Raw genomic sequence first — 1,153,433 nt, 5'->3', positions numbered from 1 at the left:
TGTATAAATTAAATACTATAGTATATACACTATTTTTCTGGTCTTTCACTCAGCACGATTGTTTTGAAATTTATCCATGTTGTTCCATGTATCAATTGTTATTCCTGCTTATTGATGAGTAGTATTTTACTGTAAATTTATCTACTAACTCTTCTTTCTCTGACTTGGGTTCATTTCTTTTTTATTTAAAAATTTGTATTGTGGTAAAAAACACATAATATAAAATTTACCATCTTAAACATTTTTAAGTGTATAGCTCAGTATTGTTAAGTATATTTACATTGTTGTGAAATAGATCTCCAGAACTTCATCTTGCAAATGTGAAATTCTAAACCCATTAAAAAACAATCTCTCTTTTGTTCCCAGATCCTGGTGACCATCATTTTACCTTCTGTTTTTATAATCTGACTATTCTAGTGCCTCATATAAGTAGAATCATACAATATTTGCCCTTTTATGACTGGTTTATTTCACTTAGCACAGTGTCCTCAAGGTTCATCCATGTTGCAGCATGTGACAGGATTTCCTTCCTTTTTAAGACTGAATAATATTCTAATGTATGTGTGTGCCACATTCTGTTTATCCATTCATTTATCAATGGCTATTTAGGTTTCTTCATCTCTTGGCTATTGTGAATAATGTAGCTATAAACATGGCTGTGCAAATATCTCTTCAAGACTCTACTGTCATTTCCTTTGAATATATTCCCAGAAGTGGAATTGATGGATCATATGGTAATTATATTTTTAATTTTTTGAGGAACCTCTATACTGTTTTCCATAGTAGTTGCACCATGTTACAATCACACAAACAAGGCACAAGTGTTCCAGTTTCTCCATATCCTCACCAACACTTGTTAGTTTCTATTTTTTTTTGATAGTAGTCATATTGAGTGTGAGACAATATCTCACTATGGCTTATTTCTCTGATGATTAGTGATGTTGAGCATCTTTTCATATGCTCATTGGCTACTTACAAGTATCATCTTCCGAGAAATCTCTCTCCAAGTTCTTTGCCCAGAATGGGTAATTTCTTTTTAAGAATTTCAAACTTACAGAAAATTTGCCAGAATGAACAAAAAACACCCATATAACCTTTACCCAGATTGACCTACTATCCACATTTTGCTTGATTTGTTTTGTAATTTGTGTGCTCTCTTTACATATGTATTTTCCTTAACTCTTTGAGAGTAAGTTTCATGTACCCTTAAGTTTCACTCTCAAACACTCCAGCAATATCTTGTGAGTATAAGATCATTCTCCTATACAACTATTATACAGCCATCATCTTGGATTAATTATTTTTTATGATTCCATTTGACCTTCTTCATTGGATTTTTAGCTATAAATCTTTGGTTTATTATTTTAGTGGTTGCTTTAGGATATAGTGTACTTCTTTATCATAATCTACCTTCAAGTGATATTATACCATCTCAAGTACTGCATAAGAACCTTAACAATGACATACTTCCATGTTTCACTTTTGGCCTTTGAGCTACTGCTGTCACATTACCTTTACATATTTTATGTGTAATGGCATTATTATTTTTCACAATTTTCTTTAGAAAAGATTAACAATAAAGGAGAAATTCTTCCATATTTATTCATGTAATTACCACTGGTGCTCTTCACTCCCAGGTGTAGATCCATCTGGTATCACTTTCCATCTGAAAGACTTTAACAGTTCTTGTTGTGAAGTTCTGCTGGTAATGAATGCTTTCAGCTTCCATCTGAAGATGTCTATTTGTTTTTATTTTCTGCTGAGACCAACTCAGTCGGGGAGACCCTAACCCAGCAGTGCTAGAGGAATTAAAGACACACACACAGAAATATAGAGGTGTGGAGTGGAAAATCAGGGGTCTCACAGCCTTCAGAGTTGAGAGCCTCGAACAGAGATTTACCCACATATTTACTGACAGCAAGCCAGTGATAAGCATTGTTTCTATAGATTATAGATTAACTAAAAGTATTCCTTATAGGAAACAAAGGGATGGGCCAAAATAAAGGGATGGGTTTGGCTAGTTATCTGCAGCAGGAGCATGTCCTTAAGGCACAGATTGCTCATGCCATTGTTTGTGGTTTAAGAACACCTTTAAGCGATTTTCTGCCCTAGGTGGGCCAGGTGTTCCTTGCCCTCATTCTGGTAAACCCACAACCTTCCAGCATGGGCGTCATGGCCATCATGAACATGTCACAGTGTTGCAGAGATTTTGTTTATGGCCAGTTTTGGGAACAGTTTATGGCCAGATTTTGGAGGACAATTCCCAACAATTTTCAAAGGGCATTTTTACTAGGTATAGAATTCAAGGTTGACAGCTTTTTTTTCAGTACTTTAAAGATGTTCCACTGTCTTATCATTTGCATTGTTACTGATGATAAATCAGCTGTTATTCTTCTTTGTTCCTCTGTATTTAAGCCTCTTTTCTCTGGCTGCTCTTATGATTTTTCTCTTTATTGATGATTTTTGACAATGTAATTCTGATGTGCCTTTGTGTAATTTTTTTTCAAATTTATACTCTCGTAGTTCTGGAGGCTAGAACTACCAACATCAAGGGTGCTGGTGGGGCTAGGCTCCCGCTGAAACCTCTAGGGTATGATCCTTCCTTGCCTTGTCCAGCTTCTGGTGGCACTTGGTATTCCTTGACTTTGACAGCATAACTCCAACCTCTGCCACACTGCCATCTTCCCGTCTGTATCTGTGTTTTCACATGGTATTCTCCTCTCTTTGTGTTTCCCTTCTCTCTCATAAGGACACCAGTCATATTGTATTAAGGATTCACTTTACTCCAGGTTGGCCTCATCTTAATTTACGTTAGTTATATCGGCAAAGACCCTATTTCTAAATAAGGTCACATTCACAAGGGCCACAGGTTAGGGCTTCAACATATCCTTTTGTGAGGCACATTTCAACCCATAATATCTAAGAATACATTACCATATATCACAAAAGGGAGTTTTGTGGATGTGATTAGGTTAAGGATCTTGAGATGGGAAGAGTATCCAGCCTTATCTAGTGAAACCAGTGTAATCACAAGGGTCCTTCTAAGAGGGAGGCAAGAGGTCAGAGTCTGAAAAGGAGATGTGACAGTAGAAAAAGAAATTAGAGCAATGCAGACACAAGCCAAGGATGGCACGCAGCCTTGAAAGGCTAGGATAGGCAAAGGACAGATTCTCCTCTAGAGCCTATAAAAGGAATGTAGCTATGCTGAACTTACATGCTGACTAGCTTGTAAGAACCATATCAGCCTTCTGAACTTCAGAACTATATGATAATGAATTTGTGTTGTTTTAAGTCACTACATTTTTGGTATAGCAACAACAGGAAACTAATACATGTGGGTTTATAGTCTGTATCAAATATGGAAAATTTTCAGCCATTATTTCTTCAAATACTTTCTGTTCTTCTCTCTTTTCTCTTCTAATAATACTCCAATTTCATACATATGAGCCTCCAAGTTGTCCCATAGCTCACTGATCCTCTGCTTATTTTTTAAAATTCTTTTTTCTCTGTGTGTTTCACTTTTGGTAGTTTCTATTGCTATGTCTTCAAATTCACTAATCTTTTCTTCTGCAATGTCTAATTGCCATTAATCTCATGTAACATATTTTTCACCTTTGACATTATAGCTTTCACCTCTAGCAGTTTGATGTGAACTTTTTTTTTCTCTTTTTAATATCTTCCATGTCTCTACTTTATTTTTTAAACATGTGGAATATAGTTATAATGAATGTCCTTGTTTACCAATTCTAACATCTGTATAAATTATAGGTTGACTTTAATTTTTTTCCTCATTGTGGGTTATATTTTCCTGATTTTTGCAAGCCTGGTAATTTTTTATTGGATTGTAGTCATTATAAACTGCACCATGTTTGTTACTGGACATTTCTGTATTCCTATAAATATTTTAAGCTTTATTCTGAGATACAGTTAAACTACAAAGAAACAGTTTGGTCCTTTTTGTTCTTGCTTTCAAGTCTTGTTAGGCAGGACTAGAGCAGTGTTTAGCCTAGGGCTATTTCCCTCCACTGAGACAAGACTTTTCTAAGTAATCTACCCAATGCTGCATGAATTGTAAGGTTTTCCAGTCTGACTGGTGGGAAGAGGCATTATTCCAGGCCCAGTGTGAGTACCAGCTGTCATTCTTTCTAACTCTTTTGGGTGGTTATTTCCCTAGCCTCTGTTCATTTCCTCATATGCATGGGCTAATGTCCACTGTCTTGAAAACTGTTACAGTCATGAGTGCTTAATGATAATGGAAATACCTTCTGAGAAATGAGCCATCAGGTGACTTCATCATTGTGTAAACATCATAGTGTACTTACACAAACCTAGACAATATAGCCTACTACATACCTAGTCTATGTGGTATAACCTATTGCTCCTAGGCTACAAACCTGTACAGTATGTCACCGTACTAAAGACTTCAGGCAATTGTAACACAATGGTAAGTATTTATGTATCTAAACATATCTAACATAGAAAAGGTACTATAAAAACACTTTATAAAGATAAAAAAGGGCAAACCTGTTAGGACACTTACCATGAATGGAAATTGCATGACAAGAAGTTTCTCTGGTTTAGTCAGTGAGTGGTGAGTAAACGTGAAGGCCTCAGACACTACTGTACACTACCATCGACTTTAGAAACACTGTGCACCAAGGCTACACTAAGTTTATTTTTTAAATAGTTTTCATTTTTAATAATAAATTAACCTTGGCTTGTTGTAACTTTATTTCATAAACTTTTAAATTTTTTTAACTTCTTTTGTATTAACATGTAGCTTAAAACACAAACATTGTGCCAGGCATGGTGGCTCATGCCTGTAATCCCAGCACTTTGGGAGGTTGAGGTGGGTGGATCAGCTGAGTTCAGGAGTTTAAGACCAGCCTGACCAACATGGAGAAATCCTGTCTCCACTAAAAATACAAAATTAGCCAGGCATGGTGGCACATGCCTGCAATCCCAGCTACTCCGGAGGCTGAGGCAGGAGAATCACTTAAACCTGCGAGGCAGAGGTTGCAGGGAGCCGAGATTGTGCCATTGCACTCCAGCCTGGGTGATGAGTGAAATTCCATCTCAAAAAAAAAAAAAAGACCACAAATGTTGTATAGCTATACCAAAATATTTTCTTTCTTTATATTCTTATTTTATAAGCTTTATTTACTTTAAAATTTTGGTATTGTGTTTACTTTTTAAATTTTTTATTAAAAACTAAGACACAAACACACATTAGCCTAGGCCTACACAGGGTCAGGATTATCAATATAACAGTCTTCAAACTCCACATCTTGTCCCACTAGAAAGTCTTCAAGGACAATTAACATGCATGGAACTGTCATCTCCTATGATAACAATGCCTTCTTCTGGAACACCTTCTAAAGGACCGGCTGTTTTACAGTTAATGAGTATAATACAATAAACCAGTAACATAGTTTATTATCAAGTATTATGTATTCTACATAACTTTATGTGCTAGACTTTTATGCAACTGGTAGTGCAGTAAGTTTGTTTACATCAGCATCAACACAAACCTGTGAGTAATACATTGTACTATGACATTATGAATGATGTCACCAGGTCATCGGAATTTTTCAGCTCTATTATATTCTATGAGACCACCGTCATATATGTGGTCCATCATTGACTGAAATGTCATTATGTGGCTCACGACTGTATTTTATATATTATGTGTTTGTTTTAGGTAGAAGGATAAATCTAGTCTCTTTTTATACTATCTTGACAGAAGTAAAGCTAAACTTTTTTAGCATGAGAAGCTTTTTTTTCAAATAACTCCACTATTTGACACAGATAAAAAGCAAAGCTTCTGTGATTGAGAGTAAGGGAAGGGATTGCTAGCTTGAGGAGACCTGCCTATGTAGCTGTTTCTTTGACGCACTCAGTAATTCCTAAGGGTTCTCCCCTGATCCTTGGAGATTCACAGGGCCCAATTTGAAAACCACTATATCTAGTCAAATCCCTCCTTTTTGATATTTGATAAAACTGAGAACCAGAGTGGTTATATAACTTGCCCAAGGTCACACGGTTAAAACCTAGATTGTAAGATGAAAGGGAGTAATGACTGCACACAAGTAAAGACCTCAAGAATGGCAGCAATTATTACTAGGTCTGTCCTTGTATTTTAAATTTCTAAAAGTCTGTGATAGTAACAGGAGAAGAGAGAAAAACTGTGTTTTTATAGAAAGGATCTGGCAATAAAGGACTCAGTTACACCTTCCCTTATAAGCCAGGGTCATTTCCTGAGGCCCCATCTCCTGAGGAAGGTCCTCATGTTCCCAACTCAGCTCCCAGGCAAAACTTATATAAGTGCCTCAGGGCTGAAGACTAGAACCCAGGTTCCTGAATTACAGGCAAGTGTCTAATCCACTGCACCCCATCACCTCCCTTCATTGGTAAAATTCAAAAATCCAGTGAAACATCATTCTTTGCTAACCACCAAATATTGTAAAAAAATTCACCTGGAACTGTGTATTTGCAATTTTGGCAAAATTTCCTGGGAGCACAGAAAGAGGGTCTCAATCTCTCACTAAAACAGCACAGATTCCACATTGCCTGGAACTTCGTGTAGTGGAGTGTGGTGTGGTGGTGTTTAGGAAGCAAGCTAGAAAGAAGAGATTGATCAAATAGGAGTCTAGGCTCCCACTGAAAACCACAAAACAGGAAGGACATGGGTGCCAAGAGTGTCTAACTCAGATGCTGACACACTGGATGAGTCTGGATTTGCCACTCAAAGAATCTCAAACTCCTTGAATTAAGTAGTATTCATAGAACTTGTTCCTGCTTGCTTTCTAGAGAATCTGCGAGCTATAACCATATTTAAAAACAATTTGTAAATTACTAAGAGCTCCTTGGAGATAGGATGATATATAAATATATGTATTACTGTTATGTTAACCACACTTAAGTATGGCTAACCATACTTAAGAATGCTAACCATACTTAAATATTTACAATATTACTTTAAGAGAGATTATCTGCAAAATTCTTAGTGTCTTCTCCAATTAACTTTCCAAACTATAGAGAAGTTAATTACCCTGTGGTCTTGATATATTTCAATCTACTAGAGTTCAAAACTTGTTATACATTTAGAACTATTTTCATATCAGTGAGAACTGAAAGAATTTCAACATAACATCGCTATTCTTACACCATCACATCACAGCATGTCCTCAGAGGCAACACCAATAAGGAGAATTAAGTATCTTTCCTGAGGATTCAGTCTTATCATTTTGCCTAATTCTAGAAGAAAAAATTACCAATTAGTTTGATTCATATTTTTGATCCAATTGGTATATATATACACACACATATATGTGTATATACACACACACACACACACACACACACACACATATTTGCAAGTTCAGCCCTCAAAAGATGGTTCATTTTGCCTAAAGCTACCCTTTCAGATTAGGACAGCAAGATGTCATCAGATGAGTGGTAGCTTCGTGATTTGAACTGCAAGGCTGCTGTGCATGGCTGCAGAGGTAGAAATGAGTCCTTGAAAATTGCGCTGTGTACACCCTGCTGCACAATACATGGTTGCCTTTATTCTACTTTAATACTAGAAGAAAACAATGAATCAGGAAAGGGAATATGGAAATTGAGCACATATGGGAATATAAAGAAACCAGACAACAGAATGCCTCCAAAATATATGTCTATACAGAAACAAATCTGTTATATATTCTAAATTTGTGTATCTACATACCAAATAGATTACATTTACCTATATAAACATATTACATTTACCCATATTAATAATAAATATTTAACACAAACACATTATATGGGTAAATTTATTGAACCCCTAGTACTAGTCATATAATAGACAATCCATAAATATTTCAAATACATGAATGAAAATATACGTACTCTCATAGCTGCATGCTGTGGCAATTAAATTAAGATGAACTGCTGCTAATTTTCATCAGGTTGAACATGGACTTTTGTTAATTTTCATCCAGTCAGAAATGCCCGGCAGGTTCAGAAGACTCCAGAAGAACCCATAACCTAGAGTCACAAGCATAGGTGTGACCTAAGTGTTTTCTAACCAGGACAAATCAACTGAATTCCCTATGACATGTACCTGAAACTATTTAATTCTAAAAAGTCTGTTCCTGAAACTCAAAGACAATTGTTTTGCTTTGTCCCCATTATTACAGGTAAGATCACGTTCTAAGAATGGTCATTACGGAATGGAGGAATGAATTATTTGTCTAAGAATCAGAAGGAAGAACTGCTTTTCCCACCCAGCTTTGGAACTAACAAGCTGATGACAGTCCAGTCCCTTCTCTGCAGACCTTAACTGCTTAATCTGTAAACTACATAGTTGGATTTCACAATCCACAAGGTTCCTTCAAGCTATGCAGAAATTTATTTATTGTATAATAAATAATATTTATTATTTATTTAGATTTGACCCTGACTGTCAAATCAGTAAGGTTAATAAAATTAAAAATTGTGACCAAAAGAAAATATGTTAAAAAGAAGTGCTAACATACTTGCCAATTAAATTTTATATTTAGTTCTGAGCAATCAGGGAAAAGTGAGAAATGTAAGTTTCACTACTTTCATTTTTGGAAAGGGAGAAGCTTTCCTTTTTCTTGACGAATGACCTTCTGTGGTACTAATCCGTGCCCTAATTGAGAAGATAAAATGTGACCCCAGCTTCACAGGATCATTCCCAGGCAAGAAACACCCCTCATACTTCTAGGTAAAGACTAAACATTCAGATGGCGCCATTTTTCGTAGGTAGTGTAATGTCATCATGAGGTCACCGGGTACCACACAACTGAGGAAATCAGAACCCAGAGACATTAAGTAATATTTCAGAGGCCACCCAGGTAGCCATGAACTGCAGAGAGATTAAATACTCAAGAGTTCCTGACCTGGAGGTCAGCGCGTGGTTTTAGGTAACACGCCCCGGGACAGACGCGGCCCTCTGTGCATGTGCGCAGAGCTGAGTGTCCTTGGAATGTGACACGAGCTGCACAAAGCGCAAAAGAAGCTGAAAGGCAGCGATGCCCTGGGGTCTTCTGGGGCATGTGGGTGTTCCTTTCACTCCGCCCCATTCCTTTCACCACAGCTCAGTTTGAACTTGATGAATTAAGTGTGAAGTTTCCTTCCACTTCAGTGTGGAGCGCTCTTCCAGGCTGGGCGCCCGCGGTCCGGAAACATCAGCGCGTCTACAAGATGGCGCTGGGTGTGTGGAAGAGTCGCACTGGAGACGTTGAGCTAAGAAACCACAGCAGGTTAAGGACTGGGAAAACATCTGGCTCCAATGGAGACAGCGATGGCCTCCCACGAGCCCAGACACAACACAGGGCTGTCAGTTCCCCCTCTGAAGGCATTCTATCGCCCCCAGGAGGAGCCTCCAGGGACTGAGGTCACCAAAACACATATTAAGAATACATTTTGACAGCAATTTGTAGGAACAGGTCCCTCATTTCCTGGTCTGAGGAGAGTCTTGAGGCTCTTTGCTGCAAGAATGAATTCGGGGGCCCTTCCTCTGATGTCCTGAGGGGGAGTGTGGGGGGAGTCTGAGAAAGGTGATGGAACACATGTTCCAGAGAAAATCTGGGAATAGTACACCACCCAGAAGAGCGATTTTTGTTTTAAAAACACAAAATAACTTGCCAGTCAGTGCTCCCTACTCCCACCCAAGTCTTTTCCCTATTCACCAGCATGAACAAGACTTCCAATAAGCATCCAAAAATCATCACTTTACTTTTGCAATATCTGCACAGGGTTTTAGAAATGAAAGAATCCTGAGCTGGGCATGGTGGCTCACGTCTGTAATCCCAACTACTCCAAAGCTGAGGCAGGAGTATCGCCTGAACCCGACAGTTCAAGACTAGCCTGGGCAACATAGCAAGACCCTCCCCCGTTTCAAAAAAGCAAAGAAATCTTAAGAACCATTTATGCACTTTGGGAGCCCAAGGCTGGCAGATCACTTGAGGTCAGGAATTCCAGACCAGCCTGGCCAATTTGGTGAAACAGGGTCTCTACTAAAAATATAAAAATTAGCCAGGTATGGTGGTGTGTGCCCGTTATCCCAGCTACTTGGGAGGCTGAGGCAGGAGAATCGCTTGAACCCGGGAGGTGGAGGTTGCAGTGAGCAGAGACTGTGCCACTGCACTCCAGCCTGGGTGACAGAGGGCGACTCCATTTCAAAATAGCAAAGAACCATTTATGGCCAGTAGAGTAGCCAAATGATTATGCCACAGCTAGTTAGTGGAAACTCTGGGAATAGGCCTTAGCTAACCCAGCTCCTAACGAGGGCTCTTTCCTTTTATTCATCTTTTTTCAACAAACATTTATTGCATGCCTACAAAGGCAAGAGAAAACATGGCCAACCATGCAAGGCTTTGAAAACTTTTGGCTCAGAAGTGACACATATCCTTTCTGCTCACATTTTATTAGACAACCAAGCAAGTCATTGTCCATGCCCAATTTCAACAGGCAGGGATAGATTATCTTCCCATGGAAGAGGCAAAGTATTTGTGAACAGTAAGACAGTCCTCCACAAAAGCCCAGGGTCTAGGACAAGGGTTGGTTTCCCTATATTAGCTAAGAAGTTAGGAGCTCAGCAGACGAATCAGCCAATAAAAGGAGACAACCACAGTTCCTCATTCCTCAACCAAAACTAGAGACATCCAAGAGACATGGACACTGATGAGGAGCATAGGCTAGAAGCACTATTTGGAAGTTCTTTGGGGGAGAAAATAGTTTTTTCCATCCCTGGGAAGTCAAGGACATATATTCATGAGCTCCTTTTAACAAATGACCTAAAATTTTCCATATATACACAAATATTTGACCAGATGGGTCTCAGGTCCTGAAGATGAAACACATCACCAAGATGGCGTCTGTTCTTGGCTCCTTCCAGCATTCCAGACCCTGAAACCAGATGATCTTTTTAAAACAAAAATCTGGTTGTGTTTTCCACTCTTCTTCTACCTTCCCATGTACAACTTTCCATTGCTTAAAACATATCAATGGCTTTCTGTTGTTTTCACTCTGAAGCTTAAAATCCTAACTAATGGCTCCAGGCTCTCTCTGTTCCATGTACACAGACCTGCTTTTAGTTATTTAGGATCTCTATGCTTCTTCCTATCCACAGAGCCATTCCACATGCTATTCCTGCTATCTAGAATGCTTTTCCTTAACCCCTTCATCCAGGTAATTCCTTCTGTCTTTAGATCTTGGCTTATTGCTATTGCCTTAAGAAAGTTTTCCCTGACCTCACCAAGGCAATCTCTCTCGATTACTCATACATCAAGTATTTATTGAATACCTACTAAGTTCCAGGCATTGACCTAGTTGGTAGGAACATAAAGGCAATGAGACAATTGACATGCCAGGGAGGGACAAAAAATAAACAATAAAAATACCTTTGTCAGGTATGACAGGTGCTATGAACAAGAAATGAACAAAGTAAAGGGTGAAAGGGCCAAGCACTATTTTAGATAAAGTGGTCAAAGTTAGTGGTTTCTGAAGCTCCTCTGAAGTGGGTACCATGTAACTACACCCTAAATACAGAGAAAAACCAAGCTCTGCTACCTGTAAGAAAAATTTTCCTGATAGAGGGAATGACAATTCCCAATGCCCTGAAGACAGGGTGTTGGAAGAATAGCCAATGTATTATGACTTATTTCAGTACTTTGTAGTTTATCATAGCATTATCACTATATGATTTAAAAATTCATTTCTGTTACTTGATTAATGTTCATTGCTCCTCTAGACTATTACTTCAAAAGGCATAAAGGCAGGAGCTGTATCCACTTTTTGCTCATCATTGGACATTGAATCTCCTATGTTGTGCCTGGCACCTAGCACACAGTAGGTCCTTAATAAACATTTGTAGAATGGTGAAGAAATGATGGCTAAATCAATGAATGATAAAGCAGATCCCCAAATGACTACAATCTTAGGTGTTTTCTCTGCCCCACTCATATACATTCAGAACTCTCCTCTAAATGCCAAGAGCTGTTTTCCTGAAAATCTTGACCTGAATACTTTTCTTCTGATGAAGATAGCATGCCTGGTCAATGAATTCCAGAGGGTCAGTGCCCCCAAGAAATAGCGTGCTACCAGTGGCAGACAGGGAGTCAGAGGATAAATATGCCCCAGCATCCTTGTCCCTTAAATGGGATAACTCTAAGGCAGTGGTTTCTCAGTCCTTCACAAATGATTCCCCCAGGGGACATTTGACAATGTTCAGAGACCTTTTAGGTTGTCACAACAGGTGGGAGGAGGGGTGGGGAGGAGATGCGACTTGCATCTAATGGGTACAGTTCCAGATGCTACTAACCATCTGACAGCACAGAGGACAATCCCCTAAACCAATTATCCAGCCCCAGATATCAACAGTGCCAAGATTGTGAAACCCTGCTCTAAGGTATCTGTTCTACATGGTCTCCTTAAATTCCCTAGCAGAACCGAGGTCCAGTTGCCCATGGTGGTGACTGGTTTGATAACACATCATTTATTGGTTTCCTCCCTCCTCTTCCCTGTCTCACTTCCCAGGTGGTGTTTCCTAGGATCACCTACCAAATAAACGACTTTCCCTCAATTCCTCATTTCAGATTCTGCTTCGAGGGAAATCTAAACCACAAAATATCCCTCAAATCTTATATTTCTCAGCGACTAGTCTCTCCAACTCTTGGCCTGGCTGTGTAATAAACTACGGGACTGGCCTAGGAGACCCCAAGGAGTAAGCAGTTAACACTGGCATCTGAAACTGGCTCGTGAGCTACAGCTCTTAAGGAAAGGCTGTACCACCTGAAAAAGTGTCTGGTTTGGGGAAAAGAAGCTTACTTCCCACTGGTACCCTTGGAGAGTCATTCAATTTGGAATAGAGACAGGAGAAAGAATGGCAAGGTTGGAAATGGAAAACCTGTTCAAATCCCACCTCTGTTGCTAACTGGATCCTTTTTCCTGGTCAAGTCTCTAACTTGTTGTATACTCCATTTTCCCATATTTCAAATGAGTTTGTTGGGTTGGAAGATCGCTGAGGACTCTTGGAGGCCTACCATTCTAGAATTATAAGAAGAAAACACTCACCTTCCATGTCCCCTCCACCATAACCCAAGCATTGTCTTCTTTGTTCAAAGGCCTCTTCTCCTGGGGCCACCTGGGACTCCTCCACCCCCGAACTGACACACCTCCCACCATAGCACTTCATGGCAGGTCTCTCTTCTCTGTCTGCCTCTGTTAACACTTACATGATCCACATGCTTGCAGCTCGGTTCAACTCTTAAAAATCATCTCGTCTCTGGGCTTTCATTTCCTAGAGACAAAGGTATGAAGAAGTTGGCTCTCTTTCTCAAGATTGCAAAGTTGCAAAACCCAGCTCCAAGTCCATGACCTTCCCACCCACCACACTTGAACAGGTGGACAAATACACCTCAGCATGCACTGGCTATATACTGGGTATGGATTTCAAGTGCAAAGGAAAAAGAAAAAATTTAACTCTTTCTCCTATTTAACAAAAATAATTAAGAAATGGAATGTTCTGATTGAAAATTACCAAGCATATGATGTATAGATGATCAATTTTTGAAGAAGTGGAAACAATTAGAAATTAGAAAACAGAAGCCCACATCCTTTGAAACCCATCCTGCAGGTAAGTGAATACTTTCTTCATGGTGCCTAAGGCATTTTAGAATGGCAAAGATAACAAGAATACCTGGCATTGGTTTATCTCCATGTCATTTGCTGTTCCGGTTTATTTTCAAAGGTTTGTGTAGCAATCAAAAGAACTAGGCAATAATTTAAGTGAGGCTGAAAGCATCAGCCAAGGGTGTGGAATTTGGGAAAATAGATTATTGCTGTGCCTCTTCCTGATAAGAAAATAAGGATGATTGTTTGCCTTTTATTTGTTTTTGACAAAACAGAGTTTTTTAATAAGTGAACATACATCAAAGGTAAATATGGTTTTATAAAGAAGTTCTGAATATTTTATTATTAAAGTAACAAACTCATTTAACTAATTTAAAAATTCTAAAGTTATAAACAGTAAGTAAAACAAATAGCATGAAAATAAAATTATAATTGCCTTTAATTTCACACTTAGAGACCACCATTATTTGTTTCATGTATTGCTATCTAATATTTTCAGACTTTTTTTTTTTTGAGGCAGAGTCTCGCTCTGTCACCAGGGTGGAGTGCAGTGGCATCATCTCGGCTCACTGCAACCTCCACCTCCCAGGTTCAAGTGATTCTCCTGTCTCAGCCTCCTGAGTAGTTGGGACTACAGGCACACACCATCACACCCGGCTAATTCCTGTACTTTCAGTAGAGATGAGGTTTCACCATGTTGGCCAGGATGGTCTCCATCTCTTGACCTTGTGCTCTGCCCACCTCGGCCTCCCAAAGTGCTGGGATTACAGGCATGAGCCACCATGCCCGATCCAGACATTTTTAACAAAAATAAAATTCATATTGCCTAATATGTGTACAATTCTCATATCTTTCCATTTCACTTTTCACTGTGTCATGAACATTTAAGCATGGGTTCTGATTTTTTAACAATTGTGTAATATTCCATTTATCTATCAGTCAGTGAAAAACAGATTTAACCAAGCCCTCATTGCTGGGTACTTAGGTTGAATCCAATTTCTGTCTCCCACCAAAATCTCTGAATCTCCGCTAGACTCCAAAAAACAAAATCACTGGGTCGAAGGATATAAACATTATTTAAGGTTTAGAGAAGGTTTTAAAGCAATGAAGGCAAGGAAATATTTAGTACTTGTTTCATTTATTCCTAACTTGCCTAACGAAGATTAATGACCCTGGCCTTATCCACAGATTTGACTATAATTTTTCATTTTCACCTTGAGACCTGATTTTGGAATTATCTCTTTAGACACTGGCTCTTTAGGCAGAGTCTAGCATCAAAGTTTTTAGAGGATGATGTTTTCTGGGGTACTGGAAATATTCTACTTCTTTATCTGGATGGGGGTTACATAGATATATTCAGTTTGTGAAGATTCATTGAACTGTACACTTATGATTTATGCACTTTTCTGTATGTTTGCTTCACTTAATAAAAATTATGCTTACAAAAATAGTGCTTCATTAAATCATGAAATGTAAATTTCCTCAAGTAAGCCCTAAACAGCCATGAAGTCCTTGTGGTTTTGGAGATCAAATAATATGAGTATTTGAAACCACTAGATGTTTTACAAATAATTGTTATCATCATCATCTGAATGAAGTCATTCTTGCTAAATATATGATAAGGTAACACTCTCAGAAGGCATTTTTATTTTACAATCCAATTAATTCTGAAATTGGTGAGTTGACAGGTATGGAGAGGGAGTCTTTGGATAGGCAGTTTTTTCCCATGCATACTTCCTCTGATTCCCTCACCCAGGGAGTAAGGTACATGTAGCATGGGTAGTCAGGCCACTCAGACTCTAATTTTAGAATCTAGGATTCCCAATTAAAGATTACCCAGGACACACCATTCAGCAAGTTCATCAATATCCAGGCTCAGGTTCTCATCTAAGAAATGTGGCTTGGTTCTCTCTGGATAAGGCCAACACGTACAGCTGGGAGGGCTGTTCGCTGCACGAGGACACCTGGCTAAGGTATTTTAGGGGGATGATGTCCAGGGCTCGCCAAGTCATACATCCTGGCTGGGGATTAATCCACTCAGAAGAAGGGGGGCCTTTTAAAAATATAGACAAAGATGCCAAATGGAGCTCCCATGCTCCATCTCTCCCACTTTTAGGCCAAGCTCCATGGATTAACTAGGCTGATCCACCATGACAGTGGGCATTATTTAGGCAAGAAGTCATCATCAGGCAGGGTATGCTCCCACAACTGCACAACATGGGTTTGCCTTTAGTTCTAAAACAGACCCTGTCAGCCCTCTGCTCTGGATGAAATCCCCAGAAACTCCTGGGCTCCTGACACCTGTGATGGCTCATTCATTTGTGAAAGTGGCTGAGCTATGGTGCCCAATTATTTGGTCAACCACTAATCTAAATGTTGCTGTGAAGGTATTTGGTAGACATAATTAACATTTACAATCAATAGACTTTAAGTGAAGTAGATTACCCTTCATTATGATTGGACCTTATCTAATAAGTTGAAGGATTTAAGAGCAAAGACTCAAGTTCCTCAAAGAAGAAATTCTGACTCAAAACTTCAACATGGAAACCCTGCCTGAGATTCCAGCCTGCTGGCCTGCCCTACAGGTTTCAAAGTTGCTGGCCACCATGATATCATGAGCCAATTCCTTAATAAATCTCTTCTGTCTCTTTCTCTCTCTCCTTTTTTTTTTTTTTTTTTCCTAGATGGAGGAGTCTCGCTCTTGTTGCCCAGGCTAGAGTGCAGTGGCACGATCTCGGTTCACTGCAACGTCTACCTCCCAGGTTCAAGTGATTCTCCTGCCTCCTGAGTAGCTGGGATTACAGACACCCACCACCATGCCCAATTTTTGTACTTTTAGTAGAGACAGGTTTTCACCATGTTGGCCAGGCTGGTCTCGAATTCCTGACCTCAGGTGATCCATCTGCCTCAGCCTCCCAAAGTGATGGGATTACAGGTGTGAGCCACCATGGCCAGCCTCTCTCCTCTCTGTCTCTGTGTGTGTGTGTGTGTGTGTGTGTGTGTGTAGGTGTACATGGAGAGATACATATATATCCCACTATGTATACATATTATACCCTATCGATGTATATATACATAGATATCTTCTGGACTCTGTTCTCATCTGAGAACTGCAGCCCCTGCAGTGGAACAGAAGTTGATGAGAAGCTTCTGGATTCTCATGAGGCCTTGCACTGGAAGAAGCATCCAGGAACACAGTGGTTCAAGCCAATCCTAAAAAGCAAAAACCTACAAATGCAGAAATCCCATTTAGCCCTCATTTTAGAAGTCTTTGTAAAGCTTCTACTTACAAATACATGCTCATAGCAGACAATTTTAAGAAAATAATTAAACAGGATAAGATTTCAGGTGTCAGGATCTTAAAGTGACTTCAAGTTTTCATCATTTAGAATGGGCTTTTCCATGCATGATTTCACTTGGTCTGGCCGTACCTCTCATGGAATCCAATTCCATTAAATTCTGGACACGTGAAATAAATGGCATGAAACATGGGAAGAGCCAGGTTGTGTTCTACCACTGAAGCCCATATGACTGCAGAGGAATTTTTCTAGGTCCCTTGGGCATTCTGTTTTTTAAATAAACTATGTCATTCAACTGATATTAAAAGCAAAGTGAATGTCTAAAAGTAGTTCAAACAAGGACATCTCCCCTGGATTTTCATGAGCAGACCCCAAGTCTGAAATGACATATAATGTCTACTAAAAAAAAAAAAAAATCTACTTAGAAATTGCAATCAATCATTTTCTTTCCTCCCCTCCTTATTTTCCTTTATCTCTTTGGTAGATTAATCTGAAGAACTTGGCCCAATCACCTCTTTTCCTGTGTGCACACACCCTTTAGACACCTACAAGCAGATCACTATCACCCTGGGAATGATCATGGACTGAACACCATTTTCCCCTTCACCAGCTTTGCACTTTCTCATTTGGAAGCCTCTGGCTGTCAGTCAGTCTACATCTTGCTCATGTTTTTTTGTTTGTTTGTTTTGTTTTGTTTTGTTTTTTGGCACTATTTCCTTTCAGGTCTGCCTTTCTTCTGTCAGAATTCCTCTGACTAGGACATAGTTGCCTTCTAGCTTTTTCCACCTTCAGCAGGTAGTGTTCACTGGAAGGAAAAATTCTTAAGAAGTGTTGGTAGAGTAGCCCCAGTCATCTGCTATGTGTGCCAATGATGATGAAAATAAGGGGGAGAGGGGTAAGAGAAAGAAGAGGTGGAGAAAGTTGAGATGAAGCAAAGATACTTGCAAATTTCTTGCAGATAGGATCTGAGTCTTGCTCATCTTCAAATCCTTACCACTTAACATCTATGTGCCTAGCACATAGCAAGTGCTTACTCAATGGCTGGAGAATCAAATAATAGAAAAAAAGAATGAATAGACATGGAAAAGAACAAAGTCTGTAGGGAGGAAGACAGGGAGGGAAAGAAAAGAAGGAAGGAAGGAAGGAAGGAAGGAAGGAAGGAAGGAAGGAAGGAAGGAAGGAAGGAAGGAAGGAAGGAAGGAAGGAAGGAAGGAAGGAAAGGAGGGAGGGAGGGAGGGAGGCAGGGAGGGAGGTGGGCAGGGAGGGAGGGAGAGAGGGAAAGAAATAAAGAAGGAAGAAAATAGGTGACGATTCCTGGCAGTATAAGAAAACTAAATAAGGCTGGGCACGGTGGCCATGCCGGTAATCCCAACACTTTGGGAGGCCAATGTGGGTGGATCCCTTGAGCCCAGGGGTTCAAGACCAGCCTAGGTATTATGGTGAAACTCTGTCTCTACAAAAAATACAAAAATTAGCTGGGCGTGGTGGCACACGTCTGTAGTCCCAGCTACTAAGAAGGCTGAGGTGGGAGGATAGCTTGAGCCTGGAAAGCAAAGGTTGCAGTGAGCCGAGATTGCCCCACTGTACTCCAGCCTGGGCAACAGAGCCAGACCCTGATTTAGAAAATAATAATAAAATAAAAATAAAATAAAGAAAACTAAATAAGGTACTGTTTCTTGAATGATTGGTGGTTTGAATCTCAATTTTGGAACTCACTAGCTGGGTCACCTTGGGCAAGTTTGTTAAGCTTTCTAAGCCCCAGTTTCCTGATTAGTATAATGAGGACTATTATAGCACCTACCTCATTGGGTTGTCATGAGGATTAAAGGTGGTAATACGTGTATATAACGCTCCATAAATGTGAATTATTTTATTTTCTTTATCATCATCATATCATCATGGCAGAGTGAGGACACCATCTCACAATGTTACTACTCCCTATTGATCTTTAAACTGGGTCTCTTGTTCTAGAAATATCTTGATTTAGTAACCAGTGAAATATTAAGAAGCCTATTTTGAGGATGTTTGTTGGCTGTTACTCAGGAGGCGATTTAACATGTTAATTTTGTGTTCTGACAGTGCTTAAGGACATGGTGGAGTACATTAAGAACTGTTAAATTTTTATATTTTCATCAATGAATTTAACATTTCTTCTGAACGTTCAAAGTATCAACTAAGAATATGAAGGAAATACATCTTTCATCATTGTATTAATCACACTATAGTGAATTTTCACTCCCCGGGTTAACAGAGGAATGTTCCCTTACATCCCGCAATATTTCCAACAGCCCAAACCCACACAAGTTTGGCAGGGGCCCAGGGCTCACGGGTGCTCACTCACCTGACAAGCAATCACACTTCATTTGCAACAAGGAGGAATTCCCTTTCTGATGACAGATGCACTTTAGGGACACACCTGCTGGGTTGGGCACTGTCTCATGACCACTCAGGGGAACTGACCCAACAAGCTTTCCAAACAGGCAGGTAAACATCAGTCCCAGCCTATCCATCCACAGCCTCAAGAAAATGAATGCAGAGATCTCAGGGAGTTTTCCAGGGATGACAGGTGATAGGAAAGATTAGAAGGTGTAAGGGTCTATGTCTTAATCCCATGTTCATTCACTGTTTTCCCTCCCATTCACCCAACAGTAAATTAAATACTTGCTTAAAAAAAAATATGGGCTGAATCACCATCTAGTCATCCATTTGTTTTACAAAATCAGTACCCTCAGGCTATAATTTTTCATAGGTCTCTGCCCCTCTTCTTGCTTCTCCTATCCCATGGACCTAATCTAATCATATAACCTTTCACCCAGACCAGATTCAGCCATATGATTATTTTCTTTAAAGTAAAAGAAATGACCACCTGTGTCATGGTACACAAGGTTTACAGATCGCAGAAAACACACTGCTATTAATGTCTGATTTAAAAAAAAAAAAACCTTCTTCCTAAATCCTGGTTCTCCTTATCCAAGAGTCTCTTTCCTTAAAACTCCAGGAAAGAAGCTGTGAACGACAGCAGCTCATCTCAGTTGCACATAATAATTAAAATGACAGCATTTATATTTGACAAGTTAAACTCCTAAGCAAGGAACTCTAGTTTCATTTACGAGAGGCTTCTTTTTTTTTTTTTTTTTTTTTTTAAGCTACCCAATAAAGAGCACCATAACAAGAGAGAATTGCCCTTGGACATAGACGGACAAGAAAAGAACTTAAAGAGAAAGTCAGGTCCTCCAGAGGATATGCTGCTCACTTGAGGCCAAGACTTGGTCAGTTAACCAGGAACTCACCAGCTGGGAGTTCCCCTGAAATGTCCATCTTTCATCCAAGCTGGACAAGCTTGGATTCAGACTCACAGCACTACAGGCCAAGTCCCCAGACCTGTGAGTGCTGGGTGAACCTGAGCAGCTCATTCAAACTTGCTGTGGCCTTGTTCTCTCTATGAAATGGACAGACTGCCCACCTCATGGCACTGTTATGGGAACCAAATGATTTCATGTGTGAGAATATCTAGTAAACTGGCAAACAAGATAATTTTCAAGTAGAGCAATCAGAGAAGGCATCATGGCCAGGAGAGGAGTCAAACCAAAGGGGCAGGGTCTCACTAGGTAAAGAGCAAGAGAACAATATGGCAGGTAGTGACCATCACAAGAGCAAAGCCAATCAGGTGCGGGTGGTGAATGAGACTGATGGGGGACGACAGAAGGGCAGCGTGCTAGAGTCGTGAGAAATCGGCCTTTGGTCCTTCAGTTTGGATATCCACAAGGATCTTGGGATTAACATTTTACAAAGTAGTATTTTCCATAATAGTTTGATAAAATCTTAAACTATACAAAATGCCAATTTTCCATAAGACATTCACGTTCTTGCTCACTTTTATTGACAACAATTCTCCCAATAACTATGCACCCTCTAGGCAGTCCCTCATATCACTAAACCAGAGGTCCTCAGTGTGTGGTCCCTAGACCTTTAACATCAGTATCACCTGGTGTGACAGGCACAATAATGACCCTTGCCAAAAGATGTCCTCATCGTAATCCCTGGAATTTGTGAATATATTGTTACATGACAAGGAGGAATTAAGTTTGCAGATGACATTAAGGCTATTAGTAATTTTGCTTTAAAATAAAGATAGTATTCTGTATTATCCAGGTGAGCCCAGTGTAAAGATAAGGATTGTTAAATGAGGAAGAGGGAGGCAGACAGTCTGAACCAGAGAGACGGCATCTGAAAAAGACTCAGTCAGCCTTTGCTGGCTTTGAAGATGAAAAGGGGCCATGAGCCAAAGAATTCAGGCAGTGTCTAGAAGCCAGCAAATGTAAGGAAATGGATTCTCCCCTAGAGCCTCCAGAAAGGAATTCTGTCCAGCCAACACCTTGATTTTAGCCCGGTGAGACCCATTTTGGACTTTTGCCCTCCTCCGGACCTGTAGAATAATAAATTTGTGTTGTTTTAAACCACAGAGTTTGTGGTAATTTGTTTTAGCAGTAATTGAAAACTAATATACCTGGAAATCTGCTAAAAAGGTAAATTATCTGGCTGCACCCCAGACCCACTGAATCAGAAAATCTGAGGGTGGAGCCCAGCAGTCTGTCTTGAAACAAGCCCTCAGGGCGATTCTTATGCCTGCAAAAGTTTGAGAACCACTCACTAGACTAAGCAATCACAGTTATTCCCCTGAAGCAAACACATTCAGACACAGATGGCCAAGAAAACTCAACACTGACAGTTAATGACTTGATTAACCATGATAAAATCTACCAGGCCCATGTCCTGCCTTGACAAGCACACAGTAGGAAACCAACCAAGTCACTGGTGATTCAGACTCCTCTGGGCTTAGGGTCCTCACTGAGAACATCAGTGGTGAGTATGCCCTAGTCCCAAAACCTATTCTGGAAGCTCCTTTTTGAACTCCTATCTGATTCCAGCTAGACTTTTGGCAATGGGAGTCGTTTGCCTCTTTCTCACTAAACTTGAGTAGCAGGAGAAATGTGAGTAGGTGAGAGTCCAAGTAAATCAGAGATTTCTGATGGCCCATTCCAGAAAGGAGAGGCAGAATTGACTTTATAGACTCAGACATGGAGGGTAAGAGTTCTCATAGATCATAAACTGGTTCCCCTATCTCGCATGTGGGTCCTGCTCGCCCCCACCACTGCAGCATTGCCACCAAGTGGTGAGTCAGCCTCAGCTTGAGTCTCTCCAAGAATGAGGACCTCACTACCTCCAGTGGTAAACTGTTCCCTTTTGAGAGGGCTCCAATTATTAGACCTGAGGTCCCTTCATTGGGCATCTGGTTTTCTTTGGTGCTCATGCTTAATTTCCTTCTGGTCTCTGCTGACTTCTCTGAAGTCTCAGGTGCACACTCACATGCAAGACTGAAATACGACAAGGTTGCAGCCTCTACTACCACTACATGCACTCACTTGTTTTCTCAGCACTATTAGCCTCCACTGACCTCAAAGGGAAGCATGTGTATAAGCTGGGCAGGAGGTAGGCATGGGCCCTGTTAAAGGCAAAGTGCTTTAAAAGCCTTTGATGAAAGGCATTAAGGCTTGAAAGGGTTGTTTCTGAAATACTACACCTCCCTTTTAAGAACTCTTAAGATCTGGAGGGTGATACTCTCTCACCCCAGAAGAATTCAAGCATGAACGTTCTTAGAGCATCCAATTAGGAATCCAATTCCATCTCCCCAGATGCTCATTTCCACCAAAACTACCTAGTTGAATCTGCATTTTTGTTTTTTCCAAGGAAGAGACCAAGCTATGCTAAACAATTTCTCAGAGTTAAATAACCATTGGTGGTATTGACAAGTAAGATATAAAGCCCAATAGCTCCACTTAGCCATAAATAGAAAGAAAACTTACACATAGCCATAAATAGAAAGAAAACTCCAAGGCACTCTTTTAGTACATAATAATTTAGTAATCCAATTATTTTGTGCATCTACTATGTGCCAGGCACTAAGCTAAATACCAGAGAGCATGATGAAGAACTAGAAAGACATAGTAGCTACCCTCCTGGGGCCTAGAGATTTCTTTTAAACATCAACTTGGCTGTATTTATAGGCTCTTGTGGCTTCAAACATTTGTAAAATAATTTACGGAAATTTGTTTGTTGGATTGGAATGCACCTGGATCCCTAATTCAGATGGCTAAGTGATGTATGTGTTTTTAGAGAATGAAGCTGGAAATCCAAGACAAAATATTCCCTGGATTTTCAGACATTGCATATTAAACATATAAAATAATCTTATTCATTGATATATTGGGTTTTTTATGGAAACAACTGAACTGGTGTGCAAGAAGGGATTTTTTAATCGAATGCATGGGGGGGTTATTCTTTCTTACTCTATGTCTTGATGTTTATTTCATCCAGAGTTCAAACTTGGTGGCCAGTGTCACTTGGCTAGCAGCAGTGATTTGTGAGCCCACAGTATTCCCTGTAACCTCCACCAACCATGAGAAACTGGCTCCCTCATTCCACTTATTAGCAAAAAAGGATGAACTACCCACTGCTGTCATCATCACCACAAGAATAGTTTAGATTTTACCGAAAATTCAAGACCTTTATATATCTTCAACAAGAAAATGAAGAAAAGTTATGACTTGCATCATGTTACACCCTGAAGTGGAATCTAGGCTAAGAGAAATAATGGCTGAATCCCTCAATAAAACTGTCATGTAATGAAGACACTCAATAGCCCTGTGGGGAAGCCCACATGGAGAGAGGCCCGCATGGAGAGGAAGGAACTTGCCAGCCCTTGCCAGCCCCACCTTGCCAGCCATGTGAGTAAGCCACTTTGGCAGTGGATCCTACAGCTTCAGTCAAGCCTTCAGATGAGACCTCAGATATTGTGGAGCAAAGACAAGCAACCCAAATGTCCCTTCTCTGAATTCCTGACCCACAGACACTATAAGATAATAAGTGATCATTGTCATTTTAAGCTGCTAAGGCTTAATTTGTTAACATCATAATTACCACATACATATTACCACATACATCTATGTGAAAATAACTCTTTTTTAAGAAAAAATGATGAGATTCAGGATAGTGGTTACCTCCACTGAGGAAGCAAAAGCATAAGATGACACAAATAATTATTAAGTAATTGGTAAAGATCTATTCTTGGTTGAATGGTATGTTCACAAAGAAAGAAAGAAAAGAAAGAAAGAAAGAAAGAAAGAAAGAAAGAAAGAAAGAAAGAAAGAAAGAAAGAAAGAAAGAAAGAAAGAAAGAAAGAGAAAGAAAGAAAGAAAGAAAGAAAGAAAGAAAGAAAGAAAGAAAGAAAGAAAGAAAGAAAGAAAGAAAGACCAACCGACCTTGCCTGTTCCACTGATGATAGTGTGTCTAGAGCCAAGGGTTGCATTTAATGTAATTGGATTGTGTTAATCCAATTCTAAGCACACGACATCAAATAAATAGGGAGTTAGTTATTACCCGGTAAAATTTGAACATGTTCCCACGCTTTACCCAGCATATCTACTCCTGAGTGCAAACCTTAGAGAAGTTCTTGCACCAGAAGACAGGTACACTATTAACAGAAGTATTTTGTTGGAGTAAAAAAAAGTATTTTGTTGGAGTATTTTGTTGGATAAAAAAGACAGGTACACTATTAACAGAAGTATTTTGTTGGAGTAACAGAAGTATTTTGTTGGAGTATGTTGTTGGTTATTTAACTCTGAGAAATTGTTTAGCATAGCTTGGTCCGTTCCTTGAAAAAAACAAAAATGCAGATTCAACTAGGTAATTTTAGTGGAAATGAGCATCTGGGGAGATGGAATTGGATTCCTAATTGGATGCTCTAATGGTATATTTGGATATACCAAATATCCAGCAATTATAAAATGAATAAATGCATTGTGGTTATTCAAACAGTAGAACATTATACAGCAATACATGCTAATGATCAACATTGTGGATAAATCTCCACTGAACATCACAGACAACTATCTAGAGGTATGCAGCCCAACAGAACTTTCTACAATGATATAAATGTTCTAGAATATGAAGTTGACCAAAAGAAGCAAGATAAGTGATTCCACTTCTGTGAAGTTAAATACAGACAAAACTAAACAACAGATTGATTAGAGATGCAGATATGGCGTTAAAACTATTGTGAAAAGCAAATATATATACATGCAAAATTCATCATAGTGGCTAGAGGAGGCAAGAGGATTTAATAGGACCAGGGCACACACAGGGATATTCAATATTATTGGAAATATTGTCATTCTTCAGCAGGGTGGGGGTAGATACATGGATGTTCATACTTTTATTCTTAAACTGTACACCAATGTTGTCCACACTCTTTAATATGTACAAAAAGTATAAAACATTATGAGTACCAACCAACAAAAATGAAACATCACCATTATATGAAAGCATTTCTTGTCCTCTCAATGTCCCCAGAATCAGGTCTACAAGAAAACTCCCCATCCTAGGTTTCATCTTTCCCTCCTCTGTATGCAAAAACACATACTGACTAAATATTCTGTAGCTTTACAATAGCAACACCATACTAAACCTTCACACCAGCAGTTCTCCAGCTCAGACTTCTGGACTGTTTGTCAGTTCACTATTTAATACCACATGGTGCCGTGAACACAGTGTTGAATTGAACAGCAGCATCCATGATTCTGGGGGCTGCTGAATCACTCCCTAGGCAAATCATTTCATCCTCTTTTCTCAACTACTTCAGAAGAACCACTGGGGTTAACCACAGGTGCCCCATTTTCTAATGACTTTATGTTGGACTTTCTCATTTGGTTTCTTTTTGAAGCAAAGCTTCCACTGCTTTAAAAAGAAAAAAAAAAAAGAAAACACTTCAAAAACCTCTGGGCCAGATGATGACTAAGAATTTTCTTTCTGTAACATTTTAGAATTCTGTGTTTTGTGAAAGCTATGTTGCTGGGCCTGGAATATTATTAGATGGGTCAATTAAAAAGGACTTAAAACTAGATCACAAACTTGGCATCTTATAGGAAAAGTCTAAAAGTGTATTACCAAGAATAACAGATTATTCTAGAAGTCCTCTAGCAAAACAATTCAGATTTTCCTTCTTTGCTCGTACTTCAGAACCCACCTAGGAATCTGATGAGATTTCCGGCTAACACATTTAATCACTATTAAAGAGAAATCACGGAAGAGGGGCTGCGGTCAGGGGCATTTTCTGCAAGGGGCAGAATCAGAAGGTAACTTTCACAAGAGCTCCTGGTGGCCCACAGCGCCCTCCTCTGACTCTGCTAGTCCTCCTGTGTGTCTAAAACTCAGGGGAGGGTTGCCCAGTCTCTCGGCCATGCTGTCCCCAGGGTCTTTCTCCTCTGCCCTCCACTCATTCTACTTGGGTTTCTCTTGCACTCTGCTTGGTCAATTATATGTCAAGTGTTCTAGATCAAACATCATCATGAAATCCCTATCTCCTGAGCATGAAGAATTCCAGGCACCAGGCAGAGTTGCCTGCATGGCCACAACCTTCTGTCTATCTGTATATAAAGTCACCCTTGCCTGTGGTCACTGAGCCTGTTACACTCAGGACTGCCTGACAGGACAGCTTGAGAGATCCATCCTGTGGTCAAGATCTCAACATTACTGTCTTAAAGAATTAGTCGTTGAATCTTCATCACACTTTGGGGCGAAAGAAGCCCCACTTTGGGCTTTGCTCCCTGCCTCAACTCATTCTAATTTTCAAATAAAACATGCCAATTGCTGCTCTGAAGAATAATAGAAGAAAATAGTAATTTTAAAAATATATGTAGGCTTGATCAAACTGATCATACTAATGAGAAACTTAAGATTCAAAATCACAAAGAGTTCTGCAAGGTGCAATTCTGATGTGCACTCATGATGAGTGCACTACTGAAATTAAAGCTGTCATTCTTTTGTATCTTTTCCCTCCTGTACTTCATCTAGGGGATCTGAACTCCCAAGAGAATCACACAGCCACATGTCAATTTCCAGCTATTCATACTGAGTTTGAAATGAGAATATTTTTAAAGTATTGTCAGTAAAGGTAAGTAATATTCTCCTTGGGGGATAAAATCACCATAGGAGGATGTAAATTGTTTTGCATCAGCCAGCCCAGAAATAAGCAGTTTCTTCAAATTACACAAATAATTTCACTCCATTTGTTCCTATTGCAAAAAGCTTCATTTTTTTTTTTTTTTTAATGGGATGGCTACTAAACATACTGGCTTGTCCCACCCATTGTCTGGAAAATAATTCCCCCGAAATTTTAAAGACAAAATTGAGTGTAAGAGGCTCAAAGCAATCCTCTCTCTCTCACGGAAGTTATACTCAGGCCCTAAACTCCAGGATGCATGAACTCAGTGGCCAAAGAATTCAAGCTAATCCATCCCATTCTTGGCAGTTGGGTCTGGTGATCCAGATGCACATGCTGAGATTTGAAGGAAACGGGCACCATCCCATTAGAAAGCTGGGTCTATACAGAGTGGAAGACTTCCATTTATCATGTTACCTTTTTTAAAAAAGAAAAAAAAGCAACAAGCAGTATTTGATGTTTCTAATTATATGGAGAACTTCAGTCCGTTCTCCTTCACCCAGCATTCCACACTGTTAAAGCAGACCTTAGCCATCCAGCCTGATCTCCCACTGCCCCCGAGGCATTTTGCCAGGACTAAGATGTTTTTAACCTCTAACTCCAAGTGCATTTTGTGCATAACGCTGACCCTGAGAACCCTCAGAAATCCTCAAATTTAAGATTACCCAAGATGACTTTATCCATATAAACCCAAAGGGCAGAGAAGAAGCAGAACTGTCCCTCCCATCTACCAATATCTTCAGAATCCAAGGTAGACCATACTTGATTTGCAGATGTTCAATGAGTGGCCCAGTCTCATACACCTCCTTGATGGCTTTCAAATTTGTTGCTTCATATGCCAAACAATGAATAATCTATATCCACTTAATGAGTAGACAATCAATAAGTGGTGCCTATGATTATTACCTAATTTTTTTCTTTGCTATTTTAATCAGAAGCAGGGCTGATTAAAAATGATTTTGGACTCGGATGAGAGCCTCAAGATTCAAGTTCTCCAATACCCAGCATGGATATATGCCAAAGACATATCCAAAGGTATGAAATATAGATGGATATCAATATATTTATCAATAGATATCAATAGAAAGTTGCTATCTCTGTTCTTAGAAAATTATTAATTTTTATATTAAAATATTTTTCCCTTAATAAAACGTTAGTCGTAGGGGATAGTAGCCATTGACTTATTTGACAAAATAAGAAGTCTGGAAGTCCTATATCAGTCTTCAAAATTATTTGAAAATGCACTCACCTATGAAATTCAAAGTCTAGGAACCACTGACTGGAGATGGGAGACCTCACCAACTTCAGCACCACATGACGTCCTCTCTTGCCCTTTCTATTCATTCATTCATACCTTCATACCTTTCTTTTTTTAAACCATCATTTATGGAAGCACTGATTCAGTGCCTGGCACTATGCCAGAGACTGGAATTACAGGCGTGGAATATAGTTTTGGTCTTCAGGGAGCCCACAGTCTGGGAAGCGGTAGACAGGCCAATAGTTATTCTACAAAAAGTCACTGTTTTTATGTTCTAACCATGATAGATTCTAGAAAAGGAATGTCTGCTCCTCCAGAACTCAACCTCTCATCCTTTTAAAGGGCTCCTTCTATATACAAGGCATTTCTCACATTTTTTATATTCTAGAAGCCTTAAAAAAATAGAATTGGCCTTGACCTCTCTCCACCTCTGAGAGGTTCTCTTTGGATGCTCAATAAACAAGTGTTCCAGGCTCATTTTGACCTTTCAGTTGTTTCCTTCAGACCCAGTTAACATTCAATAAACCAAAACATGTCTTCCTTGGTGTTCCACGATTCACCCTGGCATATGTTAATTTTAATTGTGGTACATTGTTCCTAAAATATTTCTCTTATTATAAAACACATCATCTTTCCCAAAGGGGAAGGAAACAATTACAGGGTTATTTAAACAAGAAATACATGGCAGGTCATAATCACAAATTAAAGTCATAAAAAGAATCATAAAATTTAATGAAGACAAAAGGTAAAAACGATAAAAGCACTTCTTGTCCACACAGGAGGTAAGAAGTTCTTCCACTTCAATTTCCAACTCACACCCCGCACCCTGTGGCTCGTGAAATTTGTTTGTGACACTTCACTTTGACACTTTATAGCCCATGAGGAGTTAGTGCAGTGATATATTGGTAAGCTCGCTCTCTGAATTAAAAAGAAAGCTCTGATTTGTGGTATTTACCAATTTCTAAGGGGACAAATATTCTCACAATGAATAATTTCAAATGACCAACAGTTTAATGACCAACTCACAAAATTTCTGAATATTTAACTACCAGTTCTCATAAGCCCATGGGAGGTAGCTCCTGCACACCAGTGGATGACTGGAATTTGCGAGGCGACAGCTCCCATCCTAGATCTCCATTAGGAAGTAAGTAAGGACCAAGGGTTTTTAATGGGGCTAGGTAACTCCTTGAATTAGATGAAGGAAGCTAGCACATTAGCAGTGGTGTATTTATACATTACTGTGATGAATCCAGTCAAAGGCTTTGGGGCTAGAGTCAAGAAAAGATTGACGGTTCAAGGAGGAGATGGGGGAGGAGAGGATTGTCCAGACATTGGTGGGTATAGAGGGGCTGATTACAGCAAGCTGAAGGAGCAAAAGGGCATGTCGGGGGGCCTTAGGGAAGAGGGAAGGGGAGGGCCTGAGGGGAGAGCTGAGAGAAAGATGGCACCCAGAGAGGAGGCAGGTACAAAATTGACCCAATTCCCAACAGTACCTTCAACTGCTACATGTTTGCAGAACAGAGTCCCCTGAAAATTTCCACTTGATTTCCAAGGAAAATTGCCATAAATATTTTGTTTTCTGTCCTGTGGTTTGTCCCCCCAGGAATGTGATCACGAGAATGTGAACTCAAGTTGATAGCTCCTTGATACACATATGGAACAGCTTTGGGATGGGAAAAGACTTTTTTAAACTGAAAAACAAATCCCTGAAGAGCAACTTGGCTTTTGGTTAATAGATCTGATGATTTAAGGGGAATGAGAAGTGTGGCAAAAGGAGGTTTTTGGAAAACTAAGTGGCTCTTTCTTTAGAGCAGGGCTTTATCATTCTGTAGCCAGAGCACACACCTCCCATCCCTCTTATTTCCCTAGGCTCCAGGAGCTGGGCTCTGCTTCCCCAAAGGCCCTCTTCAGAAAAGCTAGACTCCTGATTTCTTCCCAAGTGACTGTGTCCAAAATATGCACACATATCTCTTAGTTTTTTTAAAGAGGTTTACTGAATAAGAACAGGAGCATTGCTAAAAACAGGCATTGAGAAGGTTGCAGAAAATATTTTTTAATTACAGAAATATGATATATATTGTTATATATTTATAATTATAGAAATATATATTATATATTAATTTCTGTATTTAAAAATATATAAACAGAAAGAGAGATTTTTTTTTTAATTATCCCTAGGAACCCTCATGTTCGCTCTTACGGCCTTCAACTGATTAGATGAGGTCCACCCACATTATCAAGAGTAATCTTCTTTACTTAAAGTGAAGTGATTGTATACATTAAGTACATCTACAAAAATACCTTCACAGCAACATCTGGACTGGTGTTTGACCTAACAACTGGAACTGGGCACCATAGCCAGAATGAGACATAAAATTAGCCACTCCAGGTAGAACCCTAGCTCACCCTCTCTGACCCAAGGCTGAAATTTCTTCTCCAACACTTCTGTAATCTTCCCTTGGGTCCTACCCCAGAGTCTGCAGTTAGTCATGTGGTCATTACCACTTTGGTCCACATCAAGTCTGTTCTCTGTGGCTTCTGGGAACCCACTATTATCCTTGGGTTACCTTCTTTCTGGTGGGTTCTATTGTGAACAATGGCTCTAGCCTCTTTTGAGGCTCAGTCTCTTCCATCTTTTGTCTTGAATTAATATTTGGGTCCACAGGACCAAATGCCATTACCAGAGTGCCCATCTATATCAAGTCAGCTCTCTGTAAGAACCCACAAGTATATGCTGCCTCCTTCAAAGGAAAGGTGTCTGTTACAGGTCAGTTATGGACTCTGGTCTGTGTCGTCCTTGCTCTGGGACCCAAAGATGTCTGCCACCTCTGGGGCCTTACCAAACACAGTGGCAGAGGGAACATGGGAAGCCCTGTACCAGCTCTTAAAGCTTCCACTTAAGAGTCATGCACTTCCACTCATACTGCACTGGCCAGAACATGCCACAGGGCCATACAAACCACAAGGCAGCCAGGAGCCACCACCCCACCATGTGCCTGGAAGTAGATCTGGAATATTTGGTGACCAGCACTGACTGTCACCACACGTTCTCTCAGCTTACCTGCACAGCTGAGGGGCATGCCTCAAGCCCAGTGAGCTGTCAGTCCTTCTTGAATCAGACCCCCAGCCCCCTTCTCCCACCTCCCAGGTCCTTGTGGGTCTCCATCAGGCACACTCACAACCTTCCTTCTCTGTTCGTTTCTGTTCCTTTGCCTTTCCCACCCTGCCCACCCTCAGAAATGACCTTCCAGAATCAATGCTGGAATTTTATCATGGAAACATGCATTGCACAAACAGTATTAATTTTTTTCTAGATTTTATTTTCTTTAAGTAATAACATTAATCTTTTAATTTAAAATTTGATTTATTAAATAGACTAGATTTGCCTCAGTCCACTAAAGAGAAAAAGGATGATTTCCACACAGGTTTTCCTGATCCATTACCCTGACTCCATGCTGCAAACCCATGCAAGACCAGGACCTATCTGCCCTCATACTTACCATGCTCCTGTATTTCTAAAAATATTAATAACAAGAGAGAATTCTTACGAGATAACATGTAAGCAAGACAATTTCTGTAATACAGAATAATCCCAATTTTTTGAAAAATACATATTCATATGTGCAACTTTTAATAAGTCTAAAAAGCACTTCAAAATATTAGAAGATTGTTTCTGGAATGTGGAAGGAGAATTGACTGATATTTTCTTTTTTTTTTCAAAATAGAACTGTATGTATATTCTTCTAATTAGGAAAACTTTTTTTTTTTTTTTGAGATTTTTTTGAGATAGAGTCTCGCTCTGTCGCCCAGGCTGGAGTGCAGTGGTGCAATCTCAGCTAATTGCAACCTCTGCCTTCTGGGTTCAAGCAGTTCTTCTGCCTCAGCCTCCTGAGTAGCTGGGATTACAGGCACATGCCACCATGCCTGGCTAAGGAAAACTAATTTTTTTAAAGGTTCTAAAGTCATGGATGGAGACTTTTCACCCTCTCATTACCTTTTAGTCACTTTTATAGACAAGAATATTTCCTTACGTGTAATTACACTCTTTTATGTGGTCACATAAATCTGTTTCACCCGCTTAGGGTAATTGAAGGGAGAAAAATGTCGGGGTTAGGGATGGGCTAAGAGATGTAAAGTGTTCACTTAGATTACGGGAACAAGCCTAGAAAATTAGCCAGGCTCATTGCCTCCATTCCCGTCTCCTCCTTTGGTTGCACAGAATCCACCCAGAGGAAGTTTTCTGCTCTTCTCCTCCCTGGGGGACCATCATCGTGCCTCTCCAAGCTTCAGTGGCACTGAGAGGTAGGGGCAGGCTAGAATGGAATAGACACAGCACAAACAATAAGCCCAGCTGAGAGAAGAAGCCTCCTCAGCGCCCAGGCGCTGTCACAGGTCAGCCACCCAAGGTCCCACCAGGGCTCCTGCATGTTCACAACTCTTGATTTATCCTGTCATGTGCGAGGCCTCAGGCTCAGTGGGGAGTGAGACTGTGCAGGGAGAGAATCCATCAGAGGTTTACCAAGGTCAGAAGGTACAGTGGACATTAATACAGCTACTATATGCTCTAGGATTTTTTTTTCTAAATTTAGCTAAGAATATAAGCCCTCGGGTTCTTCTCACTTTCTATGGCCCCAGAGAAGGAGCACGAGGAAAAACAACCAATACAAAAAAGTGGAGGACACAGCAGCTTATAATGAATAATAAAAGCTAACACTTACTGAACACTTAGTCTGTGTCAAACCCGTTCTACTTGCTATCCCAATACATCCCTCGGCAACCCCATGCAGCAAGGGTTATTATAACATGCATTTCTCAGATGAGGAAATGAACATGCTGCAAGCTCAAGTACAATAGGAAAGTGTAGTGGTTGTGGTTAAGCCATGGACACAGAGGCCAGACTGCAGGAAGGAATCTGAATACTGGTTCTGCCATTTATTAGGGTCTGGCTTTTGCATGTTATGTAATCTCCTCTGCCTCAGTTTCTTTTTCAGTAAATGGAGGCAATACTCCACCTTCCTTAGAGTTGATTTTTAGGACTAGACAAGTTATTCTATGTAAAGGGCTTTGCAAATCTGTCAAGTGTTAGTTCTTATTAAGTCATTTGCCTGAGGTCACAGTCAGGAAGTGGCGATGGTAAGATTAGAAGGCCCATGATCTAGCTCCAGAGTCCCCACACACTTCAAATCTACTTTCCTCTGGACATTGTGGCTGGTCTTGCTCCCAAAGAGCAGTCTCCCTTGGCTGGCCCTTGTTACATGACCTAAAGGCATCCTACTTGGAATGGAAGGGTGCCACTGGGCAGTCATTGAAGCAACATTATATTTTCAGCAATTCTGCTTTCAACACGCAATCTAAAATAGATAGGTAGCAAAGTTTTAAGTCTCTGGTGTATCACCCATGCACAGGAAGATGAGGGAACTGTCCATGTGGGGAAGGAAAGAAACACAGAATCAAACTGTGCTCACTCCCTCTCAAGCCAACCACACTCCTTGCCAGGGGCTGACTCCCCACTCCTGGGACCACTCTCCACTGGGTTTGGCTTGAGTGTCCAGCTACAGACACATGTCAATGGGTACAGCCTGGCCACCCCCATAACCTTGACATTGGCCTGTCAAGCAGCCTCAAGCAGCTACAAACATGTTAAATTCACAGACACCCAAGGTTTCAGGCCTCGCCTTGGATTGTGATGTATGTCCAAATTGGAAGCTTAGCTTAAGATAAAAAAGTCAACCCTTCCTGCTGACACCCAGCTGAATAAAGGAAGTGCAGGGCCTGTGAGCACTAGCCCAGACATGAACTTCCTTTTCTTTGCTCAGCCTGGTCCTAAACTCAGAGACCTAATTACTGCCATTCACATTCCAAGGGCCTTAACGTCAATGCTGCCTCAAGCAGCAGATGGAGCCAAACTATCTTCTCTGTGTGGTTTAATAAACCCCAAGGTGCAGTGGCGGAACTGGAGATTAAGCCCCTGATCCCTCAGCTGCCAGCTGGCTGACTTGGGCAAGGAAGTTCAGTTTCTTCCTCTGTAAAATGGGGATAAAACCCACTTCATAGTATTGCTGGGAAGAGTAAACCAGGACTTGGTACAGGTGAAAAGCCTCTCAGAATTTTCTAGTCCAGTCTCTATAGAAATAAGTTTTTGTATTAATCATGTTTCTTATTATCTATATTTTATGATGCTTTGATATCTTGGGGACCTTGCTGGCTGGGGGGAGACTGCCCCTCCCAGGATTAGCTAATTCCTACAGATACCAAACAACTTGTCTTTGAGCACACGTTTCTTGTGCAAACCAAGAAATCCAAAGTCCATATTCCCATCCATCTACTTTATCCAACTCTCACACACAAAGCCAATCTTTCACTGCCCTAAATCACCCCAGGGCCAGGTACCAGATAACTAGAAACCACCAAAACTATAGCTCAGAACCAGCCAATCCTAAATACTCTGCCTTGCCTGCCTTTCCTGCAGAAACCATGATAAAGGCTGTGCTCATGCTTTCTGCCTCCTGACCGACCCTGGTGCTTCCCCAGGTGGCTCTGTATGACAGAGTGTGTCTCCTCCTCCTGGAAACTGGAAATAATAAACTCTTCTTTCGACAGCATTGACCCGTCTGTGCTGTCACTCAGTCACCTCTATAAATTAAACCCCTGTACAATTGAAACACCCTTGCTATCTTAACTCTACTAAAACACAGGAAACAACTTCGGAAAATTTGCTGTTCAAACCAGGATCTAAATGATCTAAAAATGAGCAAAGGATTATTGTATTACATATTCTGGTTCCTTAATACCCTCAGAATCAAAGCTGCTGTTGGTCACTAACAGCTGTTTCACCAAAGAAGTGGCACAAATTGGGTCAGATAACAGAGCTGGAAATGTGTGAAGCTCCACACTAGATGCCTGCCCAAAGTATATAAGCCCCACTCTGTCTTCAAAAAACATATAAACTGATTGTGCAAATGACATTCAACTTCCCCAAATATGTATATGTATTATATTAAATATAATAATACATGAAAAATACCAAATGCATGTTATACACTATCAAAGTTCAGAGTAGAAAGAATGCACAAATAATGCAAATAAAATTCAATGAAGTGGCAAGAATAACAGTTAAAAGGAAATGAGAATTTTCTAGGGCCAAGCCCAACTCTGAGGGTCACATCAACCAGGAAGCCATCCCTTGAGATGCTCTCTCAAAACTTACTCCCTCCACACATGGGAAAACCCTCCATGGGGCACTTAGTGGCATGCAGCCACTTATCTCTCAGGCTGCTATTCCCTCCTTCTTGGAAGCTCTCTCTAGCCTGAGTACCAGCCCCTTAGTGGAGGTTTTTCCTTCAATGGGTCATGGTACTCAAAGCTATAGTTCCATGAGGCTTAGAGTATGTCTTCATTCCACTGTCAGTCTACTTCAACCCATCATCTAACAGCTGCCTAAGGACCCAGCTGACACACTCTTGAGGAAATATGTTCTGAGAATGCCATACCAGGCTAGAGGCTGGACTGTGTGACCATGCCTTGTCATTGATTGTTAGTACATGTTCAGAAATGTCACCAAGGAAATGGCTCCAGAAGTCAGCCACACCAACGAGAACAGGGCCGAACAGGCAATGCTCTGAAATTGACTTCTATACTGGGCCACAGACGGGATTCTCACTGAACACACAGGATGTGACTGGCTTTTCCTTAAGAACTGAAAAGTTATCGAAAGGATTCTCCATTTCCCATTAGATCCTAAAAATGTTTCCAATTTTTTTATTCACTTACTTGACACTCGGATTTGTTTGATGCTTGTTTAGTTGTCCAGTACAAGGTTTAGGACAGGTATGTCTGCATGGATGGGACCTCCTCGCAGACAGCACATACTTCATCTGTTACTCCCAGGGCAGCGTGTAGCGGAATGAGTGTGAGCGGAAGAATCAGAACTACTTGGTTGGTGGCTGATTCTGTTTCTCACCAGTGGTGCGACATTGAGAAAGTCACCTCAACCCCTCTGAGCTTCTTTCTCTATCAGTAAAATGGGAATCATGCCTACCCATAGGGTTGTTGAGGATTAAATAACATGAGTAAAATCCTTAGTACAGTGCCAGGCACATCGCAGGTGTCCAAAAATATTTTTTCTAGCATTGTACTAACAAATATTTTAAGTGCCTAATCTAAAAAGAAGTGTAATAATATTGCCTTGACCTCAAAGAAATGGTAAACTGCTATTATTAAGAGATAGGGTAATGACTATGTGGAAGTATGTTTGTCAGGATAGATTAGGTTATACTGCAGTAATAAACAATCTCAACATCTCAATAGCTTAAAACAATAAAGATTTGTTTCTTGCTCATATTATATGTCTATCATGCACAGGTCGGGGATTCTGCTCAACTTCATCCACATTTGGAGACACAGGCTAACAGAGACTCTATTACATAGAATGTAACTGATTATCTTGGAAGATGGCAGAAGAAATGGAGAATTGCACTCCCACTTATAAGTATGCTTCAGCACAACAACTCCACTTATATTTTGCTGGCCAGATAAAGCCACATGGCTATACATAATTTCAAAGAGACAAAAAAGTATAATCTTCCTGCATACCCAAAAGTAGAGTGAAACCAGAGATTGATGAAAGTACTTATGATAAAAGTACTTAAGGAGGTACAAAATGTGTAATAAGATCATAAAGAAAGGAAAGCCTAAGGTTGCCTCAAGCGTCCAGAAGAACCTCTTTCAGGAAAGTAACTTGTGATAAAATTTTAAAAATGAATAGTAACTTGTCAGGCAAAGGAACAGGAAGGTGTCCCAGGCAGAGGGACTCTAGCATATGCAAAGGCTTGCAGTCCTGATAAATTATAGCACTCTCTGTGAACAAGTTATTCAGTGCTAATCAGTGTTAATAGGAAAAGAAAATATATCAGGTGAGTTGGGAAGAGGTAGAAAATGAAGTTGGACCAGTGCTAGATCATGTCATGATAGAGTTCAGCTTTTATTAAGCAGGTGATGAGAGAGGGGAGTAAAAACACTGAAAGGTCACAAGTAAGAAAGCGACAGGGTCAGATTTATTTGGTCATCTATTTAGTGGACAAATATTTATTGAGGGCCCACTGATATGGTTTGGCTGTGTCACCACTCAAATCTCATCTTGAATTGTAATAATCCCCACGTGTCAAGGGTGGGGCCAGGTGGAGATAATTGAATCATGAGGGCAGTTTCCCCCATACTTTTCTCATATGTGAGTAAGTCTCACAAGATTTGATGGTTTTATAAATGGGAGTTGCCCTGCACAGGCTCTCTTGCCTGCCTCCACGTAAGACGTGACTTTGCTCCTCATTCACCTTCCGCCACGATTTTGAGGCCTCCCCAGCCATATGGAACTGTGAATCAATTAAACCTCTTTCCTTTATATATTACCCAGTCTTGGGTATGTCTTTATTAGCACTGTGAGAACAGAGTAATACACCTACTAAGAGCAAAGTACTGTTTTAGGAGTTGGAGATATATTGGTGAATAAAGACAAAGTTCCTGCCCTCATGGAGTTCAAATACTAATGTCAGGAAAGGCACTGTGGAAAAGTATGGAGAATGGGTTAGAAGAGATTGGTTGAGAGGAGAAGCAAAGAAATTAGGAAAGAAATTATTGCAATTGTATAGATGAGTAATAATACAGAACTAAACCACTCAGTGAGAGTGAAGAGGAAGGGACAGATAAAAGAGGCATTTGAAAGCATCAACAGAACTTGGAGAGAATTCAATGTGAGAGTAAAGAAACAAGAGAAGTTAAAAATGACTCCTTGTTTTTTCTGCCACTTACTGAGACTGATAACTCAGAAGGAAGAAGGGGGTAAGTAGAGATGACGCATTTTGTCATTGATGTAATTACTTGGAGGTAGTGTTTTTCCCACAGGAATTTTGATGTATCTGGAATTTAAGAGCTGGTTATGCCCGGAAAAAATTAACTTGGGAATAAACAGAGGGAGCAGAAACCATGGGAGAGATTCTAGGTTAATGGCAAGTATATGTCTCCTTTCCCTCCCAAGACCACACCAGCATGATATTAAGGTATTTAATAAGATGTGAACACACAATAACAAAAAGTAGATAGCAGTGAACAACACATTCAGAAGAAAGTGGCTGAGGGAAAACTGATTTTTAAATGAAAAGGCTCAATATAAAGTGCTTGCAGAGGAGCTGACCTGGCCCCCCAAAGAAACACTTAAGAAACTAAAATGCTCTTGGAAATTAAAAATGATAACTAATAAAACAATCAGTAGGAAAGAAGTACAGTGATGTTGAAGAAATCTTCTAGAAAGTGTAGCACAAGTCAGATGGAAAACAAGAACGGAAAGGTTAAAGACTTGGACAATCAATCCTGGAGATCCAACTGCAGGCTAACAGGAATTCTAGAAACAAAACAGGGTAAGAGGATGAAGGAACTTATCAAGAAATAATACCCCCCCCAAAATGTTCCAGAATTGCAGAACCAGTTTTCAGATTGAAAAAACCCTCCAAGTATGTACCCAGTGACCAAATTCTGACCTATATCAAAGCATGTAAGAGTGAAATTTCAAAACACCTAGATTAGGTTAAACACATAACCACAATCTCTTGGGGGGGGACAATGCAATTCATATACAAAGGAATGAAAATAATAATGATATCAGAAGGTGGATTATAGACCTAAATATAAAAGTAATAAAATAAGGATTCCAGAGGAAAACATAAAATATCTTTGTGACTTTGACATAACCAAAGATTTCTTAAACAGAGCACCAAATGCACTCAGTATCATAAAAATGAATAAACTGGACTTAGGTAAAATTAAATTCACCACTAACAAAGTGAATAAGCAAATCATAGCCTATGAGAGGATAGTCTCCACACATATATCAAAATGACTTGCATCCAGAATATATATGAAAAGTTCTTTCAAATTAATAAGAAAAACAAGTCAATATTTTTAGTGGGCAAAACACTTGAATAGGCACTTCACAAAAGAGGATAACTTCCCAGTAAACATATGAAAAGTGTTTAACATAATTACGCATTAGGAAAATGCAAATGACAACTTAAGTGAGACATCCCTACTCACCCACAAGAATGGCTAAAATTAAACAGGCTGGTGATACCACATGTTGGGAGGAAATGGAGCAACCAGAACTCTAATACATTGTGAAAAGTGGCTCATCTACTTTGAGAAACTGCCCAACTCTCTGATAGTATCTCTGACTCTAGCATATAGCAATTCCACTCCCAGGTACTTACTTGAGAGAAATGAGTGTGTCTTCCAAAAAACATGTACAAGGGTGTTCATAGCTGCTGTATTCATAGTAGCCAAAACCTGGAAACAACCCAAATGTCCATCAAGAGAAGAACAGATAAACTCTAGAATGGTACATGGTAAAAGAACAAATGAACAGCTAATACACACAATGATATGAATGAATCTCATAGGTACTTTATGGAGCAGAAGAAGCCAGGCACAAAAGAGTATGGCTCCATAGTTGAAGTTCAAGAACAGGTAAAGCTAATCTGTGGTGATAGAAGTCAGATAAGTGGTTATCTCTAGGATGGGGGTGGGGTGATATTGACAGGAAACAGGCACAAAGGAACCTTCTGGGTTGCTGATCTGAATGGGGTTACATGGGCAAATACATCTGTAAAAGTCCATCAAGTTATAATTTAATATTAATTGGTTTACAGTTTGACCTTTTTAAAAAGATTATGCCTTTTTTAAAAAAGAAAAATAAGAAAAAAACAAAGAGTTGCATTAGACTTGTTAAGTGCCACACTGGAACTTAAAACACCATGAAGGAATGCCTTGAAAATTCCAAGAAAAAAAATGGCTTTGATTCTCGAATATCAGACCCATCCAAACTTCCAATCAATTATGAAGGCAAATAAAAGACATTTTCATATGAACAGGACTCAAATAATTTTAACTCCCGTGCACCTTTTCTTTGGAAGCTTTCAGACGGTATTCTTTACCAAACTTGGGAATACCCTTGCCAATGGATTCTGAGAACAAGGGATCTGGCCAGAGTAAGAGAAGGGAGGGCTATGGTGAAAGGGACTGAGGAAAAGGGGAAGAACTGAAATATAAGCAGATATGAGCAACCATTTAGAAAAAACTACTGATAGGTTTGTGACAGATATTATGCAGCATTCAGAAAAAAAAAGAGGAATAATGAATAACTACCTTGAAGAATCCATGAGAATTAGAAGTGACTATTGATTGACTCCAGGAGACATAAAAAAGATACTGGAAAGTAAATATTATCATAGTCCTCTACTTGAATTTAAAGTGAATAGTATGAATATAGTTGTGATATTATAAATGCTGATATTTGGTTTAACAAAAATATAAGCATCTTGGGGTATCAGGGAGGGAAGTGCTGGGAGATCCAAGACAGTGAAATCCTCCTCTACATTAGAAGAATTTTGTTAATTTCAGAAGTTGTCTGAAATTGATAAATAAAAAATTCACAGTAGAAAATATTATATAAATAAAGAGACAAACTATCAAAAGAAACAACCAAAATAATTAAAAATCATTATCTCCACTGAGTGAGAATAGACACAGGATAGGAGTAGTTGGTGTAGGAGACTGGTTTTCACATTTTAAGTCTTTCAGGACTATATTTAATAGAGTTTTTTAAGAAACAGGAAAAAACATAGACAAGATTATACAGGGAGGGGAAGAATGAGAAGAGAAGAGAAGGATACTAAGAATTCTGAGGAACATCAACATTTAAAAGGGAAATGAAGAGAAGCCTGCAAAGAAGACCGCAAAGGTAACACCAAAGTAGTAGCAGGAGAAGCAGAGAAGAGCAATGCATGGAAACCAGGGAGGGGGTGTTTACTGAGTTCTTGTTTGCAGTGGACTCAAATGTGCGTGGAGACTTTAATTATAATTGAATTATAACACAAGCTTATATCCATCTATCCTTTACACAGGTAAGCCGAGACCTAAAGGTGGTTCTGGAATGATTCGATATTGGGCAGCTGGTAAGTACACACCTGGCCCTTGGAACATGGCTTGAGCCAACAAGGTCTCAGAAATTACTCACTGCATCACCCATTCACTGACCACCTGCACTATATCTGCCTTGCCACTCCTACCCTGTAGGCAGTGACCTTGGGCTCCTGTTTCAAGGGTACAGTTCTGGGACTCTACTTCCTGGCTTTCTGTGGCTTCCATTCAGATGTCCTAATGCTTACTTAATCCTGAGCCTCTGGCCTTTCTTTGCCTCTTGGACTGGATCTGACATTCTCTAGGTGGTTGTCCACGTGCCCTCCACCTGGTCCTAGGGTTGCTAACGTGTACTGCTCCCACCTCCTGTCATAAGTGACAGGAATAGTTCACGAAGCATATGTGGCTTCACCTTTCCTGAGAGAATACCAGTCCAACACTTGTAGGGCTTGTCAATTAGCAGTCTCTAATTAAACTGCTTTACAGCTAGATAACATGGCCATGGGTATGTTTATAAATAGGTTAATTGTCTAATTAGAAGTTAAAAACCCTTAGTTCTTTAGAATAGGAAGGAAGGTAATGAGATAGTTCATGACAGTACTTCCAGGCTGTTACTGAATGAACCAGAAAGTTCTGGAAGTACAGAAAGAGTGTCACTCAAGGAAAATGCCATCATATAAATGAAGATGAAGAACATGACCATATGGATGATCCAACCCAATAGATGATTTGAACAGACATGTAATTATCTTGGAGAAGCAGATAGTACTGGGAGAGTCATTGATGATCAAGGGAATCTGTTTAAATGTAGGTATGGTGGGATAGTACAATCATAATGGTATTTGTTGAGTGTTTGCTATGTGTTGGGTTGTAAATCCTTTACCTTTATTGGCTTACTTAATCCCAAAAAAACCCTGCGAGATCAGCAGTATTATTACTGTTCTTATTTTACAGAGGAGGAAACTGGAGCAAGGAGAGGATTTTGCTCCAAAGTCTAATGGCTAACAGAGCTGAGGTTTGAATCCAGGCAGTAGTCACCAGAGCTGCACTCACAAGCTCAAACTGTAGTGTGAGGAAGGTGGATCACATGCTTTGGAAGTATTTTAGGCTGGGAATTCTTCCAGTTTCTGTAAGAAAGATATGATAAAACCCATAACAGAGGATATGGGAGTTGACCAAGGAAGTGAAGCCATACACATGTTCCCAGCTTCTACAGAGGACCAAATCCCGATAGGAAATTCTTTACGTGTGTGGGTGCGCACGTGCGCGCGTGTGTGTATGTTTGTATGTGTGTGTAATTTTAAGTTCTGGGATACATGTGCAGTATATGCAATTTTGTTACATAGGTAAACATGTGCCATGGTGGTTTGCTGCACCTCTGATAGGAAATTATGTAGCCACACACACAGGTATAGACATGGCTACTGAGTAAGACTTATGAAAATCTAACTCTTAGTACAACTGTAAGCACCGAATGAATTTAGCAAAACTTTTCCACATCTCTGCAGACAGAGCCCTGGGTTTTTAGTACAGACAACCTGAAAGGTTACTTATCCCAATGTCAGGTGTAGCCTTGAGAAGTCCAATGATCCAACGTTCAGGAAGAAAATGTGTGAAATGTATCTCAACACATTGAGCCTGCCATTTAGGAGGCTTTGCATCCATTTTTAAGGAAAATTATTCATAACTACTCAAACCCAAGCATGCAAGTCTGTAGCTAAAAAATTCCAAGGGCAAAGGGCTCTCCAGGTGAAGCCAAATGTAACCTTTAGATAATTCTGAGTAACAATATCACAGAAAAAGAACTTCAAGTTTTGTTGCTATTGTTTAGTGTCAGCATGAAAGTTTTCACCCTGAATTGCTCTTAAATCCTGATTCATTTGAAAATCAATCCAAATGTCTTCCCACCAGCTCTTCTTCCTTCTGGTAAATTTTATTAAGCAATAAATTCACATCAAACATTATTTATTGGAAAACATCAGATGAAACCATTCAAATTTTACTATACAGTAGATACACCAAAGAAGTCAGCATTCCCCCCTCAAATTTTTTCATGAGGAGGGCCACTGAGATCTTTTCTCCTGAAGACATGACTCCTAGGAAGGGGTCTTGGCACCAACATGGAGGAGGATGCTTGCAGAGCTGGGACTTGGGCATTTTAAAAGCCACGTGGCTCTAGGCGTGCTCCAAGTGTTCCTAGCTCAAGTCTTATAGTTAAGTCCAGATTTCTCAGCTGAAGTCACTGAGCTGCAACCTTCCTTGCCAAAGGCCCAAAGCAGTAAGCAGAAGGTGCTTCCTGGCCCTGACTCAACTGGTGCAGAAGGACACTCTATTGATGGTGATGCAGAAGTAGCTCTGAGCCTTCTCTGAGTGCTCTGGAAAGCATTATCCTACCCAAAGGGGAGGAAAGTCTCTTTGAAAGCGTTTCTCCTAGCCTCTCAGAGATGAAGACAAAAATCATAATGGGAAGGACAATATCCCAAACATCACGGATATTATCTGGGTGTTCTGCTTGCAAAAACCTTTTTTCTTATAAAAGGAAAATGTGATCCCATCACTAACTGTCCCTAAAGCAAGTCATCTGCCCTTTCATGGTCTCAAGGGGCTCATCTGTAAAATGAAGAGATGAACTAAATGATGGTTGAGGTTCCATACTGTCTAGTAATAACATACTGGAGGTTCCATACTGTTCCATACTGTCAAATGTTGAGGTTCCACACTGTCAAAAGTGGTCACATACTGTCAATTTCATATGGCATGATGCACACACATGCACACTCACTGTGCGTACACCCTCACAAACATTTATTCATTCAATAACTATTGCTACTATACACCAAGCATTCTTCTAGGCACTGAAGATATAGCAGCAAACAAAGCAAAGCCCTGCTCACTTGGAGCTTATGTTCTAGGAGTGGTAAAAGCAAAAAAAAAAAAAAAAGCAAATTCACTAGTATGGCCAAGGGGGTGAAAGGGGAAAGGGAGAGAGTGAGAGAGAGAGACACCAAGTGGGGACAGTAGAAGGAGATAGAATCAGAAGGATCACCAGGGTCTGGCAAAGCCTTGCTTTTACTCTGAGATGGGAAGGCATTGGAGGGTTCTGAGCAACGTAATAGGATACACATGCTTAGAAAATGATCCTCACTGCTCTCTGTGGCAGACAGACTTGTAGGGACAAGAGTAGAAACAGGGAGACCAGTCAGGAGGCCATTGCAATCACCCAGATGAGGGATGACGGTGGCTTGGACCTAGTGGCAACGGTGGAACTGAAAGTCCTGGCTGTTCTGTATTCTGAAGGCAAAGTCAATAGGATTTGCTACTGGACAGCATGTGGAGCACGAGTGAAAGATGACACCAAGATTTTTCACTGGAATAAGTGGAAGGATGAAGTTCTCATTTACTGATCTGGTAAAGACTATGGAAGGAACATATTTGGAGCTGGGGGGAGATAGGAATCTGGATGTTTGATTTTAAGCATGAAATATTTGAACTGGCTTTTAGATACTTTATGAAAGTGTGATGTTAATACCACAGGCATCCAGAATCTTCTTTGGAGAAAAATTTTAAATATAATCCGTCGTAAAAACACTCATATCTTTTATTTGGGAACTCCCCAGAGAATACCTGTGACATGTGGTATGGTGGTAAACATTTAACAACATGTTCTTCAAGGAGGAAAAAAAATCCTGAATTAGTAGCATTTGCTGATTTCCATGCTGTCAATACTCCCACCATGGCTAACTTCAGGCTACCAGTGTGAAGTCACTGAGGGGAAGAGGTGCTGTCCCAAACCAGCTTGAGCAGCAGTTCCAGTATGTCCCACAGCGACCTCTCCCCAAGCCCCCCACTTTCCCCTCAACAGAGAAAGAGGGGGAATCAGGAACAATCCTAGAAGGGGGGGCAGTGTGTGTGACGACCTTAGTTGTTATCCTTTAGACACCTTTGCAGGATTTTGAAAAAACAGGTTGTATGAGAAAGCCTGAGCTGTTTCTATTATAAACAGCTGCTTATTGTAACAACTAGATCCAGGATCTGACATTAATTATTGCTAATATAAAACAAATTTACTCTCAAATTTCAGTGGGGGTAGAGCAGGACACAGGAGGATGGGATCTCTAGCGCTCCTGATGGTCCTCCAAGTCACTTTTGAAAAAAAGGAAAACCTCTGTATTTCTGTTGGGTTTCTGAGCCCCATGTTCCTTTCTAAATTAGTCGGGGAAGATTTGAATCACTTGCAAATCTGGAGTAAGAAAAACAATGCTTGCTTTAGGCTTTAACATGCCCCTAGAGAGAACTGTCTTCTCAGGTCAAGGAATGACATTAGGTTTGCCTTAGCAAAATCTGTTGTCCAGTCAGCAAATTAAGAATTCTTAGGAAAGTCTCTATTTCCTCCTCCACACTGGAAGAAGGGTTCTTAATCCTTTCTGCATTTTAGAATTAGATCACAAACTTGTTTAAGATATTCATACTGGGGCCCCACACCCAGAGACTCAAGTTCTGGAGTGATACCTGGGCATGGGTATGTTTGAAACACTTGCTGATTCTAATGCGTAGCCAGGGTTGAGAACCACTGCACCAGAAATTCAAATAATGTGGTTAGAATCAACCCAATCAATTTGGTGGTTGTTAAAGGAATACTCACATACACAGAAAGTGGCTCAGTGAAGAAGAAATAGCACAGGGCTAAAAATGAACAAGTCCAGGGTTCTAGTCCTACTTCTGCCATTTGGCATACATCGTCAGAAAAGCCATTGAACAATCTGGACATCAGAGGGTTAGAACAGATGGCCTCTGGGCTCATTCATCCCCCTGACATTCTGTGTCTACTAAAATAGGGGAGCTATGTCATAGGATTTTCATTTTGGCACCCAGTAAGGAAACCACCTGTAGGGCCTGAGGGTGTGTTTTCATAAGAATGGCAGCATGGCTGTTGTTGCTTGCAACTAACCAAAGAGCTGGTAAATATCTTGATAAGGAATGCCTCAGCAAAACAAGCCTGGGCCAAATGATTTGCCCAAAATAAAGCCTGTGTCTGGGATGGTCAGGTTGATACGCAATCCTAGCCTTTTCCAGCTCTCCCACCTGACTTCAGCTTCCTGATTCTCTCACCTCACAATAATGCAGCAGAACTAATGTTCTTTAAAACCCTGAGATTTCTCATGGTTCCTGACCAAACAATAAAGCAATCAAAGGTCAATTAAGAAATGTATTCTAAAATCAGCTGGGAGTGGTGGCTCACTCCTGTAATCCCAGCACTTTGGGAGGCTGAGGCAGGTGAATCACTTGAGGTCAAGGGTTCCAGGCCAGCCTGGCCAACATGATGAAACCCCGTCTCTACTAAAAATACAAAAATTAGCTGGACGTGGTGGTGCATGCTTGTAATCCCAGCTACTCAGGAGGCTGAGGCACAAGAATCACTTGAACCCGGGAGGCAGAGGTTGCAGTGAGCTAAGATCACACCACTGTACTCCAGCTTGGGCAACAGAGTGAGACTCTGTCTCAAAAAATAAATAAATAAAAAGTATTTTAAAATCAAATAATGCTTAACCGCCTGATCTTTTGAGTTATTAACAGTAGGGGTACCTACCAAGAAGACTGACAATTAGTGGTCAGTGGCATCAAAACTCTCATTATATTGTAAGTCTATATTTTCTTCCTGTCCAGGCCCCCAATTCCAAACAACCCCATCCTCTCCCTCTGACCCCCACCTCACTCTCTACTCACACACAGACACTGGATCAGGGATCCAAAGGAACAGAGATAACACAATGGAAAACAATACATCGTGGATGAAGAATGGATGGCGTGGGCTGGCGGTCCAAGGGAAAAAAAAGCCCAGAGAATGTCTGTCCTTCCAAAGAGAACACATTTACAGAAAAATCTTCCCAAAGAGCAAAGCCCAGACAAGCGTTCATCCTGATGGACCTCAAGGGGCAAGGCCACTAAAGGAGTCAGAACTGGCTGCAGAGGCAATCGCGGTCTCCGTGGATTGCACAAGAGACACTTCCAGCCCATCTCCCATCTCCAAGTGTGCCTCTGGGGGAAACTGGAGAGGAAGAAATGTGGAACTGCCAGTGACAGCAGAGGCTTTTGATTAAGGAAAACAAATGAAGTGGAAGCTTTGTCTTTCACATTCCCCAAAACAGTTTTCCAAAAGAATAATGTATATTTAAAAAAAAAAAAAAAAAGGAGTAGAAATGTTCAGTGCTTCAGCCTGGAAGGCCAGATGGGGAAGGCAAATAAATCGTGCTTTCAACAAGGGCAGTGCTGTCAAGCTAGACAGGGAATGGGATTCGCTATTGTCCTTATCTCTTCTCATTCAATGACATAAGTTACAAACTGTATGGAAATAGATGGTAGAATGAATCAATTACCTCCACTTGTTAACCCTTTTCCAAATACATACCATAGCTGGTTTAGCAAATTTGGTCTCTTGCCTATGCTGGTGCCATCTGATAAGCGCCTTCTTGTTCCTCAGGGTCCAGTTCAAATGCCCCCTCCTCTGTGAGGCCTCCCTGGACTCCCCCAGGTAGTGCCTACAGCCCCTTCTCCTTTGTTCCCATGGCCTTCATCCATACTCTCCATATTGTCATCTAGTTATGTCATCTTGTCATCTAGTTATATCATCTAGTTATCTTGTCATCTAGTTATGTCATCTTGTCATCTAGTTATGTATCTGTCTCAAGTAAACTGGAACTCCTGGAAGGTAAAAGCCAGATCTTGCTGATTTTCTCATCTATAGTACCTAAAAAAATGCCTACAAGGAAACAGGTGGATGGACAGATGCACAGATGCCAGAGGGAGCCAGAGGGGCCACTGTTCTGAAAAGGAATCTTTGTCAACAAGAGAGCTGCCCACCCATGAGACAGACTCCTATAGGCAGAGTCATCCCTTCTGGAAGCTTGGAAGGGCTGTCAGCAAGATCTCTGCCAGTCTCCTCTGTGTCTCTATTTATACCTCGGGGCCAGGAGACAGGATGAGGCTGTCTGAACTCAAGGATAATGATCAGCAAATAATAGCCCCTCCATTTATTCTTGGCAAAGATCCCCAGAGGTTAGGTTTCCTCTAGAAAGTAGCCACTGACAGAGGGAAATTCTACTTTTTAAATTCTGTTATTTTCAAAGAAATTGACAGAAGCTTTAAATATCTTCTTGGTAGTCTTTAAGTCTCCAAAACTCACCCATAAGCAAAAAGACTACAGGCACTGCAAAAGCTGCTGACTCAAAAAATCTCAGGAGGTTAATGGAAAGGAAACACCAAAACAAAAAGAAAAACTAAAGGGGTACAAGAGCATGGATTTTTTTTTTAATCAGGAGAGAGGATGTAAAATCATCAGCCTATTCAAGTATTTTATTTTTTGCAGGGATTTTGCTTTGTGTTTTAATTTCTAATTTTTGTGGGTATATAGGTGTATATATATTTATGGCGTACATGAGATGTTTTGATACAGGATTATAATGTCTAATAATCACATTATGAAAGATGAGGTATCCATTCCCTTAAGCATTTATCCTTGTGTTACAAACAATCCAATTATACTTTGTTATTTTTAAATGTGCAATTAAATTTTTGACTAGTCACCCTGTTGTGCTATCTAATACTAGGCCTTATTCAATTATTTTGTACCCATTAACCATCCTGCCCACCCCCACCAACTACCCTGCCCAGTCCCTGGTAACCATCCTTCTACTCTCTATCTCCATGGGTTCAATTATTTTGATTTTTAGATGCCACAAATAAGTGAGAACACGCGACATTTGTCTTTCTGTGCCTGACTTGTTCACTTAATATAATGATCTCCATTTCCATCCATGTTGTTGCAAATGACTGAATAGCCTTCTTTTTTATGGCTGAATAGTACTCCATTATGCATAAGCATATTTTCTTTATCCATTCACCTGTGGATGGACAGTTAGGTGGCTTCCAAATCTTGGCTATTATGAACAATGCTGCAACAAACATGGGAGTGCAAATCTCTCTTCAATATATTGATTTCCTTTCTTTGGGGTATGTAGACAGCAGTAGGTTTGCTGGATCATATGGTAGCTCTATTTTTGGTTTTTTGAGGAATCTCCAAACTGTTCTCCATAGTGGTTGTACTAATTTACATTCCCACCAACAGTGTATGCGGTTTCCCCTCTCTCCACATCCTCACCAGCATTTATTATTGCCTGTCTTTTGGATAAAAGCCGTTTTAAGTGGGGTGAGATGATGTCTCATTGCAGTTTTGATCTGGAGCCGGTTCTGACTCCTTTAGTGGCCTTGACCCTTGAGGTCCATCAGGATGAACCCTTGTCTGGGCTTTGCTCTTTGGTAAGATTTTTCTGTAAATGTGTTCTCTTTGGAAGGACAGACATTTTCTCGGGTTTTTTTTCCCTTGGACCGCCAGCCCACGCCATCTCATTTCTCTGATGATCAGTGATGTTCAGCACCTTTTCATATATCTGTTTGCTATTTGCATGTCTTTTGAGAAATGTCTATTCAAATCTTTTGCCAATTTTTTAATCAGATTATTAGATTTTTTTCTATAGAGTTGTTTGAGCTCCTTATATATCCTGGTTATTAATCCTTGTCAGACAGGTAGTTTGCAAACATTTTCTCCCATTCTGTGGGCTGTCTCTTCACTTTGTTGATTGTTTTCTTTGCAGTGCAGGGTTTTTTATTTTTTAACATGATATGATCCCTTTTGTTCATTTTTGCTTTGGTTCCCTGTGTTTTGGGGATATTACTCAAGAAATCTTTGCCCAGACCAATGTCCTGGTGAGTTTCCCCAATATTTCTTATAGTAGTTTCATAGTTTGAGGTCTTAGATTTAATTATTTAATCCATTTTATTTGATTTTTTTGTATATGGTGAGAGATAGGGGTCTAGTTTCATTCTTCTGCATATGGATATTACATTTTCCCAGCGCTATTTATTGAAGAAACTGTCTTTTCCCCAGTGTATGTTCTTCGCACCTTTGTGAAAAATGAGTTCACTGTAGGTGGGTGGATTTGTTTCAATGTTCTCTATTCTGTTTCTTCGGTCTATGTGTCTCTTTTAATGCCTGTACCATGCTGTTTTGGTTACTGTAGCTCTGTTCAAGTATTTTAATTCTGTGATGGGGCAAGTAAAAAAAAGTCTAGTAAATACTTGGGCTTATATTTAATGGATCTAAATATATACACATACACATACACACATACACACACACACACACACACACAGAGTATAAAGCAGCTATTAACCTAAATTGCTAAAACCTCAATATGCTCCCTTTTGGGAAAAGAAGCAAAAGCTCCAATAATTAAGAGCACATGTCAGACAGACCTGAATTGATTTGCACTCCACAGCCTGCTAACTGTGAGACCCTGAGCAAGTTACTCAACCTCTCTGAGCTTCAGTTTCTTTAGCGATAAAAGGGGTTGTTGTGAGGCTTACTGAGGTGCTGCATGTAAAAGATCTCAGCACAGTGCCAGGCACGGAGAAGACATTTAGTGGTGTCAGTGTTAGTAGTAGGAGTCTTCGAATTCATTATCATCATCCTCACCATAATAGGAAAGCAAATGGATAGCAGGAATTTACGAAGAAAGGAAAAAGTCCCAGTTGCATGAAGAATCTCCTTTCTTCTATAGCTTCATCTTCTGTTTATCAGATGTATTGGTCTTTCTTTCTATAGGATCCTCAATAATAAAGATCCAAGTGTGGTCACGGAATTTACCAGAAAGGGTAACACATTTGATCAAGCTTTTCAACCAAATGGTTGAGACAGGAAGGGTTTCTCTTTCAAGCATCAGTTACCGGTAAAAACCCCAAACTCTAGTAGGAGCTGAGTTCTACAAGGTTAAATTGTTCATTGGCTTCAGGAGGCCTGAGAGACTGCTTAATCACAAGTTCCTTTCCAGAAGTCACATCAGAGAGTTCCCACTTGTTATGTCTCCTACCGTCTGGAGGGATAGAATACACACCCCAAAAGGAGACCTTTTTTGGCATTAAAAATGAAGTGCCAACCTCAATCACGAGCCCCAGTTCATGGACTTAATAGAATCCCTTACAGTACTCTGCCACCAGAGAAAACATCCTCCTCAATTTTGTTATAGGTTTTCAAGGGCTAAAAATCACACATTTAAACAGAGTGTATAGTGTGTGTGTGTGTGTGTGCGTGTATGCAGACACACACACAGCAAAAGTGGGTATGAGGATTATAAGCCATGACCCACAACTGACTCTGCCTGTTAGGTCAAGGATACTCCCAACTTGCCCAAGTCAGTTCATCTATGCCAGGGAAAAAAAACAACAAGAAGAATGAAACCCAGCCAACCTACAAGTATTAGTACCAATCATCAAGAAGATGCAAATAAACCAAATGACACATTCTACAACCTTTGTTTTTATCTGACTTTAAAATGAATAATATAGGTTGACATGGGGTCAGTTGTTTTTGTTCTTTCCTTTCACAGTTAATCAATTTTTAGCACTTTGTGGGGAGGGGGGTAAATGACAATTACAATATAATTGCATTTCATAAGCACAGATCAACTGATGATTGCTGAATTATACTTGGTAAGAAAAAGGAGCCATTCTCAGGTGAAAAACATGTTGGATAAAAAGAGGGGATAATGGTAGATAATTGGGAGTTGGCTTCTGTCTCCATATTACACGTGTGAATGTATATATACATATAAACATGTTTATGTAGCAAAGGAACTCCAATATTATGTATGTCGAGGTATAACATTCATGTGTTAATATAAGAGTGGTCTATAATGTCTATGTACAAGGAGGTTGTGTTAGTCTGTTTGTGTTGCTACATAAATATCTGAAGCTGGGTAATTTGTAAACGAAGGTGGTTTATTTGGCTCACAGTTCTGCAGGCTGTACAAGCATGGCACTCCTATCTGCTTGGCTTCTGGCAAGGCCTCAGGAAGCTCACAACCATAGAAGCAGCAGAAAGGGAAGCCAGCATATCACATGGCGAGAGAGGGAGCAAGAGAGAAAGTGAGGAGGTGCCAGGCTCTTCTAAACAACCAGATCTCATGTGAACTCACAGAGAGCTCACTCATGACCTTGAGGATAGCACCAAGCCATTCATAAGGGATCCTCTCACAACACCCAGACACCTCCCACCAGGCACCATATTGGAAGTCACATTTCAACATACGATTTGAAGGGAACAAAACATCCAAACCATATCAGATGTATCCGTGTGGCCCTGTGCATGTCTGTGGGCACGGAGCAGTTCGTGTGTGTGAACGGTACACGCATGTACTCTTGGGAAGCTTCATCCTCACAAAAGAATTTGTCTCATGAGCCCTATGTGCTGCTGACATACAGCCTTGTTTTAAGAAACATGTTTTCCATTTATATGGTTTATTATCCCCTTGTTTCCTTTCTCAAGTAAAGAAATGCTAAACCTTCAGCTCCTTCCCCACTCCCCACCAGATCACCTGCCATTGCTGGGAAAGGGCAGTTCTTCTGACTCTTGCAGAACCATGACTCAAACCATCCTCCTCTGGAGACATCCAAAGGCAGCCCTGTCCCAGGCCTGCATGACTGTCTCTATGGATCCAAATCCTTTCTCCTGAGGGCCCTTCTCTGCCCTAGTAGAGGGGAGATTTTGGTGGGAAGTCTCATGCAGGCAGCCTCCATGGGACGTGTGACATCTGCATCCAATAATGCCTTGTAATAAAGTACCTCCTGCAGCCAGGGATCAAGTCACAGCCCCTGTATTCGTGGTGGAAGTCATCTGTCTCCCTACATTACTGAGTCTCTTAAGAGGATATGGATTTAAGGTCTGACTTTTCTATAAACATGGCCCCGCTGCCCTTGAGAAAATGTGGGGAATTCTGCATCTGGTGACGGATTTGTGTCCTCTATATGCCCACTCTCCTGAAGCCAGGGGTGCAGTCCGCGTTGTCCTGATTCTCCATCTCTCCTTAGCCTGCAGAAGCTCTCCTGAGCACAGGGCAGAATGTTCTCTCCACCCTCTGCTTCCTTGGTTTCTTGAGAGACAAGGGGAAGAATGACTTTCCCACTGACAGTGTCACTACCTCTTTCCCAGCCACACTGAGTAAACATCAGCAGGGTACACTCTAGTCATGCCCTAGGTGGTTGTTCTTAAACGTCTCCACTGTTCCAGCTGCACTCCTGAATTTCTCCTAGGGCCCTCCCTCACACACTCAATCTCCCACCTTCAGCCCAGAGGCACTCCCCATGCTCAGTGGAGACCCATCATCATGAATTCTCCTGAAATCTTCTCTACTCTCACCACACACATGCCAGTCTTTTGAGTCCTATGTCCCTAGAGGTGATGGGCAATGATATGTGGCTCAGTTAACGTAATTATCACCTGATGCATTTGCTTGCTAAAAGGTTATCTTTTATCAAGAATAAAACCCAGCCGGGCGTGGTGGCTCAAGCCTGTAATCCCAGCACTTTGGGAGGCCGAGACGGGCAGATCACGAGGTCGGGAGATCGAGACTATCCCGGCTAACACAGTGAAACCCCATCTCTACTAAAAAAAATACAAAAAACTAGCCGGGTGAGGTGGCGGGAGCCTGTAGTCCCAGCTACTTGGGAGGCTGAGGCAGGAGAATGGTGTAAACCCGGGAGGCGGAGCTTGCAGTGAGCTGAGATCCGGCCACTGCACTCCAGCCTGGGCGACAGAGCGAGACTCCATCTCAACAAAAAAAAAAAAACAAACAAAAAAAAGAATAAAACCCATACAAGGTAAAATTAGAGGTGAGGTTCTAAGAATTCAGTGTAGGCCAAAAAGGAGCCATTATAGGGTACAGTAATATTTCGGTTGTCTTATGCTATCCTGTGCAAAGGGTCACCAACTCCCTCCCCAACAAAGCAGGGGGGGATAGATGACCACAGGGACATGCTTCTCCAAAAAGGTTGAGTGTTCCTGATCCTCACCCCAACCCCTGACCCCGCTCAAAACCACACATGGAGCCTCTCTCACTCCCACATGGAGGGTGGCCTTCCTCACCCTGTGGTCAGGGAGTCCAGCAGACAAACAGCACTCCAGGGGCCAGCAAGCCTCATGTGCTTCCCCCAGGGCGCCACCAAGGAGTCAGGGTACAGGAACTTGGAGGCCAAGCAATCAAAAACACTTTTGGCAGCAATACAAGGGCCATCAGGAAGCTAATTTAGATCCCGCCTGGCTGAATAGGGTCTGGAAGGAACAGAGAATAAGAAAATTATGCAGTGAATTGTCAGAAGGCAGCAAAGACCTGAGGCCTTGGTCTTAATCATATTCCATGTAAAGAAGTTCTGGCATGGTGCATGCATGAGACCTGCCAAATCTTGAGTAATGGGAACAACAAGGGAGGAAAGAAAAGGAGGGCTGAGATCAACTGATGGGGAGAGGGAAGTCAGTGTCTAGGTGGTGCCAAACATCTGGGTAAACTGCAAAATGTTTAAGCCAATAACCAGCCATTTTGTCTGTAGAATAGAAAATGTCTAGGTCACATCATTGTGATTTTGTTTTATTTTGTTCTTCAGTGTTTGTGCAGATGTTTGAACTTTCCTTGAGGGCATAACCAGGTTTGTTTATTTTCAGGTGTCTCCAGCTTCCAGCACTTAATACATCTCGGGTCCCTAGTATGTACTCTACATATGTTTAAGGAAGGAAGAGAGGGAGGGGAAAGCCACGTACAGATTATGGCAAACTCTTATATGATGACCAAAAAATGTGTTATCTAAACGGGGACGACCTTGAGAGTCAAAGGGAGTGCTAATATTGGCCCAGGAAAATCAGGTCAAATGGTCACCCTTCTTAATGACCAATTATGTATGAAGGAAAGGAGGCATTAGAAAGGAAATTTCCTTGTTATTTTCTAAACACTGTAAGTTAGATAAGCTTAGAGTGCAGATGGAACGGCAAGAAGGTCAATGCGGCTAGAGCAGAGAGAAGAAGGTAGAGAGTGAGAAAATGAAGTAGAAGGGTCAACAGGAACTTGGACTTCATTCTAGGTGTGATGTGGAACCATTAGGGTGTCGGGGGTTAACTGGGTGAGTGACAAATTTGATTTACATTTTAAAAGATCTGTCTGGGCCGCACGTGGTGGCTCATGCCTGTAATCCCAGCACTTTGGAAGGCTCAGGCATGTGGATCACCTGAGGTCAGGAGTTCAAGATCAGCCTGACCAACATGGTGAAACCCCGTCTCCACTAAAAATACAAAAAAATTAGCTGGGCATGGTGGTGCACACCTGTAATCCCAGCTACTCAGGAGGCTGAGGCAGGAGAATTGCTTGAATCCGGGAGGCGGAGGTTGCAGTGAGCCGAGATCATCCCATTGCACTCCAGCCTGGGCAACAAGAATGAGACTCTGTCTCAAAAACAAATAAATATGTCTGGCTACAGTGTGGAGAATGAGTTGGAGGGACAAGGGTAGCATCAAACCATGTGGTTGTCCAAGTGAGAGAGGATGGTGACTTGGGCTGGTGGGTAGCAGGGAGAGTGTTGCAGAGGAGGTGGAACGAAGGGGATGGTTTCGCAATAATTGGTCTAGGTTGAGTTGCAGGTCTTTGCTCATGCAATGGACATAGGTGGTAAGGTAAAGAGAGGCATCGAGGATGAGTCCTAGGTTTAGAGCCTGAGCCACCAGCTGGGTAGAAGGTGGTATCTCTTACCTACCTGGGAAAACCATGGGAGGTTGATAAGCCGGGGAGGCCTTTACTGACCTTCTTCTAAAAAAGAATTGTAGAGTTGTAACACTATCTACCAGAGCTCTGCAGTATCATGCCTTGTGTCATGGGTTAAGCCATGTCCAAAGGAAAGTCCCTGAAAGTCAGGACAGAGACCAGAGTCACAGCTTGACTCTCATAGTCCAGATGTACTGCTTGCTGATGGCTCCACTGTTGTTTCTCCAAACCTTGGATCCTAAACCCTGTGTCATGTCTAAAGACTAGGACTCCTCTTTTGCTCCACCTTCCTATATTCCGGACTTTTGGCTGCCAGTCTCTGGCCATACTCTGCCTCTGTCCCTTGCCTGACACAGACCTTCATCTACTGCAGGCCTATGGAATCAAAGAAATCCAACCTTCACAAGCCTACCAGCTCCTTCCTGTTTACATTTTTCTCCACCTTCCCAAATGTGCAGCTTGTAACCTACCTTAGGCCCTCTCTTGACCTTTCTTAGGCTAGTTTGAATCTAGAGTTTCTTCTCATGGAACTCCTGTACCAAGGTTCTGTTGGAAGTTTGGTAAGCAGTCACACTGGTGACTGTTTTCTCTGCCAAACACATTCTCTTGGTTCCTCTGCTGCTCCTAAAGCTATTATTATCCACCCATAAGGTCTATGCCAGCCACTCCATTTACAATTTCAACCTCCATCTAGCCATCCAATCCCCTGAACCTTGCCCTTTTGTTTTCTAAATGACATTCTAACTACTATATCATATATTCATCTAGTATACTATTTCTTTATTTCTGCCTCCTCCAATAGAATTTAACTTCCAAGAAAGCAGGAATTTTTGCCTGTCTTGTTTTTTTGATCACTCCTCAAGGCCCGGAACAGTGTCTGACACATAATATTATTGAATGGATCAATTAATAGGAAATTCATTGGTAGTTAAGAATCTAGTCTGTGGTCTTAGTACTAGGTTTGAATTTCAGCTTCACCTTTTACTAGCTATGTGACTTAGAGCAAGTTTATTAACTTTTTATACCTCATTTCTATCTGTAAAAACAGAAAAAAATGGCAACTACTTCACAGGATTGTGGATGAGAAAATGCATGGAATGTGCTTAGCATAGTAGCTAGAATACAGAAAGTATTGTGTGGATGGCATCTATTACCTTCAACCTTGGTGGATGAATTAGACTTTGAAATAATCAAAACGCCACCTGGACCAAAAACTGGTAAATAAAGTGGTTGTAATATGAATGATTCTCTTTTGTGGTTCATAGACCAGCTTTACAAAAACAATTCTGGAAAGAAAAAAAAAAATAGCTACATTTATGTTTTAATCAATTCCAACATGGCCACCTGGACGGGCAACACCCACTTGGCAGCATAAATTGACATATTTGTTAAACCAATAGAGTCCCAGTAGTAGAGATAAAAAGCCCTTGGAAGTCCTCTGCTGGACCTCCTGTTTTACCAACTCACTTTGTTGCTTTTCTGCCAAGAAGAACCAAGTATTCTCTGAGTATCTGGGTCAAGAGCCTCTGGAGAGAGTGTCGAAGAGGCTTTACAGAGAGGATGTCTCAGAAAGTGATACCCTGAACCAGACCATGCAGTAACCTGAGTGTCATGAAGGTCTAGAAACCCAACCTGGGGAGCAGCAATCAGACACGGGACAGCTCATTTGCAGAACAGACTTTCTGGGGCCCGGAGGAGGAGGAAGGGCAGATTCACCCTGGATGGGCTGACCACCAGCCACCACATTAGACCTCTGCGGCCTTAATTCCTCTCCCCTCTCCTTTGACACTTCAGGGAAGAGAGGGTGAGGATAAAGCAAGGCCCAGAGTGACACATTCTACCCTACCACCCTGAAAAGATACAAAGTGCAGGATTCTTCCATTCTAGTTGTGCCCACTGTCCTTCTCCAGGGCCAAGAATATTCTTCAAACTGTATTAGAGGATCAAAAAGGGACTTGGAGACTGTCCTTCCTCATTTTAGAGGGAGGGAGATGAAGCCCAGAAAGAAGGGTGTAGGGTGGCCCACCCATATCCCCTCAACTCACCCAGAAGCCTCCTGCAGACAGTTCTCATACCCACCAACGACCTCCTGCACCCTCTGCCTGAGGGTGTCCTCTGGCCCCGCAAGCATGTTCAGCCTACGGGCAGAACAGGCCAGATGTGCCTGAGAGTTAATACCCCAGAAGTGACCCTCAATCTACCAGGGAGATAATTTCAGATCCATTCCACAGAGTTTCTTAGAGGGTCCCAGCAGGACTGAGTCACAGTTTTCTGCACAAGCAAATCTGCACAGTTACATCCCCTTCATCAGCCTTCCTCCCTTCCCTTGCCCACCTCCCCACTCCTTCACCAGTCTATCATTTGGCTATTGCCGCAACATGCTATATAACCAGGGGTATGCTGGAGCCAGCAGAGACCACACCCAAGAGTCAATTGTTTAAAAAGCCAATTTTATGAGCCTGTTAAGCACAGCTCCTATTAAAAATTAAATTCTATAAACTTACAAATTATATTTAAAACAAAGATACTCACTTATCACATCCTAATTATATTTTTCTGTTGTTTATGCTTTTTATGTTATTTACGTGTCTTGTGTTACGTAGGTCAAGCATCCCTAATCTGAAAATCCAAAATCCAAAATGTGCCAAGGTTCAAAACTTTTTGGAACTGGGAAGAGATGCTCCTCAGTACACAATGCTTCCATCATATACAATTCCACATTCTGTGACATCACATTGGTAGCCAGAAGTCAGCTATAGTGGGAATATTATCACCATTTACACCATAGAAATCAGCGTCAGGGCTTGAGATACTGCCGTGTTAGAAAGTGATGGACACAATATTAGTAACATAGACTAAACTTTGTGTCATGTTTATAACCCTTACATTATAAATACCACAATGTAATAGGAAAATATTTTCTCAGTTTGTAAAAACTGTTATCTGATTCTGCAAAGAAGTCACTCACGTGATTGACAAATACATCTTAGTTGTTTCATTTTCATCATACTTGTTAACAAAAATAGCAATGAACATTCATGTCAGCCAGGAGGTTCTGCTGATTTGGGCCAGGCTTGGCTGATCTGTGCTGGACTGGTCATGCATCTGTACTCAGCTGGTGGGTCTGTGCCAGCAGGGTCCCCTGGGAGTAAGAGCGTCTAGAATGGGCTCGCCACGGTTGACTGGTTCCCCTCTAGGTGGCCTCTCACATCCACTTGTCTCCCATCTCCCTCCATCAGGCCAGCCTGGGCATATTGTCAGGGAACTCTCTAAGTACCAAGAGAGGAATCAAAAATATACAAGTGCCAGCAACTACTCCCTCCATTTGGTGCAACAAGGAAATTGTAAAAACAATAAGATATTATCTGTCACTTGTTGAGGACTTACTACATACCAAGCACAGTGCTAAGCAGTTTAAATATTTAACAGGAGATTAATTCGGGAGTTTTCTGACCTAGTTCAGGCACCAAATTTTAAAATAATAGGGAGAAATACCTTCCTATTCCAAAGAGAACTGCTAAACCAGAGGCTGTAATCATGTTTGTTTCCTTGAACCCCTTTGGCAATTTAGTGAAGACTGGGGACCTCTTCTCAGGATAATTATTTTTAATGCACACAACAAAACACATAGGATTATAAAGGACATTAAATATGTTGAAGATCATTATTAAAATAATTTAATGTTGCAATATCATAATATGCAGACTTATTAGCACAATAAAAAGATCTAAGGAAGAATCTCACAACTACCATAACGTTAAAGTTGTGATGCGCATAAATAATAGTTTCTGCAACAAGTGATATGAAAATGTGTGTGACTTCTGTTGTTGACAAAGTCACAGGCACTGCTAATACTGTGGTTTATTCCCTACATTCATAATTAAAGGAAATGGTAAGATTCAGGGGAAGTTAGAAAAAGTAAACATGTAATTTATTTCCCATCCAAGCTCGCAGATCTCCTGAATTTTATGCAATCTCTGGGGTCTGTAAACACCAGACAGATTAAGTACCCTTATGCTAGAATATTGAGGTGAGGCTTGCTAACAGGTGACTCAAAACTGGTTTAAGAGATCCTTAGTATTTTCCTTCTCTTCCTAAACAATTCAGCCCTAACATCATTAGCTGGGGTAGAGCATGTTTAGTTCTGCAGTGGGGATGGAGGAATCCACAGGGGCTCAGAGTGGGGCATCAGATTTCATGCAGAGTGAGGAAGGTGGCCCTGTAGAAGAGCCGGTGGCACCAGATATATACAAGGGCACTGATGAAATCAATATATTAGGAATAATGGAAGCCAGGTTTCTCACTGTTGGAAAAGAGAATTACAAATACAGAAAGGGGGTGATACATCATAATTTGTGATCCTAATGTCTTTTTTTTTTTTTTTTTTTAGATGGAGTTTCGTTCTTACTGCCTAGGCTGGAGTGCAATGGCGCGATCTCAGCTCACCACAACCTCTGCCTCTCGGGTTCAAGCAATTCTCCTGCCTCAACTTCCCAGGTAGCTGGGATTACAGGCATGCACCACCATGCCTGACTAATTTTGTGTTTTTAGTAGAGGCAGGATTTCTCCATGTTGGTCATGCTGGTCTCAAAATCCTGACCTCAGGTGATCCACCTGCCTCAGACTCCCAAAGTGCTGGGATTACAGACGTAAGCCATACTGTACCTGGTCCCTAATGTCTTAAAATGGAGTCACTCATGTCAAGTAACATTGAGCCAACAGTAAAGCTACCCCCTTCAAAGTGATAAATATATACGTAATAGACTGAAGTGATAACACCTGCTGCTGCACAATACCACCCAAGACCTGCAGCGAACAAATAGGAAGTGAAAGGTGGCTGAGATCATGAGAACAGACCCATCTGGAAGGATCATAAAAGCAGCCAGGGGCGGAGGTGGCAGGCACCTGTAGTCCCAGCTACTTGGGAGGCTGAGGCAGGAGAATGGCGTAAACCCGGGAGGCGGAGCTTGCAGTGAGCTGAGATCCGGCCACTGCACTCCAGCCTGGGCGACAGAGCGAGACTCTGTCTCAAAAAAAAAAAAAAAAGCAGCCAGGACCCGGCTTTCTTCAAGACATCCTTGCAGGCTCTTCCTGTGAGAACACTGAGGCCTTCTCCTGACTGGAAGCTGCCAACAGAGGCTCTGCGATAGGGATGATAGTGTAGAGAGAGAGAAAAACAACAAAGCCACACCCATGTCCCCCTCCAATCCCCACCCATCTCACCTCACTCTCCCCCTATACCATGACTAGCATCCAAAAGGACCTCCAGACCCACTTGACTTGTCTGTTAGTGTGGTGGTCTCCCAAGCCATCGCTTTTCTTCATTATCCCCCTTTTACTACTGCCTGTGTGAGTATTAACTACATGATTGATGGGCCTCACAATGTACCATGAATTTGAGCATATATAATTGGCTACTGCGTCACTGTGAAACTTCACTGACTTCTATGAGAGTTAACACACCTAAGCAGCGCCAAACTAATTAATATAACAGGGAAAAAGCTCAATGAGCCCTGGGGTTGGATTAGAACTGGAGACTTGTGTGAACTCAAAGTTTTCAATAGAGAAGTTAACGCATGTGTATATACATATGTATATACACACACACACACATATACATCCCCTAGCTCTGACCATTGAATGAGCCCAAGAACAGCAACAGCTCACTAGCAACAAGCACACCTAGCACTCAAATATTGGCTCCTAAATACTACTTTCTACTAAAACAGACCAGGGCTCCTTGGAGAAATGGCTGATTCAAGGGCTGGAGTACAGAAAGTACAGATGAGCTTAGAGCCTCTTATTGTGCCAGAAAGGCAGGAAATGCTCATAAAATGATAGGGTTCATATTCACACAAAAGGAATACAGAAGCCAGCTTGAATGGGATCCCACTGGCCAAACCAGTGACAAACTGGAGCATCAAAATAATAAGAATTTAAATTCATTCAGTATAATAGGAAAACATGAGTCTGAACAGATATAAATAAATAGGTAAGTTGAATGTTTGATACAGAATGAGATGTTTATAGAGTTTCAAAATACCTCCCCATGAAATACATATCAATTACACAGGGAAAGAGTAGCTTTACAGTGGGAAAACCTAGAAGATACCAGCTTAATCAAGTAATCAAAGCTAACACCACCAGCAGTGGCATAAAGAGACATTTGCACCACTTGATAGGATGCAATGAAAAGAACATTACCTAACCTCTGTGATAATCACTGCCAAAAACGCATAATCTGAACATAACTGTGAGGAAACATCAGACAAATCTAAACTGAGGGATGTGCTACAAAATAATCAGCCTGTAAACTTCAAAGAGTCAAGGTGATAAAAATCAAAGAATGTTTCAGACTGAAGGATACCTACGAGACATGACATCTAAATACAGTAGGTGATTCTGCAATATATCCTTTGTGCTCCAAGGATGTTATTAGGACAATTTTGCAAAACTTGAATGGGGTAGTAAGGATGAGATGATAGCAAGGTGTCAATGTTAATTTCCTGATTTTGATGATTATATTGTGGTTACACAGGAAATATCCTATACTCCCTACAGTGTTCTAGGGTGATAGAATACAGGTTAGAAATTTACTCTCAGAAGGTACAGGGGGAAACAGTTCTTTGTACTGTTTTTCCTTTTTTTTTTTTTTTTTAAGTTTGGGATTGTTTCAAAGGCTGTTTCTGTGACCTATGGTCTATCACTTACTTTTAGCCAATAAATAAGGGGAAAAAATTTGAGGGAAAATTGGAGAATAAAGATTTCTCCAAAGAGAATTGTGAGCTGGTATTTAGAGAATCCTGCTCATTTCAGTTGAGAGCAGGGACGCATGTCCCCACCTGCACACAAGCCTAGAGAATGGGTGTATCTGCCTGAAAGAGAGAGTGACATTTTGCCCCCAAGCTCGATGCCCGTGAAGGAACAGAAACTCATACAACCACTTAGCACTGCAACCAGAGCAGGGCATATAAAGCTTTGAGCACAGCCTGCCTTCCAGAGTGGGGTGAACAGAGATACAAAATACCTCCCAGAACAGTGGGCACCGTGAAAGGCAGCTATACTTGGGTCACCTTGAAAGGATTCAATCCCAAAGAATTTTCTGGTGGGCAAAGTAACCCCAGCAGCAAGAAGCATGGGCTGCAGGATGGGGGGATGAGAAGCAGGGAGAGGAGAATTGTAAGTGGTCAGCAGGAGACTATACCCCACCCCCCAAGTCAGGGAACAGGGCAGTGGGCAGTGCCTGACATTCCTTTCAGGAAAGATGATATTCTAAGAACCTATGAAAGCGCCCCAAGAGAAAGAAAGCCCGCATTTGGCTATCTGAAACCCAGGGGGTACCAGCACCAGAGAACAAATGCTGTACCATCAGACCAAAACCACAGAGAACCCGCAGCAGCAGCACAGTCATGGGCAGAAGAGGAACAAAGGAGCAAGGAAGAGAAAGCGTAGAACAAAGCATGCCCTACCCTCGCCCATAGCAAGTCCCAAGCCTGGAAGTTTTGAGTTGGAAGAAAACTCCAAATTTTAATTCATATCAGTTTTTTTTAAAACCTTAAAGCATAACTAAAATGGCTGAAAGTCACCAGACACCTGTGGACTATGCCAGGAATAGGAAAAGAGCCTGTTTAAAAAGTCATGCTGAAGAAGAAGAATGTGACTTGCTGCTTTTCCCCACCCCCTCCGGCTCATTTGATGCCCTGGTTGCACATGCATTGTCCTGTTTATTCCTCACAACACCCTAGAAATTTGGCCCCCACCATGAGTCTCTTTCATTCAGACTCATGGTGCAAGGCTATCAGCTCCCAGTCACTGCACCCAGGGTGCTGGCCTTCCAGAACAAGGCATTGCTCCTCCCCCAGCTTCACTTGGGTGGTAAACAAGTGGAGGCCCAGAGGAAAGCCACTAGGTGGGCAGCAGAAACCAATAGAGGGTAATGCAAAGCACAGTTGCAGGGAATTTGTTTTGCTTGTCGTGGCTTCACAGGAAAACCACAGCTACAGGGAGGATTAGCAATCAGAGGAGGGTGGTTCTTCCGTGCAGAGGCATTGGCAGAGAACACACTGGGAAAGCGAAAAGCCCAACAAAGAAAATGCTCACACCAGGATGTTCAAAAACTAAGATTCTGTTCGTGCATCCATTGCGGTGGTCCTTAACCTTGGCTGCACGCACCTAGGACTTTTTAAAAATCCTCATGTGTGGGCCCCAACCTCAGTGATTGCAGGCACAGGGATTTTTTTTTTTCCAAGTTCCCTAGATGACTCAAATGTAGCCCAGGTAGAGAACCATAGCTTCATTCAAGGAACTTTGCTGCCTATCAGTTTGGGGACAAAATTTAAAAAAACAATAAAAGAAAAATATTCTATATCAATTACAAATATCAACTCCAGAATAGGTTTGACTGAGCATGAGCTTCAACCCTGAAAAGTAACTAGTATGAAATTTAAACACACTAATGAATATTTAAGCATAGTCTCATTTGCTAGATATAAGTATAGCTATACAGATATAGACACAGAGATAATAATGTAGCCATATACCTTGTGCTAGTGGTAAGATATGCAATTAAAAGTGTTTTTCCTGCAGTAGAGATGATCACCAGTCCATCTTATCCACACTTACTTGCCTGGTCCTCCTTGCAAAGAAACACACACTCGGGATTTAAGAAGTCACAGAAAAGAGCAAATCCATTCGACTCACCAGAAGATTGAAATGGCAGGGGCGGGGCTGGGGGTGTGGATGGGGTTGTTTCATGTAAACCCTTCTTGAGTCAAATGAATCCCCACCCTAACAGCATTTCCATCCACTCATTAACAACACTGTTTCAATAAATATAGAAAGCAAGCAAGCAGACAAGGATTCTTTCATTTACAAGACTTTCACATTATGTAACTCCGATGGCACTTTCAACTTCCATCCCTGTTTTCAGATTATTTTTAATATTTTCCCGTCACTCACATGAAAAGAAACAGATCTGATCCCTCTGCTTGGAAGTCAGGGTCCTTCACAATCTGTTTCCGTCCTAACTTTTACCCTTATTTCCCTCTCTCCATGCTTCTCTAGAACAAATTATCTTTCACTAAGCTAGGAAGTCCACTCACTATCCCAAAACTTTCTAAAGCCACCTTTTTCTCTTCCATATCTTTTTTCTTCATTAAAAAGTATTCATTCAGGCCAGGTGCGGTGGCTCACGCCTGTAATTCCAGCACTTTGGGAGGCCGAGGTGGGTGGATCACGGGGTCAAAAGATTGAAACCATCCTGGCCAACATGGTGAAACCCCCTCTACTAAAAATACAAAAATTAGCTGGGCGTGGTGGCACGTGCCTGTAGTCCCAGCTACTTGGGAGGCTGAGGCAGGAGAATCGGTTGAACCCAGGAGGTAGAGGTTGCAGTGAGCCAAGATCATGCCACTGCACTCCAGCCTGGCAACAGAGTAACACTCCATCTCAAAAAAAAAAAGTATCCATTCAAAAAGTATTTATTGGCTATTTTTCCTAGTTAGGACAATAATTAGTATTTAGTCCTCATTAAAACAATAATATATTTAAATAAACACATATAATTGTCTTTTCCACAAATAAAAAGAAAATGCCACCCATATCATCAAGTACCGTGATAGACCGATGACACCAATGGCTCCGATCTTTTATCCCTCTCTGGATCCTCAGGCTTTATAATGTGACTTGGCAGCTTCACCTATCAAAACGTAGGGTATCTATCCCCACTCTTTGACTCTCAGTTTGCAACTTGCTTTGGCCAGTGGGCAAGTTCGACAGAAGCCAAAGTGTAAAAGGAAGCACTCAAGTGTTTCTACTTTTGCTCGTCTGTGATTGCTACGTGAACGTGCCCAAGCTAGCCTACCGGAGGACAAGCAACACATGGCCCAGTGACTCTGCCCTACTCATCAGCCAGTCAACTGCCAGACTCATTTGAAGCCAGAAGAACCTCCAGCTGAGTCTATCCTAAGTCAGCCAATCCTGGCTACTATCAGGCATACTAATGGGCCCAATCAAGACCAGAAGATCTTCCTAGACAGGCCAACGTAAAGTGCCCTCCTGAGACCATAGCCTTAGTAAATACTCATTGCTTTCAGTCACTGCATTTCTGGGTGGTTTGTTACACAGTATTATTGTGGTAATAGATAAATGATACAAGTGTTAAAATAACTGTATAGCAATAATTTAGATGAGGTAAAAACAACTGGACAAAGACTAGATTACAAGGTCTAGTAGTAGGACAGAAACTATGTTGGGTGATTCACGACTGTGTCCCGTTTGCACAGCACAGGGACAGTCACAGGTGCTCAATAACATACGCTGCCGGATGAAGGAAACATCTGGTCATGACAGATCCTGGGCTGCAACAGTCCTCAGAATGGATCATTAAATCATTAACTTCCAAACTTTTACAAATATAACTGACCGACTGCTATCATTTACTTACCTTTTTTCTTTTCCAAGTCAAAATCCTTAGCCAGTACACATAAACCACACAAGGAAAAAAATGTTTCTGTAAATGGCTTCCCCAAACACTCAGATGGCTCCTTGCCCCCTCACAGAAAGCCATTTCTCTGCAGCTGCCAGGTTACTTCTGCAAGAGCTCAAGCCTAGCCAGTTACAGTAGCTGGTGTAAAAGCTAATCTTAGAAAACACACATCATTTCTCCAACCCGGTAATTAAGACCAGAAATCTGTAACCGAGACATTCATAAAACTGGGGTTTCCAAGTGCCAGCTTTCCCTTAGAGTTCTCCAGAATGGGTCAGACTGGGAGAAGCCTGCCCAAAACAATTTGATGGGCAGGAGAATGGGTTCTGGATGGGCAAAGGCCAGTGGGAACAGGCCCAATCCAGTACCTTTCAAAGTCTCCTCTCCTTCTAGCTTCATGCCTCAGTACTTCTCTGTCCACCTTTGACCACTATTCAAGTGCCAGAGCTAACCAACCATTAACAAATCTACAATAAAAGAATAAACTTCTGTGGGCAAGATTAGTAATGTGTTGGTATTTTGGAGCTCTGCCTTTATTAATGTCTCCACTGGCCAGTTGTAAACAAGAAGGCTTTTAACTTCTCAGAAGGACATTGCTATTTCCCCCATTTTATCTTTCACAGAAGGGACCAGTTTCAACCAACTTTTTCCAGTCCTGACACTTGGATTCAAGTCAGAGACAGTTATTAAACCCTAGCCACTGCTTATTACTGAGTCCTGATTTATTCAAGTGCTTATTTACACATAGGACCGGGAACGTACAGCCTCTCCTTTTCAAAATGCAAACTTTACTTCCGACTCCAGGCCTTGCAATTTATCTGGACGAAGTGCTGATATTGGCAGGGTACCCTTGAATACACTTTAGGAGTCTGTTTCTTTGATATAGCCAAGAGGGTAAAACTGCCATATCCACAGATGTCTTCAATTGCTGGGATATTCTCTTCCCACCGTGGAGACTTTTTCAATCTCTTTAATACTAGGGAGGAGCCAGGTTGCTATTTTGGGTTTAACTATGAAATATTTATTGGGCTCTAATTTACCAAGAGTTATTTGAAACTCCAGAGCCTTAGGAATTCGATTTTATTTTTTTACAATAAAAATGAGCCTAGAAACTGATCAAGTAACAGTAGGAGAAAGAGGAAAGGCCAATCTGATTTGAAAAGGATTGGCAGACCAAGAGACTTGGATTATAAACACCTAGAGGACAGGAAGGACAGCCTTTGAGTGTTGCAAATGCTTCTGTGGGTACAGAATGAGAATGCTACACAATACCTTACAGATCATATATTGCAAACTTTGCACTTTATATGAGGAAGCTGAGGTCCAGAGAGTGTAAGTGACCTACCTGAGATCACACAGCTAGTCAATAGCAGAATCAGAATTGATTTCTGTTTTCACTCTTTTGAAAGTTACAGGAAATGACCATGAACACCATCTGTAATGACAGGGCAGTATAAAGAACTTGGTGCTATAGCTACACATACATCAGAGGGAAGGGTCTCTGATCTTCCTGCCTCCACTCCGGGCCCAAGCTCAGCACACTCATGTCAGTAACATTTCCCATTGTACATAAGCTCTCAAAAGTGGAGAATCTATTGTTTAGAGAAAGCTTTCTAAAACTCAGAACTATTGACATTTTGGTGCAGGAAGTTCTTTGTTGGGGGATTCTTTTTTCACAGAATTCTTGGTTCCTACACACTAGGTGCCAGTAGCATCTAGTTGGTTCTCCAGACATTGCCAAATGTCCCCTGGGTTGCAAAATTACCCTAGTTTAGAACATTGATTGAAAGCAAAGTTCATCTGATACCAACTCAAGACTCTACATAAGCACCATTGAGCTGCATGATTATTTGTCATAACGGTGAGAAAGGTGGAAGACCTAGAGATTTAAAGAGAAATAATGGATATCTGTTTAATTCATTGTTGTATTCTCTAGCACCTAGCACATTCATTAGTACAAAAAAAGTTGCCCTCTATCTTCTTAGAAATTAACATAACTAAAACATCATTTATTACTAATAAGTGTTAATTTATTAATTCATAAAAGTTTGAATGCTTTGGGTTTGCAATCAAATAACTTTCTTTCATGTTTATTCTAGTATACAATAGGTATTCTTTCCCTAATGATCATTGTAGTCCTTCTTTTAAAAATTCACAGCCTGAAGAGTACACAAAGGACACAAATGTAGAATAAAAAGAACTCCCCCAAATAAAAAAGTTAATTTAAAAAAACAAACCTCATTCACATTTGATGCTTTACCAAATTTAAATTCATCCTGATGAATGCACAAACATCCCAAGGTGGATTCGCCTGGATTAGCACAATCAGATTGCTTTCCTAGCACCCAGCAGTGGCTAGTGGAGAAGAAAGTGCTTCGGTGAGGTAGGCAAGAGCAATAGGCCCTCAGTGCTCAGCAATCCCAGTTTCATTTCATGGCAAACTCTCATTCTGAAGCAATTCCAAAGGTCTAGGGAATGTAGCAATTTGTAATTTTGTTAAGGTACTAGGTTCCATTGTTCTCTACTTGCCGAAGATGTGTACAAAGTAGCTCTGACAAATTATTTGTTGTTGTTGTTGTTGTCTTTGAGACAGCCTTGCCCAGGCTAGAGTGCAGTGGTGCAATTTCAGCTCACTGCAACCTCTGCCTCCCGGGTTCAAGTGATTCTCGTGCCTCAAGCCTCCCAAGTAGCTGGGATTACAGGCATGCAACATAATGCCTAGCTGATTTTTGTATTTTTCGTAGAGACAGGGTTTCACCATGTTTGCCAGGCTGGTCTCAAACTCCTGGCCTCAAGTGATCTGCCCATCTTGGCCTCCCAAAGTGCTGGGATTACAGGCATGAACCACCATGACTGGCCTGACAAACGATCTTTTAAAATTTGTTTCTGTGTAAAACATAGCCATCAAATGAGGGATAAAACTTCAGGGGAAGTTGGAAAGGTAGTGAACTGTAGTTAATGAGCAAAATGAAGGTAAACACAGAAGCATTCAACTCAGTGGAAATGTGAATTAGGAGGAAACAAGAACTCATGCATACATTCTCTTATTCTTTATTCTCAAGTCTTGGAGGGGTCAGAAAGATCTGAAAAGTATAGTCTTCTGGGATGTCAAAATTCTATTGTAAACTCTTGTTTATTCAGAAACATATCCAGGAAGGCGTCTGCTGAGTGAGGGTCTAGAGCAAGGGAATTTTGAGCAGCCTGAGGCTACAGGCTTGGGGAGGAAAGTGGGAAGAAGTGGAAGCCAGGGAAGGTTCAGGGCTGCCTTTCCAGGTGGCTTTCATTTAATTTCACAGCGGGCTCCTGCCACACTGAGCTCACTCTGGGGTGGTAGGTATAAAAGAGCAGCCTAGGGTCAGAGCTGGACCTCAGGACCTCTGCCTCCTCTCAGACCTGTCGGAGTACATTGGCTATAGAAGGATGGTAAAATGTCAGGAAAACAGATCAGGCCCGGGGAGGCCCAGGGAGTGCCCTTCCGGGGGACTGCAGGAGGCTGAAAGATACCTGTTCTCCTGCAGAGTCACTGGCTGGGGGAATGGGTGTGTTTTCCGAGACTCACCAAGCTGCTCTCATTGTCTTCCCTGCTAGAGCCACCATCAATGCCCAAAGAACCCAGACCCAGTAATGCTTTCGGCTATGCAGTTTCCTGTCACATGGCCCTTCCCTAAAACCTGGCTGAAAAGACCAGCTGTATATCTTATTTCAAAGGGTGCCTGGGGGGTGGATCACCTGCTTGGCTACATTCCCAGCAGCCCCAAATCTCTGACTAACCATGACTCTGACTATCCAGCAGAAAGGTACTCACACTTGGTTCTACAACCATCCACTAAGCTGGAGAGAATCCTACAACCATCCTTCTTCAGAAAGAGTCTTTGTCCCATTATGTGCCAGGTGCTTTACACAGCTTTATTTAGACTTTGTAACAACCTTCCTCATAATAACATAGCAAAGTGCGTATTTACAAACGAGGAAACTAGGGTTTGGAGAAGTTAAGTAATTTGCCCAATGTTGCACAATCTGTAAGTGATCTGGCTGGAAGAGAATCCTGTGTTGTCTCTATGACAGCAAGGGATATCCAAAACCCAAGAAAGATACAATATTTAGGCCAAGTCCAAACAAGAGGCTCCTCTTCTGCCTGAGTTGTTACTTAGTCGCACCTGGCAAGCTTTGCCAAGGCTGTATCTCTTCATCCGCCCGCCATATTGACACTTGGGATTCTGTGGCATCCTGAGAGCATCCCTGCAAGTGCCTATGAGCACTCCTGCCCCTGAATCTGAACTTCCTGCTACATCCAGCCTAGGACCTTCTGAGATTCAGTGCAGCCAATCTCTCAAAGAAGTCAGTCCCCACATCCCAACCCAGGACCTCAGGTACAGAGACAGCAGGACACTTCTTGGAGTTGGAGACAAATGGCTAGTCTTGGTCTGACCACAGGTCCAGAGCTTCATTTACTAGTTTCCTGGGGCAATTACAACAAATTCACTAATTTAGTGACTTAAACCAACACAAATGTATTATCTCTCAATTCTGTAGGTTAGAAGTCTGACAAGGTTCCTGTTGGGCTAGAATCAAGGGGTCAGCAGAGGGGCGTTCCTTGCTGGAGGCTCTAGTAGAGAATCCATTTCCTTGACTTTCCAGCTCCTAGAGGCCACCTGCATTCCTTCCTCTTGGCCCCCTCCCTCTATCTCCAGAGGCAGTTACAGCAGGTTGAACCTTGCAGGCATCACTCTTTGTCCATAGTCCCATCTTCCTCCCACTGTCTTCTGCCTCCTTTTCCACTTTTCAGAACTCTTGTGATTCACGGGGTCCTCTCAGATAATCCAGCATGAACAACCCATCTCAAGGTCCTTAACTTAATCCATCTGCAAAACTCCTTTTGCCATGACAAGTAACGTAATCAGAGGTTCTAAGAATTAAGATGTGAACAACTTTGGAGGGGGTTCGGGGGCACACCCCATAAGGCCAAAAACTTTCCTCAGATCATTCTTGCACACAGAAGCACAGGCATTTTCCAGCTCTAGCCTGGAGCTGTCTTGGACTGTGAGCAAGCTGAGGGCAGGACCGCCCCTGTCTTCTTAACAAATGTCTGACACATGGCAGGCAGTCAGTGGGAAGTGACAAATGAATATGTGGCCAAGAAATGGGCCTCTCCCAACTGCCTTGAACTCAGTGACCTGAGATTACTCACATCTGCCTTCTGCCTGACGGTTTACTCTCAAATATAACCCTCCTGGTCACGAGTGTCCACTCTTTATACCCACCCTCAGCATAGAGCGTGAGCTGCCTTTACTCACCACATTGTTCCTTGGCCTTCAGCAGGTGGTGATGAGTTTGCAAGTATGGAGCTATTGCCATGGAAGACTCTGGAAAAGCCCAAGGGATGTGACTGTGCTGACCAACCCCCTCATGCCAGGAGTTGAAACCTACAGAAGTATCAGGTTGGTGCAAAAGTAATTGAGGTTTTTTTGTTTATTTTGAGACGGAGTCTCGCTCTGTCGCCCAGGCTGGAGTTCAGTGGCACAATCTTGACTCACTACAAGCTCTGCCTCCCAGGTTCACGCCATTCTCCTGCCTCAGCCTCCCAAGTAGTTGAGACTACAGGCACCCACCACTACGCCCGGCTAATTTTTTTGTATTTTTAGTACAGACAGGGTTTCACCGTGTTAGCCAGGATGGTCTCGATCTCCTGACCTTGTGATCCGCCACCTCAGCCTCCCAAAGTGCTGGGATTATAGGTGTAAGCCACCGCACCCGGCCGAGGTTTTTGCAATTGAAAGTAGATTTCCTTTGCAGAAACTGCAATTACTACTGCACCAACCTAATATCTCCCTACTCTGTGAAGCATTTGGGTGACTCTACATGTGGACGTTCTTAGAGTAAAATTCAAACTGTTCAAAATACAAAATAACTCTGGCTGACGGCTTTGTAAAGGGAGGTATATGATGCCCCTCAACATCTGGCTCCTGCCCACCTCTCTAGCATCCTCTGCAGCACATGCCCCTGCCTTCTGGTTTTAAGGCACAATGACATCACACCCTCACCTTCAACATTTGGTACAACCCTCTGGGGAGTTTACCCCAATTTTGAGATGAGCAAACTTAGAGTAGATAAAGAACTTGCTCAGCATCACAGAGCTCACACACGGGAGAGCCAAGTTTTAATCCAGCCTCTTAAAAATGAAATACTTTCTGCCTCACTACACAGCCTCCCAAAGAGTGCAATGACACAGTCCCAGGACCTTACCAGGTGACCAGAAGTGTCTACTAAACACAGGGCTGCCTGGGCCCAGCTAATGGGACGTTAATTCTGGCAGCCCTTTCCCTCCTATTTCCCGTTCTTTCTATGAACTTTGGGATCAAAAACTTTGTGATGAAAGTTATCATTTCTAAGACAGATTTTCCCTCTAGGTTTGCACGTACAGTAAAAGGGATTTAGGTTAGACAGTTGGAGAACTTGCCCACACATTAAGGATTGGCTTAAATAATTGGATTAAATTTCCCAAACATAAGAAGAATGAGACACTGGAGCAGGGTTATTGAATTGTCTTTCCTAAGAATATTTCACAATGCAGGCAGCAGACCCAGTAATTAACTAATGTTATTCACAGACTTCTCTAGAAATTAAAAAAAAAAGAAAAAAGAAAAAAAGAAGAGGAAGAAGAAAAAAGGCCGGGTCTTACTCTGTCGCCCAGGCTGGAGTGCGATGGTCACTGCAGCCTTGACCTCCTGGACTCAAGCAATCGTCTCCCCTCAGCCTGTCCAGTAGCTGGGAGTACAGGTGTGCACCACCATGCCTGGCATTTTTTATTTATTTTTATTTTTTGTAGAGACAGGGTCTTGCCATGTTGCCCACGACGGTCTCAAGCTCCTGGGCTCAGGCAATCCTCCCACCCTAACCTCCCAAAGTGCTGGGATTACAGGCATGACACACCACGCCCAGCCAGCCTGTGTCTTTTGCAATGACAGCACCATCATAGCACTTTGCAGACCCGAAAGCCCCGGGTGCCTGGAATGGAGGAGAGCAGAGGGAGTTCACACTGCCACCTTTCAGAGGGAACCAAATCCCAGAGTTCACTCTGGATTTGGCTCTCAAACTTTTATGGGCATCAGAGTCATCAGGAAGGCTGATGAAAACACAGATTGCGGGCCCCACCCCGAGTTTCTGATTCAGTAGGTCTGGGGTAGGATCTGAGAATTTGCATTTCTAACAAGTTTCCATGTGATGCTGATGCTGCTGGTCTAAACTTTAGTGGCCTCAGTCCCATCTAAACACTAGGATTTAGAAGGGATCTGGGTTTCCTCCCTTCCCATAGCCTGTGAAGTGCCCCCAGGGTTGCAGGACAGCCATGTGTTTTTAGAACATCGTCTCAAGATCTTGCTGGGGCTGTGATCTTTCACAAAAGAGGAGTTAGCCCTCTCTCCCCACCACAGCTCAGATTAAGTCTTTTCTTTTCTCTGAAAAGACACTAATCCTGAGCATTCGCCAAGGATGGGAGCCGTCTGCTGACTGAGCTGCCACCAGCTTGGCACCAATATTTGCTTAACCTCTGCTCAGCCGTCTTCTGAGCATTTTCTTGTCCCGCCCTTGGTGGGGCTCATGTTTTTCAAGTTCAGTCCTGAGAAGCCTCTTACTTACCAGTGTGAGGAATCCGGGTTTTCTTCCTGCACGTGCTCCTTCTGGATCCCCTACTTGGGCTGTTTGCCATCTCACAGCCTGGCCAGACTAGGGGATGGGGACGGCCCAAACCATCTGCCCCAGCAGGGAGGGGTAGTTTATCACTGACCGTTGGCACATGGTGATAATAAAAAGCATTTTGTTTTAATTTATTTTATTAGTATTTTTAAATGTAGCCTGCACCTGGGTCAGACAGCTCCTCCCCAACCCCACCTTGGTTCTCCAAGGCCACACAAGGTTACTATTCTAGAGGCCTTTAAGTTAAGTACCATTCCCAAAAGGGGCATAGCCACAGGGTCTCCTGGGAGCAGGATTCAGAGTCTAGAGAATACCCCCCAGTTGTCCTAAAAGACTTCAGGCTGCAGAAGGCTTCCTCCCACCACCTGCCCACTGCCTCCCAGTCTCCAAGCCCCAGCATCACTCTCCTGTGTGCTCACTGTTCCCTTCTCTACCCATTAATCAAAACCTGCCCAGCCTCCTCCCTCAACAGATCAATGATCCGTCAAAATCATTCTCCTTAAGGTCTTCGTGGAAGAGCAAGACTTCTCCCAGACCTTGCTGCACCTAAAAAATCAGGGCCCCTAGATTGTCTGTTTGCAAAAGATCATATTGCTAATGGTGGCAATGCAGCCATTTCAGGCCCCAAAAGTGGTCAATTTGGAACAGGTAGCTTCTGACCCCTCGGATCCCCCTCTGTAGGTGAACCCTGAATATTCTATGACACCAGCCTTCTTTTAATAACCAAACAAAATGGCCCAAGCCCCTGTATTAGGTCATTCTTGCATTGCTATAAATACCTGAGAGTCAGTAATTTATAAAGAAAAGTTTCAGGCTCACAGTGCTGCAAGCTGTACAGGAAGCATAGTGCTGGCATCTGCTTAGCTTCTAGGGAGGCCTCAGGGAGCTTTTACTTATGGCAGAAGGCAAAGTGGGAGCTTGCACATCACATGGTGAAACCAAGAGCAAGACAGAGACGGGTGGGGGCAGGTGCCACACACTATTAAATGGCCAGATCTTCTGTGAACTCAGAGCCAGAGCTCACTTATCACCAAGGGGATCGCCCAAGCCATTCATGAGGGATCCACCCCCATGATCCCAACACCTTCCACCAGGCCCCACCTCCAACATTAGGGATTACATTCAACAAAGGTGGGGACATCCAAACCATATCAGCCCCTATCCCATGGGAGTACAGTGTCCTCCTGGAGACTCCTGAGGGAAGGCAAGAGTGGGGAGACATATGGTCTCCTGGGACAGGAAATCTCTTAAAATTGAGTATTAGTTATCAGTGTTCTTCAAGTTGCTATTGTGGCCTCATCTCTTCCAACCTCTTTAGCTGGCTCTTTCCTTTCTCATCTTCTTCCAGTTCTCCAGCCTCTGAATCTCTGTTTCTCCCTTCTATCCCCAAATTGCTGAGGGAAAATGGAAATCTTCCGTACTTTATTATACAATGACGTTTAAGTCTGAACTCTCCCCTTTCCAGAGGCTTCAGGGCCTCTTTTACTCATCTGCTTCATAGGTTTTCCTTAACAAAGAACTAACATCCTTGGCATGAATTTCATGCTTCCAGTGCACAGTGGAACTGCAACAGTCATTTTTCGTTTGAAATAGCAATTTTTCCTTCCTTGCTACCTAGGCAATTTCCTCTTTTGCCTATAAGCCTTACTTTGATTCCTAAACCATAAGAAACTTCTCTTAGGGCCAGTTCATTTTTTTCAATTATTTATGCATATGCATATATATATGTACATATATATAATTTTCTTCCATAATGTAAAACCATTTCAAACATTACTGAAAAACAAAAAACATGATTCCATCACTCTAACAACCATTTGTATTTTCAAATGCTCCATTCTAGTCTCTGTCCACCCACATATATATTTTAAGGCATCTATGTTTTCCTCTTCTGCTTTTTGATTTTACATGACACAACAAACAACTTCCCATGTCTTCATTGCTATTGCTTTAATAGCTGTATAACACTCCATTGAATTATTGCCCCATAGTTTAGCTACCCATTCTCCATCACAAAAGCAGGGATCTTTGTCTCTCTTGTTCAGTGATGTACCCCAAACAGTGGGATACAGTGCCTGGCACACAATAGGACTTCAAAAAATATTTGTTAAATTGGCTGAATGAATGAGACACATAGATTGTTTCTAATTTCTCACTGCTATAGACAGGATGCAATACACATTTTTATAGATATAACTTTTTTGGCTTTTTTCCCTGATATAAATTCCCAGGACTAGATTAATAAAAACAGCAGCAGCAGCAATGATGATGATAGCTAACATATATGAGCAGATACGACATTCCAGGCTATGTGCTGAGCACTCTACAACCATTATATCTTTGACTCTTCATAGTATCCCTATGAGAAAAGTACTAATTATCCCCATTTTACAGATGAAGAAACAAAGAACTGGTTATTTGCCCAAGGTTACACAGTTTGTACAGGGCAGAGATGGCCTTTGAATTAAGGTTTATACCAGTCCAGATTCTAAGTTCTTTATGATTATTATTATTATTTTTTTTTTTTGAGATGGAATCTCACTGTGTCGCCCAGGATGGAATGCAATGGCACGATCTCTGCTCGCTGCCACCTCTGCCTCCCAGGTTCAAGTGATTCTCCCACCTCAGCCCCCCGAGTAGGTGGGATTACAGGTGCATGCCACCACACCCAGCTAACTTTTTGTATTTTTAGTAGAAATGGGGTTTCACCGTGTTAGCCAGGATGATCTCTATCTCCTGACCTTGTGATCTGCCCGCCTCAGCCTCCCAAAGTGCTGGGATTACAGGCATGAGCCACTGTGCCTGGCCTCTGGCTCTAAAATATTAATGGTTCCTGTTGTCCTCAAAGGAGCTCAATCTAGTACAAGCAAGTGAATCACTTGATACCCAAATTCTGATGGCCATCAGTGTAGGGACACAACCTGAGCACAGGCTGATGGCAGAGATAGCCTCAAACTCAGCTCCTGCCATACACAAAGCTCAGCCTGCCTCGTGTTGGCCTCCCAAGCCCCAGAAAGACACTCTTCTGATAAATAAAACCAGGCTTCCATGATCTGACCTAAAGTGCTCATCCTTGAAGAGAATACCTTTACACATGATATAGTAACCTTTAATTATTCATTGGAATAGAGGGCATCTAAATATCTCTTATTCTTGGCCTTTGATCAATGGTTTTATATTTATATTTGAGATGATCTCAAAACTTATAAGCATAAAATAAAACCATGTTGCAAAGTGCTGGAGCAAAAAAGGTCTTGAAAATAACCAAAGACCTTCCTCAGCCTTCCTTCCTTCCTCCCTTTCTTCATCCTACAATGAATATATCCAGACTTTGGGGTTGGGTACCAGTTGCATAAGACCCCAGGGTATCTGTGCATGCACATCAGCAGTAAAGTACTCCAGGAATTCCTAAAAATTACCTCCCTAGCATCTCATTTATGACCAAGGACACAAATAATGAGAATGGAAAACATCCTTGGCCAGGGAAGTCAGCTGTTTCTGTTCCCTGATTTTGAATCTGTGAGCAAAGCTTTGCTGTCTTGTCTGGAATCAGAAAGGTCAGTTTAAGGTTAAGCCTAAGTGAACGGTCCATCATGAAGTAAACACAGCACAACCCAGGGCTATGTGCAATGTTATTCTTTCACCTTCTTCCTGGAATTTCAGAGGTTGTACAAATGGAACACAAAAGTGAACAAAATAATGTAACAGTGCAAAACAATGTCAGTGGAGAAATGTTTACTTGAGGATTCAAAAAAGAAACAAAACATACTTTAACTATGAATGTGCCTATCTCTCCACCCAGCTCCCTAAATCCCTCTTTCCTCAAAAGAAAAAATTATCTTTTCTTTCTTTCTACAAGACTATATTGTTTCCAAAACCCTTTCTTTCTCCCTCTCTCTCCTAAATACACAAAGAGAAAAAACAGGACAATAGAAGTGGATGGGAAAGCTGAAAACTCAGCAAACTCAGTGCTTTTCAAACTTTTTTAAACCAAAAAATCTGATTATGGACAAAACCTCTTTGTAAGCTGTATTAGACAGCTATAGCTGTGTAACAAAACACAACAGCTCATGGCAGCATGTGTTCTTGTACTAACAGATCAACAGGTTGACTATAAGTGAATCTAGGCTGGACTCGGCTCTGTTTCAGGCTACAGGTTGCATTTAGGTCTGTTCTACACCCCTCCCCTTCTCCTTGGACCAGTGGCTCTCTATAGCATATTCTCACAGTAAACAGAAGAGTACGAGAGGTAGGCCAAACAATGCAAGTACATTTAAAGCCTCTATTCACATCACATCCTCCCACATTTCATTGGCCAAAGTTAGTCACATAGCCAAGCCCAAAGTCGGTAGAACAGGGGAGTTATGGTTTGCTCCAAGAGGAAGAAGGAAGGGAGTAATTTTTATTGCTGACCAATAATCCAATCTATCATAGAAACCAAATATATAACACAGAATAAGTGGCTTTTTGCTAGTTGAATGAGGGATGAGGCCCTCTAGACACATGCTCTTCCCCATCCCCAAATTCCCAATGAGTCCTCTGGCAACCTGGCAATCCCACAGGGCATCAAAGAACACAGAATGAAATGGAAGGCAACCTTCCCATTTTACAGATAAGAAAACTGAGGTGCAAATCATCCTAATAACTCATCCACCATCTGAAAAGCATCAGGTGTGAGGCCACAAGTAAGGAGATCCTTTCTATGCTTTTCCGAATGTAATGACAACTGGTCATTTTCCAGTCTCTAGTCATAGTTACAGGGATTATAATGGATAAAGAGTTTACAGTTTGTGTAAATTGCTTGCAGCTGGAGAAAATGTTCACAAACCAGGTAGCATAGTAAATAAAGAAAAGGAGGAAGTGAAGAATATCATTCTGACTACTGACTGAATCTCAAACTACTCATTTCACAGTAAATAAGTGAGAACTAACTACTTCAGTCCCTGCCACCCAACTGTGATTCCATGTAAGTTACAGCAGTGACTGACAAAATAGAAGAGAACACAGTTGAGTTAAATTCTAAATGCATATCTGATGAGGAAAATTGTCAAATGAAAGAGTAAGAATAGCATCAATCACAATTCTATTTGTGGATAAATGAAGGCTTCAGAAGCCAGAGAACCAGGAAAAGGGCAGAAACTGTCGCAAGGTGGCACTTTGTCAGCACTAGAGGCACTAGGGGAGCCCCCTGGTCTAAGGAGGTCAGTCACCAGGGAGACCTGAGAAGTCCAGCTGGATAATGTAGCAGGCAGATATTAGAAACAGAGAGTAGGGTCAACACTACGAAAGACAGCCACTTGAAGAGACACCAAAGTGTGACTAGGGGCATACCAGGGTCCCAAAGATGGCCAGATGTTTCAGCCTTACTCAGCCCATGATTCCAAAGTCAAGGATTGGTAGAAGAGAGGGTCTCTTTCAGTGGTTAGAGGTTAGAGGGGAAGACCAATGTACTCCAGCATCCAGGGATGAGATGAAATGGCGAGGCTATTCCCTGACTTGAGAGTGCCAAGGCCTTCCTTGTCCAGTTCCCTGGCGTGGCCCTCAGCTCAGATCTTGTCCCCCTTGCCTCTCCAGGCTTGAAATGTCAGAGTGAGTAGACAGCACAGGCCACTACAGGTGCTGAAGCTTTTAACCCGTCCAATCCACACGGGGACCCCTCAGCAGTGACTTGTGCTGTGCCACCAGAACTAAGCAGGAACCACATTTCCCAGAGTTCCTTCCTCTACGGTTCCAGATTAAAGCTGGCAACAAGAGAAATCTGTGAGAGGATTGGAAGGCAGAAGGGAAGCAGTAGCCATTCCACTCAGGAGGTTTAATTAGGGACCCAGCGCAGCGGCAGCTCACACGCATCTCAGACCTGCTGCCTCACCTTGACGGAGCAGGGCTCCAGGATCTCTGACTCCCTGGGTCTCCTCCAGCCCAGAGCCCTGAGCCAGGTGCATGTCCAGCCCTGTGATGAGAGGCATCGGCTTTTCCTGCAGGTCACTGTGTTACCACTGCAGGAGTCAGAGACATGGTACAGTTCATTCTTGCTCTCCTGCTTCCATCCAGCTTTCTGTCCCATCTGCAAGCCCTGCTGACCTGAAGAAATGTCAAACTCAACTCCAGATACAGAGGCAACAGCCTTGCCTAGACATTTTTACTACTTTTCATAATGGGTAAGTCTAATCCCTATGATTAATCCCCTATTCCATGTCATACAGAGTAGCTCTGATTTCCTGATCAAATGCTAATTGATATAACAAGTTACATGGCCTTAGCAAATGCAAAGACCTTCTATCTCTGCTTCCCGTGTGGTTCCTCTGATCAGAACACTGATGCTTCCTCCAGCCTTCTGCTTTCTTGATGGAACTTTTACCGCTAAACCACTGCCACCATCACCACCACTGCCACCAAATCATTATCATAATTACTACAACCACCCGACTGTCATGTTCACCCCCATCAAACCACCATCATTACCATCATTACCATCATCACTACCATTATTGCTATCACCACTATCATCACCACCACCACCACAGTCACCATTACAACTACCACCACCATCATCACCACCACCCCTATCACTATAGCCATCACCTGCCACCAAAATCAGCACTACCACCACATCAATACCCTCACCTCACCTCAACACCGCCATTACCATTATCATCATTCTCATTATCACCATCACTCCTGGTCATTCTCACCAGGCCACCGCTACCACACCATCACCCCTCCTTTATCTCTGTTCATCTTCACAGCAGTCTCACCCAGGTCAGATTATTCCTAGCTGACAAATGAGGAGAGGTTAAGTAACTTGTCAGCAATCAAGGATAGAGTTAAACCCAGGTCCAACCTCAAATTCCCTATTCTTTCACTACACTACACAGCCTCCAAAACTATGTTTGACAGAGCAAAGGGCAGTCAATGGTTAGTGGAAAAAAGGACTGAAAGCAGCAGAACTGTGCTGATCAAGAAAGGAGGGGCAGAAGAATAGTAGCTAGAAGGCATAAGGCAGGCAAAGAAGGTATGGATTCAGACAAGATCCCCCAGAGCAGAGGGGCAGAAGGCGGTTCCACATGGGTGGCAGTTCTGACCCAAAGCCTGTGTCTAGGATTCAGAGAGGAAGTGGCCTTGCTCCTGCAGACCTCAAGGCAAGCCCCACAGGAAAGCTCACCCACGCATGAAGGGCAGAAATCAGAGTCCGAGGGGCCAGTGAGTTAAAAGGGGTGAGTCAGAAACGACCAAGGGAGGCACCTGCAATGCCACTGAATGTCTTAGCCAGGGTGGTTTTCAGTCCTGGCTGCACAATAGAAGCAGCTGGAGAGTTAAATAATGTACTAATACCCAAGCCCCACACACAACACTTCTATGATTTTTGTAATGCTTCTCAATTCATTCGAATGTGCAGGAAGGGTTGAGAAGCAATGCTTTAACCCAACGAAACTCTGGAATCATGCTTTCCTTCCACCTGAGCCCTCAGAATTCCCTCACACTCCAGTACAAGCTAGCTGGCCTCTTAAACCAAGTGTCTCTGGGTGCTAGATGGTGGTAAAATAGAAGGGAGAAACGGATCCTTCCTAGGATAGGGAAAAGATCAGTCTAATTTTAGACCAAGGAATCTACCTTTTATTTTTGGGTCACAAAATTAGATAATTAATCTATAAGTTGAAACAATAAGAAAAAGAAGGTAAGCTGAAGGAGACTCTCACAGTTTGGGTAAGGGGCTATTCCTCTCCCCAGCCTGGAGGTGAACTTGCCTTATTTTCTACTATATTCATATACTTAATAGAACAAGAGAAATTATAAACAACAAGAGCCACTGTTAGCATTTGCTGAATACTTACTGTGTGCTGGGCACTGGGTTAAACTGTATAATTCTCAAGGTAACCCTATGTGGTGGATGTTAACATATTCCTCATTATACAGCTGAAGAAACAAAAGCGCGGGGAGGCTGAAGAACTTGCCCAAGCTCACACCAGCAGCAGAGCTGGAATATGCACAGATATATGCCTCTAGGGTCCACACTCCCAACTCCACACCACACAGCATCCCAATTGCCATGGGTTCTGGGATAAGTATTACTGTCCCTATTTTACAGGTGGGGAGACTGAGGCTGCTGCATCTCACTAGCACAGCCTGGATTTGGAACCTCCACAAGTAGAATATACCAGCAGAGGCTGAGCAGCAGTTTGGCCCACAGGCAGAGAGGTTGCTAAATGCCCAGTTCTTCCCCTCCACCACCCCACCCTTTATGCTCAGAGGCTACACAGAAATCACATGGCATGACCTTTCAAAATAACTGCATTTTAAAAAATCGACTCAAGACCCAACCCAGTATTGGTATATGAGCCGAGTCTGAAAATGACACGTAAATAGATGGAAAGGGCGAATCCAACCGCGCTGTAGGTTGGGCAAAACATCTCAAATTATTTGTTTCAAATATTTTGCAATTGGCAAGACCCAAACCACATTTTTCCAAGCATTCCCTTCTCCACCCCACCCCCACACTACCCAGTTTTACATTGTAAGCCCATGTGTATTTCCCAAAAAATGTAATCCATATGTCTCTGAGCCGTTTACACTTAACTCATCAAAATATTGTTTGCTAAGAGTTGTTTGCTGCCCATGAAGCCTTCTGAGACTGTCTGTGAGGCCTTCAAAAGCCCCTTTCTGCCTCTTTTCTTAGAAACAGGAAGCTGCATTTAGCCAAGGGCAAATGAAATTGAACATGTTGGCACTGGGAGGGAAGAGGTTCCAGGGCCAAAAAGTTTGTTCTTGTTCTCAACATGGCAGAATATCAAGGAAGGTCCCTCTGAGGTGGTATTTCAAGGCCCAGAAAACCTGCTCTCAGTGGAATACCAAGCTCGAGATTGAGTCCAGTTTTGTTTTCACCCCTCTTCACCATCCCTCTGTCTGCCATGGTCCCTATGATGGTTCAAGAAAGTCATAGAAAGCAAGCAACAAATCTGTGACCTGCTGGTGAGACCGATGATATCAACTGCTGTGGTGGAAGTATTACCGACTTTTCACCTCAGCAGCTAAGGTCTTGCAAGTTCTGCTTTTCTATCTGCCTTTTAAAAAAGCATGCATGTATATAGGCAACAAACCAAACACTTTTCAAAACAAACCATTCCATCTGATATGGTTTAACTCACCCATGTTTTTTGGCTTTAGCAAAAGGTTTTATTTTATTTTATTTTTTTTTAATTGCTTAAGTTCAGCTAACTTATGTCTCTTGGGAAAACTGATCTATGTAAATGTGATTTAACTAAAGGGGTTTGAGCCACTCACATGTGTTTTACATTTTCTAATCATCCTGAGCTCTGTACATGGTGAGCAGACTGAAAAATGATGGTGGTCTCATTTCAACATCAATTTTTATCCATTCTATCTCCCAAGAATGCCAAATGATGGCTGGAGAGAATCTCACTTCCTGTTTCCAGATGATCAGAAGCTGGTGTTTATGAAAAGTTGGAAGTGTGTGAAGTTGATTGCATGGCTAGAAGATCCAAAGGAAGATGGCAATTCTTTAAGATATCTACATTCATTAAATTGGCTAAAACTTTAGAAGATATTCCTTTTAAATATTATATTTCCCTGATTAAAGTAAGTTCAGCAAACATTTAAGATGCCTACTGTATTAGGCATTGTTGCATAACAAATTACCACAACCTTACCGGCTTAAAGTAATATACGTTTGTTATCTCAGTTTCCACAAGTCAGGAGTCCAGGAGTCCAGGCATGGCTGAAGCAGGTCCTCTACTCAGCTGTTCATATGTTACAGTTAAAGTGTTCATCTGGAGGCTTGACTATGGAAAAAATCCACTTCCAAGCTCATTTGGATTGTTGGTAGAATTCACTTCCTTGTGGCTATGTGGCTGAGCCACCTGTTTTCTCGCTACCCGGTGGCTGGGAACTGCTGTCAACTTCTAAAGGCCACCCTCAGGTCTTTGCCACATGGGCCCCTCCATAGGCCCCCTTAAAACACAGCTGCTTACTGCTTCAAAGCCAGCAGTGGACTGTCTTCCTTCAGGAAGGGCACAGTCCTCTTTTAAGGGCTTTTCCCTGATTAAGGTAGGGCCACCCAGTATAATCTCCTTTGTGAGTAACTCAAGATCAACTGATCTGGGACCTTAATTATAGCTGCAGAAGTCCTTCACCTTAACCATATAATGTAATCTAATCAGAGAGTGACAGCCATCATATTCACAGGTCCCATTCATATTTAAGAAGAAGAGATTTTCTAGGATATGGATGCCAGAGGGGTTGGGAGTGATCTTAGAATTCTGCATACCATACCTTCTATGTGCTAGGACATGGCAATACATTAGTTATGAATCCTACCTACGAGAAACTACCAGGCTTTAAGCCAGGAGTGGTAATATGTGCCTGTAGTTCCAGCTACTCCAGAGACTGAGGCAGGAGGAGCGCTTGAGCCTGAGAAATTGAGGCTGCAGTGAGCTATGATCATACCATTGCACTTCAGCCTGGGTGACAGAGTGACACCAAAAAAAAAGAAAAAGAGAGAGAGAAGGAAGGAAGGAAGGAAGGGAGAGGGAGAGGGAGAAGGAGAGGGAGAGGGAGAGAGAGAGAGAGAAGGAAAGAAAGAAAGAGAGAAAGAGGAAGAGAGAGAAAGGAAGGAAGGAAGGAAGGAAGGAAGGAAGGAAGGAAGGAAGGAAGGAAGGAAGGAAGGAAGGAAGGAAGGAAACAAAAAAAAAGAAAGCTCACTCACAGCCTAACAAGGGCAATGGATATGTGATAATAACTATTCCATGAGATATGTTCTACAACAGAAGTACATTTAATGTTCAGAAATAGCACAAAAGTAGTAACATAAACACTGATCTTTGTAACATAAATAGGAGTTTACCAGGGAGGCAAGCATGAGGAAGATGGAGGATGGGTTAAGTAGGATTGGCTCAAAACAGGTATAGTGTGATTAACAAATTACTAGTAATTTGATTTTGCTAAGATTTCAGCAAATGTGCTGAGCATTTTTATCTGCTGTATCTTGACTTGTCTTCTTCTTTAAAACAAAGAAAGAAAAGAAATCTAGTTGTCCTAAGGACCGGTCGACGGACCTCATGTATGTGTGTGAAAATGTTGTCCATGACTCATCCACTTACAATATGATGACAACGCTAAGGGGAAAGACGCATAGTCAGTCAATGCTTCAGGCCTATGAGAAAATGTGCTCCCAGTTTCCTTCTGAATGTGTGGACCTTTTACAATAAGAAGCTTTCCTTGAAATAATGTTTCATTCCAGAATGGTAGAAATGAGTCCATACCTACAGACATAACAACAGCAAAAGCTATGGCAATTGCAGAATTCCTGAGCATGAAGAACAGCAACCAAAGTTGGATGAAGCCAGGGAAATCACAGCGCCTGGGGTGACACATGCTGAGAGCTGCACCCCACAGGGTGGTGCTTTCGTAAGTTGCAACAAGATTCACTTTTGAAGCTTGAGGTCTTCTGACTCTTCTACCACAATATGTAAATACAAGCCAGAAAGCAAAAAGCCTCTAAAAATTACAGTAGCCTTCATGTCAACTCCAAAATACCTCTTGAGCCATAAGGAAGATGACAACATTGCAAATGAAAATGCAAGCATCTTGCACGCGGTTCAGCTCTGAGTGTTCCACTCCCACTGCCAACAGTCTGATGTGGGATTGTTTCTGGTTACTCAGACCTGCTCGAGTTAGTTTACCTCCCTGTGGCCTTCCTGACAAGCCATATGGATAGGAACTACAAAGTACTGGGAGACCCGGATACCAGTCTCAGTTCAATTCGTTCTTTCATTTATCCAGAATTGTTGGAGGACAAGTGAGTTCTCCACTTATTGGATAAATAAGTTTTCCAAACAACTGAAAATTTTGGCTAGCCACAAGATTTTTGCACTTTTATTGTTTAAATAGGAGAAATTCTCCTAAGATATGGAATATATTAAGAGCATCGTCCCTGGACCCTGAATGCCTGGGTCTGAATCTCAGCTCCAATGCATGCTTGCGGTGTGATGTTGGGCAAGGGACGGAACTTCTCTCCGCTTCCAGGGATAATGATAGTCCCTGCTTCAGAAAGTAGAAAGAGTAAATAAATTAACCACACAAAACAGAACAGTATCTAGCACATAAAAATTGTTTCAGTAAGTATTATTGTTATTACTGTAAACAGAATGACTAACAGAAAATATGAGGCTTTTCTTCTCAGAATCATCACTATAACCACTAAGCAAAATATTGTATATGTATATATGCATATTATTTACATATATAATATATATTTATAAGTATACAAACATTTTATGTATTTATGTATACACATACTTTATACAACCACACACTCACTAAATCTATATATATACATATATATTTATGCATCTATACATGCATATATATGTATACACACACACACACTCTCTCTAGATGTAAATATATAAAATCATGCCCTCATAACCCACTGGAATACATTAGGGAACTACATTTACCTTAAATGACCTCAGAAGTTTTAGCTTCTAGTTTTTCACGCTTTGTGTTTGCCTGTTTTAAACATTCTGGTCTCTTTCATTGGTGGAACTGCTAGCAGCCATGTCTGGCTATGTCTGACTTCTTCCTCCCCTGAGTTGTTCTTCTATTCTTCCATGACTGAGAAACCAGATTGCAAAGCTTGTTAGAATTGTGGCTAACATAAGAGCACAGAGTTCTGAATGAGAATCTCAGAGGCTCCTCTATGAATAAAACGGATGGGCTTTAATATTTGTACACCGGATCACCTGCTATGGCTGATCTGATCACCGTGTTTAGCTTGCTTTCTGATTCTTGAACCTGTTCTTAATCTGTGCTTTTCAGCTGTGCTCACAGGACCATCAGGCTGTGTGAGCAGATTTCAGGGGCTACCATGGTGTAGAAAGGGGTGGCCAAGGTGGAGTTTAATCTAGGAAGGCTCCAAGCCCTCCATTTTTGCTTCAACCAGAGAAGCTCTGAGATGTTTTATATACTGGGCTTCTGCATAGGATGCCATTGCAAAAAGGCTTCCGCTGCTACATTAATAAATAAAGTTGGCAACTACCGTTCTACAGAGTTATGTTTGCTAGATAAATGGCATCTGGACATACACTCTTTTATGTATGTTTGAAATATTTCAAATAAAAAATGAGAGTCACAAGCCAAACCAACACTAGGGATTAAACATAACAAAAATTCATATGTAATAAATGAGACTGGGCATCTACAGAAAACATTTCCAAATAAACCACCGTAACTATGATTTGTAAATTTTGTAATGATGTTAGGTTAACCCCACATCCCACCACAGAGCCACCACGTTAAAAGTCAATAAATGTAAAATAAGTGTAATTTTAAGAAGTCTAAAATGTTAATGATGGCTACAAATAGACGGGGCTTGAGTTACATGATTGGGAAAAGGGGAATTTTAAGAATGGTTTGTCAGGGTTTTTCCAGAACTCATGAAAAGAGATTCTAATAGTTGATACTAGGTTTCTATTCAGTAACATCCATACACTGGAAATGGACATATTAGCATGATGGAAACAATCTTCCAGTAACATTAAGCTCCCTCTTGTTCTAACTAACTCCATCTTACTAACTGTATCAGTTAGAATTGTTTTGTCTGCAAGAAACAAACAAAAACTCCCACAAAAACAGCAGTGGTTTAAACAAGACCAAAATTTATTTATTTAGTTAGTTATTTGTTTGTTTGTTTTTTGAGATGGAGTCTTGCTCTGTATCCCAGGCTGGAGTGCAGTGGCATGATCTCGGATCACTGCAACCTCCGCCTCCCAGATTCAAGCAATTCTCCTACCTCAGCCTCCCGAGTAGCTGGGATTACAGGTGTGTGGCACCACACTCAGCTAATTTTTGTATTTCTAGTAGAGACGGGGTTTCGCCATACTGGCCATGCTGGTCTTGAACTTCTGACCTCAAGTGATCCACCTGCCTCGACCTCCCAAAGTGCTGGGAATACAGGCATCCCAGCCAAGATCAAAATTTATATTTATCAGTTGAGAAGCCTGGAGGGAGGTAGTCCAGGTCTGCCATGGCACTCGATGGTGTCAGGGGCCCAGACCTGCTCTACTTTATTGCTCTGTTATGAGCATCTGCCATTCTCAAGGTCTCTTCTGGTCCAAAATGGCTGCCAGAGTTCCAGACATTGCAGCCACTTTCCAGACAACAGGGAACAGGAAGAAGAAGAGGAAATCCCTCTTCCTTCAAGGAGACTTTTAAGAAGTTTTACAGACCCCTTCTGCTTACCTCATATTGACAACAACTTAGTCACATGGCCACACAGAACTGCACAGAAGGCTGGGAACTGTAGTCTGTATTCCAGACAGTTCTGTGCCCAGCCAAAACTCAGGTACTCCAGTACTAACAAAGAAGGAAAAATAGATATTGAATGACAACAAAAGTCTCTACCATGCCAAATTATCTCCTTGACATCTCTTGGTATTGCTCCTGTGGTGTGTGCAACAGTGCAAGGGTGCAGTGTTAAGCTCTGAAGGCCCCAGATGGCAGCTCGGGGGAAAATACTATACAGCAAATTATTTTCCCTATTTCCACTTCCTGAGTGAACCCACTCACCAAGAATAGAGTGGTATCCCATTGTCTGCTTTTCTCCCAATTATATTCTTAAAAATTAATTTTCAAATCCATGTAAAGCCACAAACACTTGTTAGGTGCCTTTTATGATTTATACAATGGAATACTATTCAGCAATGAAATGTAGCAAATTATTAATATACAGAACTTCAATGAATCTTGAGAAAATTATGCTGAGTAAAAACAGCCAGAAAGAAAAACAGAGTACATGTTGTATGATTCCATTTATATAAAATTCCAGAAAAACACAAACTCATCTGTAGTGACAGGAAGCAGAATAGTGGTTGTTTGAGAACAATGGGAGGAAGGGGGGCGACTTGCAAAGGGACATGAGAAACTTTAGGGCTGATGAATGTGTTCATTATCTTGATTGCAGTGACGGTTTCATGGGTATAGACATATATCAAAACTCATCAAGCGGAAAACTTTAAACACATACAGTTGATCCTACATCATATATGCCTTGATAAAGCTGTAAAATACTTTTTTAAGAAAAACTTATTACGTGCCTGGTGCTATACTAGGCATGGGAGGCACAAGATAAAGGTATAAGGTCCTGTCCTCAAAGGTCTCACAGCCCAGTAAGTCATCCTGATTAATGAATTAGGCTTGTGAGTATAGATAGGGTAAATAGATCCTGAGTCCCAACACACTAAGAAGGCACTCAGCCTACAGACTGAGGGTCAGACTTTGTCCCATAAGTACTCCCAGCCCCCAAACCCAGCCTGAAACAGGCTTCAGTATTTGACAATGAGGAGCACCATGTATACATGCACCTACTTCTACTAAAGCTCTGGATACACATGGTGAACAATATGCTAATATCTTAAACATCCCATGGTAAATTGTATATTTTCCACTCTTAGAAATGGGATCCAATGACATGTTCTCTTCACTTTCCACATCTGTGTTGCAGAACCAGGAAGGACCCATGACAAAGAAGTAGTTGGCACAAATGAATCTTCTGATGGAACAGTCTGCTGAGGCAGCTACTTGGAATCTGCTGTTTCCGGTGACCAATACCACTCATGTTTGACATCTCTTGGTATTGCTCCTGTGGTGTGTGCAACAGTGCAAGGGTGCAGTGTTAAGCTCTGAAGGCCCCAGATGGCAGCTCGGGGGAAAATACTATACAGCAAATTGTTTTCTCTATTTCCTCCTCAATCTTGCCCCCCTAGTTCCTAGAGCTTATGAAGGTCCACAGAATGTATCCTTAGAACTGAAAGCTGTTGCTCCTACCTTTTCCACCTTGAGAAAAAAAAAATCATTAGTTGCAGTGCAAATAGTTTCATCACAAAAACGTAATAAAACTGATCAACTGAAAATCCTTGCGGAAGAAGAGATTTTTTTCTCATCTCCCTTAAGCCCTTCCCATGTTGGTCTGTGGAGCCTGAACATCACTGAGTAGGGAATGTCATACAGGATTGCATTAAGTGCTCCCCACAACCCAAAATACCTCCCCTTTAGCCTAATATAACATCTGACACCCTTGCATGAATCCTTTTAGTCTAAGACGCTGAGGCTGAATTGTCCTCTGAGAAAAGAAAGCAAAAACCCAACTGGCCTACATCACTAAGGAGACCTTGAAAGATTGATGTAAGATAGCCCCTGATGGAAGAGAATGGGCAGGGCCCACAGGGATGACCTGCAGAATCACTGTGGACCTGCTGGGGGGGTGACAAAGGACAATGGGAGAAGGAGGAGGTAGTGAAAATAAACTTTGGTTGTGCCAAATTTTCTGAAGAGCCAGCACTTCTTACTGTGAAAAACTGATCTGGAGCGAAGTGATGAATTATCCCATCCAAAATTACCAATTCTTTTCAAGCACTCCTTTCACTTTTATTCAATCCCCTAATAAAAGCAGACTTGCTGTCCTCATTAAGCCCAACGTATTGGCATCTGAAGTGTACTGATGTACTCATATGTTATTTCCCTAATTACACTGGAACTTGCAATGCCCAAGAACTCTGTTGATGAAAATAATCCTTCTGTAATATTTCCTTTTTGATTGGGCACCTCTGGGCATTAAAAACACATTTTCAATGAAAACTAGGAAGGGCTTTCTTAGTTCTTATCACATTAATCTTGTCATCTAAACTTTTCTACTGGAAAGCTAGCTTCTTCCATAAATCCTTTTCTCAAATTATTTTGGAAGTAACCTGAGATACTACATCAATGAGAAGGCCCAGAGCAGATGTGGGAGGAAAGAAAGAGGAATTAATGACAAGCTTCAGCATTTATTCTTTGACGACTAGCAGCTTAAACCCCCTAAATAGAACATGTGAATAATCAACTCACTCCTGAAGCTGAAGGGAATAGTTTTATCTGAAACAGAAGTCCCTCATTATAATACAGTTTTCATGATCAGATATTTCCAAAGGGGCAGAGAGGGAGGGGACAGGGAAACGTCAAAATATATCCATCCAAACCCAACATTGAAAAGCCCACAAAACACATTTGGCTACAAGTTGGAGTCAGTTCTAAATCCCAGTATGTCACACAGGCGTCTCACAGCATTCACCACAACACCCCTGTGACTGTCCCAAGCACATCCACATCTTGCCCTTGGACAAGTCACACCTTGTCTCTGAGTCTTGTTTCTCACCCATACAAAGGAAAGGTTTGCCTAAGGGACCTCTGCAGTCTGTCAAAATCCATCCTATAATGGATGTAGGATATATCCTACAGTGGAATTACACTGATGCTCTCCTGGTGGCCCTGCTATGTCTTAATTTTTTGGTGCCTTAAGTCCTTACAGCATGACACTTCTCAAGACTACCCAAGGAAGCACACCTTCAGTGTTTTGCAATACCACATGTTATGGTTTGGCTGTATCCCCACCCAAATCTCATCTTCCATTGTAGCTCCCACAATTCCCATGTGTCATGGGAGGGACCCAGTGGGAGGTGACTGAATCATGGGGGCAGGACTTTCCCGTGTTGTTCTCATGATAGTGAATAAGTCTCATGAGAGCTGATGATTTTATAAAGGGGAGTTCTCCTGCACAAGCTCTCTTGCCTGCTGCCATGTAAGATGTCCCTTTGCTCTTCCTTCATCTTCTGCCACAATTGTGAGGCCTCCCCAGCCATGTGGAACTGTGAGTCCATTAAATCTCTTTTCTTTATAAATTATCCAGTCTCGGGTATGTCTTTATTAGCAGCATGAGAACAGACCAATGCACCACATCCAAAATGCCAAGAGAGAACCTGTTTGGGTGCATATTCAGAGTGGTTCATGGAAAAGCTACCAATGGAGGCCTACTGCCTGCTGAATGGACCTTCTAAGCACTACCAATGCAGAATAGCCCAGAACTAAGGGAGATTTTGCCCCTCAGGAGACATCTAGCAAAATCTGGAGACAATTTTGGTTGTTACAACTTGGTGGGAAGGGGTTGCTCCTGGCATCTAGTGAGTAGAAACCACAGGTGCTGCTAAACATCCTACAATACACAGGACAGCCACCAATAACCAACAACCATTCTGCCCAAAACGTCAATAGTGCCGAAGTTGAGAAACCAGGCCTAAGTCCACAGACCCAGCAGTGTGGGGCAGCCAGCTCTTACCAGTGCATGAGAGTTAAATGTGTTCATCTCCTTCCAGTTCCACGTTCATGAGGTCACTCTGGCAAAAAGAAATCTGCCATGGTGGGAGGATTTGCACCACAGAAATCAGCAAATCAGCTCTACAAATCAAAGCAATTTTATGTCTGCGAGCAAGTTATTAAACATTTAACAACACATCGCTAATCCAAACTTCTGAAGTAACTCGGAAGCCCAAAGTTCTTTCAGCAAGAAGGCTATCATGTAGTGAGATGACTTTACCTATGGACAAGAAGTGGGACTTCCTAACATTACCACAACAACCATGACAAAAAGGAAGGACACAGAATGAGGGACATCGTGGGCAGGTATTGGAAGAGTCTCCTGTTCTTTGGTTCCATTTTCTTACTTATATATATGCACTGCCTTCTTCCAAAGAGCACTTGAGGGGACAATTAGGAAATACACAACAGGCTTGTTTACTAAACTGCTCAGAGGAAAAGCATAATGAAAAAATAATAACTCAATACATTTAATTTTGAAAAATTGACATACAAAAATAAAGATCAACACACAACAGGTGCCAAGCCCGAGGAGCAGGCAAGCTGATCCTTCCGCCCCTAGCCCAGCTGCCTGAAAGACACATTTCCTAGTGGGTCCTGGATGCTGGTAAAGCTGGACTCTACCAGACCCCCCACGAGGAACCGCAGGGCCCCCTCTTGCCTTCCAGGGCTCCGCACGGAGGATGGAATGCCCTACAGAAACTCAAGCCACATTGTAGGGAAACCCTTTTCCAGCTTGCTCTTTATTGCTGTCTTGATATTTGCCTCTGGTTGCTATGGCAAAATCTGGCATTGGAATTTTTCTGGGAACAAATAGGAAATAGTTGTGGGGGAAGTTCAAGATCCTACATACATTTAGGTTTGGTTATAAACACTCATAGTAAAATAAAGTGTTGACTCATTAAACCCAAAATAAACCAAAAAAGAATTTTTTAAAATCCTCTTTCAAAAACTCTTACTTTGTTGCAAAGGTGACCAGCTAGAAAGTTCTTTGCTCTTATGGACAAGATCGTCAGCAAAATGAACTAACAGGGTAGAGGACCGATCAGTTGGGAAACCGGTCACCCCATGCCAAGTCACACTCTGCCTTTAGCATGTTTCATTTCTGGAGCTGGAAGTGCTCACCCTACGCAGAAGAAATTTTCCATTTGCAGGAGTGGATTATTTTGTCCAGTCTCACTGAGGAATATGCCAGGACTGCAGCCATTTGAACTCTGGCACCAAGGGTCTGGAAAAGCTTAGGAGGACATGCAGGCCTGTGGCACACCTTGAACCCAGATGGACCAGGTGTCTCTTTGTTAGTGTCTAGTGATATAGTTTGGATGTGTGTCCCCACCCAGATCTCATGTTGAATTGTAATCCCTAATGCTGGAGGAGGGGCCTGGTGGGAGGTGTTTGGATCATGGGGGCAGATCCCTCATGGCTTGGTGCCATCTTCACAATAGTGAGTGAGATGTTATGAGACCTGCTCATTTAAAAGTCTGTAACACCTACCCCCATCCCCAATCTCCCTTGCTTGCTCCTGCTTTCAACTTGTGGCATGCCTGTTCTCCATTCCCCTTCCGCCATGATTAAAAGCTCCCTGAGGTTTCACCAGAAGCTGAGCAGATGCCAGCACTGTGCTTCCTGTATAGCCTGCAGAACTATGAGCCAATTTAACCTCTTTTCTTTATAAATTACCCAGTCTCAGGTATTTCTTTATAGCAACGTAAGAATAGTCTAATACATCTATCTTTCCCTAAGGCCACTATATCTGAAGAGTTCCTGCATCTCCACTTTTCACCTAAGCCCCAACTGTTCTCTCAGTTCACATCCACAGCTCACATCGCCTGACTTGTCTCCTAGGGCCAGCCACATATGTGGGAAGAAACATTGCCATCCATACACAGTGAATTGAAGAGGGCGAAAGTCCTCTCCACCCTGTATGGGCTAGCTGGTGTGATGTCCCTAGCATTCAAGGCTATCATCAAAATACAAAGTCTCTTAAGAGATGTATGGAGAGGTATCACATCATAGACTTTACCGAAGATTTCAAAGGGGAGATTCTTCAAGTGCCATCTGTCTCCAACCTATCTTTTTTCCATCCCATCTCCTAATGTTCCCCAAAAACCTAGCTCGGCTCCAGTCAAGTTCATACCTTACTATCTCTTGCATCTACCATAGATGCATCAGAAATAATGATAAAAATATGTTACTACATACAGCAATCTTTACTTACCAGAGTATCTCTAAAAGACAACATATTTGTTTGGAGTAAATACTTAGGTAAGCCATTTGGGAAGGAGAAGAGAGATCTCAAAGTTGTGTTCAAATAGCAAACAGTGGTCACTGAAGTATTATTTATAAAATAAGGGAGGAAAGAAAAAGCAACAGGTAAAAGGAGGCAGGGCCTGTGTGGGAGGGGACTAAAGAGATAACACGTGTAAGAACAACTATTTTTCTAGAAGTCACCACCACCTGACAGTGTTCCAATTTCTTTATACGAATCAACTCATTCAACTCTTACTACAGTCCGATGAAGTAGTTAGTAATATTATCCCCATTGCACAGGTGGGGAAACAAAGCCCCGAACCCTTCAGTAACTTGCCCAAGGTTACCTGGCTTGTGAATGGTGGAGATAGCAAGTGATGGTCGGACTCCAGACTGTACTTTCCTCAGTGGGGAAGCCTCTGCTTGCAGTTGAGGAAGGACTGCAAAGCAGTAGACTTAAAAGATCTTAACAAATATAAGAAGTCACCAACATAAGACACACCATTGTCTTATGTATTGTTACCAAAGGAAACGTGCTGCCAATTAGACTATGACACACCAACACAGCAAGACAGAGTCTGGTTTCCAAGATATCAAATACTCAACTAGGAAAAACGTACATATTGGAAATGATGAACACAGTATCAAAACGGAATATGAATCTGTTTGTTGTGGGGGTTACAGTGAAACCTCCATCATCTTCCCTTTGAAACTCCACAGTAAACTCCACATTTCTCACAAATGCTTTCGTGAGCATTGATTCTTGAGAGGAGGTGGTGGCAAGGAAGAACTCCTAGAAGTGCCATTTGTGTGTGTGCACGGGTGCCCACATGTGTGCAGAGGCAGAGCAAAGACAATTTTAGCAAATGCAAAATGTACTTACCCTATATTTAGTTACGCAAAGAAAATGTACCTTCATTATTTTCTATAATTGATCAAATCTTTCTCCAGAGTCCTTCACTTTACTAAGTAAAGAAGGAAAATTACATGTCATCTAGTCCAATAATTTTAAATGCCTTCTGGATATTTTGGTATTGCAGCACCTCGTCGCCTACCACGCTCCACTTTCCCATTTTTCTTCAAGATGACCCCTGGGGGAAGGGTCTGCTTCATGTTGGTAGGAAAGGGGAGGAAGGTCCTTGGCCCACATGATTCATATGTGCAGGTTCCTGGCCTGTCCTCCAGTTCATCTAGTTCCCACCCTAGAAGGTCTCAATACTGAAGTCTGTGGCTGATCAATGCCTGCTGTGTGCTCACCAGGGCCATGCTGACTCAGCTCCACTTAGGTCCTCACAGGAGCTGCATATCCTTCTGAGGTCTGGCTATGTCTCCCATTCCATCTCCCCCTGGGCAGTCCCCCCACTGGCAACCCCCTGATAAGCTCATCAGCTGGGACTACTTACTCATGGCACTCATGGCATGCTTGTTCAATGAGCTTCGGTGTGACTTCCAGTTCCTTCCAATCGCAGCTCCTTGCCAGCTGTCATGAGGCTGTCATATTAAAGAAGCTAATTGCCATCCTAGATATACCAGTGATCTCCTGAGGGGCTCACCTATTGGTAGCTACCTGTGCCCAGGAGACAACAGTCGCCTGAAGGGGAAACATAAACATTATACAATGTTGCAATTAGTGTTAATGGAATAAATAAAGATCAAGATCACCTACTGAGCACATTAGCATGCAGATAGCATGTTCTAGTCCTAGTGGATACTCAGTATATTTCCAGCTTAGTCCGTGATTTCAGACTGGAGTTCCATGAAGACAGAGACAATGCTTATCTTGTTCATCATTGTATTTACAGGCATAATGGGCACTGAATATTTGTCAGATGCATGTTAAAGTTTAAAAAGGGAAGAATAGCAAGTCATTTACATTAAAGGATAATGTTGTCTAGGCCAGTGGAGATTACTTAAGTGGAGATAACTTTATCCCCCAGAAGACATTTGGCAACCTCTGGAGACATTTTTGGTTGTCACAACCGGGGAGGGGAAGCTACTAGCATCCAGAGATGCTGCTCAACATTCCACTATGCATGTGACACCCCCCAAAAAGCAAAGAAATTTGGCCTAAAATGTCAATAGTGCTAGAACTGAGAAACTCTGATCTAAGGATTTGAGAGCTACAGATCACGGTGTGCTGGTAAATGTTAACAACAGGCTCTCTGGGTAAGGGAGGGACTCCTGATTCATAATGTTTACCAATTTACATGAAATAAATACTACAACCATGGTTGATTTCAAGCTCCAACAAGACATCATGAAACACACAGTTGGGAAAAGGGCATAGCAGAGCACACTGTTATATAATATTTCCACCCTGCAGTTAAAATAGACAGAAATAACCCCAACAGCATAGACAATAGTAACATATAGTAAAACAATTTGAAAGTAATGAATTTCGAGTATCATTATTACTTTGTTTTTAATGAAATTTATTTAAATGTAAGTTTAGGCCATTTCACTTTTATAATGGCTGTATTTAATAAGTGGCTCACAACATTCCTGAAATTTTAACATCGGCCCTTGTGAGTCCGTATGAGCAACATACCTAAGGGATAATGCAAATGGGAAGAGATAAGTTGAAGGGTTGAAGGGAGGCAAGAGGACAAGCTGCAAACATCAAACAGTGCCCTTGGCCCGTGTAGCAAGAGGAGGCTGAAGAGCAGGGGAGACATCCTGAAGCATGGAGCACCTTGTGAGATATGAGCATGGGAGCCGTTCAGAGGAGAAAAGGTGTTGGGATGTGTTACCTAATGGGTGACCCCAGTTGCTCTACTTTGAAACATTAAAAATCCAGCTTCCAGCTGGTTGTGGTGGCTCACACCTGTAATCCCAGCACTTTGAGAGGCTGATGCAGAAAATCACTTGAGGTCAGCAGTTCGATATCAGCCTGGGCAATGTAGCAAGACCCCACCCATCTCTACAAAATAAAAATTAAACAAATTAGTCAGTCACAGTGGTGTGTATCTATAGTTCCAGCGACTCAGGAGGCTGAGGCTGGAGGATCATTTGAGCCCAGGAGTTTGAGGCTTGCAGTGAGCTATGATTGTGCCACTGTACTCCAGCCTGGGTGACAGAGGGAGATCCTGTCTCAAAAAAAAAAAAAAAACTTACAAAATCCTCTCTCATATATCTATCTATAGATAGATTAGATAGGTAGATAGATAGATAATATAGATGGATAGATAATAGATAGATAGATAGATAGATAGATAGATGGACAGATAGATATGGATATAGGTGATATAGATACAGATGTAGATACAGATATATTAATAGATATACCCTAGTGGTTCTGAGTAACACCATATTAAAAGTAAAAGCAAATGAAAACAGCATTCCTCAGTGCCTCCCCTAACACAAAGTGAGAAGTGAATAGAATTTAAAGGAAGGGAAATGTATATACACTTTCCTATTTTCTTAAGAATAAAACATCGAGGACTGTCTCCCATAGTGTTCTATCACATTGTGCAGGCTTAATAAATAAAGAATTTAAACTACCTACCTTCCCCAAGGGAGACAGGCAAATGCACACTGGCATGAGAACGTACTGCTCACGTTGGAGGGCTTCTGTCTGCTCCCCCAGGAGAATCTGGCCCAGTAAAGGAAGCACTGCTTTCGTGTGTGCTTTAGACGTCTATCCAGAGCTGCCGTCCTCATGGCTGGAGAAGTGAACAGCAAGCAGAGCTGATCCTGCTAAACTGCAGCCACTTCCTGAGGTTTGGGATGAACACATCAAGGTCTCAAGACAGAGGGCCGGGACAGCATAGCTTCTCCCTCTGTAGACTAGGGCTGCTGAATGCAAGGAAGTCCATGTAGCCCCAGAGAGCCCAGCAGGTCTCCCCACAGTCCCACTCCTCCACTTCCGGTGACACCTACCATCTGCCCACCTCAATGGACCTGCTCTCTGTTCAACAAGTAGAGTGTTTGAATTCACATTTTCCTTTATAAAAATCCTCAGAAGGCCACATCTCAAAAAAATATCCACATATGAAAGTGGGATTTGGCAGAGAAAATAGAATGGGGAGGGTTATTCTTAGGCCCAGGAAAGGGGGGGCCCTAGTATTCCTCTGGTTGTGCCCTTCATATGGGGTGAAGAGTTCAGGGGCACAGAGATGTACCCACCTGGAGCCTGCAGCCTGCATCTCCTCTTTTGGACTATGTCTTGGGTACCAGAGACCCTGAATCCCCTGTCCAAGTGATCTTAATTCCACTTCCAGAGCTTTCTCCAGGCCTGTTTCTCTCCAAGGCAGGTCACACCACCAGTGCACACACCCCTAAGCTAAGGGGTGCTGTTTGTGGGGATACAGCTTGGATGTGTAGGCTAGGATGTCCACACACATATGTGTACCGCTCCCTTATATGGGACTGCCAGGGTGGGAAGAAATGAGGGACAGGCCACAGGCCATGGGCTAGGTGTTCACACCCTCTGAGCCACCACATTCCTGCATGGTGCTCCAAGACCCCACAGATTCTCAGTGCACAGCAGCCCTTGTGCACAAGTGTCTTTATCAAGGCAGGAGGATGGAGCATCTTTTATTTAACACTTTGCCAGCTTGATTTATCACTTTTAAATATTGAGGTATGGTATATGAGCCTCCGTTTTTACACTTGCAGGGCTCCACAAAAGTTAGGGAAGGACCTGGGGAAGGAAAAACGTTTAAGGGAGGGATGGGGGATTATCAGGATCGAAAAGGACCAAAATTGTTTCTTTGCTATGTGGTGCTTAAAACAGTGCCCAGAACATAGTAAGTATTCAAATCTTTGTTGAAACAGAAAAGTTGGAGGGGGGAGGGAGAGAGAAAAAGAGAATTCAAATCCTGTCTTTACCATTCCACTTGTGCATCCTTGGGCAAGTATTTCAACATCCCTGATCCTCAATGTCCTCATCTGGAAAAAGGAGAAGCCACGCTTATCACACAGAAGAACAAATTAGTGTTAACTGCTTACACTGTTCTCAATACCATCACCATTTTCATTAAATGCTCCCCCCTCAATCCCATTTAATTTATAAGATGTAATTTGAGTATCGATTTATTTCAAATAACCTCAGGGAGGCTATTTCTCCTGACATGCCCAATGCAGAGAGAGAAATATTTCATGATCAGCCCCACCAACATCCTCAAATGCCCCCCTACCACCATAGCAGGTACTGCTGGTGTCCGCCCATACCCCTAGGCACTCATCACTTCAGCACTCAGTAGTCTGACTTCCAGTTGCCAAACCAGCATTTCTTTGCATAAAGGCATCCCCAGACCTCCAGAGCCCACTTAGCCACTTGCATGGCAGGACTGCCTTCAACCAGTGATGGGCAGGAGTTGGTAGGAATACCCTGGCTCTCTTACTCCTAGAGTAAGATAACTCTGCCGTGCATGTTCTACACTGAATCCCAGCAGGATCATGTTCTAGTTACCCTTAGTGATAACTTGCTTGTAATAGACACTTTGGTTGCTACACAACGAGTATGCCTGAGTATGGCCATGCCGGTTACTACGGCCAGTATTCCTTCTAATTGCTCAGTGCTCATGCCTTATCACTTGTTAAATATTTTCCAAATCACCCCTTCACATTTAACCAACAAGTTGCTCCCCCAAGTGATTCTTAAGAAACGTGAATATTGTATAAAAGTAGATCCAATAGCAATTTCACCTAATAAACTACTATTTATTAGTCTCCCCCTTGTTTCTGTGATGTATGGCATTAAAAGGCAATAGTTAAACGAAGAAGAAATGGACAATAAAAGATCATTCAGTGCTTCCAGCAAACACCACAGATTTTTTGTTGCTGTTGGAAACCTTCCCACGTGTGTGAGTGAAATGCCATGACTACACACAGTGTATCAAATAGGCATCTGCTCTCAAGTGCTTTTGTACTTGGCAGTGACCTCAGGGCTTGACAAATATGTTGTCTCCGTGTTTTTATTTATTATCTCATAATCCTTTGGATGGTGACAAATTCTAAGATTATAACAAATATATTACGATACCAATATGAATGTAATGTAACAAAAAGATGACCTAGATCTATGGTAGGTGAATGCCAACCCAAACAGTGGCTAAACTGAGCAGCTGTTCGCAATTAGGTCCAATTAACAAGTTTTAAACACGGCATCACCGGGAACCTCTTTGAAGTGTGTTGCTCCATGAAGGTTTTGCTTGAAAGGGGTTTCCCAATGGGAACCAGTCAAAACCCTCAGCTGAACAGCTTCACTTCCTCTTTAGACTTCAGTGCCATGTAGAGTTCACACTTTTAATTCATCTTCCCCAGTTTTGTGTATAAATATTTCAGACATGTAAAGAAATGTCTGGAAAGGCATCTTTGCTGAAAAGGACATTGTGAAACCAGGAAGGAGGAAAGCAGGGGGCAGGGCTCCTGGGCTCTACTTGGCAATCTGTTGAAACGACGATCCTTACAGAAAAGGAAATTGCAAAACAACATCTAGGTATTCAATAGGCATATGAGAGCATCATCTACTCTGAAATAGAAGCTCCATGAGGGCAAGAACTTGGTCTGGCTCATCATCGTACCCCTAGTACCTACTAACTAGACTGGCACACAGCAGACCTACTATAGATGTTAGATGAATGAATGAATGGCTTTTTACTGAATGAATAAACAAATGCTTGAATGAACTAATAAAATAAATAAAGTATATACATACGCTTGGAAAACACAAGCTATTTTATAAAATCTAACTCACATGAGTACGTGTGACACAAAAGCACACAGAGGCACACATACAACACACACAAGCACACACAGAAAAAGCCAGAAATTTGTCTTGATTCTCCTAATAATTTTGCTGGTCCTGCCTATTTGGTGATCATTTGGGACTTACATTTCAGCTTCATTTTTTGTATCTGACAAAAAGAAGGGAAATGCAAGGTTGGACAGAATGCACCTAGAGTGGTGTCTGGCACATGGTAAGCACATAATAAATATTTGAGGACTAATGCATGAAAAAACTACATGGTTCTCCACCATCCCTGGCCAGAAGAGGCTCTGACATCTCTGCGTTTCACTCCTTGTGCATTTCCTAAGTCTTGTTCACTGGCTTTCCTGCAAGTCCCTCTCATTCGAGGACAACATGCCCAGCTCCAAAGGAGAGTTTTGGAAGAAGAGAGAGGGAGCCACCTTCCTTCCCTCCAGGCCTTGGGGAGACAGTGGAGTCAGTGGCTTTGTTGTAGGTGAAGTGAGATGCTTATTTAGGAGATGCTCCGCAGCCAGTGAGAGATCTGCCAGGAGGCAGGGCTTCAAAACCTGGGTTGCCTGGTACAATGCTGATTCCTGGGTTCCAGCCCTAAAAGGCTCACACTCAGTGGGTCTCGGGTATAACCCAAGAATCTGCACAATAACAACGACCCTGGTGATTCTGATGCAGACGATAAACTACTAGAGCCACTGGGCTAGAAGGAAAGCCTTCCAGAGGGAGAAAGATGTTCACCCCAGAGTGCCTACATCTGGTGGGTTGGTGCCATCCTGAGGCATCCTTCAGGGAAGTCCTCAAGCATTCTCTAAACATGACTTTAACTGACATTAAAAGAGAAAGAACACACATTCTTTCTTTTCTGTGATGGTAGGGGACACACACAATTCAGCAACCAAAAGGTTTCAGTTCCCCAAAAGCCTAAAAGCACACTAATAAAGAAAAGGCTCTGGAGTGCAACTGGGGAAGACAAGCACGCTTCCCAAGCAAAAGACCCACTTTTCCCTTAAGGGAAAATCCCAGGTTTGAAAGTATCACAGAAACAAAAAGAAAGATAACTAGAAAACAGGAGGTGGAAATGTTGATCCTAATGAAAAGCAAGGAAGCGGGGCAGAGACACCGACATCTGAATTGCCCGTGTGACAAAGTCTCAGGACAGAGGGAGGGCTGACACAGAGCTAGACTCCATTAAAGTGTTAGAATGACAAGTTCCTGCAACATGATAATTTAGAGACTTGTAATATATCTGTCCACACAATAGCTAATCTCAGAGTCAATGGTGTACTCCTTGAAGACAATCTGGAAACCTGGAAAATCCAAGACAAATGGTCTGTTAGCGTAAAGGATCTCAATGGTTTAAAGCCTCCATATATCATGGCTGCATGAAAGGATTCCTCTATAAACAGCGGAGCAAGACCACACTGCCTTATATCAAGACATTTTCAGCTTGTTTAAAAGGGGGCATTATTTTCCACTGGCAAATAGTTTCTTCACAATCTCTCTCTCTCTCTCTCTCTCTCTCTCTCTCTCTCTCACACACACACACACACACACACACACACACACACACACACCCTGCCTATCTGTGCACATGGAGGAAAACTGTTTTGACAGGTTTTTAAGTTATAAAGGCCTAAGCCTTTTTGTACTACTTTGGGAAGCTTAAAGCTACAGACTAGACCAGCTACAGCCCAGCCTGGTGAGACATCAGTCCCTGTGAGCTGGCCAGCATCACCTACTCCCTGCCCCCTGCCTTCCTGTCCTGCAACCAACAGTCTAATTGCTTTTGTACCTTTCTGAATAAACAAAAGTAGTTATTTTTTGTTTAATGTCATATATAGTTTATAAAATTAAGTGGTAAGTGTAGATAATAAGCATTTTATGTCAGCTATGTAATATATGAGCTTCAAGTCTATTTCTGTTGACTCTCAACCATCAGGCTCATGGCAAAGTCTTTATGACTATAGGATAGATAGGGGTGTATTAGCCACATATGTTGGAAGGAAGGGAAACAGGAGAAGGAATAACAGTCAGAACCGGCTGGCTTGTGCTGAGGTAATAACCATTCCCAAAATCTCAATGGCAAAAAAAAAAAAAAAAAGGCATCTTTCTCACTCTACTACATATCCATCTCAGGTCAGTGGGGGGTGAGATGGAGGGTGGGACCACTCCTTACTCCTCACTCCAAAACCCAGGCTGAGAAAGTGGCCACCAATTCCTACATTGCCAGGCATATGGCGGAGGGAAAGAAAGCTCTGCACAGCCTTGAACTGGCAATTAAATGCTTGATCTAATGGTGACACACAGCATCTCCACTCATATTTTATTGCCCTGAACTGGTCACATGGCCCAGTCACCAGTCACCCAATGACAAGGGGGCCAGGAAGTGAAATCCTACTCTGTGCCTGAAAGTCAAAGATCCAGAAAGATTTAGAGAACAGCACTAATGACCACTAAGAAGGGAGGATGGGAGAAGACCTACCAACTGACTATTGCTGACAAAGACACACTGAAAAATCCTACTACTGTCACTGACTGTACCCAGATCCTGACTCAACAGCATCTACCACTGCCTGTAAAACCTGCAAAGTAGAGGGCATGTCCCAAAAGATAATCCAGCTTTCATCCCAACATCTAAAGAAATAATCATGCACTTCTATTAAGATTGAATTTTGGCAACAGACAGGTGATAGGTGTTGCTTTGTAATTTTAAAAAATAAAGATTTTTTTGTTAACTATACAATATTTTCAAAATGTTTTCATTTCCCATGAAATAGGCATTCTCATATATTAATTTTAAGAACAAAGTTGGTTGGGCTTTTCTGAAATGTTATTGGCTAGGTGGCAAAGAACATTTAAAACATTCGTCACCCTTTGACTCGGAAATTCTACATCTAGAAATTAATCCTAAGAAAATAAGCAGAAATGCAAATAAAGGTTTATGTAAAAGCATATCGTCTTCCTTTTTTTTTTAAAGACAGGGTCTTGCTCTGTAGGCCAAGCTGCAGTGCTGTAGCCTGATGACAACTTGGCAGCCTCAACCTCCTAGGCTCAAGCGTAGCCCACTTCAGCCTCTCAAGTAGCTGGGACTACAGGTGCCTGCCACCACACATGGCTAATTTTTGTATTTTTTTGTAGAGATGGAGTTTTGCCATGTTGACCCAGGATACTCCCAAACTCCTGGGCTCCAATAATCCTCCTGCCTCAGACTTCCAAAGTACAGCAATTACAGGAGTGAGCCACCATCCCCAGCCTAAAATGTTTTTATGTTTTATAGATGTTTTCTGTAGCATTATTATTAATACTCCAAACAGGAAGTAACATAAATGTCTAATAAAAGGGAATGGGTCAAATAAATATGGCTACCTTCATACAACAGAATATTGCATATTGGTTTGGTGAAATGGCTCAGCAGGCTGATGTGATAATACAATGAAGTACTCTATTGCCATTAGGAATCACAATTATTAGGGTTATCTAGAAATATGGAAAGAACTACATGAAGTAATAATAACAAGACAAAGTAGAACTCAATAATATACATATTAAAATTCTATATGATATAAATCAGTTCTACATTAAATTCAGAAAAGATTAGGGCATATATCGATGTTCCAGAAATTTGTGTTTTTCTGATGATCTCGTATGTGTTCAGATGTTTTGTTAAACTCTTGTTCAGCTGATGAAAGAAGAACAAGGATGAAGAAATGAAAAGGGAGGGGAGGAGAAAAAGAAGAGAGAAAAACGGAAGAAGGGGAAAGTAGAAATAGAAAGTAGAAAGGGGACCAGAAAGACAGAAAGATTTAGAAAGTTTATTGTAGCAACTACCATAGCATCTCCATGCTGTCCATCCCAGGCAAAGTCCTGAGTAGGCTTTTCCTCCATGAGCTACAAAACAACAATGTGATTTTAGTTTACCAAAATGTAAGAATTTTTGCTGTTCATTAAATACATGGGAAGTATAGGAAAGATCTTCAATACCTCTACATCACATTCACAGATACATTTGCCACTTAGGAGAATTGAGCTTTGGCCTCTAAGCAGTGGCCTCTAAACCACCTGGGAGGTTCAATAAATACCCAGTGAACTGGCTGGGTGTTTCTGGGCTATGTGGTACCTGGTCTGACTAATTCCAATTGGTAGCGTAGACCAGGAAGGCTGAGTGACAAGACTGGGTCTGGGCTTAGTCAAACTTTGTGCAGCCCTCCTTGAGGGTGAAACAGAGGACCTAGAAGCTAGTATTAGAAATCTTCAAATAAACAAGAAACTTTTTCAACTCAGTAGGCTACCAACAATGAGATACCATCAAACACCCACCACAGTGGATAAAATTAAAAAGACTGACAATATTAAGCACTGCTGAGGATGTAAGCAACTGGGCCCCTCATACATTGCTGGTGAGAGTACAGAATGGTACAACCACTTTGGAAAACCGTTTGGCCCCTTTTAATGTAATTCCACTCCTAGGTTAATACTTGAAGAAAATGAATGCATATGTCCACAAAAAAAAGACTTGTTCAAGAATGTTCATGGTGACATCAGTCATAATAGTTCAGATTTGTTCCATGTCTCTTTTCTCTAAGATGAGTGACTTCCCAGGACATGGTTGAGTCCAGGAGCACCAAAGGGCAGAAGAAACTTGCCATGCCTATTGAAGTCTCACTCAGAACTGACACACAGTCACTTCCATCCTTCCTATTGATCAAAGCAAGACACATGGCAAAGCACTTACTGAGCATTTACTGCAAGCGTGGCTCTTCTCATGCATTTTAATCTTCATAACAATACAGTGAGAGGGGTACAATTATTATCCTCTTTTATAGATGATAAAACTGTAAATAATTTTTCCAGTCACAAGACTAGTAAATGGCAGGGATTTGAGTGCAGAGAATTACACTCCAAAGCCCCTTATACTGAACGTAGAGTTAGAAGATCCTAGATACAGAGTTTACTTATACAGCCATCACAAAAGTCTATGGAGTGAATTGGGACATAAATTTTTCAGTGGCTTGAACAAGTCACTTAACCTATTTGGCTTTCAATTTCTTATTGTGTAAAATCAGAGTTATACTAGATTGACCTCTAAGCTCAATTCCACTTATAGATTTAATGCCAAGATTCTGTGAACTCATTGGAACATTTACCATTAACCTGATAACAAATGTAAATGGATAATTTGCTAATCACTACAAGTGAGCCCCAACTACCCCGATTTCAATATAAGCAACCATATTCAGGGAAGTCACAATGAGATGATTAAGTCTATACAGAATAGATACTAATTTGAATCTCATTTAAAAAAATGAATTTTGCTTTTTGGTTAATCCTAAAAGCACTAGAAAAAAAGTAATTCATTGTCAAATTAAACAAATTCCTTTGTTAATGCAAGATTTTTGTTCATTTTTTTAATAACAAATTGCAGTTCCCATGGAAGCATGGTTATGCTGCTAGCACCTGAGTCTTATCCTCTACACTCTGTACCTTTCTCATGGGGAAAAAGTAGAGTGAGGTCGATGCCCAGGAGAACTGCAAATCCCTTTCCCATAAGAACAAGAGCAACTGCTGAAATTGTCTCACATCTACTGTTACTTAAAATAACCTCTGAACATTTTCTAAGAATTTTTTTACCAGTGTACTTCTCTAGTCTTTCCAAATGGACTTACAGACTTAGAAAACACAGATGATTTCTATTTGTTTGCATCTTTATGATCACTTGGTACTGTACTGTTTTGTAAAACTGGATGGATTGATGGGTGGATGGATGGATGGATGGATGGATGGATGGATGGATGGATGGACGCACAGATGCACAGATGCATGGATGGACAGAGGGATGGACGAGTGGGCTACCACACACACTGTACCTCTCTTAGGAATGCTCTTTCCAATTCACTTAGACTGTTTCACCTAATTAACTCCTATTCATATGTTGGCTCTCAGCTCAAGCATTGCTTCCTCCGAGAAGCTTTCTCTGATCTCCAGTCAAGATCAGATTCCTTCATTATGTCCTTACCTAGTGTAGTGTTCCTTTCTTCAGATCACTAAGCTACATGGGGTTATGTATTCATCAGTATGATTACACACAAGTTTAATGTTCATCTCTTCTAGGCCATAAATTCCATGAGAGTGGGATCACATATGGGCTTTAAAAATGAATGAACAAATAAATGAATAGGTGAATGAATGAACTGTGAGCTATGAGCCTGGAACTTGGATATAAAGATAATTCTACCATAATCATAAAGTTGTAGTATTTAAGAAAAGCAGGAAACTTCAAGGTCAAATGGCACTTACATAATAAAAGAATCTTAGAGCTTTGAGGGACCTTTGGTTCAATATCCTACACAATGTGGGAATATGCGCACTGAATATTTGACCTGTATGAACAAAGTGTATAATTTGTGTATGACTTGATTTTTGGAATAGGCATTTAATTCCTTGGGAAATGTCATTTGCTATGGTACCCTAAAACTCAGATGTTTCATTAAGTTCATATTAGTGTAAATTTTATTCTAAAGGATTATTTTATTCATGATTTTTCAATTAATCAATTTATAGGTCTACCTAACTCAATACAATGCAATAGGTGTGGGCGTGTGTGTGTATACACACACAGTATATAAACTAAATTATATGGAAATCATATATTCATCAATGAAATCATTTAAAGTGTACCAATTATGTCACTATTTAAACAAATGTTAAGATAAATTATTTCATAAAATGAATAATAGTTTAAACTTCAGACTATTTGACCTCTAATCTGTGTTTTGCAAGTCTAGATTTTTAATCCGAACTTTCTGAAAATGAGACCCACCTATATAGGCACCTACAGTTCTGGATTTTACAATGACGAGATTCCCCAGAAAAATGACTGTGGAGCATGTTATCATCATGTGTAATAGTTGAGGATTAAACTGGTTCTCTCTAGTATGTTCCAGAAGCCACATCCAGATGACCTTCAGATTCCTCCCTTCTTCTGCTTCCTTCTGAGCTGGGTACTGGTTGATTGTCAATTCCATCCTGATGCAGCCTCAACTCGCAGCCTGACCCTGCCAGCCGACTACCATGGTCTTTGCCTATTATGTGCCCATGTGGACACCTTGTATGGCACCTGGAGTATTCACAGAAAATTAGCTCATCAACTCTTCACCCAACACGATGCCAGACATACAATTTGTAATGGGAGAAAAAATAATAATGTGATCACACTATTAGCTTCTCCTCCCTCTTCCTCGCTAGCAGAACCCCGACTGTCTAGGCAGCATTGTACCCCAGTCCCAGAAGCTGATTCACGGTTAGTCTACAAGCCAGGCACATCAATCCTCCTTCCTTTCGCCAGTGATTGGTCTAGGACAGGTACATGAACCAGTTTTGACCAATGAGATGTGAAGGGAAGGCTACTAGGGGGATGCTAGGAAAGACTTTCCTATCTGATTAAAGAGAGGCCTAGGCTGGGTGCGGTGGCTCACGCCTGTAATCCCAGCGCTCTGGGAGGCCAAGGCAAGTGGATCACGAGGTCAGGAGATCAAGACCATCCTGGCTAACACGGTGAAACCCTGTCTCCACTAAAAATACAAAAAAATTAGCCGGGCATGGTGGCAGGCGCCAGTAGTCCCAGCTACTCCGGAAGCTGAGGCAGGAGAATGGCGCGAACCCAGGAGGCAGAGCTTGCAACGAGCTGAGAACACGCCACTGCACTCCAGCCTGGGTGACACAGCGAGACTCGGTCTCAAAAAAAAAAAAAAAGAGAGAGAGAGAGGGCTGGAAGATCTCTTTTCACTCCATTCCCTGCTTCCTTCTTGTTTGGGACATCGTACTGTAAGCACATGACTCTTGAGAGTTATGACATCCATCTTGCACTATGAAAAGAGGCATCACCAACACAGGGACATCAGCAGAATGTAAAGAGCAAGTGTCAGGTCTTTAATGACATCATCAAGCCACTACACTAACCCTGGGAACTGGTACATCCAGGTAAGTGAACTACAAATGTCTTTATGGCTTAAGCCGTTGTTAATCGAGCTCTGGGCTACTTATACCAAACACATTCCTAACACAAATAATAATACAACCAATATCTTATGTCAGCACGGCACTTCACATTCTTCGAAATACTTTTAAATCCATTACTTTATGTAATCCTGCAACAATCCTGGAAAGGGATGGTGCAACTATTATTATCCGCCATTTTTACAAATACAGAAACAGATTTAGAAAGAATCAATCTCATGTAAAAAAAAGTCAAAAGAACCAGACCTAGCACTGATTCAAGACTCTTTGCTTTAGTCCAGGAGTTGGCAAACTATGGTCCAAATGTGCAGCGATGAACTAAGAACATGTTTTGCATTTTTTAAATAGCTAAAAATAAATTAAAAGAGCACTATTTCATGACACATAAAAATGTCAAATTCAAATTTTAGTGTCCATAAGTAAAGATGTACTGGAATACAGCTATGCTCATTTGTTAACATGTTGTCTATGACTGCTGAAATTACAGCACTATTTGACCTCTAATCTGTGTTTTGCAAGTCTAAATTTTTAATCCGACCTTTCTGAAAATGAGACCCATCTATACAGGTGCTGCAATTACAGCACTAAAGCAGTCAGTAGCTGTTCATACTACCATATGGCCCACAAAGCCTAAAATAGCTACTATTTGCCCCTTTGCAGAAAAAGTTTGCCAACCTCTGCCTTAGTCCTATCACCCCCACTCATAAAAACTTATGCTCCAATAAAAAACTACGCAGAGTGGTTAGAACACCGTATTTTACACCCTAGCTTGGTGATCTGAGGTTTAGTTGCTATTTGTCATTTTTTTCCATTGTCTGACTATAACCTACTGACAGCTTCATAATCTCCAGACTACCCAGATAGGAGCAGCGAAATGGCTTGACTAACTGCTAATTAATCAGTCTGGCTTGAATTCTCCCTTCAGTAAACACTAGAACACATCTGTTTGAAACAATGTTTTGATGAAACAGTCCCTCAATCAAAAAGAAAAAAACTCACATCCCATGCATGCTCTGCTGCAGTTTTTCTTCTCTGAGATTTGCCATCATCTGAATGTAAATGAATCATGCTAAATCTGGTATCAAACCCACAAAAGACATCTAGGGAGATTATGAGCAACCATGTTACACAAACTAAGATTATGCAAACCATGTAGCAGATATAAAACAAGTCATTCCATATCTTAATCATTTTCTTGCTTTGATCTTTGTAACATAATATTTAATGAACACTACATTTCACTAGATGAGAAATATATATGTGAATATTTAATAGAGTACCTAGTACATATTTTGCACTTGTTAAAAATTAGTTGAACCTGAAATTCAATGAACCACGAGGAAGAATATTTTTAAACCACTTAATTGTCGAAAACAATAAAGTATGCATCTTTAGCACATAAATTCTAGGAGTCGGCAGTCTATGAAGATTTATCTCAAAATAAATTTTTTCTTGTTCTTGAGGCTTCGGTTTAAACCACTTCATAGAACCCCCAAAACATGCCTTAAAAGATACAATGCCAGCTTTATTCCGGAGCAGGCCAACATGGTTTCACCGGTTTATAAATCTCTGCATTGTTGTAAAACAGAAACAACATGCCAGTCTGCAAAGATTCTTTCACAAGTCTTAAATTTAAGTTATACTCACCCCACTATAGTCATCAAACAGAGGGCCTGAGTTCTCCATGATAGAGTTTTTTTCTAGGGGTTCAGAACTCCTGATCCCTGTCACCTGGAGAGCCCAATGTTTCAAGTTTATCTGCTGCCTCTGCTGCCTGGCTCTGTGGTCATTACCAGGCTCCCAGGGCTGGCCTAACAGCTCACGATAGAAGTACACAGGCAAAGAAACAAACAGCCGCGTGAATTCTAGCAGCATTCAAACCTTAAACAACCTGAGAAAAGTTGCTGAATCAAAAATGGAATCTAAAAAACTCAAACTCATATAAGTTGAATTTCTAGAATGGTGGTTACCAGGGGCCAGGGTGGGAGGGGTGGCAGGGGGAGGGAGGAAAAAGGTGGGAAAAGGGAGACGTTGGTCAAAGCACTCAAAGTTTTGGTTGGACCTAAGGAATAGGTTCTGGTGATCTATTACACAGCATGGTGACTACCATTAATAATAATGAGGTATTGTAGATTTCAAAATAGCTAAAAGAACTATTTTAAATGCTCCCATCACAAAGAAATGGTAAGTATCTGAGGTGATGGGCATGTTATTTAGCTTAATTTGATCAGTCTACAATGTATACATGTATCAAAACATCATGTTGTACCCCACAGATACATACAATTATCATTTGTCGATTAAAAGTAAAAAAAAAAAAAAATTTTTTTTAAGGAACAAACTCGGAGAAACAGCTCTCAAAACATTCTAGCAAAGAACATAAGGGCTACATCCAATTGGCCCAGCCTCCAAAAGAAAAGGAATTGTAAAATGTGCAAACTTATAAAAAAGTAATGGCTGAAAATGTTATTTCTTTCCTAGACAAAAGCTTTATTTCAATGATTACACATTCTCTGGGAGAATTGATAAGACACTGGTAATTGTGTTACCAGAGAAGTGAATGGCTTAAAGATGGCATGAGAGAAAGAATCACTTATCAACGAAAATACCTTTGCACCTTTTGAAAGGTATAATGTGCATATATAATCTCGTCAAGTAATTGCATTAAGTTTTTAAGATTACATATTACACACCCAACACATATCATGAGTAGACCAAAGTTACTAAAAGCACACAATGCAAGGTGTGACTTCCAATGAGAGTCTTCATTCTTTCATTCATTTAACAAGTAGTTATGTGCTAGATACTAAGGAGATGAACATTTAAAATGTGGTTCCTGCCCTTACAGAACATTTGGTCTAATGTAGCCATGGCTATGCATACAAGCAATTTCATACAATAAGTATGAACTGCAGTAGAACAGAGAAAGGATTCCCAATAAACATTGAGACATTTATTTCTTCAAACATACGTTACAGCCTCCTGGTAGTCACCTGGAGACACCAATCACTTAGTCCAGAAATGTTGTGATTGTTTAGCATTGAGAGTTCCTCTTCTGGAATCAGTTTAAAAGCTATATGAGTGATCTACTGCCATAACGATGCTGCATAACAACCACAAAATCCCACGGGTATACAATAAGCCTTCCTTGCTTATTCCAGACTGGTTGGAGAAGTAGTGCTTCTCCAACCAGTTGATCTTTACAGGCTCATTTACACGTCTGGGGATGAAGAGTGGAGGGGAAATCAGTTGGCTCTCAGTTCATCTAAACTGACCTTGCCTGTGACAAACGGAGCAACACTGCTCTGTTCCACACGACTCTCATCCTCCAGCAAGCTAGCCCAGGCATGTTCTCCTGGCAATGGCATAGCTTTGAAAGAGGAAGTGGAAACATGTTTACCTTGTGAGTCTTGGCTCAAAACTGGCACACTCTCACTACCATTGCATTCTACTGCCTAAGACAAGTCACAATGCCACTTCAGATTCAGACAAGGGGGAAATAGACACCATCACTTTAGCAAGAGGAACTGCAGAGTCACATAGCAAAGAGCATAGATACAGAGAAGGGTGAAGAACTGAGGCCATGATTGCAATTTACCACTGAGCCATGAACAGTCTCTAAATTATCTTCTCTTGGTTTTAACCCTCCTCTTTCACTAGAATTGATTTCAGATGTTTTGATCTTTGCTCAAAATTCAACCCACCCTCAAAACCCAGAGAACTGCCATCCCTGAATATAGAGATGCTGTCTCATGACTTGTTTTTGTCCCTCAGCAACTGCCAACACAGGGCCTTATGAAGGGAGATGCCTAAATGATATTTGTTGGATGGATGAACAATTGTGTTTGCAGGTTATAAAAGTGTTTCGAGTGATAGGTGCATATTAGGATATACAGATAGTCTTCTCAGATGACCACTTTGAAACAGATGCCACATTCTAATATGTTGGTGTCCCTGAGTTTGTATAAAAAATTGACCCATTAGATTTAGGTCACATTCCTACTATTCAAGATTGTAAAGCAGATGCTTATTACATTTATCTTAACTTTAGCTTTTGTTTTTTACTCAGATTTCTAAAATGTACCTCCCAATCTTTCACCCATTATTTTTCAAATAGTGAAGTCATTCTACAAATAGGTATTCCCTACTCTCATGCTGGGTATATTATCTGCTGACTTACCACTGGCTAGAGAGTGCCTCTGGAAAGGATAACAATGGCCTACCTTACAGGCCTCTTCTGGGAAGTTACATGATAAACTGCTCGAAGAAATGTCTGCAAATTTGCCTTGTGTAATATTAATTCTTTACATTTCTAGAGCTGCCTTTCTCTCAAAGAATTCCAAGTGCTTCACATATGGTCCCCCAGATCCTCTTAGAGTGTAAATTATGCCCCAGGAGTAAGTTAATTGCTTGCAGGGAGGCATTTAACTCTTTCAGGTCACTAGGGTTCCACTTACAGCATTGCAGGAGGGCAGTAATTTACCAAATAATACCCCAGTGACCGGAAAGTATTTGTGCAATATAAATTATTCCCAGGGAGTAACTTATGAACTCAGAAAACCTGGTTTATTATCTCATCTATTCACATAGATTCCCAGGGAGGGAGAGAAGGAGCAAGAAAAGAAAAATGGGTAGAAAAATAGGTGAGGCTACAAGTTTCCCAAGCTCCCACAGCTTGTCAGGGGCAGAGCTCCAACTTGAGTTGCCTGATCACTGGCATGCCTTCCTCTCAACTCGAGGCTGTGGGACTTGGGGGTGTCAACCTGAAGTTTCTGCTAATCAGGGCCAGGACTAGGATGAGGTGAGAGAGGTGCCTCAGTGGCTTCACCTGAGTCCTGGCCCTGCTGCTACATCAGTGAGATATGTATTAGCTTGAAACACTCAAGGGACCATAAAATCCACACTCGCATGCACTGCTTGCTTCTATTAAATCCATAAAAAATTGTTGAGGATTCATGAATTGATTGATTAGTGTTTCCACATGGAGGAAAAATGGAGAAGGCAATGGAGGAGGCGGTGTAAGAGTAAAGAGGAATGGGTGTCATGTTGCTCTGTTGCCATTCTTGGAAAGAGTCAAACAATTCATGTATTTTAGGTAAGAGCAGAAGAGACTAGACTGAAGTTTATTACGTAATTAATATATGGCATGGAGGTCTCTTGGAAAATTTTGGCTTAAAGATCCAAATACTGGCCAGAGGCAGCAGCTCATGTCTGTTATCCCAGCACTTTGGGAGACCAGGTGGAAAGACAGCTTGAGCCCAGGAGTTCCAGACCAGCCTAGGCAATATAGGGAGACTACATCTCTATTTTCTTTTTGCTCTTTTTTTTCTTTTTTTTTTTTTTTTTTTTTTTTGAGATGGAGTCTCACTCTGTCGCCCAGGCTGGAGTGCAGTGGCACGATCCCAGCTCACTGCAACCTCCACCTTCCTAGTTCAAGCAATTCCCCTGTCTCAGCCTCCCGAGTAGCTGGGATTAGAGCTGCACGCCATCACGTGTGGCTAATTGTTTTGTATTTTCAGTAGAGACGGGATTTCACCATGTCGGGCAGGCTGGTCTCAAACTCCTGACCTCAGGCAATCCACCCGCCTCGGCCTCCCAAGGTGCTGGGATTACAGGTATAAGCCACCACGTCCAGCCTATTTTCTTTACAAAAATAAATAAATAAATAAACAAAGGTCCAAATACTGAGTCCTTGTCAGAATCAACTGACCACTATGAATTCCCATTCTTTAGGAAGGTTCCAAAAGTGTACAACAGGAACTAGGTGGTCCACAAAAGAATTAGGATACTGGTATCTCGACTCCCCACTCAAATCTCTCTCTTCCGCCCAACCCCCACCTATCTCTGTGCCTTTGTGATGGCTGTCTAAAAGTCAATTACAAAAATATCATGGCCTCTTAAGGGGGAAAAAAATGTATTTAGTGCTCTGCTCTCTGCCTGGGAGTTTTGCTGTTCCAAAACGCAGCAATCAACTTCTTTTCAAAGTTCTGCTACCCATTCAACCTGACATTAACCTCTGCCCCCAATAGAGATCCCAGTTGATTTACCTGAATTTTGATTTACTTCTTGCCTCAATAAAATACACTAAATCACAATTTGAAAAGTGACAGAACACTCCCTATGTGCCCCCTTCCATACACATACACACACACACACACATAAAACCAGTGAAATAACTGTATAGCACACTTACTTGGATGGTAAGACTGTCAAAGAGTGGCATTGGGTAGCCACTTAACCACTCTCTGCCTCCATTTTCTCACCTTGTAAGATGAGGAGCTTGGACTAGAAGTCTCAGGTCCCTTCCAATTCTGGAGCTGATAAGTCTCATCAAAGTGATAACTTTAACCTATACTGGAGTCGGCAAATCATAGCCCTTGGGTCATATCTCGTCCACTGCCTGCTTTTGTATAGTCCATGAGCTAAGAATGGTTTTTACATTTAAAAATCAAAAAAGTATTACATGACATGGAAAAAAATTATATTATCATTTACATATCATTTGTGGGTGCTCTTGCAACACAAGGCTAGAGTTGAGAAGTTGCAACATAAACAGTATGCCTGCAAAGCCTAAAATATTTAGGGTCTTTACAGAAAACGTTTGCTAACCCCAGACCTAAGCCATCAGACCATTTGCATAGTAAGAAAGTCTGCTGCAACACTCTCACCTGACTGAAGTTTTATCTCTGGAAAAGAGGAATCTCACAAAGTAATTTCAAGAGCCAAAAACAAAATTAGTGGACAATTAGAAAATTTGACCCTTATGAAAGAAACTGCTGGAAATCACCGATAAATCTCCAACGTCAGGATTGATTTCTTACGAGAAATGATTTACTCCAAAGAATTTGTCACTTCCCACTACTTGCAAAAAGGCCATTACAGTGAATTTTTCCCCTTTCCTTTTTTTTTTCTTTTCACTTTTTTAAAGTGGTCTGAAGGCAAATCTATCTTTCCTTCATGAGTAATAGGATCATTCGTGAAAATGGCTGTTAAAAGCAAGCAAGCATGGAACAAATCGCGGTCCAATAAAGCAGTGACTTTGAAAAGGAAATTGCCCTGCTTAAGTGATGGATTCTGTTTCAGTCCTCACGACCCAAGTTATGAGGCAGTCCAGGGACCCGGGTCCTGGCCCTTATAGTCAAAGCAGCTGCAAAGCTCCACTGGGAACTGGCCAAGGACTCTGTGAATGGCCAAAAGCGAACCCACCCACCCCACCACTTCTACAGACTGCAAGCCTACAGGGCTACAGAGGCTTAGCAAGAATGTGGCAGCACCTAGCATCTAGTCTCCTCCAGCGACCCTTTCAGCCAGCCTGGAGTGTCCCCTCACCCCTGCCTTCTCTCTGCTTACTTACTCCAATCAAGGCCTACTTTGAGTTCCATAACCTTATAATACCCTGTATTATTTTTCATCATTTTATGGTTATGTTTTCTCTTCCCAAGGACTGTAAGATCCTTGAGCACAAATTGCACCGATCATTTAGACAACTTTCAGTTAGAGACAAGAAATCCTGGCGAAGAGGACGATAGCAATGAAACAGGAGATTGTGTTCGAACCTTTTTTCTCAAAGAGGAGATGGGAGGCTTGAACAATGTTTGCTCTCTCTGATTCTCAGGCAGGTTTCCTAGATAAAAAGCTGAGATCTGGGGACAATGTGAGAATCCTTAGCAGTATGCTGTTGTTGCTTTGTCAGAAGATGTTCTGCCTATTGAGAGCAGAGTTGGTGCTGCAAATTCTTCCCTTCTGGACTTCGCTGAGGAACAGCTTCAAATCAAACTGTTCCATTTCCTTCAGAATAGAGAAGATGGAGCCTCAAAGCTGTAGGGCTCCCTACTTTCAGCTTATGGGGGCGTGAGACTGCGACATCAGGCCATACCCTTGTTCCCAAGACACCAAATGTTTGCTTCCCATCTTAACTCTATTCAAGGCAGTCACTTCAGAAGGAACGTTTGCTGAATTCATCTGTATGCTGTAGCCATGTAAATAAATGTTCTTTCAAAATTAGAAATATTTGCTTTAATTCTAAATTAAATTTAACATTTTCCTTTATATTACTGTTTTAAGATACTTTGTATTTTGAAAGGAATTTAATGTTTTAGAAGAGTCTTAGTCCTAGAACCTATCAAAGCAGGGCTTCTTCATTTTGCTTTCAAAAAGAATCATAAGATGATTGTAACCACTGGGAAAACATAAAGCCAATTCATTAACCTGGAGGTATCTAAAAAATCAACCACTGAGCTCCACCCCTCAAGAGATTCTGATTTAATTGCCCTGAATGGGGCCTAGGTATGGGACTTTTTTTTTTTTTTTTTTTTTTTTTTTTTTGAGACAGAGTCTCACTCTGTCATCCAGGCTGGAGTACAGCGGTGCAATCACTACTCACTGTAATCTCCACCTCCCAAGTTCAAGCAATTCTCATGCCTCAGCCTCCCAAGTAGCTGAGATTACAGGTGCCCACCACCACAACCAGCTCATTTTTCTATTTGTAGTAGAGACTGGGTTTCGCCATGTTGGCCAGACTGACCTCAAACTCCTGACCCCAAGTGATCCACCCGCCTCAGCCTCCCAAAGTGCTGGGATTACAGGTGTGAGCCACCACGCCTAGCCTACAGGTCTGGGTATTTTTTGAAATCTCCCCAGTGTTTCTCTGGCCATGTGAAAATCAGACTCCAGGACATGAGTCTCATACATACTTCTGTTGGAGTATTTATCACTTTATACCATCAATACTCATGTGCATATCTCCCTCTCTGTAGTGATAGTTTCTGAAGGGCTGGGAGAGGACTGTCAAAACCCAAAGTGCCTACCATTAACCCAGATCCTTCTGAAGGACCATCTGCTGTGGAGGGAAGGTGGGGAGGAACTCTAGGAAGTATCTCAAGCAAAGGTGGCCAGGCTCTGTACTCCATGATGCCAACAACCTGGACACGGATGATTGGCCCAGGATAGGCACCTGCCCCCAGGTCTGCGGCTATACAGGGTGTTTTGCAACCTGTAAGGAGCCTGATACAAAGGCTCAGTCCAACTCTCACCCCTGGTGAATCCCCAGCGGGGCCAACTAGATCCTTTCACTAAAGGAGTTTAAATGTGAGATCAACTGAGAGCTGAGCAGTTGGTAGCAGGAGCAGAAGCCAAAGGACACCCAGGGAAAAACAGCGAGAGAGGAGCTGAATCACCTTGGCGGCTAAGCCTGTTAGTAGGAATCGGCAGATGCCTGCTGCTGAGGGGGCAGCGAGATAACCCAGCCACAGAGCTGTATCCTGAATGACCTTCCAGTTCCTGAACTTCAATCCAGTTTTCGTGAGGCCTGGCTGGGTGGCCTTTCCGGAAGGCTTTTCGGAGACACGTGGCTGAATGGTGGAGATTCCGGTCAGCCTTCCTTCCACAGTAAACTCCCATTACTTAGGGTAAACTCAGTGGTATCTGTTCCTTGCAAACCCCCCCACCCTGCCCCCCAAAAAAGTCCAATCAGCACAATGCCCAGGGTCTAGCACTTTGCCTGGCACACAGCAAGTGCTAAATATTTGCAGGTGCTTGGACGGCCTGATCATCCCCAGCAAAAAGCCTTCTGAAAATAAAGAAATCATTCCGAGTAAGAACATTGATGAGGTTCGTCTTCAAATTCCGAAAACAACGCTAAAAGGCAATAAAAAATTAAGCTTATTCTGCCCTCCAATTTCTGAATCTATCTACATTTCTACCATAAATCTATCAAAGAGCAAAATGTCATTTTCTGCAGAACTGCAAAGAGCATCCTAATTTCAGCTAAGGTATGTTTGGATGACTTGATTTTCACTTCGCTTAATCTTAAATCACAGCAACATTAGTAAGAACAATTTTCCTCCCACACTCGCTTCACTGACAAACCTGCAAAGTAGCTGATCTTTGACTTTTAAGAAGTTTAATAATACATGATCTTCCCCCCCACACTGCCACACGCATTTCCCCTGCCTATTGTCTGTATCAGCTACTTGAAGAACACATACTCCCAACAACCGGATGAGTCATAAAACAAGAGGTACATGGAAGTAAACTGAGCCTGTTTACACTTTCCCTGGCCCCAGCTAATAAAATAAAAGAGGTCCCACTGAATTCAGGTCCACTGGCTTCCGGAAAGCAGGTTTCTGCTTAGCAAAGACATGCCCTATTTAGTACATTATTTTAGAGGTAGAGCCAATTCCATGCCCCATGTGAATAAAATGTATTTACGGTTATAACCATGCACAGGGTGTGTAAGGACTTGCCCTCCTCCTGTCCTCTACAAAAGAAGGCTCAGGCAGCTTCTGGTGGTGAGCTAACCAACAAAAGCAATGCCTAGAAGGTCTCACCTCTCCCATCCACAGAGCTCTGGAATAGGGGCCGGACCTCTGGTCGCTGGAAACTCAGCACCCAAGGGGGTGCTTGCTGAAGTTTCCCATCTGCATTTTTGAAAATCTGGATAAAGGCAGGTTTAGCTCAACCTCCCCGGACCCGTTCCCGATAAAGTGATCTTATGCCTCTGGAATTGGGATTTTGAATGTATGTGCCTACCCCATGTCTGGTGTTAGATTACAACAGCATGAAAATGGAGCCTAGGACTGAGGAACCGGCCAGCCTCAGAAGCCTTCTTCATTGCCTGCCATGTAATACATGATATGCAAAGCCTCTGACTTCAGCCAGCAGATATTTGGAGACCGTGTTGGCCTTAGCATGGGGACTAAACTAATGTGTGTTTAGGTCAGAAAGCGAATCAGAAAAGCCACTGGAGGGCACGTCACGGAGTGAGAGCTCTATAAATTCATCCCCACTCGCAGCGTCTCCTGGCAAACACTCGGCTTCCCTCACCCGGCCGCTCCGCATCTCTCCTTCTCGGTGCTAGAACTCCAGCTGCCCGGCAGCTCCTTTTCTCGCCGCTGCCTCCTGCCCTGCGGAGAAGCGAGAGGACTAGACAACCGAGCGGGAAGGCCGGCCTTCGACAGGCGCGAGGAAAGCCCGGCGCGGCGCTGCACCGGCAAAGCGCCTCCCTCCCAGTGCGGCGCGCGGGGGCGAAGCCCGGCGCGGGCGCAGCGGTCAAGTTCGGATTGCCCCCTTCGGCTGGCCCGCGCAGAGCGGCACACATTCCTGCCGATTTTTGATCCACCCGGAGGAGAAGGCGCAAGCCCCGCGGCGTCTCCACGCTCTCAGCGCTCTCCCTGCAGCCCAGGGAGGGGCGCCTCGCGTAGCCCACTCGCACCCCGGACCCCCGCCTCGGGAACTCCAGCGCCTCCTTGCTGCTCGCCTCTCCTCCCCCACAGGCCGGCCCAGCCAACGCCTCCCGACCCCTCCCTCCCGGGGGCCCTGCGCCTCCCCTCCCCCACCCCGGCTCCCGGCCCCCCAGCCCCGGCTCTAGAAGACCAGCCTGCGCTCCTGGCGCCCTCATGTCTTCACGGGACTCCCCGCGCCGGTTGACGTGGTGTCTCATTCGGATCTCCAGGCAAGACCTCAGCTCCCGCGGCAGCATCAGACAAGCCCGTCTTGTGCTCCCAGGCAGTGCGCCCAGAGGAGGCGCAGAGCGCCGCAGCTGCAGCTGAGCAGCCCGCAGCGCCCCGGGCCCGCGCAGCCCCAGCCAAGAGCGCGGCGCGCGCAGCCCTGTCACCTCCCCCCCACCCAAAGCAGCGGCGGCTGCTCGGACCTCGGCTTCTGGGGGTGCGGGGGGCAGGCGAGAGAGTTGTCGGCAGCCCTCGCGCTGTTCGCGGCGGCCGCGGCTGGAGTCTTGGCTGCCGCCTCCAGGGCGCTCTTGCTGCCCCGCGCGACCCCAGGATTGCGAACTCTTGCCCCTGACCTGTTGGGCGGGGCTCCGCGCTCCAGCCATCAGCCCGGATGGGTCTCCTGGCTGGGACTTGGGGCACCTGGAGTTAATGTCCAACCTGGGGTCTGCGGAGACCCGATCCGAGGTAAGTGAGGGAGCGGGCCGGGGAGGAGGGAGCGGGTGGTGCCTGCGTAGCGGGCGGGTGCGGCTGGCTGAAGGGTGCCCTAGTCAGAGGGGTGCGTCTGAGAGTAGAAAGTGGAAAGACTAGAGGGAGGCTAAGCTATGCGAGGAGAGAGAAAAGTAGAACCGGAGAGAGGCCGGCCTTTCGGAGGAGCATGTTGCCCTTTCCACGTGGGCAAAGATCTCTGGAGCCCCAGATGCCCCTGGACCCCGAATGCCCAAGAGAGGCAGTTTCCTTCCCGGACTCGGCGAGGCGCTCTTCCGTCAGGTCACAGAACGATTCAGGGCTTGGGTCATCTTCGAACCCACCGCCGTCGAAAGTATCCTCTCTGGACGTGCAGAGATACTATCATTGCCAAGGGTACAACTTACTATTGAGCTTGTTTTGATCTGTTCCAAGGCAAAGCGCAGGCCCGGGGAGGGGCTGCTGCAAAGGTGTTGAGAACCTAAAAATGGAGGGCTCACCTCCTCCGGGTGAGGTCTGGCAAAGCTACATTCCTCACCCGGCTGCCTGCACGTTCCTAACGCCCTCCACCCCAACTACCCATCCCCGTCGAGGTTAGGAGAGGGGCTTTCTTGGCAGTACTGGAGTCAAATCTCAGTCTCGAACATATTCTTGAGGCTCCACTAGGCCACTGAGGTTATTATTTTAATGACTCCTTTTTCTCCTGTACTCTGTGTCGCCTTCCAATAACACCCCACCACCACTGCCACTACTTTACACCATCTCGAGGCTAATTCCGCGCTGGTGGTTTGTTTCCTGCCCCAACCAAGAAAAACCAACCCTCTTCGGGCTGGAAATGGACTTTCGCGGGTTCCCGCCAGCCTCCTGGCTCCCAGCTAGTTTCGGCTTTGGTAGAATCAGCCGCCAGGACTGATGTGCGCGCCTCCGGAGGCTTACCCATCCGTGAGCTCGCAACACTTTTGCTCATAGGCGGGGACAAAGGCAACTCTTCCGGCCCCTGCTGCGATGTTAGAACTAGCTCGACTCTTGCTCAGTATTTGGAATATATGCTTAGGTATTTCAAGGAAGAGATGTTTCTTCCAACCTCTCTCACGCACCCGGTCCCGCAAAGCCGTCAAAGTCGGCCTCGACCAAACTCTTACTGTTTCGCTGCGCCTTCGCTTTGGCAGGGAAGGTGGCGCCTTTTCAACAAGCAACAAGTGTCCGATCTCTGGGAAGTCCGCCGTGTCCCTAGCCCTCTCCTGCTAGCAATTCGGGTGCTCTCGGACCTGGAACTGGCATTTTAAACAGTCAGACCCCCTTCCCAGTTGGCCTGCGAGAAGTGTCCCAAATTCTTTTTCCCTCCCTCATCTTGGGCCCCGCAGTTATGGGGGATTAAGGGGAGACTAAGTCCTCTGTCAGTCAAGGACGCGAAGCATAGTTAAGAAAAGCAATAGATCTTCCAGCAATTTCTGTCTCTATCTCCCCACGCCAAAAAAAAAAAAAAAAAAAAAAAAAAACTCGAGTTTATAGCAAACCCGTCTCCCCGCCCCACCGCCTCCTCTTTCTCTCTCTGAGACCTGGATCTTGAAGGCAAAGCCCAAACAAACCTCCCAGCCTGCCAGGCACAAGAAGGTGCGGGGGCACTGACGGCGGGAGCGCTGCCTCCTGCGAAGCTGTCACGGTGACGCGGGGAAGGGGTGGGGGATGGTCTAAAAGCAGGTTGCCAAGAAACCCGCTCAGGTGAAGTGGGGAGAGGAAAACCAGCGAGAATCGAGGGGTGGGAGCCTGAAAAGCAGAGATGCCGGTAAGGACCTTCACAGGTCCCCGGGCTAATAGGATTTCGGGAGGCTTGTAGAGGGAGTGATGGTTCTCCGGTTTTATAACTAAAATGATAACAGCCTCCGGGCCGCGTGGGCGTGACACCGCTCAGACGGTTTCTGGTGCCCCCTGCTGCGGGGAACTCAGAAATGCCTCGCAGCGAGCGGCTGCTTCTGGGAGCACTTCTGTGGCTTTCCTGGGCGTCCTTGCCTCCCCAGGCCCGGGGACCCACCAGGTGCCGGCGCCCGCAGCCTGCTGCTTTTGCCCTGCCGGAGCGTGGTGGTCCCGGACCCAGAAGGGGACCAGCCTGCCAGGCACGAGAAACGGTGCGGGGTTACCTGGCAGAGCAGAGCCCCCATCACTTCAGGAGCAGAGCTTGGTTCTGGCACGTGGCGGCGCGTGAAGCAGTTCGCACCGCGGGCAAAGGCCCATGGTTGAGGAGAAACACGTCGGGCAGATGTAGATGTGTTCTGGGAAAGCGATAGAGAGACAAACTGAGAAGCCGAGGGGTGGAGTCCACACAGACTCTGAGAAACACGTCCTAGTAGACGCTGTGTGCCGAGTCCCCAGAACCTCCCCCGTTTTCCCCCGCCCAGCAAATACCGGGAACTAAAGAGCCGCTCGGACTGGAGCCGGTCCCGGCGGCGCTCAGAGGGAAGAATGCGCCCTCCCTGTCCGGGGGGAAGAGGGGGAGCTCGATCGGGGAGCTGGCGGCGCTTGGCCGAGGGCGGGAACCGCAGCCGGGAGCCTCCTCTGGCTAGGCGGGGAGTTTTCCACTGTGTAGTCTTTTGCCAACTTCGCCACACTTCTAATTGAGGATCTCCACGTCCAATTTAAAAAGCCCTCCGTCGGCCAAGCAGGAAAAAAGGGAAAACCCTCTTAAGACGGAAGGGAAATCTGGTGCCTCTGTGGCTTCCTGCTGGCGGGCACCGCGATTTGGAATGGCGCATTAACCCCGCGCCTCCATGCTCCTGCGGTCTGACCGCCAGCCGTTTCGCACGCACCCGGGAGCTGGCACCGGCGAGGGGATGGGGGCGGAGGGACGGCTCGCGTTCCTCAGGTCCTAGCTGCCAAAGTACCTTTCTGGGCTCATTTTGCACGGCCTGGTGCAGTTTTCCTGTGTTTGCGCGTCGCGACCCGGAACCTAGTTTTTCCGGAGTTTGCAAACCAGCCCACGAGGCAAGAGGCGCTGGGTGCTGCAGGTCACTAGGAGTTTCTAGTCCCTACACCCTCTCGAGCCCAACAGCTGTATAGCGAACAAACAGACGCTCAGGGGATGAAAAATGCATTCGTCTCTGCAGAGGTGGGAGGTGGCGGCCGAATTAAAGGCTTCCCCGGGTTGCCTACACCGGGACAGGGGCTGGGGTTCCGGGTAGAGATGAGGACTGGAACCCTGGAATGGAGACGGGGGTGCCTGTGAACTAATGGCTAGGAAAGGCACAGAGGTTTTTGCATTTACCTAGTTTCTACATTTCCCTCCCGCATGGGAAAAAAATAAAAATCGAGTTTTTCCTAAGAATCCGTTTTATGGAGCGGGTCGAGGGGAGAGGATAATCGACTGCATGAATTTCGCAGATTCCACTTGAGGAGTTTCTCTCTAGGTCACTAGTCCCCTGGAGACTGGAACCCTGGGATTAGGAAAGCACTGGATAACACTGTGCCCCAAGATGCCTCGGTTCTTTCCCGTCTCATTGGTTGGAACTCTCCCCCGAATTTACAGCCCCCTTTTCTCACCCACCCTCAGCTGCGTGGCCCTCCTTTGTAGAGGTGTGAGGATTGAGAAGCCAAACAGAGCCCACCTCGGACTGAAAAGAGCTGAACCCCCTACTCTGCGCCATACCACTGTCTAGGCCTTCCAATGCCAGAGCACCTCCAAAGCGTCGGAGACTGGGTACAGTCGTCCAGGCGTGATGGGGGCGCGGGGAACCAGCGACCCCTCTGGGAGGGGAAGGGATTACGGGCAGAATCTCATCTCTCAAAGGTGCAAAAATCCAATCAAGAAAGGGTTTTCGGGTATACTACGGAGGATTAAAACTTTCAAGACTGCAATGCAGTCTTTGCCTAACAGCAATGGTAACGCATTTATTGAGCTCTTACTACATGTTCCGCTAGCGCTTTTCATGCGTGATTTAATGTTCATAACCTTAAGAGGTGGGACGAATATTTTTAAATCGAATCAGTGCTTCGGGAAGTTAAGTAACTTAACCCAGATATCCCATACTGGCCAAAAGTCTCCAAGTCCCCGCTAACTTCTTGCTCTGGCAACAGAATACCTATTTAGATGGGGAAAATGAGGCGTGGGTGGCAGGCCGGGTGAGTGGTACCCCCGAGCCTATCCTCGAGTAGCCAGAAGCCCGGTCGGGACCCGAGGCAGGGGAGTGCGCTTGATTTTATTCCCAAAGAGAAAGACCGGTCACTGCTTGGGCAGAGGACTGGTTCCGGGGCCTATAGGAGCTACCGGGACAAGAAGGGGAGGTCTCTGGTTGGAGTGGAGGACGCAGGGTGGGAACTACCTGATTGCCCCCCAGGAATGGGGGATTTTGCGCACCAGTAGAGGGCACCGGACAGGAATCGTGGTGGGGGTTAACTGGAGGGACAGCAGCCCTGCTTGAAACTCTGGGTGACCCCTAAGACCGGGTGGTGAAGAAGGGCAACTGCAACCTGAACCAGGAGTGCGAGCTGCTCCTGGGGCGCACTGAGGAGGGAGAAGCGAACTGGGGACTTGCAAGGAGGGCAGGAGTGCCCGGGAAGCCGCTGGCCTGCAGCCGTGCCGGAGGAGGGCGGTGATGAGGTTGGAGAGGGGCGCAGGGACCCGCGGGGAGCCCAGGCTTAACGTGCTATTCTGCGGTTCTCTCCCCCACCTCCCGCCTGCCCGCGCAGGTGCCGCCGCCGGACGGGACTTTAAGATGAAGTTATGGGATGTCGTGGCTGTCTGCCTGGTGCTGCTCCACACCGCGTCCGCCTTCCCGCTGCCCGCCGGTAAGAGGCCTCCCGAGGCGCCCGCCGAAGACCGCTCCCTCGGCCGCCGCCGCGCGCCCTTCGCGCTGAGCAGTGACTGTAAGAACCGTTCCCTCCCCGCGGGGGGGCCGCCGGCGGACCCCCTCGCACCCCCACCCGCTGGCACGTACCCCAAGCCAGCCCGATGACTGTGTGGCCTACCGACCCGTGGGCAAGGGGTGCGGGTGCTGAAGCCCCCAGGGGTGCCTGGCTGCCCACTGTTTCCCACACGCCTTGCCTGAAAGTGACACGCGCTGGTTTGCCCAGCACAGAGGGGATGGAATTTTTATGCTGCTCCTTTAACATTCTGATGAACAAATATGCTCCCCACCAGCACCACCACCTCAGAAACGACACACACAGCTGTCCCCTTTTCTGTTTCCTCATCTATACACACTCCCAGTTTTTCTTTTATTCTAAAGCCCTTTATCTGTGTGACTGTGCCTGGCTGTGCTTAATTCTGAAAACTATTGCACTTTCATCCTAAACCGCGCCTGCAAGGCGAGAGGCCGACTTTTCACAAAAGCAAGCCAGAGGCAGAGAAAACACAGAAGGGCCTCCGTTTCCAGAACAAGCGTCTGGGTAATGTCAAATCTGTTCAGAAGAGTTCCTCTGTTCTGTAAAGTTCCGGTTCTAGAAAGACTTAACCATAAATAGTGCTGGCTGGGACTAGGGACAAAGACTGTAGCTCCCTCCACGTGTGACAATGCTAACTCTTGAGAAAAAAAAACCCAGGTTATTCTTATTAGAAAATAAGTCTGTGATTTACCTCTCAAAAGTTAACATGTTTTAGAAGCAAGTCAATTAGAGCATATCGGCTGTGATGTGATCTCCTTTTCCCTCCCTCCTCAGAAGCTTGTTGCATGAAGTGAGAGATGCTACATTACACGTGATAGAGGCTATTGCAGAGGCATAATGTCAACAAAGGTAGCAATAGAAAATTTCACACAACCCCAAAATAAAGCAGGAATGAGCTGTATGTAACTAGGATACCACCCTGGCTACTCTTCCCTCCCTAACCCCACCCCCAGAATTATCCCTCTAGTTACTTTGCGCTTGAAACTTACTATGGTCATAACCACAGTAGTAGTCCCGCAATAGTCAGCTGTGCGTTGAGTCCGCCAAAGCCAGTGGCCTTGGCTAGGAAACAACCCAGTAAATGCAATATGTTTATTTTATGCTTAATTATAGCAACAAAAGCACCTCTTCCACAAGTCCAAAGAAAGACAGAAAGTGGATTTTTTTAAAAGGCAAATTAAGACTTCAAAAGTAAGTTAGGGAGCATGGTTAATCCTTTGAAACTAAAGTACCTGTTCCAAGAGTGTCTATCAATTAGCTGTATAAACCTACTTTAGAGGCTTTTATTTCCATCACAAATTTAGTGTATATAAATGTTCCTCCAACAGAAACTTAAAAATGCCCCTTAGTGCCAGGTCTTCCAAAACTGGCTATTCATTCACTGAAACAGTCTAGACGAGAGGGACAGGGACATAATGGCAGATAATAGTTCTCTAACCCAGACATTGCCAAGAGAAAAACGACTGTGCCTGATTACAAAGCTGATTAATTCATGGAGGTTTAATTGCCTTATTAGTGCGCTGTTTAACTAGGTTCATTTAATTCTGGCTCGGGCTCCTGGCTCTGCTTTCAACTAACTCTGTGACTTTCGGGCAAGTTACTTTAGAGCTCAATGAATAGTCTGTAACTATACCATAAAGAGAGGCCTTTCTACTCCACAATGCCAGTGGCTATAAGATCTGCCCCTTGGCCTTTATGCTTGTCCTAAAGTCCTTTGGGAAGTCTCCTAAGAAGAGATTGGAGTCACCTAGGGAACTTTAAAGAATACTGATGCTAGGTCTCACCCCAGAAGATTCTGATTTACTTGGTTTGGGGTGCGGCCCAGGCACCTGAGTTTTTAGGTGTTCCCCAGATGAGTCTAACATGCAAGCAGACTTGAGCCACTACAGCTTGATAATACCCAAGAAAATCTTTGGCTCATATAAGGTACAAATAGTCACAAAGCAAGTGAGTTAGCACAGATTGCGGGGGCGAGGGCATGTTGTGGGGAAGAAGGATTGCTTCCCTTTTCCAAAATTGATACTATGCCATCAGTGAACAAGATTCTCACTACTCTATTTATATTTGAACAGCAGAACACACCCCATTGTGTTTTGTCTATGACAAGACCTAGTCGATCCTAGAGGAACCCTGAAAAAGAAACATTCCCAAAGAGAAACTGAGCTGCATTCTAAGCCAAATTGACTTCTTTCCAGGTATGTTTGATTCAGTAGCAAGCTGTCAGTGCAGGGAAGGCAAAATAATGACAGTATGCAGACTTTGAACACTGAACCAGTGTCAACACGCCCCTGTCACAGTGCTGACATTTATATCCTGCACTGTACATGGTGCAACTGGTTAAGGCTTATGTAGAAAAACATTAAGTCACCACATTTAATTTAAAAATAGAAAGTATCATAAATTCTGATTCCTCTAGTTCCATCCAAATACTTGTAACTTAATGATTGAGCAAAAGAGCTTTCATGCCACATTAACAGTCATCCTGTGCTTTTCACAGGAGGACCAGGATATATAGTTTGCACACTCACCTTTGAGATTGCATGTGTTCTGCTGGTTCCAATGTAAATAAAACATCCAGAATTCTATTCCTAGTATGACCTCAGTGTGAGATAACTGAATAGAATTCATAAGTGGCCAATGGGCTTGCCTAGAGGCTGGTTGTAAAGTAAATGGCCCAGGACTGCTTCCTGTAGCAACTTCTAGCCTGTCTAAACTCAAGGACTTGTGATTTGACTTTTGGGCTACCCAAGACTTTTCTCTTTGGCTGTCTTCGTTCGTTTATTTTGCTTTTTGCCAGTATTTTGCTTTTTGCCAGTTTCCAAAGGGCAATTAGAGCAGGCATGAGGAATCTGCAAGTTGAAACTTGCAAATGTCATAGCATTTTTAAGCTGAAAGGAAACCCCTCTAGTCCTGAAACCTAAAGAGGCAAAGCAACTCGTATATAATGTGCCACAGTTCCATGATCACAGGAGGCAGGTCTGAAGCTGGGAACAGTGTTTCCCCCAAACTACTGAAATGTACTTTATATGGGAAGGGGAGGATACTTTGTATAGGAGGAAGGTCTTGAACTAATGACTTAGACCATGGTGCACAAGGTTGTTTGAATTTATTGAAGGTTAGTTCATCATAGTCATATTCCCTATCTTAACTCTAAATGTATTTAATAAGTAAAAGCATAAAATGCATGTGGTTTTAAAAATTTGCATCTAAATGCACATATACATTCACCAAATAGTTACATGTGTGCCTGTCTATGCCAGGCACTGTCCTAAGTGCTAGGGATACCTTGATACACCTAATAAACAAAAGTCACTGCCCTCATGGAACATACCTTCTAGTAAATGTCCATGTGTGGTGGTTTGAAAAAATTAACGTGAAAGAACCTCAGTCCAGTAAGGTGTGCTGAATTTTTTGTGCGACTGGAGACCAACTAAAATGACATTGAGCATTGTTAAGTTGTAATCACAAGTAATTCCCAGTTTAGTATAATATAATGGGATTATATTCTACCAGTTTGAGAGCAGTTCACAAAATTTCCTATGGGAATAATTTTTTAAATTAAGCTATCAAGTTTTCAGGCTAGCCCACAAAAACCTATGTAAACCACAATATAACTGAACTGTCATTCACAATATTACTGACAGTCTCTGCCCTGGGGGCCATATCCTATAATCTGCAAAAGGAGGGCACAGAACAAATCAGGGAGGTTTCAGCAAGCAAGAGCTCAAGGTAACACATTCAGACCAGACTAGGATTTGGACCCCAGCCTTGCCACTTAACTGAGATATTGAGCTGTTACTTAACGTCCCTTAAGCTTCGGTTTTTTTCCCCTGTAAAACAGGCATAATAGTAAACCAGTCTCATGGGCTGATGTGAGGGTATTGCTTTGTAAAGCCTCTGCTCCATAAATAGGGATCATAGTTGTCATTTGCCACCCTCCTACTTACAATGGCCCCTCCTTGGGCACCCAGTGAATTCCCTTCTTCCGCTGCGACATCTGCCAGGATGCTGCTCTAAATAGTGGGATTTCAGCAGCACAACAGAGTACGGGGAGTGAAAGAAATGCAGGCCTTGTGGGCAGGCTATTTTGGGCCCTATTATTGGTTGGCCAGCACGTAGGCAGGCCAGGCTTGCCTGGGATTCTGCCCCTGGGTCAGCTGCCCCTGACTCTTCCCAGGTTTCACAGCTCCATCGCTTCCCCAGTTTCCAAGCCCACATATTTCCAGTGGAATTTTTCTCACCAAACTCCCATGGTTGTGTTAGGGAGACCTCTTCCCTCATGGGAAGGAGGGAGGCAAGGCAGGGTAGGATCTTTCTATGTAAGTGATAAGCGGGTTGTGAGTTGGAGGCTACCTGTATAGAGATGGAGCGTATCTTTGTAAATGATCCCAGCTGGATATTTAACTTAAGATGTTTCATACCCTAGCAAAAAAACTTAGTAAACTGTGAGACCACCTCTACAGATCTAAGCAAGCTTCTAGTGCAACAAACTGGGTAAATGTTAAGCTTTCAAACCTAATGTTATGAAATATAGAATTTAGAATAAACAAGCACCATGTATCTATTGTGTCTTATTGCTTAGGTACTGTATGACTGGACAATACTTTAACAAAGTAACTACCTAAGCTGGAAAGGCGCTCTGCCACTTGGGAAGGGTCTCTTGGAATCAAAAAATTGCACATCAGACTCTTGTAGGAGGCACTGATTCTTTACTTGAGATCTGAGACCAACATTCTCATTCTGGTCCCAGTCTGGAAACCTATTTCAAACTGTTGCTGTTTAGAGACATCTATTTAAGGCTTAAATTGATTTCGCCAGTCTTAGGATCTTAGGCTGACCCAGGGCGTAAGCAATGTACTCAACAGGTTCTTCTTCAACAGATATAAAAATTAAAGCTCCCTGATATTTTCCCCTGCTAACATCTCTTTGTTCTTTGTTTATTTAGCACTCGTGACCCATAGCACCTTTGTTTGATTAAAATACTTGTTTTTTAGTTAATCACTTGAGCTCAGTCAGGAAACAAATACTAAATATCTTTCATGTGCTGGGTGCCATGCAGTCTCAAAAAGGCTAAATTTGTAAATAAAGTTGCTGGTGATCTAGTTGTAAACTATTGCTAGGTGGATGGGCAGATGGCTGGATGGGTGAATAGAATGTCAGTCAGATAGATATGTCTATTGTGTAGGGTTTAGGTGAGCTGTACGCATGCGTGGTAAAAATTCCTAGCAGTGAGCTCACTGGGATTTGGGGATCATAGCAGGGATGACTTCAGGGAAGAGGGAGGATTTGACCTGGTACTTGAAAGATGGGTGTTGGGAAAGGAAGGGAAAAGGAAAGGGGGACCTTCCATACTAGAGAGTAGCATGGGAAAATTTGTGACCATGATGTGGGGTAGGGACAGTGGAACAAGGAGGAGGACAGACCAGTCTCCAAGTTCTAGAAAGAGGTACTAAGAAGTGGTGGGAAATTGAAGATGTCTTGATAGGTGATCGCAGATCATGTGACGCTATAAAATTCAGGAAAAGGTATTTGCTCTGTTTTTGATAGCAGTGAGGCACCCATGGGGCAGGCAGGTGACTGCAGAGGGGGGTATTGCTTCAAAGCTGTCTTGCAGCAGAAGTTACCTAAATACCCAGACTGCTTTTGAGTGGGGCCTATGCCATAAGCATGTCTTTCATTTTGAGGTATTGTGCTCTTATTTTTTAAAATGTTCTAGACATAGGCACAATTGAATCAAACTACTAGCCCCAAGTAAGTGAATAGCTGCAAATAAACACTTAATATAAAAATTAATGACCTAGCACCTTTCAACTATCCACATGATGAACATGAACACAGTTCTTGTCCTGAAATCAAGTAAGTCTGAGCTCTACAGTACAAGAGGAGATATTATTATCCCCATTGTACAGGTGAAGAAAGGAGACCTAGAGCGTTGTTCTAGGTTACAAACCTAGTAAGTGGTGAAACCAGAATTTAAACCTCAGCGTTTTGGTCCAAAAGCCAGTATTTCTTGACTTTACACAGACTGTGTGTGCATATTAGTGGATTAAGAAAATACAGACATTTGGCTTGCTTAAAAATGCACTCACTAACCCTGAAACACAGATTTTCAGGAAAATTAAGCAAGCAAAGAGAAAGGAAAAGCAGAGACTATCAAATTTCCTTTAGGCCCTTTTAAAATTTCCATTTGGGCTGTGGTAGGCTTAAGCCTATATTACTAATGACTACTTCAAAGTCCAGATCAGGATGTTTTAAGAAGAGAAACATGAATTTAACTAAGTATTCCTATAATACTGATGCCTTTTGCAATGAGAGAAGGCTCCCTAACTCTTTGCAACAAATGCTTGGTAGGCAGACAGCATTCGGGAAGCCTTGTGGGAGACTCTAGTTCTTAGATCACTCCCATTCTGCCCAGCGAGGGGATGGCATCCACATGGGAACCTAGCGTGACCGCACAAGTGCCAGAGCGACGGGCCTCAGTGGGAACAGGAGTATGCGTAAGTAGACTTAGGTCCCCACTGGGAAACAACTGGTTAGCTCAGTAGAGGCAAAACCCACTTTTGCATAACTTTAATAACATAATTGAAGCAGAAAAGCATGGTTTTAAAACAATATGTTTTTGCCTGAAATTTTTTTGCCTGCAAACCTGCAAATAAGAATGTTGAAAAACGATTACCTACTTTGAAGCTTTCTAAAATTTTTCATCATAGATTTAAATAGTTACACTAGATGTCATTTCTAGCCCTTTCAGGAACTGAATATATGCTTTAAATATTCTTTTGGCAAAACTTTGCACCTGTATATGTAGCTTATTCAGTTCATGGAAAACGATCAAACTAATCAGCCCAAATCAATTGGCTTTTTGGTCAGGAAAGGTCTGACTTCATTTTCAATTCAAATGTACATGTTAACATACACCCCATGACAACTGTCACACTTCTGGATCCCAATTGTAAGGTAAAGAGATGGATAGGTGAACAGTCAGACAAGCAGAGAAAGCACTGAGGCTTCCCAAGGGGCCTGACCAGGAGGAAATATGGAGCAGCTTGCTTCAGGATTTCTTGGTTTATTCACAAAGTTATCTCCCTTTGGAAGTGGTTGTAGTACAATGAACACCCATACATCCTTCAATAAGATTAACCTCTTTTTTAGCATTTTGCCTCGTTTTTTTCTGAACCATTTGAGAATTTGTTGCAAACATCAGAATGTTAAATATTTCAGTATGTACCTTCTAAGAACAAGGACAATATCTTAGATAGCCACAATTCAGTTATCAGTCTCAGGAAATTTAATATGGATATAATACTGTTATCCAATAGATAGTCCGTGTTCATATGTCCCCACTTGTAGCAATTATGTCCTTTATGTTTTGTTTTAAAAAAAAAAAAAAAAAAAACCCAGGACCATAAATTGCATTTGACTGTCTGGTATCTTTATACTTCTTTAATCTAAAATGATTCACGAGTCTTTTTTTCTACATGACATTGACATTTATGAAAACTCTGGGCTCTTTTGCCAGCTGTTTCCCAGACTGCCCTTCAGTTTGGATCTGTCTGATTATTTCCGCATGATTAGGTAAACATCCTTGGAATATCATATTCATGGCGCTGCGTCCTCACATCAGGAGGCACCCAATATCAGTTTGTCCCAAGGAGCCATTCATGCATGAATGCCTTTGTATGGCACCTGAAGGTGTTTATCCCCGGGACAGGCCCCACAATAGAATGGCGAGATGGGTGAGAAGCACACCATCTCTCAGTAAGGACAAAGGGGGATTGGAAAAGGGGACATGGGCAAGGAGAACCACAGCAGGAACATCCGCAGGCAGACCAGACGTTTTAGGACACAGCGCGTGTGGAAATTGAGGAAATGGACACGGATTCCCTTTCAACCACCCATAGGCACTGCAGACAGTCTTCATGTGCCCCCAGAGGGCCAAGTGCCTCAGTTTGAAGACACTGCTCTAAGCCATAGTGGACACAAAGATATCCCTCGTGGGCTCCGGGGTCCGCTGACATTTGCGTGTTTAGTTGTCAGGCATTTTGAGGAGCACAGAAGAGCTTGCACAGCCTCCCAAGACAGGCCTGTGGCTTCTGCCCACAACCCACCATGCCAGGGGCTTCAGGCCCTGCACAGAGGTCTCCCCTCTGTAGAATATGCTAGACTAAGTAGGGACCAGTGTCTGGATCCTCTGTTGGGCAATCTTGCTTTGTCTAGAGACCGCAGAGTTGGCTTTGCGCTGCTGCCTTCTGTGCAAATATTGCTGAAGGAAGGTCCCAGATGCAGCAACCATATTGGCCTACATGAGGCACCATTTGTGAAATACTTTCTGTGGACCAGGAACTGAGCTGAAATCTTTTCTTATGTTATCATATTAATTTTGACCTGAAGGTAAAGTTGTGACTAGCCCCATTTGAAAGACGGGGAAATTGAGACTTACAGGGTTAGCAACTTAGCCAGGGTCTGGACACAGGGCAGCCTGAGTCCAGCACTCACACTTGTCACCACTGCACAAGATCACTTCCTGACACCCAGATGTCACTCTTCTGACTGCATCAAAAAGTCATCAAGGAAAAAAAATCAGGGAATGGGTTTGGCAATAAAGTTGTTTTAGAATGATAACCATATCTCATTACCTGAAGAGTCTTTGAGATTCCCGTAAATTCACTTGCTGGGGGTAGAAATTCCCTCCTTGTATCTGACCACAGGAATCTACCAAACAAATTCAAATGATAAAGAAGATTTCTTTCATCTTCTCTTAGTCCCTCCTTCTTGTTCAAATCACTGAGACCCTTACAGGCCTTTTACCCACTGCTCAGTGGGTCCCCTGGGAAGAGCTGAGGGACGCTGAGGGCAGAATCCTGCAGGGTCCTGCAGCCTGTCAGGCTGGGGGCAGGGCTTCGCTGAAAGAAGAAAGGAGAGACTCCACCACCCCCACAACCCCCTGCCTCTGAGAACACCACAGGCATGATTTGCCCTAGTGGCTTTTTGTGCACTTAATTTTACTGGGTAACTTTCTCACCCTTCCCCATTAAGTTTTTTATAAGGGCAGTAGCAGAGCTCCTGGTGTGTGCTCATTAGCTTGGGGTGTTTATTACTGACTCTGAAGTGCTTTTAGCTCACACCAGGTGTTCACGGATTAGCTAACAAATGAACACCCTGTTGGGTGTTTTCCTGACTTAAAAGCTGAAGAACGGACACTTTCTACCCAGGGCCACCATGCGTATTACTGTAAAATTATTAGCATAACTATAATAAAAGCATGGACCACATACATAGAAACCAGAGCAAGGTGATCAGAACCTGAGTAACAAAGGAATTTACTGTCTGTCTCTCCCTGAGTGGGGTTTTCTGGCTGTTTATATTCATGGAGTAATTTTCAGTCCATTTGTTACAAATTTTCTTAGTTGAGTTGTAGGATAACAGTTTAGGATATAGTACAAGTAGTATGTGCAGTGTCATTCAAAGCGGGTGGAGATGGTAAATAAGACGACATTTTGATGGGCAAAGTGGCTTTTCAAAGTACAGCTCCTTTTTCTGTATTCTAAGGTGTTTTGCATTCTGGTTGGTCTTTTTCTTCTGCCTTGAGAGAATCCAGAAATGCTTTCTTAAAACAACAAAACACTGGTGTTTTTACAACGCAAATACTTTTCAAATAAACTGATGTCATGCCTTTCCGTCAACAAACCACTGGTCCTGAAGAGAATGCACTGGTAGCTCTGGAAATGGTCACAATGACTTAGTAACTTGCCTCAGCTGGTAATTGTTTTCAGGAAAATAGATGCTGTGGACACTCCTGAAAGTTAACCCAACAGCAGCCTATGATCAGGACGGTCTATCAAACACTAGATGAATTCCGTGTCCAAAATAGGAAAGCACGGAAGGTCATTACATAATGTAAGATGCATCAGCATTCAGTGCTTACTGATCTATGGGCCTTTTTAAAAAAGTAGTTCAAATAAGTGGCAAAGACATCACTTTGAAATAGGAGCAGATGACAAAACTTTACAGAAGTTTTTCAGAGAACTGGAACATTCTCATGAACTCACAGTTAGAGTCCATTCTCATGGGCTGCACATTTTAGAGGTTCCTGAAGGTCAAATAAGAACAAGAGTTGACAGCCCATAGGTCAGCTTCAAGGACAAGCTGACTGGCTCTCCTGATCTATTTTGTGCCACTTGCAGTGGGCAATTCTAGCCTTGGAGTCATAAGCCGGGCATGACCTAAGCATACTTGAAGCGGCAAAAACAGAAATGAATAAAACTGGGGTTCGAAGAAAATGGTTATTTGAGTGTTTGACTTTTGGGTGATGGGGACTGAAGGAGTTGTAGCGTGTGGCTGTAGTGTGTCCTCTCAGGGGTCAGGGGGCCCATCTGTATTTTTACAGATGGAAACTGACGTTTAAGAATGCCTCGCAGTAGAATCTGGATGCTTTCAGATGCAGATACAGGGTCCTTTCTACACATCTTCTACCTCTCTTAAATAGGGCACAGGAAGATGACTTGATGATTTAAGAGAAGATTGATGACGATCATTTCAAATGTAGCCGAGACATTGAGCCAAGAGGTAGAAGAAGTCGAGCACTGCAGAGTTCTGAAATACCACCTGTGGGGGTTCCTGGGGCCCCGAGGGTACTGGCTGAGCTGAACGCTGCTGGAGTGTCAGCCAGAGGTGGTCTTCTCCCTGGCAGAGGTGACTGAAAAACCCGTGTCTGGCCGCGTGTTCCAGCCAAGACTTAGACTCTCCACACTTTAGCACTGTGGAGCTGGAAAGGGCCCCAGAGAGCATTGAGTTGACCTCAGAAGGGTTAAGCGACTCTTCCAAGGTCACGCGGCTGGTCAGGGACTGACCCGGGACTGGAATCCGGGCCTCTGTTCTCTCCAGCTCTGCAGCAAGAGCCTGGTCATTTGGTGCCAGCGTGAGTTGGAGGAGCTTCCGGAGATGGGGCCTCTCTGTCTGGATCTGCTGCCTTGCTGGCTGCGGCTTTTCCGGTTTTAACTGGGAAATCGCCAGAGCTGCCTTAGCGTGATATGCAAGAACCAGGACATGGGAGAGATGCCCCTGAGTGGCATGGCTTTTCCTTTTTTGGAGACAATTTACTGTATTCTGTGGCCCATGGCAGCCTAACGTTAGGATCTACTTAGCGTTCATACTGAATTTTTCAACAGAAAGTGTGTTTCTCACCTCCTGTGCTGACTTTGGTAAATGTGTACAGGTGAAACCAGCGTGTCTTGCTCTTGTCTCAGAGGAAATTCCCATCTGCCACAAGACTTGAAGTGCTCAGTGATAGTAGAGTTTTTACTTTAAAATGAAAAGATAATAAGTTTGAACTTTGAAACTGAATCACCAAGTCCACATTTGTTAGTCCTGTGGCCTTCACCAAATATTTGTCTTCTCTGAGCCTCAGCTTCCCGAGCTGTAAAGTGGAGATAGTATTCAATTTAGCCTTGAAGGGAGGTTGTCAGGTTTAAAGTTAATGTTGTGTGAAAGTAGGCAGTATTCCACCTTTATATTGGTAATGTTTTTTAAGTGCTTCAAGGAAGCCCTTATCTAAGTTATAGCCTGATGAAATTTTGTAATGCAAGAAGTTTTAAGGTTAAACTCAGCCATGTAATTCTTGTAATGATATTCCAATATTAGTGAAAGAAAATCATGTTTGTATCATATAGAAAGAGAAAAATAACTTATTCCAAAACAATGACATTTGTTGGGACTCTTCTTGAGAAGTTATATCAATTTTCAGTTGATCTTTTCTTTTCATATATGTATGTGTGTGTCTCTGTGTGTAGATATATATGTGTGCATGCATGTGTATGCGTATGTGTTTATAGACAGAGAGAGATCTCTATATTTTTCAGACGCTTGGCCTGTAGAGCAATTTGCATCTTACCTGCAATATAGGTAGGCAAAGAATACCAGATTCAACGTCTCCCACCATTAGGGGGTTTTCCATTTTCCTCCTGTCTGAAGACAGCCTTTCATAGGAAGCTCTACATGTCAGGATGGCTGGCACTGCACCTCGACAGCCACAGGTGCAGCATCCTATGGCATCATCCTCAGCTTCCTGCCCCATCCCAAAACTGGGCCCTACCATCTGGCACTGGTTCCTGATGTATCTCTCACTTGTGTGGCCTTGGCTCAGGCAGCAGCTCACCCCTATGAGCCTCTTTAGCCCTCACCCTTCCAGGCACAGAAGCTGGACACTTTATAGTGAAGTGGCAAAGCTGTTCTCCCCACAGCAAGAAACCCCTGAGCCTTCTCTCTGGGGCCCCTGCATCAGCCAAGCCCGGCTCCTGCAGATCTCAAGCCTGGCCTTGGAAGACCTCTCCTCCTGGACAGGACCACTGTGGGTACTGAGGTCAAGCCCCCTCTCTCCTGGGTCCCTCTGAGCCTCAAAGACCTTCCCTCCACCCTCTGGATAAGGAGTTGTGTTCTCACCACTTTGTCCCTCATAGACAACTTTGTGCCACCTCCCTCTCCGGCCCACAGGTTGGGGACTTAGGATGACTTAGAATGAAAGTCAGCTTAGACTCCCTGCCTGGCCAAGCTGAGGAGGGGACAACCAGCTACAAGTATTAAAATGACCCTTTGATTAAAATATGGTTAACCTGTACTGGTTTTAGACAAATATGGCATTTTAGGAAAAGACTTTGTCCACTATTGCCAGCTTAACCAATGTAATGTTTTAGATTATGTAATTTTGAGTTCAGCTATTACAGGGAGGACTTGGAACCCTCAGCCTTGTTCCTATTAAAACTCAGTTGACTTTACAAAATAGTCACTATCTCAGTCCTTTGTTCCTGAGGTGGCATTACTATTTTTTCCCCCACAATCGAGGGCAGCAAAGTCCTTGCCATGAACTGTTTGTTCCCAGAGTGGTGCCCCAGTACAAGGTTTCATTTGTTTAAGTAACACTATTTATGCAAAGAACACATCAAAATTAAAATATTTTCAATAGAATAATACCAAAATATTTGGTTGCACTCTGAAGGATAGCTTAAATGCATTTGAGCATTTTGGATTTCCAAAAACTTTGTCTTTTAGATGGACATGTTTTCCAAGATATATCCTCCAAGCAGGTCTGGGAAATGAGCAAAGATATGACCTATTGTTTTTTTAATGATGCTCCTCTTTTGTGGTTTGCAAGTATCTCACAATTAAAGTTAATAAATGAGGGTCATTTGCGTATCTGACATTCTGCCAAGGCTTTTATAGGATGAAGACAGAGATGCACCAGTAAGTCTTAATTTAGGGAATGAATCCAAACTCAGACTCCTCTTCTTTTCCCTCAGCTCAGTGAATTCTTGGAAAATAGAGGCAGCTGTGGGCATCTCAGCTTATCACCAGGAGTTTCTTGTCTGGGCTGGGTGAGAGGCCTCTGCAGAAGAGTTGAGGACAGGCTCAGTGAGGCTGCCCAGCACCCTCTGCAGAGAAGTATGGCTCCTAATGTCCCCAAGTGCCTTGCATCAATAAATTGAGGCTGGCTCTAAGAATGAACTCATTTAGTCGGAACAGGCAGGCCTATTTGCCCTGTGGTTTGAAAAATACAATGTTGCCCTTTCCTGGCTTCCAGAATTCATATCCATGTAAATTTTTCAGCATAAATATTTGTTGTTTGTTCTATTTTTCATGAATATGAAGGAAAACCAAACTTCAGCTTAATAAGAGTTGCCTATGGCCTGAACTTGGGGCTTAAATAATATTTCCACATTAGCAACAAAGTGTGAAGGAGACTTTCCATCAAAGGAAGGAGTTTTCATTAGCCACACGCCAGGAAGCCTTTTGTTTAAAAAAATAAATTATAGACTTTATTTTTTAGAGCAGTTTTAGGTTCACAGCAAAATTGAAAGGAAGGCGGAGAGTTCCCATATACTCCCTACCCCTACACATGCATAGCCTCCTCCATTGTCAACATCTCCCACCAGAATGGTACATTTATTATAACTGATGAACCTACATTGACACATCAATATCTCTCAAAGTCCATAGTTGACATTGTGGTTCACTCTTGGTGCTGTACATACCACGGGTTTGGACAAATTTGCTATGACGTGTATTCACTCTTTACCTGAAATTCAAATCAGGCTTTCTGTATTTTACCTGGCAAACAAAGGCTGTGACAAAGCCATGCAGTCAAAATATCTTAAAAAAGGAGGAAAAATGTTTTTCAAGATCTTCCAAGCATTGAGGGCTAAGAAAAAACACTATAAGCGGTGCTTCAAATCCTTATTACTATAACTCTAGTAATACAAATTATGTAACATATAGATTAATGAGTCTCTAAACCAGCATAATTTTAACTTCTGTGACTCTAATGTTTTCCCATTAGCTTATATTAAAATTTTAGTAATGTTTTACCCTCATTTCTGATTAATCTTCAGTTAATTGTTAATTGAACTTAACTTTCTATATGCCCAGGTTCCTAAATTAATGTTAATGACCTATTTAGAATTCTTGAAAAGAGCCTATAATGTGAGTCCTTTTGTAAAACAGAGTCTCTTTTTTTTAAATTTGAAGACTCTTCTGTATTTTGATTAGTCACTCCTAATATATCTGTTTTATAAGTTCCAATTTATATAGAAGCATGTTTTTTTTTAAACTGGGCACATCTGTATTTATTTCCTCTTTACTAGCTTATTGTTGAAAGAAATCACCAATAGCTAAAACAGCTCATTTTTTTTTTTTTTTTTAAAGTCAATTGTTTCTGTCAAAGTGATTTAAAGTTGTTGTTTTGTTTTGTTTTCTTTTGAAAGAACACTTCCTAAAGGAAGTTCAGTGAGAAAGCAGTACAAAGGAAAGGACAAATTAAGAGCACTCTCGGCCGGGCACAGTGGCTCACACCTGTAATCCCAGCACTTTGGGAGGCTGAGGCGGATGAATCACCTGAGGTCAGGAGTTCAAGACCAGCCTGGCCAACATGGTGAAATCCCATTTCTACTAAACATACAAAAATTAGCCAGGTGTGGTGGTGGGCACCTGTAATTGCAGCTACGTGGGAGGCCAAGGCAGGAGAATCGCTTGAACCTAGGAATTGGAGGTTGCAGTGAGCCGAGACCATGCCATTGCACTCCAGCCTGGGCAACAAGAGCAAAACTCTGTCTCGAAAGAAAGAAAGAGAGAAAGAGAGAGAGAAAAGAAAGAGGGAAAGAGAGAGAGAAAAGAAAGAGGGAAAGAGGGAAAGAGAGAAAGAGAGAAAGAAAAGAGCGCTCTCCCGGGCCCCCTTAAAAAAGCATTACTCAGGGAGCAGAGAGCTTTGGGAGACCCAGGGGAGGTGGGCGCTGAGAATTAATGCTGCTGCGAAGCTGCAGAAAGCTGCGGAGGAAAGGCAGTTTGGAGCTCTCTGGTGGGCAATGACTGTGCCACTCATGGCAGAGTGGCTTTCCTGAGTAATGTGGGCTTATTTTGGAGCATTTCATTTCATAATGATGCAGTTTTCAGCTGAAGTCCCAGTGTCCCCTTGAAAAATTAAGAACTCTCTTTCCCCCTAGTAAAATGACCCGACTCATTCAGCCAGCAGTTACCATAGGCCTCCACAGCCTACTCAAGCACTGGAGATCCATCAGTGAATAAGCAGGACAGAGTTCCTGCCTCTTGGAGTTGACATTCTTTTAGAGAAGACAGACTATAAATAACAACCCTAAGAAATCAGTTAGATGGTGTGTTAGAATGTATCTAGAATTATGGTGGAGGGGGAGGCACAGGGCAGGGGTATCTGGATTAGGGGTTGGGGAGGAATCTTGTTTTAAACAGGGAGGTCAGGTGGGACTCATGGACAGTGACATTTGAGCAAAGACTTGAAGGAGATGTGGGAGTGGCCACAGGGTGGGAGACATGTAATCTGATATTCTTTGCCTACGTATATTGCAGGTAAAATACAAATTGCTCTATAGGCCAAGGGACCAGGTGGAGAGGGGACAGCCAGCACAAAGGCCCTGAGTTCCTGACTGTTTGAGCTGTAGTTCTCAAGGGATGGTGTTGCCCCTAGGGGACATTTGCAATATCCAGTCATGACCTTGATCTGTCATGACTAGGATGGGGGATGCTACAGGCCTTGTTTTAGTCCATTTTCTTACTGCTATGAAGAAATACCTGAGACTGGGTAATTTATAAAGGAAAGAGATTTAATGGACTTACAGTTCCACAAGGCTAGGGAGGCCTCACAGTCACGGCAGAAGGCAAAGGAGGAGCAAAGTCACATTTTGACATGGCGGCAGGCAAGAAAGCATGGGCAGGCAGGGGAACTGCACTTCATAAGACCATCAAATCTCATGAGACTTATTGACTAGTACCAGAATAGCACAGGAAAAACCTGCCCCCACGATTCAATTACCTCCCACCAGGCCCCCTCCCATGACATGTGGGGATTATGGGAGCTAAAATTCAAGATGAGATTTGGCTGGGGACACAACCAAACCATATCAGGCCTCTGCTGGGTGGAGGCCAGGGATGCTGCCAAACATCGTACAGTGCACAGGACAGTCTCCCACAATGAAGATGACCCAGCCCAAAAGGCCAGTGGTGCTGACACTAAGCCCCGTGTTTGGGGAATGGTAAGGAAGCCAGGGTAGCTAGATGGGAGGGAGGAAGAGGAGAAACAGGAAAGGAGGTCAGAGTTACGTAGTAAAGGCTGGAGGAGAGGGGCAGCCAGGTCAGGTAGGGCCTTTAGAGCCAGTGTGGATTTGGGCTTTTTCTCCAAGAGTAATGGAGAGCCACTGGAAGGTTTTGAGCAGAGGGGGTTATGTTCTGCGTTTACAGTATCTCTCTGGGGGCTGGGTAGACAATAGATCGCAGGTGGGTAAGGGTAGAATGAGGGAGCCCAGTTCAGGGGCCACTGCAGTTATCCAGGCAAGAGGTGACAGGACTTCAGCCAGTGTGGAAACAGCTCTGTGACTTCTGTGCACCCGATCCAGCCAATGCCAAATTTCAGAGAGCAACCGGGCATTCTATGGCTTCCAGTCACCAGTCTCTTCATTGTCATATATCGTATGTTTTACATATTACACACACACACACACACACACTACACACATACGTGGTTAAGTTGCCTTTGCTAGATTTTGTTCTATAGGAAGGGATACCTGATATTTTAACAATTAAATAGGTTAGGTTTATGACAAAACAATTTGACATGGGTTAGACATAATGTAATCTTTCTATGCTTTAACACAATCTTGGCAAAAATCATTTACTCTTGCTGACAGCTCTTCTGTGGTATATTTCTTTAAGCCACTTATAATCCTAAACATAATAAATGACCTGAAAAATGAGGTGAGGGAGACGTAAAAGGCCTAATACCTAAGAAATAGGTGTTTGAATTGTATTTCCCCTGTTTAGAAATTTATTACATTGTTCCATTAGTTACTTTTCTCTTCTTACTTGATCCGCCAAAGCAAACGCTGAAATCCGGCAGAAAGCACCGAGAAACTGCTGATTCATACTTTCACCAAAGGTCTCAGACATCTTAGTGTCCCCGCATCCTTCCTCCATGTGATCTCCCTAATGAGCCTCTTGTCCTGCTTGCAGCCAGACCGTGGGAGCCATGTGACAACCTGCAGCTGAGGCCGGACCTCACCCTTGGGGGCAGGGCTGCTTCTATCCACAAACAGCATCTCATTTCATTTATTGCTTTGATACATAAATGCCATTTTACTCTATCACTGGACTTTTTTGTTAAAGTCATGCTGTTCAAAGGAAGCAGTAAATTAGTCTCTTTGTTAGTAAAATGTAAATTGTTTTCCTGTTCCTTAATGATTTTTAAGGAAGTTTTAAACTGTAGTTGCATTCCTGAGCTCTTCATTTGTTCTGTCAGAATGGTTCTTGTCCCACTCAGCCATACAGAATCAAAGCAAGTTTCAGGGAAGAGCACTCAGTACTCCAGATAAAGGTAGCCATATTGGAAGAACTCACTTTTTTCACCCTGTAAGATGCTGTCTCTCAAAGTTTGGTGCGTGGATCTTTGACATTAGAATTCCTTGGGGCTTGTTAGAAGTGCAGATTCCTTGGCCCCTCCCCAGACCAACTGACTCATTGTCTTCAAGGGTAAGGCCAAGAATCTGCATTCTAGTCAATATCCAGGGTATTTTCCTGCACACTCACATTTGAGAACCACTACTCTAGGTTGTGTGACTAGGCAGGAAAAATGCCCCAGAGGATTGGCCAGCTCACAGCGAGCTCTGTATGGACTTGTTAAAAATGGTGGATGTTATTCAAATGAAAACTACGCTTCTAAGGATTTTTCTTCGAGGAAGTGTGTCACCACCATGGTAGTCTCCTCTTCCAACTAAATCATCTTTCTTCTGTGCATTTTTGCCTCTGTTCTTGGGGATTACAATGGTCCCGTAGCTTAATCAACTGATAGTTTTGCTGTGGGTCCAATTTTTGCTGACTTTAGGGGGGCACTTTGATCTTGAAGATGGCTTGAAACGATCATTTTGTCTCATGTGCCATTTTCTCTTTTCTTGTTGAACAGCAAATATGCCAGAGGATTATCCTGATCAGTTTGATGATGTCATGGATTTTATTCAAGCCACCATTAAAAGACTGAAAAGGTCACCAGATAAACAAATGGCAGTGCTTCCTAGAAGAGAGCGGAATCGGCAGGCTGCAGCTGCCAACCCAGAGAATTCCAAAGGAAAAGGTCGGAGAGGCCAGAGGGGCAAAAACCGGGGTTGTGTCTTAACTGCAATACATTTAAATGTCACTGACTTGGGTTTGGGCTACGAAACCAAGGAGGAACTGATTTTTAGGTACTGCAGCGGCTCTTGCGATGCAGCTGAGACAACATATGACAAAATATTAAAAAACTTATCCAGAAATAGAAGGCTGGTGAGTGACAAAGTAGGGCAGGCATGTTGCAGACCCACCGCCTTTGATGATGACCTGTCGTTTTTAGATGATAACCTGGTTTACCATATTCTAAGAAAGCATTCCGCTAAAAGGTGTGGATGTATCTGACTCCGGCTCCAGAGACTGCTGTGTATTGCATTCCTGCTACAATGCAAAGAAAGGGACCAAGGTTCCCAGGAAATGTTTGCCCAGAATGGAAGATGAGGACCAAGGAAGCGGAGGAGGAGGAGGAAGAAGAAGAAGAGGAGGAGGAAGGCAGCCATCATGGGAGCCTGGTAGAGGGAGATCGAGCTACAGACAACTGGACAGGAGAGAGAGAAAACAGCCCTCTGGATTCTCCAGGATGGCAGCCGATGTCACTAGAAGCTCAGGGCTGATGTTCCTGGTTGGCTGTTGCCACCGTTTCAGCTGATACGGTCCACTGTCACTGATCACCGGCGCGGCTGCGGATGCACTTGAACCAAACCAGTGTATCTCCTGTGATTTGTTTTCATGTGTCTGAAGACACCAGGGAAACAGGGATCCTGGTGTTGTTCCTTGTCATTACGTTTTACTGCTGAAAGTAAGAGGTTTATTTTTCTGTCACTCAGTGGAGACATACCCTGGAAAGGAGAGGGAAAAAAAAAAAAAGCAAAGATACAAGAGATAATCACCTTTGCATTTGAAAGTCGAGGCCCGAGGTTTACTACAACCAGCATTTTTGCCAACAGTTGGTGATGGATTTCCATCATCGTGTGTGGGGTGGGAAGAAGTTGGCTAGGAACCAAAAAGGCTGTGCTCATGATTAAACACAAACCTGAAGGTATTTCCTTTATGTCCTTGGAAACAGGAAACGAGTTATGGTTTTCGCCAGCATTCTTGTAGGAGAGAATTGGGGAAGGCCCCCAACTGCCCCCGGGCAGGGAGAGCACCTCGGGCCTGTTGGTTTACAGAGAGACAGATGTTACATACCCAGCTCCATTGATGCGTGGTCACCAGTGACTAGAGAAGCTACTCGATGCAATGCATCTGTTTCAGATACAGAAATATAGAGAAGATATTTATTGAGATTTAAGTTATTGTTATTTATTACCTTTCACTAATGAGTTTCTCTTTTTTCCCTTATTTATTAAAGTTTCTTTTCAAAGGTGCCAAAGTATATGTGCTCGCAAAATGTAAAGAAAGGTGACAAAAGGAAATTCGAATTGGGAACAAGGGTCCATGCTTTTCAAAGTATTAAAAAGTTTTTTGCTAGGCAAAAATCACTTACTTTACCTGTTTAAGAAAATGTCTCATTAATTTTCCCCAGATTTCAGCATTTTCCCCAATTTTTATTTGTGGAGCGTCTCAGGCAAGCCCCCTTTCCTGGAGCAGCGTGCAGAGACCACCGGCGCTTGATTTTATTTCTTCCTTGCTCCATCGCTGAACAGAAATGTTGTGGGCTCCACTTCCTGTTGTATTTAAGCTCTTAGTCCCCTCCATGTATACCTAGCTATACTATGCATAACCATATATAGAAAAGGTTCAGTTCCTTTTAACAGGTAGTCCTGGATTTAATGTTGACCTAAAAGTAATGTCAACAATGCTGTCAGGTAGCTACCATTTTACAGACTCCCTCCATCCCTGCTCACCCACAGCCCTCCCGAGAATATGCCGGCTGCCCAGTGCAGCATGGGAGACACAGGGGCCTTCCAGAGGTAGGGTCTACCAGGTCCTGTACAACTCCTGGGCTGTCACCGGGGGGTCAACAGCTGCTGCTGCTATATACCCAAACACCTGACAGTTCCCTGGGGAGCAGATGGCTGAGAAGGGTGCTGAGGAAGCCACATCTGGGCCAGCCACAGCCACACACAGAGCCTCATACTTAAGAGTGTGCTGCCTTTAAATGAAGGCGATCAGGGCCAGTGCAGCGGCTCACACCCATAATCCCAACACTTTGGAAAGCCAAGGTGGGAGGATGTCTTGAACCCAGGAGTTTGAGACCAGCTTGGGCAACATAGGGAGACCCTGTCTCTATGGAAACTTTAAAAATTAGCCAGGCGTGATGGTGCACGCCTGTGGTCCCAGCTACTCGGGGCTGAGGAAGGAGGATCACTTGAGTCCAGTAGGTCGAGGCTGCAGTGAGTTGTGATCATGCCACTGCACTCCAGCCTAAGTGACAGTGCAGTACCCGGTCTCAAAAAAAAAAAAAAAAAAAAAAAACAGAAAGAGGTTGGAATGGGAGGAAGCATCGGGTGGGAACAGCCACCCCCTCCATGCCCTAGATTGTGAATTTGTCAGGCAGCCAACACACGTATGACACACTAGGCCTTATATTAGAGCTTGTTGCACATTTCATAAAAGGGATTTTCATCAAGGAGATAATCTGTTACTACCTTAATGGCTATTAGTCATAAAACTATGACAGATTTAGCAATTAAATGAAATACTGGCCTCCATCAAATAATCATGTCAGTTTTACAAAGTAACAAGAAGCAGCAGTTACCAGATATCCCATCTCCTTCCCTGAAAATACCCAAATTCTTCACAGTTCTGCCCTTCTCTGTCTTTTCTGCTCCCCTTGCCTGCCTGGGAAATGGAGGAAAGGCCTTCTCTCTCACCTTCTCTTGGGATCTTGCTGAGAATTCAGACTGCTCAAAACAGTGACAAACTCCAGCCATCCAGTCATTCATGGAGTGCAATTTGGATGTGGCCCCAGGGGCATCTGTCCCATTCAGAGAACCCTGGCAGGTGCGATGGCCACTGTTCCCAGGCTTCAACCTCAGTGACTGCCCCACACCCACACCAGCTCCCCATGGAGAGTCCCTGCCCAAAAAAAGCTGTAGTATCCAATGGGTGTTGACAGCTTGTTCCTGGCATCACCTACACACCACAAGCAGGTTTTAATGGAAGCAAATTGCTCTACCAAATCCACAAAAGGGTAAAGTTTGTGATTTTTCTTTATCATTGCGATCGCCATCTGATACAGTAAGGAGCGCACTTGTTTGAAAGTTCTGACTTCTCTGATCTGTCTCGGTCGTTTGTGTTATACAACCAAAGTTCTCTACAGACTTTATTTTTGTACAATATCATTTTGTAACTTTTTACAAATAAAAACTCATTTCTATCGCTCTCTGTACTTCTGTACTTCCTTGCATGCCCTGGGCGAGGCAGCCATCCACAAGCCTTTATTAGGAATCACTGCCTTCTTACCACACAGCCCACTGGATGGTCAGTGGCCTTGCCCATCAACTCCCAGCAACCAATCACCACTCAGGAGGGAAAAAATTGCAAAGTTGTTCTTCATTCAGCAAACCCTTATGGTGTGCCTACACTGTGCCAGGCACTGTTCCTGGCACCAGGGCTCTAATGGTGACCAAAGCAAAAACCTCTGCCCTCCTGGAGTTATTTTATTTGGGGAGAGACAGACAACATTCAAAAAAGTAAACTATGTACCGAGCCATGTGTTGAGAAATGCTAAAAGAATACAAACAGGATCCTATAATATAGACACTAACAGGGGAGCTTGCTTTAATTAGAAATGACGTTAAGACTGAAGTTAAGAAACTGTGCCAAGAGATCAGGAGCGTCCCAGGCAGAGGATGCAGCTTGTATGAAACTGAGTCACGTCAGGCGACTTTGCACGGTGCTCTATGGCTCTTCTGCATAGCCCCAGCCCAGGCTGCCCCATGGACGGCATTTGTGCCCCACTAGCCTTTGCCTGAAATGCCCCCTCTTCCCAACGCACGCCATCCCTGCGTGGAGACTTAGTGGACTCACGGGTACAACTTGTGGGTTCAGGCATTCACAGTCCTTCTGCCAGGACTGGCTGGAAGAGGCTCCAGGGCGGTGCTGAGGCCAGCTGCATTTTCTCCAAGCCAAAATTCCAGTCCAAAGTCAGTGACTTGGAGTGGGAACACACGGTGGTAAAACTCCTGCTTACCTCCTCTCCCTTTTTAGAGCTATTTTCCCAAAGTGTGTCCGGGATTACTTACACAGTGAGATGCTCCTCAAATTTAAAAAAAAAAAAAAGGGAGGAGGACATGATGGTTCTCTGATCAAATAACTTCGGAAAATATTGAGTTAAATAGCATCAACCCATGCTTTAAAGTTTAATATATAATTGTAGAGCTTATCAGAGTCTTTATTGGGCCAATGATTGTTTCACAGTCCGGGGGGGGGTATCGTGTGCAGAATTCCCCATGTAGACATGACCATGGGTTCGTTGGTTTGTCTTCTTTCTCATCACACCTGGTGACCACCATGGAAACTATTTTGGGCCATTTTGCCTGTTTCTGTGAGCTTCATGGTGAGTCAGGAGCTGGACTAGAGATTAATAAGAGGCAGAAACTACTGGGCAGCTCCCTACTAGGAGGGCACCCCTCCCCAAACACACACACACACACACACACACACACACACACACACACACACGGTATTTGGACCCTGGTTTCTTGCTCAGCATGAATAACAAAACAATTAACCAGTGGTCAACTTTAGCAACTTCCTTCAACCAAGAAAAGGAGAATGTGCTGAGAGCTGGGAAGTCCCCAGCAGCCTGGGGGCGCCTGCACCGTGCTCTCCCTGTCCTTCTTGGGCTGGTGCTTTGCTGGTCTGCAAACTTGAGTGCGTGCCACCTCTCACTGCAATCCCCAGAGAGAAGGCCACACTTGCTGGCCTCCAGCTCTGAAATCCGCGATGCAGAGAAGGGTGGAAGACCACTGGGTGAGGAGCCTGGATACTGGTCCCGACGGCCTTATGTGGCTTGTGCCCACGAGATCATCTCAGGCCAGCTTTCTGCTGTGTTAAGGAGGTGCTCTGGGGGACCATGAGTGTGGAGTGAAGTAGGTTAAAGTAACTTTTAAAATATCAATCCACTCCCGGGATAGAGGTAGGAAATCAGAATTTCCTGAACCTAAGTCTCAAAAACAAAGATCTTCCCTTCGAACACAAGATCCTACTTGGGCCACGGCCGATGTACTATCAGACACCCGAATCCTTGGGAGGTGGAAGCCTGTCGCCTCCACTCATAGTCCACCCAAGGAGGGGGCACGGGTTTCAGCCGAGAGTCTCTGGCTTTTTTCCGTCAGGTAATGAAATGTCTGAGCCCCAAGGGACTTCTTGGGATACACATTTGTTAACAGAAGCGTTGCTAGAATCCCAGGCAATAGTTAACTCATCTTTAGTCTCAGCCTCACAACATCCTAAATGAAATTAAAACCAAATGCTGCCAAGTCATCCCTGAAAATAGTTGGGGAAACGAAGGGCAAGCACACATTTACTCATGTAAGACAAGGAATACACTGCCACGTCCCTGGCCACGGCAGCTGAGTGGGATGAAGATAGGACTGCAGATGCGGGGAGGAGTCCGTGATACCCCAAAAGCGAGACGTGCAGGGAGAGGTGTGGAGAGAGCGCTAGAATGCCTCAGAGAGAGCCGCAGGTGGGATGAAGAGCCGGAAGGAAAATGAATCAGAAACAGCTACAGATTAGTGTTGCCTAAGAAAATACAGGACACCTAGTTAAATCTGAATTTCAGATAAGCAGGCACAATTTCTTAGTACAAGCATGTTTCATGTAACATGTGGGACATGCGACATGTGGGACATGCGACATGTTGGACATGCGACATGTGGAACATACTCATGCTTGTTGTAACAAATAATACATATTTGTAATTTGTCTGAAGTTCAAATGTAAGTGGGCATGCTGTATTTTAATTTGCTAAATTTGGCGAAAGTTACGTTGGAGCTGGACCTTGCATATGTGTAGGAATCTGTCACGTCAGTCAGGTCAACACAGGCTGGGATGGACGATAGACAGACACTCCAAGCAGGAGGAACAGTGCGACCCAAAGCGTCAAAAGGGCAGGGCGGTGGGCTCAGAGTGGAATAAGCTATTAGACACGGCAAACGCAGTGCCTAGGGACCCAAACACGTTTTAAACATTTTTTAAATCAAAAGAAAAATAAATATAACAATCATGCATATACAATAATTAACCCAGTTTAGATTGCACTTGCCTATAGCAATGCAATTGTATATTTTAATGGAGAAGGGGCCCACAGAGACAATAATGCCTGGAGCCCATGAAGAGTCGTCATGCAGCCCTGGGTGCACTGCTAACAGCAAATTTTCTGTGTCCTCTGCTTCCAGTTTCCTTCTAGTTTTCTCTTTTTCATGAACTATTAAAGCCAACCTTGTCCTTAAAAAAAAATCCCAGCACTTTGGGAGGCTGAGGCAGATGGATCTCCTGAGGTCAGGAGTTCAAGACCAGCCTGGTCAACATGGTGAAACGTGGTCTCTACTAAAAATACAAAAATCAGCCAGGCATAGTGGCGCACGCCTGTAGTCCCAGCCACTCGTGGGGCTGAGGCACAAGAATCACTCGAACCCAGGAGGCGGAGGTTGCAATGAGCCTAGATTGTGCCACCGCCCTCCAGCCCCGGGAAAAACAACCCTTCTTTCCATTCTTCAAGTTAGATTGTTTTCTCAAGATATTTGCATTTACTGCCTACTTAGCGAAGCATAAACTTAAGGCCATGCCATTGATAGTCCAAGGCTCATTCATGATTTCTGAGAAGCGACAATAAGAATCAGTGGCCCAAGGGCATGACAACAGAGGGAAGAGCAGGTCAGGTGGAAGGTGGACGGGATGGGCAGACCGTGGGAGGGGTGGAGAGAAGACTTCTGCCTCCAGGAAACCAGAGAACCATAGAGCTGAGCAATGGCGAAGAAGGATGAAGTTTCAGAACATGTGGAATCGATTGTTTTAACTTGGGAAACTCTTCAAAGTGATACATGTAGGGGATTTTAACCCACTCCCTGCTCGCCTGCTCTGGGCCTGGGTCTCATTCATTCAATTAATTATTGAGCAGCTATCTCCTGCCAGGGGAGGATGTAAGATACAGAGACAACGCTGCAAGGGGCTTCCAGATTAGAGGGACAGAAATGGAGCATGAGAACGTGGGGGAGGGGCAGCAATGGAGGGTGTCATGGAGCTCCCTGGAGGGACAGAGAATCCCGCTGAGCCTGGGGAGCAGGGGAGGAGAGTGGGGTGGTCTGGGCGGGGTGATGCTATCAGTGACCACCTCCTGGAAGTGGCTGCCAATTAAAGTATGAGTAGGAATTTCCCAGAGAGGGCGTGAGGTGGGGGAGGGCATTCCAGGCTGAAGGGACACCGAGAGCTCAGCCGTGACACCCAGACACAGCCTGGGGTGCTGTTGGCTTGAGAAGCTGGAGGTGGGGAGAGGACAGAGCTCTGGATCGCAGGGTGGCTACGCTTAGAGAGGAGAGAGGCCTCTCGTGGGGAAAGGCAGCTGTGAGGTGGAGGAGCAGGGAGCTCTGCTCTGCCAGGCTCCAGGCTCCTTGGGAAAATGATCACTTTGGATCTTCACACCCACCCCTCCCTTTCAGACCCACTGCCTCTGCAGCCCCTCTGGAGCCCACACTTTTTTTTTTTTTTTTTTTTTTTTTTTTTTTGAGACAGAGTCTCGCTCTGTCGTCCAGGCTGGAGTGCAGTGGCCGGATCTCAGCTCACTGCAAGCTCTGCCTCCCGGGTTTACGCCATTCTCCTGCCTCAGCCTCCCGAGTAGCTGGGACTACAGGCGCCCGCCACTTCGCCCGGCTAGTTTTTTGTATTTTTTTAGTAAAGACGGGGTTTCACCGTGTTAGCCGGGCTGGTCTCGATCTCCTGGCCTCGTGATCCGCCCGTCTCGGCCTCCCAAAGCGCTGTGATTACAGGCTTGAGCCACCGCGCCCGGCCGAGCCCACACTTTCAAGGCCCTGTCTGCACTGATCTCATTCTCCCACAGACTCGCCTCCTGGGAACATTTGCTTCCCACAGGAGACTCAGTAGGACTGCAAGGCTTCCAGACTAGCATTTCCCAAGCTGCCCAGTGGAACCCTCGGAAGCATCCATGGAGACTGGGATTCCTTGATCTTAAACATGGGAGAAATGTTACATACTTCAGTCCCCTCTCACGCAGCAGCAGCAACATCACACATTCCATACGAAGCAAGGATCCGCGAAGGCCTGTGGAGGGAAGCCCCGTTTAATCTTGTCTAACACAACATTTCCCAATCTTAGTTGACCAAGGAGCACCTGTTGGCATCTAACAGAAGTGTTCTGCTAGACAAAATCTGGAAAATGCTATTCTAGAGCCAATGGAATGAATCTCTAATGGAAGAATTACACATATCAGAATTGTTTCTGGCCAGGCGGATCTTCCCAGCCCACCATTTGTGGAAAGGCACACTTGGCAAGAACAACTCAACAAATGGCCACTAAGTTCTCTTTCACACATCATTTCTTTCACACATCATTTCTTTCACACATCACACATCAGACTTGGCCAGTGAGCGTTAAACAGCCATGTCCACATTTCTTTTCTTTTTTTTTTTCTTAACATTTTTTAATTCTTCATTTTTGTGGATATACAGTAAGTGTATATATGTATAAGGTACGTGAGAGTCTTTGATACAGACACACAATGTGTAATAATCACATCATAGCTTATCCATCCCCTCAAGCATTTATCCTTTGTGTTACAAACATTCCAATTATACTCTTTCAGTTTTATTTTTAAATGTACAATTAAATTATTATTGACTATAATCACCCTATTGTGCTATCAAATACTAGGTCTTATTCATTCTTTCTAACTATTTTTCATGCCCATTAACCATCTCCACATCTCTCCCACCATGTTCTCATCTCCCCCTGAGCTTGAGCTGAGATGACCAACCCTCCTCCCTCAGCCTCACTCTCCACCATCCTCTACCCTCACTCCACCTGGCTGACCCTGCCATGGTGCAGTTGTGGTCACCATCAGTGCAGTTCACAATTAAAGATCTTGTCCACTTCTGGGCACATAGTAAGATTGTACGTTTCAGTTCCCTTGTGATTGACTGAGGTCGGTGACTGGCCAAAGAGCATGAGCAGAAGTGACCAGTGAAATGGACATTATGAGACCCTCCAGGGCCTCTTTTCCTCTGAGACAGCAGCTGGCAACATTCAAGATGGCGGCAGTTCTGTCTACTTCAAGTGCTGATGACAAACAGAGCCCCTCTGCCAACCCACAACAGGTGCAGCACAACGTGGTAACTGAGGAATTAACCTTTGTTATTTTGAGCCACTGAGATTTGGAGATTGTTTGTCACTGCAGCCTGTATTAGCCTATTCTGACAGGCACAAGCTTCTATTGTGAAGAGGTGCATTATGGGCCATGAAGAGGAGAGCAGTCCCGTAGAGATGTGGAAAAAAACAGAGAGAGGCCCAAAGCAATGGGGGAGCAGGAAGAAATAAAGCTGAAAAGGCAGCCAAGATCACGTAGAGTCTTTTGGGCCGTGGTAGCAATTTAGGATTTCATTCTGAATCAGACAGGGAGCCGTCAGAAGGTTTCAAGAAAAAGGGAGACAGGATCTGAGTGTGTTTTTAAAGGATTATTCTAGCTGCTTTATTGAGGACAGACTGTACAGGAGCAAAAGCAGAAGCATGGAGACCAGCTAGGAGGCCCAAGTGAGAATCCACGTGGATGATAACGGTAACTTGGACTGGGGTGTAGCGATGGCAGTGCTGACATGATGTGGTCAAAGATCAGGCATGAGGAGGACAGGAGAGAAGAAGAGAGAAGGCATCATCAGAACAGCACCGAGGCTGACGCCAGTGCAGTGACATCTCTACAAGGTGAAGTAGGGAGGGTTGGTGTCTCATCCTGGACGTTTTCTGCTGGGAAGGTAAGAAAACAGACGCTCTCTCCTGACATCCTAAGTCAGGGTAAGGCAGGAGCCAGTGCAGGGCAAGGATCTGAGGGAGCCTGCCAGCCCGAGGTCTGGAATGCCATTTAAAGTGCATGCCCGGTGCGTTGGCTCACATTCCAGGATGAATCTGCCACCACTCCCTCTGACAATGTTTAGCATGAAATAAAAAGTATGGCTTTCAAATGATACCACGAGGAAGATGCTTGAGCAAATATGGCCAAAGTTTCTCTGCAGAATGTTCTTGGAGGCTGGGATTCCATCCACCTCCAGCCTTCTTTTTCCATCCAGTCCTTCCCAGTCCTGCAGTAAGGTTTGATCAGACCACGGCATTGGCCTCCTCACAGAGTTACCTGATCTTGCTGCCAATGAAATCACTCAGACTGCCAATCAGAACCTCCACAATCCACTCCAAACAACTTTTCTCTAGTTCTTGTTTGGTTTTTGTCCCTGAAATCTTCCTTTTACACCTAAACTCAACTCTTCAGTCACTATGAATGTCCTACAGAATTTCAAAATACATGTTGAGCTTCTAATTTCTCACTGTTGTACCCTTGCCCCAGCCATTTCCTCTGCTGGAAATACTGTCGCTCATCTCTTCAGTGCTCCAAATACTCCTGTGGTGGTATTTATCACTCACTTAACTGTGATTCTATAGCCAAAGTGCTTTATGTGTGGGTCAGACTGATGACACGAGAACTTTTTCTTGTAGATTTTTTTAGATGTATAAATAAGTTATGCACTGATCTTATGATCTCTGCTAAGTTGAGGGCTCCTTGAGTGCAGGAGCCATGTCTGGCTCACCTCTAAATCCTGAAGAGCCCTGGGCACCTGCCTCACAGGTAGCAGATGCTCAAAAAGCATATGTATTTGTCAGGACTTTGGCTTACAGCAACAGTCTCCAGACTTTTTGGCACCAGGGACTGGTTTCATGGAAGACGATTTTTCCATGGACCAGTACTGGTCTGTGGCCTAACGGTTGGGGACCCCTGGCTTACAAGTAACAGTAACTCAACTCAAAGTGCCTGAGACAATGAAAGGAAATTGACTGGTTTGTGTAATGGAAAAGTCCTGGGGTGGACCTGGCTTCAGAAAAAGCTAGATGCCGATGATCAGTTGATGTTATGAAGAATAGTCACCTCTTCTTCACTGCCACTTTCCTGTTTGCCTCTGTTGTTGGCTTCATTCTCAGACTGTCTTTCCCCACATGGTAACAAAGAGGTGCAGTGGAAGCTACAGGCTTAGAACCCACTTTCTGGAAGAACTGAGTTTCTTATTTGACAATTCCAGCAAAAATCTTTTGGGAACTCTGATTGGTCAACTAAAGCCAAATGCCAATTTCTTGACCAATCACTATGAGGTAAGGGATAGATAGTTCTGTCCTAGGCACATGCCCACCTCTGGTGCCAACAGGTAGAATGACCTCACCCAAACTGCATGGACTAAGAACATGAAAGGTGAGATACTGAAAAGGAAATGTGAGTGCTGTGACCTAAAGAACGGATGAGGGATGCCAGGCAAGCAAGAACAACAGATGTCCCTAACAGAGTCCTTTTTCTGTGACGGCACACTACAGAAAAACAAATTGGCACCTCTTGTTACAGGTCGACCTTTACAACCATCTGCTCAAAGAAATTAATGTTCCCATTTTGGCCAACTTGTTTGGCCATAACAGCAAGTTCACATAACAATTCAAACAGAGCAGTAGGGAGTAGGTAGCATGGTTAGGCATAATTGGAAGAAATATGAATACTGGCACCTCAGTTTTATTTTACAAAGGAAAGCAGCATTGGATGAATGGGTGGATGGATGTCTGGATGGGTGATTGGAGAGATGGATGAATGAAGCAGTGTTCTATTTATTTAATTGTGCCATTATATTTAGATTAAAATCCTGTTACAGTGGACTGCATTATAAAAACAGTTCAAAAGAAGGCTCAATTAATAGGAAATCCTACTGCAGCAGCTTAATGAGGGTTTACTTTTTCATATAATTAAACATTTACTAACATACACGTGGTATATGTCACAGAAATAATTTTTGCAGGTAGATCTGCCACTGCATGTTAAAATTAGTGGGCAAATGTTTGAGGAGAAGAGGATATTTTCATAATCTCAAAATAGCTCCCCTAAGATACTTATTAATCACAAAGGGAAAAATCACAACTTTACTGTGGAGAAACCCAACAGGCACCACCTTAACCAAGTGATCGTTGCTAAGATCACCAGTAATAAGATATGTTGATATCATGTTCCCTGATATAATGATGCACTGAGAAGGGCACAACATCACTCCTGTGTTATTTTTACCCAAAATGCAAAACCTCAAACTAGCCTTGAGAAAATATCAGACAAACTCAAATTAAGAGACATTCTGCAAAATAACTGACCAGTACTGAAGTATATGAGAGACAAGACAAGACAAAAGAAATGTTCCTAGATTGGGGGAAACTACAGAAACATGACAATTAAATCAATGTGGAATCTTGGATTGGATCCCAGAGGAGGAAAATAACATGTCTTAATCCTTGGGCTACTCTAGCAAAATACAGTAGGTGACTTATAAACAACAAAAATGTATTTCTCACAGTTCTGGAGGCTGGGAAGTCTAAGATCATGGCATTGGAAGATTCAGTGTCCGGTGAGGACCCACTTTTTGGTTCACAGAATAGAATGGTGCCTTTTCACTGTGTCCTCCCTTAGTGGAAGGGGCAAGGCAGCTCCCTTGGGCCTCTTTTATAAGGGCACTAATCCCATTCATGAGGACTCTACCCTCATGATCTAACCACCTCCCAAAGGGCTCCCTCCTAATACCATCAATTTGGGGGCTAGGATTTTAACATATGAATTTGGGAGGACACAAACATTCAGACCATAGCAACCATTAGTGGGAAAATGGTGAAATCTCTCTCTCTCTTTTTTTTTAAATTTGAGATGGAGTCTTGCTGTGTAGCCCAGGCTGGAGTGCAGTGGCACAATCTCTGCTCACTGCAACCTCCGCCTCCCAAATTCAAGTGATTCTCCTGGCTCAGCCTCCTGAGTAGCTGGAATTACAGGTGCCCACCACCCTGCCCAGCTAATTTTTTGTATTTTTACTAGAGACAGGGTTTCACCATTTTGGCCAGGCTGGTCTCAAACTCCTGTCCTCAAGTGATCCACCTACCTCAGCTCCCAAAGTGCTAGGATTATAGGTGGGAGTCACTGTGCCTGGCCAAAAATGGTAAAATTGTAATTAAGTCTGAAGTTTAGTTAATAGCATTGATCCAAAGTTAATTTCCTGGTTGTATTCATTGTACCATCATTATGAAAGATATTAACGGAGGAAACTGTGTGAAAGGTATATGGAAACTCTTCTCTTACTGATTTTACAACTTTTCTGTCAGTCTAAAATTATTTCAAAATTAAAACTTAAAAAATAAAACCATTGTGTAGGTCCTTAGATAGTTATGAACCATTGTATTGCCACCACAAATCAAAGGTTCCTAGGATTTAGTGCCTAGATAGGTGTAGACAAATATTTTTGGAATTTAGAGGAAGGAGGGAGCTGTGCGTCCTTGGTACTTTTGATGTCTCTGGGAAGAACTTTGGGCCAAATGATGTGGCTACAGCTAGAACTTCAGCTAGTCCCCTACTCCATAGGGGATCCCAACTGAGCAAAGATACAGAAATGTGAATGACTGATCATGGCATGTTCTAAAAGCTGTCCAAACTTCTTTCCCAGTCAGTAAGAAGGACTCTGGACTCTGACCTGGTCTAGAATTCTGGAATTTCAGGCTTCTTGTGGAAGTAGAAAAGGCAAGAGACTGGTTGTGGGACCTGAAATATGGGGAAATAAAGACAGCATCTTGGAAGAAATAGGTTATGGAAGAATAAGTACTGGGTAAATATTTGTCTTCAGAAAGACACGAAAATATGAATGAAGTCTGAAACTAAAAGCCAGAGCACACATTAGGAGAGAGCTTTTAAGGGCACCAAGCTGATGTAGACCTTAATACCCTGGAGTGAATATTAATTTGGAGGTGTAATGAGTAATATAGGATCAGCTAAGAAGTTGTGCTTTTCTCAGTTGATAATGCCAAGCAGACCTCCTTCAACTTCAGTGTGCATACAAAGCGCCCAGGGATCTTGTTAAAATGCAGATTCTGTTTCAGCAAGTCTAGGATGGAGCCTCGGATTCTGCATTTCTAACAAGTTCCCAGATGATGCTTGTGCTGCTGTCCTTAAACCATTATTTGGGTAGTAAGGATGCAGTCCATTGGAGATGTTTGAACAGAGGGAAGACAGTGAAAGCAACAGAAGAACCCTCATCCAGGAATATGTTTAATAAGGTGGCACTGGTTCCAAATACCTTCCTGGCCTGAGCATGAGGCTAAATATTCAAGCACAGAGTTAACACTGAAGGCTGAATACTTTGTATGCAAAGCCCTATCAGTCAAGTAAAACTGGTTAGAAGAGCAGACAGTGGCTGCCCTCTGGGAACAGATAATCCAGAGGTGACACTGCCTTGTGTCTGTAACACCAAGTAAGGGTTCCCTGATCACAATCTCACTGCCAAAAATGCCTTTGACCTGGCCCATTTACACTGCAAGTTCATTCAAGCTGAGCTCTTCCCAGTTCTTTTTACCTGTTATCACATAGCAGGTCTCCTTTATTTCTAACTCAAACATCCCTGTTATTCAAAAAAAGATCTTCCAAGCTTCACACCAAGATACATTAAAATGCCAAAAAAATACTCATAACAAAATGTGTGCAAAATGCAGGAACTGCAAGGAAAGAAAAAAAGAGAAGACCGTTTGACCTCTCCTAATGACTAAGTCCCTCCTCCTCTAGAGGATGGATGTTAGTTCTTTCTCTCTCCACCAGACAAATCAGGAATGCCATTTCTAGAAATCCACTGGGAAGATATTTTCATTTTCTGTGGTATCTGGAAGGCAGGCCTTTTCCCTACATGATCAGATTCTATTCTCCCAAATGAGCAGAGTGGATTCTTTCTGCTGTACCATGTGATGACCAAGGCACAGCCTTTGCCCTCAAGATGCTCCCAGTCTACTGGGAAAGAATGCATGGCTGATTATTCAAATACAAGATAAAACTGAAGCAGATACCAAAGACCGAAGGAACCCCAAGGAGATAATGTCCTGTGGACTCCATCAACACTTCCAGTTAGAATCTTTGGGGAGTAGGAGTTGGAGTAGAAGTTGGAGAGATTCACCCTGAGTAAGGGAGTCTGGTGGCCCCCTCCTCAGTCCAGCCTCTGGTATAACACAGCCTTAGTGTCTGCCATCTCCCTATGGGTTGGCAACACCATGGCTGGTGGAGCTCCCCCACTTTTAGGTGGAAACTCTATGCTGGACCCCACAGACAATTCATTTCAGTGTCATAGGGCACACTGTCTTGTGATTCCCCATGGTTAGTGCCTTTTTCTTACAACTGACTGTTTATAAATCATGGCCATAAAATCCTCCAAACCCATGGTTTGTCTCCTGCGGCCCTTTGCTCTGAGTCTTACTGTTCACTGCCTACCCTGGCTTCAGGGCCATCCCTTGATCATGGATCACACACCATGGCAGCCACAGAACCTTGTCCACTCCTCCTCCCTCCTCTCCACTCTACCCCTTTCTGAGCAAGGAAGACAAGAGTCCCCCCATTTCCACCCCACCTGCCATCTCTATCTTCCTGGTATTTGCTTCACCCTCTGCTCATACTGTGTATTGCTTGGGGACACTTTTCTCCTTTCCTATCCAAATCCTAGTATTTCAGGCCTGTGTTCACTGACATAGCTTTGGAGATAAACTGTTAGAAGATTGTTTTCTACAAGCCCAAACTCATCCCTAGGTTTCTGATAGAGGTGCCAGCATCAAGACACAGACAATAACTTACTTTTGGGAAAATGTAATAATAAAGAAATTCAAACAAATTCTAAAGAGACAAAATTTGAGCTTTGTTACATTTCTCTCAAATTCTCATCTCCTTTTGTTGGTTTTTTTTTTAATTGTGGTGAAATTCACGTAACATACAATTAACCATTTTAAAGTGTGTGATTTAATGGCATCTAGTGCAATCACAATGTTGTGCAACCACCACTTCTCTCTAGTTTTAGAACTCTCATCATTGTAGAAAAACACGCCTAATCCAGTAATTATTCCCTAGTCCCTCTGCCCTCAATCTTCTGGTAAAAACAAATCTGTGGCTGGGCACAGTGGCTCATGCCTGTAATACCAACACTTTAGGAGGCTGAGGTGGGTGGATCATGAGGTCAGGAGTTTGAGACTAACCGGACCAACATGATGAAACCCCATGTCTACTAAAAATACAAAAATTAGCTGGGCATGGTGCTGCGTGCCTCTAATCCCAGCTACTTGGTAGGCTGAGGCAGGAGAATCACTTGAACCCAGGAGGTGGAGGTTGCAGTGAGCCGAGATGGCACCACTGCACTCCAGCCTGGGCAATAGAGTGAGACTCTGTCTCAAAAGAAAAAAAAAATCTGCTTTCTGTCTCTACAGATTTGCCTATTCTGCTGCTCACTGATGCATTCTCCATGGTGGATGTGACTCATTCAAGCTGCCCTGGGGACATGAAGGTGAAAATGGACAGCAGACAGTCCAGTCCCACGTCCAGGAGAGAAGGGAGGGTGACAGAGAATTCAGGGTCACCAGCACCCAAGTGATCACAGACACAAGAGTGAAAGAGATTCCAGAGATATCAGGAGAAGGAGAACAGGGGCCTGGAGACACAACCTGGGAAAGTGGAATCTTGACCAGCACTGTGCCTTTCACAATCCACTAAGACACTTACTGCTTGGTTCCCTTTTCTCAACACCTGACCTCACCAAAGCTAGTCAGAATTTAATTTGCCAGGTCAGAGGCCATCTTCCTCCCTCTCCACCCCCACACATGGTAACATCATCATTTGCTTTCTTTTCCTTTATACACAGAATACATTTTAAGGAATATGTAAATGCCTCCATTTCTTTGCCATCCTGAATATCTGGTTATTACCTTGAATTCATTATTTTCAATCTTTGGGGAATCTATGACCTCACAGAGAAAACTTTGTCTTCTCCTTAGAAAGAAGAAGGTTCTCCTGCAAATGGGGTTGGCTGGCAATGAGAGGAGAGAGAGTTCTCACAGGTGCAGGTCCGGACAGTGGCCTCCTGTATTAGTCTGTGCTCACACTGCTATAAAGACATACCTGGGAGGCCAAGGTGGATGGATGACCTGAGATCAGGAATTTGAGACCAGCCTGGCCAACATGGTGAAACCCCATCTCTACTAAAAATACAAAAATTAGCCAGGCATAGTAGCAGATGTCTGCAATCCCTGCTACCTCAGAGGCTGAGGTGGGAGAATCTCTTGAACCCAGGAGGTGGAGGTTGCAGTGAGCCATGAGCCATGATCATGCTACTGAACTCCAGCCTGGGCAACAGAGTGAGACCCTGTCAAAAAAAAGACATATCAAGACTGGGTAATTTTTCTAGAGAGGCCTCAGGAAACTTACAATCATGGCAGAAGGGAGAAAGAGAAGTAAGCACATCTTCACAAGGCAGCAGGAGAGAGAGAGAGAGCAAAAGGGGAGATCCTACACACTTTCAAACAACCAGATCTCATGAGAACTCACTATTAAGAGAAGAGCAAGTCAGAAATCTGCCCCAATGATCCAATCATCTCCCACCAGGTCCCTCTCCCAACATTGGGGATTACAATTCAACATGAGATTTAGGTGGGGACAGAGAGTCAAACCATATCACTTACCAAGGAACCAGAGCCTTGGCTTGGGGACTTCCTGCCTTTGGGCCCCAAGGGCATGGTCTACTCTGATGATCTCCACTAACCCTTCCCCCCACCCACTATTAGACATTAGAGATTCTTCTGAGCTGGCTCAATGTACAGAGGAAAAGAGCTTGCTATGCTAATGTGAGATTCCAGACCTTGTCATGGTGATTTGATTTCTCGCTGAAAATGAACTAATCTAACTCTTGCTTTCATCTCAGTCTTGGGAAGTTGAGGAGGATGGGTCTGCCCCGGACCTGCCCTTGATCTGTAGGCAAAACACAATGACAGAGCCTGCAGGTTGAGGCACAGTAGGTGGACCTGGTAAATCCCCCAGGGCATGACTTTCATCTGCCTGAGAAGTTGGTAGGCTCCGGCTTTCCTTTGTTTCCTCAGGAATGACTTAGGCTCTTCTTTTCTTCCAACTGGTTCATTCTACTTTGATCACCTGCCACCTCCTTCTGCAATCCCTCCTCCTTTCTTCAGAGTCTGCCATGAAATTGTAACTTAAATGTCAGTAACAAAAAAATTATTCTAAATTAATATTTTCTAGTTTAACATTTAGGGATGGCGTTTTCAGACTTTGACTTCTAGATTGTGGAAAGGGTGCTCATAAAATGATAGTATTCACAGCCCATTTGTGTGAGTTCCTTAAAGGACCATTTCTGAATAAATGTTGCAGAGTCACAGCTTGGAAAAACAAAAGCTTCTAAATGGCTTTGGGAATGAAACCGTTTTCAGATTGGCAATAAAATTAATTTATAAACATTGTCTCACTTTTTTCACCTTTCCCATTCAAATACAGAACTTGATATGTAATATGTGTAGAAATGTGCTGATGCTGCTGGGGGTTGGGGAGCTGTTGGGAGGTTGCCTGGCCCCTGCTCCCAGCCAGTCAATGAGTAAGTGTGCACACATGCACAAGCATGTATATACACACACACGAATGCACACGTACCCGAAAGAATGCAATGGGCAGAACAGATGGGGTTGTAGATTTGAAATTAGGAGACAGCCAATAAGACCTGCAGCTAAAAGAAAATCCACATCAGTTGCAAGCCTGCTTCCCTTTAAGTGTACCCCTGGGGTTCACTTTGCCTTTCTGACAAATCCCTGTACTTTTTCTACCCAATGGATGACCTTTCCTGACATCTTGCCAATGGGGTTGCTCCATGCTACTGTTGTCAACATAATGTTTATGGTGCCTTCTGTTTTATCTGTATCTCATAAGCACTACCCCATTTAATCCTAAACAAACCTAGGGGAAGGCAATTAGTCCCCACATTTTACAAAGGGAAACCCAAGGCTCAGCAAGGCGACAGAGTGAGACCCTGTCTCACTCTGGATAAATTATCCGGTCTCAGGTATGTCTTTTTCTTTTCTTTTCTTTCTTTCTTTTCTTTTCTTTTTTTTTTTTAAGACAGGGTCTCACTCTGTCTCCCATTTCTATGACCTGTCTGGGGTCACCCACCTGTAAGTGACAGAGCCAGAATTTCAACTCCAGGAAGTCTGACTCCAAAGTGCTTATACTTTCTTCCCATCACGTCCCTGTGACTTGAGGCAGTTTCATTTAACAGACGGCAGGACAGGTTACAGAAGTCACAGCCACAAATAAGCAGAGAAGCGAATGAAGCAGAACATAATTTTGCTCATAGCTATGGCTCCCTGACCAAGTATTTCTTACCTGAAGTGGAGTTGCCCAAGTTTTTATTTGTAAGAGGTGCAGAGCAGTATAGTGGGGAAAACAACCACTATATAACCAGCAACCAGAAATGCGGGGACTCAGTCAGGCTTTGGCACTTCTCAGTTGGGTTGACTTCATTTGTTACCCATGTTCTCTGTTGTTTCTCATCTGTAAGATGAGGATAAACAATACCTTCTTCTCAAGGCTGCCATGGAGGTCGCTGAAGCAATAGAAATGAAAATTACAAAATTTGGCCGGGTGCGGTGGCTCTTGCCTGTTATCCCAGCACTTTGGGAGGCCAAGGCGGGCAGATCACTTGAGGTCAGGAGTTCAAGACCAGCCTGGCCAACATGGTGAAATCCCATCTCTACTAAAAATACAAAAATTAGCCGGGTGTGATGGTGGGCATCTGTAATCCCAGTTACTCAGGAGGCTGAGGCAGAAGAATCATTTGAACCAGGGAGGCAGAGGTTGCAGTGAGCTGAGATCGAGTAACTGCACTCCAGCCTGGGCAACAGAGTGAGACTCTGTCTCAGAAAAAGAAAATTACAAAATTGTCCAGAAATCATGTCATGAGTAAGTATATATTTTTCTATGTATCCCTGCTAAAATAATATTTTATTCATTGAAGTTATTTCTTACCTCTGCTTTTTGACATAATGTTTGATTTCTCTTGGCCCCAGCTTCCCCATCTGTAAAATGTGGCCACTGGGCTCGTGGACTCCTATGCTTCTTTCCAGCTCTGCCATTCAGTAGATCAACGACCCTTCCTGACTCCTACTGTGCTTTCCAGCCAGGCCTTCGTGGCTAAGAAAGCCCAGGGATGGAACTCCCTCACACAGAGCCATGTCTCTTCTCGACCAGGAGAAAGCTGAAGATCAAAGAGCAAAGTTGTCCCTCAAGGATGTTCAAATGCAAAAAACGACAGAATTAAGTTCACAGAGGATTGATAACTTTATTCCTTCTACAATGTGTATTGACAAAGCCACATGGTGTGCTGGGAATAAGACCAGATTCAAGAAATAGTTCAGAGGAGGAGACAGATTTTAAAGAAATATTTACCAAGGTAATTATTTCACTGGAGATGTGATATGTTCTAGGAAGGAGTAAGACTGTTTACTGGGAGTTTACACAATGGCAGAGGGATGGTCCGTATGGGAATTTCCCAAGGAAAGGACACTTCAAGCTTGTTCTTGAAGGTTGATCTAGATTTGCAGGGCATGCAAGGGGGCTGAGGAGAGGATGAAGAAAGCTCTAGGTGGAAGGAACATCCAGTGCAAAAGTCTTTTAAAAGGAGAGTTTTTTTATGTATGTCAGTTGCTAAAAAATAAGCTGCTTTGCCTGGAACACTGGTAGTGAGGGGAATAGTAGCATGACATGAGGTTCTACATATAAATGGGGACAAATCATACAGGGGCATACAGGTCAAGATTAGGAATTTGACTCATAAGAGCACAGCATCAGGTAGCAGTGCAGCTGCAAACTTCCAGAGATGCCACTGGAGGGGTCTAAGTTAGAGAACATGTCCCATGTGATCGCCTAGAAAGACCATCATGGAAGCAGCCAGTCTGTTAGAGGCTGCAGGAGCGGGTGCAGTGAGCCCTAAGGCTGGGAACAGAGAAGTGGCCATGCAGACAAAGAAAAGTGGGGAGAGTTGAGAGATGCTTAAAATGGGGCATGCTAGGGATGCGGCACTGATTGGGTGTAGTGGGGAAGAAGAGGGAGGTAATTCACACATTATACATCATAACCACAGCATTGATTGGGTGTGGAGGGGAAGAAGAAGGAGGTAATTCACACTTTATACATCATAACTGTGGCATTGATTGGGTGTGGAGCGGAAGAAGAGAGAGGTAATTCACACATCATATATTATAACCAACCGGGGTTGCTGGTGCCATGAACCCCAATTTCCAGATGAACATCATCTCTGAAAGGCTGAGTGACTTGTCCAGGTTGAACAGCTAAAAAGAGGGATTCCCAGAACTCCTAACACTTAGGCCATAATTACTCCAGGTATGTCCTAAGTGATTCATCTTAAGTGCTATCATTACTTCATAGAAAACTCAATGAAGGGCCATGCATGGTGGCTCATGCCTGTAATCCCAGCACTTTGGGAGGCCGAGGCAGGTGGATCACGAGGTCAGGAGATCGAGACCATCCTGACTAACACAGTGAAACCCCTCTCTATTAAAAATACAAAAAAATTAGCTGGGCATGACAGCGTGCACCTGTAGTCCTAGCTGCTGGGGAGGCTGAGGCAGGAGAATGGCATGAACCTGGGAGGCAGAGCTTGCAGTGAGCTGAGATCGCACCACTGCACTCCAGCCTGGGTGACAGAGCAAGACTCCATCTCAAAAAAAAAAAAAAAGAAAACTCAATGAAGGTCTGATTTCACATGTATTGAATTCAACCACACCACATCCACAGCCATATGATGAGAGGGGACCAGAGTGAGTGACATCATGATCCAAACAGAGTCACTATTCAAACGTGCACTATGGACTCCTTACACAATCACCTAATTATAGTTCTGAGGAAGCGCCATACAATAATACACTGTACAGAAGCCAATGAATAATTGTCAGTGGGCCAGACAGTCCTTTTAATCGGAGTTGATATTTGGAAAATAATGTGTAGCAAGCTCCATGAGGTTTTTGTGGTGGGGCTTTTGGCCGAACAAGTCATACGTTATTCATGTCCAGCTTGTTCTTTGGACAGGCTCTTCCAAACTCCAGAACCAGCACAATTAAAAGTATGCTTTAGCACTTTCTCTCCCCATGTCCTGAAGAAAGGGAACAAGAAGGTCACAAAGTTCACATAAATATGTGCGTATCTGATAGGAAACAAGACATTCATGAACCAGTGCTCCTCTGACTGCACTAAGCCAGCATGATTTGCCAAGATGAACATAGATTTCTTTCCAAATATTCTGGTTCCAATGACTTTAGTTGAGTAATTTCCCCAAAGTCCCATCATTATACGAGTCAAAGTTTGGAAACTAAGTCTCCCCAAGCTCTGGGCCAGGTTCTTCCACAGCTCCATGCTGCCTGACAGCCAGTCTGAGCCTCACGTTCCTCATCTGCATGATGAGGACAGCCTGCCTCACAGGGTTGCTCTGGTGGTCACCACAGTGTCTCAAGACAGTTCTTACATGCAGTTTGGCTCATGGTGAGATCTCAATGCATGGCCAATGCAATGGCATTTGTGAAAACTTCAAACTGGAATTAAAATGAATATAAGATGTTATAAATAGTATATTCTGATTTATTCAGAATGGCTGAGACACATTTGAGGGTCACACGTACATTTGAACTATCATTTAACATAAAGCAACAGCCAATTTCCAAAGCTCTTAAACAATTCAATGACTGAAATTTTACTAGTTGTACTTGCTTCACTCTGCTCTCCCTGTATGACTCATTTTTTGTTCATGATTCCCCAAGTACTTCAAGATCTTGCTATACTTTGGGTCCTTGAAAGTGGTGTCATTGTGGAAAATGGCAGCGATCATGCCAAGGCTGTATTGATGAAAAAATGTCAAACTCTGTAAAATATTTTAAAAGGTTTATTCTGAGCCAAATATGAGTGAACAATGGCTCATGGCATAGCCCCAGGAGATCCTGAGAATATGTGCCCAAGCTGGTTGGGCTATAGTTTGGTTTTATGGGTTTTAGGAAGACAGAAGACATCAATCAATACACATGAGGTATACATTGGTTTGGTAAGGAAAAGCAGGACAACTGGAAGAGGACGCTTAGAGTTGTCTGATTCGCAATTGGTTGAAAGAGTTATTATCTAAAGACCTGGAATCAATAGAAAGGAGTGTCTGGGTTAAGATAAGGGGTTGTGCAAACTAAGGCTCTTATTATGCAGATGAAGTCTCCTGGGTGGTCACCCTTGGAGAATATAGATGGCAAATGTTTCCTACTTAGACCTTTAAAAGGTGCTAGATTCTCAGTTAATCTTTTCTGGATTCAAAGGGCCTGGAAAAGTAAAGACCTCGTTATGTTAACAGAGATTCTTTACAGATGCAAATTTTTCCCACAACAGCTTTCCCCCACAAAATTGCAGGGACATTTCAAAATATGGCAAAGAAACATATTTTGGGGTAAAATATTTTTATTTCCTTCTTTATCTGTCATGTGATATTATACTAGAGTCAGAGAGTCAGGATGGAATTTGATATCTTATTGCTACAAAGACTGTCTCGTCCATCTTGAGATCCCTGTTTTAGTGTCAGTGTTGGTCAGTTGTGCCTGAACTCCTTAAGGGAGAGGGTGTAAAGAGGCATGTCTGACCATTCCTTTCCTGTTATGACCTTAAGGGAGGAGACCACCCCTCATATTGTCTTATGCCCAATTTCTGCCTGCAAAGAAGGAAGTGAAAACTAAAAGGCAGAAATGAAATCCACAGGCAGACAGCTCAGCACCAGGGGCCTGGTTAAAGATTGACCCCTGACCTATTCAGTTATGTTATCTATAGATTCCAGACACTGTATGGAAGAACATTGTGAAAATCCCTGTCCTGTTCTGTGCCATTCTGATTATTTTCAATAGTTCCTAGTGGGGTAGGCTTACTTTATGCCTGACCCATGCTTCTTCGAGACAAAACACCACGCTCACACCACACACACACCACAAAACAAAGAACGGGTAAAAAGGGCACACACACACTTTTACAGTTTACATCAAACCAGAATCAAAACCAAAATCAGCGTATCCAGAAATCCAAGCCAGGTCAAAACCAAAACCAAAGTATCAAGCAATCCAAGTCAAGTCAAAAACAAAAACCAAAGTGCCAGTACAGGCACACTGTGGGTGATCAGGCCACACTTCCACTCAAATGGAGTGGGCAAGTTCCAAAGATTAGTCTTACCAAGTTTCAGATGTCTGGACTCCAAGTGCCAGTTCCTTCCCAGTGTTCAGCTACTGCATTGATCCTCCATGGGAGTCTGCCACGAGCTGCTTTGGTGAGGTGTTTCACTGGGGCAATTGTCTCGAAGAAGCATGGGTCAGGCACAAAGTAAGCCTATCCCACTAGGAACTATTGAAAATTTTCAAGAAAGGATTTAGGGGAGATTACGGTATTACTATGACACCAGGAAAACTTAGCACTTCATGTGAAATAGACTGGTCAGCATTAGAGGTAGGTTGGCCATCAGAAGGAAACCTGGACAGGTCCCTTGTTTCAAAGGTATAGCACAAGGTAACCTGTAAGCCAGGGCACCCAGACCAGTTCCCGTAAATAGACATTTGGTTACAGCTGGTTTTAGACACCTCCCACAGCGGTTGAGAGAACAGCAGCATAAGCGGCTGGCAGAGGTAAGGAAAGACCAGCAGAGAGAAAGAGAGGAAAGAGACAGACAGAAAAAGAGGCAGAGAGAGAGAGGAAAAGATACAGAGGAAGAGACAGAGAGACAAAGAGGGAGTCAAGGAGAGAGAGAGAAAGACAGAGGCAGAGAGAGTGAAAGAGACAGAGAGGCAAAGAGGGAGTCAAGGAGAGAGAGAGAAAGAGAGAGGCAGAGAGAGAGAAAGAGACAGAAGCAAAAGGAAAGTCAAAGAGAAAAAGAGAAAAACAAAGAGAGAAAGAAACAGATATACAATTAGTTAAGAAAAAAAAAGTGTACCCTATTCCTTTAAAAGCCATTGTAAATTTAAAACCTATAATTGATAATTAAAGGTATTTTCCATAACCCTGTAACACTTTAATACCACTTTGTTGTCAGTGTAAATAAGGGCATATCCCAAAAGCACTGAGACCTTCCTATCAAAAATCCTTAACCTGGTAACCCACAGATGGCCCAGATGCATTCAATCTGTAGTGGCAACTGCTTTACTAACAGAAGAAAGTAAAAAAAATAACTTTTAGAGGAAACCTCATTGTGAGCACACCTCACCAGTTCAAAAGTATCCTTGAAAAAAAAAAAAAAAAAAAGGATGATTTAACATTAACCACTGAAAATTCCCTTAATCCAGCAGGTTTTCTAACAGGGAATTTAAATCTTAATTACCATACAAAGGTCCAACCAGACCTAGGAGGAACTCCCCTCAGGACAGGAAGATCTATGGTTCCTTCCAGGTAATTGAAGGGAAAAAAAAAGCCATCTATACCAAATTCTAAGTCAATTGGACTAAACAAGGTCTTATTAATAGCAAAGGATAATTGAAATCCCAAACTTACAAGGTTTTCAACAAAAGTAAAGTTTGCTAAAAGTTAACAGTGTAACATGTATTATTGTAACTTCTAATCTTGTGGCCTTAGACAGTCTAGTCCACAGACATAAAAGAAGTTTGCTTTGGAAAAGAATGGTTATCATTGGAGAAAAAAGTGGGGGGGAGGTGAGACAGAATTTATGTAAAAAGAATGTTATATGGTAAATTCTCGTCCTGAAATAAATTAACTGGTTGTTTAAAGAAATAAATGTTTGTAATAACTCCGAAAGTTGAGGCAGGTTGAAGAATTGTCTGCAAAAGTCATGAAAGAGAAAAAAAAAGTTAAAAAAAAAAAGAATTTATGCAAGAAATATTGTATAATTTAAAAGTAACTAGGCCTCCGGAATATAAAACTATTAAAAAAAAAACAGTTTATGTGCAAGGTGTATAAAGAAAATAAAATATACCTTTGGTAAAAGAATTATAAGGAGACATAAGAATGTAAATTTTTACCTACATTAAAAGGTTAAATATATATGTATAGTTGAAGGTTTAAGCAAGCTTTAAAACATTAATTGTAAAGAAAATTCTGTGTGTAAACATATTAGCTAAAGTTAAAGGGGTATCATCCAGTTTTTCTGTGAACTGGACATTAAAGTAAAAACACAACAGGTGTTTCTCAAAGCACTAACCTACTCTTTAACAAAAATTATAAAAGGTTAAAAAGAGTCTATAAAAATCTTACCTTATGGTTTGACATTAAAAATTGGATAAATACATCTACAAGGTTTTCTTAAAATTAAGTTTAACATTAATAATACACTAATATAAAGGTGAAATTTAGCTTATCTGGTATAAAAAATCATACAAGAAGCATTATTAAATACAAAATGGCATTTGGCTTTCTTTGATCTAAAAACTAATAAAAATAGGTGCTAAAGGAAATTTCTCAGTAAGAAGGCACCAAAGACTATAAAGTCTGCTGTTGATGTTCCCACATTTAAAACAAAAATTCAATTTCTTAGAAATTATATACTTGGTTTATCTTCCACTTTCCTTTCCCTCAGAACTAAAAGTCTTTTAGCACAGGTTCCACCCCTAGAATTTCCAGTAAACCAGCACCAGCCTGAAGATCACCTTCTTATCAAAGGGTGGAAAGAAGAAAAACTCGAGCCAGCCTAGGAAGGACCCTGCCTTGTGCTGCTACCCCAAGAGACTGCTGTTCGTACAGCAGAAAAAGGATGGACTCATCACACCCAAGTCAAAGCGCCACCCTCTCCAGAGTTGTGGGCCACAGTCCCACGGGAAAACCCTACCAAACTAAAGCTAAGAAAAATTTAACTATTTCCTCTATTCTATTACTCTTCCTTCTTTCCTCACTCTATTGCTGACCATCTGGTTATTAACATAACCAAGTCAATTTTGCCTCAAACTATAGCATTTAATGCTTGCCTTGTTATACCCTGTGAGGACATGCCAAGTCAAAGACAGATCTCAACTTCAGAAAAGTATCTCTGTCCCTCCTGACTCTCCTCATACTGGGCATTAGCAAATTAGTGCCATTTAATGCAGGGAGATTTTGATAAAGACTCCAGTGCCAACCAGGAGTCTTGCCCCTCAATGTAGAGTTTTTATGTCGTAGTTGGTCCAACGGTCTGTGGACCACTAAAGACCAAGGATGAACTGCCCCAACCGTTTTTTGTAATTTCCTAAAATCATACATTCATTTTACTAGAGGATCATAGAAGTTAAAGACTTAAAACAAACTTTGGCAATTAAGACAGGATACCAAGATCCATTCCAATGGATCAAATATTCCATCCATTGGAGTGTATCAAATATTCCATCCAAACATTAAACAAAAGTAATTGGTATGCTTGTGCACATGGCAGGCCAGAGGCCCAGATTGTCCCCTTTCCACTAAGGTGGTCCCCCAGTTGACCAGGCCTGGGCTGCATGGTAGCTCTTTTCCAGGATTCTACAGCCTGGAGTAATAAGTCCTGCCAAGCTCTCTCTGCTATATCCCAAAGTCTGGCACCCTGCTAGTCAGCCCCTGAGGGCCATCCAGCTTCCATCTCCCCAACACTAAGTTCACTTCGTGTCTCTCACGACAGGGAGGAAACAGCATTCCTTGGAGACCTGAAGGGATGCAGTGAGCCTAAGAATTTTCAAGAGCTTATCAATCAGTTAGTCTATGTTCATCCCTGAGCGGGTGTGTGGTAGTATTGTGGTGGACCTTTACTGGGCACTCTGCCAAACAACTGGAGTGGCACTTGTACTTTAGTCCAATTGGCTATCCCTTTCACCCTGGCATTTCATCAACCAGAGGGAGGAAAACTAAAGACATCATAAAGCGAGAGATGCCCCTTCTGGGTCTTTTGACTCTCACGTCCATTTAGACGCAATTGGAGTCCCACAGTGAATACCAGATCAATTAAAACTTGAAATCAAATAGCTGCAGGATTTGAGTCAATATTTTGGTGGGTGACAGTTAATACAAATGTAAATTGAATAAACTACATCTATTACAACCGACAGCAACGAGCTTTTCATCAGTTGAAAGAAAAACTCCTGTCGGCCCCAGCCCTGGGGCTACCTGACCTGACAAAACCCTTTACACTCTATGTGTCAGAAAGAAAAAAAAATGGCAATTGGAGTTTTAACCCAGACTGTGAGGCCCTGGCCAAGGCCAGTGGCCTATCTCTCAAAACAACTGGACAGGGTTTCCAAAGGCTGGCCCCCATGTCTAAGGGCCCTGGCAGCAACAGCCCTGTTAGCACAAGAAGCAGATAAACTAATCCTTGGGCAAAACCTGAATATAAAGGCCCCCCATGCCATGGTAACTTTGATGAATACCAAACGACATCATTGGCTAACAAATGCTAGATTAACCAAGCACCAAAGCATGCTATGTGAAAACCCCCACATAACCACTGACGTTTGCAACATCCTAAACCCCACCACCTTGCTCCCGGTATCAGAGAGCCCAGTTGAACATAACTGTGTAGAGATATTGGACTCAGTTTATTCTAGCTGGCCCAACCTCTGAGACCATCCTTAAACATCAGTAGGCTATGAGTGGTATGTGGACAGGAGTAGCTTCACCAACCCCTGCAAAGTGACTCTGAAAAAGACAACAAGCCCTGCTCCAGTCACACCCGGAAGCTGATTGGTCCATGCATGGCCGAAGCATGAGAAAACTCATTGCGGGACTCATTTTCCTTAAAATTTGGACTTGTACGGTAAGGACTTTAACTGACCTTCCTCAGACTGAGGGCTCTTCCCAGTGTATACATCAAGGCACTGAGGTAGGACAAAAAGTTGCTACAGTCCTATTATTTTATGGTTATTATAAGTGTACCAGGACTCTAAAAAGAACTTGTTTGTATAATGTTATTCTATACAAGGTGTGTAGCCCAGGAAATGACCAACCTGATGTGTATTATGACCCATCTGAGCCTCCCATGATCACAGTTTTTGAAATAAGATTAAGGACTGAGGACTGGTGGGGGCTCATAAACGATACGAGTAAAGTGTTAGCCAAAATGAAAGAAAAAGGGGTGCCCAAACAAGTCACCTTGAAGTTTGATGCTTGTGCTGTCATTAATAGTAATAAGTTAGGAATAGGATGTGGTTCTTTTAATTAGGAAAGAGGCCTTATGGCAGAAAGTAAGTACATTTGTCATGAATTAGGACTGTGTGGAAATGAATGTGGATCCTGGTCTTGTGTCATTTAGGCTACTTGGATAAAAAATGAAAAGGATCCTGTCCACCTTCAGAAAGGGAAAAGTGGCCCTTCCTATACCAGTGGTCAGTGTAACCCTTTAGAACTAGTAGTAACCAATCCCCTGGATCCTCGCTGGAAAAAAAGGGGAGCTTGTAACCCGAGGAATTGATAGGTCTGGACTGGATCCTCGAGTAAATATCGTGGTTTGAGGAGGAGTTTATAAACACTCTCCTGAGTCAGTATTTCAAACCTTCTATGATGAACTGAATGTGCCAGTACCAGAAATTCCAGGAAAAACAAGAAATTTGTTTTTGCAATTAGCCGAGCACATAGCCCAGTCTCTCAGTGTCACTTCATATTATGTTTGGGGAGGAACTGTAATGGGAGATCAATGGCCATGGGAAGCCCGAGAATTAGTACCTACAGACCCAGTTCCTGATAAATTCTCGACTCAAAGGAATCATCCTGATAACTTCAAGGTTCTAAAAGCCTCAATCATTAGACAATACTGTATAGCAAGAGTGGGGAAGGACTTCACCCTTCCTGTGGGAAGACTCAGCTGCCTTGAGCAAAAACTGTATAGTAGTACCACAAAAACAGCCACCTAGTGGAGTTCAAACCATATTAAGAAAAATCCCTTGTAAGTTGGATTCCTAGGTATTTTATTCTCTTTGAAGCAATTGTGAATGGAAGTTCATTCATGATTTGGCTCTCTGTTTGTCTGTTACTGGTGTATAAGAATGCTTGTGATTTTTGCACATTAATTTTGTATCCTGAGACTTTGCTGAAGTTGCTTATCAGCTTAAGGAGATTTTGGGCTGAGACAATGGGGTTTTCTAAATATACAATCATGTCATCTGCAAAGAGGGACAATTTGACTTCTTCTTTTCCTAACTGAATACCCTTGATTTCTTTCTCTTGCCTGATTGCCCTAGCCAGAACTTCCAACACTATGTTGAATAGGAGTGGTGAGAGAGGGCATCCCTGTCTTGTGCCAGTTTTCAAAGGGAATTTTTCCAGTTTTTGCCCATTCAGTATATTGGCTGTGGGTTTGTCATAAATAGCTCTTATGATTTTGAGGTACGTTCCATCAATACTGAATTTATTGAGCGTTTTTAGCATGAAGGGCTGTTGAATTTTGTCAAAAGCCTTTTCTGCATCTCTTGAGATAATCATGTGGTTCTTGTCTTTGGTTCTGTTTATATGCTGGATTATGTTTATTGATTTGCGAATGTTGAACCAGCCTTGCGTCCCAGGGATGAAGCCCACTTGATCATGGTGGATAAGCTTTTTGATGTGCTGCTGAATCTGGTTTGCCAGTATTTTATTGAGGATTTTTGCATCGATGTTCATCAGGGATATTGGTCTAAAATTCTCTTTTTTTGTTGTGTCTCTGCCAGGCTTTGGTATCAGGATGATGTTGGCCTCATAAAATGAGTTAGGGAGGATTCCCTCTTTTTCTATTGATTGGAATAGGGATGTAAAGGACCTCTTCAAGGAGAACTACAAACCACTGCTCAGTGAAATAAAAGAGGACACAAACAAATGGAAGAACATACCATGCTCATGGATAGGAAGAATCAATATCGTGAAAATGGCCATACTGCCCAAGGTTATTTATAGATTCAATGCCATCCCCATCAAGCTACCAACGACTTTCTTCACAGAATTGGAAAAAACTGCTTTAAAGTTCATATAGAACCAAAAAAGAGCCTGCATCTCCAAGACAATCCTAAGTCAAAAGAACAAAGCTGGAGGCATCACGCTACCTGACTTCAAACTATACTACAAGGCTACAGTAACCAAAACAGCATGGTACTGGTACCAAAACAGAGATATAGACCAATGGAACAGAACAGAGTCCTCAGAAATAATACCACACATCTACAGCCATCTGATCTTTGACAAACCTGAGAGAAACAAGAAATGGGGAAAGGATTCCCTATTTAATAAATGGTGCTGGCAAAATTGGCTAGCCATAAGTAGAAAGCTGAAACTGGATCCTTTCCTTACTCCTTATATGAAAATTAATTCAAGATGGATTAGAGACTTAAATGTTAGACCTAATACCATAAAAACTCTAGAGGAAAACCTAGGTAGTACCATTCAGGACATAGGCATGGGCAAAGACTTCATGTCTAAAACACCAAAAGCAATGGCAGCAAAAGCCAAAATTGACAAATGGGATCTAATTAAACTAAAAAGCTTCTGCACAGCAAAAGAAACTACCATCAGAGTGAACAGGCAACCTACAGAATGGGAGAAAATTTTTGCAATCTACTCATCTGACAAAGGGCTAATATCCAGAACCCACAAGGAACTCAAACAAATTTACAAGAAAAAAACAAACAACCCCATCAAAAAGTGGGCAAAGGATATGAACAGACATTTCTCAAAAGAAGACATTCATACAGCCAACAGACACATGAAAAAATGCTCATCATCACTGGCCATCAGAGAAATGCAAATCAAAACCACAATGAGATACCATCTCACACCAGTTAGAATGGCGATCATTGAAAAGTCAGGAAACAACAGGTGCTGGAGAGGATGTGGAGAAATAGGAACACTTTTACACTGTTGGTGGGATTGTAAACTAGTTCAACCATTATGGAAAACAGTATGGCGATTCCTCAAGGACCTAGAACTAGAAGTACCATATGACCCAGCCATCCCATTACTGGCTATATAACCCAAAGGATTATAAATCATGCTGCTATAAAGACATATGCACACGTATGTTTATTGCGGCACTATTCACAATAGCAAAGACTTGGAATCAACCCAAATGTCCATCAGTAACAGACTGGATTAAGAAAATGTGGCACATATACACCATGGAATACTATGCAGCCATAAAAAAGGATGAGTTTGTGTCCTTTGTAGGGACATGGATGCAGCTGGAAACCATCATTCTTAGCAAACTATCACAAGAACAGAAAACCAAACACCGCATGTTCTCACTCATAGGTGGGAACTGAACAATGAGATCACTTGGACTCGGGAAGGGGGACATCACACACCGGGGCCTATCATGGGGAGGGGGGAGGGAGGAAGGATTGCATTGGGAGTTATACCTGATGTAAATGACGAGTTGATGGGTGCTGACGAGTTGATGGGTGCAGCACAGCAACATGGCACAAGTATACATATGTAACAAACCTGCACGTTATGCACATGTACCCTAGAATTTAAAATATAATAATAAATAAATAAATAAAAAATAAATAAATAAATAAAAAAGATTTAAATTAAAAAAAAAAAAAAAGAAATATCTATTTAGTAAATTCCCAAAGTTGCAAACCCTGTGGACCCCCCTGGAGTCCCACTGGGACTGGACAGCCCCCACTGGATTATACTGGATATGCGGGTGAGATCTTATGCCAAATTACCCGACCTGTGGGCAAGTAGTTGTGTTATTGACACTATTAAACCATCTTTCTTCCTACTGCCCATAAAGACAGGTGGACTCCGGGGCTTCCCTGTCTATGCTTCCCATGAAAAGAGAAGCATAGCTATAGGAAATTGGAAAGATGATGAATGGCCCCCTGAGAGAATTATACAATATTACAGGCCTGGTACTTGGGCACAAGATGGCTCGTGGGGATACCACACCCCCATTTACATGCTTAACCAAATCATATGGTTACAAGCTGTCTTAGAAATCATCACTAACAAAACCGGCAGAGCCTTGACTATTCTGGCCTGGCAAGAAACTCAGATGAGAAATGCTATCTATCAAAATAGATTGGCTCTCGACTACTTGCTAGCAGCTGAAGGAAGGGTCTGTAGAAAATTTAACCTTACTAATTGTTGTCTACACATAGATGATCAAGGGCAAGTAGTTGAAGACATAGTTAGAAATATGACAAAACTGGCACAAGAATTTGTCATGTGCCAAATGTGCAAGGGTAGCATGGATTTGATCCTAGGGCCATGTTTAGAAAATGGTTCCCAGCACTAGGAGGATTTAAAACTCTTATAATAGGAGTTATAATAGTAATAGGAACTTGCTTACTGCTCCCTTGTTTGCTACCTGTACTTCCTCAAACAATAAAAAGCTTCATCGCTACCTTAGTTCACCAAAATGCTTTAGCACAAGTGTACTATATGAATCACTATCCATCTGTCTTCCAAGAAGACATGGGTAGTGAGAATGAAAGTCAGAACTCCCACTATTGAGTGAGATTCTCAAAGTGGGGGAATAAGGGAGGAGACCACCCCTCATATTGTCTTATGCCCAATTTCTGCCTTCAAAGAAAGAAGTAAAAACTAAAAGGCAGAAATGAAATCCATAGGCAGACAGCCCAGTGCCGCACCCTGGGCCTGGTTGAAGATGGACTCCTGACCTAACCGGTTATGTTATCTATAGATTCCAGACATTGCATGGAAAAGCACTGTGAAAATTCCTGGCCTGTTCTGTTCCATTCTGATTACCGGTGCATGCAGCCCCCAGTAGTGTACCCGCTGCTTGCTCAATCTATCATGACCCTCTCAATGTGGACTCCCTTAGAGTTGTAAACCCTTAAAAGGGACAGGAATTGCTCACTCAGGGAACTTGGTTGTTGGAGATGTGAGTCTTACCGAAGCTCCCAGCCGAATAAAGCCCTTCCTTCTTTAACTCGGCGTCTGAGGGGTTTCGTCTGCAGCTTGTCCTGCTACAACCTGAACTGGTTTTTTCAGCTTTCTTTGGAATCCCCTTGGCCAGGAGGGGGACTTAGAATCTTATTTTTGGCTTACAGCAATTTCAGACCTCTCCTGGGTTTTGCTACATTTATTTGTGCCAGACACTGCAAGGCTCTTGCGTCAGTTCAAACCCCGAGATGGTGCCAACAAACAACATGAGGCAGTGCGGAGCAACACACGCTATGTTAATGAGCTCCTGGGTGCAGGCAGGCTGAGGCCTAAAATGGCGTCAGCACCAAATGAGGACGGGGCAGGGGTTTTATAGTCTCCTGTAAACAGGAAGTGTCTCAGTCTGATGTAACTGCTATTCGGTACCCGGACGGCCTCCCTCTCGATCTTCAGTGGGTATGCGTCTTCCGGCCAGCTCTCTTCCTGCTTCTGCTATCTTGCTGACACATGCTGCTGGCACAAGTGGCCTTGTGCCTTGGGACTGGGCCCGAGGAGGGAGAAGTTATTCATTCCCTTAAGCTTTCAGCCCCGGGGAGAATCTTTCAGACACTGCACTGGATGCTCTACAAAAAAATGGAGGGTGTGGTCATTCCCATTGCAGGGTTCACATTTCAGTGGGAGAGAGAGGCCTGTAAGCCCTGGTTAGGAGTTGAGGTATTAAGAGCTGTACAAGCAGAAAATTGAAGGAAAAGACAGAGGGAGTTCCTACCTTGACTTCAGAAGAAAAGCCTGCCTTTCCCTCAACTCCATCATCTGAGGAAGACCCATAGGTTAATGCTCCAGCCAGTGTGGCCAGAAGTGGGTTTGTCCAGGTAAGCATGAAGAGAGTGAGCTGCAGAGCAGTGGAAAGAGCTCTGACTCAGCCCCGCAAGCACTGGGTCATATTCCGTTCTGTGTCAGATGGACACAGGGCAGAGGCAGGGCCAGCCTCCTGGAGCTGACACACACCCGCCCAGCCCCTCTCCTTGCCTCAACCCACTCTCCTCGCCTCACCCCACTCTCCTCACTGGGTCACTTTCTTTCACCCTATCCTTAGCTCCTGCCACCCAGAAACTTTTCTCCAGATGGGAGGACTGGCAATCATCTCCTCTCCCTTGTGTAATCAAATATCTCACCCTGAAGATATTCTCAGACTCCCTGGCCTCCACTCAGCCCTCCCGGTTCACAGCGTGTGGTGCAGCCAGCCAGCCAGCCCACAGCCCCACTGGTTTCTAATTAAAACCCAACAAGTGTTTCTCTAGACACAGAACGAGTTCTTGGAGGAGAAACAATGGGTTCCTCTAAGGTTGGCCTTCAGGTCTCACATAGATAAGCTGTTCGTGAAGGAATCACAAACAGGCTGGTTTCCAAAAGTACAAATATATTTTATTATAACTATTAATTATTACTATTATCCATTTTAGCTGTCCTGCTACCTGAGGCTGACCACAAAGAACTTAAATATGTCTCTGGAATGGCATTCCATAGACAAAAAAAGAAATCCCATTATTTTAATGTGTGGGAGCTGCAAAAAATAAAAAACTAATATCCTGTCTCCCTTAGGTTGTAAAAATTTACATAATCCCCTCCACATTGATGCATTCAGCAGCATGCTATGGAAATGTAAACATTTCTGAAAATAAAACAGCTTTTATAATTAAAAGTTTGTAAAAACAAAACAAAACAAAAACCCCAACCCCAAAACCATCTGTGAGTGAACACATCCCCTGCCTTGGGGTCTATCCTGTATTTTCCTTCTCCTGAAGGCAGGAATCATCCAGTCCAGAGGTCACACGCAGACTTCATCCCCTAAAGGTGGGGATGATTTCAAAATATTGAACAATCCCTTTGGCCCAGGACAAGGTCTAATCAGAAAATGGATGTTGGACCTAGCACTAGAGCAGGGAGCCAGAGGCCCTGCAGTGCCAAATGAAACCTTTTTATAGACAGATTGTAAGGAAGTGCATCGGGGAGATGCTATTGGGGAATGGCCTGGAGCATAGGAGACACTAAGGGAGCTCAGGGAAACTAGTCACCAATCAGAACAGACATAATTCACCCCAGTACACACCCACTAAATATTGGCCCTGCTCAAAGGGACCAGACAAGAACCAAGGTGAGAGATACAAGCTGGCTGAAGAATTAGTGGTCTACTAAGAGAGCAGCTATGATTTGGTTTTAATCAATTGCTGCTAGACCTTCTGATTTTTCATGAGAAGTTAAAAATCTGTATTTCATTTGGCAAATAATGCACATTAAAAAAAAAATGCCATATGAACCAAAGGTTTGCCCATGGCCATGTTACAAACTGGTGAATAGTGCAAGATCAGTGATCAAGGGGTTCAGGGCCATCTGCATCCATGGCCACCACAAAAATATAAACCCATCAAGGTGTTCCAACAGCCCAAATTTCTTTTCTTTTTCTTTTTTTTTTTTTTTTTTGAGATGGAGTCTTGCTCTGTCACCCAGGCTGAAGTGCAGTGCTATGATCTTGGCTCACTGCAACCTCCACCTCTCAGGTTCAAATGATTCTCCTGCCTCAGCCTCCCAAGTAACTGGGACTACAGGCACATGCCACCATGCCCACCTAATTTTTCACATTTTTAGTGGAGACGGGGTTTCACTGTGTTAGCCAGGATGGTCTCGATCTCCTGACCTCGTGATCCACCTGCCTCAGCCTCCCAAAGTGCTGGGATTACAGGCGTGAGTCACCGCGCCTGGCCCCAAAAGCCCAAATTTCTTTCCACCCTCATAGCTCCTGCCATGGTTCAACTCCCTCATGTTTCACCTGATTTGCTACAGTAGACTCTAAACAAGTGCTCCCACAGCATCATGGATATACTGTTCTTTTAAACATACCCCTCCTATTGTAATGACTTGTCTACCTCACTCAGAGGCCTGTCTTGTTTATTGCTGTATCTGCAGGGCCTAGCATAGAGCTTGGCACCCAGTAGGCACAAAAAGAGAAAGAAGAGAGGAAGAAAAGTTTTATTCAGTTACTTTCAGTCCCTTTACTATCCTGTCAAACAGTGGCACCTAATGGTGGTATGTGGCACTGCAACCCAGCTTTATTTGACTTGGAACATGCTCACTTAACCAAAGGGGAAATAAATAAAAATGTAATATCTACAGATTTTGTATCATAGGAGAAAGCCCCACATCATAAGATGTAGCAAAGGCATCTGTAATGGTCATGGCCACCATATTAACTCTTTCTTTTCAACTCAAACTACTGAAGGGTTTTTTAAAAATTATAAAAACATAGCTCTAATTCTTAATAATTTTTTAGAAAATAGAATTTAAACTTTAGAAAGCAGATCTGTAGGCAAGATCTCCTATAACATTTTACTTCTGAAAAATCTGTGTGTTTTTTAGGTCTCAGGAGTAGCTCTTAAAAAGATATGGCCCTTGGCTGAGCACAGTGGCTCACGCCTGTAATCCCAGCACTTTGGGAGGCTGAGGCAGGTGGATCACCTGAGGTTGGGAGTTCGAGACCAGCCTGACCAACATTGAGAAACCCCATCTGTGCGAAAAATACAAAATTAGCCAGGCGTGATGGCGCATTCCTGTAATCCCAGCTACACGGAAGTCTGAGGCAGGAGAATTGCTTAACCCAGGAGGCAGAGGTTGCAGTGAGCTGAGATCATGCCATTGCACTCCAGCCTGGGCAACAAGAGCAAAATGCTGTCTCAAAAAATATATATATATGGCCTTTATTTCACAATAATATGAGAGGTGTATCTACTACTGCCAAACTGTATATGCTTTAAAATATTAAGATGGCAAATTTTATGTTATGTGTTTTTTAACATAATAGAAAATTGTTATATTATATTAAAATTATACATTCTGTAAAATTAATTTATATATAAATAAAATTAATATATAATTATATACATTAAAATATATTATTTAAACCAGAGAAATGGTCCTCAGCCACCCTTTGTCTTCAGAGCTCCTTGTAGCCTGTAATGAAGAAAGCTGGCACCAAAACAAGATAAAGTAGAACAAAGAAAAATTGAAATAAGACCCACATCCTTGGTCCTGGCATTCCATGGTCTAGTCTTCAGAACAGCTTTGGGGATAATTTGTTACTCTCTAGTTTTATGATCCCATTCTGCACGCATGTTCATTTATTCAGTAGGTATTGACTGAATGCCTACTCCTGAGGCTCTGAAGATATCATTAAAATATAATATCTGTCCTTGACTTACTCTAAATCCAGATTCTAGTAAATGTACTTCCAATATACTTAGAGTTTGAAGCAGAGTAGGTGCCTGCTAAGGCCCAGGCTCTCTATAATTCATCAGTCCTTAGCAACATTCCTATGCCTGGTCATGAGATCATCAACAGGCCATATGGGAACCCCAAGACTGCTTGTAGCTAGACATGCCCACCCTTTCTTATTCACTTCCAGGCATGAAAGCAGTGTCACCATATTAGCTTTTTCCTTGCCATGCCTTGCTGTGACTGCAAGAGGTTCTGGGCTTCCTTCGGGTAACAAAACAAAAGCTGAAAGCAAAATGAATGGTGGAGGCAGTGGGCATCCGTATATGCCAAGTGGGTAGCAAATAAACATAACCCACTCCCAAGACTTTTTTTACAAAAATGAGGCCTCTAGTTTCCGTGCCCCTGGAAATGTCTCATTCCCAGATGAATGGATCCTAGAGAAGGCATTCATTCATATATCCCTAGCATTCCCAGTGGCTTGGTAGGAGTCAGATTGAAGGATACTAGACCCAGAAAGTGCAGAGTAAGATTCTTCATGTTATAAATGAGGAAACTGAGACTCCAAGAGATTAGTACAATCTCACAAGCTCACAGCAAATTATTGGCCGAGCCTGGACCAGAACTCAGGTCTCCTGACTCCTAACATAATCTATGCCACACATAAGGTACCCTCATTAAGAGAATGAAGGCAGACTATTCAGCTATAGCTGGTCCAGTTTCAGGAAGGAGACTCTGGTCACATAAAAGTCTTAAAAGTTTTTCTTGGTCATTTTAATGTCTTTTTGGTAAATCTCCAGATTAAGGTAATAGTACAACCCCTATCCACTAATCAGCATCAGCAGCCACATGGTACTCTATGGATTTTATACAGAAAGGCAGGACAGTCTGCTAGGAAGACTGCCAACCTGGTGATTGGATGGTGTTCCAGTCCCGGTTCTAGTGCTGTAAGAGCTTGGACAGACAAGAGAGCAAAAACAGGAAAATGTCAGGACCAAGTTCAAGAGACCCGTCATAACTAAAGACCACAACCAAACTCCTTGATGAGGCCTACAAGCACCCTTCTCCAATGGCCAGGTTAAAGACCAGGACCCCAAACTTAAGTTCAGCTATGCAGTCAATGGGATAATGTTGTTACTGTTGGCTCCAGAACATATCTCTGTGCCTCAGTTTCTTCATAAGTGAAATGATTTACTGTGAAATTATATGGAGATGATTGTGAAAATCAAAAGATAAAGTGAAAGCTATTGTTAAATTATATCTAAGTTTAAGGTAGCACACTTTTTAAAATCAACATTACCGCTATTATCATACTGTATATTTTCCCTTAAAACTGAAAGTATGGGGGTGTTTCATCTTATAGGCAGAAAACCAGAGGATCAAGAGGTTGCAGTGGGGCCAAGAGTGTTTCAGTCTTCCTAGATTAGCCAAGATCTGGAAGGCACCTGAGGCACCAAGGACCCCAGATGCACTGAAGTTCAGAATCAGAAGAAACATGAATACTCTATATTGTCTTGAGCAGTATTTCACAGAGCAGTGTCCATGACCTCCTGTTTCAGAGTCACCCGGGACAATTGTTGCAAATGCAGATCCCTGGACCCTGTTCCAGGAACTCTCTGAAAGACTAGGGATGGGGCCCCAGATTCCATATTTCTAATCATTCCCCCCAGATGACTGATGCAGGCTAACATTTTAGAATTACTTTGCCTCATATTTAATCACCCTTTTATGTAGAGACTCTACACTGGAAGACTGAACCCATAGCGTGTCTTTTACTCAGAGAGCTTCCCTCCAGGCAACATTCTTTCAGCAACTTGTAAGACACCACAAGCCATCAGAATGGGCTGAATGGAGAAGGGTATCACTGATGGCATTTTGGATTTCGGAAAGGGGAAGAGTCCAACTCCCATTTCCCAAAGAAAGACTGCTTCAACAAATGGCTGAGCGAGAGGTTAGTAATGTAGCCATGACCACAACTATGTTCCACCCAGACAGATGCTGCCCCTGTGCATGACTTACACCCCAGTCATGGCTTTGCCTTTTGCAGGGTCTCTGGCCTGCATTCTTCTAAGACCAGATCACTTTCTCTGAGCCTGTATTTGAGGGTTAACAAGATATTTATGAACAATGCCCATGAAACACCGCCTTGGGAGCACAGAAACTCTTGGCTTCAGGGTCAGCTTAGCTGTACCTGCTAGGTCAAGTCCCAGTGCCTCGGTTTCTTTAGAAGCGAAACAGAAACTCTCTGACTGTCCTGTCTGAGAGGAGTGGCCAGGATAAAGAGGCAGGATTTGCAGAAAGCTAAGTGGTGCAGAGGAGAAATCTCAGCCCACATCAGATGCCCTTGTGCGAATTATGCAATCTGGGAATTAGGTGAAAATCAACATGCATTCTGCCTGCACACCCAGAGAATAGAACCAATGGGGAGCCAGCTGCCCCTTCTAATCCTACACAGGAACTTCCAGCATTTCAGCACTTGGACTTACACACTCTACTCCCTCAGCACAGCCCATGTCCCTGCACAGTCAGTGCCTTTAGTCTGGGGTGGCCACTGCCAACACTATACAGCAGGAGAGCATGGGGGAAGGAGGTGGCTTCAGTAATCACTGTGGGGACACACCAGATTTTGTATGCTGCCACCTAGGTGTTGGGGGCAAGCCCCTTCTCTTGCCTTCTGCACTTCCCTCTCAGGTAGTCCTGGGAGGTTTCTTCATTTGATATTTACTCTTTACAAAGCAGTCTTGAAATTGTTAGTGGTTTAAAAAGAGAACCAGGAGAGTGCATTCAAGAGTGATCTCTCTCTACTCAAAATCCTTAAAAATCTGAACTCTTTAGTGAGGCCTCTAAATATTTGCATTCTACAATGTCTATTTTTAAAAGAACAATCAGAATCTTAAATAGATGTCTCAGCTTAATGGAAAGACTCCAATATGACTAACAATGGCCGGGAAAATTATCAAGATAAAATGAAGAGACTGATCTCAGTTTCTCTGGACTGTCTTTGAAAAACCTATGGGTAGACAATCTAGGTCTACATTCAAGAGTCATTCAGAGATCAGCAGAAGGCAAACCAAACTGAGAAGACTTGGGGCTTAGTCTGGAACTGCTGGCCAATTCATTGTAGTGAGGTCAAATTTATGTTACAGTGGAGTGATTTACGTATATTTTATTGGCCCTTTGCATAACCATAATAACTGTCACTTGCTGAGCATTTACTGCATCTGGGCCATTGGTTAAGGTTTTTTTTTTTTTAGATTAATTATCTCATTTAATCTGGACAACAGCACCCAAGAGTTAAATATTCATATCTCAGCTTTATAGATGGGGACTGCATTGGTCAGCTCAGGGTGCCATAACAAAATACCACAGAGTGGAGGGCTTAAACAACACAAATTTATTTCCTCACAGTTCTGGAGACTAGAAATCCAAGAACAAGGGGTCAGTGGGTCTGATTTCTCCTGAGGCCTCTTTCCTTGGCTTGCGGATGGCCACGTTGCTACCATGTCTTTATATGGTTTTTCCTCAATGTGCATACCCACACCTGGTGTCTTTTCTTGTGTCCAAATTTCCTCTTCTTATAAAGACACTGGCTGGATTAGATGAGGGCCCACTAACAGTCTCATTTTAACAAAATCACCTCTTTAAAGGCTCCATCTCCAAATACAGTCACATTCTGAGGTATTGGGGTTAGGGCTTCAACATGTAAAATTGAAGGGGACACAACTCAGCCCTTTACAGAAACATTGAGGCTCAGAGCAGTGGAACAGCTTACCCAAGGTCACACAATACAGGGCAGAGCTGGGATCCTAGCCTAGGTCTGTCTCATTCCCAATCAGTGATCATAGGACACTGACCCCAAGTACAGTAGAGTTAACGGAGCTTTGGGCCAGTGTCAGTGACCTTGGTTATGGTCCCAGCTCTACTATTAACTAACAGTGCATCCTGGCAGAAGTGGCTGACCCTCAGGGCCCCCATTTTCTCATCTGTAAAACACAGGACTCAGACTAGATGATCTTCTGCATGCTCTCCAGGTCTAACAGTCTCTAATTATAGCTTTGTTCTTTCACATAATTCCACTGCTTTCTCTATATTTCATGATACATGCTTGGTCATAGCTATGACTTACAGGATGCTTAGTTCTTGACTTCCTTGGCATCCCATTTGCAACATTGTTCCTATAGGTAAAACAGAATCTGCTTGACAAGTGCCTTATTTGACACAGCACACATTATGACATAGTTTCCAAGGCATATTCCAAAGGTGAGAGACTACTTGTCAGACATCTCCAGAGATAAAAGGAATAACTTTTGCTTTTTGTGCTGTTGTCTTCTCATTATTTACAGCTCTGTGATGCTCAGTAAAGGAGAAGAACTGAAGGCTGACTGCATATAAATTAAAGGAATAACGTTGATTGTTGTTGACCATTTACGATGAAAAACATCTTGGAAGATGCAAGGAAATTCAGTCACAGCTAGGTGGGACCCCACATCTGGCCCTGAAGCAGATTCACAAGTCTCACCTCCAGCCCACACTGGCAGGCGAAAGAGAAAGTCAACATGTGTGATCCTTGTGAGGTTCAGCCAGCCTGGAGCTGGATAAGAGAGAGGACATGGCCCCTGGGGTAGAGCAGCAGGAGAAACGCTCAGGGCATAGGCTACAGGGCACAGGCTTCCAAAAGGAGCTGTAACTGTCGGTGGACACTCAGCAGGTAGGGTTGCAAATTTTTAAAGTGAATAAATAGATCTGCAACACGTTCTTCAGGACTCTGGTGTTTCAGCTCAAGCACACATTATGCTACAATGTATCATTTCTAAGAAATATCCTGAACAGGCCAGGCACAGTGGCTCACATCTGTAATCCCAGCACTTTGGAAGGCCGAGGCAGGTGGATCACCTGAGGTCAGGAGTTCGAAGCCAGCCTGGCCAATATGGTGAAACTTGTCTCTACTAAAAATACAAAAATCAGCAGGGTGTGGTGACACGCACCTGTAATCCCAGCTACTCAGGAGGCTGAGGCAGGAGAATCGCTTGAACCTGGGGAGGCAGAGGTTGCAGTGAGGTGAGATTGCAACACTGTACTCCAACCTGGGTGACAAAGTGAGACTCCATCTCAAAAAAAAAAAAAAAGAAATATCCTGAACCAGAATCTCTGAAATGCCTGCCTACTACTGCATTTGCAGGGTCCTCTGAAAAGACATGCAGTCATAAGAACATTTGTTTTATTGCTCACAGGTGCTTTTACACTGTGATCCTCAGAGCAACCCCCAGAGTCACTGGCCTCCAAAGAGATTATGTAACTTGCTGAACCTGGAATGTGAACCCAGGTCTCCTGACTCCAGAGTTTTTCTCTATACTATGTATCTCTGAATAACAAGACTAGTTTCCCCAAAGGAAAAAAAGCTTTCTAATTTTTCAAACAAAAGCAGGGGAAGAAAACAGTCTCTGTACTTGGGAGGCAAGATTACTGCTGGTCATTTGTCATGGTTGACTTGCTATTTTTCATAAACAAGAGGCAATCGAGTCAAAGGGAAAGACCATTTGGTACCCAACCAAGTGAACACAATACTTTGTAATACTGGGGAGAAACAAGGACAAAAAAAAAAAAAAAAAGATATCAAAATAGCCTATGAGAAATACAGAAGACAACTTTCCCATTGTTCTAAATTTGGAAAGATTTCAGATGCTGTCACCGTCAGCACCATAAGGACCATTGTATTGAACATGGCCAACAGTGAGGCCGACAGCAGCTAGAGCAGGGTCCCAGTTGGCTCCATGAGAAGCTGAATCAACCAGGACCAGAGCCACCCGCTCAAGACAACCTTAGCCAAGTCTTGGATAACCTACCTCCACATTGGATGGCAACCCCTCAAATGCAGAGAATCAAATTCTCCCTATTGGAGCATCTTCTCTGCTTCCACAGTGATTCTCAATAATGGTGCCAATGCAGACTTGAGCTTGTTTTCTAAGAATATGCCCTTCGCATACATTCATTGAAGTAGTAATCATAAATAATCTCAGGGGGCAACAACTATGTTAACATATAGTCATTTCATGGTTTGCAAAGCCCTTTCACATACACGCTCTCTTATTTGAAACATAAAACACCCTTCTGGACATAGGCTGCTTAGTATGTTAATACTGTCCTCATTACACAGATGAAGAAACTGAGGTTCACAGTTCATGTGACTTTACTCACAAAATTACTAAATATCAATGCAGAAACATGAACCCCAAACTTCTGACTTCATATTTCATGCTACTTCCAAGATATCAGCCATGCACTGAGTAAGACTCCTTGGTTAATGTAGCACGTTACTCCATCGTCTGTTTCTCTTTTGCCTGATGAACTTGACAGATCTGAGGAGCAGCACCAGATATCTGGTCACATCAGTTCTGTCAGGCAGATATGAGAGAGGCCAGTTGTTGTCAGCCACCCACGCTTCAAAGTTACTTTATAAAACAAACAAACAAACAAACAAACAAAACTGTCATCGGTAATTCAGCCATAGACATCGCAGAGTTTAGAAAAAAAAAAAAAAAAGTGGTGAGGAAGACTTACAGGCTTGTAGCCTCATGGAGACTTTGAATTAGAAAGCTACAATACTGGACGTCTGTCTGTCCTGAGGATGTGGGGTGGGCAGATTAGACTAAGTTTGGAAGCCACAGCAGCCTGGGTAACCACTGCCAGGCAAGCTGACCGAGGGGAAACGGGCAGCAACTTTACTGACTCAACAGAACCAAGGGAAAGAATATTACAATTGTTTCCTGTAGCTTTAATCTCTGGTTGACCCAAGTAGTTCATGACAGTCTTCCCATCCTACAGAATAAAATCTGTCCTCTCACCCCTAATCCATCAAGAAAAACAAAGTGAACACATGGCCTTAAGACAAGTTCTTAATCGGTTCATCCTCAGAAGATGGAACAGAAAGACACTCTGGACACTCAAAATGTAAGATGAATTAGCTGCATTAGAAATTGTATTCATTTTCTATTGCTGTGTAGCAAATTACTCCGAACGTAGTGGCTTACAACAGCAATCATAACTCAAGTCCATACCGAGGGAGAGAGGGGAGAATTGTAGACTTTGATGTTGAAACTTGAGGATCTTCTTGTGATTTTCTGTTTTTCTCAGACCTTCATGAACTGTGGGGATATGCAACCTTAAAGAGCTCCATCTGGATTCAAGTGTTCCTCGCATCGTGTTGTTAGATGTGTTAGTTTCCTAGGGCTTCCTTAACAAATTACGAGCAACTGGGTGGCTTAAAACAATAGCAGTTCATTCTCTCAGAGTTCTGGAGGCTAGAAGTCTGAAATCAAGGTGCTAGCAGAGCTAGGCAGGCTCTCTCCAAAAACTCTAGGAAAGAAGAATCCTTCCTTGATTCTCCCTAGCTTCCAGTGGTTGTAGGCAATTCTTGGAGCCCTTGACTTGCAGCAGTATCACTCGTTTCTGCCTTTATCTTTACACGGTCTTTTCCCCTTTGTGTGTGTTTCCTTCTGAGTCTCAGTGTCTTCACCTGTCCTTCTTATAAGGACCCCAGCCATTGGATTTAGGACCCACCTTAATCTAGTGTAACCTCATCTTAATTTAACTAATTGTATCTGCAAAGACCTTGCTTCCAAATAAGGTCACATTCTGAGGCTCTGGGTGGTGTCAAATCAAGTTTAGTCTAAAGCTGCCTCCCTAACATAAAGTTCAGCCTAAAGGTTTCTCTGTGCATTGTGAACTATAATTTAATATATATTTATATATATTCATATATATATATTTAAATATAAATATAACGGAGTCTGCACCACCACAGACTCCGTTAAAAAATTAGCCTGGCTAATTTTTGTATTTTTGGTAGAGATGGGGTTTCGCCATGTTGGTCAGGCTGGTCTTGAACTCCTGGCCTCAGGTGAGGCGCCCACCTCTGCCTCCCAAAGTGCTGGGATTACAGGCATGAGCCACCGCGCCCGGCCTTGAAACTCTTTTGTAAAATAAATTTATAAACAAAAATCTCCATTTTTAAGGATGTCTGCCTATTTACATTACAAACTCTTACATTCTTTTATATTTACATAAGAAATGGAGAAATCCCATCTCTATTAAAAAATACAAAATTAGCTGGGCGTGGTGGCACATGGCTGTAATCCTAGCTACTCAGGAGGCTGAGGCAGGAGAATTGCTTGAACCTGGGAGGCAGAGATTGCAGTGAGCCAAGATGGCTCCATTGCACTCCAGCCTGGGCCACAAGATCGAAACTTGGTCTCAAAAAAAAAAAAAAAAAAAAAAAAAAAAAAAAATTCATACCTTTGTTTAAGGTGCTTTCCTGCTTTTCACATCTTAAGTGAACTTTTACTTGAGCAGGTGTTTTCTCCCCTTGGTTTAAGGATAAAATATTTATGCCTAAAATCTTGGGTCTGTGCTTATGAATTGCAATTTTTTTGTTCCACCTAAGAGTTTTACCTATAGAAATGCAAATTTATTGCCTAGTTAACAATTCCTTAGGGCAATGAAACTGGTAATTGGAAGACTGATAGATCATACAAGGAAAATAAAAACTATTTAAAAGCCAGCAAATGAAAATCCTTTACAAGAGCCATAAGATCTGCTTCTGTGTGTTTGTATGTCTGTATGTGTTATGTATATGTGATATTTGGTGAATGAAACTAGTTTTTAAATTGTTGGCAAAATAGAAATGGTTTCAAAATTATCAGTTAAATATAATTTGATACTTCCTTGATTTGACTGTGAGCTTATGTCTTTGGTTTAGAGTCTCTGAATTCATGGGTCTGGACAGGTGGCCATAATGAGGTCTGGAGACTTGTTCTTAGAGCCTAGACTGGCAGCCACATGCCAGAATCAAGCCCAATATGGCCCCTTCTTCCTCTGCTTTTCCTGTTTTGCTTCCTGGCTATTTTGGGAGGGATTGGGTCCTCCAGGTAAAGTCTTCACAGCTCTGCCTTCTGTCCTGATGGACTCAGACAGGCCCTGATCTGCAGAGACCTCCTGGGTGCCATGTGGCCACTTGGGACCTAGAATGGCTGAGTGAAGCTACCCGTGTCAAAATTCTTTTCAGTAATTTAAAATCTTAGAGTCATGTTATGTTACATTAAGTTATATATAATCAAATAATGTCTGAATCACCTGTAAGTTAAGATACTGAAATATTATTATACATGAGTTATATACCTTGATAGGTTATTTTTATATGGTATAGAAAAGTTAAATATAGATATATTAATAAACAACAAATCGAAGATTTTTTTTTTTTTGAGATAGTTTTGCTCTTGTTGCCCAGGCTGGAGTGCAATGGCGCTATCTCGGCTCACTGCAACCTCTGCCTCCTGGGTTCAAGCGATTCTCCTGCCTCAGCCTTCCGAGTAGCTGGGTTTACAGGGATGGACCACCACAACTGACTAATTTTGTATTTTTAGTAGAGACAGGGTTTCTCCATGTTGGTCAGGCTGGTCTTGAACTCCTGACCTCAGGTGATCTGCCCACCTCAGCCTCCCAAAGTGCTGGGATTACAGGCATAAGCCACTGCGCCAGGCCTCGAAGAACTATTTTTCTACAAAATTTAAAAATTTTTAAATCACAAATACTGATACAAAACAGCTCAAAATTACTTTCTAGGGTTTTCACTAGAAATTACAGCTACTAAGAGTTAAAAACTACTAGATATGAGAGAAACAATTCTGTATACAGAATATGTAAGCAAAAGCAAAATACGCATTTCGTGAGGAAAGTTCTAAAGGCATAAAAATGTATGTTAAAAAATTTGCCTGGTTTAAAATTACTTAAAGTTTTCAAATTGAAGCAGTAAAAAAAGATAAAACGAGATAATATAGAAAGTTGGGGAAAATGTAAAATGGAAAGGTTTATGGAAATCTTGTGGTTAAAAGACGACAGATTTGATAAATTTATTTATGAGGTTTTATTAAAATTAGTTTTAGTATTAATACACTAATACATAAGTAAAAGTTGGTATTCTCTTTTAAACAAAAATTTTGTGTAGTATTAATAAGACACAGCAATATATTTTCATTCACCTTTTGAGTAAACTGCAAAAAGGAAAAAAAAGGAGAGAGTAAAGAAGAAGAAATGGATTCTGCCTCATGCTGTTTTAAGTCTTTTGTTTGTTTAGAAAACTGAGTCTCCTTTATTAAAGAGTACAGGTTTTTGTTTTTAAAAATCTTTTAATTATGACTTTGGTTAAACCAATGATATTGTTCGACAATGATCTGTGATCCTATTTTGGTCAAGTATTTTAAACTTTTGACATATTTGTCAAGCTTCCCAAAACCAAACTTTGGGCCTCAAAATTAAGTATTTATTTGACTTCTAACTTTGGGATGCTGCAGAAGGCCCCTGAGGCATCCAAAAGAGAGGTAAACAGGATTATCTGTCATGTTAAGTTACATGGGAAGCATTGTCAAATAAGAAATAATGATTAACCTTCTTCAGGTTATATTTTAATGAATGTCATATGTTCCAAAATTGTATGGGATTTCTAAAATTCTAATATGTCTGAGTATATGCTATCGATCATAACATGGTTAAGTTATTGTAGGCCACAAAAATAATCAAATTTCTTTGTCAATTTTGTTTTTAACTGACTGAAGTCATTTCCACAGTTAATTGCTTAATTTTGATGCAGTTTCTAAAAACTTCACAAGCATGCAAAATCCTAGATTATGATATCTTTAAGGAGGTTCACGAAAGGATAGAAAGGACCCTGAAAAGCACTCTTGAAAACAAGCTTTGATAACTTTAGAATGATATCTTTTGGACTGGGTAAGAATTCCTAGAACTTCAATGAAAAGATGTTTAATGAAAAGCAGTTTATAAAACTGCTAACCCAAGCAGAACAAAAATTAATTGAATACCAAGGAGATAATTTTGCCAGATTTTCATGCTAAATCAGCCAATCCTGAAAATGTTTAGATATAAGTTTTGAATGAACTCCATGGTCTAAGTCAAGTTACTCATCATAACCCATCGGTTATCAGTGCTATGCACCTAAATTGGAGAAAGAACTGGTATTCAGGAAGACATAGGTCCAATGTTAAGCATGGACTCATGGAGAACCAGAATGACTGCCGTGTCCTTCCTGATTCCTTAAAGATTTTGTCATTAAAAATTCTGCATTCCATGACTCATCATGGAAAAGGTAAAGTAATCCAAATTAAATATATATATCCGTGTGATTATTTCTAAATTGTCAAAATAGTTTATGACCAGTGTTTGGTTTGCCAAACCCACATTCCTGGGAAGACAATCAAAACTTCAGGTATACTTTGCTACCTTATTGTCAAACCTATATTCCTGGGAAGACATTCAAACCTTTAGGTACATTCTGTTCCCTGATGGGCCATTTAAACATTTATAGAGGGATTTCATTCAACTGTCATTTTCAATGCATGTTTTCTGGTTTTATGAAAGCTTTCCCATGCAAGAGGGCTGATGTTATACACTAGCTCATTATGCAACAGTGTACTTTCACCAGGTAAAGAAAGCTTTTCATGCTTCGCTGACTGAAGACAATCAACACCTTCACAATCTAGAATCCAAAGACTGGATCTTCTGAGAACATCAGAGAAAGACTGCCCTTGCCATCCACATAGTAGCAAAACTTCAGGACCTTGAACCTTAGGTTCACAATCTCACAAGTCAGAGGGGTCCCTCTACACTCTTGGAACTACACCCACTGGAATCCTTAAAGTAATGCTAACCAGGGAAGTTTCTCCCCAGAAGAAGATGGCAACCTTTATGTAGACAGCTTTTCCCCAAGATCACAGATCAAGATTTCTCTACTATCGTAAGACTCCTATCTTTACGTTTTCCCCTCTTGCTGTACCCAATATCCTCAAATTGAGTCTAATTTATGGATTCTCTCCACAGAAAAATGTACGAATATAAGCAAAGCATTCTGCATAAAATTTGAGGGAGTTCACAGACACCCTGCCTAGCTTAAGAATCCCCATGCTAGAGATCGCTCAGATCTTTGGTAACTCAGGGTCATATGACCTTCCCAGTATCAAGTCCAACGGGACAGGAGGCAAGTACCTGAGGATGTCATAGTGGCTTAGAACTTGCTATGCCCTGCCAGGAATAGCACAGATAATCCTGCTTCCTCCTTGAGCCATCACAGTTAGCTGTGAATAAATCCCCACAGAGAAGAGGTAATGCAGCCTGGATGCAGACCAACCTTCAGTACTAATGATCCTCCTTTCCATCTGCGAGGCAGCACTTCTCACACCTCATTCTTTTCCCATTCCTTCTTCATCCTTGCCTGTTTCATTCCCTCCCTCTGCCAAAGACTGAATAAGCCTCTTTTTAAACCCTTTCTCGGGGCTAGGGTCTAGGTATACAAATGTGAATAGAACATGGCTCCTCTAATTTATTAAACAAACTTACTGAATATTTACTGAACCCAATGCTCTTCAGTTTTTACAATCTACATCGTAGTGAGGAAACATGCATGTACATGCATGGGCACACACTACTGGCCCACAAGTCATTTGTGCATATACAATCATAATGCAACATAAAAGGAGGCTATAATTGAGAGATACGTAAGTAACTATCGAATCACAAACTGTCTGCTTGGGAAGGTGAAATTTATTCCTATTTCCAAAATCAAATAGGAATTTTCCAAGCAGACAAGGGTGGAAGAAGGGACAACATGTGCAAAGCCATTCACGTGCCAAAGAACATAGTAGCTTCTGGGTTCAGTGTGGCTGGGCCTCAGAAGCATGTGCCAGATCAGCAGGAGTTAAGAGCATGAAAGACAGGGAAAGGCCGAATCCTGGATGTCCTCAACTGCCACATAAATGAATGAGAACTATTGACATAGAGCCTCTGGAAGGCTCTAGGCAAAAGAATGAAATGACAGATTTTGACTTTAGAAGACCAACTCTGATGACAGAATGAAAGATGGGTTAGATGAAGACCTAATGAAAAACAGGAAGATCAGTTGGGTAGGAGGCTCCTGAGTGGTGCTGGTGAAGGCTAAAAGAGGGTCTAAATTCTAAAGGGGTGGTAGGGAAAGAGAGGAAGGGCAAATATGAGAGATTCAGAAGACAGTATGTGAAGAAATTGGTAAATAATTAAATGGGCAGGAGTAGGGAGTGAGGGAAGAGTTATTAGGATGACTGCCAGTTCCTTCTTTGAGCAACTAGAAACGAAGGTGACCAAATACAAGGTTGTATGGGGGAAGATAATGAGGCCTGAGGGACATGGGGAGTGTGAGGGCCTATAAGATAAACAGCTGTTGATGCCCATTCTGGTGACAGGATTGCAGGTCAAATGAACATACCCTATTTGTCCAGTCCTGGTTCTAAGCTCCTCCCTTACCGAATTTGAAATTGAAATCCGTATGTGCATGCTGCCAATCTTCCGTGAAAAAAATAATTATTTATAAAACTCTAGAGTGAGACAGATCCCCTCAAACATGAAAAGGCCCACTTGTGTTGTGGGTAACGATGAGAAAATAATCTTCGTGCGAAATTTGCCTTTCTCTCCCCTTACATCATAGCTGACTCCGCCAAGACCACTATGATCAAGTTTTTATTCCTCCCCCAACCCTCCACTGCAACTTTTGGCTGTACAAGACGAATACTTCCATATGGTGCAATGTTTATGTTAAGATGGGGGAAAATGTGAGATGCTTTCAGTAAATTTTATCCAAGAAGTAATAAATTTATACTTTCTAAGCAGCTGGAACAAAATATTGGTCTGTAATTGATTTTGAATGAAGTGTTTTTCAAAAGGAATAGAAAACTTGGGACCATTTGTTAATCACTGATGTTTAGAGATCTTGGGTGCTGTCATGTGGCCCTCCCTGGCTGTGACCTCAGACATATGATTTGACATGTTCAATCTCTTTTGCCTCATCTGGAAAATGGGTTTAGCAATTTTACCTACTCATAGGGTTTTTGTGAGGATTAAATCAGCTAACACAAGTAAAGGGCTTGGGATAGTACTCATTATATAGCAGACACTCAGTAGATGTTAGTTCTTTTCTTTTTACCTATTACCTATAAGCTGAGTCACAAGAGAAGGGGAACAGGATGAGGATGGGGGTAGGAAGGAAGGACCCAGAAAGTGTATGAGAATGAAGTTTTTAAGGATTTATCTATAAAACAACGCCCACTGCCACCTCAGAATCTGCAGAGACAAGGGAGCTGTGTGAGTACAAGTGGTTTTAAAGTATTTTTTGGGAAGCACGTGTGGGTACATGAAGCCTGTAAAACCAGGAGTTTTCTGATATACTTTTGGGATCATCATGCATTTTTATAATTATTGAATTCACTAGAACAGATGAGAGCAGGAGGGGAGAAGGCAAGTCCTAAAAAACCTGTCTAGAGGTGACTAACATGCAAAAACTACCCAATGTCTGTGTGAAACCAATGCACAGAATTTTATTCTATTGATGCATTATTATTTTGGACAAACTGCCAACTTTTGTTGTAGCTTTTTAGTCACAAAAGCACAATGATTTTTTAGAATTTTTAATGTCTTCTATTTATATAGTCTTTAAATTTACAAAGCATTTCTATACCTTTCTAATTTAGTACTGATAAAAATCAAGCAAAGTAAATATTAGCCCTATTTTAAAACAACAAATATTTTATGTACATTTATTGTGTACCAGGTACTGTACTAAATGCTCTGTGAGGCATGTCCCATTTAGTTCTTCTGACAAACCTGCAAAGTAGGTACTATTTCATCATCTGAGGCTAGAAAAGTAAATAACTCTCTTAAGATGACCCAGCAGTAAAGAGCAAAGCCAGGACTTGAATCCACATGAGTCTGACTTCAAAGCCCACTCCTAACTCCTGACCACTGTATTCTGCTGTTGAAGGATAATGAGATACATATTCTTTCCTAGTACGGCAATGCATTTGGTTTGAACTCAGCCTAATTATTTACAGTCATGTAAACAACTGTTGTGAAATTATACAGAAACATTAAACTTTTTGATCTCTATTTCTATATTATGATCCTAGAATTGCTAAAGACAGATGCACATCTCAATGTACATTTTCCTCTCTATGGTTATGAGAATCTGGACAAGACCAATAATTGTTGAATAAAGTTTCCAAATACCTAAAGTACTTGGTAATAGACTAAGAATCTGTTTCTTGTTTATCTGTCATCAGTTTAATAGTTGCAGGTAAGAAAATTTAAGCACAATTTTAGTGAAGCCTAGCTACCAAACTTTTGACCAGTTCAATAATGCAAAGGACAAAACCTATTCATAAAAATGAATTTTTAATTTCAAGAGCATAAAAAAAAAAAACCCTCAAACCTGTCCCACACCCCTCCCACTCATGCAAACAGCTTTCAAATGAGATTCTTCAAATTTTACGTTTTTTCCATTCTGGTTCATTCTTTGCTTCCTCATCATCAGATTCAACTTGGGCAAACATGGTTTTGGGCTGAGTCCTAAAAGAAAAGTTAGAGAGGGAAAAATTTAGTCAGAAAGTATTTGTTACATTAGATTTTGCTTCCTTCGTCGAGTGGGAGCAAAAGTGGGGAATAAATTACAACTCAATTATTAAATATAAATCATTAAACTTCTGCCAAAGAAAAAGATAATGGAAATTTAATTATGTTCAGGAAAAGAGCCAAAGATTCTTTTAAAGGTTTACCCACTGTGGCAGACTGTACACACTATCCTTTCCTTAAATAAAATGAAAATGGGCCGGGCGCGATGGCTCACGCCTGTAATCCCAGCACTTTGGGAGGCCAAGGCAGGTGGAACACGAGGTCAGGAGATTGAGACCATCCTGGCTAACACGGTGAAGTTCCGTCTCTACTAAAAATACAAAAAATTAGCCAGGTGTGGTAGTGGGCGCCTGTAGTCCCAGCTACTCAGGAGGCTGAGGCAGGAGAATGGTGTGAACCCAAGAGGTGAGCTTCCAGTGAGCCAAGATTCCGCCACTGCACTCCAGCCTGGGCAATAGAACGAGACTCCATCTCAAATAAATAAATAAATAAATAAATAAATAAATAAATAAATAAATAAATAAAAATGCATCAAATTCAGTGGAACGTCACACATCCTAACCACCCTCCACCTGACCCAGGGTAACTGGGACTGTATGGAAGAACAAACTATAGTCACCAAGCAAGAATCCACACGATCTTTAGTAAGACCATTTATTAAACTCTCTGGGTTGTCCCTAGACTTCAATAGTCCAAATATGTGTTTATAGTACACATAAATGGGAAAACCTGAGTTAGTTTTCTTATCTAATGAATTTCAGCCTGCAAAAATAAAAACCAAAGCAAACAAATGAATATCCCCTGCATTCCCACACTCAGCCCAGTGTATGGAAATACCAAGCATTTTAGCACACATCACTGGTACATGGCTGTAATACTGCCACATAGTACATCAAGCAATCTGCACAGACTTTCTGTGCTTTGTAAACATACCTGGTTCAATGACATCCCTTTTCACACTACTCACATAAGAAATACCTCCAAGAAAATGTCAAGCGGTTATAATGTCTGCCCCTTTCGGTCACGCTACTCTGATTCTATTCTTAAAAACAACTCTATCACATTATGAAGAAACATTAAAACACATCTGCAGGTTATATATTTCAGCTTGTATTTTCATTTAAAATTCAATTGTTATATCCACATAATTCCAGAATGGTAAAAATAATGACAACTGTAATTCCTTTGATTGGCAAGAAAACCGGGATAAACCTTGTATTACCTCTTGCTGTTTTTTTATTATCCTGGGGAAGAAGCATAAACCATCCACAACTCATGCTGATGTTGTCTGACATAAGTCATATACTAGAACTGCTCTTGCATAAGTTGGTCATTATTCCTGTCTCTCCAGTTACCTCACACAACTACCTAGAGCCCAAGCTGTCCCCATACACAACCCAGTTGGTTAAACTTCTTGTTGTCACTTTAAGACACTGTTACGATATCTATACACAGGTCACAGCTCTTACATTTCAAAAAGCAGCTACAGGTTTTGATAGGCCATGAGTTGCTGAATTCCTAACTGGCTTTCTAACATGCTACAACAAGGCAATTGGTGCTTGTTACATATTTCATGTTCTGGTAAAGATGCTGACCAGTTAGGTATGGACAAATCTGTTCAAGAACAAATTTGTCCAGGTTAAAAAATCCTTTGAATTAGATAATTTAACTTCTCAGGGGGAAAAAAGGAACATGGTCTTCCAAGGATATCTGGCAGTGCTTCGTAAGACACCAGCTCGTCAATGATAGTTGTAATGAGATTTAACTACTAAGAAATTGCAATGCTGGTTTCTTGGATTTAAAAAAGGAAATTAAATGGCAAATTACAGGAAGAAATGTAAAGTCTGAAAAGGCAATTTCATTTAAGGGGTTATTCTCTGTATTAGACTGTTTGCACGCTGCTAACAAAGACATATCCAAGACTGGGTAATTTATAAAAGAAAGAGGTTTAATGGACTCACAGTTCCACCTGCCTGGGGAGGCCTCACAATCATGGTGTAAGGCAAATGAGGAGTAAAGTTATGTCTTACACGGCAGCAGACAAGAGAGTGTGTGCAGGGGAACTGCCCTTTGTAAAACCATCAGATCTTGTGAGATTCACTATCACAACAGCATGGGAAAGACCAGCTCCCATGATTCAATTACCTCCCACTAGGTCCTTCCCACAATGTGGGAATTATGGGAGCTACAATTCAAGATGAGATTTGGGTGGCGACACAGCCAAACTATATCACTCTTTTTTTAGAGACAGGGTCTTTCTCTGTCACCTAGGCTGGAGTGCAGTGGCATAATCATAGCTCACTGTAACTGAATTCCTGGGCTCAAGTGATCCTCCTGCCTCAGCCTCCCCAGTAGCCAGGACTGCAGGTGTGCACCACCATGTCTGATTACTTTTTTTTATTGTTTTGTAGAGACATGGTCTTGCTCATGTTGCCCAGGCTGGTCTCAAGCAATCTGCCCACCCTGGCCTCCCAAAGTGCTGTGATTACAGGCATGAGTCACCACGCCCAGCCAAGATAATAGTCTTTTTAATACTCCACCTATTTCCAAAAGTATCTGTAGCAGGTTGATGGCTAACATTAAAGGACACAGAATCAACGAAACTACATAACAACAGCTAGAAAGAGGCATGAGAGGATGTTTTGGTGGGATGGAAATGTTCTATAATCTTGACTGAAATGGTGATTACACAGGTGTATGCATTTGTCAAAACTTGAAATGGGTACATTTTGTATTTTATTGTATGTAAATTGTACCTCAATAAAGTTGATTTGTAAAGAAACTAAAAACAAATTGGTAGAAAATAAAGAACCAAGGAATGAAAGGGTAATTGAGCATTAAACTTAGCACTGAATTTCCTAGCAGCCATGAAAAAAGAATAAAAAAGGACAGATATTTGTTTTTCAAAGGAGATATTGCATTTTTTTTTCACCTAGCATTGAACTCAATTAATTCATTGAGTGAACGTTTGCATCAGGGCCACTTCAACTGTCATTTCCAATCACTAGATCACAACAGTTTCCTTGGTCCCCACTAGGAATTAAAATGTAGGGAGTATTAAGCTGTTTGGAAGGTAAGACAGCTAAACATCATACTCCTTCTTGCAAAACTCCATGACATTTAATTTCTACTTTTGAACTAATCATAATGCTGCCAGCAAAATGGCCACATTATGTGTATGCATAATATTTTTTTTCTTCTAGAAAAAACAAACAAACAAACAAACAAAACGGGATATATGTGCAGAATGTGCAGGTTTGTTACATCAGTATACATGTGCTATGGTGGTTTACTGTATGACCTGTCCTCTAAGTTCCTTTCCCTTACTCCACAACCTCCAAAAGGCCCTGGTGTGTGGTGTCCCCCTCTCTGCGTTCATGTGTTCTCAATGTTCAACTCCCACTTATGAGTGAAAACATGAGGCGTTTGGTTTTCTGTTCCTGTGTTAGTTTGCTGAGGATGATGGCTTCCAGCTTCATCTATGTCCCTGCAAAGAACAGATCTCATTCCTTTTTATGACTGCAGAGTATTCCATATGGAATACTATACTTCTTTGTCCAGTCTATCACTGATGGGCATTTGGGTTAGTTCCATGTCTTTATTACTATAAACAGTACTGCAATAAACATACGTGTACATGTCTCTTTAGAGTAGGATGATTTATATTCCTTACCTAGTAATGGGATTGCTGGGTCAAATGGTATTTCTGGTTCCAGATCCTTAAGGAATTGCCATACTGTCTACCTCAATGGTTGAACTAATTTACATTCCCACCAACAGTGTAAAATGTTCTTATTTCTCCACAGCCTTGCCAGCATCTATTGTTTCCTGACTTTTTAATCGCCATTCTCACTGGCATGAGGTGGTATCTCATTGCGGTTTTGATATGCATTTCTCTGGTGATTAGCGATGTTCAACTTTTTTTCGTGTTTGTTGGCCACATCAATGTCTTCTTTTTAGAAGTGTCTGTTCAGATCCTTTGCCCACTTTTTATGGGTTTTTTTCTTGTAAATATGTTTAAGTTCCTTGTAAATTCTGGATATTAGACCTTTGTCAGATGGGTAGATTGCAAAAATTTTCTCCCATTCTGTAGGTTGCCTGTTAACTCTGATTATAGTTTCTTTTGCTGTGCAGAAGCTCTTTAAGTTTAATTAGATCCCATTTGTCAATTTTGGCTTTTGCTGCAATAGCTTTTGGCATTTTTGTCATGAAGTCTTTGCCCATGCCTATATCCTAGGAATGGTATTGCCTGGGTTTTCTTCTAGCGTTTTTATGGTTTGAAATTTTACATTTAAGTCGAATCTGTCTTGAGTTAATTCCTGTATAAGGTATAAGGAAGGGGTCCAGTTTCAGCTTTCTGCATATGGCCAGCCAGTTTTCCCAACACCATTTACTGAATAGGAGATCGTTTCCCCATTGCTTGTTTTTTCAGGTTTGTCGAAGATCAGATGGTTGTAGATGTGTATGTTTCTGAGGCCTCTGTTCTGCTCCATTGGTCTATATGTCTGTTTTGGTACCAGTACCATGCTGTTTTGGTTACTGTAACCTTGTAGTACATTTAAAGTCAGGTAGCATGATGCCTCTAGCTTTGTTCTTTTTGCTTAGGATTGTCTTGGCTATATGGGTTCTTCTTTGATTCCATATGAAATTTAAAATAGTTTTTTCTAATTCTGTGAAGAATGTCAATGGTAGCTGGATTGGAATAGCATTGACTCTATAAATTAATTTGGGCAGTATGGCCATTTTCACAATATTGATTCTTCCTATCCATGAGGAATGATTTGTTTGTGTCCTCTCTTATTTCCTTGAGCAGTGGTTTCTAGTTCTCCTTGAAGAGGTTCTTCACATCCCTTGCTAGCTGTATTCCTAGGTATTTTATTCTCTTTGTAGCGAATGTGAATGGGAGTTTATTCACAATTTGGCTCTCTGCTTGTCTATTGTTGGTGTAAAGGATTGCTTGTGATTTTTGCACAATGATTTTGTATCCTGAGACTTTGCTGAAGTTGCTTATCAGTTCAAGAAGTTTTTGGGTTGAAATGATGAGGTTTTCTAAACATAAAATCGTGTTATCTGCAAATAGAGACAACTTATTTCCTCTCTTCCTGTCTAAATACTTTTCTCTTGCCTGATTGCCCTGGCCAGAACTTCCAGTACTATGTTGAATAGGAGTGGTGAGAGAGGGCATCCTTGTCTTGTATCAGTTTTCAAAGGTAATGCTTTCAGCTTTTGCCCATTCAATGTAATATTGGCTGTGGGTTTGTCATAAATAGCTCTTATTATTTTGAGATACGTTCCATCAACATCTAGTTTATTGACAGTTTTTAAAATGAAGGGGTGTTGAATTTTATCTAAGGCCTTTTCTGCACCCATTGAGATAAGCAAAGTGTTCTTATTTCTCCACAGCCTCCTGGCATTTATTTTTCCTGATTTTTTAATAATCGTCATTCTGACTGGCATGAGATGGTATCTCATGGTTTTATTTGCATTTCTCTGATGATTAGTGATGTTGATCAATTATGTTTTTCACATGTTTGTTGGCAGTGTAAATGTCTTCTTTTGAGAAGTGTCTGTTGATATCTTTTGCCCACTTTTTGATGGGGTTGTTTTTTTTCTTGTAAGTATGTTTTTGGTTTTTGTCTTTGGATCTGTTTATGTGATGGATAATGTTTACTAATTTATGTATGTTGAACCAGCTTTGCATCCCAGGGATGAAGCTGACTTGATGATGGTGGATACGTTTTTTTGATGTGCTGCTGGGTTCGGTTTGGCAGTATTTTATTGAGGATTTTTGCATCAATGTTCATCAGGGACATTGGCCTGAAGTTTTCTTTTGTGTGTGTGTGTCTCTTCTTGGTTTTGGTATCAGGATGATGCTGGCTTCACAAAATGAGTTAGGGAGGAGTCCCTCCTTTTCAATTGTTTGGAATAGTTTCAGAAGGAATGGTACCAGTTTCTCTTTGTACTTCTGGCAGAATTTGGCTGTGAATCATCTGGTTGTGGGCTTTTTCTAGTTGACAGGCTATTAATTACTGCCTCAATTTCAGAACTTGTTACTGGTCTATTCAGGGATTCGACTTTTTCCTGGGTTAGTCTTGGGAGGGTGTATATGTCCAAGAATTCGTCTATTTCTTCTAGATTTTCTAGTTTATTTGCTTAGAGTTGTTCAAATACAGATTATCTGATGATAGTCTGTATTTCTGTGGGGTCAGTGGTGATATCCCTTTTATTATTTTTTATTGTGTCTATTTGATTCTTCTCTCTCCTTAATAGTCTAGCTAGCAGTCTATTTTGTTAATGTTTTCAAAAAATCAGCTCTGGGATTTGTTGACTTTTTGGAGGGTTTTTCATGTCTCTATCTCCTTCAATTCTTCTCTTAGTTATTTCTTGTTTTCTGCTAGCTTTTGGATTAGTTTGCTCTTGCCGCTCTAGCTCTTTTAATTGTGATGTTAGGGTGTCGATTTGAGATCTTTCTAGCTTTCTAATGTGGGCATTTAGTGCTATAAATGTCCCTCTTAATACTGCTTTAGCTGTGTTCTAGAGATTCTGGAAAATTGTCTCTTTGTTCTTATTGGTTTCAAAGAACTTCTTTATTTCTGCCTCAATTTCATGCTCTACCCAGGAGTCATTAAGGAGCAGGCTGTTCAATTTCCATGAAATTTGTGGTTTTGAGTGAGTTTCTTAATTGTGAGCTCTAATTTGACTGCACTGAGGTCTGAGAGGCTGTTATTATTTCAGTTCTTTCGCATTTGCTGAGGAGTGCTTTACTTCCAATTATGTGGTCAATTTTAGAATAAGTGCCATGTGGAACTGGGAAGAATGTATATTCTGCTGATTTGGGGTAGAGAGTTCTGTAGACGTCTACTAGGTCCATTTGATCGAGAGCTGAGTTCAAGTCCTGAATTTCCTTGTTAATTTTCTGCCTCATTGATCTCTCTAATACTGACAGTGGGGTGTTAAAGTCTCCCACTATTAATGTGTGGGAGTCTAAGTCTCTTCATAGGCCCCTAAGAACTTGTTTTATGAATCTGGGTGCTCCTATATTGGGTACATATATATTCAGAATAGTTAGCTCTTCTTGTTGAATTGTTCCCTTTACCATTATGCAATGCCCTTCTTTGTCTTTTTTGATCTTTGTTGGTTTCAAGTCTGTTTTGTCAGAGACTAGGACTGCAACCCCTGCTTTTTTTGTTTTCCATTTACTTGGTAGATTTTCCTCCATCCCTTTATTTTGAGCCTGTGTGTGTCTCTGCACATGAGATGGGTCTCCTGAATACAGCACACCAATGGGTCTTGACTCCTTATCCAATTTGCCAGTCTGTGTCTATCTTTTAATTGGGACATTTAGCCCATTTACATTTAAGGTTAGTAATTTTATTATGTGTGAATTCAATCCTGTCATCATGGTGCTATTTGGTTACTTTGCACACTAGATGCAGTTTCTTTGTAGTGTCAGTGGTTTTTATATTTTGGTGTGTTTTTGCAGTGGCTGGTATTCATTTTTCCTTTCCATATTTAGTGCTTCTTTCAAGAGCTCTTGCAGTGCAGGCTTCATGGTAACAAAATCCCTCAGCATTTGCTTGTCTGGAAAGAATTTTATTTCTCCTTCACTTATGAAGCTTAGTTTGGCTGGATATGAAATTCTGGGTTGAAAATTCTTCCCTTCAAGAATGTTGGATATTGGCCTGCAATCTCTTCTGGCTTGTAGAGCTTCTGCTGAGAGGTCTGCTGTTGGTCTGATGGGCTTCCCTTTGTAGGTGACTTGGCCTTTCTCTCTGGCTGCCCTTAACAGTTTGACCTTGGAAAATCTAATGATTAAGTGTCTTAGGGTTGATCTTCCCATGGAATATCTTAGTGGTGTTCTCTGTATTTCCTGAATTTGCACGTTGGCCTGTCTTGCTAGGTTGGGGAAGTTCTCCTGGATAATATCCTGAAGTGTGTTTTCCAGCTTGTTTCCATTCTCCCCATCTCCCTCTGGTACTCCAATCAATTGTAGGTTCTTTTTTTTTTTTTTTTTATGAAGTCCCATATTTCTTGGAGGCTTTGTTCATTCCTTTTCATTCTTCTTTCTCTATTCTTGTCTGCATGTCTTATTTCGGTAAGGTGGTCTTCAAACCCTGATATCCTTTCTTCCGTTTGGTCGATTTGGCTGTTGATACTTGTGTATGCTTCACAAAGTTCCTGTGCTGTGTTTTTCAGCTCCATCAGGTCGTTTATGTTCCTCTCTAAACTGGTTATTCTAGTTAGCAATTCCTCCTCCGACCTTTTATCAAGCTTCTTAGCTTCTTTGCATTAGGTAAGGGCATGCTCCTTTAGTTCATCATAGTTTTTTATTACCCATTTTCTGAAGCCTACCTCTGTCAGTTTGTCCATCTGATCCTCCATCCAGTTCTGTGCCCTTGATGGAGAGATGACACAATAATTTGGAGGAGAAGAGGCACTCTGGCCTTTTGGGTTTTCAGCATTTTTTTGTTGATTCTTTCTCATTTTCATGAGTTTGTCTAGTTTCGGTCTTTGAGGCTACTGATCCTTGGATGGGGTTTTTGTGGGGCCTTTTTATTGTTGTTGATGCTGTTGTTGTCACCTTCTACTTGTTTTTCTTTCAATAATCAGGGCCCTCTTCTCTAGGGCTGCTGCAGTTTGCTGGGGGTTCACTTCAGGCCCCATTCATCTGATTCGCTCCCGTGCCTGGAGATGTCACTCAAGGGGGCTGGAGGGCAGCCAAGGTGGGTGCCTGCTCCTTCTTCTAGGACCTCTAACCTCGAGGGGCACCAACCTGATGCCAGTAGGTTTTGCTCTTGTATAGTGTGTCTAACGATCTCTGTTGGAGGGTCTCACCCAGTTGGGTGGCATGGGGAGCAGGACCCATTTAACGAAGCACTTTGTCCCTTGGTGGAGCGGGTGTGTTTCGCTGGAGGGAAACCCACTCGTCTGGGCTACCCGGATTCCTCAGAACTACCAGGGGAAGCGGCTAAGTTTGCTGGTCTGCAGAGACTAAGGCCACCCCTCCCACTAGGGGCTCAGGCCCAGGGAGATCCCAATTCTGTCCCTGAGACTCTGGCTGGAGTTACTGGAGATCCTGCAGGGAAGCCATGCCCACTGAGGAAGAATGGGTCAGGGTTAGACCTGAAGAGGCACTCTGGCCACAGACTGCCACAGCTGGTGTGTTGGGCTGTGGGGACAAGTCTTGGGACCAAGCCGTCCAGCCTTCCTGACTCCAGCAGGGGAAAAGTGCAGCCTGGAGTTATAGAAATGGGTGCTGCCCTTCCCCCACCCAGAGAGCTTAGAGTGTTAGGCAGTTGCTAGTCCCAGTGCTAGCTGCTGCCCCTCCCCGAAGGAGCCAATAGAGAGCAGGCAGCCACAGAAAGTGCTGGTAACCCCTTCCCCTGGGAGTTCGGTAGGCTTAAGCAGATTCCAGCTGAGAGGCTGTAAGAATCTGCACATCTGCACATTCTGGGGTTGGGATGCTAGGCCCCGGTGGCCTGGGTCTGCAAGTAGGATCTTCTGATCTGTGGGTTGCACAGTTCCATGGGAAAAGCAGTTTCCCCAGCTGGATAGCGTGCTCACTCACCGCCTCCCTTAGCTGAGGGGAGAGAGTTCCCCTTCCCTGTGTGGCTCTCAGGTGGGTCATTGCACCACATTGCCCTTCCTTCTGTGGGACACACCAGCCTTCTAGTCAATTTTGATGAGAGAACCTAGATACCTTGGTTGCTGGTGAAGGATTCACATGCTTGTTACGGTTTTTTTTCCGATGGGAACCTCTGAACACCACTGCTTCTAGTTGGCCATCTTGGCCCTGCCCGTAATATTTCATGTGATATTTCAAGTCATGACATCTAACTTGAAAGCTGTAATGGTCCCTTTTCCCCAGATTGCCAAAACCAAGGCAATAAACTCTACATTTTCCTGGCAATTTTCCCAATGCTTGTTTACCACCTGTTTCTTCATTCTGTTGGTCAGGTAGGGGAATAATTGAGTGTAAGAACTCGGCTCCCATCAACACCTGGTGTTGGCAAGTGTATAAACTGGACCACATCAAAATTAAAAACTTCTGTGCTTCAAAGGACACAACTGACAGAGTGGAAAGGCAGAATGGGAGAAAATATTTGCAAATCATATAACCTGACAAAGGATTAATATCCAGAATATATAAAGAACTCCAACAACAACAACAACAAATTTTTTAAATGGGCAAAGAACTTGAATAGGCATTTCTCCAAAGATATACAAATAGCCAAAAAGTGCATGAAAAGATGCTCAATATCATTAATGATTAGGGAACTGCAGACCTCAACCACAATGAGATACCACCTCACCACAAGAATGGCTACTGTTGAGAAAAAAAACAAAACAGATAATAACAAGTATTGGCCAGGATGCAGAGAAACTGGAACCCTTGCATGCTATAGATAGTAATGTAAAATGGCACAGACACTACGGAAAACAGTGTGGTGGTTCCTCAAAAAATTAAAAATAGAATTGCCATGTGATCCAGCAATTCCATTTCTGGGTATATACCCTCCAAAACTGAAAACATAATCTTACAGAGATATTTGCACAGTTATGCTCATAGCAGCATTATTCACAACAGCCAAAGAGTAGAAGCAACTCAACTATACACTGATAAGATATGGTATATACATAAATGGAATATCATTCATCCTGAAAAAGGAAGGAAATTCTGGTAACATGCTGTAATACAGATGAGCCCTGAAGACAGTACACTAAGTGAAATTGGCCAGTCACAAAAAGACAAAAACTGTTTGATTCCACTTACATGAGGTATAGAGTAGTCAAATCCAGAGTTAAAAAGTAGAATGGTGGTTACCAGAAACTGGGTGGAGGGTGAAATGGAGAGTTGTTTAATGCAGGGGTCCCCAACCCCGAGACTACCGTTGGTCCATGTCCTGTTAGGAACCAGGCTGCCCAGCATGAGTTGAGCAGTGGGCAAGTGAGCTAATATTACCACCTGAGCGCCACCTTCTGTAAGATCAGTGACGGCATTAGATTCTCACAGGAGCATGAACCCTATTGTGAACTGCACATGTGAGGGATCTAGGTGGCGTGCTCCTTATAAGAAGCTAATGCCTGATGATCTGAGGTGGGACAGTTTCATCCCAAAACCATATCCTACCACTTCTCATTCCATGGAAAAATTGTCTTCCACGAAACTAGTCCCTGGTGCCAAAAAGGTTGGAGACAGCTGGTTTCATGGATATAGAGTTTTAGTTTGGCAAGATGAAGAGTTCTGGAGAGTTTGCACAACACTATGAATGTACTTAACACTAATGAACTATATACTTAGACATGGTTAAGATGGTAAGTTTTATCTCATGTTTATTCTACCAAAATTAGACTTTTTTAATTAAAAAAAAAAAAAAAAAGAAGAACTAGGCTCATGGGCTTGGGAGTAAGGAAGAACAAACCCCCTTCCTGGGACAAAAAGGAGGTGCCTTGGAGAGGGCGTCAGCCTCCAATCTAGAGCAGTGCCTAGGGTACTGCTTCTCAAACCGTCTGTGGTGGAGGGCCAGTCTTTGTTTTCTAATTTCCAGGACCCTGCAGACAAATATTATATTTCTAGAAACATAAAATTTACAGACTACAAAATACAAATCTAGGTTTTTAATAGATTCAACAGATATATCAAATTGCTATAAAATGTCCAAAGTGTTACTCTGAATTCTACATTTACTTCATCAGCACTGGTTGGTGGACCATAGTGAGCAGTACCTTTTGAGAGCTCCATCCCTCCCCTAGCTTGGCAAAGAAGGGAGGAAAACAGAGCTTTAAAACAAGGCTCTGGAGTAAGAATCTGTGTTTTTAACAAACTTTTACATATGAGGAGCTTCCTCCAACTGGGGAAAATATTTCTCATGTCTGGAAAAGTTGGTCCTGTATGATGCTACTGAATAGTAGGAATAAAATTTGGGGTTGCACTCTCAGGCCCAACCTTAAAGGAGTGGTCTTTGATTTTGGGGAGTTAGGCATGGGGAAGTGAAGCAAAGTATGGCCCGCAGAAGAAATTTTCTCTCATTCCAATCCATTCTGCCATCAAAACCAACATTCTTACAGCATAGTTCAGAACCTTTAATGAGAGCTGTGTGTTGTTTGCTGAATAAAGACTAGGTTCTTCAAGAAAAGATTATTCAACTTTAACACACTGAACATCTCTACCAAGCCTAAGGAAGACCAGTGTTTTGTAGGAGCACAGTGAAAGAATCATAGCTTTAAACATTCTAGCTATTCTTTTTAGCAATTTTTATCTTTGAATTTATTTCCAGCAGTTATTCTTTTGAAAAAGTTTAGAAATCCACATATGAGAAATACTTTAAAAATTCAATTCAGAACTATCTAGGACATTTTACATGGATTTCTTTAGTCACCACTTTATCAAAACAATGAGGAACAGATGATTAGGCAACTTCTAGCAATGTTAGGACGACAACCAGGAGATTTCTTCCCTGGGGGATGGCCTAATTTGCCCTTGGCACAGAAAACTACTATAAAAATAAATCAACATCATCAAGCAAAAGTAAAATGACAGATACAAAGAGATAAAATGTTAATGGATTTGAAAACACTTAAAAGCTGATCCACAAATTCCTGCTTTTAAAGCTAACAGGAGAAGAAAAGGCTGGAGGGGCGGAGCAAGATGGCCGAATAGCAACAGCTCCAGTCTCCAACTCCCAGCGCGAGCGACACAGAAGACCGGTGATTTCTGCATTTTCAACTGAGGTACTGGGTTAATCTCACTAGGGAGTGCCGGACAATCGGTGCTGGTCAGCTGCTGCAGCCTGACCAGCGAGAGCTGAAGCAGGGCAAGGCATCGCCTCACCGGGGAAGCGCAAGGGGGAAGGGAATCCCTTTTCCTAGCCAGGGGAACTGAGACACACAACACCTGGAAAATCGGGTAACTCCCACCCCAATACTGCGCTTTAAGCAAACAGGCACACCAGGAGATTATATCCCACACCTGGCCGGGAGGGTCCCACACCCACGGAGCCTCCCTCATTGCTAGCACAGCAGACTGCGATCTCCCGGCAAGGCAGTAGCGAGGCCGGGGGAGGGGCGCCCGCCATTGCTCAGGCTTAAGTAGGTAAACAAAGCTGCTTGGAAGCTCGAACTCGGTGGAGCTCACAGCAGCTCAAGGAAGCCTGCCTGTCTCTGTAGACTCCACCTCTGGGGACAGGGCAATAACAAACACAGCCGAAACCTCTGCAGACGCAAACGACTGTCTGACAACGTTGAAGAGAGCAGTGGATCTCCCAACACGGAGGTTGAGATCTGAGAAGGGACACACTGCCTGCTCAAGTGGGTCCCTGACCCCGGAGTAGCCTAACTGGGAGACATCCCCCACTAGGGGCAGTCTGACACCCCACACCTCACAGGGTGGAGTACACCCCTGAGAGGAAGCCTCCAAAGCAAGAATCAGACAGGTACACTCCCTGTTCAGCAATATTCTATCTTCTGCAGCCTCTGCTGCTGACACCCAGGCAAACACGGTCTGGAGTGGACCTCAAGCAATCTCCAACAGACCTACAGCTGAGGGTCCTGACTGTTAGAAGGAAAACTATCAAACAGGAAGGACACCTACACCAAAACCCCATCAGTACGTCACCAACATCATCAAAGACCAGAGGCAGATAAAACCACAAAGATGGGGAAAAAGCAGGGCAGAAAAGCTGGAAATTCAAAAAATAAGAGCGCATCTCCCCCGGCAAAGGAGCGCAGCTCATCGCCAGCAACGGATCAAAGCTGGACGGAGAATGACTTTGACGAGATGAGAGAAGAAGGCTTCAGTCCATCAAACTTCTCAGAGCTAAAGGAGGAATTACGTACCCAGCGCAAAGAAACTAAAAATCTTGAAAAAAAAGTGGAAGAATTGATGGCTAGAGTAATTAATGCAGAGAAGGTCATAAACGAAATGAAAGAGATGAAAACCATGACACGAGAAATACGTGACAAATGTACAAGCTTCAGTAACCGACTCGATCAACTGGAAGAAAGAGTATCAGCGATTGAGGATCAAATGAATGAAATGAAGCGAGAAGAGAAACCAAAAGAAAAAAGAAGAAAAAGAAATGAACAAAGCCTGCAAGAAGTATGGGATTATGTAAAAAGACCAAATCTACGTCTGATTGGGGTGCCTGAAAGTGAGGGGGAAAATGGAACCAAGTTGGAAAACACTCTTCAGGATATCATCCAGGAGAACTTCCCCAACCTAGTAGGGCAGGCCAACATTCAAATCCAGGAAATACAGAGAACGCCACAAAGATACTCCTCGAAAGAGCAACTCCCAGACACATAATTGCCAGATTCACCAAAGTTGAAATGAAGGAAAAAATCTTAAGGGCAGCCTGAGAGAAAGGTCGGGTTACCCACAAAGGGAAGCCCATCAGACTAACAGCAGATCTCTCGGCAGAAACTCTCCAAGCCAGAAGAGAGTGGGGGCCAATATTCAACATTCTTAAAGAAAAGAATTTTCAACCCAGAATTTCATATCCAGCCAAACTAAGTTTCATAAGTGAAGGAGAAATAAAATCCTTTACAGATAAGCAAATGCTTAGAGATTTTGTCACCACTAAGCCTGCCTTACAAGAGACCCTGAAGGAAGCACTAAACATGGAAAGGAACAACCGGTACCAGCCATTGCAAAAACATGCCAAAATGTAAAGACCATCGAGGCTAGGAAGAAACTGCATCAACTAACGAGCAAAATAACCACTTAATATCATAATGGCAGGATCAAGTTCACACATAATAATCTTAACCTTAAATGTAAATGGACTAAATGCTCCAATTAAAAGACACAGACTGGAAAACTGGATAAAGAGTCAAGACCCATCAGTCTGCTGTATTCAGGAGACCCATCTCACACGCAGAGACATTCATAGGCTCAAAATAAAGGGATGGAGGAAGATTTACCAAGCAAATGGAGAACAAAAAAAAGCAGGGGTTGCAATACTAGTCTCTGATAAAACAGACTTTAAACTATCAAAGATCAGAAGCAACAAAGAAGGCCATTACATAATGGTAAAAGGATCAATTCAACAGGAAGAGCTAACTATCCTAAATATATATGCACCCAATACAGGAGCACCCAGATTCATCAAGCAAGTCCTTAGAGACTTACAAAGAGACTTAGACTCCCATACAATAATAATGGGAGACTTCAACACTCCACTGTCAACATTAGACAGATCAATGAGACAGAAAGTTAACAAGGATATCCAGGAATTGAACTCATCTCTGCAGCAAGCAGACCTAATAGACATCTAGAGAACTCTCCACCCCAAATCAACAGAATATACATTCTTCTCAGCACCACATCGCACTTATTCCAAAATTGACCACATAATTGGAAGTAAAGCACTCCTCAGCAAATGTACAAGAACAGAAATTATAACAAACTGTCTCTCAGACCACAGTGCAATCAAACTAGAACTCAGGACTAAGAAACTCAATCAAAACCGCTCAACTACATGGAAACTGAACAACCTGCTCCTGAATGACTACTGGGTACATAACGAAATGAAGGCAGAAATAAAGATGTTATTTGAAACCGATGAGAACAAAGATACAACATACCAGAATCTCTGGGACACATTTAAAGCAGTGTGTAGAGGGAAATTTATAGCACTAAATGCCCACAAGAGAAAGCAGGAAAGATCTAAAATTGACACCCTAACATCACAATTAAAAGAACTAGAGAAGCAAGAGCAAACGCATTCAAAAGCTAGCAGAAGGCAAGAAATAACTAAGATCAGAGCAGAACTGAAGGAGACAGAGACACAAAAAAACCCTCCAAAAAATCAATGAATCCAGGAGTTGGTTTTTTGAAAAGATCAACAAAATTGACAGACCGCTAGCAAGACTAATAAAGAAGAAAAGAGAGAAGAATCAAATAGACACAATCAAAAATGATAAAGGGGATATCACCACCGACCCCACAGAAATACAAACTACCATCAGAGAATACTATAAACACCTCTACGCAAATAAACTAGAAAATCTAGAAGAAATGAATAATTTCCTGGACACTTACACTCTTCCAAGACTAAACCAGGAAGAAGTTGAATCCCTGAATAGACCAATAGCAGGCTCTGAAATTGAGGCAATAATTAATAGCCTACCAACCAAAAAAAGTCCAGGACCAGATGGATTCACAGCTGAATTCTACCAGAGGTACAAGGAGGAGCTGGCACCATTCCTTCTGAAACTATTCCAATCAATAGAAAAAGAGGGAATCCTCCCTAACTCATTTTATGAAGCCAACATCATCCTGATACCAAAGCCTGGCAGAGACACAACAAAAAAACAGAATTTTAGACCAATATCCCTGATGAACATCGATGCAAAAATCCTCAATAAAATACTGGCAAACCGGATTCAGCAGCACATCAAAAAGCTTATCCACCATGATCAAGTGGGCTTCATCCCTGGGATGCAAGGCTGGTTCAACATTCGCAAATCAATAAACATAATCCAGCATATAAACAGACCCAAAGTCAAGAACCACATGATTATCTCAATAGATGCAGAAAAGGCTTTTGACAAAATTCAACAGCCCTTCATGCTAAAAACGCTCAATAAATTCGGTATTGATGGAAAGTACCTCAAAATAATAAGAGTTATTTATGACAAACCCACAGCCAATATCATACTGAATGGGCAAAAACTGGAAAAATTCCCTTTGAAAACTGGCACAAGACAGGGATGCCCTCTCTCACCACTCCTATTCAACATAGTGTTGGAAGTTCTGGCTAGGGCAATCAGGCAAGAGAAAGAAATCAAGGGTATTCAGTTAGGAAAAGAAGAAGTCAAATTGTCCCTGTTTGCAGATGACATGATTGTATATTTAGAAAATCCCATCGTCTCAGCCCAAAATCTCCTTAAGCTGATAAGCAACTTCAGCAAAGTCTCAGGATACAAAATTAATGTGCAAAAATCACAAGCATTCTTAAACACCAGTAACAGACAAACAGAGAGCCAAATCATGAATGAACTTCCATTCAGAATTGCTTCAAAGAGAATGAAATACCTAGGAATGTAACTTACAAGAGATGTAAAGGACCTCTTCAAGGAGAACTACAAACCACTGCTCAGTGAAATAAAAGAGGACACAAACAAATGGAAGAACATACCATGCTCATGGATAGGAAGAATCAATATCGTGAAAATGGCCATACTGCCCAAGGTTATTTATAGATTCAATGCCATCCCCATCAAGCTACCAACGACTTTCTTCACAGAATTGGAAAAAACTGCTTTAAAGTTCATATGGAACCAAAAAAGAGCCCGCATCTCCAAGACAATCCTAAGTCAAAAGAACAAAGCTGGAGGCATCACGCTACCTGACTTCAAACTATACTACAAGGCTACAGTAACCAAAACAGCATGGTACTGGTACCAAAACAGAGATACAGACCAATGGAACAGAACAGAGTCCTCAGAAATAATACCACACATCTACAGCCATCTGATTTTTGACAAACCTGAGAGAAACAAGAAATGGGGAAAGGATTCCCTATTTAATAAATGGTGCTGGCAAAATTGGCTAGCCATAAGTAGAAAGCTGAAACTGGATCCTTTCCTTACTCCTTATACGAAAATTAATTCAAGATGGATTAGAGACTTAAATGTTAGACCTAATACCATAAAAACCCTAGAGGAAAACCTAGGTAGTACCATTCAGGACATAGGCATGGGCAAAGACTTCATGTCTAAAACACCAAAAGCAATGGCAGCAAAAGCCAAAATTGACAAATGGGATCTCATTAAACTAAAGAGCTTCTGCACAGCAAAAGAAACTACCATCAGAGTGAACAGGCAACCTACAGAATGGGAGAAAATTTTTGCAATTTGCTCATCTGACAAAGGGCTAATATCCAGAACCTACAAAGAACTCAAACAAATTCACAAGAAAAAAACAAACAACCCCATCAAAAAGTGGGCAAAGGATATGAACAGACATTTCTCAAAAGAAGACATTCATACAGCCAACAGACACATGAAAAAATGCTCATCATCACTGGCCATCAGAGAAATGCAAATCAAAACCACAATGAGATACCATCTCACACCAGTTAGAATGGCGATCATTAAAAAGTCAGGAAACAACAGGTGCTGGAGAGGATGTGGAGAAATAGGAACACTTTTACACTGTTGGTGGGATTGTAAACTAGTTCAACCATTATGGAAAACAGTATGGCGATTCCTCAAGGATCTAGAACTAGATGTACCATATGACCCAGCCATTCCATTACTGGGTATATACCCAAAGGATTATAAATCATGCTGCTGTAAAGACACATGCACACGTATGTTTATTGCGGCACTATTCACAATAGCAAAGACTTGCAATCAACCCAAATGTCCATCAGTGACAGACTGGATTAAGAAAATGTGGTACATATACACCATGGAATACTATGCAGCCATCAAAAAGGATGAGTTTGTGTCCTTTGTAGGGACATGGATGCAGCTGGAAACCATCATTCTTAGCAAACTATCACAAGAACAGAAAACCAAACACCGCATGTTCTCACTCATAGGTGGGAACTGAACAATGAGATCACTTGGACTCGGGAAGGGGAACATCACACACTGGGGCCTATCATGGGGAGGGGGGAGGGGGGAGGGATTGCATTGGGAATTATAACTGATGTAAATGACGAGTTGATGGGTGCTGACGAGTTGATGGGTGCAGCACAGCAACATGGCACAAGTATACATATGTAACAAACCTGCACGTTATGCACATGTACCCTAGAACTTAAAGTATAATAATAATAAATAAATAAATAAATAAAATAAAAAATAAAAACCTTAAAAAAAATAAAGCTAACAGGAAACAAATAAAAACAATAACAACCAACGAACCCTCTATTTTATATTGTCACTGGCCACAAAAATAGATTCCTTTCTGGGATGCTTGAAGAAATGCAATTTGTACATTGAAGTTAAGAAATATTCTGTTGGAATGAGAACACATGGACACAGGGACGGGAACATCACACACCGCGGACAGCTGGGGTATGGGGGGCTGGGGGAGGGATAGCATTAGGAGAAATACCTACTGTAGATGATGGGTTGATGGGTACAGCAAACCACCACGGCACGTGTATACCTATGTAACAAACCTGCACATTCTGCACATGTATCCAAGAACTTAAAGTGTATGTGTATATATATATATATATATATAAAAAGAAATATTCTGTTGGGTGCTTCCACAAGGAAAGGTGGAACACAACAAATCAAATAGACACTAAAGACATGACAGCAACATAAGAAATACACAAACAAATTGCAAGAAATATATTCCACCACTTCCACAAAGCAATTCTGTCACCTACCCATTCTTTGTCTTCTAACAATTCCTTCAGAATTTTATACGTCATTTCTCAAGAGACAAGAAATTATCAACTCAAGCTTACTGCCTCATGGCAGATTATCTCCCTTGCCCAAAACAAAAGCCTATAAAGGGACTGACTCGAAGGAAAAGTATGTAAGGGGAACATTCCATTCAGCCAAATATATAATCACTGTGGGTGTGCAACAGGTTAATGGGGATCTAGCAAGCCTCACTGGAGAACCAGTGAAGTATCTACCTTAACGAAGTCAGCTTTACCCAGACTATTGCATATACTGGTTTATGGCCCACACTTACCCATGTTTCTGATGATAAATTTAAAAACCTAAACTTACAGAGGGCTGATGCGAACCTTGCATTTTCCAGTTTGAGTAACTCATTTGGGGAAGAGTAAGCATTTTCCATTTGATTATAAATGTCAACTTGTTTACTAGAGTTACCAAGAAAAGGAGAGCAGATTAGACATCAGCATGGTCATTGCTGCCAATCATTAAATAAGCAATCAAGGGAAGGCTAAAAGGTTTTTTGTTTTATTTTACTTTAGCTTCAGTAACTCTGCATTTGCTAATAGTTAATATGATTTCATAAAGCAAACAGAAAAGCTTAAGCAATGTCTTTCTCAAATCCATAAATTCTGGATAGCTGATACTTTGTACTGATTAATTTTCCCCTTGATACTTTTTGAAAAACTGATTGTCAAGATTATTTTTACAAAGTGAGTCTTTTCCAGCAACTGCATGCTGCAGAAAAATAACAGAAACTCAACAGAAGCGGAGTCCCACCTTCAGTGCTTCCATCCAGAGGAATTTTGTGTAGAGCAGCCAGTAATGAATAGAATCCCTGTGCAATCTTCCAAAAGGGCATTTTTGGGGTACATTGTTTGTATGAGAGATTCAAAGTATTAGCAGGACTGTCCTTTCTCTTCTGACTAAGCTTTGACCTATGTCTTCTACACGGCCCTGCTCTAGCACTCAGGCCAGAATGAAGTCGTCAAAATGTTTTCAGCTGCAGTGGAAAGTCCACAGGTCAAATCTTTTTAATTATGGATGTTCCTCTGATATGATTCATTCAAAAAGCATAAAGTGAGCTCCAGGGTAATACAGCAATATGAGGCGAAATCACTTGCATTACTTAGTCATCAGTACATGAGTATAAACCACAAGCTTTTTTGGCTCAGGGCCCATTGTTTATTATGAAGGAAAACCTCAAAGCCAAAGTCAATTATAGCCATGACTTTCAATCTGACACACTTGTTAACCCTGTTAGAATGAATACGGCCCAGATGAACTCTGACCCAATCATCACAATTGCAGAATTATTAAGATTAAATAAAAGCCTTGACCAAAAAATTCCACTTGAAATGGTTCCTTTTTTTTGGTGAAGAGCTAATCGAAGTTGTTTTTGTTGTTGTTGTTGTTTTTTAAATATTAGGCACACATAAGAGGCAACAAGATGTTTCTAGATAAAGAATTTGCTATTTTCTTCATGAAATGAACATATAATATTTTAGAAAATAAACACATCTTAGGCTCATAAATAGGGTATACTGACTCATTATGCTATGTGTGAGAGTTCAAAGACTGTGTGAAGACGGAAAAAAGAACGTACATGAGACCTATGGAAACTGTGAAAATAGGAAAAAAAGAGAGAGGAAAAGAGAAACAGAATTCTACAAAATTGCCATTAGCTACCTTATCACCAAATGGATAAACAAGTTACAAAGATAAAATCTTTGAAGAACACGCAGGCTTAAGACAGCCCAGGTATCACCAAAGCACTCTTTAAGTTCCCATTTATAAGATATATAACTGTGTGCCACAATTTCTATTAAAAAACATGCACGAAAGCTGTGCATTGGTGTAGCCCTGCCCAACTTCACGGATCAGGAAAACAGCCTCAGTGAAGGTAACTCACCAGGGGTGGCGGAGCTGGAGCTAAATCTCAGGACTTCTGATTCTTAGTCCAGTGTTGCCTCTGTTACACCATATCACACCATAATCTTTTAGCTTCACTATTACTCAAGTTTTCTAGTAACTACTACCAGTTGCTTTATGATGAAAAGCAGTACACTGCACTTAGTTACAGTTATAGGCTTGATTCTGAAGCCAGAATGCTTGCATTCAAATCCCAATTTTGCCACCTGCTACCTCTGTGGCTTTGGTCAAATTATAAGTCTCAGTCTCCTTATCTGTAAAATGGGGACAATAATAACACTTGCCTCATAGGGCTGCTGTGAGGATTAAATTAATAATACATACAAAGTTTTAAAACAAGCTTGGCAGAGTATAAGTAAAATAAAAGTATCATTATTATTATATATCTTACTTTGGATATCAGGTGTTCCTCACTTCATATAATAGATGTATTTCCCAAAAGCTGTATTAGAATATATTTGCTAAATTAATTTATATGTTAAACACAACATAGCAGCTTGCTATTTTTTAAAGGAAATAATTTTGTTATGCAAATAATATTTCTTCACTATGAATTTCTATAATTGAGATAATCTAGTCAGTAAATTTGAATTTTCTTAAGGGAGAATAATTTGTTGCTTGTTTTTCATAATTACTCTTGTACTATTACCAAACATTAGTGTGCAAAACAATCACCCAGGGCACCTCTTAATATGCAGATTCCCACCCCCAATCCCACAAAAAGCCCTCTTGAGTTGGTTTAGGATGGAGTCCAGAAATCTGCATTTTTATTTTTATTTTTATTTTATTATTATTATTATTTTTTTTAGATGGAGTCTCGCTCTGTCACCCAGGCTGGAGTGCAGTGGCGCAATCTCGGCTCACTGCAAGCTCCGCCTCCCGGGTTTACGCCATTCTCCCGCCTCAGCCTCCGGAGTAGCTGGGACTACAGGCGCCCGCCACCTCGCCCAGCTAGTTTTTTGTATTTTTAGTCGAGACGGGGTTTCACCGTGTTAGCCAGGATGGTCTCGATCTCCTGACCTTGTGATCCGCCCACCTCGGCCTCCCAAAGTGCTGGGATTACAGGCGTGAGCCACCACGCCCGGCCCAGAAATCTGCATTTTTAAACACCCCCCGCCCTGCAAAAAAAAACAAAAACAAAAAACAAAAAACTACGTACATCACTCTGATGCAGGCAGTTCACAAAACCACTTTCAGAAACACTGGCTTCCACACAGGAAGACAATGGAGAGTGACAATTAGTCACCTAAATATAACTCTGGAAAAAATATATTTTCTCTGTGCATTTATGATTCTTCCTGACACAAATAACAAATAAACCTTTACTTGCTCACAGAGTGGCTTCTTTAAATATTGCCTACAACTCAACATGACTTTAAATGGATCCTTTATAGGTGCGAATGATATTTTCACACATACATACACACACACATTCACATATCCAGTATCAGACAAGATATGCACACTGAAAATTAAATTGACTAAACCAGCAAAAATGGCAGCCTATCTAGCAAGAAAAGTGACGTGGCTGACAGAGCTGTCATTCTGTCAGGCTGGTGGCCAGGGTCCAGGCTCCCACACACATCTATCCCTGTCTTATGTGTAAGCTAATAGCATTCTGGATCTACATCCTGCCCATTTCCCAGCCAGCTCCTTTCCTCTCCTTCCAGCAGCATCTTCTAACAAGAAACTGAAACTGAATCTGCCTATGTGTAGCTGAACAAGAGTCCTCTGTGATCCTACTGTGTTTGAAAATTTTCATAGCTATTACACTGCTAGGGCCAGGAATGAAACTTAAATAATCAATAAAAGTAAACTCTTCAAAGACGCTTTGTTATCATCACCAGTGGATATAGGTGAGTATACGTCATGCGTAGGCAGGCACATTTGTGGAATGTCTAATTGTGCCTTTCTGTGATAAAGCGAGATACAGTAAATAAATCTTCATTTCATCACTGACAGATGTCAATTGCAGTGAAGAAAAAAAACAACCAGACACACATTATCAATTACAATGACCTTTATGAAAAGATCCTTTTAAATATTAGCTTCCTTTCAAATACTTTGCTACTTGGCAGTAAACAGTATACTCTAGCAGGTGAATACAGGAGAAATAGTACTGAAATCCTAGCTAACCAATTACATGCCACAGCCAGCCAGTGCCATGAACTTAGTATGCAACAAATGCAAGATGACAAAATTGGGTGGAAGCAAAGAGATGACAGCAAAATGCAGCAGCAGAAAGGAGTGTATTAGGATGACAGTGCAGTCCTCTGGAAAGCTCATTAGGTTAGGCATTAAGAGAACTAATGTCTAGCTAGTTTCAGTCATTGTTAATTGCAGATCTCTAAGCTGCAGCCTCCTCACAAGTAAAGTGAGGATATGACAATACCTGATCTACCTACCATGCAGAGCTGCTATTATTCTAGCACAAATTCATTTGTAAACATAACGGAATCACCTCTAATGCAGAAAAATATCTTTAAATATTTTGAAAGTGAACAAAAACACGTTCAGCTTCAATTAATTCCTATTTAAAGTAAGTTGAAAATCTGAATGAATCATTGTCCAAAAAATATTAATTACCAAGCAGCCTCAGAAGAGTCAGAAAACTCTGAATAGACTATTTGCCAGGAGGGGATGGAAAAGAGAGAAAAATTAAGGAATTACTACTCACCCTCCACTCCACAAAAGTGTTCGCATTTTACAGGTGAATTCTATCAAATCTTTATAAAATAGATAAGTTCAAATGTATTCAAAACAGTTTGAAGGTACATATAGAAAAGAAAAATAAACAAAATTTTTAGGAAGCCAGTCTAACACCTTAGAAAGAATAAACTACAATCACATTATGGTCGTATCAAAGATGCCAGGATGGCTCAGTGTTAGGAAATCTAGTAATATAATTCATCCCATTCATAGATTGAAGTAGAAAAATTCTATGATCACTTCCACAGAGATGAAGGAATTCAGTAACGGCCTCTTGTGTTCGCTGCATGGGATACTCTTCTCCTAGGTATCTGCATGGCTCACTCCCTCATTTCACTCAGGTCAAAGGTAACTTTCGTAGAGGTTCTGCCCTGACCACTGTATCTAAAATAGTGCCTTTTCTCCCCGATCACTCTATGTCCCCCTTTTATCCCTCTTTTATCTATGTCCCCCTTTTATACTATTACCATCTAATATTTATATATTTATTTAATGTCTATCTCTATTAGCATATAAGCTCCACAAAATGGTTGTATCCTACAACTTAGAACAGTATCTAACACCTAGTTGGTGTTCAGTAAATCTCTGTTGCATTAATAAAAAAAGAATTGGATTCTTTCTTAACATCTTGTGTTTTCAAACATTATCACGTTTTATGTGGAAATACCATTAGACTGAATAATGTAACTGCTGATATTTGATTTTTTTCACCTACAAAAAGGAAAATTTTGTAAGGTTTAACGTAATAGAATCATTCCTGTTAAAGTTCAAATTGAAAAAAGGATGTGCACTATCACTGATGTTATTTGAAATTGTTCTGGAAGTAGTCAATGCAATTAGATAAAAAGAAATAGTAGGTATAAAAATTGGAAAGAAGGAGGTAAACTTACTACTTGCATATAATTTTATAACTGTACACCCCAAGCTAAGTGAATAAAAAATTATTTAAAACATACGTAAGAAAATATAATAAACAGCTTGATACAGAACTAATATATATAAATAACACACACATAGGTAGCTGCACAGTATTTCCATATACAAATAAGTTATAAATTTAGTGTAAGAAAAGACTCTATTTACAACAGCACAAAAAGATAAAATAAGTAGAAATAAACTTAAAAGGAAATGTGACAGGTCTATATGAAGAAAACTTAAAAGTACTACTGAGGGATATAGTGATGTGACTAGAAAGACAACTCTGTTCTCGGTTTGAAAGAATCAGTATTATAAATTCTGTCTAAATTAAGATATACATATAACTCAAGTCCACATCATTAATTTTTGAGGGGAAGGTTACTAGATAATAAAGTCATGGAGAACTGCAAGAATAGATAGACACAGTCTCATAAGGATAATGAGAACAGGCAGCCCTACTAATAATGAAGACTGTTTGGTATTGATACTTGCAGAGCCAGACCAATTGACAGCACAGAACAGAGAACCCAGAAATTGATTAAAATTCGTAAGTACATTAGGTATAATAAAGGTATCATTTCAATTTAATGAGGAAAATTAAAATGTACAATAAAAAATGCTACAGCAAGTGGTTAAACCAACTTGAAATAAGTAAATTAAAACTCTACTATGGTAGGTTGAAAAATGGTCCCCTTAAAGATATCCACGTTCAATCCTTGGAACCTGTGAATGTTCTCTCATTTGGAAAAAGGGTCGGTATCTTGAGATGAGGAGATAATCCTGGATTATCTTGGGTTGGCTCTAAATACTACATAAGTATCCTTACAAGAGAGTAAAGGAGAAGACCAACACAAAGGAGAAGGCAATGTAAAGAGTAGGCAACACTAAAGGGATGTGGCTATGAACTAAGGCATCAGGCAATCCTCTAGAAGCTAGAAGAGGCATAGAATGAATTTTCCCCTGGAGTCTCTGTAGAAAGTACAATCCTGCCAACATTGATTTCTGACTTCTGGCCTCTAGAACTGTGACAGAATCAATTTCTATTTTTTAAGACACCAAATTTGTGGTAATGAATATAATGACTTCACTCATTTCACTAAAATAATTCCAGGTGAATTGAAGATTTAACTCTAAAAAAAAAAAAATCCATAAAAGTATTAAGTGGGAATCTGAGAGAATTTCAAGACTAATCTTGGATGGGAGATGCCTTCCTAAATAAAAACCCAAAAGTGCACCCCCCACCCCATTTCTAAATCTCACCACACTAAAATAAATTTTTTACATGAGAAAAACACCATAAACAAAGTAAAATAAAAAATAACTGGGAAAAATACTTGCCATACATGATATACAAAGGTTAACCTCCTTAATATAAATAACACAAATCAGTAAGAAAAAGACAAATAGGCAAATGAGCCCCCTTTCTACAGCCCCTCGAGAAAAGATGCTAAAAAATTATTAAAAGGCCGGTGAAAACCACAAATTATACATTTTCACCTATCAGTTTGGCAAAGATAAAAATTTCTAGTAGTTTTGCACTTGTGGGCAAATATGTATATCCAAAGATACTAATTTCAGTATCGTTTATGAAAGAAAAAGGCTGAAAACAATGTAACTTGTCATTCAAGAGGGTACAGTTTTTATAAAAGCATAATATAGCCATACAATTGAATAGTTACATAAAGTAAAAAGAATGAGCTAAATATGTCTGGATGGAGCTGGCCCGATCTTGCAATGTACACTAAGTAAAAAACAAAACCACAAATCAGTGTGTAAAACACGCTATATACCTGCATTTTTAACAAACAATGTATCTACACGTATCTCTCTCTCTGGGAGGATATATAATAACTTGCAGCAGTTGGTATCTCCAAGTAGTAGAATGAAGGAACTGGGGTTAAGTGAAAGAAAGGCTTTCAAATTTCCATTGTGTACCTTTAGTACCACTGGATTTTTTGTTTGTTTGTTTTTACCGTGTGTATGTACTACTTTAGATCTCAGACATGAAAACCACATACTAAATTGAAGTTACTCCTTTATCAAAATAACTCATTATTAGATGTCAGAACAATAACCTGAAAATTCTAAGGCCAGGTTCCTGGTCTGGATTCCAGCAATGACTTGTTATCCAGCAGGTTTTAAAAGCTATCTTCTGGATGTTTCATTTTCTCCAGTGGTAAGTTAGGTCTTTGACACCTTCTAATTATACATTGCTAATATTGCTATATTATACATTGCTAATATCAACGAATAATCAGCAAACAGTATTTATATCAATATTTTTGAAGACATCTCAATGATTTGTGTGTAAACATAGACACACATATTTGGAGCAGTTAGCCATCGAAATAACGTACACCATGTTTAACAAAATTTAAACTATAACTGTTTTCTTAACAAATCTTTAGTATGTTTCTAAACAAGGTTTCTGAAGTATAAAAACAATCCCTAATAATGGAAAATACCTCATTAAAAACAGAAGTGTCAACACAGACATAATCTATAAATTTATCTGACTGCCGATGATGTGTTGACATGGATTAGTTTATACACACATAAGTACTATTCAAATGAAGGCTAAAGCATGCATTTCGCTGGCCAGCCTTGATATGACCTCTTAGTTGTTGTGATATTATACAATTCACTGTTCAGAGATGTTCCATCTGTATTGCTTATTAATATAAATTGGGAACAACCACCATTGACATTACATAGTCTGTTCTGCTACAGTACATATAGCAGAGGACACAGTGCTTCCCCTCGACTGCCTCAAATCCTTTTAGCATCAGAGATGTTCCATCTGTATTGTTCATTAATATAAATCGTGAACAACCACCATTGACATCACATAGTCTGTTCTGCTACAGTACATATAGCAGAGGACACAGTGCTTCCCCTCGACTGCCTCAAATCCTTTTAGCATTACTGGGCAATGTGCTTTCACTCGCAGCAGGAGCATCTACCTCTAAAACGCTGGAGAGCTGACAGTGCCTGAAGTGTCTTTCCCAACCCCATCTCCAACCATCACCAATGACCAACAAATAAGGGAGTATAAATACTCCAGCTGCCATGTCCCTGACCAGGACAACTCTGACCACAGTCTCCAGGGTTACCCTGCAGGATTAAGGCAAAGTGACCCTCCCTGAGACTTGGCACACTTGACGGCTTCATGACACATCTCTACTCCCTACTGATGTTCTCTGGGAACATATCCTAATAATTCATCTTTATATAAATCTTTATCTCAGGGCCTGCTTCTAAGGAATGCGTGCTAAGATGATGTGTTTTTATTTGAAGCAATGTAGCTCCTAATAATGAGTAGATAGGGGACTGGGAGCAGTATAAAGGTGGAGTCAGTTAATAAAAGACTTTTTCCAGCATGTTAATGTTTTAAAAAGTAATCAGCATCCAGTTTTCTCACAATTAAAGACAAAACTTTAGGAATACATAAAGACATCAAGAAAAAAACTTGAATATACCTCCAACAATACAAAAATACATGTCTGTAAGTCTACTCACTATAGCATTGTTAGTACTTACAAAATACTGAAACAACCTAAATATCCATACATAGAAGAATGGTTGAATTAACTATGATAAATTCATACAATGGAGTACGATGCAACTATGAAAATCAATGAGAGTGAGCTCTATGGACTGATGTAGTGTTTTCTAGGGCATACTTCTATGTGAAAAAGAAGCAAAGCCAACAAAAGCAAATTAATATGACTTAATTTATATCAAGTCTTACACCAGAATATATATAAATTTTTAAGTCAATCATACCTCAATAAAGATGGGGGATGAAAAGCAGCTAAAATACTAAACTGATCAATTCAAATTTCAAAAATGGCATAACAAAAAAAGTTGCTGACATATTTATAAATAGTATTCTCAAAGTTCATTTAAAGTTAAATTTCATACTAAAATGTTAATGAAGAAACATTTAGATAACCAACTACTTTGTGGATAATCACAGATTAGCAATAATTTTGTGATAAAAGTTGGTTGTGGGTAGTATTTATACATTGAAAATGGTGACATTTTACTCTATACATGTGTTCATATGTTGTAACTACACTTCACCAAAGATTTTCAAATGGAACTTAGACCAAAAAAAGAAAAAAAGATGATTTAAATTATGCTATCCTTCATGTAGGAAATATGGGGATGTAAGAAGATACTTACATATCTGCTCAAGAAATACACGAAACATACACCAGGAACTAAAGAGATTATTTAGCTACAAGGGTGGATAGGAAAGGGACTGAAAAAAGGGGGACTGGGAATTGGAAAAGGGGAGCAGGAATGAAGAGGAAGAGACATTTCTCTAAGTAAATCTCTTTTAAAGCTCTGACTCCTAGAACCAGAGTAATATTTCACACACTCCAAAAAAATAAACAGGATGTGAAGGAAACCCAAAAAAGCGATATAAACACTAATAAATGAACCTAACTGCATTTCAAATGACTAACATAGCCACAATCACTGGGGTGGTGAAGAAAATATACTTTAAGGCTAAAGATGAGAAGAACTGTAAACAAACTATGCCATGTAGATAGGAAAAGTGATTCTTACAGGGATATGGGTTAGCAATTCTAAAACTAGTTAATGTATATGCCAGAACTAAACAAATCAGAGCCGGGTTTCTCATTAATGGAGAAAGAAGTTACAAATACAGAAAGGGGAAAAGTCAGGGAACCTGTGATACAGGACTGAAATCAGAAACATTAATTAAAACTCATGGTTTTAAAAAATATAACTACAGATTATATGATACATTCAGAAACACAGATGTGTGTAGATGGGTAGCTTAGTATGCATACACGTATTTCCTAGCTTTGTCACCAGAGAGGACCTAGAAGCAATGGCAGTCTAGTAGCAAGGAGCACATCCAGCACACACACAGCCCTTGGTTTCTAACCACCATTCTCCAACAAAAGGAGCCACGGCTCTTTAGAGAAGTGGTCGATTCCAGAATGTGGGTAAGAAAAACAAAGATAAATCTGTAACATCTTGTGGTGCCAGAAAGTAAGGAAGTACTAAAAAGATATATAGGGGCTTGAGAAAGATGACAGGAGCCATTCTGAAGGAGCTTCTATTGGCCAAAGCTGGAACAATTTGAGCAACAAACTAAATGATAGTATTGGATTTTAACTCACAGAATAAAGTAAGAGACCATACCAATATTTTAAAAATACTTGAAAAATAAATAAATGTGGAAGAAGGAACAACTGTTTCTCTAGGTAGTATTCCAATTAATAAACACAGAAGGAGAGAGGGAAACAGAAAACCACCATTAAGCAAACACCATAGTAATTACTGTTATAGGCAAATTCATTCATGGATGATAAAATCAGACAGCAAAATTGAGGAGAAACAGGATTTGCATAGTCTTAAAATATCACTTCCAAGAAGTGATCAACTGAAAATAGAATGAAATAGAAATAGAATGAAAGCAACTTTACAGTGGAGAAACTTGGCAGATACAACCTTCAGCAAGTGGCCAAAGTTAGCATCACCAGTAATAAGACATCCACTGAGAAGGACACAACATCTCTCTTGTGTTATTTTTGCCAAACATGCATGGTCTCATTCCAAATATAAGAAAATATCAAGCAAACCCCAAATGAGGGAAAGTCTACACAATAACTGACCAGTATTCATTAAAGCATCAAAATCATGAAAGACAGGAAACGTAACTGTTATGATAGGAGGAGACTAAGTGCGATGTGGAATCCTGGAACAGAGAAGGAACACGAGTGAAAAACTGGCAAAAACTAACTGAGGTCTATAGTCTTAGTTAATAGTTTTTTGTTTGTTTGTTTTGAGGCAGGGTCTCACTCTGTCACCCAAGCTAGAACGCAGTGGTATGATCCTGGCTCACTGAAACCTCCGCCTCCTGGGTTCAAGCAATTCTCCTGCCTCAGCCTCCCGAGTAGCTGTGATTACAGGCGCACGCCACCACACCTGGCTAATTTTTGTATTTTAGTAGAGATGTGCTGCCAGGCTGGTCTTGAACCCCTGACCTCAAGTGACCTGTCTGCCTCAGCCTCCCAAAGTGCCAGGATTACAAGCATGAGCTAATGCACCTGGCCTAGTTAATAGTATTATACTAATGTTAGTTTTATAGTTTTGATAATTAATTGCACTAAGATTATGTAAAGTATTAAATTAGGAGGAAGCTGGGTGAACAGTATGTATGTACTCTCTGTACTATTTCTGCAACTTTCCTAAAAATCTAAAATTAAATCAAAAAGTTTAAAAATTTAGAAATTGAAAATTCTGGTCAGGTGCAGAGGCTCATGCCCATAATCCCAGCACTTTGGGAGTCTGAGGTTGGAGGACTACTTGAGACCGGAAGTTCAAGACCAGCCTGGGCAACATAGTGAGACCCTGTCTCTATAAAAAATTAAAACATTAGTTGGGTGTGGCGGTGCATGCTTGTCATGCTAGCTACCCAGGAGGGTGAGGAAGGAGAATCCTTTGAGCTCAGGAGTTTGAGGTTACAGTGAGCTATGATCATGCCACTGCACTCCAGCATGGGCAACCAGAGCAAGATCCTGACTCTAAATAAATAAGTAAAAATAAAAACGGAAAATTCTATAATAGTACCTATCTTTAATGTAAACGTAGCTGGTTTGGTGGCTTTAAGAACTGCTATCTATTCATCCGTGCTAAGCTATCTGAGGGAATACGAGCAGGCAGGATCTACTCTGCAGTGTTACTTACATATACAGCTCTATAAATAAAAGTGAGTTCATAATATCAGACCTACAAACTGCTTCATTTGCTTTTAACCCTCCTCAACTAACATAATGCACATAAGCAGTGATTTGTTTGTTGTTTTAATCATAGGCAGGATGGGCTTCACATAATGGTTTACACCATGCTACAACTCTGATGGAACAGGGCCTAGTTTTAAAATTCATGATTTTAGAGTTTTATGATACAAACAAATGCCTAGGCTTAAGGACCATGAGTATCTGGCCTATTTTTCATATCTAAGTATGAAATAAGAAATAGACAAGTTAGAACTCAAAAACAACATTGTTATGTTCTCCCCAATTCATTAAACATAACAATTTTCCTATTTTAATAAGCTATATTCTCACTTGGAATATGCTGGAGAAACCCAATATGGGTTGTCTTCTGCTGCTTTGGCATGACGCAAAATGGCTTCCCGAGGATTACTGTCATCGGTCTTGTCCAAAGCAATGTTCTTCACAATATAGGAAGAGAGAGTGCCCCCGTGGGTTCCAACTCGGCCACCACGACCTGTCGCAAAAGAAAAAAAATCAAATTAGAAACTGAATGAGCATGAGGATACACAGGTATATCTGTGTACACTGTACTTATCTGAGCACAAATCTCAAGAGTACTTGAGTATCATCCTTTCAGCTTACATTTATGACAATCAGAACCAAAGAGATCACCAAACCTCAACTTCCCCATAACACTTTTAAATAGGAAGAGATTTTTTTGTTATGTCTCAGTTGCTTAAACTTACAGAATCGTACCAACATAGAAAAAATTACAGACAATTTGCCATATATGTGCTTAAAAAAGTTCCTCTGGCATCAACATTTAGAATTCAATTAATAAAAATAACCAATATTCATTAGATGCTATTTAAATGAACATTATCTTAGGGCTTGGCATCTTCCAAATACCTTACAGGTACTTTGCTGAGTATTACAAGAGAAAACAAGTAAGCTGAACATACTGATTCATGTTGCTCTGCTGTACTATAATCTCCCTAAGAAATAGGAACCTCTTTAAGGGCAGGGATTTGTTCCCCACTGGATCTCTAGCAGCTAGTATAGTGACTGGTACTCAGAAAGATGTAGGACATTTTAGGAAGATAAACATATGAAAAGCCAAATAACACTAAAAGATTCATTTCATAAAACAAGATAAGAAGAAACTAAATAAGGCAGGAAATAATTAACTGTGAGATAATTTGTATGGCCAGTAACTATTATGGCACTTAGAAGAAGACAGCACTTCAGGCTCAGGCGGTTGAACAGGTCTTTATGAAAGAGATGGATCCAATTTGTGAAAGTTCAGGAGGTAAACAAGGTTATTTTCAACAAGCAGAATGGGTTAAGTACAAAAAATACATTGCTTCAGTGGGTATTTGGGGACAAGACTGAACCAACAGTAATCTCAGAAGATCAGAGCAGGAAAGAAGTAAGGTGTAAAGCTACAGGGGTAGATTTGATTTGGACTGTATAGAACCTTGAATCTCTGGAAAGACAGTTGGACAGCGGGAAGCTTATGAAGGTTTGGAGGCTGTAGCAACATGAAAAGCTAACGGAGTTGGGGATTAAAGCTGTGTATAAGACAAATAGAAGTGAGGTGGGAGAGAGGGAGTGACTTGAGACTAAGGTGCCTAGTTAGAAGGGTTCACAATAATCCAAGAAAGAATATTATTTGGAAACTTCAGTTAGGATGGTGTTAGAAAAAAAATGAAAAAAAAATTACAATAGATATGCAAAATGTTTTCTATGCTGAAGGAGCAGACCAAATAGAAACTACATAGATGATAACAGAAAATGAAATTCTAACGAAGGTATGTGCTATACTATTAGCCAGTGCTGCTTGGCTTTCTTCTGGTACCTACTTCTTAAAAATGCTAAAGACTTTTATCCATCTTCTAGTGATATCAACACAAATCTAAATGATGGCCACTTTCTGCCTTGTGTGAAACCTAATCCAGCCTGGATTCTGGTAAAAGTGCCCAGTGTTGTATATTAAGCCAATATTGAGAGCAGTGGTTTTAACACTGGGTTCCAAGTTCCACTGAGCCCCCAAGTTCCACTGAGGCCAGCTAGGAAAACTCAAGCTGCAGACCAAGCAGAAAGGGCCCCAGTCTTCCTCCCTATTTCAGCATAGCAGCTCAATTTTTATCCGCTTTATACATCTAGATTCTGCATCAGTTCTTCTGCAGCTAAAAAGAAAACATTTTAAAAAAACACTAGTAAAATCTCTCTGAAGACAAAGAAGCATCCAGGCCCAAAAGACTGTCCCAATTTTATATCAATTACCCCACCCTGCCTCTGAACTCCCTCTGCAGGTCACTAGCTGGATCACAGTCACCTGGGCCTGCTACAGGAGGTTCGGGTTTATGCGACTTCAGGGGATCCAGTCTGTCCTTCTCCAGCTGTTTCCTTGTACTCCGTTGGCGGGGCTCACGGAACATAGGCAAGGCATGAGCTACAAGAAGTCACATTTGAAAAATTTCATTATAAGAATAATCTTTCCATCCAAAAACATAGCTAAAAAGCATGACTAACTGAAAGATGAAATGGAAGTCACAATGACAGCCTTCATCTAATAATAAAAGACAGTCTTACTGTAACCAATTAGCCAATTTTGCTTGAGACCAGACTCATTGCTCACCTCTCCTGGCAGCTAACAGCACTCAGGAAATTCTGTTAAATATTGTCACGGAAACATCGGTGAGGTTCCCCATCTCCCAAACCATGGGTAGCAGTTAAAACTTCATTACTGCGGTTTTGAAAAGAAACACATATTGGGACTGCCTCTTATTTTTTTCTTACAGGACCCAAATGTAAATAATGCCAATAGCTTGCTGTCAGTCCTGAAGTCTCCTCAGATGTCTCATAAACACTGGAATCACTTTACACGTTTCTGAAATGTGACCACCTCTCAGGAGGAGTTGACAACACTGAGTAACCGGAAGGGAGGAACACTTACCCCACTAAAACTGGGATAAAGGTTGCCATGAATGCAACGGGTGCCTAAATCTCTTGGCGTGGGGACTTAATGGGGCCTTATCCCTCCTGCTATATGGTAGCAAAATAAGAAAATAAGAACCAAAGCAATATGTGTTCAATTGCTGTTGCTGTTTACTCAATGTCAAAATTAAATTTCAGAATATAAAAGATTGTAAGAATTTAAAAGGAAAACAGTATAATATTCTAGGGGAAAAGGAAAGAGTTATTAGGGAAGTATTAAATAACTCTTTTTCTTGCCCCCAAAAAGTACCAGCACAATTTCTTTTGACTCTTACATGCAGATTAAACCCCTTTTAAAAGAAACTTTTCCCAGGGGACCAGGGGAAGGAAGGGAAAGGTTAAAGGGAATTTATAATATCAATAAAATGTCTATGACACCTCAAACCTTCTACCTTCTACCTATACTGCCAACTAGGGCCGGACCATATCACTCACCAGTAAAACATGCCTGCCTTGAGTCAGGGGAGCTGAGAAACACAGCCACCGGTCACTCAGTTGGGCAACACAACACAACAGTATTTTTAGGAGGTGGAAAAATAGCTTTTCACTTCAAACGACTGGAGGAATTTAAGTAGGCCGCATGTAATTACATGAGCTAGACTGGTTATGACAGTGACTTTAACACTTCTACTCTTGCAAAAAGTATCATGGGATCTCTTTACTGGTCATAAGCTCCAAGGGACTTGGTCTCATATGAGACCCACCACCAGTGAGAAAACCCGGCAGTACAGCGCCCCCTGGGCTCCAGACTGAGTCACTGATAAAGTCCACAGGGCCATCCGCTAACGATAATCGCTGTAGTATCCATTCTTTCTTTCCTAGCTGTCACCTGTTGCAGGTTTGAGATTGTGGCTCTGGGAACACATATCTACCAGATTAATGAGGTTGTGTGACATATCTGAGAGAAACCACTCTGCCCTAGTAACCTTTCTACTCATACCCCAGGTAGTTAATTTTATATACAAATTACTGCGGATCAGTCTAGCACATGGTCATAGAATTTCAGAGGAAGCTGGAACAGACCCTTCCTCTAGTTGCCGTACTCTCCTGATTAAAAGTTAAGTTGTTCAACATCACATTGCCAGTCAGTGGTGGAACTGGACAAACCCAGGCCTCCTGATTCCAAGACCAGCACTCTTTCTTGTTTACACTTAGAACAGACTGTTACTCTTGAAAAAACTGCTATAATGTATTGGGCTCACATAGGCTTTTTCCTTTTGGGTTGAAAGCTGCAGAAATAACCCTGTCTCTGTGATGAGTCACAAAAGCCAAAGAGGTTAGCTGTTACATGACTCCTAGTCCTATCCAGATGAATGGGCAATTTTGTAATATATGCCTGAATTCTGAGGGCTTTCTCTGTCTCTAAAGCTATGCAATCAAAACCACATGAGAGCAGAAGAGAGATGCATGATTGAGAGGCATGTTAACGACTTACGGGTGATGATGTAGTCCTGAGTTAGAGTCTCAGCTTGTTTTGCCTTCCGCTGGGTTTTAACCACACATAATTTTGCTCCCCTGAGGGGTGTAAAAGCAAATTGTTTTCTTTACTTGGTCTTAGAAACAGAAAATTTCATGTTGAAAACATGAGATACTTTCAGGAACATACTCTGTGCATGTACTTCATCTACACAAGTCCTTGACCTTCTGAGGGATGGCAACAGATGGGTTCTCAGTGATAAAAGCTTAAATTTATGGAAAAGCAAGTCTGTCAGTCAGTGGTTATTACCAAGCAAGAGGGTTGGAGAGGTAACAGGGCAACAGGACACAAGTTTACAAAGCCTACAGGAATAATGTGAAATTTTAAGATCTTAATAAAATTACCCAACCTTTTAACTCTAAAGGTCATAGGGTTAAAATTTTAGTTTATGTCTCGGATGAAAGCAACCTGGGTGGTCTACACCCCAAATGGCATATGTCCACTTTTCAAATACAAGCGTACAAGTGTCTGGAACTGAGTTGGCTTGGCAGTGTTGCCAAGGGGCTACGGCCTAAGAATGTGTGGGATTAACCAAAAATGTGCTTAGAACATTGCACTTCTCCTTAGTAGTAGAGCGTTATCCTTTTCAAGAGAAGTAAATACAAATAAGTAAATTTCTTAAAGCAAAGCTTCCACAGAAAGTGCCTTCTAAATGGGTGCTATCAAATGAGGCTCATCATTTTCTCAAGTGAAGCAGACTCGAATCCGAAGTACATTAGCATTTTTAATTTCTTTTTCAAAAAAACAAATAAAATCCTATTTGTTTTCAAATACCATAAATATACTTTATTGTATAAGGCCAGGATTCCAACTCTAGTCCAGGAAGCTCTGAAGGAAGACGGGGCTGTCTGCTTCTATTCAGAGCAAAATTATGGCCAATGAATATTCATCAATAGAGGGTGGCTTTCCTTTCCTCAAAGGAGGTGGGACCTTAAAACAAGTTTATATGGGACCCCAGTGATTTTCACATGTGAATTTTAATGCTAGTTAACCAAGTCTTACTCTAAAGAAAGAGCTAATCAGTCACTGTACTTTAAGAGAGAGAAACAAAACCATTTTTTTTGGGTGATGACACATATCCGTCTTTGTGCCTAAGCAAAATGGAAATAACTGAGGAACTGACTGAACCTCTAGTTACATTTTCAGACTTTTGAAATACAGTGGTATACTTAAGTCTGAAACTTGGGTGGGCATGGGGGTGGAAGGGAAACGTATCTGTGCTGTCCTTTTCTGCGGGCAGAGAATAATCTTGCCAAACACCCAAACCAGTAACTGCTAGAAGCCAAAAAAGAAAGAAGCGAAATGGACAAGCTGATTCCATTTCCTGTAAGTGGTTAGTTCCCTGCTTTGTTAATCTCTTACATGTATCGCTGCTAATGCCTCTGTCCAGGGTGGTATGCAAAGTAGGCAGAACATTTTTCCCCCTTGCACTCAACATTTCAGCTAAACAACTGCAAATCCCCAGGAAACTTTCGCTTTGAATTCAGTGTGGATCAAGGGCGATATTCAAATCCTTTTTAAAGCACAATATCAGGAGTTTGAGGCTTTACTTTGTGCCAGCTGCATTTTCTAAATGGGTGGATCTCCATCAAAGTGGGAAATGAATAAAAGCGGGGGGTGGGAGGGAAATCCCTCCCCCCCAGTTGTTGTCATCCATCTAAAACAGGCAATACTTATGAAATACCTCTGACTCTTGTTGGGGTCGTAATAGACTTTAGCCAATCCATTTCCAGTTCCAACCATGATCTGGTTCAGCTTTGGATGCCACAGGCAGCGAACAACACTCTGCAAAGGAAAGGTGCAGTGGCTGACTAAAGAGGCCAGATAAAAATGGAAACAATCCTGCTAGTACTTTGATGACTAGTCTACTATATCAAATATCATCCTGATGGTTTACCTCTAACTTTTATACATTTTCTTTTAAACCATAAAGTTGTGTTCCTGAAGTTAAGTTCCATTCCATCACTTATTATCTGGGTGATACTCCATAAAAATAAAAAAGATGTTCTCTTCCTGACATTATCTCCCTTTCTGAACAGCCTTGAAACCGCAAAATTAGGTTTCCCAGGTCCATTACCACGTGAGGCTGGCATCATGAAATGCTAGATCCACATAACTCAGTTACACTTACCACTGAAGTGGATTTCATGCTGTTACACACATACAATATGTCCCTCTTGACGGCAGATTGAGACCAGGTGGTTATTGTTTTTAGTTCACAAAGATCCAAATCTCATAAAGCTTTTTCAAAAACAATATACATTTGTAGGCACTTAATAATGTCTCCCTATCTATGAGATAAAACAGCAGGATAACAGCAGAAGTAAAACAGATACAAAATATGAAGACTTGACATTAACCTGAATGAAAAGCAGTTTAAGAGAAGGTTCACTGGAAGTTATGATCCTATGAATTCATTACTGGTGAGGAAAATAAGTGGTGCTCTGGGACTGAAAAGAACCACAAGTTCTCAGTGAGAACTATACCCTGTTTTTAATTTTTGTCTGTGGCAAGAGGGCAGAGGTGGGAGGGATAGCGTGGATAGAATTAAACAGAAAAAAGATGAAGCTAATGTTGGTAAACAGAAACCCCATGTACTAGGTTCTATAGAACTCACTCTGATAGAACAAGATATGAGTGGAAGCATTAAATCAATGATTATTAATAATCTATCACTTGCCAAACTATATATAGGGACTAAAGGGGAAAAGGGTACGATTAGATATTAGCATTTTATAGTTCTAGTGGTAAAATGAAAATCATGACTACTGTCTCCTAAATCTACTTTGGGCTGAATTTCTTTGGTTCCTTGTCTCTAATCATTCCACTCTTTTGTTAAGATAGAATATCTTGAAATCTCTGAGATCCTTTTCGATAGAATATTAACTCCCAGCTGGGCATGGTGGCATGTGCCTGTAGTCCCAGCTACTCAGGAGGCCGAGGCACGAAGATCGCTTGAGCCTAGGAGTTTGAGGCTTCAGTGAGCTATGATTGTGCCACTGCATTCCAGCCTGGGTGACAGAGTGCAAAGGGAGGGAGGGAGGGAGGGAGGGAAGGTAAAAATTCAGACTCCCATGTGAATGGTAAAAAAAATATGCAAAAAAATAGGTAAATGGCTACAAACCCTTACCTGATATTCCAGAGGAATTAAGGAGAAAGCTGAAAAGAGTCTACAAGACATTTATTTAATTCATATCTGATTTAACAGACTTACTCTAGAAGAGTGGTTCTTAATCTATGTACCACTGAAGAGGACTGGGATATTGTACAGAGAAAATCAAATCAGAATGGCTGTTTTCCCCATTAGTTGGGGGGAAAATTAAGTTAAAAGGGCAGGTTTTCACAGTTTAGGCTTTCTTTCCACAATTTTTCTCAAATCTATGGTACCTGCTACTCAGGTTAGCAAGTGCTAAAAGATGATAAAACAAATATAATAGTGAGTAAATATTAACAGAAAAACTTGAAAAAATAAGATATATTTAATTTGATAGTTTGGGTATTCTGGGGAGGGGGGTTGTTGTTGCTTTGTACCTATGCTTGTAAAACCTACTTTATAATACATACATTAAAAAGTCACATTTTCTCCTAATAAAATTGCTCCTGGTTGGGAAGATGGAATTAAGTTTCTCAACAGCTCATGGTCTACAAAGTGCAGCTTCTAGGTGCTCCACCACTGAGACTAATTTGAGATAAACCACTGGAAATTCCCAGATGGTCAAGCCAGGTATATGGAAACATGAGGAGAGTCACAAACATAACTTCATGAAGTCATGTTTATGAAACCCTATCTAGAAGAAATCCATCCGAGTCAAGACTCATCTCTTTTAGTCTTTGCTTAAATGTCGTTGCTATTCAGACCACTCAATTTAAAACGGTGCCCCAGAACTCCCCTTACTCTGCTTTTCTTTTTTTTATAGTATGTATCACCTTTTAATATAATATATAACTTATTTATTAATGATGCTGATTGCCCTCCCCACTAGAACACATGTTTCATGGGCAAAGATCTCAGTTAGTTTTGTTTGGCAACATATCCCAAGTGCCTAGATTAGTGTCTGGTGCTCAACAAATGTTCACCGAAGGATGAATTAAAAGCTACAGTTCACCCATGCCTAAATGGATTGCTCTGCTAGGTAAAGCTGGAGACAATTTCCTAATTAAAATCATTACTCCATGAGGAATAATTTGATTTCCTCATATCATTATTATACTCAGGTATCCTACAAATGTAGCAGGGTTAGATTCCTCCTAATGTGGTCCTAGAGAGAGAGAATGTACATGAATCACAGAGCAATGAAAGGGGCTGTCAAAGGCTTTCAGAAATCTCAGCCACCCATAAATGGCCCAGGACAATATTAAGGGCATAGTATTAGAGTTATTTCTCTTTCTTGGTTCTCTAGAGGTCCAGCTAAGCAGTCTAAGATTACTAGTTCTCAAATATGTTTTCAAGTGAGCAGGATACAGAATTGGAAAAGATCCACAATGTAGGCCTGATAAATTCCAAGACATCCAGCCAAACAGGCAGTTTCCAGGGGCAGCAGGTTACTGTTACTCTCTCCCTCTTCACTGAGGGTGTAAATGTTAGAGAGAAGCAACTGCATAAGCCAACAGACCAAGGTCTGATTGCTTTCCAGGGAGTCCAAGGACACCTCACCTCTATTCCTGTCCACATCCTGTACCCTCCAGAGCCTTTACACACACATATAGCTGGTTAATATACATTCTTAGGGAGAAGCATATTTACCCTCCTTTCACACCAAAACAGGGAGAGGCAAGTAAGACCCCTTAAACTAAACAGTCATTCCAGAGCCCCATGCACTGTGGCAATGAGAAACCAAAGCAGCCAATGAGAGGCCTGTGAGCAATCTAACTTAGGCAGAGGATACTTAAGGCTCAATTACCCTAATACCAGTTATTAATCAACTACTACAAGGATTCTAAAACACGAAATGAAGAAACAAAATTTAAAGTCAAAGGTGGGTGGGCCTTTTTTGTTTATTAATATTTATTGTGTGTGTTTAGCTAACCTTTGTAAACTTTGCAGCTAATGCGGCTCCACACTTTATCCTGTCAAGGAAATGCATCTTATAGCAGAGAGCTGGCTACCTGCCAAACCAAACAATCCCTGAGACTGCGGCAGGGCTGGGAAGCAAGCTGAGCTGCCACGCTGCTAACTTGTCAAACATACATACCGGGCTTTGCTTAACAACAATGCGACACGTGCCTGCTAGAAGCCTAAGGAACCATCATCAGAAGACAGATGAGCTATAAATACTTAGAAAGAGTAAAATCCCTCTATCAACCAACCACCCCAAACTTTCTTCATCCTGTTCTTGAAGAAGTGCTTCTTTACTGGGAGTGTGACATACTCAGACCTATGGATTTACTGAGAAATATAGCAAATAAAGCATAGAGAGCACATTTGAATCAAAGGGCCAGAGAACCAGTCAGGACCATCAAGACATGAGATCTACGGAATCAAAGAGAAAGTCCTCACATTGTATCATGAGACTCAAATGGCAAAAGGCCACTGCAGTGCAAAGAACTAGGTTCTGAAATTAGTCTGCATATTTTAATAAACTGATTTGCTTAATTAAATTGACAAAGTGTTTTATTCTTACACTAATCTACTTCAATTCCCAAAACATGTGGGTTCACTAATGGCTTCCTCTAGCTGTCGAAGTTGAACTATACATTTCAGCACAAAATTAAGCTTATTCTTTTAAACCAAAGCCCATTTTCATTTTAACACTTTAATTTGGTAGTGGAGGGTAACCATAAATTTGCCCAAAAATAAGAGACAAGAATTGGAATAGGAGACCATACGCATGACTAGAAGGAGTTACAAGACCTTAATGTGCTCAATGGAGAGACTTTTTTCTTCCCTGCAGAGAGCAAAGAAAAAAGAGAGGGGTAGGCTGGGGAGAAAGACAGCACGATGTCAAGCTAGCAGTGTCAAAATTCCAAATTAGGAATTTTGAAATTATCCCTTAGCAAAAGTGAAAAGGCCACGAAAATTTCCAAATAATTTATTTCTGTGGTTTTTTTGTTTACTTTTAGAGAAACCAGGGAAGCAAATAAGGGGAGGAGGAAAAGGAAACCAAAGAGAGAAATGATTTACATTTTAGGACATGGTAGAAAGGGAACTATTAGGTACTGGAACTTTGTATTATTTTATATAATTGAGTCCTCACAACTACTACAAAATTAATAATCTCATCCCATCTCACAGATGAAGAAACTGAGGTTGTAGAGAGTGGTAACTTTCCCAAGGTCACATAATAACTTGCACATAGAGGAGCTTGGTCAGTAAGCAGATTTCTCCAACTTCACTGTTTACTCCCTTACTACTTAACCATGCAAAGTTCTATTTGGAAAGATGGGGAGGAAAGGAGGTAGCAGACATTTAATCATATCCAAACTCACCTAACCCAGCAGAAACCTTAGCAAGTTTGTATTAAAAAGCAGGAATTACTAAAATCATTTACAAAAAAAAAAGCCCACTAGTTCCCAGTTCACAAATGTTACTATAAAAGAAATCATGCCTGCATAACATCTTAGGGATCTGCAATGCACATATCTAAACACCGCCCTTATTCTACATGCTAAAAGAAAGCCAACAGCCTTCATAATTTTATACCTTAAACATGATTATGTTGAAACCTCATTTCCGGATCCTCCACAGCTGCTGACCCATAATGTAAACCAAACTCCATCTGGTTTTTTCACATTTGGTTTTTGTCATATAGTACAAGAATGGATAAGGTAAGGCCGTGATTCCCTGAACAAGCATTTTTCACAATTTTCAAATGAAAAGCCTGACACCTGACCGTGAAGGAGACTGTCACACAATTTTGCAGACTTGTATAGAGGCAGTCTTAGAGTTACAGACATCCTCGGGACTATCCAACACATTTGAATGGGGGTGTGTGTGTGTGTGTGTGTGCAGATTCCAGACACTAAGAAAGCAGATCAAGATGTGAACCCAAAACAAATAAAAAGAAAACAGATAAGATCAAAAAAATACTGGAGAAAGAACTTTCTTCAGATTTCCACAAGCCCAAGATTTTCTTCACAGAGAAAGAAAAACTATTTCTATATTAAAATATTGGGCCAGGGAAGTGTAAGAGTAAAATGGGAATTGTTTCAACTTTTCCAGGCTATTTTTCCTGTCTTTGTTCCCTCCATTCTCTCCCAAAGCCTTGCTTTGCTCAGACTTGGGATGGCTTTGCCGCATGCATGGGCCACAAGACTTGGCTTCATCCCTCTAAAGTTCAGGAAGCAAATATGGTGAGTAAGCCCCAGTCTCCAATAACTAAGAGTCATCAGCACCACCTGATTTCTACAGACATCCCCTCAATGGAAAAGTTTAAAGGCAGACATTTTCTCTACACATCTTGCTAAGTGAGCATATGCCTCTCCTTTACCCCTCCTTTACATTCCCCCAGTTCCAAGGAAGTTCTACCATGGGCCAGACTTGGGGCAACTGTCTGTTTTTTTTTATTTTTTTTCCCCAGAAATCTTCTCAATCTTCTCCCTTCCCTATCCTGAAAAATTCTCTAATAGGCCAGACAGGAGTGCAATGGTGAAAAGAAAAAATGCCATAGTATTTTCATAAATGTGGGGGCTGCTGCAGAAAAACCAAGTAAGAGAAAGTGTTGCTTTGCACCTGTCATACATATTTGATACAGATGCATAGATTATGTGTTTTAAAAACTGGCATCTAATTATCAAATTAATTCCCATCAAACTCGTGAAAAATGCTTTTACTAAAAGTAACTCATTTACAGTCTGTGCGATAAAATAAAGATAACCATTAAAACAGCAAAAATCTGGAACCTAGTAGTCATCCTTGGCACTAAATGAATCCCATCTGTATCTGATAATAAACCTGCCTAAAGAATTTCATCACGAGAAAAAGTTCTCAGAGAAAATGGAAGGTCTCTTGAGAAAGAAAATTAAATACAATGTTGTTCATCTAATTCAAAACAGTAAAGGTCGGCTCCAACCCTGTTACTTGAGAAGAATTTGTGAAGGCAAAGAAGGCACAAGTAATGACTGAAGAAAGTCTGGTAATTATTCTTACTAATGACAGCCTGTGAGCAGGAAACAAACAGGAGACTGAGAACAGGAGTCCACAGGGTGAGTGACCCAGGTGGGTGGTCATCCTACAAGGCAAATGACCCCAGAGGTCCCACCCCAGGGGATCCACTTAGATGCAGCAGAGCTTCCCACTAGTGGGCACAGAATGGGATACCAAGATATGGTAGGTGTGTCAAGATATGGAGCTCATGCCTAAGAGGAGCCTCAGGCGCTGGGGCCTCAGGCTAGTCATTTCTACAGAAGAGGAGCCTTATCTGTTTATATGAGATATTATCACTTAAGACCCACACTGTAAACCAAACTCCACCTGGTTTTTCTATGTTTGGTCTACATAGACCCGGGCTCCTTTACATTTCTTCATTTATCAACAGAAATAGGCATAAAGATAATGACCACCAATCCTGTGTTTATATATACAAAACAGTAATGCATGAAACTTATTAAATCTCTAACTGCTAGATAAAAAAACATATGTAATCAGATCTTGGAAATCATTATGTATGTAAAACCAAGAAAACACAGGAAAAGCTGAATCTTCCTGTATAGACAAACTACACAGGGTATGTAAAATATTATTTATCTTACTATAGTACAGGTAAAGGTGTTTTAAATATTATACTTTTATTTAGTCCTTTGGGGGTGTCACAACCCATCCTCCTACAAGACCATTATCTATCATTTCCAAAAAGGAAAAATACTATCCTGGGATACATTTTAATTATAGACCTTGTTCTTCCCCACACTATACATACTTGTGAAAGTTTGGCCAGAATTCTGATACGACAGCTGGAAAACTTGTTACCAAAGATCATTCATCAGATTCAGGCTGAGGGAGAAAAACTGTCAGAAAATCCTACAAGACATAAAGTCCTTTACTTGGTCCCTCAGTGGGATGTGATATGGTGCTAGGGTTAGACAGTCGAGCTCTAGTCATTACTGTATTATTTGTTTACACATTATGAAAAGTATCATTCTGAACATTTTTAAACATCTACAAATCAAGTTCTCTTTTTTTACATTTTATAGAGGAAGTATGTTTCTCCCTAGTGAATAATAAGTATTACCTAATAAGTAAATATAATAATATAATAATAAAATTAATAAGTATTACCTAGTGGCTGATTCCTTATCTAGCTTTGCCATTCATGGCAATCATGTCTACACAAGTTTAAATACCTACTAAATAAATGTAAATACTTATTAAATAAAATATCAAACTCTTGTGTAGAGAAGGGGGGAAAAAAGTTCCTGTTTAAGCAAAAGGGATACCCTGACTATTTCCATTGTTTTGAAGGACTACAAACAGAAGCAGAAAAACCTTCATTTGCAAATGCTGGCACTACTAAGGAGTGGATTTTTAAAATATAGCTTGTTATGGGGTTAAATGATACCAGGAAATGGATAAACTATTAAACTGGATAAGCCCTCCTTTTGGTCCTCATTCTTTTGCTCACAAAGTCTAAGATAGCACGTGATTGGCCCTTCATCTCACATTGTAACTTCCCAAATGAGATCATTGTTAAATAGGTGGTCATAGGAAAGGACGCTTCACTGCAGGGTTTGAATCTGGATTCCTACAGTAAACATTATTTCAAAGAAGAGAACATTGAATAGAGAATCTAAAAAACTGCACCTGAATCAAGAATGTGCTAGTTACAAAAAATTTATAAAGTTAATTGAGGCCAGGCATGACAGCTCACTCAGCACCTTGGGAGGCTGAGTTGGGTAGATCAACTGAGATCGGGAGTTCGAGACCAGCCTGGCCAACATGGTGAAACCCTGTCTCTACTAAGAAAAAAAAAAAATTAGCTGGGCGTGGTGATGCATGCTTGTAATCCCAGCTACTTGAGAGGCTGAGGCACAAGAATCACTTGAACCCAGGAGGTGGAGGTTGCAGTGAGCTGAGATCACACCACTGCACTCCAGCCCAGGCAACAGAGCAAGACTATGTTTCAAAAAACAAAATAAAATAAAATAAATTAAAAAAAAAAGAGATAATAAAGATGAGAAAAACAAAGTGATAAGTACTATATCACATCAGTATCTGTCCCGTATTCTAATGAACAGTAGTGATTAGACTTCTGATAAAGTGTCAAATTCAAAGAAATAACTTTTGCTTCAAAGCACAGAGTACAGGTTACAAAATACATCCAGGAAACATATCATATTCATTAATAGTGTAAGAACCAAAACAAATTATATTCAGTGGAGTTTAAATTACCAATATTTTAAGCATCTGCAGTAAATCTGTGTTTCCTCTAATGAACCCAAAACCTGGTTATTTGTAGTAAATCCGAAAAAAGGATCATCTAAAGTTTTAAAGAAGTAGACAATTAAAATAAATGTATACTTCTTTCATCAATTCTAAAAGAAAATGTGGCCGGGCATGGTGGCTCTCGCCTATAATCCCAACACTCTGGGAGGCTGAGGCGGGTGGATCACAAGGTCAGGAGGAGTTCAAGACCAGCCTGGCCAAGATGGTGAAACTCCATCTCTACTAAAACTACAAAAATTAGCCAGGCATGGTGGCAGGTGCCTGTAATTCCCAGCTACTCGGGAGGCTGAGGCAGGAGAATCGCTTGAACCCAGGGAACAGAAGTTGCAGTGAGCCGAGATCATGCCACTGCACTCCAGCCTGGGCAACAGAGTGAGACTCTGTCTCAAAGAAAAGAAAAAAAGAAAATACATGCACTGAAATTCCAAATTGATTTTTAGAAACTATTAACCAAAAAATAAAAACTTGAGAAGGTGGTAAGGAATAGGACATTACAGTTAGTCCCAACAAGAATGTAACAGAAAAAAATGTAATAAAAGGTAAAGCAAAATTAATAAATACATCTTCACTGAGCATCTACTATGTGTCATGTATTATGTGAATAAACATTAGTAATATGATGATGCCCTCACCACCCACATGACACCATTAGCCCTGAGGAGACCCTTACTTCAATTTGGTCACTGGAGAATTTAGAAATGGCTGAGAAGAGAGTATCAAAGACAACAGAAGTGTGGAGAAAACAAGATCCACAAGGAAATGTTAACAAACAAAAAAGAACAAAAGACTAAGTTTGGTTCCCTCAGACAAAGACAAGACTGAACAGTAACTTTATAATCTTCAAGGAAACAGAGGATGTTAACCAGCTGTTCTCCAACTCCATGAGGACCAGAGCAAAGGATGTAGGCTCTAAACATGAGAATGTGAGGCTAAAAGTAAAGAAAAAAAATGATCTGATGGTGAGGGATTTCATACACAGAAATGAACTCTTTAGGGAAGTTGTAAAATCTGTTAAGTCTAATTTTTATACAGGAGAGTTATGTCCTAGTGTGTAGGTAGGCAAGAGGAATGAGCTCTGGAAAATAATACTGAGAAACTGAGCCAAGTATGCTTAATACCAATGGCAGCTAATTAAGCAAAAGCCAGTAGCTCTTCCTTGTGGCATAGCTATGTCAAGGGAACATACCACCCAAGTAAGAGAGGTGACTCATTCTAGGATCAATGACATTATTTTATTTCCTACCATATGAATGTCCCTCCAAACGTGTAGCTAACTTAGAAGCTTCCTCCTAGGCACATCTGCTATAATCCGTACTGCTTCATTTTGTTTTTTCCATCACCATTGTAGACAGTAGAAACATAACTCCATTCAGTCTCTCCCTCTGAATGTTGTTTAAAAACCAGGGCAGAAGGCATAGGGTACCTATCTGAGGACTCTGAAAAGTAAACAGTAGTAGGTGGATTTGGGAAGAAGTCCAAAATTCAATGTATCACTCAAGCAGAAGTGAGTTACCATTTCCCCAACTCTAGTCTCCACCAATAATAATAATAAAAAAATAAAAAAATAAAAATCTGTGACAAACAAAACATCAACATTTTAAATAAAGACAGGATCAGTCCAACTGAGTTTTCCTTTTGCCTTAGGCTGTAATATAGCTTGGCACAGCACTGTTACTGATCCCATTTTTATTTAAAAATTTGGTATTTTATTCACCACAGATTTCTTGCGTTTTTTATATTGTTGCATTAAAATGTTATTTATCTTGATTACTAAGTGTTTTAGCGCCCCTCTAAACTTTGTGATTGAGGAAGGCATCTCACTTGCCTCACCCTAATCCTGGTCCTGTCTGTGGAAATATTGTCTTCCACAAAACCAGTCCCTGGTGCCAAAAAAGTTGGGGACTGCTGATTTATATGACATTCTCGAAACCATAACACAACAATGTTGGAGAACAGATCAGTGAATGCCAGGGCTTAGGAGTTGGAGGTGGAAGAAGGGGTGAGTGTGTAAACTATAGAGGGATAGCAAAAAGGAGTTTTTAGGGGGTGTTCTGTATACTGATTGTGTTGATAGTGATTACATGAATCTATACATGCGTTAAAAATTACAGAACTGTGTGCTTTCTTAAAAAGGTCAATTTTACAGTATCATAATTTTTTAAAATAATAAAAAGGAATCAGCACTAAACTAGTTCCCATCATCTTCCCTACCTGAAAACATGTTAGATTTTATGTCATAGATATTAACAGTTAAACCACCATGAAATCTGAGGTATCTTTTCTCTTTACTCTCGTGTGCCTACAGATAAACGTTCAACTGTATTCTTCAAATATGAAGAACAACTGTTCTGGAACCTTCATAATATAGATACCACTAGGTGAATTTAGAGATGGCTGAGAAGAGTATCAAAGAACTAATTTAAGTAATTTAATCAAGTCTTATTGATGCTGGCTTAGTAGGTAAGTCCAGCTGAATTCAAGTTTCCATTTAAATGTGTATGCTGCTTGCTTTAGGAAACTCCCCAAAAAGGGTTTAAGTTTTTCAAGGTGGTCTTGTAGTCCAAATTATGAAGGCAGCAAAAAGGCAATGTTGTTTTTCACCATATTCCACTGGCATCTCTTTTCTCCAGTGATTAAAGAAAATACTCCTAGAGATAGTAGTACTAAGTGACCACTGCACTTCTTGACAGTCAAACACTGTCCTAATAAGCCATGCTGGAAGTTGGCTTTTGATCCTGGAAAAAAGATAGGGCCAGAGAAAGAAACATGTACTGGCAAATTTACACTAAAACTCCATCATTTTCTACTTACTCTCAGTTTTCCTATCAAATATTCATACATCTTGGAGGACCAAGAAACAATCAGTGTTCTGAGACTCCACCTTTCTGTTCTCAGTGAGCAAGTGCTCCACACACTTATGTTAATTAGGCATACCGTCCTATCACTTGGCTGTGGCCAAATATACATATTTTATTAAATACGAATATGTTACTCAGGCTCCCTCTAGGATATGCATTGTTTAATCCTCCTTTAAAAAGTGAATTATAGTAGTATTTCATTAAGCTGGTATCACGTTATTCAAAATAATACACATAATTCAAAGCAAATGCTATTCCCTAGTCAACCAGCTGCCTGATTGCTCTATAATAAAAATCAGATAATGGAAAGCTAGTTAATTCAAAGCCCATTTTTTCCATTTCCTTGTGTTTCACATTAAAGAGGTTTCACTATATTTTAGAAGGCAGATAAATGCCAAATGTAGTCTTTCAAGTTTATTTTCAGTTAGCATTTGCAGTGCTGATAGCTCAAGTTCTCCCTGTATAACGCTACTCCTTGTATGACTCTGGGCAGAGACAATGCTTGACTCCTTTATTTCTAGAAACTTATAAGGAGGTGCAATTCTGCCTGAGTTGGGACTTTATATCAGTAAAATAGATGATTATTCTATTCCCAGTAAGAAATGAAAGAAGAGATGAGTTCCTCAACTCCTTCAGAGTCAAACTTTCACAGGTATAGTATCATCAATTTGTTTGAAGTGAATTCCCAGATCAGCTATATCCACATTCAAATGTAAGAACAAAGATACATTCCAAAGCCAATTCTGAGGACTTCTGGAATATCCATTAATTTGAATTATCTTTCTGCTTCCCTCCCTAAGTACAAATAATGGAGACTGACTGTAGTCTGAATGGCCAGTATGTCCCTTACACATTATAAATTAAGATAAGTAGCTAGGTTCATAAAGGGTCTATTATTTCATGGCTCTTTTTATCCATTTAGTCTTCCTCTTCAATCTCTCTGAATTTAAAACATCAATATTCTCTCTTAATAATAACACAAAAACTTTATTTGTGAAATGAAAAGTGTTAACACATTCATTTCCAGAATATACACTCTTTAAATTTATGTTATGCATAATTATGTTACATGTATAACATGTGTAATTATACATCACATACAAAATGTGATGTATAACATTTACAGCACGCCAGGCCTTTTCAATCAACTTGAAAGTGTTAGCACTTTCATTTCCAGAATATATGCTTTCTCAAACTATAGAGTTAGCCTCTTGAAAACAATGATGATCATAATATTTCAAACTGACAGAAGACACCAAATACTTCATATTTTGAGTTTTTGTTTTTAGAGAACATGGATGAGGCATGCATATTACACATTTCATTTCTCGCAGGAAAGGGATATTCTGAAAAACAAGCCATGATAGAAGGAAGTAAAAATGTAAGATTATCCTTGTTCTTTACTATCTAAAAAAATGTCTTAAAGAAAAACACATACTATCCAGAAATCAAAAATGAGGTTTTTTTCTTCCTTAAAAGACCTTTACTATCATATTTCTTATGTTAATATTACGATTTTCAATCAACTTTAATTAATTAATGTATTTATTTATTTATTTATTTATTTATTTTTTAAGATGGAGTCTCACCCTGTTGCCCAGGGTGGAGTGCAGTGGCACCATCTCGGCTCACCACAACCTCCACCTCCCAGGTTCAAGCTATTCTCCTTCCTCAGCCTACTGAGTAGCTGGGATTACAGGCTCCCACCACCACACCCGGCTGATTTTTGTAGTTTTAGTAGAGACAAGGTTTCATCATGTTGGCCAGGCTGGTCTTGAACTCCTGACCTAAGCTGATCCACCTGCCTTGGCCTCCCAAAATGCTGGGATTACAGGCATAAGTCACCATGCCAGGCCTTTTAAATCAACTTTAAAATGTCCAAGGCATATTAGTTGAAAATATCAAAGCATATTTCCTTTTCTGTCACTTCAGAGGCTATATGCTAGGTTATGCTAGATGTTATAGCAGTGTTTTCAAAAATAAAGGTTTAGTTTTTTAATTGTTTCTTATCCTCATTTTGTTCAGCCATTATTTACAAAAATAGAGGACTCTCACCAAAGTACCTAGGCAAACAAACAAATTAGAAAAGAAGTTAGGCTCAGGTATAAAATTTCTGGCTTTTTTCCTTTCCTCCTTTTCCCTCTTTACCCTTGGGAATGCCTGCTATCTCTGAAATTATTGCGAAAAGCAAATGAGGTACAGAGACCATGAAACAGTATCAGGTTAAAACAACCTGATTAACCATGCTTAAGTTAAAAAATATAAATGGGGCCGGGCGCAGTGGCTCAAGCCTGTAATCCCAGCACTTTGGGTGGCCGAGACGGGCGGATCACGAGGTCAGGAGATCGAGACCATCCTGGCTAACACGGTGAAACCCCGTCTCTACTAAAAAAAAAATACAAAAAACTAGCCGGGCGAGGTGGCGGGCGCCTGTAGTCCCAGCTACTCGGGAGGCTGAGGCAGGAGAATGGCGTAAACCCAGGAGGCGGAGCTTGCAGTGAGCTGAGATCTGGCCAGTGCACCCCAGCCTGGGCGACAGAGCGAGACTCTGTCTCAAAAAAAAAAAAAAAAAAAAAAAATATATATATATATATATAAATGGTAATATACTGGTATAATTGCATAAACCATGTCCCTTGGTTTATACTAGTTAAAAAGAAAATTCTATTAGTCATTTCACAATAAATTATCATTTGATGAAAAACTACCGAGCTAATAATATTGTTATTTCAGAGCATTTCCCTAAATACTGGCTCTTAAGAAAAGCTTAAAATCTAATAATTTCATCTAAATAAAATTAATTTTAAAAACTGACATGTCATCGCCAAGTTGTATTTTATCCATTCTTTCTTTCCTATGCTTTTATTATATAAAACAGAGTAATGAAAGCCCTTTACGTAATACATAAAAAGCATAACATACTGTCTTACGAAAAAAAAAAAAAACAGAAGTGAATTTGTAAACTCAAGATTCAAGTTATATTCTGGAATTCATCTTAGAAAAGAGGCCAAGCATACTATTCAAATCACAAAGAATTAGATAATAAATGAGAGGGGGGAGAGAGAGTGTGTGTGAGAGTGTGAGAGTGTGTGTGTGTGTGTGTATTAGTCCATTCTCACACTGCTAATAAAGATATACCCTAGACTGAGTAATTTATAGAAGAAAGTGGTTTAATTGACTCACAGTTCCACATGGCTGGGGAGGCCTTACAATCATGATGGAAGGTGAAGGAGGGGCAAAGCCACGTCTTACATGGCAGCAGGCAAGAGAGCAGGTGCAGGGGAACTCCCCTTTATAAAACCATCAGATCTCAAGAGACTTACTCACTATCACAAGAACAGCACAGAAAAGACATGCCCCCATGATTCAATTACATCCCACCAGGTCTTTCCCACAACACATGAGGAGCTACCATTCAAGATGAGATTTGGGTGAGGACACAAACTATTTCAGTGTATAATTTGAGGAAATGCAATTAGACTACAAGGGAAATGTCTAAAAATTTTAGCAGAGTTGTAAAATGTGTGCAAACATTGTATGGTGAAACAGCAAATGTTAAAGAAACATACACCGTCTCGCAGCAAACAGACTTGAGAATCTCTACACTGAACACAGAAAGGAAATTTTTCAGAGAATATGACAATGCAGAGAACAGAATTAGAACAAGTTTTGGGTTTTTAAAAAACTTTGTTTCAAAAATAATTATAGAAAAGGCCCTTGCTGCATTTTTAAAAAGCTATGTTTTTGTGAAGATAGTTTTTAGTTAATATGAATAATTGCAAAGATCGTTAACATCTTCTGACTGAAAACAATGTTTAGCTCCATATACATATACTGAGCCTGGTGTTCTAGAATATAAGCATGCAGGGGTTTATTCTGTTTTAGAAGAGAGCGTGGGAAGAGCGTAACCAATTATAGGTGTTCAGTAAATCTAGGACAGACATAATACCACCGTTGTCTGTGCCTTAGTCAAACAAGTACACTACTAACTGCTGATATTAAGAATCTGACATGCTGCCTTTTATGCAAATTAAAACACACAGCTAAGTTCCTTACTACCGTGGAGTGTGGTATTTCCAACACAAAATTATAAAAGAGGTGTTTTTTGGCTCTTCAAGCAAAATGTTCACCTTTTATTCATTCAAAAAAATATATTTATTTATTTTTTACATTCCAAGAAGACGTAAAACTTGAGACAATAGGTCAAAGGCACTGTTAAAAGCCCTTTTATTTAACAAGCATTCCAATATATAAACAGAAAAATGATACTATTTGATGTTAACAATAACAATAAGCCCTCACCCTCACTAAATCAACAATTTAATAGGACTCCTCAAGGGGTGTGGTTTTGTTCCTATTTGAAGTTCTCTCTTCATCCATCTATTAAAATAGATCTCATAATTTGTCTTCTGACTTTTCTAAGATGATTCAATATTGTATGTTCTATTTATTTAATGAAACTTCTCCTTTCTTAGCTTCTTTTCATTTGCTCGTCTCTTAAATGATGATGTTTCTTACGGCTCATTTTTCTATCCTTTATTCCCTTACCTTAACCAAACTCATCAGCAATCAACATTTCAACTATGCACTATAAATGTTTTTACCTGTTCACTCTGATGGTAGTTTCTTTTAAAAGAAACTACCATCAGAGTGAACAGGCAACCTACAGAATGGGAGAAAATTTTTGCAATCTACTCATCTGACAAAGGGCTAATATCCAGAACCTACAAAGAACTCAAACAAATTCACAAGAAAAAAACAAACAACCCCATCAAAAAGTGGGCAAAGGATATGAACAGACATTTCTCAAAAGAAGACATTCATACAGCCAACAGACACATGAAAAAATGCTCATCGTCACTGGCCATCAGAGAAATGCAAATCAAAACCACAATGAGATACCATCTCACACCAGTTAGAATGGCGATCATTAAAAAGTCAGGAAACAACAGGTGCTGGAGAGGATGTGGAGAAATAGGAACACTTTTACACTGTTGGTGGGATTGTAAACTAGTTCAACCATTATGGAAAACAGTATGGCGATTCCTCAAGGATCTAGAACTAGATGTACCATATGACCCAGCCATCCCATTACTGGGTATATACCCAAAAGATTATAAATTATGCTGCTATAAAGACACATGCACACGTATGTTTATTGCAGCACTATTCACAATAGCAAAGACTTGGAATCAACCCAAATGTCCATCAGTGATAGATTGGATTAAGAAAATGTGGCACATATACACCATGGAATACTATGCAGCCATCAAAAAGGATGAGTTTGTGTCCTTTGTAGGGACATGGATGCAGCTGGAAACCATCATTCTTAGCAAACTATCACAAGAACAGAAAACCAAACACCGCATGTTCTCACTCATAGGTGGGAACTGAACAATGAGATCACTTGGACTCAGGAAGGGGAACATCACACACCGGGGCCTATCATGGGGAGGGGGGAGGGGGGAGGGATTGCATTGGGAGTTATACCTGATGTAAATGACGAGTTGATGGGTGCAGCACACCAACATGGCACAAGTATACATATGTAACAAACCTGCACATTATGCACATGTACCCTACAACTTAAAGTATAATAATAATAAATAAATTTTTAAAAAAAATGTTTTTACCAAACCTGTCTTCTTTCTCTTATGCACCAAACTTATTAAACCATCTGCATACTGAGTATCTCTACACAGAAGTCCTATAGGTATTTCAAGCTCAACATATCAAGAACAGAATTCACTTTCTTCCAAAATCTGCTTTATTTTATCTCTATGTATTTTTATGTCAATGAACATTCACCCAGTCTCCCAAATTATAAATTTCTGGCTTCATCTACACAGACTCACCAAATCTTATAAAACTAAACTTTATATTTCAACAAGAATTAATCATTTCAAAACTTAGATCTGAATGTGTCTTCCTTTGCTTTTAAAAAAAAAAAAAAAAGACACAACATAGTCATTTTCTTATTGTATACAAGACCAGTTTTACCTGACTCTAGATCTCTCTCTCCTGCCTCACTCTCCAAAGACACACCTATGATCTACAATATGCCTTACTTGCACTTCCCAAGTATATCTCTCACTCATTCAATGAATATTAAGAGCTATCTATGTGCCAGGCACTGTTCAAAGCACCAAGGATACTGCAGTGAACAAAAAGTTTCTGCCCTGTGTGACTTACATCCTGGTAGAAGACAGACAAAACCAAACAAACATACAATATATGAGGGGCGGTGGTAAGTACTATGGAGAAAAAGATCTACCCCCAAAGTAACACAGAGAACAAAAATGTATCACACTATGAGACACTGATTTTTCCAGCAAACAGCATGTTCTTCCTATAAACTACAGAAGCCCAGCATGTCCTTAAAAGTGCAATCATATTGTCTACATTCCTTAATTTATTTACAGTTCAACTTAAGCTACAATTTAAAAATACATCAAGTGTGATACTGAAATGTACAGTCATTTAGAGGCATAGTAGAACACTGCTTATATCTGGAACAAACGATTACAATAATTTTACTTTCTGAGATGAAAGTTGATAGATTCGATTGTTTTCTTTGATTCTAGTGTTTTAGTTGGCTCCTAATACACCCAGAAAAAGCAACGTGAATGCTGGCACATTTCAAATTATGTCATGAGATTAGAATCTATTAAACATAAGTACTCATGTAGAATTAATCTCATTGTTATTTCACTTTGCCTATAATACTCTAACTATACTGTGGTTTTACATTCAGAACCTGCAAATTAAGACTTCATAATAATACTAGAACATTAGAGACAGGAGTTTTTTGCTGGTGATTTAAAAACAGTTGTTCAATTGTCTGAGTCACTTAAGTGCATAATATGTCTCAACTGTCTACCAAGATCTGAAACAACTGGAAAAATCTACATAACAACACTGTTTAAGATACAGGACATTATTAAAAGATTTGACAATGAGCCAAAGAAAATGTACACAGACATTAATTGGCCTGTTTCATACTGAGAAAATTACAATGATTTGCCTTACCACGTAAATAATAATATACAGTTTAAAGGAAGTCAAATTTTCCTCTGGGAATTTTCATTCTTATTGTATAACATGTGGCTCCAGTCTCAGTCTCAGGACATGAACAAATGAATGAATGAACAAGTGAATGCTGGTGTTTTAGTGTTCATATAAATCTGTGAAGAAAAGTAATGTTTTTTCTTTCAAGTGTAGAAGTTAAATCTGAAATGTTTTAAATTTCCAAATAACTAAATAGCAATTAAGTTCAGTGCAAGCTGAGTCTGACTTTAATGACTACAACCCACACAAGCAGAGTTCTGTCAAAGTTTTCATGGTTTCAAGAACAATGTTAAACTTCGTCACTTCTTAACCTTTCACTTCCGTCGACAATCCCTAGATCCTCACAAACATGCCCATTGTGGGATGCTCCTTTCTGTATCCTACATGATGATCATCTTCTTCCCTCCTCAATTTGGTTGGTAGAGTGGGGAAAACATCTCAGGCCCAGCTGAAATTCCTACTAAAGTGCAGGCCCATAGGAAATACGGGTTGTGGAAAGGGATAGGGTAGATCAGCAGTCCACCACATACTGATAACTCCTATGCTAGAGTGAAAAGCAGTTATCACCGTGCTCTCAGGGCCAGGGCTTATGTTCTACTTAACAAACAAAACCAAAAGATGGGTAAGAGGAAAACTTTATGTATTCTCAAGGCTGAGGAGAAAAGAATATACATACCGCATCTGTGATGTCTATTTCATACACCCTTTGGAAAGTCCTACGCTCAAAGAAAACAAGTTTGCCGCTGCCACATCCTCTTTGAACAGATGTACCAGTGACTATGAGCTTATCATCTGGACTGAAACAGCAATCAGTCCTACAGAAAAAAAGAGTTTATGAGTATAAGCTTATGATCTCCACAACAATCCAGCAATAATTAGTGAATTAAATAAAATATAAACATTGCTGTAATAAGAGCTAACTCCTATATAGGGCTTATGAGTCAAGCACTTGCATTAATTTGTTTAATCATCACAATAATCCTATGTGATAGTTATTACCCACATTTTACTGATGAGGAAACTGAAGAAAATAATTTAATTACACCTTGTACATGGCAACACAAGTAAGTAGTGCAGCTGGGATTCAAACTTAGGCAGTCTGACTCCGGAATCTGTACTTTTCAACTTCTACGTTGTAATGTTTTTTAATGTAAAGGGAGTGTAAAAAAATCAATATAGACATTAAGAGTGTCTACAGACAGATACATGACTAATGTCTAAGTAAAATGATTACTTTGGCCATTTTTTTAAAAACTATTTTTACTAACACCACTACCATCACCCTCAAATAATTTGAGTTACGTCAAGTTGAGCACCATGAAATGAGCCACAGGTTGCACTGCTGGAACCTAATTGATGGCTATGATTCCAAGGCTCTTGTTGTTAGCAGTCTGGCCATCTGTTTGCAACTAATCTAAGACATGACCCAAACAAGTTATATAGTTAGCATTACTTGCAGCAGGTATAAAAGCTCAAAAAATTATCATCAGTTATAAACTCATGTTTGTTTGTTTTAACATAAAATGCCATGGGCAGCAGACCATGTTAGAGTTAGTACCACATTATCATACAGTTTCCTTCACTTGATACTTCCATTATCTTCATGCTCTTCTCTGTTGATCATTATTTCATTTCTACCAAAATAGAACAATTTGCCTAGGTACCAACTATAGGACTCAAAGGTCAAGTTTTACCTCAGCTGCTTCAAGAAAATCTTTAAAAGTTTCAGGTGCCAGTTTAGTAGATTGGAGATAACAGTGTTCAGCAAGACAGTCTGAACAAGTGAAGCACGCTGAATTACTGATTTGAATGATTTAAAAAATGAGAAAATGAGCTGTACCATAAATGCTCAGTAAATATTAAACACTACTTTGATGGTATTAGAGCTCAGTGTTTTTTTTTTCTTTTTTTTTTTTGAGATGGAGTCTCGCTCTGTCCCCCAGGCTGGAGAGCAGTGGTGCAATCTTGGCTCACTGCAAGCTCCGCCTCCTGGGTTCATGCCATTCTCCTGCCTCAGCCTCCCGAGTAGCTGGGACTACAGGTGCCTGCCACGAGGCCTGGCTAATTTTTTGTATTTTTAGTAGAGACGGGGTATCACCATTGTTAGCCAGGATGGTCTCGATATCCTGACCTCATGATTTGCCCGCCTTGGCCTCCCAAAGTGCTGGGATTACAGGCGTGAGCCATGGCACCCGGCTGACTGGAGCTCAAATTTTTAAAAACCACAAATTTTAAAAGGCCTACCTTGCCATTTATACAATATTAAAAGAACTGAATCTCTTAAAATATATTTTACTACCCCGACTTATGCGTGCATACAATACACACAAACACATGAATAAATCAAATACATAATTTTAACTTCAAAAAAGTGAAGTCTGAAGAATGTGTTTTTTATATATATATTTTTTTATATATATATATATATATATATTTCAAAAAACAGATTTTGATCACTCAAGTCTCTTTTCCAGAAGATCTAAAAGACATACGATATAAATTAACATTAAGGTAAAAGTACTTCTTTTCCATTCTTCTATGCCGATCAAATATTTAAAATATGCTACTTACATTGGGAACATGGTGGGAAGACCCGAGGCTGAAAAAAGTGGCTTGTTAAATTGTCGGATGTCCCATAATTTTAATGAATCGTCACCTGACAGAGGAATGAGGGGAAAAAAAGACAGAAAAGTGAATTGTGCAAAAAGAACTCGCTCCCAGTTTAGTGTCTGCTACACTTAATGTACAACTATAAGGAAGAAAGGGAAGGGGAAGGGGAGAAAGAGGGAAGAAAGAAAGGCAGAAAGAAGCTAGATTCACACAAGCATGTTTTACTTTTTTAACTGTTCAGAGAGCTTGAAAACAGCAGTCGCAAGAACAGTTGAAAGCTATTTGATAATGAATTGGGCTTCCAGAAATTACTTTCCAGATAGATGCAAGCTAGAAGGAACCCTGGAGAATCTACTCTAAAGTATGATATTAGAGCAGATGGTAGTTCCCCTGTGGTGTATTTGAGCATACATTACTTCTTGAGAAGATTTTAATTTAACAGCTATCAGGACTGAAAATAGTTCAATTCACAACAGATTCCTTTTCCCACTGGTGAGTAAAGCTATCCATTAACATTAATAAGGGTGAGCCATGTGATTCCCTTCCCTCCAGTGTAATTCTACCTATAGCTATCATTCTTCACTTTGCTGGGGAGTACAGCTTTACCAAGCCGTTTAAAGAATAATGAATATTTTTAAGGAATCACTTTTCGTGCTCGTTTTGGCAGCACATATACTAAGACTGGAACGATACAGAGAAGATTAGCATAGCTCCTGCACAAGCATGACGTGTAAATTTGTGAAGCATTCCATATTTATTTAAAAAATAAATTCTAAAAAATCCCTTTTTAATATTTCTATAAGGCTAATTCCTGAACAGAACAAAAGCCAAACTCATATAAATAATGTTTTTGCTGTTCTTGCTCCCCAGTGCCCACAGCTGAGACCTGCCTCAATCCCTTGGGTCCAATAAGGAATGAGAATCAGGTGCAAGTGAGGAGAATAAAGAGTTCAGTAAAAATCCCCATTTTTACAGTGAAGCTTCCTCTGAAACCCAACTTTTGGCAGGTGCACTAATCCATAACTGGCTGGACGCAGGACCTGCTTGTACTGGGAGAACTTTGTAAGGCTCACCTTTGGAATGTTACTTTATTGCTTTTAGTCTTTTTTTTTTTTTTTTTTTTTTTTGAGATGGAGTCTTGCTCTGTCACTCAGGCTGGAGTGCAGTGGCATGACCTCAGCTCACTGTAACCTCAGCCTCCAGGTTCAAGCGATTCTCCTGCCTCAGCCTCCCGAGTAGCTGGGACTACAGACATGCGCCACTACATCCAGCTAATTTTTGCATTTTTAGTAGAGACACGGTTTCATCATGTTGTCCAGGCTTGTCTCAAACTCCTGGCCTCAAGTGATCCACCTGCCTCGGCCTCCCAAAGTGCTGGGATTACAGGTGTGGGCCACTGCACCCGGTCTGCTTTTAGTCTTTAAAAAAAGGTTACACATCCCCACAATCTTCAAATAATAAGAAAACATTAACCTGTATTAATTCCATCTAATCCAGAGGTTATGCAGCTAGCAGAAGCACCTTGTAACACCCTGAGGACTCTGCTGAATAGACTTCCACCTGCCATACTGTATACATCCAGGAAGGAAAATGATGGAATACAGTATACATGTGGTATTGACCAATTAAGTTATCCAAAAGCGTGTGTGTGTGTGTGTGTGTGTGTGTGATGGAAGGGAAAGGTAAGAAGTGTGTGTGTGTGTGTGTGATGGAAGGGAAAGGTAAGAAGTGTGTGTGTGTGTGTGTGTGTGATGGAAGGGAAAGGTAAGAATTGTGTGTGTGTGTGTGTGTGTGTGTGTGTGTGTGTGTGTGTGTGATGGAAGGGAAAGGTAAGAATTGTGTGTGTGTGTGTGTGTGTGTGTGTGTGTGTGTGTGTGTGTGTGATGGAAGGGAAAGGTAAGAATTATCACCAAAACGGCTTTGACTGAAATAGAGTTACTTTTATACTTCTAAGGGAGTAATTATCGACTGGGTAATTACTCAGTTGAGTAATTATGGGCTCACCTATTTTATCACCTGTGAAGAATTTTCAAGCTACAGTCTCCCTTTTTCCCCTCTTCTCCCCTAACTCCACCTCAGAGACTTGGATATACCATCCCAAAGATGCAAGAGTGGATGTAAGAATTCCTAAGTGGAGCATTCACCATTTGAAAACTTTCCCAGGGGATTCAGATACACTCTTGGGATGAGAACCATTGTTTTAAAAAAAGAATATACAGAATTTTAATTGGGAGTCATCTCTGAACTCAAGTAGCAGGTTAGAATTGATGGACCAAAATACATATTTTGTACATATCCACATTTGCCATGTGTATCACAGAGAATTACATGTATATGTACTTTGATTTTTTTAAGTTATGCAAATGAGAGTAGTTTAGATATAATAGTAAAGTTTCCCTAAAGAGAATCTGAATGAGTTCCCAAGGGTAAAAGGACAGGGACTAGTTAAATTGAGGGGAAAGCTGTGCCACTTCTCTTGCCTCTCTCTTCACTTCCACTATCCTTTACACTGGGTTGTAAAGTCTTTCAGGAAAAGGATTCTGTCTATGATGTTTACAGATTATACCCAGCACCTAGCATAATGTTAGCTCATAGTAGATGTTCAATATACAGTAGTCGAGTGACTGAATAAATAGCTAAATATAGCACTGTTAGATTCACCTGCCTAAAATGTAGCTCCTCCCTTGGCCTACAGAATAAAGGCTATATAAGGGCCTCTGTAGCATAGTTGCCACCTACTTACCATGCTATTAGTATTTCTTTTCTTTATGTGATATTTAAGACCCTCTGTAACATGGCTCCAGCCTACTTACCATGCTATTTTTCTCTTCCCACAAATGGGTCTATAGGAAAATCTTCAGCTATGTCCCATACTCTCCCATAATGCTGCCTTCACTATTCTCCATCTCCTTCTATCAATACACAACCTATCTATGTGATAAAGATTTAGCAAAAAATTAGGAAGCTGTACCCAAGCATATGCATATGGATAAGTAAACTTACAATATGACCATATAGAACCATTTTTGAAAATCTCATCTAGATATAGACTTTTTAAAAAAAACTAAACTGGGTTAGTATTTGAACTGGGGAAGGAAAAAAAAAAAGCAATGGTCAAGCAACAAATAGAAGACTTTGAAGTAACAGATACAGAATTATAAAATGGTATAGAAAGAATCTAGGTGATCATCTATAAACTTCCCAAGGTAGAAGCAAAGATCATTTTTGTGGAGGCTTCAAACTCTTATGGAATTTGAATCTAAATGAAAAACTTAGGCAAAAAATAAGTAAATATTTAAACATTTTACTTGGTAATTTTTAATACAAACAATGTTGCAAAGTTGGAAATGTATTTTAATGAAGAAATCAGACTGGCAAAGGTGCATTAACAAAAATCACAGCAAGCTTTACTAAGCACTAGGGTATTATTGTCATATTTGTTAAAGATGGTCGTTTTATATGGAGAAATACATCAAAAAGAAAGTTTTTAACCTACCTCCACGAGAGGCAAGGACATTACCATCATAGGAAAAAGTCACGCAAGAAGTGTCTGTGCCCGAGTCATGAGCCTGTTTATAGTGGAACTTAGGATGAACCTATTCACAAAGACAAGGAAAGTGTTAACATCTCACCTGAATTCAGAAGAGAACACTTTTGTGGCAAGAACATTTCACTTTATCATGATGAAAATGATACACACCTATAAGCAAAGTACTAATTTCATGTGATTATAACTTGCTTTAAAAAAAAAAAACCTAATGGCTTTTCAAAATATCCATTTGCTTTAACAAAGAACAGAGAAGGTAAGTCCTAATAGTAGATATTTTTCCAGATTGCCCTAGCAAGCTCTGTACAAGACAAGACTACAATAACTTCTTCATATTATGCTTATAAAGTTATTGGGTCAATTTCCTGTATTTATCTGAAAGAGCAAATATAAATCAAAATTACAAATTAGCACATTATTTATTTACCCCAAAATATTTATTGTATTCCTAGGATATGCCATACACTCTGCACATGGTTGAAGGTCTTGAACTATCCTTAATGTGCCTGTGGAATGAATAATGATAATAGTAACAGCAGCTAACCCTTATACAATGCTTATCATATCCTAAGCACTATATGTCTTCCTATCTTGCCTATTTAGTCCTCACAATCACTCTGTAAGTTAGGTTCTATTATTACCATCTCCATTTTATAGTTTGAGAAACTGAGGTACAGAAACTTAAAAACCTTGTCCAAGGCCACACAGTTTGTAAGTAGTAGACCTGGGGGTTTGAACCCAGAAAGACTATTCTTAAATACTGAATTACAATCCTTCTCTTACTGATCTATCTTAATAGTATTTTTATTTCTAATGTTGTTTCTACACAGTTAATGACTTGTAATTCTACTATACCAATCTTGCCACTCAGTTATGACTCAGCAACCAGTACAAGGTACTAGAAGTCAATTACGTCAAAAAGCATGGTCTACATGAACAAAGACATTTGGTCCATTAAAAACTTTGTCCCCTACATAGCTGTCATTAGTAACCTCTATAATAGCTGTGTGTGCGTGCGTGTGTGTGTACCTGCGTATGCACACACACATGCCATGCTGGCTAATTACACAATGGTTCTGGGCCATTACCAACTTTCTTAGGGTAATTCCATAGCGAAAGACAGGGGCACTGCTGGTAATGACACGATGTGAGTCCCTCCTGGGAGCCACAGGTATGGTAAAGCAAGTGAGCTCATCTTCATTGTTCTAGTAGCAACCCTTAATGAAGAATGAGTCACAAAACAGAGCTTGTGCACTTTGCCCTCCAAATAATATCCCTGACACCCAGTCCCTGGGCTTACACCTAAAAAAATCCAGTAATGAGGAGTACACCACCTTATAAAAGCAGGCCAGTTCATTTAAAAAAATAATAATAATCTGCATATACTAAGTGAAAACTGGCTTCTCAGTTCTTCCTCTGGGTAACAGTCTTAGAATTTTATATTAGCGATCATGCTTCCATCTTTCATAAACACAAATAATTCATTGATTCAATTTTTTTTTATTGGACATCAACTGTATGTATTGCAGACATTCAGTTAAGCAGAGAAAACACAAATGAGCTGAGATAAACACAGCTTCTCAAAGACTGGGCAGTCCCCAGAAAGGATACAGATCAACACAGAGAGTGACAAGTGCTACAAATGGGGAAATACAGAGTAATATGTAAGTACTGAGGAGAAGGTCCTAACCCAAACTTGACAATGAGGGAGAAAAGCAGTAAAGCAGAGACCTAACAGATAAAGTAAAAGTTAGCAGTTGCAGGAGCAGGAGGTGAGGGCAAGAAAGAGTATTTCAGTCAGAGGGTACTGCAGTGTGGTAAGCCGAATTTTTACTCTTGTGACCTCTGCACCCTAGTGTGATGTCCATGAATACCCTATATGGTCAAAGGAGCTTGGCAGGTGTAATTATGGTTACTAGTCAGCTGACCTTAAAATACCTTGGATTGCAGGTGGGGTTGAAGCAGTTGCATGAGCTACAGTGCCGACAAGAAAGTCACAGAAATGTGATGGAAGAGGAAGTCAGAGAAATTTGAGACATGAGAAGTGTTTAACATGTCAGTATTGGCTTAAAGATGAAGGAGACCACATGTCAAGGAAACAGGGATCTGAATCCTGCCAACAACCATTGAGCTTGAAAGAGGACCCTGAGCTTAGACTGAGAGTCACATACCAAGGCAATACTCTGATTTTAGCCTGGTGAAACCCTGAGAAGAAAATCCAGCCACACTGTGCCAGACTTCTTACCTACAGGAATTGTGAGAAACCAAAGGCATGGTGGGGAAATGATATGAACAGGCCCCAGATATCAAGGCCGTAGAAGCCATGGGATATGGTTTGGATCTGTGTCCCCACCCAAATCTCCTGTCAAATTTTAATTCCCAATGTTGGAGGTGGGACTTGGTGGGAGGTGACTAGATCACAGAGATGGCTGCTTATGAATGGTTCAGCACCAGTCCCTTTGGTACTGTCCTCATGATAGTGAGTTCTCATAAGATTTAAAAGTGTGTGGCACCTCCCTCCCTCTTCACTTGTTCCTGCTCCTGCCATGTGAGATGCCTCACTCCCCCTTTGCCTTCCACCAAGACTGTAACTTTCCTGAGGCATCCCCACAAGCCAAGCCGATGCCAGCATCATGCTTCCTGTATAGCCTGCAGAAACATGAGCCAATTAAACCTCTTTTCTTTATAGACTATGCAGCCTCAAGTATTTCTTTATATCGATGGGAGAACAGACCAATATACCATATTAAGAAGCTCAGATTTTATCCTGAAGGCAAAAGGAAGCTGCAAAAGGAGTTTAGGCAGTTTACCCACCAACTTATCATTTACATTAGGTATTTTCCTAATGCTATCCCTCCCCCAGTCCCGCACCCCACAACAGGCCCCAGTGTGCGATGTTCCCTGCGCTGTGTCCAAGTGTTCTCATTGTTCAGTTCCCACCTATGAGTGAAAACATGCAGAGTTTGGTTTTCTGTCCTTGTGAGTTTGCTGAGAATGATGGTTTCCAACTTCATTTTTTTATGTCTGCATCTTTTTTATGTCTGCATAGTACTCCACGGTGTATATGTGCCACATTTTCTTAATTCAGTCTGTCACTGACGGACATTTGGGTTGGTTCCAAGTTTTTGCTATTATGAATAGTGCCGCAATAAACATACGTGAGCATGTGTCTTTATAGCAGCATGATGTACAATCCTTTAGGTACATACTCAGTAATGGAACTGCTGGGTCAAATGGTATTTCTAGTTCTAGGCCCTTGAGGAATCACCACACTGTCTACCACAATGGTTAAACTAGTTTAAACTTCCACCAACAGTGTAAAAGTGTTCCTGTTTCTCCACATCCTCTCTAGCATCTGTTGTTTCCTGACTTTTTAATGATCGCCACTCTAACTGGTGTGAGATGGTATCTCATTGTTGTTTTGATTTGCATTTCTCTGATGACCAGTGAAGATGAGCATTTTTTCATGTGTCTGTTGGCTGCATAAATGTCTTCTTTTGAGAAGTGTCTGTGTTCATATCCTTTGCCCTTTTGATTGGGTTGTTTTTATCTTGTAAATCTGTTTGAGTTATTTGTAGATTCTGGATATTAGCCCTTCGTCAGATGGGTAGATTTTCTCCCATTCTGTAGGTGGCCTGTTCACTCTGATGGTAGTTTCTTTTGCTGTGCAGAAGCTCTTTAGTTTAATTAGATCCCATTTGCCTACTTTGGCTTTTGTTGCCGTTGCTTTCAGTATTTTAGTCATGAAGTCCTTGCCCATGCCTATGTCCTGAATGGTATTGCCTAGGTTTTCTTCTATGGTTTTAAGTCTAACATTTAAGTCTTTAATTCATCTTGAATTAATTTTTGTACAAGGTGAAAGGAAAGAATCCAGTTTCAGCTTTCTACATATGGCTAGTCAGTTTTCCCAGCACCACTTATTAAATAGGAAATCCTTTCCCCATTTCTTGTTCTTGTCAGGTTTGTCAAAGATCAGATGGTTATAGATGTGTTATTTCTGAGGCCTCTGTTCTGTTCCATTGGTCTATGTATCTGTTTTGGTACCAGTACCATGCTCTTTTGGTTACTGCAGCCTTGTAGTATAGTTTGAAGTCAGGTAGCATGATGCCACCAGCTTTGTTCTTTTTGCTTAGGATTGTGTTGGTAATGCAGGCTTTTTGGTTCCATATGAACTTTAGTTTTTTCCAATTCTGTGAAGAAAGTCATTGTTAACTTGATGGGGATGGCACTGAATCTATAAATTACTTTGGGCAGTATGGCCGTTTTCACAATATTGATTATTCCTATCCATGACCATGGAATGTTCCTCCATTTGTTTGTGTCCTCTTTTATTTTGTCGAGCAGTGGTTTGTAGTTCTCCTTAAAGAGGTCCTTCACAACCCTTGTAAGTTGTATTCCTAGGTATTTTATTCTCTTTGTAGCAATTGTGAATGGGAGTTCACTCATGATTTGGCTCTCTGTTTGTCTGTTATTGGTGTATAGGAATGCTTGTGATTTTTGCACATTGATTTTGTATCCTGAGACTTTGCTGAAGTTGCTTATCAGCTTAACAAGATTTGGGGCTCAGACGATGGGGTTTTCTAAATATACAGTCATGTCATCTGCAAACAGGGACAATGTGACTTCGTCTTTTCCTTACTGAATATCCTTTATTTCTTTCTCTTGCCTGATTGCCCTGGCCCAGAACTTCCAACAGTATGTTGAATAGGGGTGGTAAGAGAGGGTATCCTTGTCTTCTGCTGGTTTTCAAAGGGAATGCTTCCAGTTTTTGCCTATTCAGTATGATACTGGCTGTGGGTTTGTCATAAATAGCGCTTATTATTTTGAGACATGTTCCATCAATGCCTGGTTTACGGAGAATTTTTTGCATGAAGGGCTGTTGAATTTCATTGAAGGCCTTTCCTGCATCTATTGAGATAATCATGTAGTGTTTGTCTTTGGTTCTGTTTATGTGAGGGATTACATTTATTTATTTACGTATGTTAAACCAGCCTTGCATCCCAGGGATGAAGCCGACTTGATCATGGTGGATAAGCTTTTTGATGTGCTGCTGGATTCAGTATGCCAGTATTTTACTTAGGATTTTTGCATCAATGTTCATTAGGGATATTGGTCTAAAATTCCTTTGTTGTTGTTGTTGTTGTTGTTGTTGTGTCTGTGCCAGGCTTTGGTATCAGGATGACGCTGGCCTCATAAAATGAGTTAGGGAGGATTCCCCCTTTTTCCATTGATTGTAATTGTTTCAGAAGGGATGGTACCAGCTCCTCTTTGTACCTCTGGTAGAATTTGGCTGTGAATCCATCAGGTCCAGGACTTTTTTGGTAGGTAGGTTATTAATGATTGCCTCAATTTCAGAGCCTGTTATTGGTCTGTTCAGAAAATCAACTTCTTCCTGGTTTAGTCTTCTGGGGGGTTGTATGTGTCCAGGAATTTATCCATTTCTTCTAGATTTTCTAGTTTATTTGCATAGAGGTGTTTACAGTATTCTCTGATGGTAGTCTGTATTTCTGTGGGATTGGTGGTGATATCCCCTTTATCATCTTTTATTGCATCTAATTCCTCTCTTTTCCTCTTTAATAGTCTCGATAGTTGTCTATAAATTTGTTGATCTTTTCAAAAAACCAGCTCCTGGATTCATTATATTTTTTAGGTTTTTTTGTGTCTCTATCTCCTTCAGTTCTGCTCTGATCTTAGTAATTTCTTGCCTTCTGCTGGCTTTTGAATTTGTTTGCTCTTGCTTCTCTAGTTCTTTAAATTGTGATGTTAGGGTGTCCATTTTAGACCTTTCCTGCTTTATCTTTTGGGCATTAAGTGCTATAAATTTCCCTCTACACACTGCTTTAAATGTGTCCCAGAGATTCTGGTACATTTGTATCTTTGTTCTCATTGGTTTCAAATAACATCTTTATTTCTGCCTTCATTTCGTTATGTACCCAGTAGTCATTCAGGAGCAGGTTTTTCAGTTTCCATGTAGTTGTGCAGTTTTGAGTGAGTTTCTTAATCCTGAGTTCTAATTTGATTGCACTGTGGTCTGAGAGACAGTTTGTTGTGATTTCTGTTCTTTTATATTTGTTGAAGAATGCTTTACTTCCAACTATGTGGTCAATTTTGGAATAAGTGTGATGTGGTGCTGAGAAGAATGTACATTCTATTGATTTGGGGTGGAGAGTTCTGAACATATCTATTAGCTCTGCTTGGTGCAGAGCTGAGTTCAAGTCCTGGATATCCTTGTTAACCTTCTGTCTCATTGATCTGTCTAATGTTGACAGTGGGATGTTAAAGTCTCCCATTATTATTGTGCGGGAGTCTAAGTCTCTGTAGGTCTCTAAGGGCTTGCTTTACGAATCTGGGTGCTCCTGTATAGGGTGCATACAATTTAGGATAGTTAGTTCTTCTTGTTGAATTGATCCCTTTACCATCATGCAATGGCTTTGTCTCTTTTCATCTTTGTTGGTTTAAAGTCTGTTTTATCAGAGACTAGGATTGCAACCCCTGCTTTTTTTTTTTTTTTCCCATTTGCTTGGTAGATCTTCCTCCATCCCTTTATTTTGAGCCTATGTGTGTCTCTGCACGTGACATGGGTTTCCTGAATACAGCACACTGATGGGTCTTGACTGTTTATCCAATTTGCCAGTCTGTGTCTTTTAATTGGGGCATTTAGCCCATTTACACTAAATGTTAATATTGTTATGTGTGAATTTGATTCTGTCATTATGACGTTAGCTGGCTATTTTGTCCATTAATTGATGCAGTTTCTTCATAGCATCAATAGTCTTTATAATTTGGCATGTTTTCGCAATGGCTGGTACAAGTTGTTTCTTTTCATGTTTAGTATTCCTTCAGGAACTCTTTTAAGGCAGGCCTTGTTGTGACAAAACCTCTCAGCATTTGCTTGTCTGTAAAGGATTTTATTTCTCCTTTGCTTATGAAGCTTAGTTTGACTGGATATGAAATTCTGGGTTGAAAATTCTTTTCTTTAAGAATGTTGACTAGTGGTCCCCACTCTCTTCTGGCTTGTAGAGTTTCTGCCGAGACATCGTTGTTAGTCTGATGGGTTTCCCTTTGTGGTTAACCCAATCTTTCTTTCTGGCTGCCCTTAACATTTTTTTCCTTCATTTCAACCTTGGTGAATCTGACAATTATGTGTCTTGGGGTTGCTCTTCTCAAGGAGTATCTTTGTGGCGGTCTCTGTATTTCCTGAATTTGAATGCTGGCCTGCCTTACTAGGTTGGGGAAGTTCTCCTGGATAATATCCCGAAGACAGTTTTCCAACTAGGTTCTATTCTCCCCATCACTTTCAGGTACACCAACCAAATGTAGATGTGGTCTTTTCACATAGTCCCATATTTCTTGGAAGCTTTGTTCATTTCTTTTTACTCTTTTTTCTCTAACCTTGTCTTCTCGCTTTATTTCATTAATGTGATCTTCAATCACTGATACCCTTTCTTCCACTTGATCGAATTAGCTACTGAAGCTTGTGCATGCATCACGAACTTCTCGTGCCATGGTTTTCAGCTCCATCAGGTCATTTAAGGTCTTCTCTACATTGTGTATTCTAGTTAGTCATTCGTCTAACCTTCTTTTTTCAAGGTTTTTAGCTTCCTTGCAATGGGTTCAAACATGCTCCTTTAGCTCAGAGATGTTTGTTATTACCAACCTTCTGAAGCCTACTTCTGTCAACTCATCAAAGTCATTCTCCATTAAGCTTTGTTTCATTGCTGGCAAGGAGCTGTGATCTTTGGAGGAGAAGAGGCACTCTGGTTTTTAGAATTTTCAGCTTTTCCGCTCTGGTTTCTCCCCATCTTTGTGGTTTTATCTACCTTAGGTCTTTGATGTTGGTGACCTATAGATGGGGTTTTGGTGTGGATGTCCGTTTTGTTGATGTTGATGCTATTCCTTTCTGTTTGTTAGTTTTCCTTCTAACAGTCAGGTCCCTCAGCTACACGTCTGTTGGAGTGTGCTAGAGGTCCACTCCAGACCCTGTTTGCCTGAGTATCACCAGCGGAGGCTGCAGAACAGCAAATATTGCGGCCTGATCCTTCCTCTGGAAGCTTCGTCCCAGAGGAGCACCCACCTATATGTGGTGTCTGTTGGCCCCTACTGGGAGATGTCTCCCAGTTAGGCTACACAGGGGTTAGGAAACAACTTGAGGAGGCAGTCTGTCCGTTCTCAGAGCTCAAACGCCATGCTGGGAGAACCACTGCTCTCTTCAGAGCTCTCACACAGGGACGTTTAAGTATGCAGAAGTTTTCTGCTGCCTTTTGTTCAGCTATGCCCTGCCCACAGAGGTGGAGTCTATAGAAGCAGTAGGCCTTGCTGAGCTGTGGTGGGCTCTGCCCAGTTCAAGCTCCCTGGCAGCTCTGTTTACCTACTCAAGCCTCAGCAATGGTGGATGCCCCTCCCCCAGCCATGCTGCTGCCTTGCAGTTTGATCTCAGACTGCTGCACTAGCAGTGAGCAAGGCTCCGTGGGCGTGGGACCCACCAAGCCAGGCAGGAGACAGAATCTCCATGTCTACCAGTTGCTAAGACCTTGGGAAAAGCACAGTATTAGGGCAGCAGTGTCCCATTTTTCCAGGTACAGTCTGTCACGACTTCCCTTGGCTAGGAAACGGAATTTCCCTGACCCCTTGTGGTTCCCGGGTGAGGCGATACCCCGTTCTGCTTCAGCTCGCCCTTCGTGGGCTGCATCCACTGTCCAACCAGTCCCAATGAGATGAACCAGGTGCCTCAGCTGGAAATGCAGAAATCACCTTCTGCGTCAGTCACACTCGGAACTGTAGACCAGAGCTGTTCCTATTTGGCTATCTTAGAAATCTAAATTTGCTTATTTTAAATGATCATTCTGAACACATGTGAACAGACTGAAAATATTCTGTTCCTAGAAAAAATGAAACTCTGCTATCAACCTCAATAAGGAAAATTTGCCACTTGCTTATATCCCATCAAGTTACCAACTACTAAACTCTAAATGAAACTTTTGGAAGATCTTATAAACAGTGGTAGCAATTTACCCAAAAGTCCTGTACTTCATTTGGCCTCTCAATGAATTTAGCTTTTTATTTGTTTGTTTTAAAAGTTTTGTTTGTTTTTAATGTTAATCAATACGTACAAATATCCAAATAGAAGAAAGACCTATCACTTCATGAGTGATAAGACAGTTTAGTACAGTAAAAAGGGCATTGGGCCAGGAACCAGGAGGCACAAAATCTAGATTCAGTTCAAGCAAAAACTAGCACTGTGACCTGGGACAAATTACTTAGCTTGTCTGGTTCACACTTCTATCTTCCATAAAATAAAGAGATTGAAGTAAATGATTTCCGGGGTCATTTACAGCTCTATGACCCTTAGGGAAAAGACAAAACAGGCAAATGCATAATACTTTATCATTCAATTAACTGATCAATTTATACTTTATTAATTAGACAAAATCTTGAATGTCAATATTTGAAAATATAAGTGCACACATGCATATAGATGTGTACACATACATATAGCAGTAAGCAAAGTGAGATAAAGAACCTTAAAAGGTGTAGAATCCAGTAGATTCACATCACACAAACTTCAGTGTGAGCCCAGAGCATGCAGACAGTTCCATTTGATAGTCTTAACTGTGATACTTGTTCCAGAGAAGAAAAGTGATGGTATTGTGAATCTGATGCTCCCTAAATTGGTCTTCCTTCCCTGTGCTTTTCACTAACCTGAGTGGGATTCTAAGGTTTAAAGACATATAGCTTTCCAGTTCTCAAGTAAAGAAAAAGTGATCCGTGTCTGAAATTTAAAAAAAAAAAAAAAAATTCTGCTAGATCTAACAAGTAATAGTGTAGATACAATATAATGAACGGAATGGGAATATGGGATTTTGACTACAGGTGATTTCGTCTTACTGTAGTATGAGGGGACTTCAATAAATATTCATCTGCTACATGTTTATGTCTCCTCATTTAGGATTCCCTTTAAAGGAACATTATATTGGAGATGCAATGTTTTGAAACTTTTAGAATTCATTATTTATAATGCAGAAAGAGTGAATATATGCTACAAAACAAGCCCCATCCAGTCTTTCTGACCTCCAACATATTCCATTACCCCTTTAAAGTAATAAGTGGCTGGTTATTAATAATTAAGATCCCAAGGGAGAGGGAGAGATGCACTCAAAATAATCTAATTCATTTTCTCTTTTAAAGGACCTAATAAAACAAAGAGGCACAGTGTCTTTAGTTGATTGAGATGAAGACCTCCCAAATTTTATATCAAAAAGTGCTCTTCAATTGTTAACTTTACCTTAACCAGAAACAAAAGTATATTCCAATGAGGAAAAAGAGACAAAGGTGACCTAAAATTTGCATCAAACATCAACACTTGGACAGTCCATTATGAAAAATATCCTCACACTTTGAAAACAATGTCAACCTAACTGAAAAACACTTCAGGCATAATGTCGGGAATCTAAAACTGCAACTTGTCCTTTAACTGCTGTTATAATCATCCTAAGCAAAGAATATTGTTCTTTAGGAAGTTGAAACTGATAATTAACTACCTTATATAGGCTTACTCTTTATTTTTTTGAGACGGAGTTTCGCTCTTCTTGCCCAGGCTGGAGTGCAATGGCACAATCTCGTAGGCCTCTTATTCTTAGGTGTACCTTATACTATGATTTGGAGAATATCAAGACTCAAATATTCACCAAGATGGAAAACGCAAGCACAAAAGCCTAGAGTTTTGAAGGCTCTGTCTGGGATCATACAACACAAATTCCCAATTGGAAAAATTGTCCCTATACCTCTTTTCTCAGCAGATGGTCATGGAGCCTCTGGCAGTACAAAATGCATTACATTATAAAGAATATCATTCAATTTCTGGAGCAATCCTCCTGCCTCAGCCTCCCATGTACTGGGACTACAGGCACAAGCCACCCTGCCTTGCTGGTTTTTATACTTTTATTTTGTAGAGCTGGGGCAGGGAGGGTGGGAGTTCTCACTTTGTTGCCCAGCTGGTCATGAACTCCTGGGCTCAAGCAATCTTCCTGCCTAGGCTCTAACTGGCAACAACTTTTTAAGCTGGGCCCAAGACTCACTTATAACAACTACTCAATGGGTCCTGGTTGTCTTCTGTGGCTATGCTGACTAAATCTAGTTTTTCTTCTCTGACGCAGTCTGCCCAATTCTCAAGAGAAAACTTTGTTTCCCATAAAGTCTTTTTTTTTTTCCTTTTCGGAGACAGGGTGTCCTTCTGTCACCCAGGTTGGAGTGCAGTGACATAATCGTGGCTCACTCCAGCCTCAACCTCCCAGGCTCAAGCAATCCTCCTGCCTCAGCCTCCCAAGTACTGGGACTACAGGCACAAGCCACCATGCCTGGCTGGTTTTCATACTTTTATTTTGTAGAGCTGGGGCCGGGGGTGGTCTCACTTTGTTGCCCAGCTGGTCATAAACTCCTAGGCTCAAGCGATCTTCCCGACTAGGCATTGCAGTGTTGGGGGAGCTTTGGGCAAGATAACTGACTAGATGCAGCCGGGTGGAACAGCTGCCACCAAAGAACCAGGATGACTGGCACGCTCCTAGCAGATCTTCAGAGGGAAGACACTGCAAGTAGATGGAAGAAAGACACAGAAGCTGGGCTGAAGGGGGAGGAAGCTGGGAACCTGTGCAGGGTTACAGCATACTGGACTCATTTCCAGCCCCCAGTGACTCCTGGGGAGCAGGTGAAGTGAAATGGCAAGGAGCAACCCATTCTTGCCATAGGCCTTTGGAATCCCAGCAGGAGGAGACCCTTCAACCACCATGGACACTTAATTGGCAGGCAGAGCTGCTTAGAAAAGTAGTAGGGGCAGCACGCCAGCCAATAGAGAGTTTGGTGTGGGAGCATCTGTAGTAGAGCACCAGCAGGGATGCCCATACCCCTAGGATTGACTTGCTTCCACAGAAGACTTTAGCTGTAGGAAAACTGTTTGACATGAACACCGTAGGGGCAATCTTGCCCACCAGATGGGGCTGGTCTGACCTGAGTACCCCTAAGTCAGCTGGCCTCTCCCAGGGCCCCAGCCTGGCTGGGTCTGCTTGCAGTGCAGCCTCGGGAACCCTGGGGTCCTGTATCATATAGCTCCTGCACTGGCAGACCATGCCTGACCAGTGAAGAGCTCCAGTAGGGCAGCCCCTGTGGCCATGCACCAGCCTGCCCATTCCCTCCCCTCACTGCAGCTTCCCCCAGGCCTAAGGCAACCACCTACATCACTCTGCTGGTGTGTGTCTGCATGAGTGGATTTTGCCTTCCCTGCCCAATCAGTGTTTACCTGTAACCTGTCCTGACACTGTTGTCGGTAAGAGCACACACCACCTCCTCACCCCCACTGTACCACCATTGCAGTCAGAGCCTTGGTGGGCACAGAGCCCACCAGCCCCACCCCCACCAGTACCCCATCCCAGTGCCAACACTGCTGCCAGAGTGAAAACAGAGATGGAGAATAATGGACTCTCCCCTACCCTGAGCAGCCAACCCCTGGCTGCATGAACATGCACAGAGGGTGCACACAAACCTGTGCTTGCCAGCGTCCTCACTCCATGCTGATACCACCAACAGTGTGACCACAAACACACTCGCCAGTGTGAGCCCTCATGCCCCTGAGCTGTGCTTCCTCCACTGCTGCTGGGAATGCCTGCGCAGAGGCAGGCAACCTAGTACCTGCTAGCACTGCAGCCAGTGAGCATGCACTCCTTCACCCCTTCACCCCTTCACCCCTTCACCCCTCCAGCCCACCGCATTGCTGCTACTGTTGCTGTCAGCACATGTGAACAAGGATGGATCCCCCTACAAAATGCTTTGGCTGGTACTACCCATCCAAGTGTAACAAACAGAAATCTGGGGACATCTCAGCCCCCACCCCAGCACAATGGGTTCCTAATCTCAAGGAGCCAGAAAACAAAGTTGGGTTGTGATACAAGTTCCCCAGAGTTCGAGCATGCAGTCCAGGAGTCGGGAGCTGAGCCTTAGTCCCCTAAAATCTTCCAGAAATGAAGCTAGTTGATTGAACCCACATTATACCAAAATCAAATCCTCAAGTCATCAAATTGGATAAAAGAAAAAAGAAATCCCAAGTACAGCAACTCCAAAGACTGAAGGAACATCAGCCCACAAAAATGAGAAAGAACCAGTGCAAGAACTCTTGACAACTCTAAAAGTCAGAGTGCCTTCTTTCCTCCAAACAACTGAACTATCTCTCCAGCAAGGATTCTGAACCAGGCTGAGATGGCTGAAATGACAGAAATAGAATTCAGAATATGGATAGGAGCAAAGATCACTGTGTGCAGAACTACATTGAAATCCAATCCAAATAAGCTAAGAATCACAACAAAATGATACAGGAACTGACAGACAAAATACTACAAGAATTTCACAATGTAATCACAAGTATTAATAGCAGAATAGACCAAAATGAGGAAAGAATTTCAGAGCTGGAAGACTGGCTTGCTGAAATAAGACAGTCAGGCAAGAATAGAGAAAAAAGAATGAAAACGAACATATAAAACCTCTGAGAAATATGAGGTTATGTAAAGAGACCAAATCTACAACTAACTGGCGTACCTGAAAGAGATGGGGAGAATGGAAACAACTCGGAAAACATACTTCAGGATATAACCCACGAGAACTTTGCCAAACTAGCTAGAGAGGCCAACATTCAAATTCAGGAAATGCAGAGAACCCCAGTAAGATACTTCATGAGAAGATCATCCCAAGACACATAATAATCAGATTCTCCAAGGTTGAAATGAAAGAAAAAATGTTAAAGGCAGCTAGAGAGAAAAGTCAGGTCACCTACAAAGGGAAGCCCATCAAACTAAGAGTGGACCTCTCAGCAGAAACCCTACAAGCCAGAAGAGACTGGGAGCTGATATTCAATGTTCTTAAAGGAAAGAAATTCCAACCCAGAATTTCATATCCAGCCAAACTAGTTTTCATAAGCAAAGGAGAAATAAGATCCTTTTCAGACAAGCAAATACTGAAGGAATTCATTACCACCAGCCCTGCCTTATAAGCAGTCCTGAAGCAAGTACTAAATATGGAAAGGAAAGACGGTTAACAGCCACTACAAAAACACACTTACGTACATAGACCAGTGACACTGTAAAGAAACCACACAAACAAGTCTGCATAATATTAGGCCAACTAACACCATGATGACAGGATTAAATCCTAACTCTGATACTAACCTTGAATGTAAATACTAATCTTGAATGTAAACAGACAAAACGCCCCAATTAAAAGGCACAGAGTGGCAAGCTGGATAAAGAACCAAGACCAAATGGTATGTTGTCTTCAAGAGACTCATGACAGCCACAGGTTCAAAATAAACGGATGGAGAAAAATCTACCAAGCAAATGGAAAACAGAAAAAAGCAGGAGTTGCAATCCTAATTTCAGACAAAACAGATTTTAAAACAACAAAGATCAAAAAAGACAAAGAAGTACATTACCTAACAGTAATAGGTTCATTTCAACAAGAAGACCTCGCTATCCTAAATACATATGTACCCAACACAGGGGCACCCAGATTCACAAAGCAAGTTCTTAGAGGCCTTCAAAGAGACTTAGACTCCCACATATTAGTAATGGAAGACTTCAACAACTCTGACAGTACTAGACAGATCAAGGCAGAAAATTAACAAAGACATTCAGGACATGAATTCAGCACTGGATCAAATGGACCTGATAGACATCTATAGAACTCTCCACCCAAAACAACAGAACACACATTCTTCTCATCACCACATGGCACATACTCCAAAACTGACCACATAATTGGATATAGAACACTCCTCAGCAAAAGCAAAATAACTGAAATAAAAACAACCACTCTCTTGGACCACTGCATAAAATTAGGGATCAAGACCAAGAAAACCACTCAAAAAGCCATATGGTAACATGGAAACATAATAACCTGTTCATGAATGACTTCGGAGTAAATAATAACATTAAGGCAGAAATCAAGAAGTTCTTTGAAACTAATGAGAACAAAGATACAACATACCAGAATCTCTGGAACACAGCTAAGGCCATGTTAAGAAGGAAATTTATAGCACTAAAAGGCCACATTAAAAAGTTAGTTAGAAAGATCTCAACTTTACAACCTAACATTACAACTAAAAGAACTAGAGAAGCAAAAGCAAAACAACCCCAAGCTAGCAGAAGACAAAAAATAACCAGTATCAGTGCTGAAATGAAGGAGACTGAGACACAAAAAAACATTCAAAAGATCAGTGAATCCAAGCATTGGTTTTTTGAAAAAAATTAATAGACCACTAGCTAGATTAACAAAGAAGAAAAGAGCTAAGACCCGAATAAACACAATTAGAAACAACAAAGGGGTTATTATCACTGACTCCACAGAAATACAAAGAACCATCAGAGAATATTACGAATACTTCTATGCACAAAAACTAGAAAATATATATATAGAAGAAATGAATAAATTCCTGGACATATACAACCTACCAAAACTAAACCAGGAAGAAAGTGAATCCCTGAACAGACTAATAACAAGCTCTGAAATAAATCGGTAATAAAGAGCCAACTAGACAAACCAAGCCCAGGACCAGAAGGATTCACAGCTTAATTTTTCCAGATGTACAAGAACAGCTGGTACCATTCCTACTAAACATACTCAAAAAAAATTGAGGAGGAGGGACTCTTTCCTAACTCATTGCATGAGGCCAGTATCATCTTGATACCAAAATATGGCAGAGACACAACAAAAAAAGAAAACTTCAGGCCAATATCCTTGATGAACATCGATGCAAAAATCCACAACAAAATATTGGTAAACCGAAACCAGGATCACATCAAAAAGCTTATCCACCACAATCAAGCAGGCTTCATCCCCTGGATGCCAGGTTGATTTACCATATGCAAATCAATAAATGTCATTCATGACATAAATAGAACTAAACACAAAACCACATGATTATCTCAATAGATGCAAAAAAGGCTTTTGATAAAATTTAACATCCCTTCATGTTAAAAACTCTCAATAAACTAGGTATTAAAGAAACATACCTCAAAATAATCAGAGCCATCTATGACAAACCCATAGCCAACATTATAATGAATGGGCAAAAGCTGGATGCATTGAGCTTAAAATCAGAAACAAGACAAGAATGCCATCTCACATTACTCCTATTCAACATAGTATTGGAAGTCCTGGCCAGGGGAATCAGCCAAGAGAAAGAAAGAAAGGGCATCCAAATAGGAAGAGAAAAAGTCAGTTTTATCCTTGTTTGCAGACAACATGATTCTATATCTAGAAAACCTCACAGTCTCAGCCCCAAACCTCCTTAACCTAATAAACAACTTCAGCAAAGCCTCAGGATACAAAACCAACATACAAAAATCACTAGCATTCCTATACACAAAAAACAGCCAAGCCAAGATGCAATCCCATTCACAATATCCACAAAAAGAATCAAATACCTAGGAATACAGCTAACCAGAGAGGTGAAAGATCTCTACAACAAAAACTACAAAAACTGCTCAAAGAAATCAGAGACGATACAAACAAACGGAAAAACATTCCATGCTCATGGATAGGAAGAGTCAGTATCATGACTCTTGGCCATACTTTGTACATAGTATGGCCATACTACTGGCCATACAGTATCATGGCCATACTGCCCAAAGTAATTTATAGATTCAATGCTATTCCTATCAAACTACTAATGATATTCTTCTCAGAAGTAGAAAAAACTATTTTAAAACTATTTCAACATTATTTGAAACAATTTTAAACTATTCATATAGAACCAAAAAAGAGCACAAATAGCCAAGGCAATCCTAAGCAAAAAGAACAAAGTTGGATGCATCACGCTACCCAACTCACACTATACTACAGGGTGACAGTAATCAAAATAGCATGGTACTGGTACAAGAACAGACACATAGACCAATGTAACAGAACAGAGAACCCAGAAACAAGGCCACACTCCTACAACCATCCGATCTTTGACAAACTTGACAAAAACAAGCAATGGGTAAATAATTTCCTATTTAATAAATAGTGCTACGAGAACTGGCTAGCCATATGCAGAAAACTGAACTGGACCTGTTCCTTACACCATATACAAAAATCAACACAAGATGGACTGAAGACTTAAATGTAAAACCCAAAACTATAAAAATCCTAGAAGAAAACCTAGGCAACACAATTCAGGATATAGACACAGGCAGAGATTTCATGACAAACGTGCCAAAAGCAATCACGACAGAAGCAAAAATTGACAAACGGGATCTAATTAAACTAAAGAGCTCCTGCACGGCAACAGAAACTATCATCAGAGTAAACAGACAACCTGCAGAATGGGAGAAAAATTTTGCAATCTATGCATCTGACAAAAGTCTAATACCTAGCATCTATAAGGAACTTAAACAAATTTTCAAGAAAAAAACAATGCCATTCAAAAGAATGCCAAGGACATGAACAGAAACTTCTCAAAAGAAGACATACGTGCAGCCAACAAACACATGGAAAAAAAAAAAAAAAAGCTCAACATCACTGATTATTAGAGAAATGCAAATCAAAACCACAATGAGATACCATGTCTCGCCAGTCAGAATGGCTACAATGAAAAAGTCAAAAAACAGCCGACGCTGGCAAGGTTGTGGAGAAAAAGAAATGCTTTTACATTGTTGGTGAAAATGGAAATTAGTTCAACCATTGTGGAAGGCGGTGTGGCAATTCCTCGAAGACTTACAGGAAGAAATACCATTTGACCCATCAATCCCATTACTGGGTACATATCCAAAGGAATATTAATCATTCTATTATAAAGACACATGCATGCATATGCTCATTCCAGCACTATTCACAATAGCAAAGACATGGAATCAACCTAAATGCCCATCAATGATAGACTGGATAAAGAAAATGTGGTACATACACGCCATGGAATACTATGCAGCCATAAAAATGAAGAAGATAATGTCCTTTTACAGGGACATGGATGGAGGTGGAGGCCATTATCCTTAGCAAACTAATGCAGGAACAGAAAACCAAATACTGCATATTCTCGTAAGTGGGAGCTAAATGATGAGAACACATGGACACATGGGGAAGGGGGGAAAAACACACACTGGGGCCTGTTGTAGGGGGGTATGGGTGAAGGAAGAGAATCAGGAAGAATAGCTAATGAACACTGGACTTAGTATCTGTGTGATGGGATGATCTGTGCAGCCAATAACCATGGCACATATTTACCTATGTAACAAACCTGCACATCCTGCACATGTACCCCTGAACTTCAAATAAAAGTTGGAAAGAAAAAAAGGAGGGGGGGGGGAAGAAAAGTCAAAAAATAACAGGTGCTCGTGAACTTGCAGAGAAAAAGGAATGCTTATACACCATTGGTGGGAGTGTAAATTAGTTCAACCACTGTGGAAAGCAGTAGCCAATTCTTCAAATGGCTAAAAACAGAACCACCATTTGACCCAGCAATCCCATTACTGGGTATACACCCAAAGGAATAGACATGGTTCTATTATAAAAACACATGCATATGTATGTTCACTGCAGCACTGTTCCCAATAGCAAAAACATGGAATAAGCCTAAAAGCTCATCAATGGTAGACTGGATAAAGAAAATGTGGTATATACACACTATGGAATACTACACAAGCTTAAAAAAGAATGAGATCATGTCCTTTGTAGGAACATGGATGGAGATGGAGGCCGTTATGCTTAGCAAACTAACACAGGAACAGAAAACCAAATACAGCATGTTCTCACTTGTAAGTGGGAGCTAAATGATGAGAACACATGAACACACAGACGGGAACAACACACACTGGGGCCTACAGGAGGGTGGAGGGTGGGGGGAGGGAAAGGATCAGGAAAAATAACTAATGGGTACTAGGCTTAATACCTGGGTGAAAAAAATAATCTGTACAACAAACCCCCCATGATAAGAAGTTTATCTATATAACAAACCTGCACACGTAGCCCTGAACCTAAAATAAAAGTCAGAAGATGAAGGAATGGCCTGCCCCTTCACACCTGTGGGTATTTCTCGTCAGGTGGGACGAGAGACTCAGAAAAGAAATAAGACACAGAGACAAAGTATAGAGAAAGAACAGTGGGCCCAGGAGACCGGCGCTCAGCATACGGAGGACCTGCACCGGCACCGGTCTCTGTTTCCTCAGTATTTATTGATTACTATTTTCACTATCTCGGCAAGGGGAATGCAGCAGGAGAACAGGGTAATAGTGTGGAGAAGGTCAGCAGGAAAACACGTGAGCAAAGGAATCTGCGTCACAAATAAGTTCAAGGGAAGGTACTGGATGTGCATGTAGGCCAGATTTATGCTTCTCTCCACCCAAACATCTCAGAGTAGCAAAGAGTAACAGAGCAGCATTGCCACCAGCATATCTCTCCTCCAGCCATAGGGCGGTTTTCTCCTATGTCAGAATAGAACAACGTACAATCAGGTTTTACACCGAGACATTCGTTCCCAGGGACATGCAGGAGACAGAGGCCTTCCTCTTATCTCAACCGCAAGAGGCCTTCCTCTTTTACTAATCCTCCTCAGCACAGACGCTTTACAGGTGTCGGGCTGGGGGACGGTCAGGTCTTTCCCTTCCCATGAGGCTAAATCTCAGGCTGTCTCAGTGTGGGGGAACCTTGGACAATACCCAGGCTTTCTTGGGCACAGGTCCCTGCGGCTTTCTGCAGTGCACTGTGCCCCTGGTTAATGGAGAATGGAGAATGGCGATGACTTTTACCAAGCATACTGCCTGTAAACATATTGTTAACAAGGCACATCCTGCACAGTCCTAGATCCCTTAAACCTTGATTCCATATAGCACATGTTTCTGTGAGCACAGGGTTGGGGCTAAAATTACAGATTAACAGCATCTCAAGGCAAAACAATTGTTGAAAATACAGATCAAAATGGAATTTCTTATGTCTCCCTTTTCTACATAGACACAGTAACAGTCTGATCTTTCTTTTCCCCACAGGAAACCCCCTCCCCCGCCCCCCATAAAAAAAAAACAAAAAAAAACAAAAAAAAAACGGCAAAGTATTGCAATTACAGGTGTGAGTCACCACGCCTGTTCCACAAAGTCCTAAATAAGCCACCTCTGGAAATTGTCAATAATCTTTACATTTTACCAAAAGTCAGTCAGTTTATATCCAGTAGCTGCCTAGATACCAATGTCTGCCTATTACTCTAGTGTATCTATCAATGCAGGAGAAAAACAGTCTTCAAAATGGTCAAAATGCCTCTCCTAAGAAAAAGAAACAGTGGAAAAACTATTTCAAATGTAAGAATTTAAATGAATTACTATCTGAAAATAGAGAAAATATTAATAGAAAGATTACTAGTCCTAGGGCTAGGACTACTTGACCTAAAATTTTAGCTTACTACATTTAAGTTTGATCCTGGCCAAGCTCCTTGACTTTTCCAGTTCTCAGTTTATTAATCTTTAAAATAATATGCCTTGCAACCTCCCACCCCTGCCCTTCTCCCCCACTCACAAAAAGACTGAGTTACAGTTAATCTGCTATTTCCCTGCCTTATGTCAATACTACAGGCTTATTAAGTCTATCACGTGTACCTCTTCTCAGAAAGTCCTAAAATGCAACTATGCTGCAAAACACAAATTCCAATAGTAAGATGAGCCAAATGCTAGGCTACCTAACAAACTGGATGTACCAACATTTGACTGTCCTCTCATACCTATCCCTATGACCTCTCAATAGAATTTTTTTTTTTTTTCCTCATTAGGAATCTATTTTCAAGCTTAGTGGTAACCAAACAATTCTAATAATTCTGTTTTCAATCACGCGTTAGGGTTAGTAACTCTACCAGGATTTAAAATATTCCAATATGCCAAGATTTAAAAAATAAAATAAATCTAGGTCTAGACTGAATATAACTTTCTCCTGTTTCTCTGATTTTAGAGACCTGTGGGAAGGATAAGGCAGATACAAGTATGGAACTGTCATATAAAGGTGCTTTGCAAATCCATATAAATTCAACTAATATTTACATGCCTGTCCCAGGCACTGGTGATACAGCAGGGAACAAAATAGACTCCATTCCATGAAGGTTTCATTTCAGTGAGGGAAAATGGATAATAAAATATCTCTAATAGATTTTGTGACATTCAAATTAATATACTATATGCAAGTATGGTATAAAGATGAAGAGCATAGACTGTAGAGCCAGACTGCTGGGATCAAATCTTGGCTCTTCCACTTACAAGTAATCACAATTACTTGTGATTCCAAGGTCACATCTATATGATCTTGGGCTAATCTTCCCATGCCTGTTCTTCAATTATTAAATGATAATAGTAATAGTACCCACTTCATAAGCTGCTGGGAAAATTTAATGAGTTAATGAAAATATGGCACACCCCTTTACAATATAATTTTGCTGTTCTTTTTAATCAAGATGTGGCGTCTGTTTCTCTATACTTTGTATCTTGGTATGGACATGTGACTTGCTTTGGCTTATGGGAAATGTAGCCTCTCACACCTCCCATTGTGAAAAGCATAAATGACTGACACTCTCACTGCCTCTGTCACTAAGTATACTTCGCAAGGCCTGAGTGTGGGAGATAAATGGAATTCCAGTTAGCTTGGCCAAAACTTAGCATCATACTGCAGTTCAAGACCCTTTCAGCACATCCTCCCTCCTTTTTACTTTTCTTTCAATATAACATTTTTATTGAGACATAATTCACATACCATGCACTTTGCCCACTTAAATTACGTAGCTCAATGTTTTCAGTATATTCTAGGAGTTGCGTAGCCACCACCACAATCAATTTTAGAACCTTTGCATTACCCTAAAAGGAAACGCCATACACATGAACAATCCCTCCTCTTTTTTCCTTAATATTTCAGTCCTAAGCAACCACTAATTTAGTTTCTGTGTAGATCTGCCTAAACTGAACACTTCATATAAATGAAATAATAAAATATGCTATCTTTTGTGACTGGCTTCTTTCATTTAGCATAATGTTTTTGAGGTTCGTCCATGTTGCAGTATGTATCAGCACTTCATTTCTTTTTATTACCAAATAATATTTCACTGTATGGATGTACCACATTTTATTTATCCATTCATCAGTTGATGGACATTCAATATTCCATTCTTTCCTCTCTCCTTCACAAACACATGGTCTACATCATGGTCTGACTCTCTCCAGCCTTCTCTGGCTCCCTCCCCAATTTCCCTTCGAGATGCTCCCCAATAAATCTCATACATTTAATCCTGTCTTAGTATCTGCTTCTTAGAGGAACCAGACTAACACAAGTGGTACCAGCAGTGGTCTGACAATACAGGTGGTAAGAGGAGAATCTGTGACTGCCTCACTCATTGCCCAGGAGGATAGCTTCAGTCCAGGAGTTCGAGGCTGCAGTGAGCCATTACTGCACCACTGCACTCCGGCCTGGGCTACAGAGCAAGACCCCTTGACTCTGTAAGAAAACAAAATGTTTTTAAAAAGAAAAAAATAATTATGTTCCAGGTCAAAATGTTTTTCCCCTTCCCTCCCTCCTTCCTTCCTTTCTTTTAAAGAAATAATTTAAAAACAAGACAGTGGAATCTGACAAAGGCTTCTGAAAAGTCCATTCAGCATCCCCATAATGTAAAAGTGAAATAATGAAGTTTTTGGAATCTACATTTACAATGTCAACCACATTTACTGAGAACCTATGATACACACAACACTGAGATATATAAATAAAGAGAAAACACAGAATTTTCTTGAAATAATTTGCAAGTTGGGAAAGGGGGAAAACATGTATGACCTCATATTCTTTCATAAAACATTTATTGCACCAACTATAAACCAGGCATTTTGGAGGACACCAAAATGGCTAAGAATGCTCTATGCCATTAATGGGGAAGCTCACAAATGAAAGAAAGAGAGTATGCATTTATGACCAGGGTGGAATCTTCCAGGAGGGTTCTCTACTTTCAGTCCAAGTTCACTATTGCAACCACTGGGATTTCAGAAAACAGCTATGACTTAGCATTTATTTTTTATCTGTGTTTGGCAAAGAGATAACCCAGCCTTCATTCATAACTGGTCTATGTTGTAATTATATGCCTGTTTGGTCATCTCAAACCAGGTGACCACAGTGTGTGACTACCTAGGACTCTTAACTGATGACCAGCTGGAAGCTGCAGCTGTGGGAGAAAGCTCAGCCACTGAGATGTGTGAGTCACAGGCAGAATATGATGCCACTGCTCTGGAATCTTCTGGCTCCCTGTGTGCTTGCAACTTGAAATTGAAGGTGTTTACTTTAGTCTATAAAACAAACCCCTTATGGCTAATGCACAAGTTACCTTCACATTAATCTTTCTTCTTATAAACCCTAACTGAAACCAGTTGGTATATCACTTAGGCACTCTATATTTATGCTTCAGAAATCTGAATGCAAAAAAAACCATTTTAAGCCCTACAGAAGACCCATGCTTTTGGAATTTCGAGAAGGCATGAAATGAAACATCCTGTGTTTCTTGGACTTTAAGACCCTAATTTATAATCCTGAGACATCATACAGAATCATTTAAAAAGGCAGATATTATCTGATTAGATTATTTAAATATCTGGTATATTTTACTGTTCTGATGTTAAGAAAAATATAATTTTTACTGAGAAAAATTAATACAACTAACACAATTTCATATGCTATTCAGTAGGTCTCCAAATGAGGGTATCACCTAAATCACCAAGAGGAATGATTTAAAAAGAAAGTCCTTCCAGAGAGAAAGCCCAAAAGCAAGGGTTCCCAGAGAATTGTTTTGCTTTGTTTGGGTTTTTTTGTAACATCATCATATTAGCGGGCTACAGCCAAGTAAGCCTGGGAAACTAGAGTTTATTTGCACACCATGGGCTTGTCTTGAAGATTCACAATAAACATCAGTATATTAAAAGCCAGTCTTTCAAGTAGTAGTCCTAGAATAAATCAACCTCCTTAACATTTCTAAAGCTTATTTGACTATAGAACCATTTTTTTTCAGATCGTACAGACTAGCATGGATTGAACTAACATTCTCTGGACCTTAACTGGAGAAACATATATCTAGAGCAAGGGCTAGCAAACTTTTTCTAGAAAGGGGCTTATAATACGTATTTTAGGCTTTGAGGACCATACAGACTGTTTACTTTTCCTGTTGTAGCATGAAAGCAGCCATAGCTAACACATAAACAAATGGATAAGGCTATGCAATCCAATAAAACTTGATTTATAAAAAAGAGGACAGGCTGAATTTGGCCCACAATTAGCTCACCTTTATCCAGAAAAAACTAAAACCTTAGGAAAAGGACCTCTATTTGTCAAATCACTGTTAGCTAAGTTAAAGGCCTCCTGTGATTCAATAACAATTTTAAATGGCAACACTAAGGGTAGTGGCAATAATAATAATGATAATAACAACAGCAACAGCTATAGTTACTGAACATGTTGCTATTCAGTGCAGTAAAACATATATTTTCTAATTTCATCATTAAAAGAAAGCCTCCTGGGGTATGTGTAATTATTATCTCATTTCACAAACAAGAAAACTGACGCTAAGTGAAATAATTTACCCAAAGAAATACAAATAGAAATTGTCAGAGCAAAATTTCAAACACTGATTCTAACTATAAAACCTATATTCTTCACCAAAACACTCCTTTATAATACGCTGCCATACCTCTTCTTTTGGATGTGTATGGCAGGTTGTTATAGTAATAGCCCTCAATGAATGACACCTCCTTGTATCCCCAGGGAGGACAGTGCAAGGAGTGAGATGGGCAGCATAAAATAACTTTTTTTCTCCTTCAAATTATATAATGCATTCTTTTTGCACTATTTTAGATTTTGCAAAAAAGTCTAGTACAAATTCAATCTAAGGCAGAAGTAGTAGTGTTTCATCCATAGAGAGGCAATAAAAATCACCTACCAGTCACTTGTTACCTCCCTCTAGACCCAATCATAGTGGCTGGTACATGATAATAATAGCAAACATTTATTGGGCACTTACTATGGGCTAGATATTGTCCTAAGTGCATGGAATCTAATAACCCTTTGAATCTTCTCAACTGTCCTATGAGATAAGTACTATTATTATCTCCACTTTCCAGGGAGAGTATGGGGGGCAGAAAGGTAAGGTTAGTTGCCCTAAGACATGTGACCAGTAAGTGGCAGAGCCAAGATTCGAACCCAAGCAGTCTGTCCCAGGGCCTGCACACTTAACGACCACTATACATGGTACATAGTACTCATGGTTCCTCTGACTTCAGGCTACCTCTGCTCCGACCCTCATCTGCAACTAAAGTGAGCCTAGACTCTGTTTGTGCAGCAGCCTTGTTCTTCCCTTGCTAGGCCAATCCTGTTACCAACCACCAACGGAATTTGAAGGTAAAAAGAAGGGAAGTGAAGCAAGAGTCACGTGTAGAATAGTGGGTTCCATTAGTACTACCCCAGTTTCTGAAAACAGATAAAATTATCATCCATTGCTAGACTCAATCTCAGGCCATAGCTAAACTGAGCCCATAAGCACAGGCTGATTAGCCTTTATTCAAGAAGATCACACGAAGAGTCCTTAAAGTAATTTAAAACTTGGCAAATGGCACAGTTACTAACTGGCAATAACCAAAACACACTCGCTGCTGTAGATCTCCTTAGTTGCCCTTTATATGATATCACCTTTTCTTCTCTATCTTTAACTCCTAAGTTTGGGGTAACAGGGGTTGGGGGTCTTAGGCTGTCTATATCACATAAGAAACACAAGTGTGAACACAAGTGCAGATCCCAATTCAGCTTTTAATTGAAGAGGAACTTGAAAGTCACCATGCCAACACCGGAAGCACAGCGCCGTGGAATGACCTGCCTAGACAGGAGGGAAAGCCCGGCGGTGCCCCCCTTTGAAGTCCAGCTGCCTAAGATTCACTGGCAGCCGACCTTCAAAGAGAGCCGATGCTTCCTTCCCTCAGCCTGGCTGCCAAGCTTCCCGGGCAGCTGGGCAGATTTAGCCACTCTCTGCCCAGCTGTCTGTGAACCCTGGCAGCCAGTTCAAGTGAGGGATAGAGAGGTGGTAAGGAAGGGAGGGTGAGGAAGGAGGGGAGAGGGTGGCGGGCCCAGTGGCGCCAGGGAAAAGAGGATGCTGGGTTTCCTTGGAGCCGACCTTATCAAAGTCAGTCAAAAAGACAAAGCTTCCAAAGGGAGTACAATCCAACTATACTACAAAGCAACTTTCCAGAGACCAGGGAGATTTCAAATACACTTTCCTTCAAAAGCTGAGTGAATCTGAAAGCACTCTTCTAAAGATAACCCAATTTCTAGAGAAAATAGTCCTATCTCTACATAGGAATGTGAGAAACAAAGCCAAGGTGAAGCATCAAAATGTACAATTTTTTGCTGATTTTTATTTTCCAGCAGCATGAATTTATACTTCTTAGAAACTTTTGGGGGTTGTTTGCTGATTTTGTTGTGGCAACCCTTCTGTTCCCCTGGCAGCCAATTGCTGAAACAACTTATCTGTTTCTGCGCCTGTGCAGCAGATGCTTGGATGAGACTGGCTTATTTAACATAAACATTACCAATGTGCTGTTATGTTTATCCTGTTGAACCACATGCTTGGAGTAGGGAATAGTGAGTGTTATCAGCTGCAGGTGCAAAGGGGATGCAGAGCAGTTCTGTAAGTGACAACAAACTCTCAAAAGAAGTATAATCAATAACAAGACTTTAAATTTGGTAAGGTAGGAGACAAAGTGATGAGAATATAGGTGAATGGAAAGAAGAACTGAAGAGGTAAAAAAGGAAATCATCAGATTTTCATTGTAGATGAAGTCCTCTGGCAGCTATATGGCAATGAAGGAAAGGGAGATCAGAAGCCAGGGAGAAAAAGGATCATACATCTTAGGAAATCCTTTCTCTGTTTAGTACAATTTGACTAGAAAAGGAATGCATGGATGAGCTGGTACACGATGACAATATGAACAAAAGACCTAAATATTCACACAGACCTACCTTATTAAGTCACTAGCTACAAATTTATCTTCCCTATTCTTCAGATTTCCTTGAAACTATATGACACAGCAGCCAGCACTAAGTTCAGTGATATTAAAGACATACAATCCAAAACCTATTATCTAAATTTAAAAGTATAATGCTGATCTTATAGAAGAAGAACCAATAAATATTTGCTAAAATTCATTCATTCTACAAACATTTATGAGCCCTTGGTATGTGCAAGGCACTATGCCAGGTGTGGCAGATGTCAAGATCGGTTAAATGACTCCTTACCCACAATGAGATCTGTCTAGAAAGGGAGGCAAACATTAAAAGCAAATATCTACAATAAATTATACAAAAAAATGGCAATATCCATAAACTGTATAGTAAAAACAGCAAGAAAAGTCAACTTTATCATGGTAGTATAATGGTGATAGGTTCAAAAGGAATAGAAGATGGGAAGAGAAGTCAGGTAAAGCCTGGTGAGGATGCTGGATCACGGTCTTTGAAAGTTAAGCAGGAGATCTCTAGCGATACAAGGAAATACTACTCCACTAGCACATCGAATAGAAAAAAGTCTTAGAAGTGTGAAATAGCACCTTACTTTTGGATCTACAGGTAGGACTCAATAACAGACCAGGAGCAGATAAAACTGGAGAGCCAGAGGTCAAACCATTAGTGGCCTCATATGCCCTTCTATAGTGTTTAAATTTTTACCTTGTGGGTAGTGTTGATTTTCTGAAGGTATTTAAGGACAGAGGAGTAATACTGTCATAAGAGTATTTTAAAAGATCACCCTGCAGTGGTGGGAAAGATGAATTGGAAAAAGGAAGACTGAAGGCAGGGAGGAGGAGTCAAGAAACATCTGCAGTGTTCTAGGTGAGGGCTTGAGCTGTGTCATTAATGGAGGAGTAGGTAAGACAGCAATTTAAATTGCAGTCGGTGACTTTGGCATGGGCAGTTCCAGGTAATTTGTGAAGTGGATGTTGCAAATATAGTCTACTCTGGGTAGAAACCTGGCAATAAAAAAAGGAAGGGTTGGAGAAGGCTTTTGTTAAATAAAATAAATAAAAAGCAGAAACTTGAGCATATTTTCTAGGAGCCAATAGGGATGAAAAGGACAAAAATACAGGAAACGGAGTAACTGATAGAATTAGGTCTCAAAGGAAGCAGGAAGGACATAATCAGGCACACAGGTGGAAGGATTAGTGGGGAACTACAAGAGAAAGACTTCTTCCTTGGAGACCGCAGGGAAGGAGGCCGAGAGACCATGGCAGTATATGCACAGAGATACATACAAGGACACAAAGTCTACCAGAAGTTCGGCCTATTGTCCCTATTTTTCCAAGTAAATGAGAGGAGATAATTGAGTAGGAAATCAGGTTGTACCGTAAACCAGAGAAGAGTTGGGAAGTTTGAAAACACCCAATGAGACGAATGACAAGAGTTAACTGGACATAGAAAAAAGGAGATGCCAAGGCCAGGAAGGCCCAGATGAAAATAAAAATCATATATCTGGAATGGCACTACCCTGCAAAACTGTGGGCTTCTTTTCAGGTCAGACTTAAGAGCCAGAGCAAGCAAGCACGGAAATCGTATTACTGGGATTGTAGAGTAGAAAACAGAAAATAAAGCACAGTTTAAAATCTTGGTAAAATACATATTACAGAAATCAAATAATCCTTTGCCTTTTCTCCAAGTACTATGTTCTGGAGTTAACTGGTTTAAATTTGCATTTTTGGCTCAAAAGTCAAAACCGCGGTCAGTATAATGCAACTTTAACTTAGTAGCTCTATTACAAAACTAAAACGATTTTCCCTTTTTAAACTCACTTTGTTAAAGAAAATGCCCCATGATAACAAAAAATGAGTATAAATATTTTGTTTATTATGAGGATTGTATTGTTTCAAAAAAGCAAGAGTTCCAATTTACTCACTTAAGAAAATCAATTTTAAGCAAATGTTTACTGGTTGCCTTCTGGGTCCCTGGCATTGTGCTGTGCTTGTGGGAACGGATATAAAACACAATCTCTGCCTTCAAGAAGATTACACTGTAATTCATATTCTCCGTATTTTAATAACACTTTTTCCTTGTTAAAATAACACTTTTTCCTACATCCTACTGATGTAGCCCTTTCAACAAAAACCATCAAAACAATCATTAACCAAGTAGTAACTGTCAGAGAAAAACAAGAAATAAAATTGTATTTTCATTTATCTTTTTTTAACACTCCCAACTATACTTGTGATCCTTTATTTCTAATTTGAGTAAGAGAGACGGTGGAAGAAATGATCAGGAATTTACAACAATTTACAGGCATTTAAAAAATTCAGGATTTCCAGCTTTTCCTAATAAACAAAAAATCTAACACCCCTCATTTCCACATTGCAACAACAGGCTGATGGAGGAAAGAGACTGCCTTAACGTAACATGACAAAAGAAACTGTCTTAATCTGAAATAAAGATGTTGTAACTCATTTATTAGTAAATCATTAAATACAAGCACAGGGATGCACTGAAACCATTTTAATTGAGGCAGGTCAGATCATTTCCTCCTTTGGGTGGACAAATGTGTTTTGGGAATGAAAACAAATCAGTCTTAGGGATCTAAAGTTGAAATCTAAAATTTAAAAAAAAAAATCTCTTTGAAGTATTTAGTATTTACCTTTATCCTGGAAAACATTTTCTTATCTGTAAAACTGTGCTACCTCCACAAGCTCAGAATCTTCTCTTAAACTCTCCTGCTCACCTGAGTTTTAAAGGAAAAACACTGAAGCTTTGCTGTTTACCAATATGTCATGTTCTGAAAGGCTATTCATAAGTGCAATTTGTTTCTAATGAAACTGTCTTTGCAAAAATTATAACTGAGGAAATTATGGCAGTGAAAGAGATTAGACCTAACTGACTTCTTGTGTCTAACCTTTAAGTTCTCCTTGCTCATTCCTGGGCGTAGGCTGAACTAACCTTGGGAAGGAATTCAGTTTATGGTTTGACTCTGAAACAAAATAGATAATAGCCTTTTTCAGAAAAAAGCCCCTTCTTGCCTGGGGACCATTCTGCCTTTGCAGGACTAACAAATTAGTTACGAGATTAGAAATTACAGTTTAAGGGTCATGCAACCTCTGGCTGCAAGAGTCTGAACCTTCCCAAATTGCTCCTAGGGATAAAATCACTATTAATTACTATGAATAACATCACTATTGCAAAACCTAAGATCAGTGCTTGAGATATTTTACAGAGCCTGCACTTGATGGATCAGTCAACACTACCCAGACTGGTAATCTGGCTCAGCCAGTTCTGCGATCCCACCTAGGAACATAAGACAGCAAGAAAAACCTCACTTCAATCCTCTGTGATTCTATCTCCAACCTGACCAATCAGCACTCCACATTTACATTTATCTTATGTTTAAAAACTCCGATCCCCGAATGTTCGAAGAGACTGATTTGAGTAATAATAAAACTCCGGTCTCACACACAGCTGGCTCTGCATGAATTATTCTTTCTCCATTGTAATTCCTCTGTCTTGATAAACTGGCTCTCTCTAGGCAGTCCTTCAAACTATCTGCTAGTGGCAGGCACTGCTTTGGCTCAGGGCCACAGGCCAGATACTACATTTCGATATATGGCAAAAACTATCTGCCACTGACAGAGGGTCAGGAAGCCCTCCTATACCCTATCCCTTCACAGAGACAAAGAAAGCATTTGCTCTGACCCAAGACCCCCTACAGACACAAAGCAACATTCAGCTGCCATCAAGACAAGGGGCAGTAAACCCTCCTATGTTCTAGAGCCATACTGTCCAATGTTTTAGCTACTTGCCACATATATTGAGATCACTAAAAATGGCTACTGTGATTAAGAAACTAAATTTTAATTTTAACTAAGTTACATTTAAATACAGTTGTCCCTTACTATCTGTGGGGACTGGTTACAGAACTTCCTGTGGATAACAAAATCTGAGGATGCACAAGTCCCATATATAAAACGGTGTAGTATTTGCATGTAACCTATGTACATTCTTCTATACACTTTAAAACATCTCCAGATTTATAATCCTAATACAATGTAAATGTTATATAAATAGTTGTTACACTGTATTTTTTAATTTGTGGGGTTTTTAAATTGTTGTATTATATTTTTTCTGAATATTTTCAATCTATGGTTGGTTGAATCTGCAGATGCAGAACCTGAAAATATGTTGAGCCAACTGTAGTTACATATATGGGACAACACAGATCTACATGCTTCAATTAAAAAGCAAAGGTTGTTACATGAGATTTTAAAAAGCAAGAGTCAACCATAGACATCTCTAAAAAACTTACTGAATATTAGTTTAAAAGTAAAAGAACAGAAAAAGATTTACCGGGCAAATACAAATCAAAAGAAACCTGGAGAAGCTATATATCAGACAAAGTAGACGCTCTAAAGAATAAGAAATGTTACCAGGAGTCAAGGTATGTAACATAATGATATAAGGGTCAATTCAGCAAAAAGATATAATGCTAAATGTGTATGTACCCAATAACAGAGATTTAAAATACAGAAAAAAAAATTAACTGAAAGGAGAAATAGACACATCCACAACTATAGATGAGATTTCAATATTCCTCTCAGTAATTGATAAAATAAGACATAAAATCAGTAAAGATATAGGCCAACATGATCAACACTATCAAGCAACTTGACCTCACTGATATTGATAGGATACTCTATCCCCAAACAGAATACATATTCTTGCTAAGTATAAATGAAATATTTATTGAGATAAACTGTATTTTGGATCAACAAACAAATCATTATAAATTTAAAAGTTTAAAATAATAGGAATTATATTCCAGACTACAATGGGATTAAAATAGAACTCAATTAGCAATTGATTTCTATCAATTAACAGATTAATTAACAATCAACAGATTAATATTAGAAATCCAAAATATTTGGAAATTATACTGCACATTTCTAAATATTCCATAGTTCAAAAATCACAAAAGTAGAAAATATTTTGACATAAATATTTACTCACTGAAAACGTAAACATAAGATATCAAACTTTTGGAAGCTGTTATGAACTGAATGCTTGTGCCACCCAAAATTCATATGTTGAAGTTCTAACACCCAATGTTTTAGCACTGGAGGCGAGGCCTTTTGGAGGTAATTAGATTTACATGAGTTCCTGAGGATGGGCCACTATGATGGAATTAGTGTCCATATAAGAAGAGGAAGACAGAGCCTGTCCCTGCCTACTCCACTCCATCTCTTTCAGTCACATGAGGATGCAGACAGCAAGCCCTCTGCAAGCTAGAAGAGGGCCTCTACTAGGCACCAAATCTGGGGGCACCTGGATCTTGAACTTCCCAGTCTCCAGAACTGTGAAAAATAAATATCTGTTATCTACCCAGTCTACAGTATTTTGTTATGGCAGACTGAGCTAAGACACAAAGCAGTGTTTAGAGAAGAATTTAAGGCATTTAATGTATACATTCGAAAAGATATTTCAAATAAAATTCCTATGCTTCCACTTTAAGAAATTAGAAAATAATGGGCAAATAAGAAGGAAGAAAGTAACAAACAGTAGAAAAAAAGAAAAAAACAAAAAAAAAAAAAAAACAGAAAAACAGGTACAAAATCCATTGGTAACTGAAATTAAAAACACCATTTTCAAGAGTATCAAAAACATGGAATAAAAATCTATATCAAATTATGACTTCCACAGTTAATAACAAAGAAGTTAAAACAAAAATGTCAGTGCTACTAGTTCATTGCAGTATGTTGCTAGGAAGTATTAATCCATTTTCTGACTCTAGAAGTATCTATCTTAAAATCTATATATAGTATACGCCACTGGGGAAGTAGAACATGTTTTCTTTTTCCCTCAATAAATTAAATAATCACATTCTTGTAAATCATTTTCTAAGAATTGGTTGAAGGGAAAACGATAGAATGAATTGTGTACAGATCATTGAGACTCCTCCGACAGACAGAAAATATGATTAGTACTAAAGAGAACCTTCTAGCATAGAGATCAGGGATTAATTTGCATTTCTAGCATGGAGATCAGGGATTAATTTGCATTTGCCCAAATGCAAACTGCCTAGGCCCCTTCTTCAGGCCCTCCCTTTAATTAAATGGTCTTCTAATGGGACTTCAGACAAGCATTGAAAATAAAACTTCAAATGTTTAATTTTGTATTAAAATAATACAAAACAGAAACCACAACTGGCAAATGGTTAGGTAAGGGGAGGATGTTAGCCCATCATTCCTGTCAAAAATCTGGACTTTCGACCATTTTGGGGTTTCTGTATTATTCATTAACTCATTCATTCTCTAAACAGTTGGAGCACCTAAGTACTTTTGAAGCTGTAGCTAAACAGATGGCACTTATTTAGGGGACCTCGCAGTGGAGTGCAGGAGTACTATATGGGCTTTCATACAGGCAGATTGGGAGGAGGAAGTAACTAATTCTGCCTAGGGGACAGCAATGCCCTTACAGAGGTGATAATATTTAAGGGCAGTTTTGAAAGATAACTAGAAGGTTGCCAGGCAAGGAAAGGGGCAACACATATTCTAGACAGAGGGGACATTATTTTCTAAGGCAAGGAGTGGGAAACTGCATACTGTGTTCAGAAATGACAACCAATTGCTTGGTAGCCTAATACTCATGCTGCTGTTTCTCAACATTATATATGACTACAGGTTTGTCAATAATGGAATTTCCACTAAAAAGGTATCTTTTGTGAATATGTGTCTTTTTTAACTAGCATCTACAGCTGACCTTTGAACAGCACAGGTTTGAACTCCAGGGTCTACTTATATGCAGATTTTGCCCCACCTGTGCCACCCCTGAGAAAGCAAGACCAACTTCTCTCCTCTTCCTCCCTGTCAAACTACTCAATGATGATGAGGATGCAAGACCTTTATAGTGATCCACTTCCACTTAATAAATATGTTTTTTCTTCCTTATGATTTTCTTAATAACATTTTTCTTTAGCTTACTTTACTGTAAGAAGATAGTACATAATACATATAACATACAAATTATGTGTTAATTGACTTTATTGGTAAGGCATCTGGTTAACAATAGGTTACTAGAGGTTAATTTCTGCAAGTCAAAAGTTACACATGTATTTTTTATTATGTAGGAGTCAAAAGTATGGAGGAGGGGAAGTACATGGTATGGTTGGAAACATTATACATAGACTTGTTTGGTTAGAATATAGAAATGTAAAAGGCAAGGCACAGAAGACTTACTGGAGTCAGATTATCAAGGGTCTTAATGACAGGGCACAACTTGTACAATCCTACCAGATGGTCCTGCTCCAGTGGCAAAGACTAAAGGATTTGAACTGCAATATACATCTGATGCCCAGGGTGACATCGGCTGAATGGTTCTCAACCTTTTTCATTATCAAGACAAGTTTAGTGTCAAACTCTCCAAATCATGATGTATAAATGACGTGGAGAGGGAACTATCCAGAGATAAAAGACTCTCATTACCCTTTTGAAATTCATAGTAAGTAGCAGTTCACTCCTTTAATACTATGCCTCTATAAAAATGAAGGCCGGGGTGGCTGGCAAGATGGCTGAATAAGAAAAGCTCCGGACAGCAGCTCCCAGTGAGATCAATGCAGAAGGTCGGTGATTTCTGCATTTCCAGCTGAGGTACCTAGCTCATCTCACTGGGACTGGTTAGACAGTGGGTACAGCCCACGAAAGCGAGCAGGAGCAGGGTGGGGTGTTGCCTCACTCAGGAAGCGCAAGGGATCACAAAACTACCTCCCTTGGCCAAGGGAAGCCATGAGGGACCCTGCCGTGAGGAATGGTGCACTCCAACCCAGAGACTACGCATTTCCCATGGTCTTCACAACCTACAGACCAGAAGATTCCCTCAGACGCCTACAACACCAGAGCCCTAAGTTTCAAGCACATAACTGGGTGGCCATTTGGGCAGACACCAAGCTAGCTGCAGAAGTTTCTTTTCATATCCCGGTGGCACCTGGAATGCCAGCGAGACAGAATCGTTCACTCCCTGGGAAAGGGGGCTGAAGCCAGGGAACAAAGTGGTCTAGCTCAGCGGATCCCACCCCCGCGGAGCTCAGCAAGCTAAGATCCAATGGCTTTAAATTTTCCCACCCCCGTGGAGATCAGCAAACTAAGATCCACTGGCTTGAAATTTTCCCACCCCCATGGAGATCAGCAAGCTAAGATCCACTGGCTTGAAATTCTCACTGCCAGCACAGCAGTCTGAAGTTGACCTGGGACACTCCAGCTTGGTTAGGGGAGAGGCACCCTCCACTACTGAGGCTTGAGGAGGTGGTTTTCCCCTCACAATTTAAGCAAAGCCACTGGGAAGATCGAACTGGGCAGAGCCCACCACAGCTCAGCACAGCAGCTGTAGCCAGTCTGCCTCTCTAGATTCCTCCTCTCTGGGCAGGTCATCTCTGAAAGAAAGGCAGCAGCCCCAGTTAGGGGCTTATAGATAAAACTGCCATCTCCCTGGGACAGAGCACCTGGGGGAAGAGGCAGCTGTGGGCACAGTTTCAGCAGACTTAAAAGTTCCTGCCTGCCAGCTCTGAAGAGAGCAGCAGATTTCCCAGCACAGCATGCAAGCTCTGCTAAGGGACAGACTGTCTCCTCATGTGGGTCCCTGACCCCCATGTCTCCTGACTGAGAGACACCTCCCAGTAGGGATCAACAGACACCTCATACAGGAGAGCGTCAGCTGGCATCTGACAAGTGCCCCCCTGGGATGAAGCTTCCAGAGGAAGGAACAGGCAGCAATCTTTGATGTCCTGCAGCCTCCTCTGGTGATACCCAGGCAAACAGGGTCTGGAGTGGACCTCCAGCGAACCTGCAGAAGAGGGGACTCACTACTAGAAGGAAAACTAACAAACAGAAAGGAAGAGCATCAACATCAACAAAAAGGACATCTGCACAAAAACTCCATCTGAAGGTCACCAGCATCAAAACCAAAGGTAGATAAATGCTCGAAGATAGATTAAAAAAAAAAAGGAAAAAAAAGAAAAAGAAAAAAAAACAGGGCAAAAAGGCTGAAAACCCCAAAAACCAGAACGTCTCTTCTCTTCTCAAGGATCACAACTCCTCGCCACCAAGGGAACAAAACTGGATGGAGAATGAGTCTGACAAGCTGACAGAAGTAGGCTTCAGAAGGTGGGTAGTAATGAACTTCTCTGAGCTAAAACATATTCTAACCCAATGCAAGGAAACTAAGAACCTTGAAAAAAGGTAAGAGGAATTGCTAACAAGAATAACCAGTTTAGAGAAGAACATAAATGACCTGATGGAGCTGAAAAACACAGCACAAGGACTTCGTGAAGCATACACAAGTATCAATAGCTGAATCAATCAAGTAGAAGAAAGGATGTCAGAGACTGAAAATCAACTTAATGAAATAAAGCATGAAAACAAGATTACAGAAAAAAGAATGAAAAGAAATGAACAGAGCCTCCAAGAAATATGGGACTACGTGAAAAGACCAAATCTACGTTTGATGGTGTACCTGAAAGTGATGGGGAGAATGGAACCAAATTGGAAGACACTCTTCAGGATGTTATCCAGGAGAACTTTCCCAACCTAGCAAGAGAGGCCAACATTCAAATTCAGGAAATACAGAGAACATCACAAAGATACTCCTCCAGAAGAGCAAACCCATGACACATAATCATTAGATTCACCAAGGTCAAAATGAAAGAAAAAATGTTAAGTGCAGCAAGAGAAGAAAGGTTGGGTTACCCACAAAGGGAAGTCCATCAGAGTAACAGTGGATCTCTCTGCAGAAACACTACAAGTCAAAAGAAAGTGGGGGCCACTATTCAATATTCTTAAAGAATTTTCAACCCAGAATTTCATAACTAGCCAAAATAAGCTTCATAAGTGAAGGAGAAATAAAATACTTTACAGATAAGCAAATGCTGAGAGATGCTGTCACCACCTGCCCTGCCTTACAACAGGTCCTGAAGGAAGACTAAATACAGAAAGAAAAAACCAGTACTGGCCACTGCAAAAACATACCAAATTGTAAAGGCCATCAAAACCATGAAGAAACTGCATCAATTAATGGGCAAAATAACCAGCTAGCATCATAATGACAGGATCAAATTCACACATAACAATATTAACCTTAAATGTAAACAGGCTAATGCCCCAATTAAAAGACACACACTGGCAAATTGGATAAACAGTCAAGACCCATCAGTGTGCTATATTCAGGAGACCCATCTCATGTGCAAAGACACATACAGGCTCAAAATAAAGGGACAGATAAATATTTACCAAGCAAATGGAAAGCAAAAAAAAGCAGGGGCTGCAATCCTAGTCTCTGATAAAACAGACTTTAAACCAACAAAGACCAAAAGAAACAAAGAAGGCCATTACAATATGGTAAAGGGGGCCGGGCGCGGTGGCTCAAGCCTGTAATCCAGCACTTTGGGAGGCCAAGACAGGCGGATCATGAGGTCAGGAGACCGAGACCATTCTGGCTAACACAGTGAAACCCCGTCTCTACTAAAAAATACAAAAAACTAGCCAGGCGAGGTGGTGGGCGCCTGTAGTACCAGCTACTTGGGAAGCTGAGGCAGGAGAATGGCATAAACCCGGGAGGCGGAGCTTGCAGTGAGCTGAGATCCGGCCAATGCACTCCAGCCTGGGTGACAGAGCGAGACTCTGTCTCAAAAACAAAACAAAACAAAACAAAACCAAAAAATATGGTAAAGGGATCGATCAATGCAAGAAGAAGAGCTAACTATCCTAAATATATATGCACCCAATACAGGAGCACCCAGATTTCTAAAGCCAGTTCTTAGAGACCAACAAAGAGACTCAGACTCCCACACAGTAACAGTGGGAAATATTAACACCCCACTGTCAATATTACACAGATCAATGAGATAGAAAATTAACAAGGATATCCAGGACTTGAACTCAGCTCTGGACCAAGCGGACCTAATAGACATCTACAGAACTCTCCACCCCAGAATATACATTCTTCTCAGCACCACACTGCACTTATTCTAAAATTGACCACATAATTGGAAGTAAAACACTCCTCAGCAAACGCAAAAGAACGGAAATCTCAGAGCTAAAGGAGCTAAAGGAGGAACTACGTAACCAGCGCAAAGAACCTAAAAACCTTGAAAAAAGAATGGATGAATGGATAACTAGAATAATTAATGCAGAGAAGACCTTAAAAGAACTGATAGAGATGAAAACCATAACACAAGAACTACGTGACAAATGCACAAGCTTCAGTAACCGACTCGATCAACTGGAAGAAAGAGTATCAGTGATTGAAGATCAAATGAATGAAATGCTGCGAGAAGAGAAGTGTAGAGAAAAAAGAGTAAAAAGAAATGAACAAAGCCTCCAAGAAATATGGGATTATGTGAAAAGACCAAATCTACATCTGATTGGTGTGCCTGAAAGTGATGGGGAAAATGGAACCAAGTTGGAAAACACTCTGCAGGATATCATCCAGGAGAACTTCCCCAACCTAGCAAGGCAGGCTAACATTGAACTTCAGGAAATACAGAGAACGCCACAAAGATACTCCTCGAGAAGAGCAACGCCAAGACACATAATTGTCAGGTACACCAAAGTTGAAATGAAGGAAAAAATGGTAAGGGCAGCCAGAGAGAAAGGTCGGGTTACACATAAAGGGAAGCCCATCAGATTAACAGCAGATCTCTCAGCAGAAACTCTACAAGCCAGAAGAGAGTGGGGGCCAATATTCAACATTCTTAAAAAAAAGAATTTTCAACCCAGAATTTCATATCCAGCCAAACTAAGTTTCATAAGTGAAGGAGAAATAAAATCCTTTACAGACAAGCAAATGCTTAGAGATTTTGTCACCACCAGGCCTGCCCTACAAGAGATCCTGAAGGAAGCACTAAACATGGAAAAGAACAACCAGTACCAGCCATTGCAAAAACATGTCAAAATGTTAAGTCCATCGATGCTAGGAAGAAACTGCATCAACTAGTGAGCAAAATAACCAGCTAATATCATAATGACAGGATCAAATTCACACATAGCAATATTAACCTTAAATGTAAATGGACTAAATGGTCCAATTAAAAGACACAGACTGGCAAATTGGATAAAGAGTCAAGACCCATCAGTGTGCTGTATTCAGGAGACCCATGTCACGTGCAGAGACACACATAGGCTCAAAATAAAGGGATGGAGGAAGATCTACCGAACAAATGGAAAACAAAAAAAAAGCAAGGACTGCAATCCTAGTCTCTGATAAAACACACATTAAAGCTCAAAGATCAAAAGAGACAAAGAAGGCCATTACATAATGGTAAAGGGATCAATTCAACAGGAAGAGCTAACTATCCTAAATATATATGCACCCAATACAGGAGCACCCAGATTCATAAAGTAAGCCCTTAGAGACTTACAGAGACTTAGACTCCCATACAATAATAATGGGAGACTTTAACACCCCACTGTCAACATTAGACATATCAACGAGACAGAAAGTTAACAAGGATATCCAGGAACTGAACTCAGCTCTGCACCAAGCAGACCTAACAGACATCTACAGAACTCTCCACCCCAAATCAACAGAATATACATTCTTCTCAGCACCACATCACACTTATTCCAAAATTGACCACATAGTTGGAAGTAAAGCACTCCTCAGCAAATGTAAAAGAACAGAAATCACAACAAATTGTCTCTCAGACCACAGTGCAATCAAACTAGAACTCAGGATGAAGAAACTCAATCAAAACCGCTCAACTACATGGAAACTGAACAATCTGCTCCTGAATGACTACTGGATACATAACGAAATGAAGGCAGAAATAAAGATGTTCTTTGAAAACAATGAGAACAAAGATACAACACACTAGAATCTCTGGGACACATTAAATCTCTGGAACACATAAAGCAGTGTGTAAAGGGAAATTTATAGCACTAAATGCCCACAAGAGAAAGCAGGAAAGATCTAAAATTGACACTCTAACATCACAATTAAAAGAACTACAGAAGCAAGAGCAAACACTTTCAAAAGCTAGCAGAAGGCAAGAAATAACTAAGATTAGAGCAGAACTGAAGGAGATAGAGACACAAAAACCATGGAATACCATGCAGCCATAAAGAAGGATGAGTTCGTGTCCTTTGTAGGAACATGGATGCAGCTGGAAACCATCATTATCAGCAAACTATCGCAAGAACAGAAAACCAAATACCGCATGTTCTCACTCATAGGTGGGAAATGAATAATGAGATCACTTAGACACAGGAAGGGGATCATCACATACCAGGTCCTATTGTGGGGAGGGGGAGGGGGGAGGGATAGCATTAGGAGATATACCTAATATAAGTGACGAGTTAATGGGTGCAGCACACCAACATGGCACATGTATACATATGTAACAAACCTGCGTGTTGTGCACGTGTACCGTAGAACTTACAGTATAATAACAACAAAAAAAAAATCACTCAAAACCACGCAACTACATGGAAATTGAACAAACAGTGCCTGAATGACTACTGAGTGAATAACGAAATGAAGGCAGAAGTAAACAAGTTCTTTGAAACCAATGAGAACAAAGACACAATGTACCACAGTGTCTGGGACACAACCAAAGCAGCGTTTAGAGGGAAATTTATAGCGCTAAATGCCCACATGAGAAAGCAGGAAAGATCTAAAATTGACACCCTAACATCACAATTAAAAGAACTAGAGAAGCAAGAGCAAACAAACTCAAAAGCTACCAGAGGACCAGAAATAACTAAGAACAGAGCAGAACTGAAGGAGACAGAGACATGAAAAACCCTTCAAAAAAAAAAAAAAAAAATCAATGAATCCAGGAGCTGGTTTTTTGAAAAGATTAACAAAATAGATAGACCACTAGCTAGACTAATAAAGAAGAAAAGAGAGAAGAATCAAAGAGACACAATAAAAAATGAGAAAGGTGATATCACCACCGGTCCCACAGAAATACAAACTACCATCAGAGAATACTATAAACACCTCTACGCAAATAAACTAGAAAATCTAGAAGAAATGGCCAAATTCCTGGACACATACACCCTCTAACAACTAAACCAGGAAGAAGTCAAATCCCTGAACACACCAATAACAAGTCCTGAAATTGAGGTAGTAATTAATAGCCTACTAACCAAAAAATGTCCAGGACCAGATGGATTCACAGCCGAATTCTACCAGAGGTACAAAGAGGAGCTGGTACCATTCCTTCTAAAACTATTCCAAACAATAGAAAAAGAGGGACTCCTCCCTAATTCATTTTATGAGGACAGCACCATCCTGATACCAAAACCTGGCAGAGAAACAACAAAAAAAGGAATTTCAGGCCAATATCCCTGATGAACATCAAAGCGAAAATCCTTAATAAAATACTGGCAAACTGAACCCAGCAGCACATCAAAAAGCTTATCCACCACGATCAAGTCAGCTTCATCCCTGAGATGCAACGCTGGTTCAAGATACATAGATCAATGAATGTAATCCATCACATAAACAGAATCAATGACAAAAAACACACAATTATTTCAGTAGATGCAGAAAAGGCCTTCAACAAAATTCAACACCCCTTCATGCTAAAAACTCTCAACAAACTAGGTATTGATGAAATGTATCTCAAAATAATAAGAGTTATTTATGACAAACTCACAGCCAATATCATACTGAATGAGAAAAAGATGGAAGTATTTCCTTTAAAAACCGGCACAAGACAAGGATGCCCTCTCTCACCACTCCTATTCAACGTATTATTGGAAGTTCTGGCCATGGCAATCAGGCAAGAGAAATAAATAAAGGGTACTGAAATAGAAAGAGGGGAAGTCAAATTGTCTCTGTTTGCAGATGACAGATTGTATATTTTAAAAACCCCATCGTCTCAGCCCCAAGTCTCCTTAAGCTGATAAGCAACTTCAGCAAGTCTCAGGATACAAAATCTATGTGAAAAAATCACAAGCATTCCTATACACCAATAAAGAACAGAGAGCCAAATCATGAGCGAATTCCCATTCACAAATGCTATAAAGAGAATAAAATACCTAGGAATCCAACTTACAAGGTATGTGAAGGACCTCTTCAAGGAGAACTACAAACCACTGCTCAATGAAATAAGAGAGGACATAAACAAATGGAAAAGCATTCCACGCTTATGGACAGGAAGAATCAATATGAAAATGGCCATACTGCCCAAGGTAATTTATAGATTCAATGCTATCCCCATAAAGCTACCATTGACTTTCTTCACAGAATTAGAGAAAACTACTTTAAATTTTATATGGAGCCAAAAAAAAGAGCCCACATAGCCAAGATGATCCTAAGCAAAAAGAACAAAGCTGGAGGCATCACGCTACCTGACTTCAAACTATACTACAATGCTACAGTAACCAAAACAGCATGGTACTGGTACCAAAACAAATATATAGACCAATAGCACAGAACAGAGGCCTCAGAGATAATGCCACACACATCTACAACCATCTGATCTTTGACAAGCCTGACAAAAACAAGAAATGGGGAAAGGATTCCCTATTTAATAAATGGTGTTGGGAAAACTAGTTAGCCATATGCAGAAAATTGAAATGGGACCCCTTCTTTACACCTTATACAAAAATTATCTCAAGATGGATTAAAGACTTGTAAGACCTAAAACCATAAAAACTCTGGAAGAAAACTTGAGCAATACCATTCAGGACACAGGCATGGGCAAAGACTTCATGACTAAAACACCAAAAGCCAAAATTGACAAATGGGATCTAATTAAACTAAAGAACTTCTGCACAGCGAAATAAACTATCATCACAGTGAACAGGCACTCTACAGAATGGGAGAAAATTTTTGCAATCTATCCATCTGACAAAGGGCTACTATCCAGAATCTACAAAGAACTTAAAGAAATTTACAAGAAAAAAACAACCCCATCAAAAAGTGGGCAAAGGATATGAACAGACACTTCTCAAAAAAAGACATTTATGCGGCCAACAAACATGAAAAAAGCCTCGTCATCACTGGTCATTAGAGAAATGCAAATCAAAACCAGTAAGATACCATCTCACGCCAGTCAGAATGGTGATCCTTAAAAAGTCAGGAAACAACAGATGCTGGAGAGGATGTGGAGAAATAGGAACACTTTTATAGTGTTGGGAGTGTAAATTAGTTCAACTACTGTGGAAAACAGGGTGGCAATTCCTCAAGGATCTAGAACCAAAAATACCATTTGACCCAGCAATCCCATTACTGGGTATATACCCAAAGGATTATAAATCATTCTACTATAAAGACACATGCACACATACGTTTACTGCAGCACTATTCACAATAGCCAAAACTTGGAACCAACCCAAATGCCCATCAATGACAGACTAGATAAAGAAAATGTGGCACATATACATCACGGAATACTATGCAGCCATAAAAAAGATGAATTCATGTCCTTTGCAGGGACATGGATGAAGCTGGAGACCATTATTCTCAGCAAAGTAACACAGGAACAGAAAACCAAACACCGCATGTTCTCACTCTTAAGTGGGAGCTGAACAATGAGAACACATGGACAGAGGGAGGGAAACATCACACACTGGGGCCTGTTGCGGGGTGGGGAGGGTAGGGAAGGGACAGCATTAGGAGAAATACCTAATGTAGATGACGGGTTGATGGGTGCAGCAAACCCTCATGGCATGTGTATACCTACGCAACATACCTGCACATTCTACACATGTATCCCAGAACTTAAAGTATTAAAGAAAAAAAAAAAAAAAAGGAAGCCCATTCTGTAGATTGAAGTTCTGAAAGGAAGTTTTGTTGAATGAAATGTTGCGTTTCAAGGCAGAATTTTAAAAAAGAGTGGGTGGATGGGTAGCAGACAGAGTTATAAAGGACAGCTTCTTTTCCTCCTCAAAATAGGGATCAGAGCACAGGAGGGAGAGCATGTAAAGGAGCAAATATATGCATGGTTTTCCCCTTAAATGTCTCCTCTCCCCTCCATACCCACTGCCCCAAGAGCTCAAGAATGCAAAGGGCTTCAATTACCTACCATGCAAATAATCCCTAAATTAAAATCTCATTCTATTTCATACCTTGCTCTCAAACAAAGCCTTTTATGTTAATGACACTGAGTATCTCCACTCACATGTACTACATCTCCTCCAACCAATATTCCTAGAGCTAAACTCATACATTTTTACTTCCAAAGCATCTCCCAGTCTTATTTCCTACTTTTTTTTTTTTTTTTTTTTTTTGAGACGGAGTCTCACTCTGTCGCCCAGACTGGAGTGCAGTGGTGCGATCTCCACTCACTGCAAGCTCCGCCTCCCAGGTTCACGCCATTCTCCTGCCTTAGCCTCCCGTGTAGCTGGGACTACAGGCGCCCGCCACAGCACCCGGCTAATTTTTGTATTTTTAGTAGAGAGGGGGTTTCACCGTGTTAGCCAGGATGGTCTCGATCTCCTGACCTCGTGATCCGCCCGTCTCGGCCTCCCAAAGTGCTGGGATTACAGGCGTGAGCCACCACGCCCGGCCATTTCCTACTTTTTCATTAATCTCCAATACTTTTCTCAGTCACTAAGCATCATCTCTGACTCTTACCAAGTAGTCCTTGACATCATCTGTCTCTCATATCCAATACTTTCTTTTTCTTTCTAAGACAGAGCCTTGTTCTGTCGCCCAGGCTGGAGTGCAGTGGCGCAATCTCGGCTAACTGCAAGCTCCACCTCCTGGGTTCACACCATTCTCCCGCCTCGGCCTCCCTGGGACTACAGGCACCTACCACCATGCCTGGCTAATTTTGTTTATTTTCAGTAGAGATGGGGTTTTACCGTGTTAGCCAGGACGGTCTCGATCTCCTGACCTCGTGATCCGCCCACCTCAGCCTCCCAAAGTGCTGGGATTACAGTTGTGAGCCACCGTGCCCAGCCCAATACTTTCTTTCAGTAACTAATAACAATGTTCTACAAACCCCTGATCTACCAATAAATGATGATAATAATATAATAAGTAATAACATCCTGAATGTATATGAGCTTCACAGTTTACAAAGCGCTTATATGTGTACCATAACTTTTCATGCTTATGACAATCCAGTGAGACAATCAGAAAAGATACTTGTATCACATCTATAGTCCAGAGGCAAACCACAAAAGATCAGAAAGCTTAACTCACCTGCCCAAGATCACAATTCCCAATTCCCATGATTCTTCCCCCTCCCTTCATCTCAATTGTTATGATAATCTGAATTAAGGAAGGGGCAATCCCCTTGCTCTCATCCCACCTATCTTGTATGCCTCACCAAATTAATATTCCTAAAACTTTTTGTTGAACATGTTACTTCTAAATGTACAGACCTTCAAGAAAACAAGTAAATAAATAAAAGCAGGCACTATGATACTCATAGTCTTCCATAGTCTGGTCCCAACCTATATTTCTGGTCTTAATTCCTACTCTCCCAGTGAAAAGCCTTTACTCTAGATACAGCTGAATGGTCACTATCTCTTGGAAAGACTTCCATCTTCCACTTTATATCTTTATCTAAGCTATCCTTTACTTTGAGAACCTTCCTCTCTCCTCTCTGTTTGCCTTATACATCTTAGTCCAGGCACCTTTTCCTACATGAATCTTTTCTAGTGTACACACAGCACCCTTTTCAATATCTTATTTTGGTTTGATTTTACAAAGTTGGGCACAGAAAGATGCCCTTAGGTGGCTTATCATTCAGAATTAACACTATTTAGCTTTACGTCATTCCTAAACAATATCTAAAGATCATTTTGAAACTCATTGAGTCCATTGACAATGTTATTAATGAAAAATTAATGTCTTAAATAAGAAGCAAAATTGAATAGGATCAATGGATGTTAAAAGAGATGAAAGTAAAAAAACGGTAGAGAAAATTCTTGCTCCAAATGAACATTTTTATAAATGGAATATGATCTTCACATTTGAAAACTCAAGCTACTTTTCCTTCCTTAAAGACAGCAAACTTAATTTAGCTATAATTCAAAATCCTATGAACAACAAACTACAAAGAAGTGGGAAGTACTCAACTTGACAGTGTTGTTTTATTTAAAGCCAAAGATACGTCCCCGACCACAATTTTTACCCATAAACTCCAGATGGCACAAGATTAGTAAAGACCATGTTTGTTGGTGTTTTATTTTACAGTGACTTCTAACAATTGAACTACCAAGAGATTACCACTAAAAGAATAGTTCTCTGTCTCTGGAAAGTAAAACTATTTTTAAAAAGTTATTAAGTAGTTCAAGTCAATATTGAGATAATCATAATGATCATCACTCTTTACGGTGGACTGGCTTCAATGAAAACAGTAGGATATTTGGCATAAAAACAGAAGGAAGGCTGACATGTCTTTCAGGAACAGAAACCAAGGGCTTAGAGCTGGAGACACAGCAGAGACAAGACAGGCAAAAATCTCTGCTTTCATAGAGCTCAGAGGGTATCTTGAAGCATCCTACAATTTGGAAGTAAAATACATTAAAATATCTTGCAAATTTATCTGCATTATCTTCACATTAGATTTAACATATACAAAATGGCTGAGTCTCACCCTATATAAGACTTCTTTCCAACACAGATAAAGAACATGCCTACAAAATAATAATAAAATACCATATAACACCTAATATGGTTTGACTCTGTGTCCACACCCAAATCTCATCTCAAATTGTAATCCCTAAGTGTCGAGGGAGGAAAGATTATGGGGGCAGTTTCCCCCATGCTGTTCTTGTGATAGGGATTTCTCTTGAGATCTGATGGTTTTATAAATGGTAGTTTTTCCTGCGCCCTGACACTCTCTCTCTTGCCTGCTGCCATGTAAAACACTCAGTGCTATACTGGCTTCAGGTCTGACCAAGCACAGTCCCAGTGGTGGTGGCCACAAGCATCTTGTGCCATTCCTCCTCTAGCTCCAGGCAGCTCAGCACAGAGAGACTCTGTCTGTTTAGGAGAAACAAACAGAGTAAGTTTGGGAGTAAGGAAAGAGAACAAAAGTCTCTGCCTGATAATCCAGAGAATTCCTTCAGATCTTATCCAAGATCACCAATGAGTATGAGAGAGCCACCACATTAGAGGGTTTGGGGTGCCCCTAATGAAAATATGACTACAGTGATCAAAAACAGAGATAACAATACCCAAGTCCCTTCAAATGCCTGAAAAGCCTTCCTAAGAATGGTGGGTAAAAACAAGCCAAAACTATACGACTACAATAAATACCTAACTCTTCAATTCCCAGACACCAAAAAAAAATCTCCAATGCTGGAGACAGAGATATGTAACCTTTCAGATGGAGAATTCAAAATAGCTGTTTTGAGGAAACTCAAATTCAAGATAACACAGGGAAGGAATTCAGAATTCAATCACATAAATTTAACAATCAGACTGAAATAATTTAAAATAGTTACATAGAAATTCTGGAGCTGAAAAATGCAACTGACATGCTGAAGAAGGCATCATGGTCTCTTAACAGCAGAACTGATCAAGGAGAAGAAAGAATTAGTGAGCTTGAAGACAGACTATTTGAAAATATTCAGTCAGAGGGAAAAAAGGAATAAAAAAGAATGAAGCATACCTAGAAGATCTAGAAAACAGCCTCAACAGGGCAAATCTAAGAGTTATTGGCCTTAAAGAGGAGGTTAAAAAAAAATAGAGATGGGAGTAAAAACCTTATTCAAAGGGGTAATTACAGAGAACTTCTCAACCCTGGAGAAATATATCAATATTCAAGTATAAGAAGGTTATACAACAACAAGCAGATTTAACCTAAAAAAAGAGTAGCAGAAGACACATAATAATCAAACTCCCAAAGGTCACGGATAAAGAAAGGATCCTGAAAGGAGCAAGAGAAAAGAAATAAATAATATACAACAGGGCTCCAATATGCCTGGTAGCAGACTTTTCAGTGGAAACTCTACAAGCCAGGAGAGAGTATCATGACATTTAAAGAGCTGAAGGAAGAACACTTTTACCCTAGAATAGTATGGATGTGAAAATATCCTTCAAATATGAAAGAAAAATAAATAAATTCCTAGACAAACAAAGCTAAGGAATTTCATCAACACTAGACCTGTCCTACAAGAAATGCTAAAGGATTCTTCAATCTAAAAGAAAAGGATATTAATGAGCAAAAAAGAAATCATCAAAATGTATGAAATCATCTAAAGGTACTGGTAATAGTAAGTACGCAAAAAACATACAATATTAAAACACTGGCGTGTAAAGTACTAAAAGATGAGCCAATTAAACATAATAAAAACAATTCTTCAAGACATAATACAAAAAAATATAAACAGTAAAAACAAAAAAAAAAGTGGAGGGATGAAGTTAAATTGTAGAGTTTATTGGTCTTCCCTTTGCTTATCTGTTAGTTTATTTATGAGATCAGTGTTAAGTTGCCACCAGTTTAAACAATGCGTTGTAAATGTCACAGTATTTGCAAGCCTCACGGTAACCTTAAATCAAAAAACATAGAATGGAAACACAAAAAATAAAAAGGAAAAAATTAAAACATATCACCAGACAAAATCACCTTCGCTAAAAGAAAGAAAGAAGGAAAGAAGGAAGAGAAGACCACATACACACACAAAAAATTTAAAAATGGCAGGAGTAGGTCCTTACTTATCAATAACATTCAATGTAAACGGACTAAACTCTCCAATCAAAAGATACAGACTGGCTGAATGGATGAGAAAACATGACCCAATGACCTGTTGCTTTCAAGAAACACACTTCATCCACAAAGACACACAGAGAATGAAAATAAAGGATGGAAAAAGACATTCCATGCCAATTGAAACCAAAAAGCAGCAAGAATAGATATGTTTATATCCAACAAAATAGATTTCACAACAAAAATTATAAGAGACAAAGAAAGTCATTACATAAATGACAAAGGGGTCAGTTCAGCAAGAGGATATAACAATTGTAAATATATATGCACCCAACATTGGAGCACCCAGATATATACAGCAAACATTACTGGAGCTAAAGAGAGAAAGAAACCCAACACAATAATAGTTGGAAACTTCAAAACCCCACTTTCAGCACTGGTCAGATCTTCCAGACAGATTTTCAATAAAGAAACATCTGACTTAATCTGCACTATAGACCAAAAGGACCTAATAGATATCTACAGAACATTTTGTCCAATGGCTGCAGAACAGATAAACTTTTTGTTAGCACAAGAAAGACCATATGTTAGGTCACAAAACAAGTCTTAAAACATTCAAAAACCTGAAATAATATCACACATCTTTCTGACCACAATGGAATAAATCTAGAAATCAGTAACAAGGGGAATTTGGAAATGATACAAATACATGGAAATTGAAATGAAACAATATAACATGCTACTGAATGATCAGTGAGTCAACAAAGGGATTAAGAAGGAAACTAAAAAATTTCTTGAAAAAAATCATAACAGAAATATTACATGCCAAATCCTATGGGATACAGCAAAAGCAGTACCAAGAGGAACGTTTATAGCTATAAGCACTTACAGCAAAAAAGAAAATATCAAATAAATGACCTAATGATACACCTTAAAGAGCAAACTGAACCCAAAATTAGTAGAAAAGAAATAATAAAGACCAGAGCAGAAATACATAAAATTGAAATGAATACAAAAGATCAATGAAATGAAAAGTTGGTTTTTAAACAGATAAACAAAATTGACCAACCTTTAGCCAGACTAATTAACAAAAAAAGACAGTTGACTCAAATTAATAAAATTAGAAATTAAAAAGGAGATATTACAACCAATACTACAGAAATTCAAAGGATTATTAGCGGCTATTATGAGTAATTATATGATAATAAATTGAAAAATCTAGAAGAAATTGATAAATTCCTAAATACGTAACCCTTACCAAGACTGCACCAGGAAGAAATCCCAAATCTCAACAGAACAATAACAAACAAAAAGATGAAGCCATAATAAAGTTTCCCAGCAAAGAAAAGTCTGAGACCTGCTGGTTTCACTGCTGAATTCTACCAAACATTTAAAGAGCTACTAATACCAATCCTACCAAACAATTCCAAATAATAGAGAGGAGAATACTTCCAAACTCATTCTACAAGGCTAGTATTACCCTGATACCAAAACCAGACAAAGACACATCAAAAGAAGAAAATGATGGGCCAATATCACTGATGAATGTTGATGCAAAAATCCTCCAGCAAATACCAGCAAATGAATTCAACAACACACTAAAAAGATCATTCATCAAGACTGAGTGGGATTTATCCCAGAGATGCAAGGATAGTTTAACACATGCAAATCAATGTGACATATTATACCAACAGAATGGAGGACAAAAAAAATCATCATTTCAATTGGTGCTGAAAAAGCATTTGATAAAATTCAACATCCCCTCATGATATGAGCCCTCCAAAAACTGGGTATAGAAGGAATATGCCTCAACATAATAAAAGCCATATATACAGACCCACAGCTAGTATCATACTGATTAGGGGAAAACTGAAAGCCTTTCCTCTAAGATGTAGAACACAACAAGGATGTTCACTTTCACCACTGTTATTCAATATAATACTGGAAGTCTAACTAGAGCAATCAGACAAGTGAAAAAATATAAAACATCCAAATTGGAAAGACAGAAGTCAAATATATTCTTGTTTGCTTGCAGATGATATAACCTTATATTTGGAAAAACCTAAAAGACTCCATCAAAAACCTATTAGAGCTGATAAACAAATTCAGTAAACTTGAAAGATACAAAATCAACATATAGAAGTTGGTAGCATTACTATATGTTACCACCAAACAATGTGAAAAAGAAATCTACAAAGTAATTTCATTTACAAGAGCTAAAAATAAAAACTAAGTACCTAGGAATTAACCAAAAGAAGTGAAAGATTTCTCTAATGAAAACTATAAAACACTGATGAAAGATAATAAATGGAAAGATACTCTATGTTCATGGATTACAAGAATCAATATTGTTAAAATGCCTGTACTATTCAAAGCAATATACAGATTCAATGCAATCCTCCAAATACCAATGACATTCTTCCAAAAATAGAAAAAAAAATACTAAAACTTATATGGAACCACAAAAAAACTTAGAATAGCCAAAGCTATCCTAAGCAAAAAGAAGAAAACTGGAGAAATCACATTATCTGACTTCAAATTACATTACAGAGCTATAGTAACCAAAGTAGCAAGGTACTGGCATAAAAACAGCCACACAGACCAATAAAATGGAATAGTGAATCTCCAAATAAATCCATGCACCTACAGTGAACTCATTTCTGACAAAGGTACCAAGAGTATACACTTGGGAAAGGTAGTCTCTTCAATAAATGGTGCTGGAAAAACCAGATATCCATATGCAGAAGAATGAAACTAGACCCCATCTCTTCGCATATACAACAACAAAATAAAAATCAATTAAAGACTTAAGTCTAAGATCTCAAATTGTAAAACTACTACAAGAAAACATTAGGGAAACTCTCCAGGACATTGGTCTGAGCAAAGTTTCTTGAGCAATACCCTACAAGCATCGGCAACCAAAGCAAAAATAGACAAATGAGATCACATGAAGGTAAAAAGCTTCTGCAAAGCAAAGAAAACAATCAACAAAATGAAGAGACAACCCACATAATGGGAGAAAATATTTGCAAACTACCCATCTGACAAGGTTTAAATAACCAGAATAGGTAAGAAGCGCAAACAATTGTATTGGAAAAAAACTAATAGTCTGACATAAAAATGGGCAAAATACTTGAATAGACATTTCTCAAAAGAAGACATACAAATGAGAAACAAATATATGAAAAGGTGTTCAACATCACTGATCATCAGAGAAATGCAAAACTACAATGAGATATTATCTCACTCCAGTTAAAATGGCTTTTATCCAAAAGACAGTAAATAAATGCTAGTGAGGATGTGAAGAAAAAAGAATACTCATATACTGTTGGTGGGAATGTTAATCAGTACAACCACTACGTAGAACAGTTTGGAGCTTTCGCCAAACTGATGTAACACAAAGAAAGGACACATGTTTTGTTTTTAACACATGTATCCTTTTAACACTTTTTGTTTGTAACACAAAGAAAGGATACATGTTTGAGGTGATGGATATCCCATTTACCTTGATGTGATTATTATGCATTATATGTCTGTATCAAAGTATCTCATGTAGTCCATAAATATGTACCTACTATGTACCCATGAAAATTTAAAACATTTTTGAAATATGTAATGTCAAATATAAATATTCTTATTTTCTAAACTTAAAGAATGTAATTACTATCTTCAGTCAATAAGAAGATGAAGAGATGGAAGAAAAAAGGAAAGAACAAACTTACTACGCATTTAGAAAGAAAAAATAGAGTTAATATAGAAAGGAGCAGAAGAGCAGACAAGGTACTATGCATGAGGGTGAGGGATGGTATCAGAGGGCTAAGAGAGTTAAAAGGCAAAATGAATCATCACCAGTTAGTTGATCTCAAAAGAAACACTTGTTAAACTTGCATAAGTGTAAGAAGTTTATACTATTAAAGGATACCCACTCTAAGCAAACAGGTACCAAAGGATACCCACTCTAAGTAAACAGGTACCACACTTCCAGCAATCAACCTTTCAATTCCTAAAGGTGTATGTAAATCAAATCCTGTATTATTTTTTAAAGTTACTACATTTAAAACTTTTAAAGTAACATTTAATTACAACCCCAAACCCATCAATTATCTTTGGCCACAGAACAGACCTTTCTAAAATAGTTGTATACAAAACATGCTACTACAGAAAAATAATCAGTATGCAAAAGTAAGTGTTTCAGTCACCAGTGCCTATAGCAGAGAAATGAGCCTAATGTTTATACTTACAGGAACTAGGCAATATTAGGCCAGGAGAGGCTGGAGGAGAAAATCTAAGTATGTGAGGCCAGGCGCGGTGGCTCACGCTTGCAATCCCAGCACTTCTGGAGGCCGAGGCAAATGGATCACCAGAGGTCAGGTGTTCAAGACCAGCCTGGTCAACATGGAGAAACCCCATCTCTACTGAAAATACACAAATTAGCAGAGCATGGTGGCACATGTCTGTAATCCCAGCTACTCAGGAGGCTGAGGCAGGATAATCACTTGAATCCATGAGGTAGAGGCTGCAGTGAGCCGAGATCACACCATTGCACTCCAGCCGGGGTGACAGAGGGAGAGTCTATCTCAAAAAAATAAAAATAAAAAAAAGTATGTGGCCAGACGTGGTGGCTCATGCCTCTAATCCCAGCACTTGGGGAGGTTGAGGTGGGCAGATCACCTGAGGTCAGGAGTTCCAGACAAGCCTCATCAACATGGCAGAACCCTGTCTCTACTAAAAATTAGCCAGGCATGGTAGCACAGGAGTAGTAACCCCAGCTACTCAGGAGACTGAGGCATGAGAATCGCTTGAACTCGGAAGGGGTGGGTTGCAGTTGCAGTGAGCCAACATCACGCCACTGCACTCCACCCTGGGTAACAGAGTGAAATGGTGTCTGGGGGGCGGGAAAAGCATGCTGTGAATAAGGGAAATAAAAGAGAAAAGGCTAAAGGTCATTGGTATGTAGTGATCATAGAACTCAGGAAAAACAGCTCCAAAGACCCACAGCAGTTTTCTTGTAATGAAGAGCACTGGGAAGCAAGTGAATTGATGATTATGCTAACTCAGTGAGGCAGGCTGTAGCCTACAGACATTCTCTTTTTCTACCATCATCTGGTTAACCTATAGAGAATTTAAGGATGCTACCCAAACCTTAATTTTGTTCAAGTGAAGATAAACTTCTGTATTTTTTTTAACTGTCTCATATTGCTAGCTTAGATCACTGATAGAAAGAAACGGTCCAATTCTTCAAGGAGACAGAACAGAAAAGTGCCAAACTTGTTTCTTTAATTTTCTCCTTTAAATGACTGGTGATTTTTCATTTCATACAGAATTTCCAAATTTGGAAGGACAATTTAAAATTTACTGAAGTTAAGAATAAATGCTGCTTTAAGATCAAAAGGTAAGCTAATACAGAGAGCAAGTATCTGTTCAGAGTTTAAACCCAAAGTATGACCCACTTTTAAGACTTTATAGCCTAGAGGAGAAAGTCTTTAGATCTAAATGTCAGCATGTTCTTTTAAAATTATTATTGTGATTATTTTTAACTCCATCATTCTCTCAATGAAAAAAACCACACACAATATAGCCTATTTATTAAAAACTAGTGAATACCACATCAGAAAGAGTAACACATATCTATAGAAGAATTATCATGGAAATAAAAAATGTATCAGCACTGACAGCAGCCGTCAGGAATGTTCGCTCCCATAGTCTAAATAGCATTAAAAATGGAAACAACAGGTTTTTCAATGTTAGATACGTGGAATAGGTATTTGAGGAATTTTTAAAGAATTTTTTGCTCCTAATAAAGACACATCAGTGAAATGCTCATTTTTCAAGGCTATACTATTACAATCATGGTAACTCTCTGTAAGCAGTGTATTAAAAAAAAAAAAAACTTTAAAATATAGACTTCAGAGACATAGAAGAATCACTTGCAAATGTCCATAGGGGCTTAAAGAAAACTACGATACAGTGGTTGAAAGCAATGTCTTTGAAATCAGACACACCTGGGTTTCTTGGCTGTAATATTTCTACTTGTAAAATAGGCAAGTTACTTAACCTCTTTAAGCCTTAGTTTTCTCATCTGCAAAGTGAGAAGAATAACAACACCACTTTCAGTGAGCTGTGGTCAAAATTAAATGAAATAATAAATTTAAAGTGCTCAAATGACTTCTGGTACTGGCAAATGATCAACAAATAACAGCTATTGTTTTATTTTAATATGATACAGGCAATTTAAAAGTAAATGACTATTGAGAAACAGTTGCCAAACTATTAATTCTCAGAATATGCTAACCAGAAGTCAAGGATATATTTTCAATCAACAGAACAAACCACTTAGTCATTATCACCATCAAAGAGTGTCATAGAAACCAAGCCAAAAGAGTCACTGCCCTCAAGGAGCTTATAATCCTAAACAGATGACACTGGCACCAACTAACATGTAAAAGGCCAGAGCCATTGACAGAATTGTACAACAAACTTAGAGCAGAAAGAGCTTAAGAGTCAAAAAAAAAAAAAAAAGAAGAAGAAGAAGAGATTAAGATTTAGAAACTTCATGCATAAATAAGGTTCACAGATCAGAGTTCCTGGATCCACAAGTGAGACAGGAAAAGTATTTAGAGAGTAATTTGTAAACTTCTTCCTGTCTTACCAGCATCTTCAGTGAGAATTCTGTCTTTCCTTTTATAGACTGCTAACTGACTACAATAAAACTTTGAGGTAAGTTTTGATGAGTCTTCAGAGATGGATAATGATCTCCATATCCACCGGGAAAGAATCAAAAACTGCTTCACTGCACTAAGTCTTAATCATATGATCAGAATGTGTAAAACTGTCAGGAAATTTTTCAGGTTTTTCCATCATATTGTTACAATTCTTTAAGAAAAAATACTCAAATAGGCAACCAGGGAAAGAACTTCAAAGCTCTGACACAATGATGCTACTGTTCGTTATTTAAATAAATACTCACTCTGGGTTTGTTTTTATGTTCTCCATTTCTTCTAACTGTTCTGATTTATTCAGCCCTTGGGCAGCCAGTGAATAGCCTACTTTTGCTCCTCAGGCTTAAAAAATCTATTTAATCAAGTTAGATACATTTTTGTTTCCTTTTAAGTACCATGTATATTAAATTATTCTAGAAATACCTAAAGATAATTAAAGCTAATATTTTAGTCTTGCTTTTGAAAACAATAAACCTTTCTCCTTCTGAAGTCTGGGGTGTCAGTTATTACTTTTCCTTGTAAGCAAATCAGCCAAAAACTCAGACAGTGTATAGATCGCAATAACTGTCAATAACAGAGTTAATTCAGTAATATACCAATTAACAAAATCTGATCTCTGATCTCAGATCGATGTGAACTTTCTTCTATAAAATACATACTAGAGAGGTTCACTAAAAGGAATGGTATTGCTAACATGAAGGGAGTTTGAGAACTTGGCATATTAACATCAACCAGAAAATAAACATACATAAACTTCTAAGCTGATATGAGAATCAAAATAACTGCAATACTGAGATACAGAACTTACTACTCTTTATGTGGTGTCCTCCAGTACTGCTTGCCAAGCACTGCTCTTTATGTGTAGGTAGGCGCATGTGCGTGTGTGTATGTATTTGGTCCTCCTGACAAGTCCAAAGGTAGGTACTGCTATTACCCCCATTTTATAACTGTAAAAACTCAATCAGCTAATAAGCAGCAGAGCCTGAATTTTAATCTAGGCATACTTCCAAAGTCCACACTATTAACCATGGCACTATAATGACTTAACTAAATTCATTAGCTCAATATAATACATATAAAAGCAAGTTAAAACTTGAAGTGCTGAAAAATATACGTATCTCAATAACAACTGTTACAACATAAATTCGTTTTAATGGAATAATATCTAAACTTTTTGTATAGGGATACAGATCAGATGGCATTCTCAACTGCAGTATAAAGTGAAATTATGCAAAGAATGGAAAGTAGATCCCAAAATTGCTGAAGAGGCTATATAATCAGGCTAAGAAAATATATGAGAATACAGAAGGCTTGGCACAGCCCGGATCCCGGCCAGATTTCAGACTCAGAATCAGGCTGGAGGACACCACTGACACTCCAGAATGCTGGATGTGACACCATCAGTGGCAGTGTAACCCCTGAAAACTGGATGTTGCCACTACTCCTGCTGCCTCACAGGAATATATTCTCTCCTTTCACTGCTCCTGAATCAAAGCCCAGAGTACGTGAAATTGATTGGCCAAATTTAGGTTGCATACCTGCATTCTCACAATACAAAGGGGCCAGGAAACTGAGCATTTGCCATTCTTGGCTTTTGGTGTGAGAACTGTGCTCCACTTCGAAGAATTATGTACTCTACAATCCATTTAGTGGCATCAGGAGATATGATTGTCTTCTAGATGGTGACTCTCAAAAGCTGAGTCACTTATATACATATATATGCTCCCTGTGCATGTTCTTAAGCTGTTAGTAATCCTCAGGAATGTTAAAGACCAAAAGTTTACCCCTTCATTTATTAAACAGACCTTCTTGATGTCCTAAAATTGTGTCTTTCAAAATTTTCAAAATCTATTAATTTTGGCATTTTCAAGTTAGCATGTGGGTATGTGAGACAGGAGGGCTTATGTGAGCTGACTTAACCCTGTTATGCTGACACCAATAAGGGTATTTCAAAAACATGTTTAAGATGAAATACTATTTAAAAATCTTATTTTATTTTGAGACAGAGTCTCCCTCTGTAGCCCAGGTGATCTTGGCTCACTGCAACCTTCACCTCTCAAGTTCAAGCTATTCTCCTGCCTCAGCCTCCCAGTAGCTGGGATTACAGGTGCCTGCCACCGTGCCTGGCTAATTTTTGTATTTTTAGTAGAGAAAGGGTTTCACCATGTTGGCCAGGTTGGTCTCGAACTCCTGAACTCAAGTGATCCCTCGCTTCAGCCTCCCAAAGTGCCAGAATTAGAGACATGAGCTACCACGCCCGGCCTAAAATTCTTTATTTTAGAACAATTTTAGACATACCAAAAAGTTGTTAAAAATATTACAGTGAGGTCCCATATCACAGCTTCCCCTAATGTTAACATCCACCATGATCATTATATAGTTATCACAAAAAAAAAAAAAAACAGAAGAGTAACACTGATAGAATTCTATTAGCTAATCTACAGACCTTGTTCCAATTTCACCAGTTTTCCTACTAATGTGCTTTTTTTCTAGTCCACAGCAAATACAGGATCTCACATTACATTTAGTTATCACATTTCCAATCTAGGATAGCTCATGATTTTGATATGTGAAAACTAGTGGCCAGTTATTTTACAGACTATCTCTCAAGTTGGGTTTGTCCGGTGTTTTTTCTTAGGTTAAGGCTACACATTTTTGTAAGAATCTAACAGAAGTGTTGTTATGCCTTCATATGCATCATATCAAGATTTATATGATGTCAATATGTCTTATTATTACAGATGATATTATCTTTAATGTCTTTGTTAAGGTGGTATCTGGCAGGTTTCTTCAGTGTAAAGTTACTAATTCTCCCTTTGTAGCTGATAAATATCTTGTGAGGAAATACCCTGAAACTATGTAAATATTCTGCTTCTCATCATAGCTTTGCTCAACTAATTTCAGCATCTATTAATGATTCCTGATTACAGTAAGTATTACTACTGTATCTGCCTCATGGTGATTTTCTATTATTCATTCTACATTTATCAACTGGAATTATACTGTAAGGAAGAGTTGTTTCTATCTACTTATTAAATTATTTCTATTAGTATGGATTTACGATATTTAACTTATTCTATGGGTTACAGTTCACAGACTTGCCCTAGATTCAGTCATAGGGAGCTCCTTCCAGTTAGCTCCTGTGTCCTTCTGACATGCCCCCATCGTTTTGTTAAACAAATTATCCCAACTTGACTAATATCATTGTATTAGTCCATTCTTGTGCGGCTAATAAAGACACACCAGAGACTGGGTAATTTATAAAGGAAAGAGGTTTAATTGACTTACAGTTCCAGGGGGCTAGGGAGGCCCCAGGAAATTTGCAATCAAGGCAGACGGAAGCAGCAGCAAACACACCCTTCCTACATGGCAGCAGCAAGAAGTGCAGTGTGAAGAGGGGGAAAAGCCCCTTATAAACCCACCAGATCTCGTGAAAACTCACTATCACAAGAACAGCATGAGGATAACCACCCCTATGGTTAAATTATCTCCCACCAGGTCCCTCCCATGACACAAGGAGATCATGTGAACTAGAATTCAAGATGAGATTTGGGTGGGGACACAGCCAAACCGTATCAATCACTGAGAAAATATATTCCAGAGTGAGCTCAATCAGGATAACTTAATTCCTTTGTCAATTATCTTTACTATACAAATGAATCATTTGCAATTTTTTTCCTTTTCAGTTTAATTTTACTGAAATTTTTCTCACTGAGATTCAATTGTCCATTTAACTTCTATACCAAATATTTATCTGTTTTTAAAAATTCATTGGGAATTTTCTTTTGTGACCACAGTTCTACCAAATCCAATTCTGCAGAGTGAAATACTGCAGATGTAAATTTTAAGAAAAATTTTTGCAGCTGGAGGTAGAATTTTAGAGGTCCTTTAGCCCAATCTACTCATTTAACAGAGCAGAAAACTGAGGCAAGGAGAGGTCAAGCACTTTACCTTAAACAGCTAGTTTTGAAGCAGCAGTGGCACAAAAGTTAGTACAGTGCTCTTCTTCTACACTACAGTGCAGGGTCCTCTCCTAACCCTTATCAAAATTAGTCCACACACATACTGAGAAATGCATCTCTACTGAGGATAACTGTACCATTTCACTAAGGATATGCATCCAGAAAGAAGTTTGATCTAAAGTTGAGTAAGGCAGGAAGAAAGCTAGTTAAACATGGGCCAGAGGTCCTAAGCAAAATAGTAATATAGGTAAAAGAGGCACAGGGTCAAGGCATGAAAAGACAAGGGAACTGTGGAGGAAAAAATTAGACCTCAGTGAGGTTCTGCAAACAGAAATCCAGCCTCAAGTCAAAAAAATTTGGGCATTTTTTAAACTAGGATCTAGGGAAAGAGGCATGGACACAAGCCCCCAAAATTAGTAAATTAATTCGTTTACTTATTCAACCGAGTTGGATATGGACCTAAGAATTTTGTGACTCAGCACATCCTAAACAATTCATTACAGCCTTCCCTGTCCCCCAGCTTCCATGGGTAAATCTCCCTACCTTGACAGGTAGAATGGCTCTCCAATTACTTATTCTCATAAACAACTCGTCCTACATTCCTTACATACAAACATTTACCAAGTTGTGTATGTGTCCTATATCCTAATATCACTTTAGTACATTCTCTGTTCTGCATTCTCACTCCACGTACTTGGTTGAGGTTCTCATCATCTCTCACTTAAGACTGGACTCACCCGGTATTTCTGAACTGACCTCCTGCCTACTGCCTTATTTCCTCGAATCTGTCTTCCTTACAGAACAAAGTCATTTCTAAAAAATGTAAGTCTAATCACAGACTTCCCTCTCCATATCACACCACTCCAATGCCACCAAAAGAGGTAAGGTTAGAGATGTGTGAGGTAAGGTTAGAGAAGAATTTGAAAAAGTATATTCAATCTATCCACTGTTTTTGTAACATACAAAGTACAGAAAAAAGCTTAATAAAGTCTTCTTAGATAATTAGGAAACACAAAATATGTACTCGTTTGTTTGTTTTTTTGAGATGGAGTCTCGCACTGTCACCCAGGCCTGAGTGCAGTGGCGCGATCCCAGCTCACTTGTAAGCTCCGCCTCCTGAGTTCACACCATTCTCCTGGCTCAGCCTCCCAAGTAGCTGGGACTACAGGTGCCTGCCACCATGCCTGGCTAATTTTGCATATTTTTAGTAGAGATGGGGTTTCACCGTGTTAGCCAGGATGGTCTCTATCTCCTGACCTCGTGATCCTCCCGCCTCGGCCTCCCAAAGTGCTGGGATTACAGGCGTGAGCCACCGTGCCCGGCCATATGTACTAGTTTTTAAAATATTGAAAAATACTCTCCTGTAGAATAACATAGAATCACTTGGTCCAAGTCTATCTTTATAAATGGGGAACTCCACACAAACTGGTGGTCACTATCAAACTTGAACATACACACAGCCCTATATGTTTCAGGTTTATGTAAGACGAGTACTGTGTAGCACGTAGATTTAGGAATATAGTAGGGAATGCTTTTTCTTTGGCTTACTATATCTTGTTTAACAAAAGTATTCTTAATTTATCAATATAAAAATAATACCTATCATGGATTTTGCTGTTAACTTCAAACTACTAGTCAGTGAAATGTCTAAAATATATTTTCCTCTTTGAGACACATATTTAATGTGTGGGAAGACATTCAAGCTCCATTCAAGTATCTCTAGTATTTCCACATGTTTTAACTCACAGCATTTAGAAAGCTTGCTCTGCTAATAAATGGTTTATAGGCAAACCTCCTAGGTTTAAAAATAAAAATAGTAAAATGTCATCTGGCTACTAGATCTAGTGAATGACAAAAAATTCTATTTAAGTTATGGCCATTTAAACTTAGCAAAATGTTTTAATTTTACCCCATTTCTATAATCTTGATTTACTATCTCAGTAATAAAATATATAACGCATATAGTATAAATTATTTCCCTCAATGTATATGGGCTTGACATGTTATTTTCCTTAAGGGGAACAGATATAAAATTTAGAAGTACTTCTAATCTAGTCAATTTAAGAGATAGTATTTGGAAATACAGTGAAGGGGAAAAACTTCTGGTAGTCACTCCTTGCCTAATTACAGCCATGGGTCACTAAACAATGAGAATAAGTTCTGAGAAATGTGTTCATTAGATGATTTCCTCATTATGTGAACATCACAGAGTGTACTTATACAAACACAGATGGTAAGGCGTATATGGAATAGCCTATTGCTCCTAGGCTACAAATCTGTACAGAATATTACTATACTGACTACTACAGGCAACTGTAACACCATGGTCAATATTTGTGTATCTAAACACATGTACACACAGAAAAGGTACAGTAAAAACATGATATAAAAAGTAAAAAATGGTATCCCTGTATAGGGCACTTACCATGAATGGTACTTGCTGGACTAGAAGTTGCTGTAGGTGAGTGACTAAGTAGTTAGTGAATGTGAAGGTCTAGGACATTACTGTACACTATTGTACACTTTATAAACACAGGAAGCTCAGGCTATATTAAAATTATTAAAGTGTTTTTCTTTCTTCAATAATAAATTAACTGTAGCGTACTGTAACTTTTTTTTTTTTTTTTTTTTTGAGACGGAGTCTCGCTCTGTCGCCCAGGCTGGAGTGCAGTGGCGCTATCTCGGCTCACTGCAAGCTCCGCCTCCCAGTTTTACGCCATTCTCCTGCCTCAGCCTCCCGAGTAGCTGGGACTACAGGCGCCCGCCACCTCGCCCGGCTAATTTTTTTGTATTTTTAGTAGAGACGGGGTTTCATTGTGTTAGCCAGGATGGTCTCGATCTCCTGACCTCGTGATCCGCCCGTCTCAGCCTCCCAAAGTGCTGGGATTACAGGCTTGAGCCACCGCGCCCAGCCCTGTAACTTTTTGAGTATATAAACTTTTAAATTTTTAAAACTTTTGACTCTTGTAATAACACATAAAACACATATTATATAGCTATACAAAATATTTTCTTTCTTTATATCCTTATTCTGTAAACGTTTTTCTATTAAAAATTTTTAACTTTTAAAACTCTTTTGTTAAAAACTAAGAGACAAACGCACATGTTAGCCTAGACCTACACAGGGTCAGGATCATCAATATGAGTGTCTTCCACCATAATATATTGTCCCACTGAAAGGTATTCAGAGGTAATAACAGACATGGAATTGTCATCTCCTATGATAACAATGCCTTCTTCTGGAATATTTCCTGAAGAACCTGAGGATGTTTTACAGTCAACTACTTTTTTAAATAAGTAGTAGACTCTAAAATACACTAAAAGTATAGTATAGTAAATACATAAACCAGTAAGTCATTTATTATCAAGTATTTTGTACCATGCATAACTGTATCTGCTCTAGTGGCAGCATAATAGGCTTGTTTATACCAGCATCACCACAAACACATGAGTAACACATTGTGCTGTAATGTTAAGATGGCTACGACATCACCAAGTGATATAAATTTTTCAGTTACATAATAATCTTACAGGAGCACCACTGCATACACAGACTGTCATTAACTGAAATGTTGTTATGTGGTACACGACTGTACTTGAGTCTAAACTGACCTCTCTTCTTCAACTTGTATTCCATTTTGATCCTTATTAACTGTAATAGGGGGACCAGGACATTATCTTTGCAGTATGTCCCCTCTGCCTCTACTGGCTCTCCTCCCCACTCACCCGGCTCTGCTGGTACTCTGTGGGAGCACAGATAAGAAGTAGGATTTTTCTATATGAGCCAGATCCTCCAACAGACAATTTCGCCTGTGATAATATATATTCCCTGGAACATGTATTTGGAACAACCTGTAGAGGAGAATGAGCCCTCTAGAGTCACTCCCTTGCTGATGGCCCTTCACTTAGGCTGGATGAATGGGATCCCACACACTGAGAAACCCTAGAGATGTTGGTTAAAAGTACAGACCCTGGAGCCAGACTGCCTAGAGTCAAATCCCAGACCTACCTGCCTCTTACTGTACGTCCTTAGGTAAATTACTGAATCTTAGTTAACTCATTCTTAAAATAGGGATAAAAATACTAATCTCAAATAACTCTAAAATGAGCAAGTACCTTGAAAGCATTAATAACAATTCCTGGTACACAGTGGGTAGACAATGTTAGCAGTTATTAAAATAATTATTATTACTACTATCACTACTGTTGTTATCACCACTATTGTTACTAACAATGAGGTAAATAGCAGTGAGAAGGAGGTGAATTATCTGGTCAGGCTTTATATGTCAAATTACAATAAAGCTAACTGCCTTCATTGGGCAAACTCTGTTGATTTCGTTCTATAACATATTAACAAGACTATGAAAGTTGGCAAGATGGCTAACTAGAGACGCCTGGCATTTGTCCCCCCAGACCAAAAAGGACCAAGGCCACAAAGAAACAACTAAGATTTGATTTGAGTGTTGAAGGGAGAGTGCTGGAGTGCAGCAAGGGAGTGAAAATGCATCTGTAATGACAGGAGGGCAGCATGGAAGCACATAGCCTCTATAACCCCATCTCCCCAACCTGGATGAGACCTGCCTGGCGTCGGAAGGAACTTTCCATCATGGGAAAAAGGTAAGCAGAAAATCACCACCAACCCCCATTGCCACCACAAATGCCTACAGTCCTTACAACAGAAGAATCCCATGGTCCTTGCAAGCTCTCAGCTCCATTTGGAGAAATGCCGGGAATTCACGCAGTTTCACTGCTCCAGATTAGGAGCACAAGGTGCACCCTCTCCCCTGTGAGACAAGCTACTGCAGCACAGTGCCATCTTGTGACCTGAGGCACCTCCGGAATGCTCCTTGCTCACGGAGCCAGTAGCCACTGCACTTCTCCAGCACTGGGGTTTCATATTCATTATGCCAAGTCCATACATTATATATGAATGCCACAACCCCAGCTGTACAGAGTATGGGCCCAGGATTGGCTGTGACTATGGTCCTACACAGCAGGTAACCAACTCCTGGGGCCACACTCCCAATTGGACTAAAAGCCTACCAGTCCTGCCTAGGACAAATCCATCCACTGCATGACCTCTGCCATGTGGGAGAGGCCTACAAGTCTGCAAGCAGCTGACATAGCCCTGGGCCAGCGGAGTGGCTAAGTGCCCACACTCAGGGATCCGGAAACAGCCCCACAGTTCCCTCTTCCCTCCCCAGACATGACCTGCCCAACTCCCCTACATCCTCAACAAGCGCCTGAGAAACAATGCTGCAGGCCACCCCTGGTGGAAATATTGCAGACTGATGAAACAGCCATGAGCCTAAATACATGGCTGAGAAACAGTCCTATGAGCCGTCCCCAGCAGACATGCCTTAGTCTAGCCAAGCAACCACAAGCATGCCTGTGTTCCTGGCTAGAGTAACATCCCTGTGGCCACAACCCCAGTGAGCCAGACTCCAAGCTGCTTGACCCACTGTGTGCATGAACAAATGCCCAACCTAAGAGACAGTCCAGTGAGCCCAACCCTGGCAAAGCTGCACTACTGTCACCACAAACTCTCTCAGCCTAGGCCACTGAGAAACTCTCAAATGCCCCCAGTATGGATTACAGTTGAAGAAATTTTATGAAGACTACACTACTGTGTCCACCTAGAACCAAAGCCAATGCACTCCATCAAATCAACAACTCAAGATCTACTCATATGAGTAAGTCTTTCCTTATGACACCTAGTGAATAAAATTGGAAGAGGCGACTGGTCCACCAGATTGATAGAAATTAACACAGAGACACAAGAACAATGAAAAAGCAAGGAAACATGTCACTTCCAAAGGAAAACATAATTCTCCAGTAACAGACCACAATCATAAGGAAATACATGAAATGCCAGAAGAAGAATTCAAAATAATAATCTTAAGGAAACTGAGTGAGATACAAGAGAATACAGATAAACAATTCAACAAAATCAGGAAAACAACTTATGATATAAGTAATAAATTTAACAGAGGTAGATTATCACAAAAAAGAACTAAAAAGAAATCCTAGAGCTGAGAATTAAATGAAGGAAATAGAAAATATAATTGAGAGCTTCAACAACAGACTATACCAAATGGAGAAAAAAAATGTGTGAACTCCAAGACAGATCTTTGAAATAACACAAGCAGTGGCAAAAATGAATTGAAAAGGAAAGTCTAAAGGATTTATGAGACACCATTAAGCAAGCAAATATTCACACTGTGGGCATTCCAGAAGGAAAAAAGAAGGGTAAAGGTGAGGAAATCATATTTAATGAAATAATAGCAGAAAATTTCCCAAGTCTTGGGAGAGAGATGGGCATTTAGGTCCAGGGAGATCAAAGAAACCCAAATAGATTCAATCCAAATAGGTCCTCTCTGGAGCCCAACCTAGTCAAATTGTTGTAAGTAAAAGACAAAGAATTCCAAAAGCATTCAAGAGAAAAGACTCAAGTCATAAATAAGGGAATCTCCATTAGGCTAACACAGATATCTCAGCAGAAAGCTTACAGGCCAGGAGAGAATGGGATGATATATTCAAAGTACTGAAAGCGAGGGTGGGGAAACCCTGCTAGCTAAAAGTATTATACTCCACAAAGCTATCCTCCGGAAATGAAGGAGAAATAAAATCTTCCAATAGAGAAGCAAAAACTAAAGGAATTTATCACCACTAGTTCAGTCTTGTAAGACATGTTCAAGGGAGTCTTACATCTGGAAGTGAAAAGATAATAACTACCATCATGAAAACATGTATAACTATAAAACTCACTGGTAGAGCTGATACAAAAGGAAGAAGAGAAAATAATCAATCCTTATCACTACAGAAAACCACCTAACCATAAAAATAATAAGTAAGGGAATAAGGAACAAAAGATATGCAAAATAACCAGAAAATCAATAAAATGAAAGGAGTAAGTCCTCAACTATCAATAATCTTGAATGTAAGTGGATTAAATTCCCTCATTTAAAACATATACACTATCTGAACGAATGAAAAATCAAGACCCAAACATATTCTCCCTACAAGAATCTCACCTCAGCTGTAAATACACACTTAGACTGAAAGATATTTCATGCAAATGAAAATCAAGTGAGCAGGAGTAGCTACGCTTATGTCAGGAGACAAAAAAGTACATTATATAATAACAAAAAGATCAATTCAGCAAGAGAATATAACAACTGTAAATACATTTGCATCCAACACAGGAGCACCCAGATATATAAAGCAAACACTATTAGATCTAAAGGGAGAAATGGACTTCAATACATAGTGGGGAACACTTCAATACATAGTGGGAAACTTCAACACCCCACTCTCAGCACTAGACAGGTCATGTAGGCAGAAAAATCAACAAAGGAACACAAATTTAAACTGCACCACAGGCCAGAAATGGAGGCTTATGCCTCTAAACCCAACACTTTGAGAGGCCAAGGCAGAGGATCAGTTGAGGCCAGGAATTTGAGACAACCCTGGGCAACATAGTGAAACCCCGTCTCCACAAAAAATAAAAAATAAGCTGGCTGTGGTGTCATGTGCCTATAGTCCTAACTACTAAGGAGGCTGAGGAAGGAGGACTGCTTGAGCCCAGGAATTTGAGGCTGCAGTGAACTATGATCACGCCACTGCACTCCAGCCAAGGTGACAGAGTGAGACCTTGTTTATACACAAACTGTACCATAGACCTAAAAGACATTTATAGAATATTTCACCTAACAATTTCATTCTTTTCAGCCGCACATGGAACTCTCTCCAGGATTGACCATATGTTAGGACACAAAACAAGTCTCAATAAATTTTTAAAAATCGAGATATGAGGTATCTTATCTTGCCACAATGAAATAAAACTAGACATAACAAGAGGAACATTCAAAACTATACAAATACATGGAAACTAAACAAAATGCCTCTAAACAACCAATAGGTTAAACTTGAAATTAAGAATGAAATTTTAAAATTTCTTGAAACAAATGGAAATAGAAACATAATGTACCAAAGCTTATGGCACACAGTAAAAGCAGTATTAAGAGGCAAGTTTATAGTAATAAATGCCTATGCCAAAAAAATAGAAAGACTTCAAATAAAAAAAACTAACAATTCACCTCAAAGAACTAGAAAATGAAGAGACCAAAAAAAAAAAAAAAAACCAAACCCCAAATTAGTAAAATAAATAAACAGTATCAGAGCATAAATAAACAAAATTGAGACTGAGGCCTGGCGTGGTAGCTCATGCCTGTAATCCTAGCACTTTGGGAGGCCAAGGCAGGAGGATCATTTGAGCTCCCAAGTTTGAGACCAACCTGGGTAACATGGTGAAACTTCATCTCTACAAAAAAATCAAAAATTAGCCAGGCGTGGTGGCACATGCCTGTAGTCCCAGCTACTCAAGTGGCAGAGGCAGGATGATCACCTGAGCCCAGGAAGCTGAGACTACAATAAGCCAAGATCCAGCCACCGCACTCCAGCCTGGACAACACAGTGAGACCCTGTCTCCAAAAAAAAAAAAAAAAAAAAGACTAAAATAATACAAAAGATCAAACAAAAAGTTAGCTCTTTGAAAAGATAAACAAAATCAACAAACCATTAGTAAAACTTGGAAAGAAAGAAAAAAAAAAGAGACTCAAATTTGAAAAAATCGTAAACAGAAGAGGATATGTCACAATGGACACAATAGAAATACAAAGGATCATTAGAGAGTACTATGAACAACAATATGCCAATAAATTTGAAATTTTAGAGGAAATGAATAAATTCCTGGACACATACAATCTATAAAGACTGAACCCGGAAGAAAAATAAAATCTGAATAGACCAATTACAAGTCATGAGAGAGAATCAGTAGTAAAGTCTTCCAATAACAAAAAAGTCCAGGACCAGATGGCTTTACTGCTGAATTCTACCAAACCTTTAAAGAAGAATTAATACCAATTTTTTCCAAACTATCCCAGAAAATAAAAGAGGAGGGAATTCTTCCTAATTCATTCTATAAGGCCAGCATAACCCTGATACCAAAACTAGATAAGGATACAACAACAACAAGCAGAAAACTACAGCCAGTATCCCTGATGAACACTGTTGCAAAAATCCTCACCAAAATACTAACAAGCCGAGTTCTAACAACACATCAGTAAGAGGATACATCATAATCAAGTGGGGTTTATCTCAGGAATGCAAGGATGTCTTAACATATGCAAATCAATAAACATCACACATATCCACAGAAAGAAGGACAAAAACCGTAAGATGTAGAAATAGCTTTTGATAAAATTCAACATCCCTTCATGATAAAAACTCTTAATAAATTAAGTATAGAAGGAATGTACCTAAACATAATAATGGCCAAATATGACAAACCCACAACTGACATCTTACTGTACAAGAAAAAGCTTTCAGCTAAGAACTGGAACAAGACAAAGATACCCAATCTCAGTACTCTTATTCAATATACTAATGGAAGTCCTAACCAGAGCAATTAGGCAGCAGATATATAAAAGGCATCCAAATTGGAAAGGGAGAAGTCAAAATGTCCCTGTTTGCAGATGACATGATCTTAATATATGGAAAAACCTAAAGACTTTACTACCAAAAAAACAAAACAAAACAAAAAAAAACCCTTAGAATTGATAACAGAATTCAGTAAATTTGTAGGGTACAAAATTAAATCAGTAGCATTTTTATACATGAATAATGAACTACTCATCCAACAGGGGATTAACATCCAGAATATACAAAGAACTCAACAGAAAAACCAACAAATAAAAACAAATCCAATTAAAATATGGGCAGGCTGGGCACAGTGGCTCACGCCTGTAATTCCAGCACTTCGGGAGGCTGAGGCAGGCAGATCACCTGAGGTCAGGAGTTCGAGACCAGCCTGGCCAACAAGGTGAAACCACATCTCTACTAAAAATACAAAAAAAACTAGCCAGGCATGGTGGCGGGCACCTGTAATCCCAACTACTCAGGAGGCTGAGGCAGGAGAATTGCTTGAACCCAGGAGGTGAAGGTCGTAGTAAGCTGAGATCACACCGCTGCACTCCAGCCTAAGTGACAGAGCGAGACTCCGTTTCAAGAAAACAATAAAAATAAAAACAACAACAAAAAATGTGGGCAAATGATCTGAACAGATAGAAAATGACATACATATGGTCGACATGTATATGAAAAAATATCACCACCACTAATCATCAGGGAAATGCAAATCAAAACTATAAAAAGATAACATCTCATTCCAGTTAGAATAACTATTATCAAAAAGAAAAAAGTAATAATAAATGCTGACAAGGATGTGGAGAAAAGGGAACTTATACACTACTGGTGGGACTGCAAATTTGTATAACCATTATGGAGAACAGTTCCTCAAAAACTACAAATGGAACTACCAGATGATACAGCAAGGCTCCTACTAAGTATACATTTTCTGGGGCTCAGAAAACAATATCCCAAAATGAAAGTATCAGAAGCAGCCTTGAAGCAAACATTTTTCTCTTTCTCCCACCCTCCTGTCTCTCTGTCCCATTCTCCCCAGAGGCTAGCCATAGAAACTAGAATCCCTGGCCCCCAAGGTGGATCATAGAAACCAGAACCCCTATTCCTCAAAGCTAGTCATAAATCCTATAAATAGTACTCCAATCTTACCTCTGGTTTTCATTGGAAAAACTGACCACAAAGGAATTATCTGACCTGTGTTGCTTGTCTGTAGGTTGTAACAGTCCTGTTCTAGAGAAGGTCTTGTCCCATACCCGGAAGGAAGGAATGTATACTCAGAGAACCCAAAAAGAATCTAGACAGACGGCCCTCCTGAGTTTCCCCAGTCTATTAGTATTAGATCACCCGTTTTTGTCCAATCATATTTCTACATGACTGTCCATACTTTGTTGAACCTTTTCCCTGTATCTTTTGATAATTTCCCCTGTATCTTTTGATCTTCATTCCAAAGTCTTCTGTGTATATACAATGAATAAATCTGTATGCCTTTTCTCTAATTAATCTGCGTTTTGAGAGTTGATTTTTCAGCAAAACATCAGGGAACCAAGGGAAAGCTCTCCCTTATCCCCTACAGTATCTAAAGGAAGGAAAATCAGTAGGTCAAAAAGATACCTGCACTCCCATGTTTATTGCTGCCCTGTATCACAATAGCCAAGATACAGAATCAACCTAGGTGTCCAATAATAAATAGATGAAGAAAATGTGATATAGATGCACTATGGAATACTATTCGGTCATAAAAGAGAATTAAATCCTGCCATTCACAGTAACATGGATGGAAGTGGAAGATAAGTGAAATAAGCTGCAAACAGAAAGTTAAACACCCCATGTTCTCATTCATGTGAGAGAAAAATAGTTGATCTCATAGAAGTAAAAAGTGAAACAGAATACTAGAGGCTGAAAAGAGTAGAGGGAAGGGAGGGTTAGGAAGAGATTTGTTAACAGATGCACAAAATTGGAGCTAGATAGGAGAAATAAGTTCTAGTGTTCTGTCCCACAGCAGAATGACTACAGTTAACAATAAATATTATATACTTTCAAATAGCTGGAATGAGGATATTGAAAATTCCCAACACAAAGAAATAATAAATGTTTGAGATGATGGATGTTACTTACCATGATTTGATCACTATACATCATATGTATCAAATATATCAATATAACAGTGAAGTGACGGAAAGGATGAAGTCATCACTATGTATGCCATGGATATGTACAATTATTACTTGTCAATTAAAAAATTAATTTTAAAACGGCCATGAATATGAATAACTGAATAAATAAATGTACACTTAACTGACCTTCAACCAAGTACCAGGGACTGTGCTGTGTACTTACACAAAGGTTATCTTATTTGAACTTTATAACTAGGTAAAGATTAAGTTTATTGTTCAGATGAGGAAACTGAAGTTTGTGATGCAAAATACTATTTTTATCATACCAGAACCACCCCTGGAGAACCTGAAGATCATAAAAAGATAAGCCATATTGTGCTAATCTGGAATATTCATAATAGCTGCTATTAACTTGATCTCTATGAAACAGTATAAAAGTTCCAAATAATTTAAACCAGATAACTTTTAGAACACAATCTACTTGTCTATTTAATATTATCAGTTTTATATTCTAAGTGTTAACTGTGCATACATTGATTTTCACAACAAAGATTTATATTATTTGGAAGTAGTATCTGTACCTTTTCTTTAAAATTCTGAAAGCGTCCAGTTTACTACTTAGTAAATAACGGATTTTATATGTTTGAGGATAATAATGAAAACTGCAATCACCAATATTTAGAACACATACTCTGAATTCCAGGAATTCAGTTATAAAGGACTCTGGGAATAATATGCAACCCCTTTAATAGTACAGTGAAGGAAAGGATGAATTCAGCTGTATCAAGACAAATTTTAGATGTTAGTTAAAGGAAATGACACTAAATAGCAGTGAATCTCATAGTGAGAAAGGTATATTTTTGAAATTTCCTTCAATTCTTTCAGTTCGACCAAGCAGAAAGTCTTGATTTAGCATTGATTGGTCTTTAATACCTCCATAACTTTTGCCTATATCCCTTTTTAACATAGAAAAATCTAAGACACAGAAAACTGGTAGATAACAGTATCTAGCTAGTATCTGGCTAATGATTGTTTTATTTTCAGAATTTGCTATGCTCTTTTTAGAGTCACATTGCTTTTTTACATTTTCGATAGTGTTAGAATGTTTCTTTTTTAAATGGGGGAATGAGGAATGATTACTTAAGAGGTATGGGGTGTTTTTATGGGGTGATGAAACTTTTGAAACTAGAGAATTGGTGGTTGCAACATTGTGAATACACTAAATACCAATGATTGTTTGCTTTAAATGATTAATGTCTAAAGTTAATCTCAAATTTTTTAATTATTTGGAATAAATAAATCCATTTCTAACAATTTAAAAAACAATGTGATGTATACATATGAAAAAAATTATAAAAGTATGCAAATAAGTGAATTTGGGGAAATAGACTTACCTCGAGAAATTGGACTGGAATGGTATAGATGAGATGTCTAGAGGTAGACTGTAAGAAGCTGATGGGTAGAGCCTTGCAAACTAATTTTGGTAGCTTTTCAAGATACCAACAATCTGGTAAATTTTAGCCTCAGGTGATTTCTAGTGGCATACCAGATGTCTTCAAGGGCTTAGGCAAAAATCCTGAGGCAAATAAAACATCTTCCATATCCATCTGCTTTCTGTCCTACATCTCTGCAGCCCCTCTTCCTCTCCATCACCATTCAAGTGTACCCTGTGTTCATGATGACCTCTGCTCATTCAACACCCTAAATCATTTTTTCTGTTTTCAATTCTTTAGTCCAACTTCTGTTTTCAAAGTGTAGGCTTTAGCTATGTTTGAAAAGGGTTAATATTAGCCTTGCCTATCTCACAAGGCTTCTGAAAAGATCAAATTATATTTGAGGCATGCTTTAGAAGTGGTTTTCAAATTCTGAATTCTTACTCATTAGTGGGTCCTAATATCAATGTAATAGGTTATGATCAGTACTTTAAATATGGAACAAATCGGGATACAAAAAAATGGAGTGCACACTGCAATAGGAATTGCTATGGTTAACTCCTTTTTCAGTTTCATATATGCCTGTGTGTCTGTGCAAAGATATGTGTATAGTCAGTCACAATATAAAATGCTAATTTTCTGCGATTAAAAAAATACAGCTTTATAAGACAAGTATAATAGGTCTTTTCTGCTATATTTTCAAATAGAAAGCATATAAAAACTGTTTTTCAGAATAAAACAGGGTTACTACCTGACAAATGCAGTGATTGGCTCCTTAGCCACCTGCCCCATGAGCATCAATGCAGCATCAGTGTTTACTACCCAGGTTAAAACCTTGATGGCAAAAAACAACAAAGCAGCAAAAAAACAAAACAAACAAAAACCGACTACTCAGTGAAAACACCACTCAATGAGAATAGTCCTTTCTGTAATTAACTATAAAAAAATTGGGGAAGTAACTTTAAAATTATATCTGAATTAATATTTGATCCTTGCATAACTTTGTAGGCTAAAGCTGAAAGCCATAAAAACTGATAAAGAACAAAACTGGTAAACATTGTGTTCACGGCAGCATATATACTATAATTGGAATGATACAGAGAAGATTACCATGGCCCCTGCGCAAGGATGACATGCAAATTTGTGAAGCATTCCACATTTTTAAGATAGTTTTGTATCATTTTGCGGACTATTACCGGTTTAAATCTCTGCTTAAACACACACACACACAAACCTGGTAAATATTTTAAAATATTCTAAAAGGTTGAGGTTTAACAGAATCTTGCAAAGCTCTTTATTTTGGAACTAACATATTATAATAAACATTTCTGAACAGTTTTAAGAAATTTGATAAATTACTATGGCTTGGGTAATTAGTAGAAGAAAAAACAAAACAAAACAAAACAAAACAGGAGGACTCACTGCAGCACCAAGAGCTCTGGAGTGCAAATCATTACTGGTTGCATCACTTCTCCAGTTGCAATGAATCAAAGAGTAGGTTAAAAGAGAATGCACACAGACCAGAGAACTGTTTCACAGTTTTGGCTCAGACTTTACTTTGTGTATATAAAAAGCCCTACTAGTGGCTCTATTAAGTGAACATTTAACATTTACTATTTTGTTTATAATAGTTAAAACAGTAATGTTTGGCCTTGTCTGCTTGCAAAATAAATCACAGCTGTCCTGATGCTGAGAAACATGGCTCAGGAAATATCTCTACTAGAGAGAAGCATCCCTTATATAGGCTTTTTAGAGACTATGGTCATCCTGCAGAGAGTCTGACCATTTTAGATGACATAGCCCTATCTAGATAACCATAGAGGACTAATTGTGCTTTGTAACATGCCAAAAGTTTTTTTGTTTTTTGTTTGTGTTTGTTTGTTTAAGAATTAGGGAGCATTTACTCCACATTGCCAAATGATACCAGATAATAATAAAAATAAAATTAACTGATCAAAATTAGCTAGAATAACACAAATTCAAAACATTCTTCCCCTATTTCATGCAACCCAAATTCTTCACTCTCAAAGAGCCCATTAACCATTAAAGAATAAGGCACCATGACAAGGAATGAGCAAATGTGTTTTATGAAATCATTTTCCAAATTAAATTATCTATTGCCCAGCTCTTTTTTTTTAAAGGCATAATTTAAAACACTGTAAAAAATGAGCCTACATTATCCATTTGCTAGCTCTGGCTTCAAAAAATCTTCAGAATCCAAACATTACCTTCACCACTAAAACCCTTGTCCAGGAATTTACCTTTATGCCTAAAATAGCCCCTCATCTGTCATCCTGCTTCCACCATTCTCTCCCTGTAGTTATTCTCCATGCAGAACAGCCAGAATGATTCTTTTAAAAATGTAACTTGAATAATGCCAATCTTCTCCTAACATCCATGTAATGGCTTCTCATTACCCTCAGAAGAGTATCCAGACTCTACATAGCCAAAACAGCCCTATTTGATCTGATATATCCACCCACCTCAACCTTTTCCCACTTCCTCCTTCACTTTTCCCTATGTGAAGGCTGAAGCTGGTGGATCACTTGAGGTCAGGAGTTCGAGACCAGCCTGGCCAACATGATGAAACCCCATCTCTACTAAAACTATGAAAATTAGCCAGGCTTGGTGGTGGGCACCTGGTAATCCCAGCTCCTTGGGAGGCTGAGGCAGGAGAATCACTTGAACCCCAGAGGCGGAGGTTGCAGTGAGCCGAAATTAAGTCACTACACTCCAGCCTGGGCAACACAGCAGGACTCAGTCTCAAAACAAACAAACAAACAAACAAATAAAATCTTACTTTTTTAAATAAATTTTTTTAAATAATTTTTTTTTAATTTTGACCTTTATATTTTGACTACATTCACGTCACTAAATAGTGACAAAGTGAAATTACATCCTTCTCTTGAATCTGCTTATTCAATATAATGAAAATATAAGATTATATTAACTGCTTGCTTATATTTACACATTTGACTCTATAACAGCATCTCTTATGGATATATTTTAAACTGAAGTTTTTGGTTCATGATTGATTTCCATTTTTTCTGTCCTAAATATCAATACACATCCATAAATATTCATATGTTTTCTATTCTGCCATGTTTAGCAAAAAATTTTAATTCTTCCAACTTTATCTGTGAGCTCCAATGTTTTCAGAACACTTTTAAAAATCTTTATAAGTAAATACTTATGTTAATTCAATTTTTCTTCTGGCTTTCTCAAGCAACTTTGATCAATATGTAATCAGATTAATCTACAAAGTTTTATACATAATGTTTTCATCAGTTACATTTTTCCCTTCTATATGTTAATATCTATGCATCTAGGCAGTGTATATGTTTTACCTTTTAAGTATACTGCACAAGGTCTATATTTTAAAATTAGACTATGAAAGCCAGGATTTCCGAGGATACAATTTAAGTATCTACAGTGCAGGTAAATAAAGCTCTTGAGATTTAATTCAACAAATACTTATCAAGTCCCTGCTACGCATGGTTTACATACCAACAGATCCAAAGGTAAGGAAGAAAAAATTCTCACCCCCAAAGAGCTCGTAACAGTGACATATAAACTTTTGTGTCCTTAGCCAACTTAGGCAAGGCACAGATTGCCTACTTCACCCATTCCCATATTCCAGTGGCAAGAGAACTCAGGACTAAAAGTTCCACTGTACATGAAATATTGAAAAAAATTATAATCCATTTTAATAAGAATATAGATCACCCACTTTTTAAACATCTTTATCAAATTATAATTTAAGACCATAAAATTCACCCATTTTAAGTGTGCAACTGAATGATTTTTAGTTAATTTACAGAGTTGTACAACCATCACCACAATCTTGTTTTAGAATATTCCCAACAGGGTCATTTATTTTTGAACCATATACCAGTGAAATTTTGGAGCGCATATACTAGAGTCAGAGTTCCTGGCTCCAAAACTTACTAGATGCATGACCTTGGGTGAGTTGTTAAACCCTTCACTGCTGTACTTCAGTTTTCTCACCTAAAATACGTAGTTAATGGTAGTACTTAATTCACAATATTGTTCTGAGGGTTAAACGAATTAAAACATATACAAAGCACTTGAAACGGTCCCTGGAACAAAGTAAGTGTTCAGTAAGTATCACTTATTGTTAAAACTATATGCTTTAAAATCTAATTATTGGAAAACAACAGGCTAAAAATACTACTGATGCAAATAGGTAGTATTTAGCCTATCTATTTATAGCCTACATCTGACGGCTAAAGCAAACAAACAACTTATACAATGCACTTATTTGATAGTAAGTTTAAGGAACAATAATTTAAAATTTAAAAACAACAATAAAGCAATTGAAAACCAAACCCATTTAACATAAAACCTATAATGCTCTGATAGCATTCACTCATTTATTCAACAAATATTTATTAATATGTCATGCTCATCTTGGACACAGAGAAACAGCAAATAAGACAAAAAGTCCCTGGCCATATTAATCTTAAAGAGAAACAAAATAAACAACCAGGCAAACTAAAAATAAAACAAAATATTTTCAGGGTTAATATCCCTAGATATGTAATCTTCTAGTCCCTAACAGAGCATCATAGAGGGAATGGCATGTGATTGGGCCTTCTTCAATGGATGTTGGATAGTGGATGGTGGCTATTTCTACCAGCAGCGGGGGGCTTGTGGGAGAGGCATATAGGATGGAGTGTTTAGTATAGGAGAAGGCACCAAGGCAGTAAATCAGACGGTAATCATAAGGGAACAAAGTATAATCTAGTCTGAGTAAAAAGTTTTTTTATTTAGGCTGGGTGCAGTGGCTCCCATCTGTAATCTCAGCGCTTTGGGAAGCTGAGGTGGGTAGATCACTTGAGGTCAGGAGTTTGAGACCAGCCTGGTCAACATGGCGAAAACCCATCTCTACAAAAATTAGCTGGGCATGGTGGAGAGCGACTGTAGTCCCAGCTACTCTGCAGGCTGAGGTGGGAGAATCACTTGAATCTGGGAGGTAGAGGCTGCAGTAAGCCAAGATTGCACTACTGCACTCCAGCCTGGGTGAGTGAGACCCTGTGTTTAAAAAAAAAAAAAAAACAAAAAAAAACAAAAAAACAAGTGTTTTGATTTATGGAGAAAGTTATGAAAAATACTCAAAGGGTGGAAAAAAGTATAAACTGAAAGGCTGGAAGTGTCAGTCTGAGAAAATTTGAACTTTATTCAGCATATGACAAGTACTGAAGTAGTAAGTATTGCGTTTAACGTGATTTAAACCAGGGCTAGGTTTATCAGAACACAGACAGAGAAAGGTGAGGATATCCAGCATCACAAGTTAAAGATGATGAAGGTATGAAGTAGAATGAAAGTGAGAGATGAAATTGAGGGAGTGGATGTGAGAAACACTAAAACACAGAACTGATAAGACTGACAACTGGTTACAGGAGGTAAAGAATATTCTGAAGTTCTAAATGGAAAAATAATAAAAATAGCAAAGTCAAAAGAAAGAATGAGTTCTAAAAGAAACAGGTTGTGTTTTGGGTATATTGAGCTCAAGTTCTGGCATATAATCCTGGTGAGTTGTTCCACATGTAGCTGAACGTATGTCTGGAATGAATAATGCTTAGGACAGAGTTAAGAAGATTTGGTGAGCAGTCACTGAAAGTAATATTACTGAACTTAAAATATTTCATCACCTCAACAGAAAAATGAGAAAGACAACATCCCTTTGCACTAATACAGAATCTAAGGTCTTACATTTAAGCAACTGTCTTACCAACATCCCAAATTACATGGTCCTATTATTCTTGTGTCACGTGTTTCCTATTGTATTCCCTGTGAGTAAAATCTTCTCTATATTCCTGGTGTCCTGAAATTTCATGACGCATGGCTTGGTGTGCGTCTTTTTCATTCTTTCCAGATGAGTCCTTCCTCTCTGGAAAGTCATGTTTTTCAGTTCTGAGACCTCTTTATTTTTAGTAACTCTTTCTTACCTAATTCCATCCTTCCTCTCCTGTATTTTCATTAGAACTTTCTAGTCAAATACTAGACCCTGAATTGACACTGCAAGTTTCCTATCTTCTTTCTATCACTGTCTTTTATTCTACTTTCTAGGTTTCCTCGACTATATTTATATATACTCTCCAGGAGATTTTAATATTCCTAGGGATTCCTTCCCTTATACTCCAATCAAATATTTATTTTGCAAGAGATCTTCCTTAATCTCTTAACATTCAGATTTTTTGGTAGCAATCTGCTTTAGTTTTTTGGTTGTACTAGTCTCTATTTCCTCTCTGAGAATATCAATTATAGGGGTTTTTTCCTTGAAAATTTCTTCAGTTTTCTACATTATCTCTCTCTCCTCTGACTTACTTATTCTGTTTAGTATAAGTTTCTGTATTTCATGTTAGAGGATTTCCCCAAATGTCTGGTGATCCCATGTCTACCATTAATTACGGAAGAGAAAAGCACTAAAAGCCAAATTAGAAACTCTACGTTAGGGGTCAAATTCTTTTTCTGTAAGGGACCACCTAGTAAGTATCTTTGGCTTTGAGGATCATATCCTCTGTTGCAGCTACTCAACTCTGCTAATATGATACAAAAGCAGTCACAGATAATATACAAATGAATGAGCAAGGCTGTTACAATAAAATGTATGGACACTGAAATTTGAATTTCATGTAATTTTCATGTGTCACAAAATATTTTTATTTTGATTTTCTGAATCCATTATGATAGGCTGAGTAACACTCCCAAAGATTTCCACATTTGAGTCCCTGGAACCTGTTAATATATTACCTTATGTGGCAAAGGGAAATTAAGGTTTCAGACTGATTTAATGTTGCTAATCAGCTGACCTTAAAATAGGGAGATTATCCTAGATTATCTTGAGTAGGCAAGATGTAATCACAAGGGTCTTTAAAAAGTGGCAGAGGAAAGGAGAACAGAAGGTCGCAGTGTTATGACGTAAGAAGGACTCAACAACGTTGCTGGCCTTGATGATGAAGGAAGCGTGCCAGGAGCCAAGATATAAGGGTGGCCTCTAGAAACTGGAAAAGCAAAGAAACATTCTCCCTGGAGCCTCCTGAAAGGAACAATGTCCTGCTAACACCTTGATTTTAGTCCAATGAGACTTTAGCCTATAGAATTGTAAGATAATACATTTCTGTTATTTTAGCCACTAAATTTGTGGTAGTTTGTTGCAGCAGCCATAGAAAAATAATATAACCATCTAAAAATGTAAAAACCATTCTTAGCTTGCCATACAAAAACAGGTAGTGGGCTAGATTTGGTACATGGCCTTAGTTTTTCTGACCCTTAATACAGACTCTTAAGCCAGACTGCCTGGGATTGAACCTCAGTTATACCACATACTAACTGTAGTTTTTAGTAGGCAAGTCAATTTCTTTGTTTCTGGGTTTGTTTGTTTGTTTGTTTGTTTGAATCAGTAAAACGATAATGACAGCATTTATATCACAGAGTTGCTGTGTGGATTAAATAAAATATTACAAGTGCTTAAAATATTGTCTGGCTCACAGTAAGTACTCAGTAAGTACAATAATAATAATAACAACAACAAAAACAACAATAACAACAACAAAGGGGGAGAAGGAGAGGACAAACAACTCTACATGAAGATTTTCTTTGCCTGGAATATAGGGTCTCTTCATTAGGCCCACTTGATGTGATGGTAAAAGGAGAGCAGTGATTTGGCTGCACAGCGCAGAGGGAATTATAAGACAAATCGGTTTGCCTTTTACAGGCTTCTCCAATCACGGCTAAGGTTTCAGCTTTCTCTAGGTGGTTAAGTCACATACCATTTATGCATCTGGCTTACAGCTTACAAATGAATCTTGATATCTCTTTTCTGCCATCATCTCCTCTCTAATTCTCTTCATCCATTCGGGTTTATGCTTTAAAACGGGCCTTTCCTGTCACTTTAGTGAGGTTTCAGGAGGAAGCATGGTTGAACAAATGTGTTTAACCTGCCATGTTTTAACTGGAAGTCTTAAATTATTATATATTCATAGTCTTAAAAAATAAGGATAATAATCATCCATATTTTTCAAAAACCTTTTACCCTAACTTTTTCAAAAGCCAGTATTTTTTCATTTAGTAAATGTTGCTTCTAACAGCATGTGTGACAAAAGCATTTACAGGAGCATTTTATAAGAGCATTATTTACAAGAGCATTATTAAAACTTTATATAACTCTATGAAAATAATTGAAAAATTTGAATTTAAGTTTAGTGCCTGCAAGTAATTTGCAGTTTTGATGGTTATTTTTGTGTTCTGAATCAATGATATACTTTTTTGGAAATGTAACCACTGAAAAATAGGCATGTGAAAGCACTATAGAATAGTTAATATGTCATACGTGTTCTGTCGAATATTTGTAAAAAGGTCATTATAATTCATGTATCTACTCAGGCATAACTAAAACGTGGGTCCACAGCATTGTTACTTATTGATGGTAGTTATATTTGCATACAATGAATGAGTGGTTGGAGCAAAGCACCTACACTCTTTATCTTCCTAAACCAAACCTTTAGTCACCAAGAAATCCGTCAAACTTGGATTCGTAAGATGTTCACAGCCAGAGTTAAATAGTATCTTTAGGTCTAACTTTACCATTCTATAAAAACTGTAAGTAGCCTAGGAGTTAAAAAGAAAAAAGAGGAAGACCAGCAGTTATTAAGAACCTGTTATGTGCATGTCCTATCTGAATGTTTTACATATATTACCTAATATAATCCTCAAAATAACATGACATGGGGGGATCATGCCCTCATTTTGTAAATAAAGAAAATGAGAAGAACAGGAGCTTAGGAAAGTCAGGACTCACAGACACGAAATCTGAAGTAAAATATAATGTAATTGTATATATCAGGTGTCATCTATAAAATGTGCTATAGAACTATGCAGTAGACATTTAGCTGTCAATATATACATAGATATTCTTCTAGATTCCCAGCATTAGGTCTATTGAAGGGACAAAACTTTGAATTTCTAGCATTGCTCTTTATATTTCACACAGAGATAGATGATCTTTTTTCTCAAAAGAAGATACCAGAAACATTCTCTAAATCATTTGGTATTAAAAAAATTGTTTAAAAAATAAAATACAGTGTTTTTTTCCCCTACAACTACTCTCTCTCTCCTTATAGTGAATACTGTGCTACTTCAACTTGAAAACCTATTACTAGGTAAAAGTTGTGAATTATTGTTAAATGATTAGTCTTTGCAGAAAGAAAGGAGAAGACATCGAGATGAGGTCATTAATCTGGGCTGCAAGCACAGTCTTAGCCATTCGAGGTCATGTTTAACTTATACAAGTCTTTGATGATATCACTATCAGGGAAATAAAGGATACTTATCAACTATAGAATAATCAGAATTTAAAAAGCTCTCCATACATCATTCCCAAGATTCATAGCTAAAATGGTATGTCAAAGAAGTTTTTTTTTTGAAAAAAAGGCTGAAATCAAAATATTCTCAAATGAAAATTTTGAAATGAAATGAGTTCTTCAAGCATCTTCACAGTTGCAGATGGCAGTAAATAATGAATAACTATGTAATAAAATGTTTTCCAAATCAAAGTCATATGACTTTAAAATTATGCAACAGATGACAACTTTATCACAAACAAGACTGGAAGCATTATATGCTAAAAATATTTCAATGCATTATTTTTTTTTAATCTCCAAAATCTTGAATACCAACAGCTTAACACTCAGTTTAGGGAGTTTAGATTGCTCTAATAGGTAATAATGAAAATATAAAGAAAATATTAAGAGCACGCTGTCATAAAATTCTTCCTTCTTGCTAATAATCTGGCTTAATACACAAACATAGAGAACCTCCATAAAAGTAAATACTGCTAGACGGGCGGATCACGAGGTCAGAAGATCAAGACCATCCTGGCTAACACGGTGAAACCCCGTCTCTACTAAAAAATACAAAAAACTAGCCGGGTGTGGTGGTGGGCACCTATAGTCCCAGCTACTCGGGAGGCTGAGGCAGGAGAATGGCATGACCCCGGGAGGCGGAGCTTGCAGTGAGCTGAGATCTGGCCACTGCACTCCAGCCTGGGTGACAGAGTGAGACTCCGTCTCAAAAAAAAAAAAAAAAAAAAGTAAATACTGCTTTCATTTTTAGTGGTTATGACAGCTTCATAAGAATATCCCAAAAGCAACAAAAAGATGCAATTACCAGCCATTAAAAACATATCGCTATAGAAAGTAGTTAACAAAAAGTATGAGAATTTGTCTTAAATTAGTTTACTTGAGGTATGAGAGAAGAATGTTCAAAGCTGCATTACGAAAATTTAACAAAAAAAAAAAAACTACTAAATTTTTTAATTGTGAAAATTATTGTTAATGTAAGGCACAGCAGATGGTGTCCAACAGTGAGGAGTGACTTCTAAGAGACTTTAACTTGAGGGCATCCAGGGACTCAAGTGCCACCTCTCCCACAAAACATTATCTTTATTCTGCTTTACTTTTCTTTCATTATATCAAATTAGCTTGCTGGTGATTCTAAAGAGAAGATTCAAGACTGTTTTGGGAAGTAAGAATCTCAAAAGATCCTTTAGTGTCATTTTTATATGCAGAATAGCTCACTATTTCTGCTTTGTTTAGTAAACAATGAACATTATTACTCTGTAACCCCCATTAATCCTGTTGCTCATCCAAACTGTGCACCTTTCAGAGGCCCTATGACTCCCCACCTGACCTCTGCCGTCCCTAACTCTTCTACATGATGGGCATTATACAAAGCAGCACCTGGTCATAAATTACCTCACAGATCATTCCCTGAATTTTTTACAAACTACTTATAGGTTTAAATTTCTTTTGTCTTATTCTCAGTGAGGTGACAGTTCCTCAAAAATACCAGTTGAAATGTTCCAGATGTGAAGAGATACAGATATACAGATATGGAGAAAACCACAAAAGGATACCGATCAGGTAATTTACAAGCATTAAGGGATAGAGAATGGGACAATGACAGAGGAGAGGAGTGGTATAGAATAAAATAATAATAAACCAAAAAACCAACATTTTTTGAAAAGCACATATTTCATGTAGGTAAAATTACAGGATCCCATTTAAATAAAGACATTTTGAAAAAAAGCAAAGAAATCAAGCTATATCTACTATTTTATGCTTTCAGATTTAAAAAGCAAGCTTCAAATTCTCTCTACATAAAAACAAAACTCTTTTTTTTTTTTTATTTTTTTGAGACGGAGTCTTGCTCTGTCATCCAGGCTGGAGTGCAGTGGCGCAATCTCGGTTCACTGCAACCTCCACCTCCCAGATTCAAGCGATTCTCCGGCCTCAGCCTCCCACGTAGCTGGGACTACAGGCACCCACCGCCACACATGGCTAATCTTTTTTGTATTTTTAGTGGAAACGGGGTTTCACCATGTTGGCCAGGCTGGTCTCGAACTCCTGACCTTGTGATCCGCCTACCTCGGCTTCCCAAACTGTTGGGATTACAGGCGTGGGGCACTGCGCCCAATCTATACATCTGTAAATACATGTATTAATAAGAAGAAGGGCGTAGAAGGACATAAAGTAATCTTTTAACATGGGTTATCTGGCAGCAACTGGAGACATTTAAAGATTTGCTGTGTGCTGGATATTTCTCTCTTCTTCATATTTGTTGTCTTATTTGCCAGAAGTTGATTTCCTGATATGATTACTGTCTTTGTCTCAGATTCCTCTGTTCCACTTTCTGGCATGGCTGAAAATGGGGGCACTGAACAGCTAACTGAGCTGGGGAAATCTTGCGGCTTTCTTGGTAAGGCATTGTGCTGTGTGGTGATTTTCCCAAAAAGAACAGCCCAAGAATCTGGGCAAGGGCTTGCAGGCCAAAAGGGCAATAGGAGGCCATCAGATAGAGGGGAGGTCAAGTTGCTAGTGGTGCCTATTGCAAAATCAAACAACCTCAAATATTATTCCCTTCCATCACCTGTATCTAGGGAGAGCAACACTCCATGAATAAAATGAATCCCAATTTTCCTGACAAAAACTTAGCCTACAATCAGTAATTGCAAGATAAGAAAATACAGTATGTAATTTTAGTCAAGAGTCTAGTATATTGTAGATTCCTGATAGATATTAAAACACAGAAACAGTGCTTTGTGCAAAGTCAAAGAATAAATCTGACAGGCATTTTGATATGAAGAGAAGTTATTAGGTATTCATGAGACTACACATGCTGAATTATTTGAAAACCCAGAAATTATAAAGAGACATGAACATAGTTTTTAAAAATTTGCCTGTTATTAGCAAATCCAAAATCAGTCACATATACAGATTAATATATTTATATATCATTAAGAATATACCAAAAACTACCTCAATATCTTTCTCCTCTCCCCCTACCCCAAAACTCGTACACATACCCAACTCTATCTCATTGTGTATTCATATAACTAGGATAGTTTTTTAATGCTACTATTCATTAAATGTGTTCTTAGAACTAAACTGACCATCTCATTTTATGTTACTATTTTAGAATACATACATCCATTTATTCATTCCACAAATAGTTACTGAAGGTCTGGTATATAGTAGGCACTGTCCTTGCTCTGGGAATACGGCAGGGAGTAGAACAGACAGCAGTCCTTTCCCTCATGCAGCCAATATCCTACTAGAACAGCCAATAAAGAGGGCCAGGTGCAGCGGCTCACGCCTGTCATACCAGCACTTGGGGAGCCCAAGGTGGGAAGACTGCTTAAGTCCAGGAGTTCAAGACCAGCCTGGGCAACATAGTGAGACCTCCATCTCTATAAAAAAGAAAATTAGCTGGGCATAGTGGCGCACACCCGTGGTCTCAACTACTCGAGAGGCCGAAGCAGCAGGATCAACTGAGCCTGGGAGGTCAAGGCCACAGTTAGTTGTAATCATGCCACTGCACTCTAGCCTGAGTAACAAGAGAGAGAACTTGTCTCAAAAGTTTAAAAGAAAAAAAAAGTGAAACATACAGTATAGCAGGTCAGACAACTATCAGCACCATGGAAGAAAATAAAAGGCGTAGAGAGTACCACGGCAGGGAGAAGGCTGCAATTTTAAATATGGTGTAGTCAGGGAAGGTCTTACTGAGAAGAAATTTCAGTCCTCTGAACTGAAAGGGGGGAGAGAAAATGCCATATGAATAGAGTGTTGTAGAATGGCCAGGGGTGGTGGCTCACACCTGTAATCCCAGCACTTTGGGAGGCCGAGGCAGGTGGATCACGAGGTCAGGAGTTTGAGACCAGCCTGGCCAATATGGTGAAACCCCATCTCTACTAAAAATACAAAAATTAGCCAGGTGTGGTGGCGTATGCCTGTAGTCCCAGCTACTCTGTAGGCTGAGGCAGAAGAACCACTTGAATCCGGGAGGCAGAGGTAACAGTGAGCCAAGACTGCACCACTGCACTCCAGTCTGGGGGACAGAGCAAGACTCTGTCTTAAAAAAAAAAAAAGAGTGTTGCAGACTGACAGGTTTAACATGTGCAAAATCAGAGTGCATGCCGTTACCACTCCAATGTCATCTCCCACTATTCTGTCCCCCTCTCTCACATCATGCCAAGGCAACAGATGACTTGCTGTTGCTCAAATTATGCCGGTGAATGGGAAGCAGAGAACCAAGGAGGCAGTGCAGATCCACAGAAGCTTCTCTGAAGAGGACTTCTTCTCAAATGAAAGGCTGACCATCATCATATGAATAAAAGGAATCTTGGGCAAACACCACTCCTCTTGAGGAGCAATGTCCAGTGAACTTTCTGCAATGATGGAAATGGTCTATATTGTCCATTAAGTAGCCACTGATCACATGATACTACTGGGTACCCAAAAAGTGGCCAAAACTGAAATTCTAATTATATTTTATTTTAATTAAAACTAAAGTAGTCAAATGTGGCTAGTGGCTAGCGTACTGACCAATATAATTCTAGAGTAAAGGTAGGTCTTGACAACACAGAAATATATCATTAATGGAGATACCTTACTTCTAAAGAAATACGTTTTGTTTAATTTACTAAAGTTTGTTTAATTTACTAAACAAACTTACAAATTTACTAATTTGTTTAATTTACTAAAGTTCAAGTTCGTCTAATGAAAATTCCAGGATTAAATATGGCAATTATGAATGTTTTACTTAATCATCTCAAAATACAGATTAACCATTATCTGTCATATAATTATTTAACTACTGCATGGAAAAACTATTGTTATTGGGCATTCTCACTTCAGCTTTAGTATTTCCCTGTGGATGGTTTTTTTTCTTGCTGAAAAAAAAGTTAAGAAATTTTTTAAAAATCCACGTTGGGTGCAGTGGTTCACACCTGTAAACCCAGCACGTTAGGAGGCCAAGGTGGGTGGATCCCTGAGGTCAGGAGTTTGAGACCAGCCTGGACAACATGGTGGAACACCGTTTCTACTAAAACTACAAAAACTAACTGGGTGTGGTGGTACACACCTGTATGTAATCCCAGCTACTCAGGAGGCTGAGGCATGAGAATTGTCTGAACCCGGGAGGCAGAGGTTGCAGTGAGCTAAGGTCGTTCCACTGCACTCCAGCCTAGGTGACAGAGCAAGACTCTGTCTTTAAAAAAAAAAAAAAAGAAAGAAAGAAAGAAAGGAATTTTTAAAAAATCTGTTTTCAAATCAAGCTGTGTTTCCTGCTGGCAAGTTTTTTTTTTCACCTTGATTTGTTTCCAGCTGACACACATTTGTATCCAAATGTAAAAAATATGAATAAAATATAACAAATGAGATATAATAAACTTACATTCATTTATTAAATACATTCTAACAAAACAATCAAAGACTGTAATTAGCTGATTGGCTTTAAGAGGTATTTTTTAGAAAGTGGCGTTCCAATGGTCTTTTTTTCTACAAAACTGAAAATAGGAGATACTCCTTATTTTAAGATACACAAGACAAATCTTTAAAAACTATATTCAACTTCATAAAAATACATGGGTTCTAAGAGAAAGTCACATATATATATACACTATACAAAAAACACTACTATTAAAGCTACACAAGAAAATTGCATGTTTTATAATTTCTGTGTTTAAGTCAACAGCACCCAGAGATGATGAAAACCAGTTACTAAAAAATTTACTGCTTGGTTAAAACTCAGTTTACAATTCAAAGAAGTTTTTAAGATCTCTATGCTGTTACGAAGCTTTATGAGGTTTACAGTAGAGATGAAAACAGAAATAAAAAGATCTGACAAACAGAAAATGTCAAAGATATTTTCAGCATTATCAGTATGGATTCTTTTCCCGTCTATCATCACTTTTTAATCTTCTTCCAACACATCTACCTGAAAAAACAACTGTGTTTCCTGGGATCCCCTTCAAAATGTAAATGTTTGATAGACAAAGGTGGAATATAAGCATATATATTTAACTAGAATGAAAACTCCATGAGGACAGGAATTTTTGATAAGTATTATCAGTGCCTACAGTAGTGCCTACAGTATGTACTAAACATTTACTGACTAATCTGGCCAGAAACTTTTATAAAATAAAGATATCCAAAATGTGTTTGTGTAGAATTTTATTCTAACACTGGTGTCTAGACTCATTCCATTTAACAAACATCTTTGTTTTACCACCCACACATAAAACAAGAAGCTTTTTACAGGTTATTGGTAATTGACAGAATTAGCCAAGGGCTTTCGTGTTCATTATTTATATGGATTCTATCATTCCTTCCAATTCCAAACTTTATTTATTCTACTAATAGTCTGAAACTGTAAAGAAAAAACCTGCAACCTATCTAAATGAAATGTCATAGAAGAGTAAAATATTACTTAAATTACTAGAAAAATAACTACAAAACAACTGATGGCTCATCTTGGACTTTTCACATTTTTCTTAAATCTTTTAAAGGGTATTTTCTAGTTCTCTGCTTAGTCTTGCTTTATACTACTATTAAACACTTCACTTTCAAAATCAAATAAACTGAGATGCCATATAATAAGATGCACTATGGTTTTTAAATTTTATACCAAAAGAGTACATTTATTTTAAAAACAAACTATGTGCTGAAAAATACAGAGTTGAAATGTCTGCTGAAATGCTGTATACTATACTACAAAAATCTCGATGTTTGATCACCTAACATTGAAGTTTAAATTAGGTCTATATGCAGGAAATTCAACTTCATAATATTTTAACACGTTTGTCTTTGTAAGGTGGCCATCTTCTAAGGAAAGATTTAAGGTGGCCATGTTCTAAGGAAAGATTTAACTTACAGTCAAATTTCGGTCCCAGATCTGTATGCTTCCATTCTGGCAGGCAGCTGCTATGAGGTTTCCATCTCTACTATATGTGCATGTAGTGGGAATGACTTTTTTGCCCTGCATCGTCCGAGGTTTAAACACACTTTTTTGCTTCTTTGGATTTTCAACTTCCCACGTCCTCACAGTCCTAAAAAGGATCAGGAGATTTTCATTTATTAAAAGATAAAGGGGGGGGGGGCGGTTAAAATAGAAAAGAGTCCATAAAGACTGCTTCACCATTTTGGCACATAAATCTCATAATTATTTTAAAATAAAATAAGACATGCACTGTAAAAGATTCTCTATTTATAAATGAGGTTACTCACAGAAATAAAGTAAACCATCTGAATCATGTTGTCATCAAATTGAACAGAGAGAGGCAAATTCTACTTCCAATCGATCAGAGTTATTAATTCTGTCCCTCTAAAGCAGTAAGTGGCCTCCAAATTATTCTGACTTTACCCCCGATCAGCCAAACTGTTGAATGTCTGCCCCCTATATAGGCACGTATTCGTAAATCACTTACATGTGTTAATGCACTGTTTTTAACATACACCAGAAAACACACTGAAAAATAAGTTATTAAAAGAATAATACCCCTCTCTAGAGCCCAAGCGAAGATCTCATTCCTCTAGGGGAGAAGTAGAAATACACCTGTCTGTTTCTGAGCTTTTGCCAAGCAACAAGCAACAATAGCCTAGTCCTGGAGCAGAGGTGTAGAATACCCTTGTACTCACAGTCCTAAGTGAAGGAGCACTGTCAGTAAGGGAGGGTAGAACAAACGCCACATGACCCAGAGGGGGAATTTCAAAAGCTTAAAATACAGAAAAATAAAGATAAGGTAAGTTTCTTGCCAGAAACTATACAAGCCAAACCACTATGGAACAACATCCTTAAAGTTCTAAAAGAAAAAATTAATTGTCAATCTAATATTCTATAGCCAGTCAAAATATATTTTAAAAATAAGGTGAACTCAAGACTTTTTCAGATTGACAAAAGCTGAGGCAATTCACTACCATCAAACATCTACTAAAATAAATGTTAAAAGACATAGGTAGAATAAATATGACAAAAGTGGAAATCTGAATCTACACAAAGAATATTACAAATGTAAAATGCATTTTTAAAAATGTTTAGATCTCTTTAAAAAATAAATTGATGTAAAGCAAAAATAGTAAAAAACAATGCACTAATGTACTTTGAGTTTTATAACCATATCCAAGTAAAATGTATGACAATAATTGCAAAGGTTGGGAGGAGGAAGGAAAATATGTTGTTTGATACTATACTTGAAATAGCACAATATTATTTGATATGTTAAAGATGTACATTACAAACTCTAAAGCAATTGCTATCATATTTTTAAATCAATACATAATAATGAAGATAAAATGAAAACAAATTAATTTTATCAAAAACAAGATCAGAAATCAAAGCAATGTGATAAGTATAAAACAAAAAGCAATATGGCAGATGTATATTCAACCTCATTGATAATAAAATTAATTTGAAATGGTCCAAAAATTCTAATTGAAAGACAAAGATTAGAAGCTTTTTAGTTTCACACAATCGCTTTTGCCTATTTTTGTTTTTATTGCCTGTGCCTTCGGTTCATATATAAAAAATCTAAGCCCAGACGAATGTCAGAAAGGTTTTTGCCTGTTTTACAGTCGTTTTACAGTTTCAGGTCTTAAACATTTAAGTCTTTAATCCATCTTGAGTTGATTTTTGTATATGGTATGAAATAAGGGTCTAATTTCATTCTTCCACATGTGGATATCCAGTTTCTTCAACACCATTTATTGATGAGACTGTGTGTTCTTGGCACCTTTGTTAAAAATCAATTGACTGTAAGTACCTGGGTTTATTTCTAGACTATATCCTGTTCCACTAGTTGATGTGTCTGTTTTTATGCCAGTACCGTACACCATACTGTTTGGATTACAATAGCTTTTATTTTGAAATCAGGGAGTGTGATGTGATGTCTCCAGCTTTGTTCCTTTTGTTTATCACTGCTTTGGCGATTTGGGATCTTTTGTGGTTTCATTTGAATTTTAGGGGTTTTTTCTTCTATTTCTGTGGAAAATGAGATTGGAATTTTGATAGGGATTGCACTGAATTTGTAGATCACTTTGGATTGTTTCGACATTTTAGCAATATTAATTTTTCTAATCCATGAACATGGAATACCTTTCCATTTATTTGTCTTTTTTTCTCTCTTTTTTTTTTTTTAGACAGAGTCTCGCTCTATCACCCAGGCTGGAGTGCCATGGTGCAATCTCGGCTCACTGCAACTCCACCTCCTGGATTCAAGCAATTCTCCTGCCTCAGCCTCCTGAGTAGCTGGGATTACAGGCACATGCCACCACGCCCGGCTAATTTTTGTATTTTTAGTAGAGACAGGGTTTCACCATGTTGGTCAGGCTGGTCTCAAACTCCTGACCTTGTGATCCATCCACCTCAGCCTCCCAAAGTGCTGGGATTATAGGCGTGAGCCACCACACCTGGCCTATTTGTGTCTCTTTTCAATTTTTTCATCAATGTTTGATAGTTTTCTTTTTTTCTGAGACAGAGTCTCACTCGGTCACCCAGGCTGGGGTGCAGTGGTGAAATCTCCACTGACTACAGCCTCCGCCTCCCGGGTGCGAGTGATTCTCCCACATTCAAATGATTTTCCCATCTCAGCTTCCCAAGTAGCTGGGATTACAGGCACCTGCCACCACGCCTGGCTAATTTTTATATTTCTAGTAGAGACAGGCTTTCACCATGTTGTAGGCTGGTCTCAAACTCCTGACCTCAAGTGATCTGCCTGCCTTGGCCTCCCAAAGTGCTGGGATTACAGGTAGGAACCACCATGCCTGGTCAACACTTTTCAATGTTTGATCTTTCAACTCCTTAAAGTTATTCCTAAGTATTTTTTAACGTTCTTGTAAATAAAATTATTTTCTTAATTTCTTTTTTTATATATATACTTCAAGTTCTAGGGTACATGTGCAGAATGTGCAGTTTTGTTACATAGGTATACACATGCCATGCTGGTTTGGTATCAACCCATCACCTACATTAGGTATTTCTCCTAATGTTATCCCTCCCCTAGCCCCCCAACCCCCTACAGGCCCTGGTGTGTGATGTTCCCCTACGTCCATGTATTCTCATTGTTCAGTTCCCACTTATGAGTGAGAACATGCAGTGTTTGGTTTTCTGTTCCTGTGTTACTTTGCTGAGAATGATGGTTTCCAGCATCATCCATGTCCCTGCAAGGGACATGAATTCATCCTTTTTTATGGCTCCATGGTATTCCATGGTGTATATGTGCCACATTTTCTTTATCCAGTCTATTACTGATGGACATTTGGGTTGGTTCCAAGTCTTTGCTATTGTGAATAGTGCCACAATAAACACACGTGTGCGTATGTCTTTTTTAGATAGATTGTTGGCAGTGTGGAAGAAGAAAATCTGACCAGACCAACAACAAGTAAGGAAACTAAATCAGTAATAAGAAGTTAACCGCCCAAAAAAAAAAAAACCAGGACCTGATGACTTCACTGATAAATTCTACCAAAGAGTTACAGAAGAATTAATACCAATTCTTCTCAAACTCTTCCAAAAAAGTTGAAAGAGAAAGGGAATAATTCTAACCCCATTTTATAAGGCTAGCATTGCCCTGATACCAAGCCAGACAAGGATACTATAAAAAAGAAGGCTACAGAACAATATCCCTAGTGAACACAGATGAAAAAATCATCACAAAAATGTTAGCAAACCAAATCTAACAATTATTAAGAAGATAATTCACCACAATCAAGTGGGATTTATCCCTGGGATGCAAGGATGGTTCAACATATGTAAACCAATAAATGTGATTACCACAGTAACAAAATTAAGAACAGAAATCACATGATATCTCAATAGATGCAGAAAAAGCATTTGATAAAATTCAACATTGTTCATGATAAAAACTCTCAACAAAATAGGTGTAGAAGGAATGTACGTCAACACATTAAAGGCCATGTATGATAAGCCCACAGCTAACATCATACTCAGCAGTGCAGAGGTGATAGCTTTTTCTCTAAAATCAAAATCAAGAAAAGGATGTCCACTTTGACAATTTCTACTCAACATAGTACTCGAGTCAATTAGGAAAGAAAAAGAAATAAAAGTCATCCAAATAGGAACGAAGTGAAATTGTCTCTGTTTGTTGATGACATTATCTTACATACAGAAAACTCTAAAGACTCTACCAAAAAAACTGTTTGAGCAGAGAAACAAATTCAGGAAAGTTGTCAGTTACAAAATGTTTGCTATTTCATGAAACTTTACAACTGCTTTCCAGAGTGGCTGTACCCTTTTACATTTGTACCTGTAATACCGAGTTTTACTTTCTTTGCCTCCTCAATAGTTTTAATTGTCTTTTTTATTATAACCATTCTAGTAGGCATGGAAAATGTCATTGTGATTTTTATTTGCATTTTCTTAGTAACTAAGGATGGCAAGCATCTTTTCGTGTGCTTATTGGGCATCTCCATTATCTTTCTTTAGTAAAATATGTACTCAAATATTTTGCCCATTTAAAAAATTGGGTTCTCATTTTATTGAATTCTAGATGTTCTTTAAATATTCTGGATATCAGTACCTTAACAGATACATTATTTGCAAATATTTTCCTCAACTCTTTGGCTTATCTTTCTTTTCACTTTCTTGATGGTGTCTTTTGAAGTGCATAAACTTTTAACTTTGATGAAGTCCAACTTATCTTTTTTTTTCCCTCTTTCATCATGTATGCTTTTGGTGTTGCATCTAAGAACTCACTGCCTAACCCAAGGTTAAAAATATTTTCTCCTATGTTTTCTTTAGGACTGTCTTTACTTTAAATCTATAACTTATTTTGAGTTAATTTTTATATGGTAAAGTATGGTAAAGTAAGGTTCCAAATACATCTTTTTTTTTTTTGAGATGGAGTCTTGCTCAGTGACCCAGGCTGGAGTACAGTAGTGCAATCTCGGCTCACTGCAAACTCCGCCTCCCGGGTTCAAGCAATTCTCCTGTGTCAGCCTCCTGAGTAGCTAGGATAACAGGCACGCACCACCATGCCTGGCAATTTTTTTGTATTTTTAGTAGAGATGGGGTTTTGCCAGGCTGGTCTCGAACTCCTGACTTCAGGTGATCCACCCACCTTTGCCTTCAAAAGTGCTGAGATTACAGGTGTGAGTCACCATACCTGGGCCCCAAATTCACCATTTTACATATGGATAACCACTTATCTCAGCATCATTTGTTGAAAGGACTACTCTTTTTACATTGTTTTGGAATCTTGGTGGAAAATCAATTGGCCACAAATATAAGGGTGTGGTTATTTATTTAGCAATGATTCCTAAGTCTAACTCTAGATTTCATAAGGCCGTTTTATTTTTCCAAACCCTTTGATTGAATGAATATTCTGTGTATGTTCCACAGCCATATAACTTAAGTAACTGTAAGTAGAAAATATGAGCACCAAATAAATTTCTCCTAAATGCAATTGTATTCGTAGTGCAATTACTGTGTACCTGCATAAAAATTGTGTCCAAAGTGTTTATATAAATTACTGTGGGTTTTATATAGAAGTTAGAACATTTTCCCATTTCTGTGAACTTTAATATCTTAATACTTGGGCATTTTTGAAAAGAAGGTCTTCCTTGTTAGATTCATTCTGCCAAGCAAGCCTGCAAGTTTTAGACTTTTATATCACTCAAGTTGCTTATGTAGTCCTTCAAGAAAAATTAAACCAAGATCTCTAAAGTGATTTCCATGCAAAATTAATGCTTCCCTTTACCTCTGCCAAACTCTGTGATGCATTTATGCAGCAGATGCCAGAAAGTTTAGAATTTGTAACTGGAAAGAATTCAAAATTTTAAGACAGAAAGCATTTGTGCCTGGAGCAATGTAATGATCCCACCTGTGTCGTTTTCATGTCTTCTGGATGTTTTCATTGTGTGTCCAGAAAGGCCCAGGCAGATCCTTCTTCTATTTTTAAATCTTTTTTATGAAACACAGTTTTAATTTTACAAGACCAGATCTCACTCCAAGTTTCAAAATATGTGTTCTTCAGCATAAAATGTTTTGACAGATATCTAATGGCCTAGCACTTTAGCATCCATTTTTTAGGCATAGATTCAGAGAATTGGAGCCATAAAATCATAGTGTAATTAGTCACTATCAAATGCTGGATAAATTTGTACTTCTAGGTGAACTGTTTTCTTTCCCTGTCCCTTATTGTGAAAATTGTCTCAATCTGTTAATATACCACTGAAATAAATGGAAATATCTGTTGGACTTACTAGCTTTGATATTTCATTTATGGTCTAAGAAGCATAGCAGGAAAGATGTGGTATTTATTGAGTGCCTACTATGTTCTCCAAGTATTAGCCTAGATATGTTTATATCCCTAATCTCATTTAATCCTCACAAACCCTTATTGTTGGTATTATGATCCCATTTTTAGAAATGAAGAACTTTAAATAAGCCAAATAATGATGCTTTATGCCTCTGTGTGGCCTTTCATATCATAATTCTAAAATATCATCTGGTATTTGTGACATTCAGTTATTTAAAAAACTATCATAATTTATATTCACCATTGCAGAGTTGAGGGTAGAACGAAAAGACAAATGTGGTATTCAACTTTTTGCACTTATTATTTTTGGGAAACATAGCAAACACACATAAGAGCCAAGTAAGCGATACAGAATACACTCAATAGGGTGAAGGCTGTATAATTCTCAGATACAAATAGTGCTAGAACAACTGGATATCCATATACAAAAAAAATCAACTTTGAGTCATACTTCATACTACATACATATAAAAGCTAATTTAAATAGTTCATAGATCTAGTTGTAAAACTTAAAATTGTGAAGGACAATGTCTACCACCCTGGGTAAGGCAAAGATTTATTAAATACAATCCCTAAAAACATTGGTAAATTAGACTGTCTTAATCATTTTGAGTTGCTATAACAAATATCTGTGGCTGGATAATTTGTAAAGAAAATAGGTTTATTTAGCTCATAGTTCTGCAGGCTAGGAAGTAAAAGAAGCATGGTTCCAGTATCTGCTTAGCTCCTGGTGAAGGCCTCATGACGTGCATAGTGAAAAGCAAAAAAGGAGCAGGCAAGCGCAAAGAGATCATATGGCGAAAGCAGCAGCAAGGTAGACAAACCAAGAAAACCAGAGTCTTTCCGAAAACCCACGCTTTTGTTAACTCGTAACCAGAATATCTAAAAAGCTCTGAAAATTCAACAAGAAAAATAAATCAATATTTAAAATGGGCAAAAGATTTTCACAGACACTTCATCAAGTTAGAGAAACATATGATAAATAGTATATGGAAAGATCCTTAACATAACTAGTCATTTCAGAAATGCAAATTAAAATCACAATACACTATTACTACAAACCTGTAAGAATGGCTTTTAAACAAAAAAAGCTAACGATACCTAGTGCTGATCAGGATATGGAGCAACTGGAATGTGCATACATTGCTTGTGGGAATACAAAATGAAACTGCAAATTTGGAAAACAGTTTCTTATAAAGTTAAATATATACTTCCCATATAACCAGCAACGTCATTTCTAAGTGTTATCTAAGAGAAATGCAAATTTATTTTTTAAAAAACAATAAAAAGCTATACATGAATCATTACAGCAGCTTTGTTCACAATTGCCCCAAACTGGAAACAACTCCAATTCTTCATTTTGTTAATGCATTAAAAAAAGTGGTACATCCATAGAGTGAAATTTTATTCACCAATAAAAAGTAATAGAGTAAAGCTGTTGACACATATAACAACTCAAATACATTATGCTTAAAGAAGCAACACTCAGGGGCGGAGCAAGATGGCCGAATAGGAACAGCTCCAGTCTCCAACTACCAGTGCCAGCGACACAGAAGACCGGTGATTTCTGCATTTTCAACTGAGGTACTGGGTTCATCTCACTAGGGAGTGCCGGACAATCGGTGCTGGTCAGCCCCTGCAGCCCGACCAGCCAGAGCTGAAGCAGGGCGAGGCACTGCCTCACCTGGGAAGCGCAAGGGGGAAGGGAATCCCTTTTCCTAGCCAGGGGAACTGAGACACACAACACCTGGAAAATCAGGTAACTCCCACCCCAATACTGCGCTTAAAGCAAACGGGCACACCAGGAGATTATATCCCACACCTGGCCGGGAGGGTCCCATGCCCACGGAGCCTCCCTCATTGCTAGCACAGCAGTCTACGAACTAACTGCAAAGCAGCAGTGAGGCTGGGGGAGGGGCGCCCACCATTGCTGAGGCTTAAGTAGGTAAACAAAGCCGCTGGGAAGCTCAAACTGGGTGGAGCTCACAGCAGCTCAAGGAAACCTGCCTGTCTCTGTAGACGCCACCTCTGGGGACAGGGCGCAGTAAACAACAAAAGCAGCAGACACCTCTGCAGACGCAAACGACTCTGTCTGACAGCTTTGAAAAGTGCAGTGGATCTCCCAACACGGAGGTTGAGATCTGAGAAGGGACAGACTACCTGTTCAAGTGGGTCCCTGTCCCCTGAGTAGCCTAACTGGGAGACATCCCCCACTAGGGGAAGTCTGACACCCCACACCTCACAGGGTGGAGTACACCCGAGAGGAAGCTTCCAAAGCAAGAATCAGACAGGTACACTCGCTGTTCAGCAATATTCTATCTTCTGCAGCCTCTGCTGCTGATACCCAGACAAACAGGCTCTGGAGTGGACCTCAAGCAATCTCCAACAGACCTACAGGTGAGGGTCCTGACTGTTAGAAGGAAAACTATCAAACAGGAAGGACACCTACACCAAAAGTCCATCAGTACGTCACCATCATCAAAGACCAGAGGCAGATAAAACCACAAAAATGGGGAAAAAGCAGGGCAGAAAAGCTGGAAATTCAAAAAGTAAGAGGGCATCTCCCCCAGCAAAGGAGCGCAGCTCATCGCCAGCAAGGGATCAAAGCTGGACGGAGAATGACTTTCACGAGATGAGAGAAGAAGGCTTCAGTCCATCAAACTTCTCAGAGCTAAAGGAGGAATTACGTACCCAGCGCAAAGAAACTAAAAATCTTGAAAAAAAAAGTAGAAGAATTGATAGCTAGAGTAATTAATGCAGTGAAGGTCATAAACGAAATGAAAGAGATGAAAACCGTGACACGAGAAATACATGACAAATGCACAAGCTTCAGTAACCGACTCGATCAACTGGAAGAAAGAGTATCAGCGATTGAGGATCAAATGAATGAAATGAAGCGAGAAGAGAAACCAAAAGAAAAAAGAAGAAAAAGAAATGAACAAAGCCTGCAAGAAGTATGGGATTATGTAAAAAGACCAAATCTACGTCTGATTGGGGTGCCTGAAAGTGAGGGGGAAAATGGAACCAAGTTGGAAAACACTCTTCAGGATATCATCCAGGAGAACTTCCCCAACCTAGTAGGGCAGGCCAACATTCAAATTCAGGAAATACAGAGAACACCACAAAGATACTCCTCAAGAAGAGCAACTCCAAGACACATAATTGCCAGATTCACCAAAGTTGAAATGAAGGAAAAAATCTTAAGGGCAGCCAGAGAGAAAGGTCGGGTTACCCACAAAGTGAAGCCCATCAGACTAACAGCAGATCTCTCGGCAGAAACTCTCCAAGCCAGAAGAGAGTGGGGGCCAACATTCAACATACTTAAAGAAAAGAATTTTCAACCCAGAATTTCATATCCAGTCAAACTAAGTTTCATAAGTGAAGGAGAAATAAAATCCTTTACAGATAAGCAAATGCTTAGAGATTTTGTCACCACTAGGCCTGCCTTACAAGAGACCCTGAAGGAAGCACTAAACATGGAAAGGAACAACTGGTACCAGCCATTGAAAAACATGCCAAAATGTAAAGACCATCAAGGCTAGGAAGAAACTGCATCAACTAACGAGCAAAATAACCACTTAATATCATAATGGCAGGATCAAGTTCACACATAACAATATTAACCTTAAATGTAAATGGACTAAATGCTCCAATTAAAAGACACACACTGGAAAACTGGATAAAGAGTCAAGATCCATCAGTCTGCTGTATTCAGGAGACCCATCTCACATGCAGAGACATACATAGGCTCAAAATAAAGGGATGGAGGAAGATTTACCAAGCAAATGGAGAACAAAAAAAAAGCAGGGGTTGCAATACTAGTCTCTGATAAAATAGACTTTAAAACATCAAAGATCAAAAGAGACAAAGAAGGCCATTACATAATGGTAAAGGGATCAATTCAACAGGAAGAGCTAACTATCCTAAATATATATGCACCCAATACAGGAGCACCCAGATTCATCAAGCAAGTCCTTAGAGACTTACAAAGAGACTTAGACTCCCATACAATAATAATGGGAGACTTCAACACTCCACTGTCAACATTAGACAGATCAACGAGACAGGAAGTTAACAAGGATATCCAGGAATTGAACTCAGCTCTGCACCAAGCAGACCTAACAGACATCTAGAGAACTCTCCACCCCAAATCAACAAAATACACATTCTTCTCAGCACCACATCGCACTTATTCCAAAATTGACCACATAGTTGGAAGTAAAGCACTCCTCAGCAAATGTACAAGAACAGAAATTATAACAAACTGTCTCTCAGACCACAGTGCAATCAAACTAGAACTCAGGACTAAGAAACTCAATCAAAACCGCTCAACTACATGGAAACTGAACAACCTGCTCCTGAATGACTACTGGGTACATAACGAAATGAAAGCAGAAATAAAGATGTTCTTTAAAACAAATGAGAACAAATATACAACATACCAGAATCTCTGGGACACATTTAAAGCAGTGTGTAGAGGGAAATGTATAGCACTAAATGTCCACAAGAGAAAGCAGGAAAGATCTAAAATTGACACTCTAACATCACAATTAAAAGAACTAGAGTAGCAAGAGCAAACATATTCAAAAGCTAGCAGAAGGCAAGAAATAACTAAGATCAGAGCAGAACTGAAAGAGATAAGGACACAAAAAACCCTCCAAAAAAATCAATGAATCCAGGAGTTGGTTTTTTGAAAAGATCAACAAAATTGACAGACCGCTAGCAAGACTAATAAAGAAGAAAAGAGAGAAGAATCAAATAGACGCAATTAAAAATGATAAAGGGGATATCACCACCGACCCCACAGAAATACAAACTACCATCAGAGAATACTATAAACACCTCTACGCAAATAAACTAGAATATCTAGAAGAAATGGATAATTTTCTGGACACTTACACTCTTCCAAGACTAAACCAGGAAGAAGTTGAATCCCTGAATAGACCAATAGCAGGCTCTGAAATTGAGGCAATAATTAATAGCCTACCAACCAAAAAAAGTCCAGGACCAGATGGATTCACAGCTGAATTCCACCAGAGGTACAAGGAGGAGCTGGTACCATTCCTTCTGAAACTATTCCAATCAATAGAAAAAGAGAGAATCCTCCCTAACTCATTTTATGAGGCCAACATCATCCTGATACCAAAGCCTAGCAGAGACACAACAAAAAAACAGAATTTTAGACCAATATCCCTGATGAACATCGATGCAAAAATCCTCAATAAAATACTGGCAAACCAGATTCAGCAGCACATCAAAAAGCTTATCCACCATGATCAAGTGGGCTTCATCCCTGGGATGCAAGGCTGGTTCAACATTCGCAAATCAATCAACATAATCCAGCATATAAACAGAACCAAAGACAAGAACCACATGATTATCTCCATAGATGCAGAAAAGGCTTTTCACAAAATTCAACAGCCCTTCATGCTAAAAACGCTCAATAAATTCGGTATTGATGGAACGTACCTCAAAATCATAAGAGCTATTTATGACAAACCCGCAGCCAATATCATACTGAATGGGCAAAAACTGGAAAAATTCCCTTTGAAAACTGGCACAAGACAGGGATGCCCTCTCTCACCACTCCTATTCAACATAGTGTTGGAAGTTCTGGCTAGGGCAATCAGGCAAGAGAAAGAAATCAAGGGTATTCAGTTAGGAAAAGAAGAAGTCAAATTGTCCCTATTTCCAGATGACATGATTGTATATTTAGAAAACCCCATTGTCTCAGCCCAAAATCTCCTTAAGCTGACAAGCAACTTCAGCAAAGTCTCAGGATACAAAAATTAATGTGCAAAAATCACAAGCATTCTTATACACCAGTAACAGACAAACAGAGAGCCAAATCATGAACGAACTTCCATTCACAATTGCTTCAAAGAGAATCAAATACCTAGGAATCCAACTTACAAGGGATGTAAAGGACCTCTTCAAGGAGAACTACAAACCACTGCTCAGTGAAATAAAAGAGGACACAAACAAATGGAACAACATACCATGCTCATGGATAGGAAGAATCAATATCGTGAAAATGGCCATACTGCCCAAGGTTATTTATAGATTCAATGCCATCCCCATCAAGCTACCAATGAGTTTCTTCACAGAATTGGAAAAAACTGCTTTAAAGTTCATATGGAACCAAAAAAGAGCCCGCATCTCCAAGACAATCCTAAGTCAAAAGAACAAAGCTGGAGGCATCACGCTACCTGACTTCAAACTATACTACAAGGCTACAGTAACCAAAACAGCATGGTACTGGTACCAAAACAGAGATATAGACCAATGGAACAGAACAGAGTCCTCAGAAATAATACCACACATCTACAGCCATCTGATCTTTGACAAACCTGAGAGAAACAAGAAATGGGGAAAGGATTCCGTATTTAATAAATGGTGCTGGCAAAATTGGCTAGCCATAAGTAGAAAGCTGAAACTGGATCCTTTCCTTACTCCTTATACGAAAATTAATTCAAGATGGATTAGAGACTTAAATGTTAGACCTAATACCATAAAAATCCTAGAAGAAAACCTAGGTAGTATCATTCAGGACATAGGCATGGGCAAAGACTTCATGTCTAAAACACCAAAAGCAACGGCAGCAAAAGCCAAAATGGACAAATGGGATCTCATTAAACTAAAGAGCTTCTGCACAGCAAAAGAAACTACCATCAGAGTGAACAGGCAACCTACAGAATGGGAGAAAATTTTTGCAGTCTATTCATCTGACAAAGGGCTAATATCCAGAACCTACAAAGAACTCAAACAAATTTACAAGAAAAAAACAAACAACCCCATCAAAAAGTGGGCAAAGGATATGAACAGGCATTTCTCAAAAGAAGACATTCATACAGCCAACAGACACATGAAAAAATGCTCATCATCACTGGCCATCAGAGAAATGCAAATCAAAACCATAATGAGATACCATCTCACACCAGTTAGAATAGCAATCATTAAAAAGTCAGGAAACAACAGGTGCTGGAGAGGACGTGGAGAAACAGGAATGCTTTTACACTGTTGGTGGGAATGTAAACTAGTTCAACCATTATGGAAAACAGTATGGCGATTCCTCAAGGATCTAGAACTAGATGTACCATATGACCCAGCCATCCCATTACTGGGTATATACCCAAAGGATTATAAATCATGCTGCTGTAAAGACACATGCACACATATGTTTATTGCGGCACTATTCACAATAGCAAAGACTTGGAATCAACCCAAATGTCCAGCAGTGACAGACTGGATTAAGAAAATGTGGCACATATACACCATGGAATACTATGCAGCCATCAAAAAGGATGAGTTTGTGTCCTTTGTAGGGACATGGATGCAGCTGGAAACCATCATTCTTAGCAAACTATCACAAGAACAGAAAACCAAACACCGCATGTTCTCACTCATAGGTGGGAACTGAACAATGAGATCACCTGGACTCGGGAAGGGGGACATCACACACCGGGGCCTATCATGGGGAGGGGGGAGGGGGGAGGGATTGCATTGGGAGTTATACCTGATGTAAATGACGAGTTGATGGGTCTGACGAGTTGATGGGTGCAGCACACCAACATGGCACAAGTATACATATGTAACAAACCTGCACGTTATGCACATGTACCCTAGAACTTAAAGTATAATAATAATAATAAATTTTTAAAAAAATAAATAAAATAAGAGACATAACTACAAATAATACAGACATTGAAGATACAATAAAATGATTATGATGAAAAAAAAAAAAGAAGCCACACTCAAAAGGCTACATATGATAATTCCAGTTATATTAATATTCTGAACGAGTCATAACTACAGGGATAAAGAATAGGCCAAGAGTTGCCAAAGGTTAAAGGTGGGGATGGAAGGGTTTCTATAAAAGGGCATCACAAGGGAACTTTTTGGAGAGACACAACCATTCATTTGTCAAATCACATAGACCTACACATGTAAAAAGGCAAATTTTAAGTATGTTAGACTCCAATCAACGTAACATAATTATATATACAATATATATATATATGTGATTAATATCAATAAAACTACTACTCTCTCATTAAGAGAAATTTAGACTTAGTTACTCCAGAGCTAGTCTGGTGGTTCCAGAGTCAAGAACCAGGGTCCCTTATATTCTATTGCTCTGACAAAATGCTGTTTGTGCACAGCCATCATATCCACATTACCGGCAGAGGAAACAGTAAAAAGGAAGGGGTGAAAAGGGTCTGTAACTTTGGACCTTCTTTGGGAGACTTCTTCAAAGTTTCATACTACCCTTTCATTACACCTCATTGGTCAAAACACAGTTGCCACATTTAATCACACCTAACTGCAAGAAAAGCTAGAAAATAAAAAGGAAATGTATATTGGAGTATGCAGCTAGTAATATCTATTACAATTCTGTTGGTTTCTAGATGCCAAGGTGTCTTATAATACTGGGGTTTTGTCCCCTTGCTCTTCAGTAGGTTGCTTTATATCTTGGAGTTACAAAGTGCCTCTCTATTATTCCTGTATACTGTTTCCCCAGCCCTTTTATGAGCCTAAATTTTGGTAGTTATTAGCTTGTAAAATTTGGTTAGCGCAGTCTTAACATTATGTCAGGCACTGGGTTTGATAGCTCTGAAAACTGATTTTTACTAACGTTAAGCAATTAAGTCCCCAAATAAAGCAGAGAAGAAAGCTTGCAGAAGTAATTTATAAACAAAATCCCTAAAATTTCATTTGGAATATATCATAAATATTTGACAACTTCAAAGAAAGCACTGCCTATTCAAAATCTACACATTTAACATTCAGTTGCACCTCAATGTACATAGATTAGACCTCAGTAAAGTTGATTTCTAAATTGCTTTGACAGAAAGTAAAATTATTTCCTTCATTCATGCAACATTTATTGAGGACCTAGTATTTATGTTCCTACTATATTCAAGAAATGGTAAAGGCCCTAGGCACACACAGATTAAATAAAACAAAACAAAAACAAAATCCTTGCTCTCAAAGAGTTCTTCTTGTAAAAGAAATAAATGTTAATATGTGTAATTATAATTTACGTGACCTGGATAAAGTGAGTTCTCTAGTTTTGTACTTTTTCAAAATTGCTTAGGCTATTCCAAGTTGTTTACATTTGCAGATGAATTTTAGAACCAGCTTATCCAATTTCTATCCCCAAACATTCAGCTGAAATTTAACTGGGATTACATTAAATCTAAACATCAACGGGAAGAACTGAAATGTTAATAGTATTGACTTCTGATCCATGAATACAGTACATATTCTCATTTATATAGATCTTTTAGTTCTCTCAGAAATGTATTATGGTTTTCAGTGTATAAATACTACACACATACATTGTCAGATTTCATATTTTATATGCTGTTAATGACTGGTATTATTTTCACAATTTTAATAACAATTGTTTGTTGCTAGACAATAGAAATAAAATGGGCTCATAATTATTGAACTTGTATCCTGTGACCTTGCTAAACTCACTTATTAGTTCTAATAGCATTTCTGTAGATTCACAAGGATGCCCTCTCTCACCACTCCTATACAACATACTGTTGGAAGTTCTGGCCAGGGCAATCAGGCAAGAGAAAGAAATAAAGGGTATTCGGTTAGGAAAAAAGGAATCGGCCGGGCGCGGTGGCTCAAGCCTGTAATCCCAGCACTTTGGGAGGCCGAGACGGGCGGATCACGAGGTCAGGAGATCGAGACCATCCTGGCTAACACGGTGAAACCTCGTCTCTATTAAGAAATACAAAAAACTAGCCAGGCGAGGTGGCGGGCGCCTGTAGTCCCAGCTACTCGGGAGGCTGAGGCCGGAGAATGGCGTAAACCCGGGAGGCGGAGCTTGCAGTGAGCTGAGATCCGGCCACTGCACTCCAGCCTGGGTGACAGAGCGAGACTCCGTCTCAAAAAAAAAAAAAAGGAATCAAATTGTCCGCTTGCAGATAACATGATTGTATATTTAGAAAACCCCATCGTCTCAGCCCAAACTCTCCTTAAGCTGATAAGCAACTTCAGCAAAGACTCAGGATACAAAATCAATGTGCAAAAATCACAAGCATTCCTACACACCAATAACAGAGAGCCAAATCATGAGTGAACTTGCATTCACAACTGCTAAAAAGAGAATAAAATACCTAGGAATACAACTTACAAGGGATGTGAAGGACCTCTTCAAGGAGAACTACAAACCACTGCTCAACGAAATATAAAGAGGACACAAACAAATGGAAGAACATTCCATGCTCATGGATAGGAAGAATCAATATTATGAAAACGGCCATACTGCCCAAAGTAATTTATAGATTCAGTGCCATCCCCATCAAGCTACCAATGAATTTCTTCACAGAACTGGAAAAAACTAAAGTTTATTTGGAACCAAAAAAGAGCCCGCATTGCCAACACACTCCTAAGCAAAAAGAACAAAGCTGGAGGCATCACACTACCTGACGTCAAACTACACTACAAGGCTACAGTAACCAAAACAGCATGGTACTGGTACCAAAACAGAGATATAGACCAATGGAACAGAAAACAGGCCTCAGAAATAACACCACACATCCACAACCATCTCATCTTTGACAAACCTTACAAAAACAAGAAATGGGGAAAGGACTCCCTATTTAATAAATCGTGTTGGGAAAACTGGCTAGCCGTATGTGGAAAAGCTGAAACTGGATCCCTTCCTTACTCCTTATGCAAAAATTAATTCAAGATGGATTAAAGACTTAAATGTTAGACCTAAAACCATAACAACCCTAGAAGAAAACCTAGGCAATACCATTCGGGACATAGGCATGGACAAGGACTTCATGATTAAAACACCAAAAGCAACGGCAACAAAAGCCAAAATAGACAAATGGTATCTAATTAAACTAAAGAGCTTCCACACGGCAAAAGAAACTACCATCAGAGTGAACACGCAACCTACAGAACAGGAAAAACTTTTTGCAATCTATTCATCCGACAAAGCGCTAATATCCAGAATCTACAAACAAGTTAAACAAATTCACAAGAAAAAAACAAACAACCCCATCAAAAAGTAGGGAAAGGATATGCACAGAGATACTTCTCAAAAGAAAACATTTATGCAGCCAACAGACACATGAAAAAATGCTCATCATCACTGGCCATCAGAGAAATGCAAATCAAAACCACAATGAAATACCATCTTACACCAGTTAGAATGGCAGTCATTAAAAAGTCAGGAAACAACAGAGGATGTGGAGAAATAGGAACACTTTTACACTGTTGGTGGGAGTGTAAACTAGTTCAACCATTGTGGAAGACAGTGTGACAATTCCTCAAGGATCTAGAACTAGAAATACCATTTGACCCAGTGATCCTATTACTGGGTATATACCCAAAGGATTATAAATCATGCTGCTGTAAAGACACATGCACACGTATGTTTATGGTGGCACTATTCACAATAGTAAGGACTTGGAATTAACCCAAATGTCCATCAATGATAGACTGGATTAAGAAAATGTGGCACATATACACCATGGAATACTATGCAGCCATAAAAAAAGATGAGTTCACGTCCTTTGCAGGGGCATGGATGCAGCTGGAAACCATCATTCTGAGCAAACTATCACAAGGACAGAGAACCAAACACCCCGTGTTCTCACTCATAGGTGGGAACTGAACATTGAGAACACTTGGACACAGGGCAGGGAAAATCACACCCCAGGGCCTGTCGTGGGGTAGGGTGCAGGGGGAGGGATAGCATTAGGAGAAATACGTAATATAAATGACGAGTTCATGGGTGCAGCAAACCAACATGGCACATGTATACCTATTTAACAAACCTGCACGTTGTGCACATGTACCCTAGAACTTAAAGAGAGAGAGAGAGAGTGTGTGTGTGTGTGTGTGTGTAGAGAGACAGACAGACAGACAGACAGACAGACAGGGTCTTGCTCTATTGCCGAGGCTGGAGTACAGTGGTGTGATCATAGCTCACCATAACCTGAACTTCTAGGTTCAAGAAATTCTCCCACCTCATCCACCCAAGTAGCTAGGGCTATGGGCACATGGGAACATGCCTGGCTAATTTCTGTTATTTTTTGTAGAGGTAAGGTCTCACTACATGTTACCCAGACTAGTCTGGAACTCTTTGCCTCAAGCAATCCTCCTGCCTTGGTCTGCCAAAGCACTGGGATTACAGGGGCAAGCCACTGTTACTGGCCGAAATTTTCTATATAGATGATTATGTGGTCTCTTTAATAAAGACAATTTTATTTCTTCCTTGCAATCAGTAAGCTTTTCATTTATCTGTCTTATTGCACTAGCTGGCAATTCCAGTATATAGAAATAATGAGAGCTAACATCATTGCTTCTTTCTCAGGCACGGGGGAAAGTATTCAGCCTTTTTCCATTAAGTATATTGCAGAATGAACATCCCTAATCCAAATATCCAAAATCCAAAGTGCTCCAAAACTTGAAATTTTTTGAGCACTGACATGACACCACAAGGGAAAATTCCATACCTGATTTCACGTGCTGGGTCACAATCAAAATGCATGTACACAACACACAGTTCATTCAGTCTGCCATTGTTTGTTGTTGTTACTGTGTAACAGTTGATAAACGTATTCTGGAGATGCGACTGTGCTGTGCAGTTAACCCGAACACATTTTTTTTTAATTGTATTAATGATATGTCATATTTTTCAGTTAAGTACTTATGTATGAAGTACTTATGTATGAATAAGTACAAGAAAATGCTTATCGATGACATATAAATTCAGAGTCAGGAATGATGGTGATGCCAAAACACTATAGTTCTCCACATGTGTAACTGAGACAATGACACTTTTGCTTTCTAATGGTTCAATGTACACACACAGTTTCATGCACAAATTTTTTAAAATATTATATAAAATTACCTTCAGGCTATATGTATAATGTATTATGAAACATAAACGAATTCTGTACTCAGACTTGGGTCCCATTCTCAAGACATCTCATTACACATATGCAAATATTCCACAATGTGACTCCCAAACCCAACACACTTCTGAGCCCAGGCATTTTGCATAATGGATACGCGACCTGAACCTGTAGGTTTTTCATAGATGCCCTTTATCAGAATTAAGAAATTCCATTCTATTCCTAGTTTGCTAAGAGTTTTTATCATGAATGAATGCTGGATTTTTTTCAAATGCTTATTTTACATCAATTGAGATGATGACACAGCTTTTCTCTTTTTTAAGTCTGTGCATTATATATTGTCTGATTTTCAATCCTTTCAATCCTCCTTTGCACTCTTGGTTTAAATATGACTTAATCATGATGTATTATCCTTTCAATAAACTGTTAGTTTGAATTTGCTGATGTTTCGTTAAGGATTTTTGTTTCAGTTCATTGGGGATATCAGTCTATAGTTTCCTTTTTCTGAAGTGACTTTGTGTTAGGCATCAGGGTAATGTTGGCCTTATAAAATAAGTTGGAGTGTGTTTCTTCTTTTAGTTTCTGGAAGAGTTTGTATAGAATTGGAATTTTTTTTTTTTTAAGTAGAATTCAACAGTGAAGCCATCTAGAGTTTTCATAGTGGAAAGGTTTTTAATTATATATTCAGTCTTTTACACAGGACAAGAATATCTCAGTTATTTGTGTCTTATGAATGAAAGAATTTGTCTTTCAAGGAAATTTGTCCATTTCATCTAAGTTATCCAATATATTTGTGCAAAATTGTTCATAAAATTTCCGATTATCTTTCAATGTCATTAAACTCTACAGTGATGTCACCTCCTTCATTCATGATATCACTGTCTGATACTGCCTGCAATTCTTTTTGAGACTGAGCAGGCTAGAATACAGCCGCATGATCTCGGCTCACTGCAACCTCTGCCTCCCAGGTTTGGGCGATTCTCCTGCCTCAGCCTCCCAAGTAGCGGGGATTCAGGCACAAGCCACTATGCCTGGCTAATTTTTGTATTTTTAGTAGAGATGGCATTTCACCATATTGGCAAGACTGATCTCAAATTCCTGAGCTCAAGTGATCCGCCCAACTTGGCCTCCCAAAGTGCAATTACAGGGGTGAGCCATCACACCTGGCCTCCTTTTTAAATTATCAATACAGCTAGAGAGACATTTATCAATTTGATTTGTCTTCTCAAATAACCAATTTTTTTCTTTCTTTTTTAATTTCAATTTTATTCATCTGCTCTTTCCTTATTATTATTTTCTTCCTTCCACCTACTAAGTTAATTCTTTCTCTCTCTCTCTCTCTCTCTCTGATTTTTGTTCTGTTTTAGTTTTTTGGGTCTCCAGTTTCTTAAGGTTGAATCCTGCATACCTGATTTGGGGCCCTTGTGTTTATCCAGAAGTCTGAAATCAAGGTGTCTGCAGGGTCACACTTCCTCTAGAGGAATTGGGTAAAATCCCCGTAGCCTCTTCAAGCTTCCAGTGGCTGGCACCATTCCTTGGCCTCCTTGGCTTATGATCACATCACTCTGATCTCTGCCTTCATCTTTATGTTGCTTTTCCCCCTTTGTGTCTTCTCATTTTCTGTCCTTTAATGAAGGCACTTGTCGGATTTAAGGCCTATCTGGATAATCCAGGATGATCTCATCTCAAGATCCCTAATAATTAAATTTACAAAGACTTTTTTCAAAAAAGGAAACATTCACAGGTTCCAGGAATTTGATGTGAACATAGCTTTTTGGGGGACCACCATTCAACCCACTATACACAAGAGAGATGAACCTCAAAACACACTCTCCCAACTAAAAGAGGCTAGACACAAGAGATGACATACCACATGATTCTATTGATCTGAAACGTCCATAAAAGGCAAATATATAGATAGCAGATCAGTACTTGCATAGGGCTGGTGGTAAAAATAGGGAATGATTAAACACTGTCTCTTTTTGAGGTGACAGAAATACTATAAATTAAATGATCACAATGGTTGTACAAGTCTGTAAATATATTAAAAATCATTGAATTGCCCCATCCTTTTCTATTTTCAGCTGTAATCAGTATAGCTGAAAATTCCATTAAATTCCTAGAAAAGACCATCAGTAATTAAACATTTCTGAGGGAAAGTTCAGCAAACCTAAGATAAGGAAGTTGAGCAAATGGAATTTGAAGAGATTCCTAATTTAAAATATATACCAATATTCTTCTCAGACAAAACTTACACTCTGCTCTTATAAACCAAATACCGCTAAAGTCTTTATGAAGCACTTGTAAAATATTTTATTTCATTAAATCAAGCAGCAAGAAGTCAGGCACGATGGCTCATGTCTGTAATCCCTGCACTCTGTGAGGCCAAGGCAGGCGGATCACTTGAGTCCAGGTACTCATGACCAGCCTGGGCAACACGGCGAAACCCTGTCTACACACAAATACAAAAATTAGCTGGGTGTGGTGGCCAGCTACTTGGGAGGCTGAGGCAGAAGAATCACTTGAACCCAGGAGGCAGAGGCTGCAGTGAGCCGGGATCGCACCACTGCACTCCAGCCTGGACAACAGAAAGAGACCCTGCCTCCAAAAATAAAAAATAAAAATAAAAAAAATTAAGTTGCAAGAAAAATCAGTTTCATAGCTGATTAAGAAGGAAAGAATGCTACATTTCATAGAGTTCTAGTCCAAGTGACCTCCTCAACCACTGCAGGTAAAACAATACTCAATGCTTTCAACCAACATTAAATTAAAATCCTGTACCAGATGTCAAACATTCACCAACTTAAAAGTTGGTCTACAAATAGGATATACAGATATACATAAACATATATAGTATGTATACAAACATATACATATTACATTGTGTTCACATATTTATATATATTAAATATACCATGTATTCGTGTGTGTGTGTGTAGGTATATATGTATGTATGTATTCACCTCTATATCTCAATCAGTGATCTAGCTGGGCACAGTGGCTCACACCTATAACCCCAGCTACTTGGGAGGCTGAGGCAGGAGCATCACTTGAGGCCAGGAGTTCCAGACCAGCCTGAACAACACAGCAAGACATTATCTTAAAAAAATAATAATAGGCTGGGCACAGTGGCTCATATCTGTAATCCCAGCACTTTGGGAAGCCAAGGCGGGCAAATCACGAGGTCAGGAGTTCGAGACTACCCTGGCCAACATGGTGAAACCCCGTCTCTACTGAAAATACAAAAATGAGCCAAGCATGGTGGCGGGCGCCTGTAATCCCAGCTACCCGGGAGGCTGAGGTTGCAATGAGCTGAGATTGTGCCACTGCACTCTAGCCTGGGCGACAAAACAAGACTCCGTCTCAAAATAAATGAATAAATAAATAAAAATAAAAACTAGCCAGGTGTGGTAATGTGTCCCTGTAGTCCCAGCTACTTGGGAGGCTGAGGCAGGAGGATCACTTGAGCCCAGGAGCTCAAGACTGCAGTGAGCTATGATGGCACTGCTGCACTCCAGCATAGGTGACAGAGTGACTCCCATCTCTAAAAATAAAAATAAAAAATAAGTGACCTTAAATATAGTAGGGAGAGTGGGGGGAAAAAAGAAAGTTAAGGTGGATGGAGCAAGGAAAATGAGCGAAGGGGAGGGCAGGGAAGGGAACTCAGATGTATGTTCTATGATGTTGAGGTGATTGGGTTCTTTTTTTCCCTCTAACCTCTTCTAATTTAGCCTGTCATGAAGTTCACAAAAAATATAGCACCATGTTCTAAGATAACACCCTTAGGTGTAGATGCTAAGAACTATTCTGCTCAGAGTTATAGCAAAGATGCTTCATATTTTTTTCAAAATAATCTATAGAGAAATTCATACACTTTCCAAATGCCAAATTAACATCTTTCAGTTACCCATTTTGACTTCCTTTCTTTTCTTAATATCTAGCACAGTTTTGTAGAAATAATAGGCTTTGACAAATTAAAATCCTATACCAGATGTATACTATATATGTCTTAGTATCTATCTATCTATTGATCTTTAATACGACCCTATTCTTAAGTTCTCCTGAAATGTCCCTCAAAATAATCTGCTTCAATTAACTTTGGTTAAGTCATAAACACTGTTCCTTGGCCCTGAAGAAACATGGATGAATGGAATAGGGCTTTTGCCAACATGGTAAAACCCTGTCTCTACTAAAAATACAAAAATGAGCTGGTGTGGTGGTGTGCACCTGTAATCCCAGCTACTCGGGAGACTGAGGCACGAGAATCACTTGAACCCAGGAGGTGAAGCTTGCAGCGAGCTGAGATTATGCCACTGCCCTCCAGCCTGGTAGACAGAGTGAGGCTCAGTCTCAAAAAAAAAAAAAAGAATAGGGCTTTTGCCTTCCCAGAAATCACAGACTGGCTGATGAAAATGTTTTATAAGTATAAGCCACAGGACTACAATTCAACAAACATAAATTAAATACTTTCCACAAACCAGGTACCTTGGTGAATACATGGAGATACGAAAGTGTCTGTTCTCCAAGAATGCATAACCTGATGGGGAAGAGGGAAAAACATGCCATTGTCTCATGAGGCAGTCACCCAAAAAAAGAGGTATTTCACTGGGAAAGATCTAGGAAGGATTCTATAGAGGTGTGACTTTTGGGGAGAGCTGAGATTCTGTGGGTGAAATTTACAGACTGGAGATGGGGATAAAAGTGGAAAGGGTTGTGGGAGTGGGGAGTGCATCCTAGAAATTGGTATAAAAGATGCAAAGATGGGGGGGGCTTGAAAATGCAGAGTCTATATAGGAAAAAAAAAAAAGTAGTTTGCTTTGACAAGAGGATGAAGTACACAGTGGGCACAAGTAGAAGATGAGGTTGTAAAAACACGGGCAAGTGCCAGATTGGAAAGGGTATCCTGTGAGATGTATTGAGATTACAGGTTTTATACTCTAAGAGACTGTGAAGCCACTAAACAGAAGAGTGACCTAGGTTACACAATCAGACTTGTGTTTTAGAAAATCACTTGGATGGCAGTAGGGGAGACTGGAGGGGACAAGTCTGTAGGTTGGACAGTCCAAATGAAAGATAATAAAGTTCTGTTCTAACGCAAAGGAATGGGGAAAGTGAAGAGAAAACATTACTTTGAGGTGGGCTAGAGTCATGGTACCATTCAGTGAAGCAGAGCTGTGGAAGATATGGCATAAGATAGAAGGTAATAATTTTGGTAGAAGTGGCAATAACAGGTTAAGATTCAGAGAGCTGTGTGACATCCAGGTGGAGAATCTTGTTGTATAGGGTCTGGATGAAAGAAATAAAATAAGGAATCATTAGAATGTAGACAAAGATATGAAACCATGGGAACTGCAAAAGGCAGACCCTCATGGAACAGATACTGAAAGAATAGGCAGCAAAAAGGAAAAGGAGTTAGGCAGGAAATAAGAAAGGGATACAAGGACAGGGAAGTGTTAGGAAGCCAAAAGAGAATACTTTTAAAAAGAAGGTGTCTGCATGTTCTCACTAAAAAGTGGGAGCTGAACAATGAGAACACATGGACACAGGGAGGCAAACATCACACACTGGGGCCTGTCAGGGGGTGGGAGGCTAGGGGAGGGAAAGCATTAGGAGAAATACCTAATGTAGGTGACGAGTTGATGGGTGCAGCAAACCACCATGGCACATGTATACCTATGTAACAAAACTGCACATTCTGCACATGTACCCCCGAACTTAAAGCATAATAATGAAAAAAAGGCGTGATCATGAGTGTCAAATTCCAAAGAGATGTTAAGTAAAAAGAAGACTGAAAGGCCTTCACAGGATTTAATAGACAAGAGCTCACAGATGACTTCTGCAAGAGCAATGTCAGTAGAATGATAAGGGAAGAAGTCAGAAAGCTATGGCATTAGGATTGGGAAATGATGAGGGAGAGTTATAGCAGGCAAAGAATGTTCAAGCATAAAATACTATTTAAGTACAAAACAGAATCAATAAAACCTGGTCAAGACAAAGAAGAATGGAATTGAGGATGCCAGGCTGGGGAGAGAAGGTAACATTCGATTTGGCTCCTAAATGATATGAAGGGTTGTAAGGTAGATTTGAAGGAAGGAGTTTATGGCAAAAGGAAAACCAAGAGTAAAAGGCCTTGAAAGGGATCTTGAAAGGAATGGTAAATAATCTGATATCTGATATAGTTACAACTCGAGGGGTAGAAGTGGGAGGAGGGGCACACCTACCTGGAGATGATGATGGAAATAGGTTAGTACTAGATTGGGAAAGACCTTGCAAGCCATTAGGGATTATGCACAGTACTCTGTAAACCTTGGAAAGGCAACAGATAACACAAGTAAGGGGTTTGAGCTTATAACAGGCAGGGCAGGAACCCAAGCAATGTGCCCCAAAGTCAGCCTAGAATGATGCTCCAGTAACAGAGCCTGACCCACGGCTACAGAGTACGGGTCTAAAAAGGAATGAAGACAGTGTCCCAGACAAAGGTACTGGATCGAGAGCAGAATGATGGTATTTTTCACATAAACAGAGAATTGGAGAAGACAGAAAGACACTAAAAAATGAAATGAAAATAGTAAAGATCTAGTGTTTCCAACAGTACAAATTTCTGACCAGTAGAAAACGAAAAGGAAGAAGTCACTGATAGAACTCCACTGGATTCTCAAGACGGCACTGAGAACAAAGAGAATTCTGTAATTCTCCAACTGCATTTCTATGTTGTACTTGATTGAGGAGTGGAAAACTCACAATGAATCCATCTGGGAACAAAAAATAAGTCACTAGCTCTATTCCACTAATTAATTACTCCTAAACAGGTATCAAGATAAAAACTTGTATGTGGATTTGGCCTTAAAATGTGGACAAAGAGGCTGGGCGTGGTGGCTCACACCTGTAATCCCAGCACTTTGGGAGGCTGAGGCGGGCGTTTGAGGTCAGGAGTTTGAGACCAGCCTGGCCAACATAATGAAACCCTGTCTCTACTAAAAATGCAAAACATTGGCTTGGCGTGCTGGTGTGCACCTGTAATCCCAGCTACTCAGGAGGCTGAAGCAGGAGAATCACTTGAACCCGGAGGCAGAGGTTGCAGTGAGCCGAGATTGCTCCATTGCACTCCAGTCTAGGCAATAGAGTGAAACTCCGTCTCAAAAAAAAAAAAAAAAAAAGTGGGCAAAGATCCAGTAACTCTGCAACTACAGATGACTGTTTTTTATTTATGTTAAGAAGTAATGCCACGTTACTACCTTCTGACAGGAGCAAAGTAGAGCTGGAGGTGGAGTATGGGATATCTGGGAACAGAGGAAAGAGATTATGGTGGTCAGCACAGGACAAAGTGGACAGAACAAATCTTACAGAAATCTGCTTCTATCCACCCCTTTACTGTGAGTGCTACCAGGGCTCACTAGGGCTTCTGGAACAACTTCTTCTTGGGTATCTGCAGGTGCTTATGGCTTCTCAACAAACTGCAAAAGTTTAACATAATTACAGCTATTATTCTTTATTTTTAATGTCTCTGAAGTATAATACATATATAAATTTTTCACTCGACCAAGTTTAAAAGCACCAGACTCTACATCTGCAAAACAGATTTGAAAGATAAAATTTTATATGCCAAAGAGTGATTCAGTGCAAATTTGAAAATGAGATATTCATCTTTTGAAAGGGAACTGATCATTCCTCCTGACTGAAAAGTTAAACAATACTTAATCAAGTTATAGAGTTAAGTAATGAAGTCAATATTACCTTAGAAGTTTACACTAAAAATAATGAATCTTTCGATATCTCTAACAAATTAATCTACAACTCTGGTACATGGAGAATTATTCCCAGAAATCGTGAAATGCCAAAATGTGTTTGATAATGAATTCAGAATACCGGACTAAGAATCTGAATAAGATTCTTGTAAGACTCATAATCATGATAGCCAACATTTAAGTACACATAATGAAGCGTGCACTATTCTAAAAGCACTTTATCATTTAATCCTCACAACTCTCTGAAGAAGGTACTACTATTATTTCTGTATTATAGAGACAAAAGGTATAAAAGCATTAAGTTATAATTAATGTAAACATTCAGTTGAGTGAAATAATCAACTAACAGACCTAATGCGCTATCATGGCACATTACTGTCTACCTCACATTTCATAGTACTGTCTATATGAATCCATGAAAACAAGTAAGGTCATAACAATTTTGGATTTGCATGCTATCAATATTGTTGGTTCAAGTAGTACTTTCACTTGAGGAAGAATACTGCAAATTTTCCATATCTATAAAAGTAATTCAAAATAAAGTTGAATATTATTTGCATTTTGCATCTTTTAGCGATAATTACTCCGAAAGTCTTGCTAATGTGAAGTATGTTAAAGAAATGTAGTCCTTTCTCTTTAACAAAACGAATACCAACTTTTCTCCCAATTAAGATAATCAATGAGAAAACACTTCCAAAGGACGCAAGTATAAGGGATCCCACCTACTATGGCTGCTTGTCTCCATCTCCGATCATCCCTTATGCTTTCTCCCCCCCATATCTGTGACACATTTGTTCATAAGCCAGGCATGTTTCCCTCAATAAGCTCTGATCTATTCTTTTTTTTTTTTTTTTTTTTTTTTTTTTGAGACAGTGTCTTGCTCTGTCGCCCAGGCTGGAGTGCAGTGGCACAATCTCGGCTCACTGCAAGCTCCACCTCCCAGGTTCACACCATTCTCCTGCCTCAGCCTTCTGAGTAGCTGACACTACTGGCGCCCACCACCACGCCTGGCTAATTTTTTGTATTTTTAGTAGAGATGGGGTTTCACGGTGTTAGCCAGGATGGTCTCGATCGCCTGAACTCGTGATCCACCCACCTCGGCCTCCCCAAGTGATGGGATTACAGGTGTGAACCCACCGTGCTCGTCAATTCTTTTAAACAACTCTAGGGGGACAAATTTTCTATGTGTAAGGGAGGAAGAATAGCATGTAGGAGAAAAATCACCAACAGCTAAGGCACAGAGTTCAAACGAAAATATAAACAAAGTAGATCCAGAAGAGCTTTTAAAACTTTGCACAGAGGCTATGAACTACTAGGATCAACAGAGCGAGTGGAACCACCTAAGTAGCATTTTGCCCTCAGAAACAGGCTATTTGAGAAAAAGCAATAGTGGGGACATCCTAAAGAAGTGCTACGCATAAGGACAGCCCATGCTGAAACAAGATGAAACTTGGCATACTCTACACATGCTTTCCAGTTACTTAAGACCTTTAGGATTACACCAACAATCACAGAGATGCTCATTGCTTATAGCTCCACCATTAGGTACAATAATATGAATAAAAGCTAAACATGTATTAGGTCTGTATTATACCAGCACTACGTTAAGGGCTTCACACATGTTATCTCATCTAAGCTCACCATTTTACCATGGTTACCTTGATTATCCCCATTTGAGAGATGACGTGAGAAGTTATATAATCTACCCATGGTGACAGTAGTAGCAGAGTTAGGATTCTAATCCAGGTCAACCTGGTTGCAGAGCATACCCTTCTACTTTAACATCTAAAGGATAACTGTGTGTGAGTCTATGGTTGTATAATCATTATATAAAATTGGGCCAGATGCTGCTAAGCAAGCAAAGCATTCTTATGTTATATTGCTGATATAGGGAAACCTGATATGGGGACTTTGAAAAGTATTACTACAATATTGTTAGTCCAGTTTCCAGAGGCTGTAATCAATACATGTCTCCCTGAAATATTAAAAGGCTTGCTTTCATAGTTTGGTTTTCACCTATCCTTATAGTTAACTAGTCTAAATGAAATGGACAGCACAACACTTAAATTTACTCTAGAAACGAGGACCAGAATGCAACAGTAAAAACGACCCATTCTAAAAATGACCCATTCTATAACTTAAAATGATCCTTACTATACCTAGTAACTATTAGCTACTAATTAATAATGTAACAAATAAAAACTGTAAAGTAGTGAGACCATCAAATGTCAAACATATGAGTAAGGCAGGTACTACTAAAGATTTTTTTTTTTAAGTTTTCAAACATTTCCCCCAAACCCAGGAAATGTCTGAAGTACTATGAGAGCTAGGATTTCGAATTTAGTGAAATCTCCTCTGACTTAGGCCTTGTGAAGGGACACGCCCACTAATATTCAGCAGCCAGTCAAAGCAACACAGCGGTCCCCATGTAAAACACTTGGGATTTATCAGACGAAATTCTGATAGCCTTGTCTCTTTGTGTATAGTTTTGTGCACTAGGGGTTAGGGGAAGAAGGGTCTGTGAGGTACCCAAAATCATATTATGTGTACTTTTTACAGAGAAGGTCTATAGTTTCCCCTTAGATCATCAAAGAAATCTAACAAACATTAAAACACAGCTCTAAACTTTACTCCTACCCAGAGAGCTGATTTTATATTTAGACTGCGTTGCTTTGATCTCCTCTTAGGATGGCTTTTCATTTTTAGGTTCTGCTTGGACTTGTGTTAAAGAGTGCAACAAAAAATAACGACATGAATAACAGTATAGAAAAACGATTGAGGGTGAGGACAATGAAGTCATTTTGCCTGTTTTTAACTCCTCTCTCCTAACTTGTGATACTGAACAAGTCACTTGACCTCTCAGAGCCTCAGCCTCCTAATGGGAAAATAATACTTACTTTATAGTTATTTTAAAGAATTGAATGAGAAATATACGCAAAACATTTAGCACAGTGTCTTGCCCATAGTAAATGTCCAACTGTGTTTATTGTTCAGGACACTGTCTACATCCACCAGTGTTCTCTGTATGAAGGTCCCTGGGAAAAGTGTTTCTTTCTCACTCCGTTGAAAAGAAAAGTCTATTTTCCCCTCTTGGAGATCCTGAGGCTCTTTCAACTGAATATGTCTCCATTTTTGTCGTAGTCACTAGACAGCTTGGAGATGAATCTATAACCCTAACTTCTCACACTGAGCAGCAAGACCTTCTCCTAATAATTCTTTGTGAACTAACTTTATTCCTTTACCCTAACCTTCCCATGGCCCTGAATGTTTCATATATTGTTGTATTACATTTATTGTTTTATTGTTCTTGGAATGAGGTAAGGTGTGTGGAAACAAGCAATCAAATTAACAAATCAAAAGAAAAAATAGTGCTGTTTTGAACTGATAATAATTTGTGTTGAAAAAAATAAAGTTACTTTGCTAATTCATAGATGTATTGGCTACACAGGGGAAAAACTTAACTCTCTGGACTTCTAAAAATAAGATCTGCCCTAGACCAGTTTAGTCTCTCAAAGGAAATCTGAGCCAAGAGACATCAGTCAAAAAAACAAAACAAATCTGGTATGATAATGAGAACTTAACATGAAGAGTGATGAAGCAATCAGAGAATATAGCAACACGCTATTCCTTTGAGGTAGGTGCTTATATGTTCTGAAAGTTAAGTAACATCTCGAATTCAATGAGGGGCATTTCACAGTAGTGGGTTTAACTTCTACTCCTGGGAAAAACGAAGTTTCCATCTTTCACTGTATCAGACCCAGAGCAATGGTAGGTAATATTCAGGCTGATTTGAAGGCCTCTTTATTTTCTGACCCAGATAAATGGAAATATGCCATAGCTGTCGTGTGTTAAGCAGATGGGACACCAAAGGGGTTGAGCTGTTGGCCAAAGACAAAGGAAAAAAACTACAAAATGTAAGCCAAAGCTTTCCATAGCTGCTTGGCAATACAGCTTCCAAATAAACTATCTTAATTTGATTCACATGCAGAGAGTAGAAAATTAAAAACAGAACAGTGAATAAAAATTAAGTGAATTCATTAAATAGATAAAATTATAAAGCAACATATATTGATATCAGGAATATCTGAGTTTCTATGGACAGTATAGTTCCATATTTATACTAAGTTATATATTGTCTTGGGCACACAACAGATAAGATATAAATTTTTGAGAAGCAAATGTTTTTACAAGAAGAGTATGACCTCTAATGAATCAATAAGATAGAATAGAACCCAATAATTTTTAAGTATATTAATCTAAAAGTCCTAGGACAGTAAAATTAAAATGGAGTGCTAAGGAAATACAAAAGAGAAGAAATTGAAGACAAGGTGGAAATGATCTAAAGAAAAACAACATAAAATGTTTGGGGATGTCTTGTTTATAAAAGTTGCTTATCACAAAAATTCCATTGTGGGTGCCCAGTCTACTGAAAACTGAAAGAAAGTATCACATTGGAATATTCACAATAACAGAATAGATTTTTAAAAATACACTGAGATTCAATTTTTTTTCAAACAATAATTAAATCTGTATTTTAAATGTCTAACTATTCATTGTCAGATTTTTTTTTTTTTTTTTTTGAGACAGAGTCTCACTCTGCACTAGGCTGGAGTGCAATGACGCAATCTCGGCTCACTGCAACCTCCGCCTCCCAAGTTCAAGTGATTCTCCTGCCTCAGCCTCTCAAGTAGCTGGGACTACAGGCACCCACCACCATGCCCAGCTAATTTTTGTATTTTTAGTAGAGATGGGGTTTCACCATGTTGGCCAGGATGGTCTCGTGATCCACCCGCCTCAGCCTCCCAAAGTGCTGGGATTATAGGCATGAGCCACCACGCCTGGCCAGAATTGGATTTTGTGTCTTTTTTCTTTTCATTACTCTTCCAGAAGTGAATACATTAAAAATTTCCTTTCTTCCTTCTCTCCCTACATCTTCCTTCCATTCAGTCAAAAAGTATTTACAGACCCAGGGGTATCCCAAGCACTGCTCTAAGTGCTGGAGATAAGGTGCTAAACAAAACAGACAAAAATCCACATCCTTCTGAAGCTATTAGTCTGGTTACATGCATTGATTCATTCGCTTGCTCCTTCATTTCAATATTTCTCTTAATTGTGTGCCTTCAAAGAACAGAGAGTTTGAAGAAACACTTACCACAGGAATTAGAGAAACAGAATAGCAACATTAAGATTAAAATTACACAGGAAAATTAAAATCTCAAATAAGTTATTTAAACGAGAACACAACATGTGGAAGAGATACTGGTCAGGTTTAGGTCAGTGCCCACCTGTTGAAATGTATCTAGGCTAAATGTATAACTTTTTCTGTGTTTCTGTATGTTTGAGTGTATTACATGCCCTTCCTATAAAACTTGTCATATCACATTATATTTTACACTGTACATTTTTCTCTCCCACATTACACCATGAACTCTCTGAGAACAGAGTCTAATTAGCTGTGCCTTACAAATAAGCTCAAATAATGTTATTGAATCAATGGCATTTAATTATAGGAAGAAAATTACCCAAAATATTGTGTCTTAATCATTAAATAAGAAAAACAACACAAATTTGCTTTGATTTTCACTATAACTGAGAAACATTAGGTACACAGCCAATAAAACAGTTAAGTGTGTTATTAAAATTTCATAAATAGGAAGCAATTCCAGCTGAATAGTCAACTACCGAACAAAAGATGGCTTCCACATGTTGACTACACTACTACTCTGCAACTTTCTAACATCCACTACTAGTGGGTTTGTTACACTTAGAGCTACAAAATAAAATGGTAATGCCCTAGTACAGAGTCCAAGAAAAGGCAAAGAAAAATTCCTAAAACGGTTGATCTGTTTATAGTTATTCAAATCATTAACTTCATTCTTCCTCTCCACTCTGCCTATATTCATGAACCATCCTTAATGATACAGCCATTATTTCCACCTCTCCACACCTCTTCCCTTCTCTGCCGACACTTCTTTCACATTTTCCATGCAGCCTTATTTTCTGTCTCTGCCACTTTACTGAAACTAAATTCTGAGAGAGACCACAATGACTGCTTCGCTGCCAAATACAACAGTTATGCACATCCTTCACCTATCTATTCCTTGAAGCCTTTTCCTCCTCTGATGCTCAGTTTTCCTGTCCCTTCTACATCTGACTTTTGTCTTTAAAAAGCTAGTTTGTGTTCCTCAGTGTTCTGAGGTAAATGTACCAATCCCTCTGGCTTCAAACACCACCTATACAATGTCTCTCAGGTCTAAGTTTTACTATCCATGTATCTATCGATCGCCTGGGCTGCAATTCTACATTTCCAACTAACAGCCAGATGTGGTTTTCCTGCAGGCAGCTAAAACTTAACATGCCAAAAATAGAATGTAGTATCTTTCCCCTCGTACCGGCTCTTCTCCTACCTTCCCTGTCTCACTTGGGGACAGTCAGCATTAACATAACTGTTCAAGGAAGTGGTCTCATTCATCCTTGACTCCTTCTTCTCCATCCCTACAATGCACATGCAGCCTTCCCTCTAGAATATCATTTTGCCTCACAGGCGTTTCTCTCTCCTCCTCCATTCTCAATTAAAACATTATCTCCCTGGGAAAGTCTTCCCTGACCTCTTCTAAATCTCCAATTATTATTTTATATGTATATATGTGTGATTTAACTATTTTTTTGACCGATTGGCTGGCAGGGTATCACTTGTCACCCAAGCTGGAGTGCATTTAATCAGCTCACTACAACCTCAAACTCCTAGGCTCAAGTAATCCTCCCACCTCAGCCTCCTGAGTAGCTAGGACTGTAGGCATGTGCCACCATGCCTGGCTTATTCTTTTTTTTATTTTTTGTAAAGAAGGCGTCTCACTCTGTTGCCTAGGCTGGTCTCAAACTCCTGGCCTCAAGCAATATTATTATTTTATCATCATCATCATCCTATACATTTTATCCTGTCAGCTTCAAAGGATTGCTTGTAACTATAATTATTACTTCATTAGTATTTTTCTCCCTGACTAGATTGGGAGCTATCCTGCTCACTAACATCCCTTAGAACCTGGCTCAGGGTATAACACAGAGTTAAGGGCCAATAACTCATGACTGAATGAATATCTGATCAGACGATAAGGGCTGATGAATCCCATTTTGAAGTATGCCACACATTTGTCCCTTCTTTTCCACCAACTTGCCACAAGTATCCAATCCTTTATTCCTGTTGTGTAGACTCCAGAACTAATCTTGTGACTGAGTTGAACTCCCTATCTTTAGCCTAGCTCTTCTTTACCCTGTCATAAAAATGATATTTTTATTACAAAAAAAATACAAATAAATATGATGATGTCCCTCTCCTGAGGAAGTCTCTGAGGGTGTAGAACACAGGAAAAAAAAAAAAAGACTACCAAATATTTACAGTACAGTACCCAAGGAGCTTCCTAAAATGATCATAAATCTACACTAAAGTTTCTAGGATCTGGTCTAGCTACTTTGGGTTCTTCATTTTAGATACACTGGAGGCTAAGCAGCGTTCTTTGATAGATAGGACTGGAAGGAAGCGCTATCGATTAATTAAAAATTAAAAAGAGCCTAGTTGTTCTAACGTCCTAAGTGCAAATAAAGTTTAGAGACTAAACAGCTTGAAAAATTAATTGGTTCTTCTAATTATTAATTTTTTCATTACTAAATAAAATACTAGTATATAACAAAATCAGAGGAAAGGTCCCAAATTACATACAATGGACAGAAAAAGAAATATCTCTGAGGCTATGACATTCTGGAATTTGACCTGAATGATAAGGATGTATTGTCTTGCCTTAGAGCACACCAGGAAGTAGAACAAACAAGTGAAACCTCCTAGTGTGGGAACGAGCTCAGTGTGAAAAATGGGGATAAGCTGTGGCTGGAGCATAGTGTAATATGAGATAAGGTCAGTGAGGTAGGAAGGAGCCAGATGGAAGAGAATCTTGCAACCTGGATTCTATTCTAAATGGATAAACCACTGGGTTTTAGGGAGGGAGGGAGGGAGGGAGGGAGGGAGGGAGGAAGTAAGGAGGGAGGGAGGGAGGGAGGGAGCGATGAAGGAAGGAAGGAAGGAAGGAAGGAAGGAAGGAAGGAAGGAAGGAAGGAAGGAAGGAAGGAAGGAAAGCAGGAAGGAAGGAAGGCAGGCAGGCAGGCAGGCAGGGAGGGAGGGAAGGAAGGAAATCTGTTTTTTATACTGGTAACACTTCTGACACAAAATGTGTGTGTTTTTCCATACCAACAAACAATTATCCAGCAGATACCAACCGGGCATCCTACAATTCAATTTAATTCTGACACTATCTAACTGGAGTTAACGTCAGACCCAAGGTTAGGACTCAATCTCACAAGACAGCCCCCACTTTAGATGCCAGCTGCAAGTTTGGTTTGCTGGTATTTCTAACCAACTTGGCTACAACCCCCTTCTCAGGTTTGGTAATTTGCTATAAGGGCTCACAGAACTCAGGGAAACACCTGACTTACATTTACCAGTTTATTATAAAGGATACAGATGAACACTCAGATTGAAGAGCGGTATGTAGGGTAAGGTCTGGAAGTTCCTGAGTACGAGAGCTTCCGTCTCTCTGGAGTTGGGTAGGTTCCTGGCATGTGGTTGTATTTACCAAACTGGAAGCTCTCCCAACCCCATAGTTTTGAAATTTTTTTATGGAGACTTCATCACACAGACATAATAAATTATTAACTCAATTTCCATCTTCACTCCTCTCCCTGGAGGATGGGGGTAGAGCTTAAAGTTCCAAATGCCTAATTATAGCTTGGTTTATCTGGTGACCAGCCCCATGCTGAAGCCATCCGGAAGTCAACCAAGAGTCACCTCATTAGCACAAAAGATGCTTCTATCACCCAGAAAATTCCAAGGATTCAGGAGCTCTGTAGAAGGTGCGCCATCATCCCATCACCCAGGAAATTACAAGGGTTTTAGGAGCTCAGTGTCACAAACTGGGGACTGAAACCAAACACATATTATTTTATTATGTCACAGCAAGAAAGAGCATAATCTGATTTATGTTATAAATTCCAACTAAAGAAGTGATTCATTCAATCTTTATACATTTGACAAATATTTAATGAGTATCCACTCTGTACCAGATAGTGTTCTGGGCACTGTGGACACAGAGACGAGTAAAACGCCCTTGCCCTCGCAGAGCTTTCATTCTAGGAGAGTCTGGGAAGGCAAAAAGAAAGCAAACAGTCCAGTTAAGATACTACTGCAGAGTCCACATGAGGGATTATAATGGTTTCTAATGTATTGGACAACATGGGTCATTGTGGAACGGGAGAAAAATGGACAAGTGTTATATTTTAGATGTACAACAGATAGACTTGCTAAGGGATTTAACAGGAAAGGTAAAGAAAAATCAAGAATGACTCTCACATCTCTGGTCTAGACAATTATTAATACATGGATGGGTGTAGTGTTATTTACAGAAATAAGGAAAAACAGGAGAGCTACCAGTTTGGAGACAAAAACTAAGAGTTTTATTTTAGTCATATAGCTTAATGTATCTGGTTAGACATCCAAAGAGGAGTTAAACAGCAGGCTATTGGATCTGTAAGTCTGGAGGTCAGTGGAGCGGGCAGAACTAGAGATGTAAAGGATTGAGGCACAGAAATGGGATTTAAACCATGGGACTTAGGAAGAGAGTACAAACAAGGGCAGAGTCCAGAATCAAATCCTGACATATGCTAACTTTCAAAGGTTGACAAGAAGAGGAGAAGGAAACAAAGGAAACTGAGAAGTGATGACTAAGGTAAGGAAAAGACAAAGAAACGTGCATCACGGTAGCAAGCCATGGAGGGGGTATGCTGCTAGGATGTCCTTTCAAGAAACAACTTGCCATTAAGCTGTATTAAGAGTACAGTTAACTGACAACCTTCATCTGTTAACAGCCTTAGGATCTGCTTTGTTTTTGTATCAAGGACAAATACTTCCCTAGCCAATAAGAGAGCACACTGTGGGTAGTATGACCTGACCTGACCATGTTAGTCTACCTAACACGCGTTTCCTCTAATAAGCAACCTTTGCTCCAAAGGTCCCAGTGGGTTGTCAGATACTTTGTTAGATCTGCATTATGGTCTTCCCTACCTAATCCTGCTTCCACTCCTCTCAACTTCTGTAGGTGTTGGATATTGGTCTGAATGCTTGACCAATCTTGCTTTGCTCCTCTTTTTCTTTCAAGGACAATCCCCTCCCCTCAAAATCTTGCCAGCCTATCTCCATCTCAGCTCTTGCAGCCTGGGAGACCACATTAGTAACAAAAGTCAAGAGGAAAGAATGCTTCAAGAAGGAAACGGTCCAGTGTGGTGAGGGTTGCTGAGAAGTCAGGAAAGGAGAGAGAACTAACGAGTGAATTTGGCAAAATGAAAGTAATTTCAGTGGAACAATGTGAATCAAAGCTTAACTGAAATGGGCTCTGAGGTGAATGACAGACAAGAAATGAGGCAGAGACTACAGACAACTAACTCACTTTGGAACTTTTGCTGTGGGAGAACAACAACAAAAAAGAGGCAGTAACTGAGGGAGAATTAGGGTGAACAGGGGCCTTCTGTTATTCTTACTGTTTAATGAGAGCTACTGACGGATATTAATAAGTTGATTGAAATGAGCCAGTAAAGAAGAATGACGATTTAGAGAACTGTAGGAGTAAAGCCTTTAACGCAAGATGGGAAACCTGAACTTTCAAAGCAGAAGAAAAAAATCACAGGAGAGAAAAACCCACAGGTTAGCTTATATAACTTCCAGCTTTAACAAGTGCTGTTAAAGAACAGTACAAGAATTTCAAAAAGTATAACAGAGAAACTTCACTTAGACTGAGGATCCCTGAGGGAGTCAAGTTAGTCAGAAGAGTGAAAATAAGAGCATTCCAGGAAGAAGAAACGACAGGTGCTAAAGCTAAGAGATGGAAAAGAGTTTAAATTATTGGAAGACAAGAAAATCAGTTGCTGTGATGAATTAAAGAGAGCCAGAACAAGATTATGCAAGATCATGTGGGAAGTAATAAACATTTCGGATTTTAGCCCAAAGCCTAGAGGTTTTAAGTTGGGGAGTTACATGACTTGATTTGTGATTTTTAGAAAATATCACTATGTTTGCAGTGGGAGGAAAACAAGTGAAAGATCTGTTGAGAACTGATAGTGATTTGAACTTAGGCAGTTGAATGCATTTATTCCCTCATTCAAATAATATTTAATAGTGAGTAAGGTGCACTGATTCAACATGTATTTTTAGAGGTAGAATTTACAAAACTGGTGAAAGTGGGGTTAAAGAAAGGAAGGTGAGGGTGGGAAGGGGGTGGATGATAGGAGGTTGGCTTGGTGGGTATAATGTATGTTTCTCCTCTGATGGATACACTGAAGGCCCTGACTTCAACATAATACAATATATCAATGTAGCAAAATTGCACTGTGCCGTATGAATAGATAAAAAGAAAAAGAAGAAGCTATGAAGGATATATTCTAGGACTCTGGCTCATTCAACTAAGCAGAACTGCTTATAATACTCAGCAGAAGTACACCAACTCCCCAGGGGCCCCACAGACCATACAGATCCAGCAGCTTCTTTTCTTGGTGGTATACCAAGGCTTTCCCAGTCCCACCTCAACAGTCACATCATCAAATGAATTGCACAACACAGGCTTACACAGTGTATTTCTCCTACAATGTTCAACTACCTCGTTTTGTGCCTGAGGGAAGGAACTGCCTACTGAAATTGGAATCTGGCCATGCATATTAATGCTGCTCTCTTGCCCTTTATATATAATTTTACACATGTTTTAGAAACAGAACATAATTCCTCAGCTCAGCAATTTATTTATGGGCAGTTTCTGAAGCTGTTATCACTGGCTTCTCCTTCTGGCCTTCACAGGAATTAGAAATCCTTACTTACTGCAGTGGGTCCTTACTCCTGTTATCTAAGACAATCATTCAACTCCATAAACCAGATCTTAATACCACTCAGCCTTTTGTTTTTCTGACTCCAGATGACTCCAGACATCATTCTTTTTGCTCCTATATTAGAAATATGCTTTACATAGAGGCACAACAAATGAGCCCCTAAAATCCCTGCAATAAAATGTCAGAAAAGGTGTAGAAAAGAATTTGAGTAAATTAAGCCCACTTAAAATACCACGAGGAAGGGAGAAGGGATGTTACCAATTTTCAAAGTTACAACCAAAAATACAAGGCATCTATCTATCTATATTTTCATTCAACATCAATGAGTGCTGCATGCTAAATCAAAGGTAACCTTTAACCCTAATACACTCCAGTGGATTTTAAGAGTAACTCTCTTCCAATGTAAACCCCTGGGGTAACTTAATTATTCAGTAGGAAGTGGCTTAATATACTTAACTTAAACAAATGAACACATGGACTTAAAATAATCCTCCGGAAGTTATCAAATTTATTCCAACATCTAGGCAACAACAGACTCTTTGACTGACTGTTACATATTGTGGCACTTTCCTAAAAGATCCTTTTGGATCCAAACACTTACTAGAGAATACAAGACTAGTCTATTCTTGGCCAATTATAGATTATTACCTATCTGCCTCCTCCTCCTATGTTCCGTAACAATGCATCTTTTGGAATAGATTCCAATTTGTATTTGAATCTTGTTAGAGAAAAGAATATATGATAAAGTTCATCCAATAGGCAGCACTATTTTGGTTTTGAGGTGACTTTTAATATGCAATTTGAAATGCTGCTTTTTGCCTAGGGCCATATTCAAAATCAAGCATTCAAATCCACAAACATTTTCAAGCACTACCTACTTGCCAGCCACTATGTGGAACACTAAGAATAAAAAGATGAGTAACACAAGCTGCCAGTCCTAAAAAATTTCATACAAACTTGATGAACTCAAGAATTCAGTATCTTGTCAGGGCACAGAGATGTACACAAAATCATCTATGAAAACCTTATATGTGCTACTATAGCTATTAAACTAGGGCAAGAAAATAATTTTGCTGGGAAAGGCTTCATAGAGGAGGGACTATTTGAGAAACATCTGGAAGGAAGACTGGGTGTTCACTAAGTACAGAAATGGGTAAAGAACATTCTAAGTGGGAGGAACAACTTGTGCTTAGAAACAAAGGGTACGAACATGTTACTAAAACCAAAAGACATTTCTTCAGAAATGTCTTTACTTGGCTTTACTTGGCCTCATAGCAGCCTTTGATCTTGATAACCATTCTCAGATCCTTGACACATTCTCTTAGTTCTGTGACAGTCCTCTCTTAGTTTTCCTTCTATTTCTCGGTTCACCTTAGCACTCTGTGGACTCCTCTTTGTCTCTTAAATATTGTCATTTCCTCAGCATTCAGTCTTGGGCCCTTTTCTCAAAGTGAAAAGCTCCCTGCCTGGTTAATCACATCCCCTTTCCATGATTTCAATTATCAAATACTTATGACTCTCAAAGCTGTATCTCCAGAACAGATATTTCCTGAGTTTCAGAGGCAAAAAACTAGCTATCTTCTGGCACTTTTCAAAAGTTTCTCATGTACTTCAAACTTGACACTTTGAAAATTAAATTGTCTTCCTCCCAAAGCCCCTTCCTGCTATGATACCCCTCCACCTCAGTGAATCATCAGCTAGTTGTCCCAAGCAAAAAACCTGAATATCATCCTTGATTCCTCTATCTCCATTATACTCACCATTGAGTCAGACCCCATGTCCTGTCAATTTTGCCTTTCACTAGAATTCATCTACTTATCTTTATCCCAACTGCTAGTGCCCTAATTTATGGTCCCATTGCCTTTAGTATAAATTACTGCAATGCCCTCCTAATTGGCCTCCCTGCCTCTAGTCTTGCTTCCTTTCAGTCTACCCTCCACAATAATATGTCTTATAGCACCTTGCATAACCTGGTTTCTAATCATACTCTGAACTCATCTCTTGCTATTAGTCCCTACTTCTTCTGTATTTCCAGCCATAATTACACAGTTATCTTGCCTTTAGGTCTTTCTACATACATTTTTCATGCATCAAGTGCTATTTCTGTTCCTTTTCTACAATTCCCACTTCATCCTTTAGGCCTAAAATTATGTATCACTTCTTCAGGGGAACACTGATCCCTCAATTGCTTCCTCTTACGTGTTCCTATCATTAGAATTTCTATTCCACTGTATTTTACCTTGCTGTTTACTAGCCAGTATCTTCCCAGACTGTAAGCTCACAAAAGCCCTAGGCAAGGTGCCTATGCATATTTTGAATGCTCAAAAGCAATCTGTGGTATGACTAAACAAATGAGGAAATAAGTCTTAACACACTTCATCAAAACATTGAGCACATGAGACTGAAAAAGGAGAACAAGATGACAAGGGACATCTTGTGGTTTCCCCAATAAGATCAATAGAACAAATAATATATGAAATGCTATTATCAAAGGACATCAAAACAACAAAAGCAATTATTTGCAAGAGGGCAATTTAATTCAACAAACACCTAAGGGTAGCAAACAACCATAAAAATAAGTTATTTTTGTGTTTGATTCACTAATTTTGCAAAAATATCATTCAGGACAATTTTCTGAGAAAGCAGCAAGTGACTTCCCAACACCTCCAAGGAAACATATTCTAAGACCAATCATTATGTAGAAGTTAGACACTGATGCATTAATAAACTACCCCAAACACAGTAGCTTAAAACAATAAACATTTCTTGCTCTTAACTCTACAAGTCAGCTAGAACTTTCATTTTGGCTATGCCTTCTCATAATTCTGCAACAGCCTGACAGGTTGACATAATTCTCATAATTATGCTTTCTCAGAATTCTGAAATAGCCTGACAAGTTGGCTAAGACTGGCTTATCCAGAATGGCCTCCCTCATGTATATATTGCGGCTGGCTAGCTTTTGGATGGGGTGACCAGTGAGAACACATCCAGCAGGCTAGCTCAACCCAATTCTCATGTAGGTTAGGCAGGGTGCTCCATGAGCAGAGGTGCACACAGCTCTTAGGGCTTAGCTTTATAATTGACATACCATCACTTTTGCCACTTCTATCAGCCAAAGCAAGTTATAAGGCCAGTCCAGATTCAAGAAGTAAGGAAACAGACTCTACCTCTATAGTTACATTGCAAAGGGCACAGATAGAGGGGGGAAATAAAGTCATTTTTACAATCAGTATCCCACTCACTGCTTGGTACCTACCTGACCCTACGCATGCATCTATCTTGAGCAGTACAATTCTGTGTAAGATATTCATAATGATGATTCTCATACAGCAGAAAGTTCCGTAACACTCAGTGTATTATAAAGAGAGAAGAATATTGTAAAAAGCATGTCATGATCAGAACAAAGGTTAAGATTTGCACTCAATAAATAACTTTATTGTGGTGCCTTGCCACTGATTTCAGAGAATAGTGATTGTAGTATAGCGCATTCTGTTTATTCACTGTGAGTGTTCTCAACAAGACCTGAAAAAGTTAATAGGACAGTCGATTGAATTACTGGTGAAAGGATTCAATTAAAATAAACAAGCGCTAAACCAAAGTCAGATTTTTTAAATATATTTTTTAAACTTGCATTTATAAAACTTAAAGGACCAGGTCAGAGACCTTCTCAACAGCTGCCACTTCCCAAACACCACACCTACCAAACACTTCCCACATACCTATTACAGAGATAAAACTCTCTTTAAAAATTCACTGAATCACTCACTACACCACTGTACCATAAGAAGGAGCCAGGTGAGTGGATGGGTGGGTAGGGCTAAATGAGGAGGTCCTAAGGCAAATACGCATAAACCTGGCAACCTACTGAAAAGAAAATTAGATGAAAACTTTTATATATGCAAACTAGTATCAATGAGGTATTTTTCAGCAACCACAAAAACTGTGTTGGACTTGAATAGGTAAATAGAAATCAGACCAAATAACAGATAAGCTTAAAAGCATGCAGATCTTCAAATCCAAGTGATATTACTGGGTGCACTTGATCATTAGACTATGTGGCCTAGTTTTGCTGGATGACCCTCTAATTTCTGAAAAGTGCTACAGGATCCTCCTGACAACGACCTCTCCTAACTCCAACATGGGAACTCTTAGCATTTCCGATGTGGATTTTAGAGACAAAGATAGAACACTGCAATCTGCCAAGGCTGAAAAGGGTATCACTTTCAAAGGTTAAAAAAATCTCCCCCCTCTCCTTTTTTTCATGATGACTACCCAATTACACAAGCCAGGCATGATAACCGGGAGCAGTAAAAGAAGTCTTCTGTAGCCATGCTCAAAACTCATGTCCAAACTCAGTGAAAAGACCCATGAGACACAGTAACACAATGCATCTTTGGGGGTCTGCACATTGAGTAGTTAATCTAACATGGAAAAAAAAAAGTTAACATAAAAACAAAAAACTCAAAACCAGATTATATTGTTAGCATTTCTTATCAGAAGCTATTTTGTTATTTTTAAATAGTTTAGGTTTTCATTTCTTTTAATTTTACATAAGAGCATCAAGTTATACAAGAGATTTATTCTTAAAATTCTGTAGGCAGAACAAAATTTTGTAAAGTGAAACCCATTCTTCCTCTGAGAGCTATTATAAAATCCACCATGTGTATCTATATATAAGCATGCTCCTGAGACCATGGATTTAGGTTATATTTTTGTGTACCACAATAAAAGTTGTGGTGTGATGACTATGTGTGTGATCATACTCATTTTCCACGAGCCCAGTTGAACCAGACTCCAGGTATCTTTTATCAGTATCGAGCAATGGCACTGTTTCAGCCCTCATTTATTTACAAATAATAACTAATATCTTGATTTCTATATCTGGGGAGAAAATTGAGAAAACAGCTTATTACAAGGAATAGTCACAGTAACAACTACTGTACTATTATTAATTTTGGAGACCTCAGGTTCTGACATCACTTCCCAAGATGAGTCAGAGAAGTCTGATAGTCATTTTCCTCAGACATATCTTTCTCCCAGAAATCTAATAACAATCTTAGGATGATTCTGACAGTTCTCCTCTGAACTAAATCCCTGGTGAACTATACAGCATATCTCCACATTAACAGAATCTTTGGTCCAAGTGCAAATTTCAAAAAATATTCCCTTTACCTCTTACTCTCAACCCTTGGATTAAACCAGGCAAAACTAGGCCTTATGTATTAGCCTTGCAGCTTTCTAATTGCTAATTAACTAGTCATTCAAACAATCAAGTGGCACAGCTAGCAAGGATCTTGAGTTTGCTCCACGAAATAAATAAGCATGATCTGTAAAAAATGCCAATCACTTGTATGCAAAAATGCGGTGTTTCTAAGACTGAGAAAAATTGCAAAGTTTATTTGAAAAGTAAACATCGTTTCTATTATAATTACTATATAAATAGTTGTTTGTACCATGAAGGAAAAGTATTCTAAGCAAAGAAAAAATACAATTAAGTTCATTGTATTTGTCCCAATTTGGGGGTTAAAGAAAAAAAACATTTATCTCAAATTTTCAAAACAAAAAAAAGAGGTAGATTCAACAAGCTCCTATTAAATAACACTGGGTAATTAATGATATACTATCATATCTAATTAAATCATACAGTGATGATAAGCTACTACTTACCACAGGAGGAAAATAAAACTTCAGTAACATACTAAACATACTACTAACAAGTATTTAATGCATATAACATTTAATTACATAATTTCATTAACATGAAGGATCAGTGGTACTAAACTATTATTTGTTTCAACTTCAATGCATCATTTTAAAATTCAGAGTAAATTAGTGGTAGCTACAGACTGAAGTAAAGGGAAAATGGCGTGTGACTGCTAAGGAATACAGGGTTTCATTTTGGAGGAATGAAAATATTCTAAAAACTAGATGATGGTTGCACAACTCTGTGAGTATACTAAAAACTACTGAATTGTATACTTGAAAGGGTAAATTTTATGGTATGTGAATTGTGTCTCAATGAAGTTGTTATAAAAAGCAAGTAATACTAACATTTTTATTAATTACATGAATTCCTAAAAAGCAAGTACTGATTCCGTATCTAACATGCTGAACACATTCAAGTCTTCTATTTATAAACTGCCTTCTCTATTATTTTCTAAAATATTATATCCTGATTATCTCTAATATTATCTCTAATAATCTAAATATCCACAGGCTTCTAACAACTTTTCAAAACATAGAAATGACACTAAACGATTGAAGATTTTGACATCTTGATGAACCTATTTAAAAAAAATGTTTAAATTCCAGTGGGCCACATAATATAAAGACACCTGTTTTCCTGGGAATTAACAGTTGCAAATACAGACAACATAAGTAATTTCACACATCAAGTTGATGTGTAATAAAATAAATCTACTCAAGGTTCTTCTTTCATCAAGATAACAGACTCTGACGATAAATGACTACAGCTCGTCTTGTTAAGATCAAAAGGGAATGACTTTTGCAGCAAAATATGTCTACCAGCTAAACTATTTCACCAGCTCAGTTACTAATGACACAAAAGCAGTCTTACATTAAGCAGCAAAAAAGAAGAAAGAGAAGATATCAAAAAGGGATTTTTAAAAGACCTTAAAAGGAGTTTGTCAAGATTGCCAAATGCTTTGTAATGTTTATTTAGACTTTAGAATTTTATGTATCCAAGAGGAGTATCTCTGAATTGTGCTGACAACATAATAAATTTTTCATTAACTGTAAGCTCTCTGCAGAGCTTACAGTATTTCCAACCCACAGAAACTAGAGTAATATTAACAGTTCCTTCTTATTCCCACCTTATAATACCAAAGTCAGTTTGCCACTATTGAAACACCCAGAAAGAACAAGATCTGTAAGATCTTCATCTTTTGTTGTTATATACAATGTCATGTAAAGCGGTTCAGTTTATTATCATGGTATTTCTAAAAGGCTATGTAATAATTTATTTTGTATTTAAATCTTAGCTACATAAGTAACTACAAATGTTTATGTGTAAAAACATGAGGTGTACTTAAGGTGCCTTTGAAACAAAATAACTAGAAAAATATCAATTAACATCAATAGAAAAACTCTTTTCAAAACCATAATCCAGAAGTACTCAAATGAAAAAAGTTTTTTTAAAAAAGGCTGTAAGTGAAAACTGTAACTAACAGTATAAATGGATAACTTCATTCTTTTTGATATCATAAATTTTATTGGCTCCTATACAATTGTCATACCAAGGGGAGTCTCACAATTTCATCTTAGGAAAGGAAGTAAAAAGGTTTTTCTATTTGCAGTCTAAAGAGCTAAGTTGCCTGTAAAAAGATCTAACTTGTCCACATTTGATGGATAAGAGAATTAAACCTCAAAGTCATTAATTAACTTGCAAGACCTAAGTATTCTAATGTTTCTAGAATGTCAGTTTACTTTTTTTTTCTTTTGAGACACAGTCTCACTCTGTCAGCCAGGCTGGAGTACAGTGATGTCATCTTGGCTCACAGCAACCTCTGCCTCTCAGTTTAAGCGAATTTTGTGCCTTAGCCTCCCAAGTAGCTGGGATTACAGGCAAGTGCCACCATACCCAGCTAATTTTATATTTTTTAATATAAAATTTTATATTTTTAATAGAGACGGGGTTTTGCCATGTTGACCAGGCCGGTCTCAAAAACCTGGCCTCAAGTGATCCACCTGCCTTGGCCTCCCTAAGTGCTGGGATAACAGGCATGAGCCACTGCGCCCACCCTAGTATGTCATTTTAAAACACAAAGAAAATTTTTCACTTAATGACATAAAATTTTAATATGCATTTGGTGTCACCTCCTCATATGCAGACCCCAGGACCATGAGACAGCATCACGGAACACCTCATATGCCTCTTTTTCCATTGCCACTATTTCCTTCAGCCTTAATTCTCTAAATCCACAAGTTCTTTCTTCCTTTTCCACAATAACACATGAAACAATATTTACATAAATAGCAGAAGCACTTACAATTGCAGATGCTATCTTTAGGTTAAATCAACAGAGAACCTTTTTAATTTACTACTAAAAAAGCAGTAAGTCAAAATATGAACTATAATAAAAGGGATTCTACCCACCAGAGGATTAAGCTTTGCCAATACAATGAGATCTATTTTATAAAAATAACCCTCATTACGACATGGCCTGTTGCCAAGACCCTCCTACATCAGATCCTGTCCTTGCTGGGGATGAAACAAGCTTTAGCACCATGCCAACAAAACAGCTGCCAAAAATGAATTCTTCCTGATTCTAGAGAACTATCACTCCATTTCCCCACCAAGGTGGCTAACCTTATTTGTTGTTAACATGTGTTTTGGCTACATAGCTTAAATATTTTATGTAATAAACAGTTGTTTTAACATAGTGTATGCCACCTCTGTGGTATCGATGAGGAAGACTTTATTTCTAAAAGAATTCAAAAATATGAATTTATAGATTGACCAAAATAATCTTATCCCTTAGTTTTCTATATTAGTTAGATCGATCCATTTTTCCAGCACTTTGAGAGAGAGGATAGAGGATACCGAGAAGTACAAATTGTCCCGTCTTCATGGCACTTCAAGTATTTTTTAAAGAGATGTCTTTTTTCCTGTAATACCAGTGAAACGAGACATGGCAAGTCTGTAATAGCCAATCATAGCCATCTTCTTAGTAGACTTCCCCTGACAGTATGTATAATAGACTGCTTTTCATGGAATTAAAAGAATGCAGTTGATTCGGTAATAATGATATATACATGTGCCTGCCAGTCATAGGTGTATTACATGGCTGGCTCAGCCAAACTTTGACTTGTATTTTTTTCTTCCAGATTGGCTTCTTGGTGGTGTGTGCCTATAGTCCTAGCTTCTCAAGAGGCTAGAGAAGGAGGACAGCTTGAGCCCAGGAGTTCAAGGCTGCAGTGGGCTATTATTGCACTAGTGCAATCTGTCTGGGTAACACAGCAAGACTCTATCTCTCTTAAAAAAAAAAAAAAAAAAAAAAAAAGATCTGCTTCTGCAAGCCCTGTTCATGCAATAAAATAAATAACGAAGAGCTAGTAGGATATCCAGGGAAGGCCCAGTGAAGACCCAGTGATTTCCAATGTCACAAAGCTTCTAGCTTCTAACAAAGAGGCCTAGTCTCTTTTTTATAAAGAACTATTAAAGCATATCAGATAGGTTCATTTATAATTTGGAATAGGCAGTTGCGTAACTTGAAGAAATTATGGTAGGAATTAGCAATAATTAGTAAATATTAATTTATGTTTGGTCAGCAGAGTGCATGTAATTTAAAGATTTGAAATGCAGAAAAGTAAGAAGGAAAAGTGTCAACTATAGACATACAGCTTACCAGGCAGACTCTCATATTTGACTTTAAACTGAGAGTTCTGGAGAATAATGCCCTGTAGCTCGTAAGATACATCCTAACAGAAGGAGCTGAACTAGATGAAGAGAAAACACATGGACCAACAGGTCAGAGAAATAACTTTAAATAAAGTAAAAAAGAAAATAATTCATTGAAAGTGCAAAATCTATTAACCATTTTGAAAAATATCTGGCCCTGACCTGCTTCCCCAAACAATACAACATTAGCAATTTATAATATTTACATTTAAAAAAATGTAGTGTCTATCTCTCTCTCCTGAATTACAGAAACTCATAATTCAGGCTAAATGGAAACAATTACTAGCTTTTCTTGGTTTTAAGTTCTCTATCGCTAGTTTGCTTAAGTTGGCTAATTAAAATATCAAAATTTTATTCTGCTATCTAGAAGAAATTATTCTAAAAAACATTAAAAATCTAAAAGTTATTAGCATAATCAATAAATACAATAAAACAAAGCTCATGAGTCAAAAAAAGAAACTAAAACAGGTGACATTTTTAAATATAAGAAAAACAATGAGTTTATGTTATTAAGGGACAGAAAGAGTCAATTCATAATTTCCTAAGGCTTTCAAAAAACTTTTTTTTAACTGAGTTTTGCTCTTGTTGCCCAGGCTGGAGTGCAATGGCGTGATCTCAGGTCACCACAACCTCTGCCTCCTGGGTTCAAGTGATTGATTCTCTTTCCTCAGCCTCCCAAGTAGCTGGGATTACAGGCGTGTGCTACCACCCCAGCTAATTTTTATATTTTTAGTAGAGACGGGGCTTCAGAATGTTGGTCAGGCTGGTCTTGAACTCCTGACCTCAGGTGGTTCACCCGCCTCATCCTCCCAAAGTGCTAGGATTACAGGCATGACCCACTGCACCCAGCCTCAAAAAGCTTTATACTCCTACTGACTAACACATTTCTGGCAATCAACACCCAAATAAATCAGTATTTCTATAAAACTTTACAGAAATATGCTCTGGATTAGTATTTGTGTTAAGTGAGATGAAGGAGGAGGAGAATGGGTAAAGGAAAAAGCACAAGAGAGGAAAAATGGGGGAAGAAGACAGAAAGGAGGTAGAAGAGAGAGAGTGGAAGAGTAGAGAAGCGGTCTAAGAATAAGATATGATAAATTATGCCAGGCCAAATTATAAGAAAAGTTCAATACATCTTGCTTAGTGATGAGGATAGTGTAGGATAAGAATACACAGAATCGGCCAGGTACGGTGACTCGCGCCTGTAATCCCAGTACTTAGGGAGGTCAAAGAGGGTAGATCACGAGGTCAGGAGTTTGATACCAGCCTGACCAACATAATGAAACCCTGTCTCTACTAAAAATACAAAAATTAGCTGGACGTGGTGGCGGGCACCAGTAATCCCAGTTACTCGGGAGGCTGAGGCAGGACAATCACTTGAACCTGAAAGGCAGAGGTTACAGTGAGCCAAGATCATGCCAGTGCACTCTCCAGCCTGGGCGAGACAGCTAGACTCCATTTCAAAAAAAGAAAAAGAAAAAAAAAAACAAAGAATATACTGAATTACAACAGTAAGGATCAGGGGAAGATAAATTAATAATCCAGCTATGGGAAAGAGGTAAGGATGGGAGTAAGTAAGAAAAGGACAACAAAACTAGGCTTACTAACTTGAAAATGAGATCGCTGTGGAGCCACCCAGCTGCTTTCTCTATAGAGGAATTAAAAATGTATCTATATAAATAATATAGGCCGGGCGCGGTGGCTCAAGCCTGTAATCTCAGCACTTTGGGAGGCCGAGGCGGGTGGATCACGAGGTCAGGAGATCGAGACTATCCTGGCTAACATGGTGAAACCCCGTCTCTACTAAAAATACAAAAAACTAGCCGGGCATGGTGGCGGGCGCCTGTAGTCTCAGCTACTTGGGAGGCTGAGGCGGGAGAATGGCGTGAACCCGGGAGGCGGAGCTTGCAGTGAGCCGAGATCACGCCACTGCACTCCAGCCTGGGAGATACAGCGAGACTCTGTCTCAAAAAAAAAAAAAAATAATAATAATAATAATAATAATAATATAGATGGCTGGCAGATAATGCAGAACAGAGAAATAAACTTTTGTCAAGAATTGGGTATTTATGAATCAAAGAAAAAAAAATGGTTTAAAGAATCAACGTGGGCTGGGTGCAATGGTTCATGCCTCTAATCCCAGCATCTTAGGAGGCTGAGGTGGGTGGACTGTTTGAGCCCAGGAGTTCAAGACCAGCCTGGGCAACATGGCAAAACCCCATCTCTAAAAAAAAAAAAAAAAAATTTAATTAACTAGGAAGGTGGTGTGCACCTATAGCCCTAGCTACTTGATAGGCCCAAGTGGGAGAATCACTTGAGCTTGGGAGGTCAAGGCTGCAGTGAACCGTAATTCTGCCATTGCATTCCACCCTGGGCAACCAGAGCAAAATCCTGTCTCAAAAAAAAAAAAAAAGTTAAATACACTGTGTTCAAAACAAAACATTCAGGACAAACTACACGCAATTCAGGATCTTCAAAACATAAATATCAAACTATGTCAGAAAATCTAGACAGATTAGATCATATCAGTATTCCTAAACACAGAATGGCAGATATCTCTGTTGAAGGTACATTTAGAAGGGCTTTCCTTGTATCTAAAAACAAATGAAATTCTTATAGAATTTTAACTACTACTGAAACCGGAATAGCCAAGGTGGTTGGCATATTTAGAGTAAAAGAGTGGTCATGCTAGTTCTTATAGAAAGTGTAATAAGCCAATATTAGTTTCACAATACATTCCTTTCACATACATTTCATAATACTTAATAAATATACATAATACACTTCAAAATAAATCTGAAGAGGAAAACTAAATTAGATGCTCATACAATACAGAATATAAATAATTTATTTTTTATTATATAGTCAACTCTGGCAAGGTAGATTACCTGATGTACGGATTAGCCATGAAATATATGTTGATTTAATAAGATATTTAGAATTACCATGAACCGGAGTTAGATGTCCTTATTAGAAGATACCTAACACGTGAAACTAATTACCAAAAACTCAGCACTGACTCTGCTACAATGTTGAACAACTCTCACCACTAAGACTGTAGTACCTCCCACCCCTTGCCAACAGTGTGTCCCAAAATAATTACTTGAGATTCCCATACAAAAAGCAAGTGAGGAAGAGAAGAAAAAAGGAAGGCTCTTGCAACTGCTGATCTTGTGAGAGAGTCATATGAGTTAATACAAAGTGCTTATAAGAGTTCACCTGGCACACAGCAAGTGCTTGGTAACACTGGCTACTACCCTCATACAAAAACAGTGTCTCAAGTCCTAGTCTCCACAAAGACTCTAGGAAAAATAGATAGCCCATATTTGGCAAACTTATGGTTAATCTATTCAGGGTTCCGGTCTTGCCGATGGTCTTCAGAACCCATCAGCATTAATTACAATAGCTACTTGGCTGGTCATTAACATCAGTGATTTTGCTAATCTTTTTTTTTTTTTTTTTTTTAAAGAACTTCACAGATTTCAAGCACTAACTTTGCTGTTTTGAAACAACAGGTAACCATGCTGGCTAGCCACATATTCCATTCCATATTCAAGTACCACCAGATATAGTTAATTCAATTTACCTGATCTTTTATTTTAGAAGTTACGCAGGTCTAAAATCAAAATCTCAGTGACTTCATCTCTCACATACAATTTTAAAACATACATTTTACATCGCTACAAATATTTACATCTCTAACATACATTTTAAAAAGAAAAGAAAATATTAAACCCAGTGAAATCCCTCCATATTACTCCTTCTTCCTTAATGCTAATTTGGATAAAACACAATTGGCAGTTGGCTCCCAACCTCCACAACAGGCTCAACCTAGTTATTTAATCAATTTTATTACATAACCCTATGTTTAAAGTCATCTCATATTTTATACAACTGAATATTTGGGGCTCCTTTTATAGTGTTATAGAAGGGTTTTACTGTAATTGACACATGACATTCTTATGTTTAAATTCCGCATTGTTCCTGCTCTCCAAGACCAACCAGTCCACCCTTCCCTATTTTCCTCTAATTGCTACTGCAATTTCCCACAGTCCCAAGGCACCTGCCTTGTTAAAAGGAATGTTAACAGCTGCCTAAAATTATAAGATGAATTGAAAAAATCATTAAAAAGAGATAGTACTCTATTGAAAAATGTGGAGATGAATAAAGCATTTGGTATTTCAAACATCATTAATAAGTCTGCTTAAGATCAATTACCTCTAAAACAAAATATGGCTTGTGAGTGAAGATAACATATGTTTATTATAGAAATTAAATATTTCAATTATCAGAGCTAGAAGAGAAACCAAGTAATTTTAAAACTTTTTTTCAAAATCAATAAATTAGCTTTTTCAAAGATGAATATTATATAGTACTATAAATGTTTAACTGTACATAGCACATATTTATGCATACCCACAAACCATTCTTGCAAACACGCTTACAAGCAAGAACCCTAATAATTCAACCAACTACAGAACATAACACTAACACTCAAAGATCAAGCTCCTCCCCAGGAATATCAACTAATTTATTTATTTATCGTACATAGCACATTTAAGTCAAACAAATCCTTGTCACCATGGACACTCCCCTCAGTCAGTGGTTTCTTGCCCACCATTCTCTGTGAAATCAATATCCCGCACAAGAGTGCTACTCTCCTCGCTCCGGGCCCATGACACTTCGGGGTAGCTACAGTGAACTGTATCTGGCATCTGGTTCTTACCTCAGGGTCATTAGACTAAGATCGCCCACACGTTCCCCTTAAATAAGACATCTCGATGGATCACGGGTCTATCACCCTATTAACCAGTCACAGGAGCTCTCCATGCATTTGGTATTTTTTATCTCGGGTATGCACGCAACCCCATTGCAGAAAGCTAGCCCCGCCACACCGTATGTCGCAGGATCTGTCTTTGATTCCTAGTACATACCATTGTTGATCGCACCTACGTTCAATATTCCGGGTCTGCATCTAAATAGAGACAATAATCATACGCTTTTTGTTTAAAAAAAAAAAAAAAAAAAGAAGGGAAGAAAATCCAAAATATGGAACAAGTTGCATATGTAACGTATTTAACAATATTATTTACAATACAGAAAGTGGGTAACAATGGCTTAGTTAATCATAATACTTAAAACTGAACACTGGCTGGGTGCAATAGCTCACACCTGTAATCCCAGCACTTTGAGAAGCTGAGGTTGGTGGATCACCTGAGGTCAGGAATTGGAGACCAGCCTGGCCAACACAGTGAAACTCCATCTCTACTAAAAACATAAAAATTAGCCAAGCGTGTTGGCATGTGCCTGTAGTCCCAGCTACTCGGGACGCTGAGGCAAGAGAATTGCTTGAACCCAGGAGGCAGAGATTGCAGTGAGCCGAGATCACGCCACCGTACTACAGCCTGGGCGACAGAGCCAGACTCCATCTCAAAAACAAAACAAAACAAAAAAACTGAACATTATACCACAAGTAAGAACTATATCACAGCAAGGAAAGGGGCTTCTGGCATAAGGTTAAGGGGAAAAAGGTGAAGTTTTATGTAAACTATACTTATAGCATGCTCAAGTACATGTAAAAACATTCTAAGGTATTTCCTCCTCTCAAAACATTCTAGTTCTGAACTATTAAAGCATGGGAATCAGGGGTGAAAGCTTGCCTCATTAAACTGCCCAAGATTTCTGTAATGTTTTAATACTGCTTTTAGATATAAGGAAATACAAAGGGAACCAGAAAAAAAACATAGACTTATTACCTCATAACCTTGAGAAATTCATTCATCAATCTATGTATTTGAGAACTTCATCTCTTTTAATGTTTATATTATGAGAATGTTGTGTTGAAGCGGGGATAAAATAGAATTCATTTAATGCTTATAAATCATAAATAATAAACATCATTAATAAGTGTTTTAAGAGTCTAGGAAAAAAGACTGCTTCATATCACTACATTATACTAATCATGCTGTGAACTGGTTGGGCTTTTCCTGTCAATTTTTTCTGTGATTTTTTCAATGCATTTGTTGCCTACAATTCTAGCAGCTGCCATTAGGTAGTGCCTTCTCATGGGAGCTAAGGCCTAAATAAAGAGAAGAGGTAAGGTACACAACACAATTCTATAAACAGTAGAACATGTTATCAATAATCATAATAAAATGTAGCTAACTATTCACTCTAAGAGATGGCTGGCTACATAAGAAATATAATTTAAAGAAATGTAAATAATTCCCTAATACATATTTAAACCATATATTTAACCTTCATTTTTTCCATTAAGTTCCTGTAAAAATCTGCAACTAAGACAACAGAGGCACACACCTGTAGTCCCAACAATTGAGAGGCTGAGGCAGGAAGGTCATGTGAGCCCAGGAGTTTGAGGCTGTAGTGTACTATGATTACACCTGTGAATAACCACTGCACTCCAGCCTGGGCAACATAGCGATACTCTATTTAAAATGTGTGTGTGTGTGCATGCGTGTGTCTGTGTACGTTAGCCTAAAAGGTAACAACCTACCGTTTATTCTGTTCACTGCTTCTGCTTATTTCTGCCTTGCTTTGACCACTTTAAGACTTCTGGGATTTAGAGCTGGGTATGAAATCTTACTGGTGCCTGGAATTATTTTCCTTTAGCTACTTTCCTGGACTTCCATTCATTTTTCAACCTCAATCTAAAACATTATTTCCATTGTGAAGCCTCCCCGGATCATCCAAGCAACATCTTCCTCCAAATCTCTCACAGAACTTGAGTCAGGCAGACCTAGGTATAATGCTTATTTAGCCCTCTGTAAGACAGTAGGCCAGGACATACACATACATTTTATGAGCCAGCAATGCTGGCCTATGACCAAGATTACATCAGCCTATAAAGTCAGCCAGTTCTTTATAGGCCAAGACCTAGTAGAGACAGGCTCACAATTTTCCACAATAGCTCTTAACAGATACATGACTTAGTAGCTGTCTTTGGTAATGCTGGTTAAGTACAAAAAAACCTGCGTATACTTAAAAAAAAAAAAAAAAAAAAAAAAAAAGGAGTATTGCACTAAACCAATGGCAAAGTTTGCAACAAATTAATTAACCAAATGGATCAACTGTCTCTGTGGAAGGCTGTTGTTAAAGCAATATGTTCATAATCCCTCTAAAAGAGATGTTTATAAACCTTTCAATAACACTAACAGTAATAACAGCAACTAACTTTTATGTAGTGCTACCGTGTGATGACACTATTCTTAGCACTTGAAGTACATAAACTCAATTAATGCTTGCACAATCTCATTTTATAGAAGACAAAATAGAGGCATGGAGACATTAAATAACTTGGCAAAAGTCTCACACTTAGTAAATGGCAGAGCCTAGATTCAAACTTAGATATTCTGGCTCCAGAGCCTATCCTCAGAACTACTACATTATACTCCCTTGCAGCTAAAAGAAATACAGAATGCTTTCAAAACCTGGAGAAAAGACACAATAATGAACTTGTGACTGCATACTATATTCAATAAAGGTAGTGATTTGCATATAGAAGATACATTTTACACAGACTCAGCACATGTACGAGCACACACACGCACATGCAGACACATACACACCTGAAACAAAAACTTCAGGAAACAGTACTGCTTGTGACATACACTGACAATTTCTACTCTATTTTATTTTGTAGAAAATGTTGGTCATGACGCCAAAAAAAAATCTTAACATTCAGTTTGAAAAAGCACTGCAATACCACATGATTAGCTTTAGTACACAACTATTCATTCTGAAGGAAGATGCAGTGAACAGGATACAGATGGTTGTGGACTTAAGATAACAAAGGCCAGAGAAGGAATGTGGTATAATGGAGCCAGACGTGAGTTCCAGTCCCTAACTTCACCCCTAAATAAATGTGTAACGTAGCAAGTTACTCCCTTCTTTGAACCAATGCCTTGAAGATTAAGTTAGGGTATACAAAGCTCCCAGTCCACAACACTCATAAAGAAAGGGCTATTTTCTTCTCCCACACCAACTATCAAGTTTACTCTGTTGGCTTAAAGTCGTTTTTATTAAAGCAGGGGCTGAGGTTATTCTGAAGTCAGAAAAGATCCAGAAATTGACAATAGGACTTACTGAAGATTCAAGTACCCTCTTATCTGCAGGGAACTTTCGCAGGCAAGTCTGAACTAACTTGCACGCTGAAAAGTTTCCTACAGGAAAACTCTGCTCTTGCACTATGGAATCTGTGTCTCCTGACAATTAGGACTTCCTGTTACTCTGAAGAAACAATCCAGAATGAGCCACTTCCATCCCACTGCTATAACTTAGCATTATGAGTGTCCAATGATCACAGGAGACAGGAAAGCACCCTGGAGAGTAAGGACCACGTTGTTTTTATCTCTGCATTCAGCTCAAGGCTGGTGCCAAATGTAGCAAATGACCCAAAATAGTAGACATTAAAAAAAATGTCGAGTTTAACTGAAGAAAAATTTTCAACTCTGGCAAGTGGAGAAAGGGCACTCCAAATGCAAACCTGTATCTATCATCTGTTTCACTTGTGTAGGACCCCTTTTTTGCCTCTTCTTCCTGCATTCAAACAGAAGATAACCATTCCTGGTAATTACTTTTATGCCACCCACTGTTTTCACTCCTCTTTGCTAATCAAAGTCCTTCCTAATGAAAATTTACCACTGGCTTCCTTCTTTATAGTTTAAACATTCTTCTTAACATAGATAACTGGGGCCGGGCGCGGTGGCTCAAGCCTGTAATCCCAGCACTTTGGGAGGCCGAGACGGGCGGATCACGAGGTCAGGAGTTCGAGACCATCCTGGCTAACACGGTGAAACCCCGTCTCTACTAAAAAATACAAAAAACTAGCCGGGCGAGGTGGCGGGCGCCTGTAGTCCCAGCTACTGGAGAGGCTGAGGCAGGAGAATGGCGTAAAAACCCGGGAGGCAGAGCTTGCAGTGAGCTGAGATCCGGCCACTGCACTCCAGCCTGGGCGACACAGCGAGACTCCGTCTCAAAAAAAAAAAACATAGATAACTGGTATTTCTTTAAAGATCAGGAATAAATTAATGTAGTCTAAGTCTTATTTTACAGATAAAGACACTGGTTCAAAAAGGACAAATATGTTGCCTAAGCTTAGACAAGAAGTAGATGATAGATGTTGACTAGATTTATGTTTCAAGCTTTGTACGATAGTAATAGCAAACTTGGCCTTTTGTATTTAAAATGCATCTGGTTGAAGGAAACAACAGAATAAATGGAAGTAAATATATTAAGTATCTACTATGTGCCAAGTACTGTGCCCTCTATACATCAACACATTTAAAGCTTCAACAAACCTACAAAGTTGTACAAATATTTATCTTACAAATTATCTGGTTGACATAAAAAAAAAATATGGAGCTCAGTCGGCTGGGTGTAGTGGCTCAAGTCTGTAATCCCAACACTTTGGGAGGCCAAAGCGGGCGGAATACCTGAGGTCAAGAGTTCAAGACCAGCCTGGCCAACATGGTGAAACCCTGTCTCTACTGAAAATACAAAAATTAGCCAGGTGCGGTGGTGGGCACCTGTAATCCCAGCTACTTGGGAGGCTGAGGCAGGTGAATCACTTCAACCCAGGAGGCAGAGTTTGCAGTGAGCCGAGATCGCACCACTGCACCCTAGCCTGGGCGACAGAGTGACACTCCATCTCAAAAAAAAAAAAAAAAAGATGAAACAATAAAAAATAGTACCTTTTTTTTTTTTTTTTTTAGATAGAGCCTCACTCTGTCACCCAGGCTGGAGTGCAATGGCACGGTCTCAGCTCACCGCAACCTCCATCTCCAGGGTTCGAGCGATTCTCCTGCCTCAGCCTCCCGAGTAGCTAGGACTACAGGCATGTGCCACCACAAGCAGCTAATTTTTTGTATTTTTAGTAGAGACAGGGTTTCACCATGTTGGCCAGGCTGGTCTTGAACTCCTGACCTCGTGATCCACCTGCCTCAGCCTCCCAAAGTGCTGGGATTACAGGTGTGAGCCACCATGCCCAGACAAAATAATAACTTTTTCAAGACACAGACAGCACAATAAGATATAAATAGTAATAACAAAAAGCTAAAAAGCTAGGGGACTATGTTAAGGCACAGTCTTCACTAGTTTTTGTTTTTTGTTTTTTGGTTTTTTTGAGACAAAGTTCTACTCTTGTTGCCCAGATTGGAGTGCAATGGTGCAATCTCGGCTCACCGCAACCTCTGCCTCCCGGGTTCAAGCGATTCTCCTGGCTTGGCCTCCCAAGCAGCCGGAGTCTGACTACAGGTATGTGCCACCATGCCCAGCTAATATTTTGTATTTTTAGTAGCGTCGGGATTTCTCCATGTTGGTCAGGCTGGTCTTGAACTCCCAACCTCAGGTGATCCACCTGCCTCAGCCTCCCAAAGTGCTGGGATTACAGGCGTGAGCCACCACACCCAGCCAGTCTTCACTAGTTTTCTTTTGCTTGTTGATTTGTTTATGCAAATAATGTTAACCTGCTATCACCTTAAAATAATGGGTTGTAAGATAGTATCTGCAAGCCTCATGGTAACCTCAAACCAAAAAACCACACAATAGATACACGAAAAATAAAAAGCTAAATCATATCACCAGAGAAAATCACCTTCACTAAGAGATAGACAGGAAGGAAAGAAAGGAAGGAAGAGAAGACCACACAATAACCAGAAAACAAGTAACACAATCGTAGGAACAAGTCCTTACTTATCAATAACAACACTGTATGTAAGTGGACTACACTCTCCAATCAAAAGACATAGAGTGGTTCAACAGATAAAAGAACAAGACTCACTGATCTGCTGGCTACAGGAAACACACCTCCCCTATAAAGACACATGTAGACTGAAAATAAAGGGGTGCAAAAGATATTCCATGCCAATGGAAACCAAAAAAGGGCAGGAGTAGCTATACTTTGTTGACAGAAAAGCAACAAAGAAACATCAGACCTAATTTGCACTACAGACCAAATGGATCTAATAGATATCTACAGAACATTTCATCCAACAGCTATAGAATACACATTCTTTTCCTCAGCATATGCATCATTCTCAAGAACAGATCATATGTTAGGTCACAAAACAAGTCTTAAAACATTCGGAAAAACTGAAATAGTACCAAGTATCTTCTCTGCCCACAATGAAGTAAAACTAGAAATTAATAACAAGAATAATTTTGGAAACTATACAAATACATGGAAATTGATACATTATATCAACAGAATGAAGGACAAAAACCGTATGATCATTTCAATTGATGATGAAAAAGCATCAATTTGATAAAATTCAACATCTCTGCCCAGACAGAGTGGCTCACACCTGTAATCCCAGCACTCTGGGAGGCCATGGCAGATGGATGCCTTGAGGTCACGAGTTCAAGACCAGCCTGGTCAACATGGCAAAACCCCATCTCTACTTGAAAAAAAAAAAGCAAATATTAGCTGGGCATGGTGACACATGCCTGTAATTCCAGCTACTCGGACGGTTGAGGCACAAGAATCACTTGAACCTGGGAGGTGGAGGTTGCAGTGAGCCAAGATGGTGCCACTGCAGTCTCCCTGGGTGACGCAGTGAGGCTCTGTCTCCAAAAAAAACAGCAAAAAAAAAAAAAAAAAAAAATTTCCACATATCTTCTTGATAAAAACCCTCAAAAAACTGAAGATAGAAGGAACATACCTCAACATAATAAAGGCCATACAGCTAGTATCATACTGAATAGGAGAAAGCTGAAAGCCTTTCCTCCAAAATCTAGAACACAACAAGGATATCCACTTTCACCACTGTTATTCAACACAGTACTCAAAGTCCTAGCTAGAATGATCAGATAAAAGAAACATATAAAAGGCATCCAAATTGTAAACAAAGAAGTAAAATTATCCTTGTTTGCAGATGATGATATAATCTTATGTTTGGAAGTCTAAAGACTCCACCAAAAAACTATTAGAACTGATAAACAACTTCAGTAAACCTGCAGAATACAAAATCAACATAAAAAAAAGTAGCATTTCTATTTGCCAACAATGACCAATCTAAAAAAGAAATTTTTAAAAAAACTCATTTACAGTAGCCACACATAAAATTAAATACCTAGGAATTAATTTAATCAAAGTAAAAGATCTCTACATTGAAAACTATAAAAAACTGATTAAAGAAATTGAAGAGGACACCAAAAAAATGGAAAAATATTCTATGTTCCTGGATTAGAAGAATTGATATTGTTAAAATGTCCATACTATCCAGAGCAATCTACAGATTCAATGTAATCCCTATCAAAATACCAATGACATTCTTCACAGAAATAAATAGAAAAAACTATCCTAAAATTTACATGGAACCACAAAAGACTCAGAATAGTCAAAGCTATCCTAAGCAAAAAGAAGAAAACTGGAAGAATCACATTACCTGACTTCAAATTATAACCAGAGCAATAGTAACCAAAACAGCATGGTACTGGCATAAAAACAGATACATAGACCAATAAAACAGAATAGGGAATCCAGAAATAAATCCACACACCTACAGTGAACTAATATTTTACAAAGGTGCCAAGAACATACACTGAGGAAAAGACAGTCTCTTCAATAAACAGACTGGGAAAACTGGATATCCAAATGCAGAAGAATGAAACTAGCCCCTATCTCTTGCCATATACAAGAATCAAATCAAAATGGATTAAAGAATTAAATGTTGGCCGGGCGCGGTGGCTCAAGCCTGTAATCCCAGCACTTTGGGAGGCCGAGGCGGGCGGATCACAAGGTCAGGAGATCGAGACCACAGTGAAACCCCGTCTCTACTAAAAATACAAAAAATTAGCCGGGCGCGGTGGCGGGCGCCTGTAGTCCTAGCTACTCAGGAGGCTGAGGCAGGAGAATGGCGTGAACCCGGGAGGCGGAGCTTGCAGTGAGCCGAGATCGCGCCACTGCACTCCAGCCTGGGCAACAGCGTGAGACTCCGTCTCAAAAAAAAAAAAAAAAAAAAAAAAAGAATTAAATGTTACAGCTCGAACTATGAAAATACTACAAGAAAACATTAGGGAAACTCTCCAGGTCACCGGTCTGAGCAAAGATTTCTTGAGTAATACCCCACAAGCACAGGCAACCAAAGCAAAAATGAAGAAATAGAATCGTATCAAGTTAAAAAGCTTGTGCACAGCAAAGGAAACAATAAACAAAGTGAAGAGATAACCCACAGAATGGAAGAAAATACTTGCAAACGACCCATCTGACAAGGGATTAATAACAAAAATATATAAGGAGCTGAAACAACTCTATAGGAAAAAAAATCTCTAATAATCTGATTTTAAAATGGGCAAAAGATCTGAGTAAACATTTCTCAGAAGAAGACATACAAATTGTAAACAGACATATGAAAAGGTGCTCAGCATCACTAATCACCAGACAGACAAAAATAGAAACAATGAGATATCATCTCATCCCAGTTAAAATGGTTTTTATCCAAAAGGCAGTAACAAATGCTGGCAAGGATATGGAGAAAAAGGAATCCTCATACTAATGTTGGGAATGTAAATTCATAAAACCACTACGGAGAACAGTCTGGAGGTTCCTCAAAAAGCTTAAAATATAGACACCATATGATTCAGCAACCCCACTGCTGGGTATAAACCCAAAAGAAAGGAAATCAGAATATCAAACAGCTTTCTGCACTCCCAGGTTTGTTGCAGCTCTGTTCATAATAACCAAAATTTGGACGCAAACTAAGTGTCCATCAACAGATGAATGGATAAAGAAAATATGGTACTCATACACAATGGAGTACTATTCAGCCATAAGAAAGAATGAGATTCAGTCATTTGTAACAACAAGGATGGAGCTGGGGTTAATTATGTTAAATTAAATAATCCAGGCAAAGAAAGACAAACTTTACATGTTCTCACTTATTTGTGAGATCCAAAAATCAAAATAATTGAGCCCATGGAGACAGAATAGAAGGATAGTTACTAGAGGTTAGGAAGAATAGTTGGGGGATTAGGGAAGAGGTAGGGATGATTAATGGGTACCAAAAAATTTGAATGAATAAATGAATAAGGCCTAGCATTTGATAGCACAACAGGGTGACTACTGTCAATAATAATTTAATTATTATTAAATAATAATACATTTAAGAATAACTAAAAAAGCATAACTGAATTGTTTGTAGCATAAGGGATAAATGCTTGAGGCAACAGATATCCCATGTTCCATGATGTGATTATTACACATTGTGTATCTGTATGAAAACATTTCATGTACCCTATAAATATATACACTTACTACGTACCCACAAAAAATAAACTTTAAAAATAAAAACATAATAGAAAAACAGGGATTTAGAAATAGGATACAAATAAATTTGCCATCTAGTAAGTCACAGAAACTTAGAAATTAAAAGGACAGTTTTAAAAAGAAAAATCACTTATTAAAATATGCAAGTCTTTGCAGAAAAGTCAGAGTCAAAACAAAGAGATATTTTAACTTTATGAACTTCAAGAACTGCAAAGTCCACAATATGGAAATACCTTTATTTCCATCCCTGCAACTAAATTCAATTCATGAATTTTCATAGAAACAGCAGTGTCCTTCATATACTACTATTTGATAAATGGCCAGCAGGGTCACCACACACAAGAATACTGGTGCATCACACATACAGAGATTTATTTAATCATGTGTGAATTTAAACATGCAGTGGATTGGTTGTACTTGATGCTACCTTGCCTGACCTAGAAATCCCTAGAAGAAATTCAACCCATCCTCTATCAAATCCTCTCTTAATATAGGGATACCAGTAAACAAGCATACTCTTCAACTCTTTGGAGACTTCTACATTCTTCCTTAAAAATAAATGCATACTCTTTGGTGGGTTTTTTTTTGTTTTTTTTTTTTTGAGACAGAGTCTCACTCTGTCGCTCAGGCTGGAGTGCAGTAGCATGGTCTCAGCTCACTGCAACTCTGCCTCCCAGGTTCAAGCGATTCTCCTGCCTCAGTCTCCTGAGGAGCTGAGACTACAGGGTGTGCCACCACGCCCGGCTAATTTTTGTGTTTTTAATAGAGACAGGGGTTTCACTATGTTGGCCAGGCTGGTCTTGAACTCCCGACCTCAGGTAATCCTCCCGCCTCAGCCTCCCAAAGTCCCGGGATTACAGGCATGAGCCACCACACCTGGTCTAAATTCATAAATATATATTTTTAAATCAAATTGACTTAACACTTCAAGATGTACTTATGATAATATTAACAATATTTTTCACACTGATTTCAGGCTAAAAAAGAAAATACTGATTTGCACCTTCTACAGTATATAATCCCTATATAGGTCATTGTTCAGCATTGATGTTCATGTAGCCAAAAGAAGTTACTGACTAAAAGTGGTGAAAAGTGTATAATATATTAAAACATAACAAACTTGAACTTTATCAAATTTTCCTCCAACATTTTTGAAGGTGTAGACATCTTACCCTTGTTATATATGGCAATACAGAACACGTGAGCAACATTCTGTGTAAAAATTACATAAAACTTACAGCAAGGTTAATGTGACATTAAATGTTTTTTCATTCCTAGACATACGAGGTCAAGCTTTATATATTAAACATATGATAAAAATATGTCTAAGTAAGCTGAAAGTAGTAGAAAAATATAAATTAAACAAAGGCCATCCAAACATAACAGAAGCAACCATGTATATAAAATTTAAAGGCTTAATTATAAATAACTCTTCCCTGATCAATACATTTAACTCCTCCAGTAATATTTTATTATCTTATATTGGATATAAAATAAAAATCAGTAATAATTCTGCATCTACTTTATTAATAATGCTGAAAAATCACATTATACTTTTTTGAGACATTATAAATCAGACTTTTTAGTGGGCTTAATTATGTCACCAGTAAACACAATAATGCAAATAAAGTCAAAGCTATTAACTTTTTAAGTGTTGGTAACGATTTAAACAGTTATTAAAAAGTACCCTTGGCTGGGCATGGTGGCTTATACCTGTAATGTCAGCACTTTGTGAGGCCAAGGCGGGTGGATCACCAGAGGTCAGGAGTTCTAGACCAGCCTGGCCAACATGGTGAAACCCTGTCTCTACTAAAAATACAAAAAAATTAGCCGGGCATGGTGGTGCATGCCTGTAATCCCAGCTACTCAGGAGAAAATGCTTGAAGCCGGGAGACGGAGGTGGCAGTGAACAGAGATCGACCACTACACTCCAGCCTGGGAGACAGAGTGAGACTCTTGTCTCAAAAAAAAAAAAAAATTAAATTAAATAAATAAAAATTAAAAGCACCCTTATGGCTTTAAAATGAAAAATTATGAGATTATGTTAAAGAATAACTTAGATTTAAAAAATCAAAGAATTAAATTAGTTGCAAGCTATATCAGACATTGCAGGAACGTAATCTAAACAGCATATTTTCCATTTCTATGAGGGTATCAAAAAATCATACACTATGCCAACTGCTTATGCCTTCCTCTGCACCATTTCTAAACAGTTAGGACCACCACTACCCTATCTCCACTGTATTAGAAGCAGAAAACTGAAGGAAAGACTGAGGTATTTCTACAGAATTGTCATACCAACAGCTGCAAGAAGTAACAATTTAAAAGACAGAAATTCAAAAAATAAAAATAGCAGTTAATAACTCAAAAGCTATAAACAGGTCTACATTGTCAAGACATATTATACCACAATGAAATATATTATAAATTAGAGATGTTACATTATATTCAAAACACTCATGAATAATGTAGGAAACTAGTATACTTTTTGTTTCCCCCCAAAACACTTAAAATACAGAAGAAAAAACTTTCAGTTACAGAAAAGTTTACTTTTCTGAGATTCATTTATGTGAATCATTGTTCTTTATAGAATTTTATAATTATGTTTACATTATTATAAAAATCAAATACCTGCCTAGCAGCCTTCCAGCAAAAGCTTATGATCTCCAACATGCCCCACACCTGCTCATATAACAGATGCTCATCAAGATGTAAGAGAAACCCTCACATCCAAATGAATCCAAGGCTAGTTTTATATACGAATGCCAACTATACTCAAGGCTTTACACATTTAATTCAGGTTAGAATCTTGGAAATCAAGTATCCCATTTTACAGGAATCTAAAACTTAGCAGTGAATTTCTTGGTCAAAAAGCTACTGGTGGAGCACCCAAGTTCCTCTGGTTCTCACTACAAAGTCACACTCTTTCCATTATGCCATGCCAGAATTTATCAAAAACTTTAATTTTATAATTCATCTTTACAAGCTATAACCAATTTTTAAAATATTTATAATTTACTGAAGCCTATCATCAAAAGCATTTACTACTGACAATCTTTATTTCTCCAAGTGTATTCCTAAGAACACTACACCTCAAGTATAACACGTCATTAACTATGGGGAGAGAGGGTAATTTGTATCAAAATGTCTGGAAAATGTTTGTTTCTTTTGTTAATATAGCTCTCAGGATGTTCAATGTACTTACTCTTTGGCACTGTGCCTCTCCAAGTGGAAGATTAAAGAACTCTTTCTCCATGGATATCCTATAGTTACAAGCAGTCTGAGGCATGGACTTAGGAAATCCTGTTACGTATAATCCAATGCAGACAATCTCTGACCACTGGGTTCTCAGAATCTAAACCAGCACTGATATGCAGAAACTTAAAATACACTGAAAAGATATCCCCAAAAAACCTGATTAAGGCCAGGCATGGTGGCTCACTCCTGTAATCCCAGCACTTTGGGAGGCTGAGGCAGGCAGATCCCTCGAGGTCAGGAGTTCGAGACCAGCCTGACCAACATGGTGAAACCCCGTCTCCACTAAAAATACAAAAAAAGATTAGCCAGGTGTGGTGGTGGGCACCTGTAATCCCAGCTACTCAGGAGGCTGAGGTGGGAGAATCGCCTGAACCCAGGAGGCGGAGGTTGTAGTGAGCTGAGATCACTCCACTACACTCCAGCCTGGGAGACAGAGCGAGACTCCATCTCCAAATAAACAAACTTGATTACATAGAGTGCAACTAACTATAATCTTTATGACCCCTTTTTCTCTATCTCAAATTCAACTTTTAAAGGAAAAAAAGGTGAGGTTGGGGGGATGACATCCAAATAAGCCAATATTAAGAAATTCTCCCAACATTTTATTTTGAAAAGCTTCAAAGCTACAAAAAAGTGTAAATAGTACAATAAATGTGTCCTTTTCAACAAACACCATATATCATAACACTTCATCATTATCTGTATTCTCAATCTCTCTCTCTCTGTCTCTCTCTCTATATATATATGCACATACACACCACCACAAACACTTTATTTTTGCTATACCATTTAAAAGAAAGTTGCATATTTCATAATATTTCACAACTATTGATGAGCTGGTATCTTATAAGAACAAAAAACATTTTTCTTCATAACCAGGATTCTACATAACATGATTCAGTAATATTATATCAGTTTACAAATGATGCATAACCAACCATTCCCAAAATTCAATAGCTTAACATATATCATATATCATTGCTTACACGTCAACCAGCCAGCTAGGTAGTTCTGTCCTAGCTGGGTTAACTTATATGTCTGTGGTGAATTTTGCTAATCTAGGCTAAGCTCTCTGACAAGTTTGGGGGTTGGCTGGATATAAGATGGTCTAGGATGGCCTGAGCTGAAACAACTGACCTTTCTTCTACCAACTCTTTCACCCTCCAGGATAGCCAGGGCTAGATCAGACAGCAAATGTCACAGTTCCCAAGGGAGTATAAGCATGCAAGAACTCTTAAAATGCCTGTGTTCCAAAAGGACACACCATAACTTCTGCCACATTCTGTTGACAAGCTCAGATTTGTGGGGTGAAGAAATAGAGATGGCCCCGTAAACGGAGTAGTTGCTAAGTCACATTGCAAAAGGCATGGATATAAGCAAAGATGAAGAATTGTGGCCATATTTGCAATTAATTAGTCATATCACCTAATAATAAAAATTTCCCCAATGAAAATGTATCTTTATTCCTGTGTTCTGGTCTTTTCTTCCTTTCTTTCCTTCTTTTCTTGGGAGAAAAGAAGATGAGATGAAGGTTCACAAATTACAAGATATGTGTAATGCCTGCCATGATTCCTTAATCTAGAGCAGTTCCTTACACTCAGTTGCTCAAAAGAAACTAAAGTGGGCCAGGTCACACTGGCTCACGCCTATAATCCCAGCACTTTGAGAGGCCAAGGTGGGCGGATCACGAGGTCAGGAGTTTGAGGCCAGCCTGACCAACATGTGGTGAAACACCGTCTTTACTAAAAATGCAAAAAATTAGCCAGGTGTGGTGGCACACGCCTGTAATCCCAGCTACTCAGGAGGCTGAGGCAGGAGAATTGCTTGAACCCAGGAGGCAGAGGTTGTAGTGAGCCAAGATCAGGCCACTGCACTCCAGCCTGGGTGACAGAGCAGGACTCTGTCTCAAAAAAAAAAAAAAAAAAGAAGAAGAAAGAAAGAAAGAAGAAGAAAGAAGAAAAGAAGAAAGGAGGAGGAGGAGGAGGAGGAGGAGGAGGAGATGGAGATGGAGATGGAGACGGAGATGGAGACAGAGACGGAGACGAAGACGAAGACGAAGACGAAGAAGAAACTGAAGTGACTAGATTTTATGTCTCTAAATATTCATTTCACAGTATATAAAATAAATCCAATATGAAATTATATCTTTTACTTAGAGGTAAAATCATCTAATCATGGTTGACTATGTATTTTTTCATGCTCTAGATGGTATATCATTGAGGGCCTAAATTAGTATTTCTCTATATTCTTCAGTAAGTTCATCTCCTAATTCCCTACTTTTTCATAAAAAGAATTTATACCAATACACATATTTCAAACTTCCATGTGACACTTTCCCTAATTCTCCCAAGAAGTAATGTTAGCAACCCTTCCTCTATGCTCCCAGTATCTATGTGTTGCTATTGTCAGTGAAAGTTTTTAATACTGCATGTTCAGCCTAACTTTCCTCACCATTGCATCCTGGAGTAAAAGTTATACTCAATTTGATTTTTTTTTAAAGTATCTGGTTCTTACTTCTACCAACTATTGGGAATTCTAAACCTCAAAGACTTATTCAGTACTTGGGGGTCATTTTTCACAAATGCTTACAAATGGATCCTATGGCTATTTTGTGACATCTGCCAGTTCCTCCTCTTTTATTTCACCCTAGATCCACTTTCTCCATGCCCACCTTTTTAAAAAAAATTAGAATGGGCCTGCCACTGCCCCACTATTCTTCCATATTTCCTCTCTGACTATGGAAAAAAAACATAATTTTCCTGCTTTTTCCTCCTTGTTAACCTATTAAATGCACAGAAAAACATTTCACAATGAGTTACTATGGAAAATAGGATTAGATAAAAATAGCAAACATTGAGGAGGTAAAACTTCACAAAAGTACTTTTTTAAGTATTGGGAAGTTATTCAAAACTTTTTCTAAAATGCAAATAGTTGAAAGTTTTCTTCAAAGCTCCTCCCTGTCTCTGTCAAAAACACAATTCCCCACAGCTGAAAGTTTTACTGATTATTCATCAGTTAATAGGAAAAAAAAATCATTCATTAAGTCCTTTACTGGTTTACTTTTCCTTTCATTTCAAAAGTAATCAATTCTTCCATTAGGACTATACAAAGTGGAAGGCACAGTGAAAATGGGTTAAGTCACTCAGAGTGAAGGGACTATTCTGCCACAAAGAAGGTGGACAAACATAAGCACTTCAGTTTCCCTTTTTGAAAAGTGAGGCAATTAACTCTGTGGTAGTTAAGACTCTTGTCTAAAATTTCTATGTTTCTTACTTACACACAGAAGGTGTTTAATAATAATCTGCTGAATTAAGGATTGTATTACTACACCAATAGATGGGGAAAGCATGTGAAAGCTGAGTTTTATAAACCTTCATCAATATTTGGTCTCTAATAAATTATTAAGTAGATTTTTAAAAAAATATATCAAAACACGTAACAAGTAGATTCACAAAGAGTGAGAAAATCATGACAAAAGGCATCATGAAACACATTTCTACTCCAAGTTCTAGACAGCAGAAACTGTTTTTGAAAATGCAACTTAAAATTATGTAAAAGAATACATTTTAAAATTATGGGAAATAAGTCAATTCTAACTATTTTAGATGTTACAAAAGAATGACATTAGGCCAGTGGCAGAGGCTCATGCCACTGCCAGCACTTTGGGAGGCTGAGGCAGGTGGATCACAAGGTCAAGAGATCAAGACCACGCCGGCCAACGTGGTAAAACCCCATCTCTACTAAAAATACAAAAATTAGCTGGGCATGGTGGTGTGCGTCTGTAATCCCAGCTACTCAGGAGACTGAGGCAGAAGAATGGCTTGAACCTGGGAAGCGAAGACTGCAGTAAGTGGAGATTGTGCCACTGCACTCCAGTCTGGCAAACAGAGTGAGACTCCATCTCAAAAAAAAGAACAACGTTAGTAGAAAATGAATGATATATAACAGCAGGATAGGTCTAACTTTTAAGATTTGTGAGAAGGCAGATATTCTTAACTGTGGAAAGGCAAGGAAATTCACAGCTTTGCAGCCAAACATCAAGCATTCTTACAATCATTCAACAAATGTATTTGTTCTGGGTCCTGAGTGTTTAAAATATTTCACCGTGTTTTATCCCGAGGTTGTAGATTATAATCAACCGTCAGTTATTTGCCAATTATAAATCTCATCAATACTCCATGTAGGCTTAAATTTTAAATGGCAAAAGAAAATAAGAAGGATTCTAAATTCTGGTAACAACTTAACATAAAGCAGTCAAAAAAATAAAGAATTGTTGCTACCACTCACTGTTCATAATCAAACACTGAGTAGATCAAAAGTCACAAACTTTTTTCAACTGAAATCAACACCACCACCACAAAAATGTGTAGGTGAATCTGCCTTCCATTTCATGTGATCACTAAAAGACAGAATTTTGGGACCTTAGGGCAAACATAATCTGGTGAAAGGGGGTAATTCTAGATGCCTATTATTCCTGTGTTGTAATATTTATCCTTATTGGGGAAATAATGGACAAGGTTTAGTGATTTACTAATGTCTCTCAGCAATAGGCAGACTAGCCAAAGGCATACAAAGTAGAATGGTAAGATGTCTCAAACAAGGGACCCTGAACATTCCATTATTGGGCACATTTCTGTGCACAGGTTTGTAGATGTGTGCAAGTCTTAAGTTCCTCTAACACTTCCCCCTCTATATTAGTTTGCTAGGGCTGCCACAACAAAGTGTCACAGACTGGGTAGCTGAAACAACAGTAATTTATTGTCTCACAGTACTGGGGGCTAGAAGTCCAAGTTCAAGGTGTCAGCAGGTTTGATTTCTGAAGCCTTTTTCCTTGTTTTGCTGATAGATGGATACTTTCTCACTATGTCCTCACATGGTCTTTTTCTCTGTGGCTGTGCATCCCTGGTGTCTGTTTGTCTTCTTATAAGGATACCAGTCATATTGGATTAGGGCCCACATTCACAGCCTCACACTCTTTAAAGACCTTAACCCTAAATACAGCCAATTCAACCCATAACACCCTCTCCTCCCCGAAATGTTACGGCAACAGCTCATAAAAATCACAGTGTATAACAAGAATAGCAGTGGGAAAATTAGAGATGGCAGAAGTATCAAAAATCTTATTACATCAAAGATGTGAATATGACAATTAGCTGGATATGGAGGCGAAAGCAGTTGTAACAGATCTGAACCAACCTGGAAATATAAATTCCTGAGTAGGTAATAGAAAAACCCTTCAAATAATGAAAGCATCTGATTCACTCACCAGTACCAATGGGCTGAGCTCTGTGCTGAGTTGGAACTGGCTTAGTACAAATTCTACACTATGGACTCAGATTATACCAGCACCATTTATGTTCTCACTTGGTACACTATTACAATTCAAATTAGAAAATAGTTCCTCATCAGATCATAGAAATCCACAAGTAGAAATTACTTCCTTTGGATAAGTAAGCATTTTTTATCTTCATTATCATCTGGTTTTCATTAACATTTACTTCCAAATAAAATGCAGTACGTTCTATTAATACTTCATCATTAATTTTCATTCCGGTAAACTTAAGAAAACCAAAAAGACTGCCATCTTGCCCTCTTCCTCTTCATTTCATTCCTACACTGGCCTCATCTCAGGTTTATGTTTTATACTGAAAACTCCTGGAATTAAAAAGGTAAAGCACTAGCATCTCCGACTCACACTCAGAAAAGATGTTCACAGTTTAACTTACTATACATGAGGCCAGAACAAAACAATGAGTGCTAGCTTGGCCTTCACTGGAATAGTTTTTCACAAATGCCATCTGACTCCTCCCTCCAACTGTATCTAAACCAATTCACAGTATGTGCTGTTTACATGAATGTCTCGTACTGACCTAGTCAGAGCTCTCCATCCACTACAATACCAGCAACAGCCATAGCCTTGAAAACATTCATCATGTGTATAAAGCAGTAAGTGCATAACACTGCGATGACACAGGAGGTGTTGAGATGAATAAACTTCTATCCAGAGGCTATCTACACCATGGTCATAGTATTCAAAATACATAGCTTCCAGTTGCCCAAAATGAGAGGCAGGAGGAGAGGATAGAAAGAATGAGAAAAAGAAGAAGATATTACCATTATGAATACAACAGAGCCTGCTAAAATAGTCCTAATTTAAAACCTAAATAGCCGTCAATAAAGTCTTCCAAGGGAGTGAGGAGTTTATAAAATGTGCAGTTGATGTTTCTCTCTGTCAGGCTAACCAACAAGAAGAGAATAAGATAAAGCAATGAAAAGCAGAGTCACGCTCTGATATGTAAGATACTCTAAGAAATATAGAGCGAATTTTGCACAAAGGCCCTCACTGAACTAATTCCTGAATCAAAAGAGTATTTCTTAATCCAAAATGAACTTTATAGTATTAGACCTACAAATTCTGATGATGCCTGATCAGATGCTAGTTGTTCTTAACAATCCATGCAGTTTTCCAGTATGAAGGAAAGTAACAAATATACCATGGTTATTCTTATTTCTTTCTGAAAGCTATTTAGCATATTTTATAGTGTCATGTGATAAAATATTCATTTGACAATCACACTGAAGTATAATCAAAAGTATTAGCAATTTTACTTTGTTTATCCTGTTAATCCAGAGTTTGCTCAATAATAAAATTAAACCATTTAATAAAACCAATGATAAAATTAAAAGCTTTTTACCCTAATGTCTTAGGATTAAAAAAAAAAAAAAACCATGATTCTGGGTACTAACTGCCTATTTTAAACAATGGAAGCTTTTGATCTCCAAGGATAATATATGTACTCCTCCTAACCTTTTAGAGTAGATAGTGGCAATTATTTTTAAATATTACTAGCTCAATTCAAGTCATATTCTTTCTTGGACTGAGAAAGACCTGCAAGTACATTTTAATCAAACTACTATTCATCAGATTATATTTACAAGCCCACAGATCCCCTTCCTGTGCTCCTTTGCCTCTCCTTCCTACTTCCTATGTTTACATGTCCAGGTCTACTCACCTTTCCTTTATAGGAACACTCAACCCAGATGCAATACGAGTACACTTTCTTATATAATGGATATTTTCCCAAAATGTTTGTCATATACAGCATTTTCTTCCCAACTGCTTCTGCTTACTACTAAAATTTCTTCTAGATTTATTAAATATACCTTTTCCAAAAAATATCTGAGAAACTAAACTTAAAAACAAAGCAAACTTTGAAAAACAATTCTGTATTCCCCAGGTTTGGATTTTAATTCAAATTTTTAGATGACCTTGGAGGTTCCATGAGGTTATTTATGGCTGTGGTTATAAAATCCAACTTCTGGAGAAATGGGAAACTTGGACATGAGGGCCAGATAACAGAAAATGAAGGAAATATTCTTCATTTTAAGAGGCTAGTATCTCTGTTCCAAAATCCAATAAAAGTATTACAAAAAGAATTTTAAAGTCCTCTAGAGAGGAAAAAAAAATTTTTTTGTCAACATAAGATTGAAATCGTAAATAAAATACAAAATTCCTAAATAGAGCAGAATTTTGTTTTAAGTGAAAAACTGTGGTTTACTACAGGAATGTTAAGACTAGTTTAACATCAGAAAATATATTAATAAATTTCTGCACATTAACAGACCAAAAGAAATACAACAGCAAGATTACATCAAATATTAGGAAAAACCATTTGATGAAGTTCAACATCTATGATAAAATTAGAAATATAGGTTGAGTGCTCCTAATCCAAAAATCCAAAATCCTCCAAAATCTGTAACTTTCTGAGTGCTTTCTGAGGCATTATTTATTTCAGATTTTCAGTTTAGGGATACTCAACCAGTAATACAAATATTCCAAAATCTGAAAAAATCTGAAATCCAAACTATTTCTGGTTCCCAGCATTTCAGGTAACATTTATTCAACCCGTAGAATGAAATTTCTTTATTTTAATAATGTTATGTACCAAATCCAACAAACTTTAAGAAAAAAATATTTCAAAACAAAAGCCATATATTAGGATTGGAAGAGAAGTGACGAAACTGCTTTTTATTTGGTGACTATTTTCAATTTCATCTGCTCTCTTCAGCAAGAAGGAATATACATCTAGCTTACCTAAAAGAAATATCAGATTGCTAAGAAACCATGGGAACACAATAAAACCCAGTCCTACTTATACTGATGAGATCTTGGAGATGAATAAGATAATCCTCATCACAGTCAAACAATATGGTAGCACCATCACTGTGGTGCCCTACAAGAGAACTTCAAGGCAAAGGAAATTTGTCCTTCCAAAGGGGAGAATACTGCAACATGTTTCTATAAAGTAAGTTCTTGTATCCATTACTTATATAAAAGAGATCTGTAACTTCTGCTTTTATCTGTAACCCAATCATCATCACGTTTGTGACAACGACTCATAAAGTGTACAAACCACTCAGTGGGTTCACATTCTGGCTCATGTTATCCCAGTAACACTTAGAATCATGTGTCCTTGGGTAAAATATAATCAGTTTCTTCATTTAGAATATGTAGTAACATTACCGCCTACTGAAAGAAAACATAATATGGCCGGGCGCGGTGGCTCAAGCCTGTAATCCCAGCACTTTGGGAGGCCGAGACGGGCGGATCACGAGGTCAGGAGATCGAGACCATCCTGGCTGACACGGTGAAACCCCGTCTCTACTTTAAAAATACAAAAAACTAGCCGGGCGTGGTGGCGGGCGCCTGTAGTCCCAGCTACTCGGGAGGCTGAGGCAGGAGAATGGCGTGAACCCGGGAGGCGGAGCTTGCAGTGAGCTGAGATCTGGCCACTGCACTCCAGCCTGGGTGGCAGAGCGAGGCTCCATCTCAAAAAAAAAAAAAAAGAAAACATAATATAAAGTGCTTCAGACGTATAATGTGAATTACACAGTGCTGGCACATATTAAGTTTTCAATAAATGTTAACTGTTATGAGCTAGAATCCCAATGTTACCTCACTGGAAAATGTTAAAACCTGTAAAGAGACCATTTCGATTGACTTTGACTTTCCAATAATATTATGGTACTTCCAGAGAGGAGCAAGAGTCAATTTTTTAAATTTTAATTTAATTTTAAAAATACAGTACCGATTTAGTACTCTTCAATGGCTTGGCTTGTCATTACTTTAACATTTTAGCACTTTATATTTTAGCCCACAACACCTTATTTGAGTGGCCCTGTCCTCTTTTCCAAACTCATTTCCTATCACTCTCACTTTTCCTACCAATCTATGAAATGTCAACTACTTTTCTTTCCCTCAAACATGCCATATTGCAATTCACATTTCAAGGCCATTAAATATAATATCATTTTGTCCAGGAAAGTTATTTCCCTGTGGCTGCCTCCTTTGCATAATTTAAGTCTCAACTTAAAAAAAAAAAAAAAAAAAAAAAAAGGCCGGGCGCGGTGGCTCAAGCCTGTAATCCCAGCACTTTGGGAGGCCGAGATGGGCGGATCACGAGGTCAGGAGATCGAGACCATCCTGGCTAACCCGGTGAAACCCCGTCTCTACTAAAAAATACAAAAAACTAGCTGGGCGAGGTGGCGGGCACCTGTAGTCCCCGCTACTCGGGAGGCTGACGCAGGAGAATGGCGTGAACCCGGGAGGTGGAGCTTGCAGTGAGCCGAGATCGCGCCACCGCACTCCAGCCTGGGTGACAGAGTGAGACTCCCTCTCAAAAAAAAAAAAAAAAAGTCAATTCCTAGGAGGTTTTCTCTGACTCCTCTACATGCAGTAGACCCCTCTCTCCTATTCTTTATCCTTTTGCTTTAACTTTACTCTTAACACTTACTACTAGAGAAACAATCTTATTTATTACTAGCTGTACTTTATCTATCTCCCAGCACTCATCTACCCTAGAATATAAGCCCTATGAAGGCAGAAACTTAGATCACATAGTGAGCACACAGTATCTGCTGAGTGAAATAGGCAACTGGGCTGATATTCCACAGCTTAACTTATAACTAATTACTACCCTCTGAGTAGAGAAAAAAAAATCAATCAAACAGCAAACCATCTGAATTTATTACTGGTAGATTTCTCTAAATAATTGTAAAGAATATATATAATGGGAGTCTACAATTAAAGATCCCTGATCCTCACACAGAACTATGGCTGAAGAAAGCCTGACTTGTGGCCAGGCGCAATGGCTCATGCCTGTAATCCCAGCACTTTGGGAGGCTGAGGCGGGCAGATCACCTGAGGTCAGGAGTTCGAGAGCAGCCCAGACTCTACTAAAAATACAAAAATTAGCCAGGCATGGTGGTGGGCGCCTGTAATCCCAGCTACTCAGGAGGCTGAGGCAGGAGAATCGCTTCAACCCGGGAGGCGGAGGTTGCAGAGAGTCCAGACTGTGCCTCTGCACTCCAGCCTGGGTGACAGAGACAGACTTTGTCTCAAAAAAAAAAAAAAAAAAAAGCCTGATTTGTACAGTATGGGGGGTAAAAACTGATATGCATTTTCAAAGATACAATATACTACTAAGTCAATGATTTGGACAGGGAACTAAAGAATTATCTTTTAAAGGAATGAGGTAGTGCCGCAATAAACATATGTGTGCATGTGTCTTTATAGCAGCATGATTAATAATCCTTTGGGTATATACCCAGTAATGGGATGGCTGGGTCAAATGGTATTTCTAGTTCTAGATCCTTGAGGAATCGCCACACTGTTTTCCACAATGGTTGAACTAGTTTACAGTCCCACCAACAGTGTAAAAGTGTTCCTATTTCTCCACATCCTCTCCAGCACCTGCTGTTTCCTGACATTTTAATGATCGCTATTCTAACTGGTGTGAGATGGTATCTCATTGTGGTTTTGATTTGCATTTCTCTGATGGCAAGTGATGATGAGCATTTTTTCATGTGTCTGTTGGCTGCATAAATGTCTTCTTTTGAGAAGTATGTTTATTATGGCACTTTTCACAACAGCAAAGACTTGGAACCAACCCAAATGTCCATCAATGACAGACTGGATTAAGAAAATGTGGCACATATACACCATGGAATACTATGCAGCCATAAAAAAGGATGAGTTCATGTCCTTTGTAGGGACATGGATGCAGCTGGAAACCATCATTCTCAGGAAACTATCCCAAGTACAGAAAACCAAATACCACATGTTCTCACTCATAGGTGGGAATTGAATAATGAGAACACTTGGACACAGGAAGGGGAACATCACACACCAGGGTCTGTTGTGGGGTGGGAGGAGAAGGGAGGCATAGCATTAGGAGATATACCTAATGTAAATGATGAGTTAATGGGTGCAGCACACCAATATGGCACATGTATACATATGTAACAAACCTGCACATTGTGCGCATGTACCCTAGAACTTAAAGTATAATAATAATAAAAATTTTTAAAAAAACGGAATGGGATAAACTACATTTTATACCCAGTAAAAGATGTCACACCTGTGGAACTTTAAACTGTTGTTTAGAGGATTAATACAGTTAAATAGGTTTCCTTATACCCTATTCAAAACCTTTTAAAAATGGATCTTTAAGATGGCGAATAGGAGGCAGGACTAGCTTGCAGCTCCAGCTCAGAGAGGCAGAGCAGTGTGTAGAGACTCACATCATCAACAGTGTTCATGAACAGTACTGCGCAGAACTTCAGGCTGGTACTCGATGCGTCCACAAAGAGTCCTGTGATATGATTCATCTTCAGGTCCTGCAGCCCTGGATAGCAGCACCAAGAACTTCCACAGGAACATACCAGGAAAGCTGCAGACCAGAGAATCCACAGACCCTTTGAGGTAACTGGATCACCACTGCAGGCTCCCTGAGATGCCAAAAAACTGTGAGTCTGCCTGCTTTCTCAACAGGGAGGTTCGTGGTCTGGGGCAAGTTCTCAGCCCTGGTCACCAGCTGCCTGGAAATAGACTCGATGCAGTTGAGGGCGCATGGCAGGAATGAGACTGGCCCTTAGGACTGGGGGCTGAGTGGGAGTGGAAAGAAGTCTGTGATTGCAAGCTTACGCCCACTTCCCTGGTGACCTGTATAACTCAACAGAGGCAGCCATAATCTCCCTGGGAATATAACTCCATTGGACTAGGAACTACAACCCCATCCCCCACAGCAGCCACAGCAAGCCCCATGCCCAAGGAGAGGCTGAGCACAGACACACCTATCCCTTCCCCCACCTGCTGGTCATTCTCTACTTGCCCAGGAAACCAAAGACAAAGGTCATAATCTGTTGAAAGCTCTATGGCCCTGCCCACTGCCCGAAAAACCTGTACTTGACCAGGTATCCCTACAATAAGGTGGCGGCGGCGGCGGCGGCGGTGGTGGTGGTGGTGGTGGTTGTGGTTGTCACTCTTGTTGTTTTAAGTAGAGGCAGGGATTCACCATGTTGGTCAGGCTAGTGTTGAACTCCTGACCTCAAGTGATATGCCCATCTCAGAGTCCCAAAGTGCTGGGATTACAAGAATAAGCCACTGTGCCCAGCCCTAGGGCAAGTCCACATCCTCTCTATAGGACCACAGCTGATGAACTCTTGAAAGCAACCTCCTGGCTGGAAGCCAACCAACACAAAATCAGTACACTAAACAAAAACACAACCAACGATGCTCACAGAGTCCACTTCACTCCCCTGCTACCTCTACCGGTTCAGGTGCAGATATCCAGGGCTGCAAGACCTGAAGATGAATCACATCACAGGACTCTTTGCGGACACACCCCAGTACCAGCCTGAGGCTCAGTAGCTCCACTGGACGGCTAGACTCAGAAGAACAAAACAGTCACTTCAGTTCAGCTCTCAGGGAGCCTCATTCCTAGGGGAAGGGGGAGAACAACACATCAAGGGCACAACCCATGGGACACAAGAATCTGAACAGCCACCCTCGAATCCCAGATCTTCCCTCTGACATAATTTACCCAAATTCGGAACCAGAAAAACAATTCTGGTAATATGACAAAACAAGGGTCTTTAACACCCCCAAAAGATCATACCAGCTCACCAGCAACAGATCTAAATGAAAATGAAATCTCTGAATTGCCAGAAAAAGAATTTAGAAGGTCGATTATTAAGCGAATCACGGAATCACCAGAGAAAGGTGAATTTCAACTTAAAGAAATCAAAAACATGATACAGGATAGGAAAGGAAAATTCTTCAGTGAAATAGATAGCATAAGCAAAAACCAATCACAACTTCTAGAAGTCAAGGATACACTTAGAGAAATGCAAAATGCAGCCGGGCGCAGTGGCTCAAGCCTGTAATCCCAGCACTTTGGGAGGCCAAGACGGGCGGATCACGAGGTCAGGAGATCAAGACCATCCTGGCTAACATGGTGAAATCCTGTCTCTACTAAAAAAATACAGAAAACTAGCCAGGCGAGGTGGTGGGCGCCTGTAGTCCCAGCTACTCGGGAGCCTGAGGCAGGAGAATGGCCTAAACTCGGGAGGTGGAGCTTGCAGTGAGCTGAGATTCGGCCACTGCACTCCAGCCTGGGCGACAGAGCAAGACTCCATCTCAAAAAAAGAAAAAAAAAAAAAGAAATGCAAAATGCACTGGAAAGTTTCAGCAACAGAATTGAACAAGCAGAAGAAAGAACTTCAGAGCTCGAAGACAAGGCTTTTGAATTAACCCAGTTTGTCAAGGACAAAGGAGAAAGAATTTTTTAAAATGAACAGAGCCCCAAGAAGTCTGGGATTATGTTAACAAACCTAAAAATAATTGGTGTTCCTAAGGAAGAAGAGAAAACTAAAACTCTGGAAAACATATTTGAGGCAATAATTAAGGAGAACTTCCCTGGCCTTGCTAGAGATCTAGATATCCAAAAACAAGAAGCTCAAAGAACACCTGGGAAATTCATCACAAAAAGATCATTACCTAGGCACACAGTCATCAGGTTATCAAAAGTCAAGACAATAAAAAGAATATTCAGAGTTGTGAGGCAAAAGCACCACGTAGCCTATAAAGGAAAACCTATTGGATTAAGAGCAGATTTCTCAGCAGAAATCCCTCAAGCTTGGAGAAACTAGGGTCCTATTTTTAGCCTCCTCAAACAAAACAATTTTCAGCTAAGAATTTTGTATCCAGTGAAACTAAGCTTCATAAATGAAGGAAAGGTACAATCTTTTCTATATAAAAAAAATGCTGAGAGAATTTGCCACTCTCAGGCCAACACTGTAAGAACTGCTAAAAGGAGCTCTAAATCTTGACACAAATCCTCAGAACACACCAAAATAGAGCCTCCTTAAAGCATAAATCTCACAGGACCTGTATAACAAATAGCACAATGGAAAAAAAAAAAAAAAAGGTATTCATGCAACAAACAGCATGATGAATAGAACAGTACCTCACATCTCAATAATAACATTGAATGTAAATGGCCTAACTGCTCCACTTAAACGTACAGAATGGCAGAATGGATAAGAATTCAACAACCAAGTCTTTGCTATTGTGAATAGTGCCGCAATAAACATACGTGTGCATGTGTCTTTATAGCTTGGAATCAACCCAAATGTCCATCAGTGACAGATTGGATTAAGAAAATGTGGCACATATACACCATGGAATACTATGCAGCCATCAAAAAGGATGAGTTTGTGTCCTTTGTAGGGACATGGATGCAGCTGGAAACCATCATTCTTAGCAAACTATCACAAGAACAGAAAACCAAACACCGCATGTTCTCACTCATAGGTGGGAACTGAACAATGAGATCACTCGGACTCAGGAAGGGGAACATCACACACCGGGGCCTATCATGGGGAGGGGGGAGGGGGGAGGGGGGAGGGATTGCATTGGGAGTTATACCTGATGTAAATGACGAGTTGATGGGTGCAGCACAGCAACAAGGCACAAGTATACATATGTAACAAACCTGCACGTTATGCACATGTACCCTACAACTTAAAGTATAATAATAATAAATAAATTAAAAAAAAAAAAAAAAAAAAGAAAAAAAAAGAATTCAACAACCAAGTTTCTGCTGTCTTCAGGAGACTCACCTAACACGTAAGGACTCAACATAAATTTAAGGTAAAGGGGTAAAAAGGCATTCCATGGAAATGGATGCCAAAAGCAAGCAAGAGTAACTATTCTTATATCAGACCAAAAAAAAAAAAAAAAAAACTTTAAAGCAACAGCAGCTTAAAAAGACAAAGAAGGACATTATATAATGATAAAAAGACTAATCCAACAGGGAAAAATCACAATTCTAAATATACATATACGTCTAACACTGGAGCTCCCAAATTTATAAAACAATTCTACTAGGCCTAAGAAATGAGATAGATGGCAACACAATAATAGTGGGGGACTTCAATACTCCACTGACAGCACTAGTCATCAAGGCAGAAAGGCAACAAAGAAATAATGAACTTAAACTATACAAGAAATGGATTTAGATATTTACAGAACATTCTACCCAACAAATGCAGAATATATTCTATTCGTCAGTACATGGAACATTCTCCAAGACAGACCATATGATATGCCACAAAACAAGTCTCAACAAATTTAAGAAAATCGAAATTATATCTAGTACTCTCTCAGACCACAGTGGAATAAAATTGGGAATCAATTCCAAAAGGAACCTGAAAACCATGCAAATACATGAAAATGAATAACCTACTCCTGAATGATCCCTGGGTCAACAACGAAATCAAGATGAAAATTCAAAATTTCTTTGAACTGAACAATGGTGACACAACCTATCAAAACCTCTGGGATACAGCAAAAGCAGTGCTAAGAGGAAAGTTCATAGCATTAAATGCCTACATGAAAAAGTCTGAAAGAGTACAAACAGACAATCTCAGGTCATGCCTCATGGAATTAGAGAAATAAGAACAATTCAAACCCAGCAGAAGAAATAACGAAGATCAGAGCATAACTCAATGAAACTGAAATTAAAAAAAAAATACAAAAGATAAATGAAACAAAAAGCTAGTTTTTTGAAAAGATAAATAAAATTGACAGACCATTAGCAAGATTAACAAGGAAGAGAGAAAATTCAAATAAGCACAATTAGAAATAAAACGGGAGATATTACTACTGATACCACAAAAATACAAAAGATTATTCAAGGTTACTATGAACATCTTTATGCACATGAACTAGAAAACCTAGAGGAGATGGATAAATTCCTTGAAATATACAAAGCTCCCAGATTAAAGATAAAAAAATTCTGAATGGACCAATAATAAGCAGCAAGACTGAGGTGCTAATAAAAAAAAAAATGCCAATGGAAAAAAGTCTAGGACAGAAGAATTCACAGCTAAATTCTATCAGACATTCAAAGAACTGGTACCAATACCATTGACACTGTTCTACAGGTTAGAGAAAGAGGGAATCTTCCCTAAATCGTTCTATGAAGCCAGTATCACCCTAATACCCAAAACAGGGAAGGACATAACAAAAAAAGAAAACTACAGACCAATATCCCTGAGATGCAAAAATCCTAAACAAAATACTAGTGAACTGAACTCAACAGCATATCAAAAAGATAATCCACCATGATCAAGTGGGTTTCATACCAGGGATGGTTTAACATCCGCAAGTCAATAAATGTGATACATCACATAAACAGAATTAAAAATAAAAATCACATGATCGTCTGAAGAGATGCAGAAAAAGCATTTGACAAAACACAGCACCCTTTTATGATTAAAACCCTCAGAAAAACTGGCATAGAAGGGACATACATTAACATAAAAAAAGCCATCTATGACAATCCCACAGCTAACATTATAATTAATGGGGAAAAGTTGAAAGCATTCCTCCAAGAATTGAAACAAGACAAGGATTCCCACTTTCCCCACTTCTATTCAACATAGTACTGGAAGTCCTAACCAGAGCAATCAGACAAGAGAAAGAAATCAAGGGCATCCAAATTCGTAAAGAGGAAGTCAAACTGTCACTGTTTGCTGATGATATCATCATATACCTAGAAAACCCTAAAGACTCATCCAAAAAGCTCCTAGAACTGGTAAATGAATTCGGCGAAGTTTCAGGATACAAAATTAATGTACACACATCAGTAGCTCTGCTATACACCAATAGCAACCACACTCAGAATCAAATCAAGAACTCAACCACTTGCACAATAGCTGCCAAAAAAATAAAATAAAATAAAATACTTAGGGATTTACCTAACCAAGGACATGAAAGACCTCTACAAGGAAAATTACAAAACACTACTGAAAAAAATCTCAGATGACACAAATTGAAACACATTCCAGGCTCACGGATGCGTAGAATCAATATTGTACAAATGACCATACTGCCAAAAGCAATCTATAAATTCAACTCAATTCTTATCAAAAGACCACCTCATTCTTCACAGAACCAGAAAAAACAACCCTAAAATTCATAAGGAACCAAAAAAGAGCCCACATAGCCAAAGCAAGACTAAGCAAAAAGAATAAATCTGGAGGCGTCACATTATCTGACTTCAAAGTATACTATAAGACCATAGTCACCAAAACAGTGTGGTACTGGTATAAAAATTGGCACACAGATCGTGGAACAGAATACAGAACCCAGAAATAAAATCAAATACTTACAGCCAACTGATCTTTGACAAAGCAAACAAAAACATAAGTGGGGAAAAGACACCCTATTCAATAAATGGTGCTGGGATAATTGGCAAGCCACATGTGGAAGAATGAAACTGGACCCTCGTCTCACATCTTACACAAAAATCAACTCAAAATGGATCAAATACTTAAATCTAAGACCTGAAACCGTAAAGAGTCTAGAACATAAAAAAAAAAAAAAAAAAAAAAACCCTTCTAGACACTGGCTTAGGCAAAGACTTCATGACCAAGAACCCAAAAGCAAATGCAACAGAAACGAAGATAAATAATTGGGACTTAATTAAACTTAAAAACCTTCTGCACAGCAAAAGAAATAATCAGCAAAGTTAACAGACAACCCACAGAGTGGGAGAAAATCTTTATCATCTAGGCATCCGACAAAGGACTAATATCTAGAATCTACAAGGAAGTCAAATACATCAGCAAGAAAAAAAAAAATCCATCAAAAAGTAGACTAAGAACATTAATAGACAATTCTTTTTTTTTTTTTTTTTTTTTTTTTTTTTTTTTTTTTTGAGACAGAGTCTTGCTCTGTCACCTAGGCTGGAGTGCAGTGGCATCATCTTGGCTCACTGCAACCTCCGCCTCCTAGGTTCAAGCGATTCTCCTACCTCAGCCTCACAGGTAGTTGGGACTATAGGCACGTGCCACCATGCCTGGCTAGTTTTTTGTATTTTTTGTAGAGACAGCATTTCACCGTGTTAGGTAGGATGGTCTCAATCTCGTGACCTCACGATCTGCCCGTCTCAGCCTCCCAAAATGCTGGGATTACAGCCGTGAGCCAACACGCCTGGCCAGAATAGACAATTCTTAAAAGAAGATACACAAATGGCCAAAAAGCATATGGAAAAATGCTCAACATCACTAATGATCAGGGAAATGCAAATCAAAACCACAATGCGATACCACCTCACTCCTGCAATAACGGCCATAATAAAAAAAATCAAAAAATAATAGATGTTGGCAGGGATGCAGTGAAAATGCAATGCTTACAATCTTCACACTGCTGGTGAGAATGTAAACTAGCACAACCAAAGTGTGAAGATTACTTAAAGAACTAAAAGTAGATCTACCGTTTGATCCAGCAATCCCACTGCTAGGTGTCTACCCGGAGGAAAAGAAGTCATTATACAAAAAAGACACTTGAACACGCATGTTTATAGGGTCACAATTTGCAATTGCAAAAACATGGAGCCAGCCCAAATGCCCATCAATCAATGAGTGGATAAAGAACATGTGGTGGGGTGTGTGTGTGTATAGGTATATATATGTGTGTGTGTATATGTGTGTATATATACCTATACACACACATATATACACACACACACACATACATACACCATGGAATACTACTCAGCCTCAAAAAGGAACAAAATAATTGCATTCGTAGCAACCTGGATGGAATTGCAGACTATTATTCTAAGTGAAGTAACTCAGGAATGGAAAACCAAACATTATATGTTCTCACTCACATGTGGGAGCTAAGCAACGAGAACATAAAGGCATAAGAATGACACACTGGACTTTGAGGACTTGGGGGAAAGGGTAGCGAGTAGCGAGAAGACTACCCATTGAGTATACTGTAAACTGGTCAGATGATGGGTGCACCAAAATCCTAGAAATAATCACTGAAGAACTTATTCATGTAACCAAATACTACCTGTTCCCCAAAAACTTACTGAAATTAAAAATTTTAAAAACTTATTTTTAAGTTTGTTGCGTATCACTGGTCTTGAAATATAAGATTCAAAGCTTCTCAAATTATTTGACCACAGAATGCCTTTTGTCAGACTTCTGATTTACACAGCCTGGAAATCAATTTGGGAAAGGCTACTATAGTGCTCATAAAAGTTAAAACATTATCAACTATGAGAGCCCACCATTCATACTGATCCATTAATAGTTTTGAGAACAATGTTTTTTTCCCAACTGCTCTATTCAACTTAAGTTTTAACCAGAATAGCCCGAGTCCTCTGTGGTCCTGTAGTGTATTTGTTTTCTTCTAACATTAATATCAATTATTCATTTTCTTATCTTAAGACACTATATAAAGTCTCTGCTGCATAAGTCTCTAAGTAGTTGTGGGCATCGCTGTCTTGTTTCCTATTTAAATGCAAGTAGCTTCAGTACTTCAATATTTAATACAATATTTACTTTAAATTTTAGTCACTAATTTTTATCAGATTTGGGTGATTTCTTCCTATCTGCATTTTACTTAGAACTTTTACCGGGAAAGACTAAATTTTATCAAATGTCCACTTTTATCAGATTTAGGTAATTTCTTCCTATCTGCATTTTACTTAGAACTTTTACTGGGAAAGACTAAATTTTATCAAATGAATCACATGATTTTCACCTTTCATTTGTTCAGTAATGAAGTACACTGAAATATCCTGGTGGTAAAATATCCTTATATCCTAGAATAAACCTTACCTAGTCATGCTATATTATTAATTTAGATTGCTGATGAAGTTCATTCCCTAATGCTGAAATAAGAAACGTAACTTTAAACAAACATACCTTAACTATTTGGAAAGGTAATTATGCAGGTAAAAAGACTAAGGTAGGAAAAGAAATTAACACTACATAATCTGATTTACCAGAAATTTTAATCAAATGTATTTATTTTATTTTAGTCACATTCTTATTTGTATAGATTGACAAATTTCCATTTCTTTTAGATCAAGTTAATTTTTTTAATTCCTCTATGAAAGTGAAATTATGTCATCTGTCTTCCAAAGATATATTTCAGAAAACATAAAGAATATGAACAGCAACTGTGAATATTAAGGCAAATTTAAGTATCAGAAAGTTGAAAGATGAACAACAAAACCTAAAAATAAAAAAGTTCTTATTTAATTAATGATTTACCTAAATAATACCACTTATATTTTTTTAACTTACAAGATTTTTTATTGCAATTTTCTCTGTAATCATACAACGTGCATTCTTGTGAACTACTTTTAATACAATAATGAATCATACAATGTAACAATACAGGGAAAAGTTGCTCAAATATTCCCTATAATATTCTTGAGTCATGGATAAGCAGATATAAATGCAAAAGAATCTTAACCATTTAATCACTGGCAAGGATGTTGAGAAAAAGGGAACCCTCATACACTGTTGGTGAAAATGTGAATTAGTAAAACCATTATGAACAGTTTGGAGTTTCCTCAAAAACCTAAAAACAGAGCTACCATATGACTTAGCGAACCCACTGCAGGGTACATATCCAAAACAAAGGAAATCAGTACATCAAAACGATATGTGTGCTCCTATGTTGGTTGCAGCACTGTTTGCAATAGCCAAAATTCGGAAGCAAACTAAGCGTCCATCAACAGATGAACGGATAAAGAAAATGTGGTACATACATGCAGTGGAGTACTATTCAGCCATGAAAAAAGAATGAGATCCAGTAACTTACAACAACATTAATGGAGCTGGAGATCATTACGTTAAATGAAATAAGCCAGACATGCAGACAACCATTGCATGTTCTCACTTATTTGTGAGATCCAAAAATCAAAACAATGGAACTCATGAACACAGAGAGAAGAAGGATGGTTACCAGAGGCTGGAGAGGGTAGCAAGGTATGGGAATGAGGTAAGGATGGTTAATGGGTAAAAAAAAAAAAAAAAAAGAAAGAAAGAAAATATATACACACACATATATATATATATATCATGAATATGGCCTAATATTTGATAGCACAACAGAGTGACTATAGTCAACAATAATATAACTGTACATTTTAAAATAACTAAAAGAGGCCAGGCACAGTGGCTCATGTCTGTAATCCCAGCACTTTGGGAGGCGAAAGTGGGTGGATCACCTGAGTTCAGGAGTTCGTGACCAGCCTGCACAACATGGTAAAACCCCATCTCTAGTAAAAATATAAAAATTAGCTGGGCATGGTGGCAAGCACCTGTAATCCCAGCTACTTAGGAAGCTAAGGCAGGAGAATCACTTGAACCCAGGAGGTGGAGGTTGCAGTGAGCCAAGATCGTGCACTCTAGCCAGGGCGACAAGAGTGAAACTCCGTCTCAAAAAAATAACATAACATAACATAACATAACATAACATAACATAACATAACATAACAAAATAACTAAAAGAGTTTAATTGGATTGTTCGTAACACAAAGGATAAATGCTTGAGAAGACAGATACCCATTTTACATGATGTGATTATTATGCATTGCATGGCTGTATCAAAATATCTCACATACCCCATAAATACATATACCTACTGTGTACTCACAAAAATTAAAATAAAAAAATTTTAGGGTCTGGTGTCGTAGCTCATGCCTATAATCCCAGCACTTTGGGAGGCCGAGGCAGGCAGATCACCTGAGGTCAGGAGTTTGAGACCAGCCTGGCCAACATGGTGAATCCCCATCTCTACTAAAAATACAGAATTAGCCTGGTGTGGTGGCACACGCCTGTAATTCCAGCTACTTGGGAGGCTGAGGTAGAAGAATCATTTGAACCTAGGAGATGGAGGTTACAGTGAGCTGAGATCACGCCATTGCACTCCAGCCTAAGCAACAAGAACAAAACTCCATCTCAAAAAAAAAATAATATTTAATAACCGAGAAAATTTCATTAATTTGCTTCAATGTGATGCTGGTATTATGAACTGAAATTACACCAAATTTAATCAATTTCCTTGATTATTCCTTTCAAAATCAATCTGAGCCAATAAGCTTATGTTAGCTATTAGACTCAGATGGAAATAAGTCTTTATTATAAAAATAGTCACAACTTCAAAGCCCTTTGAGTCCACTTAATAGCATCAATCTGATCCAATCTTAAAAAACTCTACAGGAATTTATACCACTCTCGCTTTCACAGTGTCCATTTTTGTTTAATCAACTACTACACTATCAGATAAAATCAAAGTAAAGAACAAGAATATACAGGCTGGGCACAGTGGGCAGGCGGATCATTTGAGGTCAGGAGTTCGAGACCAATCTGACCAATATGGTGAAACACCATCTCTACTAAAACACAAAAATTAGCCAGGTGTGGCGGTGGGCACCTGTAATCCCAGCTACTTGAGAGACTGAGGCAGGAGAATCACTTGAACCCAGGAGGTGGAGGTTGCAGTGAGCCAAGACTGTACCACTGCACTCCAGCCTGGGCAACAGAGCAAGACTCCCTCTAAAAAAAAGAATATATAAAGTCAGAATTCCTAATATTCCACTTACTACTTTACCGCCAAGATTGTAACAATACAAATGTTAAATATCTAAAGATATGAATGTATTAGATGAATTATCAACAATACTCACGCATCATTTGAGCAAGTCATAAACTCTCCCTTTATTTTGGGATGCCATGAGCCAGTATGAAGCATTGCTGTATGACCCTTAAAAATAAAGACAAAGGGGAAAAAAAAGATGTTTTAAAAAGGTAAAAAATAAACTGACTAGAAACTGACATGTCATTTTTAAATGTAAAAATTTTTAGTTCCCCCAAAAGTGTACCATTTTAATTATAAACCTATATTATTTTATCCCAATTTTCTCTCATAACATGCTTTGTTTATTTTGCTTTAGCTCTTTGTGTACCACCCCGTGCCCACCTCAGGAATTAACTCAGTGCTTGTATGTAACAGGTGCTTAATAAGGTGGGAAATGGAGAGGAAAATGACATCCTTTCTTTAGGGGGAGAAAAAAAAGAAAGGTAAAGCCATAATAAGAAAGACAGGTCTTAACCTCAGGAATTAACTCAGTGCTTGTATGTAACAGGTGCTTAATAAGGTGGGAAATGGAGAGGAAAATGACATCCTTTCTTTAGGGGGAGAAAAAAAAGAAAGGTAAAGCCATAATAAGAAAGACAGGTCTTCTTCAAAGATCATAACTCCTTTCTTCAGTGGAAGACAATCAAGAATAGAAAGTATTTACAAATAAGCAAGGTGAAGGCAAGAAATTGGGAGGGAAATCCGTATTTCCTAAAAATGTGTCAACAACCTTGATTCTACAATGCCTCTGTAAAAATATGTATGTGAGAAAAGGAAGAGTATATTTTAAGTGATTGGGGAAAATTAGCCCCACTAAGTATAGAGAATATAAAAATACTATAATTAAAACAATGTGATGCTGGTATATATAAACTGACATATACACCCAATCAACTAGAGTACATAGCAAACATAAACACACACATACACACAAATGCCTAATTCCCTCTTAGGCAGCAAACTCAGCTAGAGTGGTCTCATACAGCAAGACAGATTTACGTGGGACAGAAAAGAGCCTGGTCCTTTTTAGTATAATAACTGCAGTATCTCTTACTCTGACACAGCTCAAAATAAAACTATGATTAAAGAAGTAAAATGGACACATTTAAATGACTTACAAGAAAAATAACAGTAACTCTCTGGAAAGATACATGGGCCTGGAGATCATCTTCAGCCAAAGTTGTCTACAATGCCTCAAACAGTATCTGGCCAAGGCCTGCCATTCTGTTCATGTTTACAGAATACAAATGAGGGGAGGTGGAGACTCTTAGCCATGTTAGAGGCATGAATTGAACCAATACCTGGAAGGACGAGATGGCAAGTCTGAGATCTCATTTTCCACCCCTGAACTCAACGCTTGCACATCCAACTATCTACTTGACATTTCTATCTGTATATCATAGGCATCTGGAACACAATAGGTACAAGGGAAAATCTTGATTCTTTCTGCTCACTTTATTTTCTATCAGTTTCTTTCCTAGTAGCTCAAGCTAAAAACGTGGAAGTTGTTCTTAAATATTCCCATAACCATAGCCCTAAAACCTTCTATCTACACAGATTCAATTCACCAGCTATTCCTGTCAATTCTATCCAAAATACATTCTATTTCTATTCACTTTCTAAAACCTATTCACTTTTCTCTTTTTCATCACTATCACTTATTCTCTCACAACATTCTCTCATGCTTCTACATCAGTTAATATGTACTGTAACAGGTTTGTTATTAATCTCTCTGCTTTTTCCTTTTTTTTTTTTTTTTTTTGTTTTCTTGAGACAGGGTCTCACTCTGTCACCCAGGCTGGGGTGCAGTGGTGTTTGCACAGCTTACTGTAGCCTTGGCCTCCTGGGCTGAAGTGATCCTCCTGTCTCAGCCTCCCAAGTGACTGGGATTACAGCAATGAGCCAAAATTCATGCCTGGCTAATTTTTGCATTTTTTGTAGAGAGGGGGTCTCACCATGTTGCCCAGGCTGGTTTTGAACTCCTGGGATCAAGTGATCCGCTCACCTCGCCTTCCAAAGTGCTGGGATTATAGGAGTGAGCCACTGCGCTCACCTCTGCTTTCATTTTACCTCATGTGCTCTACATAGCAATCAGCATAATCCTTTAAAAATATAGTTCTAATGCAGGAACAGAACACCAAACACTGCATGTTCTCACTTTTAAGTGGGAGCTGAACAATGAGAAGATGAGAACACATGGACACATTGTCAGAGGAACAACATGAACTGGGGCCTCTCGGGGGCGCAGGGTGGAGGGAGGGAGAATATCAGGAAGAACAGCTAATGGATGCTGGGGTTAATACCTAGGTGACGGGTTGATCTGTGCAGCAAATCACCATGGCACACATTTACCTATATAACAAACCTGCATATCCTGCACATGTACGCTAGAACTTAAAATAAAAGTTAATGGAAATAAAATACATATATATATGTGTGTGTGCGTGTGTGTGTGTGTGTATATATATAGTTCTAAATATGCCATAATGTCGGCAGTGGCTCATAACTATAATCCCAGCACTCTGGGAGGCTGAGGCAGAACAATCACTTAAGGTCCGCAGTTTGAGATCAGCCTGGGCAACAGAGTGAGATCCTGTCTCAACAAAAAATAAAAATAAAAACTTAGCTGAGTGTAGGGTAGACATCTATAGTTCCAGTTATTAGGGGACTAAAGTGGGAGGATCACTCGAACCCAGGAGTTGGAGGTTACAGTGAGCTATAACTGCACCAGTGCACTCCAGCCTAGGTGACAGGGTCAGACACCATCTCAAAATAAATAAACTGATCAATTTAAATAAATTAAAATGCCACTTCACTGCATATAACCTTTTGCTGGCTTTATAACCTTTTATGCAGTGTGATGGTTAATACTGAGTGTCAACTTGATTGGATTGAAGGATACAAAGTATTGATCCTCAGTGTGTCTGTGGGGGTGTTGCCAACAGAGATTAACATTTGGGTCAGTGGGCTGGGAAAGGCAGACCCACCCTTAATCTGGGTGGGCACAATCTAATCAGCTGCCAGTTCGGTTAGAATATAAGCAGGCAGAAAAATGTGACATGAGAGACTGGCCTAGCCTCCCAGCCTACATCTTTCTCCCATGCTGGATGCTTCCTGCCCCCGAACATCAGACTCCAAGTTCTTCAGCTTTGGCACACAGACTAGCTTCCTTGCTCCTCAGCATGCAGATGGCCTATTGTGGGACTTTGCAATCATGCCAGCTAATACTTGATAAACTTCCCTATATGTATATTCCATTAGTTCTGTCCCTCTAGGGAACTCTAATATACACAGTCCACAACGAATTTTATTTTCTGGCTCCACATTCCTTGCAACTTCACTTATTTTGTGTTCCCTCATGACCAACACGTACCAGCCACTTCCTTCCTTTCAGTTCCTCCAATACGCTCAGCTCTGCTCCATATCAGGCCCTTCTTATATGCTTTCCCATATGCTGGAAAGCTCTTTTTTCCACTTTCCCATGACTGGCTCCTTCTCATTATTTCAATCTCAGTTTACATGCCACTTGCTCAAATAAGTATTCCCTGGTCCTCTATGTAGGTAAACATGACCCATGAGATTGTTCTTTACCTTAGTACCTGTGCGTTTCCTTAATAATAGACATCATAGTTTGTGGTTCTTTATTCATTTTTTGACTTTTGGAACAGTGTTAGCATTTTACATATTCACACAAAAAAATAAGGATGGGACAACCAAAAACTGAATATAAACAGGAACAAATCAACCTTACATTTAAAATGAGTAACACATATACTGAAAGAATAAACAGAAAACTATCTACCCTATAAGTGAGTTGATGGCTCCCAAAAAGATATGTCCATATTCTAATCCCAAGAACATGTAAACATGACCTTATTTTGGGAAAGGTATTTGCAGATATAATTAAGAATCTCGGCTGGGTGCGGTGCCTCATGCCAGTAATCCCAGCTCTTTGGGAGGCCAAGATAGGCAGATTGCTTGAGCTCAGGAGTTCGAGACCAGCCTGGGCAACATGGCAAAACCCCATCTCTACAAAAAAAAAAAAAAGAAAAACAATTATCCAGGCATGGTGGCACACAATGGTAGTCACAGCTACTCGAAAGGCTGTCACAGCTACTCGAAAGGCTGAGAGGGGAGGTTCTCTTGGGCCCAAGAGGTTGAGGCTGCAGTGAGCCATTATCACACCACTGCACTTCAGCATGAGCAAGACAGCAAGACCCTGTATCAAAAACAGAAACAAAAAAATCTAGACATGATTCTGTGCAGGCTCTAAATCCAATGTCCTTATAAGAGACAGAAGACAGAGATAAATCTAAATGTCCTTATAAGAGATAGAAGACGACTGGGCATGGTGGCTCACACCTGTAATCTCAACACTTTGGGAGGCCAAGGCAGGCAGATCACTTGAGCTCAGTTAGAGACCAGCCTAGGCAACATGGCTAAATCCCATCTCTACAAAAAATACAAAAATTAGCCAGGTGTGGTGGCAGGTGCCTGTAGTCCCAGTTATTTGGGAGGCTGAGGTGGAGGATGGCTTGAGCCCAGGAGATGGAGACTGCAGTGAGCCGAGATCACACCACTACACACCAATCTGGGCAACACAATGAGACCCTGTCTCAAGAAAAAAAATTAAAATAAAATTTAAAAAAGAGAAGAGAAGACACAAAGAGAAGGCTATGTGAAGACAGAGGCAGAGAACGGAGTTATACAAGCCAAGGAATACCCCAAGTCATCAGAAGCTGAAATGGGCAAGAAAGGTCATTCTTGCCTACAGCCATTGGAAAGACCCTGATCTTGCCAACAACTTGATTTCAGCCTTCTGGCCTCTGTAATAGTAAAAGAATAAATTTCTGTTGTTTTAAGCCACAAAGTTTGTAGTAATTAGTTAAAATAGCCCTAGGAACCTAGTACATATTCTCAGTCTAAGACCAAAAGAACTGTAAATAAATATTGAATTCTAATTAATACTTTTGTTTCTTTTTTGCAATGGTATACATTAGCAATTCTGAAACTGCCTCCAATATAATGAAGAACTAAGCCAAGAAGGAAATGTGTTGGGGATAATTAGAGTAAGGGTTAGCCCTGTTGGAGAAGATAGTTACAAAAGTGAAAAGGGGGAAGACTAGAAAGAACTCTCTGATGTTAAATAGAAATTAGGGGTAGCAATGTGAACTCATGATTTTTTACTAGGTAGATTAAATTGTTATATATGTATATATGTGTTAGTTATTCTCTAGTTCTGTATGTTAAGAATGTCTAGAAGTAATATACTCCAGCAAAACTAACACAGAGATCCTGGTCTCTAACAATCACGTCCCCCTAAATGGAACCAGGGCTTCTTGCAAAAATTATTGATTACAGAGATGGGATAGGAAAGGAGCAAGATGAACGTGGAATATTTTGTTGTATTAAAAAAAAAAAAAAAGAAAGTACTACAAAGATGATGGACACATGTTAAAAGGATAAAGCACATGTTGAAGAGCCTTCTGCTGGCTAAATCTGCAATAGTTAGGGCATCAAGATAAATAATGATAGTAACTAATTATAAACCATTGACTAAGACAAGAATCATTGAGTGTATACTAATATAATAAATATACAAAGAAAGCTCTTCCTTTTAGTGGAATGCTACTGATAAACATAAAATGAATGATAGAGTTAAAAGATCAGCATTTTGCAATCAGTAATAACTGATTCAGGAAAGAATCAATAGATGCTAAAACCGTAGAGGAAAGTTTGAAAATGATTATTTACAAAGTCTCAACATCTCCCTGCAAATTACTTAATAATTGCAATGAGAACACAGTAACTTTATAGTGGAAAAACCTGGTAGACACCACCTGAAACAAGTGATCTAGGTGAACATCACCAACGCAAGGACAAACTGAAACTGACATCACATACTTCCTGATATGACGAAGAAATGAAGACACAATATTATTTCTGTCACAGTCCTTCTAAAAGTGCATAACCTGATTCAAACTATGAGGTAAAATCAAATTCTACATTTTATCAAATCACTGACCTGCAGTCTTCATAAAACGTCAAGGAAAAATAAAGACCAAATAATGCAGAGAAGCCATTACCAATTAAAGGAGACAACAGATACGATGATTATACACAATGTGTGATCTTGATCAGAGCCTGGAACTGGTGAAAAAATCATTAGAGAGACTGTTGAGATAATCAGTGAAGCATGAATATGGAATGTGATTTAGATAATAGTATTTTATCAGTGTTAAATTCATGGCTATCCACCAGGCATGGTAACTTGTGCCTGGTAGTCCCAGCTACTAGGGAGGCTGAGGCAGAAGGATTGCTTGAGCCCAGGGATTCTAATCCAGCCTGGGCATCAAAGCAAGACCCTGTCTCTTAAAAAAGAAAATTATGATTATGTATGAAAATGTAATGTTATTAGGAAAACCTCACTGAAGAATTTAGGAGTAAAAGAGCATGACATTTACAACTTACTTTCAAAAGTTGAAAATTAAACACATATATATGTGATTTATATGTATATGCATATACATATATATATATGAGAGTGTATATACAGGCGGGATAGGAAGGTGGGTTAGTCTGTATTAGTGGAGTGAGGAATGGAGGAGGGAAAAGGAAGGAAGGGGTAAGGTGAAAATAAAGCAATGAGACAAAATGTTAGCAATTGGTAAACCTGAAAAAGAAGTATAAAGAAGCTTTATACCCCTTTTAACTTACAGCTATTCTGTAAGTTTAAAATTATACCAAAATAAATAATTTTATTAAGTTTTTTTAGGGGGGGTGTTTGTTTGTTTACAGATGAGAGTCTCACTATGTTGCTAAGGCTCAAGTGCAGTGGTGCGACCACCACAGCTCACTGCAGCCTCAACCTCCTGAATTCAAGAGATCCACCCACCTCAGCCTCCCAAGTAGCTGGGACTACAAGGCAAGCACCACTACACCCAGCTGATTTTTTATTTGTTGTAGAGATGTGGTTTCTGCTATGCTGCACAGGCTAGAAACTAAACGCTTTTTAAAAAAAATATTCTGGCTGCTCAGTGAAGGCCTGTTTAAACAAACAAACAAACAAAAAGAATCTATAGGGCTGCTCAGTGAAGGAAAGCCTGTTGAAAAAGAAAAAAAAACAAAAAAGAATCTATAGGTCCAACTGGGAAGATGTTAATATGAGGCATGCAAAGATCGACAGTAAGTTTGACTAGGCAGCAGCACTAAGTGTTGACAAGTGAGTACACATTCTTTACAAGTGCACACAAAATATGCACTAAAATCATATTCTAAGTCACAAAACACACTTCATCAGATATTTCAAAAATTAAAATTATTCAAAATATGTTTCCAAGGGCTGGGTGTGATGGCTCATGCCTATAATCTCAGTACTTTGAGAGGCTGCCAAGGTGGGAGGGTCACTTGAGGCCAGAAATTTTTTGTTGTTTTTAATTTTTTTTTAAGTATGTTTCTAGATCATAAGAGAATTAAATTAGAAGCCAATAAGAAAAGTCTCAAATACTTGTATATTTAAACATCACACTAATAACCCATGGGTCAAAAAGGTAATCCCAAGTGAACTGAATAAAAATGAAAATATAACATCTCAACGTTGTAGGACACAGTGAAAGAAATGCTTAGAGCATTTCTATTAGAAAATAAGAAAAGTCTCAAATTAATAATTAAAGCATCCATCTTAAAATACTAGAAAAAGAAGGCAAGTAGAAGGAAATAAATCAATAAAGTTGATAAACTTTTAGCCAGAACAAGAAAAGGAAAGAGAGAAGACACAAATTACCAACCAATTCAGGGAAAATTAGGAGATATATCACTACTGACCCCAAAGAAATATTACTATTATAATAATCTTATGCACATAAATTCGGTAACTTAGAGGAAGGAATAGTTCGAATAGTCCTATATCCACTAAATATACTGAATTCATAGTTAAAAGCTTTCAAAAACAGAAAAGAAAACCCCAGCCCAGTTGGCTATACTGGCAAACGCTACCAAACATTTAAGGAAGACATAACACCACTTTTTCACAATAGTTTCCCCAAAAGAGAATTGAACGGTACACTTCCAAATTCATTTTACGAAGCTAGAATTACTCTGATACCAAAATCAAGTACAATATGAAATAAGAAAGCTACAAAGCAACATCCCTCATCAACATAAAAGCTAAGATCTTTGAAAAAATATTAAACTAGTATGTAAAAGGAATAGTACATTGCAACCAAGAAAGCTTTGTTCCAAGAATACAAGTCTGGTTTAACAATCAAAATCAATGTAATTAACCACATTAACAGAATAAGATAAAAAACTCAGAAAAGGCATTCGACAAAACTCAACATCCATTCATGATAAAAACTCTCAGTCAATCAGTGATAGAAAAGAACTTACTCAACTTGATAAAGCATATTGTCTTAGTCAGCTAGGGTTGCTATAACAAAAGACCACAGACTGGGTGGCTTAACCACCATATATTTATTTCTCATAATTCTGGAAGTTGGTGAGGGATCTCTTCCCGGCTTGCAGATGGGCCACCTTCTCCTGTATCTTCATACGGTCAGGAGAGTGGAGGCTCTGAAGGGCACTAATCGCATCATAGAGAATCCACCCTCATGACCTCACCTACACTAATTATTTCCCAAAGGCCCCCACCTCCTAATACTATAACATTGCAGGTGATGGCTTCAATATATAAATTTTTGAGGGATACAAACATTCAGTCCATAATAGGTACATACAAAAAACCTACAGTTTAACAACATATTTAATGGTAAAAGATCAAATAGTGTCTCTAAAAGTCAGGTTTTAAGCAAAGATACCTAACCCACCACATTCACATTCAACGTCAATCTGGAAGTCCTAGTAAGTACAATAAGGCTGGAAAAAAAAATAAAAGGCATTCGGATTGTAAAACATTCATTCCAAGACACAATGACCATTTATGTAGAAAATCCCACGGAATCTATTAAAAAATCTTTTCAAAAAAAGCAATAGAATTTCTATGCACTACCAATGAACAGTTAGAAACCAAAAACTATTTTAAACAGTCCTATTTGTAATAACTCAAAAAAACAAAATGCTTAGGTATAAATCTAATATAATCAGGATCCCTATGTTGATATACTATAAAATGTATGTGAAAGAAACAGAAGGCCTAAATAAGTGGGGAGATATACTGTGCTGATAAATCAGAAACCTCAAAACAGTGAAAACGTCAATTCTCCAAATTGATCTTTAGACTCAAAATAATTCCAAAGAAAATTCCAACAGGGTGATCTTGTGGAAGCAGAGAGACTAGAATGATAGTTACCAGTGTCTAAGAAGTGTAGGGGAGGGGAGAAGATAAAGAGAAGTCAGTTGATAGGTTCAAACACACAGTTAGAAAGAATAAGTTCTCATGTTTGACAGCACAGTAGGGTGACTACAATTAATGACAATGTCTCGTGTATTCTAAAATAGCTAGACGGGAAAACTAGAAATCTTCCCAACACATAGAAACAATAAATGTTCAAGGTGATGGATACCTCAAATATTTAAACTTGATTACATATTCTCTACATATAATATCACATGTACCCCATAAATATGTACAAAAAGAATGTATCCACAAAATAATTCTAACAAGATTATTTGTAGATATAGACAGGGTGATTCTAAAATTTACATGAAAAAGTAAAGAAATTAGAATAGTCAAAACCATTTTTAAAAAGAAAAAAAAGTTGGAAAACACCCTACCAAATTTAAATTTACGTTTGCTAATATGTAAGAAATATTTAAAAGCTGTAGTAGTAGGATGACTGGTCAAGCCCTGGGTGTGGGACAGAGTGTGTGTGTGTGTGTGTGTGTGTGTGTGTGTGTGGTGCGTCCCCAAGGGCAGGAAGGTGGCAAAGGGAGGTGAATCCGAGTGGGAGGAGGGAAGGGAAAGGCGGGAGGAGAAAAAGGTGGGAGGACGACCAGGAAGGAGGGTGGTGGCTCAGTCAGGACCCAGCGGGGCAGCGAAATGAGGCGGGTGACCCTGTTCCTGAACGGCAGCCCCAAGAACGGAAAGGTGGTTGCTATATATGGAACTTTATCTGATTTGCTTTCTGTGGCTAGCAGTAAACTCGGCATAAAAGACGCCAGTGTGTATAATGAGAAAGGTGGACTGATTGATGATATTGCTTTGATCAGGGATGATGATGTTTTATTTGTGTGAGAAGAAGAGCCATTTATTGATCTTCAGACAGATTCTAAGCCTCCGGAAGGATTGTTAGGATTCCACACAGACTGGCTAACATTAAATGTAGGAGGGCGGTACTTTACAACTACATGGAGCACTTTAGTGAATAAAGAACCTGACAGTATGCTGGCCCACATGCTTAAGGACAGAGGTGTCTGGGGAAATAAGCAAGATCATAGAGGAGCTTTCTTAATTGACCGAAGTCCTGAGTACTTTGAACCCATTTTGAACTACCTGCATCATGGACAGCTCATTGTAAATGATGGCATTAATTTATTGGGTGTGTTAGAAGAAGCAAGATTTTTTGGTATTGACTCATTGATTGAACACCTAGAAGTGGCAATAAAGAATTCTCAACCACCGGAGGATCATTCACCAATATCCCGAAAGGAATTTGTCCAATTTCTGCTAGCAACTCCAACCAAGTCAGAACTGCGATGCCAGAGTTTGAACTTCAGTGGTTCTGATCTTTCTCGTTGGGACCTTGGATATATTAACCTCAAAATGGTCAATTTATGCTGCTGCAGTCTTGCACATGCAAATCTTTGCTGTGCAAATCTTGAATGAGCTGATCTCTCCGGATCAGTGCTTGACTGTGCAAATCTCCAGGAAGTCAAGATGCTCTGTTCTAATGAAGAGGGAACATCTCTGAAACTGTAATTTTGAGGATCCTTCTGGTCTTAAAGCCAATTTAGAAGGTGCTAATCTGATAGGTGTGGATATGGAAGGAAGTCAGATGACAGGAATTAACCTGAGAGCAGCTACCTCAGGAACTGATTTAGAGAACTGTGATCTGTCTGGGTGTGATCATCTCCAAGAAGCCAACTTGAGAGGGTCCAACGTGAAGGAAGCTATATTTGAAGAGATGCTGACACCACTATACATGTCACAAAATGTCAGACGAGAATTTCAGGGGCTGAAGGAAGATGTACAAGATGAAAACGCTTTCCTTATCACTTTTCTTTCTCCACCCACTCAGTTGTCTAGAAGTAACACTGCAAGGAAATTTTTAAAAAACATTTAGAGGATTAGGCTTGTTTCTTAGTGGTGCGTAAGGGAAAAAAATGATTTTCCATATTCTGATTTTTAACAGAAAAGCACTCATTAATAGGTGTAGGGAAACTAGATATTGCTGCCTTCTGAACGGGGTAGGGGGGTTTACCTGGTTTTATGACCAGGAATAGTATTTATTATATTTGCTTTTAAATAGGCATGATGTGGAAATACCATCTTGGTTTGAGATGCATTTGAGCATTTTAATTTATGGAAAGCACTATATATGCAATTTTATTTATTGAATACCTAGAAGCAGTATGGATATTTAAATTGTTAAAACTTTATGAAAACTTTGAAAAGTTCAGGTTTATAAATAGCTTTAGTGATGCCTCCCCTCTTTAAATACCTGCCACACTATATGAATATGGTGAGATCAGACTCCCTAAGACTCCTTTCAGGTTCATTTTTATAATGTTTACTTTTTAGAACAAAACAGTGGCTAAATTAAAGTAATATCCAGTTCTTACTGATTGAGACAGAGTGGAAAGAAAGACATCATTGTACATCACTGTCATTCCAAAGGTACAGTGGAACTCTGGATGGAGGAAGAACTTACCTATCACTACAACACTATCTATAAATGAGCATTTCTCAAAATTTCATTCTAGGCAAGTTCCACTCAACACCAGACCAAGCAATTCCATTCACACTATTAGCCTAGTTTTCCCATACAATCGGCACAAGCATAGGAATATACTTCAAAACCAAAAAACCAAGGTACATCATTAATATTCATTTAATTCAAATACCAAATAATTTACCAAATGGTATTTTGGTATTTACCAAATACCAAACAAATAAAAAAATTTGTGCAACCAAAGTACTAAAAAATAAAATGATTTAAATCCAAAGGATTTCCAAGGGTCCCATTAATCTCTTTTGAAAGGGTCCCATTAATCTCTTTTGAAAGTAGAAATTTGTCAGCCTACGCTTAAGAAAAAAAAATTTAAAAAAAGAGAGAAAAAGAAAATACCTATTATCAAGGGCAAACAACTTCAGGGCAAAGAAATAGCTCATTGTACTCCCTCACAGTTCTCAGTATAGAACTGTGGCCAAAGGCCAGATTGCATGCAGAAGGAAAGGGAAGGGAAGAGGGAAGGGAAGGGAAAAGGGAGGGAGGGAAAAGGGAGGGAGGAGGGAGGATGAAGGGAAGATGGAGGGAGGGGGTGAGAGGGAGGGAGGGAAAGAAGGAGGCAGGGAGGAAGGAAAAAAGAGGAGTGAAAGAAAAGAAAGAAAATAATTTCTAGTCACTAGTGGTTAACAGGGATCTGGTCTGATTTTGCCCCATTAGATATGTGCCTCTGAGCCAGGAAACCAGTTCATGATTTGCAATAAAAGAAACATTCCAATAATCCAAGACATGCCCAGATTTTGAGGACTTAGATTTTAAACTACCTTGTCTTCCCCAATCTTGTACACTACACCGTACTCTCATTCTCCTCCACTGATAACTAAGCTCCATCTCCACTGACATCTCTGCCTAGTCTCTTAATCCAATGCACAGCCTGCTTATGTCAGTTCCTAGTTTACCAGCTTCCTCTCCTCATTCCCAGACTCAAGAATTCTACAGACGGCTGCTACTCAATTCCAACCTTAGAACCATACTTCTTGTACTTTGTCTAAACAGCAGCCCAACAACTCCCTCAACCCATGCAGGTCTTAAAAGGCAGACCCCAGAAAGCAGCTCTTTTACTGATATTTATTGCTTAGAGTTGAAATATCACCTTGGAATAGAAAGGTTATTTTTTAATAAAAGAAAATTACCCCTATTGCAGAAGACATTAGCGTGTCCGGAATTGGTTCCTTCCGGTGGGTTCTTGGTCTTGCTGACTTCAAGCATGAAGTCATGGACCCTCAGCAGTGAGTGTTACAATTCTCAAAGATGGTGTGTCCAGAGTTTGTTCCTTCAGATGTTCAGATGTGTCCAGAGTTTTTTCCTTCTAGTGGGTTCGTGGTCTCGCTGACTTCAGGAATGAAGCCGCAGACCTTCGCAGTGACTGTCTCTTAAAGGTGGCGCATCCGGAGTTGTTTCTTCTTTCCGGTGGGTTCGTGGTCTCCCTGACTTCAGGAGTGAAGCCGCAGACCTTGCAGACCTTCGCAGTGAGTGTTACAGCTCTTTATAAAGGTAATGCAGACCCAAAGAGTGAGCAGCAGCAAGATTTATTGTGAAGAGCCAAAGAACAAAGCATCCACATCGTGGAGGTGGAACCTAGCGGGTTGCCACTGCAAGCTCGGGTATCCAGCTTCTATTCCCTTATTTGGCCCCACCCACATCCTGCTGATTGGTCCGTTTTACAGAGTGCTGATTGGTCCATTTTACAGAGTGCTAACTGGTGCGTTTACAAACCTTTAGCTAGACACAAGCCCTGATTGTTGCATTTACAATCCTTTAGCTAGACAGAAAAGTTCTCCAAGTCCCCAACCCAACCCAGAAAGTCCAGCTGATTTCACCTCCCATTAGGATAAAAGGACATGTGGTCACCTTCGCTGTTAAGTACCCAGAAAAAGAACACAGATAGTAGATTAAATGGAAAAAATCTACAAGACTGTGAATGTTGTTTCTTATTTGTAAAGACAGGAGCATGACAAAGGCAATGGGAATGTTAAGTGCCCTTGTGTTAAAACAGTGACCAAAATTAGTCATAACAAAATGAAGTTCAACTAAGGATTCTTAAATGGATCTAAACAGATTCAGTACCATGACTAACATTAGTGGAAAAACTTTTAAAGAGACACCTATTAAAGAACAGTTAGTGACTAAACACTTTTTCATCAAATAAACTACTTTTTCTCTCTTCTTCCCTTATCTAAACATAGGCACTCCTGAAAAATATCTCTTCCTTTATTTAACAGCCTTAACTAGAAATAGCCTAGAAAAAAGAATTAAGCAAGTATTTATTTCTCATAATATGCTATACTTTGAGAGAGGACATTAATTATCCATGACCAACATTGGTTTCCGGTTTCCTCAAAACACACACACACACACACACACACACACACACAGAGAGAGAGAGAGACAGAGAGAGAGAGAGACAGAGAGACAGAGACAGAGATTGCTGATAATCTGCCTGTACTCTTGTGGCTGCCCCAATGACAAGAGTTATAAAAACAGCTCCCTTTGTAACAGTGCCATCTGTAGTTACTGAATGATTTGGGGCTCCATGACCCACAAAATAAAAGTACTCATGCCTTTGGCATGATGAGCTAACAAAGCCTACCCCTAAGAAGAGACGAAATGCAGCGGAAAACAGCAGGGAATATACTGGGAACTGAGATCCAAAAGTTCTTAACTAGATTCCAATCACCAGCTTTCAGGAATTATCAGATCTTCTGAAATGGTCAAAAAAAATTTGTGTGAATACATTTCGCTGGGGAGAATATTCATACCTTAAATGCAGGAATTTGCACACATTTTTTCTAAAGCATCAGATCACATTTTAGGCTTTGTGGGTCACATGCTCTCTGCTGCAACTACTCTGCTCTACCACTGCAATTCAAAGGGAGCCACAGGGAATAGTAAATTAATGGATGTGTCTATGTTCCAATAAAACTTTTATTTACAAAAACAGGGTGGTGGCTGGATTTGCCCTAAGGCCATGGTTTGCCAACCCCAACACATTCTTAGTCATTTGCTTGCATAAACCAAGGATTCTAACGTCCAAGTCTAATTCCTGAGTAATTTTAATATCCATTTGAATACCTCAAAAACAAATTCAATCTTCCTTGGCCTACTCAATTCTGATGACTTGTTACAAGATATTTCAGCAGTGCCAACTATGGCTAATTCTGCCACTACCATGAATGGTCATAATATGTTTCTAAAATCCTGAACTCTCAATATTTACTGATTTAACAAATATTTATCACCAAATATGTTTCAGGCTCTAGATATTCCACTTACTGGCCACACAACCTCCTATCTTGCAGTTTTTTGAATTTTTAAATTTTCAATATCCTAAACTTTAACCACTCTCTCAGCAGAATCTTGAGTGTCCTTTTGTTGAATCTACAATGAAGTGCTTTTATTCCAAAATAACCTCCCCCTGTTCTCCCCTGCAGTCACTGTAGTCCATCCAAATACCTAGGCTCCTGAATAAGACTCAAGAATAGGATATGAACATGCAGAATGATTGTTTCTACAAATTTACATTTCGTAGCCCACAATACTTCCATAATTCTTCCAGTAATGTTTCTCTTACAACCATCAAAAGCTATTCTACGTCTTTACAATTCTACTGAAGGCCCTATCCCAGTATCTCCCAATACAAAACTAGGAAATGACTCTGCTAATAGATGGTGGCATTATTCATTTCCTATCTCAGGGTACCACTTATAAATATAGCTGCATATGAGCTCATTCTTATCCCTTCCATTTCCAGTGCAAAAGTACTCCGGCCGGGTGCAGTGGCTCACACCTGTAATCCCAGCACTTTGGGAGGCCGAGGCAGGTGGATCATTTGAGGTCAGGAGTTTGAGACCAGCCTGATCAACATGATGAAACCCTGTCTCTAATAAAAATCCAAAAATTAGCCAGGTATGGTGGTGGGCGCCTGTAATCCCAGCTACTTGGGAGGCTGAAGCAGGAGAATCACTCAAACCCAGGAGGCAGAGGTTGCAGTGAGCAGAGATCGCGCCACTGCGCGACAGAGTGAGACTCCATCTCAAAAAAAAAAAAGTATTTTCTCCTCCTACCCAAAAGCTAACTCCTGCTCTTTGTTTGATCACAATCCCTAACAATTCCTCAAGGACTTTCATCATTCCTTAATATGTTTGGTTTTTATAGAACTGCATTAGTTTTCCATTGCTCTGTAACAAATTACTAAAAACCTAGCGACTGAGTACACCTCTGATTTATTACCTAACAGCTGCGTAGGTCAGAAGCCTGGCACAATGTAGCTAGATTCTCTGCTCAGGATCTCACAGACTGAAATCAGGATGTTAGTAGGACTGTACTACTTTCTAGAGGTTCTGGGAAAGAATCTGCTTCCAAGTTTATTCTGGTTGCTGGCAGAATACAAGTTCCTTGTGGTTGTAGAACTGTGATCTCTATTTGCTTGCTGCCTGTCAGCTGGGGCTACTCTTAGCTTTCTAGACACTATGTGCAATCTCCACTAGAAGCAACATGAGAAAGATTCTCCTTTGCTGACCTTGAAGACAGAGGGATCTACGTGGCAAGGAATGCACTAGGAATGCTGACCTGGTAGAGTGCAGTCTTACTGACATCCTGATTTCAGTCTGTGAGACCCTCAGCAGAGAAATGTAGCCACATTGTGCCAGACTTCTGACCTAAACAGCTGTTAGGTAATAAATTGGGGGTGTACTAAGTCCCTGGTTTTTGGTAATTTGTTATAGAGCAACAGAAAATTAATGTGATTCTGTAAAAAACAAACATATTGAGTAATGATAAAAGCCATGCCCACAAATCTTTGCAGAACAACCTGTTTTTTATCTATAGCTGTTGTTTAACTGGTTAAGGAGCAATACTCTTAAGCTTCCTAGACATCACCTGGTTTGGCTAAGAAGATCTATGAGGCGCACCCTTAATTTCTTGGAAGAGTCCAATGTGACTGAATACTCTCTCACCTTTTGATCTTTCTGAAGTTATTATACAGCCACATCTCTGGCTTTCTCCACACCATGTTTTCAGAAGTTATTGCTGTATGTTAGCATCCTTTGTCATCTCGATAGGCTAAAAATTAACTAAATCATCTAGTCTTGGTTCCCTTTTAACAAAACTTCCCTTGGTTTTCTCATATTTCACTATAAGAAGCAAGAAGAAACCAGGCAGCAACTTCAACATTTTGCTTAGAAATCTCCTTGCCTATATATTCAAATTCATCACTCACAAGTTCTGATTTCATCTTCAAAACCAGCAGCAGAGAATCTGGCCGGGCGCGGTGGCTCAAGCCTGTAATCCCAGCACTTTGGGAGGCCGAGACGGGCGGATCACGAGGTCAGGAGTTCGAGACCATCCTGGCTAACACGGTGAAACCCCGTCTCTACTAAAAAATACAAAAAACTAGCCGGGCGAGGTGGTGGGCGCCTGTAGTCCCAGCTACTCGGGAGGCTGAGGCAGGAGAATGGCGTAAAAAAAACCCGGGAGGCGGAGCTTGCAGTGAGCTGAGATCCGGCCACTGCACTCCACCCTGGGCGACATAGCGAGACTCCGTCTCAAAAAAAAAAAAAAAAACCAGCAGCAGAGAATCTCCCTGACATCAAGTCCCTCTTACACTTAGAATACCTTTTGCCAGGAAGAGCCCAACTGCTTTTAAGTGCTCACCTGATGAGGCTGGATCCACTGAAGGCAATCTTCCTTTCTTAAAGTCCATTGTGTCTATAACGTAACCATAGGAGTGACTAGCCCATTATACTTATAGTTCACAACTACATTCAAGGAGAAGTGCCGGGACTCTTAGGAGCCATCTTAGAATTCATACTACAACAAGAGCTTTGGGTGTAGCAATTCTGAAACTACTTTCCATGTACTGTAACACTGAACAAATGAGTAAATATAATTATGATGTTAAAAGCCACGTTCTTCACTGTTGGAGAAGTGAATTACGAATATGGAACGGGAAAAGGCTAGAAAGTTGTATTAGAATTAGATGTATCCAAATGAACTCATAATTTTTTACATATTTTAACTTTTAGATTGGTTTATCTCCCTCCTAGCTTTGTCTTTTGAGGCTAGAAGCAATGGCACCCAACAGCAATGAATATATCCAGAGTACCAAATCTTAATTTCTAAATTGACTTCCCTGTTGAATGAAGCCACGGATCACTAGAAAAATAGGTAGGATCAAGTCAGGGAAAATATAAGATGGCCCTGGAACATCTTGCTGTGCCAAAATGTAAGAAAGTACTCCAAAAATGATGGAGACACGTCAAAAGGGTAGAAGCCAATGTTAAGAAGTTTCTATTAGATAAAAGCTTTGGTAAATATTTAGAATATGGAAAGAAATAAAATGTACTTCAAATCATTCAATTTTTTAGTTATATCTATTATTAAAACCTTAAGTTAACAGTTTTCTTTTACTTAAGAAAACAAAAATAAACCCAAAACAGTTATTTTAATAAAAATTAAATATTTTAAGTTCTTAAGAAAAAGTATTCACCAGTAAAAAGACATGACTAATATATTTCATCTCCAAATAATAAGTGCCATTTTTTTGGAATGGCTGGGTATCAGAATGACTACATGTACTATTCAAAAATAAATAAAACATTTGAAAACTCTTCTAACTTCCATGACTAAGGTCTGCTAATGGAGATATCTCCCACTAAAATGTCCAAGCATTCTAAGGTATCCTGAACCTGCCTTCTCCACCTTAGTTATGTAATTTAAAAATAAATGGCAGAGAATTGCTTTCATGTTGAAAAGAAAAAGCGTTGAAGACAATCCTGGAGAAAGGCACTTAACAATATCAGCTCTAGATGAATTGATAAAAGAAAGCTTATGGGGGACTTCAAGATGGCTAACTAGAAGCACCAGACACTCACCTCCTCTATAAAGAAAAGCTTAATGAGTAGGTAATCACACTTCAAATACAGCATCAAAGAGAGAATGCTGGAATTCAGCAGAGAAATGAGAGGCACTGAAGAAGAAGAAAGCAAGGCACACAGCCCAGCCAGAACCAGCTGGGAGTCCTATGGGGCTCCTCAGTGTGGGGAAAAGGTGAATAAAAGATCCCCAGCATCCAGATTCTCCCTGTAGATAACCTGCAATCCTAGCCATAGCACAGCCCCTTAACCCTGACAAGTTGAGACTGGTATAAACAAGCTTCTAAAGAGGAAGCTCACAATAGGTTCCACACACACGTGGAAACCCAAGCACCTGCAGCATGGCACGAATTTGAGAGCCCAGCCCCCACCAGTATGCTTTCTGTTCTGGGGCCAAACAGTACCTGCATCTCAACATCCCTGGAGGCCCAATGACATCCCCTCATATCCACTGGGAGGGTTGTAGCACATGACCCCAGTTAGACCCAGCACAGCAGCAATATCCCCAGCACTCTAGATCACACAGCATCCAGTACACTGAAGAAAGGACAACAGAGAGCTCTGTGGATGCTGCCTCTAGGACAAAGGGAGCCAAAGTGCACACTCCCTAGAACTCAAACCCACCTGCCTCAGGTCATTGCCACTGAGAGTAATCTTGCCCACCCACCGCCCCCAGCAGCAAGGCCCCAGCACACTAGCACATGCCCTGAGGGCAGGCTCTCCCTGCCTGCTGCTGCAGCCAGGGACCAGAGCCTAAGAATCACCTGCTTGGGGCAGGTACCACAGACAGCAACCCTGCTACCCACAACAGTAGGACTGTGGTACATGTGCCTTGAGGACAGGCTCACCCCAGCCAATGCAGCCAATGCCACAGGGAATAGGGGAAGTGGAGACAAAGCATGTGCTCTGCAGAGATTGAGATGTATCTGCCTGAGATGGCTGCCACTGGCATCAATCTCCCTCACCACCACTGTCACGGCACCTTCCCCTTAGCAGAGCTGTTCATGTCCACGTGCCCTGAGGATAGGCTCTCCCTGCCTACTACTGCTGCTGCAACCACCACCCAAGGACACTACCCAGGACATGGGGATCACCCAGCCCTGCCCAACACAGCCTGCATCTGTGCACAACATCAGAGGCCTTAAGGATAGTCTCACAAGGCCTGGCACCAGCAACCCCAGTGCTCTCTATCACACTGCTCAGGGTCCTGTGGATTCCCCTGCACCATCAGTCACCTCAGGCACACGCACATAAAGAGACCAAACAGCCCCAGAATGCCTGCCGCACCCCAGCACGCCATCTGAAGGCCTAGGAATTGCCCCCATCCCACCTACCACAGCCTATACCCATTTGGAACAACAGGGGGACCTGATGACAGCCCCAAAATGCCTGACACTGTCACCCCCTGAGTGCCCTACCACACCACCCTAGACCTGACAATGTCACCCCAACCAAGTGCCCTACCACACCATCCTACCACATAGCCTAGGGATTGCTATGCCCCACTGGTCACTCCAAGCAGGAGTGTGTACTACCAGACAGCCTAACAACAGACCCAGAAAACCTATTGTCAGTGCCTAAGCATGCCGTCTAAAGGCCTGGGGGATCACCCTGCCCAGTCTACCACTGCTTGTATCTATCTACACCTTCTAGGGGCCGGAGGACAAGGTTGCTCAGCCTGCCACCACCACCAAACCTGGCACCCACCCATGTGCACCACCTGGGAGTCTGAAGACCAGGCTGCGCAGTCTGTCGCAGCCACCACTAACATCAGTCTGTGCTACCTGGAAGCCCAGGTGTTGCCCTGCCACTTATACTGCCATCACCAACACCATGCACAATGCTCGGGGGCCCAAGGACTGGCCCACCCACTCAACTCACCACTGCCGCTACTGGCACCTGAAAAAGCCACCTGGAGGCCCAAATGTCAGCCTGTCTGAACCTACTAACACCAGTGCCCATGTATTGTGTGCAAGGGCCCAAGAACAGGGACATTCAGCCCACCATTGCCACCACTGGGGCCAGAAGACTGGCCCGCCTAGCATTGCTAAGCCTAATAAATCCTCACCACAGCCTCCACTAACAAATTCACCTAAGCCTCTGAGGAAAACACAGACACCACTGACAGGGTTTAAAGCCAGAGAAGTCATATGGAGACTACACTACTACAAATATCCAGAATCAATGCTGAAGTGCCCTATCCAACCAACACCATAGATACATCTACAGGAAAAAGTATTCCTCTATGAAAGCCAATCCAAAAAACTGGAAGAAGTAACTGTTACACGAGTTGCACAGATAACAATATAAGAACACAAGAAACATGAAAAAGCAAGGAAAAGTGACACCTCCAAGGGAACACAATAATTCTCCATTACCAGATTCCTATGAAAAGAAAATATGAAATGTCTGAAAAACAATTCGAAATCGTAACCTAAAAGAAGCTCAGTGATATACAAGAGAACACAGATAAACAATGCAAAGAAACCAGAAAAAACAATTTGGGATATGAATGAGAATTCACAAAAGATAAATAAATTATAAAAATAAACAAAATCTTAGAAGAATTCAATAAATGAAATAAAAAATACAATTGAAAGCTTCAACAAGAGACTAGATCAAGCACAAGAAAGAATTTCAGAACTTGAAGACAGGTCTTTCCAAACAGCCCAATTAGACAAAAAAAAAAGGAAAGAACAAAAAAGAATAAAGAAAGCCTATATAATGTATGGGACACCATAAAGCAACCAAATATTTGAATTTTGGATGTTCCAGGAGGTGAAGAGATCAATGGCATAGAAAACCTATTTAATACAATAATCATTGAAAACTTCTCAAGTCTAACAGGAGACTTAGACATCCAGATACAAGAAGGTAGGAGATTCCATATAGATACAACCCAAAAAGGTCTTTTTAGTGGCACATTATAGTCAGATTGTAAAAAGTCAAAGAGAAAATTCTAATAATAGCACCAAAAAAAAAAAAAAAGTCTAGTCACATATAAGACCACACCCATCAGACTTAACAGTGGATTCCTCAGCACAAGCCTTATAGGCCAGAAGAGAATGAAATGATATTGTCAAAGAGCTGAAAGGAAAAAAAAAAAAAAATGCCACCCAATACTAGCACACTCAGCAGTTATAATGAAGGAGAAATAAAGTATTTCTCAGGCAAACAAAAGCAGGGAATTCATCACCACTAGGCCAGGCCTACAAGAAATGTTCAAAAGAGTCCTACACCTGGAGGCAAAAGAATGACAACTATGGGCTGGGTGCGGTGGCTCACGCCTATAATCCCAGCACTTTGGGAGGCCGAGGCAGGCAGAACACGAGATCAGGAGTTCAAGACCAGCCTGGCCAAAATGGTGAAACTCTGTCCCTACTAAAAATACAAAAATTAGCCAGGTGTGGTGGCAGGCGCCAGTAATCCCAGTTACTTGGGAGGCTGAGGCAGAAGAATCACTTGAACCTGGGAGGCGGAGGTTGCGGTGAGCCAAAATCGCACCACTGCACTCCAGCCTGAGTGACAGAGCGAGACTCTGTCTCAAAAATAAAATGAAATAAAATAAATAACAACTATGAAAATACATGAAAATATAAAAACCACTAAAACGGCAAACACACAAAAAGACTCAAATGTTGCCACCACAGAAAACCACCAAACCACAATCATAAACAATGAAAAAGAAAGAAATAAAGGATCTATAAAAGAACCAAAAAACAATTAATAAGATGATAAGAAAAAGTCCTCACATATCAATAATAACCTTAAATGTAAACAGATTAAAGTTTTTACTAAAAGATACAAACTGGCTTAGTGAATTGAAAAAAAAAAAACCCATAAGCCAACTGTATGCTGCCTCAAGAAACTCAACTTAACCAAGAAAGAGCAGGAGAAACTATACTTCTATCAGATAAAACAGACTTTACATCAAAAACTGTAAAAAGAGACAAAGAAGGCCAATAACTAATGATAAAAAGATTATTTCAGCAAAAGGGTATAATAATTCTAAGTATGTACGCATCCAACACCAGAACACCCAGATACATAAAGCAAGTATCAGATCTAAAAGGAGAAACACATTTCAATATAATAATAGTTGGGTACTTCAACACCCAACTATTAGCACTAGAATGATCATCTAGACAGAAAATCAACAAGGAAACACTGGATTTAAACTAACTTTAGATTGGGTACAGTGGCTCAAGCCTGTAATTAATCTCAGCATTTTGGGTGGCCAAGGCAGGAGTATCACTTGAACCCAGGAATCTGAGACCAGCCTGGGCATTATAGCAAGATCCTTCTCTACTAAAAACAAAAAACGAAAAAAAATTAGGCCAGGCACAGTGACTCATGCCTGTAATCCCAGCACTTTGGGAGGCTGAGGCTGGCAGATCATTTGAGTTCAGGAGTTTGGATCAGCCTGGCCAACATGCTGAAACCCTGACTCTACTAAAAATACAAAAATTAGCCAGGTAAGTGGCACATGCCTGTAAGCCCAGCTACTTATGAGGCAGAGGTGGGAGAATCACTTGAACCCCAGAGGCAGTGGTTGCAATGAGCCAAGATCACACCACTGCACTCAGTCTGGGTGACAGAGTGAGACCCTGTCTCAAAAAAAAAAAAAAAAAAAATTAGCTGGACATAGTGGTATGTGCCTGTGGTCCCAGCTACTTAGGAGGCTGAGGTGGCAGGCCTGCTTAAGCCCAGAAGGTTGAGGTTGCAGTGAGCAGTGATAGCACCACTGCACTGCAGCCTGGGCAAGAGAGTAAGACCCCGTTTTTGTTTTTAATTAATTAAACAAACTGCACATTAGATAAAATGCACCTAACAAACATTTGCACAACATTTCATCCAATAGTGGTAGAACACACATTCTTCTCATCAGTACATGGAACATCTTCCAGGAGAGATCAAATGTTAGGACACAAAACAAGTCTCAACAAATGTTTGAAAACTGAAATTATATCAAGTATCTTTTCTGACCACAGTAGAATAAAACTAGAAATCAGCAACAAGAGGAACTTTGGAAACTGTAAAAATACACAGAAATTAAACAACTTGCTCCTGAATGACTACTGGATCTATGAAGAAATTATGAAGGAAATAAAAAAATTTCTTGAAACAAATGAAAATAAGAATACAAAATACCAAAACCTGTGGGACACAGCAAAAACAGTGCTAAAAGGTAAGATTATAGAAATAAATGCCTACATCAAAAAGGGAGAGACTTTAACAAACTAATCATCTACCTCAGGGAACTAGACAAGCAAAAACAAACCAAACCTAAAATCAGTGGAAGGAAAGACAATAATGATCAGAGAAGAATTAAATGAAATAGAGATTTTTTTTTAAAAACGCAAAAGATCAATGAAATGAAAAGTTGGGTTTTTTTGTTTTTTGTTTTGTTTTGTTTTGTTTGTTTGTTTGTTTTGAGATGCAGTCTCGCTCTGTCACCCAGGCTGGAGTGCAGTGGTGCAATCCTGGCTCACTGCAATCCCCACCTCCCTGGTTCAAGCGATTCTCCTGCCTCAGCCTCCTGAGTAGCTGGGATTACAGGCACACGTCAAGGCGCCCAGGTAATTTTTGTATGTTTAGTAGAGATGAGCTTTCACCATGTTGGTCAGGCTCATCTGAACTCATGACCTCGTGACCTGCCTGCCTTCGCCTCCCAAAGTGCTGGGATTACAGGCATGAGCTTAAAAAATTCATCTTATCTTTAAAAAGATACAGAAAATTTATAAACTGTTAGCTAAACTAACCAAGAAAAAAGAGAGAAGACCCAAATAAACAAAATCAGAAAAGAAAAAGGAGATGTTACAACTGACATGACAGAAATGTAAAAGATCCTCAGAGACAATTATGAACAACTATATACTAGCAAACTGGTAAACCTAGAGGATATGGATAAATTCCTGGCCACATACAATCTACCAACATTGAACCAGAAATAAATAGAAAAAGACCAATAATGAGTAACAAGATTGAAAAAAGTCCCCCAACAACAACAAAAAAACAGGCCCGGGACTGGGTGGCTTCACTGCCAAATTTTAACAAACTCACAAAGAACTAATACCAATTCTTCTCAAACTATTCCAAAGAATAATCAGAGGAGGGAATTTTTCCTAATTCATTCTATGTGGCATTATCCTGACACTAAAACCAGATATGGAGACAACAAAAGAAGAAAACTACAAGCCGATATCCCTGATGAACATAGACGTAAAAAATGCTTAACAAAATGCTAGCAAACTAAATCAAACAGCACATCAGAAAGATAATGTACCATGGTCAAGTGGGATTTTTTTCCCAGGGAGGCAAGAATGGTTCAGCATATGAAAATCAATAAACATGCTATGTCATATCAACAAAAAAAGCACTTGATAGAATTCAATATCCATTCATTATAAAAACTCTCAACAAACTAGGCACAGAAGGCACACATCTCCACATAATAAAGGCCGTAAATGACAAACCCATAGCTAACGTTATACTGGGGAAAAGCTCAAAGTCTTTCCTCTAAAAACTGGAACTAGACAAGGATGTCCACTTTTACCATTCCTATTCACCACAGTACTGGAAGACCTAGCAATCAGACAAGAGAAAAAATAAATGCATCCAAATTGAAAATAAAAGGAAGTCAAATTGTCCCTCTTTGCATATGGCATTATCTTATATTTAGAAAAACCTAAAGACTTTACCAAAATACTCTTTGATATGATAAACAAATTCAGTCAAGCTGCAAGATATAAAATCATACAAAATCAGTAGCACTTCTATACACCAACAACATATTAGTTGAAAAATCAAGGAATCAATCCCATTTACAATAGCCACAAAAATCTTAAAATACCTAGAAATAAACTTTGCCAAGGAGGTGAAAAACCTCTACAAGAAAAACTAATAGGCCAGACACAGTAGCTTACGCCTGTAATCCCAACACTTTGGGAGGCCAAGGTGGGTGGATCACTTGAAGTCAGGAGTTCGAGACCAGCCTGGCCAACGTGGTGAAACCTCGTCTCTACTAAAAATATGAAAAGGGGCCAGGCATGGTGGCGCGCACCTGTAATCCCAGCTACTTGGGAGGCTGAGGCAGGAGAATTGCTTGAACCCTGGAGGTGAGGTTGCAGTGGGCCGAGATGGTACCAAAGAACTCCAGCCTGGGCGACAGAGCAAGACTCTGTATTAAATAACAATAATAATAATAATAATGAAATTTTTTTTAAAAAACTATAAAAGAAACTGAAGAGGACATAAACAAATGGAAAGACATCTCATGCGCAGGGGTTGGAAGGATACTGTTAAAATGACCATACTACTCAAAGTAATCTACAGATTTCAATACAATCTCTATCAAAATACCAATGACATTTTTCACAGAAAAAGAAAAAAAAATGCTAAAATTCATATGGATCCAAAAAGCAGCCTGATAGCCAAAGTAATCCTAAGCAAAAAGAACAAAGGTGAAGGCATTGCACTACCTGACCTCAAAATATACTACAGAACCCAAAACAGCCTGGTACTGGTATAAAAACAGACACACAGACCATTGAGAACCCAGAAATAAATCCATACATTTACAGTGAACTCATTTTCTACAAAGGTGCCAAAAACATATATTGGAGAAACAATACCCTCTTCAATAAATGGAGCTAGGAAAACTAATTTCCTTGCAGAAAAAAAACTAGATCCTTATCTCTCACCATATACAAAAATCAACTCAAAATGGATTAAAGACTTAAACATAAGACTCCAAACTACAAAACGACTTGAAGAAAACACAGGGGAAACACTCTATGATACTGGTCTTGACAAAGACTTTATGGTGAAGACTCCCCAAAAGCACAGGCAACAGAACAGAAATAGGCCAATAGAACTGCATTAAACTACAAGTTTCTGCACAACAAAGGAAACAATCGACAAAGAGACAACCCATAGAATGGGAGAATATATTGCAAACTATTCATCAAATATGGGATTAATATCCAGAATATATAAGAATATCTAGTGACAGCCAAAAAAATACAATCCTATTAAAAAGTGGGCAAAAGATATGAATAAACGTTTCTCAAAGAAGCCATAGAAATGTCCCACAGGTATATGAAAAAAATGCTCAACATCACTAATCATTAGGGAAATGCAAATCAAAACTACAATACACTATTACTCCAGTAAGAATAGCAATTATCAAAAAGATAAAAAATAACAGATTCTGTCAAGGATGGGAGGAAAAGGAAGTCTTATCCACTGTTGGAGGGAATGTAAATTAGTACAGCCAATATTAAAAACGACCATAAGATTCAAAAACTCCACTACTGGATATTTATCCAAAGGAAGGGAAATCAGTATATCAAAGGGATACCTGCACCTCCATGTTTATTACAGCACTATTCACAATAGCAAAGATATGGAGTCAACCTAAGTGTCCATCAACAGATGAACAGATAAAAGAAAATGTGAAGGGGGAGAGAGAGAGAGAGAGAGAGATGCACATGCACACAATGGGACACTATTCAGCCACAAAAAATGAATAAAATCATGTCATTTGGAGCAACATGGATGGAATTGGAGGTCATTAAGTGACATAAACCAGATACAGAAACACAAACATCACATGTTATCACTCATATGTAAAAGGTTTACAAAAAAAACTCCTGGATGTAAAGACTAGAATGATAGTTACCAGAGGCAGAGAAGGGTGTGTGTGATGAAGAGAGGTTAAGGGGTATAAAAATACAGTTACATAGAAAAAAAAATGTTCTAAACTTTGATAGCCAAATAGGGTGACTATAATTAAGAACAATATATTGTCTATTTAAAAATAGCTGTAAGAAAGGACTTGAAATGTTCCCAACACATAGAAATGATAAATGCTCAAGCTTATGGATGTCCTATATAACCTGACTTGATCATTACATATTCTATGCACATAACAAAATATTACATGTATGCCATAAATGAGTGCAAATATTATATATCAACAAAATAAATAAAAACCCTCCAACTTGAGGGGGACAAAAAGAAAGCTTAATAATGAAGTTTTAAGGTTATTACCATGAGCATTCATTTATTAGTAACCTACTAAAACATTTTTTAGTTTAACTCAATACTGATTTGTTATAGAACTTTGTTATATAAGAATATTACATTGGCTTAATAGTCACACATTTGTGGGTTCTAGGCCTAAGAACCCCATATGAATCTCAGGCAAAGGGTATGCCTAAGAATTTAAAGAGCAAAGGAAAATTCTGGCTGATGATAAATGAATTTTAGATGACATTATAACTACAGTTTTTAAAGTATATTTTATTTGCATGGTTTAAAGGTTGGAATAACTGCCTATCCTTTTCCTACTCTGCTAACCACCTAAACCAGAAGAACTAATGTCCCATTTTCCCAGACAAAATAACCAATAAATCCTACCAACTCCATCCAGACCAGTGATCTTCATATTTTAAAGAAGCAACAGAACTTGATTTGTAAAGGATTTCTTGTGGCAAATTCTAATACATAAAACAGACAAAACTGGAACTTCTCTGACTGAAGGAGAAGGTCCCCTATCCCTCACTCCCATACACCCCCCACTGCAGCCCGAGAGACTTGCACATAATCCCAAAACTGTAAAACATGCAAAATGTGACTCCAAGCAATAATTGACACAAACATTATGGGGTGATCAGAAAATGTTTTTTAGATACATAAAGAAAAAAAGACATACAGAAATTGAAATATGAATAGTGATTATATTTGAGTAATAAAATTATGAATGATTCTTTGAAATTTTTCAATACTTTCTATAGTACAAAATGAATTACTGTTAGATATCCATTAAACATTATTTATAAAAGGTAAAATGAAAAACCTTTAGCCAGACTAACTAGGAAAAAAGGAGAAGACCCAAATGAATAAAAACCGATAAAAAAGGAAACAAGATAGCAGATACTGCAGAAATTCAAAGGTTAATTAGAGGCTACTACAAGCAACTATACGCCAATAAATTGCAAAACCTAGAAGAAATGGAGATAGATATATATCATATATATCCAGACATATATAACTGACCAAGATTGAACCATGAAGAAATCCAAAACCTGAACACACAATAACAAGTAATGAGATCTAAGCTGTAATAAAAAGTCTCCCAACCAAGAAAAGCCCAGGATCTGATGACTTCATCGCCAAATATTACCAAACATTTAAAGAATACTACTCCTACTCAAATTATTCCAAAAAATAGAGGAGAAATGAATACCTCCAAACTCACTATACAAGGCAAGTACTACCTTGCTTGATACTAAAACCAGACATCACATCAAAAAAAAAAAACACACACACACACACACTTCAGCCTGGGTAACAGAGCAAGACTCTGACGAAGGGAGGGAGGGAGGAAGAAAGAAAAGGGAAAAAAAAAGAAAAGAAAATTACAGGCCAATATCCCTATAAACAATGATGTAAAAGTCCTCAACAAAATACTAGCAAACCGAATTCAGCAATTCATTAAAAAGATCATCATCACCAAGTAGGATTTATCCCAGGAATGCCAGGATGGTTCAACATATGCAAATCAATCAATGTGATACACCATATCAACAGAATCAAGGACAAAAACCATATAATCATTTCAATTGATGCTGAAAAATCATTTGATAAAATTCAACATCCCTTCATAATAAAAACCCTTAAAAAAATGGGTATAGAAGAAATATAACTCAACACAATAAAAGCCATATATGACAGACCCACAGCTAATATACTGAATGTGGGAAAACTGAAAGCCTTTGCTCTAAGATTCAGAACAAGACAAGGATGCTCATTTTTTTTGCCACTGTTATTCAACACAGTACTAGAAGTTCTAGCAAGAACAATCAGACAAGAGAAAAATATAAAGGGCATCCAAACTGTAAAGGAAGAAGTCAAATTATTCTTGTTTGCAGAGTATATAATCTTATATTTGGAAAAACCTAAACACTCCACAAAAAAAATGATTAGAACTGATAAGCTCAGTGAGGTTGTAATATACAAAAATCAGTAGCGTAATAGCAAACAATCTTAAAAAGAAATCAAGAAAGTAACTCATTTATAACTGCTACAAAAGAAATACCTAGAAATAAATTTAACCAATAAAGTAAAAGATTTTGGCCAGGTGTGGTGGCTCACACCTGTAATACCAGCACTTTGGGAGGCCGAGGCAGGCAGATCTCAAGGTCAGGAGTTCGAGGCCAGCCTGGCCAACATGGTGAAACCCCGTCTCTACTAAAAATACAAAAAATAATTAGCCGGGCATGGTGGCACATGCCTGTAATCCCAGCTACTCAGGAGGCTGAGGCAGGAGAATTGCTTGAACCTGGGAGGCTGAGGTTGCAGTGAGCCAAGATCACACCACTGCACTCCAGCCTGGGCAACAGAATGAGACTCCATCTCAAAAGAAAAAAAAAAAAAGTGAAAGATTTCTACAATGAAAACTATAAAACACTGATGAAAAAAAAACTGAAAAGGACACCAAAAAGATGAAAAGATATTCCATGTTCTTGGATAGGAAGAATCAATATTGTTAAAACGTTCATACTACCTAAAGCAAACTACAGATTCAATGCAATTGTTATCAAAGTATCAACGGCCAGGTGCAGTGGCTCACGTCTGTAATCCCAGCACTTTGGGAGGCTGAGGTGGGTGGATCACCTGAGGTCAGGAGTTCGAGACCAGCCTGGTCAATATGGAGAAACCCCCATCTCTACTAAAAATACAAAAATTAGCTGAGTGTGGTGGTGCATGCCTGTAATCCCAGCTACTTGGAAGGCTGAAGCATGAAAACGGCTTGAACCCAGGAGGCAGAAGTTGCACTGAGCCAAGATGACGCCGCTGCACTCCAACTTGGGTGACAGGGAGAGACTGTCTCAAAAAAGAAAAAAATCAACAATTCTTCTATTTCTTCAACATTTCTATTTCTTCACAGAAATAGAAAGAACTATACTAAATTTTATATGGAATGACAAAAGATCCAGAATAGCCAACGCTATCCTAAGCAAAATGGAGAAAACTGGAAGAATCACATTACCTGACTTCAAATTATACTACAGAGCTATAGTAACCATAACAGCATGATACTGACATAAAAACAGACACATAGACCAATGAAACAGAATAGAGAATTCAGAAATAAATCCATACATCCATGGTGAACTCATTTTCAACAAGGGTGCCGAGAGCATACATTGGGGAAACAACAGTTCTTCAATAAATGGTGTTGGGAAAACTGGTATCGATACGCAGAAGAATGAAACCAGACCCCTATCTTTTGGAATATACAAAAATCAAATCAAAATGGATTAAAGACTTAGGTCTAAGACCTAAAACTATGAAACTACTAAAAGAAAACATTGGGGAAACTCTCTAAGACATTGGTCTGGGCAAAGATTTTTTGAGTGATACCCTACAAGCACAGACAACCAAAGCAAAAATAGACAGATGGGATCATATCAAGTTAAAAAGCTTTTGCACAGCAAAGGAAACAATGAACAAAGTAAAGAGACAACCCACTGAATGGGAGAAAATATTTGCAAACTACTCATTTGACAAGGGATTAATAACCAGAATATATAAGGAGCTCAAACAACTCTATAGAAAAAGAAATCTAAAAATCCAGTTTTTAAAAGGGCAATATATTTGAGTAGACATTTCTCAAAAGAAGACATACGAATGGCAAACAGGTATATGAAAAGGTGCTCAACATCATAGATCATCAGAGAAATGCAAATCAAAACTACAATAAGGCCGGGCACAGTGGCTCATGCCTGTAATCGCAGCACTCTGGGAGGCCAAGGCGGGGGGATCATATGAGGTCAGGAGTTCGAAGCCAGCCTGGCCAACATGGTGAAACCCTGTCTCTACTAAAAATACAAAAAGTAATTAGCCAGGCATGGTGGCGGGCACCTGTAATCCTGGAAACTCAGGGGGCTGAGGCAGGAGAATCACTTGAACCCAGGAGGCAGAGGTTCCAAACTCACACCACTGCACTCCAGGCCTGGGCAACAGAGTGAGACTCCGTCTCAAAAAAAAAAAAAAAAAAAAAAAACCTACAATGATATATCATCTCACACCAGTTTAAAAAGTTTTTATTCAAAAGACGGAATAACAAATGCTGGCAAGAATGTGAAGAAAAGGTAACCCTCGTACACTGTTGTTAGGAACGTAAATTAGTACAATCACTATGGAGAAGTGTATGGCAGATCCTCAAAAAACTACAGATAGAACTACCATATAATCCAGCAATCCCACACTAGGTATATACTCAAAAGAAAAGAAATCAGTATATTGAAGAGATATCTGCACTCCCATATTTACTGCAGCACTATTCACAATAGCCAAGATTTGGAAGCAACCTAAGTGTCCATCCACAGAAAAATGGATAAAGAAAATGTGGTACATATAGACAATGGAGAACTAGTCAGCCATAAAAAAGAATGAAATCCTGTCATTTGCAACAATATGGACAGAACTGAAGGTCATTATGTTAAGTGAAATAAGCCAGGCAAATAAAGACAAATTTCTCAGGTACTCACTCATATAAAAATTAAAACAACTGAACTCACAAAGATGTAAAGTAGAATGATAGCTACCAGAGGCTGGGAAAGGTAGTGGGGGGATGGGGGAGTGGAGATGGTTTCTTTTTTTTTTTTCCTTTTTTAAGACGGGGTCTTGCTGTTGTCTCCCAGGCTGGAGTGAAATGGCGTGATTTCGGCTCACCGCAAACTCTGCATCCCAGGTTCGAGCGATTCTCCTGCCTCAGCCTCCCTCCCGAGTAGCTGGAATTACAGGCACCTGCCACCACACCCAGCTAATTTTTGTATTTTTAGTACAGATGGGGTTTCACCATGTTGGCCAGGCTGGTCTTGAACTCCTAACCTCAGGTGACTCACCCGCCTTGGCCTCCCAAAGTGCTAGGATTACAGGTGTGAGCTACCGCGCCTGGCCGGGGATGGTTTCCATAGGTAGAAAATATAGTTAGATGGAATGAATAAGATATAGTATTTGATAGTGCAACAGGGTGACAACATTCAATGATAATTTATTGTACATGTCAAAATACCTTAGAGTATAATTGGGTTTTTAGTAACACAAAGGATAAATGCTTGATGTGATGGATAACCCATTTATCCTGATGTGATTATTAATGCATTGCATGCCTGTGTCAAAATAACTGATGGGCTGGGCATGGTGGCTCACACCTATAATCCCAGCACTTTGGGAGGCCAAGGTAAGAGGATAGCTTGAACCCAGGAGTTCGAGACCAGCATGGGCAACATATTGAGACGTCGCCTCCATGCATACACAAAATTTTTTTTTTAATTCGTTTGGAATGATGGTGCATACCAATTGTCCCAGCTACTCGGGAGGCTAAGGTGGGAGAACAGCTTGAGCATAGGAGGAGCAGGACACTGCACTGTAGCCTGGGCAAAAGGGCAAGCCCCTGTCTCAAAAGACAACACTTCATGTACACCATAAAATATACACCTACTGGGCTGGGCACAGTGGTTCATGCCTGTAATCCTAGCACTTCGGGAGGCTGAGGTGGGCAGATCACGAGGTCAGAAATTTAAGACCAGCCTGACCAACATGGTGAAACCCCATCTCTACTAAAAACACAAAACTTAGCCAGGCATGGTGGAGTGCACCTGTAATCACCAGCTACTCAGGAGGCTGAGGCAGGAGAATAGCTTGCACCCGGGAAGCAGAGGTTGCAGTGAGCTGAGATCGCACCACTGCACTCCAGCCTGGGTGACAGACTGAGACTCCATCTCAAAAAAACAAAAACAAACAAACAAACAAACAACAACAAAACCCACAAAAATTAAAAACAAAAAATTGTTTAAGGTATGAGTGTAAATACTTGCCCTATAATGCACTGGGTCATAGACCAGTATGTATTTCTATACCCCTACAAGTACTCTTTTTTACAAAATTTATTATTATACAGTAGCATAATATATAGTTTTGTTGTTTTAATTGTGGATGCCTATTTTGGTTTCAGATTTCTTACCATGTCAATATACCAGGTCCATCTCATTCTTTTTCAAGCACAACATGTATATATTAAGTATATTAACCCTGTATTACTTTTCCCTGTTTGTAGTCTGCCTTTTAATTTTGATAACTTCTATGCTTGGACAGTTATCTTCCTTAAACTAGACAGCAGATAAACATTTATCTAAAATTTCATATAGTTTTCTTATGTTGTTTTTCATGTATTGATATTATTTTGTTGCAGAAGATAGGTAAAGTATCTTTTTTTCACTCTTATTTTAGGTTCCAGAGTATATGTGCAGGTTTGTCATACAGGTAAATTGCATGTCACATGGCTTTGGCATACAGATTATTTCATCGCCCAGGTAAGCAGCATAGTACCAAATAGTATGGTATATATACACCATGGAACACTATGCAGCCATGAAGAAAGAATGAGACCACGTCCTCCACAGCAACATGGATGTATCCTAAGGACATTATCCTATACAAACTAACACAGTAACAGAAAACCAAACACTGCATGTTCTCACCTATAAGTGGGTATAAGTGGAACCTGTAAGTATTCTTTCAAAATACATACATATAGGCCAGGCGCGGTGGCTCACGCCTGTAATGCCAACACTTTGGGTGGCTGAGACAGGCGGATCACAAGGTCAAGAGATCGAGACCATCCTAGCCAACATGGTGAAACCCCCTCTACTAAAATACAAAAAATTAGCCAGGCGTGGTGGTGTTTTATTGTACATTTCAATAAAAGTAGTCCCAGCTACTTGGGAGGCTGTAGTCCCACCTACTTGGGAGGCTGAGGCAGGGGAATCACTTGAACCCAGGAGGCAGAGGTTGCAGTAAGCCGAGATTATGCCACTGCACTCCAGCCTGGTGACAGAACTAGATACTTTCTCAAAAAAAAAAAAAAATATATATATATATATATATTTCATATATATACACATAAACATATAAAATGATATAAAGAATACAGATACAAATTTAATAATATAACAATTTAACAATATAATTAGGAGGGCCTGTTTATATATGAAGTATATTTTATCATGATAGATTAGATATAGTATTAATAAATTGCTTCCTTTAACACCCTATTTACTGAATGTTCCAGTAAACCACGATTACTAATTACTCCTGGAATCAGAAAAGAGGTTAAAAAGATTTTATAACAGTATCCTATGAAATGTACTACTTTCAAGTAATAGTAGTTGAATTACCAAAACCCATCATTCAAGCCAATGACTACAATTAAGATATCAGTAACACTTCCTAGACAAATAAACAGTCAATTAATTATATTTACATCTGAGAAATGGAGAAAGTACATATAAGCCATGATTTCAAAGTCAAAAGAGAGAATATTTGGCAAGGAGGGGTGAGTTATAGCAGTTTTTTGTATGCTGGTAATTAATTTTAATTTCCTACATTTTTATGTAGATTTCTGCTATTCTTGTCCTACTTTTCTAGTCATCTTTCTATATGGATGACTACATAAGTCTAAGAATGCCAAAAGAGACAGACACAGAACCAGTCGGATTCCTTTCTTCTTGAAGCTTCTGCACAGCAAAAGACACTTTAACAGACAACGTAGAGAATGGGAGAAAATTTTTATAAACAATGAATGTGACAAAGATCTAATGTCCAACACCGATAAGGAACTTAAACAAATTTACAAGAAAAAAAAATCTCATTAGAAAGTGGGCAAAGAACATAAAGAGACACTTAAAAAGAAGACATACATGCAGCCAACAAGCATATGAAAAAAAGCTCAATATCACTGATCATTAGAGAAATGCAAATCAAAACCACAATGGCATACCATCTCACACCAGTCAGAATGGTTACTATTAAAAAGTCAAGGCCGGGCATGGTGGCTCACGCCTGTAACCCCGGCACTTTAGGAGGCCAACACAGGTAGATCACATGAGGTCAGGAATTCGAGACCAGCCTGGACAACCTGGCAAAACCCTGTCTCTACTAAAAACACAAAAATTAGCTGAGCGTGGTGGCGGGCACCTGTAATCCCAGCTACTCAGGATGTTGAGACAGGAGAATCGCTTGAACCCGGGAGGCGGAGGTTTTACTGAGCCGAGATCATGCCACTGCACTCTCCAGCTTGGGTGACAGAGCTGGACTCTGTCTCAAAAAAAAAAAAAAAAAATTATATTTGAACTTTGTTTGAATCGCTAACACATACTGGGCATTCAATAACAAAAGAAAGGACATGAGATTGTGATCCTTATTAGGGTTTGAGAGGCACTTCACTAGGGTTCAACATAGAGCAGTCTGAAACATACTATAATAATTTGATCCAATGGTTCATCTACAGCACCTAAAAAGATTCCAGCAGATTCTCATTATTCAGTGTAGTTACGGTCTATAAAGTTCCATGAACACTGAACTAGTAAATAAAAAGTTAGGTTTCAGCAAGCCACTGGTCACATTTTTGTAAACTTACCAACACCTAATTTTGTTGTATGTGTGCTTATTTAATATATATTGTTGGCTAGGCGCAGTGGCTAACGCCTGTAATCCCAGTACTTTGGGAAGCCACGGCAGGTGGATCATTTGAGGTCAGGAGTTTGAGACCAGCCTGGCCAACATGGTGAAACCCCGTCTCTACTAAAAAAACAAAAAAAAAGAAAAAAAATTAGCCAGTCATGGTGGCACATGCCTGTAGTCTTAGCTACTCAGGAGGCTAAGGCAGGAGAATCGTTTGAACCCAGGAGGCAGAGGTTGCAGTGAGCCAAGACTACACCACTGCACTCCAGCCTGAGCAACAGAGTGAGACTCTTATCTCCAAAAAAAAAAAAAAAAATTAAATAAATAAATTAATAATACATATTGTTGATTCATTAACATTGAACTCACACCCAATGGCACTACAGCATTCACGCCTGAATGAAGTTTATTTAATGCATGTATTTTCTCTGTAAGGCACATCACAGACTTCTCGGACTTATGAATGCTAAGCAGCACTTCAGCACTATGCTTGGGGGCTAATTTAAATGGCAAAACAACCAACAAACTGTACAAAAATAGGAAAAGCATGGCATTAAATAGACAACAAAAAGGATACCTGGCTATTGTATGAGAGCTAAAAAAGAAGGCAGAATATCACCCTGTTCAAACTCAAATTCTTTATCACTCTGTGCAAGCACATGACTATGAAAGTGCTATGAGTACTGATTTGGGGATTACAAAAAATAGTAGGTCAGTTCACAAATACAAAAGCTGCAAACAAAGAGGATCGACTGTATTTTCATAGACAATCTAATCTCACAGAAGATTTCAATTCAGACAAAAATCATGAGAATTACTGTATTAGAAAAGGGCACTAGATAGGGGGAAAAGAATAAAAATCAGAATTAAAGGCTCAAAATTCTGCATCAACCATATTCAGTTACACTTTAATATGTTTGTGACAGACTACATTATTGTTCCCAAACCATCACCCCTCCCTATATCTACAACCTTTCCCCAAGACAATGCAGTTCCTCCTGCTAGAGATCAGGTATATTTATCTATACTATTAATGTTAGCCATGGACAAGGTATGTGTTTTGGCTGACTGAATGTTAGTGGACATGATATAAGCAATGGCTTAAAATGTACTTCCTGAACTGGAGTTTCCTTGTGATTCTATCACTGTGACAAAAACACATCCTCATGTAGTCCACTGATCCAAGGGGGAACAAACACACAGAAAACATACCTAGACTCTATCTGTAGCCTGGAGCCTCACCAAGCCAAGAACAGTCAACTCACAGAAATGTTAGCAAAAATAAATGTTTTTCGTACCTTAAGTTTTATAAAATTATTGACCTATAGTTAAATGATATATAATATAGATTTTAAAATATCATTATCCCATTAAAAATATTTACATTAAAAAGTGAGATCACTTTCTTTCCTTTTTTTTTCTGAAATTAAGACACAGGGTGTCTCAGTGTTGCCCAAGCTGGAGTTCAGTGGCTAGTGGCTATTCACAAGCACGATCGTCGCACACTACAACCTCAAACTCCTGGGATCAAGCAATCCTCCTGCCTCAGCTTTCCAAGGAGCTGGAACTACAGATGTGTACCACAGCATGTCAGCTGTCTCTCCCCTTCTTGACCTAAAGCCTAGCACAAAAATTAACTGAAGAGAATGTCCAAAGATGCCTGAATCAGTATTTCCCATCCTATATAATTTGTTTGATTTTGCCATTCACCCATAAAATGGCGGGATCTACCTCCCCTCCCTGCAAATTTGAGCTGGCCCTCTGATCCTAAGATTTGAAGCCAGATATTAAGCTACTTAATTAATATTCATGTTTGTCCTCCATGCAACCTAGCAATCAAGTAAGAAGTCAAAACCTACTGATACGGTTTGGATGTGTCCCCACCCAAATCTCACCTTGCATTGCAATAATTCCCATGTGTCAAGGGCAGGGCCAGGTGCAGATAAATGAATCATGGGGATGGTTCCCCCCATACTGTTCTCATGGTAGTGAATAAGTCTCATGAGATCTGATGGTTTTATAAATGGGAGTTCCCCTGCACGTGCTCTCTCTTGCCTGCTGCTATGTGAGACATGATTTTGGACCTCCTCGCCTTCCACCATAATTGTGAGGCCTCCCCAGCCATGCAGAACTGTGAGTCAATTCAACCTCTTTCCTTTATAAATTACCCAGTCTCAGATATGTCTTTATCTGCAGTGTGAGAACAGACTAATACAATAAATTGGTAACAGTAGAGTGGGGTGCTGCTGTAAAGATACCCTAAATGTGGAAGCAACTTTGCAACTGGGTAACAAGGAGAGGCTGGAACAGTTTGGAAGGCTCAGAAGAGGACAGGAAAATGTGGGAAAGTTTGGAACTTCCTAGAGAATTGTTGAATGGCTTTGACCAAAATGTTAATAGTGATACAGACAAGGAGGTCCAGGCTGAGGTGGTCTCAGATGGAGATGAGGAATTTGTTGGGAAATGGAGTAAAGTCACTCTCACTATGCAAAGACACTGGAGGCATTGTGCCCCTGTATTAGAAAAGGGCACAAGATGGGGGAAAAGAGTGAAAATCAGAATTTTTTTCTAGAGTTCCCTAGAGATCTGTGGAACTTTGAACTTGAGAGAGATGATTTAAGGTATCTGGCAGAAGAAATTTCTAAACTGCAAAGCATTCAAGAAGAAGCACAGAATAGTTGAGAAAATTTGTAGCCTGTTGATGCAACAGAAAAGAAAAACCCATTTTCTGAGGAGATTGGGTTGTAGAAATTTGCCTAAGTAATGAGGAGCCAAATGTTAATCACCAAGACAATGGGGCAAACGTCTCCAGGGCATGTTAGAGATCTTCACAGCAGACCCTCCCATCACAGGCCTGGAGGCCTAGAAGGAAAAAATGGTTTTGTGGGTCCAGGATCCCCTGCTGTGTACAGCCTAAGAACTTGGTGCCCTGCATCCCAGCTGCTCCTGCCATAGGTAAAAGGGTCCCTTGTACACCTCAGGCCATGGCTTCAGAGGGTGCAAGTCTCAAGACTTGGCAGGTTCCAGGTGGTGTAGAGCCTGAAGATGCACAGAAGTCAAGAATTAAGGTTCGGGAACCTCCGCCTAGATTTCAGAAGATGTATGGAGACGTCTGGAAATCCAGGTAGAAGTTTGCTGCAGGGGCGGGGCCCTCACGGAGAACCTCTGGTAAGACGGTGTCAAAGGGAAATATGGGGTTGGAGCCCTCACACAGAGTCCCCACTGGGGTACTGCCAAGTAGAGCTCTGAGACAAGGGCCGCCATCCTCCAGACCCCAGAATGGTAGATCCACTGACAGCTTGCACTGTGTGCCTGGAAAAGCTGCAGACACTCGATGCAGTCAGAAAGGGGGCTGTACCCTGCAAAGCCACAGGGGCTGGGCTGCCCAAGACCATGGGAACCCACTTCTTGCATCACCCAGATGTGACACATAGAGTCAAAGGAGGTCATTTTGGAGCTTTAAGATTTGCCTGCTGGATTTTGGACTTGCATGGGGCCTGCAGCCCTTTTGCTTTGGCTACTTTCACCCATTTGGAATGGGTGTATTTACCCAATGCTTGTATTCCTGTGTATCTAGAAAGTAACTAACTTGCTTTTGATTTTACAGGCTCATAGGTGGGAGGGACTTGCCTTGTCTCAGATGAGACTTTGGACTATGGACTTTTGAGTTAATGCTGAAAGAAGAGTTTGGGGGACTTTGGGGAAGGCATGATTGGTTTTGAAATTTGAGGACATGAGATTTGGGAGGGGCCAGGGCAGAATGATATGGTTTGGTTGTGTTCCCACCCAAATCTCATCTTGAACTGTAATAATTCCCATGTGTCAAGGGCGGGGCCAGGTGGAGATAATTGAATCATGGAGGCAGTTTCTCCCACGCTATTCTCATGGTAGTGAATAAGTCTCATGAGATCTGATAGTTTTATAAATGGGAGTTCCCCTGCAAATGCTCTCTCCTGCCTGCCACCATTTAAGATACGACTTTGCACCTCCTCGCCTTCCTCCATGATCGTGAGGCCTCTCCAGCCATGTAGAACTGTTAGTCAATTAACCTCTTTCCTTTATAAATTATCCAGTATCAAACAGGTCATTATTAGCAGCATGAGAACAGAATAATACACCTACTAAGACACTGTAAAAAGACCCAAACTAGACATGTGGCAAGAGAAAAAGAGAGAGAGAGAGAAAGGGAGAGCCAGCAAGAAGGGAAGGGGTGGGGTAGAAGTAAGGAAGAGGCAAAGACAGAGAGAGATGCCATGGAGCAGGACATCAACTGCAAACCATCTGGGCCCATTTTGTATCTTATAGCCATCCTAGTGCTCCAGCTGATACTGTATGAAGCAGAACTTCCCAGCCAATCCACACAATGTGAGAACAAATAAATTGCAATTGTTTTATGACACTAACTTTTGGGGTGAATTATTACATGATAACTCAAATAGTTGTTAATAAATGTGCGCTGAATTAATTTAATTCATTAAAATATTCTGTTTAATGCTTACCTTGGTGTTGGCCATGTCCACAATATACTGGTCTCCTTTTATACATTCCATTACCTCAAAACCATCTCTGTCAATCACCTTGGCCTGAGAGCTTCCAGATACAACAAGAATCATGTCTCCTGTGTTACTATACTGTAATGACTTGATCTGGTGGCTGCACAAAAAGAAAAGGAAAATTGGTAAGATACTGAGCACAATGTTTATAATTTTACTACAGTAAGTATTGCCAGAAAAAAAAATGTTACACAAATGCACAAATTGATAATTTCACAAAATCAGGAACATCAACCTCAAATGCATTCTAAATACCCACTGGCAGCCGAGCGAGGTGGCTCACGCCTATAATCCCAACACTTTGGGAGGCTGAGGCAGATGGATCACCTGAGGTCAGGAGTTCAAAACCAGCCTGCCCAACATGGTGAAACCCTGTCTCTAACAAAAATACAAAAAATTAGCTGGGCATGGTAGCAGGTGCCTGTAATCCCAGCTACTTGGGAGGTAAAGCCACAAGAATTGCTTAAACCTGGGAGGCAGAAGTTGCAGTGAGCTGAGATTGCATCACTGCACTCCAGCCTGGGCAACAAGAGCAAAACTCTGTCACACACACACAGAAAAAAAAAAAAAACACAACCAACCAACCAACCACTGGCTATTCTGGTAGTTCTCTCTTCCCACTCTCCACTGCAATCTATTAAAAATCTCTCTAATTACCTTGTATCTCCAACCCAACCAACTCTCCCTCTTTCAGCTGTTGAATCTTCTGGCTCTTTCTCAGAAGAAACAAGAACTGCCTCAACTTCCTCTCATTATCCTTATAAACTTATCTTTACTTGAACTTTCTTCCTCCTCCTCTTTCATTACAATGGTAGAAATGAACCTCTTCCAGCCCATGGCAAATCACACTTATATCCTGGATCTCATCTCTCCCAGTCTCCTCAGGAACTTCTACCGACTATCTTCTCTCTCTCCTCCCCTTCACAGCTAAGCTGTTTGAACAAGTTTTCAAGCCTCTTCATCCCCTCCTTTAATTCTCTAGCACTACAATATCTTTCCACCCTCACCACTCCACTAAAACTCATGTTGCCATTGTGGCTGTAGTGAAAACAGTGGTGTGCTACCCAGAACTCCCCCTTCAGAAGTGAAGTGCTCATTCTCCTAGCTTCTGGGATTTTGCCTACTGATGGCTAATAGCTGAACCCTCAGGAATTTCCCTGAGTTGCAATTCCCTTACCAAAGGTTACACTATTATACCACCCCAAAACAGCCCACATTCAATGACTGACCAATATACAGTAGAACAGTCTATTCCTGGAATATCTCAGAGGGGTTATTCTACCTTCAGATCTCCCTGTGGAACAGTTGTTGCTGCTATGGCAACTACATGGCAATTCAATTTCCCCATCTTCCTAATGCTGTTTCCCTTGTACCCTCTCTCATGGGGATTGACCCCAGAAACACTCCCCAATATAAACTTCTGTCATGCAAACACAGACATTTCAAAGTGTGTTTTTGGGAAACCTGATCTGGGAGAGTTGATACCAAAAGTGGTCCTATGAAGTTTTGACTCCCAATGAGAATTTGATGCTGTATCAATCAAAAACCGGCTAGCAATGAGAAACCCATTACTGGTGGCACATAGTCCCTAACATGCCACAGCAGGGCAACCACAATTGCTGAAACTTTTGTTGGTGAAAGAGAAGCCACGGCAGGTGCTATATTTCAGGCATTTGTGAAGTACACAGAAGTAATTAAAAGGACTAGGAATTGGATAGCTGTTGCTAGGAGCAGTCAATGCAACGGAGAAAAACAATGAAAGGGTGAGAGTGATAAATCACCAATTAAAGACTATAATGTGAAATCCAGAGAGTCCTTTGGCAGCATATAAAAACGGGGTTATTGGTCTCTGTCAGATAAGCGGTATGCAGTCATTGATCTCATGAAGCATTTTTTCTGCCCCTATTAAGGAGGACTAAGAGCAGCTGACAGTCACATCCAACTAACAACAGCATACATTTACATGCATGAATCAAGGCTATTATTAATTTTCCAGCCTTTAGAGTCCCAAGGCATATGAACAATCCAAAGAAATTCATGTTGATCCATGGTCTAAATATCACATTAATTCAATCAGGTAAGCAAGAAGGAGCGCACACACTGGTAAGATACAACCTTCCCAGAAAATGAGAGATAAACCCTATAAAAGAACAGGAGATTAAGACAAGGAGATGAGGAGAAGATGCATGTAGATAGACATATGAAAGGGGACAAGTATGAAGCTTTTTGGGTCACAAGTTAATCCCAGAAAGCATCAACCTCAAAAAAGGCAATGAATAACCATGCAAAGTGACTTGGTCAGTTTGGCTGACATCATCCACCCCACTGTTAATAGGCTTGTAAATGAAATCGTCATGGTGGCATCAACAGAAGTTATAGATGAGCCCAACAGCAACTCTTAACTTGACCTAACTGTTGTTGCTGCTGAAGATCCAACCTGCCAACTATGGTGAGCCTTTCCTCACAAAATCAATACTAAGCTAATAAACAAGTAAAATATATTATATGAAAAAATGGTAGTAAGTTTGTGGGGGAAATAAAGCTAGGAAGGTAAGAGGACAGGGATAAATATTTTAAATAAGGAGGTCAAGAAATAAGTGAGTAGCTAGAATTACAGAATCACTTAAAGGCAAAATAAAGATGTTTTCAGAAAAAGTAAAACTAACAGAATTTGTCAACAGTTGACTTGCTTTAAAAGAGATACTACACAGAATTCTCCAGGTAGAAAGAAAATGATCCCCAATAAAAGTACAGAGTATGGCACAAAGAATAACAAAAAGGGAGAATATACAAGTAAATGAACAAATAAGTTATGAATACTGACTGCATGAAATAACAATACCATCTGAACGGTTTAAAATGCATATACCAATATGTAAAAGTAAAGAGGACCCTTGAACAACACAGGTTTGTACTGCACGGGTCCACTTCTACACTGATTTTTCTCAACCACATACAGATCAAAAATACAGTATTCTGCCAGGAACAGTGGCTCGTGCTCATAATCCCAGTTATGCAATGAGCTATGATCGCATCACTACACTCCAGCCTATGTAACAGAGCAAGACCCAATCTCTAAAAAAAAGAAGAAAAGGCGGGGCACAGTGACTCATGCCACAGTTTGGGAGGCCGAGGTAGGTGGATCACGAGGTCAAAATCAATACAATCCTGACTAATGTGGTGAAACCCCGTCTCTACTAAAAATACAAAAAATTAGCCAGGTGTGCTGGCATGCACCTGTAGTCCCAGCTACTTGGGAGGCTGAGGCAGGAGAATTGCTTGATCCTGGGAGGCAGAGGTTGCAATGAGTCAAGATTGCTCCACTGCACTCCAGCCTGGCTGACAGAGCGAGACTCCGTCTCAGAAAAAAAAAAAAAAAAAGACGACGAAGAAAAAAGAAACAATAAAACATCATATATAGTATTCACTACAGTATTCACAGGATGCAAAACTTGCATATACAAAAGGCTGGCTTTTCCCACAGGTGGATTCCTCAGGACCAACGGCAGGGCTTGGGTATGCACAAATTTGAATACAGACAGGGATCCTTGCCTATACCAAGGGGACAACTATATGTGAGAACAGCAGCAAAACGGCAGGAGGGAGTAAATGCAGTTACGTGTAGTTAATAATCCAAAGTCTTTGTATTGACTGGGAAGTACTAATTTTAACAGACTTTGTTAAGTTGTAATCTTTAGGCTAACGACTAAAAGAATAGTAAAAGACAATAAACTAACAAACTGACAGAGAAGAGAAAACATAATATTAAAAATTAATGCAGACCGGGCCTGGTAGCTCATATTGTAATCCCAGCACTTTGGGAGGCTGAGGTAGGCGGATCACCTGAGGTCAGGAATTTGAGACCAGCCTGACAAACATGGAGAAACCCCATCTCCACTAAAAAAGCAAAAAAAACTAGCTGGGCATGGTGGCGCATGCCTGTAATCCCAGCTACTCGGGAGGCTGAGGCAGGAGAATCGCTTGAACCTGGGAGGGCGGAGGTTGTGGTGAGCCAGATCACGCCACTGCACTCCAGCCTGGGCAATAAGAGTGAAACTCCATCTAATAAAAAAAAAAAAAATCAAGGAATGAGGATGGGGGCCAAGGCTCACATCTGTAATCCCAGCATTGTGGGAGGCCAAGGCAGGTGGGACACTTGAGGCCAGCCTGGTCAATATAGCGAAACCCTGTCTCTACTAAAAATACAAAAAATTAGCCAGGCGTGGTAGCGCACACTTGTAATCCCAGCTACTCAGAAGGCTTAGGCATGAGAATCACTGGAATCTGGGAGGTGGAGGTTGCAATGAGCTGAGATCATGCCACTGCACTCCAGCCTGGGCAATAGAGTAAGATTCTGTCTCAAAAACTAAAAATAAAAAATAATAAAATAGGCCGAGCGCAGTGGCTCAAGTCTGTAATCCCAGCACTTTGGGAGGCCGAGGCGGGCGGATCACGAGGTCAGGAGCTCAAGACCATCCTGGCTAACATGGTGAAACCCTGTCTCTACTAAAAATACAAAAAAATTAGCCGGGCATGGTGGCGCATGCCTGTAGTCCCAGCTACTCGGGAGGCTGAGGCAGGAGAATGGTGTGAACCCGGGAGGCGGAGCTTGCAGTGAGCCCAGACTGCACCACTGCACTCCAGCCTGGGTGACAGAGCGAGACTCCATCTCAAAATAATAATAATAATAATAATAATAATAATAATATGAAGGAACATTACTCGAGATAAAAAGGAACTTTCACCATTATCCTCAGCAAACAAATGCAGAAACAGAAAACCAAACGCTGCATGTTCTCACTTATAAGTGGGAGCTGAATGATGGGAACACACGGACATGTGGGGGAACAACACATGTAGGGGAACAACACACACTGGGGCCTGGGTGGCAGGGGGAGAGCATCAGGAAGAATAGTTAATGGATGCTGGGCTTAATACCTAGGTGATGGGATAATCGGTGCAGCAAACCACTATGGCACACATTTACCTACATAACAAACCTGCACATCCAGCACATGTAGCCGCAGAACTTAAAATAAAAGTTGAAGATTTTTTTTTTAAATTCATAATAACAAATGGGGAAATCTACCAGGCAGATACAATAATTCTAAGTGTGCTCGTGCCTAGTGACATTCCTCCAAATACATAAAGCAAAAAATTACAAAACTAAAAGGAGAAACAGGCAAATCTACAATCACACTGGGAGATTTTAACATCTCTTTTCCAGTAACTGATACTACCAGCCAATTTTTTTTTTTTTTTTTTTTTTTTTTTTTGAGACGGAGTCTCGCTCTGTCACCCAGGCTGGAGTGCAGTGGCCAGATCTCAGCTCACTGCAAGCTCCGCCTCCCGGGTTCACGCCATTCTCCTGCCTCAGCCTCCCGAGTAGCTGGGACTACAGGCGCCTGCCACCTCGCCCGGCTAAGTTTTTGTATTTTTAGTAGAGACGGGGTTTCACTGTGTTAGCCAGGATGGTCTCGATCTGACCTCGTGATCCGCCCGTCTTGGCCTCCCAAAGTGCTGGGATTACAGGCTTGAGCCACCGCGCCCGGCCACTACCAGCCAATTTTTAAAGATCAATAAGGATAGAGAAGATTAGAACAACACAATAAACTTAATTTACCTATGTTGGATGCACAACAAAAAATGCATTCAAGTATACAAATAATGTTTAAAAAACTGACATATGCAAATCTGTAAATCAAGTCTCAATAAATGTCAAAAACCTAAAATCATATAGAATATGTTCTCTAATCCTAGTGGAATCGTTACAAATAAATTTTCAAAAATAATCTGAAAACCGCTGAATGTTTGAAAATAAAGCAAGATACCTACAAGTAATCCTCAGATCAAAGGAAAAAAAACACAATAGAAATTAGAAAATGTTAACTGAATGATAATGAAAACACAATGAATTAGAACTTGTGACATGTACCTAAAGCTATTTAATAGAAAATTTACGGAGTTGAGTACATATATTACAAAAAACTGTTTTAATCAATGATCTAAACATATGTTTCCAAAAGCTAGAAACAGCAAACTATATCTATCTCTCATGAACACAGATACAAAATACTCCAAACAAAATATTAGCAAATAGAATCCAGCAATATATATAAAAGGAAAAGATATCACAATCATGTAAAATGTATTCCAGGAAAGCAAGACAGATTTAATATTCAAGTCAATTCATGTGACTTTCTAAAAATCCAGCATAAAGGAGGAAAAGTAATTCAGGCATCTGATAAAACATATCAAAAGACAACAATAAGAATATAAGGCCAGGCGCGGTGGCTCACGCCTATAATCCCAGCACTTTGGGAGGCAGAGGCGGGCAGATCACCTGAGGTCAGGAGCTCGAGACCAGCCTAGCTAACATGGTGAAACCCTGTTTCTACTAAAAATACAGAAAATCAGCTGGGCGTGATGGCACACACCTGTAACCCCAGCTACTTGGGAGGCTGAGGCAGGAGAATCGCTTGAACCCAGGAGGCGGAGGGTACAGTGAGCCGAGATCATGCCATTGCACTCCAGCTTGGGGAACAAAAGGGAAACTCAGTCTCCAAAAAAAAAAAAAAAGAAAAAGAAAAGAAAAAAAGGATATGAATAGACCAAGTTAGAGAGTAGGAGAAAATATTTGTAATGCAAAAGATTATTGCTGTGTGTGTATGGGTATCTCCTAAAATACATTAATTACAAAAAAAAAAAAGAATAAAAAGACCAACAACCCACTAAAAGTGTAAAAACATAGATACTTCACAAAATATATTCAAGTGCTCTACAAAAACATTAAAAGGTGCTTCACATCATTAATTATTTGTGAAATGCAAAAACAAAAAAACACAAGGTATCATGTTATACTCACCCACTAAAATGGTTAAATCAAGATACTGACAATATCAAATACTGTCAAGAATGTGGAGCAATTAGAATTCTCATACACAACTGGTAAAGTGTAAGATAAAAAAATAGGTTGGAGAACTGTTTGGCAGTTTCATATAAAGGTAAACACGTACCTATCCTATGACTCAGTAGTTCTATTCCTAGGTAGGTTCATAGCACACAAAAAGGCTCATACGAAAATGTTCAAAGCAGCCTTATTCATTATGCCCAAAAGCTGAAAACAATAATCTAAATTGTACACTAGGCCAGACACAATGGCTGACACCTGTAATCCCAGTCCTTTGGATACGGGCGGATCACTTGAGGCAAGGAGTTTGAGATTAACCTGGCCAAAGTGGCAAAACCCTGTCTCTACTGAAAGTACAAAAAAATTAACCACGCATGGAGAGGAGTGTCTGTAATCCCAGCTACTATGGAGGCTGAGGCAAGAGAACTTCTTGAATCCGGGAGGCGGAGGTTGCAGTGAGCCAAGATCGTGCCACTGCACTCCAGACTGGGCAACAGAGTGAGACTCTGTCTCAATCAATCAATTGTACACTTTACACGTTGTATATATAATTTGTACATTTGGTATATTCATGCAATGAAATACATGGGTAAACATCATAAACATTTTATTGAGTAAAACAAAAAAGATACACACTATAGATGATATAATCCCAATTACATAAAGTCAAAAAATAGGAAAATATTATGGCACTAAAAATTTTACAGTACTTGCCTCTACGGGAAGGAGGGACATGGAACGAAAAGGAATCAAGAGAACTTTCTGAGGAGATGGGTATATTTGTTTTCAGTGATACTTAAGCAAGTGTATGCAAATATCAAAGCATTCAAGTCAAGCCCTGAAGAATGGCAAAATCGGCCGGGCGCGGTGGCTCAAGCCTGTAATCCCAGCACTTTGGGAGGCCGAGACGGGCGAATCACGAGGTGAAGAGATCGAGACCATCCTGGCTAACCCGGTGAAATCCCGTCTCTACTAAAAAATACAAAAAACTAGCCGGGCGAGGTGGCGGGCGCCTGTAGTCCCAGCTACTCGGGAGGCTGAGGCAGGAGAATGGCGGTAAACCCGGGAGGCGGAGCTTGCAGTGAGCTGAGATCCGGCCACTACACTCCAGCCTGGGCGAGACTCCGTCTCAAAAACAAAAAAACAAAAAAACAAAAACAAGAATGGCAAGATCTTGCATATAAATTGTACTTCAATAAAATTTGTATTTAAACTTGGGATATTCACTAATAATTTCTTAAAACCTCCTGGCAAATTAGGAAGTAAAGGCAAAGTTTTTAATTTGATAAAGAGTATCATTTTAAAAAAACTGTAACAAATATCTTCCTTAATGTTGACATGTTAAAAACATTTCCTCTGACATCAGGAGCAAGATAAGAAAACCTATTTTCAACACTTCTATTCAACATATAATAGAGATCCTTGACAGTGCAATATGACAAGAAAAAGGCCACTTGATTTATGACAAAAGTGATAGAAGTCTTTTCAATGAATGATGCTGAGTCAATTTGACATTGTAAATAACAAATCTTTGTCCTTATTTTACAACACACATAAAAATCAATTCCAGGTACACTGTAGGCATTAATTATTAACTTTTAAAAGTAATATATCTAAACTTCTGGAAGATAAAATTGACAACACGGGGTTAAAGAAAAATCTTCTTAAACAGAAAACAAAAAAATTCTAACCATAAAAAAAAGAACGCAAATGTTACCTTCATCAAAATTAGGAACTTCTATTCATCAAAAGACATCACAAACAGTGAAAAAAAAAAGCCAAAAATTGTGAGTGAATATGTGCCTCCTATTTAACCAATGAAAGTCCCCAGATCCACCATATTTTTAAAATCTATTAAATGGTATTAAAAAAAAAAAAAGGCAACCACCAGAAAAATGACCAAAAGATTTATCCATTTGAGAAAGGATATCCAAATACCCAATAATGTTATAAGAAGTTATCTAATCTCATCATCCATCAGAAAAAATTCAAAATAAAGCTACAATGAAATACTACTATATATCCACCAAAATGACTAAAATTTAAAAGGCTGACAACACAAAGTGTTGGCAAAGATGTAAGGTAACTTCTGTGGACTATGGGTAGGAGGGTAGATTGGTACAATCATTTTCAAAATCTATTAGAAACACCTGCTAATGGGCGGGTGCCGTGGCTCACACCTGTAATTCCACCACTTTGGGAAGAAGAAGCAGGTGAATCACTTGAGTTCATGAGTTTGAGGACAGCCTGGCCCACATGGCAAAACCCTAAAACCTAAAAACACAAAAATTAGCCATGCGTGGTGGCTCATGCCAGTAGTCCCAGCTACTCAGAAGGCTGAGGCAGAAGAACTGAACCCAGGAGACAGAGGTTGCAGTGAGCTGAGATCGTGCCACTGCACTCCAGCCTGGGAAACAGAGTGAGACTCAGTCTCAAAAAAAAAACAAACAAACAAAAAAATACTTGCTAAAGCAGAATATATGCATAATCAATGACCTTGCAATTCCACTACCAAGTATATACCCAACAGAAAAGCAAATATATGTTCCAAATGACATCTACAAGAATGTTCACAGAAAAACTACTCATAATCACCCCAAACTGGAAATAAGTCAAATGTCCATAGGCAGAAAATAGCTAAGTAGATGTATATTCATACAGTAGCACACTGTATAGCAATTGAAATGTACAAATTTTTGCTATAAACAGTATGGATATATTTTACAAATATAATCAAGTGAAAGAAGCCAGACAAAAAAAAAATATGCTGTATTCACCCATTTAAGTAATATTTAAATATAGGCAAAAGTAATCTATGGTGCAAGTAGTCAAGATGACAAGGTTGTGGGTAATATCTGGTAAACAGGTTTCTGACACTGGTAACACTCTACTTCTATTTGGGTAGCAATTACAGGGATGTATTCATTTTATGATTAGTCCTCAAGCTATAGCCTTAGTAGTATCATAATTTTCTAAATATTATATTTTAATTTAAACATTATAAAAATTAGAGACATCTGAAGCAATTTTATATTAAGGCCCTTAATTCATCAGTAAGGATATCAAATGGGTACACTACTGTACTTTACAGTATAATTTAATTCTTGAAGGCTGGAAAATTCTCAGAATAAACTAGTAAGTACATGTAAAATGTTTTGTGGTTTAAATTGTTTGAGGGGTTAGGGGTTTTTTTTGGTGTTTTTTTTTTTTTTTTTTTGCTTACATGGGCATCCTTCAGTTTTTAATAATGTAAAAAATTCTATTTACCCATTGCCAATGCGTATACATTAATCTGCGGCAATTTTATACAACAAAAGGTGAACTTCTATGCATTAAACAGTAATTTAACAAAAAATGTACAGGAAGAAGAACGTTCATTACAAATACAGGAAACATAAATATTACCAAATATTGGCAAGCACCAAAATGTTCAGAAATAGAAGTCTCTTACAATTATAGCTCTCTCAAGCAAAAAAATAGCAGAGAAAAACTTAATTTACCTTAGGGACTATTTATTTACTTAGAGATTTCTTAAAAGGTCAAATGGGGTCACACAGAGTACTAAGAAGGGCTGTTCATTCAGGCCTCACTAAGAACTCTTCTTCATTCACTAGCTATATAGTAATATGACAACTGCTCCTACAACCCAAAGAGGAACTACAGCAACTACTCTTTAGCATCTGTTGCTCCCAACTCTGCTTTGCAATTATATGACTCAAGTATTCTGTCTCTGTTAACTATTACTTCTGTTACTCCCAATTAAATTCCCTCTAATTCTCCCACTCTGCCTATTTAAGCATTCTGCTGCCTCATGGCTTCAATTCCATCAGAGTTATGCATTCTGTTTTCTCTGTACATTTTTGCTCTGCTTCCATTGCTAATTTGCTAGTAAAGTGTTGTACATTCAAAGTTCCAAAGAAATAGAGTATCTAAGACGTCGCCAATCATCCAAAAAACAGTGTAGGAGGCCACAGTTAAGAGAAGCAAGACCATTAGCTTTCTTTATAGGCTCGAGAACAACAGGATGCTGTGGTCCTGTATCAACAGGATGCTTTTCGGGTAGATCCTACTGCCACCCTAGCTATGGGCACATGTCAGAGTCCCATGTAATAAAGGAGACAAAAGGAAACCCATCACAAGTATAAACTAAGAAAAGTACTCCAAGGTTTCTAAGAATGGAGCTGTATAACTCACTCTGCCCCATTTGTTACTTCTCCACGGCACTTACCACTATCTATTATATATATTTTGTTTATAGTCAGTCTTCCCTCATTAGAATGAAAGTTCCGTGAGGATAGGACTATACAGTCATCCCTCAGTATCCATGGGGGACTAGTTCCAGGATCTCCTGAGGATAACAAAGAACACTCAAGTCCCTGATATAAAATGACATAGTATTTGCACATCACCTTTGCACATCCTCCCATATACTTCATATCAACTCTAGATCACTCATAATACCTAAAGTAAATGTCATGCAAATAGTTACTGTACTATATCATGTAAGGAATAATGACAAGAAAAAAGTCTGTACATGTTCAGTACAGATGCAATTTTTTTTCCAATATTTCCAATCCTTAGTTGGTTTAATAAACAGATGTAGAACCCAGGAATAAGTTCTGGTGTCCTATTGCATAGTAGGATGAGTATAGTTAACAATAATGTATTATATACTTGAAAACATCCAGAAGAGTACCAATTGTGAATTTTCTCCCTACAAAGAAATAATTACGCAAATTACCGATTTGATCATTACACATTGAGTGCATGTATTGAAATATCATACTGTACCCCATATATATGTACAATTATTATGTGTCAATAAAAATTTAATGTCAATATGTGAAATAAAATTAAAAAATAAAACTTTTTAAAGCAGTAATTATCTCTATGTGGTAGGAATATATACAATCTGAAATAAAAAATATGTTTGTAATTGTTAGGACAAAATAGATTATAGATTATTTTAAGTTTGGAAACTATAAATTATAAAATTCTCACAGAACCTGAAAAATTATTAGTATTTAAATATTTAAAAATCTGTCCTTGGAGAGAAAGCAAGCTATCACATTTACATCAACAAGTGCAACATATGAGCCTATTACCATCTGCTACAGACTGCATGTTTGTGTTCCCTCAAAATTCATATGATAGGCTGGGCGCGGTGGCTCATGCCTGTAATCCCAGCACTTTGGGAGGCTGAGGCAGGTGGATCATGAGGTCAGGAGATCGAGGCCATCCTGGCTGACATGGTAAAACCCTGTCTCTACTAAAAATACAAAAAATTAGCCGGGTGTGGTGGTGGGCATCTGTAGTCCCAGCTACTCAGGAGGCTGAGGCAGGAGAATGGCATGAACCCAGGAGGCGGAGCTTGCAGTGAGCTGAGATTGTGCTACTGTACTCTAGCCTGGGCGACAGAGTGAGACTCCGTCTCAAAAAAAAAAAAAAAAATTCATATGATAAAGCCCTAACCCCCAAAGTGAGGATATTGGGAGGCGTGGCCCTTAGGAGAGAATTAGATATAGATGAGATCATGAGAACAGAGCCCCTATGGTGGCATTAGTTCCTTTATAAGAAGAGACACTAGAGCTGCTTTTCTCCCTACCATGTGAGGATACTGAGAGAAGATAGCCATTTCCAATCTAGGAAGCAGGCCCTCTTTAAGAAACATAATTTGCCAGCACTTTGATCTTGCACTTCCAGACTCCAGAACTGTGAGAAATATCTATTGTTTTCTGTTTTGTTTTGTTTCTTTCAGACAGAGTCTCACTGTGTCATCCAGGCTGGAGTGCAGTGGTGCAATCATGGCTCACTGCAACTTCTGCCTCCCGAATTCAAACAATTCTCCCACCTCAGCCTCCCAAGTAGCTGGGACTACAGGCGTGCACCACCATGCCTGGCTAATTTTTATAGAGACAAAGTTTTGCCATGTTGCCCAGGCTGGTCTCAAACTCCTGAGCTCAAGTGATCCACCTGCCTCAGCCTCCCAAAGTGCTAGGAATACAGGCATAAGCCACCACGCCTGGTCAAATCTACTGTTTAAGCTACCCAATTTATGGTATTCTGTTTTAGCAGCTGAAGCAGACTAAGATACCATCTTATATGCTACAGACCAGCACTATCCGACAGAACTTTCTATGACAAGGAAATATTTCATATCTGTGCTATCCATTATGGTAGCCACTAGCCACATGTATCCATCAAGTATTTGAAATACAGCTAGTGCAACTAAAGAATTTTTTTTTTTTTTTTTTTTTTTTTTTGAGATGGAGTCTCACTCTGTCGCCCAGGCTGGAGTGCAGTGGCGTGATCTTGGTTCACTGCAAGCTCTGCCTCCCAGGTTCACACCATTCCCCTGCCTTAGCCTCCTGAGTAGCTGGGACTATAGATGCCTGCCACCACGCCCAGCTAATTTTTTGTATTTTTAGTAGAGATGAGGTTTCACCGACTTAGCCAGGATGGTCTCTATCTCCTGATCTCGTGATCCACCCACTTCAGCCTCCCAAAGTGCTGGGATGACAGGAGTGAGCCACCACACCCGGCTAATTTTTTATTTTATTTTATCTTATTTAAATAACCACATGTGGCTAGCGGCTAATGTATTGAACACTGCAGCTGTAGATAACATGAAATAAATATAAAGCAGTCTCAACTTTAGAAAAACAGAAGACTCTTACTGCCTCATAATGTAGATGCAAAATGAAATACTAAGTTAAGTAAAATGTTCTTTAAAGAACAAAAACAAAAGAAAACCTAATGAAAGCTATAAGAGTCCACTGGATAATAATGCTACCAGTACTAAGAAAGTACAGCCCCTAAAAGTGATGTGCAGTCACAAATATAAAAATGACTATTCAAGTGAACTCCTGAGGTAAAAATTTGTTATTCACCATGCTCCAAAATGGTCTATAATATTCTTCAGAGATGGCATGGTAAACTACGATACAAGGGTAATATTAACAGTATGCTGTCACAGGTGCCATTCTCTTAAAAAAGAAATCCCAAAATAAACACAAACCGAAAGGAAATAATTAAACACATTAGAGATTATTAGAAAAATCCATAAGGAATTCTGGTAGAGAAACAACTTAATAATCAAAACCCCAAATATAAAATTTGTCTATCAAAAATGAAAATGTTGACAGTTTCTTGCCAAAAAAAAGTTTAGAAATTTTTTTAATATAAATAAATAAATAAGAACATCTTTTTAAACAAAATCTTAGGCTGTTGAGTCCCATTTACTTTCTACACCTCTAATTCCAAAGCTGAGAAAAAAATGGATACATCAGAAAAAAAAATTAACTCATGACAATTTGTCTTTTGGACACAGAATATAAAGGAAAAATAAAACTTATGCCTATCTGGCCAGACCTCAATAGAATTTTTCCTCCTAGCTGGTTCCTAAATCCAAATCAGATACTTATCAATAAAACTGCTTTTCTGCACAGCTACCACTAGCTAGAAACTCTTCTCCAAATGTATACTGACCATTTCTTCTAAAATGTTGAAATTCTAGCTGATAGTTTTTTAAAAACCATTCTTAATGTACTGATTCCAGAGTACTGATTCCAATGGCCAAGAAAATTCAAAAAGATTTGACTGGTCTCTGAGATTAGAATGTGTGACAATATGAAGCATTTCACTACAATGCCCAAGATTAAAGTGTCAAAGCAGATGAGGAAATGAAGCTTTCAAAACAGATGCCCATGAGAAAGGAGCCCAGAAAAGCAAAAGGGGCAACAGCCCAGGACCTTCCAAAAAAGAAAACTGGCTCTGGCCCCATGGTATCCTTCCTGAAATACTGGGAAAGAATGAAGTCCTTAGCAAAATTCTGACCAGGATCCCAAATTTAAACGTAAGCTTGTAAGGAAAACACCTATGGACTTGTGTTTAAATTCGTCTATCTAAGATAAAAAATTACAAGTTTGACCAAATGTGCCAGTTGTCCACTTATTGTCTCTCAGCTCCGAATTCACCCTTTCCAGTCTGCTCTGCAGAAATGAACTCGGACCCTTTAAACATTTTTCCTTTGCTAGTTGGCACGATGTTAGATTTACACTGTAAGAGGAGATTTTCCTCTTCTTTCCAAGAGTCTTGTATGTTCCTCTTTGCAGGTTCCTGTACTGCAACACAGCTTCTCCAGTGTCCAGATCCAGCACCTGTGCAATTCGCTCCATTGTCAGGCTCCTGAAGTGCATAGCAGTCAGCAGCACCCAGTATCTTCCACCAGTACCTCCACAAGGCAGTATTATAGAAGAGTGACTCTGATGAGACAGATTTCTACCGCAGCAACTTCTCTTCATTCAGTGAGCCACAGCCATGCCCCCTCAAACAGGGTCTGGATCTTAATCCTAGAGGCCTTGGACGTTGTATCTCAACCCCAGGGGTTGATGTTCCTTTTATCTGTTATTCTTATATTCCTTAGAGTTCTCTTTACTTTTTACTAGCCAATCCTCATTACTCCAAAACCTTGTTATAGCTAGCAATTCTTTGTATTAATCTTTCCTTGTTCAAATTATATGTGATTTCTCTATTCTAATCAAACACTGACTGATAGATCGAATTTCAGGCAATTAATCAGAAACTGAGAAAACTATAGGGAATTATGTCTAATTTGTTATTTTATATCTTAGCAAACACATGAGATCTGATAATCAGAAAGTTCAGAGTGCTAACCAAAGTCTTTAAAGAAAGAATGGAATGAATCAGTTCACAGGATATATCCTTGTTAATGCTACTCCCATTTGGGGGAAGTGTAATTTTCTCCAGTAACCATGAAAAATAAGAGATCACTTTGTTTCTTCTGGTGATTTATTTTTATTTTAAAAGGGAAATGAAAATCTAAAAAAACAGAAAAGTTTAAGAAGAGAAAGTAGAAAGAGTTAAAGGCTCCATATCTCTGGCCAACTAATCAACCAAACTGTTCTATCTACATTTGGTGGGAAACCCAAAATTTCAGTGATCCCACACTAATATTCACATTGTTTTCTGCTATATAGGAACACTTTTAACATTTTCCCTCTGTCTCATTGTTTGTCATGTACTCTCTGTAGACTACTTTGCCAACATTAAAATGAAATGTTCACCATCAAGCTCATCATTCCTGCCTCACTTCACTCTGAAATCTGCTAGACACAGAGTTAAAAGGACAGGATTAAGAGTCATTAGACACAGTACTAAGGAGAATTAAAGGGCCTGTTCAAGGGGCATAACATCTGCTCCTCAAATTCCTGCCTAAACAACTAAGATTCCGATCAAAGAGAAGAGAAGGAAAGTCAATTTGACCAGTAAACCGGAGTCACGAGGAAGTGAATGTTCTCTTAGGGAGTAACTCTGACACCAGAGAAAGGCTTAGTGACATTGCACAATTGTTTCTGTGAAGTTATTCATGGGGCAAGTGGGAGTATATGAGTGTAAGTGGAAGGGAGTGGGAAGGTGAAGACTGAGGATCCTTTTAAGTAGTTTTTGCTCAGCTAGCAAAACAAGCTGGGACATGCAAGACAGATAAACACAGCTGTTTGGGGCTGTCACTTGGGGCTCAGGAGCCAAGGTGTCTTGCTGTAGTGAAAAGTGCACCGGAATGTGAGTCAGGAGTTCAGGGATCCAAGTCCTCATTCTGCTGCTAACTAGCTGTGTGATCATGAGCAAGTCTACTGGCTTCACTAGACTCATTCTCTCTTTTTTTTTCTTTTTTCTTTTTTTTTTTCTTTTGATACAGAGTCTCGCTCTGTCGCCCAGGCTGGAGTGCAGTGGCACAATCTCAGCTCACTGTAACCTCCACCTCCTGGGTTCAAGCAAATCTCCTGCTTCAGCCTCCCAAGTAGCTGGGATTATAGGCGCGTACCACCACACCCAGCTAATTTTTGTATTTTTAGTAGAGACAGGGTTTCACCATGTTGGTCAGGCTGATCTCAAACTCCTGACCTCGTGTTCCGCCCACCTCAGCCTCCCAAAGTGCTGTGATTACAGGCGTGAGCCACCGGGCCCGGCCTCAGTCTCCTTATTTCATGGAAAATGAGGAGACAAGACTAGATGGCAGCACTATACAGAGATGCTCCTGAACCACAGAGTTCACATACTAGTTAATATAACTTTGCTGAGTCCTGGTTTCCTCCACTGAAAAAAAACATGAGAAATAATACTTTTTATAAAATTGGGTGAGGATTAAAAATAATATACATAAAGACACCTAGTACAGTAACTGAAACAAGTAATTATTATTATTACCCCTTTATTTCCAAGGTCTAAGATTATTTGAGGGGTATAAAATCTCGGTAGCCAAATGCAATGTTATTTCAAATGCACTACAAGTTAGTATATGTCTAGCACATGTCTTAACTATTGCTAACCAAAATACTCAAGACTCAGAAATTAAGGACTTGTAAATGTCACCCAAAAATGCAAAAATATATTTTGTCAATATAAGGTTGATTCTTCAGAGGGTGCAAAAAAAGAATATAAATAAGGAATCCTTAAGAATTTGGAAATAGGAAATATAGAAGACTTCTAAGGAAAAAGAGCTAAGGACTTCAATAGACTTCCCTATTCCAAATGCCAAAAGAAATAACCTAGAAAAATATAAAATCGGGATAAATGAAAGTACCACTGAAAACTGGAAATTATCCAGAAATTTCTATTAGGAAAAGATCAGAATGATTAGGAAAGCACCTCCCAGAAAGACTGCAACAGCTTCATGTGAAACTACCCAGCAACCATGAAGTCCAGGGACGGTTCGCTCTCAAAGCAGCAAGGATGCCCTTATGGAAGCAGTTGTCACAAAAATTAGGCAGCAGGCCCAAAAAATAATGTGGAAGAGATAATATAGGGTAAATAAAACAAAGATATATAGTCATAAACCTACTATCTTTCCTAAAAACACAGCATACAGGCCGGGCGCGGTGGCTCACGCCTGTAATCCCAGCACTTTGGGAGGCTGAGGCGGACGGATCACGAGGTCAGGAGATTGAGACCATCCTGGCTAACACGATGAAACCCCATCTCCACTAAAAATACAAAAATTTAGCCGGGTGTGGTGGCGAGCACCTGTAGTCCCAGCTACTGGGGAGGCTGAGGCAGGAGAACAGCGTGAACCTGGGAGGCGGAGCCTGCAGTGAGCCAAGATCACGCCACCGCACTCCAGCCTGGGTGACAGAGCAAGACTCAGTCTCAAAAAAACAACAAAAACACAGCATCCATCACATAGAGGAGAGACCCACACACATACACACACACGGATTACTCTCAGCCCTAGCTCCCTCAAACTTCCTAAGATCACAGGCACATTCCACTGGCCACAAGCAGTGAGTTTAAGAAGGTAAGGAGATACAAGAAGAATCTTTTCAGCCTGTATCTCACCAGGCAGAGAGAGTAAATAAGAAGAGTAAAATAATAAGGGGTTGTGAAGAGCTTTTACAATAGGGTCAGCAAACTTTATGTGAAGGGCCAGATAAATATTTTAAGCTTTGCAAGCCATATATGATCTCTGTATCATATTCTTCTTTATTGTTCTGGGGTTTGTTTCACAACTCTTTAAAATTGTAAAAATCATTCTTAGTTCAAGTGCCATACAAAAACAAGCCATGGACTAGAGTTCGGCCACTGGCCACAGTCTGTACTGTTTTAAGATATAAAAGACAAAGAATATAGCGGTGGAATTTTTTTAAAGGAAAAAGAACATATTATCAGACTGTTATTTTGTGCCAAAAAAATTTCAAGAAAACATGTGTCATCATTATATACAAAGCTGTAATAAATAAACTTGTTCCTGGTTATTTCCACATATGTGGATACATCTGTCAGAGGAATTCCTAAAAGTGGATTACTTGGTCAAAGGGTATATGCATTTGTAATAGAAGAGAATGCCAAATTGCCCTCTATAAGATGGTGCCAATTTACACTCCCACCATGCCTGATAGCACTTGTTTCTCCAAATCTTGCCATCATAGTTTACAGTTCACATCAGAATAAGATACACTGGCTGGGTGCGGTGGCTCACGGCTGTAATCCCAGCACTTTGGGAGGCCAAGGTGGGTGGATCACTTGAGGTCAGCAATTGAACACCAATCTGGCCAACATGGTGAAACTCCATCTCTACTAAAAATCCAAAAATTAGCCAGGCATGGTGGTGCATGCCTGAATTCCCAGCTACTTGGAAGGCTGAGGCATGAGAATCGCTTGAACCCAGGAGGTGAAGGTTGCAGTGTGACAAGATCGCGCCACTGCACTGCAGCCCAGATGTCAGAGCGAGACTCTGTCTCAAAAAAAAAGAAAGGCATTATCAAATTGTTATGCAGAAAAAAAAAGTCTGATCATTTATACACTGACCTTAGCCTTCTCACATTGAATAGTATATGTTCTCTTCACTTTTGCCAATCTTATAGGTAATAAATAGTACCTCTCACTGGCACTTTAATGTTTCCTTCTTTATTAATGAAGCTGAATATCTTTATGTTTATTGACTATTTGTATTTCTTGAAGCTGAATATCTTTATGTTTATTGACTATTTGTATTTCTTCTGCTGTTACCTATTAATTCATTTCCTTTGGCTAGTATTAGTTTTCAAATACCCCTTGCTTTATTTACAGAAACTGTATTATGGATAGTAGCCCAGTGCTTTCAATCTGTGTTACAATTTTTTGTTTATAATTTGTCTTACAATTTTGTTTTTGATGTCCTTTGTTTTCTTAAGTGTAAAATATCTTTTTAAATTGTAAAAGTAATTCATACTGTTTTGTTACGTCACATAAAAATATAAAATGAAAGTTCACCAATACCCCCACATAATACACTTCCATTTCTAGGACATAACCTCTCAAAGTTTCCCTAGTAACTAAAAAATACAAATACATAAATTACATATTACAAAAGTGGATTTCTTTTTAAAACTAATTTCTATTTAACAAATATTTATGGAACTCTTTCTATCTAAGCCACAGACTGGAATATTTGTGACATACACATCTTATAAAGAACTTTATCAACCAATCCAAGAAAAGCAACCCAGTTTTTAAAATGGGCAAAAATTTTTGAACAGTTGTTTCATCAAAGAGAGAGAGAGAGAGAGAAAAAGAAAAGAAAAGAAAAATAGGAAAGGTGACAGTCTGAAATAGTAGTCTGATTTTTCAGAGGTAAAATGCAATGTTACAATACTAAGAAAAACTCAGAAATGGGAAGTAATACTTGAAAGAGATGAGAGATATCAAATTAAGAATCTGTGCACTGAAATTCCTTCATATCAAATAAATACTAGGTGAGTTATGATCTACCGAATGCTTTACTACATGCCAGGCACTGTGCCATATACTTTATGATGTATACACTATTTCATTTAATCATCAATCAGAACACCAAAAAACTGGTTTTATTAATTCTATTTTACAGGCAAGGAAAACAAGGGTCAAAGTGATTAAAATGACATGCCTAAAGTCATACAGCAAACGAACAAGCCAAGACATAATTCAAATTCAGACTTTTATGAGTCAGAATCCATGCTCATATCCACTATGCACATTAAGTCTATAGTTATACTTAGTTGTAGAATTAAATTTTACATAAACTAATATGCCATAAAAAAGAAAGGAGGAAAAATACTTCAGTGAAAATCTAAGAGAGTAATCTTCCCCTCATCCCACTAAAACTGATAGTTATGGCACAAACTCAGTTAAATTAGCAGAGAAGACAGTGTATAACACCTAATGACTAGAGCACTGACTCATCCATTCTGATTTCCAGTAACAGAAATTTTTAAATTTCAGAATCTAGGATTGACACAGAAATGCAAAACAGTAGGTATCTGTCTTTTCTTTTTTTATTTATTTGAACTCGGAAACTCTTTAATCAAGTAACTGTTCATACAGAGCAAGAACTACAAGTACCATTTGAATAGATGAAAATCTGCTCACTGGGAATCACTTTTAATATAAAATGAATGGAAATCATAAGATGCAATAAAACTCACTAATCAATCATCTTGAGAATACATATTTTTGTTTTTTAAAAAAGCTAACAGATCAGCCTTAAGCCTGTAACTCAAGGTGTCACCTACAGTGCAGAGCCAGTGATTTCAAAAACTGTTCCTTACTTGCCCTGAACTGAGAGGGTTTAAGCCAAAGATTTCAGATATTCCAGAAAAAGAAATCCTTATGCTTCCTTTCTTTTCAAAAAGGTGGGTACGTCTTGCTGAAAATAGTCTTCTGCTCTGTTTCTCAACAGAAAATTACCGAAAAAAAATATGAAACACTATTATTGTAGGACTTATTTAATGAATAATAAGTTCCAAGTATATCCCAAACACTGTTTTAGGTGCTGGAATAGAAGTAAACAAATGTGAAAAACACATCATTTCTGATCGTTGTAAAGCGCTATAAAAGAAATAAATCAGGTTAATGGGTAGAGTGGGTGGCAGTGGAGCTACTTTTGACAGGATGGTGAGGAAAGGTCTCTCTGAGGAGCTGACATTTGAGCTGAGACATGACCCAAGAGAAGATCACTGGATCTTAATAAGATAAAATTTTTAAATTATGTAACTTGATGACAGTTATAGAGGGAAGCAAAAACCAGGAAATTAAGTAAAAGGCTATTATAGATAGTTTACATAATTTTACCATGAAAATGTCAAAGAGAAGGAAAAATATATTCAGGTAAATAATGCGTATCAAATAATAAACTGTGCTTTCCCACATACCTCTTCACATCATATTAAAGCTTTCTGTTGATGCACATGGATAACAACTCCACAACAAGCCAACAACATCTTCTCCACTTAATAAACCACAAAAAAAAAGCCCAACACCACCAGGACTATCCTGACATCCATAAGAATGACTTCTGATCGCATTAACCCACTACATTTACAACTGAAGCCATCTTTTTTTTTTTCTGTCTTTTTTGAGAGAGTCTCACTCTGTCACACAGGCTGGAGCGCAGTGGTGCAATCTCGGCTCACTGCAACCTCCGCCTCCTGGGTTCAAGTGATTCTCCTGCCTCAGTCTCCCGAGTAACTGGGATTACAGGCATGCGCCATCACATCTGGCTAAATTTTGGATTTTTAGTAGAGACCGGGTTTCATCATGTTGACCAGGCTGGTCTCCAACTCCTGATCTCAAGTGATCCACCCGCCTTGGCCTCCCAAAGTGCTGGGATTACAGGTGTGGGCCTACACCCGGCCAACTGAGGGTATCTTTTTTTTTTGAGACAAAGTCTCCCTCTGTCACCCAGGCTGGAGTGCAGTGGCGCAATCTCGGCTCATTGCGACCTCTGTCTCCTGGGTTCAAGCAATTCTCCTGCCTTGGCCGGGCGCGGTGGCTCAAGCCTGTAATCCCAGCACTTTGGGAGGCCGAGACGGGCAGATCATGAGGTCAGGAGATCGAGACCATCCTGGCTAACACGGTGAAACCCCGTCTCTACTAAAAAATCCAAAAAACTAGCCGGGCGAGGTGGTGGGCGCCTGTAGTCCCAGCTACTCGGGAGGCTGAGGCAGGAGAATGGTGTAAACCCGGGAGGCGGAGCTTGCAGTGAGCTGAGGTCTGGCCACTGCACTCCAGCCTGGGCGACAGAGCGAGACTCCGTCTCAAAAAAAAAAAAAAAAAAGAAAAAAAAAATTCTCCTGCCTCAGCCTCTTGTGTACCTCCAAAAATATTTTATGTGTATATAAGCAAGTACTATATGCTATTTTTTCCAAGTTTTTATTAAACTATATACTATCCTATAGTATGCTTTCTTCATTTAATACATTTTAAAGATTGTCTTAAAATTTAATCTTTTCTTGATGCCTTAGCTCAGTGTTTCGCAAATTCAAGTAATAAACACCTTCCTTTTATGGGAAAATATGTTTAGAGATCACTTTGCGATGATATAAATTATTTTTATTATAACGTTACTTAAGTATGAGTATATAAGTAGACTCCTTGTGCTTACCAAGCTACATAAATATCTAAAACTGAAAAATAAAAAATAAATTCGAATTTGGCTGGGCGCAGTGGCTCACACCTGTAATCCCAGTACTTTGGGAGGCCAAGGCAGGCGGATCACGAGGTCAGGAGTTCAAGAGCAGCCTGACCAACATGGTGAAACCCCATCTCTACTAAAAATACAAAAATTAACTGGACGTGGTGGCAGGTGCCTGCAAGCCCACCTACTCGGGAGGTTGAGGCAGGAGAATTGCTTGAAACAGGAAGGTGGAGGTTGCAGTGAGCCAAGATTGCAACACAGGACTCCAGCCTGGGAAACAAGAGTGAAACTCCATCTCAAAAAAAAACAATTTAACAGTAAATACTAATCACTTCACATGCACAGAAACAACTATCATCAAAAAGAAAGTAACAAATGTTGACAAGAATGTAGAAAAACTGGAACCTTTATATATTGCTAGTGGGAATGTAAAATGGTACAGCCATTTTGGAAAAGAGTTTGTAGGTTTATTAATATGTTAATCATAAATTTACCATATGACCTAGCAATTACAAACCTAAGTATCTGCCTAAGAGAGATGGAAGCATGAGAACACAGAGTACCTAGCTATTTTTTAAATGAGTGGAAGATAAGAAATTCTTAACTTGGGCTACCTAAATGATCCAAAAACTCTTAATATTGTATAAAAACTTTTATTCTATCTATATCTTTTTTTGCATAGAAGGTATATCCAAGGGGTCTGTGATCTCAAAGATTCTGATTTTTGAACCTACTCATATAATTATGAATCTACTACTGAAAATCTGAGGCAACAGAGAAAGTGAAAGGGAACTGACTAGCAGACTAGTTTAGAGAAAATACAGTACTAATTTTCAGTAAATGGGACCAGAGAAAGTAATCTTTGTGGGTAATATAGGAATAATACAGATCAGTGACCAAAAGATGTGGGGGAATTTAGCTGAGTTATAGGCATGGGTGGATTCTCACTTGGGTGAAAAATATAATTGAAAAGGTTAACAGATCAATGTCGGGCCAGGGCACGGTGGCTCACGCCTGTAATCCCAGCACTTTGGGAGGCCGAGGCAGGCAGATCACCTGAGGTCAGGAGTTCAAGACCAGCCTGGCCAATATGCTGAAACCCCATCTCTATTAAAAATACAAAAAATTAGTCGGGCATGGTGGCATGTGCCTGTAATCCCAGTTCCTCAGGAGGCTGAGACAGGAGAATCGCTTTAACCTGGAAGGTGGAGGTTGCAGTGAGTCAAGATTGTGCCATTGCACTCCAGCTTGGGCAACATGAGAGAGACTTCATCTCAAAAAAATAAATAAATAAAAATAAAAATCAGTGTCAAAATAAAGAAAGGCTTCTAATGGCATACGAGAGTCTGACTCTCCCATATTCAGTTATCAACTGAATGAGAATTTACTGTACATTCACCAAATTTGCAATTGGCAAAACACAAGCAGCGATCATTAACATACACATTGGGTGTTACAATCAGAAACTAGAACAACGATCCAACAAAATAAGGAGAATAAAATTGAAGGGGAAAATAAATATACAAATACTTATGTTTCACTTTTTTTCTTTTTTCTTTTTTTTTTTTTTTTGTTGTTGTTGTTGAGATAGTGTCTCACTCTGTTGCCAGGCTGGAGTGCAATGGCGCCATCTCAGCTCACTGCAACCTCTGCCTTGCGGGTTCAAGCAATTCTCCTGCCTCAGCCTCCTAAGTAGCTGGGACAACAGGCGCGTGCCACCACACCCAGCTAATTTCTGTATTTTTAGTAGAGACGGGGTTTCACCATGTTGGCCAGGATGGTCTTGATCTCTTCACCTCATGACCCACCGACCTCGGCCTCCCAAAGTGTGGGGATTGCAGCCGTGAGCCACCGCGCCCAGCCTCATATTTTTCTTCATTTAAAAATCTATTTTAAACTTTAGTGAGTTTTTGGTAGTAGCATTCCTGTTTTTGAACTTAAGCCACATATTTTTATGTCTAGACCTTGTTACCTACCATAGTAATTTGTGTGTGCTGGATTTGGCCACTTAAAGGTAGGCTCAAGATATGCACTATCCAATACAGCAACTACCTAGCCACGTGTAGATATTTACACTTTAATTAAAATTCAACTTTAAGAAATTTCAGTTCCTTAGAATTAGTAAACACATTTCAAGTATTCAGTAACCCCATGTGACAAGTGACTACCATATTGGATGATACAGATATATAATATCTCCATTACCACTGAAAGTTATATTGGACAGCAGCACTCTTAAACGACTGGAATCATCAAGTGATGACCCTTGGAATACTCAATCAAACAGAAATTACAGCTAGAAAATGATTTTATTTTCTTTCTTAACCAAAGATCGAAGGCATCAAATCAGACTTTACTGTCTTTTCTTGAAAAAAGTAGGCCAGGGGCAATGGCTCACATCTGTAATCCCAGCACTTTGGGAGGCCAAGACGGGCAGATCACCTGAGGTCGGGAGCTCAAGACCAGCCTGACCAACATGGAGAAATTCCGACTCTACTAAAAATACAAAATTAGCCAGGCGTGGTGGTGCATGTCTGTAATCCCGGCTACTCAGGAGGCTGAGGCAGGAGAATCGCTTGAATCTGGGAGGTGGAGGTTGCAGTGAGCCAATATCGCGCCATTGCACTCCAGCCTGGGCAACAAGAGCGAAACTCTGTCTCAAAAAAAAAACAAAAAGAAAAAGAACATGTATACACTCACACTAACACACACACAGACACAGACAGAAACACACACACACACACACACACACATATATACACATACAGATAAATTTAACAAAGACCATTTGTGACCTGTAAAGCCTAAAATGCTATCTGGCCCTTTATAAAAAAAAAAAACTTTGTCAACCCCTTGAACAATAAGTGTTTTCTTATAAATGAGTTCTATCTTTTAATTTGAATATCAAAATAAAAGACATTAAGAAAAACGCTGGGCCAGGTGCGGTGGCTCACGCCTGTAATTCCATCACTTTGGGAGGCCGAGGCAGGCGGATAACAAGGTTGAGAGATCGAAACCATCCTGGCTAACATGATGAAAACCCGTCTCTGTTAAAAATACAAAAAAAATTAGCCGGGCGTGGTGGCGGACGCCTGGAGTCCCAGCTACGCAGGAGGCTGAGGCAGGAGAATGGCGCGAACCAGGGAGGTGGAGCTTACAGTGAGCCGAGATAACGCCACTGCACTCCAACCTGGGTGACAGACCGAGACTCTGTTTCAAAAAAAAAAAAAAAAAGAAAAATTCTGTAATGCTGAATTTAAATTGGAACACAGGTACAATTAACAATTCTTAAATTGCTTTACATGTATACTGAGGCTGAATAAGTAAGTAAATGGATAGTGGAAGCTAGGTGTCTCACCATTGGAAAGTCATGATACAGAAAAGCAAGAAGGTTAGAATAAATCAATATAGTACTGGATTAGAATTAGAAACATCAGTATGAACTCATGTTCAGGTTAACATGGATGTAGAGAGATGCAAAAACAGTTAGAAACATACTATATACACAGGTTAGTATAATATATATGTATATATTTCCTAGCTGTGTCAGCTGAGTCAGCCTAAGAGCAGTGACATCCCAGGAGCAATGAGCATATTAAGAACCTAGATCTTCTAGAGTCAGAAATACCATTTGACTCAGCAATCCCATTACTGGGTATATACCCAAAGGATTACAAATCATTCAACTATAAAGACACAAGCACACATATGTTTATTGCAGTACTGTTCACAATAGCAAAGACTTGGAACCAACCCAAATGCCCATCAATGATAGACTGGATAAAGAAAATGTGGCACATATAAACCATGGAATACTATGCATCCATAAAAAAAGATGAGTTCATGTCCTTTGCAGGGACATGGATGCAGCTGGAAACCATCATTCTCAGCAAACTTTCGCAAGAACAGAAAACCAAACACATGTTCCCACTCATAAATGGGAGTTGAACAATGGGAACACATGGACACAGGGAGGGGAACATCACACACCAGGGCCTTTCGGGGGGTGGGGGGCTGGGGGAGGGATAGCATTAGGAGAAACACCTATGTGGATGATGGGTTGATGGGTAGAGCAAACCACCATGGCACGTGTATACCTATGTAACAAACCTGCACATTCTGTACATGTATCCCAGAACTTAAAAGTATAGTAAAAATAATAATAATAATAAAGAATGAACCTAGATCTTACTTGCTAATATACTTCTCCTGGGGAAAAGAACTGATTCTAGAAGGGGGCGGAGCAAGATGGCCGAATAGGAACAGCTCCAGTCTCCAACTCCCAGCGCGAGCCACACAGAAGACAGGTGATTTCTGCATTTTCAACTGAGGTACTGGGTTCATCTCACTGGAGAGTGCCAGACGATAGGTGCTGGTCAGCTGCTGCAGCCCGACCAGCGAGAACTGAAGCAGGGCGAGGTATCGCCTCACCTGGGAAGCGCAAGGGGGAAGGGAATCCCTTTTCCTAGCCAGGGGAACTGAGACACACAACACCTGGAAAAGCGGGTAACTCCCACCCCAATACAGCGCTTTAAGCAAACAGGCACACCAGGAGATCATATCCCACACCTGGCCGGGAGGATCCCACGCCCACGGAGCCTCCCTCATTCCTAGCACAGCAGTCTGTGATCTACCTGCAAGGCAGCAGGAGGAGGCTGGGGGAGGGGCGCCCACCATTGCTCAGGCTTAAGTAGGTAAACAAAGCTGCTGGGAAGCTCCAACTGGGTGGAGCTCACAGCAGCTCAAGGAAACCTGCCTGTCTCTGTAGACTCCACCTCTGGGGACAGGGCACAGTAAACAATAACAAACACAGCAGAAGCCTCTACAGACGCAAATGACTCTGTCTGACAGCTTTGAAGAGAGCAGTGGATCTCCCAACACGGAGGTTGAGATCTGAGAAGGGACAGACTCCCTGCTCAAATGGGTCCTCACCCCTGAGTAGCCTAACTGGGAGACATCCCCTCCTAGGGGCAGTCTGACACCCCACACCTCACAGGGTGGAGTACACCCCTGAGAGGAAGCTTCCAAAGCAAGAATCAGACAGGTACACTCGCTGTTCAGCAATATTCTATCTTCTGCAGCCTCTGCTGCTGATACCCAGGCAAACAGGGTCTGGAGTGGACCTCAAGCAATCTCCAGCAGACCTACAGCTGAGGGTCCTGACTGTTAGAAGGAAAACTATCAAACAGGAAGGACACCTATACCAAAACCCCATCAGTACATCACCATCATCAAAGACCAGAGGCAGATAAAACCACAAACATGGGGAAAAAGCAGGGCAGAAAAGCTGGAAATTGAAAAAATAAGAGTGCATCTCCCCCGGCAAAGGAGCGCAGCTCATCGCCAGCAACGGATCAAAGCTGGACAGAGAATGACTTTCACGAGATGAGAGAAGAAGGCTTCAGTCCATCAAATTTCTCAGAGCTAAAGGAGGAATTACATACCCAGCGTAAAGAAACTAAAAATCTTGAAAAAAAAAAGTGGAAGAATTGATGGCTAGAGTAATTAATGCAGAGAAGGTCATAAACGAAATGAAAGAGATGAAAACCATGACACAAGAAATACGTGACAAATGCACAAGCTTCAGTAACCGACTCGATCAACTGGAAGAAAGAGTATCAGCGATTGAGGATCAAATGAATGAAATGAAGCGAGAAGAGAAACCAAAAGAAAAAAGAAGAAAAAGAAATGAACAAAGCCTGCAAGAAGTATGGGATTATGTAAAAAGACCAAATCTACGTCTGATTGGGGTGCCTGAAAGTGAGGGGGAAAATGGAACCAAGTTGGAAAACACTCTTCAGGATATCATCCAGGAGAACTTCCCCAACCTACTAGGGCAGGCCAACATTCAAATCCAGGAAATACAGAGAACGCCACAAAGATACTCCTCGAGAAGAGCAACTCCAAGACACATAATTGCCAGATTCACCAAAGTTGAAATGAAGGAAAAAATCTTAAGGGCAGCCAGAGAGAAAGGTCGGGTTACCCACAAAGGGAAGCCCATCAGACTAACAGCAGATCTCTCGGCAGAAACTCTACAAGCCAGAAGAGAGTGGGGGCCAATATTCAACATTCTTAAAAAAAAGAATTTTCAACCCAGAATTTCATATCCAGCCAAACTAAGTTTCATAAGTGAAGGAGAAATAAAATCCTTTACAGATAAGCAAATGCTTAGAGATTTTGTCACCACTAGGCCTGCCTTACAAGAGACCCTGAAGGAAGCACTAAACATGGAAAGGAACAACCGGTACCAGCTATTGCAAAAACATGCCAAAATGTAAAGACCATCAAGGCTAGGAAGAAACTGCATCAACTAACGAGCAAAATAACCTGTTAATATCATAATGGCAGGATCAAGTTCACACATAACAATATTAACCTTAAATGTAAATGGACTAAATGTTCCAATTAAAAGACACACACTGGAAAACTGGATAAAGAGTCAAGACCCATCAGTCTGCTGTATTCAGGAGACCCATCTCACATGCAGAGACATACATAGGCTCAAAATAAAGGGATGGAGGAAGATTTACCAAGCAAATGGAGAACAAAAAAAAGCGGGGGTTGCAATACTAGTCTCTGATAAAACAGACTTTAAACCATCAAAGATCAAAAGAGACAAAGAAGGCCATTACATAATGGTAAAGGGATCAATTCAACAGGAAGAGCTAACTATCCTAAATATATATGCACCCAATACAGGAGCACCCAGATTCATAAAGCAAGTCCTTAGAGACTTACAAAGAGACTTAGACTCCCACACAATAATAATGGGAGACTTCAACACTCCACTGTCAACATTAGACAGATCAATGAGACAGAAAGTTAACAAGGATATCCAGGAATTGAACTCATCTCTGCAGCAAGCAGACCTAATAGACATCTAGAGAACTCTCCACCCCAAATCAACAGAATATACATTCTTCTCAGCACCACATCGTACTTACTCCAAAATTGACCACGTAATTGGAAGTAAAGCACTCCTCAGCAAATGTACAAGAACAGAAATTATAACAAACTGTCTCTCAGACCACAGTGCAATCAAACTAGAACTCAGGACTAAGAAACTCAATCAAAACCGCTCAACTACATGGAAACTGAACAACCTGCTCCTGAATGACTACTGGGTACATAACGAAATGAAGGCAGAAATAAAGATGTTCTTTGAAACCAATGAGAACAAAGATACAACATACCAGAATCTCTGGGACACATTTAAAGCAGTGTGTAGAGGGAAATTTATAGCACTAAATGCCCACAAGAGAAAGCAGGAAAGATCTAAAATTGACACTCTAACATCGCAATTAAAAGAACTAGAGAAGCAAGAGCAAACACATTCGAAAGCTAGCAGAAGGCAAGAAATAACTAAGATCAGAGCAGAACTGAAGGAGATAGAGACACAAAAAACCCTCCAAAAAATCAATGAATCCAGGAGTTGGTTTTTTGAAAAGATCAACAAAATTGACAGACCGCTAGCAAGACTAATAAAGAAGAAAAGAGAGAAGAATCAAATAGACGCAATAAAAAATGATAAAGGGGATATCACCACCGACCCCACAGAAATACAAACTACCATCAGAGAATACTATAAACACCTCCACGCAAATAAACTGGAAAATCTAGAAGAAATGGATAATTTCCTGGACACTTACACTCTTCCAAGACTAAACCAGGAAGAAGTTGAATCCCTGAATAGACCAATAGCAGGCTCTGAAATTGAGGCAATAATTAATAGCCTACCAACCAAAAAAAGTCCAGGACCAGATGGATTCACAGCTGAATTCTACCAGAGGTACAAGGAGGAGTTGGTACCATTCCTTCTGAAACTATTCCAATCAATAGAAAAAGAGGGAATCCTCCCTAACTCATTTCATGAGGCCAATATCATCCTGATACCAAAGCCTGGCAGAGACACAACAAAAAAACAGAATTTTAGACCAATATCCCTGATGAACATCGATGCAAAAATCCTCAATAAAATACTGGCAAACCGGATTCAGCAACACATCAAAAAGCTTATCCACCATGATCAAGTGGGCTTCATCCCTGGGATGCAAGGCTGGTTCAACATTCGCAAATCAATAAACATAATCCAGCATATAAACAGAACCAAAGACAAGAACCACATGATTATCTCAATAGATGCAGAAAAGGCTTTTGACAAAATTCAACAGCCCTTCATGCTAAAAACACTCAATAAATTCGGTATTGATGGAACGTACCTCAAAATCATAAGAGCTATTTATGACAAACCCGCAGCCAATATCATACTGAATGGGCAAAAACTGGAAAAATTCCCTTTGAAAACTGGCACAAGACAGGGATGCCCTCTCTCACCACTCCTATTCAACATAGTGTTGGACGTTCTGGCTAGGGCAATCAGGCAAGAGAAAGAAATCAAGGGTATTCAGTTAGGAAAAGAAGAAGTCAAATTGTCCCTCTTTGCAGATGACATGATTGTATATTTAGAAAACCCCATTGTCTCAGCCCAAAATCTCCTTAAGCTGATAAGCAACTTCAGCAAAGTCTCAGGATACAAAATTAATGTGCAAAAATCACAAGCATTCTTATACACCAGTAACAGACAAACAGAGAGCCAAATCAGGAATGAAATTCCATTCACAATTGCTTCAAAGAGAATCAAATACCTAGGAATCCAACTTACAAGGGATGTAAAGGACCTCTTCAAGGAGAACTACAAACCACCGCTCACTGAAATAAAAGAGGACACAAACAAATGGAAGAACATACCATGCTCATGGATAGGAAGAATCAAAATCGTGAAAATGGCCATACTGCCCAAGGTAATTTATAGATTCAATGCCATCCCCATCAAGCTACCAATGAGTTTCTTCACAGAATTGGAAAAAACTGCTTTAAAGTTCACATGGAACCAAAAAAGAGCCCGCATCTCCAAGACAATCCTAAGTCAAAAGAACAAAGCTGGAGGCATCACGCTACCTGACTTCAAACTATACTACAAGGCTACAGTAACCAAAACAGCATGGTACTGGTACCAAAACAGAGATATAGACCAATGGAACAGAACCGAGTCCTCAGAAATAATACCACACATCTACAGCCATCTGATCTTTGACAAACCTGAGAGAAACAAGAAATGGGGAAAGGATTCCCTATTTAATAAATGGTGCTGGGAAAATTGGCTAGCCATAAGTAGAAAGCTGAAACTGGATCCTTTCCTTACTCCTTATACGAAAATTAATTCAAGATGGATAAGAGACTTAAATGTTAGACCTAATACCATAAAAATCCTAGAAGAAAACCTAGGCAGTACCATTCAGGACATAGGCATGGGCAAAGACTTCATGTCTAAAACACCAAAAGCAACGGCAGCAAAAGCCAAAATTGACAAATGGGATCTCATTAAACTAAAGAGCTTCTGCACAGCAAAAGAAACTACCATCAGAGTGAACAGGCAACCTACAGAATGGGAGAAAATTTTTGCAATCTACTCATCTGACAAAGGGCTAATATCCAGAACCTACAAAGAACTCAAACAAATTCACAAGAAAAAAACAAACAACCCCATCAAAAAGTGGGCAAAGGATATGAACAGACATTTCTCAAAAGAAGACATTCATACAGCCAACAGACACATGAAAAAATGCTCATCATCACTGGCCATCAGAGAAATGCAAATCAAAACCACAATGAGATACCATCTCACACCAGTTAGAATGGCGATCATTAAAAAGTCAGGAAACAACAGGTGCTGGAGAGGATGTGGAGAAATAGGAACACTTTTACACTGTTGGTGGGATTGTAAACTAGTTCAACCATTATGGAAAACAGTATGGCGATTCCTCAAGGATCTAGAACTAGATGTACCATATGACCCAGCCATCCCATTACTGGGTATATACCCAAAGGATTATAAATTATGCTGCTATAAAGACACATGCACACGTAGGTTTATTGCAGCACTATTCACAATAGCAAAGACTTGGAATCAACCCAAATGTCCATCAGTGACAGATTGGATTAAGAAAATGTGGCACATATACACCATGGAATACTATGCAGCCATAAAAAAGGATGAGTTTGTGTCCTTTGTAGGGACATGGATGCAGCTGGAAACCATCATTCTTAGCAAACTATCACAAGAACAGAAAACCAAACACCGCATGTTCTCACTCATAGGTGGGAACTGAACAATGAGATCACTTGGACTCAGGAAGGGGAACATCACACACCTGGGCCTATCATGAGGAGGGGGGAGGGGGGAGGGATTGCATTGGGAGTTATACCTGATGTAAATGACGAGTTGATGGGTGCAGCACACCAACATGGCACAAGTATACATATGTAACAAACCTGCACGTTATGCACATGTACCCTACAACTTAAAGTATAATAATAATAAATAAATTTAAAAAAAAAAAAAAAAAAAGAACTGATTCTAGAACCGGGGCAGGGAAAATACAAGCATCTATAGCCTGCAGCATTTTTTTTTTTTTTTTTGAGACAATTTCACTCTTGTTGCCCAGGCTAGAGTGCAATGGCGCGATCTCAGCTCACTGCAACCTCCACCTTCCGGGTTCAAGTGATTCTCCTGTCTCAGCCTCCCAAGTAGCTGGGATTACAGGTGCCCACCAACATGCCCGGCTAAATTCTGTATTTTTAGTAGAGACGGGGTTTCACCATGTTGGCCAGGCTGGTCTTGAACTCCTGACCTCAGGTGATCCGCCCACCTCGGCCTCCCAAAGTGCTGGGATTACAGGCGTAAGCCACCGCGCCCGGCCTGGAGCATCTTGTAGTATCGAAACTTAAGGGAAGTATTTCCAAAAACAAAAGAAAGGATGCATGTCAAAGGGACACAAGACCAACCTAAAAGAGCTCCCAATCACCACAGTTTAAACAAGCTGAGCAACAAAATAAATACACAAGAATACCAAAAAGTTTCTTTAAATACCACTCACTCCAGGAAGTGGAGCGGAATTTTTCCACTGCCTCTAGTTGGAGCAGTACTCAGTGGCTTGCAGCCAAAGAACAGTATATGGAAAGGAAAGCAAAAAGTAACTTTACCATGAAGAACCTAAAAAAACATAATAGAAGTACCCCGATATGATGTAACAAGAAAGTCACTTCACCTCTATGATATTCTTCCCAAAGACTCATAATCTCAATCTAACCATGAGAAAAGCATCAGACAAAAGCAAACTGAGAGACATTCTACAAAATACCTGATCAATACCCCTCAAAACTGTCACGGTCATGAAAAACAATGAAAGACTGAGAAACTGTCAGGGACTGAACAAATATAAGGACCAAAGGTAATGTGGTATCTTGGAATCATTAGTGAAAAAAAGAGTGAAATCCAAATAAAGTTTGGAGATTAATTAATAGTAACTAATGTTAGTTTCTTAATTGTGACAAATGGACCATGGTAAGATAAAATGTTAATCATAAAACTGTATGAAGTGTATGCATAAACTCTGTACTATCTTTGTAGCTTATCTATAAATTTTAAAGCATTCTGAAACTTAAAAGTTTACTAATATTTTGAAATTGAAACAGAAATATCAATGTGACCTTGTAATTTAAACATAGACACATATATGCATGAATACACATGCATCTGTATTTTCTACCTGTTTGCATCAAAAGGTCACAAGCAATGACATCCCAACATCAATGAGCATGCCTAGCAACCAGATTTGGTCTCTAAATATAATTCCTTCAAAAAGAAAGGAGGGCTACTTGGGGAAATACTGATTCCAGGACTTGGAAATGAATGTAACAGGAAGCCTACATCATATTGTGCCAGAAACCAATTAAGTTTTAAAGACTAATAAGGTCATGTCAAAATTATACAGCAATCAAGGACTCCTACTAGACAAATCTAGGACAATTTAAACATCAAAAAGAATAATGACTGCAATTGACTGAAACATGAAAATTTGAAAATCATAAATACTGATACTCAAAAAAGAAACAGAAATCATCACCAACAACAGAAACAACTCATTTATCACCACCAGCCCTTAAGCTAAAAATGGGCCATTAAAGAAAAATAACTAAGCTTTTATCCTGCCTCTTCAGTAGTAACTGTATTTCAGGGTAACCAAATAACACCAGAAAATGAGGGAAAGTTTTTCTTTAAGAAGATGCCAGGAAATAAATGCAGATGAAATAACAGAATAAGAAAATCACCAATTTGTAGCCCTCAATGACATAACTGATTCAGGAAGAAGTCATCAATGGACACTAAGCTCATTAAGTGAAAGAATGATGAGTATCTGGATAGTTACATAGTACCAATCCATCTCTCCACAAAGTTCTTGTCTATCTCAAGCATAAAATATTAACTTTACAATGAAGGAATCAGATGTCACTACCTTAATCCAGGGATCTACCTTAATTTCTAGTCACTAACAGTGAAACAACTAGACAATACATGCCATCTGAAGTGATACAATATAATTATGATAAAGCCTTTGATATTCCATAGGAAATACTGGAGAGGAGATAAAGAAACAAGTTAAATCGGCCGGGCGTGGTGGCTCAAGCCTGTAATCCCAGCACTTTGGGAGGCCGAGACGGACGGATCACGAGGTCAGGAGTTCGAGACCATCCTGGCTAACATGGTGAAACCCCGCCTCCATTAAAAAATACAAAAAACTAGCCAGGCGAGGTGGTGGGCGCCTGTAGTCCCAGCTACTCGGGAGGCTGAGGCAGGAGAATGGCGTAAACCCAGGAGGCGGAGCTTGCAGTGAGCTGAGATCCAGCCACTGCACTCCAGCCTGGGCGACAGAGCCAGACTCCGTCTCAGGAAAAAAAAAAAAAGAAACAAGTTAAATCAGGAGTCCCCAAAGCCCAGACCATGGACTGGTATCAGTCCGTGGCCTATTAGGAACCAGGTGCACGGCAGGTGTTGGGGGTGGTGAGCGAGCATTACCACCTGAGCTCCAGCTCTTGTCAGATAAACAATGGCATTCGAGGCCAGGCGCGGTGGCTCAAGCCTGTAATCCCAGCACTTTGGGAGGCCGAGATGGGCGGATCACGAGGTCAGGAGATCGAGACCATCCTGGCTAACATGGTGAAACCCCGTCTCTACTAAGAAATACAAAAAATAGCCGGGCGAGGTGGCAGCGCCTGTAGTCCCAGCTACTCGGGAGGCTGAGGCCGGAGAATGGCGTGAACCCGGGAGGCAGAGCTTGCAGTGAGCTGAGATCCGGCCACTGCACTCCAGCCTGGGCTACAGAGCGAGACTCCGTCTCAAAAAAAAAAAAAAAAAAAAAAAACAAAAAACAATGGCATTCAATTCTCACAGGCGTGTGAACCCTACTGTGAACTGCGCATGCGAGGGATTTCTAGGTTGCACAATCCTTATTAGAATCTAATGCCTGATGATCTGAGGTAGACCAGTTTTATCCGGAAACCACGCCACCACCCCGACCTCCACGCTACCCCCAGTCCATGGAAAAATTGTATTCCGCAAAACCAGGCACTGGTGCAAAAAAGGTTGGGGACCGCTGAGTTAAATGATACCATAAGAAAGCAATATGCCAAAAGATCAGATACAGTCAAAAACAGAAAAGAGAGTGGCTTATGGGCCAGGCCAGGCACGGTGGCTCATGTCTGTAATCCCAGCACTGTGGGAAGACGAGGCAGGTGGATTACTTGAGATCAGGAGTTTGAGACCACCCTGGACTACACGGTGAAACCCCATCTCTACCAAAAAAATACAAAACTTAGCCAGTCATGGTGGTGCACACCAACAGTTCCAGCTATTTGGGAGGCTGAGGTAGGAGGATGTCTTGAGCCCAGGAGGCAGAGGTTGCAGTGAGCCAAGATCTCGCCACTGCACTCCAGCCTGGGCAACAGAGCCAGACCCCGTCTCAAAAAAAGAAAAAAAAAAAGGAAAGACTGACTCATTGTAGCAACATGGAAGGCCCTTTCTAACAAAATGCTAGCTGCCATACCTAAACAGTACAAAATGGATTGGCACCTGGATAATGGCTTATGTTAACTTCTCATTTCTCAGGATTAATTGGAATGTTTTAAAACAAAGTATTTTTTCATTTTTTAAATTTTTTTGTTTTGAGATGGAGTCTTGCTCTGTCACCCAGGATGGAGTGCAGTGGCGCAATCTTGGGTCACTGCAGCCTCCACCTCCTGGGTTCAAGCGATTCTCCTGCCTCAGCCTCCCAAGTAGCTGGGATTACAGGCATGAGCCACCATGTCTGGCTAGTTTTTATATTTTTGGTAGACATGGGGTTTCACCATGTTGGACAGGCTGGTCTCAAAACTCCTGACCTCAGGTGATCCGCCCACCTTGGCCTCCCAAAGTGCTGGGATTACAGGCGTGAGATACCACGCCCAATCTTTTGTAGTTTTTTTGAAACGGAGTCTCTCTCTGTTGCTGGGCTGGAGTGCCATGGCACAATCTCAGCTCACTGCAACTTCCACCTCACAGGCTAAAGCAATTCTCCTGCCTCAGCCTCCCGAGTAGCTGCATTACAGGCATGCACCACCACGCCCAGCTAATTTTTGTAATTTTAGTAGAGACAGGGTTTTGCCATGTTGTCCGTTCTGGTCTTGAAATCCAGGCTTCAGGTGATCCGCCTGCCTCAGCTTTCTAAAGTTCTGGAATTACAAGCGTGAGCCACCGCACCCAACCTCAAACATTGGTTTATGAAACAAAAGAAATGTGAGGCTCATTTTACTTCATTTAAATTATGAAGGCAGTATATTTTGATACAAGTCATTGTAGATGGGATTCCAAAGCCAAAAGCACTGTCTTCCAATGTGAAGATATTAAGTAAATATGAAGATATTAAGTAAGCAAATACATACCACTCACAGGGCTGAAGGGATCGAAATGCCTTAAAAGAAGCATCCATTCCAGCAAAATCCCAAAACTTAACATCATAGTCATATCCTCCTGTCACCAAACGGGCACCTGAGGGATCCAGACCCAAAGCAGACACCTGGTTTTAAAAAAATAAAATAAAATTACTGGAGCAAAATGACATATGGTCATTTATAACCCCCATTTCTGTTCTTTAATCCCACCCCCTATGTTACAGGCCTTGAAAGCACAAACCACCAACTATTGTTACTTCTGAAAAGTGGGAATGGATGGTGCCTTCTATATTATTAGACTTTGTTACTATATTAATTCTTTTGCAATAAAGAAAAACACTTTATTTGACAATTTTGTCCCAAATCATCAACCATGTACTCAGAATAGCTATCACTGCAATTCCATAAGATAAACTAAGTTGCCTTAGTGTACAAGTAGAAATCTTACAAATAATTACAATAATTCAGCATTTTCAATATACAATCTAAGGGAAACTTTTAAGATAGTTTAACCATAACCAAATGAAGACCATATGAATCTTAAATTACCAAAATGAGTAACACCAAGGGAGCTTTAAGGAATCTATTTAACAAAGTAGAACAAAGCAGAATTATCTGTTCCTTATGGTCAAATGGCTCGGTATATTCACCTTAAACAATTACTTGTAAAGCTGAATGTTTAAGTGACTAATCACATTATAATAGTACTTATATTGGTTCCATAAAATATTTGCTTTCCGCCGGGCACGGTGGCTCATGCCTGTAATCCCAGCACTTTGGGAGGCCAAGGCAGGGAGATCACTTGAGGTCAGGAGTTTAAGACTAGCCTGGCCAACATACAGAAACCCCATCTTTACTAAAAATACAAAAATTAACCGGGTGTGGAGGCACGTACCTGTAGTTCCAGCTACTATTCCAGAACTTGATGCAAAAAAAATCACTGGAACTCGGGAGGTAGAGGTTGCAGTAAGCCAAGATCGTGCCACTGCATTCCACCATGGGTGACAGAGCAAGACTCTGTCTCAAAAAAAAAAAAAAAAATTTGCAGGTCAGGCACCGTAGCTAACCCCTGTAATCCCAGCACTTTGGGATGTTGAGGCAGGCAGACCACCTGAGGTTGAGAGTTCGAGATCAGCCTGACCAACATGGAGAAACCCCACCTCTACTAAAAATACAAAATTAGCTAGGCATGGTGGCGCATGCCTGTAATCTCAGCTACTAGAGAGGCTGAGGTAGGAGAATTGCTTGAACTCAGGAGGCAGAGGTTGTAATGAGCTGAGATCGCGGCACTGCACTCCAACTGGGCAACAAGAGCAAAACCCTGTCTCAAAAAAAAGAAAATTGCTTTCCCTGTGAACTTTCTTAGGTCTAATTACACGTCAATATCCAATGTGTAACTCATTGTTCCTGAGATATATGTAGCTTTCTCTCAAAGCAGAAAGTCCCTAGACCTACTGCCCTCTCAGAAGAAAAGAACTGCATTAGGAATATTTAATGTGATTACCATACATTGGATGCAGTAATGTTTTTTGTTTTGTTTTGTTTTGAGACAGAATCTCACTCTGTCATCCAGGCTGGAGCGCAGTGGTGCAATCTCGGCTCACTGCAGCTTCTGTCTCCTGGGATCAAGCAATTCTCCTGCCTCAGCCTCCTAAGTAGCTGGGATGACAGGCACGCGCCACCACACCCAGCTAATTTCTGTATTTTTTAGTAGAGATGGGGTTTCACTTGTTGACCAGGCTGGTCTCAAACTCCTGACACCTCAGGTGATCTGCCCACCTCAGCCTTGCAAAGTGCTGGGATAAGAGGTGTGAGCCACGGCACCTGGCCAAAGTTTTATATAAAGGAAGCTTCTATAAATCAGTTCTCCTAATAAATAGACTTGAAATGTAATTAATATAATTATAATTAAATAAGTCAGATACTGACAAAATAACTTACGTTCATTTCAATTAGCACTTGTAAACACTGATTTCATAATATAAGGTAAACTTACTATGGTTAAAATTAGACATGAACTCCAAAGATGTTAAAGAAAATATACAAGTGAAAACAAAGTCAATTTTTTATGCCCGAACAATAATGTCTTAAAACAAAAAACAATCAAAATCAAAAATAAATGAGTAGTAGTTTTAAAAACCTAGGAAGTGGCTTCTCCTACCACCACCTACAAATTCACTTGCCTCTATGTGCATTATGCTATCTTTCTTCCCTCCTGTTGCAATTTAAAAGTTATTTATTCTCCTAATAAGGCTAACCCCACCAGTGTTCATCTCACTACAACACAATATGAAATTACAACTTCATCTGTGGTTCCTGTATTCTGTACCTGTCCTGTCCTCAAGAGTATAAGCATCATATGGACAGAGACCTTGTCTGTGCCCAGCACTGGACCTGGCACAAAATACAAACTCTACGAAATATTTGTTTAAAAGAAAGGAGAACTAAAAATTGTAAAACCTTATGTAGGCCGGGCGCGGTGGCTCACGCCTGTAATCCCAGCACTTTGGGAGGCCGAGGCAGGCGGATCACAAGGTCAGGAGATCGAGACCACGGTGAAACCCCGTCTCTACTAAAAATACAAAAAATGAGCCGGGCGCAGTGGCGGGCGCCTGTAGTCCTAGCTACTCAGGAGGCTGGGGCAGGAGAATGGCGTGAACCCAGGAGGCGGAGCTTGCAGTGAGCCAGGATCGCGCCACTGCACTCCAGCTTGGGCGACAGAGCAAGACTCCGTCTCAAAAAAAAAAAAAAAAAAAAAACCTTATGTAAAACAAACCTGTAGTCTGACAAATATGAGATAAATTCCTTTTTATCAAGGAAGAACAGAATAAATTGCAAACTTGACTGTTCTCCTAGCTAAGAAGAAAGATGACAAATTCTAAAGCAAAGTTACAAAATGAGGCTTTCAATGCAGCCATTCACTGAAGTATCAGGATCTCTGCTGCTGACTGTATACATGATTCATCATTTACCAAAAGGATATGAAGGAGGTAATTAGAAAGATAGAAAACAAAGCTCAGAGGCTGGGCACAGTGGCTCAAGCCTGTAATCCCAGCACTTTGGGAGGCCGAGGTAGGCGGATTACCTGAGGTCAGGAGTTCAAGACCAGCCTGGCCAACATGGCGAAACCCCATCTCTACTAAAAATACAAAAATTACCTGCTGTTGTGGCAGGCACCAGTAATCCCAGGTACTTGGGAGGCTGAGGCAGGAGAATCGCTTGCCCCTGGGAGGTGGAGGCTGCAGTGAGCCAAGATGGCACCACTGCACTCCAGCCTGAGTGACAGAGAGAGACTTTGTCTCAAAAAAAAAAAAAGTGTCTTGTTCCAACTTGAGAATGAGGACAAATTTTCAGTTTTAACATTTAAATTAAAAGAATTAATGTGTATTATCCTCTCCTTCCTTCAAAAAGCTTTAGACTTTATCATCACATTCACTGGGAAGGGTTCAGTTGACTATTATGCCACAGTAACTATATTCACTAAATGAATATACATGTTTCTTCAGTGGCAAGGAGAAAAAGAGCACAAAAACGGTTATAAATTTAGAGATATAAAAAATAAACATAATGATAACTCTCCTGAGAGTACATCAGACATCATTAAGAGACCAATTTGAACAAACTGACTCTAAAAAGATGTATGGGAAAACTGGGGAAATTTGAACACTAATGAGATATTATATTAATTATTGAAAAAAAGATATAATAAAGATGGTATTATGTAGGAAAGAGTGCATGTGTGCACATTCAGAAAGAGGGAGGCAGAGACAGCCCAATATTATCTCTTAGAGATTCATACTGAAATAAATATTTACAGATGAAATCATATGAAGTCAGGTATTCGCTTTTAAATAATCCTGTAAGGTGGGGACAGGCAGGACTAAAATGTAAAGTATATAGGAAAAAAATAACATTGGCCTTATGGACATTTTTAAAATAACTCGCTTAAAAGAAAAAAGATCAGATAGAAAAGTCACCTTCTAATTCAACATTTATTTAAAAATAAATTTACTTGCATGTAGGACAAAGGCAGGATTGCCCAAAAAAAAAAAAGAGTTAACCCAAGAGTATAATTAGACACTCTAATTGATTTTCAATGTGTAAAACATACTGCAGTATTTTTTAAGTTATGTTTCTCTACAAGATAAAACTTGATTTACAAAAAAAAGGAATATTTAAATCAAACTTGTGAAATTCATGACCCATCTCTCAGTTGTAAAATTCTCCAGACTAGATGACAGAAAAGCTTCCTTTTAATTACTCAGTCTACAATGTTTTCCTTATTTACTTAAAAACACAAAAAGTAGAATTCCATCATAATTTCAGAATAAAAATATAAAAAACACGATTTAAGAAAAAATATATTAAGAATCAGATGGAAATTACTTCTTACAGCAGCAATTTCCACATAGTTTCGTTTCAAGACTCTTTACACTCTTAAAAAATTTATTGAGGACTCCAGGCCAGGCGCGTTGGCTCACGCCCGTAATCTCGGCACTTTGGGAGGCCGAGGCAGGTGCATCATGAGGTCAGGAGATCAAGACCATGCTGGCTAACACGGTGAAACCCCGTCTCTACTAAAAATACAAAAAAATTAGCCAGGTGTGGTGGCGGGCATCTGTAGTCCCAGCTACTCGGGAGGCTATAGAAGAAAGGCGTGAACCCAAGAGGCAGAGCTTGCAGTAAGCTGAGATCGCACCACTACACTCCAGTCTGGGTGACAGAGCGAGACTCTGTCTCAAAAAAAAAAAAAAAAAAAAAATCTATTGAGGACTCCAAAGAGGTTTTGTTTATGTGAGTTATATGTATCACTATTTCCACTAGAAATTAAAACTAAGAGATTTTTACATCATTTCTATTTCATTTAAAATAACAACAAACCCATTAAACATAAATATTTTTATGAAAACAGTATTTTCAAAAGAAAAAACTGTAAGAATGACCCAGTTTATATCATTTCTGGGTCTACCTCTATTAATTGGGTTTCCCTCTTATTATGGGATGTATTTTCTTAGTTCTTTACATGTTAGGCAATTAGAAAAAAGTAGTTTCATTGAAAAGGGAAGGATAATTTTTTTCGTTTCATATGAACGTTTCACTCATTTAACTACCACTTTTTAGTGGTTTTGCAATAAGATACAATGATTTCACCTTACATCTCAAATATTTTATATTATTCATCTTTATATATTTTAGAATACTCAAACATCAGTAAATATAACAATATAGGCCGGGCGTGGTGGCTCAAGCCTGTAATCCCAGCACTTTGGGAGGCCGAGACGGGTGGATCACGAGGTCAGGAGATCGAGACCATCCTGGCTAACACGGTGAAACCCCGTCTCTACTAAAAAATGCAAAAAACTAGCCGGGCGAGGTGGCGGGCGCCTGTAGTCCTAGCTACTCAGGAGGCTGAGGCAGGAGAATGGCGTAAATCCGGGAGGCGGAGCTTGCAGTGAGCTGAGATCGCGCCACTGCACTCCAGCCCGGGCGACAGAGTGAGACTCTGTCTCAAAAATATATATATATATATATATATATATATATATATATATAACAATATAAACATGCAAACTGTAAACTAAGTATTAATGAATACTTAGAGCCATATGGTAACTACTTAAAGTTCATTTCTTATCTTAACATTCATCTGAAAAATGAACAAACTCATGCCTTTTACTGATACAGAAGTAAAGCAAAAGGTAGTGAGAAATTTTCCCACACCATAAAAAGCAAAATTGTGTTTGAGTTTCATTTCTTTCTTCCACTTACAATGTTCCTATATTTAAAAAAAAGAGGTTTTTAAAGCCAACAATAACAGTGACAATAAGTGTTTCTACTTTAACTAAAAGGAAATGGCTATTTTGACTGAACATAAAAGTAATCTATTTTTCCTTAATGTCTATAGCTTTTATGTCATCAGTTGATTGTATAATTAGCCTTAATACAAATGTATCTTATCAGTTCACTATTCCATGACAGCCCTGTAATTTGAGAGGGAAAAAACTAGATTTTTAAACTTACTGTTTTAGTGCCATGCTTCAGCGTTATCTCATGCGAGTCAGGAATCTTGTGAACAGGATTCTGAAACAAGAAAACCCCATGACATTAACGGTAAAATAACATATTTGTGGGGAACTACATACCACATTCACAGGAAATACAATTTTTTTTAAATTGTATCACTGGCTTTTAAACACAAAGCTTAAAAAAAACCAGCAAAAAAGTGTGAGGGCATCTTTTTTCTACACTTCTAGATACACTACAATGGATCTCTGATGATAAATTGATTTTAAATACCTAAAAGGATAAACCTAAGAAACTCATTAGGTTCTATACAATTATCTCTTATTGTCAATATAAATTGAAATTTTAATTTAATCCAAATGTAAAAATAAATCAGTAGTTGTTAATAGTATAATTCATAAAGAAAAATTAGAAATTTACTTTTCCTTCAAACCACAGCTTATCAAGAGGAGCGAAAAGGTCAATATCAGACTGGGCACAGTGACTCACGCCTGTAATCCCAGCACTTTGGAAGCCAAGGCGGGCAGATCACCTGAGGTCAGGAGTTCGAGACCAGCCTGACCAACATTGTGAATCCCTGTTTCTACTAAAAATTAGCTGGGCACGGTGGCACATGCCTGTAGTCCCAGCTACTCAAGAAGCTGAGGCAGGAGAATTACTTGAACCCCGAAGGCGGAGGTTGCAGTGAGCCGAGATCGCACACTGCACTCCAGCCTGGGCAACAGAGTAAGATTCCATCTCAAAAAAAAAAAAAAAAAAAAAAAACAGGTCTATATCAAAATATCTGGAAAAACTTAAAAGATTATCCATTTGTTTTAAGTGTACTCTGATATTTTAGGTAAACAAACCATGTAACTTTGGCATAAATTTCAAAATTCTGTATTATAAAAATCAAACAGAATCTAACAAACTTAACGGAAAGAATAGACTAAATCATCATTATTCACTGCAACTGGCATTTTTAAATGCCCTAACAATTATGAGTGCTGATAAATTTTAAAACACTGATGCCAAGGTAATAAACAATAGAATACAACCATATTTTACATTAAAATTTGGTTATGTCTTACTAAAATACAATTCTTTATTTTTCTGTCTTACTATGCCTACAGAAAAATCTCACAAAGAGCAAACCACCACAAACTGAAAGAAATTAATAAAGGCTATTTTATTAATTTCTGCTTACCATACTTTAATATCAAAATTATTTTAAGCATACTGTAACCTATGTATAAAATAATACTTACAGATTTTCCTAAAAAATAATCAATAAGGTCAACATCGAAAATTTTTAAAGTTCTCTATTTACCTATTCTGGGACATACCTTAAAGTGTTAAGTACTTAATTTCTAACAAACAACAAAACTTTCACAGGGTAACTATATACCTTTTAACCCTTCAAAGTTAAAAAGAAAATTGTTCAAAAATGGTAAAAATAAGAAACTCCAAGTCATTCACTGATTCATTGGTTCGATAAGCATTTACTGAAGTGAGATTATACCAGTCGTTAGGTGGCAGCAGACATGGTCTCTTCTCATCCCTTCCACACAAGAAGCATATGGTCTAACAGGGAGATATCAATGACTCTACTTCAGTATAATGAATGCTATGATAGACAGCAGTACGGGCAGAATAACTGAGCGACAGTAAAGAGGAATGCATAAATCAGACATAAGAGGTTACAGTGATCATTTAAATCAGAGGTTTCATTGTTTATTCAAGTCTCATTACTCAAGAGCAGGCTAATCCTACTATAATTATATGTCCATTACAAATTTAAGAATCATCTTACCACCTACTTAATTAAACATGTGACCTAACAGTTCTTTCTTTTATATCTTCAGTCTTTACCCTGCTATAGCTCTTTCTCTTCAACATATAAACAAAGTATTAGTACTTCCCATATTAAAAAAAAAAACAAGGCCGGGCGCGGTGGCTCAAGCCTGTAATCCCAGCACTTTGGGAGGCCGAGACGGGCGGATCACAAGGTCAGGAGATCGAGACCATCCTGGCTAATCCGGTGAAACCCCATCTCTACTAAAAAATACAAAAAACTAGCCGGGCGAGGTGGCGGGCGCCTGTAGTCCCAGCTACTCGGGAGGCTGAGGCAGGAGAATGACGTAAACCCGGGAGGCGGAGCTTGCAGTGAGCTGAGATCCGGCCACTGCACTCCAGCCTGGGCGACAGAGTGAGACTCCGTCTCAAAAAAAAAAAAAAACAAAAAAAAAAAACAAAAACTAAAAGACTACTGACTTCCCCTAAAATTTATTGCTCAATCGTTACTTTTTCCTCTGCAATCCAGCTTTTTCAAACTATGGCTTCACTTAGTGTCCCCGCTTTCTTTCACCCTCTACCTCAGCTTTGGCATTTATCATTTTATTCCTGATTCTTAGCACAGTTCTTGGCACATAAGAGGCTCTCAGTACATAGTTCTAAATGAACAAACAAGTCACTATAAATCTCTCTGCACACTTTACAGAACTTAATCTATATATGTGAACTTTCAACAGCATGGTAACTATTTATCTCCTCCATCTTGAAACTGTCCTTTGCTGGGAGGAAACAGCCTGCAGAAAAAGCCAGAAACGCTAGTTTTTTAAACTAGCAATGCCGGCCGGGCGCGGTGGCTCAAGCCTGTAATCCCAGCACTTTGGGAGGCCGAGACGGGCGGATCACGAGGTCAGGAGATCGAGACCATCCTGGCTAACACGGTGAAAGCCCGTCTCTACTAAAAAAATACAAAAAAAACTAGCCGGGCGAGGTGGCGGGTGCCTGTAGTCCCAGCTACTCAGGAGGCTGAGGCAGAAGAATGGCGTGAACCCGGGAGGCGGAGCTTGCAGTGAGCTGAGATCGGGCCACTGCACTCCAGCCTGGGCGACAGAGCGAGACTCCGTCTCAAAAAAAAAAAAAAAAAAACTAGCAATGCCATTAATTAACCATGTGATGATTTGAGCAAAGTTATGACTCAGTTTCTTCATTTGCAAACTACGAATAATAGCACCTGCCCCACAGGTTACAGTGAAGTACGTGGTTTCAAACTCCTAACACAGTTTGGCACATGGTAGAGCTCAATAAATGACAGTCACTATTTATTCCAAGGCTTACCTACTATATTGGTCAAGTCATCTTAAGTGTTTTTCCAGGCTTCTTTTCCTCTTTACCTGGCTAATTTCTACTCATCCTTCAAATCTCAATTCAGTTGTGACCAGCTCTCAAAGCACTTCTCAACATTTCAAACTCTGGGTTAAATGACCCTCTTATGCATTTCTATGACATTTCCTTACTTCAATCACAGAACTTATCACAATACATTGTAATTTTTTACCTATCTCCCCCACCACCACCCCCTTACCAAACTGCAAAATATAAGCTTCTCAAAGACTACATCTATTTATCATCTCTGGATCCACTATGCACAAAAAAGCTGGTATATGGCAGACATACGTATACACACAGAGAGGTTTTAGAAATGAATAAATCACCCACTGTCTACCTTGTTCATCACACAAGATTGTAATTTTTAATTAACTCTCAAATTTTAGAGTAATGATTATGTCCACAAAGAAAAGCAGGTGCTATCACATCAGGCCAGTCTGGTGAGAGGCAAGAAATAACTGAAGGTTTTCAAAAGCTGAAAACCTTTTAAGACCAAATTATTATATCCCAGACTAAAAGCAGATTGAAGATTGCAACAATACAGAAATAAAGGTAGTTTTGTTTTAGATTGTCAAGACACAGTTGGGGAATTTGCAGTTTATTTCAAGACAAAGACATTACTGTATTGTTTAGTATATTGTGGAAAGTGCTGCACATATCTCTTTCTTTTTTTTTTTTTGAGACGGAGTCTCACTCTGTCGCCCAGGCTGGAGTGCAGTGGCGTGATCTGGGCTCACTGCAAGCTCCGCCTCCCGGGTTCACGCCATTCTCCTGCCTCAGCCTCCCGAGTAGCTGGGACTACAGGCGCCCACAACCGCGCCCGGCTAATTTTTTGTATTTTTAGTAGAGACGGGGTTTCACCGTGGTCTCGATCTCCTGACCTTGTGATCCGCCCGCCTCGGCCTCCCAAAGTGCTGGGATTACAGGCGTGAGCCACCGTGCCCGGCCCACATATCTCTTTCAGAGATATCAATATTCGAACACAAATTCCAAAACAATTTAAAGGTCAAATTCTGGACTATTTCTACACTGAATAATCTGAATCACTACTCCCTTTGCAGCTGGCCACATTTGAACACAATGAAAACATCTATAAGTGCTAAATATTCTTGCAAGAACCAAGATAATACTTGAAATGTTCTACTTACAGAAGAATCTATCATAGTTTATACCTCATTTCATAACTAATTACTTTTTCATCACTCAGCAAACAGAAATACTGTCACCAAAAAGATAGGATGAAAATTATTTCATTTATTTCAATGCAGAATGTGCCTATATATAGACAATTTCTAACATTTAAAAAAAATTTACAAGAACACACAACTTAGTATTTATATTAGGAGTGAATTAAACATTTAAATAAATGTTTACATTTAAAATCAAAGTTTTACTGGAAGTCATGCATGGCATAACTCATAAAAATCCCATATAATTGGCACAGCTAAATCATCTAAAATAGTAGCAATCCATCTTTTGGTAGCGTATCACTTGATGGTGACTGTTCTTTTTCCAGAACTTTTACTAATGACTTTTTTAAATACAGCTTAGTGTGAAATTTGCTGTAACAGTAAAATATTTTCAAGATTTTCCTGCCAAGGAACATCATAAACTATTTGACTTCAATGGAGTAATTTATTACCAGAATTCAAAACAAGAGCTACAGTCCTAATGGAAGAGAGGAAAATACACCATTTTTTGTTTTGGCTTAATTCTGAAAACGAACCAAAGGATTATTTCCCAGGCTCTGCAGTCTACCCCCAATAACAACGATGGCAAATATATCTAAAATAATATAAGCATTTCTATCTGATGAGCATTTCTACCCGAACATCCTTACAGAGATTTCAGATGACTTACAAATCAGAAACAACCCTTTTAGGCTAAGGTCACATACAACTATAAGCCATAATAAAACCTCTACCCAAAAACAAAGATCTGCCACAAAGTTGCTGGGTGCTGGGGGAAGACAGTAAGGACTGCCAAAAAGAAGCTTGAAAATGAGTGCCATTTTCTCGCAGAAATCATTTAAGTACAATTACCAGTGCAGGCAACCAGAATTAAAGTCTATTCTAGTGCAACTATGGAGATCTAATAACACTAACTTAACATTAATTCATTTCTTCATTGATATGGTTCGGCTGTGTCCCCACCCAAAATCTCATCTTGAATTGTAATCCCTGCATTCCCAGGACCAGGTGGAGGTACTTGGATCATGGGAGCAGTTTCCCCATGCTGTTCTCCTGAGAGTGAGTGAGTCTCACAAGATCTGATGGTTTTATAGCATTTGATATTTCTCCTGCTTGCATGTCGCACTCTGTATTGCCACCTGTGAAGAAGGTGCCTGTTTCTCCTTTGCCTTCTGCCATGATTATAAGCATCCTGAGGCCTCCCCAGAAATGTGAAACTGTGAGTCAATTAAATCTCTTTCCTTTATAAATTATCCAGTCTTGTGTATTTCTTCATAGCAGTGTGAGAATGAACTAATACCTTCATTTACTCACTAATTAAACATTCACTTAACAAACATTTATTATTTAATTACATACCACACACTGGGTACCACAGTTAGATTAATGATAAAAGAACTACTAACAAAGACTCTGCTTACACAGAACTGTCAGTCCAGAAAAGCAAAATAAGACAGGTAAACAAATGGGCAAATGAAAATGTTTCAGTTGCTGTAACAGGAGTATACACAGGGTTCAGTGCTCAATTCCATTCTACCTAAGAAAGTAGGTGGTTAGAAAAGAGATTTCTGGTATCTTTCAAAAAACAGAGGTTCTCTAGATGAATATGAAGAACATCTAGGAGAGAATAATACAAATCTTGACACTTTCTGAACTTCAAATATTTTTCCCTCACTAGAGTTTGAATTGCTAGGCAGAAAATAGAGCAAGGGTGTATGTGTTATATATATATACAGCACTATGTCATTTTATATAAGGGATTTCAGCATCCTTGGATTTGGGGATCAGCAGGAGAGTCCTGGAGCCAATTCCTCTCAAAGGGCCAACTGTATATGTATAAAAGCCAGAGAGTTACAAACCAGGTTGTATACAATTCCAAAAAACAGAAGTTTAAGCTCTGAGTCACAGAAAGTAATTTCATAAAGTCTGAGATTTTAGGCCAAGCACGGTGGCTCACGACTGTAATCCCAGTACGTTGGGAGGCCAAGGTAGGCAGATCACTTCAGGACAGGAGTTCGAGACCAGTCTGACCAACATGGTGAAATCCCATCTCTACTAAAAATACAAAAATTAGGCCGGGCGCGGTGGCTCAAGCCTGTAATCCCAGCACTTTGGGAGGCCGAGACGGACGGATCACGAGGTCAGGAGATCGAGACCATCCTGGCTAACACGGTGAAACCCCGTCTCTACTAAAAAATACAAAAAATTAGCCGGGCAAGGTGGCGGGCGCCTGTAGTCCCAGCTACTCGGGAGGCTGAGGCAGGAGAATGGCATAAACCCGGGAGGCGGAGCTTGCAGTGAGCTGAGATCGCGCCACTGTACTCCAGCCTGGGTGACAGAGCGAGACTCCGCCTCAAAAAAAATAAAATAAAATAAAAATACAAAAATTAGCCAGGTGTGGTAGCACATGCCTGTAATTCCAACTACATGGGAGGCTGAGGCACATGAATCGCTTGAACCCAGGAGGTGAGGGTTGCAATGAGCCAAGATCGTGCCACTGCACTCCAGCCCAGGTGACTCAGACTCTGTCTCAACAACAACAGTAACAACAACAAAAATCTGAGATTTTAAAATATTGCCAAGGTGTTCTGGGCATCAAAAGCAATAATCAATACAGTAAAAAGACAATCTACAAAGAAGTGGGAGAAAATTTGTGCAAATCATATATATAGGGGATTAATATCTAGATTACATTTTTTTTTAAATTTCTACAGCTCAACAACAGAAAAAAACAAACTACTTCATTTTAAAATGAGCAAAAGGCCGGCCGCAGTGGCTCACGCCTACAATCCCAGCACTTTCGGAGGCCAAGGTGGGCAGATCACAAGGTCAGGAGATCGAGGCCATCCTGGCCAACATGGTGAAATCCCATCTCTACTAAAATACAAAAAAAGTTAGCCAGAAAGGCCGGGCGCGGTGGCTCAAAGGCCGGGCGCAGTGGTTCATGCCTGTAATCCTAGGACTTTGGGAGGCTGAGGCGGGCAGATCACAAGGTCAGGAGATGGAGACCATCCTGGCTAACACAGGGAAACCCCACCTCTAGTAAAAAAAAAAAAAAAAAAAAAAAAAAATTAGCCAGGCGTGGTGGCACACGCCTGTAGTCCCAGCTATTTGGGAGGCTGAGACAGGAGAATCGCTTGAACCTGGGAGGCGAAGGTTACAGTGAGCCGAGATCACACCACTGCCCTCCAGCCAGGGCCACAGAGCAAGACTCCATCTCAAAAATAAGAATAAAATGAACAAAAGACTTGAATAGGCATTTCTCCAAAGAAGGTAAACAAATGGCCAATAAGCACATGAAAAGATGTTCAGCATCACTAATAATTAAGGAAATGCAAATTAAAAGCACAATGAAATATCACTTCACACTCACTAGGATCAAAAAACTTTTACTATCAAATAAACAGAAAATAACAAGTGTTGGTAAGGAGGTAAAGAAACTGGAATCCTTGTGCAATGTTGGTAGGAATGTAAAATGGTATAGCTACTATGGAAAACAGCTTGGTAGTTCCTCAGAAAATTAAAAATATAATTACTATATGATCCAGCAATTCCAATTCTGGGTATATACCCAAAAGAATTGAAAGCAGAGTCTTGAAGAGCTATTTGTACATCCATGTTCACAGTAGTATTCACAACAACCAAGAGGTGAGAAGCAACCCAAGTATCCACTGATGGATGAATTAATCAACAAAATGTGACATAAACATAAAACAGAATATTTTTCAGTCTTAGAAAGAAAATTCTGACACATGCTACAACACAGAGGAACCTTAAAGACATTATGTTAAGCAAAATAAATAGGTTACAAAAAGACAAATACTATATGGTTCCACTTGTATGCACCAGAGCAGTCCGATTAATAGAGATAGAAAGCAGAATGGTTGCTGCCAGGGGCTGGGGGCAGGAGGAAACTGGAAGTTGCTATTTAATGGATATAGAGTTTCAGTGAGCAAGATGAAAAAGTTCCGGGGACTGGTTGTACAATAATGTGAATATATGTAACAATACTGAATTATACACTTAAAAATGGTTAAGACGGTAAATTTTGTGTTATGTATTTTTAGCACTATACTATTAATAATTTAAAAATCAAAAAAAATGTTTTTTAAATCATCATGGCTGTGGTGTGGAGACTGGACTAGAAAATTACCAGTATAAGGTAAATGCCAGTGTAAGCACAAGGAAGTCTATTAAAATATTCTTGCAATAGTCCAGAGAGGACCTGAATTGATACAATACAGTGGGAATGGAAAAAAGAAAAAAAAAAAAGAATTATATAAGAGATCTTAAGGACTTAAGAGGTGAAAAATAAAGATAGCTCTGTTACTCTCCACCCAAAGCCCTGACATCACTCTTATAATTAACTATTCAATAAACATTTATTGAGTACTGATTATGCCTAGCACTGACGGTATTCTGGTTATCAAGAAAGAAGGGTCCTGCCTTCATGAATCTTGCAATCCAATGACAGAACTTTAAAAATATACGGCGAGGCGCAGGGGCTCATGCCTGTAATCCCAACACTTTGGGAGGCCAAGGCAGCCTGATCACCTAAGGTCAGGAGTTCCAGACCAGCCTAGACAACATGGTGAAACTCCACCACTAGTAAAAATACAAAAATTAGCCAGGCATGGTGGCAAAAGCCTGTAGTCCCAGCTACCCAGGAGGTTGAGGCAGGAGGATGGCTTGAATCCGGGAGGCAGAGGTTGCAGTCAACCGAGATTGTGCCACTGCACTCCAGCCTGGACGATAGAAAAAAAAAAAAAGAAATGTATACACAGGCTGGGAACGGTGGCTCGTGTCAGTAATCCCAGCAGTTGGGAGGCTGAGGCAGGTGGATCACTTTAAGTCAGGATTTTGAGACCAGCCCGGCCAACATGGTGAAACCCCATCACTACTAAAGATACAAAAATTAGCTGGGTGTGGTGGTGCAGGCTTGTAATCCCAGCTATTTGGGAGCCCGAGGTGGGAGAATCGCTTAAACCCAGGAAGTGGAGGTTGCAGTGAGCCAAGATCATGCCACTGCACTCCAGCCTGGGCAACAGAGCGAGACTCCGTGTCAAAAAAAAAAATAGAAAAGAAAAAATTTATACACAAAGTATTAATTAATTACAACAGTAAAAACTTCATTAGTACAGGGTGATTTTAATCACTATGGAAAATGTATTCAATACACTAGTCTTTCATTTTCTTTACCATTATTCAGCCATCTACCCTCATGTCCAATTCTGGAATTAAGTGACACCCAGTGCTGCTTTGATTCTAAAACCACAAACCAAGCTATCCAAATCTTTAACTACAACAGTTCTCTCTTCAGATCACACTCAGTCACACTGTTTTTTACCTCATTAGTAAACCACTTTACTTTCATCTTATCACTCCCTTTCTCTGACCTTACATCCTAATAAAGATATTTTATAAAAAGGTATATTGGAACTAGGTTTACCTCTAAGAGATATATTAGTTAGGACATTGGAATGTTCACAAATAAAACTTAAAACCAGGCTGGGTGCAGTGGCTCACGCCATTTAAGATAATATCAAAAAACATTAAAACTTAGAAATAATTTTTTTAAATATGTGCAAGACCTGTACACTTAACACTATGTTACTGAGAAAAATTAAGAGAACTTAAAATAAATGGAAAGATACATAATGTTTATGGTTTGGAAAACTTAATATTGTTAGGAAAGTAAGTCTCTTAAAACTAATCCATAGATTCAATATAATCTCAACCAAAATCTCAGCAGGCAGTTCTGTACAAATTTGCAAGCTAATTCAAAAACGTATATGTCAATTTGAAGGCTTAGAGTAACCAAAACAGTTTTCAAAACAAACAAGTCAGAAAACTGTATACTACATGATTTCATGTATAGCGCTATAGTAACTAAGACAGTAACTGAGCTATAGTAACTGAGACATTGTGATAGTAGAGTAAGAATGACTATGCATATCAATGAAATAAAGAAATCAGAAATTAACCACACATATATAAATTTGTTTTCAAGAAAAGTGCCAAGATAATCTAAATGAGAAGACCTTTTAAACAAATGATACTCAAATAACTAGGTATCAATCTGGAAAAAATAAAAAAAGGAATGCCAATCCTTTCCTCACACCATACACAAAAATTAACTTGAAACAGCTAATAGACTGAAACATAAAAACTAAACCTATAAAACAATGAGAAAATATAGAAAAAATTTTTGCAATCGTTGGTAAGCAAAGATTTCTTAGAATACAAAAAATACACACCAAAAAGAAAAAAAAACAGACAAATTGTATTTTATCAAAATTTAAAATTTCTATCCTCAAAAGACATGATCAGGAAAATAAAAGGCAGACTCGGACTGGAAAAAGATATTTACAATACATTTATGTGACAAAATACTTCTATCCAAAATATTTAAGCTCAAAAATAAACTCAAAACTCTAAAACTCAATAAAAAAGCAACCTAATTTTTCAAATGGACAAAAGATTTGAACAGACACTTCACAAATGATGTACACATTAGCCAGGTATAGTGATGCACATTGCAGTCCCAGCTGCTCAGGAGCCTAAGGCAGAAGGAATTGCTAATCAACACAGTGAGACTTCATCACAAGAAAAGATGTTTAATGTCAGTCAACAAGCAAATGCAAACCAAAGCCATAATTTAACAGCACTACACACTTACAAGAATAGCTAACATTAAAATTACCAACAATACCAAGTGTTGGCAAGAATTCTCCAATTTTGCAGGTGAGAGTGTAAAATGGTATAATCACTCTAAAAAACAGTTTGCTAGTTTCTTATAAATATACACTTACCACATGATCTAGCAATTTTGCTTCCAAGAGAAATAAAAACATATATCTACAAAAAGACCTGTACAAGAATGATCATAGTAGCTTTATACAGAATAGCCAAAAACTGAGAACAAGCTATGCGTCTATCAAAAGATGAATAATCTGTGGTAGATTCATAAACAGATTACTATTTAGCAATAAAAATGCACAAAGCACTAGCATATGAGACAAGATGGGCAAGTCTCAAAAGCATTATGCTGTGCAAAGTCAAACCCAAAAGAGTTTAAAGAGTGTTTCCAGGCCGGGCGCGGTGGCTCAAGCCTGTAATCCCAGCACTTTGGGAGGCCGAGATGGGCAGATCACGAGGTCAGGAGATCGAGACCATCCTGGCTAACACGGTGAAACCCCGTCTCTACTAAGAAATACAAAAAAACTAGCCGGGCGAGGTGGCGGGCGCCTGTAGTCCCAGCTACTCGGGAGGCTGAGGCCGGAGAATGGCGTGAACCCGGGAGGCGGAGCTTGCAGTGAGCTGAGATCCGGCCACTGCACTCCAGCCTGGGCTACAGAGTGAGACTCCGTCTCAAAAAAAAAAAAAAAAAAAAAAAGAGTGTTTCCATTTATATAAAATTCTAGAATCATGGAATACTATGCAGCCATAAAAAAGGATGAGTTTGCGTCCTTTGTAGGGACATGGATGCAGCTGGAAACCATCATTCTTAGCAAACTATCACAAGAACAGAAAACCAAACACCACATGTTCTCACTCATAGGTGGGAACTGAACAATGAGATCACTTGGACTCAGGAAGGGGAACATCACACACAGGGGCCTATCATGGGGAGGGGGGAGGGGGGAAGGATTGCATTGGGAGTTATACCTGATGTAAATGATGAGTTGATGGGTGCAGCACACCAACATGGCACAAGTATACATATGTAACAAACCTGCACGTTATGCACATGTACCCTACAACTTAAAGTATAATAATAATAAATAAATTTAAAAAAAAAAAAAAGAATTAAAAAAAAAAAAAATTCTAGAATGGGCTAAATTAACCTATAGTGACAGAAAGCAGATTTGCCTGGGATTAGGGGTAAATAAATGGAGGGAAAAATGGATTGACAGCAAGGTGCCTTGAAAGAAACATTTTTGGAAATGTTCTAAATCTTGATTGTAGTGGTGATTACTCAGATGCTTACATTTATTAAAATTTCACAAACTATACTCATAAATTGGTTGCATTTTACTGTGTGTAAACTATACCTCAATAAAACTAATTTTTACTTTTTTTGCTGATATCTGCAGGAAACCTAAACTGGTATTTTTTTAAATGAAAAAACAACAACGACAACAAAACAGAAGCCTGATAGAATTAGTTTTGGCTGTAACAGAAAACCCAAAATAAAGTCAGGACTGACACATGTCTAAGACAATCAGGACCACAGCTTGTTGCCCTCATAAATTCAAGAAGTCTAGGTGATCGTCCAAAAGGCTGCTGTGGTTTCCAGACAGCAGGAAAAAAAAAAAAAGCAAAAAGCAGGATACATCTCTTCCCATTAATTTTCCTCTCAAAAATTGTCCATATTCTTGCACTTACACTTCACTGTCCAGAACTAAGCCACAGAGCCATACCTAGCAACAGGAGAAGCCAGGAAATGTATCTTTTTTTTTCTTTGAGACGGAGCTTCACTCTTGTTGCCCAGACTGGAGTGCAGTGGCATGATCTCAGCTCATTAAAACCTCCCCCTCCCAGGTTCAAGCAACTCTCCGGCCCCAGTCTCCTGAGTACCTGGGATTACAGGCGCGCACCACCACGCCCAGCTGTTCTTTGTATCTTTAGCAGAGACAGAGTTTCATCAGGTTGGCCAGGCTGGTCTCAAACTCCTGACCTCAAGTGATCCACCCGCCTCAGCCTCCCAAAGTGCAGGGATTACTGGTGTGAGCCACCATGCCCAACTGGGAAATGTATCTTTTATCCTGAACAGTTACATACTGAGAATCCTATTAGGAATAAAAAGAGAGTGTACGTGTGCGTGTATATGTACATGTGTATATGCATGTGTGTATACATGTACGTGTATGTACATATACACATATATGTCTGTAAGACTATGTCTATGTGTGCATATGTATATTAATCAATGAAATGACCTGTTTCTTTTTAAAGAGTTCAAAAATCTAGATAAAGCTGAGCGTGGTGGCTCATGCCTGTAATTCTAACACTTTTGGAGACCAAGGCAGGAATATCACTTGAGCCAATCAGTTTGAGACAAACCTGGGCAATACAGCAAAACCCCATCTCTAAATAAAATTTAAAAATTAGCTGGGCATGGTTGTGCACACCTGTATTCCCAGCTACTCAGGAGGTTGAGGTGGGATCATTAGAGCCTGGAAGGTCAAGGCTACAGTGAGCCGTGACTGTACTTCAGCCTGGCAAGAGAGACCCCATCTCAAAAAAAAAAAAAAAAGAACCTAGATTAGGCTTTAGGTGGATATGTTAATTAGTCTCCAAAAATGGCATCGAGAAACCGTATCTCTCAATATTCACACCCTTGTTGTCTTCTTCCATGCAGAATCATTAAGTAAGAAGTCTGGATACACTGTTGGAAAGACTAGAGAGAGAGAAGGTGCTTTCCCTGAGTTTCAATGAGCCAGCCTTCCAGCTGTCCCACCATGGCACTAGCTATGTAAGCAAGGCCATGGTGAATGTGCTACATGCTAACTGCAGCTGCACAAGAGATTCAAAGTAAGACCAGAAGAAGCAGCTAACCTCCAGTCAACTTACAGTCATGTGAAAAATTATAATGGCTATTCTTTTAAGTCACTAAGTTTAAGGTGGTTTGTTACATAGAAGTAGATAACCAAAACAGTAGAGATGTTTTGATTTGGCAAAAAAACAAACTGTGAAGTAATCTCATATAATCTGAATTACCGCTTAAAGTTAAAATAATTACACTTTGTCATTAAATATAATAAAGATGCTTCTCATTTTACTTTATCTCTCTATAATTCTGACACAATTGACCACACATTTTTTCCTAACACAATCTTCCTTTTGGTTTCCATGACACTTATTACCCTGATTTACCTGCTACCTCCTTCTTGGCCACCTGTGCAGGATCTTCCTTCTCTACCTGCCCCTCGGGGTTCTGACCTAGGCTTTCTGCTCATCTTGTTCATTCTCAGAGCTTCAATAGCCATCTATACGCTGATGATTCTAAAATCTATAATCCCAGGCTAGATGTCTCTCAAGAACAAACCTGTATTTCTAGCAGTCATCAGGATGCTTTGCCTGGATGTCTCTGAAATACCTCAACTTAATTGTCCAAAACTGAATTTACAATCATCCCTATCACTCAGCCTCCAAATTCTGCTCATCCTGTTTTCTATCTCAGCAACCACTGTCACTATCTACCAGCTTCAAAACTAATAATCTTGATGAGTCCCTCTCACCACACAAATATAATCAATTACCAAGTTATTTCCATTCTTCCTAAAAAAATATTTAAAATTATGCCATTACTAAGCTCAAAAATCAATACAATTATAGACAAACTAAGGCTTAGAGAAAAAAAACATAAAAGGAAAAGCCTTTACAATTGCCCATAGGTCCTCCTGTTAGCATTCTGATGTCAGTCACCTCCTCCTTTTCTCCCTCTTGTTCATTCTGTTCCAGCCATACTCGCCTAAGAGCTTTTTTCATGAACGTGCCAGCCACATTCCTGCCTTAGGGCCTTTGCACTGGCTGTTCCTTATGTCTGCACTGTTCTCCCAGATATCTACATGGTCAACTTCCTAATCTCTTTCAAGTCTTCTCAAAGGAGGCCTACCTTGATCACCCTATTTTAAATTACAACCTGTCTCCCAATTAGCACTTCTGATCCATGTTATCATGCTCTACATGTTCCCTTTCCCTATAGCACTTACAGCTTTCTATTGTTTATATGTATCTTTTTTGTTGTTTTTTTAACACAGGGTCTCACTCTGTCACCCAAGCTGGAGGGCAGAGGCACGATCATGGCTCACTCACTGCAGTCTCAACTGCCCCAGACTTAGATGATCTTTCCACCTCAGCCTCTTGAGTAGCTGAGACCACAGATCTGCATGACCACACACAGCTAATTTTTATATTTTTTGTAGATACAGGGTTTTGCCATGTTGCACAGGCTATTCTTGAACCCTGGGCTCAAGTGAGCCCCACGCACCTTGGCCTCCCAAAGTACTGGGATTACAGGCGTGAGCCACCGTACCCAGCCTTTATTTATTATCTATTTCTCCCTATTAGAAAGCAAGTTCCATAAAAGCAAGATTTTTTTTGTCTGTTTTGTTCTCTGATGTATCTAGGCACCTAGAACCACGTTCAGCTTATAGTAGGCAAATATAAAAAAATATTTTTTTGACAAAAAGCTATAAAAAATTACAAATTAAATATAACTATAAAACAAATAAAGCGTTAATTCACACCAACACAAAGGTAATTTGATGAGTGATATTCTGTTGAAACTACACTGTTGGTTGGGCATGGTGGCTCATGCCTGTAATCCCAGTACTTTGGGAGGTGAGGCAGAAGGACCGCTTGAGTCCAGGAGTCCGTGTCCAGCTTGGACAACAGAGCAAGACCCCATCTCTACAAAAACAAAATTTAAAAAATTAGCCAGGCATGGTGGTGCACACTTGTAGTTACAGCTACTCAACAAGCAGAGGTGGGAGGATCACTTGAGCCTGGGAGCTTGAGGCTGCAGTGAGCCATGATCACGCCACTATATTCCAGCCTGGGCAACAGAGCAAGACCCTGTCCCTCAAAAAAAAAAAAAAAAATAGAAAAAAACTAAATTGTCACTTGCAAAGTGCAGTACTGATGGCTCCATCTGGCATGTCTTTTGGTCAATAAGATCCACCTAGTAGCCTTTGTAATTACATTTAGTATTACTGTATGCTACCTAGGCAATTCTAAGAACTGCTAACCACACAGAGCCATTTGTAAGAACACTTTAATTCCAAAAACAGACAAGCAGCAATATATTTATAAATAGATAAATTTTTTTTGGTTTTGGGTTTTTTTGGGGTTTTTTTTTTTTTTGGTTTCTTTTTTTGTTTTTTTTGAGACGGAGTCGCCCTCTGCTGCCAAGGCTGGAATACAGTGGCGTGATCTCGGCTCACTGCAACCTCTGCTTCCCGTGTTCAAGCGATTCTCCTGCCTCAGCCTCCCGAGTAGCTGGGATTACAGGCATGCATCACCTCACCCAGCTAACTTTTGTATTTTTAGTAGAGGCAGGGTTTCACCATGTTGGCCAGGCTGGTCTTGAACTCCTGACCTCAGGTGATCTGCCCGCCTTGGCCTCCCAAAGTGCTGGGATTATAGGCATGAGCCACCATGCCTTAAACAGGCTGGGTGTGGTAGTTCACACCTGTAATCCCAGCACTTTGGGAGGCGGAGGCGGGCGGATCACGAGGTCAGGAGTTCAAGAACACCCTGGCCAATAGTGAAATCCCATCTCTACTAAAAATACAAAAAAATTAGCCAGGCGTGGTGGCGGGCGCCTGTAATCCTAGCTACCTGGGAGGCTGAGGCAGGCAAATCACTTGAACCTAAGAGGCAGAGGTTGCAATGAGCTGAGATAGTGCCACTGCACGCCAGCCCAGGCGACAGTGCAAGACTCCATCTCAAAAAACAAACAAACATTTAAACAATCTAAGCAGCAGCAAATCAAATTTATGTTTCAATTTATAATTCTGTCATGATTTTAAAAAAGCAATGATGACTGCCAATGAAACTATGCGAGTTGAAAATCCTATATTAGCCACTCTTCTTTTCTTTTTCTTCCCTTGTGTTTTCTTTTTCTTCCTTTTTTTTTTTTTTTAATGTTTTTGTTTACTATACTGGCCATGAACACTCTACCATGGTAACTCTTCTTCTTATTTGCTTCCTAAGTCAAAAGTCCTGGAATCTAGACAGGACTCTACAATTAACTCCACTTGTAACCTTCAGTAAGTTGTTTAACCGCACCAAACCTCAGCTTTCTCAATTATAAAAGTGAAAAGAGGTTAGTTACCAAGAATTTCATGACACAATTTACTCTGAATTTATTCACATCTGGAACTGTGAACACTATCTTGTCACTGAGAAGTCCTCCCCTCACTTCCATCCTCTTCACTTCTTTCCACATTGCTCTCTACAATATTATTCTTTGCAGGTCATTTTTCATCAAAAACCTTCCATGGCTCTCCATCGCCTTGGTAGCAATCAAAAACTTTTCACAACATTCCCACATTTTGTTTTAGGAAGTTTTCTACATTTGGCCAGGTCCAGGGGCTCACGCATATAATCCCAGCAGTTTGGGAGGCTGAGGCAGGCAGATCAATTTGAGCTCAGGAGTTGGAGACCAGCCTGAGCAACATGGCAAAACCCCGTTTTTACAAAAAAATACCAAAAAAAAATTAGCCAAGGCCTGGGCACAGTGGCTCATGCCTATAATCCCAACACTTTGAGAGGCTGAGGAGGCAGGCGGATCACCTGAGGTTGGGAGTTCAAGACAAGCCCGGCCAACATCATGAAACTCTGTCTCTACTAAAAATACAAAAATTAGCTGGGCGCGGTGGCAGGTGCCTGTAATACCAGCTACTTGGGAGGCTGAGGCAGGAGAATCACTGGAACCCCAGGGGCGGAGGCCACAGTAAGCCAAGATTGCGCCACTGCATTCCAGCCTGGGAGACAGAGTGAGATTCTGTCTCAAAAAAAAAAAAGAAAAGAAGAAGAAGAAGAAACACTTTAAGGTAAAATGAAACATGAATTAAACAGCAAAGAGGTGGGGGTTTTATACAGGAAAACATAAGGAAGTGAAATAGGAAATGAGAAATGAAAGTGAATGACTTTTACAAAGGAGCATTACTTTATAGAAATCATGGTGGCTCACACCTGTAATCCCAGCACTTTGGGAGGCCAAGGCGGGCAGATCCCTTGACGCCAGGAGTCTGAGACCAGTCTGGCCAACATGGTGAAACCCTGTCTCTACCAAAAGTACAAGTATTAGCCAGGCGAGGTGGCAGGTGCCTGTAATCACAGCTACCCAGGAGGCTGAGGCAGGAGAACTTCTTGAACCTAGAAGGCAGAGGTTGAAGCAAGTCAAGCCAAGGTCACATCACTGCACTCCAGCCTGAGTGACAAAGAGACTCCATTTCAAAAGAAAAAAAAAAGAAGAAAAATTACTGATGATAGTAAATATCCTTGGGTAACAGAAAAAAAGTTTTTAGAAAGTACTAGGTATGCACAGATTTTTGAAAACTGAACAAGAGTTCTGTGAATATAGAAGAAGGCATATGGCTATAAGAAATGATAAATGATACAAAGGAGAACATCCTAACTTTATTTCATGACTGTAAGAGAAGTAGTCAATTAAAAAGGAGATTACCATCCTGGCTAACACGGTGAAACCCCGTCTCTACTAAAAAATAGAAAAAATTAGCCAGGCGTGGTGGCAGGCGCCTGTAGTCCCAGCTACTCAGGAGGCTGAGGCAGGAGAATGGCGTGAACCCGGGAGGCAGAGCTTGCAGTGAGCCGAGATCGTGCCACTGCACTCCAGCCTGGGCGACGGAGCAAGACTCTGTCTCAAAAAAAAAAAAGAGAAAAAAAAAAAGGAGATTCAAATTTTCACTGAAGAGGGGGCATAAAAAGATTACACTAAAATATCTTAAAATAAAATTTAAATTTTTAGGTCAAAGTTTAATCCTGAATAAAATTCAATTCATAATTCAAAATTTAAGTCATAACAAATCTCAGAATATAGTAAATGTTAGAATCTACAAAGAATGAATCAAGTATTATTTTATAGAAACGTCTTCAATTTTTTCAAAGGCTCTTAAATCCTATGATATTCAAATCATGTATCATTCTTGTCAATTTTCTCTTTTCCAGTCAGGAACTAACTGCTCTAGTTCAACCAGTTCCTCACTTTACAATGCTTTGAGTGGAATGGAGAACTTCTTTAACATCATTTCCACTTACTTAATGGCACAGATGTATTACATTTGCAAGTTTTGCAATTTGCTATTTATACACTAAATTGACAGATGTTTACCAGAGTTTAATGCTGAATACCTGGACATTAAAATAACTTGTGTTGGGCACAGTGGTTCACGTCTATAAGCCTAGCACTTTGAGAGGCCAAGGCAAGAGGATCACTTGAGCCAAGGAGCTCAAGTCCAGCCTGGGCAACATAGCAAGACTCCATCTCTACAAAGAATAAAATAATTAGCTCAGCATGGTGGTGCATGCCTGCAGTCTCAGCTACTCAGAAGGCTGAGACAGGAGAATCACTTGAGCCCAGGAATTTGAGGTCACAGTGAGCTAGGATTGTGCCACTGCACTCCAGGCTGGGCAACAGAGCAAGATGTTGTCTCTTTAAAAAAAAAAAAAAAAAAAAACAGAGCAGGGACGGTGGTGGCCGGGTATGGTGACTCATACCTGTAACCCCTGAGCCCAGGAGTTCGAGACCAGCCTGGGCAACATGAGGAAATCCCATCTCTCCAAAACACAGAAAAATTAGCCGGGCATGGTGGCGCCCACCTGTAGTCCTAGCTACTAGGGAAGCTGAGATGGGAGGACTGCTTGAGCCTGGAAGATCAAGGCTGCAGTGAGTCGTGAGCATGCCACTGCACTCTAGTCTGAGTGACAGAGTAAGACCCTGTCTCAAAAAAAGAAAAAAACAAAAACTTGTAAATAAAGAGACTATAATCAAAGTCAGATAAAAACTACCCCCATATTTGTCACTGCACTTAAAGTATGCTTTGGATTATCTGCATAACTTAGTCCATCTTCCTCAAAGTATCCTCATTTTGATCCATACTAGCAGTGTCCATTCACACAGCAGATGCACAAAATATTTGTTGAGCAAAATAAAAACCATTGCTCAGAGGCAGAAACCCTTGAGAGGATATAAAAGCTTACCTGGAAAGGGAGCTTTAAAAAGACTGCACCCTTTTGACATAACTGTGGAGGACCAACCTAGAAATGTGTAAGTGGAGTATCAGCTTCTCCGTTTCTCTTTTTTTTTTTTTTTTTTTGAGACGGAGTCTCGCTCTGCCGCCCAGGCTGGAGTGCAGTGACTGGATCTCAGCTCACTGCAAGCTCCGCCTCCCGGGTTCACGCCATTCTCCTGCCTCAGCCTCCCGAGTAGCTGGGACTACAGGCGCCCGCCACCTCGCCCGGCTAGTTTTTCGTATTTTTCAGTAGACACGGGGTTTCACCGTGTTAGCCAGGATGGTCTTGATCTCCTGACCTCGCGATCCGCCCATCTCGGCCTCCCAAAGTGCTGGGATTACAGGCTTGAGCCACCGCGCCCGGCCAGCTTCTCCGTTTCTAAAGAATAACTGTGGCTGGGCACAGTGGCTCACGCCTGTAATCCCAGCACTTTAGGAGGCCAAGGCTGGCAGATCACTTGAGGAGTTTGAGACCAGCCTGGCCAACATGGCAAAACCCTGACTCTAAGACCAGCCCAGCCAAATTGGCAAAACCCTGACTCTATTAAAATTAAAAAAATTAGCCAGGCATGGTGGCACATGCCTTTAATCCCAGTTACTCAGGAAGCTGAGGCACGAAAATCGCTTAAGCCTAGGAGGTGGGGCTTGCAGTGAGCCAAGATCATCCCATTGCACTCCAGCCTGGGCAACAGAGGGAAACTCTGTCTGTAAAAAAAAATAAATAATAATTGTGACCAGATCAGAAGCTAACCTTGATTCAATGAAACGTTTAGGAAGAAAGTAGCCATGCCCATAGCCAAGGATGGCCATTCCATTCATTCAACAAATATTTCTTGAGTACCTACTATGTGCTAGGTATCTGTCAAGCCACTAAGGATACAGCAGTTAAAAAAAAAAAGACTGTCCTCATGGAACTTACATTTTTACGTGAAGAAACACAATAAACTAATACACAAAAATGTCAGATAATGATAAGTACCATAAAGCAGTGACAGGAAAAGAGGTGGGATGGGGAGCAGGGGGACCTACATAAGATGGACAGAGAAGGTAACACTTGAGCACAGATCCAAGCAAAATAAGGGAGCCATGTGAAGTTCTGGGTATTATTCCATGTGGAAGAAAGAGTAAATAGAAAGTTTCCATGTGGGAATAAGAATAGAGGTCTTCAGAGAAAATCAGAAAGATCAGTGTGGCTAGAGAGGAGTGAGCAAGCCAGGGAGTAGGAGGTGATAAAGTCAGTGTGATTTGCAGAGGCCAAGGCAAAGAATCTGAAGTGATAGGAAGAAACCGGAGGTTTAGAGCAGAGAAGTGACAAGATCTAATATATATTTTCTTTTTTCTTTTTTTTTTTTTTTGAGACAGAGTTTCGCTCCTGTTGCCCAGGCTAGAGTGCGATGGCGCAATCAAGGCTCATCGCAACCTCCGCCTCCTGAGTTCAAGTGATTCTCCTGCCTCAGCCTCCCAAATAGCTGGGATTACAAACATGCACTATCATGCCTGGCTAATTTTGTATTTTTAGTAGAGATGGGGTTTCTCCATGTTGGCCAGGCTGGTCTCGAACTCCCGACCTCAAGTGATCCAGCTGCCTCAGCCTCTCAAAGTGCTGAGATGACAGACATGAGCCACTGCGCCCGGCAAGATCTGATATATATTTTCAAAAGTTTGGATTACACTAATGATCACAGAAATAAACCTTATGTGACTTTATAAACTTCAATATTAAATTATGAGGAAGCTATCCTTAAAATTCCCACATACGAATCTTTTTTTTTTTGAGACACAGTCTCGCTCTGTTGCCAGGCTGGAGTGCAACGGCACAATCTCAGCTCACCGCAACCTCCACCTCCCTGGTACAAGCGATTCTCCTGCCTCAACCTCCAAAGTAGGTGGGATTACAGGCACACGCCACCATGTCCAGCTATTTTTTGTATTTTTAGTAGAGACAGGGATTCACCATGTTGGCCAGGATGGTCTCGATCTCCTGACCTCATGATCCGCCCACCTTGGCCTCCCAAAGTGCTGGGATTACAGGTGTGAGCCACGGCGCCCGTCCAGGAATCTGTTACTTATCTAAAAAGCTCAAGATAAAATTTTAAATACATTTAAGAGAATTTTTCTGCATTCTTCTTCAGAGAAAAAAAGTAATTATTCCAACACTAATCTGAATCTCAAACTCACTAGAAGACATTATTTATAAAAGATTCTTTTTTTTCCTTCCACTATAGACAGGCAAGGGGAAAAACTGGATGCTTGCCAAAGAGCTTCGATTGCCCCCTGGTGCCCATTTTAAAGAATGAAGATCTTCACACATTAGCAGTTTCAAAACACTAAGGAAGATATTCACTGGATTTTGGAATACAGCTTCTAGCATCCTCTGCTGACAGAACCTTGCAGGTGCAATTAAATTACTCTGTTTTAAAGGACATTAATTCTACTTTGAAGTTAAAATCATTACGTTTTCTCACACCACTTTTTAAACACTTTTCTTCTTTAATTGAAGTCAACTTCAATTAAATTAAAATTGGTCATTGATCAAATATTGGTATTGATGATGAAAACAATGATAAAACCCAGCAATTCTGAGTGCCTAGTATGAGTCCTGTGTTGCGTGTTTACATGAATCATTTTATTCTCACATCAACTCCTGAGAACTAAAAGATAGTTTTCTCCCGCTTTGAATTCTTCAGCCTCTCCCCATGTATCAGGGAAAGAGACTGACTGATACAGGTGGCTGGCAATGACCAAGGCCAAGGGGATGAGATGCCTCAGACCACAAGACAAAGCAGCACAGAGGTGGCCCAAACTTGGACTCTCCACCACAGAACGTGCCAGCCAGGGAGTCAGACAGAGTTCACGGAAAACAGGTGCTCACAACTAGAAAGTTGCTGTTACATCCAGCCCTTAGTTACAGTCATAAAACTCCAACTTTCCATTTTCTGTAGTAATGGGAAACAGGATAGCAAAGATAATTAAAATCCTCAGTAATCCTAAAGTTTCCATTTAATTATGAGTTATAACCTCCTTCATCCCTAAAAAACAAAAATTAGAATCATGAACAAGTTAATAGAAATGATTAAAAATGGGTTTTCTGTGGTTTTTGTTTTTTGTTTTTTGTTTTGAGATGGAGTCTCCCTCTTGTCGCCCAGGCTAGAGTGCAATGGCACGATCTCGGCTCACTGCAACCTCCATCTCCCGGTTCAAGCAATTCTCCTGCCTCAGCCTCCCGAGTAGCTGGGATTACAGGCATGCTCCACCACGCCTAGATAATTTTTGCATTTTTAGTAGAGACAGGGTTTCACCATGTTGGCCAGGCTGGTCTCGAACTCCTGACCTCAGACGATATGCCCACCTCGGCCTCCCAAAGTGCTGGGATTACAGGCATGAGCCACAGCATGTGGCCAAAAGATGATTTTTCACATCTTTTCTCTGATACTTCCCACTTGAATATTTTTTTACTTAGGTCTAAGAAAAATAATCATAATCCTTCAAATTCTACTGAAAAGAACAATTTTATTACCATTATAGATAAGCAAATTGGAATAAAATAAGTAATAAAAAAAATTTATCAAAAGAAATTATAATTAATATTTTTAATACAGTGCCTTTAGCAGTGAAACTAAATCCAACTACTAACTAGTAACTGAAGTAAAATACATAAAAGAAACAAAAAAATTAATTACAGTTGGGACTCTAGTAATTTTGCTCCCAATTCTAGAGCTATCAAAAAGTCTTTTTTGTTTTTTCAAATCAAGACGGAGTCTTAATCTGTAGCCCAGGCGGGAGTACAGAGGCATATCAGCTCACTGCAACCTCTGCCTCCCAGGTTCAAGCGATTTTCATGTCTCATCCTCCCGAGTAGCTGGAATTACAGGTGCATGCCAACACACCTGGCTAATTTTTGTATTTTTAGTAGAGATAGGGTTTGGCCATGTTGGCCAGGCTGGTCTTGAACTCATGACCTCAAGTGATCCACCCACCCTGGCCTCCCAAAGTGCTAGAATTACACGTGTAAGACACTGCATCTGGCCAAAAAAATAAATAAATAAATAAATCATTTTTAAACAAGTATTGTAATTAGGGGGGGCACAAGGAACTATAGGGATGACAGAAATGTTCTGTACCTTATTTGGGATGGTGGTTACACACAATACATGTAACTGTCAAAACTCACCAAACTGAATAAGATCTGTGCACATTCTTATATTAAATTATACTTTAAAAGCAGGGTGTGGTGGCTCACACCTATTATCCAGCACTTTGGGAGACTGAGACAGGAAAGTTGCTTGAGGCCAGGAGTTGGAGACCAGCCTGGGCAACACAGTAAGACCTTATCTCCACAAAATAAAAAATAAAAATAAAAAACAAATAGTTACGCCTTAATAAAAACAATCACACTTTTTAGAAAGTATTGTGTGACTGTTTTAAGGAAAGAAACTACAACTTTTTCTGACTCATTTGCCAGGTAGGTTCATAAGCTATCAAAATAAAGTAAAAATAAAGTTTTAATCTATAAATTTAATTAATTAAGTAATCTCTATCTTGAGGCAGCTCTTAAAATTATTAAACTATAATGTATCTAAATTGTAAGGTTAGGGCAAGGCATGTACAATGGTTCTTATGGAAATAGATGTTTATTTACATTTCTATGCTCATATTTCCTTTGTTCACACTTCTATACCTACTTCCGTTTTCCATACAGAAACTAAGGGCTATGTGTCATAAAGAAAAAACACATTTGAATGTCACAAGCTTTTCATTTATAAAAACCAAAAATGTTCAATTCCATCTGACAAATATTTACTCTGTCATACCATTTATAAGGTATTGCATTAGAAGATACAGGACTTTTTAAAAACTACCATACCTTTTATACAAAAGTTCCTGTACTTGAGGTCTTAAGTGGAAAAGAAAGGTAAGGGAGTTAGGACAAGCACACAAGTAATGATTTAACAACAAGAAGCCAGAAACCAAGCCTGGGAAGTAGCGCATGCAGCTAGCATCTGGAGAGGTTGCTTAGAGGAAATTATACTTCAAATGGTCCCTAAAGGGTGCACAGAATTTTAACAAGCAGAAACTGGAGGAATGAGAAAGTAGCATTAAAGTTTTGATCAGTACTCAAGTCAAAACTAGCAGACTCAGGCCAGGCACAGTGGCTCACAACTATCATCCCAGCACCTTGGGAGGCCAAGGCAGGCCAATTTCTTAAGCCCAGGAGTTCAAGACCAGCCTTGGCAATATGGGAAGACCTTGTCTCTAAAAAAGAAAAAGAAAAAAAAAAAAAAAACCTAATGAACTCTAAGCTGGATGGACTCACATTCACCTGTAGTCCTAGCTACTTAGGAGGCTTAGGCAGAAGCACTACTTGAACCCAAGAATTTTAGACCAGCCTGCACATCATAGCAAAACCCTATTCCTTTAAAAAAAAAAAAAAAAAAAAAAACACCAGTGGACCCCTTTGTCAGAGAAAATGAATAGGCAAAATAGGGATTGGTGAAGTCTGAAACACTTATGCATCAGGTTTTCTATATATTTGCCTATTGTGATGAAAGATTTGTCATGTCTTTGAAAAAATATTCTGAATTACTGATAGAGCTACTGCTAACTGAGGAATGAATTATAATAGTTGTAAAAAATAATGGGAAAGAGTGAGCAACTAAAACATTCTCTTAAAAAAAAGCCAGTTTCTCGGCCAGGCGTGGTGGCTCACGCCTGTAATCCCAGCACTTCGGGAGGCCGAGCTGGGTGGATCACCTGATGTCAGGAGTTCGTGACCAGCCTGGCCAACATGATAAAACCCTGTCTCTACTAAAAATACAAAAATTAGCTGGGCATCGTGGCACACACCTGTAATCCGAGTTACTCGGGAAGCTGAGGTGGAAGAATTGCTTGAACCCAGGAGTCAGAGGGTGCAGTGAGCCAAGATCGCACCACTGCACTCCAGCCTGGGCAATAAGAGCGAAACTCCACCTCAAAAAAAAAAAACAAAAAAAGCCACTTTCTCACATTTGTTAGTGGGAGCAAGGAAAAAGGCAGTTTCTATACCTTCATTTCCCTTATGAGTGATTCAATGATCCTCGATATAAACAAACCTGACAGATACACAATCAAACTTGACTAAAATCTCAGCTGAGGTTAGTTTTTTGGAATTGTCCCTTAATAAAATAAACCAAAAAGATTACATCTCATTTCTGAAGAGAAACAGTAGAATAACTACACAGCAGAACCAGACAGACACAAAAGAATTCAAATTAAATTTAGCCAGGCATGGTGGCTCACGCCTGTAATCCCAGCACTTTGGGAGGCCAAGGCGGGTGGATCACCTGAGGACAGGAGTTCAAGAGCAGCCTTATCAACATGGTGAAACCCCGTCTCTACTAAAAATACAAAAATTAGCTAGGCATGTGGCTGGCACCTGTAATCCCAGCTACTCAGGAGGCTCAGGCAGGAGAATCGCTCGAACCCAGGAGGCAGAGGTCGCAGTGAGCCAAGATCACACACCATTGCACTCCAGCCTGGGCAACAAGATGAAACTCCATCTAAAAAATAATAATAAGGCCGGGCGCGGTGGCTCAAGCCTGTAATCCCAGCACTTTGGGAGGCCGAGACGGGCGGATCACGAGGTCAGGAGATCGAGAGACGATCCCGGCTAACACGGTGAAACCCCATCTCTACTAAAAAATACAAAAAAACAGCCGGGCGAGGTAGCAGCGCCTGTAGTCCCAGCTACTCGGGAGGCTGAGGCAGGAGAATGGCGTAAACCCGGGAGGCGGAGCTTGCAGTGAGCTGAGATCCGGCCACTGCACTCCAGCCTGGGTGACAGAGCAAGACTCCGTCTCAAAAAAATAATAATAATAATAATAATAATAATAAAAATGAAATTCATGCATGTTAATACTATGACCAAATCTTAAGAGTTTAAAGATTGCGTTAGTACCAATAAACTTTACATTTTTTATTCTTTTGGAGAAAGGTAGCTAATGTTCACGAGTACAAAACAAAATCAAATAAGCACGCATGCTATATATGTATTACATATAACACACACACACACAATATTAAAGAACCACTCACAATGTCTAAAAAGACCCAAAAAAATCCAAAGTAAATAAATAATTTGTCATTGCTATAACTGAAAGCAACAAATACTGAATATAGATAATCACTGCTCTCAGTTGCTAGTTGCCCCTTACTATCCATTCTTTGTATTGGAAGCATCAAATTTTAGGTAGACTCCTGGCCTCCAAAAAAGAAAAACTACTACACTTCTCAAGTTAAACAAAGATACAAAGTTCAAAATGAGGAGGCTTCTTTATCCTTATCCCTCTACCTTCTTTTTTTTATTTTTTGAGCCAACTGTCTTGCTCTGTCGCCCAGGCTGGAGTGCACTGGCATGATCTCGGCTCACTGAAACCTCCACCTCCTGGGTTCAAGTGATTCTCCTGCCTCAGTCTCCTGAGTAGCTGGGATTACAAGGGCGTGCCACCACACCTGGCTAATTTTTTTATATTTTTAGTAGAGATGGGGTTTCACCATGTTGGCCAGGCTAGTCTCAAACTCCTGACCTCAGGTGATCCACCCACCTCAGCCTTCCAAAGTGCTGGGATTACCAGCGTGAGCCACTGCTTGGCCTTGTCCCTCTACCTTCTTGCTGACAAATATGCAAAATTAATGGTTACAGCTACAGCATCTAACTTGAAGCCTGTATACTAAAGATGGCAGGAAAAAAGACAGAAGCAGACAAGATCTGCGATATCCTGGACCTGAAAACTAGTTCTATTCCATTTAATTCCTGATTCATTAATGTGAGGGAGAGAAAAGACAACTATCTTGTTTAAGTCACTGTTGTTTTGCATTTTCTGTCACTGGCAGCCAAATTAATAATACACTAAGTAATATACATTTAAAACAGGCTCCAGGATCAATTCCACAGGCTTCTAAGTATGGGAGGCAGCACCATACTGTAAAAGCATGGTTAGGCTGGGCACAGTGGCTCACCTGCCTGTGGCTCACACCTTTAGTCTTAGCACTTAGGGAGGCCAAGGCAGAAGGACATCTCGTAAGGCCAGAAGTTTGAAACAAGCCTAGGCAACGTGGCGAGACCCCATTTCTACAAGAACAGACAAAAAGTGTAAAAGAAAAAAAAAAAAAAGCACAGATAGCCTACGTGTGCATAACAACTCTTGTCACTTAATAGCTAGATTTAAGTAGGCAAATAAATAAATTGGACTAATTATTTTACCTCTGTAGGAAAAAATTGAGAAATATTTACCAATTATTTAGCGGTTCTGACTTATTTCCATTTTTTTTAAGATGGAATCTCACTGTCACCCAGCCTGGAGTACAATGGTACGATTTCAGCTTATTGCAACCGCTGCCTCCCAGGCTCAGGTGATCCTCCCGCCTTAGCCTCCTGTGTAACTGGGACCACAGGTGCTCACCACTACACTCGGCTATTTTTTGTATTTCTGGTAGAGATGGTGTCTCGCCATGTTGATCAGGCTGGTCTTGAACTCCTGAGGTCAGGTGATCAGCCCCCCCTTGACCTCCCCAAGTGCTGAGATTACAGGTGTAAGCACTAAACCACCCTGACTTACTTAAATTTTATGTCTTGAAAAGCTTTATACTATTCTTTATATTCAGGCCCATCTCTCCCTAACTTTATTCCTTTTGAGACAGAGTCTCACTCTGTCTCCAGGCTGGAGTACAGTGGAGAGATCACAGCTGGCTCACTGCAATCTCAAATTCCTGGACTACACCTAATTATTTGTTGTTATTCCTGTTGTGAAAAAGTTATCTTATGGCGGCTCATGCCTGTAATCCCAGCACTTTGGGAGGCTGAGGTGGACGGATCACGAGGTCAGGAGATCGATACCATCCTGGCTAACACGGTGAAACCCTGTGTCTACTAAAAATACAAAAATTAGCCCGGCGTGGTGGCGGGCGCCTATAGTCCCGGCTACTCAGGAGGCTGAGGCAGAAGAACGGCGTGAACCTGGGAGGCGGAGCTTGCAATGAGCCAAGATCACCTCACTGCACTCCAGCCTGGGCGACAGAGCGAGACTCCGTCTCTTAAAAAATAAATAAATTTTAAAAAGTTATCTTTCACATTTAACACTTTAAACTGAACATTATTAAATGAATCTAACAGTTTTGATTAATTCTTTTTGTTTCAGGTAGAGTCATATAAACTACACCAATATTCCCACCTCTTCCTTATAATGCAGTCTTGATCATTTTAACCGGCAAAAATGTCTAGGATAATATTAAATAATAATGTGATTGTTACCTCTATTGCTCCTTAATTATGTACAACACTGACTGTTAGTATGAAGCATGAATTACTTCAAATGATATGAAAGTTTCCTTTTAGTTTAAGTTTTGTATTAGAAATCATGTTAAATTTGTTTTTCAATTCCTCCTTTGCTATCTATTGAAATAAATGACCTTAATGATAACAGCTGACACTGAACACTTTAAATACCAGCTACTATTCTAAGGGTTCTATACACATTAATTCACTCATTTAATTCATCCACACAATCAGAGTGGATAATTTTATCAGTCCCATTTTATAGAGGAGGAAAGACAGACACAGAGGTTAAATAATGTGCCCAAAAATCACACAGCTTTAAAGTGAAGGAGCCCCATCTGGCTCCAGAACTCACTCTCTTAACCACTATCCTATATTGCCTCTCTGTATCTGTATTTTGCTACTTTTTCTACTATAGTAGTCCAGTCAAGAATGGAAGCTGGGAGACTTTAGTGGCTACTGACACTGAAGTGATACAGGATTAGACTAAAGTGGTAGTAATGGAGACAGAGAAGTGGAGAGATCTGGTAATATACCTTCAAGATAGAGCTAGTAAGACTTAATGGATGACAGATTGGATGTGAGGTATGAGGGAAAGAGAGGAATAGTGACAACTAGGTTTTTTGGCCTACCCATAGCCAGGTATTTAAGACTCTTGTTTCTCATGCTTTATATTAATTAACTTTATTTGTTTTCCTTGGTTTTCCAGTTTCCCTTCCTTCTTCCTAATCTATGCATTTCACTTCATTAAATCCTTTTTTGTTTTTGAGACAGAGTCTCACTCTGTCACTCAAGCTGGAGTACAGTGGTGCAACCATGGCTCACTGCAGCCTTCACCTCCCAGGCTCAAGTGATCCTCCCACCTAATTCTCCTGGAACTACAGGTGCACACGACCACACTTGGCTTTTTTATTTTTTGTGGAGATGCGGGTCTTACTACATTGGCAAGGATGGTCTCAAACTCCTGGGCTCAAGTGATCCTCTTGCCTGAAGCTCCTAAAGTGCTGAGATTACAGGCATGAGCCACTGTGACCAGTCCATTAAATCCTTTTTGAGATGAGGTAAAATAAAAATAAACTTATTTACTAGTACTTAAGACTCATTCTGTATTCATGTCCAATATTGTTTTCTTTGGGTTTTTTAATCTGTTCTAGATTTTTGAATTGAGGTCATAAAATGAAGGACAATAACTGTTTATAACACCAATAATTGTTTCTGATTATGGGCACAGCTATGATCAATGTGGAAACTGGAAACATATAAAAAAGTATGAGGGAGGGCTGGGCACAGCGACTCACACCTGTAAATCCCAGCTACTTGGGAGGCTGAGGCAGGAGAATTGCTTGAACCCGGGAGGCGGAGGTTGCAGTGAGCCGAAATCGTGCCATTGCACTCCAGCCTGGGCAACAAGAGTGAGGGTCCGTCTCAAAAAAAAAAAAAAAAAAAAGTATAAGGTAAAAAAACATATTATCCTCAATCCCACAATCTAGAAGCAAGCAATGGGAGTACTTTGTTCCACACATATCTATCGTTTAAATTACTGAAATCATACTGTCTATTCAGTTTTACATCCTTTCCTAGTGCTACTAAAAACCCTTATTAAACATGTTTAGTGACTGCATAACATTCTACATGACCACAACACAATTTATTTGTCCTTCTCCCTATTACTAAGTATTTATATTCTTTCTAATTATTCTAATATTTTACATATGTTGGTATTTTCAAACATGTTCAGACTTGGAACTCTTTCATCAAGAGAAGGTTCTGAGGAAGCTTAACATAAAAATGGAGCTGACCTGGCCAAAAACTGATAGGAGGGACCCCATCCCACCATACCACACCCCCAGCAGTAATCCCAACACATTCAGAAAACCACAATTCTAAGGAGGGACTCCATCCCACCATACCACACCCCCAGCAGTAATCCCAACACATTCAGAAAACCACAATTCTAAGTATTAATGTGACAATTATTTTTGTGCATAAAGCTTTGTCCAAATCTTGCATTACTTCCTCTGGATAGAATCCTAGAAAGGCTATTGAGTTTAAAGGAAATGAACGTTTTCGAGGCTCTTGATACTAAATAATAGAGTTTCAATAATAAAAACAATAACTTACAGAAGGAACATGATTGAAAAATAAATTAAACTTGATTTAAAAAACAAACAAACAAAAAAAAACCGCTGTCAGAGCTACAGGCTCAGTTTCCAGAATATCTACATGTTCATGGCCCTTCTGAGAATATGATTATGATTTAATAGGTATAGTTAATTCAGGCACTACAAGGATATAAAAATGAACGAGATTCAAAAAAACCAGCAGCTTATGGCCTCTGCCATGTCATCTTCAGAAGAAATTAAACACTAATGCTTCAGAGATACTAACATGCACCTATTATAGAAAAAATATTTTTTCATAAAATACTGATCAAAATATATTAACTGAGCTATATGAAAGGGTATATGAAACCTTTAAAGTGGCTTCACTATCATAAAAAAGCAATAATTTCATTCCCTTTTTTTTTTTTAAGAAGAAATATTTTATAAGCAATATCCCATATAGTTAGGTATCCATGATACATGATACAGATCATAATCTGCAGAGGTACCCTAACGTAGTTACCCTATGACCCCAACTGTGATTAAGTAAACAGCACAACTAGACTGGGAGGAAATCCATTAGAATTACCTGTGGAGCCTTTGGTTATAAATAATACAAATTGCAGGAGTTAAGGCAAGTTCCACTACAGTTATACTGAATCAATCTCCAGAGTACAAGACCTAAGCATGCATATTTTTTAACTGCACCAAAGCTGATTATTACATTCAGATTAAGAAACACTAGGATAGCTGGGTGCAATGGTTCACACTTGTAACCCAACACTTTGGGAGACTGAAGTGGAAGGATCACTTGAGGCCAAGAGTTCAAGGTCACACAAACAAGAGAGCAAGACCCCACTCCACAAAAAATATAAAAAGTCGCCAGATGTGGTTGTATGCACCTGTAGTCCTAGCTACTCAGGAGGCTGAGACAGGAGCATCACTTGAGCCCGAGAGGTTGAAGCTGCAGTGAGCTATGATTACACCACTTGAATGAAAGTCAAAAAGATTCACTGCACTCCAGCCTGTTTGAAAGAATAGACCCCATCTTAAAATGAAAAATATTAATTTGTTTAAAAAGTTAACACTAGGTTAAAGGTTCTTTTTAAAAATATTACCCCATTAATTTCAACAATATTTGCTAAACTATCTAGCCACTCAACTATGTGAAATTGGTTGCTTTCCTGTTAAACAGACTGTGAAAAAAGCCACAGCGATTACGAACAACAAAAAACTCAAATCAGATTCAGAAATCGCCAGGTGGAGTCCTGCCCTGCTGTGGTGGTGGTTTTCCCTCATTTAGGGAATTAGTACTATTAGTTGCAATGTGACTTGTGTTACAGATAGTTTAATCTTGCTGCAGTGGGGAAAGGAGATTAAAAGAGAAGATCCTTGAGGCAAAGAGACCAGCTAAGTGGCTACAGCAAAAGTTCAAGTAAGACAAAGTAAAAGCCTAAGTTTTATCTTAGATGTGCTGAATTTAGAATATTGTTGGAGTTTAAAGATGAACATAATTCATGAGGGGTTAGAAAGATGGATTGGGGACTGGGCACAGTGGCTCACGCCTGTAATCCCAGCACTTTGGGAGGTGGAAGCAGGCAGGTCACTTGAGGCCAGGAGTTCAAGACCAGCCTGGCCAACATAGCTAAATCCCATCTCTAATAAAAATACAAAAAATTAGCCGGGCGTGGTGGCGCACACCTGTAATTCCAGCTACTCAGGAGGCTGAGGCACGAGAATGGCTAGAGGCCAGGAGGCAGACGTTGGAGTGAGTCAAGATCGTGCCACTGCACTCCAGGCTGGGTGACAGAGTGAGACCCTGACTCAGGGAAAAAAAAAAAAAAAAAAAAGGAAAGGGGAGGGAAGGGAAGGGAAGGAGAGGGGAGGGGAGGGGAGGGGAGGATTTTACATGCTCTTACATGAAGTATATCTCATGAAGAGAGATTAGTGACTACTGGAGGCTGGGAAGGTTCGGGGGCTGGGAGAGATGAAGAGAGACTGATTAACAGGTACCAATATAGTCAGATAAAGAGAATAAGACCTAGTATTCAAAAGATCAGTAGGGTGACCATAGTTAACAATAATCTTATTGTATATTTTAAAACAGCTAGAACAGAATAATTTGAATGTTCCTAGCATAAGAAAGAGATAAATATTTAAGCTGATGGATATCCTGGATATTCCAATTACCCTGTTTTAATCTGTACACATTTTATGAATATATCACAATATATATCAGATATATCCCAAAAATACATACATTATCAATATTTTAGAAACTAAAAATAAAACTATCATAATCCAGCAACCCCACTAATGAGTATATATCCAAAGGAAAGGAAATTCACATTTGATACCTGCACTCCCCTTTTCACTGCAGCACTATTCACAATGACCAAGATACGGAATCAACCTACATGTCCATCAATAAATGAATGGATTTAAAAATTTAATACACACACACACACACACACACACACACACACACACACACACACAAATACTATTTGGCCAAATTTAGAAAGTATAAAATCATGTCACATGCAGTAACAAAGATGAGTTTACAGGACATTGTGTTAAATGAAATGAGCCAGGCACAGAAAGATTAATACCACATGTTCTCATTCAGATGAAGCTAAATAAACTGATCTCATAAAAGTGAAGAAAATAGTAGAAACAGAAACGAAAGGGTGAAAAGGGTATGAAAAAGAGGGGTATACGGAGAGTTTGGTTAACAGACACAAAATTACAGCCAGATAGAATAAGTCCTAGTGTTCTATAGCATTGTAAAGTAACTATAGTTAACAATTATTTACTCTATATTTTCAAAGAGCTAAAAGTGAGGATTTTGAATATTGCCAATACAAAGAAATGATCAGTGTTTTAGGCAATGGATATGCTAATCACCCTGATTTGATCATTACACTCTGTATACAAGTGTGGAGGATCACACTCTACCCCAGAAATATGTACAATTATGTCAATTAAAAATAATCTGTCATTTAAAAATAATATTTAAAAATGTAATCTTAAAAAATAATATTTAAAAATGACTCATGTCTGTAATACCAACACTTTGGAAAGCCAAGGTGGGAGGATGGCTTGAGCCCAGGTGAGACCAGCATGGGCTAGATGGTGAGACCCCACCTCTACAAAAATTTAAAAAAAAAAAAAAAAATTGGCCCAGGCAAGATGGCTCACTCCTGTAATCCTAGCACTTCAGGAGGCCAAGGTAGGTGGATTACCTGAGGTCAGGAGTTCAAGACCAGCCTGGCCAACATGGTGAAACTCCATCTCTACTAAAAATACAAAAAATTTGCTGGGTGCAGTGGCATGTGCCTGTAATTCCTGCTACTCAGGAGGCTGAAGCAGGAGAATCACTTGAACCAAGGAGGAGGAGGTTGCAGTGAGCCAAGATTGCACCACTGCACTCCAGCCTGGGTGACGGAGCAAGACTCCATCTCAAAAAAAAAAAAATTAATCTTCGGCCGGGCAGTGACCCATGCCTGTAATTCCAGCACTTTCGGAGGCCAAGACAGGAGGATCGCTTGAGCCCAGGAGTTTGAGACAAGCCTGGAAAACGTAGTAAGACCTCATCTCTACTTAAAAAAAAAAAAAAAAATAGCTAGGTGTGGAGGCACATGCCTGTAATCCCAGCTACTCGGGAGGCTGAGGTGGGAGGATTGCTTAAGCCCAAGAAGTCAAGGCTGTAGTGAGCTTTGATTGCACCACTCTACTCGAGCCTGGGTGACAGAGAGACCCTGTCTCAAAAAAAAAAAAAAAAACTGTAATCCTCTACAAAGCTTACTCAAATTCCACATCCTCCAGAAAGCATTTAATCATACTTCCTGGATCTGATCTCATCCTCCTCATCTTTCTACTTTCTCCTAGTAAGAAAACTCAGCCATGCACTAATCAGGTGCAATTTCACAACCATAGCTGTATTTATATACATTTGGGTCTTCGCTGTAGCAACTTTTTTCTGGCTTGCAATATGCTTCTTTCTTCCTTTCTGTTTATCAACCAGTAGTCAGCCTTGCAAACCTTATTAGCTCACACAATCATAAACAAAATACCACAGACTGGGTGACTTAAAACAATAGAAATGTATTTGCTGACAGGTCTGGAGGCTAGAGGTCCATAATCAAAGTGTGGACAAATGTGGTTTCTGGTGAGACCTCTCTTCCTGGCTTGCGGACGACCACTTTCTGCTATGTCCTCACAAAGCCATTCCTCCTTTCCCATGGGGGAGGAGGAGTTAGTGCACGCTTTCTGGTGTCTCTTTTTATAAAGATACTAATTCTATCAGATCAGGGCCTTATGACTTCATTTATCCTTAATTATTTCCTTAGAGGCCCCATCTCCAAATACAGCCTCACTGGGGGTTAGGGCTTCAACATGAATTTTAGAGAGACACATTCAGTCCATTACAAAACCCACTGTCACATTCATAGCTAAATCTAAATATTACCTACTCAGTGAACTACCAAACTCATGTTTCCATAGTAGTTAATGTTTCCATAGCACTTTAGGAACTAGATATGTTTGTTTTTCACCGTCCATTTATGCTTAAAATGTTGAACGAGGGCTCCAATATACATTCAATACGTTAAACTTTGTTCATTTGTCTTCTCCAAATCTGTCTCCTTACTGTCTTAACAATCTCTCAATCTCTGATTGACTGTATATTGTCCATTTCTCCTTGTAATTTTGTCAATTTTTGCTTTATACACTTTCAATATATTGTTAAATGCATAGAGGTTGAGGACTGCCAATTTTTCCTTCAAAATAAACTGTTCCTTTTACCATTAAGGAATGTCACTTTTATCATTAATTCATATTATGACTTAAAGATTTGAATACCAATTTTATAACATTAATCAGCTATCTTTTGGGTATTTTCCTGCTATATTCTACTGCTTGACATCCAACCTTTCTGTGTAATTATAATTCAGGTATAACATGCATATATACCTAAATTTTTTTAACCCAATCTGAGAATTTTTGTATTTTAAGTGGCAAGTTTAGTCCATTTACATCTATTAATACTGATATATTTATATTCATACCTACCATCTTATTTCATAATCTCTATTAACGAAGATTATCTTCCTCTACCTCTTCTTTCTCCTTTCCTGTCTTTTATTGCAATAGGTGAATTTTCTTCAATGGCATATCGAGAGAATTAACAGTGGAAGTAACACAGACAATAAGAGGGTACACCTTTTCTGTGGAGAACTTAAAAACGATAATAAAATCAAGTAAAGATAAGCCTGCCTTTTATTATCACCTTGTGATGGCAATTATAAACAATGTCAGCTTAGATACTACTTAATGTTCTTTTTGCTATGATTCCTGTTGAGTTTCAATAACATATATGTGAACTTCAATTAACATGCTTTTATTACTTATCTTTTAATAAACACGTTATTCTGGCCAGGTGCAACAGCTCACACCTGTAATCCCAGCACTTTGGGAGGCTGAGGCAGGTGGATCACCTAAGGTCAGGAGTTCAAGACCAGCTGGGTCAACATGGTGAAACCCTATCACTATTAAAAACACAAAAAATTAGTCAGGCGTGGTGGCAGATGCCTGTAATCCCAGCTACTCAGGAAGCTGAGGCAGGAGAATCACTTGAACCCGGGAGATGGAGGTTGCAGTGAGCCGAGATCACACCACTGCATTCCAGTCTGGGCAACAGAATGACACTCCATCTCAAAAATAAATAAATAAATAAAATAAATAAATAAATAACCACTGTATTCTACATGAAGTTAATTTGGAGAACTCCCAGTTATCTGCACCACACACATGCACAAACACACTCAGCTACTCAGGTCTCTACATACTGTTTTCCATGGTTCAGAATCATTCAAGCTCACTTCAACAGTAATTTCCTATGTCCAATCCCTGTTGTACTAAATTTCTGCATTTAAATACTAGATTCAAAATAAACAAAGATTATAAAGACAAAGAAACAAAATGCTAAGCAAATCCAATTGTTTTCTATGGATGCCAAAAGAAAAAACAAGAGACATGGTTGGCAAAAGAATTTAAAAGGGTAAATGTTTGAATACCTCAGTTGTTTTCACCAAAAGCATTCTAAAGCAATGGGTCATTAAATGGCAATGTTTGACATCATGTAGCCATTTTCTCTGATTTTTAGAGAAAAAAAATTTAGAAGTTTTTACCAAATATAAAATGAATTTTCTGTAAAGACACTTTCATGAAAAAAAAATTTTTTTTGAGACAGAGTCTTGCTCCGTTGCCAGGCTGCAGTGCAGTGGCGCAATCGCAACTCACTGCAGTCTGCCTCGCGGGTTCAAGCAATTCCCCTGCCTCAGCCTCCTGTCACCATGCCTGGCTAATGTTTTTGTTTGTTTGTTTGTTTGTTTGTTTTTGTGAGATGGAGTCTTGCTCTGTCACCCAGGCTGGACTGCAGTGGTGCCATCTCAGCTCACTGCAAGCTCCACCTCCCAGGTTCATGCCATTCTCCTGCCTCAGCTTCTCGAGTAGCTGGGACTACAGGCGCCCGCCACCACACCCAGCTAATTTTTTGTATTTTTAGTAGAGACAGGGTTTCACCATGTTGGCCAGGCTAGTCTGGAACTCCTGATCTCAAGTGATCAGCACTCCTCAGCCTCCCAAAGTACTGGGATTACAGGCGTGAGCCACAGTGCCCAGCCAAAATATTTCAACCTACAGAGATATTTAAAAGCCACTAGAATTGATAAAAGAAAAAAATATACAATCAACATTGCAATTTCTGGAACTTATTGTAAAACAAAAATTTTAATGAAACTGCCAAATTTATTCTTATTTTATTCTTGTTTCTTAATTTTACATATGCACACACATGAATGCACGTGCAAGTGTGAGTATATATACTATAGATCTGTTGTTTCATGTGAAAGAAAAATGTACAAAATTGAAATCAGAAGCTTTATTTGATCAACTACAGACAGACATAGATTGACAAATTCGCTACACTATGTACTGAGGAGGAATATGCAAAGACTACCGATTTTGACAGTCATTGACAGATTTACAAAAGCTGTTGCTTTTCTGATTTTTTTTTCATTTCATAATTATTACTAAAAATAATTCATCACATAAAGAAGGGAGGTGTTAAAAAATTACCTACCCCAGGTGTCAAATACAAAAGTACACCATTTCCTTTAGCATTCTTTCCTTTTAGTATTTTGAAGATTATACCTTTTTTTTTTTTTTTTTTTTTTTTTGAGACCAAATCTCACTCTGTCACCCAGGCTGGAGAGCAGTGGTGCAATCTCGGCTCACTGCAACCTCCGCCTCCCAGGTTCAAGTGATTCTCCTGCCTCAGCCTCCCGAGTAGCTGGGATTACAGGCATGTGCCATACCAGGCCCAGCTAATTCTGTATTTTTAGTCGAGACATGGTTTCTCCATGTTGTTCAGGCTGGTCTCGAACTCCTGACCTCAGGTGATACGCCTGCCTCAGCCTCCCAAAATGCTGGGATTACAGGTGTGAGCCACCACACCGAGCCACATATGTAGATTTAACAAAATTTTTTATCCATTTATTTCTTTTTAACACATTGCTTTCAGCTCTCCATTTATTATTTTTTAGTTGTTTTCTTCCTCCTGAAGTTCTTTCAATACAGGCTGTCAGTAATAAACTCCACAGTTATTTTCCTCAGGTTTTTTGCGGAGGGCGGCGGGGGGTGTAGTTTGAGACAGGGACTCACTCTGTCACCCAAGCTGGAGTGTCATCCGTCGACCTCACTGCAACCTCTGCCTCCTGGGCCCAAATTATCCTCCCACCTCAGCCTCCTGAGTAGCTGGGACCACAGATGCACGCCGTAACACTCGTCTAATTTTTGCATTTTTGTAGAAACAGAGTTTCGCCATGTTGCCCAAGCTGGTCTTCAATTCCTGAGCTTAAGCGATCCGTCCACCTCGGCCTCCCAAAGTGCTAGGATTAGGTGTAAGCCGCTGTACCCGGCCTTTTTCCTCGGTTTGGGTTTTTTGTTTGTTTGTTTTTTGGAGACGAGTCTGTCTCCCAGGCTGGAGTGCAAAGGCACAATCTCGGCTCATTGCAACCTCTGCCTCCCAGGTTCAAGCGATTCTCCAGCCTCAGCCTTCCAAGTAACTGGGATTACAGGTTTAAGCCTTTCCTCAGTTTTTAAAATGGCTCTTACTCATGAACAACAGTTTAGCAGGACTGATCTCTACAGTACTTTAAAGCTATTACTCCACTGAATTTTTAAATTACCACTAAAATACTTACTTCCTCTTCCTCCTCCTCCTCTTCTTCTTCCTCTGCTTCTTCTTCTTCATTAAGAGGTGGAGGTAAAGCACCGAGGATATCTTCGTCCATAAAATTAACTGGTTTTCCTACCATTTTAGGGGGTAAAGGAGGGCCAATTAACTCATCATCAGAAGAGTCAGAACTCTCTTCACTTTCACTGCTGCTTGTATCCCTGAAAACACAGAAACAGAAACTCTTTGCCTCTGCTGCAATAAAGAGCACACTTTGGAAATAGTACTTGTTTCTCAGGAAACTTTTCCTCTCCTATTAACAACATTTGGGTATTTTTTAATTTTTTCAAATTTGTAGTTCAAACATTAAATGTTTAATGCAAATATTATTTTATCTTAAGAAAGTTTAAAAAAAAACTGTCTTATGCAAAGTCAAAAATAAAGGGTCACAGCAATTTTACGTTAAAGGGCCATTAGACCATTAGCACTCATAAAGAGACAGGTGAGACTGAGTGCAATGGCTCACACCTGTAACGCCAGCACGTTCAGGGACCTAGGCAGGTGAACTGCTTATGCCCAAGAGTTTGAGACTAGCCTGGGAAACATCGCAAGACCTTGTTTCTACAAAAAATAAAAATGAGCCAGGTGTGGTGGCATGTGCTTGTGGTACCAGCTACTCAGGAGGCTAAGGTGGCAGGATCACTTGAGCTCAGGAGGTCAAGGCTACAGTGAGCCATGACTGCATCACTGTACTCCAGCCAGAACAACAGTGAGACCCTGTCTCAAAATATAGATATATAATAAAAATTTAATTTAAAAAATTTTAAAAGAGACAGGTGAACAAGGAAATACAGAAGAAAAACTACAAAATAGTAATGGACAAAAACCACTGAGATGGCCAGTGCCTCAATTAACTATATTTGAATCCAATCCCTGATTGCCACAGTAGCAAATAATGCCAGTCATGTAAGGAAGTTACTCCCAAAATGTTTCAATATAATTTCCGAAATACAAGTTATTTCTCACGGCTAGTCCAAGTTTGCCACTTTGCCAAACATTAAATGTAGCGTCCTTGCATTCTAAAAACACCATACTCTAACCAGGGGTATCCAAGGGACAGAATACAGTCATGGGTTCTTAATTTGTTTCTGGTTGGGCCAGTGAAGCCATTTCCTCATCCCTCTTTTCTACTTATCACTAGAGACAGAAACTAAAAACCATGGCTTCAGGATGCTAAAAGTCTAAAAGAAATCAACAACAGTATAAGGCAGGTTGGACAGGCTTGAGAGTCTAGAGCATATCATACTGATTCCCAAGTGGTTTCCTATCCACCATACCTGAGGACTATTATACATTCTCATTAAGGTCTCTAGCAAACACCTGTAAGTATAGCCCTCACCATCCACCACCCCTCCACCTGCCTCCAGAGTTGAGAACTCAGCATTCTTAATTGTATCAATTAATCTTTCAAATATTTGATAAGATTAAAAGTGTCACTGCCTTCTAATGAAGTATCTCTGGTATGTAAGCTCCAGGAAAGCACCAATTTCCATTTTGTTCTAGCATCTAACATATTTCCAGCATCTAAAAAATGCTTCACCTATAAGAGGCGCTCAATATCTACTGAAGGAAAAACTTGAGATTTTTCTTTTTGTTTTCATCTAGGTTAAACAGTGAAAAGAATATATTCTCACATTCAGGTTACCCTTAAACAGAGATATATGAACTAGCAAACCTCCATGAAGATCTGAGTTTCTAGATTTGAGCCACTGCCTAGCTCAAATCTCCACTCCAAGGCCTTCTTTCTAATTCAACAGGTTAAGTTTAGTTCACAACAAGGTCTTTGCACTTGGGAGTTCCGTTGGCTGACTTATCCTTCCCATAGATTGTTACACAGCCTCTTTCTCATTTTTGGAGTTTCCTCAAATGTCTCCTCCTCAAAGAAGCCTAAGGGCACACCCCTTTTAAACCTTCAGGCACACCACCACTTCCCATTACCTGAAGTACCTTTATCTTCATTACATGCCTGCTAAGTTATTTTATTTGGTTATTTAGTTGTTTGTTATCCATCCCTTCAAATACTCCCACAACACTGAGAGCTCCATGAGAACAAAGGTCTCATCTGACTTGCTAACTGCTGTATCTCAGTGCCTAAAATACTGTGTAATCCACAGAAGACGCTCAATAAGTAATAGCTAAATGACTAAATAAATTTATATTAAGCTATTCACACTCCAAAATTTCCCCCTTATGATTAACACACAAGTTTCCAGCTATACTGTTTTAAAACAGATTTTTTTTTTTTTTGAGACAGAGTCTCACTCTAGAGTGCCAGAGCATGATCTTGGCTCACTCCTCAGCCCAGGTTCAAGTGATTCTCTTGCCTCAGCCTCCCAAGTAGCTGGAATTACAGGCATGAGCCACCACGCCCAGCTAATATTTGTATTTTTAGTAGAGACGGGGTTTCATCATGTTGGCCAGGCTGGTCTCAAACTCCTGACCTCATGATCCACCAGCTTGACCTCCCAAAGTGCTGGGATTACAGGCATGAGCCACCTTGCCCAGCCCTCAAGTATCTTTTCTAACCACAACAAAACAAAACCAAAATCAGGCCAGGCGCAGTGTCTCATGCCTATAATCCCAGCACTTTTCAAGGTAGAGTGAGCGAATTGCTTGAGCTCAGAAGTTCAAGACTAGCCTGGGCAACATTGTGAAAGACTGTCTCTACAAAAAATACAAAAATTAGCCAGGCATGGTGGCACACACCTGTAGTCCCAGTTACTTAAGGAGATGAGGTGGGAGGATCGCTTGAGTCTGGGAGGTGAAGGTTGCGGTGAGTTAAGAATGTGCCACTGCACTCCAGCCTGGGTGACAGAGTGAAACCCTGTCTCAAAAGAAAAATTAAAAAATCAATAACAAGAGGAACCTTGGAAATTGTACAAATACATGAAAATAAAACAACAGGCTCCCAAATGACCAAACGGTCAATAAAAAAAAAATTTTTTTTAATTTCTTGAAACAAAAGAAAATGGAAACAAAACATATCAGAACCTGTGGAAAACAAAGAAAACAGTACTAAGAAGAACATTTATAACAATAAACAACTACATAAAAAATAGAAATACATCAAATAAACAACCTAATGATGTACCTCAAAGAACTAGAAAAGCAAGAATAAAGCAAACCAAAAATTATTAGAAGAAATAAAAAAAATCAGAGCAGAACTACAAATGACATTGACACTAAAAAAAAGAATAACACCAGGTGCGGTGGCTCACGCCTGTAATCTGAGCACTTTGGGAGGCCAAGGTGGGTGGATCACAAGGTCAGGAGTTCAAGACCAGCCTGGCCAACATGGTGAAACCCAGTCTGTACTAAAAATACAAAAATTAGCTGGGTGTGGTGGTGGGCACCTGTAATCTCAGCTACTTGGGAGGCTGAGGCAGGGAACTGCTTGAACCCGGGAGGTGCAGGTAGCAGTGAGCCGAGATGGCGCCACTGCACTCCAGCCTGGGCAACACAGCGAGACTCCATCCCAAACAACAAAACAAAGAATTGAAAAAATCACTGAAACAAGCGTTGATTTTTTGACAAGATAAACAAAATCAATGTGTTAGGCCACTGCTGCATTGTCGAAAAGAAGTAACTGGGATGCCAGGCGTGGTGGCTCACATCTGTAATCCCAGCACTTTGGGAGGCCAAGGCAAGCAGATCATGAGGTCAGGAGCTGGAGACCACCCTGACCAACACGGTGAAACCCCATCTCTACTAAAATACAAAAAAAATTAGCAGGGCATGGTGACCCACACCTGTAATCCCAGCTACTTGGGAGGCTGAGGCAGGAAAATCACTTGAACCCAGGAAGTGGAGGTTGCAGTGAGCCCAGATCAAGCCACTATACTCCAGCCTGGTCAAACAGTAAGACTCCATCTCAAAAAAGTAATAACTGGAGGCCGGGCCCAGTAGCTGACACCTGTTATCCCAGGACTTTGGGAGAATGAGGCAGACAGATCATGTCAGGAGTTTGAGACCAGCCTGGACAACATAGTAAAACCATGCCTCTACTAAAAATACAAGAATTAGCCAGCAGTAGTAGTGCACCTCTGTAGTCCCAGCTACTCAGGAGGCTCACGCCTATAGCCCCAGCACTTTGGGAGGCCAAAGCGGGCGGATCACCTGAGGTCGGGAGTTTGAGACCACCCTGGCCAACATGGCAAAACCCCACCTCTACTAAAAACACAAAAATTAGCCAGGCGTGCTGGTGCATGCCTGTAATCCCAGCTATTTGGGAGGCTGAGGCAGGAGAATCATTTGAACCCAGGAGGTGGAGGTTACAGTCAGCCAAGATTACGCCACCACACTGCAGCGCGCGACAGAGCAAGACTCCGTCTCAGAAAAATTAAAAAAAAAAAAAAAAAACTCTACGAACACCTAAAAACTGATAGTTTAATAGAAGTCTTTCGTGAAAATCAGGCACCTGGAAGATGATTTGGAGCAATCTCTGACCACATTTGATCTTGAGGATGTTGGTTCAATATCTTCATTTTGCCTTAATTCTTTCTCTCTGCTCATTTCTTCCTCTTTTTCTCTTGCTTCTGAAAAGATTAAAAAAAGATTAACAAAAAAATCCAACCATTACAATTCAAAATTTGCTAGTATTAGAAAGGCTAAAAATTAACATAGCCACAAAGACATAACTTAGAGTGCTAGCAGTAACAGCAAAAAATTATCAACCACAGCTACTGTGGAAAACAATATGGTGGTTCCTCAAAAAGTTAAACGTAGAATTATCACGTGATCCAGCAATTCCACTTCTAGTAAATATCCAAAGAAACTGAAAGCAGGGTCTAAAAAAGATACTTGTATACCCATGTTCATAGGAACATCACAAGAGCTAAAATGTAGAAGCAACCAAAGTATCCATCTATAGACAAACGGATTAGCAAAATGTGGTATATCCACACAATGAAATATTATTTACCCAAAAAGGAAGGAGACTCTGCAATATGCTACAACTTCGATAAACCTTGAGGACACTATGCTAAGTGAGATAGACTACTCACAGAAAGACAAAAAGACAAATATCGTATGACGTTACTCACATGAGGTAATCTAGAGTAGTCAATGTCAGAGACAAAAAGTAGAATGGTGGTTAACAAAGGCTAGAAGGAGGGGCACTGAATAATTGTTTAATACGTATACAGTTTCAGTCCTACAAGACGAACAATGTTATAGATGGTGGTGATGGCTGCACAACACTATGTACTTAAATATTATGATGGTACATTTTATGTGTATTTTATCACAATTTTTAAAATTAGAAAAAAAAATTTATCAACCTAAATGGCCAATGTGGTAAAAGAATTGAACGAAATTACTGCATAGCAATATAATACTAACTGCAGACAATAAAAATAGTGATAGAAAACAGAAATCTGGGAAAACATTTTAACAGATATGCTAAGCAAAATTAGCATAATGTGGATGGTGATATATTTTTTAAAACGTATTCGAAGGTGAGATTTTAGGTGATTAACTTTCTAATGTTTTAAAACATAAATTTAGCACTTCTTGGCCAGGCGCAGTGGCTCACACTTGTAATCCCAGCACTTTGGGAGGCCGAGGCGGGCGGATCACCTGAGGTCAGGAGTTCCAGACCAGCCTGACTAACATGGAGAAACCCCGTCCCTACTAAAAAGAAAAAATTAGCCCGGCCTGGTAGCACATGCCTTTAATCCCAGCTACTCAGGAGGCTGAGGCAGGAGAATCGCTTGAACCTGGGAGGCGGAGGTTGTGGTGAGCTGAGATTGCGCCATCACACTCCAGCTTGGGCAACACAAGCAAAACACTTTCTCAAAAAAAAAAAAAAAAAAACAAAAATGTAGCACTTCTTTTCTGAATTTTCTACACTAGAATTTTGGTCAGAGACTAGCTATCAAAATCATAATAAAATGTATACTAGCTGGACGCGGTGGCTCATGCCTGTAATCCCAGCACTTTGGGAGGCGGAGACGGGTGGATCGCGAGGTCAGGAGATCAAGACCATCCTGGCTAACACGGTGAAACCCCATCACTAGTAAAAATACAAAAAAATTAGCCGGGTGTAGTGGCGGGTGCCTGTAGTCCCACCTACTCGGGAGGCTGACGCAGGACAATGGCATGAACCCGAGAGGCAGAGCTTGCAGTGAGCCAGATTGTGCCACTGCCCTCCAGCCTGGGCGACTGAGACTCCGTCTCCAAAAAAAAAAAAAAAAGAAAAAAATTTATACCATAGGCTGCTCTGTCTACAGAGTAGCCATTCTTTTATTTCTTTACTTTCCTAATAAACTTGCTTTCACTATATTTAAAAAAAAACAAAAATCTACTACATTAATTTTCCAGAGTTGTTTACTCTAGAAAGACAAAAAAAAATTTTAAATATTAACTTTTTTCCCTCTGATAATCTCACTCTACAATTGTGGGGGCACTAGGAAGAAAAAGGATTATGTATGAATAGTTTGGTACTCAATTGCCACCATCCTCAATAACCTGAGATAATATTTAACATTTTTTTCCTTCACTTAATAATGAAATACAATATAACTCAAGTTAAGCAGCAGCAAAGGACACTTATCAAGTGGAATGTTGTATTCTATAGGGTCTTTAGTTGCTGGGACATGGAAGATGAGGAAGAGAGTTACCCAGCAAACATCAACAAGGAACTACAAAGTCTTTCATGTCAAATATGGAAGACAAAACCCTCCAGGAAGAAGTAAGGCAAACATTACGGCTCTAGATCATGTTGTCTTTTTTGTGTCTTCTGGGCTGAGGTGGGTCAAGAGTCAACAATTCTGCACTCTGATAGTAGAGACTGGAAAAAAAATTAAAAAGCATAGTGTCCAGAATTAAGAATGGGCCTGCCAGGCGCAGTGGCTCACGCCTATAATTCCAGCACTTTCGGAGGCTGAGGCGGACGGATCACGAGGTCACAAGATCGAGACCATCCTGGCTAACACAGGGAAACCTCATCTCTACAAAAAATAAAAAAAAATTAGCCAGACGTGGTGGCGGGCACCTGTAGTCCCAGCTACTCGGGAGTCTGAGGCAGGAGAATGGCGTGAACCCAGGAGGCGGAGCTTGCAGTGAGCAGCGATTGCACCACTGCACTCCAGCCTGGGCAACAGAGCGAGACTCCGTCTCAAAAAAAAAAAAAAAGAATGTGCTGAAGCCGGGCGTGGTGGTTCACACCCATAATCCTAGCACTTTGGGAGGCTGAGGCGGGTGGATTGCCTCAGCTCAGGAGTTCAAGACCAGTCGGGACAATATGGTGAAATCCTGTCTCTAGTAAAATACAAAAAGTTAGCCGGGCATAGCAGCGTGCACCCGTAGTCCCAGCTACTCGGGATGCTGAGGCAGGAGAATTGCTTGAACCCAGAAGGCAGAGGTTGCAGTGAGCCGAGATCATACCACCACAATCCAGCCTGGGCCACAGAGTGAGACTCCGTCCCCAAGAGAAAAAAAAAAACAGAATAAGCCTGCTTAGCTCCTAGCTCACCCTGTTTTTTCAGCCAATCCCTCCAGACCTCTGGGGATGGCAGCAGCGTTTGTACTCTAGGCTCATCTTCTCCCTCAGGTCTTACAGTCAATTATATTACTAATGAGGAAAAGATATTGAGGCTGCCTACTCAGCTGCCATTTCCCTCTTTTTTACTTTCTTTTTTTTTTTTTTAAATAGAGACGAGGTCTCACTATGTTGCCCAGGCTGGTCTTGAAATCCTGGGCTCAAGCAATCCTCCCGCCTCAAGATTTACAGACGTAAGCCACCACACCATGCCAGTCCTCCCTCTTTTTCCCTTAGTTTTTCTTTTTGTTTTTGTTTCTGTTTTGAGACGGAGTCTCAATCTGTCACTCAGCATGAGTGCAGAGGCACAATCTCGGCTCACTGCAACCTTCCACCTCCTAGGTTCAAGCAATTCTTCCGCCTAAGCCTCCCGAGCAGCTGGGATTATAGATGCCAGCCACCATGACCACCTAATTTTTGTGTTTTTAGTAGAGACAGGGTTTCACCATGTTGGCCAGGCTGGTCTCAAACTCCTGGCCTCAAGCAATCCACCTGCCTCAGCCTCACAAAGTTTACTAGGATTATAGATGTGAGCCACTGCCTCCAGCCTAGTATAACACTTCTAAAAAAAAAAAAAAGTCTGTATTTCAGCTGGGCGCAGTGGCTCACACCTGTAATCCCAACACTTTGGGAGACTGAGGAGGGAAGATCACGAGGTCAGGAGTTCGCCCAGCATGGTGAAACCCCACCTCTATTAAAAATACAAAAAATTAGCCAGGCATGATGGTGCATGCCTGCAATCCCAGCTACTCAGGAGGCTGAGGCAGAAGAATTGCTTGAACCCAGGAGCTTGCAGTGAGCCAAGATCGCGCCACTGCACTCTAGCCTGGGCGACAGGGCAAGACTCTGTCTCAAGAAAAAGAAAAAAAAAAATCTGTTTCATATGTCCTGCACATACTTATAGCTTTCAAGAACATAAAAAACATTTAAAAAAGAATTTGTACCATTATCATTTCCAGACCCTTCACAGCACGTATTTTATTGGGGTTTTATAGTAATCCATCCTTTCCACTAGTGCATTTAGCAACCAAGACAGCTCATAATCCCATATACAGACAACCTTGCTATTAAAAAGGTCAAAGTCTTAGCTTCGGCCGGGCGCGGTGGCTCAAGCCTGTAATCCCAGCACTTTGGGAGGCCGAGACGGGTGGATCACGAGGTCAGGAGATCGAGACCATCCTGGCTAACCCGGTGAAACCCCGTCTCTAGTAAAAAAAATACAAAAAAATAGCCGGGCGAGGTGGCGAGCGTCTGTAGTCCCAGCTACTCGGGAGGCTGAGGCAGGAGAATGGCGTAAACCCGGGAGGCGGAGCTTGCAGTGAGCTGAGATCTGGCCACTGCACTCCAGGCTGGGTGACAGAGCGAGACTCCGTCTCAAAAAAAAAAAACAAAGTCTTAGCTTCCTCAAGCGTACTATCAATACACAGGGAAAGACTCCAATACCAAGCATGAGATAAATAATGCCCATATGAGAATTTCCAACTTTTAAAGAAAAATAAGTCAAACTGTCTTATGGTAGGAAACTAGGGTTCCCGCAACCCCTCTCTTCAATTTCATAATTTGCTAGGACAGCTCACAGGGAATCATTTTTAATTCCACAGTCTAAATGTAATCTAATTGCCAAGTCTAGAAGAACACGAAAAAAAACAACTCTTATGAATAACTTCCCATATAATGATGAATACTACTTCCATAAATTATCCCAATAGTATTTTCTATTGCTAAAGCTAAATAGATCTTTCAAAGAGATCATCAATTTAGATTCATATATTTAGATCAGAGGTATAAATTGCCATCCAAGGATGTAATACTAAATCAAGAAAGTTCAATAATTTATCCACAAAAATCAAAGGAGACTATAGTCTTGAGACAATTTTTCAAAAATTTAAAAATTCAATAACTCCCCAAGTTCCGCTTAGATAAAATGTATACATGCTTTACTAAGAAAAATTACAGGAATTTAATATTTATAAAGTTCTTTGTTGTTTATAAGCTACTGTACCCAACATCTTAATCTCTTCAAGAAACTTCCAAAGTAGATGATACACACACAACAGGGTTATGAAAGATCAGAAATTGGAAAAACCCATCCAATGTTACTTATCTTGTAGATTGTGGGGCTGGGCCTCAAACCTAGGTTCCCCAATTCCAAATCCCAAGCTCTTTCCAACAGATTGTAACCGTTTTTTCTTAAGACGGAGTTTTGCTGTCGTCGCCCAGGCTGGAGTGCAATGGCACGATCTAGGCTCACTGCAACCTCCACCTCCCAGGTTCAAGCGATTCTCCTGCCTCAGCCCCCCAGTAGCTGGGACTACAGATGCCCGCCACCACACCCGGCTAATTTTTGTATTTTTAGTAGAGACAGGGTTTCATCACATTGGCCAGGCTGATCTCAAACTACTGATCTCAGGTGATCCACCCACCTCAGGCTCCCAAAGTGCTGGGATTACAGGCATGAGCCACTATGCCCAGCCCAGATTGTGCCATTTCAAAATATTCTCCAAAGCAGCAAGATTTCATTTTTTAACAAGACAGTATTACAAGTCTAAATTCAATTCAATCTTCTCGAAATATTACTCAGAAACTACTTTACAAAGCAAAGTACTAGGGACTATAAAACTTACATACCCATAAATATATACATCTATGTACCCACAAAAATTGAAAATAAAAAGATTAAAAATAAAAAGCTTCACTTTGGGAGGTTGAAGCAGGCAGATCACTTGACTTCAGGAGTTAAGACCAGCCTGGCCGACATGGTGATACTCTGTCTCTACTAAAAATACAAAACTTAGCCGGGTGGTGGTGGCACGTGCCTATAATCCCAGCTACTGGGGAGGCTGAGGCAGAAGAATTGCTTGTACCAGGAGGCAGAGGTTGCAGTGAGCCTAGATTGCACCATTGCCCTCCAGCCTGGGCGACCTAAAAAAATAAGTAAATAAAAACAAAAAGCTGCCGGGCGCGGTGGCTCAAGCCTGTAATCCCAGCACTTTGGGAGGCCGAGACGGGCGGATCACTAGGTCAGGAGATCGAGACCATCCTGGCTAACACGGTGAAACCCCGTCTCTACTAAAAAATACAAAAAACTAGCTGGGCGAGGTGGCGGGCGCCTGTAGTCCCAGCTACTCAGGAGGCTGAGACAGGAGAATGGCCCGAACCCGGGAGGCGGAGCTTGCAGTGAGCTGAGATCCGGCCACTGCACTCCAGCCTGGGCGACAGAGCGAGACTCCGTCTCAAAAAAAAAAAAAAGCTTACATAGCCAAATAAGACAATTCTGTTCAAAACATGTTGTATTATACACTTAAAATGGTAAATACAAGGTACCTACACTGTGATAGTACAAACATTCACTAAATTGTTTAAAACATTTGTAAATGCCTCAGATAGCATGTCTTTGTCTATCATTTGAGGATATTAAAATTGTTTTTTGATGTGATGATATTGCGGTATAATATTAAATATATTTGGCCAGGCGTGGTGGCTCATGCCTATAATCCCAGCATTTTGGGAGGCTGAGGCGGGCAGATCACGAGGGCAGGAGATCAAGACCATCCTGGCTAACAGGGTAAAACCCCTTCTCTACAAAAAATACAAAAAAAAACAAAAAAAATTAGCCGGGCATGGTGGTGGGCGCCTGTAGTCCCAGCTACTCAGGATGCTGAGGCAGGAGAATGGCTTGAACCTGGGAGGCAGAGCTTGCAGTGAGCCGAGATCGCACCACTGCACTCCAGTCTGGGTGACAGAGCGAGACTCCGTCTCAAAAAAAAAAAAAAAAAAAAAGAAATATATTTTGTCTTTGTTTCAGGTTCCTGCCACAGAGCTTCTGAAACCCTTGGAATTTCCTGAGTGATAGGAGCTCTCTTTTGTTATTCACTAGAAGCCCCTTTGGATCCCACCTAAGTTTATGCTATTGAAGTGACTTAGTGTGGGACCCCTAGGCCTCAGCATGGGACTGCTGCTCACTAAAAAAACTGACGGGTTAGATAATTGGAACTTTCATCCCCACCCACCAATCTCTGGGGAAGCTGGAAATTAAGATCTATAGAAAAAATTTTTGTTTTTCTTTTGAGACAGGCTCTCGCTTTTTTACTCAGGCTGTGATGCAGTGGCATGATCATAGCTCACCGCAGCCTCAACCTCTGGGCTCAAGTGACCCTCTCACCTCAGCCTCCCAAGTAGCTGGGACTACAGGTGTGCGCTACCATGCCCAGCTAATTTTTTAAAACTTTTTTGAACAGGATCTCACTGTGTTAGCCCAGGTTTGTCTCAAACTCCTGGGCTCAAGTCATCCTCTTACTTTGGCCCCCAAAGTGCTGGGATTATAGATGTGAGCCACTGAGCCCAGCCTAGACACTCTTGAACCACTAGATGTGATTAGCTTCAGGGTAGCTGAACACAGGGGGATGCTGGGGAGTTGGTGCACCCAGAGAGGGCACAGAAGCTCTGCACCTCTCCCACTCCATACCTTGCCCAATGCATTACTTCATCTGCCTGTTCATCTGTATCCTTTATAACACCCTTTATAATAAACTGTTAAAACTAAGTAAAGTGTTTCCCTGTGAGCCATCCTAGCTAATTATCAAACCAAAAAGAGGAGTCATGGGAACCCTGATTTATAGACAGTAGATTAGAAGCACTGGTCACAACCTGTGACTTGAGATTAGTGTCTGAGTGAAGGCAGTCTTTTTTTTTTTTTTTTTTTTGAGACGGAGTCTCGCTCTGTCGCCCAGGCTGGAGTGCAGTGGCGCGATCTCAGCTCACTGCAAGCTCCGCCTCCCGGGTTCACGCCATTCTCCTGCCTCAGCCTCCCGAGTAGCTGGGACTACAGGCGCCCGCCACCACGCCCGGCTAGTTTTTTGTATTTTTAGTAGAGACGGGGTTTCACCGTGTTAGCCAGGATGGTCTCGATCTCCTGACCTCGTGATCCGCCCACCTCGGCCTCCCAAAGTGCTGGGATTACAGGCTTGAGCCACCGCGCCCGGCCAAGTGAAGGCAGTCTTGTGGTAGTCTCCAGGCAGACAGTGTCAGAATTAAAGTGAGTTACCGAATACCCAGTTGGAAAACTGGTTGATGTGTGGGGGAAAACTCCTATATATCTGGTGTCAGAAATAAAGTACTGGTTCACACCTGTAATCCTAGCACTTTGGGAGGCCAAGACAAGTGGATCACTTGAGCCCAGGAATTCAAGACTTGCCTGGACAACATGGTGAAATCTTTTTTTTTTCTTCTTTCTTTTTTTGAGACAGTCTCGCTCTGTCACCCAGGCTGGAGTGCAGAGGGGCGATCTTGGCTCACTACAAGCTCCACCTCCCAGGTTCTTGCCATTCTCCTGCTTCAGCTAATTTTTTTTTTTTTTTTTTTTTTTTTTTTGTATTTTTAGTAGAGACGGCGTTTTACCATGTTAGCCAGGATGGCCTCGCTCTCCTGACCTCGTGATCCACCCGTCCAGGCCTCCTAAAGTGCTGGGATTACAGGTGTGAGCCACTGTGCCCGGCCAACATGGTGAAATCTACCTCAACTAAAAATACAAAAAATTAGTGGGGTGTGGTAGCACCAACCTACAGTCCCAGCTATTTGGGAGGCTGAGGTGGGAGGATTACCTGAGCCCAGGAAGTTGAGTCTGCAATGAGCCAAGGTCATGCACTGCACACCAGCCTGAGCAACAGCAATGAGACCCTGTCTCAAATCAAAAAAAAAAGGAGTGAAGTACTGAGAGGAGTGTGAGAGGGTAGGAAACAGCTTGGTCTTTCCTATCTCTTACAGGTATCTTGGTTAAGCTTTTTTTAAAACAATCCTTACCATTTTAAAATACATACAAAAATACTTATGAGTAAAATGATGTCCAAGATTTGCTTCAAAATCATCTGAAAGGGGAAACAGAAGTAACACTAGCCATGAACTGTTACAGTAGTTAAATCTGATTGACAGGTACATGGTAGTTCATGACTATACTTCCATGTTTGAAATTTCACATAATAATGAGGGGTTGGCAGGGCGCGGTGGCTCAAGCCTGTAATCCCAGCACTTTGGGAGGCCGAGACGGGCGGATCACGAGGTCAGGAGATCGAGACCATCCTGGCTAACACGGTGAAACCCCGTCTCTACTAAAAATACAAAAAACTAGCCGGGCGTGGTGGCGGGCGCCTGTAGTCCCAGCTACTCGGGAGGCTGAGGCAGGAGAATGGCGTGAACCCGGGAGGCGGAGCTTGCAGTGAGCTGAGATCCGGCCACTGCACTCCAGCCTGGGTGACAGAGCGAGACTCCGTCTCAAAATAAATAAATAAATAAATAATGAGGGGTTTTTCTGGGTGCAGCAGCTCACACCTGTAATCCCAACACTTTGGGAGGCCGAGGCGTGTGGATCACAAGGTCATGAGATCGAGACTATCCTGGCTAACACGGTGAAACCCCATCTCTACTAAAAATACAAAAACAAAATTAGCCAGGGGTGTTGGTGGGCACCTGTTGGTAGTCCCAGCTACTCTAGAGGATGAGGCAGGACAATGGCGTGAACCCAGAAGGCAGAGCTTGCAGTGAGCCAAGATCGCACTACTGCACTCCAGCCAGGGCAACAGAGCGAGACTCCGTCTCAAAATAATAATAATAATGGGTTTTGGCCTGGCACGGTGGTTCACGCCTGTAATCCCGGCACTTTCAGAGGTCGAGGCAGGCGGATCACTTGAGGTCACAAGTTCGAGACCAGCCTGGCCAACATGGCGAAATCATGTCTCCACTACAAATACAAAAAAATTAGCCGAGCGTGGTGATGGTCACCTGTAATCCCAGCTACTCAGGAGGCTGAGGCAAGAGAATCACTTGAACCCAAGAGGCAGAGGTCGCAGTGAGCCGAGATCGTGCCACTGCACTCCAGCCTGGGCAACAGAGCAGGACACCATCTCAAATAAAACAAGTAATGAATAGTTCTTTCAAAAAATAGTACATGTAGATAGCTTTCTTTTCACCACAAAAAAAGTTTTCTTCCAAAGACTGAAAATATTTTCTGTCAGGCACACTGCCAAATACTGGATATTGCTGCTGTACAATACTTTATTTTAGTTATTTTATTTTATATTTTATTATATATTTTATTTTATCTTAGTTTATTTTGAGATAGAGCTTTGCTCTTGTGGCTTATTTTTTTATTTCATCTTATTTTATCTTATCTTATCTTATTTTATTTTACTTTGAGATGGAGTTTTGCTCTTGTTGCCCATGCTGGAGTGCAATGGTGCAATCTCAGCTCACCACAACCTTTGCCTCCTAGGTTCAAGCGATCCTCCTGCCTCAGCCTCCCTAGAAGCTGGGATTACAGGTGCCCACCACCACACCTCGCTAATTTTTCTATTTGCAGTCAAGACGGGGTTTCACCATGTTGGCCAGGCTAGTCTTGAACTCCTGACCTTAGGTGATTCGCCTGCCTCAGCCTCCCAAAGTGCTGGAATTACAGGTGTGAGCCACTACACCCAGCCCATTGTTGGTTTTAAAATGATAAATTGGGCCGGGTGCGGTGGCTCACACCTGTAATCCCAGCACTTTGGGAGGCAGGCAGATCACAAGGTCAGGAGATGAGACCATCCTGGCCAACATGGTGAAACCCCATCTCTACTAAAAATACAAAAATTAGCTGGTCATGGTGGCACACACCTGTAGTCCCAGCTACTCAGGAGGCTGAGGCAGGAAAATCGCTTGAACCGGGGAGGTGGAAGTTGCAGTGAGCTGAGATCGCACCCCTGCACTCTGCCTGGTGATAGGGCGAGACTCCATCTCAAAGAAAAAAAAAAAAAAAAGGCAGGGGTGCAGTGGCTCCGCCTGTAATCCCAGCACTTTGGGAGGCCGAGGCAGGCAGATCACAAAGTCAGGAGTTCGAAATCAGCCTGGCCAACACAGTGAAACCCTGTCTCTACTAAAAATACAAAAAATTAGCCAGGCGTGGTGGCATGTGACTATAGTCCCAGCTACTCAGGAGGCAGAGGCAGGAGAATCGCTTGAACCCAGGAGGTGGAGGCGGCAGTGAGCCAAGATCCCACCAATGTACTCCAGCCTGGGCAACAGAGAGAGACTCCATCTCAACAACAAAAAAAAATCCAACAATGACAAGTAGTATAACAACACTTTTTTTTTCTCTGAGATGGAATTTCACTCTTATACCCCAGGCTGGAGTGCAATGGCAGGATCTTAGCTCACTGCAACCTCCACCTCCCGACTTCAAGCAAAGCGACTGCCTCAACCTCATGAGTAGCTCAGATTACAGGCCCCAGCACCATGCCCAGCTAATTACTGTATTTTTGTAGAGATGGGGTTTCACCATGTTGGCCAGGCTGCTCTCAAACTCAGGTGATCCGCCCACCTCGGCCTCCCTAAGTGTTGGGATTACGTGTGTGAGTCACCGCGCCCAATCACATTCTTTTTTCTTTTTTAATATACTTGCATGAGGTATACATAGTACTTAAACCAATAAAAGGATAAATATCTGAACTTCTTACCCAGTGTTTTGCGACTTCTTTCCACAGCTGTTCTTCGAGTTTGTTCAAACATTGCTTCCAAGTCAAATGTGCGAGCTTTTTTACCTAAAACATGAACAAATGGCAGACTGCGATTGCCTTGCAATAAGTTGGCCAAACTTCAGGTGATCAATACTGATCAATAAACACTCAGTTTGTCTGTTTATAACATAGCTCCAATATAACCATAAAATATCACAGAAGGAGTTTGAGTCACAGATAACTTTTGATGACAATCCCTTCACTAAGTACTATTAATCAGTTAACTTTCCCATCCTCCTCTAATTTACCTAGATCCCTACCCTAAGAAACAACACTAATACAGGAGGCAGAATGGAGAATGTCCCAAAAGTTACCCTTTGCAGATGTAATTAAGGTTATGGACTTTTAAATAGGGAGACTATCCTAGTTGGCCCTTAAAGGCAAAGATGCAGAACAGCTACGGCAGAAAAAGTCAGAGAGATCCAATGTTTGAGAAGGATTTGAGGCATTGTAGTTGGCTTGAAGATGAAAGGGGCAACATGAGAAGTAATGCAGGTACTTTAAGGAGCTAAGAGGAAAACAGAAATCTCAGCCCTATAACAAGGAACTGTATGAGCATGGAAACATTCTCCTCCTCCCTCAGTAACTAATTTTCCCCTATGTGGCACAAACATGTGGACACCTTTCTCACTTCTGAGTAAAGGAATGAGGTACTAAAATGAAGGATTTATACCGGGTAGGGTGGCTCATGCCTATAATCACTTTGAGAGGCTCAAGTGGGAGGATCGCTTGAGCTAGGGAGATCGATCAGCCTGGGCAACATGGTGAAACCTCGTCTCTACCAAAAGTATAAAAAATTAGCCAGGTGTGGTGGCACACATCTGTGATCCCAGTTACTCAGGAGACCAAGGTGGGAGGATGGCTTCAGCCTGGGAGGTGGAGGCTGCAGTGAGCCAAGATCGCACTAGTACACTGCAGCCTGGGTGACAGAGCAAGACGCCATCTCAAAAAATAAAAAAAAGAATAGAAAAGGCCGGGCACGGTGGCTCACGCCTGTAATCCCAGCACTTTGGGAGGCCGAGGCGGGCGGATCACGAGGTCAGATCAAGACCATCCTGGCAAAAACGGTGAAACCCCGTCTCTACTAAAAATACAAAAATATTAGTGGCGGGCGCCTGTAGTCCCAGCTGAGGCAGGAGAATGGCATGAACCCGGGAGGCGGAGCTTGCAGTGAGCCGAGATCGCGCCACTGCACTCCAGCCTGGGCGACTGAGCCAGACTCAGTCTCCAAAAAAAAAAAAAGAATAGAAAAACTACAGAACTAGTAGGTGTGAACACAACCCAAGGTCAACATGTGTAAGTCTATTATTTAATCATTATCATAGAATTAATACAGGCTGGTCAAAAGACAACAAGACCACCTTGAGGAAAGGTTCAGGGAAGTTAGAATCCCAATGTTTGGATGAACAGCATTTACAATTTTAAAATGCAAAACAAAGAGAAAACACTTTTCATGTATCAGTCTAGTAAAGTTTTGTTTTCGTTTTTTAAATAATTTTCTTTTTAAACAATACCTACTCTGTGTTGGTAGGGATATGGTAAAAATGGCATTCTTAAATTCTGTTAACTTTGGTATAACCTGAAAACAAGCTTTTTGATGGGTATTACGGCAATAAGCAGCAAGCAGCTTTAAAAGACACATACCCAATTTTTCAGCTTTTTAAATATTTATACTTCTGTATAAACTAGGCTCTCTTTTAGAAATCTACCCTACAGAATTACATATTTTTAAAAATCCTCGTACAAATGCTATTATTTACAAAAAATGTTCATTTTAGCATTATTGGTGACTTAAAATTAGAAACATCTTTTCTCTTCCTCTCTCTCCAGGACTCTCATAACTGTCTTCTGAGTTGCTTCTAACGGATACGCAGAATAGAAGACAAATGGGAGAAGAGTATTGACAAACTGAAAGGTATGCACCCGAGCTACAGGAATTCCGAGTTGACAGCTCGATCTCCCCTCCCACTCTGCGGTTCTTCAAACCTCTGCAAAAGGAAAAGGAGCTCTGCCTGGAGCAATCACTTACCGAACCCAGTGAAGCCCATGGTGACCGCAAGCTGTGGGTCCGGTCCCGACGCGTCTGAGCCTGTCGCTGGAGCAAGAGGAAAAGAGAGGAGGCCTAGTTAGTGCGGCGCCCCGGCGCCCCCGACACGGCCCACCACGCCCGGACTCGCCTAATGAAACCCACCTTCGCTGGGCCCAGAGCGCTCCATCGCTGGCCGAACACCGCAAAATGGGCCACAGTCACAGCCTAAGCAACTGCAGAGGAACTTGCCACTAACCCGCGGCAAATCCCGGAGGAAGTACCGCCTCCAAACGACAGCGGCGCCGCCGAAGCCAAGAGCGGCACCTTCCGCAAAGGGACCGCGGCTCTCTGCGCGGCGCCGCCCTACCGGACAGGCGGGAAAGCGCCGCGCAACTCAGACCACTGGAGGGGAGAAGTGGTATCTGGAGTTTCCATAACATAACATCCTTTCCTTTTTTTTTTTTCTTTTTTTTTTTGAGCCAGAGTCTCTGTCGCCCAGGCTGGAGTGCAGTGACACGATTTCAGCTCACTGCAACCTCTGCCTCCCGGGATCAAGCGATTCTCCTGCCTCAACCTCCTGAGTAGCTGGGATTACAGATGCCCGCCGGCTAATTTTGTTTTTTTTGTTTTGGTTTTTTCGTTTTTGTTTTCAGACGGAGTCTCTGTCGCCCAGGCTGGAGTACAATGGCGTGATCTCGGCGCACTGCAACCTCTGCCTCCTGGGTTCAAGTGATTCTCCTGTCTCTGCCTCCCAAGTAGCTGGGATTACAGGCGTCCACCACCACATGCAGCTAATTTTTTGCATCTTTAGTAGAGAGGAGGTTTCACCATTTTGGCCAGGCTGGTTTCGAACTCCTGACCTCAAGTGATCCGCCTACTTTGGCCTCCCAAAGTGCTGGGATTACAGGAGACACCCTTTGCTTTTGTTTTTGTTTTGTTTGTTTGAGGTGGAGTCTCACTCTGTTACCCAGGCTGGAGGGCAATGGCCGACCTCGGCTCACCCGGGTTCAAGCTCTTCTCCTGCCTCAGTCTCCTGAGTAGCTAGGATTACAGGCGCCTGCCACCACACCCGGCTAATTTTTGTGTATTTAGTAGAGGCGAGGTTTTGCTATGTTGGCCAGGCTGGTCTTGAACTCCTGACCTCACGTGATCCGCGCACCTCTTCCTCCCGAAGTGCTAAGATTACAGGCCTGAGCCACTGTGCCCCAACTTTTTTTTTTGGCCAAGTCTCCCTCTGTTGCCTTGGCTGGAGTTCAGTGGCGTGATCTCAGCTCACTGCAACCTCCTCTGCCTCCTGGGCTCAAGCAATTCTCTTGCCTCAGCCTCCCGAGCAACTGGGACTACAGGTGTGCGCCATCACGCCTGGCTATTGAGTATTTGAGACTACAGGCACCTGCCACCATGCCCAGCTAATTTTTTGTATTTTTAGTAGAGACAGCGTTTCACCATGTTGGCCAGGATGGTCTCAATCTCCTGACCTTGTGATCTGCCCACCTCGGCCTCCCAAAGTTCTGGGATTAAAGGCGTGAGCCACTGCACCTGGCCTGTCAGGCTGAAGTTTACAAGGCTAATCATGTGCTCAGGATTGTCCTTCTTAAACAGAATGTGGGAGTTCAACACTTCAATGTTCAGAAGGTGGAGAAGAATCTCTTTCTCTCTTTTTGAGACAGAATCTGACTCTGTCACCCAGGCTGGAATACAGTGGCACAATCTCGGCTCAGTGAACCTCCATCTCCTGGGTTCAAGCGATTCTTGTGCCTCAGCCTCCTGAGTAGCTGGGATTACAGGTGCCTGCCACCACACCCGACTAATTTTTCTTTTTTGAGACGGAGTCTCACTGCATCGCCCAGACTGGAGTGCAGTAGCACGATCTCAGCTCACTCCAACCTCCGCCTCCTGGGTTCAAGCAATTCTCCTGCCTCAGCCTCACGAGCAGCTGGGATTACAGGCCCTGCCACCACACCCAGCTAATTTTTGCATTTTTAGTGGAGAAAGAGTTTCACCATGTTGGCCAGGCTGTTCTCAAACTCCTGACCTCAAGTGATCCACCCGCCTCAGCCTCCCAAAAGTGCTGGGATTACAGATGTGGGCCACTGCACTCAGCCTATGGAAGAGTATCTTATACCAAACCTTGTACCTTTGGCGCTAAACTGGATATGAAGTGAGCATTTGATCAGCCAAGTCCGCTGCTCCATATTTTGTCACTATAATCCACAATGACACATGGCTTCTTAGTTTTCTTTCCATCTGTTGTCTACTTCAATCGCCGTATCATTGTGGAATATTGGTAACATTGTGACCACCTTGTTGTCACACCATTTCAGTGCCATAAGTTCACCACGGAACTTACAACATCACACATAGGAATGCTATGTTTTCTAGGATTTGACATTTTCAGCGATCTAGAATTACTATATTTTGTAAATGGAAATTCCACTACTAAAAACAGAATGCTATAAATAGAATAATGTATGTTTCCAAAGTCAATATAATAGAGTGATGTAAAAATAATAAAATAATAGACATAAACTTTGGGTGTTAGGTTGGGACCATAATCTGTGAGTTATATTGGGGTAAAGGCTGCAGCAGCAAGCACCAACAGTGAGTATTCTCAGGGAAAATGGGAAGTGGGTTAACAATGGGTAAATCTGCGGGTGCCTGTAGTGAATTCTTTTTTTTTTTTTTTTTTTTTGAGACAGAGTGTCGCTCTTGTTGCCCAGGCTGGACTGCAATGGCGCAATCTTAGCTCACTGCAACCTCTCCCTCCCAGGTTCAAGTGATTCTCCTGCCTCAGCCTCCTGAGTAGCTTGGATTACAGGCATGCGCCACCAGATCCAGCTAATTTTTTTTTTTTTTTTTTTTTTTTAGTAGAGATGGGGTTTCCCCATGCTGGTCAGGCTGGTGTCTAACTCCTGACCTCAGGCGATCCGCCAGCCTTAGCCTCCCAAAGTAGCTGGGATTACAGGCGTGGGCCACCACGCCTGGCCAAATTCTTATAATTTTATATTGTCTTAGCATTTATTTTGAATATAAGTTGGACTTTCTCATATCAGAAGCAGGGTTCAGTCACCCTTGACACAGTTTGCAGTTCTACACCTCCTCCCCGTTCCTCAATGTGATCAATCCAGGTATCTATTATATAAAACTTCCTCCTGGTGCCCACCTCCCCATAGGATAACTACATACAGCCTACCTCACCAGCCCTGCTGACCCTGACGTCCTACATGGACTGTGCAGATATGCTACAGTGACTACCTCGATCACAGCATGACTTCCAACAACAGGGGTGTCCAATCTTTTGGCTTCCCTGGGCCACAATGGAAGAAGAAGAATTGTCTTGGGCAACACATTAAATACACTAACAATAGCTGAGAGCTTAAAAAAAAAAATCACAAATCTCACAATGTTTTAAGAAAGTTAACAAATTTGTGTTGGGCTACATTCAAAGCCATTCTGAGCTGACGAGCTTGTCCTCAAATTTGTGCATGATTGCTTTAAATCCACCAATTAAAGTGTGGGAATTCCTCTTGGGAAATCTATTTGGAAAACACCATGAAACCAATGAATGCGTTGGCTCATGAGTCCCTCTTTCTCTTTCCCTGACTGCATTCCTTGACCTCCAGGTGTGCCAGATGCCCTCCGGGCCTGTAAGTAATAAAATCTTTACTTACATCTGTGTTTCTCCTAATTATTGAAGAAGCATGCTCTATCTTTAAATGCCTAAATTAAAATAGTGCCTTAACATAAATCAAGGCAGTAGGATTCAAAATGTTGTAGTCGTCACTCTATTTTTCAGTTACATACGCATTGTAAGCAAAATCAGTTTCCCTTAAGCGTATCCTTAATAAAGCCATAAACAGTATTCATTTAATTAAAACCTGACCCTTAAATAGTCTTTTTAACACTCAGTATGACAAAAGGAGAAGTAATCATGAAGTATGTTTCTTTTGTTTGTTTGTTTGTTTTTTGAGACCGAGTCTCGCTCTGTCACCCAGGCTGGAGTGTAGTGGTGCGATCTCAGCTCACTGCAAGCTCCACCTACTGGGTTCAAGCTATTCTCCTGCCTCAGCCTCCCAAGTAGCTGGGACTACAGGCACCCGCCACAGGGCCCGGCTAATTTTTTGTATTTTTAGTAGAGATGGGGTTTCACCATGGTCTCGATCTCCTGACCTCATGATCTGCCCGCCCTGGCCTCCCAAAGTGCTGGGATTACAGGCGTGAGCCACCGCGCCCAGCCATCATAAAGTATGGTTTTAAAAAAATTTCTTACAGATAGGGTCTCACTATGTTATCCAGACTGGAGTGCAGTGGCTATTTACAAGTTCAGTCATGAAGCACTTTAGCCTCAAACTCCTGGACTCAAGCGATCTTCCCCTGCCTCAGCTTCCTGAATAGATGGGACCACAGGCACATGCCACCATGCCCAGCTAATGCATATCTAAGTACGATGGTCATCTAAAAGAAAACCACTTGTAATTGAGTTGTTAGCTTTTTTTCATGAAACATTATTTTTACTTGAAAGAATGACTCACAAAGTACAGTTGTTCAGATTTAAGTATTTGGCAAACATTTTCTCAAAAATAAATGAAATGAGTTTATCACTTTAAGAAAAGCAAGTCAGGCGTGGTGGCTCACACCGGTAATCCCATCACTTTGGTAAGCCGGGGTGGGAGGATAACCTGAGGCCAGGAGTTCGAGACCAGCCTGGCCAACATGGCGAAACCCCATCTCTACTAAAAATACAGAAAATTAGCAAGCCAGGCATAGCTGGGCATGGTGGCTCATGTCTGTAACCCCAGGGCTTTGGGAGGCCGAGGCAGGTGAATCACCTGAGGTCAGGCATTCAAGACCAGCCTGACCAACATGGCGAAACCCCCATCTCTACTAAAAATACAAAAAAAAAAAAAAATTAGCTGGGCTTGGTGACATGCGCCTGTAATCCCAGCTACTCGGGAGGCTGAGGCAGAATTGCTTGAACCTGAGAGGCGGAGGTTGCAGTGAACAGAGATCATACCACTGCACTCCAGCCTGGGCAACAAGAGCAAAACTCCATCTTAAAAAAAAGAAAAAAAGAAAGAAAATTAGCCTGTAATTCCAGCTACTTGGCAGGCTGAAGCAGGAGAATCACTTGAACCTGGGAGGCAGAGGTTGCAATGAGCTGAAATCGCACCATTACACCCCAGCCTAGGTGACAAGAGCAAAACTCTATTTAAAAAAAAAAACAAAAAACAAAAAAAAACACTGACGGCCGGGCGCGGTGGCTCAAGCCTGTAATCCCAGCACTTTGGGAGGCCGAGACGGGCGGATCACGAGGTCAGGAGATCGAGACCATCCTGGCTAACACGGTGAAACCCCGTCTCTACTAAAAAAATACAAAAAACTGGCCAGGAGAGGTGGCGGGCGCCTGTAGTCCCACCTACTCGGGAGGCTGAGGCAGGAGAATGGCGTGAACCCAGGAGGCGGAGCTTGCAGTGAGCTGAGATCCGGCCACTGCACTCCAGCCTGGTTGACAGAGCCAGACTCCGTCTCAAAAAAAAAAAAAAAAAACTGACTATACTTGTTGCCAATTATTAAAATACTTGTACTTTTCCTAAATACGTAACTGAGGCCAGCTTTTCTTTCCTTTTTTTTTTTTTTTTTTTTTTTTTTTGAGATGGAGTTTCGCTCTTGTAGTCCAGGCTGGAGTGCAATGGCACGATCTCGGCTCACTGCAACCTCTGCCTCCCGGGTTCAAGTGATTCTCCTGGCTTAGCCTCCTGAGTAGCTGGGATTACAGGCTTGCACCACCATGCCCAGCTAATTTGTGTATTTTTAGTACAGACGGAGTTTTACCATGTTGGCCAGGTTGGCCAGGCTACCCTCGAACTTCTGACCTCAGGTGATCCATCGGCCTCGGCCTCCCAAAGTGCTGGGATTACAGGCGTGAGCCACGGTGTCCAGTGAGGCCAGCTTTTCTTTCTTTCTTTTTTTTTTTTTTGTCTGAGACAGAGTCTTGCTCTGTCGCCCAGGCTGGAGTACGGTGGCGCGATCTTGGCTCACTGCAAGCTCCGCCTCCCAGGTTCACACCATTCTCCTGCCTCAGCCTCCCGAGTAGCTGGGACTACAGGCGCCTGCCACCACACCCGGCTAATTTTTTGTATTTTTTTTAGTAGAGACAGGGTTTCACCGTGTTAGCCAGGATGGTCTTGATCTCCTGACCTCGTGATCTGCCCGCCTCAGCCTCCCAAAGTGCTGGGATTACAGGCATGAGCCACTGCACCCGGCCAAGGCCAGCTTTTTAAATATATTATACTTCAATTAAATAAGTCACAAAATGTTGACATGCTAGACAAAGTAATAGACATAAAAAACCAGGTTTGCTCATTCTGCTTACCAGCAGAACTTAACAAAATCCTTTGCCAGCAGAATTTCACAAAGCCCAACTCAATGACTGAGTGTAGACCTCTAGAAGAATGCCCTGGAAACAATAAGCAGGTTAGAGCACAGGTTCCCACATCTCTTGCTTGAATCAATGCATTTTTTTAAAAAAGGTAAGTTCAGTGTTCCCACCCCTTGCCTCTTCCACTATATAAGATAGTGTCCCACAGGATTCATGGTTGTGCCTCTGTAATCTAATCTATAACCAGATGTACTCTTACACCCAAACTTGGATGAGATTTTGCTGTAATGTAATTTATGACTTTTTTTTTTTTTTTTTTTGAGACAGAGTCTCACTTTTTATCACCCAGACTAGAATGCAGTGGCATAGTCATGGTTCACTGCAACCCGGAACTCCTGGGCTAAAGTGATCCTCCTGCCTCAGCCTACCAAGTAGCTGGGACTACAGGTCCACATCCAGCAAATTAAAAAAAAAAAAATTTTTTTTTTGATTTTGCTTTTAGAGATGGGGGTCTCATTACATTGCCCAGGTTGGTTTTGAATGCCTGGCCTCAAGAGATCCTCATGCATAGGCCTCCCAAAGTGCTAGAATTACAGGTGTGAGTCACTATACCCAGTTTATTAGCATGTTTAATGTAATTTCTGAGCACATGCAGAACTTCCAACCCCTGATATGTAAGCTGTGGGCTAAAACACTACTTTGGAACAGTCTAACAGAAACTCTCTGAAAGGTTGCAATTCTGACTCTGAATTAAACTGACTTTAATTCTTTAAAAGTGGGTTATTTTTCTTTAGTTGACAGCAGATAGAGATACGAGAATTCAGCTATCCATTACTGATCAAGACACTAAAGACATTTGCAAAAATATGAAATAATCGCATTCTTCTCCCTGTTTTAGTTTTAGAAACTATAGTGATTTCTCATTTTTAAAAAGTGTTATATTAACATGTATTAAGCTTGTTATGCTTTTTTTTTTTTTTTTCTCTTTTTGTGATGGAGTCTTACTCTGTTGCCCAAGCTGGAGTGTAGTGGCATGATCTTGGGTCACTGCAACCTCTGCCTCCCAGGTTCAAGCGATTCTCCTGCCTCAGCCTCCTGAACAGCTGAGACTACAGGCGCATGCCACCATGCCCAGGTAATCTTTGTATTTTAGTACAGACGGGGTTTCACCATATTGGCCAGGCTGAACTCGTGATTCACGTGCCTTGGCCTCCCAAAGCACTGGGTGCTGGGATTACAGGCGTGAGCCACTGCGCCTGGCCTTGTTAGGCTTTTAAATACATTGTTAAACATTTTAATTTTCAGTTTATGAGTTATTCACAAATTTTTTTTTTTTTTTTTTTGAGACGGAGTCTCGCTCAGTCGCCCAGGCTGGAGTGCAGCGGCGCGATCTCGGCTCACTGCAAGCTCCGCCTCCGGGGTTTACGCCGTTCTCCTACCTCAGCCTCCCGAGTAGCTGGGACTACAGGCGCCCGCCACCACGCCCGGCTTTTTTTTTTTTTTTTTTTTGGCATTTTTAGTAGAGACGGGGTTTCACCGTGTTAGCCAGGATGGTCTCGATCTCCAGACCTCGTGATCCACCCGCCTCGGCCTCCCAAAGTGCTGGGATTACAGGCGTGAGCCACCGCGCCCCGCCGAGTTATTCACAAATATTAATACATGCAACCAATATGTAACGAAAACTCTCTGGAATCCTGAATAATTTTTAAGGGTATCAAGGGGGTCCTAAGACCAAAAAAAATCATAATTACATGTTCTAGGGAAGAGGTCAGCAAACTTTTCCTGTAAAGTGCCAGAGTCCGTATTTTAGGCTTTGCAGTCTTGTGTAAACTACTTGGTTTAGCAGTTGTAGTGGGAAAGCAGCCACAGGCAATATGCCAATGAATTTAGTGAGATTACACTTTGGGGAGCTTTGTTGCTATGCAGGAATATCACACCAACATTGTTCAATCTTCCAATTTGTGGAGTTGAAAACTTTCAATTGTGTATTTTGTCTCAAATTAAAAACAAACTCGGTGCCAGGCCACCACTTTTCAATCTATGGTATACCAAATAAACTGATAGCTAGAGATCCAACTGCCTATTTATATAACAATAATTTAAAAATCTAGTTTTTCTTGGTATATTGTCTATGTCAAATTTTAAGTGTAGCTTGGTAACATCATAGAACTTACAATTTTCAGAAATATAGTCAAGTGTTTGAGGGAGTAAAAATGTAATTCAAATGGCAAAAGACCAATTTAGAGTAATTCAGTTATTGATTTGTTAAATTCTAAAGAACGTAACTGGAAGCTTTCTTAGGTGAGATTCTAAATAAGGACAGCTTTCTAAAAAGTGCTTTGATTTACCCACTCAGGTTGCCTTCTGTAGTAAATGAAGCCTCTTTTACCCCACTGCTTTCTCCTATCCTTCTGCTACAGTACATACCTACCCAAATAGAAAAATTATAGTGAAGTCCTTTGTCTCTGCTTGAAGCACCTTAAGGACAGGAAACATTTTGTTAGTTTGATAGTCCCAGCACCAGGCACAAGGCAAGTATTCAGTTTCTTAGGATTGTATGATATCTTGGGTTCCTATCTCATACAAGTTCCTGTACTAGTGCTGAGAATGAAAAGATGAAGTGGGTCTCTCTGCCACGATAAAAAGCCCGGCAGCGGTCCACCGGCACTCAGCTCCTCCTGAAACACGTATTTTATACTAAGGGGCCACAAAGTCAAAAGACAGCGACATGCAAATGAAAAAGCCTGATGAATTCTAATTTACACTGAAGCCCGTGAAGAATATAGTGAGATATTGGTCCATATCCCTCTCTGTGACAGGGAGCTACCAATTCTTTACTCTCATAACAGCAGTTACTTGGAGTCGCGCACTCATATAGCTGCAGTTAGGGCGTTCCGACGCGGGAAGTTCCAAGACTCAGGTAGAGCACGCGCTTAAACCAACGGAACCAGACCAGTCTCCTAGGCCAGACACACGACCTAGCTCCCACCTAGCGTATCCCTCCTCCCTCCTCCCTCCTTCCTCCCCACCCCACCCAAACCCCATCCCGCCCCTCTCCTTCCCAGTTCCCTCCCCTTTACCCTTCCCTTCCGTTCCTTCCCTCCGTCCCTTCCCTAAATAACTTACTCTACTTTTACCCTTCCACACCTCAAAACCCTCAACCCCCTGCAAAGCATCGGCAGACTCTTCGCTCCACCCCCAAACTCTAGCTCTCTCCCAACAGCTTCCTCTTCCCAGGCCAGAATGACGTCTTCCAGTCCCCCACCATATGAGCCGGAAGTGCGTCATGTCGAGGCGCCAAGGCGCTCGTTTGGCGCGCGCGCCCTAGGCGGCGGATCTAAGCTGAGTTCTTGGATCTTTTCTTGTTTCTCCCTGGCTTTTGACTTTTTCTGGACCCTGGTGTCTACGATTTCCGAGATGCCGTCTTCTTTGCTGGGCGCAGTGATGCCGGCCTCTACATCGGCCGCAGCCCTGCAGGAAGCTCTGGAAAATGCTGGACGGCTCATCGACCGTCAGTTGCAAGAGGACCGCATGTACCCGGACCTTTCCGAGTTGCTTATGGTGTCTGCCCCAAGTGAGTGATAGTGACCCTGCTTTCTCAGCCTAAAGGACTCGCGCCTGACTTCCTAATTTGCTACTTATCCCCAGCGTTAGTCCCGGCGAGGATATCCTGAGATTTATGGCACTGTTGGCTGCATTTTTGGAGAACAGCAAGCAGCTTATTTTCAGGTTTTTTCCTTTCCTCACTTTCTTGATTGTAGATACTTGAGAGGGCAAGAGCGAAGAGCAAGCTCCCAGTTGAAGCAGAAAGAGGCAAAGACCCCAACCTTAATGAGCTTCTCGCCGCACTCAAGTGTTTATGGCTAAGGCCATATGAGAAGCATCTTCAGATCCAAGTTCTAAATTTGTTCATTTCTCCTGTTAGTATTTGAGTAGATCGTAGGAGCAAACGACATTAATTTGGAAATGTAGCATGTTATCTTAAAGATACGCTTTGCTTTATTTTTATTTATTTATTTATTTATTTATTTATTTATTATTTATTGAGACGGAGCTTCCCTCTTCTCCCCGGGCTGGAATGCTATGGCGTGATCTCGGCTCATTGCAACCTCCGCCTCCCGTGTTCAAGCAATTCTCCTACCTCAGCCTCGCGAGTAGCTGGGATTACAGGCGCCCGCCACCACGCCCGGCTAATTTTTGTGTTTTTTTTTAGTAGAGACGAGGTTTCACCATGTTGGCCAGGCTGGTCACGAACTTCTGACCTCAAGTGATCCGCCTGCCTCGGCCTCCCAAAGTGCTGGGATTACAGGCGTGAGCCACTGCCCCCGGCCAAGAAACGCTTTATTGTGTGTAGAGATGTGTATTATGAAATGCTGGAGGATCTTAAAAGACCTACCAGTGGAATAAAGGAAGAGAACAGGAAAATCAGCCGTGCTCATGTACAGGGAGGGTAAGGCAGAATATGTGTTGACAATAGAGGTGACTGGAAAGTGTTTAACAGTTTTAAATTATGACTAGCTCCCACAGCTTATGGAATTACATCAGTTGCTAGAAAAAGATGGAATTTGGAGAAAACCAGAGAAGTGTGAGAAAGAAAAGAGATTGTTGGTGAGCAAGAACCGAAATAATCTGAATAGGATAATTTGTGCAGTGTAAACCGAGAACACTTCTGATTATTATTATTATTATTTTTTTGAGACCGAGTCTGGCTCTTTTGCCCATGCTGGAGTGCAGTGGCGCGATCTCTGCTCACTGCAAGCTCTGCCTCCCGGGTTCACCCCGTTCTCCTGCCTCAGCCTCCTGAGTATCTGGGACTACAGGCGTCGGCCACCACGCCCGACTAATTTTTTGCATTTTTTAGTAGAGACGGGGTTTCATCCTGTTAGCCAGGATGGTCTCCATCTCCTGACCTCGTGATCCGCCCACCTCGGCCTCCCAAAGTGCTGGGATTACAGGCGTGAGCCACCACGCCTGGTCTACTTCTGATTATTTATTTATTTATTTTTATTTATTTTTTATTTTTTGAGACGGAGTCTCGCTGTGTCACCCAGGCTGGAGTGCAGTGGCCCAATCTCGGCTCACTGCAAGCTCCGCCTCCCGGGTTTACGCCATTCTCCTGCCTCAGCCTCCGAGTAGCTGGGACTACAGGCGCCCGCCACCACGCCCGGCTAGTTTTTTGTATTTTTAGTAGAGACGGGGTTTCACCATGTTAGCCAGGATGGTCTCGATCTCCTGACTTCGTGATCCACCCGCCTCGGCCTCCCAAAGTACTGGGATTACAGGCTTGAGCCACCGCGCCCGGCCTTACTTCTGATTATTTATAAACATCATTGATAGCTTTGTAATCAAAGAAATGATAGAAACAACGATAGTATTTTCTCCCTACAGCTACTTACCAATGAGCGTGTCTTATAATACCTCATTGGCCTGTTAGCAACTATCATCTTGAACAGCGTTACTCACTTTGGCCTCCTTAGGTGTAAAAATATATAAAAACAGTGCATACTTTCTGGTCCTCCTCTTACATATCTCATGTCTTTTTTTTTTTTTTTTTTTTTTTTTGAGACGGAGTCTTGCTCTGTCGCCCAGGCTGGAGTGCAATGGCCGGATCTCAGCTCACTGCAAGCTCCGCCTCCCGGGTTTACGCCATTCTCCTGCCTCAGCCTCCCGAGTAGCTGGGATTACAGGCACCTGCCACCTCGCCCGGCTAGTTTTTTGTATTTTTTTTAGTAGAGACGGGGTTTCACCGTGTTAGCCAGGATGGTCTCGATCTCCTGACCTCGTGATCCGCCCGTCTCGGCCTCCCAAAGTGCTGGGATTACAGGCTTGAGCCACCGCGCCCGGCCAATTTTTTTATTTTTAATTTTCGTGGGTACATGGTAGGTGTGTGTGTGTATACATATATATGTATTTTTTTTCCCAAGACGGAGTCTTGCTCTGTCACCCAGGCTGGAGTGCAATGGCATGATCTTGGCTCACTGCAGCCTCTGCCCCCCAGGTTTAAGCAGTTCTCCTGCCTTAGCCTCCCGAGTAGCTGGGATTACAGGCGCCTGCTACTGTGCCTGGCTAATATTTTTGTATTTTTAGTGGAGATGGGGTTTCACCATGTTGGCCAGGCTGGTCTTGAACTCCTGACCTCGTGATCGGCCTGCCTCTGCCTCCCAAAGTGCTGAAATTACAGGCGTGAACCACCGCGCCCGGCGGTGTATATATTTATGTGGTGCATGAGATGTTTTGATACGGGCATGCAATGTGAAATAATTATGTAATGGAAAATGGGGTATCCATCCTCTCAAGCATGTATCTTTTGTGTTACAAACAATACAATTACATGCTTTCATTTTATTCATTTCTTTCTTTATTATGATTTTTTTTTTTTTTTGAGACGGAGTCTTGCTCTGTTGCCCAGGCTGGACTGCAGTGGCCGGATCTCTGCTCACTGCAAGCTCCGCCTCCCGGGTTTACGCCATTCTCCTGCCTCAGCCTCCCGAGCAGCTGGGACTACAGGCGCCCGCCACCTCGCCCGGCTAGATTTTTGTATTTTTTTTTTTAGTAGAGACGGGGTTTCACCGTGTTAGCCAGGATGGTCTCGATCTCCTGACCTCGTGATTCGCCCGTCTCGGCCTCCCAAAGTGCTGGGATTACAGGCTTGAGCCACCGCGCCCGGCCTATTATGATTTTTGAGATAGTCTTGCCCTGTCAGTCAGGCTGGGCAATGGCCCAATCTCGGTTCACTGCAACTTCCGCTTCCCAGGTTCAAGCAATTCTCCTGCCTCAGCCTCCCAAGTAGCTGGAATTACAGGCGCACACCACCACACTGGCTAATTTTTTGTGTCTTTAGTAGAGACGGGGTTTCACCATGTTGGCCAGGGTAGTCTTGAACTCCTGACCTCGTGATCCTCCTGCCTCAGCCTCCCAAAGTGCCAGGATTACAGGCTTGAGCCACTGCACCCAGCCACTTTTATTTTAAAATAACACTAAATTATCAAATTTAAACATTCCTTTGTTATAGAGCAAGTTTTTGTGAGATACAACTTTCCCTTCAGGCCTGAAACCAGTAACTGTTCCTACCTTAACAATGGAATATTTCAGGCCTACTTTGTGTCGGGTCAAAACTAGTATATTCTCTCTGTACCTTTGGAACCAGCACACGAAATTTTTTTGTGGCACTCAGTCCTTTTGTATGCCCAGTTGATAAACAGTATTTTATTATAAATGCTTCATTTTCTTTTTGTAGATAATCCCACTGTTTCTGGCATGTCAGATATGGATTATCCTTTACAAGGACCTGGTTTGCTGTCCGTACCCAACCTTCCAGAAATCAGTTCCATCCGAAGAGTTCCTCTCCCACCTGAACTTGTTGAGCAGTTTGGACGTATCCTATTACTTTGTATTTATTTTAAAAATGTTAAAATTGGTATTTTTCATTGTTATAATTCTTGTTCTATGTTTAATTAATGTGTTGTATATCAATTCATTTAAGGGTTTTATTTAAAATATGTTTAAGTATATGGGTTCTTTGTTGTATTAAAGAGTGGACACATAGTGATTTTTTACATAAATATTAAGTCAAAAGCTATTGAAACAAGTTAAAGAAAAATAAGATTCAACTCTGTCTGCCTTACATCCACACTGCCTCAGATATGCAGTGTAATTGCATGATGGGTGTGTTCCCTCCTATCAGCAGAGCTTGGCTCACAATTGACAGTGATATATTCATGTGGAACTATGAGGATGGGTATGTATTTAAGGCTGGTTTGCTTTAAGGGTGATTGGAATTTATATAAACTTTACTGTAGCTAGTGTTCTCATTAGAAGCTGCTTGGTTTATCTTTCATTCATCTAGCCTTTGGGTCAGTGCTTCTCAGTATGCTTCTCAGTATCCATCATCTGGGGATGTTCAAATGTGCATTCTGTTTTAGTAGTCCTGAGTGAGGCTCCAGAGTCTGCATTTGTAACAAACTGCCAGCTGCTGCTGCTGGTGTAGGTGGCATTCTTGAGTAGCAGGAGCCCAGGTCCCAAGCTTTTAGCCTGTAGTAAAAATAGATGTTGGCAATTCGTTGAGAGATGATTGGACATTTTTAAAGACTTCTGTTTTCCTTACATTTCTATGGAGTAGGCATCTGATATTTATTTATTTTGTTGTCATTTTGTGAATTTGACCTGTGTGTAAATTACATGTATAGAAATGATTCTGAGTGAAAGCCTGAGGTACTTTTGCTTAAATATAGCATATTGGTCTGGTGATCTTCCTGTTGACTTTTTAGAGATAGATTTTGTTTTACTTCCAGTTGTCCATTATATTATCCTTAGATGAGGTGTGGGATAAACATAGGAAAGCCCATATAATTAAGGTGTTACTTTTGCTCTTAAGTAATTAATGATCTTTCTAGGAACACCTGTGCATTAAAAAAAACACTGTATCGACCAGGCATGGTAACTCATGCCTGTAATCCCAGCACTTTGGGAGGCCGAGGCGGGTGGATCACCTGAGGTCAGGGGTCCGAGACCAGCCTGGCCAACATGGAGAAACCCTGTCTCTACTAAAAATACAAAAGTTAGCTGAGTGTGGTGGCACATGCCTGTAGTCCCAGCCACTAGGGAGGCTGAGGCAGGAGAATTGCTTGAACCGGGGAGACCTCGGAGGTTGCAGTGAGCTGAGATAGTGCCACTGCACTCCAGCCTGGGCGACAGAGCGAGACTCCATCTCAAAAACAGCAACAAAACACTGTATTTTTTTTTTTTTTTTTTTTGAGACGGAGTCTCGCTGTGTCGCCCAGGCTGGAGTGCAGTGGCCGGATCTCAGCTCACTGCAAGCTCTGCCTCCCGGGTTTTTACGCCATTCTCCTGCCTCAGCCTCCCGAGTAGCCGGGACTACAGGCGCCCGCCACCTCGCCCGGCTAGTTTTTTGTATTTTTTAGTAGAGACGGGGTTTCACCGTGTTAGCCAGGATGGTCTCGAACTCCTGACCTTGTGATCCGCCCGTCTCGGCCTCCCAAAGTGCTGGGATTACAGGCTTGAGCCACCGCGCCCGGCCCAAAACACTGTATTATTGAAACAAAATTGAAGCTAAATGACAGCTTAATACCTATAGCTTAAATGAAACAATTTTTTTTCTATTAGAAGTTTGATAGCAATTTTTCTTGTTGAAATGTAATAGTTGTAATAGCAGTGATGTGTGGTTGTGATTATTTTTCATGTACCCTGAATGTTCCCCACTTTGTTATGTTACCATAACATTTTTTTTTTTTTTTTTTTTTTTGAGACGGAGTCTCGCTCTGTCGCCCAGCCAGGCTGGACTGCAGTGGCGTGATCTCCACTCACTGCAAGCTTCGCCTCCCGGGTTCACGCCATTCTCCTGCCTCAGCCTCCCAAGTAGCTGGGACTACAGGTGCCCACCACCACACCCGGCTAATTTTTTGTATTTTTAGTAGAGATGGTGTTTCACCGTGTTAGCAAGGATGGTCTCGATCTCCTGACCTCGTGATCCGCCTGCCTCAGCCTCCCAAAATGCTGGGATTACAGATGTGAACCACCGCCCCCAGCCAACATATTTATTTTTATGCTAAATAATAAAACCTTTTTGTTTAGGTATGTATCTTTTCAAGAGAAGTCAATGCAAAAATATTACAGAGCAGATACATGTGAGAATAATTATTTTCTTTAAAACATGTTTTCGGCTGTGCGTGGTGGCTCACGCCTGTAATCCCAGCACTTTAGGAGGTCAAGGCGGGTGGATCACCTGTGGTCGGGAGTTCGAGACCAGCCTGACCAACATGGAGAAACCCCATCTCTACTAAAAACACAAAATTAGCTGGGCATGGTGGCACATGCCTATAATCGCAGCTACTCGAGAGGCTGAGGCAGGAGAATCACTTGAACCTGGGAGGCAGAGGTTATGGTGAGCTGAGATTGTGCCATTGCACTCCAGCCTGGGCAATAAGAGCAAAAACTCCATCTCAAAAAAAAAAACATGTTTTCACTTTAATGAAATTTTTTACATTTCCATTAACATCCAACGTGTTTATTTAACACATACATATTGATCTTATGTATCTGACACTCTTGTTGTGGTAGGAAGAGTACTGAATGAGATGAATGTGGTTCTGCCCTCATGGAACAAACAGTCCTACCTTACTGTGTGTCTTAGTCTGAGCTGCTAAAACAGAATACCATAGTCTATGATCAGCAGAAATTTATTTCTCATGGTTCTGGAAGCTGGAAGTCCAAGATCAAGGTCTGGTGAAAGCCCACTTCCGTGTTCATAGACGGCTATCTTTTCACTCTGTCCTCTCATGGCAGAGGGGTAGGGGAGTTCTTTGGGTCCTCTTTTATAAGGGCACTAATCCCATTCATGAGGTATACCCTCATGACCTAATAACCTTTCAAAGGTCCCACCTACAAATACTGTCACATTAAGAGTTAGGATTTAACCTGCATTTTAGGAGGACACAGATATTTGATCCATAGCAGTGTGTGTTCATTTAAAGAAAAATTATTTGAAGAATGAACTTATTTAAAAAAATGAAGGCACAAGTAATAGGTCCATAAATTCAATTTTGTAAAATTTATACTTAAATATTCAATTGGCTTTCTATTATAAATCCTAATTCCATCTGGATGATAAAAATGTAATCTTGGTTATTTCATTGTTCTCTAACCCCCAGCTATCTCAGCATTGGATCATAGTTTCAAGAGGCTGTGCCAATTATCAAAGGGCCCTGTGGGATGGCATGATGTAGGAGGATGGGGAATCCTAGTCCACATAAGTTGCCATTTGGCTATTTTGTTCCTGTGTGGATGGCCTTTTCAGGGTGACTAGAAGCTTTCTTGAAAGTCTGGATCATATTTTTTTCGTGGTATTTTTTCTGCTTCATGTGAGCTTCTTAGATCTTTAGTTTGATGTCTTCTACTATTTTTAGAATTTTTTTCAGCTATTATCCTTATTTTTCTCTCTTTCTCTTTTACTTTCTGTTCAGCCGTTGCCTTTTTTTTTTTTTTTCCCAAGATGGAGTCTCGCCCTGTCACCCAGGCTGGAGTGCAGTGGACTGTCTTGGTTCACTGCAACCTTCGCCTCCTGAGTTCAAATACTTCTTGCCTCAGCCTCTGGAGTAGCTGGGACTACAGGTGCGGGCCACCACACCTGGCTAATTTTTGTATTGTTATTAGAGATGGTGTTTCACTATATTGACCAGGGCTGGTCTTGAACTCCTGACCTCCAGTGTTTAAAATTCTTTGGCCTCCCAAAGTGCTGGGATTTTAGGAATGAGCCACTGCACCTGGCCCAGCCATTATCTTGAAATATTCTGATACATTCTCTTCTGAGATTTCAGCTGTACTTTTGTTACATACCTCATTTTGGATGCTCCATTCTGTTTTTTGTTTTTCCACTTTCTGTCTCTGTCTTTTTTTTTTTTTTTTTTTTTTTTTGGTGGACAGGGTCTTAAGGTGCTGGGATTACAGGTGTGAGCCACTGTGCCTGGACTCCCTTTTTTTTTCCTCTTTGGAGACAGGATCTCCGTTGCCAAGGCTGGAGTGCAGTGGCATGATCTCAGCTCACTGCAGCCTCGACCTCCTGGGTTCAAGTGATTCTTCTGCCTCACCCTCCCGAGTAGCTGGGATTATAGGCATGCACCACCACACCTGGCTAATTTTTGTATTTTTAGTAGAGACAGAGTTTCACTGGGTTGGCCAGGCTGGTCTTGAATTTCTGACCTCAGGTGATCTGCCCACCTCAGCCTCCCAAAGTGCTGGGATTGCAAGCGTGAGCCACCGCTCCTGGTCTTCACTGGCTTTTTTTGGAGACTGAGTCTCACTCTGTTGCCCAGGCTGGAGTGCAGTGGCAAGATCTCAGCTGACTGCAACCTCCGCCTCTCTGGTTCAAGCGACTCCCCTGCCTCAGCCTCCTGAGTAGCTGGGAATACAAGCATGCGCCACCATGGCCGGCTAATTTTTTTTGTATTTTAGTAGAGATGGGGTTTCACCATGTTGACCAGGATGGTCTCAATCTCCTAACCTTGTGATATGCCCACCCCGGCTTCCCAAAGTGCTGGGATTACAGGTGTGAGCCATCATGCCTGGCCAGTCTTTTCATTATATTCTGTGTCTAAATTTATTTCACTAATAAAGAGAATTCAGGAGTTCAACACCAGCCTGGGCAATATGGCCAAACCTTGTCTACAGAAAATACAAAAATTAGCCAGGTGTGAAGTGGAGATTGCAGTGAGCCAAGATGGTGCCACTTCACTTCAGCCTTGGTGACAGAGCTGGACCTTGTCTCAAAAATAATAGTAATAATAAAGAGCACTGTAAGATAACACTTTGTTTTCTGTTTTTCTTTTCTTTTCTTTTTTGAGACAGGCTCTCACTTTGTCAGCGAGGCTGGAGTGCAGTGGCATGATCACTACTCACTGCAGCCTCAGCCTCACAGGCCTATGAGATCCTCCCACCTCAGTGGCCTCACACTGCCATGCCTGGCTAATTTTTTGTTTCTTTTTTGTAGAGACAGAGTCTCACTGTGTTGCCCAGGCTGATCTTGAACTTCTGGGCTCAGGCAATCCTCTTGCCTCAGATTCCCAAAGTACTGGGATTAAAGACGTGAGCCACCACATCTGGCCTGTTTGCTTTATATATGTAACATGTTTTTCTTCATTTGTTCACAGAGGAGACCTTGCCTATTTTGATGGACTTAGTGAGACTATTCTTGCTGTGGGGCTTGTGAAACCAAAAGCTGGTAAGAAATAAAGCTATAAGGAAGAGATTGTGTTTGTATATGTAAACTCCAAATGGTATAGACCTGAACAACAACACACCTTTTTTTTTTTTTTATTGAGATGGAATCTCGCTCCATCGAGTAGGCTGGAGTGTAGTAGTGCAATCTTGGCTCACTGCAACCTCCATCTCCCGGGTTCAAGCAGTTCTACTGCCTCAGCCTCCCGAGTGCGTTTGCTTGTTTGTTTTGTAACAGAGTCTCACTCTGTCACCCAGGCTAGAGTACAGGGGAGCCACCTCAGTGCTCACTGCAACTTCTGCCTCCTGGGTTTAAGTGATTCTCCTGCCTAAGGCTCCTGAGTAGCTGAAATTACAGGCATGCGCCACCATTCCCGGCTCATTTTTGTATTTTTAGTTGCATGTGGTTTGGCCATGTTGGCCAGGCTGGTCTGAAACACCTGGCCTCAAGCGATCCACCCACCTTGGCCTCTCAGAGTCCTGCGATTACAGGTGTGAGCCACTGCGCAGCCAAATGTACCTTTTTATAGGAGGAAATAATAGACAAAAATCACTTTTTTCAAGGCCTAAGTAAAATTTTTTAAGATTATGTCCATTTTGCAATTATAGATATTCAGTGAAGTAAAAACAGACTTTTTTTTTTTTTTTTTTGAGATGGAGTCTCCTCTGTTGCCCAGCCTGGAGTGCAATGGCACCATCTTGGCTCACCGTAACCCCAGCCTCCTGGATTCAAGCAATTCTTCTGCCTCAGCCTCCTGAGTAGCTGGGATTACAGGCACCCACCAAGCACGCCTGGCTAATTTTTGTGTTTTTAGTAGAGACAGGGTTTCACCATGTTGGTCAGGCTGGTCTCAAACTCCTGACCTCAAGTGATCTGCCCGTCTCTGCCTCTCAAAGTGCTAAGATTACAGGCGTGAGCCCCCATGCCCTACCCAAACTGACGTTTTATGCACTATTTATTTACTTGCATTGAAAATATATTTTCAGGCCAGGTGTGGTAGCTCACACCTGTAATCCCAGCACTTTGTGAGGCTGAGGCGAGCAGATCACTTGAGTCTGAGACTTCAAGACCAGCCTGGGCAACATGGTGATACCCTGTCTCTACAAAAAACAGAAACATTAGCCGGGCGTGGTAGTGCATGCCTGTAGTCCCAGCTATTCATGAGGCTGAAGCGGGAGGATCGCTTGAGTGTAGGAGGACAAGGCTGCAGTAAGCCTTCATTGTGTCACTGCACTCCAGCCTGGGCAGCAGAGCAAGACCCTGTCTCAAAAAAAAAAAAAAGGAAAAAAAGAGGCCGGGCACGGTCGTTCACTCCTGTAATCCCAGCACTTTGGGAGGCTGAGGGGGGCAGATCACCTGATGTCGGGAGTTCAAGAGAAGCCTGACCACATGGTGAAACCCTGTCTCTACTAAAAGTACAAAATAAGCGAGGTGTGGTGCCACATGCCTGTAATCCCAGCTACTCAGGAGGCTGAGGCAGGAGAATCGTTTGAACCCGTGACGCGGAGGTTGCAGTGAGCCGAGATTGAGCCACTGCACTCCAGCCTAGGCAACAAGAGCGAAACTCTTGTCTCAAAAAAAAAAAAAAAAGGCAAAGCAAATGTATTTCCTTTACATAGAATCTAAAAGAGATGCATAAGTGTGTAAATATTGCTCTATACCGTTATCAAGGTTGTAATCTTTTGTAGATAACTATAGGTCTAAGTTTTATTTTCTAAAATTTTCTAGGTTTTATTTACATTTCAAAATGAAACCTATAATATATATTTTAATCATGGTAAAATACACATAATACAAACTTTGCCATCCTAACTGTTTTTCAGCCAACACTTCAGTGGTATTAAGTCCAATCACGTTATTGTGTGACCTTTACCACCATCTGTATCTAGAACTCTATGTATCTTATAAAACGGAAACTGTGCCTATTAACTAAAAACTCCTGTTCCTCCTTCCCTTAGCAGTTGGTAGTAACCGTTCCACTTTTTGTCTGTAAGAATTTGACTATTCTAGGTTTCTTGATATAAATGGAATCATATGGTACTATATTTGTCATTTTGTGACTGGCCTATTTGATTTAACCTATGTCCTCAAGGTTCATCTGTGTTATAGCATGCATCAGAACTTTCTTCCTTTTTTTTTTTTTTTCTGGAGATGGACTCTCACTTTGTCGCCTAGGCTGGGTTGCAGTGGCATGATCTCGGCTCACTGTAACCCCTGCCTCCCGGGTTCAAGCAATTCTCCTGCCTTAGCCTCTCAAGTAGCTGGGACTACAGGCACGTGCCACCACACTTGGCTAATTTTTTGTTTTTAGTAGAGATGGGGTTTCACCATGTTGGCCAGGCTGGTCTCGAACTCCTGACCTCAGGTGATCTGCCTGCCTCAGCCTCCCAAACTGCTGGAATTACAGGCGTGAGCCACCGTGCTCGGCCAACTTTCTTACTTTTTAAAGTTCAGTAGTATTCCATTGTGTATGTGTGTGTGTGTGTGTATATATATATGGCATTTTTTAAAATCCATCAATCAATGGACACTTGGATTTTGTTTTCACCTTTTAGTTATTGTGAAAAATGCTGCTATGAACACGGATATACAAATATACATCTTTGTATTTTAATACATTTAAACTATTTTGTAATATAACACTTTTTAAACAGCATTAAATACTGAAGTGAATGTTTTCTAAGGTGGTTCTTTTCCACTGCTGTTCACTTTTTTTCCTCTTCATTACCTTGATGACATCCAAAATTTACTTATTTAAATGATCGTACATAGTAATATTTAATTAGTAGCTCATTTTAATGGTAATAAAAGCTTACTCTGTTAGTGCTTAAATGCTGAAAGTTTTCCTGCTCTTTGTACTTTATCTTAGGCATCTTTCAACCTCATGTACGACACCTCCTGGTTTTGGCGACCCCTGTAGACATAGTAATTCTTGGACTGAGCTATGCTAATTTGCAAACAGGTATGGCAACCCACATGTTGTTTTTTAAAATAATATTTTGGCCAATTGATATTACAATTAAAAGCTAATCTGGGTGAAATGTTGAATTCCATTGACTCAAATTAATGATTATTGGTGCCAAATCTTCAGGCTCTTTTCCATAAGTTAATGTTGGGTTAGTTTTTTTGTTTTGTTTTGTTTTTTGAGACAGATTTTCGCTGTTGTTGCCCAGGCTGCAGTGCAATGGTGTGATCTCAGCTCACCACATCCTCTGCCTCCTGGGTTCAAGTGATTCTCCTGCCTCAGTCTTCTGAGTTGCTGGGATTACAGGCATGCACCACCACACCCAGCTAATTTTGTTTGTTTTTGATACAGAGTCTCACACTGGGCTAGAGTGTAGTGGTGCAATCTTGGCTTAGTGCAACCTCCGCCTCCCAGATTCAAGCGATTCTCCTGCCTCAGCCTCCCAAGTAGCTGGGATTACAGGCGCCTGCTACCACACCCAGCTAATTATTTTGTAGTTTTAGTAGAGACAGGGTTTTACTGTGTTGGCCAGGCTGTTCTCAAACTCCTGACCTCGTGATCTGCCTGCTTTGGCCTCCCAGTGTGCTGGGATTACAGGCGTGAGCCACTGCGTCCAACCTAATTTAGTATTTTTAGTAGAGACGGTGTCTTCATGTTGGTCAGGCTGGTTGCAAACTGCCGACCTCAGGTGATCCACGCACCTCGGCCTCCCAAAGTGCTGGGATTACAGGCATGAGCCATGGCACCGGCTGGGTTAGTTTCTTGTTTATTGTTTTACTATATAATAAACACACAGACAGACACACACACACACACACACACACACAGAAGGTTCTGTTTCACTTGAATTATCAAATTGTATCAGACTTAGTAATTTTAAAATGTATATTATAGAAGCTGTTGACTGTGTTGTCAATAAGAATTAAGTAAACATATCGATTCTGACAATAATGCAAAGATTTTTAAAAACTGTAGAGTAGCTAATAAACTGATTTATGTATTCTTTCTTAAAATAAATAGGTTCTGGAGTTCTTAATGATAGTATGTCTGGTGGAATGCAGTTGCTTCCAGATCCTTTATATTCTCTTCCTACTGATAATACTTACCTTTTAACAATAACTTCCACTGATAATGGCAGAATTTTCTTGGCTGGAAAGGATGGCTGTTTATATGAAGTAGCCTACCAGGTAAGTCTGATATTCGTAAACGTTTTTTCTCTCTCTTGATGAAGTAGGGAAAAGTAAGCTTTTATTTTGTTTTCTAGTTATGTAAGGACATTAATATATTTTTATGACAAATATTCAAGCATCCAGGTGAAGCTGTAGTCCCCATGACTACACCATGCCTACAAAACTCAGTCCTCTCCTTAGAGGTAAAAGTCATTATTAATTCTAAGTATGTCCTTGTGGAACATAAAGCAGACATCACTGTATGTGTCTCTATAGATATCTATGCACATATGTTTGGGAGTGTATACGCATACACAAATACCTAATGTACTTTTGCAAATATATGTTTTCACTTGGATTATTGATCTAATTCATAATTGCTTTCTTTTTCTTTTTCTTTTTCTTTTTTTTAATGTGATGGAGTCTACTCTGTCACCCAGGTCTATCACCGAGGCTGGAATGCAGTGGCTCAATCTTGGCTCACCGCAACCTCCATCCCCTGGGTTCAAGCAGTTCTCCTGCCTCAGCCTCCTGATAGCTGGGATTACAGGCGTGCACTACCACCACATCCAGCTAATTTTTGTGTTTTTAGTAGAGGCAGGGTTTCATCATATTGGCTAGACTGATCTTGAACTCCTGACCTCAAATGATCCTTGTGCCTTGGCCTCCCAAAGTGCTAGGATTTATAGGTGTGAGCCACTGTACGCAGCCCATAAGTGGCTTTTTATTTAACAGTATGTCTTGAAATTCTTTCCTTGTCAGTATTTGGTTGATATTTTAAATTATGGACTAAACTCTGTAGTTAATTTTCAATAATGTGTCTCGTTTTGTTTATTGTAACTGGTATTAGTGATTATAACTGATATTTCATGAAGATTTGAAGGTTTTTATAAATATGGATATACAGTAGTTATTGTAAGGGAGTTACATACTTTTATAAGTCTTCTTTCTATTTTTTTCTTTAAGGCTGAAGCAGGGTGGTTTAGCCAAAGATGTAGGAAAATAAACCACTCAAAGAGCTCACTTTCTTTCCTTGTTCCTTCTTTGCTACAATTCACATTCTCAGAAGATGGTAAGTAGAAAACAATAAATTTGGCAAGTAAAACTAATTTCTAACATATTGTTCCCTCAACATTTTCTTCAGAAATTATCATTCTTAATTGAAACAATTCGTTATGTTAAGTAGCATTTGGTATATATTCATAAGGTCTTTTAAAGGGTAAGAAGAGATTATAACAGAGAAAGTGTGGATTTTATTCTCAAGTTTACTTATTTCCTATAAATGTAGCATCAAAGAACTTGTGTCTAAAACAGCTGTACATACTTAAACCAAAATATCTGTATGTGTGTGAGAGAGACAGACATTCAGACAGCTAATACATTGCTTGGTCTAGAACAAATTTCCAATATAAAAATAATATATCTTAGCTTTTAATGAACTGAGAGATTCAAACAGGTGAAATAATTTTTAAAATGCTTTGGCAACATAAGATCAGTATGCCCAAATATTAATATGACTAAATTTTTAAATTATTTTCTTTCACACAATCAGTTAGGCCAGACTGGAAGTTTCTTAACATAAAGGACCAGGTATAATTATTCTACGTATTTCTAGCATGTAGTAAACATTCATTAAATTTTATTGAATGAAGAAATAACTTAGAACTTGTTTTCGATTTGGCTTAAAATTCATTTAGAGGACAAAATAACTTATTTTCTATGCTCGTAACCCAGTCACAGTATTTAGCATATGTTTTTTTCATGTGTTGTCTGACTAAAATGCTTTTTGGACTGAATCTTGTGCAAACATCCTTGGATTTAACTTCAAAGCAAGGGAGTAGAAAGCCCCTGAATACAAAGTTCTGATTCAACAGTTTGTTGTAAGTGGCTAATGTATTTGCTTTGTTAATCCTTGGCTTTGCTTTTTTCTCTTTTTTTTTTTTTTTTTTTGTCTTACTTTTAGATCCTATTCTTCAAATTGCAATTGATAATTCTAGAAATATTTTATATACACGATCTGAGAAAGGAGTAATACAGGTTAGTATTAATATTATACCATTAAGAGTAATATAAATCCTTTTTTTTTTTTTTTTTTTTTTTTTTGAGACGGAGTCTCGCTCTGTCGCCCAGCCCAGGCTGGAGTGCAGTGGCACGATCTCGGCTCACTGCAAGCTCCGCCTCCCGGGTTCACGCCATTCTCCTGCCTCAGCCTCCCGAGTAGCTGGGACTACAGGCGCCCACAACCGCGCCTGGCTAATTTTTTGTATTTTTAGTAGAGACGGGGTTTCACCGTGGTCTCGATCTCCTGACCTTGTGATCCGCCCGCCTGGGCCTCCCAGTGAGCTGAGATTGCGCCTTTGCTCTCCGGCCTGGGCAGCAGAGCAAGACTTCATCTCAAAAAAAAAAGCCCAACTCACTTCTCAGAAGGGGCCCCTTTCTATGAAATTTCAAATCTGAATGTTTTCATGTTTGTTTTAAATACCAATATTAAAGGATCCCTTAAAAGGAAAAGTTTATTAATATGTGTATAGTATGTAATCATGTTTAAGTGAGAATGATTTGTATTCACAGGTGTATGATTTGGGACAAGACGGACAAGGAATGAGCAGAGTTGCCTCCGTGTCACAGAATGCCATTGTCTCTGCTGCTGGTAACATTGCTAGGTAACATGTAATTTATTATTAAGCATTAAGCAGGCATAATTATACTATTTGTGTGTAGCATTCTAAAAGTATATTATTCCCTAACCAAAATGTCTCTAAAAGATAAGGAATGTTGAAGAGATGACACTCTTATGTTTTGAATGGAACTGTTAGAGACTCTTTTATTTTATTTATTTATTTTTTTGAGACAGGATCTCACTCTGTCACCCAGGCTGGAGTGCAGTGGCACAATCTTGGCTCACTGCAACCTCCACCTCCTGGGTTCAACTGATTCTCCTGCCATAGCCTCCCTAGTAGCTGGGATTACAGGTCCTTGCCACCACGCCTGGCTAATTTTTATATGTATATATTTTTTGAGACAGAGTTTCACTCTTGTTGCCCAGGCTGGAGTGCAGTGGCGCTATCTCGGCTCACCGCAACTTCTGCTTTGTGCTTTCAAGCGATTTTCCAGCCTCAGCCTCCCGCTAGCTGGGATTACAGACATGCACCACCAAGCCCAGCTAATTTTGTATTTTTAGTAGAAGCAGGGTTTCGCCATGTTGGCCAGGCTGGTCTCGATCTCCTGACCTCGTGATCTACCCTCCTCGCCCTCCCAAAGTGCTGGGATTACAGGCGTGAGCCACCGCGCCCAGCCTAATTTTTCTGTTTTAATTAGAGATTGGGTTTCGCCATGTTGGCCAGGCTGGTCTCTAACTCCTGACCTAAGGTAATCCACCCACCACGCCTCCCAAAGTGTGGAGATTACAGGCAAGGGCTTTTTTTTTTTTTTTTTGAGATGAGTTTCGCTCTTGTTGCCCAGGCTAGAGTGCAATGGTGCAATCTCGCCTCACTGCAACCTCTGCCTCCTGAGTAGCGGCTAATTTTGTATTTTTAGTAGAGACGGGGTTTCTCCATGTTGGTCAGGCTGGTCTTGAACTCCCGACCTCAGGTGATCCACCCGCCTCGGCCTCCCAAAGTGCTGAGATTACAGGCATGAGCCACTGCACCCCACCTGCAAACACTATTTTTGTAACTAAGGCCTCAAATTTTCAACTTTTGTTGTCATTGTGCCTAGGTTATTGCTACAATCGAAGTGAAATAAATCAACTTTTTGTTTTTTTCAGGCAAGGTTTCACTCTGTTGCCCAGACTGGAGTGCAGTGACGCAATCGTAGTCTGCTGTAACCTCAGTTTCCTGGGCTGACGTGATCCTCATGCCTGAGCTTCCTAAGTAGCTATGACTATAGGCGTGCACCACCATGCCCACCTAATTTTATTTTTAGTAGACCTGGGGTCTTGCTACCTTGCTCAGGCTAAATTTTTGTGGGTTTTTTTTTTTTTGAGACGGAGTCTCGCTCTGTTGCCCAGGCTGGAGTGCAGTGGCCAGATCTCAACTCACTGCAAGGTCCGCCTCCCAGGTTCACGTCATTCTCCTGCCTCAGCCTCCCGAGTAGCTGGGACTACAGGCGCCCGCCACCTCACCCGGCTAGTTTTTTGTATTTTTTAGTAGAGACGGGGTTTCACCATGTTAGCCAGGATGGTCTCGATCTCCTGACCTCGTGATCCACCCGTCTCGGCCTCCCAAAGTGCTGGGATTACAGGCTTGAGCCACCGCGCCCGGCCTCTGTTTTGTTTTATTCTTCAGTGACAAGAAAAAATTCTGAAGGCAGACAATTGAAAACACTGTTTTCCCTCTAACTTTTTTCTGGAATGTTTTTCAAATCCACAAAAAAAAAAAAAAAATTAAAAGAACAATGTGGCAAAACAAATAACTTTTTTTTTTTTGAGACGGAATCTCGCTCTGTCACGTCACCCAGGTTGCAGTGCATTGGTTCAGTCTCAGTTCACTGCAACCTCTGCCTGCTAGGTTCAAGCAGTGCTCCTGCCTCACCCTCCCAAGCAACTGGGACTGTAGGCATACACCACCATGCCTGGCTAATTTTTTGTATTTTCAGTAGAGACAGGGTTTCACCATGCTGGCCATGCTGGTCTGGAACTCCTGACCTCGTGATTCCCCACCTCGGCCTCCCAAAGTGTTGTGATTACAGGCGTGAGCCACTGCATCCAGCAAAACTAATACACTCTATCTCAATTGTTAACATTTTGCCTCTTTGTTGCCTGTCTTTTCTTTTTTTTTTTTTTTTTTTTTTTTGAGAAAGAGAAGAGTCTCGCTCTGTCGCCCAGGCTGGAGTGCAGTGGTGCATGGCGCGATCTCAGCTCACTGCAAGCTCCACCCCTCCAGTTCACGCCATTCTCCTGCCTCAGCCTCCCAAGTAGCTGGGACTACAGGTGCCCACCACCACACCCGGCTAGTTTTTTGTAGTTTTAGTAGAGATGGGGTTTCACCGTGTTAGCCAGGATAGTCTCGATCTCCTGACCTCGTGATCCACTCGCCTCAGCCTCCTGAAGTGCTGGGATTACAGCCACTGCACCCTGCCCTGCCTGTCTGTCTTATGAGCCATTTGAAAGTACATTGTAGACATTATGACTCTTTTTTTTTGGAAATGGAGTCTCACTCTGATACCCAGGCTGGAGTGCAGTGGTGTGATCTTGGCTTACTGCAGCCTCCTCTTCCTCCCAGGCTCAAGCCATCCTCACATCTCAGCCTCTTAAGTAGCTGGGACCACAGACGTGCGCCACCACGCCTGACAAATTTTTTGTATTTTTGGTATAGATGGGGTTTCACCATTGTTGCCCAGGCTGGTCTTGAATCCCTGAGGTCAAGCAATCTGCGAGTGTCAGCCTCTCAAAGTGCTGGGATTACAGGCATGAGCCACTGACATGCCTTTAGTCTCTTACATAATAATGGTATACTTAATCCATATTAAAATTGCCCAGTAGTCCCCAAAATCTTTTTTTCCTTTTTTTTTTCTTTAAACTCTGCTGCTGGCCTGGCGCGGTGGCTCAAGCCTATAATCCCAGCACTTTGGGAGGCCGAGACGGGCGGATCACGAGGTCAGGAGATCGAGACCATCCTGGCTAACACGGTGAAACCCCGTCTCTACTAAAAAATACCAAAAAAAAATTAGCTGGGCGTGGTGGCGGGCGCCTGTAGTCCCAGCTACTCGGGAGGCTGAGGCAGGAGAATGGCGTGAACCCGGGAGGCGGAGCTTGCAGTGAGCCAAGATCCGGCCACTGCACTCCAGCCCGGGCCACAGAGCGAGGCTCCATCTCAAATAAAAAAAAACAAAAAAACTCTGCTGCCCAGGATTGAGTGCAGTGGTGCAATCATGGCTAACTGCAGCCTTGACCTCCCTAGGCTCAGGTGATCCTCCAACTTTAGCCTCCCAAGTAGCTGGGACCATAGGCGTGCATACCTCCACTTGGCTAATTTTTGTATTTTTTGTAGAGAGGGGATCTCACCATGTTGCCCTGGCTGGTCTCGAACTCCTGGGCTCAAGCAACGTGCCTGCCTCAGCCTATCACAGTGCTGGGATTACAGGTGTGAGCCACCATGCCCCCAAAATCTTTTTTTTTTTTTTTTTGAGGTGGAGTCTTGCTCTGCCGCCCAGGCTGGAATGTCGTGGCACGATGTCAGCTCACTGCAACCTCCACCTCCTGGGTTCAAGCAATTCTCCTGCCTCGCCCTCCCAAGTACCTGGGACTACAGGCACGAGCCACCACACCTGAGTAATTTTTGTATTTTTAGTAGAGACGGGGTTTCACCATGTTGGCCAGGCTGGTCTTGAACTCCTGACCTGATATGATCCACCCACTTCAGCTTCCCAAAGCGGCAATCCGTGGCTCACGGATTATAGGTGTGAGCCACCACAACCGGATTCAAAATCTTTTATAGTTGTTTTTCTTTCCATTTTTCTCAAATTACAATCAGAATTTATGAATTGGATTGGTTGGTTTGGGCTCTTTAATATAAAACAGGCCCGTGACCACCTTTCTTTTTTTGGAATATTGACATTTGGAAGGGAGGGGCAGGAGAATTATACAATTTTCTGAATTTATCGTTTTTTGTAATTAGATTCTCAGTAATACATTTTATATACATACATTTTACATACGATGTTTATATATATTTGTATATGTATATGTATTTATATTTTTTCTTTTTTTTTCTTTTGATACAGAGGTTTGCTCTGTCACCCAGCCTGGAGTGCCATGGCGCTATCTTGGCTCACTGCAACCTCTGCATCCGAGTTCAAGTGATTCTCGTGCCTCAGCCACCCAAGTAGCTGGGACTCTAGGCATGCGCCACTATTCCTGGCTAATTTTTTTATATATATATATATATTTTTTTTTTTTTTTTTGAGACGGAGTCTCGCTCTGTCGCCCAGGCTGGAGTGCAGTGGCCGGATCTCAGCTCACTGCAAGCTCCGTCTCCCGGGTTCGGGCCATTCTCCTGTCTCAGCCTCCTGAGTAGCTGGGACTACAGGCGCCCGCCACCTCGCCCGGCTAGTTTTTTGTATTTTTTAGTAGAGACGGGGTTTCACCGTGTTAGCCAGGATGGTCTCGATCTCCTGACCTAGTGATCCGCCCGTCTCGGCCTCCCAAAGTGCTGGGATTACAGGCTTGAGCCACCGTGCCCGGCCATTTTTATATATTTTTTAGTAAAGATGTTGACCAGGCTGGTCTGGAACTCCTGGCCTCAAGTGGTCTGACTGCCTCAGCCTCTCCAAGTGCTGAGAAATGTCTTACTACAATGTGAAATGGCAATTCACATTGTAATGAATTCACATAGGCAGTGTGAAATGTCTTACTACATTATATCAGGAGACACATAATAGCAGTTTTCTCACTGTTGAAAACTTCTTTGAGGTGCTGTTAACTAAATGTCTACATTATAAAGTTTCATTTCCTCCCTTTTTTTTTTTTTTTTTCCCTTGAGATAGAGTCTGGGCTTGTTGCCCAGGCTGGACTGCAGTGGCGTGATCTCAGCTCATTTCAACCTCCACCTTGGGTTCAAGTGATTCTCCTGCCTCAGGCTCCTGAATAGCTGGGATTACAAGCATGCGCTACACCTGCCTTATTTTTTTGTATTTTGAGTAGAGACGGGGGTTCACCATGTTGACCAGGCCGGTCTTGAACTCTTGACCTCAGGTGATCCGCCCACCTCGGCTTCCCAAAATGCTGGAATTACAGGTGTGAGTCACTGCACCCGCGCTTTCTCCCTTTTTAATTAGTAGTAATGATACTTTGACACTCTGAGAATACTGCTCCCCACCAACCATTCACCCAATGGTTTTAGTCGTTTTTTGTGATCTTTGTTTGAAAATAGGGTTACTCTTAACAATATAAGTGTAAAAAGTACACATTCAAGAGTTTTTCCAGTTCTTGCTGTTCTTGTATTACTTTCCTAAAAAGCTAGTCTTAAATTAGTTAGCATATTTAGAAAATGTGGAAACATGTGGTCGGGCACAGTGGCTCACGCCTGTAATCCCAGCACTTTGGGAGGCCAAGGCAGGCGGATCACACTCACACGAGGTCAGGAGTTCGAGACCAGCCTGGCCAACATGATGAAATCCCGTCTCTACTACAAAACAATACAAAAATTAGCTGGGCATGCTGGCACAAGCCTGTAATCCCAGCTACTCAGGAGACTGAGGCAGGAGAATTCCTTGAACCTGGGAGGCGGAGATTGCAGTGAGCCGAGCTCCTACCACTGTACTTCAGCCTGGGTGACAGAGTAAGACTCCATCTCAAAAAAAAAAAAAAAGAAAATATGGAAATATGTAAACATTCTGATAGGAAATGTTTCTTATAATTTAGCAGACACATTTTAAAAATACACTTTGTTTTCTCCTTTCTTTTAGGACCATCGATCGTTCTGTTTTTAAACCAATTGTCCAAATAGCAGTGATTGAAAATTCTGAATCACTGGACTGCCAGTTATTGGCTGTCACACATGCAGGTATGTTGTTTTATTTACATATCTGTGTTACTGTTACAGCTTCTGAAAATTCTTAGATTTGGAAATTTATGATTAGAAATATATTTTTACTTTCATATCTGCTTTAAAGCCATATAAATAATTTGTAAAATAAAGGATTTTGAAAACTGGGAGACTTTTCTGTTTCTTCATTTTATAGATATAAAACCAAGCCTAGGCCAGGTATGGTGGCTCACACTTGTAATCCTAGCACTTTGGGAGGTCAAGGTGGGCAGATTGCCTGAGCCCAGGAGTTCAAGACTAACCTGAGCAACATAGTGAAACCCTGTAACCCCGTCTCTACTAAAAATACAGAAATTAGCTAGGTGTAGTGGCACGGCCTTGTAGTACAGCTCCTTGGGAGGCTGTGGCGGGAAGATCGCGTGAGCCCAGGAGTTTGAAGCTGCAGTGAGCTGAGATTATGCTACTATACTTCATCCTGGGCAATAGAGCAAGACCCTGTCTCAAAAAACCAGTAAAAAAGCAAAACAAAAGCCAAGCACAGTGGCTTGGCACAGTGGCTCACATTTTGTAACAAAGCCTGAACTGGAACACAAGATTTCTTGGTTTGTCTTTGCAAGTTCTTTCTAATGAAATGTATTAATTCACCTCTCAATTTTGAGTGACATTTTCTTAGATATATATTTCAGCTGATAGTCTATATGGTAATTTAAGATTAGTCAGGGGGCTGGGCGCAGTGGCTCACACCTGTAATCCCAGCACTTTGGGAGGCCAAGGCAGGTAGATTCTGAGGTCAGGAGATCGAGACCATCCTGGCTAACATGGTGAAACCCTGTCTCTACTAAAAATACAAAAAATTAGCCGATGTGGTGGCGGGCATCTGTAGTCCCAGCTACTCGGGAGGCTGAGGCAGAATGGCGTGAACCCAGGAGGCGGAGCTTACAGTGAGCTGAGATCACGCCTCTACACTCCATCCTGGGCGACAGAGCAAGACTCTGTCTCAAAAATAAAATAAAAATAAAAATAATTAGATGGGTGTGGTGGCACATGCCTGTAGTCCCAGCTACCTAGGAGGCTGAGGCAGGAGAATTGCTTGAATCCGGGAGGCGGAGGCTGCAGTAAGCCGAGATGGCGCCTCTGCACTCCAGCCTGCTAGACTCCATCCCCCAAAAAAAAATTAGTCCAGAAAGTTATGTATGGTTTTAGCAGAGTTTTGCATTGCTATATGTAATTGCTTCAATAACACATTTGCCTCAGGTCCTTATTTTCTATTACTGATGCATAATTTTACCCCATCTTCAGGTGTAAGGTTATATTTCAGCACTTGTCCATTCAGACAGCCATTAGCACGGCCTAATACACTGACGCTGATTCACGTCCGCTTACCTCCTGGATTCTCAGCATCTTCAACCGTAGAAAAGCCTTCAAAAGTACATAGAGCACTTTATAGTAAAGGTAAGTTCTGAAATACTATCAGATTTAAGATGAGATTCTTAAAATTGTTAAAATTATATGACGTTTTGAGGCATTTGAAAATACCTATGACAACAGTAGAAACTGGGGACTACTAGAAGGGTTGGGGAAGTAGGGGAGCAAGGGTTGAAAAACTGACTGTTGGGTCTTATGCCTAGTACCTGAGTGATGGAATCAGTTGTACCCTAAACCTTAGCACCACGCAATATACGCAAGTAACAAATCTGCACATGTACCTGCTGAATCTAAAATAAAATTTGAAATTGTAGTGAAATTCAAAAGTTGAAATTGAAAGTATAGTTTTCACTCCTACATTTAGGTTTTTGATCTGTTTTGTGGTAATTTTTATACGTTGTATGAGGTAGGATCTGACTTCATCCGTCTGCATGTGGATATCTAGCTGTCTGAGCACCATTTGTTGAAGACTATTATTTCCCCATTGAATTGTCTTCATCTTACTTTCTCACGTGAATTACCCGTTAATGTATGGGTTCTGGATTCTCAGTTCTATTCTATTGGTCTATATTATCCATCTTTATGTCAGTAGTACAGTCTTGATTACTGTTGCTTTGTAATAAGTTTTGAAATTGGCAAGTGTGACTATTCCAACTTTGATCTTTTTTTTTTTTTTTTTTTTTTTTTTTTTGAGATGGTCTGGCTCTGTTGCCCAGGCTGGAGTGCAGTAGCACAATCTCTGCTCACTGCAACCTCTGCTTCCCATGCTCATGCCGTCCTCTCACTTCAGCCTCCTGAGTAGCTGAGAGAAGCTACAGGCGTGTGCCACCACACCTGGCTAATTTTTATATTTTTTGTAGAGACAGGCTTTTGCCATGTTGCCTAGGCTGGTCTCAAACTCCTGAGCTCAAGTGATCTGTCTGCATCAGCCTCCTAAAGTGCTGGGATTACAGGCATGAGCCACTGTGCACCTGGCCTGATTTTTTTTTTTAAAGATGATTTTGGCTATTCTCAGTCTCTTGAATTTTCATATGAATTTTAGAATCACCTTGTTAATTTCTGCAAAAAAAGTGAGGTGGGGCCGGGTACAGTGGCTCATGCCTGTAATCCCAACACTTTGGGAGGCAAAGGCAGGTAGATCACTTGAGGTCAGTTGGAGACCAGCCTGGCCAACATGGCGAAACCCCGTCTCTACTAAAAATACAAAAATTAGCTGGGTGTCGGGGGTCATGCCTGTAGTCACAGCTACTTGTGGGCTGAGGCAAGAGACTTGCTCGAACTATGGAGGTGAAGGTTACAGTGAGCCAAGATCCACTCTAGCCTGGGGGACAGAGCAAGAGTCCATCTCAAAAAAAAAAAAAAGTGAGATTGGATTGTGATAGCTAAATCGGTGTATCAGTTTGGGGCATGTTGCCATCTTAACTATATTTAGTCTTCAAATCCATGAATACGGAATATTTTTCCAAGTCATTTGGGGGTGGGGAGGAAGGTTCTCACTCTTTTACCCAGGCTGGAATGCAGTGGCAGGATCTTGGGTCACCATAGCTTCAACCTTCCGGGCTCAGGTGATCCTCCTTGCTCAACCTCCTGAGTAGTTGGGACTACAGTCGTGTGCCACCACTCCTGGCTAATTTTTGTATTTTTTGTAGAGATGGTGTTTCACCATGTTTCCCAGGCTGGTCTTTAACTCCTGGGCTCAAGCAATCCTGCCACCTCTGCCTCCCAAAGTGCTAGGATTATAGGTGTGAAGCCACTGTGTTGGTGAGTTTTGTTGAGATAATTGCTTTTTTTTTTTTTTTTTTGAGACAGTGTCTACTGACACCCAAGTGGGAGTGCAGTGTGCAGTCATGCCTCATTACAACCTCTACCTCCCCGGCTCAGGCAATCCTCCTGCCTCAGTTTTTGTTGAAATAAGGTCTTACTTTATTGCCCAGGCTGGTCTCCAACTCATGGGCTCAAGTGATTAGCCTGCCTCAGCCTCCTAAACTGCTGGGATTACAGGCATAAGCCACAGCACCTGGCCCAGATGATTGCTTCTATAGTACACTTATCTCTGCCATTCCTCTGGCACCTTCATCATTTTTATTCATGGTGTGTTTGAATTAACCAGTATATAAACTGTATTTCGTTGAATATTAGCTTCTATTACATTGTGAATTGTCAGTCACAGCATTTTTTATATACTAAATATATTTTTATAAAATTAATAATTAAATTGATAAGCCCATTGACTGCAAGATATACCCTAAGTTCAGAAATGCTAAAATGTGAAAAAAAAAATATGTTTACCTGAGAGAAATACAGTTTAAAATTGAGAACACTTAAGGAGTCTACCCTAAAAATAATTATATAGTCTTTCATGGAATTATTTTATTTTGTAACTTGTTTCTTTATAAAGATTGATGTTGTGTGTGTATATCTTATATGTGCTAATTTTAAGTTGGCATAAAAGTACTTGTGGTTTTGTAAAAAAATTTTTTTTTTTGAGACGGAGTCTTGCTCTGTCACCCAGGCTGGAGTGCAGTGGCACAATCTCAGCTTACTGCAACCTCTACCTCCTGGGTTCACACCATTCTCCTGCCTCAGCCTCCCAAATAGCTGGGATTACAGAGGCCCACTGCCACACTCAGCTAATTTTTGAATTTTAGTAGAGACAGGGTTTTACCATGCTGGTCAGGCTAGTCTCGGACTCCTGACCTCGTGATCTGCCCACCTCATCCTCCAAAAGTGCTGGGATTACAGGCATGAGCCACCATGCCCAGCCCGGTTTTATAATTTTAATTGCCAAACCGCAATTACTTTTGCACCAACCTAACAATAGTTATTAAGGTTATTGAGGATGCATATTATTTGACATGATGTAATAATATTTTATATATTAAACTTTTAGGTATTCTATTGATGGCAGCCTCAGAAAATGAGGATAATGATATTTTATGGTGTGTCAACCATGATACTTTCCCTTTCCAAAAGCCAATGATGGAAACCCAGGTAAGTTGTCCTGACAATTCTGAAAAAACTATTATATAATTTTAAGTGAAGGATAATATGGTAAGAAACTTTTTATCTTCTGATTTATTGCTGTTTACTTCTAATAACATATGATTAGAAATTATAATGTAAAGAAATTATCCTGTCAATTATTTGTTTTTCCTCTGTCAGGTTAGAAGTTCCTGTGGTAATCACAAAAAGACATCTTTAAAGAAAACATTGGACCCTTGTAGAATATTTTCCATAATGTACCAGAAAATACATGTATCTTTTTTTTTTTCTGAAAACATGTCAGGTTCATATGAAATGATCTTTGTCTCATTTAAATATGTTGCTTGTTTAGTTATTTAAATATGAGGCCATCCATTATAGTTGTGACTTAGAATTTTATTCTAACAATCTCTTTGTAATTTTGTCTTTTTCTTTTTTTTTAATTACGGAAACTTTCAAACATAAAGTTTGAAGAATCAGTTGAACCTCACATAAGAGAACTGAGTTGCCAACATCTTTCTTATTGTATTTCGTTTTTCTTTCTGACATAAACAAAGGGACACCCACAAACACACAGTTTTGTTTTAAACACAAAAATCACCACATACATCATGAAGTGGATGTGGTCTTCCTAGGTGAGGGCCGAGGCTGCTGTGAACCCACGGACTGCCCCCTGCCCCCAGCTGCCCATCCTAGTCCCCAGTTTGTAAGGAGGTGAGGGGAGGCTACCTGTCTCCATCCCCTTGGTGTCCTCTGCTCACTCCTGCCTGTCCTCCTAAATAGTCCTGCATAGCCGACTGAGGCTGCTGATCAAACCAGATAAACCAGCCCCTAGTGGGGTGTGAATGTCTGGTACTGTGTCTTTGAAGCTACCTCTTCACAGGCATTTTGCTTCTAGTTTTCGCAGAAAACTAGTGGTTTTCTGGTAGTTCTTAAATTTGAACCCTTCCAGATGGGACTGGCAAAAGGTGTGTGTAAGTGGGAGGAGGAAAAGCAGAACTCCCAGGGATGGGAGTATTGTCTGCATGATCTCTACCAAATTTCTGACAAGGTTCAAAGAGCTGGGGTAGGAGCAGGAGGGAGATAAGGAGTACCCTTCTTCTTCTTTCCTTTATTCTTTGAGCTTTACTGAGCATGTACTACCAGCCTTGTGCTGTGATAAACTGTGAGGATTCAGAACTTAATAAGATATAAACCCTGTCCTGGTTGGGATTTTGTGCTGGTGGGGGATAATGATTTTAATCCTGTCTCTACTTCCTCAAAACTGTGGAGCAGAGGACACGTTTTTGGCTGTTTATTCCTCTATAATCGTTATAATCATATCTGCCACTATGGAGTTATGAGACTAAATGAGCTCATGTGTGTAAAGCACTCAGAACAATGCCTGGCACTCCTTGGAAGCACCATTCCATAAATGTTAGCTTTTTTTTTTTTTTTTAAACTCTTAAAAAAGACAGTGTCTCACCCTGTTGCCCAGGCCCAAGCAGTCCTCCCACCTCAGCCTTCCAAGTAGCTGGGACTACAGGTGTGCATTACCACATACAGCCAATTTTTAAATTTTTTGTAAGCTAGGTGTGGTGGCTCATGCCTGTAATCCCAGCGTAATGTCGAGGTGGGTGGATCACAAGGTCAGGAGATCGAGACCATCCTGGCTAAAATGGTGAAACCTCTACTGAAAATACAAAAAATTAGCTGGGTGTGGTGGCGGCGCCTGTACTCCCAGCTACTCGGGAGGCTGAGGCAGAAGAATGGCGTGAACCCGGGAGGCGGAGCTTGCAGTGAGCTGAGATCGCGCCACTGTACTCCAACCTGGGTGACAGAGTGAGACTCTGTCTCACAAAAAAAAAAAAAAAATTTTTTTTTTGTAGAGACGGGGTCTGACTATATTGCCCAGACTGGTCTTGAACTCCTGGGCTCAAGCGATCCTCCCACCTTGGCTTCCCAAAGTGCTGGGATTACAGATGTGTTCACCTAACTTTTTTTTTTTTTTTTTAGAACAAATACTACATGTCATATAATTTGATTTAATATTTGAGTTTTTCTTAAACAAAGGTGAACTTTTGTTTTTAACAAAAAAAACTCATCAAGAATAGTGTATGAGCTTTGATCAAATCCTAGTTACCAAAAAGACATTGGAACAGCAGGGTAAATTTTATATTGGCTAGGTATTACACTATATTAGGGAATTGATAACTTTTTTTTTTTTTTTTGACACAGGGTTTCACTCTGTTGCCCAGGCTGGAGTGCAGTGGCACAATCAGAGCTCACTGCAACTGCTTCCCAGGCTCAGGGAATCCTCCCACCTCAGCACCCAACCGCCGCCCACCCCCCCCAAAAATAGCTGGGACTACAGGCACATGCCACCACGCCTGTCTGATTTTTTTGTATTTTTAGTAGAAACGGGGTTTTGCCATGTAACCCCTGCTGGTCTTGAATTCCTAAGCTTAAGGGATCCCCCTGCCTTGGTCTCCCAATGTGTTGGGATTACAGGCGTGAGCCGCCTCGTCCAGCCAATAACATTTTTAAATGTTGTTATATGGTTTGTAAGAAAACATTCTTATTTTTAGGAGATACATATAAAAGTATTTAAGAGTGATAAATGATGTCTATACTTTCAAATAGTACAATAAAACAAAAATATACAGGAAGAGAGAGAATGTAGACATGGCAAACTGCTAACAGTTGTTGAATCTAGGTATTGGGCATGTGGACTTTTGCTGTATTTTCAACATTTTTGGCTGCTTGAAATTTTTTATTATAAAGTATTTTAAAGGATTAAAATACTTTTTTTTTTTATTGTGAGACAGGGTCTTGCTCTGGAGTGGAGTGCAGTGGCATGATAGCTCACTACAGCCTCAAACTCCTGGGTTCAAGCAGTCCTCCTACCTCAGACTTCTGAGTTGCTAGGAATACAGGCACATGCCACCACACTGAGGTAGTTTTTTATTTTTTGTAGAGATGGGATTTCGTTATGTTGTCTAGGCTGGTAAAATACTTTTTTTTTTTTTTTTTTTTTTTTTTTTTTTTTGAGACGGAGTCTTGCTCTGTCACCCAGGCTGGAGTGCTGTGGCCGGATCTCAGCTCACTGGAAGCTCCGCCTCCCAGGTTTACGCCATTCTCCTGCCTCAGCCTCCCAAGTAGCTGGGACTACTACAGGCACCTGCCACCTCGCCTGGCTAGTTTTTTGTATTTTTTTAGTAGAGATGGGGTTTCACTGTGTGAGCCAGGATGGTCTCGATCTCCTGACCTTGTGATCCGCCCGTCTCGGCCTCCCAAAGTGCTGGGATTACAGGCTTGAGCCACCGCGCCCGGCCTTTTTTTTTTTTTTTTTTAATTTGGCAACAGAGTCTTACTCTGTCACCCAGGCTGGAGTGCAGTGGCATGATCTCAGGTCACTGCAACCTCCATCTCCCAGGCTCAACAAATTCTCCTGCCTCAGCCTGCTGAGTAGCTGGGATTGATTACAAGCCTGTGCCACCACGCCTAGCTAATTTTTCTATTTTTAGTAGAGACGGGGTTTCACCACGTTGCCCAGGCTGGTCTCAAACTCCTGACCTCAGGTAATCTGCCCGCTCCACCTCACAAAGTGCTGGGATTATAGGTGTGAGCCACCCCACCCAGCCAGTAAAATACAGCTGGTAATATACTTTTTAAAGGAAAGATAGTATCTTAGCAGATTTAATCAATCCTGGAAACATGGTAGATGGTAGTTATTGGATTGAGAGAATTATAATCTTATTAAAGAGTATTTACAGTTTATCTTGAGAAAAGTTTGCCCTTGTCTTCTAGTACAAACAGATTTATGTATTAGTGTAGAAAATGCCTGCTTATGGTGTACGCAGTGGCTCACGCCTGTAATCCTAGCACTTTGGGAGGCCAAGGCAGGTGGATCACCTGAGGTCAGGAGTTTGAGACTAGCCTGGCCAACATGGCAAAACCCGGTCTCTAATAACAATACAAAAATTAGCCGGGCGTGCTGTTGTGCGTCTGTAATCCCACATACTTGGAAGGCTGAGGCAGGAGAATCACTTGAACCTGGGAAGCAGACGCTACAGTGGGCTCTGATTACGCCACTGCACTCCAGCCTCGGCGACAGGGTGAGACTCCGTCTCAGGAAAAAAAAAAGATAATGCCTGATTAGCACTTTGAGAGGCCAAGATGGGCAGACTGCAGGAGCCCAGGAGTTTGAGAACATCCTGGGCAACACGGTAAAACCCTGTTTATACAAAACATAGAAAAATTAGGCGGGCATGGTAGCATTCTCCTGTAGTCCCAGCTACTTGGGAGGTTGAGGTAGAAGAATCAGCTGAACCCAAGGAGGTCGAGGTTGCAGTGAGCTGTGATCATGCCACCGCACTCCAGCTTGGGTGACAGAGTAAGATACTGTCTCAGGAAAAAAAAAAAAAAAACAAAACCCAGAGGCCAGGTGCGGTGGCTCATGCCTGTAATCCCAGCACTTTGGGAGGCCGAGGTGGGCGGATCACCTGAGGTCAAGAGTTCGAGACCAGCCAGACCAACATGGAGAAACCCTGTCTCTGCTAAAAATACAAAATTAGCTGGCGTGGTGGCATATGGCTGTAATCCCAGCTACTGGGGTGGCTGAGGCAGGAGAATCACTTGAACCCGGGAGGCGGAGGTTGCAGTGAGCCAGGATCACACCACTGCACTCCAGCCTAGACAACTTCGTCTCAAAAAAAATAAAAGAAAAACCCCAGAAAAATACCTGATTAAAAAAAAGATAGTAGAAAATTACGTAATACTTTTGAAAATATTCATGTTAATGTACTATTTGTTAAATTTACTTATTTATTTATTAACTCTGTAGTTTTTTCTTTTGCATTGTGTAACTTCAATATGATGTGTAAAACATTTATTTCTTTTATGTAGATGACAACCCGTGTTGATGGTCATTCCTGGGCTCTTTCTGCGATAGATGAATTGAAAGTAGATAAAATAATTACACCCTTAAACAAGGATCATATTCCAATAACTGATTCACCAGTTGTTGTACAGCAGCACATGTTACCTCCGAAGAAATTTGTTCTCCTCTCAGCACAGGTATGTACGTATTCTGTTAAGGTAGTGACAAAAATAAGCAATATATAATATTTTTGTCAAGTACTCTGAAGTAGTGGCTTAATGGAATCATATCATTTTCTTTTTTTTTTTTTCTTTTTTTTTTTTTTTTTTTTTTGAGACGGGATCTCGCTCATCACCCAGGCTGGAGTGCAGTGGTGTGATCTCAGCTCACTGCAGCCTCTCTGCCTCCCCGGATCAAGTGATTCTCCTGCCACAGCCTCCTGAGTAGCTGGGATTACAGGCGCACGCCACCACACCTGGCTAATTTTTGTATTTTTAGTAGAGACGGGGTTTCACCATGTTGGCCAGGCTGGTCTCAAACTCCTGATCTCAGGTGGTCCACCTGTCTTGGCATCCCAAAGTTCTGGTATTACAGTCGTGAGCCACTGCACCCAGCCTTCCTGGTTTGTTATTTGACGTTGTTTATTGAGATTTTTCCCAGCACACAAGCTTGTAAGTAATCAAAATTATCAGTTATTTGATATTTTATTTTATTTATTTTATTTTATTTTAGACAGGATCTTACTCTCACCCTGGCTGGAGTGTGGTACACAGTCTTGGCTTACTGCAACCTGTGCCTCCCAGGCTCAAGGAATCCTCCCACATCAGCCTCCTGGGTAGCTGGGATTACAGGCTTTTGCCACCACACCCGGTTAATTTTCGTATTTTCTGTAGAGACAGGATCTCACTAAAGCCCAGGCTGGTCTCAAACTCCTGAGCTCAAGCTATCCACCCACCTCATCCTCCCACAGTGCTGAGATTATAGGCGAGAGCTAATCTACCCAGCCATCATTTGAAATATGTCATAGTTGAAAAGCTTCCTCTCACTAAGGTTTATAAAAGAATCCACTCGTAGTTCCTTTTGTTTATTGATTGGTGCAAAAACAATTGAGGTTTTTGCCATTGATTGTAATGGCATTACAACCGAATACTCAATTGCTTTTGTACCAACCTAATACTATGATGCTTTTGTACCAACCTAATTGGTACAAAAAACCTCAATTGCTTTTGTACCAACCTAATACTATGATGGTTTTATTTTATTCTTTAAGTCGTTTGATCTATTTGGAATTTACTCTGGTATAAGGTATGACTATGTTTTTAGCTTTTTTTTTTTGTCTAAATTGATACAAATAGTAGCAACCTGATTAATTAATAATCTAATTGTAATTCTCTGGTTTCAGGGGCAGCTTTGCAGGGGCAATTGCATTAAGTTTTCTTCATAGATACATAGATCTACTGGAGGTTGAGTTGAGATGTAGATGATCCTTTTGACCAGTTGTACTTTTTATATCACGTCAGCCAGTCCTCCTGCCTCAGCCCCCTGATGCGCTGGAAATACAAGTGTGGGCCACCATACCCAGCCTACTTTGTATTGTTGAAGGGTTTTTGTTTGTTTGTTTCATTTATTTTATCAAATAAGGTAGCAGGGTCCATTGCCATCAGCCAATCTTGGTAAATCTCTTTTTCATGTTCTTTCTTCAAATTTCTTAGGGGAGCCTTATGTTTCATAAACTTAGACCTGTAGATCAACTGAGGCATCTACTTGTGAGTAATGTGGGTGGAGATGGAGAAGAGATTGAAAGATTCTTTAAATTACATCAGGTAATTATATATACTTTTTAAAAATGTGATGCTATTTTAATCAAACAGTGGGAGTCATAGTTTATGTATATTGGGACTGGAATACTGTAATAAATAGATTTTTTTTTTGAGATTGAGTTTTGCTCTTGTTGTCCAGGCTGGAGTGCCATGGCGCGATCTTGGCTCACCGCAACCTCCGCCTCCCAGGTTCAAGCGATTCTCCTGCCTCAGCCTCCCTAGTAACTGGGATTACAGGCATGTGCCAGCACGCCCGGCTAATTTTGTATTTTTAGTAGAGACGGGGTTTCTCCCTGTTGGTCAGGCTGGTCTTGAACTCCCGACCTCATGTGATCCACCAGCCTTGGCCTCCCAAAGTGCTGGGATTACAGGCATGAGCCACTACGCCCGGCCATAAATAGATGATCTTAACAATATTCCTTTCTTTGCCTCAGTCACTGTATGTGAACTGACATTTGAAAGCAGGATTAATGTAAGTCTTGTAGTGAGCTTTCAGATTTTTATTCTCTGTTGTTGATAATTTTTTCTTTTTTTTGGAGACATAGTCTCACTCTGTCTCCCAGGCTGGTGCAGTGGAGCGATCTCAGCTCACTGCAAGCTCCGCCTCCCAGGTTCACACCATTCTCCTGCCTCAGCCTCCCAAGTAGCTGGGACTACAGGCGCCTGCCATGATGCCTGGCTAATTTTTTGTATTTTTAGTAGAGATGAGTTTTCACTGTGTTAGCCAGGATGATCTCGATTTCCTGACCTCAGGATCCGACTGCCTCGGCCTCCCAAAGTGCTGGGATTACAGGCATGAGCCACCATGCCCAGCCTGTTATTGATAAATTCTTATTGAAGTCTACTAGTAAGTTTCTTGTTCAGGTTATATGATAAATGCCTTTTCATTAAAAGCACAAGACATTTAGGGACAAGTTCTTTTTTGTTTGTTTGTTTTGGCTTAATGACCTGAGGAAGAAACTTGAGGCAACAGTGTAGAGATCTTAGTATTTCAGAGCCATAACTGGAATTGATATGGTTAAAATTGGGATAGTTCAAAGTTAAGTATACAGACCCTGGATTCAAAGCACCTGTGTTAAAAATCCCAGCTCCACCACTGAGGTATATTACTTGACTTCTCTGGGCTTCAGTTTCCTTATACATTATAATAGTATGTGTTATGAGGATTAATATATGCTAAACTCTTAAAATAGTACCTGACACATGGTAGGTATTCAAAGTTACCACTTATTGTTATTTTCTAGAAAGTAGAAAGACCACAGGAAGAAAATTGGAGACATAAGGTGGAAACTAACTCAGAATCTAGGTAAAAAGGAAAAGAGAGCATTCTGTAATCCTAGTGCTTTTGATGAACTTAAAATAAAACCAGTAGTGTTTACTTGTCTTTTTAACACTAACTGATTTCATTTAGTCAGCAAGTATTTATTGAACGCCTGCTCTGTGCTAGATACAGACTTTAATATTGCATCTAGCAGTACACAAATCATTTTAAAAGTTTATATTTAATATAAGGCCAATATTCCTCTTTTTACAGGAAGACCAGGCTTGTGCTACTTGCCTTATTCTTGCTTGCTCCACTGCTGCCTGTGACAGAGAAGTATCTGCCTGGGCTACTCGGGCTTTCTTTAGGTATATGAAAGGTTTTTTGTTTATTTGTTTTTTTTTTTTTACCGGGCCACTTTTTAAAATGATCTTATTATCAATGTGATAAATTAAAGCCTTGCCAAACAGTTGAGTGACTATGTAGGCAAATTACCAAAATTCATTTGCAAAAGCTGAAATCTGGAGAGATTATAATGGTAATAGAAGCAACTAAATTAGCATAGTTTATGCATTATTACTTTAACTCTGGATTCTGTTCTGTAACTTCTTGTCTACTTTCTATACTTTGTTCTACCTCAGTTACTGTCTCATCTATCTTTTTTACTTCCCCAAACACTATGCCAATTCTGCTTAATATGTATCATTAGTATTGAAGGCTTCTGAATTATTTTAAGGAAACTTGGTACCAAAGAGATATTTCTATTTAGAAAATATTTAAGAATTTGAAATGTGATTTTGTTAGGAATGTTTTTTGAAATACTATCTAACCATAACCTAGTGCGAAAATTATAATGCCATTTACTCACAAAGTAAATTCTATGCATTGCATATCTTTTTCTTAGAAGTTATCGGAGTCCCTTATAATTCTTCCTGGTAGCGATTTCAAGTCCATATTTACTGAATAAATATTATAAGTCTTATGCATATATTTTACTGTCAGCACAATACGTTAAAGTCTGTAATGTTTAAAGCATTTATTTTGAAGCTAAGCAGGAAAAGGAACAATTCCAGTTTTTAAGATGGATAGTTTGTTTTACTGAATAAATTCAACCTCTTGTCATAAAAATAGGTATGGTGGTGAAGCACAGATGAGATTTCCAACCACTCTTCCGCCTCCAAGTAATGTTGGTCCCATCTTGGGGTCTCCTGTCTATTCTAGTGAGTATGAAACATTGAAATGAAATTGTTTCTAATCGTTTGAATCTTAGAACCTTTATAGCAATTTTTGTCAATAAACCTTTTTGTTATGTTTTATTTACTGCTACTGTATAATTGATGAATATATCTGTAGATTCTGATTCTTAAAAGTGATCTATTAATATTGAATCCTTAACATAAGGAAGCAAAATAAGATGTAACCAATCATATTTACGTAACTCATTTGGTGTATATTCAGAGGGAAACAGATGAATGATTTAATAGTAATTAACTCCCACATCAGTGTTTTCCAAGGTGGGAGTTGTTAGAAACTTACTAGGAGATGAGTCCCTAATTCTTGCATATATCATGGACAATGTAAGTCCTTTTTATGCTTATAAGTAGCTTCTGTGGCCAGGCGCAATGGCTCACACCTGTAATCCCAGCACTTTGGGAGGCCGAAGTGGGCGGATCACCTGAGATTGGGAGTTTGAGACCAGCCTGACCAATATGGTGAAACCCTCTCTCTACTAAAAGTACAAAAATTAGCCGGCCTGTGGTGGCGTGAGCCTGTAATCCCAGCTACTCAGGAGGCTCAGACGGGAGGATCACTTGAACCCAGGAGGCAGAGGTTGCAGCAAGCCGAGATAATGGCACTGCACTCCAGCCTGGGCCACAGAAAGAGACCCTGCCTCAAAAAAAGAAAAAAGAAATACCTTCTGTATCTAATTTTGATCACATTCAAAAGATTGAGATGTTCTTTTCTAAATCTTTATATTCTTCTTTCCCTTTTTAGGTTCTCCTGTTCCTAGTGGTAGTCCCTATCCAAATCCATCCTTTTTGGGAACACCATCTCAGGGTACCTCTTTTCTTTGTTTTGGATTGCTTCTACTGCTCATTTTGAAGTGCTGACATTATGAGTTATCCTTAATGCTTAGTGTGAAAAAGATGAACTTGCCTTATTCCCTTGAAAATAAATATATGCTCTCCAACCAAGTTTTAGCATTTGGATGTGAATGCCTTTATTTAGGAAGAACTCCTCTTATAATATGCCTGGAAAGCCCATTATTTGGGTTCCAGGATTAAATTGGACCCTAAAATCTGTGTAATTAGTTCTGTTTCACTGTCAGCATTACAAGCAGTTATTGCAAGTTTGTTTCCTTTTCATTCTGCATTGTGAACACTGGCAAGTCTACCTGGGAGTATCCATGCACGTATAAATCTCTCTTCTTATTAAGGAAAACCAAATTAAATGTCTATGTATTTCATTATTTTTGTAAATACCTTTGTGTCTAGATACACAAACTTGGATTATTGAGAATTCTGAATTTTATGGGTTCTGTTTTAAGATATTTGTTTTTCTTATGTGTGTACAAGGTATACAGCCTCCTGCCATGTCAACTCCAGTGTGTGCTCTGGGAAACCCAGCAACTCAGGCCACAAATATGAGTTGTGTGACTGGACCAGAGATTGTGTATTCTGGAAAACACAATGGTATTTGCATTTACTTTTCTCGGATCATGGGGTAAGTTTGTCATGAAATAATGAACTATTGCTCACCTTGCCCTATCTTGAGTAGTTAATTTTTTTTTTTTTTTTTGAGACGGAGTCTTGCTCTGTCGCCCAGGCTGGAGTGCTGTGGCGCAATCTCGGCTCATTGCAAGCTCTGGTTCCCGGGTTCACACCATTCTCCTGCCTCAGCCTCCCAAGAAGCTGAGACTACAGGTGCCTGCCACCACGCCCAGCTAATTTTTTGTATTTTTTAGTAGAGACGGGGTTTCACCATGTTAGCCAGGATGGTCTCGATCCCCTGACCTCATGATCCACCCACCTCGGCCTCCCAAAGTGCTGGGATTACAGGTGTGAGCCACTGTGCCCAGCCTAGTTAAATATTTTTAACTCTGAATTTGGGATGTCATTTATTCCTATTAAATTTTATTTTTAGCTCACTTTTCGTCAATAAAACTTTTCTATTATTCAGTTTTTATTATCTAACTATACTCATTGCTGTGTTTTATTTCTCTCACTCTCTCATGATCCGTGTTTGTGTGTGTGTAGCGTCAAAATACAGTTGTTCCTCAACACGGGTTAGGGGATGCCAACCACCCTTCCTCAGCCTTCATGTAGTCAGAAATTCATGTACAACTTTCAACTTTCTTAATTACTAATAGCCTACTGTCTAGCAGCCTCACTGATAAGTAATCAATTAACACGTATTTTGTATGTTTTTTGTGTTTTCTTTTTTTAACTTTTGCATGATGTAGGAGTGTGGGGGAGTCTAGTAAAAACCAGAAAACCTCCTAGACAAATTCTAAAACAGATGTGACACTGATATTTTGTGTTATATGTATTATACACTATACTCTTACCATAAAGTAAGCTAGAGAAAAAAATTAAGAAAATCATAAGGAAGAGAAAATATATTTACTATTCATTAAGTGGCAATGGATCGTCATAAAAGTCTTCATCCTTGCCTTCACGCTGAGTAGGCTGAGGAGTAGAAAGAGGAAGGGTTGGTTTTGATGTATTGGGGTAGCATAGGTGGGAAAAAATCTGTATATGTGGACCCACACAATTCAAGCCCATATTGTTCAAAGGTCAACTGTATGTCTATATACATATTAATGTACAATGTTACAAACTTCCCCATAACTCAGTGACATGTGTCTACAGTTCAACAGGGCAGTTCTGTCTTGCTGGGCTAACTCAAGGATAGGCAATCAGTTGTGAAGTTAAAGATAGAGCTCTGCTTATCTTGGCTAGACTCTCACATGTTCAAGGTTATGTTTTCCAGCTGGTCTAGAATGGCCTAAGCTGAAACAGCTTAGTGGTTCTCCACATGGTTTCTCATCCTCCAGCAGGCCAGCCAAGGATTATTTAGTTGGTGGTGGCAGGGTTCCTTGAGAAAGAGTAGACACTTGCAAAACCTTTATCCTAGGCTCAGAACTGGTTTACCACTCACTTTTCCACATTACTCGACCAGAGAAGTCACAGGGCCAACCCAGATTTAAAAGGTGGGAAATAGACCACTTTTAGGGGAGAGACATCAAAATCATACTGCAAAGGGGATAGATATAGGGAGGGATAAAGAAATGTGGTTGTTCTTGCAATCAGTCTGTCATATTATCTTAGCTATCGTGCCTAATATATATTTCTCTCAGATTTGAGATGTATGATTTCATTCATCTCATTTGCTTAAAAGTATGAAACAGAACAGAGCCCCTTTATACATTTCCTGTTTATAATTTATTATACAGAGCCTTTTGATTTTTCTTAAGTAATATTTCATTATCTGAAAAACTTAGGTACATCAGGTATGAAAATTTTCTAGTATTCCATTCTTCTAGATAGCTTAGTAAAATGTTAAATGAAACCACTGCAAGTTTTAAAAACTGAATAAAGCCATTAAGTTCCTAGAGAGAGAAATTTATTGTAATTCTTTTTATTTATTTACAGCATAATCATTAAAACATTTTTTGTTCCAGAAACATTTGGGATGCAAGCTTAGTTGTGGAGAGAATATTCAAGAGTGGCAACAGAGAGATCACTGCAGTAAGTCTGTATAATATTACTCTGTTATTTTTGTGTAACCAGTTGATGGTATAAATGGTTAGATTGTTTCGCATTTGTTGATATTACACAAATAAGATGGCAAAGGTTATTCTTTTTTTTTTTTTTTTTTTTTGAGTCAGGGTCATGCTCTGTCACCCAGGCTGGAGTGCAGTGGCCCAATCTCAGCTTACTGCAACCTCTGCCCTCTGGGGTCAAGTGATCCTCCCACCTCAGCCTCCTGAGTAGCTGGGATTACAGGCGTGCGCCACCATGCCTGGGTAATTTTTGTATTTTTTGTAGAGATAGGATTTCACCATGTTGCCCAGGCCAGTCTCGAACTCCTAGACTCAAGCGAACCACCTGCCTTGCTTCCCAAAATGCTAAGATTATAGGCAGGGGGCCCCAGCGCCTGGCAGATTATTCTTTTATGTACATGTTTGCGTTCTTGGACAGAAAACTGCTTACCTTCAGGTTTAAATCTCATCTCTAACATTGATTGTCTGAATATCAGTAAATTACTTAACATTTCAGAGCCTGATACCTCATGGTAAAAGAAGGGGAGTAGTATATCTCCCTCATAAGGTGTCATGAGGGATAAGTCCAGAAACTTAATATTGTTCAAAATTTACTATGTAATACTTTGACATATATATGAACAAAAACTCCATGGACCCAGCACTAATTTCCATGAATTGGCATACTTTACAGACTGCTTTTTGCTCTTGTTGCCCAAGCTGGAGTGCAGTGGCGGAGTTTCTCTCTTGTTGCCCAAGCTGGTGTGCAACGGCACAATCTCGGCCCACTGTAATCTCCGCCTTCTGAGTTCAAGCGATTCTCCTGCCTCAGCCTCCCGAGTAGCTGGGATTACAGGTGCGCGCCACCATGTCCAGCTGATTTTTTGTATTTTTAGTAGAAACAGGGTTTTACCATGTTAGCCAGGCTGGTTTCGAACACCTGACCTCAAATGATCTGCCCGCATTGGCCTCCCAAAGTGCAGAGATTACAGGCGTGAGCCACTGTGCCCAGCCCAAATATATTTTTTAATTGTGAGGCTCTTAAAGTTCATGAGTTGGGCACAGAGGCCCGTGCCTGTAACCCCAGTGCTTTGGAAGGCTTGAGCCCAGGAGTTCAGGACCGGCCAGGGCAACATGGCCAGATCCCTTTTCTACAAAACAAAATAAGATTAAAATTAGTCAGATGTAGTGGCATGTGCCAGTAGTTGCAGCTAATTAGGAAGCTGAGACAGGAGGATCACTTGAACTTAGGAGGTCAAGGCTGCAGTAAGATATGATCCGCACCACTACACTCCAAGGCAACAACAAGACCCTCTCTCTCAAAAAAAAGAAAAAAAGTTCAAGTTTCTAAGAATAAGAATGTATTTGCCTAACACAGTATGTGATTCCATTTATATGAAGTTTAAAAACTTGCAAAATTAATCTATGTTGATAGGACTAAGAAAAGTAGTTACCTCAGAGGTGGGATGACTCATGGCTACAAAGGAACATGGGAAACTTTCTTTGGTGTTGGAGATTTTCTGTATTGTGGTCTAGATAATGACTATACAGAAATATATAAAAGTAATCAAGATATTTTCTTAATATTTGTATTTTACTGTAAATTATGCATCAGTGTTACTGGCAGGAGAGGAAGTATGTAAGCATTATTTGGATCAACAGGTGTGAATTGATGCAAGAAATAACTTTATTTATAATTTATAGAGATAGTCATTTCAAAATTAAAATTGTTTATATTATAACTCTACAGAGGGTGTGTTTTTAAACTTTTGAAAATTCTTTCATTTTTACAGATTGAAAGTAGTGTTCCCTGCCAACTGCTAGAGTCAGTGCTACAAGAACTAAAGGGTTTGCAGGAATTTCTAGACAGAAATTCCCAGTTTGCAGGAGGACCATTAGGAAATCCAAAGTAAGAATATATAAGGTTTATTAATTCATCTTTTTCTTTTCGTTGTATTTTTTGTTGAGATAATTTGCATACTATAAAGTTGGTCCTTTTAAAGTGTCTAGTTTAGTATTTTTAGTGTATCTATAAGGTTATGCAACCATCACCACTGTCTAATTCCAGAACATTTTCATCACACCAAGAAGAAACTGTGCCCATGACCAGCCATTTATTATTCATGGACCTTCCCCCAGTCCCTGGCAACCACTAATCTTTCTGTCTCCACAGATCTGCCTTTTCTGAATATTTATATAAATTGGAATATTTATATAAATGGAATATTTATATAAATATTTATATAAATGGAATATTTATAGTATACAATGTAATATATAAATATATGAATATACTTATGTAAATGGAATATTTCTATAAATTTTATATTTACATAAATGGAATATTTATACAAATGTTATATTTATATAAATGGAATATTTATACAAATGTTATTTTTAAAATGGAATGTTTCTATATTTTTTTAATGGAATATTTCTATATTTATAAAAATGGAATATTTGTAGAAATATTTATATAAATGGAATATTTATAGAAACATTTCTATAAATGGAAGTATGCAACAGATAACCTTTGGTGTCTATTTCTTTCCCTAAGCATGTTTTCCGGGTTTGACTGTTGTAGCATGTATTACTACTTTGTCTCATTTCTCAGTGTATCAGTTGATAGATATTTGTGTTATTTCACCTTTTTGGCTAATAAGAGTGCTGATATGAGCATTTCTGTACAAGTTTTTGTGTGGACATGTGTTTACATGGACTCTTGCTCTGTCGCCTAGGCTGGAGTACAAAGGCTTCATCTTGGCTCACTGCAACCTCCACCTCCCAGCTTGAAGCAATTCTGCCTCAGCCTCCAAGTAGCTTAGATTACAGATGTGCACCACTATGCCCGGCTAGTTCTTCTTTGTATTTTTAGCAGAGACAAGGTTTCACCATGTTGACCAGGCTGGTCTCGAACTCCTGACCTTGTGATCCACTGGCCTCAGCCTCCCAAAGTGTTGGGATTACAGGTGTGAGCCACAGCGTGTAACCAAGAATGGACATTTGGAGTTTTTATGAGACAGCGTTATCACTCTTGTCGCCCAGGCTGGAGTGCTGTGGTGCAACCTCGGCTCACTGCAGCCTTCCCTTCCTGGGTTCAAGCGATTCTCCTGCCTCAGCCTCCTGAGTAACTGGGATTATAGGCGCCTGCCACCATGCCCAGCTAATTTTTGTATTTTTAGTAGAGATGGAGTTTCACTGTGTTGGCCAGGCTGGTCTGTTTTTTTTTTTTTTTTTTTTTTTTTTTTTTTTTGAGACGGAGCCTCGCTCTGTGGCCCGGGCTGGAGTGCAGTGGCCGGATCTCAGCTCACTGCAAGCTCCGCCTCCCGGGTTTACGCCATTCTCCTGCCTCAGCCTCCCGAGTAGCTGGGACTACAGGCGCCCACCACCTCGCCTGGCTAGTTTTTTGCATTTTTTAGTAGAGACGGGGTTTCACCGTGTCAGCCAGGATGGTCTAGATTTCCTGACCTCGTGATCCGCCCGTCTCGGCCTCCCAAAGTGCTGGGATTACAGGCTTGAGCCACCGCGCCCAGCCTAGGCTGGTCTTAAACTCCTGACCTCAGGTAATCCACCATGCCCAGCAAGAATGGATTTTTTCTTGTCTTGTCTTTTCTTTTTTTTTTTTTTTTTTTTTTTGAGATGGAGTCTCGCTATGTCACCCAGCCTGGAGTGCAGTGGTGTGGTCTCGACTTACTGTAAGCTCCGCCTCCTGGGTTCACGCCATTCTCTTGCCTTAGCCTCCTGAGTAGCTGGGACTACAGGCGCCTGCCACCACATCTGGCACATTTTTTGTATTTTTAGTAGAGACGGGGTTTCACCATGTTAGCCAGGATGGGCTCCATCTCCTGACCTCGTGATCTGCCCACCTCGGCCTCCCGAAGTGCTGGGATTACAGGCGTGAGCCACCATGCGCGGCCAAGAATGGATATTTTTAAGCCTCTAAAATAATACGGACTTTTTGTTGAAAAAATAATAATCACATTGCATTCGGGGAGTCACATCACTCCTTACAATTGTTAACGGGTTATTAGAGTATAATCTTTTTAAAGCATATATAGACTGGGCAGAGTGGCTCACATCTATAATCCCAACACTTTGGAAAGCCAAGGCAGGAGGATTGCTTGAAGCCGGGAGTGTGAGACCAGCCTGGGCAATATAGGTGACCTTGTCACTACAAAAACATATAAATAGGCCGGGCGCAGTGGCTCATGTCTGTAATCCCAGCACTTTGGGAGGCTGAGGCGGGCGGATCATCTGAGGTCAGAAGTTCGAGACCAGCCTGACCAACATGAAGAAACCCCATCTCTGCTAAAATACAAAACTAGCCGGGCGTGGTGACACATGCTTGTAATTCCTGCTAGGAGGGAGGCTGAGGCAGGAGAATTTCGCTTAAACCTGGGAGGCGGAGGTTGCGATGAGCCAAGATAGTGCCATTGCACTCCAACCTGTGCAACAAGAGCGAAACTCTGTCTCAAAAAGAAAAAACAAAAACAAATAATAAAGCATACATAAATATACACTTCTTTAAAAGCAAAAATAGAGTCTAAGTACACTTTTATGTAACATTGTTCATACTGTGTGTGTGTGTGTGTGTGTGTGTGTGTGTGTGTGTATATATATGGTTGGTTTTTTTTTTTTTTGGTTCCCCCCCCGCCGAGACAGAGTCTTGCTCTATCGCCCAGGCTGGAGTGCAGTGGTGCGATCTCAGCTCACTGCAGCCTCTGCCTCCCAGGTTTAAGCAATTCTCCTGCCTCAGCCTTCCGAGTAGCTGGGATTACATGCGTGTACCACCATGCCTGGCTAATTTTTATATTTTTAGTAGAGATGGGGTTTCACCATGTTGGCCAGGATGGTCTCCATCTCTTGACCTCATGATCCGCCTGCCTCAGGCTCCCAAAGTGCTGGGATTATAGGGGTGAGCCACCACACCCGGCCTGTCTTTATCTTTTAAGTAGGAGAACTTACCTCCTTCCCATTTTATTGGGATTAGTTAAATGTGGTTTATTGTTTTGGTTTGGTTTTTTTGGAGACAGTCTTGCTCTGTCGCCCAGGCTGCAGTGTAGTGGTGCAATCTCAGCTCATTGCAACATCCACCTCCCTGACTCAAGCGATTCTCCTGCCTCAGCCTTCCAAGTAGCTCAGATTACAGCCCCACACCACTATGCCTGGCTAATTTTTGTATTTGTAGTAGAGACAGGGTTTTGCCATGTTGGCCAGGCTGATCTTGAACTCTTGACCTCAGATAATCCACCTGCTTCAGCTTCCCAGAGTGCTGGTATTACAGGTGTGAGCCACTGCGTCTGACCTAGTTAAATGTTTGATTTTTTTCTCTCCATCCTGAATTTGTGCTTTTTGTTTATTTTCTTCCCTTTGCCATTTCCTTATTGTATTGGATTGATCGGGCCTCTCTCTACTTAAACACCAATTAAGAAGTTCTATATATGATACTTCTTCCTCTATTAGTTTTAAATTCTAACAGACATACATCTCAGTCACCATTAATAATTTAACAAAATCTATTATTTCCTTTCCTTGCCTTCTGCCATAGCTCTCCCTCCAAATTATCTGGAATTTTACTTGTCAGATGTTTTTAGTTTGTTTGGGTTTTTTTCCAACATTGTGGTCTTTTGTTAATTGAATTTTACCATTACATCTACAATTATATGTAAATTTTCTAATCTACTTCTGATTTCTCTTAATTACTCATTTCTCTTTAGTTTTTAGCAGGATGTTTTTGAATTTTGATGTTTCTTGAATTTTCACATATGCAATTCTGTCATCTGCAGATAGAGATAGTTTCATCTTTTCCATCTTTTCTTTTCTAGCTCTACTTGCTTTCTCCTGTCTGCACAAGGTAATCTCTCTCTGTCTCTCTTTTTTTTGAGACGAGACGGAGTTTCACTCTTATTGCCCAGGCTGGACTGCGATGGTGTGATCCTCGGCTCGCTGCAACCTCCGCCTCCTGGGTTCAAGCAATTCTCCTGCCTCCGCCTCCCGAGTAGCTGGGATTACAGACATGAGCCACCACGCCCAGCTAATTTTGTATTTTTAGTAGAGACGGGGTTTCTCCATGTTGGTCAGGCTGATCTCAATCTCCCAACCTCAGGTTATCCACCCGCCTCGGCCTCCCAAAGTGCTGGGATTACAAGCGTGTGCCACGGTGCCCAGCCACTAATCTCTCTCTGCCTTTTCTCTCTCTCTGTTTTTTTTTTCTTTTTCAGGCAATCTTGCTCTGTCACTGAGGCTGGAGTGCAGTGGTGTGATCATTGTTCCCTGAAACTTCAAACTCAGCCACCTGAGTAGTTGGGGCTACAGGCGTGTGCTGCCACAACTGGCTGATTTTTTCTTATTTTTCTCAGAGATAGGGTCTCACTGTGTTGCTCAGGCTGGTCTCAAACTCTTGGCCTCAAGTGATGCTCCCTCCTTAGCCTCCCAAAGTGCTGGGATTACAGGCATGACCCACTGCATCCTCCCTTACTGAGGTGTTTTTTGGTTTTGTTTTTTGAGATGGGTCTCACTCTGTTGCCCAGGCTGGAGTGCAGTGGCACGATCATGGCTCACCACAACTTTGACCTCCCAGCTTCAAGTGATCCTCCCACCTCAGCCTCCTGAGTAGCTGGGACTACAGGCACATGCCACCATGCTCAGCTAATTTTTTTATTGCATATTTTGTAGAGACAAGGTCTGACTGTATTGCCCATGTTGATCTTGCACTCCTGGGCTTAGGCGATCCTCCTGTCTTGGCCTCAAAAAATGCTGGGATTATAGGCATGAGCCATCTGCACTCAGCCCTTATTGAATATGTTTAATATATTCATATATTTAACATATTGAATATGCTTAACATATTCAGTAAGTGAGTTTGTCAAATGTATTTACTGCATTTTACAGAGATGATCACATCATTTTCCTTCTTTAACAATAGAATTATATCAATAATTAATCAATTATATGTCCTAATTTCGACCAGTCCCTGGATTTCTGTAACATTAGTTTCATTGAGTATGGAAATTTTTTAAACAGATTTTTGAGATCTACTTTACATACCACTAAATTTACTCATTTTGAATATTCAGTTTGGTGACTTTTAGTAAATTCATAGAATTGTGCAACCATTACCACAGTCCAATTTTAGCACACTTCCATTATCTAGGAGACATACCTCATGTCAATTAGCAGTCACTTTCCATTCCCATTTCTTAGTCCCACACACTTACTGATCTGTTCTATTTCTGTAGATGTGCCTATTCTTGACATGTCATATAAACAGAATCATACTGTGTGGTCTTGGAGTCTGGCTTCTTTCGCTTAGTGTGTTTTTGGGGCTTATGTTTGAGATTTATGTTGTAGTATGTATTCATGTTTTGTTCGTTTTTATTGCCCAGTTAATGTGGAATTTTAAGATCATAGACCATTTCTCATATCTTCATATACATTTTGCACCATTTTCTTGCCAAAGTTTAGTGTTGTAGATGAAAAAGTACATTACCTGTATGATTCTCTTTCCTTTGTAAGTGACTTAGTGTTGACTTTGAAATTTTTTTGTGCTTTTTTCTTTTTATTACCAAAATTCAAAAATCACAACATGATGTCTTTAGGTATATCTTCTTTACAGCTCTCAGTGAGCCTTTAGAATGAACGTCTTGGCTTTAATCAGTTTTTTTTCTCCTGTTTTTTATGTATCGTGGTACACATTGAGTATCCCTTATCTGAACTATTTGGAACCAGAAGTGTTTTGGCTTTCACGGTTTTTTGAATTTTTAAGTATTTGCATTATACTTAGGTTGAGCATCCCTATTCCGAAAATGTGAAATCCAGAATGCTCCAATGAGCATTTCCTTTGAGCATCATGCTGATGTGCAAAACGTTTTAGATTTGGGGGTATTTCAGATGTTAGATTTTTTTTATTAGGGATACTCAATCTATATTTCTTCTGTCCCATTCTCTTTGGAGAATCATATTACTCTCTTGTATCTAGCTTGTTTCTTCTCTTCCGTAATTTCCTTCCTTTCTCTCCTTTACCCCCTCTTTTTGCTTGATCTTTTTTTTCTACAGATTAGGAAAATTTATAGCTGATGTTCTCAGTCATTTAATTGATTTAATCTCAGTCATTTTAAGTAGCATCTGTTTAGTCTGTCTCATAAATTTTTTTGGCCATCAAATTTTTAATTCCAAGAATTCTTTCTTATTTGTCAATTTTTTTTTTTTTTTTTTGGCAACCAGCCCTTCTGGTGATGGTTGCCCTACCTTATGAATTATTTTTAAAAATTATACATATTAAATGTTTGAATTGTACTGTGTAAGTATGTGTTATATCTCAATAAAGCTGTTATAAATACACACATTCTGCAATTTCTGTTTCAGTACTACTGCTAAAGTGCAGCAGAGGCTGATAGGATTCATGCGTCCTGAAAACGGAAATCCCCAGCAAATGCAACAGGAGCTTCAGAGGAAGTTTCATGGTAAATTACTGCTTCTCATCAGTTAAGCGTACATGACCTCAGTAAAATTTTATTACTTGAATAGAAAACAGTGGACTTTTCTTGGTAAAATGTACTTTGTACACAAATATTTGTAATTAAAATGTCAGTGTAATTGGGTCTGGGGTGGTGGCTCACACCTGTAATACCACCACTTTGGAAGGCTGAGTTGGGAGAATCACCTGTTCCTGGGTGCAGAGGTTTCAGTGAGCTGAGATCATGCCATTGCACTCCAGCCTGGGTGACAGAGTGAGACCCCGCCTCAAAACTAAAAATAAAAAAAGTGTGATTGAGAAAGTAGGATAATATGGATATTGTATATTTCCCTCTTTTAGCATATACATTTTTGTTCCTTCCTGCACCAGAAAACATGATACACATATATTTCATTACGATTTTTTTTTATTATGGTGAAATATGTATATACCATAAAATTTACCATTGTTACTTTTTATTTATTTATGTTTTTGAGGTAGAATTTCACTCTTGCTTCCCAGGCTGGAGTGCAATGGCGCGATCTTGGCTCACTGCAACCTCCGCTTCCGGGTTCAAGCAATTCTTCTGCCTCAGCCTCCCGAGTAGCTGGGATTAGAGGCATGTGCCACCACACTGGGCTAATTTTGTATTTTCAGTAGGGATGGGGTTTCTCCATGTGGGTCAGGCTGGTCTCAAACTTCCAACCTCTGGTGATCCACCCACCTTGGCCTCCCAAAGTGCTAGGATTACAGATGTGAGCCACTGCACCCGGCCCCACTTTTACTTTTTTTTTTTTTTTTTTTGAGACAGAGTCTCACTCTGTCGCCCAGGTTGGAGTGCAGTGGCGCAATCTTGGCTTAGTGCAAGCTCCGCCTCCCAGGTTCACTCCATTCTCCTGCCTCAGCCTTCTGAGTAGCTGGGACTACAGGTGCCTACCACCACGCTCAGCTAATTTTTTTTTTTTTTTTTTTTTTGTATTTTTTAGTAGAGACGGGGTTTCACCGTGTTAAGCAGGATGATCTCAATCTCCTGACCTCGTGATCCGCCCGCCTCAGCCTCCCAAAGTGCTGGGATTACAGGCATAAGCCACTGCGCCTGGCCTGTTTTTACTATTTTTAAGTGTACAGTTCAGTGGCATTCAGGATATTGATTTTATGTCCCCATTACCAATATCCATCTCCAGAACTTTTGTCATCTTCCCCAAAATGTCACTCTGGGCTGGGCACGGTGGCTCTCGCCTGTAATCCCAGCACTTTGGGAGGCCACGGCAGGTGGATCACCAGAGGTCCGGAGTTCAAGACCAGCCTGGCCAACATGGTGAAACCCCGTCACTATCAAAAATACAAAAATCAGCCAGGCGTGGTGGCAGGCTCCTGTAATCTCAGCTACTCTGGAGGCTGAGGCAGGAGAATCGCTTGAACCCAGCAGGTGGAGGTTGCAATGAGCTGAATTTGTGCCATTGCACTCTGGCCTGGGCAACAAGAACAAGACTCTGTCTTAGAAAACAAAGTAAAAAACACCAAAACTCACTCTGTCCCCATGAAATAATAACCCCCCATTTTTTTCCCCTATCCCAGGTCTCTGGCAACCACCAATCTACTTTCTGTCTCTGAATTTTACCACTCTGGGTACCCTATTAGAATGAAACCAAGCTTTTCATTTTGTGACAGGCTTATGTCACTTAGCTTACTGTCCTCAAGGTTCATCCATGTTGTAACATGTGTCAGAACTTCCTTCCTTTTTAAGATTGAGTAATTTCTATTGTGTGTATGTGCATATGTGCACACATACTACACTTCCTTTATCCATTCATTTGTTCATGGATGCTGAGTTACTTCCGTTTTTTGGCTATTGTGAACAATGCTGCCATTAACATGGGTGAACAAATAGGAATTAAAGTCTCTGCTTTCAGTTCTTTTGGGTATATACCCAGAAGTGGAATTGCTATATCGTATAGTAATTCTATTACTAATTTTTTGATGAACCGCCATACTGTTTCATAGCAGCTACTGCATTTTATGTTTATGTTTATCTTTATTTCTTTTTGATACGGAGTTTCACTCTTGTCGCCCAGGCTGGAGTGCAATGGTGCAATCTTGGCTCACTGCAGCCTCCACCTCCCAGGTTCAAGCAATTCTGCCTCAGCCTCCCGAGTAGCTGCGGTTACAGGCTACCACACCCAGCTAATTTTTGTATTTTTAGTATAGAGAGGGTTTCGCCATGTTGGCCAGGCTGGTCTTGAACTCCTGACCTCAGGTGATCCACCCACCTCGGCCTCCCAAAGTGCTAGGATTACAGGTGTGAGCCACTGCGCCTGGCCAGCTACAGCATTTTATACTTCTAGTAGCAATGCACAAAGGTCCCAATTTCTTCACATCTTTGCCAACATTTGTCATTTTTCTGTCCTTTTATATATAGCCATCCTAATGAACATGGAATGGCATCTCATTGGGATTTCGATTTGCGTTTCCCTAATGATTAGTAATATGCCTTTTTATAGAGCTAAAAATATGAGTCAAATATTTCGTTGTGCTTTTTTTTTTTTTTGAGACGGAGTCTCGCTCTGTCGCCCAGGCTGGAGTGCAGTGGCCGGATCTCAGCTCACTGCAAGCTCCGCCTCCCGGGTTCACGCCATTCTCCTGCCTCAGCCTCCCGAGTAGCTGGGACTACAGGCACCCGCCACCTCGCCCGGCTAGTTTTTTGTAGTTTTAGTAGAGACGGGGTTTCACTGTGTTCACCAGGATGGTCTCGATCTCCTGACCTCGTGATCCACCCATCTCGGCCTCCCAAAGTGCTGGGATTACAGGCTTGAGCCACCGCGCCCGGCTTCGTTGTGCTTTTTATCAATTATAACAAGGAAAGAATAAGGCAACTGAAAAGTTCTTATAATCTTCAGTTATTCCAGATACAAGTTAGAAGAATAATAAGTTATTGCATGAACTTTTTGTGCCATTTAATTTTTTTTAAGTTCTTTTGCCTTCCATTGTTAGGGTCAGCGTTACTTTTTCTGGCCATGATAGAACTTTCTGGTTTGTTTGTTTGTTTTGAGACGGAGTCTCGCTTCTTCACCGAGGCTGAAGTGCGGTGGCGCAATCTTGGCTCACCGCAACCTCTGCTTCCCAGGTTCAAGCGATTCTCCTGCCTCAGCCTCTCAAGTAGCTGGGATCACGGGCGTGTGCCACCATGCCTATCTAGATTTTGTGTTTTTAGTAGAGACGGGGTTTTGCCACTTTGGCCAGGCCGGTCTTGAACTCATGACCTCAGGTGATCCACCCAACTCGGCCTCCCAAAATGCTGCGATTACTTGCGTGAGCCACCACGCCTGGCCAATAGAACTTTCTCAACACTCAACCATTTACTTTTGTGCCAAGCTAGTTTCTTCCCTACTCAGGACCCTAGGTTTCTATTCATCATTTTGTAAATTCTTTTTTTTTTTTTTTTTTTTAAGACAGAGTCTTGCTCTGTAGCCCGGGCTGGAGTGCAGTGGCCAGATCTCAGCTCACTGCAAGTTCCGCCTCCCGGGTTTACGCCATTCTCCTGCCTCAGCCTCCGGAGTAGCTGGGACTACAGGCGCCCGCCACCTCGCCCGGCTAGTTTTTTGTATTTTTAGTAGAGACGGGGTTTCACGGTGTTAGCCAGGATGGTCTCGATCTCCTGACCTCGTGATCCGCCCGTCTCGGCCTCCCAAAGTGCTGGGATTACAGGCTTGAGCCACCGCGCCCGGCCTTATAAATTCTTTTTTACTGTCTTTTAAATTTTTTCTCTCTCTTTTCTTTTTTTTGAGATGGAGTCTCACTCTGTCGCCCAGGCTCCACCTCCCAGGTTCACGCCATTCTCCTGCCTCAGCCTCCCAAGTAGCTGGGACTACAGGCGCCTGCCACCACACCCAGCTAATTTTTTGTATTTTTAGTAGAGACAGGGTTTTACTCTTTTAGCCAGGATGGTCTTGATCCACTGACCTTGTGATCCACCCGCCTCGGCCTCCCAAAGTGCTGGGATTACAGGCGTGAGCCACTGTGCCCAGCCTTAAATTTTTTCTCTTTTTTAAAAAATGTTGAAATTGTTTGCCTCTCCTCCAATTTTGTTTCTGTTCTGTTCTGTTTTGTTTTGTTTCGAGACAGAGTCTTGCTCTATTGCCCAGGCTGGAGTACAATGGTGCCATCTTGGCTCACTGCAACCTCCACCTCCTGCGTTCAAGCAATAATCGTGGCTCAGCCACCTGAGTAAGTCGGATTACAGGCATATGCCACCACGCCTGGCTAATTTTTGGATTTTTAGTAGAGGTGGGGTTCTGCCATGTTGGCCAAGCTGGTCTCAAACTCATGGCCTCAAGTGATCCGCCCACCTCGGCTTTACAAAGTGCTGGGATTACCAGCCATGAGCCACTGTGCCCAGCCACCATTTTGCACATTTTTTTCCTGAGCGGCTAATGATATTTCAGTATGGCTTTGAGATTACATTACTAAACATTGGTGAGGATTTGTACAAATAGGAGCATTTGAATTGCTGGCAGTTTATACTGAAACAACTGCTTTGGAGAGCAATTTGATCATATCTGGTAAAAGCTAAACATATATTCTGAAAGCTGATAGCTTCACTTCTAGGTATATATCCTTAAAGGAGTTTTTTTCAAACTTTTTCCCACAGTAAGAAATATATCTTACATGGCCAGGTGTAGCGGCTCACGCCTTTAATCCTAGCACTTTGGGAGGCCAAGGCAGGCAGATCATTTGAGGTCAGGAGTTTGAGACCAGCCTGGCCAACATGGTGAAACCCTGTCTCTACAAAAAAATACCAAAATTAGGCCGGGCGCGGTGGCTCAAGCCTGTAATCCCAGCACTTTGGGAGGCCGAGACGGGTGGATCACGAGGTCAGGAGATCGAGACCATCCTGGCTAACACAGTGAAACCCCGTCTCTACTAAAAAATACAAAAAAACTAGCCGGGCGAGGTGGCGGGCGCCTGTAGTCCCAGCTACTTGGGAGGCTGAGGCAGGAGAATGGCCTGAACCCGGGAGGCGGAGCTTGCAGTGAGCTGAGACCGGCCACTGCACTCCAGCAAGGGGGACAGAGTGAGACTCCGTCTCAAAAAAAAAAAAAAAAAAAAAAATACCAAAATTAGGTGGGCGTGGTGGTGGGTGCCTGTAATCCCAGCTACTCGGGAAGCTGAGGCAGGTGAATCACTTGAACCCAGGAGGCAGAGGTTGCAGTGAGCTGAGATTGTACCACTGCACTCCAGCCTGGGCAACAGAGCAAGACTCCATCTTAGGGGAAAAAAGAAAAGAAATATATCTTACATTATGACTCAGATGTTTAAAAGCATACATACAAACTAAAATAGATTTTCCTGAAGTATTTCTACTTGTTTTATACTCTGATATTTCTTTCTTTTTTGAATTCTTTTCTACTTTCTATATTTTGAGGGGTGAGCGAAAAGCTATCATCACTGACTAAACTGATTTCATGACTCGCCAATGCATGTTGATCTAGGGTTTGAGAAACTCAGTCCTAGACTAACTTTACTGTGCTTTCTAGGAGATGTTCTTTAAGAATATTTATTGCATCATTGTTTTATTTTCAAAATACTAGAAACAGTGTAATGTCCTCCAAGTGAAAAATGGGCCAAATTGTGGTATACTTACATGATGGAACACTCAGTAGTGAAAATAAATGTACTAGATTTATATTTATCAGTGTAGATAGCCTGCGAACATATAACTGAGTAGAAAAAGCAATGGTGTATTTGTTAAAAATACAGCAATTTTTTTTTTTTTGAGATGGAGTCTTGCTCTGTTGCCCAGGCTGGAGTGCAGTGGCGCAATCTCGGCTCACTGCAAGCTCCGCCTCCCGGGTTCACGCCATTCTCCTGCCTCAGCCTCCCAAGGAGATGGGACTGCAGGCGCCCGCCATCCTCCCCGGCTAATTATTTATATTTTTAGTAGAGACGGGGTTTCACCATGTTAGCCAGGATGGTCTCGATCTCCTGACCGCGTGATCCACCTGCCTCGGCCTCCGAAAGTGCTGGGAGTACAGGCATGAGCCTCTGCCAGGCCATGCAGCAATATTTTCATGGTTTATGTTTACCTACACAAACACAGAAGCATATGTATATACAGACACAGAGAGAAGATAAAAACATAAATACTACTGATTATCATAGTTGCCTCTAATGGGGGCTGGGAGGAAAACAATGGGGATTTCAACCTTAACTATGGTTTTTATTTGAAATAAAGCATCTTAACCTATGTTATTTTATAATAATTTATTAGTTTTGTTTTCTCATTAGAGGCTCAACTAAGTGAAAAGATTTCACTTCAGGCAATTCAGCAGCTGGTTCGAAAATCATATCAGGCTCTGGCTTTATGGAAACTTCTTTGTGAACATCAATTCACTGTCATTGTGGCAGAACTTCAGAAGGTAAGTTTTTAAAAATTTTTTATGATTGTACCATTAATACTATGTTTGGATTTTTTTGGATGAGTATTTTGGCTTTGGAGGAGATTATTTTGGGAAGCATTTACATTAATAATCAAGTTAGTATGTTACAGGAAGATTGCACAAAAGCTTACTAACTTGGGGGACCTATTTTTTTCAAAGCCACAAGTTTTTACTTGTGGTTATGTGAATGAAATCATACTTTACAAAACATATTTTTTTTTGTTTGTTTGTTTTTTTGTTTTTTTTTGTTTTTTTTTTTTTTTGAGACGGAGTCTCGCTCTGTCACCCAGGCTGGAGTACAGTGGCCGGATCTCAGCTCACTGCAAGCTCCGCCTCCCGGGTTTACGCCATTCTCCTGCCTCAGCCTCCCGAGTAGCTGGGACTACAGGCGCCCGCCACCACGCCCGGCTAATTTTTTTTTTTTGTATTTTTAGTAGAGACGGGGTTTCACCGTGTTAGCCCGGATGGTCTTGAACTCCTGACCTCGTGATCCGCCCGTCTCGGCCTCCCAAAGTGCTGGGATTATAGGCTTGAGCCACCGCGCCCGGCCACAAAACATATTTTTTAAAACAGTGGACTATAACCTTTATTTGAGCTACAGGTTCTTCTGAGAATCTGATAAAAGCTATCTCTCACTACCCTTAAAGAAATGCACATCAACATGGACACACAGACTTTTGCATATAATTTCAAAGGACCCAACAACCTAAATTAAATACTCTTGACTGGGCACCGTGCCTCACGCCTGCGATCCCAGCACTTTGGGAGGCTGAGGCAGGAGGATCACTTAAGCCTAGGAGTTCAGCACTATCCTGGACAAGATGTCAGGACCCATCTCTACTAAAAATAAAAACATAAATTAGTCGTGTGGTGGCACATGCCTGTAGTCCCAGCTACTTGGGAAGCTGAAGTGGGAGGAGCACTTGAGCCTGGGAGGTTGAGGCACCAGTTAGCTGTGATTGTGCCACTGCGTCCTAGCCTGGGTGACAGAGTGAACCCTGTCTCTCTCTCACACACACACACAAACCACTCCTACTTCATTTTATGTATGTATTTTTGTTGTTGTTGTTATTTTAGAGATGGAGTCTCACTCTGTCGCCCAGGCCAAAGTGCAGTTGTACGATCTCGGCTCACTGCAACCTCCGCCTCCCGGGTTCTAGCAATTCTGCCTCAGCCTCCCAAGTAGCTGGGATTACAGGTGCACGCCACCCATGCCCAGCTAATTTTTTGTATTTTAGTAGAGACTGGGTTTCACTGTGTTGCCCAGGCTGATCTCGAACTCCTGAGCTCAGGTAATCCACCCGCCTCGGCGTCCCAAAATGCTAGGATTACAGGCGTGACCTACCGTGCCCGGCAACTGCTGTTAGAATATATAGAGGAAATTTATTCCTACCTTTTATTTGTGAGCATTTCTGAACGTATACAGAAGTAGAACAAAAACTGTAACTCCTACATACATTTGACTCATTCAGCATTTTCAAGATATTGTGTTTCTTAAAAAAAATAGTTCCTTGAATAACAACAATGTCATTATCACAGTTACCAGTTTTTCTTGAGACAGTGTCTTGCTCTGTCTGGAATGCAGTAGCACGATCACAACTCACTGCACCCTTGACCTCCCTGGGCTCCAGTGATTCTCCTACTTTAGCCTCCCGAGTAGCTGATACTATAGGCACACACCACTATGCCTAGCTAAATTTTGTTTTTTTTTTTTATTTTGTAGAGATGGGTTTTCACCGTATCTCCTAGGTTGGATAGTTACCAATATTAACTATCAATATTTGATAGCAAAATCTGTCTGAAAAATGTCTTTTTACAGATTGGTTCATTCAAATGAGGATCTAAACAGTTTAGTTGGTTTGCTCGTGGAATTTATTGTTTATCTTTCATCTGTTTCAATCTGAAGCAGTCTTTCCTTCTTTTTCTTTTCCTTGCTGTTGCCTTGTAGAAATCCAATCATCAATCCAGTAGCATGTCCAGCATTGTAAGGACATTCTAAGGCCTTTTTTTTTTTAACCCTCTTCGTAGTAAACTTCTTCCTCTATCTCCTGCATTTTCTATAAAATGAAAGTTTATTATATAGGCTTGATTCGGTTCAGCTCCTTTTTTGAGGAAGAATAGAATACTTCATAGGTAGTGGTTTGTTCATCAGACTGTTAGAAGACACAAAAGGTTTCATTATCCTTTTAGTGATACTGAGATGGATTGCTGGATTCAAGTAGTAAGCCTAATACTGCCATTGTGGAATTCTCCATCAGACTTTAATTATCCATTGATAATCATTGCTGGAATTTATTATTTCATTTAGGATTACAAAAGGGGAATATTTATTTGCTCATTTTTTATTTTTTTGAGACAGCGTCTCGTTCTGTCACCCAGGCTGGAGTGCTGTGGAGTGATCTCAGATCACTGCAACCTCCACCTCCTGGGTATAAGCAATTATCCTGCCTCAGCTTCCCGAATAGCTGGGACTACAGGCATGTGCCACCATGTCTGACTGATTTTTGTATTTTTAGTAGAGACAGGGTTTCACCATGTTGGCCAGGCTGGTGTTGAACTCCCGACCTCAGGTCATCCACTCACCTTGGCCTATCAAAGTGCTGGGATTACAGGCATGAGCCACTGTGCCCGGCCAAAAGGATATTTTAAATCTGTGATTCCTTCCCCAGTTACTAGCTGCAATTCTGTAAAAAAAAAAATTTTCCTGTCCTATATGGATATTTCATTACTCTGAAATGCTTAATTTTTGACTCTTGTATACCATTTTTCAACGTTAGAAGGCAATCTCCTAATTCTTTCTACTAGTGTCTAATGAATAGATACAGTTTTTTTCTTTTTAAAAATTCAAGCTAATATATTTAATTATGAAACTGTTAGCGTTTTCATACCAAGTAGAATAATTTTGAGTTTTATTGAGTGATAAATATATTGTAGGTAGGTTTTTATCCTGGGTATGTTTTTGTGATCCATCTTCAAAGCTCTCTTCCTTACATCACCAATTGTGTGCTCAATTAATGCAAATTAAAGATTTGTTCAAGAATTTTAGGCCGGGCGCGGTGGCTCAAGCCTGTAATCCCAGCACTTTGGGAGGCCGAGATGGGCGGATCACGAGGTCAGGAGATTGAGACCATCCTGGCTAACACGGTGAAACCCTGTCTCTACTAAGAAATACAAAAAATAGCTGGCTGAGGCCGGAGAATGGCATGAACCCGGGAGGCGGAGCTTGCAGTGAGCTGAGATCCGGCCACTGCACTCCAGCCTGGGCTACAGAGCGAGACTCCGTCTCAAAAAAAAAAAAAAAAAAAGAATTTTAACACAGTTTCGATATTTCCTTGAATTTAGGAAAAAGAGATAGCAGTCACATCACTAACAGAATCTTTTACTATAGTATAAATCAATACTTTAGAGCTTCATTTGGACAAGCACATTTGTTCACAATACAGATTAAACTCCAATATTATAAGGTCTAGAATAATGGAATTCTAACAGTATTTAGGAAGAAGTAAAATGTAAGCCCAAGATTTTCAAATGTAGCCAAGTGATTGTTTTTTCCATTTTATAACCAAAGCGAGGAGATCTGGCTCTAGTTTTGGCTCTACTTAAGCTTTACTTTTCTCATTTGGAAAGTGAGAGTTTTGGACTAGATCTACTGTACGTTCTTTTCCAACTCTGTATGATTTTATGTAAGTTTGCAAAAATTTGTTTCTACTAATTAGTATATTTTCACTTTTCAATTACAGAGTCTATCAATGTTTAGGTTATTTTAAGTTATTACAATAATTTCATTATGTTTAGTAATATGGTATTTTTATAATTGTGATAGAAAAGTTTTATGCTCCTAGGAACTTCAAGAGCAGCTGAAGATCACAACCTTTAAAGATCTTGTAATTAGGGACAAAGAACTCACAGGGGCATTAATTGCTTCTCTTATCAACTGCTACATCAGAGATAATGCCGCTGTTGATGGCATTAGTTTACATTTGCAGGATATCTGCCCACTTCTGTATAGCACTGATGATGCCATTTGTTCCAAGGTATGATACTTTATTATCTATTTCATTGTTAGTTATAAGAGGTATCATGTATGATGAACCATCTTGTTTCACTTAATATAGGACCTCAGTCAGTTAGATCTCAACCTCTCCTAGCCTCAGGATCCTCATCTAAGAAAGGGGTTGGAATATGTGGCTTCTTAAAACCTGTGTATACTCTTTTAAGCTTAGCTTTTCTTTTTAAAAATATTTTTGTTTATTTATTTGACACAGGTTTTCACTCTGTTGCTTAGGCTGTAGTGCAGTGCTGTGATCATAGCTCACAGCAGTGTGTAAGTCCTAGACTCAAGCAGTCCTCTCACGTAGCTGGGGACTACAGGTGTGCAGCACTGCACCCAGCCAAATTTTTTCTTTTTCATAGAGACGTGTTCCGATTTGTTGTACAGGCTAGTCTTGAACTCTTGGCTTCAAGCGGATCCTCCTGCCTCAGCCTCCCATAGTGCTGGGATTGTAAGTGTGAGCCACTATGCCCGGCCCTCCTTTAAGTTTTTCATGAAGAATCTTCTATTTTTTTTATATATTTTTATTTATTTATTTATTTTTTTATAAGACGGAGTCTTGCCCTGTCGCCCAGGCTGGAGTGCAGTGGCACGATCTCAGCTCATTGCAACCTCCACCTCCCAGGTTCAAGTGATTCTCCTGCCTTGGCCTCCCAAATAGCTAGGATTACAGGTGTGCACCACCACACCCGGCTAATTTTTTATATTTTTGGTAGAGACACGGTTTCACCATGTTGTCTAGGGTGGTCTTGAACTCCTGACCTCCGCCTGCCTCGGCCTCGCAAAGTGTTGGGATTATAGACATGAGCCTCTGCTCCTGGCCCATAAAGAATCTTTGATAGTGTTTTTAGGCCATATTAAAAAGTCAAGGGTGAGAAATTAAGAAAAATCACTAAATTTACAAATTAAGAAAATTTAGGGAATAATTTATCTCCTTAGAAGTTAAGAAAAAGTACTAAAACTTCAAGTAAATCTTTTGGTGAATTAGAGTTAATGGGGGCATTTTTATTGATCCTTTCCTACAGGTGGAAAAAATAAATAAATGAGTGTCGCATGGACTGCCTGCTGCCCAATAATGTATTGACTAGGCAAGATAATTACCAGACAAAAGCTCTCTTGCTTAACATATTTGTGAGAGGAATTAAGAATAGCTAGGAATTTTTGGTCAAAAACTTTTCTGCCTAAAATTAAGAAGTAAGTTTGTAGAGTTGTTTTCATTTTTAATGGTAATAATCATATATAAATTTAGACATAGACTAAAACTTAGTTGACAGCATCATCTGTCTGCTTGGTTTTATATATTTTTAAGTTCTTGCTATCTCCTCTTCTAGGCAAATGAGCTTCTCCAGCGTTCCCGACAAGTTCAAAATAAGACTGAAAAAGAAAGAATGTTAAGGGAATCATTAAAGGAATATCAAAAAATTAGCAATCAAGTGGACCTTTCCAATGTTTGTGCTCAGTATAGACAAGGTGAGAAATAAAATGTTTCTTGTATCTTTTACTCAACTCAGAAGATAAATGATGGTGTATGAATGAAGCGAGCTAATGATGAAAAGCCACTTTCCAGACGCAAATCTTCTTTCAACATCAGAGGCCGAGTGAAAGGACATAGGAATGTCGTATCATTGTGTTGCAATATTTGATGACTACACTGACCTGCAGAAGCTGTAATGGTCTTTTTATCTTTTGAAATGTATAAGTTTTGTTTGTTTGTTTGTTTTTTGAGATGGAGTCTCTCTCTGTCAGCCAGGCTGGAGTACAGTGGCACGATCTCAGCTCCCTGCAGCCTCCGCCTCCCAGGTTGCAACAATTCTCCTGCCTCAGCCTCCCTGGTAGCTGAGATTACAGGCACGCGCCACCATGCCCAGCTAGTTTTTATTTATTTATTTATTTTTTACTTTTTTTTTTTTTGAGATGGAGTCTCTCTCTGTCGCCGAGGCTGAAGTGCAGTGGCATGATCTCAGCTCACTGCAAGCTCTGTCTCCCAGGTTCACGCCATTCTCCTGCCTTAGCCTCCCAAGTAGCTGGGACTACAGGTGCCTGCCACCATGCCTGGCTAGTTTTTTGTATTTTTAGTAGAGACAGGGTTTCACCGTGTTAGCCAGGATGGTCTCAATCTCCTGACCTCATGATCCGCCCACCTCAGCCTCCCAAAGTGCTGGGATTACAGGCGTGAGCCACCGCGCCCAGCCAATACCCAGCTAATTTTTGTATTTTTAGTAGAGATAGGGTTTCACCATGTTGGCCCGGCTGGTCTAGAACTCCTGACCTCAGGTGATACACCCATCTCAGCCTCTCAAAGTGCTAGGATTAAAGACGTGAGCCACTGTGCCTGGCTGAAATATGTAACTTTTTAGCATTAGAATTTCAGTTCTTGTCCATTTCAATTACTGTATGTTTTAGATTGCTCTGGATTACATTTATTTTTCAGGTATTTAAGATTTTTTTAGTTTTAAGGTATAATCTGCTTACTTTTTAAATAATTACTTTAAATCAAATCTAAGATAATGTAAAGGCCCTGTTTGCACAGATATTATATTTAATCTCAAAGTATTTTTCCCCCCTCCTGTAGGGAACTAAAACTTTCCTTTTTGTTGTTTGAAATGTGATCTTTTTTTTTCCCAATGAAGAAATATATATAAGTTTTGATTTTTGGTTTTTGGTTTTTTTTTTTTTTTTTGAGACAGAGTCTCACTGTGTCGCCCAGGCTGGAGTGCAGTGGTGCAATCTCGGCTCACTGCAACCTCTGCCTCCCCGGTTCAAGTGATTCTCCTGCCTCAGCCTTTTGAGTAGCTGGGATTACAGGCATGTGCCACCATGCCCGGCTAATTTTTGTATTTTTAGTAGAGGCGGGGTTTCACCATGTTGGTCAGCCTGGTCTCGAACTCCTGACCTCGTGATCTGCCCGCCTCAGCCTCGCAAAGTGCTGGGATTACACACCCGGCCCCCAATGAAGAAATATATTTAACAGATGCATTTTAGGCATGTTAAGACTTTTTTCTTCTGAAGACCTATCAGAAATATTTTATGTTAGCAGGGTCACTATTGTACAGTAGAGACATAACCTTGACCATTATTTTTATGTGCCAGCTAAGGAAAAATGTATCCAACTTAGTAGTAAGTGATAGGCCTTCATTCTTTTCTTTCCCATCAGTGAGATTTTATGAGGGTGTGGTGGAACTTTCTCTTACGGCTGCAGAGAAAAAAGATCCTCAAGGTCTTGGACTTCATTTCTATAAACATGGAGAACCAGAAGAAGATATAGTTGGACTTCAGGCCTTCCAAGAAAGGTGCATTCCATTACCTTAGCAGATTGTCATATTTATGGATACAGACTTTTCTTTGCGTAAAGTTTTTTGTTTTTTGATTTATATATATTTTTTGAGACAGAGTCTTGCCCTGTCATCTGGGCTGGGGTGCAGTGGTGTGATCTTGGCTCACTGCAATCTCTGACTCCCAAGTTCAAGGTATTCTCGTGCCTCAGCCTCCCATGTAGCTGGGATTACAGGTGCGCACCACCATGCCTGGCTAATTATGTATTTTTAGTAGAGACAGGGTTTCACCATTTTGACCAGGCTGGTCTTCAACTCCTAACCTCAATTGATCCACCCACCTCAGTCTTGCAGAGTGCTAGGATTACAGCCATCAGCCACCGTGTCTGGCCTCCTTGTGTAAAGGTTTAATTGACAATATTAGGGAAATAATATTTCAAGTGTAACCCTTATAATATTGAATTATCCTTTTGCTTTTACTTGAAAGTGACTTGTTTTATCAAAGGCCTGAATATTAATAGGTTAAGGTTATAGGTTATAACTCTTTTTTTTTTTTTTTTTTTTTTTGAGTCACCCAGGCTGGGGTATAGTGGCACGATCTTAGCTCACTGCAACCTCCTCCTCCTGGGTTCAAGCGATTTTCCGGCCTCAGTCTTCTGAGTAGCTGGGATTACAGGCACACACCACCATGCCCAGCTAGTTTTTGTATTTTTAGTGGAGACAGGGTTTCACCATGTTGGCCATGCTTGTTTCAAACTCCTGACCTCAAGTGATCCACCTGCCTCAGCCTGCCAAAGTGTTGGGATTATGGGCGTGAGCCACCGCGCCCTGCTCATAGGTTATAATTCTTAACCTAGAGGTAAAATGTATTCTGATGAGAATTCTTAAATGCTTATGAGTGTTTTTTAACTTACCTCTGTGATTCTTCTGAGACTTACTAATGTGTTTTTAAATGGGATTACTTGTTTGAAAACAAAACTAGCTATTTTTTTCCTCCAATTTTTTGGTTCTGGATGATGATTAGTATTTCATTTTATTTTATTCATGTATTTTTTTTTTGAGACAGAATTTTCACTCTTGTTGCCTAGGATAGAGTGCAGTGGCACAATCTCAGCTCACTGCAACCTCCACCTCCTGGATTCAGGCGATTCTCCTCCCTCAGTCTCCCTGGTAGCTGGGATCACAGGCACACGCCACCACGCCCAGCTAAGTTTTTTGCGTTTTTAGTATAGAGAGGGTTTCTCCATGTTGGGCAGGCTGGTCTCTTACTCCTGACCTCAGATGATCTGCCCACCTTGGCCTCCCAAAGTTCTGGGATTACAGGCGTGATCTGGCCTAGTATTTCATTTTAAAGGATAATTTTTATGTATTCCCAAATTTGTTGAGACTTAAAAGAGAAATGTATGTCCTTAAAAGAAATATAAGCCGGGCACAGTGGCTCACAACTGTAATCCCAGCACTTTGGGAGGCTGAGGTGGGCAGATCATGAGGTTAGGAGTTTGAGACCAGCCTGACCATCATAGTGAAACCCTGTCTCTACTAAAAATACAAAAATTAGCCAGGCATGGTGGTGCACACCTGTGATCCTGGCAACTTGGGAGGCTGAGGCAGGAGAATTGCTTGAATCCAGGAGGCAGAGGTTGCAGTGAGCTGAGACTGCACCACAGAACTCCAGCCTGGGTGTCAGAGCAAGGCTCCGTCTCGGAAAAAAAAAAGAAATATATATAACCTTTCTATAACATATATATGGAGGGTGTTTTGTTTTGTTTTGTTTTTGTTTTTGAGACAAAGCCTCCCTCTGTCTCCTGGGCTGGAGTTCAGTGGCAGCATCATAGCTCACTGTAGCCTTGACCTTTTGGGCTCAAGTGATCCAGTGATCTTCCCACCTCAGCCTCCTGAGTAGCTGGGACTACAGGCACATGTCACCACACTCGGCTAATTTTTTTTATCTCTTTAATTTCTGTAGAGACAGGGCCTCACTATAAGCCCAGGCTGGTCTTTAACTCCTGGGCTCAAGCAATCCTTCCTTCTCAGCCTCCCAAAGTGCTGAGATTACAGGTGTCAGCCACCACATCTGGCGAAAACATATTTTTTTATTACTATATTTAATGACTTTACCCTTTTATGTTTAACCAAACACTTCTCAAACTCACTGAAAAAGTATATGGTTTCTGTTACTTTAAATGCCAAATATGTACATATATTCTGCCAAATAGTCTTGAAATCCTTGTATATACTTAAATTAGGTAAGGTAAATCAATGGCTTTCTTTTTTTGTTGTTTGTTTTGTTTTTGGGGGGTTTTGTTTTTTGTTTTTGAGACAGGGCCTCATTCTGTTGCCTGGGTTGGAGTGCAGTGGCATAATAGCTCACTTGCAGCCTTACATTTCTGGGCTCAAGCGATCCTCCTGCCTCTGCCTCTCAAGTAGCTGGGATTACAAGTGCATACCACCATGCTTGGTTAATTTTTTGTTTTGGTTTGGTTTTTTTGTTTTTTGTTTTTTTGTTTTTTGAGACAGGGTCTTGCTGTCGCCCAGGATGGAGTGCAGTGGCATGATCTCAGCTCACCTCAACCTCTGCCTCCCAGGTTCAAGCAATTCTTGTGCCTCAGTCTCCTGAATAACTGGCACTACAGGCGTGCACCCCTACGCCCGGCTAATTTTTGTATTTTTAGCAGATACGGGGTTTCACCATGTTGGCCAGACTGGTCTTGAACTCCTGACCTCTGGCAATCCCCCTGCCTTCGTCTCCCAGAGTGCTAGGATTACAGTTGTGAGCCACTGTGCCTGGTCAATTTTTTGTATTTTTTGTAGAGACATGGTCTCACTCTGTTGCCCTGGCTAGTCTTGAACTCCCAGCCTCAAGCCCTCCTCCTACCTTGACCGCCCTATGGCTGGCATTACAGGCGTGAGTCACCACACTTGCCATCATTTGCTTTCTAGTTAAATAATGTAATTGTTCCTTTTCCATTCTCCTTCAGATTAAACAGTTACAAGTGCATTACAGACACACTTCAAGAACTGGTAAATCAAAGTAAGGCCGCTCCTCAGTCTCCCAGTGTACCCAAAAAACCTGGTCCTCCAGTATTGTCATCTGATCCAAATATGCTGAGTAATGAAGAAGCAGGACATCATGTAAGGGACATAGTATATTTTCATTCTGAGAATACACTGTTTAGAAGTTCTGCATGGTAATGGTGGCACAGTCATCTTGGGGAAAGGTAGTAGTTCTTAGAAGTTATCATGTAAGGATTCTTGATTTCTTACTGGAGTTTATAGGTCTAAAGGGTTGTGATGCCCAGAAACAGAGCCTTTAACTGCTAATTTTTACTATTTTCTTTATTTTAGTTTGAACAAATGCTTAAATTGTCACAGCGATCCAAGGATGAGCTCTTTAGTATTGCTCTTTATAATTGGCTAATACAAGCTGACCTTGCAGATAAGCTGCTACAGGTAAATCTTTTTTTTATTGCAGTTGTGTTAATTATTCTTAAGGAGCATAACTCAATGATTTGAGCACGTACATAGATGTAAAAAATTCAGTTTCTCATCCCATGTCTACTATTAGATGTTAGTATAAAGCTGAGTAATGCAGTATCTTTTCCTAAGGGGCAAAGTAGGCTACTGCTCCAATTTTCTTGTTATTTCGAAGCTGATTGGGATAGTTTATATTGCGGGGTAGAAATCACTGGGTTATGAATTATGAGTCCTGTAGGTCATCTGAACTCTGCCGTTAAGTCACTATGTGACTTCAGATACGTCCTTTTACCTACCCTAAGTCTCAGTGTTCCTCAGTCTATTTAATGAATACATAGCATTTGATAATTTCAATAATGCCTTTGAGCTCAGTGTCTAGGAATCGATAGCTGTGTTATCAAAGTTTATTTTAAAATGTGTAATTTTGTAGTAAATTTCCTTTTTTTTTTTTTTTGAAATGGAGTCTGACTCTGTCGCCCAGGCTGGAGTGCAGTGGCACGATCTTGGCTCACTGCAACTTCCGCCTCCTGGGTTCAAGCGATCCTCCTGCCTCAGCCTCCCAAGTAGCTGGGATTACAGGTGCCCACCACCACGCACGGCTAATTTTTATATCTTGTTTCACCATGTTGGCCAGGCTGGTCTCAAACTCCTGAGCTCAGGTGATCTGCCTGCCTTAGCCTCCCAAGATGCTGGGATTGCTGGCATGAACCACCGTGCCCAGCCAAATTTCCTTTTCTTTTTTGAGGCAGGGTCTCAATCTGTAGCTTAGGCTGGAGTGCAGTGCAATGGCATGATAATGGCTCACTGTAGCCTCGACCTCCCTAGACTTAGGTGATTCTCCCACCTCAACCTCTTGAGTAACTAGAACTATGGGCCCGCACCACCACACCCAGCTAATTTTTTTGTAGAGACATGGTTTTGCCATATATTGCCCAGGCTGGTCTTGAACTCCTGAGCTCGTGTGATCTGCCCACCTCGGCCTCCCAAAGTGCTAGGATTACAGACATGAGCCGCCATGCCCAGCCTACTAAACTATTGTTATCAACCTAATAGAATTATTTTGGGAACTCTTATGCTAACTGTGGTAAAACAAAAATTGTTTATAATAAGAAAATTTGTCCTCTCTTTTGTTATTGTTGGATTATAATTTTGCTTATTTTCATAAAACAAGGCAAAGTTGTAGTTGACTTAAAAATATTGTATTTTCCTTATCAGGAACATTATCTGTAGGTGGTTAGAAAATTTTTCTGAATAACTATATAATTTCTAGGTTGCTTCTCCATTTCTGGAGCCCCATCTAGTCCGAATGGCCAAAGTTGATCAAAACAGAGTTCGTTATATGGATTTACTCTGGCGGTATTACGAGAAGAATAGAAGTTTCAGTAATGCTGCTCGTGTACTGTCCAGACTGGCTGACATGCATAGGTATGGCATAATATTTTCATTGTGAAGAATGATTGAAAACTGAGCTATATGTACTTACCTTCAGTTATCCTTAATTTTAGAAGAATCTAAGTTTTAATATACTGACCTAAATTTTTTAAATAGGATGTTATTTTTTAGACATAAAGTATTTCTTTGTGTGTTGTCTAAAATTGTGGATCTTTCTTATTAGAAATCTAAAATAGATTTTTTTTTAATCTAATGCTTTTTTTCAAGTTTCAGATGGCCTTTTATGTGCATTTGGTATGAAACAGTACATACTAATTGACATATTTGTATCTTCAATCCTTAAGAAATTGTGTAACTAAAAATAAGCGTTTTCGCTTCTAGCACAGAAATTTCACTTCAGCAGCGATTGGAGTATATTGCTCGAGCCATTCTTAGTGCGAAAAGTTCCACTGCCATTTCATCAATAGCTGCCGATGGTGAATTCCTTCATGAATTAGAAGAAAAAATGGAGGTAAGCGCTAAAGATCTTAAGCTGTGTCCACGTTGAGTACTAGCCACATAGTTTTTCCACATTCCATTCTTCCCTTGGTAAGTAATAGGTCTGTAGAAGTCATTATTATTCTAGTTGCTTTTGCCTGTTTATTTTTATGTTTAGATACAAATCTTAAAGAGATTTCTAAGGATACACTTGGGTCATAAAAACATTGCTATAATTTAGAAGTTTTCTCTTTGGCATTTCTAAAGGTTTTTCCCAGCTGGGTGCAGTGGCTCACGCCTGTAATCCCAGCACTTTGGGAGGCCGAGGCAGCCAGATCATGAGGTCAGGAGTTCGAGACCAGCCTGGCCAACATGGCAAAACCTTGTCTGTACTTTAAAAAAATGCAAAAATTAGCCAGGGGTGGTGGCACACACCTGTAGTCCCAGCTACTCAGGAGGGTGAGGCAAAAGAATCACTTGAACCCAGGAAGCGGAGGTTGCGGTGAGCTGAGATTGCACCACTGCATTCCAATGTGGGAGACAGAGTGAGACTCTGTCTCAGAAAATAATAATAATAAAAAAAAAGGTTTTTCCCAACTGTTTCAACAGCAAGTGGATTACATCACATTCATCATTTATTCTGGAAGCAAATAAGTAGATGTATGAAGTAGAGTAGGCTAAAAATTCCCTAACTAAGAGAATAAAAAACATATCATCATCCAAACACGAAAGTTTGTTTCTTATTCACAAAAATCCAGGGTTAGTCTTCCTGATTGGCAGCCGGCTTTCCTTCATGTGGTTGATTTAGGAACCCAAGTTCTATTTTCTGGCACTACCATTCCCTAGGGCCTTTTGCTTTATCTTCAGCAGAGGGAGGAAGGAAAAGAAGAACACATTCACTCTCTTAAAAGCTACAGCCCTGACATGACACACTTTACTTCTACTTACATTCCTTTCAAGAGAACTTGGTTTTATGGCCATACCTCCCTTCCAAAGGAGGCTAAGCTGTATGGCCATACCTCCCTTGCAAAGGAGGCTGAGTCTAACCATTTGGCTACAGTCTTGGAAGGTATGAATATTGGTGGGCAGCAAGGGATTTGCCACAGTACACTTCCTGTGAAATCTGTTATGTTTAGTTGATGTCTGTTATGATGATGTTAGCCTATTATGATGGAAATCTTCATTTATACATTATTTTAGCAAACTTAGAAAGTCAGATAGTAGGAGCCACTCTTTCAAATGTATGTTGATTTATCATAAATAAATTAAGACATCCTATTTTCTGCCCAAACTAGGTTGCTAGGATCCAACTTCAGATACAAGAGACACTACAAAGGCAGTATTCCCATCATTCTTCTGTACAGGATGCAGTGTCTCAGCTGGATTCTGAGCTGATGGACATAACTAAGGTAATAAAAAAGCAAGTTTTTATAGTCGTCACCTAATAATGAGAAATTTTTGTTTTTTATTTGCTTTTTGTTTCATGGGGAAAATTACCTTATCTCCACAAATAAGATAAGGCATCTTTGGCAGCTTGTCAGTAGGCTGACAGATCACCACTGTTTCATCTGACTCCTAGAAAAGTCTAAGCTACTCTTTCCAGGCCAGTAGCTACAAAGAACCTATCAACCTCACGAGAGCTGTGTTAAAACCAGCTTACTTCCAGCCTGGGCAACATGGCGAAACCTCATCTCTACAAAAAAACACCAAAAAAGGCTCGGCACTGTGGCTCACACCTGTAATCCAGCACTTTGGGTGGTTGAGGCGGGCAGATCACCTGAGGTCAGGAGTTTGAGACCACCTGGTCAACATGGGGGAAGTCCATCTCTACTAAAAATACAAAAATTAGCCAGGCGTGGTGGCATGTACCTGTAATCCCAGCTACTTGGGAGGCTGAGGCAGGAGAATCACTTGAACCCGGGAGGCGGAGGTTGTAGTGAGCTGAGATCGCACCACTGCAGTCCAGAAGCCTGGGCGACAGAGCAAGACTCGGTTGAAAAAAAAAAATTAGCTTGTTGTGGTGGTATGCAGTTGTAGTTACAGCTACTCAGGAGACTGAGGTGGGAGGATTGATTGAGCCCAGGAGGCCCAGGTTGTTGTGAGTCTTGATGGTGCTACTGCATTCCACCCTGAGTGACAGAGTGAGACCCTGTCTCAAAAAGAAAAAAAGTAAAAAATAAAAATCATCTTATTTATGGCCTCACTTCTTGCCGTGGAAAAACTAACTTATCTTTGCTGAACTCTCTAAACCTCTTTCTCGCTCTGTAATTTTCTGAGCAGTTCCTTCCTCTTCATTTATTCTTAGACATAGTTCCAGGTACCCTGAAACACCTTGAGATTTGTCAGTATTCCTGTGATTCTTCAACCCATTGTTTATACAACACTAATTCCAAAATACCGTTGCAGGGGGTTTGTGGGGAAGGTGGAGATGGCTAATGGGTACAAAAACAAAATAGAAAGAATGAATAAGACCTATTTGATAGCACAGTAGGGTGACTATAGTCAATAATAACTGTATATTTTAAAGTAGAAAATGTAATTGGATTATTTGTAACTCAAAGGATAAATGCTTGAGGAATAGATACCCCATTCTCCATGACATGCTTATTTCTCATTGCATGATTGTATCAGAACATCTCATGTACCCCATAAATACATACACCTACTGTGTACCCATAGAAATTTGAAAAAGTGGCTTTTAAAATTTTTAAATAAATAAATAGAATGTCGTTGCAACATCTTCTTCTCAGCCAAGAAAAAGCTCTACATGCTAAAATCTGTTTGAATGTATTTACCATACCCTTACCTTTTTTTTTTTTTTTTTTTTTTTTGAAACAGAGTCTTGCTGTATTGCCAGGCTGGAGTGCAAAGGCGTGATCTCGGCTGACTTCAACCTCCAACTGCCTTAGCCTCCTGAGTAGCTGGTACTACAGCCTTGCGTCACCACACCCAGCTAATTATTTTTTTTGTATTTTAGTAAAGACCGGGTTTCACCATGATGGCCAGGATGGTCTCAATCTCCTGACCTCATGATCCGCCCGCCTCAGCCTCCCAAAGTGCTGGGATTACAGGTGTGAGTCACCATGCCTGGCCCATACCCTTACCTTTTTAAATATGGAGTTATAACCAGCTATATACATCATCACATCTTTATATCATATTTCAGAAACTTTACATAAAATCTTTGGATATTTTTTAATTTTCAAGGAGTGCTTCACTGTTAATCTCTAAATGTTGACCTCTAGTTGGATGTTTAATTTTGGGATTTTCTCTCACAGCTTTATGGGGAATTTGCTGACCCATTTAAACTTGCAGAGTGTAAACTTGCAATAATTCATTGTGCCGGTTATTCAGACCCTATATTGGTGCAGACACTTTGGCAAGATATCATAGAGAAAGGTAAGTGTTCAGTTATAGGTATGTTAGCATTATGTAGTGACTTGGTGGAGGAATGCAAGCTGCTAGTAACTAATATAATGCAAGCTGCTAGTGGCTCATGAAAATTGTACATACCTAAGGAGAGAGTAAGTGGAAGTCACATGGGTATGGTGGAGGATGATCGTACAGAGAATGACCCAAGTGAATATCTGGGAGAATACTCAGTGAAAAGATTGTTTAATTTATATTATTTGTGCTGCCTTATAAAGGATACTGAGACACTCACCTCAGAATCTAATAACCAAGTATAACCTATTAAGACGTGAGAGTATCTCAGACATAACAGAAACACCAAATCTGTTAATCATATTAATGTGACTGTGTGTTCTAAAGTATTTTGAACCTTGAAAGAATTAAATAGCCAATGTAAACATTTCACATTAAAAATAATTTGGGTTTCAAATGATATGTCTTTTTGTTACAGAACTGAATGACAGTGTGACATTGAGCTCCTCGGATAGAATGCATGCTCTTAGTCTCAAGATTGTTCTGCTTGGCAAAATTTATGCTGGCACACCACGCTTCTTTCCTTTAGGTAAGCTGTGATCTTAGGTGCAGTCATGTATTTTTCTGTTCTGATGGTTTTCTTCATTGATATGGACAAATAATGATCTTTTGAGTAAAATAAAGAGTTTCTTTGTTGCTATTTAGTTCAGCAGTTTAATTCTACTTATCTGGAAAGATTTCCAAAGAATGGCAGAATTTGTTAATGAAGAGTTGAGTATGAAACTTTCTGTGACTAACTTTCCAAGTTTATATATCTATCTTAGGATTGTGCTGACTGACAAACTATGATTATATTGTTGGTAACCCTATACAAGTTTCTGAAGAGAAAAGAAAAACTTGGTTGATGTTATTGTGCATAGGTAATCTGTGATTGATTCAACTGTTCTTTTTTATGTTGAGGACATGTTTTTCTTTAAAATAGCAAATAATTATGTTAAAACTTAGTGTTTGAATCCCTTTCTTAACGAGATATGGTGGCTATAATTTTTATATAAGGTAGCTAATTATGAGCTATTTACCAACCTGCAAGTGTTCTCCTCAGTGATAAAACAATAGAAGCAACATAAATACATCCATAAAGTAGAATATTAAGTACTTTTGTGTTATTTGAAAATATTGAGAGATATGAAAATCCTCACAATATAACTTTTTTTTTCTTTTTTGAGACAGAGGCTTACTCTGTCACCCAGGCTGGAGTGGAGTGATGCCATCTCGGTTCACTGCAGCTTCCACCTTCTGGGTTCAAGCAGTTCTCCTGCCCAGCCTCCCAAGTAGCTGGGATTACAGGCGCCTGCCACCATGCCTGGCTAATTTTTTGTGTTTTTATTAGAGATGGGGTTTCCCCAGGTTGTCCAGGCTGGTCTCAAACTCCTGGCCTCAGGTGATCCGCTTGCCTTGGCCTCCCAAGGTGCTGGGATTACAGGCATTTACCACTATGCCCAGCCTGATTGTTTTTTCAAATGAGCATTCAAACTTATTTACAGACCATCTCTGACTTAGGGTCTATTCCCTCCAGACATAGTCAGAAATAAAATAATTTTATTCATACCCTTACTTCTTGTGGGTATAATATTGAAACGGTTCCCTTTCCCTACCATTTTATTGATCCTAAAAATAAAGAGAAATAAAAGAGCAAATACATACTTTATGTAAATGTTTATAAGTGTGTGAAACTGATACTTTTGATAGTTGTTTTAGAAAACACTGCATTGTGGGTGGGCATGGTGGCTCACAGGTGTAATCCTAGCACTTTGGGAGGCCGAAGTGGACGGATCGCTGGAGCCCAGGAGTTCAAGACCAGCCTGGGCGACATGGCAAAACCCTCTCTCTACAAAGAAAATACGAAAATTATCCAGGCATGGTGGCATGCACCTGTGGTTCCAGCTACTTGGGAGACTAGGGTGGGAGGATCACTTGAGCCTGGGAGGTGAAAATTGCAATGAGCTGAGAACGCACCACTGCACTCCAACCTCAGTGACACAGTGAGACCCCATTTCAATAAATAAATAACACTGTATTGTACATAGTTCTTTTTGAGGAATTTTCCTTTTAATTCAGAAGTAATCATGTGGGCTTTGCATGGTGGCTCACACCTGTAATCTCAACACTTTGGAGAGGCAAAGGCAGGATGATTGCTTGAAGCCAGGAGTTTGAGACCAGCCTGGGCATACCAAGACCCCGTCTCTACAGAAAAAATTAAGATTAGCTAGGCATGGTAACACGTGCCTATAGTCCTAGCTAATCAGGCTGAGGCAGGAGGATTTCTATGTTTATTTATATATATTTATATATATATATATATATATATATATATATTTCTTTTGATAGAGAGGGGATCTCATGATATTGCCCAAGTCAGTCTTGAATTAGCCACGCCTAGCTAATTTTTTTGTATTTTTAATAGAGACAGAGTTTCACCATGTTGGCCAGGCTGGTACTCCTGACTGAAGGTGATCTGCCCACCTTGACCTCCCAAAGTTCTGGGATTACAAGCGTGAACCACCACGCCTGGCCATAAGTATAAATTTGGTTGTTACTGTTTATGATAAGACAGGCAGTTAAAAGTAAGAATGAGGCCACAGTTAGAACTATCAAATAAATCTAGGGGTGGGGCATTAAAAAACACATTTAATATTTCTGAAATCAGGATGCAGTTTCCCTTTTCTGAAAAGCTGTTAAATTGAGGAAACATATTTTTTCTTTTTTTTTTTTTATTATACTTTAAGTTCTAGGGTACATGTGCATAACGTGCAGGTTTGTTACTTATGTATACTTGTGCGAGGAAACATATTTTTTAAAAGTACTGATACTAAAAAAAAATTATCAGCGAAGTCCTCTTCATTATTGGGATTGTGAATGGTCTCTGTTTTCTTCTTGTATCTTTCTGAATTTTCTAAGTTCTGTAATTTTAATTTTAGGACATTTTCATCATCCCAAAAATAAACTCTGTACTCATTAGTTGTCACTTCCCATTCCTTCACACCCTCCAGCCCTAGGCAGCCACTAATCTACTTTAGATTTGCCTATTCTGGTATATATCTTACTTTTATTAAAAAAAAATTTTTTTTCCTTTTAAGCTGAGAGTGATGGTGCATACTTGTAGTCCCAGCTTACTTGGGAAGGTGAGGTGGGAGGATTGAGCTCAGGAGTTCAAGGTCAAGGCTATCATACACTGTAGTTGCTCCTATGAATAGCCACTATTTCTAGTCTGGGCAACATAGCAAAAAAAAAACCCCGCCCCAAAAAATTGCAATTGGATTTCAGAAGATATCCCCCTAGAAACTACTCAGTTATGAATAAGACCTACCTTTTAGTATCAAGAGCTAAAAATCCAAATTTCCAACCTTTTTTTTTTCTTCCCAGATTTTATTGTACAGTTTTTAGAACAGCAGGTTTGTTCTTTGAACTGGGATGTGGGCTTCGTAATACAGACAATGAATGAAATTGGAGTACCATTACCTAGACTACTAGAAGTTTATGATCAGTTGTTCAAATCACGGGTAAGGAAAATATTAAATAACATAAAATTATTTTCTTTAAAGTAACTTTGTAGATATAGAGTGGGGTATTTTGATTGTATTTTTGTATCTCATCACTTAGTCTAATTACACTTGGTTGAGTCTTGGAAATTATGCTTTAGACTTTTTAAACTGATAATGAGAGTTGCTTTCCTGTATATCATGATTAAAATGAAATATTATTTCTGAATATTAATAAACATATATGCTTTACTCTTGGTGGAAGAGGCTAAACTAAGGTGTGGGCTAAACTCATTACATTAAGAATCATCATTTGCTTTAAAAGAACAAGATTACATTGTATTTATTTACTATAACCTCATCTAAAATGTCAAAAAGATCCTTCTCACCCTGCTGAGCCTTATCAGACTATATGTTTTGTAATTTTTATGCTAAGGATAAAAGATCCAAATAAAAACTTTTCAAAGTAGATTGTGTCTTTTATAGTAGCATCATACAGTGTTTACAACATTAGCCTGTGATGGAGATGAGCAGGTAACTGTAGTATCTCCATCTTATATTGCAAAAAGACAAGAGCAGAGATGTTAAATAACCTGCTCAAGTCACATAGCTAGTAACTGGTGAAGCCAGACCTAGAATTAAGTTTCTGTTACTGCTAGTTTAGTCTCTTTATTATGTCAGACTAAATCTGCATAGGTTCAAAGTGAAAGTGGTGTCACAACCCATAGAAAGAAAGATTTTTCTCTTACCTCAGATTCCTAAGCAGGACATTTACATGCTGTGCAAAGTAGATTGGTATATCAAATATTCGTCCTAAGTAATATCATAGTGTTGTTAATTAATAAGTTTTTAATGTTGTTTGAAATATTAACTATAATCAGATATATAATTTAGTAGCCATGTAATATTAAATGCTTTTTAATAGCAATAAGTTTTGCATGGACCCTGATGTCTACTTTAGTATAAATGATTTAAAGAATCAATTGACACAACTTGCCTCACATTTCATTACGTATATTTCTTCATAGGATCCATTCTGGAATAGAATGAAGAAGCCACTGCACCTTTTGGATTGTATACATGTATTATTGACAAGATATGTTGAGAATCCCAGCCAAGTTTTAAATTGTGAAAGGTACCTATGAATTAAATATTGGACTAGCAAAAGCTTTTAAATGCTTCTAATAAATACCTGGGTAAGAAATTTGAAGAGAAGATGGTAAGATATGGGAATTGTAAAGAAGTACAGGGAATTTAAACTCTTGTGTATATTAGCAATAACTGTTTGAATGATATTGATCACCATGTATGAAAAATAGGAGTTTTTTCCATTTTCAGTCCTTGTCCTAAATTCTTTCTACAGCTGAACATAAATAATTTATTCGTTTCTTCTGCTTTAGATTAGTGACCTAGGACCAAAACATTTCAATTATGTCTTTGCGATATTATTGGCCTTTTAAGGGATATTCTTTTGAAAAAGTATTAGCAGGAATCATCTCTTACTGCTTTCTTCTCATTGTAAAAATCTTCAAATGGAACCCACCTACCCACTAAGTTTTCTTTTTTACTTTATTTCTTATTCACTTAATCACATGGTCTTTCCTCTTCTGTGAGAATTAAAGTTGCCAGAAGTTGGTGGGGAAGGAGTCCTTTAGGAGGAAATATTTGTAAATGTATAATTAATCATGTGTCTTTTTCTTTATAGGAGAAGATTTACAAATCTCTGCCTGGATGCTGTTTGTGGTTACCTTGTTGAGCTCCAGTCTATGAGCTCGTCAGTAGCAGTACAAGCCATCACTGGGAATTTTAAATCTCTTCAGGCTAAATTAGAACGGCTTCATTAATTACTGTGATATACTTTCATCCATTTTGTGATCTGTAAAATAAAAACTCAGCTGGGTCCAGATATCAGGTGTTCTAAATCTAAATGTAAGAACAATCTTAATGGAAGTATGTTTTTAATAAGTGGCTAACATCTACAAATAGTACCTTTTCTAAATGAATTCTTTTTTATTACTCTTTTGTTTTTTAGTAATTGAGTGAAAAAACAACCGAAATGAGATTATTTACTATTTTAACGTAAGGATTAAAAAAATTTAGACGCTGTTATTTTGAATTGTACTGCGGGCAGAAATTTCGAATTTATATTATTCATTTTCAAGTTAGTCCAAGGATATTGGCATTAAAACTCCACTAGGCGGCTGGGCACGGTGACTTACGCCTGTAATCCCAGCACTTTGGGAGGCCAAGGTGGGTGAATCACAAGGTCAAGAGTTTGAGACCAGCCTGGCCAACATGGTGAAAGCCCATCTCTACTAAAAATGCAAAAAAATTAGCCAGGCGTGGTGGCAGGTGCCTGTAATCCCAGCTACTCGGGAGGCTGAGGCAGGCGAATCACTTGAACCCAGGAGGCGGAGGTTGCACTGAGCCGAAATCTTGCCATTGCACTCCAGCCCAGGCAACAGTGCGAGACTGTCTCAAAAAATAAAAAACCTCCAAAGAGGCTAAGCAGATCCATTGCCATAATAGTGGATTCTAAAACTGTCCTTAAATAGGCAAATAACTGACTTTTTCAAAACTTTTTTTAGGTGTTGGGTTCACCCTTGAAAGAACTGTCCTCCAACAACTAGTTTTGTCAGTTAAAGCCCTTGAGGATTGATATATATACCTGGTTGGTTGAGCAGGTGATAAAACTTGTAACTAATGTTGTGTCGTGAAAAGCTACACAGGGAGGTACTATTTTCCCTTAGTGTCTACTTGGCTCCTTGGCCTTGTGACTACTGATTCCATTAGAGTAGTGGTTCTCAAAGTATGTGCTCCAAACCAGAAGCATCAGCATCACTTAGGAATTTGTTAGAAATGCAGATTCTCGAGCCCCAACCCAGACCTACTGAATCAAAAACGTGGGGGATGAGGCTGCGCTTTCTGTGTTTTAACAAGTTCTCCAGGAGATTTTGGTGCATGTCAAATTTGAAAGCCACTGCAGTAAAGGATACTGCTGCCTTCTATAGTTTATGGATTGAACTCCCTACGTGGCTCCTCCTTCCCCATTCTCTGTGAATAACCACACACACGAGTTTTGCCCAAGGCACACTGTATATAGCAAAACTGTTAGTATTGTACTTTTAAATTATTCTTTAACAAAATAGAGTAACCAAACCAAGTGCTTCAAAGTAATAGCAACAAGAGAGAAGAGTGGGAATAACCAGAGCTAACAAAACACTCTATTCTTTTTTTTTTTTTTTTTTTTTTTTTTTGGAGATAGAATCTCACCCTGTAGCCCACCCTGGAGTGCAGTGGTGCAATCCTGGCTCACTGCAGCCTCTGCCTCCCAGGTTCAAAGCAATTCGCCTGCCTCAGCCTCCCGAGTAGCTGGGATTGCAGGCATGCACCACCACACCCAGCTAGTTTTTGTATTCTTAGTAGAGATGGGTTTCACCATGTTGGCCAGGCTGGTCTTGAACTCCTGATCTCAAGTGATCCGCCCACCTCAACCTCCCAAAGTGTTGGGATTACAGGCATAAGCCACCGTGCCTGGCCTATTCCCTTCTTGTTTTATGCTACCACAAATAATTACCTTCTGTTTATTGTAAGCGGTACATGTCTAACAATTTTTAGGATACATTTTGAATGTATTTTTCCTTCCATTTTTGTCTTTTCCCAAGACCATAGGGTTGCCTTCTCTACATTTGTTCTCTTAGAATTCAGCTCCCTTTTCCCTATAATCTTCTAGTGTAGAATATTTAATAGAATGCCAGAATATCACTCAGTACTACTACCTCTTTTTTTTTTTTGAGACGGAGTCTCACTCTGTCACCCAGGCTGGAGTGCAGTGGCCAGATCTCAGCTCACTGCAAGCTCCACCTCCCGGGTTTACGTCATTCTCCTGCCACAGCGTCCCGAGTAGCTGGGACTACAGGCACCCGCCACCTTGCCCGGCTAGTTTTTTGTATTTTTTAGTAGAGACAGGGTTTCACCATGTTAGCCAGGATGGTCTCGATCTCCTGACCTCGTGATCCGCCTGTCTCGGCCTCCCAAAGTGCTGGGATTACAGGCTTGAGCCACCACGCCCGGCCTCAACTTGTTAATTTCTTAAGTTTAGCTTTTTTTGAATATGTAAAGTGAATGTACGTGATACATTAATTTTATAAATTTAAAATTCTGTTATGTCTACTTAGAATGAAGGCCTTGTCTGAATGCTGTAATTTAGGTGTGACTCCGGTTCTGCTAGAGATAAGAACTTCATTTTTGTTTTAAGCACATTTACATACTAGCAATATGTTAAATATACTCCGCTCACAACACTGAAAGTACGTGTTTTAAAAGGGCTGTAGGCTTCCATGGCTAGATGGTCTGTTAGAGTCAGAAATCTGAACACTGTCCTTGTATTCACACAGCATGCTTTGAGAGGTTTTGGGAATTCCAGCCGCACAACAGATGCTTGCAATACCTTTTGGTGGGTAAGATTCCTAAAAGAGAAGAAATTAGATCCCCTCATTTTTACCCTCTGGAACAGTGTTTCTAAAACTTTCACATTCAGAACAATCAGCTGGATAGCCTGTTATGACAGATTCTTGAGTTCCATCTGCAGTGACATGCTGATCCTGGCAGTCAGTGAATCAGAATTGGAGTAGCATTTATCCACTGTATTAGTATACTTTGTACTTGGTGTTTGTTCAACACATTGCTTTTTAAATTTTTTTTGTTTTTTGAAGACATGGGCTTGCCCTGGAGTGCAGTGGCATGATCTTGATTCACTGCAGACTCGAGCTCCTGGGCTTAACTCAGACCTCCCACCTCATCCTCTTAAATAGCTGGGACTACAGGCACATGTCACTACACCCTGCTAGTGTGTGTGTGTGTGTGTGTGTGTGTGTGTGAGAGAGAGAGAGAGAGACAGAGAGAGAGAGACAGAGTTTCGCTCTTGTTGCCCAGGCTGGAGTGCAATGGCACGATCTTGGCTCACCACAACCTCCACTTCCTGGATTCAAGCAAATCTCCTGCCTCAGCCTCCTGAGTAGCTGAGATTACAGGCATGCGCCACCATGCCTGGCTAATTTTTTTTTTTTTTGTATTTTTAGTAGAGACGGGGTTTCTCCATGTTGGTCAGGCTGGTCTCGAACTCCCAACCTCAGGTGATCCACCCACCTCGGCCTCCCAAAGTGTTGGGATTACAGGCCTGAGCCACCACGCCCAGGCCCCCTCCCGCCCCCCGTCCCACCTTTTTTTTTTTGGTAGCCAAAAGGTCTCACTCTCTTGCCCAGGCTGCTCTCAAAACTCCTGGCCTTAAGAGATTCCCCTGCCTCAGTCTCCCAGAGTGCTGGGGTTACAGGCATGAGCCACCACGCCTGTTCATTATTTCTTTACAGTGACTATTATATATAGGCAATGTATAATTGGTAGAACATAGTCTATGAAGCAGTGCGTTAATTGTGGGCAGTGAAGAATCATTGAAGTTGTAAAATTTGTATTTTAAGTAGATCATTGTAGTATGGCAAAATGGTTAGGAAAGAGACAGCTGTTTTGACTAACTGTTCACGGTATTAGATACTGACTGTGATGTACATACACGTTCAGTGTTTTTTTAGGCGTACCTGACTTACTCATTGAACACTTACCCACTAATCTCAAAAGTATTCCTCAGGATAGTCTCCACTGCTATCATTTTTCCTCCTATTCATGAGATAGAAAAATTATGACCATGGTACAGAGTTGTATCAAGGAAATGAAGAACTAGAACACTGAATTGAAAGGTTTTAAAAGGGTTCATAATTTCTTTTCATTTTCTATTAATGTCTTCATTTAAATTCTCTTAATAATAAAACCCTTTTTTCTAATATTTTAAGTCCTCCATTAAATCATTGAAACTCTTCTGAGCTTCATTTTCCTCATATATAAATGAGATTGAAGCCAAATAATAAAACTTTTAAAAATAAATCAAGGGCCAGGTGCAGTGGCTTACACCTGTAATCCCAGAACTTGGCCGGGCGCGGTGGCTCAAGCCTGTAATCCCAGCACTTTGGGAGGCCGAGACGGGCGGATCACGAGGTCAGGAGATCGAGACCATCCTGGCTAACACGGTGAAACCCCGTCTCTACTAAAAAATACAAAAAAAACTAGCCGGGCGAGGTGGCGGGCGCCTGTAGTCCCAGCTACTCGGGAGGCTGAGGCAGGAGAATGGCAGGAACCCGGGAGGCGGAGCTTGCAGTGAGCTGAGATCTGGCCACTGCACTCCAGCCTGGGCGACAGAGCGAGACTCCGTCTCAAAAAAAAAAAAAAAAAATCCCAGAACTTTGGGAGGCCGAGGCAGGTAGATCACCTGAGGTCAGGAGTTTGAGACCAGCCTGACCAACATGGTGAAACCCCGTCTCTACTAAAAAGACAAAAAAGTTCGCTGGGCGTGGTGGTGGGCGCCTGTAGTCCCAGCTACTTGGGAGACTGATGCATGAGAATCACTTGAACCTTGGGAGACGGAGGTGCAGTGAGCTGAGATCCCACACCAGGCTGAGATCTGCACTCCAGCCTGGGCGACAGAGCAAGACTTGGTCTCAAAAACAAAACAAAATCAATTTACCATGTGGGATCTGGGATCCCCATATATATTTTCAACCCACATTTGAAATGACCCCCTAAAGCACTTCTGTCAAAACAACCAAACCCGAACTCATCCCTGTCTCTGCCCTCTGCCCACTCTTGTTCTTCCTTGTTTTCTACATCTTTATTATCGTCTCAAATCAAAATATGAAAATCATTCAATTTTCTTCCCTTCAAAACCAGTTTTTAAGCAAGTCTACTGATATACCCTGTATCTGCCCAATTGTCTCATTACTTTAGGCTTTCAGGGTTGATTAAAGTTACCCTGTTTGACTTGGATGCTTAAAACAGGTCAAAATGGTCTTCCTGCCTCTACTTTGACCCCTCCTTCATCTCTGTTTCCACACCAAGGACAGAGTGATCTTTTTAAAATCTAAATTTAGCCCTTGAGACGAAGCTTGAGCTTGAGGCATGCAGGGCTGGAGACACTGCAGACCTTCAACCCAGAGCAGTGTGAGGTGGTGAGCAGAAAAATGGAAAGGAAACAATAGAATAAAAAAGCTGGGGCTGGGCACGGTGGCTCACGCCTGTAATCCAGCACTTTGGGAGGCCGAGGCGGGCAGATGACCTGAGGTTGGGAATTCGAGACCAGTCTGATCAACATGGAGAAACCCTTTCTCTACTAAAAATACAAAAATGAGCTGGGTGTGGTGGCACATGCCTGTAATCCCAGCTACTCAGGAGGCTGAGGCAGGAGAATCGCTTGAACTTGGGAGACGGAGGTTGTGGTGAGCTGAAATGGCGCCACTACTCCAGCCTGGGCAACATGAGTGAAACTCCATCTCCAAAAAAAAAGTTGAGGCAGAGCCTGAAGAATTTGTAGTGGAAAAAGCACTGGGTCAATGTGCAGTGAATGGCAAGGTAGAGCATTTCCTGATGTGGAAGGGATTTATAGGTGCTGAAAGTACTTGGGAACCTGAAGAAACTAGCTTGTCCAGAGTTACTTGAAACATTTAATTCTCAAAAAAGCTGTTAAAAAGATGGTACAAGAAGAAAATATTTACCTGACAATTGGATGACATTAAAATCAAAGAAGGAGTTCCAAGGCGTCTGTGAGTCCGCGGAGTATACGCCATGAGCAAAGCTCACTCTCCCGAGTTGAAAAAATTTATGGACAAGAAGTTATCATTGAAATTAAATGGTGGCAGACATGTCCAAGGAATATTGCGGGGATTTGATCCCTTTATGAACCTTGTGATAGATGAATGTGTGGAGATGGCAACTAGTGGGCAACAGAACAATATTGGAATGGTGGTAATACGAGGAAATAGTATCATCATGTTAGAAGCCTTGGAACGAGTATAAATAATGGCTGTTCAGCAGAGAAACCCATGTCCTCTCTCCATAGGGAAATTAGGTCATATACATTTTCATATTAGACTTTTTGTTAAATAAACTTTTGTAATAGTCAAAAAATAAAAAAAATAAAAATAAAATCAAAGAAGGAAAGAGATGCTGCAGACAAACCAAGAGACTTGATCCTGAAAAAAATAATTGGCTGTGCAGACAGCAGTGGAGAATTGATACTCATGAAATGGAAAATTCAGATAAAGCAGACTTGGTGTTAGCAAAAGAAGAAAATATGAAATGTATATAAAACTGGGCTCTTGCTTTTTGCTTTACTAATGTGAAGAAATAATTGCATTCTAATAAAAATCAAGTTTGATATGTTCATTTTGAAAGTAGTTCGGGTTATGGCTGGGCACTGTGGCTCACGTCTGTAATCCCAGCACTTCGGGAGGCCAAGGTGGATCACCTGAGGTGGGGAGTTCAAGACCAGTCTGACCAACATGGAGAAACCCCATCTCTACTAAAAATACAAAATTAGCCAGGTGTGGTGGCGCATGCCTGTAATCCCAGCTACTTGGGAGGCTGAGGCAGGAGAATTGCTTGAACCCAGGAGGCGGAAGTTGCGGTGAGGCAAGATTGTGCCATTGCACTCCAACCTGGGCAACAAGAGCGAAACTTGGTCTGAAAAAAAAAAGGAAGAAAGAAAGTAGTTTGGGTTAATGACCCACCTCATCAACATGGTGAAACCCTGTCTCTACTAAACAATACAAAAATTAGGCCAGGCACAGTGGCTCACGCCTGTAATCCCAGCACTTTGGAAGACTGAAGTGGGCAGATCACCTGAGGTCAGGAGTTCAAGACCAGCCTGGCCAACATAGTGAAACCTCGTCTCTACTGAAAAATATAAAATTAGCCAGGTGTGAGGGCAGGCGCCTGTAATCCCAGCTACTCAGGAGGCTGAGGCAGGAGAATCGCTTGAACAAAGGAAGCAGAATTTACAGTGACCCAAGATGATGCCACTGCACTCCAGCCCGGTGACACAGCGAGACTCCGTCTTGGGAAGGAAAAAAAAAATTAGCTGGGCATGGTAGCACATACCTATAATCCAGTTACTTGGGAGGCTGGCGCAAGAGAATAGCTTGAACCCAAGAGGCAGTGGTTACCGTGAGCTGAGATCATGCCACTGCACTCCAGTCTGGGCGACAGATTGAGACCCTGACTCAAAAAAAAATAAATAAAAGTAGTTTGGGGCGAGTCATTGGGATTTTGTTTTGTTTGCATCAATAGCACTGGTTGCCTTCAACAAATGAAAGCTTTCTGTGGTTGCTTCCCTTATCAGAAAAGAATATTTGGTACGATGGTATATTATTTCCTCGGCATTAGAGAACAGCTTTTCTAAATGTCGGGGGAAATTTCCATAGTCATTACTCAATTAGAACTTGTTATATACTTAAGAACCATTGTGGTTTGTGTGTGTGTGTGTATACATAAGATGGATATATAAACATTTTTTTTTTTTTCTTTTTTTTTGAGACAAACTCTTGCTCTTGTCCCCTAGGCTGGAGTGCAGTGGTGCGATCTCGGCTCACTGCAACCTCCGCCTCAGCTCCCTGTTGCTGGGATTACAGGCGCCCACCACAACACCTGGCTAATTTTTGTATTTTTAGTAGAGACGGGGTTTCACCATGTTAGCCAAGCTGGTCTTGAACTGCTGACCTCAGGTGATCCGCCTACCTCGGCCTCCCAAAGTGCTGGGATTACAGGCATGAGCCACCGTGCCCGGCCTTTTTTTGTTGTTTTGAACCGTTCACCAAAACAAAAAATCATGAGTAAGCCCATATTTCTGAGATGCCATCATTTAGAGGATTCTAAGAAATAAATCACTTCATGTTAAATTGAAAATTTTCCTGAAGTCATGACATTAAATAGATAATTCTTTAATTAATTGCATAATTTAAATTGGATATTTTTATTTATTTATTTATTTTGAGATGGAGTCTCGCTGTTTTCACCCAGGCTGGAGTGCAGTGGCATGATCCTGGCTCACTGTAATCTCCACCTCCTAGGTTCAAGTGATTCTCCTGCCTCAGCCTCCTGAGTAGCGGGAACTACAGGCATGTGCCACCACACCCGGCTAATTTTTGTATTTTTAGTAGAGACGGGGTTTCACCATGTTGACCAGGCTGGTCTTAAACTGTTGACCTCCGGTGATCCTCCCACCTCAGCCTCCCAAAGTGCTTTGATTACAGGCATGAGCCACCGTGCCCAGCTGAACTGGATATTTTAAAAGCACCTGATATGGTTTGGCTGTGTCCCCACTCAAATCTCATCTTGAATTCCCATGTGTTGTGGGAGGGACCCAGTGGGAGGTAATTGAATCATGGGGGCAAGTCTTTCCTGTGCTGTTCTCATAATAGTAAATAAATCTCCTGAGATCCAATGGTTTTATAAAGAGAAGTTCCCCTGCACAAACTCCTTCTTTGCTGCCATCCATGTAAGGCGTGACTTGTTCCTCCTTGCCTTCCACCATGATTAAGAGGCCTCCCCAGCCACATGTAACTGTAAGTCCATTAGACCTTTTTCCTGTATAAATTACCCCGTCTCGGGTATTCTTTTTTATTTAATTTTTTTTTTTTTTTTTTGAGATGCTCTGTCCCCCAGAGTATGATCTTGGCTCACTGCACCCTCTGCCTCCCGGGTTCAAGCAATTATCCTGCCTCAGCCTCCTGAGTAGTTGGCACTACAGGCCCCCACCAGCACGCCCGGCTAATTTTTGTATCTTTAGTAGAGACAGGGGAGGGGGTTTCACCATGTTAGCCAGGCTGGTCTCAAACTCCTGACCTTGTGATCCATCTGCCTTGGCCTCCCAAAGTGCTGGGATTACAGGCGTGAGCCAGGGTATGTCTTAGCAGCAGCATTAAAATGGACTAATATAGTAAGTTAGTACCAGTAGAGTGGGGCGTTGCTGAAAAGATATCTGAAAATGTGGAAGCACCTTTGGAACTGGGTAACAGGCAGAGTTTGGAACAGTTTGGAGGGCTCAGAAGAAGACAGATACCCTAAATCATCTCTCTCAAGTTCAAGGTTCCACAAATTTCAAGGGCAGGGGCAAAATGCCACCAGTCTCCTCACTAAAACATAACAAGAGTAATCTTTGTCATCTTTGCTCCAGTTCCCAAAAAGTTCCTCATTTACATCTGAGACTAGGTCAGTCTGGACCTTATTGTCCATATTGCTGTCATTATTTTGGGCAAAGCCATTCAACACGTCTCTAAGTAGCTCCTAACTTTCCCATATTTTCTGAGGAGAAATTCAAGCTGGCTGCAGAAATTTGGATAACTAACGAGGAGATGAATGTTTTTTGTTTTTTTTGTTTGTTTGTTTGTTTTTTTTTTTTTGAGATGGAGTCTCGCTGTGTCTCCCAGGCTGGAGTGCAGTGGCGTGATCTCGGCTCACTGCAAGCTCCGCCTCCCGGGTTCACACCATTCTCCCGCCTCAGCCTCCCAAGTAGCTGAGACTACAGGCGCCCGCCACCACGCCCGGCTAGTTTTTTGTATTTTTAGTAGAGACGGGGTTTCACCATGTTAGCCAGGATAGTCTCGATCTCCTGACCTCGTGATCCACCCGCCTCGGCCTCCCAAAGTGCTGGGATTACAGGCTTGAGCCACCGCGCCCGGCTGAGGAGATGAATGTTAATCACATGTCTCCAGGGCATGTCAGAGGGCTTCACGGCAGCCCCTCCCATCACAGGCCCAGAGGCCTAGGAGGAAAAAAATTGTTTCATGGGCCCAGCCCAGGGTTCCCATGCTGTATGCAGTCTAGGGAGTTGGTGCCCTGCGTCCCGGCCGCTCCACCCATGGTGAAGAGGGGCCAAAGTACACCATGGGCTGTGGCTTCAGAGGGTACAAGCCCCAAGCCTTGGTAGCTTCCACATGCTGTTGAGCCTGCAGGTGCACAGAAGTCAAGAATTGAAGTTTGGAAACCTTTGCCTAGATTTCAGAAGTTGTATGGAAATGCCTGGATGCCCAGGCAGAAGTTTGCTGTGGGGGCGGGGCCCTCATGGAGACTCTCTGCTAGGTACAGTGCAGAAGGGAAATGTGGAGTCACAGCCCCCACATAAAGTCCCTACTGGAGCACTGCCTAGTGGAGCTGTGAGAAGAGGGCCACTGTCCTCCAGACCTCAGAATGGTAGATCCACTGACAGCTTGCACTGTGCACCTGGTAAAGCCGTAGACACTCAATGCCAGCCCATGAAGGCAGCCAGGAGGGAAGCTGTACCTTGCAGAGCCACAGGTGAAGCTGTTCAAGACCATGGGAACTCACCTCTTGCATCAATGTTACCTGGATGTGAGACATGAAGTCAAAGGAGATAATTTTGGAGCTTTAAGATTTGACTGCCTGTTCAGGCGTGGTGGCTCATGCCTGTAATCCCAGCACTTTGGGAGGCAGAGGTGGGTGGATCACTTGAGGTCAGGAGTTTGAGACCACAGTGGCCAGCATGGTGAAACCCTTTCTCTACTAAAAATACAAAAAATTAACTGGGCGTGGTGGTGGGTGCCTCTAACCCCAGCTGCTTGGGAGGTTGAGGCAGCAGAATCGCTTGAACCTGGCAGGTGGAAGTTGCAGTGAGCCAAGATCGCCCACTGCATTCTAGGCAGAGTGAGACTGTTTCAAAAAAAAAAAAAAAAAAGATTTGACTGCCCTGCTTGATTTTGACTGGATGGGGCCTGTAGTACCTTTGTTTTGGCCAGTTTCTCCCATTTGGGATCTGTATTTACCCAATGCTTGTACCCCCATTGTATCTAGGAAGTAAGTAACTTGCTTTTGATTTTACAGGCTCATAGGTGGAAGGGACTTACCTTGTCTCAGGCAAGACTTTGGACTGTGGACTTTTGAGTTAATGCTGAAATGAGTCAAGACTTTGGGGGACTGTTGGGAAGGCATGATTGGTTTTGAAATGTGAGGACATAAGATTTGGGAGGAGCCAGAGGTGGAATGATATGGTTTGGCTGTATCCCCACCCAAATCTCATCTTGAATTCCCATGTGTTGTGGGAGGGCCCCAGTGTGAGGTAATTGAATCATAGGGGCAAGTCTTTCCTGTGCTGTTCTTGTGATAGTAAATAAGTCTCATGAGATGTGATGGTTTTATAAAGAGGAGCTCCCCTGCACAAGCTCTCTCTTTGCCTTCTGCCATCCTTGTATGATGTGACTTGCTCCTCCTTGCCATCCACCATGATTGCGAGGCCTCCCCAGCCACTTGGAACTGCAAGTCCATTAAACCTCTTTCTTTTGTAAATTGCCCCATCTCGGGTATGTCTTTATCGCAGTGTGAGTATGGACTAATACAGCACTTAGTCAGAATCTATATCTATACATGTAGTCATAAACATAACGGTTTGTTTACAAAATTCCTGAAAGGAAAAACTGTATCACTGCCAACAACCTCCCCACCCAGAAGAGGAAACTAGACAAAGCCTGGTGTGTTTTAAACAAGACTAAAATGTACATGTAAAGATTCATCTGGTGAACCTTTTCTTTACAAAAAGTTGAAATCCCTGTGCTATGTTGATTCAATGGTCATGATTCATGGAATATCTGAGGCTCGGTTCATGGAAACCTAATCAGATGGTTAGAGATGGTTGTAGTTTAGGACCTGGAAGAACAAGACTTTTATCTTAAACTATTGATCTGGATGTTTTTTCTTTATCCCTGCTCATTCCTTACAGTCTTTTCAATATTCGTTTTACTGGTTCACCAGAAGCCAGGAAAAATAAGTTTGTAATAGTCAGAGTGTTATTCCAATTGTATATTGTTTATTGTGAATACTGGTGAACAGTGGTCAAGAAGTAGTTTTATATTCCTTTTATTTTTTATTTTTTATTTTTATTTTTTGAGACAGAATCTCGCTCTGTCGCCCAGGCTGGAGTACAATGGCACGATCTCAGCTCACTGCAAGCTCTGCCTCCTGGTTCACGCCATTCTCCTGCCTCAGCCTCCCAAGTAACTGGGATTACAGGCACCCGCCACCACACCCAGCTAATTTTTTGTATTTTCAGTAGAGACAGGGTTTCACCATGTTAGCCAGGATGGTCTCGATCTCCTGACCTTGTGATCCACCTGCCTCGGCCTCCCAAAGTGCTGGGATTACAGGCATGAGCCACTGTGCCCCACCTATATTCCTTTTAAAAATGTAGCCAGGTATGGTGTCTCATGCCTGTAATCCCAGCACTTTGGGAGGCCAAGGTGGGTGAATCATTAGGTCAGGAGTTCGAGACCAGCTTGACCAAAATGATGAAACCCGTCTCTACTAAAAAACACAAAAATTAGCCAGCCGTGGTGGTGGGCACCTGTAATCCCAGCTACTCGGGAGGCTGAGGCAGGAGAATCGCTTGAACCTGGGAGGCGGAGTTTGCACTGAGCCGAGATCGTGCCACTGCACTCCAGCTTGGGTGACAGAGCGAGACTCTGTCTTAAAAAAAAAATGTAACTTGAAATATACTCCTACCTTTTTCCTCAAGAAATTACAGATTCCTAGTGTGGCTTATAAGCACTGTATTGTAGTTGAGCAAAAATAAAAATAATAAAAGTCTCATGTTAGTTTTAGCAAAAGAATAAATTATTGGCCCTCAAAACTAAAATGTCCACGTATAGGCAACTTCCACCTGACTACATCCCCAGCCTCAATATTTTCAGGGCTTTCTCTAGCTCAGTTCCTCTCTTTTCATATCACTCTCCTCTTGCAAGTTGTCTACCCATGACTCCTGGAAGAGTGTGGGCAGTGTTACATCCTGTTAGCTGTAACCTGGAGATACAGTTAACAGAAAAGTCCTAGGAAGGGCTCTGATCAATGAGTCCAGCTTGAGTCATGGACTAGTCTTGGGGCATAGTGGTACAAGATCATCATGCAAACCATATGAAAAGGGAAAGAAATGCTTTCCTAAAGGATTGGATGCTGGGCATACATACAATCTCAGCTATGCACATCAGATGTAGTAGGCACCTCAGTCCACCTGCATTGCATACCATTCATTTACTGTGCTTTGATGAAAACTATAAGCTTACAGATCCAGGAAACTCAATGAACCCAGAGCAGAATAGACAAAAACACTACAGACACATCATAATCAAACTCTTGGCAACCTAGGAATAAAAGGGAACTTAGCCTGATAAACGACACCTGTGGAAAACATTCAGCTAAAATCACACTTCATGGTGAAAGAGTAAATGTCTCAAATATGCTAAAAAGGAATGTCTCTGTTCACCACTTCTATTCAATATGGTATTGAAGGTCCTGACCAGTACAATACGGCAAACAAGAAAGGTAATGTAAGACATACGGTTTAGAAAAGCTTAAGTAAATGTGTCTTTTTTTTTTTCTTTTTTTGAGATGGAGTATCGCTCTATCACCCAGGCTGGAGTACAGTGGCATGATCTCGGCTCACTGCAACCTCTGCCTCCTGGGTTCAAGCGATTCTCCTGCCTCAGCCTCCTGAGTAGCTGGGACTACAGGTGCATGCCACCATGCCCAGCTGGTTTTTTGTATTTTGAGTAGAGACAGGGTTTCACCATGTTAGCCAGGATGGTCTCGAACTCCTGACGTCATGATCTGGCTGCCTCGGCCTCTCAAAGTGCTGGGATTACAGACGTGAGCCACTGCGCCCAGCCAGTAAATGTGTCTTCATTGACAGACTTGATTGTCTATGTAGAAAATCCTATAGAATATACAGAAAATACTAGAACCAGTAACCAGAACTACTAGGACAAAGTTTAGCAATGTCACAGGATATAAGGTCAATGTACAAAAATCAATTATAATTCTATATACCAGCAACAATTAATAAAAATTTATAAAGTAATGATTTAAAGTGGCATCAAGGTCCAGGCATGATGGCTCACTCCTGTAATCCCAGCATGTTGGGAGACTGAGGTGGGTAGATCACCTGAGGTCAGGAGTTGGAGACCAGGCTGGCCAACAGGGTGAAACCCCATCTCTACTAAAAATACAAAATTAGCCAGGCGTGGTGGCGCGCCTGTAATTCCAACTACTCAAAAGGCTGAGGAGAATCACTTGAAACTGGGAGGCAGAGGTTTCAGTGAGCCGAGATCGGGCCATTGCACTCCAGCCTGGGCAACAGGAGCAAAACTCTGTCTCAAGAAATGTGTGTGTGTATATATATATATATTTTTTTCATAAAAAATAAAGTAGCATGAAGGCCAGGTACAGTTGTTTATGCCTGTAACCCCAGCACTTTGGGAGGCTAAGGTGAAAGGATTGTTTGAGCTCAGGAGTGCGAGACCAGCTTGGGCAATATAGGAGACCCCATCTCTACAAAATTTTTAAAAAGTTACCTGGATGTGGTGGCATGCACCTGTACTTCCAACTACCTGCAAGGCTGAGGTGGGAGGATCAACACTTGAGCTCAGGAAGCAGAGATTGCAGTGATCCACGATCATGCCACTGCACTCCAGACCGGGCAAGAGTAAGACCCTGTCTCAAAATAAATAAATAAATATTAAGTATCATAAGGCTGGGCACGGTGGCTCACATCTGTAATCCCAGCACTTTGGGAGGCTGAGGCAGGTGGATCACCTGAGGTCAGAAATTCGAGAACAGCCTGGCCAACATGGTGAAACCCCATCTCTACTAAAAACACAAAAATTAGCTGGACGTGGTGGTGTGCGCCTGTAATCCCAGCTACTAGGGAGACTGAGGCAGGAGAATCAGGAGAATCACTTGAACCCGGGAGGCGGAGGTTGCAGTGAGCCGAGATCGTGCCATTGCACTCCAGCCTGGGCGACAGAGCGAGACTACATCTCAAAATAAAAATAAAAATAAGTATCATTTAAAAATGGGCCGGGCGCGGTGGCTCAAGCCTGTAATCCCAGCACTTTGGGAGGCCGAGACAGACGGATCACGAGGTCAGGAGATCGAGACCATCCTGGCCAACACGGTGAAACCCCGTCTCTACTAAAAAATACAAAAACAACTAGCCAGGCATGGTGGTAGGCGCCTGTAGTCCCAGCTACTCGGGAGGCTGAGGCCGGAGAATGGCGTGAACCCGGGAGGCGGAGCTTGCAGTGAGCTGAGATCCGGCCACTGCGCTCCAGCCTGGGCAACAGAGCGAGACTCGGTCTCAAAAAAAAAAAAAAAAAAAAAAAATCATAGCCGGGCACGGTGGCTTACTCCTGTAATCCTAGCACTTTGGGATGCCAAGGAGTGTGAATCGCGAGGTCAGGAGTTCAAGACCAACCTGGCCAAGATGGTGAAACCTTGCCTCTACTAAAAATACAAAACATTAGCCGGGCACGGTGGCAGGCGCCTGTAATTCCAGCTACTCGGGAGGCTGAGGCAGAGAATTACTTGAACCCGGGAAGCAGATGTTGCAGTGAACCGAGATCGCACCATTGCACTCTAGCCTGGGCGACCGAGCAAGACTCCATCTCAAAAAAAAAAAAAAAAAAATCATACAATGAGCCACCTGCAGTGGCTCACGGCTGTAATCCCAGCACCTTGTGAGGCAAAGGTGGGTGGATAGCTTGAGTCCAGGAGTTTGAGACCAGCCTGGGCAACATGGTAAAACCCTGTCTCTCTAAAAAATTCAAAAAAAATTACTAGGAGTGGTGGCACATGCCTATAGTCCCAGCTACTCAGGAGGCTGAGGTGGGAGGATTGCTTGATCCCAGAAGGTGGAGGTTGTAGTGAGCGGAGATTTGAGCCACTGCACTCCAGCCTGGGCCACAGACCAAGACTCCGTCTTAGAAATAAAAAATAAAAATAATAAATAAATACAATGGAAATAACTGAATTCTGAGGTGGCAGGGGCCAAGTGGTGGCACTCAACTGTCAAAGGCAAGGTGGGCATAGCTACCACAATGGACAGCAGAGGCAAAGCAGCAATCAGAATAGTCTGACTTGTGTAGAGCTCTGGCATTGGCTAATTAATCACGGTGTTCCTAGAAGTGAAATTGATAGGAAGCCTACTGCATTCCTACTAAATTTATACAAGCAGGAAATGTCTAGGTTGAATAGACAAAACACTGATTTGAATGATAAAAACAGAGAATCACAGCTTCTCAATCAATTTCCAGACTTGAGCCAATTGACAACCCAGGGCTCCTTGAATAAAGGGGAGGCCAGGTCCCTTTGAGGAAGGTCCCCACTACATTACCAACAATTTTTTTTTTTTTTTTTTTTTGCTATAGAGTCTTGTTCTGCCGCCCAGGCTGGAGTGCAATAGTACAATCTCAGCTCACTGCAACCTCCGCCTCCTGGATTCAAGCGATTCTCCTGCCTCAGCCTCCCGAGTAGCTGAGATTACAGGTGTGTGCCACTACACCCAGCTAATTTTTGTATTTTTAGTAGAAGCGGGGTTTCACCATGTTGGCCAGGCTGGTCTTGAACTCCTGACATCAGGTGATCTGCCTGCCTCTGCCTCCCGAAGTGCTGGGATCACAGATGTGAGTCACCACGTCCAGCCCATTACCAACAATTTATGCAGTGAATCTTTCTCCCATCCTTCCCCAAAGAGACCTCTGGGCTTTTACTAGGGTAACTGCATCAGAGAAAGGAAATGATCAGACATTTCGGGGAATACTGGACACTGGCTCTGCGCTGACGTTGATTCCAGGGGACCCAAAACATCATTGTGGTCCTCCAGTTAAAGTAGGGGCTTGTGGAGGTCAGGTAATTAATGGAGTTTTAGCTCAGGTCTGACTTACAGTGGGTCCAGTTGCCCCTGGACTCATCCTGTGGTCATTTCCCCAGTGCAAGAATACATCATTGGCATAGATATACTTAGCAGCTGGCAGAACTCCCACATTGGCTGCCTGACTGGTAGGGTGAGGGCTATTAAGCAGGAAGGACAAATGGAAACCATTAGAGCTGCCTCTACCTAGAGAAATAGTAAATCAAAAACAGTATCTCTCCCCTGGAAGGAATGCGGAGATTAGTGCCACCACCAAGGACTTGAAAGATGGAGGCGTGGTGATTTCCACCACATCCCTGTTCCACTCTCCCATTTGGCCTGTGCAGAAGACAGATGGATCTTGGAGAATGACAGTGAATTATCGTAAGCTTAACCAAGTGGTGACTCCAGTTGCAGCTGCTGTACCAGATGTGGTTTCATTGCTTGAGCAAATTAACACATCTTCTGGTACCTGGTATGCAGCCATTGATTTGGCAAATGCCTTTTTCTTAATTCCTGTCCATAAGGCCCACCAGAAGCAATTTGCCTTTAGCTGGCAAGGCCACAATATACCTTTACTGTCCTACCTCAGGGGTATATCAATGCTCCAGCTTTGATTCAAAGAGACCTTGATCACTTTTTGCTTTTGCAAAATATCACACTGGTCCATTACATTGATGATGTTATGCTGATTGGATCCAGTGAGCAAGAAGCAGCAAACACACGGGACTTATTAGTGAGACATTTGCATGCCAGAGGATGGGAAATAAAGCCAAGAAAAATTCAGGGACCTTCTACCTCAGTAAAATTTCTAGGGGTCCAGTGGTGTGGGGCCTGTCAAGATATTCCTTCTAAGGTGAAGGATAAGTTGCTGCATTTGGCCCCTCCTACAACCAAGAAAGAGGCACAACGACTGGTGGGACTATTTGGATTTTGGAGGCAACACATTACTCATTTGGGTGTGTTACTCTGGCCCATTTATCGAGTGACCGGAAAGGCTGCCAGTTTTGAGTGGGATCCAGAACAGGAGAAGGCTCTGCAGCAGGTCCAGGCTGCTGTGCAAGCTGCTCTGCCACTTGGGCCATATGACCCAGCAGATCCAATAGTGCTTGAGGGGTCAGTGTCAGATAGGGATGCTGTTTGGAGCCTTTGGCGGGCCCCCAGAAGTGAATCACAGTGGAGGCCTCTAGGATTTTGGAGCAAGGCCCTGCCATCTTCTTCAGATAACTACTCTCCTTTTGAGAGACAGCTCTTGGCCTGTTACTGGGCTTTGGTGGAAACTGAACATTTGACTATGGGTCATCAACTCACCATGCGACCTGAACTGCCTATCATGAACTGGGTGCTTTCCAACCTATCTAGTTATAAAATGGGTCGTGCAACCAACAGCATTCCATCATCAAATGGAAATGGTATATACGTGATAGGGCTCAAGCACGTCCTGAAGGCACAAGTAAGTTACACAAGGAAGTGGCTCAAATGCTCATGGTCTCCACTCCTGCCACCCTGCCTTCTCTTTCCAGCCTGCACCAATGGCGTCATGGGGAGTTCCCTATGATCAGTTGTCAGAGAAAGAGAAGACTAGTGCCTGGCTCACAGATGGTTCTGCACAATATGCAGGCACCATCTGAAAGTGGACAGCTGCAGCACTCCAGCCCCTTTGTAGGACATCCCTGAAGGACAATGGTAAAGGGATATCTTCCCAGTGGGCAGCACTTCAAGCAGTGCACCTGGTTGTGCACTTTGCATGGAAGGAGAAATGGCCAGATGTGTGATTATATACTGACTCATGGGCTGTAGCCAATGGTTTGGCTGGTCAGGGACATAGAAGAAGCATGATTGGAAAATTGATGACAAAGAAATTTGGGGAAGAGGTATGTGGATGGACCTCTCTGAGTGGGCAAAAACTGTGAAGATATTTGTATCCTGTGTGAGTACTTACCAACAGGTGACCTCAACAGAGGATAATTTTTTTTTTTGAGACGGAGTCTTGCTCGGTTGTCCAGGCTGGAGTGCAGTGGCACAATCTCGGCTTGCTGCAACCTCTGCCTCCTGGGTTCAAGCAATTCTCCTGTCTCAGGGTCCTGAGTAGCTGGGACTACAGGTGCCTGCCACCATGCCTGGCTACTTTTTGTGTTTGCAGTAGAAATGGGGTTTCACCTTGTTGGTCAGGCTGGTCTTGAACTCCTGACCTTAGGTGATCCACCTGCCTCGGCCTCCCAAAGTGCTGGGATTTCAGGCATGAACCAGCACACTCGGCCAGAGGAGAATTTTAATAATCAAGTGGATAGGGTAACCCGTTCTGTGGACACCACTCAGCCTCTTTTCCCAGCCACCCCTGTCATCACCCAATGGGCCCATGAACAAAAGGTGGCAGGGATGGTGGTCACACCTGGGCTCAGCAACGTGGACTTCCACTCACCAAGGCTGACCTGGCTACGGCCACTACTGAGTGCCCAGTTTGCCAGCAGCAGAGACCAACACTGAGCCCTCTACATGGCACCATTCCTTGGGGTGATCAGCAAGCTACCTGGTGGCAGGTTGATTGTATTGGACTTCTTTCCTCATGGAAAGGGCAGAGGTTTGTCCTCACTGGAATAGACACTTTCTCCGGATATGGGTTTGCCTATTCTGCACATAATGCTTCTGCCAAGACTATCATCTGTGGACTCGTGGAATGCCTTATCCACCGTCATGGTATTTCACACAACATTGCCTCTGACCAAGGCACTCACTTTACAGCTAAAGAAGTGCAGCAGTGGGCTCATGCTCATGGAATTCACTGTTTTTACCATGTTCCCCATCATCCTGAAGCAGCTGGATTGACAAAACCATGGAATGGCCTGTTGAAGTCACAATTACAATGCCAACTAGGTGACAATACTTAGCACGGCTGGGGCAATGTTCTCCATAAAGCCATGTATGCTCTGAATCAGCATCCAATATATGGTACTGCTTCTCCCACAGCTAGGATACACAGGTCCAAGAATTAAGGGGTTAAGAGTGGAAGTGGTACCACTCACCATCACCCCTAGTGATCCACTAGCAAAATTTTTGCTTCCTTTTCCCATGATATTACATTCTGATGGCCTAGAGGTCTTAGTTCCAGAGGGAAGAACGCTGTAACCAGGATACACAACAATTATTCCATTAAACTGGAAGTTAAGATTGCCCCCTGGACACTTTGGGCTCCTCCTACCTTTAAGTCAACAGGCTAAGAAGGGAGTTACAGTGTTGGCTGTGGTGATTGACCCGGACTATCAAGATGAAATCAGTCTACTACTTCACAATGGAGGGAAGGAAGAGAATGCATGAAATACAGGAGATCCATTAGGATGTCTCTTAGTATTACCATGTCCTGTGATTAAGGTCAATGGGAAACTACAACAGCCCAATCCAGGCAGGACTACAAATGGCCCAGACCCCTCAGGGATGAAGGTTTGGGTCACTCCACCAGGAAAAAACCCACAACCTGCTGAGGTGCTTGCTGAAAGCAGAGGGAATACAGAATGGCTAGTAGAATAAGGTAGTCATGAATACCAGTTACGACGAAGTGACCAGCTGCAGAAACGGGGACTGTAATTGTCCTGAGTATTTCCTTCTCTTTTGCTGAAAACATGTTTGTGCATGTATATACTTGTACTAAGAAAATATCTTTATTTCATTTCCTTTTCCTTTATCTTGTGACATAAGATTTATTGCCTTCATATCAGCATTTAAATATTGTTAACTTTATGTAACAGTATTTGGGGATTGGTACGCTTCCTGTTGTACGAAGGATAGTTGTATTGTGTTAGGCATAATTGTGACCTTACTATTGTCTTTATTTGAAGACCATGTATGATCTCAGGAGATGTGTATCGGTTCAAGTTGACTAGGAGTGGACTTGTGATGGTTAATACTGAGTGTCAATTTGTTCAGATTGAAAGATACAAAATACTGATCCTGGGTGTATCTGCGAGGGTGTTGCCAAAAGAGATTAACATTTGAGTCAGTGGGCTAGGGAAAGCAGATTCACCCTTAATCTGGTGGGCACAATCTAATCAGCTGCCAGCAAATATGAACCAGGCAGAAAAACAAGAAAAGGAGAGACTGGCCTAGCCTCCCAGCCTACATCTTTCTCCCATGCTGGATGCTTCCTGCCCTTGAACATTCAACTCCAAGTTCTTCAGTTTTGGGACTTGGATTGGCTTTCCTTGCTCCTCAGCTTGCAGACAGCCTATTGTCAGACCTTGTGATCATGTAAGTTAATACTTAATAAACTCCCCTATATATATCTATATCTATCTATATCTATCTATCTATCTATCTATCTATCTATCTATCTATCTATCTATCTATATCTCCTATTAGTTCTGTCCCTCTAGAGAAGCCTGACTAATACAAATGGATAAAGAAAATGTGTTGCATATATGCACAGTAGAATACTATTCAGCCGGAGAGGATGTAGATAAATAGGAACACTTTTACACTGTTGGTGGGACTGTAAACTAGTTCAACCATTGTGGAAGACAGTGTGGCAATTCCTCAAGGATCTAAAACTAGACATACCATTTGACCCAGCCATTCCATTACTGGGTATATACCCAAAGGATTATAAATCATGCTGCTATAAAGACACATGCACAAATATGTTTATTGAGGCACTATTCGCAATAGCAAAGACTCGGAACCAACCCAAATGTCCATCAATGATAGACTGGATTAAGAAAATGTCACACATATACACCATGGAATACTATGCAGCCATAAAAAAGGATGAGTTCATGTCCTTTGTAGGGACATGGATGAAGCTGGAAACCATTATTCTCAGCAAACCATCGCAAGGACAAAAAACCAAACACCGCATGTTCTCATTCATAGGTGGGAATTGAACAATGAGAACACGTGGACACAGGAAGGGGAACATCACACACTAGGGCCTGTCGTGGGGAGTGAGGAGAGGGGATGGATAGCTTAGGAGATATACCTCATGTAAATGATGAGTTAATGGGAGCAGCACACCAATATGGCACATGTATACATATGTAACAAACCTGCATGTTGTGCGCATGTACCCTAGAACTTAAAGTATAATAAAAAAAAATTTAAAAAAAGCATGAATGAAATAGCAAAAAAAAAAAAAAAAAATACTATTCAGCCACAAAAAAGAACAAAATCTTGTCATTTGCAACAACATTGATGGAACTGGAAGACACCATGTTAAGTGAAATAAGCTGGGCACAGAAAGACAAATATCACATATTCTCATTCATATGTGGAAGCTAAAAAAAGTCAATCTCATGGTGATAAAGAGTGGAATGGTGGTTGCCAGAGGCTTGGAAGGGTAGTGAGAAGGCAGGGATAAAGTGGGGATGATTAATGGCACAAAAAAACAGTTGTATGTAATGAATAAGATCAGTATTTGGAACCAAAATAGGATGACTATAGTTAACAACAATTTATTGTAAATTTCAAAATAACTAAAACAGTGGAAATGGACTACTCTTTTTTATTTTTTATTTTTTTTGAGACAGGGTCTCACTCTGTCGCCAGGCTGGAGTGCAGTGACGTGATCTCAGCTCACTGCAACCTTCACCTCCTGGGTTCAAGTGATTCTCCTGCCTCAGCCTACCGAGTAGCTGGGATTACAGGCGTGTGCCACCATGCCCAGCTAATATTTGTATTTTTACTAGAAACAGGGTTTCACCATGTTGGCCAGGATGGTCTCGATCTCTTGACCTTGTGATACATCTGCCTCGGCCTCTCAAAGTGCTTGGATTACGGGTGTGAGCCCCCACACCCAGCCAAATTGGACTATTCTTAACACAAATAAGTGACAAATCCTTGAGCTGATGGTTACCTTGATTACCCTAATTTAGTCATTATACATTTTGTGCCTGTATCAAAACATCATAAGCACCCCATAAATACATACATTATTACTTACTCATAACAATTATAAATCATTATTTTTAAGACAAACAGTTGAATAAATCAAAAGACCAGAGAGAATTAGGTGAGAGCTGTTGTACCCACGTGGCCTAATTGTTTATTTTGTGCACATGGGTCTCAATTTTCGCAGAGGATTTACTTAGATACAGCATGTAGTATTAGCAATAGCACAGACCTTTTAAAAATTTAATCAATGGATACTAAATGATTTTTTTTAGGTTAAAATCTGTTAAGTTACCAGTAAGAAGGTATTGATGGCAAAGTCAGTTACACCATTATCCTGCGAAGTAAACAAGGTAGCATTAAGGGGGATAAAAGTCTCATTGTGATATGGAGCCTTGTTCTAACATCTTGGGAAAAGCTCTTCACAGTGTGAAAACATTAACTTCTCTGGGTTTGTAATTTGGATGTCTTTGGTCATGACATTGGACAGTTTGGTGAACTTTTTGTGTGGCACACACATTAAGCACGAGGCTTGTTCCTTAAAATTCATCTAATGTTAGCTTATAGGACTTTAGGAACAGAGCAGCTTTCATTCTGAGGGTGAAAGCTGCAGCCAAATATTGGAGAAATTAGGAGGCTTCAGGATCTACTCCAGTCTACAGGTAGATAACAAGAACTTGGAAGTAAGGCACAGGGCTACTATATAACAAAATATGTATTGTAGTTTCTCTTTAGAAACATAAATTTTTCTCTCTATATTGAGCATACATGAATCTCAGATTTAAAAATTTCTTAAGGTGAGGAAGCCAAACAAAGGAGACTTGAGATTTTACTTATAATGTTCTTGGGCCTGCCGGGAAGTGACTGTTTTTATTCGCTCACTATAAGGCTGGGAATTCTTGAAGCTAGGCATTTCATGTACATTTTTAAGACATTTCAGTCAAAGCCTTCGTAGTAAAACCAATGTTCCAATTGTATCCTCCTTATATAGAGAGCAGATTTTTATTGAACTTATGTAAATAAAAGTAAGAATACAGCCAGGTGCAGTGGCTCACACCTGTAATCCCAGAACTTTGGGAGGCCAAGGCGGGCAGATTGCCTGTGGCTGGGAGTTCGAGGCAGCCTGGCCTACATGGTGAAACCTGTCTCTATCAAAAATACAAAAATTAGCCAGGCGTGGTGGCACATATATGTAATCCCAGCTACTTGGTAGGCTGAGGCAGGAGAATCACTTGAACCTGGGAGGTGGAGGTTGCAGTGAGCTGAGATTGCACCACTGCACTCCAGAGACAGACTGAGACTCCATCTCAAAAAAAAAAAAAAAAGAAAAGAAAAAGAAAAAGAAAATAGACTGGGCGTGGTGGCTCACGCCTGTAATCTCCACACTTCGGGAGGCAGAGGCAGGTGGATCATCTGAGGTCATGAGTTCAAGACCAGCCTGACGAACGTGGTGAAACCCCGTCTCTACTGAAAATACAGACAATAGCTGGGCCTGATGATGCGTGCCTGTAATCTCAGCTACTTGGGAAGCTGAGTCAGGATAATTGCTTGAACCCAGGAGGCAGAGGTTACAGTGAGCTGAGATGGTGCCACTGCACTCCAGCCTAGATAACAGAGGGAGACTCCATCTCCAAAATAATAATAATAATAATAAAGTAAAACTAAGAATAAGAATACTCACATAGGCCGGGCGCGGTGGCTCAAGCCTGTAATCCCAGCACTTTGGGAGGCCGAGACGGGCGGATCACGAGGTCAGGAGTTCGAGACCATCCTGGCTAACACGGTGAAACCCCGTCTCTACTAAAAAATACAAAAAACTAGCTGGGAGAGGTGGCGGGCGCCTGTAGTCCCGGCTACTCGGGAGGCTGAGGCAGGAGAATGGCGTAAAAACCTGGGAGGCAGAGCTTGCAGTGAGCTGAGATCCGGCCACTGCACTCCAGCCTGGGCGACACAGCGAGACTCTGTCTCAAAAAAAAAAAAAAAAAAAAAAAAAAAAATACTCACATATAGTTTCTAACTTTTGGAGGAATCAAGGAGGGAGAGAAAGCAAATGCTTCCCTCTTTGTCCAAAAACGACACTTTATGAAATTGCTGTCAACTATAGATCACTTATGAGAGAAAAATTGCTTAAATCTGGAAAACAAAACATTAAGAGCCAACAACATCTTAAATAAAAGCCATAAAAACATTGTATTTATTAACTACTTAAATTTCATGTAATTGATGTCTTGTTTTGCTTTTTGCTTGATTCATAAAGCCCATCAGTTTCTTTTTTTCTTTTATTTTTTGAGACAGGTTTTCACTCCAATGCCCATGCTGGAGAGCAGTGGTGGGATCATGGCTCACTGCAGCCTCAGCTTTCCAGGCTCAGGTGATTCTCCCATCTCAGCCTTCTGAGTAGCTGGTACTAGAGACTCACACCATCACGCCTAGCTAATTTTTTGTATTTTTTGGAGAGATGAGGTTTTACCATGTTACCCAGGCTGGTCTCGAGCTCCTGGGCTTTGGCAATCTGCCTGCCTTGGCCTCCCAAAGTCCTGGGATTACAAGCGTGAGCCACCACTCTTGGCCAAACCCATCAGTTTCTTTATTAGAGTTCTGGAAATTTTTATTTAGTTAATTGATCTTAAAGTTATCAGAAATCTGTGTTTAAGAGTACTTGTTAGGCAGGGCGTGGTGGCTCATGCCTGTGATCCCAGCAATTTGGGAGGCCAAAGTAGGCAGATCACCTGAGGTCAGGAGTTCGAGACCTGCTTGGTCAACACGGTGAAACCCTGTCTCTACTAAAAATACAAAAATTAGCTGGGTGTGGTGGTGCACACCTGTAATCCCAGCTACTCAGGGAGGCTGAGGCAGGAGAATTGCTTGAACCCGGGAGGTGGAGGTTGTAGTGAGCCAAGATCATGCCATTGTACTCCGGCCTGGGTGACAGGGTGACGCTCCATCTCAAAAAAAAAAAGGAAGAAAGAAAAGAAAAGAAAACCCAGTATCATGACTGACAGTGTCATATCAGGACCATTAGACTTAAAAAAAAATTTTTTTTTTTTTGAAACGGAGTTTCGTTCTTGTCGCCCAGGCTGGAGTGCAATGGAATGATTTTGGCTTGCTGCCACCTCCTCCTCCTGGGTTCAAGTGATTCTCTTGCCTTAGCCTCCTGAGTAGCTGGGATTACAGGCATGCACCACCATGCTTGGGTAATTTTTATATTTTTAGTAGAGATGGAGTTTCATGTTGGCCAGGCTGGTCTCAAACTTCCAACCTCAGGTGATCTACCTGCCTTGGCCTCCCAAAGTGCTGGGATTACAGGCGTGAGTCACCACTCACAGCCTATACATTTTATTTTATTATTTTTTGAGACGGAATTTCACTCTCATCACCCAGGCTGGAATGCAAGGGCATGATCTTGGCTCACTGCAACCTTTGCCTCCCAGGTTTAAGTGATTCTCCTGTCTCAGCCTCCCAAGTAGCTGGGATTACAGGCACCAGCCACCACACCCGGCTAATTTTAATATTTTTAATGGAGACAGGGTCTTACCATGTTGACCAGGCTTGTCTCGAACTCCTGACCTCAAGTGATCCGCCCATCTCAGCCTCCCAAAGTGCTGGGATTACAGGTGTGAGCCACCGCATCTGACCAAATTTTATATAATCTTTAGAATACTCATATTAATAACATATCCATATAAATATAACTTAAGAAAAGTTTCAACACAATAATCAAAATTATGACTAATAACATATTAACTTTTTATGTTTATATAATTTTTGGAACATTTATACTGATACTATACCCATAACGCAACTGAAAGAATGCCTAGTATCATTTGTCATTTCACAATGCCTCCTATACAAATTGCCAAATAACCCAAATCATTTACTATCTCTGTAAGATGAAAGACATATTCTTTGAGGCTTCCCAGGATCCCAACTAGAAATCCCAATGTTAATTTTAGGCCAAAAAGACTTACGCTTCGGATCCTGGGGAAATTGGCCAATAATGTCAAAAGTTTCAAAACATTTTATTAAAACAGAATCACAGTAAAATAATAATAAAAAGACTTCAAAAGCAATACAGAAAGTTACATGGATATAAAAACCTAACCCTTTAAAAGCTCAGTTTTCCAACTAATAAAAACTCAATAAAGAGAATACATGAATTATCTTGATAAAATGTAAAGTCTTGCTGAAATGGAAGGATCATTTAAGGCCAGGAGTTCAAAACCAGCCTGTGCGACAGAGCAAGACCCCATCTCAAAAAGCTAAACTAAACTAAGATCTTTGTTTTGTCTTTTTAAAGCCCAGTTACCAGAAAAGTAAAGGAAAATTGCTTCTCTTTAGGGGAAGCATGTTTACATAATCTGGAAGTTAAACTTGATGAAAATGGTATTTGAATTTAAGTAGACACAGGAAGAATGTGACCAGAGTCTTGAATGTACACTATATTATAAAGGAATATAAACAAAAAATCTAGTACCTTGAATAGAAACATAGCTGGCTCTCAGTAAAAGCATGGGGAGTTTCCTGGTTACATGGAACAATTCAGACACATCAAGAAAAGCCAAGACTAGAGAATCAAGTTATACTGTAGGAAAATATTGCCTTTGTACACCTTCAAGACAAACATATCAGCATCAGGCCATAACAGCAGAGCTGGAACCAGAGAAAAAAAGTTATAGGAGCTGATGAAACAGTTGAAGGTTGGAGTTATCACTCCAGCCAAGCAAAAAGATATACCTTTTCAAGGAGAGAAATAACAGAGGCCATGATGTATGCTCTGCACATCTCATACAGTGAAATACAGCAAAAGCTGAACTTCTTAGATATAAATCCGAGAAGCTTCAAACAAAATTACCTTAAGAAATGGGGCCAGGTATGGTGACTTAAGCCTGTAATTCCAGCACTTTGGGAGGCTGAGGTGGGAGGATTTCTTGAGGCTCAAGACCAGACTGGGAGTCCCAGAAAACCTTGCTTGCCTTAATGTTTGAAAAGATCATTCCATTTCTTATTAATTTCTTGAAAGCAAAGAATACTCTATAAATCCTTTCAGGGAATATTGGGAGTTTAGACGACTGTTTTAGCTGATGGCAACCACTCTAGTGGTATTTAATTAGCTGTCTTGCAGCCACCACCAAGAATGTTTGTTTTGGCTCTTGGAAGATTTTCAGAAACAAGCAAGGGGAAGGAGTCAAAACAAATACAAATAAACCAAGATAAGAGTTTTTGCCAACATTTTAATTCAGTCGTGCAGATCAAATGAAATATTAAACTAGGCATGCAAACCAGAGAAGACATGCCTCACAGACAGAATGAAAATTCTGTAGTAACGAAGAGTCCTCCATTTAGGAAGATGCTTGTCTTTATACCAGAAATGACATACACACAAAAGCCTTTTATAGTCCCAGAAGGTACACACGATCTTTTATTAAGATTGCCTTATCCACACCAGATCCCAAATAAAGTAAAAAAGCTTCTACTTGAAGGAGGGAAGCTCAACCTGAGAGAAGACTCACCAAGCCAGAAAACGCAAACTGTGGAAGTGGAGAGCTCAAAGAGTTCAAGTGAGTACTGCAAACTGGTTCCAAGCATAGCTGATTCCTTTCAATAGTGAACTTTTCTTCAGATCTCACTTCTGACACCACATACGTCAATCTAAACAGCAAACAGAGAGAGACTTTCCAAAAGAAAACGATGTTTATTTGAAAATACAGCACTGCAATGGAAATACGCATGCCATGGTAAAAACTATGTGTATATTCAGGAAGGTAAAGGAAGACAATGGTTTCTGAAGGAAAAAAAATGAGAATTACATAATTGTTTTAAAATAATTATACCTGGCTACGAAGATCAATAACAAGGGTAACACCAGTCTGAAGTTGCACAGGCAGTTGCTGGGCAGATGTCCTTTCAGAAGCATTTTTTGTTAATGATTGCGGTGGCCTTTGTGTGAGTTGCAGAGTCTTTCTTGTTATCAGGCATGTAAATGTGAGAAGCCTCTCTTCATGGTCTTCCTCAGCTCTATTTGTCAGGGTTTTCTTAACATTAGTGACTCTATTTTGACTAAAACAACTTTCTTTCTTTCTTTCTTTCTTTCTTTCTTTCTTTCTTTCTTTCTTTCTTTCTTTCTTTCTTTCTTTCTTTCTTTTATTCTTTCTTTCTTTCTTTTTCCTTCCTTCCTTCCTTCCTTCCTTCCTTCCTTCCTTCCTTCCTTCCTTCCTTCCTTCCTTCCTTCCTTCCTTCCTTCTCTTTTATTTTTTATTTACTTTTTATTTTTTTCAGATGGACTCTTGCTCTGTCACCCAGGCTGGAGTGCCATGGCATGATCCTGGCTCACTGCAACCTCCGTCCCCTGGGTTCAAGCAATTATCCTGACTCACCCTCCTTAGTATCTGGGATTACAGGCACCTGCCACCACGCCAGGCTAATTTTTGTATTTTTAGTACAGACGGGGTTTCGCCATGTTGGCCAGGCTTGTCTTGAACTCCTGACCTCAAGTGATCCACCCACCTCGGCCTCCCAAAGTGCTGGGATTACAGGTGTGAGCCACCACGCCCGGTCAGACTATGACAACTTTCACAATGGTATTTTGTTATAGTAACCTGAACACACCAAATAAGAATATAGATTATATATTTATAATTATGTAAATACATACTTAAATATTTATAATTAAAGAAAGGTTAATTACAAGCACTCTCTTCCCCTCTAGCATTAGGGCATATAATCCCTCCTACCACTATCACTGTTTTTTTTTTTTGGAGATAGAGTCTTGCTCTGTCACCTAGGCTGGAGTTTAATGGCGCAATCTTGGCTCGCTGCATCCTCTGCCTTCCGGGTTCAAGCGATTCTCCTGCCTCAGCCTCCGAAGTAGTTGGAACTACAGGCATGCACCACTACGCCAGGCTAATTTTTTTTTTCTTTGAGATGGAGTCTTGCTCTGTTGCCCAGGCTGGAGTGTAGTGGTGCTATCTTGGCTCACTGCAACCTCCACCTCCTGGGTTCAAGCGATTCTCCTGTCTCAGCCTCCCGAGTAGATGGGATTACAGGTGTGTGCCATCACGCCTGGCTAATTTTTGTATTTTTAGTAAAGATGGGGGTTTCATCATATTGGCCAGGCTGGTCTCAAACTCCTGACCTCAAGTGATCTGTCCACCTCGGCCTACCAAAGTGCTGGGATTACAGGTGTGAGCCACTGCACCCAGCCCATTATCACTATTGATCCACTTTGTAGGTTGATTAGAATGAGAGAAAGAAAATCTGCAAGATAGAACTGTTATAAGAAAGAGACTTAAGTACCACCACCACCAACAGCAAAATGGAACTACCATTATTTGTCAACATAAAGACTTCCCTTCTAACACATTGGGGTAGAGGCTCATAAGGAATGCTCAATTATAGGAAAAAAACCTTACACTTTCTTTGTAAGATGTGTAAATTTTCCATCAACTCACTTACCACAAAGGAAGCCAGCCTGAAGACAAAGGGCAGAGTGAAGAGAATTAAAGAAAAATTGAACGACGGTCCTGCCCAATCAAACTTGCATGAAACCTGCTGAACCTCTGCATCAATGAGCCAATCAGCTAGAATTACAGGTGCCCGCCACCACACCCAGCTAATTTTTGTATTTTTAGTAGAAATGGGGTTTCATCATGTTGTCAAGGCTGGTCTCGAACTCGTGACCTCAAGTGATCCATACACCTCAGCGTCCCAAAGTGCTGGGATTACAGGTATGAGCCACCATGCCGGGCCCAGAATGTATATTTTAACAAGATTCCCAGGTGATCCACATGCACATTAAGGTTTGAGAAATACCATTGTATTAGGCTGTTCTTGCATTGCTATAAAGAAATACCCGAGACTGGGTAATTTACAGGAAAATAAGTTCACTTGTCTCATGGTTCTACAGGATGTATAGGAAGCATAGCACTAATATCTGCTTCTGGCGGGGGCCTCAGGAAGCTTTTACTCATGGCAGAAGGCAAAGTGGGAGTGCGTAAGTCACATGGCAAAAGCAGGAACACAGGCATGGGGGAGGTGACACACTTTTTTTTTTTTTTTAGAGCGTTTTGCTTTGTCACACAGGCTGGAGTGCAGTGGCATGATCTCAGCTCATTGCAGCCTCTGCCTCCCAGATTCAAACGATTCTCACGCCTCAGCCTCCCGAGGTGCCACACACTTTTAAACAACCAGATCTCATGAGAACTCACTGACTATCATGAGGACAGCACCAAGGAATTGTGCCAAATCATTCACAAGAAATCCACCCTCATGATCCAATCACCTCCCACCAGGCCCCACATCCAACACTGGGAATTACAATTCAACATGAGATTTAGGTAGGAACAAATATCCAGACTATATGTACTGTTTTCTTTGGGTTTGTACAGCATGTTCTTTATTCATTGCTAGTAAAATACTCATCTGTCTCCCACTAAACCTGTGATATTCTTGAAAGCAGGAAATCTGTATTATTACTTTTTGTCAACCACCGCTAGTTGTCCACCAAAACCATTTTCTCAGTCTTTCCAGGTACACTGCTAATCTACATTTCCCAGGCTTCCTTGCAGTTAGGTGTGATCATGTGACTAAGTTATCTCCAGTGGAATGTAAGCAGAAATACTGTGTACTATTTCTGGGCCCAGGTCTTAAAGACTGTAGGCAAGCTCACTGTTTTTTCCTTTCTCTTTGACTGGAATCTTAGTTTACAGGGTCTCAGTTGCACTAGCTACATTTCACATGCTCAATAGCACTTTTGGCTAATGGTTACCATATTAGAGCAGACATAGAACATTTTCTTCGTTACAGAAATTTATATTGGATAGGAGCACTCTAGGGAGAATATCTACAATCTGTCAGATACCCCAGAATCATTACAATAAATCACCTCTGTTACTTAGGCTAATCAGATTTGATTTTACTATATGCTTTCAAAAGGAATGCAGTTATTGTATATGTGGCACTATAACTATACCTACTAAACACTAAATCTGACGGGGCAATTCTCAGGCTTATTTCTATTTGACCTCTATCAGTTTTTTTACCTGGTCAACTACTCTCTTGGATCTCTTCTACCCCTGACACTCTCTCATAAGAATTGGTATGCTGGCGGGCCGCAGTGGCTCACACCGGTAATCCCAGCACTTTGGGAGACCAAGGCGGGTGAATCACGACGTCAGGAGTTCAAGACCAGCCTGGCCAACACAGTGAAACCCCGTCTCTACTAAAAATACAAAAATTAGCCAGGCGTGGTGGTGGGCTCCTGTAATCCCAGCTATTTGGGAGGCTGAGGCAGGAGAATCACTTGAACCCAGGAGGCAGACGTTGCAGTGAGCAGAGACTGTGCAACTGCACTCCACCCTGGGCAACAATGTGAGACTCTGTCTCAAAAAAAAAGAAAAAAAGAATTGGTATCATCCATAAAATCTCTTAGCAATATATACTAAAGAGAGATGGCCCTTAAAAAGTGCAGAGCAGCGTGAAGGGGAGACTGATGCTTATTTTACACATTCTGTGTTCCCAAGCCTCCCATCGAGCTTCTGAACCATGCATCTAAATTGTTCACTAGATAGGTCGAGAGGTATCGCAAAATGGATGTGCTTCAAAATGAAACAATTCCTCATTCAAAACCTAGCTTAGTTTTGAACCTTCCCATTGCCCAGATAGAGAAAATGGACCTGCGCATACTGTGATCATGGTATTTATGACTGCACTGTAACTTGTGTGCGTGACTCTCTTTTGAAGAGGGACAACATTGTCTTCCCCTCTTTATATCTAGCATAGTGTCTGACACACATAACTGCTGAATGATTTTTATTTTAGCAAATCGTAGTCATTTCCATACATTATTTTTTACAGCAAACATTGCCGGATACATTTCCATACGTTTTTAAATAGAGGAGGAGGAAGTGGAGGGAAAAAAAGGAAAATAAATAAATAAGTTGATTGTGAGCAATCAACTCCAGAATCACACCAATAATTCTAGGTCTAATGGCCACACAGCAAAATCAGCCTCAGTTATCCCATTGTTTTCATATCTTAAGACCTAAAAATGGGAACACAGATTTGTGGGAATAGGTTAGGATTTCTCAGTTTCCAAATTTTTCTGTGTGAGACTTTTTTTTTTTTTTTTTTTTTTTTTTTTTGAGACGGAGTCTCGCTCTGTAGCCCAGGCTGGAGTGCAGTGGCCGGATCTCAGCTCACTGCAAGCTCCGCCTCCCGGGTTCACGCCATTCTCCGGCCTCAGCCTCCCGAGTAGCTGGGACTACAGGCGCTGCCACCTCGCCCGGCTATTTTTTGTATTTCTTAGTAGAGACGGGGTTTCACCGTGTTAGCCAGGATGGTCTCGATCTCCTGACCTCGTGATCCGCCCATCTCGGCCTCCCAAAGTGCTGGGATTACAGGCTTGAGCCACCGCGCCCGGCCTCTGTGTGAGACTTTTATGCTAACTCTAGCATGGCTTATGTAAAATGTTCGTGATTTGGGGGTGGATCTAAACCACCTCAGATCTATAACCTCTGAGATAAGCGGGGCTGAGCTGCCAGAATGTCAGCTGTCACTTATCCCACCCAGAAACACAGGGGTAATTGTGGTTCTGATGCAGCCAGAAGTCCTCCTACCCTGTAACTCTTATCTGCTAAAATAAACCAACCTAGGAGCTAGCTATCCAATGCAGAGGGCAGAACCATTTTCCGTGCAGAACATACTTGGCCTAGCCAAGGCTGACAAGGTCCTGCCTTCAAAAACAGGCCAGTCGCAGAAAAGAGTGATGATGGGCGCAGGTGGAGGAGGACAGCAGACCACTGCCTGAGGCCTTCACATTTAAGCTACACAAAAATGCTTTTCCAGGTGAGCAGAGCTCTCGGGCTGCCCGCTTGTGACCCCAAATCCTGTCAGTCACGAGAACAGGGGTGAAGGAGGTGAAAACAGTGCGGAAAATAAGTCCTTAGGACAGTGAGTTCGGAAAATGCCTTCTTCAGTGTTCCAAGGTGCCCACGTGAACTGGGGAGGGCAGAGCAAAACCTCCTTATTTTCGGGTCTGTGCAGGGTCCCCGCTAGGAAGGGGCAGCCCTTGAGTTCCGTGTTGGTCGGTTATTAAGCGACTCCCCCGCGAAGCCCCGCCCAATGCCTGTGCGCTCAAACGAGGAGCGTCCGAGGAACGCGTAAGAGAAGTGAACTGAGGGGGCCGGGCGGCCGCTGAGGAGGGGAGCGCGCGGGAGCAGGGGCGAGGAGCGCGGAGGCGGGCGCGGCTACCAGCTTAGAGGGCCCGGGCGGGGGCCTGAGAGCAGGGCTGGAGGGGCGGAGGACCGAGGAGGCCCGCCAGCGTTCCCGGCCGGCTCCGAGCAGGCGCCGTGGCAGCGCCCGCGCCTCCTGCCCGCCCTCCGCCGTCGCCAGGACGCAGGCCCGCGTCGGGGACGGCAGTAGGGCCCGCCGCCGTCGGCCTGGCGTCTCCACCCCGCTCAGTCTGCCTTGCCGCGCCTTCCCGCGTCGGACCGGCCGGGCCCTGCCCCTGGCGGAGGTAACTGCCCGCGGATTCCTTACCCCGGGACCCTGGCCTCCTCTTACGCTCCCCGGACCCGGGCGTCCTTGGTATCCCCTCATCCACCCTTCTGTCGGGCAGGTCGGCGACCTCCCTCCCGGGCCGTCTCCAGCCGCATCCGGCCCTGGTACATCCCCACTACCCAGTCGGGGCCCCGTCCTCGCTCTGGGCCTACCCCAGCCTCCCGGCGTCGCTTGCTGACGGAGCGCGGGAGCCCCGAGGGGCCGGGGTCGCCTGGCCGGCGTGGGTGGTGCCAGGCTCGGGCCACACCTCGGCCCCGGAGCCCCCCAGCCTCTTGAGCAGGATCCGGAGGAATAGAATGTCAATTTTCCTCACTGTTAGCAATTTTAAGATTGACTAATGAGGCTGGGTGCTTTGGCTCACGCCTGTAATCCCAGCACTTTGGGAGGCCGAGGCGGGCGGATCACAAGGTCAGGACCATCCTGGCTAACACGGTGAAACCCCGTCTCTACTAAAAATACAAAAAATTAGCCGGGCGTGGTGGCGGGCGCCTGTAGTCCCATCTACTTGGGAGGCTGAGGCAGGAGAATGGCGTGAACCCAGGACGTGGAGCTTGCAGTGAGCCGAGATGGTGCCACTGCACTCCAGCCTGGGCTACAGAGCAAGACTCCGTCTCAGAAAAAAAAAAAAAAAGAAGATTGACTAATGGATTTGGGGTATGTCAGTGCATAAAGTTCCCAGTCTTTTTTCACTCAATAATTTTAGCAGCACTGATACTATTGACTGGATTTGTTATTTCATTAGGAGCTGCAAATGATGCTTTTCTAATGCCGGTGTTCCTCTTGCATTTGGTTAACCCTTTTGAAAGAATTTATTTTATTTGTAATTGTATTTATTTATTTTTGAGCCGAAGTCTTCGCTATGTTGCCCACGCTGGAGTGCAGTGGCTCTCACAGGCACAATCACAGCTCACTGCAGCCCGGAACTCTCCTGTCCTCAAGCGATCTTCCCATCTCGGCCTTCGTGCTGGCTGATAGCTAGCATCTTGATAGATCTTTGTGTGCTGTCTCAGAGTAGTTTTTCTTTTAAAGCTATTTTATTAAAAAACAAACAAACAAAAAAACCCCATCTATTTTGCCTGAGCACAGTGGATCACGCCTGTAATCCCAGCACTTTGGGAGGCTGAATCGGGTGCATCACCCTTGGTCAGGGGTTCGAGACCAGCGTGGCCAACATGGTGAAACCCCGTTTCTACTAAAAATACAAAAAAATTAGCCTGGTGTGGTGCTGCATGCCTGTAATCCCAGCTACTCGGGAGGCTGAGGCAAGAGAATCGCTTGAACCAGGGAGGCGGACGTTGCAGTGAGCCGAGATTGCGCCACAGCACTCCAGCCTGGGAGATAAGAGCAAAACTCCAACTCAGAAATAAAATAAAGTATAAATCAAAACTTTATGAAAATTTTCAGTTAAGATCTTCAGTGGTCCATACGCAGTAGATTATGCCTGTTATCCCAGCACTTTGGGAGGCTAGAGTGGGTGGATCACTTGAGGTCAGGAGTTCGAAACCAACCTGGCCAACATGTTGAAACCCCATCTCTACTTAAAAAAAAAAAAAAAAAAAATTACAAAAATTAGCCAGGCGTGGCCGGGCGTGGTGGCTCACGCCTGTAATCCCAGCACTTTGGGAGGCCTAGACGGGTGAATCACGAGGTCAGGAAATCAAGACCATCCTGGCTAACACGGTGAAACCCCCTCTACTAAAAATACAAAAAATTAGTCGGGCGTAATGGCGAGCGCCTGTAGTCCCAGCTACTTGGGAAGCTGAGGAAGGAGAATGGCGTGAACCCGGGAGGCGGAGCTTGCAGTGAGCCGAGATAGCGCCACTGCACTCTAGCCTGGAGGACAGAGCGAAACTCCGTCTCAGACAAACAAACAAACGAACAAAAAAATTAGCCAAGGGCGGTGGCACACGCTTGTAGTCCCAGCTACTTGGGAGGCTAATGCAGGAGCATCACTTGAACCCGGGAGGTGGAGGTTGCAGTGAGCTGAGATCGCACCACTGCACTCCAGCTGGGGCAACAGAGCGAAACTCTCTCAAAACAAACAAACCAAAAAACCAAAACCAAAACAAACAAACAAAAAAAACAAACAAAAAAAAAAACCAGTGAAGGATCATTTATGATTATTACTATTATTGTTTACAGAATCTTGGGACTGTTTAACTTAATTGGCCATTGATATCTTAACAAACATGGAGATAAGATTAGAAATTTTGACATCAACAAGTATTAAGCAGAAAAAACCATGGCCACGTGTCTCCTGGTTGGGAAAGGTAGGTTTTTCTTTATTCAAGTAGTACCAGTTTTATATATGTTGCATGTGTGTTTTGCCTGTAATATAGGAGTGTTCTATGATCTTAAGTAAATAAAACATCATCTACTGGAGGAGGATCTACAGGAGGATCACCTACCTGCACACTGAACAGGGTTTTGTGTGTGTTTTGTCTTTATAATAATGAGCAAGTTAGTTTTTCCAGAATGTTAAGTGGTTTGTTTAGAAGATTTTTACTTAAACTTTCTTATTCATATTATGTTTAAGTCAAGTTTAAGTTTGAGATGGCATCATATATCAAAATGGAAAATTTAATGTCCTGAGCTTTCCTTTACCAGAAGTTAGTGGAGTGTTTCCTCCTATTGTGGTTTTCATGATTGTGCTATGAAGTGTTCTTGGAACTAGGATGGAAGAAATGGGCCACAGTACGTTAGTAATCCAGGAATGCCATTCATAATATGTGGCATAGATTCCTCACTTAGGGAAAATAGGCAACCCTACTGTATTTGTAATGATCATTGAAATTAAGTGTTACATTTCCTCTGAGAAACTATACCACTAACTCCCCTAGAACAGGAATTCTTAAACTTTACAATGTATCAGAATTATCTGCAGAGGTGGTTAAAACACAGATTGCTGGGCCCCACTCCCAAAGTTTTCAGTTAATTAGGTCTGCGGTAGGGTTGGATATTTTGTATTTTGTATTTTTTTGTTGTTGTTGTTGTTGAGATGGAGTCTGGCTTTGCTGCCCAGGCTGGAGTGTAATGACACCTTCTCGCCTCACTGCAACTTCAGCCTCCCAGGTTCAAGTGATTGTCCTGCCTCAGCCTCCCGAGTAGCGGGATTACAGACGCGTGCCACCACGCTCAGCTAATTTTTGTATTTTTAGTAGAGATGGGATTTCACCATGTTGTTCAGGCTGATCTTGAACTCCTCACTTCTGAGGTGTTGCTGATGCTGCTGGCTCAGTTATGCTTTGAAAATCACTGCCTTAGAATATATGAAAACAGTTAATTCAAAACAGCCTACTTTTTCTAGATATTAAAAGATGAGCAGAGTCATGGATTTATGAATTTCAGAAGCTATATCTATTTTAATCTAAGTAAATAATTTAAAAACTTGCTCATACTACTGTTTTTTTTTTTTGAGGCAGAGTCTTGCTCTGTCACCCAGGCTGGAGTGCAGTGGCACAGTCTTGGCTCACTACAAGCTCTGCCTCCCGGGTTCACACCATTCTCCTGCCTCAGCCTCCTGAGTAGCTGGGACTACAGGTGCCCACTACCACGCCCGGCTAATTTTTTGTATTTTTAGTGGAGATGGGGTTTCACCATGTTAGCCAGGATGGTCTTGATCTCCTGACCTCATGATCCACCTGCCTCAGCCTCCCAAAGTGCTGGGATTACAGGCGTGAGCAACCATGCCCGGCCCATACTGCTGTTAAAATTGATGAGAGTCAGGTGCAGTGGTATGCACCTGTGGTCCCAGCTACTCAGGAGGCTAAGGCGAGAGGATCGCTTGAGCCCAGGAGTTCTGGGCTGCAGCGTGCCATACCGATTAGGTGTCTGCGCTAAATTCTGTATCAATATGATGACCTCCCAGGATCAAGGGGCTGGGGTAACCACCAGGTTGCCTAAGAATGGTGAACTGGTCCAGATCAGAAATGGACAAGGTCAAAACTCTCCTGCTTATTAGTAGTGGGATAGTGCCTGTAAATATCTGCTGCACTCCAGGCTGGGCAACAACAACAAAAAAAGATTAAAAAATAGATAAACCAGTTTTGGCTAGCAGAATTAGAAGACACTCCTATAATTTTAAACTGCAAAGAAATTGAAATACAACTATTAGGTCACCTTACCTATTAATTCTAATGTGGTATCTTAAAACAGAATTCAAAATGTTCAGGTTACTATAGCGTATTAAGCTGAATGTTCATTTTATGATTTGTGGTCAAATGGATAATCTTTCTTAAATGTTGCTTTGGTTTCTGGATAATTTATTTAGGCAGTAAGTTGAATTAATTTCGGACACCTCTTGAGTCCTTCACATGTTTCTTCTCTTAGGAAAAAGAAGCTGTTTTTCTTTTGGATGATAAATTCATAAATGAAATTAATTTGCTATCAGGAAAGATAAAGAAGAAAATTCCTAGTCTGCAGCCTTTCTTGAAGGATGTTATTGTCCTAACAACGTCCATTAATGGTTAAGTAGTACTGATATTTTCAAATGACTAAAACTGTATTTTTTAATAACTTAGGGTGATATTAAAGAAAATATTAGATTATAAGTATTGCATTTCATTTTTGGAAACAGATGCCTGGCTGGCTGGGGTACTAACTACAGGAGAGCTTTTCCTTTGGAACAAAGATCAAGATTGTTTGAAAACTATACTAATAACTGAAAAGCCTAAGGAAATGATCAAAGCTACAGTCGGTGGGAAATTTTTTTATTTGTTTAAATTCATTTAACTAGGAAAAATAGGAGAACATGATGAAACATTTTTCTGTTGTTGTCTTGAAAATGTGTTTCTGTATATGTGCATATGTATATCTGTAGGAATATATATTTCCATGTATGTGTATATATATGTATGTATTTTTGGTCATGTTTATCTGTGATACTGAGATTCAACTTGAAGAAGAAAATTCTGGCATGCCTAATATTTCTGTGATAATAATAGGTTTCTAATATCACATAAGTACTTGATAAATGTTGCTATTTTTTGTACTTTTTTCTTTTTTAGAGACAGGATCTTGTTCTGTCACATAGGCTGAAGTATAGTGGCATGATCATAGCTGCAGCTTTGACCTCTTGGGCTCAAGCGATCCGTCTCCTTAAGCCTCCCAAAGTGCTGGGATTACAGGCATGAGCTGCTGTGCCTGGGTTGTATTTTTAATTTTTTGCTAGTGCCTTAGTTTTGACATCCTGAATGGTAACATTATTTCGTTTTTTATTGTAAGAATACATAAATTATGTACTTTGTTGGGGGGAATTTAGACCTCAGAGGTTTAATTACATTTTTTGTTATTTTTTTTAGCAAGCTCTTTGAGACCTTATTTGTATGTATCTGGAAATGGGAGAAGAATTCTGCTCATAACACCTGGATGCATATTTCTTTGGGAATATTTGGAATTAAAGAGTATCTTATCTTCTAAGAGCCTTTCATTGGTGGGTCGGTGGTCCCAGGTCATACCTGAAGAAGCAGTTCTCTTGCCTTCCATTGAAGATAAAGAAGCTGTAGTGAATGCTGTTTTTATAAAAAATGAGGTAAAATCAGTCTCAGACTCTTATCTGTGAAGCAGATTAGCAGAATGCATAATAGTATAACTGTATATCTTTAGTCACCATAAATTTTCATAGTAATTGTGCAATTCTTATATGGAAAAGATATTTTTATGTTTCTTGGGTCACATTTTTAAAAAGTGTTTATTAAAAGTAGTTTTAACTTAGAACTCCTTTTCTCTATCCTTGATTTAAAGATATAGCTTGTTATGCCAGGCGCGTTGGCTCACGCCTGTAATCCCAGCACTTTGGGAGGCGGAGGCGGGTGGATCACCTGAGGTCGAGAGTTCAAGACCAGCCTGACCAACATGGAGAAACCCCGTCTCTACTAAAAATACAAAATTAGCCAGGTGTGGTGGCACACGCCTGTAATCCCAGCTACTTGGGAGGCTGAGGCAGGAGAATCGCTTGAACCCAGGAGATGGAGGTTGCGGTGAGCCGAGATCATGCCATTACACTCCAGCCTGGGCAACAAGAGTGAAACTCTGTCTCAAAAAAAAAAAAAAAAAAAAAAAAAATATATATATATATATATATATGTATATATATATTCTTGTTTGGTAATTTAACAAGCTAGAATTGATACTAAATATGCCATTTAATTGGGAAATAAAAGATTCATGAACTTGAAAAACCAAAACACATTTAAAATAGCTGCTTGGTATTCTTTGTATGTATGGACGAGCATTTTATTATCCAAACCACTATTGTTAGAAATTGCATTTTAAAGTTTTATTGTCCCCCCTCCCCATTCTCAGGGTGGTGCACTAATTTAAATAGTATAAAAGTATAAAAAGAGAAAAATAAACATGTAAGAATAGTTTCAGTTATAGTCACAATAAATGTCAATATTTCCTTGAGAGCATAAACTACAACCTCATATTTGAGACCTGCCTCTGGCTCAGAAAAAAATTACTTAGTCTTTAGCTTAATGTTAAGAATAAAAAATATAAGCAAGATCTCAATATTTTTTACTAGTTTATGATGAGGAATATATATATATATTTAGTATCTTGATTTATTTTCACATTAATTTTATACTAAAGTATCTTAAATTTGTCTACAGTTATTTGGAGACTGCTGCCTGTGTTCATTTACTTTTTATTCTGGGGAATGCCTGAAGTTAACATTTCTAGCAATTCGGTGGCATGAGAATGTATTTATATCCATAAGGTGAGGTAAATGTTTTTTTCTTATTTCCTTACTGATTTTTTTTTTCTTTTGAAGGCAGGGTCTTGCTCTGTCAACCAGACTGGGGAGGCAGTGGCACAATCATAGCTCAGCCTCCTGAGTACCTGTGACTATAGGTGTATGCCACCATGCCTGGCTCATTTTTTTTTTTTTTTTTTAACGGACAAGGTCTTGCAATCCTGGACTCAAGCAATCATCTTGCCTTGGCCTCCCAAAGTGCTGGGATTACAGGCATGAGCCATCATACCCGGCCCCATGTTTTCTATCCCTTTTTAAACAATTATTATCTTTTGATCCATATACATGTAATAAAATTTGTAAATGTTATTGTGAGTTTTGATTTCTGAGGCTTTGCAAATCATTTCTTCCTCTCTTATTTCTAAATGTTTAATCCAGAAAGTTTATCTTGTTTTTGTCTTGTTTCTCTTCTTTGAGAACTTGTAAAAGATAAGACAAGCTATGGTTTTACTTGTCTAAGACTATAAAAGTAACTATTTTGGAAAAGAATTCAATTGAAATTTAAAAGGGACATAACTATTTTGATTTGCTGTTATACCTTTAAATGCTTAAGTGTTATTTTATTTAAAAATAGTTTTATTCTGAAAAGCCTAATAGAAAATATGCTTTTTTTTTTTTTTTTTTTTTTTTTTTTGAGACGGAGTCTCGCTCTGTCACCCAGGCTGGAGTACAATGGTGTGATCTCGGCTCACTGTAACCTCTGCCTCTCGGGTTCAAGCGATTCTCCTGCCTCAGCCTCCCAAGTAGCTGGGACTAAGGTGCCCACCACTATGCCTGGCTAACTTTTTGTATTTTTATTAGAGATGGGGTTTCACCATATTGGCCAGGCTGGTCTCGAACTCCTGACCTACTTTTTAAATTCCTGTAAAAATGTTTGGTATTATGTTGAAATATGTTTATCCAAACTTTTAGTGGAAGCAGGTATAATATATTTGGGGATGCATATAAAAACATGGCTGTACTAACGGAACTCTGATATTCAATTTATTTAGCTAATCTGCAGCTGTTCTTTTGTGCACAGACTTCTGAAAGGTCTCTGATATAGTTTGGATGTTCATCCCCTCCAAATCTCGTGTTGAAAATAATCCTTAATGTTGCAATGTTGGAGGTGGGGCCTGGTGGGAGATGTTGGGGTCAAGGGGGCAGATCCCTCATGAATGACTTGGTGTTCTGCTTAACAGTAATGAGTTCTTGCGCTGAGTTCACGGGAGATCTGGTTGTTTAAAAGAGCCTGGAATCTCCTCCTTCTCTCCCGTACTCCCTCTCTTGGGAAAATGCTGCTCACTCTTTCCTTTCTGCCATGGTTATAAGCTTCCTGAAGCCCTCACAAGAATCCGAGGAGATGCCTAAGCCATGTTTGCACAGTCTGGAGAACCGTGAGCCCAAGTAAACCCCTTTTCTTTCTTTCTTTCTTTTTTTTTTTGATATGGAGTCTCATTCTGTCGCCCAGGTTGGAGTGCAGTGGCACGATCTTGGCTCACTGCAACCTCCGCTTCCCAGGTTCAAGCAGTTCTCCTGCCTTAGCCTCCTGAATAGCTTGGATTACAGGTGCGCGCCACCATGCCCAGCTAATTTTGTGTTTTTAGCAGAGACACGGTTTCACCATGTTGGCCAGGCTGGTCTCAGATTCCTGGCTTCAAGTGATCCACCTGTCTCCGCCACCCAAAGTGCTGGGATTACAGGCGTGAGCTACCATGCCCAGCCAACCCCTTTTCTTTATAAATTACTCAGTCTCAGGCATTCCTTTACAGCAACACAATGGATTAACATAGTCTCTAAAATATTCCCTAAGTACATGTGCACATGTAGGAATTTGGATGAATCCTTTAATTTTTGTAATGAACTCTATATAAATTTAAAAGTTACTATACATTTTGTTTTCAATTATTTCATTTTTTTTTAGATCATTGCCATACCATGTTCATTGGGCTCAACAAGACTGTCATCTCTGCAGTCTAATTCCTAAATGTGAATCAGTAAAGTCAAGAGGAGCTCTACTTTCTGCCTTTTCAAGAGATGGCCTTACCCTGGCAGTAACTCTTAATCAGAAAGACCCCAAGGTCAGTAAATATCTGTCTTAGAAAGTAATCTACAAAAGAAGGAGATTATTCGAGTTTTGAGATTTTTCTTTTTCTAAATACTCCTTTATATTCCCTTTTTTTTTTTTTTTTTTTTTGAGACAGGGTCTCCGTCTGTTGCCTAGGCTGGAGTACAGTGGTGCGATCATGGCTTGCTGCAGCCTTGACCTCCCAGGCTGAAGTGATCCTCTCACCTTAGCCTTCCAAGTAGCTGGGGCCACAGGCTTATACCACCATGGCTGGCTAATTTTTGTATTTTTTTGGTAGAGATGAGGTTTTGCCATATTGCCCAGGCTGGTCTTGAATTCCTAAGCTCGAGCAATTCTCCCACCTCAGCCTCCCAAAGTGCTGGGATTACAGGTGTGAGCCATTGTGCCCAGCCTACTTTATATTCTTTAAGTTGGTGGTGTTTAATCCAACTTGACATTGTGGATTGGTAAAGTTCTTTAAATTAGATGCCGTAACTCTCAAAACTTGGCTCTCAGAAATGAAAAAAGAATAAGGGAAAAAGAGGAAAGAAGAGCACTGCGGTAACTAATGTTCTTAAGGTGGAACATAAAAGAGCAAAGGCTACCAGGGGTCAATATTGCCTTGCCAGTTGAGAAATTCTCCCTAGATAGTTTATTAATATAGTAATAGATCTCTATGTCGCCAGAATTATAAGTAATGGTTACAGTAAAATAATTTTAATAGTTTTCTTGTCTTTTTTTCCTTTCTAGGCAACTCAGGTATTATTTATAAACACACTGAATTTTGTTACTCTCTGTGGTAGCCTTAAAGGATGTAGTAACAAGAGTCGCGTGGTTCCAGCTGCACTTATTAGGTAAGAACTCTTTTGTCTGTCTTTTTTTTCTTTTTTTCTTTTAAAAGAGATGGGTCTCTGTCAGGTGTGATAGCTCATTCCTTTAATTCTAGCACTTTGGGAAACCAAGGTGGGAGGATCACTTGAGCTCAGGGGTTTGAGACCAGCTTGGGCAACATAATGAGACCTTGTCTCTACTGAAAAATAGAAAGAAATTAGCTGAGCATGGTAGTGGACACCTGTAGTCCCAGCTACTTGGGAGGCTGAGATAGGGGGTATCACCTGAGCCTGGGTAATAGAGGCTGCAGTGAACTATGATCTCACCACTGCACTCCGGTCTGAGTCTGAGCAACAGAACAAGATCCTGTCTCAAAGGAAAAAAAAAAAAAGACTGGGCACAGTGGCTCACGCCTGTAATCACAGCACTTTGGGAGGCTGAGGCTGGGTGTGGTGGCTCACACCTGTAATCACAACACTCTGGGAGGCCGAGGTGGGTGGATCACCTGAGGTCAGGAGTTCAAGGCCAGCCTGGCCAAAATGGTGAAACCCCATCTCTACTAAAAAAAAATATTAAAAAAAATTAGCCAGGTGTGGTGGCATGCACCTGTAGTCCCAGCTACTTGGGAGGCTGAGGCACGAGAATGGCTTGAACGACAGAGGGAGACTGTCTCAAAAAAAAAAAAAAAAAGTGGTCTTACTTGTTGCCCAAGCTGGAGTGTAGTGGTGTGATCATAGCTCGCTGCAGCATTGAACTCCTGGGCTCAAGCAGTCCTTTCTTCCTCAGCCTTCTGAGTAGCTGGGACTACAGGTGTGTGTCACTGTATGTGGCTAACTTTTTAAAGTTTTTTGTAGAGACAGGGTCTTGCTATGTTGACCACGCTGGTCTTTAGCTCCTGGCCTTAAGTGATCCTCCCACCTTGGCCTCCTAAAGTGCTGGGATTACAGGCCTGAGCCATCATGCCCAGCCTAAAAGTTGCTTTATATAAGGAATGCCTTAAATACTTTAAGGAAGGGTCTGGTGGGGTAGTAGATAACATACTTTCTTTTCTCTTTCATTTATTTTTGTGTCTTCCTGGGAGAAATTTAATCATGAGTAAGTAGAGAAATGTTGGGATGAATTGGAGAGGCTGAAATGAAAAAGGCTTGTTTGGAAAGACCATTATTTAGTCAGGGAGCCTGGGGGGTTTATAGTCTTTAAAAATTAAAACAATTAAAAAATATATATATTTAATGGGTACAGGTGCATATTTCTTTTCTTTTCTTTTTTTTTAATTAATTAATTTATTAATTATTATGATTATACTTTAAGTTCTAGGGTACATGTGCATAACGTGCAGGTTTGTTACATATGTATACTTGTGCCATATTGGTGTGCTGCACCCATCAACTCGTCAGCACCCATCAACTCGTCATTTACATCAGGTATAACTCCCAATGCAATCCCTCCCCCCTCCTCTTTTTTTTTTTTTTTGAGATGGAGTCTCGCTCTGTCACCCAGGCTGGAGTGCAGTGGCACGATCTTGGCTCATTGCAAGCTCTGCCTCCTGGGTTCATGCCATTCTCCTGCCTCAGCCTCCCCAGTAGCTGGGACTAAAGGCTCCCGCCACCATGCCTAGATAATTTTTTTGTATTTTTTTAGTAGAGACAGGGTCTCACCGTTTTAGCCAGGGTGGTCTTGATCTCCTGACCTCGTGATCCACCTGCCTTGGCCTCCAAAAGTGCTGGGATTACAGGCGTGAGCCACCGCGCCAGGCCTCAGGTGCATATTTCTTACATACACATGTTGTGTAGTGGTGAAGTCTGGACTTTCAGTGTTAATAGTGAACATTGTACCCAATAGGTAATTTTTCAACCCTCACTCCCCTCCCGTCATTTGTAGTCTCCAGTACCTGTTATTCTACTCTGTATGTCCATGTGGACCCATTGTTTAGTCCCAACTTACAAGTTATAATATGTAGTATTTGATGCCGGTCGTGGTGGCTCACACCTGTAATCCCAACGCTTTGGGAGGCTGAGGTGGCTGGATCATGAGGTCAGGAGATCGAGACCATCCTGGCTAACACGATGAGACCCCATCTCTACTAAAAATCCTCTGTTGTTAGATGGTTTTGTTGATTCCCTATCTTTGCTATTGTGAATAGTAATGTGATAAATATATGAGTGCAAGTATCTTTTTGATATAATGATTTCTTTCCTTTGGTTATATAACCAGTAGTGGGATTACTGGATTGAATGGTAGTTCCTATTTTGGTTCTTTGAGAAATGTCTGTAGCATAATGATTGTACTAATTTACATTCCCACCAAACTTGTTTGTTCCCTTTTCTCATGTTCCCATGTTCCCTTTCCTCTGCATACTTGCAACATGTTGTTTTTTGACTTTTTAGTAATAGCCATTCTGACTGGTATGTTATCTCATTGTGGTTTTAATTTGCATTTCTCTGATGATTAGTGATGTTGAGCATTTTTTCTTTTTTCTTTTTTTTTTTTTTTTGAGACGGAGTCTCGCTCTGTCACCCAGGCTGGAGTGCAGTGGCCAGATCTCAGCTCACTGCAAGCTCCGCCTCCCGGGTTTACGCCATTCTCCTGCCTCAGCCTCCCGAGTAGCTGGGACTACAGGCGCCTGCCACCTCGCCCGGCTAAGTTTTTGTATTTTTAGTAGAGACGGGGTTTCACCGTGTTAGCCAGGATGGTCTCGATCTCCTGACCTTGTGATCCGCCCGTCTCGGCCTCCCAAAGTGCTGGGATTACAGGCTTGAGCCACCGCGCCCGGCCAAGCATTTTTTCGTATGTTTATTGGCTGGTTGTATGTCTTTTGAGAAATGTCTGTTCATGCTCTTTGCCCAGTTTTTAATGAGGTTTTTTTTTTTTTTTTTTTTTTTTTTGCTTGTCGAGTTGTCTTAGTTTTTCATAGATCCTAGATATTAGCCCTTTGTCAGATGCATAGTTTGCAAATATTTTCTCCCATTCTGTAGGTTGTCTTTTTACTTCAATTGTGTCTTTTGCTGTGCAGAAGTTTTTTAAGTTAGTTAATTCTCATTTGTCTATTTTTGTTGTATTTGCGTGTGAGGATGCGGCCTTAAATTCTTAGCCTGGCCCAATGTTCAGAAGGGTTTTTCCTAGGTTTTCTAGGATTTTTATAGTTTCAGGCCTTATGTGTAGGTCTTTAATCCATCTTGAGTTAATTTTTGTATATGATGAGAGGTATGGGTCCAGTTTCATTCTTCTGCACATCTATCCAATTTTCCCAGCACTATTTTTATTGAATAGGGTGTCCTTTCCCCAGTGTATATTTTTATCGACTTTGCTGAAGATCAGTTGGTTGTAGGAATGTGACTTTGTTTCTGGGTTCTGTATTCTGTTACTTTTATCTGTGTGCTGTTTTTATACCAGTACCATGCTGTTTTGGCTACTATAGCCTTGCAGTATAGTTTGAAATTAGTAGACTGGGCATGGTGGCTCACGCCTGTAGTCCCAGCACTTTGGGAGGCCGAGGTGGGTGGATCACCTGAGGGTGGGAGTTGGAGACCCTGACCAACATGGAGAAATCCTGTCTCTACTAAACTGGATTTTGTAAAATTAGCTGGGCGTGGTGGCACATGCCTGTAATCCTAGCTACTCGGGAGGCTGAGGCAAGAGAATCGCTTGAACCCAGGAGGCGGAGGTTGTGGTGAGCCGAGAGATTGCAACATTGTACTCCAGCCTGGGCAACAAGAGTGAAACTCTGTCTCAAAAAAAACAAAAAAAAAGTCCTGGGGGCAGTGGCTCATGCCTATAATCCCAGCACTTTGGGAGGCAGAGGCGGGCAGATCATGAGTTCAGGAGTTCAAGACCAGCCTGACCAACATGGTGAAACCCCGTCTCTAGTAAAAATACAAAAATTAGCTGGCGTGGTGGCGGGCGCCTGTAATTCCAACTACTCAGGAGGCTGAGGCAGGAGAATTGCTTGAACCCAGGAGACAGAGGTTGCAATGAGCTGAAATCGCACCACTGCTTTCCAGCCCAGGTGACAGAGCGGGACTCCGTCGCCAAAAAAAAAAAAAAAAAATTGAAATTAAGTAATATGATGCCTGCAGCTTTGTTCTTTTGTTTTTGGTTCCATATGAGTTTTAGGATTGTTCTTTCTAATTATGTGAAAAATGGCACTGGTAATTTGATAGAGATTGCACTGAATCTGTAGATTTATTTGGGCAGTATGTTCATTTTAATGATACTGGCCTTTTAATCCATAAGCATGAGATGGTTTTTCATTTGTTTGTGTCATCTATGATTTCTTTTATCAGTGTTTTATAGTTCTCCTCATAGAGATCTTTTACCTTCTTGATTAAATATATTGCTAGGTATTTTATTTTTTGTAGCTAATGTTAATGGGATTGCCTTCTTGATTCAGTCATTGGCTACATAGTTACTGGTGTATTTTATACTGATTTCTGTATATTCATTTTGTTATATAAAGAATCCTGAAATCTTACTATGTTAATTTATCAAATCTAAGAGTTTTTGTGGAGTCTTTAGGGTTTTCTAGATTTAAGATTATATTGTCAGTGAACAGTGATAATTTGGATACCATGTATTTTTTTACCTTGCCTGATTGCTCTGACTAGGACTTCTAGCATTATGTTGAATAAGTGTGGTAAAAGTAGGCATCCTTGTCTTGTTCCAGTTCTAAACATTATAGTTGATACAACAGAAATACGACGACTATTAAGACTATTATGAAATAATACGCTCACAAACTACAAAACCTAGAGGAAATCGATGAGTTTCTTTTATAGGTGACTGGACTCTTTTCTTTTGCTAATTTTAAAATTCTTTCTTTCCCTTTGACTTAACACATTCTGAATATAATATCCTCTGGTGGAGTCCTTTTTGCTGTATATTTGCGTGGGGATCACTGGGCCTTCTGTATCTGGATGTCTAACTCTCTTGCTAGACTTAGGAAGTTTTCATTTATTATTCTTTTAAATAGGTTTTCGTCTCTTTTTGATCTCTCTTACCCCTGAGGCATACTGATAACTTATAAGTTCACTCTCTTTATGCATATGTTGTGTAGTGGTGAAGTCTGGGCGTTTAGTGTTAATAGTGAACATTGTACCCAATAAGTAATTTTTCAGCCCTCACTCCACTCCCGTCTTTTGTAGTCTCTAATGCCTGTTATTTGGAATAAGTGCAATGTTGTGCTGAGAAGAATGTATATTCTGTTGATTTGGGGTGGAGAGTTCTGTAGATGTCTATTAGCCTGCTTGGTGCAGAGCTGAGTTCAATTTCTGGATAACCTTGTTAACTTTCTGTCTCATTGATCTGTCTAATGTTGACAGTGGGGTGTTCAAATCTCCCATTATTACTGTGTGGGAGTCTAAGTCTCTTCGTAGGTCTCTAAAGACTTGCTTTATGAATCTGGGTGCTCCTGTATTGGGTGCATATATGTTTAGGATAGTTAGCTCTTCTTGTTGAATTGATCCCTTTACTATTATGTAATGGCCTTCTTTGTCTCTTTTGATCTTTGATGGTTTAAAGTCTGTTTTATCAGAGACTAGGATTGCAACCCCTGCTTTTTTTTGTTTTCCATTTGCTTGGTAGATCTTCCTCCATCCCTTTATTTTGAGCCTATGTGTGTCTCTGCACATGACATGGGTCTCCTGAATACAGCACACTGATGGGTCTTGACTGTTTATCCAATTTACCAGTCTGTGTTTTTTAATTGAAGCATTTAGCCTGTTTACATTTAAGGTTAATATTGTTATATATGAATTTGATCCTGTCATTATGATGTTAGTTGGTTATTTTGCTCATTAGTTGATGCAGTTTCTTCCTAGCATCAATGGTCTTTACAATTTGGCATGTTTTTGCAATGGCTGGTACTGGTTGTTCCTTCCCATGTTTAGTGCTTCCTTCAGGAGCTCTTGTAAGGCAGGCCTGGTGGTGACAGAATCTCTCAGCATTTGCTTGTCTGTAAAGGATTTTATTTCTCCTTCACTTATGAAGCTTAGTTTGGCTGGATATGAAGTTCTGGGTTGAAAATTCTTTTCTTTAAGAATGTTGAATATTGTCTCCCACTCTATTCTGGCTTGTAGAGTTTCTGCCGAGAGATCCACTGTTAGTCTGATGGGCTTCCCTTTGTGGGTAACCCAACCTTTCTCTCTGGCTGCCCTTAACATTTTTTTCCTTCATTTCAGCTTTGGTGAATCTGACAATTATGTGTCTTGGAGTTGCTTTTCTCGTGTAGTATCTTTGTGGTGTCCTCTGTATTTCCTGAATTTGAATGTTGGCCTGCCTCGCTAGGTTGGGCAAGTCCTCCTGGATAATATCCTAAAGAGTGTTTTCCAACTTGGTTCCATTCTCCCCGTCACTTTCAGGTACACCATTCAGACGTAGACTTGGTCTTTTCACATAGTCCCATATTTCTTGGCGGCTTTGTTCATTTCTTTTTACTCTTTTTTCTCTAAACTTCTCTTCTCGCTTCATTTCATTCATTTGATCTTCAATCACTGATACCCTTTCTTCCAGTTGATCAAATCGGCTACTGAAGCTTGTGCATACATCACGTAGTTCTCGTGCCATGGTTTTCAGCTCCATCAGGTCATTTAAGATCTTATCTTCTCTGGTTATTCTAGTTAGCCATTTGTCTAATCTTTTTCCAAGGTTTTTAGCTTCTTTGTGATGGGTTCAAACATCCTCCTTTAGCTCGGAGAAGTTTGATCGTCTGAAGCCTTATTCTCTCAACTCGTCAAAGTCATTCTCCATCCAACTTTGTTCCATTGCTGGCGAGGAGCTGCATTTGTTTGGAGGTGAAGAGGCACTCGATTTTTAGAATTTTCAGCTTTTCTGCTCTGGTTTCTCCCCATCTTTGTGGTTTTATCTACCTTTGGTCTTGGTGATGGTGATGTACAAATGGGGTTTTGGTGTGGATGTCCTTTCTGTTTGTTAGTTTTCCTTCTATCAATCAGGACCCTCAGCTGCAGGTTTGTTGGAGTTTTCTCGAGGTCCACTACAGACCCTGTTTGCCAGGGCATCACCAGCGGAGGCTGCAGAACAGCGAATATTGCAGAACAGCAAGTGTTGCTGCCTGATCGTTCCTCTGGAAGCTTCGTCTCAGAGGGACACCTGGCCGTGTGAGGTGTCAGTTGGTTCCTACTGGGAGGTGTCTCCCAGTTAGGCTACTCGGGGGTTAGGGACCCGATTGAGGAGGCAGTCTGTCCGTTCTCAGATCTCAAACTCCGTGCTGGGAGAACAACTACTCTCTTCAAAGCTGTCAGACAGGGACATTTAAGTCTGCAGAAGTTTCTGCTGCCTTTGTTCAGCTATGCCCTGCTCCCGTAGGTGCAGTCTGCAGAGGCAGGCAGGCCTCCTTGAGCTGCGGTGGGCTCCACCCAGTTCAAGCTTCCTGGCCGTTTGATTTACCTACTCAAGCCTCAGCAATGGCAGGTGCCCCTCCCCCAGCCTTGCTGCTGCCTTGCAGTTGATCTCAGACTGTTGTGCTAGCAATGAGCGAGGTTCCGTGGGCATGGGACCCTCCGAGCGATGCGCGGGGTATAATCTCCTGGTGTGCCATTTACTAAGACCGTTGGAAAGGAAAAGTGCAGTATTAGGGTGGGAGTGACCTGATTTTCCAGGTGCTGTCTGTCACAGCTTCCCTTGGCTAGGAAAGGGAATTCCCTGACCCCTTGTGCTTCCCAGGTGAGGCGATGCCTCGCCCTGCTTTGGCTCACGCTTGGTGGGCTGCACCCACTGTCCTGCACGCACTGTCCGGCAAGCCCCAGTGAGATGAACCCGGTATCTCAGTTGGAAATGCAGAAATCACCCGTCTTCTGCGTCACTCACACTGAGAGCTGCAGACTGGAGCTGTTCCTATTCAGCCATCTTAGAACCTCTGGGGGAATTATTTTTGATTGGCATCTATTGCTGGACAGTTTTTGTAGTCCTTTGGTGGTGTCATATTTTCTTGCTTTTCTTATGTTTTCTGTGTCCTTCCATTCATGTCTGTACATCTGGTACAGCAGTTGCTTGTTTTAATTTTTTGAAAATGCATTTATAGAGGAGAATTTTTTCCTGAAGATGTATGTTGTTGATTGAGTAGGATACTTTGGCTTTGATTTTGCATACTTGTGGTAATGTAATCTTTGTATGACTTCTTCAGTAGTACACAGGGTTGGTGGCATCTGTGATTTCCTCAGTGGCTTAAGGTATAGTTATTAGGTGAGGTTATGGTGAAGTTTTGCTAGGGACTTGGACAACAACTGAGCCAGTCTTCAGGCCCTAGTAGTGGCAGCAGTGGGGTGAGTGTGCCTGTTTTTAGGCCCTAGACCACCTTATACTGGCCCTGGTATTGGTGGGTCCTGAAGGCTGATTCTTGGGCCTCCAGGTGGCATGCTTAGAAGCTAGTAGTGGGAGTGGTGGTCTAGGTGTGTGGGCAGTTTCCCAGGCCTCTGAGTATCTGGCATGGTATGGGCGATGGCAGTAGTAGTGGTGAAGCAACCCACTAGGACCCAAGTTGTCCATGTTGGAGTTACTGGAAGTTGTGATGGTTTGGGGGGACTAGTCTCTAGTGACATAGCTGCTCTGTGGCAGGTCAGTGGGTATTGTCCTTAGTGTGCTTAGGAGAGCTTGGTCTGCCCTGTTCTTCCCTGAGCTGGGTGGTGCCTGCAGCCACCTCAGCCCCAACTCAGCCCAAGGGTGGGACGTAACCCAGCTGTAAACACTCAAAATGGTACCTTGGGCCTGGGACCAGAGAGGGTGGTATCCCTCCCAGGCAAGCAGTGTAGGGAAGAAGCCGTGAGGAGTGCAGCCTGCTCACATCTCGGTCTCAACAGCAGCCCATAGCAGGGTGATAGGGAGCCTCCCAGGAGTGCCTGAGAGCGCCTGGTCTCCCCTCTTCCTCCCTGAAGCAGTGCAGCAGCAGCCAAGTCTGTAGATCCCTGGTATCTAGGCTTTCTGAGGCTGCTCTAGGCTTGGATGCCTGTGGGATTCCATGTGCTTTCCCTTTTCGGAGCAATGTCTCTGAGCAATCTTTAGGCAGCTCCATATGTGAGGCCCAAGGCCCTAGTGGGTTGAGGGTTTCTCCCACTCAGAGATTATGAAAGCCTGTTTTGGGGTGTGAAGCCCTGTGGATTTTTGTCTTACTGTTTCCCTGTCTTCAGGAGCCTTTCCCCACTCTTAGTAAGCTAATTTTTGTATTTTTACTAGAGACGGGGTTTCACCATGTTGGTCAGGCTGGTCTTGAACTCCTGACCTCAGGGGATCTGCCTGCCTCGGCCTCCCAAAGTGCTAGGATTACAGGCTTGAGCCACCGCGCCTGGCCAAATATTTTCATTTTTAATTGCTTATGAATTTCTAATTGGAATATTGTTGAGATAGATGTTTTGAACAAACTTCTTTGTTCTAGGAAGTAAAATTCATGAAATATGTATGGCAATTGTCTACTACCAGTCATTCTTTCACCCTCAGTTTTTGAACTTTCACACCTCTGCTTGGTATAGCCCATTTTAAATCGTCACAAACATTGTAAAGTATCTTTTCTAAACATGTTGTTTTTTATTTATTACAGGTCCTACTGGGTAGGTGATATCAGCTGGACGCATGATAGTCTTTTTCTGGCTTGTATGTTAAAACGTGGCTCTCTGGTTTTATTGACCTGCCAAGGTGAATTGTTAACATTAATTACATTTGGTTGCTCTATAGAATTTGGGCCAGCAGAATTTATTCCTCTTCATCCACTAATAACATATAGGTGAGACATTTGAATTGTGTTAATTTGTTTATAGATTTTTTTTCTGTTTTGTATTACTTTTACTGTGTATTTAAAAAAATTTCATCTTTCAAATTGTCTTACTTTTTCTTTGAGTCTGTCATCTCGATATCTGTTTCTTATTTATAGTTTTCTTGTATTTCTTTTTGTGGTTAATCCTGGTGAAAATTTGACATCGTGAGTATGTAAGTATAAGTTATTTAAGTATTTAATAACACTAAAAATTATCTTTGATATAAAAGTTAATAAAAGTATGATATAGCGTTTATTGTTATAAAAGAATAGCACTTAGAAAATTAATAACTCAAAATTAACTTTACATATGAATTTTCCCAAAGGGGAAAATTTATTGGAAATGGATAGAAAACTGTAGGATTTGGCCGTATTTTAATTTTTGTTGTTTTTAAAATTTTTTTATTGATACGCAATATTTTACATATTTATGGGATACATGTGATATTTTGTTACATGCATAGCATGTGTCATATAATTTTTACTTGTGAGATGAAGTAGCAATTTGGCTTTGGAGTCACATCAAGATTCACATACTGGTTCTTTTACTTATTAGTTGTATGACTTTGGGTTAGTTATTCTTTTTTTTTTTAATTTTCAAATTTTTGTTCTCATTTTTATTTATTTTTTTCTTGAGATGGAGTTTCGCTCGTTGCCCAGGCTGTAGTGCAGTGGTGTGATCTCAGCTCACTGCAACACCCCCTCCCGGGTTCAAGTGATTCTTCTGCCTCAGCCTCCCAAGTAGCTGGGATTACAGGCATGTGCCACCACGCCTGGCTAATTTTGTATTTTTAGTTACAAGAAGGGGTTTCACCATGTTGGTCAGGCTGGTCTCGAACTCCTGACCTCAGGTGATCCACCTGCCTTGGCCTCCCAAAGTGCTAGAAGTACAGGTGTGAGCCACCGCACTCGACCAATTTTTTTATTTTTAAAAATTTCTTTTGATCTCCAATCCTGCAGAAGGGTTATTCTTTTTTTTTTTTTTTTTTTTAAATTTATTTATTATTATTATACTTTAAGTTGTAGGGTACATGTGCATAACGTGCAGGTTTGTTACATATGTATACTTGTGCCATGTTGGTGTGCTGCACCCATCAACTTGTCATTTACATCAGGTATAACTCCCAATGCAATCCCTCCCCCCTCCCCCCTCCCCATGACAGGCCCCTGTGTGTGATGTTCCCCTTCCTGAGTCCAAGTGATCTCATTGTTCAGTTCCCACCTATGAGTGAGAACATGCGGTGTTTGGTTTTCTGTTCTTGTGATAGATTGCTAAGAATGATGGTTTCCAGCTGCATCCATGTCCCTACAAAGGACACAAACTCATCCTTTTTGATGGCTGCATAGTATTCCATGGTGTATATGTGCCAGAAGGGTTATTCTTTAAGCCTGTTTCTTTTACTGTGAAATGAGTGTGACACTAATTGTGTCTTAGGGTTTAGAGAATGAAGTAAGATAATACATAATTGTAAATCAGCACAGGCTGGCATAAAATTAGTGCTGAGTAAATATTTGTTATTATTGATGTTGATTATATGTGGCTAGACACATATGCATAACTATTTATAAGACAGAAAAGTTGGAAAAGACCTTTGAAATTAATCTGTTCCTTTTGCTTTGTAGAAAGGAAACTGAGGTAGGGTGCTTCCTTGATTATATCTAGCAAAAAAATGACATTTAATTTAATTTAATTTTTTTTTTTGAGATGGAGTCTTGCTCTGTCACCCAGGCTGGAGTGCAGTGATGTGATCTTGGTTGACTGCAACCTCTGCCTCCTGGGTTCAAGAAATTCTTCTGCCTCAGCCTCCTGAGTAGCTGGGATTACAGGCGTGCCACCACGCCCAGATAATTTTTGTATTTTTATTAGAGACGGGGTTTCACCATATTGGTCAGGCTGGTCTTAAACTCCTGACCTCGTGATCCGCCCGCCTCGGCCTCCCAAAAATGACAATTTTTAGCAGTTGGTAATGCTAATGGAAAAATGTGTCACTTCCTGCAGTGAAAGTATTTTTTCTTTACTTGTGGTCTAATTCATAATTCATTAGAATTTTCTCATATTCTCCTTTAAAATTAATATTTGGGGCCTTCCAAAACTGATTGCTTTTTTTCTGATTATGAAAGTATAGTATTCATTATTTATTTTAGCACTCAAAAATCAAATTTACAAAACTAAATAATGTGGAAAATTAAATACTTGTAATCCTATACTTCAAATGTAACAATTATTAACATTTTAGTATGTTGTCCCCCAGATTTTAAAAATATTCATATAACAATGATAATAGCAATATTTGTTTCTTTTTTAAAGACTAAATTATGTGATATCTCCTGTTTACTATTTTTCATTTTTGATTTAACAGTATATCCTTTATATCTTTCCATGTTAGGCATTATTTTTAATGGTTCTACAGATGTCTGTGGTGTGTATGTCCTGTAATTACCAATTTTCTATTGTTGCCATTTGACTAATAAAAAAAAATCTGTATTTGAATAGCTGCCTAACCAGAAAAATATTACAATATACTTTGATGTTTTGTTCCTTTTATAGTTGTAAAGCCCCAACTTTAATAAGGAGTGATATTAAGTAATCAGAATCAGGTACATCATAATAACAATAATGTATGTTTAAGTTAAGTGGAAACTCAAATTTAAATAGGTAAAATTTTACTCACCACCATTCTCTCCAAATCTTCTCAACTTTTTTCTTTCTCCTCTTTAATAAAAAGTATACTGATAGCTCATAATTTTATTTGTGTAAGTATATTTAAATATATGGTAAGAGGAAAGTTAACTATTTAACTCTCTTTAATAGTAAAATTATTTTCTGAAATAGGTTGTATGTAGATTAAATATGAAATAGAATAAATGCTACCATTTAGGAAAATTTTAAAACATACGAACCTATATATTATTTTGTCTTAATCACTGTGTTATATTTTCCTGAAAGATATATATACACATTTAATATTTTTTGTGTTTCACCTGCTTGCTTTTTCATTGTTCTGTAACTTTTTGTTTTTTTTTTTTGAAAAACGTTACTTTCCTTAAGATCTTTCTCTTACTGATTCTTGTATTTTGATGTTTGTTTACTAGACCACAGCAGTTTACGTTTCAAGATTCAAATAATTCTGTTGATTCATCAGCTTCTGATAGTGACCCTATGAGACAGAGATTTTCTATAAAAGCACACTCACAGTTACCCTACCTCGTTATATCTGATGGATATATGGTCACAACCCTTCGATTTCTTGATAGCTTGTCTCCGTCAGTGCACATGAGATCACTTCTACTTGATTCAACCCAAAGGCTTGAGAAAATATATCAAAGTGTGATCTTGTCTAAGGTACAGGGCTTTTTTATATCATTGGGAAAAGTTGCCTTTTTCTTTTCAAATTTAAAACTTTACTGACAATAATGTCCTTGAATTGTATACAGTTGTCTATAGAACTTTTAATTGCTTATAATAGAATTACAGATAACGTTTTGCTCTTGGAAATCTTTCATCTTTTCTTGTTTAGCCAGAAGGCAAAGGACTGAATTTGCGATCACTGAATTCCTTAAGGTCTAGCCTGTTAAAACACCAAAGAAATGAAAGTTCAGCCGATTTCACTGTCCCCAAATTCTTGCAGGCAGAAGAAACAATAAATTTAAATGAAAATACAGCAGATTTTCAGGTACTTAGTAGCAGTATTTTATTTGCTTGGAACAATTATGACTTTATTCCAAGAAACATATTTTGTTTTTCTCTTGTTAAAGGGAAGAGAAATATAAGAACACCGAAGTGATTCTATTGATAAGGTATTAAATGGTATTAAGTATTGTTTTTTTCCCCTCATGTTTTAGGATTTTGAAGCAGAAGAAACTAACAAAGACAGACACTTTCCAGACAACTTATTTCCTTTTTGGAACAAAAGAGATGATGGGCTGTGTAGTACTATGAAGGAAGGAAGATTGGAATTTGCATCTATGTTTGATACGATACATGCAAAGGATGCTAGTGAGGAGACAGACAGAACCATTACAGAACTGCATTCTATCCAGAAAAGTCTACTTGCTGCGTGGACTATAGGAATTTCAAAAACTGTGACAGAAAAAAATTTAATGTTAAATTACATAGTAGTTTGTATCACTCATTTTTTTTACATTCTTCAATTTATAAAATGTCCTTTTCCCAAACTTGATCTTTTTTTAAGCAAAAGCTCAAGACATAATGCATGGATACTTTGTATCTTTCAACTTTTTCATCAGTGTTTATCAATCCATTATTGGGATACAAGATACAAACAAGATGTGGGGCATTTGATAAAGCTGACCTCAAATACTATAAAACTTTTGCTGACTCAGCAACAAAAGGGTCAGTTATTCTCAGAGACACTTTTAGCCTGTTTTTATTTACTCAGAATGGTAGCTGACAATTTAAATGGTGTATACAGTCTTCAGCCTGAAGTTATTTCAGCATCAGCTGATGGAAGTAAAATAACAGCTCAAGATTCATTGATGGTACCTATTTTTCAAATGTTTCGAGATAGTGGTTCTCAGGAAAACTGGTCTTGGAACTCATTTTTCAAGATTCATCCTCAAGTAGTAAATCTTGTGCAACAGCCAGGACACAGGTATAATCACTTATTTTAATAAATACTGGGATACTATTAGTTTGGATGTTTTTACTTTTTTAGAAACTGAGCTACAATTCCTATATTGTAAAATTCATCATTTTAAAATGTACTATTCAGTGTTTGTTAGTATATTTATAAGGTTGTGAAACTATTAGCACTAATTCAGAACGTTTTTATCACCCCAGAAGGAAACCTTTTTTTTTTTTTTTTTGAGACGGAGTCTCACTCTGTCGCCCAGGCTGGAGTGCAGTGGCCGGATCTCAGCTCACTGCAAGCTCCGCCTCCCGGGTTCACGCCATTCTCCTGCCTCAGCCTCCCGAGTAGCTGGGACTACAGGCGCCCGCCGCCTTGCCCGGCTAGTTTTTTATATTTTTTAGTAGAGACGGGGTTTCACCGTGTTAGCCAGGATGGTCTCGATCTCCTGACCTCGTGATCCGCCTGTCTCGGCCTCCCAAAGTGCTGGGATTACAGGCTTGAGCCACCGCGCCCGGCCAGAAGGAAACCTTGTATCTGTTAGCACTCAGCATTACAGATTTTATTTTTTAAAATATTTAAGTACATGCTTCAAAACATCGTGTTAAATATGTCATGTTATATGTGATAAATGTATACACTTTTAGTTTGCCAAAAAAAATTGCAGGATTTATGCCAAATGTTGTGCAATACGTATTTTCTTAGTCTCGGAAAACCCATGATGTTGAAAGATTTTGGTTTAGTTAAGTACTGTTAAAAAATGACCTCTCTCTTTTTTTTTTTTTTTTTGAGATGGAGTCTTGCTTTTGTCCCCCAGGCTGGAGTGCGATGGTGCAATCTCAGCTCACTGCAAACTCCGCCTCCTGGGTTCAAGTGATTCTCCTGCCTCAGCCTCCTGAGTAGCTGGGATTACAGGCGCCTGCCACCACGCTTGGCTAATTTTTGTATTTTTAGTAGAGACGGGATTTCACCATGTTGGCCAGGCTGATCTAGAACTCCTGACCTCAGGTGATCCGCCCACCTCAGCCTCCCAAAGTGCTGGGATTACAGGCGTGAGCCACTGCGCCTGGCCAAAATGACCTCTTAAAAAAGTTAGGCTGGGCGCAGTGGCTCATGCCTGTAATCCAGCACTTTGGGAGGCTGAGGCAGGTGGATCACTTGACCCCATGACTAGCCTGGGCAACATGATGAAACTCCACAACTAAAAAATTAGCCAGGCCTGTTGGCATGTGTAATCCCAGCTACCCAGGAGGCTGAGGCGAGAGGATTGCTTAAGTCCAGGAGGTGGTGGTTGAGCAGATATCACGCCACTGCATTCTGGTGTGGGCGACAGAAGGAGACCCTGCCTGAAAAGAAAAAAAAAACAAACAAAAAACAGTGTGGTGCACCTGTGGTCCCAGCTGCCTGGGAGGCTGAGTTGGGAAGATTGCTTGAGCCCAGGAGGTTGAGGCTACAGTAAGCTGTTATGGAGCCACTGCAATTCAGCCTGGTCAACAGAGCAAGACCCTGTTTCCTAGGCTGGAGTGCAGTGGCACATACCTGTAATCTCACCTGCTCTGGAGGCTGAGGTAGGACGATCACTTGGGCCCAGGAGTTTGAGATCAGTCTGGGCAACATAGCAAGACCCTGTGTCTTTAAAAAAAAAAAAAAAAAAAAAAAAAAAGATTGCTTAAAATATTTATGAAGATTTTATATAAGGCATTATTTGATCATTTTATTTTGCATTATATTTAAATGTGATCAGTTTGTTTGTATGTTATACTGATGAAGAATACAGGCAAAAAAAAAAAAAAAAAGGCTCAAAAGGAGGCTAAACTCATCATTAGCCTGAAATTTGCTTTTGATAATTACCTGATTTTATTTGCAGATTGTGTATTCTCTGGAGAATACTGTACAAAAAAACTTTATGGTATCAAGCACAATTAAATCGAAGAGTTCCTGAAGCTGATAGTCAGTTAACTGAAAAGATGACACATGAAGCATCTACTGTCAAGTCCCTGTTATGTCATTTGCAGGCTAACCTACAGAGTACTGGAGATTGCTTGAATCAAACCTTAGAACTTAAATCTATCAATGGTGAGTATTTTATGAATATTTTCTAACTCCATGAATAAATGACATAGTTAACCAGACTTTGAATTTCTAATTGGTTGTAATGATTTGTTTTTCAAAATAATTCCTGACTGAGTGCCATTGACTGAATTTTAAAACAAAGTAAATTTTTATGAAGTAATATAATTAACTATGACTAATCGTTGGTTAAAAACTTTCTAGGGGAAGAGTGTTTCTTATTAGGATCATATGAAAAGTCTGTTCAGCTGTGGAAAAAAGCTCTACAAGAAATCGGAGAGAAAGGTAGGAGAGTGTTAAAAAATATGTGCCATAATATTAGCAGGACACGTTTTAGCTTGCTATAGACCTTAACAGTAATTCTGAATTCCAAAACATATGTGCCATTATATTAGCAGGACATGTTTTAGCTTGCCATAGACCTTAAAAATAATTCTAAATTTCAGAGTGCTTATGATATCCTAATGCCAAATAGAATACATGTTGTAGGCAACCTGACACTCATGAATACTTATTTAAAATTATTATTAACCTTGGAATTGGTAACACTAAGAACCTTTTCAGTGATCTATAGGTAAGTCTCCTTCTGTCCTTTCTTTGATTTGTGGTAAAGCCTGTGGTTGATTGTTGATGGGAAAAATGAGATTTAGATCCTAAACAAAATAATGTGGGTCTTTTTTTTGTCAGTTACAGAGACTACAAGTATCTAAATGGGAAACTATAGGTCATATATTTCACCACCTACTTACAGACTTAGAGAAAGATAGAGTGAGGGCTTTTTGCCTTTAAGTAATTTAACTTTAAGAATTGTGTGTCAGTTAAACATATCGTTCCATTAATTGTGGGCTTCATGGAGTTTTTGATAAGGATATGGGGTGTGGATGTTAGAAACTGGTTATAGCTTTTATGATATAGAGCTGAGGATATGGCTGAGATGACAGAGGTTCTCAGCTGGTGACCCTGGAACCCTGACTGCACCTCCTACATGGTCAGGTTTGGCCTATTATTACATTTATTTTCTGACTGCTGTGACTTTGTATGTTTCATTAATTCATCTACTTAACCAGTATTTGTTGAGTGCCTGCTATGTGCCTAGCACCGTATTAGGCACTAGGATAACTGAAATAAATTAACTTTACCCTCAAGTTGCCCATAGTCACTTTTCTCATTATGTTTTATGGTAGACATTTAGGGAGCACAGAAGAACACCTCAATACAATCAAGATGGAGTGCAAGCATCAGTCTGGGGAAAGCCTCTTGGAGTTGACATTTAAAATTGAGTAGATATTGGCCAATTAAGGTCATAGAAATGACATAACAGAGGATATAGTATTCCAAAACCAGAAAGGCTTGAGAAACCCTGGCAATTTGTTAAACTTCAGGTAGTTTAGTAGGACTAGATTACGTGATATATGTATATGTGATATTGGTGAGAGGATCATAAGAGCTAAGTTGAGAGGCAGATGGACAACAGGTGATGAAGGAGGGTCTTTAATGGAGTGCTAAGGAATTAAGATTTTATCTTGAAGACAATGGAATCAGTTAAGACACTTTAGGTAGGAAAAGGACTTGTACAAATAAGGATAGGCCATTTAGAAAGATCACTTTGGTCAGTTGTGGAAGGTCATTTGCAGGACTATAATGTAGGGATGTGGGTTTTACTTGGAAGCAAGAAAATCAGTCAGGTGAGGAGGCTTGAAACCAAAGCAATGTCAAGGGTAATGGAGAACAGAGGTTACATTTGACAGTTATTTAATAGGCTTGATCAGTCTACTTGTGATTGAGTAGACTTGGAGAAAGAAGGCTAGTGTAGTTCTCTGACTTTGGGATTGTCCATCTGGATGAAGAAGAGCAGCATTCACTGAGATGTGAAATTCTGGATGAAGAAAAGTTTTTGTAATGAATTCCATTGTGGACATTTTGTTTAATTTCATTTACAACTACATCCATTAGGAATGGCTTCTAGTAATGGAGATTAAAAGTAGCAGTGGCTTCAACAAAGAGTGGCTTTCCTTTGTGAAAGGAGGTCAGAAGTTGCAGTTTGGGGCTGATTTGGTGTTTCCATGGTATCACCAAGGCCCCAGGCTCCTTTAGTTTTTCTACTGTATCATCTTTAGTGCATTGCTTCCAATCTTAGGGCCATTACATAGGCTAAGATGGTTCTTGGACCTTCAGCTATCACATCCATATTCTAGGCAGCAAATAGGATAAAGGTTGGTAGAGCTAGAAAGGTTGCATTTCCTAGCTAATTTACCTTTCTTTAAGCAGCTTTTCTGGAAATCGTATACAATATTATCTCTTGAATGAGAACATAGTCACATTTTTACATGGCCACATCTAGGGAGAAATTGTAATCTTGGCGCATTATATTCCCAAATAAAATTGGAATTATTTTACTCAAAAAGAATGGTAGGCAACCAGCAGTTTCAGTCTTCAGATATGTAAAGGCAGTTGTCAGGCCTGCTCCTATCTTATTGGATAACTGGTTTTTCTGCTTCAGGTAGTCTCTTTGGACATCCCTTTGATATACATATGGTTCCTTGGAGTTTTTGTGGCATGTTCCCTTCTGTTTCATACTGTGTATACTTGAGATAAAAGTTATTAGTAGACCTTAATGCTAAGATGATAAGAATTTGCAGCTTTCTTTGAGTAAAATCTAAGTCATCCTAGGGTGTGATGAAAAAAAATAAATTGTTTAGAATTTAAAATGAAAAAGAACAAAGTATGACTCACCTGTTAAAAAAATCATTTATTGAAGTGTGAAACAGATACAGAAAGGTTTACATATCATGAGTGTACAACTTGATGAATTTTCACAAACTACACACTCCTGTCAATTGAGCACTACACTAAGGGCATTCCTTTGCTTACATACTTTTAAGGTAAGCTTAATTCTTGTTTCAGGAGGAAGAAGGACATATTTTCTTCAGATACGCTATTATCTTTCTCTTTTATACTGCCACCTCTATAGCTATAATTTAAATGATGCTCAAGGATTGTGTGATCAGCTAGCAAGAGAAATCCTGAGATGGTCCCAACTACCTGTAAAAGAAAATAAAGATTTTTCAGGTATGTTTTTTTTTTATTTTATTTTTAAAAAGAGACAGGGTTTCCTTATGTTGTCAGGCTGGCTTCAAACCCCTGAGCTCAAGTAATCCTCCCACCTCAGCTGCCTCAAGTGGCTAGGACTACAGAATTCATTATATTTACTCGTTAGTTTGTATTTATAGTGTAGACATGAAATTGCTTATACATAAAAGTTGGTTGTTCTACCTCTCTGGTGATTAAGTATATTATGTTGGATTTTGGACTCTCAGTTTCCCAATAGCAGGGACTATGTTGAGGTTTTTTGTTTGTTTGTTTTTAAATCTTAGAATCCCCAGGATTTAGCAGTATAGTAATTGCCTGCTGAGCTGATAGTATAATTGCTTTCTTATAACCATATTTGTTAGACATAGTATTAGGTACCCAAGTGTTTTTCCATAGTATGTTAACTGTTGCTTATAGCGGTTTAGTGAAATCATAAAAATCATTTTCCGAGATATTTTGAGTCTTCTAAAAAATCTGGGCTGAGCGCAGTGGCTCACCCCTGTAATCCCAGCACTTTGGGAGGCCGAGGCGGATGGATCACGAGGTCAGGAGATTGAGACCATCCTGGCTAACATGGTGAAACCCCGTCTCTACTAAAAATGCAAAAAAATTAGCTGGGCGTGGTGGTGGGTGCCTGTAGTCCCAGCTACTCGGGAGGCTGAGGCAGGAGAATGGCGTGAAGCTGGGAAGTGGAGCTTGCAGTGAACCGAGATGGTGCCACTGCACTCCAGCCTGGGCAACAGAGTGAGACTCCATCTCAAAAACAAAAAAAATAAATAAAAAATCTGTTTACGAGATTGCAGAGTATCTGGATTGACTTTTTCAAAGAGGTGTATTTAAATCAGGCCATAACCAGAGAGAAAGATATATATGAATGAACATGTAATATATTTATAATGGTTATAGGGTGGTAGGCTGCTAGATGTATACTGTATATATGAATGTGTCTGAAAGGCCCAATGTATTCGAAATTTCTAGAGTTGATACCGATTTCATTCTTGATTGTTTCAGCCACTGTTTAAAAATGTCTTATTTTGTGAGGTTTTTTTTTTTTTTTTTTTTTTTTTTTTTTTTTGAGACATGGTCTTATTCTGTTGCCGAGGCTGGAGTGTGGTTGAGTGATCTTAGCTTACCTGACCTCTGCCGCCTGGGCTCAAGCCATCCTCCCACCTCAGCCTCGTGAGTAGCTGGGACTACAGGCATGTGCCACCACGCCTGGCTAATTTTGGTATTTTTTTGTAGAGATGGGAAGCTCACCCTGTTGCTCAGGCTGATCTTGACTTCCTGGGCTCAAGCAATCTGCCCACCTTGGCCTCCCAAAGTGTTGGGATTATAGGTGTGAGCCACTGTGCTTGGCTTACTTTCTGATTTTTATCTTTTTAAATTTTTGTGTTCATTAAGGCAGTAATACATGTTCATATTAGGTGATTTTGAAAATACGGAAAAGTAGAAAGGAAACAAAATCACTTATAAGTTTAGTTTTTTTGTCTAGGACCTTTTGATATATGTATATGTATATATTACCACAGCTGGATAATCTTATAAATTTAATATTATGATGAATATTTTCCAGTGCCAATAAACTTAAAAAAAATCTATTGAACCTTTTTCCCATTGTACATTTTGTTGCCATGTATTTACAATTTTAAATAATGCTGCAGTGTACCTAAATATTTGTGAGCACTACTAATAATTTCTTTCTTTCTTTTTTTTTCTTTTTTTTTAGACGGAGTCTCACTCTGTCGCCCAGGCTAGAGTGCAGTGGCACGATCTTGGCTCACTGCAAGCTCCGCCTCCTGGGTTCATGCCATTCTCCTGCCTCAGCCTCCCGAGTAGCTGGGACTACAGGCGCCTGCCACCATGCCTGGCTAATTTTTTGTATTTTTAGTAGAGACGCTAATTTTTTGTATTTTTAGTAGAGTCGGGGTTGCACCGTGTTAACCAGGATGGTCTCGATTTCCTGACCTCGTGATCCACCCACCTCGGCCTCCCAAAGTGCTGGGATTACAGGCATGAGCCACTGCGCCCAGCCTGCTAATAATTTCTTTAAGATAAATTCCGAGAAATGAGTCTGCTGGGAAATGAGGTAGCTGGAACCACAGGTATGTGCCTCATGCCTGGCTAATTTTTTTTTTCTTTTTTTTTTGAGATGGAGTCTTGCTTTGTCGCCTAGGCTGGAGTGCATTGGCATGATCTTGGCTCACTGCAACCTCTGCCTCCTGGGTTTAAGTGATTCTCCTGCGTCAGCCTCCTGAGTAGCTGGGATTACAGGCATGCACCACCATGCCTGACTGATTTTTGTATTTTTAGTAGAGACGGAGTTTCACCATGTTGGTCAAGCTGGTCTCGAACTCCTGAGCTCCTGATCCACCTGCCTTGGCCTCTCAAAGTGCCGGGATTACAGGCGTGAACCACCGTGCTGGGCCATGCCTGGCTAATTTTTAAAAATTATTTTATTATTTATAGAGATGAGGCTTGATATGTTGCCCAGGCTGGTCTTGAACTCCTGGGTTCAAGTGATCTTCACACCTCAGCCTCTCAAAATGCTGGGGTTATTGGTGTGAGCCACTGTACCCAGGGTGAAAGACTTCTATATATGACTTTTTAAATGACTGGATAGTCTTTATATTTATTTGTTTATATTTGCAATATTGTCCTTACATGATTTAACTTTCATGATAAGTTGAACCTGTAGTAATTCATTAAAAAAAATTTTTGAGATGAAGTTTCACTCTTGTTGCTCAGGCTAGAGTGCAGTGGCACGATCTCAGCTCACTGCAACCTTCGCCTCCCAGGTTCAAGTAGTTTTCCTGCCTCAGCCTCCTGAGTAGCTGGGATTACAGGTGCCTGTCACCATGCCCAGCTAATTTTTGTATTTTTAGTAGAGACGGGGTTTCACCACGTTGGCCATGCTGTTCTTGAACTCCCAACCTCAGGTGATCCACCCACCTCAGCCTCCCAAAGTGCTGGGATTACAAGCATGAGCCACTGCGCCCAGCCCATTTGTCTTAATTTTTAATGATGATTGCTTAAAATATATTAAGCATATACTTTTGGGTTGGGGACCCCAAAACTACCCCCCAGATTTGATGGTTCACTAGGAGAACTCACAAGACTTAGCATATAGTTGTACTCATAGCTATGATTTATTACAGTGAAAGGAAACAGCAAAATCAGCAAAGGGAAAAGGTACGTGGTATGAAGTTTGGAGAAAACCGGGAATAAGCTTCTGTGAATCCTCTCCCAGTAGATTCACACAGGATGTCCCTAGTTTCCTCAGTGACAAGTTGTGACAACACATGTGAGATGTAGTCTACCCGGGAAGTTCATTAGAACCTCAGTGCTTAGGGTTTTTAATTGGGGGGCTGGTCACATAGATCCCTTCTGCCTTAGTACAAACCAAAATTCTACACTCTCAGAGGGAAAAGAGATGTTCAGCATAAACCACGTTGTTTATACAAACAGTTTAGGTTCAGTGAGCTCCTCTTATCAGTTAGGATGGTGGAAATCCTCCCAGAATCCAAGTTCCCAGATACCAGCCAAGGACCAACCATTACAAGCAAGCATTTCAAGCAGTTGTGCATGCTATGGTAGTTCCTTTCTGCACACCTACCTTATTAGATACTTGTCTATAGTTATTTAACTTTTATTAAATAGGGCTTCTTTTTTTTATTTTATTTTTTATTTTTTTTGAGACAGAGTCTTGCTCTTGTCGCCAGGCTGGAGTGCAGTGGCACGATCTCGGCTCATTGCAACCTCTGCCTCCTGGGTTCAAGCGATTCTCCTGCCTCAGCCTCCTGAGTAGCTGGGATTACAGGCTCCTGCCACCACACCTGGCTAATTTTTTTTGTATTTTTAGTAGAGACAGGGTTTCGCCGTGTTGGCCAGGCTGGTATCGAACTCCTGACCTCAGGTGATCCTCCCCCATCGGCCTCCCAAAGTGCTGGGATTACAGGTGTGAGCCACTGCACCCAGCCGGGTTTCAGTTATTAATGTTATCACTGCACCCTGTACAGAATTACACTTTATTTTTATTTTTTTTTATTTATTTGAGATGGAGTCTCGCTCTGTCGCCTAGGCTGTAGTGCAGTGGCGCAGTCTCGGCTCACTGCAACTTCCGCCTCTCGGGTTAAAGTGATTCTCCTGCCTCAGCCTCACTAGTAGCTGGGATTACAAGCGTGCACCACCACGCCTAGCTAATTTTTTGTATTTTTAGTAGAGATGGGGTTTCACCATGTTGGCCAGGCTGGTCTCGTAACTCCTGACCTCAGGTGATCCACCTGCCTTGGCCTCCCAAAGTGCTGGGATTACAGGCGTGAGCCACTGCGCCTGGTCGAGTTTTACACTTTCAAAGTTTTTTTTTTTTTGTTTTTGTTTTTTTGTTTTTTTTGAGACAGAGTCTTGCTCTGTCACCCAGGCTGGAGTGCAGTGGTGCGATCTCAGCTCACTGCAACCTCTGCCTCCCAGGTTCAAGCAATTCTCCTGCCTCAGCCTCCCGAGTAGCTGGGATTACAGGCACCCACCACCACGCCCGGCTAATTTTTTGTATTTTTAGTGGAGACGGGGTTTTACCGTGTAAGCCAGGATGGTCTCGATCTCCTGACCTTGTGAGCCACCCGCCTCAGCCTCCCAAAGTGCTGGGATTACAGGCGTGAGCCACCGCGCCCGGCCCTCAAAGTTTTTTAATTTCTGAATTCATACAGCTTTATTCTGTGACAATAACTTTTATATTAACTTTTATTTACTCATCAATAAATCACTCTCTGTTTAAGAGGCTGATTCCTGAGTTTTGCATAAGGTTTGAATGATTAAGATTACTGAAAATCTTACCTTTGTATAATTCCTCCATAAGTTTTACCCATGAGAAAAAATTTTTTACCCATGTATCTCTAACTTGAATGTGAAGAAATAGTATGTTTTTTTTCCCCCAAATATTACAGTGACCAAATGAAGACTACTGCTTGAAGGCTAATGAAATTTTCTCAATTCCTTTTGTTTAAAAAAAGAAACCAGGTAACATTAACAATTTTTTAAATTAACAATATTCCTTTGAGTGCCTACTATATGAGAGGAGAAGTGCTCGGTGCTGGGACATACAGTGAACAAAATAGAAATCCATACACATATAAAATGTAATTTCCCATGAATATGTGCCAGATCACTTCTGGAAAAGAAAGATACCTTTCTATTGTTGGGGCCATACACTTCATACCAACTAATGTTAGTATTTAGTAGTTTTGAACTAATTTATTTTCAAATTTGTGAATGCCAGCTTATATTATGATGGAGATTCTCAAGTGGAAATGATGCTTGTCCTCTAATCTTGCTAGTGCACATTGGAGTTACACCAGAAATTTTGATGTGACTCTTCTGCCCACCTGCTATCTAGCCATCTCCCTTCACCCCACACATTTGTCTGTGTGTGTGTTTGAGATAGGGCCTCACTCTGTCACCTAGGCTGGAGTGCAGTGGCATGATCACAGCTCACTGCAGCTTCAACTTCCCAGGCTCAAGTGATCATCCTGCCTCAGCCTCCTGAGTAGCTGGGACCATAGGTACATGCCACCACACCTGGCTAATTTTTGTATTTTTTGCAGAGACGGGGTTTTTCCATGTTGCCCAGGCTGGTATCAAACTCCTGGACAGACTCAAGTGATCCTCCAACCTGGGCCTCCCAAAGTACTGGGATTACAGGCATGAGCCTCTGTGCCTGGCCCACCCCACATGTTCTTTTTGATACTGCCTGCCCCCAAAATCTTACACTAGTGAGCTACTATTACTAATGGGAGTATATTAAGATTCTCAGATCTAATGGTACAGACAAAAGCATTAAGAATCTTGGGTCGGGCATGGTGGTTCACACCTGTAATCCCAGGATTTTGGGAGGCTGAGGCAGACTGATTACTTGAGCTCAGGAGTTCAAGACCAGCCTGTCCAACGTGGAGAAACACCATCTCAACCAAAAAAATACAAAAAAAATTAGCTAGTCATGGTGGCGTGTACCTGTAGTCCCAGCTACTCAGGAGGCTGAGGCGGGAAGATGGCCTAAAACTTGGAGGCAGAGGTTGCAGTGAGCTGAGATTGTGCCAATACACTCTAGCTTGGGTGACAGAGCAAGATTCTGTCTCAAAGAGAGAAAAAAAATCTGTTTCAGTGCTCTTTAGATTATTTCTATAGTAAACCCTGCCCCCTTTATCTTAAAAAAAAAAAAAAAAAAAAAGGAAAGGGAAGGAAAAACGGAAAATAAATAATGAAAGTCAAAACTTGCAAGGCTGTCATGTCTGGGTCATTTTATATAGATACCGCCATTTAAAAAATAAAATTTAAAGTTGTGAACAGTTCTTAGGTGTATGTACACATAATTACTAACTACAGTTGACTATTGAACATCACAGGGGTTAGGAGCACCGACACCCCCATGCTGTCAAAAATTTGTGTATAACTTGACTCCCGAAAAACTTAACCATTAATAGCCTACTGTTGACTAGAAGCCTTACTGATAACATAGTTGATTAACACATATTTTGTATGTTGTATATATTATATACTGTATTCTTAGAATAAAGTAAGCTAGAGAAAGGAAAGTTGTATTAAGAAAATCCTAAGAGGCTAGGTGCAGTGGCTCATGCCTGTAATCCCAGCACTTTGGGAGACCGAGTCAGGCAGATCACCTGAGGTCAAGAGTTCGAGACCAACCTGACCAACATGGAGAAACCCAGTCTCTACTAAAAATACAAAATTAGCTGGACATGGTGGCACACATGCCTGTAATCCCAGCTACTTGGGAGGCTGAGGCAGGAGAATCGCTTGAACCCGGGAAGTGAGGTTGCAGTGAGCTGAGATCGTGCCATTTCACTCCAGCCTGGGCAATAAGAGCGAAACTCTGTCTCAAAAAAAAAAAAAAAAAAAAAAAGAAAAGAAAAAATCATAAGGGAAAATACATTTCCAGTATTGTACTGTATTTATTGATACCACCAGTTTATGTTATCTGTTTCCAAGATTAATTGTCTGAAATGGTGGACAACCATAGCTGCAGACCTCAATCCATGGTATGTCTCAAGCAATTCAACTTTTACTTGTAATGTCATGAATTTTTTCTGCTTATTCAGAACACTTCCAGGATCTCTTGTGGCACTTCTTGTAGGTCTCATGGTGTTATTCAAGGTTTATGGTATAACACTAAATGTGATGAGAACTACACGAGAATTTTGAGGTACTTTTTATTGCCATATGCACTTTACTAGAGAGATGAACTGCTTTGCAGAGATGATTAGCATCACATAGTATTTTCAGCAAATACTTCCAACACTTGAGCTCTTCAAAGTAGTAACAGGAGGTAGCTACAAAATTAATATAGTAGTAGTACAGTAGGAACTACAATGAATTTTATGCAGTTATTTAATACTTTATGTGTGTTTACATTTCTCTTGACTGTGAACAGTGCCATATATGGCCTGTAAGTGTTTGTGTAAATTTTGATAATTTTTTTTGTTTTGAGTCAGAATATCTAGCTCTGTTGCTCAGGCTGGAGTGCACTGGCACGATCTCAGCTTACTGCAGCCTCCACCTGCTAGACTCAAGCAATCTTCCTACCTCAGCACCCTGAGTAGCTGGGACCATAGGTGCGCACCACCATGCCCAGCTAATTTTTTTTAATTCTATTTTTTTGTAGAGGTGGGATTTCACCGTGTTGCCCAGGCTGGTCTCAAACTCCTGAGCTCAAGAGAGCAGCCTACCTTGGCCTCCCAAAGTGCTGGGATTATAGGTGTGAGCCACTGTACCCAGCCAATTTTGATAAATTTTAACTTTTTATAGTTTATATGTATTTTATGGTACTAAATGATAAAATATCTACATATTTTTTTGTATTCATAACATACCTTTTTCTTTTTTTTTTAAATTTTTTGATGTTTCTAGGTTATGTGGTGTGCCTACAAATTTTTTCAAATTGTCACAAATCTCCAAAACATTTTCTAGTATATTTATGGAAAAAAAATCTGTATATATAAGTGGATTTGTGCAGTTCAAACCCGTGAAGTTCAAGGGTCAGCTGTAATTGTTTTTGGTTTTATTGTCTTTAAGAAGTATGGTACCTGTTATAATTCAGCTTGTATTGGCCATGGGTGCTCATCTCAGAAAAAAACGTATTACAATTTTCTTTTTGTATAATATTGGGAACTTAAATATTACTACTTTTGGTAGTTGATCACAGTCTTCTTAGGTCATTGCTGTATTCCTTAGGTGCTGCGAAGTCTCATTTTGAGTGTGGAATGGCGGGTGGTGTTCATCCTGAGGCAGCAGTGAGAGTCATCCAGTCCATGGCTCGTTTCATGGCTGCCTATTTCACCAATCAGCAGCTTTGCATTTTGCCACCTCATCATGTAAATGTTCTTCCCCCACTTCATATTAAAACAGGTAATATAGTAAACAAATCCTTTTAAAACTCTTTTTGCATTGCACATAATAGAATATTGAAAACATTATACAGAGGCCATTACTCTATGGAAATGATACTGTTCTAGCATAGTATCTGAAACACAGGAGGCGATTTATGACTATTTGTGAATGAATAGAATCTGAGAAAAGCAATGGCTTAGATTTGTTTTTATTGAATATGGATTTTAAAAAAATCACAAAATTGGGGCAAGTTGATCTTTATAAAGTTTTTGTTTTTAAATTTTAATTAATTATTTTTTTTTAGAGATGGGATTTTGCTATGTTGCTCAGGCTGGTTTTGAGCTCCTGGCCTCAGATGATCTTTTTTGTTGAGACTGAGTTTCGCTCTTGTTGCCCAGGCTGGAGTACAATGGCGTGATCTCAGCTAACTGCAGCCTCCACCTCCTGGGTTCAAGCAATTTTCCTGCCTCAGCCTCCCAAGTAGCTGGGATTACAGGCATGTGCCACCACGCTGAGCTAATTTTTTATATTTAGTAGAGACGGGGTTTCACCATGTTAGTCAGGCTGGTCTCGAACTCCTGACCTCAGGTGATCAAACTGCCTTGGCCTCCCTGCAGGGATTATAGGCGTGCACCACCGTGCCTGGCCAAATGATCTTAACCACCTCAGCCTCCCACGTCGCAGGGACTATAGGTGTATACCCCTGTGCCCAGCTAAAGTTTCAATTTTTAAAGTGAAAGAGCTGCCACCTTCATTTATGTCAAAATGTAGAAATTCAATAAATATTGAGCTTGCTAATTCAATATTTAAGTTTATTTGGATGATTTACTTTTATGATTTTATTTGGACCATTTACTTTTTAAATTTAATACTTTCATTAGTATGGTCAAAATGCATCTAATCCTGTGCTAGATAACTGCCCTGCTCTCAGTATAAACATGTACACAAATTTCTATGATATTCATTTATTCTGATTTTTATTAAGTGCCTGCTGTTTGCCACACAGTATTCTTGGTGCTGCAAATATACTAGCTTGTGCAACATGAAATTGATAATACTAAAACATTTGCAGTTTCTTTCTTCCTTTTTTTTTTTTTGATTATACACATTTTTATTGTGAGTTTTATCTGTTGATAGAGAAACATTTACAAAGGAGTAAATGTTATGTTACTTCTCATGGTATGTAAGTTAGAAGCTGGGCAGCAAACATGGTTACCAAGAGTCATCTGGTTCTTCATGAGAAAAGCCTGTTAAACTTTCGACTTTGTCACTAGATTGCAGTGTGTCCACTAGGGAGCCTTCCTGGACCATCTTTTTTGAGCTCTTACCTGCCGACTCCTGGTCTTGCTCCTGCTGGATTATTTTGATGTATTTCTCTAAAGGATTTTCACTGTGAGCAGATTTGTCTTTCATTTCTTGATTACTCATTTCTAATTCATTTGCCATTTCTAATTCATTTTCCATTTCAATCTTCAGTGATTCTTCAGTCATCCTCCTTTCCTGATACAGTTTTTCTAGTTCTCTTCGTTCCCTTTCTAAAATTTCTTGTAGGTTACTCTGCCTTCTTTCTTCTCTCTGCTTTCGTTCTTTCACTTGCTGTTCCCATATTTTTTCTTCTTCCTTTTGTTCTTCAGTTTGTTTCTGATCTACATTTGGGTGCTGATATGAGAGGGGAACAGCAGCTGCAGCAGCACCCATATGAAGCATATCCCCGGCAGGAGAGGGCTCATCCATTTCAAACTGCCTTGGCATGTTCCCTGCATATTCAAAAGATGATTCAAATTCCTCATTATCCTTAAAAGCTAGCTTGTCCACATCTGAAAATTCACTTTTGTCTTGAAGTTCATTTTGTCTCTGATAATGACCAGCTTTCTGCCTCGGAGGGCTGGAGAAGGGAGGGATGGAGAAGTTGTGCCTAGACTCAGTGGGTGATGACAGGGGTATTCTGTCAGTACAAGGACTGGGGGAAGCAATGTGTGATCTGCCCAGACCTTCCAGATATATTTCACTTTCAAGGCTTCTTTTTGCTTCTGGAAGGGATGTGGAGGAGAGGCGTCTGGAGGAAGTGCCCCCACGTAGCCTTGAGGCTGCACTGCCTGTCAGTGCTTCCAAGATGTCATTCCTTTCTTCTTTAAGTGTGCCCACTTGAGGCTGCTCAGAGACCACTCTGTCCTCTGCAAAAATATGTCTTTCCGGGGAACTGGAAGTAATGTTTTTGAAGGCTTCCAGCAAGTGCAGAGATGGTGGGCTCTTTGCTGGTAGTGGGCCTGTGGCAGAGTTTTTAATGTCTCTCCGATGGTAACTTCTGAAAGCCTTTTCCAGGCGTTCGGCCTCTTGCTGAAGCTCTTTGACCCTTGCATTAGTATTGGTGACAAACTCAAGGTCAGAATCAGGGGAACTACCCTCCATCCCTGTATTTGGATAATTTGTGATCCTTGATGCAACCATACCTGCTAGAACTTTTTCCTGTTTAAAAGGATTGTTCAAGAAGTCCCCACTTATCTCACCATTGTGAAGCACCATGTTGTCATTTATTAATCCATTGGCAGAATGATGGATCACAGACTGCTTTGGATTGCGGTACACTTCATTCTCTAGGGCTGTCTGAGTTTGCTTCAGTTGCAATTTTAAATCGGCAACCTGAATAGTTAACCTCTTTACGGAAGCTTTGTAACCTAGTATCTGGGTCTTCAGCTGTGCAGTATGCTCAATTTCATCTTGCAGTTGTTTGTGCAGAGCTTGCCTGCGGCTTTCGAACTCCTCATGCTCAACCACTATTGCCTTTTCTGCTTTCTGTAGTTGTTTCTGAAAGACCACAAGTTCAGGAGCTGGCTGAGCTAGGCGGTTTAGGAGACGCAAGTTTTCATTTCTACTCTCTTCCAGTTGTTGTTTAAGTAATTTATTTTGTGCCAGAAGCTCCAGTCTCTCTTCTTTTAGTAGAGAATAATCACTCATCACTTTAACCTTTTCATTCAGCATATGGTTTTGTTTTGTTATTGCCAAAGACTGGGCTTTGACAGACTCTAACTCAAGCTCAAGTTCTTTTATGCGATTTACAGATTGATTGAGTTCCTCCTTTTTTGAATTAAAAGCTATGAGCTCCTCTTGCAAATGAACTGCTTTTTCTTTATTCTTCCTTTCATCTTCAGTCAGTCGATTAGTTCTAATGATGTAGTCGTCCTTTAGTTCAAGTTGATACTTTAGAAGTTCATTCTTGAGCTTTTGGTCATAGGCCTTCTCAAAACTCTTTATATTCTGCTCCTGTCTCCTAAGTGCCTCAGTCATGCTTTTATGTTTTTCTTCCTGGAGCTTCTGGTTCAGTTCAAAAGCTTCAACTCTTTGCTTCAGCTCTGCTTCTCTTCCTCTTAGCAAATCCATATCTTTTAGTAAAAGTTGCCTTTGAGCATAAATCTCTTTTGTTTCAATCTCTTGGTGCTTTTGAATTCTCTCAAGGGTACTCTTTTCCCGAATAACGAGGGCTTCAGATTTTGCTTGACAAGCTTTCTCAAAATCATTCTGGAACATGGCTAATTCCTTCTCATACTTTTTTTTCGCTTCCATTTTAATTTTTGCTATCTCAGTATCTTTAAAAAACTTCAATTTTTGGCATATTTCTGCCCGAAGTTGCTCTTCTATTTCTCTCTTATATTCATTTAGCTTTATTTCTAAAGACTCGAACTTGACACGCTGAGGGTAAGCATCTGCAAACTGATCATCAATAAGCTGAAGCTTCTCAGCCAGAGAATCTCTGCTAAATGTCAAACTTGTCTGAGTTTCCCTATTACAACTCTCTTTAGCTTGATGATATTCTGCCAATTCTTTTAAAAAATACATAAGAAAACCTTTTTGGTTTTCTTTATCAGATCCTGAAACCAGTGATTTGTAGAGACTGGAAGTAGGGTTGATTTTAATGAGTTGTAATAGATCCTGCATAGTAAATACCTTTTCTTTTGCCAAACCACTTTCTGGAAAGAAAACAGAAAGTGAATATTCATAGCCACATCTTTGTAAGTGATCTGCCACTAAAGAGTTAGAGGCACCTATTAAGAGGGAGCTCCCTTGCACTGAAATGGACCGAGTTTGCAGTTCTCCACTCAATACAGGCTGCATCAGCTCATGAATTAGCTGGTTGCGAAGTTGTATCTTGAGCGTGTCCAGTATACCCCGATCCTTAAATGTCTGGTATAGCTTTTTGCGCAGTTCATCTTGACTCAACACATCAGCCACGGGGAGCATGTTCGACTGAGCCATTATCAACCGTCAGCTTCCTCTGGAGCCCACCTCGCTCGCCCCACCGTGGCCGAGTTTAGTGCCCAGCCGGGGATGGGCCAAGACGAGGGGGATTCCCTGCCCTCCAGAGCTCTGTCTCTGTCCCGGGGGATGGGGAGGAACAAGGGTGCTGAACGCTTTCTGCTTTGCACTCCCAACTAGGTTTTCTAGCAAACACGCGAGCTTCCTTTCTTCGCGGTTCTGAGGCATGAGTGAGGACCGTGACCCAGGCGCGACTCAAAGGCGGCTGGAGGGCGGGGACTCGGAGACTAGGGACGGAAGGCGGCAAGGCAGGACCGCCTCACATCCCGGCCTTCATCTCCCGGCGACCGGCTAAGTTACAGCCTTCCGGTCTGGAGAGCTACGGCGCATGCGCATTGTTTTCTTTTTTTTTTTCATCTGTGGAACAGATTTATCCTAACTGCCATGAACAAAATGATAAAGTACTTATTCTTTTATGGGGTTTACGTCTAATATGTTGAGACAAAATTAAATATATAAACCAGATATATCAAATGGTTATAACTGTTATGGAGAGAATTAAAATAGAGCAATAGAGCATGACTGAGTGGCAATTTTAGATTGGAAATTTCAGGAGCTGCTCTCTGAGGAGGTGAAAGTTAAGCTTAACTCTTTTTCTTTTTTTTTTTTTTTTTTGAGACGGAGTCTCACTGTGTCGCCCAGGCTGGAGTGCAGTGGCGCGATCTCGGCTCACTGCAAGCTCCGCCTCCCAGGTTCACGCCATTCTCCTACCTCAGCTTCCCGAGTAGCTGGTACTACAGGCGCCCGCCACCTCGCCCGGCTAATTTTTTGTATTTTTAGTAGAGACGGGGTTTCACAGTGTTAGCCAGGGTGGTCTCAATCTCCTGACCTCGTGATCTGCCTGCCTTGAACTCCCAAAGTGCTGGGATTACAGGCGTGAGCCACCGCTCAGGCCTCTAAGCCTAACTCTTAATAACAAAAAAGAATTGGATATATCAAGGCACAGGGCATTCTAACCTGAGTTTGTGTAGAAGCCCCAGGGCAAGAACAAGGTTGATGTGTTTGAGAAATGGAAAGATCTGTGTGGCTGTAAACTGGAGGAGGAGGGCTGGGCATGTTGGCTCATGCCTGTAATCCCAGCACTTTGGGAAGCCAGGCCTATTGCTTGAGTCCAGGAGTTTGAGATCAGCCTGGGCAACATTGTGAAACCCTGCCTCTACCAGACATACAAAAATTAGCCCGGCATGGTGACATGTACTTGAGATTCCCAGTCACTTGGGAGGCTGAGGCAGAAGGATTGCTTGAGCCGGGATGGCAGAGGTTGCAGTGAGATCACACAATTACACTACAGCTTGGGTGACAGATCAAGACTGTCTCAAACAAAACAGAACAAAACAAAACCAAAACAACAACAAAAAAACCCCCAAAGCAAACAAAAAAAACTAGAGGAGGAAGTGGAGAGTGATATGAGTTGCATTCAGTAAAAGGGCCAGATGGTGTAAGCCATGTTAAGAAATCTTAATTTTATTTTAAGTATCATGGGAATCTGTTGGAGGGCTTTAAGCAAGAGTAGACATGAACAGATACACATGTATGTACAAGGCACACCTAGGTTAGAGTAATACTAGTTAAAATATAATTAGAAGTTTAATAAGGACGGCAACAAGTGGTCAGCAAATATAATCAGTCATAGAACCATGAATTTTGAACTATGTGTTCAAACTCCTATGTTCTGTCAATGTTTCAGGATGCATATACATTTCATGTTAATTTTTCTAATCAGAATTTTTCTAGGGATTTGAGTTGCTTATTTGGTGTGATATTTTAAAAAGTAGCGAAACTTTTTACTGTGTGAAAGTAGTAAAATTTTCAGAAAATTAAATTATTCAAGTTATTTTAATAGTATATTACCTTGCTAGTAGTGAATAAAAATAGGAAAAATTTAGCCAGTATCCTGGCTCCTTTGCTTATGCAAAATCAGACATCCAAGTGGTTGAAAACTTTTTTGGTTTTCCAGGTGTGTTTGTCAGAGAGCTAAAATGTTAGTTCTTGCTGTAGACATAGCCTGTGTAGGTCATGTGAGAAACTAACCATTTCAAGGAACAGAGAAGCTCATGAATACTATTTATGACTTTTACTTTGAGAGAATGAGTAAAAATCCCATCAACATATATTTTTAAATAACATTTCTTTTATCGTATTTTTAAGTTGCTTTATCAAGTTACTTCAATTAGGGAAAGGGACAGAAGGCCAGGGGGAATATTATCCTTTTGTATTAAATCACAGGCCGGATAGCAATCTTATTATTTAGTCAGAATTACTGAAAATCACACTTTTCTACTTCGTAATCAACACTAATATTGACACTTAATATCCTTCATTGTTACCTCAACTTAGTTTTTTATTGCATAACACTGTGGGTAACACAAAATCGGATAAAATGTAGTCTCTGCCTTCTGCATTTCATAATCTAGTATGAGAAATAAGCATGTATTTCTTAGTATCCCACAGTAATAAACTACACATTGTGACCCATGTCACGGTAATAAATTGTACATTGTGTACCAATAGTATAGTAGATATAAATGTTTTTTGTATGTATTTGCGTATTACCTGACACAAAAGTTTCATTAAACAGTATTTACCTTTATTGTCTATACTTTCTATTCTGTTTTTTTCTCTCTTTTGTTTCATTTTAAAAATAATGCTGGCATTTGTTTCATGACCCACGAATGAGGCACATTTGTCAGTGTTAAAAGCGTTCTAGGGCATGTTGAGTATTACTTTAGCCCATTTTGTATGTATCTTCCTGGTGTTTTTTTGTAGAAAATACTGATTGAAGAGATAAATATACCTATGTAAGGAATCATGAGTTTGGATGTAATTGTAATAATCCATTTTTTAAAATTTACTCACAGAGCAGTCCTTTCGACTTATTCCTCTGCAACACTCTAAGGTGGCCAGCGTCGTTAGAGATCAAAATCTCTCTAATGTGTGGACAGTTGAATATGCACTTGAATTACTATTTATTGGTGGCCTGGTTCCAGAGGCTGTGTGGTTGGCATATAAACTTGGAGACTGGAAGACATCTGCTTCAATTGGTGTGGCTTTCCAGCTGTTCTGTAAACGTGATAGCAATTTCATGAGGTATGGAATTTTAGGCAATTTTAAGATATAGTATGATTGAACTATGTATTTTATATTTCTCTTTTTGCTGGTATTTACATTTTATGTGGAATCCTTAGTTCAGCATTGTTCAATGGAACATTCTTTAGTAATGGAAATGTGTTGTCCAGTATGGTAGCCACTCACCACAAGTAACTATTGAAATGCAGCTAGTGAGACCAAGGAATTAGATTTTCAATTTAATTTTAGTTAATTTAAATTTAAATAGCCACATGTAGTTAGTGGTTACTGTATTGAACAGTTCAGTGGCTTACTTATTTGTGTTAAAACTTTTATTAATAGCCAGGTGCGATGATTCGTGCCTGTGGTCCCAACTACTTGGAAGGCTCATGTGGGAAGATCACTTGAGCTCAGGAGGTCAAGGCCGCAGTAAGCTGTGATCATGTCATTACACCTTAGCCTGGGCAACAGAGTGAGATCCTGTCTCGAAACAAACAAAAACCATTTATTTAGTACACTTATGTGTTAGTAAAGCCCGTATTTAGGGTAGCAATTAGAAATAAGAATGGGGGAATATATTAGGATCATAATCGTGGAGGGTCTTAATACAATATTTCCTTGAATATATCTTTTTTACATGTATGATAGATAAAAAAGTAAATTCCATTATTTCTGAAACTTTCATGTTTAGTCCTTGATGTGTGAAACCTTTCCTTTTTTTCAAAATTTGGATTCATTTCCCTTAATTTAATGTCATTTCAGATCCGAGAAAAAGAGTCTGAATCTACCACTACATATGACTCCAGCACAGATTTTTCAGGAAAAATTGCAGTGTTTTTTAGGTCAACCAGCCTCTTTGGAAGCAAAAAATGAATTGGACTCACAATACAAACAGTTTACAGGTGTGTTATGTATGTATGGTCTGACTCGTGTCAGATTAATATAAACCTTATGATACCTTAAAAAGCTTATACATGTCTACAAATGTATTAACACTTTGAAATAAACTTATCAAAAATGAAAGCATGATATTTATTTTTATTTTATTATTACTATTTTTTGAGATGGAGTCTCACTCTGTCACCCAGGCAGGAGTGCAGTGGCGTGATCTTGGCTCACTGCAACCTCTGCCTCCCGGGTTCAAGCAATTCTCCTGCTTCAGCTTCCCGAGTAGCTGAGATTACAGGTGTGGACCACCACGTCTGGCTAATTTTTGTATTTTTAGTAGACACACGGTTTCACCATGTTGGCCAGGCTGGTCTCGAACTCCTGACCTCAGGTGATCTGCCCGCCTTGGCCTCCCAAAGTGTTGGGATTACAGGCGTTAGCCACTGCGCCCGGCCAGAAAATGAAAGTATGATATTTATACTTAACCATGGGAATACCCAAAACTGATGCCAGCTCACGATACAAGGGTTGATAACTGAAAGATTTTCTGATTTTCCATACATAACTTTTTTTTTTTTTTTTTTTAATACTAAAGTAGCTTTCTTGATGCTGCAGTGTTACAGCTCTCTGACTCCTGCACAGCAAGGCCACCCCAGAGACTATGTTTGAGAGTAGCCTTCCTACATGCCTTTATACTAATTATATTTCGCTTCATTTATATCATTTTCTTTTGGAGCTGTAGAATCTCAAACCTGGAAGGGTACTTAGGAGTGATTTATTTCAACTCTCACCTAGTGCATAAATTATAGATTTTTTTTTTATTTGAAAAGTTCAAAATGGTATTAATTAAAAATGATAGAATATTACATGTATTACATAGATTCACACAGGAATCCTATAAAATTTATCTGTTTTACCGTTGGAGAAATTTAGATAAAAAGTAATGAAATCAGTCATTTAATGTCATATATTTAATGTAAAACCAGGACAACTGTGAGGCCCTTCTGTTTTTATTGGTGCTTTGCTCCAGTAAGGAGTGAAACTTCTAACTCTAGATTCCTAAAACTTACAATGTTTCTGTTTTGAGAGAACCTATAATACTTGGAAATCTGACTATAAACTTTTCTTTGATAATTTTCTGTGCAGTTCTTTTGTTTTAATTAATGAAAAGATGTTACTATTTGAAAGTTGGATTTTAAAGAAGGGACTAAGACATCCCCAGTCTGAACTATGAGTTTTGGCAATATGTTATTTTATTTATTTATTTATTTATTTATTTATTTATTATTATTATTATTATTATACTTTAAGTTCTAGGGTACATATGCATAACATGCAGGTTTGTTACATATGCATACTTGTGCCATGTTGGTGTGCTGCACCCATCAACTCGACAGCACCCATCAACTCGTCATTTACATCAGGTATAACTCCAAATGTAATCCCTCCCCCCTCCCCGCTCCCCATGATAGGCCCCGGTGTGTGATGTTCCCCTTCCCGAGTCCAGGTGATCTCATTGTTCAGTTCCCACCTATGAGTGAGAACATGCGGTGTTTGGTTTTCTGTTCTTGTGATAGTTTGCTAAGAATGATGGTTTCCAGCTGCATCCATGTCCCTACAAAGGACACAAACTCATCCTTTTTTATGGCTGCATAGTATTCCATGGTGTATATGTGCCAGATTTTCTTAATCCAGTCTGTTACTGATAGACATTTGGGTTGATTCCAAGTCTTTGCTATTGTGAATAGTGCCAGAATAAACATACATGTGCACGTGTCTTTATAGCAGCATGATTTATAATCCTTTGGGTATATACCCAGTAATGGAATGGCTGGGTCATATGGTACATCTAGTTCTAGATCCTTGAGGAATCGCCATACTGTTTTCCATAATGGTTGAACTAGTTTACAATCCCACCAACAGTGTAAAAGTGTTCCTATTTCTCCACATCCTCTCCAGCACCTGTTGTTTCCTGACTTTTTAATGATCGCCATTCTAACTGGTGTGAGATGGTATCTCATTGTGGTTTTGATTTGCATTTCTCTGATGGCCAGTGATGATGAGCATTTTTTCATGTGTCTGTTGGCTGTATGAATGTCTTCTTTTGAGAAATGTCTGTTCATATCCTTTGCCCACTTTTTGATGGGGTTGTTTGTTTTTTTCTTTTAATTTGTTTGAGTTCTTTGTAGGTTCTGGATATTAGCCCTTTGTCAGATGAGTAGATTGCAAAAATTTTCTCCCATTCTGTAGGTTGCCTGTTCACTCTGATGGTAGTTTCTTTTGCTGTGCAGAAGCTCTTTAGTTTAATGAGATCCCATTTGTCAATTTTGGCTTTTGCTGCCGTTGCTTTTGGTGTTTTAGACATGAAGTCTTTGCCCATGCCTATGTCCTGAATGGTACTACCTAGGTTTTCCTCTAGGGTTTTTATGGTATTAGGTCTAACATTTAAGTCTCTAATCCATCTTGAATTAATTTTCGTATAAGGAGTAAGGAAAGGATCCAGTTTCAGCTTTCTACTTATGGCTAGCCAATTTTCCCAGCACCATTTATTAAATAGGGAATCCTTTCCCCATTTCTTGTTTCTCTCAGGTTTGTCAAAGATCAGATGGCTGTAGATGTGTGGTATTATTCCTGAGGACTCGGTTCTGTTCCATTGGTCTATATCTCTGTTTTGGTACCAGTACCATGCTGTTTTGGTTACTGTAGCCTTGTAGTATAGTTTGAAGTCAGGTAGCGTGATGCCTCCAGCTTTGTTCTTTTGACTTAGGATTGTCTTGGAGATGCGGGCTCTTTTTTGGTTCCATATGAACTTTAAAGCAGTTTTTTCCAATTCTGTGAAGAAACTCATTGGTAGCTTGATGGGGATGGCATTGAATCTATAAATAACATTGGGCAGTATGGCCATTTTCACGATATTGATTCTTCCTATCCATGAGCATGGTATGTTGTTCCATTTGTTTGTGTCCTCTTTTATTTCACTGAGCAGTGGTTTGTAGTTCTCCTTGAAGAGGTCCTTTACATCCCTTGTAAGTTGGATTCCTAGGTATTTTATTCTCTTTGAAGCAATTGTGAATGGAAGTTCATTCATGATTTGGCTCTCTGTCTGTTACTGGTGTATAAGAATGCTTGTGATTTTTGCACATTAATTTTGTATCCTGAGACTTTGCTGAAGTTGCTTATCAGCTTAAGGAGATTTTGGGCTGAGACAATGGGGTTTTCTAAATATACAATCATGTCATCTGCAAAGAGGGACAATTTGACTTCTTCTTTTCCTAACTGAATACCCTTGATTCTTTCTCTTGCCTGATTGCCCTAGCCAGAACTTCCAACACTATGTTGAATAGGAGTGGTGAGAGAGGGCATCCCTGTCTTGTGCCAGTTTTCAAAGGGAATTTTTCCAGTTTTTGCCCATTCAGTATGATATTGGCTGCGGGTTTGTCATAAATAGCTCTTATGATTTTGAGGTACGTTCCATCAATACTGAATTTGTTGAGCGTTTTTAGCATGAAGGGCTGTTGAATTTTGTAAAAGCCTTTTCTGCATCTATGAGATAACCATGTGGTTCTTGTCTTTGGTTCTGTTTATATGCTGGATTATGTTTATTGATTTGCGAATGTTGAACCAGCCTTGCATCCCAGGGATGAAGCCCACTTGATCATGGTGGATAAGCTTTTTGATGTGCTGCTGAATCCGGTTTGCCAGTATTTTATTGAGGATTTTTGCATCGATGTTCATCAGGGATATTGGTCTAAAATTCTGTTTTTTTGTTGTGTCTCTGCCAGGCTTTGGTATCAGGATGATGTTGGCCTCATAAAATGAGTTAGGGAGGATTCCCACTTTTTCTATTGATTGGAATAGTTTCAGAAGGAATGGTACCAGCTCCTCCTTGTACCTCTGGTAGAATTCAGCTGTGAATCCATCTGGTCCTGGACTTTTATTGGTTGGTAGGCTATTAATTATTGCCTCAATTTCAGAGCCTGCTATTGGTCTATTCAGGGATTCAACTTCTTCCTAGTTTAGTCTTGGAAGAGTTTAAGTGTCCAGGAAATTATCCATTTCTTCTAGATTTTCTAGTTTATTTGCGTAGAGGTGTTTATAGTATTCTCTGATGGTAGTTTGTATTTCTGTGGGGTCGGTGGTGATATCCCCTTTATCATTTTTTATTGCGTCTATTTGATTCTTCTCTCTTTTCTTCTTTATTAGTCTTGCTAGCGGTCTGTCAATTTTGTTGATCTTTTCAAAAAACCAACTCCTGGATTCATTGATTTTTTGGAGGGGTTTTGTGTCTCTATCTCCTTCAGTTCTGCTCTGATCTTAGTTATTTCTTGCCTTCTGCTAGCTTTTGAATGTGTTTGCTCTTGCTTCTCTAGTTCTTTTAACTGTGATGTTAGAGTGTCAATTTTAGATCTTTCCTGCTTTCTCTTGGCATTTCGTGCTATAAATTTCCCTCTACACACTGCTTTAAATGTGTCCTAGAGATTCTGGTATGTTGTATCTTTGTTCTCATTGGTTTCAAAGAACATCTTTATTTCTGCCTTCATTTTGTTATGTACCCAGTAGTCATTCAGGAGTGGGTTGTTCAGTTTCCATGTAGTTAGGCGGTTTTGATTGAGTTTCTTAGTCCTGAGTTCTAGTTTGATTGCACTGTGGTCTGAGAGACAGTTTGTTATAATTTCTGTTCTTGTACATTTGCTGAGGAGTGCTTTACTTCCAATTATGTGGTCAATTTTGGAATAAGTGCGATGTGGTGCTGAGAAGAATGTATATTCTGTTGATTTGGGGTGGAGAGTTCTCTAGATGTCTATTAGGTCTGCTTGCTGCAGAGATGAGTTCAATTCCTGGATATCCTTGTTAACTTTCTGTTTCGTTGATCTGTCTAATGTTGACAGTGGAGTGTTGAAGTCTCCCATTATTATTGTATGGGAGTCTAAGTCTCTTTGTAAGTCTCTAAGGACTTGCTTGATGAATCTGGGTGCTCCTGTATTGGGTGCATATATATTTAGGATAGTTAGCTCTTCCTGTTGAATTGATCCCTTTACCATTAGGTAATGGCCTTCTTTGTCTCTTTTGATCTTTGATGGTTTAAAGTCTGTTTTATCAGAGACTAGGATTGCAACCCCTGCTTTTTTTTTGTTCTCCATTTGCTTGGTAAATCTTCCTCCATCCCTTTATTTTGAGCCTATGTATGTCTCTGCATGTGAGATGGGTCTCCTGAATACAGCAGACTGATGGGTCTTGACCCTTTATCCAGTTTGCCAGTCTGTGTCTTTTAATTGGAGCATTTAGTCCATTTACATTTAAGGTTAATATTGTTATGTGTGAACTTGATCCTACCATTATGATATTAAATGGTTATTTTGCTCGTTAGTTGATGCGGTTTCTTCCTAGCCTCGATGGTCTTTACATTTTGGCATGTTTTTGCAATGGCTGGTACCGGTTGTTCCTTTCCATGTTTAGTGCTTCCTTCAGGGTCTCTTGTAAGGCAGGTCTAGTGGTGACAAAATCTCTAAGCATTTGCTTATCTGTAAAGGATTTTATTTCTCCTTCACTTATGAAACTTAGTTTGGCTGGATATGAAATTCTGGGTTGAAAATTCTTTTCTTTAAGAATGTTGAATATTGGCCCCCACTCTCTTCTGGCTTGTAGAGTTTCTGCCGAGAGATCTGCTGTTAGTCTGATGGGCTTCCCTTTGTGGGTAACCCGACCTTTCTCTCTGGCTGCCCTTAAGATTTTCTCCTTCATTTCAACTTTGGTGAATCTGGCAATTATGTGTCTTGGAGTTGCTCTTCTCGAGGAGTATCTTTGTGGTGTTCTGTGTATTTCCTGAATTTGAATGTTGGCCTGCCCTACTAGGTTGGGGGAAGTTCTCCTGGATGATATCCTGAAGAGTGTTTTCCAACTTGGTTCCATTTTCCCCCTCACTTTCAGGCACCCCAATCAGACGTAGATTTGGTCTTTTTACATAATCCCATACTTCTTGCAGGCTTTGTTCATTTCTTTTTCTTCTTTTTTCTTTTGGTTTCTCTTCTCGCTTCATTTCGTTCATTCATTTGATCCTCAATCACTGATACTCTTTTTTTTTTTTTTTTTTTTTTTTTTTTTTTTTTTTTTTTGAGACGGAGTCTCGCTCTGTCGCCCAGGCTGGAGTGCAGTGGCCGGATCTCAGCTCACTGCAAGCTCCGCCTCCCGGGTTCACGCCATTCTCCTGCCTCAGCCTCCCGAGTAGCTGGGACTACAGGCGCCCGCCACCTCGCCCGGCTAGTTTTTTTTTTTTGTATTTTGTAGTAGAGACGGGGTTTCACCGTGTTAGCCAGGATGGTCTTGATCTCCTGACCTCATGATCCGCCCGTCTCGGCCTCCCAAAGTGCTGGGATTACAGGCTTGAGCCACCGCGCCCAGCCAATCGCTGATACTCTTTCTTCCAGTTGATCGAGTCGGTTACTGAAGCTTGTGCATTTGTCACGTATTTCTCGTGTCATGGTTTTCATCTCTTTCATTTCGTTTATGACCTTCTCTGCATTAATTACTCTAGCTATCAATTCTTCCACTTTGTTTCCAAGATTTTTAGTTTCTTTGCGCTGGGTACGTAATTCCTCCTTTAGCTCTGAGAAGTTTGATGGACTGAAGCCTTCTTCTCTCATCTCGTCAACGTCATTCTCCGTCCAGCTTTGATCCGTTGCTGGCGATGAACTGTGCTCCTTTGCCAGGGGAGACGTGCTCTTATTTTTTGAATTTCCAGCTTTTCTGCCCTGCTTTTTCCCCATCTTTGTGCTTTTATCTGCCTCTGTTCCTTGATGATGGTGACGTACTGATGGGGTTTTGGTGTGGGTGTCCTTCCTGTTTCATAGTTTTCCTTCTAACAGTCAGGGCCCTCAGCTATAGGTCTGTTGGAGATTGCTTGAGATCCACTCCAGACCCTGTTTGCCTGGGTATCAGCAGCAGAGGCTGCAGAAGATAGAATATTGCTGAACAGCGAGTGTACCTGTCTGATTCTTGCTTTGGAGGCTTCCTCTCAGGGGTGTACTCCACCCTGTGAGGTGTGGGGTGTCAGACTGCCCCTAGTGGGGGATGTCTCCCAGTTAGGCTACTCAGGGGTCAGGGACCCACTTGAGCAGGGCGTCTGTCCCTTCTCAGATCTCAACCTCCGTGTTGGGAGATCCACTGCTCTCTTGAAAGCTGTCAGACAGAGTCGTTTGCGTCTGCAGAGGTTTCTGCTGCTTTTGTTGTTGTTTAGCTGTGCCCTGTCCCCAGAGCTGGAGTCTACAGAGACAGGCAGGTTTCCTTGAGGTGCCGTGAGCTCCACCCAGTTCGAGCTTCCCAGCAGCTTTGTTTACCTACTTAAGCCTCAGCAATGGTGGGCGCCCCTCCCCCAGCCTGGCTGCTGCCTTGCGGTTAGATCGCAGACTGCTGTGCTAGCAATGAGGGAGGCTCCGTGGGCATGGGACCCTCCCGGCCAGGTGTGGGATATAATCTCCTGGTGTGCCCGTTTGCTTTAAGCGCAGTATTGGGGTGGGAGTTACCCAATTTTCCAGGTGTTGTGTGTCTCAGTTCCCTTGGCTAGGAAAAGGAATTCCCTTCCCCCTTGCGCTTCCCAGGTGAGGCGATGCCTCGCCCTGCTTCAGCTCTCGCTGGTCGGGCTGCAGCAGCTGACCAGCACCGATTGTCCGGCACTCCCTAATGAGATGAACCCAGTACCTCAGTTGAAAATGCAGAAATCACCGGTCTTCTGTGTCGCTCGCGCTGGGAGTTGGAGACTGGAGCTGTTCCTATTCAGCCATCTTGCTCCGCCCCTCAATATGTTGTTTTAAATGATCTGAAAACTCTTCCACAATAAATACATAGATAAAATGTGTTTCTAGATAAAATACAAAAAATACCACTTAAAGGCCAGGCTTTAAAGAAAGTAAGGGGAATTGCCAGAGGTCAGAAACAAAAAGCAAATAAAAACTCAAAGCGTTCCATTTCTTTCTCTTTAGCTGCTCTTGAATGAATTCCATTCCATTAAAGAGAAATAGAAACAGGCCCATTCAAACATCTGTACATGAAGCCAGGCTCAGTGGCTCACGCCTGTAATCTCAATGCTTTGGGAGGCTAAGGCCAGTAGATCACTTGAGCCCAGGAGTTCGAGACCAGCTTGGGCAATATGACAAAACCCTGTCTCTACAGAAAATACAAAAATTAGCCAGGCATGATGGTACACGCCTGTAGTTCCCAGCTACTTGGGAAGCTAACTAAGGTGGGAGAATCACTTGAGCCTAGGAGGTCAAGTCTGCAGTGAGCCATGATTGTGTCACTGCACTCCAACCTGGGTGACATAGTGAGATCCTTGTGTCAAAAAATGAAACAAAACAAATATCCATACATGAATGTTTATAGCAATTTTTTCATAATAGCCAAAATTTGGAAACACCTCAAATGTTTGTCAACTGGTGGATGGATAAGCAAATTCAAATATATCTTTGAAATGGAATAACAAATAATGAAGAGGAACAAATTACTGATAACATGTGACAACATAGATGAATCACAGAACCGTCATGGTAAGAAGTCCTGAAAGAAGTCAGAAACGAAGACTACATACCATATGATTCCATTTCTGTGGCATTCTATAAAAAACAAAACTATAGGAGCAGAAAACAGATCGGGGTTGCCTGAGAGTAAAAGGGGAATTGACTACAAAGAAGCATAAGATAACTTTTTGGAGTGATGGAAATGTTATTACAAGCCAGTATAGATTTGTTTAATTTTATTGAACTGTATACTTTAAAAAGGATGAATATAGAATGTAAATTATGTCTCAACCTGATTTGAAACCAAAAACTTCAATAGATGGTTAAAGTTACTAGACCAATTTAGGAGCAGATTTGTGAACTGGAAAAGATGAATCTGAGCTATATTTATGTATCTATATATCTATAAAATATATAAAGAAATAAAGATAAATATATACAAAATAGATAGGGACATAGATTTGAAAAATATGAAAGAGAAGCTTTGTAGAACACACAGAACAGAAAGACAACGTATATTTAATTGAAATCCCAGTATGTCCACACCAAATGCTGGATAGTGGCTACCTAAGTTAAATATAGCAAAAATGTTCCTATCAGACAAGGATGAGAAGTCAGCACATAAGTGTTTGACATACTCTATACTTTCATATATTCTGTATTTTACAGTATGCTTAAAATATGTCATAGTAGAAAAATCCCTGAGTTTCCAGTCCTACCACCACATCTCCCTGCATTTTGCCTTCTGGGACATGCCCACATATGTATAGATATTCGCATAGTTGAAGCCATAATATATGCATGACTTTTTTGTGTTTTCCTGTTTCTTTTATAAGTCATTTTTATTAATTTATTGTTACAAAAGTACTATCATGTACTATTAAGAAAAGGAAAAATGGCCAGGCACGGTGGCTCATGCCTGTAATCCCAGGACTTTGGGAGGCTGGATGGATCACCTGAGATCAGGGGTTCGAGACCAGCCTGGCCAACATGGTGAAACCTCATCTCTACTAAAAATACGAAAGTTAGCCTGCATGGTGGGTGCCTGTAATCGCAGCTACTCAGGAGGCTTAGGTGGGAGAATTGGTAGAACCTGGGAGGCAGAGGTTGCAGTGAGCCGAGATCCTGCCACTGCACTTCACACTCCAGCCTGGGTGACAGAGTGACTCCAGCCTGGGTGACAGAGTGAGACTCCATCTCAAAAAAATAAATAAATAAATAAAAGGAAAAAGTTACTCTCACATAATCTTGTATATTATTTTGGTGTCTTTCTTGACATTCTTTTCCCATTAATATTTTTCAATTATTTTTGACTCAGAACTACATCCTAAGAATATTTTTATTGTATAGTTGTTTCTATAATATCTTGTATAAAAATGTCTCACGTTCTTATCTATAAAGTAACAAGATAGTTTGTAATTTCTGTCTGTAAGTTTGGATGTTTGTCAACCAATATGTTCATTCTTGACAATGAATGTTTTTAGATTTGAAATTTTTTGCTACAAAATGGATAAGAAGTTTAATACAAACTTTAACTATTTTACCAAATTTTTGTATTTAATAGATCCCATTGAAGAGGAAGATGCAAATCTGCTATTTGGTTCAGTACAAGAAGTACTGAAAGCATCAGTTATGGCTGATGCAGATATTCTTTCGGAGACATTTCAACTTCTGATAGACTCTGCCAAGGACTTCAGTAAAAGACTGTGGGGCTTAGTGCCATTTGGCTTGTATCTTCCAGCTCCTCCCTTGTACTGTCCCCAGCCAGCTATTCTTAGTGAAGTAAGCTTATAGCATTAACTTTTTCATTAATTTAAAGTTGATTTTGTCGAGTTTTTAAAATAATTAACTTGATAATAATCATCAGGTTAAAAATTCAAGCTCTAAAGACAAACTTAGATCCCAGCTTTGCTGTTCACTAATTGTATAATCTTAGGGAGTGTACCAAACTACTGTTTAAGTTTCCTTATCTGTAAAATGCAGATGATAATACTACCTCTCATGGCATTTTTGTGAGGATTGAGATATCCTGTAAAATCTGCTAGCTCAGGACCTGGGACATATAGTAATTATTCAATAAATGTTAAAATTATTGTAACAATAGGGTGGGTGTGGTGGCTTATGCCTGTGATCCCAGCACTTTGGGAGGCAGAGGCAGGCAGATCACCTGAGGTCTGGAGTTTGAGACCAGCCTGACCAACATGGAGAAGCCCCGTCTCTACTAATTAGCCAGGCATGATGGTACACGCCTGTAGTTCCCAGCTACTTGGGAAGCTAACTAAGGTGGGAGAATCACTTGAGCCTAGGATTTTGTATTTTAAATACAAAATTAACTGGATGTGGTGGCGCATGCCTGTAAACTCAGCTACTTGGGAGGCTGAGGCAGGAGAATCGCTTGAACCCAGGAGTCAGAGGCTGCAGTGAGCTGAGATTATGCCATTGCACTCCAGCCTGGGCAACAAGAACGAAACTCCATCTCAAAAATTTTAACAATATAGCACAATCTTAATATCCAGACTTTTAAAAATTAGGCATTTGTTTAGGGTAACAAATGAAATAATGAGTGTCAGAATTAGAAGCCATACATTATTTCAGTCTCTTATTTATCTCTTTGTGTTTGCCTTTTTTGAAAGACTCGGCTGAGCATAGTGGCTCATACCTGTAATCCCAGAACTTGGGAGGCCAAGGCGGGAAGATTGCTTGAGTCAAGGAGTTTGAGACCAGCCTAGGCAACATGGTGAAACCCTGTCTCTATAAAATATACAAAAATTAGCTGGGCATCATGACACGCACCTGTAGTCTCAGCTACTCAGTAGGCTGAGGTGGGAGGATGACTTGAGCCCAGGAGGCCGAGGTTGCAGTGAGTTGAAATCGCACCACTGCACTCCAGCCTGGGTGACAGAGCAAAACTCTCTCTCAAAAAAGAAAAGAAAGAACTTATTTTTGACTTTGGTTTAAAAGGTTTTTTTTTTTTTTTTCCTGCACTATTCAATTGATAGTTCTATATTATAAATACTATATTCCTCTCAGAAACTTTTTCTCTGCTCTTATTAAAAAATCATCACATTATAATTAGCTGGTTTTAAGATTTAAAATGTTATTGTAAATTACATTTAGATTTTTAAGTATTTGATTAACACTTTGAAGTAGTTCTGGGTATTATTTTTTTACTACCTCCTGTTTCAATATTGGCAACTTCTACCTCTAGTTTTTAATTTCTCATTTGTTCTGTTTGGTTATATTTCAATAGTCTAAAACATTTTACTTGTTGATTTTACAAATGGAAGGAATAAAAAGTCCATGGCATTTCTCAATAATTCATCTTTCCTCTTGCATCTGAGTCTTTAGTAATTGGTTTAGAAATGTGAAATGACATTTAAAGTTTTTTGGATAGTCTATGCAGATAATAGTTCGAGTAGTTTGAGTGGTTACTATCTTTAGTAGTGCTTCATTTTACTCTTTTTTATTAAAGCAATTCTCCTTGGTAAGATTTCTTCTAAATGTCACTATGTATCAGTTAGAACCCCTTGTGTTGCAAGTAATAGAACACTTGGTCAAAATGGTTTAAACAATAAAGGCATTTATTGGCTCACATAATGAAGAAGCCTAGTGGTAGGGCAGGTTTCTGATTTAGTTATGTTACCAAAGACTTGGGCTCTGTCTTTCGCTCTAGTTTGTTTTTTGAGGTGTCATCTTCACCTGAAGACTAGCTCCCCTTGTGGGAGCAGGATGGCCGCTAACGGCTTCTAACGATGCCTTGTCCATGTCCATGGGCACAGGGATTGAGACAAAGAAAAGTGGCAAAATTATTTCTGTCCCAGCATTCCAAGCAGGAGGATTGAGATTCACTCTTATTGAGACTGGCTTAGGTCACATGCCTGTCCTTCAAACAGTCACTCTGGCTAGGCTTAACACAGGGTACTGCTTGGCCCGTGAATAGAGCCTTCTTTGAGGTGGGATGAGCTTTCCCTCAATCGTATGAGCCGTGTAGGAGATGGGCAGATACTCAAAAACTGAGTACTGTAAAGAAGTGGGCAGGGAAGAAGGATGTTGGGGAAGCAGATGTTTACAATGCTCACATTATCTCGTTATCTGGGAAAATAATCTTTAGCTACTGGTTTGAATAGCATTTATTCAACAAACATTTATTGGTTCCTACTATGTATCAGACTTGAGTGCATACACTGTGGCCATACGTAGACAAATGGCAAGGCCCTTCCTTCCTCTTGGGAGTTCTGAGTACAGTGAGATACAGGTATAAATTGATATGTAATTAATTGGTGAAAGCTACAGTAGAAGTGTGAACAAAGTGCTCTTGTAGCACAGAGGGATGGGCTTCACAGAGGAAGTGACATTGAAATATAAGTAGGATTCTTCTCAGCAGAGGAAGAGAAAAGGGATTCTGCTTAGATGGACCGCTCTAACATTCCACCAATGGAGTCTGGAGTGGCGGGCTTTAACTGTTCTAGGGTAAGACTGGGAACAAGGGTCAGCTTATCCCTTTACATTGAGGGGAGATAAACTTTTCTTGATTCTAGAAATAGCCATAGTTGAAATCTCAGAGCCTGTGCCTCAGAATTTCCTTTATAAATCTCCAGGAACATTCTAGTTTGAGAAGCAGTGAGCATCATTAGCCTATCATTTTTTTTTTATTTTTTTTGAGACAGGGTGCTACTGTGTGGCCCAGGTTTGAGTACAGTGATGCAATCTTGGCTCACTTCAGCCTTCAACTCCTGAGCTTAAGCAATCCTCCTGCTTCGGCCTTCCAAAGTGCTGGAATTACAGACGTGAGCCACTGTGCCCAGCCTCATCAGCCTATCTTTATTTTTACTTTACCATTCTAAATTTTCTCATTACTGGCCACTAAAATGGATTGTTTTATTTTCCTCAGGAAGATGGTGATGATCTTCTTTTAAAAGCTGAAAAAAATAATCGCCAGAAGGTATCTGGAATCCTTCAGCGTGTTCTCCTGCTTTTCCGGGCGGCTCGATGTTCTTTTCCTGTGGCACAGTGGTATATCTTGCAGTTGAGGTGGGCAAGAAAAGTCATGCAGAAGGTATGGAAATATCTTAAGTCATTTACGTGCTGTGTTAACTGAAATATACTAATATTTATATTATTGTTTTTATAATTGTTACATTTTCCCAAGGAGTCGTGCCCTATAAATCCATAAATTTCAGGTTTATTCATAAACAAACTAAACAGACCAGATTCTTCCTGTTGAAAGGTAAGGACTCTGAACTGGGTCTGTAGCTTAGCTCCACCCTGTCTGGCAAAAGATAGTGTAATCTAGTCCGTGAATTCCACGGAATTACAGTTACTTTTTTCCAACTCCCCCATCATTTCATTAAAGATTGAAACTCAGTCCAGGGCTTTCTTCCAGTTTTCCTTGAGGTGTTGTCTGCGTTCTGTGGGGGCTTCTGTGGGTTCAGAGAATGGAAAGTTATAGTTCATTCTCGTCTGTTTCCATCCAGTAGCCTCCACTAGTCAGGGTCTCCCCCTTGCTATTTTCTGAGATGTGCAATTCAGTTTGATTCCCAGGTGTTCATCCCCTCCTATACTGACTTTAGCTGAGCTGTCACTTCATTCTTATCAGATTTCCAGCCAGCTAGGACACCTGGTAGGTCTCTTTATCCAGCTCTAAGTCCTTTATATGCCTGCTGTTTCTCTCGAAAATGTGGAAATAAATTTCATCATCTCCAAATGTGTTTAATTCAGCCTAAAAACAATATAATTATTTTTAGTAGGAACCTTTGGAGAGACTTTGAGAAGTTATCTAAAAGTATTTTTGAAAATTACCCTTTTTTAGAGAAAAAGAAAGTTTGTGAAATTTGGATATAGTTTCTATAAAAATATAAATTAAAACTGTACTCATTTTATATTTTGGCATCACAATGGAAACTGAAAGTAGGTAGTGGTTGGTTGCCAGGGGTTAGGGAGAGGAGGAAGTGGACAGTGACTGCTTTTGTTTTTCTTTTTGGGGTGATGAAAATGACCTGGAATTGGCCGGGTGTGGTGGCTCACACCTGTAATCCCAGCACTTTGGGAGCCCGAGGCGGGTGGATCACAAGGTCGAGAGATCAAGACCATCCTGGCCCACATGGTGAAACCCTGTCTCTACTAAAAATACAAAAATTAGCCAGGCGTGGTGGTGGGCATCTGTAATCCCAGCTACTTGGGAGGCTGAGGCAGGAGAATCGCTTGAACTAGGGAGGCAGAGGTTGCAGTGAGCCGAGATCGTGCCACTGCACTCCAGCCCTGGTGACCAGAGTGAGACTCTGTCTCAAAAAAAAAAAAGAGGGCCGGGTGTGGTGGCTCATGCCTGTAATCCCAGCGCTTTGGGAGGCCGAGGTGAGTGGATCACAGGTCAGGAGATTGAGACCATCCTGGCTAGCGTGGTGAAACCCCGTCTCTACTAAAAATACAAAAAATTAGCTGGGTGTGGTGGTGGGCACCTGTAGTCCCAGCTACTCGGGAGGCTGAGGCAGGAGAATGGCGTGAACCCAGGAGGCGGAGCTTGCAGTGCCACCACACTCTAGCCTGGGTGGCAGAGCGAGACTCTGTCTCAAAAAAAAAAAAAGAGAATGACCTGGAATTAGACAGTGTTGATGGTTGCCTAACTTTGTGAGTATACTAAAAACCACTAATTGTACACTTTTAAAAGATGACTGTGATGTTATGTGAGTTATAGCTCAATTAAAAAATGGTGCTGAAACAAAGATTCTGAACCATATTACTTTTCTCCCTAACAAATTAACACAAATTTAGCAGCTTAAAATAGCACCCATTTAATATCCCACAGGTTCTGTGCGTCAGAACCACCACAGGGTGGTTCAGCTAGGTCTCTGCTTAGAGTCTCACAAGGCCAATCAAGGTGGCAGCGGGGCTACATTCCTTTCTAGAGGTGCTAGGGGAACATCTGTTTGCAGGCGCATTCAGATTGTTTGAGAATTCAGTTGCATGTGGCTGTAGAACTGAGGTCCCCCATTTCTTTGCTGGCTCATGCTCGCTCTCTCTCTCTCTCTACCTCTTAGTACCATCCTGGTAGTAAATGCCATTAATGTATTTGACAAGAAGTCTGTCATTAGCATGCTTCCCTAGAGATTTGATTAGATTGTGTCTTTCTGGAAGTGACTAGCAGGAGAAAATCAATTGCAAGCCTTCTGTTAATGCTTCTTTCCCAGGTTTAAGTCTCTTAGAGCCCTTTCCTGAAACGTGGAGATAAATTTTATCATCTCCAAATATATTTAAATCAGACTGTTATCTGTAGAAGCTCCCTCTCTTTTTATTCTTGATTAAAAAAAAAAAAAAAAACTAGGTAATTTTTCCTGCACCATATTCTACATTTATCTGATCATTTCTTCATTTAATGTCGTTTACCTTGTTTCTCTTTCTTTTTTTTCCCCCCTGTAACCCGGTCATTAATCTGTGCTCATTGAGGCAGAGAGGTTTAAATAGATTGAGGTTCAAATTTTCTTTTTTTTTTTTTTCTTTTTTGAGACAGCATCTCACTCTGTTGCCCAGGCTGGGTGCAGTGGCATGGTCTTGGCTCACTGCAACCTCCGGCCCCCGGGTTTAAGCGATTCTCCTGCCTCAGCCTCCTGAGTAACTGGGACTACAGGCGCCTGCCACCTCGCCCAACTAATTTTTGTGTTTTTAGTAGAGATGAGGTTTCACCATGTTGGCTGGGCTGGTCTCAAACTTCTGACCTCAAGTGATCTGCCCACCTCAGCCTCCCTAAAGTGCTGGGATTACAGGCATGATCCACCGCACTTCGCCGCAAATTTTTTTAGAAATGAATCTTTCATAAGTATTGTGCGCTTCTCTGTTGCACGTGGCACATGTGTTTGCTTATTTTACTTTTAGGGATGGGGAGATAGAGTTTGGATCATGTCACACCCTCTATCACGTATCCCCGTCAACCCATCAGCTTTTTACTCTGTTAGCGTTTACTAATGATCCTTGCCTAGAGTCATTATTAGGGGTTGCCAAATGGTGTCTTTCTAATTCTGCCATTTATAGATTAGTTTTGTTAAAAGTTATGTATGTAGGCATAAACTTTTTGTATTTGTTTTAGTTACTGTACACAGCTTTATTTGGGATAAGGTTAAGATTCTTATATTTCTTTATTTTCTTTGCTATGCCAGTGAGGAAAGCCAGGGACAAATAGCATTAAATTCTTCTTATACAGGCAAAATTGTGACAAGAGCGTGCAAATGATTTACTTAGAACCTTTTTTTTTTTTTTTTTTTGAGATAACAAGCTAGTGACTTTCCTGAATTAAATTTGTAAGTTTCTGAAAATGTAGCTGATTTCATGTGCTGTGTTTTCCGTGTGGTTCATCTTACCTGCCTGATTCTTTTATAGTTTCTTTAAAAGTGATTTATAGTGCTGGTAATTAACATATTTGCTTATTCTTTACTTTTAGATTCGAATGAAAGGATCCCTTCCTTCACTGAGTCCTTTTCCTCAGTCATTACTTAATTACTGTAAAGGAGGTATCGTATTCTTTAGACCTGGAGCAGCTGGAGACCATAAACTTGATGAAGTTTCCATTAGAGCAATAGGTTTGTCCAAATGAACTACTTGCTTAGACATTAGGCCTAAGTATGAATAATGGTATGAATTTTTCATTTGATTTGGGAAAGTATTGACTCTTCAAAGTACAGTATGCTCTATGATATTTTACTTTGTGTTCACAAGTAAATATTGTACTTTAACAGCTATGTGTATACATATATGATATATATGATAGTAAGTCAGAAATTTATTATATAAACAAACTGTGATACCTGTTACCTTATGTCATGCTTCATTATTAAACTAAATTTTTTTGTTTGTTTTGTTTTTGTTTGTTTTTTGAGATAGAGTCTTGCGCTGTTGCCCAGGCTGGAGTGCAGTGGCACGATCTTGGCTCACTGCAAGCTCCGCCTCCCAGGTTCACGCCATTCTCCTGCCTCAGCCTTCCGAGTAGCTGGGACTACAGGTGCCCGTCACCACGCCCGGCTAATTTTTTGTATTTTTAGTAGAGGTGGGGTTTCACTGTGTTAGCTAGGATGGTCTTGATCTCCTGACCTCGTGATCTGCCCACCTCGGCCTCCCAAAGTGCTGGGATTACAGGTGTGAGCCACCGCGCCCGGCCTTTTTTTTTTTAAAAAAAAAAAACAGAATCTGGCTCTGTTGCCCGGTCTGGAGTGCAGTGGTATGATCTCAACTCACTGCAACACACCTCCTGGGCTCAACCCATCCTCCTGCCTCAGCCTCCTGAGTAGCTGGGATGACAAGTGCACACCACCACGCCCAGCTAATTTTTGTATTTTTAATAGAGGCAGGGTTTTGCCATGTTGCCCAGGCTGATCTTGAATTCTTCAGCTCAAGCAGTCTACCTGCCTTGGCCTCCCAAAGTGTTGGGATTGCAGGCATGGGTCATTGTGCCTGACCTAAATTAATTTCTTAATTCATGGTCTATGTCCAGTTATTTGTGTAACAAGTTTAAAAAGAAATAAAACTTTAGATATCATTTCACTCTTTTCTCCTTAATCATTCCTTAATCCTAATCAGTTCTATTTATATTAAGCCCTGATCTTATCTTTAGACTTTGATTAAAATGTTTACTTTAAAGCCGGGCACAGTGGTGTAATCCCAGGTACTTGGGAGGCTGAGGTGGGAGGTTGCTTGAGCCTGGGAGTTTGAGGCTCTTGTGTGCAATGATTGTACCTGTGAATAGCCACTGCACTCCAGCCTGGGCAACATAGTGAGACCCTGTCCCGAAAAAAAAAAAAAAAAGTTTATTCTTTTTTTTTTTTTTTGACATGGAGTCTAGCTCTGTCGCCCAGGCTGGAGTGCAGTGGCGCGATCTCCACTCACTGCAAGCTCTGCCTCCCGGGTTCACGCCATTCTCCTGCCTCAGCCTCCCGAGTAGCTGAGACTACAGGCGCCCGCCACCATGACCGGCAATTTTTTTGTATTTTTTTAGTAGAGATGGAATTTCACCATGTTAGCCAGGATGGTCTTGATCTCCTGACCTTGTGATCCGCCCACCTCAGCCTCCCAAAGTACTGGGATTATAGGCGTGAGTGAAAAAAAAGTTTATTCTTAACTCACTCACCCTTAGTATAATCTTACATGTCCTGGGGCTCAGATTGTCTGTTTTTCCAACTGAAATGGCATTGAAATGCTTCTTGATTGCTTCTCTCACCTGTCATGAGCTTAGTTTCATAGACTCTTCATTCACCGTTACAAAAGAGCCAGGCAGGTGTCATTTGGAAAAGTATATACAATCTCATTTCATTTCTTAAAAATCCAGGTCTGTAAGAAGTGAGTTAAATTCACAACAATCCCAGTTAAAAGATATTTGCTCATAAATAGGGACATAGTCCTTTGAAGTGACTTAAAGATTTGAACATATATTTTTAATATTTTCATTTTGATCCTGAGTTTTATTTAATTATTCTTTTGTTTGATTTGGTCTCTTGATCGTTGAGAAGTGATTCGTCTAGATTAAAAAGGTTCCTTTCGGGCTGGGGGCGGGGGCTCACACCTGTAATCCCAGCACTTTTGGAGGACAAGTCGGTCGGATCACAACATCAGGAGTTCGAGACCAGCCTGGCCAGCATGGTAAAACCCTGTCTCTACTAAAAGATAAAAAAAATTAGCCAGACGTGGTGGTGTGTACCTGTAATCCTAGCTAATTGGGAAGCTGAGGCAGGAGAATCACTTGAACCTGGGAGATGGAGGTTGAAGTGAGCCAAGATTGCACCATTGCGCTCCAGCCTGGGCAACAGGACGAGACTCCGTCTCAAAAAAAAAAAAAAAGATTCCTTTCTGGCCAGGTGCAGTGGCTTATGCCTGTAATCTCAGTACTTTGGGAGGCCAAGGCAGGAGGATTCCTTGTGTCCAGGATTTCTAGGCTGCAGTGAGCTATGATCTTGCTACTGATTTCCAGCCTGGGCGGCAGAGCGAGACCCTGTTTCTTTTTAAAAAAAAAAAAAAAAAAAAAAAAAAAGGCTGGGTGCTGTGGCTCAAGCCTGTAATCCCAGGACTTTGGGAGGCCAAGACGGGCGGATCATGAGGTCAGGAGATCGAGACCATCCTGGGTAACACGGTGAAACCCCGTCTCTACTAAAAAATACAAAAAACTAGCCGGGCGAGGTGGCAGGCACCTGTAGTCCCAGCTACTCGGGAGGCTGAGGCAGGAGAATGGTGTAAACCTGGGAGGCAGAGCTTGCAGTCAGCTGAGATCTGGCCATTGCACTCCAGCCTGGGCGACAGAGCAAGACTCCGTCTCAAAAAAAAAAAAAATTAAATTAAATTAAAAAATAAAAAATAAAACGAGGTTTGTTGCCTAGTTTGTTACCTAAAACAGTAGATTTTAACTTTGAATTTTATTATTTATTTTTGAGATGGAGTCTCATTCTGTCACTCCGCCTGGAGTGCAGTGGCATAATCTCGGCTCACTGTAACCTCCACCTCCTGCATTCAAGTGATTCAGCCTTCCGAGTACCTGGGGCTACAGATGCCCGCTCCTGCGCCTGGCTGATTTTTGTATTTTTAGTAGACATGGGGTTTTGCCATGTTGACTAGGCCAGTCTTGAACTCCTGACCTCAGGTAATCCACCTGCCTCAGCCTCCGAAAGTGCTGGGATTACAGGTGTGAGCTACCATGCCTGGCCCAGGATTTCACACTGTTTTGAAGATTTTTTTTTATTACGGAAAATTTAAACCAAAGTAGAGATTTATAAGCACTCGAGTACCTCTCACCCACTTACAACAATTGTCAATGCCTCAAAGAAGATCTGAGTATATCATAAGTATGATAAGTAGTTCAGTATATGTAGTGAACAGATGAGGTTTTGTTGTTGTTGTTGTTGTTGTTGTTGTTGTTGTTGTTTGAGACGGAATCTTGCTCTGTCGCCCAGGCTGGAGTTCAATGGCATGGCACAATCTCAGCTCACCACAACCTCTGCCTCTGGGTTCAAGCAGTTCTCCTGGCTCAGTCTCCTGAGTAGTTGGGATTACAGATGCGGGCCACCACACCCAGCTAATTTTTGTATTTTTTAGTAGGGTGGAGTTTCACCATGTTGGTCAGGCTGGTCTTGAATTCCTGACCTCGTGATCCGCCCGCCTCGGCCTCCAAAAGTGCTGGGATTACAGGCATGAGCCACCGTGCCTGGCCCCGATGAGGTAGTTTTTAAAACCATAATTCTATTATCATGACTGACAAAACGGACAATAAATCTTTAATATCATATATAGTCAGGCCTGCTTAGTGATAGGGATATGTCCTAAGAAATGTGTCATTAGACAATTTTGTTGTGTGATCATAGGGTATACTTAGACAAAAATAGCCTAGTACACACTGAGGCTATGTGATATGGCCTTCTGCTTCTAGGCTGCAAACCTGTACAAAAGGATTGCTTGAGCCTGGGAGTTCAAGGATATTGTGTGCAATGATTGAACCTGTGAATAGCCACTGCACTCCAGCCTAGGCAACATAGTGAGACCCTGTCTCTAAAAAGAAGTGTTGCCATATTGAATACTGCAGTACTGAATACAGAATGTGACTACACTGAATACTGTAGGCAGTTTTAACACAATGGTAAGTATTTATATATATAAACATATCTAAACATTGAAAAGGTACAGTAAAAATACAGTATAAAAGATTTTAAAAAATGGTAAGTGTGGGGCACTTACCATGAATGGAGCTTACAGGACTGGAAGTTTTTGCCCCAGGGGAGTCACTGAGTGGGTGGCGAGTTGATTTGAAGGCCTCGGACATTACACTACTGTAGACTTTATAAACACTGTACACTTAGGCTATACTAAATTTATTAAAAGTATTTTTTCCTCCATAATAAATTAACCATAGCTTATTGTAATGTTTTTATTTTATGAACTTAAAAAAATTAAAACCTTTTTGACTCTTGTAATCACACTTGGCTTAAGAGACATACAGTGGCATAATCATAGTTCACTGCAACCTCAAAGTCCTGAGCTCAAAGGATTCTCCAACCTCAGCCCCTGAGTACTGGGACTACAGGCATGAGCCACTGTACCAGCTAATTTATTTTTTAGTTTTTGTAGAGATGGAGTCTCTGTTACCCAGACTGGAGTGCAGTCGTGCCATCTTGGCTCACTGCAGCCTCTGCCTCCTGGGTTCAGGCATTTTTCCTGCCTCAGCCTCCTGAGTAGCTGGCACAACAGGCGTGTACCACCATACCTGATTAATTTTTGTATTTTTAGTAGAGATGGAGTTTCACCACATTGCCCAGGCTGGTCTTGCCCTCCTGAGCTCAAGCAATCCGCCTGCCTCTGCCTCCCAAAGTGCTGGGTTTACAGGTGTGAGCAACTGCGCCTGGCCTAATTTTTTTTATTTATAAAATGGAGACATGGTCTTACTATGTTGCCCAGGCTGGTCTCAAACTCCTGGCCTCAATCGATCCTCCCACCTCAGCTTGCCAGAGTGCTAGGATTACAGGTGTGAGCTACTGCGCTTGGCCAAGATTTTTTCTATTGAAAAATTTGAAGTTTATTTTTTACTCTTTAAATTTTTTTTTTTCTTTAAACTAAGACACAACATATACATTAGTCTAGGCCTACATAGGGTCAGGATCATCAATATCTCTGTCCTTCACCTCCTGTTCTCCTGAAAGGTCTTCAGGGGCAATACCATGCTTGGAGCTGTCATCTCTTACAACAATGCCTTCTTCTGGAATAACTCCTGAAGGACCTGCCTGAGGCTGTTTTACAGTTATTTTTTTTAATAAGTAGGAGTATACTCTAAAATAACGATAAAAAACGTGGTATAGTAAATACATAAACCAGTTACAGTTGTTTATTATTATCAAGTATTATGTACTGTATATAATTGTATGAGCTAGATTTTATATGACTGGCAGTGCAGTAGGTGTGTTTACACAATTGTCACCATAAACACCTGAGTAATGTATGGACTATGATGTCATGATGTCTCTAGGTCACAGAAATTTTTCAGCTCCATTATAATCTTATGGGCACACCATGGTATATGCAGTCTGTCGTTAACCTGAATGCCATTATGTGGCATCTGACTATATTATCTATCCCATGTTTAAATTTACTTGATAATCTCAAATATGTCTTTTCTATAGTTTTTTAAAAAATCTCTATCCAATCAAGGTCCGCCACACATTGCATTTTGGTTGATATATAAATCTTTCTCTTTTTATGGTGTGATCACAGCTCTCTGCAGCCTTGACCTCCCAGGTTCAAGTGATCCTTCTACCTCAGCCTCCTGAGTAGCTGGGACTACAGGTGTACACCACCAGGCCTGGTTAATTTTTTTTTTTTTTTCATTTTTTCATAAAGACAGGGCTTCACTTTGTTGCCCAAGCTGGTCTCAAACTCCTGGGCTCAAGCAATCCTTCCATGACCTCCCAAAGTGCTGGGATTACAGGCAAGAGCTACCATGCCTGGCCTATAAGTCTGTCTTAATCTATAAAAGTTTCCTTGCGCCCATTCTTTTTCATGCCCTTTATTTATTGCGGAAACTAGATCATTTGTCTGGTAGAACCTGTTCTATTCTGGTTTCAGTTGATTACATCTTTTTGGTATTCAAACATTTCTGACCGTGATTTAAAGTAAATGCAGATTTTACAGCAAGGTTATACATGCACACACCCATATGAAGTTGGAATGAAAATTTAATGAACTACCTTTACTCTTACTGTGTGCAGTGCACTCTTCTTTTCTTTTCTTTTTCTTTTTTTTTTTTGGACGTAGAGTCTCAGCCTGTCACCCAGGCTGGAGTGCAATGGTGTGATCTTGGCTCACTGCAATCTCCACCTCCCTGGTTCAAGTGATTCTCCTGCCTCAGCCTTCCAAGTAGCTGGGATTACAGGTGCACACCACCACGCCCAGCTAATTTAGGTTGACCAGGCTGGTCTCGAACTCCTGACCTCAGGTGATACACCCACCTCGTCCTCCCAAAGTGCTGGGATTACAGGCGTGAGCCACTGCGCCCGGCCGCAATGCACTCTTGATATATTCTATTGTATTCTATTTTTAAAAGATGATTGAGACTCACTGTATTCATTTTATAGCCTAGCAATTAATAATAGGTTGTAATCGACACTCTGAAAAACACAGATAAGGAGTGTTTTTAGATGAGTCGCTGTTTAGTATGCTGCTGCACTGTATCTTGCTAGTTCTTGGCCTTAGTTCTATCCCAGCTTGCGTGTGAAATATGAAATAATGAAACACATCTGTTAGTAATGATGCCTTTCTCAAAAGATTGGGCCATGCTCCCCTGGCAGAATCTATGAGAATCTGATGTGTGGGGTGGGCTGTAGTGTGAAAATGCTCACTGGAGACCCCAATAGTCTCCCTGGGGCCGTGTACCCACCATCCTCTCTCACTATTGGGATGAATAGAATGTGTAGAAGACCTGCTTTCTCCTCACTTTCTATAATGTCAAACTGTTCTTTTTGACTTTGTAATATTTATTTTAAAAACATACTAAATAACTCCCTAAAGAAAATGAACATACTGACTACTAATATAAAAGTCAGTTTATTGTAAAAATAAGGCTCATTTAAAAAATTAAGGCATAGGCTGGGTGCGGTGGCTTATACCTGTAATCCAAGGCAGGTGGATTACCTGAAGTCAGGAGTTGGAGACCAGCCTGGCCACATGGTGAAACCCTGTCTCTACTAAAAATACAAAATTAGCCAGGTATGGTGGCACATGCCTGTAGTCCCAGCTATTTTGGAGTCTGAGACTGGAGAATTGCTTGAACCTGGGAGGTGGAGGCTGCAAAGAGCCAAGATCATGCCACTGCACTCCAGCCTGGGCAAGACAGAGCAAGACTCCATCTCAAAAATAATAATAATAAGTAAAAAATAAATAAAAATAAATAAGGCATAAATGAATGACTGTTAAATTTTAGAGTATTATCTTTCTTTCTCCAGAGGAAAAGTTCCTGTATTTTTCTTTTTCCAGAGACGGTCTTGCTGTTGTGCTGCTAGAAACAAGCAGGTGCAAGTGTCTTTTTCATATAATGATTTCTTTTCCTCTGGGTAGATACCCAGTAGTGGGAATGTTTGGATCAAATGGTGGATCTACTTTTAGTTTTTTAAGGAATCTTCACACTGTTTTCCATAGTGGTTGTACTAGTTTACGTTTTCACCAGCAGTGTAAAAGTGTTTCCTTTTCACCACGTCCATACCAACATGGAGGCTGGTCTCAAACTCCTCGGCTCAAACGATCCTCCCACTTGAGGTTTCCAAGTAGCTGGGAGACAAAGTCTTGCTCTGTCTACAAAGCCTACATCACACCATTGAAAAGGTCCTATTAACCATAGAACAGTAGGGTAGAGAGATGGTTTTCACTTAATTGGTCACATGTTAACTATAATAGAAATTTAAGATTAGCAGAAGAGTGAAAACTAGTTTTGATAGCTGGATTGTGAGCCCGTGCATTGTTTATAGTATGGAACACTGTATCGGCAATAAGAAGACTCAGTATATGAAAAGCACATGAAAAGATATCTAAGATATAGTAGGTGAAAAAAAAGCTAGTTGCAAAGCAGCAAACATAGTATGATTTTATATATCTTTGTGTACTTGTATTGCTTCTAATAAATTATTTACTATTAGAAATTGTTTTTAGTATTAAAAATGTTTAAACATAAATAAATATCAATAAGTGACTTTTAAGTCAGTCTCCATGATTTTTAGTTAAGGATTTTTATATACATTTACAATGTATGTGTTCATTTTATAATTAATGAAATAAAGACCTTTACTTTGAAAAAAATGACCAGCAGAGGTGGAGTTGTTATAATATTAATGTACATACTCATATAATTTTCTTTCATATCTGTGTTCCTGCTTTAGGTTGCTTCAGGGAACTTTGTGCTCTGTGTTGGATGCTGCATGTCCGTGATAAGTTATCCCTTAGTTGCAGGCAATATCAGAAAGCAAGAGAAAATGTAAAGGGAGAAAAGGTATTTACCAGGGCAAAAATAAGAAAAATGAACACACATTACTTGGGAAATTATTGTTTAAAAGAAGATTTTATTGTTTGCAGCAAAACTTTCTTTTGAACTCATTCTGGTCTACCATCTAAACTAAAAAAGAAATGAATGTTTTTCAATATCCTTTTAGGACCTTGAAGTGGAGTTTGATTCTTGTATGATTGAGCACTGTCTTAGTGCAGTGGAATGGGCTTATAGAATGCTGCCTTTCTCTCGGTTCTTTAATATGGAAGAACTTATTCAGGATATAATTTTGAGCCTTATTGGAGAACTGCCACCAATCAGAAAGGTAATGTGCTTGTAGGTGAAAGTAAACTACATCAGAATCAGGGACTTTAAAAGATTTTTATTTAATTTTAATTAAGGACGATATTGCCTTTCTTTGGCTTATTTCACTTAGCATAATATCTTCTGGGTTCAGAAAGATAAATACTGTAGGATCTCATTTATGTGTGGAATATAAAAATTTTAAACTCACAGAAGCAGAGAGTGAAATGGTGGTTGCCAGAGGTTGGGGATGTAGTGGAAATGGGGAGATCTTGGTCAAAGGGTACAACCTTTCAGTTATAAGATGAATTAAGTTCTAGGGATCCAATGTACAATGCAGTGACTATAGTTAATCGTAGTGTATTGTTTACCTGAAATTTGATAAGGGAGGATATTACAATAGTAACTGTGTGTATTGATGGATGTGCTAATTAATTTGACTGTGGAAATCAGCACAGAATGTATACGTATATTAAATCATCACATCGTACACCTTGAATATAACGTTTTGTCAATTACGTGTTTTAAAATAAAAAAGTAAGTTGATACAAAACTCCTATTAGCAGACTCATGCTCAGGGAGAGGCTGTGATCTGACCTCAAAAGATTAGTAAGAAATATGCATTTATATTTTTAGTTAAAATAAAATATTTGTGGAATGGAAGAAAAAAGAATGTTGTTTCTCATAAAACTTAAAAAATTTTTTTCTGAAGGTAGCAGAAATTTTCGTGAAAGCATTTCCCTATCCTGAGGATGTGAGGGTTCCTTTAAGAGACAAATATCACTCTCTTCACCAGAGACTCAGACACTGTGTTGTGAAAGGTATTATTTGTTGTTTCTCAGATAGCTAATAGATAAATTGCGGAAGATTCCCTTTTTGTTTTGAAAATATTTATTTACTGTTGCTTATGTGTCTATGTATTTCTGCCTCTTCCTCAAGATAGGAGTATGGGGTAGAAACATTTCTCCATTGCAGAAAGACTAATCTCTTGCTTTGGAACCAGATGGAGCTGACTGTGGCTCATGGCTCTGTCAGTCAGTAACTGTGTGACTTTAGGCAAGTTGCTCAGTCTCTCTGAGCCTCATATCTTTATTTGTAAAGTGGGAATAGTATTACCTGCTTTATGATGTGTATTCAGAGAGGATTAAATAACATAATATAAAATGAGCATATAGTACTTTCTATATTGCAAGTATTTGTTGAAAACAAGTAACTTTCCTTTCCCTTTATGGTTATTTATGCTTCTAATTTTGTTCTTCAAAATTAGAATACACACATTTCTTATTGGGGTAAAACACATATAATATAAAATTTACCATTTTAATCATTTAAAATATACAATTCATTGACATTAAGTACATTTACAACGTTGTGGAATTTTTAAAGAATTAAAATTACCCTGCTTTTTAGAACTATAATTGAGTATTTAAGTCCAGGTATGTCCAGTGATTTTGTATTATTCTGTTAGTATATTGTATTTGTGATTTGTCTTTTTCTTAATACTTTTTTTGACATCCTTTAAAATATTCTGTTTATGTATTAAATAATGTTTTAAAATTTTTCTATAGATAGCCTTGAAAACGTTCCCTTGCTATTGTTTCCTATTACTTGTAGTAAGAAAAATGTTCTTGATTTTTTTGACTAGAATTATACTCATTTTCTCTTATTCTCTACTATGTGAGAATGGAAAAAACATTGGTTATTCTTTTTATTAAATATAATTATCCTTTTGAGTTTTAAAACAGTTAAATCACTTAAAGTTTTTTTTTCCAGGGCATACTGTTTCTTCTGAGGTCTAGGTTCTATCTCTTTTATTGTGTTCTTTAATGGACCTTCTTTAGCTTCTGCAGCTCTACTTTAAAATACCTTTCCAGTAAATACTGAAGAAAACACGACCTATAAGAATGTGGAAATAAGTCATGAGTTAGGTTTCTTGTCCCCAGGAGGGACCAGAGTTGGGTCTCCGTATGTCTCAAATTGAAACATTTTAATGAACACTAAGACTTTTTATTCTTTTCTTTCCAGGTCCCCAGACTGAGGAAATGATGTCTGTTGTCATGCATTCTATCCAGAAAGTGAGGGTGAAAGCTCTAAAACGTGTACAGAGAAATATAGGCTCTTTTGAATTGAATATATGGGAACCAATTGAAGAAGAGAAACCAGATGAGGCTCCAGGTTTTGACAGATTTTCCCTGGGGACTAGTTTGAGCAGAAGTACACTCACAGAACTTGGGAATTCTATGGTTCACAGTGATGCAGATACGGCAGATACATTCTCTGAAGCTTTGTCGGTTGAAGAAAAAAGTAGGATAAATATCTGTCAAAGGTACAATTGAGATCTTTTAATAACAGGCATTCACTTCCTTTGAAAAGTAGCTTTCAGGCATCTGATGAGCTGATTTCTGGTCCCAGCAACCCTCACAGATTGCACTATTAATAATATGAATGATAAGTGCCACCCCCTCCACTCATAAGAATATTAGGAGTATAAAATGAGACTGTACATTCGAAAATTTACTTTAAGTATTATTGATATATGAAATAATTTTGCCATCTGAAATTATAAAATCAGAGGAGTAGATGAAATTCTACGCTTCACTGGAGGACTTTCAGTTTTTTAAAGTTATCTTTAGACTTAAATAGTTTTGGGTTACTGAGTTAGCCATATTATTTTTAAGGAAAATTTTTCCTTAAATTTCCTTAATATTTTTAAGGGAAATATTTCAGGGAAGGAAATTGCCTCAAGCAGAAGGGATGGGATGCTTTCAGCCCAAGTGGCCAATACCTGTTCTCTTACTGAGGGAACTAAGGATCTGTGTTCTGCCCTAAGAACCACGCTAAGAAGAAACATTTAAAAGGAATTGTGGTTGGGCAGTTAAGGTATCTGCCTAACTGGTTTCATAGCAGCTAAAAGTGTTTAGAAAAAGTTCCTAATTTTGTGTGGTAAAACAAAAAAGGACAGTCTTGCTTGTTACACATGGTATTAGGGGAGCTGAGCGGGCAGATGCAAGAAAAGAAATCCTAAATTTTGTTGTGTATCAGTGGCTTGGAGTTTTTGTTGACTTTGTATTCCTAAAATCTGACCCATTAGAGGACTATTTTTTTTTTTACCCACAGAAAAATCATTCATGTTCTTTTATAGTGAAATTTCTGTGGACACATTTTAATCTCTTCTAATACAAATTTTCCCTTTTGATATTAATTTTTTTTGATCTCGTAGAAATGTTCCACTCTTGAAAACACTTAGAAATCATTTAGTCCCACTCCCTCATTTGAAATATATGTAATCAAGGCACACAAAATATACATGACTTAATCATTGGAGAGAATTTTTCATGTCAATTCTAATATCAGTTTTAGTGATTAAATGATCTTTAATTCTGTCTTATTTTATTTTTTTTTTTGCTGTAGAAATGCCCCAAATCACATGGAATTAACATCGATTGGTAAGCTCACTGATAAAAAGAAAATGTGTAATCAGAAGGAAAATCCTACAAAGAAAGAAGATCATGAAAAGTTATCACAAAATACACTTCCTGTAATAGGTGTTTGGGAATTTGAACGTGACGATGATGAATATATTAAATTCCTTGATCTCTTTTTGAGTTACATTCTTGAAAGAGACCTACCTTATTCCAGGGATGCTGGAATTCCATTTCTAACCAGTTTTTCTGGAACGCTTAGAGAACATGAACTTAATTCTTTACTTTTTGATGTACATACAACATTAAAACGACGTCAGAGCAAAACTAAAAGCCAGAATGTGTTTAGAGCTGGTTCTTGCTTTGTTGTTGCTCCTGAGTCCTATGAATCAGAAAAATCATCCTCTTTAAATGATGAATATGGCATGCATTTAGAAAACCAGGAACTTTCATCATCGGTACTGGTTAATCAAGGGATCAAACCTTTTTTAGAATATCCTTTGAATGAAGTCAATAAGAATGAACGAATGAGTGGATTATTTGGTTTAAAACAAAAGTCAATTTACAAAATACAAGATGACACTAGAGAAAAATGTCTAATCCAGAGATCATCAAACAACATTTTTTGGACTCCCAAGTCCATTAAAACTAGAAGATGTATTTTCAAAGCTATTCAGTGCAATGATATTAACCCTCAAGAAGATCTTCCTTTAGCACTAAACACATTTGGCAGTATAGGAAGACTGCTGGAATGGATGATAAGGTGGTCTAATAGAAGACTACTCTGTGATTCTGGTATAACTGAGTCGTCCTCTGAGTACAGTCCAGTAATTCGTGTAAAGACCTCTACAGCTGCCATTCTTACATCATTATGGCTTTTGGAACAACCCTATTTTGCTACATATAAGGCAAAAAATGCCATTATTCAGGTAAGCATATCAATTGTTCATTACATACAAACGAGAATTCTCATTTTAGATTAAAACTATGTTTACATTTCCCATCTATTAAAGAATCATTAAATAATAGAAAATTAATAACAATGTTGATTATAATCAGTATCTCCTATTTTTTTCTTCTAGTGGTTCCTTTAATTCTTAACAATAGTTAAAGTGAACGTGCTTTTCAGAGAGGCTGTGAGGTTTTGAAGTTTTGTGTGTATTTATAAAAAAGAAAAAGGGGAAGGAGATAATTTTAGTGATATTACAAGTGGTATTACAGTTATATTATTTCTCTCTTCGGTTTCAGGTTTTGGTTCAGATGAAGGACTAGGTAGCTCTCTAGTTTTAATTACTGATGTCTCATCAAGTCCATTAGTGGATTGTTTTTCTTATACTCTCAGGCCAGAAGAGGTTGAAGAATCAAACCCAGAAAGGCAGATGGGAGTCAGTAGAGGAGTTAGTGTTTAATTAACTATTCTTTCTTCCCTAGTCAATGGCAAGTGCCTTTATTCCAAAGTAGTTTATTCTAGGCTGAAGGATGTGAATGCGCGCATGTGTGTGTGTGTGTGTGTGTGTGTGTGTGTGTGTGTGTGTGTGTATGTGAATTTGTTTTATTTTTTACTTATTTATTTTTTGAGACAGAGTCTTGCTTTTTTTTTTTTTTTTTTTTTTTTTTTTTGAGATGGAGTCTCACTCTGTCACCCAGGCTGGAGTGTAGTAGCATGATCTCAGCTCACTGCAACCTCTGCCTCCTGAATTCAAGCAATTCTCCTGCCTCAGCCTTGCGAGTAGCTGGGACTACCGGTGCGCGCCACCACGCCTGACTAATTTTTGTATTTTTTAGTAGAGACGGGGTTTCACCGTATTCGCCAGGCTGGTCTTGAACTCCTGACCTCGTGATCCACCTGCCTCGGCCTCCCAAAGTGCTGGGATTACAGGTGTGAGCCACTGCGCCTGGTCCAGAGTCTTGCTTTATCACCTAGGCTGGAGTGCAGTTTTAGGATTAGAGCTGCCTGTAGCCTTGACTTTCTGGGCTCACGTGATCCTTCCCCCTGAATCTCCCAAGCAGCTGGGACCACAGGCTCATGCGACTATGCCTGTCTAATTTTTAAATTTTTTAGAATTTCCCTTTGTTACCCAAACTGGTCTCAAACTCCTGGGCTCAAGTGATCTTCCTAACTCAGCCTCTCAAAATGTTGGGATTATAGGCGTGAGCCACCACACCAGTCCTCTTTTTTTTCCTTGAGATTGGTTTCTGTTATCATAAGGTATACAGTTTATATGATACTGTGATATTTGTCATCCTTGAAATTTGTATTTCTAGGTAATGTATATGGAAATTTTAATTGAGACAAAAGGGATACGTACCTTGTGTTTTTAGCTGCATGTATTTTTGTTTACTATGTCATTTTGAAATAACTACTGAATGTCTTTATGATATAGCAAAGGGAATGAAATGAGAATATTATAATTTTTTTGCCACTGTTTCGTGGCCTGAAAACAATGACAATATCCCTTGCAAATGTGTAAGGCTGATTTCTCTTGAATACTATTTAGGTAGTCAGATTTGCTTTTCCAGTTAGAATAAAGACTTGATCATTGCTTCAGCAACAAATATTGAGTTGTGGAAATGCAGTAAATATTTGATAAATGAATAAGAGGATTATTCAGAATTCCTGTAGAAAGAATGAATAATTTTAAAATATGGTGAAAAATAAAGGGTTCAATAAATACTAAATACTGTAAATGGTTTGCTTTAGATGGTAGAGAATCGTGACACTCGGTGTCAGGTTGGACCCAGTATTGAAAGGGAGAGCAAATCAGATGCTGGCAGTTCAGTTGCAGTAGCAACTCCAGGTGGAACAGAGGAAAGAAATGGTCAGAATAAATCTTGTCAAAATATCTTGAAGTAAGTTGCTGATTATACTCTTCTTTTCAATATAAGACACCTGGTTTGATGGCCTTTGGGCTTAAAGGGAAGAATCAAACCCTTGAAAGTTAAAGGAATGAGCATTTTTTGAAGTAGAGGAACAGGCAGTAAGCTTTCTGAGGTGCTTTAACAATTCATTGCAAATTGTATTTTTTCCCTCTTGGTCTAGCTTATATTTTCTGAGACAGCAATTAATTCATCCTGAGAGATTCCTTTATCAATTTATTTCCCATATCAGAAGTTGAACTAATCCTTTCATCCATTTTTATATATGAAGCAATGCTAGGAGTAACATAGCTTTGAATCCCAAGGCAAAAGCCATTATAGCATGAATAGTCCTTTGTGAGAATGATAATTTTAGATAAGTTGAAATTATTCCAATCATTTGAATAAATAAAAACTAGGATGTGTAGTTATTTACTGAACAATCTTTTTTTTTTTTTTTTTTGAGACGGAGTTTCACTCTCGTTGCCCAGGCTGGAGTGCAATGGCACAATCTTGGCTCACCGCAACCTCCGCCTCCCAGGTTCAAGCAATTCTCCTGCCTCAGCCTCCCTAGTAACTGGGATTATAGGCATGTGCCACCACTCCCAGTTAATTTTGGTAGAGACGGGGTTTCTCCAATTTGGTCAGGCTGGTCTCGAACTCCCGACCTCAGGTGATCCACCCGCCTCGGCCTCCCAAAGTGCTGGCATTACAGGCATGAGCCACGGAACCTGGCCTACTGAACAATCTTTAACTGAGCTTCTATGTATCAGAATTTTTTTAAGAAAGATTTTATAAATATTTGTTTTTAAAAAACTGAATTAAGTCAAGATTGCGCCATTGCACTCCAGCCTGGGCGGGAGAGCGAGACTCCATCTCAAAAAAAAACAAAAACAAAAACTGAATTATAATGTAAAGTAGCTCTTTATCTCCAAGAGTAGTTGTAATTTTAGTTGCTGCATTTTTTTCAGTAGAATGCCAACTGAAGCAAAAAATCCTGATATAAAAGAAATCAATGTTGAGATTATTTCCGTCATTCATAATACTAAAAAAGAATTTATAGATATTGATGAGAATCTTTTAGAAGTACAAGCATTTACAAAAGAGGAAATGGATATGCACATATCAGACTATGAAGGTCAGTTTATTTAGATAATCTATTTTTTTGGCTTTATTAATTTGAAATTGGTAAATAATATTATCTGAGATAACTTATTTAGTCTTCCACGTAAGTGTGTTTACAGGAGCCTAAAATGAAAAATTAAGAGAATTAAATATTTATGAAACATTGAACATATTAACTCTAATTTTGGTTTTGATAAAACCAAGAAGATCTAAGGTATTTTTATGTTGATGCTCTTTTACAATTGTTGGGCCTGTTGTGCTGCTTATGTAATAATTATGGTCTCTTAATTTCTGTGAAGCAACTCTACAAACCTCTCCCCAGCAGTCTTCCTTAAAACACAAACTCTCAGAGCACTACATAGAGTTAAACATACTGAATAATAAGGCCTCTCAAGGCTTATCTGGAATTTACCTGATGAAGATGGAATAGACTCCAGGTGTTTTCAAAGACTGTCTTTATAAAAAGGATAGAAAATATTTCTGTCATTATATTGTTTCTGGTAATATTCCCTGAGCCCCCTAAAAAGTCAATAGTTTAATTTTTTTAATGATCAGTTTTCTCTTCATCTTTCCTTATTGCTAGAAGACATTAAAGAATCTGTTGGAGGTTTCAGAAGTCCCAATCTTGGCATTTGCATGATGACTTTACCACAGCAGTTAGAAGAAGTAAGTCAATAAATAGTGGATACAATTATTCATCTTTCATTTTGTGTAGTGTTTAAATTATACATGTTTTTATTCATTGTTATTAAATATATCAAAGCAAGGCTAGCTCTTAAAAATGCACTATAGGTTGTAGAATATAGCCATGCTGTGTGGCATTTTTCTTTCCCTGAAATTCTAGTACAGTATAGTAACATGTCCAATAATTTCAGGCAATGAAATTTTCATGCCATAAACTGCTTCAGCAAATTTATTTAATCAAGAGTAGCAAACGTGTCCTTTATTTAAAAAGTATGGGGCCGGGCGCGGTGGCTCAAGCCTGTAATCCCAGCACTTTGGGAGGCCGAGACGGGCGGATCACGAGGTCAGGAGATCGAGACCATCCTGGCTAACACGGTGAAACCCCGTCTCTACTAAAAAAAATACAAAAAACTAGCCGGGCGAGGTGGCGGGCGCCTGTAGTCCCAGCTACTCGGGAGGCTGAGGCAGGAGAATGGCGTGAACCCGGGAGGCGGAGCTTGCAGTGAGCTGAGATCCGGCCACTGCACTCCAGCCTGGGCGACAGAGCGAGACTCCGTCTCAAAAAAAAAAAAAAAAAAAGTATGGAAGTATGGCCAAGCATGGCAACTGATACCTGTAGTCCCTGCACTTTGGGAGGCTGAGGCGGGGGGATTGCTTGAGCCCAGGAGTTTTGGACCAGCCTGCTCAAGAGAACAAGACTCCATCTCTACGAAAAATTAAAAAATAGCCAGGCATGGTGGCATGTGCCTGTAGTAGTCTCAGCTACTTGGAAGGCTGAGGTGGGAGGATCATTTGACTTCAGGAGTTTGAGGCTGTAGTGAGCTCTATTGTGCTAGTACATTCCAGCCTGGGCAACAGAGTGAGACCCTGTCTTTAAAAAAAAAAAATTAAAAAGTATATTTCAGCTGTACTTTTTATACATATATATGCTTTTGGTATTATTTTTCTCAAAACTCTATACATTGAATTTCCAGGGGGAACATAGACATTTCCAATTATTGTAACAGTTCTGTTTTTTGTTTTTTGTTTTTTGTTTTTGAGATGAGGGTCTTGCTCTTTTGCCCAAGCTGGAGTGCAGTGGCACAATCGTGGCTCACTGCAGCCTGGAATTCCTGGAATAAAGTCATCCTCTTGCCTCAGCCTCCCAAGTAGCTGGGTCCTACTATAGGTGCGCACCACTATGCCCAGCTAATTTTTTTAAAAACATTTTTTTGTAGAGACTGGGCTTTGCTATGTTGCTTAGGCTGGTCCTGAACTCCTAGCCTCAGCCTCTCAAAGTGCTGAAATTACAGGTGTGAGCCACTGTGCCCTATCTGTTGTAACAGTTCTTTATTATTATTATTTTTATGTTTGAGACAGTCTTGCTCTGTTGCCCAGGCTGAAGTGTAGTGGTGTGATCTTGGCTAACTGCAGCTTCAGCCTCCCAGGTTTAAGCAATTCTGCCTCAGCCTCCCAAGTAGCTGGGACTACAGGCATGCGGCACCGTGCCTGACTAATTTTTTGTAATTTTTGTAGAGATAGAGTTTCACCATGTTGGCCAGGCTGATCTTGACCTCCTGACCTCAAGTGATCCACCTGCCTTGTAACAATTCTTTTAAAATGGACTCATTTTTCCTGGTTTTATAGTTGTTTTTGCAGGGAAATGAATAATCATGTAGTGTTATATGTATATAATTTACAGTGTGTTAGTCTATTGACACAGTCTTGTCTTTGTAACTTAGCATGCTCAATAGCCCAGTGTGGCAGACTGGAGGCAGTTCACACAGTATAAAGATTTGGTCAGAGCAAGACTGGGAGTACATTTTACTGTGTGATTTCTCACTTGCTTGTAGACTGTTGTTACTCTGGTTAAGCAGCTAATATGAGACTGAAAATACTCAAGACAGTAATACCTACTTGTTTTACCTGTTTTCTTTTTGCATACTATCAATTTTAAAAGGAGTTCACAGAAGAGGTTCAGTGTCAAAGGGAAGAACCACTGGAGACAAATACGGAGGAAAAATCGACTGAACAGAAAGGGTAAGGGGGAAAAAAGTATGACAGTGATTGTCTCTGGTTACTTCAGTGAAGCTTTCAGCTTTTTTCCTTCATAATTTACAATACATGATTTAGGGTGGTATTGTGTTTCTACTGAAACTGTAACTTCAGCTTATAGTTATGGTAAAATGATTTTTGGTAAATGTTATACTTCTATGTATTGATAGAGCAAAATAAATAATGATCTCTAAAATGCCTTTTGTTCTCTCATCACTATCAGCCTTATCAAAATAAAGCTGTAAATGGGCCAAAGCTTATTTAGCTGCTAATTAGGGAACCACTTTTCATACTTATTCCATATTTATTGAATCAAATAAAGAACCATTATGAATTATTTTATGTATGTATAAAATCTTTCACTGTCGTGGTGATTACTATACACTATTCATTAGGGCTATGATGTACACTTACACTGCCGGCTAGCTTATTGCTTCAGGGAGAGCTGAAGGCAGTTTTCATGTGTTGCAGTTTGGACATATTTCTAAATCTTTAGAATTTTAGAAGTTCTAGAATTTTAGAATTCCCTTAGATAAGAAAGGCAACATGGCCGGGTGCGGTGGCTCATGCCTGTAATCTCAGCATTTTGGGAGGCCGAGGTGGGTGGATCATGAGATCAAGAGATCGAGACCGTCCTGGCTAACACGGTGAAACCCTGTCTCTACTAAAAATATAAAAAACTAGCCGGACGTGGTGGCGGGTGCCTATAGTTCCAGCTACTCGGGAGGCTGAGGCAGGAAAATGGCATGAACCGGGGAGGCGGAGCTTGCAGTGAGCCAAGATCGTGCCACTGCACTCCTGCCTGAGCGACAGAGCAAGACTCCGTTTCAAAAAAAAAAAAAAAAGGCAACATAATTAGATTTTCTTTTTCTTTTCAGTATACAAATTTTGTTAGGTTTTCTGTGGACAGTTACAAAGAATATATTTAATACTATGTGCCTTTACAAGTAATTTAGATACTTCTATTCATAAAAACTATTCCTTAGGAAAATTACCCAAGAAAAGAGAGAGATAAGACAAATACTAAACTTTACAGTTTCTTTTTTCTTGTTGTTGTTGTTGTTGTTGTTGTTTTCGGAAACAGGGTCTTGCTCTGTTGCCCAGGGTAGAGTGCAGTGGTGCAATCTTGGCTCACTGCAACCTCCACCTCCCAGGATCAAGCCATCCTCCTGCCCCAGCCTCCTGAGTAGCTGGGACTGCAGGTGCGCACCACCATGCCTAGTTAATTTTTTTGTATTTCTCGTAAAGATGGGATTCACCATGTCACCTAGGCCGGTCTCAAACTCCTGAGCTCAGGAGATCCATCTGCCTCGGCCTCCCACAGTGCTGGGATCACAGGCGTGAGCCACCATGCCCAGCCTCTTTACAGTTTCAAATGTGTCAGTGGGCTCTAGTGTTCTGAGCAAAGTGTCTGCCTCTTCTATAGGTGAAATTTGGGTCTTAGCTAACCTCATGTCCCCTCATTTTGGGTTCTGTTGTTTTCATTGCTGAGCAGTCAGCAGTATTTAAGTGGTGTTTTAAGTCATCCAGACATTTTTTTTTTGCTTTTGCTTAGGTCTGTTACTAATTGCTATGGAGACAAATGTAAACAGATTGTGATTATGAGCTAAACATTATAGAAGATTAGAGGATGTTTAGACTCTTAGATGGCTGAGCACAGATCACTCGTACCTTAGATAATGCAAAGAATATCTTGCTTCCTAATCACCTATTAATTTTTATTGATAGTATGATCGAAGCCTTTTCACATCCTGAGCATACCACACCTCAATCAACGCAAGTAGATACAAGTTCGGACATTTCTAGGTAAGAAGTTTTGCCTACTGTACCATTTAAAAATAGTTGTGTTTTACAAATCAGAGTGAAAATATGCCAACTGTACCATTTTTGAAACAATTGTTGCATTTTGACTAAAAACTAAGAAAATAAAAGCAACATAAAACACTGAAAGAGCAGCATAAGCATGCATATCTGACATCTTTACTGAGTTTCCACTAGCGATTGTATTTTAAAGTTATACAGGAACTATGTTAGAACAGTCTTTTCTGAAAAAAAGTAGTGATATATTATTGAAAGATGAAGTTGTTGCTCATTTTCAGCTTCTAAGTGATTTCTCACAGTGTTTGAAATGCTTTTAATTCTCTCATAGAACAGATTCATCCAGTTCTTTTGAACAGAGTGCTTAGTGTTTAGAAGTCTTGCAGAAATAGGAAGAAAATATAGCACAGCTTTACCTCAGAAAAAAATTTTCATAGTTAGAATCAATCTCCTTGAGACCTGTTGAAAGCAAAGCCCAATAAAGTTGTTTTAAAATGGGCAAATCTGTTTGTGCAAGGAGACCTTCACAAAATATTGTTGTGTCTGCATGAGTGCTCACACCCATATCCGGCCCTTTCGTTGCACTCAGTTTAAAGAGCTTCTGAGCCTGGGCTGGGCTGTGCACATCCAGCTGTACCTACAACTCAATTTACCCCTACACCTGCCCCTACTGTCCCAAGGCCTTCTTGAGTGCCAGTGACTTGTGCAAGCATGAATGCACCCACCCTGTGCTCAAGGGGACCTCTACAGCCCTAGAGCCCCTTGTGGCTTTACTAGGAATGCCTGAAGAGGAGCCAGCCTGAAACCCATGCCCTCTTCCATTACACTTCAGGAACCCAGTCCCCACAGGGTGCCTCCTAAACCTTCTTTGTCTCCAGTTCACTCTTTAGATTCCAGATCCCTGTCACTGGGCAACTAACTCGCTCGTCACCCAGCTAAGAAAGCTGGGGACAGTGGAGGCTGGTAGCAGCTGTGAGAAACATGATTCTCAAGGAGCAACACTCAAAGCTTTCACTTTGGCAAAAAAAGAAAAGGCAGATCAATTGTAATGCCAATTTTTTTTTTTTTTTTTGAGACGGAGTCTCACTCTGTTGCCCAGGTTGGAGTGCCGTGGCCGGATCTCAGCTCACTGCAAGCTCCGCCTCCCAGGTTCACGCCATTCTCCTGCCTCAGCCTCCCGAGTAGCTGGGACTACAGGCGCCAGCCACCTCGCCTGGCTAGTTTTTTTTTTGTATTTTTTAGTAGAGACGGGGTTTCACTGTGTTAGCCAGGATGGTCTCGATCTCCTGACCTCGTGATCCATCCGTCTCGGCCTCCCAAAGTGCTGGGATTACAGGCTTGAGCCACCGCGCCCGGCCTGTAATGCCTATTTTTTTGTGAATTTGCCAAATAAAGCTTTTTATTGGGTGTGTTAGATGCTCAGTAAAAGGCAAATAGAATTGCCAGATGGGAATGAGTGTAAACCTAAATAAGTCTATATGAAATTTAATATGTTCTTTTATTTTTTGGAAATAATGATCTATTTGAATCTAATAATTGCCTGCTCTGTTGCTTAGTTTATAAAATGTAGAAAACTTTGAGTATCTGCTATGTTTGAGATAGTCATTTTGTTATGAGTCATTTGTTTGAGATAGTCAATTCCCCAACAGTCATTTTGTTAAAAAAAAAAACAAAAAAAAAAACAGCTAAACACCTTGCTTTGATCCTTAATTTTTGTTTGTAAATAAGCATTTTTATTAGGGTTTATAATACATTTAAACTCTGAGGTTTGCTTGGAAATGAAATGTTCACAGTACTGTTGTTTCACATTTAATGATAATAAACAGTAGTTTTCTCTACTGATCCTAGAATTAAATTTTTTAATCCTATTTTTTCCCTAGTTTTCTTAACTCTATGCTGGTTCATTAATTTTAGTCAAAAACATATTTCTAAACAAAATTACAAATTATGAAGTCTGTACAGTTAGTCAGAATGATTCCACAGGTCTCAAATTTAGATGTCCACAGGGACCAGGCAAGTAAAATACATGTCAGCTCTTGGGTTTGCAACACCCTGTGAAGGAGCTCATCACTGACTAGACAGTCCCTTAATAAAGATGAAAATTGAGCTGATGACGAATGTGTCTGGGGGCTGACGGGCATTAGAGAGAAAGGCTTTAGGGTTTAAATTTCTAGAAAACTACCAGAATAACCTTTAAATTGGAAGACAAAAGTGGGATCAGAATATTCAGATCATAGACATTCAGTTTGTTTTTTGTCAATTAATGCATGTTTTTTATTTAAATGCTTTCCACATAGTGCACAGATTTCTACATATAAAGACAAATCTTCCTCAGTTCCACCTCTGATATCATCAAATGGAGTCAGTGTTGCTTCACAACCACCTGTTCCAACACCTCAGAAGACCCAGAGAAATGAATGCAGGGCTCAGTTATCAGATTGTTCAGAGTCCGTTAGGCAGATGCTCCAAGATGAAATGTTTAAATTAGTTCAGGTAAGCACATCTCTATAAAAGTAAATCTACACATAGTGTACATGTAGGGTTTTAAAATATTAACAGATTTCCAGAAATTGACAAGTTAAAATTATATCACAAGCATTTCTCTGCTTTGGGTACTTTTCATTCAAATGTTTGTAACTGATTGGGCTCAGTGGCTCACATTTGTAATCCCAGCACTTTGGGAGGTCAAGGTAGGAGGATTGCTTGAGGCCAGGAGTTTGAAACCAGCTTGGGCAACATAGTGAGACCGCCAACTCTACTAGGAAAAAAAAAGTTCATAACTCTAGGGCCTAGAGGTCTAGGCTAAGCTACCTACTTCTCACAATGACTTCTTTTTACTGAGCTCTTTGGGATGCAGCTGCTTACAAAAGTGAGGTGGGGAGTAATCAAACCAGATCAGTGGGCTCCTACTCAGAAGTATCCAAGGCTTATTTTCCAGCTGACACTATCTCATATTTCTTATCCATATTTCTTGTACTTGAGTTGAAACTGTCAGCTGCATTTCAAATTACCGTTCACTTTGACTTTCATCATACCTGGCTATCCTTTTTTTCTGTTTACCAACAATGGTTAATTATTTACCTTTTTAGAAACATTAGTTTCCCTCAGATCTAAACCTCTGCTCATTTTTCCTGCATTCACTTCCATATCCTTTTATGTGATGTAATATATACCATCATATTGATGATTATCGGCACTGAGGCAGGAGAATGGCGTGAACCTGGGAGGTGGAGCTTGCAGTGAGCTGAGATCCGGCCACGGCACTCCAACCTGGGCAACAGAGTGAAACTCCGTCTCAAAAAAAAAAAAAAAAAATTTATTTTTTGAGACAGAGTCTCACTCTGTCACCCAGGCTGGAGTGCAGTTGCGCGATCTCGGCTCACTGCAACCTCTGCCTCCCAGGTTCAAGCGTCTCCTGCCTCAGCCTCCTGAGTAGCTGGGATTATAGGCATGTGCCACCTTGCCTGGCTAATTTTTATATTTTTAGTAGAGATGGAGTTTCATCATGTTGGCGGGGCTGGTCTTAAACTCCTGACCTCAGGTGATCTGCCCGCCTCGGCCTCCCAAAGTGCTAGGATTACAGATGTGAGCTACTGCACCGGCTGTACTAATTTTCTCTTTGAACTTATGGGGCTTGATGAGAGTAGTTGTTCAGCATGTCCCCCTGTCCCATGAAACTTACTGAAACTGATTTTATTCTTATTCTCCCTAGTCCCTTCTTTTCTTTTTCTGTTTAGTAGCACCACCTATTCTACCAGTTTAATGTTTTAGAGCCATCTCTCAAACTGTTAGATGGATTACTTGGGGACTTTACTGGTCACTGTCCTATATATTTAACAAGTTCTCCAGATAATTCTGATGCACACAAAAGATTAAGAATCACTATCTTCAAAAGTCATCTTTGCCGTCTTTCACAACCCTTACCCAGTGTTTTACTATGCCCTCTTGAATTTTTTGCCGATACTATATGTCAGTATAGTCACTTGCTATTTCTATGGCAGTGGGTAACCTTAGATTCTTAGTTTCATACTTTCATTGTCATCTATTTGCATTTTCTAGGATACTTTCTTCAGGTATTATTTTAATAATATTAGTCACCTGTTTAAAAATCTTCAGTAAACTTCAGGAATTTGTATAATATATGATATCAATCTTGTTTTAAAAATATAAAGAAGACAGGCTCTTTATATTTTTAAATTTTATAAGAGGTGGCTCACACCTGTAATCCTAGTGCTTTGGGTGGCTGAGGTGGGAGGATTGCTTGAGGCTAGGAGTTTGAGACCAGCCTGGGCAACATAGCAAGACCTCATCTCTACAAAACAAACAAACAAACAAACAAACAAAACACCCAAAAAGCAAACCATTATCCAGGCATGGTAGCACATGCCTATAGTCTCAGCTACTCGGCAGGCTGAGGTGGGAGGATGCTTTGAGCCCAGGAATTTGAGGTTACAGTGGGCTGTGATCAGTCCACTGCACTCCAGCCTGGGTACCATGGTGAGACCTTGTCTTTTAGATAGAACAGATAGAATGAATAGATAGATAGATAGATAGATAGATAGATAGATAGATAGATAGTAAGCAAGAGAAAGGAAATATACTAAAATGTCAATGCTTATTATTTTTGAGGGTAGGATTATGAATAATATTTATTTTATTTTTAAAATTTCTGGTTTTTCCTGTATTTGCTTTAAAATAATTAAAAGAAAACTGCATTTTTAAAAACCTGCACTGTTTCCCTATTGGTTTGTTCTATCAAATGCAAATTTTTCTGTTGGCCTTCAAAAACTTCACTTTGAAGTCTTTACCTTCCCTCCTTTCCTGCCTTACTTTCACAAGTCTAGTGGTTCTCAAAGTATGATGCCTGGACGAGTAGTGTCAGCATCACTTAGACCTTGGAAATACAAATTCTCAGGCCCCGATCCTAGACCCGTTGAATCAGAAACTTGGGATAGGGATCAGCAGAGTGGTTCAAGTCCTCCAGGTAATTCTGGTGCATGCCAAAGTTTGAGAACTTCCGCACTAGCCTATCTTTTCATTATCCCTGCTGTAAATCTCCTGTTCCTGCTAAGCCAATGTCTGTGCTAGTGCTTCCCAAGATTTTCTGGACATTGAAATAACCTGGTCGTCTTAATGAATACAGATGCTGGTTCCCATCCCCAGACATTGCGATGTTATTGATAGGGGGTGACCTGGTCATCGGGACTTATAGATATTTCTCAGGTGATTGTAATGTGCAGCATAGTTTGGGGACAACTGGTGTCTGACTTTTCTTTCACCTAATCAGCCTTTCCAAGGGAATTCCTTGCTCTTCACCTGTGTACTGCTTTCTGCTCATTCCTGAAAACTGTTCAAAATATACTTATTCTGGGAATCTGTCTTTTTTTTTTTTTTTTTTAGAGACAGAATCTCACTCTGTCACCAGGCTGGAGTGCAGTGGCACGATCTCGGCTCACTGCAACCTTACCTCCCTGGTTCAAGCGATTCCCCTGCCTCAGCTTCCTGAGTAGCTGGGACTATAGGTGCGTGCCACCACACCCAGCTAATTTTTGTATTTTTAGTAGAGATGGGGTTTCATCATGTTGGCCAGGATGGTCTCAATCTCTTGACCTTGTGATCCACCCTCTGCAGCCTCCCAAAGTGCTGAGATTACAGGCGTGAGCCACTGCGCCTGGCCTATTCTGGGAATCTGTCTTTATCCCACTCCTTTGATCCCTGGGATGTTTATGGAAACCGAATACTGTAAACTGTTTACAAATAGTTCCAAGTTTCATTTGCAAGTGAGTATTCATATGCCTGGTTGACAGGAAGTTATCATTTTTTTCCTCTCCCTTTAAAAAAAAAAAAAAATTCCCTGACTATGCCTCCTGCTCAGCATTCATGATTCTCATAGATACTAAGACAAAGGTGTGACTATTATAGAGTACTCATATGATTATGTTGATTCCTTAGTTTTTTGTTATATTTTAAGATATTGCTTCAATTTTTGTTTTATTCAAGCTGCAACAGATCAACTTCATGAGCCTAATGCAAATAGTAGGATCATCCTTTGCTAATCTCCCAGATATACAACAACTTGTACAGCAGTCTCAGTCTGTGCATTTAGGGGGAAGCCAAGAATCAAATCTAAGAGGATGTGGTGATGTTGAAGACAGCAACAAAAATCTTAAGGAGAGATTTTTTGTTAAGCCACAGTCAATGGGAGAGAACACCAGAGAGCCTCACAAGAACAGCCCACACTGCCATGAAAGAACTATCCCATCTGGTCAAAATAGTACTGGAAATGTACAGGTAATGTATGTAAAAATACCTTTAATGGCTGGACATGGTGGCTCATGTCCCAGCACTATGGCAGGCCGCACCTGAGGTTGGGAGTTCGAGAGCAGCCTGGCCAACATGGTGAAACCCTAGCTCTACTAAAAATACAAAAGTTAGCCAGGTGTGGTGGTGCATGCCTGTAATCCCAGTTATTCAGGAGGCTGAGGCAGGAGAATTGCTTGAACTCATGAGGTGGAGGTTGCAGTGAGCCGAAATCATGTCACTACACTCCAGCCTGGGTGACAGAGCGAGACTCTGTCTCAGAAAATAATAATAATAATAATAATGTCCTGAGTAGTTCAATAGTCGTCGTGTTTTTTGTTTTTGTTGAGTAAATACTTTTTTTTTTTTAAGCAGTTACTACATTCTACCCGCTGCAAAACATACTGAATGCCATTTACGAAGTAAGGAATTTCTAATATATTCTAAACTTACATAATATCTTTTTTCTCTTCCAGAATGTTCTACATGGGAGCATTCCTTTATGTCAATTAAATGGCCAGCCCCAGAAAAGAGGACCAATTCCATCATCTCAAAATTTACCATCCACTTCGTTTTATCCGGCTCCTGCTGGAAATACTCACCTCTGCCTTTTGTCCACACCTTCTGTTGTTCAGAAGGCACCTAGACTTATCCCACATGCAAAAACATTTAGTCTTGGTGATGGCTTTCCTTTGCTTCAGTTTAAGCCTAAACAAGAATTCAAGCCCCTTTTCTTACATGCAGGAAGTATTCCACAAGTTCCCTTCAGGCCTCTGCCACAACCAAGAGAGGCTTGGGGATTATCTGACTCCTTCCAACCTGCTCTGCCACAGAGAGTAGCACAAACTCCTCCAGCATCCCATTTGAATGTAAGCCAGTATAATACTGAAGCCAAAAAGAAAGAAGTTAAGCAGAAGACATGGGCAGAAACTGTAATTACAGAAATTCCTAAGCATGTAAACTTGGATCAATATGTTGGACAAGAAAATCTGACACCTCCACAGGACTCTTCAGTGTTTATAAAACCAGAAAAACTATTTGATGTTAAGCCAGGGCCCCTTGAGATATCTCCTCACCATTCCTTTGGACTTCCGTTACTATACTTGCCACTTAAACCTCCTAATATGTTTCCATCAACCTCAAGAGCATCTATTACAGTTCCCTCAACACCTATCCAACCTATAGCAGAAGAAAGAAAATACCCAAGATTGTCATTACTTCATCCACATTTGTCCCCAGAAAATATGGTAATGAATTTTTGTATAGTAATGCAAAAGCAGTGTCCTGCATTTTTTTCATACCATAAGTACCGTATGGTCAGTGAAAAGCTCTTTTACATAAAAAAAAATGCTTGTTATAGAAAATAGCATGTAAAAATTAGGTTTAAAATAATGATTGTAGCTGGGCATGGTGGCTCATGCCTATAATCCCAATACTTTGGGAGGCCAAGATGGGAGGATCCCTTGATCCCAGGAGTTTGAGACCAGCCTGGGTAGCATAGGGAGAAGCTGTCTCTGTTTTTAAAAAATTGTGTATTTTAAAGGTTTTAGGTCTTTCTATCAATACTGGAGTTTACTAGACTCTTTCGTAGATATTTCTGCTGCTCTAGAAAGAAATAAGCAGTAAAATTACCAGGTACTTTGTGTAAGATTTAAACACGCGGAAAAAAAAGGCAAAAAAATTACCAGATGCTTTTGTTTATGTGCGCGTAGAGAGGAGAGCAAGTGAACACTCATATTGTTTGAGGTTCCTAGCAATTATTGTATGATCTTCAAATCTTTGACAGGTTAAATTTGTTAAATAGACCCAGATTTATATGTGTGGGTCTAGATATATGTGGGTCACATTTAATATATGTGATTAGTAGCACATATATTAAAATGGTAGTTTTATAGACCCACCAAGTCCTCTTTAAAAGTATAACTTTTGATTTATGAAATTAAAATGGTTTAGGCTCTAGTTTTGAGGAGAGCAGTACTATCTTAGGGAGATAATTGAGTAATACATTCTCAGGTGTACTTTTATGATTTGAAGATGGTACTGGGAAAACAAACGGTTATTCCTTAGAAAAAATACTTAACCATGCTTCCTTTTCTTCTGAAGATAACATGAACCGAAGAAGAACTCCAAGTTTTTACCATTCAATTCCCAAGGCTTCAGGGATTTTCAGCATATTGCTGGTCTTTTCCATCTGTGGTCTTTGTGCCTCTGCATCTTCCCTGTTGCAAATAATTTTAAGTTAAATGCTGGACATTATATAATTTCATTTCTAAGACGAAAGGTTTTTTTTTTTTGGTTTTTTGTTTGTTTTTTTTAATATGAGATAGAGCCTCACCCTGTCACCAGGCTGGAGTGTAATGGCGTAATCTCAGCTCACTGCAACCTCTGCCTCCCGGATTCAAGTGATTCTCCTGCCTCAGCCTCCCAAGTAGCTGGGATTACAGGCATGCACCACCATGGCTGGCTAATTTTTTGTATCTTTAGTAGAGACAGGGTTCCACCATGTTGGCCAGGCTGTTCTCGAACTCCTGACCTTGTGATCCGCCCACCTCGACCTCCCAAAGTGCTGGGATTACAGGCGTGAGCCACCGCGCCTGACCAGAGGAAAGATTTTTAATATGGGAATGAAATTAGGAAGGTGAGAACTTCTAGCTTAATTTCTGAAATAGGATGACCCATTTGAAACTTTCAGCACTTTAAATCACTTTTTCTCTAAGATACGTATACTCATATTGCCAGTTTAAATCAATTTGTTATATTTAATTTGTTCTGTTGCACAGTTTAAAGAAATGCATTTTTCCTCAGTCTTTTGTTAAAATATTACATAATTGAGTTTGCAGTTTGTCATTCTTATGCTTTGTTTCTTTCTTGTAGTGCAAAAAAACACAACTTATCCCACTTGAAAACCTCATTGCGTTTAAACAAAGCCAACAGAAACTAACACATAATTTATTTGAACAAGGTGATGCTGGACACCTTCAACTTCTAAAGGTCAAAATAGAACCACCTGAAGTAAGACAAGGAAAGGACAGTAAAAAAAGGCAAGATTTAAGTGAAATTTTATTTAATAATATCATATATCAGCAAGTTCATTATTATTTAAAATCACACCGTAATCTGGTTCAGTCTCCTAGGCTATACACAATTGCACATTCAGTTTTCAAGTGTCATGTATCTGAACATATTTTATGTGAGAAAAATTCCTATTTTGTGAGACAAATACTATAATATTTTCCCATCGTATTAAGGAATTCTTTCCTACCATTCGTAGACTGGAGGATTCTTTTACAGTGTCTATAGTAGAAGGAACAGTCATCATTTGCTTCTCAAATACTTGGTACAATATCCCATATGCAGTAGTCCTCCCTTATTCCCAGGAATACATGCCAAGACCTTCAGTGGATACCTGAAACTGCAGATAATACTGAACCCTATTATATATTTTGTTTTTTTCTATACATACATACCAATGATAAAGTTTAAGTTATAGATTAGGCACAGTAAGCAATGCACAATAACTAGTAATAAAATATAACAATTATAACTATATTGTAAGGCAAGTTATGTGAATGTGATCTCTTTCCCTCTGTCTCTCAAAATACCTTATTGCACTGAACTCATCTATTTTCGAACCATGGTTGAACTCTGATAAATTGAAACCTTGGAAAGTGAAACCATGGATAAGGGGGGACTACTGTATCCTCCAATACTTTGAACCAATCATCTTACCATATTCTTCAGACTCTTACAGTGAGCAGGAGGGTAGGTGATATAAATTGTTTCAGGGCACTAAGAAATGTGTATGTGAAAAGCAAGGCTGTAACTTCTAGTGAAGAGCATTTACTGTAGTGTTTTACCATGTGTATTGATTGGCAGATTATTACTAAGTCTGGAAAATACTTTAAAATTTTCACATTTATCAGACTGTAAAATCTGTTACTAGTGCTGTCTTTCCAGAAATGGTCTTCTTGTTTCCATCTATTCCCTCTTCCAATTTAGTCTTCCCCTTAGCGTTTTGAGACCTCTTTCCTCCTTGCTGTGATTTTGCTGAGGTGACTAAGTGTGCTTAATGTCTTCAAATAGACTAATGGAGGTATCTGATAGGGTTTCTGGCACCGACTGCAAATCCACAGAAAAGAGAGTTTAATAATTATCTAAGATGTGTAACCCTGTCCTTAGATTCCAGTGACTAACATAGAATAGTCAGTTCAGTATTAGAGGTTCTAGAAATAAATTTCATATTTGGTATTTTGCTTGTATTTGCAGAATGTCTTGTTAATTTAATTAAATGCTATTGAAAAGAATTTATGAACATAATTTTGTTAACTGTATCCCTATATAGCATGATAAATGAAAAGCAAATGTTGCTATAATTGTAAAAGTATGTTTTATGCTATTATGTTTAACAGGCAAAGGAGAAGAGCTGAGAAAGAGCTGCAAGAAAAAAAATCTGAGAAATTGAGGAGAAAACCAAATGTGACTTTTCGACCAGAGAATTCCATAATTAATAACGATAATTCAGAAATCATTAAGAAACCCAAGGTATAGAAAAAATGCTATTGATTCTTCCTGGTGTGCATGTACACTGAGTTTGGTATGTCTTTGTGGTTTATCTAGTCTGATCGCTGGGAGCTTCTGATTGTGATTAGGAGGATCTTTATATCATTCAGTATATCAGTCCCTGCTGCCTCCCTCCACAGAGCAGTAGACATAGAGTTCTGAATGTGAAAAGCAACTTGATGGTACATCAAAAACTGCAGTTTAGAGCATCTGCCTGCGTGGCTTTTTTTATATTTGAAATCACCCTTTGCTTATTTCTATGACATCTTAACATATATGTTATGTTATTTGGGCTTCTCCTAATACAGTTTCACCCTTCTCTGAGATTCCTCTAGGACTTCCCAAACAGGTTTGTTGTGTAAACTCTATTTTAAGTCAAATCTTTTTTAAAAATTTAATTTATTATTATTTTTTAGAGATAGGGTCTTGCTCTGTTGCCCAGGCTGTAGTGCAGTGGCACAAATATAGCTCACTGCAGCCCCTACCTCCTGGGCTTGGGCAGTCCTTCTGCTTCAGCCTCCCAAGTAGCTGGGACTACAGATGTGTGCCACCATGCCCAGCTAATTAAAAAATATTTTTTTGAAAGGTGGGACCTTGCTGTGTTGCCCAGGCTGGTCTCCGACTCCTGACCTCAAGTGATCCTTCTACCTCAGCCTCCTAAAACACTCGGATTATAGGTGTTAGCCATCATGCCCAGTGTTAAGTCAGGTCTTTTTAAATATACCTCTGTATTTGGTGACTGTCTAACTATTTTTGCAACAACAGATTAAATAAAGAGAAATGTATTAATAGTTTTGTTTACATTGATTTTTTTTTTTTTTTTTTTTTTTGAGACAGAGTCTGGCTCTGTCACCCAGGCTGGAGTGCAGTGGCCGCATCTCAGCTCACTGCAAGCTCCGCCTCCCGGGTCTACGCCATTCTCCTGCCTCAGCCTCCTGAGTAGCTGGGACTACAGGCGCCCGCCACCTCACCCGGCTAGTTTTTTGTATTTTTTTAGTAGAGACGGGGTTTCACCATATTAGCCAGGCTGGTCTCGATCTCCTGACCTTGTGATCCGCCCGTCTCGGCCTCCCAAAGTGCTGGGATTACAGGCTTGAGCCACCGCGCCCGGCCTGTTTACATTGATTTTTAAAAGGCATGCTTTTTCAGTCAGTCCTCAAGAGCATGTCTAGAGGCACTTAGTACAACTGTTTGTTGAGTCCATGAAAGATTTTTGACAGGATGGTGTACTATTTGAGTATTATCAAAGCTACTCTGTAGGAGAGAGTTGCACATGGTAACCTAGGAACCTTACATTAAATTGGTAATGCTTTTTTATTATTTGGCTTATAAATTTTCTTAACTCATTTGTAGAGTTACTTCGATAGAGTAAATAATTTGATGGAATAATTATGCCTAGAATGATGGAAATTGAACCTATACATGAGAATTCAATCTTCATAGCTATTGAGTATTTTTTTACAAAATAATACATGTCTTTGAGTTAATCATAGATTAATCCTGTGGGAATTCATTTAGGAACAAGAAGAACATTGTGGTTCCCATTCTTTGGATGACTTCGACATTCCTTTTGGTATGTATGTGTATGATTAATGTAATGTCTAAGTTTAGAGTTAAAATTAGCTTTTTAGAAATATGTACAATATGAAAATGAGGCTACCTACATTTCTGCCCAGCTGACTACAAATTCAAGGGTTCCTATACTCTACCCCCCTCAACTCAGGTTTGGTAATTGACTAGAAAACCCACAGAAATTGGGAAAGCACTTTACTTATGATTACAATTTTATTATAAAGGATACAACTCAGGAACAGCCAAATAGAAGAGATGCACAGGGCAAGGCAGTGGTGGGGTTGGGCAGCACAGGGCTTCCATGCCCTCTCTGAGATGGCCAGTCTCCTAGCACATCCATGTATTCACCAACCTGGAATCGCTCTTAACCTGTTTGCTTCAGGATTTTTATTGACTTTTCAGTACTTAGGTATAATTGATTAAATCACTGGCCATTGTGATTGAGCTCAATCTCCAGCCCCTTCTCTTTCCCAGATGTGGCAGTAGGATGGGTGAATTGGGGGCTGATCATTCTAACCCTCTCATCATGTGGTTGGTTCCTCTGGTGATTGGCCCTATGCTAAAGCCATCTAGGGGCTTGTGAAGAGACACCTCTAGCATATACTTAGGTGTGATCAAAAGGGGCTTGTTAGAAATAACAGACACTCCTATCAGGAAATCCCAAGATTCTGAGGACCTGTGTGCAAGAAACTGGGTCTTTGTAGACCAAATATGTATTTTTCATTATACCACAATGCTCCATAATTGATACTGTCTTATTCTACCTAGTCTTCCTGGGTGATCTCCCAGAGAAATCCACATGTAAACACAAACTCTCACAGTAGACTTTGGATTTTGGTTCTCTTTCCTCTTGAGTTTTTCTACTTACGTAGAAATTACCTCAGATACACTATGTGAATTCTGAATTCATTATTTCTACTCTGCCCTGACTGTTTTTTCCTCCTACATTCTCTTTCTCCATTTGTGTTGATATCAGCCTAAGCCAGAAACATGTGATTATGAATTCTGTCTTCCCTTTTATCCAGTCAATAACCGATTCTTACCTATTTTGCTTCCTTTGTAATTCTTAAATTTATCCTGTTTTCCCATCCCTCACCATTACTAGGTATATCCACTCAAACCTATTTTCCACACACTGGCTAGATTGTTTTCCTAGAATATGAATCTGACCATATCATTTCTCTGCTTAACAGCTTCTACTGGATCTTCATTCCCAGAAGAATATCTAGGTTTCTAAGCTGGACATGCAGAGTCCTCAACAGTTTTGATTTTGATTCTACCATGTCTTTGAAATTCAACTTACGTAACACTTCATTCAGAAAGCCCATTTTAGGCTGGGCACGGTGGCCCAGGCCTGTAATCCAGCACTTGTGGGAGGCTGAGGCGGGTGGATCACTTGAGGTCAGGAGTTTGAGACCAGCCTGGCCAAAATGGCTTAAACCCTGTCTCTACATAGGCATGGTGGTGGGCACCTGTAATCCCAGCTACTTGGGAGGCTGAGGCAGGAGAGTCACTTGAACCCGGGAGGCAGAGGTTGCTGTGAGCTGAGATCACGCCACTGCACTCCAGCCTGGGCAACAGAGCCAGACTCCGTCTCAAAAAAAAATTTTAATAACATCCTGATACCCCATATTTTACTTCCATTGAGTTAGGTACTGTGCTGCTGGGCTCCTGGTAATATGTTAGCTTCTCAATGATTACTTCCAATGTTTTGTTATATTTAAGAAATGCTACAAGATGATAATACTTCAGCTGGATTGCATTTCATGGCCTCTGTGAAAAAGAAAGCTATAGGAAGTCAAGATGCAAGTACAAATACAGTCCCAGGTAAATGCTGTTTTTCTTTTTAAAAAATTCGTATATTTTGATATAATTGAGTTATCTAGACTTTTCCTTTAAGGCAGTGATTTAAAGGGAATTTTAAATTATGTGATATGATTTACTCCCCCTAGGTTTTTCTCTCCAATCTTGGTATATACTTTAGAAATCAAATTTATAACTTAGTAAAACATAATAGAGACTTTTCTTCAAAATTACCATAGATTACATCCTAAGTCAGTAAAAATAATGCTTTGAATTTGGATTCTCTATGTTATTAATTACCTTCACTGGAATTGCATGTCCAAGGTTGGGAGGCCTGGGACTGTGGCTAGTGAAGGTGAGCTAGGAAGGACTGGATTGGGTTCGGTGAGGGAGGGGTGTGTAACTGTGTCCAGGAGTAGAGGAAATAAGTGTTGGAGGACCTATTATTTGGAATGTTTCCTGACAAATTTCCACTTTAATATTGTTTATCATTATGAATAGCATATTGAATAGTGCTCTACCCATTGTATCATAGTAATTCTTTTTTATGACTTTTAGTAAACAGTTTCTTTTACCCATGTACAGAACCTTGTACGTGCTTTTTAGCCTCTCTAACTTTATGTCTTAAAAATGTAATTATTTTAGAATATTTAGGTAATTTAGCAATCTATGAAGAAGATGAAAATTAACCATAATCTCACCACTTAGCAATAATGGTTTGATATTGTTTTTTCTTTCAGTCTTTTGTGCATTTTACATAGTTAGATACAGTATATAGCATAGGTGTCCTCCCTTAGTATCTAAACTCTCATTGTCCAGATATTATGGCTGTCTTCTCTAGCTTTTCCATGAGCGTTTAGTTTAATCCTCCTGGGTCCCAATGTTGTTTTTTTCCAAGTACCTTGGGATGCTCTTAAATTAGAGTGTATCTTTAATATATTATTTATTTTGTTATTTGCATCATAGTATGTTTGCTGCAGTGTTGAAGGCAATTCATCTCTAATGCATTCAGTATTATTGCATATTGAATGCTAACTAATGAATTAAATGAATATTAATTAAAAAGTGATATTTAAAATGCTTTATATGTAGTAATCCTTGATGAGTTGTTATTTAAGTATTTAAGAGTTGTTTAATGATGTTTGGGAAAATTAGATGGACTAGGATAGCTTTTTATTTCCATTTGAAATACTGTCATAAAGTCTCCTGGAATTGGAAAATTCACTATCTAGCACATTTGCAGGAGTGGATTAGATTTGCGTTACAAGGGATACCTGTATTTTGTATCCTGTTCATTTCACTTTGATTTATATGTATGGCAAACATGTCCCTGTGTCATCAGAGAAGTACTTCATAAGCATATTCCTTCTTCCAGCTGTACATTAGTTTCCAGTTTTTTTTCTCCTACAAATTAGGCTTCAATGAATATCTTCCTGCATAAGAGACTTTTTTGGTTATTACTATGACTTAGCTAACCTTTTTAACTTTGCCAATCTGATAGGTCAAAAAAAGTCATTATAGGCCGAGCACAGTGGCCCACGCCTGTAATCCCAGCACTTTGGGAGGCCGAGGCAGGCGGATCACGAGGTCAGGAGATCGACCATCCTGGCTAACACGGTGACACCCCATCTCTACTAAAAATACAAAAACAAAACTAGCTGGGCGTGGTGGCATGCACCTGTGGTCCCAGCTACTCGGGAGGCTGAGGTGGGAGAATGGCATGAACCCAGGAGGTGGAGCTTGCAGTGAGCCGAGATCGCGCCACTGCCTGGGTGACAGAGTGAGACTCTGTCTCAAAAAAGAAAAAGAAAAACAAAAGTCATTATTTAAATTTGTATTTCTTTCTGAATGAAGTTGAGCATGTGTAAATGTTTTTGATATAAATGATGAGTCTGCATTTGAGAAACTTTTTTTTTTCTTTTTTTTTTTTTGAGACAGAGTCTTGCTCTGTTGCCCAGGCTGGAGGCTGGAGTACAGTAGTGCAATCTTGTCTCAAGATTGCCTCCGCCGCCCAGGTTCAAGCAGTTCTCCTACCTCAGTCTCCCAAATAGCCAAGGTCTCCTGACAGGTGACTTCCACTGTGCCTGGTTAATTTTTGTATTTTTAGTACAGACAGGGTTTCACCATGTTGGCCAAGCTGGTCTCAAACTCCTGACCTCAAGTGATTTGCCCTCCTTGGCCTCCCAAAGTGCTAGGATTACAGGTTTGAACCACCACATTGGAACTGAGAAGCATTCTTAAATGTTCATTATCTGAGCATATCTTTGAGAAAGCCTTGGAGGTACATTGCTTTTGTTAAGTAGTTTATCGAAGTTGGCAGCTATTTCCTGAGTCTGCTGTTCATCTAGGTGAGGGCCCATGATATAAATAATAATAAAATTTGAAATTACATTAATTATTTAAAATTACATTGTTAAGCTGTCACTCTATGTTTCTACCTATCACCTTCTATGCATTAGATCTAATTCTCTGTATTCATATATTTTAATTTTTTCTTGTGTTTGTGAAATTTTTTTGTTTTCTCTCTTTGTCTTAAATTTTTTAATGTACTACAAGAGAAGTAAGCTACTTCTCAAGAAGTTGTTTCTGAATGTGGTACCAAGCAGCAAATCATTTCTTGCACATCATGTGTGATTTCTTTTTTTTTTCTAAGAGCAGTATGACTTATTAAAGATATATCTGACTGGGCGCGGTGGCTCAAGCCTGTAATCCCAGCACTTTGGGAGGCCGAGATGGGCAGATCATGAGGTCAGGAGATCGAGACTATCCTGGCTAACACGGTGAAACCCCGTCTCTACTAAAAAAATACGAAAAATCTAGCCGGGCATGGTGGCAGGCACCTGTAGTCCCAGCTACTCAGGAGGCTGAGGCAGGAGAATGGCATAAACCCGGGAGGTGGAGCTTTCAGAGAGCTGAGATCCGGGCACTGCACTCCAGCCTGGGTGACAGAGCGAGACTCCATCTCAAAAAAAAAAAAAAAAAAAAAAAAAAGATATATCTGCATGATGCCAAAGCTAGTCACTGTCCCCCATAAAAAAGCAGTTAAACCAATCAATTAAGAGAGAATGATTTCAGTATTTTTATTTTTCTTTTTTTTGTAGTTTTAAGTGGTTTAAATTCAAGCTTTGGTAATAAGTACTCAGTACGAGTTACATTTGAAAATAGGGCTTTATTGAAAAAAACAATGCTAGAAAATAAGGCTAGAGGCCTAGAACAAAAGGCACAGAGTTAAACTGTCTGATGATCTCCTGTGACAGGCCTGTTTATTTTACTGTTAAATAAGAAGCAGTTAACATTTGTGAAATTTAGATGTTAAAACACTTTAAGTGGTAAAATTTAATTATAAGCTCTGTGAATATACTATATACCACTGAATGATACCCTTTTAAAGAATGTGAATTAGCTGGGCACGGTGGCTCACACCTGTAATTCCAGCACTTTGGGAGGCTCAGGCGGGCAGATCACGAGGTCAGGAGATCGAGACCATCCTGGCTAACACAGTGAAATCCTATCTCTACTAAAAATACAAAAAAATTAGCCGGGCATGGTGGCAGGTGCCTGTAGTCCCAGCTACTTGGGAGGCGAAGGCAGGAGAATGACCCCGGGAGGCGGAGGTTGCAGTGAGCCGAGATCACGTCACTGCACTCCAGCCTGGGCGACATAGCGAGACTGTCTCAAAAAAAAAAAAGAGAATGTGAATTATGTTTCAATAAAGCTGTCAATAAAAATAAGCAAATAACAAGAAACTATTCAAGGTAAAAAAAAATTAGTTATAGGTTAATCTCCTAAAATCTGGTTTTTTTGAAACTTCCCTAAAGTAACCAAACTTGACTTAATATATCTGATCTAGAAATAGGAAATTTTAGCATTTTCTTGATGTAATTTAGTTACTTTACTGTTCTTGTGAATCATTCATATGAGAAAAACAATAGTCAGCTTGCATTCAATTATGAATTACTCTAAATTACCCTTAGAATAGAATTTGGTTTAATTATTTATATGCATGTCACTTCTACTTAGATTTCAAGAAGTATAATTTATGTTGTTTGTTGCTAACTTGTTCATACAAAGTTGATGATTTGGAGCAGTTTACAGCGTTTTTCTTAAAGTTCCTGATTATTTCTTTTTTAATTTGCAGAACATGAGCCTTTGAATGCTCCTCAGCTCTTGGTCCCAGATGTATATCTAAATCTGAAGCTTTCCACTGAAATGTCAGAGAAACCTTTGTCACCCTCAACACCTCATACAGTAGCAAACTTGGTTTGTGTTTTATTCAGAAATTTTAATAATACCTTTGCGCTAAAATGTATTATGGTCATGTAGACATTATTCAATTGTGTAGATGAAATGAGGCTAAAAATCTCATCTAGGTAGTTTTGTAGTAAAGGTTCAAAAATTAATTTAAGCATTATGCCAAAAATATTGTAAACTAAGATCAATAATACATACTTCCTGCTCCTTTTCCTAAGTTGGGCACATTCAGGCCCTTCTTTCCTTGTTATTAATAAGAATTAAGAATTAAGCCTTTTTTTGGGGGGACAGAGTGACCATATAGAGTAAAAAGAATGTAACCCTCTTTGATTTTATGTGTTTTGGCTCAGGTTGGACATACTTATATAAATGTGATTGACATTGAAGCTGATGATCTACAGGAATTACCTGTGAGAGAAGAGCCTTCAAATGATAATGTTATCAAACAGCAAAGCGATCATCCAGCAGTTCCATCGTCTGCAGAGTTACATTATATGGCAGCTTCAGTTACTAATGCTGTTCCCCCGCGTAATTTTAAGAGTCAAGGTAATTTTTTCCTACTTTTAAAACAAAAATGATTTGAAAAGTTATTTAATATAGCATTGTTATCCCTACTCACATCTCTTAGCTCTCCTCCTAAAACCCACTGTATTTTTGGATGTTTATATTCACAGAAATGTTCTGTTAATCTTCTCATTACCTTATTTAGAAGTTTAGAATCAGTCTTTGAATGCTTTTCATATTCTTAATAGAATCAGCCAGTTCCTCTATGGATTTATTTTCCAAACCTGCAGAAGTAGCTCCAGCTTGTCTGGATGGAAAAAGCTTGAGAGCAGGCATTACAGAAGTGAAGGAGCCTAGTGTCACCTCACCTACACCATCAGACATACAGCAGAACGAAGGTAAACAGCCAAGAGGTATAGCATGACCCTCTTCTGAATTACTGTTATATTGGAAACAAGCACCAAAATTTGATAATTGCAAAAGAAACCAGAAAAAGGGTTGTCCCTTGCTGAGGAGCATGGGGGCAAATAGGTAAATGAAATAGAGACATGATTCCAAAGCTGGGACCCATGGATACTTTGTAAAAAGTCACAGATCTGTTTATGCATATGTCTTTTCTCAATTAATAAGGCTAACAATAAATATTCTGTGTGAGTTCATGAGTGTTTTGATGTTAAAAAGCAATTTTCATATTGTACAAGGTGGGAAATCATCAAATAGCACACCGAAAATAAACAGGCATGGTAGCCAACAGTACTTTTTTCCCCAACTTTTATTTCAAATTCGGGACACATGTACAGGTTTGTTACCTAGGTATATTGCATGATGCTAAGGTTTAGGGCATGATTGGACCCATCACCCAGGTAGTGAGCATAGTACCCAATAGGTCGTTTTTCATCCCTTACCTTCCTCCCTCCCTCTCTGTGTTATAGTCCTCAGTGTCTGTTGTTTCCATCTTTATGGCCAGGTGTACGCAATTCAATAGTACTTATAAATATTCAGTTTTATAGTCAGGTTGCATTATGGTAACTTTTTACAAGATTTAGAAGACTATATATATTTAAATTTTTAAATAAAATACATATATATGTGTGTATTATTGTTGTGTTTTAGAGACAGAGTCTTGCTGAATTGTTCAGACTGGGGTATGGTGGTGCGATCATAGTTCACTGTAGCCTCGAACTCCTGGGCTCAAGGGATCCTCCTGCCTCAGCCTCCCAAGTAGCTAGAATTACAGGCACACACCACCATGCCTAGCTAATTTAAAAATTTTTTTTATAGAGACAGGGTCTCACTATGTTGCCCAGGTTGGTCTTAAACTCCTGGTCTGAAGTGATCCTTCTGCCTCAGCCTCCCAAAGTACTGGGATTACAGGCATGAGCCATCACACCAGCCTAGAAGAATATCCCTCCACAACATGAAGCTACTACATCCTGTGACTGGTTAGGTTAATCCAATATGCAATCAGACTTCCTGCAACAGAGACCTGAGTCTCCCCTAGGTTCCACAGTGGTTGTGAGGTATGCACATAGTCAGCCCTGTGGTTGCAAGATGCTTGGGCACAGAGTCTAGCTCTGCCTGATTATTGTATAATGACAGTGGGCACTCAGGAGACATGAGGAGCAAGGAAGGGATGGGTTAGGATGTGTTAGGGCATGTGTATTACAGCTGCATATACAAACAAGTACCAGCATTTCAGATTTTAAAGCCTTCATCTTCTCTCTCCTGTCATGGGGCTGCTAAGGTATATGGGTGGTGAATGGAGGATGTATGAAGCTAGCAATGTTTCAGACGGGGGAAGTATGTGGGAAAGTGAACAGAGCCTGGCTTTTAGATTCAAATAGAACAGACCTGGATTTGAATCCCAGCTCTGTCACTTAATAGCTTAGATACGTTTTACAAATCAATTAACTTTCTTTGATCCTCACTTGTATGTAGGACACACCTCAGAGGGTTGTCATGAAGTACATCTAGCCAAGTGTTTGTGGCTGCTTAGGTACTCTGTTAATTTCCCTTCATTTTCATGCCAATCAACTTTTGAAGTTCTGGCAGACAGGAAGTAGACTTTTCTCTCTGTGACCCCTGAGTATCTTAGGCCAGCATTTCAAATGACTATAAGCTACAGATTAATTTCATTTATCAATGAGACTGGGTTTATAATCAACCTTTTGGAGGTTCCTTACAGGGGGAGAAGGCCTGGTTGCAAAAATTTATCAGTGGACCCTGGTACTCTAATTACAGAGAAGAACTTTAAAAGGAAAAGTTTTATATTTTGAAATTAAATTCTGTCGTTTTACATAATATACTTTATTATTATTATTATTTTTTTTGAGATAGAGTCTCACTGTGTCACCCAGGCTGGAGTGCAGTGGTACAATCTCGGCTCACTGCAACCTCTGCCTCCCAGGTTCAAGTGACTCTCATGCCTCAGCCTCCTGAATAGCTGGTACTACAGGCATGTGCCACTACACTCAACTAGTTTTTATATTTTTAGTAGAGGTAAGGTTTTGCCATGTTGGTCAGGCTGGTCTTGAACTCCTGACCTCATGATCCACCCACCTAAGCCTCCCAAAGTGCTGAGATTACAGGTGTGAGCCACCGCGCCTGGCCCATAATATGCTTTAGAAACTCAGAATATAGTCACACATTAGAGTTGACTGGGATTTACATTACAGGAAAAGGTGAGGAGAAGGGAGGGACAAGGTCACTAGATGCATACAACAAAAAGCTAAACAAACAATAAATTTCTGTTTTAGTGAGACCTGCTCATTATTTTTTGAATGACAGTAGCATCTTATTTTGGAAGTCATCTCCTACTAGGAATATCATCAATAATAGCAAGCAGAGTTTTGCTGGGCCTAGAAAGAGCATTGCAGGGTCAGTGGAACTCAGTGTTTAACATTCTTGGATGGGTGATTTCTCTATGAGTCAGTGGAAGCGGAACAGGTTCTCCAGAGAAAGGGAAGCTAGTTTCATTATATATTGAGGACGTTCTGGGTTTTGAGCGTGTACTTCTCTTTTGCTGTATTTTCCACTTGTAAGTTTGTATGCATCACATTCTTTCCTGAGAGTCACTAAAGCTGATGCTTCAGGCTGCTAAGAAACAGGGATAGATAGATGTAAAGTACTGTGAGAGTCAAGCTAAAAAGGGTAGGGCAGAACAGGTAGGGAAATACTATATAACTGCCATTGCCAATGTTGCCATTTACTATTGTCTTATCATGGGAAAGTTCAACTTAGACTGGGACTGAAATATAATAAGCACTATTTATATTTTTTTAGTAGTTCACATTTTTTCAAAGTACTTTGCCACATAATTTGATCTTCACAAAACGCATAAGTTAGGTAGGGCAGGCATCATAATCTTCATTTGACTGACTCTTCATTCAATAAACATGAAGTTAAAGACCATATACCAGGGCTAAAGAAGAGAGAAACACCAGGCTCTCAGTCTGCGGGCATGCCTACAGGGGGAAGGAAAGACAGACATATAAAGAGATGATTATGATACTGCTTGGTAAGTTCTGCAGTGACGGGATGAATGAGATTCTTGGGTAAGACAGCATGGAATCCATCTCGGGGGATGATTGGGGCTATTTGGAGGAGAGACACCTAAATGGAATCTTAAAGGAAAGTAGGTTTTAGTGAGAGAATGGGCCTTCAGACAGACAGAATAGATTTTGCAGTAAGTTAATGGAACTTTTTTAGTTTGAGAAAATTTAAGTTGGGCTGGGTGTGGTGGCTCATGCCTATAATCCCAGCACTTTGGGAGGCTAAGGTGGGTGGATTGCTTGAGCTCAGGAGTTTGAGACCGGCCTTGGCAACATAGCGAGACCCTGTCTCTACAAGAAATAGAAAAATTAGCCAGGTGTTGTGGCACACACCTGTAGTCCCAGTTACTCGAGAGGCTGAGGCAGGAGGATCGCTTGAGTCCAGGAGGCAGAGGTTGCAATAAACCAAGATCTCATCACTGTACTCCAGCCTGGGTGCTAGAGTGAGACCATGTCTCAAAGAAAAGAAAAGAAAATTAAAGTTCATTATGCCTGGAGTCAAACTGAGTAGTATTTTGTTTGTTTGTTTAAAGAAATAGCAAGAGATGAATTTCAGCTGGAGAGGTAGACAATGGAAAGATTATGTGTGCCATTGTCTGTCATATGGAGGCATTTGGACTTTTAAGGTGAAGGCATTGGAGACACACTGAAGAGTTTTGGACAGAAAAGGAACGTGATTTCTGTTTTTAAAAGATCTCTCTGGACCTGGTGTGGAAGATGGACTAGATAGGATAGAGATAAATTACAGATAACGATATGATTTGGGGTCTATTTATTGTGAAAACTTCAGCCAAGTAGTGGTATTAAGAATGTAGGCATTTAGCAGGTTGAATCATCAGTACTTGTCACTTTGGATCTAAGGGAAAGAAAGGAGCCTCGAGTGACTTTCTGGTGTCTGGTTTGGGAAACTGAATGGTGGTGCTGTTTGCTGAGCTGCGGAACAAGGAAGAGGGAGCCATTTGGAGGGGCAGAAGCAATGAATTCATTTTTATGTGCTTATGGGACAACCTAACTGATATGTTCAGGATATGAAGAGCTGGAGCTAAAAAAGACTGCCATATGGATTTGGGAGTCATCTTTCATCAATGACATAACTCAGAGAAAGTGGGAAGAGTGAGTAGAGAAGTGAGTTCAGGCTGGCAGCCCAGGAAGTACCGACGGGTAAAAGGAATGGATGGCAGCAGCAGAAGTATGAGCAATACAGGCAGGAGGAGACCCAGACATCAGAAGAAGAGTGCATTTAAAAAAGGTGGTGCAGACCAGGTGCAGGGGCTCACGCCTGTAATCCAGCACTTCCTGAGACTGAGGTGGGAGGATTGCTTGAGCCCAGGAGTTCGAGACCAGCCTGGGTGACAGAGCGAGGCTCTTAAAAAAAAAGAAAAAGGAGGTGTTGCAAATTTGGGAGAAGAATCAACTGAATTTAAGAAGAAGAAGAGTCATTGGCTTTGATTTTGGTTTTAGGAGGTTTAACATTTGCCTGAGATCCCATATAAAGTCAGTAATAGCCAATATTGGGGCCAGCTTTTAATGTGTGATGTTTTTGGTTTTCAAGTAGAATTTGAAAAAGTCATTAAAAATATTAAATTTGCTTTTTGATGAAGTATATGTTTGTAGCAAGGAATGAAAGTAATATTCAGACTTTCCTTGTGTGTGGAACTTTGTTGTAGTAATTTATGTATTCTTATCCCAGAAGTCAAGAAGCTGAAAAGGAATTTTTAGGTGTATTTAATTAAAACTGATTTGGAAAGTAGTGTTGTGTTGGTTTAAAATGAAGTCATCAAAAAATGAGATCATCAGTAATACCTCTTCTTTAATTATAATCAATTCTGCTTTTACTCTCATTAATATTTAGATCTGCCAAAACCAGAGTTCCGATTCAAAGGACAGAGCACGAAGTCAGACTCTGCAGAAGATTATCTGTTGTGGAAACGGCTGCAAGGTGTCTCTGCAGCTTGCCCTGCACCAAGCTTTGCAGCTCACCGACTAGAGCATCTTACTGCTAAGCTTCAGAAAATTGACAAGCAGTTGCTAGCAATACAGAACATTGCTGAAAACATAGAGCAGGATTTCCCCAAACCTGAAATGCTAGATCTACATTGTGATAAGGTAGACTGCCTTTATTTTTAGTTTTTTGTTTGCAACTGAATTATTAGATTTGTAGTGTGATATACCTTTGGATACTTGATTTTTCAAAATGATGAGAAATTTATTTTCTTTAAGCTAGAGTTTGTCAACCTCAGCACTATCGACATTTGAGCCAGATAATTCTTTGTTGTGGGGGACTGTGCCATGTGTTGTAGGATATTTGGCAGCATCCCTGGTGTTTACCCACTGGTTTCCAGTGGCACTGCTCCCTAGTTGTAACAGTCAAAAATGTCTCCAGATAATGCCAAATGTTCCCTGGGAGCCAAAATCACCCTCAACTGAGAACCATTACCTTTAAGAAGTAAACCCATGTATAAGGCTATTATCATAAAATGAGTTGGAAAATATTACCCTCTCTTCTATATTTTGGAAAATTTTTTATAGGATTGGTGCTATTTCTTCCTTAAATGTTTGGTAGAATTCAGTGAAGCCATCTTCACTGAAGATGCTTAAAGTTTTGTTTGTTGGGACATTTTAAAGTATAAATTTAGTTTCTTCTGTAGATATAGGGCTATTCACCTGATCTGCTCTAAATAAAGCTTTTTCTAGAGTCCTCCCACACAAAAATGAAGTAAACCCATGCTTCCTATCAAGAAAAGAAATATGTGAATTACAAAACTAGAATGTGATTTTAAAGGAACCCCGCTTATAATTATCATTTTCTTCTGAAAGATTTTTATACTTTTACAAATATTATTGTCCTTCTATTTGGAGTTTTTGTGAGTTTCTTTTAAATATTTTGTGTAAGAGAGTTAGTAGTCAGTTCCTTAGAAATTTTTCATATCTTTTTTTCTTTTTATTCTTGAGTCATAGTCTTGCTCTGTTATCCAGGCTGGAGTGCAGTGATGCGATCATGACTCACTGCAGCCTCGATCTCCCAGGTTCAAGCAATCCTCCCATCTCAGCCTCCTGAGTACCTGGGACTATAGGTGTATACCACCACTCCCAGCTAAGTTTTTAATATTTTTTTGTGGAGATGAGCTCTCCCTATGTTGCTCAAACTAGCCTCGAATTCTTGGCCTCAAGCAGTCTTGCCTTGGCCTCCGAAAGTGCTGGGATTATAGATGTGAGCCACCATACCAGCCTAGTTTTCTATATCTTTAAAAGGTAGACATACAAAATAAATTAATGTTTATATATAATGACAGTTAAATAAAATAGGAAGTCTCAAAAATTATTTTGCACATTTTGTCCTTTTTTTTTTTAAAGGAAGAACAATTTATATCAAAAGGATTAGAGAACAAATATTATGTTACAAATAATTGGTTAAATGAGACCATGGTTGGGTACTTGAGGCCAAGAGTTTGAGATCAGCCCAGGCAACATAGTGACACCTCATCTCCATAAAAATAATAATAAGTCAGGCATGGTGGTGTGCACCTTTAGTCCTAGCTACTTGGGAGGCTGAGGTGGGAGAATCACTTGGGCCCAGGAGTTCAAGGCTGCAGTAAGCTATCATTGTGCCACTGCACTGTAGCCTTGGTGTCAGAGCAAGGCCCTGCCGCTAAAAAAAAAAAAAAAAAAAAAGAAAAGTTAAATGTCTTAAAGTCTAATATTGGGAAATGCAAAATAGTCTGCAGGATAAGAACTCCATTATTGACTTACCTTACAAATATTCCAGTTTGCTAGTGTGTTGACATTTAAAAAATGTATTTATTAGGTTTATAGTACACCTTTAATCCAAACATTTAACACATTTAAAAATTAAGATGAAGGGGGGCGGAGCAAGATGGCCAAATAGGAACAGCTCCAGTCTCCAACTCCCAGCGCGAGCGACACAGAAGACCGGTGATTTCTGCATTTTCAACTGAGGTACTGGGTTCATCTCACTAGGGAGTGCCAGACAATCGGTGCTGGTCAGCTGCTGCAGCCCGACCAGCGAGAGCTGAAGCAGGGCGAGGCATCGCCTCACCTAGGAAGCGCAAGGGGAAAGGGAATCCCTTTTCCTAGCCAGGGGAACTGAGACACACAACACCTGGAAAATCGGGTAACTCCCACCCCAATACTGCGCTTTAAGCAAACAGGCACACCAGGAGATTATATCCCACACCTGGCCGGGAAGGTCCCACGCCCACGGAGCCTCCCTCATTGCTAGCACAGCAGTCTGCGATCTAACCAAAGGCAGCAGCGAGGCTAGGGGAGGGGCGCCCGCCATTGCTGAGGCTTAAGTAGGTAAACAAAGCCGCTGGGAAGCTCAAACTGGGTGGAGCTCACAGCAGCTCAAGGAAACCTGCCTATCTCTGTAGATACCACCTCTGGGGATAGGGCGCAGTAAACAACAAAAGCAGCAGAAACTTCTGCAGACGCAAACGACTCTGTCTGACAGCTTTGAAAAGAGCAGTGGATCTCCCAACACGGATGTTGAGATCTGAGAAGGGACAGACGCCCTGCTCAAGTGGGTCCCTGACCCCTGAGTAGCCTAACTGGGAAACATCCCCCACTAGGGCAGTCTGACACCCCACACCTCACAGGGTGGAGTACACCCCTGAGAGGAAGCCTCCAAAGCAAGAATCAGACAGGTACACTCGCTGTTCAGCAATATTCTGTCTTCAGCCCCTGCTGCTGACACCCAGGCAAACAGGGTCTGAGGTGGACCTCAAGCAATCTCCAACAGACCTACATCTGAGGGTCCTGACTGTTAGAAGGAAAACTATCAAACAGGAAGGACACCTACACCAAAACCCCATCAGTACGTCACCATCATCATCAAAGACCAGAAGCAGATAAAACCACAAACATGGGGAAAAAGCAGGGCAGAAAAGCTGGAAATTCAAAAAATAAGAGCGCGTCTCCCCTGGCAAAGGAGCGCAGCTCATCGCCAGCAACGGATCAAAGCTTGATGGAGAATGACTTTGACGAGATGAGAGAAGAAGGCTTCAGTCCATCAAACTTCTCAGAGCTAAAGGAGGAATTACGTACCCAGCGCAAAGAAACTAAAAATCTTGAAAAAAAAGTGGAAGAATTGATGGCTAGAGTAATTAATGCAGAGAAGGTCATAAACGAAATGAAAGAGATGAAAACCATGACACGAGAAATATGTGACAAATGCATAAGCTTCAGTAACCGACTCGATCAACTGGAAGAAAGAGTATCAGCGATTGAGGATCAAATGAATGAAATGAAACGAGAAGAGAAACCAAAAGAAAAAAGAAGAAAAAGAAATGAACAAAGCCTGCAAGAAGTATGGGATTATGTAAAAAGACCAAATCTACGTCTGATTGGGGTGCCTGAAAGTGAGGGGGAAAATGGAACCAAGTTGGAAAACACTCTTCAGGATATCATCCAGGAGAACTTCCCCAACCTAGTAGGGCAGGCCAACATTCAAATCCAGGAAATACAGAGAACGCCACAAAGATACTCCTCGAGAAGAGCAACTCCAAGACACATAATTGCCAGATTCACCAAAGTTGAAATGAAGGAAAAAATCTTAAGGGCAGCCAGAGAGAAAGGTCGGGTTACCCACAAAGGGAAGCCCATCAGACTAACAGCAGATCTCTTGGCAGAAACTCTCCAAGCCAGAAGAGAGTGGGGGCCAATATTCAACATTCTTAAAGAAAAGAATTTTCAACCCAGAATTTCATATCCAGCCAAACTAAGTTTCATAAGTGAAGGAGAAATAAAATCCTTTACAGATAAGCAAATGCTTAGAGATTTTGTCACCACTAGGCCTGCCTTACAAGAGACCCTGAAGGAAGCACTAAACATGGAAAGGAACAACTGGTACCAGCCATTGCAAAAACATGCCAAAATGTAAAGACCATTTAGGCTAGGAAGAAACTGCATCAAATAACGAACAAAATAACCAGTTAATATCATAATGGCAGGATCAAGTTCACACATAACAATATTAACCTTAAATGTAAATGGACTAAATGCTCCAATTAAAAGACACAGACTGGCAAACTGGATAAAGAGTCAAGATCCATCAGTCTGCTGTATTGAGGAGACCCATCTCACATGCAGAGACATACATAGGCTCAAAATAAAGGGATGGAGGAAGATTTACCAAGCAAATGGAAAACAAAAAAAAGCAGGGGTTGCAATCCTAGTCTCTGATAAAACAGACTTTAAACCATCAAAGATCAAAAGAGACAAAGAAGGCCATTACCTAATGGTAAAAGGATCAATTCAACAGGAAGAGCTAACTATCCTAAATATATATGCACCCAATACAGGAGCACCCAGATTCATAAAGCAAGTCCTTAGAGACTTACAAAGAGACTTAGACTCCCATACAATAATAATGGGAGACTTCAACACTCCACTGTCAACATTAGACAGATCAACAAGACAGAAAGTTAACAAGGATATCCAGGAATTGAACTCATCTCTGCAGCAAGCAGACCTAATAGACATCTATAGAACTCTCCACCCCAAATCAACAAAATATACATTCTTCTCAGCACCACATTGCACTTATTCCAAAATTGACCACATAATTGGAAGTAAAGCACTCCTCAGCAAATGTACAAGAACAGAAATTATAACAAACTGTCTCTCAGACCACAGTGCAATCAAACTAGAACTCAGGACTAAGAAACTCAATCAAAACCGCTCAACTACATGGAAACTGAACAACCTGCTCCTGAATGACTACTGGGTACATAACGAAATGAAGGCAGAAATAAAGATGTTCTTTGAAACCAATGAGAACAAAGATACAACATACCAGAATCTCTGGGACACATTTAAAGCAGTGTGTAGAGGGAAATTTATAGCACGAAATGCCAAGAGAAAGCAGGAAAGATCTAAAATTGACACTCTAACATCACAGTTAAAAGAACTAGAGAAGCAAGAGCAAACGCATTCAAAAGCTAGCAGAAGGCAAGAAATAACTAAGATCAGAGCAGAACTGAAGGAGATAGAGACACAAAACCCCTCCAAAAAATCAATGAATCCAGGAGTTGGTTTTTTGAAAAGATCAACAAAATTGACAGACCGCTAGCAAGACTAATAAAGAAGAAAAGAGAGAAGAATCAAATAGACGCAATAAAAAATGATAAAGGGGATATCACCACCAACCCCACAGAAATACAAACTACCATCAGAGAATACTATAAACACCTCTACGCAAATAAACTAGAAAATCTAGAAGAAATGGATAATTTCCTGGACACTTACACTCTTCCAAGACTAAACCAGGAAGAAGTTGAATCCCTGAATAGACCAATAGCAGGCTCTGAAATTGAGGCAATAATTAATAGCCTACCAACCAAAAAAAGTCCAGGACCAGATGGATTCACAGCTGAATTCTACCAGAGGTACAAGGAGGAGCTGGTACCATTCCTTCTGAAACTATTCCAATCAATAGAAAAAGAGGGAATCCTCCCTAACTCATTTTATGAGGCCAACATCATCCTGATACCAAAGCCTGGCAGAGACACAACAAAAAAAACAGAATTTTAGACCAATATCCCTGATGAACATCGATGCAAAAATCCTCAATAAAATACTGGCAAACCGGATTCAGCAGCACATCAAAAAGCTTATCCACCATGATCAAGTGGGCTTCATCCCTGGGATGCAAGGCTGGTTCAACATTCGCAAATCAATAAACATAATCCAGCATATAAACAGAACCAAAGACAAGAACCACATGATTATCTCAAGAGATGCAGAAAAGGCTTTTGACAAAATTCAACAGCCCTTCATGCTAAAAACGCTCAATAAATTCGGTATTGATGGAACGTACCTCAAAATAATAAGAGCTATTTATGACAAACCCGCAGCCAATATCATACTGAATGGGCAAAAACTGGAAAAATTCCCTTTGAAAACTGGCACAAGACAGGGATGCCCTCTCTCACCACTCCTATTCAACATAGTGTTGGAAGTTCTGGCTAGGGCAATCAGGCAAGAGAAAGAAATCAAGGGTATTCAGTTAGGAAAAGAAGAAGTCAAATTGTCCCTCTTTGCAGATGACATGATTGTATATTTAGAAAACCCCATTGTCTCAGCCCAAAATCTCCTTAAGCTGATAAGCAACTTCAGCAAAGTCTCAGGATACAAAATTAATGTGCAAAAATCACAAGCATTCTTATACACCAGTAACAGACAGAGAGCCAAATCATGAATGAACTTCCATTCACAATTGCTTCAAAGAGAATAAAATACCTAGGAATCCAACTTACAAGGGATGTAAAGGACCTCTTCAAGGAGAACTACAAACCACTGCTCAGTGAAATAAAAGAGGACACAAACAAATGGAACAACATACCATGCTCATGGATAGGAAGAATCAATATCGTGAAAATGGCCATACTGCCCAAGGTTATTATAGATTCAATGCCATCCCCATCAAGCTACCAATGAGTTTCTTCACAGAATTGGAAAAAACTGCTTTAAAGTTCATATGGAACCAAAAAAGAGCCCGCATCTCCAAGACAATCCTAAGTCAAAAGAACAAAGCTGGAGGCATCACGCTACCTGACTTCAAACTATACTACAAGGCTACAGTAACCAAAACAGCATGGTACTGGTACCAAAACAGAGATATAGACCAATGGAACAGAACCGAGTCCTCAGAAATAATACCACACATCTACAGCCATCTGATCTTTGACAAACCTGAGAGAAACAAGAAATGGGGAAAGGATTCCCTATTTAATAAATGGTGCTGGGAAAATTGGCTAGCCATAAGTAGAAAGCTGAAACTGGATCCTTTCCTTACTCCTTATACGAAAATTAATTCAAGATGGATTAGAGACTTAAATGTTAGACCTAATACCATAAAAACCCTAGAGGAAAACCTAGGTAGTACCATTCAGGACATAGGCATGGGCAAAGACTTCATGTCTAAAACACCAAAAGCAACGGCAGCAAAAGCCAAAATTGACAAATGGGATCTCATTAAACTAAAGAGCTTCTGCACAGCAAAAGAAACTACCATCAGAGTGAACAGGCAACCTACAGAATGGGAGAAAATTTTTGCAATCTACTCATCTGACAAAGGGCTAATATCCAGAACCTACAAAGAACTCAAACAAATTAAAAGAAAAAAACAAACAACCCCATCAAAAAGTGGGCAAAGGATATGAACAGACATTTCTCAAAAGAAGACATTCATACAGCCAACAGACACATGAAAAAATGCTCATCATCACTGGCCATCAGAGAAATGCAAATCAAAACCACAATGAGATACCATCTCACACCAGTTAGAATGGCGATCATTAAAAAGTCAGGAAACAACAGGTGCTGGAGAGGATGTGGAGAAATAGGAACACTTTTACACTGTTGGTGGGATTGTAAACTAGTTCAACCATTATGGAAAACAGTATGGCGATTCCTCAAGGATCTAGAACTAGAAGTACCATATGACTCAGCCATCCCATTACTGGGTATATACCCAAAGGATTATAAATCATGCTGCTATAAAGACACATGGACACGTATGTTTATTGCGGCACTATTCACAATAGCAAAGACTTGGAATCAACCCAGATGTCCATCAGTGACAGACTGAATTAAGAAAATGTGGCACATATACACCATGGAATACTATGTAGCCATAAAAAAGGATGAGTTTGTGTCCTTTGTAGGGACATGGATGCAGCTGGAAACCATCATTCTTAGCAAACTATCGCAAGAACAGAAAACCAAACACCGCATGTTCTCACTCATAGGTGGGAACTGAACAATGAGATCACTTGGACTCGGGAAGGGAAACATCACACACTGGGGCCTATCATGGGGAGGGGGGAGGGGGGAGGGGGGAAGGATTGCATTGGGAGTTATACCTGATGTAAATGACGAGTTGATAGGTGCTGACGAGTTGATAGGTGCTGACGAGTTGATGGGTGCAGCACAGCACCATGGCACAAGTATACATATGTAACAAACCTGCACGTTATGCACATGTACCCTAGAACTTAAAGTATAATAATAATAAAAAAAATTAAGATTAAGCATATGTGAAACTATACTGAAAGGATATGAGGCAGGACTACGACTAAGTAAAAATATTAATACTAAGTAATGATATTATGATGCTTATTTGGTTGTTTTCCTCTTTTTGGGGAGTAGATTTGGGGTCTCACCATGTTACCCAGGCCAGTCTCTAACTCCAAATGATCCTCCCACCTCAGCCTCCCAAAGTACTGGGATTACAGATGTGAGCCATTGCACCTGGCCTGCTTTCTGTTTTTTTTTAAAACGCAGATTTAGATCTTCACATCTAAATAAATGTTCAGCATCAAAGCAGTTGTTGGAACTCTTTACTTCAAAGAATCTCTTTTGAAATTGCCTTCTGAGCTAGTTTAGTATTCATTATCTACAGCCAGATACTTGATTTATACCCAAATCTAGTCTTTTTTTTTTTTTTTTTTTTTTTTGAGACGGAGTCTTGCTCTGTCGCCCAGGCTGGAGTGCAGTGGCCGGATCTCGGTTCACTGCAAGCTCCGCCTCCCGGGTTTACGCCATTCTCCTCCCTCAGCCTCCGGAGTAGCTGGGACTACAGGCACCCGCCACTTGGCCCGTCTAGTTTTTTGTATTTTTTTTTAGTAGAGACGGGGTTTCACCGGGTTAGCCAGGATGGTCTCGATCTCCTGACCTCGTGATACGCCTGTCTTGGCCTCCCAAAGTGCTGGGATTACAGGCTTGAGCCACCGCGCCCGGCCCAAATCTAGTCTTGATCCTGGTTTGCTCACTCTCAGAAGAGTTCATGAATCATTAATTCCTTCAACCAACATTTATTGAGCATCTACTGCATATTAGGCCCTGTGCTAAATTCCAGGAATAGAAAGATAAATAAGGCATAGTACCTACTCTTAAGGAGTGTAAAATCTAATAAAAGAAGATAGATGTATATACCAATAAATACATACATACTGGGTCTAATGAGGCACATAGATATGCCTGGCATGCTGTGGCATCAAAGAAGGCTTTGTAGAGGTGACTCGAGCTGGTAATGAATTGGTATTCATCAGCTAATTAAGGAAAGACTGGCAAAATATTGTGAGCAAAGGAGAAAGGTACCAAATGGCATAGAGTGTTTGGGGAGCTGTATGAGCATTACTTAGAGGTAGAAGTTAGTGGGATTGGACTTTAAGACATTTGGCAGTAGAGGTAGGAGAGGGGAGACAAGGAGGAACAGAAAACATTTACCATGTCAAGCCATTGGGATTTTATCCTATAAGCAGGTAGTGGGAAACCACTGAAGTATTTTAAACAGTGAAGGGAGATGATCAGATATGCAGACAGTAATGTGGAGGGTAGACTGGAAAGGATAAGTCTGGGAACAAGGAGACCACATGGGTTACAGTGGTTCCACATCTGACTGCCCATTAGAATCATCTAGGAAACTTGTTAAGAATGCAAATTCCTGGGCCCCATTTCCCTGAAATTCTGATTTTAAGTAGGTCTGGTTAGAGCCCAGGAATCTGTGTTATTAACAAGCTTCACAAATGATTCTTATGCTGCTAGCTCTATATCAGGTCCACTGATAAGTGTTTGAGATCCACTAAATATCTATGGCAGGAAATAACAATGTGCCTGAATTTGAGCGGTAAGAATGGAGGGAAGGCATTAATAGGACTTAGAGATTGATAAGCTGTGGGAAGGTGAAGAAGACAACAGAGATTCACAGTGGTGTCCAAATTCCAGCCTGGGTGAATGGTGGAGCCATTTTCCAAACTAAGGAAGTGGAAGAGGGGTGTGTGTGTGTGTGTGTGTGTGTGTGTGTGTGTGAGAGAGATGTGTGTGTTGGGGGAGGGAGGCACAATGATTTCTATCAGGGACATGACAAATTTGAGGTGCTATGAGATAAGTAGGCAGTTCCTCAGAAGCAGCTGAGGAGCTACAACTGGGCTGAAGTTACAGATTTTGGAGTAATCAGTTAGGAGGAAGTTCAGTAATCAGTTAGGAGGAAGTTCAAATCATGATAGCATAGGCAGTCCTCAGGGAGAGCACATAGAGGAGAAAAGAAGAGGGCAAAGAATCTTGTAGAAACACTACCTTGTAAGGATGAGGATTCCACAAGACTTGAGAACAGTCTGAAGTCATAAGAGACTCAGGAGAAAGCCAGCCAAAGCAGGAGTTGCAGGAGGGAATTTCCACATATCTTAATGTTTAATGGACTCCTGTGCATGTCAAGATCACTCAGATGCTTTTTCAGAGTATACATTCTATCCCTGCTGAATCTGTTGGGGAGGTGGAGATGGCATGGCATGGCGTTTTGAAAAGGCTCTCAAAAATTCTGATAGGGCTCCTCTCTCAAGTCTTTTAAGACTTGAAGGTAGGGACAATGTCTTTTGCTACACAGGGTGGGCATTTAATAAATATTTGTTTAATGGTTGTCTTTGCTATCTTAGTTTTGATTCTGGCACTAATAAAATCACATTTACATACTAAAGATTCACCACTAGAACAGTTATTTATAATTGTGGCACAAGGTTGGGAGACAATTTCAAAGGAAGAGTTCCAAAAGCATTTTTTCAAAGCCCCTAAGTACAGTAGTCCCCTCTTATTTGCAGTTTTGTTTTCTGAGGTTTCTGTTACCCTTTGTACAGTATAAGAAGATGTTTTGAGAGACAGAAAGAAATCACATTCACATAACTTTGTTTACAGTATATTGTTATAATCATTCAATCTTATTCTTAGCAATTATTAATCTCTTACTGTGCCTAATTGATGAAGTAAACTTTATCATAGGTATGTATGCATAGGAAAAAACATAGTATACAGTCGGCGCTCTATATCCATGGGTTCTGCATCTGACAGTTCAACCAAGTGTGGATTGAAAATATTTAATAAAAACAAAAAGGATGGTTGCAGCTGTACTGAACATGTACAGAGTTTTTTCTTGTCATTCCTAAACATATGTCATAACAACTATTAATATTTAACATTTACATTGTATTAGATATTGTAAGTAATCTAGAGATTATTTAAAGTATATGGGAGAATATGTATAGGTTATATGCAAATACTGCACCATTTTATATAAGGGACTTGAGTGTCTGTGGATTTTGACGTCAGGAGCCAATCCCTCATGGATACTAAGGGACAGCTATAAATAAGGTTCGGTACTACCCACCGTTTCAGGCATCCGCTGGGGGTCTTGGAACATATCTCCCAGGGAAAAAGAGGGTATTTAGTCTTCTAAAATGACCACTTTGAAGGAAATAATGTTAATTTTGTATACACACACACACACACACACACAATTTATTTATTTATTTAATTTATTTTTGAGATGGAGTCTCACTGTGTCATCCAGGCTGGAGTGCAGTGGCGCAATCTTGGCTCACTGCAACCTCTGCCTCCCAGGTTGAAGCAATTCTCCTGCCTTAGCCTCCTGAGTAGCTGGGATTACAGGCACCTGCCACCATGTCCACCTAATTTTTATATTTTTAGTAGAGACGGGGTTTTGCCATGTTGGCTAGGCTGGTCTCAAACTCCTGACCTCGAGTGATCTGCCTGCTTCACCCTCCCAAAGTGCTGGGATTACAGATGTGAGCCACTGGACCCAGCAGGTTTGGTATATTTTTTAAAAATACTCTCACATTGTTATAATGTACACATAAATACAAACATCTTCACTTGCCTAAGAAAACAGCTTAGAGTCCTGGAAGAGGCCCAGGGATACTCTAGTAAGTAGTCTTGAAGACCTGGATTGACCATGTCATGCCACTAAAAAAGTCATTGAATCTCTCTGGGCTTTGTTCTCTCCTTTTTAATATGAGTTTGTCTAGATGGTAATTAAGGTTCTTCATTCTAAAATTTTATGATACAATTTTCCTGAGCCTCTTAAAAGTTTATAACTCAGTTAAGCTACAAATAAGTAAAAATTTCCTCTGCTTTATTGATCCCTACCATTTAGCTTATATTGGATTTAATCCCATTTCTTTTACTTTTACATTAATCCAAGTGTTTAAAACTTACATAAACTTGTTTGTTATTTTGAAATTATCAAAGTATTACCATTGTTTTGTCTTGTGTGTTTTTTCTACAGATTGGACCAGTGGATCACATTGAATTCTCTTCTGGCCCTGAATTCAAAAAAACATTAGCCTCAAAAACCATTAGCATTTCTGAAGAAGGTTTGTAGGGGCTGACAGGGACTGGCTGAAGTCTTGCTTTAGTTGACTGAAAGAATAAACATTGCTTTGTGGAGTGCCAGAAGTAGGAATAGTTTTCATATATGAGCTTAAGTCATCAGCTTCCCAATTTTTAGATAAGGATTTTTTTTTTGTAATGTGATTAGCTTCCACCTCAAAGCCTTTTTTTTTTTGGAGAAGGCAGTAACCTCCTCTGGATTTCATACCATGGGGCAAGTGTGGCCTGGAGCTCAGTTTTTGTGGATTCCAAGCCATTGGCCTCATAGTGCTGAGGATTGCACAGAACTTTGTGCTGAGGTTGCTGTTTGTCTGTGATCATCAGCTGAGCTGGAATTTGAGGTTCTGGTAAAATGGCCAGGCAGTGGTGAGGTATTAAGTTTTTTCATTTTTTATTGAAAGAATGAATTTGTTTTTACTTTCTACTGTGTGTGTAGTTTATACCTGTGTTCTCTTCTCATTCAGTCTTGTCAGTCTTTTCAAAAACCAGTGTTTGTTAATTCTGTTTGTTTCTCAGTTTCCTTTTTCGTTAATCTTTATTATTCTATTTTGGGGGGATTAACTTGTTGGCTTTTTTCTAACTTTATTTTTTCTTGTTTTCTAATATGTGTAATTGAGGCTGAATATGTTCCTGCATGGACCTACTTATCATCATCTGGTGTTGTTCAGGTCTACATAGTTTGTAGTTCACATTATGATTTGTTTAGCTTGTAAAAGGAGTTTTTAGCTTCTAAATATTAAGGATTCTAATATATAGGGCTATGTTTTTGTGGTCGATTTCCATTTTCATTGTATTTTGATTAGCTGATGTGTATGATGATATCAATTCTTAGAAATTTGTTAAAATTTCTCTTATGGCTGAGGATAGTCAGTTTTTATGTTATGTTCCACATTTATCTGAAGAGACCAAACATTTGCTGTTGGTTGTATGTATTGTATGTGTATATATCTCCCTTTGGTCAAGCTTCTAAATTGTATTGTCCAGATTTTTTATATTTTTTCTGATTCTTTAGTCAGCTTGATCCATTAATTTCTCAGAAGGTTGCATTAAAAATTACCCATAATGATTATGGAATTATTTATCCTTGTAAATCTGTTACATTCATCTTAAGGCTATAAGGTGAAAATAGTTCAGGATTGTTATATTTCTTGTTGGATTTTGTCTCTTTTATCACTAAGTAATTATTCCCAATAATCCTTTTTGACTTATAGTCGATTTTGTTTAATATGAACATTACTACCCCTGTGTTCTGGTATAACTTTTTGATATGTTTTTTTTTTAAATTTTATGTAAAATTTCTATGCTATTTTAATAGAAGACAGAATCATACAATTAACTTTCATATACTCAACAACAAACTTTAATCATTATCAACTCATGGCCAATCCATTTTTTACCTAAACACCTACCCACACCCACCCACTCTTCCCACCTTTTTCTTGATTATTTTGAAGTGAAACCCAGACAGCACGTTATTTTATGTATAAATATTTTATATGTATCTCTAAAAGATCAGGTCCATTTTTAAAACATAAGCACAATAATATTGACACTCCTTTAAAAAATTCTTAATATACTTATATATCTAATCAGGGTTCAAATGTTGCCAATTGTCTTGTTTCAAAAAATAGCTTTTTAGGCCGGGTATGGTTTCTCACACCTGTAATCCCAGCACTTTGGGAGGCTGAGGCAGGCGGATCACAAGATCAGGAATTTAAAACCAGCCTGGCCAATATGGTGAAACCCTGTCTCTACTAAAAATACAAAAATTAGCCTGGTGTGGTGGTGGGCGCCTATAGTCCCAGCTACTCAGGAGGCTGAGGCAGGAGAATTGCTTGAAGACCAGGAGGTGGAGGTTGCAGTGAGCCAAGATCATGCCACTGCACTCCAGCCTGGGCGACAGAGCGAGACTCCGTCTCAAAAAAAAAAAAAAAAAAAAAAAAAGCTTTTTAATTATTACAGTTGGAACCCAGGTAAGATCTGTATGTGGCCATTGGTTGATGGCTTGTAAGTCTCTTTACTTCTGGGTTCCTTCTCTCCTTTTTCTTCCTTGAAGTTTTCTTTGTTGAAGAAACAAGATATTTGTTCTGAAGTGTTTTTCAGAGACTGAATTTTGCTAATTGAGTCTCTGTGATGTCATTTAATGTGTCGTTTTCTCCTCTGTATTTCTTGTAAATTGGATATCCCTTTACTTTCAGGCTGTTTGATTGTGTTGTAGTTGTGTCCAGCATCTACCTAGATGTCATTCCTTTAAATAATTAGACAGTCTTTTTTAACTAGCAAGCATAATCAGTATTCATTTATTGTATTTACTGATATATTTGTGCTTATTTCTAATATCTTATTTCATGGGTTTTTTTTGCCCTTTTTTTCCTTTACTTTTTGTTCCTCTTTTTTGCCTTTTATTGGATTGAGTTTTCTATATTCTCTCTTTCCTACTGTATTGGTTCAGAAATTATACATTTCATTTTTAATTTTTAGTGGTTATTCTTGAATTTTTAACATTCATAGTTGAGTTAAAGTTTAAGGTGAAGTTGGACATGGTGGTGCATACCTGTAGTCCCAGCTATTCGGGAGGCTGAGGTGGGAGGATCACTCGAGCCCAAGAATTAAAGATTGTAGTATGCTATCATCACACCTATGAATAGCCACTGTACTCCAACCTGGACAACATAGTGAGACACCATCTCTTAAAATTTTTTTCTTTTTAAATTAAGGTGAATATATCTACCTCCCAAACAATATAAGGACTTTAGACCTTTTTAGCACTGATTTGTTCCCTCCATCTTCTCTGATACTGTTTTTTTTGTTTGTTTGTTTGTTTGTTTTTGAGAGTCTCGCACTGTGGCCCAGGTTGGAGAGTGCAGTGGTGTGATCTCAGCTCACTACAACCACCGCCTCCCAGGTTCAAGCAATTTTCCTGCCTCAGCCTCCCGAGTAGCTGGGACTACAGGTGCACACCACCACGCCTGGCTAATTTTTTCTATTTTCAGTAGAGATGGGGCTTCACCATGTTGGCCAGGATAATCTCAATCTCTTGACCTTGTGATCCGCCCGTCTCGGCCTCCCAAAGTGTTGGGATTATAGGTGTGAGCCACCAACCCAGCATCTGATACTGTTTTCAAATATTTGTAGATCTACTCTGTTTTTAACCCTCCCGTTTAGTTCCCCTTGCCTTTTATTTTTTAAGTCAGTGCTTAGCTAGGATTTCTCCACATTTGTCATTTTCTTTGCCAACAATTACTTCATTTTAAAATTTCTGATTTAAATAATGTAAATATGTAGGCAACAAATGTAGAAAACCAAAACAAGTTTCATGACACCTTTTATTGCCTGACATGCTCTCTGATATTTTCTCTTCTCTGCTATTGTTGCCCACAGTTGCTTCTTGCATCCACTTCTTTTTTTTGTTTGTTTTTTGAGATGGAGTCTCACTCTGTCAGAGTGCAGTGGCACGATCTTGGCTCACTGCAGCCTCTGCCTCCCGGGTTCAAGCAAAACTCTGTCTCGGCCTCCCGAGTAGCTGGGACTACAGGCCCCTGCCACCATGACTGGCTAATTTTTTGTATTTTTAGTAGACACGGAGTTTCCCCGTGTTAGCCAGGATGGTCTCAATCTCCTGATCTTGTGATCCACCTGCCTTGGCCTCCCAAAGTGCTGGGATTACAGGTGTGAGCCACCAGGCCCAGCCATATTTCTTTTATTTACCTTCTATTGGAGTAGGAATGATTCTTTAGTATTAAGATTTAACTTTGGGTACTTTTCACCGATAATATTTTGAAGTACTGCTTCCTCCCCATTTTTTCTTTTCTTTCTAAAACACCTGTTAGAGGTGTGTTGGACCTTCTCACTCTGTTACTTATATCTTTTTTTTTTTTTTAATGAGACAGAGTTTTGCTCTTGTTGTCTAGGCTGGAGTGCAATGACATGATCTCAGCTCACCGCAACCCCCACCTCGCGGGTTCAAGTGGTTCTCCTGCCTCAGCCTTCTGAGTAGCTGCGATTACGGGCATGTGCCACCACCCCTGGCAAATTTTTTGTATTTGTAGAGACAGGGTTTCTCCATTTTGGTCAGGCCAGTCTCGAACTCCTGACCTCAGGTGATCCGCCCACCTCGGCCTCCCAAAATGCTGGGATTACAGGTGTGAGCCACCACGCCTGGCCGCCTTATCTCTTTTAACCTCTTCTGCATAATTTCCTCCCTTTATCAGTGGTGCACTCAGGATGATTTCCTCAGATCTGTCTTTTAGTTTACTAATTCTCTTCTTTGCTGTGTCTTTGCTGTTTTAGCTATTTGTTATGATTTTAATTTTGGTGGCTATATTTAATATCTAGAAGTTGTATTTATTTCTTTTTCAGATCTATCTGCTCTTTGGATGTCCTGTCCTGTTTTTTTTTATTGCTGTTCCTATGCTTTATCTGTTTAATAATTTTAGTCATGTTTTATGACTAACCTTTTCTGATTGTTGTATTTCATATGTGCACATTATCAATTATTGAATCTGCATACTGACTCTCTTTCATGATTGGTTGTTCCTTTGTGTGATTTGTAATTTTTTATCATGGGCTTATCATTAGTAGAAGTTCTGCTAGATTATATGTATTTGTCTTTGGAGTAGTTTTGCATTTGCTTTTTGCTATCATTGAACAATGTAGGAAAAAATTGGAACAAATTTTAGTATACATTTCTTCACTTGGGGTTGCTGTACTGTATTGATGGTAGAAATTCAGACCCTGTTCATGCTTGTGGCAAGTCAGGGATTTTGATTTCTCAAAGGTGACTTTTATTTTTCTCTCAGCTACTATCCATGCATATAGAAAACTTATTTGCTGTTTCACCAGGGGAGAGATTTTCTTATTCCTATTTTATGGACAAAGCTGTCCTTCAATGCTCTAAGATAAATGAAGGTAGCTCAGTTTTTCCCTCATTGCAGTCTGCAGAAACCACATCTTCTATTCCTCAGTAGACTATCCTAGCATCATTGCCCACTTATTGCTCCAGCTTTGAGTTCCTTTTTCTTTTCTGGCACCAGGAGATTTCTCTGTTTAGAAAGATTGGTTGTATATTAAATATATTTTTTTTGTAATTTAGCGTGTCTGTGTTTTTATGGAAGGGCATAGGCCTGTGTACTTCAGCTCAGTCTGCCACGTTTAATGAAGTTGATAATAAATTTTATGGTTTATTTACTGTGGGAGAGCTTTAACTTCAAATTTTTTATTAAATTCATTATACAGTAGAAAGCTATTAGCATAATATGTGGTAAACTTCTAATATCTATGTTGCTAGTTGGAAGTATTAGCAATTGTTGTCTTTTCCATGTGATCTTTTTTTCTCTACTATTTTAATTGTAATATATACTCTGGATTAGTGCGTTTTTTGACACATATGGATGAAGAAGATCAAAGTGACAAAAAGGAGACTTCAGAACCTGAATTTTCAATAACAGAAAATTATTCTGGTCAGAAAACCCATGTGTTTCCTACTGCCGATTCAGCTGTCAGCCTTTCCAGTGATCAGAATACTACTTCTTCTGGTATTGTTCTTCACTTTTTCATTTACACATACTCTTATTCTCCATTATAATGTTACTGAATGTGATTTACTGGGAATACAGTTATGAAAGGTTTGTGAAGTCATTTTGTAATATTTATTTTAGGGGAAGGAAAGTTAAAACTTGCTATTCACATGAAGAACTATGACACCTTGTCACCTTCATAAGACATAATGCAATCATGTATCATATCTTGGTATAACTTAATATGAAATATATAGCAACTGGAATTACTATAATAGTTGACATTTACAAAAATTGAAAAATTAAAACTCTTCCAATTAAAAGAACTTTGAATTTTAATTTGAAAACAAAATAGTATCTATCATTTCTTGCACCTCTACCATGTGCATCACTGTTTTATATGCGTAGATTCTGGTTTAAGCCTGACCTATGAGGTGTAGACACTATTATTATCCCCATTTTACAGTTGAGGAGATTGAGATTTAGAAGGATTTAGTGCCACTTTTTGTTTCATTTCATTTGGAGGTAGCAATTAAAACTGCTATTCTTTAGTCCTAATGAATACATTTTATCCTATGAATAATAGGACATAGTAAATACATCTGTTCAATCACTGACAGTGGCTTGGAAATATGTTTTTTTCTCTCAGATATTGATGGTCAATTAAAATGATTTTACTGAGTGTTTAGTGTATGTTCTATTACCATTATTAAAGTGATATAAACAGTAAAAATGCTATTTTGAATGACATTACTGTTACTTAAAGAAAAGCTATTAGTAAGCTGACTTTAAATCTTGTAATGATTTTCTCAGTTCTTTCTAGATGCCATGTATGTTTTAGTCATCAACATATGGGGATAATAATTTCCACTTCACAGAGTTGTGAAGACTGAATATCATATATAAAGCATCTCAGAATCTTGTTTTATTTTCTTGGTCACTGATAGCTTTTCTCTTCTCTTCTCTGGGGTAGGATTGACAAATGAGGTTAAACAGGATTTGTATGCCTAGATGGTAGAGGGTTCCAATTATATCTGAGAAGTTTACACTCCATTTTATACTTGGGAATCATGGGAGAATTCTAGGCAGAGAAGTAAAATGAGGAGGTTTTGAGGAAAAATAGAACGGAGGCATAGAGACCACTGAGGAGGCTACAAAAATCTGACCTGGTAAATAATGAGGGCCTGGCTAGTGTTGTGGGAAAGAAATAGAAGAAACGAGACATTTTGAATTAGTAACTGATGGTACTCAGTGACTAGGTGGGTAAAAGAGGAGGAGAGGGGGAACATGGTTGTTTAGTGTTGCCAGAGTCTAAGGCAAAGGTATAACTAGGTCTGATGTCAAAGTCTAGACTCCAACCTTTTGGCTTCCCTGCGCCACATTGGAAGAAGAAGAATTGTCTTGGGCCACACGTAAAATACCCTAATGCTAACAATAGCTGATGAGCTAAAAAAAAAAAAAGTCCATGCATAAATCTCATAATGTTTTAAGAACGTTTACTTGGTAGTAAACAGGTACTGTGGCCGTGGGTTAGTGATCCTGGGTTACTAATAGGAGAAAGGGCAACTTGTTACTTAGCAAACACTTCAACCTTTAACCCAAGAGGTCACCATCTTCACTAATCTCATCTACTTCCCCATATGCAGCCCAGTCAGTATTGGAAGAGAATCCTTTAAGCTTTTTTTTCATGAATAGGCCAGTAGGGGCCTCTCAAATACTGAGAGAAAGTGTCTCTTTAATGGACCCTCTCTTTCCTAAGTACATAGGATTAATATCTTTTTCTACCTAGCAAAAAGCTATTAAGGGTAGTACTGTTACTATTACACTAACCTTAGATTTATGTGAGGTATTTCTTAGTTAAATTGAATTAGTCACCCTTAAGAACCCACAGATGCCCAGATTCTGAGAACAAAAATAAAATGCTTGATTTGGAGGTTAATAAATTAAATAGAACAATGTACTTTCAAGAAAACAGGTATTTCATATCAAAACCATGTGAATGTATAAGTCTTAAGGACAGATTTGGTTTATCTCAAGATAATAAAATCTTAAGGAATATTTTTTGAGAAGAGATGTCAGAACACTTTTCCCAAATTAATTCAGTTCTGTTTTTGGAATTAAACATATAGAAGATTGAATAGATTAAGTATTTTTCTTTGAAAATATATAGTTAATAATGGACAAGACTTAAAAATTATATTTTGGGCCGGGCATGGTGGCTCAAGTCTGTAATCCCAGCACTTTGGGAGGCCGAGACGGGCGGATCACAAGGTCAGGAGATTGAGACCATCCTGGCTAACATGGTGAAACCCCGTCTCTACTAAAAAAATACAAAAAAACTAGCCCGGCGAGGTGGTGGGCACCTGTAGACCCAGCTACTCAGGAGGCTGAGGCAGGAGAGTGGCGTGAACCCGGGAGGTGGAGCTTGCAGTGACCTGAGATCCGGCCACTGTACTCCAGCCTGGGCAACAGAGCGAGACTCCGTCTCAAAACAAAGCAAAACAAAACAACAACAAAAAATTATATTTTGGGTTACATTCTTACAAGTAAATTGCTCCTTGGATTTAAATAAGATATTTTCTGAAATATATTACTTTCAGATCACCAGAGGTTTGTTTTTTGTTTGTATATATTTTATAAAGTAAATTGCACTCCAGTACTCTAAACTGTGTACTAAGCAAAGAAGGGTTGTGCCTTCTGACATATATTATACTGAGTACTCAGGATAGAAAAGTAATAATCTTATACCAGCTGGGTGCGATGGCCCATGCCTGTAATCCCAGCACTTTGGGAGGCCAAGGCAGGTGAATCATTTGAGCTCAGTGGTTGGAGACCAGCCTGGGCAACACAGCAAGACCCCATATCTACAAAAAATACAAAAATTAGCCTGCATTGCAGCACACACCTGTAATCCCAGCCATTCAGGACGTTAAGGTGGGAGGTTCGCTTGAGCCTGGAGGCAGAGGTTGTAGTGTGCCATGACCTGCGCTTAGCCTGGGTGACAGAGTGAGACATGGTCTTAAAAAACATGTAGACAGTGTTCACTATCAGATAGCATATTCAAGAGGAGGATAAATATGCTGCAAATATATATCTATAAACCAATTTGGAGGTTTAAAAGTATTTTAATTTAATTTCTGGTTATATAATTTCTAAATTAGGTTAACAATTGAAAGCAAAAAAAAAAATGACCCAAAATTTTTATTAATAATGATTTTTTTTTTAGGTATGAATAGCAATGATGAATTATTTGAGAGGTAAATATCTTAAGAGTTAATTCATGATTTTCTTTAAAGTTGGGTGTGTGTAGATAGTGGAAATTTTGTTGTTCATATGTGTGTGAATTTTTACATTATACATCTTTGTGGTTTAAAGGAATATAAGTTTTCATTGGGTATGGAATATTTTTAAGAAATTGAGGATTGTTATATCCCTTACTGTTTTAGCACAAGTAATTAGAATTCAATAGACTATACTACATTTTCTTATATAAATATAGATCAAATTTAAACAGGCAGAATCTATAGAGGTTTTCTTCTGGGCCATATGTTTCCTTTTTAAAGAAAATCTACCAAGTCATTACTTTTTGTTGATTAGTCTTTTTCGCTGAGAGATACTAGAATTGCAGAAATAGAAGGAGCAGTAGATATATGTTTATCATTTTGTGTTCATTTGTTACATGTTTATTTTTGCTTAATGTAATTAAGTTGTAGATACTGATTTATATTTCTTAAATTACATTTGCAAATGAAGTGCTTCAGTAGATCCACTCCAGATGACTGGATTGACTGATATTGCAGACATTATTGATGACCTTATAACTAAAGACGGAGTTTCCAGTGAAGAGCTGGGCTTAACAGAACAAGCTAAGCGCACCTCCAGGTAATCATTGAATAATTCATTTTTAACCTGTTTAAAATGCTTCTCATTCAAGAATGTTCAAAACTTGTCATATTTTAATGTGATTTTTATGAAAAAAATCTGAAGCATAGAATAGATTTTTTTCTTCATGTTTTGTTATGTATATGTGTCAGTCTTCCCTTTTCCCTAACAGTTTATAGTATATAACTGTATCCTGTGAGTTTTCCCAAGAATCACTGTAAGTACAACATACATTTAATCCTATCTCTTACTAGAAGTAATTAATGATTTAGTTCATAGCACTTTATCCTAAAATTAACCCTTAGAATACATTTTAAATAGCTTTTCTGATGTATCATGCAAATAGAAAACAAAAAAGATCAGGCACTACTGTTTTTATATCAGATAAAACAGACTTTAAACCAACAGCAGTAAAAAAGGACAAAGAAGGGTTTTACATAATGATAAAGAGTTCAATTCAACAAAAAGACTTAACTATCCTAAATATATAAGCATTCAACATTGGAGCACCTAGATTCATAAAATAAGTACTTACAGACCTATGAAACTATTTAGGCAACCACATAGTAATAGTGGGGGACTTTAACACCTCACTGACAAAGTTAGACCTATCATCAAAGCAGAAAACTAACAAATTCTAGAATTAAATTAGACACTTAATCAATTGAACCTAATAGACATCTGCAGAATGCTCCACCCATCAACCCCAGAATATACATTCTTTTCATCTGCACATGGAATATACTGCAAGATCGACCAAATGCTTGGCTGTAAAGCAAGTCTCAATAAATTAAAAAAAAAAAAAAAAAAACCTGAAATCTGACTGATATGGTTTGGCCATGTCCCCATCCAAATCTCATCTTGAATTGTAGTTCCCATAATTCCCATGTGTCATGGGAGGGATCAGGTGGAGATAATTGAATTATGGGGACAGTTTGCCCTATCCTGTTCTCATGATAGTGAGTTCTCACAATAACTGATGGTATTATAAGGGGCTTCCTCCTTCAGTGGGCACTCATTCTTCTCCTTCCTACCATCATGTGAAGAAGGCCATGTTTGCTTCCCTTTCTGCCATGATTGTAAGTTTCCTGAGGCCTCCCCAGCCATGCTGAACTGTGAGTTAATTACACCTCTTTCCTTTATACCTTTATAAATTATTCAGTCTCAGGTATGTCTTATTTAGCAGTGTAAGAACAGACTAATATAGTAAATTGGTACCACAGAGAGTGGAGTGCTTCTGCAAAGATACCTGAAAATGTGGAAGCGACTTTGGAACTGGGTAACAGGCAGAGGTTGGAACAGTTTGTAGGGCTCAGAAGAAGACAGGAAGATGTGGGAAAGTTTGGAACTTCATAGAGACTTGTTGGGTGGCTTTGACCAAAAGCCTGATAGCAATATGGACAGTAAGGTCCAGGCAGAGGTGGTCTCAGATGAAGAAGAGGAACTTGTTGGGAACTGGAGGAGGTGATTCTTATTATCTTTTAGCAAAGAGACTGGTGACATTTTGCCCCTGCCCTAGAGATTTGTGGAACTTTGAACTTGAGAGAGATTATTTAGGGTATCTGGTGGAAGAAATTTCTAAGTGGCAAAGCATTCAAGAGGAAGCAGAGCATGAAAGTTTGGAAAATTTGCAGCCTGACAGTGCAGTATAAAAGAAACACCCATTTTCTGGGGAGAAATTCAAGCTCACTGCAGAAATTTGCATAAATAATGAGAAGCCAAATATTAGTCACCAAGACCATGGGGAAAATATCTCCAGGGCATGTTAGAGACCTTCATGGCAGCCCCTCCCATCACAGGCCTAGAGGCCTAGGAGGGAAAAATGATGTCCTGGGCCAGGCCCAGGCCCTCCCTGCTGTGTGCAGCCTAGGGACTTGGTGCCCTGCATCCTATCCTCTCTAGCTGTGGGTAGAAGGCGCCAAGATACAGCTCGGGCTGTGGCTTCAGAGGGTGCAAGCCCCAAACCTTGGCAGCCTCCATGTGGTGTTGAGCTTGTGGGTGAACAGAAGTCAAGAATTGAGGTTTGGGAACCTCCTCGTAGATTTCAGAGGATGTATGGAAATCCCAGACTGAAGTTTGCTGCAAGGGCAGAGCTCTCATGGAGAACCTCTACTAGGTCAGTGCAGAAGGGAAATGTGGGGTTGGAGCCCCCACACAGATTCCCTTCTGGGGCACTGCCTAGTGGAGCTGTGAGAAGAGGGCCACCATCCTCAGACCCCAGAATGGTAGATTTACCAACAGCTTGCACCATGTGCCTGGAAAAGTCACAGATAATGCCAGTTGTGGAAGCAGCTGGGGCAGAGGGCTGTACCCTGCAAAGCCTGCAAAGCCACAGGGACAGGAGCTGTGGACAGGACCTGTCCAAGACCATGGGAACCCACCTCTTGTATCAGCATGACCTGAATGTGAGACATGGAGTCAAAGAAGATCATTTTAGAACTTTAAGGTTTAATGACTGCCCTATTGGATTTTGGACTTGCATGAGGCTGATAGCCCCTTTGTTTTGGCTAATTTCTCCTATTTGGACTGGGTGTTTTTACCCAATGCCTGTACCTCCATTGTATCTAGGAAGTAACTAACTTGCTTTTGATTTTACAGGCTCATAGGCAGAAGGGATTTGCCTTGTCTCAAATGAGACTTTGGACTTGGACTTTGGAGTTAATGCTAGAATGAGTTAAGACTTTGAGGGACTGTTGGAAGGACATGATTGTGTTTTGAATTATGAAGACATGAGATTTGGAAGGGGCCAGGGCAGAATGATATGGTCTGGTTGTTTCCCCATCCACATCTCATCTTGGATTGTAGTTCCCATAATCCCCACATGTTGGTAAAGATAATTGAATCATGGAGGTAGTTTGCTCTGTCCTGTCCTCGTGATAGTAAAAACACTATTTCACGAGTTCTGATGGGTTTTTTGTTGGTTTTTTCTTTTTTTTTTTTGAGATGGAGTCTCGTTCTGTTGCCAGGCTAGAGTGCAGTGGTGCGATCTCAGCTCACTGCAACCTCCGACTCCCTGGTTCAAGCGATTCCTGCCTCAGCCTCCTGAGTAGCTGGGATTACAGGCATGTGCCACCACGCCCAGCTAATTTTTATATTTTTAATAGAGACAGGGTTTCACCATATTGGCCAGGATGGTCTCAATATCCTGACCTTGTGATCTGCCCCCCGTCGACTTCCCAAAGTGCTGGGATTACAGGTGTGATGCAGCAAAAGCAACATTGAGAGGAAAATTTAGAGGCTGGGCACGGTGTCTCACACCTGTAATCCCAGCACTTTGGGAGGCTGAGGCGGGTGGATCACCTGAGGTTGGGAGTTGGAGACCAGCCTGACCAACATGGAGAAACCTCATCTCTACTAAAAATATAAAACTAGCTGGGCATGGTGGCACATGCCTGTAATCCCAGCTACTCGGGAGGCTGAGGCAGGAGAATCACTTGAACCTAGGAGGCAGGGGTTGTGGTGAGCCAAGATCGTGCCATTGCACTCCAGCCTGGGCAACGAGAGCAAAATTCTTTCTCAAAAAAAAAAAAAAAAAAAAAAAAAAGTGGAAAGTTTATAGCACTAACCACCTGCATCAAAAAGTTCGAATGATTTCAAATTAGTGATCTAACATCACACCTAGAGGAAACAGAAAATCAAGAACAAGTTAACCCCAGAGCTAGCAAAATAAGTAACTAAAATCAGAGCAGAAGTGAACAAAATTGAGAACCAAATATCCATACAAAGAATCAATAAAACCAAAAGTTGGTTATTAGAAAGGATAAACTAGATTGATAGACCACTAGCTACATTAACAAAGAAAAAAAGAGGGAAGATCCAAATAAGCGCAATCAGGAAACAACAAAGGTAACATTACAATTGATCCCACAGAAATACAAAAGATCCTGAGACTATTATGAACACCTGTATGCACAAAGTAGAAAATCTAGAGGAAATGGGTAAATTCCTGGAAACACAACCTCCCAACATTGAATCAGGAAGAAATTTGAAACCCTGAACAGACCAATATGAAGTTCTGAAATGGAATCAGTAGTAAAAAACCCACCAACCAATAAAAGCCCCAGACTGGATGGATTGACAGCCAAATTCTGCCAGACATAAAAGAAGAGCTGATAGGAATTCTACTGAAACTCTTTAAAAAATCAAGGAGGACAGACTCTTCCCCAGTCATTCTATGAAGGTGGCATCACCCTGATACCAAAACCTGGCAAAGACACAGGGAAAAAGGAAAACTGTAGGCCAATATCCCTGATGAATATAGAAGCAAAAATCTTCAACAAAATACAGCAAACCGAAAGCAGCACATCAAATTGTGGTGATTGTTAATTCACCACAATCAAATAGGCCTCATTTCTAGGATGCAAGATTGGTTCAACATACACAAATCAATAAATGTGATTAATAGCCATTCATGACACACCCACAGCCAACATCTTACTGAATGGGCAAAAGCTGGAAGCATTCACCTTAAGAACTGGTACAAGACAAGGATGCTCAATCTTACCATTTCTATATAACATAGTACTGGAAGTCCTAGCCAGGGCAATCAAGTAAGAGAAATAAATGCAAGGCATCGAAATAGGAAAATAAGAATTCAGATTACCTCTTTTCCATGACAGTATGATTCTATACCTAGAAAACCTAAAGACTCCTCCAAAAGCCTCCTAGAACTGATAAATGACTTCAGTAAAGTTTCAGGATACAAAATCAATATACAAAAATCAGTAGCGTTTCTATGGAGAACCAAAGCAAGAATGCAGTCCCATTTACAACAGACACACACACACACACCTCTTAGAGCTCTAAGACCAAGTTATATCAGTGTTTATTTGAGCTCGGGGAAGAAAGTCAGTAAAAGAAGGCAATCACAGCAGTTCTTGTATTTGTAAGTGAAGGGCAAGGAATTAGATGTAACTAGAGTTTGTGCATTAGAAGGAAAGAGTGGGACTAGCTGAGTATGGAGACCAGAGGGAATCACTGAGTTCAACCTATTGACAAGCAGTAGGGGGTGATCAGAAGGGGCTTTTTTTCTTTTCATTTTGCTTCAGGAGAAAAACGATTTAATATCTACCAACTTCCCCATCCCCCAAGTAGCTGCATTCTGCGATTTCAACTTTTCTTCCAATTCTTACTCCTGTTTTCTCCGCTTATAAAAGGAAAGTTATCAAAAACAAAGGAAGGTTATCAAAAACAAAATACATTGGCAAAGTACTCATCACTTCTTCGACTTATATTTTTATTGCCATGAAACTATTTCCTGTGTTCTTCTATCCAGACAGACATTCACTGCAGTCTATAAAGTGAAAGATGTAAGCAAGGATATATAACTGTTTCAGTGAACAGATTTGATGAAATGCCTTCTGTTTTAGTACTTTAAGTTTATCACATTTTGTTGACTTCTGACATTCCATTTTTCCTAGATTGGAGGAAAGATCTGTTTATGTAGTTTTTAAATGTGCCAGTGCCTGCACGTTAAGTTTTTTAAAAATAAAATTGTATAAAACATATAATGTATTGGTCTTTTGGGGGGAATTAGATGCATCATCACTGTATTACACTGTATCACAACTGTATTACAGCTTCATCAACATTAACTGGTTTGCTTTCGTGATGTTTCTGAGGAATTGGTTCTTTTTGCAGAGGTTCAAGAGAAAGGGCTTTTGAGAAGTTCTCTAGTTCCTTTTGTATATTTACAAATGCTTTATTCACATTGTTAACTTTTCATCATTCATAATGTATATTTTAAGATTAGTGGGCTGGGTGCGGTGGCTCACGCCTATAATCCCAGCACTTTGGGAGGCTGAGGCAGGTGGATTACCTGAGGTCAAGAATTCGAGATCAGCCTGGGCAACATGGTGAAACCTCATCCCTACTAAAAATACAAAATTAGCCAGGCGTAGTGGCACATGCCTGTAATCCCAGCTACTCGGGAAGCTGAGGCAGGAGAATCGCTTGAACCTGGGAGGCGGAGAATGCAGTGAGCCGAGATCGCGCCATTGCACTCCAGCCTGGGCAACAAGAGTAAATCTCCATCTCACCAAAAAAAAAAAAAAGAAAACAGGTTAGTGGTAACTGGCTTTGCTTTGTTTTTAGCCTTAAAGTTGTTGTGTCTGGCAATGTGAAATACGTTCCTGGACTTCTGCCCCCTTAATTTGTTCTTGGCCATTGTCTTTGATGTGTATATGCAGGTTCTTTTTTTTTTTTTTTTAAATTAATTTCCGTAGGTTTTGGGGGAACAGGTGGTATTTGGTTACATGAGTAAGTTCTTCAGTGGTAATTTGTGAGATTTGGTGCACCCATCAACCTCAACAGTATATACTGTACCCAATTTGTAGTCTTTATTCCTCACCCACCTCCCACCCTTTCTCCCAAGTCCCTGAAGTCCATTGTATCATTCTTAGGCCTTTGTCTCCTCCTAGCTTATGAGTGAGAGCATATGACATTTGGTTTTCCATTCCTGAGTTATTTCACTTAGAATAATGGTCTCCAATTCTATCCAGGTTGCTGCGAATGCCATTATTTCATTCCTTTTGGTGGCTGAATAGTATGACATGGTGTATATGTGTACCACAATTTCTTTATCCACTCATTGCTTGATGGGCATTTGGGCTGGTTCCATATTTTTGCAATTGTGAATTGTGCTGCTATAAACGTGTGTGTAAGTATCTTTTTCATATAATGACTTCTTTTCCTCTGGGTAGATATCCAGTAGTGGGATTGCTGGATCAAATGGTAGTTCTACTTTTAGTTCTTTAAGGAACATCCACACTGTTTTCCATAGTGGTTGTATTAGTTTACATTCGCACCAGCAGTGTAGGAGTGTTCCCTTTTAACCGCATCGCTGCCAACATCTATTGTTTTTTGATGTTTTAATTATGTTCATTCTTACAGAAGTAAGATGGTATCGCATTGTGGTTTTTATTTGCATTTCCCTGATCATTAGTGATGTTGAGCATTTTTTCACATGATTGTTGGCCATTTGTATATCTTCTTTTGTGAATTGTCTCTTCATGCCTTAACTCTATTGTTTTGATGGGATTTTTTTTTCTTGCTTATTTATTTGAGTTCTTTGTATATTCTGGGTATTAGTTCTTTGTCAGATGTATAGATTGTGAAGATTTTCTCTCACCCTGTGAGTTGTCTGTTTACTTTGCTGATTGTTTCTTTTGCTGTGCAGAAACTTTTTAGTTTAAGTTCCACCTATTTTTTTCTTTTTTTTTTTTTTGAGACAGAGTCTTGCTCTGTTGCCCAGACTGGAGTGCAGTGGCTGGATCTCAGCTCACTGCAAGCTCCGCCTCCCTGGTCTACGCCATTCTCCTGCCTCAGCCTCTCGAGTAGCTGGGACTAGTTACACACCTGTAGTTGGGACTACAGGTGTGTAACGAGCCGCCACCTCGCCCGGCTAGTTTTTTGTATTTTTTTGGTAGAGACGGGGTTTCACCATGTTAGCCAGGCTGGTCTCGATCTCCTGACCTTGTGATCCGCTCGTCTCGGCCTCCCAAAGTGCTGGGATTACAGGCGTGAGCCACCGTGCCCGGCCAGTTCCACCTATTTATCATTGTTTTTGTTGCATTTGCTTTTAGATTCTTGGTCATGAAGCCTTTGCGTAAGCCACTGTCTAGAAGGATTTTTCCTGTGTTATCTTCTAGAATTTTTATGGTTTCAGGTCTTAGATTTAAGTCCTTGATACATCTTGAGTTGATTTTTGTATAAGGTGAGAGATGAGGATCCAGTTTTATTCTTCTACATGTGGCTTGCCAATTATCCCAGCACCATTTGTTGAATAGAGTGTCCTTCCCCCTTTATGTTTTTGTTTGCTTTGTCGAAGATCAGTTGGCTATAAGTATTTGGGTTTATTTCTGGGTTCTCTATTCTGTTCCATTGGTCTGCGTGCCTATTTTTATACCAGTACCGTGCTGTTTTGGTGACTATGGCCTTATAGTTTGAAGTCATAATGTGATGCCTCCAGATTTATTCTTTTTGCTTTGTCTTGCTTTGGCTATACAGGCTCTTTTTTTGGTTCCATATGAATTTTAGGATTGTCTTTTCTAGTTCTGTGAAGAATGATGATGGGGTTTTTTTTGTTGTTGTTGTTTTGTTTTTGTTTTTGTTTTTGTTTTTTTACAGAGTCTCACTTTGTTGCCCAGGCTGGAGTGCAGTGGCACAATCTCAGCTCACTGCAACCTCTGCCTCCTGGGTTCAAGCAATTTTTCTGCCTCAGCCTCCCTAGTAGCTGGGATTACAGGTCCGCACCACCACACCCGGCTAATTTGTTCATTTTTAATAGAGATGGGATTTTGCCATGTTGGCCAGGCTGATCTTGAACTCCTGACCTTAGGTGATCCACCCGCCTCAGCCTCCCAAAGTGCTGGGATTACAGGTGTGAGCCACTGCACCTGGCCCTTATGGTGGTATTTTGATAGGAATTGCATTGAATTTGTAGATTGCTTTTGGCAATATGGTCATTTTCACAATATTGATTCTACCCATCAATGAGCATGGGATGCATTTCCATTTGTTTTGTTATCTATGATTTCTTTCAGCAGTAATACATGCATGCAGGTCCTTAAGTGCCAGGTGGCACCATCTGCATGCAGCACAGGGCTTTAAGATGGAAATTAGAGCCAGTTAGAAGATTTATTTCAGTAGTTTAGAGATGAGGTGATCAGAATGAAGAGTGTAGGGTAATAGGTGTAAGTAAACATTTGGAGGCTATCAGGTGGTAAGAATGACAGCTTTTCTACTTGGGTGACTGAGTTGATGGTGATTTCTTTAGCAGGATAAAGAATGCAGGGGCAACACAGGGAAAACCAATCTCTACCAAAAATATAAAAATTAGCCAGCCTCATAACCCAATCTCAAAATAAATTTTTTTTAAATAAAAATATCTTTTAAATCCTGCATTCTGTTAATTTTGCTTCCTTCCCTGAGAAGGACATAATATATCTTTTGTTTGTTTATTTGTTTTTTGAGACAGGGTCTCAGTCTGTCACCCAGGCTGGGGTGCAGTGGCACAATCATGGCTTACTGCAGCCTCAACCTCCCCAGGCTTAGGTGATTCTCCCACCTTAGCCTGCAAGTAGTTGGGACTACAGGTGTGTGCCACTGCATCCAGCTAGTTTTTACAGTTTTGGTAGAGACTAGGTTTCAAAAACACAAATAAGTAATTAAATAAATTAATTTAATTAAATAATGGCTGGGCTCAGTGGCTCACTCCTGTAATCCCAGCATTTTGGGAGGCTGAGGTGGGCGGATCACCTGAGATCAGGAGTTCGAGACCAGCCTGGCTAACATGGTGAAAACCCGTTTCTACTAAAAATACAAAAAGCTGGGCATGGTGCTGCGAGTCTGTAATCTCAGCTACTCAGGAGTCTGAGGCAGGAGAATCGCTTAAGCCTGGGAGGCAGAGGTTGCAGTGAGCAGAGATCGTGCCATTGCACTCCAGCCTGGGCAACAAGAACGAAACTCCATCTCAAAAAAATAAATAAAAAAGAGAATACAGTTTTAGATATAAGGTGGCAGAAAAACATCGAGTGGTAATATTCAGTGGTATATTAGTTTTAAGTCCTCTGCAAAGCAGATGGGATTTTGATGAGCAAGAGATTTATTTGGAGAAATGCCTGTGAAGGAAAAAGGGAGGATGCCATAAAATTGGGGAAAACTATCAGACTGCAGTGTTGATGTAGATTTGACCCTGTGCTGGGGGTCCCCAAGATCACCCCCAGGTTCAGAAATCACCTAGGAGGATGCACAGAACTCAGCAAATAGTCATTTTCATGGCTATAATTTATCCTAACAGGAGGCAAAAGGTACATGGAGTAAATTCCAGGGGAAATCAGGCACAAACTTCCAAGAGTCTTTTCCCAGTGGAGTCGCACAGAATGCACTTAAATCCTCCAGTAACAAGTTGTGACAACATGTGTAAAATGTCTACCAGGCAAGCCCATTAGAAACTCCATGCCTGGGGTTTTACTGGGGGGATACTGCCTGCCATGTGTAAAGATTCCAGAGTCTCTAAAGGAAAGCAGATATTCAGAATAAAATGTATTGTTTGTATTTGTGACTAGTCTTCTGTTTAGGAGGGTGTCTTCTTCAATCACTGGGTGATGCATCTGTCCAAGTCCCCATCTTTTAAAACAGAAACTTTTTAAAATTTTACTTTTTGGAGACGGAGGTTTGCTATTTTGCCCAAACTGGGCTTGAACTCATGATTGTCCCACTTCAGCCTCCCAAGTAGCTGGGATGACAGGTGCATGCCACTGCACCTGGCCCCAAATCCCCATTTTGCACCACCCATTTTCTCAGACCACTCCTAGTACATGTATGTTAGTTCAGATCCTCCAAGAAGCTAAGGTCGGTTTAGCTGCAGAAGAGATTTACTGGGGAAAATGCTTGTGAGAGGATAGCAGAATGCAGGGAAGAAGTAAGGAGAAGCATCAGACTACGATGCAGCTCTCAGTCCTCCCTGTAAAGGAGAGGGAAAGAGGGTAGGGGAGACAGAGTCTCAGTGCACTGTGTAGTTTTAAGAATGTTTCAACTGGGTCAATGGTAAGACCTCAGGCCAAGTCACCCACAGAGTCACCTGTGTCTTGCAGGAATGGGCCTTTCACAGTATCCCTGCCATGCTTAGTCCATTAATTTGGGCCAGACCATGGAAAGTGTGACATGAACCTAAGCATGGGAGTAGATCCAGAAGGGCAGGTGTTGGAAGTCACCTCTGTGTTGCAATTGTTTTGTTTTTTTGAGACAGTCTTCCTTTGTCACCCAGGCTGGAATGCAGTGGCAAGATCACTGCTCACTGCAGCTTCGACCTCCCAGGCTCAAGTGATCCTCCCACCCACCTCAGTCTCCTGAGTAGCTGGGACTACAGGCATGTGCCATTCAACCTGGCAAATTTTTTTTTCTTTTTTATAGAGATGGCATCTCATCATCTTGCCCAGGCTGGCCTTGAGCTGCTGGGCTAAAGCAGTCCACCTGCCTTGGCCTCCCAGAGTTCTGGGATTACAGGTGTGAGCCACTGAGCCCAGCCCTGTATTAGAAGTTTTGAAGTTGATAGAAATAGTGCAGGGAATAAGTTATATTAATAGATAAAGAAGTGAAAACCTCCCCATTTTACATGATGTGATTATTATGCATTGCATACCTGTATCAAAATATCTCATGTACCTTATATACATCTACTATGTACCCACAAAATTAAAAAGTTAAAAAAAAAAGTCAAAAGGAGAACCTTTAAGACATTAGTTTTGAAGCAGTGAGCAGACAAGAAAGGAGCCAATGCAGGAGGCTATATAGTTTTCTGAGAGTTAGGAAAAGATCCAGTAAGATAGAGTTTAAAGAAGAAGGGAAAAGAGTTTAAGGCAAATGTTGTAAAGAAGTTGTTAGCTTTCTGAGTCCCTTTTCAGTGGAGTTCAGGTAACAAATTGGAGTGAGTTGACTAGAGAACATAAGTATATACTGCTTTTGAAGATGGGGCAAAATATTTCCAGATAAATAGTGTTTAGTCATGATATATCTTATCTGCATAACAAATTTAAAAGCAAATGATGTCTTACTTGTTAAATTTCTCAGAATTCAGCATTCTTCTGGCAGACATTCACAAAGAACTGACAAGGAAAGAAGAGAGATTCAAGCCTGGATGAAAAGAAAACGAAAAGAAAGAATGGCAAAGTACTTAAATGAGCTGGCAGAAAAGAGAGGGCAAGAACATGATCCTTTCTGTCCCAGAAGCAATCCAGTAAGTCTGCAGTGTCAAGGGCAATGGAATTATAGAATATGTGTAATTACTTTCCTGGCAAAATTTTAAGAAAAAGATTAACATAATTTGGATACATTTTTAATTTGGCATATAGAAAAGTAAATGTTTTACTTAAGTCAGGAAAAGTTAATTACCTTAAAACGTTACAGGATATTGTGCTAACCAAGTTATACTGAATTATCTTAAATATTTTTTTGTCCCCCAGGCTAATGATGGCTGTAGCATTTTAACAAGAGGAAGAGGTTGAGTAATTGGGTGACCAATTGGAGTTGTTCCTTTAATTTTCAGTGAGAGTCATTGACAGTTGAAACAACTGACTATGTGTATTAAAGCCATTTTAAAAACTCACTTTTCTATGCCTGTTCCCTTACTTAGTTTATAAAATTTACTTGCTTAGAAAACTTTGAGGCTCAGCATGGTGGCTCATGCTTATAATCCCAGCACTTTGGGAGACCAAAGTGAGAGGATCACTTTTGACCAAGAGTTGAGAGCATCCTGGGCAACAACATCGTGAGACCTCGTTTCTACCAAAAAAAAAAAAAAAAAAAAAGAAATTAGCCAGGTTGGTAGCACACACTTGTAGTCCCAGCTACTCTAGAGGCTGAGGCAGGAGGATCATTTGAGCCCAGAAGTTTGAGACTGTATTGAGCTATGATCACACCACTGCACTCCAGCCTGGGAGACAAAGGGTGACCCTGTGTCTACAAATAAAGCAAAAGCTAACAAATAAAAAGCCCCTTAATTTTCTGTTAATAAGTTACCTACAAAAAATACAAAAAAAAATTGTCATGTATCAACAGAACAATGTCACTTCTGTGTGTGTGGTTTTTGTTTTTTTAACTGTCTTTAAAACTGTCAGCATTTATTTACTGAGCCCTAAATACAGACATCACCATAGCCAGGTCAGGTATATTTTTTTTCAGATGGTAAAACAAAGCACTGTTACTTTGATAGTCACATTACTATGAAAATTACATTTAGATTACAGTTTATCTTTTACTTTGTAATCTGAAATAAAATATAATATCCCTTCATTTTTTCAGCATCATTAGGATAACAAATTATTTTGGTGAATTTTCCAGATAAACTGTTCCATTAAAACACCAAATGGTGCAACAGTAGGTGAACTATTGTTTAAAGTGCAATTTACTTACCTGTCTCTGAAAAGAGTATATTGGTGTTAACATAACATTTTCTTGATAGCCCAGGAGACATGGTAGTGGCCTTCAGGGCTACTGAGGTACATGAACAGAATCTTAAAGTGTGTACATGTGTATTTGAGAGAAGAATGTGTGTGTGTGTGTGTGTGTGTGTGCGCGTTCCCCCACCCTAATGTAGAATGGGTTCTGACATTACCTTCTCGCTGTCAGGGAAGTAAATACCCAAGATGGTTAGAATTGTGTCCAAATTTAGAATAAATTGGCCAGGAATAGTGGCTCATATCTGTAATCCCAGCACTTTGGGAGTCCGAGATAGGAGGATCACCTGAGGCCAGGAGTTCAAGACCAGCCTAGGCAACATAGTAAGACCTCGTCTCTAAAAAAAAAAAAATAAAAAGTAAGAAAATGAAAATTAGCCAGATGTAGTGGCACACACCTGTAGTCCTAACTACTCGAGGTGAGAAGATCACTTACGTCCAGGAGTTGGAGATTAAAGTGAGTTGTGATCATGCCACTGCACTCCTGCCTGGGCAACAGAGTGAGCTCTTGTCTCAAAATAAGTAAACTCTAAGGGTTTAAGAACTGCTTGGTTCATAGATTTTGTGGTCTCATTCAAGATTGCAGACATTTTTTGTTTTGTTTTTTAACTTCTATTTGGGTAAGTTTGGATGGGATTAGTGAGGTATTAATGTAATTAAAATTTTCATTTGAATTTCTATTAGAAATCAACAAGACCTTTAATTTGTTAGTGACTACTTCTCTACAGGACCTTGAAAAAGTGCGTTTACTTCTGAGTGTCCATTTTTATATACATAATTGTGTGTGAAAAGAACCTCACATGTAACTCACACCAATAGTTCTTAATGTTCTGGAATAATATGTATGTGTCTGACATTTGTTGTTTGCCTTCTGGTGTATAACTTGAAGAGTTTACAAGTCACAGTCAATTCACTGTAGTAGGTTTCTGATAAACATTTTAAAACATAAAAATAATGATTTTAAATGTCTAATTTCAGCTTTATTAACAGGCTCTTGGTGAGGTTAGTTACAAGATTGAGTACAAAGCATAGGTGCTTCCACCTAAAATGTTCCTACTTCACATTTTTTGTGCAGCCAAATAAGATTCTCTCCTAATTAACTCAATAAAATATATTAACTGAACTAGGAAAATAGATTTTGCATTCCATTTATTAAATTTTTCTTTATTTTGAAATGGAGTCTTGCTCCGTCGCCCAGGCTGGAGTGCAGTGGTGCGATCTCAGTTCACTGCAGCCTCTGCCTCCTGGGTAGCTGAGATTGCAGGTGTATGCCACATACCCGGCTAATTTTTGTATTTTTAGTAGAGACGAGGTTTCACCATGTTGGCCAAGCTGGTCACGAACTCCTGACCTCAGGTGATCCGCCCGCCACCGCCTCCCTAACTTGGTTTTTACTTTCATTACATGATGTTTTAATTTAACTTTTTTATGTTTTGTGCTACAGTAGGAAGCTTCATCAAACACCACAGTGTTTTGTACTGTTTCCTCAATAACAGAATTATGTCTAATGGTTTAATTATTTGGATTGAACAATAATGAACCAACTGGATATTTCTTATGCAGCTTTACATGACTTCAAGGGAAATAAGGCTGAGACAAAAGATGAAGCATGAAAAAGACAGGTGAGTTTGGTAGCTGTAACCCTGTGTATTCTCTCTGACTTCCTTACTACCTGAGGCATAGGTTAATGCCTTAGGAATTCAGTTTTCACAATAGTCTCTTTTTTGTCAATAAACAGAAAATTATGGAAGATATCACTGCAAGGAAAATAATGAGACTCACTAGCCTTTTTTCAAATTTGCTTTCAAATATTACGTGTTTCATTCAGTTTTTAAGACTTTTATTTCTGCTGTTCTCCCTTTCCCAACCCAGATATTTACATGCATTTGGGAAATACTCCAGAGACCATAACTACAAGTACTTTTAATGATACTACCTAATAATCATTTTCAGAAACCTGACGAATAGAAGGATGTGAGAAGCGTTGAAGAAAGAAAATGCTAAGTGAAATTAGCCAGGCATGGTGGCCCCGTGCCTGTAATCCCAGCTACTTGGGAGGCTGAGGCAGGAGAATCGCTTGAACCCAGGAGGCGGAGGTTGCAGTGAGCCGAGATCGTGCCATTGCAATCCAGCCTGGGTGACAAGAGTGAAACTCCGTCTCAAAAAAAAAAAAGAAGAGAAAAGAAAATGCTAGGTGATCTTCGAACACTATATTCCCTCTGGATAGATGAACTGAAAGCGACTCTTAGTAAATGATGCTTAATTCTTTGTCTACAGATTGCTGCTCTCTGAACACTACAGTCGTCGAATCTCACAAGCATACAGTCTGATGAATGAACTATTATCTGAGTCAGTACAGCTACCAGCTGTACCACAGAAACCATTGCCTAACAAACCCAGCCCTACTCACTCTTCCAGATATCAACACTGCCCTTCTTCAAGAGGGTAAGACAAGGTTTGACATGCCATTTGGCAAGATAATGTCAGGCCTGATAAGAAGAAATGTAGCACTTTTGTGACCTAAGTTCAGTGCATTTGCATTTACCCTGGAGTTGTGATGATAAAGTGAAGGAAAAAAAGTAGTCTCATAATCATGAGGTCTTTATACATTGATATAATCACCAAGGAAAAAGGCAGAAATTGTGTTATATTTCTCACTAAGCTTACAGAGCATTTAGGTATTCCAGAAGTATGAAATTTAATATGTGTGCAGTCCTGTTTTATTTAGTTGTTGTTAATATTTGCCTCTGTAATTTGCCTCCTAACTGCTCATCCTATTTTTCCATTTGTCGTCTCTCTTGCAGAAACAGCCAGTCCCCAGCTGCTTACCACTTCCCTTTCTGCTACCCACCCCAGACCTGCCCAGTTATGCTCATTGAACTGTAGCTAGTATTATGTATTTTACTTTAATCACCTACAGAGGGGTTATATGTGAGTTCATTAGGCAGTAATTAATTAAACATAGAATGCTGAAGAAAACTACCCAAGTATAAAATTTCTTACGCATGGTCAACAAACATGCAAAGTTCTATTGATATCTGTTGGTGATCATAAGGTGAACATGAATTGGAGTACAGTGTTGTTAAGCATCACCACCTTTGACAAAATGAATTATTAGAATTATAAACATAATCACATAATTTAAGAGCCTAGAGGAGATACTACCAACACAAACCCAGATGTAATCAGATCATTTGTGTGTGTACTGTGGAGTTTACTTCAAATACCAAAGAATCCCATTGAGACTTTTCTAGAATAAAGCAGGGATTAAATACATATATAACTGCCCACTATATGGATAATTTGAAATGGGGAGTGAGATAACCACAAAAAAATTTTGTGAAAAAAATGAAGTTTGAGGTATAAGATACAAAGAATAATTTGTTGAGAGTTATATGTTAAGTGTATCACTGAGGTACAGAATAGGCAGTATCAAGTGAATATAATCTGAGCTATATTTTGGTCCATTTTTTTTCTTTAAAGTAACAGAGTTTTGCTCTGTCACCCAGGCTGGAGTGCAGTGGCATTCACAGGTGCAATCATGGCACACCACAGCTTGACCCTCTGGGTTCCAGTGATCCTCCTGTCTCACCCTCCCCAGGAGCTGGGGCTGTAGGCCTGTGCTGCTGTGCCCAGCTTAATTTAGGCTTTTTGAAATATTAAAGTTTATCACTGATATGAGATTCTAGGAATATAATAATTATGTGATTTCTACTATAGAGAGAATCAACACGGTTACAGTTTTCTAATAAATCGACCTGGAAAAGTCAAATATATGTCCAAACCAAGTTACATCCATAAGAGAAAGTCTTTTGGGCAACCTCAAGGCTCACCTTGGCCACATGGTAAGACTTAAAGCTTTTTTGTAAATTGTCTGATTTGGACCTATTCCTTCTTGTCTCCAAAGTTGTGTTTTCATTAGTAAAAGGTATAAGTCTTAGTAAAGAGGAGTTCTGATTTGAACAGAATGCAAAGCATTGATAAAGACTTAGCTGTAATTTTTTTTTTTTTTTCTGCTTTGAAGTAAGGCCCTAGGAATTTTTCTAAGTGAATGGCTTTGTTTTTTTTTTTGAGGCGGAGTCTCGCTCTCTCGCCCAGGCTGGAGTGCAGTGGTGAGATCTCGGCTCACTGCAAGCTTCGCCTCCCGGGTTCACGCCATTCTCCTGCCTCAGCCTCCCAAGTAGCTGGGACTACAGGCGCCTACCACCATGCCTGGCTAATTTTTTGTATATTTTAGTAGAGATGGGTTTCACTGTGTTAACCAGGATGGTCTTGATCTCCTGACCTGGTGATCCACCTGCCTCTGCCTCCCAAAGTGCTGGGTTTACAGGCGTGAGCCACCACGCCCGGCCTTGAATGACTTTTTTTTAATTTTTCATTTTTTTGAGACGGAGTTTTGCTTTTGTTTCCCAGGCTGGAGTGCCAGTAGTATGACCTCGGCTTACTACAACCTCCGCCTCCTGTGTTCAAGCGATTTTCCTGCCTCAGCCTCCCAAATAGCTGGGATTATAGGTATGCACCACCATGCCTGGCTAATTTTGTATTTTTAGGAGAGACGGGGTTTCTCCATGTTGGTCAGGCTGGTCTCAAACTCCTGACCTTGGGTGATCCGCCTGCCTTGGCCTCCCAAAGTGCTGAGATTACAGGCGTGAGCCGCTGCAGCTGGCCGAATGGCTTTTTTATAATAGCATTTGAAGACTCAGGGTATTAGATATAACTTTTTTGGGAGTCTGTTTCTTTTGTATATCTGGCTAAAGATGTAGGCATTTGAACAAATCAAGTTCTGATAGATTGCAGGATGAATACATCACAGAAGAGAAATGCTAAGAAGCTCAGATTGAAATAATGTCATGTTTTTATCCTTTGAAAATTTTCCACATTTCAAGGTATATCCATTATTTACTAACCTTTCTTTAGTTAATTGTGCCATATTTGAGTTTTGATTACTAAAGTAAAACAGTTATTTGTAATATGTTTATATATTGAGAATGTATTATAATAGCTGACATGTAATATAAATGTATACATTTACAAATACAAAATAAGCCCAGTGCGGTGGCTCATGCCTGTAATCCCAGCACTTTGGGAGGCCGAGGCAGGCAGATCACAAGGTCAAGAGACTGAGAACATCCTGGCCAACATGGTGAAACCCTGTCTCTACTAAAAATACTAAAATTAGCTGGGCATGGTGGTGTGCGCCTGTAGTCCTGGCTACTCTGGAGGCTGAAGCAGGAGAATCGCTTGAACCTAAGAGGCGGAGGTTGCAGTGAGCTGAGATCGCGCCACTGCACTCCAGCCTGGTGACAGAGCGAGACTCTGTCTCAAAAAAAAAAAAAAAAAGGTAAAATAACAACTAATTATGTGGCAGGTTCTGTTTATGTTCTTTAATTACAACCCTGTGAGATAGGTGCTATTATGTTCCCACTTTAAAGACGAGGAAACCAAGGCAGAGAGAAAGCTCAAATAATTGCCCAAGATCATACAACTAGGAAGTGGTAGAGCCAAGATTTAATCCTAGGGTTGGGTCTAGAGCCTACACACATAGAACCAACACTTCAATATGCTGCCTCAATTTAGAACATTGAAATTTCCATAAATCCCAATTCTTTAGATGAAACTCTTCGTGATTTGGTTAGCTCTTGGCTTTTTTTTTTTTTTTTTTTTTTTTTGAGACAGAGTCTGTCACCCAGTCTGGAGTGCTGTGCCATAATCTTGACTCATGGAACCTTTGCCTCCTAGGCTCAACAGCCGTCTCCCACCTCAACCTCCCAAGTAGCTGTGATTATAGGTGTATGCTACCATTCTCAGCTAATTTTTGTTTATTTGTTCGTTTTTTGTAGAGATAGGGGGGTCTCGCTGTGTTGCCCAGGCTGGTCTTGAACTCCTGAGCTCAAGCATCTACCCACCTCAGCCTCCCGAAGTGCCAGGATTACAGGTGTGAGCTATCATGCCTGACCAGCTCTTGGCTTTTTTGATTGACAAATTACAGTAAGAAAATACTGCTCTTTTAAAACTGAAATTTCAAAATAGTGAACCATACTTTTTTAAAAATATATTATTTTACACCTGATATATTTGCCAGAATTAAACACATATCTAAAATTGTCAAGGTTTTAAGAACATCTGATGGTTTCTTAACATCTGATGAAAAAGTCTTGAATTATACAGAAATATGTCTTCCTGTTATATATGTTCAATTTCAAATCTTTGTTTTTACCTTGTGCTTTGACAGTTGCTAGGGCCTTAGCCTGTCTTTCCGTTAATCTCACCTGCCCTTGCTGGATTATGCTGAGGAGGTGCTCCTGCTACTCCTGGTCTCAGGAACCCTCAGCAACACTCATACCCACGCAGAAACGTCTAGACCCTCTGCTTGGCCTTCAGGCATCCTCTGTGTGTTCTCCTGCTTCCTTGACCTCCTTTCCCCATAGAACCTGTGCTGCTCAGCAGCTTGTTTTCCAACCACATGACGTGATTTGTGCTCCCTTATACCTTGAATGTCTCACTTCTGTGTGTCTGAAGACATTCCTAATCTTAATTATTTAGTTTGTCCAATCTGATATAATCAATTTGAAATTCTACATTCTCATTTCTAAATTGAGGCTTATATTTAATCTGCATGGTTGCTATGAGAATTAGAGATAATGGTGGCCAAAGTAGTTATTTTTCTGTTCTTTGAACCCTTAGTCACATGTTTATGTCCCTCTTGAAGCACTACAACAGGCGTCCTGTTATTGTTACCTGTAAACTTCATGCCCCATACTAGAATACTTTGCAGCAGTATTCCCTTATTCATCTTCATATTACCCCTCACATTGAATAAATGAAATACTCAAACATTGAACAAATAGATAACTGGAAAAAATAGTTATTGAGCTTTTTGCCTAAGCATAGCTATTTATAAACAAATTATTGTTCAAGGATATTAATAGGCAGGTATTACAGTATTTATACCACGTCAGAGAATAATACCATATGCCTGGCTATTGTCCTGTCTTTTAATGCAAAGATAAAAGAGGCAGCTTGAGTGCTTGTGGATATTCTGATTCTCTGCCTCAGTAGAGCAGGCTGTGGCTCCCCTTGTTCTTGTGGCCTCTGTCACACCCAGACCCAACCATTTCACCTGGCTACATTCAGAAGTTTCAGGTCCCCCAGTGTTTGGGAGAATGAAGGGAAACCCAGGCAAGACTGATTCCAGACCTTTTCCTAGTCAGTGATACAGATAACCTGAACTCACACAGGTCAAGTTCAGTCACTGCACATGGTGGGGGGGTGAGGCTCCATCAAGATTTTCAAATGCACTGCAGTTCATTTATAAATGAAGAGTTTTTCTTAATGTACTTGGGAGTTTGACTGTATGTTGCTTTCTATCTTGTGAAGCAGTATGTAGTTTTTGGCTAATTTCTTCAGCCCTGCTTCCATACTGTTAGGAGTTTGTTTGTTTGTTTTGACACAGGAACTCACTCTGTCACCCAGATGGAAGTGCAGTGGTGTGATCATGGCTCACTGCAACCTTGACCTCCCTGGCTCAGATGATCCTCCCACTTCAGCCTTTTTTTGTTTCTGTTTTTTTTTGTTTGTTTGTTTTTTTGAGGCAGAGTCTTGCTCTGTCACCCAGACTGGAGTGCAGTGGTGTGATCTCAGCTCACTGCAACCTCTGCCCTCTAGGTTCAAGCAGTTCTCCTGCCTCAGCCTTCGGAGTAACGGGGACTACAGGCTCACACCACCATGCCCAACTAATTTTTGTATTTTTTAGTAGAGACAGGGTTTCACCATGTTGGCCAGGCTGGTCACAAACTCCTGGCCTCAAGTGATCTGCCAGCTTTGGCCTCCCAAAATGATGGGATTACAGGCATGAGCCACCGTGCCTAGTGGTGTGTTAGACACCTCAGCCTCTTGAATGGCTGGGACTACTGGTGAGCACCACCACACCCAGGTAATTTTTAATTTTTTTCGTAGAGACGGAGTCTTGCCATGTTGTCCAGGCTGTTCTCAAACTCCTGGGCTCAAGCAGTCTTCCCACGTTGGCCTCCCAAAGTGCAAGAATTACAGGCATAAGCCACCATGCCTGGCCAGGAGTAGTTTGTGTTATTGTTGCTTGTTTTATGTTTAGTTCTGTCAACTACAGTACAAAGATTACGTGATTAGTAACCGAGAAGCATCTTAGGCATAAAGAAGTAAAAGTCAGCTGGGCATGGTGGCTCACGCCTGTAATCCCAGCACTTTGGGAGGCTGAGGCAGGCGGATCACGAGGTCAGATGATCGAGACCATCCTGGCCAACATAGTGAAACCCCATCTCTACTAAAAATACAAAAAAGTTGCCAGGCCCACGCACCAGCAGTCCTAGCTGCTTGGGAGGCCGAGGCAGGGGAATTGCTTGACCCTGGGAGGCGGAGGTTGCAGTGAGCAGAGATTGCACCACTGTACTCCAGCTTGGTGACAGAGCGAGACTCCATCTCAAAAAAAAAAAAAAAGAAATAAAAGTCTAAGTTTTAAAATCCCCTGAACTTAGGTTTATATCCCAGCTCTGCTGCTGATTTTTGCCCTCAGATAAGTTATCTGAAACCTACCTCATAGAGTTGTTGAGGATTATATTAATAAGAGAACATATTGTATAACATGGAAGTAAATGATTGTTATTAATCTTTGAGTTTAAGAAACTAATCATTCTGTTGATAAAATTTAACTTGGCATTTTGTCTAGGTGTTTACTGCTAAGAGGTGTATTATGTTCCTAGCTTTTCCAGTTGCCAGAAACGTCAAAACACATGTGCCATTTGAAACAAGAGTATGGCTGTGCTTGAAGGATACCAGGTGTCAAAGCAGAGTGTTCCCTTTCTTTGTCTGCACTTATGTTTTGTCGCCTTGGTTCAAACCAGCCACCATTTATTGGGCCCCTACTGTGAATAGGTCTTGGTGAGCAGATTCAGAGCTGATCAGGAGAAGATGTCTGTCCTCAAATAACTCACTATATATAAAAATAATGAATGCCTATGGAAGGTTAATAATGTTTGTCTATACAGGAACTGCCACTTTCACCATACAGAAAAAAGCTGGTGGAGCCAAAGCATCAGTAAGAAAGGCTATGCAGTCTCCAGTTACCTTCCGAAAAGGTAAGGGATAAAGAAGATAAAGTTCTCAGACTTAATACTAAATTTTCTTTTTTTTTTTTTGAGACAGAGTCTCACTCTGTTGCCCAGGCTGGAGTGCAATGGCGCGATCTCGGCTCCTGGGTTCAAGCGATTCTCCTGCCTCAGCCTCCCCAGTAGCTGGGATTACAGGTGCCCACCACCGCACCCAGTTAATTTTTGTATTTTTCGTAGAGATGGGGTTTTGCCATGTTGGCCAGGCTGGTCTTGAACTCCTGACCTCAGGTGATCTACCCATCTTGGCCTCCCAAAGTCCTGTGACTATGCCTGGGCTTTAGCATGAGCCACTGTGCCTGGCCCTTAATACTAAATTTTTAAAAATTATAAATCACTCAATTTCAAATCTAGATTTCAGAATGGATGGTGTGACTCTGTGCTGCAGTGGTTCAGAGAGGAAGTTTTGGAGTAGCTTTATGGAATCAAGTTAACCACTTACTCTGTAACCTTACACAAATTTCTAACCCATTTATGTATCCTTAATTTTCTCACCTGGAAAATACAGATTATAATAGTGAGGATATATGTAACTACCTTGGTAGGTGAACAGGGTAACTATTATCCGTATCTTACTATGAGAACAGACATAGAGAAGTTAAATGACCTGTTCAGATCTCCTTAAAACAATAACAATAGTAGCTAACAGGTATAGAGCATTTACTGTATGCCAGGCATTATGTTCACACCTCATGTGCATTATCTCACTTGATCCTCATATTAAACCCAATGAAATCTGTGCAGTTATCCCCTATTGAAAGAACAGAACTAAATTTGGTAGGGGTAATTATTTTTTAAAAACCCACTGATTTGGCTGGGCGCGGTAGCTCATGCCTGTAATCTTAGCACTTTGGGAGGCCAAGGCGGGTGGATCATGAGGTCAAGAAATCGAGACCATCCTGGCCAACATGGTGAAATCCCGTCTGTACTAAAAATACAGAAATTAGCTGGGCGTGGTGGCATGCACCTGTAGTCCCAGCTACTCAGGAGGCTGAGGCAGAAGAATCGCTTGAACCCAGCAGGTGGAGGTTGCAGTGAGCCGAGATTGCACCACTGCACTCCAGCCTGGCAACAGAGTGAGACTCTGTCTCAAAACAAAACAAAGCAAACCCCACTAATTTATATGTACTGTGAAAAATGATGAGAAATACGAAGTAATTAGCCTAGGCTTGGTATTATGCCTCTTTCTCTACTACTAGCTCATTACTTTGCAGATCCGTCGTTCAGTTTACCCCATCTCTTTTTACCTATGTCTAATCCATTATTTAACTCATTTATCAACTTTTGAATGTCTATGGCTGTATTTTCTAGACGATGTATTTGATACTTTTCCTACTCTTTTCCCCATGTACGCATTAAAACCCAAGTTTCTGGTCATTTGGATCAATTTGAATCCTCAAAGCATCATTTCCTGTGCTTGTGTATTAGTCTGTTCTCACGCTGCTAATACATACCCAGGACTGGGTAATTTAAAAGGGAGGTTTAATGGACTCACAGTTTCACATGGCTATGGAGGCCTCACAATCATGGTAAAAGGCAAAGGAGAAGCAAAGTCAAGTCTTACATGGTGGCAGGCAAGAGAGCATATTCAGGGAAACTCCCCTTTATAAAACCATCAGATCTCATGAGAACTCACTATCACAAGAACAGCAGCATGAAGGTAACTGCCCCCATGATTCAGTTACCTCCCACCTGGCCACAGCACATGGGAATTATGGGAACTACAATTCAAGATGAGTTTTGGTTGGGGACACAGCCAAACTTTATCAGCTTCTAAATCCCATGCTAGCTTTTCTCTTTTTCAAAGTCTTTCCTTTTTATCCATTATGAATTATTTTCTAGTTTAGAGTACTCAATAGCTTTTTATTCTTTTCAAAGCAAATATCTAGCAATGTCTAGTTCAACAGATAAAATGTTCCCCAAATACAATGTTACCTCTCAAAACAGTTGAAATTACTCGTACCATTATATTGTTTTGTTTTTGAAAGTCCCAGAGATCCAGGGTTTTGTGTTCTTGAGGTCATTATAATGTAACATGAGGCCTTGCCCATAGAAAGCTGTACATACTTGTTTCATTGTTCAATGGTAACCCTGCCTCTGAAAGTTAGAAATGTGTATGACTCCAAGTTTCTAGCTTAAGTGCTTAGATAGACTGTGACCCACAAATTGACACAAGTAGAGCAAGAAAAGAAGCAGGATTTTCTTTGGGAATGGTGGAGGTAATAGGTTTAGTTTTATCATCCAGTTTCAGATTTCTCAGGCTAGACTCTGTAGACACTGTTTGGTGTTATGTTATAAAGAAACTGAGTGTCAGTGCCCATCATCCTAGAGAAAGAGTACTTCCTTTCTGAGGGAAGCCAGTGTACTTGGCAGCCTGGTTTCTGCTGTGGGGTGTCGTCTTGATCTATAACTTACCTTTCACTCTAGAAAGCTTTCACTGTTCAATGGGGCAGGACAGTTTACCTCAAAAAGACTTATGCATGCTCAGTTTCACAGAAATTTTCTCATATTTTATATATATATATATATATTTTTTTTTTTTTTTTGAGACGGAGTCTCGCTCTGTCGCCCAGGCTGGAGTGCAGTGGCCGGATCTCAGCTCACTGCAAGCTCCGCCTCCCGGGTTTACGCCATTCTCCTGCCTCAGCCTCCCAAGTAGCTGGGACTATAGGCGCCCGCCACCTCGCCTGGCTAGTTTTTTGTATTTTTTAGTAGAGACGGGTTTCACTGTGTTAGCCGGGATGGTCTTGATCTCCTGACCTTGTGATCCGCCCGTCTCGGCCTCCCAATCATATTATATTTTTATCTCAAATTGGATATCCCAGATAAACCTTAGAAAAATGCATTATGATCTGAAAGGAAGGAAATTACAAAACCATCTCTAGGTAAAGCAAGGTGAGAGAAACCCAGTGATAGCCTCTCAAGGTTTGTAATACCCCATAGGTGAAGATTTATCCTAAAATGCAAGACTCTTAACTGTAATTTTAGTAGACTAGGTAGTGGTTTGATTTTGTCATTCTTTCTAGCTGGCAATAATCATGTTCATTTGACAAAGCAAAAGTGTCAATGTCTAGATACCAAATTAATTGTAGCCAAGATGGGGTTGGGATTAGTTGATGTTTGTAGTCTTTGCTGATCTCTAGTCATATCATGAATACTTGAAGGATACTTCAGCACCCCACCTCCACTTGTTCCCATCTGCTTTGAAGTGGAAGCCTACTCTTGTGGTTGTGTTACTTAACCACTCATTGGTTTCTCTTTCAGTCTCACTTTTTCTGTTTTAACGACTGTTTTCCTTTTTACCACAGTATTTGTTCTCATATGCATTCCTGTCATCTGCTTGTAGATTTTTTTCCTTTATAAGGTTTTTCATAATTTGTTCCTTATTAATATTTACTGAAATATTTACTGAAATAATTATTTACTGAATAATATTTACTGAAAAATAATTTACTGAATTATTTTAACATGGGACTTCCAGTGACATTTCAAAATACTCTCTGATGTCTTTAAGTAGCAGAAAAAATGTCAAACCTTTTCAACTAGAGCATAGCTCTCACATTGGATATTACAGTGGCAGGTGCTACCAAATGATGTTAGCTTTGTTTCTTTTTCAGACTCTTGGGGCTAGTCAAAAGAAAAATCCCTAAGCTGTCTATACCACTGCTCCCTTCCCTTTGGCACTAATCCAGGAAGAAGCTTTTGGAAAGCTGCCACCTTGTGGATGCAAATTAATAGATCTATTCATATTTTACTTATAGATATGAAGATGATCTTAAAGGGCCCTCTAGGTATTATTATTCCTTCACCCTAAAGAATAGAAAGTAGGCTAGGCGTGGTGGCTCACGCCTGTAATCCTGGCACTTTGAGAGGCCGAGGCAGGCAGATCATGAGGTCAGGAGATCGAGACTATCCTGGTTAACACGGTGAAACCCCATCTCTACTAAAAATACAAAAAAAAAAAAAAAATTAGCTGGGCATGGTGGCAGGCACCTGTAGTCCCAGCTACTCAGGAGGCTGAGGCAGGAGAATGACGTGAACCCATGAAGCAGAGCTTGCAGTGAGATCGCGCCACTGCACTCCAGCCTGGGTGACAGAGTGAGACTCTGTCTCAAAACAAAAAAAAGAGTAGAAAGTTAATATAATATATTATATTAGCCCAGGTTCTAGGGTGGATCATCTCCATCATCTTGGGCAAATTGCATAACCTCTCTAAGCCTAACTTTCCTCATTTGCAAAATGGGCATAATAATGCTTTCTCCATAGAACTGTCAGGAAGAGTATTCACTCAGCAACTGCCCATTGAGCTCCTACAACATACCAGGCACTGTTACTCATGAACAACACAGAAAGCAGCACATCAGTAAGGGAGAATGAGGCTGGCTAGTTGGAACTACTCTAGCAAGGGTGGTTGAAGGTCTCTTTGAGAAGGTAAAACTCTTACTCCAGCTCTTAGTATGAAGCAAATTAAAAATTAAATAAAAATTTAGAAAAAGAGAAGGTGATGTTGAAGTGAAGATCTTGAATGATGAAAAGGAGATTGTTAGGTAAAGATAAGGCAAAACAGTTTCAGGCAGAAGTTCAAAGTTCTGGTAAGAGTGTTATATAAAGATAAGGCAGAACAGAAAGTTCAGAGCCCTGGTACAGAAACAAAGTTGGTATGGCAGAAAAGATCAATATGGAAAAGTGACGAGAGATATGGTGGAAGAGATGGGCTAGATACTGTAGGCTAAGGCAAGGAGTTTGGATTTTACTTGAGATCCAGTGAGACTCCATTTTAGGCAATTAAGCAGAGAGATAATATAATTTATGTTTTGGAACATGTGGAAAAAAAGAAGACGGCATACAAGGATAGATTGCTTGGGCTAGGATTTTAACAGTGGAGATGGGGGAAACTGTTTGATTTGGATATATTTTGAAGATAGACAAAATTAGGACTTGCTGATGATTGGACATGTATAAGAAAGAAGGATGAGGCAGGGCACAGTGGCTCACGACTGTAATCCCAGCAGGTTGGGAGGCTGAGGCAGGCAGATCACTTGAGGCCAGGAGTTCCAGACCAGCCTGGCCAACATGGTGAAACCCCATCTCTACTAAAGATACCAAAATTAGCTGGGCATGATGGCACATGCCTGTAATCCCAGCTACTCGGGAGGCTGAAACAGGAGAATCACTTGAATCCGGGAGGCGGAGGTTGCAGCGAGCTGAAATCGCACCACTACACTGCAGCCTGGGGACAGAGTGAGATTCCGTCTCAAAAAAAAAAAAAAAAAAGAAAGATAAACTACTGGATTTTAACCTGAGTGTCTCCTGGGATGGGGCAGTTTAGGGGTAAAAATTAACAGTGTGGTTTTGGACCTGTTAAAGTTCAGATGTTTGTTGCACATCCAAGCAAAGATTTTAAGAAGGGGCAGTTAGCTTTATGAGACTGGAGGTACAGGTTTTAGAGAGTTATCAGCATGTAGGTAATATTTAAAGCCATGGAACTCAATGAAGTTAGCTAGGGAAAGCAGAGGTGTGTTAGAAAATCCAAAGACCAGGCATGAATGTCTGGTAAGTTCAAGGGACTGAATGTAAAAGTGCTTATTAGCCCATACTAAATGCCAAAGTGTGTGCTGTGATTGTTTTGGGGGCTTTATATACCCTCAGCTTCAAGTACATAAGGTTGGTAGAGTTACAAAAGACAAAGAGGGCCCAAACTTCAGCACTGTCTTACCTCTTCTTCCTGCTTCAGGGAGCCACGTGACTGCTTGTTTGGGATCTATATTTACTTCCCATTTGCCCCATGTCTTGGGTGTTTCTTCATGAAATCACCTTGAAGGGTAGAACATGCTGTGACACTGGCTTTGGAACATTGTGTTAGGTGAGGTAGGCTCCTCTAGGGCTTTGTGCGGAGAAACCTTATTGGTTTGTGGGTTTACTAAGCTGCTTCTGGGCATTAGCTGGAATGAAAGTTTCTTTTCAACAAATACTGATACATGCAGTAAGAAGAAAGAGGGTCATAATGTGTTGTCACCACATTCACTGTGATGCCTTTGCCCAAAGGCAGATTGTAAGCATTAAGCCTGGGTGAAGATGCCCAAAGCATTGCTTCTAAGAAGTTTTCACGGCCGGGCGCGGTGGCTCACGCCTGTAATCCCAGCACTTTGGGAGGCCGAGGCGGGTGGATCATGAGGTCAGCAGATCAAGACCATCCTGGCTAACACGGTGAAACCTCGTCTCTACTAAAAATATAAAAAAATTAGCCGGACATGGTGGCGGGCGCCTGTAGTCCTAGCTATTGGGCAAGCTGAGGCAGGAGAATGGCGTGAACCTGGGAGGCGTGGCTTGCAGTGAGCTGAGATCGCGCCACTGCACTCCTGCCTGGGAGACAGAGCAAGACTCCATCTCAAAAAAAAAAAAAAAAGAAGTTTTCACAAGACTATCCGTAAAAGACAGGGAAGGCACAGGTTTCAGAGTTCACCCAACTTTGATGTGAAGACCTCTCCACAGTTCTGTTATATCTGTGGCCTCTCCTCACTAAATTTTCTTGTCTTAGAGATTAATTACTAATAGTTTTCAAATCCAAAGAAGGCTGGAATTCATTTTCCATCTCGTACACTGACAGGACACGAATTGTTCGAACCCTAAAGTGAACCATATCCAGACCTTATGATTTGAATATTATTTAAAATGTGACTACCTTTGCTTTGATGATAAAAGTCACAATTAACAAATGAGTCAATCAATCAATCAATCCCAATGTATGCTTTGTTCTTACCCCTTAAAAGGCTCTAATGCTCCGTGTCGTAGTCAGCAGCATACAAAAAAACATGGAAATGCTGGACTTGCACCTCAGACCAAGCAGGTGTGTGTGGAGTATGAGAGAGAGGAGACTGTGGTGAGTCCCTGGACGATACCTTCAGAAATCCGTAAGATTCTTCATGACAGCCACAATTCCCTTCTACAAGTAAGCATTGTTCTAGATTTTGTTTGTCTAGTGATTGCTCTATGTTCTTCAGGTTTTTTGTTTGTTTTTTAGTTTGTTTTTTGTGGGATGTGGAAATACTGAAAGGTTGTTAGGTCAGTTTGAAATCGTGATGCAAAGCATCTTCCCTTTTGGCTTAGTACTCCAGCATTTATCTTTCAGAATTCTCTGTGACTGTATTTTTTAACTAAAAAATGACCAAAATATAAGAACATAAAATTGTACTACAAGTATCAACATCCATTCTTCCCTGTCTTTGAATCCAGTGCCAGCATCTTGTTGTGTGAGATGATGTTCAGCTCTTGTCCATCTGGATGTGCTGGGCAATCACAGCCCTATTTCCTGGCACATTTCCTTCAGCCCTTTGATGGATGAGCAACTCTAGAATTTTTGAAAGCTTATTTCCTATTTCCTGGCACATTTCCTTCAGCCCTTTGATGGATGAACAACTCTAGAATTTTTGAAAGCTTAGTTCACATTCCAGGTTTTTTTGTTTTTGTTTTTCTGTTTGTTTTTAGGGGCTAGGACCACAACTGACTGTCTTTTCAATTCAATAGGACTTGTCTCCAACTGAAGAGGAAGAGCCAGAGCATCCTTTTGGGGTGGGCGGCATGGACAGCGTGTCTGAGAGCACTGGCAGCATCCTCAGCAAGCTGGACTGGAATGCCATCGAAGACATGGTGGCCAGCGTGGAGGACCAGGGCCTGTCTGTCCACTGGGCCCTGGACCTGTAAGACCTGGATATCATTCTGTTTCCATACACAGGCCAGCACCTCAGTAATGTGGTTCTGAAAGATTAACAGGTTTAAGGGACAGAAGCAATGAAAGAAGCAATGTGAATTTTCCATCTGCTATCATATTGTTACCTGGATTAGCCATTTCAAGAGGAAAAATAAACATTTCTCAATAACTTTGCCTTCATGGGGAAAAGGTTGACTATTGATATATTATATGTTTTTGTATTTGATGCATCATTAAGCATAATTTTTAAAATGATAAGTACCTTTCAAGCCAAGTTTGCATAACCTACTTTCAATAAAACATTCTATCTTGCCTCCTCCTTTATTACCCTCTGAGTTTTGAGAAACAACCATATATAGATTAATCTAGTAGGGAAAAAAATTCTTTTCTTTGAGAAGAAAATCACAGTCTCACCTGAGAACTCAATTATGAACCCTATTTTAAAACACCTATGCAGGGTTTAGCCTAGGAGTGAAAAGAAAGACCAACTACATTTTACCAACCATGAATTTCTAAATAAGCCAAGTTTCATGGAGGCCAGGAGATCTTCTGTCTTCTGCCCTGCAGCCTGAAGCCTTGGAGGAAGAAACAGGCGTGGATGCTTTGGGCAGGAAAGTAGGGGAATATGACTCCATGCTCTAGAAGGCTTATCTTAAATTTGTAGTAACCATGGTACAGAGACCTGGTTAGTTTTTGGTATTGAGCTCCAACAGTGTTATAGTTTTAAGAGATAATTTTTATGAGAATTGACTCAGAACCAGGATCCTTCAACTACTTCATCAATGTTTGGTATAATATCAAAGCACACTATTATCTGAAAAAGCAATTAAATACCCCTTTTTTCCAAATATCTACCTGTGTGAAGCCAGATTTTACAACATATGCAGCAAGTTGAATGCAGAAGCAGGTATGGTAATTCAGCTGCCTTCTATTAATTTGTTGAACTATAAAACAGTGCCACTCTCCTTACTAAATTGTTTTAGAAAATAACTTTATATGCTAACATTATTAATTGTCATTTAATTGTCATTGTCATTTAAAATATTACAATGTTTTCTGTTTCTTTTTTGTGTATTCTATGGGTATTGATACATGATAGTTGTACATTTTTAATGGGGTGCATGTGATATTTTAATACATGCATACAATGTTTAGCAATGAAATCAGGGTAATTGGGATATTCATCACCTCAAACATTTATCATTATTTGTGTTAGAAACATTCCAAACCTTTTCTTCTAGCTATTTATCCATTGTTGGATACTTATATCAATTTTATATCTTAGCTGTTGTGAATAGAGCTGCAATAAATGTGGGAGTGCAGATATCTCTTTGATATACTGATTTTCTTTCTTTTGGATATATACCCAGCCATGGGATTGCTGGATCATATGGTAGTTCTATTTTTAATTATTTGAGGAACCTCCATACTGTTTTCCATAGCTGCTATACTAATTTGCATTCCCACCAAGGCTGTATGAGCATTCCCCTTTATCTGTATGCCCACAAGCATTTATTTTCCATCTTTTCTATAGTAGTCATTTTAACCGGGGTGCAATGATACCTCATTATGATATTGACTTGCATTTTTCTGATGATAGTAGTATCGAGCATTTTTTCATATACCTGTTGGCCATTTGTACGTCATTTTTAAGAAATGTCCATTCAGATATTTTGTCCATTTTGTAGTAGGATTCTTTTTTGTTACTAAATTCTTTATATAAGTTCTTTATATATTGCGGTTATTAATCCTTTGTTGGAGGGGTAGCTGGCAAATATTTTCTCCCATTCTTTAGGTTGTCTTTTCACTTGTTAATTGTTTTCTTTGCTGTGCAGAAGCTTTTCAGCTTGATGTAATTCTATTTGTCAATTTTTGCTTTCATTGCCTGTGCTTTTGAGGTTTTACTCAGAAAAAAATCTCTGCCTAGACGAGTGTCCTGAAACACTTCCCAAATGTTTTTTTCAAGCAGTTTCATAGTTTCAGTTCTCACATTTAAGTCTAATCTATTTTGGTTTTATATATGATTTATACGGATGTAGTTTCATTCTTCTACAATGGACATCTAGTTTTCTTGGCAGCATTTATTGAAGAGGAGGGTATCCTTTCCCCATTGTATGTTCTTGATGTCTTTGCCAAAAATGAGCTGACTGTAAATGCATGGATTTATTGATAGTTCTTTTTTTTTTCTTTGAGACAGGATCTCACTTTGTTCTCCAGGCTGGAGTGCAGTGGTGTGATGTTGGCTCACTGCAGCCTTGACCTCCCAGGCTCAAGCGATCCTCCTACCTCGACCACCCAAGTAGCTGGGACTAGGTGCATGCCACCATGCCTGGCTAATTTTTTGTGATTTTCATAGAGACAGTGTTTCATGTTGCCCGGGCTCCTCTGGAACTCCTGAGTTCCAGTGATCCTCCCACCTTGGCCTCCCAAAATGCTTGGATTAGAGGGATGGGCCACCGCACCCAACCTATTGATGGGTTCTTTATTCTGTTCTATTGGTCTATGTGTTTTTATGCCAGTTCCGTGCTGTCTTTGTTATTATAACTGTGTAATAATAACACATGGAGAGATGGAATTTCACTCTTGTCGCCCAAGCTGGAGTGCAATGGCACAATCTCGGCTCACTGCAACCTCCGCCTCCCGGGTTTAAGTGATTCTTCTGCCTCAGTCTCCTGAGTAGCTGGGACTACAGGCACCTGCCACCATGCTTAGCTAGTGTGTGTGTGTGTGTGTGTGTGTGTGTGTGTGTGTGTGTGTGTGTGTGTTAGTAGAGATGGGGTTTCACAATGTTGACCAGGGTGGTCTCAAACTCCTTACCTCAGGTGATCTGCCTGCCTTGGCCTCCCAAAGTGCTGGGATTACAGGCATGAGCTACCACACTCGGCTGAATTATGGTGTATTATTATTATTATTTTTTAGACAGAGTCTCACTTTGTCACCCAGGCTGGAGTCCAGTGGCGCAATCTTGGCTTACTACAACCTCTTCCTCCCGGGTTCAAGCGATTCGTGTGCCTCAGCCACCTGAGTAGCTGGGACTAAAGGCACGTGCCATCATGCCCGGCTACTTTTCTGTATTTTTAGTAGAGATGGGGTTTCAGCTTGTTGACCAGGCTGGTCTCTTAACTCCTGACCTCAGGTGATCAGTCCCCCTAGACCTCCCAAACTGCTGGAATTACAGGCATGAGCCACCGCACCTATCCTGGAGCATAGTTAGAACCCAATGCAGAGACTCTAAGAACCATGGTAAAACTATAGGAGCTGATAACCAGAATAACCAGTTTAGAGAGGAACAAAACTGACCTGATAGAGCTGAAAAACACAAGAAATTTACTGTGCAGTCGCAAGTATCAGTAACAGAATAGGCCAAGTGGAGAAAAGAATCTCAGCTTGAAGACTATCTTTCTGAAATAAAACAGGCAGACAAGAATAAAGAAAAGAGAGTGAAAAGGAACTAATAAAACTCTGAGAAATATGAGATTATGTAAAAAGACATCCTGTGACTGGGGTACCTGAAAGAGATGGGGAGAATGGAACCAAGTTGGAAAACACACTTCAGGATATCATCCAGGAGAACTTCCCCAACCTAGCAAGACAGGCCAACATTCAAATTCAGGAAATCCAGAGAACCCCAGTAAGATACTTTACAAGAAAACCCCAAAACATACCATCATCACATTTGCCAAGGTCAAAATGAAAGAAGAAGTGTTAAGGGCAGCCAGAGAGGCCAGGTCACCTAAAAAAAGTAAGCCTATCAGACTAACAGCACATCTCTTAGTGGAAACCCCACAAGCCAGAAGAGATTGGGGGCCAATATTCAACATTCTTAAAGAAAAGAGTTACCAACCCAGAATTTCATATTCGACCAAACTAAGCTTCATAAATGAAAGAGAAATACGCTCCTTTTCAGACAAGCAAATGCTGAGCAAATACATCTCCACCAAGCCTGCCTTGCAAGAGCTCCTGAAGGAAGTACTAGATGTGGAAAGGAAAAACCATTAACAGCCACTTTAAAAGCACACTGAAGTATACACATCAGTGACACTATGAAGGAACCACATAAAAAGTCTGCAAAATAACCAGTTAGCATCATGATGACAGGATCAGATTCACACATAAAAATATTAACCTTAAATGTAAATGGGCTTAATGCCCCAATTAAAAGACATAAAATGGCAAACTGGATAGAGTCAAGCCCCATCAGTATTCTGTCTTCAAAAGACACATGTCATCCAAAAACACACATATGCTCAAAATAAAGGGAGGGAGGAAAAACGGAAAACAGAAAAAAGCTGGGGTCACAATCCTGGTTTCTGACAAAACAGACTTTAAACCAACAAAGATAAAAAAAGAAGGCCATTACATAGTGGTAAAGGGTTCAATTCATCAAGAGCTAACTATCCTAAATATATGTGCACCCAATATAGGAGCACTCAAATTCATAAAGCAAGTTCTTAGAGACCTTCAAAGAGACTTAGATTCCCACACAGTAATAGTGGACACTTTAACACCCCACTGACAATATTAGATCACCAAGACAGAAAATTAACAAAGATATTCAGGACCTGAACTCAGCTCTGGATCAAGTGGACCTGATAGATATCTACAGAACTCTCCATTCCAAAACAACAGAATATACATTATTCTCATCACATGGCACTCTAAAATTGATCACGTAATTGGAAGTAAAACACCCCTCAGCAAATGCGAAAGAACTGAAATCAAACTGCTCAGACCACAGCACAATCAAGTTAGAACTCAAGAAACTCACTCAAAACCACACAACTACATGGAAATTGAACAACTTGCACCTGAATGACTCTTGAGTAAATGAAATTAAGGCAGAAACCAAGAAGTTGTTTGAAACTAGTGAGAACAAAGAGACAATGTACCAGAATCTCTGGGACACAGCTAAAGCAGTGTTAACGGGGAAGTTTATAGCACTAAATCCCCACAACAAAAAGATCTCAAAGCAACAACCTAACATCACAACTAAACTAGAGTCCAGGCATGGTGGCTCATGCCTGTGATCCCAGCACTTTGGGAGGCCGAGGTGGGTGGAATGGTTGAGCTCAGTAGTTTGAGACCAGCCTGGTTAACATGGTGAAACCCTGCCTCTACTAAAATTACAAAAATTAGCCGGGCATGGTGGTGCATGCCTGTAATTCCAGCTACTTGGGAGGCTGAGGCAGGAGAATTGCTTGAACCTGAGAGATGAAGGTTTCAGTGAACCAAGATTGCACCACTACACTCCAGCCTGGGCAACAGAGCGAGACTCCATCTCAAAAAACAAACAAAAGCTAGAGAACCAATGGCAGACAAATCCCAAAGCTAGCAGGAGACAAGGAATAACCAAGATCAGAGCAGAACTGAAGGAAATAGAGACATGAAAAAAACCCTTCAAAAATTAATCCAGTTTTTTTTAAATTAATAGACTGCTAGCTAGAATAATAAGAAAAGAGAGAACCAAATAGACACAATGAGAAATGATAAAGGTGATATCACCACTGATCCCACAGAAATACAAACAACCATAGAGAATACTATAAACACCTCTATGCACATAAATTAGAAAATCTTGAAGAAATAGATAAATTCCTGGACATATACACCCTCCCAAGACGGAACCAGGAAGAAATTGAATTCCTGAATAGATCAAGAACAATTTCTGAAATTGAGTCACTTATAAATAGCCTACCAACCAAAATAAGCCCAGGACCAGACGGATTTACAGCTGAATTTTAAAAGAGGTACAAAGAAGAGCTAGTACCATTTTTACTGAAACTATTTCAAGCAATTGAAAAGGAGCAACTCCTCCCTCATTTTATAAGGCCAGCATCATCCTAATTCCAAAACCTGGCAGAGATACAACAAAAAAAGAAAACTTCAGGCCAATATCCCTGATGAACATTGATGCAAAAATTCTCAATAATACTAATAGTGGCAAACCAAATCCAGCAGCACATCAAAAAGCTTATCCACCATGATCAAGTTGGCTTCCTCCCCAGGATGCCAGGTTGATTCAACATATGCAAATCAATAAATGTAATTCACATAAACAGAATGAAAGACAAACCACATTATTATCTTGACACAGAAAAGGCCTTTGATAAAATTCAACATCCCTTTATGTTAAAAACTCTCAATAAGCTAGGTATTGAAGGAACATACCTCTAAATAATAAGAGCCATGTATGACAAACCCACAGCCAGTATCATACGGAATGGGCAAAAGCTGGAAGCATTCCCCTTGAAAACTGGCGTAAGACAAGGATACCCTCTCACCCCTCATATTCAACATAGTATTGGAAATTCTGACCCAAATCACAGGGTCCTGAGGCGACATTCATCCTCCTCAGTTTACGAAAACATGACGGGATTAAGATATTAAAGTAAAGACAGGCATAGGAAATCACAAGGATATTCATTGGGGAAGTGATAAGTGTCCATGAAATCTTCACAATTTATGTTCAGAGATTATAGTAAAGACAGACGTAAGAAATTATAAAAGTTTTAATTTTGGGAACTAATAAATGTCCATGAAACCTTCACAATTTATGTTTTTCCGCCACGGCTTCAGCTGGTCCTTCCATTTGGGGTCCCTGACTTCCTGCAACATGCCTGGGTAATTTTTGTATTTTTAGTAGAGAGAGGGTTTCACCATCTTGGTCAGGCTGGTCTGAACTCCTGATCTCGTGATCCGCCTGCCTCAGTCTCCCAAAGTGCTGAGATTACAGGCGTGAGCCACCATGCCTGGGCTTCTGTGAGTAGGTTTTAAAGTACCCAAATACTATTGTATTGGAGTCTGTCTCTTCCTTTAGATCTAGTAATATTTGTTTTATATATCTGGGTGCTTCAGTATTGGGTGCATATATATTTAGAAATGCAGGATTCTATTGATGAATTAATTGCTTTGTCATTATATTATGATCTTCATTGTCTTTTTACTGTTGTTGTTTTACTGTCTTATCTTTTAAATAGGACATTTAATCCACTCACAGTTAGGGTTATTATTGAGATGTGAGGACTCATTCCTGAAATGAATCCTCTCCATTTTTGTTTGTGGGAGAGAGACTTTATTTCTCTTTCGTTTATGAAAGCTTCCTTGGCTGAGTATAGAATTCTTGTTTGGCAGGTTTTTGTTTTATTTTCCTCTCAGCACTTTGAATATATCATCCCATTCTCTCCTGGCCTGTGAAGTTTCTGCTGAGAAATCCTCTGTTACTCTGATGAAACTTCCCTTGTATGTGACTAGACACTGCTCTCTGCCTTTAACTTTTGACAGTTTGACCATAATGTGACAGGCAGAAGACCTTTTTGGGTTGTTATCTATTTGTGGGTATCTGAACTTCCTTTATCTGGATGTCTAAATGTCTTGCTATACTTGGAAAGTTTTCAGTCATTATTTTGGTAAAAGGTTTTTTATGCCATTGATCTTCTCTTCACCTTCTGGAACAAACAAATCCATATATTTGGTTGCTTTATGCTGTCCCATGTGTCATGTAGACTTTGCATTCTTTTTTATGAGGTTTTTTTTGTTTTGTTTTTGGGGTTTTTTGTTATTGTTGTTTGAGAACATTCCATGCGCTGTTGAGAAGATTGTCTATTCTGCAGCAGTTGGATGAAATGCACATATATTTATTGTTTTTTTTTGTTTTGTTTTGCTTTTTAATTTTTTAAAAAATGAGATGGGGTCTTGCTATGTTGACCAGACTGGTCTCGAACTCCTGGCCTCAAGTGATTCTTCCACCTCTGCCTCTTAAAGTGCTGGAATAATAGGTGTGAGCCACCATGCCTGGCCGTGTTTTTATATCTTTTTGGTTAAATGATCCCTTTATCATTATATAATGACTTTCTTGGTTTCTTTCTTTTTTTCTCCACACTGTTTTCCATAGTGGCTGTACGAGTTTATATTCCAACCAGCAGTGTAGAAGTGTTCCCTGTTCACCGCATCCATGCCAACATCCATTGTTTTGATTTTTTTTTTTAAATTATTATGGCCATTCTTGCAGGAGTAAAGTGGTATCACATTGTGGTTCTGATTTGCATTTCCCTGATCATTAGTGATGTTGAGCATTTTTTCATATGTTTGTTGGCCATTTGTATATCTTCTTTTGAGAATTGTCTATTCATTTCCTTAGCCCACTTTTTGATGGAATTGTTTGCTTTTTTCTTGCTGATTTGTTTGAGTTCATTGTAGATTCTGGATATTAGTTCTTTGTCAGACACATAGATTGTGAAGATTTTTCTCCCACTCTGTGGGTTATCTGTTTACTCTGCTGACTGTTCCTTTTACCATGCAAAAGCTCTTCAGTTTAATTAAGACCCAGCAATTTATCTTTGTTTTTACTGTATTTGCTTTTAGGTTCTTGGTCATGAAATCCTTTCCTAAGCCAATCTCTAGAAGGGGTTTTCCAATGTTATCTTCTAGAATTTTTATATTTTCAGGTCTTATATTTAAGTCCTTCATCCATCTTGAGTTGATTTTTGTATAAGGTTAGAGATGAGGATCCAGTTTCATTTTCCTACATGTGACTAGCCAATTATCCCAGCACCGTTTGTGGAAAGGTTGAAAACCGTTATGTTTTTGTTTGCTTTGTCAAAGATCACTTGGCTGTAAGTATTTGGGTTTTTTTCTGGTTTCTCTATTCTGGTCTATTGGTCTATGTGCCTTTTTAAAAATACCAGTATCATGCTGTTTTGATCGCTATGGCCTTATAGTTTGAAATCAGGTAATGTGATACCTCTAGATTTGTTTATTTTGCTTAGTCTTGCTTTGGCTATGCGGGCTCTTGTTTCCATATGAATTTTAGAATTTTTTTTTCTAATTCTGTGAAGAATGATGGTGGTATTTTGATGGGAACTGCGTTGAATTTGTAGATTGCTTTTGGCAGTATGGTCATCTTTACAATATTATTCTATCCATCCTTGAGCATGAGATGTGTTTCCATTTGTTTGTGTCATCTATGATTTCCTTCAGCATTGTTTTGCAGTTTCCCTTGTAGAGGTCTTTCATCTCCTGGGTTAGGTATATTCCTAAGTATTTTATTTTTTGCAGCTATTGTGAAAGGGGTTGAGTTCTTGATTTGTTTCTCAGTTTGGTTGCTGTTGGTGTATAGCAGAACTACTGATTTGTGTACATTAATTTTGTATCCAGAAACTTTGCTGAATTATTTTATTAGCTCTAGGAGTTTTTTGGAGGAATCATTAAGGTTTTCTGGGTAAACAATTATATCATCAGCAAACAGAGACAGTTTGACTTCCTCTTTACTGATTTGGATGCCCTTGATTCATTTCTCTTATCTGGTTGCTCTGGCTAGCATTTCCAGTACTGTGTTGAAGAGGAGTGGTGATAGTGGGCATCCTTGTTCCAGTTTTCAGGGGGAATGCTTTCACTTTTCCCCATTCAGTATTATGTTGGCTGTGGGTTTGTCAAAGATGTCTTTTATTACATTGAGGTATGTCCCTTGTATGCCGATATTGCTGAGAGCTTTAATCATAAAGGGATGCTGGATTTTGTCGAATGCTTTTCCTGCATCTGTTGAAATGATTATGTGATTTTTGTTTTTAATTATGTATATGTGGTGTATCACATTTATTGACTTGAGTATATTAAACCACCCCTGCATTCCCGTTATGAAACCCACTTGATCAAGGTGGATTGTCTTTTTGATATGTTGTTGGATTCTGTTAGCTAGTATTTTGTTAAGGATTTTAGCATCTATATTCATCAGGGATATTGGTCTGTAGTTTTCTTTTTTGGTGATGTCCTTTCTTGGTTTTGGTATTAGGGTGATACTGGCTTCATAGCATGACTTAGGAGGGTTCCCTCTTTCTCTGTCTTGTGGAATAGTGTCAATAGGATTAATGCCAATTCTTCTTTGAATGTTTGGTAGAATTCTGCTGTGAATCCATCTGGTCCTGGACTTTTTTTTTGTTGATAATTTTTAAATTACCATTTCAATCTTGCTGCTTATTATTGGTCTGTTCAGGATATCTAATTCTTCCTGATATAAGGTAGGAGGGTTGTATCTTTCCAGGAATTTATGCATTTCTTCTAGGTTTTCTAGTTTATGTGCATTGAAGTGTTCATAGTAGCCTTGAATGATCTTTTGTATTTCTGTGGTATCAGTTGTAATATCTCCTGTTTCATTTCTTATTGAACTTATTTGCATTTTCTCTCTTCTTTTCTTAGTTAATCTTGCTTATGGTCTATCAATTTTATTTATCTTTTCAATGAACCAGGTTTTTGTTTCATTTATTGTTTGTATTGTTTTTTGTTTTAATTTCACTTAGTTCTGCTTTGATCTTGGTTATTTCCTTTCTCCTGCTAGGTTTGGGTTTGGTTTATTCTTGTTTCTCTAACTCCTTGAGGTGTTACCTTAGATTGTCTGTGCTCTTTCAGACAATTTGATGTAGGCCTTTAGGGCTATGAACTTTCCTCTCAGCACTGCCTTTGCTGTATCCCAGAGGTTTTGATAGGTTTTGTCAGTATGTCATTCAGTTCGAAGAATTCTTTAATTTCAATCTTCATTTCATTTTTGACCCAATGATCATTCAGGAGCAGGTTATTTAATTTCAAACTGGTCACCTTCCATCCCACCCCCTCACCCCCGCCCCAGAGCACTATCCTACCTGCAAATGATCAAAGTTAGTTTTAGAACCACATGAGTAAACAAGCTATTTAGATAAACTACTCTACATTCCTGTTAATTACCCTTGCTATGGCTCAAAGAGGATTAGGCTGCCTTCAGCCCTAACTCTATCCTGAAGCTTTTGCAAAAACCTTTTGGCCTTCCAAGAAGGTTTGTGTTTTATTTTATAATTTTCCCCACCATTCTGATTGAACACCTACATCTCTCCCTTTTCTGTTTTCTGCATCAGGTCTTATGGATTGGAGAGTGCAGATGTATGCAGCAACAGGTTTGTCATGAGTGGCAGTCATTGCTCTTTTTCTGGCTTTGCATCCTAGAATTAGTAAGTAGCATAAGACAATCATGAGTATAATTAGCAACATTTTTTCTAGTCAAAGAGTGACCCCCAGGGGTGGGGATCTAAACAGGAGAGATGATCTTGCACACCCTTCCATATGGCTGTTTGTTGGGTGTGTAGATCTACAGTGTGAAGGGATTCTAAAATTTTAGTTTTAAGTTGCTTTACATCTGCTGTTAAATTATCATGAAAGGTTCCCCAGAGGTGTTGTTTCACCTCATCCCAACTGTGCATTGATTGATTCCATGGTAGAGAAGTGACTCAGATATGCTTATGCTCCCAGTTGCAGTTTAACTGCTGTTGGAATGCCAGTGCATCTTGTCGCTCCCCACATATTTCAAAGCAGCCTCAAGGGCTTGCAGACATGCAAGAATTTTTTGATCTATACCCTGCTATAAGAGAAGTTCGTTAGACACATTTTTGGCCAGGTTATCTACAAAGGCAACTGTTTGTACTGACTCAGTAATAGATGCCACAGCAATGCTAGCAGTTGCTAGGATGACTATGGCTGAGACTATAAAGGACATAAATGTAGCTATGAGTCTTTTGTGTCTGACCTGGGACAGGGCATGGTCTAAGGTGGCAAGGGCAGAGGATCCTTGCCAATCACATGTCAAATTGACTGGTATGAATGCCTCAGATTGTCTCCTTAATACCATGACACTAGTAATATTTAGATCAGATATATTGTAATTAGTGATACATGAGGCAAACCAAGCCTGTCCCTGCACCTGGGTCACAAATGTGGAGTTTTGGGGTGAAATAGAAATATTGGTTCCCATAAAGAAAACATGGATGGGTAGTGCAAATCAGCTGTAACTGATCAGTATGATGGTTATACTATTGTTGTTACTGGAATTATGATATGCTCCATGCCAGGTGTCAAGGGAGGTGCCAAGATGTCCCAGGTGCCATAAAGTGTCTTGGGGCGGCATGGACTTTACTTGGGGTCTGGGATATTCCATCCCCCCATTGACCCAAATCATAGGCGAATGGGACATGGCTATGAAACTGTGATTGATGCCTTGACAGATGAGGACATCAGTAAGGCTGCCCTGCATATGGCTGTGGGGACTCCAGTCTAAGATGTTATCATTGCCTAACTGGAGGCTGTGGGCTTGTGCCCCGTGACAGACCTCCCAGCTAAAGTGAAATCCATTACTTTCCCAGTTTTGCCCTTTAGCACAGGAAGGAATGTTTGGGAAAGCGGCATTGATTGCATTACCTGGTTTAAGGCTACCTGCAACTAAGGCTGTTAAGACATTTTCTTTGCCATGATGTGGCCATAATTGTGTTTGGGCAGATACACAGTAAGTGTTAGAACCTTTTTAACTTACACACAGTGGGAAGATGGTGGAGTGATATGTAGTGTTATCTGGCACCTTAGTCCAATGTGTGTCATTACTTAGGGACCCCACTGGGTGTAAATCTATCCCTCCTAGCCAAGCAGTTATGTTATTATAGGCTGGGAAGAGGGTGTCTGCCCAGGTGACAGGGCGAAAGAAAGGTAGGTCTAAGATATGAGCCAGTAGAGTGTAGCAGGTACAGATTGCAGACAAAGGGAGAGCATAGAAAGGATCAATACCCTACGTGAGTTGCAATGTACAACAGAGAGCATAGCAAGGAACAAATTATCTGAAGTAAATGGTGTCTGTGTCCGGAGCAGAATTTGTTCAGTCTCCTGAGTTATTCTCTTCAGCATCCCCCAGGTGACGTCTGGGGCTTGTGTCATCCACGGAAGCCTCATCGTCTGGGGCTGCAGATCCTGCAGGGTCAGCTCCTTCATCTCTGATACCAGGTTGGGTCCTAGCCATGCCGTGGTATGGTTTAATGCATCATGCTGGAATCCAAAGAGGACCTGAGGGGGTGTGGACACAGGCATACCCTCTTCCCCACATTAACAATTCATTTGGACCACACCATTCGTTACTGTTTACATCTTTCCATAAAACTGCAGGTTTTATGTCTTGAGAGGTTTTAGCAAAGTGTTTTTCTACTGCTGATTGAAATTTGTCATCTAAATTTAGGAAATTAAGGGTAAATAAGGCTTGTGCCAATAGTGTTGGAGGGTCTTTACTTATACTTCCCCTTTCTGGCTGTTTTCTGAGCATATTTTTAAGGGTGGAGTGGGCACGTTCTACTATGGCTTGTCCTTGGGGGTTATATGGGTTGCCTGTGGAATGTTGGATATTCCACGTGTGACAAAATTGTTGAAATTGTGAGCTGGCATAAGTTGGACCATTTTCGGTTTTAATTTTTTAATTTTTGTGGGCTGCCCCATAAATGCAAAACTTAAAAGATGTTTAATGACATACTGAGGGGTGTTTGCACTAATTAGATGAGTGTTGGTATCAACAGATACATGTACATATCTAAGTTTTCCAAATGCAGGGACACGTGTAACATCTGTTTGCCATAACTGATGAAGTTCTAATCCTCTAGGGTTAACACCTGTGGAAGAAGGCCAGTGAGCTGGCAATCTGGGCATTGTAGGATAATTTGTTTAGCCAGCCTCTGGGTAAGTTCAAATTGTTTAGATAAGTTTCTCCAATTTTGGTGGAAAAATTGATGTGACTGGGTGGCTTGGTCAAGCAGTGATGTCATAACTTGTAGGTCTTGTTCATTGCCATAAGCCACTGGGCCAGGCAGAAAGCTGTGGGCTTGAATGTGTGTGATAAAAATAGGATGTGTACATTGATCTAGCAATTGCTGAAGTCGAAGAAGAAGAGCACACAGGGTGGGCTTGAGAGTGGACTTAATTAAGGCTGTTTCAGGGTTCTGCAATAAATAGTGTAAGCCAAGTCATTTACAATATTTATGGGCTGAGTGGAAAAAGTCTCCTGATATTGGAAAAAGGCCAATATCAGGGCCCCAATCTCAGCTCTCTGAGTACTAGTAAACCCAGATCAAGTGATTGAATTATGTGGTCTCCACCAGACTGCCGCTTTTCCATGTTTACCAGAACCATCAGTAAACAGTGTTAAAGCATTAGGTATGGGGGAGTGAACTATTTTTGTGGGCAAGATTACCAGGGTATGAGATAAGAAATAAAGGAGTTTATCAGCAGGAAGTATGTGCCCTATTTGTCCTGTGTAATCAGAGAAAGCTATTTGCAGATCGATAGATACTGGCAATACTGCTTCAAATTGCTTCTTACTTAAAGGAATCCTGATGGCATCAGGGTCATAACCTTGTAACTGATTGCATCGTTTGTGGCCTGAATAGATGATTTTAGTAAGTAACTGACTATAGGAAGATAGCGTTTTAGTCCCGGTATGTCAGCAAAAAACCCATTCTAGGAAGCGTAGCCCGGGGCCACCTGTCCTATTAACCCTGTAGAGGAGTGTTTGGTAAGAAAGATGAACAATTAGATTGAATAGCGTCAATGCAATCTAGCTGCCTCTGAGAGATGGCTTGTTCTATTTCCTCGATTTCCCTTTTTGCTGCAGGGGTTAAATATCTGGTAGAATCCAGGGCTGGATTGCCTTTTAAGATAGAAAACAGGTTTTGTAGTTTATCAGTAGGAATCCCCAAAGTGGAGTGGAGCCAGCTAATATCGCACAGTAATTTCTGATAATCATTTAAGGTGTGTAAGTTGCTAGTATTTAATTTAACCTTCTGAGGTCTTACTGACAAGAAAGTTAGTATGTACCCAAGATATTTCCAAGGAGAGGACATTTGTACTTTTTCAGGTACAATGATTAAATCTCTTAGCTGTGTATTCTTTACGACAGAGGACTATAAATTTAAAAGTATTGACTCCGTTGGGGCTGCTAGTAGAAAATCATCCATAAAATGAATAATCTTGCAATCAGGAATTTCTTTTCTACTAGGGAGCAAGGCTTGATTTACATGATACTGACACATGGTAGGACTATTTATCATTCCATGAGGAAGCACTTTCCAATGAAATTGACAAGCTGGCTTTTCTTTATTGATAGCTGGTATTATAAATGCGAATTTTTCTCTGTCCTGTTCTGCTAGGGGAATCATATGAAAACAATCTTTTAAGTCAATAATGATTATAGGCCAATCTTGAGGAATTGCCGTGGGGGAAGGGAGTCCCTGCTGAAGGGGTCCCATAGGTTGCAAATTGGCATTAATAGCACGTAGGTCATGCAAAAGTCTTCATTTCCCAGACTTTTTGGGAATGACAAAAATGGGTGAATTCCAAGGGCTGTTAGATAATTCAACATGCCCAGCTTTCAGTTACTCCTCAACTAATTCATGGGCCCTCTGTAATTTCTCTCCCTTCAGAGGCCACTGTTCTACCCAAATCGGATCTTGAGAGAGCCAGGTCAGGGGTAGGGGAGGAATAATAACAGTGGCCATTGTTAGAAAGGAGTCTGCAGAGTAACCCCCCATTGGGCTAATAGGTCCCATCCCCAAAGATTAACAGGGATGGGCATGATTAGAGGTTGTATAACTACCTTTCTTCCTTCTGAATCACAGCATGTTAGGGGGTGTGTGCTCTGCCTGGCCGTGTGTGCCTCCATGGTGCTGACAATTTTCTGTTTCTTAGTGACCCAAAGCCAAGTTTCTGACAAATTTTGATCACTAATGATTGAAATGTCCACCCCTGTGTCCAATAAGCCAGTAAAATTCTTATTTCCAATTTTTTCATGGGTCCCTGATCAGTGATTAATTGATTCCAATATACTGCTGTGTCTCCTGTGCTCCCAAAACTTCCCTTTCCCCTTTCCTTTCCATAGGCATTGGGGACCCAGTGTGATAAAATCAGTAACTGAGCTATCTTTGACCCAGGGGGAAGAATATGCAGACCTTTACAGTCCATCATAACCAATATCTCCCCCTGATAATCACTATCAATTACCGCGGTGAGCACAATAATTCCTTTACTGGATAGGCTAGACCACCCCAGGACTAATCCCAGAGGCAGCGGACCCCAGATCCCAGTTGCAACCCTTTTAAGGTCTTTTCCTTCTTTTAGCACTAATTCGTTGGGGCAGAGTAAGTCCAGTTCCCAGTGGTGGCTGCTCTGAGAGAGAGGACTGTGGGCTTCCCATCTGACCGAGGAAAGCTGCTGGCATTGCCCCAGCTGGGAGTGGGGCCTGGGGCTGGCCCCTCATGAAATTGCCTGACTGGTTTTTTATGGGGTTGGTGTTTTTTATCAAATTTAGACCTGCAATGTTTTGCCCAATGTTTCCCCTTCCTACATCGGGGACATATAGAAGGGGGTTCTTTCCCTGAGTTACTGTGGTCTCTAATATGGGGGCATTCCCTCTTTATATGACCTGGCTCTCCACATAGAAAACAATTTGGGTTTCTTTCCCTTTTCACTTTAGGAGGCCTTAATGCCATAGTCAATATTTTGGCTTTGTGTGTCTCGGTTCCTACCAGCTGACATGCTCATATAAGCTCCCCGACTGTGGCTGCCTTTCCTCTGATTGCCTGCGGGCAAACCACATTAAGTTTCAAAAGTCAATTGCAACAATAAGATATCAGCAGCTTGGGTGTGACTAATTTGTCTCTTAATTGCCTGGATTAACCAATTGATAAACTCAACAAATGGCTCCCGAGGCCCTTGTCAAACATTTACGAAAGATCCCTGTTGAACTCCGCTTTTGGGAATTCGGTCCCAAGCCCTGAGAGCACACACAGACACTTGAGCATAGGCCTGGGGATCAAAATCTAGTTGTTGTACATTGGCATGAGGACCCCTCCCCTGGAGCATATCAGTTGTTATGTCTTACCCGGCTGCCTGATTCTGCTTGGCTTGTTCGCACCACTCATTGTATTCTGCCTTCCAGAGGAGGTATTGGCTAGGCTCCAAAGTTGTTTTAGCTAGCATTGACCAGTCCCATGGGGTCATACGGAAGTGGCCTTTCAAGGCCTCAATCATTCCTTTCATAAATGGGCTAGCGGCTCCATTTTCTTTAATGCTTTTTCTTAGCTCTTTATAAGCGTTAAAAGAAACGAGTTTATGTACCTGATTGCTATGTCGGTCTTGCATTACTGGGCAGGCTAAAAGCTCCCCCTCTAATGCTGCTTGCTTAAGACAAGGCCCCATAGCTGGAATGTGTTTCTTGTCTTTTTTCCTACTTATTGGAGGAGGGGGCTCAGGCAAAACCTCCATTTCCTCTTTGTTATTTTGGCCTGGTGATAGTGGGGCTGAGGGAAAAGGAGGCAGCAAGGCAGGTGATATTTCCTCCTCCTTCCCCTTTTTAGGCTTTTCTGTGTCTAATGGGACCAAAGCCATCCTTACTAGAGCCCATAGTGTTAAAGATGATGCTGGGACCTGTTGCCCTTGTGCATAATGCTGTTTAAGATTTCTCCCTACTTGTTCCCCGAGTTCTACATGTAGCATGCCTTCTTTCGGGAGCCATGGATTATGGTTTACTACAGTTTGCATTAGGTCTCTTAACTGAGCCTGGGAAACTGAGGCTCCACTAGCTTTAAGCAGCTGTTTCAACACTTTTATATACTGTTTCTGATGAGCTGATAACTGTTGTCCCATGATGAAACCTCAGCCTGAATAATATCCCCTGAACTTGGAGATCCCAAGTGGGCACCAATGACTTACTGATTACTCACTGACCACATGGTCCTTTTCACTTTTGTTTTCGAGGGGTCTGTCGTGCTTCCTTCACAGTGTTGGTCTCAGCGGGGTCACCACCTGTGGGGGTCTGTCCTGCAGACCCCGACTCAACGATGGATGAATATGTACACGGACACAGATATTATGCTTGTCACAGCTGAGGGTTCAGGCCACTTACAGACTCTAAGAAGGGTGCTGTCACCTGCGGCCCTGACTCTCTGGCCCTCCCAGCATTTATTCATTACATATTAAATGACAAAGTCTCAGGTAAACACCATTAGAGGGTAATCAACCTGGTCGCCTTCCTCCAATCCCCTCCCTACAGAGCACTATGCTGCCTGTAGATGATCAAAGGTTAGTTTTAGAACCACACGAGTAAACAAGCTATTTAGATAAACTACTCTACATTCCTATGTTAATTATCCTTGCTATAGCTCAAAGAGGATTAGGCTGCCTTCAGCCCTAACTCTATCCTGAAGTTTTTGCAAAAACCTTTTGGCCTTCCAAGAAGGTTTGTGTTTTATTTTATAATTTTCCCTACCATCTTGATTGAACCCCTAGAGATTTCCAGTTTTATTCCACTGTGGTCTGAGAGAGTGCTTCATATAATTTCAATTTTCTTAAATTTATTGAGGCTCGTTTTGTGGCCTATCATATGGTCTATCTTGGAGAAAGTTCCATGCACTGTTGAATAGAATGTTTATTCTGCGATTGTTGCATGGAATGTTCTGTATGTATCTCTAAGTCCATTTGTTCCAGGGTATAGTTTAAATCCATTGTTTCTTTGTTAACTGTCTTGATGACCTGTCTAGTGCTGTCAGTGGAGTATTGAAGTCCCCACTATTATTGTGTTGCTGTCTATCTCATTTCTTCGGTCTATTAGTAATTATTTTATAAATTTGGGAGCTCCAGTGTTAGGTGCATATATGTTTAGGATTGTGATATTTTCCTGTTGGACATGTCCTTTTATCATTATATAATGTCCCTCTTTGTCCTTTTAAACTGCTGTTGCTTTTTTTTTTCCTATTAATCATGCCACATTATTTTTAATTATGTACAAAGATTTAACATGTCACCCAAGGACCATTTCACCCACTGCTCTATTTGGCCCCCAGTCTTTTGTCTCTCTCTTCAGCAATAGTGAGACAGATACCATTTCCTCGGGGAAGAGAAATCCATGGTTTGTTGCCCTTGCCAATTACAAAAATGTTGGAAAGTTGAGTGGCAAAGCTGGTGCCATTGACATCTTTCACGTGAACCATGTCAAAAGATGCAGGGTGCCTCTCTCTGTTGGTGATCATACCAATTCTTCCCAGGATAGCACCTCCAGTCACCACACATAGGTTACCAGTGTACCAGTGTCAAACTTGATGAAACCAGTAATCTTGCCAGTCTCCAAATCAATCTGAATGGTATCATTTACCTTGATGAGGGGATCAGGGTAGTGGATGCTGCGAGCATCACGAGTCACCAGATGAGGGATTTCTTTTGTGCCCGCAAAGATTTTTCTCACTTTGCCCCATTTGTACTTAGCTTCCTCAGGTGTAATATGATGTACAGCAAAGTGACCCTTGGTGTCATAGGTCAGATGGAAATTATCTCCTATCTTGTCAATGCTGATGATATCCATGAATCCAGCAGTGTAGGTTATATCAGTTCGGAACTTGCCATCAACCTTAATGAACCCCTGCATGCAAATCTTTACTTCATCTCCTGTCAGGGCATTCTTAAGTCTGTTCCTTAGGAAAATGATGAGGGGGAGACACTCTCTCAACTTGTGATGGCTGGTGGATGGACAAGGAGCAAACACACTGGTCAATTTATCCAGCATCCAATGTTTTGGAGCTGCTACCCACTTCAGATGCTTCTTGGGACCACAAGCCATGGCTGCATTAGGCAAGGAAAGAGGACCTCTCTCTTCCAGTGTGCGTAGAAATTCTAAACTGCTGTTACTTTAAAGTTGGTTTTGTCTGATATAAGAATAGCTATTCCTTCTTACTTCTGGTGTCCATTTGCATGAAATGTCTTTTTCCATCCCTTTACCTTAAGTTTATATGAGTCCTTATGTGTTAGATGAATCTCTTGAAGGTAGCAGGTGGTTGGTTGGTGAATTCTTATCCATTCTGCCATTCTGTATCTTTTTTTTTTTTTTTAGATGGAGTCTCGCTCTGTTGCCCAGGCTGGAGTGCAATGGCATGATCTCAGTTCACTGCAACCTCCGCCTCCCGGGTTCAAGCAATTCTCCTGCCTCAGCCTCCTGAGTAGCTGGGATTACAGGTGTGTGCCACTACAACTGGCTAATTTTTGTATTTTAGTAGAGATGGGGTTTCACTAATTTGGTCAGGCTGGTCTCAAACGCCTGACCTCGTAACCCGCCCAACTCAGCCTCCCAAAGTGCTGGGATTACAGGTGTGAGCCACTACACCTGGCCCATTCTGTTTCTTTTAAGTGGAGCATTTAGGCCATTTACATTCACTGTTAGTATTGCAATGTGAGATACTATTCCCTTCATTGTGTTATTTGCTGCTTGTATACCTTGGGTTTTTTTTTTGTTTTTTAAGTTGTATTTTTGTTTTGTAGGTCCTGTGAGATTTATGCTTTTAAGAGGTTCTGTTTTGATCTGTTTGCCGGATTTGTTTCAACATTTAGAGCTCCTTTTAGCTATTCTTTTTATATATATATAATTATATACATGTATATAATTATATACATATATATATAATTATTGTTATTATACTTTAAGTTCTAGGGTACATGTGCACAATGTGCAGATTTGTTACATATGTATACATGTGCCATGTTGGTGTGCTGTACCCATTAACTCTTCATTTACAATAGGTATATCTCCTAATGCTATCCCTACCTCTTCCCAACCCCATGATAGGTCCTGGGGTGTGTTGTTCCCCATCCCGTGTCCAAGTGTTCTCATTGTTCAGTTCCCCCTATGAGTGAGAACATGCAGTGTTTGGTTTTCTGTCCTTGCAATAGTTTGCTGAGAATGATGGTTTCCAGCTTCATCCATGTCCCTACAAAGGACATGAACTCATCCTTTTTTATGGCTGCATAGTATTCCATGGTGTATATGTGCCACATTTTCTTAATCCAGTCTATCATTGATGGACATTTGGGTTGGTTCCAAGTCTGCTATTGTGAATAGTGCCGCAATAAACATATGTGTGCATGTGTCTTTATAGCAGCATGATTTATAATCCTTTGGGTATATACCCAGTAATGTGATGGCTGGGTCAAATGGTATTTCTAGTTCCAGATCCTTGAGGAATCACCACACTGTCTTCCACAATGGTTGAACTAGTTTACAGTCCCACCAACAGTGTAAAATTGTTCCTGTTTCTCCACATCCTCTCCAGCACCTGTTGTTTCCTGACTTTTTAATGATCGCCATTCTAACTGGTGTGAAATGGTATCTCATTGTGGTTTTGATTTGCATTTCTCTAATGGCCAGTGATGATGAACATTTTTTCATGTTGGCTGCATAAATGTCTTCTTTTGAGAAGTGTCTGTTCATATCCTTTGCCCACTTTTTGATGGGGTTGTTTGATTTTTTTTCTTATAAATTTGTTTAAGTTCTTTGTAGATTCTGGATATTAGCCCTTTGTCAGATGGGTAGATTGCAAAAATTTTCTCCCATTCTGTAGGTTGACTGTTCACTCTGATGGTAGTTTCTTTTGCTGTGCAGAAGCTCTTTAGTTTAATTAGATCCCATTTGTCAATTCTGGCTTTTGTTGCCGTTGCTTTTGGTGTTTTAGACATGAAGTCCTTGCCCATGCCTATGTCCTGAATGGTATTGTCTAGGTTTTCTTCTAGGGTTGTTATGGTTTTAGGTCTAACATTTAAGTATTTAATCCATCTTGAATTAATTTTTGTATAAGGTGTAAGGAAGGGATCCAGTTTCTTAGCTGTTCTTGTAATGGTAGCTTGGTAGTGGTGAATTCTCTCAGCATTTGCTTGCCTGGAAAAGACTATCTTTCCGTCATATATGAAGCTCAGTTTCATTGGATACAGAATTCTTGGCTGCTAATTGTTTTGTTTGAGGAGGCTGAAAATAGGCCCCAATCCTGTCTAGCTTGCAGAATTTCTGCTGAGAAATCTGCTGTTAATCTGACAGGTTTTCCTTTATAGGTTACCTGGTGCTTTTTTCTCACAGCTCTTAAGATTCTTTCCTTCATCTTTTTTTTTTTTTTTTTTTGTTAGAACAACTCAGCAAAATAAAATTCCTGTTTATTGTTGGACAACATTGTTTCACACATACATCAAACAGGACAAAAAAAATAAACAGCAACTTCATAGACAAAAAAGGAAAAAAAAGAAACCTTTTATCTTTGGCCTTTTTAACCATCTCATACAAACCAACTACTTATAGTACAGCTAAGTACATACACAAAAAAGTTACTGGAATGCTCGGAATAAGATTGTTTTTCTGTTGTCGTTTTTGCTTTTTTTACAAGGTTTTTTTTCTCCTTTGAGATTATAATGAACATGGTCACACCACAAGTAAAGTCAGAAGTAGGACAGAGAACGGCCACTCGGAAGGCTGGTTTGGTCATCCGAGATCATTAAAAATGGCTGACCCTAACAATATGTACAAAAATATAAAATGTAAATAAAAAATACAAACAAATTTCCTTTTTAAAGTACTTATAAGAAAAAAAGCAGGGCCTTGGAAGTTTTGGTTCTTTTTTCCTCCCCTGTTGCAAATTCTCATGGTTTGGGTGGGGTGGTGGAGAGCGCGTGTCATCTGCGGGTGGCACTGCCCACGGTGGGCGGGCGGGCGGGCCTCTCTACTCGAAGGTGACCACGTTTAGATTCTGAGACGGGAAGTGGAGGGTGAATAGGTCACGGTGGCCTTTTTTAGTTTAACTTTTCCTTTTTTGCTGTCTAGTCATCCTCGTCGGTCTTCTGCTGCTTGGTATCAACATTGTCATCCTCATGATCTTCAGCTGCCCGCTTGCCCGTAGCTGACTCAGCTTCCTCATCTTCATCTCCATCCTCTTCCTCACCATCACCTTCTTCTTCCTCCTCCTCTTCCTCCCCACCTTCTTCTTCTTCTTCATCTACCTCATTGTCAGCCTCTTGCTCCCCATTTTCCTCATTAGCATTCCCGTTAGCAGGGGCGTCTCTTCCATTTTCTGCCTCTTCCACAACTTCCTTCTTCTCCTTTAAGTCCTTGGTGGTGATTTCGGAGCTGGTGTCTAAGGCTGCGTCTGACATGGTGGGGCACGCCGGTGATCCGATGCAGGGGATTTAAAAAGAAAGCGAGAGTTCAGGGACTCTGGCGATAAAGCTGCCGGAGTCCGCGGCGGCGGAGGAAGCGCGCGGCGGAGGCGGCTGCGGCGAGCAAGGAGGCGGACGAGGAACAATGCAAAGATGGCTTTTCAGAGCAGCCAGTGGGGGGGCTTTCCTTCATCTTAAATTTAGATAACCTGATGGCAGTGTGCCTAGGTGATGATCTTTTGCGATGAATTTCCCAGGTGTTCTTTGTGCTTCTTGTGTTTGAATATCTAGGTCTCTAGCAAGGCCAGGGAAATTTTCCTCAATTATTCCCTCAAATATGTTTTCCAAACTTTTAGATTTATCTTCTTCCTCAGGAATGCTGATTATTCTTAGGTGAATGGATTCGTTTAACATAATCGTAGACTTCTTAGAGGCTTTGTTCACATTTCTTATTCTTTTTTGTTTGCCTTTGTTGGATTGGGTTACTTTGAAGACATTATCTTCGAACTCTGAATTCTTTCTTCTACTTACTCGATTCTATAGTTGAGACTTTCCAGAGCATTTTGCATTTCTATAAGTGTTTCTATTGTTTCCCTGAAGTTTTGATTATTTTTTATTTATGCTATCTATTTCATTGAATGTTTCTCCCTTTACTTCTTCTATAATTTTTTTGGTTTCCTTACATTGGGCTTTGCCTTTCTCAGGTGCCTCCCTGATTGGCTCAATACCTAAACTTCTGAATTCTTTTTCAGGTAAATCAGGGATTCCTTCTTGGTTTGTGTCCATTGCTGGTGAGCTGGTGTGATTTTCTGGGTGTGTTAACGAACCTTGTTATGTCATAGTACCGGTTGGTTTTCTGATTCCTTCTCATTTGGGTAGGCTCTGTCAGAGGGAAGGTCTAGGGCTGAAGGCTGTTGTTCAGATTTTTTTGTCCCACAGGTAGTTCCCTTGATGTAGTACTCTTCCCCTTTTCCTATGGATGTGGCTTCCTGAGAGCTGAGCTGAAGTGATTGTTCTCTCTCTTCTGGATCTAGCCACCCAGCAAGTCTACCAGGCTCCAGGCTGGTACTGGGGGTTGTCTGCACAGAGTCCTGTGATGTGAACTGTCTGTGGGTCTCTCAGCCAGGGATACCAGCACAATATTTGGGGTATCTCCTGGGTCCTGCAGGAGTAATCTGCTTCCTTCAGAGAGTCTGTGGGTCCCCTTGGGTTTCCTGATTTAGTTCTGCAGTTGTTCTGGAGCAAAAATTAATAATCCGAGCCTCCACATGCTTCTCTGTCCATCTGAGTCGGAGCTGCAATCTAGTGCTAGGGCCCGTCTGCCACGATCTGACAACTCCGCCCTTTGTTTCTTTGTAAAGTTTTTGACTTAGTGTCTATTTTATCTAAGTATAGCTACTCCTGCTTTTTTCTTTTTTTTTTTTTGGGTTTCCACGTACATGGAATTTCTCTTTCCATCCCTTCACTTTCAGTCTGTATGTCATTATAGGTGAAGTAAGTTTCTTATAGGTAACATATAGTTATGTTGTAGAAGTTATGAAGAAATTATTTTAGGCAGGTAGAGAGGAAAAACGGTCCTTGGGAAGTTTTCATTTTTTATTAAGGAGATTGTCCTTTCCTAATGGTGTCTTCCTGGTTGAAAATTAGTTGACTGTATATACTTGGGTTTACATCTGGGCTCTCTGTTTTCTTCCATTGGTCTTTGTGTGTGTTTTTATGTCACTCTCACATTGTTTTGAATTATTCTGGCTTTATAATGGATCTTGGGATCGGGTAGTATGATGCCTCCAGCTTTGTTGTTTTGCTTAGATTTGCCTTGGCTATTTGGAGTCTTTTGTGGTTCCATACAAAAATTTTTTATTTTTTTTTCTATTTGAAAAATGTCATTGGAATTTTGACAGATTGCATTGAATGTGTAGTCATCCATTTTTGAGTGGTATTTTTGCTTGATGTAAATTTTGAGGTTGACAAGTTTTTATTTCAGTATTTGGAAGATGCTGTTACATTGTCTTCTTTTTCCCATTGTTTCTAATTGGAAAGTCAGCCATTACCTCTGTTATTTCGCTACATTTAATACATTGCATGTTACATTCTTTTTTTCTTTTTTTCTTTTGTTTTGAGATGGAGTTTCACTCTTGATGGCCAGGCTGGAGTGCAATGGCGTGATCTTGGCTCACTGCAACCTCCGCCTCCCAGGTACCAGCAATTCTCCTGCCTCAGCCTCCCAAGTAGCTCGGATTACAGGCATGCACCACCATGCCCTGCTCATTTTTTTATATTTAGTAGAGACGGGCTTTCACCATGTTAGGCTGGTCGCAAACTTCTGACCTCAGGTGATCCACCTGCTTCAGCCTCCCAAAGTGCTGGGATTACAGTCATCTGCTGCTGCGCCCTGCCAATGTCACTTTCTTCTGAGTATTTTGAGTATTTTCTATCTTTGATCTTCAGCAGTTTGACTATGATGTGTATAGGTTTGATTTCCTTTTGATGTATTCTTGTAGGAGTTCCCTAAGCTTCTTGGATTTGTAGGTTGATGTTTTTCATGAAATATGGGAAAATTTCAGGCACTATTTATTCACAAAAATTTTTTTTCTGCCCTATTGTCTCTCTGTTCTCCTTAAAACCACATTTTCAGGCCGGGCACAGCAGCTCACACCTGTAATCCCAGCACTTTGGGAGGCCGAGGTGGGTGGATCACTTGAGGTCAGGAGTTTGAGACCAGCCTGGCCAACATGGTGAAACCCCATCTCTACTAAAAATACAAAAATTAGCCAGCTTTGGTGGTGCACGCCTGTAGTCCCAGCTAACCCGGAGGCTGAAGGATGAGAATCACTTGAACTCGGGAGGTGGAGTTAGCGGTGAGCCAAGATCGTACCACTGTACTCCAGCCTGGGCGACAGAGAGAGAGACTGTCTTAAAACAAACAAAACCATACATTTTCCTTTAATTCTTTAAACACTTTCGTTTCTTTGGACATATTTAAAATAGCTGCTTCAAAGTCTTTGGGGCATCTCAAGGTTAGTTTTTATTGACTTTTTTCTCTGGACTCTGGGGCATAGTTTCCTTTCTTTGCATGTCTAGTGGTTATTTATTTATTTATGAGACAGGATCTAGCTCTGTTTTCCAGGCTAGTCTTGAACTCTTAACTTCAAGTGATCCTTATAAATAGCTGGGATTACAGGCATGGGCCATCACACCCAGCTTGTAATTTTTTTATTGTATTCTTTATATAGTGGGTGAATTGTGATAGATTCTGAATTCTGTTTTATTGTTCTGAAAAGTTGATAGTTTTTATTCATGTAGGCAGTTCAAAGATAATCATCTTGACTATGTGGTAAGTGCCAGGTTTATTCTGAGTCTAATTTAGTAGAACATAACCTCCAAAATTTCCCCCTGTGGATCGTATGGGTTTAGTTTTAGGCTTTGTGGGCCTTACTCTAGGGCACAGTTCTTCATTCTCAGGGGGCCTTTTCTGGTGTCTAAGCTGGATGTCTGGAGTATCAGGTTTTGGTGCTCCACTCTAGCTGGGCTGGGACTCCAGCATCCTCCAGCACTTCTTAGCTTCTAGTATCTCTGTTCTCTTTCAACGTAGTAGCTACTGCTTTCTGGCAAATTGCATATAGTGTTGCACTGTACATAAGCCCTTGGCAAAGACCTCACAGGGAACTCTCACATGGGCTTTTGCAAGATAATGTCAAGCCTGACAAGAAAAAAATGGATCTCTTTTAAGATCCAGTTTCAGTGTATCTGCATCTACCCTGCTTTGAGTTATTATGACAAAGTGATGGAAAAAAAAACCCAAATAATGAGCTAGTCTTTGTACAGCTTTTTCCCTCTGGATCTTGTAGATTCCAGCCATTGTGACTGCCCAGAACTCTGATCTCTCCCCGCTCAGCTCAGTGGGAACACTGTGGTCTGCCTGGACGCCACTCACTGTGCTAGAGTCAGGGGAATGTCCTTAAGCAGACAGCCAGGAATTCATGCGACTTACCTCAGGAACTTCCCTTCTATTGGGGGGTGACTGTCTTGTGCTGCATTTTGTCCAATGTCTAAAAGAAATTGCCTTACATGTATTTTGTCCAATTTTATGGTTAAGGTAGATAAGCTAGTCAGGTTGTAGTTACTCTGTTATAACTGGAAGTGGAAGTCTTAATCTCTGAACTTTATATACATACGACAAACCTGAAAATAATGAAGGAGGGCAAAGAGTATCAGCAGAAAGCTGACAATCCTAGGAGGTACCTAGCCTCTAGCTTGAATATCCGCTCATCTTCAAGACACGAAGATCATCTGCCAGCTTTGCTCAAACTATCTGAATACAGAGGAAACATCCAATGAGTGCTTTTTAGATGCAATGCTTATAAAGCATAAACATAGTATATATTTAGTAAATATTTGATAAACTAGTGATAAGACATTATAACTTATACCATTTTCCATTTCTCAGCAATTCAAATAATCACCATGTACTGCACTTTATGTCTTGTTTGGCTTTTCTGTAGGAAAACTTTGGACCTTATTGAGAAGAGGAAAACACTTAATAATTGGGCAGACGTCCTAGTGGCAGCCCACCAGAGCTCTACTGCCTTCAGACACTGTTCACACTTTCACCATTCACGTGTGTTCAGCATCTGAACTTGGCCCTGTGGCATAAAGACCCTGATGAAAGCTAATGTTTCTGTTTTCATGAAAATATTGAATCTACGGAACACCTTAGAGAAAAAAAGCCTTTTAGGTAAGATTGGTTTGGAAATTGGGAATGACCCAGCTTGTGCCTATATATATGTGGGCCTGCAATCAACTTCTGTGGTAGGAGTTGCCTACCTGAAGGGAAACTTTTTACGTAGGATTAAAAAAAATGATACTAATTTAAAAACAAATATTTTAAATATGTTCAAAGCTAGTGAAAGTAAAAATAAACTAATTAATATTACCCCAGTATTAAGAATTTAGCACACCTACAACCATCTGATCTTCAACAAACCTGACAAAAATAAGCAATGGGGAAAGGACCCCCTATTTAATCAATGGTGCTGGGAGAACTGGCTAGCTGTATGCGGAAAATTGAAACTGAACCCTTTCCTTACACCTTATACAAAAATTAGCTCAAGATGGATTAAAGACTTAAATGTAAAACCCAAAACTACAAAATCCCTAGAAGAAAACCTAGGCAATACTATTTGGGACATAGGCACAGGCGAAGATTTTATAATGAAAATACCAAAAGCACTTGCAACACAAGCAAAAGTTGGCGAACGGGATCTAATTGAACTGAAGAGCCTCTACATAGCAAAAGAAACTACCACCAGAGCAAATAGACAACTTACAGAATGGGAGAACATTTTTGCAATCTGTCCATCTGACAAAGGTCTAATATCCAGAGTCTACAAATAACTTAAACAAATTTACAAGAAAAAACCCCATTAAAATGTGGGCAAAGGACATGAACAGACACATCTCAAAAGAAGACATACATACGGCCAACAAACATATGAAAAGAAGCTCAACATCGCTGATCATTAGAGAAATCCAAGTCAAAACCACAATGAGATACCATCTCACACCAGTCAGAATGGCGATAATTAAAATGTAAACAAAAACAAAAAAATGCAGATGCTGGCAAGGTTGTGGAGAAGAAGGAACACGTTTACACTGTTGGTGGGAGTGTAAATTAGTTTAACCATTGTGGAAGACAGTGTGGTAATTCCTCAAAGATCTAGAAGCAGAAATACCATTTGACCCAGCAATACCATTACTGGGTATATGTATCCAAAGTAATATAAATCATTCTATTATAAAGATACATGGATGTGTATGTTCACTGCAGCACTATTCACAATAGCAAAGACACAGAATCAATCCAAATGTCCATCAATGATAGATGGGACAAATAAAATACTGTATATATATATACCATGAAATACTATGCAGCCATAAAAAGAACAAGATCTTGTCATTTGCATGGATATGCATGGAGCTGGAGGCCGTTATCCTTAGCAAACTAAGGCAGTAACAGAAAGCCAAACACTGCATATTCTCACTTATAAGTGTTAGTTGAATGATGCGAACACATGGACACATGGAGGGAAAAACACACACTGGGGCCTGTTGAGGAGTGGAGGGAGAGCATCAGGAAGAATAGCTAATGGATGCTGGGCTTAATATCTAGGTGATGGGATGATCTGTACAGCAAACCACCACTCCCCACGTTTACCTATGTAACAAACTTGCACATCCTGCACATGTACCCCTTAAAAGCTGAAGATAAAAAATTGTTTTTTAACGGTTTCTACCTGTAATCTCACTTTGGGAGGCTGATGCAGGAGGATCGCTTGAGCCCAGGAGTTTGAGACCAGCCTGGGCAACAAAGGGAGATCCCATCTCTACAAAAAATTAAAAATTGCTGGGCACGGCAGCTTACACCTGTAATCCCAGCATTTGGGGAGGCCAAGGTGGGAGGATCGCTTGAGTCCGGGAGATCAAGATCAGCTTAGGCAATATAGTGAGGCCCTGTTTCTACAAAAAAAATTTAAAAATCAGCCAGGTGTGTTGGTACGTGCCTGTAGTCTCAGCTACCTGGGAGGCTGAGGTGGGAGGATCACTTGAGCCTGCGAGGTCAAGGCTGCAGTGAGCCATGATCATGCCACTGCATCCCAGCCTGGGTAACAGAGAGAGACCCTGGCTCAAAAAAAAAAAAAAAAAAAAAAAGGACACACAATTTTCTTGATACAGTATATTGGGTCTTACGACCCAAGTGAAAGGATAATAAATTTTAAAAATATATAAATCAATGCAAATAAAGAGAATTGGAAAGTAGACAATTCTAGATGAAAGATTTCAACAAATTTTCAGAAGACAGAAAGCAAAAGCAGCAGCAACAGATGTAACGGGGTGGAGAAAGCCATGATGTAATTTGTGCAAAAGAGGATAGTGATGAAAAGTGAACTTGAGACTCAGAGCTGACAAGCACAAAAAGGGGCATACCAGCTTTTTGAACAGGGGTGTGCAGCTGTTCTACATATGGTTGTCTCATGGTTTATTAGTCCATATGTAGAACAGCTGCAACTCTTCATCTCTGGAAACTTCTGCAAAGAATTCCTAGCACTTATACCCCAAGCAAGGGTCCAACTTCTCATCTGATTCACCTTAGAGCAGAGGTCTGCAAAGTGGCTCAGTCCCTCTTCTTACAAATAAGGTTTTATTGAAATGCATTCTGTCTATTCGTTTATGTATTATCTATGGTAGAATTGCAAAGTTGCAACATAGACCTTATGGCCTGCAAAGCCTAAAATATTTTCTGGCCCTTTACAGAAAAAGTTTGCTGACCACTGCCCAGAGTCAAGCCTACCAGAGGAGCTTCACCTACACACTCATAGCTTCAATAAATGTTTTAGTATCTTTCCCTAAACCTAAATAGACCATTAGGCATCCTAGATGCATGGAGAAAATCCTCATTATGAAAGGGAAAATCCAAATTAAATAGGCAAAATAATAGAGAAAATAACTCATGAAGAAATAAAAGAAATGGTTTTTAAAACTAATTGGTATGCTCAATGACAAAGGGAGCTCTATTCTCACATTTCTATAAGGTTATTTCTTTGGAAAAAGAATTTATGTTTCTGATTGGTGAGTGGCAAGAGTTCAACATTGCCAGGTACGGTGGCTCACGCCTGTAATCCCAGTACTTTGGGAGGTTGAGATGAGTGGATCACTTGGGGTCAGGAGTTTGAGACCAGCCTGGCCAACTTGGTGAAACCCTCTCTCTACCAAAAATACAAAAGTTAGCCAGGCAGAGTGGCATGTGCCTGTAATCCCAGCTATTCGGGAGGCTAAGGCACGAGAATCACTTGAATCTGGGAGGCAAAGATTGCATTGAGCAGAGATCGTGCCTGGGCAACAGAGTGAGACCTTGTCTCAAAAAACAAAAACAAAAGAAAAAAAAAAAGAGTTTGACATCAATTGCTCCTCCCAGCCCAGCTCTTCTTTTTCTTTTTCTTTTTTTTTTTGAGACAGGGTCTTGTTCTGTCGCCCAGGCTAGAGTGCAGTGGTGTGATCATTGCCCACTGCAGCCTCTACCTCTTGTTTCAAGTTATCCTCCTGCCTTGGCCTCCTGAGTAGCTGGGACCACAGGTAAACACCAACATAACACCAACATGCCTGGCTAATTTTTGTATATATTTTTTTTTTTGTAGTGATGGGAGTTTTACTATGTTGCCTCGGCTGGTTTCTAACTCCTTGGCTCAAGCAATTCTCCCATCTAAGCCTCCCAAAGTGCTGGGATTACAGGTGTGAGCCACCGTGCCCAGCCTGTTTCCATATCTTAAGTAAATGCAATACATATAGTAAAAACCAAGTGTATGTGACTCTATTCTTTCCCAACATTTGGGGCTTGACAAGTGAGGGGTAAGCAATTTTTCTTTCAGTAGTCTGGCTAAGTAGGTAAGTATCTGCCTTGCCAAATATTGACCCAGCAGATGCCTTGCAAGGTCTAGATTCCAGGAAGATGGCAGCAAGCTTGATTGTGATTGCAGGTCCAGGTTACAATGCGTTCTGTATTCTGACTCTACTGACAATAAAGCTGTTAATGTTACCTCCATCTGCCTGGCTCCAGTTTATAATTTGAAACAGATCTCTAAGGAATAAGGCATGTGATTTCTCAGCCTACTTAATCCTGAACACATGATGATATGTTTGTTGGCTGTGACTTGAGCTCAGGCCCCCAAATGGCAAGTGAGAATTCTACTTTCTTTCTTTTTTTTTTTTTTGAGATGGAGTCTTGCTCTGTCACCAGGCTGGAGTGCAGTGGTGTGATCTCAGCTGACTGCAACCTCTGCATCCCAGATTCAAGCAATTCCCCTGCCTCAGCCTCCCGAGTAGCTGGGACTACAGGCACACACCATCATGCCCGGCTAACTTTTTGATATTTTAGTAGAGACGGGGTTTCACCATGTTGGCCAGGATGGTCTCGATCTCCTGACTTCATGATCCACCCGCCTGGGCCTCCCAAAGTGCTGGGATTATGGGCGTGAGCCACCACACCTGGCTGAGAATTCTGCTTTCTAATCTAACAAACAGATATGAGAAGGTGGTATATTCATTCATAAAATAAGTTGCTGTATGAGGGAGCAATCAGAGAACAAGAAAAAACCTTCAAAATTTTAAATATAGTTGTTATGAATTTAACATTAGAGTTAAAAGATAATGTTGGAAAACTCTCAAAGAAGACAGAGCCAAAAAGGAAAGAAAGAAAAAAAAAAGAGCAAAAAACATAGCTGAGAAAGTCTAAAAGGAACAATATCTACAGATTTAAGAGGACAAATAAACTAAAGGGGAGAAAATTAGTAAAGAAAATTCTCCAGAGCTAAGGATACAGATTAAATAAGCCTACAACATGCCCTGCAAAATGAATTTTATTAATTTTATCAAAACAATAGAGATGTTTGTTGTCCTGGCTGGTTTTGAACTCTTGGCTTCAAGCAATCCTCCCACCTCGGCCTCACAAAGGGCTAGGATAACAGCTGTGAGCCATGGTGCCCAGCTGCAAAATGAGTTTTTAAAAAAAGATTCACATTAAGGGACATCATTGTGAAATTTTAGAATACTAGAAATACAAAAAATATCCTAAAGGCTTCTAGAGAGAGGAAACACAGATCGTATCAAAAAGAACAAAAATCAGAATTGTATCAGTCCACTTAACAGCAACAGCACAGGCTAGGAGATTCTGAGAAGCTTTCAAAGGGAAACTTTTCAACTTAGAATTCTAGACCTGGCTATCAATCATGAGAAAAAAGATGTTTTCACACATCCAATAATTCGAAAAGTTTGTCGCCATGAACCTATTCTTAGGAAGCTATGGCAGGATATGCTCAAGCAAACGGAGAATTTTAAGCTAAAAGGAGAAAGGTATGGATTCCAGAGATGGACTCTGGATCCAGCCAGAAAAGGGGAAGGAAAAGTCTGGAACAACCTTGCAGCAGCCCTGGAAAATGAATCCACATTGATGCAAAACTAATGGGGAGGAGGGGCTGGGATAGAGGAAGAGGGTGGGGGAAGACTCCAAAGAGTGAATGATATAAAGGAACATTCCAAACGAGTTAAAGTACATAAGAAAACATATACAAGAACATGTATTTATAGTACACTAAGTGTTGGCTCTGATTCAACAATATTTACATAGTTTTACATTACATAAATGCTCATTAAATATGATATCCATATTGGGAGGAGAGGGGAAGGACATGAGAGCCAAGTCCTTATCTATCATAAAAAAATCAACAGATCATAATATAATTCAATATGTAAGGTCTAGTGTTAACAAATTGTTAACAGTAGATTCTTTAGAAATATAAATGACCCAAAGAAAGAGCAAAGAATTTTAAGTGGTTGCCTCTACAAAGGCCTGGATGGAGAGAGGTGGAATAAGGCATTCTTTCTTTAATCAGCAAAATCATACTGTTAAATAACATAAACTTTATTGAGTTAAAACCTTTCTTCATTAATTGTCTTGAAATTACTTTGAATTGTACAAATGGCAGAATGTTGACTTTTCAGTTGACTTTTTACAGTTATGCAGGAATCCACCTAGACTACTTTTCTCCTTTCTGGATGATGTAATATATTTAGATTTTTCACTTAAAATCATGGTTATTCCCTCATGGGCCATTCTCCAGAAGAACGAGGAGTAAGTCATGTTATCTCCTATGTGGATGCAATCCAGGAAAGCTTGCTTCACTCATCTAATTTTACTAAGGAAGTTCACACTTGTTATCTCCTTATTACAATTTAAATTATAATAACCAAAGATATGTGACTAATTTAACTTTCCAAACAAATGAGGCCACTACCCTCCCTCCACTACTACCACCCCCCAGCCCAAGTTATCATCATCTCTCACATGGAACACTATGACCCTGCTCCAATCATTCTATAGATTGTAGTCAGTGATCTTTTAGAAACACAAATTGAATTCTGCAAATACAAATCCCTATTCCAGCCCCAGTATCTTAATCTCTTTAATGGCGCTCTGTTGTTCATAGGACATCCTTAACACGGCCTACAAAAGCATGAATTGGCCTCTTTTTCATTGGCTTCATCATTCTTCTCTCATTTGTTCTCTGCCATTCATAGGAACTGTGAAGCTTCTGAGGGCCAAGTGCTGCTTTATCCAGGGACTTTGTAAGTGCCTGGCCATCTGTTTGGGACACTCTCCCTGCTTCCCCCTCCCTTCAACTCTTTCCCCTTCATACTTTAAAGCTCAACCACCATGTCCCTAAGGAATAAAATGTGGGAGCAATTTTATTTTATTTTTATTTTTATTTTTTAGATAGGCTGGAGTGCAGTGGTACATCACAGCTCACTGCAGACTCAACCTCTCTGGCTCCAGTGATCTTCCTACCTCAGCATCTCGAGTAGATGGGACCACAGGCGCGTATCACCATGCCCAGCTAATTTTTGTATCTTTTTGTAGAGACAGAGATTTGCCATGTTGCTTAGGCTGGTCTTGAACTCCTGAGATCAAGTGATCTGCCCGTCGTGGCCTCTCAAAGTGTTGGGATTATAGGCATGAGCCACTGCACCCAGCCTGCAATTTAAAACAAAAATCATTTTCTATTTCTCAATAGTTCAGACATTATTTGGTATCTATTATGTCTATTGCATGTCCTGTTTTTTGTTTTTTGTTTTTTTTTGAGACGGAGTCTTGCTCTGTCTCCCAGGCTGGAGTGCAGTGGTGCGATCTCGGCTCACTGCAAGCTTCGCCTCCCAGGTTCACGCCATTCTCCTGCCTCAGCCTCCCAAGTAGCTGGGACTACAGGCCCCCACCACCATGCCCCGCTAATTTTTAAAATATTTTTAGTAGAGACGGGGTTTCACCATGTCAGCCAGGATGGTCTCGATCTCCTGACCTTGTGATCCACTGCCTCAGCCTCCCAAAGGGTTGAGATTACAGGCGTGAGCCACCGCGCCCTGCCTGCATGTCCTGCTTTATCTGAGAATGTTTCACTTGGAGAAGGAAGCCTTTCTGATCTCCCTCAACCATCCAGACTATGTCAGTGCTACATACTCTCCCGGCTTCTATTACTTTTCCTTTCAAGCACACATCTCAATTGTTATTAAATTGTGTACTTTATGGTCACTTCCTGTCTCCACTACTGGAATGCAAGTTTACTGCCAATGGGTCCAGCACAGCTTATAGTAGGCACTCAGCAAATACTTGTCAAATGATGGAATCTGCAAAAACTAAAGATAATAAACCAGTGTCAATACCAAAGAAAGAATAAACCAATGTTTTAGCTCACAGGAAAGGAGTATAGAATGTAGCCTGTGATTCCTTGATCTCCTCAATGCACCTCTTCACTTTACTAATTCATTCCCAAGGTCACGCTCTGTACCTTGCACCCAGAACTGCTCTCGGAAATCTCTTACATCCCTTTCTCTGACCATATCATCCGATTATTCCATACCTGCTGCTCGCACTCATACTTGCTCTCCCACTTCATGGAGACTTCTGAACCTTGATTCTTCCATTTTCTCTGAATCTAGTTCTTCAACTATACCCCCGGCAATCCCCGCATCTTGGCTTGATACCATACTCAATTCTTTGTTGGGAGTTGAGTACCACTGGAGAAAAACAATACAATCATGCAGTTTGGCATCACCACAATTCTCTACATTGTAGCCAATTACTGATCTTTCTGAACTACCCTTAGTATTATGTTACCCCATTTAAAGCCCTTCCAAATTCTTGAATGTGACATTTTAAACGCTTTATTATTTGCTTCCCTTGCCAGCTTCCCCTCTCAGAATTTCAGTGCTCTATATAGTCATAGTTTAGCCGTTGGTAGCCTCCAAGATCCTCCCCTTGCTCTGTGCTGCTCCTATTCTACAGCTTATATGCTGTTGACTCTGAGTCCCCACCCTGGCTTCCCTACTCAAGTGTCATGCTTGTGTATATTCCCACCTCTGGACATCACCTGAATGTCCCACAGGCACTATCAACATATTTAAAATTGAACCTGGTAACTTAAGCCAGAGAAACCTAATAGCTATCCTTGTCCTGATGTTTTTATTTCCTAAATGCATTTGCAAATCACTCCAATCTTCATCCCTACTGCCATCATCATCCCAGTTCAGTCTCCATTTCTGAGACTATTGCATTAGTGTCCTCTTCTTGACACCCTTGTCTTTCCTCTATGTAGCAGAGTGAGCGTTCACCAACCCCTTGAGTCCTTCAATTGCCTACACATTAAAATGATCAAATTATATCACTATATTACTAAAGTTATCAAAATTGCATACTTACGTCTCCTCTCTATAGCTTCATCTTTTGACGTACTACACGCACACCAGTTCCTCTACTCACTATGCTGCTCCCGCTTTCAGAATTCCACCCCCCATCTCCCCACTTAACCCAACATTCTGATTCTCTCTCTCTAATCTATCTACACGAAACATAAGTATAGACTTCTTTAAATAAGATTCCACAAAATAAGCTAAGTGATTTTGCTTACATTTCATTTCACACGTTTCAGAAACCCATGGCTTCAGACTACGACTATGTCTTTTGACTTCAAAGTTAATACTCTTTTTCACTAACCTAAGTTTTAGTTTTCTATGTCACGCCAGGTGACGTAGAAAATAATTAAAACACAATAAAATATTATATTTTCCCTTCTCTACTTTCCCTTCTCTACCTAACAGGATGGTAGGCATCACAAACTCTGAGAACACAAAAAGTGGATCTTTTGAAAAGGCATAGAAAAAAAAATCAGTGAAATGTAGTCATTAAGTAGCCTACATTCAGATCTTAACAGGAGACTGAATAATAACTTCCCAAGATTAAATCTTCCTTATGGGAGACAAGAACCCAGTTTTGCTTTTGACTCTAGCAACAAGTAGGTATGCAGCTTGGTGATATCAATTCACCTCTTTGAGCCTTAATTTCACCTTCTTAACCTGTACTCAGTCCATAGATTCATTAGATAGCCCAAAGATGGAAATGGGATGGGCATGACCATGAGCCCCTTGAAATTTTATACACAATTCTAAATATGAACTCACTCTATTTTCTAAGGAGAGATTTCTCAGCTTTCATTATATTCTGAAAGGGTTAGTAAATTCCAAAGTGATTAAAAACATTTAGATTAACTTATTTCTCATTTCTCATATGACTGTATAAATACTTTTAAAACTATGGAATTGGAGATCCATTACTGGTTTACATTTTATAACATACTTAGACCATAATGACGGACCTTTTTCTGTTCTTTGCTTCAGGATCTAAATCTAATAAGGTTAAGGCTAAATTATAATTCTAGGCATGTTATAATCAAGAAAAACTTACTCTGCTATTTCTTAGCAGATGAAAGGTCAATGTAAAGGGTGAGGCTACTATGTTTGATGAAGTAACGCTAACTTCATTTCAAGTTCTATGTGACTGAGATTTAAACAATGACTGAAAAAAGTCACAAAAGGGCAAAATTCCATTCAACAAAAACGCTCTATCATTAAAAAAAAACAAAAAACAAAAAACAAAACATAGCCTGTAGTCCACTTATTTCAAGCAGTATGTATTACAAAATTACTGACCAACAAAAGGAACTCTGATTATACGGCATCCTCCAGCACCTAGCTCAACTCCATTTCCTTACTTTAAGTCTCCAACTGCCTGCATGGTTATTTGCCAACTCAAAATCAAAGGATTAAACAATGCTTATCACCATCTTCCTGAAAAGTGTACCTATCTCCGTACTTCATTATCTCTGTAGTGGTACTCTGTTCTAGTTATGTAGGCTCAAGCTACTTATGCATTTGAAAGAGGTCTAGTATCTCTCAAGCCTACAATAACTTCAGGTAAGAAAAATGATTAAAAATCAGAAAACAACTAGACTCTCCATTTAGAATCAACTACTTTCCTTTTTTTTTTTTTTTTTGAGATGGAGTCTTGCTGTCGCCAGGCTGGAGTGCAATGGCGAGATCTCGGCTCACTGCAACCTCCACCTCCCAGGTTCAAGTGATTCTCCTGCCTCAGCCTCCCAAGTAGCTGGGACTACAGGTATACGCCACCATGCCCAACTAATTTTTGTAGTTTTAGTAGAGACAGGGTTTCACCATGTTGGCCAGGCTGGTCTTCAACTCCTGGCCTCGTGATCCGCCCGCCTAGGCCTCCCAAAGTGCTGGGATTACAGGCGTGAGCCACCGTGCCCAGCCCCTAGAATCTACTTTCTTAAGAACTCAAGGAAAAATATTTGTGCTTTCAATAAAAAAAAATTTGCAAGGAATAAAAAGACATGAGAAAACCTACAGAATAGGACCTAAACAATATGACATTTATGAGAAAATAAAAAATTTAAACACTTACTGGATATTTGACGTCAAGGGAGAATATTTAAAGATAACCTATTTATGGGGTGGGGTGCAGTGGCTCACGCCTGTAATCCCAGCACTTTGGGAGGCCGAGTTGGGTAGATTACAAGGTCAGGAGATCGAGACCATCCTGGCTAACATGGTGAAACCCCATCTCAACTAAAAATACAAAAAATTAGCTGGGCATGGTGGCGGCCGCCTGTAGATGCAGCTACTTGGGAAGCTGAGGCAGGAGAATGGCGTGAACCTGGGAGGTGGCGCTCGCAGTGAGCCGAGATTGGGCCACTGCACTCCAGCCTGGGTCACAGAGCAAGACTCCGTCTCAAAAAAAACAAAAAAACCAAAAAAACAAAAAACCTATTTATGGATAAAATAAAATGATGCCTGAGACTTGTTTCAAAAAGATAAGAGTGGAAAGAGGTGCATGGGGTACAGCTCAAATAAGTTTGGTCAGAAATTCAGAATCACTGAAACTGAGCAATGGGTAAATGAAGGTTCTCTTAAAAAAAGTAAAAATGATTTACAAAATTCTTATGAGAAGAAAAATAATTGTGTATACTGTACCACTCTCAGCAGTGAAGCCATATACAATTGGGGTCTTAAATAGGAAGGGTGGGTTGGTGGTACTCACATCATCATGCAAAACGCACAGGAACTTTATTACCACTTAGTCAACAGAGTACCAAACTGAGTTTGTTTGGTCAGTGACTTTCTATTACACCAAATCTGCATGTAATTGTTCCTCGGCTAGCACCAATAGGACGAAGAGTGTATTTTAGAAAAAAATTCAAGTGAAAAATTAGTATAATCAATTCGTAATAAATGATGCCTAGGACAGAAATTAGCTATAGGACTAAACAAAACTTTGGTTTTAAAATGAACAAGGCAAACAGCAAAAGGTTGAAACACATAGGATTTTTATGGGGCAAAAATTACTATCAAGTGTTTCAAATTACATTATTTCAAGTGGGTAATCTGATGAGTTTTATATTTTGCAAAAGTAATCTTATTCCAATTATCCACATCCACGGTCCTGAAGATGCAGACCACCTTGACACAGGTATTGACAAGGATGAACTTTTCTGTGCAACTAAAAGTGGTGTGTAGGGGAGGGAGAACCACATACCTCCCTGGTCAATTTCTTCCTAAATAAAAATATGGTAAATTTAATTGCTGATCATGAAATCTGTATTGAACAAACATTAGCTTGACTTACCTGTCTTCATGAGACAGACTATGGTCATCAAAAATCGCCTGTGTGCTTCAGTTACCTGAATAATTCAAATACTCAATATATCAACAGAGTAAGCTATATATTTCTCTCTAAAAACTCAGCATTTCTTCCATTAGAGATTACTACAGCTAGAAAATTCTAGCGATCACTGAATTTTCTGCCATGTGTATTTTGGTATGAATATATTTTGAAAACTAGCCATTCTTAATATAACAATTTCAATAAGGCTAAAATTTCATATTAATGTACTTAAAAAGTGAAGAGATACTTGAAAATTTTTATATCACATATAACCTATCTTTTCAGGTCAATATAACAAGATTAATCTATAGTAATTAATCAACACACTATAGAGTAAGACTGAACTTTCTAAATACTTAATAGAACTTTGTAAGTCCCCAATATACTTAGAGTTTGATTTTGTGCATTTGACTAAGCTTTAACTTATTTTAGTATTAAGACCTAAAAATTAATCTTGAACAATCTTCAACTTTCTGAAAATTTTGGTTTGTATATTTAAGAGTTAAGGCCTATTATCAACATTTGGCATCTATTAATGCATAAAATTAATAGCATAGAATATACAAAAATTCCCCAAACTGATTCCTAGAATTCCTGAATTTTTTTTTTTTCTTTTTTTGAGACGGAGTTTCGCTCGTTGCCCAGGCTGGAGTGCAATGGCGTGATCTCGGCTCACTGCAACCTCTGCCTCCCAGGTTCAAGCAATTCTCCTGCCTCAGCCTCCCCAGTAGCTGGGATTACAGGTACGCACCACCATGCCTGGCTAATTTTGTGTTTTTAGTAGAGATGGGGTTTCTCCATGTTGGTCAGGCTGGTCTTGAACTCCTGACCTCAGGTGATCTGCCCTCCTCGGCCTCCCAAAGTGCTGGGATTACAGGTGTGAGCCACTGCGCCTTGCCTAAAATTCCTAAATTTCTAATGAATGGCAAACACAGAATTCCATCTATGGCCAACTGAGGCAACACAAGACTTACTACTGTGTACCTACTTCCTAAAAATTACTCGAATTCCCAAGTATGTATACCACAAGGATCCTTTAGGAACTGGTTTACTTCAATAAGATCTCCCTTAATGTCTGATGCTCAATTAGTGAGACACAATTACTTCAATTCCAGATTTAAATCCCTATCACGACATTACTAAATTACCAAATCCTTCTAAGCCTGCTATCCTTATCTACAAAATGAGGATAAAATATATAACTAGAGTTTTTGTGAGAATTAAATGACAGCACGCATCGCTGTCAGGTAAATAGCATTCAAAACTGGCTTTTTACTCACATTTATATTCTTAGTACTCTCTCTGGGCTGGATTTTATTCTTGTATTTTCTCTAACCAGTATTTTACTCTTTTCGATATATTATTTTCAGAAGTGACCTCAAATCCTTTGTTGATATACATAAACTCCAAGAAGAACAAACCAACCAACCCAATCTAGTTTTGTTCCAGAGTTCACAGTATAAGGAAAAGAGAAACATGTAAGTAAGGGGAAGAAAATGAAGAGTGAGAGAACATTTCTGTGAAGAAAGCATTTGAAAGAATTCCACATAGGAAATAGATCCTGAAAAGTTATTTTCATAGTGGTTTAATAGGTGTCACAAAAAAGTATTTTGTGGCAATGTCATTCTTCCTCAAAAATTGAATACCTTCATTTATTTGCCAATTTCATAAAACAGCATTCTGGAGGTCAATTTTTTCAGTGATTTAAAAATGAGTAAAACATTTTTTAAAAGATTTAAACTTGAAACAGACCTCATTCCACTGTAAATTTTAGGCATTACTATTCCTGAGTGTCAACTATACACATCAAATGATTAAACACCTCCCTCCTGATCTAGTCAAGATATCTGCAGTAAGCAATGTGTAAATGACAACTGTTCCCAAAAAACTTATGATAAAGCTTTTAGAATAGAAAATGAATAAACATCTCAACAAGTAAAATTACTCTTTTCAGCATTAAAAAATAATTTGTGAAAAATGTAGTGAGTGTAATTATGAAGTGGCATACTCATCTCAACTTTAGTTCTAAAATAACACGACATCATTTTAACTAAGAGAAATGCTGGTTTTCCAAATAGCAGGTTACCTTTTACCCGAGGTTTAAAGAATAAGTATCAGCATCATGACATCACTAGAAAGAAATTGAAGCATACAAGGAATAAACTATAGTTTCTTTTTATATCAAAATGTACTCTTGAAAATGTGTTTGGCACAGTGCTAAATCATATATAGTTAATACTAAATATTGCAGGATACAATAAAACCCTGGAGTTAATTGTTTACACCCTCTTATGGGAATGAAAATAATAGATAGATACCAATTATTCAGAAGTCAGCCTATACAAACTGTATAAACAATATTTTATGTTTTGCTTTGAAAACCAGTGATATAATAAATTTTACATAAAAGACTGTAAAATAATATAAATGGATTTAAACAGATTTTTACAATAAGAAATTCAAATGGAAACAGACAAGTAACAAAGAGAAGTAAAAAAATTTATTGCAGTATTCGCTCCACCAGATTACCTGGGGATCCCTTTTCTTGTATTGTTTTCAGGGTGACCTAATACATCAAAATCTACATTTACAAAAACTCCTTCTGCAGATAGGTCATAGATACTGCATGCTTTTTTTTTTTTTTTCAACAGAATAAATTATATATCCAGGAGATTCTGCCATTTTACAGCCTGGAAAAAACAACGCTTCCCTGGAAACTGGGCTAAGCTAAAGAAAGCCATCCGCTGCTAGGTTAAACTCCAAGAACACTTTATTAAGAACATTAACAGACTAATTTCCAACATTCACTTGTTTATTTTTTTTAAACAGAAAGTTTTTTTCCAAGATATAAACAATTTTTGTTAAACTATAATACAGTGGGAGTAAAAATGAACTGAGAATCTGTTTCTGCTGCACAACAGCGAAGGGAGCTCCCACAAAAATGTTTGCCCAACATTTCCTTCTTTTGTTCCTGCATCCCAGGTTCCACTTACTCTTCATAAAACTGATTTTTTTTTTTTTTTTTTTGCCAGAATGTTGGTATTTCAAGTTTTTCTGCCTTTTAAAAAAATTCCTGTAAATTTGGCTGCATGTACAAATTCATTAGCTGGAAGTCCCATCCTTGGCGGCATACAGGGATCGTAAAGTCTGAACAACTTTATTAGTCAGCTTATTAGCACTCGTTAGAGCAATTTTTTTGTAAATAATGTCTGACTCTTTAATAGTGTCTACCCAAGGCACCAGTTTGCGGCCATCACGGCGCTTAGCCTCAGTCCAGGAGCCACTGTAGGAGCCTGCCATCCACTGAACACTGAAGCCATTGCTGGTTTTCTGTACTACTCTTGCAATTTGTGGTCGATCTTTGTACTTTGGACAGCAAATAGCGATGACATCCATGACGTCAACACTTTCATTCATCTGTGCTGCCAACTCCGTAGAGTCTGAATTTCGTTTTGACCTTCTCAATGACTAAAACATTGGGAGGGGGGAAAAAAGACCAAGTGTTACACAAAAGAATTTTAGTGAAATTATTGTTTTTATTGCTTTTAATCCCTTGACGCCGGGAGTTGGGATTTCCCGGCACACTTCCATTGCCGGCAATGAGACGCACCGTGACCGCCAGCGCCAAGGGGTTAACATATACTTGTAAAACCATATAACTCTTAATTTGTACCCGTGTCTTTACTCTTATTGATATATAAAATTATATATACATATGAACCATAAAGCTACATAAAACTTAGCAACAATAAAAATAACACACATTAATACAATTCAAAGAAAAATTAACCCTTTATGCTGGATAAATCTCATTTCTGTTTTTTTTTTATTGTCTTTTATGTTAAACTTTCTACAAAAGGATGTATAAATGGGTAAGTAGAGAATCTCTATCTACAAAATGTTTTCTCTCTTAAGTATTACATTACTTGGTTGTACATTTAATAGACTGACATATATAAGCACATAAAAATCATTTTACGTAATACGCTGCGAAATACGTTGACTCCTCCTCCGCCTCACCCCTGAAGTGCCTCCTCCTCTATCCTCCCCATCACTTTCATCATCTTCTGTCTCTGCTGCTGTATTATTTTTAGGGCTGCCTCCTCCAAGCAGTGAGGTAATTGCTTTGTTCCGAGCATTTGTGCTAGCTGACACCTCCCCTTCTTCTTCTTCTTCATCAGGGTCCAGATGTTCCATGAGAAGTTTGAACTATAAAAAATAGATATTATTTCAGAATTTTAAGTAAATATTTCAAGCAAGATTGTTAAATTCCTAAATGTTTTCTATGGCAGTAGTTTGCTGTGTGTGAAACAGATGTGAGCCATCATCTAAGTTAGGGGCTGGTAAACATTTTCTGTAAACAGCCAGGTGGTCAATATTTTTCATTTTGAAGGCCATATAGTCTGTCACAACTACACAACTCTGCCACTGTAGTATGAAAGCAGTTACAGACAAATAAATGAGTGGGCATGAATGTTTTCAGTAAAACTTTATTTGCAAAAATAGGCAATGGGTTAGATACAAAAACAGCCAGAGTTTTCAGACCCTTGGTCCAAGACATCAAGCAACCAGGTGACAATTACTGACAGACATTTTCTAGTTATCTCCCCTCTTTGCTCTCTGCTAAGAGGATATAAGAGAAAGCAGAGAATGTTGAAAAATTTTAAATGAGAACTAAAATATTTTTAAATTTTAATGTATGTAAGGTTTGCAAAGTCAATGAATAATATGAAAGCCACCGTGTAGATTATATTCTTAGCTCAAAAATTCTTATTTCTATGTTCAGCTACTTGCTTTAAAGTAGATTTTAAAAATTTTTTTAAGAAAAATAGAAATGGAGTTTTGCCATGTTGGCCAAACTGGTGTCAAACCTCTGGCCTCGAGTGATCTGCCCACCTCAGCCTCCCAAAGTACTTGGGAGCCACTGCACCTGAACTAAGTAGATTAAAATATAAAACTTTATTTTTATTTTTTAGGACAGTCTTCTAATTTAAAAAACATTTTAAACAACTTTTATATTGTGGTAAAATAGAAATAACATAAAATTTGCCAGCTTAACCTTTTTTTTTTCTTTTTAAATTCAGACAGGGTCTCACTTTGTCACTCAGGCTGAAGTGCAGCGGCGTGATCATGGCTCACTATAGCCTACACTTCCCAGGCTGAGGTGGTCCTCCCACCTCAGCCTCCCCAGTAGTTGGCACTACAGGTGCGCACCACCATGTCTGGCTAATGTTTGTATTTTTTGTAGAGAGAGGGTCTCGCTCTGTTGCTCAGGCTGGCTTGGACTTCTTGGACTCAAGCAAACCTCCGACAATAGGCCTCCCAAAGTGCTAAGATTACAGGTGTAAGCCAGCATGCCTAGCCTACCAGTTTAACCATTTTAAATGTATAATTCATTGGCATGTTGTACAACTATCACCACTATCCATTTCCAGAGCTGTTTCTTTCTTTGTTTTTTTAAATCACTGGACATCACAGCTCTGTCCTCATTAAACAATAACTCCCTGTTCTTTCCTTCCCTGGTCCTTGGTAACCTCTAGTCTATTCTCTGTCTCTATTTTAAAAGCACATTTTATATACATACACTTGCATACTTGTTAAGTGAGAATGTATGCAAATATATATTGGCATTACTCATATAAGAACATATGAAAAAGTAATAATATTGGTTGTCAGAAAAGAAAGGAACAGAATGGCCAAACAGGGTAAGAGGATGACTGTTTGCAGTTTTACCTTTTATGACATATAAGTCATGTATTTTTCTGATTTAAAAACATAGCCCTCTGTATCCCCGGATTCCGCACCTGCAGATTCAACCCACAGCGGATCAAAAACTATTTGGAAAATGCCACAACAAAAATAACAGCACTGGCCGGGTGTGGTGGCTCATGCCTCTAATCCCACTACTTTGGGAGGCTGGCGGATCACCTGAGGTCAGGAGTTTGAGACCAGCCTGGCCAACATGGCGAAACCCTATCTCTACTAAAAATACAAAAATTAGCCAGGCGTGGTGGCGCATGTCTGTAATCCCAGCTACTTGGGAGGCTGAGGCAGGAGACTCGCTTGAACCCGGGAGGCGGAGGTTATGGTGAGCCGAGATCACGCCATTGCACTCCAGCCTGGGCAACAAGAGTGAAACTCCGTCTCAAAACAAAACAAAACAAAAAAAAAAACAGCATTACAATAAAAAATAATACAACTTAAAAAAAATGTGGTATAACAACTATGTACATAGCATTTACATTGCTTTAGGTATTATAAGTAATCTAGAAATGATTTAAAGTATATGGGAGGATGTACATATATGCAAATACTATATTTTTTAAATAATTTTTTTGAGACAGGGTTTCACTCCCGTCACCCAGGATTGGGTGTAATGGTGCAATCTCAGGTCACTGTAACCACTGCCTCTCAGGCTCAAGCACTTCTCCTGCCTCAGCCTCCTGAGTAGCTGGGACTACAGGTGCACACCACTGCCCCCAGCTATTTTTTTGTATTTTTTGTAGATATGGGGATATGCCATGTTGCCCAGGCTGGTCTCAAACTCTGACCTGCCATGGCCTCCCAAAGTGTTGGAATGACAGGTGTGAGCCACCTCACGCAGCCTACTATGCCACTTTTTATCAGGCCCTTGAATATCGGAGGATTTGGGTATCCATGGGGGGACTGGAACCAATTTCCTGTGGAAACCAGGGGACAACTACAAAACACACACACGGGTTTTCCTATTATCTTTCATTTTCACTAAAATAAAACTATTCGTGGGCTGTTGTTTCCTAAGAAAAAATAATTAGGATGCCATAGGTGCAATGGGAAAGACAAGCTTAAAGTAACTCATTAAAACCACATAGAGAAAAATTATCTTGACAGTTCATGAAGCTTACATTCAATGTAAAGGAGATAGTTATCTCCCCACCAGCCCCCCACATTTACTTGTCAAAAAAGCCCTTATGAGAAGTAAAAACTTTTGGTTTACTACTCACATCTAGATACTGCTTTACTATACTCCTCTTCACCTCTTCTGTGATTTTGGAATTAGCCATGTCACTCCGCAGGAAGTCCAGTGTTTGTTTTGGATGAAAATGAACTCCTGTTTTTCGGTTTATCGCTTTATCATACACTTTTGCAGATTCAGATGGAGAGTACTTCTGAATTTTACTGTTTTGGGAAAACAAAACCAAAAACTTTAAAACTATGGATGCAACATATTTGGAGAAATCCAATTATAGGTAGGAAGCATCATACTAATGAAATTAGTTTCTCATGTCTATTTTTAATACTATTGTGATCCTAGGACAGCTTCAATACAATTACTTAATATCACCTAACTGGTTTACCTCTTTCTACTAGTTGCTGCCCCACCCCCAACCTATCCATTCTCTATACAGTGGCCAGAATGATTGTTTATAAACTTGTTTCAGGTTATTAACAACTCTGCTTAAAAATCTTTCCAACTCCTTAGCATTGCCTAATTAGCTTTACAAAGTTTTAAACTATTTTGCATGTTGCCAACATTTAACATCAAAATATTCCTTATAAGGCCAGGAGCAGTGGCTCATGCCTATAATCTCAGAGTTTTGGGAGGCCAGTGTGGGAGGATCACTTTGAGACCAGGAGTTCAAGAGTACCATGGGCAACACAACTAGACATCATCTCTACAAGTAAAAAGTAAAAAAAATTAGCTGGGTGTGGTGGCATGCATCTGTACTCCCAGCTACTCAGGTGGCTGAAGTAGGAGGACTACTCGAGCCAGGAGTTCATGATTGCATAACTGCATTCCAGCCTGGGCATCAGAGCGAGACCCTGTTTCAAACAAATACAGAGATATTCCTCTAAAAAATCTGGATTTCTGGTGTCTCCTGAAAAAGTGGGAGCTCTGGCCACATTATGCCCACCCTCTCCTTTGGTAACAAGCTTATGGAAACTTGAGACAGGTCCACTTAAATGACATCTCTTTCATCATGAAACACTCTTTCCAGTTGGCCACTGACCAGGTGGCCTATTAACATTTGACTTTGTGATTCCTAATCTTGGATTTCAATGAATGTAAAAAATGACCAAAATTCCATGGGTATAGGCAGGAAGAGATCTCTTTAATGACTAATGGTGGGTAAAACCACAGGATATTTATAATAACTGTACCTTTTCTCTCTCTTACTTTATAGAGTACTTTAAAGACTATTTGAGTTCTATTGGAGCTCAGTTTAGTTGGTTTACATCTGTTACTTCAGAGTTCTTTAAAAACTTAAACTTGTAATCTATTTTAAGGTTAGCCTGATTCTTTTTAAGGAAATCAACAAAATAAGCCCTTCAATTTGTAATGCATTATCACCAAGTACAGGAATATGTTTTTTACCCTTTAATAAAATAATAAATTATGGCATATTACACAACAGAATACTATACAGCAATAGAAGAGAATAAACTCCTTTATAAAAAGGAACATTTCTAACATTAAACATGCAAACAAAACTGGGTTTCATATTTATCATTATTATTTTTTTAGACGGAGTCTCGCTCTGTTGCCCAGGCTGGACTGCAGTGGCATAATCTCAGCTTACCGCAATCTCCGCCTCCCGGGTTTAAGCGATTCTCCTGCCTCAGCCTCCCGAGTAGCTGGGATCACAGGTGTGTACCACCATGCTCACTTAATTTTTCCATTTTTAATAGAGATGGGGGTTTCACCATGTTGGCCAAGCTGGTCTCGAACTCCTGACCTCAGGGGATCTGCCCACCTCGGCCTCCCAAAATGCTGGGATTATAGGCATGAGCCACTGCGCCCAGCCCAAATATTTATTATTTGAACAGAGTGAAGTTTTTTTTCTCACTGCTTATGTAATCTTACCTATCAGAAAATCCACAAAGATTCTTCAAATGTTGTTTTAACATTAGAAGCAATAAAATACCCTGGGACACATTGGCAAATTCAATTAAAGGAGCTGAATTTTCTGGCAAACATTTCATCACTGAATTTATATCGTCTTCTGAATCTGAATCTGAATCTGAATCTACACGTTTCCGTGACTTCCGAGGCCTGGAAACTTCTTCTTCACTGTCGCTTGACTCATTTTCCTTACTAGGTGATGATTTTCTCTCTTTCCTTTTGTCCTTTACCATAGACTGAAAGAAAAAATTGTTTGATAAACAATAAAAACAAAATGCCACTAGTAGATATAAGTATTCTCCATTCAACAGCTTGAAAAAGCTTCCTTAAATGAGTATTTTATAAACCTCTTGACTTGATATCAACAACTGGTATGCAATGTTAGGGGATAGTTTCTAAAACTAAATAAAATTATATACAATATCCACCCCCTCCCCCACAACCACTCCTTCAAAAAAATCCTTGTGAAATATCATTCAAAGGGAAACAATTTTCTTCTAAGGATAGTAATAAAAGATAGTTATAAAAGTATCAATTAGGTACATAGGTAAGCCATTATAGAGGAAAAGCAGTAATTATAATTTAACTGAGGAGAATAAAGTAATCTTGGACATCCCGAGCTTCTATCAAACTCTCCTTTTCAAGAACATTTCAGCAAGATAATACGCAATTTTCTCTGAAGACTTAAATCCTGTTTCTTTGTACTTTATGAAAATGTTAGTTCTTAGAAACAAAGTCAACTGGATTTAAGCAGGTTGTGTGGTGTGTGTGTAGGGGGCACATTATAACAACATTTATTCAAAACTGGAAGAAACATTTACAAAGACAGCCATACCAACCAGTAAGTAGGTAAAATAAGAGAACATGAGGGCTAAAGCTCCTGGGAAATTATTAACTTCTCAAACTTAAATGTGCACATTAACATCTGTGGATTTTGTTGAAGATGCAGATTCTGTTTCAGCAAATCTGGGTGGGGCCTGAGGTTCTAGAGCTTTAATAAGCTCTCAGGTGAAACCACTGCTGCTGGTGTGTGGTCTACACTTCAAGTAGTAAGGGTTTAGACACCTTTGTAATTCCAGCCCTTAGGAGGCATCTAAAATAATCTGTCTGATTTACTAGTCTGACAAGGCTGAGTTTTGAGCAATACAATTTTACCAAATGAGATCTACTTGGATCATTAGATACATGAGAATATTTAATTTGCAAAGAATTTACTGAGTGCTTACTATGTGCCTAGTGCTACACCAGGTACTTTTATAATTAAATAAATTACATTCCTCCTAAAAGTCATGACAGAAATGACGGAAGGTTCAACAAGAAATTTAGTAAAGATTTTGGGCACACATATGCCAACTCTATTACAGTGCTGTAGTTGAGCGATAAAATCAATGGTGTCATAAATTTTTGGTATAAGTGTAAATAAGCTATATATTTTCATGTGTAATGTGATTACAGCATTACAAGATTTACAGAATAATGTTTTAAAATGGGGCTTAAATGAATGTATGAATGGACATAAAACACTTAAGGTCAGTGCTTAAAGTGAGAGAAATAAATGCGATGGCTTATCAACAGAACAATCCATATATGTATTTTAGATGTTTCTAAATAGAAGTAAAGTGGCAACGTACATCCTCTCCCAAGACAAGTACTGCCCAGATTTCATTAAGTTCACTTAGAAAGATTTTATATACTCATGAAGAGAATAAAAAGAATGAGAAACAAAACAGTGAAAACAGCATGTCTGCACTTTGACAGATGGATTAAGAATAGTAATGTGTGTAACTTACCTCCTTGAATGACTGCAGTAGGTTACTACCAGAAACTGAGAGTGTAATGTCTATATGATGCATTATAAACAACGGCTCTTCCTGTGTCTGGTATGGAAAACAGGCTAGATTGTCTGCTATATACAAGAGCATAGTCACGTCTGTTTTCTGTAAATTTTAAGAAAAAGCACATATGTTTAGCGGATAATCTAGAAACCCATCCAAAAAAGCTTTTTTAGAAAAAATACAGGGCACTTTCACCTCACTTAATGTTAGAGAGAGAGATAAGCAGACACACACATGGGGAGAGTGGGCAGAGACACAGAGAGACAGAGAGACAGCAGGAGGGAGAGAAATATAGAGGAGGAAAAAGGGAGAGGGAGAGAGGTGTAAGAAAAAGGGAGAAGGGGGAACATAAATAGAATTTTATAAAATAATCTTAGGCCCATTTTTTATTTTATAATGACTTACACTATGCTATCTCAAGAGGTGAAATTTTTTATTGCATCCATGTGAAATTCCTTGAGGTTTTCTTAGAGTATATGGAATCTTTATGATAAATCCATACCATATCAGAAAGTATACATGAAAGTTAAATCATTGTGCTACTAAGAGTTTCACCTATATGGAGATCAGTTACACACAGTTACTATTCTGCCCTCAAAATAACTACTAATTATAGTACTAATACATAGGTTAGAAGAAAAAACCTAAATCCACGTACTCATAAACATTTGTCAGTTTCCTGTGTATATGTAATTCAGAATATCAGAGTTGTTTTGACAATGCTATCAGTTTCACACTATAAGTACTCTGAGGTAGGCAAAATTTAAGAGGATTATTGTTATTTGCTTGCTTTAAAAAAAGTAATAGAGAATTCAAGCATTTCATGATCATAAACAGAAGGGCATATTAATATTCAAATTTCTTTTAAATATTTATAGCTCAAGGAAAAAAAAAAGCTCACAACTAAAAAGCACTCCCTCCTACCATCTACCCTCCCCTGCCATGGAAACAACATAAAACCCAACAGCAGCAGCAACAAGATCCCATAGCACAGATGGAATAACCTTGCTATTAATATTCGTAAGAGTATCACTCTCACTCTATTTTTACTTTACGGTATGTATCAACACCCATGTTACAGACGAAAAAATGTAGACATAAAACCCTACCTCATCTATTAGTTTAACATTATAATTTATATATATATTTTCAAAACTCATATATATTTTATTTTTATATATTTATATTTATATAAATATTTTCTTCAACATCCATAAAAGCCCTGTATTTCTCTTTCCTTTCAAAGTTCTTCAAAGAATAGTTTAGACTGCTCCTCCCATGTCTTCTCCACTATTTTTTTTCAAAGGAGACATGATATCGGTCACTGCCATCTTGAACTCCTGGGCTCAAGCAATCGCTTTGCCTAGGTCTCACAAGTAACTAGGTAGCTAGGAGTATAGGTGCATGCCACAAGGCCTGGCTGAGTTTTATTTTTTAATTTTTGTAGAGACAGGGTCTCTGGTATGGAACTCCTGGGCTCAAGCAATCATCTGGCTTGGGTGCTGGGATTACAAGCATGAGTCATCTCACCTGGCCCTCCCTCTTCAATTACAATCTGCTTTTGTCCCTCACTGCTTGACTGTTTTTGTCCATGAAGTTCACCATTCTACTCTATTTTTCACTTCTACTCTCCTTGCCTTCACAGTAGCATCTGACTATCATCCACACTTTCCTTCACGATATCTACTTCCTAAGTTTTCTCTTCCTAGCTCTTTGACTACTCCCTTTTTATGTACTACTCAAGCCAACTCCTTTGCATCTGACTTTGACAACAATCCTATTCTTTCAGGTGCTCAAGATAAAAATACTCCAGTTGTCCACTTACTATTCTTTTCACACAGTCTCATTTAATTCTTTCCTCAAATTTCTTTTCTACTATCCATTCTTTTTTTTTTTTTTTTTAATTGAGATGGAGTCTTGTTCTGTTGCCCAGGCTGGAGTGCAGTGGTGTGATCTCAGCTCACTGCCACTCTCTGCCCCCCAGGTTCAAGTGATTCTCATGCCCTGGCTTCCAAGTAGCTGGGACTACAGGTGCGCGCCATCACACCTGGCTAATTTTTTTTGTACTTTTAGTAGTGACGGCGTTTTGCCGTGTTGGCCAGGCTGTTTTCGAACTCCTGACCTCAGGTGATCCGCCCGCCTTGGCCTCCCAAAATGTTGGGATTACAGGTGTAAGCCACCGCACCCGATCTCTACTATCCATTCTTTTTCTCCCCTACTGTTGTCACAATAGGTTAATTTCTTATTACCTCCAGTGTGACCACAATGCTAAAAAATTTCATCTTCCTAAACTGCTCTTTGGCAACTGTCCTCATTATTTTATTCGCACACTTCCAATGTTGTTTTTTTTTTTTTTTTTGCCATCTACAGGATCCTCTATATACTATTCCTCATTATGACCTTTCTACCCCAGTCAAATAACAAACTATTCATTATTAACCACACATTCTTATCTTTTACATTTTTGGCCCCTACTGGAACATCTTCCTTCCCTGGTTTATATAGCAGATCCCTCTCATTCTATCCCTCTGGGCCTTCAGGCATTTGTTCTTTCTCTGACATTCTTTGTTGGAGGTACTTAGAAGAAAGCATTGCATTGTGAGAGCTGGGTTTCCAGTTTAGCATTTCAAATGCTGAGATGACAGTACATCTAGTCAATGACATAAAGCAGGCAGTGAAACCACATAGGAATGAAGTTCTTTTGGAGAGAAACAAGGACTGGAACAATATTATCAATACAAACCATCAGGGCACTCAGGATACACTAACCATAATCACTATTAATTTTGTGTCCTATCCCCACAACTGGAGGGAAAATCCTTTCAGGGCAAAAGCACTACGTTATATCATCTGGCACTCCTGGTATAGTGTCCTATACACAATGCAAACTTAATACTGATGATATGATGATAATATTGATGATAAATTTCACACAGTACTTAAAAAGAAGAGGTCTAGTAAGATATCTACACTATGGTAATTATAATTTTGCTTTATTGCAAAAATCTGCTGTCAGGCTAACAAGTAATTAAAGTATTTCTTTTGTTATTTTCTTTTGCTTTTTTTTTTGTTTTTTTTTTTTTGAGACGGAGTCTCGCTCTGTCGGCCAGGCTGGAGTGCAGAGGCGTGATCTTGGCTCACTGCAACCTCTGCCTCTCGAGTTCAAGCAATTCTTCTGCCTTAGCCTCCTGAGTAGCTGGGATTACAGGCGTGTGCCACCACGCCCGGCTGATTTTCATATTTTTAGTAGAGACGGGGTTTCACCATGTTGGTCAGGCTGGTCTCGAACTCCTGACCTTGTGATCCACCTGCCTTGGCCTCCCAAAGTGCTGGGATTACAGGCGTGAGTCACCATGCCTGGCCTCTTTTGTTCTTTTAAAAGTTGCTATACACATAGACTCATGTGCGCTCTGTGTGGCCAGAAACCATATCTGTCTTTACTATTTTATGCTCGTTAAACTTCTTAGCACAATGGCTGGTACATAGCAGATGCTGAATAAATATTGTGTAAAATAAATAAATTAAAAGGTAAACTTAAAAGAATATTCAGTTTTCTTGGCCTATGGTCCTGGCCAACGCAACTAGTGCAACAGCCAGAAGTGTCAAAATTGTAATTATGGTAATCCCCCCTTATTGTTGTTTTGCTTTCCACAGTTTCAGTTACCCTTGGTCAACCATAGTCCAAAAATAGGTGAGTAAACTACAACAAGGTATTTTGAGAGAGAGAGAGAAAAGCAAGATCCCATTTACATAACTTTTATTACAGTATACTGTTATAATTGCTCTATTTTATTATCATTGTTAATCTCTTACTGTGACTAATTTAGAAATTAAAACTTTAACATAGGTTTGTAGGTACTGGAAAAACTAGTAGTGTCATGTGCCACATAACCATGTTTCAGTCAATGACAAACCATATATATAATGACGGTCCCATAAGATTACCCTATCATATTTTTACTGTACCTTTTCTATGTTTAGATATGTTTATACACACGAATACTTATGATTGTGTTAGTTATCTACAGTATTCAGTACAGTAACATGCTGTACAGGTTTGTAGCCTAGGAACAATATAGCTTAGGTAGGCTACAACATCTAGGTTTGTGTATAAGATATTCACCCCACAAAGAAATTGCCTAACTATGCATTTCTCCAAATGTATCCTTGTCATTAAGTGATGCATGACTGCATATATAAGATTTAGTACTATCCATGGTTTCATGCATCCACTGGGGGTCATGAAATGTATCTTTAAGGATAAGGGAGGACTACTATACACAAAAGTGGACTACTATACACAAAACTGACTTCCCTTCATTAAGGAAAGTCAAGTTGAACAACTAGGGATCTCAACAACCAAAAACCTATAACAGTTATTCTCTAACAATATTTGAGGTAATCGATTCCCAATGTGATTAGTTTAGTGATGGTGCTTATTTAAAGATATGCTTACAGAATCTGTTATCAAAGTTTATGGGATATTCAGTATGGAGGCAAAGTTATACATTATTCCTTATTATACTTATTTTTATACAAAATTTCCCTTCAATTCTGACTGTGTACTTTGTAAATAACTTAGAAGATTTAGAAAACATTTGATGAAGTTACTATCATATACTAATAAAATGGTAATATTTTAAAAATGGTGACTACTTTATCCATAAAATTTCTAGAGCATTTATTTTCTTAAAATAATAAGTTTTTGTGCTTACTGCTGTGTCATCAAAGAGGTTGAGTAAAGAAATAAGAAAGGCTCGTCTGTGTTGGCGGTTTCCACGGATCATGGAGTAAAGGTGTGAACACAAAGCGCTAGAGGACTCGTCTTGTCTGAAACCCCTTACAGGATCTTTTAGGCATGTGTTGATTGCCTGTTGTACCTGGTAAGACATCTTCATACCAGCCACTGCTTTCATCTGAAATCAATACAAGTCTCATTTTTGTCAAGGAAATTAAAAGACACAACTTAAAAATATACTTAGAGCATTACATCCTGAGGCTAGCTTCATTATTTGGTTTTCTTAATTAAAATAATACGAATCACAGAATGAAGTGCTAGAAGGAACATCAGAGATTATCTCTTACAATTCCCTCATTTCAAAGAAGAAAAAAAAAAATGAGGCCCAGGAGAGTTATTGCAGCCAAGTTCACACAGTAGGATATAAAATCTAGGTTTCCGGATTTTTAGTCTGGTGTGCTTGGTACTGTCACCTCTAGCCCAATCTTAACTTTAAACTAGAAAAAACACCTTGGGAGACTAACTTAGTTGCATGTTTAGAAGATAGGTACTAAGTAAGACATTTTATCCCAATTATGAATGTGGGCAGGGTATTTATCAAAGACATGCTTTACTCAAGAAAAATGCTTAAATTTAGGTTATAAAATGTTAAAATACATACATGAATGAATCCAGCATATTTTTTGTCTATTTCCACAAGTTGCTGATCAGCCTTGTTCCGCATAGCAGGTTCTGGGTCTGTGCCCATAGCAATTAAATATGGCACACACTGGAAATAAAAAAAAATTATGAGATATCACGGTAGTAAAAACTCTCTATTTAGACATACGTCAAAACTTTCTGTATATCTGAGATATATGAATTTAACCTTATAGGCTTTCCTATAAAGGCTATGATTCAGTGTTCTTTTTAAAGTGACAAATCTTTGAGATTCAGCTTAAATCCAGAAAGCACTGGAGCACCAGCAAAAATACTAATGTGGTAAAATTTAAACAATTTCATTGTAAATTTAAGGTTCTTTAAACATAAAGCATTCCCACACTAAGAATATCTATTTAAGATTATGATATAGACTACAAATGTATAATCCAGTAGTTTTTAAAGCTTGATTAGATTTGCCTTGTAAAGATAATATAGGGCAAACAGTAATTTGCTTTCCATACTCAAAGCTAGGAAAATATAATTGTTTTTCAAAGTGATTTCAGATGTGGCTTTGAGGATCAGATAGTTGGTAACAGTCATATTCACTGTACTTCTAGAGTCAAAAAACAGTACTACTATGTTAAGCGAGTCTGAATCAAAAAGCAATGTGAAGGCCAGAAAAACAACAAACTTTTAACTTTAAAATACAGACATGGCACTAAATGAAAGAAATGATCATGTTAAATCTCAAATCAGGAAAGAAAAAAGGCTGTAAGGTGGGTGCGGTGGCTCATGCCTGTAATCCCAGCACTTTGCGACGCTGAGGCAGGCAGATGACTTGAGCTCAGAAGTTTGAGACCAGCCTGGCCAATATGGTAAAACCCCATCTCTACAAAAACGCAAAAATTAGCCAGGTGGTGGCGTGCACCTGTAGTCTCAGCTACTTGGGAGGCTGAGGTGGGAAGACTGCTTGAGTCCAGGAGGCAGAGGCTGCAGTGAGCCAAGACTGCGTCATTGCACTCCAGCCAGGAAAAAAAAAAAAAAAAAAAAAAAAAAAAAAAAAAAAAAAAGAAAAAAGGCCAGAGAGAACGCCCTTGGTTAACTAGCAGAATCTGCAAATGGACTATATATTAGATAATATTGTATCAATGTTAAACTTCCTAAATTTAATGATTATAATATGGTTTTGTAAGAGAATGCCCTTGTTCTTAGAAAATATATGCTGAAGTGTTTAGTGGTAAAGAATTATAATTACCTGAAACTTCCTACCAAATGATTCAGAAAAAAGCAGATGTATAAAAGGGAGAGAGAGAAAGCAATTGTGGCAAAATGTCAACAAATGGTGAATATAGGTGAAGAGTATAAAGGAATTCATACAATACTTTTGTAATTTCTTTGTGTGAATTTTGTTTTTTTTTTTTTTGAGATAGAGTCTCCCTCTGTTGGCCAGGCTGGAGTGCAATGGCACGGTCTTCGCTCACTGCAACCTCCGCTTCCTGGGTTCAAGAAATTTTCCTGCCTCAGCCTCCCATGTAGCTGGGACTACAGGCATGCGCAACCACAACTGGCTAATTTTTGTGTTTTTAGTAGAGACGGGGTTTTGCCATGTTGGCTATGCTGGTTTTGAACTCCTGACCCAAGTGATCCGCCCACCTCCGCCTCCTAAAGTGCTGGGATTACACGTGGGAGACACTGCACCTGACTCCTTTGTGTGAAATTTTAAAAAAAGTTTAAAAAGCATATAAAATAAGCACCCAACAATGAGCCCTCGGTAGTTCAAAAAGGTCACAGTCTCAATGTACTACTGTTACATTATAATGTATGATTCTTTATGATAATAACCTGGAGTCATGAAGAACAGGATAAGTATTTGTTAACATGTTTTGTTTCAGGACATAGGGAAGACCACAGTATGTTTAAATATATCATATTTTCAAAAAGTTCCATGAGAAATACCCAAAATAAAAATCTTGAAGGGTATAGACTCTGCTTATTTAATACATACACTTTTGTAGCCTATGGCGCTCTCTTGACCATCAGATGGTATATACTACTACATCAGCATTGGCTGCCAATCTTCAGTAATACTAATGTCTTTTATCACATCGTTTTGTCCTCATATCAATGCTATGAGGTGTCAGGTAGTTGGTGCTATCCCCAACTTAAAGATGAAGGAATTGGGATTACATAATTTACTTTTCTGTGGACTAAGACCCTGTTGAACAGATTATACTTTTAAACCCAGTGAACTCTCTTCACATAGATTGTTGGATCTTAGGGACAAAAGTAAGTATGAATTAAAACAAATATCCCTACTTAGAAAAATAATTTGAGTATATGTTCTGCCAATAGAAATTACAAGTTGGTTTATAACAGAGACAATATTATGAATATATGGGTATTTTGCAGTAGTCATAACCCAAGAGATTATCTAAAACTTCTAGATTCTTAAGAGTTTAGTACAAAGAAGAGTAAGAGGAACAAAGAACTACTTATTCTCTATAATCACAATGTATCAAATGACAACTAATCTGGCCCTTTTATTAAGTTGCTGCTGCCATAAAACACGCTTACCTGAACTGGATGAATAAGACCTTGATTTAGAGTCAATGCAATGACATTTAGGGCAAAGTGGCGTACACTTGACTGGGTGTGAAAAAATGCCTCAAGCACCTGTTTGAGATAAAGCTGCATGATGGAACTACTCATCCCTGAGGAAACATCACCCATTTCTTTCAAGTCTTCCTGTTTTGCAACTTTCTTCCCTACAAAAGAAAGCAAAGGATAAACACATATTAAGAGCACCTATACTAACTTTACTAAATATTTCAAAATTAGGCCATAAGCAAAATCACAAAACGTTATAGCTAGTGTTCTGGCTCAATGGTTCTGTGTGTGTGTGTGTGTGTGTGTGTGTGTGTGTGTGTGTGTGTGTGCGTGTGTGTGTGTGTGTGTGTGTGTGTGTGTGTGTGTGTCTGCGTCTGTGTCAGAGGCCCCTTTGAGAACCCAATGAGAAGTATAATCTCTCTCCTCCCTCAAAATGTTAATGTTTACACACATATACAATTTAAAAACTATTTTAGAGAATTTAAGAATATGCTAAAGCCCAGTTATAGACCTCAGCATAAGGACTGCTATTTAACTGAATTTCTTTGTCTAACGTATCAGGAAATTTAGATATTTAGATCAAAGGAGATAAAGCCATTATAATATAACCATAGCTATGAAATTTAAAAATATATTTTCACTTACAGTCTCTATCTGCCTGCTGCATACGTGTATCTTCTTCTTGTAGGTAGGTCTGAAGGTTTTTTAACACTTGTATTTTTAAATTGACTGAGGAGTTCTTATCAGATAAAATATTATTATATAGATTCTTCACTTCTTGCTCGAACATTAGACTTGGATGCTGAATAAAGGCAAATCCTATGGGAGAGGGGAAAATCTCATCATATATTCATATTAAAATTAAAATTTAATAAATATGTTAATAAATTATATAAATGGCTCCTTATTTCAAAAAGTTAAAACTTAAAATGACTGGAAGAATATGCTGGTGGCCTTACCTAGAGAAGCATTAGAGCAGGTACTTCTTTCCCCATGAATTAAAAACAAGAAATTGCATTTCAAAGGAGAATTTCACACAAGAGGAAACCTTGAGGAGGGAGCAGGGCCTAGTGGCTAGGGGAGTGGATTAGGAGTCAGGAGTCTTGGGTTCTATTCCTGGCTCCACCACTGACTTGTAGTGTGACCTTGGGTGAGTCACATAATCTCTCTGTGCCTCAATTCTCCATCTGTAAAATGGGGATAATAATATTTACCACCCACCTACCTCACAGGGATGTTTTCAGGATTTAAGAAGTAATGTCTGCAAACATTTTTCAGATCCCCAGTAGAAGGTACTACATTGACATTATTTTTTTTAAAAAATTAAAATATATTCATTTGATGAAACAATATAATAAACCAGAGCAAAAAATATCTTCCACTTCTTTCTCATATGGCATTATAATAAAGCTACAATGCTGAATCCTATAACCACGGGTTAATAAGTAGCAATATATCATCCATGTTTATAATGTTTATTTGAGGAAAAAAATGAAGATCTCTCATGACAGCAAGTATTATTGATAACAAACAACAAACTAAACTCAAAGCATAGAGTGATCAGATAACTAGCCCAAGGTCACTCAGGATAACTATGGCCCAGGCAAGATGTTTTTTATTAACTGGTCTAGAGGCAATATTTTCTGAATAGTGCTGCTTAAGTTAAAACTTCATCTTTTTGTACTCTGAAATACTTGTAACACTATTAGTTTTGCCACTCCATATAAATTATGTCCAGACTGAATATTTAAAGGTACACACTGGCTTGAAGTTAATATTGCACCAATTTAACTCCTTAGTAAATGATGTCTGAATTTTTACTCTATGTGCTACAAGTAATTTTCAAAAAGGGATAGAGGAGGAATACAATGATAAGGTTTCAATTTATTTACAGATATCATAAACATGATTTAATAAGTAACTTAGAATCTTTTCTTACTCATCTTTGTTCAAAAGACTAATATAAATAACTACTCATACATATTAAAGTATGAACCTTAATCATAATACTAAAATAAAATTTCCAAATAAGTTATTAATCTCATTGGGTAGCTTTACGTGTATAGTCGTTGCTTGGTATCCATGGGGGATTGGCTCCAGAACCTCCCAGGGATACCAAAATCCGTGGTTTCTCAAGTCTCTGACATAAAATGGGGTAGCATTTGCATATAACCTATTCACATCCTCCCGTATACTTTAAATCATCTCTAGATTATTTATATCTAACACAATGTAAATGCTATGTAAATTGCTGTTGTACTGTTTAGAGAATAATGACAAAAAAATCTGTACATATTTAGTATAGGTGTAATTGTTTTTTCTCAGTATTTTTGATTCTTGGTTAAATCCACAGATGTGAAACCCATGGATATGGAAGGCCAACCGTATCCGTACAAAAAAAAACAACAACAAAAACCAAAAACCTGGACAGACTGTTCTTGTATTTTTTTGAAGTGCATTCAATTCAGGTACTTTAATGCCATTCGTTTCCTATTTCCTCATATTCTAATTCCTTCATAGATATAAGCCATACAGACCTGCCTAACAATTGCAAAACATGTTTTTATTACATCAGTGCTTCCTGGAAAAATAATATAAAACACGTATATATCCAAATTGTTCCTCCTGGGTTGCTAACTTTTTGCTTTTATATAAATAAGTCAGTGTAGACTGATCATTGTTTTAACTAGATATGGCAGCTTCCTGTAGTGACAAAGCCTTGCAATGAAAAAGAATAATTACAAAAATGCAAAGAGCACAGAATTCTTCTACATTATTTTTCTTTATCAAATGGCTTTAATGAATGTTCTTCAGATACCCTATGGAGGAGGGGTAGAAGAAAGTATTGTTATCTCTATTTTACTAATGAAGAAACTGATAAAAAGACAAGTGGCTCGCTCAAGTTTACCCAGGAAGTCAATGGCCATAACAAGAATGGAACCCAGTTGTTTTAATCCCCAGATCTACATTCTATACACCAAATCCTACTGCTAATAGAAACATATTAAAATAAACCAACAATTTAGATTCACAATATTTAAAAATGTGCTCTATCCCTCTCAAATAGCTACAATTTATAAAGAAATTTAGACTTACCTAGACCAATGATAGCTTTTGTTTGTACTTCTTCATCTGAATGTTTTGTAAAATACATCAATAGTTCAAGTACTTTATCTTTTATGTTAACCTAAGGGAAGGAAAACACATTAAAGTATTCATGAAGAGTAACTTAGATTAATTTTCAACTATAAAGGAAAAAAATACCTAAAGACAATGAGAATTTCTGTATGTGAACTTTATTAAAAAAAAAAAGTAACCAATTCCATTTATTTTAGAACAGTGGCATTCAAAGTATCAGTGTGTGACAAAGCAGCTTGTTTCGGAATGTGAATCAGTGTGTTCCCTTCATTGAAAAAAATTTTTTAAAAAAATCAGCTGTTGATGTCAACAGTGTGCCTACTGTTACAAAGCTGATATAACTTGTCAGAGAAATTTCATTATCTGGTTACACACCAGTAACAAAAAGTTCATGGATTAGCAGTCAGTCCGAGGACCATGCTTTGAGTAGCACTGTTTTCAGAATTTTCATTAAACCAGACTAATATTGCCTTCATCCTGGGTCATTACTGTTATTCTCAGATTACAGTGCCATATAGTTCTGTGTTTTATAGCATTTTAAGTATTACTATCTTTACCTTGCTGTTGCCTTTAAAATCTTCCAGATCAAAATCAAAATGCCGACATAGTGCTCCAACAGTGAAAAGGGATCTAAGAAGTGCTGGTTTGTTTGTTAGAAGTGAAGTGTTATTTGGGTCCTCTTGGTGTTGACTTTTTAATTTTGAAATGGCACCTAATAAAGATAAGTAATATTTATAATATTTATCTTTGAATTACTCAGTTCAAGTAATTACTACTAATGAATTACGATTTTTTTTTTTTTTGAGATGGAGTCTCACTCTGTCACCCAGGCTGGACTGCAGTGACGTGATCTTAGCTCACTGCAACCTCCGCCTCCCGGGTTCAAGTGATTCTCCTGCCTCAGCTTCCCAAGTAGCTGGGATTACAGTTGTGTGCCACCATGCCTGGGACATTTTTGGATTTTTAGTAGAGAGACGGGGTTTCACCATGTTGGCCAGGCTGATCTCGAACTCTGACCTGAGGTGATCCATCCGCCTCGGCCTCCCAAAGTGCTGGAATTACAGGTGTGAGCCACTGTGCCCGGCCAATTAATTTTTACTAATGGTTCTAAATATTAAATATGTCTAGAATTATGAGGGCGCTCTTTTAGAGTCTAAACTAATTAATGTAAGAAAATTTAAATTTTACTTTTCACAGTGTGCAAAAAATTTACCAACCTTTACTTATCAGGAGATAAATTTCTGAAGTAATCACAGTGGGTTCTTAAGGGAATACAAAAGACACCAGACAATATTGTTTCTGAGAGGACCACAGTGGATAATCACACCTCATAGTTTCCTTGATTCTAGCCTTTTATCAAATGCATTTAAAATGAGCTGACACACTGCAGGACCTAGCAGAAAAATTTTAAAACCCTGGTACTGAACTTACCATAGTATCTATTGAAACAAGCCCACACAAATTTAAAATTTTGTGTCACTTTATTTACAACAGCCCCAAGACAGCTGACACAATGTTGCACTACCTAAAAGATATAGAAAATGTTTGTTTAGATAAAAGTTAAAAATATACTATTTTTAAAACTTAGCTTTTTACAAATATTTGCTTTAAAAATAATATTAATAAAATATATTATAACTTTACACTAATGAATAAAGAAATGGTAAACTGAGTGCTTACAGTCATGCCATATTTGATGATGAGCTTCATCAGATCTTCTTCAATAGTGGCAAGGAAAGTTTCACTTGGATGCTCCATCAGTGGTACAACTAGCTCTAGGATTTTTGCAACATTGCAGATAACCATGAAATCATTTTGTGTCTATAAGAATAAAAATAATGCTTTATGAATATCCAAAACCTTAAAAGAAACTATATACAGTTTTATGTATTTGTGGGCAGAAATAGGGCATTTTGCACGTAAAGGTCCAGTTAAAAAAAAAAAAGTCTATTAGAGTTTTTTTTTCAAGATATGGAAGAAGAAGCACCAGCATGTCAGGAATATGGACCAACAACTAACTTACCAAAATGTGACCTTGGGGTCACTTAATCACAATGTTAAAGTTATATTTTTTTTCCTAAAATGTAACACAAGTCAATTCTAAACAAGGGTATTTACGTATTGACAGCATTATACAAAGACTGGTACAGTTTTTACGATTAGTATTTTCCGAGCTGTGTATGTTAACCCAGTAGTTCTCAATCAGGAATAAGCTTCTTCCCCTGTATCCTGACACAGGAGTACTTGGCAGTGTCTGGAGACATTTTTGGTTGTCACAATGGGAGCCACTACTGGCATCTAGTGGCTACAGGCCAGGGATGCTGCTAAACAACCTGTAATGCACATAAGAATCCTTGACAACAAAGAATAATCTAGTCCTGTCAATAGTGCTGAGGTTGAGAAACCCTGTGTTAAAATTTTCTGATAGATAAAATCCCAGAACTACGCAAAAGGCTTCTTTTTAAGAAACAGTGTCTTGCTCAATTGCCCAGGTTGGAGTGCAGTGGCACAATCATAGCTCAATGCAATCCTGAATTCCTGAGCTTGAGCAATTTTCCTGACAGTCTCTCGAGTAGCTAGAACTACAGGTGTGTAACACTACACCCAGTTAATTTTTAAATTTTCTTTTTTTCTTTTTTTTGAGACGGAGTCTTGCTCTGTTGCCCAGGCTGGAGTGCAGTGGCGCGATCTTGGCTCACTGCAACCCCTGCCTCCCGGGTTCAAGCAACTCCCTGCCTCAGCCACCCAAGTAGCTAAGATGACAGGTGCCCACCACCATGCCTGGCTAATTTTTGTATTTTTAGTAGAGATGGGGTTTCACCATCTTGGCCAGGCTGGTCTGGGACTCCTGACCTCGTCATCCACCTGCCTTGGCCTCCCAAAGTGCTGGGATTACAGGTGTGAGCCACTGCACCTGGCCTTAATTTTCATTTTTGTAGAGACAGGGTCTCACTATGTTGCCCAGGCTGGTTGTGAATTCCTGGCCTCAAGTGATCCTCCTGCCTTGGCCACCCAAAGCACTGGGATTACAGGTGTGAGCCACCATGCTCAGCCTAGGACTTTTTTAAATTTAAATGTGTATTTCTTTGATTAGAAAAAGTAATAAGCATGTTTAAAAAAATAGGTAGAGACTTTTTAAAAAAAACCAAAAGGTAGAAAAGGATTTACAATAAAAAGTCTTGTTTCTATCTATCCTCCAGCCACCCAGTTCATTTCCCCAAAGGCAATCAGTTATGTGTGCGTGTGTGTGTGTGTTTGTGTGTGTGTTTGTGTAGTAAGGCTTTCAATGCATGTTTTTAATCTAGTTTTTTTTTTTTTTTTGCTTTTCTTTTTTTTTTTAGACAAGAGTCTCACTCTGTCGTCCAGGCTGGAGTGCAGTGGTGTGATCTTGGCTCACTGCAACCTCTGCCTCCTGGGTTCAAGTGATTCTCCTGCCTCAGCCTCCAGAGTAGCTGGAGGTATGGAGGGAGAAGCATCAGCATGTCAGGAATATGGACCGACAACTAGCCCGCCACCACGCCCGGTTAAGTTTTGTATTTTTAGTAGAGATGGGGTTTCACCATATTGGCCAGGCTGGTCTTAAACTCCTCACTTTGTGATCTGCCTGCCTCAGCCTCCCAAAGTGCTGGGATTACAAGTGTGAGCCATCATGTCCAGCCTTAATCTAGTTTTTAAGCTACTAATCCTCATTGTTAGTAATGGATTACCGGCATTCATTTTGGACTTTTTGTTGAGACAGCACCTCGTCTTGTTGTCCAGGCGGGAGGCAGTGGCGCAATCTCGGTTCACTGCAACCTCCGCCCCCCAGGTTCAAGCGATTCTCCTGCTTTAGTTTTCAGAGTAGTTGGGACTACAGGTGCGCACCACCATGCTTGGCTAATTTTTGTATTTTTAGTAGAGACAGGGTTTCACCATGCTGGCCAGGCTGGTCTTGAACTCCTGACCTCGTGATCTGCCCACCTCAGCCTCCCAAAGTGCTGGGATTACAGGCGTGAGCCACCGCGCCCAGCCCATTTTGGACTTTTTGAGCTAATTAACACACTAGTTAAAAACATTCCCACCACTTGGCTTGTAGGAGTATTAATTAAAAAAAAAAAAAAAAAAGAAATTCCCACATCATATTCATCCTTCCTTTTAAGATCCCCACAGGATTAAAAAGAAAACATAAATTCTTTTTAAGTAACAGAAATCCTGCTGTTTCCTGTAATGAGTTAAAGTGGGTCTAGGGATAGAAGAATTTTTGTTGGGTAAGATAAATTCATTTGAGAACCAGTGCCAGCATTTTACCTGAAAAAAAAAAAAATGTAGTGGCTGGGCACAGTGGCTCATGCCTATAATCCCAGCTCTTTGGGAGGCCAAGGTGCACAGATTACTTGAGGCCAGGAGTTCAAGACCACCCTGGTCAGCATGGCAAAACCCTGTCTCTACTGAAAATACAAAAATTAGCTGGGTGTGGTGGTGCACACCTGTAAAATCCCAGCTACTCGGGTGGCTGAGGCATGAGAATCGCTTGAACCTGGGAGGCGAAGGTTGCAGTGAGCCAAAATTGCAGGATTGTACTCCAGCCTGGGCAACAGAGCAAGACTGTGTGGTTAAAAACAAAACAAAAAACAAAAAACAGTAGGCCGGGCGTGGTGGCTCATGCCTGTAATCCCTGCACTTTGGGAGGCCAAGGCGGGGTAGATCAACAAGGTCTGCAGTTCAAGACCAGTCGGGCCAACATAGTGAAACCCCATCTCTACTAAAAATACAAAAAATTAGCCAGGTGTGGTGGTGTGCACCTGTAATCCCGGCTACTTGGGAGACTGAGGAAGGAGAATCGCTTGAAGCCAGGAGGTGGAGGTTGCAGTGAGCCAAGACTGCGCATTGCACTCCAGCCTGGGTGACAGTGTGAGCCTCAATCTCAAAAAAAGTAGCATTTTCTGAACCTTCCCTTAACATACTGGCCTGGAAAATCAAGTAAAAGAAATACCTTAAATTCCAGAAGAAAAATTTAAAGAAAGACGGAAACTATTAAGTAAAAGAGCAACAGAATAGAACAGGGAAAAGTATTTGTAATAAATATACTATAAGATGGCTTAATATCTAAAATATTAAAATTATTTAAAGAGTTCTCCTAAAAAAAGGCCTACAATTCAAAGGTAAAATGGACAAATGATATGAAAATGATATAAATAGTGAATTAACAGAAAAGCAAGCCCAACTGGTCAGTACCATGAAAAGATGCTCAACCTTCTTTGCAGTCAGGGAAGGAAACTGAAGCAATAATGAATTATTCCTTTCCACCTGTTAGACTGGCAAAGAGTACTAAAATAATGACAATGATTGTCACATACAGCTTTCCAAAAGGTTGTATAAAACCCATCCACCGCAAAATGGCAAGATCAATTAAAAATGAAAACCAAAATAACCTTGTTTCAACCTAGCAAGTCCACTCCTCAGCAACTGTTCCAACAAAATAAAGGCATCAGTACTTAAAGGTATTTAAATTGGAATGTTTATTTAAACATTGTTTGTAGTGGTGATCAAAAGGAAATATGTAAACACCTGCCAAATAGGGAAATGATTAAATAAATCATAGGACATCCATAAAATGGATAATATACAGCCATCTAAAACAAGGAATTAGATATATACCAGGTAATATGAGATTACCAAATATGCCTAACAAATATCTATATAATATGATTCAATTTTTACAAAACCATCATTTATATATACCTGTGTGTTCACAACTATAAAAGTATGTTAAGGACACTATAAGACGTTTATTCTGAAGGGAAGATGAATAAAGATGGAGATAGGACATAAAAACAAAAACAAAAAACACAAAACGTTAAAAAAAAAAGTTTACCATGTATGAGATACTCTTATTTATATAAAACTTAATATTTGTGTACATACATACATAAAAGATGTACAAGACATTTTAAAAGTGATTTTGTTTTAAAAAATTACTGGTTCAAAATCATGCAAGGACAATTTATAATATAAATAATAAATAACAGGTTTCCTTATAGTCCAGATTCTACTGGTAGACATGGGGCTGAATTCTAGCTTTGGGACTGGTTAGCTATGTGACACTGGGCCAGTTATTGATATTCTTTAAGTTTTAGTTTCCTTATCTGTAAAACTGAGATCATAATAGTACTTACTTCACAAAGTAAATGAGACAAAATATATGTAAAATTTTCACAGTGCTTGGTACTTTGCTAAAAAATTATTAGCTATTATTATTAGCCACAATATTAACCAATTTATTTCTGGATCTAACAGAAACCCTAAAGATAGAATTAGTGTCTCAGAAGTAAATGCATGTTGTTTTTAGGTATTTATTATCCTTTACTACTCTCCTCAGTTCTTAAAGTTTTCTCAGGAAGTCCTGAGGTTTTCACCTAGAGCTTACAATTTAGATCATCAAAAAAACTGACCATAGCAGCAAAACAAATGTAGTAAAGTTAAAATTAGCTCCTTAGGAACATTAGGATCATAGCATGTGAGAAGCCTTTTATATTTGTTAAGTTTTAAGAGTATTTAAAAATTTTGCATTTTTAGCAGTTACTTATACTCTTTAAGCTTCAGTTTCCTTATCTGTAAAATAGAGATAATAGTACCTACTTCATAAAGTAAATGAGATTATATATGTAAACCACGTAACTCACTATGCTGTCATATATACTTTAAAATCTTTATTTGCTAGATAATTTTACTTAAGCAATGTCTTACTACTCACACCGTATTTTAGAAAAACATAGAGTATGTTTTTTTTTTTTTTTTTTTTTTTTGAGACGGAGTCTCGCTCTGTCTCCCAGGCTGGAGTGCAGTGGCGCGATCTCGGCTCACTGCAAGCTCCGCCTCCCGGGTTCACACCATTCTCCTGCCTCAGCCTCCCGAGTAGCTGGGACTACAGGCGCCCACAACCGCGCCCGGCTAATTTTTTGTATTTTTAGTAGAGACGGGGTTTCACCGTGGTCTCGATCTCCTGACCTTGTGATCCGCCCGCCTCGGCCTCCCAAAGTGCTGGGATTACAGGCGTGAGCCACCGCGCCCGGCCTAGAGTATGTTAATACCAACAGCCTAACATCTCTGGTATGACATTATAGATTTTCCATATTTAATATTGTTCTATTATAAAAATAAAATATATTTATAAAATATAAATAAATTAAAAAAGACTGTATGAAAAATATAAAGCATAACAACAACTTCCTTAGGTGCCATAAATGGACCTCTGTTAGAGGCTATTGGCTCTCAATTTTGGAGAATGACCGAGGTTGACTGTTGTTCCTCAATAATGTGCATTAGATGGGAAGTAATGTTAGTCTTTGTGTGCTTCGAGCAATGTTATCGATTTTTATATTTATTATATTATAAACGACAGACATGTTCAGGACCCAAAAGATAGTAAATTTCTCAAAGACAGGAACTCTGCTTCATTCATTCTGAGATCTTAACAATAGCTATAACATTTAGTAAGCATTTACTGAGGGTTTGGCTTGAGAAGTTTACAGCAAAATGGAACCTGAACTTTATTTATAATATGTCAGACCTGATGTTTATAGATCACTTGCTACAAATAGAACATATATCTAAGTAAATGACACAGTTGATCTGTCAGTGAGAATGTGGTTGACGCATGTGAATTCTAAATTTAAAGCACTTAATGTTTTATGTAAGACACAAGAATAAGACAGCTCTATACTTACACTACATTTAGTGGTAAGGTATGGTTGCATAGTCATTGCATGTTTAACCATGAGCTGGGGTCTTATTTTGCTGAATAAGAACAAAGTGGTTATGCAAGCTACCAATCTTCCAGAATTCACACCTTTATTGTCAGAATCTGGAAAAACAAACAGAGAAATAAGACACTAAAATATGACAAGGTAGTGGAAATTATACAGAATATTATTTAAATTAGTTAATATTATCCCCTAAATAGGTCCAGTATAGTCCTCAATATAATGAATTAGTAGTTCTTATGACACTAGACTTTCTCCATCTCATTTTTTCTTTGGTATAGAAATCACATACTCTCAAGATAAAGAACAAGAGGCCATGCTCTCTATAAAAGGCAAGTTTTATACTAATGGAAATTGGGAAGTTTAGGGATGGGCTTTTGGGAATACATGTGGTATTGGTTATATCTAAAATCAATGGGCTGGGTGTGATGGCTCACACCTGTAATCCCAGCACTTTGGGAGGCCATCACAGGAAAAAGGCTTGAGTCTAGGAATTTAGATCAGCTTCGACAACACGGGAAAACCCCAGCTCTACAGAAAAATAAAAAATTTAGCCTGGTGTACTGATGTGCACTTGTAGTCTCAGTTACTCGGGAGGCCGAGGTGGGAGGATTGCTTCAGCCCAGGAGTTCTAGGTTGCAGTGAGCTATGATTACACCACTACAACCCAGCCTGGGTGACAGAGTGAGACCCTGTCTTTAAAATAAAAATAAAAATAAAAAAGGAAGTGAATGTGGGGAAAAAAAGCTAGCAATTTAGCTGAGGTGAAACTGTTTAAGGGTACTGGGAAAAAAAGAGATGATGCTGTGGTAGAAGAATGTTAAAAAATGGGAGCAACAAACAGAAATTGGAAAAATGCTGTAAGACAGCTCTAAACAAAATGCTGTTCAGGTGGGAAGAAAATGTTGCTAATTAGGAAATACACTGGTTCTTAGGAAACAAATTTTTAGAGGAAATTAGCAACTTTTTAACATTAAGGGACATCAGTATCACCCCTAAATTCCAGGATGGGGAAAAATAAAAAATCGGAACAAGGAGATAAAAAAAAAGAGGTACACATGGAAAAAAAAAAAGACTGCATAAAAAATATAAAGCATATCAACAATTTCCATAGGTGCCATAAATGGACAGCTGTTAGAGGCTACTGGCTCCCAATTTTGGAGAACAACTGAAGCTGATGTTGTTCCTCATTAATGTGTGTTAGATGGGAAGTAATGCTAGTCTTTGTGTGCTTCAAGCATGGGTATCTATCTAACTATCCATCCATCTATCTATATATTTGTTTGAGACGGAGTCTCGCTCTGTTGCCCAGGCTGGAGTGTAGCGGCGCGATCTTGGCTCACTGCAAGCTCCGCCTCCTGGGTTCATGCCATTCTCCTGCCTCAGCCTCCCAAGTAGCTGGGACTACAGGCGCCCACCACCATGCCAGGCTAATTTTTTTGTATTTTCAGTAGAGACGGGGTTTCACCGTGTTAGCCAGGATGGTCTCGATCTCCTGACCTCATGATCCACCCACCTTGGCCTCCCGAAGTGTTGGGATTACAGGGGTGAGCCACCGTGCCTGGACCAATTTTTATATTTCTTAAGTAATCATTTATTTATAATTGATTAAAAATTTCAGATTTGTGATTGGTAAATAACATGAGAGGGAATATAAAATATTAAGTACTTAATTTGTGATTTTAAACATTTTAATAAATTTATAGCTCAAGATTAAGCAAACTTTATGTAACAAATATAAATAATAAATATTAGGAATGTAATACAAATCTTTAAAAAACATTTTTTATAATAGCTAAAACAATTTCATTTTGAGAGATAATTTTATATGACTTAGAAGATACCAGCTTTGTGATGAGTATCATTAGCTAGATACATATTAGCCCCTGGATTTTTACTCCTATTCAATGACATCTAAAATTATAATATGCTATTAAAAGATACGTGGAAGAGGTGAGGCCCACGCTTTTATTACAATGCTCTAGATAATCTTAGTCAATCATAACAATATAATCTAGGATACAACATCAAACAGATATCTATAAAACAAAAATGTATTTCATTTAAAAGTGAAGTAATCATTAGCCAAGCAGAGCCAGAGGGAAAAATGAGAAATGTGCTCAAAATATTTAAAAATATCTTATAAAATCAACTAAAGATCAATATATATATAAAATGTCTTACCAGCTAGAGATTCCTCATATTTAAGAATGTGCTCAACTAGGTTATCAACAAGTTGAGTACAAGCTTTCTTCACAGGTTTATATGAGGAATCCTCTTCGGACTTCAACAACTATACATATATATATACAAAAAAAAAATCCCGGTATAATTATTCACTAGGCAATAATAAGATAAACACATTAAAAGTGTCCATAAGTAATATACTTTTCAATTTGTCATTAACAATTTAGTACTCAAAGTGCAAATTAATAAAACAAAAATATATATGTTTAAAAATATAAACCAGTAATTTACCAATACTTTCAATTTTACTACAAAGTACTTAAATTGCTGTGTAAGACCTAAGGTAAGATGTGAAAGATGCAGAAAAGATGAACTTCCCTTTCTCCCTATTCCAATCAAAAACATAGTATCACACAATACTAGCTGAATTATTTTAAATAATTAATAACTGCATCTGAATTGCATCTTAAAAGGCAATTATAAAACATAAGGGTAGATTTCTGCATTATCCTTTGCAAAATCACAAACAATGCTAGAAAAGTGTTATGAATAATGAGATGAGGATAGAGATCATTCTAAATATAGCTAAAAAGTAAAACCAATCTAATCTTTCATAATCAAAGGTCAACAGAAGAGTCATAAGGTATATATGTTTCGCTAAGAAAAGCTAGCTAATATAATTCTGAGGATACTGAAGGAATCTAAATGTGTATTTGATTTCTGTGAAGAGTTCCACTGCTGTTAAATATAACTTTCTCTGCAATAATGGAAATGTTCTATATCCTTGCTGTCCAATATGGTTTCCAAGAGTCACATGCAGCTATTAAGCACTTGCAATGTACCTACTGTGATTGAGGAATTAAAATAAAATAAAATAAAATAAAAATTGAAATTAACATTTAAAAAAATGCATGTGGCTTATAGCTGGGCACAAGCTTGGGCAGCACAAGCTGAAACTTTCCCTATAAGATACATAAATGATTAAAACAACTGACAGCAACCAGAGTAACATAACACACACACTGCCCCTTTTCCTCCAATTTAAAGAAATAAAGCAGACAGCTTCAATGTACTAGGTTTCAACTATGAACTGCAAATTCTTCCTGCCCCATTCTCCAATTTCCTTAAAGCAGCTATTAATATCACATTCTAGTTTGATCTTTTCTGAGACAGGGTCTCATTGTCACTCAGGCTGGAGTGCAGTGGCACAATCAAAGCTCACTGCAGCCTTGACCTCCCGAGCTCAGTCTCCCATACAGCTGGGACCACAGGCGTGAGAAAACACGCCCGGGCTTATTTTTGTATAGTTTATAGAGATGGAGTTCTCTAAGTTGCCCAAGCTGGTCTTAAAACTCTTGGGCTCAAGTGATCCACCTCCCTCAGTCTCCCAAAGTGCTGGGATTATAGGCATGAGCTACCACGCCCGGCTTAGCTTGGTCTTTTATTTAATGGCAGGAGTAGAAAACTACCCTCTCTCATCCGTGGTATTCCTTTTTCATTTCCAAGGCTTCAGGTACACACAAAAGAATTAACCATAAATTTTGATTCATGACACACCATTGCCACTTGTATATGCCCTTTTAATTTACTAATAAATAATGGCATAATTTGAATCCAAATCAAGAACAAGAATAATTTTAATATCTCATATCTCCCAATGTGCTCCTTCCCTTATCCCATTTTCCTGTTTCACATGTAAGGTAACCGCTATCAGAAAATTTATCATCTCCTTGTTTTTAAAAAAAGTATAAGCTGTATGCTATTTATAGTTTTCTTTGATTTTCCACTTTCTAAAAAGGTAGTATACTTGATGTAGTCTTCTGAGATTTGCTTTTTTCACTCAACATTATGCCACTATGATCTAGGTTGTTGCATACAGCTGTATTTTACTGATTTTTCACTGCTGTACAACACCCCACTGTCTGCCTATATCTTAATTCATTTATCCACTCTTTTGTAGATAGGTTAATCCCAATTTTAGTACAACTAAGCATTCTTGTATATGCCTCCTGATGCAAATATGCAAGATTCTTTTGTGTGTATATATACTTGAAGTCGAACTGCTGGGTCATTGGATATATGCATTGTTCAATTTCACAAGATAATGCTTTTATGAGATAATTTTATGAAATTGTTGTTTTTCAAAGTGGCTGTAATATTTTCTCAATTATCATCTGTATTAAGAGATACTATCTGATCCCTCTTTTCCATCACTTGTGATGGTCTGACTTCTCTATTTTTGTCAATAAAATGGTATAGAAAGTGGTATTGATTTGTATTTCTTACTTTACTAATGGGGTTGAACACACTATAGGCCCTATATGCTATTTTCTCCATGAAATGCCTATTAATGAACTTTACCTATTTTTCTACTGGGACTCTTGACTTATAATGGTTTTGTAGGAGAGGAGTTCTTATGTATTTATTCTTGATATTAATTGTTGATTACATATGTGCCAAATATCTTTTCCCATTTTGTGACTTGTATTTTCACTTCAATCTTTTAAGGTTAATGGTTTTTGTGACTTGTTTAAGACATCCTTTCCTACCCAGAGACCAAAAATATATTCAGGCTGGGCATGGTGGTGCATGCTTGTAGTCCCAGCTACTCAAGAGGCTGAGGTAGAAGGATCACTTGGGCCTAGGAGTTTGAGTCCAGCCTGGGCAACACAGCAAGACCACGCCATTAAAAAAAAAAAAAAAAAATATATATATATATATATATATATATTTATATATATTTTATTTTGTGTTTATACAAAATAAAATATGTACTCAGCAATAAATATAAAATATAAAAATAAAAATATGTAACTCCATTACATATATATAATTAAAAAAATTTTTTCTCCTATATTTTATTCTAAAATTTTAAAGTTCTCCTTTAATCTATATGGAGTTGATTTTCCAGTTGAAGTAGGTTTCTCTTTTTTTTTTTTTAATTCTTATGGACAGTCAAATAGCCCAACTCCATTTACTAAACAGTCTATCTTGTCTCCATCATCTGCAGTGCCACCTCCGTTTTATAGCAAGCATATTCTATTTGTGTAAGCCTGTTTTCTGGGCTCTCTATCCTGTTCCATTGTTCTATTTAGTACTGATCTACTTATTACTGCTGTTAATTATGTAATGTATCTTTGAAAATAAGTCCCGATATTTTGTAAGGCAAGTCAGTGTTCCAGCTTTTGCAGAAATTATTTTTATCTTTTCTCTGCTTTTCCATATACATTTCACAATCACCTTGATATATTTTATTCATGATTTTGAAGAAAGCTCACAGTTTCCCATTTTGCATTATTTTCATTTTAGGTTTTATAGTTTTATCTGTCAGATTAAGGAATTTACATTTTATCCTCATTTATTACAAGTAATCATTCAAGGATATTGAATTTTATCAAAATTTTTTCTTGCCCACTCTGAAATGATTTCTTCTACTTTAATGTTAACCTACACACATATTAGCCATGCACTCATAATATAAAAGAACTAATCAAAGTGCATAAAATTTTTTTAAAGTATAATTTAGTTTGCTCATTTAAAAAATACCTTTTAAAGGTACCAACATTCCCAGTGATATAGGTACATTTTTACACCATCTTAATATTTTATTATGAAAAACTTCAGCCATACAAAAGAGTTGAAAAAAGTTTTATCATGAACACTCTCTAACCACCATCATCTAGATTCTACCATTAAAAACATTTTTTGTGAGACAGGGTCTCACTCTATTCCCCAGAAGAAAGTGCAGTTGCATAATCACAGTTCACTGCACCCTAAAAATCCCAGGCTCAAGTGATCCTCCTGCCTCTGCCTCCCAAGTAGCTGGATCTACAGGCACAGGCCACAACGCTCAGCTAATTTTATTTATTTATGTTTTTTAGAGATGGGGTCTCAGTATGTTGTCCAGGCTGGTCTAAAACTCCAGGCTTCAAATGATCCTCCTGCCTCAACCTTCTGAGAGGCTGGGATTCCGGGTGCAAGCTACTGAGCCTGGCTCCAGGATCCTGCCTTTAAGACTTTATTCTGCTGGGATGAACACACACACACACGTGTATACATGTATGCATATGCATACACACACACCTATATCCATTTTACTTCCAACACATTTCAAAGTAAACTGGAGACTTCAGTATACTACCCATTTTTTCCTTGAGATAAAACGTACATGCAATAAAATGCACAAATTTTTAGTGTATATTTGCTCAGTTTTGTCAAATGCATTTACCATTGTAATTCAAGTTCACCAAGATACAGAACAGTTGTTCTCAATCTTTAACTTATATCTGAATCATCTGGAGAGAGACTGTTAAAATACAGAATTATGGGCTCTACCCTCAGAGTTACTGATGAATTAAGTCTGGAGTAGGGCCTGAGAATTTGCATTTCTAATAAATCCCCAGGTAATGCTGGTAACTTTTAGAACCACTGATAGGGACGACTACTATCATCCCTGAAATTTCCCTCATGTCCTTTCCCAGTCAATCCCCAGCTCCCTGCAGCCACTCTTCTGATTTTTTCCAGTATAGATTAGCTTTACCTCTCCTAGAATTTTGTATAAATGGAATTATAGTATGTACTCTTCTATGTAAGGCTTCTTTTACTCTGCACAATGTTTTCATTATTTATCTATGTTGCTGTATGTTTTGATAGTCTGTTCCTTTTTGATGTGGAATACTATTAAATTGTATGGAATCATCATAGTTTATCCATTCACTGGTTGATAGAGATAAAATATTTCATTGTAAACTCAGAAAGATCTTGCTCTGGATTACAAAGGACAGGAACAGATGAAACATGGGTAACCCTTAACTGTTTTTCATTGCCTGTATTTTCCTTCCAAACTAAAAAAGGGTCAGTCTCAGATTATAAGTAAGTAAAATGAATGGCATTGTAAAATCTATTTTTGTGTACCCATCACAGGGCTATGGATGTGTTTTTTGAAGAAGACTGTCATGAAGAGCTACTCAATTTATGGTAGTGGTTTAAACTAACTGGAGTACATTTTAGAAACAAAAAAAATGTGAGGACCTTCATGACAGAAGTTATTCTTCCACATCCTACTGAAAAATGCCAAAAAACTATGAATTGTTAAAGGTTATAAAGGAATGATAGCGCCATACATTTAAAAATGATACACTGGCCGGGCACGGTGGCTTGCACCTGTAATCTCAGCACTTTGGGAGGCCAAGGCGGGCAGATCACCTGAGGTCAGGAGTTCAAGACCAGCCTGGTCAACATGGTGAAACCCTGTCTCTACTAATACAAAAAAAGTAGCTGGGCGTGGTGGTGGGTGCCTGTAATTCCAGCTACTCAGGAGGCTGAGGCAAGAGAATTGCTTAAACCCAGGAGGCGGAGGTTGCAGTGAGCAGAGATCACACCACTGCATTCCACCCTGGGCGACAAGACTGAAACTCTGCCTCAAAAACAAAAACAAAAACAAAAAAGATATACTAAGCTTGAGTAATACAGTGACATCCTGTCTCAAAAAAAAAAAAAAAAAAAAAAAAAGCAAAAGAGGCTAAACATGGTAGGGCATGCCTGTGGTTCCAGCTAAATGGGAGGCTGAGGACAAAGGACTGCTTGAGCCAGGGACGTTGAGGTCACAGTGGGCCATGATGGTGCCACTGCACTCCAGCCTGCATGACAGAGCAAGACTCTGTCTCCAAAAAAAAAAAAAAAAAAAAGATATACTAACATAATTATTTAGACAAGGAACAGAGTTTAGTACATGTGGGAATTTGAAGCTATTTCAGTAGTACTTCAAGTTTCCCTAGAAAAACATATTCAATAATTGGGGAGAGTCAATGATCTACAAAAAACAATCAAGAACAACAAAACCCCCAAAACCCAATCCAAAAATAAAAATTAGAAATATCTGAAATTGGACTGAATGCAATGCATGTAATGTGCTCATGTAAAAATAGTAAGCATGTCAATTATTCTAGACTCAAGAATTTGTAATAACTACAGCAGTCCATTCTTTATATCCTTCCTAGCTTCTCTTAACATTTATGCATACGTTATAATTGCTCAGAGGAGTTATGTTTCTATCATATATATGTGTGTGTGTGTGTGTGTGTGTGTGTGTATATATATATTTGAGTTTGCTTTCTTTCACTAAAGCAAACTCTGCTAGTATAAGGAAATATATCACAAAGTTACAGTATCATTGGTAAACTAAGTTGTTGGCAGAAACTAAAGTAGGAAAGCAAAGAACAGGGAGCATCAATAGGATGGATAAACTAACTAACTAAATAAATGGGACTAGAGAATAAAGATACAAAGAATGTACAAGTAAAACTATCATTGCTAAGAGATTATAAAAATGGTCATGTCCCTTCTGCTTCTAATTTGCTAATACAGGAGGATATTATTTTAGATTCTTTTTAGTAATCCTAAATAGTGACATTTCTGATAGTTACACTGAATTCTTACTTGATCATTTATAATAACTATCAAATGAAATATATGATTTAGAGCCTTTTAGAAATCATGATGTACCTTTTGGGATGGCTGACATAAACTTGACTAAGGTGGTCATAAGGCTCTGTGATATAGAGCTAATTATTTGATTTAGGAAAGAAATGATGCCAAATATATCATGTAAAAATATGAAATGAAAAATGATTTAAGAAGACAGTCTAAGATTTACACATTGAAAACACCACGAAGGTTTTTTAAAACAGATATCTTAAGAAAGTAATGTACTACTTTTACCACCACACCAAAATGGCTAAAGTTTTTTAAAAAAGACTGACAATAACGAGAATTGGTGAGGATGTGGAGCAGCTGGAACTTTCACACACTGATAGTGGAAATGAAAAATGGTTTAGTAATTTTGGAAAAACATTTTGGCAGTTTCTCACTCACCATATGACCCTGTAATCACATTCCTAGGAATTTACCCAAGATAAATGAAAACATACAACTGCATAAAACCTTACACACCAATATTCACAGCAGCATTATTCATAACACCCCCAAACTGGAAAGAACCCAAAAGTCCACAAAATGGTGAATAATGAAATTATGATATATCCATGCCATTGAAACTACTCAGCAATAAAAAGGTATATTAATATATTAGCAACAAGAATGAATCAACATTCTAAGTTTAAAAAGTCAAACACAAGATTGCATACTGTATGATTCCATTGATATGAACTTCTAAAAAGGTACAACTATAGTGACAAAAAGTAGATCAATACTTTTCTAGGGCCAGGAAGAGAGGATCAACTGCAAAAAGGCATGAGGAAGTTTTTTAGGGTAATATCCTGTATGTTCATTGTGTTGGAGGTTACATGACTGTATATCATCACTTAAATTCATCGAAGATCAATCACTGAAAATGGGACAACTAGACATGTGCTTCCTGCTGTGATGCAATAATATTCACCACCACCTATGAGGTATTTGTCTCCCAGATTAAAAATTGAACTTTAATCATATTAAGCCTCTAGATTTCACTAAGAGTTTACTTGAAAACTGGTGGATGGAGGAACAACTTAAATGACACCAGAAAAAAAGTGACCTATTAAATCCAGAATGTGGGAGATTCTACAGAAAAACATACAAGCGGCATGAGAAAAGGGAGATAAGGGGCAAACTATTATAAGAGACTTAAGAGTATATCAACCAAAGCAACTGCAAACCAACTATAAAAATACATTTTTGAGACAGGAAAATATGAACACTGAATAGGTATTAGTTATGGAATAATGCATTACTATTTTGATATAAATGATAATATTCTTTTTTTTTTTTTTTTAAAGTCATTATCTGCTACAGATAGATAGATGCTAAAGTATCTATGAGTGAGATAATATAAAGTTTGGCATTTGTTTTAAAAGTATTACAGGCTGGGCATGGTGGCTCATGTCTGTAATCTCAGCACTTGGGGAGGCCGAGGTGGGTAGATCACCTGAGGTCAGGAGTTTGAGACCAGCCTGGCCAACACGCGAAACTTCATCTCTACTAAAAATACAAAAATTAGCTGGGTGTGGTGGCAAGTGCCTGTACCCCAGCTACTTGGGAGGCTGAGGTAGGAGAATCCCTTGAACTTGGGAGGCGGAGGTTGCAGTGAGCCGGCTGAGATGGTGCCACTGCACTCCAGTTTGGGCGACAGAGTGAGATTCCGTCTCCCCAAAAAAAAAAAAAGAAAAAAAGGATTACGGAAAACAAAAGAAGAAAGAAAGAAAAGGAGAAAACCAGATAGGGGAAGGATAGCTATAACAAGACTGGGAAAATGCTGACAATTTTTGAAGCGGGTGATGGATATTTCTGCCTATGTGAAATTTTTTAAAATAAAAAATTTAACAACTCACAGGGAGACAAACATTTCCTTTTATGAAACTTAAAAAAAACCACTAGTTGTGGTTTGACTCTGTACTACTAAAGGAAATTCTATGCATAACATACTAAATCATGTAATTATATTTTTAATGCAATATATTGATACATTTATAAATCTTGCATCTATTAGGTACAGAGATTAAAGAAAAAAATTATCTGGAAAGAAAGTAAGATAGAATTTTAGTTAATGATTCAGAAAACTTACTTCTATGATAGGCAACTGAAGGCCAGGTGCAGTGTGGCTCATGCCTATAATCCCAGCACTTTGGGAGGCCGAGGCAGGCAGATCACCTGAGGTCAGGAGTTTGAGACCAGCGTGGCCAACATGGTGAAACCCCGTCTCTACTAAAAATACAAAAATTAGCCGGGCGTGGTGGCGGACACCTGTAATCCTAGCTACTCTGGAGTCTGAGGCAGGAGAACTGCTTGAACCCAGGAGGTGGAGGTTGAAGTGAACCAAGATTATGCCACTGCACTCCAGCCTGGGTGACAGTGAGAGAGCGAGACTCCATCTCAAAAAACAAACAAACAAACAAACAAACAAACAAACAAAAAAACTAGGCAGCTGAATTAGAGAAATTAACAAAATCATCCAGCCTAACACATTGAAATAAATTTTCCCTATCAAAAGAACTCAAAAGGTTCTTTTAAATCATAGTCAAACAAAACAAAACAAAACAAAATAACCTATTAAATTTTATGTTACCAGGAGTCAAAAGAACACTCACATTTTGAAGGAGTTGCTCAAACCAGTCATATCCAGTATCTCTGCATGCTGCAACCTAAGGGGTGATGAAAAGTATCAAAGTTAGAAATATATTTAAAAATCTGAATAACATACACTTTTGTTATGCTTTAGCCTGAAACATGTTTCAATTCTCTCAATTCAAAAGTTTATTTTTAAATGAAACTATTTTTTCGGTAACACAACCATTTACCAATGTTATAGAACTTTATTCTAAAAATACCTTGGAAAACATTGAAGAAATTAGTTAAATATATTGAAGTTTAATATGGCACTAAATGTTTAAAGTGGCACAAGTTTAAAATGGCACAATAACTTGAACTACAGTCTGTGAGAAAAATCTGTAATATCTTAAACATTAAGAACAAAAATATTTGTTTCTTATTACCCTTCTAGATGGCACATTTTAAAGACATCAATAGAAATTTAGAAGATGATGTAATTGAATATACAGAATTTCTTTTCTTTTCTTTTTTTTTTTTTTTTTTGAGGTATCTTGCTATTATATTGCCCAGGCTGGAGTGTAGCGCCTATTCACAGGCATGATTACAGTATACTGCAGCTTTGAACTCCTGGTTCAAGGATCTCCTGATCCCCCGTCTCAGACTCCTGGGCAGCTGGGATTATAGGCATATGCCACTGTGACTGGCAAAAATTTCTTATATTAAAAACACAAAATGTATAGCTTATGCATAATAAAAAAATTTAGCTAATCTATATTCATAATTTCTGAAAAAAGTAGGCATTACTATCTTTGCAGATTATTACCCTTGGGCGATTGTATCTGTTCTTCCATTTCTCCTTTCCCTCCCTGTTTTTAATTGCTGGAGGAATAGGAAAATCTCAGTATCAGTGTTTACATCAATTAATGCCAAGAAGTAGGGCTATATGGAAACGTCAACGACATGTTACTTGCATCCCTTGAGCATCTCCAGAAATATAAAGTAAAGGCAGCAGTACGAAATGTCAAGATTAATGAAATATCTCATTATTGTCTCTTCCTTCATAAGACACGTAGGCCTCAATTAGGTCTGGATCAACAGTGACCACACCCTTGTTCCAGTCCTTCTTACCACATCGGTAATGTTTAAAATTTTCCTTGTCATTGCTTCTTTGTCATTGTGTGGAGTTGGAGTAAACCAGAGTTTCTGGAATGTTTCATTTACTAATTTCTAGAAGAAAGAGAAATTTCAAATTAACTAATTATAACAAATATGGCAATTTCACAATTCCAAATTATCATTAGGCCCAACACAAAGCTATAAATAACTAATCAAAACAGAAATTGCCAGGAATTTCTGGTATTAATTTCCTCAGTTTTTTCTAAAACTACCAATTTCTCAAAACTATAAAATTTTTCAATTTGGTAAAGATTTTAAACAATACGAATGGGTGATACTATCCCTAGCCTGGAACTTCTTCATACTATACACTCAAATGTTTATGATCAAACTAAAAAATATATTTACTGCTTTTGGAGAAGAAGTTGTTACAGTGTTTGCTAAACTTAAAAAAAGGAACAATTATATATATTATTACATATAAATGTAAATTTACTAATGAATTTAGGACTAAAATTTTTATGTATATATAACAGCTGTACACATTTATGAAGTATATTTGACCTTTTGATACAAGCATACAATGTATAATGATCAAATCAGGGTAACTGGGGTATCCATCACCTCAAGCATTTATCATTTCTTTGTGTTAGGAACATTCCATTTCCACTCTTCTAGTTATTTTGAAATGTATAATAAATTATTGTTAACTATAGTCACCCTATTGTGCTACTGAACACCAAATTTTATTCCTTCTAGGTGTATTTTTGATAACCGTGAACCAACCCCTCTTTATTCAACCCCTCACAACCCTTCCCTCCCTCTGCTAACCATCATTCTATTCTTTATCACTATGAGACAAATTTTTTTAAAGTTTCCACATATGAGTGAAAATATGTGCTATTTTCTGTGTCTGGCTTATTTCACTTAACATAATGAAACAAAGTATCTAATAATTTAGAAAAGTAAAAACATAACATTTGAAAATTAAAATAATCCATGAGAAACCTTTGAATATAATGCAATCTCTATAATAACAATCAATAAATCAATTAACACACACATGCACATTTTTTGAGATGGAGTCTCACTCTGTTGCCCAGGCAGGAGTGCAGCAGCAAGATTATAGCTCACTGCAGCCTTGAATTCCTGGGCTCAAGTAATCTTCCTGTGTCAGTCTCTAGTGTAGCTGGAACTACAAGCATGCTCTACTATGTTTGGTGAAATTTTTAAAAATTATTTTCATTATTTTATTTTTTATAGAAATAGGATTCTTACTATGTTGCCCAGGCTGATCTTCAACTCCTGGCCTCAAGCCATTCTCCTGCCTTGGCCTCCCAAAGTGCTGGGATTATAGGCATGAGCTACTATGGCCAGTCTTAAATAGATATTACCATTGTGGAACTGGTTGGTTAAGATCAGATTATAATAATTAAAATAAAAATCTAGAAACAAAAAAGTATTAAAGTATTTTTCTTAAGTTTATAAACTCACTGTAAAGTTTTTGGATATATTTAAAATCAACATTTAGGTGCAATAAACATTTAACTTATTTTAAACATTAATGAAAAATAAATTTAAAAGTCAACATTACCTTAATGCCCTCTTCATCATTGACTCTGCGAATCATTTTTACACACATTTCTGTGATTTTTGGAAATGTTGGCTGTTCAATACAAATGTCTCTGAGAATCTTTATTACTCTTTTCCTGACACTGATACCAGTATCCTAAAAACAGAAAGGTATTTTTAAGTGTCAGAAAAATTGAGATGCCTTGTGTGTGAAATTAGAAAATACGTATCCACACGCAGTATGTTCGCTATTTGTTAACATGATAAACACATTTGACATATTTGCTCTTTACATGCTTTCTTACTGCTACTATAAATGTGTTATTATATTGTCTTTACTTTTAAAGTATGATATCTAATATATAGAAACATATTTTATAGTTAAGCCCTGGACACAAGACTAGAAGTATACGCTTGTAAAAATTAAATTACAAAACAAACATAAGCTTTAATATAGTGTCTGGCACTTAAACAGCACACGAAGTATCACTTATAAAGTGACTTCATAAAAATGTTTAACCTGAATCTAATCAAACCTTTGGCATTATCTTATGGTTATTTCTTTTTTTTTTTTGAGACGGAGTTTTGCTCTTGTCGCCCAGGCTGGGGTACAATGGTGCGATCTCAGCTCACTGCAACCTCTGCCTCCCAGGCTCAAGTGATTCTCCTGCCTCAGCCTCCCAGGTAGCTGGGATTACAGGCGCATACCACCATGCCTACCTAATTTTTGTATTTTTAGTAGAAACAGTGTTTCACCATGTTGGCCAGGCTGGTCTCAAACTCCTGATCTTTGATGATACACCTGCCTCAGCCTCCCAAAGAGCTGGGATTACAGGCATGAGGCACTGCGCCTGGCCTATCTTATGGTTTGTAAGAGATACAAAACACAAGTTAAATTAAACAAAGCATGGGAAAGTAACAAAGGATCAGGCCTTTTTAACCAGTCAATGTCATATGGGAAGTATGTAAAAAAGAAAAAAAAAAAAGAATATAGTCTTCAATTTTAAGACATGACCCCCAAATGCAACATATTACCTTTGACTGAATTCTGATTCTTAAAAAAGGAGAATGAAAAAACATTTTTAGGACATTGGAGGATCTAAGAACTAGTATTCAGATGATAATAGAGAGTGTTAATTTGGGTGAGATAATGGTTTTGTTTATATAGCACAGTATCATTTTTTTGGTGATTCAAACTGAAGTGTTCACAAGAAAAGCAGTAAAAAATATTTGACTTAAAATAATTTAGCAGAAAGTACAGATGAAGTATGGAGGTAGGTACAAGGGTGTTCACTGTACTATTTTTCCTTAACAAACTTTCATATTTAGAGTTTTAAAAATAAAAAGCATCAGACATGTAGTGTGCAAAATTATTAATCTCCATTATGTGATTTTAGCAATTCCCAAAATATTTTAGGATATTTTACTAGGGTTACCAATACCAGAGTTCATTAGATATTTGGGAATCCTGTGATGGAAGCCCTAAGAAGGAAAAAAAATTTTCCAGCCTTTCTCTAAATTATTTGTTTCTTAACCAAGATTTATGCCTAGTTGAAGCTAAAAATTACTCTATACTTCTGTCACACAATGTTCTGATACTAGGCCAAGGGTGACAAAATAAACTCTTGTCATTGAGATAATACTTGATTTTGTGCACTAGTACATCTATGTTGAGTAAGTCAATATGCCTGCAGTGAGTAGTGTGGAGATTCCACAGATATCTCCTAATGCCAATGTTTCCTTTTATTTTTCAGAAAGATGCTTCAGAGCCAGAGAATTCCATGATGTATGCAGAACTTCTTAAGTTTGCTCTTAAACCTCAAAGAACTTTTGGGCTTAACTTGTAGGTATCTGAGCTCATCATTACTCAGCTTTAAGGAAACAAGAAGATGCACATAAGGCATCCAAAAATATTGTCAGATACCAACGTTCTGTACTTGTCTCTCACTGAAATAATTCTTCTTGTTTATATATATACATACATATATATATACATAAAATCACTCTAGATTCTTGTTCAAAAACATTTAACTATCCCATGTGGTTCCTATCATCTACTCATTGTAAACTGGTGTAATTAAAAAGAAATAGCAACTGAAAAAAGGAATCCAATTATTACCAATGATTTGTTTTATGATACTGCAAGGGCTATTCTTGAAAATATGCACTTGTTTAGAAAGTGGCAATAATTCATAAATTAGACAATATAAATATATAATTGGTACATTTATTTTTCTAGCTTAACACTTTAAAACAAAACATGATACTTGAACGGCAAAATTATATTCATGAATCATTATAAAAATGACAAACATACCAATATTCTTTCAATCAGCATATCATAATACTGTTCAGCAAGCTGAGGTCGACAAAGGACAAATCGACCTAGTAATTCTACTGCTGCTTCTCGGACACTAGTCGAATTATCCATCAATCGTCCATGAACACCTCGTTGCATATCAAGCTAAAGAAAAATGAAGAAAAAAAAGCAATTTATACCTAAATAGAGTGAATATTCCAATTTGAATAGAAAAGAAAGAATCATTTTTGCTCTTTACCCTTGCTAGAATACTGGGGTCTACAGCAACAACCTCAGACAAACACTTCATGGCTTTTGTTCGAACAGCAATTGCATTTTCACCAAGAACTCGTAAGATCTGCCAAGCAAACATTGACATTTTCGTAAATTTTAGAATACATAAAATATAATTTAAAATAGCATGAAAACATGCAAAAGAAAACAAATCTATTATTTACCTCTCTTTATTCTGTATATAAATGAGTAAAGGATCTTTTCTACTGATTGAAAGTGTAACTTAAAGATCAGTACAGGTGTTAAGTATGCAGTCCATACTTTGGAGCCTTTCCTTTATCCAATTAAACCTGTTTTTTAATTGTTATGCTTCATTTGCAGAACCTGTAGCCCCACTAAAACCTTGCTATGTGTAACTTGAATCAAAGATATTTAGTGTCATTTAAATCATAATTTGGTAGTTGAATATTTTGGATCTTATTTTATTATTTTATTTTATTTTTTTGGGATGGAGTCTCGCTCCGTTGCCCAGGCTGGAGTGCAGTGGCGTGATCTTGGCTCCCTGCAACCTCTGTATCCCGGGTTCAAGCGATTCTCCTGCCTCAGACTCCTGAGTAGCTGGGATTACAGGCACGTGCCACCACGGCAGCTAATTTTTTGTATTTTTAGTAGAGACAGGGTTTCACTGTGTTAGCCAGGAAGGTCTTGATCTCCTGACCTCATGATCTGCCTGCCTTGGCTTCCCAAAGTGCTGGGATTTAGTTAAATGTTTTTATAATGTCACTTACTCTACTGACACCATATGTGTGTGCATTCATACAAATATATATGTATCAGTTTATTTGTAAAACAAGAATATGTAAAAGGGATGTAGAACAAGGACTTTTGTTTTGAGATGGAGTTTCCCTCTTGTTGCCTAGGTTGGAATGCAATGGCATGATCTCGGCTCACTGCAACTTCCACCTTCCAGGGTCAAGCGATTCTCCAGCCTCAGCCTCCTGAGTAGCTGGAATTACAGATGCGTGCCACCACGCCCAGTTAATTTTTGTATTTTTAGTAGAGACGGGGTTTCATCATGTTTGTCAGGTTGGTCTCGAACTCCTGACCTCAGGTGATCCACCTGCCTTGGCTTCCCAAAGTGTTGGGATTACAGGCCTGAGCCACTGCACCTGGTTGGACATTTTAATACAAAACCTTAAAACAAACACTACATCTATGATCTTTTGAGTACTGTACTCAACAATGAATGACATTATATACTACTCACAAGCATCCGGAATCAGAAAAATCAACATCACTGTATAAGGAATTCTTGTCCAGTTTACCTGTGTCAAATAAATATCAAAGCTCTGGGCAAACGGCCTCATGGAGGCCAAGTATCGAACAATCAAGCAAGCATCATCGTAGTCCACAGTATCAGAGTTCATCCTGCAACAAAAAGTCATTAAAAATTTATTTTTCTTTTTTGTAACTTAGGTATCTAGATATCAAGGAGATAAATGTAAACTGTTTTCTCCTTGGATCTTACTTTAATGTGCTAAACTGAGAAGGTGTGGTTTTGATAATGCTTCTAAGAAACTTTTTTCGGTTTTCAGCTCGATGCATAATTTGGCCAGTTGTCTCAATTTCCTTTGCATGATGTGTTCCTTCAGATGATTCTTCATCTTTTTGTGATTTCATTGCTTTTTCTGTTTCCAGAGTCGTGTCTCGAAACCACTGGGCTATATAAAATTTACGAGAAAACTGGAAAGAAATTAGACAGACTTGAGCTTGATGAAATTAGCAACAAGATTTCCAAGTTAAGTAATAAAGTTGGAGTGCTCACATTACAGGAATACAAATATTAAAGTTTACTTTATAACAACTCCCATGTGATAAAAACAGATTTTTTTTTTTATTTTTTTATTTTTTTATTTTTTATTTTTGAGACGGAGTCTCGCTCTGTAGCCCAGGCTGGAGTGCAGTGGCCGGATCTCGGCTCACTGCAAGCTCCGCCTCCCGGGTTCACGCCATTCTCCGGCCTCAGCCTCCCGAGTAGCTGGGACTACAGGCGCTGCCACCTCGCCCGGCTATTTTTTGTATTTCTTAGTAGAGACGGGGTTTCACCGTGTTAGCCAGGATGGTCTCGATCTCCTGACCTCGTGATCCGCCCATCTCGGCCTCCCAAAGTGCTGGGATTACAGGCTTGAGCCACCGCGCCCGGCCATAAAAACAGATTTTAAGAAAGCCAGAAAATTTAGAATATCCTAAATGTTAGAAAACTTATTATTTCACTATGTTCCAATACTTAATGATGTCAAGATAATTTGATAAACACAAGTGTATTAAATATAGAATACTATTATCAACTACTTAATCAAGAACAATATCATGACAAAATTAGATGATGGGTCAACTAGGAAAGTTTCTATCAACTGGATAAAATGCTGAAGGTAGAAGAATTCATCTGTTTTCAAATGTTAGTTCTCCAAGAAACACACAAGACAACTGTCACTGAAATAGTTTAACACTGAGACACACCTGTAAATCTGTTCATTTGAATACAAACTGAAAACCTGCAGTATCTGGCTGAATAGCTTAGTGGTATCCCATTTCTTTCAATTACATATCCCATCAGTTAAAAAATAAAATCAAATACCTCTATGTATAATGTTCTCAAATAACAGTTTATAAATTTTGTACATGAACCTCTTATACTAACATTTTGGTTATATTACGTAACATACATGAAATAAAAGTAAAATTATATTTAAAAAATATATAAAAATCCAATAGTTTATTTTTACAGGCTTATAGATCATCTCATGTACCACTTGGCCCATACTTACTCTGAGAACCAATGACCTAGCCTAGTCTCAAAGATCACTTATGGAGAGACTTCCAAATATTTCTCTTGTCACACAATTTTAGGACAGTACAGTATCCTTAACCAGAATTCCATATAAGACAAATCAACCCAAAGCATTCTTTTCTGTTTAGATTATCAAGTATCCCTTTGTTTTGAAGATAAATATTCCAAACAACTTAAGTTTTCCTCTTCATCATCCTACCTCCCAATTTTCTTAAACCCAATTTAAATAAACATTTAATATCTCCAAAAAAGGGGAAAACAATCCTACCACTAGTGAAGGATCAGTCTCAGTGTTTTCATCCAAGTAATCAAGCAAGGCTTTTTGTAATTGTTGGATTTCATCTTCCCCTCCTGAAACCTATAGAATAAACCAAATAAGAACAAAAAAAGGTATTACTGGTGTGCTTTTATAAATCATCTAATTGTAAACACAAATCTCAGGGAAAAACTGGTATTAAAAATGAAAATACAACCACAGTTAACTAAAAGGAAACAGAAAAATAGTATTTCTGAAAAATATTATATATTGGTAGCTGAAGTTTGCCTTTTTTGTTTTACTTTTTTTGAGATGGAGTTTCACTCTGTTGCCCAGGCTGGAGTCCAGTGGCACTATCTTGGCTCACTGCAACCTCTGCCTCCTGGGTTAATACAATTCTTCTGCCTCAGACTCCCTAGTAGCTGTGACTACAGGCATGGTCCACAATGACTGGCTAATTTTTGTATTTTTAGTAGAAACAGGGTTTCACCATGTTGACCAAGCTGGTCTTGAACTCCTGATCTCAAATAATCCACCCTCCTGAGATTATAGGTTTAAGCCACTGCACCCAGTCTTTATTTTTATGAACTACATGTCATTTTTTTAAAAAAAGAGCTCATAGGTAGTTGACATAAAAATGATCAGAAAAATGTGTTAAATCTTCAGAGGTAGGAAGAATTTGCTTTTGGAAATACGCGTTGAGAGTCATGAAAATTTACAAATGATCCTTCCCCTTGAGTTGCACAATGTATAATCAATATAGCCATACATGGCAATAAGAGGTTCCAGGCCCACTTTAAGAAATACAGTAAGTCATCCAGTAACTAGATCTTCGTTTCTACATTACAATTCACCAATAAAAGGAACCAAGATTCCTAGGAGAAACAGCTGATCCCAGTGCTAGGGTAGGGAAGGTAAAAGATCTGCCTGAAACACCTTTTTGTTCTAGAAAGCAAGCCCTCAAATTATGATGGGAACATATCAAAAGGACATAAAAGCCAGCTTCAAAGGGTTCTCATTGATCAAATCTAGGATGATTTGAGCATTAAAATAATGACAGCAACAAATTATAATTTACCAGAGTAGGTACTGTAGTATTATATTAGATGTTAATATTATATTAATGATAATTTTTTGCTTTTGATAATTGTACTATAGATATTTAAGTGAGAGCTCTTGTTTACAGAAATATACACTAAGCAGTGGCTCCCAAGCTTCAGCATTCACTCATTAGAATCACCTGGAGGGCTTGTTAAACCAAGAGTTTTTGATTCAGTAGGTCCAGGGAGGGTCCTAAGAATTTGTATTTTTGTTAGAAATGTACTTGTTAGTTCCCAGGTGATTTTAATATTGGTGCTACTTGTCAAGGGGATCACACTTTGAAAATCACTGCATTAGAGAATTCAGGGGTAAAGAGGGAATCACGTCTGCAACTTCCAAGTGGTTCAAAACAAAATTTTAAATAAATGCATATACAGACACATATACATCTATATTTTGAAAGATGATAAAGCAAATTTTGTAAATTGTCAATAATTGAGGAATTTGCAAGAAGTTTTTACGGGAGTTCTTTGTAGTATTCCTACAATTTTTCTCTAAGGTTGAAATTATTTCAAAACATGAACTATAGCAAAAAAAAAATAGAGGCATTTCTACCAACATGGATATGATTATGAGCATAAAAAAAGACTAGAAAAAAATGAAAACAGAAGTTGTATACAGTAGGATTAGAAATCATTTCCTCACCAGTTTTCTCACATAACTTTATTACTACCACCTTATCCACATTAAAAAAAAAAAAAAAGCAATAAAACACTTTTTCCCCCCATATGAAAACTCTCTAATAAAGTATAAAAAAGCTCTCCTCACATCTCCTTGGTATCAGAAGATACATAACATTCAAAAGTACAAAACAATCTTATTGGGTATGCTAAATCACCATTCAGTAAATTAAAAACTTAAATAAAATTTATGTTAAATCAAATATAAAACACCATTATACATTATTAAGAGTACTTCACAAAAAGAAAGTAAATGATTTATATGAACCATTCAGAAGTCCCTGTTAGACTAAACAATTCGTTCTCGGGTCTTAAAATTTCTCACTGGGGCTTTGAAAAGTCCACTTTTAGAAGTAAAAATCTTACTTTGAATCCACAAAATGAAATGCAAAAGTAATGGAAGGACATCCAAAGAAAATAACTATTATTTATTCCCACAATTTTAATCCTGTATCTTAGTACCTGTTTTAAAATGCGTTCTATAGATCCTTGATCCATTTTGCTTGTAACAGCATCTTTCCTCAGCCGTGCAGCAACGGTTCCAAGGTAATCAAGAGATGCCACTCTTAAAGCCATCTCTGTTGACTTGTTACTGAACTGATGAACCTAAATATCAAAATAGTTTTTGATTTAATAATTTATAACAATATATTTTAAATAGCAATTTATCATATAAATTCCCAATCTAAATTGTATAATTTAAAATTTAAACTTTTTTTTCCCCCTGTGATACTGTCCCATAAAGTCATTTTTGCCTTTTGATTTTCTGGAATCTGAACATTTTCATGTGACTAAAAAAATTACAGATTAAACTTCCTTAAGAACAACATAACTCTTTAAATATGTAGGCTCAACTGTATATTTGCACAAAATGTGGTATTACTGAATACAAATTTCTAAGGGTGGAATTCTGATGCCTATAAAAAGTTATTATAGTTTCAGAATAGTATTAACATATTTTCCCATCCACAAAAGGTCCCAGAAGCTTTGTAACAATGTGTATTGTGCAAGTTCAAATGTAGTTTAAAAATAAAGAGAGTCACAGTATTTCTTTGCATTTACCTACTGCATTACATGAGGATTACAAAATGCCATGTATTTGTATAAATACTCTTAAAGATGATAAGGAGTCTACATTAATCATTTTCATGCTTTGAAATGAGTAACTTATGACTCACTGTTGAGATACTTTTAACAATATAACATTCCCCCCCACAAAAAAAATTGTTAAAGCACTGTTTTCTTATCTTATGTAATGAAATGAAAGCACCAAACTTCACAACATTTGAAAATTTTCTACAAGGTACTGACAATATTGTGTACAGTTATGCACATGCAAAAAGAGATGCAATGTTCATATTTCCTTACACATTTTTAAAGAATTCATCATCTGTGAATCAGAGTACATCCTCATTATGTTGTCTTCTAGTAATCTAATAATCTTTAAATGCTATACTCTTACCAACAGTCTCCCTAACAAACTAAGGAGTAGTTCAGCAGCTGGCCATTCAGGCTTATTGACTGTTGAAAGAAGGTCTTGAACAAAATTTTCAAACAGTGGTCTGTAATCTTCTTCACCTTGCTTACTACCACATCTGTTCAAAAACAATGAAAAGGATGTCAATTTAGGTGACAACATGTCAGTCATCTGTCTACCAACATGACTGAAATTGTTAGCTAAGTTTTCTTTTCTCTATGTTTAGTAACAAGATATATAAAAGTACATTAAATAAAATATGGCTTTAAATGAGTCTATTTCACAAACTCCACTTTCTGCTTAATTAAAGGGAATTCATTAACCAAAACTAATATTACTTTCTTGCAAGTGAAACACATTTAAAAAAAAATGACCACTGTTTTTCTACCTACAAGATTACCACAAATTCTTCTTTTTTTTTTTTTTTGAGATGGAGTCTTGCTCTCACCCAAGCTGGAGTGCAGTGGTGTGATCTCGGCTTACAGCCACCCTCCATCTTCCAGGTTCCAGTGATTCTCCTGCCTCAGCCTCCCAAGTAGCTGGGACTACAGGTGTGCACCACCATGTCTCACTAATTTTTAAATTTTTTGTATTTTTAGTAGAGATGGGGTTTCACCATGTTGGTCAGGCTGGTCTCGAACTCCTGACCTTGTAATCCGCCTGCCTCGGCCTCCCAAAGTGCTGGGATTACAGGCGTGAGCCACGGCACCCAGCCAAGATCACCATAAATTCTTATGGAGGCTAGGCTGGGTGCGGTGGCTCACGCCTGTAATCCCAGCACTTTGGGAGGTCAGGGCGGGTGGATCACCAGAGGTCGGGAGTTTGAGACCAGCCTGACCAACGTGGGGAAACCCCGTCTCTACAAAAAATACAAAAATTAGCGGGGCATGGTGGTGCATGCCTGTAATCCCACCTACTTGGGAGGCTGAGGCAGGAGAATCGCTTGAACCTGGAAGGTGGAGGTTGAGATGAGCCGAGATCGCACCATTGCACACCAGCCTGGGCACCAAGAGCGAAACTCCGTCTCATTAAAAGAAAAAAAAAAAAATTCTGATGGAGGCTAAATAACATCTCTTCACAAACTTTCCTATTCAGGTACCATAGGAAAATTCTCCAAAATTTACTGAAGACAAATTACAGAATTTTAATCTAGTACTTTAATTTCTGGAGTCTAACAGATAAGCAAATTCACAAAATTTTAGATTTTTTCCCCCCGTAGTCCCATACCAATTTCAGATTTTTAATACTCCAATTGCCTCATTTTAAAGATGAAGAAACCAAGGGTCAGGAAGATGTATTCAAGGTTCAGATTATGGCAGGAAAATGGATTCATCTTTTTTTAAAAAATGAACTATTCTCTACACTGTGGAAAGAAAAACCAGATTTATATTAACGTTACTCACTTTTTAAGGAAGATGGAGAGGAAGTTTTGGGCTGTTCGCATAGCTGTTTCATAAGAGTTGGTAATGACAACATCCTGGTCAACCTAGAATTAAAAAAAATGAGTTTATAAAGATACAATAATCAATAAGTTAGCCCTGTTGCTATTGTCATGTTACTGCTGAAGAGGGGTAATACATTTAAATACTAAAATGCTTAAAATATTCTATTATATATAAAGACAGAAGCCAAAATTAGCACACTAAGCATATTTTAAAACTTTATAGAAACAAATAAAAATACAGATAGAGTGTTATTAAAATATGTAACAGTAACAAATGCGGTTAACAAATTTAATATCAATAGTTGTTTCTGGTCAGAACAGAAAGAAATGGATTGAAAATACAAAAAGAATTTAGAAAACATCTATCAACCTCAAAGTTTAAGAAACACATAATCCATACAATCAAAAAAAAAAAAATTCAACGCCTTCATCAGAAATTTAAAGATTAGGATATAAATAGTCAATTCATAGTTATAAAAATCCAACAGACAAATAACTACAGGAAAAGGGGCTCAAGCTCACTAATAGCCAGGAAAATGCAAAATAACATGAGTATTTCTCAATGACCATAATTTTAAGTAAGAAGTAGGGCTATAAACTGAAACACCCCTTTAGTAAGCAAATTGACAACTTCCAGTAAAGTTAATGCATGTATACTATCTTAATTCTACTTCTAAGTATATCTAGAGAAACTTTTGCTCTAAGTTGTGATTCTATGATATGGTGTTTTTAATTCAAGTAAAAAAACAATCTAGTATGAGTTGTATGTATTAAAAGTGATGCTGAGTGAAAAAAATTAGCTGTAAATATGTCATCACTGTCCTTTACGTAAATTTTAAAAATGAAATACTTGTATATCGAATTTACATAAAAATAATTAAAAGAAAGAAACAAACATATTCATCATACTTGTCACCACTGGTTAGGAAAGGAAGACTAGAGACAAACAATGGGATTGGGATGGGAGAAATAAAGAGGATCTGAACTTTTCAGGTAATATTTGACTTTCTTTCTTTCGTTCATTCATTTTTAGACAGGGTCTCATTCTGTCACCTAGGCCGGAGTGCAGTGGCACAATCTTGGCTCACTGAGTCTCGATCTCTCAAGGCTCGATCGACCCTCCCGTTTCAGCCTCCTGAGTAGCTGGGATGACAGGTGCATACCACCACGACCAGCTAATTTATGTATTTTTTGTAGAGACAGGGTTTTGTCATGTTGCCCAAGCTGGTCTTGAACTCCTGGCCTCAAGCAATCTGCCCGCCCTGACCTCGCAAAGTGCTGGGATTATGGGCATGAGCCAAAGTGCCTGTCCAGTTATTAATAATTATTATATATTTATCATTATTCCCCAAAAGATACACACATATGCTTGGCTCTAACAGTAGATAAACAAAATTATTTGTTTCTCTTAAACTTTTGTTGAGGTAAAAGTATACACTTGGAAAAATTCTAAACATCTCCAAAAGCTATAAAACCAAAAGCAAATCTTCAGCATGAGCTACCTATTAGGGAGGGAATAAACTCATTTTCCACATGAATTTAATGTTATTATAATCCTATGTTATGCATTTATATACGGGTTCAGTATCCCTAATCTGAAAATCTGAAATGCAAAATGCCCTAATGAATATTTCCTTTGAGTATCATTTTGGTACTCAAAAAGTTTCAGATTTTGGAGCATTTCCGATTCCAGATTTTTGGATCAGGGATACTCAACATGCACATATATTACATAGTGTCTTATTCAGTTTCACATTTAATATCTCACTGACCCTTACAACCTGGTATAGTAGTTTTGATAAGTATTATCACCCCCATTTTACAGCTGAAGAATGAACTCAGACAGATTAAAATGATTTATATGTTTTATGACTGGTAGATAGACCCAGAACTCAACTCTTCCAACACCACGTCTAGTGCTCTAAAAGAACCTTAAAGCCCAGCCATGAACCTCTACTTAAGAACACCAGTTTGGGCCAGGTACAGTGGCTCACGCCTCTAACCCCAGTACTTTGGGAGGCTGAGGAGGGTGGACCACGAGGTCAGGAGTTCGAGACCAGCCTGACCAACATGGTGAAACCTTGTCTCTACTAAAAATACAAAAATTAGCTGGGCGTGGTGGTATGTGCCTGTAATCCCAGCTACTCAGGAGGCTGGGGCAGGAGAATAACTTGAACCTGGGAGGCAGAAGTTGCAGTGAGCTGAGATGGTGCCACTGCACTCCAGCCTAGGTGACAGAGCAGGACTCCATCTCAAAAAGACAGAAGGAAAAAAAAAAGAATTTCCGTTTTATGAGAATGACAGAGAATACAGATGTTTCCTTCAATAACGTACAGTTGTAAACCTTTAATAGATTCCTTACTTTTTTATTTGAATCTTCTTCTGCATTAGAGTCCTTCTCTGATGATGGTAAGTGTACCACACACTGAATAAGTTGTAAAACCAGTGCTGTAACCATCTGAATATACATAGGTTCTCCATCCATATCACTACTGTTTAACCTTTAATGAAGAAAAAAAACTTGTATGGAGTATCAAGATACTCTCATTTAGATGTCATCTATTATCTGAAAGTTTCACGATACTTTGTTTGCCAATATTTCTAGGCATGATTTTAGCGTTTATAATAGTGTTCTTATGTGTAATTATTTGTCATAAGTTAGCAAAAACATCAAGTAAATGCCTAGGCATGCTCAGATAATTAAAACAGTCAAAGGAAAAACACAGTATTAACAAAAACTTCTATGCTTTACCTACACTGCAGATAAAAATTCATAATAAAATACTAAACATTTCTCAAAATGATTTCGAAAATGATAAAAGTCTTCAAAGTTTCCAAATGCCCATATATTTTGCTACTCATCTGCTGAATCTGTTATTCATTTGGTATTAAAATCTGCTAGAGCTTTTGATCATCTGTGCTAGTGTTGGTAGTATAGATTATAAAAAATCAATGTCCACATCTTTTGTTCTACAGATATTGTAAAAATCTAAGCATTCTTTTATATGTTGATAGTTTTTCTTCAGGTTTAACAGACAATAAATGTTTATCAGTATACAATTAGTCCAAAAAACAATTAAGATAAAATAATTATTTTAGAGAGGAAGTCTTCAAAGCAATCTTAAAAATAATCCTATATGCCACGTCAACACTTTTAATCACTCAGGAATATTAAGATAATTCCGGTGATTATCTATGATGGCAAAGACAATAATGCTGACCATAGCAGTGGATAACATTCCTTATTAACAGTGTGCTTAGTGATTAAAGAGCATTTAATCTCCATGATTATTCTCCATACTGCCATTAGAGTAATCTTTGTTTTTTTTTGAGACAAAAAAATCTTATAAAATCCTCTTTGAACTGATCTGATTCTTTTGAGCCATATTTGCAATAGCACTGACTAGTGGTTTGTAGTAAGGAATGATTTTGCTCTCCAGTGCCTGGAGATAATTTTGGTTGCCACAAGTGGAAGGAGGAAGGGTGTCTATTGGCATCTAATGGGTAGAGATCAGGGACGCTGCTAAGCATCCTACATTGCACTAGACAGCTAAGAATAACAAAATGTTATATGGCCTAAAATGTTAACAGTGCCAATTATGAAAGACCCTTCCACAGATCTTTTACCTTTGAGAATCAGTGAACTTTTCTAAGCCCCCTAAATATGCCATGTTATTTCACACATCTAAGCTATTCTTCATGTTGTTCTGATGTAACTGCCTAGTTTTTAATTATTAAAGTATAAATCAGACAGAATGAAGAATAAATGTACGACAGTTCAATATAATAGGGGTTCTTCATTATACTTGACCTCTGTTGTAATTAATTACCTGAAGTTCCTTAAACTCCTCTTGCTTGTTGGTAATCTTGCAAGTGAAGTAAAAATTTCTTCCAAAATTAACTGCCTATGCTTTTCATATCTTGAGAATACCTGTTTAGTAATTATAAGATTCCAAGTTAAACTTATAATTAATAGAAAACAAACCAAAAAATAATATCATGCGGTTAAAAAAATTACCTGCCATTTAGAATGAAAATGTTTTCAGTATCTAAGGTAAGTTGCTCAATTTTCCTATCATTAATTATAGCATTCTTATAGAAGTCAAAGAGTACACTAGTTTCATTTAAAGGACTATGATATCTTAGCTATAGACAGACAAGATTTAAATGATTTTAAACAATTCTAACTTTATTATAAATATCAAGGAATTATTAGCTGAAATATTTGCAAATATTCAGAAGCGTTCTAAATGTGACAGAAACAGAATAACTCAAAAAATTAACAAAACAGAAAAATAAATCCTCAATTCATAAAGTCTAATAAGACTTAGTAAAACAGTCCTTAGATTGAAATGAATGTACTGAAAACCAGGTATCATCATTACTTTTTGGAAGTTTGGATTAAATGACATCAATATTGTTTTATTTGTGGGTAACTAAAAATACAAATTGATTATACTTACTGCAGTGACTAACTTAATGGCACACAACTGTAGTTCACTGACATTTTCCACAAAAAATGGTGTTATTCCCATAGATGAAACCTGTTTAAAAGAGTAAGTAGTATACAACATTAGTTGATTTCAGTAACATTCTATCTTACTTAATTCCAATACATTCATAAGCTTACTGGAAAACACTAAGAAGGCATTTTTTCTTCCTGCCACCGAATCAGCATCTATTCTTTTCTCTGTTCCTCTTCATCCTCAAAGCACATTAGCACATACAGGAGGTACATTGTTTCATAGCTATCAGTACTCTAATCTCTACTTTTTGAGTTTATAAATGTCACAGGAATATAAAGAAATAACAAACATTTAATATCTGCATGAAAATATAACCTATCTTTCAAATAATTTAGAGTCTGGAATTTACACTACATTTATCTGTCTCCTGATAAAATGTCTTTTTATAACTCCTGAAGTTTTATTTCTTCAATTTAGATATAACATACTCTTAATAGGAAAAATTACTGATAATATAGTGCTGGTCTTATTATTGAGTGTGCTAGGTTATACTGGACTCAATCATTTAGTTTAGAAATATACGAAATGCTTACCAAAAAAACTTACCTGAAGAATTGTTGTGTCTGTAAGAAGTTGTATCTCTAGCAATTCTGATAAGCTGCTAACAATGTCACAAACTTTGTTATAAAGCATTACTATTACTCTCTGCTTATGGGTAGAACATTTAGCCCGTTTTGCTTTTGAACTTAATAAGCCTCCTAAAATGAAACAAATTCAAGACAAGGAAAACATCAAGTTTTAATAATTTTTAATAAACAGTACTCAAACTGTTTTTGAATTAAGAGAACACAATTTTTAAACTACATAAAAACAGAATCTGGAAGATAAAGCTTTTTATTTATTAAAATAGAAAATTACTCTCTAGAGATATTCTATTAGAAACATTCTTGCAACAGATAATCTTCAGGGGCTATTAAATCCTTGTATCTAAAATATTATTTTATCTTGATTTCTACTTTTCTCCATTGGAGCAGGATAGTAAGATTATATTTCCCTTTAAATTAATTTTCAATTATACAACAAATCATCAAGTTCATTATTCAGGAACCCAAGTTTGACCTTACTCCCTTCAAATGTATACATTTCATTGTTAATTTATAAAGGTTAAGAACAAAAGGAGTATTTATCTTGAATCAATCCATTTTGTAGACAACTGCTTTTCTGGGTAAATTAGGGGGAAATGATAAATGAAACCAGAAGGCAGCATTTTCTGAGATTTTCCCTGACAAGTAGAAATAACTTCTATTATATATAAGTAGTTCCTAAAGAAATTATGATTGAACAAGTACTATATTCTAGTCAAATCCATAATCAAAATCAGTGTTTATTACAACTTATATGATTCAAAAATTTTAGTGCCATTTTAAGTCCTATTTTGACTCATCTAACATGGCAAAAATTTACAATAATTTTGATATTATACGAACTAACCTCCATGAGGATCTAATCTGTAAACAGGATCATACTGAGGATAAAGTGTATTCTGTAAATGAAATTTAGTGTACTGTATAACTCTTTCAATTACATCCTCAATGTACACAGCTTTTGGCATGTTAGGGGATGTCATAATGTTGATAGTTGTAAGACAAGCATCTGCTGATTTTGTAACTCTCTCCATAATAAGGTCTCTCCATAACCTTTCTTCTTCTTCAGTATCGTTATTCTGTAAAACAGTACATTGTTAATGAAATGGAAATAAACACATTTATAGGTTTAAAATATACATTAAAATTATGATTTATTTGATTTTCACTGGTGGAAAACAGTGTTATGATGTGTGTTAATTCTTTAAAGAATATCCAGAATGAGGTACAAATATAAATACTACTTTGAGCACGATTTGTGTTTCAATGTTTTCAAACTTTATATACTCTACCTCATTTCACCACTAGATGACACCCTACTGACAAAGTTATAATTATCTTTATCCTTTGTGTGCTTTATCTATCTATCACTTTAACTGTATATAAATTAATTTTGTGTTTTGGGTATAAACATTATGATAGTTTAAAAACTTTATAAATTCTGCTTGCTGCTGTGATAACAAAGCAAAAGTTAATGACAAAGGGTAAAGCCTTACTTAGTACTAAAATGTTACTGACAATCATTCCTAACACCTGCTTTTCAACAACACTGCTTCTGAAACTGAGATTAAAAAGTAGTAATATGCAGACTAATGAAGACATTTTTTAAAACAGATAATTTAAGAACTGAGAGAAGACCTTATTTTAATCTACACATCAGTAACTTGACATTGCAATTAGGAGTAATCTCACTGTTAAAGTAAAAATCCTTCCATCACATCTTTAGTTATGAAATATAAACTATATTATAGGACTACTTCCAAATATATCCTATTCAAAGCTTATACACTGGGAAAATGAACAAAAACACAATATATAATATGTAAAGCAGACAGGGCTTTCTGTTCAGTAATGCCTAAAAACTCACAAAGGAAAGATAAAATAGCTTGTCTTTGATGCAGACATTGCTGTTTGTTTGGAAGAATCAGTTAAGGAGGTTCATGATTCATGCCAAACGTTAAGGCTATCTACAAAATATTAAATACTGTTACAGTTTTTTAGGAATGAAAGTAATTTCCTTAAGACTGAGTCAGCCAGCTCTCCAGAACTCTAGATTTCTGATGATGATTACCACAATTTCTTGGTGAAGTATCTAAGTAACTTGTAGACTAACAATGGAGTAGATTGTTACTTTAGGTTTCTCTAAGCCCTTTGTTTCTATGATGCAAAAAGTAGTTTAAAGAGAGGGCACTTAAAAATATAAATACACTTAATAATCCAGAAAACTACCATCTGAGATTATTTTTCTATATATTTTATTCCAGGAGTGTCCAATCTTTTGGCTTCCCTGGGCTACACTGGAAGAACTGTCTTGGGCTACATATAAAATACACTAACAATTACGATAGCTGATGAGCTTAAAAAGAAATTGCAAAAAATCCTCATAATGTTTCAAGAAAGTTTACAAATTTGTGTTGGGCTGCATTCAAATCTGTCCTGGGCCACATGGGCCAGTGGGCCACAGGTTGGACAAACTTGTTTTACTCCATGGAGATAAGATTTCCTAGCAATCCTGTGGCTTTTGCAAACACCAAGAGCATTTCCCTCATAAGACAAAATGAAATCTAGTGTTTGTATTAAATATATATACTACATATGTATACATGAGAAGCATATATATCAAAAGTGTTCAACATGGTTATTGCTAGATTAGAATATAGCTTTTTTGGTGCTTTTTGTTTTGGAAATTTTCTGCAATAAATATGTTACTTTTATAATCAGGCCTTTAAAAATAAAGAAAATTTGGCCAGGTGTAGTGCCTCACATCTGTGGTCCCAGAGCTTTGGGAGGACAAGGCAGGAGGATCGTTTGAAGCCAGCAGTTTGGGACTAGTCTGAGCAACAGAGTGAGACCTTGCCTCTACAAAATATTTTAAATAATTAGCCAGGCATTGTGGTGCATGCCTGTAGTCCTAGTAGCTTGGGAGGCTGAGGTGGAAGGATCACCTGAGCCCAGTAGTTCGAGACTACAATGAGCTATGACTGCAGCACGGCACTCCAGCCCAGGAGACAAAGCAAGACCCTGGCTCTATTAGGAACAAAAAAAAAAAAATAAATAAAAAAAAAAAAAAGAAAATTTATCAACTCAGAACTTATTAAATGCCTATAAGCATTAGTGTTTGCATTCATTAATGTCAGAGATATCAAGATCAATTTGAATGCACATATAATTTACAGTCCACTACAATGCTAGGAAGGCAAATCCCAGGAAATTTACTTCACTCAATAAACCATTGCAACCATGTTGCTACTGCTTTTGATATAAACATATTAAAATATAGTAACAGTGGCAGTTAACATTTACTGAGAAGTTAAAGTATGCCAGACACTGTTATAAGTACTTTACATGAATTAATTCTTTTATCCTTTTAACAACCCTTTGAGGTAGGTATAAAAATGGTATATAAGGAGTAATGCATATTAATTAAAAATTAGTATACATTCAGAAATCATGATAAAGTTTCTAACTATATTATTTCTTCAGGAAAGGTCAACAAAAAGAATTACTACCTATCATCTCATAAATCAAAAACAAAATTTAAACATTCATACAATTACATAAGGAAGAGCATAAACTAAAGAACGGTCCCTGAAACTGACAAAAATTTTCATGTCTTGACTGTTCTTTATGGCAAAGCTGTGAATTGACAATGTGTAACGTTAATTCTGAATTACTAAAAGTTTTATTAGCAATGCTAATGAATGTAACTAGTAATTCATGGTAACATGTTCAAATTAACGAAATGTGAAATTTCCCCTGCACATGAAAGTCATTTGTGAAAAAATTCACATTAGTCCCTCCCTAATGCACAGATGATAGATTCCAAGACCTCGAGTGCATGCCTAAAACTACGGATAGTATCAAACCCGATATACACTATGTTTTTTCCTACACATACATACCTAAGATAAAATTTAATTTATAAATTAGGCATGGGAAGAGATTAATGACATTAATAAAAAATAGAACAATAGACTGTAATAAAAATCATTCACCTACTTTCAGCTCACAGTTGACTGTAGGTAACTGAGACCATGAAAAATGAAACAATAGAGAAGTGGGGGACTACTACAGATCTTAATAACATTAAGGGTAAAATTAACAGTATGGATCTTAAACTTACATGATTTAACAAAGTGGAAAGCTTTGACCCATCCTGAATATTCTTCTCCAAGATATTTAGGACTTTCACAGTTTTGTCAGTTGAAAGCTAAAATAGCAAGATAAATTCTTTTATCAATCACTGGTAAAAGTTATATACTATTCAAGAAACAATTTGTACAATTATTCCCTTTGAGCTATGGAGGAAATAGCATTGTTACCCTCTTAAAGAGTAAGAAAACTTTCCCACTTAGAACTTCTACTCACGACCCTAAATGACTAAAGCAAATGTCAAAGAAAAATGTAATGTATTTCTGCATTTAAATAATCTAAATATTTGAGAAAACGAAAAAAAAAAAAACTCCGAAAAAAATTAAAGTCCATGCCCTCTTTCAATGCAGGACTGTGATTCTCTTTAGAATAATTTGCAGAATACTTCTTTTATTCTTTTGTAAAAAACAAAAAAATTCATTTAGACTCTCACAGGTCAATGAGTTTTCTTTTTACTATTTACATAAATTTTATAATTTACCCTGAAAACCTTAAATTAATTTCAAATATTTCTATGAAGTAAATTTATACATTTTATTTTGGTGAGATACCTTATCCATTATACCCATTGCTTTTATTTTAGCGGATTCACTGCCAAGTTCATTAAGCTGATGTTTTCCTAATAGCAGTTCCTGAGGAATTTCATCATCATCACCTGCAAAATCAAACCAAATAAACACAAACTTTAGGTAAATGAAATAGCTCCAAATGTCAAGCTTAACTTTCTAATAAAATTTTTAGACACACAAACTAAACAAATAACAACCTAAGAGGCCTCTATATATAAACCTCAAGTAAACCCGAAATGAAAAAGGACAGAAATTGAAGTCAGATTTATGACAAAAATGGGAACATGAGATAGGTATCTTATCTTTACTACTTTAGATACACTCTTGACTCTTTTCAACCACACACTCTGCCTCAGGACGTTGACCTGATCGGACTACATCAAGAGTCTCCCATGCCCTCTGGCTTTTGTTTGGGTTTGGCCAGTAGGGTGCCCTGTTAGATTAAAGAGTGTAAGGTCAAGTATTTGTATCTCTTACTCTTTGCTTACAAGGTCTCCTCAGGCTGGCTCTGTCCCCTGACCAAAAGGTATTGCTTCTTTCAAGGCAGCCTACTCTACAACTTTTTTTCTTGCAGAATGAGTTCTGGTGACTTTTCTGTAGCCTCACTCTTTTGGTTTAAGACTGTTAACCTTGGGTTCTGGTACTATTTTGCCTCCATCTTTTTAACTGGTCTCTTTGTAAATAACTCCTCCTCATATTATCCTAATTTGAGAGTGCCCTTTGTCCTTTTGGGACCCTAAATGATACAGAAGACAATTTCTCAGCATACAATTGCAAAGTTTTAAAAAAGATGAAACTGACATTCTAAATAATCAGCAAACAAAATGATAGGCAAGTAATTCTCACAAAACAACTTATTTTACCAGCTGAAGGTGGCATAAGATTGTTAAGAATAGCTCTATACATTGTAAGCAGTGTTTTTATAAACATATTTTAATATTTATAGATGTAATCTTTATGTCATTGTAAAAGTAATATATGAATATAACATTAATCCTACTGTATTCTAATTGGTTTACTATTTTGGTTTCCATATTAGAATCTGTATTCCCTAAAGCCAGGTGTTCGGGTTTTACTTATTTTTGCATCTCTAGCACTTAACATACTACTGGCATACAGTAAGTATTCAATAAATATTGGTCATTAGAATAAATGAACAGAAGAATAGATGCTTATTTCTGCATATTTGCTCCTATCAGTACCTTCATTATCCAGGGTCTATTCAAGCCTCCTCACCTGCATAAAGACTTTCTTAATTACTCTAACTTATTCAGGATTCTTTAGATACTATTCAGACTTGATTAATTTATACTTGAGATTCATACTAAAGTTTTTAATTTCTTGGTAACAGACTAGATTTGACTTCACAACTAGATTTCGTTTCTTGATAGCACAGAGCACGCCTCTGTATCCTCTGGAGTAACTGACAGAAAGTTAGACACTTAGAGTATGGGTAAATGTATTTTAAGTTGACTTTACCAAATGCAGTAAAATCCATATCTTCCAAATTATCCAAAATATTCTCTATCGAGGCTGTGAATCTCTTAAAAGTTGAAGAGTCCATCATTTCTGCAAGAGAGAAAAATACATTCATTATTCTCACATTCCAAGTAGACATGTGAAGCTGAAGAATATGAATAAAGACAAATTAAATAAACTAAAGTGTTACCTTCAGGTGTTAGTTTTGGTTCATATGCTTTCCTTTTCTTCTGTTTTTCTTTTTTCTTCATTTTCCTAGCAACTAAAATGAACAAAAAGAAGTACTGAAATGCAGGAATGACAACTTAAAATAATTCCATTTTTGTTTCTAGTTTTTTTCCTGAATGTTAAAGACTTAAACAATAATCACTGCTCATAGAAACTAAGTATTTTTGTCTTAATTGAAAATTAGTTGTTAATTAACTCATAAAAAGATATAAAATATTCTTCAAAGTTAAAGCCCTAAATTTAAATTGGTTTATGTAAGAAATCCGTTGACACTGATGAATTACCCTCACTAAGGCTGGGAGGAGGAGAATAATCTTCCATGTCAGAATCTGATGGACTTCGGTTTCGATAACGACCACCACCTGAACTCCTTCTTCCTTCATGAGAGTGGCCACTTCTCCTATGATCCCCAGAGCTTCTTCTGTCACGCTCTTCATATTCCCAAGCTTTATCATCATCTTTTTTATGTCGTTTCCTAGAGGCTAGAAGCAAATCCCCATGACAAATAATTTACCTCATTTAAAAAGATGATTAAAACTTGTACTTTACAAATGAACCACATGGGGAAAAAAATCTTCATTCCATAGGGTCTAGGAAATTCAGAGTGATTTTGTCTACCCAGAAGTTTAAGTTATGATATAGAAAGAGTATCACTAATTTTAGCACAATCTACCCAGATTTTAAGATCTTTACACGAACTCAGTATTTATTCCTAATAAATACAGATAGAAAGGTTCTTAAAATTAAACTATGGTGTTCATTTCAATGACATTTATTCAGCAAGTCAGTAAGGGTTATACCTAAACTTGAAGATTAATTGAGGCTGTAAAACAAACTATGTTTAGGAATTGGATGAAAAACAGAACCACCTTAAAGCACGTAGATTACTGATGGGGAGCAGGGTTTGGAGAAGTCAAATTTGAGAAAGTGTTACAGAATATGGGTAACCATGTACACCATCAATTAATAGCTAAGTTAAACCCACAACTCAGTGATAAATTCCATAAGCCCTGGTGACCTAACATGACAAGCCTACAGAGATAGAATAAACCTGTACAGTTGTAAATACTCACATAATGAATTCAGTTCTCCAACAAAAGGCTTGCTTAAACCCAAGAAAAGTTTCTAAGCTTATGTATGCTTCATAAGCATGATTATATATGTTACCTTCAATCTTTTCCCCATCATTTTAGCATTCTGCTAAAATCACCCGTACTGACAGGAGCCTTTAGGCAGACCTGGCAAACAGATTTCATCTGACACATCAACTCTCATCAACTGGCAATAGCTGCCTAGAATATTATGTTGAAAATAACTCTGAGCTCTGAGAACGCATCATAGTTCAGCAAGAAAGACTGATTAGAAATGTCTGCAGTAAGAGCTGGGGGGCACTATAAGTGACAAATATTTACCATGTCTGTTCTAGGATGTAGTAGGTACCACCAAGTTAAAACCAGCGTAGAGAAGTGATGTGTCCTACCTTGAGATCATATACTGGTTGTTGTTGTGACCACTTGCTGCTGACAATGATAAACTTTCCAGTCTGTTATTTGACTAGCAACTGCTCTTTTCTGAATCCCTAACTATGATAAATACACAAATACTTAAGACAAATGTTTTGCTTAAGTCCCCTACTTGGCTTAGATGTAAGGATGCCAACCTCTGGCCCAGGCGCTCTATGCTTGTGCCAGTGTCTTCATGTGTGGGTAATAAATGTCTACACTCTGGCTAATCTTATTCTTAAATGCTACCCTATCTATTCCTGTTCAAGAATCTAGTTTGGTTTCTGGTTCTGGACTCTTCTAGCCAATCTAGGGACAACATGGCAGGAAAAGGTCATTATGTTTCCTCTTCTTTATGGTCACAGGCTTGGAGAGCAAAAAGGTTCATATAAACCACAAATGTAAATGGATATAAATATCTGGGATTTTCTTCATAATTAGGTATGAATTTGGTTATGAGGTATGTGAAGAGTGATAGGACTGTTCCTCTTTTATGATTACAGTATGCTCTAGTATATTCCTTTAGTGACAACTTGTTTCATACACTAATATAAGTAGGCTGTGTGTATGTATTTGTGAGAGAGAAACATGTCATTTCTATATAGAATTCCTCAGATTTTTTTTCACAAGTACTGAAATGCCTAAATTTCAGTACTTAGGGATGGCAACTAATAAGCAAACTACTTCAGAAAGCACTATTTTCTCACAGAGGCAGAGAAGGGGTCTTGCTATGTTGCTCAGGCTGGTCTCAAACAATCCTCCCACCTCGGCCTCCCAAAGTGTTGGGATTACAGGCATGAGTTACCGCACCAGAAATTAGTATTTTACAACCTCAAATATGACCTGCTTTAGTCTTTGTACATTTTAATTAATTTCATAAATCCATTTCAAGCATTCAATCCTATGAGTAGAAAATGCTTGAAAAATCTTATAGTGGTTTGTAATTACATAGAATATGCTGTATTGGTGGTAACTATCCACAGATCTTGTAAATCTTTAGTTCACATTCATCAAATTTTAGACAATTTAGATAAAAATGGGGTGACATTAAAAAAAAAAAACAACTTCCATAACACATTGTGTTATAATGAGGTTATCAGAATACCAACTCATTGTGGCTAGTTTATTCTTTCTCCATTTCTCTCATTACCTTGGAATAAGCAGGGGAGGGGAAAGGACTCAAAAGAGAGGTATGTAAAATATGATTTGGGTGTTCTCTCTCCTCTTTCCAAATTTCACCTATGTACCTCTTGAGTTTCTTACATCGCCCCTCTCTCCATTTCCCCCAGGTACCCAGTGACCTTATATTTGTGCTATGGCCATCCAAATCTGTGTAGCCCAACTTTCAAAGTTATCCTTCGACATTTTCCCCTAACCTTCAACAAAACTATTTCCTTGGTTTTAGATTTTGAGAAACAATTTGATTAAACTGTTAAGTTTCAAAAAGTCTCTCTCTTTCTCGAAGCAGCATAATGCTTGCAACTTAATGGTCTCATAATAGTTTCACATTTTGTATTGTGCTATATTTTCACTACACTGTTTCTGTTGTGGTATAACAATTGGTTGTTTATGTGAACAACCATTTGGACTTCTTTCACCACTCAAATCAGTGGCTCCAGTGTCCACTTTTCTATAGTTACTCGTATAGAAATAAGTGAAGAAAAACAGGAAGCTACTCTTGACATCTCTTTAAAAATCTAGAGAAACTTTCCTTTCTTCTAGCAGTGGGTGAAGCTCAGGTTCTTTAAAATAAATATTACCTTTCAATATAGTTGGGCATAGATATAACAGGATCCATGGCTTTACAACGAAGTACATGCCTCCATAAGACGAGACAAAAGCTTTCATGATAGAAAGCAAGGGGAAATGAATGGTGGCTGCATTGGTGACAAACATGAGGGATGTGTGGCTCTACTCTCCACTATTTTATATTTCATGGAGATTTCTGATTATGTTATCCTTTCCACTTAACTGTGAGACAGCTTCAGAAATCTTTGCAATTGAGTAATGGAGGCAGCCACTATCCGTCAACTGGATTTGAAATGTTATTTGAAATCAAACTGGAATTCAGGGACTCCTCCTTCTTGGCTATTCTAGATATGGGTGATATGTTTATTAGAGGGAAAGAGGCAGAGTGGTAAGGCATGTATATTAAAGGGAGTGAGTTCCTGGGCCCCATGTTTCTTTTATCTTCTCACCTTCCAGAGCTAACCACATCCCCATATGACCAAAATGTCTGATCGTAATAAAAAAAATTAACTTTAGCCATTTTAATATACTGTGTGTCAATACATTTCATAATACAAATTATAACAATTATACATGATTAACTGTTGATTAAGTTTGCTATATATTTTATTTCACTTTTAAAACCTTTTTCAGATTTGTTCAGTATTCATAGTCTACTGCTCATAGCTCAAGAGCTCACAATTAAAAAAAAATCAGTAAATTAACATTAAAAACTTTGGAGGAGGTGAAGGGCTTCCATCAGCAATATACATTTAAAAATGACGGCATGCATCTGTCCTTCCTGCCCTTGCTTGTCACACCTCAATCTATGGACACTAGGTGGAAAAGGTAGAACACTGGTGGTCTTCCCACTTCTTTTGGTCATTATGACTAAGTCAGTTGGCACACAAGTGAAGATCTCCCATAGTCTGTTTCCACTGAATGCCGTTTAAGTCAAACAAGGTTGCTGACCCCTCTTGGCTAGGCTCAATTCTCTTGCTCCAGAAGAAGGAAGATAGGGATAAAAGAGAAGAACTTTTTCAGTGGACCAGTAGGAAGACAGGCGAGGTATAGCAAGTCTAGTGCAAAGACAGGTGATCACAGTGTTGTAGAGAGGTAGCTGTGTAGTGAAGAAGCCAGCTCTGGAAAACAGTGAAACAAGGGAGGAATTCCAGGACACAGCTGGGCAAAAAGGAGAAGCCAGGTCCAAACCACAGAGATAATCTGCAATGTGGCTAATCCATTCATAATTTAGTGATAGTATGGTTTTAAATATTTCTTCATCTGGCTATCTCCTACGTGTCCTTCAAGACTCAACTCAAGTGTCACCTCTTCCAGTAAGCATTCCCTGAGCCCCCACTCTGATTTTGATGCCAATCCAATGTGTTCCCATAGCACCCTGGATTAACTATTATCACTGTACTTTTATCAGCATACTGCAATTATTTATTTACATATTTCCCCCATTAGACTGAAGGCTCTTTGAAGACAGGGGCCATATCTTATTTGTATTTTTACTCTCAGTGTCTAGCATATAATAGGAGCTCAATATATGTTTGCTGAATGCATACAGACACATACCTACCTGTGTTTTAAACTTAATTGTAGCTCATTTAATATTTTTTCTTGGTGCCAACTGATCTCATCTTTCACGCATTTTTAAAGTGTAGAGAAAAAAACCTACTATACTGCGTTATTAAGAATTAAGGTGACTGTGCTCTTGCTAAACCCCCAAATTATAAATGAGAAAAACACATCAACCTGCTTTTAAACTCTAAAATAATAACAAAGAGTTCTGTGATACTTACATTCAAAAGCTTCATCACTATCATTATCTTCATCTGAACTGATTTCAGCATATTTTGGCTTTTCATTAACTGTGCTACGCTTGCGTTTGTTCATTTTCACACGTTCACAAAGTGGCATGGTGGACTCAATTTCTGCCAGGAGTTCAGGGGGTAATTCTTTTAACACTGATTGATCTATACTACCTATTAATGAAAGGTAAACAAAAAAAAAAAAAATGTAAATCTGAAGATAAAAGGAAAATTTTAACTAAATTAGCACAATAAAAATATTAGTATTTATGGTTTCTAAGTCACCAGTTTATTTTAATAGAACACAACTATAATACTCTTAACCCTAAAGTGACAATATAGTTAATATATATGTATGTGTACATATATACATATAATTATGTAACAACTTTAAAAACATGACACCACCATAAAAACGAAGGGTAATTATATAATAAATTTTTGATATAATGCCTTCAATTTGTCTGCATTGACTTAAAACTTTCTGAAACTAGAGATTCACTGACATTTGCAAACGGATTTGCGGTAAGAGGTACACTTCACATTCTTGGTAATACATAAATTTTGTTTTCTGTAGGTCTGCAGTAGTTTGAATCTAATGTTACCCCTCAATACAAGTGAGAAGTGCTGGAAGACACTTACCACTCCTCCTCCTTTTCTATGATCTTGGCAGTTGTGTATGGTGGCTGAGACAAGAGCTTTACATATGCTTTTACCTATCACTGTCTATTTGAAGGCATGGTAATGCCTTTAGCATTATGGAGAACTTCTTCAAACAGACAAATCAATATATACAATTTAACTGAAGACAAGAGAAACATGTAACATAGGATAAATAGATGACAAATATTTTAAAATATAAATGTCTGTAACTGAAAAGTACATTTCAAGTACTTTTAGAAAATTCAAGTTCATATCTTCCCACGAAAGAGTCAAGACAATAAAAAATAAGACAATAAGAGCCATTATACTACTTAATCCTACATACATACACACAAACACACACAAATAGTTCTTACGAAGAAATAAACTGTGACTATCTTCCTGACAGTTTAAAAAATAAAGTAGAAGTAGAAAAAGCTACTTATTCAGGATTATTTGTCCTTAATGATTACTAAAGATGGCAATTTTAGCTTCCTTTACTTACTTTGAGTGGAAGTATAAAAAGAAAAATCTTACCTGATAAATTTTATGAATTGGGAGCAAAGAGTACCTTTGTGGTTTACAGCAGGAAATATTAGTAACTTACAATCAACATTAATACTATCCTTTATAACATGCAAATGATAATAGCGCTTATGTAAAGAATAAAAATTAATTGACAGAAAAGTAAATAGCTATCAAGAAGACTAAGACAATACAATCAAATAACTCAAGATGGAGATATAAAACATTAATCTTAATGGAAGAATAACCTTTTAATTCTTTCAAAACTTTTATTCAGTATCACAAAGGAGTTATTTCAGTAACTTTCAGGCTTCTGTTCTTCTAAGGACATGCACAGCAATAATTTTACCCAACAAACATGCAATACTCATGACTGGTAATATCCCAGACTTCAATTGCTAAGAATTCTAACTAATGTTGAGTTTAACTTCTGTGTCATTTTGAAATCAGGTAATATTTCTCTGTATTGGCTTTCTTAATTTAACTAGTTAAGTTTTATCAGTGAGGGTCTTTTTTTTTTTTTTTTTTTTTTTAGAATACTGGTAGAAGTAAAAGAAGTCAACTTTAGCTTTGCATTGCGTATCTTCAGCCCCAAACTGAACACATTTTGCAACTCATTTAAAAGTCTTTGAATGAATATCTCTACTTCAGTATGTGTCTTTTTGATGGAACATCATGTTTTAGAGTATACATCTTCTCTTTTCCACATGACCTACATAATATTAAGTACATATATGGATGGTCAATAGATGCTTCTTGATTGCCTAACTCTGTGGTTCACAATTTCTCATGTTCACTTACAGATATACTTGCTGGATAGTTCCTGAGTTGCTATATTTGAGAGACAAATGAGTACATTTCCAAAATTTTTAAGAATGGATTTTTTTTTTGCAGTATTTGAAACATTATGATCTTTATGGTTTTATAAATACAGATAACCCAAAGTATTTGACCTTTCATCCATCACGGAATTTTTTTTTTTTTAAAGCAAACGTTACCTAAGTGATTGTTCTGCTTAGATTACGTTCACATCACAGACATACTGACTTGATACTAATATACCAGAAGATTTTCCTGCAGATAAACACACAATAATCAAAGGTTAAAATATGTACTAGTTCTTGTGCTCTCTCTGCAATGGATTATTATGTTCCCAGAGCAAGGACTCTGCTCTTTTTCTTTTTAAAAAAATTCCTCACAATAGCCAAACACAGACAACCTGTGCCTTATATCCGATAAAGCAAGTATCAACATTTATTAACAGTAGTTTACCCTTTCTTATTCCTTACATTAACAAGAATACTATTAAGACCTCTAGTATTCTCCAGATCATTTTAACTTCTATAAAACTTTGAAAGTTTAAACAACATAATTCAAAGGTCAAAAGTTTTATTTCTGAAGATGACCCAACTTTAAAGAAAAAAAATCCAGGAATCAATGTCTCTACATGTATCATCCTCCAAAAGTGAACCCTGTTTCATTTTGAACAGAATTGTCTATTCCACAGGTTTCACACATTTTCTGAATTAACCACATCCTTTCTTCTATTTCATGAAGCACTTTATAAATGGACTCTGCCAGGTCCCTTGATTACAAAGATAACAAATAAAATGCATGACTTTCCCATATTCAGGCCTGGGATCTTTAATATGACATCAAGGATCTGGATAACCCAGCCATTTGGAGGCTGAGATGGGAGGATTGTTTGAACTCAGGAGTCCTAGGCTGCAGTGAGCTATATTAGCACCACTGCACTCCAGCCTGGGCAAGAGAATGAGACTCTGTCTTTAAAAAAACAAAAGGATCCTGATTTGGATAACTCAGTTTAAAAAAAATGGATAAATAGCAAGTACTTAAAATTATCTGTATGACATACTTGGTTATGTTATTTCCCCTGAATTAGTTAATAATCCATTAAATACAAACATAGAGTCTTGCTATCTCTTAACATACGATGATGTATTTTAGGGATTGATGATTTTAGGGATTATTGTTGCTTGCCAAGTTATTTGTTCCTAAAAACTTCAGACTACTAGTGCTTTATGATTGTCTCTCCCCTAATTTCTTTTGTCCTGCTTTATTCTTTAAATCAGATGTCTGAATTCCCATAAAACTTTATGTTATTGGCTTGATGAATAATGTCATTTAGTCACAATTTTGTGAGATACCAAGTTTTCAGCTTCTGTACATATGTTCCATTAAATACAATGCACTCTATACTCTGGCTCTAATATGGCTAAAGAATACATTTACTCCTAGATAAGCTACATTTAAGTAATCTTTGATTTCTATTATAAATCACACAAATCAGCACTTGCCAGATTATTAAAACCAGAAATCATCAAAAGATTTAAAGTCCCAAACATTGATTTGATAACAAAGTGTTTTGTTTTCTCTTTAAAACAGGAAAACAACTCTGAGATAGAAACAAATCACCTAAACTAATAAAATCTTTGGGGCTGAAGCTTTGGTCAATGGAAACAAGTCATGTTCAGAAAAATAACTAAGAGCCTTACATAAACCTCCAAATATTATAAATCCTAAAAAACAAAAAAAAGTCTTGGGCAGGCACAATGTAACAGTTCAGTGACAATTCTTCCATTAATCTACCCATATAACACAGAAGCACCAAATGGATCTTCAACTTCAATTAGAGGTAAGCGGGGGCAAAAAAAAAAAAAAATTTCAATACTGCATATAAATGACAATTTACTACTCATTATGTAAGTAACAACTTACTACTCATTACTGAAAAGTAGGGGGCAGGGATCAAATGATTCTTTCCTTGATATGTATACACGGTGAGAAAAATAAATTGTGGCAGTAATATCTTTAAATCTACACGGAATATAAAGTGCAGATACATAAAAAGATTTGTTTTTAAAAATTGCTTTCTTCATTTAGATAAATTCAATTCAATTAGAAACTGAATGACTGTACATTCCTTTATATAAAAAAACAGACCGATTAGCTTTTACTATAACAACATTCATTTTGGTTTTTATAACTGTATAAAGCAGGAGGGAAATTGGTTTCTTTATTTTAAAAGTGAATGAATCAAGCTTTGAAAGGTTAAGACTTATTCAAGGTTTTGATATCAGTTCTCTTTGTACTATAATTTATAATAAGTTTAAAGGAGAATTTTTAAAAATTGACACATCAGAAGCCAGAAAATGCTAATATTTTTATAGGCAAGACAGAGAGATCCATATTAAAAAACCCATTTTATTGGTATTATAATACTAGTAGGTATTCATACTCTTTAATTTCACATCAGGCCCTTGTAAAGAAGGGTTTCATTAATTTTTTTTAAGGATATAAGAGGGAATTCAGTATGTCAAAGATAATTTCTTCATAAACAGACACAGGTTCTTTCAGAATTAGTATTTGCTAGCTCCTTAGCTGTCAATTATACACCTATTTCTACAGATACAAGAACCCTATAGAAACTACGTTTTTGGGCTGGCTTAAGAGATGGAATGGAAAGGAGAGAGAACAGCTCCAGCAAACTTTAATTTTTATAAAAAGGTTTCTACGTAACGCATTTCTTTTAAGCAATATTTGTATGAACAATCTATTAAGCATAATTTGGAACAAAAATTTCTACAACTGGAAATCATGAGGACAAATTTTCAAAATACTGCTCTAAAGTCACAAGAGCTAGATATGGATTATGCCAACTTCTGTAATAAACTTTCTCTAAACATTTCCTAAAGATATCACTGATATGAATGTCTTTATAAAAACTGAAAATTCGAGTTTTTTAGAAAGGTATTTTATAAAACTGTGCAAATGAAGCAAAATAAATTCCCACTGCAGCATCATTAAATATTATTCAATATTACAATCTACCTTAAAGAAAACACACTGAAAATCCTCAATTTAGGAATGAATAAACTATGCTATAAATTCACTCTCAGAAACAATACTTTAAAACTTGCAGAAGCTGAGGATCCTAAACACAATCTAACTAGACTGGTTCAGTGCTAAGTAAAAGGCAACCAGCTGATGACAGTGATCAGCATTTAGTAGTGTAACTGTAACAGTAGATAACTGAAGTGACATAACTGTCGCTAGTAAGGCCTACAATCATTAGCTCATCAAGTGAGCAATATAGGCTAATCACTATTGACTATTAAAGCCGCCAGATACATTCCCAGTGAAGACTACTTTCAGAAACTGCTTTACTCTTCAGTTTAAAGGATGATGTCAAATAACAAATAATACGGATATTTCTCGAAAGCACTGAGTCCACATAATGGAGAATGATATACTAGTTGGAAAGAAGAAGGGGGAGAGCGAAGGAAAAATGGTTTCCTTAGACATAAAGCTATTTTGAGACACTCTGGAATTAAAAAAAAAAAAACAAACCCAAAACAAAATCAAATGTTTGTAATTACTGATACTAAGCTGTTAATAACAGTGAAGGCACATGTTAGTTGATGATTATGCCAATCTTCTTTTTTTTTTTTTGAGATAAGAGTCTTGCTCTGTCACCCAGGCTGGAGTGCAGTGGCACAATCTCAGCTCACTATAACCTCCTCCTCCTGGTTTGAAGCGATTCTCCTGCTTCAGCCTCCTGAGTAGCTGGAACTACCAAGTGCCTGCCACCGGGCCCAACTAATTTTTGTATTTTTAGTAGAGGTGGGGTTTCACCATGTTGGCCAGGCTGGTCTTAACTCCTGACCTCAAATGATCCACCTACCTTGGCCTCCCAAAATGCTGGGAGATTATGCCAATCTTAAAGGATCTCATTACTTTATTATTTTAATTTAGAGACACTATACATTAGGGTAATATTCTAATAAAATTTTTAACAATAAAATATTTTTTGGCATGTAACATACTGATCGAAGTATATTTTAGTAGAAGATATTTGAAGAACTTAAAAAGAATTCTACAAAGGGTTACGTTGCCTGACTGCCCCCTCCACCCCTCCCACACAAGGAATAAACAAGGTGATGGAAAGATAGGGAAGTTGACAAAGCAGGATAAGAATGGGAATAATATTAATCCCATGTTGTAACTGCTGTAGATCAAAATAAGTGTGATAGAAAAACTAAACACATAATACTATAAGCAGGTTTTCTTTGGATCTTAACAAAAAATCTAGGTAGTTGACAGGGTGAAGAAAGTTACTACAATATTTAGGAAGCAGGATTCGACAAATAAGTAGCTCTTGAGCTAGGGTGTATTGATGGGAACATAAAAGATGACTATCTAATTTTAATCTGTACACAAAAGCTTTTCCTGAAAATGGTGACAACATTGTCTCCATTCAATAGCCATTAAGTATAATTTTATTATGTATGAAGTATTTTGTTAGGTACCAGGGATATAGACATATTGCCACAGAAATCAAATCAAATGTAACAATGCCACTTTACATTTAACATGCTCATACAAAAGACAAAAATAAGTAATCTAAAATAGGAGTAATAAATCTGTACCTCTATCACACACTCAAAATTTATCAGCTTAAAATGTATCCTAAAGAATATTTTCTATATGAACAACTGGTAAAATATTTAAAAGATGGAAATTTATGGCTTTTCAATTTTGGCCCTAGGAACCAACCATAAAAGTATCCCAGCAATATTCAGACTAATTCCTTTACTCAGAAAATCATCAACACATCAAAATGTGATTTTCTGTGAATCTCCAAAGAAAACCCCAATATGTACTACAAAGGGTAAGTAATCTACAACTGTGCTTCATGTACATGCAATTAAAAAAATCCACAATTAACCAACTCTGCTATTTAAACTGAGTAGCAAAAATCTAAAATAAAACCAAAATTAGAACATTACTAAAAAAAAAAAAAAAAGATACGGATCCTAAGACATAAATAAATTAATCCAAAAGATAGCTACATGGCATCCTGAAATGAATTTAAGCACTGACACAGTATTTTTTGATGAAAAGGACTGTTATTGTAATTGCAGTTACATTAATATATGTGTATATATACATAAACATGCACATGTACACATACATACACATCACTCAGACACCCAGATAGCTTACTTACATACTAACATGACCATATCAGGTATATACATCTGCATTAAAAGTATACTATCAGAAATGCATTTTGGTGCTAAAAACTTATTCATAGGCCATATTACTGCATGTGAAAAAACCAGGTGAAATAATACAGCAATTACTAACTAAAAGCTATATTCACTTCTGGATGTTCTTTAAGGAGTTGTAAAAGACTCTTTGTTAGAACAGAGTTTAGAAAGCAAGGCTAGGGTAAGCTGAGAGGGGAGGGAGAGAAAGATGGTCCAGATCAAAGGAACAAGAGGGTACCACTTTCCATCTTTCACCTGACTCTTCTAAAATTGTATAGCCATACTCTTTAGTTTATAAATATAAGCTACTCCCAAACTTTCGCTAAAAAATTTTAAAGAAAATCTTTACCTAAAAGAAAACAAATCTAGTGTTAACTCCCGCATTCTACAACCTCTTTCATATTAACAAGTAACTCTGAAAAGACACATTCCAGTTAAATTAAAAAGGCTACTTATTGAGGCTGATGTCTTAATTGATTTTTGGTCTAATTGCTATAATCTAAAAATTAAAAGCTTCACTCAAAGAACACAAATATTAGTAACTCAGAAGGCAATATTTTTTCATTTTTGTAAGGCAAAATCAAATAAATTAACAGTGAAGAAATGAATGCTGACGAAGACCAAGCAAGAATAACAACAGATGAGCCACAAGTCATTCTTTGAATAGAGTTCTTTATAATATGTTTTCAAAGAGTTTTCTTGGTAGACAAGTTACAACAGCATGTTATGAAAACAATAACCACACACTTTTCATATCTGCTAATGCACTGCAGTGCTATGCAATACAACTTTCTGTGATGATGCAAATGTTCTGTTTTGTCCAATACGGTAGCCAATAGCCACGTATGACAACTGATGAAATGAACTTTCAATTTTAGTTAATTTAAATTTAAATAGCCAAAAAAGGTAATGGCTACCATCTCAGCCAATGCAATTCCAGATTTCATATACTTGGTTACATATAAGTTTAAATCTAAATTCTTAATAATTCTCTTTCACAGAAGGAAAACTCAAAATCAAATAAACTCTCAGTTCTATCGCCTTCACTACACCTCAATATATTTAGACTGCATGGACATGGTGGCTCACGCCTGTAATCCCAGCACTTTGGGAGGCTGAGACAAAAGGATCGCTTGAGGCCAGGAGTTCGAAAGCAGCCTGGTCAACAAAGCAAGAAGACCTCATCTCTATTTAAAAATAAAAAAAGTTATTTTAAATACTTGTGTACAAACGGATACAAAAGTATATCTTCTGCACAAATGGTCATTATTTTTTGGCACTTAAGACATTCTTATCCCTTTGGAAATAATCTTACTCAAGTAACCAGAGAATTTAACTCAGAAACCATGCAAAAATAACACCAGTCCCCCTGCCTCCCACAAACTTACAATTTAACCAAATTTAAAAAGTAAGTACCGTTCCCTATTACCTTTGCATAAACAAGGACAAAAAGATATGTTTTAAAAATATAAAACATATTTAACTAACCATCTCCCCAACAAAATGAAAAATAACCTTTTATATAACTTTCTAAACTATACAAACTATTCATCGATAATTAGCTCAAACACAGGTCTGTAAGAATATAGTATTGTAAGACTATAGAGAGTTTTTAAAGACAGCTATTTTAATACAACATTCACTTGATTAACATAAGAAATAACGAATATAAGAAATAATTAAACAGCCAAATAACTTATCTCTGTGTAACCAAATAGCAGTAAGATTCATAACTACCTTGAGTAGTGGGTGGGAAGAAAAAAACTGTGGGGAAAAAAAATTCATTGGAAACCTTTATCTATACTTCTGAAAAAAATTTACTGTTGTTTGACATAGATGTTATATTTTCACGTAGTAGCTTTCTAATTTTTGTAAATTTCCTTTTTAATACTTAGTAACCTTAGCACTTAAAATCGATTATATTATAAATGACATCAGTATTCTTACCTTTATTTGACTTTGATGGTTTATTCTTGATAGGTTTAAGGGAACTTCTTGATTTGTCCTCTCTATCTTTAATAAGTTTCTGAACATCATCCAAAGACAGTTTTTGTAGAACAACTACAGGCTTAGCTCCTTTATTTAGATCTTCAACTAATCCTATTTTTTCTACTTTGTCTTTCTGCTCTCCTTTCATTTCCATTTTCTTTGTTTCCTGAGTAACATTGCCATCTTTATCCCTCTTGATTTTCGGAATGACAAAATTTTTCAATGCACCAGACCTGCCCCCCAACAAATAACTTGGAAATTCTGCCTTATTGTCAGGGTGTGCTTTATTAGTGTCTACTTTACTCTTGTTACCCTCTGTCCTTTTGTCATCTTTACTATTTGGTGATTTAAAACCAGGTTTATCAGATCTTGATTTATTAGAATCTCCTTGTTTAACACGAGGACTGTCAGGTCTTGATTTTTGTTCCCCAGAAGATGGTCTTTCCCTTGGGTCCCCTGATTCATGCCTGTGTTTTCGTTCTAGTTTATCAGTTTTTGAACTATCAGATTTAATGCCATGTTCATTTCTACTAGAGGATCTCAATGTTTCTGGTCTTCGAACCCTAGACTGATCTCCTCGATGTCGCTCTGATTCACCCCTGTCATCTGATTTTTGTTTATTATCATGGTCACGTCTTAGTGACTCAGAAATAGATCGCCCATCAGGTCTCTGCTTTAAGGCTTCAGCTCGTTCTGATTTTAACCGAGGTGAGTCAGATTTAGTATCTTGTTTATGTTTAGACACTTCAGGTTTTTTCTCCGTAGATGGCTTTCCAGAATCCCTCCTATTGTCATGCCTGTGTTTTGGTGTTTCAGGTCGCCCTTCATTTTTTTGCTTTGGAGTTTCAGGGCGGCTTTCACCTTTTTGCTTTGGAGTTTCAGGCCTTCCATCACCCTTCTGTTTTGGGGTTTCAGGACGCCCTTCACTCTTTTGTTTTGGAGTCTCAGGCCGGCTTTCACCCTTTTGCTTTGGGGTTTCAGGCCTTGATTTTGTTGTTTCTGATCTGCCATTATTTTGTTTGTTGTCATTTGGTTTTGTGTCAGACAGTCTATTTTCATTTTGTTTAGGCTCAACTACGGTGCTCTCGTTTTGTTTGCATTCAGTTGTTCTGCTCTCATTCTGTTTAAGTTCTTCTGTTTGGGTCTCAACTTTAGTTTCTAACTTATTTTCAGTTGATTTTGTCTCCACCAATCGGTTTTCATTTGGTTTAGATTCTGACAATCTGCTTTCACTTTGTTTCATTTCACTCTTTGAAAGCTCAGGATCAGACTTTTTTTTAGGTGTCTCAGGATGGTTTTCTGGTGTAGATTTAAGACTTCCAATAACATCTTCCTGAAGAACAGAAATAGGTGCATCATTACATTGTTTGATTTCTTCAGGCTTTTTTATGGAGTCTGAATCCTGAGTTACAGAAGCCTGAGAGTCCACTCTTCCTGCCTGATGAAGATCAATGCTAACCATTAATGCTGGCCTTGACCCATTTCCCGTAGAACCCGTCTCCTGAGAAGCTGGTCTATTACCTCCTGTAGCACCCCCAGCCTCCTGTGGGTAAGAATCTTGTTTTCTTTTTTTCAAAGGCTTATCTGAAATTTAAAGATAAATATTTGATATCAGTAATAGACATGTATTCTTATCTTATTAAAAACCCTATGGATGTTTTTTATCTTTTTTAAGGTTATGTTTTAAAAATGGAGTAAATGCAAATGCACATATGCATACATAAAATAGTAAGCATGAATGACACAATACTTTGAAAACCAAGGTTTGAAGAAATATGCTTGAGAGATTTCAATAAATACAGTAAAAAGAATTTAACTGCATACTCTTTAAGGATATAAATAAGTGTAAGAATATAAAATGAATAGAACTTATAATGTACCAAATACAAACATATATTTATGTTCATAGATGTTAAAGATAAATCAGATTCTTTCCCTAAGAATAAAACAACCAGTTATAAATCATAGTCTCACTCAGGTTAATTTTAACTGTTAGCGAAAAACTATAAAGAGCTCCAAATCTGCCAACATACCAAACAGGAAATATAAGCTTTTACTGTATCTAAGATAAGTATGGAAAAAAAGAAATAAAATAGATACCATGCCATTGGAAAAAAATGAGTTTAAAAAATGAATTTAGTAATCTGTCATTTAACTTTAATCAATAATTCAAATTCTTTAAAGTGTTAAAAGAGTGAAAGGAGTTTAAAAGCTAACCACAATGTTAGATAGAAGTAAATTTAAAATAAGGAAGCAACAGATATCAAAGGAATAGAAAATTTAAAATCAAGAAGCAACAGGTATAAATTAGAATCCTGTCTTAAGCAACTTCCACTGAAGAAAACTGTTCCTACTCTTCAACATAAAGTTATAATGTTCTAGGGGTCTATTCTGGTCTCGGAAAGAAATAATTTACAGTATTATTAAACGTAAAGACACACACACAAACACAAATTCACCATTGCAATAAAATGTGAAGGTATTTTTAACATCTATATATTTCTGTGTATGATTCCATTTCTGACTTATGAGGGTGCTAGGTCATTTTCTGTAAATTAAATCTCCAGTTAGGTCTTGGGAATGGTTACATTATAGTACCTTGAGGTTTGGCTTCCTTTTGTTTATTTGCTGAGCTTGAGTATGTTTTAAAAATCACTCTTAGTTATTTTAATAAGACAATCTCTAGATTCTCTTGTAATATTCACTAATGTGAATATAAGGAAGATGGTATCACAAGATTAAAAGTCAAACTGACAACTGAAAAATGGCTCCTTATTGTTAAGAGAACCAAGTTGCGATTTTTTTTCCTAATGGTAATGCTTCTTTTATATAGCAAAGTTCCAGTTTTCTTTTTAAAGTGGGAAGTAGCAGTTCTTGCCAGTTTAAAATCTAATCAAATGTAACTGCAATTTAATTAAGATATTTGTTAGTTATATTTTGTAAAACTAAGTCCTTCTGCTCCTTCAGTTATCCAGTCAAATCTAACACCACACATGCTCCATTTGTAAACCACCACCATAACAATTCTAAAGTATATTATCATTAGATTGTTTCCACCAGCTAAAACTAACATGGTAAGAATTTATAGGAAGCTTTCTACGTCAATACCTTAAAAAAGAAATCAGAATACTAAATTTATGTTTATCGAATCCTCTTTTAGAATCTTCTGCCATTCAAAAATCATCTTTATGTTTTGTCATAGGGCAAACCAATTGATATCTCATGAATAAGATGCTTTATCAATTTATACTTATCCCTCAAACTTTTATAAGAATCTAGAAATTCAAACAGTATAACCTAAGATTTCTATATTTTTGATGAAATATGCTTGTAAAAGTAACTAAAATGGTAGCCTAATCATACTTAAGATGTACAACGACATAGGTCTCTGGTATCTGAAGATTTAAGATATCTATGGCTCACTCTTTTATGCAGTGTCTTCAGAAAAACATTAGCATAACTTAGAGGGCTGACTTTTTTTTTTTTTTTTTGAGACGGAGTCTCGCTCTGTCACCCAGGCTGGAGTGCAGTGGCGCGATCTCAGCTCACTGCAAGCTCCGCCTCCCGGGTTCCCGCCATTCTCCTGCCTCAGCCTCCTGAGTAGCTGGGACTACAGGCGCCCGCCACCGCGCCCGGCTAATTTTTTGTATTTTTAGTAGAGACGGGGTTTCACCGTGGTCTCGATCTCCTGACCTTGTGATCCGCCCGTCTCGGCCTCCCAAAGTGCTGGGATTACAGGCGTGAGCCACCGCGCCCGGCCTAGGGCTGACTTTTAAAGGATTACAAAATACTCAAGAGTTTGTATACTATTAACCTCAATCCAATTTATCTTAAGACATTAAAATGAAAATTTAGCAAATACAATAACAAATATCTTAATTTCAAAGAAATGATATATTTTTATTTAAACTGAATCCTATGATTATTTATAACAAAAAATGTATGAAAGTATTTGCACACAAGTAATTAAGATTGGGAAACATCTTACCATTTTTTTCCACTATATATAAAATGCTGTTAAATACAAAATTTTAATCATTCAACTACTGAAAAGTACTTTACTCCTGTGAAACCTGGAAAATTTTCATTATTGTGGCAAGGATTCTTAGATATGTTAAGAGGATGTATGTTCTGATTCACTTGGTCTGATTCAATTCCACCATGAGCTTACTCCTTATAAAGCGGCTCTGAATCTGTACAGGTCACTTTTGTTCAACCACTTTTGTTATGAGTCTTCATTACATAATAACCACCTAATAATCATGGAAAGCCATCTCTATGAAGAATCATTCTGGTATTTAGGAAGTGATTACCTGTAAGCCCTCTTCAGCACTAGGAACCATAAGATTAGCTATTAGAATACATATATTCCTAAAGAAAATGCATACAAAAGGATTATCGTAATCTCAAAACCAACACTTGTCATCCAGATGCTGATATCCTCAAAATAAGATCCAGCCCTTACAGAAATTCTAAACTCAATTATGCTTACAAGAAAAACAAACTATACCAGTTACTTAAATCTACAAGTGATATATGAAAACACTTAAAGCAGAAAGCACAATAATTGTGTATACATGGTGGCCAATTAAGTACAATGAAAACACACCACCCCTCAACCACAATACAAGCTGATTGGCTAATTGTCCTATTCCTTGTACCAAATCCCAGTCTCTTACTCCAAATGACAGTAGGTAATAACTGACTTTTAACAAGGGCTATAGTGCAAGAATATTGTAACATTATATAAACATTAGTGAAGCTGAGCCATTCCTTATACTTGCTAACATGGAAAGTGGACCTTAGGAAAAGATGAAATAGGCAAAGATGAACAAAGGAACCCCCTCTTTGACAAAGGAAAGCAGAAATTTTCAGCACATGAAAAAGGTATTAATATCTAATGATAGGTCATCCCAGAAGCAAAGAAAGATGAATAGCCTTTTAAAATTAATTTATGTAATTAGAGACACTAAAGGTATGAGCAAAAAGATTGAGACAACGGTCCTTTTGGAATATTATAAAATATTAGGTTACAAAGTTGCCTTATCAGTGTATATATAGAATTGCTCAAAGAAGAGAGAACAGGACAAAGGGACATAAATACCTAACAGCTAGAAAAACGTCCTTCTTATGCAGAACAAGGGTATAATAGGGTCTGCCACAGCCTAGGTAAAACAATGAATTCCACAAATATTCTACATTTGTTGAATTTTCTAATCTTATTTATAAGGTATAGTGTTTTTGATTCCTGGTTATTGAGTGGAATATTTCTCTCACAGTAAATGAATATATTGGCAAACAAACTTATACCCTAAAGTAAAACTAGTAGGCCAAATAGTCCTGCCTGTTCCGTATCACCAGTAACACAACAGTTGTAAAAAAGTCCTCAGTGCCAAATGTTTGAATACATTAAATGTTGATTTTAACATTTAGTCTTTAATAAGCAAAAATAATGGTAACTAGGGACAAATTAATTTCAAGGAAGTATTTCATCTCTTAAGGACTCTAAAACCACCACTTCAGAAGAATTTTGCTTTTATTTATGACCTCACCTATACCCTTGGATCAATATATACACCTTTAATCATCGCAAAATCTCAGGGTAACTTCTTATATCACAAATACTATCCCATCACGCAATGCAGAAACTGAATGCAATATGCCAAGTTCAAATCAAAAGGGTTAGGTGGCATCTAAGTTCCAAAAGTTTCCAAATACAGTCATGTATTGCTTAAGAACAGGATACATTCTGCGAAATGCATTGTTAGGCGATTTCCCTGTTATGTGAGTATCATATAGTATATTCACATAAACCTAGATGATATAGCCTACTATGTACCTAGGCTATGTGGTATAGCTTATTGCTACCAGGCTATAAACCTGTACAGCATGTTACTATATTGAATACTGTAGGCAACTGTAACATAATGGTAAGTATTTGTGTATCTAAAACATATCTAAACATAGAAAAGGTAAATATACAATATTATATTCTTATGGGACCACCGCTGTATTTAAAGTCTAGTGTGAAATGAAACATCATTATGTGATACATGACTATAAATCCACGAAATAAGAGGAAAGTGGCTTTCAGAAAACAAGTTAGAAACGACAACAATAATATGAAATCAGCAAAACCTACTTTAATCCTCAGGATATCACCACATACCTGTATTTTCACCAAAATTGAATGTCAACTCTGCTCATTCAACTTTTCAGTTATCTGTAACTATGTCATCATAGATTACAGAAAAAACTATTTAAATAATTGAAAATAAAATATACAAGTTTCTACAAGAACAGTATGTTGTATCTGTTGACTTTGTTCTTTTTTTCCAAAGGAAAGTTAGTAGTATAAAAGAAGTTTGCTAATATACAATTAGAACTATACATGACCCTTATTTTAATTCCATTTTTATAAGTAGAAACTTTGGATTCAACAAATATGATACATAAAAAAAGGTCACCATTCCTCTTCTGTTTTTGTTACTATCAACAACTATTAAAATTCACTTAAAAAGTACATTCTTTTTCAAGAACACATTTTTCCATAATAAAGATTTAAGGTCATGCAAAAATTCAGTTATCAGGGCAACTAACTTTTCTTGGTCAGGGAACTGTAATATTGTATGTTTCTTGCAAAACTGACTATCCTAAGATTCAGGAATTTTGAACAGGTTAATAAGAAAAGCTGAGTAATATTACTTTTTTCATTTGACATGCATACACTTTTATAAAAGGTTAGAGGAAGAGATGTAATTTGGAACCTATGTATTTATTTCCTGAACCTCACACGGCAAACTAAAGAGAAAAGGTACAAGCAACATTTCATCCTTAGTATCAAAACTTTACTAGTTTAAAAAAAAATTCCAGAAGTCCTACCCAGAGCAATCAGGCAAGATAAAGGAATATTAGGCATCCAAATAGACAGTCAAATGATCTCTGTTCACTGATGAAATGATCTCATACTTAGAAAACCCAAAAAATTCCTCCAAAAGACTCACAGACCTGATAACTTCAGGGAAGTTTTAGGATACAAAATAAATGTACCAAAATCAGTAGCATGTCTATACACCAATAACATTCAAGCTGAGAACCAAATCAAAAACTCAATCTCATTTACAATAGCCACACACACAAAATAAAATACCTAGGAATACATTTAAACAAGGAGGTGCAAGAGCTTTACAAGGACAACTACAAAACACTGATAAAAGAAATCATAGACAACACAAACAAATCAAAAAACATTCTATGTTCATGGATAGGAAGAATCAATATTATTAAAAATGACTATACTGCTCAAAGTAATCTACAGATTCAACACTATTCCTATCAAACTACCAAAGTAATTTTTCAAAGAATTAGAAAAACTATCCTAACATTTATATAAAACCAAAAAAGAACCTGAATAGCCAAAGCAATCCTAAGCAAAAAGAACAAAGCTGGTGGCATCATATTAGGAAACTTCAAACTACACTACAAGACTATAGTAAGCAAAACAGCATGGTACTGGTATAAAAACAGGCACACAGATCAATGGAACAGAATAGAGAACCCAGAAATAAAGTCACATACCTAAAAACAACTGATCTCCAAGAAAGTTGACAAAAATAAACAACAGAAAAAGAACACTCTATTTAATAAATGGTGCTGGGAAAACTGGCTAGCCATATGCAGAAGAATGAAATGGGACTCCTGCCTCTCACCTATACAAAAATTAACTCAAGATGAATTAAACACGTAACTCTAAGACCTCAAGTGATAAAAATCCTAGAAGAAAACCTGCAAAAAACTCTTTTGGGACATTGTCCTAATTAAAGAATTTATGACTAAGACCTAAAAAGCAAATACGACACAAAGAAAAATTGACAAATGGGGCTTAATTAAACTAAAGAGCTTCTGTACAGCAAAAGAAACCATAACAGAGTAAACAGGCAACCTAGAGAATGAGAGAAAATATTTACAAACTATGCACCCAACAACAGTCTAATACCGAGAATCTATAAGGAACTCAAACAAATCTACGAGAAAAAAACAACCCACTAAAAAGTGGGCAAAAGACATGAACAGACACTTCTCAAAAGAAGACGTACACACAGCCACCAAATATTTAAAAAAAATGCTCAACATCATTAATCATCAGAGAAATGTCAATTAAACTACAATGAGATGCAATCTTAGACTAGTCAGAATGGCTATTATTAAAAAGTCAAAAAATAACAGAGGTTGCAGAGAAAAGGGAATACTTACACACTGTTGGTGGGAATGTAAATTAGTTTAACCCTTATGAAAAACAGTATGGAGATTTCTCAAAGAACTAAAAATAGAACTACCATCTGACCTAGTAATCCCACTACTGGGTTTCTATCCATAATAGTTTCTATCCAACTATTTTATAAAAAAGACACCTGAACTCATATGTTTATCACAGCACTATTTACAATAGCAAAGTTACAGAATCAACCTAAGCGTCCATCAGGAGTGGACTGGATAAAATGTGGTATATATATACCACGGTACACAATCATAAACAAGAGTGAAATCATGTCCTCTGCAGCAACACGGATGCAGTTTGAGGTCATTAGCTACCCTAAGTGAAATAATGCAGACAGAAAATGAAACACTACAGGTTCTCACTAATAAGAATTCAACAATGGGAATTCAACAACGGGTACACACGGACATAAAGTTGGAAACAACAGATACAGGGGACTCAAAAATGGAGGAAAGAGGGAGTGAGCCAAGGTTGAAAAACTATCTAATGGGTACTATGATCACTATTTGGGTGATGGGTTCATTAGAAGCCCAAACCCCACCATCACACAATATACCCATGTAACAAACCTGTACATGTATCCCCTGAATCTATATTTTTTTAAAAAAAAAAAGACAAAGAAAAAAATCCCAGCTCCCTAGCCAGTAAAATGAAGACTTCTAGCAATCTCTTTATTTGCATCTATTTCTGATTTACATATGTTGCAAACATTGTAGTATAACAATTACTAAATACAGTCCATTTTTTTCAATAACATTAAAATGAGCCATCATGACAGGCAGGAGATATAATATTAATCTTCAGCGTGTTTCTTAGCATAGAAACACAATTATCTAGTCATAATCCTGTCAAACACTGAACACATCATATATAAAAATCAGCTCTACCCAATATCAAGAAGTTTTATCATTACCAAGAAATAAAATATAAGAACTGAAAACCTAGAATATTTTAATCATAAAATTAAATCATAAAGTATGCTTTTGGTCTGATCAAATGTGTATATGCATTTATATAGCAATCAAATTCATCAATTATACTGCTAATTTCAACCACTGATTCATCAGTCTCTTAAAACATGAAAGAAATTTTGTACACAGTGTATACCAAATTACTAAGAACTTACTAGGGATTTATTTTTATTTGATTATGAAGCACAAGGAAACCTCATAAATTCATAGACCAGGTATATCTTGAAACTCCATCCTAACATACTAGTCAGATAAAAGGGAACACTTCACTGTAATTACCACTAAAAGACCCTTAATTTCTAAGGTTTGCTATTTAATATTAACTTTCCATGATTTGTTTACTAAAAAAATTGACATTATTAAGCCAGTAGGATCATAAACCAAGTGAAGTATCTAACTGCCTAATAAGCATACACATAAGCTTTTCTTAAATATACCTGTTCAAAATAATTCTATAGTACTTAACCTTGTTTCAGCAGAAAAAAATTTGAAGATGCACAACAATATTAACATAACTTGTGAAGTATACATGTCATATAGAAATGCTAATGTTCATTTTAGCAGAAAAGCACAAATAAGTAAAATCATACAGTGTATAATGAGCAACAGACCTGCAGTTAGAGAATTACCAAATCTCATATAGTTGTTTCAGACAATAAATGAAATTGTTACAAATTTAACTTCTGTGTTATGAGTATTAGGAATAAAAATATATACTTGAGTAGACATAAATTATACAAAATATGAGAAAAAAAGTAATATGAAAAGAATTTTTGACACTATAATTACATATTTGCCCAGATGATGAAGTGGTAATAATGAATTATTTTACCTTTATCTTGAACTTCTTTTGAGAAGCGCTCCCTTTCAATAGCTGATTCTCTCTCTATTCGCTCAATTTCAGCCAATGCATCCAATTCCACTTCATCATATATAGGTCCCTGTTGTGATACCTGTTGCTGATTCTGTACCACAGAAGTCTGGGGTTGTTTTGTAGCAACTGAAGTGTTCTGTTGTAAAACAGGCACTTGATTTGCTGGAAGGAATGCTGTTTGTTCTTGCTGCGACAAACATTGAGCAGCATTTAGTGGGCGGTTTACATCCTGTGGAGTAATGGGTGTTTTTGAAGTCTGTCCCGGGTACTGCACATTAAAAGGAATATCATTTTCTGAAACATTGCTATTTTCCACACCAGAAATCATATCCTCTTGCTGGTCCATGTCTGAAGACCTTACACGAGAAAGTCTTAATGTAAGTTTAGTAGAGTCCTTGGATGGAGAACTAATTATATCATACATTGCCGCTTTCTCACTCTGCTCTTTTTCATCCTTGCCTAACTTCATTTTCTTTTGCTTCTTTTGTTTTCTTTCTGGAGAATCTAGCAAGATATCTGGTGGAACATCTCGAGGTGATGAACAAGGTAGAGACTGAGATTGTAGGATTAAAGGCGGTCTTGAGCCTAGAAAAATAATTCAATAGAAATAATAGTTGTGCGGGTTTCACATTTTCTTACAATGTGATAGAAATATTAAGTGACAACATAGTAATGCTAGAAAAAATAAGAAATTATATGATTCAAGCTACTTATTCACAAAAGATGAAAAGAAAGCTTAAAGACTTGTCCCACACAGTTGTTTAGCTTGCTAGTAGATAATCTAAAACCTAGGTTTGAATCTAAGTATGAGTATTCAATTTTTCAGACCAGTATTATTTCTGATTTTTGTGCCTATAATGTATAAATATTTAGTTTTATAAGGGTAAAAAGTTCATTGCTTCTAACGATGATACAACACAAATATTTTGGGCATGACCATCTCTGTTCTTTCATGGACTATCTAGGAAAACGGATATATCCTGATTAAAGAAAGAATAAGTATGCTTTTGTTAAATTACACAAAAATAACAATTTAATCCTAGAGATCATCTCACATGACTACTACTGGGATGATAACAAAAAGCAAGCGGTCAATTTACAATTACTAAAGCCTTTACTTACTTCAAAAACTGGTGGTAAAGTATTGATTTATACTTTTATGCGGTCTTCTCTTTCTCCCTTAACATCATTCACATACTTGCTTCAGCTTGCTAATCCTCTTTTTATTAGAAAAATAAATAAGTTCAGTAAATTTCAAGGCCCAATAAAATATACTGAGCCCAGAGTCCATTAAATCAACCAATGTTATATGAAACAGGAAAGTGTTAAAAATAATCAGATGGAAAAAATATCCTAGTTAATAAGCCTTCAGACAAAAATTCTCCTTCAGACATGAAGGAAAAAGTACACTGATATGCTTCAGAGATAATAGTATAACTGCATCTTAATAATGTATACATTTCTTATCATTAAACTATAAAATATTTAAAAACTTGTAGGAAATTGTAAAAATTGGTCAAGATAAAAGTTTTTTTTTTACAGACAGAACTTAAACCTAGAATTGCCTTAAATTAAGCTTTCACCGCTTTTATACTTTTTCCATGATACATAAATCTGGACTTTCAATTAGCAAGGTTAATGTATTTTAAATGTTATATATAAACATACAACTTTATTGAATCAAGTGTGATAAAGATGATATGGGAGCAATTAACTATAAATGTTAGTCTGAAGTCGTATCAATCATTCGTTTTTCCCTTTAGACTCAGCTTATATTAGACATTAAAAAGAAATGAACCTAACATTTTGTGTTGTAAAAGGTGCTTTACATATCAGTTCACTTGATTTTTACAACATTCTTGAGTATTATCATTAAAATTTTTCAGAAATGGAACATGAAGCCTACAGAGGTTAACAAATTTGCCCAAGGTTATGTTGTTAACAAACTTGAAGATTTAAAACAAGATTTGTCTTAAGTCTGAATTGTAATATGCCATTATGTCTTTGTATTTAAATCCTATGTGGCAAATTAAATACATTTTAGAACAAACTTCAAATTCTAACAATTAATCTAAAAATCAAGATAGACTGACTTACCCTTCAAAACTAGTTGGAAAACAATTTCATGACAGAAGTTCAAGCTTTTGATGAATAATATATTAGTGAGGTTATTTGCTTTAAAGTTTTCCATTTCTATCTAAAGTTTATCTACTATTTATCTATCTAATCTCAAGAGTCAGAAGAAAAAAAGCTAGTTATCTAGATCAATCACCTATCTCCCTGTTCTCTTTCCCTGGCAATCTAAATAACTTCTCACCTTGACAACATTTGTGGGATATGTATCTAACCTACAAATAGTTACTCTGGAAGTTTTTCTCCCTTTCAGAATCTGGGTTTTTATCCCCGAAAATTCATACAATTTACAGAATTTAAATGGCTCATAACAGCTCAACTTTTACCCTATGAAAAATGTCCTTGACAGAAAACCAAACACCACATGTTCTCACTCATAAGTGGGAGTTGAACAATGAAAACACATGGACCCAGGGAGGGGAACATCACATAACAGGGCCTGTTGGGGGGAAGGGGGAAAGAAGAGGGAGAGCATTAGGACAAATACCTAACGCAGGTGAGGCTTAAAACCTAGATGACAAGCCTGGTGTGGTGGCTCACGCCTGTAATCCCAGCACTTTGGGAGGCCAAGGCAGGTGCATCACGAGGTCAAGAGTTCAAGACCAGCCTGACCAACATGGTGAAACCCCATCTCTACTAAAAATACAAAAAAAATTACCCGGGCATGTTGGCATGCGCCTGTAATCCCAGCTACTTAGGAGGCTGAGGCAGGAGAATCGCTTGAACCCAGGAGGCGGAGGTTGCAGTGAGCTAAGATCACGCCACTGCACCCCAGCCTGGGTGACAGAGCGAGACTCTGTCTCAAGAGAAAGAAAGAAAAAAAACCTAGATGATGGGTTGACAGGTGCAGCAAATCACCACGGCACATGTATACCTATGTAGCAAACCTGCACGTTCTGCACATATATCCCAGAACTTAAAGTAAAATAAAATTTAAAAAAATTTTTGAAAAAAAAAAAAAAGAAAAATGTCCTTAATAAACAGTAGGAATGCAATCAGTGAAAAAAAGATCTTTACCACATCAGGCAGATACGAGGTAAAATATCTTTATGCTTTAGATGGCTATAATTAGAAATTCCCATGACTTGAGAGAATATATTACCAGCTATGTTAAAATTAATTATAAGCTAATTTTAAAAAGTAGAATACAGTATTCTCTTCCAACAAACTGATAATTAAAACTATTTGACTACAATTTTAAGTATTTTAAAAACTGGCTCAAACCTGGACTTAAATTCACAATTTTGTGAATCTGTTACAGATAGAAGACCATGCAAAGTTCTTTGAGAATTCAAAGGTAAACTAAAATTCATGTACATAAAGTAGTGTAAGTTCTTAGAAAAAATATAAACTAATAGCTTGAGGAGATTAGGGGAGGGCCCATGGAAGATTACCCATTTAACTTAGACCTGGAATAACAGAATTTTAAAAGGCAGAGATAAAAGTAGATGTGAGAGATTTAAGAATGTAACATAGAACAGGTTAGATTTGATAAATGACTAAATAGTTGAGAAGAGACTTTGTGATAAAACTTAAAATTTTTAAGGTACAATGATTCAGGATTGGAACAGCATTAAGAGAGATGGGATGACAGAAAGAACAGTGAAAAGCATTTCAAACATGAATTTGAAATATCCGCTAGGTATGAAGGAAGTTTTGTCTGGCAATGAAGAATTACAACTTGGGAGACAAGACTGGAGCCAAAGATTGATTTAGGAGTTTTACGCATAAAAGTAATCAATGATGTTAATGAAACTTAATAAAATGGCTGGGGAAAAAAGTATAATGGGTGATAGAAGGTCTAATAATAGAAATCTTGAGAATAATGAGAAGAGCTAATGAAGAAAAAAAGTATCAATGAAAGAAGTAGGAGAAAAACAGATGGGCTCATATGAAGTAAGTCCTTTTGGAGGAAAGAGGAAGGCTGATCAAAAATTTCAAATGTTAAAGAGAAGAAGGTTGTGGTTTGAAAAGACCACTGGATTTATGATACTGGATATACCTGAGAATACTATCAATAGATTACTGGGTAAGTGGAAGATGAATGAATCAATGAATAGGGACAGATTTAAATCCCATGATCTAGACCTGCTTGTACAGGTTTATTTTTTTCCTACAATGAAAAAAAGATACAGAGTAACTTTTTAATATCTGCTTTAGGAAGTTTGAGTTCTTTATTCAACTTGAAATATAAAATATACAGAAGGAAATTTTAGTTACAGTAGTACCTTTAGGAGTTCCTTCACTTCCAGCAGGGGAGCATACTGGCTGTGGAGATCTCAAGGGAAAAGATGCAGCATTCCTCATTGTTGAAGAATCTCCATCCTAAAAATAGAGTATACAATTTATCTTTTGAATGACAGGAGAGGCTTTATAGAAATCTTAAAGAGAACCAATAAGAGACATAAATTACTGACAGGTAAAGTGTTGGAATTCAAAAGCATAATTCTTCTGCACTTTCCTGTTTTCTTCTTGGTATATCTTAGAAGAATTGAAATTGTATCCAAAAGAATCAACAGCCTAAGCATGGCAATGAATAAGAAAATTTGTATTACTAGTATGCTCCATTTTTGTTTGCTTTTTTCTACCAAAGGAGCTATGAGTACTCTACCAGCTGGTAAATGTCTTGAGGGCAGAGTTTATTGTCATCTGTATTATCCTTAGACACATGCAGCTTACATAAAATACAACAAATCAATAACAAGGCAAATTTCCAGAATATGGAATATTTTAATAACATCAAGACAACATTAAATTTCAGACACAAAAGTCTGTACAAGTATTAGAGGGAAAAGGAGTCAAGTACTAATAAATAAAGGGTCATTATCTTAAAAAAAAATTTAGTGTGAGCAGTATTAACCTAAAACTGAAGTATTTCATTAAGAACCTAAACCTCGAGGCCAGGGGTCAGCCAACTATTTTTTTTTTTTTTTTTCCAGGGAGTCTCTGTCGCCCAGGCTGGAGTGCAGTGGCCTGATCTCCACTCACTAAAAGCTCCGCCTCCCGGGTTCACGCCATTTTCCTGCCTCAGCCTCCTGAGTAGCTGGGACTACAGGTGCCTGCCACCACGCGCAGCTAATTTTTTTCTGTTTTTAGTAGAGACGGAGCTTCACTGTGTTAGCCAGGATGGTCTCCATCTCCTGACCTTGTGATCCACCTGCCTCGGCCTCCCAAAGTGCTGGGATTACAGGCGTGAGCCACCGTGCCCAGCCAGCCAACTTTTTTACATAAAGGAACAGAGAATAAATATTTCAGACTCTGTGGGCCACACACAGTCTCTGTCACATACTTTTTTTTTTTTTTAAATAACTCTTTATAAACGTAAAAACCATTCTCACTTTGTGGTTCAGGCTACTGGTCACACTTGACCAATCCTACTCTAGACTAAGCTCTGTATGTGCAGGAGCCATGTTGTACTCAGTAGCTAGTATAATGATATACGGTAGGTATCATTCAAATTTTGAAATGGAAATAATAGGTTATATGACAAATACTAGAACTATTTTATCACCTTAATGATAATATATTACATACGTCACTACTTAGCCTGTGCACCATGTGTAGGTAGTCCTCACTTGAACCATGTCTAGGATTATCAGCATGATGATTAGCTGAATTGCCAGACAACGGACCAGAAACTTTATTATCATGTATGTTTCTCAAACCACCTGCAACAATGGGACTTGATACCGACGCTGAAATTAATAAGAATAAAAAAAAAGGTTTATTAAAAAATTCTTAACATTCTTGGAGAATAGTAATTATTCACAAATATTTTAAGCATATAGAAATTACAGAGAATAATATAACAGATACTCATGTACTACTTAGTTTGATCAAATCTTAATACTCTGCCAGATTCCGATCTGTTTTTGAAAAGAACTAAAACATTACAAATATAGTTGAAGATCTCCATTTATCCGTTCTCTCCTCTATTCCTTTCCTTTTACTCCTTAGAGGTAACCACTATTTTGACTTGGGTTTATTCTGCCTATGTGTTATCTTTATACCTTTGCTATGCATGAATATATTCCTAAGTAATTCACTGTGTTTTTACATTATAATTTTATATAGGTGATATATGTATCTATCCTTATATAACTTGTTTTTCCATTTAATATTATGTTGAGATTATATATTATATATATTTTTTATATATACAGTTTTAAATTCTTTTATTTATTTTAGACAGCTCTGTTGCCCAGGCTGGAGTTCACTGGCATGATCATAGCTCACTGTAAGCTCAAACTCCTGGGTTCAAGTGATCCTCTTGCCTTAGCCTTCTGAGTAGCTAGGACTACAGAAACCTGCCACCACACCTGGCTTTTTCTTTTTTTTGGTAGAGATAGGGTCTTGCCATGTTGCCCAGGCTGGTCTTAAACTCCTGGCTTCAAATGATCCTTCTGCCTTATCCTCCCAAAGCACTGGGATTACACGCAGATGTGAGCCACTGTGCCTGGCCTAAATTCATTTCTTTTGTACAGTACTCATTTCACACAGTACTCTGCTGTATGATGTACACTATTTATTTGTTCTTTCTTACGTGGATGTTCAAATTGCTTAAAATGCTTGCTGCCATAAACAATGCTACAATGTATGTTCTTGTACATGAGGACTCTTTTTATAAATGTGTAAGAGCTCTGGGTGCTAATACCTAGCAGTAAAATTGCTGGGTATGCATATTTTTAAACCTTACCAAATAACAGATTACTTATGACCATTTGTATTCATTGGTAGCATATGAGAGTTCCCACTGTTGTATATCCTTGCCAATAATTTTCATCATTCTAAGGGTAGGAAACATTTCTAATAGTCACTTGTATCTTCTAAAAGCCTTACAGTTTTGGTTTTTCAGTTAGGTATTTCACCCATGTAAAACTCATTTTTAAGTGTGAGACAGGGATCCAATGTTACTTGTTTCCATATGAATAACTAGCTGTCTCTGCATCATTAATTAAAGAAATCATTCTTTCCCCCATTAAGATACGATGTGATAGGGACCAAGTTTCCATTTGTCCATGGGTATGTTCCTAAGCTCTTCATCATGTTCCACTTCACTATGTGTTATTTTTCCATGCCTGCACAAATCTTGACTGCTGTTAGACTGAGCTGCTACACTTCATTCCTTATTATTTTGTCTATTCTTGAACTTCTACTATATGAATTTTTAGAAGCAGGTTGAATTTCACAAAAACCTTTCTTGAGATTTTTTATCAGTGTTATACTGAATTTACAGATATGGGTATAATAATCTTTACCCTACTGAGTCTTCCTATCCATGAAGATGGCACAACTCTTCATTTTCTTAAGTTTTCTTCTATCTCTTTCAAAAGTTTTGTAATTTGCTCCACAAAAGTCTTTTAAATCTTTCATTAAATTTATCCTAGGTATCTTGTGGTGTTCCTTTAAATTGTTAATGATATAAAAAAAGATTATAATTATACCTGCTTATTTCTGGTACACAAAAATGCAATTAATTTCATTATAATGATGTTGTATCCAGTAACTAAGTGGAATGCTTTTATTAATTCTAGTATCTTGTCTGCAGCTTATCTCAGATTTTCTATGAAGACAATTATATCACCTGAAAATGACACTTTTTTCTTCCTTACTAATAATTATACATAGTTTTAACGCTTTTCTTCCTGTATTGGCTGGGACACCCACTAAATAAATGTGATTATAGGTATTCATGTCCTGTTCCTGAATTGAAACAAAATGTTTCTAATTTTTTTCTACCACTAGGTAAGATTAAATCAATCTCTTCTCTTTTTTTTTTCCCCCATACAGATGGGGTATTGCTGTATAGCACAGGTTAGACTCAAACTCCCGGGCTTAAGCGATCCCCCTGCCTCGGCCACTTGAGTAGCTGGGACTACAGGTGTGTACCGTCACACTCAGCTTAATGTATTTTTTCTTTTTTTTTTCAAGACGGAGTCTTGCTCGGTTGCCCAGGCTGAAGTGCAGTGGGCGATCTCAGCTCACTGCAAGCTCCGCCTCCCAGGTTCACGCCATTCTCCTGCCTCAGCCTCCCAAGTAGCTGGGACTACAGGCGCCCGCCACTACGCCTGGCTAATTTTTTTTGTCTTTTTAGTAGACACGGGGTTTCACCATGTCAGCCAGGATGGTCTTGATCTGCTGAAATCGTGATCCACCAGTCTTGGCCTCCCAAAGTGCTTAATGTATTCTTATTCAGTGAAAAGTTTTATTTTATTTTTATTTTTATTTTTTTTGAGACGGAGTCTCGCTCTGTAGCCCAGGCTGGAGTGCGGTGGCCGGATCTCAGCTCACTGCAAGCTCCGCCTCCCGGGTTCACGCCATTCTCCGGCCTCAGCCTCCCGAGTAGCTGGGACTACAGGCGCCCGCCACCTCGCCCGGCTAGTTTTTTGTATTTCTTAGTAGAGACGGGGTTTCACCGTGTTAGCCAGGATGGTCTCGATCTCCTGACCTCGTGATCCACCCGTCTCGGCCTCCCAAAGTGCTGGGATTACAGGCCAGTGAAAAGTTTTAAATGACATGTATGGAAATTGAATCTTTCTGAATGCTCTTTTGAGACCTATTAAAAGGCTCACAGGACCCCCCAGCCCGATAATCTGAATTACACTGTCTTCTACTAACCAATTCATATATATATCCAATTTCGTCACATTGGTTGATAACACTGCTTATTTTATTTTAATTTAATTTTATTTTTTGAGACAGTGTCTCACTCTGTTGCTCAGGCTAGAGCGCAGTGGCGTGATCTCAGCTCGCTGCAACCTCTGCCTCCCAGGCTCAAGCCATCCTCCCACCTCAGCCTCCAAGTAGCTGGGACTACAGGCACACACCACCATGCCTGGCTAATTTTCTGTAGAGAGAGATGGAGTTTCACCATGTTGCTCAGGCTGGTCCTCAGCTGCAAGCAACCTGCCCGTTCTGGCCTCTGAAAGTGCTAGGATTATAGGAGTAAGCAACCATGCCTGGCCTGGTTTCTTAATATTTGTTTAAAAATGTTGTTTCACCTTAAGGCTTAAGGATCACTTAAGCCCAGGAGTTTGAGTCTAGCCTGTGCAATACAGCAAGACCCCATCTGTATGGAAAAAAAAAAAGAGAAGAGATTGATTTAATCTTACCTAGTGGTAGAAAAAATTAGAAACATTTTATTTCAATTCAGGAACAGGACATGAATGTTCACGTATGATGACTGATTTATAATTTTGCTTTCTCATACTCCCCTCACTTCACCTGGTTTTGGTATCCAGATTGTAATTTAACTTTATAAAAAGAGTTGAGAAAGTGTTGCTGTTTTTCTTTTTTCTGGAATGGATTAAGATTAGAATATATCTTCATTCGATGTTTGATAGAACTTGTTAAAACAGTCTGAGTATGTTTTTATCTCTTTCCCTTTCTTTCAAGGGAGGTAGATTTTGGACTACTGAGTGAGGTATATGAATTTTAAATTATATGATAGATATTGTCAAACAAATGGTTCTCTAAAAAAGTTGCACCAATTTATATCACTATGAAGACTGAAATGTTTATCAATTTGATATAAAATTTTATTTCATCTTAATTTTGAATGCATCCCTTTATGAGCTAAGGTGACCACAATTTCATATATTTATTAAATCTTTCTGTATCGACTTGGCTATTCATTTCCAGTAAATTGCCTGTTTACTTCTTTCGTTTCTGTCTTCTTACAGATCTGTATGAGATTTCAGTATAAAAAAAATCAATACTTTGTGTTTACAATAAATGCATATTTCCCCATATTTGTTTTATATTTATGTAATTTATATATTTATGTTCTCTTATACACAAATTTATAATTAATCTTTTTTTTTTTTTCATTTCTACAATCCAGGTTTTCGGTCTGCTTAGAAATAACGCCTTCTCAACTCTTAGAATACCAAAACTTTGCCCAAATGTTTTTCTTATAATTTTATGACTTAAAAAATATAAACAGCTTATTAATCTAGAACACTTTTGCTTTCGGTGATCCAGGAATCCAGCCAAAATTGCAAAATACCTAGACAATCACCAACATCATTTATTAAACAATCCATTCTTATATGCTGATTTTAAAATGTAATCTTTAGAATGATAGAATTTTTAAACATCATTTTTCCAATGACTGTGTAAAAACCGATAAAATGAGATTCACTGAATGTTACACCCTTTAAGTAAAAGATTAATGGGAAATTGCATATTTACATGATATCAAAGTATCATCCCACAGATTATTTATGAATTGCAAAGGGAAAAATATGTACTTTTACAATAAAGAGAGGTTCACCACCTAAACACCACTGATATACTGAGACCATTTTATGATAATGATAAGATACAATGTAAAGTGCACAACATTGCTTATCAAGTACTCTTGCCAAAAATGTGTAACTAGAAACTAGTAAAACCTTAAAGCTAACTTCTACTTGATAGGAAATACAGAAAACAAATTAAGCAACACCAGCAGAAAAGAGTGGAGTTTAGAATATGAAATATTCTACAACGAAAGTGGCCAAACTCTTCAAAAACCAAAAATTAGTGTCATGGGGGGAAAAAGGTATCAGACTGCTTTAGATTAAAAGAGCCTCCATAAGAGATGCAAAAATCAAATGCAATGTGTGAAAAGCTAGATTTGAACATGCTTTGAAAAGATATTAAAGTCATATTTAGGACAAGTGGATTGGTAAAAGTCAAATATATTCTGGATATTAGATGATACCACAGAACTGACCTTAAGTTTTTTACAATTATTACCTTTGGTTTTTATATAGGAGCATATCCTTCTTAGCAGATATACTTAAGGACAAAGTGGCAGGATACCTGTTGGTGAAGGGGTTCATTGTGCTAATCTTAGAACTTTCTGCAGTTAAATTTTTGTAATATAAAGTTGAAAAAAAAAAATGCAACCTTTCTCAATAGTCTAAATTGTCCTATTTCTGCATTCTCTCTGTCCTACTGACCTATCCACTTGTTCCCTGCCAGACTAATTTTTTCCCTTTTCAAAGAAAATTATGTTTTATTATTGACAGATAATAGAGGCATAGATTTCTGGGATACACGTGGTAATTAAATACATTCATATAATTTGTAAAGATTGCATCAGTGTAATTGAGATATCCACCACCTTAAATATTTGTCTTTTCTGTATGGGAAAAACATTCAAATTATCTTCTTCCAGCTATTTTGAAATATAGATTGCTGTCAACTAGTCACCCTACTGAGCCATCCAACACTAAATGTTATTTCTCCTATCAAACAGTATATTTGTCCCCATTAATCAAGCTCTTTTCATCGCCTCCCTCCTCTACCCTTCCCAGCCTCTGGTAACTTCCAATCTATTCTCTATCTTCTTAAGATCCACTTTAATTGCCACATATGAGTGAGAACATATAATATTTGTCTGTGCTTTGCTTATTTCACTTAACATAATGACCTCCAGTTCCCTCTATGTTGCTCAAAATGACAGGACTTTACTCTTTTTTATGGCTAATATTCCATTGTGTATACATATACCTTTTCTTTATTTATTCATCCACTGATGGACACTTGTTTGATTCCATATTTTGGCTATTTTGTGAATAGTACTGCAATAAACATGGGCTTGCATCCCTTCAGTATACTGATTCCCCTTCTTTTGGATATATACCTACTAATGGAATTGCTGGATCATACAGTAGCTCTATTTTTAGTATTTTGAGAAACTGCCCTACAGTGTTCCAAAGGCTGTACTAATTTACATTCCCACCAACAGTATATGAGGCTTCCCTTTTCTCCACATCTTCACCAGTATTCACTATTACCTATATTTTTGAAAAAGGCCATTTTAATTAAGGCAAGATAATATCTCACTGTGCTTTTTATTTGTATTTCTCTGATGATGAGTGATGTTCGGCATTTTTTGCTGTATCTGCTGGCCATTTGTATGTCTTCATTTGAGAATGTTTACTCACACCTTTTGGCTATCTTTTAATTTGTTTTTGTTATTATTGTTTTGGTAATGAGGTCCTTATATATTATTGATATTCTAGTTATTAATCACTTGTCAAACAGTTTGCAAATATTTTCTCCCATTCTGTGGGCTGTCTCTTCACTTCGTTGATTGTTTCTTTTGCTGTACAGAAGCTTTTTAGCTTGATGTAATCCCATTTGTCTATTTCTTCCTTTGGTTGCCTGTGCTTTGAAATCTTAAACAAAGGGTATTTTGCACAGACCAACATCCTGGAGTGTTTCTTCAATGTTTTCTTCTAGTAGTTTCATAGTTTCATGTCTCAGATTTAAGTATTTAATCCATTTTGAGTTTACTTTTCACAGCATTATTTATCGAAGAGACTGTCCTTTCCTCCTTTTATGTTCTTGGTGCCTTTGTCAAAAGTAAGTTGTCTGTAAATATCTGTATTCTCTCTGGGATTGGTATGTGTGTTTTTATGCTAGCAACAAGCCGATTTGGTGACTATAATGTATTTGGTTACTTTGTAATGTATTTTTAAGTCAGGTAGTGACTTTGTTCTTTTTCCTCAGGATTGCTTTGGCAATTTGGGGTCTTTTTTGGTTCCATGTAAATTTTTTCTATTTATGTGAAGAATGTCATTGGTATTTTGATAGGGATTACACTGAATATGCAAACTGTTTTGGGTAGTACTGACTAAATTTTTTTATTTAGAATAACTTTAATATCTGGGTGAGGCTAATCCCCGACTAGGGTTTTTATTTCTTTATCTGAGCGTTTCTAAGAAATGACACAATACTGAATAGGTCCTCAAACTATATTAAATAGCTAAGTTGATTTTTGTTAAAAAACAACACATTTCTTAGAGTTAAAATTTACACTCTTTTTTATGCACATTCATGTGTATATGGACATTTACACAAGAAACAGATGTGCTCTTCTGACATTTTTCCTCTAATTAATTACATGTAAAATGTCCCTCAGATTTTTGTGTACCAGAGTATAGCAGTATATTACAAATATTAAGCATCTACATATACACATAGATATGTATGTATGGCACTCACACTCAATTCAGTAATTTTCTAAGTGTCTATTTCTTTTCGAGACAGACCTCAATTTGTCACCCAGGCTGGACTGCAATGGTGTGATCATGGCTCACTGTAGCCTTGACCTTCTGGGTTCAAGCAATCCTTTCACTCCAGCCTCCTGAGTAGCTGGGACTACAAGTAACTGCCACCATGCCTGGTTAATTTTTTTTTTTTTTTTTTTTGTAGAGACAGGGTTCCACTGTGTTGCCCAGGCTGGTCTTGAGCTCCTGGGCTCAACTGATTCTTCTGCCCCAGCCTCCTACAGTGCTGGGATTACAGGCGAGTACCACCGCACCTGGTTGTGTCTATTTCAAATGTGTCAAATTTGCTTCCCAGTTTCTCCTTGAGTTCGTGCGTAAAAAAAGCTCAACCTAATATTTCATTATCTGGTTTTGGGAAACCAGAGTTAGCTGTTTTGATGGATGACAAAGTTAAAAGTTTATAAATAACTTTATTAATGAATAAAGTTTCAACTTCATGCATAATAAACAAGAACACACATGTAGAAATTAGTGACTGAAAGCAAATTTTTAAAATTTGCTGTTAATTAAGGAGGACAGAAATAAAGATGTTTTGTATTATCCTTTGCACTTTTCTGCTTTAAAAAATTTCTTTAAAACATATAAATTTATACTAATAATAAATCAATTATTTAATAACCATGAAATATATCTCAAGGCAATATAACCTTAAAAAGACATCATAATATTAACGTTATGACATTAAGAACTAATAATCAAGTGAGAATTGGTAATTTAATCTCAAATTTTTGCATCTAAGATTAATTTTCCTCTACTGTACTACAGTAAATTTTTACAGTATAGTAAGTTTTTCATAGTAGTCATCCCTCAGTATCCATGAGGGATTGGTTCCAGTATCTTCTGTGAATACCAAAATCTGCAAATGCTCAAAAGTTCCTCATATAAAATGCACAATACCTGCATATAGCCCTATGCACTATATAGTACTTTAAATCATCTCTAGATTACTTACAATGCCTATACAATGTAAGTGCTATGTAAACAGTTGCTATACTGTATTGTTTATGTAATAATGACAAGAAAACATGCCTGTACATGTTCTGTACAGACTCAATTTTTTTTTTCCAAATATTTTCACTCAGCATTTGGTTGAATCCATGATGCAGAACCCATGTATGTGAAAGGCTGACTGTATCTACTTTACCAATTAAAATGTAAATGTCCCTTGGCTTAGTGCTAATGTAAGAAGAAGGAGCAATTTTAAAAAATGCAATTCTTCTTAATTTCATACCTAAATATACTTAGTTATATAATAACTGAATCCAAAAAGCCAAAATGACACTGCTCCTTTCACCTCCTTCCTAAAATGACAAATTTTCAAATGGTAAGTGTAACATGTTTTAATGATTTAAACCATATCTTTAAAAAGGTTCACTGACAAGTAAGTATACAGTATAGTATTTTAGTTTGTGTTTAATAATTATATTTTGAAAAACAAATTTGCTTGGAATTAAAGCACTTGGACATTCCCAGTAAAGTTACAAACAATTTTCTTACCTTGCTGCATCTGTGGATGTGTTGTGTAACTTGAAGGATGGGAATATGGCATGTATCCTGCAGGGCTTTGTGGGGCGTATGGACTAGGCACTGGGCTATTTTGCTGTGGCATAAATCTGTTCCCAGAGCTTGTCTGTGGTGGCACAAACCGGCTAAAACCCAAAATCCGAATAAAAAATATAAGGAAATAAAATAAACATGCTATTCCTTGAAATTTGACTGTCACAAAGTCCTCTGAACTCTAGTTTATATATGTACAATCTATGCAAATAGAAGAATCTTGCAAAATAGTCAAATAATATACAAAAATTGTTCGCAATTCATAATCAAAGAGTTACAATAAAAAAGTTTTTAAAAGCAGGTAATTTGTTTACTTATATAAAAGTACCAATCTGTTTAAGGTACTTAAAGCCATGTTCCCTAAATCTTACCTCAAACACATTAGTTATTTTAACATTCTTTTGTCTGTATGAAATTACATTACTAAGATGGTAGCTACTTCAATTAGCATATTAGACTATTTCCATATACAACATTTTAAGGCAAATGCACAAGTGAATTACTATTTAAGTATTTCAACTATTTAAACTCTAAATAATCCACCATTACCTAAATGTATGAACCATATATTCACCAGCATATTCACCACAGAAGACATTTAATAAATGATATATACACATATTACCTGGAGGGGCTATGTGAGATAGTGGTTTGTTGATAATTGGAAGATGCAGGACTACTGTGCATGGAATTCTGAGAAAGTTTATACTGAGACATCATCATTCCTATGCAAAACACAAAAATATAGAATGTTATTTTCTTCTAGCAGTAAAGTGTCCTTTAAATAACTGAAATCAGTTATTCTTTCACAAACATGCCAGAGATTTTTTTTGATCAATGTTTTCATTTCAAAGAGCAAAATATAGACACTGTAAAACTGTAAATTTCAAGAACAATTTTATTACAGCACCATTTTCCATAAAACTAATTCAGGACTAGAAACAGAGATTATAATATTTTTAAAAATTTTACTTGCTTACTCAATATTCTATTATTTAGTCTTAGAATTCAAAAGATTTTTTAAAAAGTTGTCTTATCTAACCTCGCACCTAACACAATACACTTCCTTCTACAACAGGACTCAGAGTAGTTTTTATTACATGAAAATTTTATCATATACACCTTTCATGCTTGGGAACTTAATTTCAAAAAGCTATTTGTATTATGGTTCAGACACAGGTTTTGAAAAGTACTTTACTTATGGGTCAAAAGTTTGAATTCCTGCAATTTCCATCTGAATGTCTTTTGAAGCAAAACAGAATGTACCTATTCCTTCTTTCACAATAACTCCTTGTCACATAGTAGGGATTAACAGAATATTTGATTAAAAAATAAAAACTTGAGAACAGCATTCTGGTTCTTACATTTATTTTCAAGCCAGACATTATTTCTCAAATATTATGCAAATGGCATTTCATTATACAGGAGACACAGAAAAATTCACTTATTTAGATATTTCAGAATCAGATAAAAATCTATAAATAACACCCTGAATTTTCTTATGATTTCTATAGCCAAACTCTTTTTTGGAAGCTGCAAACATCAAATTATATTTCCAAATTTCATTTCCTGCTGTTGTTACAAAAAGTGCCTTTCACTAGAAACATTCATACAGAAGTTCATTTGCTAAGAGTACTACAAAAGGGATTGTAGCTGAAAGAAATTAGGTTTCAAAATCACCTCTCAGTCTACCATTGAAGGGTGTTTTCTTAAGTATGTAGTCTAAATTTCAACTTCTGACTTTTCTTTTCCAACTCAAACTCAGCAAAAAATTGTTTTGCTCCATAGCTTAATAGCTTAATTACTATAATTATTGTTGCTGGAGGTTTTTTTTCTTTTTCTTTTTCTTTTGGAGGGAGATGAATACTCAATGAGACAGGAGTTAAAAAGCTTTTCCCCCATGAATTAACAGTCATCACTGGGACAAACTGGAATTACTAGTTTGAAAGCAATGGCTTTCTAAATAAAAGGGATAAATGAAATTCTTACAGTCCTTTTCAATTAGCTCTAAGTTCCAAAGAACTATGATTAAAGTGATTTGCATTTTATTAAATTTTCTCCACATGCATGACTCATATTTAAACTTACCAACCCCCAAATCAACTTTTTAAATTTCTATTTTATTTCTATTTTTTATTTTTTAATGAGACAGGATCTCTCTGTGTTGCCCAGGTTGGTCTCGAACTCCTGGGCTCAAGCAATCCTCCTACCTTGGCCTCCCAAGTGCCGGGATTACAGGTGTGAGCCACCACGCCCAGCCAGCTTTTAAAATTTCAAAGCCATTTATCACCAGGAAAATGCTTTAATTAAAAAAAAAAAAAATGCAACTAATCGTTAATTTTAAATGCTAGTTTATGCTTTTACAATGTAGGGTATATAGAAATCAATGTTTTGGACTAAAAAACAAGTGTATGTAGTATAAAACACAAAATATGTGACTGAGAGGTGAATACTCAAAGTTTTTATTAGAGTGATTTACTACCCAAATACTCAAAAATGTAAGCTGCAAAAATGTAGTATTAGTAACCTTAGATCCATTTATCCAATACTAGATTTACTCACATTCTCATGTAACTAATACTCCCACTCTATTAGTCTTTCTTCCAATCAACTCTTTCCATAATTTCTTTCAATTCCAACATTTTTCCAGAAAGTATTCATAACTCTAGCTTCCTCCATTATTTATATCTGTCTCCTACTACTGCAATCTAACTTATTAGTTCTGGTGAAGACAGAGCACTGTCCTGCATACCTACCTTCAACTTGCTAAAAGGCAAGTCAGTCAGAAGCATCCCCATTATGCATTTTGAGGAATCGACAGTAACTATGCAATTGCTTTCAAAATACCATTCAAACAACACAAATACACAGAATCAGCAAAGTAACATTATTTAAAGGAAACGGAATAGGAAGCATCATGGAAGTGCTGCCAACAAAGTAAACCAGAATGAATTGGGCAAAATTATTTTATTTTTTTTCTTTTTTTTGAAGACAGGATCTTGCTCTGTTGCTCAGGCTGGAGTGCAGTGGTGCAATCTCAGCTCACTGCAGCCTTGACCTCCTGAGTTCAAGCGATCCTCCCACTTCAGCCTCCCAAGTAGCTGGGACTACAGGTGCACGCCATAACAGCTAGCTAATTGTTGTATTTTTTTGTAGAGACAGGCTGGTCTTGAACTCCTGGCCTGAGGCAATCCACCTGCCTCAGCTTCCCAAAGTGCTGGGATTACAGGTGTGAGTCACCATGCCCAGCAAATACAGTTATTTAATTAACAAAGTTGAACTTTCTGAAGTTGTCTAAGCTATTCCCTCCCTGACTATTTTAATCTTGAGAGCCAAACAGGCACTTGGGCTTGTCAAATTCGGTAAACTTGAACAGAACAATGCTCTTAACCTAAAGGTACTCCGTGACTACATAAAAATTATGTCTGTGTTGGATGTAATATTTTTATTATTTTATAATACTATGAATCAATTTGTCTTTAAAAATACTTAACCAATTTTTCTGTTGCTAAGGCAACAGGAGTATTAAATCAATTACTAGAAAACCATGAATACAGAATCACAATCAGTATTAAAACTCTATATACCTGCTACAATGTACATGTTCAAAAGCTTTGCAAATATTTGATTAATGAAAGACTTATTTCAAATTAATTCTGATTTTCCAAAACAAAAAAAAATTTTTAAGCTGAGTAAACTGATATATTCCAAAATATGTAACAAAATACACTTAAAACTTTATCTAATTCTCAAGGAATTTAGTTACATATTAAACTACAAGAATCTTATCAATTTAGTTTCCTTCTTGTTCTTGGCTTGACTGAAGGCATAAACATGGCATTCCTGATAGGCCAGCTTGTTAAAGAAGACACCTGGATTTAAATATGTATAAAACAAGTTCTGATATGGGAATTCAGTTATTAAGAAACTCACCACTTTGTACATATCTGTTCTGCATGCTTTTCTCCCTGAAAACATTAGGACTCCTTGCCAGGACGGCCTGCAACAAGACTGGTATGTCACCTTCTGGGTCATCACTGCCAAGGTTATCTTTCAACTCTCTGGCATTGAGAAAATAAATATCAAAAATTAAAATGGTGACTGATTCTTAAGAAGACTTATCGTATAAAAGTAAATCACACTGGTATGGCCAACGATATGAATTTTCTCTTTTTTTTTTTGAGACGAAGTATTGCTCTTGTCCCCCAGGCTGGAGTGCAATGGTGCAATCTCGGCTCACTGCAACCTCCACCTCCCAGGTTCAAGTGATTCTCTTGCCTCAGCCTCCTGAGTAGCTGGGATTACAGGTGCCTGCCACCACGTCCAACTAATTTTTGTATTTTTGTATTTTTAGTAGAGATGGGGTTTCACCATGTTGGCCAGGCTGGTCTTTAACTCCTGACCTCGGGTGATCTGCCCACCTCAGTCTCCCTCAGTGCTGGGATTACAGGCATGAGCCACCACAACCGGCCCAACAGTTATGAATTTTCAAATATGCTATCCCTGGGAGAAATATAATTATCAAAAATAACAGAGAGGGATTCTTCTAAGGACACTCTTTTTTCTTCATTTTACTTTACACAGTCGGGGAAAAAAGCCCAAAACACTATGTTATTGAACTAAGAGTTTAATAATTTCCAAGTAGTTTTAGAATAGAAAAGAAATATATTCTATTCTAAACTACTCAAAATAATGGAAGGGTAGCGAAGTGACAGTTATACAAAAAGTTGATATTTGTTATTGGAATATATTTTCTTACATCTGAATATGAGTGACTCTGACTTTCTGGGAATGTCTTACAAATAAGATATTGTTGCCACACTGATTAAGACAAGAGCCAGAGGTTATGTAATTTTTCCATCTTATATTGTTTTCTCAAATAATGTCATGGTGGGGGGAAAGCAGAAACCAAACAGCAAATTTCAATACCTTCACAGCAGCAATTTTCAATAAACTTTAATGTAAGTAGCAAATTAAATTCACAACCATGGAGATGATGATAAAACTAAGCATAGGCAGTGTTTTAATTTTACATTATACATGTCAATGTTCTACTCATTGGATCTAACCATGAAGACCTATAAAGATGTTGTCCAATGATAAGACTCACTACATTTCTAGGGCAATCTTAAGGGAGCTCTCCATAAAATAAGTCCTTATTTTATGTGTGCTATTTCCTTTACATCTTTAAATATTTGGTGAAAACTACTGAATAAGTATGTACAAGCATAAGAAGTGATTTAGAGGCTGGGCGTGGTGGCTCACGCCTGTAATCCTAGCACTTTGGGAGGCTGAAGTGGGTGGATCACCTGAAGTCAGGAATTTGAGACCAGCTGGGCCAGTATGGTGAAAACCTGTCTCTACTTAAAATACAAAAATTAGCCAAGCGTGGTGCCGGGGGCCTGTAATCCCAGCTACTCAGGAGGCTGAGGCAGGAGAATGGCGTGAACCCAGGAGGTGGAGGTTGAGTGAGCCAAGACCGTACCATTGCATTCCAGCCTGGGGGACAGAGCAAGACTCTGTCTCAAAAAAAAAAAAAAAAAAAAAAGGTGATTTAAATATTGCTGAATTTTGGGAGTGACAAAATATTAGTAGTAGTATACTTCTTTCTGATTTTAACCAATCATTTCTCAGCTTCTCTATTAGAAAATCCATTTAGTAAGCATCTCACCTTAGCGTCATCAGCTTTAAAAATGTCCCCAAAGTATGTACTGCATCTAATGCAGACACCTGTCCATTATAATGTGTTTATCCTCATTCCCCTACATGATGAATCTTTAAATTAAAAAAAAAAAAAAAAAGAATGTGAGGTTACATGAGTAACATTGTGTGGTGGGATATGAAGGGATAAGAATGAGAAATTTTACTTTTTACACATTTTTGTGTTGTTGTTATAAATATGATTTGGTTTTGTAGCGAAAAAAATATTTTTTTTTTCCCCAGTGCAGTGGCGTGATCTTGGCTCACTGCAACCTCTTCCTCCCGGGTTCAAGTGATTCTCCTGCCTCAGCCTCCCGAGTAGCTGGAACTAAGGCATGCGCCACAATGCCCAGCTAATTTTTGTATTTTTAGTAGAGACAGGGTTTCACCATGTTGGCCAGGATGGTCTCAATCTCTTGATCTTGTGATCTGCCTGCCTGGGCCTCCCAAAGTGCTGGGATTAAAAGTGTGAGCCACCGCCCCTGGCCGAAAAATAAATTTTAAAAGGTATACCTGTGCAAAAAATTGTAAATATGCTATATAATTTAAATCAATTTTATTTTAAAAAGTTTACTGTGTGAAAATACATACCTATAATTAGATGGTAGAGTAAATTCTAGGAAAACTTAGTCCCAAACTCTATAACAGCCTTTCATGGAGTTAGCCCTTGAATTCTTATATACTTCTCCTGAAAAGCATGTAAGCCTACTCCAAAAAGAGCTAGTAGCATAGTCTATTAGAGTCTGTGAATTTTAACTACTCCAGCAATATCAGGAAAAAGGGATATAGTTTCTTTTTTTTTTTTTTTTTGAGACAGGGTCTCGCTCTTTCGCTCAGGTTAGAGTGCAGTGGCTCGATCTCGGCTCACTGCAAGCTCCGCCGCTCTGGTTCCCGCCATACTCCTGCCTCAGTCTCCTGAGTAGCTGGGACTACAGACGGCCGTCACCACGCCCAGCTAATTTTTTTTTTTTTTTTTGGTATTTTAGTAGAGACGGGGTTTCACTGTGTTAGCCAGGATGGTGTTGCTCTCCTGACCTTGTGATCCGCCTGCCTCGGCCTCCCAAAGTGCTGGGATTACAGGCGTGAGCCACCGCGCCCAGCCAGGGATATAGTTTCATGACCAGATCTCTGCAAAGACGATTGATCCCCCAAGATAAGTTCAAAAGAGCTGAAAAAATATCCATAGAGCTACATGGGTCAGAGTTATCTAAAAATTGCCTATTTAAATCTCATTCATCTATTATCGCAATAAGACTATATTCTCCCTTGGATACTGATATATTTTAAAAATAAACTATGCATCTAAAAATTTTTGAAATAAAACCAGGAATATGGATTCTCTTGGGCCAAAACTTTTTACTTATATTAGATATAAAATTGATCATACTTACATGTGATCTGTTGATACCTGGTTGAGGCTATGGACAAGCTGTGAAACCAAATTGTCATCCCTACAAGCCAAAAGGCAGTTCACCTCTTCTGCTATTCGTGCATTAAAGAGAAGGCTCTTTGTAGTTGTAGCAGGTAAAGGAGATGGAAGAGGCAGCTGGTTCAGGACTATTTGGAATAAAATCAGATTATTAGAAATTGAGTGACTGTAAGAAGTCTCTTTAGTGTTTATCTGTATTTTGGGATTAAACGTAAGTTATAAATATCAATGTGACAAATTATTAAAAAGCATTCCTCCTCTTCCTAACACACCTCAATCAACCCTACAAAACTCCCAAAACATCACTTGGACCATAATAGATTATACTAGTCTCTAGGAATAAAATTCAGCTCCCTTATATTCATCCTTGCTTTTCATTTCTTAAACAAATGACTAGCGAAAAGGGCATGGTTACAAACTAACTTCCAATGTAGCAATTCATTAATTTCATTTGTTCTTTTTTATAAGATTTATCAGAATCACTAGTACGCTCATACAAATAAATCAAATAACAGTATCTGACTCTTCATAAAACACAAGTAACATTTTTTAAAAGCTTAAGAATATACAAATAAATACTTCACTTTAGCAAGAAAGCATTCATAGCATAGAATTCTGTAAGAATATTAAAATATTCTTCTAAATTCCAAATTCCTAATTATCTCCTCTTTATTCTCTAATAGCAAACAAAAGAACATAAATGTTTTATAGTAGCTTAAACTCAGCTGTTTAATCTCTGTTCACCTAACAGAAATTTGTTCATTTATCTAAAAGTTAAGAAAGCTAACTAAAATGTCAGGTGTCTGTTTCTGGCTTAATTTCTAATCACCTATACAGTATAATTATTATGGTGCTCAGCCCCAATAGGTACGAACAGGATTTTCATTAATAAAAACACAGAAAATAAATTATTACCTAATAAACAGGGCTTCTTGCAAAGACAAAATATTGAGGTATAGCAAAGATCATGGGGAGAAAAACCAAAAAGAAATTCCTTATAGTATATCTGATTTTGTACTCCTGAAGTATTTATGCCTTACCTACAACAAAGTGATAATACCAGTTTCAAAAAGTTTTCTTACCTAATGCTAACCCAATCACCTACAGCACTTCCCTGTTAATTTAGACCTCATAAACTAGTTATGCTAGTTTCCTACGCTCAAAGCTATATAGGCTGTTATCTATTTTACCCCACTAAAACCAACTGGAAATTCACAAAACAAAACAAAAGCCAGAAAAATTGTATTTGGAGGATACTGAACATGGACAAAAACATTTCTTGAAGATACTTTCTCCTAGCTCCCTTATTATGAAGTTCCAAATCTTGCACAATGCTATACAAAGAAAAGTATGCCATTCTCTCACTTTCTACCCTTCCCTCTCATATCTTTTTCCTTTTATTTATTCAGGTAGGACGACACAGTAACTAAAATTGTAGGGAGCTTTTTACTCAAGGACTAAGAATTATAGTTACAAATGCCTAACGAAAGAATAAATCTCTGAAAAATTGAGTTACATTAAATAAATCTCAAAAGACTGGCAATGTTCTTTAAAATTCTTAAGTCCTTAGAGTAAAACAGGCTGCTGATATCCCCAACAAACTCCAACAGATTACTGAACATGACAACCAAATTAAACATCACTAAGAAGTTAGATAAATTAGGCTGTCAATTGTTTTTTCTTTAAAGGGCAGTTTCAGTTGCTTTTTCTGTAAATGTGTTTTAAAGAACCTATAATAATTTTTAGAACAGTCACTGTAAAAATTATTAACACACAGTAGAACTTAAGTTAGATAAATTAACCAAACTTACGGTCTGTGAGACTAGCAATCCCCGCAAGAGTAGTAATGGGGACATGGGGCATATCCCCATTCATCCTGAATTTCTGGAATGGTGTTGCCTATAAAAGTACTCAGTTCAGGTGCCAGCTGTCATTACTTCCCATTTCCCAAACACTGCAACACACAAAACAGACAATTATTTGTAGAAATATGTCAGATATATTACTACCAGGAAAATGCTTAGTCACTATAAAAAAAATTTCTGCTTTTGTTTGTTCAACCTATATAATAATCATTTTTATATACCACTTACTATATGTTAAGCAATTGCAAAGTGCTTTGCACACATTAACTCAGTCCTCACAACAACCCAGTACAACAGCTACTATTGTTTTTTGCATTTTACTAAGAGGAAATTAATTTACTGTGAGTTTAAAGTAACTAGTGGAGCAAGAATTAGAACCAAAGCAATATGGTTCCAGAGTTTGTTTCTTAACTGCTAGGCTGGATGGCTAGATAGGAATACTTGATCAACCTCGACAAGCACTGTAATTCATTTCCACAATATAAGCACATTAAACATTTAACTTCATAATCTAGCTTCAACTTGCCTTTCTAGCTGTGTCTTTTATCACTATCCTACATAAACCACCCTCCCCAACCAACCTGATCTAATCAGATTCTCCCAAATCTCCCTTGTGTATTCCCATCTTTATACACTTCCTTAAGACATTCTTCCTACCTAGGAAGCCCATTCCTACTTTGGTCCAAATCCTATAATTCTTCAAGATCCAAAGCATGTTCCCACTATTTCATGAAACCTCAAATTCACCCAAATGAGTATCTTAACCTACTCTGAACTTATGACATTTATTGCCCAATATTATTTTGGTAAATAATTATATATTCCTTTGTGACATCTTTTGAAACTTGTCTTGTTTCAATCTTGCATGGTTACTTACTGTTCATGTACTTAGCTTGTCTTTCCAACTATCACTACATGTTTCTTATAAGTCACATAACCAATGTGCAACCACAGAAAGGCAAAGACGTGTTAACATTTTTAATGTTCCCCATACAAATTACTTAACTGACTTTAATGTTTAGTATTTACCATGATGGAATTCTCTCTATATATACACACAGAAAAATATATGAAGACATTCTGTAAAACTGAACACTTTGTTATTCTGTTCAAAGCCCCCACATTTTCACATTTTTCTCTTCTTATTTTCAACATATGGCTTGTAAAACATTTATCTTTCCTTTAACAGTGCTTGGTAAACCCTTTTTTGTAAGCAGATAATATTTTACCAATGTATACATTAATGGAAGGTACACTTTCATTAAGTTACTTTTACTTTATAAATTAATCAGCAAATGGAACTCTACACCAAACTAAGCCATAGAGCTAAGATTGAAAACTGAATTGTAGCTTCCAGTTTAAAAAGCTTAAATATTTATCTTTTAAAGGCTGTATTTGCTAGTCAGTTACTTTTAAGAGAACCTCTTAAGTTTTTGTGTTGTAAACGTCAAACATTCAAATGACATAATACTAGTAATTTCCCTTACTTATATGTCTGAATGCAACATTGCAAATAAGAATTTTTTTAATGTATAATTATACAGGTAGTTAAAATTAAGAATTTCCTTTGCCCCAAACATGATTATTATAAATATCAGACCTATTGATCAAAGGTACATTAAACAGGTACAATAAATATAAGATCTATTGAACAAAGGCACATTAAACAGGTACACACACACACACACACACACACACACACACACACACACACAGAGAACTTAACAAGAGTTATAAAGTAAGCATCCATAGAACCACCATCCAAAAGGCTAGCATTCTGGTTCCTTCTAGGGGTATTAACTATCTTGTCCTTGTGGTAATCACTTCCTCTTTTTTCTTTACATTTAAAGACCTTTATATGTACATTCTTTACCAATTGCCAGGTAAGGGAAAAAAACGTTACTTTCCTTTGTTGAATGACTGACAAAATTTCTAGTAGAAGCCCACTGAAAGGAAAAGGCACAGGAAATAATATAGGAAAGCTATAATCACTACTAGCTATTCTATATTTGTCCATTTGCTACACTGTGGACTCTACTCTTTGAAATTATTAATTTGATTCTTTAACAATTACTAAAGAAATTTAATGCAACATTGCATAGTTAGCAGTCACATGAAGCACTTTAAAAAGTTGGCTGGAATTTAAAATTTCCTGATAAAAGTCACCAAAACACAATGAATTTTTCATAAATTTATGCTAATAAGGAAGTTCCAACTTATGCTTAGTAATTAATGGAAATAAATCATTGAATGAAAATGACTTACAGATCACAAAAATATCGTTATTCATATACAACTCACTGTTGTACATGTACACTGCCATATTCAAGCAGATTAAGTAACAAATGACTGTATTTAATTATTTAACTCAGAGGCTAGGAACCTAAAAAGAGTAATATGCTAGAGGATTCTACTGTGGGCTACCTGACTGTTTTCTGAAGCCCCAGGTGAGTAACAAATAGAGCAGATCCAACCCCAGGCTAGGATTTTTAGCCTAAAAATGACTATGTATTTAGTTACCCATATATGAACTAGAAGATTAATAAGCCTAACCACAAGATTGTGCTTTTCACAGTGATATAAAAAAGCACTGAATACTGATGTTAACTAAATACTGGGAGTAAAGGGGAAAGGGCGGGAGAGCAACAATACTTACTTGGTTTAAAGTGCTTTAATTACATGCTGATAGATGATTACTGACAAAAACATTTGATCTTCACTGCTGAACTATAGCTAATACCACTGGAATCCAAGATTTTGAAGAACAGCAGAGGAATTTGGTAGAAATGAGGTCACAATTTTAGCTAAAGTCACAGCTTTTAATAAATGTAAGTAATCTGTGTAAATATTGCTACTTTATGTTGGAAGGTGACCAGGGTCCATCAAGAAATAGTGTTCCTAGGATTCTAAACATGAACAAACACACCCTAACTAACTAGCTATGACATTTTTGGCTCTGGATTGAATAATGTTTTGGACTGCTTAGCTCTGTGAAAGTATACTGTTTTTTGTAAAACTGAAGCTGACATGTGTCCAGAATGAAATGGCAACCAAACTGTAAAGAAGATTTTAATGAGGGCTTTAAAACTGTCACTTAAGGTAGTGCTTTACAATCTGTGACTGGTTACCGATTAGTAGATTATAAAATAAATTTAGTGGGTTGAACACTGAAAGGAATGGAGGGAATAGAAATATAAGGGTATACTGCACAGTGCTTTGTGAGTCCAGGTAAAATGTCTTTTAAATTGTGGGTCACCAGGCAAAGCCATCTGAGAGCTGCTGATGTGAAAAAATGGAAGAGTGAGGAAAGTAGCTCACCTCATAAGTGGTGATGAGAATAAAATAAAATAATGCACATGTATCATCTGACATACCACCTGGCACATAGTAAGTGATCCAGAAAGTTAACAGCATTACTAAATAGATTTGGGAGAACAGAGGAAGAACAGGAGTCTTTTCGAATCAAATAGAGTGAAAGGCATCTTTTCAATACAAATAATTCCTACTTCTGAAAGATCTATTATAAATAATTATTTGGCATTCCAGTATATATTTCACCACAGTATTACAAGTCATAGTCTTGGGCCTGCTCACCTACAATTACTTAAATCATAAGGTAGGAGAAATAAATACTGGAGACAGAAAGCAGAAAAAAATCTAACTGTTGTAATACTAAGAACTAAATCAAACAAAATACATTGAGTGAGAAATCATTTATAAACTAAATTTAAGAATGGCTTGAGGTTTAATTAAAAGAATGCTTAATTAGAGTAAGATACTATAGTAAATTATCAATTTAGCCCATTCTAATGAGTCTGAAGGGAACTTTTAAGCATTTGCTAAGATTTTTAAAGACTCCAGTTCATTTAATTTCACTACCAAATTTACAACTTCCTCAAGCAAACAAAAGAAATGCAAATAAAACAGTATCAGTAGGGATTATAATAATATTAAAATTGGGACAGATTTGGAATAGAAGGCATTCTTATTATCTGATGGTAGATAAATTTTCTGGAGGGCCACTTTGCACCCTATAAACAAAGCCTTAAAAACATGCAAATTTTTTCTCAACAATTTCACTTTTAGAAATATATCCTAAAGAAATAATCATATACATGCTGAAAAACATACACATGTAGATACTCCCACAACATTTTTACTACATTTAGTTGGCGGGCGCCTGTAGTCCCAGCTACTCGGGAGGCTGAGGCAGGAGAATGGCGTAAACCCGGGAGGTGGAGTTTGCAGTGAGCTGAGATCCGGCCACTACACTCCAGCCCGGGTAACAGAGCGAGACTCCGTCTCAAAAAAAAAAAAAAAAAAAAAAAAAAAAACACTTACTATGTAATAAAAATGGTTATAAACACTTTAATATACTTTCATTTAATCCTCATATGAACCTGAGGTGCTAATATTACAGTTCTATTTGATGAAGAATGTGATGTACAGAGAAGATAAATAATTTGCCTAAGGTCATACAACTGGAGTCAAACCCAGGCTATCTGGTACATGGACACTTAAACTAACAACTAAAATGTATAACAATATTATTAGTATAACAAATGATGGTACATCCATGAGAGATTACTATGCATACACAATCAATATACTCAAAATATATAGCCAAGAAAGAAAGAGATTAATTAGGCTGTGTGTTTGAATCCAAGCTTCCCCACTTACTACAAAACCTTGGACAATGTATTTAATTTCTGCACCTCAGTTTCCTCATCTCTAAGAGGTAGGTAATTATTATTAAATTTTGCTGTGAGGATGAAATAATATGTGTAAAGTTCTTAGAATTGTGCTGGGCATGTAGTAAATGTTCGTTAAATGTAAGCTGTTATTTATTATATATTCTTCTGCATCTTGCTTTTGCCATGTATATTATCTTGGAAATCTTTCATTTATGCAGATCTGTCTCATTCTTTTTTAAATATTATTTTACAGGTTGACTGAAACATCCAGTTTAAAAGACTGTTAGTCAGTATACTGTACCATGTGACAGTGAAGTATGGTGACTCTGGCTTTATGGAGTTAGGCTCCTTACTTTATAACCACATTTAGTATGTGATTCACACTTCTATGGCACTGCAATTACTCTTAACTTTCTTCTTGATCTGAACTATTGAGCAGAAAGCAAAATTCACTTTGAGGAAAATCAGTTTTGGATACAAGATTACAATGAGTAAGTAAACACCATGATATTTTTTATGCTAAGTTCATAACCTTTCTTCTCAAAATTTGCACAATGACATTTTAACAAATAAATCTTACCAAGCACAAACCCCTTATTTCCTCCATCTTTGAATACACTAATAATGAGCTAAATACATGATGGATGTTAAGATATGATTTTGGTAACTTTTCCCATAACAACTATTCAATCTGTCTTAGTAATTTAATAATTGAAATTGCTTTAAACTCTACTTTGTGTTGTTTTCCAGAAAAATCTGCTTCATCTTGTCTTTACATAACTAAAGTATTTTCCTTTTACTATGCTTAATAGTTAACAGTTTAAAATGCCATATCAGGTTATATAACAGTTTCATTCAACCCTGTAAGTACCCCCTGAGTTATAAGCGGCACCCCAACACAACATACTATTTCTAAAATATTTAGTCCTTCATGACGCATCCAATTAATGTTTATCTCTTATGTTACTGTGTCAGACACTATGCTAGGTAAGCAAAGTACAATGGTTAACAAGACGGAAACATCCTCTGCCCTTTAAAATTTGAGTTTGGCCACAAGAATGTGGTAAAGGGAATACATATTTCAGAGGCAGAAAAGAGAAAGAATCATTGAATTAAAGCCTGAACCAACTTTACAGTGATGATTCTGTATTTTAATCTCTCCACAAATTGGCACTAAAATAAAAAAGAATGACAAAGATTCTTAAAATTCAAGAAAAGATATTAAAGATATATTGCTAATCAAAAATGTCAATGTGCACATCATAAGCTCACCAACCAAGCTAAATACTTTTCCTTAAAACATTTTCATAAAAATGATGGTCTATGCATGAAAAAAAAGAATATTATTAAACCTTTAACAATGATTAGGGGTCGGGTATATTCTGAGATGTTGGGGAATTGTTATTTTGGTGGTATTTTTATCTGTATCCTTGGACTTTTATTATGATTAGAATATTACTTTATGATTCAGGAAAACAGTAATATAAACTATGATAAAATAAAAGAATTAGTAAGTCTCCTGTTGCTGCTACATGTACATAGATTTCTCTGAGTATTTAAATAATTACCTATGTTAAGCATCTTCTATGAAGTACACTGAGCTAGGTGCTAAAGACTAATATAACATGCAAGGTATATTCATAAACACTTTAGAGCATATGGCCAGAAAGGTCAATTGGAGCCTGCAAGGGAGTTTCTTATATAATGTTGATATCTTTTTCCACATCCTTAAGCTTTCAGTTAAGACTAATTTAATAGTGATAAGGAAGATAGGGTGGGGGAGGAAGAGACAGAGACAGAGGATGGAAGCAGAAAGTTCTGTTAGAATACTGCAGTACTTACATGTAACCATGGTGTGATTTTGGACTTGTTCAGATTAAAATGCCAGTGTAATATCTAGTTGGAGATGTCTAAAGCAGGAAGTTGGAAATTCACAATGTGACAAAAGTGGTCTGAACTATAGCTATAGTTATGGAAGTGATTTACTGAGGGTTGATAAGTTACATTATAATAGATCAGATAGGCAAGAAATAAAGTAACGCTGTGGGGGAAATTTTTTTGGCACTTGTTATGTGTCAGATATTTATACATCCCTTTTCTTAATCATTCCAATATCAAAGGACTATAAAGATTATTACTATTTCACAGATGCAAAAATTAAGTTTCAGGGCCTAAAAACTCTGTCTATAGCTAAACAGGCAGCACGCAGCAGAAATAGGATTTGAATTCAGGTGTTGCTAACCAAATCTTATATTCTTATGTTTGTCTAAAGGACATAAAACTGAGAAACATCTACACTGCTATGGAAAAAAGATAAACCTACAGCAAACAGTAAAAGTTCTTCAGAGAAGATAAGTGTCTGTTCAAGGTCTCTGAGCTGGTAATTCACTAGCCAAGACTAGAATATAAGTGTTTGATCTCCAGTTCAGCATTCTTTATACTATACTGTCACCTTGTGTGATTATAACACTATTTTGAATAAACTGAAATTTCATATACGTGGAATATTTAACTAATTAATACCTTCTTTGCTAATGTTAACTTTTTTGGTGGTGGGAGAAAGGCTTAAAACTAAGTACATATATATACACACACAGATATATGTGTGTATATATACACACACACTGTTTTTGAGCAGGAAAAATTTAATATATAGAATTATTAAGTAGTAAAAAATGGTTAACTGGATGGTATAAAAAGGATTCTACAAAATACAGGAATGGCAAATACAGGAAGCAGCTACCATCCATGGAGTTAAGGGGGGAAAATACCTGAGGAAAATAAGAATTTGGAAAAGCATACTCATCTCACAAGGCTGAGATTCAGACCTTGTTATAGTGTGGCTGCAGCCCAGCCTGTTGGGTAACAGAAAAGTTTGCTCGAGTCCTGGTGGGCCAGGAAACTAAGGGTAGATCTGTTAACATACTATGCTAAGAACTAAGGTCAGACCTTAGAATTGTCCCGCCACCACTTGGAGGGATGACTGAAAGCTTTAGTAAGAGAGGAGCAAGATTTCTGGGGGCAAGAATGAAAAGGTTCTCCTTGCCCTTTGCTCAGCCTTCTCACATTAAACAATTTTTTAAAAAGTTTAAATTAGTATATTTTTATTGTCCTAGTTTATATTACATTTAACATTATAAACCACCTAAAATCCTTTTAGAAAATAGGTGGGATATAAATGCTAAATAGCTACACAGGTTAAGTAAATAAATAAATCTATGTGGTACTACTTACTATTTTAAATAGGTCAGTGAGTCCCTAGAGAGTGGCACCTCTCCAGCAGAATCCTTTCACTTCAGTCAAGCCACCTTCAGATTCCTTTTCCCTGCCTGCTATTTAAGAACAGATTTTTCACATGCTATTTAAGATACTTCTGAAAGGATCTTCCTCAAATTCTAGTTCAAAAACAAAAAGTTCCCAATAAGTTGCACTGTAAAAATTCTCATTTTCTTTAAAACATTTCTGCTTTTCTAAAGTTCCAAATTACTTCCAATAAATTTTTAAAATGTAAAATAAAGCAAAGTTCTAAAACTCTCTTGAGACACTTGCTTTGCTTCTGGAACACTGAGTTCTCTGCAGCCACCATGCTGGATACCAATAATGTATATGTGTGTCCCAACAGTGTAGCTATATCACATAATATATTTATAACATGTATTAGAAGGATATATTTACACTGCTGAGTACTATTATGCAGAGAAAGAAAAGTTACCACTAAGTAAATAAGGTTGAGATGTAGGGTTTCTCAAAAGCAGTTTATAAAATATGTTCACGTTTGCTGAGAAATAAAACAATGAGTAAAACTATATACTTCTATGAACTGACTTCAATAAAACTTCATATAACTTTAAATAGTCCCAGTTTGTTATACAGTTAAATGGATTTGCAGAGGCCTGTAGTTAGTTACACAAAGTTTAATTGTACCAAACTATACAAAACTACAAACTACCTCAGGAAAAATATAGTCCTGTGTCCTGGAATTTGATTATTATAAATTTATTTTTACATAGAGGCTACAGAGGAAATTTCCAAGCGCATCTATGAATTGTTCGGATTCCTAGTCCACCCCCAACACACCAAAACAAAATTTATTCCTCATCTTCTTTTACACTGCAAAATAGCCTGTCTCCAAGTCCCTTATATAGGTTGAAACTGTTATAAGACTGTTTCATATACAATCGTATTAGAAATGCAAAATCAAACAATGACTGTTTATTTCCAAATGAGGTTTAGGTTTTAAAGAACTATAAAATTAAGATCTAGATCTCAACTTTTGACCAAAACATATGTGATATACAATTAATTTAGTCTGCAATATAAAAGCCTTTTATGTGAAAATTACTGAATAGTCCACAAGAGGGCACACTTTCAACTAATGTAAATAAGTGGAAAAATTAAAAATTCAGTTTTTTTTTTTTTTTTTTTTTTTTACTAGCACATCAAAGATTGGCCAGATTCTTCTGATTATTCAACAATATTAGAAAGCAAAAGATCCCGAAGTGTGTGGGTTTTTTTTGTTTAAATACCGAAATGGAAACTTTTTTGAGATATATGTGAAATATAAGAAAAACTTGTGAACAAGACTTCTATATTAATATTAAAATTAAATTATAAAAGTATGCAATAGTCTTTGCCATTTTGGTTCTGTTAGCCATTTGGAATTTGGCTGCCTTAAGAATCTTTTCAAGAAACTCTGGCTACTTTGATTTTTGATCCTCAATTCTTCAAGACAATCTAGTATGAGAACACGGAATATGTTTCAGATACTTTAGGAAACTCTCCCAATTAATAGGTAAGATCATTAATAAAGCACATGAAAGAGCAATCAAGAAAGGGTATACATGGAAGAGGTGCAAACAATCGTGGAGCACTTATGCATAATCTGCATACTGATCTCTATCCTGCTCTAACTCATTCAAAAATACCATTTCAGCAATTCTCCTCTCTCCTGTATCATCCATTTTTCCACATATTGAATAATCCCAATCAGCATAAAACATATATATGCAAATAATTCTCCCTACTCGCAATTAAAAGAAAACCCAAAAAACCCCACCCTTTATCTTGACCCCTATGATCTCCCTCCAACAATGGCTTAATTTTTCTGTTCCCTTTCACAGCAAAATTACCTCAGTTGTTTATATTCATCCCTAATTCTTCTACTTTCTCTTGGAACCCATAATCATATGTGTTTTTATTCTCCATTCCACCAAATATCTAGCCACAGTTAGCAATGGCACTAAAATTGCTAGATTCAGTGGGCAAGCCTCTCACCCCAAATGATGTGACCTAGTAATCAACAAAGTTGATCACTCTCTCCTCCTTGAATAATTCTTTACTTGTTTTCCAGAACAACATATTCTCCTAGTTCTGCTGACTAACCTGGCCACTCCAGAATCCTCTTCTGGTTCCTTTCATCTTCCTCTCCATACTCTACTGTTGACCTCATTCAGTGGCATGATTTTAAAACAGTGCTTCTGTGCTTATGGCTCCCAAATTTGTATTTCTAAATCTGACTTCTTCCCCATATACTAGACTCATATCCAACTATCTAATCAATATCTCTGCTTTAGTACAAATTTATTCCCCCTCCCCAAACTGTTCTGATTCTAGGGTTTTTTTTTTTTTTATAGTTACATATGGATTTTAGAATCATCTTGTTAATTTCTACAAAGCTGCTTGGAATATGATAGATATAGCATTTAATCTATGTAACAATTTGGGTAGAACTGATAACCATATTGAGCATTATGATCTACAAATGATGTATATGTCTCCACTAATTTAGATATTCTTTAATTTCGCTCAGCAATGTTTACTAGTTTTCAGTCTATGGTGCTTTCACATACTTTTTCAGATTTATTCCTAAGTAGTTCACATTTTTGATGTTATTATAATTGACAAATTTTTGATTTCCAATTGTTAATTGCTAGGATGCAGAAATACAATAGAATATTGTATATTAATTCTGTATCCTGAAAACTTACTAACCTTACTTATTAATTCTGGGGTCTTTTTTGTACAGTTGGCCTTCCGTATTCACAGGTTCCACATCCATGGATTCAACCAATTGTGGACTGAAAATATGTGAGAAAAAACAATATGACAATAAAAAACACAACAAAAATTTAAAAGTACAGTATAACAACTATATAGTTTTCTGTAATAGAAGGTTTTGCTTTTTTTTTTTGTTTTGTTTTGTTTTTTTTTACTAAGGATTACTATGGAAACTTTTTTGTTAGGTACAAAATACTACAGTCTCACAGTGAGGTTGGCAATAATTAAAACTTCTTTTTGGCCAGGCACAGTGGCTCACGTCTGTAATCCCAGCACTTTGGGTGGCTGAGGCGGGAGGATCACGAGGTCAGAGAGAGACCATCCTGGCTAACACGGTGAAACCCCGTCTCTACTAAAAATACAAAAAATTAGCCGGGCGTGGTGACGGGCACCTGTAGTACCAGCTACTCAGGAGGCTGAGGCAGGAGAATGGCATGAACCCGGGAGGCGGAGCTTGCAGTGAGCTGAGATGGCGCCACTGCACTCCAGCCTGGGTGACAGAGTGAGACTCCACCTCAAAAAAACAAACAAAAACAAAACAAAACAACAAACAAAACAAAACAAAAAAACCTTCTTTTTTTCAGTCCTACTACTGCTAAACCATGTTTCTCTCGGGCTGTATTTCTGCAATTGGTTTCAAAAACTCAGAAAACAGTTCAAAAGAACTACATATAACCACTAAATAATATAACTAATGAATGTGAAAAAAGATACTGGAATAGCTTTTTAGGGAGGATAATTTTTTTTTTTTTTTTTTTAAGACAAAGTCTCACTCTGTCACCCAGGCTGAAGTGCAGTGGTGCGATCTGGGCTCACTACAGCCTCTGCCTCCAGGGTTCAAGTGATTCTTGCGCCTCAGCCCCTCAAGTAGTTGGGCTACAGGTGTGCGCCGCCACCATGCCCAGCTAATTTTTTTATTTTTAGTAAAGACGGGGCTTCATCATCTTGGTCAGACTGGTCTCAAACTCCTGACCTCAAGTGATCCGCCTGCTTTGGCCTCCCAAAGTGCTGGGATTACAGGCGTGAGCCACTGAATCCGGCCTTTTTTTTTTTTTTTAAGACAGAGTCTCACTCCATCACCCAGGCTGGCGTGCAGTGGCATGATCTCAGCTTACTGAAACCTCTGACTCACGGGTTCAAGTGATTCTTGTGCCTCAGCCTCCCGAGTAGCTGGGATTAAGGCATGCACCACCCCACCCGGCTAATTTTGGTATTTTTAGTAGAGATGGGCTTTCACCATGTTGGCCAGGCTGGCTTCAAACTCATGACCTGAGGTGATCCACCCCTCATCCACCTCCCAAAGAGCTGTGCTTATAGGCATGAGCCACTGCGCCTGGCCAGCGAAGATAAATTTTTAAAAAGTCAACTTAAACCAATAAAAAAGAGCTTTTTACTAAGGATCTAAGTTTATAAACTATTTTAAGTAGTTCGATTTACAGAAAAAGAAGCTATCAATGGAGAAAAGTGACTTGTAACTCATTACCTACAGTAACCTTTCTAGGCTTTCCATTGGACCTCTGCATTATATGACAGGTATACAAATTAAGTATGATATAAATTAGGGATGTATTTTTTTCTAAATTAATATACTCATGGTCAATGAACCAATCACAACATGCAAGTTTTGATAACATGAAATACTAGATCCTTTCTGCACATAAAATTTTAAAAATTTAGTTCTGTAATACCAACTGTTCGTTAGAAAAATAAATTTTTAAATTTTAAGTAAGATTTTTGATTTAATAACAGAGTTCCACAAAAGTAAACTTACTATGAAACACAGATTATTAAAAAGAAAATGTAATAGTCATATATCCCAGGGTAGAAGGCTAATGGAAACAGAAATCAAATGACCATGTGTTATAGCGTAATTTCTCAGGTAATGATTTCAAACAGCAAAAGAACTGAACAGACTCTTTAATTAAACCTGAAACTCTCCAAACAGCATTTTTGGTGGGTTTTTTGTTTGTTTGTTTTGTTTCTGGGTTTTGAAACTCTTGGGATATTAACTCAATAGGGGTCCAGAATATGTGATAGCTGATTGATTTTTAAAGTACCTAAAGAAGTTAATTAGGAAGAAAAGCTTTATCTTATGTTACAGGGGACTTTTATTGTTGTTTAAGAAATTGAAGTAAAATTGGGAGGTATAGAAAAGAGGGATACAGAAAGATCGGTTTCTAAAATTATGTTTTAACACAATTAATTATGACACATAAACACAGAAGCAAAACTAGACTTAAAAAGGAAACACAACACTTTCAATTAGAATACTGAATTGCCTGAACTTGAAGGAGTAGTTTAACCTCTCTTTATCTAAGTTTTCTTATCACTGGGAGATGAAACTTACTAAGTGATTAATTTCTTTCTTTTTGATTATCTGATTTCCAGATTTTCTTTTAAAAAGTAAACCTTTATGCTTTCACTATCATGCACTTAATACCTAACACCTACAATAGGGACCGTCAGTGGTTGTTGAGGATACAGTGGTAAACCAAAGAGACATACCCTCACAGACTGTAAGAGTCCAGTAGGGATGATGCACTGAATAATCACTACGAAACATATAATTACATATTTGTGATAAACTCCCTAACAGTAATGACATTTCATGACACTAACATAGTGCTTAATATATGCCTAGCATTGTTATCTAAGGGATTTACATATTTTAATTCATTTAATTCTTATCTTATGAATTAGGTACTACTTTTATATTCATTTTAAGATAATTAATAACAGAGGCACATAAAGATTAAGTAACTTGCCCAAGTCTGATTCCAGAATCCCCACTCTTAACATTCCAGAGTCCTAGCTGTTTTTCATATGAAAAACAAAACAAAACAAAACAAAAACTGTTGCAAGAGAAGAAAAAAAGGTTAATTAAACTTATGTTCGGGGAGGGAGGAAATGCCTGATGAGGGAATTCTCATAAGTAAGAGTTAAATAGGCAAAGGGGGAAGAAGAAATGAGGATCTTAGCACGTTCAAGTCTCTGAAGAAGGACAGAAACTAGCTAAGGAAAGCAGATTATCTAGTACATAGTGATGGACTGACACAAGACTAGGGAGAAAAGGTACATACAAATTAGTTCATTCCTCACCTGACAGACAAGCTGAAGGCACTCTCAATTTGATTTATTTTGGCTCATGCTACTTCAAAAAATAATCTACTGGTTACTCCCACACATATCTTAGTTAATAAGCATGGCACACTTAAAAGTTGCTTAGTTTTGAATCCATTTCTCTCTTAAATACATGTAATAAAATATGTATACTCCTTAAAAATATTAACCTGAAATTACAATAACTATGTTTACAGAATTAGTCAGAGCTTTAAGGCCTTGGAAAGAACAATAGTTTTTCACAAATAAAGTATGAAAACAATTGCCTCAGAATAAACTTTAAAGGAAAAATCTAAATGCTAAGTAAAAGGGCAATTGTATATTCTTGGGTGTTTATGAGATGAAAACTATGTTCATGCAAAAACCTGCAAATGAATGTTCACAGCTGCTTTATTTGTGCTATGGCTTGACTGCGTCCCCTAAAGTTCATTTGTTGGAAACTTAATCCCCAATACAACAGTGTTGAGAGATGGGACCTTTAAAAGGTGATTAGTTCACAAGGACTCTTTTGCCTTCATAAATGGATTAATGTTGTTGTCTCAGGAGTGAGTTCCTGATAAAAAGAAGAGTTCTGTCCCCTTCTATTTCTCCCCACTAATGTCTTGTGCTCTCTTGCTCCTCCACTTTCCATTATGGGATGAAACAGCAAGAAGGTCCTCCCCAGATGTGGGCCCCTCAACCTTGAACTTGCCAGACTCCAGAATTGTAAGAAATAAATCTCTGTTTTTATAAACTACCCAGTCTCAGATATTCTGTTAGAGCAGCACAAAATGGACTAAGACAATTTCATAATAGCCAAAAGCTGGAAACAAATGTCCTTCAATGCAGACATGGTTAAACCAACCACAGTAGATCCATACTACGGAATGCTAGAACAATAAAAGGAAAAAAATTATTGGTAAAAACATCAACTTGGATGATATAAAGGAAATTACACCAAGTAGAAAAAATACCAATCTCAAAAGCCTACAAACTACATGATTCCATTTTTGTAACATTCTTGAAATAATAACATCATAGAGATGGTGAAAAGATTAGTGGTTGCCAGGGACTGAAAACTCCCAAGTGGGCCAGGCACAGTGGCTCAAGCCTGGAATACCAACTTTGGGAGGCCGAGGTAGATGGATAGCTTGAGCCCAAGAGTTCAAAAACAGTCTGGGCAATATGGCAAAAGCCCATTTCTACAAAAAATACAAAAATTAGTCAAGTGTGGTAGTATGCACCTGTAGTTCCAGCTATTTGGGAGGCTGAGGTGTAAGGATCACTTGAGCCACGGAGGTTGAGGGTGCAGTGAGCTGTGACTGCACCACTGCACTCCAGTCTGGGTGACAGAGCAAGACCCTGTGAAAAAACAAAAACAAAAAAACAAGAGTGCAGGTGTAGTTATGAAGAGATAGCACCCAAAGTAGTGCTTACAGTGATAGAATAGTAAGTTGAGTGTGGTACTGTTATACATAACTACATGTACACACAACTGTACACACACACCCCTGCCGTACACGCACACAACAGTACATATCCACCTGGTTAAATCTGAACAAGTTCCTGGATTGTATCAACGTCAGTTTCCTGGTTTTGAAACTGTAATATACTTATATAAAATTTTATTATTGTGAGAAGCTGGGTGACGACTTCCTTGTACATTTTTCCCCAACTTCCTATGGATCTACATTATTTCAAAATTTAAAAATTTAAAAAACAGTAATACTCTGTGCATTCTGGACAGTACATAGTTCATTAGTATAGATTTTTTATCACTTAACAAAGTTTAATGTTCAAATTAGTTGATTTAGAAACTTTGCAGAACAATTTTCTTTGGGTTTTAAATGTTTTCACATTTTTCGGTGGAAGAGATAACTTTTACTTTTGATATAATTTCAAACTTAAAAAATTACACAGTCAAGAAACTACCATAATCTTTAACCAGATTCACCAATTGTTTATATTTTGCTCCATCTGCTTAAACAATCACAAACTCTTTCCTCCTGTTTCCCTTCCTCACTCGTGGTGTGGTGGTGGTGGTCAGGGGTGTGCGTGCGTGCGTGCGTGCATGCGTGCGTGCGTGTGTGTGTGTGTGGTGTGTCTCCCTTGAACCATTTAAGAGGTGACAACATCAAAGTTCATTCCCCTAAATACTTCAATACGTACTGGCCTAAAACTACAGTCTCTCAACCTTTCTCCTGGAACCAGTGGGCCAGGCTGGACATGGTCTTTTGGAGATGACAGAGGCACAAAAATACGAGCCCAATCCTGCCAGTGCCACTCAAGCCTTTGGTCATGTCATGCCCACTAATACCAAAGTGAGTCCTATGACCAAATCCAAAGCAGGGGGCAACGAAATATAATCTGCCCCTTTAGGAGTAGGTGGTAAATGGTATAGTCACATGGCAAAGAACTGATGCTATTAATGCAATCTATTACACCCGCTGAACCCAAGGTTTTCAAGGATGGGAGCTGGTATTTAATAAGTGCTTCAGGTAATTTTGATGCATACATATGACTAAAAATAAACAGGGGAAAGATTCCGGGCAAAGGATACATTTTGATATCGAAAATAAATAAAAATGGCACACAGAAACAGACATTGTTCTCCAAACTCCAAGAGTTGGTCCTAAAATAAGGCTTTAGTCTCCTTGTTAGCAACGAAAAGAAGAAAGTATTATGTATGTAAAATAAAAGTGAATTAGTAGTTTTTCCAAAGTACAGCTTTTCCAAGATGCAGAAATCAGAGAGTAACTTCACTAGTAAGTCCTCAGAAAGACGCTGGATGACATAATGGAGAAGGTCCTTAATAGTGTTCCTAAAAAAATTAAAGATCTGTTTTAGGCGACTTCTCCTTTTCCTCTCTTTTCTTGGGGGGCGGGGGAAATCACATCCTAAAAGTACAATCCAGTAAACGCAAAGTTAACAGGAGGTCAAAATCATGCAATCCATGCACACAGATCTCCAATGGTATGGTTTAACTTAAAAGTAAAATTTGAAATATTCACAGGAATGCAGAGAATGCCAACCTTTAGTCAGTGCTCCATTAATACATTTCTCAAAATTGAGTGTTAGAAAAATTTAGAATGTCAAGAGTATATGGCTGAATATCATTAAGAGCAGAAGTACATGTTTTATCAATTAAGGCAAGGAACAAATGAGAAGGTGATTTTATGAAGTTTAAGAAGCTTACCCAAAATACATTCCACTTCTAGACAGAAGCCTCAGGCAGGTCAGAATTGTTTTTAAAATAAGTCTGACTTTGCTCTAATACATAAATGAATGAGAGGATCACGATTCCAAATTTACAAACCAGTGCTACTAACTATAGATAAATGCTATCTATAGTTTCCGAAGCTGAAAGCCAAAAAATTGATAAAACTTCTGGGCAATATTTTATAATGCCTGTTTAATATACCACAAATTCTCCTTTATAGAAAGAAAAGGCTGTATGTGAACAAATTGATTAGCCTCCCTAATGGTAGGCAATACATAGCCTATATTATGAGGTACAGAGGGGAAAAAAGGAAATTAAATCTACTATGTGCCAGGCACTGTGCTAGTTGTTTTAGTTTTTTTTCCCCATTTAATCTTCAATATAATCCAATGAATAAGTCTTGTTACCACCATTTTAAAGATAGGAACTCTGGGCAGTTCGCTTGTTTTTGTCCCATTATTAAGATGAGGTTAATCAGACTTACTTGTTAGGTTAAGATAAACTTGACAGTAATCATAAAATGGTTATCCACAAGGAAGATAAAATGGGATGGTAGTGAGAATTCTGGGCATATCCTCCTAATAGTAACTTTGGCCTCGGAGACACACACAGTTATGTGTCACATAATGACAGGGACAAACGTTCTGAGAAATGTACCATTAGGCAATTTCATCACTGTGCAAACATGATAGAATGTACCTACACACACCTAGATGTATAGCCTACTACACACCTATTGCTACTGGTATAGCCTATTGCTCCTAGGCTACAAACCTAAACAGCATGTTACTGTACTGTATACGTAGCCATTTATAACACAATAGTAAGTATTTGTGTATCTAAACATAGAAAAGGTACAGTAAAAATACGGTATTAAAATCCTATAGGACCTCAGTCATTATGGTCTGTTGTTGACCAAATGTCATCATATGGTACATGACTGTGTATGTTACCTATACTCAAAAATCAATATTATTGATTAGTGGATGAAAAAGCAAATCCTAAAACTCAACACAAACAGCAACAAACAAACTCAACTATAGATCAAATAATACCATAATCACACACAAAAATTTTTCAAGTAACTGCGATGACAGTACTATAACTATACAATTACTGAGTAGTTTATTGAAATATAAAACCCCACAACCCCCCTGCAAATAAGTCCACTGGGAGCCCATAAATGTCACCTTATTTGGAAAAAGGGTCTTTGCCAATGTAATAAAGGATCTCAAGATGAGATCATCTTGGATTTAGGGTGGTCCCTAAATCTAATGACACACACCCTTATATAAGATAGAAGAAAGAGACAGACATACTAAGGGAGCCACAGGAGGATAGAGTCAGAGACCGGGGTTTTACGTAGCCACAAGATAAAGAATCCCTGGAGCCACTACAATAGCTGGAAGAGGCAAGGAAGGACTCTTTCCTAGAGCCTTTGGAAGGTGAATCGGCACACTGACATTTTGGTTTGGCCTTCTGGCCCCTTGAACTGTGAGACAATAAATCTGTTGTTTTAAGCCACCAGCTTTATGGTATTATAAGTTGTTATAGCAGCCCTAGGAAACGAATATACTGGAATATATCCTAAGAACAAAAAGAACTGAAAAGAAACCTTGGATATTGTGTGTTCTGTGTTGGCACTGGGATTGATACAGCAATTCTAATACAATATGGTACCTTAGAAGCAAAATGAAGAGAGCCCCCAATACCAGAGGAGTCATCAACTGGTCACTGAATACTAAAGTCTGAGAACTGACCACTAGACTTGATGCAAGTTACTGGTGACTTAGAGAAGACCCATTTTGAAAATGGTGGGACAGAAGAGCAGAAACCTGTTTAGGGTAGGTTTAACAAAGAATGGGAGGACAAATGTGATGTCAGGTACTTGTGAAAGCTTTTCTGATTGCCTTGATGAGGAAGAGATGTTGGAGGTTTTCAGGAGAGGAAAAAGAATAAAACAATCATCTAGGAGAGTGAACGGCTCAAAGAAGTATGGTACAGTTGCTGGGTAACATTAAGAGCCCACTGCCTTTAAAGTGAGACCAGTCATTATGTTTTTTGAATTCTTCTCCAGTACCACTTAGCTGCGAGGGTGAGATTTAACCAAAGCTGTGGTTTTGCCAAAACAGAGAGGAGCGAAGGAACTGAAGGTATTTGTATGCAAGGGAATGATTAAATGACCTTTGAATTTAAGCTATAAGGAGGAAAAGAGGGACACTGAAGAGAAGAAAAACAGTATTGCAACATTCAACGCACGTAGTGAGTGAGTCCTATCCTGCAACTCATTCTTTGGTTTCTGTGACTCAATCTTCTTTCTTGTACCTTAGATTGACTCTACTGACTCCACTTTCTCTAATGGTTCATTATCTTTGATAACTTCTTAACTCTAGCTACTCAGGTCTACCTATAGCTCTTCAAAAATTGAATTATTTCCGTGGCCTCTGAAAGTTCTTTATTGCCTCATTATGTGGGAATTCATTCATGATTCTTTTTTGGCACTACAAATTCTTATAGTACCAATGTGTGAATGTGTCAACATGACAATCATTTCCCCTTAAAATGTTACTGCTCAAATATTTCTAAAATGAAAAATCACTATCTGTAATCTTAGATCTTCTACCATTGCTCCCATTCATTAGTAATCCGAACGGTAAAGTTGACCTGCTGTAAATCAAGGACTGTCTATGTTGCTATTTTATCATTACACCTAGACAAAATCTATCTATCCTCTATTCCTCTATCATTTCACTTACCATCCTTCAAGTTCCAATTCTTCCTGGAAACCATCCTCTACCTATCATTTTACTTCACAATCTTTTCCTTTAATGAATTCCTGTATTAGACCACACAAAGTCAGCATCCAGCCATGCATAATTACATTCTTTCTAATCATTTCATTGGCACCTTAAGTACAGAATCTTGTCTAATTAATTTTTTAAAATTAATTTTTGAAATCTCTCCATAATACCTAGCACAATGCTGGTCATATGGTTACCAGGTTGAAATGAAACACAAAACTGCTAGAGAATGTATTAGATGAAAAACACAACGCCTTATACAATCAAACACTAGGTTAAAGAGTATGAAATCAGGATGCTGAGCAAGTTCATGTAGTTAAAATGATGACACCAGGTGGTCATATGCAAACATATATCAAGTGATCTTAATACCATGATCTTTACATGTTAAGCTTACATTAGCCACGTCACACCTGTTTTTTATTAGAAAGAGAACCTCATTTTAACAGAGACCTATCAGTTAATTCTAGAAACTGCTCCCTGCAATACTCTTATTAAGAAAAATAAGAGTTGAAGTTTTACATGGACTGAAAGTGTAAAATCCTTGGGAAAATTGAGAATAAAATGCAAAATAGTTCCACAAAAAGCTAGCAACATGAGTAAGTTTTTACTTATATAAATGTGGTATAGTTGATAAAGGAGCAAGGAAGATTAAATAATAAAAGCCAACTGATATCTTACTGCTACCAAATTAAATGGAATTGGGTAATTTTCACTATTGGTGTCTGAAATCATACAGAAAAATCTAATTAACTAATTAGATTTAGTTAATTAAATTAAAAAATTAAATTCTTTATCAAAAATTACCATTACATTGACATTAAAAACAAACTTCTTACACATGTTATGGATTCTAACTTAAGATCCTTTTTCTTTCCTGAAATCAGATCAAATTTTCATCCACCCAAGACTAAAGTCCAGAAATAAAAAATGTCTCTAGAACTATATCTCATCAGATGTCAGCAAATAATAGATGAGTAAGTTTTGAATAACTGCTATATAAACATATCAAATTAAGTATTATTTCTATAGACACTTTTGACCAAATAGAATCACAGAATTTTAAAGGCAGAAGAAAATTTAGAATTAAGAGTTCAAATTGGAAAAATACCATTCTACTGTGTAATGGGGAAACTGGGAGTTTATTATAAGTAACCATGAAACTCATAACAGAATTCAATATGACACTGCATTTAGCTAGAATTTCACTAAATGCTGACATATGTCAATACTAATGTTAATAATTAATAATGTTAATTAACATAGAATAAATTCTAGCTAAATGTTAATTGATATAGAAAACACACCAGAACTGATACCATAGTTTAGAAATATCATAAAATAGAATTATTAAGTATAAAATTTACTAAGTATAAAAATTAGGATTTTAAAAACAGTACATTTTAAAAAAACAGTATGTTTTTAAAAACTTATCTACTCTAAACTTTATTAAAGGGAGAGTTTTTCTACTACTATACTGGAATAAAAATTTAACTATACAAGTAGATTGTGATAAATTAAGAAGCATATTATAATCCCTATAGTAACCTCCAAGGAAATAACTCTAAAAAGTTGTTTTTAAAAAAATCAAGAGAGCTGCATGCAGTAGTGTACAACTGTGTGCTCCAATGTACTCCTATATGCCTGTACTCCTAGCTACTCACAAGGCTGAAGGGAAAGGATCACTTGAGCCAAGAGTTTGAGTCTGTAGTATGCTATGATGGCAGTTGTGAACAGCCACTACACTTGAGCCTGGGCAACAGAATGAGACTCTGTTCTTTAAAAAAAAAAAAAAACCAAAAAACAAATCAACAGAAGAATTTAAATAGTACACTAAAAGAATATTTAACACAAAAGAAGGCAGTAAAGGAAGAATGGCAGAAATAAATTCACTCATATCAAAAATCACATTAAATGGGAATAGACTAAATATGACAATCAAAAGCCAAAAAACTATCATATTGGTTCAAATAACAAGATCCAATTATATACTTCTACAAAAGACACTCTTTGATTCAAAGATACAAGTAGATTGAAAGTAAAATAATAGGAAATATACTCCATACAAACAGAAACAATAAAAAAGCTGGAGTGGCTATTAACAGCAGATGAAACAGACTTGAAGATAAATAGTAACAAAGAAAAACAGGGATATTTCATAATGATAGAGTCAGTACATCAGGAAGATACAGCATTTATACATGTGTTCATACCTAACAACGAAGCTGCCAAATATATGAAGCACAAACCAACAGAACTGAATGATAAATATAACTAGAGAGAAAATTAACAAGGATGTAAAAAACTTCAGCAACACTATCAACCAAAATAACCTAACTTAAGTTTACAGAACACTCAAAGACCACAGAATACTCAATGCCTTCTAAGCACACAAGAACGTTCTCCAAAATTGATCACATGCTGGGCCAAGAAATAAATCTCACTAAATTTACAACAAATCATATAAAGGGTGTTCCCTGACAACAAAAGAATAAAATTAAAATCCATAACTGAAAGAAATCTGAGAAAATCAATGGGTCAGAGAAGAAATCATGAGAGAAATTAAATACTTAAAACTGCAGGAAAATGAAAACACAACATATCAAACTTCATTGGATACAGCTAAAGCAGTTTTGTAGGAATATTTACAGCTTGAAATGCCTATATTAGAAAGGTCTCAAATCAGTATCTATTGCTTTCATATCTTAAGAAACTAGAAAAAGTGCAAACAAAATCAAAAACAGGAAGAAGAAAAAAAATAAAGATTAAAGTAAAAATAAACAGAAAACAACAACAACAAAAAACAGAGAAATACCAATGAATTCAAAAATTAGTTCTTAAAAAAAAATCAACAAAATTGACAATCCCTTAAATAGAATGACCAGGAAAGTAAGAGAGAAGAACAGACACAAATTACCAAAATCAGAAATGAAGGAGGGGAAATCATCACCAATCCTTTAGAAATTAAGAGGGAAGGCCAGGTGCGATGGCTTACGCCTATAATCCCAACACTTTCCAGGCCAAGGCGGGTAGATCATTTGAGTCTAGGAGTTTGAGAGAAATCTGGGCAACAAGGAGAAACCCCATCTCTACAGAAAATACAAAAATTAGTCGGGCATGGTGGCACGCACCTGTGGTTTTAGTTACTCAGGAGGGTTAGGTGGGAAGATCACTTGAGCCTAGGAGGCAGAGGCTGCAGTGAGCCAAGATCATACCACTGCACTCCAGCCTGGGTGACAGAGTGAGACTCCTTTTCAAAAAAATAAAAAAAAAGAATTAAAAGGGAATATGAACTTTAAGCCAACAAATTACACAACTTATATTAAAAAAGAAAAAAAGAAATTCTTCAAAAGACAAATTACCAGAACAGACTCAACAAGAAATAGAAACTCTGAATAGATCCCTAACAAATAAGAAAATTGAACTATTTAAAAACCTTCACACTAAGAAAAGCCTGGGCACAGATGATCTTCACCAATGAATGTTATGAAATATGTAAGAAAGAATAGCAAACTTTTATAAACTGTTTTATAAACTAGAGGAGAATATTTCCCAACTGAGTCTGGTATCACCAAAGACAGAGACAATGCAAAAAAAACAAAAAAAAACAAAAAAACAAAAAAACAACTACAGACCAATATCCCTCATGAACACACATACAAAAATTATTTTTTAAAAACTGGCAAACCAAATTCAGCAACATATAAAAATGACTATACATTAGGACCAAATGGGATTTATCCTGTGAATGCAAGGGTGGTTAACTATCTAAAAATAAATTAATGTAAAACATCTTATTAATAGAAATAACAACTAAAGCTACATGATCATTTCGAAAGACACGGAAAAACACTTGACAAAATCCAACAATCATTCATTATTTTTTAAAACTCTCAAAAATTAGAAATAAAAAGGCTCTTTTTCAACCTAATAAAGAGTGTCAATGACAAGTCTACAGCTAACTTCCCTATCAGGACAAAAACAAAGATGCCTGTTCTTATTCCTTCCACTGAATATTGTCCTGTAGGTTTTAGTACAGTAAAACACCAAAAAGTAACACATCTTAAAAAGAAAAAAACTTAAAAAGATATTAAATGCATTCAGATTAGACACGAAGAAATGAAACTGCATTATCAGATGACACTGTCCAGTATGTAGAAAATCCTAAGAAGCCACTAACAAACAACTAGAATAATAAAAAAAAAGCTCAGCTAGATCACAAGATAGAAACTCAATATACGAAAATCAGTTGTAGTTCTACTTTCTAGCAAAAATGCAAAAATAAAATTAAGAAAACAATTCCATTCAAACTAGGACCATGAAGAGTATTTGGGAATAAATTTTTAAAAAGAAGTACAAGATTTGTATTGCACACTGTTATAAGACATTGCTGAGTCAAAAAGATCTTTAACATTCCATGCTCATAAATTAGAAAATTCAAAATTGTTAATATGGTAATCCTCTTCAAATTGATCTATAGATTCAACATAATCTTTTTCAAAATCCCAGCTGTTTTTTTTTTTTTGTGTGTGTAGAAATAAGCGGATCCTAACTTTATAGGAAAATACAAAGGATCTAGAATAGCCAAAATAATTTGGGGAAGAAAAAAGTTGGAGAACTTATACTACCCAATTTCAAAACTTACTATGAAGCTACAGTAATCAAGATTGTATGGTATTAATGTAAGGACAGGTATACGGATTGATCAACGAAGAGAATTTAGAGTCCAGAAAGAAATCTTTGTATTTATGTTAGATTTCTCACAAAGATGCCCAGAAAATTCAATGGAATAAGAGACAGTCTTGTCAACAAATAATTTTTAGATAACTAGACATCTACATGCAAAATAAAATAAAACAGACTATTATCTTATACCATACACAAAAATTAATTCAAATGGATCAAATGCCTAAACGTATGAGCTTAAACTATAAACCATCTAAAGGAAAATATAGGAGAAAACATTTGCGACCTTGGGTCAGGCAGAGTTCTTAGATGACAAAAACAAGGCAGAGTTCTTAGATAACAAAAACATGAGCCATAACAGATAAAACTGATAAACTGGATTTCATTAAAGTTAACAACTTTCATAGTTCAAATGATATCAATAAGAAAATGAAAAGACAAGCCATAGACTGGGAGAAATTATTGCCAAATCACAAATCTGATGAAGCTCTTGTATTCAGAATTTAAATGAACTCTCACTAGTGAACAAGAAGATAATGCAACTTTTAAAATGGGCAAAGAACTTACTTAGACACTTCGCCAAAGAACACATACATATGAATGGCTTAAAAACATACAAAAAAAAAGTGCTCAATATCATTAGTCATTAGGTATACTCTCATTGAAACCACGATACCATGACACATCCATTAAATTGCCGTAATATTATAAAAAAGACAGACAATATTAAGTGTTGGTGAAGATGTGGAGAAACTTGAACCCTTACACACTGCTGGTAGAAATGTAAAATGATACAGCCACATTGGAATACAGTTTGGCTGTTTCTTAAAAAGTTAATTTATCATATGGTCCAGCAATTCCATTCTTAGGAATGTATCCAAGATAAATAAAAACGTATGTGCACACAAAGATTTCTCCATGAATGCTCAAAAAAGTATTATTCATAAAAGTAAAAAGCTGGAAATTATATAAGTATCTACCAACTAGTGCATAGACAACATATTGCAATATAATGAACTACCATTCAGCAATAAAAAAGAACAAAATACTGATACATGCCATGTCATAAATGAACCTCAAAACACGCAAAGTGAAAAAAGCCAGATGCAAAAGACTACATACAGTATAATTCTTTTTAGATGAAATGTCCAGAAAAATTTATAGAAACAAAAAGCAGATCAGTAGTTGCCAGAACTGGAGAGGGTTGTGGGAGTTGGGAACTCACTACAAATAGGCTTGAGGAAAATTTGGGGACTGATGAAAAGGTTCTAAAACTGGAAACCATCAAATTGTATACTTAAACAGGTGAAGTTTATATTAAATGGATCATACCTCAATAAAGTTGTAAAGTAAAATCGCATCTAGAGATATTAATTTCCTTTATCTAGCTCTAAACATTTTGCCTTAGGTCATTATTTTTTTCCTTAAGAAATTTTTTTAGTTGGTAAAAAAATTTATTGTACATACTGATCACATACAGTACTAACAATTTCTGGGAATGCAAAAACACTGTGATTTGGTTGTATTGATCAGCTCTAACTTGCACTTGACTAAAATTTCTTGAGAAGAACAGGCAAAGCAATCATGTTTTTAAGCAAGCTCACAAACTGTCACCTGCATGTCGTTAAAGACTATTTCACTTACCCTAGGATGACAGTGACATTCAATATAATTACTCTGTTTTGAAAAGATTCACTGATATATTAAAGTAGGAAAGCATCTTACAAGTAATCTAGTTCAATCCCTTTGTTTTACAGGTAAGAAAAAGATGAAATTACGTGTTCAAGATCACACATTCAAAGTTAGTAGCAAAGCTTCCCAGTCTCCTGACTTTCCTGCTCTTTTTGTACATCGAGTATGGTTTTATTGAAAGAAGAAAGTGGTAGGAAAAAAAAAAAAAATCACTGTGGCCGGGTGTGGCGGCTCATGGCTGTAATCCCAGCACTTCAGGAGGCCAAGGCAGGTGGACCACTTGAAGCCAGGATTTCCAGACTAGCCTGGCCAACATGGCGAAACCCATCTCAACTAAAAATACAAAAAAATTAGCTGGACATGGTGGCACACATCTCTAATTTGAGCTACTCGGGAGGCTGAGGCACAAGAATCATTTGAACCGACGAGGTGGAGGTTGCAGTGAGCTGAGAGCACGCCACAATACTCCAGCCTGGGTGACAGAGAGACAGACTCTGTCTCCAAAAATATATGTAAATAAAATAAATAATCACAAGGAAAATACCCAGGCAACAGCTAACAGCTGATTAATTTTTCATCCCATCAACATATCTCTTGTAACCTCAACTTGTTGGTTCCTTTTTATTTTACAAAAAGGGAGGGAAACTTTATAAAGCCTTTGACGTATTTATTATTTCATTTAATACTCAAAACATTCCCATGAAGTAAGAATTACCTAATACTAATAACTGGAGAAACTGAGGTTCAAAATAGTTAACTTGCCCTGCTTAGAAAGTTTGTAAACAATTAAGCCAGAATTTAAGAAGTTAAATGTATCTGCCTTCCATGCTCTTTTTATTTCATTGTTCTTTCAGGTAGTTTAAGCAGTGGTCTCCAAAACAATTCCTTTCAGTAAATATTGTTTGTGTTTACACTTTCAATAAATATGTTTACTGTAAAGGTCATAACATAGACATTTTAAAAGGATGAGATAAAAATAAGTACATCTCAAAGTTCTAATTTCTTTTCCACAATGAGCTAAATTATCTTGCACACTGCCCAGTCACATTCTACTACATCTTTCCCATCCTACTACAACTCTGGAAATCATTATTCTAAATACTGCTGTTTTTTCAGAATTGAGTATCATCCCTTCTTTGCAATATTATTTTATTCTTGACACTTTACCCTCACTTAAAAGCTTTAATTCCTACACATTTCTAATTCCATTAATTCTTATGTTAAACTTGAGTTTTGTTATTCTTATTTTCTTCTACTTATAGGCTCTTGAAATTGGAAATACATCTACTTTAAGTCTCAAATAGTTCCATCAATAAGATGGAGCTCATCAAATAAGAATGCTGGACATTCTTATTTAAAATTAGAGATTTTTTAAATGAAAGGAAGAATTATACAAATGACTGAAAACGAAAGTATTCTGATACACTGAAAGTTTTCTGTCAAAAGGTTTATAGTATTTAGAAAGAAAAACTCAGGGGGAAAAGGAGATATTTCTATTATATTAAAATTGGCTTGTTTAAAAAAAATTTTGAGGCAGGGTCTTGCTCTGTCACCCAGGTTGGAGTGCAGTTATGTGATCTCAGCTCACTGCAATCTCAACTCCTGGGCTCAAGCAATCCTCCCACCTCAGCTTCCCAAGTAGCTGGGAATAAAGGCACGCGCCACCACGCCTGGCTAATTTTTTGTATTTTTGTAGCGTGGGGTTTCGCCATGTTGCCCAGGCTGGTCTCGAACTCCTAAACTAAAGTAATCTGCCCTCCTCGGCCTCCCAAAGTGCTGAGATTACAGGTATGAGCCACGACGGCCAGCCTAAAATTGGCTTTTTAATATAAACGGCAAGTAATCTCTGAGCCTCACTAAGAAGTGAAATTTGTTCTTTGAGTTAAATAAAAATTCTTGAGACAGTTGTTGATCAGTTTTTATGAAATCAGTTTAGGTTGCAGCATATGTTTCATTAGATTTCAACAAACTTACATCATGCTTCATTAGAAATATGCTGTAAAATATTTCTATCTATCTTAACATGCTTAAATAGATCTGGCTTTGGACTCCCTTTTACCAATATGAGGTATAATTCAATATAAAGTAAAATCTTGCTTCTCAAATTTGGCTTTTGGTGTCCAATTCCTTTCAGATGTTACAATCTTTCCCCTACCTAATCAAACTTGTTCTCTTACAAATCAACACATAGCCACGTTATCCCCAAACAGTGTTTCTTCAGACTATAAAACCTACAAAACACCTACTGCACTAAGGAGGCTCCCTAATAATTGTTTCTTAATTGTTTATCTATGATTTTATTCCCCCACAACTAATTCTCACCTCCTGGGAGTAATATTGCCCTCACTGAAATTAGATATGCTAAATTATTTTTCACAAAACTTTACATTAGAAAGTTACAGGAGCCTATTTAAAAAAATAACTTGATAAACTGATGATAAAGAAAACAAAGCTTATTTCTATTGCTTAAGAAATTTCAAAAAGTTCCTCTTCCTGAAATGAATTCCTATAGGATTTTTAAAGCATAGAACAAAACGAAAGCAAAGTCGGAAATGGCAGAACGGGAGTTTGTCAAGACAGACACGCAAAGGAGGATTGGAAACTGCAACAAAATTAGTGATTATTGTAATAATTGGTGCTAACTTCACTCAAGACCATAAATTGTAGATACGGAAAACCCAAGACAACCACATCTAATGAAAGAGAGAAAGGGGGAATGGAAGAAATCACTGAGGAAATTCTTAAAGTCCAAACCAATGATTTTCAGACTGCCTCTCTGTTAGTGGCCTAACCATCTGACTCCAACAATGTTATTCTACTTGTAGAATAAATAGGAAACAACATTGTTTACAATATAGTACTCATCTATTTCAGATAATTTTTATTTGGGTTATTACTGTACATGCAATTACTTATCAGACATCTCCACACAGATTTTCATGGGCAACATCAATCATAAAAGAGGTCTCCAAACCGATCATCCTGTTCTATCTACTCTACCTTTAAAACCACTGCTGGGATCAGGCGCGGTGTCTCACACCTGTAATCCCAGCACTTTGGGAGCCTGCAGTGAGCGGATGACCTGAGGTCAGGAGTTCGAGACCAGTCTGGCCAACATGGTGAAATCCCGTCTCTACTAAAAAAAATACAAAAAATTATCTGGGCATGGTGGCACTCAGCTGTAATCCCAGCTACTCAGAGGCTGAGGCAGGAGAATCACTTGAACCCAGGAGAAGGTGGCCGCAGTGAGCCAAGATCACGCCACTGCACTTCAGCCTGGATGACAGAGGGAGACTCCATCTCAAAAAACAAAACAAAACAAACAAAAAAACACTGCTGGAGTTATTCTTCTAAAGCTTGATTTGTTTAGGCAATCTCATATTACCTCTACATCTAATGTGCATTTCTATTTCTGCATTTGGACTACACTGTAGTTATTTATAAAATGATGGGTTTCACATTTAGCTTATGAACTGCTTGATGACAAAGACATTATCGCTTATTTTTATATTCTCAGTGCTTACCACGATGCCAGGAAGTTTTACACAATGAATGTGTGGTTTGGCTCTGTGTGTCCACCCAAATCTCATCTTGAATTGTAATCCCCACGTGTTGACGAAGGGACCTGGTGAGAGGTGCCTGGATCATGGGGGTGGTTTCCCCATGCTGCTCTCGTGATAGTGAATGAGTTCTCATGAGATCTGATGATTTAAAAGTGTTTGGTCATTCCCCCCTTGCTCTCTCCTGCTACCATGTAAGATGTGCCTTGCTTCCCCTTCACCTTCTGCCATGATTGTAAGTTTCCTGAGGCCTCCCCAGCCATGCAGAACTGTGAGTCAATTAAACCTCTTTTCTTCATAAATTACCCAGTCTCAGGTAGTTCTTCAGAGCAGTGTGAAAATAAATACAATGAATAAATGCCATGCTGAACTCAACTGCTGGCCTGCTAAACACTTGACCACACACAAACATAATGCAGTTAAGTTGACTTTTGAGAAGCTTTTTCTAATTTTCTGTCAAAATAGAATTACCTGATCAAGAAAAGCTCTTTTCCTTAAGTTATCTGTGTTTAGAATTCATAATGCCTGAGATACATATATGTACTAATATTAAAGTAGAGGTTGCTACTGAAATACCCAATGACCACAAAGTCACTCCAAAGGAGTGAAAGAAAGAATGGATATTGATACGGTTTGGCTGTGTCCCCACCCAAATCTTATGCTGAGTTGTGATCATCAGTGTTGAAGGACAGGCCTAGTGGGAGGTGACTGGATCACAAGGTTGGACTTCTCCATTGCTGTTCTCGTGAGAGTTCTCACAAGATCTGGTAGTTTAAAAGTATGTAGCACCTCCTACTTTGCTCTTTCTCCTGCCACCCATTTGAAGATGTGCCTGCTTCCCCTTTGCATTCCGCCATGATTGTAAATTTCCTGAGGCCTTCCTAGCCATGCCAACTGTACAGCCTGCAAAATTTTGAGTCAATTAAACCTCTTCTCTTCATAATTTACCCAGTCTCAGGTAGTTCTTCATAGCAATGTGAGAACAAACTAATACAGATATAAAACAAGGAAAAGAAGTGGCAATCTGGAGACTGCCCAAAGCAGCAACTTCACTTGATTACGGGTACTTGGGAATACAGGTCATGTGACCAGATCTTTAAGTGTTAGCAGCAACTTCACTTGAGATTACAGGTACTATAGAATGCAGGTCATGTGACCAGATCTTTAAGTGTTCAAGAGAAGCTAGAAATCAGCTCTTCCCTCTTCTTCTCCTTTTTTTTTTTTTTTTTTTTTTTGAGGCAGAGTCTCACTCTGTCGCCTAGACTGGAGTGCAGTGGTGCGATCTCAGCTCACCTGTGACCTCCATCTCCTAGAATCAAGTGACTCTCCTGCCTCAGCCTCTGGAGTAGCTGGGATTAATTACAGGTGTGTGCCACCATGCCCAGCTCATTTTTGTATTTTTAGTAAAGACGGAGTTTTGCCATGTTGACCAGGCTGATCTCAAACTCCCGACCTCAGGTGATCCACCCACCTCGGCCTCCCAAAGTGCTGGGATTACAGGTATGAGCAACCGCACCTGGCCCCCTCTTCTTCTTTTTTTAAATTTAATATGGTTTCTTGATTTTAAATCACTCACTTTTTTTTTTTTTTTTTTTTTAAAAAACACTGCATAGGTCAGGGAAAACAAGTCTGCAGAATGGATTTGGCCTGTAGGGCAACAGTGTGTGACCTCTGAAAAGAATGCAACATTTTTAGCTGCTAAGGACAGACTATTTAGCTTGGTTCAAAAAATTGAAATAATGTTTTGACTTTTTTTTTTTTTTTGAGACAGTCTCGCTCTTTTGCCTAGGCTGGAGTGCAGTGGTGCAATCTCGGCTCACTGCAAGCTCCACCTCCTGGGTTCATGCCATTCTCCTGCCTCAGTTGGGACTACAGGTGCCAGCCACTACACCCAGCTAATTTTTTTTGTATTTTTAGTAGAGGCAGGGCTTCACTGTGTTAGCCAGGATGGTCTTGATCTCCTGACCTCATGATCGGCCTGCCTCGGCCTCCCAAAGTGCTGGGATTACAGGTGTGAGCCACTGTGCCCAGCCTGACTTTTAAAATTTACTCCTTGCTTCCTACTGTGGGTTCATTTCTACACAACTCCTTCTCTCTCTCAATATGATGCAACTATACTGGCTTTCTTTTAGTCCCAGAGATTCTTCTTTCTGCTTCACTGTCTTTATATGCCTTTAACCTGAAAAGCCACTCACTTCTTCATGTGTAAACCACTCCTCCCAAAAACCCTCGAACTAGCTAATTCCTACCCTGGTCGCTGTCTCAAGAAAGTATCTGATGATCTTTCCTAAACTAGATTAAGTACTCTGTTAAACACACTCTCAAGTGCTCTACCCAACAGTACTTGTCATAACTATAATGAAATAAATATTTCTGTAACCAGTTGTTTAATAAAATCCCTCCCTGGATTTAAAGTACTAAAAGGGCAGAAAATGAGTATATCTTGTTCACTACTATAGTCCAATCAAGCATGGCATATGATGCGCATTAATAAGTATTTAAAGGAAGGAATAAAAGCTTATTCTTACTATCACAGAAAAAGGAATGATTTAAAAGAAAAATTCTGAACTCTTTCTCTGAGACCAAAGGGGAGATTTTTACCCTAAAGAAAAAAGAAGCATATTTTTATTTGAACTTATGTTTATCTCTCTTTATTCAGTTTGTTAACTACTCTATTAAATACCTCTATCTTCCTACTGTGTCTACTAGATATTTTAGTATTGAAAATGCTATATTAAATCTCCCACTATGTAACTATATTTTGTCAAGTTAAACTTACATTTCAAATATTTCTCTTGCCTTTTATATTTAGCTATTTATTTGGTTTATAAAAAATTTTAGCTGTAACCCAGTTTTTTCCTTTGTCTTTCATTACTTTAGTATTTTTAACTTAAACTACTTTGTCTCGCATTAATATTGCCATTCTTTTTTTCTTTCTTTTTTTTTTTTTTAATAAGCCATTTCTTGGTCGGGCACAGTGGCTCATGCTTTTAATCCCAACACTCTGGGAGGCTGAGGCAGGAGGAATGCTTAAGCATAGGAGTCTGAGACTAGCCTGGGCAACATGGCTAGACCTCATTTCTACTTAAAATCTAAAAAATTAGCCAGGTATAGTGGCACATGCCTGAGATCCCAGCAACTAGTGAGGCTCAGGTGAGAAGAACACTTCAACCCAGGAAACTGAGGCTGCAGTGAGCTATAATCTTGCCACTGCACTCCAGCCCAGGCAACAGAGCGAGACCCTGTCTCAAAAACAAACAAACCCCAAACACAACTTTTCTTTTCTCAAATCTTTTTGCTTTTTTAACTTTCTTTCAAAACCCTTGGAGTAAGTCTTTAAATTTCATCTCCTTTACCACTTTATTCTCCCTTGGTGATTTCCACGTCTCAAGGATTTTAAACACTGTATATGCTAATGACTCCAGCCTGGACCTCTTTCCTGAACTCCAGACTGGTATATCCAACTGCCTATTTCGTATCTCCATTTGAATGTCTAACAACCATCTCAAACTTACTTCCAAAATAAATTCTTTATCCTGTTCTTCATGCTTCTTCTATAATACTCCTAATTTTGATTAAAGACAACTCATTCATCCAGTTCCTTTGGCCAAAAATCTTGTTATTATCCTTGACTCCTACCTTTTTTACACAATTTTTGGATTGTGAGCCTCTACCTTCAAAATATACCCAAAATTCGACCATTTCCAAGCCACCATGCTCCCTTCCTAGCCTCTTAATTGGTCTTTTTCACTCTTGCACTCCTTGGCAGTTAAACATAGCAACCAGAGATTCTATTAAAATACAGGTTGGATCATGTCACTATTTTTGAAATCTTTCAATGACTTTTTCAGAGCAAAGGCAAAATCCTTATAATGATCTACAAGTTTTGAATATGAATAATAACATTTTAAACCAAAAATCCACCTTGATATTCTTTTCTCCTCTCAGTAAAATATATGCCTGTATCTTATTTGAGAAAACAATACATATAATATGTAAGTGTTATACAAATTGGTGAGAATATAACATTAGGTGAAATGGAGCAGAGGATTCTTTCTTTTCTCAGATCTCATACACTTACAACTCTTGAACTCAAGTCGTGATACAAAAGCAGATGATAGCATACTGTTAATCAAAAAGCAAATATTAGAGGGAGAATATACATATTTATAGGAAAAAGTGTTTATAGTTCTAATGTCAACAAAACCAACTTCTCCTTTCAAATCAAACCAATAAACATTTTGTTTCAGCTTCAGGAAAAATCGACTCCAATTATAGGTGCTCTGATTCTAATAATTGTTTAAATTTGTTCCCGGTAAAAAAAAATACAAAAAACCATTTGCCCTATTACCAATTGTTTTCACTTGAATTTACACAATCTAAAATAATTGGTTTAATACAATGTGGCAGATTAAAAACAACCACATCATTAGTACTCATTGCACGCCTATACCAAAATATCTCACATACCCCATAAATACATATACTATGTACCCACAAAAATAAAAAATATAAACCACTAATTATTTGCTAGTCCTCATACTGAGGTAATGGCTAATTCCTTTCCTTTTGAATCTGGGCTGACCTTTGTGACATGCATGGTGAATAAAATGCAGCAGAAATGACCTTCTGAGATTCCCAAGGCTAGGTGGTAAGAAACCTTACAGCTTTAAAACAAACATGTTGACAATACTTTTTGGGAACCCTGATCCACTATGTTAAATGTCACATGACCATGAAAAAGTCATGCTGATGACGCTGTATGTAGATGCTATACATGATGTCTCAGTTGAACCCAGGCTTCTGGCTGTCTCTACTAAGGCAGCACTTATATGGGTATAGTCATCTGGAACTATTATAGCTAGCCCATCTACCAGCTGAATACCTCCAAGTAACCTCCATCCCTACCACATGAACAAAGCCAAGCCCTGCCTAAATTCCTGACCCACAAAATTGTGAGACATAGGAAAATGGCTGTTATTTTAAAACCACACTAAGTACTGGGAGTAGTTTGTTACACAGCAACAGATAACTGGAACAGTCAGTAACATTTTTTTTTGTTTGTTTTTAAATCAAAATGGCAACAAAGAAGTTTTCAAAGGTACATTTACAGTGTGCAAAAGTGGTAAAGAATTCACGGAATGAGCCAAAGGAATTAAGTCAGGAAATATGTTTATTCTCATATTCAGGAAGGTATTGCCGTGGTAATGGAGAAACTACTGACGTGACTGAGTCATCAATGAATTAGACGTGAGAATGGGTATGAAAACGAGAAGAAAATATTCATAAATGATACCTAGCTAAATGAGCATAGCAGGAGGTTAAAACAAATCTATGACTTAGAAGTTTGGGAGATAGGGTATGGAATGTTATGTTCTTGGTCTAGTTGGACAGAAATAAGTAAGAATGGAAACCAGGAAATGTGAGTAGAATATAGGCAAATGAACAGACAATGGACCATAAGTTATACAGGATGGATATATGTTCTCTTAGCTCAGCCTCAAGAAGAAACAGCCTTCTAACAATATGCAATAGCGGCAAAAACAGGTTTTTAATTATAATTCTGCCACGCACTAGTTGAATGACTTTAAGTTATTTACTTAGTCTCTCTGAAGGTTTCTCATATAAAGTGAGGATAATATGCCTCCCTCACAGAGTTATTTTAAAAATTAATGAATTGGCCGGGTGCGGTGGCTCACACCTTTAATCCCAGAATTTTGGGAGGCTGAGGTAGGTGGATCACCTGAGGTCAGGAGTTCGAAACCAACTTGACCAACATGGTGAAACCCTGTCTCTGCTAAAAATACAAAATTAGCCAGTGTGGTGGTGCATGCCTGTAATCCCAGCTACTCGGGAGGCTGAGGCAGGAGAATCGCTTGAACCCGGGAGGCAGAGGTTGCAGTGAGCCAAGATTGCGCCACTGCACTCCAGCCTGGGCAACAAGAATGAAACTCCATCTCAAAAAAAACACAAAAAACAAAAAACAAAAAAATTAATGAATTAATGTATGTAAATTAAGTGTAAAAGACAATAGATATTAAGTTTGGAGATATGATATACTAGAAAAAAGTGTGTTTTAAAGTATTACTATCAATACTATTAATAGGTAGCATCACTCATTTGAGTACCTTCTATATGCCAGGCATTCTGCTAGATTACTTTAAACATTAATCTTCAGCAGATTCTTGTCACAGACATTGACCTCCCCACTTCATACTTATGAAATAACTGCATAAGTGGACAAAGTAACTGCTTAGTAGCATCGTAAAATATTTTCCTTTAAAAATACAATTATTGTTTCTTAACCCGATGACAGTAGGATAAAAGATATATAAAATTTTACTGACAAAGATACTGGTATAATGGACGTAAGTAGTCAAAGAAAAAGGACTTTAATAGAGGCCCCCAGGAATTATTATAGAAAATAAAAGCAAAATGGAAACATCTAAGGTGGGGATAGAACAAGGAAATCTTAAAAGGGAATGTGAGATGAGAGTCTGAGGAAAAAATCTATTTCTTGTATTAGCTAGACTGGAGATTTTCTGTCACTGTTGATAGTAAGAGCAGTTAGTGTCAGCTATGTACATTACTAGCTGCTTTACATTCATATCATCATTTAATTTTCAAGGCAATCATGCAAAGCAGTTATCATTCATTTCATTAAAAATTTAGTGAGCACCTACTAGGTGCCAGACATTGTGGATACACCTACACACAAGATAATAAAGTGTTCTTGACCAAACCAGCTGGCAAACTATTATAGAAATGGAAACCTTTTCAAAGAAGTTACAGTAATTTGCCTAAGTTCACACAGCTAATAAAGACCAGAATCAGAATACGAATTCAGATCTTACTCTAAAAGCCTATGTTCTCAACCACTACACTTACTGACACAATAAAAAAAAAAAATTCCGTAATGCTGACAAGCTACAAAACTATTTGAACTGATAAAAAATTTTCTCAAGAAACATTCAATAACACACTAAACATTTTCTTAATCATCCATAGTTAATAATTTATTAGTTATATTTAAATTTATTTCAATAATATTCCATGCTTACTGTAGTTGTAATATTTAAAGATTAAAAATCTGGGTATTAGTTCAAGAGGAAAACAGCTATTATCCAAAGTTAAGAGCTATATTCATTGAGTTCTATGTTATCTGATCTAGTCTGATTAATCATTTAAGCAATCATGTTAACAAATAAGAAAACTCTAGAGATAATAATAACAGATCTTAGGGGAAAGCAAAAATGTGAGTGAACAAATTATAACAATGTCATCTATAGGACAATTAGTAGAATACAGATAACTTGGAACTTGCAAATATAATCCTTAACCACTTTAAAGAAGGAATTCATTCACTCAAAACTGCATCTTGCTCTATCCATTTATAAGACTGGAAATTGCCAGGACTCAATTTGCAATTTTTATATCATATTATATATGAACTTCCTACAAATAGCAGTGAACATTTTCACAGCCTCAGGGTGTTAATTGGGCCTTAACACTTACTATTATCCCCTTAAGAGTCTCATTTATATCAATCAGTTGGTATCTAATACAGACATTACACAGAAAGCCAAAACAGGTTAATCAAGACTACTTCTTTGCCTGCAGAAAAAGCTTATTCTGGATGTAAAATTTTTAAAGTAAGAGTATTTATAGGAATAACTAAATTCTAAAGTAAATAACCAAAGACCACATAACGTTTCAGGCCACAGAAAAAAGAATGAATATAAAAGCAAGAAATTGGTCAATTTCCATAAAGGACCTTAATAAGTATTTTTAATAATAGCTAACTAACTAACATTCAAAGATTACTCCAGTTATCAGATCAAGAGCTATCAAGATAATGTACTCAACTTATTCATGAAAAGAAAAAATAAATATATATCTCAGAGAATAACATTATTGAACTTGAGAAGCCAGCCATATATATTATTTTTGTTGTTGTTGTTTGTTTGTGTTTTTTGTTTTGAGATAGAGTCTCGCTCTGTCATCCAGGCTGGAGTGCAGTGGTGCAATCTCGGCTCACTGTAACCTTTGCCTCCTGGGTTCAAGTGATTCTCCTGCCTGAGTCTTCTGAGTAGCTGCGACTACAGGCGTGTGCCACCACGTCCAGCTAATTTTTGCATTTTTAGTAGAGACAGGGTTTCACCATGTTGGCCAGGATGGTCTCGATCTCTTGACCTTGTGATCTGCCCGTCTCCGCCTCTCAAAGTTCTGGGATTACAGGTGTGAGGCACCAGCCCTGGCCAAGAAGCCAGCTTTAATTGGTTTAGTTACAACAACTCTTTTCTTTAAAATGTATTTTTCTTTAACTTTGTTTACAGAGATATTACTGGAAAGGACCTAAAAGTACTTAAAGGTGGTAGAAAAGTAGTATGTAGTTCAAATCAGTCACCCTTTAACATTCCCTTTATCAAAGGTAAGGAAAGGTAAACTAATTTCCCAAGGGTTTGCTTTTCAGCATTTATCTTCTCAACAAAATTGCAATGGTACATAAAATCGCCAAGTCTAGGCATAACAACCCTAACAATTTAAATGTTTTATAAGTCATAATAAGTACATGAACGTCAGAGTTCATCACTGCACAACTTCATAAAATGAGTAAGAAAGTCAAATCCAGGACTTTCTAGAACAAAACCTGTGCTTTGTGCAGTAATATCAAATATCACCAATAGACAGCCAGAGTGAATTTCAGAGAAGTAAGTATCCAGTACACTTGACACTTCCTACATTTCATATTAAGTTAAAAGTATAATACTTGACAATGGCCGAAAGAAAATTGACCCCCCCCCCCGTTTTGTTTTTTTACATGGCTCTTAAGGACTCAAAATACTTTTTCTATGAATATGCTACTCAAGTGGGTAACCTCAGATGAGATTTCACCTATATGAATAGCACGATTTTTCTTATTGAAAAATCGAACCAACAGGTTTAGGGAAAGAGTATAAAAATTATGATAAAAATCCAATTTTTAAGAAACGGGTCAAAATTCAAGGTCATTATACAAAAAATAAGGGGGTGGAAAATGGGCAGTGATAGAAACTGGTAACGTATTTTTAAGAAAAACATTGAGGGGGCCAGGTGCTGTGGCTCATGCCTGTAATCCCAGCACTTTCAGAGGCCGAGGCGGACAGATCGCCTGAGGTCAGGAGTTCAAGACCAGCCTGGCCAACATGGTTTAACCCTGCCCCTACTAAAATAACAAAAATTAACCAGGCGTGGTGGTGGGAGCCTATAATCCCAGCTACTCAGGAGGCTGGGACAGGAGAACCACCTGAATCCGGGAGGCAGAGGTTGCAGTGAGCTGAGATCACGCCACTGCACTCCAGCCTGGGTGACAGAGCAAGACTTCGTTTCAAAAAAAAAAACAAAAAAAAAACAAAAAAAAAAAACCCAAAAACAAAAAAAAACACATTGAGGAAAATGTATTTCAACAATAAAAAGTTAATAATTTCTTGCCCCCCCATTTTATTTTTGAATTATCACTTATCGAAACTCAATATAGTTAATGTTTTTAAGCATCAATTAATTCTGTGCTGGTCCCATTCATTTTGGAAAGCTGGCATTTTCATTAAAATAGCTTTATAAAATATAGGATTTTACTCCCGTGGCAAATGAATTCTCTTTTCTCTAACTGAAGGCAAACTAAAATCCTGCCTACTTTTTTTGTAAGCTTCAAAACTGGGAAAGTGGTGACAATATGAACTTATCTCAACAAATTTCCAAGTCCTAAATCATCACTTGTGATTTTGTCCTGGCAAGAACATAAATTAAAGAAAAAGTATGCCAAGAACAATAATTAATATTTTTATGGTGAAGGCAGGCATAGAATTATAAGACAACAGTTCCAAGTGAAGACAGTACTTTTTATTTTGCCTTAGTGTGAGTAGTATAACAGACTATGTCACCAGACTAATAGTTCTATATATACTAGTTCTAATGATAATTTTACTAGTTTTAAGATTTCATCCTAGATTTTTATATCCACTCTATTTCAAAATAGTCATCAAACCACAATCAATATCTACTCACGGAAATATCAGTAATGGTTTTTATTTTTTCAGGAGATGAAATTTTCCTTTTCAAGAACATATAATGCACTTTAGGTCCAGGGTAAAAATGTGGTGTAGGATGAATTTTTCTTGGTGAATGTGGAGGAATGGGGAAGACACTTAAAAATTAGCTAAGAAAACTGGGGTATATTATTTGATATTGAGGAGAGAATAAGGTAATCTGAAAATTTTTTTAAAGATAGGTAAACCTAACCCATGGTAAAATGTAATTTATAGTATGGTCCTGAATGACAAGATCAAAATAGCAAAAGCAAAAGATAATTACAGCAGCCAAAGCAGAGAATAAGAATGTAGAAGAAAGTGACAACTATAGTAGCAATAGAGAGGAGAGAATGAGAGAGTAAGTCCAGGCAGTCTTTGGAAAAAAAAAAAATTAAGGAACAAAGAAGATATGTAAAGAAGATATGTAAGGTGCCAGACACCGGTTAAAGATGCCACGTAGGGAGGCTGAGGCAGGAGAATGGCGTAGACCCGGGAGGTGGAGCTTGCAGTGAGCTGAGATCCGGCCACTGCACTCCAGCCTGGGCAACAGAGTGAGACTCCGTCTCCAAAAAAAAAAAAAAAAAAAGATGCCACGTAAAGTATACAAGGTGGTCCAGCTATTGAGAGGAGGAACACAGTAGTTAGTGGTGGGTAATCACAGCAGCAGACAACATTTTTCTTTGCTGAAAGATATTTATAAAACGATTCCATTTTAATAGCAACTAGTAGCAAAGAACATAATACGCCACGTACATTCTTTGAAATAGGTATGAACAAAAAGTGGAAGTCTGATAATATTCATTTCAGAACATTGTTTCTTGTTCTATATTAGTGCTTTCTTATCAAAAATAGTAACAGTCATTAGATTCCCAAGTTCGACCTATTAAAAAATTAAAGCATCAACTTTAAACTTACAGTCAAATATCAAAAGTTGAGAGTCACATTTGTCCTAAAGCAATATGCTCATTACTCATTCAAGGTCTACCTGTATGATTTCACCATATCTGAGTATCATCAGTGTACTATTACTTACGTTTTTCTTTAAAATGGCTATTTGATGAAATACACAAATTGATAGGATGCTTGTAACAAGTGCTTCTCAAGTGACACAAATCTAAATGCACTGCAAGTTCTGTCATCATCAATTTATGCTTTCTTAGTCTCTGAAAACACATACATTTGTGTCACTTGAGAAGGCTTTTCTTTTTTTAATCCCATGAAATCAGAAGTATAACATGTAGTTATATTTTTTTGATATTCATATCGCCTTACAAAAAAGCTGCCTACAGTAATAGCTTAAAAAATGAGTATTTCTATCCTGAAAATGGTAAAATAGTATTACCGCTAAAAATACAAAAGAAACTTCAGTGAGTCTCAAATGTTACAACCCATTTTAGAAATCACAGGATAAAAAAGAATACCTGACAACAAGTTTAAAAGATATTTTAAAAGGCATCCAAGATAGTTCTATTAAAGTCTGTATTTAGCTTACTGAGTCATCTGGTATTGATAGCTGCAGATACCTATTTGTGTACTTAAATTCTAATCCTGTGAACACCGCAATTAATAAGAATCTCTATGTTCAATATCAGAGGTTTTCCATCATGCATATGGATCAATTTGCTACGTTAGAAAAAAAGTTGAGGATTATTTGCTTATTTTTAAATGAAAATATCTTGTTTCTCAGTCAGGCATCTGGCACACAAAAACTTTGCCTACAAAACTGAAAGCTCCTTTTCTATTGCAATATTGCAATAAGCACTGTAACCATCACAGGATGTGTTCAAAATCATGCTTTTTAAGTAAGGATTAAAATAAAGTTCACAGAAGCACATGGTAAAGAGAAAAAAAGTAATACTGGGTGCAGTGGTACATGCCTGCAGTCCCAGTCACTAGGGAGGATGAGGTGGAAGGATCACTCAAGTCCAGGAGTTCAAGGCCAGCCTGGGCAGTTTCATGAGACCTTATCTCTTAAAACAAAGAGAGGTAGGAGAGAAATAAAGATAATGGGAGACATGCTATATCAGCATAATAATGTCAACTGAAATACATGGAAGGGCAGTCTTTCATTCTGAAGATACACCTTTCCTACTTTACCTTTTGGTATTAAAATGTCCTCTCTTTTATTAAAATAATTTTTTGGGGGAATAATTTTTACAAAATTGTCCTTAGCAGCATAAAAAACTGGTTATCCTGTATTAAAATGTAAATGATTGGTAAAATTCACTTAAAAAACAAAATGGTGTAAAAATTGAGGGCACTTCTGTGGTTTTAGTGAAACAACTGATATTAACCTGGCATGTCCAATTCAAAAACCCAAAGGGATACTTTATTTTAGTCAGGTGCTTAATTAATTGTATTGTTAAAAAGTTTCGCTGGGTGCAGTGGCTCAAGCCTGTAATCCCAGCACTTTGGGAGGCCGAGACGGGCGGATCATGAGGTCAGGAGATCGAGACCATCCTGGCTAACACGGTGAAACCCCGTCTCTACTAAAAAAATACAAAAAACTAGCCGGGCGAGGTGGCGAACGCCTGTAGTCCCAGCTACTCGGGAGGCTGAGGCAGGAGAATGGCGTGAACCCGGGAGGCGGAGCTTGCAGTGAGCTGAGATCGCGCCACTGCACTCCAGCCTGGGCAACAGAGCCAGACTCCGTCTCAAAAAAAAAAAAAAAAAGTTTCAGAAAAAAAATTGTCGGTTTCTTTCAAACTAAAGCAATGAGTTAGTAAATAACTGTGAAAATTGGGGTTATCTTCTGCCTAACTTATGAATAAGAAAAACAAACTCAAACACCTACATGAACTTATAATAAAGAAGAAATTTGCCAAAAGGCAATTACCTACTTTTATTAGGAAACCTCAAATTTGGGTAAAATATAATGAGAAAACAAATTTCACTAACTTTCCCTTTCTTCAAGAAATAGCTTTTTGGAGAAAGGACAACTACCACAAATGAAATGACAAACATGGTTCATTCCCAACTGAGTGATGCTGTTCCTCATGTATTTTTCCACTGGAGATAATGATGAATTAAAGAAATGGACTTCAGATGTATTTCCTTTTAGTTTGTGTTCTATCAATGATAATAAATGATAAAATATAATTTCACTGACTTATAAGCTAACAGCTGGGTTATTAGGCAGTTTGATACAAATGCCTAAGACTTCCTGGTATGTTTAGGATCACTTCCACAAAAGATGAAGTCACTTGTAGCATCACTGTTCCACAAAAGATGAACTCAGTTTTGGAGATACTTGGGCATGTGTTACAATGTATCACTATGATAAAATTTATAACATCTTTATATGTCAAAACAAAGGTCAGAGATTACTTAAACATGAAAGCTATCTTTTGACTATAATTGAACAAAAGTTAAAACTACTAAGCTAATAAACCTGCTTCAAACATGTAAAGCTTTAAACATTTTAAATATTAAAATGTAACTCTCTCCCCTTCGTTCTATAGTTATGATATAGCTTTGGTGTTTGTTCATAAGAGTACGATTTTGAGAACAAAACTCCAATCAGGAATTACAGGGTCATAACAGACTGCTGAACCTGTACTGACCTGAGAACTTCATCTAGTAAGAGATTTTGGTTTACAATTTACCTAATTCAATAAAAAGAAGTGTGCAGGAAGGGTTGGTACAGGGATCAAGTCAACTGAAGAATCTGGTTAACTGACTTTGTTTATAACTAGATTTAAAATAAACATCCTAAAATTAAATACAATTTAAAATGTTTTCTGTTGTTTGTGATTCTATTAAAATTTTTAATATTAGAAATTAATTGTAGTGCCCTATCTTAGAGACATAAACGTTACTAAAGTTTATATAGATTTCATCAATCTATTATATGTAGACATTTCAAATGTGTTTAAGATAAACTATAATATAAGACATTTTGGACATTTGTTTAGAAATACGTTAGAATTTATACCTTTGAGTAATGTCTAACTAATTAAGTGCCCAAGAATAAAAGAATGATTATATACAGGGCTAATAGACTTCATTCTGAAAAACAGTATGTAATGCTATTTTTTAATGTAAATAATATAAATTTTAAGAAAAAAATTAAAATCTGAGAAAAAACTTTTTAAAAATCTAAACAAAAGTTTTAGGTTAAAATAGTATTTAAATGTAGTTATCATTAAATTTAAATGGCAAAGCAAAATCTCAAAACTCTACAAGCTCTCCAAGTGATAGCCTCTGTAACTCTGGGCAAATCACTAAACTTCTCTCAAAATCAGTTTGCATTTATTATATAGTTTTGAAAGTAATAAATAAAAATGGATTATGTGAGAAATAGTCAATATATAAGAGGAAAGCCACTGTTTGTCACTAAAAGTGATTCAGGTTGAGTGTCAATGCTTGGAACCAGAAGTGTTTCAAATTTCGGATTTTCAAATTTTGGGACATCTACATATACATAATGAGGTATCTTGTAGATGGGAACCAAGTCTAAACACAAAATTCATGTATGTTTCATATACGCCCCATACACAAATCCCAGAGTTAATTTTATACAATACTTATAATACTTTTGTGCGTTAAAGTTTTGACTGCAACCTGTCATGAGGTCAGGTGTGGAATTTTCTACTTGTGGCACCGTGTAGGCACTCAAAAAGTTTTGTATTTTGGATCATTTTGGATTTCAGATTTTTGGATTAGGGATACTTGGCCTGTAACACTTTTTAAGTACAACTTAATAAGCAGAATTATGGCAACAATGGCCATTATCCATACGTTTAAAGACTACACATATTTCTTTACTTTTTGTGTACTTAAATTCTAATCCTGTGAACACCACAATTAATAAGAATCTCTGTGTTCAATATCAGAGGTTTTTCATCATGCATATGGATCAATTTGGTATGTTAGAAAAAAAGTTGAGGATTATTTGTTTATTTTTAAACGAAAATATCTTGTTTCTCAGTCAGGCATCTGGCACACAAAAACTTTGCCATAGGTAAAGACTACACATATTTCTTGAGATGAATTACAATATGTGACAGAGACATTTACTGTTCACCAACCAACCATGTGCTTCCCACATGTCCCAGACACTTTCCAGCAGGGTAAGGTAACTAGTTCTGGTTACTAGGCTGTGAGTGACTGAATGACCTGGGTGTCATTTCATGGCTGAAATATTTAACAGCCAACAGAAGACCCTCTAGCGCTTTATTTCCATGTGGTGGTCACCGTGGAGGCCTAATGTTCCAGGTGTACAGATATACGCTGTCAGAAATTCCATCAGTGTGATTTCTTGAGCTACTGTATGGAGTAGATCTATTCCCTGACAAACTATTGGATAGGTAATGTGAGCAAGAATAAACCCTAGTTGTATTAAATAACTGAGATTATATCATATTCTAATACAGAGTTTATTAATAATAGATTATACAAATAATTTATTCTGGTCCATTTACTTAGTAAGTTTGCCTGCAAAGAGAAGAACCCCAGGATAAACCAGCTGCTATACAGTGAATGCTATTTTGTCTTAACAATTTCCCATAATAGAGAAAAGCACAAACATGTAATAAATACAATTGTATTCAACCTCTAATATACTACCATATGCAAAAATAGATTAAGAAAACCAGGCTGGGCACAGTGGCTCACACCTGAAATTCCAGCACTTTGGGAGGCTGAGGCAGAAGGACTGCTTGAGCCCAGGAGTTCAAGACCAGAAAAATTGGGAGTTTCTCTACAGAAAAATTAGTCAGCTGTGCTGGCATACGTCTGTAGTCCCAACTATTCAGGCGGCTGAGATGGGTGGATGGCTTGAGCCCAGGGAGTAGAAGATGCAGTAAGCTGTAATCATGCCACTGCATGTCAGCCTGGGAGACAGAACAAGACAGTCTGTCTCAAAAAAAAAAAAAAAAAAAAGAAAGAGAAAAAGAAGGAAATAAGAAAACTAGGCACTTTTATAAAAATACATATTTACATAATAAGATGTACTTACAATGCAAACCACATTTGCTTTATCACTTTACACGTACTTTTTTTGTGTGTGCTGAACCTCTGGAGTTGTTGCATTATGGCACTTTACCCTACGTAAAAGGACATTCTCCTATACAACAATAAATTATCAGACTTTAATATTGTTATTATTATCTAGAATACAATCCATATTCAAATTTCTCCAATTATTCCAATAATTTCCTCTAAAAAGATTATCTGGAATCAATCAATCAAATCAGGTTGCATTTGGTTATCATGTCTCTTTTAGTCTCCTTTAACGTTGAACAATTCCACAACCTATATTTTTAATATTTCAAGATAGACATTGTTGAAGACATTTTAATGCCAATTGTTTTTCACAGTGTTCCTCAATTTGGATTGCTTTATTTCCCCCCATGACTAAATTCAGGTTGAAAGACACTGTTTCTATAATAAAAACAATAACAGAAAGTAAACCATAACAAATACTTGGCTAAAGGAAACATCAGAGAAAACAGTGAAGAAAAGGTTTTAAAAATCAACAATACGATGGGCGCGGTGGCTCACGTCTGTAATCCCAGTACTTTGGAAGGCCGAGGCAGGTGGATCACCTGAGGTCAGGAGTTTGAGACCAGCCTGACTAACATGGAGAAACCCCGTCTCTACTAAAAACACAAAATTAGCTGGGGGTAGTGGCGCATGCCCGTAATCCCAGCTACTTGGGAGGCAGAGGCAGGAGAATTGCTTGAATCTGGGAGGCGGAGGTTGCAGAGAGCCGAGATCGCGCCAGTGTACTCCAGCCTGGGCAACAAGAACGAAACTCCGTCTCAAAAAAAAAAAAAAAAAAAAGGCCAGTGTGGTGGCTAACACCTGTAATCTCAACACTTTGGGAGGCCGAAGCGGGCGGATCACAAGGTCAAGAGATCGAGACCATCCTGGCTAACACAGTGAAACCCCGTCTCTACTAAAAATACAAAAAATTTAGCCGGGCGTGGTGGTGGGCGCCTGCAGTCCCAGCTACTGGGGAGGCTGAGGCAGAAGAATGGCGTAAACCTGGGAGGTGGAGCTTGCAGTGAGCGGAGACCACACCACTGCACTCCAGCCTGGGCGACAGAGTGAGAATCTGTCTCAAAAAATAAAAAAATAAAAATCAGTCATACATGTTCTCTAGGACAAGCTCTAGCCATTCTTACTTTGAATCTATATGCTGATGATTCTAAAACTTGATCTCTCCGTAAACCTGAGTCTTATGTAACCAACTGACTGCTGGACATCTTCAACCGGCTCTCCTACAGACAATTCAATATCACCACGTTCAAAACTCATCTCAGCCACTAAAGTTGCTGCTATTCTCCCTCTTCCCTATATTCCTTCTCCAACTTATGTGTCAGCACTTCATCCAATCTCTAAAGCCTCGTCAAGATGCTTCCATATGCCTTACTCCACATCAAATAAGGCACCAAGCCTATCAATTTTATCTATTTCTTAAATCCATTCTCTTTTATCCTACTATACTCCATCTGTTGTAAGATCTTAGGATTTATTCTTTTCTAGATTCTTGCAATAACCTAATTGGGTTCCCATCTTCTAGTGCTACTGTCTGTACAGTTAGCTTCCTCATTGTATCAGACTATTTAAAACACGAATTTGATCAAATGACTCCCCTCTTAAAAGTCTTCAAATGGCTCTCTTCAAGTACAGAAAAAGGTCAGACTCTTTGCATTACCTACAAGGTTTTGTAACATTCACTGCTTATCTACAGCTCTACTCACTTCCAGATTTATACTAGCTCCTTCTTCAATACATTGCTTTCCTAATTTCAGTTACTGGATATCAGCTTTATAATTTTTTGCTAATTTTTCTCTGTGGTAAAAGACATTTTAAAGGGGTAGAAAGGCAACGACATTTGAGGTTCACTAAATTTGCCTAGCAAACTTCACAATTAATAATATGATCAGGAAATATTTGCTGAGCCTCTATATTATGTGCAAGATGTTATATTGAGTATTGTGAGAATACAAGAGGCGTTAGACATGTACTCTGCCCTAGGAAGAGTTTCTAGTATAGAATATATATTTTTTTATAAGCACACACATAATCTATAGTACAATGTAGAAAATAACAAGGGTCATAAACATGATTCAAGTAAGATCAGAAGAGGGACAAATTATTTCTAAATAGGAAAGGCCAGAAGGAAATCAGGGAATGTTTCCTAGAGGAAGTGGCAGTTTTCAGCCTTAAAGAGTATGAAAGATTTGGGCATGGGAGTGAAGGAAATAATCACTGCTACTGCCAACTCACTTTCTCTAAGGTAACTATTCCAAATTAGTTTTCTGCCCCTGCACATGAGAAATAAAAACACATTCCCTTAGTAATAATGACTCATTAAAACTGATTCTCAAGGGGAGAAAGGTAATAAGTGGGATGCCATCTCAGAATGTGATGACTGTCACTTAGGAAAAACCTCTCCAGATGCTATGACCTCCCTACTACATCCTCCATAAGGGAAATTGCTATCAAGGGGATACCTTACTAACTGACCAATTTCTAGCAGGTTTCTACAGATTTCTGCAGTCTTCATTCATACAATGCTAGTCTAGATATATTTTTTGAAATGATCTTTTCTCTTCTTAATTCAACTGAGGATTTCTAAAAGATAAGATAAAAGACATGGAATAAAATAACCCCAAACTTAACAGATATTAGAAAAAGGGCAGACATGCTTACTCATTACAGAATTCCTACCCTAAAACACAATTCACTATGCAGGCTTCTCCCATAAATATACCCATTTTAACTCTTGGCTACAATCTCTCTCGCTAGTTTTGTTAACACTCTCCCTTCTAGAAGGATTGGGTCAGTGTGCAAGCTTAGATAATCATTTAGCAATAGATCACCAGTACTGAAACACAATAGTATCAGCTCCTATATCTCTCTTTACCTTCTTACTCCACCACTAAAAAAAAGGTAAGATAAAACATAATTTATAGAGTAAAGAGGTACAAATTGCTAAAGCAATATTTTCATTGAGGTATACTCTCCACAGCTGGAAATACTTAAGCTGAAAAGAGACCAGCTTCACAGGCTACTGTAATAATCTAGGTATGAAGTGAACTAGGATAAATACAGGAAGAACAATAAAGGTATATGGAAAAGATGTGCAAATTGGACCCAACAACTGAAGATGACATGGGAGCAAAGACAGAGAAACAGTTAAAACATGACAAATTCTGAGCCTAAGGTGCCCATGATGATAGTGCTGCTTATTGCCCCATTATTTACTAGATCCTTTTCAAAATATCTTTGGGTAGGGATTCAAGAGGTAGGGTTTACTACAAGTGCAATTGTGCAGTCTAAAGGAAGAAATGAAGGAAAATGATGGGAGGACCAATCATGTTCTAGAAAAACAAAGGAAGTATTATTCCCTTTTTCAACCTTTGAAAGCCTTGGTTATACTTTTTCATTTATTTTTTTAAACAATATAAGAAGTCACCTTCCAGACCTTACTTATCTATACACACACATGTTATTTCAAAACTGAAGATGATACTAATCATACTGTTCTTTTTTTTTTTTTTTTTCAGACAGAGACTCACTCTGGAATGCAGTGGCGCGATCTCTGCTCACTGCAACCTCCGCCTCCCAGGTTCAAGTGATTCTCCTGTCTCAGCCTCCTGAGTAGCTGGGACTACAGGCGTATACCACTACGCCCAGTTAATTTTTGTATTTTTACTACAGACGGGGTTTCACCACATTGGCCAGGATGGTCTCAATCTATTGACCTTGTGATCTGCCCACCTCGGCCTCCCAAAATGCTGGGATCACAGGCGTGAGCCACCGTGCATGGCCCATACTGTTCTTTTTTTTCCTTTAATAATACATTGTTTGTTAAAAATTTATTCAGGACATAGAGTCCCAGTTCCTTTTAAATAATAGACGTATAACATGTACTATATGCCCATTTGACCTTTTCTCTATTTATAATATTCTTTTAGGTAGGTGGGGTTTTATTGTTGTTGGTTATTTCGTTCTTTTTTTTTCCTAGCTTTTATTATTTTTGCGATTACCAATAATACTGCAAATGAACATCCTGGCAAATAAATTTTCATGCCCTCCAAGATTTCTATAGGCTTGATTCCTAAAAGTGGGGTTAATGAGAAATGTGCAATTTAAAATTTTGATTCAAACAGTAGTGCAAAATTACCCTCCAAAAACACCGTAGCAAGTCCTCTCCTGAATTTCATCAATCTTGGAACAAAATAAGATTCAAAGATCTTATATTAGTTTCCCGAATATACTAAACTCTAATCCTTTTTATTCATGTCCAATGTGAAGCTTTTACCTAACCACTATGACATGAAATTAACCTATTTTAGAAAGAGCTAACTAGCATTCTTCAAACGACTAGACCAATTCTCAACAGAAGGTACTTGCTCACCAATCCCATGTGAGGGCGTTTCTAGTACTCATTCTTGAGGGTTGCAACTGGCAGTAATGAGTGGCACACAAAATCACAGGGCAGTCCAGCACAAGAAGTGTCTTGTCCAAAATGCCAACAGCTCTCACCCAACATGTGGCTGGGAAATACTAAACTAGATAATAAGGGTATGCTGTTTGGTTTCAGTTTTAAGTCTGGAAAGACAGTCAACAAGGTTCAAGTGGAGACACATCATTTCAGAGGAAGATATACATAAAATAATAGCTCTGTGAAGTATTTACAATATTAAATGTTACATTCATGTAACATGGTATATGTTATATGTTCCTTTACCTTGTTCCTTAGGTAAGACTTCAAGTTTCTATAGAACCTGCACCTGACCAATTACTTCTGAAAGTCTCTGCTGAAACTTTTTACTACCGTGGCTTACTGGTACAGACCATTTCTCTTTTTGCTTTCCAAGATCTAATGCACATGACTGGCAGTGGCTGTGCTATTTTGGATACAATTTTGGACACTGAAGAGAAGAAACTGAAACCACAACTTACAGGTTTCTTTTAATGCCGAAAGTTCTCCAGTCATTTCTGAAATAATATCTTTAAGTCCTTCTATTTCTTAAAATCATAATTTCCTTGTGGTCCCAATTCTATATTCCCTGTATGATAACAAGATATTGTATCACATACAGGTGAATTCAATAAATTTTGAATAAGTGGTTGACTTTAGTACTAGGAAAGTTAAAACCAAATCTCAAGACTTGTTTCTAATTTAGGAAAATTCTATAGAATTAGTCCAAAGAGGGCTAAAAACAAACAAAAAAGCATGAACATCCATAATATGCAAAATGTGGTTCACTTACTTGAAGTCAGAGGGCTATCATATGTAAAGTCAACTTTGATTATTTGCTTTTTTTAAGTTAAAAAAGACTTAAAGAATGTTTAAGCAAACACTAAAGCACTCTGTAATCTCATCTCTTTATCCTCAAAAAAGTTTTTTTCCCAAAAGATTGTCTTTCAGCATGTAAGCATGTTACATAGTGACAGATGGAGTGTGTATATTTTTGTATTCGATTGCCATTAAATATTTATGAATCTTTGTGTTAACCGCATTACCTTTCAAAAGGATGCATACTACTACCAGAAATGAACAAATATATTGGTTTTGCTGTGCCTTGTCAGCATTGGTTGTTAGCTCTAAAATACTTCTTTTTGGGAAAGACAGATACCTACTTGGCTACATTTTTTTTTAACTACTGTGTAAAGCCATTTACTATTTTACTAAAGCTGTATTTGATTTATTCTTTCCAGTTGTTCATTTACCATTTTTCACTTGTATGAATTATTCTTTGCCCATCTTGATGATTTTCATTTAAATTGTAAAGTATTTATCTAGTTATTATTACCTTTCAGACCTTTTCCTCAGTGGCATTTCTGAGAAGACTAAGGTTTTTAAATTTGTAGTGTAAAGGTAACATATGCACATTATAAATATTTGGGACTGTAGATAAAAGGAGAAAGTGCCTGTTATAATCCTGTATCCCTAACGCAACTACTGTATGCTCTGATATTTTCTTCTGGTTCTTCTAAGTAAATACATTTTAGTTTCAGTCATATTACTCCCACAATGTTTTACTTTCTTTACTTAAGGTGGGAAAATGCATATAATACTCCTGAAGCTATAACTTTAGTTCCTTTTAGAGCTTTAATCTTCACTTGGAGTCTTAAACTTATAATTAAATATTATCTTATTTCTAGTGTCTACATAACTTTTATTTTTCTTCTTTCTGCTTATCTGAATTTTCCATAATGAACATGTATTACAGTCTTGCAGGGGTGTTGTGAAGATTAAGTAAGAAAAAATATATGGGACTCACCTAACAAAATATCTTATACAATTACAAGACCAAGAACAAAGCAGTTCTTTTTGAATAAAGACATCACAACAACTAAGTCTATACAGGAAATTTAGCAGTCTAGAACCTTGCTGAGCATAACATCACCTTTGGGTTTGTTAGAAATGCAGACTCTCAGACCCTACTCCAGATCTACTGGTTCACAATCGCCATTTAACAAGATGTGGAATAAGAATCTCAGAGCATTGCCTTTAAAACTTGGCTATATATTCACCTGGAAAAACCAAACAAGTATGATGGGCTCAGAAGTGGAATCCACATTCTACTAGTCACCACCTGCGCAAAGAAATACACCTGTGCAAAGACAGCACTACACTGAAAAATTCAGTCAAGACTGAGGTTACACTGTAGTGTATCTTCAGGGGCTGGGAGGAAGAAACTCGTATTTCTCGTGGATCTGTTTTCCCACATCAAGACAGTGCTTAACAACAATTCCCCTTGAGGAACATATAGATTAAAGTTCTAGAAAATATTAAAAATCTAGCATTCTTCAATTTGGTGCCCTTTTCTCCAATATTCAGATTTAGAAATCACTAAGTATTAATTATATCTTCTGCTGAAGATTTAATAAGATAACTAGACTTTGACAAAATGAAAGCTTAGATTGCAACAAAGTCAAGTAAATTGTTTTACTTGATCAAGGTAGTTAGAACAGTCTACACATTTGATTAAATTGTCACTTCACTTCGTTTTGCAAAGATTGTTTCATTAACGACCTTAAGCAATAAGTAAAACAAAATCTGTCCTGTTAGCAGAAATAACTTCTAAAAGGCATTAGTAGTTTGATAGAAAAAAGGACATATCATTCTTAATGAAAAGACTAATAAAGGCAACAAAATGATTTTAACAAGATGATAAATTATGTAATCCCAGCAACCAAGATTATACTTACCACAAAATACATTCTTGTTAAAATTAATGTTAAAACAGAGTCCCAAAATAATTGTAATATTATTCGTGTCACTGTCACTATTTAAAATTGTTGTGGGAGGTCTAAAAATGAAGAATTCCTTTATGCATCTTATGTATATTCATTACACGTTATATACTACATATTACATATTAGCTATATTAGACAATGATTATATATTTCATTCCCAGAAATGGTAGGGTTTTATTTTCGGGTTGCTCTCATCCACTGATTTATCATGGTGTATTGATGTTTTGGATACTACTGCTTGAAATGACATTTTAATATGTAGTAAGCCATGTCTGTTTTTCCTTCCCCATTAACTTAGTTTTCAGAATTTTCTTTGACTTTATTTTTTGGATAAATTTCAGAAATATTGCACTTACCTAACATCTCACTGAAATTTTCATTGAAAATAAATTAAACCAATAAATAATTTATGAATAGGCATCTTCAGAATATTTTCTCTATCTTAAAGTTTTAAAGTTTTTGGTACATGTCACACACATTCCTCATTAAGACTGGTTCAAGAAGGAGAAGTGCAAGGAAAAACTGCACAGGGGAAACTGCCTCACTTACACATGTAAAACTAAATTTAAGAAGGTAGTATATTCCATATTCAAAAGACCAATTCTGATCTTACAAGCAAACAGTAGTGTTTTCTGCTCAATCCCAAGTCCTAAATCATCAAATAACAATCCTCCATTAGTGGATCTCACTCAAACAGGAAAAAACTCCTGCATCAGAACCAACACAGAAACGAGAAATATATAGGAAGAGGTGAACTGATTCCATGAACACACACATTACAGTAATATTATTTCTTAGTAAATTATTCAAATTCATTGCTTATTACCCCTTTCCAACTAACTGTTGACAAGCTACATATTTCTGTTCTTGACTAATATTTTTTTGGCCAATTTACCCTCCATGCATTAAAAGTTGTAAAACAGACAAACAAACCTCAGCTTGCTTCCTGTACTTGTTTTTGTTGAATTTTTTCACTTTTGCATCACTGGAATTCTCATACTAATTCCATACTAAATGCACTGTGGTAGGCAGCCTTTAAGACAGTCTTCAATTACGCCATCCACCTTGTGTAATTCCCTCCTATTGTGTGTTTCCTTCTAACAAATATAGAATATGGCAAAAGTGTTGGCATGTCACTTCTGAGATTGGGTTACAAAAAGACTGGCTTCTCTTGTGGTACCCTCTCTTAGTCACTTTAAGGGAAGTCAGCTGCCATGTTGTGAGCTGCTTTAAAGTGAGACCCAGGTGGCAAGAAACTGAAGTATCCAGTCAACAGCTATAGGCAACCTATGGCTCACCAAGAGTCAAGTGATTAAGCTTGGAATAGATTCTCTGGCAGTCAAACCTTGTGATGACTGCAGCCTCCACTGACCCTAACTGTAAGAAGACTATAGCCTCCTGAGATACCATGAGTAAAAGGGCATTCAACTAAGCTGTACCCATATTTCTGGCCTATAGGAATAGTAAGATAATAAATATTCATTGCTCCAAACTGCTAAATTTTGGTGTAATTTGTTCCATGGCAATATATAACTAACAGTTTTTTTGTTTGTTTTTGAGAGGGAGTCTTGCTCTTATCACCCAGGCTGCAGTGCAATGGCACAAACCGCCTCCTGGTTTCAAGCAATTCTCCTGCCTCAGTCTCCCGAGTAGCTGGGATTACAGGCACACGCCACCACACCTGGTTAATTTTTTGAATTTTTAGTAGAGATGGGGTTTCACCATGCTGGCCAGGCTGGGCTCAAACTCCTGAGCTTGTGATCAGCCCACCTTGGCCTCCCAAAGTGCTGGGATTAGAGGTGTGAGCCAACGTGCCCAGCCCAGTTTTTAAGAATTCTTAAGAATCACTTTAGGCCGGGCGCGGTGGCTCAAGCCTGTAATCCCAGCACTTTGGGAGGCTGAGACGGGCGGATCACAAGGTCAGGAGATCGAGACCATCCTGGCTAACACGGTGAAACCCCGTCTCTACTAAAAAATATAAAAAACTAGCCGGGTGAGGTGGCGGGCGCCTGTAGTCCCAGCTACTCAGGAGGCTGAGGCAGGAGAATGGCGCGAACCCGGGAGGCGGAGCTTGCAGTGAGCTGAGATCCGGCCACTGCACTCCAGCCTGGGTGACAGAGCGAGACTCCGTCTCAAAAAAAAAAAAAAAAAAAAAAAAGAATCACTTTATTTACAGTACGCTACATATTTAACAAAATTCATCTTGTAGAAACATCCTATTTACGAGCACTTCTATTTATATTACCTCAACTGAACCTCATAAACAATCCTATACAGCATGTGGTTTGTGTAACAGCACATATAATTCTGGCCTACACTCTACTTTAGGACTCTAGAATTTAATATATTCCTTTCTATATTCAAATTCTTAAAAACCTGTTTATTCCTATAAATCTGTCTGCTTATTTATGATCACATCTTTCACTGAATAGGTTCTTTCCTCCATTCTTACATTTTTTTCCCTAAAGGATAAGGATGTCAGAAAACATCTTAGAAAATACTAGCGGCAGTCTTTGGATGGTGCAGTATCTCCTCAAATATTAATATTTCTTAAAGAATGCAGCCTTGAGAAATAATGTTCATAAACTAAGAAGTAGCCTAAAATTACAAAGCAAATGACAGTAATTCAGAGAAGACAACGTTTAACGTTCTCCACCATTTATCTACAAGTCTATTTTTAGCTTGTTTATATGAATTCATTCAGCCCAAACATTTAGTGAGCACCTACCAAGTGCCAGAAATCATACTTGATACTGACAATAACTGAGATGAGTTAGATAAAGCCTACCACTGACCCCTCCCTGATCTATAAAGAGTTCCCAGGCTAGAGGAAGTTGATAATTACAATATGATAATAATAATAGGTATTACTAATACATTAAAGGTGAAAAAGAGGGACAAAATAGTAAGAGCCACCTACAACTAACCCACAGCCAACATTACACTGAATGAGCAAAAGCTGGGAGCATTCCCCTTGAGAACTGGAACAAGACAAGGACGCCCTCTCTCACTATTCCTATTCAACATAGTACTGGAAGCCCTAGCCAGAGCAATCAGGCAAGATAAAGAAATAAAAGGCATCTGAATAGGAAGAGAGGAAGTCAAACTATCTTTCCTCATAGATGATAATGATTCTATTCCTAGAAAACCCCACAGTCTCTACTCAAGAACTCCTAGATCTGAAAAACAACGTCAGCACAGTTTCAGGACACAAAACGAATGTGCAAAAATAAACAGTATTTCTATAAACCAATAACATCCAAGCTGAGAGTCAAATCAAGAATGTAATCCCATTAGCAATAGCCACAAAGGAATAAGATACTTAGGAATACAGTTAACCAGGGATGTGAAAGATCTCTACAACAAGAATTAGAAAACACTGCTGAAAGAAATCGGTTTCCAAAAACAGATGGAAAAACATTCTGTGATCATGGATAGAATCAATATTGTTAAAATGGCTATACTGCCCAAAGCAATTTACAGATTCATTGCTATTCTTATCAAACTACCAGTGACAGTTTTCACAGAACTAGGAAAAAAAAAAAAAACTTCTAAAATTCACATGGAACCAAAAAAGAGTCCGAATAGCCAAAGAAATCCTAAGTAAAAAGAACAAAGCCAGAGGCATCACACCATCCAACTTCAAACTATACTAAAAGGCTACACTAACCAAAACAGCACAGTACTGGTACAAAAACTGATACACAGACAAATGGAACAGGTTAGAGAGCCCGGAAATAAAGCCACACACCTAAAACATCTAATCTCTGACAAAGCTGAAAATAACAAGCAATGGGGAAAGGACTCTCTATTCAATAATAACTGGCTAACCATATGCACAAGATTGAAACTGGACCTCTTCCTTTCACCACATGCAAAAATCAACCCAAGATGGATTAAAGACTAAAATTTAAAATTTAAACTATAAAAACCCTAGAAGAAAACCTAGGAAAAACTCTTCTGGACATCAGCCCTGGCAAAGATTTCATGATGAAGACTTCAAAAGCAATTGCAACAAAAACAAAAATTGGCAAGTTGGAGCTAATTAAACTAAGGTTCGGTACAGCAAAAGAAACTATCAACATAGTGAACAGACAACCTACAGAACGGAAGAAAATATGTGCAAACACTGCATCCAACAAAGGTCTAATATCCAGAATCTGTAAGGAACCTAAACAAAGTAACAAGCAGAAAACAACTCTATTAAAAAATAAAAAAAAAACTAGCAAAGGACTTGAACAGACACTTCTCAAAAGAAAACATACATACCACCAATAAGCATATCAAAAAATGTTCAACATCACTAATCATTAGCGAAATGCAAATCAAAACCACAATGAGATACCACTGCACACCAGTCAGAATGGTTAGTCTAAAAAGTCAAAAAAATAACAGATGTTAGTGAGGCAATAGAGAAAAAGGAATGCTTATACACTGCTGGTGGGAATGTAAACTAGTTCAGCCACTGTGGAAAACAGTTCAGCAATATCTCAAAGAACTTAGAATGGGCCAGGTGTGGTGACTCACCCCTGTAATCCCAGCCCTTTGGGAGGCAGAGGCAGGTTGATCACTTGAGGTCAGGAGTTCGAGACCAGCCTGACCAACATGGTGAAACCCCATCTCTACTAAAAATACAAAATTAGTTGGGTGTGGTGGCACACGCCTGTAATCCCTGCTATTTGGGAGGTTGAAGCAGGACAATCACTTGAACCCAGGAGTTAGAGGTTGCAGTGAGCCAAGATCGCACCATTGCACTCCAGCTTGGGCAACAAGAACAAATCTCCAACTCAAAAAAAAAAAAAAAAAAAAAAAAGGACTCAGAACAACCATGCAACCCAGCAATCCCACTGCTGAATATACACCCAAAGGAATATAAATCATTGTACCATAAAGACACATGGATGTGTATGTTCACTACAGCACTATTCACAATAGCAAAGACATGGAATCAACCTAGATGCCCACCAACAGTAGACTGGATAAAGAAAATATGGTACATATACACCATGGAATACTATGTAGCCATAAAAAAAGGATGAAACCACATCCTTTGCAGCAACATGGAGGCAGCTGGAGGCCATTATCTTAAGCAAATACAGGAACAAAAAAATGAAATACTGCATGTTATCTCTTGTAAGTGGGAGCTAAACATAGAGTACAGATGGACACAAAGAAGGAAACAAGAGACACCAAAGCCTATTTGAGTGTGGGAGAAGGGTGCAGATCAAAAACCACCTGTCAGGTACTATGCTTATTACCTGGGTCACAAAATAATCTTTACAACAAACCCCCTGTGACTCGCAATTTACCCATATAACAAACCTGCACATGTACCCCCTGGAATCTAAAATAAAGGCTGGGGAAAAAAGGAGTGGAGGTAGAAAAGGGAACAATAAATTCTGCCTAAAAGAGACAAGGAAGGCATCAAAGAAAAGATGGAATTACGCTGGAACTTGAAGAATGAACAGAAACTTACTAGGCTCCCTGCCAAGTGGTATTCCAAGGCAAAGGAAAAAAAAATCATGCAATGTAAATGAAATTGGTATGGATTCCCTCCAGAAGACTTACAGCTAAAGCTAATGAATCAGCCTCTCACAACTTCATTTCTTTATTAAAAAAAAAAAACAAAAAAACAAAAAACCCGAGCATATGCTGGCTGGGTGCTGTGCTTGGTACTAGAATTAGAATTAAAGAAATAAACATATTAAGTCCCTGACCTCAAGGAGGTCAGGAGTCTAACTAAACTTAAGGAGAGCACACATTCATTCTAATTATGCTGACTTTGAATTGCTCGTGGGACTTCCTTCTCTCATCCCTTGAGCAAGTCACATTCTTTGTAAGCATCAGTTTCCTAATTTGTAAAGTGGAGATAATATTATAGCTAGACAGTCCCCCTTGGTAACGTGGGGGGATTGGCTCCAGGATCGCTGCAGATACGAAATTCATGGATGCTAAAGTCTCTAATTTAAAATGGTGTAGCATTTGCGTATAAAATGCACATCTTCCTGTATACTTTACATCATCAATAGAATACTTATAATACCAAATACAATGTAAATGCTAGTTTTTATACTGCACTTTAAAATTTTTTGTATTGTTTTTATATTGGTTTCTTTTCCTGAATATTTCCAATCTGTGCTTGGTTGAATCTGCAAATGTGTGACTCCCAAATATGAAGGTCTGATTATACCTTAAGAACTGTAGTGAAGATTAAATAATGCCAATCAAATATTCAAAATAGTGAGCTCATGATAAATATTGGCCATCATTGCTATCAATATAATAATAATCATCATTATCACTAAGAATAAGGCAATTAAAGGCTTTAGTGAAGATTTTTTCTATTTTCTAAATCATAAGGAAGGAACAGAAAAGACTGTTTAACTCCTTCTAGATTCTATAAACAAACTGTAAGAAGTGATAATTTGATTATCGACTCAGGCATTAAGTACCCCTAGTCTATCATAAAGTCCAAGAACAGTATACTGAAAACAACACCTGATCCATCAGCAGGCAAATCTCTATACAACACAGGACTGATTTTTGAGTACTAGCAGGTTTTTAACTCTGTGTATATACATGTACTTAAGAAGTAATAGTCACCAACTCAAGCAGAAAAGCTTCAATAATTCACTTTGGGGCTAAAATACAAAAGAGGCAAGCATGTCTCTAACACCAAATTTAGAAAGCAATCCTTTGGAGGCAGTCAGTTATTTTAAACCTATTTAAAACTTCACTTTTGAAAGGGCATAACAGCCAAAGTTCTGAATGCTTTAAGCTGAATTTCCTTTTACAAAATCCTACTGCTCACCAGGTCAACAAACCAAACTCAATACAACAGTCTGCACCGAATATGAGATTCTCAAAGAAAGGTATAAAATAAAGTCAGCAAATGATATAAAAATTCCACAGAGATGCAATTAAAGATACAATACATATTAATTTTTAAGTACATAAGACAATCACATTACATTTTTTTTTTTAATGCAGGCAAGACTTAATGCAAAACACGAGTCTTCAACATAGAGAAAACTTAAGAGTTATTAAGTTTTCTTCAACATTGACCCATCCGTCTCTTTAAACTGTAACTTTTTGTCCTAAAACTATTTAAGGGGTTCTCCCATGACTGTCTCTTTCACTGAATCTACTTGCTTCTGAACCCAAAATCAGATTTCGTGAGTTTCAAGACCCCATTTCCCAAAGTGAGAATCAAAGACATTCTGGAAATCACAATTGGGAAATACAGCAGCATTACAACAAAGGGCAAATGTTTTGTTTGATTTCCCAAAGAAAAGACTTGAGAGTTTTCTGAAATAAAATCAAAATCCAGTTTTAAAATTCTGCTTTAAATCTTATTTAATACAATTTAAAAATCCAAGGAATATTATTTATTATATAATCCACCTAGAATAAGTTCAAATGTAGTGGATAAGCAATATAGTACACCAATTAAAAGTTCATGACTAAATTAAAAAGAAAAGTTTAAGACTAAGTTTTAGAATCAGAAAAACAGGCCAGGTGGGGTGGCTCACGCCTGTACCCAGCACTTTGGGAGGCTGAGGTGGGCGGATCACCTGAGGTCGAGAGTTTGAGACCAGCCTGACCAACATGGAGAAACTCCATCTCTGCTAAAAATACAAAACTGGCTGGGCGTGATGGTGCATGTCTGTAATCCCAGCTATTCAGGAGGCTGAGGCAGGAGAATCACTTGAACCTGGGAGGCAGAGATTGCAGTGAGCAGAGATCGTGCCATTGCACTCCAGCCTGGGCAACAAGAGCGAAACTTCATCTCAAAAAAAAAAAAAAAAAAAAAAAAAAAAAAAAAAGATTCAGAAAAACATAGGTTTGATTTCTTCTTCCTCTTGTTTCAAGCTGTGTAAGCTCAGGCAAATTATTTAACTTCCTAAGCCTCAATTGTCTCAAAAATATCTATCTCATGGGTTTCTTCAAGAGTATTAAATATGACGATAAGACATAAGGCATTTGATGAATTTTTTTTTTTAAGGCAGGATTACACTACCCTTCTCGATATCTATTTTAATACCTAAAGGTCAGTGATAGGAACAATATTAATGATAATAGAGGATACAACTTATTAAACAAGCATACTTTCAACACTTCATTTATTTATCCTTATTGATCAACAAAATACATAAGCTAGTTAGATTTTTACTCTTTATTTCTCTAACTGCTAGTAAGTTTGGGCATCTTTTTATATGCATATTTGACATTTTAGGTTTGATTCTGACATTAAAAAACTCAGAAGCTGGAACTTGAGGAATAATACTGTAATCTGTTACCATTTTTTCCTCTCTTGTTCCTAATCAATAAGTTTATTTAAATCATTATATTATCTCTATAACAAAATTCAAATTATTAATCTTACTTTATTTTGTTTCTTCCCTCCCTGCTTTTTTTTTTCCCCCCCTGTATGACTCAAGCTTTCCAGATGCACTACTGAAAATCACTTACTGACTAGTGGAGTAAAGGCTTCAGAAATTACTGACCAATAGAATTTATTTTGCATCCCTATATACACATTGTTAGCAGGCATTTATTTATTTCTGCAACAAATATTGAAGATGCCTCACTATAGGTAAAGTTTATTGCTTTAACTACTGAACCACAGTCCTCAAATTTTTAATCCTATGCTACAGACAGAGGAGTAAATGAAAATGTTGACATAGTTTTTAGTGGACATAGTTTTTCTTCTGAGTTGTCTAATCTTACTTTTTATATGTGCACAACTTTGTTTAAGTCACAAAAAAAGCAGGGAGGAGCAAATAAGAAATTTCTTTCCTATAACACTGTTGACATGTATTTGGAAAACTGGAGGAGGGCACGATGAACCAAACTGAAGAACATAAACTGTCAAAGAAGAGCATGAGTTAGAATTAATAAGTTCAGCAAGGTTGCAGGATACAAGATTAATGTGTAAAAATCAACTGCACTTCCATACCCTAGCAGTGAACAACCTGGAAAGTAAAATTAAGAGAGCAATTCCAGGCCAGGCGCAGTGGCTCACGCTTGTGATCCCAGCATTTTGGGAGGCCGAGGCAGGTGGATCACGAAGTCAGGAGTTCAACACCAGTCTGGCCAACATAGTGAAACCCCATCTCTACTTAAAAAAAAAAAAATTAGCCAGGTGTGCTGGTGTATGCCTGTAATTCCAGCTACTCGGGAGGCTAAGGCAGGAGAATCACTGGAACCTGGGAGGCGGAGGTTGCAGTGAGCCAAGATCGTGCCATTGCACTCCAGTCCAGGCGACAGTGCAAGACTCTGTCTCAAAAAAAAAAGGAAAAGAGAAAAAAAAAAAAGGCAATTCCATTTACAAAAGTATTAAAAAGAATACGGCCGGGCGCGGTGGCTCAAGCCTGTAATCCCAGCACTTTGGGAGGCCGAGACGGGCGGATCACAAGGTCAGGAGATCGAGACCATCCTGGCTAACACGGTGAAACCCCGTCTCTACTAAAAAATAAAAAAAACTAGCCGGGCGAAGTGGCGGGCGCCTGTAGTCCCAGCTACTTGGGAGGCTGAGACAGGAGAATGGCGTGAACCCGGGAGGCGGAGCTTGCAGTGAGCTGAGATCCGGCCACTGCACTCCAGCCTGGGCGACAGAGCATGACTCCGTCTCAAAAAAAAAAAAAAAAAAAAAAAAAAAGAATACAATGCATACGAACAAATTTAACAAAAGAAATGCAATATTTTTACATTTAAATCTATAAAACACTGGCCAGGCGTGGTGGGTCAAGCCTGTAATCCCAGCACTTTGGGAGGCTAAGGCAAGCGGATCACTTGAGGCCAGGAGTTCGAGACCAGCCTGGCCAAAATGGTGAAACCCTGCCTCTACTAAAAATACCAAAACTAGCCAGGCATGGTGGCACAGGACTGTAATCCCAGCTACTCAAAGGCTGAAGAACAATAATCGCTTGAACCAGGGAGGCGGAGGTTACAGTGAGCCAAGATCATGCCACTGCTCTCCAGCTTGGGCAATAGAGTGAGTTGTCTCAAAACAAACAAACAAAACACTAAAGGACATTAGGGCATTAAAAACATGGAATGTTTTCCCATGCCCTTGGATTGTTAAGACTTAATATTATTGTAAAGGCAATACTACCCAAACTCATCTATAGATTTAATACAACCCCTATCAAAATTGCAGCTGCTTATTTTGCAGAAAATGACAAACATCCTAAACTTCATATGAAAATGAGAGATCCAGAATAGTCAAAACAATCTTGAAAAAGAACAAAGTTGGAGAACTCACACATCCCACTTTCAAACCTTACTACAAAGCCACAGTAATCAAGACAGTGTAGTACTGGCATAAGGATAGACATATGGACTGATGGAATAAAATTGAGAGCCAAAAATAAACTCTTAAATTTGCATTCAACTGATTTTTGAAAGGGATGCCAAGACCATTCAATGGGAAAGGATAGTCTTTTCAACAAACAGTAATGGACAATTGGATAGACACATGCATAATAATGAAGCTGGATCCCTACCTCATACCTTACGCAAAAAATTGACACAAAATGGATCAGAGTATTAAATGTAAGTGCTAAAAGTAAACATAGGTGTAATTTTTCCTGTCCTTGGATTAGGCGATGGTTTCTTATGACACCCAAAGCATAAAAAACCAAAGGAAAACAACAGAGATCTTTAAAATTAAAAATGTATGTGCTTTAAAGGACACTATCAAGAAAGTGAAAAGACAATCCACAGAATGGGAGCAAATATTTGCAAATCACATATCTGATAAGGAACTTGTATCTAGAATATGTCTAACAACTTACAATTCAACAATAAAAAGGCAGATAACCCAGTTTAAAAATGGGCAAAAGATTTGGATGAATGTTGCTCCAAAGAAGATACATAAATGACCAATAAGCACATAAAAGGGTATTTAATATCATCAGTCATTAGGAAAATGCAAAGCAAAGCCACACAGAGATACCACTTCACACCCTCTAGGACCAATACAATCAGACAGACAATAACAAGTGTTGTGAGGATGTAAAGACAGTCTAACCTTCATACATTGCTACTACAAATGTAAAATCATGCGCATCTTTGGAAAACAGTCTGACAGCTCCTCAGAGTTAAACATAGTTACCATATGACCTAAAAATTTTACTCCTATGTACCTACTTGGAAGAAGTAAAAACATATTCTTACAGAAACTTCCAAATGAATGTTTATAACAGCATTATTCATAATAGCCAAAAGTTGAAAACAATCCATGCGTCCATCAAGTGTCAAAGCAAAAGTAAAATGTGGTATATCCATACAATGGAGTATATTCAGTCCTAAAAAGAAATGAAGTACTGATACATGCTGCAACATAGATGAGCAAGTAAAAGAAGCCAGACACAAAAGGGCACATTATTTGATTCCACTTATACGAATACAGAAATCCATAGCAACAGAAGGTAAATTAATGTTTGCCAAGGACTGACTGGAGGCAACAGGGTGTGACCACTAATGGAAATGTTTTTTGGGGGGGTGATGAAAATGCTCTGAAACTAGAAAGTAATGATGAATGTATAACTTTGTGAATATACTAAAAATCTCTCAGTTTTACACTTTAAAAGGGTGAATTTTAGTTTGTAAGAGTGTGAGGTATTTTTCAAACCTCTTCAAACCAGTCCAGAAGAGCTACACCAGTTATCAGCAAACACTTGCTACAAGCCTGTTGCAGATAAGACACCAAGCACCACAGGCAGATTGTGTCCTCTAAGAGTTTATAATCTGATTGAGAAGACAAATAAGGTGAAAATAAAACAAACTTTAGCTTGATATACAGTAAGAAAATGTGACAAGTTAACATATAATTCCTATAACTCCTACACACAGTGTACCGCTAGAAGAGGAAAAGATCACGTGAACTGGGGCAGGAGAAAAGGTGGAAAGAATTTTAAGCTTGAAAATAATCCACAGGATAGAGACATGCCACCTCCCCCCAGTGGGGGGAAAAACATAAGATCATGATAGAAAGAAAGTATGATTTGGATAGAAGGACAAAAAAGGAGGTAAATGTTTTCATTAAAAGGTGCGAGGTAGGAAAATACAAAACAAGTCATCAAAACAGAATTATCAAAGTGCATAGGATATATTTATATATATGAATGTATTGTATGTATACATGTATTTTTATATACATGTATTTTTGAAAGTACATACAGACAGTATAGTACAATACCGTTGAAGACATAATTAACTTTAGATATTAGGCAAAAGTTAAATCAAACTTCTCATATAAGTACAGTTATTTTTTGGGATACTTCACTTTATCTGGGGTATATAGCTAAGTTGTATTAGTAAGGAATACTTATCATACTTCAATATCAGATGAACTTGAGCTAATTTGATTACTTTTTCTTTGCTTCTTATCAAATACCTTTCTTCCTAATAATCCATTAGAAATGTCACAAATTAGCAGATTTTCATTTGGAAATATATTTGAGAAGGATATATTTTCCATCAAATCAGTAGAAAGGCAGCTATGAACTAATAAAGAAGAAATATTTGCTGAGGACTTAGTATAAACATAGTCATGGTTTATATTTTTAAGTAGTGTATTTCTAACATATACAAGATTCAATATGACTTTTGAGCAAACTTTTAAAATATAAGGCACCTTTTGGAACAGATAGGTCAGTCGGTTCACAATTTCTAATTTTACTTGAAGTACTGCTGCTAGGTTGTACTGAATTTTTTCTACCAAATTCATTTATACTATCTCCTACCCTAACTTCTTTCCTCAATTCTATGTCCTCTCTAGTATCCAGCAACTCCTCCTCCATTCTTCAGAACTAAACACATCTCACCATTCTATCATCTTTAAAAAAAAAATCTAATTCACTAACTCTGTTCACATGATTCCTTGCTCCTTTATGCCTCACAGATGATGTTTTTATAGAATACAAAAAAGAGAGGGATCTTTTAGGTAGCCATGTAAAATTCGGGAGGGAGACTCAAAAGAAAGTCCACATCGAATATCTAATATTCATTGCTGAGTACATTGCAGTTATTCAATTAATTCTTACTGAATGATTGAGAAGTCTAAGGGAACACAGCTAAAAGAGAAACTTAAAAACATCTTTCGTCTCCAAAAAAGGATTACAGTTTGAAAAAAATACCTAGGTGATTTTGATATGCTACCTCTTAAGCCAAAAAACAAAATGAAGTACATTTGTTTAAGTATACTTAGAACCTTGGAAAGTACTAATTTTCATTTTGGCAGTATGTCACCTGGTCAGTTATTTTGGATACATCAGTTTTACTGCTTTATAACTGTTCCTGCATATAACAATTCTGAAAAGCTACTGCCATTTTAAGATTTATTTTAAAAGCAGCCCTTTAATTATATTTGTAAAGATAATCCCCTCATGAACAAAGTAACATAGTTCTCACTACAAGATTTCATTACAGTATATGTATGGATTTAGTATAAAACTAACTGAAGGGGCAGTCTTCAGATGAGGCTGGATAAACAAATACACCAGAAAGGCCCTAAGAGAGCTTTGCACAATAGAAAATAGTTATTAAAGAACATTCATTATGTTATTCTAAGCTCACAATGATATAGTCAATATACTGGAAAACAAAGCCTTAAAAAGAAATAGTATTATGTTCTAGTACTTTAATCAAGTAAGATTATAATCTACCATGCTACTTTTAACCCTGATTTAACACTGGAGAGATCTTCTAGGCCAGCTGTAAAAGTAATTTCCAAATAATCATTAGTACAATTTGACCAAGCCACTAAATTTTTCAATATCCATTCCTTCTAAAGTGTGAAAGGTGATACAGGCTTTGGTAGACTATATTTTTACTCACAGGCAGCCAAAATTGAATTAACTTATATTCTACTCTCATATGCCCATAATTATGAAACTTGGGAATCAAGGATATATCTTTGACTGTTTTCATTCTCTCTTACCCAATCTACCTACATAGAATCACTAAACTATAACCAGACTAACTCCTTAGTATTTGTTATGGGTTTCCTTTGCTACACTCTCCCTACCTTAATTGAGGACCTCAACTCCTACTGGCCTCCTGAGCCTCCCTTTTCCTGCCTACTATCCAAAAATTTTTTTACATATGCATAAAATGTACTCCATTACTGAATAACTTCCTGGTTTCTTGTCTTTAAAATAAAACACAGAATTCTTAGTAAGGCATATCCATTCCTTCATAATCTGTAGCCTGCCCCTCTCTGTAGTTTCAAACCTTTTTGGCATGCCCCTTTTCCAGCCTATGTTCTAATAATCTAAGCCATCATCAGTTCCCAAAAATCAAATTGTTGGCCCAGATTCTCCAGTATGACTAACAGCCTTCTACTAACCATCACACCTAGGAGGGCTCCTGACTTACTGCCTCACTAGTCTAAATTAGGTGACCACCCCTACCACCAGTGCTCCAACTGCACCTTATCTTGATCATAGCACTTAGATATTGTAACATAATCTCTGTTTACCTGTCTATAAACCATATAAAATGGGTGGGCTGAAGTCTTTTATTTCACCATCTGCAATGCCTAATAGTTTCAGAGAAAAGACATAGGAATCACTCAGTGTTTGACGAACAAGCGAACGAGTATGAGATCATGACCATGTTCACATCACACTGGGTATTTCATATTTCAAACATTAAGACTAAGTAATGGGTCTTACCTAGACACTGACTTTTCTTTTCACTACGTGCCAATCTACAATATCCTTACCACTTTATTTCTGCAGAAAGCACTTTCTTGCTTTGTTCTGACTAGTCCATGAAATCTCAAAAGCTGAGAACCTCTTCGTTCACAGTTGAAGACATGGACTTGGGTTAAGAATTGGCCTAAACATCACTTGGCTAATAGCAGTTTAGATCCCATGCTAATTTTACTACATAATACCTCGAAATGATATACACAGTTTGAAAAGTCACAATTGTTTATCATCAAGAGGTTAAAAAATATAGTAAAGGGACCATAAGCACAATAGTGGGAAAAGGGAGCACTTAAATGACTTAATTATATTCATAGGAAGTGTGTATTCTATATGAAAAATACAATGAATCTACTGAATTAAGATGTGAATGAAAATAAAGATTATAGCAGAATAAAAGCAGTTTTGGAAATATATATTAAGGGCCATAAAAATGTTCAAATCTTTTGGCCCAACTTCCATTTACAGCATTACTTCCACTTAAGAGATTCTACTCTAAGCGAATAAAGCCCCTACAGGCGGAAAATCCTGTACATATAAGGATGTTCACTGACTCATTATTTATATAGAAAAAAAGTAAAAGCAAAAAGTATGCAAGAATAGAATGACTAAATTATGGTTCATCCACTGACAAAATACTGGGCAACATTTTAAAGATTTACAAACACGGCCGGGCGCAGTTGCTCAAGCCTGTAATCCCAGCATTTTGGGAGGCCAAGACGGGCGGATCACGAGGTCAGGAGATCGAGACCATTCTGGCTAACACGGTGAAACCCCGACTCTACTAAAATAATACAAAAACTAGCCGGGCGAGGTGGCGGGTGCCTGTAGTCCCGGCTACTCGGGAGGCTGAGGCAGGAGAATGGCGTAAACCCGGGAGGCGGAGCTTGCAGTGAGCTGAGATCCAGCCACTGCACTCCAGCCTGGGCGACAGAGCGAGACTCCGTCTCAAAAAAAAAAAAAAGAATTACAAAACACTATATAGAAAACCAGGAAAATCTTCATGATCCAATGTTAAAAGAGGAATAAATTTATAGCATGAATGTATGTATTTAACCATAATTACATTCATTATACAATATTTTTATGTAAAAGCTTAATAGGAAACTTAGTAGGAAAAACATAAAATTTGATACTTTTCCCATTTCCCAAATAGCATGTAGTTTGTTTTCTCACATTGGTTCTACAATTGAAAAAAAATTAAAAAGTCTTCAACTTTGAAGCTCTTGAAAATTTTTAAGTTCTAAATTCCACAGTTTAAACTTAACATATCAGAAAACTATATGCAGTTTTGGTTTCCAAGAAAACTAAAGGAATGGATTGTTACTGGATTATAAAATTTTTATGAGACACACTAAAACTGTGGTGTTTATCTTCCAGTTTAAAATATCAGAATCATAAGAACCATATGATAATCAGAGTAGATGGCAATGTGGCTCAACAGCTAGGTAACTAATTATTAGAGATTCAGATATTGAACTTCATCCTGGGACAGTTATAAGCTTATTGCAAATTATATGCGATTTTAAGGTCTAGTTTTTAGACACCCGCATATGAACACTGAGGACAGTGCAGTGGCACCCTGACACATACTAAGAAACATGAGTAACTGGAAAGATTGAAGAACTGTAAGAAAAACCTCTTTCCCAACAACACCTCCCAGTTCTTAATATGAGTATCTGGATTACGCAGATCACTTTAGCCCCAAGCCTACAACTGCTTCTTTAGCAGTGAACATGGGGGTCCAGAAATAGAGCCAGAGTGGAAATAAAAGTAGAAGGAACTCAAAACACTTCTGTATATAGATCTTTCTCTTATTCAATTAAACAAACCTTATTGTCCAGATAAAAATAGTTAACTAAATTACACCAATTCTTTGCTGTCAATGTTGTCCACCATTTCTGGGTTTCATGTTTTCTTTCCTCTGTAAAACTTGCTCAGTATTTAGCAAGTCCCACCCATCTTCTGTCACTCTAATTAGTCCTATATCCCCACATTGAAATATATTCAAATTCATTTATTCAACAATTGTTTGTTGAGTTCTTACTATGTGCAAGCCACCAAAGGGATCCAATGACTACCAAACTGGGTCTCCCTTCAGTCTTTGTAAACTGCCTTTAGATTGATTCTATTCTTTCCAAAATATGGTACTTAGCACTAAAGCAAAATATAGCACATAGTTTCTTTAGTTATAAACTCTAGATATAACGAAGAAATGCTTGCTTTGTTTTTCAAAGCAGCATTACATTTTTAAATGTCCTTTACAAAAGATGCGCTCAGGATTATTTAAACTAATAATTTCAAGCAGACCCTTTGGCTCAAACTGTGGGCTAGAGGGGTAATTTCTTATTTTAAGGAAGAAATATCATAAGATTATACAAAACCATGAACATTAATTTCCAAACTCAGAAACAAGTAATACTGTTACAACATATCTAATTCCTGTCATTAAAAATATGTGCATGCCTAGCACCTGAATGCTATCATATCCCACAGCATTTCTTTAGTTTTCTGTTGTTTGCAATAAAAGTGAAAATGTTATTTAAGTAAACTTGTTTCCACAGTATAGGATAGTCAATTCAAAAGCCTTTCCTTTAACTTTCCTTATACATTCCCATTTTCTCCTCTACCATGCTCCAAAACACATAAACACAAAGTCTTGAAATGAATATACACCTCCATGAAATGCAGTATTCTAAAAGCAAGAATGGAAAGATAAAAAACGAGTTCAAGTCTTCCAGCTGATAAACTGGGCTGTAAGTCAAAAGCCCTAAATTTTAAACATAACAGAACACAGTAACATTTAGGCTATATAGTGTCACTGTTACTAAAGATTACACCTTAATTTTAAATACCAGAGCCCAAGCATAGAAGCAAAGAGTATCCAATAGTAAATACATATTACTTTCACAATTACCTCTAAATCTTTCTTAAAATACTAGAAGTTATTAAATCTGACAAAACTGTATGTTCAGGCCCACTCACAGAATCAAAACATTGGGGGAAGGGTAGATTCAAGTGATATTCAGGAAGTGTTACAAATGTCAGAACTGGGTGAACAACTGAACTGGAAGTATGGTAAAGAAGTGTCAAGGATTATCCGAATTTCTACTTTACGCAAATGAGTTGATAGTGAAAACATTAACCTACTTCATGTATTTTTTAAGAATAGTTTTCTTTCTCTGGGTGACAGGTCAGAGTAAGGAAGAATTAAGGAATGAGTTCAGACTTACATACTTTGGAATTTCTGTTATTTGTGGGACATCAGGAGGTACCTGGTAGACAGCTGAATCTGGCTCAGAAGAGAAATACATTCTGAGATAGATTTGTGAGTCGTCATTATACAGGTGGCATGTAACAAATCATGTGAATAAATAAGATCAACAGGAAGGGAGAAGAGAAATAAGTTTGAAGCACCTCCTGGAGAATACAAATACTTAAAGAGGTAGATAGAGGACCAAGACCTAGCAAAAGACTTAACAAATGGGAGGTCAAAGACATAAGGAAACAAGAAGAAGAGAATATCCCAGAGATGAAGCTGTTTCAAAAAGGAAGGGGTTGGGGGAAAGGTGGTCGAATAAAATGTCCAGAAAATGATTCTTTTCTCATTATCTGTCCCCAAGTTTCATAAAAGAGCACTGCTTTTCTAACTTTAATCATTGGAAGAGAGGCTGTGACTGTTATTCACTATAATCTATGCTCTATCTTTAGTACAAACTTACAAACACTAAACCTAAAGCAAATGTAAGCTCAAGTTTTTGGTGTTATTGCACTATCTCTCATTTTTTATTCTAGTTTCTACGTGCTATATGTTCAAAATGCAAGATGCTACCTATTTTAATTATGATGAAAAAGAGAGTAGGTCTGTTTCACCTGCCGGGTAGAGCATTAAACAGCATTTACTAATATAAATAAATGCCATATAATGATGTCAATTAGACTAGATTTGGGGGTGAGCGGTAAAAACAGGCAAGTAAAATTTGGGAGGCGAGGGGTAAAAACGAGCAACTAAAATGTTCAATAAGGCAGCTGCCAAAATCTGAGAGAAATATCTACAACTGTTCAAAGTACTACTTTTTTATAATACTCTTTCATAAGAGCATCACCAAAGTTAACAATTTTAAACTTCAGTCATTGACAAACTCCTGATACATAGAACATGAATGAATCTCAGAAGATTTCTGCTAAATTAAAAAAAAGACATAAAGGGCTATATATAATTCCATTTTTATGTTCTAGAAAAGGAAAAACTATAGAGACAGAAACCAGATCTAGTTGCCTTGGGCTGCAGTAGGGGCAGGAAACTGATTACAAAGGGACACATGGGAACTTCTGGGGTAACGGAAATACTTTGATTGTGGTGGTGGTATTAAGATGGTGTATGTTTGTCAAAAGTCATCAAACTGTACACCTAAAAGACTGAGTTTTACTGTATAAACTATACCTCAACACACCTGACATATTAAAAAAAAAATTCAGTCATCAGATCAGTATTTTAACTGAATAGCATTTTTCTCCCCAATGACCTCTGAACGTTTTATTGGCCTCCTGCTCCCCAAAGGGTACCCTGCTTCTGCTGGCTTAATGTCTCAGAACTCTGGTGTCACTGGTCTCAGACACCACTCTGCCGTCCACTATCCAGCGGGTGGTGGTCTTTTGGATAGTTTGCATCAAGTTGCTGCTGTCCAGGGCATCACCAAGATTGAAGTCCTTGCCTTCTTCAAGCAGGCAGTGGTAGGTGGCACTCTCAGCCTCCAGCTTGACCTCAGTGTTCAGCAGGGCCTCGTACTCCTGCGTCTGGTGCTGCCCCTCTGCCTGGGTCTGTGCCAGCCCTGACTCCAGGTGCAGCAGGATTCTGTTGAGCTGCTCTATCTGCAGGACATAGCAGGTCTCCACCTCCCTCGGGCTGTTCTCCAGAAGCTGGCCTTCAGATTTCTCATCGAATCCAGGTGGATCTCCAATAACGACCATATGTCTCAGCTCCGTGAGTGTCATCTCAGCAGCTCCAACCTCCACGGGCTGAGTGGTGACCACTATGGTGCTCTTCTCAATCTGCTGAGACCAGTACTTATCTAGCTCCTCTTGGTTCTTCTGAGCTAGCTCGTCGTTTTGGGCCTGGATGTCTGCCATGATCTTGGCGAGGTCCTGAGATTTGGGGGCATCTACCTTCATGGTCAATCTAGAGCTGGCAAGCTAGGCTTGTAGGCCTTTTACTTCCTCTTTGTGGTTCTCCTTCATGAAGAGCAGCTCCTCCCTGAGAGCCTCGATGTCTGTCTCCAGCTATGGCCAAGTGACACTGGTGTCACCAATGACCTTGCAGAGCCCATGGATGTCGTTCTCTATAGACTGGCACATGGCCAGCTCTGTCTCGTACTTGACTCGAAAGCAAGATGGGCATTGTCAATCTGCAGAACAATGCAGGCATTGTCCACAGTATTTGTAAAGATCCGAGCCCTCAGATCCTCGATGGTCTTGAAATAATGGGCCCCAGTCTCTGACCTGGGGTCCCTTCTTATCCAGGTGCTCCCAGATGTTGCTCTCCAGTCTCTGGTTCTTGGTCTCCAGGCTCCTCACTCTGTCCAGGTAGGAGGCCAGATTCAGGCTTTGGAGGGTCTCTTTGTTCTGGATGCCTCCCATTCCTGCCAGACTCCGGGCCATCCACTTGGCCAGGCCCCTGGACCCCAAGCTGCTGCGCAAGCTGGTGGAGCAGGACACGGAGATCTGGGAACCAGAGCCCCTGGCACCTGCATAGACGCTGGCTGCACTGCTGACCGGTCAGGCGCCATAGTTGGGTGGCTGGACGGAGCCCAGGAACCAGTAGTTGATGGAGAAGGTGGAGCGAGTGGTGAAGCTCATGCTGTCCGGGGAGGAGAGCGAGAGGACAGGACTCAGGCTTTGCTGACCCTGAATAGCATTTTTTACGTGCTGTAACGTATTTCTCATTAGTTAACTTATCTGATTATATATAATACTTAAATTGGCAAAGAAAATAAAAACTAAAATAAATCCAAAGATTAAAACAAGAAAGTATTTAGATACTTCACCTCTTGCAATACTCCAGTATCTTACTGGATACTGAACTGAACAAATCAGTTCAGAAAATCAGAACAGAACAGAACAAAAAACTCTTCCTGTACTTCACGATCCTCCCTAACAGCTTAAAAAGGAATGCTGCTTTAAATTTTTCTTCATGTTTATAAAGTTATGTACATATTGTTAGGGATATATGTAAATAAAATATTCCTACCCCCAAAGCAAGAAGCTCTCAAGGACACAGCTCTACCTAAGAAAATTATATTTTGAAATTAAGAGAAATATACTTGCCATTCACTAATCTTAGATTTAAAAACATACCTTTAAGAAACACCATATGACTCAATTCTAACTAAACAACAAATATATATTGAATACCTAAAACAGGAGCACCACTGTGATGATGTTATAGACATACAGATGAAGATAATACAAAATCTCTTTGCTTTCACAGAGCTGACGGTTTAGTATGGCTGACAAATATAGGAACAAATTATTTTATCAAGAGATACAAGTAAAAAACTGTACAAATGCTATGAAATGGAATGATCAGGGAAACTTTTGCAAAGGCAGTGCTTTTTCTCCTTAGAAAAAATTTCTGGTCCTTGAGCTGAAATTCTGAAAAGTAATGTATGTCTATAGAAGAAAAGTGGGGAAAATACACAAATAGATATTTTCATGGCTAATGTCAATGCTTTTCCACCAGTAATCTATTTTGAACTTATGCAGATCTCAGAATTTGAGGCCTCTGAAACTGCTCTGGGTTTCATCAGAGAAAGTAACACATTACAAGACCATCCACACTAACAACAAATACCTATATTAGCCACAGTATGTAAAAATTTGCTTTGGGGGAGATGAAATGGACACTGATAGTTAAAGGAAGAGATACATAGGAAAAGGGAAAGAGAAAATAGTAAAAAGATTAGTAGAGTTAAATAAAAGCGTATGTCACGTGTGTCTTTCAGGATAACTTGAAGGTAAGCTTATGGAATAAATATTAGTTTCCGAATTCTTTTTTTAAAGGGGAAAGAATCAGTAGTTTTCAGGTCATGACATTTCAACTTTCAATCTTAGAGCTTTCTGAGGTATAAGCAGAATCCTAGGAAGACATTTTTTTCATGTACATCAATTTCAAAAAATAGTATTAATAAAAAATAAATAAATAATAAATGATGTTATGCCCAACTTAACACCATGTAAAATTTCAACTTGGTCATTACCATAAAAAACACCAAATTACATAGAGCATACACTCAGATGATCAATGTCTTTAGCTGGAAACTGGCAACCCACAATCTGATTCAAATAGACAACTAAAGGCAGGTTTTAAAATACTGAAAGGGTTGACAAGTAGCAGTGTTCAGAAAACTCTGTAATGTATTTCCTTGCCAGGATTAAAGGACATTTGTGCTTTACAAATACCAAATTAAGTATCATAAATATCAATAATAAAGACTAATATTTTAAAAGTAAATTATATCCAGAATTTAATAATTTATTCGTGTTTTAGACATTGTTAGTTTTAATGTATCTAGAATAGTATTTTTCAATAGTGCTCATATAAAAATAACCATGCATTTCATCTGCATAAGTGACCCAAATATGTTAATTCTAACAAAAGGAAATCCAGCATTTTAAAATTATGTCACAGCTTCTGAATTTCTCAGGATAAAAGTACATATATAATTATTTTAATAAATTAATATTGCTAATTTCTGAAGAAGTTTTTCTTTTCTGCCAAACAGCAAATACGTACAAAAGACAACTCTAAAGGAATTTGGTATATCCACGTTAAGAGATATGTTACACATGTAAGATGGCAAAGCAATTTACCTGCATGAATTATTTTGAAAATTTAATGCATTCTTGGGAATCTTTTTAATGCTTAACATTATTATTAAAAGTAACAAGAGTCACAATAAAATCATAAAAATACAGTTAATGTATAAATTAGCATGACTGATCATTTTTTAAAATTTCAGTATTTTTATAGTCTGAGAATAGCTTTTGCCAAATTTCCTAAAGCTACCTATTCCACAGATGCCTACATTCAATATATTCCACAGTACATGTATTTAAAAATCAATATCCTATTTATATGCATATTTGAATACACAAACATTTTGTGTACTATACATAAAGTAACAAGGTGGTTAAAAAAAAAAAGACTATAATCAAATAATGAATCAGCTATAACTGACCAAAACATTTTAGAATTACTCTTGTAAGCCCCACAAGAAAAACAGTGTCACTAACTTCATAACCAAGACTACCCTTTCACCAAAAATTGTGTTATAAATTTTGAAGAGCCAGGGTGGTAGAATGTAAAGAATAGAGGTTTTAGAATTAGATATATTTTAGCTGGAATCCTACTTCTAACACTTGCTAGATTTGCTACCCTGAACAAGTTTCTTAAACATGATGAACCTCAATTTCCTCTGTAAAAAGAGAACAGTATCACTCACTTCACTGAGTAGTTGGGTGGTTCAAATCATGACACACAGTATCGTGGTTAAGGCTTACGGGTAAAGTATAAACTCTGAAATCCTTTCTCCACTTTCTTTAACTTACTAGTTGTGTGACCTTGGGCTAGTCACGTAATCATTCCATATCTCAGTTTTCTCATACAACTAACTTCAACTTCATATTCAACTTTTCAATACCTTGAGGAACTAAAAACTTTTTCCCTGGCACAGTTTCTGGCACATGGAAACATTCAATAATATTACATATTACAAACATAAAGCGCTCAACATAGAGCCAGACACACAAAAAAAACCCTTACTAAATCTTAGTTTCCTAAACTAAGTTTCAAGTGATGCTGTACAGTATCTAAAACTCAAATTCACTCCAGAAAATAAAGATTTGTCATAAAGATGAGAAAAAGACTATTTCAAATGCGTTAAAGGAATTCCTATAAGGTTGTATGTAATGGCAACAGTTCTGGAATAAGTGCACAACCTCCCAAGTTGAAGACTGTAACGATCAACATTCTCTGGCTATAAAAATACTGAAACTGTACAAAATGATCAGTCATACTAATTTACAGATTCAGCTACTATCCTACAATTGGTCATATACATTTCTATGAATGAAATGACTCTAAAGCTGAATTTTGTCTTTCTAACAACAGATGCTTTGACAACTTCAACTCAATATAAAATACTTAAACGAACTAAAAGCTTTAGACTGCTTACCAAAAATTGTTTTAAATATAAGATGGTAAAGAGTTACTGATTTTTAAAAGTATTATATATACAGAATATATAGCCTGAATTCAATTTCAGCTTCTTTGCCTGAAATACACAATTATAAAATGACTGGCAAGTATCAAATCAACCAACGCCCAAAGGATAATATTAAAATTTCACTGAAACTAGATATATAGAATCCTGAATCCATAAGAACAAATGTAAATCAGACTGATCATTTACTAATTATAGGACCATGGGCAGTTTTCTAAACCTTTCCAGCCTCAGTTTCCTCATCTGTAAATTGTAGATAATTATTGTTTCTACTTTTGGGCTTGTTAAAAGATTAAATGAGATATTATGGGGACAGACTTAACTCCTGGCAAATAGTAAGTCCTCAAAATCTTATGTGACAAAATCTTAGCTGGCAATGCTACATCAAGAAATGATCTCTCCTAATGATACAACTTTGGGAATAGAAAAAAAATATGTCTTAAAACATAATGCAATTTGACAAAACTCAATTCAATAAAATTGACTCCAGATTTACACCAAAAAAAAAAAAAATTACACACATCTAAAATTACTTTTATTAATTTATTTGGGTGACATATTCTACGCACATAAAATACTCTTTAAAATTACAATGATGGCCTTAAGAGACATGGAGTTTAAAATTCTTTTTAAATCAACCAGAAACACTAAAATCCCACTCTATTTTCATACCAGGAATATACAACCAAGAAACAGGTATCATCTCTCTAAAAGAAGAGGAAAATGCACTTTGAACTTAGATAATTGAAAAAGTCACAAATGGTATCAGTGTCAGCGCTGAGCAATACCTAGCTTCAAGACCAGAGCTCACACATTTCTTAAAGCAACGTAATCTAAGAAAACACTAGTGTCAGGGAATCCCTTATTCTCCTGCTGACTTACTACATGAATCTATACAAATCATATGGTCTATTACGTGTCAAGTATTTTCATCATTAAACGGAAATCATGCTGGTCACTTCTCTCACAGGGATATCAGAATATTTTTAAATGAACTCAGATCATCTTGAAAAAGGACTAGTTTTAAAATACAAAGAATTATTATAAATGACAACTGCTGAAAAAAGAAAAAACTGTGCCTAAAAAGTCCATCTTAAAATAATTTTTAAAGGCTATATAAGACCATAAATTACCACCAAACCTAACCTAGTATGCTCAGGATATTAAAATAAGCATGTTCAACTGAACAGTTAATTGTCAGGCTTCTATAAAGGTTCCTAGTTAGTTATTTCCCATTCATTTTTATGGCAAGCAAATGTGATAAACAGAATTAAAGTTACATTTCTCTAAAAGGAATTATTGTTTACCTCAGACTCCCTAATCACTTCACATAAAACTGAAATCTTAATTTAAAATTTTAGAATTTCTTCCAAATTATGCTTTTCCTAATAAGCACCAGAAAGGAGGATTAAATGAAATTAAATAAAACTCAAACTCCTGGTTTTTATTTACTCTTACATTATCAATTACTACATCTTATTTTGAGAAAGTAAAAATATCACAATGGGGTATATCAAACATGTAACACAGATATGTTCAAATATTTCTATGACAGTTTGATGATGGATTGGTACCAAAAAATTAAACCTGCAATTAGTTGAAGAAGCCTTAGAAAATACATTTTTCAGTGGGGTAGTCTGGCTGCAAGTAAAGAAAATTTTGTATTGGTATAGCTTTGCTCATATTTTTGAAATTTAATAATGATTACTATGAAGAACCAAGTTTACTGCCACAGTAAAAACTTTCCCTTTTCATCCCTAAAAAGAATCCCAAGTAGACAGTTTTTCTTTTTTCAAGTAATGTGTAACTTTTGCTTAAAAGCAGAAAATATTATAATGATCTCTACAACAGGTTCAAAAATGTTCTCAAATAACTTCAGTAAACAAGTTGTTGAATGACTTTAAAAAGGAAGCATCCTATATACATTTCTCAAACATTGAAAATTATCTATTTAATGTTCAACTGTAATTTACTTTCATTATTTACTTGAAATCTCTTTTCAAGTAAAAAATGTTATTGACAACTCTTCCGAGTCAAGAGAAACAATAAGCGACACTGTTGAAATTTTCTTTAGGTGTATTAGAAAATATTTCTCCAAATAATATAATTAGGATTATAAGATTACTGGAACACTTCTGATTTTTCCTTTCACCGAATTTTAATTTTTTTTTTTTTTTAATGGAAATAGATGATTAGCCACTGGTGAATATTCCAACCAACAGAGGGGAAGCAGAACAGACTACACTCCTTAAGGAAACAAACTATTCTCTCCAACTAGGTTATCAGAGATTTAAAGTTCAAGTTTAAATTTTACAATTTGATTTTTACACAATGTTTTCTCCTTTAAAAATGACGTATTTAATTGGTTTGGACCAAACAAAACATTTTTTTAAATTTAAAGAAACGTTTACGCTATCATAATGAAAGCTATCACACAACCTATGTTACTCACAAATTACTAAATATGTAGAATTGGGAAAATAAGTTGGGAAGAACTAATTCACTATAACTTAATTGCAAAGTCTCAAGAAAAAAAGAATCAATCACATAAACCCATCTCTAACACACTTACTCAAACATCTGCATAAGACAACCTCCAAAAATAAGTTGCTTCAGTTCATGAAAACTAAGCAAGCAGAACTCCTCTTTCCATTATCTTTAGTAAACATATGTTTATCCCTTGATATACATCTTAGTATTTTAATTAAATAAAAGTTGTAGAGACAATCACAGGAATATATGAGGGCCTTTGAAACATTTATAATGAAGCCCTTAACACCCCCATCCCCAAAAAAGCAAACCCTCTGCTTTCTTAAGATGTGAAGTGTTCCTTCCGTCTGCTTTCCCTCCCTGGCATGCCCCCCACTCGTACACCCCCCACCCGCAGTAGGCCTGAGGCCCCGTAGCAAACAGTGTCTAACAGGAGCAGGCAGCACAAAGACAGGAATGGGAGATTAGTGGGAGGGAGGGAGGCCGGGATTGGGGCTCAGCAGGAGCTTCAGGCTTTTTAAAATTCAAACTGCTCCCTGACCAATACAAATCACGGACACGCTACTGACTACTACACGGATTTATAGCATTAAAAACATGCCTAGTACGTGACAGCTATATTAACTTCATTCTTTTAAACGTTTATCCGTACGTTTGCAGGAAATGTGAAACAATTTATTGTAAGCAGGACACTAAACTCAAAAATAACCTCCACAAAATAACTTATTCTACAGTGACAATAATTTAATGACACAAAAAATTTGAACCAATGTAACATACACTAGTAAAACAAGGGATTTCGCCAAGCAGGGCTGCTTCATTTTAACCAACGAAAGTTTTCCTTCAGCGAACATGAAACAAAGTATCAAAACGTGTAACCCAGGTACATTTTTCTAGCAATTTGCCTGACTGAGGAATTTTAAATTGGTGTTTCCCCCTTATACCAACCTACGTTACGAATGCCTCCATAAACAAGCTCGAAACACTTAACTTACTCATGAACTAGAACTTGTCAAGTTAGAACTGATATTTTTCTCCAGCATTTACAGATACATTTGACCTATTAAAATGACACCTCTCTCATTACACAGTCAAACATCATGGCACAAACAGCCAATGACAATCCTGGGACCTCAAGAAGAACTGCCCTGACATGAAAGGATGGCACCTTCTACAATTTTTTAACCTCCCAAGGATTTTAAGTATAACTTAATTTCTTCTTTTTTTGAAAAAGAAAATAAAATAAAATTGGTTTTACCCGTATCTCAGTACAATTCTCAGAACACTTAGAATTCTTTGTATGCTCCTACACTTTTTGGTCAGGAAGTACCTGAGGTTATGTATAGTCGTTTAAAACTGCCCTTACATAACGCATACAAATAGAAAGTGGCAGAGTAAACCTGTCAAGTACTTTATACTTGTCTTTGAATAAAAAGTCCATGTGCGACAACACACTGTCAAACAACAAGATAAAAGCTCTTGGGGAGGGGGAGATGTGCAGTGTCTGCCACAGTGTGGTTTTCTGTATTAAATATTCATGTGGACGATTTAATTCTTTAAAAAAGAAAATGAGTCTTTATGAACTTTCCAACGTCCAAACAAGTTTTAGAAAGAGAAAGAATTACCACTGGATCCGCGTCTGAGTATTTACGTTTGTCTCACTAACTGAAACTACTTCCTCCCTTCATGGGGTCACAGGGGGAAGAAGGGGGGTTGTTTGTTTCACTGGGACGTTCCCCACTCCCGGACCGGGAAAGTTGTAAATATGGGGACGATCAGGGCACATTTGCTGTTAGTTGTATTGTTTCCGCCTGCTCACTAGCTACGGCTCCTCTCCCGGGCGAGGCCTGTCACCGACCAGCAGTCGCTCCGCTCAGCCCGGAGCTCTCCTAATCCCCGAGCTCAAGTAGATTCCGCTGGCCCGCGGCCTGCACTCTCCGCCGGGCCTACGCCTCCCCGGCCGCCCAGCAGGAGCCCAGTCCCCGCCACCGGAGCCGGCCGGGAGAGGGTACAAAACCACCGCCACCCAAGGCGGCTGCCACCAGAGAGGAGCGAACTCTAGACTCGCCTGTGGAAGAGACCTGGGGCCGCTAAGGAAACGGCGGGGAGGGGAGCGAGGAGGAGAGACGCTGAGGACCTGGCGCCGCCGCCGCCGCCGCCGAAATAAAGAGCAGGAATTTACCTGGGCGAATCGGCGTCTGAATCCAAGGGGAGGCCGAGGCCGCTGTGGCGAGAGACTATAATCCGGGCCGGGAGGGGGGGTGGCTACGGCTCCTCTTCCGTCTCCTCAGTGCGGGGAACATGTAGAGCCGGGGGGAGACCAGCCGAGAAGACAAATCGTTGCTTCTTCTTCCTCCTCCTCCTCCTTCTCCCACATAGAAACACTCACAAACACCCGACCAGGGGCCCGAGCTACCGGGGGGGCATCGCCGCGGGCCCGGGAACCAATCCTCCTGTCGGCGGGGGCGTCCCTCCCTGCGGCTTGGTGGTGTCGGGTGAGTCGGTACCGACGGAGGGAGGGGGGGGAGGGCGGGGGGAAGGAGCCCTGTGTGTGTGTCTCTCTCGTTCCGTCTCTCCCTCTCAGAACAAAATGCCGACCGGAAGTGCAGCTGCAGGAATGACTCCCTCCGCCGGCGCCAAACACTAACAACCACCCCCTCTTCCCCACTCCACTTCCGCCACCGCCGCCGCCGCCGCCGCCACTTGGGCTCGCGTCTTCGGCCGCGCCGCGCCGCGCTGCGCCTCGCCTCGCGGCACCCGGGCCCAGCCGGGGCCAGCAGCCGGGCGGCGGCAGCTCTCCTCTACGCCCTTCCCCTCAGGGCGGCTGTGGATGTTGCCAGTATTGTCGATGCTTCAGAGCGACGTTTTCCCTGCGACACAGGCGGGCCGGCTCTCCTCTGTCTTTATTTTCCTGGAGGCCGACGGGAGCGGGGCCGGAGTTCGGTGGTGGTCGTGAGCGTGGGGAGCACTGAAGCCCGGACGGGCTTGCAGGTCGCCGACGGCGGCCGCTGGAGGCCGCGCTGGCTGTCCCAGGTCGTCGTTAGCTTTAGGGAGCCGATCTCCGGGCGGCCCCACAGAGGACGCCCGCGATTCGACGGCGATGATGCCCGTTTTAAATGGTGTCCCTGCAGCTGGGTGGATGGATGGATCGTACACCTTTCCTTTTGAGAGCCGGGACCTTACGCCCGACTGCGTATTGTTTCTGCGGAGTAAGAACGCAACCCTTGGAGGTGAAGACGATTCTCGGCTGGATTGAATTGGAATCGTGTTTGTGATGCGTTTATTTCTGGAAACAGGGGATCTCCGCTGCCCTTGCTTTTTGTCAGCAGAGGATTGGGTTCTTCTCCAACCGTCGGGATGAAGGCCTGTAGGCGACGCTGCGCGAGCGAGAAGGTGGCCCGCGGCAGCCCCGGCGCCCCCCTCTAGGTGTGGGTGGAGCCGACCGCGCGGGGAGAACTGCCGGCCCCGACTCAGCCACCGGCGACTGCGGGCGACCCGCGGGCCTGCGGCCAGCTAATTTCAAACATCGTTTTCCTCTTTAGGTTTGGAACACTGAGGCGCTGGACAAGGCTGGAATACAAAATGTGATTATACGTACAGTACTATGCTTGTTGTAGTTTTTAAATTGTAAAACAAGAAGTGACTCCATCGTTCCACAGTTCTCTATTAAGTTTTTGTAAATTAAAAGGGGGCTATTTTCGGTAAAAAGTGCAGTAGGTAAGCGGATTTTTATTCAACCGGGACGAAATTCTTGTTATATGAATTGTATTGTGTATTTGTGTGTGTACCAGTGCGCTAAAGTAAGTAGGAAAACTTGCTTAGATTATTCCTTTTGTCTGGGGCGGGGGGGCCAAGATCCTGTCACTCCTTTTCTTTAGGCCCTGCGAATGGCTTCCCTGCTTGAGGGGAGTGAGCCAAATCCTTGACCGCGGCTGAAGTCCCCGCGCGCCTTTGGGGGTGGGGGCGGGCCTGCCCTCGTCGTTCCCTCTGCCAGGCTCTTCCCTGAGCGTCCATAGGGCTTGCTCCTTCACCTTCAGGATTTTGCCCAAGTGTCACTCAGTGCTTCCGCGGCCACTTTTAAACTGAGCCCTAGCCCCCTTCTCATTTTATCCTTTGGACAGTCTACATATCCATACTTGTTTATCTTCTCTCTCCTTCCCCAGGGGAATGTAAGCTCTAAGAGGACAAGAGGTTGTGTTTTTCTGCACTGGTGTTACGGCCAGCGCCTAGAATGCCACACTGTAGATGCGTAGTGTGTGGTTAATGAATGAATGACGATTATAAGGGCCTTGACACTCCCCCATTTCTGTCTTTAATGTGTACTTATATGCTACAGAGAGCTTTATAAAATATTTTTTAAAAGTTTATTACAGAATTCTATAAAAAGACATTGCTTCTAAACATTGGAAAGCCCTCCACAACACCAGAAACCCACAAACGCGGGATAAAATTTGTTTTTAGGCTTCTGTAAATGGGCATGTCCGAGGATAGTGCATCAAATGATCATATCCATACTGGGCCGATTATCTTTGCTCTCCTGAGTCTCAAACTGCATTCTTCATCTTGTCGTCCTCTGTCTTGCAAAATACATTAAAAGTGAGAATTTCGTTGGCTCAGACCAAATCCAGCACTATTGGAAAAGTTCATTCAGCAAGTATTTATCGGGCACAAATGGGTACCAGGCACGGTAATTCAAAAGGTGTGTGTTTCTGAGGCTAGGAGGCCTTACATAAAGGATCACATATGGCTACTTTGGTTGCTACTCAATGATGCTGTCAAGCAAAGCAAATGCTAGTGAGATTTGTTTTTAGTTTTCTTCTGAAGAAAAGATTCAGTGAAAGCTGAGGTCAGGCTTAGTGTGGATATTTTAATTCACCATTTAGTTTGCTGTTTGCTTACACTTAGGGTAGCATTAGATATACTTAATCATGATTTTTGAGTATATAAAACGTGGGAAATTTTATTTCCTAGTGGCTGGAAAAATAGGCTTTTTAAATTAAAATAGGTAAATATATCAGTAAGCTAGAAGCTATGCAGTAAGGCTTTGGCTATGGTATTACAAATTTTCCTATTTCATGTATTGAATTTTTGGACAAGAAAAGATAGCCTTGATAGATATTTTATAACCATTAATACAATTAATTAAACATTGTTTAGTAAATCCAATAGTCTGTTCATTACTGTTTTTCCCATTAATCTTCAGAATAGCTTTAAGTTAATACAGATGGCTCAGAATGTGTTTTTCACTCAGTTTCAAAATACTATTATTTCAGTTCACTAATAGAAGCACATTTATCTTCCTGTCTGCTTTCTTAAATGTTACTGGTAAACTAGTAATTTTGCATGTCCAGGTAACTGCAGCTGCTACGGTCAATTTACTTTGGAAAGTCTTGGCATTACTGTGCCACTTAATGTAAAATTTTAAAGTTTTTTTAGTTTTTTCCCCTTCTTATTGAGGACTTATTAGGTGCTAATTAGCTTTATGCTAGGCATCTCATACATGGTAGTGAATGAAAGCACAACACTGCCTCTGAGGGCTTTAACTTGTATATAGTTTGTACCATTTTTTTTCCAGATTACAGAATCAAAAAAATTGTTTCAATGTATATCATAGTATTTCACTATTAAATCAAATGGTATTTTGCTTGCATAAATTTAAGTATCCAAGTAGAGATCTTACATAGAATCTGTTAATCTAATATTAGTGTTTTCTTCATTTCATTGTCTTGGGTTTTTTTTTTTTCCTTAATAATTATTTCTCCCAATATCATCCATTTGTTTCGCTGTTACATTTTTAAGTCTTTTATGTTCCAAATCAGGTGACTTACATCCTTGACTTGTCCATTGAGGACAGTCCAATAACCCTTTATTCTGACTTTAAATTGCCTCCTTGCTTCAAGAACTGAGTTACATGACTCAGTTTTCTTTGCTAGGAATATTCCTGGATAGTCTCATATGTATTCTTGATCAATGAATTGCAGAAGATTTGATTAAAAATTTTAAATGGATTTCAAGTATAAACTATCTGTACCAAATGTCATCTCCAGGAATTTCTACAACTGAAAAATTACAAATTGTTATTTTTATTGAAGAATATTTATCTTTAAGATAAATGCAATTTGCTATAAAATGATAGAAATGAAAAATTTTAGAAAATCATTTTCTTTTCACTATTTTATGCCTGCCAGTTATCCTTTGTTAGTGATAAAATTGTCTCTTATGGGAACAAATTTGTTAAAGGTAGAAAAAAAAACTGGTAGTGTATGTATGTTTTATAGATTACTTTAGACGCTACCAAAATTATTTCACATTTAGAATAATTAAATTGCTTTTAGGGTGATGGATGACTTAAACTGGTGAAGAGTTAATTAAGGATATTGATTTTTAGGGCAGAGCTACAAAATTATCAAATCACTTAATACTGTAAATATGTTCCTGTTTCAGGTTTTCAAAGTAAATATCTTAATCAAATTTGGAAATAGTATTTATGGAGTTTATTCAACATAGTTTATCTATTTTGTTAAAATTATAGAAATGAATAGTTCTTTTCCCATGGATACCTTTTTTCATCTTGGCCTATTCTAGTCCTTTAAGAACAAGCTTTGTCCTTTCATTAATACTTCTCACCTATAATTACCATTTTTCTCTAAACTTATAGATTTTATTATCCATGCCATCTATTTATAATCCTATGACACCCCTGTATTGTTTATTATTTATTTGTTTATTTATTTTTTGAGATGGAGTCTCACTCCGTCTCCCAGACTGGAGTGCAGTGGCGCGATCCCGGCTCACTGCAAGCTCTGCCTCCCAGGTTCACGCCATGCTCCTGCCTCAGCCTCCCTAGTAGCTGGGACTATAGGCACCCACCACCATGCCCGGCTAATTTTTTGTACTTTTAGTAAAGACGGGGTTTCACCGTGTTAGCCAGGATGGTCTAGGTCTCCTGACCTCGTGATCTGCCCGCTTTGGCCGCCCAAAATGCTGGGATTACAGGCGTGAGCCACCGTGCCTGGCCTTATTGTTTATGTTTTTATGTATCTATGCCTTATGTTCCTAAATCAAAGTGACCAGTTCCATGTTATACTACAAGTTTCACTGTGTAATGCATAGAGAATTACACAGAGGGAAGGGCCTCAAAAAATGCACTTCTGAAATATTTAATGTAAAATTATTTAAGACTATAAAGTTTCATGAAAGCCTAATCTTCCTGGAACCTACACATACTCTGCATGTGAACCAGAGTTAAACTAGTCAAGTATTTTAATGCTGAACTAATCTGGAAAAACATCATTTAAAAAATGACTGTTTATGAAGAAAGAATACAAAATCTATTAAACTTAAAGCATCTAAAATAAGTATGAAGAGAGACTTATGGTGCTCATTTTAACAGCATTCTTGAGTAGGTTAGCTTGTAGTCAAATTTGTCTGTGGATTATAGTACCACTATGGATCATGAAATTAATTTATTGCATTATGACTAGCATTTTTAATTTAAGATATAGAAAAGAATAGAAAATAGAAGAGTACATCACAGATGGTAAAGATATGTGTTTTTAAGTAAACATTTATTCATGTGTATGTGTGCTAGGTTACCTTGTAAAATATATTCCCTATTGTGGGTTACAGGCCAAAAATTGTGTTCATTTTTGTTTTTAAAAGTCTACTCTTCAGATTTTCCTTAGAAAATGGGGAAAAAAGGAATGTTAGAAAGATCTGACTGCCTATGAACTAGTGAAGGATTATTAGAAGAAGTACTAGGATATTTTAGAGATCTGATACTAGTTTCAGAAAGGTAATCTTAAGGCAAAGGGTAGGAAATAAAGTATGCTGTTAGTAGAAATGTCAAATATGGTTAAAGTTGTGAGGAGGAATTATTTTCCTAGTGGACCTACATTTGTTGTGTGTAGATCTGTGACAATTATTGATCTGTTTTAGCACATTTTCCAATCTAAAATGTCCAGTACAGCACAATAATAAACATGGGGCAAAATATATGTTTGTTTCTATTTCTTCCCACCTTCCCTTCAATCTTAAAACAAGTGTTTATTAATAAGTCAAAGCAAAGCAGATTTCTATCTTTCACAGAGTAATTATCATAGGAACAAATGTACTCTCTGAAAATGGTGGAAACTCCTTTCTCCCTCCAAAAAACCAAACCTTTAATAAGTGTTTACTCTCTAGCCAAAGTAAATAATTTCTTAAATAGGTAACTCTCATTTGCCATCCAACTCATTCTATATACTTAAGATTCTATGTACTTAAATAAATGTACTTACACTTGTGTACAGGATTTAAAAGGGGGAAACTTAGGAAGAAAGGAATTGTGTATAGAATTTAAAAAGGAGGCATTACATTGCATAAGTAGAATGAAAAGTATCTAACCAGAAAGCAAATAAGATGAGGATTATATTATACGGAAATATTTTAATATAATTTAAATATTTCATTACTCTTTCACCTTATTTGCTATTTGGAGATTTCAGTATTGTGATGTTGGCAAGTCTATTTAAAAGGGCATTAATAAAAATTTTGTTTTTCAGGCATGTGATGCGAAGTCCCTTTCCATTATACATAAGTAAGGCCTAGGTTGATTAAAACCTTAGCTAAACACAAAATTTGCTAGAGAATCAACATATAAGAAGCTCTAACTCCAAGCTTATTCACCCCAAGTATTTCATCAATGTAATACATACCCTATTGAACTAAGAAAGGAATTATATTACTAACCAGCAGAGGGAGCCAAGTCAATCATGAAAGGTAGGAGTATAAAGGAACATCATATGACCTCCTGTTTTGAATTTAACTATATGGCCCCTGCTCACTTTTTGGGTTTACCAAAAAAACAGTCATAAGGAGAGAAAGGTGACCAATGTATCAAATAAGGATAGAGTGACAATTATGACTCAGAATTACCTTGCAGGAAATAAATTGGAAGAAAAATCAAATGTGGAAATATACAAGTGAAATGTCTCAGTATTATAACCCAAGATGGAAAAACCATGGAAAACAGTACCTTAGTGCCATGATGAATTGCTAGCCAAATGTAACAGTGAATATTTCCCAATAATTCCATTTTCACTTAAAGTTGAAATTAGGCCATAAATAGACACATTTTAAAACTATAAAGTTGGTACAAATATCTAGATTGTACATCAAATTTATGTGCATTTAATCTAAGAAACAAGGGATAAAATTTAATAAAAATTATTATAGCGAAGTAATAAGGACAATATTTTTCAGTTTAAAATTAGAGAACAGAATTGTTTCCACTACTGTTTATTAACACAACAAATAAAGTAATATCTGTTTTGTGAGAGATGTTTGGAGGAATCTAGTAGCTAAGTGATTATGTCAGTTTATTTAATTTTGTCTAAGAACTTTAAAATGCCTGATAGAATGGGTGCATATTGAATGAATAGATGTGATCTCTTTATTATTTGAAGTAAAACTATAAGAGCTGAGCGTTAGCTAACTGCATCAAAATAAAAAATGTAAAGACCCAAACATGTTTAGTTAAATAACCAAATGAATTAGCTAGTCTAGCCCCTTACTCATTTCAAGGTTTGTGGAAACATACCATATATACTTTTATTCATGTGTTTATTCCTTCCAAAAATATACTTCTTAAGCACTATCTCCATAGGACATGGAACATATCTTCATTATTAAGTAGACAAACTTCTTAAATTTTGTTGAAAAATTTAATTTCATTGATATATGAACAGTCATACAAATTCAATATGCAACCAGTAATTTCAAGAAAGTGATTCATAGAAGCGAATCATTTATGGGACTAGACTGCCTTTGTAGGACTAACAAATCAGGCACAAGAATAGAAATTATAGTTTAATTTCTAGTCATGCAGCTGGAGGCCACGACCCTCCTGAAACTGCTTCTAAGATCAGTGCTTAAGATATTCTGCAGACCCTGCACTTGATGGATCAGCTGGCACCACCCAGATCAATAAACTGGCTCATCTGATCTTGTGGCCCTCCACCCAGGAACTGAGAGCAAGAGGACAGCTTCAATTCCCTATGATTTCATCTCTAACCCAACCAATCAGCACTCTTGATTCACTTGCCTTCCCCCACCCACCAAATTATCCTCAAAAACTGATCCCCAAATGGTCGAGGAGACTGATTTGAGTTATAATAAAGCTCCAATCTCCAGCCAAAAAAAAAGCAAATTATTTGATTTTGAGTACTAGAAAGTAGACTGTAAACTTCTTGAAGGGTATATTCTTTTATAATGCTATATTATCCTGGCATTTTATATATTGGCATCTGGCGTCAAGTCAGTTAATCACAGTGATGATATCCAAGATGTACAGCTCATCAGTCCTAGAGACTTTTTTTTGTTTAAGACAGAGTCTTACTATGTCACCCAGGCTGGAGTGCAGTTGCACGATCTCCCCTGCCTTGGCCTGGGAAAATGCTGGGATTACAGGCCTGAGCAAAGGCGTCTGGCCTAGAGACATTGTAATACCAAAGAAACCTCAATGCAACCAGTGTTAGTTACTACTTCTAATTATTTGTTTCCTTTACACACGAGTTGTGATGAATGTGGGCTATTAGAACTGGATAAACAGCCTAAGCTTTTAAATGTTTTCACCCATGAAAAACAGCTATTATGAACTTTAAAAAATTAAATTAATGAAGTGGCAATAGCTTTACCATGAACTATTCCTTTTTGATAAGCATAATAATGGGTTAACTCATGTCAAAGTCCAATAAAAACTAGTAACTTTGTCACCAAAGTCAACATTTCAGAATCTATGATATATAGTATAGGTATTCCTGTTTTATCTAGTTTTCATTTAACAATCTAAAAGATTCTGGCCGGCACAGTGGCTCACGCCTGTAATCCCAGCACTTTGGGAGGCCGAGGCAGGCACATCATGAGGTCAGGAGATCGAGACCATCCTGGCTAACACAGTGAAACCCCGTCTCTAATAAAAATATAAAAAATTTAGCCGGGTGTGGTGGTGGGTGCCTGTAGTACCAGCTACTAGGGAGGCTGAGGCAGGAGAATGGCGTGAACCCAGAAGGTGGAGCTCGCAGTGAGCCGAGATCACTCCACTGCACTCCAGCCTGGGCAACAGAGAGAGACTCCATCTCAAAAAAAAAAAAAAAAAAAAAAAAAGGAAGATTCTGACTAACAATAAACTCAATAAACTCAAAAACCAAACAAAGGCTGGTGAGAAAATAGCTCATGTCTTATTCCAGAGTAAGGAATGGTGACAGATTAGGAAAAGCATCAAAAAAGTGACCTCCAGTGAACAAAATCAGGAGGTTTGAGTAAATAATTTCCTTTTGCTAAAAAACTAAATATAAAAGTTTAGTCAGGAATTGGTACCTATACATGAATACTGCTTTTAACATTTTTCGTTAGACATTTGAAATATTTTATTTTCTCTTTTAAAAAGCACCAAAACCAAAATTTAATAGTAATATTTCTGATTTATCAGCTTCTTTCCATCTTACACTGTTGAATTCTGTACTGCTTTTAAAGCACCTATAATTAACTCTACAAAAACTGTACAATTAACACTCAGCATTGCCTTCTTCCTAATTCTAACATCAACATTCATCAGCTTTCTCCAATACAGTCAGATGATTCCTTATAATCATATCTAGCCAAATGATGTAACTTTTGCTTGATGTATGGGAAAATAGCTTACATTATGAATTTAGAAGAGCTATAGTAGTATTTGACAATATAGATGGAAAAGTATTTTTAATTTAAAGAACATATTGCACATCTTTCAGAATTTCTGTAAAAACTTTTGAATGTCCATTTTGTCTAGGAGCTTAGAAATGATCATGCTTAAGTTTAATTTTGTGTTTACATTAAATCTTTTGGATTATCATTCTGTACACAATATTGCTATAAAACATCATAGTTGTGAAATCTGGCTCTTTAAGCGATGCTTACCAGAAAACTGGTTTGAAAACTATTCTGACTACAATGTAGCTATTATATTCACTGATAGGAGTTTAGTATGCCTCTGAATATAAGTAAGTCTCTAATTCCCTATTTTTTTTTGAATATTGCTATATTCTAAGAGTATCAGAGTATGAGCTTCTTAAAGGAATTTTGAATTAGCATATACACATTGACAGATAACATTCTTAGGTGGGGCGTGGTGGCTCATACCTATAATTTCAGCACTTTGGGAGGCCGAGGTGGGTAGATCACTTGAGGTCACGAGTTTGAGACCAGCCTGGGCAACAAGGTGAAACCCCATCTCTACTAACAATACAATAATTAGCCAAGTGTGGTGGAGCATGCCTATAATCCCAGCTACTTGGGAGGCTGAGGAATGAGAATTGCTTGAACCTGGGAGGCAGATATTATCCCACACTCAACAAATAAATATGAAAGAACTTTATATACAGGATAATATCATGATAAAATTTGCATTTTAGAATAGCTCTACAATTAACAATAAAAAAAAGTACCTATAACATTACCCCACAAAAGGGATAAGGTGTGGTGAACTTGGAAATTTCATACAATTTAGAAACATGTATTGAGCTGTAAAAATGTTCATATTCATTGACATAATACTTTCTCATCCGGACTCTTGAGGTGGCTATATATTGCTTTTGTAATTTCAATTAAAACAGAAGCTTGGGCAACTGACTGAAGGATGGGATGTAAGAGAGGGTGGAGAAAGGTGAATCAAAGAGAAAGTTAATGTAATCAGTCAAGTGATTTAATAATTTATTTTTAGTAGCAAATTCTCCTTGACAATAATACTTTCAACTTAATAATACTTTCAACCCACATCTAGAAAGCTTACAGCAAACTTTCCAAGTAGTTTGTCTGTTCTCGCCCTGAGGTGCAACTCCAATGCAACCCATGCTTGCTAACCATTCTTGCTGCTTCACTTTCATGACTCCTTCTTAACATGTTTGTCTTACTACCAATCTTCTCATAATATCTATCCACTCACCATTGGTTCCTACCATCACCACACATTTTGGTTCCTTTAAATCAAGATTAATATAGTCTTGATTGTTCATGTCACCTAGTGGCAAGATAGAAACTAGCATGACAGGGTGGAAGTGAAGATTATGCCATATTTCAGAGGTTTGCATGTTTTCCAGTAGTGAATCACAACTATCAGAAATCCATATGTATGTGGGCCACATACATTTTAAATTACAATAGTAGAATTATAACCTATTAGCTATTCAAAAGTATTTAGTTTTTGGCTGAGGACAGTGGCTCATGCCTGTAATACCAGCAATTTGGAAGGCTGAGGTGGGAGGATTGCTTGAGTCCAGCAGTTCAAGACCAGACTGGGCAACATAGTGAGACCCCCATCTCTAAAATCAATTTTTTTTTTTAATTGGCCAGGTGTGGTGGTGTGAACCTTTTGTCCTAGCTACTTGAGAGGCTGAAGTGGGAGGATCGCTTGAGCCTGGGAGGTAGAGGCTGCAGTGAGTCATGATGGCACCACTGCAGTCCAGCCTGGGTGACAGAGTGAGAGCATATCTCAACAACCAGAAAAAGTATTTAGTTTTACAGTATTACAAAGTAGTGTCACATTAGTTTAATGAGTTTTATTTATAAAAAGATGTAAAATTATGGGCCAAGTACTAGCCTTCAAGTAATTTTGAAGTCAGCGAGAATACTGGTATATAACAGATCAAACTTTGTTCAAGAACCAAAGGCTATTGTTCAACCAATGGTGCTGAGACAACTGGGTAGCCACATGCAAAAGACTAGGATCCTTACCTCACACCATTTTGCAAAAATTAGCTCAAAATGGATCAATGACCTAAATGTAAGAGAAAAACTATAAAACTCTCAGAAAAAAACATAAGGATAAATTTGTATAACCTTGGATTTGACAGGATTCTTAGCTGACACCAAAAACACAAGCCCCCAGAAGCAAACAAACAAAAACACCATAAATTGGACTTCATCAAGATTGAAAACCTTAGTGGTTCAAGAGACACCATCAAGAAAGTAAAAAAAATCCACAGAATAGGAAAGATATTTGCAAATCATGTATCTGATAAGGGATCTATGTCTATAATATATAACAAACTCTTAAACGCAATAAAAACCCCACTTAAAATGGGCAATGAATCTAAATAGACATTTCTCCAAAGAAGAAATGCGAATTGCCAATAAGTACAAGAAAAGATGCTTAACATCACCAGAGAAAAGCAAATAAAGAAACTACAAGGCTTTCATTCTTCACTTACAAGGTTTGGTTCTATGATAGCCAGAATTAAAAAGTCAGACAACAACAATTATTGGCAAAGATATAGAGGAAAACTGCAATCCTTATGCATTCTGATAGGAGTGTAAAATGGTGCGCCACTTTGGAAAACAGTCTGGCAGGTCCTCAAGTGATTAAACATCTAGTTACTATATGACCCAGCAATTCTATTTCTAGGTGTATACTCAAGAGAAATGAAAACGTATGTCCACACATAAACTTGTACACATTTGTTTATAGAAGCATTATTCAGAATCACCAAAAGGTGGGAACAACCCAAATGTCCATCAACTGACAAATGCATAAACAAAATATGGCATCCATATAATGGTATATTATGTGGCCATATAAAAGAATGAAGTACTGATACATGCTGCAACGTGAGTGGATCCTGAAATCATTATGTTAAGTGAAGGAAGCTAGTCACAAAAGACCATATGCTATATAATTGCATTCAAATGAATGGAATATGGAAATCTATGCAGACAGAAAGTAGATTACTGGCTGTTTAAAGCTGAGGGTGGGAGCATGGGTGGGCAGGGGAATAGCTAAAGGGCATAGAGTTTCTTTCTGAGGTAATGAAAATGCTCTAAAATTGACTGTAGTGATGATTGCACATATCTGTGAATACACTTAAAAACCACTGAATTGTACACTTTAAATGGGTGAATTGTATGGTATGTGAATTCTATTTCAATGAAACTTAAAAAAAAAAAAAAAAAGGCAGGGGGAACTGAATATAGACAGGGCCCATTTCAATTCCCAGTCCAGGTTTACATTATTGAAAGTGGTCCTTAGATTTTATTTCCATAGTTTCAGGAAAGAAAATATACATTAAAAGAGTTGGAAGACTCTAATGTTGCAAGAATTTGACTACAGAGCCAGAAATTTCAGAATAGCAATATATGATGTATATATTCATTAAAAAAAATCCTAGAGGTTCTGTGGGTTTGCTTTCAGCTCAATCAATTCCTCTTGAAGTAGAGCCATGTTGACAAGGCAGATGCTTACAAAATTCAAACACATCTCTCTAAAGTCAGCTGCAGAAACTTAAAGCATAATTCATGCTAATGAAAACTAGTGAATGTTTTTTGAAATTCCGATTTTATTTCTACCAAATAGCTCAGCTGTTCTTCAAATTCTGTGATTCCATTTAGCACAGGACAGTTCTGATACGGGACATGAATGCACACTCCAAGTAACATCTACCCACTCCCCAGGTACTGGTATTGATATTAATAACTATAGTTCCTTCACAGACTCATCCATTCTCTTATTTTTTTCTCTACAGTCTCAAGTTCAGTGCATTCAGATATCTTGCTTGCAACATCAAACAGAAAATATAATCATGTTAGCTATTTGGGCTCAGACAAAGAAGGATCCCTTTAATTACCAAAAGTTTTATATCTGAGATAGCATCATTGTAGCTTTCTTCAACAAGCTTCCACAATCTTGTCACCTTATTGCATTAAAATAAACTAAATTCATTGCATTTACAATAACAGTAACAACAAAATACGTAGAATAATTCTTACAAGAGGCCTGGCATCGTGGTTCTCACCTGTAATCCCAGCACTTTGGGAGGCCGAGGCAGGTGGATCACTTGAGGTCAGCGTTCTAGACCAGCCTGGCCAACATGGTGAAACCCTGTCTCTACTAAAAATACAAAAATTAGCTGGGCGTAGTGGCACACGTCTGTAATCCCAGCTACTCAGGAGGCTGAGGCATGATAATTGCTTGAATCCAGGAGGCAGTGAGCTGAGATTGCTCCATCTTAAAAAAAAAAAAAAAAAAAAAAAATTGATTTTAACAAGAAATATGTGATATCTATATAAAGAAATGAATAAAACTTTATACCGAGAGCTATAAAAATTAAAAGAGAACTTCTCAATTTCTAGGGTTTTTTCTTAGCAATTGAAAAAAGATTCTAAACTTCATATGGAATAATAGGTGGAAACAGACAAATATTTTGTTTGTTTGTTTTAGAGACAAGGTCTTGCTCTGTTGCCCATGCTGAAGTGCAGTGGCATGATCATAGCTCACTGCAACCTTGAAATCTTGAGCTCAAGCAATCTTCCTGCCGCTGCCTCCTGAATAGCTTGGACTACAGGTACATAACGCCACCCCTGGATAGTTGTTTTTTTTTTGGTGGATACAGGTCTTACTGTGTTGCCCAAGCTTGTCTTGAACTCCTGGCCTCAAGCAGTCCTCCTGCCTCAGCCTCCCAAAGTGCTAGGATTACAGGCATGAGCCACAATGCCCAGCCAACAAAGATATTTTTAAAAAGAAGAGTTTTGGTGGAGTGTATTCGCCTCTCTAAATATTGAAATACATTGTAAAACTAAAATGGTTGCAATGTATTTGCCATAGAAATGTAGAGATAGTTGGAAGAAACTTCAGTATGTCATAAGCCAAGGATGAATGACAGCCTATTTAACAAATGATATTGGGAAATGGCTTTTTGTGAATCCAGTTTTGTTCAAGCCAGGAATCTAGAGGTCTTCCTTAATACCTCTCTCCCTTGTCCCCTGACCAGTACCCCAACCATTCAATCAATCACCAAATCTTACTCATTTTGTTTTGTAAATATCCATAAAATCTGCCTACTTCTGTCTCCAGCAACACCAACTTAGTCATCAATTATTATTCATAGCCAGAAATGGCTACCATCATTTCTTGCCTGTGTTACTATAATAGCTTACAGGCTTCTGCCATCCACAAAGACACTCATCCCCCCAACTCTTTCTTCTGCTTCCATAGTGATCTTTTCCAAACATAAATTTGATCATGTAAGCCTGCTGTTAAAATCTTTAAATAGTTCTCATTACTCTTAAGATAAAGATTAAAATTCTTAATAAGTCACAAGGCTCTGCATGGTGTATCCTTGCCTGCTTCCCCAGTCTCGTCTCTCAGTTATCTCCACCTTGCAGTCCAACGCCAGCCACTCTGCCCCTCTTTCTAATACTTTAAATGGTATCATGCTCCCTGCTGCCAAGGAACCCACATTTCCTTTCATTTTGGGCACTTATCTCAGTTTATAGTTGTACATTATTGGTGTGATTATTTGATTTATATCTGTCTTCACTCCCTAAACTGTAAATTCCACTAGAGCAAGGACTATGTTTGGTTTATCAGCACATAATAGAATATGTACTTAATAAATATCCACTGAATGAATCATTGAACAAATAAATGAATGCAAAACTGCAATCTCACATTACATCCACTAAAGTGAAGTGCAGATGAAATTCTAAATTTTAAATGTAAAAGCAAAATTAATCCATCATTAAAAATTATAGGTTATTCAGGTAAGTTGATAAAACTCGGATGTGAACAGACTTAAAATATTTTGGAGGGACTCATAGGAAAATGATGTACTACTTCTAATTGCACAGAAATAAAAACTTAAATGTCTACCAATTGAATGCTTGTTTTTAAATATATATATGTTTTAAATGATATTAGATTATAGGAGAAAAAGTACATATGGTATAGAAAATCAGGAAAAAAATACATCGTAGTGCCAATTTTGTTATTTAAAAAATCGATTAGAAAGAAATACACCAAAATGTTCTCTCTGAAAGATGGGTTTGAAAGTAATTAATTTCTCTTCCTCATACTTTCTTTTATCCAAACTTTTTATAGTTGATCAAGAACAACCAACTAAAAGATACACACTTTCAATATTATTAAAGAATTACTCTGAAATATTGCTAAGTCCAGACAGATCATTTCATCAAACTTTTATGGAATGGCATTTTCCCATGCTTTATAAGCTATTCAGAAGTTAAACATCGTTAAAAATTATCCAATTCATTTTATTAGCCTAATAGAATTCTGAGACTAAAATGTAACCAAAAAATTATTAAAATGAAAACTAAAGAAAATCTTCAATTAAATACTAAAAATTTCAATTCAACAGTAACTTAAGGAATATACCATAATAATTAAGTTCATAACATAATTGCGAACATGTGAACCCATTACGATAATATAAATACATCATATCAGTCAGTGAAATCAGGAAACACATACGATCATTTCAACAGATGCCCAAAAGGTGTTCAACATTCATCTCATATAAAATCTCCCGGCCGGGCTCGGTAGCTCACGCCTGTAATCCCAGCACTTTGGGAGGCCAAGGCGGGCGGATCACGAGGTCAGGAGATCGAGACCATCCTGGCTAACATGGTGAAACCCCGTCTCTACTTAAAAAAAAAAAAAAAAAAAAAAAAACAAAAACACGGCGGGAGTGGTGACGGGCACCTGTAGAGGCCGAAGCAGGAGAAAGGCGTGAGCCCGGGAGGCGGAGCTTGCAGTGAGCCAAGATCGCGCCGTTGCACTCCAGCCTGGGCGACAGAACTAGACTCCGTCTCAAAAAAAAAAAAAAAAAAAAAAAAAATTATCATAAAGAAAGATGGTGGGATGGAAAATTATTCAATAAATGGTGCTGTGAAAACTGACTGAACATTTGGGAAAACCTATTTAGTGTCTCATCATCTACCAAATCCTAAGCACTTTAAAGAGTTAAGAGTTAAAAATCAGCAGTACACATCTAGAAGAAAATATAAGAGATTTATATAAAATTGTTTAATGACTAAGGATTTCAAAGCTTTAAAAAATATGAAAAAAAATTTATAAAGAGAAAATATAAATTAAGTTATAATCACAATTATAGACCAAATAATCCAGCATTTCTTGAATTAATTATCAAATATAATCTAAATTCTAACTGGAAAATTGATCCTAGTGGGATAAAATATGCAGACTTTTATAAGAAGTAATAACTGGAGACTTTCTTCACTTGTTCCTTAGTTTGTGTAGGACTTAATATATTAAATACATTAATATATTTTACACTTAAAAAAAAATCCATTCCCCTAACTATTCTTGTAGTTTCAGCAGCAACATAGTGCTTGGCTAGGCACTCTATAAATGTGTTTTGAATGAATGACACTCCCCTCCCCACAAAATGTTCATATTTCATTAAAAATGTAAGGTTTCTGGTTTTTATTTTCCTCTCATATACTATCAGGGCAAGAAATAACCTACAGATTGGAATAAAACATAGGGATAAAACCCGTGGACTGTAAAATGAGATAGGCCTTACTGACATTACACTTTTTGGAAAATCACTGACATTTTTACAAACAAATTGACAACACAATATTGTGTGTACCAAATCTACTTTAAGATGATTTAACTAGACCAAGTCACTATACCACTATTTCCCAAATTATCTCACAGAACATTAGTGTTGAAAAATGATCCAGAAATAAAGAATTCTTTGGCCATATTCTTCCATTTGAAGATTTATCATGCATATCAACATATTAACGTTCCTCAATGGAACGTTCCTCAATGAAAAAATCTGTTAAATTTTGTTTAGCCTATTTTTTATCATGAAATCCTGTTATCACATAACCTCTATTAATATCCTATGGAAATGCCTTTCTGTGGAAACTCACATTACCTAATTTCAAACTGAACTGATAATTAATTGTTCAAATGTTTTGGTTATAGAATTAATAGACATTGTTCAAAATTTGTTTTCTAACTAAACCCAAATAGGTCCACATTCTCTACATAGTCTCTGAGTTTACATTCTTTGAGTTTTTGTTATGCACAGAAGTTTCTATTTATTTATTTATTTATTTTGAGATGGACTCTTGCTGTTTCGCCCAGGCTGGAGTCAAGTGGTGTGATCTCGGCTCACTGGAACCTCAGTCTTCCAGGTTCAAGCAATTCTCTTGCCTCAGCCTCCTGATTAGCTGGGATTACAGGTGCCCGCCACCACACCTGGCTAATGTTTGAATTTTTAGTAGAGATGGGGTTCCACCGTGTTGGCCAGGCTGGTCTCGGACTCCTGACATCAGGTGGTCCACCGCCTTGGCCTCCCAAAGTGTTAGGATTGCAGGCCTCAGCCACCGCGCCCGGCCAGAAGTTCCTATTTTATAAGTCAACATATTTAACAGTTACCTTTATCTTTTCAATACTTTTAACAATTTAAACCTTTAAGTTTTAAAGGTAACGTGCAAAATAAGTAATTTATATGGGTAAAATCAACAAGATTTTTAAAAAACATGAAGTGGCAGGATTTATATGGAAGAAGAAATACAATATTGCAGGAATAGGTCAAATAGAAGCAAATTTTACACCTAAAATATTATATTATTTTTATGTGTAAGCTTTACTATTGTTAATTTGAAATTTCATTTCTATGTAAAATAGAGAATTTCATGGAAAACAAATATTGAAAATGTAGATTTAAATAAGTAATTGATATGACTTGAGATGGTAATCACGAGTATTAGCACTTAATCAGAAACCTACTTGTGCTAGAAGGGTAGACATCCTACTGTAAAATGAGTTGTCTCTGAGTAATTTTAAGTTATTATGTTAACTTAATTTTAATGTTATTAAATCATAATGAGTGTTTTAGTTTATTTTTATTTTTCTCTTTTTTTACTATTTGCATTTTCTAACTTCTCTGTAATAAATATAAATCACATTGATAATAAGGAAAAAATTACAAGTTTTCATTTAAAAAATCATTTATGTAGAAAGCTAAAACAGAAAGGTTGCAAACATTTCAGGCAAAAAGAGCAGGGCTGGTTATAGACCAAATTGTGAAAAAGGCAGTTTACCTCCAGCACTCTCCCTTTCTCCACTCGGTTACTTCCTTCTTCCTCCAGTTACTGTGTGCCTTCATGACTAACCTAACTACTTACCAGCCCCACTCCCTCTTCCCACCACCATCTCAGTTTGGCCCCTCAGGCATAAAACATTCAATGCTCTCTTCCCCAATCTGACACTTCCTCTTCTGCTAATTGCCAATTGATAAATGAACTTAGAACAATTATAAGCAGAATTAAAGTTCCTTCCTATTAGTTTGCTACTCTTGACATAAGAAACCAATATAAACTAGCATCAAATATAGATTGACATGAATCACACACACACCCACACATACACATGCACACACACTATCAATAGACCTTACAGAATAATCTGGATGAAAAGGAAGAAAGATCTGGACAGTATTAGAACAGTATTATTGCTCTTAATCACCTTTGATGAAGCCTTCACCAGTTCCCCAGTGAGAAGTAATTGAGGTTAACATGGAAACCACACTCTGTATTACTTGTACTTTGCATATTTATATATACACAATATTAACTATTTTTTTAATCATAGAGTTTACTATGGAGTTCAGTAATTCCCAATTAAATCATTGTATTTTATTACAAAAGTTGAAGTTAAAAGAACCCCTTCAGGCACTATTAAAGATAAGGTAAATCCAAGGATTGTGATACCCTGGGATGGCACCTCACATGGATATTTGCCTTTTTATATATGTTGCCTACTCCAAAACCAGTACTCCTGGATTAGACACGTCACTTTTACTGGGTGTTAGGCTACCTGAAAGTATCAGATAAGAGTACCGAGAGGAGGACCTGAAAATTTTACCTTTTCACTTACTCAGAGATACTTGGGAGATAATGCACATAATGGTTAAGAATGTGGATGTCACTTAACTTTCTAAATCCCAGTTCCCTCACCTATAAATTAGAAATTATAGTTGTGGATCAGGAGTGGTGGCCTCATGCCTATAATCCCAGCACTTTGTGGGGACCAAGGTGGGAAGATTGCTTGAGGCCAGGAGTTCAAGATGAGCCTGGGCAATATAGTCAGATCCTGTCTCTAAAAAACAAACAAACAAACAAACAAAAACAAAAAAAACTAGCTGGGCTTGGTGGCACATACCTGTAGTCTTAGCTACTTGGGAGGCTGAGGTGGGAGGATTGCTTGAGTCCAGGAGTTCAAGAATATGATCTTGCCACTGCATTCCACCCTGGGCAACAGAAAGACCCCATCTCTAAAAAGATAAATGAATAAAATAAACATTTTTAAAAGGAAATTATAGTTGTGGCTAACTCATATGACTAAGGGTAAGAATTAAAGGAGATAATTCTTGTAAAGTTTTACCACAGCACCTGGCACATAATTAATTCTAAATAAATATTTGTTATTATTGGGAAATTTCAATTCTGACTCTGATAGTAGGCACATTACCCAAAATAATCCAGTGTGCACAGTTTCAAAACGCTACCTCATAGGACTGATGTAAATATTTTGCAATGATAAACAATAGTTTTATTTTATTTTATTTTTTTAAGAGACAGGGTCTTGCTCTGTTGCCCAGGCTGGAGTGCAGTGGTGCGATCATGGCTCACTGCAGCCTCAGTCTCCTGTGTTCAAGGAATCCCCCTGCCTCAGCCTCCCAAGTAGGTGGGACCACAGGCAGGTTCCACCAGGCCCGGCTTATTTTTAAAAAATTGTTTTTGTAGAGATAGGATCTCACTGTATTACCAATAGTATTTTTAAAAATCCTTAAATACCAATTGAACATTTAAAAAAATGTTTTCCCTCTTTAATTTGTGCCTTCCTCCAAAACATAAAGATTACTAGTCAACTTTTCACAAAATTTTCTGAAACTTTCCATGTTACCCATATTAGAATCTAAGAAACATCATTGGCTTTACTAAGAAATGAATATGCTGTGACTAAGGCGTTATAACATTGTACCTATTTCACTGATGAATAAACTATTTGAAAATAATTGGCCTAAGTCACAGAGAATTTATGAGAAAGCAAAAATAGGCTGTGCGAGACCTAATTCACCATCATGTGAAACAAAAAGCCCAGGCTCTGTACGGTGATTTACACCCAAGTTATCACAGAAGTAGTACATATGCTATAGCATTATAGGTAATTGCTTATTATATGTGCTATCAAAAATGAAGACTAATATTCTTAAGCCCTTAGCTGCTTTAAGAAAAAGAATTTTAAAAATATTTTTCTCATCTTTAATTCCACATTGGTTAAAAGCCAAAGACAAAATGGCATAATCACTACAGTGAGAAAGCAGCCTGAATCCCAAAGTCAACCTTTTCATTTTGGTTCTACCACAAACTAGTAAGGTGACCATTTTAAGTGTTATCTTTCTGGTTAAATGGTTTCAACTGAAAGTGAGGGAGGTGACCTAAGTAACTAGCAAAGTCCTTTACTTTAGAAGCAGCATGGGACTGCAGAAAAAGCATGGATTTAGGAGTCCCATCTGGGCTCACATGCTCTAACTTCGACTAGTTCTGTTATCTTTGAGCAAATTGATTTCCCGAAATAAAATGTCCTTCGGTTTTCCAGTGAAAAGTAAATGAGTAAAAAAGTAAATCACACGTGTAATCCCAGCCCTTTGGGATGCTAAGGCAGGCAGATCACCTGAGTTCAGGAGTTCGAGACCAGCCTGACCAACATGGTAAAACCCCATCTCTACTAAAAATACAAAAATTAGGCGGGCATGGTGGTGCGCGCCCATAATCCCAGCTACTCGGAAGGCTGAAGCAGGAGAATCCCTTGATCCTCGGGGGTCGAGGTTGCAGTCGGCCGAGATCACGCCACTGCACTCCAGCCTGGGTGACAAGAGTGCGACTCTGTCTCAAAAAACAAACAAAAAGTAAATGAGATAAGGCATGTAAAGTCCCAGCTCAACTACTGCCTCTGCAGGTGGCTCCCCGGCGGCACCAGGGCTTCCTGTGCCTGTGCCGTGCATTAGGGAAGAAGGGCGAGGGGCTGTAGATTACAGTCAAGCGAAGACAATCTCGTTATTTAAAGACCTGGCTCGCCCTAATACAGACTTTTTCTTTTAATGTAAGTAATGAAAAAGGAGGGAAAATATTTAAAAAGAAATCGTATGCGTATTGAGATACTCAAACTACAACGAATCTGTTTTTTTACATAATTGGTACAAATTAAGTGGAGTTCAACCATTACTTTTCTAAATATGAATACTGTGAGAAATAAAACGTGTTCATTTCTCCCTCGCAAACCTACATTTCTCCTGTGTTCTTTGTAAAAACCTCAGCTTTCCATCTGAGCTGGCTTCAACTATAATGACCCGAAATCTGGGCACCTCGATTCTTTTTTTCTGTTTATGTTAAACATTGAACATTATAAAAAATTAAATTACATTTAGCTGAACTTAATTACACACTTAATGAGTGACCCTCATTGAAAACAATACATTGGCCGGCCGCGGTGGCTCACGCCTGTAATCCAACACTTTGGGAGGCCGACGCGGGCAGATCGTCTGAGGTCCGGAGCTCGAGACCAGCATGGCCAACATGGTGAAATCCCGTCTCTACTAAAAATACAAACATGAGCCGGGCGTGGTGGCGTGTGCCTGTATCCCACCTACTTGGGAAGCTGAGACAGGAGAATCGCTTGAACCTGGGAGGCAGAGGTTGGAGTCTTGGTGCTGTTACAGAATTACCTAATTATTAAGTAGTGTGAAAGAAACAGTGAGCCTCCTACCTGCGAGGGATACTTCGGATTAAGCGAAGCTTGTCCAACTGACGGCCCGCGGGCCCATGCAGCCCAGGACGACTTTGGATGTGGCCCAACACAAGTTCGTAAATTTTCTTAAAACATTATGAGTTGGGTTTTTTTTTTTTTTTTTTTTTTTTTTTGCGATTTTTTTTTAAACCTCATCCGCTATCCTTAGTGTATTTCAAGTGTTGCCCAAGACAATTCTTCTAACGTGGCCCAGGGAAGCCAAAAGATTGGACACTCCTGGATTAAACCATTCTCCGAAGTGAGTGCCTATTGGAGAGAGAAAGAGAAGCTCAAGTTCAAAATTCTACCTCAGATTCACTTATATTATTACACATATTTGTTTATTGTAATTTGTTGTGTTGATTGGATTGGGAACATTGAAGTTCTTTTATTGAATTTGGGACTAAATAAGTTACATTTCTAAGAAAATCCCCCCTACTCCTGGAAAGTGGAACAGTCCACTGGCGTTCCTTGGGGTCTCAGATCAGTTCAACTGGTGGTTAGGCAGGTGGCTCCGCACTTAGCTCTGGCTGCACCAGGAGCTGCATGTGCCTATCCCTTACAGTACAGCGAAGGCAATCTTATTAAAGAAATGGCTCACCCTAACAGATTTTTTTTTTTAATCGAAATAATGAAAAAAGGAGAGAAAATATTTAGAGAGAAATTGTATTAGTATTGAGGTAAACTACAACGAATCCATTTTATTTTTACTTTTTACATAATTGATGATGTAAATTGAATGGAGTGCGGTGATTACTTTTCTAAATATAAAGATCGTGAAAAATAAAATGTGAAGTTTATTTTTCCAATGAAGATAGCGTTGTATTTTTCTAATTTTAATTATAGTACATGATAATTGTTTAAAAAAGCAAAACAGTATACAAAGGTAGAAAAGGAGAAAATAAAATCACCTGAAATCTCACCACTTTGAGATAATCACTGCTAAAATTTTGCTGAGCAATTTTCTAATCATCTTATAATGCATAGACACACACATATACATATAATTTTACATAGCTGGATAATTCTGTATACATAGTGTTTTATATGCTGCTTTCTAATGAAGTAGCATGTTGTACATATTTTCTTATGTCATTAAATATAGGTCGACATTATTTTTTCTATGACTGGGTAGTATGATCGAACATAAAGTTATTTAATCCCTGTTAAAGGATAATTTGATTATTTCCCATTTATTTAGTAGCAAGTAAGTGGGACTATAGAGAACATTCTTGTATATACAAATCTGAGTAGTTGCAGAGTTATCTTCTAAGGATAAATTTCTAGAAGTGGAATTGCTGGATGAAAAAATGTATCTACTGTATTGAAACTTTTGGTATATATTTTTGAATTGTCCTCCAGAAACATGATATCAATGTACAATCCCAAGTACAAGAGAATGTCCATTTCTTTCTTTCTCATCTATATTATTTTATTGTGAAAAACTCAGAATATAATAATTTTATGAGAATATTTTAAAACTGTAAGGCACCCTATAAACATCTGATGAAATAGGGATTGACAGCTGTATTTCTGAAGCATTATATTTCTCATGGGGTATATTAGCCAGGCCTATTTTTTTATTATTATACTTTAAGTTCTAAGGTACATGTGCAAATGTGCAGGTTTGATACATAGGAATACATGTGCCATGTTGGCTTCTTGCACCCATCAACTCATCATTTACATTAGGTATTTCTCCTAATGCTATCCCTCCCCTAGCCCTCCACCCCACAACAGGCCCCGGTGTGATGTTCCCTTCCCTGTGTCCAGGTGATCTCATTGTTCAGTTCCCACCTATGAGTGAGAACATGCAGTGTTTGGTTCTCTGTCCTTGTGATAGTTTGCTCAGAATGATGGTTTCCAGCTTAATCCATGTCCCTGCAAAGGACATGAAATCATCCCTTTTACAGCTGCATAGTATTCCATGGTGTATGTGTGCCACATTTTCTTAATCCAGTCTATCATTGATGGACATTTGGGTTGGTTCCAAGTCTTTGCTATTGTGAATAGTGCCGCAATAAACATACATGTGCATGATTTATAATCCTTTGGGTATATATCCAGTAATGGGTTTGCTGGGTCAAATGGTAATTCTAGTTCCAGATCCTTGAGGAATTGCCACACAGTCTTCCACAATGGTTGAACTAATTTACACCCCCACCAACAGTGTAAAAGTGTTCGTATTTCTCCCCATCCTCTCCAGCATCTGTTGTTTCCTGACTTTTTAATGATTGCCATTCTAACTGGTGTGAGATGGTATCTCATTGTGGTTTTGATTTGCATTTCTCTGACCAGTGATGATGAGCATTTTTTCATGTCTTTGGTTGCATGGATGTCTTCTTTTGAAAAGTGTCTGTTCATATCCTTTGCCCACTTTTTGATGGGATTGTTTTTTCTTGTAAATTTGTTTGAGTTCTTTGTAGATTCTGGATATTAGCCCTTTGTCAGATGGGTAGATTGCAAAAATTTTCTCCCATTCTGTAGGTTGCCTATTCACTCTGATGGTAGTTTCTTTTGCCGTGCAGAAGCTCTTTAGTTTAATTAGGTCCCATTTGTCTATTTTGGCTTTTGTTGCCATTGCTTTTGGTGTTTTAGTCATGAAGTTCTTGCCCATGCCTATGTCCTGAATGGTACTGCCTAGGTTTTCTTCTAGGGTAATTTATGGTTTTAGGTCTAACATTTAAGTCTTCAATCCATCTTGAATTAATTTTTGTATAAGGTGTAAGGAAGGGATCCAGTTTCAGCTTTCTACATATGGCTAGCCAGTTTTCCCAGCACCATTTATTAAATAGGGAATCCTTTCACCATTTCTTGTTTTTGTCAGGTTTGTCAAAGATCAGATGGTTATAGATGTGTGGTGTTATTTCTGAGGCCTCTGTTCTGTTCCATTAGTCTATATATCTGTTTTGGTACCAATACCATGCTGTTTTGGTTATTGTAGCCTTGTAGTATAGTTTGAACTCAGGTAGCGTGGTGCCTTCAGCTCTGTTCTTTTTGCTTAGGATTGTCTTGGTAATGTGGGCTCTTTTTTGGTTCCATATAAACTTAAAGTAGTTTTTTCCAACTCAGTGAAGAAAGTCATTGGTAGCTTGATGGGAATGGCATTGAATCTATAAATTACCTTGGGCAGTGTGGCCATTTTCACAATATTGATTCTTCCTATCCATGAGCATGGAATATTTTTCCATTCGTTCGTGTCCTCTTATTTCATGGAGCAGCGGTTTGTAGTTCTCCTTGAAGAGGTCCTTCACATCCCTTGTAAAGTTGGATTCCTAGGTATTTTATTCTCTTTGAAGCAATTGTGAATGGGATTTCACTCATGATTTGGCTCTCTGTTTGTCTGTTATTGGTGTATAGGAATGCTGGTGATTTTTGCACATTAATTTTGTATCCTGACACTTTGCTGAATTTGTTTATCAGCTTAAGGAGATTTTGGGCTGAGATGATGGGGTTTTCTAAAGATACAATCATGTCATCTGCAAACAGGGACAATTTGACTTGCTCATTACCTAATTGAATACCCTTTATTTCTTTCTCTTGCCTGATTGCCCTGGCCAGAACTTCCAACACTATGTGGAATAGGAGTGGTGGGAGAGGCCATCCCTGTCTTGTGCCAGTTTTCAAAGGGAATTTTTCCAATTTTTGCCCATTCAGTATGATATTGGCTGTGGGTTTGTCATAAATAGCTCTTATTATTTTGAGATATGTTTCATCAATACCTAGTTTATTGAGAGATTTTAGCATGAAGGGGTGTTGAATTTTGTCAAAGGCCTTTTCTGCATCTATTGAGATAATCATGTGGTTTTTGTTTTTCGTTCTGTTTATATGCTGGATTACGTTTATTGATTTGCATATATTGAACCAGCCTTGCATCCCAGGGATGAAGCCAACTTGATCATGGTGGATAAGCTTTTTGATGTGCTGCTGGATTCGTTTTGCCAGTATTTTATTGAGGATTTTTGCATCGATGTTCATCAGGGATATTGGTCTAAAATTCTCTTTTTTTGTTGTGTCTCTGCCAGGCTTTGGCATTAGGATGATGTTGGCCTCATAAAATGAGTTAGGGAGGATTCCCACTTTTTCTATTGATTGGAATAGTTTCAGAAGGAATGGTACCAGCTCCTCTTTGTACCTCTGGTAGAATTTGGCTGTGAATCCATCTGGTCCTGGACTTTTTTTGGTTGGTAGGCTATTAATTATTGCCTCAATTTCAGAGCCTGTTATTGGTCTACTCAGAGATTCAACTTCCTGGTTTAGTCTTGGGAGGGTGTTTGTGTCCAGGAATTTATCCATTTCTTCTAGATTTTGTAGTTTATTTGTGTAGATGTGTTTATATTATTCTCTGATGGTAGTTTGTGTTTCTGTGGGATCAGCGGTGATATCCCCTTTATCATTTTTTATTGTGTCTATTTGATTCTTCTCTCTTTTCTTCTTTATTAGTCTTTCTAGTGGTCTATCAATTTTGTTGATCTTTTCAAAAAACCAGCTTCTAGATTCGTTGATTTTTTGAAGGGTTTTGTGTCTCTATCTCTTTTGGTTCTGCCCTCATCTTTGTTATTTCTTGCCTTCTGCTAGCTTTTGAATTTGTTTGCTCTTGCTTCTCTAGTTCTTTTAATTGTGATGTTAGGGTGTTGATTTTAGATCTTTCCTGCTTTCTCTTGTGGACATGTAGTGCTATAAATTTCCCTCTACACACTGCTTTAAATGTGTCCCAGATACTCTGGTATGTTGTGTTTTTGTTCTCATTGGTTTCAGAGAACATCTTCATTTCTGCCTTCATTTTGTTAGGTACCCAATAGTCATTCAGGAGCAAGTTGTTCTGTTTCCTTGTAGTCGTGTGGTTTTGAGTCAGTTTCTTAATCCTGAGTTCTAATGTGATTGCACTGTGGTCTGAAAGACAGTTTGTTGTGATTTCTGTTCTTTTACGTTTGCTGAGGAGTGCTTTACTTCCAATTACGTGGTCAATATTAGAATAAGTGAGATGTGGTGCTGAGAAGAATGTACATTTTGTTGATCTGGGGTGGAGAGTTCTATAGATGTCTGTTATGTCTGCTTGTTGCAGAGCTGAGTTCAGGTCCTGGATAATCTTGTTAACCTTCTGTCTGGTTGATCTGTCTAATATTGACAGAGGGGTGTTAAAGTCTCCCATTATTATTGTATGGAAGTCTAAGTCTCTTTGTAGGTATCTAAAGACTTGTTTTATGAATCTGGGTGCTCCTGTATTTGGTGCATGTATATTTAGGATAGTTAACTCTTGTTGTTGAATTGATCCCTTTACTATTATGTAATGGCCTACTTTGTCTCTTTTGATCTTTGTTGGTTTAAAGTCTGTTTTATCAGAGACTAGGATTGCAACCCCTGCTTTTGTTTGCTTTCCATTTGCTTGGTAGTTCTTCCTCCATCCCTTTATTTTGAGGCTATGTGCATCTTTGCACATGAGATGGGTCTCCTGAATACAGCAAACTGATGGGTCTTGACTTTTTATCCAATTTGCCAGTCTGTGTCTTTTAATTGGGGCATTTAGCCCATTTACATGTAAGGTTAATATTTTTATGTGTGAATTGGATCCTGTCATTATGATGTTGGCTGGTTATTTTGCCCGTTAATTGATGCAGTTCTTCATAGCATCAATGGTCTTTACAATTTGGCCTGTTTTTGCAGTGGCTGGTGCCAGTTGTTTCTTTCCATGTTTAGTGCTTCCTTCAGGAACTCTTGTAAGGCAGGCCTGGTGGTGACAAATTCTCTCAGTATTTGCTTGTCTGTGAAGGATTTTATTTCTCCTTCACTTATGAAGCTTAGTTTGGCTGGATATGAAATTCTGGGTTTAAAATTCTTTTCTTTAAGAATGTTGAATATTGGCCCCCACTCTCTTCTGGCTTGTAGGGTTTCTGCTGAGAGATCCGCTGTTAGTCTGATGGGCTTTCCTTTGTGGATAACTCAACCTTTCTGTCTGGCTGCCCTTAACACTTTTTCCTTCATTTCAACCTTGGTGAATCTGACAATTATGTGTCTTGGGGTTGCTCTTCTTGAGGAGTATCTTTGTGGTGTTCTCTGTATTTGCTGAATTTGAATGTTGGCCTAAGAAACCTTGCTAGGTTGGGGAAATTCTCCTGGATAATATCCTGAAGAGTGTTTTCCAACCTGGTTCCTTTCTCCCCATCACTTTCAGGTACACCAATCAAAGTTAGATTTGGTCTTTCACATAGTCCCATATTTCTTGGAGGCTTTATTTGTTTCTTTTTACCCTTTTTCCTCTTACCTTGTTTTCTTGCTTTATTTCATTAATTTGATCTTCAATCACTGATACCCTTTCTTCCACTTGATCGAATTGGCTATTGAAGCTTGTGCATGCATCACAAAGTTCTTGTGCCATGGTTTTCAGCTCCATTGGGTCATTTAAGGTCTTCTCTACTCTGTTTTTTTCTAGTTAGCCATCAGTCTAATCTTTTTGTAAGATTTTTAGCTTCCTGCAATGGGTTCGAACATCCTCCTTTAATTTGGAGAAGTTTGTTATTACCGACCTTCTGAAACCTATTTCTGTCAACTTGTCAAAGTCATTCTCTGTCCAGCTTTGTTCCATTGCTGGTGAAGAGCTGCGATCCTTTGGAGGAGAAGAGGCACTCTGATTTTTAGAATTTTCAGCTTTTTGGCTCTGGTTTCTCCCCATCTCTGTGGTTTTATCTACCTTTGGTCTTTGATATTGGTGACCTACAGATGGGGTTTTGGTGTAGATGTCCTTTTTGTTAATGTTGACGCTATTCCTTTCTATTTGTTAGTTTTCCTCCTAACAGTCAGGTCCCTCAGCTGCAGGTCTGTTAGCGTTTGCTGGGGGTCCTCTCCAGACCTCTTTGCTTGGGTATCACCAGGGGAGGCTGCAGAACAGCAAATATTGCTGCCTGATCCTTCCTCTGGAAGCTTCATCCCAGAGGGGCAGCTGCCTATATGAGGTGTCTGTTGGCCCCTACTGGGAGGTGTCTCCCAGTTAGGCTAAACGGGGATCAGGGACCCACTTGAGGAGGCGTCTGTCCATTCTCCAAGCTCAAACACGGTGCTGGGAGAACCACTGTTCTCTTCAGAGCTGTCAGACAGGGACGTTTAAGTCTGCAGAAGTTGTCTGCTGCCTTTTGTTCAGCTATGCCCTGCCCACAGAGGTGGAGTCTAGAGGCACTAGGCCTTGTTGAGCTGCCGTGGGCTCTGCCCAGTTCAAGCTTCCCTGCCACTTTGTTTACCTACTCAAGCCTCAGCAATGGTGGATGCCCCTCCCCCACCCAGGCTGCCATCTTGCAGATCGATTTCAGACTGCTGTGCTAGCAGTGAGCAAGGCTCCATGGGCGTGGGAGCTGCCAAGCCAGGCACGGGAGAGAATCACCTTGTCTGGTAGTTGCTAAGACCTTGGGAACAACACAGTATTTGGGCGGAAGTGTCCCATTTTTCCAGGTAGACTGCCACGGCTTCCCTTGGCTAGGAAAGGGAAATCAGCCAACCCCTTGTGCTTCCTGGGTGAGGCAACACCCCACCCTGCTTTGGCTCACCCTCTGTGGGCTGCACCCACTGTCCAACCAGTCCTAATGAGATGAACCAGGTACCTCAGTTGGAAATGTAGAAATCACTTCTCTTCTGTGTTGATCGCACTGGGAGCTGCAGACCAGAGCTTTTCCTAGTCAGCCATCTTGGAATGCCCCCCAAGAATGTCCATTTGTAACACACAACGTCATTGTTACCAATCCTTTCCAGCTTTGATGAGCCAAAACATTTTTCTTTGTTTTCTTTATTATTAAGTTGAATATCTTTTTTCTTTCTTTCTTTTTTATTTTTTTATTTTTTATTTATTTATTTTTTATTATACTTTAAGTTCTAGGGTACATGTGCATAACGTGCAGGTTTGTTACATATGTATACTTGTGCCATGTTGGTGTGCTGCACCCATCAACTCGTCAGCACCCATCAACTCGTCATTTACATCAGGTATAACTCCCAATGCCATCCCTCCCCCCTCCCTCCTCCCCCCTCCCCATGATAGGCCCTGGTGTGTGATGTTCCCCTTCCCGAGTCCAAGTGATCTCATTGTTCAGTTTCCACCTATGAGTGAGAACATGTGGTGTTTGGTTTTCTGTTCTTGCGATAGTTTGCTGAGAATGATGGTTTCCAGCTGCATCCATGTCCCTACAAAGGACACAAACTCATCCTTTTTTATGGCTGCATAGTATTCCATGGTGTATATGTGCCACATTTTCTTAATCCAGTCTGTCACTGATGGACATTTGGGTTGATTCCAAGTCTTTGCTATTGTGAATAGTGCTGCAATAAACATACGTGTGCATGTGTCTTTATAGCAGCATGACTTAATAATCCTTTGGGTATACACCCAGTAATGGGATGGCTGGGTCATATGGTACTTCTAGTTCCAGATCCTTGAGGAATCGCCATACTGTTTTCCATAATGGTTGAACTAGTTTACAATCCCATCAACAGTGTAAAAGTGTTCCTATTTCTCCACATCCTCTCCAGCACCTGTTATTTCCTGACTTTTTAATGATCGCCATTCTAACTGGTGTGAGATGGTATCTCATTGTGGTTTTGATTTGCATTTCTCTGATGGCCAGTGATGATGAGCATTTTTTCATGTGTCTGTTGGCTGTATGAATGTCCTCTTTTGAGAAATGTCTGTTCATATCCTTTGCACACTTTTTGATGGGGTTGTTTGTTTTTTGCTTGTAAATTTGTTTGAGTTCTTTGTAGGTTCTGGATATTAGCCCTTTGTCAGATGAGTAGATTGTAAAAATTTTCTCCCATTCTGTAGGTTGCCTGTTCACTCTGATGGTAGTTTCTTTTGCTGTGCAGAAGCTCTTTAGTTTAATGAGATCCCATTTGTTAATTTTGGCTTTTGTTGCCGTTGCTTTTGGTGTTTTAGACATGAAATCCTTGCCCATGCCTATGTCCTGAATGGTATTACCTAGGTTTTCTTCTAGGGTTTTTATGGTATTAGGTCTAACATTTAAGTCTCTAATCCATCTTGAATTAATTTTTGTATAAGGTGTAAGGAAGGGATCCAGTTTCAGCTTTCTACTTACAGCTAGCCAATTTTCCCAGCACCATTTATTAAATAGGGAATCCTTTCCCCATTTCTTGTTTTTCTCAGGTTTATCAAAGATCAGATGGCTGTAGATGTGTGGTATTATTATTTCTGAGGCCTCTGTTCTGTTCCATTGGTCTATATCTCTGTTTCGGTACCAGTACCATGCTGTTTTGGTTACTGTAGCCTTGTAGTACAGTTTGAAGTCAGGTAGCGTGATGCCTCCAGCTTTGTTCTTTTGACTTAGGATTGTCTTGGCGATGCGGGCTCTTTTTTGGTTCCATATGAACTTTAAAGCAGTTTTTTCCAATTCTGTGAAGAAACTCATTGGTAGCTTGATGGGGATGGCATTGAATCTATAAATTACCTTGGGCAGTATGGCCATTTTCACGATATTGATTCTTCCTATCCATGAGCATGGTATGTTCTTCCATTTGTTTATGTCCTGTTTTATTTCACTGAGCAGTGGTTTGTAGTTCTCCTTGAAGAGGTCCTTTACATCCCTTGTAAGCTGGATTCCTAGGTATTTTATTCTCTTTGAAGCAATTGTGAATGGAAGTTCATTCATGATTTGGCTCTCTGTTTGTCTGTTACTGGTGTATAAGAATGCTTGTGATTTTTGCACATTAATTTTGTATCCTGAGACTTTGCTGAAGTTTCTTATCAGCTTAAGGAGATTTTGGGCTGAGACAATGGGGTTTTCTAAATATACAATCATGTCATCTGCAAACAGGGACAATTTGAGTTCTTCTTTTCTTAACTGAATACCCTTTATTTCTTTCTCTTGCCTGATTGCCCTAGCCAGAACTTCCAACACTCTGTGGAAATAGGAGTGGTGAGAGAGGGCATCCCTGTCTTGTGCCAGTTTTCAAAGGGAATTTTTCCAGTTTTTGCCCAGTATGATATTGGCTGTGGGTTTGTCATAAATAGCTCTTATTATTTTGAGATACGTTCCATCAATACCGAATTTATTGAGAGTTTTTAGCATGAAGGGCTGTTGAATTTTGTCAAAGGTCTTTTCTGCATCTATTGAGATAATCATGTGGTTTTTGTCTTTCATTCTGTTTATATGCTGGATTACGTTTATTGATTTGCGTATGTTGAACCAGCCTTGCATCCCAGGGATGAAGCCAACTTGATCATGGTGGATAAGCTTTTTGATGGGCTGCTGAATCCGGTTTGCCAGTATTTTATTGAGGATTTTTGCATCAATGTTCATCAGGGATATTGGTCTAAAATTCTGTTTTTTTGTTGTGTCTCTTCCAGGCTTTGGTATCAGGATGATGTTGGCCTCATAAAATGAGTTAGGGAGGATTCCCACTTTTTCTATTGATTGGAATAGTTTCAGAAGGAATGGTACCAGCTCCTCCTTGTACCTCTGGTAGAATTTGGCTGTGAATCCATCTGGTCCTGGACTTTTTTTGGTTGGTAGGCTATTAATTATTGCCTCAATTTCAGAGCCTGCTATTGGTCTATTCAGAGATTCAGCTTCTTCCTGGTTTAGTCTTGGGAGAGTGTAAGTGTCCAGGAAATTATCCATTTCTTCTAGATTTTCTAGTTTATTTGCATAGAGGTGTTTATAGTATTCTCTGATGGTAGTTTGTATTTCTGTGGGGTCGGTGGTGATATCCCCTTTATCATTTTTTATTGCGTCTATTTGATTCTTCTCTCTTTTCTTCTTTATTAGTCTTGCTAGCGGTCTATCAATTTTGTTGATCTTTTCAAAAAACCAACTCCTGGATTCATTGATTTTTTGGAGCGTTTTTTGTGTCTCTATATCCTTCAGTTCTGCTCTGATCTTAGTTATTTCTTGCCTTCTGCTAGCTTTTGAATGTGTTTGCTCTTGCTTCTCTAGTTCTTTTAATTGTGATGTTAGAGTGTCAATTTTAGATCTTTTCAGCTTTTTCTTGTGGACATGTAGTGCTATAAATTTCCCTCTACACACTGCTTTAAATGTGTCCCAGAGACTCTGGTATGTTGTGTTTTTGTTCTCATTGGTTTCAGAAACATCTTTACTTCTGCCTTCATTTCGTTGTGTACCCAGTAGTCATTCAGGAGCAGGTTATTCAGTTTCCATGTAGTTAAGCGGTTTTGATTGAGTTTCTTAGTCCTGAGTTCTAGTTTGATTGCACTGTCGTCTGAGAGACAGTTTGTTATAATTTCTGTTCTTTTGCATTTGCTGAGGAGTGCTTTACTTCCAACTATGTGGTCAATTTTGGAATAAGTGTGATGTGGTGCTGAGAATAATGTATTTTCTGTTGATTTGGGGTAGAGAGTTCTGTAGATGTCTATTAGGTCTGCTTGCTGCAGAGATGAGTTCAATTCCTGGATATCCTTGTTAACTTTCTGTCTCGTTGATCTGTCTAATGTTGACAGTGGAGTGTTGTAGTCTCCCATTATTATTGTATGGGAGTCTAAGTCTCTTTGTAAGTCTCTAAGGACTTGCTTTATGAATCTGGGTGCTCCTGTATTGGGTGCATATATATTTAGGACAGTTAGCTCTTCCTGTTGAATTGATCCCTTTACCATTATGTAATGGCCTTCTTTGTCTCTTTTGATCTTTGATGGTTTAAAGTCTGTTTTATCAGAGACTAGTATTGCAACCCCTGCTTTTCTTTGTTCTCCATTTGCTTCGTAGACCTTCCTCCATCCCTTTATTTTGAGCCTGTGTATGTCTCTGCGTGTGAGATGGGTCTCCTGAATACAGCAAACTGATGGGTCTTGACTCTTTATCCAGTTTGCCAGTCTGTGTCTTTTAATTGGAGCATTTAGTCCATTTACATTTAAGGTTAATATTGTTATGTGTGAACTTGATCCTGCCATTATGATATTAACTGGTTATTTTGCTCGTTAGTTGATGCAGTTTCTTCCTAGCCTCGATGGTCTTTACCTTTTGGCATGTTTTTGCAATGGCTGGTGCCAGTTGTTCCTTTCCATGTTTAGTGCCTCCTTTAGGGTCTCTTGTAAGGCAGGCCTGGTGGTAACAAAATCTCTAAGCATTTGCTTATCTGTAAAGAATTTTATTTCTCCTTCACTTATGAAACTTAGTTTGGCTGGATATGAAATTCTGGGTTGAAAATTCTTTTCTTTAAGAATGTTGAATATTAGCCCCCACTCTCTTCTGTCTTGTAGAGTTTCTGCTGAGAGATCTGCTGTTAGTCTGATGGGCTTCCCTTTGTGGGTAACCTGACCTTTCTCTCTGGCTGCCCTTAAGATTTTTTCCTTCATTTCAACTTTGGTGAATCTGGCAATTATGTGTCTTGGAGTTGCTCTTCTCAAGGAGTATCTTTGTGGCATTCTCTGTATTTCCTGAATTTAAATATTGGCCTGCCCTACTAGGTTGGGGAAGTTCTCCTGGATGATGTACTGAAGAGTGTTTTCCAACTTGGTTCCATTTTCCCCCTCACTTTCAGGCACCCCAATCAGACGTAGATTTGGTCTTTTTACATAATCCCATACTTCTTGCAGGCTTTGTTCATTTCTTTTTCTTCTTTTTTCTTTAGATTTCTCTTCTCACTTCATTTCATTCATTTGATCTCAATCGCTGATACTCTTTCTTCCAGTTGATCGAGTCGGTAACTGAAGCTTGTGCATTTGTCACGTATTTCTCGTGTCATGGTTTTCATCTCTGTCCGTTCGTTTATGGCTTTCTCTGCATTAATTATCCTGGTTATCAATTCTTCCACTCTTTTTTCAAGATTTTTAGTTTCTTTGTGCTGGGTACGTAATTCCTCCTTTAGCTCTGAGAAGTTTGATGGACTGAAGACTTCTTCTCTCATCTCGTCAAAGTCATTCTCCTTCCAGCTTTGATCCGCTGCTGGCGATGAGCTGCATTCCTTTGGAGGGGGAGATGTGCTCTTATTTTTTGAATTTCCAGCTTTTCTGCCCTGCTTTTTCCCCATCTTTGTTGTTTTATCTGCCTCTGGTCTTTGATGCTGGTGACGTACTGATGGGGTTTTGGTGTGGGTGTCCTTCCTGTTTGATAGTTTTCCTTCTAACAGTCAGGACCCTCAGCTGTAGGTCTGTTGGAGGTTGCTTGAGGTCCACTCCAGACCCTGTTTGTCTGGGTGTCAGCACAGAGGCTGCAGAAGATAGAATACTGCTGAACAGCGAGTGTACCTGTCTGATTCTTACTTTGGAAGCTTCCTCTCAGGGGTGTACTCCACCGTGTGAGGTGTGGGGTGTCGGTCTGCCCCTAGTGGAGGATGTCTCCCAGTTAGGCTACTCTGGGGTCAGGGACCCCCTTGAGCAGGCAGTCTGTCCGTTCTCAGATCTCAGCCTCCATGTTGGGAGATCCACTGCTCTCTTCAAAGCTGTCAGACAGAGTCGCTTATGTCTGCAGAGGTTTCTGCTGCTTTTTGTTGTTGTTGTTGTTGTTGTTTAGCTGTGCCCTATCCCCAGAGGTGGAGTCTACAGAGACTGGCAGGCCTCCTTGAGCTGCTGTGAGCTCCACCCAGTTCGATCTTCCTAGGGCTTTGTTTACCTACTTAAGCCTCAGCAATGGCAGGCACCCCTCCTCCAGCCTGGCTGCTGCCTTGCGGTTAGATCGCAGACTGCTGTGCTAGCAATGAGGAAGGCTCCGTGGGCGTGGGACTCTCCTGGCCAGGTGTGGGATATAATCTCCTGGTGTGCCTGTTTGCTTAAAGTGCAGTATTGGGGTGAGAGTTACCCGATTTTCCAGGTGTTGTGTGTCTCAGTTCTGCTGGCTAGGAAAAGGGATTCCCTTCCCCCTTGTGCTTCCCAGGTGAGGTGATGCCTCGCCCTGCTTCAGCTCTCGCTGGTCGTGCTGCAACAGCTGACCAGCACTGATTGTCCGGCACTCCCCAGTGAGATGAACCCAGTACCTCAGCTGATAATGCAGAAATCACCTGTCTTCTGTGTCGCTCACGCTGGGAGCTGGAGACTGGAGCTGTTCCTATTCGGCCATCTTACTCCGCCCCTGAATATCTTTTCTTACACTTACTGTCCATTTGCATTTCATCTTCTGATTTTGTTCACGTCATTTACATTTTTTTCTATTGTGGCAGCCATCTATCTCTTAATTGTTTATAAGAACAATTTGCATGTTAAGAATATTAACCTTTTGTTTATAATAACAAACAATAAATAACATTATTATTAATAAACATATTTTCCCAATTTATTATCTGCCTTTTAATTTTTCTTATTGTGTATTTTGTACATATATTCATTTAAAGTGAACAAATCTATCTTTTTTATAAACCTTACTACTTAAGTATGGAATTGTATTTTAAAGTATAAGAGTACAAAGAATTATAAAGTAGGTTGTCAGCTCCACTATTTTCTGAGGTTTGTCAGTAATACATTTGATTTACTTATCACTTCCCCTTCCAAAAGCAGTTTTACAAAAGTAAAATGTAAAGTACAGTTTTACGAAAGTAAAATGTAAAGTACAGCCTAGCAATACTGTAACCAGAAAGTAACCCTAATTCAAACCTAATCTAAGAGTTTGCACACATACAATAAGAGACAATTCATTTTCCCATTATTCTATTTTTCCAGATACCAAGAACTTTCACACAGATTCTAGACTGCCCAAGGAAGGCATTCTACCTTGAAGCCTAGAATACCAGAAAAGAACATCAGGCTCTAGAACCTTTCCTGACAAATGTTATATTCTAATAAGTATTACCAAGTATGTGACTTATTGCCTTAGGATGATAATAGTCACTATCAACTATCACTGTTTTAGATAAAACCTCCATGAACATTGTTTTATGAAAAGATTTTTATTCTTTTAAATTGTCTTTTTTTTGCAAAAGTAGGATTATTGAATCAAAGGATATAAACATTTATATAACTCTTGTTACCTAGCACCATATTGTTCTCCAAATGAGCAATATCACTAACACTGTTTCTATATTTATTCCATCTCAGCTTTATTAATTTTGAATGTTATTAGTAATGATTTTTGGTCAGGTATGGTGGCTCACACCTGTAATCCCAACACTTTGGGAGGCCAAGGTGGGCAGATTGCTTGAGCCCAGGAGTTTGAGACCAACCTGGACAACATGGCAAAACCCCATCTCTACAAAAAAATGCAATTATTAGCCAGGTGTGGTGATGTGCATCTGTAGTCCCAGCTACTGGGAGGCTGAGGTGGGAGGATTGCTTGAGCCCAGGAGGTGGAGACTGCAGTGAGCCATGATCTCGACACTGCACTCCTGCCCAGGTGACAGAGTGAGCTCCTGTCTCAATTAAAATAATAATAATAAAAAGTATTATTATTGTTGTTATGAGCTTGCTAAGCATAGAAGGGACAATTGTTGTACTTTTAATACTTTCAAAAAAAATTTTCACATGCGTTAGGTTGCCTGGGTTTTGGGGTATATTTTGTATTAATTAAAAAAATTAATCATAATAAAATTTGCTCCATATTTCTAGATATTTTTTAAAGGTAGGAACAACTAGAACAATCCCACGTTTTAAAATAAAGAAAATATACATTTTTTTTAGCAGAAAAATAAGTAAAAATATAAAATAATACATTGTGTCCTAGATCCTTAGATTCACTTTCCGTTAATCTCTGAAGGCATTTCACATGTAATCAAATTTAAAATTGGGCCAAAAGTATACTTTCTTCCCACACTGCAGTTAGAATGATCTTTTTAAAATACAATCTTAAAATGGTTTTCATAAAAGTCCCAAATTCTTAACATTACTGTTCAGCCCTTCCATGATCTGACATCTGTCTCCTCCTCCAGTGAGGGTCCTGCATACAGCCCTCACTCTTAATGCTGGTCTTCTCTTAGTTCAGATAATCTCTTGTCTTTAGTACCCAGTATGGTGTTTCCTCTGCCTTAAGGGTTTTTCTACACCCACCTCACCCAACAGGTCTTCATTTATCAGGGATCTCTTGGAACATCACTTATTTTTAACTAGGTGGCCGGGAAAGAATTTCTAAAATATGGCAATTACACAGAGATCATGTTAGGAAGAATAATACAGCAACACATGACTAGGTCTCTCCCAGGAGTCTCAGGTAAATCAGGGGTCTTGAAACTTAGCTCCACAATGTCTACTTCTTGCTATAATAATGTCTGTCTTACCTGCATCACAGGTCATGAGGATCAAAAGAGGTAATATATCTGGAAACAAGCTGAAATTGAAAGCAGTACCCAGTTACCATTTTTCTTGATGTTTTGCTTGTTGTGAGAACAATAATAAATGTTTGACTTCAATTAATTGACAAATATTACCTAAGTTGACGAACAAATCTAATCAGTTGTTCATTTAATTTATGGACTATTCTACTCTTTAGAGGCTGTTAGCTTATCTGTACTATACATTAAATTGGCCAGAAAAATACATTTTCTTGAATTAATACAATTTTCCTCAAGGTTAGCAATTGTATTTAAAAATATCTTTTAATGGGACCATGGCATCCTTCAATAAAAGTAGTTAAATGAATATATATGAGAAGAAGGATCTATTAAGACTAATTTTCTGGTTATTAATAGATATTGATTAGTTGTTAGATACTCACTACAACATATACTTGTAAAAAAGAGATTCAATTGATCAATTGATTCAATTGATAGAGAAGGGACGTAAGGGAAGTGGGGTGAGCCAAAGGCAGGAGGATAGGTTTTTGTGGAGGAGATGGAAGAAAGACGACAAATTTCATTTACTTTTCAGTTTGTCTTTGGGCTATTCTGGGACCAAAGGTCATATTGATGAGCATCATTTTTCTATACTCTCATGGAATATTTTTCTTATTTTACTTTGCAATTGCTTTAATTGTATGCAAGTGGAGAGTTATTGTAACTATTTTGCAGTTCAAAATAAAACAAGCTTCTAATGGGCGTTCATCTTGAGAATCTATAAAAACTTATGATAGCTATGCATTATACCTATGACTCCAAAAATTTCAAAGTATTTCTCGTATTTATTTATTTATTTGACAAACGTTTATTGAACACCTGACAAATATTTATTGGGGAACCATTTTAAATGCTAAGGATGCCGTGGTGAACAACAGTTTATATTCTAGTAGGTAGAAACAGCCAATACATAAAAGAATAAATAAATATCAAATATAGAATTGCAGTAAGTGCTGTGAAGAAAAATAAAGAGGATGGTTAATGATGGCGGTTGGTGTCAGGGCAAGGCCTGTTTGTGGGGATAGCATTTGAGGAGAGACATGAATGAAATAAAGAGTGAGCCATGTGAATGTCTGGGCAAAAGTTTCCAAACAGAGGAAAAACAAGGGTTAGGTCAAGGTGGGTTGGAGCTTTGCATGTTGTAGAATAGCAAGAAGGCTGTTTTGCTTCTGGAAGAATGAAGTTTCTTGAAAAGCAAATCAAACAGAAAATCCCTTTCTTTGGAACTTACATTATACCAGGGGGAGGGAGACAAATAAAACGAATCAACCATCACATAAATACATGTCTGGTGGTGATAAGGTCTACGAAAGAAAGAGCAGATCAGGAGAAGGAGTAGGGGAGAAAAAGGAGAGCTATTTTAGGTAGACTGGTGAGAGAAGGCTCCTTAGAGGAGATAACATTCATCAGAATTCTCAATGAAAAATGAGGGTCAGTGAACCATGCAGATATGTAGGGAAGAGTGTCACAGGCAGTGAGTGCGAAGGCTCTGAGATGCTTAAGAGATGCAAGGTGTCTGTGAAATTAGCTAGGAGAAAAGCGGTAAGAGATGAGGTCAGATTTGTAGCCAAGGGAAGAACTACTTGGGGCTTGTATGTCTTTAGATTTATTCTCAGTGAAATGGGATGCCAGTAGATAGTTTTGAGCTTTGATATGACTAACATTTTAGAAAAATCATTCTTTCTGCTGTGTTTAGGGGACAACGGTGGAAACCAGGAGCTGTGAAGAAAAATAAAGAGGATGGTTAGGAAGTTAACTGTGGTAGCCCAGGTGAGAGGCAAAGGCCTTTGGAGTAGCAGAGGTGTAGTAGAAAGGGGTAAGCATTTGGATATGTTTTGAATGTAGAACTGACAGAATTTTAAAAATGGATTAGCTGTGGGATATAAGAAAATAAGTACCAATTGGAAAGCATTTGCAAAAATTCAGACAGGATTGTGCAGTATTTATAAATGCAATTATTTGAAATGCTTACATCTTAATTATTCAAAGATGTTATTAACACGAATATAGATTTGATGAATTCATTTAAGTAAGTTCTTTTAAATGTGAAGATCTGATTGAAAGGAAAAGGCAAAAAATAATTGTCTTGTTTTGGCTTTTATTTGGCATCTGGCCATATGAGTAACACTTATAATTAAACCATTTGGCAACAAATTCACCAACTACTTGTTAGGCTGGGCACTATACTAAGAACTGAGGACACAGATCAATAAAGTTCAATCTGGAGTCATGTTTAATTATTTTTTTGGTAGGTACTCTTACAATAATATCCATGCTAGTGTCAGAAACATAGAATCATATAACATTACAGTATTTTTCCTTTTTTAGATACAGGGGAAGGGGTGAGGAGGGTGGGTCTCACCAAGTTCCCTAGGCTGGAGAATAGTGACTGTTACACAGGCAGGCTCATAGTGCACTATGGCCTTGGATTTCCTGGGCTCAAATGATCCTCCAGCCTCAGCCTCCCAAGCAGCTGGGACTACAGGATGCACCACTGTGCCCGACTACACAGTATATTTTTTTAGAAATAAAAGTGTTCCCTATTGTAATGCTGTTGTGGGGTAACAGCACTTATTGCTGTTGTTGTGGGGCTGCGTTATAGGGTGTCTTAGTTGTTACAACCTTTATTTATAAATTATTTTAATTTTCATGAGATAGAGTTTGACTCCTTGTATTACTATAAAATCTATGTTAGGTAATAATGAACTATGATAAAGGAGTTTTGGTGTACATTTAATTCAAGTTAATGATGCTTGATTTAGGTGTTTTCTTCAGTGACCAGATATGTATACTATTCTAAAGAATCCATTACTAGGCAGGGGCGGGGGCTCACACCTGTAATCCCAGCACTTTGGGAGGCCAAGGCAGGTGGATCACCTGAGATCAGGAATTTGAGACCAGCCTGGCCAACATGGTGAAACCCCGTCTCTACTAAAAATACAAAAAATTAACCGGGCGTGGTGGCGCACGCCTGTAATCTCAGCCTCTCAGGAGGCTGAGGCAGGATAATTGATTGAACCTGGGAGGTGGAGGTTGCAGTGAGCCGAGATCACACCTTTGCACTCCATCCTGGGCAACAAAAGCAAAACTCTGTCTCAAAAAACAAAAACAAAAAAACACCAAACAAACAAACAAAAAGAATTGTATGTATGATACCTCAGTGAATACCTACCTGTTAGTGCCACTTAGCTAATTGTTATGATAAATTCAAGTCTAATTTTAGTTTATTTTACCAAATTACAGATGAGAGTTAACATATTTTTAATGAATTGATTTTTAAAAAATTAAACTGTCCTTTATTCTTGTTGGCCTGTACTAATCAATGAACAATTTTTTTTTAATGCTGATTCAGGGATGAAAAGATGGAGTTACGCTTATAATGTATGCCTGTTATGCTTCTGAATCATATTTTGTGCATTATTTTTACATATATTTTTAAACAAATTAATACTAGGGGAGTGACCATTGACTTTTTCATAAGACTTGTGCAATTCTTTTCTTTTTTTAAAGCAGATCTGGAATTATTTTGTTATTCTGATAGAATTACTGTAAATTCTTGCCTACCCAGCATCCATTTTTAACAACTCTGAATCTTCAAGAACAAGTCTGGACTCATAATTAAATGAAATAAATATTGCAGAGAAAGGCTTCAGACACTTCAGTTTGAGGTTAAGAAAGGCAGAGGCCCTCTGTATTATGATGGTTGTGTTAACCAAAACAAAACAATGCCTTAATTAGTTAATACTATTCATAAAAATAATCTTGCTAACTTTTGTTTGTTAAATCCACGAAGCAGGGAATAAGTGAAAGGAACTGGAAAACAGAAGAAGAAAGAGGAGTGGTTAGTAAAGGAAGTGGTATAATTGCAGAAGTAGCAGAGGTTAGAAATGGTAGAAATGATGAGAAGCTGCAGGCATGAGTGGCAGCAGAGACCCTTGAGGAGTAGATGGGAAAGTGGTCAGCTCTGCAGCCAACCTGCTCTGGAGCTTGTAAAAGCATAGGACAGCCCCCTGGTGAGTCTATTAGCAAAAGAGAATTGCCACCCAGGTAGACAGTGTAGTAAGTTTCTTTTAAGCTAACATGAAAGAGACCTTCTTCTGTTGTTGTTCTGTTGCTGAGAAATGCTACATAATAAACAGTTTTAATATTTCATGAAAAATTATTTATGCCACACTTTTTGGTGAAAGAAAACATCTGTAAATGCCTCTCTTATCTGTTGAAATGCTATTTCAAGAAGTAAAAGGCATCCAAATTGGAAAAGAGGAAGTCAAATTGTCCCTCTTTGCAGATGATATGATCTTATATTTAAAAAAATCTAAAAACTCCACCAAGTAACTCTTAGATCTGATAAACAAATTCACTAAAGTTGCAGGATACAAAATCAACATACAAAAATCAGTGACATTTCTATACACCTATATTAAAGTAGGTGAAAAATAAATCAAGAAGGCAATTCCATTTGCAATAGCTATAAGAAAATTCTAGAAATAAGTTTAACCAAGGAGGTGAATGACCTCTGTAAGGAAAGCTACAAAATACTGATGAAAGAAATTGAAGAGGACACAAACAAATGGAAAAATATCCCATGCTCATGGATTGGAAGAATTAACATTGTTAAAATGACCGTACTACCCAGAGCAATCTACAGATTCAATACAATCCCTGTGGAGATACCAACAACATTCTTCACAGAAATAGAAAAAACAATCCTAAAGTTTGTACTGAACCAAAAAAGACCCCAAATAGCCAAAGCAATCCTGAGCAAAAAACAAAGCTGGAGGCATCACACTACCTGACTTCAAAATATATTACAAGGTTATAATAACCAAAACAGCATGGTATTGTCATAAAAACAGACACATAGACCAATGGAAGAGAATAGAAAACTCAGAAATAAATCCATATATTTACTGCCAGCTGATTTAAAAAAGTTTTTGATTTTTTTTTTTTGTTTGTTTGTTTTTAGAGATGGAGTCTTTCTCTGTCACCCAGGTTGAACTGCAGTGGCACAGTCATAGCTCACTGCAGCCTTGAACTCCTGGGCTCAAGCGATCCTCCCACTTCAGCCTTCCAAGTAACTGGGATTACAGGTCTGAGCCACCAAGCCTGGTTTACAGCCAACTAATTTTTGACAAAGGCACCCAGAACATCATTTAATGAAAGAGAAGTCTTTTTAATAAATGGTATTGGGAAAACTCTATATCCATATGCATAAAAATGAAACTAGACCCCTTTCACTATATATAAAAATCAACTCAAAATAGATCAAAGACTTTAATATAGGACCTGAAACTATAAAATGACTGGAAGAAAACATAGGAGAAACACTCCAAGACATTGATCTAGGCAAAGATTTTATGGCAAAGACCTCAAAGGCAGAGGCAACAAAAGCAAAGACAGACAAATGGACTGATATGGTTTGGGTCTGTGTCCCCACCCAAATCTCAGGTCAAATTGTAATCCTCAACGTTGGAGGTGGAGCCTGGTGGGAGGTGACTGGATTATAGGGGCGATTTCCCTTTTGGTGCTGTTCTCATGATAGTGAGTGAGTTGTCACAGATCTGGTGGTTTAAAAGTGTATAGTTCTTACCACCTCTCCCTCTTCCTCCTGCTTCGGCCATGTAAGACACTACTCCTGCTTTGCCTTCTGCTGTGAGTAAAAGTTTCCTGAGACCTCTCCAGAAGCCACTATGAATCGTGTATATCCTGCAGAACCATGAGCCAATTAAACCTCCTTTCTTTATAAATTGCCCAGCCTCAGGTATTTCTTTATTGCAGGGTGAGGATGAACTAATATGGTGACTGTATTAAACCAAAAAGCATTTGCACAGCAAATAAAACAATCAACACAGTGAAGAGACAACCTGTTGAATAGGAAAAAATATTTGCAAGCTGCTCATTTGACAAGGGAATAATATCCAGTATATACAAGAAACTTAACTGCAAAAAAAAAAAAAAAAAACCCAAAAAACAACAAAAAAACTCCCAAATAACCCCATTAAAAATTGGGCAAAGGATATGAATACATATTTCTCAAGACATACAAATGACCAACAGCTATATGAAAAAATGTTCAACATTACTAATCATCAGGGAAATATAAATCAACAAAACCACAGAGATATTGTATCCCAGTTAGAATGCTTCTAACAAAAAGACAGATGCTGGTGAGGATATGGAGAAAAAGGAATTCATACAGTGTTGGTAATGTAAATTAGTATAGCCATTATGGAAAACAGCACGAAGCTTTCTCAAAAAACTAAAAATAGAACTACCATATGATCCAGCAATCCCACTACTGGGTATTTATCCAAAGAAAAGTAGATCAGTATATCAAAGGGGTACCTACACCCCCATGTTCATTTCAGCATTAAGGAAATGAAGTCTCAGAGAAGTTAAGTGCTTGGCCTCAGTGTCACCCAGGCAGGAAAAAACAGAACTGAGAATTTATGTGTGATTGCTTTATTCCAAAGACTAAACTTTTGACCAGTTTATTACACAATGTTAGGTCAGCAGAGATTGAAAGTTGCAAATCAGTGTGCTCCTCATTCTCTCATTTCCCATCCCAGGATTTGGGCAAATATTAATAAATGTGATTGAGCAAGGTCTGTGAAGTCTGAATCCCAGGAATCCCTAAAATATATCTCCCACTTTCTTGCTAGTGTCTGACCAGATTTTGGGATCCTAATTAATGCCTGGTTTGATAAGCTTCTTTAAAACATCTGAACCTAGCCAGGCAAGTTCAAGTGCAACAGGATTTTTTCAAGAAGCATCAGTCTAGAAACTGAGCAGTTGTGGTCTCAATTCTGAACCACCAATCTTCTCTTACTTGAGTCTTGCAGGGAATTATTGTGAAGTTTGAATCTTGTCTCTGCCACCTACTAACTGTGAGAACTAACGTAATTATTTACATTTCTGAGACCGCTATTTGCCCCATCTGAAAACTAGTGTATAAATACCTTCCACAAAGTGATAAAAGGATTAAAGTGAGATCATGAATTTGAAAGTGGCTGGTATGATAAATGCTAAGTAAAAAAATTCAAATGAAATAAAGTGGATTAAGTGAAATAAAATGGTCTCCTTGTTTCCAACTTCCAACTGTCTCTTTAACCTCTCTCTGCCAACATCTGCTCTGACTTACCATGATTGCTCCTGGTTCTAGACTTCTGGCACCACCTGTCAATTCTTTTTCCCTCTGGCAAGCTCTGGCAGGCACTACCTTCCTAGGCAACAAGAGGGAGGGCCTGGACTCAAGAAGAGAGTCCCCTGAGTCCTGACCAGAACTTATGTCTTCAAAACGTATTTATGGCATATTTAATTGTTGTATTGCCTTCAAAAGCACAATGTACTTCCATTATTTTTCCAATTAAAATTTTAATAAACACTCAGTAAGAAAAATCAGAAAATTTCAGAAACTTTAGAAGGAAAAAACCCACCATAATCTAATAACATCTCAATAAACAATGTTAACATCTGGATATATACTTTTAAGTGTTTTTCATTGATATATCTTGAGAAAGGGAGCCTGGTTCCTTTTAAAGATTTCATTCTGAATCAGAAATTCAGCTACTTAAAAAAGTGAATCATCTCAAATTAGCATTTGACATTGAGGACCTATTATAGACTGAACACTTGACAGTTGTCTAGAGAATTAAAAGTAGAAATATCAGTGTGTCTCCTCAACAACATATAGTAGAAGTGCAGGCAGGGGCACACTATTAAAAGTTAGACGTAAATATAAGTGCTAGATAGGAATAAATACAAAAGTAGAAGAAATTTCATATGTCACCTAATAAAAAATTCCCAAATGAATGATATCTATAATGAGTACTATGAGTTCAAATCTGCCAAGATCTTGTGGCTCTTAGCAAGGAGAACAACTATAAAGAGATGAAATTTTTGGTAAGAAAATGAGAAGCATATGTGTCTTGAGTTAGGTTGGGAGTAATATCTGAAGGGTGGGCTTTTCCAAATGAGAATAAACAGGGTCAAATGTAACATAGATGCCAGAGAATTTGTTGATTTGAAAAAGACTTGTAAAGAATTTTACCTATACTAGAACATGTTTTTTTCTATATCAATATTTCAATCTTATTCTCTTGGGTCACAAATGAACAAAAGGAGCTAGCTGAAGGAAGACTGGGGAAACTTGACAAAGGCAGCTTTTCATTCACTTACTGGATTTTTATTGAGCACCTATATGTGCCAGGCACCTAGAGAGCAGGCCACCATGTATATATACACATAGACTATGATACAATTGTGCAATGCACAATCAATACAACTGTCTGTGATGACCCTGCAATAAAGATACAACAGTGAACAGGTTCCTCACATTTGGGGAAAGCAGGAGGTGGGGGAGTCTAGTAATAAATAAGGACAAAATAAGGCAATTTCAGGGAGCAGTAATTGCTATGAAGAAAATAAAATAGCACAATGAGATAGAAAGTGACATTGGGGGCAGGATCATAAAGAATGACTAGGGAAAGTCTCTTTAAATAAGGAGGAAACCACACGAGGATTTGACAAATGTGTAGTTCAGGTAGAGGAAAAAGGAAGGGCAAAGTTCCTGCATTGGAATGATTATGCATTCATTCCAGTATGTCAGTGTTCTAATGTGCAAGTGGTGAACATCGAGGTGGTAGAGCTAGACAGGGGCTAGATTATATAAACTATGGTGAAAACGTCTGGATTTTATTCTAAAGGAAATATTGACTCTTTAATAGCATACAGTAGAAAAGAGTCAGGTGCTTCATGTTGGCATGAAGATCTGGGTGAACAAAAATCCTAGCTGAGGTCTGGCTACAACAGTTTTTTAACTTTGAAGAAGCGTGGTTAGAAATCTTGAAGCCAGCAATAAGCTGGGAACAAATAAAGTATGGAAGCCTTGGCATTGGTTAGTTCTAATAATGATTTGGTAGTGTACAAGACTGGTGAAACAGGTATCTGGTTATACTTATGTGTTTACATTTCTTTTCATCTCGCTTTAGATAAAACAATTTTTAAAGAACATCTTTATTATCTTAGCTCTCTTACCATTTTGGCAAACATCAGCAGGTCTGTTTATTACCAGAGTTCTCTATTTCTCTAACTTCCTTTTTCATGTGTGCAGACCTAAAGCTGCCCTACCACATCCCATTCCTCATTCCCTGACTTCATCAGGAAGTGCAGAAGAATGTGAGCTGCATGCTTGGCCATCAGAATGTTCCTGGGGTCCTGATTTTCCTCTTAGCTTAATAGCTTATGTCCTGGACCAGTGGAAATATAATATGAGATACATATGCTCTTTTTAAATTTTCTAGTAGCCACATTAAAAATGTAAAAAGAATTAGGTGCAATAAATTTTAGGAATATATTTTATTTAACCCAATGTATCTAAAATGCTATCATTTCAACATGTAATCAAAATTTAAAATTTTAATGAGACATTTTATATTCTTTTAAAATAATGTCCTCTAAATCCATTGTATGTTTTACACTTACAATACATCTCAATTCAAACAAGACGCATTTCAAGTTCTCACTAGCCACATGTGACTGGAGACTACCATATTGAACAGGGAAGTTCAAAATCTTAGCCCCATTGACTTTTGAGACCTGGCAATCCCAATCTACCTTGTTCTGTAGTGACTGTGCTGCAAGTACCTTGTCTAGACTCTGACATGACTTCCCATTTCTAGACAACTGTTCACTTTGAACTTTAACTCCTGAATTGCTGATTCCAGAAATGGACATTTTGCTTGGCTCTCTCCATACCTACTCCCTGTCTGACTAATGTTGTCCTGCTACATATTTGGCATGACATCAAGTAATTATTCAGGCTTTTCTGCATTAGAAGAGAGTTCTATTTTATAGAAAAAATATCATCGAGTGGAAGAACATGCTGAATTCTTTGTGGATCCTTTAAATTTACCTATGGGAATCTCAACTATTTGGAAAATAGTACTATTATCTGGTTCCCAGATCCACTTATGGCTACTTCCTGCTTGCTGACATAGTACACAGAAGAAAATAACTTTCAAACATCAGATCCTAAATATTATCTTAGTCTTTCTCTTTAGTGAAAAATTCCTAATTTGTTTCCCCAAGCCAATGGATGTTTCAATGTTTCAAGTAGAATGGGGCCAATGTCATGCACTCAGAAAGGCAGAGAAAAATTTAATAATTTTCAAAATATACCTAACCCTGTCCTCCCCAGTTAACTTGGGAACCTTAATAGTCTTTTAACTTTTCTATTTTACCTTTGAGGGCAAACCTCTGTGGTTGCAAGTGTGTGCTTGCAGGCCAAATTCAACCTTGAAGATGTGTTTTGTTGGCTCACACAGTGTCTAAAATTTTTCTGAAACAACATTTAGAAATTGGGAGCTTTCATGTAAACATTCAGCTTTCTAGCTTCTTTTAAAAAATTGGGGCCGGGCGCGGTGGCTCAAGCCTGTAATCTCAGGACTTTGGGAGGCCGAGACGGGCGGATCACGAGGTCAGGAGATCGAGATCATCCTGGCTAACACGGTGAAACCCTGTCTCTGCTGAAAAACACACACAAAAAAACTAGCTGGGCGAAGTGGCAGGCGCCTATGGTCCCAGCTACTCGGGAGGCTGAGGCAGGAGAATGGCGTGAACCCGGGAGGCGGAGCTTGCAGTGAGCAGAGATTGCGCCACTGCACTCCAGCCTGGGCGACAGAGCGAGACTCCGTCTCACAAAAAAAAAAAAAAAAAAAAAAAAAAAAAAAAAAAAATTGGAAGACTTGTCCACACTGGGCAACTTCCTGCCTAGTACTTTTTGGCTGAGCTGGACTTGAGAAGGACCATGCTCTTGCTATTTTGACGAGGTCAATTACCCCCGCCCGTTTCTTTCATGTGATGGATAAGTCTGTTCTCATCTGGGCACTTGGATCTGCAATATCTGTAACCCATCATACATGTCTGCCCTTTGTCTTCTACCAATCTCTGGGGGACAGGGGTCTCTTATTTTTGAGAGGCCTTCTTTTTAGCTCCTGAATCTTCTAAAGATTCAGGTGGGGCAGAATAATGGAGGTAAGCTGATTAAGTATTCAAGTACCTGTTAAGTCTCAGGTGAAACACAACCAAATTCATTGATGGTCATCAGTTTTAGGGGAATTCTTGGCTAGTGATCTGGGAAACTCCCTTTCCTTACGAGATCCTGGAAATAATAGATCATTTTATAAACCATTGAATGGAAAGTTCAGATGTCAGTAAGAAATACTTTTCAGCAAAGTCTCTTTATTCTCTACTCAAAATAATATTGATAAATAATGAAATGTCACTTATACTAATTACTCAAACCACTGGTAGTGTAGTGTCTTTCCTAAATATTTGAATGATTTCAAAGGTCCAAACAGGAAGTAGAGATCCCCTGCCCTCTATTCCACTCCAGCTATCTTTCTTAAGGAAGGGAAAATAAAAAGGGGTTTATCTGGGTGGAATGCAATATCCAGAAATTGGTCATTGTTTCCATTCCTTAATAGGTCTGATCTCCTTTAATACTCAAGGTGATGGACAGTGATGATCGCTGATTAATACTTTTACTTTCTCACATGGGGGTATTAAAAGCCAGTTTTTAGCAGAGATTTTCTATCAGAGATAACTCAGTGTAAGCCAAAAACATTAGTAGTCTATGGACTTTGTTATTGCTATCAATTACATAAGTGATTTCATTAGAAGGGGAAGCCTCACTGTGCCTGATCAAAGTTTAGAAGTTTGTATGTTCACTGACAAGGAAGCGTTGTAACATGGCAAATGGCCAAGAGAGTCCCCAGCTGTCCCACTTCTTCAGGATGATTTAAGGATCTGACTTATCCTACCTCAAAGTCTCCTTTACCTCCAACCAACTCTATACAAAATAAGTCACCTTAAGCCTGTGGCTCTCAATCCTTAATGAGGGAGCTTATTACGATGCAGATTCCTGGGTCCTACCTTTAGAGACCCCAGTTTCACCAGTTCTGGGATGGGACTGAGGATTCTGCATTTTTAAGAAGCCCTTGCAGGTAACTCTGATGCAAGTGATATGTATATATATATTGAAAAATCACTGCCTAAGGACATTCTAGCATCTTGATTTTAAAATCATACTAAGGATATAACTCTAACATCCTCTCCTGAAAACACATTCTAATGTCGATGGTGGGATTTGGGAGGAAATCGTATGTGTTAAAAGCTGACACATCATAAAGATGGGAACAAGGTACATAAAATGGGGACTTTTTGCAAACCTAATTCTTTATAATTTCATAAAGCTTCTTGTATAGTAATAAAATTTTAGAATAGCTATACAGCATAAGACAGAATAAATGATGAAAGAGAAAAACATTTATCTTCTAAAGGGGTCTTTTTTTTTTTTTGAGACAGGTCTCACTCTGTCACTCTGTCACCTAGACTGGAGTGCAGTGGCACAATATTGGCTCACTGCAACCTCTGCCTCCCAGGCTCAAGTGATTCTCCTGCTTCAGCCTCCTGAGTAGCTGGGATTACAGGCATGCGCCACTACCACCTGGCTAATTTTTTTTTTTTTTTTTTTTTTTTGTATTTTTAGTAGAGATGGGGTTTCACCATGTTGGCCAGGCTGGTCTCAAACTCCTGGCCTCAAATGATCTACTTACCTCAGCCTCCCAAAGTGCTGGGATTACAGACATGAGCCACTGCACCTGGCCTTTTTTTTTTTTTCTGTAGAGACAGATCTTGCCATGTTGCCCAGGCTGGTCTCGAACTCCTGAGCTCAAGCGATCAGCGCCCCCCTCGGCCTCCCAAAATGCTGGGATTACAGGTGTCAGCCACTATGCTCATCCCAAAAGGGATATCACTAAAAGGCGTTAGATAGTGCTTGAAGTTGAATGGAATGGGGAAACTATCAACTTTTACTTTTCTGAAAATTAGTTAACAAGATTTTCTACAGGTAACAGATTATCCAATCATTAATTACATAATCCACAAAGACATCCAAATATCTCAGAAAACAAGTAATCTGCAAGTAGATGGTTCCAGATGACCCAGGTACCCTCTTCTCTGCCTTCGTCAGACTGTTGGCTTATTGTTCTAGACTTATCACCTCACAGTGACAAGATTGTTGCATCCTTATATATTCAAAGCAGAAAGAAGGGATTATTTTACTTTGAGTAAGACCCTCCTAGAAATCTACTCAGCAGACTTCCCCTTATATCTCATTGGTCAAAATTAGGCAAAACTAAGTCACATTAGCCATTAACAAAGCAGGATGAAATTACACTCTTCATTTAGACCAATTATGGTTCATTTCCTCATCTGGAGGGAAAACCCACCTTCTCTGAAATGCTACTGCTAGAAATAATTCAAGGTTCCTTAAATTGTTATATAAACAATGAAAAATTAGGGAAATGTTAGGCAACCAACCATATCTACCTCAGTTTTGAAATTATCCTTTGGATTTTAGTGGTTGCAGAATCCTGGGAATGCATTGAGAATGGGGTGGTAGGTTGAGTAAGTGAAAGCTTCTAGGAATGGTGGTAGGGTAGGGTAGAGTGGGACTGGGTACATGGGAGAGATAACTTGGAGGAAGAGCTGGCCTCTTTTGGTATTTTGTTCAGTCACACCTGAGTTGAGGATGCCTTAGTAAGAACTTAAAGCGTTTGTAAAGCTCATATTATCACAAGGAATAATAAAATACAACTGACAGAAAGCTTGTTACATCTTCTAATGATCTTTTGGTTATTTCTGGAACCTATCTGTAAGATTGCTTATGGCAATAACTCAGTATCTTACTGCTTCTATTGAATACAAAACAAAGTATAATTTCACCTTCTTACAACTCACTTACATGAAAGATACAGTAAATAATACTGTATAGTGTTTGATTTTTATCATCAGTCCTGGAGATCACACAGATATTCAGATATGCTAGAAAAAGAAATGTCAACAAACATAATGCATTTGTTTATTTTGTGTTTTGCTTTGTTCCAAAAATATTTGAAGTAGCTCAAAAGAATGCATCTAATATAAACAGAGTCAGAAGTGGAAATGTCAACCTAACACCTAAGGCATACAAATTTGCTTTTGTTTAATTATACATAATGCAAAATGATGAAAAATAAATTTAACCCTTTCTGTGACTAATGTTAGACTTTTAAAGATTATTATTTCGAAATTAAAATCTAAGTTATTGCAATTGAGAAGTTTTTGTTTTCAACTATGTCCTCACTAAAATTGTTTAAAACGAAGGAATTTGTTCTTTTGTAACAGTTTCAAAACATGAAACTTGAACATTGATTTACATGTCAACACACTTAATGATTGCTTAAATTTTTACTTCATGAAAATTGAATTTCTATTTCAGAAGTAGAGTTTATATTTAATAGTTATTGACGTTTTAAACATTTAAAAACAATTGATATGAACAATATTGAAGAAATGGGTATCCACTGACATTTTATGAGGAAGTTAAATTTTATTGAAGTGAATTGGAAATTGCTGTTGTTTCAAAATAATTAATGCAATGCAATGCTCTTCAACTTTAATAAAGATTCATCCTTTCTTGAAATATGAAGGGAATTGACAACAACATGTAATATTGTCTTTTTAAATTAAAGCCTTAAACTTTGGAAAATAAATCCTGCAAAGTGGCATAATAATAGATATTCTCTTGATTTTTTTTCAGTTAAGCAATTAGAAAATAGCAAAGATTTTAATCTCCTTTTCTCTCAAAAATGAAAAACATTCCACCTGTGTTAATGGCATAAAAAATTTAACCTTAAACATTTGTAATAGAATATAAAATTCTTCATACCAGACTTTATAATAGAAAATAAGCTTAATCTAAATTATTTTTTTGTTTTGCCAATTAGGAATATACATGTATACATACATGTCTATGTGTGTGTATATCTGTGAATGATCTGAGAAACTTTTCACAGTCACTTAAAATATAATTTTTTTTGAGACGGAGTCTCCTTCTGTTGCCCAGGCTGGAGTGCAGTGATGAGATCTTGGCTCACTGCAACCTCTGTCTCCCGGGTTCAAGTGATTCTCCTGCCGTGGCCTCCCAAGTAGCTGGGATTATAGGCACATGCCACCACACCCGGCTAATTTTTGTATTTTTAGTAGAGACGAGATTTCACCATGTTGATCAGGCTGGTCTCAAACTCCTGATCTTGTGATCTGCCCGCCTCGGCCTCCCCAAGTGTTGGGATTACAGGCGTGAGCCACCGCGCCTGGCCAAAATATAATTTTTAAGAACTGAAAGGTGAGTTAATTGAAATAGTTATCTGACTTAGTCCTCATTTATTCAAGAGTTTTTGAATTATTTAGGTTAATGATGGCAAAACCAAAAGCACATAAATCAAATAGTATAAAAAGTTAACCTAAGGGGATTGAGTTAAAAAGGAGCATTCTAATCCAGTCTGGGCAAATGAAGGTTAGATTCAGCAGTGATTGTTGAGAGTTAAATGTTAGTGAGAAATGCACTAAAGTGTACCGTCTTCTTTTTTTTCTTCAAAATTGGCTTTTATGTGTATCACATTTATCATTACACAGTAGTGTTATCAAAATACAACAGTTTTATAAGAAGTTATATATGTATATTTTTTATGTGTGTGTGTGTGTGTGTGTATATATATATATATATATTTTTTTTTTTTTTTTTTTTTTTTGAGGCAGAGTCTCACTCTGTTGCCCAGGCTGGAGTGCAGTGGTACGATATCGGCTCACTGTAACCTCACCTCCTGGGTTCAAGCGATTCCCCTGCCTCAGCTTCCTAAGCAGCTGGAACTACAGGCACCTGCCACCACACCCAGCTAATTTTTGTATTTTTGGTAGAGACAGGGTTTTACTGTGTTGGCCAGGCTGGTCTCGAACTCCTGACCTCAAGTGATCCACCTGCCTTGGCCTCCCAAAGTGCTGGAATTACAAGTGTGAGCCACCATGCCCAGCCCAGAAGTTATATTTTTGAAAAGAGAAAAAAACCTGAAAACTTTATGATCTAACGTGACTCTCAGGTAAATATACCTTCGGTAAAAATACCATTGTGATTGACACAACATAGTAGACAGTGAATAAAAACTTATTGAAAATGAGGCCAGGTGCAATGGCTTATACCTGTAATCCCAGCACTTTGGGAGGCCAAGGCAGGCAGATTGCCTGAGTCCAGGAGTTTGAGACTAGCCTGGGCAGCATGGCAAAACCCTGTCTCCACTAAAAATACAAAAATTAGCAGGGTGTGGTGGCATAGGCCTGTAGTCCCAGGTACTCGGGAGGCTGAGGCATGACAGTTGCTTGAACTTGGGAGGCAGAGGATGCAGTGGGCTGAGCTCTTGCCACTGCACTCCAGCCTGGGTGACAGACTGAGACTCTGTCTCAAAATAAATAAATACATACATACATACATACTTATTGGAAATGAGTGAATAAGGTGATTTAATTGGGGCAGCAGAGCAGAGCCATATGCAGATTCAGTTCTTCTGGGTTATGGATATACACGTTGAACATTGTTGATGATAGCAGTATTTCTATTACCAACGAACAGCTATTTTTTATTAGTTATTTGACAGTGCTACACTTTAAGGAAATGAGGAAAAACACTTGGGAAACAGAGTGTATTAGTCCGTTTTCACACTGCTGTTAAAAACTACCTGAAACTGGGTAATTTGTGAAGAAAAGAGGTTTAATTGATTCACAGTTCCATATGGCTGGGAAGGCCTCAGGAAACTTACAGTCATGGTGGAAGGCAAAGGGGAAGCAAGGCACGTCTTCCTATGGTGAAGCAAGAGAGAGAGAGAGAAGAGGAAAGCACCACATACTTACCAAACAACCAGTTTTTGTGAGAACTCATTATCATGAGAACAGCAAGGGGAAAGTCCGTCCCCATGATTCAATCACCTCCCACCCGGCCCCTCCTCTGACATGTGGGGATTACAATTCGAGATGAGATTTGGGTGGAGAGACCAAACCAAACTATATCACGAGCTTGTTGAAGAGGGGTTTGCCCAGCATGCCAGAAGTAACAGTTTTATTATTATTCTATCTAATGTTTGACATGATTAAATCAGACATATAGCAAAGGCTAGTTATACATGAAGTTTAATATTATAATCACACTAATTTTATGACAAAGCCTATCTGATATACATGTAATAGTAGCCATAATTGTACTGTGCCACTTGGTCTTTAGGCAACAGGAATAACATGATCAGAAAAATAGATGTATGAATTAGTATTCATTTTATACAAGTGGGCAAGGGTTAATGGAGATAAATGGGGAAGGCTATAGGAGATAAATGGACAAGAAAGCAGTTGGGGTCAGTGAGGAAAGATTGAACAGTTCAGGAAGTTACTCTCAGTGTACCAGGAAGGCTTCTCAGCATCTGGAGTGCTACATGTCACTGCCTTCTGCTACAGGCATTGCCTGTGGCCTGGTGTTCTACAAAATTCTGGCTAATGGGCTTGTTCACAAACCCAGGAACTCAGACAGCAAAGACATGGGATGCAGGATAAGTTATGTATCTTCCCTAGTGAGCAAAAACTTGATGGACAGCTTGGTTCTCAAGTTCCTGACTGAGGATAGTGATGAACAAATAAAGCAGGAAGGGCAGTGACTACTATCTCACTTTCTCATGAAAAAGGACTGGGAAATCTCAAAAATCTCCTTTCCTCTCCTCTCAGAGTTACGTTACACTTAAAGGAGAGATGTTTGGTTAAGTGAAAGGCTGTCCACCTGCTCACAAATCTCTGAATCCTCCAGGGAGAGAGAAAGAGACCCCAAGGATGGTAAGGACAGAGGTGTAGCTTTTGGGAAAGCACTGAAATATCTGATGGTGTAAATATGCTAACACTCCTGGGAGGTAGAAATGAAGGCTATCATTCATGTTTCACTTATTCATTCAGACAGCATTTATTGAGCACCTAGTATTTTCTTCAAGCCATTCTATAAATAGAATGCAATTCTAATCAAAATGTCATTGGGATTTTTTCATGGAACTTGACTCCAGGGTTAATTTTGGACATACGCCCTAACGCAGAGACCTACTTCCAGCCTCTTTAGGCCTTTTCAACTCCATCAACAGAGGCTAGAAGGAAGCTGTTACATAGTTGGAGGAAGATCTGGCCTCCCCTGATCAGCTTGCCTTCATCAGCTGAGGGTCAAATGAGAGCCCCATAGACTTGTAGAAAGACTTCTCTCCTGGCAGGAGTCAAGAATCATCCAAGTACTTTGGATCTAATTGCTGTTATCAGGACCAAGAGGGGACTCCTTGAGCCTGAGGAAGACTCTGCCTTCCTAGATGTCTTTGCCTCCTTCTGTAGGATCAACAGGAATTCCTGGAACACCACTATTCCTTGTTCCTCAACGCTTACAGCCTTACCACTAGTCTCTGCCTTCAGCCCACTAGAATTAGTCTGAGATTAAATCTGCAAATAGCACAATACTCTCTTTCCCATTCATTTCCCATTCTAATTTCTACGCGGTGCATATCTCCTATTTTATTCGTTTTTCCCACCACTCCCTAATTTCCAAGACCTTTAACACTGTGTCCTTTGCAACTCATGATCCAGCATCAATAAACTGTTCTATATCTTCAACCCTCTCTAAAGGTTCCCCTCACTTGCTCTAATTGAAACCTAGCTCTCTCCTGAGCCTACTCCTACACTATCAAGTGGTTAGATATTTCTTCTTCCATACAATTGGGGCCAGGTGGGAGTATGTGTCCTCCTTGCTCCTTGTCACCACTTTCAGAGCCTTCTCACTTCCTTCTCCCTAAAAAAAATACTCAGATGTGAGGCTCAGGTCATCAGACTACATCATACACTGTCTCCATTATTGCTTCTGTCTACTGGCCCCCTGGGTTACTGTCCTTCATTTCTTTTCTTTTCTTTTTTTTTTATTCAGCCTTATTAGGAATAATTGGCAAATAAAAATGTATATTCAAAGTGTGCAATATGATGTTTTCAGACACATATACATTATAAAATTATTACCACAATCAAGCGAATTAACATATCCATCACTTCACATATTTGTAGTTTTGTATGTTGAGAATACTCAATATCTACTCTCTTAGCAAATTTCAAGTATACAATACATTACTACTAACTATAGTTACAGTGTTGTACATTAGATCTCCAGAAATTGCCGATCTTATAACTTCAAGTTTGTACCCTTTTGACCAACATCTCCTCATTTTCCCCTCCCTTGTCCTTCATTTCTTGGTTTTATTTCCTGACCCACTGTTTACTACTCCTGTCTTAATTCTTGGTAATGTTAATAAACACACGGGAGATCCTTCCAAAAACCTGGTCATTTAGTTCCTTGGATATCTCTTCTCCAATAATCTTGTCTTCCACCATACCTTAGCTCATCATTCTCATAATTATATCCTAGATCTTCTCATTGCCAATAATTGCAACAGGTTCATAATCTCAATTTGCTGCATACTATTCTCTGATCACCACTTTTCTTTCTTTTCCTTCCTTCCTTCCTTCCTTCCTTCCTTCCTTCCTTCCTTCCTTCCTTCCTCCCCTCCTTCTTTCCCTCCTTTCCTTCCCTCTCTCCCTTCCTCTTTCTTTCTTTCTTTCTTTCTTTCTTTCTTTCTTTCTTTCTTTCTTTCTTTCTTTCTTTCTTTCTTTCTTTCTTTCTCTCTTTCTTTCTTTTTCTCTCTTTCTTTCTTTTTCTCTTTCTTTCTTTTTTCTTTCTTTCTTTCTTTCTTCTCTTTCCTTTTCCTTCCTTCCTTCCTTCTTTCCTTCCTTCCTTCTTTCCTCTCTCCCTCCCTTCCCCCCTTCCTCCCTCCCTTCTTTCTTCCCTCCCTCCCTCCCTCCCTCCCTTCCTTCCTTCCTTCCTCTTGTTCTTTCTCTCTCCTTCTTTCTTTCTTTTCTTTCTTTCTTCTTTCTTTCTTTTCTTTTTTACTCTCTTTTTTTTTCTTTCTCTCTCCTTTCTCCTCTCTTTCCCTCTTTCTTTTTTTCCTTCTGACAAGCTCTTTCTCTCTTGCTCAGGCTTGAGTGCAGTGTCCTGATCACGGCTCACTGCAGACTCAACCTCCTGGGCTCATTGGATCCTCTCGCCTCAGCCTCCCAAGTAGCTGGAATTACCACAATGCCCAGCTAATTTTTGTATTTTTTGTGGACACAGAGCTTTGCCATGTTGCTTAGGCTGATCTCAAACTACTGGGCTCAAGCAGTCCACCTGTCTCAGCCTCCCAAAGTGCTGGGACTACAGGCATAAGCCATGGGCAACAAGTACTTTTCTAACTTGTCTGTCTATATTGTGACTCTAACAAGCCTTGGATCTGGCTAGAACCTACAGTCTACTGATCCTACCTATTTTTTTTTTTTTTTTTTTTTTTTTTTAGCTATCTCACCTCTTCCTGTTGACTACTTTTCCCTCCTTCCTCAGTTTAAATTCAATAGTCAAACACTATAATCACTCACTTTATTTCATCCTCAAATCCTTTGCCTTTCTCTCTTACCTCATCATATTGCCTTGGCAACACCACAACCCTGATTAATTCAGCTATTGCCTGGTGAATGTCTGCATCTGCATAACTAAACATAGCTGGGAAAGAACACATAGTTGTGCTTATTGGTATCAATGTAAATTAATGTTCATTATCCTCATGTGGGCC

The 1,153,433-nt window shown here is 39.4% G+C and overlaps 7 protein-coding genes, 4 long non-coding RNA genes, 3 other non-coding genes and 6 pseudogenes across 50 annotated transcripts; 8 read left to right on the top strand and 12 right to left on the bottom strand.

The window, feature by feature from the left end:
- Positions 1-48,504: 48,504 nt before the first annotated feature.
- Positions 48,505-68,718, bottom strand: LOC141407137 (uncharacterized). Of its 2 annotated transcripts, XR_012414526.1 has the most exons (3): positions 68,578-68,718; positions 67,686-67,775; positions 50,033-50,316 (listed from the first exon to the last, which is right to left on the bottom strand). It is a non-coding gene; the product is annotated as an uncharacterized lncRNA (long non-coding RNA). The 2 variants fall into 2 exon arrangements; XR_012414527.1 differs by lacking the exons at positions 67,686-67,775; positions 68,578-68,718 and adding an exon at positions 66,299-66,616 and having other exon boundaries at positions 48,505-50,316.
- Positions 68,719-84,805: 16,087 nt separating this feature from the next.
- LOC102125253 (GDNF antisense RNA 1) lies at positions 84,806-122,054 on the bottom strand. The gene is made up of 12 exons (XM_073993181.1): positions 121,934-122,054; positions 120,027-121,193; positions 119,531-119,620; positions 99,314-99,373; positions 97,989-98,197; positions 97,308-97,403; positions 95,887-96,074; positions 95,367-95,448; positions 92,196-92,314; positions 88,289-88,402; positions 86,506-86,662; positions 84,806-86,089 (listed from the first exon to the last, which is right to left on the bottom strand). Exons 1-4 carry the CDS (start codon positions 122,052-122,054, stop codon positions 99,345-99,347), a joined length of 1,407 nt encoding a protein of 468 aa, XP_073849282.1. The 3' UTR covers positions 84,806-86,089; positions 86,506-86,662; positions 88,289-88,402; positions 92,196-92,314; positions 95,367-95,448; positions 95,887-96,074; positions 97,308-97,403; positions 97,989-98,197; positions 99,314-99,344.
- On the top strand, positions 120,004-147,924 carry GDNF (glial cell derived neurotrophic factor). 3 transcript variants are annotated; one of them, XM_015451316.4, is made up of 3 exons: positions 120,004-121,114; positions 125,795-125,893; positions 144,459-147,924. In XM_015451316.4, the coding sequence occupies exons 2-3, from the start codon at positions 125,821-125,823 to the stop codon at positions 144,941-144,943; spliced, it is 558 nt and encodes a 185-aa protein (XP_015306802.2). In that variant the 5' UTR covers positions 120,004-121,114; positions 125,795-125,820; the 3' UTR covers positions 144,944-147,924. The 3 variants fall into 3 exon arrangements, with proteins under 3 accessions (XP_015306802.2, XP_005556812.1, XP_065402242.1); XM_005556755.5 differs by having other exon boundaries at positions 125,795-125,971; XM_065546170.2 differs by lacking the exon at positions 125,795-125,893 and having other exon boundaries at positions 120,812-121,114.
- LOC141406984 (uncharacterized) lies at positions 122,101-123,410 on the bottom strand. Its single transcript, XR_012413617.1, has 2 exons — positions 123,253-123,410; positions 122,101-122,388 (listed from the first exon to the last, which is right to left on the bottom strand). It is a non-coding gene; the product is annotated as an uncharacterized lncRNA (long non-coding RNA).
- A 17,020-nt stretch (positions 147,925-164,944) lies between the features above and the next one.
- Positions 164,945-169,050, bottom strand: LOC135971264 (uncharacterized). Its single transcript, XR_010587342.2, has 2 exons — positions 168,882-169,050; positions 164,945-166,788 (listed from the first exon to the last, which is right to left on the bottom strand). It is a non-coding gene; the product is annotated as an uncharacterized lncRNA (long non-coding RNA).
- A 7,912-nt stretch (positions 169,051-176,962) lies between these two features.
- LOC141406983 (uncharacterized) lies at positions 176,963-179,396 on the bottom strand. The gene is made up of 3 exons (XR_012413616.1): positions 179,230-179,396; positions 178,470-179,083; positions 176,963-177,069 (listed from the first exon to the last, which is right to left on the bottom strand). It is a non-coding gene; the product is annotated as an uncharacterized lncRNA (long non-coding RNA).
- Positions 179,397-197,970: 18,574 nt separating this feature from the next.
- WDR70 (WD repeat domain 70) lies at positions 197,971-580,932 on the bottom strand. Of its 11 annotated transcripts, none has more exons than XM_065546168.1 (18): positions 580,832-580,932; positions 580,667-580,735; positions 578,581-578,662; positions 566,975-567,092; positions 562,526-562,718; positions 522,731-522,790; positions 516,701-516,834; positions 478,968-479,121; positions 438,205-438,281; positions 349,435-349,609; positions 260,809-260,908; positions 257,274-257,358; positions 255,379-255,517; positions 236,083-236,183; positions 234,357-234,436; positions 232,260-232,376; positions 230,273-230,435; positions 197,971-198,161 (listed from the first exon to the last, which is right to left on the bottom strand). In XM_065546168.1, the coding sequence occupies exons 3-18, from the start codon at positions 578,630-578,632 to the stop codon at positions 198,074-198,076; spliced, it is 1,836 nt and encodes a 611-aa protein (XP_065402240.1). In that variant the 5' UTR covers positions 578,633-578,662; positions 580,667-580,735; positions 580,832-580,932; the 3' UTR covers positions 197,971-198,073. The 11 variants fall into 11 exon arrangements, with proteins under 11 accessions (XP_065402240.1, XP_045249575.1, XP_005556803.1 ...); XM_045393640.2 differs by having other exon boundaries at positions 566,975-567,089; XM_005556746.4 differs by having other exon boundaries at positions 578,581-578,664; positions 580,670-580,735.
- On the top strand, positions 257,964-258,070 carry LOC123574183 (U6 spliceosomal RNA). The gene has a single exon (XR_006699081.1). It is a non-coding gene; the product is annotated as a U6 spliceosomal RNA (small nuclear RNA).
- On the top strand, positions 334,258-334,361 carry LOC123574343 (U6 spliceosomal RNA). Its single transcript, XR_006699211.1, has one exon. It is a non-coding gene; the product is annotated as a U6 spliceosomal RNA (small nuclear RNA).
- Positions 448,099-449,395, top strand: LOC102122544 (BTB/POZ domain-containing protein KCTD9 pseudogene; annotated as a pseudogene).
- A 9,407-nt stretch (positions 580,933-590,339) lies between the features above and the next one.
- Positions 590,340-665,899, top strand: NUP155 (nucleoporin 155). 4 transcript variants are annotated; one of them, XM_005556747.4, is made up of 35 exons: positions 590,340-590,622; positions 594,286-594,423; positions 594,690-594,786; positions 599,711-599,781; positions 602,648-602,740; positions 603,764-603,930; positions 604,879-604,984; positions 605,876-605,949; positions 606,484-606,575; positions 612,319-612,416; positions 613,698-613,850; positions 616,714-616,814; positions 621,693-621,863; positions 623,379-623,489; positions 625,021-625,115; positions 625,879-625,967; positions 626,743-626,805; positions 627,324-627,471; positions 629,432-629,498; positions 631,306-631,421; positions 637,877-637,974; positions 644,253-644,383; positions 648,247-648,438; positions 649,787-649,925; positions 651,610-651,745; positions 654,706-654,859; positions 655,073-655,177; positions 656,472-656,626; positions 656,975-657,104; positions 658,366-658,479; positions 660,349-660,469; positions 660,933-661,043; positions 663,878-664,014; positions 665,022-665,128; positions 665,699-665,899. In XM_005556747.4, exons 1-35 carry the CDS (start codon positions 590,466-590,468, stop codon positions 665,835-665,837), a joined length of 4,176 nt encoding a protein of 1,391 aa, XP_005556804.2. In that variant the 5' UTR covers positions 590,340-590,465; the 3' UTR covers positions 665,838-665,899. The 4 variants fall into 4 exon arrangements, with proteins under 4 accessions (XP_005556804.2, XP_045249573.1, XP_045249574.1 ...); XM_045393638.3 differs by having other exon boundaries at positions 590,340-590,777; XM_045393639.3 differs by lacking the exons at positions 590,340-590,622; positions 594,286-594,423; positions 594,690-594,786 and adding an exon at positions 596,488-596,639.
- LOC123574254 (U7 small nuclear RNA) lies at positions 628,217-628,277 on the bottom strand. The gene has a single exon (XR_006699141.1). It is a non-coding gene; the product is annotated as a U7 small nuclear RNA (small nuclear RNA).
- Positions 665,900-671,623: 5,724 nt separating the features above from the next.
- On the top strand, positions 671,624-672,023 carry LOC107129786 (small nuclear ribonucleoprotein G pseudogene; annotated as a pseudogene).
- A 27,603-nt stretch (positions 672,024-699,626) lies between these two features.
- On the top strand, positions 699,627-860,801 carry CPLANE1 (ciliogenesis and planar polarity effector complex subunit 1). Of its 16 annotated transcripts, none has more exons than XR_012413613.1 (53): positions 699,627-699,953; positions 702,140-702,267; positions 704,327-704,462; positions 704,574-704,693; positions 705,298-705,527; positions 706,609-706,715; positions 708,655-708,811; positions 709,549-709,652; positions 719,174-719,356; positions 722,480-722,729; positions 722,905-723,060; positions 723,230-723,999; positions 725,843-726,051; positions 726,250-726,330; positions 728,950-729,114; positions 737,377-737,550; positions 744,702-744,930; positions 745,672-745,811; positions 755,872-756,089; positions 759,199-759,363; positions 762,736-762,874; positions 771,185-771,294; positions 771,455-771,613; positions 772,304-772,412; positions 773,617-773,917; positions 775,003-775,942; positions 777,715-777,863; positions 778,841-779,007; positions 779,578-779,660; positions 781,618-781,697; positions 783,441-783,518; positions 785,828-786,023; positions 789,531-789,821; positions 790,307-791,077; positions 792,705-792,871; positions 794,240-794,372; positions 795,909-795,963; positions 797,688-797,789; positions 801,904-802,025; positions 802,367-802,562; positions 802,769-802,918; positions 807,924-808,177; positions 820,170-820,257; positions 825,643-825,807; positions 829,016-829,046; positions 829,543-829,671; positions 841,243-841,408; positions 844,072-844,249; positions 844,905-845,072; positions 846,348-846,472; positions 851,648-851,737; positions 858,538-858,716; positions 859,292-859,794. XR_012413613.1 is itself a non-coding variant. In XM_045393633.2 (53 exons), exons 2-53 carry the CDS (start codon positions 702,187-702,189, stop codon positions 859,466-859,468), a joined length of 9,642 nt encoding a protein of 3,213 aa, XP_045249568.2. In that variant the 5' UTR covers positions 699,627-699,953; positions 702,140-702,186; the 3' UTR covers positions 859,469-860,801. The 16 variants fall into 16 exon arrangements, 13 of the variants coding, with proteins under 13 accessions (XP_045249568.2, XP_073849408.1, XP_073849410.1 ...); XM_045393633.2 differs by having other exon boundaries at positions 722,642-722,729; positions 844,191-844,249; positions 859,292-860,801; XM_073993307.1 differs by having other exon boundaries at positions 778,844-779,007; positions 779,581-779,660; positions 844,191-844,249; positions 859,292-860,801.
- LOC102120138 (centriole and centriolar satellite protein OFD1 pseudogene) lies at positions 738,617-742,046 on the bottom strand (annotated as a pseudogene).
- A 17,159-nt stretch (positions 860,802-877,960) lies between the features above and the next one.
- LOC102119376 (small ribosomal subunit protein eS4, X isoform-like) lies at positions 877,961-878,930 on the bottom strand (annotated as a pseudogene).
- A 2,314-nt stretch (positions 878,931-881,244) lies between these two features.
- Positions 881,245-882,433, bottom strand: LOC102119755 (prothymosin alpha pseudogene; annotated as a pseudogene).
- An 18,008-nt stretch (positions 882,434-900,441) lies between these two features.
- Positions 900,442-1,094,594, bottom strand: NIPBL (NIPBL cohesin loading factor). Of its 6 annotated transcripts, XM_015451282.4 has the most exons (48): positions 1,094,185-1,094,594; positions 1,023,094-1,023,179; positions 1,012,355-1,012,497; positions 1,010,506-1,010,671; positions 1,007,348-1,007,475; positions 1,004,040-1,004,139; positions 1,003,355-1,003,506; positions 994,326-994,486; positions 993,020-993,116; positions 988,617-989,243; positions 978,494-980,119; positions 969,297-969,479; positions 964,543-964,740; positions 964,221-964,292; positions 964,031-964,120; positions 962,534-962,637; positions 961,954-962,040; positions 958,678-958,909; positions 957,793-957,944; positions 957,184-957,264; positions 956,551-956,651; positions 955,083-955,221; positions 952,680-952,762; positions 951,262-951,394; positions 950,262-950,405; positions 948,031-948,120; positions 946,440-946,654; positions 946,237-946,339; positions 944,937-945,035; positions 944,696-944,842; positions 942,401-942,535; positions 940,819-940,917; positions 939,729-939,782; positions 930,643-930,751; positions 928,423-928,559; positions 922,397-922,537; positions 922,148-922,241; positions 921,274-921,428; positions 920,675-920,765; positions 918,224-918,397; positions 917,546-917,736; positions 914,991-915,098; positions 914,307-914,507; positions 909,547-909,693; positions 907,718-907,992; positions 905,856-906,030; positions 902,893-903,081; positions 900,442-902,340 (listed from the first exon to the last, which is right to left on the bottom strand). In XM_015451282.4, the coding sequence occupies exons 3-48, from the start codon at positions 1,012,416-1,012,418 to the stop codon at positions 901,975-901,977; spliced, it is 8,415 nt and encodes a 2,804-aa protein (XP_015306768.1). In that variant the 5' UTR covers positions 1,012,419-1,012,497; positions 1,023,094-1,023,179; positions 1,094,185-1,094,594; the 3' UTR covers positions 900,442-901,974. The 6 variants fall into 6 exon arrangements, with proteins under 6 accessions (XP_015306768.1, XP_073849417.1, XP_005556789.1 ...); XM_073993316.1 differs by lacking the exon at positions 978,494-980,119; XM_005556732.5 differs by lacking the exon at positions 1,023,094-1,023,179.
- On the bottom strand, positions 1,084,681-1,086,087 carry LOC141406982 (keratin, type I cytoskeletal 18 pseudogene; annotated as a pseudogene).
- Positions 1,092,855-1,099,997, top strand: LOC123574150 (uncharacterized). Its single transcript, XM_073993180.1, has 3 exons — positions 1,092,855-1,092,885; positions 1,094,177-1,094,497; positions 1,094,587-1,099,997. Exons 1-3 carry the CDS (start codon positions 1,092,855-1,092,857, stop codon positions 1,095,168-1,095,170), a joined length of 936 nt encoding a protein of 311 aa, XP_073849281.1. The 3' UTR covers positions 1,095,171-1,099,997.
- The last annotated feature ends 53,436 nt before the right edge of the window (positions 1,099,998-1,153,433 follow it).

This window comes from Macaca fascicularis, chromosome 6 (assembly GCF_037993035.2).
Source record: "Macaca fascicularis isolate 582-1 chromosome 6, T2T-MFA8v1.1".
In the NCBI taxonomy this organism is placed as follows: domain Eukaryota; kingdom Metazoa; phylum Chordata; class Mammalia; order Primates; family Cercopithecidae; genus Macaca; species Macaca fascicularis.
Note: the sequence above shows the minus strand (reverse complement) of the source record. Positions and strands in the feature narration are given on the sequence as shown.

Coding starts and splice junctions, on each gene's coding strand:
- LOC102125253 (XM_073993181.1), bottom strand. CDS start 122,054: ATGGGTAAGCCTCCGGAGGCGCGCACATCAGTCCTGGCGGCTGATTCT. Junction 121,194..121,933: donor CCATTTCCAGCCCGAAGAGG/GTTGGTTTTTCT, acceptor CCCTCTGACTAG/GGCACCCTTCAGCCAGCCGC. Junction 119,621..120,026: donor GAGAGATGCGGAGCGGCCGG/GTGAGGGAAGCC, acceptor TCAAAAATGCAG/ATGGGAAACTTCAGCAAGCA.
- GDNF (XM_005556755.5), top strand. CDS start 125,821: ATGAAGTTATGGGATGTCGTGGCTGTCTGCCTGGTGCTGCTCCACACC. Junction 125,972..144,458: donor CTTCGCGCTGAGCAGTGACT/GTAAGAACCGTT, acceptor CTTGTTGAACAG/CAAATATGCCAGAGGATTAT.
- WDR70 (XM_005556746.4), bottom strand. CDS start 580,856: ATGGAGCGCTCTGGGCCCAGCGAAG. Junction 479,122..516,700: donor TCCCTTCAGCCCTGTGAGTG/GTATGTATTTGC, acceptor CTTTTTGTGCAG/CCACCAGATCAAGTCATTAC. Junction 232,377..234,356: donor TCAGGACTACATCATCACCC/GTAAGTCGTTAA, acceptor GACTTCTTGTAG/CTCATGCCTTGCCTATGTTC.
- NUP155 (XM_005556747.4), top strand. CDS start 590,466: ATGCCGTCTTCTTTGCTGGGCGCAGTGATGCCGGCCTCTACATCGGCC. Junction 603,931..604,878: donor TATATGAAGTAGCCTACCAG/GTAAGTCTGATA, acceptor TTTTTCTTTAAG/GCTGAAGCAGGGTGGTTTAG. Junction 626,806..627,323: donor TTTGGGAACACCATCTCAGG/GTACCTCTTTTC, acceptor TGTGTGTACAAG/GTATACAGCCTCCTGCCATG.
- CPLANE1 (XM_015451287.3), top strand. CDS start 702,187: ATGGAGATAAGATTAGAAATTTTGACATCAACAAGTATTAAGCAGAAA. Junction 771,614..772,303: donor AACTGCCACCAATCAGAAAG/GTAATGTGCTTG, acceptor TTTTTTCTGAAG/GTAGCAGAAATTTTCGTGAA. Junction 846,473..851,647: donor AGGCTCACCTTGGCCACATG/GTAAGACTTAAA, acceptor TTGTCTATACAG/GAACTGCCACTTTCACCATA.
- NIPBL (XM_015451282.4), bottom strand. CDS start 1,012,418: ATGAATGGGGATATGCCCCATGTCCCCATTACTACTCTTGCGGGGATT. Junction 964,741..969,296: donor TAGTGATGAAGCTTTTGAAT/GTAAGTATCACA, acceptor ATTTGCTTCTAG/CCTCTAGGAAACGACATAAA. Junction 915,099..917,545: donor GTCTTATTCATCCAGTTCAG/GTAAGCGTGTTT, acceptor TTTTATTTCCAG/TGTGTGCCATATTTAATTGC.
- LOC123574150 (XM_073993180.1), top strand. CDS start 1,092,855: ATGAAACAAAGTATCAAAACGTGTAACCCAG. Junction 1,092,886..1,094,176: donor TATCAAAACGTGTAACCCAG/GTACATTTTTCT, acceptor AATAAAGAGCAG/GAATTTACCTGGGCGAATCG. Junction 1,094,498..1,094,586: donor CTGCGGCTTGGTGGTGTCGG/GTGAGTCGGTAC, acceptor TCTCCCTCTCAG/AACAAAATGCCGACCGGAAG.